This window comes from Pongo pygmaeus, chromosome 8 (genome assembly GCF_028885625.2).
Source record: "Pongo pygmaeus isolate AG05252 chromosome 8, NHGRI_mPonPyg2-v2.0_pri, whole genome shotgun sequence".
NCBI lineage: Eukaryota > Metazoa > Chordata > Mammalia > Primates > Hominidae > Pongo > Pongo pygmaeus.
Genome location: NC_072381.2, coordinates 36,050,664 through 37,204,096, shown reverse-complemented (window position 1 = coordinate 37,204,096; position 1,153,433 = coordinate 36,050,664). Strand labels below are relative to the sequence as shown.

The 1,153,433-nt window shown below is 41.3% G+C and overlaps 5 protein-coding genes, 3 long non-coding RNA genes, 1 other non-coding gene and 3 pseudogenes across 83 annotated transcripts; 5 read left to right on the top strand and 7 right to left on the bottom strand.

Moving 5' to 3' along the window:
- Positions 1-76,408: 76,408 nt before the first annotated feature.
- LOC129006664 (uncharacterized) lies at positions 76,409-114,913 on the bottom strand. The gene is made up of 5 exons (XR_008492048.2): positions 114,785-114,913; positions 94,685-94,809; positions 92,677-92,872; positions 76,798-76,910; positions 76,409-76,672 (listed from the first exon to the last, which is right to left on the bottom strand). It is a non-coding gene; the product is annotated as an uncharacterized LOC129006664 (long non-coding RNA).
- A 352,965-nt stretch (positions 114,914-467,878) lies between these two features.
- On the bottom strand, positions 467,879-468,625 carry LOC129006397 (large ribosomal subunit protein uL30-like; annotated as a pseudogene).
- A 56,547-nt stretch (positions 468,626-525,172) lies between these two features.
- FZD8 (frizzled class receptor 8) lies at positions 525,173-527,985 on the top strand. The gene has a single exon (XM_054435247.1). It carries the CDS (start codon positions 525,173-525,175, stop codon positions 527,240-527,242), a length of 2,070 nt encoding a protein of 689 aa, XP_054291222.1. The 3' UTR covers positions 527,243-527,985.
- Positions 527,986-559,324: 31,339 nt separating this feature from the next.
- On the bottom strand, positions 559,325-562,916 carry GJD4 (gap junction protein delta 4). The gene is made up of 2 exons (XM_054435246.1): positions 562,626-562,916; positions 559,325-560,682 (listed from the first exon to the last, which is right to left on the bottom strand). Exons 1-2 carry the CDS (start codon positions 562,687-562,689, stop codon positions 559,634-559,636), a joined length of 1,113 nt encoding a protein of 370 aa, XP_054291221.1. The 5' UTR covers positions 562,690-562,916; the 3' UTR covers positions 559,325-559,633.
- Positions 562,917-595,434: 32,518 nt separating this feature from the next.
- CCNY (cyclin Y) lies at positions 595,435-901,119 on the bottom strand. Of its 13 annotated transcripts, none has more exons than XM_054435228.2 (13): positions 900,956-901,102; positions 899,864-899,971; positions 897,427-897,527; positions 859,125-859,155; positions 680,594-680,668; positions 662,518-662,552; positions 647,401-647,501; positions 638,691-638,726; positions 634,646-634,703; positions 634,433-634,552; positions 611,975-612,141; positions 598,956-599,118; positions 595,435-596,110 (listed from the first exon to the last, which is right to left on the bottom strand). In XM_054435228.2, exons 3-13 carry the CDS (start codon positions 897,457-897,459, stop codon positions 595,994-595,996), a joined length of 936 nt encoding a protein of 311 aa, XP_054291203.1. In that variant the 5' UTR covers positions 897,460-897,527; positions 899,864-899,971; positions 900,956-901,102; the 3' UTR covers positions 595,435-595,993. The 13 variants fall into 13 exon arrangements, with proteins under 13 accessions (XP_054291203.1, XP_054291206.1, XP_054291204.1 ...); XM_054435231.2 differs by lacking the exons at positions 859,125-859,155; positions 897,427-897,527 and adding exons at positions 756,193-756,257; positions 818,987-819,085; XM_054435229.2 differs by lacking the exons at positions 859,125-859,155; positions 897,427-897,527 and adding exons at positions 756,193-756,257; positions 782,651-782,678.
- Positions 815,053-927,477, top strand: LOC129006051 (uncharacterized). 3 transcript variants are annotated; one of them, XR_008491894.2, is made up of 4 exons: positions 815,053-815,257; positions 909,206-909,330; positions 916,894-917,013; positions 927,270-927,477. It is a non-coding gene; the product is annotated as an uncharacterized LOC129006051 (long non-coding RNA). The 3 variants fall into 3 exon arrangements; XR_008491895.2 differs by lacking the exon at positions 815,053-815,257 and adding an exon at positions 857,391-857,909; XR_008491893.2 differs by lacking the exon at positions 815,053-815,257 and having other exon boundaries at positions 909,129-909,330.
- On the top strand, positions 832,656-836,949 carry LOC134740147 (uncharacterized). The gene is made up of 2 exons (XR_010127406.1): positions 832,656-835,144; positions 836,050-836,949. It is a non-coding gene; the product is annotated as an uncharacterized LOC134740147 (long non-coding RNA).
- Positions 897,001-897,095, top strand: LOC129006942 (U6 spliceosomal RNA; annotated as a pseudogene).
- Positions 927,478-935,212: 7,735 nt separating the features above from the next.
- CREM (cAMP responsive element modulator) lies at positions 935,213-1,024,853 on the bottom strand. Of its 50 annotated transcripts, none has more exons than XM_054435174.2 (10): positions 1,024,605-1,024,738; positions 1,013,917-1,014,014; positions 1,003,285-1,003,408; positions 971,745-971,891; positions 968,760-968,857; positions 968,470-968,612; positions 959,228-959,416; positions 945,808-945,843; positions 940,285-940,441; positions 935,213-936,090 (listed from the first exon to the last, which is right to left on the bottom strand). In XM_054435174.2, the coding sequence occupies exons 2-10, from the start codon at positions 1,013,958-1,013,960 to the stop codon at positions 935,946-935,948; spliced, it is 1,083 nt and encodes a 360-aa protein (XP_054291149.1). In that variant the 5' UTR covers positions 1,013,961-1,014,014; positions 1,024,605-1,024,738; the 3' UTR covers positions 935,213-935,945. The 50 variants fall into 50 exon arrangements, with proteins under 50 accessions (XP_054291149.1, XP_054291147.1, XP_054291148.1 ...); XM_054435172.2 differs by having other exon boundaries at positions 935,213-935,682; XM_054435173.2 differs by lacking the exon at positions 1,024,605-1,024,738 and adding an exon at positions 1,024,235-1,024,410.
- On the bottom strand, positions 993,232-995,662 carry LOC129006047 (V-type proton ATPase subunit G 1-like; annotated as a pseudogene).
- On the bottom strand, positions 1,016,284-1,016,343 carry LOC129006986 (U7 small nuclear RNA). The gene has a single exon (XR_008492170.1). It is a non-coding gene; the product is annotated as a U7 small nuclear RNA (small nuclear RNA).
- Positions 1,024,389-1,148,283, top strand: CUL2 (cullin 2). Of its 12 annotated transcripts, XM_054435162.2 has the most exons (26): positions 1,024,648-1,024,995; positions 1,031,326-1,031,420; positions 1,031,789-1,031,845; positions 1,047,102-1,047,194; positions 1,050,003-1,050,219; positions 1,051,681-1,051,801; positions 1,079,442-1,079,582; positions 1,087,728-1,087,830; positions 1,089,834-1,089,928; positions 1,096,240-1,096,345; positions 1,101,027-1,101,109; positions 1,113,409-1,113,505; positions 1,113,603-1,113,713; positions 1,119,196-1,119,358; positions 1,122,974-1,123,098; positions 1,124,963-1,125,070; positions 1,125,738-1,125,797; positions 1,126,618-1,126,746; positions 1,126,851-1,126,937; positions 1,128,595-1,128,747; positions 1,129,342-1,129,419; positions 1,133,012-1,133,078; positions 1,141,772-1,141,974; positions 1,144,350-1,144,451; positions 1,146,179-1,146,295; positions 1,147,689-1,148,283. In XM_054435162.2, the coding sequence occupies exons 5-26, from the start codon at positions 1,050,108-1,050,110 to the stop codon at positions 1,147,818-1,147,820; spliced, it is 2,493 nt and encodes an 830-aa protein (XP_054291137.1). In that variant the 5' UTR covers positions 1,024,648-1,024,995; positions 1,031,326-1,031,420; positions 1,031,789-1,031,845; positions 1,047,102-1,047,194; positions 1,050,003-1,050,107; the 3' UTR covers positions 1,147,821-1,148,283. The 12 variants fall into 12 exon arrangements, with proteins under 12 accessions (XP_054291141.1, XP_054291137.1, XP_054291134.1 ...); XM_054435159.2 differs by lacking the exon at positions 1,031,326-1,031,420 and having other exon boundaries at positions 1,024,703-1,024,995; XM_054435166.2 differs by lacking the exons at positions 1,031,326-1,031,420; positions 1,047,102-1,047,194 and having other exon boundaries at positions 1,024,389-1,024,995.
- The last annotated feature ends 5,150 nt before the right edge of the window (positions 1,148,284-1,153,433 follow it).

Below are 1,153,433 nucleotides of genomic sequence, written 5' to 3'. Positions count from 1 at the left end.
TTTGGGTATCAGTACCATGCTGTTTTGGTTACTGTAGTCTTCTAGTATAGTTTGAAGTCAGGTAGCATGATGCCTCCAGCTTTGTTCTTTTGGCTTAGGATTGACTTGGCAATGCAGGCTCTTTTTTGGTTCCATATGAACTTTAAAGTAGTTTTTTTCAATTCTGTGAAGCAAGTCATTGGTAGCTTGATGGGGATGGCATTGAATCTATAAATTACCTTGGGCAGTATGGCCATTTTCATGATATTGATTCTTCCTATCCATGAGCATGGAATGTTCTTCCATTTGTTTATATCCTCTTTTATTTCATTGAGCTGTTGTTTGTAGTTCTCCTTGAAGAGGTCCTTCACGTCCCTTGTAAGTTGGATTCCTAGGTATTTAATTCCCTTTGAAGCAATTGTGAATGGGAGTTCACTCATGATTTGGCTCTCTGTTTGTCTGTTATTGGTGTATAAGAATGCTTGTGATTTTTGCACATTGATTTTGTATCCTGAGACTTTGCTGAAGTTGCCTATCAGCTTAAGGAAATTTTGGGCTGAGACGATGGGGTTTTCTAGATATACAATCATGTCATCTGCAAACAGGGACAATCTGACTTCCTCTTTTCCTAATTGAATACCCTTCATTTCCTTCTCCTGCCTAATTGCCCTGGCCAGAACTTCCAACACTATGTTGAACAGGAGTGTTGAGAGAGGGCATCCCTGTCTTGTGCCAGTTTTCAAAGGGAATGCTTCCAGTTTTTGCCCATTCAGTATGATATTGGCTGTAGGTTTGTCATAGATAGCTCTTATTATTTTGAGATACGTCCCATCAATACCTAATTTACTGAAAGTTTTTAGCATGAAGGGTTGTTGAATTTTGTCAAAGGCCTTTCCTGTATCTATTGAGATAATCATATGGTTTTTGTCATTGGTTCTGTTTATATGCTGGATTACGTGTACTGATTTGCATATGTTGAACCAGCCTTGAATCCCAGGGATGAAGCCCACTTGATCATGGTGGATAAGCTTCTTGATGTGCTGCTGGATTCAGTTTGCCAGTATTTTATTGAGGATTTTTGCATTGATGTTCATCAGGGATATTGGTCTAAAATTCTCTATTTTTGTTGTGTCTCTGCCAGGCTTTGGTATGAGGATGATGCTGGCCTCATAAAATGAGTTAGGGAGGATTCTCTCTTTTTCTATTGATTGGAATAGTTTCAGAAGGAATGGTACCAGCTCCTCCTTGTATCTCTGGTAGAATTCGGCTGTGAATCCATCTGGTCCCGGACTTTTTTAGATCGGTAAGCTATTAATTATTGCCTCAATTTCAGAGCCTGTATAACCCAGTCTTGGGAGTCACTCACCATTACTTCCACCACATTCTCTTCCCTAGAAATGAGACACTACATCCAGTCAACACTCAAGGGGAAGGAGAATTAAGGATTATCAAAGCATTGGGGGATATATTTTAAAACCACTACATCTTTTAAATAAGTATTTTCATTCTATGCATTCATTAATTAAAAGTTGTTCTTAGTAATTAAAATAATAACTCAAGGAATAGCATTGCAGGGGAAATTTTCCTCCTACATCATTAGCTCAACACAAAGCTCAAGTATTTTGCAATTCACTTGTACCCATTTATGCAACAAGGGGTCCTGGAAACATTATAAGTTTTGGAATCAAACAGAATAGATTAAGTACCAGCTTTGTGGGTTGCATCTTTTAAATGTTAGAAAAATCTGCATTGTAGAATTACTGTAACATGTAAGTGAGATAATTCACGTAAAATGTCTGGCTTGTATTAGTTATTCAATTGATATCTTTTTTTCTTCTTTCCATTTTCAGTTATTCTTTTTGTGTGAGGGAGAATAAAAACCCAAATAATTTAGAAAATGGATCCCTCTGTGTGGTTATGTATTTATACTACATCAGCTCTAAAAATAATAATATACAGATGTATTGGATTAACATGGATAGAGGATCATGTTATATTAGCTCAAAAAGCAGATCATAAAATATGCTTAGTATGATTCCTTTTTTATAAATACATGTTTATGTCTATATTTACATATATACATATATGCATTAGTTTCCTATTGCTACTATAACCAATTAACACAAACTTATTGCTTAAAGAAATACAAATTTAGGCCTAGTGCAGTAGCTCATGCCTGTAATCCCAGAGCTTTGTGAGGCCAAGGCAGGAGGATTGCTTGAGTCCAGAAGCTCATTACCAGCATGGTCAGCATAGCAAGACCCCATCTCTACAAAAAATACAAAGTTTAGCCAGGCGTGTTAGTGTATGCCTATAGTCCCAGGTGCTTGGGTAGCTGAGGTGGGTGAATCTCTTGAGCCAGGGAGGTTGAAGCTGCAGTGAGCCATGGTCATGCCACTGCAGTCCAGCCTGGGCAACAGAGCAAGACCCTGTCTCAAAAAAAAAAAAAAAAAGCAAAAAAGAAACACAAATTTATTACCTCACAGTTCCAGAGATCATAAATCCAAAATAAGTCTCATTGCTAAATTGAAGGGATTAGTAGGACTACATTCCTTCTGGAGATTCTAGGGAGGAATCCATTCCTTTGTCTTTTACAACTTCTAGAGGCTGTTCTCAGGCTTTGGCTTGAGTTCCCTTCCCTCATCTTCAAAGCCAGCAGCACAATCTTGCCAACTCTTCTCTGATCCTGATTCTTCTGCATCACTCTTTTACTTGCAAAGACCCTTGTGATTATATAAGGCCCACCAGATCACCTAAGGAAATCTCCCCATCTCAAAGTCAGCTGATAGCAACTTTAATTTCTCCTGAAAACTGAATTCCTTCTTGCCAAGTAACATAACATATTTACAAATTTGGGGGACTAGAATGCAGACATCTTGGGGGGCCATTATTCTGCCTACAAGGTATATATGTGTTTGTGTATCTATATACATACAAATATATTAGATAACATATCAAAATATTATCAATGGCTTTCTCTAGTAGAATTTAGTTTAAAATTAAGTATATTCTTTATTTAATCTGATTTTCTGTTTTTCTGTTCTATGCATGAATTAATTTAATAGAATGACAAAGAACAGATTTTTAAGACACTGAAAAGGCAAGCCACATACTGAGAGGAAAAATCCGCAAAACTCATATCTGATAAAAGACGACCAGTGTTCAAAAATATATAAAGAACTGTTAAAGTTCAACAATAAGAAAAAAAGCCCAATTTAAAAATGGACAAAAGATTTGAAGAGATACTTCATAAAGAAGATCTACAGATGGTGGATAAGCACATAGTAATGTCTGCTGTGATGTCTGTAGGGAAATTAAAATTAATTCAACAGTGGCATTCCACTACACACCTACTAGAATGCCAAAAATCTGGAACCCTGCAACAACCACACGCTGGCAAAGATGTGGAGCAGCAGGAACCCTCACTCATTGCTGATGGGAATGCAAATGGCACAGCCACCGTGAAAGACAGTTTAGCAGTTTGCTGCAAAACTGACCATTATCCTGCCATGTGATCCAGTAACTATGTTCTTTGGTATTTACGCAAATGAGTTGGAAACTAACGTCCACCCAAAACCCTGCACACAAATGTTCATAACATCTTTATTTGTAATTGTCAAATACAAATCTTGGAAGGAGCAAAGATGTCATTCAATACGTGAATGGATAAGCAAACTATGGTACATCCAGGCAGTGGAATATTATTCAACAGTAAAAATAAATGAGCTATCAAGTCACAAGAAGACATAGAGAAAACTTAAGTGCGTATTGCTAGATAAAGGAAGCCAATTGGAAAAGGCTACATACTGTATGACTCAACTATATGTTATTCTGAAAAAGGCAAAACTGTAGAGATTGAGAAAAGATCAGTGTTTTCCAGGGGTTCACTGTGTTGTGGATGGAGTGGGGACACTTAAGTAGGTTGAGTGCAGGGGATTTTAGGGCAGCGAGCCTGTTCCATATGATACCATTCTGGTGGATACATGTCATTATACATTTGTCAAAACTTTTAGGATGTATCACAGAAACAGCAGGGTTTCTAAGGCCAACTCTAAGCTTTAGTGAATGCAACGATATTGACTTAACAATTTTATCAAATGTACCACGCTAATGCAAACTGTTTAAAATAAGGGAAATTGGTGGGTGGGGGCAGTTAAATTTCTAGGTCCACAGTCAAGACTTTTCTTTTTAAGATAGAAGATACTAAAAACCCAGGAGCTACGAATTAGTAATGTCCCTCACTACCCCACATAGACCTACTTGGCTTATATTAACTATTTTTACTAATAATACGAAATGCCAAAGCTATTAATGCCTTCATCTAAACAACTGGCTAAGTTTCCATCTCTGCACCACTTTTTAAGATACCAGACATGCATCTTACTTTTCTGGAGCACTCAAAAGAGCTTAATAATCCTTTGCAAACTGAGTTGCCAGAGCTGCGCCAGAATTTTGATGTTTCCATTAATAAAAGATATATGCCTGCAGGAGGTACAGATTTGTGATCTCAGGATCCAGAGTTTAGGGGCAAAGGGAAAACGGCTCGCATCTGCACAATGATTAAATGCATGTTCAGGGAGAGGAACTCTGAAGTGTCGCTACAGATCTCACAAGACCTATTTGGACCTGGGGCTTGCCCCTGCGGGATATTTTTGATAGCTTTATCTGTGTCAGACACTGGGGCCCCATCCATTCCCACTTATCAATATGACATAGTAGCTTCAGAGATGAAAATAAGATGAGGGGCCACAGGAAAAAAAATATAAAGGTCAGGTAACCATTTCAGCAAGCCTACACGTGGCCTGACCAAAATGCAGTGTCAGGGAAAAAAAGATAAATCATGACAACCAAGCCCAAAAATAGAATCTATAAATAGTAAAGAACTGAAGCTGCTCAAAAGAAAACTAGATATAAACATACTTAAGGGCCAAATATTAAGTCCTATAAATATGTCAACTAGATAGGCTGACAGAGAGAGCACTGTGAAAATACAGGTCTGGGCATTTATTAATAAGAAGCTGGAGAAACTGTAACTCCATGAAGGTTCATTGTGTTTTTAAGAGTCACTTGACAAAAATGTGTCAACTAATACAATCTGGTCTTTAAATGTTTTAATCAATACTTTTTTATTGTCTTTTCTATGCATAAGATACTACACTAGATGTTGCAGTAGAGAAACAAGAATCAGTTGAGTACTGAAATTTTTTTGCACATTAAAATAGCTTTATTTTTGTTCTTACAAAAACTCAAGATAATTAAAAATATCTATACAAGTATACTAAAAATTAAAATTACTATCTAGAAAAAGCAATTCTTGACATTACAGGCTATATTATTCAGTTATTTAAATATATATAAAAACATTATGCAGTGTATCTATAATAAACATATAGTCTCGTGCTATATAACAGCATTTCAGTCAATGAAGGACCAAATATACAATGGTAGGTCCCATAAGATTGTAATGGAGCTGAAAAATTCCTATCACCTAGTGATGTCCAAGCCATCAGAACGTAGTAGCACAACACATGCTTTGTGTGTTTGTGGTGATGCTGGTGTAAATAGTCACCTGCTGTCCTGGTTTGTAGCCTAGGGGGAATAGGCTATGCCATACAGTCTAGGTTTGTAGTGGGCTACAACATCTAGGTTTGTGTAACTGTACCGAATGTTTGCACAATGACAAAATTATCACCTAATAACACATTTCTCAGAATATATCTCAGTCAAGTAACTCATGACACATTTATACATGCATACATACACACACATAACCTTAGTATTGGTCGGCTAGGGCTGCCATAACAATATACCACACTGGGTGGCTTAAACAATGGAAACTTATTTTCTCACAATTCTGGAGACTGAAAGTCCAAGATCAAGGTGTCTGTATCTTGCTACCAAGATCCAGCAGGTTTGTTTTCTTTTTCTTTTGTTTTCTTTTTTTTTTTTGCTGGATCATATGGTAAATTTATTTTTAACTTTTTGAAGAAATGTCAGACGTTTTCCATAGTGCCTGGGCCATTTTACATTCCCACCAGTGATGCACAAGAATTCTAGTTTCTCTACAACCTTGCCAACACTTCTTGTATCTTAGTAAACACACTTCTTGTGGCATTCTTCTGAGGCCTCTCTTCCAGGCTTGCACATGGCTGCCTTCTCACTGTGTCTGCACCTGATCTTTTCTCTGTGCTTGAGTATTTCTGGTGCTGTTTTGTGTGCCCAAATTTATAAGAACACCAGTCAGATTGGATTAGGGCTCACTTTAACAGGCTTATTTAACAACTAAATCATCTATTTAAAGCAGGGGTGTTCAATATTTTGGCTTCCCTGGGTCATATTGAAAGAATAATTGTCTTGGGTCACACATAAAATATACTAACCCTAACAATAGCTGATGAGCTAAAAAAAAATTGCAAAAAAACCTCAAAATGTTTTAAGAAAGTTTACACATTTGTGTTGGGCAACATTCAAAGCCATCCTGGGCCATGTGCAGCCCACAGGTTGTGAGTTGGACGACTTGCTTTAAAGCCTCCATCTCCAAATATAGTCACATTCAGAGATACTGGGGACTAGAGTTCCAACACATAAGTTTGGTGGGAGAATACAATTCAGTATATTATATATATATGTTATATATATGTCATATATATAATTTCATATATATAATCTGATATATAATGTCATATTAATGACAAATATAATACATTTGAGAGATTTTTTAGTTTTATATAAGGACGTGATCATGTTAGACATTCTGTTTTATAATCTGTTTGCTCATCCACATCCATTGACTATGTACTAGGTATGAATGTAAGGTAATCTATTACCAAACTGCTCTTATTGAAATTTTAGATTGTTTATAATTACTTAATATATGTATAAAAATCTATCTATCTATCTGAACTCTATGATAAATACCCTACTATATACACTCATACATTTGGGGTTTGGGGTTATTTTCTCCTAGGAGAAACTCTTACAAGTAGAATTGCTGGATTAAAGGGCATGCATACAATACTATAACTTGCTCTTAGAAAACTTGCATTGGTTTAAAAAAGAAGTTTGCCTGCTTTCCAACATCCTATATATATTATTAGTATTTATTTTAGACTTTGAAAATATAACAAATGGGAAATTCCATCTTGATTTTTAAAGTTTGCATTTCTTTACTTACTACTGAAACTGAACATCTCTTTTTTTATCAGTTTATTCTCCACTTTACTCATTTTTTAAAATTTCATGCTATATTTTCCACTAAGTTATTCCTTTTTTAATTGTTGATTTGTACATATCAGAATTAGTCATTTGCCTATCATATTCACTGGAAGCTTGTTATTTTTTTCAAATTTGTGTTTTGCCTTCTAATACTGTTTGTAGTGGTTTTCTGCCATGCTGAATTTTTTCAGGGGGGTGGGGGGTCTCCTTCTGTTTTTTATATAAGGTTTTTTTGTTATGGTTGTCGGCAAGCTATGAACATTTTCCCTATAGTTTTATATTTGGCCATGCATGGAAAGGTCTGCCCCACAGGAAAACTATTACATTTTCACCCACCTCCATCCAGTACTTTATGGATTATTTTGTATTTTGTTTTTAATCACATTATTGTTATTTTGGGTATACCTATGACATAACAATCTAATATTGTTTATCAAATATAATTAGCTTGCTGTCCTAATAATATTAAATGAAAAGCTTGCCTTTTATTTAACGGTTTGAGGGGCCACAATGATCATATACTATAGTCTTCTCTATGCTCATCTTCATAGATTTTAGTCTTTTGAGCTGTTTTTTCATTTATAAGAGAGTAAGCACTGAACTATGTCCATTTACTTTTCGAATTTGTCACAATGGCCATGAATTTTTCTCCTCTATCTCACTAATGTGAGGAATCATGTTACTATATTTGCCAGTGTTTAATAAGATCACATTCTTGGCTCAGTAAACTTTCTTAGATATAATCTTCTTTTGTTTTTTCTCAATTATTTTTAATTAAGATGATATTTGAAACATAAAAAAGAACATAGGTAATATATGTAAGTTATAAAACATAATGACAACAAGAACTCTAAGAAATCTTGATCCAGCTTGGGAATAAAAGCACTTTCATTATCTTCCATTCACTACTGTATATCCCCCCTATATTAGTCCGTGCCTATCCCCCACAAAGTTGACCCCATCCTGACTTTAATGAAGTGATATTCCTTAAACTCGCTATGTGGTTGAGCATGCTAATGTTTTCTAGAAATGTTTTTATCTAATTCATTTGTGAAAATGGTTTATACTTTTCTGCATTATCTTAGTAATGTTTAAAATGCCTTAGGAAATTGAAAAAATTTCAGTATTATCTTAATATCATAGTACTTATCTGTTCCTTGAAGACTTGATGGAACCCATTCTTAAAGGCAAGGAGGGGCCAGGTGCACGCGGTAGCTCACGCCTGTAATCTCAGCACTTTGGGAGGCCGAGGCGGGCAGATCACCTGAGGTCAGGAGTTCAAGACAAGCCTGGCCAACATGGCTAAACCCCGTCTCTACTAAATATACAAAAATTAGCCAGGCATGGTGGCACATGCATGTAATCCCAGCTACTCGGGAGGCTGAGGCAAGAGAATCGCTTGAACCTGGGAGGTGGAGGTTGCAGTGAGCCAAGATTGTGCCATTGCACTACAGCCTGGCCAACAGAGTGAGACTCTGTCTCAAAAAACAAAAACAACAACAAAAAACCCAAAAACAAACAAATGACCAAAAAAGGGCAAGGAGGGTTTAGGGGAATTCTTTCACATCTTGTCCCATTCTTTATAGTTTTTATTCTGTTTAGGAGTGCTTTATTGTGTGATGTTTTGTTTTGTTTGGGGATTTTCATTTTAACTCTATAACTTTATTTTTAATTATGCATATTTTACATACACAATGCACACATGTACAAATATTTCAGCCCAAAATTTAAATTAATATTTGCTTTTTATTAATGATCTCTCTGTAAAATAATTCCTGGTGTTGGAACGTGAATTTGTTTGTGGTTTTCTTGCTGAGTACTGAGGTTTTCTTGATAGGTGCTGAGATTTTTCTAGGTACAGATTTTAGTTATCAATTTCATTATAATCTGCTTTTTAATCAATTACTTTTTTCACCTATAATAATTGGTTTTTTTTTTTTGAATTAACAAATTGCCATTTCTAAGTTCTGGAGTTGATTTGTAGGAGAGGCCATTTATTCAAACAAATTTGTTATGAAGAATTTTAATATAGAAAGAAAAAAAGGTAGAGATGTGCTGGCAAAAACAAAATGGACCAAATCTAGAACCACACAGACAACACGGACTGAAACACAACAAAGGCCAAAGGTTACACTGCACACTGTCCCAATGCTACGAATTTACAAATGGCTTAGTTATGTTCCAAATGAATCGTTTTGGCAGTTGCAATGTTAGAGAACACAGCCTGTGCATTTGTGTAGATTGTTCTGTGTGAAGTTGCCAATCTTCAGCTGCATGTGATTTGTGAAAATGGCACTTTTGCATGTTTCAAACTATACATTGAAAAATGTTTTCATGTTTTCCTTATCAGCAACTTTTGTAAATGTCTCATAAATATTTGAAAATAACGTGTTTTTTTAATGAAGTAGTTTCTTTGTATGTTTCTTAATGTACTTGGCTGTATTATTCATATGCTACATAACAGTTATTTTTCAACTTGTGTCCACAAACCCCTTGAAGAAATTTGAATTTTCTTCAAATTATAGGCACTGTTCAATGGCAGATCAAATTGAACAGTGCCTATAATTTGAAGAAAATTATATTTACCATCATTTTTATTTGCCTTAACAACAATTCAACTTATTTAAAATTTTTAGATAACACTTAAAGAAGGTATAAAAGTTTAAGTTTATTACATGTGAGCATTTATTCTGAAAATGGCAAGAATTATTACTTTATAATTATTTTTGGTTACTTGACTGGTAATATAAGAGAAGTATCTGCCGGGCGCAGTGGCTCACACCTGCAATCCCAGCACTTTGGGAGGCTGAGGCGGGCGGATCACGAGATCTAGGAGTTGGAGACCAGCCTGGCCAATCTGGTGACACCCCGTCTCTACCAAAAATACAAAAATTAGCCGGGCGTGGTGGCTCGTGCCTGTAGTCCCAGCTACTTGGGAGGCTGAGGCAGAAGAATCGCTTGAACCCAGGAGGCAGAGATTGCAGTGAGCCGAGATGGTGCCACTGCACTCCAGCCTGGGAGACAGAGCAAGACTCCGTCTCAAAAAAACGAAACAAACAACAACAACAAAAAAAACACCGGATGCGGTGGTTCACGCCTGTAATCCCAGCACTTTGGGAGGCCGAGGCAGCTGTATCACCTAAGGTCAGGAGTTCGAGACCAGCCTAGGCAACATGGTGAAACCCTGTTTCTACTACAAATACAAAAATTAGCCAGGCGAGGTGGCAGGTGCCTGTAATCCCAGCTACTTGGGAGGCTGAGGCAGGAGAATCGCTTGAACCCGGGAGGCGAAGATTGCAGTGAGCTGAGACAGAGCCATTGCACTCCAGCCTGGGGGACAAGAGTGAGACTTCGTCTCAAAAAAAAAGAAGAAGTATATTGTATCTCCTTAATATGAGATCTTGTTTCTCTTAAAATTTATGTAAGTTACTGCTGTAAATAGGGTATAATATTTTAGGTTCATAGCAGTACATGTATTCTCATCTCTATTGTAATTCATACATTTTATCTTAAGACAGCATTCTTTTACTTTGAATTCTTCTTTGATCTTAATATTGCTTATCTGCTTTCTGTTGGTTTTCATTTGCATAGCGTAGCTTGGCCTATCCTATATTTGCAGCATTACTCTTTTGCTTTTGTTTTACAAGCTGTCTTAGAAACAGAATACATCTAAACCATTTTTTCTATCAACCCAGAAGTCTATTTATTTTAATAGAGTAATATATTCTACTTGCATTGATTTTAATAGCTGTATGTTCTTTCATTTAAATCTTTTCATATTCTCTTTATTAAGAAGTCTTCTTTACATTCTTGGCTTTTTTTTTTTTTTTTTTTTTGAGATGCAGTCTCACTCTGTCACCCAGGCTGTGGTGCAATGGCACCATCTCGGCTCACTGCAGTCTCTGCCTTGCAGGTTCAACTGATTCTCATGCCTCAGCCTCCCAAGTAGCTGGGACTACAGGTGTGCACAACCGTGCCTGGGTAATTTTTGTATTTTTGGTAGAGACGGGGTTTAGCCATGTTGGCCAGGCTGGGTCTTGAGCCCCTGACCTCAAGTGATCCACCTGCCTCGGCCTCCCAAAGTGCTGGGATTACAGGCGTGAGTTGCTGTGCCCGGCTGGGCTCTGTCTTTTCTACCACACAACAGAAATGCAATAAACACTTGTGAACAGTGTGTGGATGGATAGGCTTCTGATTTACCCACTTGATTTTCTGAAATGTCCAACCTACTTCTTTGTTGCCCCTCTGGAGTTGCTTAGTCCCTTTATTGTTCTTCATCTTCTATTACTCTCTTATATTTTAGGTTGTTCCATTTGGTTATAGTTAAAGCTGTCATTTGAATCTCTATGTCTGTCCCGTTCCTTGAAGTGACTGTAGTTCTCTTTTGCTTTGCATGGTCATACTTCTTTACAATATATACCTTATGTACTATCTGAAAACTGTGGCTGTCCAAAAGAACAGTTAAAAATAAAGATGTTCTACCTCTTTCTGACACTTATTAAATCAGGTGGTGTGGGAGAAAATGAGGCATTTGTATTTTTAATAATACCACCAAGTGATAATGACCTACACTAAAATATTAGAATAATCACTCATATTAAATCATAAATAGAAAATGTTAGAAGGAAGTAAGAATTCAAGCCACTGCTGTTTCTTCTGCTTATAGAATCAGAAGTTTAGGATGACTATAGTTTCAGTTTCTCAGATACAGAAACATTTTGGGGAAAAAATAAAGCAGGATCAGGATACTGTCAAAATCCCACTATCTTCATTCCTTACAATAGCTGTAATTATAGGAGTCTAAAACAGAAACATTTGACAAATGTGTTAAGCCACAGTGAACTGTTTACTTTTCAACAACACTTTCAATTTAAGAGAGCATAAATAACATTTACCATAAATTACAATGTGTAACTAAGATAAATAACATCTTTAAAATGAATCATCTCCATTCTAGAATAATTTTATGAGAAATAATAAATACTTAGCATTTAATGAAATTTGGTTAACATCATTTATCAATTGTAACATAAAACTATTATATTAACCTAAAGGAATTAGTGGCCCAGTACAGCACACATCCTAGATGCAAGAGGAAACTTTAATTGTCCTAGCAGCGAATGCTTACCTTAGCTAGGTTAGCCATTTCATTATATCAGCTTATTTTGCGACAGCTCCTAGACTTTAATATAATTGATTATTTTATTTTATTTCTACAAGAAATTAGTAAACTGAATGGAAGATCCACTTTCCTCCAAAACTCGTATTACAGTTTTGTTTTAAGAAAGACAATTGCTATGAACTGAAAGTTTGTATTTTTCCCCCAAATTCATATGTTGAATCTTCAGTCTCTAGTGTGACGATATTTGGAGGCAGGGCCTTTCAGAGGAAATTAGGTTTAGATGAGGTCATGATGTGGAGCCCCGTGATAGAATCAGAGCCCTTATGAAAAGACAAAGAGACCAGAGCCCCCTCTCTCTCCCTGCTATGTGAGGACATGGCAAGAAGGCAACCATCTATTAACCAGAAAGAGAGCCCTCACTAGGAAGCAAATATGTAAGCACCTTGATCTTGGACTTTCCAGCCTCCAGAACAGTAGAAAATAAATGTTTTGTTGTTTACACCTCCTAGTTTATGATATTTTGTATAGCAGCCCAGACTTTCTAATATAGCAATCTGTTTAGCAACTCAAGTAACGTGAAACTACCTACTATTCTCTGCAAAAAGCAATTCAGATCATCATGAAGGAAATATGTGTTCTCATTTGTGGTACTTGGGAGTACTGAGGCAATTCAGGGGCCAATAATGACATATCTTGACTAGTGGATTAGTGCCTTTATGAATATGCCCATAATAGACCACCACAACCATTTAGGTGTGTGAATTAATTATTACAATAAATTAGTGTCTCTACTATTTCTTGAGATTCTGCTATGTGCCTGGTTGCATTCCAGGTGGTAGAACTTCATGAATTCTTTTCCTTTTAGAGATTAGATTATAATACATGAAACAAAGAAATAAATAATAGACTGATAATCTAAGTATGGACATAGACATACCAGCCATGGCTTGTGTTCTTCATGTGTAGGTTATAAGTAGGGGAGATGCTGCAGGGCCCACAGAATGTGGCCCAGAAGAGCCTCAAGAAGGGACATTTGAAGAGAATACTTAATGGTCCTATGAAAGAAAGAACAAAAGTGCACATATGGCCCTGGGGCAGAAGCGAGCTCCATGTGCCTGAGGAATGGGAGAGAAGGCCAAAGGGACAGCGGAAGCCAAATCACATAGGACTTTGTAGAATGTGATTTTAACACATAGGAGGTTTGAATGTGACTTTTTTTTTACAAGGAAAAGGCAGAGAATGTGATTTTGGAATACGCTGGTGGGAGATGGTGATGATTTGGAGTAGGGTACTGCAGAGAAGGCAATGAGAACTGGTTGAATCCAAGTTATAAGTTGAAAGCAGAGCCTATGCGGTTTTCTAGATATAGAATTATGTAATCTGCAAACCGGGATGGTTAGACTTCCTCCCTTACTATTCTGATGCCTTTTATTTCTTTCTCTTGACTGATTGCTCTGGCTAGGACTTCCAATACTATGTTGAATTAGAGTGGTGAGAGAGGGCATTTTTTTTTATTATTATTACACTTTAAGTTTTAGGGTACATGTGCACCATGTGCGGGTTAGTTACATATGTATACATGTGCCATGCTGGTGTGCTGCACCCATTAACTTGTCATTTAGCATTAAGTATATCTCCTAATGCTATCCCTCCCCCCTCCACCCCACAACAGTCCCCAGAGTGTGATGTTCCCTTTCCTGTGTCCATGTGTTCTCATTGTTAAATTACCATCTATGAGTGAGAACATGCAGTGTTTGGTTTTTTGTCCTCGTGATAGTTTACTGAGAATGATGATTTCCAATTTCATCCATGCCCCTACAAAGGACACGAACTCATCCTTTTTTATGGCTGCATAGTATTCCATGGTGTATACGTGCCACATTTTCTGAATCCAGTCTATCATTGTTGGACATTTAGGTTGGTTCCAAATCTTTGCTATTGTGAATAGTGCCGCAATAAACATACATGTGCATGTGTCTTTATAGCAGCATGATTTATAGTCCTTTGGGTATATACCCAGTAATGGGATGGCTGGGTCAAATGGTATTTCTAGTTCTAGATCCCTGAGGAATCGCCACACTGATTTCCAAAATGGTTGAACTAGTTTACAGCATTTTTATTTTGTGCAGGTTTTCAAAGGGAATACTTTCAGCTTTAGCCCATTCAGTAATGTTGGCTGTGGGTTTGTCATATATGGCTCTTATTATTTTGAAATACGTTCCTTTGATGCCTAGTTTATTGGGGGGTTTTAACATGAATGGATGTTAAATTTTATCAAATGCCTTTTCTGCATCTGTTGAGATAATCATGTCGTTTTGTTATTAGTTCTGTTTATGTGATGAGTCACACTTATTCATTTACATATGTTGAACCACTCTTGCATCTCAGGAATAAAGCTTGGCCTATATTCATCAAAGATATTGGCCTCAAGTTTTATTTTTTTTTTTTAGTGTTTGTGCAGTTTTGAGTGATTTTCTTAGTGTTGATTTCTATTTTTATTGCACTGTGGTTCAACAATGTGGTTGGCATAATTTTGGTTTTTTCAGAACTTGCTGAGTATTGTTTTATGTCTGATCATGTGGTCAATTTTGGAGTGTGTGCCATGTGGCAATGAGAAGAATGTACATGTTATTGTTTTGGGGTGGAGAATTCTGTAGATGCCTATTAGGTCTATTTGGTCAAGTGTTGAGTTCCGGTCCTGTATATCTTCATTAATTTTCTGCCTCAGTGATCTGTCTAATACTGCCAGTGGGGTATTGAAGTCTCTAAGAACTTGCTTTGTGAATCTGGGTGCTCCTTTGTTGTGTGCATATATATTTAGGATAGTTAGGTCTTCTTGTTGAATTGAACCCCTTTACCATTATATAATGCCCTTCTTTATCTTTTTTTATCTTTGTTGGTTTAAAGTCCATTTTGTCTGAAATTAGGATTGCAAACCCTGTTTGGTTTTTTTTTTTTTCTGTTTGCTGTTTGCTTAGTAGATTTTTCTCAATCCCTTTATGTTGAGTCTGTGGATATCACTGCATGTGAGACGGGTCTCTTGAAAACAGCATACAATTGGATCGTGCTTCTTTATTCAGCTTACTATTCTGTGTCTTTTATTTAGGGCATCTAGCACATGTACATCCAAGTATTGATATGTGCAGATATGATCTGTCATCATGTTGTTAGCTGGTTATTATGCAGACTTGTTTTTGTGATTGCTTTATAGTACCACTGGCTTGTGTACCTAAGTGTATTTTTGTAGTGGCTGGTAACAGTTTTTCCTTTCCATGTTTAGTGCTCCTTTCAGAACCTGTTGTAATGCAGGTCTGGTGGTAAAAAAATTTCAAGTCATAAGATTTGGGTAAACATTTGAAAGTATTTGTTTCTATGCAAAGAGAAATGATAACAGGATGGACTGGAAGATCTGGACAAATTATTATTTAAACACTAGCTCTCACTAAGATACCTATAATCTCTTTAAGACAGTGCGATGTAGTTTTGTTTAATGAAGCCACAATAAATGTATTGACGATGATATAAAAATATTTATCACTTAAATATTAACTATACGATAGCTTTAGATAATTCCATTGTACATAGAAGAAAACACAGAAAAGGGCACTAAATAATCAATTACTTGAGGTTCAGACATTGCTTTCTGCAGTTAGTAACCACACATCATTGCAATCCATCTCAGCACACATATCTTGGGCCACACTCCCCTTACATCACTGATTCACTCACTATGACCATTGTACACACCAAGAAAATACTCTGTTCTGTTCTGAGTTCTCCCAACTCATAAAAAGTAATTTATTGGTTCTTTTTCTCCTCCAACTCAATCACATGTCATTTATATCATTTTCTAATTGTTTCATATGGGTCTTAGGAGCTCCATATTAGCCAGAACATTTTTGTTAACTAGACAAAGAACGTGGCCCTTTTAAAATTTCGGGTTAAGTACCCTGTTTGGGGTTGGTACAGAAAGAACAGGCAGGGAAATGCCCTCTTGGCTGGAAGAGGGAAAGAATTGAGTACACGTTATAAAAGTAATTATTCTCTTGCTGTAGAGTATACAGAGACAAAAGCAAGGCCAAAGAATTACTAAAAAGGAATTTGCTGCTTCAGTGACCCTGTTAGATACCTGTTAAGACCTTTAGCTTCCCCTATCATTTCCAACTAAATCTCAATGACAAAAAAGAGAAATCTAAAGAAACGGTGGGAATTATGTTAGTACTGGGCATTTTCGTCTTCAATGTCACTGTAGCTGTTATTCTCTGGCAGCTTAATTGTAACTAATTAGAATCTAGTTAAATAGAGAGACAGCATTAAAACCTTCTGCTTATTTTTTCTCCCTTGATGGTCACAGTTGGTGTTTATTTCTTCTCAGAGAAAAGGAAGTTTGAGTTCTACTCAAACTTGGAATTTTACTTTGATTTGTTTATTTTTGCTTCCAAATAATTTAAGCAGATTTTGACATTATGCTGTGGACTCTGCGAACCACTGTCAGTGCTCACTGCCAGGTCAGCCACTGAATCCACTCAAGGCAAGATAAAGCCCATCTATTACCCTGGTAGCTCTAATTGCAGGATCGCCAGAGGGTATCCATTTGGTCTATAATTAGGTCATTTCTCTCTCATCCCCTGCAAGTGTGTATAATTATGAATTAATTTAAAATCCCACTGTGAGAAAAGAAATTTGCTGTAATATAAAAGGAAAGACAAAAGCTGCAGGAAGTATGTCTTTAAAAACTTTTTTTGGTGTTTCCTTCAAAATTGATCTTGGAAATTAGTTTTTCATTCTACTCTTCATTTTCCTAGCTAGGAGCTTTATCATTGTACACTTAAATTTTGGTTTGTTTTACAGTTATGCCACAGTCTTAGGGTCTTGATGTTTCCTGCAGAATTTATAGTAGAAGATCAAAACTATTCTTTGGGGAAGTAAAACCCATTGAGAGGCTGGCCTTTGAATGATGCTTAAAGGTGTGGTTCTGTGCAGGTCCTGACAGAATGACTTGTTATGTTCCACATTTTTCATTCTCTATAGGTGCCATGCTTGGGCTCTTTTAACACTTGCCTTTCTGTTTTCACAGTAAAAAATATTATGTGTTATACCAGGTGAGTAAAACATTAAAAATAAAACAAAACAAAACCTGGCTCATTGTAGATCCTGCAGGAGCTGTTCTTTTCATCTGTTTGGCTGAGCTGCTATCCCATTTTACTTTCATTATTCAAAACTAGAGTTAAATGCATTGCCCTGTGCATTTTTGGAGAGATGCTGCAGGTGAAAACATGCATGTCTGACAACAGAATAACCTCCACCAAGCTTTTGAGGCAATGTTTTGACTTGCTAGACTTCCCATTTCTGTCAGGGAATCCACCTCTTTTGTGAACTCGGGAAAACATGCCAGGTGTTACCTAAGTAAAAACAGTGCACATAAGAATTAAACTCCATAGCTGAGCTTCTTAGGTCCTAAAGTCTGACGAAATGAGAGAGACATACAGAGATGAAGAAAGATATTTTGTCATCACAAAAAGAGGAGGTGCTGTATTTGACTCATTTCTCTAAGAGTATTCTGAGGCATTCATTACAATTCTTATAGAAATGTGAAAATTATTTTTTTTCAAAAAGTAAGATTATTTTATTATTTCACTGAGATCCTTCCTAGCTTCCAACATTCCACTTGGAGGATAACACTAAGAACACGTCACGCTTCTAAATTCTTTGTGTTTACCCTCTGAGGTGGTGCTGTTTTGATTCCTTTTTACAGATGAGAAAATTGAGACCCAAGAGATTAAGTGATATGCGGGAGGCCTGCCTGAGAAGTAATTGGAGCCCAGTACCCCTGATGTGGGAGTGCTGCTCTCAAGGCACAGTGCTATACTATGGAAAGGGGAATAATGGAAGGCCAGGTGGGTGCCACACTTTGTCAGCCTGGGAACCTGACAAGGCAGGAAAGGCCTTGACTAATATTCTGTATGAGCTCACCAACTACTTTGTAGACTGGGTTTAGCAGTATGTTCTTAGACTTAGTGGTGATATATGCTTCAATTTTCCATTCAAAAGGGTATCTGTAACTACAGAAGCTTTAAAGATATTTCACACCAGCAGGAAATGTCATGGCTAAAAGCTGAAGAATCAACTTCTGATCAACTAAGTCTAGTTCTTAATTTTTGTTTATTTGGCAACAAAATGAAAGTAAAAAAGGGGATGTTATTGAAATCATTCCCATCATTAAAGGCTTTAATTTAGTAGCACGATAGCCTGTCATGAAAATAAGTGATAAAGATAATTTTAATTAACACAGAGAGGAAAAAATCCATAAAACACCGAATTTTGAAAAAATTACATAGCCTTCAATTTTCCACTTTCAAAAAACCATAATTCCCACTTCTGTTGTTGAAACCTTTAAAGACGTTTAGATTCAATTCCTAAATAACACTGAACCTTGTATTTTATGAGAAACAAATAAACCTAATGTATTTTCTTCAAATCACTACCAATCAGGGATTGGCAAATTTCTTATGTAAAGGACCAGATGGCAAATATTTTAGGCTTAGTGGGCCACACAGTCTCTGTCAAACCTTCCCTATCAATGCAGCACAAAAAATGTCACTGGTGGTATGTTAACAAATGAACATAGTTGTATTCCAATAAAACTTTATTTACAAAAACAGCTGGTAGGCAAGATCAGGCAGGCAGAATATAGATTGCTAGCCTTGGCTTTATACCATAGAAAAATCAGATACATTTTTTACCTGCCTTCTAGGAAATAAGAATCTATTTATGAATCAGATTATTTCTTCAACATAATAATAACCTTCAATAAGACCATTTCTACTAATAACTCCAAGATTTTATCCAGTGGTATCCCTCTAATTCCAATGTAATCAACATGAATTATATTTCTCTGTTTTAAATATATGTATATATATTCAGACAAAACCACAGTTTCAGAAAACTAAGGGATACTTTCTAGTCTTCTACACAACTGTGAGATCTAAATCATTCTAGATGCTACATTTGACTTCTTAAATGCTTTTATCACTGTGGCCCGTGAACACACTGACCATCACAGGCCAAGACAAAAATCACACCCATTTTACAATAAATAAGCTATTAAGAAAATCATAAGAAAGAGAAAAGATAGTTACTATTAATCAAGTGGAAGTGGATCATCATAAAGGTCTTCATCCTCATCGTCTTCTCACTGAGTAGGCTGAGGAGGGGGAGTAAGAGGAAGGGTTGGTCTTGCTGTCTCCTGGTGGCAGAAGCAGAAGAAAGTATGCATATGCGAACCTGTGCAGTTCAAACTTGTGTTGTTCAAGGGTCAACTGTAATTTTAGGTGATTTTAACTTTGGTTATTATGTATTTATTTGAAATGAATTACTTAACCAAATAAATTAATTAAGTGGTCAATTCTCTCAGTTAAAAATTGAATCGCAGACAGCTGCATGTACAGCATCCAGCACTTCCTTTTCATCTTCCTGCTCCCTCCCTCGTAAAAATATACTCACAGTTAGTATCGAAGCCAAGGTCTAGGACACACCAAACTAAACAGGCTAAAATGCATCTTATTAAATTATGTCCAGAGAAAGAATGGAGAGGAATGAGGCGGTAAAAGTGTCTGGGTCGAGTGAGCTTGCTCATTTGTCTGTAGCCAGCTTCAGATCTGGGACATCCAGGTTTCATGTCCTCCAAGTATGATTAAGAATTTAATGTCTTCTTAATGAATGAATAGTTTGGAGAGTCCTGAACAAATTTATCAGACATAACACTGCTTTATGTCTAAGACAAATCTTACTAGTAAGTAAAATTCTCCCAGACAACTAGAAAAATCCACTAACAGCTATCAAAAAAATAAACAGTCACGATGAAATATTCTGTTTAGAATGACTGACTGAAGTGCTTCAGTTCTCTTTTAACTAAATGAATTACTAAATAAGCATTTCTGAACATGAACTATTCCAGGTATATAAATGTACCCAATGACTATGAACAAATTGGTTATAAAAATGGTTAATTGACCTTAAAATCACAATTTTTTTTTTTCCTCCCTTTTCTACCAAGCAGATAGAAATACCATTTTTCTATGGGCACCTCAGAAAGTGTCTATTCATCTCAAATCACATCACAGGATTTTTGAAAAAATATCACTAGATTTTCACTTACATAATCAGTAAAGGCGCTGAAAATAATGTAAAAACAAGCATAAATTATGACAGCTCCGAAGTGGGTAAGACTTATGCTCTCATATCATTTGTGATTTCTTCTGGTGCTGGTCAACAATGTATGTATGCTCAGATTTAGGGCAGTTGTCTCTGGAGGATCATGACAAAAGCTTTGCTGCTGACACCAAAATCTGCTCTTCCCTTCTTTTCTCTCTGCCCAGCTAGATCCAAGCCACAGCAGCTCAAGAGAACCCAATAGGCTTGGAAACTCTGTAAATGTTGCAAGACACTCCTTGCTCTGTTGTGAGTAAAAACGATGTCTGCTGCAGGTCAGAATTCTTAGCTTTGCAGCTCAGCAGAGCCAACATGAAGCAGGGAGAGAGGATTTTAGAGGAAAAGGCTAATTATGCCAGCCTTGGCTCAATTTCCTACTAGATTCACTGTTAATTAATGTTCTCTTCTTCATTTTTATGCATCTAGTTGGTGAATTGGGTACTGTGAGTCACTTTCTGCTTTTCCTTCTGTAACTATCAGCAACTTCTGTTGCTCCATTAGCAAATTGCCCTCCTGAGAATCCCTTTTCTGGAGGTTGGCTGCCCGGGCCATCTCAGTAGTCTTGACCTTGGGAAGACCTTTTGCAAAAGGGCTCAGGACAGTAAGCTGCGACTAGCTAAAAACAACAAAATGGGGCTGTAGTAATGAATAAGGTTTCTTTTCTACTTCTTCCGTTTGTCTCCCTTATAAGGAGAGAACATTATTTTTCATGACTCTGTTATTTTTTTTCTGTTTCCTGAGTAGTTCATGTCAACAAGGCATATATCTAGGAAAAGTGCTCATCAGGGAAGTAAATGCTTATGCATTTGAAAATAATAACCACACAGAGGGCTCATAGGCAGCACTGAATGATGAGAGGGAGATTGGAGAAAATTTTAAATACAATTATTTATATTTTATGAAGATTTATAAAGATATCTTATCTTAAGCAAATGTTAACTCCCTTGAATAGGTAAGAAAATGATGCAGGCTTGTTTCCAGCCACTATTTAATACAGCTAGAGAATTGCTCTTTATGAAAATAGTAACAACTATGATACAAGTTTATTATGCCAGAATTACAGCAAGGTAAACTTGTATCACAGTAGCACCCCTGAGCAGTTTTTTTTGAAACTAAAGGGAAGATTATTGACTGGTTTGTTTCAAAAATGCATTTCTGTGGTGTGTGCTATGTCTTTCCTGTGTGTCCCTGCACAACATAAAACCCTACTCTTAGCCTTGTTATGAACTGAATGTAACGAATGCTCAGACATATGAGCTTTTCAACCAAAATTACATGGTTTTGAATCCAAGCTGTATTAAATTTACTTTCCAGAGCCAAAGTCTATGAGCCAATATATATCAGTTATGAATCTAGGATTAGAAGAAGTTGGAAAGTGGAGCAAGAAATTAATTAAAATAAGGCTGCAGAAATACAAAGGGGAAAACAAAAAGATGTTTTTAAATGCTAAGTCTTAAATACTGCCTATAGAAACAAGCTCTATGGACTGCCCAGGGTAAGCCCTGTATAATGTCAGTAAAACCAGACAGGATGGCACCATGCAGATCATGGATTTGTCCCATCCAGCTCCTGGGACCAGGTGAGTGCCTGAGGACCTGCTACTCTGTCTAAAAATCAAAGCTCAGTAGTGGTGGGGGACATTATCATGGGTTTGCCACAGGTCATTTATTTGGGTTTTAGATTAAAACTTTTTGTTTTTGTTTTGTTTTGTTTTACCATGAGTGTCTTGCTCAGTACTCTTGCTCCTGAGATCCTTAATACAGACTTCAGAAGGACATGGACATCTTTGTGGAAGTAAATGTGTAAAATTTGCAAGTTTGGGGGAATTAATACATAAATATTAATGACACAGCTACAATTAAGACAACAGAGCAAGATTGTTCAGAACACACAAGGAGACTCTGTTTGGGAGAAAGCGAGGAAAGAGAACACAAGTCTTTGCCTGGTAATCCATAGAATTCTCCTGGATCTTGTCCAAGACCATCAAGGTGCTACTTCTATAAGTCTGCAAGAACCATGGCATTACTAGGTGTGGGGTATGTCCTAAAGCAGACACAACTTAGATCACAACACCAAGTCCTTTCAAATATGTGGAAAGCCTTCTAAAGAGGGACAGATACAAATAAGCCCAGACAGTGAAGACTACAATAAACACCTAATTATTCAATGCTCATGCACCAAAGAACATCAACTAACATCAACACCATCCAGGAAAACATGACCTCACCAAATGAAGTAAATGAGCCACCAGGGACCAATTCTGGAGAAACAGAGATATGTGACCTTTCAGACAGAGAATTCAAAATAGATGAGTTGAGAGAACTCAAATAAATTCAAGATAACACAGAGAAGGAATTTGGAATTCCATCAGACACATTTAACAATGAGATTAAAATAATTTCAGAAGAAACAAGCAGAAATTCTGGAACTGAAGAATGTAATTGGCATATTGAAGAATGCATCGGAGTCCTTCAATAGCAGAATTGATCAAACAGAAGAAAAAACTAGTGAGCTGGAAGACAGCCTATTTGAAAATACACTGTCAGAGGAAACTAAAGAAAAAAAAATGAAGCATGCCTACAGGATCTAGAAAATAGCCTCAAAAGGGCAAATCTAAGAGATATTGGCCTTAAAGAAGAGGTAGATAAAAAGATATGAGTAGAAAGTTTATTCAAAGGAATAATAATGAGAACTTCCCAAATCTAGAGAAACATATCAATACCCAGGTATAAGAAGGTTACAGAATATCAAACAGATTTAACCCAAAGAAGACTACTTCAAAGAACTTAATAATCAAACCCCCAAAGGTCAAGGATAGAGAGAGGATTCTAAAAGCAGCAAGAAAAAATAAACAATGAAGCTCCAATATGTCTGGCAGCAGATTTTCAATGGAAAACTATGGACCAGGAGAGAGTGGCATGACATATTTAAAGTGCTGAAGGAAAAAAAAAAACAAAAAACACTTTTACCCCAGAATAGAACATCCAGTGATAATATCCTTCAAACATGAAGGAGAAATAAAGACTTTCCCAGAGAAACAAAAGCTGAGGGATTTCATCAACATCAGACCTGTCCTATAAAAAATGCTAAAGGGAGTACTTCAATCAGAAAGAAAAGAACATTCATGAGCAATAAATAATGACCTGAAGGTACAAAACATACTGATAATAGTAAGTACACAGAAAGTCACAGAATATTATAACACTATAACTGTAGTATGTAAACTACTCGTATCTTAAGTATAAAGACTAAAAAGAATAAACAATGAAGCAATAAAAAATAATAACTACAACAATTTTTTAAGACATGGTCAATACAATAAAATATAAATAGAAACAGCAAAAAGTTAAAAAGCCAGGGGATGAAGTTAAGGTGTAGAATTTTTATTAGTTTCCATTTGGCTTGTTTGTGTGTGTATCTGAACAGTGTTAAGTTGTTATCAGCTTAAAACCATTGGTTATAATATAGTATTTGCAAGCTTCATGGTAACCTCAAACCAAAAAACATACAATGGAGACATAAAAAACAAAAAAGAAGAAACTAAATCATATCACTAGAGAAATCATCTTCACTTCAGAAAGACAGGAAAGAAAAAAAGAAGAAAGACAAGACCACAAAACAACCAGAAAACAAATAACAAAATGGCAGAAGCAAGTCCTTACTTATCAATAATAACATTGATATAAATGGACAAAACTCTCCAATCAAAAGACATAGAGTGACTGAGTGGATGAAAAGCAAGCCCCATTGATCTGTTGCCTACAGGAAGCACTCTTCACCTATAAAGATACATACAGACTAAAAATTAATGGATGAAAAAAGATATTCCATGCCAATGGAAACCAAAAATGCACCGGAGTCTCTATACTTATATCAGACAAAATAGATTTCAAGACCAAAACTGTAAGTAGAGACAAATAAGGTCACTATATAATGATAAAGAGGACAATTCCACAAGAGGATATAACAATTTTAAATATATGTGCACCCAACACTGGCACACCTAGATATATAAAGCAAATATTATTAGAGCTAAAGAGAGAAATAAGCACCAGTATAATGATAGCTGGAGACTTCAGCACCCCACGTTCAGCATTGGACAGATCTTTCAGACAGAAAATCAGCAAAGAAACATTAGACTTAATCTGCACCATAAACCAAATGAACCTAATAGATATTTACAGAACTTTTCATCCAACAGATGCAGAACACATTCTTTTCCTCAGCATAAGTATCATTCTCAAGGATAGACCATATCTTAAGTCACAAAACAAGTCTTAAAACACTCAAGAAACTTGAAATAATATCAAGCATCTTCTCTGACCACAAAAGAATAAAACCAGGAATCAATAACATGAGGAAATTTGGAAATTATACAAACATATGGAAACTAAACAATATGCTCCTGAATGAGCAGTGGGTCAATGAAGAAATTAAGAAGGCAATTGAAAATTTCGTGAAACAAATGATAATGAAAACACAACATACAAAAACCTATGGGATATAGTAAAAGCAGTACTAAGAGAGAAGTTTATAGCTATCATTGCCTACATCAAAAAAGAAAAGAAATTTCAAATAAACAACATAATGATGTATCTTTAAGAACTAGAAAAGCAAGAGTAAACCAAACCCAAAATTAGTAGAAGAAAAGAAATAATAAAGATCAGAGAAGAAATGAAATTGAAATAAAAAAATACAAAAGAACAATGAAACAAAAAGTTGTTTTTTTGAAAAGTCAAACAAAATTGACAAACTTTTAGCCAGAGTAACTAAGAAAAAAAAAGAGAGAAGCTATAAATAAATAAAATCAGAAATGAAAAAGGAGACATTACAACTGATACTGCAGAAATTCAAAGGATCATTAGTGGCTACTATGAGCAACTATATGCCAATAAATTGGAAAATCTAGAATAGATGAATTCCTAGACAGATACAACCTATCAAGATTGAACTAGAGTGAAATCCAAAGCCTAAACTGACCAATAACAAGTAATGAGATCGAAGCTGTAATAAAAAGTCTCCCAGTAAAGAAAAGCTCAGGACATAATGGCTTTACTGCTGAATTCTACCAAACATTTAAAGAATGAATACCAGCCCCATTCTGAAAAATACAGGAGGAAGGAATACTTTCAAACACATTCTATGAGGCCAGTGTTATGCTGATACCAAAACTAGACAAAGACACATCAAAAAAAGAAAACTACAGTCCAATATCTCTGATGGATATTGATGAAAAATTTGCAACAAAATATTAGCAAACCAAATTCAACAATACATTAAGAAGATCATTCATCATGGCCTAGTGGGATTTGTCTCTGGGATGCAAGGTTGATTCAACATACACAAATCAATCAATGTGATACATCATGTTAACATAATGAAGGACAAAAATCATATGATCATTTTTATTGATGATGAAAAAGATTTGATAAATCCAACATCTCTTCATGATAAAAACCCTAAAAAAACTGGGTATAGAAGGAACATACCTCAACATAATAAAAACCATATATGACAGACCCACAGCTAGTATCATACTGAATGGAGAAAAACTGAAAGCCTTTCCTCTAAAACCTGGAACGTGACAAGGATGCCCACTGTCACCACTGTTATTCAACATAGTACTGGAAGTCCTAGATAGAGCAATCAGACAAGAGAAAGACATAAAGGGCATCCAAATTGGAAAGGAAAAAGTCAAATTATCCTTGTCTGCAGATGATATGATCTTATATTTGGAAAAACCTAAAGACTCCACCAAAAAAAAAAAACTGTTAGAACTGATAAATCAGTAAAGTTGCAGGATACTACATAAAAATCATAGTATTTCTATATGCCAAGAGTGAACAATGTGAAAAAATCAAAAAAGTAATCTCATTTACAATAGCCACAAATAAAATTAAATGCTTAAGAATTAACCAAAAAGTGAAAGATCTCTATAATGAAAACTATAAAACACTGACGAAGGAAAATGAAGAGGAAACACAAAAATATAAAGAAATTCCATTTTCATTGATTGGAAGAATAAATATTGTTAAAATGTCCATTCTACCCAAAGCAATCTACAGATTCAATGCAGTCCTTATCAAAATACCAATGACATTTTTCATATAAATAGAAAAAATAATTATAGCCAAAGCTATCCTAAGCAAAAAAGAATAAAAATGGGAGAATCACATTAACTAATTTCAAATTATACTACAGAGCTATACTAACCTAAACAGCATGATACTGGCATAAAAACAGATGCATAGACCAATAGAAAAATAGAGAACTCAGAAACAAATCCACACAGCTACAGTGAACTCTTTTTTGATAAAAGTGTAAGAAAATATACTGAGGAAAATACAGTCTCTTCAATAAATGGTGCTGGAAAACTTGGTATTCATATGCAGAAAAATGAAATAGATCTATGTCTTGTTATATACAAAAATAAAATTAAAATGGATTAAAGACTTACATCTAAGACTTCAAACTATGAAACTACTACAAGAAAACATTGGGAAAATCTCCAGGACATTGGTTAGGGCAAAAATGTCTTGAGCAATACTCCACAAACAAAGGCAACCAAAGCAAAAATGGATAAATGGGATCACATGAAGTTAAAAAGTTTCTGCACAGCAAAGAAGACAATCAGCAAAGTGAAGAGACAACCCACAGAACAGGAGAAAATACTTGCAAACTGCCCATCTGACAAGGGATTAATAATCAGAATATATAAGGAGCCCAAATGACACTATAGGAAAAAATACAATAATCTAGTCCAAAAAATGGGCAAAAGATTGGAACAGACATTTCTCAGAAGACATATAAATGGCAAACAGGCATATGAAAAGGTGCTCAACATCACTGATCATCAGAAAAATCTAAATCAAAATTACAATGAGATATCATCTCACACAAGTTAAAATGGGTCATATCCAAAAGACAGGCAATAACAAATGCTGATGAGGATGTGGAGAAAAGGAAAGCTCTGTACACTGCTGGTGGGAATGTAAACTAGTACAACCACTAGTGAGAACAGTTTGGAGTTTCCTCAAAAAAAAACTAAAAATTGAGCTACCATATGATCCAGCAATCCCACTGCTGGGTGTATTCCCAAAAGAAAGGAAATTAGTATATCCAAGAGATAGCCTCACTTTTATGTTTTTTACAACACTGTTTACAATAGCTAAGATTTGGAAGCAACCTAAGTGTCCATCAACAGATGAATGGATACAAAAAATGTGGTACATATACACAATGGAATACTATTCAACCATAAAAAGGAATGAGAACCAGTCATTTGCAAAAACATGGATGGAACTGGAGATCATTATGTTAAGTGAAATAAGCCAGGAACAGAATGACAAATATTGCATGTTCTCATTTATTTGTGGGATCTAAAAATCAAAATAATGGAACTCATTGACATAGAAAGTAGAAGGATGGTTGCCAGAGGCTGGGAAGGGTTGTGGGGCTTGGAGGAGAGGTGGGGATGATGAATAGGTACAAAAAGTAGTTAGAAAAGATGAATAAAACTTACTATTTGATAGCATAAGAGCGTGACTATAGTCAATAATAACTTGACTGTATATTTTTAAATAACTTAAGAGTGTAATTGGATTGTTTGTAACTCAAAGGATAAATGCTTGAGGAGACGGATACCCTATTCTCCCTGATGTGCTTATTTTACATTGCATGCCTTTATCAAAACATCTCATGTACTCCATAAATATATACACCTACTAGGAACCCCCCAAAATTAAAAACAACAAAGCAATTTAAAAAAATAAATAAAAAGATTTTTTAAAAAGACAACAGAAAGCGTTAGGTTTCATTATCCAGTATACTCTTAAAACAACCAAAATAAGTCATTTTGGAAACAGTAAGCCAGAATATTGACTTACATGAAATAATTATAAATAAATATGGTATCATCAAAACAACTGCATATAATGCCATAAAGCCTGTAGATTTGTATAATTATGTTTATTTGACCTTTAAGAACAGGATATTTTCAATGCTATACAAATTACCCAGATTTGTCAATTCGACATAACCTAAAACAATTTGTAATACGTATTGATGGTATTTTGGAAACTTTTAAATGAAGACACAAATAAATGTAATGCAATTTTCATCAAAACGTATTCAGAAATACAAATAACCAATCAAACTCTGGTTTAATATTCAGAAACCACTCGGTTCTGGCTCGGCTTATGGGAGACAAGTTGGTATTTGGGGATGGGAGTTGGAGGACTTCTGGAAGGCTGGAACAATCCTAACTTATCTTCAAGGATCACATTTGCCCTGAGAATTTGTTTCAGCATTAAGTGGATCCAGAATGTTTAGATTATTCAGATATTCATGTCAGAAGCTAAGGGGTCTTAGAATGCCTGTAGAATACTAGGAACTCAATAAATGCTTGACTCTCCTGAGAGATGATGGTGATGATAAGATCTGATATTAACAGCAATAAAAAGCAAAAGCTGAAAAGCACATTTGGCAATATACCATATATCTTGGTTAGTAAAGTATAGTTCACCCAGACTTCTCTGCTGCTAGTGAGTCTTAGCATCATTCAGCTAAATGACATATCTAAGGTCACTTGTAAACCTTTTCATGGTCATTATAAAATATTCCTGGAAAATAGATATGAGTAATTTTGTCCTCCGTTATTATATAACCAAAAAAGAAAATATTTAGTTCATTGGATGTTGTTGGATCCTTACTTTGACACCTAAGCAAAAGACATGGTCCTACTAGCCTCAGAAATTAAGTAGCACAGGAGTAAGAGACATTCTTTAGGACTTTTTTCTTGCAAACCAAAATGACATGGGCACTGAAGTCATGCATGCCTTGCCTTCAATCCCTTCTCATCAATTAAAATCTGTGCCATCATTGGCAACTCAATTTATTTCATGAGCTACAATGTCTTTATCTGAAAAGTAAATACAGTAATGTTTAACTTGCAATGTCTTTGTGAAGATTAAACAGTGTAATGAGTAATATAATGTCTAAGAAATAGTAGTCAAGAAACGCCACATGTCTTCACATAATGGGAACAGACACCATAAAATTGGGGAAGAAAATTATGTTTATATGTCAAAAAAAGACTTTTCTTATGATGTTACTCAAAATATACTACAGAAGTCCTAACAGAATAAGTTCTTGAAAATTAATTGCAAGCTGCCCTGAGCTTAAACAAAGAATTTTTCAGTAAAAGGGAAAATTTCACTTTGAAATAATGCAGACTAATGATACCATCTTTCCATGATTACTTAAGAACCAACTGAAATAATCAGAAGAAATCATACATGTGGGTGGGTTTATTTTTCAAAAAAAAAAAGATATGAATATTTGCTTAAATTGTTGTTTATTTTAAATAAAAATATTTATCTCAGTAGTTAGGATATTAATGAGCATACTAAATGTAAGAAATTTTCTCCAGATTTCTATCACTACAAATAAAACTTTATTATTCTTCATTACATTAACTCATTTTTGTCTTACTATTATTCTTATTTTATCACTGCCACTACTGTGATTAATTTAAATAACTTGTAAGAACCTTGGAACACATCCTGAATATATTTTCTTAATCATTTAATGAAAACATTTTAACAACTAAATATATCTAAAATTTTCATCAAATATGTTGCTCATATTTCTGAATTTTTAAAATGGATCTTCCCTTTGCAGTTCTAATTCTCCCCATTCCAAGCAAGGCTGCCCTTGCCCATAAGTAGGTTGAGAAGCCATCTCCTCTCTCATGTAATAAGGAAAGCTTCTGCCCAGGAAGGTCATCTTTGTCTAAAATTCTCCCCTAATGTTAAACTTTTGACTGTGTTTTGGTGGCGACTATGAAAGCACTAATGTTATCTACAAGGCATTACACATTGAGCCATCATGGGTCCTTTCCTACCAAAGTGTGGGACCTGAGGGAATGGATTTGAGAGGGAAAGAAAGACAGAAAGAGCAGCACTAGATGCTGCAGGGGGTGGGCAGGGCAGGGCAGGTCCTGCTTGGGACCACAGGAGTTCCTGCAGGAAGAGCCCAGTACCACGTGATATGGCTAGAGGGTCTTGAAGCAAACCCAGTCCATTTCACAATTCAGCCTTGGGCCACAGCAGAGCCACTGATGTCCTTCCTTCCCACAGCCCAGAGAGCATCTTTAATTCACATACTTGCCTTTTCTCACGCGGGAGGGAATGTGAATGCCACCTGTGTCTGCCTCCTTTTCCCAAAACGAAACTCACAGCTTGGTGCTCAGGTTAATTATTTGACTAGGACTGTAAATCCTAACAGTTACTGTGGAGTTAACATCATTGAAAAATTGAGCTATTTAGCTGCAAGAAATCTATAACCTACTTTGTGCTCAGCCTCTAGGCAATAAGAGCCCACTGACAATTCTAAGTAGTAGTGTTGACCCTTTGCTCAGAGTTTTAGGTAAGGAGATTTAAAAGCTTCTTTTTTCAGTCTTTTACTTCCTTATTTCCAGGAACACATTAAAAAAAAAAAAAAAACACAAAACCCTTCTGGTACAATTTAAACCAGTTTCCTTTTGTCTGGCAGTCAAGTGAAACCAGGTGAATTGCTTGAGAGTATAAAGCTTATAGGCTTATGGGACGCTCATAGTATTGGGAAGATCCTTAGAGATCGTTTAGTTCATCTCCTTTCTTTTGCAGCTAAGGATTACAATACAGGGATGTATAGTAACTTGAGCAAACACACACAGTAAATTAATCATAGATCCTATGAGCTTTAATCATATGCAAATATAAATAATCCTAAGCCATTAAAAGCTTCTTGGAATTATGAAGCTAGGAAAATAAAGAAAAATAGAGTAAAATAAAGAAAAATAGAGTAAAATAAAGAAAAATAGTAAAATAGAGAAACTCCAACAATCTGAGCAGGTTTGATCAGGACTCAGACTACCTGGGTTCTATTCCTGGCTCTGCCACTTATTAGTGTGATCTTGGGCAAGTTATTTCATCTGCCCTTCAGTTTCCTCATCTGTAAAATGATGTCAATGATAGCACCAACCTTAGAGAATTGTCATAAAGATTAAATGAGCTTACACATGGTAATAATAGCTAATATGTTTTTATGTGTCCAGCGTCATTTCAAATGCTCTGTCTGTACTAAATTTTCACAGCAAATCTTTGACATAGATACTATGGTTCTCATCATTCTATAGACAAGAAAATGAAGGAACTTATAAAACCACCAGGTACATAGTGAGTGATCAATAAACCTTAGTTGAGGACATCAACAACATTGCCATTAGCATTATTATTTGGTGATTTACATGAAGATTAGACTTCAAACTTTCTTAAGCAAATTGGTTTGCCCTTATGGTACTTCCAACTAGGGGTTGTTGGCAGCTCAGAAAAGGGAAACAATTGAAAGAAAATCTCACCTAAAAAAAAAATTGACTCCCCAAAGAAAAACCACAAACGGCATTCCAAAGCTGTAAATGACAACAACATTACCCATTCTTTGGAATCATCTCCACAATGCCCCCTTTCATTATGTAGATAACAAAGAAAACAAGAAAAAAAAAACTTTTTCCCCCACTCACCAGTGAAAATCACAAAAATTTCAATACATTACTGTAGTATTAAAGTTCATGAAACACTTGAATTTCACATTTTTTTTTTCTGAAATGCTCTTGTGACTCTTGACAGCTCATTAAGGATCCATACATGTCCAGACTGGGCTTACACGACTGGCGAAGACCTACTTTCACTGGCTGTCTCTCAGAATGCATCAACCACAGGTGTGGACTGGTCAGTCTAGAGGGAGGGTGCATCACTGCGGGGAGAGGACGTTTCGTGAGACTTCCTGCCATTCCCGGCTGGCTTTTATTTTGACATATGGGACTGTAACCCAAAGCACACAAGGATTAGAGGTATTATTTTATGTCAATTTTGAGAAAGGATACAACAAAAACCCAGAGTAGCTATAGCATCATTTGTCTGACGCGACACTTAGAAGGGAAGATGCCCCAGTCACATCGAACAATCGCCGTTTCAGGTAGGTTTTACTTTGTCCACTCAAGCTGGCAGCAGTTCTTACTGGGAATTTCACAAGCGCAAAACATGTTTCTTGCAAGAGAACAATTATTTCTCAGAAATGTGTAAATGCTGCTTGAATGGATGATTATAACTTAGAAACTACTGGAATACCAGAAAAAGAAATCCAGGAGGATTAGAATGGATAACACCACCAGCTCAAATCCAGTTTCCAAATGGTTACACCGATCTAGCATTTAATGGGTTATACTAGTCTCCCATTATTATTGTGTGGGAGTCTAGGTCTCTTTGTAGGTCACTCAGGACTTGCTTTATGAATCTGGGTGCTCCTGTATTGGGTGCATATATATTTAGGATAGTTAGCTCTTCTTGTTGAATTCATCCCTTTACCATTATGTAATGGCCTTCTTTGTCTCTTTTGATCTTTGTTGGTTTAAAGTCTGTTTTATCAGAGACTAGGATTGCAACCTCTGCCTTTTTTTGTTTTCCATTTGCTTGGTAGATCTTCCTCCATCCTTTTATTTTGAGCCTATGTGTGTCTCTGCATGTGAGATGGGTTTCCTGAATACAGCATACTGATGGTCTTGACTCTTTATCCAATTTGCCAGTCTGTGTCTTTTAACTGGAGCATTTAGTCCATTTACATTTAAAGTTAATATTGTTATGTGGGAATTTGATCCTGTCATTATGATGTTAGCTGGTTATTTTGCTCGTTAGTTGATGCAGTTTCTTCCTAGTCTCAATGGTCTTTACATTTTGGCATGATTTTGCAGCGGCTGGTACCGGTTGTGCCTTTCCATGTTGAGTGCTTCCTTCAGGAGCTCTTTTAGGGCAGGCCTGGTGGTGAGAAAATCTCTCAGCATTTGCTTGTCTGTAAAGGATTTTATTTCTCCTTCACTTATGAAGCTTAGTTTGGCTGGATATGAAATTCTGGGTTGAAAATTCTTTTCTTTAAGAATGTTGAATATTGGCCCCCACTCTCTTCTGGCTTGTAGGGTTTCTGCCGAGAGATCCGCTGTTAGTCTGATGGGCTTCCCTTTGTGGGTAACCCGACCTTTCTCTCTGGCTGCCCTTAACATTTTTTCCTTCATTTCAACTTTGGTGAATCTGACAATTATGTGTCTTGGAGTTGCTCTTCTCGAGGAGTATCTTTGTGGTGTTCTCTCTATTTCCTGAATCTAAATGTTGGCCTGCCTTGCTAGATTGGGGAAGTTCTCCTGGATAATATCCTGCAGAGTGTTTTCCAACTTGGTTCCATTCTCCCCGTCACTAACAGGTACACCAATCAGACGCAGATTTGGTCTTTTCACATATGTTAGAAAGTAGGCAGTGAATTTAATTTTTCAAAGACTGACCAATTTCAAATAATATGCTCTTACTAAGAATAAATAGTAAGAAATGTATTGAGTCATAAGCAGAGTATTATAAAGAGTATTCTTGCAGAATACAGAAATGTCACAGTTATACATTGCTTACATTTATTGAACATCTCCTATATTTCAGGAAAATTGCTTTGTGCTTTATATATGATGGTCCATCTAGTCCTTTAAGCAAAAATAAGAACATTAAGTTGAGAGAGCTAAAGTATGCTGCCTACATCACATAACAAGAAAGTGTCATACCCAGGATTGAAACTTTTCTTACTTTAGTTCTAAAGATTGCATTCTCCCCTAATGTTCATTCTCACAATATGGGGAACACATTCTCTAAAAGTATCTACCCATAGGCTAGAGCGCATGCCAAACATAGGCTTAATATGGTACAACTTTCCAACATTTTATGGTAACTATGGGGAGACAGCTTTTTAAGTATATGAAATTTTAAAATAGTCTGTCAAATGTATTTCTGCAAAATTCCCACTTCTTAGCTCCAGACAATATAAATGTTTGTCTTCTGTAAACACTGGGAAAACAAAAAGGTTGTATATAATGGGGGATTTGAAAAGCTGGTGACTGGTTTATACAGCTGATACTCAAGTGGAAACATTAGCATTCTGATTTCTTAGAAAGTAAGTGGAGGATCACAAATTGGTAATTAAATATGTCTTTTAATTGTAATCCCTTTTTAGTTTTAGAAAACGACATTAGATGCCACAAACCAGGTTAATCTTATAATTAATTAACAAAATATATATTGACTATATATATATCTATAGAGAGAGAGAGAGAGAGAGATGGAGTCTCGCTCTGTCGCCCAGGCTGGAGTGCAGTGGCACGATCTCGGCTCACTGAAAGCTCTGCTCCTGAGTTCACGACTTTCTCCCACCTCAACCTCCCGAGTAGCTGGGACTACAGGTGCCCGCCACCATGCCCAGCTAATTTTTTTGTATTTTTAATAGAAATGGGGTTTCACCATGTTAGCCAGGATAGTCTAGATCTCCTGACCTCGTGATCCACCCGTCTTGGCCTCCCAAAGTGCTGAGATTACGGGCGTCAGCCACCGCACCTGGCCATATTGACTATATATTAAGCTTTGTTTCTTACCACGGGATGATCCTTGATAACTCATACATACTAAAACTTTTAAGGCTTATGATTTTCATGTTATTCTCCACTTGGTATCTTTAAGGTGAAACAATTTTTTAAAACATATTTTCGAATGATAACAGGTTTGGCAGATAAACACTGCAAGTTTAAAGTACAGTATTGATACCAAGAAAAGGCATAGGTGCCTGAATCAGCCCAAGTGAGATACATGGTGCACATGGAATACTATGCTGCCATAAAAAGAATAAAACCACATCCTTCACAGCAACATGGTTGGAGCTGGAGGCCATTATCTTATGGCCTTAATTAATGCAAAACCAGAAAATCAAATACCACATGTTCTCACTTATAAATGGGAGCCAAGCAATGGGAACATATGGACATAAACATGCAAACAGTTGACACTGGGGACTCCAAAAAGGGAGAGGAGAGAGAGAAAAGGATTGAAAAACTACCTATTGGGTATTGTCTTTACTATTTGGGTGATGGGTTCAATAGAAGCCCAAACACCAGCCCTGCACAATATACCCTTAACAAAATTGTAGATACACTCCCTGAAACTAAATTTTTAAAACATGAGAGATAGATGGCCTGGGTGCTGATTCTCCCACAGTGCACTTGCAGCAGGAAAATGATCCATTGCCTTGGACACCACGACCACTGAAATAGCAAGACATAAGATACACTCTAAATTCATTGAAAACATGAATCATATTATTATGAAGATTAGAATGAGTAGACATTTTGATGTTTATAATGCAAAAAAGAAAAATAAATTACTCTGGGCAATAATTCTATGAAAATGTCATTCTTGCAGCAAGTTTAAAACAAATCATAGACATTCGAAGGGGAAATCGACAGATTATTTACAGTTAAAAAAGAGAGAGGTCTTAGCTAGGATGAAGACGAAGAACACATGAAACTAAACACTGTAAAATGCTAAAGGTCTGTTTGATGACCATTTTCAGAATCATCTTGAAAGATGACACGAAATAAGAGAAAAATAGGTGAAGTTCTATACTTTAGATAGCAAAAAAACTTCTCCTTTTGGCCAAAATAAAAGCAAAACTAAAGAAAAAAATTACTTGCCTCACACAACATTGCCAAATAATGCAGTTTGAAATGTCCAAGAGTACAGTTGAATTGGTTGAGAGATTTTGGGCTCTTAAGTAAATTAATGTATATTTTTGTTTGTTTACTACATTTACAATGATTTTATATATGAAGATATGTTAATTGAAAATGTTTACAGTTTTTTTTTAGCAAGATAGACACCTATGTGAGTTATTTTTTTTTCAATCTAGTACGATTCACTAGAATGTACAGATGTCTGCAGAGATAGGGAAAAATCTACCAGTGGTTAAAACTCCGTGAGTTATTGCTTACATTAAAGCCATAGGAAACTTTGCTGCAGCCAGTGACTACTGCAATCACTCACCAAGAACACTTCTCTCAAATGGTTTTGTTCATGATATTTCTCAGTTTGTTCTTTGAGGTGGTAAAACTTTACCACAATAAAAATACTAGTTTGAATATGTGTTTGTTAGAAAATTTGAATTAAAATGGAAATGCACTTTGGAAGCTTTCCCTACTACATATTTTCCGGTAGAGTCAGGAGGAGGTGTTGAACAGAATATTTGAACTGAGATTTATTAGTTATTTGTTTTTGTGGAGTGTAAGATAAGAAAATTTTTAAAACAATAATGAAATCTTGGAAAATGTGTTTGTTGACCCAGAGCTGGCTTGTTTACCAGATATATATATATATACACACACACACACACACACATACATATATATATATATACACATATATATACATTTTTTTTTTTTGATGGAGTCTCGCTCTGCCACCCAGGCTGGAGTGCAGTGGTACCATCTCTGCTCACTGCAAGCTCCGCCTCCCAGGTTCACACTATTCTCCCACCTCAGCCTCCTGAGTAGCTGGGACTACAGGTGCCTGCCACCATGCCCAGCTAATTTTTTGTATTTTTAGTAGAAATGGGGTTTCACCATGTTAGCCAGGATGGTCTCGATCTCCTGACCTCATAATCTGCCTGCTTCGGCCTCCCAAAGTGTTGGGATTACAGGCATAAGCCACCTCGCCCGGGCTGTTTACCAGATATATTCTTAAGGCTGAATGCCTTGAATCAAGATATACTCCAACTGTCCATAGCTAGATTGCTATAGGGATGAAAAGTTGGATGAAGAAATTTGACCTCGGAGATTATGAATCATTGGTGACTCTTAATTTGATGCATGTTAAAGTGTTTGTGATAAAACTTAAAAAATGAAACAAAGCGTATTTCATGAATGAAAAGACTGTGAATGAGCTATCTGCAAGACATAGTAGTAAAATCTGATGAATGTATTAGAGACTCTTGTAGTAAAGGCCTCTGCAGTTGGCTGTATAATACAAGTGACCTAAGAGACACCGCTAATGAATTTCTTCAGCAGTGGCCTTAAAACACCAAGAGGCATGAAACTCAAATGCCCTCAGAGAGACGTAAATTAGTGAGCCTGAGGACATAAGAATGAACACCGTCTAAAGGCCTTTACCTTTCTTGGAAGGTTGTGAGCAGCTGAATTTTGTCCTAAGGTCACCAGTTTGTAACCCTGCATTCCAACATGCCCTTTGCCTGCCAGCTTTTTGGGGATCCCTCCTCAGTCATTATTCTGACTTAGCTTAGAAACTCACAGAAAACGTTTGCTGATCCTTGGTGTCACACGTTTTGAGAACCCTAATTCGCATAATAGGCAATTCATATTACCTATTGTGTGAATTAGGATCTTCAAAACGCGTAACACCAAGATGGAACAGAATCAGTCTGGATTACTGACTTGTTACTCAGAATTAGCTGTGTATAAAGGTATGATTTTCTGAAATTGCAAGTACAACTTGCATTGAAATGCATTGTCTTTGAAAAATGACATTTGATGAAATCAACCACTGTTCATCTGTTATCCAACAAAAAAATTTAGTTTTGATTTATTTTGTTCTTTCTGAAGATACACAATGTAAAATGTTATTTCAAGGAATAACACTTTTCAGTGGGATGCAAAGTGCCTGTGTTTTAAACAATCGAGTACCTTCAATGACATGTGAATTTGTATGACCTTAGTGATCTTTTTCCCTTCATTCCTGTTATAGTGCCTCAGAGGAAATGTCTGAGAACGCAGCAGGACTCCATACTGATGTAAAAACCTGTGGTAGGAGAAACACAGCCCGGCCCTGAGTCAGACTAAACATGGGAATATTTCTCATGGAATGGGGACAGAGCAGAGGACAAGGTGATAAAGAAATAATATCTCCTGGCCTGGTGCGGTGGCTCACGCCTGTAATCCCAGCACTTTTAGAGGCCAAGGCAGGTGGATCACTTGAGGTCAGGAATTCGAGACCAGCCCGGCCAACATGGCAAAAACCTGTCTATACTAAAAATACAAAAGCCAGGCATGGGGGCACACGCCTGTAATCTCTGCTACTCGGGTCTGAGGCATGAGAATTACTTGAACCCGGGAGGCAGAGGTTGCAGTGAGCTGACATCGTGCCACTGCACTCCAGCCTGGGCAACAAAGCGAGACTCTGTCTCAAAATAAAAAATAAAATAAAATAAAATAAAATAAAATAAAGAAATAATACCTTTCATAATTCATGTAATCCTCCATATACATTAGAATCCTGTAATAAAATCCTATACTACTTGTTTCAAAGAATAAATCAAAGTGTATTCAATGTCATTTAGTCAATGTTAAGGGAACATCTCATTAGGGACCCATGATTTTTTCTGATAAGCTGCCATCACAGAATGACTTCAAGTCTACGGCCTTTATTGAAATAATTTCTAATATGTATTTTATACAATTCAATCTTAGCTCACTCCATGCTTTATAGATGTAAACATATCTGTAATCTGATTATGTCTTTTTCACCCACTTTCTGTATTTTACACCCTCATGGCTAAACTAACATCAACTTTAAAAATATGGGCCGCAGCTCCATCCAACATTAAGGTTTTAATTGTTTTTCTTGTCCTCTTTATATGAGTGGTATTGATTTCATGTGATTTTTAAAAATTGCTACTTTATCTGGTGCATATATGTGTGTGGGGGTGTGGCTGTGTGTGTGTTAATATCTTATATGGGCATCATCTGTCAATCTCAAATTTTATTAGACAATCATGAAAGGGTGTGCTGTTTTGTTTAAAAGTTTATATGTTTAGTTATTGGTCATTGGATTTAAAGAAACCTTAAGATTTCTTTAAATTGAAGAAAAGTTAGGTAAAATGATTAACATTAAAATGATGATTAATGATGATAAATTGTTTAACTGGTCCCATTTACCCAGTTGCAGAATCACTACATACTGTTCTGAATGTAATGTTTGATTAAAGAGATGAGTCAAACCCTCTTATTTAGTGGTGTAGTTAGAGCAATCACTATTGACTGCTTATCACTTCTAGGCAGTTCTACCCATGAAGAAGAACTGAGAGCTCCTCAATTCAGAGCTTCCAGTGGGTTTTGTGGACACTACCCTTTCCTTTCTTCAAAACCATTTCTTATATAAATGCTTATCATTTATTGTTTACTTATTTATTTACTAGACCTCATGAATTGGATTGGTCATAATCCCTCATTCACAACACATCATCATCCTCTTAGATGTAAGACCTTTCTTTATATAGTTTGTGGGTTTATTTGTTTTCTAATGTACTTATTCTTAATTCTATAATCAACAACCCCCAAAGCACTATCTAATCCAAGAGATTTTGGTAGAATCTTGGATTCTACCAAAAAAAAATACTTTTTCCTAAGCACTTCTCCCAATCCCCACATCCCTGCCTTTTCTCCAAAAATAACCAATACCTGAATTTTATATCTATTTCCTCCTTGTTCTTTATGTAGGTGAGTTACTGCATACATTTGCTGCCTAAAAAATATTGTTTAGTTCTACCAGGTTGTGAGTTTCAAAACAAGAATATCAAACAAGAATATCAAACTGTATGTTGTCTTTTGAGACTTACTTTATTGATTTAGCAAAATGATACTAATGTTTATCCATGTTGTTGCATGTAGCTAAATATACCCTATTGTGAAAAGATACCATAATTTATATATTTTCTGTCTATATGTATTTGTATTATTTCCATTTTGTTCCTTTATGATCATTGCTGTTGTGTACATGTTTGGGGGACACATGTACTAAGGTTTTCCTTGAATTGAACTTGGAGTAGAATTGTTAGATTTTAAAGAATGCAAATGTCAGCTGTATATTGTTTTCCAAAGTAATTGTACCAGTTTATATTTCTACCATCAAAGTAAAAGAAAATCCTGGATACACACTCCATCCAACACTTGATATGGCCAGTCTGCTTTATTTTGCTATTGAAAAGTCAAGTTGATATTGTCTTCTTAATTTGTATTTCTTTCATTATCAATAAAGAGGAAGTCAAACTGTCGCTGTTTGCTGATGACATGATTGTATACCTAGAAAACCTTAAAGACTCATCTAAAAAGTTCCTAGAACTGGTAAATGAATTCAGCAAAGATTCAGGATACAAAATTAAGTACACAAATCGGTAGTTCTGCTATACACCAACAGCATCCAAACTGAGAATCAAATCAAGAATTCAACCCCTTTTACAATAGCTGCAAAAAAGTAAAATAAAATACTTAGGAATATACCTAACCAAAGAGGTGAAAGACCTCTACAAGGAAAACTAGAAAACACTACTGAAATGAATCACAGATGACACAAACAAATGGAAAAACATCCCATGCTCATGGATGGGTAGAATCAATATTGTGAAAATGAGCATACTTCCAAAAACAATCTATAAATTCAATTCCCATTAAAATACCAACATCATTCTTCACAGATCTAGAAAAAACAATCGTAGAATTCATATGGAGCCAAAAAAAGAGCCTGCATAGCCAAAGTAAGACTAAGCAAAAAGATCAAATCTGGAGGCATCACATTACCTGACTTCAAACTATACTATAAAGCCATAGTCACCAAAATAGGATGGTACTGGTATAAAAATAGGCATATAGACCAACAGAAAAGAATAGAGAACCCAGAAATTAAGCCAAATACTTACAGTCAACAGATCTTCGACAAAGCAAACAAAAACGTAAAGGAGGGAAGGGCACCCTATTCAACAAATGTTGCTGGGATAATTGGCAAGCCACATATAGAAGAATAAAACTGGATCCTCATCTCTCACCTTATACAAAAACCAATTCAAGATGGATCAAAGACTTAAATCTAAGGCCTGAAACCATAAACATTTTAGAAGATAACATTGAAAAAACCCTTCTAGACATTGACATAAGCAGACTTCAGATGACCAAGAACCCAGAAGAAAATGCAACATAAACAAAGATAAATAGATGGGACTTAATTAAACTAAAAAGCCTCTGCACAGCAAAATATATAATCTGCAGAGCAAATAGACAACCAACAGAATAGGAGAAAATCTTCACAATCTATACTTCTCACAAAGGACTAATATCCAGAATATACAGAGAACTCAAACAAATTAGCAAAAAAAAAACCCCAAAGAAAACAAAAAACAAAACAACAACAAAAAACCCAAAACAAACAAAAAAAACAAGCAATCCCATCAAAAAGCAGGCTAAGGATATGAATAGACGATTTTCAAAAGAGCATATACAAATGGTCAGCAAACATATGAAAAAATGCTAAATATCACTAATGATCAGGGAAATGCAAATCAAAACCACAATGTGATGCCACCTTACTCTTGCAAGAATGGCCATAATCAAAAAATAAAAAAAAAAATAGATGTTGCATGGATGTGGTGAAAGGAAACACTTTTGCACTGTTGGAGGGAATGTAAACTAGAACAACCCTATGAAAAATAGTGTGGAAATTCCTTAAAGAACTACTATAAAAGTGGGTCTACCATTTGATCCAGCAATTCCACTCCTGGGTATCTACCCAGAGGAAAGGAAGTCATTATACAAAGAGGATACTTGCACAGGCATGTTTATAGCAGCACAATTCACCATTGCAAAAATATAGAACCAGCCCAAATGCCCATCAATCACCAAGTTGATAAAGAAAAAGGAATACTACTCAGCCATAAAAGGAACAAAATAATGCAGCAAGATGGAATTGGAGACCATTACTCTAAGTGAAATAACTCAGGAATAGAAAGCCAAACAGCATGTGTTCTCACTCATAAGTGGGAGCTAAACTGTAAGGACCCAAAGGCATAAGAATGACACAATGGACTTTGAGGACTCAGGGGTAAGGATGAGTGAGGGATAAAAGACTACACATTGGGTACAGTGTACACTGCTCAGAAATCACCAATAAAGAACTTAATCATGTAACCAAACACTACCTGTTCCCCAAAAATCTATTGAAATAAAAATTTAATTTAAGTAACATATATGTACTGATTCTAGAATGCATATGAAAAGAAAAAACCAAAAGAGCCAAGGCAACCAAGAAAAAGAAGAGGATGAGTAGGAAGAGGAGGAAGAGGAGAGAGGAGAACGACAAGGAAGTGGAGAAACTATAAGAAGAAAAAGAAGAGTAAGAAAAAGGGAGGCCATGTGCGGTGGCTCATGCCTGTAATCCCAGCACTTTGGGAGGCTGAGGTGGGCAGATCACCAGAGTTCAGGAGTTCGAGACCAGCCTGGCCAACATGGTGAAACCTTGTCTCTACTAAAAACACAAAAAAAATTAGGTGGACGTAGTGGTGCATGCCTGTAATCCCAGCTACTCAGGAGGTTGAGGCAGGAGAATTGCTTGAACCCAGGAGGTAGAGGTTGCCGTGAGCCGAGATCATGCCATTGCACTCCAGCCTGGACAACAAGTGTGAGACTCCACCTCAAAAAAAAAAAAAAGGGTAGGGAGAAGGAGAAGGAAAAGTTGGCATTACCATTCATATTAGATATCAAGAATTACTATTAAGCTATAGTAATTCATATAACATCAGTCTACAGGTAGATAAATGACCAGTTGAACAGAATAGAGATGTCAAAAACAAATCCATGCATATAAGAAAATGTGACGTGGGACATCTCTGGCACTATAAGTCAGTGGGGAAGAAATGAATTATTGAATAAACAGTACTGGGGCATGTGCCCATTCAAATGAAAACAAAATCCACAAAAATTGCCCAACACAAAAAAATTTGTTCTGGATGGATGAAAGTTTAATATGAAAGTCAAATTATTAAAGAAGAAAATGTTCTTCTTTATTATTTCGTGATGGACAAACATTTCTTAAATACAAAGGAAAAAGCACAAATCATAAGGAAAAACTTTAATACATTTGACCACATTAAAATCTATTGATCAAAGATGACATTGATAAAGTAGAAAAGGAAAGTCATGAATTGAAAGAAGATAATTGCAGTGCCTCTTACTGACAAATAATTAGTGACCATAAGTATAAAGAATTCCTATAAATTACAAGAGTAACAAATGACATAAGTAGCTATGTAACAGAAAAGGAAACATGGTTGGCAAAAACTCACAAGTAATTAAAAAAAAAAAAAAAGCACAGTAAAACCACAATGGGACACTGTTTTCCTCCGCACCAAATTGTCAAAAATCAGAAAGTCTGATAATACCAAGTACTACTGAGCCCATGAAAAGTAATTTGGAATGTATTTTGGCATTATCAAACAAAGTTTGAGATCTATCTAACTTTTAATCTAGGAATTACATTCTGAAAGTTCTTCCCCATAAACATGTACACAAGGAAATGGACAAAAATTTTCATATAATCAAGTTCGATATATTTTTACAACGAAATATCACAGCCCATTGAAAATGAATTGACATCCAGGTTCATCAACATGAGTGAGTCTCAAGACAGAATGGAGAGGGGAAAAAAGCACATGGGCAAAGAACACGTATTTTGTGGTTCATTTTCTATACAGTTCAAAACTATGCAAAGCTAAATAACACATTGTTTAAGGATTCAATCATACTAGGTAACATATTTTTTAAAAACCAAGGAAATATAAATGAAGAAGTCAGTTTTCTCTGGGAGTACAGATAAGGATCTTTTTAAGGATGGGAACACAAGGAGGCTTTAAAATTACTGGTAATATTTTAAGTTGATCAGTGGATACAACAGTGCAGCAGTGTCTTCATGGACTTGATTCCTCACCCTCATGTGTCCTTAGGATCTTAGACGCTCCTACCTTAGGAAGAAATGTTTTAAAAGATGACCTTTTCTTGCTTTTGCATAGTCAGAATTTCATGCCCTTGTTCCATATGACTTGGGATTGTGAAATATAAAGACGAAGTCTTCTAGTGTTTGTAGCCCTGAAAATACTGTGAAAGTTACTAAAGATGCTGCATTAATCATGTGTTTTGTTTTCTGTGTTTTGTGAAAACTTGACATCTTAAAAGCCTTCCTGGCGGGAGAGAGATTGCCTCTCCCAGGGCTAACCCTTTCTTAGAGCAAAAGCCCGGGCTGGGAGCATGTCTGTCATATACAAACCAGCCAGTCCTGAGTTTTTTAGACTCCACCAACCCGTTATCTAACTCTCATACACAAAGCCAATAATGTATTCCCTGCCCTGAATCCTCCCAGAGCCTGGTACAAGGCAACTAGAGACACCCCTCTAGCCAAAACCCCAGTACTATTTAAACTAGTCAATTCTAATCCCTTTACCTTGCCCGGCCTTGCTTTTCCATGGAAATCCCAGTAAAGAGTCCAGGCTATGCTTTGCCCTTGCTCCTGTCTTCTGACACTGACCAAAATCTGGTGCCCTGTGGCCCTGCCTGGGATGCAGGGATGGCCCTGCTGTAACCCGTGGGTAGAATAAACTGCTTCACGCCAGGCCTGGCTTTCTTTCTGCGGCAACACCGACTTTACACCCTACATTAACATAGCCAACATTTACAAATGATGCTCCATAATCATTTTCATACTCTTGCATTGTCCAACAAATAAATCAAAGTTCTTGAAGCCACAATGTCTCAGTAATAGCCTTTGTAGAGTTTGAATATTTTGTGCACAGTGCATATCATATATAAAGGTCTCTTTATATTGGAATTAGAAATATGTATTTTAAACAGTGAAAGCAACATTTTAGCTTGTTTTTCTTATTTGACTTGTTTCCACATTGGGCCAGGTTGTTTAGGTGACTTGTTGCAAAAAAAAATGCCAATTTCTACACATGAGCCAAAGCATTTACATAGAGAAGCTGAATCTGTCTATGGAAATTCATGGCTTTTGTAAAACCTATTCTGGAAACAAATTGCAAAATCAGTTCAGGATTATTTTCAATTGGATTAAGAAGCAACTTGTGATCCTGGTGAATCCAAAATCAATGTTATTTTGTTAGAACAAAGGCAGTGCCAGTGGGGAGAGGGAGACAAAGTTTTTCTTTTAAACTTTGACTTAGGTTAAGTTTTACCAAAATAATGTTAAGGAATAAGCAGTGACCTAGTTTACTTTGATTTAATAAAAATTTGGCAAAAGTGTCTAATATGGTATGGTTTCTGGCCTGATTTAATTGTGTCTGGGAAGCTGCTAATATCCATCCACATAAAAATCCCTTCCAAGCTGCCAGAATGTCCCGGCTGACTTATTTGGCAGAAAGTAGTTGCCATAGCCTCAGACATGAACCAGCCAGAAGTTGGACTCTCTGAGTTTATGCAGACCTGACATATGCCCTCTGGGACAGCCCCTTTGATGGTTATAGTCATCATGGCACATTTTCCATGGGCAAAAAATGTCATAAAAGACACTACAACGATATTTGATGTTAGGGGTGCTATAGTACCTGAGGATGGATTCTAAACTCTAAGTTTCTATGTACCTGTAAGGGAAGGACACAGTTCAGTTTTCAAGAGAGTCAATTACCTGAGTGGTAATGGAAGTGTTACTTTCGTTGTAAGCTGTGTGATATCAAAGCATACACAGTTGTCCCTATGTATCTGTGAGGGATTGCTTCCAGGACGTCGGGAGATACGAAAATCTGCAAATGCTCAAGTCCTGGACATAAAATGATGTAGTATTTGCATGTAACCTACACACATCCTCCTGTATACTTTCAATCATCTCTAGATTACTTATACTACCTAATACAATGTAAATGGTATATAAATAGTTGTTATACTACATTGTTTAGAGAATAATGATAATAAAGACAAAAAGTCTGTATATGTTTAGTACACATGCAATTCCTTTTCTGAATATTTTTTATCACAGTTTGGTTCAATCCATAGATGCAGACCCCAGGAATACAGAAGGCCAACTGTATTATCCAATAATCCAAAACTTAAAGGTATATCTTGTACTACGTTTCTAAAAATGATCAAAACCATGGAACAAACTAAAACGTTTGCCTAACTTCAATGGCAATCATTTTGAAACCCAAATCTAAAACCTTAAGTGCAGATAGGCTTTGTTTAAGATGAGAAATAGAATGAGAGGTTCTGTGTAAGACGAAGGGAAGAGAAGAATCTCCAGCATCCCTTTCTCACACACCCACGCTTGGCCTTTACCACAAACCATAAAAAGGAGCTACCCTGACTCCCCACTGCAAATGAACTCTGGCTTTCACTCGCAAAGAGAATTCTACTCCAAGGTTCATGGGACGGAGGAGCATAAGGCTAAATGCAACTCAGGTTTATGCATTTGAGCCAAATAATTGGTGAGTTTGGCCAAGATTCAAGTTCATTCTGAAGCATTAAATCAAAGTGTTAGAGGTTTGGTTCCAACAGTTTGGAACGCCTCTAGTAGTGAATTACGAATCGGTCAAAGCCCCACTCCCACCTCATAATCAATCTAGTCGAAGTGACAGAGCAAATGGTGCCAGGACCTGGCCTGTGTGGCAAAAATAAGCAGAAGAATCAGAACAGTAAATTTCATTGTTAGCAGCTCTTCTGAGCGAACAGGAGGGAACGAAGAAGGAAAGCAATAATCTAACAAAGCAGAGACTTGGAAGAGGAAAGATACAGTTATTCCCAAGCAGAGTTGCAGAGAAAGGGTGGGAATCAAAAAGAGGAGGGAATCTCAGCACACCCCAAACTTAGGCTAAATGGTAACAGACATTTGATAGAGGGCTCTAAATTTAAAAACCAACACACAAACAAACAAACAAACAGAAATAAAAACAAACAACAACAACAAAAAAAACCCTTAATGTAGGAAGAGAAAACAGAAGAGACAAGAAACCAATCGGAGCAAAGTTACATTCCCCCAAATTTATCGGAAGTGGAAGCTCCCAAGAAGAGATCTGTGAGTACCATGGTCTACACTGGCTGGAAAAGTGACATTCCCCCAAATTCATCGGAAGTGGACCAGGAAGAGATCCGTGAGTACCATGGTCTACACTGGCTGGGACGGAGGTGTGGCAAGGAGGAGAAGGAAAGGCTGAGAGGCTAAGATCTTAACTCTTCAGGTTTAAAACAATGAAGGTAACAAAGTCGCTACCTAGAGGAAAACAACACTTTAATTAACTAAATACAAAGCTTTTAATTCACCAGACATAGCATTAAAATATATCATGGGGAAATAAATGTATAAATGTAAATTATACTTTCCAGATCAAGCTAATCTTGATAAACAAAATTCCAATCTCACAGCTGACAGAACGAGGAGAATATTCAATTAAATCTCAGAATCTTTAGAAATGAAAGGGCAGATGTGAGGAAACCCTAACAAGCACATGCATTGCACCTTCTTTCTGTAAAACATAAATTGGAATGCCTTGATTAACAGTGATGTCAGCTTCTACTTAGTGCCTGCAAAGAAAGTTTCCTTCGCGTGAGAAGTTTACGACAGCTGCCCCAGGATGCTAAATGGGTTTTTATCTCAGGGACAGGGAGGGGTGGCTGAGGAACTAAAGAGCAGTGGATGATCTTAACAAATGAAAAAGGATAGTGATACCAATTCAGGCTTCCCAAACACAGATGACTAACCATACTAAGAGAAAGCTAGCAGTGTGCAAGCACGTGATATACTAAATGTTGTTGTTGTGTGTGTAAAATGACATTTCTAAAAACATTTTGCCTCTATGAGAAAACAAAATATAAATCCGTTCTTTTCTTCTTTCCCTGTGGAAAAGTCTGTACTACTATTAAATAAAGCCAGAGCATTTTATCTTTTTATTTGACAGATTCTCCCGCTCTCCTTATTGAAAATAACTTAACTCCAGGAACTGCACAGCCTCTCCACAGATTCTAAATAATCATGACTCCATAGATTATCCACCAGCAGCTGTGAGGGGCACAAAAATTTTCCTAGAACAGAGTGGGGAGCATTCTGCAGCAGCCTAGAGGCAGCTTTTCCCCAGCCCTCAAGTGATTTTTAAGAGCCAGCCGGTCTGGAAAATGTCGAATTTGTTTGTAGGAAAGGTAAACACTGCCAAAATCAACAAGTTCCTTCCTTAGGGGGCTGTAGAGCAAATTGGTCTACAGATTAAGACAGTTGAGACAACTTATGTTGGAGAAGTGAACCCCTTCGGCACTGGGGTTTTCCCCCAGAACTGTATTAGAAAGCTGATAAACCTCTGCTGGAGGAATTGTGAACTGTGTACTCAAGAGGTAAAAGAAATTAGAATGGATCTCTTCTATAAATATCTTAGACAAAGTGATTTTTTTAAGTGAAAAAGTAGGCCAGGAGGTTTAGTGAATTAGGTTAAATGTCTCAGCCACAAGGGGTAGATTGCTTGTTTTGTGTGACTTCACTGTGATTAGAACTATATGAAATGGTTTCATAGGTGATTGGTTACAAGTCAAGTAAAATGCTTTGATTAAAGTGGAATTGGTAAAAATTTCCTGCATGTCCTGTAATTAGAGCTGCCAAATAAATGCAGGATGCCAGCTAAATTTGAATTTCAGATACAGAATAAATATTTTTTTAGTACAAGCATGTCCTAAGCATTGCACATGACATACTTATACTAAAAAATTATTCAATTTTTATCTGAAATTCAAATCAAACTGCGCATTCTCTATTTTTATTTGCTAAATCTGGCAAGCTCACCAGTAACACATATAAAATAGGCCCATGTTTTTCACACTCCCACTCTCAAACTCACACTGAATTCATATTTGAATAAGTATGGCCAGGCTCTATGTCTAGAACCATTAAGATTAAGTATTATTTATGAGATGAAAATCCAGGCAGGGTTTTCTATGTAGTTAATTCTAAGAGTTACTTTGGGGAATTGAGTTTCTTAAGGTTTCTTCTAGGTTGTATTTTATAACTATCCAGGGAGTTTTTAAAAATCCCTATGTCCTGGATTCAGCTCAAACTAATGAAACTAGAACCTCTGAGTAGGACCCAGGCCTCTCTCCTTTTTAAAGCTTCCTGGAAAACCAAAGTGCTGCCAAGGTGAGAATCACTGCTCTAGATGGGTTGGTATCAACCTGCCAATCTGTGATCACAAAAACAAAAACAAAAAGGTGACTATTGCTTGCATTGCTGAATGTCATTTCAGTTAGCAGAAAATGTGGTAGTTTTTTTTCTCCTTCCATGTCTGTAATTCAAAAGAACACACACAGCCACTGAAGGGAGCTAAATGGAGGTGTGAAGAATAGTGAAGAGAAGAAGGTCTGTAAAAAATTTCTAAAGAATATCTTCAAATATAGCAGGCACATAAAGACTGTATCAGGCTGGGTTTTATGGGCACAGCTGTTAAGTTAAACATCCGTAAATCTATGCTCTTATCAAGGGATTAAAACTATATAGAAACATACATGTTTACTTTCACAGTGCATAAAGAGTCATAAAGTGTATATTTCAAGGACATAGTACTCCACTGTTTGATTTTGTTTTTTCTAAAAATATTTCCTATCAGTGTCAGTTATAGAACTCTGAAAAATGACAGAAACATCCATCCAAATTTACTATTTTTTATTCAAATCATGGGTTCCTTTCAATTCCAACGTGCTGTTAAAACTACTACATGTTGCAAAGATCACTAAGGTTGGTTTATTTCAGCAAATGTAACTGACAGCTGAGGCAAGTGTAATGCCTGAAGACTAATATAGGAAAATTCTTTCTGGGTTTGTCCTGGAAGTGGACTGATAAGCCTGCTGCAGTGATGCATGCTTTCAAGCATTCCTTGTCAGAAAGCCCCAAGAATTGTTATATTATTAAAACCCCGGTCCCAGTACTTGCAAGGAGAGTTCCAAAGCAAGCTTCCATATCTTATCACATACCACTGGCCCCACAGTGCATTTTGACACAAAGTGTATTTACTTTCAACACTGACACATTCCCATTGCTCTACTCATGCCTTTCCTGGATTTAAGAATGCCATATACACTTTTCAACAAGTTGTTTTGTAATTTCAGTCCTCAAAGGGCTAAAGAGTTCTAAAAAGAATAGAGTTAACCAAATCTTTAATTAATACTAGAGAACTGATTTTCTCTATACACAGTGCTGATAGAATTTTTGGTTTGCCTGGTATGAGAAAACAGAAGCTAAAAGGATAGAAATCATGAGATTATTTCATGTTTTATTTCATCTCTGCTCCCTTATGATACTAAATACTGTCTATATTTAAATTCAAGGTATTTTCCTTTGCTGGAATTGTGCCTTATATATTAGGGAGCACACATTGGTTAAGTGAAAAAAGGAGTTGTCTGTCATCAGATTCACCCCAAAATGCATATGATTCCTATGATTCTGTCCTTCTATACTTCTCTCTTCTTGCTCTATGTATTCTCAAACAATGCGCTCATCCACCTCAAACTCTTACCTCTTCTCCTATGTGTGTATTACCCCCAAATGTGTATTTCCATCTCTAAAATATCTTCTAAGTTAAAATCTTATTTTTCCAGTTGTCCACAGAATGTATCTCTGCTCCCTAGGGTCAAAAACTTTAACACATCAACCTTCACATAGTCAACTAGTTTACTCACCCTCTCTTCTTCCATAAGAGGTTCCGTATCTGTCTCTTCATGTACATTCCTGTTTCCAACTTCCTGTATCAGCAGCCTTCATTAACTCATATCCAGACTATTACTATAACCTTCTATTTGAGCTCCCTAAATCTCCTCCATATATAGTCCTTATCATGACACTCCCAAGGGTAAAAGCATTTTTTTTAAAAAAAAAAAAGCTTAGTGTATTTTTATTCTCTACTGACTAAACAGACCATGCTAAAGATATGGAAATTAGAGCCTGGGAATATCAGTGAAGAGGGATTCTAGCAAATACTTCAGGATCTCAGTGGGAATCCTAGAAGTCTACACCCTAGGAGTATGGGATAACCAGAGGTAGACAGCCATACAGTAATTGCAACCAGCATTGAGTTGCACTCTCTGATCAGATTCATATCATCTGATGCAACTCTATGTTTCTAATACAGACCAGGGTAAATGCTCTTGAAAAAAATATATCATCCAGAGTCTGCGAAATGTCTGTCATTCAATAAAAATTTACTGGGCATGCCATGAAATGTGACCAAGGAAAAGCAGTAGAAACAAACCCTTGATTTAACGAAGTTATTGAAGTGATTAGAGATGTACTTTAAAACAGCTGTATTTAATATTTTTCCAGAAGTAGATGACATAATAGAACATTTTACTAGAGAATTGGTATCTATTAAAAAGAATGAAATAAAAGTTCTAGAGTTGAAAATGTGACACACTGAAATTTAGACTTGATAGACAAGTTTAACAGCAGATTGATACAACAAAAGAATTAGTGAGCTATTCAGGAGAAAAATACAGGCTGAAGCATAGAAACCAAAATAAAGGGATAAAGTAATACAGGAAAAATATGCGTGGATATATGTACAGATTATAGAAGTATATATATACATATGTGTATGGGATATACAATATGTGTATATGAGACATGGAGAAAAATTGCAACATATGTAATTCAAGTCTCAGAAGAATGGAGAGAGAACAAGGCAGAGAAAATATTGGACCACATAGTGGTTTTCAAAATATGGCCAAAAAATCAAATCAAGATGCAAATCTTAGAAAAATTACAGATCACCAGGAGGATAAAACACACATACGTACGTGCGCACACACACACATGCGCACACACCCCTAGTTGAATTACAGAAATTCTTCTGAAACTAGGGACAAAAGAAAATATTAAAAATGTCTAAAGAAAAACATTCTCTAAAGAAACAATGAAGATTTACAGCTGATGTCTTAATAGAAATGATGAAATCAAGAAGACAAGGGGTGACATCTTTAAAGTGCTGAAAGAAAAAAACAGCCAAACTATAATTCTATACCTAGAGAAAATATTCCTCAAAAGTGAAAGAGAAATAGATAGTACCATACACACAAAAACTGAGAGAGTTTGTTGCCAGCAGACAAGAATACACAAAAAAGAAATTCTTTTTTTCCAAATTTATTTATTTTTAAAATCGACATATAAAATTGCATGTATTTATTGTATACAACATGATGTTTTGAAGTACATATACATTGTGGCAAGGTTAAATTTAGCTAATTAACAAATGCATTACCTCACGTAGTTATCATTTTTTGGCAAGAACACTTAACATCCACTTTCTCGGCATTTTTCAAGAATACAATATATTGTCACGAACTATGGTCACCATGCTGTATGACGGATTTGACATGGCAAAAGGAAAATGATCTCAGGTAGCAACACAAAAATGCAGGAAGAAATTAAAAACAACAGAAAGTATCGGAGTGATTGGAATCTAGTAGACGGATTGGATTTTGTGAGCCAAAAGAAATGGACAGCTGTTCATTAAGAGTACTCCAATGTCGGCCTCTCCAGTGACTCTTAACTCCATCAGGGCAGGACGTTTTTCTGATTCCCTGTTGTTACATTAGTGCCTAAAACTGTGATTGGCATACAGTAGACTCTCAACAAACTTTGTTTAATTGAATGACTGAATGAATATTGTCTTCAAGTTTGCACCGTATTTAAAATTTGGGGGCAATAATAGACATGACCTTAGTTACCTAGACACAATGTTAAGGAGATTACAGACTGAGATGAAAATCCATGCTTATTTTTGGGGAAGGAAAGACCCGGAGAAAAGAGAGAGGAAAGGAAAAGATGCAAACTCATAATATTGTGGAGTCAATGCAGAAAAGGATAAGGGTGAGAGCCCAATCCAATTGTACTCTGTGCTCCTAATATGTTGGAAGGAAAATCTTGTAGCAGTGGTGCAGAAAAGGCAGCCAAGTTTCTTTTTGGAAATATTTAGTCATTTATCATTTGTAGGTCAATACCATATCAAAGATCTTAATAGCAATTTTAAGAGCAACACAATAAGGCTAAATATATCCACAATGAGGATTATCCTAAAGGAAAGGAAATGAAGGGTGATGCATATGTTAGCAGGTTTCTAATCAGTGAGACTCACTGCTGTTCTCCCCATTAAGCTGAGATGGAATGGCTGCTACCGCAAGTGAATAAGGTGACTCCCTGCCACCATCACCTCAGCATGCCAACAGCACAGCACTGCCGTTATCATCCCAGAGTGCTCAGGAGCTCATGCTATTTTTTCTGCGAGTCTGGGGAAAGATATGTTGGTTTCACAGGAGGGGAATAGTAGACAAGTGTCACAGTACCACACAGACAGGCAGAGAAAGGGAAACAGATAGGGGTCTTTAAAAAACTAGCTATAGGCATCAATTACTAGGATTTAAAACTAAAATCAAATTATAAGAAAAAGGCGTATATGTTGGAGGTAGGATGGGGAACATTTGTAGATGAAACAAATAAGATGACTAAAATGTAATTTTCTATATTTAATTAAATGTTAAAACTATAGAATTTATTTTCTAGTTGATGAAAACTAAGAAAATTAACTAATCTATAATTTTATAAGTATTAACCACCTACTTTTATTTTATAATAATTTTATTAGCATATATTGATGGATGTTTCTATTAATAGATAGTATTACCCAGGTTTTTGTAAAAGATATATTGTATAAAGTAGATATTTTAAAATCACCTTTCTTGAAGAAAATCAGTACCTTTAAGAGAAACCAAAAGCTCCATTAATTAATATTAAATTATTTTTAAATGAATTAAAATGGGCTATTTCTATACTCGCAAAGGCAGAGATAACATAAAGTTTTTAGAGGTATTTTCCAAGAGCTTACACAGGGGGAATTATTTCTTTCTCTCCTTTTTACTGGAAATGATTATTATATAGATCCTTTTGGGGAGTACAGTTACCTATAAATATTTCCAGTTATAAAGCCAGAGTTTCTAGGCAATTTGGCTCTCTTTAAGCTACTTCCAAATAACTCAAGTTTTCGCACTAGTCATTATGGAAGACAAATAGGAATGAGATTCTCTCCTACCACTGAGAATGAGTTCAGAATGTTGGAAGAGGTAGAAGAAGTTTATTACAATCCTGATGGCATTTGTAGTCAGCTAGAACCTCAGTGATAAGTTTCCAAAATAAAAGCTTGGAGATTAAGAACTTAAAAAATTGTCAGACCTCTCATTTCACCAGGACTTGCATACTTGTCTTGGTGTTCAAATGACTAAGAAAGATTATATAAACTGCATGTCACAGGATTGGACAGACAATAAGCTTCCAGTGAGTGTTATTTCCTTTACCCCATTGAAATTTATAGTTGGTACTTCTCATCTACATGCATCAATTATTGTCATATGAAACAACTACCTAACTGCTGCTAATACTGATGGTTTATGTTTGCATTATTTGAGAATTTCACATTAGTATAGAATTAACTGAGCTCAAGATGGATCAGTTCTTTACTTAATATCTTACTATTGGCTTTGTATTTCTCTAAACAAGTTTTAGAAGTACACACACACACACACACACATACACACGTGCACACACATATAATATCCTGCTGCTGCTTGGTTTTAATAAACAGAAAGCACTGAAGTAAATCAAAATTACAACTATAAAATCCCTATCATTAATAGACAGGATCCTTCTCATTATAAATTGTCATGCTTTCATAATTCTTCCTCAACCAGTGAGTTTGGTAGCTTAGTCATTTCAGGCTGGCTTCTGTCCTTGTTTGTCATGTCTACGTCACAAGGGTGTTGGAAGGATTAATTAGTTAACATGCAAGTTTCTTTGAAGATGAAAGCACTCTGAAATTGCTAAGTGGTGCTAGCATTTCTTCATAGTACATATTCTTCCTTTTATATTTGTAAAGATTTATCCACCTTCTATTAACCCTTTTGACTAACATCATTTACTCAGATTTTTTTTTAAATAATCAACTAGCTTGTGTTTTCCTCTATGGGCCTCAAAGAATTTTTTTAACCGATGTCCTCATTTCTCTTCTCAGTTTTTTCTTATGAGCATTTTTTCTCTCACTGAGAGGACCTGATATTCTTTTTCAAATCCTGCTGTTTATTTTCTTCTAGTTACATTTTTGTATCTGCTGGAATTGTGGACTGGTATACCAAAAGATCACTAAAGAGAAAAAAGTCACTATTATGAAATATTAGAAGCTTGGGCCATGAGCATTATTAATTTGGATCAGTTATCCTAGTCCAAAGGGCAGGCAAATCTATCTGTGCAGTTCAGTGGTGCTGTGGGCGAACAGCTGAGCAAGAAAGAACAAGTGCCTTACTCCAAGGGTCTGAATTTACACATGCAGTTATCTAAAAAGGCTTGTGTGAGACTGAGTGTACACTGAAAGAAATCTGATGAGGTTCCCTCAAGTATTCCAACTTCTTACCCTGGGTACAGCTAATGGTATCCAGCCCCATGGTCTATGGCTCTGCAAACCAGAGGAAGGAGTTCCTCCAGCAGACCCAAGCTGTGAGGAGGAGGCTCATTTCCAACAAGCTCTGAAACACAGGGATGCTTGCTACAGAGTTGTCACAATTATTTTAGCTACTTAAATCTGCAAAGCAGAGCTGGTTTCCCACAATGAAATCCTGGGGTTTTCTTCACAGTTCCGACTATGAAGTATCCCTCAAATATTTTCCACTATGCTTTCAGCATTTTCCATTCTGATTGTAAGTGGGACCATGAAATGTTTCAAAAAATCATTTTTAAAAAGAGGTGCCTGCTTTATTACACAGAAATATATATTTGTATTTAAGATGTACAATATAATGATTTGATATACACATACATCATGAAATGGTTACTATAATTAAGCTAATTAACACTTCATGTTATTTTAAAAATATATTCTCCCTAAGAGACAATGGTGCTGACCAATATCTTTTCATTAAAGAGTTGACAAAAACATAACTATATGCAAAAGCTTCTGTCTTTGCATTTTGTCATTCTACTAACACTTAGATATGTTAAAATATATTTTTCATGGTTTCTAACTCAAATAGAATGAGCAGAAACCTGCAAAATGTCGATAAAATACAATGAAAAATTATCTTGCCACAATGTATTTATTATAATTGCATACAACACATACTCACACATAGATATACCTGTGTATGAATATATCTACATTAGAAATCTTTAATTATAATCTTCATATACAAAGGCACATTTCAAAAAATACCCATTTCTTTAACATACTGAGGAGAAAAACTAACCATACATCCAAACTCTTAAAACCCAAATGACTTTTACCTTATAAGGAGAAAACGAACAATAAATCCAAACTCTTTTTTTATTTTATTTTATTATTATTATACTTTAAGTTTTAGGGTACATGTGCACAATGTGCAGGTTAGTTACATATGTATACATGTGCCATGCTGGTGTGCTGCACCCATTAACTCGTCATTTAGCATTAGGTATATCTCGTAAAGCTATCCCTCCCCCCTCCCCCGACCCCACAATAGTCCCCAGAGTGTGATGTTCCCCTTCCTGTGTCCATGTGTTCTCATTGTTCAATTCCCACCTATGAGTGAGAACATGGAGTGTTTGGTTTTTTGTTTTTGGGATAGTTTACTGAGAATGATGATTTCCAATTTCATCCATGTCCCTACAAAGACATGAACTCATCCTTTTTTATGGCTGCATAGTATTCCATGGTGTATATGTGCCACATTTTCTGAATCCAGTCTATCATTGTTGGATATTTGGGTTGGTTCCAAGTCTTTGCTATTGTGAATAGTGCCGCAATAAACATACGTGTGCATGTGTCTTTATAGCAGCATGATTTATAGTCCTTTGGGTATATACCCAGTAATGGGATGGCTGGGTCAAATGGTATTTCTAGCTCTAGATCCTTGAGGAATCACCACACTGACTTCCACAAGGGCTGAACTAGTTTACAGTCCCACCAACAGTGTAAAAGTGTTCCTATTTCTCCACATCCTCTCCAGCACCTGTTGTTTCCTGACTTTTTCACGATTGCCATTCTAACTGGTGTGAGATGGTATCTCATTGTGGTTTTGATTTGCATTTCTCTGATGGCCAGTGATGGTGAGCATTTTTTCATGTGTTTTTTGGCTGCATAAATGTCTTCTTTTGAGAAGTGTCTGTTCATGTCCTTCGCCCACTTTTTGATGGGGTTGTTTGTTTTTTTCTTGTAAATTTGTTGGAGTTCATTGTAGATTCTGGATATTAGCCCTTTGTCAGATGAGTAGGTTGTGAAAATTTTCTCCCATTTTGTAGGTTGCCTGTTCACTCTGATGGTAATTTCTTTTGCTGTGCAGAAGCTCTTGAGTTTAATTAGATCCCATTTGTCAATTTTGGCTTTTGTTGCCATTGCTTTTGGTGTTTTAGGCATGAAGTCCTTGTCCATGCCTATGTCCTGAATGGTAATGCCTAGGTTTTTTTCTAGGGTTTTTATGGTTTTAGGTCTAACATTTAAGTCTTTAATCCATCTTGAATTAATTTTTGTATAAGGTGTAAGGAAGGGTTCCAGTTTCAGCTTTCTACATATGGCTAGCCAGTTTTCCCAGCACCATTTATTAAATGGGGAATCTTTTCCCCATTGCTCGTTTTTGTCAGGTTTGTCAAAGATCAGATAGTTGTAGATATGTGGCATTATTTGTGAGGGCTCTGTTCTGTTCCATTGATCTATATCTCTGTTTTGGTACCAGGACCATGCTGTTTTGGTTACTGTAGCCTTGTAGTATAGTTTGAAGTCAGGTAGCGTGATGCCTCCAGCTTTGTTCTTTTGGCTTAGGATTGACTTGGCGATGCGGGCTCTTTTTTGGTTCCATATGAACTTTCAAGTAGTTTTTTCCAATTCTGTGAAGAAAGTCATTGGTAGCTTGATGGGGATGGCATTGAATCTATAAATTACCTTGGGCAGTATGGCCATTTTCACGATATTGATTCTTCCAACCCATGAGCATGGAATGTTCTTCCATTTGTTTGTATCCTCTTTTATTTCATTGAGCAGTGGTTTGTAGTTCTCCTTGAAGAGGTCCTTCACATCCCTTGTAAGTTGGATTCCTAGGTATTTAATTCTCTTTGAAGCAATTGTGAATGGGAGTTCACTCATGATTTGGCTCTCTGTTTGTCTGTTATTGGTGTATAAGAATGCTTGTGATTTTTGTACATTGATTTTGTATCCTGAGACTTTGCTGAAGTTGCTTATCAGCTTAAAGAGATTTTGGGCTGAGACAATGGGGTTTTCTAGATATACAATCATGTCATCTGCAAACAGGGACAATTTGACTTCCTCTTTTCCTAATTGAATACCTTTTATTTCCTTCTCCTACCTAATTGCCCTGGCCAGAACTTCCAACACAAATCCAAACTCTTAAAACCCAAATGACCTTTACCCTGCAAGTTTCCACATTAGTATGGTTAGAATTTATGCCTAGAAAGAATAATATCAATTCTTTGGGGTTTTGTAAAAGGTAAGGAATTAAATTTGTTATGCTCAACAACTTTTACTTATGATTTTTAAATATATATATTTTATGTATCAAATATTATATTTATTTTTTCTATATTAGATTTTAGGTGAAAGTGTCTATATGCAATTCTAATTAGCATTTTAAAATATTTTCTTCTCCCAAGACATTTGAAAAAAAATTAAGTAATTTATTCTTAGAATTGAGAAATTAGTTCTTATTTTCAAAAAAGGAATAAAGAATAATATATCTGTGAGAGTATTTTGTATTTTTCAATACATTACTTTTTTGATGACCATAATGCCCTATAAAATAGGTTGAGAAGCTAGTATTTCCTTTATTTTAAGGCTAAAGAGAAATAAAGACATGGAAATAAAACATTAAGCAAGAGGGGGAAAGAGTCAGAGTCAAGTCATTCAACTGGTGACCAAGCACCCTAGAGGAACAAGTCAACCAGACTGGAGGAAGCTCAGTCTAGCCCTGGGCTCCAGTTCAAATCTTCTCACCAAAAATTGTGTGTATTTTTTCAAAAGAAGACATACGAGTGGCCAAGAAACACATGACAAAATGCTCGACATCACTAATCATCAGAGCAATGCAAATTAAAACCAAGATGAGATGTCATCTTACATCAGTCAGAATGGCTATCATGAAAAAGTCAAAAAATAACGGATGTTGGTGAGGATGCCAAGAAAAGAGAACACTTGTGTACTGTGGGTGGGAATGTAAATCAGTAGAACCTCTACAGAAAACAGTATGGAGATGTTTCAAAGAAGTAAAAATAGATCTACTGTTTGATACAGCAATCCCACTACTGGGTATATCCCCAAAATAAAATAAATAAGTATATCAAAGAGACATCTGCAGTTGTATGTTCATTGCTGCAGTATTCAAGATAGCAAAGATATGGAATCAACCTAAGTGTCCATCCATGCATGATTGGATAAAGAAAATGTGATTTTATATAATGTATGTGTATATATATACACACACTTATATATATACTTTATATGTATATACACACTTTATAGAAAGTGTGTGTGTGTGTATATATATATAGTTTTCCATACATACTGGATAAAGAAAATGTGTGTAAAAATGTGATTGTGTACACACACAGTATATATATATGATATTCCATACATATTATGGAATACTACTCAGCCATAAAAAAGAATGAAATTATGTCTTTTGCAGCAACATGGATGCAACTGGAGGCCATTATCCTAAGTGAAATAACTCAGAAACAGAAAGCCAACTACCACATCATCTCACTTGCAAGAGGGAGCTAAATAATGGGTACACATAGACATACAGATGGAATAATAGACATTGGAGATGCCAAAAGGCAGAAGGGTGGAAGAGGCACCGATGGAAGAAATACTACCTATTGGGTAAAATGTACACTCTTCAGGTAATGGGTACACTAAAAGCCCAGACTTTACCACTATGCAATATATTCATGTAAGTCAACTGCACTTGTATCACCTAAATCTATTTTAAAATTTTAACTTTTAAATTAAAAAAAATTAAAATTAAACAAAAAATTAAAAAATTAAAAATTATGTCTATATAGCCTTGATAGGCCACATAGCATTTTAAAAACCATAATTCAATCCAACTTCTATGAATTATTTAAGATCACTGTAAGAGTTATTTATAAACTATAAGGTGCATTTCAAACATAAGGCATTTTTAAAAGATTAGTTAATTTGGCTAAATATGAAATTTGAAGCTACCATAAATCAAAAGGTTAAAACAGCGCAGCTGACAAAATTAATTGCAACACATAATTTTTTTTTTTTTTTTTGAGACGGAATATCACTTTGTTGCCCAGGATGGAGTGCAGTGGCGCGATCTTGACTTACTGCAACCTTTGCCTCCCGGGTTCCAGAGATTCTCCTGCCTCAGCCTCCTGAGTAGCTGGGACTACAGGCTCCCGCCACCACGCCTGGCTAATTTTTGTATTTTTTTTAATAGAGACAGGGTTTCACCATATTGGCCAGGCTGATCTTGAACTCCAAAGTGCTGGGATTACAGGTGTGAACCACCACACCTGGCCCAACACATAATAATTTAACAGCTAATATTTTTAATGTTTAATAATAGTTTATATATCCATAGTAGAAATATAAATATTATTTAAAAAATGAACACAAGACCAAAAACGTATTGCACAAATATAAATTGCCAATAACATTTGAGAATAATTTCATTCTCATTGGTTCTCAAAAATGCAAATGAAAATAACAATAAAATACCAATTTTATCTAATTGGCAAAATACTTTTAGAGTACATATTAGTAAGTGTGTGGTAAATTAAGCCCTCATACTCTTGAATGAACATACACAATCATAACTCTATGGAAGTCAGGTTAGGGATGTCAATCAAAACCTGAAGTAAGGTGCATTTGCTTTCATCTAGCAATTCTTCTATAATTAACTCAGTGCATCCAAATATGTGTTTATTGAGGATTTAACAAATGAATAAATATTGGATAACATAAATGTTCAACAATAGAATGGTAAAACATTATCATGCTATACAATTATTAAAACTGATGATAAGAGAACTTATTAATGTAAAAAGATGTTCCTAAATATAGTTATAAGATTAAAAAAGTTATCTATAATATTACCTATTTTTGTAATGTACATTCATATACATAAAATATAGAAGGGCAGGAAATGAATTTACATTGTATTACTCATATTATCTAATTTTTAATGAATAGGTATGAGTTTTACACCCAGAAAAAAAAAGTTGTTTCAATAGCGAAAAGGAAAATAGCTTAAAAATAAGATTTCAAAACATTTTAATATACCAAATCACCAATGTTTCTCTTCAATTATTGTACTTAACTAAACATAAATACGTCAAATGTTTCAAAGCTGGATAAATGAGGTACACCAAAAATCCTAAATTTCATTTTTTCCATCATTGTAATTGTCCTTTAATAGTCAGCTTTATATCAGTATCATTAATGTCTCATATATTAAGTTTATTTCTCTGTCTTTTGTGGTATATGGCACTATTATTACCAACTGTTCACTTTCCTCTCTGTAGGAGAAACTATATATCTGTGCCCATTCCCATGTGACTTACAGAGATAAGTCCTCCTGTGGGATTTTATTTGGCCCATGAAATATGAATGCAAGTAATATCCAACTGGAGGCTTTAAGAGCCATCTCTCCTTCCCTCTGCCATATAAACTGCATGTCATAGATGAGGGATGGGACTTTAACCCAGATCGTACAATGAAGGAAATGTGTGGGATCCAGAACAAAGCTGTCATTGAATCATAACCAACATGTAACTTGAGTGAGAAGTAAACCAAAAAATCAGTTTGTCAAATCAGACATCTTACCCAAGATCCAGACTTTACAAACAATTTCCATAATACAATTGAGAGGCATGGACAAAAAAGAGAGAGGCTTTGGACTTCCTGATCGACTCTCCAGGAGAGTCTTCTGCTGAAGAAAAGCTCTCTGTTATCAGTGTGGTCACCTCACAGAGCCAGGACAAATTTGATTATAAAACATCTCTACCTTATACTCTAGAAAATTGTACAGCCAATTAGATATTTTTCAGAGACAGATGCATTATAAATTCATAGATTCTAGGGTTTTTGTGTTTTTTTTTGCCATAAACAACCCTAAGCCAGGGACATCCTGCGAAGAGCTCTCTATAGGTAAGAACTCTCTAGTCATAGCAGTTGCCACTGGTTTTCAGCACATTTGCTGAAAATTAAATCATGCCACCTAATTTCTTTCTTTGGTAGTATCCCCTTGGTAACTGGAAAAGAAACGAATCATAAGCCAGTTGCTTTGCATCCTTCCTCCGCAAGAACAAACAATTTCGCCACAGGATTAAAAAATAATACAACTAGTTAGTAGTGGCAGCATTCATATTCATGTTGAAATGTATTCATCATTTGTCACATGCCAAGTAGATAAGAACCTAGCATACGTTAGCTCCTTAGAGCCCCACCACCATTCTATGAGATAGATATCGCTACCATCCACAGTTTTGAGATGATTGAATTAAGAATTAAGCAGAATGAATACATGCAAAACTTAAAGGTCACCAAAAATTTCACTAATCAAGATAGATGATATGTTAATGCAATATTTTTAATAACCTGCAGTAATGCAAAAAATCGTAATAAACTAAGTATCAAAATATTTTAAAAGACAATACAATTATTATCTTTTTTGGTTTTTTTTGCTTCAATATTGCTCAGCATAGCATTGATGTTGACACTGATTTCGTCTTTACATAAAATGTTGATATTTTGTTCATCATGAACTTTTTTCATAATTATTTTTTCGTAATTTTTAATAATTATTTTTAAAATATTGCATTAAAATATTATTTATCTTGGTTACTGAGCTTTTTTAGTCAATAAACTTTATTTGAACAGTTTTAGCCTTACAGCAAAATTGGGTGGAAAGTACGGAGTTCCCTTACCCCCATCCCCACACACACAACCTCCCTCACTATCAACATCCCCTGCCAGATTGGTATATTTGTTATAATTGATGAACCTACATCAACACATCACTGTCACCCAAAGTCTATAATTTACATTAGGGTTCACTCAGTGTTGTGCATTCTATGGGTTTTGACAAACATATAATGACATGTATCCACCACCGTAGTATTGTATAAAGTAGTTTCACTATACTATGTCCTAATGATGATGTGTGTTCTGCCTATTCATCTCACCTTTCTCCCTAACTCATTGCAACTGCTAATCTTTTTACTTCCTCCACAGTTTTGCCTTTCCAGATTGCCATTTATTTGGAATCATATCATGTGTAGCATTTTCAGATTGGCTTCTTTTACTTATTAATATGTATTTAAGTTTCCTCCATGTCTTTTCATGACTTGATAGCTCATTTCTTTTTAGTGCTGCATAATATTCCGTTGTCAGAATGCACCACAGATTATTTAGTCAATCAACTACTGAAGAATAACTTGGTTGGTTCCAAGTTTTGGCGATTACTACTTAAGCTGCTATAAACATCCATTTGCAGATTTTCGTGTAAACACAGGAGCATGATTGCTGGATCCGATGGTAAGAGTAGGTTTAGTTTTGTTTTTAAAAAAATGCAAAAATCTGCCAAACTACCTTCCAAAGTTGATGTTGTCAGTGTTTTGAATTTTTGCCATTCTCATAAGTGTTCAGTGGTATCTCATTCTTGCTTAAATTCACAACTCCCTAATGAGATATAATGTTGATTATCTTTTCATATGCTTACTTGACATCTGTATTTCAACTTGGGTGAAGTTTCTGCTGAGATTCTATTTTAATCATATCATCTCTTTGTCTTTTTATTTCACCAATAACACACTCTCTTGATTAATGTAGCTTTATAGTAAATCTTGAAGTCAGGTAATGTCAGTCCTCCAACTTTGTTCTTTTCCTTCAATATCGAGTTAGTTATTCTGGGTCTTTTACCTCTCCATATAACCTTAAGAAATCAATTTGTCAATATCCTCAAAAGTATATGTAGAGGTTTTGACTGAGATTGTGTTGAATCTACAGGTCAAGTTGGAAAGAACTGACATCTTGATAATACTGAGTCTTGATATACATGAGCACAGAATATCTCTCTATTCATTTAATTCGTTTTTGATATCTCTTATCAGAATTTTGTAGTTTCCTTCATGTAGCTCTTATACATTTTTTTTATTTATCTTGAAGTATTTAAATTTGGAAGATGCTAATGTAAATGGTAATGTGTTTTTAATTTCCAATTCCAATTGTTCATTCCTGGTATATAGGAAAGTGGTTGACTTTTGTATATTAACCTTGTGTGTTGCAAACTTGCTATAATCACTTATTAGCATCAGGAGCTTTTTTTGCTGATTCTTTCAATTTTCTACATAGATGATCATGTTGTCTTGGAGCATAGACAGTTTTATTTCTTCCTATATGCATTTTATTTCCTATTCTTTTCTTATTGTATGAGCTGGGACTTCCATTATAATATTGAAAAGAAGTGTGGCGAGGGGACGTCTTGCCTTGTTGATCTTAGGAGAAAAACCTAAATTTCTCACAATGATGTATGATATTAGCTATCGGTTTTTTGTAGATGTTCCTTATCAAGTTGAGGAAGTTTCTGTCTGTTCCTAGTGTGCTGAGAGCTTTTATCATAAATGAGTGTTAGATTTTGTCAAATGCTTCTTTTGCATGTATTGATATAATCGTGTTTTTTTTTCTTTAGCCTGTTAATGTTATGAATTACATTAGTTGTTTTTAGAATGTTGAACCAGCCTTTGAATACTTTGGAGAAATCCCCAATGGTATAGGGTATAATTGTTTTTCATACCTTGTTGAATTTAACTTACTAACAATGTTTTGAGAATCTTTGCATCTGTGTTCATGAGAGATATTTTTCTGTGATGTTCCTTTCTTATAATGTCTTTGTCTGGTTTTGGCATTAGAGTAAAGCTCATCTCATAAAATGAGTTAGTAGGTATTCTCTCTGTGGTTATCTTATGAAAGAGGTTGTTGAGTACTGATATAACTTCTTCCTTCAAAGTTAATTTACTAGTGAACCCATCTGTACCTGGAACTTTCTGTGTTGGAAGGTTAGTAGTTATTGATTCTATTTCTTTAATAGATATAGGCCTATTCAAAATCTGTTTCCTCTAGCATAAGTTTTGGAAGATTGTTTCTTTCAGGGAAATGACCCATCTCATCCAGGTTACTAAATTTGTGGACATAGAGTTCTTCACAATATTTCTTTATTAATCTATTAATGGCCGTGGGATCTATAGTGATGTCTCTCTTTTATTTCTGACATGTGTAATTTGTATCATCTCTCTTTTTTCTCAGTTAGCATAGCTAGAGAATTATCATTTCTATTGTTCTTTTCAAAGATCCAGCTTTTTTGGTTTCACTGATTTCCTCTTTTCAATTTTGTTGATCTCTACTCTAGCTTTTATTATTTTTTTCCTCTTTGAATTTAATTTACTCTCTTTTATCTAGTTTCCTATGGTGTAAGCTTAGATAATTAATTTTAGGTCTTCTTTTTTAATATAAGAATTCAATGCTCTAAATTTCCTCTAAACATTACTTATGTTGCATCCCACAAATTTTGATAAGTTGCATTTCCATTTTCGTTTAGTTTAAGATATCTTTAAATTTTGCTTGCGTTTCTTCTTTGAGTCATATGTTACTTAGAAGTATATTGTTTAATCTCCATGTACTTTGGTATTTTTCAGCTATCTTTATGTTACTGATTTCTAGTTTAATTCCACTGTGGTCTGCGAGCAGACATTGTATAATTTCTATTCTTTTAAATTTGTTAAGGTGTGTTTTATGGCCCAGAATGTGATCTATCTTGGTGAATGCTCCATGTGACCTTGAAGAATGTGTATTCTGCTGTTGTTGGATAAAGTAATTAATAGATGTCAATTATATCCAGTTGATTGATGGTGCTGTTGTGTTCAACTTTGTCCTCACTAATTGTCTCCCTGCTGGATCTGTCTATTTCTGACAACAGAGAAGTGTTGAAATCTCCAACTATAATAGTGGATTATCTGTTTCTCCTTGTAGCTCTGTCCAGTTTGACTCACACATTTTGATGTGCTGTTGTTAGGCATATACACTTAAGGATTTTTATGTTTTCTTGAAGAATTGATCCCTTCATCATTATGTACTGGCTTGCTTTATCCCTGATAACTTCCCTGTTCTGAAGTAAGTCCCCTTTCCCGAAATTAATATAGCTACTCCTACTTTCTTTTAAATAGTGTTATCATAGTATATCTTTCTTTATCCTGTTACTTGTAATCTACATGTGTTGTTGAAGTATGCTTCTTCTAGACAACATATAGTTGAGTTTTGTTTTTTGATCCACTCTGACAATCCCTGTCTTTTAATTGGGGCATTTCGACCGTTGACCTTTACATAATGTTGATGTAGCCGGATTAATATATACCATATTTGTTACTGTTTTCTCTGCATTTTTTCCATGTTTCCATTTTTGTTTTCCACTCTTTTCTGCTTTTTCTAGTTTTAATTGGGCATTTTATATGATTCGGTTTTCTCTTTTTTTCTTAGCATATAAATTATACATTTTTAAAACTCTCTTTAACATTTGCCCTAGAGCATGCAATATATATTTACAACTAGCCCAAGTCTACTTTCAAATAACACTATAGCAGTTCACAGGTGGTACAAGTACCTTATAATAAGTGAATATTTATTATTTTGTTCCTCCTGTCCCTTATATCATTGCTGTAATTCTTTTCACTTATATAGGAACATACATAAGTATGCTTAGGTGAAATGTCTGTCTATACACACACACTTAAGCATACATAATCTAATACATTGTCCTAATACATTGTTGCTACCGTTATTTTGGACAAACTGTTATCTATTAGATTAAGATTGGAAAGATAAAGGTTTTTATTTTACCATCACTTATTCATTCTCTGATGTTCTTCCTTTCTTTATTTAGGTAGATCTGAGTGTCTGACCTATATCATTTTCCTTCTCCTTGAAAAACTTCATTTAACATTTCATGCAAATCGGGTCTACTGGCAACAGACTTCCTCAATTTTTGACTAAGAAAATTTTTATTTTTCATTCACTTTTGAAGAATAATATTACAAGGTACAGAATTCTAAGTTGGTGCTTTTCTCCCTCAACACTTTAAATATTTCACTCAATTCTCTGCTTCCTTACATTGTTTCTGAGGAGAGGTTGCATGTAATTTTTATCTTTGCTCCTCCCTAGGTAAGATTTTTCTTCTCCTGACTTCTTTCAAGTTTTTCCTTTATCTTTGAATTTCTCCAGTGTGAGTATGATATGTCTAGGTGTGATGTTTTGGCATTTGTTCTGATTAGTGTTCTTGGAGCGTCCTATATCTGTAGTTTTGGTTTGACATTGATTAGAGGAAAATCTCAGCCATTATTACTTCAAATATTGCTTCTGTTCCTTTCTCTCTTTCTTTTCCTTCTGGTATTGCCGTTATGTGTATGTTACATCTTTTGTAATCATCTCACAGTTCTCTTTTGTCTTTTAAAGGCTTTTTTCATCCTTTTGCCTTTAAGATTTGTAAGTTTGTATTTTCATATCTTCAAGCTCAGAATTATTTCTTCAGTCATGTCCCATCTGCTAATAATTCCATCAAAAATATTCTTCACTTCCCTTATAGTATTTTTTATCTCTAATATTTTCTTTTAGTTATTTCCTAGAATTCTTATGTCTCTGCTTACATTTTGTGGCCTTGTATGATGTACTTTTTTTTTTTTTTGAGACGGAGTCTCGCTCTGTCACCCAGGCTGGAGTGCAGTGGCGTGATCTCCCCTCACTGCAAGCTCCGCCTCCTGGGTTCACGCCATTCGCCTCAGCCTCCCGATTAGCTGGGACTACAGGCGCCCACCACCATGCCCGGCTAATTTTTTGTATTTTTTAGTAGAGACAGGGTTTCACCGTGTTAGCCAGGATGGTTTCGATCGCCTGACCTTGTGATCCACCCACCTCGGACTCCCAAAGTGCTGGGATTACAGGCGTGAGCCACCGCGCCCGGCCAATGTACTTTTTTCTTTAAAGCCTTTAATATATTAATTTTAGCTTGTTTTAATTCCTGGTTTGATAATCCTAAAATTTTTGCCATATCTAACGCTGGTTCTGATGCTTGTTGAGTGTTCAAACTGATCTACTTATTTTAGTATGCCTTATAATTTTGTGTTGAAAGGCAGACATGGCATACTGGGTAAGAGGAATTGTGCTAAATGGGCCTTTAGTGACAGGGCAGGAAGGTGTGGGTAGGGGAGGGTTCTATAGTCCCGTGATTAGGTCTCATCTTTGGTGAGCCTGAGCCTCTGGACTGTGAGCTTCATCAGTGCTACTCAGGTTTCTTGCTTCTCCCTTAAGTGGGACAGGGTGGCTGGAGGGGGTTAGAGTCATGTATGCCTTTATCTAGGTTGGTTAGGCTCTGATATAACTTCAGCATGTTAGGATGTGGTAAAATAATTTCTCCTGAGGGCAGGCCTTGTTAAGAACAGAATGTTCCGAGGTATTTCAAGCTGCTTCCTTTTCCCCTATCCCTGCCAAAATATATAAATAATTCTCTAAAATTAATAAGTGAAAGGCAAACAAGACCTACAAATAGGCAATTTGGAAAAAAAAAATGGCCAATGAACCCATGAAAAGAAATCCTCACTAATAACTGGGAAAATGCAAAATAAAACAATAATGAGAACTATTTTACACAATAAGATTGGCAAAAAAATAGCAAGCTTGACTATACCAACTGTAGGTAAGGACAAGGAACACTGGAGTGTTTATAAAGTGCTGAGTGGTTTAAAATGATCTTAGCTATTTAGGAGAGCTATTTGGCATTATCTATTAAAACTGAAGGAGCAAGCTCCATGACTCATTGATTTTATTTCCAGGTATAAACACTATTAAAAAAAACTCTCATCTTTGTGTGCAGAGAGACACGTAATAAAATTCTTACAGCAATATGTTTATAGCTTAATGTTGAGTACAGTCAGTCCTCCAAATCCAGTGAGTTCCACATTAATGGATTCAACCACCTGTGGATTGAAAATATTTGGAGGAAAAAGTAAAAAATAAAAATACAAAACTAAAAACAATACAAATTAAAAAACAAAGTTGTATAAAAACTATTAACATAGCATTTACATTGTATTAAGTATTATAAGTAATCTAGAGATGTTTCAAATATAATCGTGTGCCACATAGCAACATTTCAGCCAACAGTGAACTGCATGTATGATGGTAGTCCCATGAGATTATAATGGAGCTACAAAATTCCTATCACTTACTGATGTCATAATGTTGTAGCACAATGCATTACTGCCTTGTTTGTGGTGATGCTGATGTAAACAAACCTACTGTGTTTCCACTCTTATAAATGCATAATATATACAATTATGTACAGTATATAATACTTGATAATAAACAACCATCTTACTACTGATTTTTGTGTTTACTGTATTTTTTCTCATTATTTGAGAGAGTTCTCCTTCTATTTATAAAAAAAAAGTTAACTATAAAACAGCCTCAGGCAGGTCCTTCAGGAGGTATTCCAGAAAAAGGCATTTTTATCATAGGAGCTGACAGCTTCATGCTTGTTATTTCCCCTAAAGAGCTTCCAGTGGAACAAGATGTGGAGGTGAAAAACAGTGATATTCATGGTCCTGACCCTGTGTAGACCTAGGCTAATGTGTGTATTTGTGTTTTAATTTTTAACAAAAAGTTTAAAAAGTAGTAAAATAAAATGCAAAAATTTAAAATAGAAAAACCTTATAGAATAAGGATATAAAAAAATTTTGTACAGCTGTACAATGTGTTTGTGTTTTAAGCTGTTTAAAGTTAAAAATTTATAAAGTTAAGAAGTTACAGTAAGCTGTTAATTATTTTAGAAAGAAAAATTAGAAATTCAGTGTAGCCTAAGTGTACAGTGTCCATCAAGTCTATAGTAGTGTACAGTAATGTCCTAGGCCTTCACACTCACTTACCACTCGCTCACTGACTCACCCAGAGCCACTTCCAGTCCTGCAAGCTCCGTTCATGGTAAGTTCCCTATACAGATGTATCATTTTTTATTTTCATACAATATTTTCACTGTCCTTTTTGGGTGTTTAGATACACAAATGTTTACCATTATGTTCCATTTACCCTCAATATTCAGTACAGTCAGATACTATTCAGGTTTATAATAAATAAATACATTGTGAATATAATTACACAATGGAATATTTATAACAATAAAATGAGTTAGTACTACATGCATTAGAAATCTCAAAAATCCACTGATGGGGAAAAGCAAGGTTTGCAAGAAAATACGCAGCCCGGTGCAATTGTATAAAGTTTAAAACATATAATGTATTGGTTAGAAATGTAATAATATAGAGTAAATCTGTAAATACTTCATGGGAATAATAACTGAAAATTTTCTAGAATTTACCTTTAATGGGCAGCAAGAAAAACAACAGCAAGATCAAAAAACAGTTTATCAGTGATTCAAGTGGTATTTGTAAAATTTCTCACATGGGGTTTTATGTACATTCATATGTGTTATATTCAATACCTGAAAAAATCTGAATGCCTTAAATTTTTGAAAAAGGAAATAAAATATAATCAACTTGTTTTTAAAAAGACATTAATGCTAAGAGGAAAATTATAAAGGTATAAAATATAATCATTGCATACAAGCATGGATATATGCCTCAGCCTTCCACAATATCTGTATTGTCATAAAAACTGAATATTTAACCAAAATATTCATCACTTTCTTATTGGGAGGATGGAGAATGAACATAATTTTGTAGTGTAGAGTTTGTGTAAAAGAACTAAATCCTTTTCCTTCACAATGGCAAGTTAAATGAGAATGTCCAAACCTAATATTTATTTAGGAATATTGAGGTACAAAAAGAATCAGATAAATGATGGAATCCGGTTGCCTCTAGAGAGGAAGACTTGGGAATGTCCATTCTCATACTGCTATAAAGAACTACCTGAGACTGGGCAACTTATAAAGGAAAGAGGCTTTATTGGCTCACAATTCCACAGGCCGGGAAGGCCTCAGGAAACTTACAATCATGGTGGAAGGTGAAGGGGAAGCAGGCACATCTTACATGGCTGGAGCAGGAAGAAGAGTGTGAAGCGGGGAGGCTACACACTTTTTTGTTGTATTTATTAAGTTCTGGGGTACATGTGTGGATGTGCAGTTTTGTTATATAGGTAAATGTGTGCCATGGTGGTTTGCTGCTCATATCAACCTATCACCTAAGTATTAAGCCCAGCATGCATTAACTGTTTTTCCTGATGCTCTCCCTCCCCTCACCTCTGCTCCTTAATAGACCCCAATGTGTGTCATTCACCTCCCTGTGTCCATGTGTTCTCATTGTTCAGGTCCCACTTATGAGTGGGAACATGCAGTGTTTAGTTTTCTGTTCCTGCATTAGTTTGCTGAGGATAATGGCATCCAGCTCGAGCCATGTCTCTGCAGAGGACACAGTCTTATTCCTTTTTATGGCTGCATAGTATTCTATGGTGTATCTGTACCACATTTTTTTTTTATCCAGTCTATCATTGATGAGCATTTGGGTTGATTCCATGTCTTTGCTATTGTGAATAGTGCTGCAATGAACATATGCATGTATGTATCTTTATGATAGAATGATTTATATTCCTTTGGGTAGATGCCTAGTAATGGGATTACTGGGTCAAATGGTATTTCTGGTTCTAGGTCTTTGAGAAATCACCATGCTGTCTTCCACAATGGTTAAACTAAAATACACTCTTTTAAATAAACAGATCTTGTGAGAACTCATTCTCTATCACGAGAACAGCGAGGGGGAAATCCTCCTCCATGATCGAATCACCCCTTCCAGTCCCCTCCTCCAACACTGGGGAAAACAATTCAACATGAGATTTGGGTGGGGACATGAATCCAAACTATGTCAGGGAGTTTAATGGCAAAGAATGAAGACTTTTTTGAATTAAAAATTTTGGAGGACTATTTTAAACCATAAATGTATAGTATTTCAAAAAAAATAAATTTTAACCTAAAAATTAAATTAAGAATTGATTTCACTGCGAGCAGGGTCTGTAATTTTAAACTGGAGCTACACCCAACATTGACATAGAGCTACCTATACGTGAGGCTTGAGTCTCCTTCCACTTTCTGGCATGCTTTGTTAATGTCATTCAGAGCCATCCAGAAAATATTGTGTCTGTCAGAAGAACTCAGCCTCAAAATCTCAAAACATCAAAAAAAATTTTTTTAAAAAACTATCACTCTAACTACCTGAGAAATCCAAACCAAACACCAAATATGTTATGGAAAAATATGAACTCCATCATCGCGACTCCTCATGTTACCAGCTGTTCATGGAAAAGCAGAAAATAGAGATGCAGCAGATGATGAGGTAATCTTGTTTCCTACAGGATTTATTCTCTAGAGGGTTATACAGCCACTCGTGTTTTGAATGACTCAAGTACGCGAGTCACTCAGCACTGCTACCCAGGGAAATCTATCCTGTGCTAGCAACAGAGCACCTGCAGTGATGCTATCGCGCAGATGTGCCAGATGGGCTGAGAAACAGGAATGACTCTTGAGGGAAAAAGAGAGACAGGGAAACAAAAGTCTCTGAACAAGTATCCATTGACACCAGCATATCAAGTAATTTCCCAGGAAGGAAAGACAGACTCACATAAAGAAAATATTTTTCAATTGTAAATTCAGTGCCATTTCACCTATATTAAAGTTGGTCATGGCAAGAAAAATCAGTGAGACCCTTAACCCAAGATAATTTTGGGGGGTATAGAGCAAGATGAGAAAATGACCTGTCCTGCAATAATCACGGGAAATATTTTTGTTCTACTCATCCACATAGTGAGCTGCAAGGCAGAACAATGTGTCCTAAATCGTCATGTTTTGTTCAACTTCTGCTGCTTCTGTCCTAGAATGATCCTTTCCCCAAGTTACACTTCCTCTTGTAATTTAGCAGCAAGGATATAATGAATAATAAACTCATCTGTTCTGCTTTCCCTCCACCAACTTGAGACCTTTGCATGGTTTATAATTCATTTATTGGGTACTATGCTAAGCCCTGAGTATATTCATAAGAATAAGATCACCATAGAAGCTATGATTACTACTACTAATGATGATAGCTAATATTTTTGAGTATTTACTATGATCTAGGCATTAAACAAACTATCTCTTTTAATTCTCACAATGAAAATTATGCCTCAATCTTCTAATCTATAAAAATGAGGCCGATTGTAGTTAAACAATAGTTCTAACTCAAGCAATTGTTATAAAAAAAATCAGTCAATGTATGCAAAGTCTTTAGAGCTGTGTCTGATGTATAGTAAATGCTACCAAACTTGCTATTACGACAGGTGAGTTCATCCAGACCCATGGTTCTACATGCCATTTATATACCAATGACTTCCAAATCTTGGTCCCTAGCCCTTAACTCTCTGTAGAACTTCAGATTCATAGGTACAATTGCCTAATTTCATCTTCACATAGACATCTAATGTGGCCAGCTCAAATTAACATAGTCAGCAGGACTCTATTTCCTCCCCTACCCCCAAGGAAAAGTTCAGCTCTTCAGCCAGTAGACCGAATAAATCAGGGGTCCCTAACCTAACAGATGATACAGGTCAGTGGCCTGTTAGGAACTGGGCCACAGAGTAGGAGGTGAGCGGCAGGCTAGCCAATGAAACTTCCTCTGTATTTACAGTCACCCCCCCATTACTCACATTACTGCCTGAGCTCTGCCTCCTGTCAGATCAGCAGCAGCATTAGATTCTCATAGGAGCGCAAACCCTATTGTGTTCTGTGCATATAAGTAATCTAGATGTGCTCTCCCTATGAGAATCCAATGCCTGAGGATCTGTCACTGTCTCACATCCCATCACCCCCAGACAGGACAGTCTCATTGCAGGAAAACAAGCTCGAGGCTCCCACTGATTCTACATTATGGTAAGTTATATAATTATTTCATTATATATTATAATGTAATAATAAAATAAATAAAGCGTCCAATAAATGTAATATGCAGGCAGGCATGGTGGCTCACACCTGTAATCCCAGCACTTTGGGAAGCTGAGGCGGACGGATCACCTAAGATCAGGAGTTTGAGACCAGCCTGACCAACATGGTGAAAACCTGTCTCTACCAAAAAAAAAAATACAAAAGTTCGCTGGGCATGGTGGCAGGTGCCTGTAATCCCAGCTACTCAGGAGGCTGACGCAGGAGAATTGCCTGAACCCAGGAGGCAGAGGTTGCAGTGAGCCGAGATCACGCCACTGCACACCAGCCTGGGTGACAGAGTGAGACTCCATCTCAAAAAAAAAAAAAAAAGAAAGAAAAGAAAAAAAAAAGTAATACGCTTGAATCATCCTGAAATCATCGCCTCTCGCCCCCCGACACTGGTCTGTGAAAAAATTGGCTTCCACAAACCTGGTTCCTCGTGCCAAAAGATCGGGGACCGCAGCAAATGATAGCAAATGAGAGTTTGCCTCAGACAGCACTTACACAGATTGCACAGCCAACACAGTATAGATTCAAACTTAGTTCAAGTCCATCAGTTACTAGTTGTGCGATTTTGGGCAAATTCCTTACTCTCTTATTACCACCACTTCCTCATTTGTAAAGATGGGAGATAATTATAGTACCTACTTGCTAGGGTTGTGATGAGGAGTTTGTGAGATAGTATAGATCCAAATGCTTAGAACAGTGCCTGATGCATACAGTGAACACTCTATGAATGTTATAGGTTATCACCATGATCATAGTTAATCATCAGCATATTTTTAATTATTTAAGTCAAACAGCTAGAAGTTGTCTTTGATTCTTTCCTATACCCTTCACTCTGACTCTGTCAATAAGTCCTATGGGCTTGTCTCAAAACATATCCCAAATGTAGTCAACTATGTACACCACACCCCTGTTTCCACAGTAAGATCAGCCGCCATAACCTCATGCCTAGCTGACTGCAATGGCCCAACAAGCAGTCTCCCTGTTTCCATACATGTGTACTCCCCACCATCCATCTCCAAATCATAATCAGATTGACCATTTTAAAGGTAAGGCATGTCAAATCGCCCTCCTGGCGAAACCCACAAGTCCAGCACTCTCTTCATACCTAGAAAGGTATCCAAACTCGTTACTTAGTGGAGTGTCTGAAAACCAATCGACCTCATGTGACCTGAGACAAGCTATATATATATATATATTGCTCTCTATATATATATATTGCTCTATGTCTTGGTTTCTTTATCTACAAAATGAAGAGAATGCAAGAAACCACCTCTCAGGCTATTACAAAGATGAAATGGGTTTATAGATGCAAAGTGCTTGGCATAGCTCCCGACACACAGTTCACAGTGTTAGTGCGATTAATGTTTTCATTCACTTCTCCCTCCCTCTCCTCTTCTCCTTCCCTCTCTCTATCACCTGCTACTCTCCAGCTACTAAACAGCTTTTCATCTGTTCTTTGAATAAGCCAAGTTCATTCCTGCCTTGGGATTTTCGAACAGGCTATTCTCCCCACCCAGAATGTTCCTGTACCAGATCCACCCAATGCTTGACTCCTTCTTGTCTGAATAAATTTAAATATCTCTACAAAAGCCTCTTCCCTGAATAGTTGAATAATCCAAAGTACACACCCATTCCTCCCTGTCACATGACCCGATTTTAATTTTCTGGATAATTCTTGTCACTAAATTTATACATAAGTGTTTACTTATCTCTTTACTGACTGTCACCCCCTCAACACACACTTAAACACACAGAGACCTCCAAACTCCATGAAAGCAAAGATTCTGATTGTCTGGTAGCCTGTTGTCTCTTCAAAGTCTAGATTCTTGCTTGCTTTATACTGAGTGTACTATAAATATTTATATTTTTCTGTCATGACAATTTATTTGAGGATCTCTTTAAATACTGACATCAGCTAACACTAATAACATTTATCCCGCTGTGTTCACAAAGTTCAGATCACAATGATATAGGGTACTTAATAAATATATGAATAGTAAAAGTATTTCTATTACATGTGTGTCCAAGGTGAGTATATCCTAACAGTATAAATGTTAAGTATGCATAATTTTTCTACTAGATGCTTTTTAGCACAAGATTCATTTTAATTCATTAGCTGTATAGACTCTATAAGCATGTCAGACAAACCAATAAACATGTAGCATGTTGCATTTGCATATTATACCACATCTACATCTCTTGAGACAAAGTCTCGGTTTGCCAGCAGCCTCCAGATTGGCTGATGGGGAGAACTCGCTAGGATGGTATTAGTGGGGCTGGATTCAGTTGCAAATTGTTTTCTCTCTTTGCAGATGTGAATTAGCCAAGGTGTGAAGTCACCCTCATCTTTTGGCACATTATTGTGGTACTTGGATGGAGGATTTCTAAAAAAAAAACAAGCAAAGAATTAAACTGTGGGAGAGCTTGCAGTGCAGCTGGAAATAGCAGTCTCTGATGAGCAAGCTGAGCCAACAACCAAAATTAAATAAGGCTCTGAAAGCAAACCTACCATGGCTCCGCTGTTCTGACATCCCCTGGCTAAGGTCAGCAGCTGGGACAGGCTCCGGTCTTTTGAATACTGCCCTTCAAGACTGACATGGAGCCAAATTTAAAACCAGATGCCTGCATGGAAAGGAAATTAAGAGGCAGCCTGAAACATGTTATGTGACAGTATTATTTATTTGATCATGTATAACTGAAACTACAAAAATTTCAGTCTCAGAACTATATTGGGTAATCAGGAATCATGCTCTGAATGTACCCCAATGTAATTAAGTGAAGTTTTAGGTCTTAATAAAAGACCAATAACTATGTTGCAAAAGCACATGCAGGAACTGAGACCTAATAAGCTACTAACCAAAAATAGTTTTCACTCTGAATGCTTTATGGATATTTATAGAGACATTAATGCTTTATAGTTCTCAGAATGGGTCCACATGTTCCGTAAAGGAGATATTTCCTTATTTTCTAGGGGTTAAACATCTTTCTTCAACCAACGACCATACTTTGAGCTTCTCAATAACTTTATTTAAAACCAACCAATTAAAGAAACCAACCAAGGAAGCTCAATTACTGAAGCTAGAGAGTCACACATTCATTTGTCCTGGCACCGAAAGTGGTGAACACAGAAAATATGTTTTTAAAGAATATCACGAGGAGATCCCTTCTTACATTTCTGCAATATACATGGTAAGAATGTGAGCAATAGAGTTTTTCCAAGGCAGGAAAAGCCTTCTTGGTACTAACATAATATTGAAACTTTGTGAATCATATTTTTTCAGCCATAAAACTTGCAATCATGACAGGAGGGATATTTCCTTTTCTCTGAAATTCATTTTCTCATTTCTAACATTCAGAAATACGTTCTCATTTTTCTGAAATACCACCACCATTTTCCTGGAACTCTACTTCGGCCTCTTTCCCTGTAATGTGAGCCTGTCTGATACATCTGCAGTGCCCTTGCTATATGTAAGTAGAGAAAAAGTGGTCACAATTTTCCCACTGATTCTGGGTGAGTGGAGGGAGTAAGAAGGCCCATTCAACAAGTGCTGACTGATGATTCCCTGTGCTCTGCTATGTTCTTAGGCATTACACGCTATGACTAGGCACCGGGCTGGGTCAGCTCTATGCCAAGGTTATATTCAGGGTCGTACACTTGATTGAAACACTCTTCATTCCAGACATTTCTGTTCTCTAGAAAGTAAATTTCATTACTGCAGAGACAGCATAACTTTGAACAATAATATAAATGGACAATAATTGGCAAAATGAGGTAAGTAACAAAAGTAACAATTCTCCATAAGGTTCTGTGATCATAAGAATGTAACAGAAATATTAAAAATGTGTTTCTACATGTAAAAATTAATGTGGAAGCGTGAGTGGAGAACATTGTAGGTCTTCTCTTGAATTCATAACATTTTTAAGCTATTGAGTTTTGACTAGAAATTCAAATAAAGTAAAAACCTAAAAACTCACTAAATAATTTATTTCTAATTATTCTCACAATACAGCATTTAAATTATTATGTTTGAAGTTTATGAGATACAAGCAAATGACATTTTACCATCTATAGAAACGTACAATTTTCGGCCGGGCGCGGTGGCTCATGCCTGTAATCCCAGCACTTTGGGAGGCCAAGGTAGGCAGATCACGAGGTCAGGAGATCAAGACCATCCTGGCCAACATGGTGAAACCCCATCTCTACTAAAAATACAAAAATTAGCCGGGTGTGGTAGCGGGCGCCTGCAGTCCCAGCTACTTGGGGGGCTGAGGTGGGAGAATTGCTTGAACCTGGGAGGTGGAGGCTGCAGTGAGCTGAGATCGTGCCATTGCACTCCAGCCTGGGCAACAGAGCAAGACTCTGTCTCCAGAAAAACAAAAAGAAAAGAATGAAAAGAAATGTACAATTTTCTTCTGAAACATAAAATTCACAAAAATTATTTGTCACAGCGGAAGGTGAGTACTGGCTGGGATGACTGATGAAAGTGAGCAAAGATATTGGTGAAGTCCAGTGAGTAAACAAGTGCGTCCCTGCTGTCCAGAATCACCTGCAAATGTTCTCAAATGTGCTGGTCCTCGCACTCAGATGTTGCTTTTTCCTCTTTTTGAATTAAGAATTCCTATGACCTGGTTAAGCAAATACTCAGTGGAAGGATAGCCTATATTTCATGATGAAATGCAAGGGAAAATAATGCACACCTTGTCTTTCTATGACTAATGCAAAATCTAATCATTCATTCCATTCCATGGCCTACACTGGGTTGAAACAGCCATAGCCTGTCTGCCAGGTAAAAAGACTTAATGTCCCTCTTGAGAAGAAATTAACTGCTAACGCAGACGGAGGTGAAATGGAGTCTGTCTTCTGTCCTCAATGCGGCCATTTTTCTCTTTTAATCTCTCTCTTCTGTTCAAGCAGAATGAAAACTTGGATCTTTGCCTTGAGCAAATTCACTTCCAAGCCCCCAAATCTGGGACCCTGTTGAATTGCAGAGGCTAGCTTCTCTTGTAGCAATTCTAAAATCAGTCAAGGCCAGCACTCACAAGGGTAGGAATGAGGCAAGGTGGTGGTCCACTTCCCAAGTCTCACATTACTCATGTGGGAACCTTGCTCCTGTTTTACTTATTCAGAAAAACCTTGCTGGATTAGCTGATACTGCAAATTAACATAGCCCAGAAGGGCAATGGCAGCAAACCAAAACACACTCAGGTGTGTGACTCAGGCTTCCCCAGCCTGCATGGCCGTGGCTTTCTATCCTAGGATATCAGGTAGGAGAGGGATGAGGGGGTCGTGGTCCAGTTGTAGAGTCAGCCTTTCGACCAGAAAGAATCCTCTTCTGCCACGATAACGTGTCTCTTCCACAAAGTGGCAATGTATGTTTACAGAACAGAAAACTAAAAGAAAACTTGATGTACTAGTCAGGGTTCCCCAGAGAAACAAAATTGATAGGATGTGTATATGTATAAAGAGAGAGATTATAAAGAATTGGCTCAAGGAATTATGGAGGCTGGCAAGCCCCAAGGTCTGCAGGGTTAGCTGGCAAGTTGTAGATTCAGGAAAGCAGATGGTCTGGTTCCAATCCAAGTCTGAAAGTCTGAGAAGCCAAAGAGCCCAAAGGCAGGGAAAAGCTGATGTCCTGCTTTGAAGGTCAACACAGAGGAAGAATTCTTTCTTACTTAGGGAAGGTCACCTTTTTATTCTATTCAGGCCTTCTGCTAATTGGACGAGGTCACTCTGCGTGGTTCAGTCTACAAACTTAAATGTTAATCTCATCCAAACACAGCCACAGAGAAACACCCATATTAATGTTTGACCAAATATACAGGCACCCTGTGGCCCAGTAGAGTTGACACACAAATTAACCTTCACATGCTAGTTCATCTGATGTGCAGCCCCAGTACAGACAGCCTCACCTCACATCTACTCCAAGTCCACTCTTAACTCCAGCTCACAATAAATGTGTAGAGTGTTTGCATGCTTCCTTTCTTTGGTCTTCTTAACTTGGTATAGGATCAAGCCACTTTTATTCCATAAACTTAGTGTAGAGCCAGATATGATACCAGTTTACTTCATTCTTTATTAATATCTCTTTTCTTATTCCTCTTCACCCTTTCATTTTAATCAGTGCTAAAACAAATGTTCTAATTACCTAACAAAAGTTCATTATACATTATCAATTAGCCTATAATGCATGAAAGCAATAATTGGTATTTCTTCATGTAACTTCTCAATCAAAAGAAAAAATCAACTGATTCTTGACAAAGGAGCAAAGATAATTTAGTGGAAAAGGGTAGTCATTTCAAAAAATGTTGCAGCAACAATTGTACAAAAAAAATTAGCCTACACTCAAATCATGTATGTTTCATAAAAAAATTAACTCAAATGAATTACAAAGCTTAAAGTATGATACGAAACCACAAAAGTTCCAGGAAAAAAGCTTAAGATGTCTCATAAAATATCTATATGATCTTGGTTTTGGTGATGAGTGTATTAATATAATATCAAAAGCATAATCCATGAAAGAAAAAATTGACAAATTGAACTCCATTAAAATAAAAAACTTCTGCTCTGCCAAAGAGGCTGTTAAGATAATAGAAAGACAAGCTACACACTGGAAGACCATATCTGCAAAACATGCATCAAATAAAGAACTTGTATCCAAAAATACAAAGAACCCTTGAAACTCAAAAATAACAAAACGAAAACCCAGTTAGAAAATGGTCGAAAAGTCTGAACAGACACCTTACCAAAGAAGATATACAGAAGAAAAAATAAGAAGAAAACATGTTCAACAGCATTAGTCACTAGAGACTTGCAAGTTAAAATAAAAATGAGATACCACCATAAGCTGTACTACCATTTAGAAGGACTAAAATTTAAAAATCAGACAATACTAAATGGTGACCAGAATGCAGAATAGCAGGAACTCTCATTTATTACTTTTGGAAATGAAAATGGTACACTCACTTTGGAAAAGAGCTTGGCAGTTTTTTTACAAAGCTAAGCACAGTTTTATCATATGATCCAACAATCACATTCTTAGATATTTATCCAACTGATTTGAAAATTGATGTCCACACAATCAGATGCACACAAATGTTTACAGAAACTTTATTCATAATCACCCAAACTAAAAGCAACCAAGATGTCCTTCAATAGGTGAATGGATGAACTCATTGTGGTGCCTTCATACAATAGGATATTATTCAGCAATAAAAATAAATCAACTATCAAGTCATGAAAACGCATGGAGGAATCTCACTCAAAAAGCAGCCAGTATGAAAAGGCTACAGATTGTATGAGTCCAACTACATTGCATTCTGGAAAAGGCAAAGCTATAGTAATAACCATGTGAAAGATCAGCAGTTGACAGGACAGAAGAGGTGGAGTGTTGAAAAGTTGCCCTATTATTAAATACCTTCATGAGTGCAGATATTTTTAAAGTTGTTTAGGAGTTTGGTGGATATCAGGACAGAATGTAGCCTGGAGAGAAAAGAAAAATAATGTAATTGTATTACAAATGCATGAAATCACTGCACTGAAGGGACTGGGAGGGGGAAAAGGTGCTGACCTTAGTAACTCTGGAAATGTGTGGACTCTATAAGCCTGAAGGCAAAAAGAGTTTCACATGAACAGTGAACTGTAGTTAATACAGTTATTTCCCACAGGGTCTGGGTTAACAATTCTGATACTGGTATATATGCATACTAGAATTGAACAACTGAGTAAATGAATGGTGGTTAAGGAAGTCATGGGAGTGTGGGTTTACAGGTAGGCTAGGAAAGGAGGCTGTAATGATCTATATGGTAATGGACTAGAGTTGGAGACAACAGTATGAATCCATATTTAGCTTAACACAGATAGAGATGGGCTCATGTAGAAATATATAGAGACAAGTGTATTTAAGCAATTAAAGTACATCTGGTGCATATATTTCCTTCTTCTTAGCTCAGTGGGCTGAGAAGAACAACAACCAGTAGCAATGGGCATACTTGGCACCCGGATCTTGGTTTCTAGTATTATCCTCCAATAAAAGGAACCACAGCTGCTTGGATAAACTGCTGGTTGTAGGACTGAAGCAGAAGATATACAAGATGAGTGTGGAGCATCTTGTAGTCCCAGAAGGTAAGAAGGAGTGTTGAGAAAAAACGAATGGAGGAGGGGCCAAGATTGCTGAATGGAAGCAGCTGTGGTTCGTGGCGCTTACAGAGAGGAACGAAGGGGGCGAATGGACACAGCACCTTCAACTGGAATATCCAGGCGCTGGCCTTGGGACTGATAGTGAAACAACTGAACCCTTGGAGGATGAAGAAAATCAGGGCAGAGCGATAGCCCACTTGCGAGTGACATGGAGCCAAGGGAACCTCTACCCCAGCCAAGGAAAATGGTGAGCGAATATGAGGCCCCAGGAAACCACGCTTCTCCCATGGATCTCTGCAACCCTCAGAGCGGGAGATCCCCTCGTGAGCTCACACCAGCAGGGCGTTGGGTCTGACACACAGACTTGTGTAGTCTCAGCAGAGCAGCTGCTCAGGCACACAGCTTGACATACTCTGCCCCAAGATCCCCACCAAGGTGGGAGGTCTGTACATACCCCTAGGAGGCGGGTAGAATGCAGGGAGATGAGCAGCGTTGGTCTGTGGGCTCCGCTTCTACTGCACATCACAAAATAAGACCCACTGACTCAGAATTCCAGCCAGTCACCAGCAACAGGGTGGAGCCTGCCTGAGATGGGATAGAGCCCCTGAAAAGGGGTGGGCTGCTATCTCTGCTGTTTGGTCAACTCAATCATTCCAGCCTGCGGGCTTTGGAGACTCCAAATGGTCCCGATGAGGAAAGGTCCCCCCAGTGCAGTACAGCTGCTTTGCCTGAACCTGGTCAGACTGCTTTTTTTTTTTTTTTACGGAGTCTCACTCTGTTGCCCAGGCTGGAGTGCAAATGGCACCATCTAGGTTCACTGCAACCTCTGCCTCCCGGATTCAAGTGATTCTTCTGTCCCAGCCTCCCAAGTAGCTGGGATTGCAGGTGCCCGCCACCATGCCCAGGTAATTTTTGTATTTTTAGTAGAGACGTAGTTTCGCCATGTTGGCCAGGCTGGTCTCAAACTCTTGACCTCAGGTGATCCACCCACCTCGGCCTCCCAAAGTAGACTGCTTCTTTAAGTGGGACCTCAACCCACTCCCCCTCACTGGGTGGGACCTCCGAGCCAGAGCCTCCAGCTACCCTTGCCTACCCATATTCTACGGACAGAGCTCTGATCTCTCCCTGGGACAGTGCCTGCGGGGAGGGGAGGCCCCATCACCTTGGTTATTTGGGCAACTCAGCCATTCCAGCCTGTGGGTTCTCCAGGCTGACCAGGGCAGAAGCAGTTCCCCAGCATGGCTATTTTGTCAAGGCATGCTGTTTTTTTTAAATGGGGCCCACATCCACTTCTCACTGGGTGGGTCTTCCCAGCCAGGGCCTCTGGCCAGCCCCACCCATGTTCTACAGCTGACTGAGTTCTAATTTCTCCCTGGGACAGAGTGCCCAGGGGGCAGGGCAGGCCACCACCTTGACTGTTTGGGTATCTCAGCCAGTCCAGCCTATGGGCCTTGGAGAGACCAAACTGATTGGGGGCTGAAGAGACCCAGTGAAGGATTTCACCAACACAGCACAGCTGCTCTACCAAAAAGCAGTCAGACTGCTTCTTTAAGTGAGTCCCTGATACCCTTTCGCCTGACTGGGTGAGAACTCCCAACTGGGGTCCTCCAGCCACCTCCTACAGAAGTGTTCAGGCTGGCAACAGGTCAGTACGCCCCTCAGATGGAGCTTCCAGGGGAAGGGGCAGGCTGCCATCTATGCCATTTCACAGCCTCCACTGGTGATACCTACAGGTACTTGAAGAACCGAGGTGACTAGGTCTGGAGTGGATTCCCAGAAAACGGCAGCAGCCCTATGAAAGAATGGCTAGACTTTTAAAAGAAAAACAAACAAACAACAGCAACAACAAAACCAAAAACTCCATCCAAAGGTCAGCAACCTCAAAGATCAAAGGTAGATAGGCCCACAAAGATGAGAAAGAATCAGCATAAAGATGCTGAAAACTCAAAAATCCAGAGGGCCCCCTCTCCTCCAATAACTGCAACACCTCTGTAGCAAGGGCTCAGAACTGGGCTGAGGGTGAGATGGCTGAAATGACAGAAGTAGGCTTCAGAATGTGGATAAAAACAAACTTTGCTGAGCTAAAGGAGATATTGTAACCCTATTCAAAGAAACTAAGAATCAAGATAAAACAATGCAGGAGCTGACAGCCAAAATAGCCAGTATGGAGAGGAACATAACCAACCTGATGGAGCTGAAAAACACACCACAAGAACTTCACAATGCAGTCACAAGTATTAATAGCAGAATAGACCAAGTGGAGGAAAGAATCTTAGAGCTTAAAGACTATCTTTCTGAAATAAGACAGGCAGACAAGAATAGAGAAAAAAAAGAATGAGAAGGAATGAATAAAACCTCTGAGAAATATGGGATTATGTAAAGACACCAAATCTACAACTAACTGGGGTACCTGAAAGAGACAGGGAGAATGGAGCCAATTTAGAAAACATATTTCAGGATATCATCCAGGAGAACTTTTCCAAGACAGGCCAACATTCAAAATCAAGAAATGCAGACAACTCCAGTAAGATACTCCATGAGAAGATCAACCACCAGACACATAATCATCAGATTCTCCAAGATCAAAATGAAAGAAAAAATGTTAAGGGAAGCCAGAGAGAAGGGCCACGTCACCTACAAAAGGAACGTCAGACTAACAGCAGACCTCTCAGTAGAAACCCTACAAGCCAGAAAAGACTGGAGCCAATATTCAACATTCTTAAAGAAAAGAATTTCCAACCCAGAATTTCATGTCCTGCCAAACTAAGCGTCATAAGCAAAGGAGACATAAGATCCTTTTCAGACAAGCAAATGCTGAAGAAATTTGTTACCACCAGACCTGCCTTACAAAGGCTCCTGAAGGAAGAACTAAATACTGAAAGGAAAAACTGTTACCAGCCACTACAAAAACACACTGAAGTAGACAGACCAGTGACATTATGGAGCAGCCACATAAACAAGTCTGCAAAATAACCAGCTAGCATCATGATGATGGAATCAAATTCACACATAACAATACTGACCTTAAATGTAAATGGGTTAAATGCCCCAATTAAAAGACATAGAATGCAAGCAAGATAAAAAGTCAAGCCACATCAGTCTGCTGTCTTCAAGAGAGCCATCTCAGGTGCAAAGATACACTTAGGCTCAAAATACAGGGATGGAGGAAAATTTACCAAGTAAATGGAAAATAGAAAAAAGCAGGAATTACAATCCTAGTTTCTGACAAAACAGACTTAAACTAACAAAGATCAAAAAAGACAAAGAAGGGCATTACATGATGGCAAAGGGTTCAATTCAACAGGAAGAGCTAACTATCCTATATGCACCCAATACACGAGCACCCAGATTCACATAGCAAGTTCTTAGAGACCTACAAAGAGACTTAGACTCCCACACAATAATAGTGGAAGACTTTAATACCCCACTGTCAATAGTAGATATCATCAAGACAGAAATTTAACAAAGAAATTCAAGACCTAAACTAAGCTCTGAATCAAGTGGACCTGATAGACATCTACAGAACCCTCCACCTAAAAACAAAAGAATATACATTCTTCTCATTGCCACGTGACCTTACTCTAAAATTGATCATATAATTGGAAGTAAAAGAGTCCTCAGCAAATGCAGAAGAACTGAAATCATAACAAGCAGTCTCTCAGACCACAGAGCAATCAAATTAGAATTCAAGATTAAGAAGTTAACTAAAAACCATGCAACTATGTGGAAATTGAACAACCTGCTCCTGAGTGACTTTTGGGGAAATAAAGAAATTAAGTCAGAAGTCAAGACGTTCTTTGAAACTAATGAGAAGAAAGATACAACGTACTAGAATCTCTGGGAGGCAGCCAAAGCAGTGTTATGAGGGAAATTTACAACACTAAATGCCTACATTGAAAATCTAGAAAGATCTCAAGTTAACAACCTAACATCATAACTAAAAGACCTAGAGAACCAAGAGCAAACAAGCCCCAAAGCTAGCAGAAGGCAAGAAATGACTAAGATCAGAGCTGAACTGGAAGGAAATAGAGACACAAAAAAAATACCTTCAAAAATCAACAAACCCAGGAGTTGTTTTTCTGCAAAAATTAATAAAATAGACCACTAGCTAGACTAATAAAGAAGAAAAGAGAAAGATTCAAATAAACATAATCAGAAATGATAAAGGGGATATCACCACTGACCCCACAGAAGTACAAACAACCATCAGAGAATACTATAAACACCTCTATGCACATAAATTAGAAAATATAGAAGCAATAGCTAAATTCCTGGACACATATACCCTCCCAAGATTGAATCAGGAAGAAATTGAATACGTGAACAGACCAATAACAATTCTGACACTGAGGCAGTGATAAATAGTCCACCGACCCAAAAAAGCCCAGGACCAGGCAGATTCACAGCTGAATTCTACCAGAGTTACAAAGAAGAGCTGGTACCATTCCTAGTGAAACTATTCCAAAAAATTGAAAAGAAGGGACTTGTCCATAACTCATTCTATGAGGCCAGCATCATCCTGATACCAAAACCTGGCAGAGATACAATAAAAAAGAAAATTCAGGTCAATATTCTTGATGAACATTGACGCAAAAGTTCTTAGCAAAATACTGGCAAACCAAATCCAGCAGCACATCAAAAAGCTTCTCCACAACGATCAAGTCGGCTTCATCCCTGGGATGCAAGGCTTATTCAAAATATGCAAATCAATAAATGTGATTCATCACATAAACAGAACTAAGGGCAAAAACCACATAATTATCTCAATAGATGCAGAAAAGGCCTTCAATAAAATTCAACATCACTTCCCGTTAAAAACTCTCAATAAACTAGGTATTGAAGGAATATACCTCAAAATAATAAGAGCCATCTATGACAAACTCACAGCCAATATCATACTGAATGGGCAAAAGCTGCAAGCATTCCCCTTGAAAACTGGCACAAGACAAGGTTGCCCTCTCTCACCACTCCTATTCAACATAATATTGGAAGTTCTGACTAGGGCAATCAGGCAAGAGAAAGAAATAAAGGATATTCAAATAGGAAGAGAGAAAGTCAAATCATCTTTGCTTGCAGATGACATAATCCTATATCTAGAAAACCCCATCATCTCAATTGAAAAGCTTCTTAAGCTGATAAACAACTTCAGCAAAGTCTCAGGATACAAAATCAATGTGCAAAAATCACTAGCATTTCTATACAACAATAACAGGCAAGTCAAGAGCCAAATCATGAATGAACTCCCATTAACAACTGTCACAAAAAGAATAAAATACCTAGGAATACAGTTAACAAGGGAAGTGAAAGATCTCTTCAAAGAGAACTACAAACAACTGCTCAAATAAATTAGAGATGACACAAACAAATGGAAAAACATCCATGCTCATGGATAGGAAGAATCAATGTCGTGAAAATGGCCATAGTGCTCAAAGAAATTTATAGATTCAATGCTATTCCCATTAAACTATCATTGACACTCTTCACAGTATTAGAAAAAATGTATTCTAAAATTTATATGGAACCAAAAAAGAGCCCGAATAGCCAAGGCAATCCTAAGCAAAAAGAACAAAGCTGGAAGCATCATGCTTCCTGACTTCAAACTGTACTACAGGGCTACAGAAACCAAAACAGCATGGCACTGGTATAAGAATAGACACATAGACCAATGGAACAGAATAGTGAACCAGTAACAAGACCACATACCTACAACCACCTTATCTTTGACAAACCTGACAAAAACAAGCAATGGGGAAAGGATTTCCTGTTTAATAAATGGTGCTGGGAGAACTGGCCAGCCATATGCAGAAAATTAAAACTGGACCTCTTCCTTACACTATATACAAAAATCAACTCAATTTGGATTGAAGACTTAAATATAAAGTCCAAAGCTATAAAAACCCTAGAATAAAACTGAGGCAATACTATTCAGGGCACAGGCAAATATGTCATGATGAAGATGCCAAAAGCAATTGCAACAAAAGCAAAAATTGATAACTGGTATCTAATTAAACTAAAGAACCTCTGCACAGCAAAAGAAACTATCAACAGAGTAAACAGACAACCTACAGAATGCAGGAAAATATTTGCAAACTACCCATCTGACAAAGTTCTAATATCCAGCATCTGTAAGGAACTTAAACAAATTTACAAGAAAAAAAAACCCCATTAAAAAGTGGGCAAAGGACACGAACAACAGACACTTCTCAAAAGAAGACACATAAGCGGCCAACAAACATGAAAAAAAGCTCAACATCACTTATCATTAGAGAAATGCAAATCAAATCCACAATGAGATGCCGTTTCACATATTAGTAAACAATCAAAAAACAACAGATGCTGGTGAGGTTGTTGAGAAAAATGAACAATTTTACACTGTGGATGGGAGTATAAATTAGTTCAGCCATTGTGGAAGACAGTATGGCAATTCCTTAAAGACCTAGAGGCAGAAATATCACTCAACCCAGCAATCCCATGACTGGGTATAGGCCCAAAGGAATATAAATCATTCTATTATAAAGACACATGAACTCATATATTCATCACAGCAGTATTCACAATGGCAAAGACAAAAAAAACAACCTAGGTGCCCATCAATGATAAACTGGATACAGAAAATGTGGTACCTATACACCATGGAATATTATGCAGCCATACAAAGAATGAGATCACATCCTTTACAGGGACATGGATGCAGCTGGAGTGCATTATCCTTAGCAAACTAACACAGAAATGGAAAACCAAATACCACATGTTCTCACTTATAAGTGGGAGCTAAATGATGAGAACACATGGACACACATAACACACACTTGGGCCTGTCAGATGGTGGAGCATGGGAGGAAGGAGAGGATCAAGAAAACTAGCTAATGGATGCTGGGCTTAATACCTGGGACGATCTGTGCAGCAAACCACCATGGCACACATTTACCTATGTAACAAACCTGCACATCCTGCACATGTACTCCTGAACTTAAAAGTTGGAAAAGAAGAAACTAATGGTGCGGTAGGTCAAAAAAGCACCAGGGTCAACTTAAACAGTCCCAATAACCAAAGCTAGAACCACCTGAGCAACAAGTAAGTAAAATAGTATTGGATTACTGCCCAAAGCACAAAATAAATATCTATGAATCCAGGGTGATATAAATATGTGATTTAATCAATGAATGAGAAAGAAGAAATGTCTCCTATGCAAAAGAATTAGAGACAATTTACATAGGTGCTCTGCCCTCCATGAGGTGGATTCTAACTCCCCACTCCTGAAGTGTAGGCTGGGCACTGTAACTTCCAAAGAGTGCAGTATGGAAGAGAGAGGGAAAAAGGATAACTTTGCAGTGGGGAAAACTGACAACAACCTCAGCCAGGCAATCAGGTTTGTCATCACTAGCGGTAAGTCATGTTGATTGTATGCGCTCTCAGTGAAGTGATGGAAATTGCACGTTACTTCAATGGTTTTCCTCCCAAGAAACCACAACCCCAGGCTAATCATGACAAAAAACAGCAGGCACCCCGATGTGAGGGACATTCTACGAGATACCTGACTAGTACTCCTCAGACTTGTCAAGGTTATCAAAAACAAGGAAAGGCGTCTGAGAAACTCACAGCCAAGAACTCCTAAGGAGGCAGGACACCTAATGTACTGTATCCTGGATGGGATCTTAGAACAGAAAAAAAAGATGTTAGACAAAAACTTGTGAAAATTTAATAAAGTGTGTCCTTTAGACAATAATACTATATCAATACTGGTTCATTAATTTTTATAAATATACCAAACAAATGTAAATATTAATCGTAGGATAAACTGGGTGTGGAGCCTATAGGCACGCTCTGTACTGTTCTCACAATTTTTCTGCAAATTTAAAACTGTTCTTTAAAAAAAGTTATTTACAAAAGGATAAATGTCTTATCTAGTTTCTTGTTACCTTTAAGTATTATTCCAAGCATTCCACTACAGTTAGAAAAGCTATTATCCAAAAATTCTACTTTGAAATTTATTACATAAATATCACCATAAGTAAGTTTATATTATTTGCTGTAAGGAGTCAATCACACTGATTAATTAATCTTTTCTCCCAATTTTTAAGAGTTTTTTTTAAAAAAAAAACTCATTTCAAATAAAAATATAAAAATGACATATATCCTCTATCTCAGAGGTTACTCTGACTCCTATAAAATGAAGAGAATGTTTCAGCCCAGCCATATATTCAAGGATTTTTTTAATTGTTCTGGATGACAATTTACTCCCTATGCTCTAATGCTTTTCAGTATTATGTTTAATAGCTTTACATGCCAAAATGCATAAGACAAAATATCAGAAACCTGAATAAATGTTTGAATTTGATCTCATTGCCATCAGGCAAGACCATATCTAAAAAGACAAGTGGACAATAGCCTCACCTTCTTCTGTGTAACCATTAGAGAAGACAGTCTGTCTGTCTCCCATATTTGTATTAATCCCCCTGTCAAGGTCCTTCCTTAAGCCTGAGTTGAATCCTATGTGCTGCTGCCTAATTCTATTTCTTCCTATTATCTTTTCAAATAAAGATGGGAAATACTTACTGGCCAATTTCTGTGCAGCAACCATGCATGGTATATAAAAATCATCATTAAATAACCATTCTTTTCAGATGAAATGTGCATAGTCCTTTAATCTTTTCAATTCAAGGCTGAGCCTTTTGTCTTCTTGTAGGTGGTTATCTGAACACTTCTCTAATTGCTACAGTCTTGTCTTTAGCACAGCACCAAAGAGTTAAACTTGACATTCAAGACAAATATTTGAAAATCCCTGTGTGATCGTGGAAGAAAAAAATAGTCTAAGAAAAGAATAAGGTTACCTAATTTTATCATTGAGAATGGATTTTAACTGAAAACATTCTCCATTAGAATTTCAACCTTCCTTTTGTGCATTTGGATACAAAAGAGAGTGCAGAATCTGATAGACTATAACTTTTTAAAGCACATCCCTCCCATGAGAATATTAAAACACAGGCTATTTATTGAAACATTAGGGTGAGATGGATTGGTGGGCAAATTTTTGTCCAATACTAAGTAGTCATAGAAAAAAGTGCTTGATACTTTGCCATCCCTGGCAGCTCTCATCTCGGGCAGCAAGGCTCCTTGAACTGTGAAAAGGCTTTCCTGCTGTTCACAGTGTCTGCAGCCATACAGCTTTTGGAACACAATTTAACTGATTTTGTCCAATGAGCCTAGAGAGACTTAACCACCTTCTCCTCTGGACGCTGCAGGAGATCCTCTCCCATATGAAGGCCTGGTCACTTGGGCCTACAAGAATAGGATTAATTCATTGCTTTCATAAATGCAACGAGTTACTTATGTGAACACAAAGGAATATGTACCTAACACACGTAGCACTAGCCTGCCATCTAATAAGGTCTCAGAAGAAAAGCTAGTGCTTTTTTGAATAAAAGGAATTTACAGATTACAAATTTGAGACCTTGTAACTGTGGTAGAAAGGTTGTTTTTTCCCCATAATTTTGTTAATGAGAATTGTGTGTGTGTGTGCGTGTGTGTGTGTGTGTGTGAGCGAGCGAGAGAGAGAGATATGTACTCTGTTTGCTTGGTTATATGGAATTCATTTCCCCTGCTCTCTTCCCTACAGCATTCACATCCTCAGAGGTTTAGCAGAGGTCTCCCTACAGCATTCACATCCTCAGAGGTTTAGCAGAGGTCTCCCTACAGCATTCACATCCTCAGAGGTTTAGCAGAGGTCAAGTTGACACTCCCCATCTCAGCTCTGAATGGTGTCACACACTAAAGCCAGTGTGCGAAACCAAATTTTAAGCTGCTGATGAGGAAATTAAGTGCTCTGACACCTGACTATGCCTTTCTCTTCTCCACCTCTCACCACAGCCTTCAGTTCTGGAGACCCCTACACGTGAGCCCCCCGTGGCTTCACTCTTCTCTCTTCACTCTCCTCCCTGACTGTTTCTTTTCCGTCTCTATATCAAAAGCCATAGAACGAAGCATCCCCTTCTCCCACACACAAATCCCAGCAACCTCATCCTTCAAACTTAACAAGTTCCTATCTGGTTCATGATATACCAAGACACTGAAATCCCACCAACACCTGTGCGGTCAATGCTGTGGTTCTGTTGTTTTCAACAACAGAGAAATAAGTGTAGTGCCTACGGGTATAAAGCAGTGTGCCCACAAAACTGCCTTCCCAAACATATACATTGAAGATGGTTATCCTTTATCCTTCTCCTCTTGAACTCCATGAAATGCCCCGAATACCTGTCTTTTCAGTAGTCTGTGAATCTTCATATAATCTTCCATATAATATGGCCTTACATCATCCCCAAAGATGATAATTACCGGGCCGTAATTTTCAAGACTGTCCCAAGGTGGAAGACATCTACTGGTGCCAGGGGTTGGAAAAGACATTCTTAAGAAAAAACAGTACTCTAGGTCTGTGATTGTCAGTATTTACCTGTAAACAAGATAAAGTGAGGTAATGATTTCAGATGTGCAAAATACTTCTGGCTAATTTATCCAAGTAATTGAGATGCATTTGACATTTGTCACATGAGGCATCAGGATCTAAACTTTTCCTAAGAAGTCACTAAAGAATTTCCTCTTGAGAGATATTCCTTCTCAAAAATGATGATGCTTTTCTTTCCTTAACCTAATCTCCACCAGCATCTACCTCCTGCTTGGACATGCTCACACCAAGAAGCACAAGCCCATGCTTGTTGCTAAGTAGCAACTCTGCTTTGAAATAAGAAATACTTTTAGCTCACACCTGTAATCCTAGCACTTTGGGAAGGCAAGGTGGGTGGATTGCTTAAGCCCAGGAGTTTGAGACCAGCCTGTTCAACATGGCAAAAACCCTGTCTCTACAAAAAATACAAAAAAAGATTATTCTGGCATGGTAGCATGCACCTATAGTCCCAGCTACACAAGAGGTGAGGTGGGAGGATTGTTTGAGCCCAGGAAGTCGAGGCTGTAATGAGCTGTGATCGTACCACCACACTCCAGCTTGGGTGACAGAGAGAGACCCTGTAAAAAAAAATTTTTTAAGTATGTATATTCATGATTCATTTTTGGATGTGCAGTGTATTTGAATCTTCTTGATGGAAGAAATATATCACAAGGCATGGCTCATTTACAAGATTCTGAATAAGACAGGCCATGAGGGGAGTTATTAGAAAGAACAGAACAACTACACACCAGAAACCCAGATCTCTGGGTTGGGGCTAGGTTGTAGCTTTCATCTCAGACCTTGAGAAGCTCCATTAGTGGAAACGAATCTAATGTGACGGCTTGGTCACATCCTATCTATTAGGAGCCACATTCAGGACTGAGGGGTGCACAGTAGGGACCCTGCTTTTTGAACACAGGCAACTTCTACTCAAACCGACATATTCAAAAAAACACAAAGTGTACACAGGGAGCATGACCCCGAATCAGACTTGCATCCCATTACAAAGAGATTGCGTTCTTTAAACTGTGCTAAAGGGGCATCTAAACCATCTGTCTTCTGCTTCTTGGTGGGCTGTCACAAAGAGTCTGACTCTAAACAGGAAACATTCCCAGGTTATAAATAGAAAGGGCATGACAAATATATTTTGCCTAAAGAAAAATATTAATGAATAAATAAACCCAAATTTTGGTAAGGTGTCAGCCAAAATATGTTCATCACTGTCAGTTTGAGTCAGCCACACAGCATTTCCCAAGTTAAGAACAGCTCGAGGCTGTTGCTAAATTGGGATTATAAAAGATGTCTTCATACACAGAGTCTGTATTTCCAAGGAAGAAGCAGGATGAATTTCCCCCTACTCTCTATATAAAAGAAAAACTGAAAACTACCTGGAGGAAAGCCTCCCTGCTTGTGTTTTACTTTTGTTGCAATCATCCTTTCCCCATCCTCACCACCACTGTGTCCAATAGAAGGAATTATTTGACTCCATCCATACAATGTGCAACCGCTATACAGTTCTGGAATAAAATTCCTGGGTTTTGAATCTTGGCTCCCCAACGTGGTTCTATGACAGCCAGCAAATCACTTGCTTTCCCTGTTCCTCTGTATCATTGTTTGTGAAATGGAGATAATCATAAAGACCTCAGGGCTTTTGAAAGAGTTCAAAGAAATAATGAAATGCAAATGCCTAGGTGTGTACTCAGCATACAGATCCATGAACACTGGCTATAATTAATAGAAATGTCCAAAGCATTTCCTTGAGCCACTTTTATAAAACACACTTACAGCACTTGATTTCCATGGTTTGTGTGCATTTCTTACCGTTTTTATTGTGAAGTTCTGTGTTGAAAACCTCTTTACGTTCATCCAGCACTTTGCCTTGTTGCTTTAAACAAAGTGGGTGCTTTGCAGTGAAAAGTCTTCTTAGCAAAACATTTCACAAATCTCTGAAAACATTTTCATCTTGGTTAATGAGAGACAGTGTTCTTTCAACCCAATTATTGATCATCTATCCCTCTAAAGTCAAATTTTAGCAATATTTGATTTTAAAATGACTACAATTTCAATTATAGGAAAAGGCGTAACATTTCTGCTTTAAAGTTAGTAATGTGGGGAATGTGGATTCTGCCTTGTCCAGAATGATGGCAATGGAAGAACAAGGTGCTTCTGGATGGAATTCCACAATGACCTGGCAGCCACATTTGGAAAGCACACATTTTCCATGGAGGTGACTCCCTGAGCTACACTTTGGCATGATGAATGGATCCCCAATGCTCCAGCAGCCTCATCCACAATGGCAAATATTCAGTGCATCCTTACAGCTCTTTGCAGAACCTGCCAATGTGTTGATGAAATATGTGGTTTATAATAAACTCATAAGCCTTTTTATCTAAAATTGAGGCTGGGCACGTTGGTTCACACCTGTCATCCCAGAACTTTTGGAGGCTGAGGTGGGAGAATCTCTTGAGCCCAAGAGTTCAAGACTGCAGTGAGCTAAGATCACACCATTGTACTCCATCCTGGTGACAGAGGGAGGCCCTGTTTCTAAAATACATTTTAAAATAAATAATAAAAATAAAATAGATAATATTTTTGTTTTGCAATTTGGGAACATACTATTTTCTTAATCAATATATTCATATGTTTATATATATATATGTATGTATTTTTAATAGGCATTAATACAGCACATTTGCTTGCTCATGGGAACCAACCCAGGACAGAGGTGGGATCGGATGCTCTTTCTCCTTAATTCCCGAACACGTGCATTCCCTGATGATAGGGGGAGGTTGTGACGAGGAAGGATTTCTGCCTTGATGCTCTGTGGATCTTTCCCCAGGAGGCATCAAAACTGTGCAATGAAATTCTACACAACTCAGGAAATAGAACAGTCTCTACTCATACTATAAATAATTTTATTTGCAGGGGATATGATTTTGTTTTTAATTTAGAGTAAATTAAGCAGCATAACACAGACTAGCCTGCCCCTGGAGAATAAGGTTTGGTGACGAATGTCAATTAGATTAGGTTTTAAAAAATTATTATAATCTTAGTTTACAGCACAGTTATGTGAGTAATTGTGACAATTCCCACCAGTCTAATCTAAAGCTTCAGTTAGGCCTTTAGACTTTTAAATATCATTTTTAATTTAGTTTAAAATCCATGTGGATAATAGGGAAAAATGGCAAGTTTTTTTTTTGTTTTTTGTTTGTTTGTCTTTTGTTTTTTGCCTTTTGGTTTCATGCATTCCTTTCCTCAGTGTTCTCTCACATCTGTTTTAAAGCTCAACTGACAACCAATATTCTCTTCCTAGGAATTATTTTGGCATATAAAGCAACCACAGCACTATTATTTAGCCCCTTCAGATAAAATGGAAAGACACACACAATACACACACACACACACACACACACACACACACACACAGATACATACACAGAGTCACTGATCAAAAGATCAGTACAGGCCAGGACCTAAAACAGAAGGTGAGTAGCTGTAGTTGACTGAAATTAAACCAGGCCAGGGTTGACCCAGACCCAGCCAACAGTTGTTGACAGAGGCTTTGAAGAGGCTCTATCAGACACATATCAGATTATTCTCTAGCCCCAGCAAAGGGGCATTGAAGATCTGTTGAGTTTAAAAGACAATTTCCTGATGATTTGACCTTGCCAGGGTAGAAGCATTCATGACTTTGGCCTTTAAAACCCTCTGCAATTATCCAACTCAGTAGTGATAGTTTTTCTAGGTGTCCAAGCTGCTTAACAAATCATCCAAAACTTGGTGGCTTAAAACAACAACCATCATTTACCATCTCTCAGTCTCTGTAGGTCCTCCAGAGTATTCAGCAGTGATGCTGGCTCAGAGGCACTCAGGAGGATGGAGTCTGGTGATGGCTCAGGCTGGGGACATTGTCAGGTTTCTCCTCTCATCTCTCTGATGCCAGGGCTGGAATAACTCAAATAACAGGGGCTGGACAGCTGAGATCCTCGGGCACCTCTTTCTGTGTCTCTATGTCTCTCCCTGGAATCTCTCTCCAGCACTGTGTTTTCAGGGTGGCAGTCCCTCTAGTATACTGTCTCAGGGCTCCTGAGGCATGTTTCCCCATGAGAGCAAGAAACCGGCAGAGCTGTGTCACCTTTGCTAACCTAGCCCAGAGGTGGCCCAATATCACTTCCACAATTTTCTATTCATTAGAAGAAAATCCCTAAGTTCAGTTCACATTAGGAGACAGGAATTGGACTCCATATTTTGAAAGTGGTATGCAAAAAATTCAAAGATGTGTTCCAAACCGTCACAATGGCTATGCCTAATAATTTTTTATTTTCGTAAGTACTGGATGGGTTTTACCCAACATGATAGCAGGTATAGATTTTTCTTCCTTAAAAATTTTTTAGCTTAAAACATAGGTCATATGTCATCCTTTTTTATTACATAATGAAATAATTCTTAAGCAAATATTCTGTGAAATAAGGAGAGCTATAAATAAATAAATAAAATAAATATATAAATATCTAGATGAAATGCTCATAAAGATGTCAGACTTAAAAATGTTATCAGGTCATTTTTACCACCTGTTCACTTTTCCTATGAATGTAGCTCTTGGAAAATATAAAGGCCAGTGCTTTAAGCAAGTAATATGCACAATTTTAAAATGAGTAAAAATAATAGTTTTAAATATGAGTAAAAATAAAAAATAATGTTGAAAAGAAACATCCTCTTACAAGATCATGCCCCAAAGCCACTGAGGTTCTTTTCTGGACACTTTGAATATGATTCTCATTTGAAGCTGACGGAAACTACAGTAATTATTAACACAAACCCAATAAGTAATAATTAATTTTTGCCTTCTTGTTTATGCCTCAGGGAATATTTCTGCAATCAACTGATATGTCACCACCTGAATTAACACTAAAACGTTTCTTTGGTATTCGACAGGTGTTAACACTGACTAAGAATCACAGCCTTTTTAATTAGCAAAATTCATTGTGTTGAGGGCTAGTTAGGCTTTTATCAATTAAAAAAAATTTCTTTTTGAATAATAGTGAAAATTTAGCCCAGCACTTGAATGTCCCCAAAGAGGTGAGCATATGAAAGAAACCACCGAACCCAGAAAAGAAGAAACATAAAGCAATGTTTATACCCCTTCTATGATTCTTCCAGAAAGAACTCTAGTGGATTACCTGCAGGGAGACTAAAACTTAGAGCTCTGACTAGAGTAGCAAAAACAGACAGGAAGCATGGAAAATAAGACCAGCCTAAGTTTAAACAGAGTTTGTAGAAAGCAAAATGCATGTGCTGAGGATTTCTTATTTTTAAAGTTAAGCTTGCCACATGTTATAACATCAAAATATTCAACTACTATTTCATGTCATTTTCACATGTTTCTATAAAACCTGATGAGAGAATTGAGGAGGGAACAAGTCTCAGTTCTAAATTTGCTTTATATTTGCCAATTGTTTTCACACTGAAAAGAACTGAACTGACATAATTTCAGAACCAAAGAAACGCACATTTTACTGGGCAGGTGTCCTGGTCTACAACTCTCATACAGAGAATATTCTTGCAGAGAATGTCAAGGCTGAGGTCAGAAGCCCCAGGTAAGAAAGGCGTATTGAAACATTTTGGTTTACAAATAAGTAAAACAGAAATCTCAGAGCTTAATTGCCAAATAGACTAAAAATCTCACATAATTTTTAAATAATGAAACTAATTATGAACAATAAAATTAATTAAGTTTTAAAGCTGGGACATTTCCTCAAAATATATTTTTTTCTTATTCCCTACAGTTTAGAGGCAGATGGGCTCCAATGACTGTGTTTCTTGGAGTATTAGAATGAATGGGATCCTGTTCTTTGAATTCGCAGACTGATAATAAAAGTCCCTGCCCCTCTGCAGCCTTTGCCATGTGGCCTGCGTTTCAATTAGTATACTTTTAAAATATAATCAAAGCTGAAATTATATTTTTAGCTGTCTCCAGGGGAAAGCTATAATGACAGCTGGGACTAAAATGAAAGGATTCCCATATCATGTAAAGGGCGCCAAAAAGAAAGCTATCAAGATCCCGGTTCTCCATCTCATCCTGGACACCAGCAAGCTTTGGGACCTGAAATTAATGCTCCGCCTCTCAGGTACTCCATTTCCAAATCCGTATACTTGACTAATTATCTAAGATCCCTCTGGCTCTCAGTGGTTACGATCATTTGAAACTAATCCTCATGACTTCTGTAATAAGGCCTCAAACCTAAAATTACATGCCAAAAATGAGATAATCAAGAAACAAACCATGATTTAAATTCCCCCTTTGGGATTCTTTTCAACTCTGACACACCCAGCCAGCACATGGAATATGAACCAAGTGCTATTGCTGAGTGGACACATTGAAAAGTCACCACAGTTTTCTCCATAAAATAGTTACTGAGATTCGATCAGATATAAAATACAGTTGTAGATGCTAAGATAGGCAGGTGTGAGGCGCCACCCCTCCCTGGAGTTGCTGACAGCACACACAGGGATATGAGACAAGCACACTCCTAAAGTGGAAGAACAATGCTGCACAAGTAAGTAATGCCACAGGATCCTTCAGGTGTCCCTTCACCAGCTGGAAACCTCTGTGGTCGGTGGCACCTCTGCTTGAGTTCTCCTCACACCCACTGGGCTCATTCCGCCCACTCAGCCCGGCCAGCTGTGCTCAGCTAATGCTGCCGGCCTGGATCCCACACCTGCCAAGGGCAAGCCAGGCATGGAGTGGCAAGAGGTGTATGAGTGAGCACGCACAGGGTCTGGCCACTGCACACAACCAGATATGTCGGCTGCTGTGGTATGGCAGGCAGCTCCAGGCACCGGCACAGGCGCTGGCTCAGTGAAAGGCTGCGACTGAACCAGATGTACCACACGTGGCTTCTGCTGTGGGCATCAGCGTCTGGACAATGGGAATGCAGTGGCACCCAAAAGCTCAGAGACACCAGGAACCACAGATCCCCAAAGAGGGTGTTACAGTGTGTCACAGCCCTGGCTCAGGGAGCCTAGAGGTCTGCACTCCCAGAAGGGCCACAGCTCTTCATTCCCACAGTCTGGGAGTGTGTGACCACCCACAGCTCAGTAAGCTGGCCAGGAAAGCATTACACCTCCTTTCGCTCCAGCCATTCAGTGGGTCCCGAGTTCTTGTCTCATGTCCAGGAAGAATGAGTTTACATGGACTACTAGAGGATGAGTAAGGCAAAGAAGAGCCTTATTGAGAGACAGAACACCTCTCAGCAGAGAGGAGGCCTGAAGTGGGTAGCTCCTATCCACAGGCAGTTTGTCCCAAAGAGAGTAGATGAGGCCCAAAATGGGTAGCTTCTATGGCAGGCAGGTCATCCCAGAGAGTGTCTGAGTCTGGCTGAGTCTAGGGTTTTTATGGGCTCAGGAGGGAGGAAGTGCATGCTGATTGGTCCATGGGTAGCCATGGTTGGGGCTGGAAAAAGCACCGTAAGTTCCCACTCTGGGTCATGGACACCTGAAACTGGCAGCCCAGCCCCCAGGCTTCAGTCCCTCCCTGGCTTGAAACAGGGAATTCACTGGGGACCTGCCCCTTCCCATCTAGGAACCTGTCTGCATCCTGCCACCATCAACATGCTGTCTGCAGTGCCCAGGCTGTCCATGTTAAGGAGTGCCCACAGGCCCATGCAGAGCCATCGTCAGCCCTCTGGGCCTCACTCCCTGAGCTCATTGGTGCCCAAAGTTTCAGAGGGGTCTGGGGCAGCAGGCAGCTAGTGTGTCAGCACTGCCCTTGGCATGTGCACACCCAGCCAGGTCACGACAGTGCCCAGGCTTGACCACAACTTTGCCCCACACTGGAGTGGGCACCAGGAATGAGGAGAGGCCAGGGAGTGGGAACAGGCACTTCCAAGCCTGCCAGGGCAGGAGTCTTCTCAGGCCCCTGAGAGTGCAAGGATGCCAGGGTCTGGAGCCATGGCTGGGTGGCTGGAGTTGTGCCTGGGAGTGTGGGGCTCCTGCCCCACCAACTCAGCAGGGTGTAGGCCTTCCACCTGTTCCTGGCCCCCACTGGCTTCATGGAGTGCATGGCCCAGGCTGCAGCTGGCATCCTCACAGTGGCTGCTCCAGATGGGCTGCCACAGCCATCAATGATAAAACAGGTCACAGTGATATCAGGGCAGTGATACACAAGATGGGGAATGTCCAGCCACTTTGCTAAATGTAGCAATGTCTGTGAAGGGTCTCCCAGTAATCTCCTTCAGCTCCCTGTAAAGTCACCCCAAATAAACATAAAATATATACAAGAAATGATGTGCTTGACATGCAAATGCAAATTGAAGGCCAATTCCGTATTCCTGACTTCTAACCAATTAATTATCCCATTTGCAAAATTTCCAAATAAAAATTCTTGCCTTCTTTTTGATAATGGTCACTTTTTAAGGAGACCAGGTCTTAATGAATTGGTTAGTGAGTGAAAAGTTCACAATTCAGGGTTTGTATATAGTAGTGTGAACTAGCATGCCTTAAAAACAATGAAAATGATACTGAGGGCTTGATCTGAAAATAAAAATGCACAGTTGTGCCTATATAAAGAGGAGGATTTATGAAACCAGGTCATGAATTTATAGGAGGAACCCAGTCATCATTTTTCCCTTCTGTCATTAAGGTCTCTTCTGCAGAGATTCCGTGTTCCAGACAGAAACAGTCCAAATTATAAACATTTTCTATAGGAGTTGCCCTGTCAAGCCCTATTCAATGAGCAGGTAAGTTCTGTGACAATCCGTGTCAACTGAGGAAGGGTAGATGTGTTCATGTGCTCATTTTACTGTATGTGGCCTCTAGCTGAGAATCTTTACTCAGTTTTCTTGCTCCCATCCTTCTCTTCCCTTTCTGTTCTCCCCCAACACACACGTTGAAGGGCCCAGATGTAAGGGACCCTCACTATGTGAGAAGGGGAAGCCCAACTGAGATGGAGAAAATCATAGCAAAAGTGGTCACTGAGGAGGTGGAAGAGGCAGGTGGTGGAAGAGGAGGATGGCCTGGCAAGCCCCTGTAGAGGATGCGAGACTTCATCCTCTGGGCAAGGGGTAATGATTGAAGTACCTCCCAGGGGATAAGCGTGGCAGGGGCACCCTGAGAGCAGTGTCTCTACACGATGTCTCAGACTGCAGAGTGGAGGCCACCAGATGTGGGGTCCAGAGTGGGTCACCGAATTGGTCAACAGGATGCTGTACGGGCATTTTTGGGCAACTCAGGATGGTGGTTTGAACTTGGCTGGTGACCATGGAAAGAACAGGAGCAATACAAGTGGGGCTTTGGAGGCAAAATCCACATGATCTGTAAATAGGCTGTATGCTTGTGTGTAAGGGAGAAGGAGTAGCCAGGGGTTTCTGAGTGTTTGCACAGAACCTCATGCTGCTCGTGACAGGCTCAAAAGGACTCGGCCCTGTCTGCCTGTGCACCCTCTCTGTGGAAGGAGCAGCGGTCCCGGACACAGGAGGTGATGGGACCATGGCCAGCTGCCCACTGCCTAATTCCTTGGAATAGCTCTTACCTCCTAAGTACCCAAATTTAAATCAAGTACACGATTCAATCATTCTTACATTTTTTCCAAAAAAAAAATTATGACAATAAGCTCTTTGTTTTTGTCTGTTTCTACCATGCGTGTTTCACAGTAGGGTTTGAAACTTAAATTTCAAAATATCCCGAGAAATAAGACTCCTCTTGTGTTTCTGACCACATGGAAGCAAAAATAATAAGACAGGCTGAGCATGAACATGTTTACAGATTCATCCTTAAAACAAAAAAAGAAGAAAATAGATGAAGCATTTGATGTTTGGAATCTCTTTTCAAACTGAACCACATTATTTGTATTTTCAAGACCATAAACTTGCAAGGATTTCCTAGTTGGTGTTGGTGTTGTTCAAGTGCATGTTTTACAATCAATGCTCTTCGGGGGTTTTATAAGCTTGTTTGTTTTTCATGGTGCCTATTCACAACTAAAATAGGTTGGATTTTGCTGATTACATGAACGTTGAGTCTACTGGTTTTATGACAGTGCATTATCACCATTGCTCCATGGAGATTAATCTTTTTCCATTAAGTTTTTATGCTCAGAAAGTATTCACTTTTGCAAAGAATGTAAACCATTACTATTAACTCTAGGAAATCTGAGGATGAGTTTTTGGTGGAACAGTTCTGGAAGATGGTTAAATTCTCAAGGCATAAGTGATTTGCATCTAATAAAACACAATAGATATGTTGTGTCTAATAAAACACAGTAGACTCCACGTGTCAAAGAAAGTATCCTCAAATAATATAATAATATGAAGTAGAAATGGCAAAATGGTAAACAAAGCCAACTTCCCAGTAAAAATCTCAGGAGGTTGTTTCCCACAGGCTCTTTTCATGAAAAAGACTTGAAGTAGTTTACAATAAAACACATACACAGAATAAGACAAAAATAATACAGAAAAGCAGGATTGAGAAGATAGGTGTTATTCAAGGGATTTGAGGGAGAAGTTGCCTAGGCTTTCTCGCCAGCTTTCCTCCCGGGCATGCGAAGGATGCTGCTCTCAGCTCTGGGCTGCTGAGTGACGCTGTGTGACTCGTATGAGCCAATGAAATGGGAAGGAAGATAACAGGTGCCACTTCCTAGTGTAGGCAATGAAAAGCCCATGTGTGAGCCTGGGTTCTCTGCTCCCCTGACACTTCAACTGAGGACAACATGTACTCCCAAGGATGAGGGAGTGGAGCCCACATCCACTTGGACTTCTGATGGAGTCTCCCTGCCAACCTTCTCAGGGCTTTTTGTTGATTCTGCTAAACCACAGAAATTTGAGGGGATTTGGGGTTTATCCTAGCCAGTCCTGACAAATACTGTGAGTGATTATTTAGAAAAGGAAAAAGAAATGTCTGTTCCCCAAAAGGCATGGATAAGTGAGATTAACAATGATACAAAGCCTAAACTAAGTAAATAATTGTTCATCGAATATAATTGTGTTAGGTTCTGTTTTTTGAGTATTTGCATCTATTAAATGTTCATGCATTATCTCACTTAATCCAGACGTGGGAAGGAGGGTTTAATGGAATTAAATAGTTTACATGATTTCTAAGAAATAGAGCAGGACCTGAACTCAGTGGGTCTATTTCTAGAGCAGAACTTGGAACTGTGATTCCAAAAAAAGGACTTTTGCACAGAAGTTTGCCTGGTAAAATTACCACAACTCAGCAGAAGAAAAACCTTTTCCTAGTTCCAAATAGACTGAAACTTGGCACATGAAGTTTTAAATAAGGAACACAATGACCAATTTATTTGACAGTAGAAGAATAATAACAAGAACATGGGTTGTGGGATGAAGTAGGCACAGGGTTGGATACTGGGGTGACCATGCTTTTTGAGGGAGATAATTAAGAAAAACAAAATGCCCTCTTACTCAGGTGAATACTGTATAGTGTCACATGAAATCTAGAGGCCCCTAAGAATTGTTGGTTTGTCTTTTTTAAAACTTTTTTTTTTTTTTGAAATGAAGTTTTCACTCTTGTTGCCCAGGTTGAAGTGCAGTGATGTGATCTCAGCTCACTGCAACCTCCGCCTCCTGGGTTCAAGCAATTCTCCTGCCTCAACCTCCTGAGTAGCTGGGATTAAGGGCACACACCACCACGCCTGGCTAATTTTGTTGTATTTTTAGTACAGACAGGGTTTCACCATGTTGGCCAGGCTGGTCTTGAACTCCTGACCTTAGGTGATCTGCCCATCTCAGCTTCCCAAAGTGCTGGGATTACAGGCGTGAGCCACCATGCCTGGCCTATATCTTTGAAAATTCTTTAAAAGATGTTACTTGCATATGCAATTAATAAAAATACTGTGCTGCATAAACACAAATATCAGTTTCTTTTCAATGTAAATGTCACAATTTTAAAGAAATGAATTCAAAATGAACATTCTCTAAATTCAGAAGGGAAAAAAATAACATAATTATTGTCTTAACTGCATTGCATACAATGAGCTATTTTTAAAAAGCCCGTATGTGAGATGGTAAAAATATTTGAATAAAATTAAGCAACTTACTCAATTATTTTGAAGTATCTCAAAATAATCTAAATTATTTTTTATAAATTATTCATTTTCCTACTTTATGTAAGTGAATATAGACTATAGGAAAACTAGTATCTGACCAAAGTGTAAATCCAAAATATTGGCCCTGTCACCTTCATATTGAGAGGCCTCCTGCAGTCCAGGGCTGAATAATCACAAAACACAGCTTATGTAGGTTATTGAAGACCTACTTTGAGGTCTTTGAGGCCTGGATGTAGAGCAACATGTGAATGCCCAGAATGTATATGAAGGTCTCTGCAACAGCACCACATCAGGCTGAATAACACAAAACAGAAAATATCCTCAAAATTCCACTCATGTTCCTAACACTCACTTTTTACATTGCTAATGGAGGCCCAAAAAGAAGGGTTTGCCTGTCTTTACTAAAAATACAAAAATCAACCAGGTGTGGTGGTGCGCACCTGTAATCCCAGCTACTCAGGAGGCTGAGGTGGGAGAATTGTTTGACCTGGGAGGTGGAGGTTGCAATGAGCCGAGATCATGCCACTGCACTCCAGCCTGGGCAACAGAGCAAGAATCTGTCAAAAAAAAAAAAAAAGAAGGGTTTGCAACTGAGCAGCCTTGGAAAACTATCAATCTTTTTCCCTGTCTGGGTTGTTAAGTTTTGTTTTATTTTGTTTTGGGTTTTTCAGATAAGTGAAAGGAATAGCAAGAGGTTATAGAAGTCTCTAGGGGACCCAGAAGTCTTGGAATGTGCCTGATTTATCTTAAGGATTGGATCTATCCAGTACAGGCTAATTAGCCTTCAACATTGGCCATGCAGTAAGATGTAGATTACTGATATCATTTGGATCTGTGTCTCCGTGGAACTCTTATGTCAAATTGTAATCCCCAATGTTGGAGGTGGGGCCTGGTGGGAGGTGATTGAATCATGGGGGCCATTTCTCCTGGTTTAACACTGTTCCCCATGATGTTGTCATGGCAAGGGTAAGTTATCACCAGATCTGATTGTTTACAAGTGTGTAGCCCCTCCCCACTCTGTCTCTTCCTCCTGCTCCAGCCGTGTAAGACGTGCCTGCTTCCCCTTCACCTTCCACCACAATCAAAAGTTTCCTGAGGCCTCCCCGGAAGCCACAATGCTTCCTGCACAGCTTGCATAACCAGACAATTAAATCTCTTTTCTTTATAAATTATCCAGTTGCAGGTATTTTTTTATAGCATTATTAGAATGAACACAATTAACTAAGTAAAAAAGATCTTGCATAAAAATAACAGTTTTCATGTTGGGGGGTTATGAATACTTAGTGGTTTGCAGATCACCATCAAAAAACCATGAATGTCCACAAACTGCAAGTAAATTGTACGTGTTCGGGAAGAAGCCCCATAGCATTCATTAAAGTTGCACTATAGCTGAAGCTGGGTTAAAAACACCTCCAGTGGTGTGATGTGATCACAGGGGTCTTGACCCACTTCCCTCCTTAATGTGATTAGTCTATTTTTGCTTCCCTGATGCACGTCACTCATATCCCGCAGTCTCTTCTCCTCTATCTGGGTCCCAGCTGCTGTATGCTCTTCACCCTTGCCTTGTCCTTGCCTGGATTCTGTTTCCAGCAGCTGATACCTCCTCTATGATATACACTATCCCTTGCTCTATTCCACCTAGTATTGGACTGGAAAATCCACAAGAAGATTCTTGTTCTGTGAGTTGTTAAAAATATTTGTAAGTGGATAGATTTTTGCAATATGCATCATCAAGGTCAACGGAGACATTGTGAATTACTTCTATAAAGCCTTGAAATAGATTTAAACAAAATATTAGACAAATGGTGATTTGTTTTTAAATTTCTTAACTCACATACTTTAGAAAACAAAATCAATACAATGTCTGTTATTTAACTGGGTAATTTTAAAATGAATCATAAGGAAGTCAAATCTAGCATGTATTTAATACAATAGGAGTAGTAGTAAAATTTAAAAACTGAGCATATTCCCAAAAAAAGCTATAGCCATGAAGATACATTCTTGGGTAGTTTTCATAATTGACTGGGTCATACATATATATACTTTCCAAATAATGTGGAAATCATCATTTATAACATGAAATTTGGACAGCACAGGTCAAGAACTGTTACAGTGAAGGCCACAGAAGTGAAAATGAGTTTGTTCCTCCTGAATTTCCTTGCAATGATTAATATTTGACTAAATTCAAAATGCCAAGTAAGAGAGAAGTGGAGGTTCAAGGACTCACCAAGAAAAATGAAATATTTTTCCCTGTGGAAGATCAGGAATCATGAAGTATAATTAAAACATTTTATTTAAAAGAAGGCAAATGTTCTAAGAACTTTCCTAGAATCCCAATTACCACTGCAGGTGCCAGTCACACCAACGCTTGACTGGTTTGGTAACTGTTTTTGCTAGAGGCACAATAAAAAAAAAATCTTAATTTAGTTTTTTCACTATTTTCAGGGTCAGATATCCCCAGCAGGCACAAGAGCATTTGCCCAATGTCCTGCACTTTTCAGAGGAATGTGAAGGAGCAGAGATAACTGGAAATCTACTAAGCTTTGATTCTGACCTCCACACTCCCCCTGGCAGTGCATTTAAGTCCCAGCCACAAAAAAAAAAAAAAAAAAAAAAAAAGGAACCTCTACTAGTAGATTGACATCCTGAGAATTACGCCAGCCTGAAGAAAAGAGTTTAATCAATTCTGATGGAGAAAAGATGGAGTGAAAAAGCCATGTATAAAATGGTCAGCATGGTGAGAACAGCTTGCACTGGTCTGCACTCTTGGTTTCTAAAATATTTTCACATAGATGACCTTGTTTGATACCCCCATTCACTCTGTGAGGTTGAAAGTGAAGTATTTTCAGCTCTTTTTGACAAATTGCAATTTTCTAAATTAGCAAATGAGGAGGGAATGTCAGGCAGCAAAATGGTGTGGTGTTAGGCAGTAACCCTGTGAGAGATAGGCTGAGCTCCCAGAACGATTCCTTCAGTGCCATTTCAACATCTTCCAGCCACTGCTACTGATATGGGTTGGCTGTGTCCCCACCCAAATCTCATCTTGAATTATAGCTCCCATAATTCCCATGTATTGTGGGAGGGACCTGGTGGGGGAGGCAATGGAATCATGGGGGCAGTTTCCCCCATACTGTTCTCATGGTAGTAAGTCTCACGAGATCTGATGGTTTTATAAGGGGAAACCCCTTTTGCTTGGTTCTCATTCTCTCTTCTCTGCTGCCATGTAAGACATGCCTTTTGCCTTCCGCCCTGATTGTGAGACGTCCCCAACCGTGTGGAACTGTGAGTCCATTAAACCTCTTTTTCTTTATAAATTACCCAGTCTCAGGTATGTATTTATCAACAGCATGAAAACAGACTAATACAGCTACTGTGAGCAAGGAGTTTAGTGATATTCTCACGACCTTCCGCTAACAGTTCTGGACATGCAGATGTGGGGATTTCCCTTCCTGATGCCTTGCCTCAAACCTCAGATAACTTGTCATTTAATTAGCCCTCTGATTTTCTTGACCCACCAATTTTTTTTTTTTTTTGAAGCTTAATGTCTGGAGAGGAACCTGCTTTCAAGTTGGTATGGACAATATGGACCAGCTTCATCACTGTCACCCCACATCTGTTCTCGAAATGAGAACAAGAGTAACTATAGAGGCTGTTCATGTTTACCTTTCTGGGATTGGGTTTTCTTGTATTTAAAATTAAGAAAGAAGACAAAATAAGTCTCCAAGACCCACACCAATTTCAAACATGAAAGGTTTGCAGTCTGGTAAAAATATTTGTAAGACAATCACTCTTACAAAACTTACTTCTAAGGCCACTGGAGAATCTTCAGAAGTTCCAATAATTTATAGAATTCACTGCCAATGAATATTTCTATCAAGACTCACATCTAAACAACCACATAGCCATTATCACAGCATTATAAAGAGTATCCGAAATGCTAGTAGAAACAACCCCAACCTAGAAATGACTCAGAAAAATGAACAGCATGTGCAAATGTCCCTTTCTCCCGTCATCTCCTCACCTCAGGGATCCCTGGGGTGGCTGCCAAAAAAAGCCATTCTGGGTAGGCAAAAAGCATGAGAGGAATTGGAGGTTCAGAAGTAAAGAAAGGAAAGGTACTGTGAAAAAGACGAGGCAGCATGGAGCTGGCCAGGGACAGATGCACAGAACGAGCTGACCTTCCCCAGCCCAAAAATATCTTCCCCCCACTGTGCCTGAAGTTTTGACTACACTTTGGCACACTGGCTAAAATCACATCACTGGGACATGCTTTTTGGATAATAAGCAGAAGGCTTTTCTTCCCCCCCAAAATGCAACTAACTCTAGGAGAGTTCAGAGACTGTCAAGCGCTGCATGCACTTGTGTGGGTTGGTTCAATCAGATTGCTTTCCTCCTGACACCCAGCTGAGACCAACAATCCTGAGTTACTCAGAGTTTTGAAAAGCTGGAAAGGGTAGGTAGGTAATTTTGGTGAAAGATAATTTTACGGAATGGGCTAATTTTGGTTAATGTAGACGGAGAAGTCCAGAAACACTGAAAAATGAAGGAGTTACAGAAATCTTTTAAGAATGTCAATTTCCTATTTCCAGCTGCTTCCTGGAGCTACCCTCAAACCCAGGAAAGGAGGGACCAGACACTTTGGCTGATATTCCATGCTTTTGAGGATTAGGTAATATCTTTCACAGATAAGAAAACTGAGGCTTAGAGAGATAAAGAGACTTGCCCAGGGTCAAGGTCGGACCATGTTACCTCCAACACGGCAGGCTCCACTCCATCCTCTTTCTTACTCTCCTCCTTTTGGGTTTCTTACTGCCCTCCTCTTCACTGCGACTACGACTCAAAAGTGGAGGCAACAATACTAGCATAACAATATTGCCCAGGTGCCATTTCTGTGATCCCACCTGGCGAGGCTAGTGAATATGTGTGCCATTGTTTCTGTGGAAGAAAATATGTTCTGGGCTCCAAATAGCCAATTTTTAAATAAGCTATTGGCATGCAATTGCTTGTAAGTTGAGGAAATCATACTTTTCCCCCCATCTACAAAAGTAAATTAATAAAAACTGTAGAAATAACTTCTTATTTGAAATCTTCCTCCCTGTTCCAAGGCATTGTGGTTGGTGTTGACTTGTGCTCTTTGAGCAGGAACTGTCCTGCACAAGCCAGGCTAGAGATTTAGTAAATGTATCGAACAAATAAATGAATGTGAGTGAATAAAATCTAATCTGGGTATCTTACTCAATAATATAGTTATATGCATGTATTCTTCAGATTAGACCGCAGAGGAAACCATGGGCTATCTCTGGCTCTGGCTGGCAATGAAAAGCAACTACATGTGGCATAATTTATTTGTTTTAGAACGACAAGTTGGGACATGAATTTGTTTAGTATCTTCTGGTATTTCTACTCCCTTTTTTGTTTTTTAGTCTTTACTCTTCCAAGAATTTCTTTTGACTGTAGAGATGAGAAGAATGGACTAATTCTAGAACCAATAATGGAGAACTTAACTTGGAAATATGAGCAGATAGGTAATTTCAGGATTCAGAGATCATGTGGAGGGTGCATTAAATAAAAATCTGTGAGTTGAGAAGTACAGTCACATGCATCAGGTAGTTGAAGTGTTAATGAAACAATTCCATTTTGAACTTTTTAGGAGCAAAAGCTTAAACTTTCCCCCACCCCCACCATTTCTATCACCAATCTTTGGTTTAGTCTTGGAGTTTTCAATCTAAGGGGAGAAGCCTGACCATTGGTTACTGGCAGATCTTCTGTAAATTCAGCTACTCAAGGGAACAGCTCAGAAAACTTACTTATTAATAAGGAAATCCCTACAATGAAATTAGTAATTCCAGGGCATGATGTAAATGGAAAATAAGACAAATGTGATTTGAACAATTATTCCCATTTCTGAAGGCAAGGGAAGCGATTTCCTATCTGAAACTTCTTGAAGAAACAGAAGCTAGGTGTGGGTGAAAGGATTCAGGAAACCTGGTACTGGATGTAATTCGGAGCTGTGCAATCACACTGCTAACGCCCAGGACAGAGGATTGAATAAGGAAACAGTGGCATATACATGTAATGGGATATGACTGAGCTTGATAGGGGGAAATCCTGTCATATACAACAACATACATAAACCTAGAAGACACTACGCTAAGTGAAACAAGCCAGACACAAAAGGACAAATACTGCATGATTCCACGTATAGTCAATCTAAAATATTCTAACACATGGAAGCAGAGACTAGAATAGTGGTATCATGGGCTTACGGAAGGGGGAATGAGGAGTTGTTCTTCAATGGGTATGAATTTCTAGTCATGTAAGCTAATTAAGTCTTAGAAGTTTGCCGTACAACATCGTGCCTATAGCTAACAATATTGTATCATACACTTACAACTTGGTTAAGAGGGTAAATCTCATGTTAAATGTTCTTGCCACAATTAAAAAAAAAAAAAGACTGCTTGGCTTCAACTCTCAGACCCACCACATGTCCTACCTGAGTGGCCTGGGGCAAGTTTTTAAACTTTCCTCATTTCAGAGTGGGGGTGGCAAATGGGGAATACTGGGACCTCAATTGGTTAATACATGTAAAAGCACTGGGCGTAGTGTAAGCCCTCACACATCATTAGCTGTTTACTCCAGGCCTAGTGGGCTTGAGACCTCAGGGAAGTTTGGCTTCTCTGGATCTCATTTGCCCCATCAAGATGACACAGTGAGGCAGCCCTGAGCCAAAGCCACGTTTGCAAAACAGAACAAGTGAACTTGGGGCAGCAGAGCAAGTAAATACTAAGGAACATCATTGTTGCACTCCTTACAACCAGCAGGAGTAGATTAAAGCAAGCGAGATCATGAATTCCCTGCCAGAATTTCCCTATGAACAAGACAGATTCTTGAGCTGCTGCCTGAGATAATTCAATTCCAAGAGATCTACCACTAATTAGTTCTTCCCTTAATTTGGAATTTTTAAGTGTAGACCAAAGATTGATGGTAGCATTGGAGATTTAAGCTTTTGCTTCTAAAAAAGTTCTAGAATGGTATCATTGTTTTTAAAAAACCTCAGCTACTTTACTGCAATGACTGGTGTGTGACTGTATTTTTAAAAATTCATCATTTATGATTCAACACATCCACTCACTACAAGTAATTCTGATCCTAAAATTTTCTATGCCCTCAAAATTCCAAGTTTAACTCTCCCTTTTTCCCCATAATGTAGCCCCTGCCCCAAAGCATTCCTTTATATACCCTTGAATTTCACCTTCAGTCACAATTCGTTCCCCTTACAGTCACTCCTCAGGCTGAGTCTGTCATAACCTCTCTAAGTAAAACTCTCCCATCATCATTTCAGCCCAGAAAATTCCAGTCACAATTGCCTTCTGGGGAATCTAAATCAGGTTATGGTAATGTGACAGCTCATTCAATATCCTGAAACTCCCTAGCCTCCAGCCATCAACTCCCATTCACAAATTCATATTTTATAGAAAAACTTTAAATGAAAGCTTAGATTAGGCAAAGATTGTAGTTTGGTCAAGATACCTGCTGGGATTCACATTCTCTATGGAGGAATCTGACTGGATTCTAAAGAACAATTAAATGCAGTCAATATTACTTAAAAGTTTGAGTTTCTCAGTAAAGGCAGTCTGACAAGAAACAATGATCTGGAGCTTGAAGGAGGCACCCAGAGATTTCAAGTTTCAAATTCACCCTCTAACATCAGGACTATTAGAGAGCTCCTTTGATTCAGACCAAAATGGTCAAGACCATGTTCAGGTAGCTCGTATTTTTAAGATTGTTGGAATATTTGACTGCGGTGAGGGCACAGTACATGAGCTAACAGTTGAATGGACATCAGAGGTTTGAAACAATGTGCTTTGCCACTAAATGGCCATGTGATCTTGAGTAAGTCACAACTCATATGGGACTCCCTGTTCTTGTCTATGAAATAAGGGCTAAGTCAGATGTCAAGTATGTCTCCTCCCATGCTAAAAGGCTTTTCCATGCACCTTCAGCAATCAAGCCCACATGGCAAGACCTGAAGGGTCACGACCTAAATTTCATTTTCTCAGTGAAACGTGCTCACACGGATGATTCTCTATTTCTCTATCCCCTTTGGAAATGTATTTACAAGATGCTATTACTGTCTTCCTATAACCAAGTTGATTCAAATTATTGTCTTTTTCAATTTTATAAGAAAGTAGGTCTTTAGTTTTGAAAACATGCCTACAAAACATATTTAAATGCAAACTTATCAAGAACAAGATGCCTTTTGCCCAAGTCAATAGAACCTGCCCTAAACCTGTCGTTTAAATGATCACTCATGAAATAACTGTCTCCTATAAGAAGACATGAACTAAAGGGAGACACAGGTATGATGGAATGGAATGCAGCCTGAATGCTAACAATCTGGTCTCATTTCTGCATCTTGCATGAGTGGCCTCATGATCTTGAATGTCCCTTCCTGCTCTAAAATTTGGTTCCTCTGGAAAACACACTCCATTCATTTTGGCCTTGAGTCTTAGCAATCTTATATGGTAAAATTGAGGGTCAGGTGCATAGAAACAGTTCATAAACACTTATTTAATATACAACAAATTGAGCAGAGGTTCTCAACAAATTCTACTGTGCTCAAGTTCATAAGAACTGAGAAGAGTGGAAGATTCCAAAGGTGGAATATAAACATATAAACATATGCAATTGCATTTTCTGATGGATCCTTAACTATTGAAGTATAAATTTACATTCAAGGAGTGTATACCTCCCACAACAAACTCAGATGGTTTGTATGTCATGTTTGAAAATTATATCATTTTTTATACTATCAGAAAACGAGTCCTGTAGTGTATCCTTTGAGATTTGTAATTGCTACAATGTGCCTAGTGTGTTGTGCAGGGATAAAAGATTCAAGAAATCTGATTGATGTGTTCATGGTTGTTCAAGAAAAAAACAGGCATTAGAGAAACTGTTCAAGTGAGGATTAAAGCCAAAAAAAGCTAAGCTCTTTCAAAATGGATACTTTTCAGAGTCTGCCTAAAAGATAATGTCTCCCAAGGTACTAAAAGCTATTGTGTTATCTGGGGAGGGAAGCTCATGGCTGTGTGACCTTGGGCAAGTCCCTTAGTTTTCTATTTATAAAATCAGGCACTCAAACCAGATATCTTTTCCAGCTCTAAAATTCTATACCTGAGTCTGAGAATGAATGCCTTCTTGCAAATGAAGTTCAATTCTGGCTTTTTATTATGATACAGTTCGGTTCAAATATAACCCAAACACAACCATGTCCCCCACTGCACAAAAAGCAACATCAAGAGCAAGCTTGATTTACATGGGAATTAGATCCAGCCTCAGATTTCAGCATTATGATGGGTTCCCACCAGAATGCGCTTGAGTCTCCTCCACCCTGTTCAACTGTACAGTAAATCTTCAGGATGTGAGATCAGTACTTGCCCTGATAAATAAATGATCAACATTAAGCCAATGTACTAAATCATCAGCTTCCCTCTCCTCAGTCTCCCTTCCCTGCCAAATTCCTATGGAAACAAACAAACAAAAAAGTCAGAAGCAGAAAATGTTTTCGGCCCAATACATGATTTGTTTGACCAAGATTGCCCTACATTTTATCATCGTGGCCTCCACCTGCCCTCCTACCTAGCAGAACTATTTTCAGCACATAGGCCGATGCTTATTTTTGTAGATGCACTAAGCCACATCTCCTGTTAGGCAGTTTTTGTAGAGGAAGTTATTCCTTAAGTCCATCCAGCTGTTTTCTCAAGTGTACCTTTAGGAAAAAGGGAACGGGAAGCCTGAGAAGACATGGCTAGCTCAGAACTGTCCCTCGTGGCTACAACCCAAGAAAAATATCTCAGGGAACTTACCTTGTTAATAGCAGATCAGCAGCACCTCCTTGTATGAAGGGCAGTCATCTCATTTCTTTACTTGGCCGTTGTAAGTCCTGGATAATTACTTTTCTCATTCTAATTTAATTTGCATTAAGCCCAGGGTGTTTAGTTTTTGAGACCTAACACTCAAATCTGGCAGACACTGGCTTGTGGTTAGGAATGCAAGACTCCTGGGAAAACATCTGGCCTCATTCTGAATAAATGCCTGAATTCATTTTATTCTCATCTAGAAACCTCTCTAAATGTCCTTCCTAATGAAGTATATGCTGCGCACATATTATTTTAAAATAAAAATAGACTGACAAATGACCTTTGAGAGAACCAGGAATAGGAGAATGTTTGCTACTTTACCATGAACTAATCATTAAAATGATTCCTAATATTTTCCTAAAATTTTAAAGAACGACACACCAACTCAAGACATTCCAGTTTGACAATCGTGCTTTGAATGGACTGCAGCATTTTCAGCTCTCATTATTCTCACATTGTCATCCTGTAACTTTACTGAGTCACTATCACAACTACAGAATGAAGCATGCTGCATAACCTTTCTGTATACAGTAACTATCATGTGGTTACTAAGCGTTACAAAACATAAAAAGGGTGACAGCAATATTTTAGCTACGAATTAACTAGTAGTCACTTAGAAACTGTTGGTCTTTCATTAGCATACAGACATGCACACATATTTGCATATGTATTTGTGTATGCTTGTATATGTATACATAGACATGTATATATGTATAAATTAGACAATCAACTGGAAGTGTTTTTATTTATATATGGACTATGTTTGAGAAAAACTAGAATCTCCAAACAAATGATAATGCATCTCTACTTCAGCCACAGGAATCCAGTGTAATTCTCTTCATCTACCTACTCCATCATATACAAGTAGAATCTCCAAGAAAATACTCACTTATTTATAAATATTTCTCTCCGTTTAGTGCCAGAAAGCTAAGAGACCAGCATATTTAAGCTGATAAAATGTCATTGAAGCATCCAACATAAGGAGACATGGAGTGCATTTGAATTAAAGAAAGTAGTGAGTGATATAATGCCTGAGCCTCCTCATCTTCTCCTTCTGAAAACCTGACCTCCTGGGAGTCTAGAGGTGTGGGATGAAGAAATGCAAATCGTCCAAAGCAGTGTGTGTCAAACTCAAGGCCTGAGTCCTCAAAGTGGATCCAACAGTTCTCAGGAGGGTAACATCAGGTATATTCTAATTCAATGAGGAACTGATGGGTGGTTTTTTTTGGCATTAAATAAATAAAAGTAATAATATTTCACTCATTACATTTTTTTCAGTAACTCTCCACATTAACTAGTTCTATGGAATACTGCATGCTATATGTTATGTTCTCCTCTTCCAACCCCCCTAGAAATATTTAAAATGTGTAAAAAGTTACATTAAAAAGTTTTATTAACAGAAGAGCTAAGATACCACCATCTTCCAATATTTATTGTGGACTACAAGAAATCATTGAGAATTCCTGGAGGACACAGTTCTCAAAAGCCATCCAACTTTGCCATTTGTGAACTCTGATTTGTGTGGTGCTGGTGATGTACGCCTCGGTTTCTTCTTCCAGACTTTCCTGAATTTCCTGAAACTGATCCTCTTCACAGAACATCTCATCAGCACGGATATCTTCATCCCTCCCCACCCAAATCTAGAGGCCACCAAAAACATCCTCTCTATGGAATATATTTGCAACATTTTTGACTTGGTGTTCCTATTGCAGCCATTTCAATACCAGGAACTCTTTGACATTGTCACATGGGCTATTTTAATCCTCCACATTTTGACATAACCTAAAACAATTAAATAAGATACTGTAAGATGAGCTTTCACAAGTTGTGTGTGAAGTATCCACCCCCCCACTGCATCCTTGAGCCATAGGCATTATGGATCCCCAGCCTCTAGAGTGAACATCGGCAAAGAGATGGGAGTTGAAGAGGCAGAGCCAGAGATGGGGCAGAGGTTAGTGAGCTAGAGGTCACTGAGAGTCATGTTCACCCACAACTTCTCACCCCCAAGGAAGGCCGCCAACTGCTCTGAGCAAACTCTGCTTTTTCTCTGAAAAGTCATCTATATTTTGAAAGACCTGCATTGTGACTTCCCAGATTCAATAATACATAACTAGAGGGAATCATATAAAGCAACAGTGTCATGCAGGTTGCACAGGAAATCAGCGATTCCATTCCTCTGGATAATGTATTTCATATGTAGGACATCTCTGGCTTTGGACAAGGGGACTAAGCCCATCTGGAGGCAGATGCACTTTAGAAATGAGATTCCACTTCCAAGCACAGCAGCATGAGAAGTTCTGCAGATCCATTTCCTAGCAAAACTGGTAAAAATTATTTTTTGTAAAAATAAAAATTAAAAGCTCTGGAAATGATCCTAAGGTCATACAGCAAATGAAGAAACATTTATTCAAGAAAACTTACTAAACCTCAGTAAGAACAGTGGCACTCTATAATATTTGTGCCAAGACCCACCCCCTCCCTCTCCCCTCCTAGCTCAACGAAATGGAAAACCCACCCCAGAGAAGTGCAGCCAAAAACACGAGGTTTGCTCCTCACCCAGCTCCTCAGAGGATTATTGTCTCTGGAGGGGCAGGACATCCCCATTTCCCTTGCAGCCCTTAGCTACCTATTGCTGAGGCTAAGTTCCAGGTGAGTGAGGCCGAGAAATCAAGGCTTCTTTCTTCCACTCAGCCCCCACTTGTGGGACAGAGGTTCTGCCTTGGGTCTGGCACTGCTGAAAATTATCCAGCCACAGTCATCCTTGTCTCAGCTGGAAAGGTAGAGGCTTCACACTCAGAGAAGGCCAAGAAGACCTAAGGCCACTGCCACATCCACCCATTGAGCACTAAGCTTTCAAAGCCCTAATGTCACATTGTCCTAAAAGCAGCAAGGCAAAAATGACTTCTCACTAACATAGGAAACCCAGTAAGAATAGTAGCTGATTTCTTTCTTTTACAGCTTTTCCTGCCCCTCCATCCCTTCCTTCTCTTCACTTTTTTTTTAGACAGTTTGACCTGAATGACTAAACTATAGACACAAGGGATTTATGTAGGTCCGTTGTGACTCATAGAGTTTAAGCATCCAATTAAATATCTCTAGGCTTCAGTTCCTACGGTTTTCCAAATTTCTGCTGACAATTATTTCATATATAGACATTTTAAAACTAGGACTCAACTGTTTAATCATGCTTAAGACACAGTTTTTTTTTTTTTTTCTTTTTTTTCTTTTTTTTTTTTATTATTATTATTATTATTATTATTATTATTATACTTTAGGTTTTATGGTACATGTGCCCAATTTTTAAACATAATGCTTTTTTGTATTATTAACAATATTTTTAAAAACTTTTAAGTTCAGGGGTACATGTGCAGGTTTGTTATATAGGTAAACCTGTGTCATGGGGATTTGTTGTACAGATTATTTCATCACCCAGGTATTAAGCCTAGTACCCATTAGTTATTTTTCCTGATCCTCTCCCTCCTCCTACCCTCCACCTTCCAATAGACCCCAGTGTGTGTTATTCGCCTCTATGTGTCCATATGTTCTCATCATTTAGCTCCCAGCTATAAGTGAAAACACATGGTAATTGGTTTTCTGTTCCTGCCTTAGTTTGCTAAGGATAATGGCCTCTGGCTCTATCTATGTTCCTGCAAAGGACATGATCTCATTCTTTTTTATGGCTGCATAGTATTGCACAGTGTGTATGTACCTTATTCTCTTTATCCGGTCTACCACTGATGAACATTCAGATTGATTCCATATCTTTGCTATTGTGAATAGTGCGACAATCAACATACGTATGCATGTGTCTTTATGACGGAATGATTTATATTCCTTTGGGTATATACCCAGTAATGGGATTGCTGGGTTGAATGGTGTTCCTGTTTTTAGGTCTTTGAGGAATCACCACACTGTCTTCCACAATGGTTGAACTAATTTACACTCCCATCAACAGTGTGTAAGTGTTCCTTTTTCTCCACAACTTAACCAGCATCTGTTATTTTTTGACATTTTAATAATAGCCATTCTGACTGGTGTGAGATGGTATCTCATTGTGGTTTTGATTTGCATTTTTCTAATGATCAGTGATGTTGATCATTTTATCATATGCTTATTGGCTACACATATGTCTTCTTTTGTAAACTGCTCATGTCCTTTGAGCTTTTTAATGGAGTTGTTTTTCTTTTTTCTTGTAAATTTGTTTAAGTTCCTTACAGATGCTGGATATTAGACCTTTGTCAGACACATAGTTTGCAAATATTTTCTTCCATTTTGTAGGTGGTCTGTTTACTCTGCTGATAGTTTGTTTTGCTGTGCAGAGCTCTATAGTTTGATTAGGTCCCATTTGTCAACTTTTGCTTTTGTTGCAATTCCTTTTGGTATCTTCTTCATGAAATCTTTGCCATTCCTATGTCCAGAATGGTATTGCTTAGGTTGTCTTCCAGGATCTTTATAGTTAACAGCTGGGTATTGATTAGAAACAATGAAGTCCAGAGACAATGGCATAGCATATTCAAAGCAATCAAAGCAAAAAACTGTCGGCCGACAACTCTATTCCCAGCAAAGCTATCTTTCAAAAATTAAGTTGAAATAAAGACATTCCCAGATAAACAAAAAGAGAGAACTTGTTGCTAGCCAATTTATCTTACAAAAAGTACTAAAGAAAGTTCTTCAGGCTACAGGTATGTGATCCCAGAGGGTAAATACATGAAAACACAAAGAGTCCTGGCAATGATGATTATGTAATTATTAAAAAAAGCATAAATGCATATGTCTACTCTTTTCCTTTCTCAACTGGTTTAAAAAGCAATTTGATAAAACAAAATGCATATAATTTATTTTTAGGTCTATAACATATGGAAATATAACATATTTGTAATAATAGGACAAAGGAGGTGGGTGGGAACAAAGCTATTCTGGGCTAACAAAATCAATCTACATGGTTACTGAAATCCATAGGAGCAAAGGAAGAGATACAGAAATCACAAAAATGAAAGTTAATATAACAAAAGCTAAAAATATATAAATCCTCTGTTTTCTTCTCCCAGCATCTTAAAACTTAAATCTATATAATATCATAATTATAGGAATATAATACTGGGCTTGTAACATTTACAGATGTAATAAATATAACAATGATAACATAAAATGGAGGAAAAAGGGACTGGGCGTGGTGGCTCATGCCTGTAATCCCAGCACTTTGGGAGGCCAAGGCGGGTGGATCACGAGGTCAGGAGATCGAGACCATCCTGGCTAACACGGTGAAACCCCACCTCTAATAAAAATACAAAAAATTAGCTGGGCTTGGTGGCAGGTGCTTGTAGTCCCAGCTACTAGGGAGGCTGAGGCAGAAGAATGGCGTGAACCCAGGAGGTGGAGCTTGCAGTGAGCTGAGATCGCATCACTGCACTCCAGCCTGGACGACAGAGCCAGACTCCGTCTGGAAAAAAAAAAAAAAAAAAAAAGGAGGAAAAGAGAATAAGAATAAAACTATATTGGAGTAATATCTCTTATACTGGAATTAAGTTTGTATAAATTCGAAGCTGATTATGATAGGTTAATATATGTATGGTAAGCCATAAAGCAACCACTAAGGAAATAACTTAAAAAGTTAAAAAGACATTAAGAAATAAAAATGCTACATTAGATAAATATTTGCTTTATCTAATATATAAGAATTGGAGGAACAAGAGAGGCATGAGACATGTAGGAAATAAGAGGTAAAGTGGCAAATGAAAAAATCCAACTATATCAATAATAGACTTAAGTATGAATGGATTAAAAAATCCAATCAAAAGGCAGATATTGTCAGACTAGACAAACAAAGAAAGAAGAGCCAATCACATGCTGTCTTCAGGAGACACACTTTTAATTCACAGATACAAAGAGATTGAAAATAAAATGATATAATATGTATATATATCATTCAAACAGCAACTGCAAGGAAACTGGAGTGACTATACTAATATCAGACAAAATGGACTTTAAAACAAAAAAAAGTTACTAGATATGAACAGGAGTATTTTATAATCATAAAAATGTCAATTCATCAGGAAGATATAATAATTGGAAACATGTATACCTGTAACAACAGTGTACCAAAATACATGAATTAAAAGCAGCAGAAACAAAGGAAGAAATAAACAATTTAACAATAATAAATGGAGACTTCAGTGCCCCACTTTCACGAGCGTATAGAACAACTAAGCAAAGAAACAGAAGTCTTGAACACATTAACCCTGACATACATCTAGAGACTACACCACCCAACAATAACAGACCACCTGCTCTTCTCAAGTGCACACAGAGGCGAACTCCTTCAGGATAGAGTATATGCTAGGCCATAAGACACACCTTGATAAACTTTAAAGTACAAAAATGGTAAGAAGCATGTTCTCTGACCACAACGAAATGAAATTAGTTATCAATATCTTAAAGAAATTTGGGGAATTGACAAATATGTGGAAATTAACTCTCTCCTAGGTAAACCAAAAGGGAAAATAGAAAACAATTTGAGATGAATGAAAATGTAATAAAACCACATGTAGAACTTATGGGATGAAAATAAAGCAGATGTTAGATGGAAATTGATAGCTATAAATGCCTATACTGAAAAATAAGAAAGATCTTAAATCAGTAACCTAACTTTCCACCATAAGGTGCTAGCAAAGAACAAACTAAACCCAAAGCAAGTGCAGGGAAGGAAGTACTACTAAAGATTAGAGAATAGAAAACCAACAGAGACAATTCATGAAACCAAAATCTAGTTCTTTGAAAAGATAAATAAAATAGACAAACCTTAACTAGATTGATGAGGGGAGAAAACATGAAATGAGTCAAATTACTGAAATAAAAAAAAACTGAAAGGGGATAATAGTACCACCCTACAGAAATAAAAAGGATTCTAAAGGAATTTATTTACCAATAAATTAGATCACTTGGATGAAATGGAAAATTCCTAAAAAGACATGCTCTACAGAAACTGACTCGAGAAGAAATATACAAACTTAATATACCAATAACAAGAAATTTAATTAGTAATAAAAAATACCCACAAAGAAAAGTGCAGTCTCAGATGTCTTCATGAATGAATTCCACTGAACATCTAAAGATTTAATACCCATTCTTCATAAACTCCTGCAAGAAATAGAAGAGAACAGCACACTTCTTAACTCATTCTATGAACACAGTATTATCCTGATACCAAAACCAGACAAAACATCACAAGTACAAACTATACACCAGCATGCCTATGTTATAAATACAGATGCAAAAATCCTCAACAAAATACTAGATAGTGGAATCCAGCCACATACAAAAGGAAATACACATCATGACCAAGTATGATTTATCCCATGAATGTAAGTTTGACTTAACATCTAAAAATCAGTTAATGTAATACATCTTATCAATTTAAGAAAAGCACCAAGATAACATCAACATGATTATATCATAGACAGAGAAAACACATTTGACCAGACCTAACATCCTTTCTTGATAAAAATACTCAACAAACTAGGAATACAAGTAAAAGTCCTCAAGATGATAAGGGGCATCTATGAAAAATGCAGTGCTAATGTAATAATTAATAATGAAAGACTGAATTCTTCCCCCTTATGACCAGGAACAACACAAGAATATTATATCTCGCCACTTCAATCACTTCTATTCAACATTGTACTGGAGGCTCTTGCAAAGGCAATTAGGCAGGAAAAATAAATAAAAATACATCTAGATTGGAAAGGAATAAGTAATACAATTTCTATTCACATGTGACATGATCTTGTATATAGACAATTCTGAGGAATGCACTGAAAAACTATTAGAACTAATAAAAGAGTAGAGCAAACTTGCAGGATACAAGATTAATATAGAAAAATCAATTGCATTTTTACACATATCCAATGAATAATTAGAAAATGAAATTAAGAGAGCAATTTCATTTATAATAGCATCAAAAAGATCAAAATACTTAGAAATAAATGTAATCAAGGAGGTACAAATCTTATAATCTGAAAACTACAAAATGTTGAAATGAATTTTTTAAAGATAGAAATAAATTGAAAATAATAGACAGAAAACTATCTCACGTTTATAGACCAATATTATAGATTCACATTGTTAAAATGGCAATATTTCCAAAATTAATCTACCATGTTTTTCCTATGGGAATCCCAGTTAGCTTTTTTGTAAAACTTGTCAAGCTAATTCTAACATTCATATGGAATTGTAGGGCAGTCAGAATAGCCAAAATAATCTTGAAAATGAATAGTAGAGTTGGAGGGTTCACATATTCCAACTCTTTGAAAACTTACATTGCAGACAAACAGCAATCAAAACAGTGTAGTCCTAGTAGAATGGGGGACTTGTAGATCAATGAAATAGAATTGAAAGTTCAGAAATGAAGCCATGTGTCTATGTTCAACTGATTTTGACAAGGGCACAAGATTATTCAATGGGGAAAGACTAGTCTTTTCAATAAACGATGCCAGAAAACTGGATAGCCAAATGAAAAGAAAGAAGTCAGACCTTTATCTCACATCATATATGACAATTAATTCAAATGGATCAGAGACCTAAATGTAAGTGTTAAACTATAGAACTCTTAGAAGAAAACATCGAGGTAAATCTTCATGACCTAGTGTTTACAATGGATTCTTATCTATGGCATTAAAAGCATGAGCGACAAAAGAAAAAATAGACAATTTGAGTTAATCAAAATTAAAAACTTTTGTGCTTCAAAACACACCATCAAGAAAGTGAAACACAATCCTCAGAAAGAGAGAAAATATTCGCAAATTATATACTTCATAAGGCATTTGTATCTACACTATACAGCTCTTCCAAATAAATAATTAAATCCACATAACTCCAATACAAATGGGAAAATTATTAGACACTTCCCCAAGAAGATATACAAGTGACCAACAAGCACATAAAAGAATACTTAACACCATTAGTCATCAATGGAAATCTAAGCCACAATAAGACGGTACTTCACACCCACCAAAATAGCTATAATCAAAACATAAGAGCAAGTGTTGACAAGGAGGTGGAGAAATCCTAACCCTCACACACTAGAGCCACTTTGGAAAACTGTGTGGTAGTTCCTTGTTTTGGTCAGCTCAGGCTGGGCAGCTTAAGATAAACATATTTCTCACAGTTCTGGAAAGGCTGAGAAGCTGAGATTGAGGTGTCAGTCGATTTCTCACATGGCAGAGAGAGGGAGCAAGTTCTGGTGTCTCTTCCTCTTATTATAAGGACGCTAAATCCCAACATGAGGGCTCTACCCTCATGGCCTCATCTAAATCCAATTCTATGCCAAAGGCCGCTTCTCTAAATACAGTCACATTGGGGGTTAGAACCTCAGCATATGAATCTGGGGCAGGTATGGGAGGGACAAAATTCTGTCCACAGCATTCCTTAAATGGTTATTTAAACATAGAGTTATTATCAGACCTAGCAATTCCACCCATAGACATAAACCCTAGAGAAATGAAAATACATTCACACAGAAACTTATACACAAATATCTATAACAGCATTATTTAGAACAACCAAAAGGTGGAAACCATCTGAATGTCCATCAACTGAGGAATGGACAAACAAAATGCAGCACAGCCATACATAGGTGTATTATTCAACCATGAACAGTAATGAAGTACTGATACATGCTACAACATGGCTGAGCCTTTCAGATATTATTCTAAGTGAAAGAAGCAAGTTACAAAGATCACACATTACATGATTCTGATAATATAAAATTTCCAGAATGAAAAAATTTATTAAATTTTATTTATAGAAAGAAAAAGTAGATTAGTGATTGCCTAGGGCTTGGGAGAATGGGGTGATGAGGAGCTATAACTTAAAAAAAGGGATTTCTTTTTGAGGTAATGGCAAATGTATAAATTAAATATGTCAACAGTTGCACATATCTTGAATATACTGAAAACTATCAAATTGTGCATTTCAAATGGGTGAATGTTGTGGTATATAAAAATACCTTAATTAAACTTAAAAATCTAGAGACTAACAGTAATTTCCTGGTTTTTCCTGATTATAAAAAGTTATATTATTCAGTAGTGGTAATAAGAATAGCAATAACTATAAATAGCTTTAAAGTTAATACTGTATAGTTAAATAAAAAATAGAAACAACAAGAACAAAATACCAGCCCATAAAACACATAAGCAATACAAAAGTGAATAAGAGGGTCCCATAGCTTTGGTGGGTGGGGCAGCGTAACAGGCAGGGACATAACTTTAAAACATGATTTTGCTCTTTGATAGGATCATTTCATGCAGTTATGTCAAAACTGATCATTCAAAATGGCTTTGTCAAATGCCCCACGTGGCTATGGGATTGCCCTCTCTGCAGCAATCAATTCATCTCCCAAATGTTTGATCTGCTAACAGCTATTGTGGCCACCTCCCAAGAATCCATGGCCCATTCTTTCATTTCAGTCCATTAAATCAGCTTTTTAAAATCTACAGTCCACAACCACTAAACTTCTACTAATTTTACTGAGAAAAGAGAGTAAGTAAATTGTCTTACCCTAAAACCAAATCATTCTTCATTCTCTTTATCCTTTTTCTTTGCTGTCCAGAGACTCACAGACTCACATCCGGTTTTCTTTAGTTTTTTTTTTTCTTTCTCAGTCAGGCTTTCAGGTCATTCTGCACATTATTTTTCAAATAGTTCCTCCAGGGCACATTTTTACATTTGTTTTTTAAAATAACATTTTAACATGTTTATCAAATAATCATAAACATATTTATATATAATTATTATGTAACTATTCAGCAATAACAACACAGTTTTAAAAAATTGTTATGTCAAAAATAGAACTCTAGACTAAAGAGAACTGATATGAAAAAAATAAAGCAGAAAAAATCCAAAAATCCAAAAGTCCATGGTTTACTTGCTTTTTTTTTTTTTTTTTTTTTTTTGAGACGGAGTCCCGCTTGTTTCCCAGGCTGGAGTGCAGCGGCACTGTCTCGGCTCACTGCAACCTCTGACTCTGGGTTCAAGTGATTCTCTTGCCTCAGCCTCCGGAGTAGCTGGGATTACTGGTGACTGCCACCACGCCCGGCTAATTTTTTTGTATTTTTAGTAGAGACGGGGTTTCACCATGTTGGCCAATGAAAACAGCTAATTTTGTTCAGCCTATAAAACTCTACATGCAGCACAACTGTTTGCCAGGTAGACTTCTCCATTCTTTGGACATTTACAAAGACCCTTTCAACAAAGAAGACACTGTTACTCATGATCTCAGCTACTGAGATGGTTGCCTTGGGTTTGTTCTTGGCTTTACCTTCTCTGATTCAAAAAAAAAAAAAAAAAAAAAAAAAGTACATCCACTGTTCAGCTCCTATGTGGGAATGCTACTAATAGACTTGCTTCTTCTTTAATGGCATTATTTAACATGATTGAAAAAATAATATAAGCATTGCTCCGACTGCAATTGCAACAATAAAACCAGTTGAGTATTATTTCAGAGCTAACACTACTGAAAGAATAAAAATTCAAGAAAGAAATTGAGAAACAAAAAGAAATCCAACACAGATGTTTCAAATAAAAGAACTTTAATGAGGGAGTTATATAGAGAGTTGTCGAAAATGTTAAGGTAAGTAGTAAGGGCTGTTGAGACAGCCTGACTTGGAATGGTGAGAAACTGTCGACACCAGTAGGGCTGGAAGGGCAGGGAGATGAAAATGTACTGTTGGAGCCCTGTGAGAGCATCAGGCTGGAGGCCAGGGTCACCCAGCAGGAGCTGCCATCTCTGAGGGACACAGACACTGCCTCAGCCATGGGGGTTGGGGGTGGGGAGGGAACTGTCCCAGATAATCTCTCTCGCTCTCCTTTTTTTCTCTGCTTTTCTCTGCATTCTAGTCTTTGATTTCCAGCCAGTGAGCCCAGGGAATGAAGTCCATAGACGTCAGCCCCCCTTATGCATAAGAAGGGAAGAACTGGACTGGGAATTTTCCTGTGGAAGCAAAGGTAGAGCACGCTAGTCTAGGTACTCGGGAAGCAGAACCCAGGCATCTCAAGAAACATCCTTGGACCAAATACGTGACATCCTACTGCAGCTACCAATCTGTAGCTCTTCTGCAAAGCCAGGATAGCCTCCAAGAGCTGTTTCCAGGGATGAGCAGAATCTTCATTTCCCTCTGCTATCTCCTCGTAATTTCACCTTTGGTGAAGACCCCTTCTTTCATGGTGATTCTCAAAGGACATAGACTATGCAATTATAATTTTCCTGGGAAAAGATCCAGAAGTAGAAGTAGGTACACTGGCATTCCTTTGATGGGGTCAGGGTTGAATATTAGAATGTTCAATTAGACAAGGAATTCTGGTTGTTGAGAACCAGCTGCAGGTGGTCATCTCCTTTGGAGCAAGAGCAAAGCAGCCTCTGCTACCACATGGTTCTGCCCAAAGGCCACAGCCTCTCCTTTCTTATTAAGACTACTGCCCATACATGGACTAACCATTTCTCACGCCTTTACCCAGTTTACTCTCAAAATATAAGGCTATACAGCCATTACCTTATGACCATCGTAATAACTGAGGCTCTGTTATTGACTAGCACAGACGTCATCACAAAATAGACTCAGAACTCTCTTGTGCCTGCAGCCTTGAAAGTTAGGGGACTATTTGTGTAGTACATGATGCTATTTGGTCTGTCATACAACATCAACTTCATTGTGACTGTATCAACCAGGGTCACAGCAGGGAAAGAGTTCCACTCCAATGAGTCAACTGAAGAGATTTTAATGAAGGAACAATTTCAGAGGTGTGAGCAGCATTAAGGGAACTGATGAAGAATGTCAAATTGCCCAGAAGTTTTCAGTTATGGGAAACTACTACCACTTTTAGTGCAGAAAAGGAAAGTGGGGGGGTGCTGATAATGTGGTCAGAGCTGGAGTTCTGCAGCAGGGCCTGCCAGGCAGATGTCGGTCACAGAGGGACACAGCTACTTCTAAACATGAGATGCATGTGGGGTGGGGGAAGTGAATTCCCCTACCTACTTCTCTCTCTATCTGCCTCTAGTATCTGGCAGATGGCCTCCCTCTGGCCACACCTCACCCTTCCCAGGAACAAAGGCACTCATGTAGGCTGACACATGAGGGTCCACCTGCCTGGTCCATTGCAAGACAGAGGAGCAGGTTGGAAAGGGGCAAGGCATGAAATGGAAAGTAACCAGCCCAGCATCCCTCCACAGAAACCTGCTGAAACTACTTTATAATATTGGGAGAAAGCTAGATTTGAATTCTTGCCAAGGGGACTCAATTACGGAAGTGCTGAAAGATTTTGCTAGTTATGTAACAAATGCCCAGTCAAACCTGAAAACAGCATTATAGATTCCATTTTAGGGCTAACAGTCTGGTTCAGGCACAGAATACAATCCATTTGTGTGAAATTCTCTACATTAAACATACATGCATTGTATATTTTTTCATTCTGTCTCATCAGTAACCTTTTTTAAAAACTCTTGGGGAGTAACTCAACTTTATTCCCTAAACCAAGCAACTAAAAGGTGGTTTTTTTTTTTTTTTTTTTTTTTTTTTTGAAACTGGGTCTCGCTCTGTCACTCAGGCCGTAGTGCAGTGGCACAATCATAGCTCACTGCAGTCTCAAACTTTTGGGCTCCAGTAGAAATATAACTTTACTTAATTTCCTTTCCACTTTCTCCAAATCTTATCATTCAGTGTATTTAAAGGTACCATTCAGTACCTCTAATGTGTGTGTGTGTGCACATGTACAACTCTCACACACAGAATCTACAATAGAACTGGAAAAGATAGCATAAATAGCATCATATTGATGTTTGAAAAATTGCATAATTTCTTATCTCAGCCTCCCCAGTAGCTAGAACTGTAGGTGCCCAGTTAATTTTTTTTATTTTACTTTTTGCAGAGATGGGGTCTCACTGTGTTGCCCAGGCTGGTACCTATTATTGTGAAATAGTGGGATTATTGTTTATGGAAATTACTGTACATGTAAATGGAGTACTATGACTTAGCATCAAAGCATGGTGGCTAGGGGGTTCTATGTTGCCTTTTTTTCTCCGTTTAGTATGCAGAAAATTACATGGTTCTTTCCACTCCAGTTTCATTGTATCTGTCACACCACAAATAATATGATCAATCACAATTTGTCCCTATGGTCAAATGCCTTGTTTCTCTAAATTAGGTATTTTAACTGTCTTTTCACTTTACATCAGAAAAATTGGTTATAGACTCCAAAAATAAGTCATATTAGTAAAGTGTTATGAGGAAATATTGCATTGCAAATGAAAATTTTACCAAAGTTTCATTGAGTTTTGGCTTTTATTAGGACAGTATTCCTCTAGTTTAATCTCCTAATACAATTGTTCCCATGCCTTTCACTCTTTTACTGCAAGAGCTACATCTAATAAAGTTAACTCTTCTTTTGACGTTATTTTGAAGTAAGCTATTTACACAGTTGTAGCTCTAATGACCCCAGAGACTTTAAGGTTATTGATATTTTTTATTGACATTGTAACATCTAGGACTAAAAGTAAACTATGTTTTACATTTTCAATATCTACCTGGATTCTTTTATGATTGCTAGTTTTATAATCTCATGTGCCTTTGGAGAATTATAGATGAGTGGCTAATTTCCAATTTAGGTAAAGGAAGGAACCTCTTAATAAGTTAAATGGATGCATTTCTTAACTAAACACCAGCAAAACCTCCAACTTTGAGTGTGCCAGGGAGTGTTCTGCAAGCCCAGGGCTATGCTCCTCTGTGTTCTGTGCACACAGGGTGCAGGGATGGCATTTGTTATGTTTCTCCTGGCAAAACCGCTCGTCTCAGGGAAATGCGAGACCCGCCACAGTGAACTCCTAACATGAACTTTAAGGCTCAGAAACATACAAGGCAGTCCTCCACCTAACTTTAGGCTTTTCATTCTCCTGTCCCCAAATGAGCAATACCTGCCAGAGATGGTAAAGAAATCTCCTACTGTGTTCTGTTTGTATGGATGCTTCCTCCCCCTTCCTTACTCGACGGGGTCCAGGAATTGGCAGTGCGCTCTGCTTTCACACACCCTACACAGAAACACAGCTATCCACAGGTCCAGGGAAACCCACCTCCAGGCTCGGTGGACGTCTCCAGCTACAATTACTTGTTTGATAAGTGTAGACCTTTAAATACCAGCTCTAAGACTATGACTCACAAACTTACATATCTCTGCCCTGGATATCTCCTGTGAACTGCACATGCACATCTGCAAATGCCTTGGCGACATCTGTATTTGGACGACTAACAGGTATTTCAGCTATAACACATACAAAACTGAACTCCTGGCCTCTCCCTAAAAGCTCCTGTACTATGCTATTCCTGGGCTCAGTAACATATGCTCTTGGATGCTCTTTCCTTCAGGCACTTAGGCCTAAAATCTGGTAATCATCCTGACTCCTCTTTCTCCCCACCCTACATGTAATATGTCATCAAATCCCATTGTCTTCAAATACGCCTAGAATCTGAATGCTTCTCACATCCATGAAAGAAGGGCAGGCTCCTGTGCCAACGAAACAATTGGAGAATCAGAAAATCCTCTTGGAGTTTAAAACTTTACTCACTAGAATTTAAACATCAGTAAGTGGATATCATTTCATGATGCTCCAGGAACTGAGCTGGCAATTTGGAATCTCATCTTGAGCAATTCTTCATAGCTTAAAAAGAAAACCAGATAGAAATGTAAGGAAAAAAAGCTCAACATCACTGATCATTAGAAAAATGCAAATCAAAACCACAATGACATATCATTCATATTAATCAGAATGGCTATTAACAAAATGTCAAAAAACAACAGATGCCTACAAGATTGCAAAGGGAACACTTCTACGCTGTTGGTGGGAGTGTAAATTAGTTCAACCATTGTGGAAGACAGTGTGGTGATCCCTCAAAGATCTAGGAATACCATTTGACCCAGCAATCCCATTACTGGGTATATACCCAAAGGAATGTAAATCATCCTACTATAAAGATACAGGCACATATATGTTCACTGCAGCACTATTCACAATAGCAAAGACATGGAATCAACCCAAATGCCTATCAACAATGGACTGGATAAAGAAAATGTGGTATAGATACACCATGGAATACTATGCAACCATAAAAAGGAACAAGATCATGTCCTTTGCAGGGACCCGGATGGAGCTGGAAGCTATTATGCTCAGCAAACTAACACAGGAACAGAAAACCGAACACCGCATGTTCTCCCTTATAAGTGGGAGCTGAAGGATGAGACCACATGGACACATAGCTGGGGAACAATCCACACTGGGGAGGGTTGGCAGGGGGTTCGGGAAGAAGAGCATCAGGAAGAACAGCTAATGGACGTGGGGCTTAATACCTAGGTGATGGGTTGATCTGTGCAGCAAACCACCATGGCACACGTTTACCTATGTAACAAACTGCACATCCTGCACATCTACTCTGGAACTTAAAATAAAAGTTAAAGAGAAAAAAGAAAACCAGATAGAAATTATGGGAGGGAGCTTAAGAGATAAGACAGATGGATCCAAAAGTACACTATTTATTTATGGAAGTATCAGGAGAAGAGAATGGAGTCAAGGGTGGAAAAGAACTGATCAAAAAAAAAAAAGAGAGAGAGAGAGAGAAAATCTCTTGAGTTGAAGACGGACTTATTAGGACAAAGTGCTCTGCAACTACCCTGAGGAAAGACTGCACTAAATTACAGAGAATCAACAATCAAAGAAATTAAAAAAAAAAAATCTCAAGCTGCAGATGAACTTGAGTCATTGAAAGAAAAGTGCTTACCAAGTTGCTGGACAAGAATATTTTTAAAAATACACCTATAGATGTCTCCTCACCAAAACTGTATAAATAGAAGAATCCAATTTTCTAGCAACAAAAGTGTTTACCTAGTTGAGAAAGAAATTCAAACTAACATAGTATTTCTCCACTGTAATTTTAAACCCTAAGAAACCATCAAATCATTTTTAAAGGGTCCTGGAAAATAATTTGTCTACAAATGTAGGGATCTCATATATGCTTCTCTGCTGTGACAGGAAAGTAACTAGTAAAGTAAATACATTTATTTTTGTGAAGCATGTTTTCCAGTTGGCTTTCCTCACATAAGCACATTAAACTGAATTAAAGATTTGCAATTCTTCCATAAAGGAATTATTGGGATTTTTCTCCTTTTGGACAAAGGTTTTTAATCTTAGGCTTTCTATAAACTATAGCATCATAATATAAAGTATTAGGAAGGAAGGAACTCGAAAAGCATATTGAAAATATTACTAGATTTTAAAATTGATAAAAACATAGTGTATCATATTCATGTGCTCAGATACAGTAAAACTGATTCACAATTGATAACAAATCTTGTACATTATTTAAAATAAGATCTATGTGTTATTTCATAAACAGAGCCTGATTTGTATCAACCACGACGTGGGAAAGTATGATATAGTTGTAATTAAAAGAATGAAGTTCCTGAGAGTATTTTCCTTACATTTTTCACTCCTCTGATGATCCCACAGAATCATTCCCACTCTCTGGGAGAGCCTCTTATCTTATCCATTAATAACAAAGCAAAAGACATGGTTAATGGATAATTATGTTTCCTGGGATTTTGGCTTTTGTGGCTGATATACTTTACCCTATTTCATGTTATTCTTACCATAAAAGGTTCTCTGGTATATTATTCATCAATTATTTCCACTTTTAAGTGGTTTAGCAAAATGCCTACTTATTATTAGATAATTCAGAGAATATATTATTTCAGAATATATATTTTATCTTACACATATTGGCATCCCATGAGAAATAGTATGAATAGAAGGACAATTTGTACCACTATGAATATCAGTCTAAAGCAAATAAGTCACTCACGTTACACTAACGTCAAATATTCAGATCAAATCACATGAGTCTTACTTGTTCTATTTTCCTATAATTACAACAATCATACTGAACCCAACACAGTTTACATATCATATTCAGTAACTTACTAATTTTACAATACACAAATATGTACATATATACTATTTGCAAATCACCACTTTTAATATTTCATGATTTTTATTTCAACTGAATTAAAGCTTGTTTTTAAAAACCGCAAGCCTACTCAAAACAGAAACTATGTATATACATATATATTGTCACAATTTTCCAGGCATTCTGATGTAGGTGATTAGATGAAAGACTCCATTGCTTTACAGGTTCAGTCTCAATATTTAGGTAAAAGGTATGCTATAAAACTAATACTCTATTTCTGGGGAAAAAATGTGCAGAATAGTTTTCCATCTATGCCTCTCCTGGGATCATTTTAGATAGACAACCTAAACATCAGTCTGAGCTTCCTTTCTCTGTATATTGTTAAGTGTTTCCTGGTGCTAGAACACTTCTTTGAACCTACATTCAGGTAAGACCCTCATGCTTCTCGAGAGTTTTGTCTGATCATTGAATACCCACTGAGCTTGGTCTTTGTTGTCTTTCCATTAGAAAGTGAGTGTAACATCAGTACCCAGTGACAGTTGTCCCTATCAGATCCCTTTCACTGTCTTTCCAGGTAGGGAACAGGTCACCAGGTGTACATTTCCTATTCGACATTGTTTTAAAGCTTCTCTTGCTTGTAACAAATACTTTTGTATCTTTTAGTTTCTCCAGTAACACTAAATCTCTTGAGATTTCTTTGAAAGAGGTAGTCTCAGATTAAAATCAGTTCTTCCTTCAGTGTCTTTACTGAAAGAAGTGAAAAGAATTAGATGGTGAATATCATACACTTTCCCTGATAATATCTCCCTTAATGCTGAAGTGCTGTTAGTATTCTGTGCTCAGATCCAGCAAGTGCCATTTGTTTCCCTCTGAGATCAGCAGCTCAAAGCAGAAGAGCCAATAATCCATCTTTCAGAGGCTGCTCCTTTCAGTTACAATAAATTTTGATGGAAGGTGGGCAAATTTTGAAGATAATTAGAACATACTATCTTCCCTCTGTTATTCCCCTTGAGACAATAACTTAGAAAATATACTTTATATTTTAATAAGAAGCTCATTTGCTCAAAGCATGTGTTCCAAATGCATCTCCAGGTCATTCAGAGATATGGTGATGCCTCTCCGTGACAGGTGTTACTGGGGAATGAAACATGGATATGCTAGCAATAGCTTAATATGTTAAAATGTTAACATATTTTGCTCATTTAAGGTGACCCTTCTTCCAGATACTCTACATGTACAAAACAAACAGTCAAAAGGAATTTGCAGTCTAGAAAATGGGCTACTTTAGCAGACAACCTCGGATCGATCCACCTATCTTCTCTATCTATATTTTAAAGTTTTCCCAGAGACACACTTCTCTCCTTAAAAAAAAAAAGAAAGAAAGAAAGAAAAAAAGAAAAAAAAAAGCCAGTCATCAAGTAACTACTCTGCGTCAGGCATTGCACATGCTGAAGAGACAGTGAGCAAAGACAGAGGTAGTCCCTTTCACAGGATCACCAGTGCCTGAGGGTCCAGGCTACTCCGTTAATATGCTCCTATGAGGCAGGGTAGGCACGATCATCACCATGGGACACCCTCAGTTTTCACAGTGAAGCCTATCAAAACGTATGTGGCTTAGCAGCTGGAAAATCAGATATCAAGAGAGTTCAGTGACAAGAATGAAATATAAATTTTAAAAACTTCTATCTCTCTAAAAGCTGCCTGTCAGAGGATTTCTATAAAGTTCTAGCACATCCCAGAAACCAGAGCTAAATGAATTCCCCATGAGATCCATAAATTATGAGACACACTAAACAAAAGAAAACTGCCAAATTTCCAAAAGCAATATATTTTTATAAGCTTTATCTGAAAGCTGGTCATACCATGAGGACAGTTAGAAAATAAAAAATAACCTGTCCATGAACCTTGAATGTTACAGTTGTCTAATATTTCCAGTAGAATTCATGGATATGAGTAAATTTTGTTTTCAGGCTGTCTATGTAAAGATAAACCATGTCTAGTTAGCTTTAATCCACCTTGAAAATAAATCTTGAAGCTGGGCGCAGTGGCTCACGCCTGTAATCCCAGCACTTTGGGAGGCCGAGGTCGGGGGGAGGATCACCTGAGGTCAGGAGTTTGAGACCAGCCTGGCCAACATGGCGAAACCCCGTCTCTTATTAAAAATACAAAGAATTAGCTGGGCATGGTGGTGCATGCCTGCAGTGCCAGCTACTTGGGAGTAAACCTTGGACCTACGGTACAAAGTCTGGGTTCTCTCCTTGACTCCCCCATAGCACTGTGGGCTTCCCTCTTAAAGGCTGTACCACACATCCTTGCAGCTGCTGGTTTTCCCACCCATCTCCTTCACAGTCCAATGTCATTGTGAAGACAAAGTTCCCATTTGCCTTGCTCACCATTGTGTATCCCAGTGCCTGGCAAATACAAGGTACTCATAAAAGTTTTTGAAAAAATAATCAATGTGTACTTTAAATTTAGAAAAATATTGTATAGGTATCTATGATTAACTATCTTATTCAAATCAAACTGATTTCATTTCATATACCTTTAGGAGTTTATTTTCATTGTCCTATCTGTGAATATTCAAGTCAAGGTAGCTCATGTCAAGAGCATGGCTCTGGAGTCCAATCTTTTCGATCAGATCCTGGTTCCATTGTGATTTTGAGTTACTTCTCTATTACTTCAAGTTACTTCCTGTTAGAGAATTGTAAGTGTAAGGTAAGATAATTACTGTAAAGTATATAGCCCAATACCATGGCAGCTGCTATTTTTGTTTGCCAATGTTATTTTCATTAGCAAAACAAAGTAGGTGATAAGGCAACATCCCACCACGCAGGGAACCAGACAGGCCTTTGGCTCACACCATTAGCTGCTGTTGGCAAGCTTTTCACTTTCAGAGGTTTAGCCTCAAAACTAAGTATGGGCCTGTGACCAAAATTAAACATGTTATTTCTTTCCATTGTCCACTCCAATGAAGTTGCTGTTGTAGAAGTAGCAATAAACGTTAACAGAGCAAATGTTTCCGTGGCTAGTCTCGTCTCAAATTTCTGCTTAACATATCTACAGAAACCCACAAAGAACAAAACAATAATAATCAGTTTTACTTCAACCACAAAACACTGTGCTATATGTAACATGCTTTCCTTCACAATTAGCATTTGTGTAATGCCACCACATGCAGCCTTTCTATAGGGTAGTTTAACAGTTCAACATCCAGAAAATAGATGCACAAAGATGTTCAACACAGTGTTGTTTGATACAGCAAAATCAATTTCAAATCAAAACATCTGCCACTTGGTTAAATTAAGAATTGAATAAAACTATGTTTGCTTGAGGATTTTTGATTTTTAATTTGTTTTTTTCTAATACACAATTTTAAAGTTTGTAATGAGAAAGTCTTTATCTTCCTATAAGAAATATACTTTAAAGCTATCTAAACAATAAATCAATATAAGAGAAATAGAGAAAGCAAGAAAATAGCAATGTTTCTGGAAGGGTGTTAACCAAAATGTTAACTTACAGGAGTCATGTTTTAATTATACATATATATATATCACAGTGTTTAAACTATTATTAACTATATGTATTTCCTTTTTTGATTTTCTGCCACGTTTGGAAGACAGGTGTGATTTACAGGACAAGAGCCGTCACTTATCCATCTCTACAGAATTTATTGCAGTGAATAATAATTGTTTGTTGGGTAAATATAAATGAATAAATGACTGCACTGTTGAACAACATCATAAAAATCATACACATTTCATCTGAGAGAAAAAGCAATGAATTGGCAGCCTTGGGAAATAATAGGAAATCTCTATTAGAACATTATGGGCCAAAATCCTCTTTTATTATTATTATTATACTTTAAGTTCTAGGGTACATGTGCCCAATGTGCATGTTTGTTACGTATGTATACATGTGCCATGTTGGTGTGCTGCACCCATTAACTCGTCATTTACATTAGGTATTCCTCCTAATGCTATCCCTCCCCCTCTCCCCCCACCCCATGACAGGCCCAGGGTGGGGAACATCAAAATCCTCTTTGCACTGGGAAAAGAAATGGACAAAGTAAACTAGTTCTTGAACAATGTTTAGAAAATGATGGGGTCTGGGCATGGTGGCTCACATCTATAATCCCAGCACCCTGGGAGGCTGAGGTGGGAGGATGGCTTGAGCCCAGGAGTTAAAGGTTACGGTGAGCTAGGATCATACCCCTGCACTCCAGCCTGGGCTGCAAAGCCAGACCCTGTCTCTAGGAAAAGCAAATGATGGAGTTATGTTTTGCATCCTTCCTTTTCTCCCTCTCAATTTCACATTCAAACACTCAGGATCTGCCCATTCCCACCCACTTTAAACAAAACCTGCTTTCAGAAAGTATCCGGTATCTGTCATGTACATGTTGACATGAATTCAGTTCATTGTTCCCCTTCCCAGGTGTCTTGGTGAGATTTAGCTGGATAATCTCCTCCTGCTTTGTAGTGGGGTTCTTTGGTCATCATCTGACTCCAAAGCGATACCTGTGGGCCTCAGATGTGAAGCTGGCTGAGGAGACTTGCTTAGAATGCAGCAGTTTAGGCACTAGTGTTCTGTTTGAAATGGATTGTGTAAATGACTTTTAGTTACGTGTCTTAAAAAGGATTGGTGGGTTATGTTCACCTGAACAGCCTCAGCCCCAATGCCTAGACCCCACTGATGAGAAAAACAGTTCTGTAACTACCTGTGTGGTCCCTGCAGATGCTATTGGACAATTTGAACCCTGAGAGCTGGCCACTCTTACCAGAGGTAAGCCAGTCAGGAGCACGTCCAGCTGGCTCCATGGGACATAAGGCCCAACAGCTGTAGCTAAGGCCAGCCTAAGGCCCCAGGACATACACCAGGTCCTGACTTGCTGCTCCTATGGAGTCCCGGTGACGAAGGGATTGCTCCTCCATTGAGTGGCCAAGACCTGGTTTCCATGAAGTCTCTTTCAGAATGACTCCACCTGCCTCTTTCCTTCATCTCTGCATGAGGAATCTGACAGATGGCTGAGCAATGAACACTTAGACAGAAATCACAGGACAACGTGCTTGTGTTTCAGTGGTACTCTGACTGTGCCTTCATGTAAAGGCACATGCATTGAAAGTAAAAATTAGCTGCCTTTTCTCTATAACTTGAACTAGTGTATCATGAAAATTATAGGATGAAAAGCTTTGACTCCATTAAAGGAATTCCTGACACCAATAGTTACGGGGATTAGTTTGATGGTTCTTGGGGCCATTTCCAATCAGGCATTCCCATCAGGCAAAACTTTTCCCCACCAATGAGCAAAGGCCATTCTGAGACCAAGTTGAAGGTTGTTCTCTCTCAAAACAATGAGCAGACATCTTTCCCTCCCAGCAAGACATAGAAGCACCTGCTCTATGCATGGATTCTTATTTAGGAACTCAAAAAGTAAGGAGGGCTTACAGTGATTATGAGAAAAGCTAACATCTATTAAGGTAAAAATGCTCTCATAATCTTATCTTTCCATGACTCTTATCCACTGAAAAAAGCAGTTGAATTTCCAAATTATAGGTAAATTATTTTATAAATTTTCCTGAAAAATTTTATCTAAGGACCGTCTTAAAGTATCTAATAATCAGTTTCCAATCACTCACTTAACAAGTATTAATGTAATATCTAGTTTGTTTCAGAAACTGTGCTAGATGCTAGGAATACAGTGGTGTAAATGACAGAAAATGCAGTTGTTCATTCTGATTAGTGAGAGAGAAAGACATGAATTCCCCATCCTGACACCAAAATCACCCTGTCAAGGTGATCAGTGGCCAAAGCTCAGCCGATCTGATCTCCCTGCAGCATTTGATGGTGTTGATGATCCCTTCCTCATGGGATCAAAGGAGGAGATTCCATCCTCCTTTTTGCTGATGGAGCTTCTCATTCTCCCGGTTGTTCTCTCCCATCTCCTCATCTCCCTGACCACTGTTGGAGTGCCCAGAGTTCTGGTTTGACCTTTTTTCTAGTCTATACTACCCTCATGGTAATTTCTTATGGGCACAAGTCTTCAACTATCTTCTATATGCTGATAACTCCTAGATTTATATCTCCTGCTCAGCCACCTTCTTTGAACTCTGGACTTATATATGCAACTTTGATATCTACAACTTGACTATTTAGAAGGCATCACAAACTTAACACATCAAAACTTAACTCCCATTCCTTCCCCTAGATCCTTCTCTCTTCAGCCTTCCCCATCTTGGTCAATGCCCATTCCATCCTTGCAGTTGCTCAAGCCAAAACTCCTGACACCTTTCTTAATCTTATCATACCTCACACTCCAGCCATCTGGAATCCCTTTGGCTCTGTCTCCAAAACATAGCCAGACTCTGACCTTTTCTCACCTCCTCCATTTCTCATCACCACACTTCACAAATGTGAAGGAATGTGATTGTCTCTTGCTCAAATGATTGCAATCTTCCCACTGACATCCCAGATTCCATTCCGCATCTCCTAAAGTCAATTCTTAACATATGAGACAAAGCGATCCTTCGAGAACTTGGCTCATTGTCACTCTCCTACTAACAAGGCTTACAAGGCTCTATGTCACCCCCTTCATTGCCTCTTTAATGTCGCCTCTCAGAACTCTCCTTTGCTAAGTGCTCCAGCCACAGGGACTTCCTTAAGAACGTCACTAAAATCTACCACCAGTGACCAGCATCCTGCCTCATGGATTTAGACTTGCTGTTTTCACCTCCTAGAATGCTCTTCCTGAAATAACTGCTAATTCCATTTCCTCATCTGTTTTTACTCAAATGTATCTTCTCACTGGAGCCTTTTCTAACCATCCCATGTAAAACCACAGCCCCTCCCAGCCACTAGGATTTCCCCTTTCCTGCCCTAATTTTCTCCATAGCATTCATTAGTATGTGACATCCTCATATTTTTTATATTCATCTTATTTGTTGTCTGTCTACCTACACTGAAGCCAAAGCTTCATTATGGTAGAAAGTTTTCTTGTTTTATTTACTAATGTTACCTCAATACGTAGAACTGTATCTGGCTCACAGTAGGTGTTAGACACAATTTAAAAAACACAATATGTGATAAAATAAACAAGTAAACAATTATACGAATATTTTGTAATTGTAATAGTTATTGGTGTAAGGTTTTATGATGGGCAATGTGAGAGCAGTTGGGAGGGGGCAGAGGTGGCTTCCATGTAATGTGACAGCTGAGAAAGGGTAATTTGCTTGCATTAGCCATGAGGAGAGGAGGGAGAACATCCGGAAGAGTCAGCATGTTGGTGACCATGAGGCAAGATTATGTGGTCCAGGACCCAGAGCAGGAGGATGCTGCTGGAGAAATAAGCGAAGCAGAGGGTGACTCGATTCAGGGTGGGTGTGTTAGCAAGAGCTCAGTCTCAGAGGGCATGTGAGTCATGGAAGTCATTTTCATTTTGTCCTAAATGGAGTGAGGGGCCAATAAATCATTTTAAGAAGAGTGACATGATTAGATTAGCATTTTAGAAAGTTTACTTTTACTCCAATATGGAGAATAATTGGAGGAGGCAAGACCAAGGAGGCGGTCCCTCCCCTCATGGGGCATATATTTCCCACAGAGAGACAAAAAGGAATAAATCATCAAAGGTTGTATTTTATCAACTCAAATCACTTTTTTTTTCTTGAGATGGAGTCTTGCTCTGTTGCCCAGTATGGAGTGCAGTGGCATGATCAAGGCTCACTGCAACCTCCACCTCCCGGGTTCAGGTGATTCTCCTGCCTCAGCCTCCTGAGTAGCTGGGATTACAGGTGCGTGCCACTATGCCCAGCCACTTTTTGTATTTTTAGTAGACACAGGGTTTTGCCATGTTGCCAGGCTGGTCTCAAACCCTTGACCTCAAGTGATCCTCCCGCCTCGGCCTCCCAAAGTGCTGGGATTACAGGCATGAGCCACCATGCCTGGCCTCTCAAACCACTCTTTTTGATTCACATTTTTTAGTTTCTGAAGTTGGGATGTGGGTTACAATCCACGGTGTCTTAGATCTGATAAAATGTGGTAAAGCAGAAAACATCAGGCCATAAGAAGTGCTGCAGTATAAGGAAAACATGGCGATATGCAGAGAGTGGATGTGAGGTTGTGAAATGTATATTTGGTCCTTGTCCTAAAATCCTTGGAACCTTTAAAATGGCAAGTGTCTTTTTTTATGTTAATAAGTGGACTGGTGACTAGCAGCCCCTAGGTACCTTCAGGATGGGGGCTGGTCAACCAAAGAGCCAAGGCAAGATTAAAGGGTTGGGACTTCCAGCCTCACCCCACAACCTCCAGGGAGTGGAGAGGGGCTGAAGGTTAAGCCAATCACCAATGGCCAATAATTTAATAGTCGTACTTACGTAATGAAGCTTTTGTAAGAACCCAAAGAAAGGAACAGGATTCAGAGAGCTTCCAGATAGCCAAACACAGCCGGGCACAATGGCTCACGCCTGTAATCCCAGCACTTTGGAAGGCCGAGGCAGGTGAATCACTTGAGGTCAGGAGTTCAAAACCAGCCTAACCAACATGGTGAAACCCTGTCTCTGCTAAAAATACAAAATTAGCCAGGTGTGGTGGTGCATTCCTGTAATCCCAGCTACTTGGGAGGCTGAGGCAGGAGAATTGCTTGAATCCAGGAGGTGGAGGTTGCAGTGAGCCAAGATCATGCCATTGCACTCCAGCCTGGGCAACAAGAGCAAAACTCTGTCAAAAACAAAACAAACAAACAAACAAAAAAACCCAGCCAAACATGTGGGGGCTTCTGGAGGGTGGTGCACCCTGAAAGTGCATGGGAGCTCCATACCCTTTCCCGCATACCTGGCCCTATGGGTCCCTTCATCTGTGTCCTTTGTAATATCCTTTATAGTAAACTGCTAAATGTAAGCATTTCCTTGAGTTCTCTGAGCTGCTCTTGCAAATTTATCAAATTGATAGAGGAGGTTTTAGGAGCCCTGATTTGCAGCTGATTGGTCAGAAGCGCAGGTAAAACAACTTAGGGTTTCCAATCAACATCAACAGTGGTGCTTCATTTTTTAGGACTGAGTCCTTGACCTGTGTGATCTGACTCTTGTCTCCAGTTGGATGGTGTCAGAATTGCATTGAATGAGGGGACTCACAGCTGGCATCCTCTGAAGAATCGATGGCTTGCTTGGTGGATGAAGAAAACCCCACAGACATCTGGTCACAGAAGGATTCTGTGCTTAATATTGTAGGATGAGAACAGAGAAATAAAAGTTTGTTTTTTTCTACAGTGAACACAAGACCACTTTGGCCTGAGTGGTCAGGGCAGCCCTTTCAGAGTGGTGGCATTTAAACTGAGATCTAAATGACCAAAAGGAGCCTTCCATGAGAGGACATGGCCAAGCAGAGGCAACAAGGAGTCCCAGGACTCAGGAGTGAGTTTGGTGTGTTTATCAGTTACCCATTGCTAAGTGACAAAACAACCTCAAAACCTGGTGACTCAGCCCAACAATCATGTATTTGTCACAACTCTGTGGCTCAGCAGTTTAGGTTGGGCTTAGCCCATGATGGTTGGGCTCACATCATGTCTGGAGGCTGGCAGAGATGGAGGAAAGTGACTCCTATGTCTCTCATGAAGCAGCAGAGTAGTTGAGCCTTCTTTCAGCCAGAGAAAAAGAAATCCCAAATCTGCAGTGTTTTTTAAGCTTTTTCATATATCATATTTGCTCTTGCCACAAAGGTCAAAGCAAGTCACATGGTCAAGCTTGGAGTTAATGTGGGAGGGCCACACAAGGACATGGATCAGGGAGGGGTAATTCACTGGTGTCCTTACTGTAACAATACCTGACAATGAGCTGAAGGAAGAAGGACAGAGCGAAGGGAGTTAGCAAGTTTGAAGAGGTAGGTAAGTAGGGTTCAGATCATGGTCTTTCTTTATAGACCAGAGAATGTCTGGTTGTTTTCTAAGTGGATGGGGAGACACCATAAAGTTTTAAGCAGGAAAATAATTAGATCTGGTCTACATAGTTCAGAGTGCCTCCTTATCATTGATCATCACCAATGTGTCTTGTAATTGGACAAGAATGTGAGCAGGAAGGCCAGTTAAGAGATTGCTCTGTCAGTGGTCCCAGGAGAAGACAGTTGTGGCATGCCTATGGCATGTGGCAGAGAGATGAGAAGCAGCAGCTGAACGGAAGAACCTTAGAGGTATCACTGAGGCCTGGGTTAGATCTGGGTACAAAGGGCATTGAGGGGCTTTGTCTCTCTCCAGTAACAGATCCTGGTTTTAGCAGCTCAGATGGGGCCCACAGCCCAGGCAGGGCTCTGTAAATTTGCTAAAGAAATAAATACATTAACAAATTAATTACCATCTTGATTTTTGGTTTCCATTGTAACTACCTGGACAGAAACTGGCTGCTAACTGATTCAGGTGTTTCATCCTACGCTGGGGTGAGTTTCACTGCAATTTTTACTGTAATAATTATCTATTGCTATATAGCAAACTATCTCAAAGTGTAGTGGTTTAAAACAATACACACTATCTCAGTTAGGAATCAGGAACAAGTTGGCTGGATGGCTTAGGCACAAGGTCTCTCATGAGACTGCAGACAAGATGTTAGCCAGGACTGCGATTATCTGAAGGCTCAGTTGGGGTTGGAAAATCTGCTTCTAAGGTGGCTTCCTCACACAGCCAGCAATGCGGTGCTGGATGCTGGTGGAAGGCCTCAGCTCCTCCACACTGGGCTCTCCCATTGTGGGCCCCTTCCCAGGCTGCTTGAGCATTCTCACAACATGAAGGGTGGCAGCAAAATGTGTATCCTCTTCATGACACAGACTTGGAAGTCTCACATTATGACTTCACCATATTCTAGGTATTAGAAGCAAGTTACTGTCCAGCCCACATCCAGAGGGAGAAGAAGTAGATATTTTACCTTCTGAAGGGAGGTGTATCAGAGTATTTGTAGGCAATACTAAAGCCACCAGAATTATTAATGACATTCACCATTTTTTGAGTACCCAACAGGAGTCAAGAATTGCACTAGCTATTTTATGGACACTATCTCATCTGACCCTCACACCAGCATCTTACAGATGAGGAGACAAAATCTCAGAGGATCTGCAGATGTGTCTGAGATTTTAAGGCTAGAAAGTGATAGAACCAGGACTCTAAATTCTATCAGTCTGACTCTGAAACCTTCCCTATTTTTGCCTCGCTGCATCTGGGCCTTTTCCCAAACAGCACACAGAACCTTAAGCAAAAGCTTGGCAGTTCAGAAACCTAATTTCATATAAGGCATCATCTGTCTGTTTTAAACTATGTGCTACTTGGAAGCACTGACCACTTTGTTGCGCACATAAAATTATATTAATGTGAACCTCATTATTTAGAATTTGTGATAATGATTAAGCTTATCACAAAGTTTAAATGTATTAAACAAACTGATGGTATAAATAACATTTCATTTAAAATATGATAGCTTTTGGCTTGGTGCCATGGCTCACACCTATAATTTCAGCACTTTGGAAGGCTGAGTTGGGTAGATTGCTTGTGCCCAGCAGTTGAAGACCAGCCTAGGCAACATAGTGAAACCCCATCTCTCCATTGGAGACCAGCCTGGGCAACATGGTGAAACCCCACCTCTGCAAGAAACACAGAAATTAGCTGGGCATGGCAGTGTGTGCCCATAGTCCAGGTTACTCAGGAGGCTGAGCTGGAAGGATCGCTTAAGCCTGCGAGGTCAAGGCCATAGTGAGATGTGATCCAACCTGCAATCCAGCCTAGGTGATAGAGTGAGACTCTGTCTCAAAAAAATAAATCAATCATAAATCATAAAATGTGATAGCTTTCACAGACATTGGTTATGCAAAATTCAAAACCATAATGTTTTCACTAAGGCCTTACAAGATTTATATGGTCTAAAGTTTCTTGGATGACAGTTCATGTCTCTTTTTGTGCCAGAAACAATTAATGCTAAAAATTTCTAAGACATACAGTTTTAATGGTTCACTGTTTCAAGCTGACTTTCTTCCACATCCCCTCAAATACTTGGTGTTTTAGCCTTGAACCCAAACTATTAACAATAGGATGCTAAGAAGGAAACATCTTTTGAGGAGTGTCTCTGACACTTGTAGATATGTTAAGAAATGTATGTTACAGCTGCACATGGAAGGAAGCCTTCCTGCTGAGTCTGGAAATATGCTTACTTCAAATCATGGTTGCCATGAAAAATAAGCTTATTTTGTAGAACCCTGAACATCTGTCTTGAACAGTGCTGGCTAACATCAGGAAAAATGGAGTGGAATTGAGCCTCTGCAGCTCTGAGAGAGAGTCAGAATGGCATTTTCCAGTCTCCAGCCTATGGTGGGTGCCTACCTTCCAAATTGGCTCACACCTATGTCTGAAGCTGTCCCAGGAAAGGCTGAGGATGTGCCCTTGGGCTTTCAGGGACTCCTTTTAGAATCTTTCACTGGGAGTTTCTTCTCTTCCCCAAATGCATTTTCGTTTTTTTTCCTGCTGAGCCACTATTCTCACTGTCCTCAAAGAATTTCTACCTAATGCATGCACAGCCCATGGTCTCTCTCACATCTTCTGTCCCTCACTCCCGGTCTCCCACACCTTCCTCCTCATGTACACAATGTACACAGTGCCTGTTTTAGATGCCTTATCTACTCATTTTGAAGACAAAGTTTATTCTGGAGGAGGCTGAATGGTAACAGCTAACATCTATCAAAAGAGATTACTGCGTGCCAGACACTCTCCCAAGCGCTGTTCCTATGCTCACACTCGCCACCCTCATCCCAGCCCTGACATGTGACAATACCGCCCACATTTTATAAATGATGGGACCAAGTGACATAACTGCAGTGACAGAGCTTACAACAGGGCAGAGGTGAGGTTCAAACCCCCATCCTTAATGACTCTGCCCCGGCTGCCTCTCAAGCAGATGCTGGCTGATAGCAAGGTAATTCAGTCTCAGTGCTCAAAAAGGCGTAACCTTCATCTCCAACATGCAGATTGCTTTTGCTCCCTCAGTGCCACATTTCAGGATGTTTACAATCCTATTACCACATGGCTCATTATTCCACAGATTTGAATCGATCAAATCAAACCCTCCCAAAAACACAACTAGATACTAGCTGGTAAGAGACCAACAGACATGGTATATGTTACTGTCATTATCTTCCTCAATACTATAACAGCAAATACTAATATTTTACATCAGAGCTAAAGAAATAATTTGACTTGAGCCACAATCTGGTGCAATGCGATAGAGACAAAGTGTAACTTCGTGACTTTGGAGGCAGATGACCTGGGTTTGAATCCCAGTTCTACCACTTACAACGTGCTTGTCCTCTGTGCCTTAGCTTTCATATCTGTAAAATGGGCATCATAGTGTTATCTATTCTGTAGGCTTGAGGGTTAAAAGAGTTAATACAAATTAAGCTATCAGGGCAATGCCTGACAGATGAAAAGAGCTCTTAAAAATGTTAGCTACTATTTAACTTCAGCAGGTACTATTCTCGCCCTCACTGCATACAGCTAGAAGTGTATAAGCACCCCCGGGTTTAGATATGATATTCTAAAGTTTTCAGTACTCCGCAGTGTGGTCTTTAATTCTCCAATGTCTTTCTTTTTTTTTTAATGCTGCTGAGTGAGAGACTGTCCTCAGAGACAGCCTCAGGGTAAGAGGCAGAGAGAGGCAGCACAGCCAAGGGAATGTTGATCTTTGGCTCTTGCCTGTGGCTGAAGAGTGACTCTCCCTAGAATCTACAGGGAGACAGTCCTTGGGAGAGGTGAAGGTTATGCTCTGCTAGGGCTAGAGGTACATACACATCCATTGATAAACTCCAAATGAGGTGACACCTGCCTTCCCAGGTGTCACTCAGGCGACTCGTGAGATGGATGCATTGTCCCTTCTAGCAGTTCAAGCCTTGAGGCTCTTATTTTCACCTATGCACAAATAGAAGTCATTCTTGAGGCGAAGGGGGAAAAATAGGAACATCATCATCACTAAGTATGGCCCCATATGAATCCTGGACTCCTAAGCGGTGCACGTTCAACAGGAGCAGAATGTGAGACAGTGTAGATGCTTCCCTAGAAGCTTGTTGGATGCTAGGGGCAATGTGACCAAATTCCAGTCCACAGAAATCACATCAAAGAGAAGCTGGCTGGAGGTGGAAACAGGGATATATTTTGTAGAGCAGCAGTCACCAACCTTTTTTGCACTAGGGATCGGTTTCGCAGAAGACAATTTTTCCAGGGACCAAGGGTGGAGGGATGGTTTCAGGATGATTCAAGCACATTATGTTTGTCATTAGATTCTCTAAGGTAACCTAGATCTCTCACGTCCGCAGTTCACAGTACGGCTTGTGCTCCTATGAGAATCTAATGTCCCCTCCAGATCTGGCAGGAGGCAGAGCTCAGGGAGTAATGCTGGCTCACTGGCTGCTCACCTCCTGCTGTGCGGCCTGGTTCCTAACAGGCCACTGACGCATACCAGTCCACTGCCTGGGGGTTTGGGACCCCGTTGTAGAGGACAGATCTTGAAATTTAACCTTAATATAGAGGAAGGAGTGGGAAGAACAGCACCAATTGTCTTCACACAGTGAGAACGATTGCTGGGACAGACAGTGGGGCCCAAGTAGCTGAGGCACTTGGGAGCTGAGGAGCCACTCAGAGACATGGTGTCAGCATGGAGGAAGTAAAGGCCAGAGAGTGAGAGCAAACAAGCAGACCACTATTCTGTAGGAAGACAATTTCCACTTGCATGGTCTTGACGCAAAAGGTCTTCAAAATGCTACGCTGAAACTCTCCAAAGAGTCCTCTTTGGGGTTCAGTCAGAATGGCTTCATGATACAAGTGTTCTCCTGGCACGCTAACACACTCCATCTCAAAGAATAGGAATTTAAATTTTTATATAAACGTTTTCTAACTCCACATTCAGTCTGGCTAACTGCTGATGAAGAAAATAATTTCTTTATTAATCAACTAGCTTGAAGGGAGAGTAAATAAACATGTCTTGACATGGGCATTAGTGAAATGCAGAATTCAAGGGAAAAACAAGGTAGCATCTTCCTAAATTTTTTTTCCATTTCTAAAGAGGCTTCCTTTGATGTTGTACTTTTAAACATATTTAGGGACGCGTTTTAGATGCTTATCTTAGAACCTGGGTCAGAAGGTTCTATCTCAAAATCAGCTGGGAGGAACATAGTAGTATTCTCTGACAGCTTGTTGCTTGTTGTGGTATGCTCATCACATTAAACCTTTTTTATTTGCAGAATATAGACTAGCCAGCCAAGCAAGTAAAATACAGTAATAATTATCTTGAGTTTGCATGAGAGATACAAAGAATCCACCCCACTGGGTCAGATAAAAATCCACAAAGTTAAACAATGTGTGTCATTTGGAGTACAGGGCCTTAGAATTCATAAAGCCATGTACAGGAAGAGGGAAATCTCACATATTTTAATAGAGAGAATAATAAGTTTTAATTTTCTACATGTCCATGCTGATTACCTTATCAAGTAATAAATTTTTTCTTTAAGAGCCATATTTTGTAAAAAGAAAAAAAAAAATAGTACTTTATCTATAAGCAACATATTCAGGAATAACATGCTGCTTATAGATTCAAAAAATTATTCAGAAAAACTTTTCAAAAAATTATCATCCAAAATATAATTATTTTTAAAAACGTATATTAAAAATATTCAAAAAAATTCAGGAATAGTTTTTGTTTATTCAACAGATATATTTATTTTTCATGCAAAATAAATCACATATAAGAAGTCCTTAGCTCATATATCAGGTTCCCTATACAAAACTGACTCGTAAGTCACTTGTTTAGAAGCTAATTTATTGGTTAATAAGAAATCAATACTCATACAACCAATACTCAACTGCATGTCATGAGTTTATTAAAGAGACATAAACATAGTCTGTAGTCTAATCGGTGAGACAAAACTGATATGCGTGCATTGCTAGTAAACAACTGAAGGCAACTGTGCAGATTTTGTGGTGAGATAAAGAAAACATGTTGAGATCTAGAGGAGAAGTAAGACCTGTAAGGTTTGTTTCCCAGGAAGCTTCAGGTCAAAGAAGTGGACCTTGGACACAGACTGAAACAGGATGAGGCTGGAGTGAATGTCAAATCCACACTGCTTTTTGGTTCTACTGGAAAGTTCTCTCCTTCAAATTTTGAAAAGAATAACATGAGTGAAGGGATTGCATAGTCTATGTTCATGAGTGTCAGGATACTGGTCTGATTAGAATGAGCAGTAACTGCATTATTCATTTATCTATTCAACTGTATTTGTATTAGTCTGTTCTCACACTGCTATAAAGAAATGTCCAAGATTGAGCAATTTATAAAGGAAAGAGGCATAACTGACTCACAGTTCTGCATGGGTGGGGAGGCCTCAGGAAACTTACAATCATGGCAGAAGGCAAAGGGCAAGCAAGACACCTTCTTCACAAGGCGGCAGAAGGGGGAATGAACACAGGAGGAACTACCAAACACTTATAAAACCATCAGATCTCGTGAGAACTCACTCAGTATCACGAGAACAGCATGGGGGAACCGCCCCATGATTCAATTACCTCCACCCGGTCTCTCCCTTGACATGTGGAGATTGTGAGGATTATGGGGGTTACAATTCAAGATGAGACTTCGGGTGGGGACACAGACAAACCTTATCAATATTTAAAGGCCAACTTGGTTTTGAAAGAAAGGAAGAGTAGTTTGGAGGTAATGGGGAAACTAACAGGTCACTGAAATTTTTTGAACAGTGGCACAGTGTTCCAGAAGTGGTGTCATACAAAAAGTTATACCTACAGCAGCGTGAGGATGTGTTCAACATAAGATGAAAACCTGCTCATGAATGTCAAGAAAACAAGGAGAAACAGATGAGGAAAAACAAGAAAATAAAGTAACTTTTATTTCATTTCATATATTGCATGTATAGATTGATTTTTCCCTTTTAAAGCATTTCAAAACAAAAAAAAGAGGCCGAGTGCAGTGGCTCATGCCTATAATCCCAGCACTTCGGGAAGCCGAGGTGGGTGGATCACCTGAGGTCAGGAGTTCGAGACCAGGCTGGCCAACATGGTGAAACCTCATCTCTGCTAAAAATACAAAAATTAGCTGGGCTTGGTGGCAGGCGCCTGTAATCCCAGCTACTCGGGAGGGTGAGGCAGGAGAATTGCTTGAACCCAGGGGGCAGAGGTTGCAGTGAGCCGAGATCGCACCATTGCACTCCAGCCTGGGCGACAGAGCAAGACTCTGTCTCAAAAAAAAAAAAAAAGAATGACATGATGTAACAAATAAACATTAGCTAATAACAAATGTTAAAAATAAATAATCAGAAAACAATTTTTACCAGAAAATGATAATAAAAGTACAATGTCACAATATAAATAATATCATAAAAACTAAAAAGCAATGCAGAAAGCTAAAATCTTACCGAGATCAATATTTCACAATGATAAAACTCACCACGATGTGATTCTTGAATTTTTATATTCATACATTTTCCTCTTCACAGAGGTTTTTTTTATATAATAAAAATATTTTATGTCCCTGTGAAAAAGGTAGAATATGATTCATATGTAAGAGTCTTTTACATGTGCACAGATTATAATTTCAAAGAAAAACACACCTCATGGACAATACAAAAGTTGGAAAGAAATATAAATTCACTAGCATCAATATTCAAATGATATGCCCACTAAAAGAGCAAATGTGTGCATAAAGCTCCTTGAGTTTAAAGAATTTTGTATATTTACCTTCTTGGTATCACTTTGGGCACATTATTTGGAAAATCAAACCACACACACAGATACACACACACACACACACACACACACACACACATGCCTAACCAAACTCAATTTGCAAAGTAAAATGGACAGCTAATTCAATTATCCAGTTAACACGAGCTTCTCTTCCAAAATCTCTCTCCTCTCCCTATGTCATCATCGACTCTATTTTTAGGGTATTTTAGGGGAAAAGAAAGGCTTTGGCTAACTTCTCAAAAGTAATAGGCTCATTTTGCTCCTTCACACTGACACAGCCCTGGCTTGCTTGGGCAAGGCAGGTGACAGGCTCAGTGTCACCTCTCCCTTCCCTAATGATAATGATCCTCAATACTCACTTAGCGGCTTCCTCCTGAAACCTGCAGCGTTCTGCCTCGGGCTGTCTCTCTTAAGAGAATTTGGACACAGTTTCAAGATTTGATTATTCTGACTCCCACCATTCATTAAGATGGCACCAAAAGCACAGAGTCCAGGGACACCTGAAGTGTCCTAATTCTGCACACAGTTTAGGCTCCATTTCTGGCTATTTGCATCTATCTGGAAAGCGAACCACATAATCCAACCGTGCACAGCCCACGCAGCTTCTGTTAGTTTGATAGAATAGAGGTGGTCCTGTTACTGCTCAAGCCTGGTCATTATTTCCATTCCCCATGCCCTGTAGACTCTTCTTATGCCATCTCAGACTAATGGTTAAAAAAAGACAAAGAGTAAAGACAGTCGCTGTGTGCACAGGGCTAAGTGGTGTCATAAGCAACGTCCCTCTCACCTGTCTGTTGGCGACATCAGTGTCTCCTCACTACGAAGGGCTGGCAGTGACAATGAACTGGGAGGCCTAAGAGCTTCACCTGCTCCCAAGGTCTGTCTTCATAGTCCTCTCCTACTAGGAGCTTTTGACGTTTTTTCCAGAGAGCACTTTTTGAAAAGATAGGCAAGGGGCCTGATCTACTCTGTGAGTTCAAAGCTTCCGCTGAAGTAAATACACTGACAATTCTGCCAAGCCCTCAGCTCTCCCGTTTATTGTTTGCACTATTGTTTTTACTCCAGTCTTTCAAAACAACTGGCACTCACACCGGATAAGGTGACCTCAGCTCCCAGAACCCAGGTGTTTGCCCCTGTCTGGTTGCCTCCTTCCCACCTGAGCTGGCCGTGTGGGAAGTTAGCGCTCTGGTGAGGCATGGCTCACTTAGGCTCACTTAGGCTCACTTAGGTCAGAATCGCAGTCCCCAGTTTCTCTGGACAAATGAAAGAATTCAGCATTTTCATAGCTCCCATGTTTGGAGAGGACAACTATAGACCCTGCCAAAAAGATCCAGCCTCCGACCAGTCATTTTCTGTTAGCCGATATATTTAAGTGATCATTCAATATCTTGGAAAGGAAAAGGTAAGAGTGCTGGTCTGAAAAACAAGGCACTGTCTATAAGGAAACAAGATACCCTGATTTTTTTTTTCTACATTTCCACACTTAAAGAGAATCCCAGACCAAGAGGCAGGAAGAGCTCTCGGTTGACCTCCTCTCCATTTCCTGTCAAAAGAGAAAAAGACCACTGCCCCACCATCCACCATGGAAAGCCAGGGTGCACCACTTCAGACATCTCAGGGCTCAGCAAACTTTCTTCATTACAGTGAATCTTAGTGCTTCTGACTGGCTCATTGCTTAATGAGAAAAGAGAGAAATGCTTGGAATTCCTCCATAGATTCAGAGTCAAAAAACAAGGAAAAGAAAAATGTCTCCCTACAGAGGATAAGCTTTAAAAATATCAAAGCATTGCCTTATGGAGCAGGGATCTACCAGAACAATAGGTGGAGAGTGTAACTTAAGAATTTGTCCAAACGTTGCTGGGTGGGAAACAGAGTTGGAACACTGGCTTTGGAGCTGATAGACAGCACAGTCCAAGGACCCCTTCCATGAAGAGAAAGGAACTGAGTGGCTGTGCACTACCATCATCTCCCACCTACCTCTGACTATGCCTTTGCTCATTAAAAAAAAAAAAAAAAAAGATGGATTTATTTATTCGGCAGCATTTTAATGGTTACAACAAAGCCAGCACTTACCTGGTATATTCGATCCCTACAACAATGTGACCTAGGAAATATTGCAAATCCCATTTAACAATTAAGAAAACAATTGTAAAAATAGGGGCTTATTCAAGTTCAATTTCAGATGAAAGGAATGGATGTGGGATGGGAAAATGGCGAGTCTGCCCTTCTCTTGTGAGAGACTGTCCCCATCCCTACTGACTGCTGCCCACTGCCCACTGCTCCTACAGCAGATTCTCCACCGACCTTTTCAGCAAAGATCATCTTGGCTTCCTATCTTTGCCAGCGTCTTCTTCCTCGGCGTCCCAGCTAATGCCCCTGCCGCCTCACTGATCCTGAGTCCTGAGCATATTAAATTTCTGAATAGCATCTAATGAGCAGGACCCTCTATCTCACTAGTCACTGTCCAGCTGGCTCGTATTTGTCCTTGTCCTCCAGATGTGGCTTCACTGTGCACTCCCAGGCAAACAACAGCAACAGAAACCAGTCTGGGTGGGGTGTGAGTGTGCCATCTTCAATATCATCACTGCGAAGTCTCCTCACGGCTTTCCTTACACCCTCCCTCAGCCACTCCTCCCCACCCAGGTAAGGCAGAGAGAGCTGAGAGTGGACACGCCATAAACAAGAGCCAGAACCCACTGTCTCCGTGAAGTGGCTCATGTCCTAATGCCTTATGAACCACGGCCTTTGTTTAGGTTGCTTGCTGCCCTTCACTGATAATAAAAATCAAGTTAAATCAACCAGCTATGGTACTTTGAATTTAAAAACTTTAACAGTGTAGAATTAAAAAATAGTAAAGGAAATCAAGAACAAGTTGCAATCACAGTATTCTAATATCTTACTGTTATTCACATGGGTAGAGTTTGTGAAAAAGAATTAAGTAGCCATAGCTCCATCCTAGTTAACTAGTGGGTGTGCAGCATTCATTATAAAATGTAATACTTGAGGAGTGCAGCAGAGAATTGCTAAGACTAGCACAGATCAACAGAAAGATGTTATTTTATAGGGGTATATTTAATGATGAAATGGAGAGAGGGAATGAGGGTGGGGAAAGGGAGGAGGGAGAGAGAGAGGGAAAGTTCACACATGACCTGAGAGCTCATGTGGGGAGACAGAGAGCTGGTCTCCCTATCCCCACTTCACTCCTCTTTTCAATGCATCCTCCACACTACTGCCAGGATGACCTCTAAAATAAATCTGATGACGCCATGGCCCCGCACGCACTTAAAATCCTTCTGCAGGCGGCAGTGGTAGCTTTCAATTCTTTTGAATTGGGACTCACAGAAAGAAATACATTTTATACAAAAATTAGCTGGGTGTGGTGGCCAGCACTTGTAATCCCAGCTACTTGGGAGACTGAGGCAGGAGAATCTCTTGAACCTGGGAGGCGGAGGTTGCAGTGAGCCAAGATCACGCCATTGCACTCCAGCCTGGGCAAAAAGGGCAAAACTCCGTCTCAAAAAAAAAAAAATGAAATACATTTTACATCATGATCCAGTACACATACACATGTGCACAGGCATATTCACACACACAGCCAAAAGATCGGTTTCCTGGAGGACAGATTGGTGGTTGCCAGGAGCTGGGGAATGGTAGGGGGCAGGTGTGCTACAGGGGCGTACACAAGGGAGACTTGTGGTGATAGTCTGGCTCTGTATCTTGGTGGTGGTGGGATTACAGGAGACTACACATGCAACGGAATCACATGGCTCTATATATGCCCATCCAGACCAATGAGCCCATGCATAACTGGTGAAATCTTCATAAGCGCCATGGGTTACACCAATGTCAACTCTCTGGTTCTGATGTTGTACTGTAATTGTGAAGGTTGCTAACATTGGAGGAGGCTGGGGTGGGGGTGCATGGGACTTCCCTGTACATTTCTTTGCAACTTCCTTTTCATCTGTAATTGTCTTGAAATAAAACATTTTTAAAGTTTTTTTTAATAAAAGAAAAATACATTTCATAAACAAAAATAAATTTCACCCATAGTATAGGTGATGTATTTTTTAATTCTCTTCCTTTGGATACTTCGTTGTTGTTTTAAATGCAGGCTGTGACCCCCTGCCCTAATGATTTCATGGCCTATTACAGGACTGTGAGACCCACAGTTGGAACACCACTGATCTAGGGAAGAAAACCTTAATTTTTTAGCGTGATCAAGGCTCAGCCTAACCTTCTATTTTCATCTCCCATTGCTCTCTCTCTCCATCAGTCTTATTCTCTAATCCCGGGAAATGCTTCACCAGCCCCCAGCCATTTTTCTCTCTGTCTTGGTCCCTTGGAATATTCTTCTGGTTTTTTTTTTTCCTAGTCAGTCAATCTTCAGTGTTAGCTCAGGGCCGGTTTTCTGACAACTTACCCACTTGGATACACCCTTTCCTCTGAGTTTCCTTGGCATCTATTGAATTTCACATCACAATACGTGCCTAGATTTTTCCATTCAATGGTTAATAATTCATGCTGGGGACCATGGTTTCTTCAACATTGGGCCCCAAATGTTTGTACAGCCTTAGGACAAACTAGTACCTCAATAAATGAATGAACAAATAAATGAAAGATCAAGGTGAGAAATATGTCAGCCTTTGCCTACCTCACCTTGCTTCTGACTCAAAACTAGTTGGACAAATTCTATGGGGGTCTTTGTGTATTTTAGTCACATTTGAGTTTATTCTGATAATAAAAATACATCCAGTATAGACAATTTGGAAAATATAGACAAGTGAAAAAATTAGAAAGAAAATCATCCTTAAACTCACCCTCCAGAGGCAATCATCACTAATATTTAGGTGTTTCCTTGAAGTGTCTCTGTGTATAAATTGTATATAAACACACACATGCACACATTTTATAAAGTTGGAAACACAATGATTATATAGCTTTATGTCATTGTTTCTTGATTTCTAGCATCTTCCGTATCATTCAATATTCTTCACCATTTCTGAAAACTTCATTATAGGAATGAACCAACGCTGCTCTGGTTGAACACCTAGCTTGTTCTTAGCTTTTGCCACTACAGGTAATGCTGCAATGACTGTCCTTGAACACACATTTTCATAAATACACACACACACACACACACACACACACACACCCCTCACCACCACTGTGTAATGCCATGTTTTCATTTTGGCTATCTGGATAAGCAAAAAAAAAAAAGTATTCATTTGCATGGGTTGTTAGGGGATGGGAGTGCCCAAAGACCCTGACACACTTGACCAGGGTCAGGCCTCAGGACAGTGTGACCTGGACCAAGGGTGTATGGGCTGGCCTTCTATCATTTGAAAATTTGTTCTCTTTTAATGCTGTTGATGATAAACTTCTTAAAATAATGTTGTTCAGATGACCTAGGAAAACATGCACTCCCCCCAGTTTCCGAGCCATACAAATGCACACATGCCCGACACAGCAAAGACACCCAATCTCACTCTTGTCACAGCTCTGTGCCAGGGCTACGGGTCCCTTTTCTTGACTCTCTCTCTCCATCTGCCTCACTGACATGCATGTCCTTCGCGGGAGCAGCAAACATCAGCCTTTTTCTGGCCCCTTCCAGCTGCAGGGACCCTCCTGCCTGGGACTCTACATGGAGCAGACACAACCCAGCCCATCCGCACCCACGTTGCCTGATAGCTACAGGCCCACACGAGGCTGGGGTGCAGCGCTGGGGCCTGCTTTGCCAGCCACAGAGCCCTATGGCCCCAGGAGTCGGGGGATGCTCTGCTCCTGCCTCTGGCTGGCCGGCCTCTGTGTACTGGGCTACACCCCAGCCAATGCACTTTGCAGGCAAGCAGCCCCTGGAATTCCATCTGCTTCCCAGTGTCCAAAGCAGGGGCATTACCAGCCACCCCCAACTTCCCACACTCTCCAAAGGATTTTTCTTCCTTCTCTTTCTAAAGGCAGGCACAGATACCTCTTTCCTGATCAAGAGAAGCAGGTACACTTTGCTTTGGCCTTAAGAGTGTTTGGAGAGGGGACACGGTTCCAGCCTGCCATTAGGGAATGGGACTGCCATTCCCTAATGGTGTGACAACAGGAACAGGAGGTCATTATTTCCCTGTGATTTTCTTTGTGGTATTCTCAGTTGCCTGAACAGAATGAGCCTGGCATGAGGTCATCATGACGAGCGTGCTCTGCAAAGCATTACCTTCATGCCCACCCATGGTCCCATTGTGCAGGTGGGCGGTATGGGGCACCGTCCTGGACTGCGTGCACACACACCCTCCCGGGCTGGGGCACCTCACCTGGAGTGGGAAACGCGCCTGGGAGCCAAGCAATGAACAAAGAACAAAGCCAAGCTCACATCCCTCATGCTCTTTGCTGTCTAGCACACTCCATCTCCATGTGGTGCTGGCTGTCATTGTGCCCGGGGTAAAAATAGCTCCACTTTCAAGCTTCACCTTAACAAATTAGGACAAGGGTGAGAGGCCAAGGTTCTAGCAGAGGGATCCTTCGTGGAGACAATGGGATGGCCCCTCAGACCAAGAGGAGGTCAGTCCTGGGGGCAGAACCTTCGCTAATTTGCCTCAACTCACTTCGTTTGGCTCTGGCACCACCACCCACCTAAAGATCCGACGCATGTTCCTCGATGCTGAATGGGCTTTGAAAAAAATGAATATGTTCCACAGAATCTATTTATCTTGGGGGAATGAATATAATTCCAGTCAGCGTTCAAAAGGCACTATTTTTTTTTTTTTTTTTTTTTTTTTTTGGCCTGCACAGTAGCATATGGTTAAGGTAAGGTAACGTGTCAAGCCAAAGTCTTTTGTGAATCCAGGGCAAAGCTCTTTCTCGATGACATAAGGTAATTATGAATAGAGGGGTGATCCTCCTTCAAGTCCAGCAGGAGCTCAATTCCAACTATTCATATTGGTCATACCCACTTGGAATGACAAAATCATTTGATGGACGGTAGACAGAGATATGCATTATTCACAGAGGCATTTTCAAAGGAATCCCATAAATTATAGGCTTCCTGCAACTGAAAGTTCCAGTGAGCCAGCAGTGAATGCCAGGGGTGAAGAGGTGTAATCAGTGTGAGTATTGTTCCTGGTTAATTTGTCCCTCATTCGTGGCTACATTTTACGCCCTGGGAAGAAGGCTCGCTCTCTGATTTCTCAGTGATGCCTTTCCTCTTCCCAGAGACAGCCTAATTCACTGGTTCTTGACCCTGCTTTTTAGAATCCCAGTGCCAGGTCACACCCTAGAGATTCTTCATTGATCTGGAGTGGGGTCTGGACATCAGTATTTTTTTCAGTCTCCCCAGTTGATTCTAATATGCAGTCAGGGTCTACAAACAGTGATCTAATCACAATTTCTTAAAAGATTTGCACATCTTTTAACCAATTAGGAAAAATTAAGTTGTGTTCTTTAGGAATAACTTCCCAGTAAACTTAGATTCCAAATAAGTAAACCACAACCCATATAAGTCAGGATTCTCCAGAGAATCCTGGTGTGTGTGTACACACACACACACACACACACACAGAGGGAGACAGAGAGAGAGAATTATTTTAAGGAATTGGCCCATGTGATTGTAGGGGCTGGCAAGTCCTAAATATGCAGGGCAGGTCAGCAGGCCAGAGACTAAGGAAAAAGTTAATGTTGCAACTCAAGCCCAAAGGAAAGCAATCTGGAGGCAGAATTCCTTCCTCTTTGAGGGATCTCAGTTTTCTCTATTAAAGTCTTCAATTGATTGGGTGAGGCCCATTCACATTATGGAAGGTAACCAGCTTTACTCAGTCTACCAACTTAAATGTTAATCACATCTAAAAAGTAACTTCACAGCAATATATGGACTGATATTTGACCAAACAACTGGGCACCATTGCCAAGCCAAGGTAACACAGAAAATTAACCATCACAGTCAATTACAATTGATGAATCTGTATAGAGCTTAGATGACTCAGCTCTGTGGCTATGCAGAAAAGTACATCAACTGTGCTTCCCAAATCTTCTCTCATTGTTTTAATTATTTAATGTTTGGGTCTCCATAGAGGACAAGTGTCATTCCTGTGACTTGATGGGCATCAGTAGGGCTGGAGGGTGCTGCAAAGCAATGCAGGAAGCATTTGGGGTTGAGGCCTTGAATCAATTGAAGAGGAAGGACTGATGAGATCTGAGACAAATGGATGCATAAAACTGGGACTCAGGAATACAGCAGCAGCCTCTGCTGCCACTTAGGTACACCAGGTGGGGAGCTGGAAGCTCTTCATCATGAGGCAATACCTCCCACAAGGAGTTAATTCCTGCAGATGGGGAAGGAGTAACAAGTAGGTTACCACATTCAGTGGCAGGATAACTCTGTCCCAAACCCTGTAAGCAGGGAGCCACAGCCACATCTATAGGGAAAGATCTATTTGGCATGAGAGGCCAATGAAAATCATTGTCATGTCTGAAATGTGTCCACAACATAGTTGTAAACAAATTCCAGTTCATACTCCAGTATGAATAAAGTATAGACTTTAATCCCAAATTGAAATATAAGATACGGCAGTAAAAAGAAGGAACTCTTACAAGTTCATGGTGCTAGATACCCTCTACTTTCCCTTCTAGACTAACACCTCACTCCTTCATAATTCTGGCTGACAGCTCAAGGGCATCAGCCCCTGCTCCCTGGCTTCCAGCAGGAGATGGAGCCAGATACCAGAGGGAGGGAGACAGGTTGCTGTTTTAGTCCATTTTGTGTTGCTCTAATGGAATATCTGAGGCTGGCTAATTTAGAAGGAAAAGAGGTTTATTTGGCTCACAGTTCTGCAGAATGTACAAGAAGCAAGGTACCAACATCTGCTTGGCTTCTGTTGAGGGGTTCTGCTTCTACTCATGGCAGAAGGTGAAAGGGAAACAGTGTGTGCAGAGATCACATGGTAAGAGAGGAAGCAAGAAAGAGAGGGGAGATGTTGTGTTCTTTTTAACAACCAGCTTTCATGAGAACTAATAGAGAACTCGCTCACCTTGAAGGAGGGCATTAACCTATTCATGAGAGATCTGCTCGCATGACCCAAACACCTCCCATTAGGCCCCACCTCCAAATTTCAACATGAGATTTAGTGGGGACAAACAAACCATGTCTAAGTTATAGCAGACAGAGAATACAGTCCCCAGAGTTCCACCCTGCAATGTGGCCATGGGCTGACTGACAACATCCCACACCCAAGCTTCCACAGGTGACCTTCTGCACAAAGCCCTCTTTTTCTTTACAGGGCCAGGGTTGCAAGGTGGCCCATTGTTGCTTGTCCTTGGAAACTGCCTGTGTGCCAGTCAACAAGGATGGAGAAAGGTGGCGAGCAGAGGGCATATAGCACCAGGAACCTACAAGGGTTCCCTACACACTGTCCATGCCTTTGTCAATGGTTTCTCTGTCCCATCAAGACGTTGACTGACACAGGACAACTCCATTCAGAGGACCACTCTGAACAGGAGACTTGAGCTGCATCTAGTGAGCCCTGGGTTCTACACAAATGGCAGTGATCCAGCTGAGTTCACAAGCACGGTCAATTCACCATGGGCTAAAGCCAGAGTGAGCCTCTGCCACGTCCCACCTGTGTGACCTGAGAAACCTCTGAGCCTCAGTGTCCTCATGTGTAAAGGAATATTAACTTTATGTCCTAAAGAGAGTTGTGAGGATTAAATAATTTAATACATTTAAATCAAAGAAAAATGCCTAGTATATAAGGCACTGTTTATAATTTTTTTTTTGAGACAAAGTCTTGTACTATCACCCAGGCTGAAGTGCAGTGGTGCGATCTCAGCTCACTGCAGCATCCATATCCTGGATTCCAGTAATTCTCCTGCCTCAGCCTCCTGAGTAGTTGGGATCACAGGCACATGCCACCAGACCAGGCTAATTTTTGTATTTTTAGTAGAGACGGGGTTTCATCATGTTAACCAGGCTGGTCTCGAACTCCTGACCTCAGGTGATCCACCCACCTCGACTGTTTATAAATTCAAGTCAATGGTTCTCAAAGTGTGTTCACAGACTCCTAAGGGCTCCAGAGACCCTTCAGGGACTGCATGAGGTCAAACTATTTTATAATAACAAAAAAGACATTTGCTGCTTTCTCACTTTGTTGACATTTGCATTGGTGGTGCAAAAATAACGGTGCATAGAATGGTGACACCATCACACAAATCAAGGCAGTGGCACACACTGTACTACTGGGAGGTCATTCATTGTAGTCTTTGCTGCCACATGGTTGCAGAAAAAAGAAGAAGAAGGAGGAGGAGGAGGAGGAGGAGAAGTCAGTGTCAGCTACGAACTTAAGAATGTCTTTGATGGAATGAAGTAAATTTATGAATTTTACTAAATCTCAATGTGTGAGTGCAATTTCTAATATTCAGTGTGACTAAACAGGAAGCATGCATAAAGCACTTTTGCTGCCTACCAAGGAAGTTCTAGTACTTGTGCAGTCATTCAAATTGTGAGCAAAACTAGCCACTTTTTTCATGAAATACATTTTTACTTGAAAGAACTATTGACAGAAAACTATAGCTATTCAGAGTTGACTATTTATCAGACATTCTCTCTAAAATGAATTATATGACCCTGTCATTTCATTACAGAACTTGCTGCCAATGATGTAAATTCTTTGTAGATTTCAAATGAAAATGAGAATGTTGGAAAGCTTGTATCTGCCACCATGAGCATGATAGCTTCTGAACACTTAGAGACTTTTCTAATACGGAGGGGGATGATATTAACAAATGTGACCTTTTTTTGAGACAGGGTCTCACTCTGTGGCCCAGACTGGAGTGCAGCAGTGCATTCATGGCTCACTGCAGCATGACCGACCACCTGGGCTCAGGAGATCCTCCCACCTCAGCCTTCTGAGTTGCTGGGACCGCAGGCATGCACCACCACACCCAATTAATTTTTTAATTTTAATTTTGCAAAGATGGGGTCTTGCTTGTTGCTCGGGCTAATCTCAGACTCCTGGGCTCAAGTGAGCCTCCCTCCTTGGCCTCCCAAAGTGCTGGGATTATAGGGGTAAGACACCACCCAGCCTAAATGTGTTCTTTTGCTGTTGTTTAATGAAATGTGTCAGGGTTAGGAAGATCTGCACAACTCAGTGAACAAATATTTTCCAAATGACCAATTCATGATGCTACAAAATCACACACAGGTAAAGATCTATCCACACCGCATGATGGGCCAGGGGATTACAACACAGCAGAGTATGAAGATTTAATGATAAAGTTTCAGACTCCACATTGTAACCAACGTTTAAGAAATCGCTTCTTGCCAAATTCTAGGATAGTATCAAAGAATATTCATGACAATTTGGAAAGTACTGTTAAACCACCTCTCACCTTTCTAACCACATATCTTTGTGAGGCCAGATTTCCTTCAGCTCCTACAACCAAAACAACATATTGCAACAGATTAAATGCAGAAGCGAATAAAACAAGCCAGCTGTCTTCTATTAAGATTTTCAAAAACAATACTAGCCTTCTTGCTAAAAATTTTTTTGTTTTTGAAAATAGAGTTATTTTTCCTAAAACTATGTTACTTATTTTAACTACAAATCCAGTAAATACCAATAAAAATTACCCACATACACACACAAAAATTTTTGATGTGTTCAGTAACTTTTAAGAGTGTAAAGGGATCCTGGATCCATAAAGTTTGAGAACTGCAAATCCAATTTCTCATTATTATATAACTGAAGAAGAACTGGGAGATGACCCCCGCCTAAGTAGCATTCCCTCTCTGCCATCCTGTTTGTTAATGTTGGCCTCTCAACTTGCTATCCCTGTTTCTCTTCATCCATCCGGACTCTGCCCATTCTTCCAGGCAAATCTGAAGTGTTACAATATCCAAGAAGCCCTTCCTGGGGCTATAAGACACACAGCCCTCACCGCCCATAACTTTCACTGGCTTATACTGTGTTCTTCAGTTGCCTCATGTTGCAGGTCTTATCACACCAAGCTGTTTGTAACATCTTTGAGGGTGGAAACTCTGCAAAGCTCTTCTGTGTCTTCCCATACCCAGCACATTAGATACATATCTGCATAGTTAGGTTTAAATATGACCTTCCAACTTAAATGTGAGCATTACAACACATCGTAACAGACTTTTGCCTCAGAGCTTCCCCCTTAGAAATCCATCTTCTCTCAAGGCCTTACCTTTTGAGCTTTGTATAAAAGGAGAATCATCTATACACAATTTTCCCTTACCTGCTAAGAAACTTTTCTTAAGGTGAGATGATGCCTCACTCAATACATGCTAACTGGGGCTAGGGGTGAGGCACATCTGATCCTGGTTCATTATTAAACACTTCTCACTGAGCTCCCCCAGAAGCTCAGTGGCCCACTGCATTTTCTGTGAAAGAGCTATGTCAGAGTGAGCACTTTGAGAAGCTGGGTGAGACATGAGAATAGCTATGGTAATGTGTATAGGTTAAAAAGAACATTTAAGATCGGGCGTGGTGACTCATGCCTGTAATCCCAGCACTTTGGGAGGCTGAGGCAAGAGGATTACAACGTAAGGAGATCACGACCATCCTGGCTAACATAGTGAAACCCTGTCTCTACTAAAAAAATACAAAAAAATTAGCCGGGCGTGGTGGCGGGCACCTGTAGTCCCAGCTACTTGGGAGGCTGAGGCAGGAGAATGGCGAGAACCCAGGAGGCGGAGCTTGCAGTGAGCGGAGATGGAGCCACTTGCACTCCAGCCTGGGCAACTGAGTGAGACTCTGTCTCAAAAAAAAAAAAAAAAACAGAACATTTAAAACCACAGACATGATATTATATTAGAATGGTGTGATTATGGATGAATTTTTTCTGTTTCACAAATTTGTCATATTATTTGTATTAATTTTTATGATTCCATTACATATTTAAAATCTACTTGTGTATTTCTCTTTCTGTAGAGATGGGGTCTTGCTATGTTGCCCAGGCTGGGAACTTCTGGCCTCAAGTGATCCTTCTGTGTCAGCCTCCCAAAGTGTTGGGATTGCACGTGTAAGCCACCACACCCAACCATAGTTGTACATTTCTGAAAGGGACTTGTACCAGTGGAATTTCTGATTCCATATATCAAAAACCAATTATGGCTTACTCGGTGGGAATAGATACATAATGGCTAATTTTATGTGTCAGCTTGACTGGATCATGGGGTGTCCAGATTTTGGGCTAAACATTATTTCTGGGTGTTTCTGTGAGGGTGTTTCTGGATAAGATTAGCATTTGAATTGGTGGACAGATTGCCCTTGCCCATGTGGGAAGGTGGCCTTCAATCCACTGGAAGCCTGAATAGAACAAAAAGGCAGAAGTTAGAATTTCCTCTCTTTTCCTGACTTCTTAAACTGGAATATCAGTCTCCTGCCCCCACACTAGAACTTACACCATCGTCCCTCTGGTTCTCAGAATTCCACCACTAGCTTGCCTGCAGGCGGCTTTCTCCAGCTTGCAGGTAGCAGATGGTGAAATTTCCAAGCCTCCAAAATCACTTGAGCCAATTCCTTATACTAAATAATGTGTGTGTGTGTTGTTGTTGTTGTTGTTGTTGTTGTTGTTGTTGCTGTTCATTCGTTGATTCTGTTTCTCTGGAGAACACTAATAGAATGTATTATGAAATATTGGGTAGTGGGAGCTCACAAAAAAACTCTGGGAAGTGTGGAGAATATTCTCAGTATATTGGCAGAAAACAGAGGAAGCCTGGCAGCTCAGAACCCAGTCAAGTCTGCACCAGAAAGTCTGGCTAGGGTGCCAATGTTGGTGCTGTGTCCCCTGGATACTCACAGTGCTGGAAATTTCCACAGATGACCTCACAGTGTTGGACAAAAGCATCTGATTGGCCAAGTCCAGGTTACTGGAGCAGCAAAGAACAGGGAGAGAGGATATTTGTTCCTTCCTTTTGTTTCTGTCGGGGATCTCACCATCCCTCCCACAAAGGCCTGCATAACAAAGGGGGAGTCCCCAAGTAAGAGAGTGTTCAAATGCTAGAAAGCCAAAAGCTAGCTAATTCCGCCATAGCACTGTACAAAACCACAGCATTGAACAGGGTCACGCATAAAAATCATAGAAAATTCATTGCAATGAGTTAAATGAACGATGTTCCCCTTTCACAGAAAAAGAAAATCATGTCTTTTGAAGATAATGTTGAAAAGGCTCAATTCATCTAGACCACAGCCCATGGCAGTAGATAGTTCAACTGACTATCATCACTCCATTTAATTGTTCTGAGCCCTGCCCATTCTTCAAGGGCAATCTTAAATCTCTATGCTTCCATAAAGTGACATAAATCCTTTTCTACTAAAACAATCACCTACCATTGACTGAGATACAGGTATTTGCAAACATTCTAGAATCCGCATGAAAGCAAATGTTAAGATGAGAAGGGCCATCCTGACACCAATTACATCTTCTGAGAAAATAGCATCCCAGAAGCTGGCGTTAAGCAGTTAGCAGACAACAGGAGCATATTTCAACCATTCACAGTCTACCTGGAAATACAACATAGTGGCATACTGTAGTTCCCTGGAAAAGGTAGACTCCAGTTAAGAGTCCCACCTGCTCTATTTCCTGGCCATGTAATCTTAGGTTAAGTTACTTAACTCTCTAACCTAAAATTGCTTCAACTGCAAAATAGTAGTAATAATAATAATGATAGCACTTATCCCTTAGGGTTGTTGCTAAAATTCAGTGAAATAATAGACATAAAATAATTAGCAAATGTCTTATTCATCATCAATTGATTAATGTTAACTAGGATTATTATACTTTGACCTCAATTCAGATTTTAAGCTTAATTCTTGGCTGAAGTAATAATCATCCCTTTTAATATTTCTGGTTCCAGCACAAGTAGCAGGCAATGGAAATCTACTCAATAGTCTAGGCATGGTAGCTCATCCCTGTAACCCAGCACTTTGGGAGGCCAAAAGTGGGAGGATTGCTTGAGCCCAGGAGTTCAAGACCCGCCTGGGAAACATAGCAAGAGCCCACCCCATCTCTACCAAAAAAAAAAATCTTAATTAAAACAAAATATTTTACATCAAATTTATCCAATTGACATTTAAGTGGCTACTAAGACTAGAAGATAATTTAGCTATTTTAGTCATTTTCATTGTTTGCCCCGACTTTTAAACGGTTCAGATAAAATCCAATCCTGTTAAATGGTTACATCAAACATTTATATTGCAGAGCTGAAACCCAAGGACAAAGATGTGATCCCTTCATACTCAGGCAAGCAGGAAACATTTCAACTCTGCTAAGGAAAAGGAAGAGGAAATGAATCTGCAGGCTGGGGAGGGAAAGCAGGGACCAACCGCAAATAACACACACAGTTGTGAGCACCTCCAAGGTATTCCGAGATGTTATTCACTGCTGAGAGAGGAAATCTGAGTTGACATGTTATTTTCTGAGCTGGTTATTAATGCATTGGCCAGGGAAGAAGCAGGAGCAGCCTTCAATCCCATCCCCCAATTCAAAGTCAGTGTCTCGTCACCATCTCTCCTTGCTGGCTGGAAGTAGAAGGGGAAAACTAGATTCTGAAAAAGCTGTTAAGAACAGTTAAGCAGAAAAGGAACCCGATCTTTTCACTCCTTGCATGAGTAAACAAAGCGTATGCTTTCAGTGGGAGCATCTGAAGGAAAATTCCCATTCATCGTGGGCTGGAAGAGATGCTTTCTGTTCAGCGACCAATCAATCAGCCCAAATGAAGGAGGCAGTTAATGTTTTTCACCAAACTGAAAAGCTCTGGCTTTGGACTAATATCCAAGCTAAAGAAATTAATCAGGCTCTTGCTGACGACCAAGCTTCAAAATGCAATCTACATCCATGGATCTAACTCTACAGTTCACCAGTTAATGGGAAAAACAGACCAATGCATGACTTGGCTCGAACCTCACCCAAAGCTGAGAGATCATCCTGCTACCACTGTCAAGAGCAAAAATGGTTCCATATAACATAGCAAAGTGGCCAAAATCCATCTCTCTCATGAGAAAAGGGATATTACGGGGGATGAAAATGCACCTTGTGAGATTGGAGTTCGAAGGATTTACTGATACTGAGAGGTGTTCAAAACTAGAACCAGTCAACTCAAAGCTGATTTCAGCTCCTTTGATTACTCTTTTTGGGGAATTTTTAAAAATCATACTAGTTTGGAGCACAGCTCTCCAACTACAGCTCCTGACCAGCAGTACACTCAAGTCATTCTGTCAAGTGCAAAATGGGACTCATAGATTTAATGAAGAGTCAGTCTCCTGCGGGGTGCTGTGGCTCATGCCTGTGATCCCAGCATTTTGGGATGCTGAGGTGGTGCAGGATCACTTGAGGACAGGAGTTTGAGACCAGCCTGGGCAACATAATGAGACCTGATCTCTATAAAAAATGAAAACATTAGCAGGGCTTGGTGGCTTACAACTGTAGTCCCAGCTACTCAGGAGGCTGAGATATGAGGACCACTTGAGCCCAGGAGTTTAAGGCTGCAGTGACCTGTGATAGCATCACGGCACTCCAGCCTTGAGTGACAGAATGAGACTCTGTCTCCAAAAAAAAAAATTTAATGTTTTAAAAAGAGTGAAACTCTTTCAGGCCAAGCGCAAAGAGTGCCCCACATGTCTGTTTATACTTATAGCCAGATGTTTAAACCAGCATCTGTGGAATAAATCCACAGGACCAGATATTTGAAAATATAATCCAACCAGTATTTATTAAGCAGCTATTACTGCAGAGTATTCCTGCAAAGTATCCTGCTAAGTGCTATAGGGTTCACTGATGAATACGTTTCTAGTTTATGCCTTTGCACACCTTTAAAATCTTATTGGGGAGGGAAATATGCAAACAACTACACTGAAAAGCAAAATTGCTGGTTGCAGTGGCTCACACCTGTAATCCCAGCACTTTGGGAGGCCGAAGTGGGAAGATGGCTTGAGCCCAGGAGTTCAAGACCAACCTGGGAAACATAATGAGACCTGTCTCTGCAAAAAATAAGAAAATTAGCTGGATATGGTGGCATGTGCCTATAGTCCTAGCTACTTAGAAGGCTGAGGCGGGAGGATTTGCTTGAGCCCAGGAAGTCAAGACTGCAGTACTGCAGTGAGCTGTCATTGTGCCACTGCACTCTATCTAGCCTGGGTGACAGAGAGAGACCCTGAAAAAAAAAGCAAAATTGAGAAAGGCATGGAATTGGAGGAACAAGTAAAAGCTATGGGACATAAATGGAATGACTCTCCTCTTCCCTCCACCACAGCCCTGTCACCTGCTAATGATAGTTGCCAAAGTAAATGACCCAATGGTTGAATCACTGCCACCTTATTATAATTCTGCACATGTCACCTTCCTGCAGAGCCCTTAATCAGCACTTTCACTTCAATCACTGTGATTGCAAAGTCCTGACTGTAGAACAATTGCAGAAAGTCATGTTTCCATCCTGACCAGTGTGGTTTGGAAAGTTGCTATCTTCAGAGAGACTGGAGGCTCATAAAACAGTGCAATTTTCCTCTTCAAGGTCTTAGCAAAAATACCTAATGCGTATTCAGTAGTATTTTGCAAACCAACATATATGAAAATTTCCAATTAGCATATCATGGGATCATATATCTCATCTTTTTTTCTTCCCTCTGATCTCTTCCTGGTTGTAATTAAACCAGCTGTGGCTATTTATGCCTTTTTTCATGGTCCAAGAATAGCCTTTCCCTCTTTCTGTCAGAACCATTAGAAAAAGAAAAGTCTTAACATTAACATGGATGAATCACACCAGGATCTTATTTGAGCTCATAATTAAAATCCAGTCTAATCCACAGCAAATAATTAATCTAATCTAGCAGGCCTCAGTGAGAAACTACTATAGTAAATGCTCTTCATTTACCTGACGAAAATAGCTAATAGGGCTATTCCCCCAGCCACCTTTCCAGATTCAAAAGACCCATAAAATATTAGAACCATAAAGAGCCTTAGAAATCTTCATTTTGTAATCCAAAATAAAAGAAAGTAACCAGGCACTGTGCTAGAAAACGTATCACATTTAACCTACCTGCACCTTAAGAATTGCATCATAGTCTGTTTCTTGCAAACAAATTCAGAAGAGTGGAGTCTGGATTTGAACCCAGGTCTCTCTGATCTATAAAGCTGTTGAGCTGGTTCCTGCCCTAGGCTGACTGTCCCAGGGTCCAGTGAGGTTCATGAACCTTAAGTGATGGTTGCAGTGGCTCACAAATGTAATCCAAGCCCTTTGGGAGGCTGAGGCAGGGGGATGGCTTGAGCCCTGGAGCAGGATTACCTCAGCCCTCCTGGTTATTTTATTGGCCCAGGGCTCTTACAATTGCCCAGGTTAAGTCCTAGAGAGGCAGTAGCCTAGAAGACAGGAGGCTTGCCTGAGTCAGATGCTGTAAAAAGCTTGATCCACAGCTGCCCCTGTTTCCTTGTATTTCCCTTCTTTTAAATTATTTATTTTGAGATTATCTTCTTGATTTCAAATAACATAGAATTCAGAGTATGAACGAATTGAATTCCCCTTCCCCTGTTTGAATTGCACTGGTATATACCACTGTAGACATTCTCTGTGCATTTGTATTCCATAAATACTTTTTTACCTTAATGTAGTCATTATATTTTATTCTGTGATTTGTTTTTTCCACTTATCATGTTTTGGAACTCTTTCCATATTATTTCATATAACTCTGCTTATTCATTTGAACTCATGATAAGTATCCCATCATATGAATGAACCATCATTCATCATCATATCCCATCATATGAATGAACCATGATTTCACCAACAACATTCAGTTGGTTCCCAGTTTATTGCTCTTACAAACAGCAACGTAGCAAACAATTATAAAAGTAGTAGAAGAAAATATGAGATAATTGTTTAAAAACCTAGGATAAAGAAAGCCCATCTTAACAAGATTTAATAATCCAGAAGATAAAATAACAGTATTAACAATATTTACTGTATTGAAATAATAACATTGTAAATTATTCAAAATAGAGGATATTACTTTTAAAAGAGGAATTGCAATATAAACATCAGAGGGACTATTAATATCCAGAATACATAAAGAGCTTCTATAAATCAATGAGAAAAGAAAATGCTACATTTAAAATAATACAACTAATATATTTCTATGAGTGAATGTGATATTTTCTTTAATCTATTTGTTATACTGAGTTAAAGTAATATATTTCTGAATGTTGAGACATCCTTGCATTCCTGAGTAAAACACATCATGATCAAATAATATTTTTCTTTTAATAAATTAGGAATCATTTTTTAATATCTATTTAAAAGTACAGCATTAAGATTTGTGCATGACATTGGAGTATCATTTATTTGAGTAAAAAACGTATTTTTATTTTTTGAACTCTGTTTCAGTGGTTTTTGGGTTTTGACTTGCTTATCTATTCTCAGAGTACCCATTTTTGAAGAGCAGAACTTAACTTGTTTACATTAATTGGGATTAATGTTATATTCAAACTTAATTCTGCCATATTATTTGTTTCTAATTTACATTCATTGTTGATTCTGTTTGTTTCCTCTTTTTAATTTTAATTTATTTTACTTCCTTGTCTTTGGTTTTATTGGTTATTTTTTCTTTATTCCATTTTCCCCTCTAGTGGTCTAGTAGTGATAAATCCTAATACTGTGTTTGTAATACTTGCTCTTCACATTTTTATATGCAGCCAGTCACAGTGAAATGTGCCTAGAGTCCCAGTTACTCAGGAGGCTGAGGTTGAAGGATTTCTTGAGCCCAATAATTTGAGTCCAACCTAAGCAATATAGTGAAACCCCATCTCTAAAATAAAATACACACAAAACTAAGCTTCTTTACTTTTATATTTTCTCCAGAAACAAAAAGGAACCTCAGTATGCTGTCATACTCACCCTCCCCACACTGTTCCTCTGGCAACATATACCATTGATTTTAATTCCAAATGGTTACTACTTTCCTTATGTGTCAGTAGTTACTTAACTCTTATTCTCTTTACTACCTTATTCTTTGATTTATTTTTCATTTTGATGCTATTATTGAATAATTCTTTCTGAGATGGTTCTTGTACACTAAACCATGAATCTGGCATGTCTAAAATTATCTTTATTTCTCTCCATAAATTTGAATGCTGTTTTGCTGTGTAAGTCATTCAAAGTTGAAGACAATGTCCTATCTTTTGACAGGAAGGGAAGGAAGGATATGTGCTCAGCCAGTCAGTTTGACCCACTTTTGAAAAGGGCTTCGTTGTCTCCACCTATGAGAAGTCTGATGTCAATGTGATTCTCATAACTTTGTAGGGAATTGTTTGTTTCCCTCTTTTCTGAAAACTTGTGCTTTCACCGGGTTCGACCAGCCTTGATACTCTATCACTCACCGGGCATGGTACTTGCAGCATCTTTTCATCCTTAAGGCTGTTAACTGTCTTCGCTTTGTAGAAATTATCTTTACTATTTCTCCAAATGGTTAAGAACCTAGGCTTGGGAGCCAAACAGCCTAAGCAAATTGCTTAACCTCTCTGTCCCTCAGTTCCGTCCTCTTAAGGATAATAATAGTACCTCTCTCTTAGAGTTGTTGAGGATTGAATTAGTTAATTTAAGAAAAGTTTTTAGAAGAGTCCCTGGCAATAATTAAGTGCTAAATAATTATTTTCCTGGGATTGGTCAGTTGTTTTTTCTCCCATGATCTTGGTTTTCCTTGAAGATCTAATAATCTTCATTTATCTGCTTATTTTGATGACTGGAAAATGAGGTTAACTAAGTTAATGAGTGCAAATGACTGTCATATGTTTTGTCTACAGTTACATCGCATTGTTTTCCGAAAATGTGTTCCTCTGAATGGGAGCTGGGTGTTCTCGCCTTCCTCCCTGTTTTATCCTATGTATGTCTTAGGATTTGGCTCCTCTGTCTACCTTCCAAGAATTCCTCCCAAGTTTTAGTTCAATGACAACTTCTTCTCTAACCATCCAGTTCTCTTACAGACATATTCTTTTTAATGATGCATTGTATGTCATGAAAGGGGAGTGGAACCAAGAGGGAAATAGACATGTGTGCTCAGTTAGCCCTCTGGACACAGACCCCTTTTTGAGCACCTCTGACCTCTCCTGCCCTCGCCTGCTCTCTTGGGCTCTTTTAGAAACACCAACATTGTTACCATGGCTTCCAGGACCTTCCAGTAGATGGAGATTTAGTTCCTACATCTCTTCAGACTCATCTCCCACCACTGTCTTTCTCTCAAACTCCATGCTTTAAATATATTGAATTTCTACTTATATCTTAAATATAATATACCACCTTTCCCCTCTTGGTCTTCACACTTTACCTCCACCTTTGTCTAATAATTAATTCGTTCTTTGGGCTCCGCGGTTATCTCATCAGTAAAATGAAGCCTGAAAATACATTGCATTTAGAAGTACTTCAGGCTTTAAACGTTTATAATTATATTTAAATAAATACATTCACTGATATCTGAACTGTGCTCTGACTTCCTCAGTATAGTAAGAGTCTCATATTGCAAAAAAAAAAAAAAATGTGGGAAGCAAATACTTAATTTTTACCCTAGCCCTCTATATACCCCCTCAGACTTACAAAACTTTTAATTGCAGTCAAAGTATTTTTCAAATGCTGAGTAAAATATTAGTATGTCAGCACAGCAGGAGGAGAGGGGGTTTACTAAGAATAGCAGCCTAGCTACTCAGCTAACACCTCTTTTACTTTGGAGCCCTCATAAAGAAAATGGTTTCTGACAGAGCCTCGCAAATTTTCATCAATTAATAGAAGAAACTCAAATCCTGACCCTGAATCAGAACACTTTTAATAGGCATTTTAAAAATTTCCTCTAGAAACCAGGGGCAATATATTTGAGCATGTGCAGTCTTGCTGATAATAATTTGCCCTCTTATAGCTTAACACAAGAGAGCAGGCAAATAGTTTGCCTTGGATTCTGGTCACACGGCCATTTCTTCCCATGCTACAGGGCTGGAATCATTTTCTATATCCTGCTATAAATATCACTTCTCCAGGATGTGTCCTGGAGTCTTCTTAGGTTCTACTCCTAACCCCCATTTCTTAGTTTGTTTCTTATATTTCCCATCCCCCAGGAAAGCCTCACTTTCTGGAGACTTAATACCATCATAATCCCTGTGTCATAAAAGACAAAACCTTCAATAAATGCTGCAGCTGTGGTCATGGAAAGGGAGGAAATACACTTTAAATCACCATCTCTAAAATAAAAAAAAATATAACGTCTGGTCCAGAAGGACATTATATGCAATCTGGAAAGGTCTTCAACAAAGTCACACGGGAAGTGGTGGTTTCTCATTGCTGCAAACACTGTTGTTATTGTTCACACTGATGAATAGTTTCAGTTCTCACTAATACGAAATTCCACCAAATGAATATCCTGAAAAACATTCTCAAACTCCAAGAATAACACAAGTATGAGTTTACTGTCAGGCTATCTAAGGAGATTCAATCTATTGACCTCTTTATCCCCAGACACTACGAGGACCATATAATTAATTATCCACACTAGGCTGGGCATACTAGAACAGGTTTGAGAGTGAAACGAGCTTTATTAAACACACCAGGCCAACAGACAAAACAGGATTGCCTGAAAAACAAGGAATGCCTCCCATCAGAGATAAGTACACTAACTGCAGAACTCAGTCCTACATAAATTGCTTGTCTCACTGCATATTGTGGTTCAAGGGATTAATCAATCCTATTTGCTCTTAGGGAGGAACAGTTATTCCCCACACTTCATGTTTCCATGGGGAGGCACTTGAGTGTAACATGCCCTTCTGGCCCCTCTATCATCAGGTGATGAGTGACTTGTCTAACAAAAAGAATTAGTAGAGGAAACTGATTACAGTATATTCTGCAAACCACAATGGTTCTCTCTCTGCCTAGCAGGCCAGGCCTGCCCCATGGTGGCACCTGGAGATGCCCAGAGCTGTCCATGGCTGGGGGTATGAATCCATCTAATCCAGTCAGGGCGTTTGAGCAAGCCATTTGCACGCAAATTTAAAAAACACATTCTCAAGTTGGTTTTATCAGAAATAAAGCTGAATTTAGATCTCTATTTGTGTGTCTCTTGGCTCTTGACTCTGAATTGGTTCTGAACTTGAACGGGAAATAATAAGTGTTACATATTGACTCCTAAGACCCTCACCCTTGCTGTTCCCACTGGCTGGAAACAGAGGCTAAAGTAATCTAGGGACACACAAGAAAGCAAGAAATTCGGTGGACAAACATCTCTCACTTTTTATGATAAAATACTTTTTACTTTTAAAGTTGTTTGAATAAAAGATTTTTTAAAGGATTGAGCATCATATAAATTTTCACACATACACACAGAAATCCTGAATAGATTCAGCTGTAGGAATTTATTCCTGTTTAAGGATAAAAAGATTGGCAGGATGGTTGGAGAGAATAAATAAATATCTTAAAGTGGCTCTAAGAAGTAGGAAATTCCAGAAGCACCAATCCCAGAGACACACCACCACAGGGAATGTGGTGATACCTACCCCGCACACACACACACACACACACACACCACATACACATATACAGACGCACACACCACATACACATCCATGCTTACACATACAAACACTATTCTGAACATCATTGATCATCTAAGTAAAAAAACAGTGATCAAGCTGCTATCATCTGCCTCTAGTTCTCATGTGAACAATAGCTAAATTAGTGATAGACTTGGAAAGAAATCCTTCCTAACGGGCAGTTACCAAGAAATGAGTATAGTTGGCAAAGTCGTGTTGGTCACTTCTCCATGTCACATCACAGGGTGTAAGAATTTTCAAATATCCAGTACTCTTATCTAAATGTTGTCTCTCTCATTGATGGGAGAGACATCTCCCATATTTCTCATTGATGAAAAATACAAACATTTTTAAATGGTATAGCCACATTGGCAACTTTCTAAAAGTCCTTGTTTTTGCTTGACAAATGATTCAATAATTTATGCTATTTATTTTTAATGTAACATTTCCTCAAACGATTCAAATGAAATCTAAACTATTTTCATCAGATTCGTCTCCGATTATTCTAACTCTTTCTTTTGCTCTATTATTTCTTAGAGTTGGCAAGAGCAAATTAATTAGCAGCTGTTTGAATTAAGAAGACTTCTGATTTCTCCTGATAAGTTATGGCAGCTTTATAATTAATATTTTAACCTGCCTGCTGTCCTACCAATTATAATAGCAAATGGCTTTTAGACAGGATCAGTTGGCACTAGACATCACCACACACTTACACACATGTGCTCAAATCAACCTTGGGTTGAAAGAACTTTAGGTGTTAGTTTATATAAAGCTTCCAATAAGTTCATACTTTTTAAATGTAATGAGGATGGGGGAAAAAATAGTCCAGTAAAAACTGACTCCAGATTTAGATTCATGCAATCCTGGAGTACTTATCTTCCTGAGTCTGTATGTTTTTGCTAAAACAGTCACCCCTGTTGGTCTAATTATAGCCCTGGATGAAAACAGAGCACATGAAGTAAGTGGGAGTGCAATACTCAAAAAATTACCCATGTGGAAAGAAATGGGTAAATTTGACTTTTCACAGGCTTCATCACTAAGAAAAACATGTACTTTTCACTGAGCGAAGGTTTGCAAATTTTCCCACAAGCAAAACATACTTTATTGCACCCTGAGTAATGTTCCATGATAGAAAAATATTTCCACCTCAACTCAGAGTTTTTGTCTCACAAAATACTAAAACTTTGTCAAGAGGAAAACTATCTAACCCCAAATTAATTTGTATAGCAAGGAAGCTACAGGATAGAGAGCAGAGTTTCTACAGTCTTCCATTAACTCCTCTGGAAATATGAAAGACAGGACATCTGGAAACTCCCAGAATGAACCAGGTACTGTCTTGGGGAGTTTGGGGGCTTTCCATGCCCATGACAAATGTAACATCTGGATCAGGAGACAGGAAACCAAACAACAAGTTCTCCTCTCAGCCCCAAATGAGTTATACCTGTAAGCCCATGCATACAACTTTAGAGTTTGCTCAGCAGAACTGTCCCTAGCAGTTAGCACTCATATATAGAAATTACCTTATAGAGATTCAGACTAAGGCCTGATGGTGCTCAGAGCTCCCCATTGAGGTTTCATAAACCCACCGAGTATCCAAGAAGCATGACAGAACAGCCCTCACACATTCCACCACTATACTGCAAAGTTCATGAAGACATAGGCAGGTCTTTTTGTCTTGTTTTGTTTTGTTTTGTTTTTGTAGAGACAGGGTTTTGCTTGGTTACCCAGGCTGGAATGTAACAGCACAATCACAGTTCACTGCAGCCTTGATCTCCTGGGCTCAAGCAATCCTCCTGCCTCAGCCCCTCAAGTAGTGGGGACTACAGGCATGCACCACCACACCCTAGCTTCCTAGCTTTTCTTTCTTTCTGTTGTTTTCTTTTTTTTTTTTTTTTTTTTTTTTTTTGCAGAGACAAGGTCTTACTATGTTGCCCAGGCTAGTCTTGAACTCCCGGTTTCAAGCAATCCTTGCACCTTGTACCTTGAACCTTGGCCTCCCAAAGCACTGGGATTACAGGTGTGAGCCACACAGTCCCTGGCCACATAGCCTGGTCTTGTTTATACTCACATGTCCCAAAATGATGAGGAAGGCCTGGCACATAACCCATAGTAGCATCCAATAAAGGGTTTTCATTTTGTTCTATTTTTCTATGCCTGTGTCTTTTTTTAAAATTAATCAATCTTACAGAGATTACATGCTTCCTGAACCTGAGAGAACTGACCCCACATTCTCTGGAGATTTGCCCATCAAAGACTGGTCCCACCGAACAACCCAAGATTATCTTTCCAAACAAGTTTTCAAATGATAAGTAACCTTGTTGGTTTGATGGTTTGAACTGACCTCAGGACTCTATGTCGATCCTATGGACAATAAGCCAGATAACAACAGTACCCGAGTGTAACCTGATGAGCCTCTTCTTAGGGAAGGGGTGTACCTGGGTGATGGCCATACTGTGTGCCGCCATAGCTCAAGCCATGTGCCTGAGGCTGTGCATGAGGGAGAGAAAGAATGTCCACTCCCAAAAGAACTGATCGAGGGCATGAACAGAACCATTGCACATCCTCAGGAGGTTCCAGCAAACCTGCACATCCATGTCTGCACTTAGACAACATAAACAGAGTGAGAATGCTTTCCCAGAGTGCAGCAGCAGTTCAACTGGCAACAACCAGGAGAATTTTCAGCTCATCCTTTAGAGAAAATGTAACTTCCATGGAGAGGACAGGCGAATCAGATGAAGACAAGCAGAGACTCTCCCTTTTCTGCACGTGCTGGTACCATTGTTAATCTAGGAAATAAGGAAAGGAAAAGATCCCCAAGGGCAGTTCCTCACAAACAAATGAAGCACCTACTCTAATTCAAAGTAGAAGACAAGGATTCCCTTCCTGCTATTTTCTAAAGAAGAAAGAGATAATATTCTCTGTCACCAAAAATTAGCAAAGAGGAGTATTTGCCATAATCAGAAACTATTTGCAAACTCCCAAAAAGGAGAAAAAAACCATGGAAGTGAAAGATACTATATATTATATATTATATATATAATAAATATATATAATATATAATATTATATATATAATAAATATATATAATATATAATATTATATATATAATAAATATATATAATATATAATATTATATATATAATAAATATATATAATATATAATATTATATATATAATAAATATATATAATATATAATATTATATATAATAAATATATATAATATATAATATTATATATATAATAAATATATATAATATATAATATTATATATAATAAATATATATAATATATAATATTATATATATAATAAATATAGATAATATATAATAATATATATAATAAATATATATAATATATAATATTATATATAATAAATATATATAATATATAATATTATATATAATATATAATATTATATATAATATTATATATAATATATAATATTATATATAATATTATATATAATATATAATATTATATATAATATTATATATAATATATAATATTATATATAATATTATATATTATATATAATATTATATATAATAAATATATATAATATATAATATTATATATATAATATATAATATTATATATATAATATATAATATTATATATAATAAATATATATAATATATAATATTATATATAATAAATATTATATATAATATATTATATAATATATATTATATAATATATTTATTGTATATTATATAATATATTTATTATATATTATATATAATATATAATAAATATATTATATAATATATATTATATATCATAAATATTATATAATATATTTATAATATATAATATATAATAAATATATTATATAATATACAATAAATATATTATATAATATATATTATATAATAAATATATTATATATAATATATAATAAATATATTATATATAATATATAATAAATATATTATATAATATTTATTATATAATATATATTATATATTATATATTATATATATTATATATTATATATTATATATTAAATAAATTTATAATATATATTATATATTATATATAATATAAATATATATATTTATATTTTTTTACTTATATATTTTTATATGTAAAAAATATATTTATACATATAATTTTATATATATATAAAATTTTATATAATATATATATAAAATTAGTCCTGCCTACCACTCCCTTCAATATGGAAGATATTGATGTCCTTTTTCTTAATTAAAAACAAAAGAAATAAGTAAATTCAGTTTCTAAACATATCCAAAGCCAAAAAATAAGCCAGTGGTTCTGTCAGGTATTTTTCAAAAACTACCTCATTTGTCAGTTTGGATAAGGTTTAGTGACAAAGACACTTAGCTCTCTAAGCCAGTCCAATTCAAGAACATCATGGAAAGCATCTTTGGACCCCAACAAGGTTAAATCTACAATTGAACTAGTTAAATATTTGCCTAGACGAAAATCACATAATGAGTGGCTTTTTTGCCTTACTTTAATAACAGAGAAGAAGGTACTGTGAAAGCCCAGCAATGCTCAAAACCCTCAGAACTATGCCGATTTGTCATCATTTCTTCCCTGTATCTAAGCCCATACACCGAACATTAATTTCCACCAGGAAGTGTGACAGTTGTATTTCTAGTGATACACAAAAAGTTTCCCTGCCATCGTGAGAGAGAAGAAAATGAACTTGGTGTCAAAGACATCCAAAGGAATATCTGATGCTCCAAGGACAACAAAAATACAAATTATTTCAGAAATGTATGATAGAGGGGTATGTAAGGAATCTGTCATCGTTGGACAGCTCAGAATCACACAACTGAAGCTCAGACTGAATTTATGAGCTTAGCAGCCAAGAAAGAAACAAAAAAGAATTCATCAAGGTTTTTAATGATCATAATTTAAATAGTCACATCACCTTTATATAAAGGAAAAAGTATATATTCAAGTTAGGAGAGCTGAGGTTATATTTAGACTCTGATGTTTACTACATGCTTGCCCCTGGAAGAGTCATTTAATAACAGCAAGTGTTTAGTGAGAACTTTATATGTTTTAGACACTGCTCTAATAATTGCATGTATTAATATATGAAGTTATCAACCCTCAAGATAGCCCTACAAGTAAATATTTAAAACCAATCATCCAATCATCAAACGAAAAGTGAATGACTTAAATAATCCCATTAAAAATCAGAGAGTGTTAGATGGGATATTTTTAAAATCCAACCTAATTGGATAAGGAAAATGTGGCACATATACACCATGGAATACTATGCAGCCATAAAAAATAATGATATCATGTCCTTTGCAGGGACATGGATGAAGCTGGAAGCCATCATTTTTAGCAAAGTAACATAGGAACAGAAAACCAAACATTGCATTTTCTCACTCCTAAGTGGGAGTTGAAGAATGAGAACACATGGACACAGGGAGGGGAACAACACACACCGGGGCCTTTCAGGGGTGGGGGACAAGGGGAGGGAGAACATTAGGAGAAATACGTAACGCATGCAGGGCTTAAAGCCTAGATGATGGGTTGATAGGTGCAGCAAAACACCATGGCACATATATACCTATATAACAAACCTGCACATTCCCTACATGTAACCTGGAACTTAAAATAAAATAAAATAAAAAATTTTTAAAAAGCAAAATCCAACTAAGTGCTGTCTAGAAGAAACTCACTTTAAACAGACAAAAACATACAGCTTAAAAGTAAAAGTATGAAAAACAATATACTGTGCTAACACTGAAAAGAGAGCTTATTTGGTTATATTAATATCAGAAAATGTAACTTTTAGAGCAATAACTATTCCCAAAAATACATAATAGTAAAGACAAAAATTCATCAAGAGACATATTATTTCCAAATAATAGGATTGAAATAATACAGAGTACATTCTCTAACTGCAGTGGAATCAGAAATCAAAACTAGAAAATATCAAGAAAATGCTCAAATATTTGGAAATTAGGCAAAACATCAGACAGCAATGATGGGATCAAAGAAATCACAATGGGAATATTTAAATACTTTAAACAGAATGAAAATTAGATTATGTCAAAGTTTGTGACATGAAACTAAAGCAGTGCATAGAGGACATTTTTTGCATTAACACATATATCAGAAAATAATAAATATCTAAAATCAATGGCCTAACCTCCTACCTTAAGAAATTTGAAAAAAAATGAAAAAATTAAACATTAAATAATTAGAAGTAGAAAATAGTAAACATAAGAACAGAAACTAATAAGGTAAAACAAACAGAAAAAATAGACAACACCAGCAAGATAAATATCTGGTTCTTTGTAAAGGTCAATAAAATTAATAAAGCTCTAGTTAGAGGTTTATGACTAACCTAGTTAGAGGTTAGTCATGAACAAAAAGATAGAAGACATAAATTACCAATAGCAGAAATGAGAAACAAGGCATCAGTTCAGAGCCTACAGATATTAAAATGATAATAAGGAATATTATGAGCAGCTTTATGCTAATGAATTCAACACTTTTGATAAAATAGATAAAGGATTTGGTATTTATAGACAAGTCACTCCAAAAATAGATAACAAGACATAACATCTATAGTCTCAAAGAAAAACAAAAATAAAACAATTAATTTACTTTAAATTATAGTTAAAATTCTTCTCGTAAAGAAAATTCTAGGACCAGAAGATTTTACTAATTAATTCAAACAAACACTTAAGAAGAAATTATATAATTCTGCACAAACTGTTTCAGAAAAGAGGTAGAACCACATCCTAACTGATACAAGGCTAGCATTGCCCTGATACCAAAAACAGACGCAAACATTGCATAAAATTTACCACAAACTAATATCTCTTGTGAACATGGACACAAAATCCTTAACAAATTATTAGCAAATCAGGTCCTGCAATATATAAAAGGTAATATACATCATGGCCAAATGGGGTATATATTAGGAATTCAAGATTGGCTTGACATTCAAAAAGTAATCAATCTAATTCACCATATTAACAAACTAAAAACTACATGATAATATCAATAGATACCATTAAGCAAAATTTTATAAAAATTTGGCACTCATCCATGATTTAAAAACTGCTAATTGCAAATAGAAGAGAATTTCCTCAACTTAATACATGACATTACAAAAAAGCTGTAGCTATTCTATTTAATAGTCCTAATAGAGTGACTGATTTTCCTTCCTCGAAAATAAAGAACAAGACAAAAATGTTCTCACCACTTTTACTCAACATTATAATGAATGGCCAGTGTAATAAGGCAAGTAAAAGAATTGAAATGCATATACGCTGGAAAAGAAGAAGTAAAACAATTTTTACTCAGAGACAACTTGATGATCTATCTAGTAAACCCAAAGAATCTATCATAAATCTACTAGAACCAATAAATGACTTTAGAAAAGTCACGGGATACAAGGTTTAGATCTAAAAATCATTTTATTCTTAACTACTAGCAATGAAAAATCAGAAAATAAAACTTTAAAGCAATACCTTTCATAAAATTATGAAATAGTTAGAAATTAAACAAAGATATGCAAGACTATACACTGAAAACTACAATACATTGCTGAGAGAAATTTTAAAAGATCTATATAAATGGAGAGATACACTCAATTTTGTTAAGAGGGCAACTCTTTCCAAATTCATCTATATATTCAATGTAATTCCCATCAAAATTCTAGCAGATTTTTGGTAGAAATTGGCAAACTAATCCTAGTACATGAAAATGCAAGGTCCCTTAGAATAGCCAAACCAATTTTGTAAAGAAAGAACATAGTTGGAGGACCTACACTACCTAATACTCACCAGAAAGCTATGTTGTCATAAGAAAATGTGATACTGTCATAATGATTATTATGCAAGAGAACAGAATGTAGAGTTCAGAACTAGACCCATATAAATAAGGTTAACTGCTATTCAACAAAAGTGCCAAGACATTTCAATGGGGAAATAAACTTTTAACAAATTATACTGGAAGAGTTAGATATCCACATGCAGAGAGAGACAGAGAGAAACATTAACTCTTACCTCACACATCATACATGAAAAAATTAAAAATAGACTTAAACATAAGGGGTAAAACTATAAAATTTCTACTAAAAGCATAAGAGAAAATCTTAATAATCTCAGATTAAGCATGTATTTTTAAAATAGGATTCAACGCAGTATGAAAGAAAAAGTGATAAATTTGAATTCATCAAAAATTAAAATATTATGCTCTGCAAGAAACACTGTTGGGAAAATAAAGAGATAACCTACAAAATATATAAATATATAAGAATATATAAACACAACTCAATACTAAGAAGACAACTAATTTTTAATGGGCAAAAGATGTGGATACTTTACCAAAAACAATATGCATATGCCAAATAACCATATGAAAACCATGCTCTAAATTATTATTGATTGAGAATGGAAATTTAAAAACTAAAGTAAGACACCAACATACATACAGTAGAATGGCTGAAATTTAAAAATACAACTAACCCTTGAATAACACAGGTTTAAATTGCACAGGTCCGTTTACATGTGGATTTTTTTCAACTAAACATGGCTTAAAAATACCGTATCGTGGGATGCGAAACTTGTGTATATGGGAGGCTGAATGTTTGTATCTGTTGGTTCCACGGGGCCCACTGCAGGATTTGAACAAGTATTTATTTTGGAATGCAGAGGGGTCTTGGAACCAATCCCTTGTGGATACCAAGGGGCAACTGCAATACCAAGTGTTGGTGCTGGTGGAAATCCAAAATGGTGCAACTACATTGGAAAAAAGTTGGCGGTTTCATGTAAAGTTAAAAACAAACTTACCATATGTCTGAGCAATTCCAATCCTAAGTATTTACCCAAGTGAAATAAAGGTTTGTGTCCAAAGAAGACTTGTAGAATACATGAATTTTCACAGTAGTTTTTTTTACTCACAATGGTCAAAAGCTGGAAACAATCCAAATTTCTACCAAATGGTAAGTGGATAAACAATTTTTTAAATATCCATACAATGCAATACTACTCAGAATTTAAAATGAAGACAAGACTACTAAATAAATGAAACAGCATTGACTCTCAAAAGCATTATGGTAAGTGAAGGAAGACAAACACAGAAGACCTCATACTATATGATTCTACATTTGTAAAATTCTAGAACAGACAAAACTATATCAATGGTGTATCAGTGGTTTTCAGGGGTCAGGAGTTGCAGGGAGAGAATTAACTGCAAAAGGGTATAAAAGAACTTTCTGACGTGTCTGAAATGTTCTAGATCATGATTGTGGTGGTGATTACACTGCAATAAATATCTGTCAAAAGTCATGTATTTGTACAGTTAAAAGAGGTAAATTTTATATAAGTTGAGATATACAAATCATATCTCAATAAACCTGGCCCCCAAAAATGCTATTTGATTCTAATTGATTATTACAAGTAGTTTTTTCTCCTCAATACTTTGCATTGGTTTTCAAACTTTCTACCATATATATGAATTACTTTATAATCAGTAAAACAAAAGAAAGTATTGCCTTGGTAATAGCAGTTTAAATAAAAGAAAGGATAAAGTAAAGGAATTAGGGTGACTCACAGACACACACAATATATGTGTGAAGAATTGAGAATGGAACTTCCATTCCTGGAAAAACACCATGATACATGTTTGGATGGAGAAATCCTCCAATAAAGGACACATAGATGATGGATAAAATAGTCGATGAATGATTTTTTAAACTTTTCAAATACACAGAAAGTAAGAGAATCATCTGAAGCCAGACAGGGGAGTGAGGGGGAGAGGGGGAACAGAAAAAGAAAAAGCAAACAAAGCAAGCATGAATTTAGAGAAATGGATAAGGTCTGAAGACTGAAGCTTTCATTAGGACATCTGTTAATCTCTGAAGCCCTGGGATCTATGTTTAAATACGCCACAACTTCTCTGAAAACATGAAACATGCTTGGATCTCTAAGAATAATATGAGGCTAGGTCAGGAATTTTTCAAATAGCCAGGAGTCCTTAAAGAGAATACCCTCAGGTGGGTGCAAGTCATTTGATACAAGTCATTTTATGCTTACCAAAGTTTCAACTCACCAGAAATATATAAAAAGGCTAAACTTCTATACACATAATAACATTCACAATATGTAAAGCAAAAATTATCAGAATGTAGAGAAATCCTCTATCGCATGAGAAGTTTCAGGATATCCCTCTTAGGACTTGATAAATCAAGCAAGAAAAAATCAGAAAAGATAAAGAACAACAAAAAATAATTAACAAAATTAATAAGTTTGAGTTCATGTACACGTACATGACAAGCACACTCAATAAATAAAGAAAATATATATTCTTTTCAAGCAGCTATGAAACATTTATGAAAGTTGAGTCTGTAATAAACCATAATAAAGTCTCAATAAATTTCAAAGAATTGGTATCATACAGATTGCATTTTCGGTCTGCCTGGAACACGATTAGGATAAAACTCATTATCAAAAATATAACATAAAAATGTATACATACACACATATATGTTTAGAAATTTTAAAACACAAGAGATATTTCATGGATCAAATAAGAAATAAAAACATAAATACTTAAAACTGAATGATGATTAAAAATACTATTTATCAGAGCTGTGAGATGCATTTAAAATTACATTTATACCCAAACAAAAATAAATCGTTCTACCAAAAAGATACCTGCACTCACGTGTTTATCACAGCCCTATTCACAGTAGCAGGGACATGGAATCCACCCAGGTGCCCATCAGTGGTGGACTAGATACAGAAAATGTGGTACATATATACCATGGAATACTATGCAGCCATAAAATAGAATGAAATCCTTTCCTTTGCAGCAACATAGATGCAGCTGGAGACCGTTATCCTAAGCAAATTAACACAGCAACAGAAAACCAAATAACACATATTTTCACTTATAAGTAGGAGCTAAATCTTGAGTACACACCGACATAAAGATGAAGGCAATAAACACTGGGGACTACAAGAATGGTGAGTGGGAGAGAATGGCAAGGGCTGAAGAACTTTCTATTGGGTACTAGGCTCACCATTTGGGCGATGGATTCAATAGAAGCCCAAACCTCAGCATCATGCAATATGCCCTTGCAGCAAACCTGCACATATACCCCCTGAGTCTAAAGTTTAAGTGAAAATTTTAAAAGAATAAAATTATACCTGGAGGGTTACAGCCTTACACACATACATTTGAAAAGGACTAAAAATAAGCTAAACATAGCATTTAAAAATTTAAGGGAAGAAAAGGACTGTTGGAATACATCCAAAGAATGTAGAAGAAAGAGAAGCATAAGGGGGAGAAATTAATGTCATAGCAAAGAATATTTTTAATGGCCAAAAACTGGTTTGTTGAAAAGACAAGCACAGATGTCAACTTTGGCAAGATATATCAAGAAAACATACGGGAAGAGGCAAATGAACAATACTGAGAGTGAAAGGGGGATACTGGTTACTTTTGGAGAAAGAAAAAATAGAGAGATACAGACATTCAGCAAGAGAGCTGAAGAAGCCAAGAGGAGAAAAAAAGAGGAGAGAGTAGGAGGAGAGAGAGTCAAAGAGGGAGAGGAAGTGAAAAAAAGGGAAAAGCAACACAGAGGAAGAGAAAGACAGAGACAGACACAGACAGAGCCCCAGACATCTAGAGCAAGGGAGATGGTGAGTGACAGGGGCTAAGAAACAAGCTAGTGGGGGTTTCTATTTTCAAGGCTCATCTGGTGCAAGAAGGAAATTATAATTCAGCTTCTAAACAATAGACAACGGTTCTTATTTTCTTCATCTCTCATCTTATATGGAAATCTACACTCATCCTCTCTTTCCTGAGAACAATTCTCAAAGCATAGTATGGGGACCTACAGGGATAGCTAGATTTTTCTAAGGAGTGTACAAAGTCGAAACAATTTTTGTAATCATCCTAAGACATTATTTGCCTTGTCTCACACACGTTCATCCTCTCACCAGGGTACAGAGGAGTTTTTCAGAAGCTCCACCGTGTATGATGATACAGTTTCTCCTTTGACTAATGGAACATGTGCTTATGAATTCTGATCCTTCACATTTTTCTCTGTGTTAATTTACACTATGTTAAATACAGATGACTGTGACCCACATACACACAAGCTCAGGTAACCCACATGACCAGACATGGCCCCTGCCGTCTGGGCAGAACTCCTGTGTCCTTTTGGTTCGTGATTGTAGAAGTGCCCTAAGGCACTGCAGTGGCTCTTTTCACAGACTCGACTCCTCTCTATTCTTTCCCAAATCCACACTTAATCACAGGAGCTTTCTTCCAAACTCCCCTGTGAAGTCCTTGAAATTGAAATCATTTCATTTTGCCAAAATTCCGTTTCATCGCTTCCAAAGAACAGCCTCCATTCACCTGAGTCCAGGTGCTTCTGCTGGGGGGGTGTCTATCACAGACCTGTCCTGTCACCTCGCCATATTTGACTCCCAACTCCACTGCCTTTGCCAGCCAGACCAGCAGTCCTCTTAGCGGTTTCTTCCCCCAGTCTCTTGACAGTTGCCAAGTCACACTGCTTTCTAACCCACCAACCCCCTAAAATTCTCCATCCATGCAAGAAGCCTAATTGGTTAGATTCATGGAGAGTAACCACCCTTTCCCTAAAACCCCTTCCAATGTATTGACCTGACCTAACTCCTCCTTTCACAGGGAGGAAGAGGGAGGGCAGGAGGGAGCGAGGTGGGAGGGAAGGAGAAAGAAAGAAGTAAAAGAGAGTGGAAGGGGTGTTAAGGGAGGGGAAGAGAATGCAGAGATCCAGAAAAACCAACTGTGGCAGCGCCCTGTGTCTGCTCACACCTCAAGCATCTTTGGGGTAGATTCTCACAGTTAACAACCAAGGAACAGAAATCACCAGTCAGTGCATCATTAAACGTATCCATATTTACACACTCTATTCTCTACCCATTGCTTTGTTTGCTTAATTATCCTCATTAGGAATTATTAGCAAATCCAAACAACTTACAAAGCAGCCATTAGGCTGGTAACTACAGCAAACATCAACACAACCAGGGAGTCCCCAGTGGAGATAGAGACCTGTTAAATCAGTCATTCTACCGAAAATAGAAATGACAATGAGGAGGCAATCTACCTGAGAGGTCATGCCCTCTTCCCCAATTGTTTGTTATTTGTTCTGGGCCCCTAGGTAAGGTGTGTGTTTGTTTACTTGAGTATAACCACATCAGACTGAGTTTGGGTTTCCTACCCTTCTGGGAAAGGAGGTACAGTGGCTTGATCTATAGTGAATAGGGCTTGGATTAGAACTCCAGGAAACCCTGGCCCATCAAATGCAGAATCTTCTACTTGTAAATCACCACGACTTCTAAAAAACTGCAGGTGTCATGGAGAGATCTAGTGAAACTGTAGATAAATGCAATCGAGTTCAATTTTAAATAGGACAAATATTTGTATGGGAAATTGTCCCCACTTATTAGATTAACTTATAAGTGATAAAGACAGACTAACAATAGGAACCATCAGCACTAAAGCATGTGGTCTGTGAGTTCTTTAGTCCTGGAACCTCTGAGGGATAGTGTTTAAGGTATCAGATGCTGAGTCAAGGGGGCTTCTGGAACCAGCAACATGTCCCTCCCAAAGAAAGGAAAATAAGCTTGTACCTAGTTTATCAAGAGCCCCACCCCTCACTATTCTAGTGTCTTAGGGAAATATAATATAGCCAGAGTCCCTGCCACCAGAAGGGGTGTACACACATCACCATTAAACAAGGAAACAGTGTTAAGGTTAAATGCTACACGTGTAGTCGAGACAACAGCTACTATAATTGAGAAAGGAGACATTTTGGGGCTAGAGTTAAAGGGAAAGATGATTTCAAAACCTGGTGCTTGATCAAGATCTGAACAGGTGAGAACAGGATGGGTAGGACCAATAAACCAGAGAACCCCCAGTGATAGAATTTTTGCAGAACATAGGCCACCATCTAACTTGCTGGTGGGTTCCAGGGTAAGGGGTCAGGAAAGACCAAACAAACAAGATTGTCAACTGCATCACGTGAGATGCAAAGGGGATGTAAGAAAGCATGAAGTGCTCAAGAAATGATAAGCACTTCAGTACAGCTGAACCTCAAAACTTGGGAAGAAAACACTGCCACGGTGTGCAGCTGAATCTCAAAACTTGGGAAGAAGACGCTGGCGTGGTGTGCAATGAAGCTGGAAAAGTAGCCTTGGTGAGTAGCCTCAAAGCATCAAATCCTGACAGTCCTGAGTGTTGTGCTCAGATATCCCATTATGCTGAAGCTTCCACAAAGACAGAGCTTGCTTCAGGAAAAACTCACAGGAGGCGACAAAAACAGAACATCAGCTTAGACCTCACCACTTCTGGAAAGCCTCCTTGCCCCCTGATCCCCCATTACACCTCTATTGCACCGTGAAGACAAATGAAGTAAAGAAAAATATGGTATCAGAGCACAGCATACAGACAGCCTGTAGATTCGATGGGTGGGAAGTCAGCCATGGGTGGACCTAGCATCACGTAGAGGGAATCAGGTACATGGACACAATGCTCATTTCAGGAAGGAAAACCAATCCCTGAGGAAGGAGAGGTATTGAGTACAGATCAAGAGAATAAAGTGGGGTTTTGGTTTCTGCATTAGGACACAAGAGGGTTTGCAGGGCAAAAGCCCAGCTCTTAGGCAAGAACAAGAGCTAGAGTGCAGTGTCTGAGCAGGCACAGAAGCCAAGAGGAGTGCTGATAAGTCAATGAATTAATGAATTACCAAGAGATGGCCAGATATGGTTTGGATGCTTGTGTCTTCCAGATTTTATGTTGAAATGTAATCCCCAGTGTTGGAGGCAGGGCCTGGTGGAAGGTGTTTGAGTCATGGGGGTGGATCCCTCAGGTACGGTTTGGTTCCCTCTTCACTGTAATGAGTGAGTTCTTACTCTGAGTTCATACGAGATCTGGTTGTTTAAAAGAGTGTGGCACTTCCTACCTCTCTCTCTTGCTCCTGCTCTCACCATGTGATATACCAACTTCTCCTTTACCTTCCACAATGATTGGAAGCTTCCTGAGACCTCCCCATAAGTAGATGCTGGAGCCATGCTTCCTGCACAGCCTGCAGAACCATGAGCCAAATAAACCTCTTTTCTTTGTAAATTACCCAGCCTCAGATATTCCTTCATAGCGATGCAAAAATGGGCTAGCGTAGGCCTCAAGAGTCTATGATGAGGCCAAACCCACAGCACTTCCTTTCGTATGAGAGGGCTGGTATACCCTGCACCCATCAGTATGCAGGGTGCTGTTTGTGGCATGAATAGAAAACAGGCTATGGGCAGGGGAAGGAAAACTAGAGTTGCCTGTAGAAAGAAAGACTAGCAGATAACAGGAGGTAAAAAAGACAGACTCATTTTTGCAAAATTGATCACATGGCCTTTTTTAGGTACAGTGATTTTTTTTTTTTTTTTTTTTTTGGAGCTTGAGACCTGCTGTGGAGGTACATGTTGTGAAATTCCAGCACACTATGAGAACACAAACTTTTTCTCTTACCAGTGGGATTTATCAGGATAGAATCTTTTACTTGAAGCCAACAAAAATTTTCAACCTAGGCAGGAGCAGTATAATGAACCTCTATGAATAGAAGCATTTTTCACCTGCTGAGGCCATTAGTCATTATCCAGGGTCTCACTGTGATGAGCATGATAGAGAAGCCAGTCCTCTGAAAATAAGATAAATCGGTAATTCCAAGTTTGCAGGACGAGTGAGTCTCCCATAAAGTCTCTTTCCCTTTTTATATTTTTAGGTTAAATGAACAGGTGTTATCACTGCCATCTATATATTTATATGTACACCTTTGTAAATTATATTCTTCCTTCCAGGAGCAAGCCAGCGAGTACTGTGAGGGAATTGGTGCTGTCTGAGGACTTTGGTGGCTGTTTGGGGTTTGCAGGGCCACTCATGCCTTCTCCTCATGGAGCATAGTCACGAATAGGAAATAAATTCCAGTGCTTATCAGTCCTACAAGAATCTACAACTCTAACTACAGGAATCTCTGCTAAACCCCAAATGGGAAAACATAGCTTAGGACTGGTCATTCGGTAGATCTTTTTCTTGGAATCAGCCTATTTGGTCAGTACAAAGATAGGACAAAGACCTAGAAGACTCCAAAGAGGCTGCCCCAACCAACTTGCAGGGTGTGGAATTTAGGCCTGCCCCACACACTCAGATGTGTGGGGTGGGGGGGAATGGATTCGTCCATTTTTGCATTGCTATAAAGGAATACCTGAGGCTGGGTAATTTATCAAGAAAAGAGGTTGAATTGGCTCATGGTTCTGCAGGCCTTACAAGGATGGCTTCAGCATCTGCTGCGGGTGAGGACCTCAGGAAGTTCATGATCATGGTGGGAGATGAAGGGGGATCAGGCACATCACATGGGGAGAGCTGGAGCAAGAGAGAAAAGCAAGAGGTGCCACACTTTTTTAAAGAGCAAGATCTTGTGTGAACTGCACAAGAACTCACTCATCACCAAGAGGACGACCCTAAACCATTCATGGGGGATTTGCCTCCATGAACCAATCACCTCCTACTAGGCCCCACCTCCCACACTGGGGATTACATTTTAACGTGCTATTTGGAGGGGACAAACATCCAAACTGTATCAGGGAACCAACAAACAGATGGGCCAACTTTTCCCAAGGAGGAGACAGTGGGAGAGAAGGAAAGACAGCCTGATTTCACCTTCTATACAGGGGCAATGACCATTAGGAAGACAGGAGCCAGTGAATATCAGGCCCTGAGTTCTGATGGAACAGATGCCCAGCGATTGAGGAGGAGTGAATAGGAGGCTGAGAAGGAGCACTCTACTGCTCCTTGGGTGGGGAGCGGAACAGACATCTCTCCTTCTCCTCAGTGGACCAAGGTAGGAATGTGAGGAGCAGAGGAGGAAAGGATATTCTCTCTCTTGGCATTGTACATGTGTTGCCTAATTTAATCCTCACACTCACCATGCAGTGTATCTGTATGATTATCCCTATTTAAACAGATAAGGAGACTGAGGTTGAGAGGTTAGGTTACCAGCACAAGGTTAAAGGGTAAATAAGAATGTCCAAATTTGAAACCAAAACTACTCCAGTGTCCATGTTCATGTTCATTGCATTGCACCTGACCACTGGAGCTGCCATAAGAAATCACAGCACACTTGCTGGCTTAAAACAAGAGAGATTTATTATCTCACAGTTCTGGAGGCCAGATGTCCAAAATCAAGGTGTCAGCAGGACCACACCATTGTAAACAGCTCTCAGCAAGGACCCTTCCTTGCCTGGTACAGATTCTGGTGACTCCTGAATCTCTTGGCTCATGACTGTTTCACTCCAAGCTCTATCTCCATCTACACGTGACCTTCTCTGTGCATCTGTGTGTCCTCTCCTCTCCTTACAAGGATAGCAGTGTTGGCTATGGAGCCCTCCCTTATTCAGTATGACCTCATCTTAACTATTGACACTTGCAAAGACTGCTTCCAAATCAGGTCACATTCTGAGGTTCCAGGGACAACCCTCTACAGTGACATTCATGCCACAATCTCTTCGGCTGGCTGCCTAGGAAATGTGGAGAGTATTACAGGCCATGTGCAGTGGTGTTTGCTGTGCCCTGGATTTGAGAGGCAGTGCGTTTAAAGCATAATCAGGACTGGATCTCTGTGATCACAGAACAGTAGCAGTGACATAGACATCCAAATCAATTTTGTGGAAATGGAAAGAGGAATGGAGAGAAGGAGAAGAGAGAGTTGACAGAGGCCACATGTTCAAGTTTAACTGGATCCCAAAGGCATTTGGGAAGTGCTTGGGAATTATCAGATTGCAGGGGCATGATCAAAACCAGGATAAACAATATGATCCTGACTTCTCTTTGCAGAATAAATTGGAAGGCAGAGGGCAGCTGGGAGCAATACGATGCATTCAGCTAAGCCTGAGATGGCTGTGGCTGACAGGGAGGGACAGAATGAGCTAGAAAATGTCGAGAAGTGTTTGATAAAAGATGAACTATGAGGGACAAGAATAAGGAGGAAGAGGCCAAAAATAAATCCAAGTTTGAAAGACTGAAACAAGCCTTTGACACGTTCGATAAGGGACAAGGTGAGGTTTTTAACCATCAGGTGCTGGCCTGACAAGAATTAAAATATAGAAAAGCAAGTCACACATTCTGTGGGAGAGCACAAGGTGTACCCCAAGTATAAAGTGCCACTCCTCAGCTGCCCACATGCAGCAAGTTCAGCAAAACCTCATGTCCAGCATGGGGCTACAGCCTTTCATCAGCAGAGCTCATCTCCACAGCCAGCCAGGCCCCACTTCTCTAGCCTGATTCAGCCCTCGCACCTCTATGAGCCCAGGAACATGCAGATCATCCTCAGTGATGATTCTGGTTCAGGCTGGATATCTACCAAGGGCGCTGTCTGCTCAGAATCTCACAGTCGCTGTTTTATCACTTTTTTCTACAGTTCTTTGGGCTCTATAATCCAAAAGATCAATTTTCCCCCCAATTTTGGGCCATGATGAATAAAGTGGCTATGATCACTTACATACAAGTCTGTGTAGACATTTGTTCTGTTAGATTTCCAGAAAAAGAGTGACCATCTGATTTACTTTTTTATATACAGATCCTTTCTTCCTTCCTGCCTTCCTGTTTTCCTTCTTGCCTGCCTTCCTGCCTTCTTTCCTTCTTTCCCCTTCTTCTCCTCCTTTCCCTCCTTTCTCTCCTTTCCATCCTTTCTTTCTAATAGGATCTCACCGTGTTGCCTAGGCTGGAGTGCAGTGGCACAATCATAGCTCACTGCAGTCTCAACCTCCTGGGCTCAAGTGATCCTCTAGCCTCAGCTTCCTGAATAGCTAGCACTACACATGCACCCCACCATGCCTGGCTAGATTTTTGTTTTTGTAGAGATGGGGTCTCACTATTTTGCCAGCTGGTCTCAAACTCCTGGCCTCAAGAGATCCTCCCACCTTAGTTTCCCAAAGTTCTGGGATTACAGGTGTGAGCCACCATGACCAGTCTATATAGACTTTAATTTTTTATAGCAGTTTTAGTCCCACAGCAACACTGAGAAAAAAAAGTACAGCGAATTCTCATCTACCCTCTACCCTTCCCCCAACATGCCCAACCTCCATTATCAACATCCCCCATCAGAGTGGTGCATTTGTTACAATTGATGAACCTACACTGACACATCGTCATCACCCAGAATCCACGGTTTACCCATAGTTTACATTAGGGTTCACTTTTGGTGTGTACATGCTATAGATTCTGATAAATGGGCAGTGATGTGTATCTACCATTACAATATCATATGGAACATTTCCTCCGCCCTAAAACTCTCCTGTGATCTGACTATTCCTGCCTCCTTCCTTACTAAACCCTGGCAATCACCGACTCTTCTACTGCCTCTATAATTTTGCCTTTTCCAGGATGTCATACATGGAATCACACAGTGCGCAGCCTTATCAGATTGGCTTCCTTCACTTAGTATTATGCATATAGGTTTCCTCCATGTCTTTTTATGGCTAATTTCTTTGTAGCACTGAATAATACTCCATCGTCTGGATGTACCACAATGTGTTTATCCCCTCACCTCCTGAAGGATATCTCAGTTGCTTCTAAGATTTGGCAATTCTTTAAAAAGCTGTTGTAATCATCCATATGCAGGTTTTTGTATGGACATAAGTTTTCAACTCATTTGAGTACACGCTAAAGAGATTACTGCATCATACGGCAAGAGTGTGTAGTTTTGTAAGAAACTGCCAAACTGCCTTCCAAAATAGCTGTACCATTTTCATTCCCACTAGCAGTGAATGAGAGTTCCTGTTATTCTACATCCTCCCCAGTACCTGGTGTTGCCAGTGTTTAGAATTTTGGTGATTCTAATAGGTGTGTTGTGGCATCTCGCTGCTGTTTTAATTTACAATTTCCTAATGGGATATGATGTGGAGCATCTTCTCAATTGCTCGCTTGCCATCTGTGTATCTCCTTTTGTGTGGTATCTGTTCAAGTGTTTTGACCATTTTTAAATCAGTGTTTACTTTCTTATTGTTGAGTTCTAAGAGTTCTTCGTCTATTTTGGATAAAGTCTTTATCAGATAGATCTTTTGCAAATATTTTCTCCAAATCTGTGGCTTTTCTTGTTTTTTTGACAGGATCTTCAGCAGAGCAGAAGTTTTTAAATGAAGTTCAGCTTATCAATTATTTCTTTCATGGACCATGTTTTTGGTGTTGAATCTAAAAATTCATAGCCATACTGTAGGTCACCTAGATTTTCTCGTATTATCTTCTAGAAGTTTTATTAAGTCTGCTCTTCACATTTAGGTCTATAATCCATTTTGAGTGCATTTTTGTGAAGAGCATAAAGCCTATATCTAGATTTATTCTTATGCATATGGATGTCCAAGTGTTCCAGGTCCATTTGCTGAAAAGACTGTCTTTGCTCCATTATATTGCTTTTGTTTCTTTGCCCAAGATCAGTTGATGATATTTATGGTCTATTTCTGAGATCTTTATTTTGTTTCATTGATTTATTGGTCATTCATTTACCAATACCATATTGTTGTGATTAGCGTAGCCTTATAGGAAGTCTTGAAGTCAAATACTGACAGTCCTCCACTGTTGTTCTCCCTCAGTAACATGTTGCTAATTCTAGACCTTTGACTCTCCATATAAACCTTAATATTAGTTTGTTCATACCAAAAAATATATATTTTACCGGGATTTTCATTGGGACTGTGTTGACTCTATACGTCCAGTTGGGAAAAAGTGACATCTTGACAATATTGAGCCGTTAAATCCATGAAAATGGAATATCTCTCAATTTATTTATTTCTTCCAGAGTTTTGTCATTTACCTCATATAGATTTTGTACACATTTTGTTAGATTTATACCTAGATATTTTATACTTGGAAGTGCTAATGAAAATGATTTTGTGTTTTCAATTTGAACTTTTACTTGTTCATTGATGGCATATGGGAAAATATTTAACTTTCGTATATTAACTTTGCATCCTACAACCTTGCTATAATCAAGGAGTATTTTGTTGATTCTTTCAGATTTTCTACTTAGATTATCATGTGTTCTTCAAACAAAAACAGTTTTATTTTTTCCCAATTAGTATACCTTTTATTTTATTTTCTTATTGTATTAGCTCAACTTCCCAAAACTATTGAAAAAGAGTGATGAGAAAAGAACATCTCTGCCTCTTACCCGATCTTAGCAGGAAAACTTCTAGTTTCTCATCAAGTGTGTTGTTAGCTATAGGTTTTCGTAGCTGTCTTTGTCAAGTTGAAGATTTACCATGAATGAGTGTAGAATTTTGCAAATGCTTTTTCTGGTTCTATTTATATGATAATGCAGTTTCTCTTTTTTAGCCTATTGAGATGGATTACTTAAATTGATTTTGGATTGTTAAACCAGGCTTGCATGTGTGGGATAAATCCTACTTGGTCAAGGCATATAATTATTTTTATAATTGTTGGATAAAATTTGCTAATATTTTGTTGAGAATTTTCTCATCTATGTTCACGAGAGATATTGGTTTGTAGTTTCCTTTCTTATAATGTCTTTGGTTTAATTTTAGGCCAATCCTGACCTCATAGAAAGAAGTCTTTAAAAAAACAACTTTTCATTTCATTGATTTTTCTCTATTGATTTTCTGTTTTCAATTTCATTGACTTCTGCTCTAATTTTTATTATTTATTTTCTTCAGCTTACTTTGGATTTAATTTGCTCTTGTTTTTCTAGTTTCTAAAGTGGAAGCTTAGATTATTGATTTTAGATCTTTCTTCTCTTTTAAATATATGCATTCAATGCTATAAATTTTCCTCTAAACACTGTTTTTGCTATATTCCACAAATTTTAATCAGGTGTATGTTCATGTAGTTCAATTTTTTTAAATTTCTTTTGAAATGTCTTCTTTGAACCATGTATCATTTAGAATTATGTTGTTTAATCTCCAAATATTTGGGGATTATTGATATAGTTGAATTTATATCTACTATATTTGTTATTGTTTTCTATTCATTGCCTTTGTACTTTGTTTCCATCTTTGCTTTCCACTCTTTCTTCCTTTTGTGGCTTGAACTGAGCATTTTCTATGATTCCATTTTCTCTCTTTTTTTTTTTAGCATATCAGTTATACTTCTTCTTTATTACATTTTTTGTGGCTACCGTGCAGTTTCCAATATACACTCATAACTAAGCCAAATCCACTTTCAATAGTACTATATCACTTCACAACTAGGGCAGATATCTTTTGGAAAAAACTTTGATTTTAGGTTCAGGGGTATAACAAAATATTATTAATTCCTCTCTCCTGTCCCTTGTACCATTGTTGTAATTCACTGCACTTATACATAAGCTATAATCATCAAATACAGTGTTGCTACCACTATTTTGAAGAAACCATTATCTGTTAGAGCAACTGAGAATTTTAAAAAGTAAAAATTTTTATTTTACCTTCACTTATTGCTTCTCTAATGTCGTGCCTTCCTTTATGTAGATCTGAGTTTCCTTGACCTACATCATGTTTCCTCTTTCTATTTTTTTTATTATACTTTAAGTTTTAGGGTATATGTGCACAATGTGCAGGTTAGTTACATATGTATACATGTGCCATGTTGGTGTGCTGCACCCATTAACTCATCATTTAACATTAGGTATATCTCCTAATGCTATCCCTCCCCCCTCCCCCCACCCCACAACTGGCCCCAATGTGTGATGTTCCCCTTCCTGTGTCCATGTGTTCTCATTGTTCAATTCCCACCTATGAGTGAGAACATGCGGTGTTTGGTTTTTTGTCCCTGCGATAGTTTGCTGAGAATGATGGTTTCCAGCTTCATCCATGTCCCTACAAAGGACATGAACTCATCCTTTTTTATGGCTGCACAGTATTCCATGGTGTATATGTGCCACATTTTCTTAATCCAGTCTATCATTGTTGGACATTTGGATTGGTTCCAAGTCCTTGCTATCGTGAATAGTGCCGCTATAAACATACGTGTGCATGTGTCTTTATAGCAACATGATTTATAATCCTTTGGGTATATACCCAGTAATGGGATTGCTGGGTCAAATGGTATTTCTAGTTCTAGATCCCTGAGGAATCGCCACACTGACTTCCACAATGGTTGAACTAGTTTACAGTCCCACCAACAGTGTAAAAGTGTTCCTATTTCTCGACATCCTCTCCAGCACCTGTTGTTTCCTGACTTTTTAACATTTCTTGTAAGGCAGGTCTACTGGTAACAAATTCTCTTTATTTTTGTTGGTCTGAGAAAGTCCTTCTCCTTCACTTTTGAAGGATAATTTCACAGGATACAGAATTCTAGGTTGATAGATTTTTCCTCTCAATATTTTTTACTCCACTCTCTTCTTGCTTGTGTGGCTTCTGAAAAGACAGCTGTAATTTGCATCTTTACTCCTCTATGAGTAAGGTTTCCCTTTACCTCCTCAGGCTTCTTTCAAAGATTTATTTTTTTATCCTTGGTTTCCTGCAGTTTAGATATGATATGCTTAGATGTAGTTTTTTGGCATTTATCCTGCTTGGTATTCTCTGAGCTTTCTGAATGTGTGGTTTGGTGTCACATATTAATTTAGAAAAATTCTCATTAATTATTGCTTTGAATATTTCTTCTATTCCTTTCTCTCTTTCTTCTTCTTCTGGGGTTCCACTATGCTTATTTACATCTTCTGTAGTTGTCCCCACTGTTCTTGGATATTCTGTTCCTTTTTTATTTAGTCTTTTTCCCTTTGCTTTCATTTTTGGAAGCTTCTCTTGATATATCCTCAAGCTCAAGATTCTTTCCTCAGCCACACCCAGTCTGCTAATGAGCCTTCAAAGTCATGCTTCATTTTTGTTAGTTTCTTGATCTCTAGAATTTTTATTGATTCTTTCTTAGACTTTCCATCTCTCTGCTTATATTACCCATCTGTTCTTACAAATTGTCTATTTTTTCCATTATAGCTCTTACCATATTAATCATAGTTGTTTTAAATTCCTGATCTGATAATTCTAATATCCATGCCATATCTGAATACAGTTCTGTGAGCTAGCTCTGTTTCTTGAAACTTTTTGTTGTTTTGGGTTTTTTTGTTTGTTTGTTTTTGGGTTTAGGATGGGTTTTTTTTTCTTTGCCTTTTAGTGTGACTGTAATTTTTGGTTAGAAATTAGACATGGTACCGGGTGAAACGGAGTCTGGGCTGTGCACAGTGGTTCCCACTTGTAATTCCAGCATGTTGAGTGGCTGAGGTGGGAGGACGGCTTGAGGCTAGGAGTTTGAGAACAGCCTGGGCAACATAGCAAGACCCTGTCTTTACAAAAAATAAAAATAAAAAAATTAGCCAGGCATAGTGGCACACATCTGTGGTCCCAGCTACAAAGGGGACTGAGGCAGGAGGATCACTTGGGTCCGGAAGTTCAAGGCTGTAGTAAGCTATGATTGTGCCATTGCACTCCAGCCTGGAGGACAAAGCAAGACCCTATGTGGCTTTTTTTTTCCTTTTTTTAAGAAAGTCTGGTAATGAGACATGTAGTGATGTAGTAGTAAGGGGCAGAGGGAAGGCAAGTGCTCTATAGTTTTATGATTAGGTCTTGGTGAGCCTGTGCCTTTGGACTGTGGACTTTACCAGTGCTTCTCAGTTTTCTCCCCACTTACATGAGACAGGATTGCTAGAAGGGGCTGGAAATAGGAATTTGCCTTCCCTCAGGTTGGTTAGGCACTGGTAAGATAGTTTCTCCTGTGGGCCGGCCTTTTCAAGAACAGACATTTCTGACATATTTCAAAATGGTTACTCTTTCTTCTGTGCTGGAAGCATGAGAGGATTTTTCTCAAATAGTCACCGTGAGAACTTAGAAGAGCTGAGATCCTAGAGGTGAAACTCACAAAATTGCAAGGATAGGAGGGTGCCCCTATGACTGGCCCCGCCGGAGTTCTTAACCCTCAGACTTGTCCACACTGAGCCTTCAGCAATTCACCAATTACAATTCAGGTTTCCATGCCCTCGTGGTTGTTTCGCCAGATGTTTCTGCTTGTGGCTCTCCACTTTGGCATGTTGTAATTCTCTTGTATTTGCCTGTCTGTCCCTCCAATCTAGGATGCAGAGGCTTGCCCTATGTCCTCCCTTGTCTGAAGGTTCTATGAAGAGCTGTTGATTTTCAGTTTGTTCAGCTTTTTACTTGGTATTAGGATGGGGTTACGGTATGACTTCCAAAGTTCTTATATACCAGACTGGAAATCAAAGGTCTGATTTATTTTCAGAATGAGTTTTCTTAAGGTCCTTCATAGTTTTCCTGCTATAGCCTTATTAAAGATCAAGATTGAAATTTGACATTAAAGAATTTTCTTTTCAGTACCTGTCCAATTATTTTTATGAGATCCATTGGGCAAAAGATAGTAGTCTATTTTAACTCCTATTTAAGCCTACAAGGTTTTGCTTCACAATTTTTAAATCTAAACAGAAACAACTTTCACTTCACTTTAGGCCAGAATTGCCTATTTTGCAATTTCTGCAGAAGTAGAGCCAAGCCTTCATTTATCAAAGTTTAAGTTCCTATGGTGAAATCAGGGGGTATAAGCTTTCTATCTTTAATACTATTCTCCTACAACATTATTGATGATTTTTCTAGAAATGACTACTAGGTTTTAATAAGAACCAAGCAATTAACACCTTCTTATAAAAATATAATCATTTCTAAACAATGATTTTGAATATACTTAAACATAATACAATTCCACTATTCTGTGCAAGCAAAATAATAGATGGTGAGTAAAATCTAGAGAGTTCAGATATTGTATATCAAGTTTATCAAATAAAAAAGATAATATTTAACTAAATTAATTAAAATCATTAGAAATGCAATGGCAATATTTTTAAGGAGTTTGATTTGGTTACCTCTGAAAAGAACTTCTATAAATACAGACAAATGTCTTGGATTATACTACATCATAACACAGAAGCAGTGTTCTCAATTGTCAACATTTACCAATATGTAGTTTAAAAGTCTAGATCCAAGGTAAAATGCATCCACTTTCTGAAAGCCACACAGAACTATGTACCAGATAACCAATCTTCTTCCTATAGATACCCAGACAGTCCAGCTCATCTTCATCCTGAGGGTTAACATACCAGAAAGAATTACAGGCATTTGTTTCTGTCCAGCCTCTTGGATCTGAACATTGTCCTCTTTTTAAATGAGCTCGAGGGAATATATCAGAGACAGGAAGACTCCTGTGCTCCAAGGATGATATTATTTTTTAAAGGTTTTTCTTACTGTTTGTTTTAGATACTGAACTCTTTCTATATCAAAAATTCCTGGATCCAATTTTCTTTTGAAAAAGTTACGAATTATGTTAATGCTCCATGGAGAAGTGTCCCCAAAAAGATATCAATACTGTAGCTCCTAAAATCAAATAATACCTTACCCTGGACCAGTGCTTTTTTTTTTTTTTTTTTTGAGACTGAGTCTTGCTCTGTCACCCAGGCTGGAGTGCAGTGGCACGATCTCGGCTCACTGCAACCTCCATTCCACGGGTTCAAGTAGCTGGGACTACAAGTGCATGCCACCACGCTTGGCTAATTTTTTGTATTTTAGTAGAGACGTGGGTTTCACCATGTTGCCCAGGCTGGTCATGAACTCCTGAGCTCAGGCAATCCACCCGCCTCAGCCTCCCAAAGTGCTGGGGTTACAGGCATGAGCCACCGCACTTTGCTGACCAGTGCCTTTTAACCATATTTTTATTATGGTACCCTTAAGGAGCCTTCTTAGAGATTTCTTTTTTCCTAATTGCAACCTCACTCAATCCATAACACTTGAATGCTGGTGATGTGCTCTGTAGCAGCTCTGTGTGTCATGGAACCCTGGAAGCCTATGCACCATTGAGTATCTGAGATTTTTTTAGCCCCATCCTCAAGGAGCAGTTGTTGCTGCTTGAGGTTAAGTTGCCCCTGCTGAGAATGCACGCTCTCAATAACGCTGCTTCACATTGGTCACTGTGGGATATTTTTATAAAAGAGAGGATCCGTTTCCAGATTCTTTTCTGCAGGAAGAGAACCTGTGGTTATGTCTTACTCTCCCATTTTGTACAGTCAACTGCCTAGAGAAGTTCAGAGATAACCGTCCACCATGTTAATTTCCCCAGGACTAGGGCAACAGTGAGGGGGAAAATGAAGCCTTTTCTCTGATCACGCTCCTGAATTTTGTTTCACTTCTGAGAACTTCATATAATTGGGTCCTCAGAGGTTGTGGCTCCACCCAAAGCTGGATATAAAACCAACTCATGGAAGAGGTTGGCCTAAGGCTAGGCCACTAGTTCTGGGCCTGATCCAGACCCCAAATTACAAATATAAAACTAAGAGGGCAAAGCATATTCCAAGGCTGACAGAAACATGCGTTAAATATTTTATCTCAGGTAAAGAGGTTGGTGCTGATCCAACACATTGATTACAATGGAAACTGCTCAGGGAAATGAAGTTGTTTCTGCCTTTCTGAACCCATACCAACTCACCCCTCCCACGCCACCCACACATTTAATCTCCTCTTTGTTTTCCTGAAAACCTGACAACCACGTAGTTTCTACTGTTAAAGTTAAGATTTTTCAACGTCAGTGATGATGACTTCAGTTGAGGGCTAGCCATTTCCTGTCCTGAGATCACTATGTATTCTCCCATGCCCAGAGCTCCGGAAACAACTATGACTAGAGACACACAGAATGACTCACCCACTTAGGTGGAGAAGATTAAGGCTTCTACCTCCTTCCCAGGAGATCTGGGAACTACACCGCCACTGAGTTTATACTATTAAATAAAAAATATCACACTCATCCCACAGCTATGAAAAGTGTAAGAAAAAGATGTGTAAGAAAAACCAACCTCTACATAAATAGTATCACCAACAAAAAGAGAATTAGATTTTAGCTGCAACAATAATCAATGGTGTCAAAAAGAGTCACATTTTACATTTCACTTCCACGTATTTCGCCTCATAACTAGATTTCAAAGTTCTACAATGTAATTCTATCACTTGTAATCAAAAAGGCAATCCAAAAGAGGTCATACCTTTCCAGCAGGTGTATACCTATCCCATGTCCCCTTTTTTCTGCTCCACGATGTTGTCTTCAAAGTTCTAGAATAAAAACAAACCAACCCACACACCCACAACCATCCCGTCTTGTGCTTTGCTATGATTCTTTCAGCCTTTTCCACTCCTACAGAAGCCTTGCCCAGTCATCTTAAATATGACCTTGTACAATCTAATTGAGTACCCAGAAGAACCGGAGAATCTGACTCCTTGAGACTCTATATATTTCGTTCATCAAGGGTTAATGGAAATATCCTGGAAGAAGAAGAACTGAGTAGAATTCCCACCATGGTAGAACTTCATTATTAGATATTAATGCTCTACAGACCCAGTGTGAATTGACTGATTTTATGATTTAGCAATTATAATAAGAACACTCAAAATTATATCCCAAGAGTTACTCTACTTCACTGAGTACAGTTGGATGATGTAGTTGAGTTTTAATTGCAGGGAATTTGGAATAGGGCAGTATATTTGTTAGACATGAAATTTCACTTGTGGGCAAATTGCCTCTGTAATAGGATCCTGCCTTCCTCATTCGGAATATCCCTCCTTTCTCTTCCAGCCTTCACTGACCCTCTGTTGCAGAGGATCCCAATTAGACTGGGAAAGCTACTAAAATGAGCAAAAGGGTCAGAGGAAATGAGGGAGAGGTGAGACAAAAAGGGAATGAGAATAAAAGAGAGGGGAGACGAGAGCGCACTTCCCATACTTCACCCAGAGGGGATCTTTTGCCAGACATTGAATTTCACTCCAAGTCGCTTTAGCAAATATGGGTCCTTTTCACATGCTACCTCAAGGGATTTCATCTGGAACTTTGAAATACCTTGCTAGTGCTGAATTTCACAGCTTTGCTACAAACAGAAATCTGATATTTATGATTAACACTCTTAGAGAAGCTCCAGACCACAGACTGTCAGTGATCACAAGCACAGAAAAAACAGTCAGCAGAGCTGCGAGGGGCCATGTTGTGCCAGCACTGCCCTTAAACACCTCCCTGTCTAGGCTACACGTGGTACTAATTGTCTTGGTACAGTTATCTTTTTAGATGTGTATCGCTTTTCTTCCCTAAATCAGAAGTTTCTTGAAGGCAGGGATTGTATTGTATTCACTTACATATTTCCTACAGGGCTCAACAAACATTATAGTAAGTATATCATAAATAAGTTATTAGCTGATAATTAACAGTACATTCTCCTATAATAATACACAGGGGTTCAGGATATTGAAGTCATTTCAACCAAAGAACCTAGTAGGCAACCCTTTTGACATGCTGCTGTTGATCTTACCATAAAAGACAGATTTCATTAAATAATAATGACGACCTCCAAAAATAAAAGAACAAGATTATTTGGGGGGAAACAAAGAGTGGCTAGAAAGGAAGGAAGGAAAGGAGGAAGGGAAAAAGGAAAGAGGGAGGGAAGGAAGGAAGAAGGAAGGAAGGAAGAAAAGAAAGAAGGAAGGAAGGAAAGGGAATATAGTTTAAGGCTGTTTCTCTTTAACTTCACCACCTACTTCTAGACCACCTGCCCCAACCCAGCACCAAGAAGATGAAATTTCCCTTTGGGCCTTTATCCCGGGGGGCAGAGATATCGGACTAAGAACAAGTTGAGGACTAAGCAATAAAAACCTTCCATCCCATCCCTTTTGCTTAATTACAGCTGACAGGAAATCTCCTTAACATCCTGTTTGGATATTCCCTATTTATAAAGGTCAGAGAAGGAAATACGCAGGTCTGAAAGTATTCGGCCTTCCCCAGATCGCTAACGAAACTCCTGGAAAAGTACTCACCCAAACGGACTCCAGTGTAGCTTAAAGACAGTGCGTTTGCCTCAAATGCTACTATCTTTGTTTATCTCTACTTGTTTCCAGGCTTGAATACCTGGGAGAGTTCCATCTTGGCTTTATGTTGCAAACCTGTCAATGGCTGATTTAAGACTTAAAAGGAGGCAGAATCCCGACAGTTGTACAAATGCAGATCTAGCTGGAGACTCTCTCCTGAGGCTTCCAGTAATGTTCACTCGGGGTTCTGGGAAGGCTTAGGCCAGTGCTGGAGGCAGATTAGAAAACAAAAAAAAATCTGAGAATTGAAAAGCCTGTTGTTGTAGCTGTGTGTTTCCACATATCTTTAAAAGCATGGATATTAAAAAAAAAAAAAAAAAAAAAGGCCCTGTCTACAAGCTAAGAGGCTGTGGAAATAAGTGATCCTATTCTCTTCCTTTAAATATGTCAACTAAAACATATATATGTATATCTTTTGATAAAGCACAAGGGGAAAATAGTTTTTCTTCTGTTTGCAAAGGAAGGGTAAAAAATAAACCAAAGTGAAAAACCTGGCACTTTGTGTTTTTTCACTGAAGCCAAGCTATGTCAATCACAGGGATGTCCCTAGGGCCAGGAAGGCAGAGCTGTCCAGCCTGAAGCCCAGCAGGGACTCAGAGGGGCAGCTTGCAGGGGAGCTGTGCACCCTTGAGGCCAGAGTCTCAGAAAATGCCGTGCATCCAGGTCACAGAAGCTTGGAGATGCAAAGTATTGCTATTCTATTGTGATTGGCTCTGCAGAAACAGAATCTAAGTGTGGGTGGTGATTGAGTTCTACCCTCAGAGATAAGAGCTGGGAGAAATAATTCCATGGGGTTTCCAGTTTCCATGTTGGCAACGCAAAAAGAGATGGAGGAGAAAAAAGTAAGCTGAGTATCTAAGGCCAGAGAAAAGGTTTCGCATTTCTTTCAGGAATCTGTGAGCAGCTAGTCTGCTCTCAAATGGTCCCAGAGCTTAATGTTACAGATATCTTTGTGGGGATCTAACCAGAGAAATATCTAGAGGCAGCAAAGCATACCTTAAAATGCTTTAAATCACTCAAGGCAGGCAGGTACCTACTTTGTCCTTGTGAAGAAGGATCTCATGCACCTGTTCATGCAACAGTGTTCACTGAGGCCCTGCACTGTGTCAGTGGCTGAGACTCCAGCAACATGAGCAAAGCTCACAGAGCTCAGCCCCCATGAATCTCACCATCCAGTAGGGAAGGAAACTCAGTCAAATCACACCAAGAATTGCAAGCAACTTCTATAACAGAAGAAGGGTAAGAGCTTATGAAAGTATATAATAGGGCTCCTAAACAGTGTCAATTGTAGAGAAATCAAATGTGCATTTGAGGATGAAAAAGAATATGTCTCAAGATGAGGCCGTACCTTTCTAGAAATTCTGAATTAAAGAGGTATTAGTGGATTTTGTTAGGTAGCCAACCATTGTCAAATTCTTCAACACTAGTCTTTTTTTGTTTTGTTTTTGAGATGTAGTCTCACTCTGTTGCCCAGGCTGGAGTGCAGTGGTACGATCTCGGCTCACTGCAAACTCCACCTCCCAGGTTCAAGTGATTCTCCTGCCTTAGCCTCCTGAGTAGCTGGGATTACAGGCACCTGTCACCATGACCAGCTGATTTGTGTGTGTGTGTGTGTGTGTGTGTGTTTTAGTAGAGATGGGGTTTCACCATGTTGGCCAGGCTGGTCTCAAACTCCTGACCTCAAGTGATCTTCCCACCTCGGCCTCCCAAAATGCTGGGATTATAGGCATGAGCCACTACACCTGGCCAACACTAGTCTTTATAACACATTAAAATTACTCTAAGCTGCCAGGCACGCCCCGCCCCCCCACACTCGCCACCCCGCATGCACACATAAATCTAATCAAAACCAATGACTACTGTTTTAATAAATGTTGCTATCGGAAGGTTCCAAGATCACATCTCTGGTGTACCTTGAACTAATTAACAATTTAGCTTGAGTAGAGAAGTTGTTCACTCCAGGCACTTTTATAGTGAAGACAAACTACAAAGTTCTTTTGCATATCTTAACTCATTTTTCAAAAAAGAATGTCCTGAAGGAAACTTAATACCAGGAATGATTTTAGAGAGGCAGAATTTAATTTTAACTCTGACATTTTCTATCTTGAAAATGCTGAATGAATCCTGATTGGGGTCCATAAAAGAGATATGTACACACTGGCCCATAATAAAAAGGAACAATGGAAAAATAGTATTTCTTGGTTTAGTTGCTTAAGATGGTTGAGGTTTTATTTAAGATGGTTGAGGTTTTATTAGGTAGTAATATCAAGCATTTTAAATAAAAAAGATCTGAATTACTTTTCTCCATATTTTGTTTTATCTGTACAAAGTAGTCCCTTATAAAAGTATGCTTTCAAAGGATGCTAAAAGTATTATTCACAATAGCAAAGACATGGGATCAACACAGATGCCCATAAATGGTGGACTGGATAAAGAAAATGTAATACATATATACCATGGAATACTACAAAAGAACAAAATCATGTTCTTTTGTAAAGAACTAAATACTGAAAAAGAACAAAATCATGTTCTTTGCAGCAACGTGAATGTGGCTGGAGGCCATGATCCTGAGTGAATTAACATAGGAATAGTAAACCAAACACTGCATGTTCTCACTTATAAGTGGGAGCTAAACATTGGGTACATGTGGACGTAAAGATGGCAACAATAGACAGTGGGGACTACCAGAAGAGGGAGAAAGGGAGGGGATGTGGCTGGAAAACTACCGATTAGGTACTATGCACATGCCCAGGTGATGAAATCACCATACCCCAAACTTCAGCATCATGTAATATACCCACGTTACAAACCTGCCCATGTATCCCCAGAATCTAAAACGTAAGTTGAAATGTTTTCCAAAAGATGCTAAAATATATTGGCAGCTACTGTGGTAGACAGCAAAAATAGCACCAATGTTCCACCTGTCATTCGTGCATACTGTGCCATGTACCTTTGTCTCAACGTCATAGTTTGATTCTATCACCCTAGCTGAGGACTTCCAGGGCCAGCAGGCAGCCAGCAAATCCATGACATATGAACAAACCCAGCCGAGACCAGCAGGACCACCTACCTGCATCACAGACACATGAGCAACGAGAGCTTTTCCTACATCCCAGACCCATGAGCAAAAGAGCTTACCAATGCATGCAGTTGAGGATTGTGGTGGTTTGCTATGCAGCAACACTGTGGCAATAGAGAGCTAAAGCAACTACCATCCTCAAATAATCATCCTCTTTCCAGCACATTCGGTTCTCTCACCTTCATGCCCTACGTTACTCTCCTGAAAAATTCCATCCATGGATTCATCTAGCTTTCTGCTTCCTCCACTGCTACACCTGTGTGGCTAAGCAATCCTGAGAAAAAATCACAGAACCATTCAGACAGGGGCTACCAGACACTGAAGATATTCTAACTTAGTCATTATCTCACATAGCTGAGCGCCTCTGTACCATATCTGTGATGAGGTCCCTCCCTGATTCTCCTGGGGAGCTGCTTCAAACTTTCCCGGTGTACCTAAAACTCCCAACCCGCTCTCTATAGTCTTCTTCATCCAAACATGTCTCTGCCTCTTTTTTCCTTAGAACTGCATTAGACTCATATAGTCCAGTTGGGAGAGATGTCTTATTCAGTAAAGCACAGTATGCCTCCACAAGAAATTGTAAAATAACTTCAGTCCTTCACTTGCGTTTCTCTCAGAAGGTAAAAAGGAAATCCACACACATAAATTACTGCTGCACTTAATCCATTTCTCTTTTCTCACTTTCTTATTTTGTCTCCCTTAAAAAACAACTTCAGAAATTCTCACCAATTCCCCAAAAACTCATCCGCACTAGACAAAAACTGCTTTCTCCAGTTCTTTTGCCTGTTAATTAAAAATACACAGTCTTAGCCCCAAACCTAGACCTGCTGAATCCAAATTTCTATGGAAGAGGCCAGGTAATTTTCATAGTTTAAAAAGACCATGGGTAATTCTTATAATCAAGCAGGTTTGGAAAGCACTGCTGTCTTGAACTCTTGTTCTCAGCTTGGTTGCACACTGGGATCTCTCGGGAAGTTTAAAAAACCCCTAATGCCGGTGCCTGCTCCCCACCCCATGTTCTGGCTTAATTGGAATGGAACAAGGCCTGGACATCTGTACTTTTAAGGCTCCCCAGGTGACCCTAATATGCAGCAGAGTTTGAGAACCACTGGTTTTCTGTAACCTCATACAAATATTGCCCCAGTTGTAGAGGGGGGAAACATTGCAGGTATAGCTGAGGATGTAATTGGAAGAAATCAAAACCCCTCATTATGCAAATATTTGCCCTTCTAAAGTCAGCCTGCAAACAAATGTAACAAAGCCAATGTTTCTTCACAAATAAGGAGTAGGCTGGGAGCGGTGGCTCACACCTGTAATTCCAACACTTTGGGAAGCCAAGGCAGGTGGATCACTTGAGGTCAGGAGTTCAAGACCAGCCTGGCCAACCTGGTGAAACCCTGTCTCTACTAAAAACACAAAAACATTAGCCAGGCGTGGTGGTGGGCGCCTGTAATCCCAGCTACTCAGAAGGCTGAGGCAGGAAAATCCCTTGAACTCGAGAGGCAGAGATTGCAGTGAGCCGAGATCACACCACTGCACTCCAGCCTGGACAACTGAGCCAGACTCCATATGAAAAAATAATAATAATATAAGGAGTAAATGAAGATCACAAATTTCCCACTTATTTTCAGAGTAATTCCCGAATTAGGGCATTGGAGGAGGAAGGAAAAGGAAGAGAGAGGAAGAGAGAAAAGAGGGAGATGGGATCATGGGGAACATTATGAGAGGTCTACCAGACATACCTAGTAGATGCCAGAATTCATTATTTTATCTTTAAGACAAATACTTCAGAGGTACACATTTTGTCACAAAATATACAAAAAGAATGTGGCTTTTATTTAAAGTTTATTTTTGATAACAGATCTAATCTTCCACATAAGCCTCTTTACTGGAAAAGAGTGGACCAGGGAGCAGGTGGGATCTATTTAGACAAATCTGACATATTCAGAATTATTCAGTAGGCAAATAATTCCTCCTGGTAACAAATCTGTCTGTCAAGGTCCTTACCTTGGCTCTCATGGTCCTCAGGATCATGGAGGCAAAGATGATGCAGAATTCTCGCTTGTCTTCTGGTTCGTTAGGGCCTTTGCTGAGCGTGCCTGCCATGGTGCCATCCCTGATCGATGGGTGTGACTGCTAAAATCCTGGATCTGACCACTGAGATATGTGGCCCAGCGCCATCCACCCTCGCAGGGTAACTTTCTGGCTCCATGGGCAAAGGCCATTGTCCTAACCCTCTGCCTCCCATCTCAGAGTCCCTCACACACGGTGGCCTCTCTGTTCTGACCCTAACCTCCACCCTCAGAAGCTCGGCCTCCCCTCCGTGAGCACACACAAATGTCTGAATTCTCTGCAACCCTGCCCATGCCAGTGTGAGCCTAGAGTTTGCTCCTATTCCACCCATCAGTTCCCCATGAGGTTAGACAGGCTCTAGGTATCATCAACCTTCTCTAAGCCATGTCCACTCACCTGGCATACTAGAGCTCCATCATATGCATGGATATTTCTAAAAGCACTTCTCACTTGATTCTCCTCACACACCAGCACTCACTGAAATGTCCGGATTTTCTTGAGTTCTCCTTGCCTTGTTTCATCTGTCTATCTAATCCCTAACTTTAATGGCAGAAAAAGTATAAGGAGAGAAATCAGCCGAAATGTAAGACAGCTTAACTCATCAGATATTTCAACAACAACATTTCTGACATGCAAGCATTTTTCCTAGTTATTTAGAAAAGTAGTGTGCAATAAATAGAGTTAATATTGTCCAAATGTTGACTGCAACCTAATCTGGCTGCATAATTTGTAGGGCACAGTGCAAATGAAAATGAATGTGGGATACCTTATTCAAACACTATTAACAATTTTAAGAGAGTGAAGGAAAGCATTCAACCATGTGTGGGAACCCTCTGCACACTCATGAAGCCAGCTCTGATTGCAACCCTTCTAGAAGATCCATCACCTCTAGGCCACTACCCACTAGACTTGTCCAATCTTAGGATGGGTGGTTGTGGGAGGGACCAGAGGAAATCAACCTGTGGAATTAAACACACAGTTAATTTCCAGATGGTAGAAAAAAGGATCCCCAAATCATTCAACACAACTGTCTTATTTTTGAAGATGTCTTTCAAAAATAGTCATTTACACTCTCAGTTCTTCAACCCTCCTGCTATATCCATCCTCCAATTAAAGGAAAGCTCCCTGAGCTGATCAAAATGCAAAACAGAAGTGTTTCCCCTTTTTTCCCTCCTTCCCTCCCTTTGATAGTTGGAATAAAGTATGTTAATCTCAGCACACCTTTACTTTATCATCCAGCTAATTATAAGGCTGTCAGAGATTCCCCTTTATGGAGAAGACTGTTGAATTCCCCAAATTCACTCTGAGCATAACAACCCCTTAAATTATAGAGCAAATGGCACTTAACAAAAAAGGAGAATAATTTTTTTAACAACAACTTACACCAGTTTCGCAAGATTCATCGGTTCCTCCTATTCACATCCAGGATACAGCAAAAGAGGGGAGTCAAATTGCAGCTCATTCAAATTGCGTTGTCTTGAAAAACTGCTTACTTCCTTCAAAGCAGACTTGAATGTGTTATGTATGTTATTATAACTCCTATTCTGCTAAGAGTGTTGTCCACTCCAGAACATATGATCAAAAGATAAATCCACTTTATAGGACTAGAGAAAATTAAGTCATAGAAACAGCACCACTATTCTTTGTTTAATTATATCAATATACATTATATCTAGCATGATAAGGAGTGCAAAAATGATATAAAATGAACTAAACAGGAACAGTCTGTGGTTCTTTTAGCCATCATAAAGAGCTTAGTGTGAAGTAATGGGTGAATCCATCAATAGGTGCTTTATCTTGATGCAAACCTTAATGCACTCCAGATCTATAAATATCAATATTACCAACAATGAGATTGTATTCATTATTGTCAGGAAGACAAACCGTTGGTGTAGCATTTGATCACCGAATTCTAAATCCAGATTACTATATGGTGATAATCACATGAGAGGACAACATAGATGTCTCCACCATGTAAACAACACTAAGGCTATTGTATATTACAGGAAGGAGCAACAACAGCAGCCAATGTGTATTGCATTAAAAGAGGCTTTTTATATATTCAGTAATTTAATCTTTCCAACAACCCTATGAGGTAGGCACTATTTCTGTACCTATTTTACAGATGAGGAAACTGAAATACAGGAAGGTTGATTCACCTGCTCCAGATCACACAACCACTAAGTCAGAGCCAGAATTCAAAAAGTCCAGCTCAAAAGTCTGCATTCTCATCCATAGGCTATACTCTTCCTTATACATAAGAAGACAAATCTAAACAGTATACCAACACAGCAGAACATTCACAAATCTAAAATTCACCTGGCTGAACATCTTCATCATTTTACTTAGAACCAACAGCATGGCCTTAAAATATCAGTCAGGCAGGGTGCGGTGGCTCACGCCTTTAATCCTAGCACTTTGGGAGGCCGAGGCAGGAGGATCGCTTGAGGACAGGAGTTCAAGATCAGCCTGGCAACATAGTGAGATCTCATCTCCACATTTTTTTTTAAGTTATCCAGGTGTGGTGGCATGCACCTCTGGTCCCAGATACTTGGGAGGCCGAGGTGAGGGGATGGCTTGAGCCTGGGAAGTCAAGGCTGCAGTGAGCTGTGATCACACCTCTGCATTCCAGCCTGAGTGACAGAGCAAAACCTCCCTCCCCACTCTCTCTCGATACATATCTATGTCTATATCTATATCTATATCTATCTATATCTAGATCTATCTATGCATTTGTCTATCTATATATCAGTCAGATGTACATGCAATCATTGCCAAAAGCTTTTGGCATTTGAATTTGGATACAATAGCATTGTTAATTTGGTTTTGCACATTAGGTTCTAATCATAAACAATGAGTTGCTAAATGATTATAACTCCCATTTATAAACATGTGGAAGACATAAAGACAGTTTTAAAAACATGAAGCAGACATCTTCAAAATAATGTGAACAATTATGTGATCATTTAAACAAATTAACAGAGATAAACAATTAACTGTTTTCACACACAATTGCCAATGACTTGTTCCCTGCACAGCTCACCAGCTTGCACGCTTTTACCAGATGCTAAAATGTGCACGCCAACTCTCAGCTGGCTCTGATTTTCCAAGTTAGGTGGGGTTCCAAATCACCCTGAGAATTGGGGTCAGCTGCTTTACTAAGGATTTAAATCACGACAGAGAACTGCCCGGTGTAAAACAATTAAGTCTCACCAGTCATGATGGCCACTTAATGAGCCTCTGTGTGGCAGAAAAGAGTTCACTCTACCTGTCTCAAATAGGTTGTGATATGCCATAAAGCTAATGTAATAAATAATTGAAATGCTGAAATATTCCAGCAGGAAGGCTTTCTTGCTGACTGTGTAGTACCTGACTGTACTGTCATAAACAGAGACAGTGGTTAGAAACCTGCCCGCTGATTGGTTTACTAAGTGATGGGAAATACGGCACCTCTTTTTATGGGAAAGAGTTAAGACGCTGGTTAAGAGTGGAGGATATTCATGCTGGTATTAACATCTATTTATCAGGCACAACAGACAGGCCCTGTCTTCCATGTCAGGCACCTAGAAGGCATGGCCCTGAGATTGAATTAATGGTGAGAAGGAGGAGGTCCTATAATTACACAAGAAATCACAGACCCTGTTATTTAGCCAGCAAAGCTGAGTGGTTTCTGTAGATGGTAAATTAACCCAGTGGGGATTGGAAGAATATTTCTGTGTAAGAGAATTCTTTATTCATGAGAATAATTGGATATTGAAAAGCCATCATGTATGGTGTCTTGATTTGAAACTGTCAACTGCTATGTGAAGCCCCCTCCCTCCCTGTCCCCTCTCCTCCGTCCTGTGTGTCTTTGCTCAGCCAATTATGGAGTTGCCAAGATGGAGCAATGCCCAGAGCCCGGGACCCACGGTAGCTCCCAAACCACAGAGGTTGGGGCACAAACCCTGCGGCTTGAGAAGCTTGTCCTGATCTGCATTGTCCATTCAGGTCATTAAAGTGACCCCGGGAAGAAAAGGAATAATAACATTTGGGGGAAAAAAAGAGATAAAAGAATGGTCCACCTTGAAGGCGGAAACGTGAGCATGGGCTTTTGAGGTAGCGTCCTCTAGGCATTAAGAGAATGCCTAGTTTTTCCAGTCCCTGCATTTTGCAAGCATTCTTCCATATCCACATTCCGAACATATCATTTAGGGAGAAAACACCAGACAAATGCACTGGAATTTCACAAGTTATGAGGTAATTGCATTAGCACATAGAGAAAAGGGAAAGTATGCACAAAATCCTGATTGGCATTTCCCTGTTTAAAAGGCATTATTTTCCAATACCTGAGCACGCCCAGAGGAGCTGTCTCTGAGCAGCTGTGAAACAGAACCTTTTTACTTCAGGGTTAGTGCAGGGAGCTCATTAGCACCGCTCTACCCTCAGCTAAACAGCCTTGTTTGCATATTGAAGCAATAGAATGTGAAGGTGTTAAAAAGGAAGAATTGCTGCCGCTACTCCTGACTGACGTGTCTATCTGGGCTCTTGTGTTTACAAGAGAATAACGAAGCTGCCCCAAAGCCCCTACTGGGCCTGATTATTATGCAGAGGCTTCTTAGATTATGTATAATTGATATCCTTTTTCCCTCCAGCTAACCAATGGCAGCTCTCAAGAGTAATGCGAATTCTCCTGCATCTTACCATCCGAGCAAACACTGGAAATTGCTATCTTTCTCTCTGCTTAATAATTTTTAAAGACCAAAAAAGTGACATTTACATTTTTTAGAAGCACAATGACTGCACTGTTGGTGTGGGTTTACTGCTTAATAACAATCATTGAATCAAACAGTTGAGAGACGATGGAATTCAGGACTTGGTTAGCCTCTATGAGAGTGTGTGTGTGTGTGTGTGTGTGTGAATGTGTATTACGTGCTTGATAGAAATACACTGAACAACAGTCACTCTTTAAGGCAAAGTACTGCCTCTAATAAGCCCCCTTCTTTTTGGGAAAGGGAGGGTGAACAGTTGCTCAAGTTAGTGAGCCCTGTACATTCTAATCCCAGTTTACATTTGAAATGCTTCAAATGGAGCCACTACAACTTGCAGTTGCTAAACACACCCATGCCCTCTTATCGCCTTCCACTGGGGGTGGTTCTTGGTGTTTTAAGTCTTGGAAGTTAATTTTTGAGGAAAAAAAAAGTAATAGAAATGTGACAAAAACAGGCAGAGAGGACACAGTTCAGCTGGGTTGTAGCTCTGATCTCAGTTTATAGGCTGCTTGAAAGAGGGAAATGAAAGGCAAGTGGATGGGCGGTATGAAGTCTGCACACTCCAACCTCATGGAGACCAGCTCAGCCCCCAATGCAGTCAAGCTACCTAACCTCCTGTAAACATAAAGATCGGCATGTTACTTGGAGATTGGAGTGTATCAGCTTAAACACACCCACCAGAAGCTAGCATGACAACCAGTTCAGTGGAAAGGCAGCCCCAGCATGGCTCAGTACCTAGGGAAGTGTCCTGACAGTACAACACCTTCACCTGTCACCACATTCAGACACAGCTTCCATGGCAGTTTCCAAAAGAACATGGAAAGCTTGGATTCAAATTGGAGAGACTCATTCATTTCATAAATTTTGTTGAGCAAAATTTATCAGATGCCACAAGTTGTCCAGAAGCTAACTGCGAGTGAGCAAGATCAGGCTTACTGTCTAGGTGGGGGGAAAAGATGAGTGAGCACGCATTTGCAATCGACTGGGAAATATGCTAAAATAGAGGAGGTGTGGGGTGCGTTCAGAGCACAGGGAGATAAAACCTGGACCCCGGTCACCTGCATAATCAACTTGTACTCTAAGCCAGGAGACCCAGAAGACCCCTCATGTGGCAAGAACAGCTCGAGCTCAGGACCCAACCTGCGGAAATAACATAAGACCTGGGGAAGAACAAGGGTTTTCCAAAGTGAGTGGTTTAGCCTATAAGGCTGCCTCCTCCAGCCTTCTTCCAGTGGATATGGCATGACATGATTCTTTAATGGTAAACTACATGCTCCCAAAGAGTTTCTTACCCCCTTAATTGCTTTTTATAGACTTACCATAAGTTTTACTTAATTGTGGCTGGGTGCAATGGCTCATGCCTATAATTCCAGCACTTTGGGACAGTGAGGTGGGAGGACTGCTTGAGCCCAGGAGTTTGAGACCAACCTGGGCAACCTAGTGAGACTCCACCTCTACCAAAAAAAAAAAAAAAAAAAAAGCCAGGCTTGGCACACGCCTGTCATCCCAGCTACTTGGGAGGCTGAGGTGGGAGGTTTACTTGAGCCCAGGAGTTCTAGGCTGCAGTGAGCTGTGATCACACCATTGCACTCCAGCCTGGGCAACTGAGGAAGACCTATCTCTAAAAAAAAATTACTTAATTGTGTTTCAGTTGGTAACATGTTGGAGAACTTTGGCTCCAAAAATGACAATGTTGTACGAAATGGAGCTGTGCACATGAAGAGAGTGGAAGTTGGAATGGGGGAGAGTGATTCCAGCATTATTTTTATCCCCACCACTAACGTTTGGCTCAATTCAGCTGCATGACGTGGTGAAGAAAGAGCTAAATTATGAGAAAAAATATACAAAGGACAAAGGTATTTTCTCACCCTACAATACTTGTGCTGGGCCATACAGTACCCTAAAATTTCTGATTCTTAGTCAACCCGAAATTTACGAGTAAGTCGGATCATTAATCTTAACCATGACGCTCACCAATGTGGATGCACTCTGAGGAAATCCTAGCATTTTGTGCTTGGAGTTGGACTCTGGAGAAAATAGCCATTCCCTCGTGCTGCGACAGTTCCATTCCTGATGCAGACTTACAACAACTAGGTCTAAGGCTGGCCTTAGGGTGAGGCCAGGATGAGAGCAGGGCTTTTTGAAATTGCAAGGAGAAGCAGGTCAAACCTGGCCAAGGTTTCCCCAGTCAAAGCGCTTTCCTTTTCCAGGAATCCCTTTAAGGAAGAAAATAAGGAGAAGCCTGAAGCTTGCAAGCTGCTTAGCTGCCAGTCTTCCCCCAACTCTCCAACCTCCCCAAAGTCCTTGTCCCCTGCAACCCAGAAGCCACAGCTACAGAGCAAATGGAATCTCAGCCACGCTGCAAAGTCAAAGCCTCTGAGAAAACAGCTCAGGCGTGTATTTCAGTATCTTTCACTCTGTCTCAAGACTATGTTGGTCAGTGGCTATAAGTGTATTCCATGAACAGGGAAGTCTGAGTTTCTTTCCTATGTTTTAAATATTCCCCACTTCAATGAACTTATTTAGGACCAGAGTCAGTGGATATTCTATTGTGTAGCTTTCATTTTCAAGTTCATTTTTTTGGTTGGTTTGTTTCTTGGTTTTTTTTTTTTTTTTTTTTTTTTTTTTTGTCTAGACCTTCCTCCAGATCTGTTCTCTCCAGTTATCTTCAAAAACGAGACAGATTGTCCCTGATAAATTACAAAAAGAATTAAACAACCAGATGTGTGCGAGCTGCTGTCTGGTCCCTGTCCTCATTGTGTTGCACCAGCAAGAATATCAAAGCCCTTCTCTTTCCATTACTATGACTAACAGAATATGATGGTCTGATTCAGACTAATCCCTGCTAGCAGTGCTTGCAGTAACTCTGGAATTTCTCCATGGCATTTCTTCTACAGAAAGATAGTCTTTGGAAGGGAAAAGGCTGCCTCTATTTTAATCAAACAGAAACAGTAAGGCCCATTAGTTATCGTAACCACTGTGCAAATCGCCCAACAAAGAGAGTGTCCTTCATGAATCAATATGAGGACCCTGTCCTGCCCTGAATGGCAAAGACAAGGGTAACTGGCAAGAAGTTTAAGACAGTTGTGTGTACAGAACCAGGACAGTCCCAGACAGAAAGGACCAGTGCCAGAGCCACCAGTATTGAAAAAGATGAAGTTCCTTCCCCCGGGAGTGCCCAGCCTGCTGGAGGAGAGAATTTTGCAAATAAAATAAAGTGGAGTAAATGAAACATGGAGAAAAGTTCGAAGGCTGTTAGCAGTCCGAGGAAAAGGAGGCTGACGTTCTTTGGATACATGTATGATAGTTTCACAGAGAAGGTGAGTAGTGACTTAGGCTTTGAAGTGGGAGTAGGAGTTTGCTACACAAGAGGGAGAAGGCAGCTCTAGCAGAAAGAACAGTCTGTCAAAAGGTGAAGAGACATTTAAAAAGGCAAAATCTAATGGAAACAGGGACAAGGCCCTGACAGATGTAGCGAGACATGGGGCGTCACGTTGTAAGCTGGTTGTCATGGAAATACCTTCATAAAAATTAGTAGATATTCCAACAATAGAGGGTTATTGGAGATTCAGTCTAAAAAGAACCTCCTACAATTCAGAGCCCCAGTTAGCTCTGAACAGTAAACTTTACTTACTCAAAGATTCATTACTTGGTAACCTCAACTCTTTAGCACAGAGTCAAGATCTAGAAAACTTTCGAGCAATTATATGGGTTTTTCCAAAATTGCTGCCTAAAGATCTCACACGGTTTTCATAAAAGAGAGCTTCAAACTCTTCCTTGGAGTCTATATATGTTTGTGTTGAAAATAATTCCAAAAAGCTAGACTATCTTCCAGAATTTAAAGTGGTAAAACTGAAGGGATGGGGAAGGCTGTTAAATTGACTTTGACAACATTTAAAAATAATATTTAAAAACTGAAGAAAGCAAAAAATAAAGAAGTAAAAAATCCTAGTGATCTGACACAATGAGGTTTAATTTTCTTGATGGATGAACATTCAATGTTTAAAGTTTTAGAGCAGTAGGGTGGTAAGTTTCAGTGACAAAATGTGGATAAATATTTAAAATACCTTGCTTTTATGTTGGTGCTGATGAAACAAATTGTACATGTTATTAAAATACTTCTCTAAGCACTAAAAATCTATGCCACTGTAATTTGAGAGCTGAATTTCTAAGAAACTGCATGTTATCAAATGATATCATAAAAGCAACTGTTCAAATTAGCGATCCTCAATCAGAAATGATTTTGCCCTTCAGGGGCCATTTGGCAATTCCTATAAATATTTCTGGTTGTTAAGACTGGGGGAGGGAATGCTACTGACAGCAGGTGGGCAGAGACTGGGATGGTGCTCAGTGTCCTACAATGCACAGGACAGCCCCTCCCCACAATCATAATCCCGCCAGAAATGTCAATGGTGCCGGTGTCAAGAAATCTGGATTTACTTTTTTCAGCTTTTGTTTTAGGTTCAGAGGGTACATGTGCAGGTTTGTTACAAGGGTATATTTCATGATACTAAGGGTTGGGTTTCTATTAAACCCATTGCCCAAGTATTGACCATAGTACCCAATAGGTAGCTTTTCTTTTCTTTCTTTCTTTCTTTTTTTTTTTTTTTTTTTTTGAGACAGAGTCTTGCTGTTGTGCCCCAGGCTGGAGTGCCGTGGCCCGATCTCAGCTCACTGCAACCTCCGCCTTCCGGGTTCAAGCAATTCTCCTGCCTTAGCTTCCTGAGTAGCTGGGATTACAGGCATGCACCACCACGCCTGGCTAATTTTTGTATTTTTGGTAGAGACAGAGTTTCACCATGTTGGCCAAGCTGGTCTTGAACTCCTGACCTCAGATGATCTGCCCACCTCTCCCTCCCAAAGTGCTAGGATTACATGTGTGAGCCACTGCGCCCAGCCCCAATAGGCGGTTTTTCAACCCTTACTTTCCTCCCTCCGTCTCACCTGTAGTACCCCCGATGTCTATTATTCCCATCTTTATGTCCATGTGTCCCCAGTATTTAGCTCCTACTCACAAATGAGAACATGTAATATCTAGTTTTCTGATTCTGTGTTAACTTGTTTAGGATAATGGCCTCCAGCTGCATGCATGTCCCTAAAAAGGACATGATCTCATTCTTTTTTATGGCTGCATAGTATTCCATAGTGCATATGTACCACATTTTCTTTATCCAATCCACTGTTGATGGGCTGCTATGTTGATTTCATTTCTTTGCTATTGTGAATAGTGCTTCAATAAACGTGTGAGTGCATGTGTCTTTTTAGTAGAATGTTTTGTTTTCCCCCTTTGGATATATACCCAGAAATGGGATTGCTGGGTGAAGTGGTAGCTCTATTTTTAGTTCTTTGAGAAGTCTCCAAACTGCTTTCTGTAATGGTGGAACTAAATTACATTCCTACCAACAGTGTATAAGCATTCTCTTTTCACTGTAGCCTCACCAACATCTGCTATTTTTTCACTTTTTAATAATAGCCATTCTGACTGGTGTGAGATGGTATTTCATTGTGATTTCCATTTGCAGAAAAAAACTGATTTACTTGAAGGAAAATGTGTGAGGGTCTTAACTATTCTATACTTATAATATCAAATTTATTTCTTCCTAGGGGATTTCCAACAATAAAAAGGATCCATAGTTAAATACAGTTGTGTATACATTTTAACTACTAGCTAAAATAATAAATTATGTATCAAACATGAAAAAATTAATGTAAATATTACTAAGCAAACAGTGGTGGGAAGCAGCACATAGACTGAATTGAGATCAAGGAGCCCATCAAAATAAGTTGCAGGCCGGGCCTGGTGGCTCACACCTGTAATCCCAACACTCTAGGAGGCCGAGGCAGGTGGATCACCTGAGGTCAGCAGTTTGAGACCAGCCTGGCCAATATGGTAAAACCCTGTCTCTATTAAAAATACAAAATATTAGTCAGGCAAGGTGGTGGGCACCTGTAGTCCCTGCTACTTAGGAGGCTGAGGCAGGAGAATCACTTGAACTTGGAGGCAGAGGTTGCAATGAGCCGAGATCGTGCCACTATACTCCAGCCTGGGCAACAAGAGCAAAACTCAGTCTCAAAACATAATAATAATAAGTTGCAATGTGGTTCACAACCACCACGATAGGCGAAATCAGCACCAACTCGGAACGCAGTGGTGTGTATTTGGCCACAACGTGCAATGGCTTCTTTGCCTACATGAAAAGGGGCGGTTCCCAATGATTGGAAATCTCCCTATAGCTGAGAATTATATCTAGAGTTTATAAATCATGTCACTAATTAATCAAACTACATTTGGTTACGAAAATTTGTGAAAGTGAAAAAAATGGTTCTGCCATGGACTGACCTCTGGGAAAAAGGTCTCAGGCTATTTTAAGGCTTAATGAAAAATGGGGGTTAGCTACATCTATAAATTTGTATTTGACTCATATAAACTGATCTCCACAGTCATCTAGTACCAGCTTTAAAAAAAATCCTGAGATTTTAAGGATCCTCAAGGAAAAAAAAAATGGCAGTTGGGAGAATCAGCTCAATTATAATATTTTAAGATTTATTGACTTTAAAGATTTTTGATAAAATTAAAAAGTTTTTGAAAGTATTGAAATAAGCCTTGGTTTTCAGCTCCATCAGCTCCTTTAAGCACTTCTCTGTATTGGTTATTCTAGTTATACATTCTTCTAAATTTTTTTCAAAGTTTTCAACTTCTTTGCCTTTGGTTTGAATATCCTCCCGTAGCTCGGAGTAATTTGATCGTCTGAAGCCTTCTTCTCTCAGCTCGTCAAAGTCATTCTCCGTCCAGCTTTGTTCCGTTGCTGGTGAGGAACTGCGTTCCTTTGGAGTAGGAGAGGTACTCTGGTTTTTAGAGTTTCCAGTTTTTCTGCTCTGTTTTTTCCCCATCTTTGTGGTTTTATCTACTTTTGGTCTTTGATGATGGTGATGTACAGATGGGTTTTTGGTGTGGATGTCCTTTCTGGTAGTTTTCCTTCTAACAGACAGAACCCTCAGCTGCAGGTCTGTTGGAGTACCTGGCCGGCCGTGTGAGGTGTCAGTCTGGCTCGAGAACTACGTGAAGAATGCAGAAGCCTCAGGAGCCGATGCGATCAAATGGAAGAAAGGGTATCAGCCCTGGAAGATGAAATGAATGAAATGAAGCGAGAAGGGAAGTTTAGAGAAAAAAGAATAAAAAGAAACGAGCAAAGCCTCCAAGAAATGTGGGACTATGTGAAAAGACCAAATCTACGTCTGATTGGTGTACCTGAAAGTGACGGGGAGAATGGAAACAAGTTGGAAAACACTCTGCAGGATATTATCCAGGAGAACTTCCCCAATCTAGCAAGGCAGGCCAACATTCAGATTCAGGAAATACAGAGAACGCCACAAAGATACTCCTCGAGAAGAGCAACTCCAAGACACATAATTGTCAGATTCACCAAAGTTGAAATGAAGGAAAAAATGTTAAGGGCAGCCAGAGAGAAAGGTCGGGTTACCATCAAAGGGAAGCCCATCAGACTAACAGCGGATCTCTCGGCAGAAACCCTACAAGCCAGAAGAGAGTGGGGGCCAATATTCAACATTCTTAAAGAAAAGAATTTTCAACCCAGAATTTCATATCCTGCCAAACTAAGCTTCATAAGTGAAGGAGAAATAAAATACTTTACAGACAAGCAAATGCTGAGAGATTTTGTCACCACCAGGCCTGCCCTAAAAGAGCTCCTGAAGGAAGCGCTAAACATGGAAAGGCACAACCGGTACCAGCCACTGCAAAATCATACCGAAATGTAAAGAACATCGAGACTAGGAAGAGATTGCATCAACTAACGAGCAAAATATCCAGCTAACATCATAATGACAGGATCAAATTCACACATAACAATATTAACTTTAAATGTAAATGGACTAAATGCTCCAATTAAAAGACACAGACTGGCAAACTGGATAAAGACTCAAGACCCATCAGTGTGCTGTATTCAGGAAACCCATCTCATGTGCAGAGACACACATAGGCTCAAAATAAAAGGATGGAGGAAGATCTACCAAGCAAATGGAAAACAAAAAAAGGCAGGGGTTGCAATCCTAGTCTCTGATAAAACAGACTTTAAACCAACAAAGATCAAAAGAGACAAAGAAGGCCATTACATAATGGTAAAGGGATTAATTCAACAAGAAGAGCTAACTATCCTAAATATATATGCACCCAATACAGGAGCACCCAGATTCATAAAGCAAGTCCTGAGTGACATACAAAGAGACTTAGACTCCCACACATTAATAATGGGAGACTTTAACACCCCACTATCAACATTAGACAGATCAACGAGACAGAAAGTCAACAAGGATACCCAGGAATTGAACTCAGCTCTGCACCAAGCGGACCTAATAGACATCTACAGAACTCTCCACCCCAAATCAACAGAATATACATTTTTTTCAGCACCACACCACACCTATTCCAAAATTGACCATATACTTGGAAGTAAAGCTCTCCTCAATAAATGTAAAAGAACAGAAATTGTAACAAACTGTCTCTCAGATCACAGTGCAATCAAGCTAGAACTCAGGATTAAGAATCTCACTCAAAACCGCTCAACTACATGGCAACTGAACAACCTGCTCCTGAATGACTACTGGGTACATAACGAAATGAAGGCAGAAATAAAGATGTTCTTTGAAACCAACGAGAACCAAGACACAACATACCAGAATCTCTGGGATGCATTCAAAGCAGTGTGTAGAGGGAAATTTATAGCACTAAATGCCCACAAGAGAAAGCAGGAAAGATCCAAAATTGACACCCTAACATCACAATTAAAAGAACTAGAAAAGCAAGAGCAAACACATTCAAAAGCTAGCAGAAGGCAAGAAATAACTAAAATCAGAGCAGAACTGAAGGAAATAGAGACACAAAAAACCCTTCAAAAAATAAATGAATCCAGGAGCTGGTTTTTTGAAAGGATCAACAAAATTGATAGACCGCTAGCAAGATTAATAAAGAAAAAAAGAGAGAAGAATCAAATAGATGCAATAAAAAATGATAAAGGGGATATCACCACCGATCCCACAGAAATACAAACTACCATCAGAGAATATTACAAACACCTCTATGCAAATAAACTAGAAAATCTAGAAGAAATGGATAAATTCCTCGACACATACACCCTCCCAAGACTAAACCAGGAAGAAGTTGAATCTCTGAATAGACCAATAACAGGAGCTGAAATTGTGGCAATAATCAATAGCTTACCAACCAAAAAAAGTCCAGGTCCAGATGGATTCACAGCCGAATTCTACCAGAGGTACAAGGAGGAGCTGGTACCATTCCTTCTGAAACTATTCCAATCAATAGAAAAAGAGGGAATCCTCCCTAACTCATTTTATGAGGCCAGCATCATCCTGATACCAAAGCCTGGCAGAGACACAACAAAAAAAGAGAATTTTAGACCAATATCCTTGATGAACATTGATGCAAAAATCCTCAATAAAATACTGGCAAACAGAATCCAGCAGCACATCAAAAAGCTTATCCACCATGATCAAGTGGGCTTCATCCCTGGGATGCAAGGCTGGTTCAATATACGCAAATCAATAAATGTAATCCAGCATATAAACAGAACGAAAGACAAAAACCACATGATTATCTCAATAGATGCAGAAAAGGCCTTTGACAAAATTCAACAACCCTTCATGCTAAAAACTCTCAATAAATTAGGAATTGATGGGACGTATCTCAAAATAATAAGAGCTATCTATGACAAACCCACAGCCAATATCATACTGAATGGGCAAAAACTGGAAGCATTCCCTTTGAAAACTGGCACAAGACAGGGATGCCCTCTCTCACCACTTCTATTCAACATAGTGTTGGAAGTTCTGGCCAGGGCAATTAGGCAGGAGAAGGAAATCAAGGGTATTCAATTAGGAAAAGAGGAAGTCAAATTGTCCCTGTTTGCAGATGACATGATAGTATATCTAGAAAACCCCATTGTCTCAGCCCAAAATCTCCTTAAGCTGATAAGCAACTTCAGCAAAGTCTCAGGATACAAAATCAATGTGCAAAAATCACAAGCATTCTTATACATCAATAACAGACAAACAGAGAGCCAAATCATGAGTGAACTCCCATTCACAATTGCTTCAAAGAGAATAAAATACCTAGGAATCCAACTTACAAGGGATGTGAAAGACCTCTTCAAGGAGAACTACAAACCACTGCTCAAGGAAATAAAAGAGGATACAAACAAATGGAAGAACATTCCATGCTCATGGGTAGGAAGAATCAATATCATGAAAATGGCCATCCTTCCCAAGGTAATTTACAGATTCAATGCCATCCCCATCAAGCTACCAATGACTTTCTTCACAGAATTGGAAAAAACTACTTTAAAGTTCATATGGAACCAAAAAAGAGCCCGCATCGCCAAGTCAATCCTAAGCCAAAAGAACAAAGCTGGAGGCATCACACTACCTGACTTCAAACTATACTACAAGGCTACAGTAACCAAAACAGCATGGTACTGGTACCAAAACAGAGACACAGATCAATGGAACAGAACAGAGCCGTCAGAAATAATGCCACATATCTACAAGTATCTGATCTTTGACAAACCTGACAAAAACAAGAAATGGGGAAAGGATTCCCTATTTAATAAATGGTGCTGGGAAAACTGGCTAGCCATATGTAGAAAGCTGAAACTGGATCCCTTCCTTACACCTTATACAAAAATCAATTCAAGATGGATTAAAGACTTAAATGTTAGACCTAAAACCATAAAAACCCTAGAAGAAAATCTAGGCATTACCATTCAGGACATAGGCATGGGCAAGGACTTCATGTCTAAAACACCAAAAGCAATGGCAACAAAAGCCAAAATTGACAAATGGGATCTAATTAAACTCAAGAGCTTCTGCACAGCAAAAGAAACTACCATCAGAGTGAACAGGCAACCTACAAAATGGGAGAAAATTTTCGCAACCTACTCATCTGACAAAGGGCTAATATCCAAAATCTACAATGAACTCCAACAAATTTACAAGAAAAAAACAAACAACCCCATCAAAAAGTGGGCGAAGGACATGAACAGACACTTCTCAAAAGAAGACATTTATGCAGCCAAAAAACACATGAAAAAATGCTCACCGTCACTGGCCATCAGAGAAATGCAAATCAAAACCACAATGAGATACCATCTCACACCAGTTAGAATGGCAATCATTAAAAAGTCAGGAAACAACAGGTGCTGGAGAGGATGTGGAGAAATAGGAACACTTTTACACTGTTGGTGGGACTGTAAACTAGTTCAACCCTTGTGGAAGTCAGTGTGGCGATTCCTCAGGGATCTAGAAGTAGAAATTCCATTCGACCCAGCCATTGCATTACTGGGTATATACCCAAAGGACTATAAATCATGCTGCTATAAAGACACATGCACACGTATGTTTATTGCCGCATTATTCACAATAGCAAAGACTTGGAACCAACCCAAATGTCCAACAATGATAGACTGGATTAAGAAAATGTGGCACATATACACCATGGAATACTACGCAGCCATAAAAAATGATGAGTTCACGTCCTTTGTAGGGACATGGATGAAATTGGAAATCATCATTCTCAGTAAACTATCGCAAGAACAAAAAACCAAACACCGCATATTCTCACTCATAGGTGGGAATTGAACAATGCGAACACATGGACACAGGAAGGGGAACATCACACTCTGGGGACTGTTGTGGGGTGGGGGGAGGGGGGAGGGATAGCATTGGGAGATATACCTAATGCTAGATGATGAGTTGGTGGGTGCAGCGCACTAGCATGGCACATGTATACATATGTAACTTACCTGCACATTGTGCACATGTACCATAAAACCTAAAGTATAATAATAATAATAATAATAAAAGAAAAAAAAAAAAAAAAAAAAAGAAATAAGCCATTAATAGACCATTTCATAGGAATCACACATCATCCCACAACAGTTATTTCTAACCAAATGCCCTGTTTGGTCACAGTAGGATACATTTTACATTTTTTTTTTTTTTTTGACAAGTTCTGGCTCTATTGCCCAGGGTGGACTGCAGTGACCCGATCTCAACTCACTGCAACCTCCTCCCAGGCTCAAGCCGTTCTCCCACCTCAGCCTCTCGAGTAACTGGGACTACAGATGCACATCACCACACCCAGCTAAATTATTTTGTATTTTTTGTAGAAAAAGGGTTTTGCCATGTTGCCCAGGCCTGTCTCGACCACCTAGGCTTCCCAAAGTGCTGGGATTACAGGAGTGAGCACTGCACCCAGCCTAAATACATCTTACTTTCTAGGAAAGCTAAAGACACAGTAATACAAATTTGCCAAATGTATTGGTACATCAATCACTTTATTTAATATAGACCCCAAAATGAAAGAAGGAGGCATGAGAGCAGGCTGAGTTATTCTCCCAAGATGCATTAGATGCATCGTGTTGGATAAAAAGTGAGTCCAGGATGAAGGAAGAAATATTTTATGAGATCCTCAAAGTCCTAATGTGTCCCTAGAGCAGAAGCTAAGGGCCCGGAAGAAATCTGCGCTACTTCAGCATTTTGTCATGGCACAGGTGAAGTTGTGACAGGCTCATAGCCAAACCTCCAGATGGCTTCCTAAATGACCACACAGCCATCCTGTGCAGTGGACCATAGCCAGCTGCCCTCTGCTACCAGCACTGTTGGGGACTAGGAAAGCAAGGGGTCAAAGGGTGCTGGAGGATGTTATTTTATCCATATACCTCTAACACTGCATTTTGTGGATTCCATTCATTGTTATGGACCTACCATTCTGCCATTCATGAAGTCAGAAAGCTTTTGAACCACAAGCCACTAGAACTTCAAGTTCTGTGAAGATAGAGGCTAAGCTATACTTGTCTAACGATTAATACTGAGATTTACCTCTACCGTCTTTTTTCTCGAACGTGCAACATAAAACATAATGTTAAATAACATCTCAATAGATCGCTAGAATTAACTCCTTTCTCCTAATCAAAATCCCCAACAGTATACAAATATTTAAGTAACTTATTTGGACTTCTCCATAACTTTATGATTGGTCAAGAACTCTTGAGAACATTGGGTTTTTATAATATATTTCTGTAACATTACCTCTTCTGAGATAAGACAATGATTAGAAATAAAATTTGTGTTTATTCACTTTCAAATTAATCAAAATGTGTCTCCCTTTTGTTAACATTCGGTTAATTTAAATAGTCTTATAACTTTTTCTGAATGTGTATCTTTGTACCATTTATACTTATTTCTTATTTTCACATGGACATTTTGCTTCATGCTCACGGAGAAAAGGATTCATGCTTCTGTTAAGGACTGGTGTTGTATTGGATTTCTTTCAGTTCCTCTCATTGCGAACCAAAAGCCCATGATCAATTGCAGCCATGATTATGAGAACTTTAGAAATAATTATGAGGTAAAGCCAAGGGGTCAAGGTGTCACTGAGACCTCCTTTCTTTTTATTGCTGTGTCTAATATTTTCATTTAGCAACCTGGGATGAGGTCTTCTTGATATGAAAGTCAGAAGTATATAGACGTAGTAGGTTTCTTAGAGATTATTCCTATTCAAAATGCATACTATTTTTCCTAACAAAAAGGAGCTGGCATCTGAAGAGGTTCAGTGACTCTTATGCAGAAGAAGCTACTGCTAACCAGCAACACCATTGTAAGTCTAGTGCCAGACTCCAGTCCCAGACCCTCCCAGCTGTACCAGGTTATTTTCTTATACACCCAGCAATCTCTTAAAGGTGGAACCACCCTCCCCCTAGATACCAGGGTGTTAGGGGCTGCGGGAGCAAGAGTACAAAACGGGACTCTCCTTGCACTGTTAGCTGCCAAGTGGGGAAGATGGAAAAGCATCCTCTCCACTCTGCCAGGTGGCAGGGAAGACAGCCTGGCATCTCTGCAGAGCTAGATTGTGACAGATTCCTGCTCAGCTCTCAGGGAGCACTGTCTGATCTGCCTGCAGTGAGTGACAGCTGTGACAGGTGTAAATATCCTGTGTTGTAAATTTCATGAAAGCAATATACCTGGGCCATCTGGCACAACACTGCAGCCTGCTGTGCACTCCCCCTCCACACCCCAACTGCTGGGAGAAGCACAATGCAAAGCCCACGCTCCGCCAGGGAAGGAAGAGCCAGGGCTGCAGACAAGGCCTCCAGACCATCAAAATCATTGCAGCCTCCGGGTTGGAGCCCGGGCTACGCGGCAGTTACTGCTGAAGTGAATGTTTTTACATCAATCAATTTACTCTCCTCAATGACTCTGTAACTGAGATAATACCCTCATATCACCAATGAAGACACAGACGCAGAGAGGCTAAATCACATGCTCAGTGTCCTGAGCTCATCGGCAGCTGATCCCTGATTGAAACCCAGGTCTGTTGACTCCAGTGCTCACGATTTTTATGACTACACTAAAACATTTTAATCCTTCGTTTCCTCCCTGTGTTCCTCTGCTCCATTGCTCCAAGAGGTGATAACAAGGGTTTGTTAATGTAAGAAAAATCGGTGATCTGTAAACTCTCAGCCCTAGAAAGTCTAAGCAGAACATTTTCTTAGTCTTTTAGAGGCTGCTGTGGGGCCAGACATAATAGTTAAACAGCTGGAAAAATCACTTTAATGACTCACCACAGCTGTACTTTCTTTCTTTCCTTTTTTTTTTTTTTTTTTTTTTGGCACTGGCTGTTTGGATTAAAACATGGAAAATGTAATGAAATCTTGTAAAGAGGAGAGTGAAAAAAATGACAACAGAAGCTGAGTTCTGAAATGCACTGAGATATGATGACAGACAAAAGCCATCACACGGGTGAAGTGCGGGGGAGTGTTGCACTGCGTCCGCGGAAGAGCAGGCCCCCAAAACCGGGAGGCTCTTTATGCCAAACATCCCCACACCTTTACGGATCGTGCTGATGTGTTTAAGCGTCCATCACCAGTTCGTCTGTGTCAGCTGTGGAACCGTGGGGCTGATGTTTCAGAAGAACTCTGTTTAAGAGAACCTAGGCTATACCTACAAATTATCCCTATACACAAATCAGGATTTGTGTGGCATTAGGAAGCTGCTTAAAGCAACACTACTAAAGAAACTAACAATAAAAGACAACTTTGAAAAGCATATAATTTTTCAGGAGTTCTCAGGACAAGATCACATTGTAAGACTCCATTATAGTTCCAGCTATGTTTTTACGTATCTGACAGTGACTGCATCCATAGCCAGACAGCACATGCTCAAGCACACTAGGTGATCACTGAAAACATGGTTGTGCAGTTTAGTGGTGCTTACTGTTGACTCTCCTTTCCAGCCAGTCTGTTTCCCCCTGGTGTCTCTGAGCTGCCAAGAGTGAGATCTGGATCTCAGCTTCAGGTTCAACTCCACTCAGTCCCTAAGCCAATCCTGCCTCAGGCTTATAGAACATCAGGGCCTCTCCCATCTCACGGAGGTTGTGGAAAATGTCTTGTCAGTTCAGTAATTCTTGTTCCAAAATACCACTACCGTGCCTACCAACCCATGTACCAGTTATCTTTATTACAAAACAAACCATCCCAAAACTCGGTGGTGCAAAATCTCCACTCATTTAACCAGTTATGGTTTTGGGTCCTTGCAGTGAGAGTGGGGTGTGGCAGGGACAGCTGGGCTCTGCTCATGTGGTATTGGCTGGGTGTCCTTGTGCACCTGCAGTCAAGTGGCAGCTCAGCTGGCGACGGGCTCATCTTAGGTGGCCTCACTCACCTGCCTGGTGGTCACCTGGGGCTGTTGGCTGAGGCACTTCAGCTCTCTTCCATGTGGCCTCTCACTCTCCAGGAGGCTGAGCAGGACTCTATTTCATGACGGAAAAAGCATTTCAAGAAGACAAGAGCAGAAACTACAAGGGTTTTTGAGGCCTTACTCTGAAGTCACGCCCTGTAATGTCCATGTCACCTATTGGGCAAAGCAAGTCACAAGGGCAGTCCAGATTCATGGGTGGGAAAATAAGCTCCACCTCTTAGTGGGAGGGGCCTCAAAGAACGTGTGGACATTTTTAACCCAACTCAATATGCTTATAGCATTAGGTGATGCCCTCTGTTCTGTATATCTACATCCTTTTTTTTTTTTTTTTTTTAAGAGATAGAGCCTCACTCTGTTGCCTAGGATAGAGTGCAGTGGCACAATCACAGCTCACTGCAGTCTCATTAAAGGCTGGGCTCAAGAATCCTCCTGCCTCAGACTCCCAAGTAGCTGGAGTCTCCCAAGTAGCACAGCACCATACCTGACTGATTTCTTAATTTCTTGTAGTCACAAGATCTTGTTATGTTGCCCAGTCTGGTCTCAAACTCCTGGCCTCAGGCAATCCTCCCACCTTGGCCTCCCAAAGCTCTGGGATTATAGGCATTAGCTGCAGTGCCAGGCCCCATATATCCACATTCTTTAACTGTGATATTGAATCTATTTTCTGACATTGGTTAATTCACTGGGTCTAGAGTCCTATTCTGAGTCACAGCCTGTTGCATTCTGGCTGTCCCCTGTTCCTCAGAGAATAACTGTACCCCTAGAGCCTGGCTGGGCTCTTGTTCCAAACAGAAGCATGTTCTGATCATGACAAAAACACTGTGGGTTTTTTCTTTATCCATAAGATCAGAGCACCTATATGTTAAAAGATTATTCATCCAACAAATATTTACTAGGCTCCTGTTACGTGTCACTAGATATTAGATACTTGAGTTTCTGATCTTTAGAGATTGGATATATGCATAGGTAAATTGCATTGTGATGTAATAATTGTGGTACAGAAATAGGAGTAACAAGCTGAAGGGCACCCAGGGCTGGGGAAGCTTGACAAAAGAGGGGATCTTTAAATTGGGTCATTAAGGGTGAATAGGAATTTGTCAATGAATAGTAAAGAAAGGATTTTCAGGTGAAAGAAACTGCAAAGCTATGGTGAGAAACTAGATCAGATTTAGAAAAACCTAAGCCCTGTTTTATGTGGACATGGAGAAAGGCAGAGGGAGGCAAGACTCGGGAGGTTGGTTAAGTCATTTGGGAACCACCTAAGTGGAGGGGTTGGGTTTTTATCCTGTGGGCTAGAATCCACCTCCTAGGTGTTCCCAGACTTGGCTGATCCTCAGATAGCCGGGATGTCAGCCCAGACCAGTGAATCAGGAGAGCCTTGGAGCCTGGGAGTCTGGTTATTAAAAACTACCCCGGTTCCTCTGATGACCAGCCATGTTGGGAGGCATGCCGTCATCTAACAAGGGAGCTCACAGAAGGGCTTAAAATAGGGAAAGGGAGGTGATGACATTGAGGTTTTGGAAAAGTGAGCCCAGCAGCAGTGTGGAGTTGCATGGCAGCGTAGGGAGAATGAGAACCCAGAGGTAAGGCTGGTGCTATGACCCAAGGAAGACAGCAGTGGTGAGGGTCTGCACCAGGAGCACAGTTCTACGGGGAAGATGAGAGTCAGGTTGAAGAGACATTTCTGTGGAAGAATCATCTGAATTTTATAGGGAAGAAGGTGAGGGAAATAAGAGAAATAAAGAAGAACACTATGGTTTCCAGCTCTGAAGTGTAAGTAGACAGAAATGCCATTAGATGGGGTCCGGCGTTTAGAAGAACTGACTTGGAGACGAAAGAGGAGGCGTTTCCTCTCGGACATGTGGAATTTGAGATATCAATGAGACACCAGGGTGGATTTGTCCACATAATAGTTGGAAATGTGGATTTGAAGCTTACAAAGTAGGTAAAGAGCCCTAAATGTAAAGACATCCACCAAGAGATGGTAGTGGAAGCCATGGCAGTAAATGAGGTGACTGGGCATCACACAGAGTCCTAGTTCTCAGACTCTGAGGTGCACAAGAATCATCTATGAAGGCTGCAGAAGGTGTACTCCTTGAATCTCTCCCCAGGGATTCTGATCCAAGAGGTCAGGGATGTGGCAAAGGGGTGAATATTTGTAACCAGAAGTCTACAACCATATTCTTAAGAAACACAGATGTGGACAGAACACAAGGAATTATCTGAGATAATTGCAGACAGCACCAGAAAATAAGAGAGGCAAAGAAAGAGAATCTGGCAGTAGGCAGTGTTGTGGGCTCAATGATGCCCCCCGCCAAATTCATATGTCAAAGTCCTCACCCCTGGTACCTGGGAACGTGGCTGTATTAGAAGATATGACCTTTAAAGAGGTAATTACAGCAAAATGAGGTTACATAGATAGCCAATGTGATGGGTGTCCCTATATGTGCAAGAAATTTGGACACAGATATCCAGAGAGGGATGACCATATGAAAATAACAGAAAAACATGGTCATCTGCAAGCCAAGGAGAGGCCTCAGAAGAAATCTACTCTAGTGACACCTTGATCTTGTACTTCCAGCCTCCAGAACTGTAAGGAAATAAGTCTAGGTTGCATAAGCCACTTGGTCTGTGGTACAGGGTTGTGGAAGCCCTGGCAGACTGTTAGAGAAGCTAAGGTGCAAAAGCAGGAAAGTCAGAAATGAAAGCAAGAGGAAGTGTACCAAAAAGATGCAGGAAGGCATGGTCCACTGTGTCTCATTCTACAAAGAAGTCAATGACAATGAGACCTGGAAAGAGGATAATTGTGAGGTGATGTTCACAAGACCAGCATCGGCAGAATAAGGCCATAAGGAGGAAATGACTAGAAGCTGGGCACACAAGGAGCTGTGGACTCCTCTTTCCAGAAGCGTGGCAATTGTGAACTGGGCTTTAGGCTGAGGCCTTGAAGCAGGGCACACTTGAGAAGAAATGTTTTTAAGATGGAAGAGTTAAACATATTTAAGAATAAGAAAAAGGACCATCAGATAAGGCTATATGGAAGACTTTTAAAAAGTTTTGTTTAAGTCTGGGGTCAACTGGAAAGTTGGAAGGAAGCTAGAACACCAGGGTAGATAGAGAAGAAGGAGAAAGGAAGGAAGAATGAGGAGGAGAAGGGGTATAAAGTATGGGAGAAAGAGGAGGTTACATGTTTTTCTACCACAGAGAAGCAGCAAAAAAAAGATGGATGAAATGATAAATGAATTTGACGTGGAAGATTGGGCGAGGAGGAAGTTGACAATCTGTGCTCCTGAAAATAGGCATATTCTTTTCTAGTAGAGTAAAAAGTGTGATCATCAGCTGGGAGAATTAGGGTCTGCGGGTGGGTGAATTTTTCTTTAGATTAGCTGTACACACTTTGAATGGGAACCTGTATGCTTACAGTGAAGTGTGATGATGCAGGATAACCTAATTTTATCCAATTCCCCAAATAAACAAAAGGGACATTGGACCCACCAACTTCTATCATTTTCTCTTCAGTGGACTAATTGCATCTGAAATGGGTCCAACCTGGCTGCACAAGGAACTGTTTGGTCAACACAATACTTAAAATTCAAGGGTATGAGATGAGAAAGAGAACCATCTGGGCATGTGAGTGTGCAACCATTTTATACAATCGAGGATAGGCTTTCCTGCATTCAGCTTCCAGCTTTTCATTGAGTTTCCTATCTACGTCAATACAGTTGTGGGTAGCTACAAGAGAGGCAAAAATAAAGAAGATTTAGTGTTTGATCTTCTACAGGTCATAATCTAATAGGAAAAAGAGAAATTGCATTCAGCATAAGTGCTGTCCTGGAGGAGGGCCTCAGAAGCCCTCAGTGGCTTCTTTCACTCCTGATACCCACTCACCTTGTGATAAGTGCTTTGCTCTCTGTTAGCCACTGCTTATGAACTCGGCTGCTTTAATGGGGACCCCTGAAAATTTTTACAAAAGGGCTTCAAGACCAAAGTAGTGAATTCCTAATAATGGAATTTCAGACTCTGTGACAACTGAGTGCAATTTGGAGGAAACAGGTGTTGCTTGATGCCTGTTAATCAACCTCTCTGGGTCTACAGACATATCGGGACCCAGGGTTTGACTGACCTATCACATGGTCTGACAGCGCCTACAGTGGTTGAAATCGGGACCACCCATGCCCACCCAGGATCCACTGACATCTTTCACCGTCAGGGTGGCCATCCTGTCCTTGCCATGAAAAAGGCATCCCACTCCTCAGACCAACCACATTTGTAGCTGGCATATCTATTTCTTGGCAACCAGAAGGCAAGCTGTTGCGTCTGCCAGCCTTCCCCACCTGTTATGTGTCTCGCTCCCCAACAGCTGGTGAAAACCAATATCACACTGAGCACCAGCCCCTGCTGTGGTGGTGGACTTGGCCGGGGAATTAAACACACACATGTTCATTCGGGCTCCTTCTGATTTTGCAAACACATTGTGGCAAGTAGCACACCATCCTGAGAAGAACCACAAAGCCTTTGGTTTTCATTACATGAAACGCCTCTGGTTAAAAATAAAAAAAAGAGAGAGCTATTTCCTTTAAGCATCATGCAGTATCATACTGCAGATTTTGGGTGGAGCCTCATGCACCCTGCCTGGAGGGTCTGTGTGCACCACTCTTCAATGCTCTGGGCTGAATTCTGCCTTGAGTTAGGCCAACCCTCCTAGCAGCAGGAAGCCAGAATGGGAATCTTTTCCCAGACATAGCCCAGCAGGGCTAAAATTTTCCCAGGCAGAGGAAAAAAATGATGATCTTCCCTCGTCTCTGGCTCCATTTATCTATAAGGCAGCTATTTGACATGTTGCATTCCTCTGTTGTAAATAAATCCAATGATGTGAGCCTTCCAGGTTATTGTTTTACTGTCAACTATCAGGTGTCATGATCCATATCTTGATACAATAAATTTAAGACTCTAGATCTAGTTGGGTCCACCTGTCACAATAGCCAGGCTGTGCTGATGAACAGCCTGGCAGGACTGGTACTATGGCCTTAAATAGACAAGCAGTATAAAAATCAGTAGATGGTTTTGTTTAGTTACCATGATTTTTAGGATACCTTGCAAGGAGATAAGAAAAACAGCAAAGGGCAGACACATGGAAGTCCTTTTTATCACTTTCTATGCCTAAGTGTTCCACTATTCTCTGCTGAAACACACTTATTGGAATCTGTTTTAAGTATTCTCAACCTGTTTTTTCTGCAGCTGCCATCATCCCTTCCACTACTTAGATTTACCTTGTGGTATCTTTATGTTAGTCCTAGAAAACCTGAATGCGGAGAACACCCAGTGATTTATACATAAATGTGCAGTGAAGCCAATATGACCCCTGTTTCCATTGCATTTTCAACCTGATCTCTAAGCAAAGAAAGGAGAGGGAGACTTTGACCTTGTCTTATTTACCTTTGGTTACTTTTCTTTGCCTATGGAGTAAAATCCAAATTCCTTAACATTCCGTCAACAAACATTTGCACCCTTAACATTTTTATAGTATGGCCCTAATATATAGTATAACCCTATACAAAAAAAAAAAGCATCTATCTACAGAAGATATGGCAGACAAACCATAAATGTTTCCTGAAAGAATAAGAGAGTGACCCAAGGCGTAAAAAAAGCACATATTATTTCCCTATTTGTGTTAGTGGCCTCACTGCAGAGATAAAATATTTATTTTAGAGTTACCATAACCATGTTTAAATCAATTAAGAAATAGGCAAGGAGCAGGAAGATGGAAATTAAGAGTATGTTCATTGCTGAGAATAACTGTGTTGGAAAATGTGTGTTGTGAGGCAATAATGGACTTTCTAACACAAAACCCCAGAATAAGACAAACCCACCTAGTTGCAAACACATGTTGAAGTTGTCCCCAGGAAACTTCTCAAGCAGAGAAGCAAACTATAATATCTGGTAGCCTGGCTCCTGAGAGAGGAAGAGAGGGGAAAGGGCCAAGCTATGCCCACCCAGTTTTTTATCCCAGCCTCACCAATCAGGGTGAGAAGCCAGAGTGTTCAGGGAAAAATTCCTCCCTCCTGGAAACAAGAGGAGCTGGGAATAACTGTACCTCCCCCATTATAATTCATCATGAAAGCTGTCTGACACAATATGTGGTTACCTGACAAAGGACTAGTGTGGACAAGAATTTTAGGGGAGGTACCATGCTGGAGTAAGGGAACAAACCAGGCCTGAGTCTCAAAGGGAGGATTTGAATGGAGGAAGAGGCGTTCTTAGAACTGGAGGGAATGTATTGGAATGGTGTTTGGGGAAGCTGGAAGTGAGCATAGAATATCCAGCCTGACTTCCCCTCCCCAACCCTATCACATCAGGCTCCAGCCACACCATTCGCACTCATCACTCCCTACACATGCCTCTCACGTCCCAGTCTCTGTATCTCTGGCTGCACTGGTTTGTGTGGCTGCCTGCCCTCCCACCTCACCTCTACCTGTAGTTACCCTAAAGATCCTCCAACATTCACCTCAAAGGCTGCTCCTCCAGAATGCCCTTCCAGACCTCCTTGCCACCCCCTCCCTAAACGGAATTCTATGCTCCACTCCTGGATCTTGCCTGGATTTTCCTTCTGGCACTTACCATATTCTGCACTCTTTCTTAGTCATTATTAAATACACCTGTCTCCCTAACAGGACTATAAAATCTGGCCAGGCATGGTGGCTCAAGCCTGTAATCCCAGCACTTTGGGAGGCCAAGGTGGGCAGATCACTTGAGGTCAGGAGTTTGAGACCAGCCTGGCCAACATGGTGAAACCCCATCTCTACTAAAAATACAAAAATTAGCTAGGCATGGTGGTGGGTGCCTGTAATCCCAGCTACTCTGGGAGGCTGAGGCAGGAGAACAGCTTGAACCAGGAAGGCAGAGGTTGCAGTGAGCTGAGATGGCACTGCTGCACTTCAGCCTGCACAAGAGTGAAACTCCATCTCAAAAACAAAAACAAAAAAGACTATAAAATCCGGTAAGATAAGGAACCTGTCTTTTTATCCCTCAAAAGTCTAGGGCTGCTTGTGTTCAATGAATGTATTTTTAATTATAGGAATCTCAAGCATTGGAGTATTACTTGGATAAAAATTAATCTTCTTAGTTTCTGAAAAATCCTTCATAACCACGCATCTTAAAAGAAGCAGAGAAGCTTCACCAGCCCTGCCTTGTTTGTCTTATAATTAACAAAAGAGCAAATTAGACCTTTTAAAAAAATGCAAGTTGGATTCCCAGACTCAACTGCTATCACTATCTCTAGCTCACATGGTGAAATTAACTCAGGTGTCTTTAAGGGTAGGTATTTAGGCACAGGAAAAACTATTTATGGTTACTTTGGACTTTAAAATTATTATGTTTATTAAAGATACTAATCAAAATTCTTTATGTTTTACCTAAGCTTTTAAACTTAATTTATAATTCAATAAAGATCTTTAAAGATTTATAATCTTATATATTTTAATTATTTATAACGTATTATTTATAATATGATACATTTAAAAACCATTCATAAGGAGTCTTCTACAACTTCATTAATTGCCTTAAACTGCATACCTAAATGTAATATATTTGATTTATCTTACGTTCTTCAACTGCCTCTAAGAAGTAGATCCTTTCTAAAATATGTTTGTATAAATGAAATAAATTTAATGCATAAGCTTGACGAATTTTAAATTTTATTAATATATTAATACTGTTTACACAATTAGTAAACTTAGAACTTTTGAAGCACAATAATATCAACTATATTTTAAATTTGAATCATGAGGCCTATTTGTTAGATATCTTGATTTGGCCACTATTTAAATTGCCCAAACATGTACAAATAGATGATTCTTAAAGAGAGTACTGTGGGTCAGGTTTACTTAGTTATTTCTGTAACTGTGCTCATCATTCCCAGGATAAAATGGTGTTTATGGATTTCCAAACAAGTGGGGATTTCCAGCTTGTTCCAATTTAGTTAACCAAGATTAATTATTAACCAGAGAAATTTGGAGCTGAGCTGCAGAAGAAATCAAACTCCTGGGCTTCAGCAATCCTCCTGCCTCAGCCTCCCAAAGTGCTAGGATTACAGGTGTGAGCTGCCGTGCCTCGCCCCCAGTTCTTAGAGATAGTAATACGACACCCCGTTGGGTTCTGCATATCTCTCATGGCTTTGTGAAACTCTTTAATTCTAACAGTAAAGTCATGCTATTAAAGACAAACACATGGAAAAGACGTTTTACACTGCAGCTCCTGACCTTACTCAAAGTGGACTTCCTCTTTGGATACTCATGTTCCCTCCCTTGCTTTGCTTTTTCCATAGCACCTACCACCTTCAAACATGATGTAACGTAACGTCACTTGATTATTAAATTTTCTCCCCACCAACTAGAATATGAACTCCATGAGGGGAGGGAGTTTCGCTGTCTTGCCCAATGATATATCCTTGCACCTAGAACAGTGCTTGACAGTTATTAGGCACTCAACAAAGATATGTTGAATCACTGATCATGAGAGAAATGCAAATCAAAGTCACAATGAGATACCATCTCACACCAGTCAGAATGGCGATTATTAAAAAGTCAAGAAATGACAGATGCTGGCGAGGCTGTGGAGAAATAGGAACGCTTTTACACTGTTGGTGGGAATGTAAATTAGTTTAACCATTGTGGAAGACAGTGTGGCAATCCCTCAAAGATCTAGAAGCAGAAATACCATTTGACCCAGCAATCCCATTACTGGGTACATACCCAAAGGAATATAAATTATTCTATTATAAAGATACATGCATGCGTATGTTCACTGCAGCACAATTCACAATAGCAAAGACATGGAATCAACCCAAATGGCCATCAATGATAGACTGGATAAAGAAAATGTGGTACTAACACACCATGGAATACTATGCAGCCATAAAAAGGAACGTGATCATGTCCTTTGCAGCAACATGGTTGGAGCTGGAAGCCATTATCCTCAGCAAACTAATGCAGGAACAGAAAAACAAATACCACATGTTTTCACTTATAAGTGGGAGCTGAACAATGAGAACACATGGACATATGGTGGGAACAACACACACTGGGGCCTGTCAGGGAGGGTGGGGGGAGAAGAGCATCAGGAAGAATAGCTAACGGATGCTCTGCTTAATACCTAGGTGATGAGTTGATCTGTGCAGCAAACACATGTTTACCTATGTAATGAACCTGCACATCCTGCACATGTACCCTGAAACTTAAAATAAAAGTTGGTGGAAAAAAAGAGAAAACATGTATATTAAAGCAATGAAAAAAAAATCTATTTACCACAATTACCACATTTTTAAGATTAACTTTGTGTCTTAAAGTGGCCAGGGTCTAAGATATACTGTTGTTTTCTTAAAATAGAAATACAAAAGCTACACTACTAGGACATCAATAAAAGCCCAAAGCCTGATGTGTAAACATATTAAATATGTTATTTCTATTGCATAGGGGATTGTTCAAACCTTTGAATTTGCTAACAGTATTAAACAAAACCAAGAGGAAAATTTATAAAAAAAGAAGGTGTGACTATAAGCTGGATTGGCTACATAATTTGCAGAGCCCATTATAAAATGAAAATATAAAGCCCTTGTTCAAAAGTTGTGAAGAATTTCAACATGGCAACAGTGGAGTATTAGACCAAGCATGGGCCCCATCTAACAAAGCACAGGGCCCTGTGCAACAACACAAATCACACACCCATAAAGCCGGCCCTGAATGTGAGTGCATATATCTACATGTGGTGGCACATGGTACATGGAATGGTAATCGTTTTTGTGCATCTTTCTGACCTACTTCGTTGTAAAGTTGTGGACAGGGTTTGCATGTTCTTTATCTTTCTACCTCCAATACTTAGCACAGTGCCTGGCAACAAACCAGTAGATGTTTGCTGAATGCACATAGAAACGGTTATAAAAGAATACTCTGACAAAGAGCATTTCAAATTCAGAATACCCTTTTAGCCTCTGTTATCCAATGGGTGGACTACGGGCATCACTAAAGGCATAAGATATTTTCAGTATTCATGTCTTATTTGGGAATCCTCGGGTCTGGAATCATTCTCGAAAACATCCAACAAAGAGTCATTAGCTATTCTTAGAAAACCTCTTTTTTCACAAAGAGAATTGGCACCAAGCAAGAGCGAGGAACCAGACACCAGTTATGGAAAATGTATCCCCACATCACATCGGGAGCCTAGCTCACATACACTGCCAATGGAAATTGCAGAAATAGATCAACTGCAAAAGGTTACATAGGGGGCCCATATGTTACATTAATTCTCAGTGAATAAATTACTCGTAAAATTTGAGAACATGTTTTCATCAAATAAGTATTGTGAAGATAAATTTTAGCTTATGCCATATGCATAATTTGGTTGCATTGCTACCATGTGAATAAGTATCTTCATAAAGATACTTTGTGAACAAGTCAAGAAGACAAAATAATTGTTACTAATATTTAGTTTTGTCCTTAAACACAGAGCTCAGTAAGAGCTCTTTCTATTGACATTTTATCCTCTATATCCCTAAAATAATCTAAATCATTTAATTATGGAATTAATCAGTAAGGAATTTAAAACTAAGCTGGAAAGGCGTGAAACAGGATGGATGGAGCGGAGCAATGCTGTTCCCCATGGTGAGAAAGACAGAAAGGTTTTCCATCACCAAGGGCGAGTCTGGGTGACTGAGAGGTCACAACTTGATGAGTGAAGATAGAGTCAAGACAGAAAAATAAAGTCAGGAAAGCCAGTGCTGGTGGGGAAACAAATATGCAAAGCATAACTCACAGTTCTGGAAACCCCCCAGTATTTTCAGTCTCTGTCAGGACATAAATCAGATTTGCAGTTAACCATTTGACCATTTACCTGAGGCCAGTAAGTCTCAGGGAAAAGCGTGTCCACGCGTGCCTCCTTGGTGGGTTCTAGAATTCTTCCCTCTTCCATTCCCCAAATGTTTATCAGTCTGATGTCTGAGCAGGGGAGTGCAGAGCAGGCAAGACGCATAGAGAGGCCCCAGGAAGGGAAGTCTGTGCATCATTCCTTGTGTCACTAAGACAGCACTGCAGAAGAGGTAAGCACAGAGCATGGTGGATCAGATGCAATTTTTTTTTGAGACAGCTCTGTCGCCCAGGCTGGAGTGTCATGGTACGAGCTCGGCTGACTGCAACCTTCATCTTCTGGGTTCAAGTGATTCTCCTGCCTCAGCCTCCTGAGTAGCTGGGATTACAGGTATGCGCCAACACACCCAGCTAATTTTTCTATTTTTGATAGAGACGGGGTTTCACCATGTTGGCCAGGCTGGTCTCAAACTCCTGACCTCAAGTGATCATCCGCCTTGGCCTCCCAAAGTGCTGGGATTACAGGCCTGACATTCCATGGGATAGGGAAAAGCCAGAAGGAGCCTCTTAGCCTCCCAGAACACAGTCACATCCAGGAGGTACTTCTTTCTCCTATCTCTGCCATAGCCAGGCAGGACCAGCAGACCCAGAGTTGTTGGAGCAGATGAAGCGGGAGGGTCTTGCACAAATTATGAAAAGCAGAAGACAGCAGCGGCTGAAGCAGCACAGCACAGTGACATCCTGGGAGGGAGGCCAGGGAGCTCGCTCAGCTTAGCGGGCTTGGAGATCGAGAGCGAGCTGCAAGATGTTCCCATGAGTCTGTTTCCTTGCTTGTAAGATGGACCAGAAGCTTTCTGCACCATCTTCACTTACTTAACAAACATGATGATTCGTCTGCAGTTTTCTAGTAAATACAAAGGGTTGTTAGGTTTTTCCTTTGAAGATAAAGTGTTTTCATAAAACATAAGGGAAAAACTGCACTCCAGTTGCTGGAAGAATGCTGCCTTATATAATTTGCAAATCCTAAATAAATAAAGAATACTTTCTAAAATGTCTTTCAGAACAAAATGGAAATAAAAATACAAAAAGAATTCAACTCACAAATAAAGTCAAGCAAGATTTGAGAAAAAAAAATCAAAGACTCAACATAATATAATGCAGGGAAATTTTTGGCAAGCAGAAGAAAATGTGGAAGTACTTTGTCTCTTTTACAACCCAGCCCTAGGCTAGACATGAAAATCCGGTAATGATAAATTAGGCTAACCCAATAAGTGGGTGTATGTACACCTGACATTTGTATCAATAGGATATACACTAGACACAAATTATCCAGACTATAGTTCTGCAAAGACTAGTTAGAAAAAAGATCAAAGCCTATTTGAAGTGAAAGAATTGTAATTTTAAAATTAAGGGAAAGGACAACAGATTAAATTGAGTAGTTCCTGTTGCCTGCTACGATAAACCTTCAAAGTCCTCATTACTCTTTCTTCTAAAATCAACAACCAGGACAACAAAAGAGAAGGGAGTGGATGGTGTGTTGCTCTGTCTTTACTGGGGGAAGGGAAATCTAGTGGGAATTTAGAAGGAAGCCACTTCTCAATTTTCTGGCCCTACAAGGATGCAAATCACTTCACATTTTTACCCCTAATAAATTTACCTAACTTGCCCAAATAAGGGATTGCTATCCTTGCCAAAGCTACAAAACAATGCCTCTACATTCCACTCAATACACAGTTGGAATTCAGGAAAATAAGTTAATGTATCTCAATTGTCCCATAGTTCCTAGCACCCTTGGGAGGTCTTCCTTTATTCGATGTAGTATTCTTTACAGATACCAGAGCAGTGTGTTCCCATAGTTAAGGCAGAATAAGTATCTGATGAGTGAACACATGAGCTAAAGAAGAAAATAATGTGGGAACCGAAGAGAAACTCATTGATAATGATGATGATGGGTTACAGGAATGTTTAAATACATCCTCTGGCTTCTCCTCACTTCTCCAGGTTTCCGGTCTTGCCAACCTCTCTAGCCCTCCTCTGATACCTCCAATTTCTGGGCTCTTTTGTCAGGGAGAGGTGGCCAAAAGAATGATGCTTAAACACATCAATTTTATTATGTTTAAGAAAACTTGTCAAAATGGATAAAAATTTGTTTTTAATCTGGGGCTAAATCAGGAATGCAAGTCTTCTTTATTCCTTTAATTATTTCTCAGTTTCATGTTACTAAAATAACAAAGAAATGGTTGTGGCACTAAATGCCATTTAGTGCACTAAATGCAGGCAGAGGAACAAAAATGACTTTGGTTCCTCTGCCTGCAGTCTCAAATTGTCAGTGGCATTGCAGCAAAACATACAAAATCTTGTGCTCCAACAATTTGATTTTTTTCCTATTTCCTCTATAATTTAGTTTGTATGATTTCCCCACAAAGCCTCTCTTTTAGTTTTATCACAGCCAAGACCCTAAAATGTTTTTCTCGTAACCCCCTCTCCTCCTTTGCCTCTCCAATGCCATTTAGATGCTACCTGTGATTTCATGACTCACACATTCCTTCCTCTGACATTCCGTAGCTTTTCAAGAAACACAGCTCAGCCCTTACTGTGTGCTGCTGCTCCAGAGTTTCCTCTGATGATCTAGTAAGTCGTTGTTTTGCTTGTGCTTGCATGCAGAGCTCACGCTTACTTGCTAATCTATTAAAACCACAGGTCTGTCTCTGTTTTCTAAGAGAAATATTCTCAGTGTTATAATTTGTTCCATATCATGTTGGTTCTCTCCAGCAAAAATAACATCCAAGGTCACAGCTGTCTGAGTTTCTGCATCCCTAAAACTCTGTGACACAGCACTTCTGCATTAAAGAAGCAGTTATGTTTCTCACCAAATTGGGATCCTCTCTCTTGAACAAAAATTGTACAATATTCTTGCATTGGGCATCATTTCAATTCACTTTGTCATTTTTCATTCATTTGCATATTTATATGCCCAACAAACACTTAATAAGCACCTGTGTGGAGGATACTTTTTAAAGTCATTTCTCTCTTTTTTTTTCTGGAGAATGTCAATACACTGAAAATAATTTTGTCTGATAGATGTTGCATAAACACATAGGTACAAATGACAGAGAAGCCACAGCAAATGACAGCTCTGGATCTGCAGTGTGGTTCTCGGAATCAGCTCACTGCTTTAAACTTCACACGCTGTGAGTTTACAGCTGCATTGGCTAAGTCCACTTTGCTGCCTGACATCACCAGTGTCTACAGAAGAAGGTCTCCTGACAGTGTGTTGACAAAATATGCTCAATTAGGGTTGATTAGGTCCATTCGGCATTTGTTTCCATTTGTGTCTGCCTTTTGATGTCTAGAAAAGTGTCTCTTGTTAACCAAGTCACCCTGTTTGAAAGAAGCTCCCCCTGATTTGGAGCCTTGCATGGCCAGACTTGCTTCCTCTCCTTTCACTCGGTTTAAGTGAGGTCTGGTCTGTAACTTCAAGGCTGCAGACTTCAAGGGGTTGGCCAGAGAAGGGAAGGAAGGAAGCCAAACTGGGACCATCCCCTCTGCTCCTGGATGCTGCTTCAGTGGCTTCTTGGTCCGTTAGTATGTTTGTTTTCTGTTTTAAATCTTCATCTCCTCTCTCTCTCACCAACCACTTCATGGATTATTTGAGGGTGGAGTTGTAGTTTTTACAAGGAGTAATTTCACCTGATACTTTTATGATCATTCAGAATCTAGCCCTGGAGGAGTGGAGTCAGGAAGCCTGAGTTCTAGCCTCGACTGTCAAAAATTAGCAAAACACAACAGCTGAGGCGAATATTAGCATTACATGTATTTAATCATCAAGTTAATTTTTCTCTTTTTACAACAAAATCAAACAAAAGAGAAAACAAGAAATTGAGGTGATTTATAGAGAGACATACAACAGGTTAAAAAAAACATGAATAATGTAAGAAAATATAAGGAAAGACGAACAAAATTAACAATATACAAAATGTATAACTATGATACTAGTTGGGTTTTTAATTAGTTGCTAAGATTCCTAGCAATCAAAGCAAGAAATATTACTTAGATCTTATTTTCTCAACTCTCTCATCCGTAAAGTTGGAACAAAAAAAAATACACCAAAATTATTAGGCGATCATGGGTGTAAACATTTGTTACCTAGTGTCTAACACTGACTAACCATTCAAAAATTAAATTTGAATTTAAATATTTCTTGAGCATCTGCTATATAGCAAAGCCACTTTAAGAGTTTTAACTTCTATATAATGTCAAAATGTTATTTCATTAACTTGTATATTAGAGCTATAATATGTTAATATATTTATTGCCTCTAATTATCTCATTACCAACAGTGGCTAGCAAGCAGATCTCAGTATGATTTTTATTTTCCTATGAAGAATTTGTAGTTTTTAAAATCACCTTCACTAGTTCTATAAATCTAGGAAAAACTTGTTCCAATAGACATTATACACATTAAAAATATGTACTCTTTAATGTGGTCTTCAGTGATATCACATATTTCTAGTTCATATTTTATAAAAGTTGGAATAGGCTGTATTTTGCTGGTAGTTTTTCCTATTTAATGAATAATTAACAGTTAATCATTTGATTATTCAATTCACACATACAAAAAACACACCCACACAGAATACACACCTACACACGCATACATACACACACATACACATGCAAACACTCAGTCATGGCCAGAATTGATAATTAACATTTTCAAAGATGAAGAAATAAAAGTTTGAGATGACTGAATTTATTTACAGCGCATCTGCTTCATGCAATGCAGAGGAAACTGCCTCGCACATCTCACATTAACCTTGCTATAGCTTGCTATTGCTTGTGGTTTAATCTACACGTGACAAACACTTTGTCTTTGTTACTTTCCTGGATTTTCACATGTGCTGAACTTAGACAGCTGGGCATTACTCTGTCAGATCCTATCATGCTTTGAAAAGAAACTTTCACAGTCCATAATGAAAGATTAAACTATTTCTCACTATATTATATAATTTTTAATATTTTGGGAGAGACCACAACTTCAGAAAAATCTGAAAGGGATGATTGTTAGACTTAGAAATTGTACTTTTGCTGCTGGGAAGTGGGGGAGGCTGCATAATCTTCCTTTCAACAGGCTTCTAAGAATGTCTCTAATGCGCTTTGGTAATGTCCTTTAGTGCTACACTGTTCTCTCTCCACCGGTCCCAAGACTTTGTGACTCTGTTTAATAAGCATGAGATAGTAACAATCACACCAGATTGTCCATCTGTAATTTGAGACTCCTGGAAGAAAAGTAATACACAGTAGCTTATGTTGGACTTAAATAGCTGACTTTCTTTCAGAGTGTTGGTGACAGAGGAGATGTTTCTCATGCCCTGTCTGAATGGCATGTCCAAAGAGTTAGGCTTCACAGTCAGGCAAGTGTGGGTGCAAACCCCGGGACTTGTTAATAGTAAGAGTCTGGGCAAGCAATTTAACCACATTGAGCCTAACCTTCCCCGTTTAAAAAATAAAAATAATACTACATAACCCACAGGATGCATTTGAAAGTGACTGGCCCGTAACAGGCTCTAAAAAGAGTAGTTTGATTTTCTCAATTTATTCTTCATGGTACCAAAACAATTATTTCAGGGAAAATGTCTTATAGAGACAAAGAAATGATTTAATTGTTAAATTGTTAATTTAAATTAAATAATTTAATTTTTACTCTTCAACTGTCTGCTTTAGTAAATTAAAAAGAGTCTTAGAAAAAGTTAAGAGGTTTTCAAACTAAAAGCATCTTTTAATTGATCATAATATTGTTAGTAATTAATAATAGCATCTTGATCAGTTCTACATTTTTGCCTAACAGAAAAGTAATGTTATTTATTGAACATGAAATTAAAAAGATAATGTAACCCCTTATTAATTTCTGAGCATTTTTCAGCTGTTAGTTTGGAATAAACATCACAGAATGTTTAACCCTGCCCCCTAGCAATACATCACCCAAACATAGGTAATTTTGGCAACACATAGAGGCAACGTTTGTGAATTGTGTACGAGTGATAGTTTTGACTTGGTTTTGGTTTCTGCTACATCTGCTTCTATGTAAGAGATAGCTCTAGTTCATTTGAGTGTCCGTGACAGTTCATTTGAAATCTGGCGGAGGCGAAAGCGCCAGCAGCTGCAGCGAGCTTCAGACAGACAGCGGGACTTCTATTGACAGCATGACAGCGATGGCTTCTCACTTACCTGGAATTCAGTGGTTCCAAGTGGTTGCATTTTTCCCCCAAACTTGAGCCAATCGTCTCATGAATAGACTTAGAAAATTACAGTGTCACATATTTACAAAAACTTTGACAGGACTCCTCTCTCTTTCAAATGTGATTCATTCCTTTGATAAGTGGCTGGTAGGTGTTAGGCTTGATTTACGCTAAAAATCAATTCCATTGTTGTAATCCAATCTATTTGATATGAATATTGACATCTGCACAATGTGCAGTACCCGTCTGGGCAGGTCATTATTTGCTTCTATATTCTACTAAATGCTCAAACAGTAAACAAATTTTGTCAAATAATCATTTCCCAGGAAACTTTCATGTAGAAATGTAGTCCTAGTCAAACTGCAGATGCAATGTATGGATTCACATTGACTTAGTATCAGAAATGAAAAGGGATGTAAAAACCTGTGATTATTATTTTTAGGAAGCAAAAGATCCAGTTTAAGATGTTTACCCCAGATACCATGGAAAGAAGCAAACGGTGTCAAGAAAAACCTGACTCTATCCAAGATAATCATGATTAAATAATGTGTCTGGGAATGTGCACCATTACCCTGCAAAAATTCAAATCATTATAGACATTTCTATAACTTTGTCTTGTATATTTCCTTTACTGGAAAAGTTGAGTTCTTTTTTTTTTTTGGTCCTATTTCTGTTATTTAGTTTTTGTTTCTTTTCAGGAAAAAAAGGATGAGAGAAGATAAAAAATTTTATATATTTCTTTCTTAATTTCATTTAAATCTTTAGAATTCAACCTATCATACCTCCTAAAGCTTCAAGCACACTTATTATTTCATTCACATTTATATCATAGTTCACACAGGTTTGCTCTCTAACCACAAAAATGCAAATTTTCCTGAGTTACTGCGTCTTTCTAGCCTATTAGCCTGAGCGAGCACAGCTTTTTTCCCCAAAATTTTCTCTCAATAAAATTTTCAGGCCAGGCAAGATGGCTCACATCTGTAATCCCCACACTTTGGGATGCCAAGGTGTGAGGACTGCTTGAGGCCAGGAATTCAACACTAGCCAGGGCAACATAGTGAGATCTTGTCTCTACAAGAAGTAATAATAAGAAAAATTAGCCTGTAATTGAGCACTTTGGGAGGCTGAGGCAGGAGGATCACTTAAGGCCATGCATTTGAGACCAGCCTGCGCAACACAGTGAGACCCCATCTCTACAAAAATTTTTTAAAAATTAAAAAATGATCTGGGTGTAGAGGTGCATGCCTGTGGTCCCAGCTACTCAGGAGGCATAGGTGGGAGGACCGCTTGAGCCCAGAAGGTTGAGGCTGCAGTGAGCTGTGATCACACCACTGTACTCTAGCCTGGGTGACAAAGCAGGACCCTGTCTCAAAAATAAATAAATAAATAAATAAATAAAAAGAATAATATTTTCATGCACTTCATAAATTATTAGCAGATCTCCAGCATTGATGATACCATATTCACCAAGGAAGGCCATGGTGTGAAACTGCTGCAGCTTAGAAGGAAGAGACAGAACACGTGGGTCTGCAGCACTTGCTCCATCACACCCAGCAGTGTCTGGGTGAAAATACCGTGCCAGCAACACACTGGCCAGCAGCAGCTGCCTCTCCAAGAGTTCATTGTCAACTACATCATTTAAAAGGAAGTCCCCAGGAAGTTCCAGAGGACATGTCAGAGGTCATGTTCCCAGCCTCCCACTTTATATAAACAGAAAGCAGGACCTGAAGAGTAAGCATATTTTCTATGACTGGGGTATCTTACCAATATGCATTCCCAAACTGAAGTATTGAGTTGTAGCTTCAGCTGGCCAACATTAGGAAAACTTCGGAGCAGGGGCATTTCATACATTGCTGGCTTCCCAATGACCCTGTTAGCATCCCAGTATCACCTACGGGACTCACATGTCAATCTTCAATTCTCATGCCACAATTAACAGATTTCTGCCTCCTCCTTTTCTGATAAGGTCATGAGATACGATTTCAATCTATTGGGTTTTATGAAAAGATTGACACATAAGTGCAAAACCCACAAACATTCTGAGAAGAGGAAGTTAGGAAGATATTTGGGGCCCGGGACCCTCCCAGTGCCCCTCAGCTCTCCTCACTAGAGAAGGGCTGCTCGGTGGAGAATGCAGCTAACCCTGGAGAGTGTGTGGGTACTGCCCCCGCCTGACCTTGGCCGAGAGGGAAAAGCCCCCAAGAACATTTGTACACCCACATGGTTCAAATGAACTCTGTACATCTGTAGTGGGCCTTCTTCTTTTGCCTATGGTAAAGTGGAAACATGATACAATTAACTATTGTCTGGGTGATTTCTTAAAATTCCATTATGTGAATAATCAAATTGGATCAATCCACTTTAAAATAATCAGCTCAACCATGTCATGGACTGACTCCTTTCGTTTAACGTATGCGACTAAAGAAAACAATGGAATTCTAACTTCCGGTTTTTATTTCTAGTAAATATGAAATATTTCAACTATTGGAAAAGTACATGTATTTTCCATGGAATTACCTAGATAATAGCCTCTCACATCTCTATTTCTCTCCACTCTGCCAATTGAGATAGGGCCAAAGGGGAAGATAAATATGACTAGTTTAGCAAAATAATTTTACCATGTAAACAAAGCAAATATATGGTCAACTTTTTAAAATTCTGTACTGTGGATGTGTTTCTACAATATCAGCAAAATAGAATATTTCTTGGAATCTTTCATGGCTGCAGAATATTTTGCACAGTCCCTGTCAAGAGGCCACATGCCAATGTTTTATAATACACTTCTGGAGTGTAGACACGGAACATGAGATAAAATACTGGATTTAAGTTCAAGTCTTGTGGCCCCAGACGGAGCTGATAGATTTGCATTTAAGGATTCTCATCAGCCTCCAGGTTCCCCAGGAAGCTTTAAGGATGTCCAGGGAAAAATAAGGCGGGAAGGGAAGGATTCTTCTTTCTTTTTTAATAGGATTTCCCAAAACCTGAACTCAACTCAAATGCTTAATGTTAAAAATTCAAATTTTATTCAGCAACAAGGAACAAAGGGATTAAAAGGCAGTTGGTGCAATGCAGAGATCCTGTGCTGAGAAGAAGGTTGTATTTTCAATTCTGTCACTCACTCACAGGGGCCCTTAGGGAAGTCATGTCCGGGCCTCCATTCCCTCAACTCAAAAGTGGACAGGATGCCCTCTTGCTTCCTTCTTATGTCTATCACATGGTAATTGTACTCAGTGTCCTGGTGGGAATGTACAAAAATGTGTGTGTAGGCCAGAAGCAGTGGCTTAAACATGTAGTCCAGCACTTTGGGAGGCCGAGGCAGGCGGATCACTTGAGGTCAGGAGTTCGAGACCAGCCTGGCCAACACGGCGAAACACCATCTGTACTAAAAATACAAAAAAAAAAATAGCCAGTTGTGGTGGCAGGCACTTGTAATCCCAGCCACTCTGGAGGCTGTGACAGGATAATCGCTTGAACTCAGGAGGCAGAGGCTGCAGTGAGCCAAGATCATGCCACTACACTCCAGCCTAGGTAACAGAAGTGAGACTCTTGTCTCAAAAAAAAAAAAACAAGTATGCATACCTCTATAAAATGCTTCAAAATACCTTAAGGTCAACTCCAAAATTATTGAGGGCAATCTAGGTAATTTTTCAAGAAAAGCTCAAGTGCATCATTTGCATGATCTTCAATATCCACTTCTTCACTGTGGTTCCCACCCAGCTTTTAGACCTGATTATCTTTCAGTATTCTCTACCGCAAAGAAGACATAACCCCATAATTCATCCATTGGCTCAAGGCAGAAATAAGGAGCAAGCCATGACACCACCCTTTCCCTCACCCTCCTTCTCTGTTCCATTGCCAGCTTTCCTGCCTTTCTCCAACTCCACTGTCTGCACTTGAACTTCAACACCCTGAGGCTCGAATCCACTCTGACTTTTCCCCAAACTATGGACCCTACCACTGCCAAAAGGACTTTTTTTTGCCCTTGTTATAAAATTAACTTTATTTACTGAGGTGGTACACTGTTAATGTGCTGTGACTGTGTAATACAGGGTACAAAGATAATTATTTGGAAAACTAAAACAAAGAAACAAGTATGCACACACTTTCTGATATTTCAGGCTCACTGCAATTACACACTGTTGATTTATGGAAGATAAATCAACAAATTATGAGAATTTGGAAGAGATCAATTTGAGAAAGCAGGAAAAATTCATGGGGGACACAACAGCTGAGTCAGATGACAAATCAGTGAGCCCCCCTCCCCCTACAAATCGATTTATCCAGAATGTCAGGAGGGTGCAGCCCAGTGATCCAAATTGTAAGGAACCTCTTCTGGCAATCTTTTTTTTTTTTTTTTTTTGAGATGGAGTCTCGCTCTGTCGCCCAAGCTGGAGTGCAGTGGCACAATCTCAGCTCACTGCAGCCTCTGCCTCTCAGGTTCAAGTGATTCTCCTGCCTCAGCCTGCTGAGTAGCTAAGATTACAGGCATGTGCCATCACACCCAGCTAATTAATAATTGTATTTTTAGTAGAGACGGGGTTTCACCATGTTGGCCAGGCTGGTCTTGAACTCCTGACCTCAGGTAATCCACCTGCCTTAGCCTCCCAAAGTGCTGGGATTACAGTTGTGAGGCACCGCACCCGGCCCAGGCAATTCTTATGCATTCTAATGGTTGATGACCACAACCTAAGTGATGGCACTTCTGTGTGTGGTATCTTATTAAGTAAAATTTTAACAGAGGAAAAGGGAGTGACAATTTAGTGGGAATGACAATTTAGTGGGACAATTTAGTGGGAATGACAATTTAGTGGGAAAACCAACTAAAGACAGGAACACTTGGGGTTTTATATTAAATATAAAACCATCAGGCTAGATTAAAACTTTCTTAAGTTGACAATATGTAGCCATAAAAGCTTTTTCCTCAGAGCATTACAGTAACTATTTTATGGCTTAGAAGCATTATCTCTGTAAAAGTCAGTACTGATCATGTCTCTCTCATGTGCATACATATACGCACACACCACACACTCCCAAAACTCTTCTTCAATGATCTTCAATCTCAGCATAAACAAGTACAACTGGAGGGAACCTCCCTCTTTTCATCTAGCCAATGCTTCCTCCTTCCTCACATTACAGGCCAGAGCCTCTTTCTCAGAGAAGCTTCCCTGTCCTCCCTGGCCACTCTGATCCCTCTGTGATGGGTCCTCAGAGACTGTTCTCCTTTGCACCATTTACTCCATTTGTAATTCTACCTGTATTTTTGCGGTTCTTCTGTCACCCCAATGAGACTGCAAGCTCCCTGAAGGCAGAGACCATATCCACTTTTGTTCATAGTTGTAGCCCTAGCAGCTAGCCCAATGTTTGACATATTTTGAGTGTTCAACAAAGACTAATGGGATGAACGTTAGTGCTATATTACAAAGGTGCATTTGCTAAGCCCAAGACATTCTCAGAGTGATCTATGGATCACTGTTCAGTGCTAATCATCCAACAGTTACTTACAACAAGCTAAGCAATGTTCTAGGCAATAGGGATCTAGTGATGACCATAACTTGTGTCCCTTGCCCCTCGCTACCCATAATCTAGCATCTGTTATAAACTGAACATTGGATTTGGTGATGTAGTTTCTACCAGTCGAGTAGGCTGGATTGCAGGAATTCCACCACTAATCAGCTCTAGAATCTTGAACCAGCTGCCCAACTTCTTCACCTTCCATTTCTTCTTTAACATGAGAAAGTTGGATAAGATGATCTCTAAGTTCTCTTCTACCAATTTTGTTATTAGTGCTTTCTAAATGATAAGATTCTATAGGTGTCGTTGATATAAAGTAACGGCTTAGCAAACATACTTAGCAGCTCACTAGCGACTCACTAAAATCTTGACATTTTCTGACTCCCAAATACTTAATGAGTTGATTCTCTTGAGTCTTTAGTGGCAGTAGTATGACACTTGAACCAAAAATGTTTAAAAACTACTTCCCTAAAAACTTCTGTCTAAGGAAGACAAGCCTCCTCATTTGTCCCCTAATAAGGGACAAATGAACAAGTACATAAGGTGAAAAATAAAATTAAATATGTGTTTTTCCTTCAACCAAAGAGTAAACTTACATATTGTTTGGTGAGGGAAGAATTAATCATGAAAAACATTTCATCGAAAATTTAGGAACGATGTCCAAGTGAAAAAGGGTGAAAATCATCACCCAAAACTATCCTGTAGATAGTTACAAAATTTTAAAATGATCCAAAAAAAGTTTTCCTTCTACAACATGTTTCAATATGGAAATGACTTTACAGACTTATACAGTTCAACCCTTTAATTTTTCAAAATATGGAAATGGGGGCCCAGGAGTGAAGCAATTTGGGCAAGGTCAAAGGGCATCAATGACAGTAACTGGCACGAACTCCTTCAGTTGTGCGCATGGGGACAACAAAGGGCACGGACTCCAGAATAAAACACAAGGTTCCTCTGTCACACATTCTACCAGTTAGTCACTCATGTATTTGATAAACTCCACTTTCAAAATGCAAAATTATACTGAGAAGAGTGAAGTGAACCAGCAATTTTCCAGCCCTGTGCAATTCTGTGGGGCGGATAAAGATCAGAGTGCAAGATAAAAGGTACCAGGACAGCAAACCCTGAGGAAGCTGGTGGGACAGCTCGGTGGAGCCCCACGGATGCCTCTGCGTAGGTCCTTAAAATGAAAAGGGTGTTCTCAATTTTCATTTTGATTTATTCCTATTTTCTTTTAAATTTGAAAAATACTAAAAATGAAAACGTTAAAAGTCAGTTATAGGTCATGGGAAACCAATCACCATTCTTAACATGTTGGTATATTTTCTTCAAATCCTATGCATATACTTACATTGAGTTATGATCAAGCAGTTCTACTAGCTCTTGAGCAGTGACATATCACACTAAAATGTTGTCACTTTTTACTAAAATACAGGGGTTGTGTGTTAAAAATGGTACCAGGGATTTCGTGGCTCTTTAACACAAAGGTCTCAGAACTTCATCCATGTGTTTCCCTCTTATTTTATATCATGGTTGGGGGGTCATAGTTGGGGGTGGGAGAAGGATTAAAAAAATGTGTTTTATTTACCTAGAAGCAAACCTTGAAACAAATACTAGACAAGCCTGGAGTGTAACTGACCCTGCTAACTTGTTTCCACTTTCTGAACATGTTCGAGAGCATATCATTCACAAACCAATATCATAATTTATATTTGAATGAATTTAAGAGCAATTAAGGACAAATTCCTCCAAAATGTCATGAAATGAATGGACTAATCCCAGTTAATACAAATACTCCATTTACCAGAACAACACATTAGCAGATCAGGCTAAGTTAAGAGTTTTTACCCAGTGGAATTTCAATTTCTTTAAAAATAAACTGAGCTCCCAGGTCTGGAATTCTAATACCATTCTCCAATAAAAGGAACCAAGGTGCCTTGGAAAAATGACTAAAAAAGATTAAAAAATCCCACCATAATGAGGGGCATGTCACAGGGACAGAAGCCAATGAAAAAGAATTCCCAGTGGCCAAAGCTGGAATATCTGAACACAAAATAAAGTTGTATTGGATTATAATTCAAAGTGTAAGATAAACATTCATAAGCTCATACTGATATAAAGAAGTAATCTAATAAATTAATAAACAGGGAAATAAAGATAAATCTGACATGCACAAAAAATCCAAATAAATTATGTAGATACTTCACTCTAAATGGGGGGACTATAACTCTCTGCTTTTTAATAGTGATATTCCCCTGAAACCTCCTTCCAAAGAATATAATATAGAAAGAGAGTGAAGAATAACTTTAAGGCAGAGAAATCTGATAAAGGCTATGTCAGCCAGGTGATCAAGGTCAACACCAACAAATGATATTATGTCCCCTTGATATAATGTGAGGAAAAGGGCCACTTTGCCTCTGTGCTCTTCCTCTTCAAAATCCCTAATCCCAGCCTAATCATCAGAGAAACATCAGACAGATCCCAATAGAGGGGCATCCTATAATATGCCTGACCAGTACCCCTCAAGGTCATCCCAAACACTCAAGGTCATCCCAAACACTCAAGGTCATCCCAAACACTCAAGGTCATCCCAAAGCACTCAAGGTCATCCCAAACAAATCTGAGTAACTGTCACAGCCAAAAGGAGCCAAAGGAGACGTGATGCCTGAAGGTAATATGGGGATCCCATACCTTGGATGGGATTCTGAAACGGAAAAGGGGTCTTGGGTAAAAACTAAGGAAATCTGAATAAACTGTGGACTTAATTAACAATGACTCATTACTTGCTCATTTGTTACAAATGTGTCATGCTAATGTAAAATGTTAGTAACAGGAAAACTGTGTGCAGGAGAGTGAATGGGAATTCTCTATACTCTCTGCTCAGTGTTTCTGTACAACTAAAACTGTTTCGTTAACTGAAAATAAAATTAAATAAATTATGAGTCATATTAAATTTTTAATTATTAAAAAATGCCCTCTTTAGTCTATTTCTCACACTTGGCTTCTAAAGAAATGAGCAGCTTCAGGTCAGGGATGATCCAGGCATCAATGTCTCTCAACCCAGCTAGAGCATTTAAATCACCTAAGATATTCTAATAACAACAAATCAGAATCGCTGCTGACAGGCAGCAGGAACTTTTAAAAATCTTATCATACCATCAAAAGTCTAGTTTGCCAACAGAAAAATCTCATATAACCAAATCATAAAGATGCACTTTTTTGCCATCTGCATCAATTGTCCCTTTCTCATAATAAAAAGCAAAGTTGTTACATTTTTGTCTCTCCCTTGAGATACCCACGGAATTCTGGCAATATAAAAATAAGTAACATAGTAACTAGAATGGACTCAACACATTTGGGAAACTTAAAGCAGCCAATTACACAATCTCTCCTGTTTTATTTCTCTTTCATTTTCTTGGAAAAGCATTTCCTAGGATGTTAAAAATGAATGTGATTTAAAAAGAAAGATAAGCTTGAATTAAAAGAAAAAAATGAAATCTTTTCTGATCTTAAAAAATAAAATCTAAATTCAAAGCATCTAAAGTTCTGATGAGTACTGCTAGAATCCCTGCTAGTTCTAGGGAAGTGCTATCCAAACCACCTTTCTGTAAATCACGACAAACAAGCCCTGAGCCCTGCATAAAGGCTACAAGGTATGCAACCTGCAGCTCCCAGCCATGCCCTGATTAACAACAGGGGTTTTCCAGATGCTTGGATAGACTTGCCAGGCTCAAAGCCCATCTCCATCTATTTTTTAAATGCTATTTTAAGAATAAGAGCCTATCTTGGCCAATTGAACTAAAAAACGTGTCAATTATAAGCTGACTAATTGAAACTCTCCTATGCTATGAAATCAGGAAGCTGCAAAACACAGGGACACGAATATGAAGAAAGGAAATCAGGGTTTGTTTTTTCCTCTGCTGCACTTCACACTGACTATCTGATCTGGAGAGGTCAGTCAAGAGTCTGAAAAGCCCCCAGGATGGCGAGGTTTCTCTCAACAATAGGTATAAACTGAGAAGTTTTAAAAATCAAGGTAGAGCGTAATTCTTCCTTAATCAGGGGGGCTTCCATGGGAGCCCTGGTTACTTAAGATAGTGAAATAAACCCTTCAGGTTTAAGATAGTTCTTTCTGAGTCCCTAGATAGAGAAATCACCGCAGACCCATTCTGCATGCTTATATCATCAGATTGAAACTCTGCACTGCGGTAAGGTGGAAATTGTGGGGTTTGGGGAGTCAGAAGATACATGGGTGAAGTATCAGCGCTGCTATGACAAGCTGGTAGACAGGCTGTTGGAACTGTCTACCTCAGAAACTGTGCCTCAGTTTCCTCAGGTGCAAAATAATGCTAAGAATACTTAACATGAATAAAGATGGAATTCTTAGGGCCAAATGGATAATGTATGACTTCACTTTATATTGCATAAGTAGGCAAATGCTATACTTATTATTAAATATATCATATAATTGCATTATATGATATTATTATTAATAGCATTATATAATTATATAACAATTAATTATTGATAGCATTATTAATTATTATTTTAAGGTCTGCCAACAACTGACACTCTCACCTCTCACTGATGTTCAGCCTTAGCTCAGATATATTTCAACCGGAAAAATCTACCCTCCACCCTCACATATGGGTTGTATTTCTTTGCCATTATCCTGGCCTCATATATTCTTCAATGACCTACAACCTCCTCTCCTGCAGACCTCTGCTCCATAGCAACCTACCTCAGTATCTTATTCTATCCCATGATAGGCAGTCTCTTCACTACCAAGACCCAAAGGTACCCTTTCATGCGTAATCAAAGAACCTCCATGCCCCACTTGTCAGAGACTCATAAATTCATTTTAGAGGTGAATGAGACTGTAGAAAACATCTGGTCCTATGTCTTAATTTCAGAAAGGAAGAAATGGGGGCACAGACCATTTAACTGACCTCCTGGCTGGTGGCAGAATGGACTAAAGTCCAGACCTCCAGAGAATATTTACCAGCATTTGGGTCCAAATCTGACAACATTAACTTCTGACAGTGTCAGCATCACTTACTAAAAATACAAGCAGAGTTTCTTAATACAGAGTATAGATCCCCAAAGTCTCACTGTTCAAGCAGTAGTTAAGTCTACTAACAATGAAGGAGTACAGCAGCTTCATGCAAACACGTGAGTGACATGGAAGTTGAGAAATGTTTACTGGCAGCACTTAGTACTGTGCTTTATACACAGCCAGCGCTCAGTAACTGTTCAGCAAGTAGGTGAGTTCACGTATCGACAAATGAGGACTCATCAGATAAGAGTTTCTCAAAACCACCATCACAGGTGATTCTTCATACCACTGAATAATTTAAAAACTTAATTTGGCACAGAAATTCCTTCATTCTCTATAAATTTGGACATTTTGAAATTGAAATTTGAAGAGTTCCTGTGCTATTTGGAGAAAGTATTCTATACTTGCAGAGATAAAATGCAAAAAGCTACCAAGTATTATAATAAACCAATGCAGTGCCAATCAAAATCTCAGATGGATTCTGGCAAACAAGAGTCATGTCGTTAAAATTACCCAATCAGACATTGAGACACGGAACATGCCAAATCATGAAAATATTACATTTTTTATACAGTTATAGAAAAATTGAGCAAGAGGACAAAATGGAGAGCCTAAAACCAGACCTGTACTCTATCAAAAGTGGGTAATAATAGAAGCAGCGTCACACATAAGCAGAGAAAAAACTGGATAATTTAATTATTGCTATTGGAAAAATTAGCTCATTGTCATGATATGATCCAGTTATATCCCTACCACACTCCATAAGCAAAAATAAATCCAGATGGATTTAAAACCTTCATATAAAATAAGTACTGAGGGAGAAGGGGGTAGTAAAATAGTTTTATGACTTTGGATCAGGAAGGATTTCTCAAACATGTCAGAAAAAATATTACTCTAAAGAGGGAAATGAAACAAGTTGATGACATCAAAATTAAGGTTTTCTGCTCTATAAAATACACTGCAGATTAAAAGTCAGATGACAGTTGGAGAAAAGATATTTCCGATGTGTATAACCAAGAAAGGATTAATACCCAGGCTATTGAAGAAACTCCCACAAATTAGTAAAAACAAGAAAGGAAACCCATTTCTGATTTCTGAACCTGATTTCTGAAGTAGAAATTGGGTGGACAATGGGAAGAGATGTGCCCACTCACTGATAGGTCATCAGGAAATTCCAGCTTACAGGAATCAATTGATGACTAACCTGATAAAAAATAAACACTCAGATAATAGCCAACGTCAGCAAGGCTGTGAAGAAATAGGAACTCTCACATGTGCTGCGACTTTGCAAACATTTATTACAGCCATTTTGGTACGCGCTAGCAACACGCAGTAGAATTTTGTAAGCACATATTCTATAACACAGGACTTTCTGGATATATACCCCTAGAGAATTCAATAAACACAGAGATACTTACTAAAATTATTATCATAGCAAAGTAAGGGAAAAATATTTTTAAACGTGCTTTATGCATACAATGGTTTATTACTCAGGGGTCAAAAGATGATTGATTGCCAAGGACAATCAATGGAAAAACAAAAGTTGATTTAAAAATATATAAGTTCAACCTGGAGTACTCTACAATAATATTTAGGTTGAGCTCAGAGCATATGTAAAACCACATTATGTATTTTTCTTAGATATTCATCTGGAGAAGGTGGACACCCGCTAAGAACACGAGAATGAGTACCCTATAGGAAGCCAGGCAGTTGATAATGAGGTTAAGAGACAAAGGGGGAGAAAAAAAGAGTCTGAGATTGGAATTATTCTTTTAATGTGGCACAAGGAGTAGCACTGGTCATATTAATGCACTTTTCTGCACTTAAAGGCCAAAACATCTATAAATAGTAAAGAGAACATTTTTAAACTGAGGGAGGAGGAGAAAAAATAAATCAGTTGTCTTTAATTTATGGATAGTTAATGTAAAAAGGGGGTTAATCTAAAATTCACTGAAGTCAGAAACGTATTGGGATGAGTGGCAACTCCTTTCGATAGCCCTTTCATAGTCAAGGGGTAATTGAGTGTTAATTCCATTGACCTTATTTGTGGTAGCTTTTCCATCCTCCCAGCATCCCCGGCTGTCAGGCAGCATGCTTTACATAGCTGTCGACTTAATGTTTTTCTTTTGACTGAATTTTTTACCTGAGGCATTTCAGTCCTGTAACTTCAGCAATCAATTTAGGCCCAAAGCAGTGCAGGCCTCAGCCCCCTCGAAGCAGGTATTTGCATGCAAGCTAACAGCTTAAGCACCAGGGAAATGAGCTAGGTCTAAACAGATGTAAGAACTAGGACTATGTACTAAATCACTACACAGCCAGCTAATTTGCCTGTCACAGAATTACACATTGTGTGTGATCGAGGGAGTGTGTGTGTGCACATGCACATATGTCTGTGTTTATGTGGTATGGCAGTATGATCGGCTAAATTTTTATCCTATTTTTTTAAGGTCATAAGCTATTTTAAAATGGTGTTTCTTTTAATGATCCTAAGCTAATGTTTCAAGATGTAATCACGAAATTCCAATAGCTAGAGACGTCATAAAAGGAGAAATGGTTTGAAATGTAACTTGAATTGAATTCTACTAAGAAAATTAGAATTTTGGTTTTATTTTTTAGACAACCTAATGTCTTCAAAGGATAGGCACATGCTATTCAGAAGCAGAATATAACTTGTACAGAGAATGATACATTTTTTAAAATTCTTAACTTCTAAAATGATAGAGAGGCCATTTATTTTGACTCATTGCAAGGATACAGGAGAAAACATTTTGGGGACTTATGGAAGCAAACCAGTACGATCATTTATTATATTTTAGATCTTTTAACCAAGGGAGAAATCACCACATTCATTGCCATAATTTGTGAAGGAGTGGCCAGTTAGAAGTTTCCTGTATCCTCCTAGATATGTTACAGACTAAAAATAATCAAGCCTAAATGTGACTGGCATATAAAGAATCTCAGATCCAGATATTTGTGGGTGTTTGGAAAGAGAACAGCCTGTCTCTCAACTGTACTGAAGTAGAGAAGACTGTAATATGCATTCTCGCTAGCCCTTGGGATGGCATTCAACATTCTTAACTCCCCCTCACATAGCACAGGAAGGGATCCCCTACATAACAGTCAATATAAAATAATTGCAGTTACCCCATTGGCCTGCAGGTCAGTGCCATGAAAAAAAGTAATTCCTTAGTAAAAAACAACGCATCCATTTATGTAAGGACAGAGGAACCTAGAAGAGTATTTAAAAAAAAAAAAAGGACATAAATATTGTCTGGAAACTGACCTAGCAGGTTTCCATCCACCCTGTTGAGAGTAGTGACAGAAGATGCAGAAAAATAAAGGCAGGCATTCTGTAAGCAACACAACTAAGATAAATGAGTGTATTCTTAGCAGCAGCTTTTGCCCCAATTATAGCAAAATTAATAAGAAGAAATTCATTTAGGATCGAGTATGTTCAGTGGGCAAAAGACTGCCTTTAGAATGAAGAGCAGCTCCTGCCTCTGCAAACTGCCCCTGCCCCAGAGGCTGGGGACTTGTTTTTCAGGTGGCATCTAGCAGAAAAAATGATTACTGACAACATTGTCCTCACAGAGCTTCCCTCCCTCCATGAGCCAGCCAGGATCCCTGAAGGTGATCAGCAGCAGGTCTCTCACTGCCATTTGAATAGTGCGTCCCTCATCACCAATCAGAATGCTTTGCCAGTATTGAGTATCTGAAACTGAAGAAGATCCTTTTACATTTGAGATTTCAATAAAGTTATTAAGATGTGGGCAAAGAACGAGGTGGAAGACGAGAGAGACTAGAGAGTTCCAAGGCAGTGCTTCTTCTGGGAATCACCTGGGGATTTGTTAAAGTGTGGATTCCGATTCAGGAGGGCGGAGGTGGGGCTGGAGGCCACGTTTCTAACCAGGTCCCAGGCGTGGGCCTGGTCTGACTAACCAAGTTTCAGTGAGCAGAGGAAGAAAGCACAAGGAAGTGACAGGTGGCAAAACGACTCTATGTCCATATGATGGGGCAGACCCTGTGAAGTCAATGACTGCACCTGCCCTGCCTCGGGAAGAATGTTTCCTAAGATTCGTGAAAGCTCATCTTGTGCAGCCCTGACTCCTGTACTCTTTTTTTTAAAGAGAGACAAGTTCTCTCTGTTGCCCAGGCTGAAGTGAAGTGGCACAATCATAGCTCACTGCAGCCTTGAACTCCTGGGGCTCAAGCAATTCTCCAGTCTCAGCCTTCCAAGTCGCTGGGACTACAGACGCACGACACCATGCTATTTTTTTTTTTTTTTCACTTTTTGTAGAGTCAAGGGTCTCACTATGTTGCCCAGGCTGGTCTTGAACTCCTGTCCTCAAGCAATCCTCCCACCTCAGCCTCCCAAAATGCTGCAATTACAGGCGTGAGCCACTGTGCCTGGCCCAAGCCCTGAACTCTTGATTTTCCCCACAGACCTATGCCTGTCCCCACATGCCTAGGTCTGTTAGTGACATTGTCAGCCACCTGAGATTTATTCTCAGCTCCCCCTTCTCTCTCAACCACGCCAGACCCCAAGTCCTGTCAAGTGGGCCTTCTCAATCTCTCTTTCTGCGTCCTGCCTCTATTCTCCCTCTTACAGCTGAAGGTCAGACCTCATTGTCTCTTTCCTGGACCACTAAGCTGCCCTGTAAATGGTCTTCCTCACTCTAGTTTCTCTCCTTTTTTCTTTAAACAGTCTCCCATCCCTCCACATTGCTGCCAGTGTTATAATTCTCCATCTCAAACATGAATCCACATTGTTTCCCTCTTAAAATTCCTCCCACCTCACATGGCTTCCCATTTCCTAAAGGATAAAGAGCAACGCTCTTAGCAGGGCCTCAAAGATCTTCACAGTCTGACCCCAGCTTCTGCCTCTGACTCATTCACTGTCCCAACCCCCTCCAGATCCTCTGCTGCACCACAGGGACTGCCTTCACTCCCTCTCAGGCCCAGGTCACACTCCCGGAAGTTCAGCCCAGCCGTTTCCTCTTCCTGATGCTACCTTATCCCAGCTGTCAATCTCCACTATTTTTTGGGCTGGAAAGCACCTTATCACACAAAACTCAGCTCTAATTAGTGTGTTCTTCTCTACAGAACCTTCCAGGTGTGACACTTCCTGCCACTTAGGAGGTAAACAAGAAATATTACTGAGTCAATGACCAGGACTAGAGAGCCATGGGCTGACCGAGGCTTCCTCTAAGTTGTTTCAGTCACATGGCTAGGATGCAGGCTCAGGTTTGGAGGCAAATGCAGGAAGCATCAGATGGAGATGCTCGTGTTCTAATGACTTCCACCAGAGCCATCAGAATAGATGAGTCATAGTTTTGATGTCCAATACATTAGGGCCAAAGAAGCTTTTTTCTTGGTCATTAAGAACAATGTTGGAGGCTATGAGATTCTTCAAGGACAACCATATGAGCACCTGGACCTAGAAGACCCAGGATGGCAGGGAATGAGAGAGACTTAGCTCATCTTCTCAACATCAAAGCTGTCATCCTTTGGCTACTATTAAAAAGTCAAGAAATAACAGATGCTGGTAAGGTTGCAGAGAAAAGGGAATATGAAAAGGGAATGCTTATACACTGCTGGTGGGAGCATAAATTAGTTCAGCCACAGTGGAAAGCAGTGTGAGTAATCCCATTACAGGGTATATACCCAAAGGAATAGAAATCATTCTGCAATAAAGACACATACACGTGAATGCTCATTGTAGCACTTTTCGTGATAGCCAAGACATGGATGGAATCAACCTAAATGCCTATCAATGGCACATCAGATAAGGAAAATATGGTGCATGTACATCATGGAATACTATGCAGCCATAAAAACAATGAGATCATGTCCTTTGTAGGAACAAGGATGGAGCTGGAGGCCATTATCCTTGGTTTGCAGGAACAGAAAACCAATCACCACATGTTCTTCCTTATAAGTGGGAGCTAAATGATGAGAACACATGAACATAAAGATGGAAACAACAGACACTGGGACATCCTTAAGGGTGGAGGGAGGGAGAAGGGAGAAGATCAGAAAAAATGCCTATTGGGTACTATGCTTAGTACCTGGCTGATGAAATAATCTATATACCAAACCCCCATGACATGAGTTTACTTATATACCAAACCTGCAGTGGTATCCCTAAACCTAAAATAAAACAAAATTGTCAAAACAACCAACAACAACAAAACTGTCATTCTTTTATTGATTACTTTACTCTTAGGGATCCCAGAGCAATACAAAACTTTGATGAAGTTTTCTAAATCTTGCTTAACTTGCCCTAGCATAGTACATTAGTATGAGATGAACAAGAAATAAGAGGTATCAATGACATTGGACTCTTAAAAAACATTTTTTTAGATAACAGCAAAGGTTCATCAAAGCTAATACTGTTAGGTATTTCTGAGGCAACCACAGAAGGAAATTAATATCCAGAGAAATGAAGTCCACACCCATTACTTCCAGTCAATAACATAATGTGATTTTAGAAGAAGAACAAAAGAAATTCATACTTTCTCTTGAGTTGTAAACATGTTAAAAAATAAACAAATATTTTTGTTATGTTGAAGAAGATAGAAAGAAAATTTCATTATACTATCACATTGTCTTTCTTTCATATTAGAAGTGGTAAAACAAAAATAAATAAAAATGGTGCTTCATCCATTCATTTATTCATTCAATCAATTAAGAAGTGTGTATTGAGAACTGGTGGTTGTAAAATATGCCCCCAAATCCTCTGACACTTCCCCCATCAAAGAGGTCAATTCCCCTGCCTTTGAATAGGGACTGGCATATGACACTGTGAATGAACATGACACAGTGGAGACACTGCTGCTTGACTCCCAGATGCATTAGAAAAGGGGTGCAGTTCTGCAGGGCTCTCTGGGGGCATGTGTCTTTGGAGCCCTAAGCTGTCATGCAAAAAGCCCAGCTACCCTGAAGCTGACATGTTAGAGGGACCACCTGGAGAGCTCAAATACAGATAGAGAGGCATATCTGAGGAACATCAGCTTCTGCAGCTCTTCAAGTCATCTCAGCCCAGGAAATAGGTATGGGAGGCCTTTGAGATGAACCCAGCCCAGTCACCATCTGACTACAATCACATGAGACTTCCCAAGCCAGAACCACCCAGTTAAGCCAACTCAATCCCCAGAACCAAGAGCGATCATAATAATAAATCATTGTTGGTATTGCATACCATTAACTTTTAGTGATTGGTTACACAGCAGTAAATAACTGAGGAAAACCGCTAAGGTATGTCAGGCACTGTGTTAGGTATTAGAGATACCATCCCCTAATGGAGTTTAAAACTTGCTGACCCTAGCCAGGTATGGTGGCTCACGCCTATATTTTCAGTGCTTTGGTAGGCTGAGGAGGGAGGATTGCTTGATCCTGGAGTTCAAGGCTGTAGTGAGTCACGATCACACCACTGCACTCCAGCCTGGGTAACAGAATGAGACCCCAACTCTAAAAAAAACTTTCCCACGGAGTACTCTGCATGAATATAAGAAATAGTGCCCCGGTCTCCCTGATTTTTCAGTCCAAATAGCAAATAGGGAAATGTTCATATTAACAGATACATGCCAATATAACAAAATATAGATAAATGCTAAGTAAATGAACAGCAAACAAAACTGACTAAAAGGAGGGTGCTCTTGGGAACTGCGGAATCAGGGAAAGAATCAGCAGGGACAAAGCATCTGGGCTAATGTCAAGGATTCATGTGGTAAAGGTGCAGGGTGGGAAAGGCATGTTAGTCTGAGTATGAAGGGGCAGCATGAGCTGGTTGGGAAGAGAGCTCTCATGCAGGGAAGAAGAGCATGAAGGAAAAGCAACAAGAGGCAGAAAATCGAGAGTCACAGCAAGGCCATAGCATGGCTTTAAAAGAACTAGACTTTATTTTCTAGGCAAGAGGAAGGCCCTGAAGTTTGATGGAAGTACAGTTAGCCTGGCAGTGGAAGGAGCATGGACTGGTGTGTTGAAATCAGACCACCGGGAGGGAGACCTATCAGGAGGCTCTTGAAATAATTTTCAAACACTGTAAGAAATGTCTTTCACTCTGCTACCCTCCTCTCCCATGACCTGCCCCAGCTCCTCCAAAATGTCACATAGTGCCTCCCCTGTCTGTTCCAGCACTTTCTGGTCTCTGGAGCCATGACATTCTCTTAATGACTCACGTTTTCTCATGCTGGGGACCCAGTTATGGGGAAAACTTCCCAGCAGCTTTCTGCTGAATTGGTGGGCTCATTCCATCACCAAGCCCACCAACAGCTGCTTCCTGGTGATCCAAGGAGTTCTGAGTGTTCATTTGTTTGGACTGTTTGATCCCCAGTGCGCTACACAGTATCATTAGTTCACTGATGCCTGACAAGTTTTATCCTAAAGTGAACGATACAAGTGGAGACACGTTCAAGTGTTCCCTGAAGTAGAAGCATTCCTGGTTTCTGGAAGAGATGATATGTAATAACAATTACACGGTGCTTTCATCTTCAAAGGCCTATACAAGCATCATCTAATTAACCCTCAGCACATACCTGGAAGGCAAGGAAGCATCATTAAACCTGGGTTTCAGGAAAGGAGATTGGAAACTACATGTTAAATGACAAGCCCTCTACCAGAAAGGCTCAGCCTTGGTGCCAAAACCAGCAAGGAATAACTCCTGACCCTTACTGCTAAGCTGAGGCCGAGAAGAAAAATCAACATTGAAATTTTAAAATGTATTGCAAAGGTCATTACGATAGCTCCTTGTAAAGCTTATCAGAGAATAGGAAAATAAATGGTGTTCATACAGGGAGGCAGGATTCTAAGGTGCTGGCTCTGGATTTTTTACTGCCTAGCAGTGTGACCCAGCCACGCTTTGAATTCCTCATCTGTCAAAGAAGCCCTATTAGTCTGTGATTCCCAACACATAACAGCCCTAAAACAATTCATGAAAAAAGTGCTCCGAGAATGAACTCTAATGATGTCCTATGCGATACGGATCATTTTAACAGCTGGGAAAAGGTGTAAGATAGATGAGTCCTCATCCTCCCTTTTTACATAATTTCTACCTCATTCTGCCACATTTCCACCAGCAGAACTGTCCCTCATTACCACTCCAAGCAGTATGGTCAGGCTCTCTCTCTCTCTCCTCCATGAAACTTCCCCAGACACAGCCTTAGAACTCACTGATGCCAGGGCTTCCAAGCAAGTTCAGGTTTAATGGAAGCCTTTCCAGGGGGACTTTGCATTTTAACTTGGGACAAAAGTTCTGTTCAGCCAAACTGAAGTCTTGATTGTGGTGTTCCGGCCACTGGGAACTAACTTGCAGAGGAGGTGTCTAGGATAGTGGGGCCTGGATATCATACCACCCCACATTGACAATTACCCCAATAGCAATAGCAGCCGACCTTTTTTTTGGGGGGGGGGGGGATGGAGTCTCGCTCTGTTGCCCAGGCTAGAGTGCAATGGCACAATCTCAGCTCACTGCAACCTCTGCCCCCCAGGTTCAAGTGGTTCTCCTGCCTCAGCCTCCCAAGTAGCTGGGATTACAGGCACCCACCACCATGCCCAGCTAATTTTTGTATTTTTGGTAGAGACAGGGTTTCACCATGTTGGCCAGGCTGGTCTGGAACTCCTAACCTCAGCTGATTCACTCACCTCGGCCTTCCGAAGTGCTGGGATTACAGGCGTGAGCCACCGCGCCCAGCTACAGCCAACATTTTTTTAGCATTTACTGGGAGCCAACCTTTGTTTTAAAAGAAGCCTGGTGTTGTGATCAAGAGAGCATGGTCTTTGGTCTTCCTGCTGTTATGAAATGACTTTGTCTCTCTGTGCCTCAGTCTCTTCATCTCTGAAATGGGAAAATAAGGCGTATCTATCCCCTAAGGTTATTATGATGATTAAATGAATGAATGCCATAAAGCGCAAAGCACAGTGCCAGGTACGTAATAAGCACCAAAAGAGAACTGCTATCATTATAGACACAAACTTGTACTAACAAGCACGTGTTAATGCAACCTTATGAGGTGGGTGCTAGTCCCATTTTATGCAGAGGCTGAGGCGCAGAGATGAACGTGCTTGTCTCAGATGAATGGCTAGTCGGTGGTAGGCAGCCTGGCTACAGGGCCCAGACTTTACCACCGTGCTGCACTATGGGGTCTCATGGCTTCCAGGCCCTTCCGGGGCAGCAGCACAGGGCTGGCACTTACCAGCCTGGGTTCAGGTCATAACTCGTCCACATCAAACACATGAATGAAGTTCTCTCTTTTCTCCCTGACTTGGTATCTCCATCTTTAAAATAATATCCCCCATAAAAGCTGGCCATGAAGATCAAATGACTTGTGCAAGAAGATTTTGAAAATTCTGAAATACTCTCCCTTCAAAGGCAAGGAATTATTATTTTCTACTGCAGCATAAACTGAAGCGAGGCAGCTATAGGCAAGGGCTAAAAGAACCCAGGCTCTGAAGGCCTCAGAAAACCACCTGTGCTTCAGCAGATCCTCAGGTCATGGAGACAATTGGCCTCCATGATCCATCGTCCATGGGTTCCTCCATGGAGAAACTTGGTCAGAGCTGGGTTCAGTGGGGCCGGGAGCTGGGTACAGGCAGGGCAGGAACCCAGGGGCAGAGCCCATGCTGCAAACTCTACTGCAAGCCCTGCCATACACCCCTCCCCACCACATCATGAGGTGGGAATCCTCTACCCACCCCATAAACCAGGAAGCCTGTCACCAATCAGGCGCTGTGCACGGCTGTCATTCACTCCCTCCCTGAAGTCCCTCCTGTGGCCAGGCAGCCACAGAAAGGGGCCCTCGGGACTGTGAAATCCAGAGGTCTCTGAGGAAGGTATGATGAAAGGGGGCTTTGTCAGGGACTGCAGGGTTCCAGTGTCATTGGCTCCCACAACAGGAGCTGTGTCTGCCCTCCCGTTTTTTCTGTTATTGCCCAAGCCATGCTGAGGTGCCCACAGCACTGTGGGCTATCTGGGGTCAGTACCCTGGGGAGAACACAGGCACACACATACACACATTCACACACACCTTTGGAGAAATTCACCCTAAGTCCCTGGGGACTGGCATTCTCAGTGTGTGGCCTTTTAAATTCCCAAGGGCAATGACTCATACTACTATAGTGGGCATGTTAGAGGGTGCAAATATGCATTTTTGAATTACTGACTATTTTCTAAGGTGGCAAGTCTGCTTTCAGACAGCTAATAGAACGTGATCTACTTTAAAAATTATTATTTTTCACAGTACAAGACACAATAGCCAAGATTTGGAAGCAAACTAAGTGTTCCTGAACAGATGAATGGATAAAGAAAATGTGGTTAATATACACAGTGGAGTACTATTCAGCCATCAAAAAGAATGAGATCCTGTCATTTACAACAACATGGATGGAACTGGAGGTCATTGTGTTAGGTGAAGTAAACCATGCACAGAAAGACAAACTTTGCATGTTCTCACTCATTTGTGCAAGCTAAAAATTAAGAACAACTGAATTCATGGAGACAGAGAATAGAAAGATGGTTACCAGAGGCTAGGAAGGGTAGTGGGGTGGGGGTGGGAGGAATAGCTAATGGATACAAAATATAGTTCGACAGAAGGAGTAAGATCTAATATTTGATAGCACAACAGGGTGACTACAGTCAACAATTTTTTGTATTTTTAAAAGTAACAAAAAGAGTATAATTGGAATGTTTGTAACATAAAGAGATGATAAATGCTTGAGGAGATAGATACCCCATTTACCCTGATGTAATTATTATGCATTGTATGCCTGTATTGAAATACCTCATGTACCCCATAAATATATACACCTGTCATGTGCCCATAAAAATTAAACGTTTTGCCGGCCGCAGTGGCTCACGCCTGTAATCCCAGTACTTTGGGAGGCTGAGGCGGGCGGATCACGAGGTCAAGAGATCAAGACCATCCTGGCTAATAAGGTGAAACCCCGTCTCTACCAAAAATACAAAAAATGAACCGGGCGTGGTGGCGGGCGCCTGTAGTCCCAGCTACTTGGGAGGCTGAGGCAGGAGAATCGCTTGAACCCGGGAGGCGGAGCTTGCAGTGAGCCGAGATCATGCCACTGCACTCCAGCCTGGGCGACAAAGCAAGACTCCATCTCAAAAAAGAAAACGAAAAGAAAAATTAAATGTTTTAAAAAATATGATTTTCCTATCTTATGTTTTGATTAACAAGAGCCACCATCTCTCATCCCAGGATGAGAATAAACAAAGCACCCAGGAGACCCCTGGAAAGGTAGTATCCAGCCGGCTGGCTGCGTTCCATCCTCTACCTGCAGCCACGGCCCAGGTGCCAAGCTGGCTACGGTGACGAGGTCCGGGGATAATTATGCTGGCAGCGTCCACGCTGCCCCTGGGCTCTGTCACTCCGTTAGCCTGCTCATCCGCTGCCACTCTGTCGGCTCCCCTGCTTGCGATTTCCTGTCGTTGCAGCTTGATCTCACTACAATTTGCACATACTTTCCTACTCAGGAAGAATGTCTCCATTCAAATCCCTCGCAGGATACAGTCTATTTTGGAAGCCACTTAATGGCAAAGGTGAGCAATGTGCCCAAGCTTGTACGTATTTACAGACCCCTCCTTCCCACTGTTTTCTCCAAATGCCCCCCTTGGCTCAAGGGCTTTGCCTGATCGTCACGGTATTAGTGTTGAACACTATCAAGGCTGCTCTGTGGGCCCAGCACTCCAGCAAATGAATAGAAACATAATGTTTCTGCCAAGCTGATTTATCTATCATTTAACCAGAGTGAGCGAGAGAAGAAACAAACAGTGGGAGACGATGTCTCACGCACACTGAGGTTAGACCACTGCAAAACTGAGCCAGACGGCTTTGTTGTGCAGCTTTCTGATGCCTCCAGGGGACAGCTGCTTCTCGGAGGGAGACTATTGTGGGGTGAGTTTTGTTTTTTGTTTTTTTTGTTTGTTTGTTTTTGTTTTTTGAGACGGAGTCTCGCTCTGTCGCCCAGGCTGGAGTGCAGTGGCGGGATCTCCGCTCACTGCAAGCTCTGCCTCCCGGGTTCACGCCTTTCTCCTGCCTCAGCCTCCCCAGTAGCTGGGACTACAGGCACCCGCCACCACGCCCGGCTAATTTCTTGTATTTTTAGCAGAGACGGGGTTTCACCGTGTTAGCCAGGATGGTCTCGATATCCTGACCACGTGATCCGCCCGCCTCGGCCGTTTTAAGGATTTTTTTCCCCAAAATAAGGCTACCACTCAATTTGGGACATCCCCCTAAACACAGTCCTGGTCCTGCTCCCGACAGCCTACCCACCTGCCACGATCCGGACCCACAGCTTCTTCTCTGCCCCCCAATCCTGTCATTTAACCGGGGCAGAAGGCAGGTTTGGCTAAGCAAGGTGGCTCACGCCTGTAATCCCACTTTGGGAGGCCGAGGTGGATGAATTACCTGAGGTTGGGAGTTCAAGACCAGCCTGTCCAACATGGAGAAACCCCGTCTCTACTAAAAATACAAAATTAGCCGGGCATCATGGTGCATGCCTGTAATCTCAGCTACTTAGGAGACTGAGGCAGGAGAATCGCTTAAACCCGGGAGGTGGAGGTTGCAGTGAGCCGAGATGGCGCCACTGCACTCCAGCCTGGGCAACAAGAGTGAAACTCCGTCTTAAAAAAAAAAAAAAAAAAAAAAAGAAGAAGAAGAAGAAGAGCTCTGTAGACCCCAGCAGGAGTAGTCATCATGCCTTTGTTGTGAGAGCAGACTTTCTGCATGGTCTGGGTTCCTGCATCCTAAACTAAGTCAGTGCTGCTGTCTGGCATTGCTTTCCTTGATTCGCAGTCGGGAGACATTAGCACTCTCAGCTGCACTAACTTTTATTCTAAAATAAGTAATGATTACAACTTTGAAATAAGTCTAAGAATGTGGGGGTGGGGGAAGTAAGAAGAGTTTATATCAGGCAACATCATGCAAGAATAAGGTCTTAGATAAGCCGGGTTTCAAGATCAGTGTCAGGCAGGAGGATCCCCTAAAGGGTGGTGGGGGAATCCTTCCCAGGACCTGGAGGAGCCGACAGGCACTTCATGCCCCAAAGCCACAAGGAAGAGTGTCATCCACAGCATTCTCCCCTGAAAGCAGAGCCAACTACCCATGCTAGAACAGGAGTTCCCAGAGCTTGTTGGAATTCTAGCTTAAGCCCCAGAATTTATCCTGTCCTGGCCGTTGGTTCATGATTCTCAAGTGGCTCCGTAGCAGGACTCACTGACGTTTCCTATTCTCATGGCCAAATATCTTAGCAGTGATGACTGAAGAGGTGAGATACAAACTGGGGCCAGGGCGTGTCTGCCAACAAGCAGAATTGTCTTTGCTTTGACAGCCTCTCCTCTTGTCCTCCTCCAGGTTGGAGCTGGAGATATTCTATGCAGCATCCTGCAAGGGGAAGCAGTTACTTTATGAGAGCGATGCTTCAACCAGCTAACTGGATAGCCCTCCCTTTTGCAGCTGGTGCAGGTAAAGATGTTGAAGCTTGATTCTCCTTGGAAGCTCTGATCATCCCAGCCCAGAACCACTAGTCCCCACTTAGTCTTGGAGAGGAGGCAAGGATGTGTGTTCTCTGCGTGTAGCCTTATGGTCTGCAAATGCTTATAAAAACCTATGAAAGACAGACTATTCATTTTAGCTCCATTTTAGAGAAAAAAAAAAAAAAACCCTGAAGCTTAGAACATTTAAGAAATTTCCCCTAAATCCATCTAGCTAGCAAGAAGTGGGGACAAAATGAGAGTCCACTTGGCTCTCAGATCCAGCCTCAAGTACCTTTGAGAGCCACAGGGGTTGCACAACATGGACTTCCTCTGCTAGAGTGGGAAGACAGTCCTTTTTACATGAAAAAATTAGGATAGGCTGGGCACAGTGGCTCACGCCTGTAATCTCAGCTCTTTGAGAGACAGATCACTTGAGGTCAGGAGTTCAAGACCAGCCTGGCCAACATGGTGAAACCTCATCTCTACTAAAAATACAAAATTAGCCAGGTATGGTGGCATGTCCCTGTAATCCCAGCTATTTGGGACCTTGAACCCGGGAGGTGGAGGTTGCAGTGAGCCAAGATCACACCACTGCACTCCAGCCTGGATGACAGTGCAAGACTCTGTCTCAAAAAAAAAAAAACTTGGATAAATTTTAGGTAATCATTAAGTGTATTTTCATTTACTGACATTGTTTGATCATGTTCTTAAACCATCAAGTCTGTTTCATCTCCTCATTAGACTCTAAGATTCTCAAGAATAAGAACCACATTTCCTTTTAAATCATTTTCTTCCTTGCTTCCCTTCACTAAGGTAATCTCTGACTTGATTAAAAAGTGTCCCCAGTCTGTGTCACCTGGCAGGGCACAGCTTAGAATGCAATTGCTGGAATTTAGTTCCATATTTTTTTCGTAACTTTTCTATCAAGCCAACTTCAACATGCGATGCATTGCTTCTGAAACCAATGTTTGCTCCTAATCATGTGTATATACTTACTACCAAAAAGACTTAGGTACACCCTTAGTCCCTTAGACAAAGGCGGGGTTGGGAGACCCTAAACAAGTATTGTTATCAGAGCTCTGTGTTCTCCATACCCCGTCGGTAAAGGGCACGTGTGCTGTGTGTGGTCAAGACTTCATTCTTAACATTCTCCTGTAGTTCCACTGACTAAACCCTCATGATATTCAGTGTTGCCATCATTTGGAAAACATGTTTATACTCATATTTATGCCCGATCATCAGCCAAGCCAATTTTGCAGTCTTTATCTTAGAATATGCAACATAAATATTAGGCCAAGGACTTCAGCAAAAGCACACAGAGTACCTCCCAAAATTCAAAATGCAGATTTTAAAGACAGACTTTAATATACCACATATTATCGGAGGAGGGAAGACATGTCATTATCATGTTAGGGCAGGGTGTCATATTTACAATACACCATCAATAAATCAAAAGAAATTCAGTGATCCCGTGGAGTATTGGTTAAAAATCTTTCTCAAAAGTCATTTCTCAGGAAGTCATTTCACATGGATTATTTTCGTCTTGACTTACTTCTTACTCAGAAATAGAAATTCTTGCAGGATACTATTTTAATTGAGAACAAAGGGTATTATTCCCAAAGTTCAAGTAAAATTTTTTTAAAAAGAAAATAAAAGTGCACGTGGGACTAAAAGTTCGTTGTCCCAATTTGAAATAGACTTTCTGCACACATTCTCATTGTCAGGAACCCAGAAATATCAACCCTGTCGACCAAAAGGAAGGCCCCTCAGTGAGCCAAGCAAATCTCAACATGAGAATTGTGGTCCAATTTCACCACAAGTTTCTGGATACTGTCTCCAGGGAAAACTTCAGAGAATTTGCACACCATCTGAATACATAAGAGCAGACAGATCATCAATGTGTGGCAAATAAATTAGTGATAACTTTCATAGAAACAGAAAAATACTATAGCAGCAGGTCTACATGCTATGAAATGGACATTTGGCTAAGCTCCTTTCTCAGGTGTCATCAGAACAATGTTTTTTTCCTCACCTGAGTGTAAATTCCTCTAATATAATTTATATTTATTTGAAAACCTAGACATTTAATAAGATTTTTTTTATTTTTTATTTTTTAAAGTCAGGTATATTGATATATAATTTACATACAGTAAAATTTACCCCTTTTAGGTGTACAGTTCCATGAGTTTTGAAAATATAAAGTTCTGTAACCACCACCACAAGTACGTAGAAGGATTCCATTAGCTGAGAATGTTCTCTTAAAGACAGACTTTGATATACCACATATTATCAGTTCTCTTGTGCCTCACTATAGTCAATTCCCCTTCCCCACCTCCAGCCCAAGGCAACCAATGATCTGTTTCCTGATTCTGTGTTATCCAGAATGTCACATAAATGGAATCATAAAATACATAGCACTCTGATGTGAACTGACTTTTTAATTTTTTTTAATCTTTTATTTTAGGTTCAGGGGTACATGTGCAGGTTTGTTATATAAGTAAACTCATGTTATGGGGGTTTGGTGTACAGATTATTTCATCACCCACATACTAAGCATAGTACCCAGTAGGCATTTTTTTCTGATCTTCTCTCTCCTCCCAACCTCCACCCTCAAGTAGGCCCAGTGTCTGTTGTTCCCATCTCTATTTCCATGTGTTCTCTCATTATTTAGCTCCCACTTACAAGTGAGAAGATGTGGTATTTGGTTTTCTGTTCCCACATTAGTTTGCTTAGAATAATGGCCTCCAGTTTCATCCATATTCCTGCAAAGGACATGATCTGATTTTTTTTTCATGGCTGTATAGTATTCCGTGGTATACATTCACCATGTCTTATTTATCCAGTGTGCTATTGATGGGCATTTAGGTTGATTCCGTGTCTTGGCTATTGTGAATAGTGCTGTAGTGAACATTTGTGTACATGTGTCTTTATAGTAGAATGATTTATACTCCTTTTGGTATATACCCAGTAATGGGATTGCTGGGTTGAATGGTAGTTTTATTTTTAGCTCTTTGAGGATTTGCCACACTGTCTTTCACAATTGTTGAACTAATTTATACTCCCACCAACGGTGTTTAAGTGTTCCCTTTTCTCCACAACCTCACCAGCACCTGTTATTTTTTGCCTGTTTAGTAATAGCCATTCTAACAGGTTTGAGATGGCATCTCATTGTGCTCTTGATTTGCATTACTCTCATGATCAATGATATTGAGCTTTTTTTCATATGCTTGTTGGCTGTGTATATACCTGCTTTTGAAAAGTGTCTGTTCATGTCCTTTGCCCACTTCGTAATGGGGTTACTTATTTTTATCTCATAGATTTGTTTAAATTCCTTATAGATGCATAGTTTCCAAATATTTCCTTGCATTCTGTATAGTTTCCATTTACTTTGTTGATAGTTTCTTTTGCTGTGCAGAAGTTCTTAAGACTAACTAGATCCATTTGTCAGTTTTTGCTTTTGTTGTGATTGCTTTTGGCATAGAAAGACATTTTAAAAAGTAAATTTTTCTCCATATAAAAGTCAAAGTCAGCTTTTGAGCACTTGCCCAAAAGTCTTGAGTATGATTACATGTAGACTTTTTGAACATGTGTGCCTCATGGTTCGTTTCTCTCTTGTCAGGTACCTGGTGTCCTGCAACAGCTAAATCCTTGGGGTAGAAGTTGACACGGCTTTGCTTTTCATTTTTTTTTTTTTTTAATGAGATGGAGTTTCACACTTGTTGCCAAGGCTAGAGTGCAACGGTGCCATCTCGGCTCACCACAATCTCCACCTCCTGGGTTCAAGCGATTCTCCTGCCTCAGCCTCCCAAGTAGCTGGGATTACAGGCACCCACCACCATGCCCAGCTAATTTTTGTATTTTTAGTAGAGATGAGGTTTCTCCATGTTGGTCAGGCTGGTCTCGAATTCCCAACCTCAGGTGATCCACCCGCCTCGGCCTCCCAAAGTGCTAGGATTACAGGCGTGAGCCACCACGCCCAGCCTGACATGGCTTTTCAAGTGTCTCAGTGTCTCACTCTTCTTCACTGGTGGTGTAGTGGAGGTAAAACAGAAACCAACCTGACCTGAATATTCTTGCCACTTGTTGCCGGTGATCCCTTCCCAGGAGGAATGGGAGGCAGGTAGTGGGAGAGGAAGGTGGCAACACTGTTTCCAAGCATGGAATGTGCTTCCAGAATCCTCTTTTACCTCGTTATTTCCAAGGCAGAGTCTGGTTAATGAGTCAGTTTGGGGTTTGAGTGTAACTTTGTTTTATAAGACTTGACACCTCAGTTCAGACAATATTTCATTTTTAAAAACAAGCAAAAGGATGACCACTTATTTGTAGGCTCACATTTCTTCTCTGGACTATATATATATATGTATATTTTTAAAGAAATCCTTTTTTGTTGTGGCTCTAACTAACTGCTCATTAACTTTCTCATCAGCAAGTACTTATTTATTCCTAATTGGGCCAGGTGCCTCAATTAGGAAATGGCACCACTGGATTTGGAGTTACAGAAAGCTTCTCATTGTACATGTAATGGAAAGATGTGTGTGTCTGAGAAGGGCTTAACTTCAAATATCTGAAAGTAAGTGTAATCCCAAGGGATTTGTTTTGCGTGAGTCTCTAGATAGCAAGATGTAAGATGAGAGGGAAAAGAGGGGGATGGTATATTCCCTTGCTTGCAAACAGACTCCGGTATCTATCACTAAAATATAGATATGCACATATCTATATTCCCCTGAAATAAGTCCTGTAATGAAGGCATCTCCCCCTGGAGAGTGGCATATTTAATTAGAATGGATTTATGTGCAGTTGGCTCTCTGGGATAGCCTCCAGAGATGAACATCTTGTTATGGGAAAGCCCAAGAGGTGTAGCCGCCAATCTTCCTCCAGCAGACTTGGCACAATATGAACAGTAAAGTATAGAAGGTTCTGCCTATAATGAAGATACAAAGCCAGACTCGCTGGCTGCTGCTCATTTTTTAAGAATTGGCTCTTAGAACCCAAGTGTACCACATTTTGCTGAAATAAGCAACTGACTTCTGTGGTCAAAGTTGAAACCCCAAAAACCTATTTCTTGGCCTCATAGCTGCTGTCATTTAGCAAGAAGGATGGGTCTCCATCCTATCCAAATTCCTAGTGTATTGGATTTCTACATATAAGGCATACGCACCCTTTAAATGCAAATAAATATTCCATTCTTTGCTCTATAACCAAAAAGGTACTCTTGACAATGCACCAAATGGGTCCATTTTTTTCATTAATCCCTTCTAGAAGACAGTTTTCTTTAAAGATTTTGCATAGTAGCTTATTGCATAAAGAAAAAAACCATAATGATTTTAAAGAGATAGTATTTTATGTAGTTTGAATTTTTAAAGCTAAAACAAAAATATGGGTAAATATGTTATTAAAATAGTAAATAATGGAATGTCACGATAGCTTATATTTGCACAACTCCTTTCAGCTGACAAAAAAAAATCTTATAAATCTTTACAACAGTTCTTTGGATAAGGCAGGGAAGGTATTATTATCACTCACAGCCCACCAGCAACTCTTATCCTCCACTGAGAAACTATAAAGTAATTAGAGACTGCAGATTAAAATACCATAATAAAAATTTCAAATTGAATTGGAGGTTGTGTTAAACTAAAATGTGACTGAAACTGCCATTGATATATGTATCTATCATCCTAACTGCTCTGGTCACTTTTATTGGCTAACTAGAAATTTCTAATCCAAAATTTATCTAATCCTTACTAGTGTTCATTTATAAGCAACCACAGAGCCACGTGAGAAGCCTGGGGTCACCTCTATTATCCAGCATGTGCAATCCATAATAACCCAACAATTTCATAGAAATATTTTCTATCAAAGAAAGTTTACCAGAATGATTTCTGCCTTATATTGTGCACATATACCAGGCCATGCTGGTGACCCTTAGCAATTCTGGTAAAGTTTTAGAAAACTGCTTTATCAGGAGGCTTACCAAATAAACCACAGATTATTTTGCAGAACAGCATCAGAAAGAAACTTTCCAAGGTTTAGCAAAAAAATATAGGCAAGGAACACAGGCTGCAATAAGGAATTGGCAGCTCCAGAAGAAGAGGGAGACAGAGAAGCACACGCCCTCCCAGGGTTCATTCTGTCTCTTGAACTGCTGGTAGTAAAGTTAATCTGTAAATGCTTTGAGGTGATTAAGAAGCTGGGCATCACTCTAAATGTAAATAAGTCCCGTTTCATTTCCTCGAAGCTGACTCTGATTGGGGCAGTCACCAGCTACTTAGCCTGCCGATAAATTTAAGATCCACAGTCTAGCTCCTAATTAACCTTGTCTTCTTATGAAGTCAAAGCTTAGCAAACTCATTTGTAAATACAAGCACACTCAGAGACCTCGTTCTCCACAAGTTCAGGGAGGAAAAGTTGGTTTGTCATACATAGAAAGCCATGTTAAAATCTGAAAGCCTTGTGTTGATGATGGATTGCTTACCAAATATTGGGTAGAAGGTGGTGTCATTTTCTTCAACCAACAAATCTGAAAAGTAATTTGAAAGAACATCCTAGCAATTGAATTTTGGTCCTTTTTCTGATAACAAGATTTCTGTCCCTTCAACTTACAGCTTCTGGAAGGAGACAATGAATTATTTATTTCCCACTCAGTTGCTTGCTCTCTCTGTGTAGGCCCTGTTCATTCCTCTATCTTATCGTAATAAGCCAGGTCACCTCTGAACTGAACTGAAATCACGACTGTTCGGTGTTGCCTGCTTTATGGGTCTGGATGGCCTACTTTATATTGTTTGTTCTTCACTGAAGTTGGTGTGCTGGTGTAAGATTGTATAACTGCTTTACCCCGGGAACCCTCATAAAAATGAGAGGGTTGGCTCATAAAACTATCCCACTGTGCAAAACTGTAAATAACTTCCTTAGAGGCAGGACAAATTCAAGGCTGCAGAAAGTGCATACTTTCAGGGCCAGAGAACAGAACCACCCCCTCTCAAGTTGGTGCCTCTGCGAGCTGCTGGGGTCCTGCTCGTCCTGGGAATCGCAATGCCAATTGTTCTCTCCATGTTTTGCAACTCAACACCATTTCCTCACGCCTATTTCCCTTGTTTCCGCTTTGCCACTGTTTGCAGACACAGGAAGAGGTCAGTGGGCTCAGATGAGGACAAGGCCCCTGCCGGAGCACAGTCATGTTTATGGGCCGAGTGATGATCCATCACCCTCACTCTGTTTACATGAGGGATTCCATAAATAAACAGTCCCTGTACAGCTGCTGTTTTTGCTATCTGTTTTCAGGATTCAGAATGGTGTTCTAGTACAACTAGAGTCTGACGCTGGTGTATTGAGCGGAAGCGAATGTGGGGATTCTTTACCAGCCTGTATTGTGTGCCACACTTTCATACCCAGTACCTGAAACACACGGAGTAGCTTCTTCAGCCAGTCACTAAGAGCAACCAGCACTTCAAGTCAAAGTGGTTTTCTCCCCAGAGTATTTTCTTAGAATGCTCGAAGGAAGAAGTAGAATCCAGGGTGACTTCACACCTGCGGATACAGGGCAGGAAAAGGGTAGCATTTGGAGTCCGGCTGAGGAAAGCAGGTTCTTCCATCTACAGGTAGCATGAATTTAAGCTGCAAATTAATTGCAAGGTACATTTCACGTTCTCTAAAGCAGATACACCTGAGGGAGACTGTGGGCACGGCAGAAGCATAGAGCAGTGGTTCTCAAAGTGGGATCCCCATTAACAACATCTGGGAACTTACTGGAAATGAGAATTCTCAGGCTTATATATCACAGACTTTGAGAGCAGGGGCTAGAAATGCATGTTTTTAAAAGCCCTCCAGGCATTTTGATGCAGCTAAAGTTGGAGAACCAGTCCTAGAAAGAGCACAGCATACAGCAAGGTTAGAGTCCATCCTCAAACTGCTGTGTGCCAGCCCGGGCTCTGCTGACCTTGACCAAGTGATTTAATTCTCGAAACCTCAGTTTTCACCTGGAAAACAGGCAGTAACAATTAAGCTGTTGGGACCATTTTGTGAATGTATTTTGCCTATTACACACTTAATGTAGTGTCTACTGATGAAAATACTCCACAAATAATAGTTGTCATTGCTTTTATTCTTTTGGAAACACTAGGACTGGAACAAAGTATACACTCAATAAATGAGATGAACAAAGGAATCCATGAATGAATGTCAGGACTCTAGGTGGTTAGCTTGTGTTGAGAAGGAAGATGCTAATGGCACTATATAACTAGACCTCTGCATTTTAGAGAACCATTTAGAAACATACTGTTCTCTGAGACCTTGTGAAGAGCAAATGCATTTAACAAATAGAAAAGGTAGGAAAAGAGGGAGGAAAGAGAAAAGAGAAGGGAATGGAAAGGGTAAGAACTGGGGTAGTTTTTCTGCATCCTATTTTATATGCAGACTGTGGCTCAGAGCATTTATTTCTCCAAGTATCTACCCTAGAGCTGTGAAATCCATAATGCCTTTAGGGATTTATTTCTCTTTCCCTCTACCCTTCTCCCTTCAGTTGAGGGCAACTTGTTCCTGATGAAGAGCTACTTTTTGTTCCCCCTAATTCTGACGCTTGCTGGGGAGGAGTGCTCAAACAGGGGAATTGGCGTGGGGTTCTGAGAGTACCAGGTAATGGGATGAAAGAGGTGGGGCCCAGGGGCTCTTGAGGGAGCTCCGAGGACACCTGATTGGGATCACAGGGAGCATCTGCTCATGGGATTATAGGGGTGTCTGCTTATGGGATCATAGAGGTTGTTTGATCATGAAATTACAGGGGGTGTCTGATTATGACTTCAGAAAACAATGTCACCACACCCACACCAGGTTTGAAGTTAGATCAGAAAAGGCAAGGAGAGCTGCTAGCTGGGAATCTCTGCAAAGCCCAGCTGAATCTGATAGTTCTACTGCCTGCACTTTCCTGGGAGAAAAATCTGCAGTGGCTTTGACAAATTGAGAAAGGACTTTTTGCCTTGACATGAAGTCATGAATCAACTACCAAAAACAAAATAAGACTAAGGGAAACGACGTGTCCAGCATTCACACCAACACTGAATTTTCTCTGCTGGACATGACTGTTTTTTGAGAGCAAAAGAAATTGATAGTGACAGGAGACAACCAAATACCTGGGCAGATAGGGGCGGGTCCTGGTGAAACCCCACCTCCAAGCCGAAGACAGTTTAAAGCCTGAAAGCCAAGCTACCAGTTAAATCCTCAGACTAGATTGAGAACTTGTCTTCCCATTTGGTGTGCTTTCCTCTGATTGGTCCCCACCCTTCACCTATTTTACATATACCTACTCTTCTTTAGTTGGTTTTTCTACACTGTCATGCCCACATTTAAGTGGTGCCTTCACTTTAACTTTTTTGGCATATTCACAAACCAATTAGCACACAATCCCCATTCTGAGTCCATAAAAAGCCCTGGACCCAGCCACACGCAGAACTTTCTCACCTTTGGGTAGGGGGACCACCCCCATGTCCCCTCTCAGCTGAAAGCTGTTTTATCACTCAATAAAATTCTTCTCCACCCTCCTCACCGTTCAATGTCCAGCATATTCTCGTTCTTCTTGGGCATGGTACAGGAGCTTGGGAACTGCTGAACGCAGGTACAAGCTGTAACACAGGCAAGCCGGGGCATGCCAGCATGCAAGCAGGGCCCAGGTGGGGCATTACCAGCCAGAAGTCCCTGGCTTGCAAAGTGACCAACAAGAAAAATCATACATCAAAAGCCGAGGCAGCTGCAGAATGTTAAAAGCTGCATGTCAAAACGAGTTTAGCTGAGCATTTCTTCATTTTTCTTCCCATATCAGGCCTATAGGAGGAGTCAAAAAACAACAAACAAAAGAATCTATATGAATTGTGAGGGAAAGACACTTCTCGAAAGTCAGAAGCATAGCGCTCTGAAGGAAGATCCCAGGCTCACCCCAAGGCTTGAGGCAACAGAACTCCCTGCTTTTAATGACATATTTGCAGCAGGGTCTTTGTGGCTATGACCCATAACCGCCATTCCACCTTCCCCAGCCCTTCCCTGAGTCCAGTTTCTGCAAATAAAGCACCCCAAGAGCCATGACTTCTTCTGATGAGACTTCCTTCATAAAGGATACAACTGTGAGTCAGGATATAAACTCCCTCCAAGTTAGGTTAATTGTAAGCCCACATAGTAGACATAAGATGTTGTTTATCCTCAGTAGAAGAATGTCTTAACTGAATTCCTCCCCTCTGGTCACCACAGATTTTGAGCATCTGAAACTATTTGATTAAACAACTCTTCTACGTGAAAGAGATTTCTGCTCTTCTTCCCTGAAAGTTATTTGTCCTCACCTGGCCCCAGTGAGCAATTTCCATCCCTTTGCTCCCACCCCCAGCCCCTATCCAAGATCAACTTTCCGCTAGAAAGGAGGCTCCAACCAAGAGCATTTGCATCCTTAGTGCTGAGAATGTTGACAGTGCTCAGCCAGTGGCTGGTTGGGTGGCAGATCCTTAGAGCACAAATCACTTCTAAGGAATGAAAACCCTTTTCTCTTTTCTGAAGTCCTTTTCATTCTTACCTCCAACCCTCCTAATTCTGGTCTTTACTATTCTCTATGCAGAATCATCAGGTGTGGGCTATATAGAAAATCACCCCCTGCTAACCCACCAACGCTATCACACACAGAATAAGTGCGGGGGGGACCAGAAGGAGGAGTGACAAATTTCTCTTCTAATAGTTATTATCCAATAACAAGGAAGTCAGTACTCTAAAGCCAACATAAATAAATGAAGAAATACATAAATAAATAACAAGTACCCATACTCAGCTTAGAAATTCAGCCCTTTATGATAAAAATCCTTTATCAGAGAGCCTCGCATAATATATTTGTGTTTCCCTGTGCTCTCCTCCTCATTTTATTAATATAAATGACCAAAGGCAACATAGAGGAGATATCATTCACTGTACTAAAGTAGGAATCTAGTAAGTGAGAAATTCATTTCCAAAAGATCTTAACTTATATCCAGAACATATTCACAGGCCGGGCCTGGTGGCTCATTCCTCTAATCCCAGCACTTTAGGGAGATGAGGAGGGGGGATCCGTTGAGACCACGAGTTTGAGGCCAGCATGGGATACATAGGGAGACCCAGTCTCTACAAAAAAAAAAAAAAATTAAAAATTAGCTGGGCATGTTGGCATGTGCCTGTAATCCCAGCTACTCAGGAGGCTGACGTGGGAGGATTGTTAGAGCCCAGGAGTTCAAGGCTACAGTGAACTGTGATTGTGCCACTGCACTCCAGCCCAGGTGACAGAGCAAGACTCTGTCTCTTAAAAAAAAATCATATTTGATTATCTGGCAAGGATGACTCAGTAATTGTACTAAGCAGTAGAGCTAACTCGTGAGGGGTGGGATCAAGGTTGCTGAGGTCTTCTCCCTTCTCACAGTCTTTTAGGGAGTTAGTACTTAACATTTCTTGTGGAAATGCAATTATAATTGAGGAATACATAAGGTGCTCTGTAAATGTATTGTTACCAGGTCAACCATAAGAACCCCTGTCTCTGAGGAAATAACATCCTCCGTGCCTTCACTATGTCACTGTCATTGGCTGAAACAATAAAAGTAAAACAGTAATCGTGGCTGTGTGGACAGTGATTCAAAACAGGCTCAGCAGTGAAACAAATGTGTGATTGAACGTTGGCTCCACTTATCAGAGCCTCAGTTTTCTCAGCTGGAAACTGGGATAATAATTATTCCCCTCAAAGAATCACTGTGATTATAAAAGAACACATTGTTGCCCAGCATGGTGGTGTACATCTGCAATGGCAGCTACTCGGGAGGCCGAGGTGGGAGAATCACTTGAGCCCAGGGGTTTGAGACCAGCCTGGGAAACACAGCAAGAGCCCATCTCTTGAAACAAAAAACATACACACAGACACAACCATGGGAACAACAAACACTGGGGATTCTAAAAAGAGGGAGGAAAAGAGAGGGGCAAGGGTTGAAAAACTACCTATTGGGTACTATGTCACTGTGTGGGCGATGGGATCAATAGAAGCCCAAACTTCACATCATACAATATTCCCATGTAACAAACCTGCACACATACCCTGTGAATCTAAAATAGAAAATAAAATAATAACTTTTTTCTAATAATAACAATAAATATTATAAAGAATAAAGAATACACTGTACACCTAGCACAATTCCTGACACCTCGTGAGTATTTATTTGTGATTTACTACTTTTGCAGTTTTACAAAGAACTTGCATTTACACTGTCCTAGTTGGGAGACAAATGAGGAAATTATCTTACAAGTTAAAATAAAAATGAAATCTGATAGAGGAGCTGACCTACATTTGATCACACAGCACGTGGTAGAGTCAGCACTTAAGTCCGGGGTTCCTGACTAAAATACATGCACCTTTTACTGCACGATTTTATACCTTCATAATAATATAAAGTTCTTTTATGATTAACATAAAGTTATCTTCCCTGATTGTAACAGGTATCACATAAAACAGGTGAGGTGGGCATTATATTTTTGCAATTTGACAAATGAGAAACCAAGTTAGGGAGGGAAGTTTGCTAAGGATGACACAACTGGTTAGGGAGCAGCGAGGCACCTTCAACCAGACCTGCAAGCTCTTAATCCTCCTTCCACTAAACCAGCTAACACCTCTGAAAGAAGAAACAAACTCTTCGTTAAACTACGTGGAATCAAATATTTCCGTTAGTTACCCATGTTCTAAAAATGTTCAAACATTAACTGTTTTCAATCTGCAGAAGGTGCTTCCAGCAAATCATTTCAAGGGCAGTTAACCTTCCAGGACTTTTTAAAGGACAATTTATAAACAAAGGCAGGGAAAGATAAGCTATCTCATACAAATATGTCATGCAAGGTTTCGCCTAATCTCTGGCTGTCACTTTGCAGATCCTGGAGTTGGGTTGGAGGCGTGGGGAGGCATGCACAGAAAGAGGCGTGCATCCAGGTGGCCGTTCGCTCAGAAGCCACCTAGGCTGGAGGTGCAGAATGTCCCCAGGGCTCCTGCCTGGGGACAGGCTGCCCACTCAGGTGCCCCAGATAGCCATTATCAGAGGGGTGTGGTGCAGTGGTGCTCTGCACGCAGCCCAGGAGAGGAGACGCTGTGGCACAGCAGGAGCACTCCTAATTCTGTAACCAACAAATGAAAGAGCAGAGAAAAACCACCAGGAAACCTTTCATTCGGGGTATCTCTAATTTGTGCAATTATATAAATGCCTTATGCTGCTCTCCTTAGATTCGGTGCTGCTGTGGGACACTGAATATTAAAACTGCCTGACAAGGCTCACGTGGAATATTTGTTATGAGTTCATTTGGAAAACTGGGTATCTGGAGGGTGAAAAAGCCTTTATTAAATTTAAATATATCATAGTTTTGGAATCTTTTATTTCTGTTCCATTTTCTGAATTGGACTGAAGTGGAATGGGACGTTTGTTATTTCTGTACTGCCGTCCAGTTTTGCAATGAATTTTATACAGACTGACAATCCTTAAATAGAGTTATTTCCATGCAACAAGCAAGATCAAAGAAGGCAAGTGGATGGTTTGACAATAATGGGGAAGGGAGAAGACTTCACACCCACTGTGGGAAGGATGGGTGGGAGGGGAGGGTTGGTATAGCCAAGCATGACCAAGTGGGAATCGGATCACCTAGATCTTGGCCACGCTGAAGACAAATAATGGATTCATTCATTGTTCCTTCTTCTCCCAAACGATTGTGGCAAAATGTCAAATTGAAGTGAACATAGAGAATAGTAATAACAGTCTTTATAATTGTTTTGTAATGGCAATTACTGGTTCTCTAAAATGTCTTGGCTTGAACCTTATTTTTGTTTGCTAGAAGTGTCAGAACGAAACCTGATGTTCAAGCAAAATAACATCTCACCTTCTAGTGAAAAAAGCCCCCTTGGCTTTGTATATGATTTCTAAACAGTTTCTCTGATGTAGTTCCCTAAAGCGTGAGCCTACATATAGTTTGCAGGCAGAGAAAAGGGCAAAGTTTGACTGAGGAGAGCAATGGATGGCAAGCTCTCAGAGGCTGGGAGGTGGGGCTGGTGGCCTTGGGACCATGGTCAAGGTGCCTGTACAGTGAACATGGTCTGTAGTAAAAGGCTGGGCATGGCCATTTAGATTGGGGTGATTTGGAAACTGGATCGTGGAGAGCATTAAGAGCCAGACAGTGAGTATGAGAAGGTTTACAATTATTACATTCATGTCCTAATACATCCGTGAAAAGTTATCTCCATTCTGTAAATGAAGAAATCATCTCAAAAAGCTAAGGGTTTACACAAACTCATGCAGCAATTTTAGGGTACAACCGGAACTTGAGCCCAGGCCTAAATCCAGTGTTCTTTGAGACCATGATAAAGGCTGTGACATAGAATGAAATCAATGTTCATTTGAATGAAATGATTTATTCCACAACTCCTCATTGATATGGGAAAGAAAAACCAAATCCCTACCCTGGAGGGGCTCACGGTCTTGGAAAGAACAGAGGAGTAAACTGTCACCCTGTGGTGTGGTCAGCTGAGAGCATGGTCAACCCCAGGACCATGCGGGTTCAGGGAAAGAGACCTCCCAACCTGGGGGAAACTGGGAAAAGGAAGCTTCCAGAGTGGGAGATGCTTGAATAGTCCCAGGGGAAACATGGCTAGCCAGGCTACAAAGTGGGAAGACAGATGAAGCAATTTGTGCAAAGGCGGCAAACGTACTAAACCAGAAGAAGAAACTTGAAGGAGTTTAATATGCCTGGAGCTCAGGGCACCTGAAGGAAAGAAGGGAGAAATGGGGCTGGGAAGGGAAGCAGAGCTGGATCGTGAGATCGTGAAGTGCATGCTGAAGATTTTATGGTAAGGGTGCGGGGGAGTCTGAAACACAGAAAGTGGGACAGTTACATGATTGCATTTGCATTTCTGAGTGATCCCCTGACACAGAGGTTGCTGCTTATCTCCTACGCCCCCTGTCTTCCTGCCTCACAGGTTTTGTTGTGTCGATGTGCTGACTGTCTGCATCTGTCCCTCCAGAGCTGGCCTCCTCCCTCTCTATCCTGTTCTCCACATCACCAGCCTTTGTTGCCCTCTGGCTTCTGTTTGCGTCCAGCCTTGGGAAGCACAAGCATCTGGGAGAAGAGAAACCCTGGAGTATTTCTTTCTATCGCCTCCTAGCCTGGCTGTGGCTGTGTGTCCCTCCTTGTCCACAGCATCTGTCTGTGGGCCCCTCCCATGGCTACAGCTTTTGTTGTGTCGGTAACATTATTCCCTCTCCCTGCCTCTCAGGCATGGGGATGGCACTAGCTTCCCACACTTACTGGTCCCCTGACAGCGTCACCATTGTTGGTTGGCTCTTTTCACTCTCCCTGTACCTCACTAATGTGCCTCTTTATTGAATTCTTTTGGAATTTAGTATGCCATCTGATTCCTGCATAGACATTTGTCTTGCTACTCCATCCCCAGCTCGAAAGGGTGATCCTGATTAGTCCAAGCCATCAATATATGGCATTGCTCTGATAACTGTTCTTGGTTCAGGGACTGACAAGAGACTTATTTGGGCCCATCAGCCTGAAGAGGATGACGCATATAATATGCATAGGGGAGATCTCTCTGTCTGTGTCTGTCTCTGTCTCTGTCCCTCTGTCTCCCTTTCTCTTTGCAAAACATGCATTCGCTGTTGCCATGAACTGCCACAGATAGCTCCATAGTGAAACTGAGGCTGAGAAGGGTAGAGTAGGGGCACAAAGAGAGCCGTGGCTCTTCATGGCATCACTCAGACTCAGCTGCCTTGAGCCAGCTCCACCCCCGACTCCCAGGTATTCAACATAATAAATTTGGTGGTGTTGTTTTTTTGTTTTGTTGTTGTTGTTGTTTTGCTTTTTTTGAGATGTAATCTCACTCTGTAGCCCAAGCTGGAGTGCAGTGGCATGATTCGGCTCACTGCAACCTTCACCTCCCAGGTTCAAGCGATTCTCCTGCCTCAGCCTCCTGAGTAGCTGGGACTACAGGTGCATGCTACCACGCCCAGCTAATTTTTGTGCTTTTAGTGGAGACAGGGTTTCACCATGTTGGCCAGGCTGGTCTCCAACTCCTGGGCTCAAGTGATCCTTCCTCCTCAGTCTTCCACAGTGCTGGGATTATAGGCGTGAGCCACTGTGTGTGGTACATAGTAAGTTTTTTATGGTTTAAGTCAGCTTAGGTCAAATAATGCTATTTCTTGTAGCCCAAAGCATTCCCCAACATACTAAGGGGAAAAGGAATAGAAGCAAAAGAGACATAAGAGTCTATCACATTTGTCCAAGCCATGAAAAGAAAAAAACAAAAGGAAAAGAAAGAGAGAGCTCATACCTAAACTAGGGCAACTGGCAGTGATGATGGGGAGAAGAGAAACAGCCAAGATTCTCAGCAGATGCACTTCCTGCATGTTGTGTGAGTGACGAACACACATCCCCACACCACCAATCCAGAGGAAAGTCAAAATGATAGGCAGAAATCATCATGTTGTCTAAACACTCAGATACGCCGTGCTAACATGTGTTTCAGAGATCAGATGTGAATGTGCTACAAATAATACAAGCAATCACGTTTAAGATGATTTTTGTGATTTCAAGTCATTCTAAATGCTGTTTTTTTGTTCTGTCCAATATATTATTGTCAGCATTTGGTAACACATTGTCTTCTCTCAGTTCAATTACTCTACTGCTAAATATTCTAAAGGTACATGGTGCTTTATGTTACAGATGTATTACTTATATGTCACATGAAATGTGATTTTCTTTTTTCTTTTTTTTCTTTTTTTTTTTTTTTTGAGACAGTTTCCCACTCTGTTGCCCAGGCTGAAGTGCAGTAGCACAATCTCGGCTCACTGCAGCTTCGACCTCCTGGACTCAGATGATTCTGCCACCTCAACCTGCCAAGTATCTGGACTGCAGGCATGTGCCACCATACCCGGCTAATTTTTTTTATGTGTAGAGACAGAAACTCACTATGTTGCCCAAGCTGATGTTAAACTCCTGGGCTCAAGCATTCCTTCCGTCTCAGCCTCCCAAAGGATTACAGGCCTAGGATTACAGGCATGAGCCACCGTGCCCATTTGGAATGTGATTTTCTATAAGTAATGGCCACATTTCACATTTGAAGTCCTCTACAAGTGCAATTGTTTCTGTGTAACCTATGCTAAACCTTTTAAAATGTTTTGTTAAAGTGAAGAATTCCCTTATAAAGCAATCACACTCTTGAAGTGTGTTCAGATTTATAAATTCTTGGTTTTACCTACAAAAATTTCTTAAAACACAACATAGCTTTATAAATTCAGTCTCTTGAAATTGCATTGTTTAATAAGCAAATATTTATTGTTTATATGATATTTTAAGATACTTTCCCAGGTACTCCCAGGTCAAAAAGTCCTCAAATATTTTTCAACAGTCCAGTTGAAAGAGTACACAAAAAAAGCTTCACTAGACACCAAATAAATATGATAATAGAAGAAAAAGGGATTTAAAAATGTTACAGAGCACAAGATCCCTAGGCGTAGGCAGAGATTACACGGGGTTAAGATAATCAAATGTGGCAGATACTATGGATTGACTTGCCCAACGTCTTTTCCAAATGCCTTCTAGAACATTAATGCCACACACACATACTGCACTTCTCAGACCTCTTGGCAGCTCTGGTTCTAGATATGGTCTAGGTGTTGCCAGACAACTGCACCAACATGAGAAATTTGCACCATGAAGAAGTGATCATACACACAGTTGGGCTATTTTTGCTGACACAACGGCCCAAGTGTGGGCTTCTGGGAGAATGCTGGTTGAAATTATTGTGTACATTCCCAGTATCGTAGGTGCTAAGTGACATTAGGCTGTGGCAATAGGGTAAATGTAAAGATGAAAAGGTCATGTGGATATGTGCACTATTGTGGAACAAATTTTAATATTGAACAAAATTCAAGGCAAAAATCATCATGAAAAAACACATATACATATCTCTAGATATAGAATGACATATACTCCTTTAGAGGAAAAAAACAGATCAAAATGTTTTAATAATCACAAACACATATGTATCTGATAATATAGCCATTATTTATGTTCAATGAGATTTAACATGTTCATCTCAGAAAGGGATAGATGAAGCTGGCAAAAAGTTTGCATACATAGAAGATCTAAATAGCATGACTAATAAGTTTGAAATATTAGATAAATAGAATCTTAAAAATATAATTTTTTCAAGCACATATAATATTTGTAAAAATTGACCAGGTACTACTCATATAGTAATCTTCAATAAATTTTAGAAAAAGAAATAGCATTGCATAAACTGTGTTTATTTATCACATTGAGGTAGGAGTAGAAATTATTAACAATTATTAATAAAAGTAGAAATCAACAAAAATGTTAGCTAATAAAAAATTAAAAGTTCATATGTCTGGAAACCAAAACACATGCCACTAAGTACATCTTATATGAAGAAGAAATTATAATTTTGAAATACTAAAACTGAACATCAATAAAAAGTACTTCGTGTCAGCACTTTGGGGTGAATATGGTCAAATGTAATTTATGGTATTTTTTAATTTTATGTTTTTATTTCCATAGGTTTTTGGGGAACAAGTGGTGTTTGGCCACATGAATAAGTTCTTTAGTGGTGATTTCTGAGATTTTGGTGCACGCATCACCCAAGCAGTATACACCATACCCAATTTGTAGTCTTTTATCCTGCACCCCCCTCCACCCTTTCCCCAGAGCCCCCGAAGTTCACTGTATCATTCTTATGCCTTTGCATCCTCATAGCTTAGCTCCCAATTATGAATGAGAACATGCAATGTTTGGTTTTTCATTCCTGAGTTACTTCACTTAGAATTAACAGTCCGAGTTCCATTCAGATTGCTGCGAATGCTATTATTTCATTCCTTTACATGGCTGAGTAGTATTCCATGGTGTATATATATGTATATATATATATATATACATATATATACCACAATTTCTTTATCCACTCATTGATTGATGGGCATTTGTGCTTGTTCCATATTTTTGAAATTGTGAACTGTGCTGCTGTAAACATGCATGTGCATTATCTTTTTCATATAATGACTTCTTTTCCTTTGGGTAGATACCCACTAGTGGGATTGCTGGATCGAATGGTAGTTCTACTTTTAGTTCTTTAAGGAATCCCTATACTGTTTTCCATAGTGGTTGTACTAGCTTATGTTCCCACCAGCAGTGTAATATGGTATATCTGTTTTTGGGGTGGGGAGGGGGTGTGGGACAGAGTTTTGCTCTTGTCGCCCAGGTTGGATTGCAATGGCGTGATCTCAGCTCACTGCAACCTCCGCCTCCCGGGTTCAAGCGATTCTCCTGCCTCAGCCTCCCAAGTAGCTGGAATTACAGGCTCCCACCACCTTGCCCAGCTAATTTTTGTATTTTTAGTAGAGACAGCGTTCCACCATGTTGGCCAGGCTGGTCTCAAACTCTTGACCTCAGGTGACCTGCCTGCCTTGGCCTCCCAAAGTGCTGGGATTACAGGCATGAGCCACCATGCCCGGTCAACATGGTATAATTTTAAAAGGCTAGAAGAGAGGATTTTGAATGTTCACAACAAAAAGAAAGGATAAATGTTTGAGGGGATAAATATGCTAATTGTCCTGTTTTAATCATTACACAATGTATACACATCGAAATATTATTCTGTATCCCATAAATATGTACAATTATTATATGCCAAATAAAAATAAAGGGGAAAATACTTCACAACAATATGTATGTGATAAAACAAATGCAGTACTCAGAAGGAGATTTGTAATTCCAGATATATTTATCAGAAAACATATGAGATCAAAAACAAATCACCTAAGCCTGTGCCTAAATGCAGAGCTTATTTGCACTAACAGCGTTTCTCTGTAGCTTTAATTCAATGCAGGAAGATTTGAGGAGCCATGCTGCCTCCTTACTTTCTCCTTATTGAAGATGTCCATTTATATTCTTCTAGGCACTGGCAGAATCATGTTGCTGGGAGTATATATTTTCCACCATTCTATCAGGGCTCAGTGATATGACTGATTTCACCAGCACCCCACATCTACTCAGTGACACGGCAGCAGCTGCTCGTTTCAGTGCCAGCCCGCAGCTTTCCACTGCTGACTCCACAAGGTCCTTGCCCCCAGGCATCTGTGTCAGACCCTGCGTGCAATCACCTGGCTCCCTTCTTCGCATGCAACCCCAGACAAGCAAGACCTGCAGAGACTCCTCAGGCCTTTCTATTCCCCTGGTCCTAAATATTTTCATTCCCCAAATGTTGATTTGGAAATACAGGTGCTCCTTGGCTTACAATGGGATAACCCCTGATAAACTCATTTTAAGTTGAAAATACAGTAAGTCGAAACGCATTTAATACACCTAAGCTACCAAACAGCAGGGCTTAGCCTAGCTAGCCTACCTTAAACGTGCTCAGAACACTTACAGTAGCCTGCAGTTGGGCAAAATCATCTTGCACAGAGCCTATTTTATACTGAAGTGTTGAATATCTTATATAATTTTTTGAATATTGTATTGAAAGTAAAAAACAAAGTGGTTTTTTGGGTACTTGAACAATTTCTGCTATATTGATAATTAGCAGAATAAATTAGTTACCATTTGTGTGAAATTTTCTTATTTAAGAATTAAAATGTAGGCTGGGTATGGTGGCTCATGCCTATAATCCCAGCACTTTGAGAGGCCAAGGAGGGCTGATCACTCAAGGTCAGGAGTTTGAGACCAGCCTGGTCAACATGGCGAAACCCTGTCTCTACTAAAAATACAAACTGTAGCCAGGCGTGGTGGTGAGTGCCTGTAATCCCAGCTACTTGGGAGGCTGAGGCAAAAGAATAGCTTGAACCTGGGAGGTAGAGATTGCAGTGAACTGATACTGTGCCACTGCACTCCAGCCTGGGCGACAAGAGCAAAACTTTGTTTCAAAAAAAAAAGAAGAACTAAAAGGTATATGAAACGTAAACTAGGACTAACTGCTCTAGCTATACACACACACGCACACACACACAGTATATACATATATATGCATATACATACACACACACACAGAGAACACTTAGTCCTGTATTGCTCCAGGTTCTGAGGATACAGCAATGAACCAAAATGACAAATATCCCTGCACTGGGACCTTACAATGTAGTTGAGGGAAAGGCAATAAAATAAATAAATATATTGTATGATGATGCTGAGGAGAAAAGTAAAGCAAGTCATGGACAAAAGGAGAGCGGGAGGTAGGTGTTAATGATTAAAGGATGGATTTAGAGCCTACATCTGACTCCAATGAGGAAAAGGAGATGGTATCACCATCCTCTAGTCAACCATTACCAGAATTTTTTTCACTTCCTTTTCTTCATTCCTGATCTTATCAAAGTAGCCACCAATTTCTTTAGTGTTTTCATTCCTAAAGTCTCTGTCATCCACGGCTCCTCTCCATTCCTGTATGCAGACGTCCTAGTCCTGCCTCCTCCCGCCAAGGTCCCGCTCACATCTTTCCCCTTCCAGGAAGTCTCCCAAGCTCCTTGGCCTGAACTGCACTCTGTGTTGTTTAATTCTCAGCACCTCTCTGTGGGCCACTTAGCACTGGCTGCCATAGCTGTGTAAGTTCCAAGGAAAATCCCAATTATAATGCTTGTGGGATGAAACTTTCTCTGTGTCAAAGCACATGAATAATTAGAAAAAAAAAATTGTAGAAACTGTCGAAGCTGTGCTGCAAAGGCCTGCAGCTGGCATGACAAAATGCTGCAGAGAGCCTCCTGGGGATGGGAGAAATTTCACTGTGTAGCCTCTGAAGCCTCAGCTTCTTCATCAATAAAATGGGAAGTGAATAATCCGTACTTCATAGCATTGTTGAAATGACTGAGTGGAATTAAATAGTCACCCTGTGCCTGGCACATAGTAAACCAATAAGCCTTTGTAGGGCCATCATCACAGCAAACGTGAGCTTTCTCTTCTGCTTCTCCTCTCCCTGAGTTCCGACTCCCAGACCTACCCCGAACTCCTTCCCTCCACCCTTCTCTATCTTAAAGTTTACAAAGCAAGTCTGCTGTTTGTATTTATACTTGACCAGTAGTGTGATTTTATTTAGTGGGCATAAATTTCAATGTGTCACCTCAACCAGGATTTGCATTTTAAAACTTCAGTCTGGTTTAGGAAAAGTTCCCAGCCTCACCCAGTAGGCTGGGAGAAGTGTGGCCAGTTAGGGGGTTTTGGAGTCTGCCTCCAGAAGTCTCCTTCTGGCTTTGCTGAGATGAATGAATTAACAGCTTGCTCAATTGCAGCTATGGAAAACTGCCTTCATGGTCAATGACATTTTCCAGAATCTAACATTTGCCCTCCCCCACTCCAAACTCCCCTCACGTCTCCCCTCCTGCCATGATTTAGCTGAATGCAAGTTTCAGTTCACAGCCACCCAGGAGACGCCTCAGCATCCTGAAGAGAGGCACTCCCTTTTGAGAAATGCCATACAGAGTTGCACATTCTTTCCCCGGGAAGGACGGCCTACAAGGCAAGTGTCTCTATATAAGGCTGTTATAAATAGAATCCTAATCTTCACAGTTAAGTCTCTCAGCATAAATGAATATTCGACATCAAGTTCATCAATCCCCTTTTTGTTGTGAATTTGGGTCACTGGAACCCAAGACCCAGAAGCCAACAACTCCCACTGGAGCAACTGCCAAGGGAGGCCCTTAATCTGCTCATGGTCACAGCCAGCCCCTGGATGGGCCTTCAGGGATGCCGGCAATGAGCACCAAATCTCGCCAGGACCCCATATCCTTACTACAACAGTAAGATGATGAAATCCATTCTGGATCCATTACCTAACAGTCTTGTCTCCCACTCTGAATACAAGCTCTTTCTGGGAAAAACAAGTTCTCTATAAAAGGTGCATCCTGCCAGTTCTAACACCTTGTACATGACATGGATTTCATTCTCACATTAATTAATCAAACATACCAAGTACAAAGGCAGGCTCTCCCCACGCTCCACATTCCATCATGCATTGTCTGTGGATGGGCCCCTGGTGGGAGGGCAGCGATCTCATGGCATCTTCAACCCTGTAGCTTTAGAGTCCTACATGTGACTGAAATCGAACAACGTCACCCCATGGCTGACCGGGAAGGGATTTGAATGTTAACAACAACAGCCAAAAAAAAAAAAAAAAAGCACAATAACGTTCTGAGATTCATGTCTAGTGTGTTTTATAAAAAGGGACAAGACTTTCCTGAAAAGTGTCCACTACTCCTGCAAGCTTTCCCTTATATGTGACTGATTGGAAACATGAGGTTGTAAATTACTTCAAGCTGGTGGGGCCTGTTCTTAGGGATGCCAATTAGCATGGACTCTAGATTGACAAGGCTGAGACCTGTGTGTGAGTCATTCAACTCTCTGTGAAGCTACCAGTGATGAAACTGATCCTCTGAGGCAAAGTCCCTCATCAATGGGATTATTAGCTACATGGGCAAGAAAACGAGAATGCTTAGTGAAAATGAAGAAAAAAAATGTTTTTAAGAAAAATCACCTGAGCAATAGAATTTCTTGTTTTGTTTTGGCAGCTTTAACAATGACTGTAACAAGCAGCCAGCCACCATGCCGAGTTCTTTTCAGCTGCATCTAATCTCACACCTGTTCATACTCATTAATCCTTAACGTCTGATAGCATTTCCATAATTTCCGTGGAAGGGGGCATTTTCTCCTCATCTCAGTAATTAACTGTGCACCGCATGCAGCTGAAGAGAAAACCTAGCAAGTGCCCAGGATTGATAAGCAGGGTCCTGACTGAGTTGCAGGGTCCAGGCTGGGCATGGGGTAGGTGCTGAGGTCTGCAGGACACCCAGAGGCAGAAAGGCCTGTTCTCTCCCTGGGCCCCCCGAGGCTGCAGGTCAGCAGCACTGCTCACTGAACCAACACCAGGAGCTCTCTCTTCATCTAATCAAATGTATTCTTATCACAGGTTTGATATTCTTTATATACACAATGTATTAGTCTGTTCTCATACTGCTAATAAAAACATACCCAAGACTGGGTAATTTATAAAGGAAGGAGTTTTAATGGACTCACAGCTCCACATGGCTGGGGAGGCCTCATACTCACGGCACAAGGCAAAGGAGGAGCAAAGTCACATTTTACATGGTGGCAGGCAAGACAGCTTGTGCAGGGGAACTCCCGTTTATAAAACCATCAGATCTCGTGAGATTTGTTCACTATCACAAGAACAGCCTGGGAAAGACCCACCCCCATGATGCAATTACCTCCCACTGAGTCCTCCCATGACATGTGGGAATTATGGGAGCTACAATTCAAGATGAGATTTGGGTGGGGACACAACCAGACCATATCAAATGACATCCCATTATTTAATTTTCTCCCTTGAAGCCTAAGCCACATGGACAGTAATCATGTTTAGTACAGTATCCAAATTAACTGGAATTTGAAGATTTCCAATGACCTGCACTGTCTATTAAATACTTGCCTTAGAATTACTAGAATTATATAGGAAGTTGCAAAGATATTCACAGACATGTGGGGTTTTCTTGGGAGGGAGCAGTACAGAGGCAATAAAAGTTATTCCTGAAATGCCCTTCTTGCAATTACTCTGCCTCTGTCACAGCGCGTTTTTTTAAGAATCTATTTTGTTAGAATGGCACTCTGATATATTTCTTTGTCAGTGATCTTGTAGCCCCTATTGGTGGTGACTTCTGGAGAAGGTCTGTGGTCTATATGAACATCGGAAACCTTCTAGGCATGGGCTACGGCTCAGCGAATGTCATCAGTGCCTGACGCTGGAGACCAGCCTCTGCTGAAGCTCTGCGTCATGACTGGCTCCGTCTTCTCTCCTTTTTCTGAGTCTTTCTTACCTGAAACACAGAAAAGCAGAAAATACACGCCTCCAGGGGAGCAATTTTGGTCACCATTGGGGAAGTTTTGCCAGTGCTGATGCCTGATTCTGAAAAACGGGCACTCCATTTTTGGCTTAGAGCCACAATTGGCCTCCTTCCTTGAATCCCCTGCTGAGGGAGACAGCTGGGGAGAGACCAGCCTTCCCAGCCAGCTGGTCGTAGAAACTGTGCTCTGAACCAGCCCACAAAGCTCCTCGCCATCCGAGGGAAATGCTATTCTTAATTTCCCACCTTAGATGTGTCTACCTGCATGTCTGTCTTCGAGACTTAAGGACTATCCTGGGGAGTGGAGGGCTTTGTCGTGGCTCACACTGCATCCTGGGATCGTGCACGAGGCCTGGCATGTAGAGGCATGTCGTGGATGACTTTACAATAAACAAGCGGATGTGTAGGTCTATAGACTCCCTTCCCCTGCGTCCTTTGGCCCTCAGACTTCACTTGGCCTTTTACGATTCTCTGTCCCCTGCATTCCCCACATGGCATCTGATTTTACCTGGATGAAAACGGAGGGGAAAAAGCAGAAAGCACCATGGGATCTCATGAACCTCTTCGTGCTGGCCCCAACAAACACAAATAGTTCAGAGAGCAGTCCTCACTCCCAGATGTACTGATCTGTGATCACCCCCAGGGCACAGGTCTCCCAACCTGCCAAGGTGTGACCCACACCCAACTAGACCCCTCTACAGACTGACCACAGAGAACCAGGCAGAGACAGTGGTCTGATTATTTGCATTTCATTTTCCTTCCTTCCTTCCTTCCTTCCTTCCTTCCTTCACTGTTACTGAACCAGTCACCAGATTTCAAGGGAAAGAAGTTGGGTCTCCCCTCATTTTACCAAGTGCTCCCAAATTTAACCCACTTAATCTGGTCCAAAATAAGACACTGACCTGCAAGACTTGTGGGTAGAGACCCTCCAGAAGGCAGAGCTTACTGCTCTCCCGCACACTCACTGGCCCTGTGACTCTTAATATCTCACTCAACCAAGTTTTCTCATTTTTTGAAAGTGAGATGACAGCATGTGCCCTTGTTTCCTCCTGGGTCCCTCTGGGGATCCCAGGAAACCAGATGTGTGGGGCTTTGCAAATGCAAATTCCTCCCCTGGGGTAGTAGTAATTGTCTCTCAGCTGGTAAAGATTTGGAATTTTGTAGTAAATTAGAGGGGAAACTGTCCTGCCACCTTTTTTTTTTTTTTTAATTTAGAGACAGGGTCTCACTCTGTTGCCCAGGCTGAAGCGCAGTGGCACAAATATCACTCACTGCAGTCTTGAACTCCTCGGTCAAGCGATCCTCCCACCCCAGCTTCCTGAGTAGCTAGACAGGTGCATGCCACCATGCCCAGCTATTTCTTTAAAAATTTTTGTAGAGTTGGGAGTCTCACTATGTTACCCAGGCTGGTCTCAAACTCCTGACCTCAATCAATCCTCCCACCTCAGCCTCCCAAAGTGTTGGAATTACAGGCGTGAGCCACGACACCCAGCCCAGAGAGCTCTTTCTAAAACATAATTCAATTTATGACATTTCCTAATTAAGACCTATTTGTGGGACATGCCTCCCCCAGTCCAAATACAGAGAAAAAAATAGATTAAGTAGAAACACAGAGCACTGAAGGCATAGTGAGACTCAAATAACAAGATAAATCTCCCCATGAACCAGAAACAGAAGAGAAATGCAAGTCAGTGGGCTCTGCTGGAGCTGGGGGCCTGCTAGACGGCTGTTCTGGAAGGAGGCTGTGGCAGTCTGCAGTTTGGTTCCAGTGGGGTAAAGAGGATACAATTACTTTACTCAAGAGTATGGGACTAGCATCACACACCAGTTCCCACCCCCGCTCCCAATACCCATCCATAAAAGAAACTAAAAGCTGCGGCTAACCCTCCCCTGGGAGCTAGAGTTTTGAATAAGCTACAAACCTAGGAAGGAAAAAGAAGACAGAAACACAGTGTCCAATCAAGACAGGAAGGAAGCCACAGTATATCCCCAAAGCCACTGTGGGACAGGAGCACTGCAGCACCGCCAGGTTTAGGGCAGGGAGTCCTGAACAGCTGCACAAAGGTGACCACAAAACCCCCGGCCCAGGAGGGGTGAACACAGAAGGAAACAGAAAGAAGAAAAACAAAAACAAAAGCCTCCCACTCAAAATAAGCCTGCAAAGCAAAATTCCAAAACAGAGGAAGAAATCTAATACTGAGAAAGACAGCCAACAAAATCAACCTTCTAAACATGAATATGCCCTAGGGGAAATTAAGTGTGTGGATCCAGCTGGCAAAACTTTAAAATAAGTACGTTCAGTCGCCCAATGAGATAAATGAATAAATTCCATTTTAAAAGTGTGAGAAATTAAAATAAAAGCAGATGTAAATGAAAAAAACATGAAGGCATTGAGTTTAAAAAAAAAAAAAAAACTTAATGAATGATATATGCCCAGATATGACACAGAGAGAAGCGAAGAACTGCTAGGAATCTGCCCAGAACACAGTACGGAAAGATTATACACATTAACACCCACAGAGAATGACTGAGATGATCTAAGGGTCCAACAGGAATTCTCTAATAGGTAAACAGACAAAATGGTGAAGAAGCATTATTCAGAATTTAAAATTTCCCAGATTTGAAGAAAGACATGAATCCTCAGAGGGACAGTACACCCCGACTACCCATCAGGATAAATAATGATAAAGCCATTCCCAGAACTGTCACAGTAAAACTGCAGAACATGAGGAATAAAAAGAAAATGTTTACAGCTACCAAAAAGAAAAGACAGATTATCTGCAAAGGAACTACAGTTAGAACAACATTGGAACTTCTCATTAGCAACAATAAATGATGGAAGACAACGAAATTATATTTTCAACTTGATAAGAGAAATTAGTAACTCTCAACCTCAACTTTTATCCACAGATAAACTATCAATTCAAGACTCGTGGAAGGGAAATCTGTGTTTAGAAAAAACAGGAGTTAAATACCCACAGACCCTCGCTAGGAAAATAATTAAAGGATTATTTCAGGGGGGAAAAAAAGTGAACTCAGAGATATATGTATATAGAATTTTAAAAGTAAAAGTGATCAGGGAAAAGGTAAAATGTTTTAGTACACGTATTTAACTATTAAGTGAAAAAGAATATTTTTTAAAATAGAAACTAAAACCAATGCTAAGATGGATACAATATTCCATGGATGGTTGATACATGCCCATGTCACGTTCGGGGGCAGGAAGGAAATAATATGTTAGAAAAATGTACAGCTAAGGGTGTTGGTTAAAAAGTTAAAAATAACTGAAAAATGGAAACACGATGTGTAGCTTCCAAATCAGCACAGATTAAAAGGGGGGACTCTAGAAAACTTTGTCCATCCAAGAGAGAGCAGAAAAGTGAAAACAAAAAGGCAGATAAAGATGGTATAAAGAAAATCAAGCTGGGCGCAGTGGCACATACCTGTAATCTCAACACTTTGGGAGGCCTAGGCAAGTGGATCACTTGATGTCAGGAATTTGAGACCAGCCTGGACAACATGGTGAAACCCTGTCTCTACTAAAAATACAAAAATTAGCCGGGCATGGTGGTACATACCTGCAATCCCAGATACTCAGGAGGCTGAAGCAGGAAAATCATTTCAACCAGGGAGGCAGAGGTTGCAGTGAGTCAAGATTGCATCAGTGCACTCCAGCCTGGGCTACATAACAAGACTCTGTCTCAAAAAAAAAAGAAAAAGAAAATTCAAAATAGGGTGGTAAAAAATGTATCGGTAAGTACATTAAATGCAATAGGATTTATCCATATAGTCAAAGATAGAGATTATCCAATGATTATAAAAATAGGTCAGGGGTGGTGGCTTACACCTATAATCCCAGCACTTTGGGAAGCCAAGGCAGGAGGATCCCTTGAGGCCAGGAATTCGAGACCAGACTGGGAGACATAGCAAGACTCCCATCTCTACAAAAAATTAAAATTTATTGGATGTGGTAGTGCACAGCTGTGTCCTAGCTGTTCAGGAGGATGAGGCAGGAGGATAGCTTGAGCCCGGGAGGTAGAGGATACTGTGAGCTATGATCACACCACTCTACTCCAAACTGGGCAAATGGTAAGACCCTGTTTTTGAAAATAAAATAAAATAAAATAAAATAAAAACTCCTGCTATATGCTACTTGTACGAGAACATCTAAAACAAAAGATCCTACAGGATTAAAAATAAAAGAGAAAAAATATGCCAGGCAAACACATCTGTGAAAGACAAACCTAATACAGCAATGTTAATACCAGGACAAACATGAATTAAGAAAAAATTAGTAAGAAGAGATAGAAGGGGGATAGAAAAGAATGGCTGTATATAATTCTGCACTCAAAGAACTAGCAATAGACATTCTTTTTACATCAAATATTTTTTAACAGTGATATTTTAGGTCACAAAGGAAATCTCAATGAAGATCAAAGATTTAGTATAATATAAACCACATTTTCTCATCAAAATGTAATCAAATTTTGCAAAAATATACAAAGATAGCACCAAAAAATGTGTGATTAGAGACATTAAGTGCCCAAAATTAACTCACAAGTAAAACAGAAATTCACAATAAAAACTAGCACTGTTTAGAACTAAACAATGGTAATGAATTAACTACATATAAAAACTTATGAGATGAAGCCATAAAAGTATTTAAGTATAAAATTATAATGTTAAATGTATTAATGTATAAAACATGTAAGATCAAATATAGATGGATTAAGCATTCAATTTAGATGCTTGGTGCGAAGATATATATAAGAAGAAGGAAGGAAATAATAAAGATAAGAAAGAAATATAATAAAAGCAAAAGAGTAACATAAGGTAATGTAAAGCTGATTATTTGAAAATGATAATGACAAATCACTTTCAAGACTGGTTAAGAAAAAATTAGAAACACGTATTAATAATATTAAGAATAAAAGAGAGCCATGATTATAGGCATAAAAATTTTAACTGAGAGAATTCAATAAATAATTTTATGAAAATAAATTTTAAAACTTGATAAAATAACTTTTTAGAAAATAAAAATTACCAATTGTATTCTGCTGTTCTCACATTGCTATAAACACCTGAAACTAAACCATTCATGAGAACTCTTCCCCCATGAGCCAATCACCTCCCACCAGGCCCCACCTCCAACACTGGAGATTCCATTTCAACATGAGATTTGGTGGGGATACAGATCCAAACCATATCACCAATATTGACTATAGAATAAATAGATAACTGAATAAATCAATAATCCATTTTAAAATTAAATCAGTAGTCGAATCTTCATCTCCCAGAGTCATCAGACCCAGAGCATTTTAAAGGAGAGTTTTACCAAACATTGGTGGAATAGATAATTTCTCTTGAACTGTTGCTGAGTTGGAAGAGAAGAAAAAGGTACTCATTTTGGGATATTAGTTAAAACCTTGATACCCAAAAAAGACAAGATCAAGCCATAGAAGAAAGTTACAGATAAATCTTGTGTGTGTGTGTACATGCAAAAATCCTTAAAAATTAATTTTTAAAAAGCAAATCAAATTTAGATGTTTGTAAAAGTAATACACCATGTAACAATATAATCATGACCAAGTAAAGTATATAAGGATTTTAAGAATATTTCAACATCAGAAAAAATCTATTAATATAATACAGCATAGTCAGAGATTGAAGGGAAAAAAATCAAACTGTCAATAAATGGAGAAAGAACACTAGATGGGCCGGGAGCAGTGGCTCACGCCTGTAATCCCAGCACTTTGAGAGGTCAAGGCAAGTGGATCACCTGAGGTCAAGAGTTCCAGACCAGCCTAGCCAACATGGCGAAACCCCACCTCTACTGAAAATACAAAAATTAGCCAGGCATGGTGGCACGCGCCTGTAATCCCAGCTGCTGAGGAGGCTGAGGCAGGTGAATAGCTTGAACCCAGGGGGCAGAGGTTGCAGTGAGCCGAGATCATGCCACTGCACTCTATCCTTGGTGACAAAGTGAGACTCTGTCTCAGACAAAAAAAAAATACTAGGTGAAATTCAACATCTTTTCATTATTAAAATATATTTGAAAACTAGGTAAGAATAGGAAAATTATTTACTTATTAATTTATCTTTTATTATACTTTAAGTTCTAGGGTACATGTGCACAACGTGCAGGTTTGTTACATATGTATATATGTGCCATGTTGGTGTGCTGCACCCATTAACTTGTCATTTACATTAGGTATATCTCCTAATGCTATCCCTCCCCACTCCCCACACCCCACGACAGGCCCTGGTGTGTGATGTTCCCCATCCTGTGTCCAAGTGTTCTCATTGTTCAATTCCCACCTATGAGTGAGAACATGAGGTGTTTGCTTTTCTGTCCTTGTGATAGTTTGCTCAGAGTGATGGTTTCTAGCTTCATCCATGTCCCTACAAAGGACATGAACTCATCCTTTTTTGTGGCTGCATAGTATTCCATGGTGTATATGTGCCACATTTTCTTAGTCCAGTCTATCATTGATGGGCATTTGGGTTCGTTCCAAGTCTTTGCTATTTTGAATAGTGCCGCAATTAACATATATGTGCATGTGTCTTTATAGCGGCATGATTTATAATCCTTTGGGTATATACCCAGTAATGGGATGGCTGGGTCAAATGGTATTACTAGTTCTAGATCCTTGAGGAATTGCCACACTGTCTTCCACAATGGTTGAACTAGTTTACACTCCCACCAACAGTGTAAAACTGTTCAGTAATAGGAAAATTCTTAAACTAAAATACCTCACCACAAACTTACATAAATGTTGCACTTCGGTTTAAAATTTAGAAAATTTTTATGCAAGTCAAGAACTTTTTAGTTTCCAGTTACCACAATTTGTATTTAACATTACATTGAATGCCCTATTCAATTCAATAGGACATGAAAAATAAATAATAAGTATGAAAATTAAAAAGAAAAAGACAAAATTTGCCTTTATTTGTAGGTGCTATTATTGTTCACAGAGGAAATCCAAAAGACTAGAGTTATTATTGTAATCCTTTTAATATAATATAGAAATTTTGCAATAATATAGGTATATTGACAACCCTTCTCAGCTTTGATCCTATGGTTGTTTTATATATATATATATATATATATGGATTTATAAATGACACAAGTCATTCTTATACTTTATGCCTTAAATAAGAATACATACTATCAAGTAATTAAGAGGAAAATATAGACTTGAAAATTTATCTATCATTTTAACTATTTCTCATGTTCTTCTCTCCTTCAGAAAGATCTGGTGTCATTTCCTTTAAGCATGACAAACTTCCTTTAGCATTTTTATAACTGAAACATTTCTTGAAATTTAGCATTGCTAGTTCTGCTGGAAATAAACTCCCTTCATTTCTTTCATCTGAAAATGTTTTATGTTGTTATTATTCCTATTAAGAATATTTTATCTAGATATAAAATTCTGGGTTGACAGATTTTTTGTCGTTTTCTTTCAGCACCTTACATATGTTACTTCACTAACTTCTGGACTCTATTGTTTGAGAAAGTCATCAGTCATTTGAATAATTGCTTCCTTATATACAATGTATCATTTTTTGCTGTTTTGAAGACTTTCCCTTCATCTTTGGTTTTCATCAGCTTGACTGTAATGTGCTTGGGCATGTTTTTCTGTCAATTTATCCTACGATTTATTGAAATTCTCAAAACTGTAAATTTATATCTTTTATCTAATTTGTAAACTTTTCTAGCATTATGTTTTTTTTTGTTGTTTTTTTTTTTTTTTTTTTTTTTTTTTTTGAGACAGGCTCTCACTCTGTCACCCAGAGCAATCACAACTCACTGCAGCCTCAACCTCCCAGGTTCTGGTGATTTTGCCGCCTCAGCCTCCTGAGTAGCTGGGACTACAGACATGCGCCACCATGCCCAGCTAATTTTTTGCATTTTTGTTAGAGATTGGGTCTCGCCATGTTCCCCAGGCTGGTCTTGAACACCTGAGCTCAAGCAATCCACCCATCTCAGCCTCCCAAAGTTCTGCAATTACAGACATGAGCAAACATACACAGCACATTGTCTTTAAGTAATTTTTTCTGTCCATTATCTCTCTCCTATACTTCTGGGACCCCAGTTATGCATATGTTAGATAGCATTATTTCTCCACAGTTCTCTGGGTCTCAATTCATTTTTTCCTCATCTTTTTTCTCTCTGTTCTTCATATTGCATAGTTTCTATTGATCGATCATTAAGATAACTACAATTCCCTGTCATCTCCAATCAATTGTTAAGACTGTCTAGTGAATTTTTAATTTAATGTATTTTATTTTTTAGTTCTAGAATTTCCATATTTCTGAATTCTTATTCTTCTGCTGAAATTTTCTCTCCTTTTGTCCATTCTGAGCATATTTTCTTTTACAGCATTGAACATTTTTATAGCTGCTCCTTTATACAGTTTGCCTGATAATTTCAACAGCCAGTAATGGTCTCTGTTGATTTTCTTTCCCTAGAGAATGGGTGACATATACCTGAATCTTTGCAGTCAAATAATATTGGATTTTATCCTGGACATTGTGAATATTATGTTATGGAATCTCTGGGTTTTATCATTGGTCTTTCAAAGAGTGTGGATTGTTTGGGTTTGTTTACAAGGCAATTAATATGACTAGACTCAAAGTAAAAACTCTGTGTGTTTGATAACAACTCAAATCTCAGTTCACTTCTTGTATTGTTAGTTGAGCTTCTCAGAGTCTGCCTCACATATATATGGCTCAAGTGTTAACCAAGATTTGGGCAGAGTTTATACAAACAATTTGGAGATTCCCTTTCTGGCTTTCTGCTATCTGAGATTCCTCCTTAACTTTCTAGAGACTGTTGTTGCCTAAATTTTTCCTCTGGTTCTTCATGCCAGAAATACTATAGATTTTCTCTCAGAATTTTAGCTGCCTCACATGCTGCAGAATCCCCTCAGTTGCCTAAAAATGAGACACTCATCTAGAGTCATTGCCTGCTTTTAAGCATCAACTCCCTTTCATAATATTCCTGCTTTGGTTCACCTTCCAGTGCCTTCTAGTGTTGCCTTTGTTTTCTCTTTTTGCTTTATTTAATTTTCCTTTTCTTTTGTTTGTCTGTTCAATGTGTATAGTTATTAAAGGTGAAAGCTCAGTCTGATAGGAGCTTACTTGGCTATTAGAAGAGGAACCAATATTTTTAAAAACTTACAAATTGTTTGAATGTATAAGAGTACAGTAAGGTGCTAGATACAAAGTCAACATCACTTTATTTTGCACCAGTAATAGCCACTTAAAATGTAATAGAAAATATAATTTTTTAAATTCCTACAGAAAATTCCTATCAAAATTAGAAATACCTGGTATTAATCCAACAAACAAAAATATATAAGAACTTTATAAAAAATAATTATTAACAGACATACAAGAATTTTGGAATAAATGAGAAAGCAACTATATTTATAGATAGAAAACTCAGAGTAAAGATATCAGTTCTTTAAAAATTAATCTATAAATTTAAAACCATTCTGATTAAAAGCCCCAAAGAGGTTTTCATTGACAAACTGCTCCTTAAACTCATATGGAGAACAAATGTCAAGAGCCAGAAAAACAACTTATGATGTAAAATACCAAGACATTTTATGAAGTTACATGTTCTATAGTAATGAAATCTACAAGTAAACATGGAACAGAATAGAGAGTACAGAAAGAGAACCACACATATATGAAAACTAGACATATAGAAAAAGTGACAATGTAAATTAAGGGAAGGAGAAAGGATGAAAAACTCAAATGGTACTGGAACGATTGGTTATTCTTAAGGAAAATGGAGTAAAATTACATCCATACCCAAAAATAAATTCAGTTGGATTCAAGACCTACAAGTGAAGTATCGGACTCTTAAAAATTTAGAAAATATGAGAAATAACTTAGAATAACATCTTGGGTAATGATTTTTTAAACTAGACAACGAAAAATACAAACCATAAATGAAAGCACGACATTCTTTCACTAAATTAAAAGTTAAAGCTTATTGTATGTCAAAAAATATCATAAACAAGATAAACCACCAACCTGAAGAAGTTATTTACCATGCATACATACCTTTGTTTATTACATTGTATAATTTTCATTATGTTTGAAATATAATATTTCAACACAATCACTTTGAGGATTGTTCCATTGCTGTTCACTTCACTTAGAAGAAAGACAAAAGCCTCAAGCTGCTTTTTGTCCAGCGTTTTCTTTCCAGACTCAGTTCCCCACTGTCCATGACTTCCTGTCTCGGGGCCTTCACATAAGCCTAGCTATTCCTTCTAATAAAAACACCTGCCTCCCCGCTTCACTTAGTGAACTCCTCTTCCACGATCAAGCTCAAATGTAATCCTGCCATAACGACTTTTCTTGCCCATCCAGCATAACACAAGTTAGTCCCCTGTTACAAACTCACGCACTGTGAACTTCTCTTTCATTGTCACAAACATTAACATTAATTATGTGTGTTTTTTTTAATGTCTACTCTGTAAATTTCATGAAAGCAAATAAAATGTCTGTACTATTCACCACTTAATCTAGCACAAGGCTTGACACATGGTGTATGCCCAGTTGATGTATTGGGGGGAAAAGGGAAATAGAAGAAAGAGAAAGAGGGAGAAGAAGGGAGGGAAGGAAGAGAGAGGGGAAGATGAAGGAAAGAAGGATAGAAAGGAGGGAAGAAGAGAGGTAGGAAGGGAAGGAGGGAGGGAGGGAGGGGGGAAGGAGGGTGAGTTTTGGTCATTATGAACTGCTGGTTGCGGATGGTGAGGTTGAAGTGGGAGTCCAAAAAAAGTGAAAGAGGAGAGACAAAGATGAAGCAAGATTATACCCAAGATAGCTTCAATTTCTTAAAATCTATATTGAAAGGAGCTTGGGGGCTGATTTCTATTGGCATTGGCCTACACTCAATTTCCCAGTGTTTTGTTATCTACAATTTCTGACCCATAATTATATACTTCCATCAGGGGCCCAGTTGCAGGAAGTCATGATTAACAGTTCCTGCTAAATTGGCCCCTTGTGTATTACTCATTATTTTAACATTCACTGTAACAAAATATTCAATAGTGTATCTGTATCTTTAAAAGGGGGAAAGGAGTCATTCTCTGTGAATACCAGGCATTAGTTCTGCAAATGAAGCAATTAATTTAAGTGGATCAGAGATTTTAAAGATTGGATCTACTAAAACAAACACACATACACACACTCATCAACATTTTCACACACTAATACTTACACTCACACACACTGTTTAATTTGTTACTAATGCAGTAAATACCTATTGGAAGAGAAATCTAAAGAAAGCTATTCCTGAAGGGTTTAAAATTCATTTTGTATTTTGAAATAAGAGGACAAAGGTGGTAACAGTGACGATGATGATGATGATAAATGTTGGCACAGAATAATGACTAATATTCAGTGCATGTTTACTATGTGCCAGGCATTATACAAAGTACTTTACATGCAATAATTGTCTTACATAATCCTTATAAGTCCTTATGAAATAAATAATTTTATTACTCCCTTTTACACTTGAGAAAAGTAAGGTACTCTTACCCAAAGTTATCTAACATTAAAGCCTATGATATGCCTAGCCACTTGGTTGTCTCACCTGCCACCACCACATCCCCAAAATTGTGCCACTCATGTGTCACGTAACGTATGCCACAAATATACGTGCACAAACACACCTTAAAGTTCATTTTCACAAATATATAGTGGAAGCCAGTTGTAGAAAAACTTTGATTCAAATGCTTAAAAATAAAGGCATTCACAGTAAACACAGACCTTCACACTGAATTCCCCAAATTGTAGAATGATTAATCTAATTTCCTCCTCCATGTTTTAATTCTGAACAGATGGCCACACAAACTGTTTAGCCTAGTTGGTTAGTATCTATTTTCCAGACAATTCAAAGTCCTGACAGATGCTTGAGCCTAAACATCATGAATTTATAAACGAATCTCCCACTCCTGATTTTTTGTGCATTACAAAGCACCATACCTGACATAGTTGGTGCATTTATTTTAAAATAAATAGAGCTGAGGTTTATCATAGCAATAACACATTAAATGACAATTTCAGTTATGGTGACCATATGATTGACAAAAAATAAATGGAGATCCATCTGAGAAAGAAAACTAATCTGATATATTTCCCATGAGAATTTAGAGTCCATCCAGATGGAAATGGCGTGTTTTCTAGAACGGGATAAGAGTTCAGTTGCCCCAAGTGAGTACTGAATGTCCAGGATTCTCAAACAACCTTCATTACCTTAAAATGCCCAATTTGAATTGCATCCTGAGCTCAGATGGATTTTAAAAGCAAGGCAGGTATCTGTCTTTGCATACTGAAACAGAAGAGCATAACTGAAATATTTACAACACAAAGAAATAATCAGTGATTGAGGTGACAGGTACCTCATTTACCCTGAAGTGATTATTACACATTGTATACCTGCATCAACATATGTCATGCACCCCACAAATATATACACCTACTATGTACCCATGAACATTATCTAAAATTTTTTAAAAGAGGGCCCAGAGTGGTGGCTCACGCCTGTAATCCCAGCACCTTGGGAGGCCAAGGCAGGCGGATCACAAGGTCAGGAGATCGAGACCATCCTGGCTAACACAGTGAAACCCCGTCTCCACTAAAAATACAAAAAATTAGCCAGGCGTGGTGGTGGGCACCTGTAGTCCCAGCTACTTGGGAGGCTGAGGCAGGAGAATGGTGTGAACCCAGGAGGCAGAGCTTGCAGTGAGCTGAGATTGCACCACTGCACTCTACCCTGGGCAACAGTGTGAGACTCCATCTCAAAAAAAAAAAAAAATTAAAAGAAATATCAAAGAAAAAATAAACAGAATTTTAGAAGTGAAAGGGAATTTTCTTCTTGCCTTAGGTAGAATTGGAGCAAACAAAAACTGATATTAAACTTGGGACAAAAAGAAATAATTAAATGAAAGAAAAATCAAAATATTTCCATGATTTTTAAATAGATCTTTTCTTTTTTTTGTTTCTCTCCCCTCCACACCCTTACCAGAAAAAAACAAACTCTCATCTGGAGAGAGGGACATGTGGGACCATAGTTAACCACCATCAATTCTCAGATCTCAGATGCAGTGATCAATACTTCCAAGCCAGAGGCAGTGACTTTACTGTCAAACAAAGAATGGCACTCGCAGTGTCATTTTGTGACAGCTTCTGATGCTCATCACTGTAATATGGAACTCTGCAATAGGACAGGAAGAGGTAGACAGAGAGACTTAGTCTTTCCTGATCTTCCCCTTTGTTAGCTCCTTGATCTTGAACAAGTTACTAATATGAGTCTCTGCTTCTTTGTCTATAAAATAAGAGCATCCCTACCTATCTGATAACAAAAAGAAACACCTAGAATAACACTAGACAGGCGCACAGTGTACTGTCAACAACAGCGCATAGTTCATGCAAGTAGAGTCAATTCAAGGAATAGAGTTTTGAGGGTCAACAGAGAATATTGCCACAAAATCAAAGAATTTTAGAATCAGAAGGAAACCTTTAGATCATTCTAGTACAGTCCCTTCATGTTTAGGAAGAGGAAACTGAGGATCTTACCATCCATTAGCATCTTTTAATACTTAATCTTTAATACGTTAATACTTAATACAAGCGCAGACTTAAAATGATAACCATTAAAAAAAAAAAAAAGCTGGTTCTAACAAAATGGTCCTAACACACAGCAAAGTCCCCAGTGGACAGGGCCAAGCCAGAGCTCAATATATTTCTAGTGGAAGAATGACTTCATAGAAAGACTTTGCCAATACAAACCTTATAGTCTGTAGTTTCTCAGGAGAACTCAAGGTCAGCCCATTGTTTTTAACTTAGGCGTCTGGTCACTTGGCTCCCACTTAACTGGCACTAAAATAGGGGTTCTTTTTTCCAGGGGCTGATTTCCAGTCTTTCCCGTCAGAGCCCCAGTTATTACAACTATATATAAAAATGTCACTTATTCCCAGTGCTGAATTTTAATCTTTCTAAGTTGGTTCTACTCCTGAGATATTGAGGAGTAGTACGTGAAGAGAAGCAATGGACATCCAATTTCCTTCTAGGCATGCCATCAGCCATCGAATAATGGAATCTATGAGTTGGAGCTTATTCCAACCTCCCAATCCTTGAAAGAATCCCACCTACAACATGAGCAACCGGGTTATGCCATCCCAGAATATATCTGGATTCAGTCATTCTTGGTGTCACAAAGACATTCTTTCCACTTTCCAATGCCCCTATTTCACAGAAAGGTTTATTTTTCTTTTTCCCTAAAATCTGCCTCTCTAGAACGTCTCCCTATTGTTAGTTCCTGGTTCTTCCCCTGGAGCTACAGCTTGTACCCTGATGTATTAATCATAATTTTTAGTTTTTATATTTTATGATGTTTTGACCTCTTGGGGGACCTAGTTGAGTAAGAGAGACTGACCCCCTCCTCTGGGCTAGTTAATTCCTAAGATGATAAATGACTGGCCTGTGTGAGTGCCTTTCATACACAAACCAGCCAATCCAAAGTCTATACCCCAACCACCTCCTGTATCTAACACATACCAGGCCAATATTTTCCCTGCCCGAAATCAACACAGGGCCAGGTACCAAACAACTAGGGACAGCCCCTCTGCCCCCAAACCCACTGGCGTCATTCAAACTAGCCTATCTTAAGTTGCTTCCCTTGCCCTGCCATGCCTGTTCCACAGAAAACACAATGAAGACTGGCCCACGCTCTGTCCTCGCTCCTCTCCACCTCCTGTCCAACACTGGCCTTCCCCCATGTGGCAGTGTGGCCTGCCATGTCCCTCCTCTTGGGAAGTAGAAGCAATGAAAATCTTTCCATCACATTAGCTGCTCAGTCACCTCCATAAATTAAAATCAATGTGTTCCAGCACTTTGGGATGCCAAGGTGGGAGAATTGCTTGAGTTCAGGAGTTCAAGACCTGCCTGGGCAACACAGCAAGACCCCACCTCTACAAAAATGAACACAGCAAGATCCCACCTCTATAAAAACGAAACAAAACTAGCCTGCTGTGGTGCTGCGGGTCTGTGATCCCATCTACTTGGGAGGCTGAGGCTGGAGGATTGCTTGAGCCTGGGAGGTCAAAGCTGCAGTGAGCCATGATGGAGCCACTGTACTCCAATCTGGGTGACAGAGTGAGACTCTGTCTCAAAATATAAATAAATATATAAATAAAGAAAATTGATTTGTGTGATCAGTGAGACGCCTGAAAACCCATTGAAAGCAGTTACCCAGTTTCTTCCAAAGCTTTCTTCTGTGCCCTTAACCTCCCTCAAGACTCTAGAGGCATCTCTAATCCGTCCATCTCAGAGTCGGCTGTTCAGAACTGAGCCCAGTCCTTCATATAGGATCTGACTATTTTAGAACACTAAGACACTCTCAACTTTGCCAACCTGGGCAATATGCTTTTATCCATTTAGCCATTATATTTTTCAATAGCTCATTTACACCACTGGTTAAAATGAAGATTGATTTTTAACAAAAACCTTCACTCCATTTCACATGAACATTTAGTATGCCAAACTTCTCCAATCCTTTCTTGCACAACTGATTGTTTAAATGTTAAATTCATCATTATCTCGATTAAATGTGCCATTACCTTCAAGGACTAGATAACTCTACTGTAGTATTTATTATCGTTATTGTTATTATTATTTTAGAGACGGAGTCTCACTTTTTTGCCCAGGCTGATATAGAACTCCTGGCTTCAAGCAACCCTGACTTGGACTCCCAAAGTGCTGAACTGCAGGCACGAGCCACCATGCTGGCCATATTTATTATCCATATTTATTATTCTTAATAACAACTATGATGACAGTAATAATAATAGCTAAAAGGTGTTGGGTGCTACTATGCTAAGTATCTGACATGCCGTATCCTATTAAGTTCTATTACAAGTACTAATATTATCCCACTTTCTAAATAAGAACATTGAGAATTCTAGAGACTAAGTGTAACTAGCTCGAGATTGTACGAATTAGTGTTAGAACAGGGATTCGAATGCAGGCTTACATGCACATCTTGTTAATTGCATCTTATTTTGGTTGTTTATGCTTGGATCTCCCAGTTAAAATTGTAGAATCCCTATTTTGTACCCACTCCCGAGTATCTAAATTGTGAGTGCTCAGATATTTGTTTTCACTGGATTCTATATTAAATATTGGTAGTTTCATCAATCTTGTTGGCTATTCCACCTAGATTTCCACAAATGTCTTCTTTGTCTTCATGCAGCCATTAGTAAATATTTTGAAAGATATGAAACTCTGTAACATTCCCCTGAGAACCTCTGCCCTTTGGGATAATATTGGCGACTTTTGATATATGGTTGTTCGCAAGCTATGGCTCTTTCTAACTACATTCCTTCTTTTGACATTTCTCCCTACATATAACAAGTGTTTCCTGGGTGTCAGCTGTCATTATTGTCATTATTTCCACCTGAACACTCACATTCTATCATGAGAGAATTTTTCCAATGATTTATTAAATCATGATTACATCAAGTTTACAGCAATCCACTACTCTAACAGTAATCACTTTATCAAAGAATAAAAAAAAAAACAGAGGAAAGGAGTGTGCTTCCTTTTCTTTGTTCACCAATGCAGTCTCACAAGAATCCACCATTTCTATTCTGAGTACTCTCTACTGCATTTAATAATGTATTACAACCTCAGATTTATGAAGATTATGATTAAATTCACAAGAATCACTTTTCCACCGTTCTAATGAAGGCACACTCCAATAGTGCTTTGCAATCTACAAAACAGTAAATACTCCAGTAGTGCCTTGCATTATTATTTTACAATAATGCTTTGCAATTTATCCAAAAGAAATCTTTCAGGAAATATGAGGGTGCAATGACTCCCCTGCCTGAAGGGGTCATTTACTGTGCCTCCTTGATTCAAAAGATGAAAGCAATAAAATAGATATTTGCATGCACAAGATTTTACATTCTTTTCAATATTCTTATACCTGCAACTTTTGATCTGGAAATTCTCTCCTAAAGATATCTTTTAACTGCAACATTCAACATGGAAAAGATTGCAGAAAGCCTTCCAAGAGCTATAAAAATAGAATTCGTAACATTTGGCTTGTGGGGAGGGCTGTGTGTTTACCAGCTTTAAGGTAGAGTGGTGCACAGCGGCTCTATGCATTTTCTCACGGGGCATGGTTTCAAAGCCCTTCCTTCCTGTGCACCCCCAAACCTGTTTACAGCAGTCTGTCTCCTCCACGTTACTTGCCACAGGTAGTTAAGTGTGAATAATGACAACCAAAAAAAAAAAAAAAGAAACAAAACTAAATTCCCATTACTAAAGAAAAACTCAAGTTAGCCCTCTGGGGGAGAAGCTCACAAGGATTAATTATATTGTAGGGGTTGATATCTCTCTTCATTTCCCTTTCCAGCAGTTTTGAAAATACATTTTTCCACAGTTTTAAAGAAATGTTAAGAACTCCCAAGTTCCACAACCAGAAAATCCTGACAGTCTCTGATAGCTGAATAATGGATGAAGCTCCACTGTTGACTTAGCAGGAGAAAAAAAGACAGAATGATAGAGAAGTCCAGATAAAGTGCAGGAATCTGACATCCTCTTGTGCTGAACAATGGTGAGAAGAATATCCCAGCTTCTTTTTCTTTTTTTTTTTTTTGTCCATGTGCAAAACGTATATGGAAACAACAGTTCAGTATGGGATTTATTATTATTTCACGCCTGTACCTAAGAGTTAATCAGGCGATTCTCTTCTGTGTCAATGTGATTACTCCCTTCAGTAATGGGCTAAGACCTGGAACACAGATTACTAAGCATTTCCATCCCAACGACTCCACTCCATCCCCTACTCCACTGTCACTCGAGAGAACTTTCCCTACGATACCGCATCATTTTACCAGCCAGGAAACACCTCCAATATTACCACATATTCATGTACTGAAAAGTTGATTAAAACATTAAAGTGTAATTAGCAAAGTTGAAGGTTTTCTTTGCAATAACGTTCAGTATTTCATGGCTGATTAATTCACATTCCTATACTCCTTTGTAGGGTCAACCATACCAAGTCAGCCAAGTCGAAAGCTGTGGGGGTGTTTGTCTTCTGAGAGAACCCTCCCCATGAAATCTCCCACAATGCCTGTCACCAGTACCTAAAATTCCACCATTAGAGATTCACTCTTTTGGTTCTGGAGGCATTTTAATCCCTGGGGGTCCTATTAAAATGCAAAAACTCCGAGAAGAATAACAGCATTGAAAGCTATTATTAACTGACAGCAAGGAGGCCCTGGGGAATTGGACACAGGATAGAGCCTGAGGAACAACTCCAGGAAATCGGGGCGAGAGCAGAGGGAAGGTAGGATGGCAGCAAAAATAAACTTTATCTACTTCGCCATTTTGTAGGGGCAAGGCAGCCCCACTTCTGATATTCTGTACACTGAGGAAATTCCATTCAAGGTGAAATGATGGACACAATGTGAGCAATTTATTTTCGGTTGTACTAAAGGAGAAAATCAACAGTGACACATAATAGTATTTATGCAGAACTCTGACTTCAGTGCAGCATGTTTAATCAGCATGTTGCCCCTGGACTTTCTCTTCCAGTGCCTTGAAGTAGTCACTTGGGCTTGTCAAGGGTTGTGTCTAAATCATATGATTATAAGCTCATGTTCTTCTATTCCCTCCCCCTCTTTAAAGACAGCGATGTGGAACTTTTCTTTTTCTGCTTGCTTTTAAAATTGTACATTTCACATACACTGGGAATGTTTCTGTAGAAAACGTGGAAGTGACTTAAACTAATAAGGTGTCTCCAGAAGAGAAGAACTAGGAGTCTACGGAAGCTGACTTTGTGGATTTCAGAAAATCTGCCTGTATCTGATAAGGCACTGATTGGCAGCAGCAGAAGTTGGTCCCAGAGCCATCTCTCTCCCTCGCAGAGATGCTTCCTACCTTGAAAAGTCATATGGACACTAAAAGCTTTAAAATGCCAGGAAAAGATTGAATTTCTGTTGTTACTATGTGGTGGTGATATGTGTATATCTGTGTATATGCATACGTACGTGTGTGTGTTGAAAAATGTAAATGCACAGTGGGAAAAATTGCATTTTGAATTTCCCCCAGAAAGATAATGTAAAGCATTTAAAGGTGTTATGATTTTAGGGAGAAAAGAATAGGTTGAGGCAATAAGTTTCTACACTTTTCTTATGTACCTGAAACAAAAAGTTATGGAGGTATTTTGGTGTTTTATTATGGTTGCCATCGTTGTCATTTTTATGGTATATAGACAGAACGATTTAACCCAAACCTAGATCCACCTCAAAGAACGTCAAAGTCCAAGGCTTCTCAGTGAAGGCTGCCCAGGGTCAAGTCACAGAATCAGGATTACAAATTGCTTCTGGCCAGAAGGAGAGAATTATGGTGCAGAAAATAAATTCTTGGGGAAACAAAGTAAATAGGCCTTTAGAAAATTGTAGATTTGAGAAGAAAGAATAGATGTATTTCTTTAAATTCCTGGTTCACATGGTGTCTTCACCGTAAGTGAATAACTGTGTAACTGTACTTCATTAAGGATGAGTTGATGGTTATACTATTTTAACAAAGAGTTATACTTTTGTAGAGAAAGCTTAATCAAGGGTGTCTTTAATCTGTCACTCATTTCAGTTATCTGAACCTGATGTAGTATCTGTATCTCCACTTGCCTGCATTACACCAAAACTGGCCTTCATCAAACAGGATGTACTCCATTTCCAAAGCTCCAGAAGCACAAAACACAAAACTCAGACATATCTGAGAAAAATCCAGCAAAATTCTAGCCAATATAAAGATTTGGAAGACTGCACACTACAAGAAAAAACAGAAAATGAATATCCTTCAAAACACAGGTCAATAGCTTCATCTACATACATCTGCAAAACAGCAGCTCATTTTCTCCCTGAACAGCATTTAGTGGCCTTATTTCATGCTCTACTCTTTCCAGGGTAAGGAAGGAGGAGCAGAGACCCACAGGAATCTCCTTAAGTTGCCTTCCATAGCCACTTCTGAAAGAAGTAAATAAGGAATGCAGTGTCTGGGAATTGTCAATATTTTGATCACAGATATGAAGGTGCATGAGAATGCACGTGCGTATTGGGTGTGTTTTATGATTTTAAAGCCAGTATCACTGGTTGCTGATAACAGTCACAACCATTCCTTCAACCAACAAATATTGATTACCTATTAGGTGCTAAGGAATGTGCTAGATATTAGTAAGAAAAAAAAATGAGAGGGAATTTCTGCCATTTAGCCTAGGTAAGGAAATAATTCCATAAAAATAATTACTGGGGCCAGGCGCGGTGGCTCACATCTGTAATTCCAGCACTTTGGGAGGCTGAGGTGGGTGGATCATCTGAGGTCAGGAGTTTGAGACCAGCCTTGTCAATATGGTAAAACCCCATCTCTACTAAAAATACAAAAATTAGCCAGGCATGGTGGTGCACCCCTGTAATCCCAGCTACTTGGGAGGCTGAGGTAGGAGAATCACTTGAACCTGGGAGGCAGAGGTTGCAGTGAGCTGAGATCACGCCACTGCACTCCAGCCTGGGTGACAAAGTGAGACTCCGTCTCAAAAAATAATAACAATAATAATAATAATAATAATAATAATAATAATTACTGGCCCAGCATAGTGGCTCACACTTATAATCTCAGCACTCTGGGATGCCAATGCGGGAGAATCACCTGAGGCCAGGAATTTGAGACCTGCCTGGGCAACATAGCAAATCCTCATCCCTACAATAATTTTTTTAAAAATTGGCTGGGTGTGGCCGAGCATGGTGGCTCATGCCTACAATCCCAGAATTTTGGGAGGCCAAGGCTGGCAGATCACCTGAGGTCAGGAGTTTGGGACCAGCCTGGCTGATATGGTGAAGCCCCATCTCTACTAAAAATACAAAATTACCCGGGCATGGTGGCGGGCACCCGTAATCCCAGCTATTTTGGAGGCTGAGGCAGGAGAATCACTTGAACCCAGGAGGTGGAGGCTGCAGTGAGCCAGGATCACGCCACTGCACTCCAGCCTGGGCAACAGAGTGAGACTCCGTCTCAAAAAAAAAAAAATATATTAGCTGGGTGTGATGGCTTGTGCCTGCACTCCCAGTTACTTAGGAGGATGGAGCAGGAGGGTCGCTGAAGCCCAGGAGTTCAAGGCTACAGTGACTGTGATCGCATCACTGCATTCCAGCCTGGGCAACAGAGCAAGAGACTATCTCTTAAAAAAAAATAAAAATAAAAAATAATTACAGCACAAGGTATTAAGTGTTATAGTAGATGTACGATGGAGTGCAATTTATGTTTTGAAAGCTGTCACTATCAAAATTATGACTATACATTGTGGTTAATCTTTTCAATAATATATGAGTAATTACCATTTAATGAAGAGTCATAATGTGACAAGCATGCACATAGTATCTCTCCCATTCTTTGCAGCTCCCCACAAGATAAGTACTACAGTGGAGCTGAGGAAACTGAGTCTCAAGGGTTAGCTGATTTTTCATAATCACACAGCTATTGGTTACCAGAGTCTGGCAGGGTGGGATGAAATGGGAAAATGTTGGTCGAAGGGGACAATGTTTCCATTAGATCAGAGGGATACATTTTTTTAGGTCTCCTGCATGGCATGGTGACTATAGTTAATCGTAATGTGTTGCATATTTTGAAATTGCTAATAGAGTAGATTTTAAATGCTCACATCATAAAAAACAGATAAATATATGAGGTGACAGATATGTTAATTAGCTTGATTTCTTTATTCCATAACGTTTACATATGTGAATAAATACGTACAACAAAACATCACAGTGTACACTGTACATATCCAGGCATACCTCCCTTTATTGCACTTTGCAGATACTGTGTTTTTTACAAATTGAAGGCTTGTGGTAACCCTGCAACAAGCAAATCCACTGGCACCATTTTTTTGACAGCATGTGCTTATTTTGTGTCTCTGTGTCAGCATCTTTTGACAACAAAGTATTTTTAAATGAAGGCATGCACAGTGCTTTCTAAGACGTGATGCTATTGCACACTTAATAGACTATACTGTAAATATAACTCTTACAATGCATTGGGAAACCAAAAACGTAAGCAATGTGCTTTATTATGATGTTCTTTTTTTTGTGGTGGTCTGGAACCAACCCTGAAATATCTCCAAGATATGCATATACACAACTAATATTTGTCAATTAAAAATTAAATGAATTAAATTAAAAATCACATAGCTGTGGAGGAGCTGATCTCTAAACCCAAGTCAGCCTGACAAAGGCCATGAGCTTAACCACCAGGCCACACTAGTACCAAATCCTAAAACTGGAAATTGCACCCACTGTCTGTAGCACAAACTTTTTAACCTATTTGAAATGGGCACAGTAGATCCCCAAAGAGATGCCTCTGGTATCTCAAAAAGGAAACCATCTTAAGCAACTGAAATAAAAAGTCAGCAAACTTCAGCAAAGTATCCCACTGGAGAGCCGTGTGCAGGGAAATATTTTGAGCTTATGTAGGAGACACTAATCTTTGTATAGGGGCCAAAATACACTTCCCTAGTGAGGCTGCAGGATAGACATAAATAATCCAGCCCAGAGAAAGGTCACCTCTGAGGCTAGAGCCGGGGTTAGGAGCGACAGCTTGAAAACCAATTGCTCTGAAAACCTGCAGCAAGTCTGGCCAAGTACCACAGGGAGAGTGGTGCTGAAAGCAGATAAGACTTAACTCCTCTGCAGGAGGCGCCAACCTTGAACCTTATTGTTGCCCAGTAAATTTCATTAGGCATCACATTCTACTCCCTGCAGCAAGGGAAACCATGGAGCCGACAAGCGCACTCCTGGAGGGACAGGAAACACAGGCCATGGGGCACGCAGAGAGGTCGCAAGACCACGGGGCAGCAGGCAGGAATCAATAGCACCGAGCAGAGTCCAGGGGGATCAGTGACCCCTAGACTTCGTGGCAGCTTAGCAAACTTGATTAACGGTGCACGTGGGATTTGCCCAGGGCTGTGCAGGCAGTCACAGACACCAGCTTTTAGAGAAGCAGAAGTATAACAGCTGTAGAAGGAATCGTTTCTGAGCAGGGAAGCTTGGCAAAGGCAAACCTTTTGGTCACCTATGTATGATTTGAGGGGCCCAGGAAAGCATTCTTCCCTGGTTCCTCAAGATCTGAAATGACCACTATCTATTCTCTGCGTTAGATTGTTCTTCTTCTCTCTGTTAATCTATCTTTATCTGTTTATTATAAGAAATTTCAATCACATACAAAATTGGAGAGACTAGTATAGTAAACCTCCATGTACGTATCACCCAGCTTCAACATGTATTAACTAACAGCCAAACTTGGTCATCTTGACCTCTGCCTATCCTTTCCCTACCCTGTCCCATGCACACTGTACTGGATAGGTATGAGACAAATCTTAACTAGAGTAATAGAATTTAATTTGTAATACTTCTGTTTGAATCTATAAAAGAACTTCTTTTTAAAACATACCATATTATTATCACAGCAAAACTAATTGAACAATGGGCTCATTAGCACACTGGGTTTGACTGAGGGAAAGTCTCTGAGCTTGAGGCTATGACAATTGAAATTTCTAAAACTGGAAAGTAAAGAGAAAAAATATTAAAAAGAAGACAGTAGAATAGTCTAGAGTTGTGTCACAACTACAAAAGGTGTAGCATGCCCATAATGGGAATACCATTATGTAGGGAAGAAAGACAAAAACAGAAAGAAAATATTCAAAGTTTTAATGACTGAGAATATCTCCAAATTAATGTCATGCACCACACCACAGACCCAGGAAATTCAGAGACTACCAAGTAGGATAAATCCCTTAAAAACTACACATAGACATATTATAATCAAATTTCATAAAATCAAAGATATAGAAAAAATCTTGAAAAAAGAAAGGAAAAAGAAAGTCTTACCTCTGAGGGAAAAAAGATAAGAATTGTATCAATCTCTCTCAAGAAAAAAGCAAGCAAGAAGAGAGTGGAGAAAAAGAAGAAGAGAGTAGAGTGAAATATTTAAAGTGTTGAGAGAAAAAAAAATTGTCAATTTAGAATTCTCTACTCTGTGAAATTATCCTTGAAAAGTGAAGGGAGAAATACTTCCTCAAACAAATAAAAACTGAGAGAATTTGTTGGCAGTAGACCTGCCTTGCAAGGCAATATTAAAATAGGTCCTCCATCTCTTCATCCTTCTCCTCTCTCCAACCTCTAATGGCAACCACTAATCTTTTTACTTTAAGGTAAAATTTTATTTTACTATAAATAATAAATATTTATTGCAAATAGGCAGAGCATAGAAACTAGAAAAATAGCAAACTGAATTCAAACTATGCAGAAGAAAAGACATAATAAAAATTAGAGCAGAAATCAATGAACTTGAAAATAGGAAATCAATAGGGAAATTCAACAAAACCAGGAGATGGTTCTTTGAAGAAATTGATAAAATTGATAAGCCTCCAGCCAGGCTAACTAAAGAAAAAAAGAGAAAATACAAATTACTAGGATCAGAAATGAATGACAGAGCATCACTACAGATCCCATGAACATTAAAAGAGTAATAAAAGAATACTACGAGCAATTCTATGCCCACAAATTTGATAACCTAGATGAAATGGACCAATTCCTTGAAAGACAAAATTGTCAAAACTCATATAAGAAGAAACAAACAATTTAAATAGGCCTATATCTGTTATTAAATCGATGATAACGAATCTTACAAAACAGAAAGCACTAGGTTCAAATGGGTTCATTGGTGAGTTCTACCGAACACAAAAGGAAAAAATTTACACCCGTAGTCCACAATCTCTTCCAGAAGAAACAAAGAAAATAATTCCTAACTCATTCTATGAGATCAGCATTCGCCTAATGTTAAAACCAGTCAAAGACATTACAAGAAAAGAAAACTACAGACTAATATCTTCCATTAACATAGAGACAAAAGTCCTCAACAAAATGTTAGCAAATCAAATCCAACAAGGTAGAAAAAGAATTTTACACCATGACCAAGTGGAATTTATCTCAGTTATGCAACATTGATTCAACAATCAAAAATCAATTAATGTAATCCATTGCATCAATAGGCTAAAGAACAAAAATCACATGATGATATTAATAGATGCAGAAAGAGTGTTTGACAAAATCCAATACACATTCATGATAAAAACTCTCAGCAAACTAGCAATAGAGGGGGACTTCCCCTTTGTAGACAAATAATATCTACAAAATACCTATAGCTGACATCATATTTAATGGTGAGAAACTCAGTTTTTCCACTAAGACCAGGAACAAGGGGAGAATGTCCCCTCTCACTACTCTTTTCAAAATTTGACTGGAAGTCCTAGCTAATGCAATAAGACAAGAAAAGTAAATAAAAGTTATATACATTGAGATAGGAGAAATAAAATTGTGTTTGCAGATGACATGATTTTCTATGTAGAAACTCTGAAAGAATTGACAAAGAAACTTTGAAACTAATAAGTGATTATAGCCAGGTCACAGGATACTAAGTTAAAATACAAAAGTCAATTGCTTTTCTATATACCAGCAATGAACGAGTGAAACTTGAAATTACAAATGCATTACCATTTAATTAGCACCTCTCAAAATGAAATACTTAGGTATAAATCTAACAAAATAGGTATAATATCTATATGAGGAAAACTATTAAACTCTAATGAAATATATTAAATATGAAATAAATAAATGGAGAGACATTTCATGTTCACAAATTGGAAGACTCAGTACTATCAAATTGTCAGTTCTTTCCAACTTGAGCTATAGATTCAACACAATCCCAGTCAAAGCTTTGTAAGTTATTTTGTGGATATTGACAAACTGATTTTAAGGTCTGTATGGAGTGGCAAGAGACCAACTCAATATTGATGGAGAAGAACAAAGTTGGAGGATTGGCAGTATTCAACTTCAACAATTACCATAAGCCTACAGTAATCAAGACAGTTTGGTGTTGGCAAAAGAGTAGATAAATAGATCAATGAAACAAAATAGAGGGCCCAAAAATAGTTCCATATAGTCCTCTGGTCTTTGACAAGCAAAAGTAATGCGATGGAGCAAAAATCATCTTTTTGACAAATGGTGCTGTCACAACTGAACAGTCTCAAGCAAAATAAATAAATCTAGACACAGACTTAACCGCCCTCATAAAAATTAACTCAAAATGTACTATAGACCTAAATGTAAAATACGAAACTATGAAACTCCTAGAAGATAACATAGGAGAAAATCTAGGTGACCTTGGGTATGGTGATGTGTTTTTGCATACAGTAGCAGTCCCACCTAGATTGATGGATATTTGAGTTGTTTCCAATATTTTGCTATGCAAATAATGTTTCAGTGAGTAGGCTTATAAACATATTTTCTTTCTTTCCTTTTAAAATTTTTCTTGGATTGTTATTGTCATCATTTCTGGGATACAAATAGCCCTCAGAAAATGCAATCTCTATCAAAATGCCAATAACATTCTTCACAGAAATAGAAAAAATAATCCTAAAATTCATATTGAACCACAAAAGACCTAGAATAGCTAAAGCCATCCTGAGCAAAAAGAACAGAACAGGAAAAATCACATTACCTGACTTCAAATTATACCACAGAGCTATTGTAACCCAAACAGCAAGGTCCTGGCATAAAAACACACACATAGACCAATGGAACAGAGTAGAGAATATAGAAATAAATCCATACATCTACAGTGATTGCACTTTTGACAAAGATGCCAAGAACATACATTGGGTAAAAAACAGTCTCTTCAATAAATGGTGCTGGAAAAACTCAATATCTATATGCAGAAGAATGAAACTAAACCCCTATCTCTCACCATACACAAAAATCAAATAAAAATAAATTAAAGACTTGAATCTATGACCTCAAACTATGAAACTACTACAAGAAAACTTTGGGGAAACTCTCCAGGACACTGGTCTAGGCAAAGATTTCTTAACTAATAACTCAAAAGCACAGGTAACCAAAGCAAACATGGACAAATGAGATTACATCAAGTTAAAAAGCTTCTGCATAGCAAAGGAAACAATCAACAAAGTGAAGAGACAACCCACAGAATGGGAGAACATATTTGCAAACTATCTATTTTACAAAAGATTAATAACCAGAATATATAAGGAGCTCAAACAACTCAACAGGAAAAATATCTAATAATCCCATTAAAAATGGGCCAAACATCTGAATAGACATTTCTCAAAAGAAGACATACAAATGGCAAACAGACATATGCAAAGTTGCTCAACATCACTGATCATCAGAGAAATGCAAATCAAAACTACAATGAGATATCATCTCGCCCCAGTTAAAATGGCTTTTATCCAAAAACAGGCAATAGCAAATGCAGTCAAGGGTGTAGAGAAAAGGGAACCCTCATTCACTGTTGGTGGGAATGTAAATTACTACAGCCACTAAGGAGTACAGTTTGGAGGTTCCTCTAAAAATTAAAAATAGAACTACCATAAGATCCAGCAATCCCACTGATAGGTATATACCCAAAAGAAATGAGTATATTGATGACATATATGCACATCCATGTTTATTGCAGAACTCTCCACAATAGCCAAGATTTGGAAGCAACCTAAGTGTCCATCAACAGATGAATGGATAAAGAAAACGTGGTACATAATGACAATGGAGTACTATAAAAAAGAATAAGAAGCCATAAAAAAATGAGATCCTGTCATTTGCAACAACATGGATGGACCTGGAGGACATTACATTAAGTGAAATAAGCCAAACACAGAAAGTCAAGCTCCACATATTCTACCCAATTCATGGGAGCTAAAAATTAAAACAATTGAATGATGGTTACCAGAGGCTGCGAAGGGTAGTGGAGTGGTGGGGGGAGTGAGGACGGTTAATGGGGACAAAAATATAGTTCGATGGAATTAATAAGATCTGGTATTTGATGGCACAACAGGGTGCTTACAATCAACAATAACTTACTGTACATTTTTAAATAACCAAAAGAATATGGACCTGGTGGTGTGCACTTGTAGACCCAGCTACTCAGGAGACTGAGGCAGGGGGATTGTTTGAGCCTAGGATTTGGAGGCAACAGGGAGCTATGATTGCATCATTGCACTCCAGCCTGGGCGAGAGAGTGAGACCCTGTCTTGGAAAACAAAAACAGAAACAGCTTTTAAGTGAGCAATATGACCAAGCAACTTTTATTCTTGAGGAAGAATAACCCAATTCCTGACCAAGGTCTACCAGATGCTGAGTGCCAGGCTGGTTTCAGATCCTTTGCATTCTGTCACATAAGAACACTTGTTTATCTTCCAGGACTGACCTGAGCATGAGGTGAGGTTTCTCCCTGATTTCCACTAAATTATAGACACTCGAAACCATAGCTTTTTCTAGCATGGCTGGGTTTAAATTCTATTGGCTATTTCTGCTATGTTGTTGTCATGGCAACCTTCCCATTATAAACCTGGGCACTCAGGCAAGGGGTTGCTTACATCTGGAGGGAGAAGCATATTAAACCGGACAAATGAGGAATGAGTCTGGACAGGGCAGAATGGTGGGGGAAGAAAGGGGACGGCCAAGGGGCTGGAGGCGAGGTGCAGCTGTGAGTATCCTCCCACAGAGAGATGGACATTTTTAGACTTCCTCTCTTCAGAAAGTCCATTTCTCAGCACTGCCAAGGCTCTCCACCGCTTGTCCCATATAACCCAACTGCCACAGCTCACCCTTGAACCTCCACAAATACCCCTTCCCTTTCCACTACAGTCATTTCTCTTTGGTCCCTTGGAAACCCTCTGCTTCAGCCAAACCTATGTGCTCACTGGTCCCCAAACATTGCTTGCCTCTTGCTACAGCCAAGTTTTGGTCCTTATTCGACCCAAGTGACTTTCACAGCTTCTCTCTGCCCTTCACTTTCTAAACACAGAGAATAATTCACCTCCTTCAGGAAGCCCAATTCACCTAATCACAACACACCATTATCCCTCACTGGGGACTATGATGGCACCTGTCACATTAAAGTGTGTTATTTACAGACACTCCATACCCCTTTGTCCTCTTAGACAGGACCAGAAACTGTGCACAAATCTGAGCTTCCGAGATGTCAGTGTGCCTGTCCCTGTGTGTGAAAATACATCTGCCTTCTGGGTATCTTTTGCAATATATTCAAGGACAAATACCGACCACTTTTCAATTAGCCATGATTTTAGAATGCCCACTTCAGGGCTTCTCTCCACTGGCTGCCACGCTCTTCCCCAAGGCTCACAGGGCTGTCTCCTTGTCATTCAGGATGACACTCAAAGAGCACTCCCTTATAAAAGTTTTCTATCACTTTCCAGTTTAAAGAAACCTCCCAGTCATTCTAACCGACATCACCCTGTTTTGTTTTCATTATAACACCCATGATTTCTTAGGTACTATTGCATTATTTCTCTCTTTTTCTTTTGAGACGGAGTCTTGCTCTGTCTCCCAGGCCGGAGTGCATTGGTGCTATCTTGGCTCACTGCAACCTCTGTCTCCCAGGTTCAAGCAATTGTCCTGTCTCAGCCTCCTGAGTAACTGGGACTACAGGTGCACACCACCACAATTGGCTGATTTTTGTATTTTTAGTAGAGACAGGGTTTCACCATATTGGTCAGGCTGGTCTCAAACTCCTGACCTCAGGTGACCCACACACTTCGGCCTCCCAAAGTGCTGGGATTACAGGCATGAGCCACTGCACCCAGCCCATTATTTTTTTATTATCTCTGTTTCTATATTGGAATGCAAGACTCATAAGAGAAAGTAGCTTATCTGTCCTGCTTACAACTTGTCCTTGGAATAATGCCTGGTACATATTGCATAATCAATAAGTATCTATTGGTAAATCAGCAAATTCACATTCTAAGAATGCAGCTGTGATTTTTCTTTAATTATTCCACTCCTCATTTACAAATAAAAGAACTACCTGGTAGCATGGGAAGTTTTCTAATTTGCTTTACGAAGGTTCTGCTCCTTTGTCATCGCTGTAATGATGCCAGGGCAGCAGCATTCTCAGAGCTCTTGACCCAGGCTTTCTTCCATGCACCCTTCGAAACCACCCCCTTGTATAGAGAGTAGCTAATTAATGTACCTCATTGCAAAATGCAGTCAACTTCAAAATGTTTAATAGCTTTGTGGGTTTTACTGGGGAATAAAGGGATATTTACAAGCTATCACTGAGCATTTTCTAATTCACTCTCCTCAGTGATCATATGAAGTAGAAATAGTATATTCCTGAATGACAGAAAATGGAACCCTCAAGAAGTTTAAATGCTTGGATCAGGCCCAGTATGGTGGCTCACACCTGTAATCCCAGTACTTTGGGAGACTGAGGTGGGAGGATCACTTGAGGTCAGGAGCTCAAGACCAACCTGGGCAATTAGTGAGACTCTGTTTGTATGGGAAAAAAAAATTTTTTTAAATATTTGGCCAAGTGCAGTGGCTCACGCCTGTAATCCCAGCACTTTGGGAAGCCGAAGTGGGTGGATTACCTGAGGTCAAGAATTTGAAACCAGCCTGGCCAACGTGGTGAAACCCCATCTCTACTAAAAATACAAACATTAGCTGGATGTAGTGGTGGGCACCTGTAATCCCAGCTACTCGGGTGGCTGAGGCAGGAGAATTGCTTAAACCCGGGAGACAGAGGTTGCAATGAGCCAAGATCACGCCATTGCACTCCAGCCTAGGTAACGAAAGTGAAACTCCTTCTAAAAAAAAAAAAAAAAAAAGCAATGTTTAAAATTAGCCAGGCATTTGGCATGCACCTGTAGTCTTAGTTACTTGAAGGCTGAGGCAAGAGGACCACTTGAGCCTAAGAGTTTGAGGCTGCAGTGAGCTATAATCATGCCACTGTACACTCCAGTCTATGCAACAGAGTGAGACTCTGTCTCAAACAAACAAAACATGCTCAGGTTGTATGAGTAGTAAGTGGTCAGAGCTGCATTCAAACCTAGGTCTTTTAATTTCATATTAACCATACATCCTTTCACATCTCCTAACACCAGTTTCTAAGACGCATCGTTGTCTCATGAAAACAGGCCTAGACCACAAGCAGGAAAATTTCTCCTCGTTCAAAGTTCAGCTTGCCATTTGCCAGCCATGCTACCCTCAGCAACTTCTCCTCCTATAAAGTTGGGATGACAAAAAAATTTTCCTCTCTGCCAACCTCCTCTGGTGACTGGGATGAGCACACAAGATGATGTACATCAAGACACGAAACTCCCAGGAAATAGTAGCATCCCAGCAGATCCTTGTGGACTGCCTGCCACGTGACAGCTTTCGCTTCAAATTTACTCCCGAATGTGCTAAAGTGAGGGAGGAGTCTCAGGTGAGAAATGCAATGAGGTCACGGGTGGTGATGAGAGAAGAATCCTCTTCTGGAAGAATAAAAATGTAAATAGCAACTAATGCTTAGGGCTTGTTGCCATTTGAAGTGAATGTTAGCTTGTATTGTCTTGGCAAGTCCTAGAGAGACATTTCGCCTTGAGCACAGGAGTTAAAGGCGGCATGCTTCAGCTAGCACGTTTCAGCAGGCTTAACACAGCAAACCCAGAGGAAATCAACCAGCCCCAAAGGAGACTGAGTGCACAGCTCTGCATCCCCATGACTGACAGTTCATACTCACTGTGGCAAACTGCTGGAGGAGACGCAGGGAATCCATCCCTTTTCCAGCTGAGGATTTATATCTGACAGGTCCAATGAACCAGGATCACCCTTTCCTCCTGCCTGATCAAGTTTTTCAGAGAAACTATGAGAGAACAAAAATAAATCTCTAGAATAATTTTTCACAGACTCCTTCTCAAAATAGTAACTAAACTAAAACAAAAGCCAATCATAAAAAAGCTAAACGTTTGTTTCATTTTGGTTGAATTAGAAGGATTTGTGTTATGACCTAGATAAGAGGCTCTTCTATATTTTTTCTTTTGACTTAAGACACTATTAAAATGAGACTTTTAATATCCTATCCTAAGAAGCCTTGGACACATCTATAATTTATATTATGATTTTTGAGAGGTTTCACCTGAAGGGAGTGTGGAGACCATCAGTGCTCTGTTGGGCTCTCCTTGAAAATGCTTTCCATTACTAATAGATAGAACCTCTTTTTCTTATTATTTATACAAGACCTTCTTTGATTTCCTGCTTGTGACACTTTGGAGTGAAAAACTGGTGACTGCATTAATTAAAAACAAAGACGAGATGGCTTATTGTTTTTTCTCTCCAGAAAATCCTAGCCAGAGTCCCTGCAAGTAGGCCTCAGTGTGAGCCTGCAGCCTACAGGGCCAAACGTTCAGGTTTCTGTCATTTGATCTGATACAAGGCTTAAGTACTGATTACAATCATTTTTGTTGAGTTTTGTGTGTGTGTGTGTGTGTGTGTGTGTGTGTATGTGTGTGTGAAAGACAGGGTCTCATTCTATTTCTGAATCCGGAGTGCAGTGGTACCATAATAGCTCACTGTAGCCTTGAACTTCCAGGCTCAGGCGATCCTCCCACCTCACCCTCCCAAGTAACTGGGACTACAGGCTATGCCAGTAGCCTTGCTGTTTTCTTTTTAAAATTTTTGTAGGCCGGGCGCGGAGGCTCATGTCTGTAATCCCAGCACTTTGGGAGGCCGAGGCGGGCAGATCACGAGGTCAAGAGATCGAGGCCATCCTGGCCGACATGGTAAAACCCCGTCTCTACTAAAAATACAAAAAATTAGCTGGATGTGGTGGTGCTCACCTGTAGTCCCAGTTACTTGGGAGGCTGAGGCAGGAGAATCACTTGAACCCGGGAGGAGGTTACTGCAGTGACCTGAGATCATGCCACCATACTCCAGCCTGGTGACAGAGCGAGTCTCCGTCTCAAAAAAAAAAAAGTGTGTACAGATGAGGTCTCACTATATTGCCCACACTGGTCTCAAACTCCCGGCCCCGAGCGTTCCTTCCGCCTCCATGTCCCGAAGCGCTAGGATTATAGGCGGGAGCCACTGGGCCTGGCAAAACCATTATTAATTGGAGAGTAAGATGAAGCCGAGAAACAGAGGCAGGCGAAGGTGGCAGTTTGATCAGTTATCTTAAAATTCAAAGAGAAAAGGAAACTTCGTCTGCCTCCTTGACCTCCTATTTCCTTTTGCTCTCCTCCCCTCCCCTACCCCTAATCAAATTGCGTGATCAGACCTGAGAAAGAAGAGAGACTTAAAAGAGAACAGGGTGAGGATTTCTGCAGCAGCAAAGTGACCAAGGAATAGCCTATGTGCCACTTTTCACTATGTAAAGGAATAGCCCAGGTGTTTGGGAGACAGCAGCAGCTGGATGCAAATCCTGAAACCAGGAGGTCCTGGCCAGGGGCGGTGGCTCATACCTATAATCCCAACACTTTGGGAGGCCAAGGCAAGAGGATCACTTGAAGCCAGGTGTTTGAGAACAGGCTGGGCAACATAGCGAGACCCCATCTCTACAAAAGTAGAAAAATTTGCTGGGCATGGTGGCATGCTCTGTAGTCCCAGGTATTCGGGAGGCTGAGGTGGGATGACAGCTCTAGCCCAGGAGTTCAATGCTGCCGTTAACTATGATGGCATCACTGAATTCTAGCCTGGGTGACAGAGTGAGACTCTGTCTCTACTTAAATAAATTAATTAATTAATTTAATTTAATTAAAATAAGAAGTCCCATCTCTCTCAGAAAACCACCCACCAGTAAATGATAATACCCATACATGGCAGATGAACAGGAGCTTTCAGCTGTTCAGCTGTATTATCCCACACAAATCCTCTTTCATTCAGTTCGTTCAGTAGGAGACTTCTGCAGTTGCGAGGATAAGGAAATGGTCAGCTTGCGCAAGAATCGCCTGTATGAGAAAGAAAAGACACAATACTAGAATTTGAATTTTCCTCTGAGTCAGATCTCTTTCTTACCTCTCTGACACATTTAACTGAGTCCCGAAGAAAAAAAAAAAAAAAAAAAAAAACAAAGAAATACTAGATGATCTCTATCATTGAAGAGCTTCCTGATCTGTCAGGGCATCATCTGGCTGTGAGTTACAGCTGTAATATCTCAGTACAATGGCTGGGATGTTATGTAAGGGCAATGAGTTTATGCTTGCATTCTAGGGATAATCAGCTCTCACCTGCTCTCTAGAATGCCCAGCCCGGAGGCGGTCAGCAGTACTTTATCAGAAAGGGCCACACACGGGGTGATGTGCATTGGCTCTGTGTCCCCACTGAAATCTCATCTTGAATTATAATCCACATGTGTTGGGGGAGGGGCCTGGTGGGAGGTGATTTAATCATGGGGGCTGATTTCCCCCTTGCTGTTCTTGTGATAGTGAGTGAGTTCTCACGAGACCTGGTTGTTTGAAAGTGTGTGGCACTTTCCCCTTCACTCTCTCTCCTGCTCTGACATGGTAAGATGTGCTTGCTTCCCCTATGCCTCCCGCCATGATTGTAAGTTTCCTGAGACCTCCTAGTCATGCTTCCTATTAAGCCTTCAGAACTGTGAGTCAATTAAACCTCTTTTCTTCATAAATTACCCAGTCTCGGGTAGTTCTGTAGGGCAGTGTGAAAACAGACTAATACACTGGGGCAACAAATATAAGTTCATCTGTTATCATTATCACCATCAAAAATTCACATTTTCTAAGTCAATAGGGCAGTTCCTCAAAAAATTAAAATTAAATTACCACATGACCCAGCCATCCCACTTCTGGATATTTACCCAGATGAATTGAAAGCAGGGTCACAAAGAGATATTCGAACACCCATGTTCATAGCAGCTGTGTTCACAATAAGCCAAAACAGAGAGCAACTCAAGTGTCCATCAAAGGATGAGTGGATAAACAAAAGGTGGTATATACATGTGATGGAATTCAGCATTAAAAAGGTAGAAAATTGTAACACCTGCCACAATAGGAATGAACTTTGAGGACATTACACCAAGTGAAATGGGACAATCACAAAAGGACAAGTATTGTCTGATTTCACTTAATGAAGTAGCGAAAGTCATCAACTTCATAGACAGAAAATAGAATGATGATTGACAGGGGTTCGGGGAAGGAGGGAATGGGGAGTTATTGTTTAATGGGGACAGAGTTTCCATTTTGCAAGATGAAAAGAGTTCTGAAGATAGATGGTGGTGGTTGCACAACAATGTGAATGTATTCAACGCTATTAAACTGTACACTTACAACAATTAAGATGGTACATTTTCCAGCCTGGCCAACATGGCAAAACCCCATCTCTACTAAAAATATAAAATTTAGCTGGGCATGGTGGTGTGTGCCTGTAGCCCCAGCTACTCGGGAGGATGAAGCACGGGGATTGCTTGAACCCAGGAGGTGGAGGCTATAGTGCGTTGAGATTGCACCACTGCACTCCAGCCTGGACGACAGCATAAGACTGTCTCAAAAAAAAAAAAAAAAGATGGTAAATTTTATGTTTCATCTATTTAACCATGATTTTTAAAATAACAATAAATACATGCATTTATAAAAAATTTTTAAACGTTTTGCAAATGAACATATCGGATGTTGAAAATAGGTTTTCATTGGTGAAGCAAGTGACTTTCAAGTAGCATAATTAATATTAGAAAATGACTTTCATTGGTGAAATGAAATGTATTCAGAGCATGTGGATTCACTAAAATTATTTGTCATCACTCCCCAGCCTTACATGAACCGGGCACAGAAGAGCATTCGGCCAGTTCTGGGTACCCCAAGGACAGCACTCAAAGTCTGATCCCTGGGCAGAGCACAGTGTAGTCAAACTGCTTGAGGCCACCTAGAAGGCACGGAATGTGACCTCGAGGGTGCTGCCAGGATCACCCTGACAGATGCTGTATGCTTGAATCACCTAAAAGACCAGGAGCTGGGGTGTCATTGAATGGTAGAATGAGTTGTATAAACTGTGTTGTGCCTGCTTAGGATGAATATTTGGCTAAAAAATGTCCTTAGGAATGTCTGCTCATTATAGCCCCATAGCGAGGGTATCAAAGAATAGCCATCCCTCACCACCTCCAACATCTTAGGTGGCTCTTGACTAAAATTAAGCTACACACCATGCAGAGAGGCAGATTCAATGTGAAGCTGATGGCATTTCAAAGCCTCTCCCTAATATGGACCTCTTCTGGGGCTCTGCACTTAATTTTCTAGTTATAGTTCTGTGGTCTTGGTCTTTAGAAGGGCCTCTAAATTAAATGCATTCAAACCCAACAGTCCTTAGCTAGACCCCTGACTTGAGAATGACTAAAAGCTTAGGCTCCTTCCAACACAGGTCACCTGGAAAGAGCCATTCGGTTGTTCTCAGTGTGTTTCCTTACCACCTCTTTTCTCTTCCTTCTCTGTACCCTAGGGTCTATTTTTCCCTTCCCAACACATGACAGGACAAGAGAGGAAATGCAACCTCATTCCAGGCAAGATCCTCTGCACCATGTTGCTAGACTAGGTGTCCCCTCCAGGACGAGACAGGAGGTGAACAGAAGGCCCTGCAGAGGAAGAACCATGGAGAGGCACCCTGGGGTCTCCAGATGAGAGAGAAGATGAAGTCTGCCAGCACAAGACAGGGAGCACATCCGAAGGAGTCAAAGGAGAAAGCTGTCTTGCTGCATGGAAACCCCCACCCCCAGCGATGACTAATGTATGTCCCTTGCCCCAGCTCAGGGAGGGGAGCTTGGGCGCCTTGTGAGACAATGGGGGATGTAGGGAGAACCTGATCATGGTGAACACAGATTCAACTTATAAAGTGTTTCCCTAGGTGTCAGACACGGTGTTGCCCCTTTACACATAGATGAAAATAATAAAGAATGCTTCAAAGCAGCACCCCTTGGTGTAATAAAGAAATCAACCCAAATGCCCATCAATCAATGAGTGGATTAAAAAACTGTGGATAAAAAAACTGGCCTGTAGTCCCAGCTACTCTGGAGGTTGAGGTAGGAGGATCACTTGAGCCCAGGTGTTCAAGGATGCAGTGAGCTGTGATCATACCACTGCACGCCAGTCTGGGTGAAAGAGCAAGAACTTATTTAAAAAAAAGAGAGAGAGAGAGGAAGAGCAAGAAGAAAGAGAAATAAACAAAAAGAGAAAGAGAGAGAGAAGAAAAAAAGAAAGAAAAGAGAGAAAGAAAGAAAGAAAAAAGAAAAAGAAAGAAAGAAAGAGAAAGAAAGGAAAGAAAGAGAGAGAAAGAAAGAAGGAAAAAAAAAAGAAAGAAGGAAAGTAAGGACGGAAGGAAAGAAAGGACGGAAGGAAGGAAATGAGAGGACTAGCAGAAATCCAGGCTTTGTAAGCAGGTCTGACTTCAAACTCCCCCTCCTGTTGCTTACCAGCTGTGGTATCTGGAGAAAGTGGTCAAAATTTCAGAGCTTCAGTTTATCTTCCACAAACAGAGGAAATAGTCATTATTTTTAGGATTGTTTTATGTCTTAAGTGGAAATAATACACATGATGTGTCTGCCTGTAGCGGCTACACAGTACCAGTCATTACTATTAATATTCCAATAGTCTAGAATGTTCTGCTTCTGGAAGCAGCACCAGCAGAAACTGATCAGGGTAAGGAGGGTCATGATAGCAGAAAAGAGCATTTTACTCTTCACAGTTGAGTCACTCAATCTTTCCATTAGGCATTATTTCATTGTATCACAAGCCCAAAACCTTTTTATGGGGCTAGGAAAACTCTATTAAGTATTTTTAGGTAAAAACCAGACTTGTGTGCTTCTAATATTAGATTGCCATAATCAGACTTTGGAACCAAATGTGTGTCTTTTCCCACCAGCCAGCTTCATTTCAGCTTTTGCAGGCTAGGACCCACCCAAGGCTCCTGGCCATCCTTACTTACAACCCTGTCTCTGGTGGGTGTCAATTTTATGCTAGAAATTCTTCATACACTACCCCTTTCCCGTCCGCTGTGTAGGCTTGGCCACCTGGGATTCCACAAACAGTTGCCTAGGCCTAGGTTATGACCACCCATGACCAGGAAGCAACATACCAGACAGAAGAGTAAAGGCAACTTCTCACCTCCCTGACAGCCCAGGGAATGTGGAGAGAAGTCCCACCAAGAGCCTCCCAGCCCTAGGGCTAGTCTACCTTATCCCACCCCCATGTCCTCCTGGAGGTAGAAAATGAAAGCATGGACTGTGGGTGACAGGTCTGGGTTCAAGCCCTAGCTGCTCCGTTTAAATTATTTAAAGCTATGTGATTTTCACCAAACCACATAACCTCTCTGATCCCCGTTTACCTTGTTGTAAAATGAAAACAAAACAAAACAAAACAAAAACCGACACATATGCCATTGGGTTCCAGTGAGGATTAAAAAATCTGTAATATGCTTGATAAATACTAGGTACCTAGAGGACACGGTATCCATGGTAGCATTTATTATAAAGAGTGTTCCATACTCTTCCACAAGGGATGCCTGACTTCTCAGTTCCTTCTAATGCGGTTTTCACACCAAACAAAACATCACAATGCAGAAGTGTGAGGCACTGCCGTAACAACCAGGGACAAGATGGGGACAGCCAGGGAGCCACGTACGATGAGCACGGCATGGGGGATGAGAGAACTGGCATGGGAGTGGGAGTGCAGGAAGGACAACGAGAGGAGCAGATGGCGCCTTTTGTCTGGGGTTGGTTACAGTTGCTGTCGCCACATCCAATCCTGCTGGAACAGCACAGACTAAAATACCAAGTATTTCCATTTCAACTTGACAAGCAATAGTTGCACAACTAGCAAAACTGGCTTCATAATGTGGCCTGTGAAGAAAGAACTGTTCTTTCTTTTTCTGCTCTGTAAAAATGTGCCGTGTGCTATTTACCAGGCAGCACAACCGGCATCGCTGAGCTCTGACAGTCCCGTCAAGGCTGCCTATTCTATGGCAGCATCATCTTATTCTTTTTCTCCTTTTTGTGCCCAAACTTGCATTTCAAACTCAAGGAAAAAGCCCAACAGCCTATATCCTACCAGAGGCAGCTGCAATAAAGGGAATCCTCCTTGCTCACTTTTAATATTCTCTCAAGTTCAAGGCGACACTCTTTTTTTCTGGCTACTTCTCTGAAATAATTTGAAAACTGATTTCTTTTCCTTGTGTCTTTCCCAGGGTCAGCCTTTTCCCAGCATCCCTGCATATTGAAGAGGAAAGGGATGTTTCTGGTTTGTCCTCTCTTGCCTTTGTGATTTCTTTCTGCTTGGGCCACAGAGAGCTTTGCCGGAAAGCAGAGATGGAATCATTTTCTCTCCTTTTTTTTTTTCAACTTCACCTATTGAATATTCATTAGGTGATGAATTCTACCTCAACCATTAGCCAAGGGAATAGAAATAGTTTGCAGCCAGCTCTCTGCCACAGATAGGCTTCCAACCCATTGTGAGGTAGAGCTTTTCCTACCGGCTGAGGTTCAGACAAGCAGCTGTGATTTCCCCAGACGTGGTCCCATGCTCAGAGCAGATGCCTGTCAAACCAGCCCCCAGTATGCAGCAAGAGTGATCTCACTTCCTTTCCCTAAAGGTAACCGTCCTCATTACTCTTATTACTAAGCTGAATGAACCTTGGGTGCATAATAGAATTTTCTTTAAAATATTCATCATCTGACAGCTGATATTTCAGCCATATTCCACTTGAAGACTACATTGGGAGAAGGAAGCCGAGCAGCAGCGCTCAATTAACTCTGTGTTTTGCTCACTTTCTGAAACTACTTTTCAAGTCCAAGTCATTAAAAATGCATGGGACTGTGTAACGTGGTACTCTCCTGTGAGCTCCCAGACCAGGACAGAGGTGGCCACCGAAGCCGCTGCTCTGCCTACATAGGCACCAGCAGCTCGAAGAATCAGGGGCTTCTCCTGCCAGGGAGAAATGGAAAATGCCCCACTGCCTCCACCTTCCTGCCCTGCCCAAGTACATGCTGTGTGCAAAAATAATTAATACATCTTCCTTGGCCCCTTATGGGTCTTCCGATTGGGTAGGCCAGGTTTTTGTGTGGCTTCCAGGTTGAAAGGAAGCGGTGGGCAGATGCACATACTGGAAACATGGCAAGTGGGAAACAGCGGAGATAGATGCACTTGGACTCAGTCCCAGTGTTGCCACTTATTTCATGATCCTCAGTTTCCTCATCTGGCAGATACACTGATGTGGTTTAGATCTGTGTCTCCACCAAATGTCACGTCGAATTGTAATCCCCAGTGTTGGAGGTGGGGCCTGGTGGGAGGTGACTGGATCATAAGGGCAGATTTTCCACTTGGTACTGTGTCCCAATAGTGAGTGAGTTCTTGTGAGATCCTGTTGTTTAAAAATATGTAGCGCCTCCCCACGTTTCTTGCTCCAGCCATGTAAGATGCGCCTGTTTTCCTCTTCACTTTCTGTCGTGACTGCAAATTTCCTGAGGCCTCCTCAGAAGCAGAAGCCGCCATGTTTCCTGTACAGCTTGAAGAACCATGAGCCAATTAAGGTACTTTTCTTTATAAATCACCCAGTCTCAGGTATTTCTTTCTAGCAATGTAAGAATGGACTAATACATCCACACAGTGTGACAGTGCAAGGATTGGGAAGAGCATAGAAAATCTATATTGAGCAGCCTTTGCTGCATCATTGATGCTAAATAATTGGCCTCCAATACCCCATCATGGGGAGGGTTCTCAGCCACATCTGAGACCTCATGCTTTAGTCTGCACTGACGTGGGCTGCATCCCCTATTACAGTTGTAACCTCCTGAGGCCAAGGCCCGGGTCCCATCCTATTCACCTCTATCCTCAGTGTTTGGCCTGTATCTGGTACATAATAGATATTCAATAAGACTTCTATGAGATAATTACATTACATGTGATTTTAATTACTCTATTGGAATGTGATATGGTTTAGCTGTGTCCCCACCCAAATCTCATCTTGCATTGTAGCTCCCACAATTCCCACGTGTTGTGGGAGAGGCCTGGTGGGAGATAATTGAATCATGGGGGCCGTTTCCCCCATACTGTTCTCATGGTAGTGAATAAGTCTCATGAGATCTGATGGTTTTATAAGAGGAAATCACTTTTGATTGACTCTCATTCTCTTCTCTTTTGTGCCACCCTGTGAGATGTGCCTTTCACCTTCCACCATGATTTTGAGACCTCTTCAGCCACATGGAACTGTGAGTTCATTAAATCTCTTTCCTTTGTAAATTGCCCCATCTCAGGTATGTCTTTATCAGCAGCATGAAAATGACTAATGCAGAATCATTCATTAATTCACATGTTATTATAATGATATATTATAATTAATCATTAATAACTTCTAAATTGTTTTAACTTTTGAATATATAAGAATGATTAGGAAGTGAGCAGAAATGCTAACATAATCATTTTTCAGCAAAATTTTAAGTGGAAACTCACAAAAATAAGTTGGCCTTTTAATTACGATTGCTGCCAGGCAAGCAGGAATTGCACTTCAGAGGAGACCAATGGAAAACAAAAACTGAACCTTTGGACATGGGCTAAAAACAAGCTTGATAATTGCATCCTTGGTACCCGTGGACATTTGCCCGTAGCCCCTAAACCATTCCGTAATTTGAAAATGTTCAGTTTGTTTGCCATTTCTCAGTTTGCTGAGGTTGGTTTTGTCTCCACATCCAAATGTTCAGAATCTTATTCAACCTGATCCAAACCACTCTGGTCTAGAAATAGGTCTTGATATCCAGCCAGCCTGGGTTTTTATGCAATATTTCCAGTACTTCTGCTTTCAAAACAAGGTGGTGGAAAGAAAACACCAGACAAGCCCTACTGTTGCATTCCAGAACTTTCCCAGTTCAGTCTGGAAACTCTGGGCCTTCTTCAGAGAATTGTTGTGAGATACAACCAAGAAAAATAAAAATAATATGACCTTACCCTTGTATAACACCCAATGGTGTTATACAAGGGTATAGCTGACATTTACTCAGCTCATTGTTTTCACATGTACTGTCCTTTGATGCCTCCAAAGAGGGAACTTATAGTAAGTTCCAAGCCAAAGGTCTTGGTTTTCTTGGGACTTCCACATTGCTGTCTTACTCATCTAGGGCCTGGGAACAGCAGGTAAGGGGAGCTTTGCCATGCAGAAGCTAGGGCAAGGACGGCAGCACTTCTAGGCTCACACAGTCAACAAGCGACAGAGCTGGGACTAGAACCCATCAGGTCTGGGCTCCTTCCACTGCACTGTGTGAATTCTATACCTGCTGTGAACATCATCACGCAATAAATAACATCACAATGCTCAGTGTTTGTTAACATTAATTATGGAAGTATAAGTGTACCATATGTCACTAAAATAGGTAATCTGCTTAAGTCAACTTCTAGTGTATTTCAAAACCATTACAGTAGCATTTTCTTTCTTTCTTTCTTTTTTTTTTTTTTTTTTTTTTGAGGCAGGGTCTCTGTTACCCAAGCTGGAGCGCAGTGGCAGAACCATAGCTCACTGCAGCCTTGACCTCCAGGGCTCAGGCAATCCTCTCACATCAGCTTCCTGAGTACCTGGGACTGTAGACATGCACCACCACACCTGGCTAATTTTTTAATTTTTTGTAGAGACAGGGTCTCACTGTGTTGCCCAGGCTAGTCTAAAACTCCTGAGCTCAAGGAATCCTCCTGCCTAAGCCTCCCAAAGTGCTGGGATTACAGGCATGAACCACCATGCCCGGCCTACAGTAGCATTTTATCAGCACTAGGCAGTGAAACCGAAGTTCAGCAATGTTGACGCTATGTCTGCATCCTTACACTAGATCATAACTAGCAATTTATTAATATATTGACTACAAATTAAGCAAGTGAATGAGGATGAAAAGAGTTGATTTATTCAAGGCCTTGGGAAGTCTAAACAATTATCTGAGAAGCAGCATAACATGGTGGATCATCACAGCCTCCAGAGCCAGACTGTGTGGGTTTACACCTTTCATTTACTGACTGGTTGTTGCAGTTACTTAAACTCTCTGTGTCCCTGTTTCCTCATCTGTAAGATAGAGATACTAACCTACTCATCTCTAGTAGCACAGATAGCCTACTTCATGTAGGTGCTGTATTAATTGAATTAACATATGTAAAGACTTGGAATAGTCCTTGGCACCCAGCAAGCACAATATAAGCCTTTGCTATTATTATCGACTACATTGATCATCTAAATGACTAACTGCTGCCTTCTTATTTTATGATATAATGCTCTCTGTTGTTCGTGTGTGTATATTTTGTGTCCCTAGTGAGACTATACATTCCTTGAGGGCAGGCAAAGCTTGTTATTAACTTGGTCACCCCCCAATACCTCATAGAGTAGTAGACTCGTTAGTAGGTGGTCAATAAACACTAATGGAAATCATAAACCCACTTTAAATTCTTATTTTAAATGCCACAGATCAACTCAAAAATCTCTGATGATTTCTGTTGCCTAGGGATCAAGTCTGACCTCAGGCAGGCAGCCAACTCTGTCTTTAAGTTCATGACCTGATGCTTCTTCATGCCCCACTGTCATTGTGTCCCAATAGATTCTCTCGCCACACCCCAAGCAGGGGAGGCAATGCCCACCTTGATGCCTTTGCTTGTTTTTCTTCCTTTTCGGGAACACCCTTCCTTTTGTGCTTCGCCCATCCACATCACGTACCCCCTTCAAAGCCCACTTGACCTCTCTCCTCCCAGAGGATGCTTCCCAACTCCCCAAGTCAAGTGGTCATCTTCATCATCTCCCGACCCCTGTAGATTATAACTGCAACTCAATGGAAATGTCTCACATCCAGGCTTAACTCTTGGTCAAAATCTTATGTATGGCCTCATTGTATTTATTCATAGCTGATTACCTCCTTGATCAGTTGTAAGCTCTGGGAGGTCACAGATGTTGCCGATCTGCCTCATCCTCTTGAATCCCCAGCACGGCATCTGACACATGCTGGGTTGTCAGTGTATTCCTTATCTATTGTGTAACAAATCGCTCCCAAACTGGGCTGCTGAGAACAAACGTAATCACTCATGACCTCTCCCAGCGTCTGCGTGTCGGGAGCTCAGGAGCTGCTCGTCTGGTGGTGGTTCCGGCCCAGTGACTCTCTTGAGGTTGCAACAGATGTCAGCCTGGGCCGCAGGGACCTGGAGACGCCACTAGGGCTGGAGGAGCCGCTTCCGAGGTAGCTCACACACCCCGCTGGCTGGCAAGTCAGTGCTGGCTGTTGGCAGGAGCCTCTGTGCTTCCCACGTGGGCCTCCCCAGAGGGCTGCTGGAGAGTTCTCTGAGCAGAAGGCTGGCTGGCTACCTCCCTTCCCCTCCCACCCCAGAGTGAGGAATCCAAAAAAACACCAAGGCCAAAGCTGAGATGCCTTTTATGACCTGGCTTTGGAAGTCACACCGTGTCTAGGTGTCTGGCTTTTAGAGTCAAGAGATAATTGCTTTTTGTTAAGTGTCATCTTCATCAGTTCATATGCTCTTTGAAAGAAAAAAACAACATCCCCTCCTTCCAGTATCTAGCACAGTGCTTTGTATCCAATAAGCACTCAGATCTTGAATACATTTGCAATTAATGAAAGGATATTTGCTGGTAAATGCCATCAATATCTTCATAATCAATCAAATCATGACTTAATTTTTAGGTTTTCATCAGACAATTATTGTAGTCAGATGAATAATGTTTAAGGAAACAGAATTCCCATCTTCAAAATTCTTTAAACAAGCTGAGAAATGTGACAGACACCACCAGGAACAATTCGAAGATAATCTCCTGTAGCTACTGAGCATAATGCTTTGTGATTTTCTGATTTAAGTGTTATGTCTACATGTTTGAGGTTTTCATTTGCTTTTCTTGGCATAGACTCACTGTTTCTAGACCACCAGTGCTCCTAAAGACTGAAATTAATTGCTAGTTTTATAGTTTTATATGTCTAAATGATAGGGATGCCAGATTGTGTCAAAATGAAAACACATCCAAATTTAATGAAGTTCAAAGGAAGAAATGTTTATTTATGGATTAAAGTCTAAAACGATCTGTTGCTTGTAGTTACTGAAATAGTGACAGCTCTTCTTAGCAGGGGGAGGGAGGGTGAGCAGAGAAGAGCCAGGGAGAAAGCTCTTCTGTGAGCCTGAGAGTAGAATCAACAACAACCCAGGTTCCTGGGTCTTTTCACATCAGTTGAGATCACAGATGATATACAAATGAAGCCATGAAGAAAAGGGGAACCTCTGGTAAGGGGGCAGAGGTTTTATTCTCTCAGCTCATCACACATCTGCACAGACGTGTCTCGACATGTCTTCAGGAGCAGAGCATACTTAATCTCTTTGGAGCACAGTTTTGCTGGTTGTTGAACTTCAGTGAAATCATTAGACATCCTCAGAGTTGTTGGAATAAAGGGCACAAAGAATCTAACCCACTAGGTCACCAGAAACTTATTTCCACATCCTTATGACCACCAAGTCCCTGTGCACACATTGCCTGAGATCAAATCACTGGGTACCATGTTTGCCGGGTCAGAAAGAACTGACCAGCTTTTGTATTTGAGCAGAAGTTTTAGAACTCATCTCTACAGCTCTTCATTGTTTCCAAGGACTTAAGTGCATCTTAACAAATATTTCTTCCATCACAAGATAGATCAACATCTAATTACAGTGATTTTATTCAGTAAAATACTTCAATTACATTTTTGTTCAATCTGAACAAATTCTAGAATTTGAATATGGCACAATGATTTGTCATTTAACATTTAGGTGGATATTTTTTAACAGAAAATATCTGTTACTTTTCAATTCATCCAAACTCTACATCAGCTTTCTTTGAAATGAACTGCAGTTTGGATACCATAAAAAGAACATTAGATTTGGAGTCAGAAAATCCAAGTCTAAACCCCAAGTTTCCTACTTATTTTCTGTGTGATCATGATTTATTCATTAACTTCTCAGAGTTTCATCTCAGTTTCATAATATGTAAAGCAAAGATAATCTCATTGCCCTCTGTACTTCACAAGGTTGCTGTGAAAATCAAAATCTTTGCTGTATGTATGTGAAAGCCCCTAGTAAACAGAAGAGTTTTACAAGAAGGAGGTATGTTAATGTTTTTATCTTGCACATAAAATACTAAAGCACAGTACTTCCACTCACAGCCAGCATGTCCTCTGTTTCACCTTCTACCACCACCACCAGCAGCAATGCCAAAAAAATAAGTCTTCTTGTTAACTGATCTATTATAAGCATCTGATTTCATGGACAGAAATTGTCTATGGGTCAAATCGTGTGTCCTGGTATGCATTGTCAGCTACTGACGCCCCTTCAAAACCTGCCCATAACACCACTAACCATCTGAAAAGGCAGGAATGCTTTGTCTCACAGCTCCAATTATAATCCCAAGTGGTGTGAGATGAGGCTTCTTCTAGCCGCCTTTTTCCTCCATATCTCAATAATTTCATGCAGCTTTTAGATGGATTAGAAATGTAATTTTACTATGGTAAACACAAAATGGTTTTAAGAGAAAAATGGACCTAATGTCTACCATCAAAAAGGACAGCTTAACCAAAAACTTTTGATACTAGGATCAAAAGTCGGGTTTTAGGCTGTACCATCTCCAATGTCTGAATTCAAGAAATTCAATAACTCCACCCCAGTGGCTAGTTGGGTTACTTGATGGCACATTGTGTAGCTAATTCCCAGCACAGGAAGGCAGGAGTGCTCAGGATCAAATGTTCCGCAGGAATCATTGCGAGATTCTTTCATGATTAAGCTGGCCAACTGGCAATGCTTACCGTTAACATTTTCCAGGGCCAAGTCATCTCTTCCATGATCTATGGCATGGAACAGTGGGGTTTTAACTAAAGAGGCAGATCCAAAGTCAATGTCCCCCAGCCCTGTTCCACACTGGAATGACAAGGGCTTCCAAAGCAAGAAAGTATTCGGCTAGGGTTCCTCATCCTTCACAAAGAAACATCAGCTTTGCTACCTGTGTGTCTGGTGTCTGATAAATTAAGATGTCCCTTCAATCAGCAGCAGAGGCTCTGCCCACCAGGCATTTGCCAAAGAAATCTTGCCAAGCTTGAAATCTCCACTCTTGGTATTGCTAAAAGCCCATGGAGACAACCATAATTCAGAGAGGAATTGCTCCAAGTCTCTTAAACAGTGATCCACATAATACATTCCTTTTAAAATTTGGTACCAAGAAAAAGTCTGCTTCTCCTGACAAATTTTCTTGTTTTTTCTAATCAAGCAAATAGAAGTAAAACCACATCTCCGTCTTTTATACTTCTATAAATGTTCATTTTAATTCTGTTCTACCTTCTCTGTGGTGTTCAGTTTTCATTACATTTTCCTAATGGGTGTAAATATACACACACACATACACATAAACACAGACACACATATAAACACACACAGAAACACAGACACACACATAAACACAGACACACAAACACAGACACACACACATACATAAACATACCCATACACCCACATACATAAACACACATACATACATATAAACACAAACATACACATGCATACGTAAACATACACATACACATACACATACATACATAAACATACACATACACATACATACACACAAACACAGACACACATATAAACACACACACATAAACACAGACACACACACGCATACATAAACATACCCATACACACACATACATAAACACACATACATACATATAAACACAAACATACACATGCATACATAAACATACACATACACATACATACACATACACACATACACATACATAAACACACACATACACACACATACATACACACATATATCATGATCATTATTTAAGTCAAGTAATTTTTAGAAGTAAAAGATAAATTACAAATAAATGGATCTTACCAATTCTAACCCTTTGCCAAACACGGTATAGCAAGACCTGACCACATAAAACCAATGCATACGTTATCAGGTTAAAAACATCCTCTATATCTTCTTAAAGGAAACTCCTAGCCCTAGAATCTGAGGAATTCCTGCTCATCACTCAGAAATCATGTCTGGAGTTTTCATCTCTGAGGAGCTCTTCAACTCCCCAGAACTCCAGGCTCAGCTGGAGCCCTGTCCTGTAGTCAGTGGAGTCTCATAACACTGACTGCTCCCTGCTATGACCCATGAGCCTTCTGAGATCAGGAATCATTTATCATCTCTGAAGTCCTAGCATCTAGCATAAGGTCTTGCATATCATAAAAATATTTAAAATGTTTATGGAACAAATGGGAAAATGCACCACTTCTCTTAACAATAAGAAGCTGCTTTACAAAGACTATAATAGATCAAAAGCCAAAAATCTGATTTTAAAACTTAAATTTTATTTTCTTCTTGATAATGTTTGTAAAAAATGTGTATTGAGTATATTTAAGGCATACAACATGATGTTAAGGGATACATATAGGTAGTAAAAAGGCTAATAGAGTGAAGCAACTTAATATCTCCATAATCTCACATAGTTACCCTTTTCATTGTTTTTGTGGCAAGAGCAGCTAAAATCTATTCATTCGGCATGAATCCCCTCCACGGTGCAATTGTATTACCTAATGTACCTAATGTTGTACATTAGATCTCTAGACTTGTTCATCCTACAGATCTGCTACATCATAACCTCTGACCTACATTTCCTACCCCCTCTCCCTTCACCAAAAGAGTTTCCTTATCTCTACACCCTCCCAACATTTGCTATCTTCTGATGTTCAATTATAGCCATTCTAACAGGTATGAGGTGGTGTCTCATGGTGGTTTTGATTTGCATTTCCCTGATGATTAATGCAAATCAAATGTTGAGCACCTTTTCATATACTACTGACCATTTGTATGTTTTCTTTAGAAAAATGTCTACTCAGGTGTATCACCCACAGTTTAATTGGGTTGTTTTTCCACTGTTGAGTTGTACGAGTTTTTCATAAATTTTGAATATTAACCCCTTATCAGATACATGGTGTATTAGTCCATTTTCACACTGTTACAAAAAACTGCCTGAGACTGGGTAATTTATCAAGAAAAGAGGTTTAATTGACTCACAGATCTGCATGGCTGGGGAGGCCTCAGGAAATTTACAATCATGGCAGAAGGGGAAGCAGGCACATCTTACATGGTGGCAGGTGAGAGAGGGAGAGAGATAGAGAGCATGAGAAAGGGGAAGGATCCCTAATAAAACCACCAGATCTAGTGAGAACTCACTATCATGAGAACAGTTTGGGGGAAACCACCCCCATGATCCAATCATGCCCCCAACTTGATACATGTGAATTACAATTTGAGATGAGATTTGGGTGGGAACACAGAGCCAAACCATATCACGTGCTTTACAAATATGTTTTCCCAATCCACAGGTTGCCATTTCATTTTGTTGATTGTTTCCTTTGCTATGCAGAAGTGTTTTAGTTTAAAGTGTTCTGGTTATTTATTTTTGTTTTTGTGACCTGAGTTTTTGGTATGATATCCAAAATATTATTGCCAAGTTCAATGTCCAGGAGCTTTTCCCCTATACTCTCTTCTAAGAGTTTTACAGTTTCTTGCCTTACATTTATGCCTTTTGTCCATTTTGAGTTGATTTTTATGTACAGTATAAGGGTCCAATTTTATTCTTTTGCATTCAGAAATCCAGTTTCCCTGGCACCATTTATTGAAAAAACTATTCTTTCTCATTGTGTCCTCTTAGTGCCCATGTCAAAAACTGGTTGGCTGTATATGTTTGGATTTATTTCCAAGCTTTCTATTTTCTTCCACTGGTCTTTGTGTCTATTTTATGACAGCATCATACTGTTTTGATTACCATAGCTTTGAAATATAATTTTAAATCCAGAAGTATGATGCCTCCAACTTTGTCTTTCTTTTTTAGATTTTTTTTTTTTTTTGGCTCTTTGGGGTCTTTCACAGTATATCAGACTGGTTCAACATACACAACTCAATCAATGCGATACATCACATTAACAGAGTGGAAGGAAAAAACACATGATTGTCTCATTAGATACAGAAAAAGTATTTGACAAAGTCCAACATCCTTTCTTGGTAAAAGTTCTCAATAATGTAGGTATGAAAGGAAAATCCCTCAACACAATAGAGACCATTTGTTTAAAAACCCACAGCTTACATCATAATCAATGGGTGAAAACTGAAAGCTTTTTCACTAAGATCTGGTACAAGGTAAAATGCCCACTAGCCAGTTCTATTGAACATGGTACTGGAAGTACTAGCAAGAGAAATTAGAAAAGCAAAAGAAATAAAAGGTATCCAAATCAGAAATTTTATATATATATATATATATATATATATATATATATATGATTCCACAAAAAAAAAACTATTAGAACTGATAAGTGAATTCAGTAAAGTTGCAGGATACAAAATCAACATACAAAAATCAGTAGTGTTTTTATACACAAATAATGATATAACTAAAAGAAACTCTAGAAAACAATCTCATTTATAATAGTATTAAAAATACCTAAGAATACATTTACCCCAAAAATGAAAGATTTGTATGCTGAAAACTATAAAACATTGATGAGAGAAATTGAAGAAGAGATAAATAAATGAAAAGCTATTCAGAGCTCATGAATCAGAAGAATTAATATTAAAATTTCCATACCACCCAAAGCAATATGCAGGTTTAACACAATCCATATCAAAATCCCAATGACATTCTTCACAGAAATAGAAAACACAATGCTAAAATTAGTATTGAAGCTTAAACTATTAAATTAACATTATAATTTAATGAAATAAGCCCTTTTGTGTGATGTTCTAACATCAATCTCAATATTAAGTGGTACACTCTTGAAATATTTTGAAACTGACGCTATCACTACACCCACCTGCATTAGTAAAAGATATAAGAGCTCTCTTAACTAGAAAATAATGCATTTTTAAACAGATTGTCCTTTTAATTTAGGAAATATTCCAAAAATTACAGAATGTTACAACAGTACTGCAGAAACTAAATAGAAGTGTTTATGCTGGATTCTTTGAGACAGATTTAACCTCACCTCAATGAAAATTTAAAATACCTAATGTTGGACAAATGTAGTCTAAACTGTGATGTCGAATTACCCAGGTGATCATAATATTAGCCAGAAAAATAGAAGAAATTTTGATCACTAAGGAAGCACATACAAGGAGCAAATGGGCCATGGGAGAAGAGTGAGATGGGTCATAAAGAAGGTGAGATGCTAAGATTCTGCTTATTTTCCCAAGCTTTGATATTAGGTTGGTACAAAATAATTGTGGTTTTTGCCATTACTTTCTTTTTTTTAATTATACTTTAAGTTCTAGTGTACATGTGCACAACGTGCAGGTTTGTTACATATGTATACATGTGCCATGTTGGTGTGCTGTACCCATTAACTTGCCATTTACATTAGGTATATCTCCTAATGCTATCCCTCCCCCCTCCCTCCACTCCATGACAGGCCCTGGTGTATGACGTTCCCCTTCCTGTGTCCAAGTGTTCTCATTATTCAATTCCCACCTATGAGTGAGAACATATGTGCTTTTCTGTCCTTGCAATAGTTTGCTCAGAATGATGATTTCCAGCTTCATCCATGTCCCTACAAAGGACATGAACTCAGCTTTTTTACGGCTGCATAGTATTCCGTGGTGTATATGTGCCATATTTTCTTAATTCAGTCTATCATTGATGGACATTTGGGTTGGTTCCAAGTCTTTGCGATTGTGAATAGTGCCACAATAAACATACGTGTGCATGTGTCTTTATAGCAGCATGATTTATAATCCTTTGGGTATATACCCAGTAATGGGATGGCTGAGTCAAATGGTATTTCTAGTTCTAGATCCTTGAGGAATCGCCACACTGTCTTCCACAATGGTTGAACTAGTTTACAGTCCCACTAACAGTGTAAAAGTGTTCCTATTTCTCCACATCCTCTCCAGCACCTGTTGTTTCCTGACTTTTTAATGATCGCCATTCTAACTGGTGTGAGATGGTATCTCATTGTGGTTTTGATTTGCATTTCTCTGATGGCCAGTGATGACGAGCATTTTTTCATGTGTTTTTTGGCTGCATAAATGTCTTCTTTTGAGAAGTGTCTGTTCATATCCTTCTCCCACTTTTTGATGGGGTTGTTTGTTTTTTTCTTGTAAATTTGTTTGAGTTCATTGTAGATTCTGGATATTAACCCTTTGTCAGATGAGTAGGTTGCAAAAATTTTCTCCCATTCTGTAGGTTGCCTGTTCACTCTGATAGTAGTTTCTTTTGCTGTGCAGAAGCTCTTTAGTTTAATTAGATCCCATTTGTCAATTTTGGCTTTTGTTGCCATTACTTTTGGTGTTTTAGTAGTGAAGTCCTTGCCCATGCCTATGTCCTGAATGGTATTGCCTAGGTATTCTTCTAGGGTTTTTATGGTTTTAGGTCTAACATGTAAGTCTTTAATCCATCTTGAATTAATTTTTATATAAGGTGTAAGGAAGGGATCCAGTTTCAGCTTTCTACATATGGCTAGCCAGTTTTCCCAGCACCATTTATTAAATAGGGAATCGTTTCCCCATTTCTTGTTTTTCAGGTTTCTCAAAGATCTGATGGTTGTAGATGTGTGGTATTATTTCTGAGGGCTCTGTTCTGTTCCATTGGTCTATATCTCTGTTTTGGTACCAGTACCATGCTGTTTTGGTTACTGTAGCCTTGTAGTATAGTTTGAAGTCAGGTAGTGTGATGCCTCCAGCTTTGTTCTTTTGGTTTAGGATTGTCTTGGCAATGCGGGTTCTTTTTTGGTTCCATATGAACTTTAAAGTAGTTTTTTCCAATTCTGTGAAGAAAGTCATTGGTAGCTTGATGGGAATGGCATTGAATCTATAAATTACTTTGGGCAGTATGGACATTTTCATGATATTGGTTCTTCCTATCAATAAGCATGGAATGTTCTTCCATTTGTTTGTGTCCTCTTTTATTTCATTGAGCAGTGGTTTGTAGTTCTCCTTGAAGAAGTCCTTCATGCTAAAAACTCTCAATAAACTGGGTATTGATAGGACGTACATCAAAATAATAAGAGCTATTTATGACAAACCCACAGTCAATATCATACTGAATGGGCAAAAACTGGAAGCATTCCCTTTGAAAACTGGCACAAGATAGGGATGCCCTCTCTCACCACTCCTACTTAGCATGGTGTTGGAAGTTCTGGCCAGGGCAATCAGGCAGGAGAAAGAAATAAAGGGCATTCAATTAGGAGAAGAGGAAGTCAAATGTCCCTGTTTGCAGATGACATGATTGTATATTTAGAAAACCCCATCATCTCAGCCCAAAATCTCCTTAAGCTGATAAGCAACTTCAGCAAAGTCTCAGGATACAAAATCAATGTGCAAAAATCACAAGCATTCCTATACACTAATAACAGACAAACAGAGAGCCAAATCATGAGTGAACTCCCATTCACAATTGCTTCAAAGAGAATAAAATACCTAGGAATCCAACTTACAAAGAATGTGAAGGTGTTTGCCATTACTCTCAGTGACAAAAACCACAATCACTTTTGCACCAACTTTGATATTAAGAACATCAACAGAAGCTTCTATACACATCCGCAAAAGCACGCCTCCTCACATCCCCTCGCTCATGAAAGCTCACTTTGCCTTTTTGAGATTTAGTTGATATTAGCACAACTTCAATGTTCCTGAAGTTCAAGTCCACGTCATGAGAGAAATGGAAGAGATGAATTTTCTGCCACTTTATTCACTACGTTGTTATCAATGCGTCCATCAAGTGTGCCACTTTTGTAGAGGGAGTCCAGGGAACTGAAATCGAACCTGTCTGGAGTCTGCTAAGGGTGTGGATTCAGAGCTCAGAGGCTGAGAACTGCCACTCATCAACAGAAAGGGTGGTAACTGGAAGTGGGTGGGCTCAGAGACCACCACACATGGCGTATCACAATGTCTTCTGCAGCAAATGACTGCAGGCAGCTGAGATCCAAATTACACACTCTTTTAGGTATTTTGTGCAACTACACACAGCCTTTCATACACGTACATATGTCTACTCATATGTGTGAGGCGAGAAAGAGTCTTTAAGTAAGTTTCATTTTTCTTTAGCTGAACTGAATTTATATAAAAGAAGACCTAGAAACTGGCAAAAAGATGAAGTGGGAAAAGTTGACCATATTAATGGCACAGGAGTTTTTCCTCCTGAATTTAATTAGCTGCAGTGAATTGATGTAAAAGAAGACCTAGAAACTGACAAAAAGATGAGGCGGGAAAAGTTGACAATGTTAGTGGCACAGGAGTTTTCCTCCCGGATTTAAATTCTTATCCCTGAAATAAAATAGGGAAAACACCGTACCTCTTACACATCTGGCTCTGAAAGCATTGCCTTTTCTCTTTCTCTCTCTTGCTGTATCTACTTGCTTTCCCTTTCTGCCCTGCTTACACACTATCACCACCAACAGCACACACACACACACGTTTTTCCAGAACCTTCATGATTTTCTTTGTTGGTCCATTGAGTGTCCTATGAACAGCATGCAGCTGCTTGAGAAAAATCCATGCAGCTTTGGAGAGTGAAACTAGAAGGAATGAACTGTGGCAGGGAGTGTGTGTGTGTGGATGTATATGCTGTGTATGCATGTATGTGTTTGTGTGTGTATTTGTGCATTGTGTAAATGCCTGTGTGCACATTTATGTGTGTGCATGCATGTGTGTATATGAATGTGTGTGTTGTGTGTGTATGTGCATGTGTGTGCATGTATGCATGTGTGTGCATGTGTGTGCATGTATGCATGTGTGTACATGTGTACATGAATGCATGTGTGTATGTGCATGTGTTTGGGCAGCATAATCAGAAGACAGGGAGAAAAAGGGAAGCAAGAGAAGGAGATTGCCTACATATCTAAGGAATTACTGACTAAAATGGAATCAGCTCTTTCTATAACCCATCTACCTACTCCCCACAACAAAAGCAAAGTCAAATACAATTAGGGATGGAGGAATGCCTTTTTATCTAAGGGAGGAAGCATAAAACAAAAAGTAAGCAAGCTAAGAAAAATAGACCTCTACCTCATTTTTTTTTTCACCAAATCCAAAACATACTGCCTATAACACTGGCAGTTTATAATGGCAATTAACATCAATCCTAGGGTCTAATTAACCTCAATCAACAAGTCTAAGTAGGTTAATTAAATAGGATTTGGCTAAGCATGAAGCACAAAAATACAGCTGTCTCACTTAAATGTGATTTACTAAGGAAAGTCATCATTTACCAAAGTTTTTCTCTTTCTTTTCACACAGCAAAGCATAATGGGTGGTGGGGTTGTGGACAAGTGGGGATGTCATTCAGAGACTGATTCTTTGGGGATTTCTTCGGTAATAGGCAGTTCCACGTAACTCAAATATTATCTCCTGGTTATCTGCACCATCTCAAGCTCATCTTCTTTATGAAGCATCAACTCATCCCTTTGTTGTTTGTTTCACTCCTGTCCCGCCCACCGCCACCTCCTTATGTTACAAATTCCCTCTGGGTACAGAGCCTATGTGATTCATCCTTGTCTTCTTAAAATCATCAAGCGCAGTGCTTTGTGAGTAGTAAGTACCCAATTAATTGTTCCTTTAATTGGATTTTCAGCAAAATGCACTTTTTTTCTCACCACAACCTCAATCATAATTTGGATTTCTGGGTTTTAGGATAATACTGTCCAGGCCAGCCAGGCATAGTGGCTCATGTCTATAATCCCAGCACTTTGGGAGGTGGAGACAGGAGGATTGCTGGAGGCCAGCAGTTCAAGACCAGCCTGGACAACAAAGTGAGACCCCCTCATCTCCTGAAAAAATAATTTTAACACATTAGCTGGGTGTGGGGGCATAAGCCTGTAGTCCCAGCTACTTGGGAGGCTGAGGTGGGAAGATAGTTTGACCCCAGGAGTTTGAGGTTACACTGAGCCATGATGGCGCCACTGCACTGTACTCAGCCTGGGTGACAAAGCAAGACCCTGTGTCTAAAAAAAACAAAGAAGTAAACAAAGACTGTCCAGGCCCTCCATGGAGGGTGGCATCCCAATCGCACACTGTGGCCTTTTTCGTGCTTTCCTTTCCTCAGTGCACTGTTCACTACCCCGCAATGGTCCCCTCTGCATAATCCATCTTTCACCATGGTGTGGTTCAGGCCAACTTCATCAATTGTTGCATCAAAAGCCCTGAATGTGCTACTTTCAAAAGTACTCAACTGCGTCCACACTAGGACTGTCAGGCACAGAGGCCACCACTTAGGTACTGTATTAGTTCATTTTCATGCTGCTAATAAAGACATACCAGAGACTGGATATTTATAAAGGAAAGAGGTTTAATTGACTCACAGTGTCGCAGGGCTGGTAAGGCCTCAGGAAACTTACAATCATGGTGGAAGAGGAAGCAAACACACCCTTCTTCACATGATGGCAGGAAGGAAAAGTGCAGAGCGAAGTGGGAGGAAGCCCCTTATAAAACCGTCAGATCTCACGAGAACTCACTCACTCTCATGAGAACAGCATGGAAGTAACTGCCCCCATGATTCAATTACCACCCACAGGGCCCCTCCCGCAACATGTGGGAATTATGGGAACTAGAGTTCAAGGTGAGATTTGGGTGGGGACACAGTCAAACCATATCAGGTCCCAAGGCCACACTGGCCAATTCTCATTCCACGTCAATTCCATGATTACTAAATGTCTACCGGAAAAGTGTGCCTAGATGAATACATGATTTTTTAGAAGCATTTCAAGTTGCATAAGCATAGCTACTTTCTCAATCTCATACCCAAGTCTGACAGGTGACAGTCTGAGAGCTGACAATCTAAAAGTGAATAGAAGATCCTTCCTGGGCCTGAGTGCTGAGATCACAGAATCTAGATTGGAAAGAACCTTTGAAATCTGCCGGTTCAACTTCCTCATTTTACACATGTGGAATAATCCAGTGACCCGGGTCACACCACTGGGGAGACAGAAGCCGGAGTCACTGACAATAGCCCAGAGCTCCTTCTCTGCCCTTGTTGCTCCTCTGGTTGGGAGGGAGCTGCCGTCATCCCATCAGGAATAAGAGCACAGTGTTACACAGCTGGCTATGCCTCCACTGGATACACACAACTGCAGAGTCCAGCTGAATTATGAGGCATTCATCAGGGATTTGCTGCTATCCAGGCTAGAAAGGGAGAGTACCACTCCATATGGAGAGCACCATCCCGTATGAATCACTAGCTCAGGACCAGGGATGGTGCTAGGCACTTATTTGCATGTCTAATCTGTTTTTGTTTTTGTTTTTCAGAGACAGTGTCTCACTTTGTTGCCCAGCTGGTCTTGAACTCCTGGCTTCAAGCGATCCTCCTGCCTCAGTCTCCCAAAGTGCTGGGATTATAGGTGTGAGCCACCATGTCTGGCCCATTATCATATTTAATCTTAATAAGAAATTCAAAAAAATCATTTCAATTCTTAGTTTTAGGCTTGAAAGCTAAGGCTCAATTTTGGCTTTCAAAACCAGACTTTCAAATCATACATTTTTCACACCAGCTGAGCTAGAAAATCAGGCAAGTTAGGCTAAAGACGATATGGGCAGTCCTGTCTAGAACTTTAGCTAACTCATGAGCCACTTATCTTAGACAAAGTAGCTTCACGCTCTCTCTCGCTCTCCAATCTCATCTTCCACTGTCTGCTACACATTGATACTTGCTTTTTCCTTCGTTTTTAAGCAGACCCTGCCTAAAACTGCTCTTATCATATGGCCCCTAGAACTGCTTCTCTTCTTAATTCTTCCATGACTGTTTTAGGTGACCCCACCCTCTGGTCACTCAGGAGGGAAGCTCAGAGTCATCGCCGACTACTGCCCTCACCTGCAACTCTGCTGCCACCTGCAAGATCTATCTCCTATATTACAGTCACTGCCTGGGGAAGACCCCACCCTAGGTCAAGTATCTCTTCCCCAGCTCCAGGTTGTCAACCAAGACCAGGTTCTTCATTTCATAGACAGCTTTCAACCTAAATATTACATCCCTGGCCAGCACTGTCTAACCAAACTTTGTGATGATGGAAATGTTCTATATCTGCACAGTTCTGTATGGTAGCCACTGGTCATATGCGGTTGTTGAGTACTTGAAATGTGACTTGTGTGACTATATAACTGAATTTTTGGTTCCTTCTTTGTTTGTTTGTTTTCGTTTTTGCTATTTTCTCTTGAGTTTAATGGATTTAAATCTAAGTAGCCCCAAGTGGCTAGTTGCAGCTATATTGGATAGCACGATTCTAGGCAAAAGTGTCACTCTGTGGAACATGCCTTGCTGGTTCTCTATCCTCACATTTCCATAAAAGCAGGAACAGTGCCATTTTGTTCACTGCTGCAACCTTAGTGCTTAGATAAGGGCTTGACATGTGGTAGGTGCCCAAGACATATTTTTAATGAACAAATGTAATCTGTCTCTTCCACCTATCCAACTCTTTCCCAATGTTCAAACTTTGATACTGTTTACATTTTGAAAAAAAACAAAATCAAAAGCATGGGATATCATGTAGCTCATTTGGCTTATGAAATACTGGTATGTTTGATGTATTCTCACATGCTCATTTGCTTTATATTTTCTCATTTCTTGAGGGAAGAGGTCAGGCCATGTGACCTTTGGATTCCACCACACCAAATAATGGACATCACAAATAGCTGGGCTTGCTCACCCTTGGTTGCATGAACAGACTGCTTCTTTCATTTAGTTCCCTCACCGAGGTCTAAGGGCACCAACACTGCACTTTCTTCCCAGCTCAGGCTTATCCTAATCCTCTGCTCCTGTCGACTCTGCAGATACTTCTTCCAGGTCTGATTTCTCAGATGACAAAGGTGAATCTTAGCTGGTCTCAGTGCAGCAGTGGCTTCTCTTTTATAGCAGCTAGAGACATTCTTGGCCACACTTTGTCCTGATGCCCAAGAAAGCAGCAGAATGGTGTAGGGAGAAGTCCACTGGTGTGACCCTGACTGGTTTCTCCAGTTTCAGAATCCAAATCACCAGAGTTGCCATCCCTGACTCCCAGGGCTGATGCAGTAAATGTCTGTGAAAGTATTTTTAAAGTATAAAATCCTGGACAAATGCAAAATAGTTACGTTGGCACACAGCTGAGTCACTGAGATTTTAGGTAAATTATGAGTGTAAAATATTTAGTTCATTCATTCAATATTTAATGAGCAAAAGCATCATCCTGGTCAGTGGGTTAATCTCATTGAGTAAGACCAATGCAGTTCTAGACTCAAGGAGCATCATTCCAGTACTAGAGACAATTTTAAACCATACGCATAAGAAATTGTGTCACACTGTGGCATGAAAGGCAATGCAGGGTCGTCCATGAAAGGATGAGTGCTGGAGGAGGCATGAACTAGATGCAGGTGGCGGGGCAAACAGGACGGCATGTGCAAAGGCCCTGAGGTGGGAAGGAGGCTGGACACTTGAAGCAGAAGTCAGGGTGGTGGACACAAGAGAGGCAGGACTGGGGATAGGTGGCAGGGAGGCTGAAGGGAGGGCCAGGACCAGGCCAGGGGAGCTCTGTAGATGGAGATTTCATCCCAAGAGCAATGGAAACCACTGGAGAGTTTGAACAAGGCAGAGGTATAAGCAGATTGGCATTTCTAAGATTCCCCTGGGAGCACTGTGGAGAGCAGATTGGGAGTGAGCAAGAGAAAACAGAGAGAAGAGCCAGGTGGCTCTCACAGTGCCCTGGGCAAGAGATGGTCTCAATTCAACCCGTGGTGTCAGCAGAGACAATAGAATGTAGAGATGGATGTATAGATTCAATAGCTACTTAATTAGTAAAATCAAGACTCCTTGATTGATTGGCTGTGAATGAAAGTGAAAGAAAGAAATAATAATAATAGCCATAATAAAGCCCAAAGCAACATATCACCTACTATGTATGTGTATTGTTCAATTATCATTACCTCCATGTTACAGATGAAGGCATGAGAGATTAATTAACTCACCCCTGCCCCAGCAGGAGTAAGTTGTAGAGCTGAGATTGGAATCCACATAGCTTGGCTTCAGAGTATGTGAAAACTGTACAAGCCTTTTGTAACAAGGATGATGCCTGACTTTCTCCCTCCCAGTGCTAGACACTGTGATAGGAACATCATAGGGAGATGAGGTATGAGGCTCTGGAGGGAAGACCACCCTAAGTGCATCTTTGGAGGTGCAATCCTTGTGAGATGTTCGATAAGCAGCTGGACACACCAGTATGGAGTGCAGAAAAATATTCTGGACTGGGGATACAGAGAGTTGTCTACATCTGGGTAATTGAAGACCTTGTATTAGATTGGGGGTCAGAAAACTATGGCCCAGAGGCCATGTTCAGCCTGTCACCTGTTCTTGTAAATAAAGTTTTATTGGAACACAGCTAAGACCATTTTTGTACCTACCATCTATAGCTGCTTTCTTCCTACAATGGCAGAGGTGAAGAGTGGCAACAGGGACCACATGACCCACATACCTTAAATACTTACTGTCTGGCCATTTACAAAAAATATTGGCCAACCCTGGTTTAGATGAAGTCACCCAGACAGAGAGAGACAATATACGAAAAGGGAATTTAAACACCATGGTTAAAGGCAAGATAGGGAAGAAATAACTACAAAGAGGGAGCGAGAAGGACAGAGAAGTATAAAAAAGAAAAAAAGGAGCAAAGAAGGAAGGGAGGAAATGGCATCAAAGGAAGCAAGAAAAGAGTGTTACAGAAAGAGGGAGTGGTCCACTACATAAATGTTGCCCAATGGCCAGGAAAGATTACTGGAAACTCCCCATTCAACAACATAGAGATTATAGGTAAATCTGGTGACAGTTCAGGGCACTATTGGGGCTGAAGGCTGGACTGAGGCAGATGGAGGAGAAAGAAGAAAGTGAGATAGCAGCAGCACCATGCGTAAGTGATGTGGTTGCTAAGATAGAGGAAGAGGCAAGGCAGTGGCTAAGAGATGAGGGCATGGTGAGTGTTCAGTTGAATCAAAATAGTTTTGTTCTTAAGCTTAAAATGGATCTGATTAACTGTCTTACAATCAAAGCAAACTTGTCAGTTTTTAGATGGCCATTAAGTCAACACTAGATGCAGAAAATTTTCCACTTTGTAATCGGTGTGAGATACTCAGTTTTACTTGATTGAGTGCAAATAGAGAATTTCACTAAGTGAATATGAAATCAAAGCTTATAATTATACCTACAGATGGTACATTTCAAGTTGCTAGTGCTTACTCTGTGTTTGCACCATCCTAAGTGCATACATTTATTTGCATCTCACAATAACTCCATGAAGTCTGTATCATCACCTTCCTCACTGAATCAATAAGGGATCTGAGGCACAGAGAGGTCAGGTAACTTACCCAAAGTCAAACAGTATTTAGTAAAGGAGTGAGAGGTCAAGTCCAGTCCATCTATACTTTACTTCTCCAGTAAAAGAATGGTACAAGTTTTACATCTTCAACTACACTTAAATTAAACCTACATGTGCATAACATGTTACAGTTCTCAGGGCACATGCGTATTGGATCTTCTTATCGTTTTGGAGGGGTTAAACAGCATCAATATTGCTATGCTCTTACTATGATCATTCACAGATGCGGAAACTGAGGCTCGAAAAGGCCAATTACCCCAACTAAGCTCACAGGTCAGTCAGTGACATCACCTGGATCAGAAGCTAAGCTTTCTGACCAGTGATCTGGTTCCCTGTCTATAGCTCATTGTCTTCAGGGAAAGTTATCAATGTTCCAGTATTTTCAAACTAACAAAACGTCTCTGCACTTTCAATGTTCTGATTCCAGGGACCAAGTATACTGCTTCATTCACTTTCCCAAGATCTTTCAAGAAAAAATATAGACTGAATTTTCATATTGCTTGACACTGGCAGAGTGAAATGGTTTGCTAAGCTCTTCTAAAAATGACTCACCAGTAGCTAAAGTACCGTAACTTTGTATGCTACTCTTACAAGATATTTTTACTTTGCAACATATAAAATGTTTACTTAAGGATATGTTGTTTTCTTCTTCTTCTTCTTCTTCTTCTCCTCTTCTTCCTCCTGCTCCTCCTCCTTCTCCTCCTCCTTCTCCTCCTTCTTCTTCTCCTCCTTCTTCTTCTTCTCCTCCTTCTGTTTTTTTGGTTTGGTTTGTTTTTGGGGTGTTTTTTTTTGAGACAGAATCTCTTTGTGTTGAGGCTGGAGTGCAGTGGCACCATCATGGCTCACTGTGGCCTCTACCTCCTGGGCTTAAGTGATCCTCCTGCCTTGGCCTCCTAAAGTGCTGGGATTACAAGAGTGAGTCACTGCACTCAGCCCCTTTAAATATGATACTAACAAAATATCTTCAAATTACAACTTCCAAGTCAGTGATCTTGAATAAAGCTACAGCGACATTTTCATTTTGTTAGTAACATGTTTTCCTCTGTTTTAACATTTTGCCTATGTAGGCAAGAGATAAGTGTCTCATATATCTCCAAAGGCAATTTACCATGCTATTCCTTTTTGTCTTCACCAAAACTCAGCCAGAATGAAAAGATGTTTTCTCAGAATAATTCTGGGGTTCTACAAGAGTGTGTGAGGTCAAGGCCTTTTAGCTTGGCCCTGTTCCACAGCTTGCTCAACATGGTGCTAACCTGGTCTTCCCCGTCTCCTGAAGCAGGCTCCAGGCCCATGGTCTGGGAAATGGAAGAAGGTAGAGTGCTACTTCATCCATTGCAGTGCTTCAGAAGCTTGTATTATCAACCATTGCTGCCTGCTCCCTAATTAAAGACAGGGAGTCCCTCAATCCAGGAATGCTTGTGGAATCTACACCCTGCTGCTTCTCCGCAACGTTACATGGCCAAACACACATAACAGCACATTCAGAAACACATTAACAGTCTTCCCTTTTTTTTTTTTTTCTGAGACAGAGTCTGACTGTCGCCCAGGCTGGAGTGCAGTGGCACGATCTTGGCTCACTGCAACCTCCTGCCTCAGCCTCCTGAGTAGCTGGGATTACAGGCACCCACCACCATGCCCGGCTAATTTTTGTATTTTTAGTAGAGACGGGGTTTCACCATGTTGGCCAGGCTGGTCTTGAACTCCTGACCTCAGACGAACCACTCGCCTCGGCCTCCCAAGGCGCTGGGATTACAGGCATGAGCTACCATGCCCAGTCAACAGTCCTCACTTTAAACTTCAGTGTGCAAAGAACTATGGTGCAAAGACCAAAAAAGCGTGCAAGACCTTCATGAAAAGACTGTTCAAACTTTATGGAAAGATCAGAAATTAAACTGAAGAACAATAAGAGGATATCAGGTTCCACACAAGAAGATTAATACTTTATCTCTTTTGTCCAAGTCTACACATTAAAATAAATGCTAAATGATACCTGTATGCACATAGCACTTTATAGTTCTCAAAGCAGACGCTTGTTTGAGCTGCAAACACTTTGGGAAGAGTAGGCTTTCAACAGATAGATTCTGTTATCATCTTATTATCTTCATGTCACCAATGAAGAAACAGGCTCTGACTGCTATATTATTTGCCAGAAATCAATGGGTGAGTAAGTAATACAGCCAAAATAAAATCAGAGTATTGATCAAAGTTCCCAAATCGTGTTATTACTTTTGTTTGGTTGGTTTGATTTTACTTGAATAGTGATTATAAAACTCATCTAGTAAAATAACTGGCCAAAAAATTTCTGGTGAAAAATGAGGAGGACTTTCCAAAACATAAAAGAAAGCTACAAGTTACTACTACAAATTAAGACAATGTGGAGGCTGTCAGTGGTGGCTCATGCCTGTAAGCCTAGCACTCTGGGAGGCTGAGGCAGGAGGATCACTTGAGCCCTGGGGTTCAAGGCTGCAGTGAGCTGTGATCATGCCACGGCACTCCAGCCTGGGCAACAGAGGAAGACCCTATCTCTAAATAAATAAATAGATAAAACAGTGTGGAAATGGTTTCAGAATACCTAAACCATTTTAGGTTTACCATGGATGTGGTGGTGCATGAAGTAGAATAGAAAGTCCAAAAACAGTTAATTTTGAAATTTTCATAGGATAATAGCCTTATTTAGAATTAGTGGCAAAATGATGAATTAATTCTTAAATAATTGGGTTTGGGACAATGGGATAATCATATTTTTTAAGTTAGGTTATTATCCACACAATACTGAATAAATTCAAAATAAATTAAAGATTTTAATGTAAAACGCAAAATTATAGGAGTACCAGAAATATTTTAAGTGGAATACATTATAGCTTTTGGGTGCAAAGAGCCTTTCTTAGCATGACATCAAAGCTAGAAGTCACGAGAAAAAATATTCTTATAGGAATAATTGTACAACTGTTACATTTCTACGATTTGATGTCAGTTGCCTAATAGTTTTAATGTTAATGACATGTAAAATGCTTAGCATATAGTTTTGCATGTTTTTTTTTTTTTTTTTTTTTGAGACCGACTCTCACTCTGTCACCAGGCTGGAGTGCAGCAGCATGATCTCAGCTCACTGCAACCTCCGCCTCCCTGGTTCAAGCGATTCCCCTGCCTCAGCCTCCTCAGTAGCTGGGACTACAAGCTCGTGCCACCACGCCCAGCTAATTTTGTTTTGTTTTGTTTTGTTTTGTATTTTAGTAGAGAGGGGGTTTCACCAAGTTGGCCAGGATGGTCTCAATCTTCTGACCTCATGATCTGCCTGCCTCAGCCTCCCAGAGTGCTGAGATTACAGGTGTGACCCACCATGCCCGGTCTTTGCATGATTTTTTAAAAGCAGCATACGAAACTGTTTACTCCGTATTTTATGTTATTTTGAGAATGTAAATTAAAATACCTACAAGAAGAAACTGTGAAAAATATCATCAGTAGTCATCTCTGGGTAGTAAGATTGTGACTGGTTTTTATTCTGTTATCTATTTGTAGTTTTTAAAGATTTCTTATATTTATAATTTTTACAGACAAAGAAGAATGAAATAAATATAATGAAATTAATAATTATGTAAAATTTGCTATATATGTCAGAGTTTTCTTGCCTGTTAAATATTTATTTTTGTAAATAATAATGAGCTATCCTCAGCCAAGCATGTAGTACCCAACTTTGACATCCTTCTCCTCTCTGTCTTGCCACTTTGGCCCCGCTTTAAGCCAGCTGTTAGTAAACATTCTGCATTCATTTTCTGTTAGACTGCAGATCAATGTTCAAATGCAATAAGCCCTGAGTACCTGTGAGTCCTAAGAAAGGATTAGTGTTACCTGTACCTCCCCCTATCACAGGCAAACAAAGTCTTCTTTGTAGCCATCAGCATCAGTGCTCTTACACTTTCTAACTTAAAGTCTAAAAGACAGCATGGAGCTTTCTGAAGGGTAAAGACAATGCGTAGCCTTTAGAGGCTTATGTCTTCACCTTCTGCAAATTCCAATAAAATGAAAATGGGAGAATGAAAATGGTACCATTTAAACTAAAGCAGGAAATGCGGCATTAGTGTGTGTGAAATTTCAGCAAAATTTAGATGAAATACTGGACAGAACAGGGAAACCTGCCTCTGTGAAATGCCTGCCTATGGAGACGAGTGGGAGCCAAAACTAACAGGCATACAGTTAGCAGACCATTTAGAAAAGAGCTATCTTGTTCAGCAGAATACCAGACAGACTCAGGAATTGGTGGCATCAGAAACAGGCAGCATCAAGCTGTGTTGGGGCCCGTGCTCCACCTCCACCCAGAACACCGAAATTCAAGTGCCCAATCCATCCCATCCCACCCAAGTCGGAAGATGTTGTGTTTTGTTTTTATTTTCTCATGGAAAAGTTAAATGAGAGAAGCTAGGGATTTGGAAGCCCCAGCCTTAGCTGAAAGCAAAGTGAATCACGAGAGTGGAAACAAGGGTGTTTATTCAAAATGTGCATATAGCATAGTTACATCCTTGGCCCTTGGCAAAGACAGCATCCTGGTCGCCCAGACATTTCTGCAGAAACTGACTGGCTGCAGAGAAAGACCTCCACATTCTGATTTGTGGAATTCCTCTAACAAAACAGCCAGCTCCCCACCACTTAACCCATAATGAAGTTTTCCAGTTGGTAATCCCCATCCAAGTTCACAGAAGATGTTAAGAAAAAAAAACAACATGAAGAAGAGCCCAAAATAAAGAAAAATGAAGTCAAAAGAGATCACAATAACGTAGGAGCTAAAAGAAGAAACATAACGCATTCTATTGCACCCATAAAACAAGAATAAGATGTTATACTAAAAGAAAAATGAGAAAACAAAGAATTCCTGAAAAGTAGAAATATAGAAGACATTTTAAAAATCCAAAATGTGGGTGGGATATAGGATAGAAGAAATCTACACACAGAGAACAGAAAATGAATATTCAACAAATATTGACTGCAAACCTCCCACATCCCAGGCAGTGTTTCAGGTGGTGGCAATAACAAAGTGAACAAAGAAATCTCTGCCCTCAAAGAACTGACATTCCATAAAAAGAAGTGAAATATATGAGAAAAAATAAGGTAGTAAAGGACAAATCCAGGTGACCCAATACCGTAGAAAATATGAATTCCAGAAAAAGCAGAGAAGAGAGATGGAATGAAACTGTCAAAGAAATAGTACAAGAAAATTTTCAGAACCAAAGCATACAATTCACTAGATTGAAAGAACTAAACAAATGTCTGTCACAACCAAAGAAAAAAGGTACATGTAATAACAGATCAGAAATCCAGAGATGGAGATACCTAAATAATATATCTAAAGATCCAGATCTAAACATAAGTTACCTGCAAAGAAAAAGAATTGGAATTCTCAGTAGAAATAATGAACATTGTAAGGTGCCAGACTGAGGCCTAATATATTATGGAGAAAATCTTTTTAACCTAGATACCTATAACTAGTCATATTGTTAAGTCAATTGTGAGAACAGAATAAAGACATATTCAGATGTTTGAGTACTCAAAAAATTAAGCTTCCATTAACTCTTTTGTACATTGCTACTGGAGAATATTGTCCAGGATATTAGACAAGAAATATCCTTGTCTAGCTCTCCTATAGGAGAGCTTCAAAATACGTTCAAGGCTAATGGTGGTATGGAAGTCCAGAATTACAATGAATCTAAATTAAAATAAGAAGGTGAAGGGTCCAAGATATATAATTGTGAATGTTATAATACAGACTTGAATGTGAATGCAACTCCAGAGAATGTACTCATAAATTTCCACCAATAATCCATATGGCACATCAAAAGCCCAGAACTGCTCTGAAGAGGACAAATCCGTTATAAAGATCATTATTATGTAACAACCTTGAAAACACTAAGCTGAGAAGTTATCTGCCTGGCCAAGTGTGTTATATCTATAACAGAGACTCTGATGTTAAAAAGAAAGAGGTGGATTGGCATGTATGTATGGAACAATCTCCAGACCTATTGGTAAGTGAAAACAAGCAAACTGTAGAATCCTTACTTAGAACACCAAACTTCATGCTATAAAAGTAAAAGGCACATTTAGAAATATGTTTGTATCTACAGAGAATTATTCTCTGAAGAAAATTCAAGAAACATAGTAGTTTTCTCTGAGGAAGAGAACCAGAAAACTGGGAGACAGGAATGGAAGAATTATTTAGTCTCATGGAATTTCTTTACCATACACATGTTTATTTAATCAAAAACTGATTCATTAAATTTATAAACAAAGTTAATGTCTACACTATAAACAGAGTTCAGGAGACTAAGAGAGAAAGTCTTAAAGAATCCCATCATACATCCTCACAATTTTAAAAAATTTCTCTCCCACCTTAGAATTACTCATAAAGTCTCATGTATTTTCTCCAAGTTATTTTCTATTTAGTCACTAAAAATCTGGTTTGCAAAACGATGTGTACATGTAAAGAACTTAAAAGTGCAACTTTTAACCTTATCACTTCCACATCATTACCAGCTGGTTTATTTTACCTATCTCCATTAATATTACATGCATTTAGCTCATCTTTATACTTACATTTGCTTGTAAATTTTATTTATTCATTATTCTTCAATACATTTGCATGGGTTAGTTTATTATTATCTATATTAAAGAGAAGAAAATGAGATATTAGACAGTAAGTTAATTTCCCATTATGATGAATGAAGTCAGGACAATGAAGTACTTACCTGGGATCTAGAAATTTTGGGGTTTGTCAGTATCATTAAATTGCATAGCCTTGAAAATGAGCCAAACTTTCCAAATATCAGGCTCCTGGCAAATGTTCAGCAGCATCTACTGCACAGAACACAGTGTAGGAAGCACATGAGAAAAACGTTTGTAGTTTGGTTTCTTCCTCCCTAAGAAACATATCTTTGGGGAGAAAGAAGACTTACGGACCCATGGAAGTAATTACGTGAAATAGAGCTCCATGCAATTAGTTTCAACTAAATAATATGGTAAAAAAAAAAATGTAAAAAGAACTAAAAAATGTCCCAGTTGCAGTGCTTAGAAAAGGTTTTGTTAAGGGGAGAGGATTTAAGCCAATATTGAAGAGTGGATGAGATTTTTTATTAAACAGATAATCCAAGTATCCAATATAATTTAAATAAGAGACAGTTTACATAAGTTTACCTTGGCCATGTTATTTCATCCACTTAATGACCTAATTAGATCACTCACCATCACTCATCATTTTGTGGCAAGGAGTTGTTAGAAAATTCCTTCTCTTCTCCTTCAGTCATCACTCTTCTCTTTCCCTGCTCTCACTCTCTTTCCCATTCTTCTCTCTGTCCCCTCACCCCACTGACAAAATAAATGGATCAGCTCTAAAGTTATTTTTGAAAAATTCAGGGATGTTATGCTTGCACATTCTATTACAGGCTTTTGCGTGGATACAGACAGAGTTAAAGGTCCAACTACATGTTCCACAGGTCTTCCACATTCCATTATCCATTTCAACAGACTTTTTTCACCCTGAATTTCACATGATGTGTCAGCTTGAATTCTTCCAAGTTTATGGTGGAGAGCACGTGGAACCATGACATGGGAAAGGACCTTTCCTTCGCTGGCCTGCAAATGTGTTCAGAATTCCCTGCTTCATGCAGGGACCTGCATTAACATATTCCATCTTCCCAAAGTAAGCCCCTTGTGGAAGCATGAAGACATCAATTACCCAACTTACCTCGGCTTCCACCTGTCCAGGGGCACTAATTGAGAGAAAGCCATTGACAGCGTCATCAGGGGTGCTGGTGTGTCAGGCAGGACATCACAAATCCCTCAACTCTTTCAAACAGGTTTTGCTCTCTCCTGACTATTGTCCTGCATCCTGCTCTCCTAAAGCGAACACTCTTTACTTAAACAGATTCATCCTACATCCGGTTGCTGACTGTCTCAGGGATCATTTTCCATGACGTACAGCTGTGCTGCATCAGGCCCCATGGCATTTCTGCCCCAACCCAATCACATCAATTCACCACTAGATTCCCAGTCCTCACGTGTTGATAGAGCTGTCTAGGGGGACACAGCATCCTCCTGTTGAGAAGTTACCCCAGAAAGTTCTTGGTGTTTTTTTTCTGTCTTTCTTTATGTATAACAATATGCCTCTACCTAATGCTGAAAAAGCTTTTTCAAGAATTCCATCTGCTATATGTGACGGTTCTCAAACTAACAGCCTTTTGGTTGTCTCAACACTACCACTGCTTTCTTAACGATTCCTGGCACTGGGGGTGATTTGGGGGATGGATATTAGGGCCAAGGGTGAGAAATGCTGAAATTCTGCCCTGTCAATGTTATGACAACATTTCCCAGGAAGCACTCCCAAAAGGAACTCCAGCCTGTGGGAAGACAGGGTGCTCCTTTATTGCCATCTGGGCTTGGAACCCACACCCAAGGCTGGGCCTCTCTGCAACCTGAGGCTGGAGCTCTAAGCTCAGGCTCAGGCTCCAAACAGGATCTTTCCTTTCTCTTCCAAATCCAAATCTTGAAAGGGATGGACCACAGCTACCAGCAGCATTCCCAGACCTCAAACCTACACTCGAGAAGTGAGAGGAGGGCCAGAGGCTGGCAACTTCCAATAAAGAGAGGTGGCTCATTGGGCCTTGCCTTTTAAAGCACGGTGACCTTGTCTACTTGTAAAATAGTCAGTCATGGTCTTGGGATGTGATCAATTAGTCAGTGACCCTGCATTCAAGGAAGGGAACTGAGAGGCAGGAGGAGACTCAGAACTTGCCTCTCCCTTGTGCAACTTTGAATCACTTTACAGTACTCTGTGTGTGTGTGATCAGTTTCTCCCCAGGAATCACAAGCTTCCTGAGAGCAAGAGCACACATATGTCCTATGGAGGTTTTGTTTTTTGGGTTTTTTTTTTTTTTTTTTGTGAGACTGAATTTCACTCTTGTTGCCCAGGCAGTGGCGTGGCTCACTGCAATCTCAACCTCCCGAGTTCAAACAATTCTCCTGCCTCAGACTTCCAAGTAGCTGGGATTACAGGTGCCTTCTACCACGCCCAGCTGATTTTTTTTTTTTTAAGTAGAGATGGGGTTTCACCATGTTGGCCAGGCTGGTCTCAAACTCCTAACCTCAGGTGATCCACCCACCTGGGTCTTCCAAAGTGCTAGGATTACAGGCATGAGCCACCGCACCTGGCCTCCTTGGTGTGTTTGAATTCTTGGATGCCACCTTGGCGCTCCTGATCTCAGCTCCCCTTCTTTGAGTCAGCATCTCACTTGGTAACAACCTGCTGCAACAACAGGATCCTGTGGCAATTTTGCCTGGATGGTCTTGGTCTGAAGGAGACTTCCTAAAACAATTCAGAACACAGCCGCCCTCCTCATCAGGCTCCTGCTGGTACATGGAGCCCAAGCAAAGCTGTAAATCCTCTGGTTCCCATGAAACCCAGCACTGGTCATCTCTTGTTGCCTTCAACAAGCAAAAGAATACAAGATTTAATGGGCCAGTAATTTGAGATATCCCTGAATTTAAAAATCACGATAAAAAACAAATTAAGACAAGAAAGCAACCATCATTTCACCCAAAATGATCAAACCTGAATATATTTAGCTATTTAGCAGTTGGCAGAAAGATGGCTCATTTGTGGGGCAGAGATCCATGTTCAAGTTCTAGTTCTAGTTCATCTACCAATTTGCTATTTGATCTCAGGCTACTTGGTTCACTTGAACATCCATCTCTTCATCTGTAAATGAGGAGGTGCAAAGTCTAAGGCCACTTTCATCCTTGTAAATTTACTAAGTTTAGAAACATTTAAGACTTTTAGCTAAAAGTGTGATAAAACAATTGATTTGTGCATTTGTGCATTTATAAATGTAAATTGGTCTTTAAGGTGCACAGTCTTGGCTATCAGGAGTAAAACAGTCCCTCTATCCCTTTACTCAGACAATGTTGAAAATATTCAAAGTGTACATGGGGCAATTTTGTGTGAATAATTTTGATTTAGTTTTCTTTTTTAAAATAAGAAAGTCAAGTGGTGGGAAACACTGGTAATGTGAAACTAAGATCAAGGCCAATAACAACATTATGATTCTGACTGTAACCTTAAGTCACCCACAAGCCACGTCAGTGCTCACTGGAATACAGTATCTAAGAAGCACACATTTCACACAATGATGGAAATTCACAAAAGTGCACACATATGAACTTCTGCATTTCTGCCCTTGTTAAGGTTATTTAACATAGTTAATCTATTCTATAATTTGGAGGAAGTTGCATTTGACAAATGTACTTGTGCAATGTACGTTTGGAGAGGTTAGTTTGGAAAAGAGAGGGAAACACATTTCTATCTAAATATTACACCAATCCAGAATAAGTTATTATATTTTCTCCTAAAGAATGATAGGTTATCAGGTTTAATCCATAATAAAAGTATCCAGCTTCTATCGAAAATAGTTACCTGATTCAAAAAATGTATATTTCTTCTGCTTTAAACACTGTCCAGGCAAATCATCGGTGGAAAGCGGGGTATGGTTAGGGGGTCACTGACTTTACCGTGAAGCCGCTTTATTCTCAGCTGCCTTCTGCTGCCAGAGCCTTTGACAGCTGACATATTTCCATCATTGCTGCAGGGAGAAATCATGAAGTGCCATCCAGAGAGACTCGGGGAAGTGCAAAGTGACAGCAGGGAGAGCAAACATTGTCACACAGGCCCAGAGAGGCAACAGCTCTGCAGGAGTGGAGGAGTTCTAGCAACTTCTCTGTGTTTCAATGGCACGCACGCACGCAGCAACTTAGAGGTACGGAATTTATTAGGAATTAAATTGTTCCCACCGCTGCTCTGCTCCTTCAGGCCACAAAAACGTTGGAGGATTATTTTGAAATTTTACTTCCGCAGCAAGCTCTGTCTGGGGAAGGCAAATGTGCAGAAGAGAGAGAGGCTTCATTCAAAATCTGCACAATCAGTAAGAAAAACAGACAGCAGAATCTGAGACTAGCTCAGGGAAATGTGCAGTTAAAGAATATGAAAATAGAGGCTGAGCGAGATGGCTCATGCCTGTAATCGCAGAACTTCGGGAGGCCAAAGCAAGGGGATCGTTTGGGGCTAGGAGATTGAGGCCAGCCTGGGAAACATAGTGAGACGCATCTTTACCAAAAAGACAAAAATAAGCCAGGTGTAGTGGTAAGCACCTACAGTCCCAGCTACCCAGGAGGCTGAGGCAGGAGGATCATTTGAGCCCAGAAAGTTTGAGGTTGCAGTGGGCTGTGGTTAGGTCACTGCACTCCAGCCTAGGTGACAGAGCAAAACTCTGTCTCTAAAGAAAAAAACATAAAGAGTATGGAAATAGGGTAGGAAATATTTAATCTCTGATGAGATTTCAGTACAAATGACTGGAAAGCAACAAGAAGATTACATCTTTGGGTGAAGGGAGCCAGTGGAGGTGGCTGGGAGTCCCAGCACAGTCACTGTGTGACCCAAATGCCTCTTGAGAACTCCAATTCTAAAAAAACAAAGGCTGTAACAGACACATAGATCTCAAACTTTTAGAATTATGTAAAGCATAATATGGTGGGGAAAAACAAAAGAGCTTTGTTAGACCTACCTGTGTTCAAATCTTTTTCCAAGCTTGTGCAAACCCAAACAAGTCCTTAAAGCTCCGTGAGCCTCAGTTTCCTCATCTACAAAATGATGGTGATCATCCTGCCTTTTAGGTCTGATGCGCATTGAAGATGATGCATCACGAAGGGCTTTGAGTTAGCTCTCAGGAAAGAGCAATGATTTTTATTTTATTGCAGAAACCAGCCGGGGACGGTAAACGCTTAGTGAGGAAGGTGGTGTTTGCCTTGGCTGATGCTCCATGGTGATGTGAACAAGACTCTGGGATTTGAGGGAGGCCACCTGATGCCTGGCAGACATCGAAACCACTCCCAAGGCCCATGTGTCTGGCAAACTCTTTCCCCTTCTCAGCATTCAAAATGATATTGTTCCCCAGTCCAGCACAACCCACAGCTATACATCAGTTTCCTGCGAGGTGAGTCATGGTAACGTGAGAGCACGGGGCACACAGCCCACGACAGAAATTATGTCAACTGCATTTCCTTCTCCAAAACAGATTAGGAGTCTCGGCACTGATCTATTCAAACTCACTCTTCATGCTGGATGTCACGCACACACTGATGGCCCCTGAGATGCAGAGCCAAGCCCAGGGAGCCACTGGCCTTGTCCTTATTTGCACAACTGACCTGCCTCAGCCCTTGGAGGAGGGATGTGGCCAGGGGTGTTGTTCTCTGAGGGATCTGTTGTTCTTTCTATCCAGTTAGGGTCTGCTGTTCTAGGCTTTCCACCGCTGAATCTCAGTTTAGTCTCAAGAATTTTTACTCTGTGGATGTCCCTGTGCAACTCGCCTTCATGGGAATCAGAGTTGCTGCATAGCAACAGATAGACAACCCTCCCTGAAAAGCTGCCAGCCCAGGCTGGGGCTTTGATAGCAGAAGAGGAGGCTGGAAACCAAGAGCCTAGAAGCCAGGCTCCTCTCCCTCCACCAGGACGGGCCTCTGTCCAATCTACGCGAATCTGAGAACAGCAGCCATTCAGCCAACCAGGAGTTTATTTCCAAATGAGTCTTCCCACGACCTCGATAGCATCCCCAGGCACAGCCCTGCAGCGGCACCAACCAGAGGCAGAGGGCCCTGCACCCTGGGCTGAGAGTCCCCAGCCACAGATTTAGCTTCCTACTGCCTTCCTTCCTAGACCAGGCTCCCAGGAGGAGAGCTGTGCTGTTGTCCACGCTTGGGCCTCAGCTGGCCAACAGGGAACTGTCTGGTTTTAGAGGAATGCACAGTCACAATAGGCCACCGCCTGGCCAGCTTCTTCCCAGATGAGACTTTCAACAGCTACCTCTTGAAGCTGTGGCAGCTGCCCCCCTTACGGCTTTCATGTCACCTTTCCCTGTACCCCTGCCCTTCACAGATAGGTCTTACCCAGGCAAACCTTTCCAGGCCACCCCCAAACAAGCCCAACCCCTGGTCTGTTTTCCTGGAGGCTTTCTCACATCCCTCCTCTATCGCCTGGCTCCCGCTATAGACAACATGTTCCTGGAGGGCATGGTCTGAATCATGATTTTTCTGTGAGCCTTTACACGTAGCATAGTCCGCAAATTAAAATTTAAAATTTCTTTATTAACTGTTTTTTTTTTAGAGACAGGATCCCATTCTGTCACCCAGGCTGATGTACAGTGGTGCCATCATAGCTTACTGCAGCCTCCAACTCCAGGGTTCAAGTGATCCTCCTACCTCAGCCTCCCAGGTAGCTGGGACTATAGGTGTAAGCCATCACAACTGGCTGTAGGTATTTGAATTTACATTCTTAAAATAGCATAGAATATGGAGTGAACAGTTTTGTAGGCTGCTTTTGCATGATTTTTATCATGCAAAACTATATGATAAGCATTTTACATGTCATTAGCATTAAAACTATTTGGCAACTGACATCTTTGAATGACTATCTTTGTACAATTGTACAATTATTCCTATAAGAATATTTTTTCTCACAATTTCTAGCTTTGATGTTATGCTAAGAAAGGCCCATTGTACCCAAAGACTATAACATATTTCTCTTAAAATTTTCCTAGTACTCCTATAGTTTTGTGTTTTGCATTGAAATCAGCCTCCAAAAGTGCTGGGATTACAGGCATGAGCCAAGGTGCCTGGCCAAAATTTAAAATGGATTAAGCATCTAATATGTAGTTGACATTCTACACGTTTCAAAGATGCCATTCTCGTGATAATCATTTAAATTTTATCATCACCATTTTACAACTTCACTTTTAGGGGAGACCTAGAGCCATTAAGTAATTTGAGATTTTGTGGATAATAATCTAACTTTAAAAATATGATTATCCCATTGTTCCAAACCTAATTATTGAGCAATTAATTTATCCTTTTGTCACTAATTCTAAATAAGGCTATTATCATATGAAAATTTCAGAATTAACTATGTTGCCCAGGCTGGTCTTGAGCTCCTGTACTCAAGCAGTCCTCCCTCCTCAGCCTCCAAAACTGCTGGCATTACAGGCATGAGCCATTGTGCCTGGCCAAAATTTAAAATTTATTAAGCATCTAGTATGTAGTTGACATTCTACATATTTCAAAGATGCCATTCTTATGACGATCATTTAAATATCATCATCACCATTTTACAACTTCGCTTTTAGGGAAAATCTAGAAGGAGTAAGAAACTTGTGCAAGGCTGGGCGCTGTGGCTCATGCCTATAATCCCGGCATGTTGGGAAGCTAAGGTGGGTGGATCAGCTGAGGTCAGGAGTTCAAGACCAGCCTGGCCGACATGGTGAAACCCCGTCTCTACTAAAAATACAAAAATTAGCCAGGCTTGGTGGCAGGCACCTGCAATCCCAGCTACTGGAGAGACTGAGGCAGGAGAAAAGCTTGAACCTGGGAGGTGGAGGTTGCAGTGAGCAGAGATCATGCCATTGTACTCCAGCCTGGGCGACAAGAGTTAAACTTTCTCTCAAAAATAAATTTAAAAAAAAGAAACTTGTGCAAAATCACATTAGTGATCAACTGATTCCAGAGAAGGACATTGCCATTAACAGCCTGAATTACTCATAGTAGGTGCTCAGTAAGTGGCTAAGTTGAGAAGTAGATGCAAAAATGCATTTAAATATTATCTCCCTGCCACGCACTCTGCATCTCGTTTAATATAAATTTTCTCAATTTTAGGGAAATATGCAAAGGGACTGAAATGGCTGAGATATGGTTACATAATGACTGTTTAACAATGTCAGGTATAAGAGGATTTTTCTTAATGCTGATGAACAGCTTTCTCTCTCACAGAGGAATAAACAAGTGGGAACAGTTGTTCACTGAAGCAGGAAAAAATTACTCTCAATGAGCTTGACCACGGAAGTGAGATGTGAGATTTTGGAGTCTCCATCTCAGGAGGTTTTTGAAGCAGAGAATGCAGAAACCAGCTGTCCTGGATGGATGAGTCATCCAGCAGGTCCTGGTGTCCGTGGGGCTTAAGCAATGTGCTCATAAGAGGCCACCTTCAAGAGGGGTCATTCATCTTTCGTCGTAGGTGTCCCCAGGCCTGGAGTAGTGGGCCTCTCTTTTGAAAACACTGGGGCTTATTGCAAAAATGGAATTTCACACTCAACCATAGAAAATGCCTGGTTGCCATTAGACAGGTTGGCTCTGGACAAAATTGAGATGTAGTATTTCAGATTTGTCTTGAATTGTTCATCTTCCCTTTTCTCCAAGCCTGTTCCTATACCCTCCTCTTTTGACTCCCCCCTTCTCTTCTCATTCTTTCCTTTGATCAAATTCTTCCCCACAAGCAGTTTTTGCTCCTTCTGCATGCGTACTGTGCACACAATAACTGCCTTTGAAGTATCCGCCCTCCAGAGCTCCTCTGGCCTTGTGGTCTCACGAAACACAGATCCTGGTCCTGATGCAGGTAGGTGGGCATAACACCCTCCTCAAAACCCACCAGCCTCATCTGTGACGTGGGATTCCTACCATGAACCCATCTCCATGGATGTTTTTAGTCCTTTTAAAGTTGGCTTCCGTGAGATGACAGCCTTGCCGGGCAACTGACCTCAGCACCACGTCTCGCACGTGCAGCATCAAGCACCCTTGTTACACCCGAGGAAAATGAAAATACACACCTTTCTCTCTCTGGTAACAATTTTATTTTCAAGGCAATTGTTATTCATTAATCTCTACTTTTATGAGTAGTGGCTTACATGAATCAGTAATCAAATTTATAAGAGAATATACAAAGACTTCATCAGAAGCTTTTATCCTGCACTGAGATCATAATTAAATACTGTCACAAAAGTGAATAGTTTGAGACTGATCTGGTAACAACTGTGCTCACATTTTAAAGTGAGTTTATCTAATGATGAATGGTTACGTTTTTTAAAGCAGGGAAGATAAGAGGTGTGTCTGCTGCTACAAGCAGGCGCCAGGCTCCTAAGAGAGGGCCCCTTTTTCCCCGACCATGTCACTGTGGCACGTTCTAAAAGTAATGCAGAGTGGATGCATTTCGTCAGATTGTGTGGGACCTTCCTGAAATAGCAATTGAAGTTAGCTATGAAAAGTCTCACTCTAACCTATGCATGCGTGGATCCAGTTATGAGAAACCACCACTCAGATTGTTCCTCTGGCTTCTTGTGTCTCTCTTTCTCCCGCCATGGGGCTCTGCGGACACAAATTACCATAGGACTCAGCAATGGGACAGATGAGTAGAAACACAAAGCCAGAAACTGAGAGTTGTTAGTGAAAAATCACTGTTCTACCCTCCCTGTTATGACTTTGAATTTGTAACATCTTTATACAGGCAAGTCCCAGCTAGGAGAAGTTTAATTATTTATAGCTCTGCTAGATTCAATTTTTATAAGACATGAGCATATGTATAAGTACTCTGTAGTCAATAAAGCAAATAAGGTAATATCAGGATGAATGTGATGTAAAAGGGCTTTATTATAGTTTAGAGAGAAAGGTATTCTTCATATTTAACCAAAGTCCACTGTCTGCTATGAACTGAGTCTCTGAAAGCTCATCTTCCCAGCACAGCAACAACCCAACATGAAACTGAGTTAGAACAAGCATCTTGTGGCACAAGCGAAGCGTGGACTTAGAGCAAAGCACAGTACAGAATTTTAAGTACAGCAAAACCGGTAATCCCTTCCTGGGTCACAGCTATTGCCTGAAATGATGACACCAATTCTTTCAACCAAGTTGATCTGCACATCCCAATGTCTAAATGATGGCTTCTTGCTTTTTGATTATTTAATAATGTGTTGCAAAACATTGCTATGGGAATCTTTGATATTATTTTCAGCAATTATTGAGCCCTCCTGATTAAGCATTCTATATACTCTACTATTTCTGAAAATAAATTTTTTAAATGGTCAGTATCATTTGATTTGGAAGTTCTACTTTGAAACTGAGAGGGAGAAAGTGATGACTTAGACTTATACAGCATTTCTAAATCTTGGGAGTGAAATTAGTCAGCAACTTAACTTTAAAATGTTAATTAATTTGCTGTTATTACATGTTCTCTTTGTTTACTATTCACTTTTTAAAAATTGCTCCATTTTGTATCTCTACAATCAGTGACTAGCTGAACACCTAGATAAAGACAAAAATCCTGTCCATTCATTCATTTTGGCCTTCAAACAAACAAGCATTGAACATTCACTATGTGCAGGACACTCTGCTAGACACTGGTGGTTTCGTGAGTCAGGACAGGTCCCTATCCTGGGGGAGAGGGTGAGTAAGACACATAAATAAATGTCTCAAATAAATCATTGTATACGTGGTCACAGAGGCATGTGGATGAGGTACTATAAGGGACCTGTGTTTGTCAGTTTTGCGTTGCTATAAAGGAACACCTGAGACTGGGAAATTTATAAAGAAAGGATTATTCGGCTCACGGTTCTGCAGGCTATACAAGCATAACCAGACATCGGCATTGGCTTGGCTTCTGGTAAGGCCTCAGAAAGCTTTCAGTTATGGTGGAAGGGAAGGTAGCCAGCATGTCACATGTTGAGAATAGGAGCAAGAGAGAGAAAGCAAGAGAGAGATGAGGTGCCAGGCTCCTTTAAACAACCAACTCCTGAGTGAACAGAGCAAGAACACACTCATTACCATGGGAAAGGCACCAAGCCATTCAGGAAGGATTCAATCCCATGACCCAACACTTCCCACCAGGCCCCACTTCCAACACTGGGGATGACATTTCAACATGAGATTTGGAGGGGATAGACATTCAAACTGTATCAGGGACCAAAGGCAAAATAGCTAGCTCCATCCACGGTATTCATGGAAACTTGCCCCCAGAGGTAACCCACTGGATTGGCTCTGAGGTATGGGTAGGAGATCACTTGGCAGACAAGAGTGGGGTAAGCCCAACAGAAGGAGCCACATAAGGGCAGGCACAGAAGGCTGGAGGCCAGGGCATACGCTTAGGGACTAAAAGGTGTGCTCCGAAGTCTCCCGTGCAGTGCATTACAGAGAAGCAGCAAGAAGTGAGGCGGGCAAGGCCAGCTATGCAGGGCTTGGCATGTGGTGACAGAGATTTGGCCTTAACCCTGAACAGGGAGGGGAGATTTCCCTGGATTAATCCTTGCATGATGATCTTCTTTCTATTTAACTGAGAAAGCGAAGGTGATCAGAAGAGAACTTTCACATGCTCTCCTCACTTGTCTGCCCACCTATCTGCATCTGGACCACTATATCATGTCTTTCCTTCTATTTCAAAAAAACAATTGGTCAAGATGCCAATTATCCAGAGGCAAGCAGCAGCAGAACGTCTCAGCCAGAGGGGACCAGGGGATGAGACATGATAAGCAGCAGCCCAGCAGAGGCAGCAAAGGGGCTGCAAACGTGTGTATCTTAACACCTCCAGCTTCTGCCAAGAGGAGCTTCCTCTCATCCACCCAGACTCTACCTAGGAGAGTTAAAAGACAGCATTTTTTCCATATTCTCATAACTTTTATTACAGTATATTATTATAATTGTTCTATTTTATTACTAGTTATTGTTTTTAATTTCTTCCTGTGCTTAATTTATAAATAAAACTTTTTCATAGCTCTGTTTATAAAGGAAAAGAACACAGAACGGCCAGCCCTTCATGTCCATGGTTTCCACATCTGCAAATTCAACCAACCTTGGATCAAAAATATAAAAAAATAAAAATAAAAATAACCATACAACAATAAAAAATAATACAAATAAAAGCTAATATAATATAATAACTATGTACATAGTATTTACATCATCTTAGGTATTATAAATGTATTTAGTCTGTTTTCACACTGCTGATAAAGACATATCTGAGACTGGGTAATTCATAAAGAAAAAGAGGTTTAATGGACTCACAGTTCCACGTGGCTGGGAGGCTTCACAATCATAGCAGAAGGCAAAAAGTACATCTTACATGGCTGCAAACAAGACAGAATGAAAGCCAAGAGAAGAGGGTTTCCTCTTATAAAACAATCAGATCTCATGGGACTTGTTCACTACCATGAGAACAGTATAGGGGAAACCACCCCCATGATTCAACTATCTCCCACCATGTCCCTCCCACAACATGTGGGAATTATGGGAGCAATAGTTCAAGATGAGATTTGGGTAGGAACACAACCAAACCATATCAATAAGTAATCTAGAGAAGACTGAAAGTATACAGGAGGTGTAGATTATATGCAAATACTAAACTATTTTATATAAGGAACTTTTGATCACCTGTGGGTTTTGGTATCTGCTGGAGATGCTGGAAGCAATCCCCTGCAGATACTAAGGGAAACTGTATATATAGGGTTCTATACTATCCAGGGTTTCAGGCATCCACTGGGTTCTTGAAACATACCCTTGCAGATAAGAGGGGACTACTGTATTTAGATTGCTGCATACTTTAACAAGCACAGTCTACCCCCTCTTTCTCTTGGAGGGTCTCTTTGCAATGAGGAAATTGAATAGAAAGGATTGCATAGGAGTCCCCAAAACTATTTGTAGGAGCCTTTCACCTTTAAGACTCAAGCATATACATGTCAGCACCTAGATTTTGAATAGACTGAATATTTATCCAAAAGGATGAAGTTACCTAAGACAGGTTGCTGGATTGTAGACAAGGGAATAGTGCTATGATCTGAATCCTTGTGTTCCCTTCCAAATCCATATATGGAAACCTAATCATCCATGTTCTTGTATAGGGAGTGGGCCCACTGGGAGGTGACTCGGTCATGAGGGCAAAACCTTCATGAATGGAGTAAGCGCCATTATCAAAGAGAACTAGTTAGCCTCTTCCACCACGTGAGGACACAAAAGGTGCTGTCTATGAGGAAGGTGGCCTCACCAGACACTGAATCTACCAGTACCTTGATCTTGGACTTCCCAGACTCCAGAACTATGAGGAACAAATATCTGTTGTTTATTAGCTACTCAATTTATGGTGTTTGTCATAGCTGCCCAAACAGACTAAATCAAGCCATACTCATGTGCACTCTGTGAAGGCTGATGGTAGTGTGCAAGGTGCATTAGAAGGGGTGACAGCAGAAAGGAAGACAGCATCCCATCATGATGACTTGTATGGTTTGATTGTGTCCCCACCCAAATCTCATCTTGAATTCCACATGTCATGGGAGAAACCCAGTTGGAGGTAACTGAACGATGGGAGCAGGTCTTTTTTGTGCTGTTCTCACGATAGTGAATAAGTCTCATGAGATCTGATGGCTTTATAAGGCAGAGTTTCCCTGCACAAGCTCTCTCTCTCTTTGCCTGCTTCCATTCATGTAAGATGTGACTTGCTCCTCCTTGCCTTCCACCATGATTGTGAGGTTTTCCCTAGGCACGTGGAACTGTAAATCCAATTAAATCTCTTTCTTTTGTAAATTGGCCAGTCTCAGGTATGGATTTATCAGCAGCATGAAAACAGACTAATACAGTAAATTGGTATCAGTAGAGTGGGGCACTGCTGAAAAGATACCCAAAAATGTGGAAGTGACTTTGGAACTGGGTAACAGGCAAAGGTTGGAACAATTTGGAGGGCTCAGAAGAAGACGGGAAAATGTGGGAAAGTTTGGACTCCCTAGAGACTTGCTGAATGGCTTTGACCAAAATGCTGATAATGATATGGATAATAAAATTCAGTTTGAGGTGGTCTCAGATGGAGATGAGGAACTCATTGGGAACTGGTGCAAGGGTGACCCCTGTTATGTTTTAGCAAAGAGACTGGCAACATTTTGCCCCTGCCTAGAGATTTGTGGAACTTTGAACTTGAGAGAGATGATTTAAGGTATGTGGTGAAAGAAATATCTAAGCAGCAAAGCATTCAAGAGGTGACTTGGGTGCTGTTAAAGGCATTCAGTTTTAAAAGGGAAACAGAGCATAAAAGTGCAGCAAATTTGTAGCCTGACAATGCAATAGAAAAGAAAATCTCATTTTCTGAGGAGAAGTTCAAGAAAACTGCAAAAATTTTTATAAGTAATGAGAAGCCAAATGTTAATCCCCAAGACAAAGTGAGAAAATGTCTCCAGGGCATGTCAGAGGTCTCCATGGCAGCCCCTCCCATCACAGGCCCTGAGGCCTACGAGGAAAAAGTGGTTTCATAGGCTGAGCCCAGAGTCCCCATGCTGTGTGCAGCCTAGGGACTTGGTACCCTGTGTCCCAGCTGCTCCAGCTCTGGCTGAAAAGGGCCAGCATAGAGCTCGGGCCGTGGCTTCAGAAGGCGCAAGCCTTAAGTCTTGGCAGCTTGCACTTGGTCTTGAGCCTTCGGTTGCAGGGAGTCAAGAATTGAGATTTGGGAACCTCCACCTAGATTTCAGATAGGTGGGCAGACAAAATGAGGAGAGCAGGTGGAATTTCTCTTCTGATCACCTTTGCTTTCTCTGTTAGATGGAAGGAAGTTCATCAACTGAGTGAAGAAGGTACAAGAGGGCAGAAAGGACAGTGAGTCATGGGCAAGGGCCAGGAGCACTGAGTGGACCATAGAGATGGAGCCTGACTGCCACATGCACTCAAGTCCCCCTGGAAGCTCAGGGTGAAGAAAGAGACTTAGAGCAGTAAGCCTGGGCATGTGGTTTTTTCTGGACACAGTTAGTTAAGGGGTGCAGGCGGGTCAAATCATCATTGCAGACAGGGCAGTGAAGGAAGTGAGTGACAGAGGGAGGAGGCTGCAGCTGGAGCCCAGGATGTTTGCAATGGAAATATAGACTTTGTAGCTATTCCAGTGTGACTGTGGAATGAGGGACTGAAGTGGTATCTAGAATGAGATCTTTGGAGAATAGGTCAGGGAATAGAGAGACCAGCTTATGTACAGTATGTGGGTATTTAAGTCACCAAGAGTTAAGGCAATGGTCATATTGCAAAAACCAACAGTGAGTAGTGGAAGGGCCCTGGGGTTGTAGATGACAGCCTCTGTGGAAGTGGCTATGCAGAGACCATGGCAGGTCCCCCCCAACCCAGAGGCTCAACACTGGAAAGAATACAGGTGATGAGATGCTGTTTTTGGAGAAGGCAGCAGGGAAATGAAGCATTAACCTAGGTAGCAAGAAACTTGGTATTTGAGACATTTCTTCTCTTTTTAATTGATACCGAATAGTTGTGTGCATATTAGGAGTACACATGCTATTTTGATACCTGTATATAATGTGTGATGATTAAATCGGAGTAACTGGGATCTCCATCACCTCAAACATTTATCTGTTCTTTGTGTTGGGAACATTATTTTTCTTCTCTTCCCTCTCTTATTCTTCTCTTATTCACTATGCATATTTGTAAAAATAAAAAAGAATGATGATGTTGAGGCTAAAAGATAAAATGTGTTCAACGTTGGCTTTACAGGGCAAGGACATCATCCTAGCTCATAGAAAACATGAGTCTGTTAATACTGAACTGTGCCTACTGTGTTTGGCTGGAGAGGCAGGAAATCCAGTGTGACAGCCCTGAGCGTTCCATGACCAATCACTTTGGTCTTTGTCCTGAGGAAATATAATAGGCAGCTTGGAACAGTGCACCATTGTTCACATTACACGAGTGGGAAGATTAAGCTCTTAATTAACAGGGAATAGGTAATTGATCATTGTTAAATGCCTGAAAGTAGTCACGATTACATATGGGGCCATGAAATTAATCATTGTCTTTTTCTCTGGAAATCATCATGATTGCTTATGAATAGCTTTATAATGAACACTGAGCTCCACCAAATCACTAATCACCTGGGAATGAGATTTGTGATTTGGTAGAGTTCAGGGTTTTCTCATTGTAGAAGTCTTCCCATTCTTCATAATGTCAGCCCTTTGAGAGGAAGATTTCCAGATTTAAATACACCCAGAAGAACAAAGGAGCAATAGAGGGAAAAAATAACAAAAAGAAAACCAATGTTTTTAAACAAAAGTGATGTGAATTCAACACCCAAGGAAACCTGGTAGCAAAGTGACTTTAAGGATAATAATTTAAAATCACAATATCAAACCTTGTTCCCAACTCTACTCTCACTGGCACCATATTTGTAGGGGGTGGAAAGAAAGGATGGGAAGGAAGGGAAGTAATTACAGGTATAAAGACAGAATAACTGCCAACAAGATTTAAAATTCACCTCCATTTCCTGGCTGTAATGGTCTCAAGTTGAAGATTAACTTTATCCATGTTCTTCACGTTACTGTTTTCCCAAAAAACCTTCCTGCTTGGCTATGTTCAGGCAAAGAAAGAAACAATGGGGTTCTTTCAAGTCATGGCATCTGTGGTATGTCTTCAGCAGAAAAGTTCCTCTGCTTCTGTCAAACCTGCTGTTACCCTGGTGCTAAGAGCATCTATATAAATAAACATGAATGGATGCAAGCATGTAGCTGTATTTTGCAAACACAAACAGTACTTCCTAGTAATGTCATAGCGTGAACTGCAAAAATGAAAGGTTTACCAGGAGAATCTTCACAAAGAAGTTGGATAAATTGTCAGCACTAGACATGATAGTTAACACAGAGAGCCTTGATCAGCCGTTGTGCAAATGTTTATTCAGACAGATTTGGAAGGGGAATTATGATGTATTCCTCCCACTGCACTTGCCTGTTTCATCAGGCAGCAGTCAGCTCAGATTGTATGAGAAACTCGAGAGTTGTTTCACATGACTCTGGCCTGCCGAACTAGAACTTGGGCTGACTGTGCACAGCACGTTCACCATGCACAATAGGGGTCCATGCAGGTGGACTCACTCAGCACACCAGACCTCAGGCAATCAAGATTTGTGGAGCAGAAGCAGGAAAGAGATTATTCACTTAACTGCAATGCAATGACAAAAGAGTGTGTGCTTCATCAAAACTCCACTCACCGTAACATTTATTTGAATGTCTCCTAAAGCAATTAAAAAATTATTTTTATTGAGAACATTGTGTGAACTATTGTGCAATGAGTATTTGCACTATTCATATTGTGCAAAATGAAACACCACAGCAAATAAAAATCAGTCTGCCTTGACAGCCTGAGTTCCACCTCACCTGATTGGCATCACAGTAAGTTAAAACAAAGGCTGACTTTCTTTGTCTCCCCTTTCTGCAAACACAGAAGAATTCTTCATTCATACAAATAACTGACCCAGTTAAGAGTGTATAATCTTTTCTCACAGGGTTTGTTCAAGCATGCTTTTTTTTTTTTTTTTTTTTTTGAGACAGTGTCTTGCTCTGTCACTCAGGTTGGAGTGCAGTGGCATGATCATGGCTCACTATAGCCTTAACCTCCTAGGCTCAAGTGATCCTCCCACCTCAGCCTCCCGAGTAGCTAGGACTACAGGTATGTGCCACCACACCTGGATAATTTTTTTTTTTCTTTTTGAGATGGAGTCTCTCTCTGTTGCCCAGGCTGGAGTGCAATGGCATGATCTCGGCTCACTGCAAGCTCCACCTCCTGGGCTCACGCCATTCTCCTGCCTCAGCCTCCCGAGTAGCTGGGACTACAGGCACCTGCTACCAAACCCAGCTCTTTTTTTTTTTTTTTTTTTGTATTTTTAGTAGAGGCGGGGTTTCACCGTGTTAGCCAGGGTGGTCTCAATCTCCTGACCTCATGATCTGCCAGTCTCGGCCTCCCAAAGTTCTGGGATTACAGGTGTAAGCCACCGCACCCGGCCTGGATAATTTTTTAAGTTTTTTTATAGACAGGGGTCTCGCTATGTTGCCCAGGCTGGTCTCAAACTCCTGGCCTCAAGTGATCCTCTCTCCTCAGCCTTCCAAAGTGCGGAGATTACAGGCATAAGTCACAGTGCCTGACCGAAGCAAACATTTTAAAGGAGGAAACATTTGGTTTTGGTGTTTCTTCTGCCTCTCTTTTTTTGCTCTCCTTCCTTTTTTCACTCCCTCTTCAACTCTCAGAGCTCTCCTGATGCCTCCTCCCAATGAACAGGGACTTCCACAGGTCTGCCCCACCTGGCAGGACCCATGCTTACCAGTTATCTGGTTCTTTCTCCCAGCTCCAGAGTCCATGGGTCTCATTTTGGAAACAAATTCATGTCTAGTTAATAATAGATAATTTTTCATAGCATTACCTCTTTCGTGTAATGTATTTGCACCAAAATTTGACTTCAAGCCAAAGAATTAAAAATCCAAATCACTGTCCCCAACTCAATCTTTCTTCTCCCAGGACAGATGAAGAATCTCCTATCACTAACACAGGAGGACACTCACAAGTTGTGAGCTCCAAAGAAAAATCTGAAGCAGCCAAGCATATTTCATGAGCCCCTTGCAGTGGATTCATGCCCCCTGCCTTCACTGATGCCAACTGAACTGTAATAGAATACTGATTCACACCATCGTCTTCATCAGACTTGATAATTTTGTAGGAAGCAGCCTCCCCAATCCTCCCCAAAACAGATTCTCATATTCTCTAACCCTAGAAAGGAGGCTTAGAGGATTAGAAGTTCAGAACAATTCTAGAGAGATTGATTTTTTAATGCTTATGAGGAGAACTTGAATGGAAAACTATTAAGCAGTGTTATAGAGGAATCTGATCAAGGTGGTTCTGCACAGAATTAAAAGAGATGTTGTAAGACAGACCCCAGGTAGAAGTCAGAATGAGACGCCCACCAGAGGGCGTTCCCTGGAGGACTTCCAATACTAGAAACAGGAGGTTGAGAAGTTTGTCCAGAACATGTGCTGGGATGGCTGGGGAAATACTGTTCTCTTTTCTCTAGGAATATGAGTTGCAAGCAAAATGCAAAGCATCCCCACAAAAAAAGAAACTATACTTCTAAAGTTTATGACAAAGGCAATGCCCTGAAAACGAGCTTCCATTAATGTGTTAAACTGAATATTCAATGGATACTAAAATGGAATAATGGGAGCTGTCTTAGTCCATTCCAGCTGCTATAACTAAATACCTCAGACTGGATAATACATAACAGAAATGTATTGTTCACAGTTCTGGAGGCTGGGAAGTCCAAGATCAAGGCACCAGCAGATTCCGTGTTTGATGAGGGTTCTCTGCTTCATAGATGGCACCTTCTTGCTATGTCCTCACATGACAGAAGGGGCAAGCAGGTTTCCTAAAGCTTCTCTTATAAAGGCATTGATCCCATTCATGAGAGTGGAACCCCTGTGACCTAATCCCTTCCCAAAGGCTGCACCTCTTAATACCATTGCATGGGAGACTAGGTTTCAATGTATTAATTTTGGGAGGACATAAACTTCCAGCTCATAGCAGGGAGCACGATTCTTCTTTCTTCCTGATTTTCACGCAGAAGGTGGACCTCCACTGGCTGACATTCCTCACTTCTCTATAAGTCTTTGCTCACTTTGTTCCTAGGAAAGGTGGTACATTTAAATGATGGTTAAATCTGAGGTAGCGTTTCAGGAGATTGGTACCAGTTCTTTGTATGTTTGGTAGAATTTGGCTGTAAACTCATCTGCTCTTGGGCTTTTTGTTGTTGCTGGGAGACTTTTTATTGATTCAAGCTCACTATTTGTTACTGGTCTCTTCAGGATTTCTATTTCTTCCTGGTTTAATGTTGGGAAGTTGTATGTTTCCAGGAATTTATCCATTTCCTCTATGTTTTCTAGTTTGTGGGCATATTGTTGTTTCTAGTAGTCTCTGATGATCTGTTGTATTTCTGTGGCATCATTTGTAATATCTCCTTTTGAATTTCTGATTATGTTTATTTGGACCTTTTCTTTTCGTAGTCAAGCTAGGAGTCCATCAATTTTCTTCATCTGTTTCATTTTGTTCCTCACTTGTATTGTTCTTTTTTCTCAATTTCATTGAGTTCTCCTCCGATCTTTGAAGTAAATGACTCCATATGCATGGCTTTTTGTCTTAGGGAAAAACCTGTGCTCAGAGAGCCAGTGTTCTCTGTGACCAGTGCTGTGAGTTGCACTAAGTCTCACGGTTGTGGGATGAATTGTGTCCCAACCCCCCGCCTAAAAGACATATTGAAGTCCAAACCCCAGTGAGAGGTGAAGCCAGCTGGACTTCCTGGGTCAAGTGGGGACTTGGAGAACTTTTCTGTCTTACAAGAGGATTGTAAAATGCATCAATCAGCGCTCTGTAGTTAGGATTGTAAAATGCACCAATCAGCGCTCTGTGGCTAGCTAGAAGTTTGTAAAATGGACCAACCAGCAGCACTCTGTAAAATGGACCAATCAGTGCTCTGTAAAATGGACCAATCAGCGCTCTGTAAAATGGACCAATCAGCACTCTGTAAAATGAACCAATCAGCAGGACATGCACGGGGACAAATAAGGGAATAAAAGCTTGTCACCCCAGCTAGCAGTGGTAACCAGCTTGGGTGCCCTTCCACGCTGTGGAATCTTTGTTCTTTTGCTCTCCACAATAAATCTTGCTGTTGCTCACTCTTTGGGTCCGCATCACCTTTAAGAGCTGTAACACTCACCAGGAAGGTCCGTGGCTTCATTCCTGAAGTCAGTGAGACCAGGAACCCACCAGAAGGAACAAACTCCGGACACACCAGGACCTCAAAATGTGACCTTATTTGTAAATGGAGTCTTTGTAGATGAAATTGTTAAGATGAAGTCATAAGTGTGGGCTCTAAATCCAACATGAATGGTGTTGTTATAAGAAGAAAATTTGGCCGGCCATGGTGGCTCACACCTGTAATCCCAGCACTTTGGGATGCTGAGGTGAGCGGATCACCAGAGGTCAGGAGTTCGAGACCAGCTTGGCCAACATGGTGAAACCCCATCACTACTAAAAATAGAAAAATTAACAGGGCATGGTGATGCATGCCTGTAATCCCAGCTACTCAGGAGGCTGAGGCAGGAGAATCGCTTGAACCTGGGAGGTGGAAGTTGCAGTGAGCCGAGATCATGCCACTGCACTCCAGCCTGGGCAACAGAGCAAGACTCCATCTCAAAAAAGAAGAAGGAGAAGAAGAAGAAAAAAGAAATTGGACACACACCAAGATAAAAAGAGAGAAGGCCATGAAAGAGCTGAAGTGGAGATCTAAGTGATGCAGCCACAAGCCAAGGATTTACAGCTCCACCAAAAGCTAGGAAGAGATAAGGAAGGAAGGACTCCCGCTTATGGGTTTTGGAGGGAGGAAGACCCTGCCAACACCTTGATCTTGTACTTCTAGCCTCCAGAACTATGAGACAACAAATTCCTATTGCTTCAAGCCATCTAATTTGTGGTACTTTATTATGGCACCTGTAGCTAACCAGCACACCCACCCTCCCACGTGGCTTCCCTGAGGCCTGAGACACAACAATATTGAAATTGGGCCAATGAAGAACCTTATATTGGCCTCTAAGTGTTCAAGTAAAAGGGAGAGTTGCACGTGTCTCACTTTAAATCAAAAGCTAGAAATGATTAAGCTTGGCAGGGAAGGCCAGTGCTGTGCTGCCTGGGAGTGGAGGGGGGCCTGCCTCTAGGCTCGATATTCACAAGCACAGTTGGCTGTCAGCCCTAAAGCCACATTCTCCAACTTTGTTCTTTTTAACTTGATATTTTGACCCTATCTGTCTCTCCTAGTTTAAATTTTCAAATTCTTTAGATCCCCAGCAGGGTTGAGAATGACATTTATGGGGAGCCCTTCAAAAACACCAACCTCACACAGCTAAATAAGGTATACCACACAACCCTCCACACTGGGGGGAATCTCTTAGGAGACAAAAATTATCTTTCCAAGTACACATTTCTTGTCCTATAACTTCCCTAGGTATTCCATACATTTTTCCAACAACATAGCTAAATGGAAAGTTGTTGAAAGAAAGAAAGTTAATGAAATCAAGAAGTTGTTGAAATAAAGAATGTTGACCACAGCTATCATACTATGATATAAATCCTAATTTTTAGGTTAAACATAGTACTATAATTGGCCTTAGGATAGAAAGAACTGTTTTAAAATGAGAGGCCAATGTTCAGTGCACTGTGGCAACCACAGACAGGAAGACAGCCCTGGCCAGGCAGCTGCAACTCCGGCAACTTAATGTAACATCCGCATTTGGAGATGAGGATGTGGGGTCCCAAAAGTAGCAAAGTGCAGAGCTCATTTTCCATTTCAAAGTCCAGTTATTTTTCTAGGATTCCAAATTGTTATCGTGAAAATGCTTAACTCACTGCCAAGGAAAGCATATCCATTTTACACGGTACATGTCTCATTTGCAAAGGTTTGCTTCCCTGATCTTGCTGCAGCCTCGGGAGATGAGAAGCGCACAGCTCGGGCTCCTGATTGGGCCAAAGCTTCGGGACAGAATCAGGGACATTTACCAGGAACAAACAGCCCAGCTTATACACTGGCCACAGTGAAGGTAATCAGTGGGGAAATGAGAGTCCGTTGCATTCTGCTGATTTTTAAGTTGACCTCCACTCCTTCTTCAGAGGCATCTTCCTTCGCAAACTGGGTTATACCATTGTTCATTGCTCTGCTTACAGGGGCCTCTTGCATCTCCTCATCTCTGATCCTGGAAACAAGTTCTCCAGACTTTTACATCTGGACACAGACTGTGTGAAGTGTGAGCAGCTGGAGGACAATTCTATTATCTCCAGAAGCTGCTCCTCTACCCACAGAATGACTCTGAAGCCTCTAGGGAGGCATAGCAAATGCATTTCCCTACTCCTCTATTTCCATCACAAATCACAATGGGTGGCACCACATGCACACTATACTTCACTTTCAGAGCTGTATAGAGTTCCCAAGTCAGCTAAGGGCATATCTTCTGTGTTGTGCATATTTTATTTATTTTATTTTATTTTATTTTATTTTATTTTATTTTATTTTATTTTATTTTATTTTATTTGAGACAGAGCCTCACTCTTCATCCAGGCTGGAGTGCAGTGGCATGATCTCAGCTCACTGCAGCCTCCACCTCTCAGGTTCAAGTGATTCTCCCGCCTCAGCCTCCCAAGTAGCTGGGATTACAGGCGTACACCACCACACCCAGCTAATTTTTGTATTTTTAGTAGAGACAAGGTTTCACCATGTTGGCCAGGCTGGTCTTGGTCTCCTGACCTCAGGTGATCTACCCTCCTCAGCCTCCCAAAGTGCTGGGATTACAGGAATGAGCCACCACGCCCGGCCCATACTTTAGCTTTTAAAAGTAGATACACTTCCAAGAAAACAATTGTTTGCTCAGTTACAGGCGTGTCTCATTATATTGTGCCTTGCTTATTGCTCTTTGCAGACGGTGCACTCTTTACAAATTGAAGGTTTGGGACAACCCTGCCTCAAGCAAGCATCTTGACACCATTTTTCCAACAGCATGTGGCTCACTTAGTGCCTGCGGGTCACATTTTGATAATTCTCACAATATTTCAGACTTTTTCATTATTATAATATCTATTATGGTGACCTATGGTTAGTGATATTGTGCATTACTACTGTAATTGTTTTGCCTATGTAAGGCAACAAACTTAATGTGTAAATGTTGTATGCGTGTGTTCGGTTTTCCCGACCAGCCATTCCCCCATTTCTCCCTCTCCTTAGGCCTCTCTGTTATGTGAGATGCAAGAATATTGAAATTAGGCCAATTAATAACTCTACAACGGCCTCTGAGTGTTCAAGTGAAAGGAAGAGTCACACATCTCTCACTTGAAATCAAAAGCTAGAAATGATTAAGCTTAGTGAGGAAGGCATGTTGAAAGCTGAGACAGGCTGAAAGCTAGGCCTTTTGCACCAGCCAAGCTGTGAATGTAAAGGAAAAGTTCTTGAAGGAAATTAAAAGTGCTACTCCAGTGCACACAGGAATGACAAGAAAGTGAAACAGGCTTGTTGCTGATAGGGAGAAAGTGTGAGTGGTCTGGATAGATCAAACCAGCCATGACATTCCCTTAAGCCAAAGCCTAATCCAGAGCAAGACCCTAACTCTCTTCAATTCTATGAAGGCTGAGAGAGGTGAGAAAGCTACAGAAGAAAAATGTGGAGCCAAATTGGTTCATAAGATTGAGAGAAAGAAGTTGTCTCCACAACATAAAAGTGCAAGGTTCTGAAGCACCAAGTGCTGATGGAGAAGCTGCAGCAAATTATCCAGAAGATCCAGCTAAGATCACTGAAGTAGGTGGCTACACTAAACAACAGATTTTCAGTGTAAACAAAACAGCTTTCTATTGCAAGAACATACCATCTAGATCTTTCTTAGCTAGAAGGGAGAAGTCAATGACAGACTTCATAGCTTCAAAGGACAGCCTGACTCAAAGTTAAGTGAAGGGTTAATGCAGCTGGTGACATTAGGTTAAAGCCACTACTCATTTACCATTCCAAAAATCCTAGGGCCCTTAAGAATGATGCTAAATCTACTCTGCCTGTGCTCTAGAAATGGAACAACAAAGCCCAGATGACAGCACATCTGTTTACCGTATGGTTTACTGAATATTTTAAGCCTACTGTTGAAACTTGCTCAGAAAAACATATATTCTGTTCAAAATATTACTGCATGTTGACAATGCACCTGGTCACCCAAGAGTTCAAGAGATGTACAAGGAGATTGTACAAGGAGATGAATGTTGTTTTCGTGCCTGCTAACACAGCATCCATGCTGCAGCCCATGGATCAAGGAGTCATTTCAACCCTCAAGTCTTATTATTTAAGAAATACATTTCATAAGGCTATAACTGCCATAGACAGTGATTCCTCTGGAGGATCTGGGCAAAGTAAATTGAAAACTTTCTGAGAAGGATTTGCCATTCTAAATGTCATTAAAAACATTCACAACTCATGAGAGGATGTCAAAATATCAACATTAACGGGAATTTGGAAGAAGTTGATTCCACCCTTCATGGATGACTGAGGGATTCAAGACTTCAGTGGAGGAAGTCACTGCAGATGTGGTGGAAATAGTAAGAGAACTAGAATGAGAAGTGGAGCCTGAAGATGTGACTGAATTGCTTCAATTTCATGATAAAATCTAATTGAATTGAGCAAAGAAAGTAGCCTCTTGAGATGGAATCTATTCCTGTTGGAGATGCTGTGAACACAGTGGAAATGACAACAAATTATTGAGAATATTGCATAAACTTGGTCAATAAAACAACAGCAGGGTTTGAGAGGCTCAACTCCAATTTTGAAAGTTCTACTGTGGGGAAATGCTACCCAACAGCATTGCATGCTACAGATGAATCTTTCCTGAAAGAGTTCATCAATGCAGCAAACTTCATTGTTGTTTTACCTTAAGAAATTTTCACAGCCACCCCAACCTTCAGCAACCACCACCCTGATCAATCAGTAGCCATCAGTGAGGTGACACACTCTACCAGCAAAAAGATTACAACTTGCTGAAGGCTCAGATGATCAGCGGCATTTTTTTAGCAATAAAGTATTTTCAATTAAGTTATGTCCATGTTTTTACATATGATGCTACTGCAGCTGTAGAGTCCAGTGTAGTAAAAACATAACTTTGATGTGCACTGAGAAATTTGTGTAACTGTCTTTGCTGCAATATTCGTTTTATTGCAGTGGTCTGGAACTAAACCTACAATATCTCTGAGGTATGCCTGTATTTGGGAATAGTTATTCTCTTCAAAGGGAAAAAAATGCATCTGTAATTAAAGTTAAAAATGCATATAACATTATTCTCTCTGCTCCCATCATTCTCTAAAACCAGCAGAGATCTGGGAGAGCCAAATGCTTCCTACAACAAGCCCATGACCAGAACCCCTTAATTGTCAGCTGGTTCCATATAAAACTCATAATAGTCAATGGTTTGTCTTCAAGCAGATCTTAGCTGACAGGGAGCACAGACTTTGAATTCAGACACTTCTAGGTTTGAGTCCAGCCTCTACTCATTGTGAACTGCTTGATGAGATATTTAACCTTTCTGATTTTTAAATTTTTTATCTCTAAAATGCAAATAATAATGTTTTTCCAGGGGATTATTGTGAAATTAAATAGCATGTGTGCAATGTACCTATCCTCTGTAAGTGATTCTGCCAAGTGTAAAATTTATTTGCCCAATCAAGAATGGAGACTGGGTGCGGTGGCCCACACCTGTAATACTAGCACTTTGGGACGCCGAGTTGGGAGGATCACTTGAGGCCAGGAGTTCAAGACCAGCCTAGGCAACATAGCGAAACCCCATCTCTACAAAAAATTACAAAATTAGCCAGGCATGGTAGTATGCCTGGAGGTTGAGGTGGGAGGATCACTTGAGCCCAGGAGTTCGAGGCTGCAGAGAGCTATAATCTTGCCACTGTACTCCAGCCTAAGCAAAATAGCACGACCTCATCTCTTATTAAAAAAAAAAAAAAAAAATTAGAATGAGTTGATGATGATGATGTTAGTAAATACTTATGTGGCATTTAAAACATGTCAGGCACTGTTCTAAACTCTCAATATTGATTCACTTAATCTGCACATGGACCTACAAAGTGTTCTACAGGTAACGAAATCAAGACCCAGGGAGGTTAAGTAACCTGTCCAAGGTCACACAGCAAGTAAACAGTTGAGCCAGGACTCCGTTCCAGACAATCGCACTTCAGTCCATGCTCCTAATCATTCCTCTGGGTTGCTTCTTGCTGCATAGTGATAATTGCAGTGGTCCTGATTCACAGTTTTCCCTTCTAAAGGCAGCTCTTTAACCTCCCTTTTCCTGTTGCCTTGAAAAGGTGCTGCTGCAATTTCTCACACGTCTGGCAATCATTGGTTTTTCTCCAAGGCTCTGAGTGGTCTCTCCAGCCTCTCTCTCCCCCTCATAGGGCAGCCCCCCTCCTTCTCCGCGCTCCAGCCATGCAGGCCTCCTTTCAGTTCCTCATGCTCACCATACTTCCTCTTGTTCACGGAGCACTCTTTACTCCCCATTTCTCCCAGAATTCCCTTCAAATCTCAACCCAACTATTCTCTCCCCCTGGAAGCCTTGCAGGACCTCCCTGATCAGGTGGTTTTCCCATATGCATGGCTCCAGGGACTCTCCCACTCAGCTTCTGCCTGTAGAGTGGGGATTATGTGGCCCTTTTTGCTCACCCTGTGCCCATAAAGGCTGGTCTAGTGCCACACACATTAGGAGCTCTATAAATATTTGCTAAACGAACGAGTGAACTTTGTTCTGTGTTTGGAAGTGGTTGGCGGTGTCGTCTTCCCACAGCTTCTCTTAACTCACTTCTGCTGCTCCCCACAGGCTTGGGAAAACCTTCAGAAAGTCTTTGCAGATACGGAAAATGTCCTTTTATTGTAGCAGAGGACTCAGGGATCACCTTTCTTTCATCATTCAAAAGATAACTCAAAATATTATTCATTGAGAAATGCAAATTAAAACAATAATGAAATATTGCTACACACCTATTAAAATGGCCAAAATCCAAAAGACTGACAACATCAAATACTAGCCAGGTTGTGGAGCAACAGGAACTCTCATTCACTGCAGGTGGGAGTGCAAAATGGCACAGCCACTTTGGAAGGCAGTTTGGCAGTTTCCTACAAAACTAAACATACTTGGCCGAGGGCAGTGGTTCACGCCTGTGATCCCAACACTTTGGGAGGCTGAGGCAGTGGATCACCTGAGGTCAGGAGTTTGAGACCAGCCTGGCCAACATGGTGAAACCCTGTCTCTACTAAAAATACAAAAATTAGCCAGCTGTGGTGGCACACACCTGTAATCCTAACTACTTGGGAGGCTGAGGTAGGAGAATCACTTGAGCCTGTGAGGTGGAGGTTGCAGTGAGCCAAAATTGCACCACTGCACTCCAGCCTGGGAGACAGAGCGAGATTCCATCTTAAAAACAAACAAACAAACAAACAACAACAACAAAACTAAACATACCTTTAACATACAATCTGACAATCACAATCTTTGGTATTCACCTAAAAGAGTTGAAAACATGTCCGCACAAAAAATGCATATAGATGTTTACAGTAGTTTTTTTCATAATTGCTAAAGCTTGGAAACAACCAAGATGGAATATCATTGAGTGCTAGAAAGAAATCAGTTCTCAGTCCATGCAAAGACATGGAGGAAATTTAAATGCATATCACTAAGAAAAAGAAGCCAATTTGAAAATGCTACCTACTGTATGATTCTAACTATATGATATTTTGAAATGGCAAAACTATGAGGACGGTAAAAAGAGTAGTGGTTGCCAGGAGTTGGAAGTGGGGTGGTACAAACAATAGTCAGAACACAGAGAATTTTCAGGGCAATGAGAGTACTCTGGATGATACTATCATTATAGACACATGTCATTAGACAAATGTAGTATGTGTGCCCAAACTCATAGCATGCACAACACCAAGAGTGAGCCCTAATGTAAACCATGGACTTTGGTGATGATGTGTCAATGTGGGTTCATCCGTTGTAACAAATGCACCCCTTGGTGGGTGACATTGTTAATTGGGGAAGCTGTGCAGGTGTAGAGGGAGAGGATAGACGGAATATCTCTGTACCTTCCTCTGAATTTTGCTCTGAACCTAAAACTGCACTAAAAAAAATGAAGCCTCAAAAAATACTATTAGTTGCAACCTTAAAAGCATGATAAGAATAGTGAAAAGGCAATAGAGTACACACACAAGGCTGTATCCACGGTTACCTGTGACTGCACTGTAATCAACGAATCCTTGCCCAACACTCAATAACAATTGTTCTGATTCAAAATGAGTTGAATATTTGCAAATCCTTTACAAGAGAGTTCCCAGCAGAGTCTTCTTTTCCCCCAACTTGCAATAGAACACTATTGAATTTCAAATCTTCTGAGCATGGTTTAGCTTGTGGCAGCCAGCGGCTTTCCATTTTGGTGCAATTTGTCCTATGCATGGTGAGAAAGAGATGGAATTCCAGTGAAGGAAGTGACAGGAACTCTTTGCCTTCCTGTATTTACCGTTCTCTTAACTTAGACATCTTCAACTCAAAATACTTGGCAAGCAGTTTTTTTTCTTAAGAGCTATTTTTTATTTTATTTTACTCTTTGAGACTCATATTCCTGACCATGGTGAGTACTCTTTTATTCAATCACAGAGAATGTGGCATACAAATATTTTAACATTTTAATTAATTGCATTTTCATTATGCTTGTCCTGAGGCTTCCTGGGCTAGTACAATGTATTAAATCTCAAAGAGAAAAACCATGACTGCAATTAGCTCCTAAGTGGGATCGGTTTCAGTTTTAGACGGAAGAAGCATTTTAATGTGACCTTAGTAGCACAGATAGTCTCTGGAGGGCTTATTCTAATGATTGTCCAGGCTCCTGGCCCCAAATTAGCAATATCTCCCCAACACACACACACACACGCACACACGCACACTTAATGCCTGTTATTACTTCACTATTTCTTTAGCTCTTGAAGGCTTCCTGGCCTTTTAAAATACCACTCCAAGGTATTAAGCCTTATCAGTTCATAGCTTTGTTATCAGCCAGCACCTTAGTTGACAACCAGCTGAGAGTGAAAGCGTGCCAGGAATGTGACCTGGATAGGTGCTGGGCCTGGGAGAGGGGAGGGGAGTTGTCAGAGGAGAAGACAAAGGCTGTGAGGGAAAGGGAGAGTCTAGTGACAGCCTGGGACAGCAGGATGCTGGCCTTGCTGCCAATAGGCATGTTTCACTCAACGCTAGAGTTCAGCTTCCCAGATAGAAACACCCCTGCCCAGGGAGATAAGGAGCTGAAGGAGCCAGAAAGGGCTCCACTCCACCCATCCCCTCTTCATTCTCTGCTCAGCCTGCAACAGAGCTAAGGGGGTTCTGCAGACCCTGCTGCGGTCACCAGACACATGTCTCCTCCCACTTCTCAGAGGATGAAATCAGCCTCATCCATATTGACCATGCAGTTCATCTATATTACCAGCACAAGCTAGCTAACAGTGCTGGAATATTTACTGCATCTCAAACAGCATTCTGAACACTTTGTGCCCGTCATCTGATTTAATCCTCACTGCAGCTATGTAAGTAGATGACAGACTACAGTTGACCCTTTAAGAACATGGATTTGAACTGCAGAGGATCACTTACATGTAGATTTTCTTCTGCCTCTGCTACCAGAGACAGCCAGACAATCCCCTCCTCTTCTTCCTCCTCAGCCTACTCAAAGTGAAGATGATGAGGATGAAGACCTTTATGGTGACTACTTCCACTTCACGAATAGTAAATGCATTTTCTCTTCCTTATGGTTTTCCTAATAATATTTTCTTTTCTCTAGCTTATTTTAAGAATACAGTATAGAATATATATGTTATATAAAGTGTGTGTTAATTGACTATTTATGTAATGCGTAAGGCTTCTGGTCAATAGTAGACCATTAGTAGTTAAGTTTTTGGGCAGTCAAAAGTTATGCGAGGATTTTCAACTGTGAAGGGGGTCAGTGCCTCTAACCCTCACATTGTTCAAGGCTCAGCTGTATGTGATTCACCATCTTCTACAAATTAGAACTGAGGTTAAAAAAAAGTAAAGCAACTTGCCCAAGAGCACATAGCTAGTATATGGGAGAAATCCTATTAAATAGGATTCAAACTCAGGTTTGTCTGACTCCAGAGCCTGGAATTTTAGCCACTAAACCTTTTAACTTTTTTATGTTTATAAAGTGCTTTTTAAAAGCTAGTATTTCACTTGCTGCCAAAAAAATTCTGGGAAATACAGAGGCTGCACATGCTCTGTTATTTCCATTCTAGAAATTTAAAAGCAAGGACAGAAACCAAGTGGCCCTGGGTCCTCAGTCAATTGCAGAGCATGAACAGAAACATCCCCTAGGTCCCATCCAAGACTTCCTGTAAGAAGAACATATCTTATCTCCTTCAATAATACAAGTCATATTTTCATTTGTTTGCTGATTTTAGCATTTGTTCTATACAGTTGTCCCTCAATATCTGCAAGGGGTTGGCTCCACGGCCTCCTGCGGATACTAAAACCCATAGATGCTCAAGTCCCAGATATAAAATTGTGTGGTATTTGCATATAGCATTCACACATCCTTTGACATGCTTGAAATCATCTCTAGATTACTTATAATACCTAATACAAATGCTATGTAAACAGTTATTATACTGTATTATTTAGGGAATAATGACAAGATGTAAAAGTCTGTATATGTTCAATACAGACCTAATTATCCTTTTTTAAAAAATATTTTTGATCTACATTGGTTGAATCTTCAGATGTGGGACCCACAGATCCCAACGGTCCACTGTGTCTACCACCAAGAATATGTCTTTGACAGAGGTAAACATAGCAAAACTTGATCTGTTCAATGCATTCATGGACCCAACTGTGTGTTTCTGGATACCATTAAGATAAAAAATTATGACATTAGGAAGCTCTAATCAAAGTGAATGGCATCTGCCATGATTATCCTAAGCATTCCCTAAGGCCTCCCGTGGTCACTCAAGCTCAGGACAGTCCCCTGAAGAAACAGAGCAGAGGGGCCACAAAGTGGCTGCCAACAAAGAAGTTTTAACAAGCAACTCCAGCTTTTTATTGACTTAAAGGAAAATGGACTCAAGAGAGAAATTCCAATGAAACTGTAGGTAAGTCAAAGGTTTGTTTTTGTTTCTATAGATTAGTTCTCACACATTTCCTGTTACTAGACTTAATTTTGGTAATGTGTAATTATAACCACAAACCTACCATTAAGCAATGAGTATTTAAAGTCTATTTCCTGATGAACTCGAGAAAGGGCAGAGGTTAATTGGGCCATGCCTAGTTAAAATGTCATAAACTTAAAGGTATGGCTTCTCACCTTCACATAGGGCCTTGCGACATTATCAGAACCAGGGATGGTTCCACAGTTTAGCAAAAGGTAGACATGTGAATGACTTAGTTTCAGAGAAACCCGTCTAATGTGTCTTAACTGTGCTACACTAAATAAACGACTCAAACTTCCTGAAATCTTAAGAAAACACAAAAGGCCCTTAGTCTTAGAGTCTGGGCCTCACCAATATGACCTTACATCTCTGCCCTTGCTACAAAGAACAGAAGCAACTGAAATTTATACTCATCATCAATTACACAGAATCAGATCTGTCACTAGGCTCCAGAGCTGAATTTTCCTGGGGAAAATGAATAGCATATATTAACCAAAAGTCTAAAGGGGATTTAGAAGAACAGGAGAGGGAACTCCAGAAAAGAGTTACAGAAGGGCCTGTGTGTAACCACAGATATACACTGAAAAGTAAGTTCCAAATCACTTAGCTTTGCTGCCTGGAAATTCAATCAATGCATCCAAAGAATAAAAAAATTATATATTTAACAGTTTTTCTGAAACACAATTATGGATTTCCATTTAGAATTTCAGTGAAAAATCATGAGGATGATCATCGGTAGCAGAAATAAAATGAAGAGAACAGCTCAATGCCTAGGTATTTTCTATCCAAGATTTTCTGTCTTGAATCAGCAAAAGAGATTGGCAAATGCTGAAAGTTGCACTGAAATCCACATCATAATAGGCAAATAACTGCTGGGATAGGGTATTTACAAATAATTTTCAAGTAGGGTAAACCAGGACAACTGCTATACAGACTTCAAATCGTATTAATCTTTTTAATTAATTGCCTAAATTATTTATTTCAACTTTTATTAAAACAAAGAAACAAACTTGTCCCAAAAGCATTGAGCTGCTGAGGACTTTGAAACCTTTCTAGAATCAGCTCAGCATATTTCTGAAACCCACATTCCTGGGACAAGAGAAGCATGTGTCAACAGAAAAGACTTGTGAACTAATTTCTCACAGGGACAAGCTAAGAAATGTCTTTATCAGAAGACACCCACAGCTGAAGGAGGATTTTTATGTTGCTGGCACATTCTCTGACTACTCATTCAGAGCTTTGGAGATAATCTTTCCTACAGAATATCTTACTTTACTTACTGAAAGAGAGTCTGATATTTTAAATTATTTGAATCATCTAATCTAAAAAAATTCCATCTTAACTGAAGAAGTTCAAGAATGCTACTAGCAGGGGGAGAGTCGTGGTGTTTTCCATATTTGAGAAGATAAACCAAAAGATACAAAACAAAATTTTTCTGGATTTATATCTTCACATATTTTTACTCTAAGAATATAAATCTCAGACTGGGAAAGGCAGTATATATATATAAAATGTTGCCCTTCTGTCTCAAATGCAAGAGTTAGTTCTACGAAGGAATATATTCAGCCAGATTCTCTTAGTAAGTGAAAGACTGAGAAAGGTCACTTCAGGAGGCCATAGCCATAGTCCATGACACTTTCTGAGAACACATTGGGTTTTGGTTAGGCACAAACTGAGAAAGATCAGATTGCTCAGGCCATCTGAACTCTCAGGATTATCCCACAATGAACCACGTATCCTGCTATGCAACTTCCTTCAAAGAAAAAAAAAGATTTCCCTCCCTGATAGAATATATGTAAATAGAAATTTATTAAAATAAACAAACAAAAAACAGAATATGTCCATTAGGATAAGCCAAAAAACAGGCCAGACGCAGTAACTCACACCTGTAATCTCAGCACTTTGGGAGGCCAAGGCGGGTGGATCACTGAGGCCAGTTCAAGACCAGCCACCTGGCCAACATGGCGAAACTAAAAATACAAAATAACAGGACCCTACTAGAAATAGTAAAAATACAAAAATTAGCCAGGTGTGGTGGCGGGCACCTGTAGTCCCAGCTACTCTTGAGGCCGAGGCATGAGAATCTCTTGAACCTGGGAGGCAGAGGTTGCAGTGAGCCAAAATCACACCACTGCACTCCAGCCTGGGCTACAGAGCGAGATTCTGTATCAAAAAAAAAAAAAAAAAAAAAGGATAAACTGAAAAACAGAATGCAAAAATGCATCTAAAAAAAAGAACAAATATATACTGAAAAATAAAATCGCCAAGAAGAAAATATGCCAAAATTTTTTCAGTGATTGCCCCAGGAATGGGCAATTTTTCCTTGACACTTTTCTCAAACTCCCAAATTTCATACAGTGAATAACTATTACTTCAAAAGTCATTTAAAAAGCACAAAATAGGAAACAAAACCAAGAACTTCTAGTGAAGATGGCACTGTAAGGCCATGATTTGTCAAATTCCCTCTGCTCTATATATATGGCAATCTCACATACAATATTTAAAAAGAGAAAATTACTCCCAAAGAATAAAAGATTAGTAGTGATAATATGTAAAGAATCCCAGATAACAGGCAAGCAGTTGAGGAATGCAAACAGGAAATTCACAAAAAGATACCCAAACTCTGTCATCATGAGGTCACTGGAAATTAAAATACGCCATTCCATATCCATAATATTGGAAAAACTTTAAAGTATTAAAATTCCAGGTATTGGCAATGATGTGGGGAAATGGAAGCGTCCATGATGCTGACGGTTGCATCAGTTGATATACTACTTTGGAGACAGTTTGGTAACATCTAGCAAAGTGCCCATAGGCGTGCTCTATGACCCGTGAATACTGTTACAAAGTGTGCCTTTACCATGTGGACACAAGAGGCATTGTGCTAGAATTTTTATTGCAGCATTGCTTGAAATATTGAACAGCTGGGAACAATCTGCAGTTCTGTCAATGGAGAAAAGGATCAAGGAAATTGCAGGATCTCATAAAATAGAACCACTTTCAAAAAATTAAAATAAACAAGATATAGCTATAGGAATATGGATAAATGTCGAAAACACTGATTTGAATAAGAAAAGCAAATTAGAGAATAATGTGCTGCATATAGCATTCTGGAACTTTCTGTTCCAGAACTGCTGTGAGCCAAGATGGTGTCACTGCACTCTGGCCTGGGCGACAGAGTGAGACTCTACCTGAAGAAAAAAAAAAGGGGGGTAAACCAAAAATACACAGTGCATTACCATTTGTGTGCATTTTTAAAACACATAAAATCACACTACCTCTTAAATCTTAAAACTTCATAATCGCCAAAGAAAAAAAAAACTTTACATTTTATTGCTAAAAAACAACAACAACAACAAAAAAAACACTTTACACACCTTAAGCAAAATATAGGGTTTCTATATCTGACTATTGGGCAGATGAGGGTATCCTATTATGATCTGTATTTTTCAAAATGCTTGATCTATTTCATAATTTTAAAAATTAAGTAGCCACAGGATTTATCAATCAAGAGCCACTGTTGATTTTAGCCGGAGTAAACTGTGGGAGTGGCAGAGGAGAGTCTTTATTTCTTGTGGGGGAGGTGGGCGTGGGAGGCGAGGGGGCAACGAGCGACCCCTGAGCTTCTGATGAGAGCCGACCTCAAGGCTGACGGGGAGGCCAGAAGGTCCCGAGAGGGCTGCGAGCGACAGGCCTGGCGTCCAGGCTGCACGGTGTGAAGACGGAGGTGTGGAGAAGCTGCTGGAAACAGAGGCGGAACTGCTGAGCGCCCTGGGAGGTCCTGCGGTGCGGCTAAGACAGCGGTGGGAGGGCGGGCGGCGGGGGTCACACGGAGAAGCCTGGCGCAGACGGGCCCAGAGGAAGCCCTGGCTGAGTGGAAGAGGCTGGGCCCGGCATGGTCAGGGCGAGGGAGGAAATGACCTGGAAGTCACCAGGACTGAGCCAGGACCCACAGGCAGCAAGGACGCAGAGGGAGCAGGGCTGTAAGCTGAAATGCCTAGCACCTGAAGGCACTGATGGAGGGGGACACGGATTACCTTCCTGAAGAAGACTGTCTCACATTCCTTTTGCCAAAAAAATAAAGTAATTTAGGAAAAACAAACATCATTAGCAGAGGTGGCTTCACCGTGGTTTAGATTCCTCATTCCCAGGCTCTGGGAGAAGGCCTGGGACAAGGGCACACTGTTTTTCTAATTTCAACTCTTGTTTTAGATACAGGGTGTACATATGCAAATTTGTTATGTAGGAATACTGCGTAATCTGAGGTTTGGAGTAAGGATCCCATCACGCAGGTATTGAGCAGTTTTTACTATTATTATTATTATTATTATTATTATTTGAGATGGAGTATCGCTCTGTTGCCCCAGCTGGAGTGCAACAGCGTGATCTTGGCTATCTGCAACATCCATCCCCCAGGTTGAAGCAGTTCTCCTGCCTCAGCCTCTGGAGTAGCTGGGCTTACAGGCACGTGCCACCACGCCTGGCTAATTTTTGTGTTTTTAGTAGAGTTGGGGGTTCACTACTTTTAAGTGAGTCAGGTGACCATCATTTACTGAGGCCATTTCCATTTTCTGTTGAAGAATGTGCAGCACTGGGTGGTTTCCCATTGTTTCTGGGGTTTGCAGCCACTTTCTGCCTTTCTGTGTGATGAAATTAATTTCCCCACCTTGGCTAGGTTGGTCCCGAACTCCTGACCTTAAGTGATCTGCCTGCCTCAGCCTCCCAAAGTGCTGGGATTACAGATATGAGGCACCGTACCTGGCCCCAGTAGGCAGTTTTAAACCCACCCTCCCCTTCCTCCACCCTCTAGGATCCACGGTGTCTTCCATGTGTGCTCAATGCTTAGCTCCCACAGGTAAGTGAGAACATGTGGTATTTGGTTTTCTGTTCCTGCATTAATTTGCTTAGGATTTTGCCCTCTAGGTCCATCTGTGTTACTGCAAAGGATATGATTTCATCCTTTTTTGTGGCCACATAGTATTCCATGGTATATATGTGCCACATTTTCTTCATGCAACCTACCATTGCTGGTCACCTGGGTTGGTTCCATGTCTTTGCTATTGTGAATAGCACAGCAATGAACATTCAAGGGACTACATGTTTTCTGTGTAACTTGCAGAGATAGGTATTTTAACCGCAGTCCACTGAGACTCATGTCTCTTTGCACCCCAGCTTCTCCACTGTTACCCTTACCACAGTGTCAGGCAGAGATGCAGGGGCAGTTTGGATGCTGGTTAAAGAGATAAGTTGAAGGTACTTTTAATTTAGATCTAGAGGGACATATTTATATAGTTTGCATGACTTCTGTGGATAGGTATTACTAGCCATCTAAGGTAGGAATGGTTTCCAGGAATAATCCTGCCCACCCTGCCAACTCACTTGCCATCCTGACACAGGTCAGGGCCAGAAGTGTCATTGTTACGAGAGTGAGTCCCATGTTGTTCAGTGATAGGAGAAAGTGTTTGAAACAAATAAAAGTGGAAGCTAGTCTGTGGAAAATCCTTCAGCCATCTAACAAGTACAACAAAAATCAATGAAATATCTGGGAAAAGTATTTTAGCAGCATATTATGGATTAGTCTAAAAGGACATTGTTGTCTATGGTAATGTCTGTGGAATTTCTAAGTTTGTGATGCGATGTGATTTTTTTTTCACCCTAAACAAACATTCAGCCCTGTGCAGTGGTGAGCTCCTGTTATCCCATCTACCTGCGTGGCCGAGGTGAGAGAATGCTTGAGCCCAGGAATTCCAAGCTACAGAGTGTGATAATTGTGCCTGTAAAGAGAGAGACCCAGCCAGGGCAGCATAGAGAGGCCCCATCACTATAAAAATAATTAATAAATCAATGTTCAATTTCATACCTAACTTTATATTCATAATTTAAAGAGGGCCCTTCAAAGTTGTATAAGCTTCAGGCCCCCCGAAAATTTGGATCCATTTTTGATAATTAAATGTTGGATTCAAAACAATAATAAAGAGTAATAAAGAATTAAGTGTGCTTCTCCATCTTAAATTCACAAGGTTTTGCCTTTTCCCCAAAGAAATACATAAGATTTAGCCAAACATCATTTATTTTATTAAAATTTATGTAATCACTGTTTTTTAATGTAATCCAAAGACCAGGGAATGAGACCAAAATTTTGAATGTAGCAATTCTTGCCAAGTCTAATGACCTCTTAATGGTATGAGAGTTTCCATGATTTTATATTTCTAATTGCTTTTTTATTATTGTTGAACAAAACTCTTCAAAACAAGAAAAAATTCTACTAATGATAATCATAGCCTTTTTTAAAAAAATGAAGATAATTGAATTCTACTCATTATATAATGACTCAATTAATTCCGTAGAGCACTCTGTCATTTGAAAACAATCCAAAAGTGGTAGTCACCAGGATCCCACAGAGTCCACCTAGCCTATCTGTGGGGAAATTAATTCCGTCCACACAGAACGGGAGAAAGTGGCTGCAAACCCCAGAAATAATGGGAAACCACCCAGCTCTGCACATTCTTCAGCAGAAAATGGGAATGGCCTCAGTAAATGATGGTCGCCTTACTCGTGCAAACATTCTTTTACTTGTTTACTTCAGTAAACATGTCTTTTACTGAAAGACATCCTTTCAGGTTTTAAAGTAACCTTTTGAGATAGATTGGCCTTTCTTCTTAAAATGTCTTCAATTCTGGCAAGCTGCAGTGGCTCACTCCTGTAATCCCAACACTTTGGGAGGCCAAGACAGGCGGATCACGAGGTCAGGAGTTCAAGACCAGCCTGACCAACATGGTGAAACTCCGTCTCTACTAAAAATACAAAAATTAGCCAGACATGGTGGCGAGTGCCTGTAATCCCAGCTACTCAGGAGGCTGAGGCAGGAGAATCACTTGAACCTGGGAGGCAGAGGTGGCTGAGGCAGAAGAATCACTTGAACCTGGGAGGCGGAGGTTGCATTGAGCCCAGATCATGCCACCACACTCCAACCTGGACGACAGAGCAAGACTCCATCTCAAAAAGAAAAAAAAAAAAAGTCTTTAATTCTGTTTTGTTTCTTGGGAGAAAGTAATGAGTTGCCCACTCAATAAAGGTGTGCACTGTTCATTGTGTTCATTCTCAAATTCTCCGGTGCCTTCCTGGAAAGCACATTGAAACATGAAACTCGTCAGAGCCTTGCCTAAGACCTGCCATCCATGCTCTGCTCTCAGAGCTCTCGGTGAAGCTCCCCTGGCTGCTACAGATGGAATCGGACCACCACCCAGCAAAATCTGCTCCAAGGCAGGGAGGATTTGCTGGACAGAATGCTTCTCACTGTTCTCTACCACCCATTGGTATTTGAGGATTGAGATGTCTCTTTTGTCAGAATTTACTAATAAGTGGGAGAATATTTATCAAATGGGTTTTTGTTTTCTTTGGGCTCACCTGCTTGTTTCTTTTTTCTTTCTTCCTTTTTTAAATACAGAAATAAAAGCAGAAATCGGTCACTCCAATTTCTCCAAATTATGAACCCTGTGCTTTCCAAAAATGGTCCACTTGTGGGACAATGCATCACCTCACCCAGGATATTTGACAGGGAGCAAAGAGATGGCAAGATCTCAGGGCTGGATGGGGCCTAAGTGGCTATTCATTCCTGTGCTTGCATTTTAGTTGACGCCCAGGGAGAATGGGATTTGCTGTGGACCAGCTGACAGCCATGAACTCCAGGGCATCTCATTGCCAATTTATTGGTGTTTTCATGATAGGAGGCTATGCTTGCAAGTTAACAGAAAAATTAAAATTATAGGGTTTAAAGGAAAAACTTACTTCTACTTTTTTTGACTTGTGTGCCCTTTAAGACACAGATAATCTAATTTCACCTCTCCAGTCTAGCCCCAGAGTATCTTCCATTCTCACCTCCCACATCTTCCCCTCTACATACCCTGTGCAGCTGGCTCACTCATTACCCCAGGCTATCTTGGATATTTTCTGATCTTTAGGCTTTCGCTCAAGCTGAAAATTCTCCCTTAATACCTTCCCTCCTCCTCTATAGACCAGGCAAACCCTGCTAACCCCTCCAAATGTTACCTCAATTCCTGCCCCCCAAGTCCTGCAGTCGTCCCAAAGGTGTGCAGAGACCTGTTCCCCTGAGTGTCTCTTAGCACGATTCCTTTAACGCTGGATCTGTAACACCATGGAGAAACCTTCCCCTGCCACTTTCAGCCATTCTTACCACTCATACTCTTATTATTTTGTATATATATGTCTTAATTTCTCAACTACATTGGAAAACTCTTAAAGGCAGAGCTCTTTTTGTCATAATTATCTGTACTCCCCAGAAAAAAATATTTGGTACAATTCTTTATAACAGGTACTCAATAAATATTCATAAATGCACCTAATTTTAGGACTGGCAGATGGATGATAAGTAAACAAATACGCATCCATGTGTAAATCATTGAGTTTAGGTCTGTGAATTTGAAAACAATGTTGTTATCTGCAGTGTATCCAAACAGAATTCTACTTATCTAGTTTTTCCCACCCCAGTGCTAACTCTAGAGATCTGGTATATTGCACTCACTCATTATATGTATATTTAGCTGTATCTTGAGGGATTCTTTAACTCAGAATGTTATGGATTTGTCGAGAATGGCTGAACACATGGCCTACAAGGAGAATCCTGACCATTTGCTGGACACACTTTCATAGAATGATCTCTAAAGGAAATGCAGTTGTTCTGATAAGAATCCCAGTTCCTCCTGACCAACCCACTGCTGATAATCTGGTAACCCCAGCCAAGCCAAGGATGTCATTCTGTCCGTCTGGATCTTTTGAAGCCCTCACATTTCTCTTGTGCCGCAACTCTTATACGGGGTCATTTCCTCTAAGGACCACCATAATTGAGTGTGTCTTTGTTCATGCACTAACTTTAAGAAGAGAGGTAAATACTAAATCCTCGCCAACTTTACCAACTACAGAAGATTCTAGAAAGGCAGATCAAAGCTGACTGTGGCTGGCTGAGATCGCAGGTGCCTCTCCATGCTGAGTGGCCTGAGTCTGTGGTCTTCCTCATGGCTGCCGTCTCTCTGTGCATCAGATTTCTCTCCTGTGTGGGAACTATGGGAAAAAGACCTGAACACAAAAGCTCAAAATGCTTGAATTAAATTCTCTCTTTTGTTGTGAAAACTTGATGAAAATGTCAAGAAAAACCAAATCTCCCTGGACTGTGTAGGAGTGTTTTCCTATTCAAAGAGTCACTTAAAGACATTTTTAAGGATTCCAAGGTAAACAATCTCCATGAGAAAGTCAAGATCAGTTCAAATTATAAATGAAAAGTCTCCAAATAAGTCCTTTATAATATCAGAAATATACACTTAATTATATGAAAAATGAAAAAAGTTACCTCTTCGTAAGTGAGTACATCAAAATTGCCTCCTTTTCATCTCCTCATATTGAATCATGTACCATGTTTTAAGGGCCTGTTCAAATATCTGGGGTGTAAATATTTTGTGATTCCCAACACTCTTCACCTAGCTGATGGTTATTTGTAACAACACATTTCTCTACTGTGTCTTCCTTGAGGACTGTATGCGTTTCAGATTTGCCTGTGTGTCTCACGTAGTGACCAGTACTGAGCTTTTTGCACTGCAGATACTCAATAAATATTGCTTATATAGAGAAGTGAATCAATGCTTTCTTGTATTTGGCAAGGCCAGAAATTTTGATGTCAGAAGAGGATGCCCAGGTCCAATAGTCACGAACACTGTCACTGTCTAATTGCTACAAAGGAGAGTCACATATCTAAACAACGTATGCATGCTCAAAACATGCCAGAGCCCAACAGCAGGCTAAGGACACACAACCAATGAGTCCACCTCTACTGCAGAGAAGGGTGTTCTGTTAGCAACCTTCATCTATTCACTCAGACATTCGATCAGCCAATAATTTGTTGGGGACATGAAAAAATGTCAGGCACTGTGCAAGATACTAAATATATAATACAGAGGTAAGTAAAGCACAGACTTTGTCTTCAAGAAGCTCACAGTCCATTGGAAAAGAGAGACATGCTGAAAATAAATACAATTCAAGTGACAGATCAAAAAAGACCAAGTGCTAAGGGTTTCCAATGAAAGGAGCATAAAAATGGAGTTTTTCTTCATTTTTTAGAGAAGAAAGAACAGGCCTTGAAGAAGAGATGGTGTTTGAGCAATATTTTCTACAAGTAAAAGTGTGCCTGAATGAAAAGCAAGGAAATAATATTTCAGGACAAGAAAATACCCGATGTGTGCTTGCAGGAAGGTTAGAGTGAAAAATGACAGTATAATGAAGAAAATCCAATTATTGTGGCTGAATATATTGAGCAGGACAGAGGGGCAAAGTCTAAAGATAAAGCTACAAGAAATAAGTTGGGGCCAGATTATGACAAACACATGACAGCAACATTCAAAAGTTTGGAAGCTGCCAAAAAAAAAAAATTGAAGTGCAAGAGAAACTCAGTGAAAGGAAGAAAAGATATTAAAACAATAAACAGGAGGGAGAGATATCAAAAAGAGGCAGCCTATGCGTAAGTGCATCAGTGATGTTTCTTTGATTGCTTAAGTTTCCGAGAACAAGCTCCGGTTCTTAAGCCCAGAGGGAAGCTACTGGCAGGAGCCAGGGAGTTCACTGCATCGTCCAAGCAAGGCTAGAGATGCAGGCTGGGACAGAGCAGAATGCTTGCCCGGGTCAGGAGAGCAGGGACTACTCAACAGTCTCATCCAGACACAATCGTGGAAGAAAATGAACTCCAGCCACAGTCAGACTTTTTATCACTCTGCTGGAAATTCAAATTCCAGGGTGAAGACGCACATTCCTTAGTGAGGAGAGGGCAGGACTCCCAGATAACCAGTCCCACCAGAATGCACCCAAGGAGGGAAATGCAATTCCCCAAAAAGAAACAAGCTGGGGTCAATGATGGGCAGCCAAAAACTCAAAGATGAAGACAGAAAGGTCACTGCAACAAGCAATACTGCAGAAGGGAAAACCAGCACAGCAAGAGAAGAAATAGTCAGAGTTGAGAAGAAAATCTTGCTAGACCGGAGAAAGCCCTGAACCTGGGCATCTGTAGTTCACATGTAGCTCGGAACATTAATGAAAAGAGTGCAATACCAGGTACATCCCAGCAAAATGTTCCTGGTGCCCCAGATCTTGCTCTGCACAAGGGGAGAAATGAAGGCATCTGTTAATTCCTGTTATACTTAGAGAGATGGGTGGGGAGGGAGGAAGCCGTGCCCACAATTTGAGCTGAACTTAAGTGAAGAGAAATGAAAATTCCCCTGCCCGTTCTTCAGGTATCTAATGTTCATGGCTGGAGCAGACTGATATTGAATTTGAAAGGCACAGTGGTGGGCACCACTTGTATGAACAAGGCATGATCTGGAGCCAGGAGGGTGACAAAAGGGACCGTGACAATGGCTTTCAATAACAATATGAAACACTGTCTTCACCAGGAGCAGAGAAACCCTGAACATGTTGCCTTTAGGAAAACAGTTCTCTGAGTTGATTTTAAGAGATTTTAAAAGATTTTCTCTCTGCAAATTATCATCTGTTTTTGGAAAGGGTGAATGTGTGTTGCCCGAGACTTTCCCACAGACCAGCAGGCCCCAGGAAGATGGAGGAAGCACATCTTCACCCCCACACTGATAGGGACCTGGGAAGGAATTCGCCCATGGGGTGCACAGTACACCCTGCACTATTTCACTTGATGCAGAAGCCAGAACCCACCAGAGTCTACTGTGCCCAAGCTCTGCTTATTAGCTGGACCACATACACCATGCTTTGGGAAATGTGAGGCTATGAATTAATGGGACCTCCAAAATGTCCTGGGGAAATGGGCTACACTGTAAAAATTCACCCATCTGGACCCTTAAGATTGGTTTATTATATGCAAGTTGTACCTCAATTGAAGAACGGCTGCAGGGGCCAGGGCATGAGATGTTTTTTAATAGTGTGGTGAGGTGCACTGTGAAGAACTAAAGGAGGGGGGCCTCTCAGGAGAATGGAAGGTGGGGACTCAAGGCAGAGAAGCAAGGCCCAGAAACAGGGTGAAGCCAGGAAGGGATCCCAATCAAACATTGATATTCTTCCATTCTTTTTCCTTAGCCTCTATGGAATATTCTACTAGGCATCGTGCTTAAGAATTTTTTCCTAGCTGTTGCAGTGGCTCATGCCTGTAATCCCAGTACTTTGGGGGGCCAAGGCAGTAGGATCATTTGAGCCCAGGAGTTTGAAGCCAGCCTAGGCAACACAGTGAGACCCTGTCTCTACAAAAAAAAAAAATTTTAATTAGTCAGGGATGGTAGCCTGCGCGTCTGGTCCCAGCTACTCAGGAGACTGAGGTGGGAGGATCACTTGGGCCCAAGTCAAGGCTGCAATGAGCTATGATTGCACCTCTGCACTCCAGGCTGGGCAGCAGAGTGAGACCCTGTCTCAAAAATAAAAAAGAATATATTCCTATTTTATAATATACTCCAGTTCCTTTCGAATTTTCAGTTTAAAAAAAGTTGGAGGAAAAAAGAGGAAATTACTGAAAGATGTAATCTAAAGAGATGAATAAAATTAACTCAAGGTTGGAAAATTTGTAGTAAAAATTATAGGCAAAAAAAAAAAAAAGTGCCTCAATAGGACACAAAACTAATTGTAAATCATTGTTCATATGATTACAGAATGCAAGGTCAAAGGTAATTGTTGACATATAAGATGTGAAAGATAAGTAGATAATAATTATCTGGATCTATAATTCCAGTTTCATCAAAAAGAACTAGAAAATAGAGTGAAGAGTAAGGGAGGAATTAGCTCATTCTAAGTTTATCCTCTTATAATAAAGGAGTAGGTAGTTGCTATTTCATTCATGGTATTGATCATTAGAGAAAACTGCGTTAAATAGAGTTTTTAAATTTAACAGTAAAAGGAGGGGAAATAGCTTTTAAAGCCACCAAATCATTAGAGGGAAAAAATAACTATAAGAAAACATAATCCTCATAGTGAAAGACCCAAGTTTTAAATAACAGCACATCTTTGCAATTTTTAATTTAATGTTTGTCGTCCAAAGCATTTTGACTCATACCACCTTACAAGAGTAATAATGTGTGATGATCTTTGCTTCTTAGCAGCAAAGTTGTTGCTGGGAAGTAACAAGACTTTCAACATGGAAACATAATATCCCATAGAATTCTGTTTCTGTCTAGTAAGCTTCTGAATTGAAGTTCTGGCAAATAGAATGAAAACTTCACCATCAGGGATGGCAAACAAGATTTCTAGGAGTTCTTGTTTTCCCCAGTACTAAGATATTTGTGTCTTGCATTTTCCTGTTTGTATATTTTCCTTTTCCAACTCTCACAACTGAGACTAGGTCTTCTTGACATTTTTTAAGAGTCAGTTTTTGTCTATGATTTCCAAGCTGTGAAATATGTTTATGTAGGAAATTATACAAAAACTCCTAACATCAGCTATCACAAAAATATTTTTATAGTTATGAAATTATAATCTCATACCAATGGCATTGCTGTCAGCTATGAATTTTATAGTATCTGTGGTATTTCTACACTATCTATGAAATGCAGTTAGGTAGATGCCTTCTCATTTTTGCTTTTTGCAAGCTAAGTCATTTGGTTTTGGGGTCCTGGTGATTAAAAGAAGGATATGTATACCTCTGTTAAGTGACACTCAATCACCGAATGTACTTTATACACTCAAACCATGAATTGGGTCAAGAATTGTTCTTAAATTTCTATCATCATTCTTAGTGGGGAAAAACTGATTGCAAATGTTTTAGATCCTTCTTAATATTCTATAGATATATTGGGCAAGAAAGCTTTCTAAACTAGCAGAAAAAAAAGCATTTTGAATTAAGTAAAGTTAAATGGGCTTTTATTCTAAACTGCTTGAAGTCTAAAAAATGTTCGATCTAATGGTGATTTGTGAAGTGGGTTGAAATTTGGAAGTAATTCTTGAAAACTAAGCAAGACGTCTGCTTTCTGACAAATTATCCAGGAAAGAGTAATTCCAGTTTTTATTTAGGCCCCAGCCTTTATCGACATAGTTTGATTTTGCTGTCTTGGAGCTAAAATAATAAAAGCAATAGGTCTGCAGAATTTATTCCCCACTAAGCATTTAAGCAACTTACTCTGTTACACTTCTGTATTTCAATTACTTGATTGTTTCCGTTGTGGCCAGCCAGAATTTAACAGACATGAATTAGGACTTCGCATTTCCTGAGATGTCTTTCCTGTGTATTCAGGTCTAGGTCCTGCAGCCCATCAGACACAGGGCTAGCCATATGACTTGCTGCATTGTTAAGTCTATTGGTACAATTAACAGGCTAGCAGCCACAGGGACCTGGTCATGTAAATATGGCCATTGCCATATAGATAAAAAACATAACCGAAGCTGGTGAGTGAGCAGTGTGCTGTGCTACCTGAACTCTTCTGAGTCATGTCTCAGGTTGTTGAGAGTGAAACGATTCAGGCAAGCCTTGGAGAAATGTGGGAATGATGTAAACTTTATTTCATAAGAATACCTTTTAATACTTGATCTCTTGGATTTATTGATTAATATTGATTACCTATTTTTTAGTTTTTATTTTTTAAATAATACATGATAATTATATATATTTATAGCACACATAGCAATGTTACCATACGTATAATGTATAGAGATCACATCAGAGTAATTAGCATATCCACCAATTCTATCATTTATCATTTCTTCATGTTGGGAACATTCCGTATTCTCCTTCTAGAATATAAACTGTTCTACGATAAAGACATATGCACACATATGTTCACTGCAGCACTATTCACAATAGCAAAAACATGGAATCAACCTAAATGCCCATCAACAGTAAACTGGATAAAGAAAATGTGGTTCACACACACACCATGGAATACTATGCAGCCATAAAAAGAATGAGATCGTGCCCTTGGCAGCAACAGGGATGGAGCCAGAGGTCATTATCCTCAGCAAACTGACACAGAAACTGAAAACCAAATATCCTATGTTCTCACCAGTAAGTGGGAACAATGAGAACACATGGACACTAAGAGAAAAATAGACACTGGGGGCTACTTGAGGGTGGAGGGTGGGAGAGGGGAGAAGATCAGAAAAAAAGATACTTAGGTACTATGCTTATTACTTGGGTAATGAAATAACCTGTACACCAAACCCTCATGACATGCAGCTCCCCTATAAAACAAACCTGTGCATTTACCCCTGAGCCTAAAATATAAGTTAAAAAAAAATCCTTCTAGCTATCTAAACATATATACTATTGTAACTATAGTCACCCTACAGTGGTCTAGAGAACTGGAACTTTTTCCTCCTATCTGGCTGTGATTACCCATTATTTCATATTCATTTCTCCTCCGTGGAAAGACTGCCTCTCAGCCCCTGACACTTATTGAGCATGTGCTGTATGGTGACTTTATGCTGAGCACCTGACTTCGATGATCTTGTTTAACATGCTTGAGGCTTGGGGCTCTTTCTTTCTTAAAGGAGTGTCATTTCATAGAGTTTCCCCTTAGTCATGTGCCTTGATCACTTTCACTGTCATAGAAACGCTGCCCAAAGATGAAGGGCAATGCATCTTTAAAAAAAAAAAATCACAGCTTAGTATTAAATAGAGTTTATTGTTCATTTATCAGCAACTAAAATGCCAAGAGAAGCTTGCCATGACCTGTTCCGGTCCAGTTAGATCCAAACCGAGAAAGCTGGAACTCGGCTTCATCATCATTCAATAGCCAGGAAACCTCTTTTCAATGCAGTTCCTTGGTCATAAGAAGCAGGGAGCTGAAATCAATGTGGGGACGTGGAATTATCCTCAATTAGAATTAGATGCCATGCATTTTAAGCACTGAAGCTCAGATTCAGACTCTGCCAAAGAGCAATCAGACACAAGTCCCCCAGGAGTTACTCAACAATTAGAGGACTAGGCTGGGAGTGTTCGCTGGGATATGCGTCAGTATCTTCCCACCAGGGAGTGTGGCTGACCTTGGTTTCTAAGGTAGAACTCTCCCAACTCCACTGCCTGCGCCAGCCCCTACAGCACCTGTGGGTAATTGAAAAGCCCCTCCCGTTCCAAATCCTTTTAAATTAAGTGAAGTTAAATTCTTTCTGTGATTACTGTAAGTCTGGAAGAAAAAAAAAAAAACAGAAGCAACAGGTTTGCAAAATTCCTTTTAGAGATGAACATGGCCTGAGCCAGAGTCCACAGCTCTTTGGAAGGGTGGAAGGTCCCAGCCCCAGCTGGCCCGCGTGGCCTGGTGCTCTGATACCCACATGGCCTGATGCTTTGGCACCCACATAGCCCGGTGCTCTGGCACCAGCATAGCCCCTACCTTCCCTGACTAACCAGTGCCTATGAGAACCAGAAAGTGCTAGAACACAGAGGGATCCTACCAGGGACAGTTTTCTTCTTTGGTTATTATTTTATTAAGATTTCATGTGTGTTCTCTCTCCTGATATAACCCAAAATCAAATTATACTGAAACGCCTAGATCTATGTCAAAAATGTTACTTATAAACCCCATCTCTATTAAAAAATGCAAAAAATTAGCCAGGCGCAGTGGCGGGCGCCTGTAGTCCCAGCTACTTGGGAGGCTGAGGCAGGAGACTGGTGTGAGCCCAGGAGGCAGAGCTTGCAGTGAGCGGAGATCGTGCCACTGCACTCCAGCCTGGGAGACAGAGCAAGACTTGGTCTCAAAAAAAAAAAAGTTACTTATGTTTCATAGTCTTCGAAAAAGACTACAGCAAACTGCTAAACTAGAAAATGTTACCAGTGTGGAATGATCCATTTGGTCTACAGTGCAGATTAAGTCCAATGTTTTCTTGTTGATTTTCTGTCTGGATGGTTTTCCCAATGCTGAAAGTGGGGCATTGAGGTCTTCTCTGATTACTATGCACTGCATGCCTGTATCAAAACGTCAAATTCACCCCATAAATATGCACGACTATTATGTATCCATAATATAAAAAATAAAAATTTTCATATATTATCACACCACCACCACTCCCCTCCACAGACACACATACACACGAGCCCTTGTGTGTATATACTAAGCCTTGGTCAAATTTCCAACTATGATTGGACTCAGCAGACAAGATTGTGGAATCTGATGATAAGTGAATGATCCTGCTCCAATGAAAAGCTCCAGTGCCCCTGGAGCTTGGAAAGGCAGGGAGAACAAGTTAAGGTGGCCCAGAGAACAGAAACAACACCGGATATTCTGAACAGAGGGGATTTAACACAGCGACCTGATTACAGAACTAATGGAAGCATTGAGGAAACAAAAGAACAGGTCAATTAGCCCAGAAAATAGCAATAGGAAGCTTGCTGGTGTGTTAAAGGCTATGGCATTGTTTACTCTGTCCTTCTAACAGAACCTCATGCTTGTTGACAAAGAGGGGTCCTTTGAGGAATGTCCAGCAATGTCTCCTCACTGACAGACTCTCAGAGCAGCTGTGACCTTCGCACCACAATTCTCTGTCTTCTGGGACCTCTGTCCAAGTTAAGTAAGCACACACAGGAGATACAGCAGAACAAGGGGCCAATGTGAGAGAAATGTGATGGGTTCAGTGCAGGATGAGGTTCCCTGGGGGCAAAGCAAGAAACCCAAAGAGAACAGGCAACTGAAAAATAGATCACCTCTCAGATGAGAAGACATGAAACAGAACATGATCACATTAGCAACACTTTTTGTTGGGATAGCTACATCATCTAAATATTTTCACAAATACCACCTCATTTAATGCTCAAAAAAGCTGGAGGACACTGGAAGGGAGCTGGCCAGCAAAGAGGGAGCAAAGGATGATGGAACCGCTCAGAAATACAGGAGGATGGTGCAGTTTCCCTGCAGTGAAGAAAGACAGCTTCCAGGAGGAAGCAGTGGTGAAATGCTACCAAGACGTTAAGAAGAATGAGGCTAGGCTGGACACAGTGGCTCACACCTGTAAACCCAGCACATTGGGAACCCAAGATGGAAGGATCACTTGAAGCCAGGAGTTTGAGACCAACCTGGGCAACAAGGTGAGATCCCATCTCTTCAAAAAATAATTTTTAAAAATTAGCTGGGAATGGTGGTACTTGCCTGTAGTCTCAGCTACTTAAGAGACTGAAGGAGGATCCCTTGAGCCCAGGAGTCAGAGACTGCAGTGAGCTATGACTGCACCATTGCACCCCAGCGTGAGTGACAGAGCAAGACCCTGACTCTGGAAAAAGAACAGAAGAAGAAGAATGGGGCTGTGGAAAGGTAGAAAAGGAAGCCACTGAAAACCCCAAAGAGTTCATTCAAGTGACCCGAGAGGACAGCAGCTCGATGACAGAGGCAGAAAGTCAGAAGACACGGAGGTAATGGATCTTACAGATTTTGCCATGGAAACGGCAGAACATAAGATAGTATTTCATCTGTGTTTTTTCTTTTTGTTACTTGTTTTTCAGTGAAAGCTCCTTACTGCCTCACGTTATAATAACATTGACATTTTGAGGTTTTGAGAGTGAGACTCGAATTCTCTCTGTCTGTCCCTCTCTGTCCCTCCCACCAGCCTCAGAGGGAAGAGACCCCAAGGACAGGAGGAGAATCTGTTGGATCCAGCCAGACACCATGCTTTTGTTCTTCTTTTGACTTTTTAGACTTTTTCATACAGAGGGAATTTGTCAGCAAATTTAACCTTTTAATTGCCTAAGGGATTCAAGCCTTACTGTCGTAAGTCACCATTATGTGATTTATTTCACTGTTGAAGTTCTCAGCATTCCTATTAATATCTCACATGCAGAGGCACAGATTCCGCTCTGAGCATCCACTGTAGAGAATCATTGCAGACATCACTACATCTCTGGTTTAAAAAAAAAAAAAAGTTTAAACCAAAAAGAGGTCATTTAGGCCAGGTGCAGTGGCTCCCGCCTGTAATCCCAGCACTTTGGGAGGCCAAGATGGGCGGATCACCTGAGGTCAGGAGCTCGAGACCAGCCTGGCCAACATGGTGAAACCCCGTCTCTACTAAATATTCAAAAATTAGCAGGCGTGGTGGTGGGCACCTGTAATCCCAGCTACTCAGGAGGCTGAGGCAGAAGAATTGCTTGAACCCGGGAGACGGAGGTTGCAGTGAACCAAGATCGTGCCATTGCACTCCAGCCTTGGTGACAAGAGCAACTCTGTTTCAAAAAAAAAAAAACAAAGGCATTTAAATGGACTGCAGTTTTCTTTTGCTTATTTTTAAAGTGGGCTGGGGGAAGACGGTCTTCAGACGGGCAGGACAGGAGGCCTGAGGAGGCCTGGGTTGCTCCTGTTGGGGTCTTCGAATCCCTGCAGATTCAGAGGGCCTTGCCCAGCAGCTGAGAGGGGCATGCTTCCCAAGCACTACAGCCTGGGAGCTCAGTTTCACCTGCTCACCAGGCTCCAGGCCATGGTGCTGGGGCAGCTTCTTCTAACTTCAAATAGGTGGAGTTCCTGCCACAGCAACATTCTGTCACCAGAATCTGCTCCTCCTCCCCGAGGGATATTTTCCCATTGCTCTTGGTGGACAGCACTGCACAAGGTAAGTTTCCAGTTCCCACTGGGTTATTCAATCCAAACAGATCAATGAATTTGCCCGTTTGTTTTGCTTGAGAAACACAGTTGCTGCTATAGACAAGTCCCTTTTACATGACCTCAAGTATTAAAATATCCCACAAGCCATGTCAGAGGTTTACTAAGACATTTAGAACTGCCTTAATCTTCATTTTTACACAATAGACCAGACAGGACTAAATCAGTCCTGGACTGAGACCTATGGGAGATGAATTGTAGAACACTTATTATGTTCTAGTTTTATCTGGAATCCATCCGGTTTCATCAGCCCCACCAGTCTTATTAGCCATGTTAGCCTATATGACATCATACTCATTATTGTCCTAAAAGGGGGAAACCACAAACTAGAGATAGAAAAGGGTGAAGTTTGTGGTCCTGAGTTCCAAATTATCCTCAGAGACTTCCCTCCCATGATTTCCTGTTTCTTTCTTTCTTTTTTTTTGGAGACAGGGTCTTGCTCTGTAACCCAGGCTAGAGTGCAGTGGTAATTGTAGCCCACTCACTGCAGCCTTGAATTGCTGAGCTTAAGTGACCCTCCTACCTCAACCTCCTGAGTAGCTGGGATAACAGGTGCATGCCACCATGCCTGGCTAATATTTGTTTATTTATTTATTTTGTAGAGAGGGAGTCTCACCATGTTGTCCAGGATGGTCTTGAACTCTTGGGCTCCAGCGATCCTCCTGCCTCAGCCTCCCGGAGCACTGAGATTACAGCCATGATTTTCTAGAGCTGATGTTCTCTGAATCATTAAACTGTACTGTTACTTCAAGAATCAATTTCAAATGTTACCTCTTTGATGAAGCTTTGACCCCTTGCACTAGGTCAGACTAATGTCTTCCACCTTGGACTTCCAGTAGCTTTTCATCTGTCCTACTCAATAGGGATGAAGTATAAATATATATATATATATTTGGAGACAGGATCTCACTGTTTCCCAGGCTACCAGCAGAATGCTCTGCAGCCTAACTCCTGGGCTCAAGCAATCCTCCTGCCTCAGCCTCCCAAGCAGCTGGGACTACAGCTGTGCACCACCACCCTCCCAGCTAAGGTTTTATATTTTTGTAGAGGTAGGTCTTGCTGTGTTGCAAAGGCTGGTCTCAAACTCCTGGCCTCAAGCAATCCTCCTCTCTCGGCCTCCCAAAGTGCTGGGATTCTCAAAGGTGAGCCACCATGCCTGATGCTCTATTTTCATATACTGCTTCCATGCTCAGATTCTAAACACTTTGAGGCTGGGGCTGTCTCCTCTGTATTTACTGTGGGTGCTGCACATGGTAGCTACTCAGCAACTATGTGGATGACTCCAGGTTGACCACACTGCATTGGTCTGTGCCTGCAGTTCCTAGGCATGTGTGATTTTGGTCTTTTACCAGACCAGAACTTTTTAGAGGACAGGACGGTTGTCCTGCCTTCCTTGGAATATCCATAGTGCTTAAGACATACCGAATGCTATCCATGAAAAGATATCACCAGGGTGATTGATTAAGTGTTATAGCCATCTCCAGCCTCTGATCAATTTTGGTTGTCCTGAGGATGTCCTGGTTCATAGTACAGCATGATTTGAGCAGACTCAACTCGTCTGTTTTCTTATATTGGACCTCTGAAGGGTCTAGGATCAAACATACTCATCACAAAACCGGGTGGCCATGGTCTGACTTAGGACCTGGAGGAATTTGTGAAGCTGCACATTCCTGTATCGCAAACCAGCATCCATCCAGAAGGTTGAACTACAAATAGCCCAAGGCTTTGCCTTTTGTACTTCAATCATCATTTTAGAAAAAAATATAAATAGACTAATTCTAACAAGTTTTAGGGGGTGAGGGGATGGGAAGATGCAAATATTTGAGGTAAATAACTTTAGACTTTAACTATGGATACTATGAAGTCAATTCCCTAATTACATATATAATAAATCATATTCCCCTCAGCAAGAAAACTAATTAATGAGCAAAACACAAGCAGACTCTCACCAACCCTTAACAGATGCTTATGTAGAATTGTCAGGATACCAGAAAAGGTCGTTTTCAAAAGAAGGAAGTACAAATTCCTTCCATTTCCAGTCTTCCTGCTCTAGGTAACAATTGCTGTACTTAAAGCCACAGCTCCCCTGAAGGAAGAGAATCAGTGCACGGGGCAGCTGAGAAGCCCAGGTACCAGTGAATAATTCAGGAGCAGTAAGCTGTCCCATTGCTCTCCTGTACTTTCTCCACAGAAATTTTTTTTGGGGGGCAAAGGATCCCTGGGAGTGATTTCCTTCATTTCCACCACAGAAAAGACCAGGCAAGGAGGAAATGCCAAACCCAGAGACTGCAGAACTCACAAAACAGAGGCCGTACTTTTAAGGATTGTCCCTCTCTTTTATTGACTAGCCAGCCTCCAGCCTCAAAAAAAAGAAGTCATGTACCCATCTTGAATTCATTTGTTTTACTTTTTTTCTTTCTTTTTTCTTTTTTTTTTTTTTGAGACAGTCTTACTTTTGTTGCCCAGGCTGGAGTGCAGTGGCGTGACCTCAGCTCACTGCAACCTCCTGGGTTCAAGCGATTCTCCTGCCTCAGCCTCCCGAGTAGCTGGGACTACAGGCGTGCACCACCACGCCCAGCTAATTTTTTTGTATTTTTAGTAGAGACAGGGTTTCTCCATGTTGGCCAGGCTGCTCTCGAACTCCTGACCTCAGGTGATCCACCCATTTGGTCTCCCAAAGTGCTGGGATTACAGGCGTGAGCCACTGCGTTTGTTTTATTTTTTGGGACAGAGTCTCACTCTGTTGCCCAGGCTGGAGTGCAGTGGCACAATCACGGCTCACTGCAGCCTCAACCTCCCAGGCTCAAGCCATCCTCCCACCTCAGCCTCCCAAATAGCTTGGACTACAGGCTCACACCACCACACCAGGCTAATTGTTTTTATTTTTATGTAGAGACAGGGTCTTACTTTGTTGGCCAGGCTAGTCATGAACTCCTGGGCTCAAGCGATTCTCCAACTTTGGCCTCCCAAAGTGCTGGGATTACAGGTGTGAGTCACTACACCCAGCCTCATTCTTAAATTTGGATAATAAATACTTTTCACACCTGCCCAGGCTCTTAAATATTCACAAGAGACTTAAAGGGACTGAGTGACTGATTCCTCCTAGCCTCTAAACCACCCCGCCTGGGGCTTGTCTCAGGGATCTCTAAAAGCCACCACCACCCCGGCCTCAGCACCCACCATGCAGCTCAGCAACTCTACAGCAACTCCCAGTTCCTTGTGGCTCTCTCCTTTGCCCTCCTGCTGTTAATGAACTCTGCAGGGTCACATAGCTATTCATGCCTGTTATGACTTCCTGGCTCCTTAACTAGACTGTAGGCAGATATTATCTGAGTGGCTCTACTCAGCAGCAGCTGTTTCTTCAGACTAGCTTCTAAGAAATTAGCCCCTTTTTCCAATGGGCAGGCTCTAGCCTCTCCTGGATAATTCACAGCAAATGGGATTCTGTTCAACTAACAAGAGAATGCAGGTGCATACAGGATGTGCTAGATGGACAGGAATTGCAACCCCAGTACTGTAAAAAGAACTTGTGTCTCCAAACGTAAGAAGTGTACGTTCAGATTCCTCTAAAAGTTCCCTGCCTAAGTCTTTGTTCTAGCCAGCATTCCCAGGACATCTGTTAATACAAAAAAGAAATAGCCCTCAATCTACTTGTTAAAAAAAAAAATCATTAAATAGCTAGCATTGACTGCACACCCATCAGGGGCTCAGCACTGTTCTGAGTGACTCACGGGTATCATCTTAGTTTGTTCTCAGTGGCCCTATCAACAGGCACAGCCGTCTGTTTCTATAATCACCTCTGTTTCACAGAAGAGGTAAGTGACCGTCCAGCCATGAAGCAGGTGCCCACGCTCATGGATGCTGTGCCAGGAAGTCCGGCCCGCACAGTCCACTCCTCACCTCTGCACTGCACCAGGCCACCTTTCCTCCACCTGCGTCAGCACAAAAGGCTCTTTTCCTCATTCTAATGTACTTTCTGGTATAGTTATTCACCACAGGATTGATGAAACTCATCAAAATTTTCTGGGTGAAAGAGAGTAGAATTTTTTTCAGTCACCCCTTTTTACCCTAATAATTCCCAGTCGTGATGCCATACACCTCCAGGAGCACCTGGTCTTCTATACAAATAGCATCCTCTGGATTGGTCCAAGATTACAACTCAAGCTCTTGGCCCCCTTCTTTTCTCTTTCCTCTTTGAGGATCAGTATGTGTTATTCATTTGCCCATTGTAAAAGCACAAAAATGCTTGAGATCCTGTGTTCCCTAATGCTATGTGACTTAGAATTTTTCAGGTTGTAAGTAGCAGAAACCAACTCCAATGAGCCTCAGCACAAAAAAAAATTTTTTTTTTACTTATTCACCTAACAGGAAGGCATCCAGGGCATACACCTGCTTCAGCCACTGTGTGATCCAGACACTAAAACGATGTCCTCAAGTTTTGATTCTTTAGTTTGCTCTGGTTTCTTGTGTATTGACCTCATTCTCTTAAGATGGTCATCAGATGTTTTAGGCTTAATACTAGCAATTATAGAAGACAGAGAGTACCATTTTTATATAGCTCCAGCAATGGGACTGGGGAGGGCTCTGATGGACCAGACAAAGTTACTACCCACCCCTGAACCAGTCATGTGGCCTGAAGAGTATGAAATTCCAATGGGCCAAGCTAATGTGTTTTGGCTACCTGTGGGGAAGTCACTCCCACGTGACCCCTATGAAATGGGTCTTTCATAAAGAGAAAAGGAAGGGTGAACAGAAAAAAAAAAACAACAAACTCTAATAGAGATCCTGTCAATGCACATATCAACACACATTTAAAAGGCAATCCCAAATTGCAATATTCTCTGCAGGTAATATTTATTCTTTGCAGAATCCAGTAGACCAGGCAAACTAAAAAGGTGTTTAAGCAGGCTTATGGCCATGGATAAGTCAAATACTATCTCTGAGCCTCAGTTTCAAGTGAGTGAACTGGCCTAAATAACCATTAAGAACCTTCCTTCCCTTAAAAAATTACATAATTTAAGTAGTGTTCTCAATTATTAAAATACCAACTCAAGAAATTATTATATTGTACTGGCAATCAAAACTATATTTTGTCCCAGCTGCTAGATCACAGAATTATGTGTAATTTTTTAATGACTTTAATAATCTGAATCACAAGTTAACACAATAACTTGCCAAGTAAAATACTGCACTTGCTCACTGCAAAGGTTTTATTGGTAGAAGATCAGACACACAGCAGCTGTATTTACAACCTGACTTTGAAATTTGGGAAACTTACATGTTTCCTGGAAAGCTATTTGGATTTTAGGGCATGACAATTTTGCTTTGTAGATCCATTCATCAAATGAAATCATCTTCTTTAGAATGTTATTTTCTGGGAAGAAAAATAATGACATGCACCACATTATGTTCAAAAAGTTTTCCATTTAGACCACATTTCCAATCTGTAGCTCTATGAATTCTAACAAGGTAGACAGACTCACATTGTAAGATAAAAGGCATTATGTACGCAACTGAAGTCAAATGCAAGAATGAGCCATGTGCAGTAAGGAGAATCACATCTTTGTTGATTTTGACCTAAATTGTTGAAATACTGTTTTTAAGAAATTAAGCAGTGAGTTGATTTTTTCCATAAATAGCCATTCACATGTGAAAATCTTTACCATAACCCAACCATGTTTGAAGAATAAATTATAAAGCTCTCATTTTGTCTCTTAAGTTTTCATTATATCATTTTAAAGACAACTTTCATCCTTGCTTAAAAGGCATGGATTCCAGATATGTGTTTGTTACGTCCAGTAAGAACACACAACAATATCTGAGTAAGACATAAAACTATCAGTCAGGCATCCAGATGATCTGTTTCTTCTACAAGCACTAATAACAATGTGTGGAAACTTCCAGAAGTTCAGGACCACATAGCTGGAGTATAAATTCAATCAAACTTGCTTTCTCCGCTTGGCCTATAAACCCCTTCAAGTCTCCAACTCCTTTCTTCTTCAACTCTCCTGTGGTTTTGGTTTTCATATCAGTTATAATTTTATCACATAACACTTAAATTTTGGATTTGACTCTGTATTTCCATTTTCTGAATATTATTTCATTTAATATTCTTAAATGAAAAGGGTGGCCAGGCATAGTGGCTCACGCCTGTAATCCCAGCACTTTGGGAGGCCAAGGCGGGCAGATCACCTGAGGTCAGGAGTTCAACACCAGCCTGGCCAACATGGTGAAACCTCGTCTCTACTAAAAATACAAAAATCAGCCAGGTGTGGTGGCGCACACCTGTAATCCCAGCCACTTGGGAAGCTGAGGCATGAGAATTGCTTGAACCTGGGAGGCAGAGGTTGCAGTGAGCCAAGATTGCGCCACTGCACTCCAGCCTAGGCAACAGAGTAAGACTTTGTCTCAAAAAAAAAAAAAAAAAGAAAGAAAAAAGAAAACAAAAAAAGAAAAAGAAAAAGGTTTGGGGACACGTAATTTTTAAATCTTCTTGAAGGATTCAAACTGGTAGCATTCAGCTCTTGCACTCATTCTCAAGCATGTTAAAAATTAATATTTGGCTACTTTGTTCTGTGGTCAATAGAAAACATGCAACTTCCTATTGACCTACAGCTGAGATATGTTGGCATTTCAAATGACAGCTCAGAAGGAGTAGCCTTCTCTCAAACCTAGAAATTCAAGCTTTTCTTAACTGATTGAGTCAAAAGAATGTCACAGACGCATAGATCTTGCTTGGGCTGCGATGATGGCTGTTTTATCTGCTGCATTTAGGAAACACACTCACCATCATTCACAGTATGGAGTCTGAGGTCTAGGATGAATAAAATGCTCCAAATAAGAAGTGTAATTACATAAACTTGGTTGCGAGTTTTAAAACAGCAGTTGTTTTTAAAACATTTGTTGATTTGTGTTACTTCAAGTCCAAATTCCTACAAAAGGGATATTATTCTCACCATGTTTCCAGCTCAATTTTCATCATATCTGAAGCCCTTAAGTAGCATACCCTCTTCGAACATTCCAGACAACTCTTTGTCTTATTAACCTCTGAAATTTGAGGCTGGCTCATACCTCTTCCTTCTATTCTTATTTAAAATACAGAACTAAGTAAAATTTTTAAAAATAAATAAATAAAGTGGAATGAAATAAAATACACATCTGCAGATTCTTCCCCAATGCTGAAAGATAAGAGGTTTAGATTTTTTATAACTAATCCAAATCTAACTGTAAAATAAAATTGAGATGATTTTTGGTTTTGTGATTGTCATTAAACTTATCCATTGCAACTCCTAATCATTTAAATCCTGCCTCTACCACTTTGCCATAATTGCCACTGCCCTAGTTCAGAACTATTTCTTGCCTAGATTCTGGCATCAGTAGGTTAACTGGTCTGTCAGTAGCCCCACTCATCTACAGTCTGTCCTCCCCAACTTCATCATTTGGAAAATCCCTTTAAAATCCTTCCAGAGGGGTCCTTCTCTGTCAACTAAGTGTTAAGAGTTGGTCACACTCTACAATTTGCCTACCCATTTTCCATTTCCCTCCATCCTTACTAATAGAACTCTTAATTTGGGTAGGGTGGTAATGTGTCCAGTTGAAAATAATTTATTTCCCCAGACCACTGTGACCAGTTCTGGCCAATGAGATGTAAGTAGAAATCTTTGCATGGCACTTCTAGAAAGCTTTATTTTACTGATCAAATGAGATAGTTAACATAGCACTTTTGCCCTTTTCCCTTCCAATTCCTACCTGGAATGCAGCAACAATGGCAGGATGCATGGCAGTGGCCTTAGTACCTTCAGGAAGAAAAGCACTCACCAAAGTGTAGGAGCAGAGCAGTAGAAGAAGTGGGTCCCCATCATCATCTTTCGGATGTCACGTTAACCCTGGCTACACTGAGCACTGCTGGCCTTCTCCCTTACAGGAGAAAAATAACCTTTATTTCATTTCACTGTAACTTAGATTTCTTTCCTAGGGGACAAACACAATCTAACTGATACAGTGGGTCAGAATAAAAGCTTCATGAAATTTCTTCCAGGTCAAATGTCCCATGGTTCCAGAATTCAATGCAAATTCATGTCATCAATGGTATTTAATCAAAGAAAACTTATGTCAGATTATCTTACTTCTAAAACCGTAATGTCCATTTCTTCACTATGGGGTAACAACTAGAGGCTGTTTCCCTAACTACAGCTCATGAATACCTCCACTTTATCTAGAATAATCAATGCAACAGAAATACAAAGAACATTTATTCCATTCAAAGCTTTATTCTGTGCATTGTAGAATAATAAAGGAAGTAAAACATAGAGCCCTTACACTTAAGAAACTCATGATCTGGTCGAAAAGATAAGAAATAAGGATTTAAAAAATTGTAATGAAAAAGATCGGGATAAGAATACAAAAGATATCATCAAACGTAACACAGATTGACTTTCTGAAAAACTATACAGACAGTAAGAATATGAAAGAAATTTAAATCAAGAAGTGTCCCTTCAGCTTAATGTTGAAAGAAATAATAGGCATTAGAAGTTATTTTTTAAATCTACTGGACATGGTAGTGTGGTAAATTCATACTTTGAAGTACTCTCTCTCTTTCAAACACATGGCAATGATAAATAAAATATAGGCCAGGTGCAGTGGCTCATGCCTGTAATCCTAGCACTTTGGGAGGCCAAGGCAGGAGGATTGCTTGAGCCCAGGAGTTTAAGACCAGTCTGGGCAACATAGTGAGACTGGCCTCTGCAAAAAATTAAGAAAAATCCAAATAGCCAGGTATGGTGACAAGCACCTGTAGTCCCAGCTACTTGGGAGGTTGAGGAGGGAGGATTGCTTAAGCCCAGGAGTTGGAGACTGCAGTGAGCTATGATTGTACCACTGTATTCTGGCCTGTGTGACAGAGCTAGACCCTTTCTCAAAAAGTAAATAAATAAAACAAAATATAGAAATTAAAACAAAAAAAATAGTTTCAAAAACAAAAGACGGATACCCACAGAAGAAGGAAATGAAACAGCAAGTTGAGTGAAAACACAAGCCTGCTGGAGGTGGTAGCCAGAGTTTGGTTCCTGTGAGTCAGAAGAAGCCAGACATTCTCTAAGTCACATGGCCAAGAAGGGATAGGCTTGAAATCAGAAGGTGGGATGGTGCTTTGTGCTGGAATTTAAGGGAACAGTACCAAATGCCCCCTTTAAAACAGATTTGAACAAGCTACACACTTACAAAAGTAGACAAGCTCAGACACAGTTGCATGTCCAAAACTTAAGTAAGCTACCTGCTGGCCTAGGGACAAAATCTGTACTCCCCTTACTATGACTTGGGATAGGAACCCCCAAAATAACATCATAAAACCTGGTCTGGACTGGGGCCCAGAAATCTCAGGAGAGAAAACTAAAAAACCCATAGACAAAGTGAAGTAAGAACAGAGAGAAATTTAAAAAAAAAAAAAAATGTAAAACTTATCATTTAAAATGAACCTGAAAATCTAAATTTGAAAAACTATGGGGGAAAAAATCTAATACAAATAGAATAGTCATAACATTTTTACATGGAGGTACTATAAATGTTTGCATTTTCCAAAAATTCATGTTAAAATCCTAACCCCTAATGTGATGGTATTTGAAGATGAGGTCTTTGGGAGATGATTAGGTCATGAAGGCAGAACCCTCATGAATGGAAATGGTGCCCTTATAAGACCTCAGAGATCTCCCACCCCTTCTACCATGGAAGGTTATAGCAAGAAAACACTCTTCTAGAGAGTCAGAAGCAGGCCTCACTGGCCACTATATCTGCTGGTGCCTTGCTCTTGGGCTTCCTAGCCTCCAGAACTGTGGGAAATAAATGTTTATCATTTATCAGCTTCCAAGTAATGGTGTTCTGTTATAGCAGCCCAGACAAACTAACAGAAATTGGTACCAGGAAGTGGTACCTGAAAATATTCCAGTGGCTTTGAAACTGGGCAATGGACGGAGGCAGAGAGAGTTTGGGTGTTCATGCTAGAAAAAGCCTACCTCACCACAGGTGATTGTGATGAGGACTCAAGAAGAAAATAAGACAGCTGTAGAAAAAGCCTCAATCTTCTCAGAGAGTACCTGAGTAATCCTGTTGATAGAAATATGGACACTTAAGGGCCATTCTGATGAGGCCTAGCAAGGAAGTGGGAGGAAAGATCTTTGTTATAAAGTGGCAAAAAACTTGGCTAAATTGGTTCTTGTCCTAGTGTTTTGTGAAAGGTAGAACATGAGAGTGATGAGATTGGAGATTTGGCTTACGGAAGTCTAGGCAAAATGTTGAAGGAACAACCTGGTTCCTCCTGACTGCTTCTAGTAAGATGAGAAAAGACAGAAATGGTGTAAAGGTGGAATTGTTAATCAAAATAAAAAAAGAACATAGAGGTGTGGGAAATTCCCAGCCTGCTCATATTGCAAAAAAATGAGAAAGTGTGTTTGGAAGAAACACTAAGGGTGTGACCACATGACCATTTGATAAGATCAGTCAGCAGCCTCAACCAGGTACTATTGTTCAAGACAATGGATGAATGCAAAGGAGGGGACTCCATTGCCTGTGGGACTTTGGTGCACACTGCCCAGCACACCTAACATCACAGACTCCATTCCCCATGTTCCAGCACCCAGTTTTTCAGCCACCTCAACTGTGGCTCTGGTAGACCCAGATGTGGCACAGGCCATGATGGTCATCCCTCTGGAGGACACAGGCAGCAAACTCTGGTAGCAAACAAAGAATGCTCAAGCCCAGGGGGCATGGATGCCTCCACCTAGATTTCAGAGGACAGGAAAAATATCCCTTGGAGTCATGGGGGTGGAGTCCAGGCAGGGGGTCACCATTAGGAAAGAGCCTCCCAAATCCATGGAGCCTCCCAAATCCAAGAGCATTGGGGGCTCAACTTCTTCCTGAGAAAGCTGTAGGGGCAGGATCATAGCCCCAGTGTGTCCAGAAGACAGGATCTGGAAGGTGGGACGTCCACCCCATTGACGCTGAAAGGCAGAATATCAGGCCTAAGAAGATCGGTCTCAAGGCTTCAGGCCTATTGCAATTTGTCCTGGTAGGTTTTGGCTTAGAACCTATCACTTCTCTTTTCTCTCCATTTTGGAAGGAGAATGTCTGCCCTCTGCCTGCCCCACCATCATGTTTTGGAATCAGGTAACTTGTTTGATTCCACAGGCTTACGACTAGGGGGAAATTTGCCTCAGGATGAATTTAAGCCTGAGTCACGCCCATATCTGATTTAGATAATATTCAGATGAGATGTTGAACTTTGAACTTCTGAGTTGATGCTGGAACAAGTTGAGATTGGGGTGGGGAGGGGGGCACTGTTGGGCTGGAATAAATGTATTTTGCATGTGAGGACATTAATTTTGAGGGGCAGGAAGAAAATGCTATGGACTGAATGCTCGTGTGCCCCTAAAATTCATGTGTTGAAACCTAACTTCCAATGTAATGATATTAGGAGATGGGGCCTTTGGGAAGTGATTAGGTCATGAGAGTGGAACCCTTATAAATGGGATTAGTGTCCGTATAAAAGAAGCCCCAGATAATTTCCTTCTGCCTCCTGCCACGTGAGGACATAGCAAGAAGCCAACCATCTATGAACCAGGAGGCCAATTCTCACCAGACACAGAATCCTCTGGCACCTTAATGTTGGACTTCTCAGCCTTCAGAGCTGTGAGAAATAAATATCTGTTGTTTATAAGCCACCTTGTCTATGGTATATTTGTTACAGCAGCCTGAATGGTCAAAGACAAGGAGGTAAATATATTCCAGGTAAAAACAAAGTGATGAAACAATATAATACAGACTTTAATGTAAGTATGTTTAGATGCTGAAAGAGAGAAATGGAATAACTTCTATTAAAAGAAAGCAAGAAATTATTGGTGGCGAGAGACATAGACAAAAGAAAAACAAAAACCAAAATAAGTTATAAAGAATCATCCAAATATCTTGAAATGACAAATATAATCTACCAAATTTTAGAAAGAAATGCAACTGGATAAATGTTGAAATGAAACAGAAACTAAATGAGAGAATAGAGAACACTGCTGAGGAAGTCACCTAAAATACAGTATAAAGAAACAGAGTTTAAAAAAAAAAGATGAAAAATTAGTTTAAGATTTGAGAGTGGTTTTCAGGTGACATCCTCAGCCAGGGGCTGTTGGCATTTGGGAAAGAATAATTCTTTGTTGTGTTTTGGGAGTGAGGCACTGTCCTATGCTTTGTAGAATGTTTAACGGCATCCCCGGCCTCAGCACACTAGAAATCAGTAGCATCCTCAAGTTGTCAGAACCAATCATGTTTCTGGACTTTGCCAAATATCCCTTGGGGGGCAAAATTGCTTCCTGCTGAGAACTATGATTCTAATATATGTCTAAAGTGAGTTATGGCCAAATGCAGTGGCTCATGCCTGTAATCCCAGCATTTTGGGAGGCTGAGGCAGGAAGATTGCTTGAGGCCAGGAGTTCAAGACAAGCCTAGGCAACACAAGAAGACCCCAGCTCTACAAAAGTGATAATAAATAAATGAAGTTACAGAAAAGACAATGGAAGGAATGGACATATTAAAAGACATAACTGGAAACTTTTCAGAAATGAATGCTCAAATCAAAAATGCATTCTAACTACTCAACAGGATAAAGTCAAGAAAACTTACACATAGATATATTACAGTAAACACTAATGCTAAAGAAAAAATCCAAAAATCCACTAGAGAGAAAAGACAAATCATCTATAAAGGAAAAATGATTAGACTGACATCAACAACAGATTCAAAAGACAATTATGTAAATGAGAGGAGGTAAAGCAACTCTCTATCGAGAACTTTATACCAAACAATCCCTCAGGGGTAAGAATAAAATGCAGATATTTCCAGACATTCGAAAACCAAAAGCACTGATTTTCTGAGATCTCAACTCAATGAACTCTTAAAGGATATAAGAAATTATTTTGAGCACAGTAAATGATCAAATGTTGGTTAACTTAATTTTTATTGTTTTTTTAACATTTATCCAGTTGAGTTTCTTAATTAAAAAGTGATTTAGTTCTTTTTGTATTAAAAGAACATATCAAGACAAAACTCTAGATGGCAATCAAAAAAGGAGAAATAGAAAGTGGAGTTAACGGAACAGAATGTCAAGATTCATGTCATGTTTAGGAAGGACTAAATAAGCCTTGTCAAAAAAAATATGATTAAGGATGTATTTTTTAATTAGATAAAAACTAACAATACAATCTATAGCTTCTAAATCAGCAGACATAACATAAACAATGATTTTTTAGCAATTTTCATTTTGTGCTAGGACCTGCAAATCTTATAGCCAAACCTGGTGAGCAGAGAGGGCTAGTGGCTCTGCTAAGCTAAGAATGCAGTCATGGTGAAGGCACGTAATTAACCAGTGGTCTATTCAAGGATTTGATGAGGAGCCCCAGAGAGGGGCTCATAAGATCTTCTGCATATTCCAAATAGTCCCAAGCCTTGTGCATGAGCAACACAGACCAGGGGAGGTCCAACCCTAGTTGATGGAGCCCTACACATGCTCAGAGGAGATACAAGAGGCCTGGCATAAAATAAGGCCTGGAGTGGACTCGAAAGTGGACCAAGACTGAACGTGCTCCCTGACTCACATGTAGATCCAGCAGCACAAAGTAGAGAAGCCTTACTGACCTAAGGCATTTGAGCTCAGCCTCTGACTAATCTTCGACTGAATACCAAGACAGGCAGACACGGAAACAAACCCTAGGAAACGAGGCTTAAAAATAAAAAGTTAACTGAACAGAGACATCAACATGTACACATTGTTGGGAGACAACTTCTCAGATTTAATCCAGGCAAGTAGTTAAACAACAGACAAACCTCAGGGAGAAAAGTCAGAATCTGTGATTAAAACAATATATTATCTAAATATCCAGAATTCAACAACAACAACCAAACTTAGTAGACATAGAAAGAAACAAGAAAGTGTTTCTCAAGAAAAAAGAAAAAGCAGTTAACAGAAACTGAGTGTTTCCAGATATTGGATTTAGTAGTCAAAGACTTCACAGCAGCTATTATAAATATATCTTAAAAATTAAAGAACACCATATTTAAAGGTTAAAAGAAACTGTGACAATAATGACTCAACACATAATCTGAATACAGAAAAATTGTTTTTAAAAAGAACCAAATGAAAATTCTGAAATTAAAAGTACAATAACTGGTATGAAATATTAATTAGGAGAATATTTGGCAGGCTTAAAATGCAGAAAAAAGAATCAGTAAATGTAAATATAGATCAATAAAAGTTATCCAATCTGATTAACAGAGAAAAAAATTGAAAAAAAAAAGCTATCAAAGCATTAGAGACCTGTGGAACAACATCAAGGGTACCAATACACTTGTAATGGTATTCCCAGAAGAAAAGGAAAAAGAAGCAGAAAATATTTGAAGAAATAATGGCCTAAAATTTTCTAAACTTGATAAAAAGAGAAGATAACCTACAGATCCAAAAAGCTCAAGAAACCCTAGCAAAGCACAAAGAAATCACATCACAGTCAAACTTTTGACAGTTCTTCCCAAATTGATCTACAGATTAAATGTAATTTCTATTAAAAATCTAATCATCTTGTCTTTAGAAAATCAACAAGTTAATCCTAAAATGTGGATGAGGATGCAAAGGATCTACAGAATTGACATAATTTTGAAAAAGAAGAACAAGTTTGAAGACATACACTTCCCAATTTTCAAACTTACTATTAAGCTACAATCATTAATGATCTGATGTTTGTGTAAAATAGGCAGGGATCAATAGACCAAAACAGAGAATTCAGAAATAAACACTTATATTTACACTCAATTGATTCTTGACAAATTGCCAAGATAATTCAGTGGAGAAAGGACAGTTCTTTCAACAAACAGTGCTGAGACCACTGGATGTCTATAGGCAAAAAAAAAAAAAGAAAAAAGAAAACTTAGACTCTTACCTCACAACATACACAAAATAACTCAAATAGGATCCCAGAATCCTCAATTGAGAGTTCAAAGTATAAAAATTTCTGAAAGAAAATATAGGGGAAAATCTTTATGATCTGGGATCAGGCAAAGAGTTTTTAGATAAAACACTAAAAGCACAAGTCATTTTTTAAAATTATTAAATTGGGCTTCATTAAAGTTAAAAATGTTTTGCTTCTAAAGACACAAGTAATTGAAAGACAAGCAACAAACTACAGGTATTGCCAAATCATGTAGAATATATAGAGAACTCTTTAAACTCAAAATAAAAAGACAAAACACTCAATTTTTTAAATGGCCAAAACAGACATTTTACCAAAGAAGATATATAAATGACTAATAAGCACATGAAAAGATGCTCAACAACATTAAACATTAGGGAAATGCACCTTAAAACCACAATGAGAATATCACTATACATCTACTAGAATGACAATATTCAAAAAGACAGACAATGCCAAGTGTTGGTAAGAATATGGAGAAATTGAAACCCTCATTCATTGCTGATGAGAATGTAAAATAGCATAGACATTTTGGAAAACTGCTGGGCAGTTTCTTAAAAAGTGAAATAGAAAATTACCATACAACTCAGCAATTCTACTCTTAGAAACATACCCAAAAGAAATGGAAATATATAATCACACAAAGACTTGTATAATGTTCGTAGCAGCATTAGTCATAATAGCTAAAGACTGGAAACAACGGTGAATAGGTATATAAAATATTGTATATCTATACAACAGAATATTAGTCAGCAGTGAAAAAGAACAAGATACCAATACATGGTATAATATGGATGAACCTCAAAAACATTTTGCAAAATGAAACATGCAAGACCCCCAAAATTACATATTGTATTATTCCATTTATAGCCAATGTCCAGAAAAGGCACATTTATTAAACACAGAAGCTAGATCAGTGGTTGCTTAGGGCTTGTGGGAGGAAGAATGGGAGCAAAGACTGAAAACAGGCTCAAGAGAACTTTTGGGAATAATGGAAAAGTTCCAGAGCTAAACTGTACTGACAATTGCACAACTCTATAAATCTGCTAATACTCATTTAATTATATACTTAACAATCATGAACTTTATGTTATGTAAATTACAACTCAATAATACAATAAAAATTTTGTATGAATAAATGGAACCAAAAAAAAGACCACAGACAAATCTGGAGGACATAGAAGGAAATAATAAAGATCCATATAGAAATCAATTAAAAAGACAACAAAAAATCAATGAAAAGAAAAACACAAGCAAAAGTAGGTTCTTAGGGGAAAAAATTCAAAATGAATAAACTATTGGCAAAAGTGATCAGACAAAAGAGAAATTAAACAACACTAGGAATAACAAAATGCATGCAGACCAAGGAAGAGTATGAGCAAAATTATATCAGAGTGTTCATTGTACAGCAAGTAAATCCACTTGACTCCTCTAGGAAGAACAGTGAGAAATAATGCTGTGAGCATCAGTAAGAAATTATATACTCAAAGCGTATCAAATTAAAGTCAATACGGGCCAGGCACAGTAGCTCACTCCAGTAATCACAGTACTTTGGGAGGCTGAGGTGAGTGGATCACCTGAGGTCAGGAGTTCAAGGCCAGCCTGGCCTATCTCTACTAAAAAATACACACGAAAATTAGCCAGACGTGGTGGCACATGATTCTCCATAATAATCCCAGCTACTTGGAGGCTGAAGCAGGAGAATCACTTGAACCCAGGAGGTGGAGGTTGCAGTGAGCCAAGATCATGCCACTGCACTCCAGTCTGGGTCACAGAGCAAGACTCCTTCTCAAATAAATAAATAAATAAATAAAAAGTCACTAATCCGAATTCAGGGCCCATCATGAAGTGTGACTATAGAAACTCCACACTGCATGTCCAACTGGATCAAGGTTTTCCAAACAAGCCATTGCTTTTGAAAGAAAACCAATTCTAGTTTGTTATGCTCACTGGATGTTAACATTCATCTATCAAAACCACCAAGTACAAGAAGAATGTCATATCAGCACTTCATTCATTATCAGCACTTCATTCGTTACCATTACTCAGCAACAAGCTGAGCCGCCTAAACTGGAAATCCACTCACGCCTGAGAAGCAAGATCACCTTTCAACAGCTCCATAGCTCAGTCACATCCAAGTTCACTTGTCTGGTGTAGAGGTTGCGGCTTTAAATTGCATGGCACAGACAGCATATCCAAAACCTTTACAGAAAGGGTAAATTTTCATCACAAATAGCTAAATGGTTCAATTTCTACAATTCAGGTAATATTTGTTGAGGGTGTCCTCTGTACAATGCACTTTGGCCTCTGTATTGGGGAACAAATGACCCACAATTGAGACACAGTTCTACTCTTTTAGGTTTCAGGGTACAAGAAAATCTGGTACATAAATGAATGCTCAGATGCAAGGTAAGTGGTGAGATGTCTGGCAGCTAACAAAGTTGGGTTGTGTTGAGGTGACCTGAGAAGGTTCCTGGGGAGGAGGGGAGAACTGCAATTCAAGAAATGGATCGGACAGGTGACAAAACAGAAATGATGGTATTCAAAGAATAGAAGACCATTTGAACAGAGGTTCAGAGGAAAGGAAGCGGGATTAGTGGATTAGGCTCGGGATTTAGAGGTGAAGAGGGGATTACGGGGAAGGCGTGGAATATGAGAGATCTAGACACCAAGCTCAGATGGACGTTGGTCTCCAAGGAATGAAGATTCACTCAAAGGTTTCCAAGAGGAGTACGGGAGCAGTGCGATCAGATGGCGTTTTTGGCAGATCTCTCTGCTGGCTTGGTGAGTGGGAAGGATGGGCGGGGAGGTGAGGGCTTCAGCAGGAACCCAGGCAGGAGGGAACACAAGCCAGGGCTAGGACAGTAAAGACAGACACAGAGTGTTACCGGGACACACTTCAGCAGCAGGAACTCCTCTCCCAAGGCCCATCTCAGTCACTGCTTTCCAAAAAGTGATTCCCAAACAGTAATTTTGTCTGTTTATATCAAAATCACAACTTTGTAAGGTCTTTATTTCTTTTTGGACATACATAAAGTAACACCATCAAATTTTCTCTCTCTTGTGTAGAGAATTCTCCCAACCCAGATGTGCATATCATCCCAAAGTTAGGAGGTATCACTTGCTTTGAGCAAATACCACACTGAATAAATGAATACAGATATTTTACATGAAAGTCTTCAACAACACAATTCAAGCGCAAGACTAGAAACCCATTCTCCAAAGTTGAAAAATTGAGTTTGAACATAAGCTCCTAGGTTTCTAAAGGTAGAAAACGGCAGGCATAAAATCTCAAAGCTCACATTTCTGATAAATTCCAAAAGCTAATGAGTGTTGAGTCCCTTACCTCTGTTTCCTCTGGTCAGCTTTCTAGAATCCTAGCATGCAGAAAGTGCTTGGGGAGCTCCCAACTTTGTCATAAATGTGCTCATGGTGGGAACAGTAATGCAATATAATTATAATTCAGACTTACTGGTGTGCAAAATTTATTTAAAGATTTATATCAAAGAGCCTTACAGCGCATTGAATATCTTTGGAGCACTTCCCAATATTAGATATTTTACAATTCTTTCCGTAGATCACTCTTACAGTGAAAGACCTGGTGGAAAGGGGTCTGTTACTGCATTCCCATTTCATAAATAAGAACAGGTCTCATATCATATAATAAGGCAGATAGCAGCACTCTGCTGGAAGATTTGAGAGTAATCATCACCCTTAAACAAACACAAACTTTATATCTCTATATCATTATGGAATGAACTGTGTCCCCGCAAAATTCATATGTTGAAGTCCTAACCCCAGTACCTCAAAATGTGGCTGTATTTGGAGACAGAGCCTTTAAAGAGGTAATTATGTTAAAATGAGATGATTAGGGTGGGCTCTATTCCAATATGACTGGTTTCTTAGAGGAAGAAATTTGGGGCTGGGCATGGTGGCTCATGCTTGTAATCACAAAGCTTTGTGAGGCTAAGGCAGGAGGATCACTTGAACCCAGGAGTTCGAGGCTGCAGTGAGCCACGATTGCTACACTGGACTCCAGCCTAGGCAACAGCGTGAGACCCTGTCTCTAAAAAAAAAAAAAAAAAAAAAAAAAAAAGAAGAAGAAGAAATTTAAACACAAACAAGTGGAGACACACGGAGAACACAGCCATTTGGAAGCCAAAGGGGGAGGACTTAGAAGAAACCAACCCTGCAGATACCTTGATTTCAGATTTCCAGCCTCCAGGACTGTGAGAAAATAAATTTCTGTTGTTTGAGCCATCCAGTCTGTGGGATTTTGCTATAGCAGTCCTAGTAAATTTTTTTTTTTTTTTGAGATGGGGTTTCGCTCTGTGGCCCGGGCTGGAGTGCAGTGGCGCTATCTCGGCTCACTGCAAGCTCCACCTCCCGGGTTCACGCCATTCTCATGCCTCAGCCTCCTGAGTAGCTGGGACCACAGGCGCCCGCCACCACGCCCAGCCAATTTTTTATGTATCTATAGTAGAGACGGGGTTTCACCGTGTTAGCCAGGATGGTCTCAATCTCCTGACCTCGTGATCCACCCGCCTCGGCCTCCCAAACTGCTGGGATTACAGGCGTGAGCCACGGCACCTGGCTGAAAACTTTTATATATGTGCAATACATATAAAATAAATTATTAAAATTATAATATATAATTATATATTGTATATAATATACAACAATTATATATACAATTGTATATAATATATTACATGTAATATAATATTAATATACATACACTACATATATTATATAATACATAATTATATAATATATAATTGTACATTGTAATTATATATAATTGTATATTGCTTTTTAAATTATATATTAGCAAACTATGTATATATTTTGTATTACCAAAGTCATATATATAACTAATACATATACATAACTAATTATATTATATATAATTATATTATATATTATATTTATTATATATTTTATATATAATTATTATTGCATATTATGTATATACACATATATAATGTATATTATGTATATACACATATATAATGTATATTATGTATATACACATATATAATGTATATTATGTATATACACATATATAATGTATATTATGTATATACACATATATAATGTATATTATGTATATACACATATATAATGTATATTATGTATATACACATATATAATGTATATTATGTATATACACATATATAATGTATATATGTATATACACATATATAATGTATATATGTATATACACATATATAATGTATATATGTATATACACATATATAATGTATATATGTATATACACATATATAATGTATATATGTATATACACATATATAATGTATATATGTATATACACATATATAATGTATATATGTATATACACATATATAATGTATATATGTATATACACATATATAATGTATATATGTATATACACATATATAATGTATATATGTATATACACATATATAATGTATATATGTATATACACATATATAATGTATATATGTATATACACATATATAATGTATATATGTATATACACATATATAATGTAGATGATGTATATATACATATATAATGTAGATGATGTATATATACATATATAATGTAGATGATGTATATATACATATATAATGTAGATGATGTATATATACATATATAATGTAGATGATGTATATATACATATATAATGTAGATGATGTATATATACATATATAATGTATATTATGTATAATTAGTGGTGTGTGTGTATATATATATATATATATATATGATTTTATTGTGTATTTCAATAGACCATACAGATACAGTTTGGTGAAATGAAAAAAAAGAGCAAGAATAAGTGGTTTAATTTTTTGCCTGCTCTATTGTGGAAGGGCTTGGAATTGGAAGACCCTGATCTGTCACCAGCCAGACATGCAATCCAAGGAAAATCACTTAATCTCTCTAAGTTTCCATTTTCTTATAGGTTGACTAAGGCACTATGAAACTAGATAAGTATTTTTCAAACTGTGTGGAGCAGAATCCCAGGGTTTCTGGAAGGTGCCCCAGGAACTGCCTGAAACAGCAAGAGGAGTTGCACCTCTCCCTCTTTCTTCTTTAGGGTTTTGCATTAAAACATAGGAATTTATCTTTAATGAGAGAGCTTGAGAAAGAAAGACATTGCTAGCTGACCTTGAAGGCTACTCTAGCCCTAATGTTCTGTATATTTCTATCAGGGAGCAGACGCATCTCTACTTGTTAGTTCTGTGTTTGTGTAATATCCAAGTAATCATAACAAAAGTGCAAGTTAGCCAACTGACTAGGCTTAGAAATATTTATCATACCGTTACCTAGGGTTTCTCAAACTCATCACCATTGAAATTCTGGTCTAGTTAACTTTTTGGTGTGGGAATTATCTTACGTGTTATAGAACATTTAGTAGCAACCTACCTCTACCTACTACATCCCAGTAACACTATCACCAGCATCAACTTGTGACACCTGAGCACATCTCCCCAATTACTCTTGCCTTGTTTCCCTGCCTCCAATCCCATCCTTCAACCCATTCCTCATGTCAGAAATGTGTCTTCCACAAGGTGACTGAACCTCTCTGCTGCATGAAATCTTTTCATAACTCTTGATCCCATTTAGGGGAAGTATTACTTTTATTACATATAAACCCTATTGGGATCTGGTCCTGGCCACATTTCTAACCTCAAATTTCACCACCCCTCAACACAGACCTTCCTGTACTAAAATCCTTCATATAAAATCCTGGAAGTTCTCTGGAATGCATCATATTCTCTCAAGCCTTTCTGTTCCTTCCCCATGTTATTTCCTTTGCCTAGAAGGTCTTTCTTCTGCTAATGCCCATTTATCCTTCAAGACTGAGTTTAAACATTATCTTCTCCAACAAATTTCTTTTTTTTTTCTTCTTCTTTTTTTTTTTTTTTGAAATGGAGACTGGCTCTGTCTCCCAGGCTGGAGTGCAGTGGTGTGACCTCTACTCACTGCAACCTCTTCCTCCTGGGTTCAAACAATTCTCCTGCCTCAGCCTCCCAAGTAGCTGGGATTACAGGCACCCACCAACACACCCAGCTCATTTTTGTATTTTTAGTAGAGATAGGGTTTCGCCGTGTTGGCCAGGCTTGTCTCGAATCACTGACCTCACGTGATCCACCCGCCTTGGCCTCCCAAAGTGCTGGGATTACAGGCGTGAGCCACCGCGTCCGGCCTCTCCCACAAATTTCATACTGCCCCATCAAGGCTGAATCAGCTGCTCCATCTTCACTACTCACTTACGGTGCTTTCCTCAGCTGCAGCTCTCATCGCAAAGCATTTTAATGACTTGTTTACCTGTCTGTGAGTGTCCTTGGTGCAAAGGCTGTGTCCTGTAGGTCCTCAATAAACATGTATTGAACGAACGAATGGTCCCATCCTCCACTGCTCAATTTTACTCTTCAGGAAATGCATTAGTATACTGCAAAAAGAATCAGGTAGAACTTAAAACACAGAATTAGGCTTATATTCGGCTCAAGAAAAGCATCCATGGCAAAGCCAGAATCAAAGGCATTTATTTAATTCCCATACACTGAAGAAGAGAAAAAATGCCTTTAAAAATAAGTCTTGTAAGCACTTTAATTTTCTGCCCAAGGGAAAAAATATACTCATGAACTGGGATAGCACAGAATAAAGAAAGTGTTCATCTCTAGAATCACAGTAACATCTGCATCATGTTAAAACTTGTATCACGGATTTATAGGGATGGGCTAAACTAAACTGTTGCCACTGAGATTAATGGACCATTTTCTCTAACAATGTGCTCTCAGTACTACTAAAGCCCAAGCAATAAAACCGCATGGTTGGAGCTCCACAAGGAAATTCCTACTGCAGATGGGCAGAACTGTAATCAAGTTCTGAACCGAAATAAACTTCATCATAATGTTCTGTACAATTTCTAAACAGTAAAAGGGTCATTTTGTGATTAATAATAATAGACACTGTATTTTTTACCCTGGGAATGTTCCAAATAGCTATTAATGAACCCAAAGCATTTTCCATTATTATTGAATTGACTGATGTGGGTCACGAAGCAGTAGATCAATGCTGAATTAATTCTGAAAGCCAACTTTTTACTGGGGATTAAGGGAAACTGAGCAATCACTGTGCACCTTATGTCATTTTCTTAAAGAAAGACAACAAAAGCAATGGGGTTTCCTACTATTCAAGTTCACCAGCAAAATCAGACCTATTAGGGTCAGTTTGGTGTGCACTGGAATTCTCATAGACAAATAGCTGCTTCTAGGATATGCTCATGATCGAAAGACACAGTAACATTTAACAATTAGCAGTCAAGTGAGTTACAAAATAAACTATTTCAGTTTAAGCAGCTACTTCAACTGACAATGAAATAACCCGCAATGCACAATGGACATGCAATCAATTGGGAGCTGGTAAATAACAAACATGTTACTTTTTTTACATGAAACATACAAGTATCAAATATTCCTGGTAAATAATATTTTGAAAACTGACAAAAGCCTCTGACTCCTTTCAGCTCCATTTCCAGTATGTATTTTCTTATAATTGCAAATAGAAAAATCTCAATAATAAACTGTGTTTATCGTCATTGCTATAAAGGAATATCTGAGACTGGATAATTCATAAAGAGGTTTATTTGGCCCGTGGTTCTGCAGGCTGTACAAGAAGCATGCTGCTGGCACCTGCCTCTGGTGAGGCCTCGGGAAGCTTCCACTCATGGCAGAAGGTGAATGGCGGACAGGCACATCATATGGTTAAAGGGAACAGGAGAGAGACACAATCGTTCAGAGAAAGAAAAGAAGAAAGAGCAACTGCCCTGTAACTCTTCTTTAAGGGAAAGAAAGCCTTTCCTAGAGATCTCCCAGTGGACTTACTTCTAAGCGTCATTTTCCACATTTGTTCAAGACCCTCATTAAACCAGGCCTTAGAAAAATTAATCAGATTAGCTCAGATTTCTTTTCTGAGGCTACACTGAGTGGTGAGGGGTCAACCTCAATGACAACAGCAGGTAAAACGTTGCTTCCCCCTTCCAGCGTCTCAATGAAGAGAGCTTGAACCCCTAGGACAGGACAGATCCACAGACAGAAGGAATTGGGTCCCTAAATCACCATGCGGTGCAAATGTCCCTGCTGGCCACAAACATCTACATTGGACCATTTTGTGAGCAAGAAACTTCTAGGGTATTAAGCTACTGAATCAACCGTAGTTATTTGTTGCAGCAGCTAAGGCTAGGGTGTTTATAAAGATTTCATTTTTTGTTTGTTTTTTTTTTCAGAGACAGCATCTCGTTCTGTTTTCTAGGCTGGAGCGCGGTGGCATGGTCATAGCTCACTGCAGCCTCAAACTCCTGAGCTCAAGTAATTCTTCTGCCTCAGCCTCCTAAGTAGCTAGGACTAAAGGTGTGCACCACCACACCCACCTAATTTTTAAATTTTATTTTTAGATACAGGGTTTCACTGTGTTGTCTAGGTTGGACTCAAACTCATGGACTCAAATGATCCTCCCACCTTGGCCTCCCAAATTGCTGGGATTGCAGGGATAAGCCACGACATCCAGCCTTTATGAGGATTTTTGAAACAATGCAAATTTGTTGAGAATAACTGGATTCATATTCAGGAATCCAGGTAACATAAAATGCACTGTATGTCAGTTATAGTCATTGTATCCCAAAGAATTCATACTGGGTGTTGACATCTGTCTCCAGTTCTCCTTGGGAAAGAGCTTGTGAAATACCCTGAGTGTGACCAAGCACTGGTTCCATGTCCCATGGCCATTCTGGAATATCTGACTCTCCTTTTTTTGGTTGTTTATTTTTGTTTTTGTTTTTGTTTTGAGACAGAGTCTCGCTTGTTGCCCAGGCTGGAGTACAGTGGGGCAATCTCGGCTCACTGCAAACTCCACCTCCTGGGTTCAGGTGATTCTCCTGCCTCAGCCTCCCGAGTAGCTGGGATTATAGGCAGACACCATAACCGCCAGCTGATTTTTGTATTTTTAGTAAAGATGGGGTTTCACCATGTTGGCCAAGCTGGTCTTGACCTCCTGACCTCAAGTGGTCTGTCGGCCCCAGCCTTGGCCTCCCAAAGTGCTGGGATTACAGGTGTGAGCCACCGCACCCAGCCTGGAATATCTGCCTCTTGATTCAAGGAGCTCCCTGTGTGCTTTGCTTGATGGCTGCATTTTGTGTATGGATTTCTACCGAAGTGCCTGCTCTCTCTCTCTCTCCTTTTTTTCTTTTTTTTTTTTTTTTTTTTTTGGAGACAGGGTCTTGCTCTGTCACTTAGGCAGGAATACAGTGGCACAATCATAGCTCACTGCAGCCTTGACTTTGCGGTCTCAAGTGGTCCTCCCACCATAGCCACCCAAGTAGCTGGGACTACAAGCATGTGCCACCACACCCGGCTTAGTTTTTAAATTTTTTTCTAGAGACAGGGTCTCACTATGTTTCCCAGGCTGGTCTCAAACTCCTGGACTCAAGTGATCAGCCCACCTCAGCCTCCTAAAGGGCTGGGATGACAGGCGTGAGCCATAGCACCTGACCTGCTTTCCTCTAGTACCCTTGCCAAATTCTGACCAGGAGCCCACATGGCTGCAGTTACTGTCTCTCTAACAGGGTGATGTAATGCGGATGCAGGCATGCTCCGTCTGTCTCATCAGTGTCTGCCCTGTGGTAACTGGCAAGGGACAGAGAGGGGAGCAGAGCTGGTGGGGACCAGGGCAGGGGATGGTTAACATCATTTTATGGAGAAGATGAGCTTCTTGCTTAAAGTTGGAAACTAAAACTGCTTCTCCAATTTTTGCAGCATTGACCGATTTGAGATGGTTATTATTTATTCACCCAGCATTGTCCAATTTATAGTTGCACGAAAAAATGCATTTTTTAATATCCTAGGATATACGGAGATTAAAGTTTGGGTAAGGCCAAAATGTGGAGTTTGGAGAACACATTTCTTGAAAATCGAATTAAAGCATTCAAGGACATTTTCCTCAGTCTTAGTGAGACAATATTCCAAAAAGAATAGGCACAGAAAGGATTTTTAACCTTTCAAAAGCATTGGAGTAAATGAAAATTCTTCAAAGCAAAGTGAGTATATGACTCCCTTCTTGATTCTATTCCTGTATCAAAACCAAGGGTTGGAGAGGAGTGGAAGGGGAGAGGTTTGGAATGCACCAATTTTGATTCAATTTGTTGAGAAGGGTTTTGTGAAATAAGTGGAGTTTTCGGAGTTTAGGTAAATGACACCAGAGAAAAAATTGAGCACACCGAGGTTGAAGGCAGTGACTGGAGAGTAAGATGTCCTGACCCAGGCAAAGCTCCGAGATGACACAGAATGAATAAATGGAAAAGTTCATTTGATCTTCTCTCATCCATTCAATCAGAAGCTTGGATTCAGAGCTAGACACAAACACCTTTTTTTTCTGCGTCTACAAAATCTGTCTTGCGCCAAAATCCTGACTCGCACCATGATTTGCCACAAAATGTTTATCTCTCTAGCAACAAAATATAGCAACAAGATAGATGAACAAGGCACAGATTTTCTACTAAGCTGTCATCATTCAGCTAGTTCATACTCCTCTCCTAAAGTTGAATTAGAAGATGATAGTTGCATTCATTTGTGAAAATTGAATAAGGGAAATTTAGAGGGGGGAAAAATGGCAGAGAATTTTGTTTGCTTTGGTTTCAAGAGGAACCAGGCAGAGAAAAAAAATTAATTTGTACCAAAAACATAAGTTCGCCAGAAGAACAAAATTCACTATCTAAAGCAACTCACTCCCCCAGAAGTTTCCCTCATTTGCCATAATTATCCTGCTTAAGGACATGAAGAGTATGTCATCATGGGATGCGAGAAAGAAGCTTGCAAGGTTTCTATTTCAACCACTTTATTTTACAGATAAGGAACCGAAGGTCCAGAGAAAACCTGTGACTTTCTCAAGATTCAGTCAGGAATTCTGAAGCGCCTGAGCCAGGCTTGTAACTCGGGGTATTCCCACTGCAGGAAACTTTGCACTCGTGGAAAGATGTTCCCCAGTCACAAAAAAATAGCCTCTTGTCATTGCTAGGGCATTTCTTAAATAGTGCACTTCTAACTAGGGGAAAGAATAAGCAGGGTTATAGGCATTTGAACAAGTTGTCTGAAAGACACTTGCTTTTTCTGGGTAAAGTCTGGCCCTCGGTTCACTCGTTAGGAATTTAATTAGTAAATCTACTTCTGAAAACACCATTCAGCTCTCTTAAGCAAAATAAATGCAAATGTGCACCAAGTTTCATTTCTGTCTCATGAAATGGAGCATATTCTCCCAGTCTGTCAGAAGAATGTATGTGCTCTGGGAGGCTGAGGTGGGAGGATAGCTTGAGCTTTGGACGTCAAAGCTCCAGTGAGCCAGGATTGCACCACTGCTCTCCAGCCTGGAAGACAGAGCAGGATCCTGTCTCAAAAAAAAAAAAAAAAAAAGAAAGAAAAGAAAAAGAATTTGGGAAGTCTGATAAAGATGGAAATAATAAGCACTGGGGACTCGAAAAGTGAAGAGGGTGGGAAGAGGAAAGAGTTGAAAAATTACCTATTGGGTACAGTATTCACTATTCGAGAGATGAGTTCACTAGCAGCCCAGTTTTCACCATATGCAATATACGCATGTAACAAGTGTGTACGTGTGTCCCCAGAATCTAAAATAAAATTACATTTTAAAACCTAGATTAAAAAGAAAGAATTTGTGGCCAGGCATGGTGGCTCACATCTGTAATCCCAGCACTTTGGGAGGCCAAGGCGGATGGATTACTTGAGGTCAGGCGTTCGAGACCAGCCTGGCCAACATAGTGAAACCCCATCTCTACTAAAACTACAAAAATTAGCTGGGCATGGTGGCACACACCTGTAATCCCAGCTACTTGCGTGGCTGAGGCACGAGAATTGCTTGAACACAGGAGGCGGAGGTTGCAGTGAGCTAAGATCACGCCACTGCACTCCAGCCTGGGTGGCATAGAGAGACTCAAGAAATAAAGAAAGAAAGAAAGAAGGAAAGAAAGAAGGAAGGAAGGAAGGGAGGAAGGGGGGAAAGAAGAGAATTTGTGAAATCTGAACCACTCCCTTCAGAGATCATTGAGATGTCATAAATGGGACCTATCCATTAATTCCACTGTGTCTCTAATGCCATTGGTAATGTTATATGCACAAAAGCTATGGTCCGTGGCATAAAACTGCCTTTAATTTTCTACTTCTACATAGTTATTAAACATGTAGCCTAACAACATGCAAATTAGCAATGGTGAGTGTGGGGACGGGAAACGTGATTAGAAATTCTGCAAAACTCATGGGGAAGGAAAAAAAAAAGAGGAAAAGGCTTATTTTAATAGTGTTTACATATTGGAATTTGCTGTATCTGCTGAACAAATATTTATGAAAATATAATCAAGACTTTTTCAAACTTCCTGCTTCCTCTTTAACATTCACTTCCAATATTTTCATAATCAGTTTAGCATTACACTCATTTTTCTACCTTGGCTCTTATTTTTAAACCATCTGAATTTACATAAAGCAAAATCAGATTAACATTGGCAAATTTTTATATTTGTGAGTTAAAACAACAAAAATCACTATTTCAATAAAAGCCGCAAAAGGCAGGCATTGTGTGGACTTCATTATGGAAATATTCTAAAGCAAGGCAAAGATTTACAAAAGATAATACTAGCAACAGAATGCATCTGCCATCTCTTTCTACTCCAGAAAGATTAATAATAGACCTGTGATCATAGAGAGACTTTTTAGGGTTTTGTTTGTTTTAAACACTATAATTCCTTCCCAACTGCTGTCAAAAATATACTGTTCTCTTCCTATATTCACTTCTCTACTCTACTTCTTGTCTTTTTCTCTGCACCAGCAAAAGAATATTATTATTAATAAGGGAAGAAGAAATTAATGGAAATTGAGAATGAAAGAGGGAAAGAAGGAAGAAGAGGGGAAACCCTAAAACTAAAGGACTCTGTATAATTAGCCTTCAACCTTCCATTTAATTTTCTCATCTTTTGTAACAGTGAGTGGCCCATCATCCTACGCAGTCACCCTAAAACAATCATCTTGTGATTGCTGCCTTAATAGGTGATCTTGATTGACCGTGTAAATTGGCCCTAGAAACACATCTACAGAGCTAAAAAGAGTTCTGGGCTTATGTACGTATGAGTCCATAAGGAATACTCAGTTCCACTTGGCAACATTAAATGGAAAAATAAAATTATTAAAAAGGTCAGCAATCAGGCAAATAAACATCAGGAATTTTGACTTTTCTAGCCAACCACTTAACTTATTCCCTCCCTTCATAAATACAGAAATTTTATGTAAAATAAGCAGTCAGCTTGGCCCTTGGAGACATTGTTTCTTGAGGAGTACTTTGGTACCAACTACACATGAAATATTTTTGCAATCAGAAGGTTAACAAACTGTACCTCAGGATCCTCTTTTTTCTCTAGATTTAATGTTCTACATGTTTAATTTTTACATTAATCCCATTTATTGAGTACTCATGTCCAGCCTTTACTCCTTCTCTCTGGGGATTATTTCTAGCCTTCCCCTCTCACTACCTATACCAGTGTTCTCGATCAGAGTAGTTTTGCACCCCAGGAGACATTTGGCAATGTCTGGAGATGTTTTTGGTTGTCACAACTGTGGGGAAGGGTGCTGCTGAGATCTAAGGGATAGAGACCAGGAATGCTGCTCTACAGCCTATAATACATCCTATCCTATCCTATCATATGTCTTGTAATACACCCTATCCTATCACGTATCACATCCTATAGTACACCTTATAATATCATACCACATCCTATAATATATCCTATAATGTCATATTATATCATATCGATCCTATAATACATCCCATTCTATATCTTATTACATCTTATAAAACATCCTATTCTATCATGTCTTATAGTATCATATTGTATCCTATAATATATTTTATATCATATGATATCATATCACATCCTATAATACACTCTATAATATCATACCATATCACCTCCTATAATATATCCCCTAATACATGACAGCTCCACAACAAAGAATTATCTGGCCCAAAATGTCAATAGCACCAATGCTGAGAAACCTGACTCATATGGCATTGTTCATCCAGGCTTTGAGACAGGTAAATGGGATGGGAAATCCTACCTTGGCTTTCCCAGCAGCCACTCAAATGCAGACTAGATGCGTGTCTTCCTTTTCATCAGCTTCTAGAGGGACCTTAAACCCATGAAACTGGATGTCTTCTCCTGGAAAACGAGTATGGATCATAATTTTTAAAATTGTTTAAGAGGTCCAAGGACTGTGACCTGAGCTCTTCCAACATGTAGGTGCTGAAGAAGGGAGGCAGAACAAGCAAAGGTGGTAAGAAGGGGAGGCCAGACGGGTGGGAGGAGAACCTGGGCCAGGGTGTCCTGGAAGCCAGTGTTTCAGCAGAGTCAACGAAACCAATGCCCGGTAAGTCAGCAAGGCAGGGCCAGATTAGTAGCCAGTGGAGCCCAGGGTGACTTTGGTAAGAGCTGTTCTGTGAGGCAGCAGTAACAGAAGTCTGGTTGGAAAATATTCAAGAGAGAACCAAGGAGAGAACTGGGAGGCACATAGACAACTCTGTCAACAAGAATGCCCCCTAGGTGCCTCCAGCTTCTATTCCCCAAGTTCTCTTTGCTTACGCTTTGTGATATTAGAAGACACTTTCTCTCCATTGGGTATTTCAGGTGTATCTCCCATAGACAGCAACTTTGAATTGGCCTGACACTTTAAGCAGCTCTTCCCTATTGCCGCAAAGAAAAAGGTATTTTTTTAAGTCCTGCTATGACCTCATACTTTGGAAAATCGCTCCAGATTCTCTATCAACCTTCATGCTAAATCCCCTTGCACTGGTCAAGTGACCTCAATATCTATCCTGTGGACCCATATCTGCACTCTGCCTCTCTGTCTTGGAGCCACACTTGGTGTGTACTCCCTGCCTACATTTCTGTTTTCATTTTTTATCCTAAATTTTTGTCTCTTGGATTGACCCCCAACTCCTGACTCTACAACCTGTGGGCAAATCCGACCCCATCCCTGTGCTCAGCACAGACTTCAAGACACCCCAGCCCAAGGCAGCATTTCAAGTTCCTCTACTTCTCATTTTAGATTAATTGCAACTGTTTTTCTCTTAGTTATAACATCTTGCTTTATATTTACTTTTACAGTGTTTGCATTTGTGTGTATGTGTGTTTACAGACTAGATAGTTTGCTTTCCTTCCGCAATGGTCCAGAAGGTGGTTCTGCAATTCTTATGATGGTGATATGGTTTTTCTATGTCCCCACTCAAATCTCAACCTGAATTGTATCTCCAGAACTCCCATGTATTGTGGAGGTAATAGAATTCTATTACCCTCCCCTCACAGGGGGAGGTAATAGAATCATGGGGGCCAGTCTTTCCTGTGCTATTCTCATGATAGTGAATAAGGCTCATGAAATCTGATGGGTTTATCAGGGGTTTCTGCTTTTGCTTCTCTCATTTTTCTCTTGCTTCCACTATGTAAGAATTGCCTTTCATCTCCTGCCATGGTTCTGAGGCCTCTCCAGCCATGTGGAACTGTAAGTCCAATTAAATCTCTTTTTGTTCCCAGTTTCAGGTATGTCATTATCAGCAACATGAAAACGAACTAATACAGATGGCAAACAAGTTTTCCAAGGTCCTAAACATGTATTTAATTATCAACAGCAATGACAAAGCAATATTTTTTCTCTTTATAGAAGACAAGAAACTTGTAACTTTTGACTCACTCATCATCCTCACAACTTTTATCAATGTCATTTGGGTGTATAAAGGCCATATTTTATGAAATGTAGACCATCTCTTTATAATATCTTTGTATGTAAAACTCTTATCAGGAATTAGCTATAACAGTTCACCTTACAATCCTTTCCAAATCAAGTTCTTAATTTTCTTTTATTTCTCATTGCTCTAGAAAATGTTTCTGACCAGTGCATCTAAGAAAGGTTGTGGATATTTCCTGGTTCCTGGAGTTTTTCACTGAAATTTTTACTGAGATAACTGTAGAGTCACATGCAGTTTTAAGAAATAATACAAGCTGGGCGCAGTGGCTCATGCCTGTAATCCTAGCACTTTGGGAGGCTGAGGCAGATGGATGACCTGAGGTCAAGAGTTCAAGACCAGCCTGGCCAACACAGCAAAATCCCATCTCTACTAAAAATGCAAAAATTAGCCAGGCCTTGTGGTGGGTGCCTGTAATCCCAGCTTCTCAGGAGGCTGAGGCAGGAGAATCACTTGAACCCAGGAGGCAGAGGTTGCAGTGAGCCGAGATCATGCCACTACAATCCAGCCTGGGCAACAGAGCAAAAACTCTGTCTCAAAGAGAAAAAGAAAAGAAAGAAATAATACAAAGTAATCCTGTATTATCTGTTTCCCCCAGTGGCAAGATTTTGCAAAAATTATACCACAATATCACCACCACGATATTTATGTTCATACAATCCACCAGTCTTATTCAAATTTTCTTAGTTTTACTTGTACCCTGTGTTGGGGGGATGTAAGCACATGCACACTCTATACAATTTTATCAGATGTTTAGATTTGTGTAGCCCCCACCACAATCAAAATATTGAAAAGCTCAATCATTGCAAGTATAACTTGTGTCACCTTTTTATAATCACCAAAAGAAAAAGGTATTTGTGGTTTTAATTTGCATTTTCCTGATGGCTAATCTCCCTCCACACCCTGTGTGGTAGCTAATTTGATGTGTCAGCTTGACTGGATGGCAGGCTGCTCAGCTGTCTGGTTAAACATTATTTCTGGGTGTGTCTGTGAGGGTGTTTCCAGAAGAGATGAGCATTTGAAGTAGACTAAGTAAAGCTGATTGACCTCCCCAATATAGGTGGACATCATCCAATAGGCCGAGGGCCTGAATAGCACAAAAATGTGGAGAAAGAGTATTCCCTTGCCCTTTGCCTGAACTGGGATGGGACACTGACCTCCTACTTCTGGTCCTCAGGCCTTTAGACCTAGACTGGAATCTATGCCATTGGCTCTCAGAAGCTCAGACTTTTAGGCTGGGCCCTATGGCTCATGCCTGTAATCCCAGCACTTTGGGAAGCCAAGGTGGGTGCATCACTTGAGGTCAGGAGTTTGAGACCAGCCTGGTCAACATGGCGAAACCCCCGTCTCTACAAAAATACAAAAAAAAATCAGCCTGGCGTGCTGGCACATGCCTGTGGTCCCAGCTACTCAAAAGGCTGAGGCAGTAGAATTAATTGAACCCGGGAGGCGTAGGTTGCACAGAGCCGAGATGGTGCCACTGCACTCCAGCCTGGGAGACAGAGAGACTCCGTCTCAAAAAAAGAAAAAAAAAAAAAAAACCGAAGCTAGGACTTTTTTTTTTTTTTGAGACGGAGTCTCGTTCTGTCGCCCAGGCTGGAGTGCAGTGGCGCGATCTTGGCTCACTGCAAGCTCCACCTCCCAGGTTCACGTCATTCTCCTGCCTCAGCCTCAGGAGCAGCTGGGACTACAGGCGCCCGCCCCCACGCCCGGCTAATTTTTTGTATTTTTAGTAGAGATGGGGTTTCACCGCATTAGCCAGGATGGTCTCGATCTGCCGACCTCGTGATCCGCCTGCTTTGGCTTCCCAAAGTGCTGGGATTACAGGCATGAGCCACCACCCCCGGCCAAAGCTAGGACTTTTAACCTACACCAACAGCTTTCTTGAGTTTTCAGCTTGCAGAGTAGGGACTAATCAAGTGAGCTATTACCTTATAATAAATTTTTCTCTCTCTCCCTCTTTACCTCTCTCTCTCTCTCTGTGTGTGTGTGTGTGTGTGTGTGTGTGTGTGTGTGTGTCTGTCTCTGTATCTCCGGGGCTCTCCCCTCTCTTTCTCTCTAACATTCTCTCTCTTTCTCTCTCTCTCTCTTTCTGTGTCTCTCTCTGTCTCTCTATCCCTCTGTCTCTGTATCTCTGCGGCTCTCCCCTCTCTCTGTAGCATTCTCTCCCTCCCTCTCTCTCTCTTTGTGTGTGTGTGTGTGTGTGTATCTGTGTGTCTGTGTGTTTATTCTGTTTCTTTGGTGAACCCTGACTAATACACTTCGCTCCTAACCCCTGACATCCACTAATATCTCTATTTCTTAATGTATACATTTTGAAAATGTTATATAAACGGAATCTTAGAATCTTTGGGGATTGGCTTTTTTCACTCAGCATAATTCCCTGAAGACTCATCCACGTTACTGAGTGCATAAATAATGTGCTCCTTTTTATTGCTGAGTAGTATTCCACCATACGGATATAGTACAATTTGTTTAATGATTCATTTGTTGAAGGACATCAGGGCTTTTTCCAGCTTTGGGCTATTACAAATAATGCTGCTATGAGCATTGGTGTACAAGTTTTTATGTGAATATAAGTTTTCATTTCTGGGAGATAAATGCCCAAGAGTGCAATTGCTAGGTCACAGGTAATTACATCTTTAAGATTTTTTTTAAGAAACTGTCAAGCTGTTTTCCAAAATGACTGTACCATTTTACATTCCCACCAACAATGTATGAGTAACCCAGTTTTCCCACATCTTTGCCAACATTTGACATTGTCACTATTTTTTATTTTAGCCATTCTGATAAATGTGTAGTGATACATCATTGTAGTCTTAATTTGCATTTCCCTGATGGCTAACAATCTTTTTATGGGATTATTTTCCAGCTGTGTATTGATTTTGATGAAATGTATTTTGCCCATTTTCTAATTGGATTGTCTTGGGTTTTTTTACTACTGAGCTTTGAGAGTTCTTTAGGTATTCTAGATACTATTCCTTTGTCAGACATGTGGTTTGCAAATATCTTCTGTCAGCCTCCAGTTTGTCTTCACATAGACTTCCACACAGTAAACATTTTTAATGTTGATGCAGCACAACATCAATTTTCCCTTGTATGGATTGTGCTTTTGTTGTGGTATCTATAGGCTCTTTGCCTAGCCCTGGGTTCCAAAGATTGCCTTTGTTGTTCTCTAAAACTCTTAAGAGTTTTACCTTTTACATTTAAGTGTGTGATCCATTTTGAGTTAATTTTTGCATAAGGTATAAGGTTTAGGTCAAGATTTATAATTTGCCTATGATGTCCAGTTGCTACTAAACCATGTGTTGGGCTATTCGGTTGCTCCATTTTACAGAAAAGTCTTTCTTTGACATCGTTCATGATTCACAAGTTGTTTGTATGCACAAGGCATGCATATTTCAGTTACAGCACAGGCTACAATGCTGTAACAAGGTATTATGTGTTCAGACAAGGCAGAAGTCTATTTCTCTTATATGCAAAAGTCCAGAAGAAGCAATCAAGACTTGCTAGGAAACCCGGAGGCACAGAGTGACCCAGGGACCCATGGCCCTTTAGTGTTCAGCCCCAACATCTCCTTGGGTACTGATCTCCTAACTGCCTAGGCTGACATCCAACACCTCACCCACATTCCAATCTGAGGGAACAAATGGAACACCCACCTGAGCAGCTTCATCTTGAAGAGAATGACTTGAAGTTGCACACATCATTTCTCTCCCATTCCACTAGCCTGCACTTAGTCATATGGCCACACCCAAGTCCCAGCAAGCCTGTGAAATGCAGTCTTCAGCTGGGAGGCCATGTGCCCAGATAAAAGTTTCTGTCACTGAAAGGAAGAAGGGGAGAATGAATACTGAGAGACAGTTAGCAGTCTCTGCCCCACCAGGTCTCCATATTCCCCTTCAAAGTTCTCTGCAGAGGGTGAAGTATTCTTCTGATATTTACTGTTTTAATGTTTTCTTATTATTGATGTTAAATTTGTTCTGTTTTACCAGTAAGTCTATCACCCGCACATTGACTGCACCCCTGATAACTGCCCTCTGCAACTAATATTTTCTCTCTTATATTTTCATCCTTTGACTTTGTTCCTTTTTGTTCTCCTAACATTCTTCAAGTTTGCTTTCTGTGTCACTGGTTTGATTTTCCTCCATTACCAATCTATTTGCTGCCTCCATTGAATTTCTTGTTTCTTCTTTTTCTCAGAGAAATACAGCCACTTCGAACATTCATTTTTCAAAAAGTATAGGTGGATGCTTATTTGATGTTACTTTCATTTATAAGGAGATACCAATTACTGAGTACTTGCTCTGGAAAATGCTGATAGTGATATGAACTATCATTTGATGTCAAGCTCCAATAGAAGTCAATCTTGATGGTGTCTCAAACTCACAAAGCAACTCTTAGTCCAAAGTTGAAGAAAAAAATAAAGAAAATTAAGTCACTACAAACTGATTTTGCTAGGGGAAAGGAGGCTTTGTTCTTGTCTTTCTTATTTTCTACTATAACTTGGAAGGTAGTTGCTCTGCTGTGAATCCCAGCAGAATGGCCACCTTACAGAGAATGGTTCAGCAGACTCCCTGCTGGAAGCCTTATCTCTTTATGAAACAGATAGATCCCCAAAGGAAGGCCTCCCTGCCATCCAGGTCTCTGATTTATGTGGCAATCATATTAGAATCAAGCAAGGAGGTCTAATACATAGTTGAAAGCTAGCAGGGTGACACACATCTGTAGTCTCAGCTACTTGGGAAGCTGAGACAGGAGGATCACTTGAGCCCAGGAGTTTGAGACTAGCCTGGGCAACATAGCAAGATGAAATCTCTACCAAAACAAAAATTGTTTTTAATTAGCCAGGCATGGTGGCACGTGCCTATATTCCCAGCTACTCAGGAGGCTGATGCAAGAGGATCACTTGGACCCAGGAGGTTGAGGCTGCACTGAGCCGTGATCGAGCCACTGCACTCTAGCCTGGATGTCAGAGCAAGACACTGTCTCTAAATAAATAAATAATAAAACAAAACAGTTGGGATTCTAAGTCTACTGGTTCACAGAGTTCAAGAAAAGCTGAAGAATTGGACATCCTGAAGTCCACTCAGCCCATTTCCTTGTACTGCTTGGGCCTGGATGAGGACACTTGTACCTTTCCATGGCAAGAGTTATCAGTCAGCCATGGTGGGCGCCCCTCCTCCTCTTACTTTACAGAAAGCCACAGCTCTCTCTGGAGTAGTGTCATTATTGTGTCTGGTTTTTGTTTGGTTTCATTTTGTTTTGTTCTTTGCATTCTAAGCCCATTGGTAGATATTTAGCAGAAATTTCTTTAGGTTTCTGTTACATGTACATATCAGAGACACTGAGAGAGATAAAGAGAGAGAGAGGCTGGGAGGGATGGAGGAAGCGACAGGAGAACTGGTTATTTTAAAAGGTATTCACAAGTGGGGGAGTTATAGCTAGTTTCTAAGCTGCCCATTTACCCAAACGCCCTGCCCTGCTACTTAAAATGTTTAAGTGTCCCCAAACTGCAGTAAATCAATAGTCACCTACAGTCAAATCAGGAGATAATCTGTTTCCATTGCACTTCCTTCCCAGTCCCCAGGTTTTGCAGTTTCCAGCCCCAGTGCTGACTCCAAAACACGCAGGACGCGTGCCCCGGGGGCAGCACATCCTGTGTGGCTCACCCATCAGCCAGCATTGTTCCAGGGTTCCGGACTCCAGGCTTAAGGTGGGCGGCAGGCATCCCCTTGGACCCAGGCTGCAACGAAATTCCTCATCTGGCTCTTTACTTAGCCGATGTGGTGTGTTTCTCCCCCGTAATGTTAAAACCAGGCTCAAGAATGGTCCAAAATAAGCAATTTGCTGTCATTAGATATTTCCCTTATGCCACAAAAATAATTCACACACCAGACCTATACCGTCAGGAATCCCGAGACATCTCACATTCAACCCAAACAGCCGGTTGCTGCCCATAAGGGCCATTCAGCACCTTTGGGTCACTCATGAATTTCTTTAGTTATTCAGGAATTGAGTCGCTTTGAGACCTTTGGTTCTCTGTTATGGCACCGAGCCAAGTATTACATTACAAGTGTGAAAATTCATCATAGCAATTAGGCAGGGAAGAGAGGTGTCAGGTTCAGGGTTCCTGGAGCAGCGTTGGGTTACCACACATGGATTACACAGAATATTGTAGTCAGCTTAGTGAAGGCCGGATTGGGACCTCCAATGCCTACATTTTAATTTCCGTAGTGGCTTTTAAACCCAAAACTGCCATTCTCTAAACAACAACGATCAAAATCAATACAGTTTTAATACACATTGGAGTCACCTAGACATTCTCTCTGTTGCATTTTATTGAAGGGAATCTGACAGTGGTCATTTTCAATCATGCAAAACATATACTCAGCTCAAAACACACCAGTCCAAAACGTTTTTAATCCCTTTACAACACAGACAATGCATCTACCTAAGCACATTCTCTTCTTTCACTTCTAGGAAGGCACACGCTGTGGGACCAGTTGCTAAATCATTCAGGAAGGGCAACAGAAGTTCAGCGAAGGAAGAAGTCTCCAGGGCACAATAGTGGAAAAGCTTTAGGAGGAACTCAGGCCTTGAGTGGGACTCTGAGAGATAAGTGGGCTATGGAGAGGTGGCGGGAAGGAGAAGACACAGTGGTTGGAGGAATGGCATGGGAATCAATAATTCCATAAACTAGATGGAGGGTGCTGCTCTAGGTTCTATGGGATAAAGAAAGAGAATAGCATCTGTCCTTAAGGAGTATGAAACCTGGTTGGAAAATATATAGAGTGAGTTAAGGACGCATTCCAGAATGAGAGGTGGCTATACAAAGCACTTCAACAAGGGGGTTGCCAGGAGCAGAGATGGGATATGAGGATGGCTGAGGACTGAGAGATCTGCACGAGGGAGCTTAGTGAGAAACAGAGCGGGAGGGAGGCAGGGCTCAGGAACAGGCAGCCTCAAAGCCAGGTCAGGCTTAAGTGTAACAAGAAGGAATCTGTGCGCATTCATGATCTAAGAATCAATGAAACAGAGGCAGAGCTTGCTTACCATAGAAGAACACCTTAACATTAACGCAATTACTTCAATCCCATTGTTTCATCTGGTCCTCACAGCTACAGTGTAAGGAAGGTAGAGCAAATATTAAACCAGTTTAAAGGTAAAGAAGTCAAGTCTCAGATTTATCTGGAACACAACTGCTAGGATCCTTGATTTCCAGTCATATTCTTGAAGGCCAGTGTTCTTTCTACTCTTGCTTATGTCAGTGAGGCAGATTTGGATTTACTTAGCTTTTATAAAGAACCTCCTGTCTGTGTGACCTGTTCACGTGGACAGACAGTGCCCAACTTATGATGGATGGTTCAACTTACGATTTTTTACTTTATGATGGATTTATTGGAATATTAAATGTGTTCTCAGCTGACAGTGGGTCTCTTGGGAAGGAACCACATCATAAGTCAAGGAGCCTTTGCATGATCCCCCGGCTCTGATATGGTTTGGCTGTGTCCCCACCCAAATCTCATCTTGAATTGTAGCTTCCATAATTCCTACATGTTGTGGGAGGGACCCTGTGAGAGGTAATTGAATCACAGGGGCAGTTTCCCTTATACCATTCTCATGGTAGTGAATAAGTCTCATGAGATCTGATGGTTTTATAGAGGGTTTCCCTTTTCATTTGGCTCTTATTCTCTCTTGCCTGCTGCCATGTAAGACGTCACTTTCATCTTCAGCCATGATTGTGAGGCCTCCCCAGCCACGTGAAACTGTGAGTTCATTAAACCTCTTGTTTTTTATAAATTACCCAGTCTCAGGTATGTCTTTATTAGCAGCTTGAAAATGGGCTAATACAGGCTCCAATAGCACTTAGTAGGTGTCATTCAGAAGTAACGCAATAGGGACTGGATTAAGTTGATCACAATGAGAAGAATGAAGAGGAAAGGGATAAATGCAAGAGAATAATCACTAAGGTATAAAGACTGATTAGTCATTGAGGGCTAGGCACTTTTGCCTTCATGGGCCCCTTCCTCCTCAAACAGAAAGAAAAAAATGAATATTGTATGTATATTTTATTATTATAAAGATGAATATATTAATATTACATATTAGAAAAAAACTAAATTTATTAATTTACATTTTAAAAGAAATTAAAACACTTTTATCAGCCCCTAAAACTATCCCCAGCTCTAGGCACTATGCTTACTATGAATAAATCAGTCCTACAATTGCAAAGATATGGAACCAACCTAAATGCCCATTGACCAATTACTGGGTAAAGAAAACGTGGCATATATACACCATGGAATATGACTTATCCATAAAAATGAATGAAATAACGTCTTTTGCAACAATTTGGATACAGCTGGAGGCTATTATTCTAAGTGAAGGAACTCAGGAATAGAAAACCAAATGCTGTATGTTCTCAGGGTGGGAGGGGGTGAGGGATGAAAGACTACATATTGGGTAAAGTGTACACTGCTTGAGTGACAGGTGCACTAAAATCTCAAAATTCACCACAATAGAATTCATCCATGTAACCAAAAACCACATGTACCCCAAAAGCTTTTGAAATAAAAATAAATAAATAAATATAAGGAAGATTAGAGTTTTGAATGACTGCAAATTTCTAACAAGAGAACCTGGAAGAATGATAACACCTCTAAAAGAAGCGAAGAAGTAAAGAAGCGCCAAACTATTCAGGAAGTGCTGCAGAAGTTCAGCAAAGGAAGACATCCCAGGGGCACAGTAGCGGAAAAGAAGATAAATTAATTTGAAGATGAAGTTAATAGTTTGGATGTTGGATTTATGGAACTTGAAGTGACTAAAGAAATCCAGATGAAGAGGGCCAGTAAGTAATTTGAAATGCAGCCTCTAGGTTAGGCATGTTTGGAAGTCAATAGTGTAAAGTGAAACCATGAAGGTGAATGATCTCCCCAACCAAGTGGATTACAGCAGGAGGCCCTGGAAAGTAAGACCCAGGCTTATGAGATGCCCCATGGCTAAAGAGATGGAAGAGGAAAAAGAAGCAGCAGCATCTGGAGAGATGGAGCTCCCTCTGTCCCGAGGGGTTGGTGGTGGTGTGACTGGGATTGTGGCCAGACTTTATTTGCAAAATGGAATTCGTTGTTGTTGGTAGTGGTGTTGAGATGGAGTCTCACTTTGTCGCCCAGGCTGGAGTGCAGTGGTGCTATCTTGGCTCACTGCAACCTCCCCTTCCCGGGCTCAAGTAACTCTCCTGCCTCAGTCTCCTGAGTAGCTGGGACTACAAGCACTCGCCACCATACCCAGCTAATTTTTTTGTTTTAATTTTTAGTAGAGATGGGGTTTCACCATGTTGGCCAAGCTGGTCTCGAACTCCTGACCTCAAGTGATCCAACTGGCTCAGCCTCCCAAAGTGCTGGGATCACAGGCATGAGCCACTGCACCTAGCCTTAAAATGGAATTCTAATCAGAAGTGGTATAATCATGAAATTGAAATGGAGACAGCAGCCATATCTCATTCATCCCTTCTTCCTGTGTACTTACTGTCCCTAAATACCTAAACACACACACACACCTCCAACCAAAAACACTTTCTGAATGAAGATACACAGACTGGAGATTGAAGGAAACAATCTGGTTACCCAGCAACCTGAGGCAAGCAGAGCAAACTTGGCAAAGCAAAAATTACAAAAGCACATTTATGGTCAAGGCATGAGCAGACGAAAAATGTGAAGTGATTTCTTTCACTTTGAGAAAAATGTCTCTTGTTGGGTAAACTACTAGTTCCACTGTGTGCAGTCCAAATCATAATCATCATCATTGCTGGTTTGGTTGAGGTGGGTATAACTAATGGTAGTCATACTTACAATTTGTTGTGAGGAGCTTGTTTTCTGTACTAACATTTCCTTACAGAAAATTACCGCTGATGAAGATTGCAACACATTTCCCCTGAGACTATAGATGCTAGGTATTTTGGTGCAATTGCAGTAACCCACTCAGAAACAGATGGATTTGTGAATGATTGATGGATGAACAGGGAGGTGGTTGTTTAAGGTCAGTCATCTGAATCATGTCCTGAGAGAGTTCCCATGGAGTTACATAGGATGAAAATCTGGGCCAGAATTCACATGCCTGATTATTGAAGTAAGAACAGCTGCATTTATTTCAACATTCTCAGCCTCACACATACATACATGCCAGTGAAGCTCAGAGGTTAAACTGTAAGAAGAAAAACATAAGTAAGATACTAAGACTGATAGAACTGAAAAAATATCCTGGAAAATTAAGCCCATGCTTCAGCTAAGCTGGAAGATAAATCTAAATGAATTACTCAAATCTAAATAAATTATAAATAAATCTACATAAATTATAGCCCAGAGGAGAAGAAGGAAAAATACAAGAGATTATGAGACATCAGGGAAAAAACGTGAAACCCTAACACACATCTAACTAGAATGTTAGCAAGAGGGAGTAGATGTGTAGAGTACAAAAAATATTTAAGGATGTAATAGCTAAAATTTTTCCAGAATGAGTTAAAGCCATAAATCGACAAATAAAATAAACTGAAAGTATAATAAGTATAATAAGGAAGTAAACACAAAGAAAACAATATTTATAGTGAAATTGAGGAACAGTTTCTTAAGAGAGAGGGAGAAAAGATCTCAAAGGCACCCAAACAGAAAACATAGATCACCACCATCAACAACAAATCAATTAGACAGACAGCAGACTTCGCAGTGGCAATAATAGAAGACAAACAAGAGTGGAATATCTTCAAAAAGGTGAGATATTTTCCATTAATACAGAATGATGTATTGAGCAAACTCTCCTTCAAGAACAAAATAATAACTACAACACCTTCAGATTTTAAAAATCTTGAAAAACTGCTAATAGAGCAGCTTTCAGAAGAAGAAAAATGATTCCAAAAGGAAAGTCTAGGATATAAGAAAGGGTAAGCACAATAGCAAAGATATGGAATCAACCTAAATAGCCATCAATGGTAGGCTGGATAAAGAAAATGTGGTACATATACACCATGGAGTACTATGTAGCTGTAAAAAAGAATGAGATCACATTCTTTGCAAGGACATGGATGAAGCTGGAGGCCATTACACTTAGCAAACTAACACAGGAACAGTAAACCAAATACTGCACGTTCTCACTTATAAGTGAGAGACAAATAATGAGTATAGATGGACATATTGATGGAAACAACAGACATGACGGCCTACAGGAGTGGAGGGTGGAAGGAGGGAGAGGACCAGGAAAAATAGCTAATGGATATGAGGCTTAATACCTGGATGGTGAAATAATCTGTATAGCAAACTCCCATGATGTGAGTTTACATATATAATGAACATGCACATGTAACTCTGAACTTAAAATAAAAGTTAATAAGAAATGGTGAGCAAAGAAACTGGTAAATGTGGAGAAAACTACACATAAGAAATACAAACAATCAAACACAATATTGATAAGATCTCACTTGTGAGGTTTGCAAAATAGAGCTTGAATCTAAAAGATGGCAACAATAGCAAATGGGTGTGAAGAGTGATAGGAGCTCAGTTATAAGTTCTTATATTTTTCTAGAAGAGCATGAAAGTTATTGTTTTTTTCTACATTTAATACGTATAACTTCAAAGGAAACTAGCAAAGAATAGAAATAAAATTGAATCTCTCTATAGTCTGAGATGAAATGAAATAGTTGTGGAGAATAAAAAAGACAGCAAGAAACAAGGGGGTAAAGCATAGCGAATTCAGGACAAGCCACGATTAAATAAAATAGTAGGTGTAAATGCAAAGGTGTACAAAACTCACCAGCCAAGAGACATGGGATGATGACAGTCTCTTAGAACAGATAAAGCCCAGTCATGGGAAATAAACAAAGCAAGATCCAGAGAGTGAATAAGCTGTTACTGGAAATTAAAATGCACGTGTCTAACGTAGATGCTACAACTGTGCAGAGGAGAGAGCCCAGAGGGCAGTGACACAGTGATGCAGCAACGCAGACAGGACACAGTTGGAAGCCTCAATCTCAGCCCTGTGTGATCTTGGGCAAATATTTAACCTGAACTTCATTCTCTAAAGCAATAGAGTTGAGATAATAATAGCACCTACTTTATGGAGTTCTCTTAAGGATCCTATGAGATGTTATAGGTAAGCATTTAGTACAGTGCCTGGCACTAGGATGGACACAGAGAAGCTATTGTTAGTGTGGTCTGAGGGAACGGGGGTCGGTCTTATATTGTGGAAACCCTTGGATCTGAGGAGGTAATAGCTAATAGTAGAATTAGGGGAGGTAAAACAGTAAGAAGGACAGAAAATAGAAAACCATGAGCAAAGCCTGAGACAAACTGTGAAGATGAGATACGACTGGCCCAGGGCAGCACACAGGTGGGAGGGCTGGGGAACGAGGCCTGTTTCCTTTGCGTCCCATTTCCTCTTCACCTCCATTGTCCTCCAGGATGTCTTGCTGGAAGTCAACGATTACCCTGAGAAAACATCTGCATCTGAAAACAGCTGGATGTGGATTCATCTCACCAAAAATGTTTTTTCGGTGTTCGAACATGAATGCAGTGTGTCACCAGCAATGTCATGAGAAATCCAGAGAGAAAAATGTGGTCTGTGCAATGAGAAGACCCCAGGCAAGAAAGCTTCTGTGTCAGATGGTGTCAAAACATTGCAAGATCCAGGGAGGAAGAGCCCATTGCCAGAGCAGATGCCTAAACTCGCATTGCTGCTGGCTTCACAACACACACACACACACACACACACATGCACAGACAGGCACAGTGCATGTATACATATGCACAAACATGCACACATACACACACGCACACACCACAAATACATACATACACATGCCATACACACACACACTACACATGGACAGACACACCTATTAGCAAAATAAATTATTTGAGCATAGCAATTAACAACAACCAAATATCCTTATACTTAGCTTCATTTTAATTCTATATTTATATTCTTTGCACGCTTCCCAATTTTTCAGTCATGAAAACAAGCCCTATCAATGTTAAATTTATTTTAGGAATAATTAAATATATTCTTAAGGGCTTACATTATTCAAATAGTATTCTATGCTTGAATCTGTCCTGAGTAATGAATTAATTTATGTGCCTTGAGAATACAGTGATTGTAATTTAATAACTATAAAATTCTCTCTCTCTAAGCAGACAGAGACAGAGAAATGCTCTATTACATTATTATATTAAGCTCATGGTCAAATTATAGCTATATAATAAAAAACATATTTCTGTGTAGGCCATTGAATACTATTAAATTTGAATAGGATATTTTTGGCACAAAAAAACCAATACTTGTAGAATACAGCACAATAGCTTTCTGAACTATTTGCTTATCTTTATGCCAATATACAGCAATTCCCTGTCTGTTCCAGTATTTTCCCATTCAGTTATAAGTCTAAAATTCTTGAACTTTTCACCACTTCCTCTGGTAGCATAGTAGAAAGCAGAGCAATATATAGATTTTGCTATAATTTACTCTGGATTTTGTAGGGGAAAACTTGCTGAAAAATTTGTGTGTGCGTATGTGTGTGTGTGTAATTACAACATGTGCGGGGGTGGGTGTGTATTAGTGTGTATGTTTTGGTGTGTGTGTCTATTGCTCTGGGGATGTTGGTGTGTGTGTGTTGGTGGGTGCGTGTACTGTGTGTGTGTTAGGGTTGTGTTGGAGGGGTGTGTGTACATGCGAATGTATGTTTGGTGTGTGCATGGGTACATGTGTATGTTGGTGAGTATGTGTGTTGGGGTATGTGTGCATTGGTCTGTGTGTGTGTTGGAGGTGTGTTGGTGTGTGTGTTGATACATGTGTATGCATGTACATGTGTGTGTATGTGTGTTAGCATGTACGTGTGTGTTGGAGGGTATTGGTGTGTGTGTGTTGAGACGTGCATATTGGGGTGTATGTGTGTTGACATGTTTGTGTTGGGTGGGTGTGTGCAAGTGTGATGGGAAATGGATAATCCACCAGGTGCTAGCTCAAGAAAGTATATAGTCTTGGCAACTTGCATGTAGGTTTCCACACTAATAATGTAATTTATAAAGTGCATATGAGATTACATCTTTGTTTCTAAGAAAGGTATTGTTTCAATACATTTTAAATGTTACACAAAAACAAAAATGGCTCCACAAAATCAGAATGAAGTCCAAGAGTTTAATGTAAGTCATCATATTTTGAGGGTAAAAAAAAAAAGCGTTCAGGAAATCCCCCTTTTACGCAGGGCAAGCCCTAGGGAGTGACCCTGTTCACACACTGAACAGGGGCCAACGCCCTCGCTGGAAAGTGAGCATGAAGCTGGGAAGGAACTGTCACAGATGAGATGCAAGAGCTGGAAAATGGGCCCAGAGCTCTAACTGGCTGTGGTTGATTGACTATGAAAGACATCATGTCTAATTTTTGCCTCCCTATTTTGAAAGGGAAGATACAAAGGAAGATATGGAGAAGGCTAACTAATCTGACCACAGATGCAGAAAACAGGCCCTAAGGAAAGAAAACACAAAACTGTTAGACAGAGGAATAAGTTCTAGTGTTTGATAATACAGTAGGCAAATTGTAGTTAGCAATAATTTATTATATATTTCAAAAGAGCTACAAGAGGAGATTGGAATGTTCCCACCACAAAGATAAGATAAATGTTAAGTGATGCACATCCCTACTACCCTGATTTGATCATTACACATTGTATACAGGCATCAAAATATTACATGTACCCTGTAAGTATGTACAACAATGATATACCAATTAAAACAAGAAAAGAAGGAAGAAAATGCAGATGGCATTGCTTCACCTGGATGTAGATCTGGTTTCTCCTAAAGTCTAGGAGAATCTGGTTTCTCCTAAAGTCTAGGAGAATCTGGTTTCTCCTAAAGTCTAGGAGAATCTGGTTTCTCCTAAAGTCTAGAGAAGGCAGTGATGCTGTGAGCCTGCCTTATGGTGGGGGAGAGATTGAGAGGACAGACACAGATTTGCGCACTGATGGAGGTGTTGTCTAGGGGTTCAATGTGGAAGGGGCAGGGACATCCTGTTAGAGAGCTTCCAACCAGGTCAGGATCCCCACAGAAAGCCTTAAACTCAGGTGTTAGTTTTCTGATAAGAATGGGTTTACATGAAATACTATGCAGCCATGAAAAACAATGAAATCATTGTTTTTGCAGAAACATGAATAAAGCTGAAGGCCATTATCCTAAATGAACTAACTAGAAACAGAAAATCAAATACTTCATGTTCTCACTTATAGGTGGGGGCTAAACAATGGGTACACATGGACATAAAAGATGGAAATAATAGGCCGGGAGCAGTAGCTCATGCCTGTAATCCCGGCACTTTGGGAGGCTGAGGAAGGAGGATGGTTTGAGCCCAGGAGTTCGAGCCCAGTCTGGACAACATAATGAGATCCCACCTCTACAAAAAAAAAAAAAAACTTTAAAATTAGCCAGGCAGGGTGGTGCACATCTCTGTTCCCAGCTACTAAAATTAGCCAGGCAGGGTGGTGCACATCTCTGTTCCCAGCTACTCAGGAGACTGAAGCAGGAGGATCACTTGAGCCCAGGAGATCAAGGCTGCAGTGAGATATGATCATGCCCCTAAACTCCAGCCTGGGTGGCAGAGCAAGACCCTATCTTGGAGAAAAAAAAAAAAAAAAGTAAAGATGTAAATAATAGATACCGGGGACTCTAGAAGGGGGAAGGATAGGGGGAGGGTTGAAAAATTACCTGTTGGGTGCAATGTTCACTACTTGGGTAATGGATATACCTGAAGCCCAATCCTCACCAGTATGCAATACACCCATGTAACAGACATGCATGTGTACCCCCTAAATCTAAAATAAAATACAGAATGGGTTAAGTGAGGCATCAGGACATGGTGCTGCAGAAGTCAGCACTACACTGATCTATAGCAAGCAATGGCCTGGGGGCTCTGAGGTTCTAGAGACAGATGGCTGGAACTGCACCTCAGCTCTGCTGCTCACTAACTGAGGAAATTCAGACAAGGGGTTCCCCCCTCTGTGTCTCCATTCCCTTATCTGTAATACGAGGATAAGGATCACTCACACCTCCTGGGATGGCTGTGAAAATAAACGAGTCCATGTCTAGAAAACACTCACCCAGGACATGGCACCTGGTGGGGCCACAGTCCAGTAGGGTATGATTTCACTCTACAGTCAACTGCGGATGGGTGGCAAAATACCAAAATAAGATTCAGGGAATTTCCAGGAACATTCTATATAGTTGATTAGCCAACAATGCAAGTGATGAATAAGCACAATTCTCCACCAGTAGTGGTGGCATGACATGAGCCCTGCACTGGAAGTCGGAAGAGCTGCGTTGAGGTTCTGGGGCCATCCCATGTCACGGAGGCAGTGAGCAAGGCACTCCATCTCTCTGGGCCTGGGTTTCCACATCTCTGCTCTGTTTATCTCAGGGTTGTTGTGAGAATCAAATAAAAATCTGTCTTCATCATCCACCTGGTGCCAATTACCGCACCACGGCCTGGGGCTGCTCCGGAGGGGGCAGGCAGTGGGGAGGATCAGCAGAGGCCCGTGGGTACAGGGCAGCATCCGAAGTCAGCGCCAGGTGCTACAGTGACAAAGGAAGCTGCAAGGCACTGTGCAAACGTCAGCTGCTGATGTGCATGTCGCCATTTCTAGGGCATGACTGCAAGGTAATCGGCAAGGAAGAAACTTTGAAAAGTGCTTTCAGGTTCAAAGTAGGATCTATGTAAGGTAAACAGGCTGAGTGTTTAGCAGACGTGCTCAAATTCACCTGTGAAACCAACAAGACCAGGAAGACTTCCTCGGGGATACACGGATGTGGATTAATGGAGGCACTGGGACTCTTACAACCCCTGGTAAATTTAAGGCTTAGTACTGATGGTATTGATGCGGCTCTGATGAGTGCAGGAACACCAAGGCTCTTGTCCTGCACGATTTAGATAAAACGACATGGACACACGTGGAGTGATTTTAAGGAGCAGGTAGTTTAATAGGCAGGAAAGAGCGGAGAAGAAAGAAAGAAGCAGCTCACGTATACAGAGACAGAGGGAGAGGGGCTCCAAAGCCGAGAGAGGAGACCCCGCGTGCGGGGGAATACCAGATAGTTATATGAGGAGGCTAGAGGAGGCGGTGTCTGATTTGCACAGGGCTCAGGGGATTGGTTTGGCCTGGCATGTCATTCACTTAGCCCGCGAAAAAACTGGCCCTCCCACCCTAGCCTTTTAATATGCAGATACAGGGCTGCCATGATGTTCTACACACGTGGGGTTATGTGGGGGCAACCATGCTGCCAGGTGCATGTAGGCGCAAGGTCAAGAGGACAACGGTGGAAATCGCCATGTTGGGTGGACCCAGTTTCTAATGGCTTGTATTTGCATATTAAAGGTTGCCAGCCTGGCACTAAGAGCCAAGGCTTTCCTGCTAGACAAGAAACTTTTCTGGAGCAGCTTTAAAAGAGATGAAAATTTTCCAAGGAGCCCTTTTCCTCTCTATCTGCCTAAAATTATTTCTTAATAACTTCTATAATAGTATAGATTTCTCCACTAGCTAACCTGATATTTTTCTTCTAACTTTCTTTCGGTGCAACTTCAGTTATTCCTTCCAGTTTTGTCCTTGCCCTCCACATGACTGGCTAGCCAGGTCACACTGGATGAATAGTTCACTCTCACTCAATACCTCCTGTTTGACATATATGAACTAGAGGTGGCTCATACCTGTCCCAAACATATATAGAATATATTTGACATCCTTGAGACAGCAAAATGTTTCTCCCTAGGAGGAGAATTCATGTAGCATTAAGAAAGAAACTCTACAGTGTCCTGGAAAATTTATCAACTTAAACAGTGAGACCCATCAGATGGAGCAAATAGAATCATTCCCTGGAGGCTTTCAGAAGCAAAGGAAATTACTACCCTTGAGAAATGCCCTTGTCGCTGCTATAATATTTATTTCAGTCTTGCTCAAAAAGTATTTAGGTCATTTGCTGCAATCAATAGAATTCTCCATTAGTGTGAGGAAAGCTGCATTCTAAGATTCAGGGAAATCTAAAATACCCTCTAGGAATATTAAGAAGCTCACACAGGTCTACTCCTGGAAACTTATTTACTGTGACAGTGTATAAATGTTTTAAAACACTTGGCTGCCAAATATCAGTCCGCATTTAGGACAACTTAAACAAAGAAAGTCACCCCAGCTAGGTTCCACCAGCTTCTATGCTCTGACCTGGGGAGAATGGAAAGGTTGGGGGAAGTGGAATCAGATCATTCTAGCTCAAAAGAAAGCCCTCCTGCTTCTGGTGACTGGCTGCCTTCCCAGTTATTAATGAAGAAAGACTCCTTTTTTCCATTTCCTAATGATGTCCACAGTTGAAGTGCAAACTGACTACAGCTGAGTATTTAAATGGAATATTTCAAGGACATTTATCGTAAGTGGATACAGAGACCAGGCTCCTGTTTCAGCTTCAAGTTTTAAATGTCAAACACCTGGAGACATAATTACTCAACCTTAAAATCATTCTATGAGTTCATTGCTCTGGTTCAGGGAAAGTCAAACTAGTAAGTTACATTCAAGACACCATTAGGCTGAGGAAGGAGGGGTTGAGGGCTGTTGGAGGGCAAGGCAGGAGGAGTCCACACTAAGTCTTTAACCAGAGATACCTCTTGCCCCATTACACATAGCACGTGTGTAATGCCCCGTTAGTATATATCTCAGATGAGAAGTATGAAGGATTTCCTATGTATGTATTCAAGGAATCAGAGGTACAAGCGACTCAAAATTTACTGACAGTAATGTCATATATAATTTGGACATGAAAAATTTTCTAGTGGGACAGGGATTTTAACATTAAGACAGCAGCTTCTGGCCAGGTGCTGTGGCTCACGCTTATAATCCTAGCACTTTGGGAAGCCAAGGCGAGAGTATCACCTGAGGTCAGGAATTCAAGACCAGCCTGGCCAACATGGTGAAACCCCACCTCTACTAAAAATACAAAAAGTAGCAGGCCGTGGCAGCACATGCCTGTAATCCCAGCTACTCAGGAGGCTGAGGCAGGAGAATCGCTTGAACCCGCGAGGTGGAGGTTTCAGTGACCCGAGATCGCGCCGCTGCATTCCAGCCTGGGTGACAGAGCAAAACTCTGTCAAAAAAAAAAAAAAAAGCAGCTTCTCTGATGCAAATGTAAGTCAACTAGTATTTCTAACCTCTTAGACATAATTGCTTAGACCAAAAGGACCATTCACTAGCATCCACAGATATCCAGAACAGAACAGACATCTGTCCTTTATTTCAAATGCACATGAAAGGTAAATAGATTCTCCTAGTTTCTTCACCTTCTGTACCTAATTTCCATCTATCGTTCGTCTGCTGTGTTCTTTTAGTCAAAGTCTGAATACAAGTGAAAAAGCAAAATAACATGCAAAATAAGGATGGTCCAGTCAGTTCCACATACTTTCAGAAACCCCTGACTTAAAGATGTTTCAGGGCCAGGCACGGTAATCCCAGCACTTTGGGAGGCCAAGGCAGGCAGATCACCTGAGGTCAGGAGTTCAAGACCAACCTGGCCAACATGGTGAAACCCTATCTCTACTAAAAATACAAAAATTGATTGGGCCTGGCGGTGCTTGCTTGTAATCCCAGCTACTCGGGAGGCTGAGGCAAAAGAAGCATTTGAACCCGGGAGGCGGAGGTTGCAGTGAGCGGAGATTGCGCCACTGCACTCCAGCCTGGGTGACAGAGCCAGACTCCATTTCAAAAAGAAAAAAAAGTTTCAGAATTCCAAAGGGCAGGACTGACATACTCCTTAATATACTCTTAACTGACCAAATTTCCTAGTATCTTTTTTTTCAGTTTGAGAGCCCATACTGTTTATTAACTGGCTAGATTAGAAAAATAATCATGGTAGACACCTTAGTTCATTCTTCTGATAAGACTGTTAATCTGGTCCTCGCTGTTGCCAGCATCTCCACCTTCTACAAAATGGGTGGTCTTTTTCTTCTTTCTACCTCGTGGAGAAGATGATTTGAAGGGCCACAGGAAGTCACTTGCTTCTTTGAAGCACTTTCCAACAGTATAGATCTCATGAATCAGATCCTCCATGCAGATGATGCCATATTTATTAAAAGACACAGCAATCAAAGTGTTATCTGTCAAAGCAATTCCCTTCTTATTGATTTTGCCATAACCACACTTGTAGATTACTTCATTTACTGACTTCAGATTTGGGTACTCCCATGCAATATGTTGTTCTACAATCCTCAGCATGTTAATTGAAGCCTTGTTGAGCTTCACAAAGGTTCCACTGAAGATTTGATGAAAGCAAAGAAGCTGCAACACCTTTCAGACCTTTGGGCTTACACCATTGATATCTCTGATCCTGATGACAAATGCCAATTTGGGTTCTGCAGGTACATAGACGTTGCCAGCTTTTCTTGCCAACTTCGCCATTCAAATTTCAGTTCTGTACATCTGCCTACATTCCTTGTGAGAGTGGTTTGCTTTTTCATAGATAAGTTTCCTCCTTGCCTTTCGAAGCATCTTTTGGGCAGACTTCTTTCTCAGGCACTTGATCTTCAGCTGTGCGAAATTCCTTCCCTTTTTCTTAAGGGTTTCTGGCACAGCAGGAACCTTCTTTTTCTTCTCTTCAACACCCTCCATGGTTCTAGCCAGAAAAGAGGACCCTAGTATCTTAATGCTCATGAAATACAGCATTCTGCTTCTACTGGGCACATGCAAGGGATTCCTGCTGTACTTGTGCAAAAATCCTAGCTAGAAAACAGCCTCTTGGCTGCCCTCAGCAATTCACAGCAGCCAGAAACTATCTTCTCCCCCTAGATGGCTACAAACACTCACTATCTTGTCATGCCTTGGCACATGACGTGAAACTGACAAGGGCGGCTAAATAAAGAAGGAGAAAAAAGTCCAAATCTGAAGCTAGGTCACAAGGAAATGGTAAGTGAAAAGTCAAACTGAAAGCATTCCTAAGCCATGATTTTGCCTAAGACCATGAAAATCCTGAATACTGGTATATTATTATATGTATTCGAAATACTTATTTTTCCTATTGCTTATACACTCATGCACGCATGTGCACACACACAAACACACAGACACAACTAACCAAACGTACTTTCTTTTCTGGAACAGCCAGTGGAAGCCCAGCTTGTGATTATTCCAAGGATAAAAGAAGAGAACTTCGCGGATTCAGTTACTCTAACTGAACACTAAACAAAGCATAACAACGCAAAGTAATTTTTAGCCTAATACAATCTCCATATTTATTTTATGAATTTACTCAATGCCACATTCCCAGTTAACAAGGATTACAAAGAAGAATGTGAGGAGACAGGAAATGCAAATTGCAGCTGTGTTAGAAAGCAAGTCACTCCCATGTCATTCCCATTTCTTAAGTTAAAGACCCAGTTAGCAGCTAATATCAGTTTGTCTACAATACAAAGTAGACCTTAGGATAATCTCTCCACTCGTTAAAGTGTTGGCTTATACAACTTTTTCTCTTTTAGATCAGTCTTCCTCCTCCTGACCAATTGCTGAAGAACATAAACTCTATTTCCACCTATTTTCACCAAAACTGCATCTGATCACTTCAACTAGATTAACGAGCATCCTGGGGCTAGATGTGACATCTAAGTAAGAAATCATCGATGTTAACCAAGCCTAACTGCAAAACTCATCGAGTGATTTCACGTAACAGGATGTTTAAGAGTCAGAAAATTAGCTAAAATTTATCCTAGTTAAAGTCGGTAGTCAGTTAACCAAAGCAGGAAATTTCTGCAAAATACTTGTTTCGCCTCCCAAAAGTAAAAGCTCCTACACTGAGATTCAAGGAAAATAAACGTCATTTAATTCCTACCCATAGTCACTCAGAAACGACTGGCCCTAAACCTTTCTGCATGATCGTTCATCCAAAAAGACAAAGTCCAGAGGCAGGGTGCGGTGGCTCACACCTGTAATCCCAGCACTTTGTGAGGCCGAGGTGGGCAGATCACATGAGGCCAGGAGTTCGATACCAACCTGGCCAAGATAGCGAAACCCTGTCTCTACTAAAAATACAAAAATTAGCCGGCATGGTGGCGCATGTCTATAATCCCAGCTAGTCGGGACGCTGAGGCACGAGAATCACTTGAACTCTGGAGGCAGCAGTTGCAGTGAGCCGAGATTGTGCCACTGCACTCCGGCCTGGGCGACAAAGCAAGACTCTGTCTCAAAAAAAAAAAAAAAAAAAAAAAGACAGAGTCCAAAGGTATTTTACTAGGTGCCAGAAATACAAGGATAATTGGATGTGACCTGTTACATCAAAAAGTCTACTATCTGAGAGCCGGGCGCAGTGGCTCACGCCTGTAATTCCAGCACTTTGGGAGGCCAAGGCAGGCAGATCACGAGGTCAGGAGATCAAGACCATCCTGGCTAACATGGTGAAACCTCATCTCTACTAAAAAGACAAAAAATTAGCCAGGCGTGATGGCAGGTGCCTGTAGTCCCAGCTACTCGGGAGGCTGAGGCAGGAGAATGGCATGAATCTGGGAGGCAAAGCTTGCAGTGAGCCGAGATCAGGCCACTGCACTCCAGCCTGGGCGACAGAGTGAGACTCCGTCTCAAAAAAAAAAAAAAAAAAAAAAAATCTATCTGAGAAGAAAAATAAATAAATAGAACTAATTTTTGGACAATGTGTTATAAACTGGTATGAACAAAAGGTTACATAAGCACTGCAGAAAAAAACATTTAGAAGCTCAGAGAATCCCCTAGTCAAAATGACGTACAGTAGGAACCCAGTGACTATCTGCTGGATGAATGAATGAATGGATTTCGCAGGTGAGAAAGCGAGTCTCAGAGGGGCAAAGCAATTTTCCCAGAGTCACACAGCTCCACAGCAACAAAGAAGGACAGGAAACTGTATCCTCTAATTTGTAACCACTTTTCCACCTCACTACTCTCCAGAGGCGTGCCCTGTGAAATCCTGCAGCCACAGAGAGAATGGCCGTTTAATCTCTCACACAGAACCTCTGCCTCCTGGAAGCACAAAGATGCCTGACTTTGGATGAGTGTACAAATCCTTGCTCAAGAGCTTTCAACATCTGGAAAAGCAAAAGACAAAGACCCAGAGCCGAAGACAGAACCCAAAAACGGGAAAAATCCTCTAAAAACGACAATGTTTATAAAATTGGCTTTGAAATAAATGTTAAATATAACTGATACCAAATGGAATTAGCAGCAGCTTTAAAATATGACACAGTTCCTGGCCTTGAGACATTTAACTGTACAGGCGAGAAATACACATGCAAGGTAAATGCCAACAGTAGGCAATGCAGGCTGATTCCTGACCAAGTGATCAGAATGAGGCAAGACAGCGTTCAGATAAGAATTTTACCGCAGCTTCCAGTGATCAGGGAAGTGTCTGTGAGGAAGGGAAACTAGGACAGAGCTTTAGGGAATGGATAGATTTAGATGAGAGAAGGAAGAAGGCCAGGGGCTTTGTGGAGTCAGAATGTGCAAAATCGGTATGAAAACAGCATGTCTAGCCAGAACATATTTATACACAGGAACCACTAAGATCAAACAATGGTGAATTCTGCACATTAAGTGAAGGAGTTTGGGCTTTGGGTGTCAAGCCAGGCGTCCACCGGATATTTTTAAGCCAGTGAATTACATGATACAAAGTAGTTAATTGATGCGTATATTTACGGTGTGCAGAATGAACAAGAAAAGCAATAGGGAAACCAGTTTCCTAACAACAGAAAAATTACTGAGGAGTCTTAGAAGCTTGAGTAGCCTGGTGACAATGGGATGAAAAACAACAGCGATATCCTTCGGAAAGTAATACTGGATATGACTTAGAAACTTGTTGAAATCAGAGGCAACCATGATAATCCAGAGATTTGCAGGCTCTGTGGCTGATTATTTTATTTTATTTTATTTTATTTTATTTTATTTTTGAGACAGATTCCCAGTCTGTCACTCAGGCTGGAGTGCAGTGGTACGATCTCCGCTCACTGCAACCTCTGCCTCCCGGGTTGAAACAATTCTTCTACTTCAGCTTCTCCAGTAGCTGGGCCTACAGGTGAGTGCCACCATGCCTGACTAATTTTTGTATTTTTAGTAGAGATGAGGTTTCACCATGTTGCCCAGGCTAGTCTCGAGCTCCTGGCCTCAAGTAATTCATCTGTCTCAGCCTCCCAAGTTGCTGGGATTACAGGCATGAGCCACTGCACCCACCCTGTGGCTGACAAAATGGTGGTTTCATGAACAGAAAGCAGAAATTGGAGGCAGAAAATCCATTTTGTTTTAGAGAAATCTGTAGATGTTTGAGAGAAAAAGGAAAGCATCTAGATGAAAGTAGACAACAAGGAGCTGGAAATATGAGACGGATATGGCTGCCAAGTGATGATGCCAAAAAACCCCTGTGCCCAAAAAGGGAACCACTGAGGGCCCCAGAACTGGAGGACAGTTCCCCTAAGAGGAAGGGGTAAGGGCGCAAGGACAGAAACTGAGAAGGACTCTAAAGGGATGAGAGAAGAGCCAGGAAAAAAATGGAGTCACAAAAACCCAGGAGCAGACAATTTGCTGGAGGAAAACTACCTGCCCATGAGTGGCACCCCAAAGACGCCAAGGGCGAGACCCCACATCACACCTCAAGAATAAGGCCAGCCTTGCTCTGCTCCACTCCTCCCAGGAAGCCAGGTTAGTGTGTGGAAATCTGGTACCCACCAGCAGCCTGAATTCGATTTCAGTTCTGTTCATATAGTCATTTATTGTGCACACTCAGGGATGCAGTTCTGATAAACGATCCTCTCTTTTTTTGAGTCAGGGTCTCACTCTGTCACCCAGGCTGGAGTGCAGTGGCACAATCATGGCTCACTGCAGCCTTAACCTCCCAGGCTCAAGTGATCCTCTCACCTCAGCCTCCCAAGTAGCTAGAACCACAGGCACACACCACCATGTGCGGCTAAGTGTTTTATTTTTTTGTAGAGATGGGTTCTTGTCATATTGCCTATGCTGGTCTGAAACTCCTGGGCTCAAGTGATCCTCCCACCTCAGCCTCCCAAAATGCTGGGATTACAGGCGTCTGAGCCACTGCACCAGACCTAGGGAATCCTATTCAAAGTATATCATAGTATTCTCAGCTTCTCCAACCACCCTAAGAATTACGAGAATATTCATGTTCATTAAAATTATTTTCCTATATTGTAAGCTGTAGAAGTTTAAAAAATAGGTTTCAAAGTCAGGGAGAAAGAAGCCTACTGTGTGTATAAATTTTACATGCTGCTTAAAACTATCTAAAGGACTATAAAAGGGATACCACTGTGTTTCTTCTGAGCAGCCTTATTGCAAGCCTGCAAACATAAACAGGCTTCCAAGTCAGACCCACCTTAGAAGGCCAAGACAACAGAAATAAACTCAATATGCATGAGTAGAACTTAAGAAATTTTTCCCTCACTTCTAGTTCAATATTTTTATCTGTTCCTTTCCAAAGAAGGTAAAGGAAAAAAAAAAAGTTCCCAGAGTTTAAAATGTCAGCATTTGATTGATTAGAGTAGCTTTCCTGGCTTAACCAGTAAGTTGATTTGAACGGTTCATCCGTTAATACAGTAAAACACATGTTAAAGATTATAAATTGTTTAACAAGTTTTGACAAACAAGTCCCCTGGTGGTCTCGAAATTTCTGAGAAGCAGATGGAAGGGGTACAATTTTATAGATTCCCCTTCCTATCTGCACAAAGCCGCTGAGTTCTAAAGTAGGTATTAGTGCATATAAGGAACATTGTCAGACAATAAAGAGACACAATTGCCTCTGTTAGCACAACAATTAATTTTGTTTGCAGAGTACCAGTCAGTCCATTTGTTACCAGGAATGTGCTAATTATTCTTGCTAATTACATGCAAAACATTCATTATCACCTATAAGTGGAGCCGGACCCCTCAGGTTTCAGTGACAAATTAATTACTGTGTTTTCCTTCTGAATGTATTTCCAGTCCGTTCCTGGTATTATCTGAAAAATAAATTGTTTAGCAGCCTGCTCGTCCTTCAGAGCCACTCATTAAAATGAAAAGTAGGCCTGCAGAGATAGATCAGTTTTCCTTCCCTGTTCTATTAGGGCAGCGGTTCCTGGAAGGCTTCAACCCCAATCATGGGCTTACGAATCCTAAAGCCCCATGAAACTCGTGCAGCTGAGTTTCATTAGGGACTGGGTACCTATGTGCAGCAGTAGCTACTCACTGAATCTCGGCAAAGAGGCAAACTGTGTCAATACCCAAGGAGGGACGAACCAACACCCGATAGACACACCTGCACCCTTCAGCCTTGCCTTGCAAAAGGTTTAGGTGACATTTTGTCATCTGGTTCAAATTTGGGGTATTTGAGTTTTATCTCTCCCCTCTACCCCCAATTTGGAATCTAGTCAATAAAAGGAAAAAAAAAAGTCTGAATTGCCAACTTACTACTATGGCCTTTCCAGCTTGGGAAGAAACCCAACAGTGTAGATGCATATATGTTTATTCTAAATGTGGACTGCAGCGGAAAGACTGGGATCTGGACATAGATCATTTTGCCTTGACCCCAGATTGCCTGGAGTTATTCTCTACTGTCTGCCTGTTCCTAACTGGAAAGAAATTATTCTTCCTCTTCCTCTCTCTCCTCATCTTACCTTTGCTCTCCATTGTGGCAACCAACTAAAAGCCTTATGGAAAGAAAAGATGGATCGGCAGGGCTTTAGCCCCATTCTAACAGGCATCCTCAATCAATCATTCAGGGTTGGTCTTTACTCACTCCTCTTCACACCACTGAGTCTCACTTCCTGGAAGGTCTAAATAGAAAGCCTTTCAGGTGAAAAGTTTGCACCTGAAAGAAAGATGGGAGAAGAAGGTGGTGGAACCACAATTTCCAGTTCCCCAGAAGCCCATCTAGCTGGGTGCGTGGCTCCCTGGAAAACCAGTGTCTCCTATAACTCATAGTGGGTCCAGATTGGATTAGAGCCTGCACCATGCACAGAAGAACCCAGCTCCATTTCCATCCATCAGGCTCATTAACCTTCTACGCACCCAGCTGTAGTGGCTCATCTTGCAAAGAACAGGTTCACGTGGTCCCGTGTGTCTGTATCCTTCGTTCTTTCCAACAGTTCTACCTTGTTAGTTCCTTCCTGTTTGTTTTGGCTCTTGTCAGGGTGCATGTGCCTTTTGTCTGTCAACATTTGGTCAATTTCTGCAGTAGCTACATAATACAAATGCAAACAGTAGTTCTTGATCGTAAATGAAATAGGAAAGACGTTTCCAGTGTCATAATTTATGCTTCTCACCATTTTCAATTCAAAAGAGTATTTGGAAACAGGAAACACAGGAAGTGAAATAACCCCTTGCTTAAGGTGAACATAAATTTCACGCTGGCTGAATAACCCATTGTAGTGGATTTTTACCAGAATTTGGGTTTACAGGCTTATGGCTTTCATGTTTTACATGTGAAGGAAGATTGAATTTTTGGTTTTGATATCACATGTATTCCTTTCCTTAATTTCCTGAGGTTTATCATCATCTTGGCTGAAATGTGTAAGTTTAAACTGCTGAAACAAAACCTGTGTGTCCTAAAACCCTGGAACCAGAAAGCTCCTGCAACGGTCAAACTGTGGGCATAAATTCTGCCTGATTGCTACTATGACAAAAGAGAGAAAGCTGCTACAACCAGGGCTCAGGGCTGAACTTCACCTCTGTGGCAGGCCACATCTGTCTCAGCCTCCTTTCTTCATAACCCTGCCCCTGTCTCATGTCATGTGTCCCTTCGGCCACCACCACATCCACCCTGTTCCTGCCTCCCCCAGCTTCACCCCTCCCATCCCTTATTTTCACTCATTGAACAGTGTTTGACTGTTTACTATACAACAGGCACTGTTAAATATTGTATGTGTTACAAATACCATCTGTCTTGTCTCCTATTATTTCAAAGTTTTGCTAATATTATCAAATCATTCAGTCTACAGTTTTCACGTGTTATTTCAGCCAGTCTCCTGCCACTTGTAGGTCGTCAAGGCATTTCTAGAGACCATTTTAGTAACCCAAAGGAATGGGTTTCTAATGGTGGGAATGGCTGAGAGCATGGCAGCCTGGTGATGGAATTATTTTGGAAGCAGCAGGGGGCCCTTGGCAGTCCATACCAAATCATATGAAGCATGTGACCACTTGGCCAACTGAAGCGTAAGTCCCTCCCATGCTTTCTATTCTTTGAGATGTTCGGGGATAAAGACCTGCCTCAGGAACACTTTGAAGGAATTCTACTCTCTCAGGTCCTTCAACCAAATGTCTAACGAAGCTTCGATTTCTTAAGATTGCAGTTTTGTTTTTTGTTTGTTTGTGTTGTTTTGTTTTGTTTTCTTTTTTGAGATGGAGTCTTGCTCTGTCGCCCAGGCTGGAGTGCAATGGTATGATCTCTGCTCACCGCAACCTCCGCCTCCCAGGTTCAAGTGATTCTCCCGCCTCAGCCTCCCGAGTAGCTGGGATTACAGGCACCCACCATCATGCCTAATTTTTGTTTTTGTTTTTGTTTTCTTTTTGAGATAGAGTCTTGCTCTGGTTGCCCAGGCTTTAGTATAGTGGCACAATCTCGGCTTACTGCAACCTCTGCCTCCCGGGTTCAAGAGATTCTCCTGTCTCAGCCTCCCCAGTAGCTGGGATTACAGGGGCCCCGCACCACACCTAGCTAATTTTTCTATTTTTAGTAGAGACGGGGTTTCATCATGTTGGCCAGGCTGGTCTCTAACTCCTGACCTCAGGTGATCCACCCACCTGTGCCTCACAAAGTGCTGGGATTACAGGCATGAGCCACGGCGCCCAGCCTAATTTTTGTATTTTTGTAGAGACAGGGTTTCACCATGTTGGCCAGGCTGGTCTTGAACTCCCAACCTCAGGTGATCCGCCCGTCTCAGCCTGCCAAAGTGCTGGGATTACAGGCGTGAGCCACTGCACCTGGCCAAGATTGTAGTTCTTTTAAAATAGTAGGTAACCCCTGAATTATCCTGAGGATAATTATCCGGCATGGAACCTGGAATGTCAGGCTGAAGAATGTCCGAGATCCTGGACCAGCCGTTTGGCAGGGACGGCGCAGAGCATGCACCTTTGAGCTTGGGCCAGGCTCTACCACTTACTAACTCCGTGACAAGTCTTGGCTTCTACATGCATTAAATATGAGAATGTCACACAGGATGGTGAGGGTTAAAGGAGAAAAATTACCTGACTTTTAACCACCCTCTTGGCCAAGTAACTCCAGATATAATTAAATAACATCCTCATATTATGGGCAATACATATTGTTGCCTCACCCAGCTCCTTGGAATTAAAGTAATTTGAGTAATCTAAAAACAAACTTTTTCTTATTCAGCTTACCCTTTCAAAACAAAAAGATTCCTTGCACCAGTAATTAAACAAAAGGCAGTTTTACCGGAGTGGTGGCTCACAACTGTAATCCTAGTGCTTTTGGAGGCTGAGGCAGAAGGATTTCTTGAGGCCAGGGGTTTGAGACCAGCCTGGGTAACATAGTGAGATCTTGTGCTGGCCAAAAAAATAAAAAAAAATTAGCCAGGCATGGTGATGTGCATCTGTAGTCCCAGCTTCTTGGAAGGCTCAGGCAGGAGGATTGCTTGACCCCAGGAGGTTGAGGGTGCAGTGAGCCAAAATTGCACCACTGCACTCCAGCCTGAGTGACAAAGAGAGACCCTGTCCCAAAATAAATAAATAAATAAGTATAAAAATAAAAATTGGGAGAGTTTACATAAAATCTACATTTCCAACTTATTATTATTTTTTTTAATCAGAAGCTCTAACCACATCAGGCTACAGTCCCATATGGCGATAATTGGCTGGAGGGAGTGCAGGCTGCTGTCTTTAGCAGAGGCCTGTCCTTTGGAGGGCTCCACCCCCTACCCCGTCACCAACCCCAGCTTCCCATCTCCTCAACACTATACCCCCCACCCCCACTCCGCCACCACTTTCTGTGATTTTCTCTCGGGCTCGCCCAACTCCTACGTTATCTGCCTAGCCTATGTTGGCCTGAGAGTTTCTGACCCTGTGCCGTGAATAAGTCATGAATGTATTGATAATTTACTGATTCTTCTGTATTCTCTGAAGGTTACATTTATGCTGGAGAAAATCTTGGCAGGAAAGAAAAGAAGGAAAGACTTTTGCCCAGTGCAATCTAAGGAGAAGACAGAATTTCTAAAATCGGAAGGGTGGTTAAAGGTAAAGTCTTAGGGAAAGGGGTTGGGTCACAAAAGACAGAGAAACCAACAGGATGGATTGGACCTTAAGGGCTGAGCAGTATCAGAAATTCCAGCCAGGTGGGGGTATGGATGGGCCTCCTAAGTGGCCAATATATATGTGAATAACTTTCCCTTGGGAGTATGAGGCTGAAGTGAAGCAGAACCATTCCTGATGAGAAAAGTAACATGTTTATGGTTTCTTCATTTTTTTCTTTTCTTTTCAAGGCAGGGTCTTGTTCTGGCAGGCGAGAGTGCAGTGGCACCATCATGGCTCACTGCCACCTCAACCTCCCTGGCTCAAGTGATCCTCCCACCTCAGCCTCCTGAGTAGCTGAAACTACAGGCACATACCACCTCTCCCAACTAATTTTTTTTTTTTTTTTTTGGAAGAGACAGGTCTCACTATGTTCCTCAGGCTGGTCTTGAACTCCTGGCCTCAAGCGATCCTTCCCTTCTCGGCCTCCCAAAGCACTGGAATTACAGGCATGAGCCCACCATACCCAGCCACCGTGTTTATGGTTTCTGAGATGTATTCCACAGCAGATTACTTTATAAAGCAATGTGCAACCATAAAACCCAATTGTATCGCTTTACAGAAGTACAGAAGATTTTGAAGTCCGTTTGTTGCTGAGATTTATGATACACTACATGAAACTCTAGACCAGTAGAGACCACTCACAGATGCAAACAGGCAGACAGCATGCTGCCCGAAAGACCAAGGTAATTACAAGCTCCTGAAACATGAAGGAGTGTTATTCACTAGGAAACAAGGGAGATATTTAGCAATCAGGCAAATCAAGACAAGGAGAAAAAAACTGATTACAGAGAAAACCCTTTCACAGCTAATTTGATGCTGGTAGTAACCTCTAATGATTCCATAGCCCGCATCAGCAGCAGCAAACTGGAACCATGGTAAAAGTTTACCATGGATAGTTTGTGACATAAATCCTATGTTTAAATAATACTCGGAACAGTTTCACTGTTGGCTCAAAAGAGTCGCGAAAGAGCACAGTTAAAAGGAGACTTGAAGATTACTTTGACAAAAAATCCTCATTTTACAGATGGGGAAACTGAGGTGCAAAGGTTAATTTCTCTGTCTCTCCAAAGCTAGTTGGTGCAGAATTAAACCACCTTCCCTATCTCCATGAGTCTCCCAATTTCTGAAACAATGCATGGCATGTCATGGAAGGAAATGAGAAACTTCATGATGTTTTGAATTAAAAATTAACACTTCTTGGCTGGGTGCAGTGGCTCATACCTATAATCCCAGCACTTTGGGAGGCCGAGGCAGGCGGATCACCTAAGGTCAGGAGTTCGAGACCAGCCTGGCCAACATGGCGAATCCCTGTTTCTACTAAAAATACAAAAATTAGCCAGGTGCGATAGTGCACGCCTGTAATCCCAGCTACTCGGGAGGCTGAGGCAGGAGGATTTCTTAAACCCGGGAGGGGTAGGTTGCAATGAGCCAAGATTGCGCCATTGCACTCCAGCCTGGACAGCAGAGTGAGGCTCCATTTCAAAAATAAATAAATAAATAAATAAATAAATAAATAAATAAATAAAACACTTCTTTACAGAAGAAAATCTAAATAAGCAAAAAAAGAGGTTGACAGGGTTTAGTGTTCCTAATTAATTGATAAGAAGGGTATATCATTTGTAACTCTCATCGTCCACTAGGCTATTCTTATCTCCAAGTAAAAAATGTTTCAAATATTTAACAAATGAAGCTAATTATTCAAAAACAGCTGAAGCTCTAACATAATGCCTCAGAGAATTCATTTTTTGAACATTTCTTTGTTTCCAATGTGAATCCCAAGAAGATAAGACCGTAGACAGGTTTGGAGAAAGAAAAAACCCTACCTTTGTTTTCAGACCTGCACTTGACTCAGGAAATAAGTTAATAATTAAGCTGGTTTCACTTTTGAAAAGCAAATGTAATCATTCCTTCTTCATTCCAAATGTATGCTTTACTTAGGAGTAGCGATGTCATGCTATTTGAAGAACTGTTTGCTCAAGCTCAGAATTACCCCAGGGCAATGTATTATTGATAAATCCATTTTCTTGTATAATCATCGCTTCACATTTACAACATTTCACAGGATTCTATGTGTAAACTTCACATGGTTTTTCTATGCAAGGGCAGTACAGTCCATGTTACCCAGAAAAAGGGACCTTATTCCTTGGGGTTAACTTCTGTATTCAAATTTCCAAAGTAATGTGACAAGATTTTCTCACAGAAAACACACAATTAAGGTTACTTGTAGCTATAAGGCCTGCAACATTTTAAAACTCATATGCTTATCTGCATACATTTACATGTATTTAAAGCACCTCCATTCAAAAGCATGAAGGTCCACTTTCTAGAGATGGATACGGAGGGGATGATTGAGAACACAAACGCTTATTTCAACGTTATTGGTCTCCACATTCATTTATTTTCTGATGACAGAGGGGTCAGCTCAGGACTTCCATGTTTAATGCGCTCCAGTAAAGCAGTATTGTGCTTTTCTTCTTCTTTATTTTTATTGTGGAGGTCGGTTCGTTGGTTCTTGGCTTGTTTTTGCTTTTTTGTTGTGTGTGTATTGGGGGTTTATTTGCACAATGGAGGGAAGAAGCCGAGGCCAGCTAACGCAAGGAGAGAAAAAGGCTTGGGGTACTCTTGCGGAATACTCAGGAATCTCTCAAGTGTTTGAATAAACACATACCACACCGATTAAAAAAAAAAAAAAAGCCGGTTTAGCAAAAAGACAAACATAGTCTTCTGAGCCTGTCCAACAGTCAGGCATGTTCGAGTACATTCCTGGAGCCCGGAACAGTCCTCACACTTCCTTTTAGCCTAATGGGCCCTGAGCCCCATCTTTTGTCTGCTGATTAACTGCTCTGTTCATTGACCAAACCACTAATTGCATGTTCCTTATAGTTACCCTACATTACTGTAAGAATTAATGAGACACAATTACAGCTTCCAGAAATCTCAGGCCTGGCCAACTGCACAGTACTCCAAGTGAATTAGAACTCTTGAAGAGAAAAGAGGGGGAAAAGCTAGGCAATTGCTCACAGGAAGCAGAATTTTTTTTTGTTTAAAAATTTTTGTATTTATTTGAAGTTGTTTCATAATTAGGCCCGGGGGGAAGGTAAGGGGAAAGAGACAGGGAATGAACAAAGGACTCGGGAACGCAGCTTTCATGGAGAAATCATGGTGGATGCAAAGAAACATGTATACTACAGAGTACCCAAAACTTAGGAAACAGGATGAACATGAAATCAATGCTATGAATAGAACATAAAGCCAATAACAAATCGGCAGTTTGAATACAGCATGTGTTACACATGGAAACACACTAGAAGAGCAATCTTTTAGTCTCATCCTCACATACAGATGCTATTTTGCCCAACTGAAGCAAAATGCCTATTTCTGATATTCCTCAACTCATGGAATTTGATGTTCCTTAGAACCCATGTCTCATTTGCCAAGGTTTGTATTAGAATTACAAAAGAATGAAGAGGGGGCATCTCTTTGTACAGCAAGGGGAAAAGGTGTAATTTTCCCTCTGCCAAATCGCTTCAAATGAAAAAAAAATGATTTTGAGTGTGGAAATAATTCCAGGGCACCTTAAATTGCAATTATTCTAAAACTTTGTGTTGGGTTTACTGGTCTTGGTTTCCTTTGTAGATGGCGACTTGTTCTTGTGCCATTTCTGTTAAGATTACTTTATCAACAGCCTCATCAAAAAGTACTACTTTAACCCATTTTTTCCCAAATATAAAGGTATATTTTAAAATATTTACATACACATATATGCAAGGATAGAGGATAGATACAAGGGCGGTAGATAGGGTTGGCAGGAAGAGAGAGAAAGAGATGACCAGTAAGTGATGGCCAGATAGAAAGATACAGAAACAGAAAGGGGGAAAAAGGTGGTAGATAGAAAGATGAGAGTGGGAAAGGGAGACTGAAAGAGAGACCAGGAGAGAGAGAGTGGGAGAAAAAGAGGATAACTAGCTAGACAGGCAGATAAATAGAAACTAGGACCCAGTTCCCAGTCCAACAGACTGAATCTTTAAACTTCAACTGTACTGTGGATATTAATTTGGCACTGAGGGAGCAGTGAAAAGAATGTCATCTCTTCAAGTTCAAGTTGGAAGACATCATATAAAGGAAACATTTCCAGGGGTGTGAGAGGGTAAGCAGGACCATGAAAAGCCTATGGGGCCCTTATCAGGGCAGATAAGCCCCCCCCATGTAGGTGATAGGAAATTTGTCGAGGCTTAAGCAACTTCTCAGGGCCACAGAAAAGCATATATATGCATATATAAACATATATATGCATATATATAAAAGCATATATACATATATATGCATATATATAAAAGCATATATGTGTGTGTGTGTATATATATATATATATGCTTTTCTGTGGCCCTGAGAAGTTGCTTAAGCCTCGACAAATTTCCTATATATATACACACGTATATATATACACATATATACACACACATATATATACACATATATGTATATATTCACATATATGTATATATACACATATGTGTATATACACATATATGTACATATACATATATGTATACACATATGTATATACACATATGTGTATATACACATATATATATACACATATGTGTATATACACATTTATACACATATATACACATATGTGTATATACACATATATACACATATGTGTATATACACATATATACACATGCGTGTATATACACATATATGTATACATACATATATTCCTATGTATTTATATACACACACATATATATACATATATACACACATATATATATACACACATACACACATGTTCAGTTTCTTAACATTTTTCAGAAGGCAGAAGAGAAAGTCTTTGTGTTTCAATCAGAAATCTTGCTATAAAGACATAGAATCAACCCAGGTGCCCATAAACAGTGTATTGGATAAAGAAAATGTGGTACATATACACCATGGAATACTATGCAGCCATAAAAAAGAATGAGATTGTGTCCTTTGCAGCAACATGGATGCAGCCAGAAACCATTATCCTAAGCAAATCAGTGCAGGAACAGAAAACCAAATACCACAGGTTCTCACTTCTAAGTGGAAGCTAGAAGTTGGGTACACATGGTCATAAAAGTGGGAACAATGGACAATGGGGGATACAAGAGTGAGGAGGGAGGGAGTAGGATAAGGGTTGAAAAAAACTACCTGTTGGGTTCTATGATCACTACCTGGGTGAAGGATTCATTCATTCACCAAACCTCAGCATCTACGTGTACCCTCTGATTCTAATATAGAAGTTGAAAAAAAAGAACAAGAAAAAAGTGCTTACTATAAAGTCTGTGGGCTTCATGAGATTTCTGAAGAAAAGAGAAAGAGTATACTGAAAGGAAGAAGACATTTACGCAAACACAGAACCTATTTTGCATTCAACTGATATATTCTTTGATGAAAAAGAAGTTTGCTAAAACCTCTTTCTCTATCTTTATCACAGTATATAATTTTTAGTGTTATTTTATTTATGGAAAATGATAGTGTCATTTTATGAACAAATGTACATTGCCTTTGCACTCATTTCAAAATACAACCTACATGATCAAAAATATATATATTGCTATAGGAAGTGAAAGGAGAGTGAAAATGAATGATGCCCTGGCGCTCCTCAAACCAACAATTGCCAGGGCTCATGGAGGAACGGCCTCTCCACACAGCTTGTCCATTCCATCCAGGCTGTGTCACCTGCCATATCTCCTTCCTCCCTGGTGGAATCCTCTCACCCGCTCCTGCCTCTCAAATCTTATCCATGCTGCAAGGCCAGTGCCTTTACACGTCAACCTCCAAACCCCATCCTCCCATCTAAGGAAATTTTTCTCTCTTCTGACATCCTAAGGCTTATATTGCTTGTACCAACTTGTACCAAACATTTGTCACTTAATCATATGTAGTCTCAACTTTTCTGTGAATAAATGCCTGGGCCTCTGTCTAGGCTGCAAATTCCTCAAGGGAAGATGAGATAACTTCTTTCCCTCCCTCCACAAATGCCCTCCACCTCAGGGCTCTCAGCAGGGCCTTATGTACCTAGTGGGAGCTTAATATATATCCTAGGAATAAGTGGATCCATGAACAAATTAATTAATATAGAGAAAAGCCATCTGAGTGAAAATGTGGGGAAGAAGTGGGAATAATTTGTCATGCCCTGTGGTTTGTGAAGAGACATGGAGAGGTTGAAGATAGGAGACAGGACCCAATGTCTTCTTTGGGTCTCCCTTATGGGATGGGAGAGTCTTTTGAAAGACTGTAAGGGGAGAGAAGGAGAGAGGGCTCTTTCTGGAGCTCTAGAAGTACAAGAACCATTACAAGGAAGAAACCACCCAATGAATGGGTTCGCTGGACAATCAGAAGAGAGGAGAGGTGAGATGTAAGAACTAAGGTAGAGATTTAGAGCAAACAATTTGGGTATTGATATGGAAGTGCAGAAAGTGGCCAATGCAAACATCTAAGGAGAATGTTCATCTTAGTTTCTAAGTTAGGAATAGACCAGCAGGCAATGATGAGAAGACAATGAAGGAAAGTGAGACTGAAGCAGGTAGGTTCCCTCCACCTGAAATGCACAGAGCCTGGAGGAAGAGGGAACTGTGATTATAGAGAAGCAGACACTGTTGCTGGTGAACTTGAAACAGGGCACAGAAGGGGAGATAGAACAAGCTCACGTAGTTCTTTCGGGCAGAGGAAGATAGACCCCCACATGCACAGGACTTTTACCAGATTCAATTAGTTTTCAAACAACTGCAGATGTTATCAATGCCAGAACAAAGTTCAAGAACTAAAGTATAGGCTAGCTAAGAGGACAGCCTGCCTCAATGTTCTCTCAAAACTCTAATACGTAAATAATTATTCAATCTGGTCAGGAAGTAGTTATCTCAAATCTGAAATCTAAAGGAGTTTCAAGGAAGAAAGGGAAAGACAAACTCTATATAGTTGTTCCTCCATGGGGGACAACTCCATGCCATATCATGGGGGAATAGTTCCAGGACTCCCACAGACACCAAACCCACAGGTACCCAAGTCCCTATTATAAATTGGCCTCGTGTTTGCATATAACCTATGCACATCCTCTTGTATACATCATCTCTAGGTTACTTACAATACCTAACACAACGTAAGTGCTAGGTAAGTAATTGTTATGCTTTACTGCTCAGGAAATCATGACAAGAGAAAAGGCTGTAAATATTTGGTACAGACGCAAATTTTTTTCGACTATTATCTAGCCTCAATGGGTTAAATCCAGAGACACAGAACCTGTGAATGCAAAGGGCCACCTGCGCACTCCTTCCTGTCGGCCACATTGGAAAGTGCAGCAATTAGAGACTAATAGATACAGAGAGGAGACAATTATTTTTAAGAGAGAAGTGACAAAACTACTTAAAGCCAAACATCTAGGTTTGTTTTTTGGTAGTGTATAGATTGTCAAAATAAATTTTCACTTCTCATCCAGATCTTTAGCATATTGTCAACACCATCAGAATTATCAATGGTATACCTTTGTGGATGTCATGTTGGGTGTTGGTAAATTATGACGATTTAGTTATGATTTACAGCTAGACTCACTAGCTACAGGCATTTACAAAATATTGCCAACCAAAACCCAGAACAAAACCAAATACATCATTTTATCTAGTTAATTTTTTTGTTTCATTTAATTTTTTTTATTATTATTATTATACTTTAAGTTTTAGGGTACATGTGCACAATGTGCAGGTTTGTTACATATGTATACATGTGCCATGTTGGTGTACTGCACCCATTAACTCGTCTTTTAGCATTAGGTATATCTCCTAATGCTATCCCTCCCCCCTCCCCCCACCCCACAACAGTCCCCGAAGTGTGATGTTCCCCTTCCTGTGTCCATGTGTTCTCATTGTTCAATTCCCACCTATGAGTGAGAACATGCGGTGTTCGGTTTTTTGTCCTTACGATAGCTTGCTGAGAATGATGATTTCCAGTTTCATCCATGTCCCTACAAAGGACATGAACTCATCATTTTTTATGGCTGCATAGTATTCCATGGTGTATATATGCCACATTTTCTTAATCCAGTCTATCATTGTTGGACATTTGGGTTGGTTCCAAGTCTTTGCTATTGTGAATAGTGCCGCAATAAACATACGTGTGCATGTGTCTTTATAGCAGCATGATTTATAACCCTTTGGGTATATACCCAGTAATGGCATGGCTGGGTCAAATGGTATTTCTAGTTCTAGATCCCTGAGGAATCGCCACACTGACTTCCACAATGGTTGAACTAGTTTACAGTCCCACCAACAGTGTAAAAGTGTTCCTATTTCTCCACATCCTCTCCAGCACCTGTTGTTTCCTGACTTTTTAACGATCGCCATTCTAACTGGTGTGAGATGGTATCTCATTGTGGTTTTGATTTGCATTTCTCTGATGGCCAGTGATGACAAGCATTTTTTCATATGTTTTTTGGCTGCATAAATGTCTTCTTTTGAGAAGTGTCTGTTCATATCCTTTGCCCACTTTTTGATGGGGTTGTTTGTTTTTTCTTGTAAATTTGTTTGAGTTCATTGTAGATTCTGGATATTAGCCCTTTGTCAGATGAGTAGGTTGCGAAAATTTTCTCCCATCTCTCACCACTCCTATTCAACATAGTGTTGGAAGTTCTGGCCAGGGCAATTAGGCAGGAGAAGGAAATCAAGGGTATTCAATTAGGAAAAGAGGAAGTCAAATTGTCCCTGTTTGCAGATGACATGATTGTATATCTAGAAAACCCCATTGTCTCAGCCCAAAATTTCCTTAAGCTGATAAGCAACTTCAGCAAAGTCTCAGGATACAAAATCAATGTACAAAAATCACAAGCATTCTTATACACCAATAACAGACAAACAGAGAGCCAAATCATGAGTGAACTCCCATTCACAATTGCTTCAAAGAGAATAAAATATCTAGGAATCCAACTTACAAGGGACATGAAGGACCTCTTCAAGGAGAACTACAAACCACTGCTCAATGAAATAAAAGAGGATACAAACAAATGGAAGAACATTCCATGCTCATGGGTTGGAAGAATCAATATCGTGAAAATGGCCATACTACCCAAGGTAATTTATAGATTCAATGCCATCCCCATCAAGCTACCAATGACTTTCTTTACAGAATTGGAAAAAACTACTTTAAAGTTCATATGGAACCAAAAAAGAGCCTGCATCGCCAAGTCAATCCTAAGCCAAAAGAATAAAGCCGGAGGCATCACGCTACCTGACTTCAAACTATACTACAAGGCTACAGTAACCAAAACAGCATGGTCCTGGTACCAAAACAGAGATATAGATCAATGGAACAGAACAGAGCCCTCAGAAATAATGCCGCATATCTACAACTATCTGATCTTTGACAAACCTGACAAAAACGAGCAATGGGGAAACGATTCCCTATTTAATAAATGGTGCTGGGAAAACTGGCTAGCCATATGTAGAAAGCTGAAACTGGAACCCTTCCTTACACCTTATACAAAAATTAATTCAAGATGGATTAAAGACTTATATGTTAGACCTAAAACCATAAAAACTCTAGAAGAAAACCTAAGCAATACCATTCAGGACATAGGCCTGGGCAAGGACTTCATGTCTAAAACACCAAAAGCAATGGCAACAAAAGCCAAAATTGACAAATGGGATCTAATTAAACTAGAGAGCTTCTGCACAGCAAAAGAAACTACCATCAGAGTGAACAGGCAACCTACAAAATGGGAGAAAATTATCTAGTTAATTTTAAAGGTCAATTAACTTATTTAAACTTTTATTAAGGAAAAAAATGGGTTAACTATAAAATTATGTTTAAACTATCAAGACAGTAAAGGACTTTAGAAATTGCATTCATTTAAATATTGTGTTTTAATGAAAACAAGCATCTCAAAAAATCCTTAACCTCATTAATGTTATATTATGTATAGATATTGCTATAATTCTAATATATAAAGCTTAAAAATAAGATTTTTTTAACGCATCGAATTGGTTTACAAAGATAGACAATAACTAGAGTTGGCCCACAAATAGGTAAGGAGAAGTTTAAATTGGCTCAAGCCTTTCAGAGAGTAATTTCTCACTAGCTATTACAATTGAAAACATGCATATTCTTTACATCAGCTATTCTGCTTACAAATTTTTTCCTAAGGAAATGTTCTGAGTGCATAAATATATTCTTTTCAGCATTGTTTCTAACAGTGAAAAAAATTAGAAACAACACAGACATTAAACCATAAGCAATTGGTAACATAATCTATGGTAAATTGGTAAAATAAACAATGAAATAATAGGCAGTATATTTTAAATGAGCTTATTATCTATATAGACTAACCCAAAAAAGTACAAGCCATCATAAGTCAAAAAGTTAGAGCCAGAATAATATTCATGATGTACTAATATGCATCAGTAATAATTATAACTATTACAGCATACATGAGAAAATCTGGAAGAATATACATAAGTTAAAGATAGCTGTCATGAAGGAATGGCAGAAGTCAGAAAAGGATACATGAACCTATTAATTTCTATGCTACACATTTCTGTGCCCTTTTGAATTTTTTTAATAACCAGCATATATATATATATAAAGAGTATGCTTTAACTGTTTTTTTTTTTTTTTTTTGAGACAGAGTCTTGCTCTGTCACCCAGGCTGAAGTGCAATGGCATGATCTTGGCTCACTGCAACCGCCTCCTCCCAGGTTCAAGCAATTCTCCTGCCTCAGCCTCCCAAGTAGCTGGGATTACAGGTGCGTGCCACCATGCCCAGCTAATTTTTGTATTTTTAGTAGAGGCAGGGTTTCACCATGTTGGTCAGGCTGGTCTTGAACTTCTGACCTCAGGTGATCCGCCCTTCTTGGCCTCCCAAAGTGCTGGGATTACAGGCATGAGCCACCGCGCCCAGCCACTTTAACTCTTTAATTCCTTCCCAGCCAACATCAGCCATTCTACTGCTTGAGAATATACAAATTTTTTTGTTCCTGAGCAACAAAGCAAATACCATTACAGACATACCCACATGAACCAGTCAGGTACCTGCTCAAACTCTCCAGGTTTTAATCAGTTAATTTTCACATCTATCATTAGCTAATTCCACCATATTTCATGTTCAAAAAGTGTTCAGGAAAAGACTTATAACCATACCCAAAGAAGATGGAAATAATTTCAGAACTTCTAAATTAACATTAATTACTCTTAAAGTAATCAGATTCTTTGTAGGTAACATACTCATCAGATTTTAAAGTATTTCAGCAGCACATGTGTTTTTATATTTTCAAAAGTCTATAGTGAGCCCATTTTATATTTGAAATAAATTTCAAAGGTCATGTAAATATCAATACATGGACATGTCACTCACCAAAGCTCTTTCAGCTGCAAATATATAAAATCAGGATGCTTATGTCATATATAAGCAAATCTATACTTAGTTTAATGCTCCACAATGGAATCAAATGTCAGTTTTAAGGGCTGTTGTCACATGGTTTTGAAAGAATCACTTGGCTTTCTCCCCACCTCAGCACGCTGTATATTTTCATGCAGGGTTATACTTTGTACATTTGTTCTTATATACAACTATGTTCACAATGTGAGTTGGCTGCTTTTTAAAATAAACTCTGCAAGAATGAAATCATAGGGGAGTCTTCCCACTTCTGGTCTGGCAATGGAAGGAGCTGAGAAGTCTCCACTCTGCTCTAACAACAAGGAAAAAGCTGAGCAAACTGAAAATCAACCTTTCTTAGGTTCTCGGCAAAGGGAAGTCATAGGGCAAAATATGGCCCCCAGAACTGGAGGGTCAGAAAGGCAGATAAAGAGAATTCCATCACCAGAGGAGAAACCCATGAGCACAAACCTCCATGGGAACAAGCGTGAGGGTAGGAAAACCTCAACTGTGATTGATGAATTGCTGAAGACTCAATTTGGACAAGACTGAGAAATAAAAACTCCAGGGAGGCTGGATGCACTGTTTCACGCCTGTAATCCCAGCACTTTGGGAGGCCAAGGCGGGTGGATCACTTGAGGCCAGGAGAACAAGACCAGCCTAGCAACATAGTAAGACCTCGTCTCAGCTAAAAATTTTTTTAAATAATTAGCTGGGCATGATACTGTGCACCTGTAGTCTCAGCTACTCAGGAGGCTGAGGCAGGAGGATTGCTTGAGCACAGGAGATTGAGGCTGCAGTAAGCCATGACTGCACCCCTGTCGTCCAGGCTTAAGACCTTGTCTCTTAAAAAAAAACACAAAAACAAAACAAAACAAAACAAAAACTCTAGGGGCACCCAATTGTATGGAGAATCTCCTATGAGTTTTACCTCCAGAACCTCTACCACATCCTCACAGTAAATACCAGGAAAAAAAAAAAAATCTTCTGTTTCCAGCAAGGAGAGGGGAACAGGAATAATTTCAAAATATGCCAGAGCTTTCTGTTCTCCTGGAAAAGGCTTGCCCTGCCCTCAGGAGAAACTATTTTACCAGCACCTAACTTGCTAGAGTATTATCAGAGCCAAACCTAACTTGGGAAAAAGAAACACCGAACTCCAGCCCCTTCTTGCCATCCTGTCCCTGCTAAGGGAGCTGTTGAAAACCATTGGTGAAGATTACAGCATAGTGGTACAGGTTGACCAAAACTGAAACCTGTAGAACTATAGAAGACTTCCCCTTGCCTCACACCTTACCATCACATTACTTATCTGTTTACCACAGTCCCTTTTAGCCAGTAAATAATGTCTGCCTTTCAACAAAAATTTACAAGGCATACAAAAAGACAAGATACATAGTTTGAAGAGATTTTAAAAACCATCTCTACCTGAGTCAGATATGGACAATGGAATTATCAGAGCAGGAAATTTTGTAAACTCTAATATAATAAAGGCTTCCGAAAACAGACAAGATGCAAGAGTAGATGGGTAATGGGAGCAGAGAGAGAGAAATTCTAAGAATCAAAAAGAAGTGCTAGAGATCAAAAACACTACAACAGAAATGAAGAATGCCTTTGATGGGCTGTAGATTAAACACAGATGAGAAAAGAATCTCTCAGCATGAGGATATGATACTAGAAACATCCAAAACAGAAAAACACAGAGGAAAAAAAGTTGGGGAAAAACACCCAGGACACAGTATCCAAAAACTCTGGGATAACTACAAAAGGTATAACATACACACACAAGGGCATCCCAGAAGGAGAAAAAACAGAGATAGAACTGGAAACAAAATTTTCAGCAACAGTGACTGAGAATTCCCCCCAAATTAATGTCAAACACCAAACCACAAAGCCAAGAAACTCCAAGAACACTAAGCAGTATAAATGAGGGAAAAAAAGCTACAGCTAGGCTTATTAAATCCAACTTCTGAAAATGCAAGTTGTTCTCTTTTTAACGAAACTCCTACTTTTTAAAAAAATGGCTGGTTGTGTTTAGAAACTTCTTGGATAGCAACATTCTTGTCATATTTTTTTCTACACAAAGTTTTCAAGAAGAGGTTAAAACCTTGATTTAGAAATCATGACTCCTGTTCATTAAGCCAAGTAAGAGACTGTTAAAGACAAGCTATCTCTCATTTCTACTGAAGAGTAACTGGCTAAGTGTGAGACAAAAATATGAGTTTGGAATGAATCTTTACTTGTTCTACTTCATCAGGGGGAGTTCAAGCCTCTCTCCATGGCTCCTGTACTCCAAAAAATGTCTGTTTACATTTCTGCCTATTGAGAAAAAAAGGATTGAGATTAAAGGGACTGTCACTGTAAATTTTTACATATGTAAATCATTATATTCCAAGATAGTCTATGTTCACACTAAAAACATTTTCTGAGCACTATCTCTTTGCATGTAAAAAGTAAAGATGATATTTAACAGAACTGAATAATGCCAGGAAAAACAAAAGAAGGAAAAAGCTGTTTTGTATTGTTATTATTTGCCAGGCACATGCCCATAGTCCCTACATTATTTAATGCCCTTTACAAATTGGTATGATTTGTAGTCCCATTTTGTAGTAAGCGAGTAATTGAGGCAGAGACAAAGTACTGAATAAGCCCTACATCCTACAGCTAGGAAAGACTGGAGCTGGTTTCAAACCCTGGTCTTCTTAGTCAAACTCTAGTGATCAGCCTATTCTATCAGTTACTCATTTATTTCTAATTAGATTATAAAATCTTTCTACCTGAAATACCCACATTATTGCTTTACATCTCAACTTCCATTTTACAAGCAATAGGAAATCTGCAGTCACTAGTAGAGTAATCAACTCTAGCACAATCTTTCCATGAAAGAAGATAGAGAGACCATTAAAATAATGTATATTGTGAGCTCAAGGACAGTGTCTTATATGTCTAGACTTATCACAATACTTGATAAGTGTTGATAAACTTTTTTTTAGAGGCAGGATCTTGCTATGTTGCCCAGGCTGTAGTGCAGTGGTATAATTATAGTTCACTGAAGCCTCAAATTCCTGGGGTCAAGAGATCCTCCCACCTCAGCTTCCTGAGTAGTTGGGAATACAGGCATGTGCCACCATGCCTGGCTATTTTTTTTATTTTTTATAGAAATGAGGTCTCACTATGTTGCCCAGGCTGTTCTCAAACTCCAAGCCTCAAGTGATCCTCCTACCTCAGCCCCCTGAGGGGCTGGGAGACCAGAGCCACTGCACCCAGCTGATAAACTTTAAATTAAAAGGATCTCAGAAAATAATTGTAGTTCTCTGTCAGATATTTTCTCTAAGCAAATCTTAGCATCTCCACCTCCGCTCCATACCTCTGAGCCTGTCTCTCTTGAGAGCACAGCAGTGACGGGCACAAGTAGCTGGGATCCTAATGGTCCATGGGGAGAATTCTCCCAAAGTCCCTAGCAGAGGTTCCCCATGCTGTGTTACTGAAAGGCTAAGCAAAGACGGCAATTGGTCTCTGACATGCTGAAACCTCACTCTGTTTTTGTTTTGTTTGTTTTGAGACGGAGTCTCACTCTTGTTGCCCAGGCTGGAGTGCAGAGGCACGATCTCAGCTCACTGCAGCCTCCACCTCCTGGGTTCAAGCGATTCTCCTGTCTCAGCCTCCTGAGTAGCTGGGATTACAGGCGTGTGCCACCACACCTGGCTAATATTTTGTGTTTTTAGTAGAGATGGGGTTTCACCATTTGGCCAGGCTGGTCTCAAACTCCTGACCTCAGGTGATCCACCTGCTTCGGCCTCCCAAAGTGCTGGGATTACAGGCGTGAGTCACTGCGCCCAGCCCCTGAAACTTCACTTTGTACAGGTGCCTTCCTTCCTGGGCCCTCACTCCAACCCCGATCTCCATCCTTGCCACTTGCCAAAAGCAAGAAATTCTAGTCAACTGTCTTCTCACATATTGTCATCCCCAAACTACATTCCTTCCACCTGTCCCTGCCTCCATCTTCTGCTGACCCTCCTCCCAGCTACTTCCACAGTATTCTCTGGACCCTTCATTGCATTTTACATACATTATCTTAATCCTCAGTCTCTCATACCTTGGTCCGTTTCTCCTTTGAGTTTATGGATTCTGGCTACATCACACTGTTTCTTTTCTTTATAGTCATCTACTAAATCCAACTATCAAAACCATCACAGCCTACACACCCTACTCCATCCACCCCCGCCACACACACAAACACTCATTTATTTATTATTACTTTGGCAGTGGTTTCAGTTTTTATTTCCATCCCATCTTCTACCATAGTGGCTGCATGGCACCAATGTCCACATAAAGGAGTGCCACTTTTAGGGAAGGTGGAGAGGGCCATGAAACACCTTCGTTGCTATTATAACAGAAGACACCACATACAGTACAAGTGTGTACTCGTGATCAGTGGCTCCAAAGTCCCCTAACTGGGCTAAATTTCAGAGAGAAGCAAGCCCTTCATAGACAAGCAAAGCTCAGCAGCCACAAATAGTTCTAGGCCCAGCACAGTGGCTCATGCCTGTAATCCCAGCACTCTGGCAGGCCAAGGCAGGAGGATTGCTTGAGGCTAGGAGTTTGAGACCAGCCTGGGCAACATAGCAAGATCCCATCCCTACTTTTTTTTTGAGACGGAGTCTTACCCTGTGGCCAGGCTGGAGTGCAGTGGCACAATCTCGGCTAACTGCAACCTCTGCCTCCCGGGTTCAAGTGATTCTCATGCCTCAGCCTCCTGAGTAGCTGGGATTACAGGCATGTGCCACCACTCCTGGCTAATTTTTGTATTTTTAGTAGAAACAGGGTTTCACCATGTTGGCCACGATGGTCTCAATCTCTTGACCTCATGACCTGCCCACCTCAGCCTCCCCAGAAAAAAAAAAAGTTTTAATTAGCTAGGCATGGTGGTGTGTCCCTGCAGTGCCAACTATTCAGGAGGCCAAGGTGGGAGGATCACTTGAGCCCAGGAGGTCAAGGCTGCAGTGAGCTATCATTGCACCACTGCACTCCAGCCTGGGCAACAGAGCAAGACTCCATCTCAAAAAAGAAAAGAAAAACCATTAGAAGCGTAACATTTGAATCTCTTGGGCCCAGTCTAGAAGCTTCCCTGTGTCCAAGGTCAGATACTGTGTGCTCCAAATGCCAAAAGAATAGGATTACTGGATGATATCTTTAAGGAAAACATCTCTGAAGTTCTGAATGGAATGCAAAAGTCACATCTGTGAGCCCACTCCTTGCCCTTCTTCTGATAATTCCCCGTTGCATGTTGTATAGATGGTTGGGGATGGTAACCTGGGAACAGGTGATTAAACATGAGCAAGGGCGTAATTGGTATAAAAATGTGTGAAACATTTTATAGATGCAAAGCTGAGGCCCCACAGCACCTGTGCCCAGGGCAAGTGCCCCTTAGGGCAGTAGCAGACCAATCCATTCTCCTAAGACTGAGCCAATCAGGCTGGTCTGACTCACTGTTCCCACCCCATTGGGAGGCCCCTATAACTACCATTTCTCCTGCACAAGCCCTGCTCTCCATTCCCTCCAAAGGCATCTTGACTCAGGGCTGTGTCTCTCCCCTTACGTCCCTACCTCTGCTCCCACTCTCAATTAGCTGCCTTGCTAGTGTGGTCACCACCCTCTTACCTGACGTCTTCAGCGGCCCCAATTCCCTGTGTGCTAAAATCCAAGTCTCATCAGCATCCACCACCTCCTTTGGTATTGTGACCAGGCACCAAGGCACTTCTTGCCTCTGGGCTTTGTGTACACTGTCCCCACGCCCGCCCCCCCTGGATTGCCCTACTCCCCATCCCTGCCAATATCTAGTTTTAAGCCAAGACCCAACAGTCACCTTCTCTAGGGAGCCTTTCCTGAATTACTCCCCCTCCCACTCTCTACTCCCCAGCAAAATGAGCCCCTCCTCCTTGCTCCTGGCACAGTACCTGCAGGACTGCTTTGCTCTTGCTTATTGCCTGGGGGTCTCCCTACAACCAGGCAGTGCCCTAAGAGCAGGGGCCGTGTCTTGCTTCCATTGTAACATGAGTATCAGGTGCAGTGCCTGCCATATAAGAATCCACTGCGTGGATGAATTCTTAGAACTGTCACTGTACCTAGATGCATAGATACAAGGAAATTTTTAAATAAACTGCTATGTGCAAGTGATTCATACCTGTAATCCTAGCTACTCCAGAGGCTGAGGACGGAGGATTGCTTGAGGCCAGGAGTTCAAGCCTGGGCAACATAGCAGGACCCCGTCTCTATTTAAAAAAATGTAAATAAACTAATTAACAGCCCCTTCTTAATAAAAAGATTTACAGTGGAATAAATCAGCAGATTCAACATAACAATTTCCTAAAATAAACAGCGACCCCCAAAAAGGATATTACTCACCACAAGTATAATAGCATCAACGTCATGGTTAATTTAATTAAACCAAGTCAAGACATCCACAGCAAGATCCCTGCTGATAACCAAATCTATAAAGCATCTAAGTGTGTTCTCAGAGGCTAGAAAAATAATTATATTTTCTGGAGGCATTATTAAAAAATCCATAAATTCTAGATATTCCAAAAGAGAGAAGTAAACACGCGACCACCAAATTCTGTTCTGTATTTTTTTAAAAGCTCATTCTTATTGAAAACTGTGGTTCTCTGGAATATAAGTGTGTGAGACCTCCTGCTAGTTTCAAATCTGAAACTGTGGCAACCCTTGTGAGCCTGGATGTCCCTGAAAGCAGAGCTAGGGACAAAGGCTAGTGTGCAGGTGGTTTAATTGGGAGGTGATCCCAGGGTGCAGAACGGGAGGATGAGGGAGGATGAAACAGGCCAGGGGACAGCCGCGGTAGGGATGTGTCGTTGAATTGGCCACTGCTGCAGGCAACCGGTGCTAGATCCTGCCACGACCCTCTCAGGGGTCTTATTGAGTTGCATCTGTTATTGAGATGCAAGTCAGAGCTGTCTGCCTGGAGGAGGGAAAGGAAAAACATTCATTCATTGACTTTCACTCCTATTGGTCAAGGGGGACCCCTCAGGCAACATCTCCCACAGAAACTTCCCCCTACACACATGCACACACATGCACACACATGCACACATTCACCCACATGCACATGCATACACACACAAAATGCACACTTGCAGGCATGCACCCACGTACACACGCATGCACACATGCAGGCATGCATATGTACACACACATATATACATGCAGGCACACACTTCCTGGTTGCTTATGCCTGAGTGTTGAGCCAGTCCCCATGGTTAGGTATCCCACCCAGAGAAGCTCCAAGCCAGGAAGCAACAGGAACCTGTCATGCTGAGGTGATGCCACTGTCAGATTACACAGCTGGAATCAAATGGGACTGAGATGCTGGTGCACATCTGGGCCTGATATGCGCAGGAGCTCTGCCCCAGCCCACCCCCAGTTCTCAGAAGGTACTCAGTACATAACTGAATAGACAATGCATTGTAATGCACATGTGTGTAATTTAACAAATTTTTGAATATGATAACCTATCAAGATATTCAGAAACCTACTATAAGATTTTCTATTATTTCATTTTATCTGCAAACTGTAATCCTCATTGTATTAACCTAATGGTGCCTAACCCACACAAGAAATGTAATGGACCAGTCATTCGCTTATTCGTTCAACCAATCCATATTGTGCATCAAATATGTGCCTCTCAATGTGACACCTGCTAGAAATAACAAAGATGGGCAAGGCAAGATTCCTACCCTCACAATCCAGAGGCAAAGCTCTGCCCTGCAATGGAGCAGGGAAAGTGCTGTACCAGAGGATGAATGGAATCACAGCGGCAAAACATACAGGCGGCCCTGCTCACCCATGTGTGGGGGAGAAATGGGACTCGGGACACAATTCCAAAAGGAGATGATGCAGAAGTTTACGTTTGGAAAATAAATTTAAATTAGCCGGATCAGAGAGATAAGGAAATGAATTCCAGACGGAGGCACATTGTGAGCAAAGGCACACAAGCAGGAGAGAGAGATCGACCGATCTGTTCTGGAAACTGTAAGTGGGTGTGTGCCACTGAAGCCGGGGGCATAGGGGTTGCCAGCACGAGATGAGCATGAGGGGCAGGTTATCAGGGCTTTGTGTTTCAGACCAGGCCTCGATGCAGGGGAAAAGGGACTGGACTGAAAAAGTAATATTGCTGCAATCAGGTTTCTAGGCCTATGGAGAGTGGTTGGGGTGAAGGGAGACAAACTGGAGAACAGAAACATCACTGAGGAGGGAATTGAAATAGCTGAAGTTCACACATTCGGCAAATATTCGTTAAGTGTCTAGTATGTGCCAAGTATGGTGGTGACGTTTGTGATGATAGTGCCAGGAAGTCATGATGATGGTGCAGTGGTGATGGTAGCAGCAGTTCTAGTGATGATGGTGGTGATGATGGTGGGGGTGGTAGTGATGGTGGTGGTGATGGTGATGGTGGTGATGATGGTGATGGTGGTGGTGATGGTGGGGGGTGGTGGTGATGGTGGTGGTGATGGTGATGGTGGTGATGATGGTGGGGGGTGGTAGTGATGGTGGTGATGATGATGGTGGTGGTGATGGTGGTGATGATGGTGGTGGTGGTGGTGATGATGGTGATGGTGGTGATGATGATGGTGGTGGTGGTGGTGATGGTGGTGATGATGGTGGTCGTGGTGATGATGGTGGTCGTGGTGGTGATGGTGGTGATGATGGTGGTGGTGATGGTGGTGATGGTGGTGGTGGTGATGGTGGTGATGGTGGTGATGGTGGTGGTGATGGTGGTGATGATGGTGGTGGTGATGGTGGGGATGGTGGTGATGGTGGTGGTGGTGATGGTGGTGATGGTGGTGATGGTGGTGGTGGTGGTGGGGATGGTAGTGATGGTGATGGTGGTGGTGATGGCAGTTACGGTGGTGATGGTGGTGGCAGTAATGGTGGTGATGGTGATGGTGGGAGTGGTAGCGATGGTGATGGTGGTGGTGGTCATGGTGGTGATGGTGGTCATGGTGGTGATGGTGATGGTGGGGATAGTAGTGATGGTGGTGATGGTGGTGGTGATGGTGGTGATGGTGGTGATGATGGTGGTGGTGATGGTGGTGGTGATGATGGTGGTGATGATGGTGGTGGTGATGGTGGTGGTGGTGGTGGTGGTGGTGATGGTGGTGGTGATGGTGGTGGTGGTGATGGTGGTGATGATGGTGGTGGTGATGGTGGTGGTGGTGATGGTGGTGATGATGGTGGTGGTGATGGTGGTGGTGGTGGTGGTGATGGTGGTGGTGATGGTGGTGATGATGGTGGTGGGGATGGTAGTGATGGTGGTGATGGTGGTGGTGGTGGTGGTGGTGATGGTGGTGATGGTGGTGGTGGTGGTGGTGGTGGTGGGGATGGTAGTGATGGTGATGGTGGTGGTGATGGCAGTTACGGTGGTGATGGTGGTGGCAGTAATGGTGGTGATGGTGATGGTGGGAGTGGTAGCGATGGTGATGGTGGTGGTGGTCATGGTGGTGATGGTGGTCATGGTGGTGATGGTGATGGTGGGGATAGTAGTGATGGTGGTGATGGTGGTGGTGATGGTGGTGATGGTGGTGATGATGGTGGTGGTGATGGTGGTGGTGGTGATGGTGGTGGTGATGGTGGTGGTGATGATGGTGGTGGTGATGGTGGTGGTGGTGGTGGTGGTGATGGTGGTGGTGATGGTGGTGGTGGTGATGGTGGTGGTGATGATGGTGGTGGTGGTGGTGATGGTGGTGGTGGTGATGGTTGTGGTGGTGGTGGTGGTGATGGTGGTGGTGATGGTGGTGGTGGTGGTGGTGATGGTGGTGGTGGTGATGGTGGGGATGGTAGTGATGGTGGTGATGGTGGTGGTGGTGATGGTGGTGATGATGGTGGGGATGGTAGTGATGGTGATGGTGGTGGTGATGGCAGTGATGATGGTAGTGATGATGTTCATGATTGTGGTGTTCGTAGAGATAATTTTTATAGCATATGTATATAGCATTGTCTCTGTCCCAGACAATTTCTAAGTACTCAACATATAATTGACTCATTTGATGTTTACAACAACCCCATGAGGCAGACACTCTATTACCCCCCATTTTACATATGAGGAAACTGACAACCAATTGATAAAGATTAAAACAGGGTAAACCAATAGGCAGTTCAGCCAGGCAAGGCCTTTCTGAGAAGGTCACTTTTATGCTAAGAGCTGAATGACAGGAAGGTGCCAACACACGAAGTTCAGGGCTAGGAGGGAGGGCTCTTTAGAGGAGGGGGACACATCCAGGTGGAGAGAAGCAGAGCAGAGGCCCTCCACAGTGCGTTGCCCTGGCTAGGCTGCAGACTCTGGAGAAGGCCAGGGAAGCCTGAGTCACCAGAGCTCTTCAGTTGATTACAAACTGAGGTGGCGACAATGTCCTGGGTCAAGTGTCAAACGCACAGAGCAGTGGACATGGGGGGAAAGAGCAGGGAGCTGAAAGATTTGGGAAGTGGAATGGACAGGGCTTGATTGGTACTGGATCAGGAAAGTGAGTGATATTGGACAACCCTCGTAGACCACACATGGCAAAGCACTGGCCACGCTGCAGCCTCTGTCCCCGCCATTCCTTATGCAAATAATGTCTCACTGCATCCTCCAAACTGCCTTTCACTTAGGTACCATATGCCCATTTTTCTCATGAGGATATTGAAATTTGAAGAAAATAAATAACAACTACAATCATACAGCTAGTAAGTATAATAGTAATCAGGAAAAAATCCAGGGACTTAAGCCATTACTACATGTGGCTCTTATAGAGTGCCTGGCCTCCTAACTGCTTCCACTTCTACCACTGATTGATTCATCAGTTTCTGGGGCCAAACAGATTTTTCAGCAATCACCCTAAATAATTGAATAATTTGTATTTTTAAACAGATCTAAAATATGTTTAAAATAACAAAAATAGTCAGAAATCAAAGTTGTATTGGAAGTATCTTTATTACAGTGCCATAAACACTAATCCATAATGAGATATATACATACTTCTTTAAAACACGTTATCACAACCAGTTTAAATCAGACTAAGCAAATAATCACAGATGTGCCTAAGGATATAACACATAGAGATTTCGCTGCAGCATTGTTTACAATGACTAACAAAAAGAGAACAAACCAAATGCCTAACAATATGGTCCTGGTTCAATAAATTATGGGGGATTTCTCAAAAATAAAATTATTGCCATTATATGGAAGAATATATAATAATGTGGGAAGATAGTCACCATATATTAATTGGATATACCAAGTTATTAAAAAAAATAGATGCTGTGTCATCTAGTCTTCATTAATGGGTAGTTAGATTCATGCACATGTACAGATGTGAACGGATGGATGGCTAAGTGGCTGGGAGTCCAACCTAAATGGAATAGAGGTTATCTCTGAGTGGCTGGATTATGAATGATTGCGGGGGGGGGGGGGGGTGTGTGTAAATAAATATATATATATTTATCAAAATTGTGTAATGTTATATATGAATGCTTATAAATATTCTATAAAGAATAGATATTTTAGTCTATAAGAATAAATAAAAATAAATGTTCTTATAAAAATACATCATGGTTTTACCCCAGATTACATATAAAGAAACAAAGGTCTTCAGAAGCTCAAAGCCTGAGAGTTTGAGGCTGCAGTGAGCCATGATCATGCCACTGCACTCCAGCCTGGGTGACAGAGGTGAAACCCTACCTGGAAAAAAAAATGCACAAAGTTACATAGCAACATGAACAAAAGATATCAGGATCAAAACCTTTGGTATCAAAATCTCTAGTCAGGCCCTTAGCCACAAATTCAAAATGCCACACTCCTTAACTCTCTAGAAAATTAAAAATTGGTTGAGTCTGTCTAAACAGGCTTGAGCTGCACCTTTAGTGAAGACACTTTCCCTCCCTCATATATAGTTAAAAACAACTTCAATTCACATGAAACAGAGAAAATGTTAAAAGCTTTTCTTACTGTCAGAGTAACATAAATGTAAACAATGTAAAGAGCTCTCAGTTGGTTTAATCTAAACAAACAAAAAAAAAATATGAAGCATTCCGCCTTGTTGTACTTCTTCCCCAGAAGATAGACTCTTCATTAAACTTTTCACCTTTCTAAATTACTAACTGCATCCTGCACAGCGAGTGATTTTCTTTCCAGACATTGTGATGTGGATCAATGTAGAACGCAGGAGTCCCTGAATGGAATTTACAGCTAAATTTCACCAGGCATATTTTAATAAGATTAGCATATCTTTGTCTTTCAACACTAAGTACCTTACAATTAACTGAATTTAGACAGCATATTGTTTGATCGGAAGTGAGATTTGAAGCCTTCATTTCCATATTTATTGATGTGGTGTGTGGAAGGAAGTCTAAGTAAAAATTCCTGCACCTGCCATGGGGAGATTTCAACAACGAGGATGTGTTCACCTGTGCAGGAAGCTCATGTAGACACAAAACTCGCCTCCTCCACACTTACTTCTAGACAAAGTCACCATGGCTTCTGCTGGGGGGAGAAAGAATTGGCTAGGAATGCCTCTGTGCCACAACTATGGGTACTCCTTCTAGAGGGCAGGAAACTCAAAGGGCTTAGGTGATAACATCACTTAGGTGCTGCTAAAACCAATCCCTCCAGAAATGCCCATGAAAGACCATTTTCACAACCTGTGGTCTTCCTTGTTCCAATCAGGTGACCAGATAAACACTCTCAAAGCCAAACAAATCAAGACATCTTCTTTTGGATGAATTCGAAATTAGCCAAAGATCTTAAAAAGCATTTCCATGATGTTCCACAAGAACACGATTTTTAAAAATCAGTCACAAGGGGTAAGAAAGAGGACCCTTTTTCATCTTCAACTTTGTCCATCTTGGAAAGCATGTTTTAAAGAAGCCATCCAGTTAAGAGTGCGTCTACACAGGCATTACCCACTGAGAGCTACCCTGAAGGGAAGAAAATTAATTTGGCAAATTGCTCAATTCCTTACTGGAAGCTGTGAACTTGGCAGTTGGTCACAGAAGGGGCAGGCTCTGTTTACTGAAGGTAATAAGCAGTAGAGGAAGCTCTTCCCAGGTATGAGGACCATCTCTTCATGGGGCCGCAACCAAGGGGATGTAGAGAAATCTCCTTCCCCCCTCCCCAAAGCTAATTAACAGCCGGGCTGCATGTAAATCAACCCAGGAGGAGGTAAATAGAAGTGAGGGGAATTAGGGAAGCTGGAAGTCATCACACACAAGTAGCTGTGTGTCAATAATACAGTATATACGATAACGAAAGGAGTTCCAAGAAGAAAGGCAGAATCAATATTCCCTACATGTATGAGTCTGTAGTCTTTTAACACCATATGATTAGATAAAACAGGCTTCTAAGTATAAAACCTGTATCTACCAAAATCAAGCAGATAATCATCTTTGCTGAATGAAAAACTGTGCCCTTTTGGAATAAATATTCTCTCAGAAACTTGTTAGTCACTATTAATTGAAACTTTGAGAGACAGAGTTGACATAAACCTTAAATTGTATTCATTTATATGGATTTAAAACGTGGCTATGGAATAATCTCATTCACTTTTAGGAAAATTGGGTGAACCCAAAGCTAAATATTTATAGAAGTCTCACTAGAACATCCAAATATTTAACAATAAATGAATTTGTTAATAAGGAAAGTTTTATGTATATATTAATGTTTCACTGACATATGGGAAACGTTTTGACAAATTATACTATCCTGATTTTACTTGTCCAGAATGGTTTCTGTCAGACCAGTTGCTTTGCTTTCAGCTTCTGCCAATAAGTAATAGTCATCTTGTAATTAATTTGTGAAATGCTTTAATAGTTTCTCTGACTTATAACCAGTTATTTTACCTGGTGTACTCCATTGGCCACAATGATGAAAGATTTAAATGTTAACCAAAAAATATTTTACACCTGCATTGGTTGCAATATTATTTTACCCAGTTAGTACATCAACACTCATGAAGGACATAAGATGTTCTAAAAATTATAATCTAAATAAGAACTCTTCCCGCCACACACACACCTGAATCAAGAAACATTATGAAGATCACTCATGTGCCTGCAGCCACATTTTATGTAGTCCTATGGCAAGACTTAGTGATCTCAAAATTCATAGGTAAACCCATATCCAATTACTACCATTGGTTCCATGATGTCAAACTAAGAAACTAAGAGGCAAACATTTCCTCAGAGATGGGTAGTCCCTCCAAATAAATGTAAAATTATGATACGAGTGTAAAAGCGCAGTGCACACCTGTTTTATCCTTGTGGGAAAGTGGCCCTCCCCCTTAGGGATTTGATTAATAATGGGGTGTGTGTGTGTGTGTGTGTTTTAAAGTAAAACTATACATATATTACACAGGTAAAAGAAAAACAGAGAAGACAAAGAAAAGAGCAAAAAAAAATTCTAAAGCCTGCAAGCTGACAAACTTTCATGAAAAACTACATTTTCGTAAGTTTCAAAAGTTTTATTTTGTTTTTTTTTTTTTTGAGACAGGCTCTTGCTCTGTTGCCCAGGCTACAGTGTAGTGGTGCTATCCTGGCTCACTGCAGCTTCAACCTCCTGGGCTCCAGGGATCCTCCCGCCTCAGTCTCCTGAGTAGCTGGAACTACAGGAATACACCACCACACCCAGCTAATTTGTTTTTTTAATTATTTTTTTGTATAGACAGGGTCTCACTATGTTGCCCAGGCAGGTCTCAACTTCCTGGGCTTAAGTGATCCTCTTGCCTCACCTTCCCAAAGTGCTGGGACTGTAGGCATGAGCCACCACACCCAGCCAGGTGTAAAAAGTTAAAACTTATTTTATCATGGTAGTTTTAAATTTTCCCTTTAAAACAACAAATCAACATTTTATTCAAGCATATCATTAGGCACAACTATGAAGAACCAATAAGAGAAAATAATATCACATAATTATCACTAATATTCAGTGGTTTCTTAAATAAGTAGTTTACAAGTTGTGATCCTTATTTGTGTTTGTTTCTATTCTAATTGGTCACTAAAAAGAAGCACGTCTTGCTCTGTTTTCTGTTATATGGGCATGCCAAAGAGGTAACTTCGGTATTTGGTCTGGCATCATTCCTTTCCCACAGAACCACAAAACATTGGTATAGACAGAGAGATAACAATTAAATGGTCAGTCAGTCCCTGCAGACAGTGGACTAGCTTATATACTACATTGTAGAAACATCCAAAATTTTAAAAGATAAAGATATTGACTAGAATGAACAGGAAACGGCAAAAATTTAATCTGTACTTGTGTCAGCCTCAAAATTACAATTCACTAGATTCTGAATGTCTCACAAGAGTAATTACCAACTAACTTTAGACTACATTGAAATTATTTAGGAAAAATGATACCATAACATTTTGCATGGCATTTGCAGAGAGGACCTTGAAACTACACAAACAGGAATTATGCCAGTTGGCTCTTTGGGCACCATAATGACTAGGATAAGTGTTGTATTTTTATGAGGATGAATTCCAGAAGTTTATCCTTACTCAGATCTAGTTTACTAGGCTTGAAACACTCCAACTAAGCAGCACATGTGACTGTGAGGAAGAAGCAGAGGAGAGACGGTCTCAATGCACAAATCCAATGCCACAAACACAGTGAGTCAGAGGCAAGGAACCAAGTGCATAAGAATCATACCAAGTTCTTCCTTTTTGTAAGTTTAAAATTAAATGTCATTCATTTTGAAATAAACAATTTATAAATGCACTCAGTTTTATAAAAAATACAAATGATATCCCAAAAATTGAAACAAAATTTCCTATTAACCATCACTCAGTCTCACCCTTTCTACATAGGTAACTATTGTTATCAATCTGGTGTGTATACTTCTGAACACTTTGTTTTGCATATGCATGACATAATTTACACATATCTGTAGGAATTTAGTTTTCCCATGTGTATTGGGAGGTATAAGGTGTGTGTGGTTCAGCAATTGGTGCTTTTTTTGTTTAAAATGTATCTTTTTGGGACCATATACATGAACCTTCAGTCTCTTTAACTGCCTTGTAGTATTCAATAGCACACTCTGTTTTTGTTACCTCCATCCAATTAATGTACATCACATAGTGTATTAGTTCATTTTTACCCTGTGATAAAGAACTACCTGAGACTGGGTAATTTATGAAGAAAAGAGGTTTAATTGGCTCACAGTTCCATAGGCGTTACAGGAAGCATGACTGTGAGGCTTCAGGAAACTTACAATCATGGCAGAAAGAGGAGAAGCAAGCATGTCTTCACAAGGCAGCAGGAGAGAGAGAGCAACAGGGGAACTGCCACACACCATCAGACCCTGTGAGAACTCACTCACTATCATAAGAACAGCTTTTAAATCATCAGACCCTTCTATCACTTTCATCACTTTTAAACCATCAGACCCTCTGAGAACTCGCTCACTATCACGAGAACAGCATGAGGGAAATCTGCCCCCATGATCCAATCACCTCCCACCAGCCCACATTCCCAACATGTGGGGATTACAATTTGAGATGACGTTTGGGTGGGGACACAGAGCCAAACCATATCACATAGTTTCCAATTTCCTTGTATTGTAAAACAAAGAAACAAACAAAAACACTGAAATAAACATTCTTGTATATATCTAATATACAATGTCACATGTGCAAGAGACCCTCTAACACAGACATTAAAAAAAAAAAAAAGCAGAATATGAGAGACGACAATGGCTTCTGTGTGCAGAAGCCCGGGCTGGCCTACTGGATGGGGAGAGCCCACATGGAGCAGAGCCAAGGTTTCCCAGCTGAGACCCACCCAAACCAACCAGCCTGTCAAGCTCCCAGACAAGTGAATGAAGCCATCCTATATGACCTAGCTTCAGTTACACTAGCAAAGACCAGAAGAACTGCCCAGCCAACTCCCAAAAGTGTAGGAAATAATAAGAATTTATTGTCTCTAAACTACTAGGTTTTGGAGTGGTCTTTTACACAACAGAAGCCAACTGATTAAGATAGATAGAGTCAAATTGGCTATACCATTTTATACTCATACCAGCAGGCTGTGAGAGTTATTTCCTCAATATCACAGTATAAAAAAATTATCAGGTAATTCCCTCTAATGTGAAAAGAAAAAGAAATGCAACCAGCCAATAAGCATGCAAAAAGATGTTCTCTCTTCTTTCTACAGAATGACTGACTATCTGCTCTTCTCCACCACCTTTTCTTCTCTAGCCTATCTGAATCCACAAATGAGCAGCTTGGAGAAGTGCATTGGCAGGCATATCGGCCACCCTGGGGGGTGACCACCCAGTGCCTACCATGCAGGTAATATCTGATACCTCAGGTATGGATCCGCCAAAGGCTGGCAAACCTCACCAGGAGACTGCCATCTAGAGTTTACTCCATTCACTCTAGGTCTAAGGTCTCATACCTGAGCAGTCACTTAACTATGGATATCAAAGCCATACAATAAAACAGTGGCTTAAAAACCGTATTTTGCAGAAAGCCAGGGTTTCATGAAACCAGAAGGTGGAAAAAAATAAACACACAAATTTCACTTTTTGGCCAGGCGCTGTGGCTCATGCCTGTAATCTCAGCACTTTGGGAGGCCAAGGCAGGTAGATCACCTGAGATCAGGAGTTCAAGACCAGCCTGGCCAACACGGTGAAACCTCGTATCTACTAAAAATACAAAAATTAGCCAGGCATAGTGGTGCACACCAGTGATCCCAGCTACTGGGGAGGCTGAGCCAGGAGAACCACTTGAACCCAGAAGGCAGAGGTTGCAGTGAGCTGATATCGTGACACTGCACTCCAGCCTGGGTGACAGAGTGAGACTCTGTCTCAAAAAAAGAAAAAAAAAGCACTTCTTAAGGTAGTCTTAACTGTTTTAAATATAAATTGCGAAAAGAAAAAAAAATGCAGTGTTCTTAGAGGGTCCCATAGAGACAGACTGGGCTGATAATGCAGAAACATTCCTGCCCCAAAACACCTAAAAATACAAGATAAAAATTTAATGCAAACCTGAACTCAGAAGATGGAAAGAGAAATCCCCAACAGCAAACAAGAAAGAGGGGCCTGAAAGGCAGAGGGTTGAACAGTGATGGAAGGCAAGGAAGTGGGCCCATTACACTTGTCAAGTGGGACTGATATGTGGAATTAAGCAGAACCATGGAAAGGCTTCAATCTCAGTGAACAGAGAAGGAGAAAATCTCTGCCTCCTAACCTGATCAGGGGACAACAATAATGAGCTTATTTTAAAACCAAGGACATGGGAAGGTTTAGAACCTGATCTATGCTACACATGTAGTATCAGAAACCGTGTAGCCTCCCCGGCTCCCCTCCTGCAAGAATTCTATATCCATTGAAGCTATCATTTCACAGTGAGGGCATCGTACAGACATTTTCAGGCTAAAAGATGTATCTCAGGAAGAAGGAAAGTGAACTCAGAAGAATGAAGTGAAGTATACAAAGCAAACTTAAGAAAGAACATTATTAGACATATGGGTAAATCTGAGTAAGTACTGATCATAAAAAAATCAGAACAATAATAATAATGATGACCAACTTGGATGATTAAAAACAAGTTGAGACTATGATATCAGAAAACAAAAATATATAAGATGAGGAGGGAGTAGAGTCAAAACAATCGATTTGGTGAATTATTAAAGAGGCCAATCGAGATATTGATTAGACTTGCCAAGTCAAATATGGATGTTAAAAATTTAAAGGTCACTGAAAAAAGAATAAAAATAAAATGAGTAACTTCCGGTCCAGTAAAGGAGACTAAAGAAAACTGATCAATCTACTGAAAGGCAGGAAAGGAAAGAGAAATAGTACAGAAAAAAGGTCTGTCCAAGGGAGAGCAGAAGAAAGCATAAAAATACCTTTTATATTTTTATATGTAAAGTATCACAATATTTCATCAATTCTGAGATGTACATTTGTTCACATTTTAACATTTCTGAAATCAGAATGTATATTTCAATTGATGGCATATCAAAATTGCTGTTAGCCATGCAGCGCTTGTGGCATGGATGTCAGGGACAATGTACACATGAACATCAAAAGCACCAGCATCAGAACCTGTATAATGGGTGCTGGCATCTCAGAAGAAAATCCTGAAAACAATAGCTAAGCAGTATTTTAACTCTTAAGCACCAAGCAGTAGTGGGGAAGGAGGGAGAAAGTAATGAATCAAACGGGTTTAACAACATTCCCAAAGCTGAACTCAAAAAGAGGGTTGTTCTACATAATTTCAAAGCCAGCTTAAGAGTCAATTCTAATGGCTTTCAATTCTTTTGAGAAATGCTGCATTCCCAATTATTGATAGTACAGAAAGTGTGAGAGCCTGGAAAAGCACAAGCATTGGTGACCTTGAGTCAAAAACTAATTCAGAAGAGTTAGACTCCAAATTTAACAGTTCTTAGTAATTACTTTGTTAATTTATTTCACTTATGTGTATGCATAAGACCACCATATGATTTTTAAAAGTTTCTAATTAATTCTAAAAGATCCTTTTTAAAAAGTTCAAAGTGAGTGTTATGTCACTGTTTAATTACAAATTATGTTCATTCTTAGTGGTCCTAAAATGATGCTGCATCTTAAAATCAATGATATCTTAGATTTGATGAAATACAATATAAGGTAATCATAATCAATGTAAAGAAACTAGACTTCCCCAATAAAATACAGATACTTGCAAATTGTATTTTGAAAATATAGCTTTGGTGCATGCCTGTAGTCCCAGCTGTTTGGGAGGCTGAGGAGAGATGATTGCTAGAGCTCAAGAGTTTGAGGCTGTAGTGAGCTATGGTCATGATCATTGCACTCTAGCCTGTGTAACAAAGCAAGACCCCATCTCTAAAAACAAAACAAAACAACAACAAAAAAAATTAAAAATAAAAAAGTGGGGGAAATATCTGAAAAATACTAACAATCACAACAGAAAAACTTAATATAAACATATAACTACCAAAAAAATCATTCTAAGTGGTAAATGGGAGGAATTATTAGGGATAAAAAGGGTTATTGCCTTATAATGAAAGGGACAATTCACCAGGAAGACCGAACAATTTTGAACCTTCATGCACCTAGCAACATAGCCTCAAAACAACAACAACAAAGGGTAGATTTACTGGAAAGAACCTAGAAATCCACAATTTTAGTAAGGAATTTTAACTTATGTTTCTCAATAATTGATTCAATGGTCACATATAGAACAAACAGTAGTTAGAAAAGTCACATTCTTTTCAATGACACACAGAACATTTACAAAATTCATAATGGACTAAGCCACAAAACAAGTCTCAAAAAACATCTACATCATATAGAACATATTCTCTGACCAAAATGTGACGAAAAATTAGGATTTAAAAACACTTCTAAATAATTCATGGTTCAAAAAAGAAATTATAAAAATTGCAAAGATTCAACAAAACCAAAAACATACTTCTTGAAAATAATAAAATGGACAAACTTCCAGCAAGATAACATAAGAGAAATACTCAAATAGTACAAATGAGGAATAATGAGGAAACAAAACCATACATACAAGAGGGGTGGCACAGACCTTGTGACAAAGTGGTTCTGAAATTCCTGAAGGGGAAATGAATAAGAATAACCAAGATAGTTATGCTTGGAGGAAGAGGAAGATCAAGGTGTCCTAACCTACCAGAAACTAAGACTTATGAAACCTTAGTCATTAAAATATGTAGTGTTAGTTCAGAAATAGTAAATACATCAATGTAACTGAATGGAACCTGAGAACAAATACAGCTACCTGTAAGATCTGGGTATATGCTGGAGGTGACATAACAAATGAAGAGAAACAATGGACTATTTAAAGCTGTGTTGCTATCTTTATTGGCAACAAATATGGGAAAAAATAAAATGAGATACCTACTTCACATGAATGACAAAAATAAATGCCATATTGAATAAAACCTAAATATGACAAGGAAAGCCTCAAACTCTTAGAAAAAAATGCAAAATTATAACACATTGGGAGAGAATTTCATAAGCAAGATCAAAAAAACCCATAAAGCAAAAGATTGATAAATTTGAGATTAAGAATTTAAAGATTTTTACTAATGATATAACAAAATCAAAAGATAAGTCACAGACTTAAAGAAGACATTTCCTTTTTTTTTTTCTTTTGTTTTCTTTTTTTTTTTTTTTTGAGACAGTCTTTCTCTGTCATCTAGGCTGGAATATAGTGTTGAATTCTCGGCTCACTGCAACCTTTGCCTCCTGGGTTCAAGTGATTCTCCTGCCTCAGCCTCCCGAGTAGCTGGGACTACAGGCCTGCGCTGCCACCATGCCTGACTAATTTTTGTGTTTTTAGTAGAGACAAGGTTTCAACATGTTGGCCAGGCCAGTCTTGAACTCCTGACCTCAGGTGATCCACCTGCCTCGGCCTCCCAAAGTGCTGGGATTACAGGAATGAGCTGCCGCGCCTGGCCAAGAAGACATTTCCAAAGCAAATGGATGAATATCCAAGATATTTTTAGGCCTTTCCCAAATCGAAACAAAAGAAGCAAAAGCAGAAAAAAAATGGACAAACGATAAGAAGAGGTAACTGATATAAAAGATAACTCAACTGGTCAAAAATCATATAAAAATGTGTTTATTGTTATTAGTAATTAGAAACACAGATGAAAACAATGCACTTCCTTCATAACTCATCAGATTGGGAGAGAGAGTCTAATCTCCTAAGTGTTTGTGAAGGTGTGACAAATCAGAAACCCCTACACATTTTCTGTGGACACAGAAATACTACAATTACGTTTGCACCAACCTATATTTACTTTCAAGAAACTCCTGGGCTGGGTACAGTGGCTCACGCCTATAATTCCAGCACTTTGGGAGGCCGAGGCAGGTGGATCACCTGAGCTTAGGAGTTTGAGACCAGCCTGGCCAACATGGTGAAACCCCGTCTCTACTAAAAATAGAGAAAATTAGTCAGGTGTGGCAGCACATGCCTGTAATCCCAGCTACTCCGGAGGCTGAGGTAGAAGAATTGCTTGGGCAACAGAGTAAGACTCTGTCTCAAAAAAAAAAAAAAGAAACTCCTGAACATGTCTACATAGGGATATAATAAAAAATATTCAACACTAAGTGTACTCATGAAAATGTGGAAGTGATCACACTATTCATTAGTAGTGGAGTAGATTATATAAAGTGTGGCTTATTCTTACAATGGAATACTGCAGTCAGTTAAACATTTTCCACCAGATCAATATTAAGAAAACTTTTGAGTTTATAAAGCTATTTATAATCAGAACTTAAACACAGATATTTTATGTGTTTATATGTTATAGTTTTTTGCAAGATTTTGTTTGGAAGAGAGAGTTCCACTTTTCCACAATGTTTAAAAACTGTGATATAATAATTGGCCGTGGAATTAGCTTGATCTGTAAAACATAACCCTTAAAACCTATCTTGGCCAGGCACAGTGGCTCACACCTGTAATCCCAGCACTTTGGGAGGCCAAGGTGGGCAGATCACCTGAGGTCAGAAGTTCAAGACCAGCCTGACCAACATGGAGCAATCCCCTCTCTACTAAAAATACAAAATTAGTCGGGCGTCGTGGCACATGCCTGTAATCCCAGCTACTCGGGAGGCTGAGGCAGGAGAATTGCTTGAACCCAGGAGGTGGAGGTTGTGGTGAGCCGAGATTGCGCCATTGCACTCCAGCTTGGGCAACAAGAGCAAAACTCCAACTGAAAAAAAAAAAACCTATCTTGCATACCTGTCATAAGGCTTAGACATTGTAAATACATAGAGATGGAAACAGAGATGGAGCTAGATAAAGTGACACAGTCATGGGGCAGATTGTTGTTGTCCAGCCAAATCCACCTCCACTTCCCTTCTTTTCTTTTTTCCTTTTATTTGTTTATTTATTTCTTTATTTTTGATAGGGTATTGCTCTCTTGCCCAGGCTGGAGTGCAGTGGCACAATCACAACTCACTGCAGCCTTAAACTCCTGAATCCAAGGGATCCTCCTGCCTCAGCCTTCTGAGTAGCTGGGACTACAGACATACACCACCATACCTGGATAATTATTTTTACTTTTTGCAGAGAGAGGGTCTCATTATGTTGCCCAGGCTGGTCCCAAACTCCTGGCCTCAAGCACTCCTCCTGCTTCAGCCTCCCAAAGCACTAGGACCACAGGTATGAGCCACCACAACTGGCCCCTTTTTTATTTCTTATAACCCTTAATTTTATTCAGGTATTCATCCTCCTCCACATGGTTAGGTACTTCAGAGAAAGATGAACAAATTCCCAGCTCCAAGCATGGGGTAACCTGACTTAAGCCCATTGTGGTCATCCCATTCTTCTTGCTCATGATTAGTTTAGGGATGAGAATTCAAACTGATTCCACCAATGAAAGCTGCCAGGAGACTTCTGGAAAGAGGCCAAAATCCTGCCGCCATCTTGTGACTTTGAGGGCACCATGGGTAAAACCCCTGAGGGGGACAGGGCAGAGAAACAGAAGGAACCTGAATCCTTGATGACGTTTTTGAAAATCTGTATCTATCGACCTGGAAAACTGCCCTACTTTTGTAAGATGACAATTTGTTTTGTAAGATGACAATTTCCATCCTGCACGAGCCAGTTTGAGTTGGATTAACTGTTATTTGTTGCTGAAACATCCTACATTATTTAAAAAGAAAGAAAAAGAAAAAGAAAAGAAAAGGGAGCAGAGGGCCAGCCCAGAGCCTAGCACATAAAAGACCTGCTGTCATCCATGGCAGCTGAGATCATTATTCTATGCCACCTCCACTCATCCAGTCTCCTCTCTTGCCAACCTCCAATACATTAACAATGTAATGCAGATCAAACTACTTTGCATCCTCATTCTGGTCACTCTTATTCTTAAGCAAAGCAACTATTCCCTGTAGTTACCATTAGCATATATTCCAAACTTCATTTTTTCTAAGTACAGTTTTTATTGCTCATTTGGGGGATTTAGGAACAAGGCTGATATTCACCAGTCTGCAATTATGAATTATAGGTTAGGATTCACTCGGTTTAGTTATACCTACATTTTTTACTCTAATAAAAAAAATCAGGATGTATAATTCCAATAGATTACCTTCCAGCAGAAACCTTGGGTATTTGATTACCACAAGACAACTAAACTCCAGTAGAATCCTAATAGAAAATGAATCCTTTCAGATTTTTGACAGGTAAAACATCAGGTGAAGTTTTCTGTCCTGTTTATTTTCAGATTGGAGGACAAGACCAAGAAGTTAACAAAATTAAGAGACAATGCCACAGTACATATACAGATAGACATCTTTTTCTGAATAGGAATCCAGAGACCACATGGATCCCAGTGGAAAACATAATGAAGCTGGGTGCAGTAGCTCACGCCTGTAATCCCAGCACTTTAAGAGGCCAAGGCAGGTGGATCACTTGAGGCTGGGAGTTCAAGAAGAGCCTGGGCAACATAGGGAGACCCCGTCTCAAAAAAAAATTTTAAATAAATAAAAATAAATTTTAATTACCCAGGTGTGGTGGCATGCACCTGTAGTCCCAGCTACTCATAAAGCTGAAGTGGGAGGATCTCTGAGCCCAAAGTTTGAGGCTACAGTGAGCTATGATCACATCACTGCACTCCAGCCTGGGCAACAGAGCAAGACCCTGAAGACCTATCTCTTGAAATGAAGGAAGGAAGGAAGGAAGGAAGGAAGGAAGGAAGGAAGGAAGGAAGGAGGGAGGGAGGGAGGGAGGGAGGAAAGGGAGGGAGGAAGGAAGGAAGGAAGGAAATGATTTAATAATCAGCAGCGTGATAGACCAACAAGTAAAAATATGAATCCTTCCTTTTTAGCCCCCAAAGTAGCAGGACATCCTATCACCAACTTGCTCAAGGAAAATATCCTTCACCATGAGCAATGTTGCTTGCTAAGGCAGAGACTCTCAAATGAGGGTGAAAGCAGGAGTGTAATTGTAAGGCTGGGTGCGGTGGCTCACGCCTGTAATATCAGCAGTTTGGGAGGCTGAGGTAGGCAAATCACCTGAGGTCAGGAGTTTTAAACAAGCTGGACAACATGGCAAAACCCCATCTCTACTAAAAATACAAAAATTAGCTGGGCCTGGTGGTGGATGCCTGTAATCCCAGCTACTCGGGAGGCTGAGGCAGGAGAATCGTTTGAATCCTGGAGGCGGAGGTTGCAGTGAGCCAAGATCATGCCACTGCACTCCAGCCTGGGTGACAGAGCGAGACTCCATCTTGAAAATAAATAAATAGCCACGAAGGTGAATCTGGTTCACCTTGGGTAGCATAGGGGAATCCCCTGGTAGAAAATCTTGTGGTAACAAGTCCAGCAATCACATTCTACCAAAAGCTTGTAGGGAAGACTTAGTAAGCCAGGAGCTTCCCAAACAAGCACCTACCAAAAAAAGACAATTACCATGTTCAAAACAGAAACGATGCTCGAACAAATGGCTCCACATACCTCCAGTATCTTCCAGAGAAGAGAATGATGCAAAAATAAGATCATGTACAGAAAGTAAGATGGATACTGCTGAAGGAAATATAAAGAACGAATAAACTGTAGAACTTTCAAGAGGGCATAGTTCTTTAGAAACTGATTTATTTAGGGACATTAGCTGCAAAGAACTGGATATACCCACAGACTGAGACACCACCTGGTCCCCCTGAATTCTATGTTCTCTGTAGGTTCTTGGAAGCTGTTATTACTCAACTCTCTGAGGTTCTGGAAAACATACAGGTGAGAAATAAATTTTCATCTCTGGCAGTCCTTATGCTTCCTAGCTGTTTAGTAAGGTGTTCCTGCATGTAATTACCCCACGGGGAGTTTGTGGGGAGACAGGGACATGAGCAAACATACAAACCACCCACCTCGTTCTGCTAGACAGAGTCATTCTTTAACCTCACCTCGTCTAGAGGCCCTGCAGGCAACTGGATTTCTTAAAGCGGGAAAGTACTCGTAAGCAAAGCAAGTTGTTCTGTAAGCAAAGCAAGTTGTTCTGGTGAAATAAATAACTAGAATCTTATTAGCAGATCCCACCTGCATGAAGTTATGGGGAAAAGAGGAGGTGAAAGGACTTAAGTTTTGTTGTTAATTAACACACGAAGAGCATACGAACCTGCTTCAATGACCACTAGGCTATAAAGCATCTGACCTTGGACAGCAGAAGTTAGACACAAAGAGATGGGGGCCTCTTGCCATGTGGTGCAACAGTGGTGTGGTGCAACAGTCCCTAGGGTTTGGGGCAGACACCCTTGGTGACCTAACCAAGGTGACCCTACCCTTCTTCCTTACTAGCAAAACCCCGATTCTGTCCAAGTGACCCCTCGTGGTCAGGTCAGGGCTCAGTGATGTGACTTGTCACCCAATTCGGAACCATGAGAAATGAGAGAAAATCAGTTCCGGGAAAGCCTTCTTGGCACTGAAAATGAGGCACGAGAAGAAGAACGTCCCTCTTTCTGCCTCTGAACATTGGCACGTGAAGATGTGAGCTTCAGTCTGTAACCACTCTGTAATCATGAGGGCAACAAACCAACCTATCAGGCTGACAGAGAAAAAGATGGAAACAACCCATCTTGATAACGTATGGAGTCAGAGAATTAGCCAACTTCGAAGCCAGCCCACCTCCAGGTCTCGGGTAATGCAAGGTAAAATGTCTTTTCAGGCTTCCTGTTACTCCAAGTTGAAAAGACTGTAATAGATATTGAGCTCTATAGACTCCAAATGTAACCTATTTAAAGGTATGAATTATATCAACAGATTGAATACAAATAAAAATATTTCTGTCCAAGGAAAACTTGCTGTTGCATTAAGAGCAAAGGCAGAGGCAATTTCTTACCATTGTGATTTGTCAATGCTTTCTCGTGTGCCTAGAATTCTGCTCCTCTTCTCAAATAAACTTCTGATCATTCTTCAAAATTCCTGTGAAGTCCTTTCCTAGCTCTGTTAGGGACATTCACATGTTCCCTAATACTATTTCCGTGTACCATGTAAATATCTACTGAACAGCACTGGACTCGTTCCCCTGTGGCTGTCCCATGTGAGTTACCTGTAAAAGACATAGTGTCTTACTCATCTTCACACCCTTGCACTTAACAAAGGGCCTGGGACTCGGTTAGTGTGGCAGTTTTTAAATACGATCCCCAAATATTTGGCATTTCTTCCATTTTGTGGTAGGTCCATGCCCCTGCCTTTGAATCTGAGTGTGCTCATACCATCAGAGTGGGGCGGAAGTGATGCTGTGTGACTCTGAGGAGATGTCATATAAAGGGGCATGCAGTATTCACCTGGTTCTCTTAGGATGCTCGCTCTGGGGAGTGCCCCACCCCCCCAACCCCCTACTGCCATGTAAGAAGTCCAACCACTCTGAAGCTGCCATGCTGGAAAGGTCACATGGGTGGCTCCAGTGGACAGTCAGCATCAACAGGCCACCACAGGAGTCCCCAGCTTGGTTGTTTAGCCCCCTCAAGCCTTCAAATGACCCTAGTCCTGTGGACAGCTGAGTTCAATGGCAGGACAGGCACCAAGCAAGACCTGCCCAGTCAAGCCTTTCCTAAATTCCTGACTCTCAAAATTAGGAACAAAATAAAATGGTTGCCTTGAGCCCCCACGTTTTGGGATCACTGCTGTACAGCAACAGGAACCAGAACGGTTGGTACTAAGTAAATATTTATTGACTTTACTTTGAACGCATTCTAAACTAGAATTTTTCAAACTGCAACTTGCCAGACAGTGTTTTAAGACAGCAGGCCCAGAGTTCATATTTACGTTGTGATATTATTTCAGTAAGCTGAACATATTAATGCATCATTTTTTTCTTTTATCTATATGGTATCATTTTACTACAAATTATACTTCTGTATACTATAAGCTTAGCCCTATAGAAGTACATTTGCTTCTAAAAGCAACCAAGACTCATACAAAAAAAAAAAAAAAAAATGCTGTCACCTCTAGAAAAAAAAATGCTGTGTTTACCTGAATCCAGTCAAAGATAGACTAAAATAGAAAGACATGCCCTTGTCATCCCCACCATCTCCATGTCCTGAGTGCCCTAATAATTATAATTTGCATTACTGATGGAAAATTTTATTATGGTTTCAGACCACCATTTAAAATGGATCATTGTTACCAGATATAAACTCTTGCCTGGACCAGTTTTTTGATATAAAGTTTCCTGCACATTCATAAGCAGTTCAGTTGGAATTCAAAAATTTCCCTTGCATTATATTTAATTTAGTCAATACAAAAAAAAAGTTATTCAGAGCATGATGTAGGCTTATTTTTAAAATAATAAAAACTTTTGAAAAATGAAAACAAACAGGCCAGGCCTGGTGGCTCACTGCTGTAATCCCAGCACTTTGGGAGGCCGAGGCAGGCAGATCACTTGAGGTTAGGAGTTGAAGACCAGCCTGGCCAACATAGTGAAACCCTGTCTCTACTAAAAACACAAAAATAAGCCAAGCGTGGTGGTGGGCACCTGTAATCCCAGCTACTCAGGAGGCTGAGGCAAGAAAATCGCTTGAACCTGGGAGGTGGAGGTTGCAGTGAGCCAAGATCGCAACATTACACTCCAGCCTAGGCAACAGAGTGAGACTCCATCCCGGAAAAAAAAAAAAATGAAAACAAACGAACAAAAAAGTTATATGGACAAACTAACAAAATGTTTCATGGATAGGCTTAAAAGAAACACAGAAACTAAAACTCCAGAATTGCATCAATGTTTTTTGTTTGTTTTTGAGATGAGGAGTCTCACTCTCTCACTCTTCTGGCCCAGGCTGGAGTGCAGTGGTGTGATCTCGGCTCACTGCAACCTCCGCCTCCCAGGTTGAAGCGATTCTCCTGCCTCAGCCTCCCGAGTAGCTGTGATTACAGGCACCCACCAGCACGTGCAGCTCATTTTTGTATTTTTGGTAGACACAGGGTTTCACCATGTTGGCCAGGCTGGTTTCAAACTCCTGACCTCAGGTGATCCACCCACCTTGGCTTCCCAAGGTGCTGGGATTGCAGGCGTCAGCCACCGCGCCTGGCCTGTATCAATGTTTTTAGTGAAGTCTCCAAATGGGAGCGGGAGTTCTGAAGAAAAAGGAACTAGGGAGTGAGTTCCACTACAGTGAATGCACACTGCAAATAAAAAATGCGCTGTAAACTGCTTGACGTTTATTTCATACTAAGTGTACAAAGAACTGTATTGTGTGAACTTAAAAAAAAATGTAGATCTCAAGGTTTTCTTGGATCTAGATCATGCTTAATTTATAACCCTGCATAAATTCCGCTGTAAGACCAGGGAAGTTGACTCAATGGTATTGCTTGGAAGTTCACTACTTTAAGACAGTAATGTGCATCTGACACTGTGGGTTGTCCCTCCTCCCCTTCCTGGCTACCAGTGCCCCCATCACCAGCCACTCTCCAGATCCTCACTTTCACAGCCTCTCTTGCAGCTAAGAGTGGCCAAGTGACAGATTCAGACCAGGTTGCCCAAAGGGGAAGTTAGCCAAGGGCCTTCAGGGAAGGGCTGTCATTCCTAAGGGAAGGAAGACATCATAGCAGTCCTCCAGCCCTGGCCACAGTCCAATGTGACAATTCAGTGGTGGGAGGCCCCCTGTAACCAAAGGGGAAACCAACAGTCTAGAAGCTGACCTGCAGCCCTAACCTCCTGGAGCTGCAGAAAGAACTGTCGGTGAAATGTCTGCTTCTAGACTTATTGATATGTTGAGATGTCCTTCTTGGCTAAGCCACTTTTACTCGGGAGGTCTTTACTGGACCTGAAATCTCCCAAACTAATGCACAGTGCATGCCATAATAAGAGCTTCAATATCTGGCAAATATTCCCATGTGAATGAGAAAAAAAAATCAATTATTGATTTTTAAAACAAATTTTAGAAAATTATCAACTTAAATAATGGCAGTGTGGTCGCCATATTCCAAAGCGGCAGCTGCATGTAAAGTCAGCGTGGGCCTGCCAGCCAGTGGCACAGATGGGCCTGTTATCTCCACCCATGTGCACCTTGGCCTGGTGACAGCAGACACAGCAAAGAGTACTTCCTTCCAACAGGATCTCTTTCCTGGCAGTGGAGAGAACAGAAGCAGCAGCACTTCAATTGAGTTTCATGTTAATAAAGAAGAATATAAAAATAATCTCACCTGTTTAAAGCTAGCAGAGATTGATAAGGCCCGTTCACCTCTACCTCCCCTTCCATTTATGGACTGGGAGACTCAAGACATAACCCTTTGAAAGGCAGATTTTTAAAACACCAAGATGCCCCAATATTACCATTAGAGGTTTTGTTATTGTTGTGGGTTTTATCTTTTTTTTTTTTTTTTTTTTTTTTGAGACAGGGTCTCTTTCTATTACCTAACCTGGAGTACAGGCATGATCATGGCTCACTACAGCCTCAAACTCATGGACTTAAGCGATCCTCCCACCTCAGCCCCTCAAGCAACTGGGACTACAGTTGCGTGCTACAGGCCCGACTAATTTTTTTTTTTTTTTGAGACAGACTCTTACTGTGTTGCCCAGGTTGGAGTGCAGTGGCAAAATCTCAGCTCACTGCAACCTCTGCCTCCCAGGTTCAAGCAATTCTCTTGCCTCAGTCTCCCAACTAGCTGGGATTACAGGCACCCACCACCACGTCCAGCTAATTTTTGTATTTTTAGCAGAGACAAGGATTCACCATGTTAGCCAGGCTGGTCTCGAACTCCTGACCTCTAGTGATCCTCCCACCTCAGCTTCCCAAAGTGCTGGGATTACAGGCGTGAACAACCACCGTGCCTGGCCTTGTTTTTTTGTTGTTTTGTGTTTTTTTGTTGTTGTTTTGTTTTGTTTTGTTTTGTTTAGTAGACTCGGGTCTTACTATGTTGCTCAGACTGCTCTCCAACTCCTGGCCTCAAGCGATCCTTCCACCTTGGCCTCCCAAAGCACTAAGACAAGTGTAAGCCACTGAGCCCAGCCAGTGATAAGAATTTTATATTATCTAATAATATAGTACTTAACTGTTTTCTTGAGACAAAATAATATTTGGCATTTATTTATTTAGAGACAGAGTCTTACTCTGTTGCCCAGGCTGGAGTACAGTGATACAGTCATGGCTCACTGCAGCCCCAACCTCCAAAACTCAAGTGATCCTCCCACCTCAGCCTCTGGTGTAGCTGGGACTACAGGCACATGCCACCGCACCCGGCTAATGTTTGTACTTTTTGTAGAGACAGGGTTTTGCTGTGTTGCCCAGGCTGGTCTTGAACTCCTAGACTCAAGCGATCTGCCTGCCTCAGCGTCCCAAAGTGCTGGGATTACAGGCATGAGTCACCATATCTGGCCAATATTTGGCATTTTATAACACCTGAGAAATTGTATTAGTTACTAAAGAGTTCTTCATTTAATCTTTGGAACGTATCATTCTGTTAGTATATGCTAGGCTCTCTCTTCCATTCAGATTCTTATATTGGATTTTTAGATGGTAATCCACTGGAACATGATTTCCCCAAAGTTTCTTAAATTTGTTACAGACAGTATTGATAGTTCCCTATCTAACTCGGTAGCCAACGTTTTATAAAACCTTCCCTCCTCTGAGGTAGATTCCTGATTCCAACTGTTTATATTATTTGCTTGCAGGCCATTCAGTAACAAGCCATCTGTTCAGAAATCCCTTTAGAAACTTCCCTACATTATTTATGTCACTACTAAAGCTATTTCCCCTCCCCTAAAAACCAGCTGCTTTACATACAATGAAAATATCATTATTTAGCCATAGAAGTTGATATATGTTCTGGTTACTTCTAGGTAACCCATCATTACCTTTTACACACTAATTGGCTACAGAAGTCTCTCCCTTCTCTGAAAGACTATCAAGTAGCCGTTTAATTTAACAGTAGATGTAAAATGCTATTCTTATATTCTCTCAGTTAAAAGTACATTTGTCATGACTTTTATGTAACTGGTTTTAACCTCACAAATCACTAAGATCTCCCAAATAGCTGATATGATTTTTGAAATTCTGAACTTTAGTCTGCTTATTTTCTCATGCAAACTTAATATACTTACCCAAAATTTCCACATTCCACATCATCAAACCTTTCATCTTGTCTCAAAAGAAAAAAGAAAAAAAATTTAAAGCCAATTAAGAGCCAAAATCAACCATTTTCAGCTTCAATTTTCAAATGTCAGTTTGTTTTTACCCAATTCTAGCAAATTTATGTAGTGTAATTCTAAACTTCACTATTTGACATTTCCGTGGAAGAAAAGCAACAGAAACTTTTCACCATCTGTGTTGCTCTTGGAAACCAGCCCCTCCCATCTGTGGTGCGGGCAGTGCAGCACCCTTGCTGGTCTTTGGGGCTCTGCCTGCACCGCTGCGCTCAGATCAGCACTGGAACCTCCGGCAATTACCTGCAGCTGATGCGTTCTGGAGACTCGCCCTCTGGAAACAAGGTGCCAACGGCAGAGATAGTGAATTTCTACATTCAACATACAAGTGGGAATTCCGATTTGCAGGAGGTGGGAAAGGAAAAAAAAATTTTAATCAAGTAAAGGTCTAGTCTGTATTTTTGAATAGCCCGTTTTCTGCTGAATCAGCTAATATTTCTGAAGCCTTTGAATTCCGAATTCCTACGGACTTTAGTTTTTCCAAAACAAAAGTGGGAAGGAAGTGTTGTTTTTCAGTATAAAGAGGTTCAACTAGACTAAAACTAAAAAAATTAAAAAGATAGTGGGGTATAACTATATATTGGTGGATATGCCTAGAACACAGAACTTGCCAAAAACCGGGCGCTGGGGCAGGGTGCGGTCTGACAGTCTACTTGTAGTATGTTTCATAATGAGGTTGCTAACTGAGCTACAGAAAGCAGGAGGAGGAAGACATAGATGCCATCAACTCAAGCAATCTACAAATACTGCTGGTTATTTTTGTTTTATGACAAGAGTTGTTTCTGAACGGACAACCACGAGCTACCACCACCACCAGCAGCGCCCCGAAAACCGGAACTGGCCTCAAATGTACCTTTAATTCTTTTGCTCTGTCCCCACGCCCTCTGCAACTTTTGTTCTCCAACAGTACTTGTTCCGGTATGAAACCTGGCAAATAGCAAAAATCTTGAAACAAGAAGAGAGTGAGAGAGCGGAGAGAAAAGGGAGGGAGGGAAGGAGAGAGAGGAGGGGAAGAGGAGGAGGGGGGAGAGAAAGTGGTGGGGGAGAGAGAGAGAGAAAGGAGGTGGGGAGAGAGAGAGGGAAGAAGACAGAAGAGAGGGAGGGAGGAAGAGGGAGAGAGGGGGACGGCGATGGGGAGAAGGGAGGAGGGAGGGAGGGAGAGAAAGAGAGAGAGAGAGAGAAACATATTCTGCCACCCTCCTGGCTAACTGAAATGCTTGTTCCCGAGATTACAGTAATTACTGCCCCAGCATGAGTTCCATACAAGCGCTAAATGAAACAGCACATCAATTAAAAAATAAACACTCCATTCCAGGAGAAAGACAGCCCCCTGGGACGCCCTAACAAGCGTAAATGAACCTGCCAGGCCGCCGGCCCGGGCCGCCCGCAGCCCCCCTCCCGGCCCGTCTTAAGGTGGCGGCGGAGCCGGCGGGGGCAGCGTTCGCTGGCGGTGGCCCAAGCGGCTGCTAAAAGCAGCCCGGGTCCGGCTCCGGCCTCGTGCAGAGCGCAGATACGTGTCCCGGAGTCCGCGCCAGAGCGCAGCGCCGCCTCCCACCAGAGAAAAGGAGGCTCTGGCAAAAGCATGTGAACTTGGGATGGATGAATAGACGTCCGGAAAGAACGAAGGGAAGACAGGGAATCCAGCCCCAGAGTTTCCAGTCTGTCCTATTTATAAGTTTCGAGGTTTGTTTTGAATTTTAGAAAGAAATTGAATGATTTTTTCCTAAGAAAGCACGGCGTCTCGGGGCTTTCTATATTTTATCTCACCTAATTATCAAAGCCCCCTTGGAGATCTGTGCTATGATCACCCAACTCTCTAGGTTGGGGAAACTGAGGATCCCCCAGGTCACGCAGCGGAGGCTGGAGGAGAGTCTCAGGCGGGCATTTGTCCCCCGCGCCCCTCGCGCGCCCAAGGCTGGGCTCCGGGGCATCTCACCCGGGCCGTCCCGGGTCCAGCCCCAGTTTAGAATGACTCCACACCCCCCACATCTCCAAGTCTCAGAAACCATCTTTCTGAGAACCCCAAGGAGGACACCCTTTCCCGGGTCTTCTGCAGCGCCGAGCTCTGGCAGGCCTCCCCGGCACTCGCCTGCTGCGAGACCTTCCCGCCAACCCGAGGAGCGCGAGACCCCAGCCGCCCGCAGATCACCCGCATTCGCGGAGGGTGGCAGCAGGGGCTCGGCTGGTTTGAAACGCGCCGGGGAGGAGCGCGCTGCACCAAACCCCGTCCCTGTCCCCAAGGGCAGACTCGGGGTAAGGGGACCAAGACCTCAGACGCACTCAGCGCCATGGGAACAGCCATGGCCAACACTTTCTCTGCGGTCAATCCCAAGGTTACCAAAACTCTCCATCCGCAGAGAGCGCGCACATCAGTGCGGACACTCGGGGACTGCCTTAAGAAAGGCTGAGCCCTGGGAGCGCGTGGACTCCGCCCTGCCGCCCGGCGATTGGCTCGTGGGGCTGGGGGCGGAGACCGAGTCCGCGCTGTATAAATATTCATGAGCCGGCCGCGCGGCGCGAGTGGGGCTGGAGCCGGGAAGTTGGGCGAAGGGCGCTGCTCCCGCCGAGAAGGAGGCGGCGGCTGGGCGCGGGCCGCGCCACTCAGGTGTCCTCTCCGCCTTCCGGTTTGGATTTGCTCCTGGGTGTCCAGCAGGAAGGAGACTGTGTGCACCTCGCCCGACTGCGGCCGGAGCGCGGCGCTGACTTTTCCCGGCGGCGGGGGTCCGTCTGTCCCGGCGGCGGACGGACGAAGGACGGACGCCGGAGAAAGAGGGCGGCGGCCTGGGCCGAGGCGGGTCCCCAACTCCGGTGGCTGCGGCGGCGCGGCCTTGGGGGCGGGCATGAGCCCCCGGGGGCCGAGTGGTGGCCGCCAGGGCTGACCCGGCGCGGCGAGCGGCCCGGCCCAGCCATCTTGACTGCGCACCGCGGCCCGAGAGGAAACTTGCGGCGCCTCCGCCCTCTCTGCCCGGCGGAGTCACCGCCGCCCGGCGGCGGGGAGAAGTGGTCGGGCGCGCGGAGAGGAGGCGAGCGAGCGCGGGACGATGAGCCGAGGCCCGGCTGCTCTGCGCCGGGAGGGCTGAGCGCGACCCGGGGCGAGCAGAGCGAACCTTCGGACTGTGGCGCGCGCCTGCAGCCGCCTTCAAACCCCCGGAGCGGCGGCAAGGAGTGCGGAAGGGCCCTGCCCAGGCTGCGGGCCGCGCCGCTGCGGACGCGCCCGTAGAAGGGGTTAGATATCGGCAGACCCCCCTTCCCGGGCGAAGCATAAGGGAGACCCCAGATCACCCACTGTCCCCGTCTGCGGCTCTCTCGTGGGCCCGCCCCCGGCACCCCTCTGCGCGCCGCCTGGAGGGCGAGGGCACCGGGCCGAGGCGCACAGCATGGAGTGGGGTTACCTGTTGGAAGTGACCTCGCTGCTGGCCGCCTTGGCGCTGCTGCAGCGCTCTAGCGGCGCGGCGGCCGCCTCGGCCAAGGAGCTGGCATGCCAAGAGATCACCGTGCCGCTGTGTAAGGGCATCGGCTACAACTACACCTACATGCCCAACCAGTTCAACCACGACACGCAGGACGAGGCGGGCCTGGAGGTGCACCAGTTCTGGCCACTGGTGGAGATCCAGTGCTCGCCCGATCTCAAGTTCTTCCTGTGCAGCATGTACACGCCCATCTGCTTGGAGGACTACAAGAAGCCGCTGCCGCCCTGCCGCTCGGTGTGCGAGCGCGCCAAGGCCGGCTGCGCGCCGCTCATGCGCCAGTACGGCTTCGCCTGGCCCGACCGCATGCGCTGCGACCGGCTGCCCGAGCAGGGCAACCCTGATACGCTGTGCATGGACTACAACCGCACCGACCTCACCACAGCCGCGCCCAGCCCGCCGCGCCGCCTGCCGCCGCCGCCGCCGCCCGGCGAGCAGCCGCCTTCGGGCAGCGGCCACGGCCGCCCGCCGGGAGCCAGGCCCCCGCACCGCGGCGGCGGCAGGGGCGGTGGCGGCGGGGACGCGGCGGCGCCCCCAGCTCGCGGCGGCGGCGGTGGCGGGAAGGCGCGGCCCCCTGGCGGCGGCGCGGCTCCCTGCGAGCCCGGGTGCCAGTGCCGCGCGCCCATGGTGAGCGTGTCCAGCGAGCGCCACCCGCTCTACAACCGCGTCAAGACAGGCCAGATCGCTAACTGCGCGCTGCCCTGCCACAACCCCTTTTTCAGCCAGGACGAGCGCGCCTTCACCGTCTTCTGGATCGGCCTGTGGTCGGTGCTCTGCTTCGTGTCCACCTTCGCCACCGTCTCCACTTTCCTCATCGACATGGAGCGCTTCAAGTACCCGGAGCGGCCCATCATCTTCCTCTCGGCCTGCTACCTCTTCGTGTCGGTGGGCTACCTAGTGCGCCTGGTGGCGGGCCACGAGAAGGTGGCATGCAGCGGTGGCGCGCCGGGCGCGGGGGGCGCTGGGGGCGCGGGCAGCGCGGCGGCTGGCGCGGGCGCGGCGGGCGCGGGCGCGGGCGGCCCGGGCGGGCGCGGCGAGTACGAGGAGCTGGGCGCGGTGGAGCAGCACGTGCGCTACGAGACCACCGGCCCCGCGCTGTGCACCGTGGTCTTCTTGCTGGTCTACTTCTTCGGCATGGCCAGCTCCATCTGGTGGGTGATCTTGTCGCTCACGTGGTTCCTGGCGGCTGGTATGAAGTGGGGCAACGAAGCCATCGCCGGCTACTCGCAGTACTTCCACCTGGCCGCGTGGCTTGTGCCCAGCGTCAAGTCCATCGCGGTGCTGGCGCTCAGCTCGGTGGACGGCGACCCGGTGGCGGGCATCTGCTACGTAGGCAACCAGAGCCTGGACAACCTGCGCGGCTTCGTGCTGGCGCCGCTGGTCATCTACCTCTTCATCGGCACCATGTTCCTGCTGGCCGGCTTCGTGTCCCTCTTCCGCATCCGCTCGGTCATCAAGCAACAGGACGGCCCCACCAAGACGCACAAGCTGGAGAAGCTGATGATCCGCCTGGGCCTGTTCACCGTGCTCTACACCGTGCCTGCCGCGGTGGTGGTCGCCTGCCTCTTCTACGAGCAGCACAACCGCCCGCGCTGGGAGGCCACGCACAACTGCCCGTGCCTGCGGGACCTGCAGCCCGACCAGGCACGCAGGCCCGACTACGCCGTCTTCATGCTCAAGTACTTCATGTGCCTAGTGGTGGGCATCACTTCGGGCGTGTGGGTCTGGTCCGGCAAGACGCTGGAGTCCTGGCGCTCCCTGTGCACCCGCTGCTGCTGGGCCAGCAAGGGAGCCGCGGGGGGCGGGGGCGCGGGCGCCACGGCCGCGGGGGGTGGCGGCGGGCCGGGGGGCGTCGGCGGCGGGGGACCCGGCGGCGGCGGGGGCTCCCTCTACAGCGACGTCAGCACCGGCCTGACGTGGCGGTCGGGCACGGCCAGCTCCGTGTCTTATCCAAAGCAGATGCCATTGTCCCAGGTCTGAGCGGAGGGGAGGGGGCGCCCAGGAGGGGTGGGGAGGGGGGCGAGGAGACCCAAGTGCAGCGAAGGGACACTTGATGGGCTGAGGTTCCCACCCCTTCACAGTGTTGATTGCTATTAGCATGATAATGAACTCTTAATGGTATCCATTAGCTGGGACTTAAATGACTCACTTAGAACAAAGTACCTGGCATTGAAGCCTCCCAGACCCAGCCCCTTTTCCTCCATTGATGTGCGGGGAGCTCCTCCCGCCACGCGTTAATTTCTGTTGGCTGAGGAGGGTGGACTCTGCGGCGTTTCCAGAACCCGAGGTTTGGAGCCCTCCCTGGCTGCACTTGGCTGGGTTTGCAGTCAGATACACAGATTTCACCTGGGAGAACCTCTTTTTCTCCCTCGACTCTTCCTAAGTAAACTCCCACCCCTGACTTACCCTGGAGGAGGGGTGACTGCGACCTGATGGGATTGCACGGTTTGGGTATTCTTAATGACCAGGCAAATGCCTTAAGTAAACAAACAAGAAATGTCTTAATTGTACACCCCAAGTAAATACGGGTTTCTTACATTAGAGGATGTATTTATATAATTATTTGTTAAATTGTAAAAAAAAAAAAAAAATGTGTAAAATATGTATATATCCAAAGATATAGTGTGTACATTTTTTTGTAAAAAGTTTAGAGGCTTACCCCTGTAAGAACAGATATAAGTATTCTATTTTGTCAATAAAATGACTTTTGATAAATGATTTAACCATTGCCCTCTCCCCCGCCTCTTCTGAGCTGTCACCTTTAAAGTGCTTGCTAAGGATGCATGGGGAAAATGGACATTTTCTGGCTTGTCATTCTGTACACTGACCTTAGGCATGGAGATAATTACTTTTGTTAAACTCTAGTTCTTAAGTTGTTAGCCAAGTAAATATCATTGTTGAACTGAAATCAAAATTGAGTTTTTGCACCTTCCCCAAAGACGGTGTTTTCATGGGAGCTTTTTTCTGATCCATGGATAACAACTCTCACCTTAGTGGATGTAAATGGAACTTCTGCAAGGCAGTAATTCCCCTTAGGCCTTGTTATTTATCCTGCATGGTATCACTAAAGGTTTCAAAACCCTGCATTCATTTCTGGAGTCCGTGATTTTGAAAGCACCTGGTGTTCCAGGGAGGGAACGCATTGCTGAGGTGTAGAAGTTAATGTTTTAAACTATAGCTCACCCTTCACAGTAGAAGTCACTTGACAATCTGGTAGGGGAGCAGGCGCTCTTCAATGGATTAACGGGTTAACATCTTAATAACCTTCAGTGCTTGTGTATACCAAATGTGCTGCTTTTCCTAGAGAAAAAGCTATTGTTCCTCTGTCAAGACTAAGCTAATTTATTTGAGCAGAAGGCTGTTGAATTAGCAGAAGAATGCTTCGGCAATTGTTGAACTTTTTACCTGTCTGCCCAGTGGCTCAGCACATCATTCCTTTAAGAGGAGCTAAATGAATAGGGTTAATCTGTAGGGAACTTGGTCTTTTGAGTTTGAAAAACTTTGATCTTTTCTCCTCTGCAAATGTGCTGTATAGTCTGAAGTTTCTTTCCCTGCTGCCTATCTCCTCTTAGTGCAGACCAATTGGCCACCGCGGAGCCTTAAAGTTCTTCCATTAAAGGGATGTGGGACTTTTACTTTAAAAAGGAGAGAGAGCGCGAGAGAGGAAGACTTGTAACAGTTAGTGAAGACCGGAGGCACAAGTGCTCAGCCTTTTAAACAGCTTTTCCCGGCATTGTTAGCCAGCCTGCAGGCAGCTAGGCATGGGTTGAAGCTTTATAGAAAAGGGCTCTGAATGCCCCACAGGTGGTCTGCGCACATAATCCCCCAATTTAAAGCGTTTTCCTTTGCTGGACAATTGCATTACAAAACTCCCTTCTTTTTCGCTCCTAATTGAACCAATGAACTATTATAAACTACAAGTTTTTCTTAAAAAAAATCGCCAGTGCCTAAATTCTATTGACTAAATTCTAGCAAGTTTTCCAACTGAACCTTTTAAGGCACCGGAAGTAAAAGCTGCTTAAGCAGACGTTTCTGTTTTGCGGATATTTTTATTCTTTATGCTTGTTATTTTCTGACAGATTAGCAATAATTTAAAAGTAATTGGTAAGATTGTGTGTTAGTACTGAAAAGATAGCCCCAGGTCCCTTATTAACCTGTCAATCAAGATAAGAAATGGGCAGCTACCCTGCTAATGATGGGGCATCAATCATTGTGGGATGGGAGGGGCTTTGTTCTGCACATCCTGCTAAAATGTTTGTTCTCCTTACTTTACCTAATAGGAATCTTTAGTAGTTAAAAATTTAATAGAGTGGACACTACTTACTTGGCCGATCTTTCTCATGTAAGAGGCTTCGCATAGGATCTCCATGGTAGTAACATTTTGCAGATCCTTTTCAGAGTAAGTCTCGGTGTTAATTAAGTTAGATATGCAATTAGAACCCCTCCTTTAGCTATCATGCCAATCTTATTTTTTAAAGCCAGAGACACTGTAAAAGTGTTCACCTCTCCAGTAGTTTTACTCATTAAAGAATTATTATTTTGTAACTTAGGTACCTATCAGTGGCCTACATCTAACCCACGTGTTGACTCATGTACTATAGTGTACATATGCCAGCCATAAACTTTATATATTCAGTTATAAAGTAGAATTTTGAGAGCAGATCCCAAAGTCTTTACCACATATGAAGGATGGGGAGAAAGTACAAGACACAAGTTAGCATGTTGGCTTTCTCATGTAGCAGTATTGTCATTATTGACACATTTTCAACTATATAACACAGTGGGAAAATGTCCAGCTTTGAAGCTTTTTACCTTATTCTTCAATATATCATTATAAAATGCTATATTTGATAACTCAAGATCTATGTGTGTTCAATCTAAGCGAGCTTATTTGACAGACAAAAAACCCAATTTAAATTCTGAGGACAGTTCTCAATAAAAAGACCTGCATCTGTAATCATTAGAGACTGATTTTAGAGATGGTATTAAGACATAAGTGCTGGTTCTTTGCCTTTAAAGCTAAAACTTGAGTTGCATATTTGCCAATACTCCGATGGTATCTACTAAGGGAACAAAACCCCAAAATTGATTTTAGGGTGGAAGAAAGAAACAAGAGTCTCTATCTGGCCAATTGCATTAGACAAATGAACAACCCTGTGTGCTACACAGGTGTGTCTTTAATTACGTAAAACGAGTGTTAGTTTTTCAAAATCTTGTCATATTGGGAGAGGGGTTGATGTGGATGCTGTGTGGCTAGAAGATCAAGTCTAACATGATTAAAACCATTACTAAAGCCAAAGCTCATTAAAATTGCTTGTGGGAGAAGTTATCTGAAACACTTTCTTTTTGCTTTATAATAAATGCAATTTGAAAGTACCATGAAACAGAAGGGAAAAAAGTTTATAAGAAAGTTTAAGGAGTAAACCATGGCACATTACAGTTTCTTAATTGCAGGTGCCTGTAATACTTCAGAGTTTGGGCAAAGAGAGTGAGATTGTCTTGCCAAAAGAAAACCAGGAGCAGTTGCAGAGCACAGGATGCAATTTAAAGTGTAGGTGCAAACGTTCTGTTGAGACATAAAAAGCGAATCAGTGCAAGTGTCTATCCGCTTTCCACATTTGATACTATACTGCCATCTCATGGTAGTACAGGGTCCCAGAACCAGGAAGTTAGGGAGATTCCTTCATTCAATTCATTCATTCAAAAATAGCACACAGAGAGCTAGCCCAGGCACAGGCACAGCCTCCGCCCAGAGGACCTGCAAACATTTTGTATTCATAATTCTGAATCCTTTCTCTGAAGCGCTCCAAAATTGCATCAGTGCACACTGAAGTTTAAGGACCCACAAGACATTCCCGCCACACAGTGATAATACTTTTATTAACTTTAATTGCATTAAGTCCCCCATATAACCATTATGCTAAAAATGTAATTAAGCTGCATTAAATTCCAAGAGTATATCTTTTTTAAATTAGCTTCTGAGTTACTTTTATTTAAAGAATGGGATGCTTACCAAAGATCCACCATATCAAAGCTTTCATGGAAGAAAGAATGAATAATAAACAGTATTTTGAGGTGGGATGTGGTTGGCTTGCTTAATTAAATGTGCCGCTTTACAATTTCTCATGTAGAGGTCAACCTCTGAGTCCAGGGAACGCCTGTCAGTGCTGCACGTGAGTGCTGTTAGGGTGAGCAAGATGCAGGCCATCTCATTTTACCTAGCCGGGTGTTCATGGAAACACACCAAGGAGTAGAAACTTCATTGGAAAACAAGGTTGGTAAGCATCTGCAAAACAAGGTTGGTGAGCATCTGCATTGGAATGCTGGAGCCTTCGGGAAGGAAGACGACACAGCACTGAGATGTAGGAAGAGCAGGATCTTAAAGAAGGATGAGCAGGGCCAGGAGAGGTGGCTCACGCCTGTAATCCCAGCACTTTGGGAGGCTGAGGCAGGCGGATCACCTGAGGTCAGGAGTTTGAGACCAGCCTGGCCAACATGGTGAAACCCTGTCTCTACTAAAAATACAAAAATTAGCTGGACGTGGTGGCTGGCACCTGTAATCCCAGCTACTCGGGAGACTGAGGCAGGAGAATCGCTTGAACCCAGGAGGCAGAGGCTGCAGTGAGCCGAGATCACACCAGTGCACTCCAGCCTGGATGACAGAGCAAGAATTTGCCAAAAAAAAAAAAAAAAACAAAAAACCAGATGAGCAGAGAAATGAGGTTTCTGAGGACTAGAATGTCTAGTGGGGATGGGAGGGAAGGAGAAGACTGTGACCAAGGACCACATACGATCTTCGAGGACTTGTAGAGTTCAGAGGCCCCGGGGCAAAACCTGCAGCATTAGGGAAATGTGGAATCTCAGATCTCTCTTACTGAATCAGAAACTGCATTTTAACAAGATCCCCAAGCTTCACAGGCATACTGAAGGGTAGGAAGGTCTAGCACACCGTCCCACATTTCACTGGTTAGAAAACAAGCCCAAAACAACTGTACTTGCTGAACATCACACAGTCAGGAGCACAGCTGGGCCTAGAAGCCACCAAGCCTACTTGTCACTCCTGTCTCTGTAGATCTTTTCCAGCTGTCCCACTCTTCGTGTAAACCTCTGAGGCCACCACAAGGTGCATTCAGGCTGGGTGTGGTGGCTCACACCTGTAATCCCAACACTTTGGAAGGCCAAGATAGGAGGATCATTAGAGGCCCGGAGTTCAAGACCAGCTTGGGTAATATAATGAGACTCCATCTTTATAAAAAATAAAAAGCCGGGTGTGGTAATGTATGCCTGTAGTCCCTTGGGAGGCTGAGACAGGAGAATCGCTTGAGTCCAAGAGTTCAAGCCTGCAGTAAGCTATGAACGTGCTACTGCACTCCAGCGTGAGCAATAAAGAGTCTATCTCAAAAAAAAAATGCATTCATAGCTGATACAGCAACTTACCAGGGCTGTGTTTACCTGGTTACAGAATCATAGCAGAGTTTTCCCACGGTTTGGTGGTGGCCTACACAGGAAATGTGAACGCCCACCCTTCAGAGGCAAGAGGAGCACTGTGGAAAGGCTTGCCTCTAGGGACCCTGGCCAACTTAGGCCAGCTCACCTGCCTTTTGCCTTCTACAGCCACAATGTTCCAATAGATTCCATATTTAAGAGTCTGTGTTCTGGCTTAGTGAGAAGGCACAGTGACTGGGAGTGATATGGTTTGGTTCTGTGTCCCCACCCTAATCTCGTTTTGAATTGTAATCCCCACATGTCAAGGGAGGAACCTAGTGGGGGGTGACTGGATCATGGGGATGGATTCCCCTCCTTGATGTTTCGATAGTGAGTTTTCAAGTGGTCTTGTTGTTTGATAAGTGTCTGGCACTTCCCCCTTTCTCTCTCTCTCGTTCTCCTGCAACCGTGTAAGATGTGTCTGCTTCCCCTTCACCTTCCACCCATACCATGATTTTAAGTTTCCTGAGGCTTCCCCAGCCATGCGGAGCTGTGAGTCAATTACACCTCTTTTCTTTATCAATGACCCAGTCTCAGGGAGTATTTTTATAGCAGTGTGAGAGCAGACTAATAGAGGGAGGGAGGGAGGAAGGGCTTCTGTTACTGATCGACTTCACATGGGGAGAGGGGTCAGATGTGGAACGTGTTGGCCCTGGCTGGCAGAGGCCTGAGAGCCCTTCAGGGACAGCCTGGCCTTGGCCAGGCAGAAGGAGAAACAGCAGAACCACTTTGCAGTGAAGGCCAGTGCAGGGATCAGGGAGAGAGAAGGGCTTAGGGAACCCAAGAGAATGTCCTAGAAATCTCTGCAATGACAAAGCAACCTAAGGAAGAGCTTGGCTGGCCTCACGCCACAGGCTGCGCCCGGGAGGGGGCCAAGAGCATGGGTGGCAGTCGAAAAGGTCAGCCAGTAGCCAGAGAAGGGTGGAAAGGAAGCATTGCCCTGGGGCAAAAGGCAAAGTTAGGATCAATGTTAGCGAAACAACCCAAGTTGGATAGCTTTCTGAATCTGGGGCACAGCCATTCTTCACAGGGGACAAAAGCGTGCTTTTATAGCACCATGTTTGTCATGCAGGTGAATCCTACACTGATTTAAATTAGAAAACCAATTTCTAACATTTTCCCCCCTAACAAGACCATTTTTAATTAACTAGCACTCCAGCAGTAGTTCTTACCCTGCTTACATGTTAGAAGCACTTTGGATGTTTTCTTTTTTTTATCATTACCAATGCTCATGTTGTACCCCAGACCAATAGAATCAGAATTTTGGGGGGTGCCAGCTGAGAATTCAAAGTTTTCTAAAACTTCCCCAGGCAATTCCCATGTGCAGCCAGAGTTGAAATGTAATTGAATGTGGTATTATCATCTAAAGTGAAATATATATAGATATAGATCTAGATATACAGATGTATTTATAGATATATAAATCTATAGGTCTGTAGACATATAGATCTATATAGATATATAGAAACAGAAATTAGCTAGCAAACCAGCTATTGTCATCTAACTTAACTAAACAAAAGCAGTTATTTTTTTCTTTTTGTCACCCTGAGAGGTATTTGGGAGATGACAGGAGTGCCCTCACCTGGCCCCAAGAAAGAACTTCTCACTAAACAGTTTTTGATAACTGCTTTTTCACCTATAAGGAAATAAAGAATTGTGCACATAGGGTATGATTCTATTAAACTAGAAATTAAACCCAACCTGTGAAGTTAGGAGAAATCAATAAGGTGGATGTGTTAGTTAGTAAAGATATTCAAATATTATCTTCCTACCAAAAAGACACCTGCACTAATATGCTTATTGCAGCATTATTCACAATGGCAAAGACATAGAATCAACCTAGGTGCCCATCAACAGTGGACTGGATTTTTAAAATGTGGTACGCTATACATTGTGGAGTACTATGCAGCCACAAAAAGAAGAATGAAATCATGTCCTTTGCAGCAACATGGTTGCAGCAACATGGTTGCAGCTACAGGCCATGATCCTAAGTGAATTAACACAGGAACAGAATACCAAATACCACATGTTCTCACTTCTAAGGGGGAACTACACATTGGCTACATATGGACATAAAGACAGGAATTACAGACACTGGGGACTCCAAAAGGTGGGAGGGAAAAAGGAAGGCAAGATGAAAAACTTTCTATTGGGAATTATGTTCACTATTTGGGCAACAGGTTCAACAGAAGCTTAAACCTCACTATCACACAATATATCCATTGTAACAAACTGGCACATGTATTCCCTGAATCTAAAAAATAAAATAAAATAAAATAATAAAATATTCTCTTCTTGTTCAGTAGATGTTTATGTATTGAGACCAACTCAGCTGGAAACGAAACCTCAGTCTGCAGTGACCAAAGACAGGCCTGACTTTCTAAGACCGGGTCCAGGGTCGTATTGTAGCCCAGGAAGCAAGGGTCAAGCCAAAAGTGGGTCAGGGTCATCCTGAATGCATGTCAATACATGTGTCTTCACCTCACCTCTTTAAAAGGAACCTGATAGTACCTTACCTCATGCTGGCACATTGCTAAAGTTGTAGAATTATAGGATAGCATTCATTTGGTGCAGAAATCTGCTCTGTCTCTGGGTACCATACAAGAAGTTATGAGTCCTTAACCGAAGCCCCAGAAAGTGAAATCCACTTTCCCAAGTAAGTGCAGAGGTTTTCCTGACTCTGGGTGATGTATATGATGTTAGAGCTTCACCGCTACGTTCATCATTATTCTGTAAGAAAAAGCCCAAATAGAGGGTCCTAGATTGTTAAACCCACAACAGGGATGCAAACTTTGCACAATATCATCAAAAAACACCTCTTGGCCATACTCAGTGTGAGCCAAAAAGAAGCTAATAACTTAATCATTCTGGAAAATATCTCTTAATGAACACCATATTAACTTAATTAACTTAGAAAATCTCCAGGAAGTTACAGAAAGCCAGTAACAATGAGGGATTAAGAGAGCAGACTCAACCCCACTGCCTGGCTCCTTTAGTGAATGATCTTTGGCAAGTTACTCAGCCTCTGTTTCCCTCAGTTTCCTCCTTTGTAAAATGGGAATAAACAGTATCTATTTTATAGGGTTGTTGTGAGGATTAACTTCCGGTACAGATAAAATGCAAAGAACAGTGCCTGCCTGGATGAGTAAGTGCCAGGTGCCATCAATAAAGAGTTTGTTTTATCGGGCTAGGCATGGTGGCTCACGCATGTAATCCTAGCACTTTGGAAGACCGAGGCAGGTGGATCACTTGAGGCCAGGAGTTCAAGACCAGCCTGGCCAATATGGTGAAACCCCGTCTCCACTTAAAAAAAAAATCAAAAATTATCCAGGCATGGTGGTACATTCCTGTAATCCCAACTACTCAGGAGGGTGAAGCAGGATAATTACTTGAACCTGGAAGGCAGAGGTTGCAGTGAGCTGAGATGGTGCCACTGCACTCCAGCCTGGGCGACAGAGTGAGACTCATCTCAAAAAAAGAAAAAAAAAGTTTTTGTTTTATTGTATTAAATAAAAATGTTTCCATGTGCATTTTTGTTTTGTTTATTTAATTTTTATTGTGGTTAAAAAAAAAAAATACACAGGCCAGGTGTGGTGGCTCATGCCTGTAATCCCAGCACTTTTGGAGGCGGAGGCAGGCAGATCACCTGAGGTCGGAGTTTGAGACCAGCCTGGCCAACATAGGGAAACCCCGTCTCTACTAAAAATACAAAAATTAACCAGGCATGGTGGCAGGCAGCTGTAATCCCAGCTACTCAGGAGGCTGAGGCAGGAGAATCGCTTGAACCCAGGAGGTTGCAGTGAGCCGAGATGGTGCCACTGCACTCCAGCCTGGGCAACAAGAGTGAAACTCCATCTCAAAAAAAAACCACATAAACTTTATTTACTATCTTAACCATTTGTAAGTATATAGTTCTGTAGTGATAAGTGTATTTACATCGTGGTGAAATAGATCACCAGAACTTTTTCACCTTGCAAAACTGAAACTCCATATCCATTAAACAATTACTCCATTCCCCTTGCCCCCAACTTTTGAAAACCACCATTCTGCTTCCTGTCTCTGTGAATTTGACTACAATAGGTACCTCGTATAAGTGGAATCAGAGAGTATCTGTCTTTTTGTGACCAGCTTATTTCACTTAACATAATTTGCTCAGGTTCATCCGTGTTGTAGCATGAGTCAGAACTTCCTTCCTTTTTAAGGCTGAACAATGTTCCATTGTATGTGCATCCACATTTTACTTATCCTGTCATCCATGGATGGACATTCAAGTTGCTTCCACCTCTTGGCCATTGTAAATAGTGCTGCTATGAACATGGCTATGCAAATCTCTCTTCAAAGACCTTGCTTTCAATTCTTTTGGATATATACCCAGAAGTGGGATTCCTGGACCATATGATAGTTCCATTTTTAACTTTTTGAGGAACCACCATGCTGCTAATTATTATGTTGGTCCATTCATTCATTCATCTAACCATCCATCCACCCATTGATCCATGCATTCTTTACCCATTTATGCTCCTTAATTTCTATATCAATCAAAATAAGTTAGGTTTTGCTGCAATAACAAACAACTCCAAAATCTCAGAGGCTGAACACAACAAAAAATAATTTATGACTTTACATATGTCCGTGCATGTCAGTGAAGAGATTCTCTTCACCCTGGGCATTCAAAGATCCAATTTGACTAAAGTTAATCCTGGCATGTGTTTCCATAATCCTTGCATCAGTGGGGAAGGAATGTATCAATTCATGCACTGAATCTTAAAGCATCTGCCTGGAAAAGGCACATGTCATACCTACATGTGTCATTGGCCAAAGACCTACATATGTCATTGCCAAAGGAAGTCGTATAGGCATATGGCACCCCAAATGGTGCAGGAAACTAATCCTATCACTTGCCCAGGAAAAGAGAAACTGGAAGTATTTGTTAAAATGGCAATAATGATTTCCATAGTTCTCCACTCTAATACAGTCACATGTCCCCCCTCTCTCTGCCATAGTTACCTCTGCTTTCTACTGAAGGTAGTAAAGTAAAATATAAAAAGAACTAATGAAGGTCAAACTGCTGCACTCTTGCCCTTGTGTTTTATGAACCTGAAATCTTGTTAACTTTTCTGAACCTGATTTTCTTCATCTATGAAATGAGGCTAATAATTATTGGTCTGCCCTTCTCACATGAGTCTTCTAAGAAACAAATGACACAATTGAAATAAAAATAGTACATTTTAAACCTCTAGTTACAGGCCAAGCGTGATGGCCCAAACCTATAATTTGGGAGGCCATTTGGGAGGCTGAGGCAGGCAGATCACTTGAGCCCAGGAGTTTGAAACCAGCCTGGACAATATGGCAAAACCCCATCTCTAAAAAGAAAAAAAATACACAAATTAGTTGGTTGTCATGGTGCCTGCCTGTAGTCCCAACTACTTGGGAAGATGAGGTGGGAGGATCACCTGAGTCTGGAAGGTCAAGACTGCAGTGAGCTGAGATCACACCAGACTGCTCTCCAGCCTGGGAGATAGGCTGTCTCAAAAAATAAACAGATAAATTTCTAATTACAAAAAAAGAAGGCAATTCAAGATATTATACTGTTCAATGAGATGTCTGTGACTTCCAAAGTAGTCAGAATGGTTAAATATAAGTGCTTTAACCTACTCAAAAAATAAAATTTGTACTGTCTTTAAATTTGTGCTGTTCAAAAAACTCATCCATTCAATACATATTTGTTGAGCAAACTACTTTGCCCAAAGAACTGGGAATTACTTTCAGTGTCTCCATTGACTACCATAATGTGGGGGCGGGGGAACTTTAGGAGGACCCTACTCAGCTGTAGATACTTTCTTTGTGTGAAACTAACTGATCCATGGAGAAAATGAACATATGTAAAACTGAACAGTGAGAAAAGAGAAGCAAGAAAGAATAGAGAGGAAAGATTATGGGAAGAAAAGTTCAGACCGGCCAGGCATGGTGGCTCATGCCTGTAATCCCAACACTTAGGGAGGCCAAAGCAGGAGGATTGCTTGAGCCCAGGAATTTGAGACTAGCCTGGGCGACAAAGGGAGACCCCACCTCTACAAAAAAAATTTTAAAATTAGCTGGGTGTTGTGGTGTGTGCCTGTGGTCCCAGCTACTCAGGAGGCTGAGGTGGAAGGATTGCTTGAGCCCTGGAGGTCAAGGCTGCAGTGAGCTGTAATCACACCACTGCACTCCAGCCTGGGTCAAAGAGCAAGACCCTGTCTCAAAAAAAAAAGAAAAGTTCAGATGAGGTAAAAAATATTTTTAAAATCAGAATCTCAACAAAATGCTGCAGCCACATTAGCAATATTTCATCCATACACAGTTTTCGTATTTTAGGCTTGTAATTCTACATGCTGGAAAACTGTGTTTATGCTTTATAATTTTTATGCTGGAAAGTTGGATTTCATATGAAGGAAATGACTGAATCTGAAATACTCTAGGTTTAAAATGACTAAATCTGAAATACTCTAGGTTTAAAATGACTCACATATTCTTAAGATTAACAGAACCTTACACTGTATTACGATTGTGTATTTGCACTTCAAAATTCCCAAAGGATTTAGCAGTCTGAGACCAAAGATTGGATTTTTTCAAATCACACAGAAGCTTTTAAATCCAAGTTTAGTCTAATTAAAGGATGAATGTGGCGAATTCTGTGAAACTTTCCAACACCATCGTGTTGCGCCAACTCAAGAAGGATTAGTGCAAGACTCACACAGATGTTTCCAAATTCAATAAAGGAAGGGAGGGTCCGAAGTGAGTCAATAACCCAGTTTTCTAGGCCCCTGAAGTTACCAATTGAGCTTACTATAAGCTGTTCATTAGCTTGTGCGAGAAGTGTCAAGTTAATGACAAAAGGTGTTAATTCCATTTGGGTTATCAGCGGTGTCATTTCCCTAGCACAATCAAGATTTTATCAGAACAATTGGATGCCATTCCACTCTGTATTTCATGGGATTTCCAGATCTAAACTTTGCCTCTAAATCTACTATAATTGCTTCTAAATCTACTATTGGAGGCAGCCTACTGAACTTGGGCTGGGAACCAATTTGAGAAGCAGGTGAAGCATGTCTCTGGAGTAAACCCCGGCCCTCTTTCTGTGACCTCCTCTTAGGTGACTTCCATATTTCTCTCTCCGGTCCTGAGTGCTATTCTGTATCCTTTATTTACTGTGAAATGTGTTATTCATCTCTTTGCTAACCCATCCCATCAAGACTCCAAGAAAAGGAAAACAAAATACACATCCTGTCCACACCAGGCTTTCTGTGAGGTATAAAAAATATAATATAGAGAGTATGATTTATGGCCAAACACCGCCTAATAAGTAAAAATTCATTAAGAAAGGTTGGTGTTAGGCCGGGCACAGTGGCTCACCCCTGTAATCCCAAGGCAGGTGGATAATCTGAGGTCAGGAGTTCGAGACCAGCCTGGCCAACATGGCAAAACCCCGTCTCTACTAAAAATACAAAAATTGGCCAGGTGTGGTGGCATGCACTTGTAATCCCAGCTACTTGGGAAGCTGAGGCAGGAGAATCGTTTGAACCTGAGAGGAAGAGAGGTTTCAGTGAGCCGAGATCGCGCCACTGTGCTCCAGCCTCAGCAACAGAGTGAGACTCAGTCTTAAAAAAATTATTTAAAAAAAAAAGAAAAAAAGAAATGCTGGTGTTAGACAAATCAACAAGCAAAAAAAAATTTCATTAAAAAGTGGACAAATGACATGAACAGACATGTTTCAAAAGAAGACATATGTGCAACCAGCAAGCATATGAAAAAATGTTCAACATCACTAATCATTAGGGAAATGTAAATCAAAGCCACAGTGAGATACTATCTCACACCAGTCTGAATCATTATTACTAAAAAGTCAAAAAACAATAGATGCTGGTGAGGTTGCAGAGAAGAGAGAATGCTTCTACACTGCTGGTGGGAAGGTAAATTAGTTCAGCCAGTGTGGAAAGCAGTGTGGAGATTTCTCAGAGAACTTAATATAGAAATACCATTCGACCCAGCAATCTCATGAATGGGTATATACCCAGAGGAAAAAAGTCATCCTACCATAAAGCTACGGGCACACGCATGTTCATTGCAGCACTCTTCACAATAGCAAAGATATGGAATTAACCCAGATGCCCATCAACAGGGGATTAGATAAAGAAAATGTAATGCATATACACCGTGGAATACTAAGCAGCCATCAAAAAGAAAGAAATCATGTCCTTTGCAGCAACATGGATAGAGCTGGAGACCATTAACCTAAGCCAATTAATACATCAACAGAAAGCCATATTCCACATGTTCTCACTTTGAAATGGAAGCTAAACATTGAGTCCCCAAGGACACAAAGAGAGAAACAACATACGCCAAGGCCTACTTGAGGATGGAGGGTAGGAGGAAGGTTAGGATTGGAAAACTACCTTTTGGATATTATGTTGATTACCTGAATTGCAAAATTATCTGTACATCAAACCCCTACAACAGGCAATTTACCTGTGTAACAAATCTGCACATGTATCCCCGAACCTAAAATAAAAGTTAGAAAGAAAGAAAGAAGTGTTGGTGTCAGAAACACATCCAGGGTATTGGCAGAGTCTACCTGCCCAGGGAAGTTTTTCAACACCCCATTCATCCTACCACTGAGGAAGCTGCATAACTCCTTGACCTTGGCCTGACCTAAAGGAGTCTGCTGCACCTCTGATGGCCCCATTGGAGGTATGAAATTGTTGACATTTCAGTTAGTCCTGACTCGGGCCCTTTAGGCCCCTCTGATCGTACACTCACAAGGCAAACCACCATTCCCCCAAGTGTTCAAAGCCACCAGGCTCCATCCTGCACCCTAGCCAGCGTGCTGCTCCCCCAGCCTCTCTGCAACTCCAAACTCACCACCCTGAACCTCTGGTCCTTGATCTCCTCAAGCACAGGAGCCGCCTGTCCCCCTGTTCCCTGCCTGGGCTCCCTTCTCTGTCTCTCGCTGTCTCTTACACAAACTTGGTCTTTGTGACTCCAGTCTGTTCTCCTTTTCTTCCTCTTGCCTCTTTGGTGCCAACTCTTTCTCCCCTCCATCCCCATGAAGTCCACGCAAGCCCTCATTTCATATTCCCCCTCCTTTTGTCATCATTTCTCTAAGCTGTCATGCTCAACAGTGGGTAATTAGCTGACACAGGGAGGCCTTCTGCCCGCCTTCTTCCCAAGGCACTTGGATGGTAAAAGGGATCCCAGCTTGAAGACTTAATTCAAAACCTGAGTCGTTGGTGGGTAATGTTTTTTTTTTTTTTTTTTTTGAGCCAGAGTTTCGCTCTGCTACCCAGGCTGGAGTGCAGTGGTGTGATCTCGGCTCACTACAACCTCCATTTCCTGGGTTCAAGCAATTCTCCCACCTCAGCCTCCCAAGGAGCTGGAACTACAAGTGCCTTTCACCACACCTGGCTAATTTTGTATTTTTAGTAAAGATGGGATTTCACCATGTTGGCCAGGCTGGTCTCGAACTCTTGACCTCAAGTGATCCAAAGTGCTGGGATTACAGTCTTGAGCCACTGCGCACAGCTTTGGTGGGTAATTTCAAATACCAACCATAAGTGGGTCCTACCCAACTAGAAAAAAATTCCAAGAGTTACAGACATATCATTTCACACCTCTGTCTTAATGGCTTGTTAATGGAGGTTTTACATCACTTTTGGTATTTAAGTTCTATAAAAAGACAATGATATAGTTTGGAAGTTTGTCCCTTCCAAAACTCATGTTGAAATGGGGTCTCCAGTGTTGGAGGTGGGGCCTGGTGGCAGGTGTTTAGGTCATGGGGGTGGATCCCTCTTGAATGCCTTGGTGCCCCTCCATGGTAGTGAATGAGTTCTCGCTCTGCTCGTTCATGCTAGAGCTGGTTGTTTAAAGGACCCTGGCATCTCTTGCTTTCTCTCTTGCCCTGTGATGCACCTGCTTCCCTTTCATCTTCTGCCATGAGTGGAAGCCTCCTGAGGCTTTCCCAAAAGCAAATGCTGGCACCATGCTTCCTATACAGCTTGTAGAACCATGAGCCAAATAAGCCTTTTTTCCTTATAAACTACCCAGTTGCAAATGTTCCCTTATAGTAACACAAATGGACTAATACATGTAATTAACAAGGTTTAAGTTACTCATGCCCAGAGCAGATTCTGTGCGCGCTGGGGACCTGATAAAAGGACCAAGTGCATACAAACTTCTACACACTTGATAGGAAGAGAGAAGCACTGGATGCATTCTCAGCTTGTGAATCCTCTTATTATTACAAGATCAGAAGTTGGCAAAGGTAATCCATAAGCATCCTCTCTCTGTTCTTGGACGAGAAAAAAAGTGATGAAAAAGTCTTGAGCAAGCCAAGGGTTGATTAAGGTGTGGGAAGGGCTTTTCTCCCATCATAAGCCAAAAGCTTGCAAGGGGCGGTAGGGTGTGGAGAAAGAACACAAGGTTTTTTTGTCGTTGTTTTTTGGTTTTCTTGGTTTTGTTTTTGTTTTGAGACAGAGTCTCGCTCTGTCACCCAGGCTGGAGTACAGCACAATCTCGGTTCACAGCAACCTCCACCCCCCAGGTTCAAGTGATTCTCCTGCCTCAGTCTCCCAAGTAGCTTGACTTACAGGTGCACACCACCACGCCCAGCTAATTTTTGTATTTTTAGTAGAGGTGGGGTTTCACCATGTTGCCCAGGCTGGTCTTGAACTCCTGACTTCAAGTGATCCTCCTCCCTTGGCCTCCCAAAGTGCAGAGATTATAGGTGTGAGCCACTGCTCCTGGCCGAGAACACAAGTTTTCGAAGTCAGGTCTTGATTCTGACCCCAGTTTCCTCCTGTGTGTGGCCCTGAGAAAATTACCAGTGAGCCTCAGTTTCCTCATCTGTAAATAGAGCTCACGGGGCTACTGAGAGGATTGAATGACTGGACCTGTGCTCTCAGCATGCAGTAGGCCCTCAATGAACACCCTCCTCCTCCAGCCATGGGATACCAGGTGATTTTTTGTGTGTTCCTGGTCAGCTTCCTTCCCCAGTCCTTACAGCAGCTATTGGAATAGCTAACTTGGCTCTTCCCAAAGCTGCTATTCTTGGTGCCTCAACCCTCTCCCCTACCACACTGGCCTCTAGAAACCCCTCATCCTGCAATGAGCAGCCTCGTTTGCTCCCATCTTTGCCCCTTTTCTCTGAAGGAGTCTTCTCCCTTCTCCTCAAAGCCAATCCCGCGACCTGTGTTCTCTGTTGGATCCTCTGTCAACTCTCATAACTATTCTGTTATTGCTTCCCTCTTTACCTTCTGCCTACAAACCTTCCGTGTGTGCTGCCTCTGCCTCATGGGCTTTGCATTTCTCCTATATCAAAACTAATTCAGGCTGGGCATGACGGCTCACTCCTTTAATGTCAACACTTTGAGAGGCCAGACAGGAGGCTCACTTGAGGCCAGGTGTTCAAGACCAGCCTGGGGAACATAGCAAGACTCTGTACAAAAATTTAAAAGTTTTTAAAAATTAGCTGGGCGTGGTGGCATGCACGTTTAGTTCCAGTTACTCAGAAGGCTGAGGTGGGAGGATCACCTGAGTCTGGGAGGTTGTGGCTGCAGTGAGCCGAGATCATGCCACTGCACTCCACCCTGAGTGACAGAGTGAGACCCTGTCTCTAAAAATAAATACATAAAGTAAAATAAAATAAACTCAAAAAATTGTTGATTGAACACCTATCCAGTCCTGACACTACACCATATATGGAGGCTACAGTGGGAACTCGGACTTTGCAGAACCTCCCCTATTCACAGTTTCCTCATCTGTACATGGAGTCCCACTATAAAACTGTGCCTGCCTCAAAGGGGTGTGATGATGGGTTAAATTAGAAAGTCCAGACAAGGCACAAAACGCTGCCTGGCACATAGTAGGTCCTCATTTCATGTTAGAATGTAGTGAGAAATACAATAAGATAAACAAGAAGTCAGGGAACGGGGTGGAATGTGGTGGGCAGAGAGAAGTCCCCATCGAATGTCTTCTCTGTCCATAGGAAGCGAGGCCACCTGCCAAGGTGTGAGAAGAGCAGAAGAGGCTTACATGGACTATGGGAAGCTCCGACAGTGAATGAATTAGGAACATGGAGGTGAGGATACAGTGCTGGAGGCCCTCCTGGAGACCACAAATGTAGAATGGCACCAATTTGGGTGCTTGGACCGTTGTCTCCAAAAAGGCCAGCCACTGGGCATCCCCTCTGGCCACACGTTCTTCCCAGCACTTGACGAGCTATCCCTGGAATGCCTTGTGCATTTGCATCTAGAGAGGAAAATTGGTGGCCAGGCATGGTGGCTCACGCCTGTAATCCCAGCACTTTGGGAAGCCAAGGCAGGAGAATCACTTGAACCCGGAAGGCAGAGGTTGCAGTGAGCCAAGATCGCACCACTGCACTCCAGCCTGGGAGACAGAGTGAGACTGTCTCAAAATAAAATAAAATAAAATAAAATAAAATAAAATAAAATAAAAAATATATATGTATATATGTATATGTATATATTAGCATGCTGAAATTTAAACAATATTTCTCAAAAAGTAAATTTAACCTGGCAACAACAACAGAAATGGAAACAACAGTGTAAGGATGTTATTTAAAAAAAAGAAAAATCCGTTTAACACCAACTCATTCATGCCTACAAAAATGAGTTAAGTAAATAAGTAACTCTGCTCTTTCCATCAAATAAGATAGTGTAGGACACCAGACTGTTCCCCTCTTGGAATGACATAGAAATACAAGGGAGAGACACGGGGTTCCAGGGAGAGCCTAATTTGGTCAGAGAAGGAGGCAGCTCTGTAGGCTCACCAGGGGCAGATCGAGACCATCCATCCCTCAGAGATTGTGGGTGGAAACCTGGGTGGTATCAGGAGAGGAAACACAGGACAAGAGCTTGGAGTTTAACAGAAATATGTCTGCACAGGCTGGGCGTGGTGGCTCATACCTGTCATCCCAGCACTTTTGGAGGCTGAGGCAGGAGGATCACTGGAGGTCCAAAGTTCCAGACTAGCCTGGCCAACATGGAGAAACCACATCTCTACTAAAAATACAAAAATTAGCTGGGCATGGTGGTGGACGCCTGTAACCCCAGCTACTTGGGAGGCTGAGGCAGGAGAATCACTTGAACCCAGGAGGCGGAGATTGTAGTGAGCCAAGATTGCGCCACTGCACTTCTGCCTGGGCAACAGAGCAAGATTCTGTCTCAAAAAAAAAAAAAAAAAAGAGAGAAGAAAAGAAAAGAAACAGAAAAGAAACGTGTCAGCACAGATACTTGAGAACCTCAGGAACGCCGTAGATCTGCTGTTTGTCCCACTGACCTAGTCACCACACAGGGTAAATAAATCGGGGCAGTTTTGCTATAAGATCTGCTTCTTCAGCTGGAAAACAAAAGAATTCACCCCCCTGGGAATGATCATAGGGATTCTGCTATCCTTCCTGATGCCACCTGCTTTCCCTGTCCCTTAGGGTCACCAAGGAGGTGTGGGGTTGTCTGAAGCAGAGGGAGACTGGGCAGCCACACCCAAGGACTCGAAAGCAGCTCTGTGCGATGATTCCACAATCTTGTCTCCAGCCAAACTCCTCTCTGTGCTCTGATCCAGCCAGTCCAACTTCCTACTCAGCATCTCCTCCAAAATATCCCAAAGGAAACTTCACCTTGACATTTCTACACCAGAAACTGATGGAGCATGGTGGCTCATGCCTGTAATTCCAGCACTTTAGGAGGCCAAGGCGGGAGGATTGCTCAAGCCCAGGAATTCAAGACCAGCCTGGGCAACATAGCAAAACCCCATCCCTACAAAAAAAAATTAAAAACTAGCTGGATATGGTGGTGCATGCCTATAGTCTCAGCTACTCAGGAGGCTGAAGTGGGAGGATCATGTGTCCCCAGGAGTTCAAGGCTGCAGTGAGCTATGGTCACACCACTGTACTCAGCCTGGGTGACAGAGCAAGACCCTGTCTCCAAAAAATAATGGTAATAAAATAAATTGTAAAAATAAAAAAAAAAACAGAAACTGTCAGCAATCCATCTCCTCCTCCAGTGCGTTCTACTTGGGTGAATATGACTATATTAGTCTGTTCTCCCACTGTTGATAAAGACATACCCCAGACTGGGTAATTTATAAAGAAATAGAGGTTTAATGGACTCACAGTTGCACATGGCTGGCGAGGCCTCACAATCATGGCGGAAGGCAAAGGAGGAGCAAAGGCACATCTTACATGGTGGCAGGCAAGAGAGCACGTACAGGGGAACTGCCCTTTATTAAACCATCAGATCTCATCAGACTTATTCACTATAACAAGAACAGCATGGGAAAGACCCACCCCGATGATTCAATTACCTCTACTAGGTCCTTCCCATGATATGTGGGAATTATGGGAGCTACAATTCAAAATGAGATTTGGGTGGGGACACAGCCAAACCATATCATATGCTGGCACCATGCTTCCTATACAGCTTGCAGAATCATGAGCCAAATAAACCTCTTTTCCTTATAAATTACCCAGCTTCAGGTGTTCCTTTATAGCAATACAAATGGACTAATACAGGCAAAGTTAATTGGGGACCAAAAAAATTAACCCAGGCTCTCCTCCCTCTTCCTCATTCCTGCCCCCCATCCCCTGATCCAGCCAGTCACAAAGCCGTGCAGATTCCCTGGTTATCTGCCTCCCTCCTCCCCAGGCAAGGATGGGCCTGAGTACCTCGAAGCTGAAATAGAGCAGATCCAGCAGGGGGCCGGGGAATATGGGAAGACAGTCTCTGCATCAAAGCAGTGGGAAGCCACAGGCTGGAATGGTAGATTTGGGTTTCTGAGTTTAATATGGACTGAAATGTATTCCAGAAAGGTAATTTCCTCATTTATGGAGGAAAATTATGTTTTAAAAAATCACAATGTAAAAGGTGCATATAGCTGATCAAGCACCTTTAAAAGCTGGCTCAATTTGTGAAGCTTATTGAACTTAAATTCTCAAGCATGTGAGCATAACTACTTTAATAACTGGTTAATTACTAACATGTAATTAACATGCTTCATCTATGACTCTGTTAAACACGCCTGTGGAAAACGTCACTGAGGCTCACTAGGGAGAGCTCAGGTACCCTGGCTACCTAGAGGGAGGTTTCTGAAGTTCAAGACAAAGCGCCAGAGAGAAACAGCATCTTCAAGGTTAGCAGTTTTTGGTTTTTGTTGTTGTTCTTGTTATTGATTTTTTTTTTTTTTTTTTTTTGAGATGGAGTCTCGCTCTGTCACCCAGGCTGGAGTGCAGTGGCGCGATCTCGGCTCACTGCAAGCTCCGCCTCCTGGGTTCACACCATTCTCCTGACTCAGCCTCCCAAGTAGCTGGGACTACAGGCACCCACAACCACGCCCAGCTAATTTTTTTTTTTTTTTGTATTTTTAGTAGAGACAGGGTTTCACTGTGTTGGCCAGGATGGTCTCAATCTCCTGACCTCATGATCCACCCGCCTCAGCCTCCCGAAGTATTGGGATTACAGGCGTGAGCCACCATGCCTGGCCTTTTCTTTTCTTTTTTTTTTTTTTTTTTTTTGAGAGATGGGGTCTCATTATGTTGCCCAGATTGGTCTCAAACTCCTGGCTTCCTGCAGTCCTTCTACCTCAGCTTTCTGAGTAGCTGAGATTACAGGCACAAGCCACTACACCCCACTGGTTTAGCATCACAAGATCAACCTGTGAAATTATGGCAGCTTCACAAATAGTAATCTGCATGTGGTTGACACTATTAATAGCTTAATAATCCATTGAGAATGTATGTGAACTTAATGTTTAGGCTGGAAGCAGTGGCTCACACCTATAATCTCAGCATTTTGGGAGGCTGAGGCAGGAGGATCCCTTCAGCCCAGGAGGTCAAGACCAGCCTGGGCAACACAGTAAGACCCCATCTCTACATAAACATTTCTTTTTAAATTAGTTGGGGATGGTGGTGAGTGTCCGTAGTCCCAGCTACTTGGGAGGCTGAGGCAGGAGAATCGTGTGTGCCTAGGAATTTGAGGCTGCAGCGAGCTTTGATCACACCACTGCACTCAGCCTGGGCAGCAGAGAGAGACACTGTTCCTAAATTTTAAAAATTAAAAATTTCTAGAAAACTATTTAAAGGAAATAATCCAAAATGTGAAGGAAAATCCTGTGTACCCATGCTGTGTTATTTTGTAGTATCAAAAGGCTAGCAGTATTTTGTTCAACAGAGGCTGGGGCAGATGATCAGACAGCCATCGCTTCATAGACTCCTGCCATCATTCAAAGTGGTAAGTAATGAAGACTGGAGAACCATGAAAAATGTGTATGATGTATTAGCAAGTGAAAAACACAGAATGGACAGAACACAAATACAACTATAAATTTTAAAACCTAAGAGGCTAAGAATATAAACAGGTTGATATGTTATTGAGGGAGGATGGGGCATTATTTCTAAATTTCTGTGTTTTTGTATTTCTATCATAATTGTCTAACTTCAAGAAATGATTGCCACTGTAATCCGTCATCAAAAACCAATTCTATTCTTATTCTATAGGTCACCTGTAGACCCTTCATATTGCCTCAAATGGCACTATTAAAAATGCATTCTGGGCCGGGTGCGGTGGCTCACACCTGTAATCCCAACACTTTGGGAGGCTGAGGCAGGATAATTGCTTGAGGCCAGGAGTTCGAGACCAGCCTGGGCAACACAGCGAGAACTCATCTTTACAAAAAATGTTTTAAAATAAAAAGATTAGTTAGGCCTGTAGTCCTAGCTACTCAGAAGCCTAAAGTGGTAGAATCACTTGAGCCCAGGAGTTTGTGGCTGCAGTGAGCTATGATCGCACCATTGTATTCCGGCCTGGGCGACAGAGCGAGACCCTGTCTCTAAAAAATAAAAAAACAGAGATGCATTCTATCGGGCCCCTGAGCCCTCTGTTAATTTGCTAATGCTCCTAGAAAGCTTATACATTAAGCTATTGTGAACAGTAATCCCTTCTACCCGATGACCTTCAAGAAGGCAACCTGGAGCAATGGAATTCTAGAACCAAAACCTGCTCGGAATGAGAAGATTTAGCCACCAATTGACCAGATTGTTTTAGACGAGTTACATCGCCTTCCTGGACCTTCATTTTTCAGGTGTGAAATGAGCTAGAGTCAAGTCACCAATTTCTCTGGCAAGTTGAGGACGCCATGATGGGACTCAGGCTCAGGAGGTTCTTGAGGGGCACAGTCTGGGTGAGGGGCCACGGTTAGACAGGCAGTGAGGGGGCAGTGCCTGAGGGAGGGGCACCAAAGGGAGTCGGGGTCACAGGAGAGTGTAGGAGGATAACACCAAAGCCCAGCTTCTCCCATGCCCCAGCGGAGTGATGCAGGCAGCGCCCCCATTCCTTTACTTGATGCAAGAAGCTTTGCTGTCTGACTCAATGTTGGCTGACTTACAAAAAAATAAAAATTTCAATATTCAGGTCTGAGCCATGAAATTTAATTTTGTATCATATGCTGCCTTCATATAGTCCCCATTTATTTCTTGGAAAGAGATCCTTAAATGTATGTATAGTCTTTCCTTATCACTCTCTTGCTCCTCATCCCATGCCTTGCACAAGCATCACCTACATCAAAGATGCTCAGCAAATATGCAGAATGAGTCATCCTCAATGTTTACACTTATCTTATTTCCAAAGGGGTAAAAACCCCTTAATCCACATTACGACAGGAAATATCATTTCATATTTCCAGGTAGAAGGGATGACATCTTTGTTTCATAGATGAGAAATAAAGGTACACAAAGAAAAGCTCATGTTTGCAGAGTCCTTAGCTAATGAGACGATGAAAATATTTCCTAGTCCATTGAGCACAAGTCTTCTTTTTTTTCAGAGACAGGGCCTCACTCTGTCACCCAGGCTGGAGTGCAGTGGCACAATCATAGCTCATTGCAGCCTCAAACTCCTGGGCTTAAGTAATTCTCCCACCTCAGCCTCCCGTGTAGCTAGTACTTATTGTTTTTTACTTTTTGTAGAGACAGGGTCTTGCTATGTTGCCCAGGCTGGTCCTGACCTCCTGGCCTCAGTCAAACCTCAAACTTCAGCTTCCCAAAGTCTCAAAGTGGTGGGATGACAGACCCTGGCCCCATTGAGTGATGTCTTTTTTTTTTTTCTGGAGACAGGGTATCACTGCACTCTGGAGGGCACTCCAGGCTGGAGTGCAGTGGTGTGACCACAGCTCACTGCAGCCTCGACCTCCCTGGGCTCAGGTGATCCTCCCTCATCAGCCTCCCAAGTAGCTGGGAACACAGGTGTGCATCATCTTGATCAGCTGCTTTTTGTAGTAATTTTTGTAGAGACAGGGTCTTGCTATGTTGCCCAGACTGGTCCTGAACTCCTGACTTCAAGCAATCTTCCCGCTTCAGCCTCCCAAAGTGTTGGGATTACAGGTGTGAGCCACTGCACTCAGCCCCATTGAATGCACGTCTTAACCACTCTATTAACTTCTCTCTAAAGAACCATTGTGGCCACACAACAAAATTTGATGAACTTGCTTTAGCGTAAGACTTTTAAAATTTTTCCTTAAAATGGCCAATCCCACAAACTACATCTATAAAATTACTGAATTTTCATTTCTGAAGGAAATAGCACTAGATATGCTTAGTTTAAACTTTAATAACACCTGAGGTTTTTTTTCCGTATCAAATATCCCAGGTAAGGAAGACCAGTTGATAGACATTTAATTGCTTCTCAAATATCATTTCTGAGATCAAAAGCACGTTAACTTTTTTTTTTTTTTTTTGAGATAGAGTCACAATCTGTCGCCCAGGCTTGAGGGCAGTGGTACCATCTCAGCTCACTGCAACCCCCACCTCCTGGGTTCAAGAGATTCTCGGGCCTCAGCCTCCCAGATAGCCACCATGCCCAGCTAATATTTTTGTAGAGACATAGTCCTTCACCATGTTGGCCAGGCTGCTCTCGAGCTCCTGACCTCAGGTGATCCGACCACCTCAGCCTCCTATAGTGCTGGGATTACAGTCATGAGCCACCATGCCCAGCCAAAAGCACTTTAATTTTCTAAAGCAACAAGAAAAGGGGGGAAGTTTCTCAAATGTAAAATAACACATCATTTCATAAACCGTGGGGAGGAAAATCTTATACACTTTGCAGGGACTTTATTTGACAAGTTACAGCCAAGAGGGAGTTTTTGTTGCTGTTTAGTAAACAGCTGGAAGGAGGAATCTGAAATGAGGAAGAGAGGATATCTGTGCTCTGTTGGCAGGTGCACTAGACAGCCTCCTGAGCAGCCACACCGTGTGGGTGTGCAAGATCTACCAGTTCCACCACTGTCTGTCTCGCCTGTCATCTTTTATTACAAATCTGCAGCACAAGCCACACCTTTGCAGCTTGTAGCCTGATCATGTAAAAAGCCAGAGAAAAGGACAACCAAACACTTGTGGGCAAAAATAAAGAAAATTATTTGAATTAACAAGCTGCCTCTGAACCCCGAAAGGATAAATCATTGTCTTGTTCAATTAGTCCCTTCCCAGGAAGCCAGCTTGCCCACAATTTCTCCATTATCCCCAACTTTCTCACCCACTCTGCTATTCAAAGTCACCTACTAGAATTCCCAGATCCATTGCTGAGAATTCTTGGATCCTGCTTTTTCTGGCCAGTGAGATATAAGAAAGAAGAATGAAAAGAATGACCTCATGAACGTGGTCAAGAGGTACCACCAGAATTAATTAACATTTTATTTTGGAGCTTACAAATATTGCACCTTAAATATGGTCCAAGAGAGGCCTCTGCTGGTAAGACAGGGTGCAGGAAGGACGTTGTGATGTTCTAAGTCTGTGGATATCCTTCTCCCCCAAGCAAGCGTTGTACATCACACATTCCCAAAGAGAAGCGTTTGCAGTGATCTGTCCAAGCATTGGTGATTTTGCAGCCTAGGAAGCACCTATGATGACACATGTCTATGTCCCTCTCAGGGGCTTCCACGTCCACCATCTCATCTGAACTTCCCAGCAAGCCCATGAAGTAAGGTAGCTGTGATCTGCCCATCTCAGCACTGAGAAGATTAAGGTTTACAGGAGTTGGGGGAATCAGGCAGAACCAAAACAATGACATTTTGCTTAAACTCTTCCCACCACGGGTTTCTGATGCTCATGTGATAAGTCGATTTTTTTTTCTTTTTTAAGACAGGGTCTTGTTCTGTCACCCAGGCTGGAGTGTGGTGGCACAATTGTAGCTCACTGCAGCCTCAAACTAAGCTACATTGATCCTTCTACCTTAGCCTCGTAAGTAGCGGAGACCACAGGTGCATGCCACCAAGCCTGGCCAAGTTTTGTTTTGTTTTGTTTTGTTGTTTTGTTTTGCTGTGTTGCCCAGGCTGGTCTTGATCTCCTGGGCTCAAGCAATCCTCCCACCTCGGTCTCCCTAAGTGCTGGGATTATAGGCATGAGCTACTGTGCCTGGCAGCTTGATTTTTTTTTTTTTAGCTCCATGGGAAAAAAAAAAAGAAAGAAAGAAAAAGAACCAAAACATTAACTTCCAGGTGCAGGGTCATGCCACTTGGGCACACTCTTTATAATCACTTGATCTTTTAAAGGTGCCATGCACTTCTCTGTTTCACCCACCCGGGCAGGGAGGAAACTCCAAAACCAAAATCTAGTTTTTCCATTGACTTCATTTCCTGGATTCTCCATGAAACACCTTCCATCCAGGTTCAGTTTATCAGAACATGTAGGCCCTTCTTTTGGCTCTGCTGTGTGCCCCTCCTATCTGCCCCTCTCAGGTCACAGAGATGGAGCTCAACTAGAAATTTCCCAGAGAAAGAGGTTTGCTCTCTGATGGACAGGAGGGAGCAAACATATCGATGCATGCATTTCAAATGCAGGGGGAAAGCTATCTGTTTTGTCCCTAGGAAACATTTATCCCACAGCACAGCCAAAATATAGCTGGTGAGATTTACTAGACTCTGCTGCTGGCCCCACTCCTAGAGCTGGAATATTGGGGTCCACGGTGGGAGGTGTGTACATCGTAGAGGATCTTCAGCAAATTTGTGCCTGAGAAATCCAATGTCCCCTCTCCTCATCTGTAAAGCAACCCCCTTCTCAGCACTTCTTACCTGAAACCAAAATTACACTCAGAAAATTCAAAATAGGTTCCCTCAGCAGATTGCAACATCCTACCAAAACAGAGTCACATCTGTTAATTCTGTAAATGCTGTTCTTGGCTAAGCACAAACTGCTTTATAAGCATAATCTCATTGATCTTCATAATCTTTCATTTGTGTCTCTGCAGGTAGCCAGCTGCACGTGTCAGGCCAGAGCTTGAATTGCACATTAGAATCCACCTGCAGATTGCCCTGGGAAGAGATTTCTAAATTAAAGTCCCCGGAAAGTTAGATGCCAATTATCTCATGAGCTTTTTGTGCTGTGCAAAGACCAAAGAGCTCAACTGAAACCCCAACGTGCACACACTTAAACCAATTAAGATCCCTTTTTATTTAAAATGATTGTAATTAAGAGGACAGTCCCTCAATATGAGAGATTTGGGTTCTGTGCCTAATTCAGTCAGTTGTCTTTGTCCTTGTCACCTCCTTTCTCTTCTCTCCACCACCATCTGAGGACCTGAGCCAATGGCCCTGCTTAGCTTTCCCTAGAGGCCAGTTTGTTGGTCACTAGGATTTATTAAATGCCCCTTACAGGGCAGGTGCCCAGATAATAATTGCTGCCTTAGGCAAACACTGGCTACCTGTTCACCCCAACTTTTCCTCCTTCTTTCTGGGCACGTAGCTAAGCCACCTTTCGTAGTAGCTTCCCTTGCAGCTGGGACTGAGTTCTAGTTAGAGAACATGGCCAGCGCCATCTCGTGGCCAGGCCTAGGGAGCCCCTCTTGTCCTCCCCACAAGAAATCAGTAACGTGGGCAGATGTTGGTGCCACAGGATGGAGGGGTCCCTGAGTCACCACCTGGAGCAGAGCTGCTCACACCAGGAATAGACACTTTGTACTCATTGAGGCTTCTTCTGCATTAAGTGCCTAAAATTGGGGTTTGCCTGTTATTGCAGCTGCAATTACATTAACTTGCACACTGTCTCTGCCCTAAGCTATAGGATCCTCCTTAACTGTCTGTGGGAGGGATGCAGACATATGAGCCATTTTTCAGTCATTCGGTGTCAACATGCAAAGACACAGATTGAAGTCTGGAAAAGGAAGATGGAAGCCACATGATTTTCTACTGTTTTTAGCCTTTTGAATACAGTCTAAGATTTTTTTTTCCCCTCTCCCTTTAAGGGACTGGAAAAGCTCTTTTTTTTTTTTTTTTGAGACGGAGTCTCGCTTTGTGGCCCAGGCTGGAGTGCGATGGTGCGATCTCAGCAGACTGCAACCTCTGCCTTTCAGGTTCAAGTGATTTTCCTGCCTCAGCCTTCTGAGTAGCTGGAATTACAGGCATCCATCACCATGCCCAGCTAATTTTTGTTTTTTTAATAAAGACAGGTTTTCACCATGTTGGCCAGGCTAGTCTCAAAACCCTGACCTCAAGTGATCCACCCACCTGTCCTGCCAAAGCGTTGGGATTACAGGCGTGAGCCACCACACCTGGCCGTGGACTGGAAAAAATCTTTAAGGCTTTACAACCTAAGTTACAAAACTAGGAGAGATCTTCAGCACCCAGTGTGACAGCAAAGAGAAGAGAAATAAGGACACCTACATTAGCACGTTCCATAGCATAGTCATGGTCACCTGAGCATGGCCAGCCAAGTTCTAGGATAGGCAATGCCTCTTCTGCCACCTTGCTCCTCACAGGACGGGGTCCCATCAGATGTCTTCCGTGGCCCCCAGGTCTGTCCACTCAGCTCTCAGCCATCACTCAGTAGAGTATGAAGTTGAGGACTCGTCCTTGGACCACCTGCCTCCACTTTCCACGGGGTCCCTGTCTCTCTTATGACAGCTCTTCTTTTCTTAACATTTATTTTTATGGAGGTAAAATAGACATACATAATCTACCATCTTTATCACTGTTCAGTGTACACCTTGGTGGTAATAAGTGCATTTGTATTCTTTCTTTTTCCCTTCAGGCCCCCTCACCATCCCCTTCTCTTGTGACCCCCATTCTACTCTCTACCTCCATGAGATCCACTTCTTCAGCTCCCACATAGGAGTGACAGCCTGTGCCATTTGTCTTTTTGTGCCTGGCTCATTTCACATAAAATAATGTCCTCCAGATCCATCCATGTTGCTGCCAATAACAAGATTTCATCCTTTTTATGTCTGAATAGTACTCCATTCTGCATATAAACCACATTTTCTTTATCCATCCATCAACCGATGGACCCTTAGGTTGTTTCCACATCTTTGCTATTGTGACTAGTGTTGCAATAAACATGGGAGTGCAGCTATCTCTTTGACATTCTGGTTTCTGTTCTTTGGGGTACATACCCACCAGTGGGATTGCTGGATCCTATATCTCTATTTTCAGTTTTTTGAGAAACCGCCATGCTGTTTTCCATAGTGGTTGTACTAATTTACATTCCCACCAACAGTGCACAAGAGAGAACGAGGGTTCCCTTTTCTTCACATCCTCGCCATGGCAGCTCCTCTAAGGACACACAGGCCTCTATCATCCTTACCATTTTCATCTGATCAAAACCTGCACACAGGCAGGTAGCTGGATAGGCCTCATAAATGAGTCCCTATTAATGCTAAGGTGACTGACAGCCACACGTCTCACTGACAGAGTCTCACCCTCATAGAGCACTAAATAATCCCCTGGTCAGGGCCCCTCATAATGCAGAGGAGAAAACTGAGGCCCAGGGGAGGGACCGACTTGCCAGGCAATGGCGGGCATGAGGCCAGAGCCCGGATCTCCTACCCTGGGCCCCTTACCCTCCCTCACCCAGAGGGAGCTCATGCAGTGAGCCATGATCACGCCACTGCACTCCAGCCTGGGTGACAGAGCAAGACCCTGCCTTGAAAATGGAAAGAAGGAAGATCAGAAGAAAGGAAAGAGATAAACAGGAAAGAAAGAGAAGAAAGAAAGAAAGAGGAAGGAAGGAAGGAGGCAGGAAGGAAGGAAGGGAAGAAGGAAGGGAGGGAGGGAGGGAGGAAGGAAGGAAGGAAAGAAAGAAAGGGAGAAAGAGAAAAAGAGAGAGGGAAGGAAGGAGAGAGGGAGGGAGGGAGAGAGGGAGGGAGGGAGAGAGGGAGGGATGAAGGAAAGAGAAAGAAAGAAAGAAATCCTTTATCTCTATAAGACTGGGAAGACTTAGAGAGACTTGGGAAGTCCACCAGAATTTGACACTACAAGGGACAACAAGATTTGCCCCTGAATGCTTCAGGAATATCAGGTGAAAAAAAAACAAAACAATTTTTTGAGCAGCCACTATGTGCCAGACTTTGATCTAAGTATTGAAGACAGGGGTCGGAGGCATGGCTCACAGCTTTCAGTGGCTTAAGGAGCAAAAGTGAGAGAAAGGAGAAAGAGAGAGAGAGAAAATATATTAAAATAGGCACATTCATTCAAATAGCTTTATGCCAAAACCAATTTGGGATGTTTGTTTAATGTTTGGACTAATTGCCTTGACATCCTGCAGATACACCAAGCAGGCTGTTATTCTCCACGTTTGAAGACATTTCATTGTCAAGGTCTTCTTTAGAAGAGTCAAAGTGCCCATCGTTTTGATGAGGAATTGGTTCACCTTTTTTTGTTATTTGCTGGAGTGAAGGGTGGTGCGTCTCCCCAACCCTTCCATACATGGAAACCAGGGGATAGTCATCTATTTCTGAGCTACATCCAGATGCCTATTTCCTCTCTTGATTAGGGTGAGCAGGTTAATCCTGTCCCATAGCAAACCTCTGCTCTACTATATCCTCCCACCTGCCTGATTTCAGCCAGCACTAAACTTGAAGGTCACACCTGAACTTGGGCAGCACCTAGATCAAAGCCAGAATGATGCTAAGCAGTGCAGAAAGGCCTGGATCGGAAGCCCAGCCCAAGACCTGGGGCAGTTGTCTGTTGCTACACAAAAGTCATAAACACAGACTGTGCATTCCACAATACCCATGGTTTTTTTCATCTTCTCCACGGGAACATGAAGATTCTCAGGGAAGTCTGAATTGTATGACTCTCTAAAGCGCACAGACAAAGCCTGAATTAAAAAACTTGTGACAAATCTATGGTCACTCCTCTACAGCAAAAGCACTCCCTCTATGCAGTGAGGACAGCCACCCAGCATACACACACACGGACAACTCATCCCACATCCTGTGCACTTTACACCCATACAAGGGAATAGTATCAGATGCCCCTGGAAACCAACTGTTTATTAGACATATTTTCTACATTTGTCATTTCTGCTCTAACACAATGATGTATGAAGCATGATATTATAATGCAATCAGCATTAATTTTTGATATGGTTTGGCTGTGTCCCCACCCAAATCTCATCTTGATTTGTAGCTCCCATAATCCCCGCGTGTTGTGGGAAGGACCTTGTAGGAGGTAATTGAATCACAGGGCGGGTTTTCCCATGCAATTCTCATGATAATCTCACAAGATCTGACCGTTTTATAAAGGGGAGTTCCCCTGCACATGCTCTCTTGCCTGTCGCCATGTAAGATGTGACTTTGCTCCTCCTTCACCTTCCGCCATGATTGTGAGTCCTCCCCAGCCATGTAGAACTGTGAGTCCATTAAACTTTTTCTGCTGGGTGCGGTGGCTCATGCCTGTAATTCTAGCACTTTGGGAGGCTGAGTTGGGTGGATCACGAGGTCAGAAGATCGAGACCATCCTGGCTAACACGGTGAAATCCCGTCTCTACTAAATATACAAAAAACTAGCCAGGTGTGGTGGCGGGCGCCTGTAGTCCCAGCTACTTGGGAGGCTGAGGCAGGAGAATGGCCTGAACCCAGGGGGCAGAGCTTGCAGTGAGCCGAGATCATGCCACTGCACTCCAGCCTGGGCGACAGAGTGAGACTCTGACTCAAAAAAAAAACAAAAAAAAAGTTCTCTTTCTTTATAAATTACCCAGTCTCGGGTATTTCTTCATAGCAGTATGAAAAGAATTAATACAATTTTATTAAGGGGTTTGGAGAAGTTTAATGTCTCTCTATTTATGACATGCATAACAGATGTTTCTTTCATCCAAAGCAGAAAAACAAAAAAAAAACTCATGATAATTCACTAGAAAATATTGAACATTAATAAACTATACTAATGGAAGAAAACATGCCTTACATGAAACACATGGCAAAGAATTTGATAATAGAACCGGGAGAGTGTGGTTGACAGAACCATCTCACCATCATCAGAAAGCTGACTCCAGTTCATCACTTTAGTTTTGTTGGGGCATTTGAATGTCATGTGCTTTTTTTTTTTTTTTTTTTTAATAAAACGTGTTATCTAAATTAAATCCGTACTGAGAATATATCTCCTGTAATGTCCGTGTGTCCCCAGGCCAGCTTGCCCTTCTGCCTGAGGACCTTCGTTGAGCTATGAGATTTTACAGGTGCCAAAGTGAGTGTGCATCAGCACAGGCATTCCCGTGTGCAAAGGACAGCCGGGCTCTCTCAGCTCTGCTTGGTGCTTTTTTTTTTTTTTTTTGACAGTGTCTCACTGTGTTGCCTAGGCTGCAGTGCAGTGCCATGATCTTGGCTCACTGCAGCCTGGATCTCCCAGGCTCAAATGGTCCTCCCATCTCAGCCTCCCAAGTAGCTGGGACTACAGGCGGAAGCCACCGTGCCCAGCTAATTTTTAGATATTTTGTAGAGACGAGGGTCTCATTATGTTGCCCAGGCTGGTCTCAAACTCCTGGGCAAGGAGATATATTCTCAAACGATCCTCCTGCCTGGGCCTCCCAAAGTGCTGGGATTACAGGCATGAGCCCCGGGACACCGCCAGGTGCTGTTTTTTTCACACCCACTCAGACTTCCTGGCTCTCAGGTGGGGAGCACCGCCGGAGCTGGCAGGCAGGTCAGGGGGCTGCAGGCTGCTGCAGGAAGGGTGCGCGGCCAGGCGGCTGGGGGCTGCTGAGGGCTGCTCCTCGGATCCTAAGCCCCTGGGGTCCTGGGCGGCCTCTCGGTGGGGCCTGCCCCTGGGCTGTCTGCCCAGCTTTTCGCTGGCGGAGGATGTCACCTCACTCTCATCCTCATCCGGAATCTTCGTGTGCCCTGACACCCTGGATGTACCCCTGAGGCTGCCAGCCCCCTCCCCTCCGGCGCGTGCACCCGGGGGCGCAGGTGCCCCCTCTTCCTCCCGCGAACTCTCCTCGTCCGTCCTGCGTCCCTCGGCGTGGCCTGGGGCTCCGCTCTGCTTCCGGATGGTGGGGCTTGTTGAGGGTCCCGGCCTCCTGCGCATCCGCCGCCGCAGGCTGCAGACCAGGTCCGTGAGGCTCAGCAGGAAAGAGAGCGCGCTGACCGCCCAGAGGAACAGCATCAGTAGGGACTTCTCCGTGGGCCGCGACACGTAGCAGTCCACCACGCCCGTGCACGGAGGGCGCGTGCAAGGGAACTTCTTCGGGGCCAAGAATCCAAAGAGAAAGTAGTGCAAGGCCCCGAAGGCTGCCTCCAGCAGGGTCCGGAGGAGGAGGTGGATGATGTAGCCGGCCGAGAAGTCGGGCACCTGGAGGCCTCCGCGCTCCCTGCATGGCCGCGGGCAGCGTCTCTGCCCGGAGGCCGGGTCCCGGGGGTCGGGGCAGCGGCTGGGGCCTAGCGCGGCGAGCGTGGCTCCTCGGTGCAGGACATAGACGCTGAAGACGGCAGAGGGGAGGAGGACGCACACGCCCTGGATCAGCCAGAACCGCAGGTGAGACACAGGGGAGAACACGTCGTAGCAAACGTTGGCGCATCCCGGCTGCAACGTGTTGCAGACAAACCTCTCCTGCTCGTCCTGGTAGACGGGTCGCCCCGCCAAGACAATCACCAGCATCCGCAGCAGCATCGTGAGGACGAACCAGAGCTTTCCTGGAAGAGAGGAAGAAGGCATGGCCTCATCACCCCGAATACACTGCCCTGAATAACAGCTTTAAAGTTTCTATTGGGGCTGAGATTGGGGAATTGAAACGTCAATAAGCATGTCTTTAGTTTTCTGTTTGTGTTGTCGTTGTTGTTGTTGTTGGACACAGGGTCGTGCTATATTGCCCAGGCTGGTCTTGAACTCCTGGCCTCAAGTGCTCCTGCCGCCTTGGCCTCTTGAGTAGCTGGGATTACAGGCATGAGCCACCACACCTGTCAGCTTGTCTTTACTTACAGCAAGAATATCGGGTAGTTCATCTGACAAATATTTATTGAGCACTGAACATTCTTGTTTGTAAGATGCTTCAAGATGAGTAGATTTTTAAAAAGCATTATATTAAAAGTGTTTTAATCTGTCTGCTAATTCAGACTTTTGGTAATGTCTCCTGGACTGATAGGTCCAGAAAGAAAGTTTGGCTGAGCAAATTAATGATTTAAATAAGATTTAAATTTTCTTCTTAGGAGAATAAGCCTTTTAAAAGAGGCTGGCATATTTCTGTAACTGCCAATTCGAGCTGCTGATTTCAGTAAATCTTCTTACTTATGACAACAGTCCAGGGATCTCTATTTAATTACAGGGCTTGTATTTAATGTTAGTCTATGGCCCTTGAAATTGAATTTCCTTATGAACATTCCATTTTTCAGATTTTTTAATCATTCAGAATTCCTCTTCCCCTTTTCCAGTTATTAGGAATGAATGAGGCTTGTCTTTCTTCAATGTATCGTGAATGAATGACACCAAGCTAGAAAACCAAAATAACTGTCAAGCCCTATTTTCATGGCACCGGCCAACTGTTTCGAAACGTGTTTAAAACTCAGCCAAAATAACTTGTGAATATTGTGTTTTGTGATGAGAGAAACATCGCCTGACATCATAAAAACAAAACAAAAATAAATAAAGACAAACAAAGAATAATATCATTATGTGATGAGTCATTGAGTTCAACTTTTAACATCAAGTTGGTTTTGTCTAAATCTACAAAATAATGAGCCAGAAAAGTATCAACCGCATCTGCTGCATATATTCATCCTTTTCTGACCCCCATACCTCTCTGAAAATGTGAGTCATCTGCATTAAACAAAAATCTATTATTTTCTTTGTTAAAAAAAATAACTAAACTTGGGATTTGGTTTAAAGTGCACAAGAGAAATGGCTACTCCTTAAAAATTAAGCTTCCAGGCCAGGCGTGGTAACTCACACCTGTAATCCCAGCACTTTGGGAAGCCGAGGTGGGTGGCTCACGAGGTCAGGAGATCGAGACCATCCTGGCTAACATGGTGAAACCTCGTCTCTACTAAAAACACAAAAAATTAGCTAGGCGTGGTGGCAGGCGCCTGTAGTCCCAGCTACTCGGGAGGCTGAGGCAGGAGAATCGCTTGAACCGGGGAGGCAGAGGTTGCAGTGAGCTGAGATCGCATCACTGCACTCCAGCCTGGGCAAGAGAGTGAGACTCTGTCTCCAAAAACAAAAAAAAATTAAGCTTCCAGGATAAAACCTAAAGGCATCACTTTCTCATTAACATTTGCTGTTCTGTGCCTTTTCCTGGTAATGTAGCCACACCAGGGTTGCACACAAACACCCCTCCACCTGCTTCGGTCTTTGGAGTCAGCACCCCAGTGTCAGCACAGGACGGTCTGTGAGAGAACAATGTCACACACAAGACTCCCTTACATGACGGAGGAACCGCGGAACCATTCGAAGAAACTAGAAACCTCAGCTCTCTTTCCTCCAGAAAGGCACAGCCCTTTCTTTTGGGAGTGGGTGGACTTTCAGCTTGGTGCCTGCACACTGAAAATGAGTAAATACCTGGACCCTTTAAGAAGGACTCAATTCCACCATGGCAATGGAAACAAAAACAGCGCAGGAGTTTGGAGATGGTTCCAATACTCACCCACCATGGTCACGTTGCAGTTTAATGTGATGATGAGAAACCCTAGCAAGTCCATGCCTTCCATGCTTCCAGAATGTCCCAGGCTCCAGGCTGCAGGAGACACTGGAGGGCTGTGTTCTCCAAGGAGGTGGATAAATGTCCTTTAACTACATAAGACTTAAAGATGTGAGCTGGAGATAAGAAAGCAAAGGTTTGAGCCAGGAGTAGGAGGTGGGTTTTTCTGTCTCCAAGTTGAGACAGCCCTAAGCCATTTGCCTCTGAGGCAAAACATTCCTGACAACTGCAGTGACCAGCAGAGCAAGCAGCAGTCATCTCTTATTGTGGGCTATTCTTACCCGCCTGGGATATTCCCAGCCCGTGGCAGTGCTCATATGTCCCCACCAGGACAGCCAGACACTTCAGGATATAATAGCAGCAACTACTTTTAACCCAAGAAAGAAAACTTCTGCTAACTAGCTAAGTAAATTTCTCTATTAAAAAGGCATTTGCTCCTTGAAAACATTTCCACAACCACTTCACTTGTGCAAGAAGCCCTTAAAGTGTTCATGTTTTGTCTTCTCAATCAAGCACGAATTGCCATGCCACCATCACACGAACCCACAAGGATCTTGCCCTTATTCTGAATTCCTGTATCATTGGTGCAGGCAGAAATCTGTAACTCAGTCGGGTGTCCCAACTTTAGACCGTGACTTGGTTATTCTCCTGCTGCTTCCTGTGCAGTGAGTGACAACTCTTCGCTTGGAAACAAAAGCCTGGGTGCAAAGCCCGAGGCAGCCCCCTACTCACTGGGGAAGTCATTGGATGCTTCCAGATAGCCTCATCTTGCAATAAGGAGAATCATGCCATTCCACTTGCCATTTGTGGGAGGCTTATGTGAAATGATGGCGTAGAATAAGAGCAACTGGTGTGAAGTGGGTGTACGACAACCCATATCTGTGGGATTTCAATCCCTAACTGGCCTCTACGACCTTCACAGATTACATCTTCCCTTTGTATCTCCCAGCCCCATCTAGCCTGGAGCTGTTCCCATTGAATCTACTTAATAAATGTCTGTGAAATTTGTCATGAAATATCACGGTCTGGACCTGCTGACATCAATCACAGTTGCATCAAAATCCTATCGCTTCAGCCACCTTCATATCTGGGAAGAACCCATCCTGCAGGGTTGGGGATCTATGATCAGGGTGGAAATTGTAAACTTTAAAAGGAATGATTTCAATTTTCCATGAAAGCTATTCTTTATATCCCCATCTTTTCTTCATTTCTGATCTATTCTTGACTTTAGTAATATCCCTAGAAAGATTCCCAGAAGAGTGCAACAAAGCTACTTTCATCTTTACTCACATGTCACGCACCGATCCATGGAAAACGTTTTGACCCCCTTGAAAGGAACAGTGGTTTTGCTATATTTTAGTCAAATGCTTCGACATGAGCAAGGAAATTTGAGAAATTGTAGTTAAGTAAAAATATTGAAATAGTCACAGGGTGTAAGTATAAAATAAAGGAGAATTTGTCTCCTAATAGACTGCTCATGGTATTGGCTTTTTTAAAAAAATGAAATATCAGGAAAGCAATTACTGAATCCTGCTGTGTGATAGAAATAGCCTGTCCCAAATGCGGAATAAATTAGCCCTGCATGACCGTGAGCAAATCACTGCAGCTTTTCATGCTTCGGTTTTCTCATCAGTGAAGCAGAAAAAAAGAATGTGTTCTTCACCCACTTACAGTGACTGTGATATGCAAAATGTGACCAGAGATGTGAAAATGATTTTGAAATGTAAAGAATGACCCAGTGTCAGTGACAGGTGCTTCTCAGGGTCGGCTTCTCTGGTCCCATCCTTCAGGGCATCTTCTGAGCAGCCCATGCCCACCCACCTCCCTTCTCATCCTGGTCACCTTTGCTCTTCCTCCTTGAGGAAGACTCCCCCTCACAAGACTTAGAGCTAAAAATTAACCACTGGTACAAGGAAGAAATTTTCTATTTTCTTCAGCTGAGCCTTTTCCTGCTCTTAAAGTCCCCAAACTGTCGTTCTTTGACTGCATTTTCAATTCCAGTTCAACTCAACTGCACAGCTCCCCAGTGTCTTCTCTCTACCAAGACAGCATTCACAGTGCCCCCTGGAGTTTGTTTTTGAGGCAGTTGGGCTGGTTCTTCTACGCAGAGAGACATAGCTTCTTTCCCAAGGGAGGAAAAGAACTTCCAAGCACTGTTCCCACCTCCGACAGTCCTAAGATCTTCCAAGAGACACTGAATGGACACAGATTCATTCTCTCAATCATACCAAAATGATGCCTCCTCCCCAAGCCACAGGAGGGCATGCTGGCCAAAGAAGACCCCAGAGGAATGTGCTGAACTAAACAACTGCTTATTAGGTGCAAGCAGGTCAGATGAGGCTGCAGGTTAATAGATATCTCACTTGTGAGATGTGCATCAATGTGCTAAATCACATTCCCCAAGGCAGCAAAGACGGGCCCCAGTGAGGAACGCATAGACCCCCAAAATTCCACTTTCCACAGACTCACAGACCCAGGCATCTTTGGAAATGGAAGTCACCTTAAAATATGCTTAGTCACCTTCCCAACTTTCAGGTGAAATTAAGATGTGGCCAAGACCATCCAGCCTCAGTACAGAGCTTAAATGATATTTGCTATCCCTGCCTTTTGATCCATAACACATCAAAAGCAAACAAAAAAAATTCAACTGTCCTGAATGTTAAGAAATACAATTATCTGGATAGCCCAATGTTAGCCTTCAAGTGTTTGAAGTTGTATTATTTTAACTTTTCCATGGAATTTTTTCTAAGGCACCCTTCAGAAACTGAGCAGAGGGCAGGTGCGGTGGCTCACTCCTTCAATCCCAGCACTTTTGGAAGCCAAGGCAGGTGGATTTCTTGAGCCCAGGAGTTCTAGACCAGCCTGACCAACATGGAGAAACTTCATCTCTACTAAAAATAGTAAAATTAGCCAGGTGTGGTGGTGTGTGCCTATAGTCCCACCTACTTGGGAGACTGAGGTAGGAGGATCACTTGAGCCTGGGAGGCAGAGGTTGCAGTGAGCTGAGATCACACCAGGCCACTGCAGTCCAGCCTGGGCCACAGAGCAAGACCCTGTCTCAAAAAAAAAAAAAAAAAAAAAAAAAGAAAAGAAAAGAAAAGGAAAAGAAATTGAGCAGAAAAAAAAAAAAAGAAAAGAAAAGGAAAAGAAATTGAGCAGAAAAATCAAGGGAATTGAGTTTTCTTTTGTGAAGAAAGCAAAGGACTCCACCATTGCTCACAGGTCCTGAGCAATATGTCAGGACACCCTTCATGTGATATCAGCTGAAATCAAATCCAACACATGTTCTTACCATCCAGGCAGGAAGGAATCATCCTCTTCCTTGTCATTGTTTCTAACGGTGCCCTTTGACTTACTGATGCCTTTCAAAACATTACCAATAGTATCATGAACACAGTTAGTACCATAAATGTTCCCTGAGCACCTGCTATGTCTTCAGCACTGTTCTTGGCACTAGGGAAATGGCAGAGAATGAAGTATAAAAATTCCTGCCCTCACTGAACTTACATCCTAGTGGGAAGAACTGACAAAGAACAAGATAAATGTCTTCAGCAAAACTGACTGTTAGTCAGTAATAAGTTCTAAGGGGAGTAGTGGATACCAAGGTTTAATGGGGTAGCCAGTGTCCTAAGAAGAATTACATTTGAGTAAAGACAGAAGCCAGTGAAGGGGCAGCCACGTGAATGTTATGACCACGAGCCCTCCCTGATGAATTCCTGCTCTCTTTTCTAATTCACTTGGACCAGCGGCTGCATGGCATATTTTGAAAATTACTAAAATGTCCTAAAATTCTGTATAGTGTATGCACATGGACCAAGTTACCTCCTGCAGCCTGTCTGTAACTCCTGTCACCTGTCCCTCGCAGGCTAAAGTGACACTACCCAGCAGGGACCTGGTGGAAGCATTCCCAGGCATCGTTTTCTCTCCAACACACAGGTGTCCAGCAGGGGTCTCTACACTGGCCACAAACACACCTGTTCCTTTCACGGATGGGAATTTTCATTTTTAGAGTCAAATCAATGAAAAAAATACTCATCAAGCCATCACTGGTAGTCAAAGAAGTAATTAGGAGGAAAACAGCACAAAGTTCCAGGGTAGAGGACCTGGGTTCAGTTCTGGTTCCAATCGCTGACCAGTGTTTGACTTTGAGCAAATATTAGGTTGGCACAGAAGTAATTGTGGTTTTTGCCATTAACCATGATGTTGCCCAGGCTGGTCTTGAACTCGTGGCCTCAAATGATCCTCCTGCTTCAGTCTCCCAAAGCACTGAGATTCCAGGTGTGAGCCACCTCGCCTGGCCACAGGTTCTCTCTCTAGGTGAGTGACACCAAGATCCATCTCGCCCAAGCAGAAAACTAGTACTCAGTCTCCGTGAAATATGTTTTAAAATTTCATTGCTTAAAGCTCTTCAGTGGCTCCTCACTGATGGTGCCAAACAGAGCTTGCCTGGCCCTACGAGCCCTGGACTCCGCTTGCCTCTCGGGCCTCACCCTTTGCTCCCCTCGACCCTGCAATGGCACTGACCTTCTTGCACAGCCTCTGATCTCTGCTGCCTCTGAGACCTGCCACAGCCCTTTCCTCTCTCTGACTGGCTCCCAGGGATTTCTATCTCCTTTGCCCAAGACTGGGTTGGGTGTCCTCCTCTTGCGGTGCTCATTATGACAAGAAGCACATGCATTGTCAGAGCAATGCCTGCCCTGCCCAGCCTCTCTGCCCTGCCACCCCCAGCCCAAGACCATGTGAGGCTCTAGTCCTCCTCCCTGGCCAAGATCTGCCTTTGCACTCACTGGCCCTCAGCTGGAAGTCAGCTCCACTTCATCAAGATTAGAGAGAATACGCTGGGAAGACGTCCGGCCAGTCTCAGTCCCCCACAGATCCTGAATCTTTTTCACTGAGTTGTGAAGCAAGGATAATCAAAGCTCCTACTTCTCAGGGTTGTAAGAGAATGAAATGAACTAACAAGTGTAAACTGCCCGGCGCAGCAGAAACATCCGATAAATAGTAGGAAGAATTCAGTTTGCTTCTTATGTTTCTTTCTTTTTTTTTTTTTTTTGCTGAGACGGAGTCTCACTCTGTCACCAGGCTGGAGTGCAGTGGCATGATCTCGGCTCACTGCAACCTCCGCCTCCCGGGTTCAAGCAATTCTCCTGCCTCAGCCTCCCAAGTAGCTGGGACTACAGGCACACGCCACCATGCCCAGCTAATTTTTTTATTTTTAGTAGAGATGGGGTTTCACCATGTTGGCCAGGATGATCTCGATCTCTTGACCTTGTGATCTGCCCGCCTCAGCCTCCCAAAGTGCTGGGTTACAGGTGTGAGCCACCGCGCCTGGCCATCTTCTTGTAGTTCATACTTCTTTCACATGGTCCATTTTTTTTTGCGTACAGGGCTGGCCTTGTTGGACATGGCCAACCAACTGGAGTGGTTCTTTCTCTTTGCTCAGTGAATGAAGCAGTCACAACACACCAGAGGCTATTTCTCATGTCTCGAGCCCTTCCTGACTCAACGTTCCCTGGCATGGGATGTTCACCGTCAGCCACTCTGTCCGGACCTCTCTGTGTCCACAGCCCTTTCCAAAGCCTAGGGCTCCCGATGGCCACACATTTGTCCGGATCTTAACTATCTGCAAGAGTGCGTTGCACTATTTCCCTGATGGAACAGATTCCATGACCCGCTGAGGCCTTCCAAGAGCACAGCTCCCCAGCAATCAGTGGCAGCAGCCCTGAATGGAGGGTGCTTGTCCCATGAGCGCTGACACCCACAGGCAATGCACTGCCAGCCGGAGTTCGTCTGCGCTTTGCAACCAGCGTTTCACAAATGGCAGCACTGCGTGTTTGCAGGGAGGTCCTCTCTGCTTGGAAGCAGTGCAGGCTTTGCTTTTGCAAAATTTTAAGTTATCGTGTTTTTTTTCTCTTTGTTGTACATACCATTGAAGAAGTTAATCTTTTTAAATTGACACATGATAATTGTACATAGTTATGAGTACAGTGTGATGTTCCAATACATGTATAGACTTTGTAATGATCAAATTGGGATAATTAGCATATCCAGCATCCCAAATAGTTATCATTTCTTTGTGACGGGAACATTCAAAATCCTCTCCTCTAGCTATTTTGAAATATAGAACACATTATTGTTAACTATGTCACCCCACTATGTGACAGCACACAAGGACTTATTAAGAAAGCTTTCTTCTTACATTCTTTTTTTCTAAGTAGTAAAAGTAGATGGAGGAGGCTGGGCCCGATGGCTCACACCTGTAATCCCAGCATTTTGGGAGGCCGAGGCAGGCAGATCACCTGAGGTCAAGAGTTCGAGACCAGCCTGGCCAACATGGTGAAACCCCGTCTCTATGAAAATTAGCTGGGCAAGGTGGTGCGTGCCTGTAATCCCAGCTACTTGGGAGGCTGAGGCAGGAGAATCGTCTGAACCTGGGAGGTGGAGGTTGCAGTGAGCCAAGATCATGCCACTGCGCTCCAGCCTGGGTGACAGAGTGAGACTCTTTCTCAAAAAAAAAAAAAAAGTAAATGATTGTTTTCCTTCCCTTCTGGATAACAGGCAGGCAGCTTAGGGACCCTGGGTAGGGCCTTCTGCCTCAACACACCTTTGTCTCTTGTCTAACATCAAATATTAAATACTTGTGGTCTTCTGGCTTTTAAGGGTGATAAAAATTAAAGTCTCTCTGGGAGAGGCAACTCACTACATCTTATCAGTCATCTTCACTATGGTGTGAGTTAGAAACACTGCTCCTGGAAGCAGGCCTTTCTGTGAAGGTAAGGGCCTGGGGTGGAGAAGGGGGCCAATGGGATGTCACGGATATTTTCCCATGCTGCAGCGCTCCAGCATCACACAGAGCAAGGCCAAATTCAGGATTAGTGAGTCCTCATATCGACCTCCTGTTCATTTTTATGTTTTAGACAATAACTGAAAGAAGGAAGGAAAGGGAAAGAAAGAGAGAGAGAGGAAGGGAGGGAGAGAGGAAGGGAGGGAGGGAGGAAGGGAGGGAAGGAAGGAAGGGTTAGGGGAAGGGAGGGAGGGAAGGAAGGAAGGAAGCAGGGAGGGAGGGAGGAAGGGAGAAAAGAGAGGAAGGAAGAGAAGAGAGGAAGGGAGGGAGGGAAGGAAGGAAGGGTTAGGGGAAGGGAGGGAGGGAAGGAAGGAAGGAAGCAGGGAGGGAGGGAGGAAGGGAGAAAAGAGAGGAAGGAAGAGAAGAGAGGAAGGGAGGGGAGGGAACAGAGATACAGGCAGCTGTGATCATGGTGACTTCAGCATCAGATGATTAGTCTTGTTAAGAGAGAGGAACTAGTCCACGTTTTCCCTCTGTGCGTTCTCTTTGTTCTCTGCCGTGAAATATTAGAAGAGGGAATGAAGGAACTCAATCTATTTTAAAACTCACAACTGTTAGATGCCAACCCTCCAAACATTCACAGCCACTTTGATTCAGAACGAGGTTTGTCCCAAATGCGGATATATCCAGAAGGGCCAGACAGTAGTGTCTTGAAGCACAGGTGACAGCCAATTTATCTCTGAGCTAATGTCCCACCCTGTGGGACAATTTGTTTTGTTTGGTTTGGTTTGGTTTTTTAGAGACAGGGTCTTCCTCTGCCTCCCATCATCACTCAGGCTGGAGTGCAGTAGCCCAATCACAGCTCACTGCAGCCTCAAGCTCCTGAGCTGAAGCAATCTGCCTGCCTTAGCCTGAGTAGCTGGGACCACAGGCACACACACCACCATGCCTTGCTAATTTACTTATTTATTTTTGTAAAATGGGGTCTTACTATGTTACCCAGGCTGGTCATGAACTCCTGGCCTCAAGCGATCCTCCTTCTTTGGCCTCCCAGAATGCTGGGATTACAGGCATGAGCCACTGCACCCAGCTGCACCAGCAATTTGAAAGACAGGTGATCTCGGGAGGTCTTTTTAATTCTAATTTTCTCTTTAGGAACACAAATGAAAGGAAGGTAGGGTACATTCCATTTTGTTTGCTGCAATGCAGTGGCTACAGCCTGGATCTCCACGGAAACCAGCAATGCAATAACCAACCTCTATTTCCAGATGAAAGCAAAGACAAACAACAAAGTAGGAAAATTAAGTATGAGAAAAACGGACAACAGCTTCAAATCGACTGGGTGAAGGGACAGAGTTGGATCTGGTGGCACCACTGTCGTAAGGATCACTTTTATACCTGTGAGTGTGATCTGGGTCCCCCATGAGCCACCAACCCTGGTGGGTGCACATGCACTTCACGTCTGCATTCAATGGTCAAGGCCACCCAGCCGGTGAAGGGAGAAACTGGGCCTGACATGGACGCTCCCCACCCCATATGCCACAGAAGTGTGACGGCTTCAGCCTGAAGAGGACCCATTCTGTGAGGCAGCTACAGGAGAAAATGGAAGGAGGCTTTTGCTTTTGCTTTTCTGTTGTTCTGTTTTTCACTTCCCTAAAGGAAGGAATGGGAGTTTATTATTGAGTGTTTCTGAAAAGGAATGAGAGTGGCCTTCAACAATAACACACCGAGCATCTGCAGTGTGCCGGACAATGTGTTGGGACTGCGAACAGGTGAGTAAGACGTAGGCTTTCCCCTGTAGGAGAGGGAGGCAGTTGAGTGTACTTCCAACAGCAAGAACTGTGACCAGCTTCCCATGTCCCCAGAGGCAGAAGACATGGCCGCATAACAATAGTGAATAGTAAGGTCTATAACAGAGTATGAAGAGAGCAAGAAGGAGACAACTAGGGCTGTTTTCCTTCTTGAAGTATTAGCGCTTAGCCTTACTTCAAGGAATGTTGAGGGAGCTGCTTAGTCATCTCTGCTAGTCCAAGTGTCTACATGCTCCCCACCCTAGGGTTTGCCGGAACCCACGGAATTGGAAATCTAGTGGAAACTCATTGTTAACGTTATAGAAGACCTCCTTTGGGGTTCCAGTTAGGCTTGTCCCACAGTGGTCACCCCGTTTTCTACCCATTCTTCAAGCAAGTGGTGAGCCATGAGTGCATTCACACGATGAAGAATAGTATTTGCATTACACACACATGCTTGTGGGTGAGGTAAGTTAGGGAGAAGAAAATAAGTCTCTGGGAGATTTCACAACTGCCTAACACCACGCAGGCTGTAGGTGACAAGGCTGAGATTCTATCCCAATTGATTTGACTCCGAAGTCCATATTCTTCCCACTTGACACGAAGATAGAAGCCACTGGGAGACCCAGGGAGAGCATCATGGAGAAGCTCTCATTGTCAGGCAAGACTATAAGAGATAATCTTTGAGAAGTTGCTTCTCCTTTCTGGGAACAAGCTAAGATCTACAGCAGGCGTGCTGGCAAGCAACTTCAATCTTTCTTGGAAAGAGCTGGCATAAGAAAACTCAACGGATGATTAAAAGGCAACACAGAGCCCTTCTTGTTAGCTCAGTTTGGGCTTATGAAAAGGCTCTGTTAGGGTAATCCATTCTAATCCCAACACTACCTCCAGGCAATTCCCTTGGGAAATGGGACTGAATTTTAAAAGATTAAATGTGTGTATAGAAATGATTTTCCCAAGGGGTGGCTCCTCTCTCATCCTAAGTGAGGCTTTGCTGGCTTAACTATAACGAGTGTGAATCACCCTGAACACTAATCCTTTTCCTTTTTCAAGACATATTCTTCATAATGTGAGTGCACTCATAGCTCACTACTTGCCTGAAGAATGGTAGAAATTGGGGTGGCAGCTGCGGTATAAGCCTAACTGGAACCCCAAAGGAGATCCCTAGTTCCATGTCTTCTGTAATGTTAACAATGAATCTCCACTAGATTTCCAATTCTGTGGGTTCTGGTGGATCCTAGGAGGGGCTTATGTAGACACTTGAACGTAGCAGGGATGACTAAGCAGCTACCTCAAACTTTGTAAGGCTAAGCACTAATACTTCAAGATGGAAAACAGCCAACAAGAGCTTAATGATTTATTGGATTCAAAAATGGAGAGGCAAACATTTAAGGAAAATACAACATGACACGTGTCTTTTAATCTTTTAATCTCTGTGTGTGTGTTCTGTATTTCAACCCTATTTGAGCTTCTTAAGACCAACATCAAATCTGTTAAAGTGTTTTCCTGTCACCTAGGTTAATGCCCAAGGATAGTGTACTTAATAAATTTATGTTGATAAAAATGACCTTGCAAATATCTGTGTGGAATTTTTCTTTTTAATTTAAAACAGTAGATATAGATGTTATTTCCTGATTGGCTGGTTTTATGTATTTTGAAGTTTTGTTATCAGGTGCGTACATATTAAGATTTGCATGTCTTCTTGATGAATTGACCTTTTTATCATTATGAAATGTCCCTCTTCATCTCTAGTAATATTTCTTATCCTGAAGTATATTTTTCTGAATCAATGTAATGATTCCACTCATTATATTTGTTTTCTTTTAAATCCTTTACCGTATTTGGAATAACTGGTCTAAAGTTCCTCATCTGTAAATTCCATCATCTAGATCTATTATTTCTGAATCTATTTATACTGACTGATTTCTTTCCTTATTACGGGTCACATTTTCTTGGTTCTTAATCTGTCTAGTTATTTCTATTGGATGCTGAACATTATATGTGTTATGTTGTTGAATGTCTTGATTTTATCTTCCTTTAAACAGTGTTAAATTTTGGTTTGGCAGGCAGTTAAGTTGTTTGTGTATTAGCTTGGTCTTTCTCAGGCTAATTTTAAGCTTTGTTAAAACGGGTCTAATCTAGCCCTACTATCAGGGTTTTATATTTCTTGAGTCTTAACTGAATTTCTCAGGTGTTTAAGAAGATCTCCCAACTGTAGCTAGTCAGAACTTAAATGTCTCCTTGCCCTGTGTGAGACTTAGAATTGTTCAGCTTAAAGCTTCCACTCAAAGCTGTTCATTTCCTGACTTAGAAAGTTCCATGCTTTGCATGCACAGTTTAATATTCAGCCCAAGACTCAAGAGGACTTCAACGTAGATTTCTGGAGTTCTGCATAGCTTCCTCCTCTCTGTGTCTCGCCCTACACACCTCAGCTGTGCCAACCTCCCTAATCTCTGATCTGTGGCTTCTCAACTCAGTGAGACCCCTCTGCCCTACCTGGATGCTTCCTGGATGCCATTCAAAAAGTGCCTCCAGGTAAAAGCTCAAACTGTCATAGGACTTACTTCATTTCTTTCCATTCTGTCAGAGAGCATGATCCTTTGCTGCCTGTTTTCAATAGCTGAACATTATTGCTTCCCATATTTTGTCTAGTTTTTTAAGTTATTTACCGTGGGATGTCTAGTCCAGTACTATTTATTCTATCTTGGCCATGAGCAGAAACCTCTGCCTGATCATCTGCATCAACCTCGATCCCAGTTTACCTTTACCCTGGGGATGCAGAGATATAGTAAGATACTTCCTCCCATGAATCTGTAATCTGTCTTTGCTATATGAAGATGTGTGCTTGCCTCTCTGCAAGCAACCTGAAATAAAATATTCTAACCAGGCCATGAAAATGATAAAGTCAACCTGGGCATGATCATGTATGGGGCAGACTGTGTACCCTTAGGAAAGAAACAAAAATGAAAAGCAAGAGAAAGGAAGAGCTGGAAAACCAAGGAGAAGAGAAGGAAGAAGAAAAAAAAATCACAAAAAGAATAATGCCATGGTCAGAATGTTTATGTGCTCCCCAAATCCGTATGTTGAAATCCTAACCCCCAAGGTGATGTGATATGAGGAGGTGGGGCCTTTGGGAGGTGATCAGGTCATGAGGGTGGGGCACTTATGAATGGGATTGGTGCCCTTATCAAAGAAGCTCTGGAGAGCTGCCCTGCCTCTTCTACCACGTGAGAACACAGCAAGAAGTTGCTGGGTCTAGGAACCACGAAACACCCTCACCAGACACTGAATCTGCTGATGCTTTGACTTTGGACTTCCCAGCCCCCAGAACTGTGAGAAGTAAATTTCTGTTGCTTGTAAGTCACCCATTTCATGGTATTTATTAAATAGCAGCCTGAATGAACTAGGACAAAGAACAGACATGGAAAATGAACTAGAATTTTAACTCTCCATGACTTAAGTTTTACAAAAGAATAAGACTCTGCTTCCAGCCCTGTGGCTCTCCAGAAATGCTCTGGGCATTGAGACGTGGATTAGAAATAGAAACCAAAATATTTCTGTTTTCATTCATTGAGTTTTCTCCCATTTGCAAGGAAAAGCATGCTTATGATAAGAAATCTTTATACTAGCAAGAGTAAAATATTGTTTTTCTCAGTGACAAAGGTTGTTTTGTTCTATTATTTTTTTAATCTTGCATGCCATACTGTTTATTACCTCCCATTTTCAATTATTATTATTATTATTATTTTTGACAGGATCTTGCTCTGTCACCCAGGCTGGAGTGCCATGGCGCAATCATGGCTCACCGCAGCCCCAATCTCGTGGGCTCAAGCAATCCACTTGCCTCAGCCTCCTGAGTAGCTGGGACCATAGGCACGTGCCACCATGCCTGGCTAATTTTTAAAATTTGTGTAGAAATGGGGTCTTGCTATGTTGCCCAGGCTGGTCTCAAACTCCTGGGCTCAAGAAATCCTCCTGCCTCAGCCTCCCAAAGTGCTGGGATTACAGGCGTGAGCCACCACAGCCAGCCTGCCTTCTATTTTTCAATAAATAAACTATACACTTGGGGCTCTCAGCCTTTACAGGTGAGGAAACGTCTTGGTAATTCAACACCTAATTCTCCCCCATGCCTGAAATTCCTCTCACAATGCAGGCATTACACCCGTGTCTCTGTGAGAGACGTCATGAGGCACAGAGAATAACACCCCTCGCCATGTCTTCCATAATGAGGGTAACATATTGTCCATTTCTTTATGAAGAATCCCCTCTCTTCCTTTCAGATTGCAAATCAAAACTTGATGGCCTCCTGTGATTGTGACAATATTTTAACTTAACAACTGAAACAAATATAAAGTTCTCAAAGGAAGCAGTGAATTTTGGCACTGGAATGAAAGTAGCTATATAGAGTGCTGGAGAGTCCAAAGAGTTGAGCCTGTTTCTAAAGCTGGGCCGGGTGCAGTGGCTCACACCTGCAATCTCAACACTTAGGGAGGCTGAGACTGGAGGATCACTTGAGCCCAGGAGTTTGACAGCAGCCTGTGCAACATGGCAAAGCTCCGCCTCTAGAAAAAATACAAATAAAAAGAAATTAGCCAGTGTGGTGGTGCATGCTTGTCATCCCAGCTACTCAGGAGGCTGAGGTGGGAGGACAACTTGAGCCCAGGAGGTCGAGGCTACAAGTGAGCCATGATCATGCCATTGCATTCCAGCCTGAGTGACAGAGCAAGACTCTGTCTTAAACAACAAACAAACAAAAACAAAAACAAAAAACAGCAACAACAACAAAAATAAAATATTCAAGCTGAGCTGATTGACACAGCTACTGCACTGTAGCTCCATTAGCTTCTGCAGCAAAATGCCTTCCTCTGTGCAATTTATGACATCAATAAATAATTGACCCTAAAAGCAACAGGTGTGGAGTTCTTACTTCTATTTCTAACTTCTTACTTAGCTGTTAAAAAACAAAACCCATGCTGTTGCCAGAGTGATCAAAAACAGAAGGTCTTTTTCTGACAAAAGACAGATGGGTTGAAATTAAATGTGCCTTTGTTTATGTCATTTTGGTTTTGGCTCAGTTTGTTGTTGTTGTTTTTTTTTAAGCTCTTATTCAATGAAAGCCTTAGCAATGAACTGAAACAGGATGGAAATTGCAGGGCATTTCTACCATTTCTCAGGAACAACCAAACTCTAAAAGCAGTTGCTTTCTGTTTCTCTCTCTTTTCTGTTAAATTGGATACTGAGGCAGACCAGGAGCTGAAGATATCCAAAGCTCTCTCAGAGTACAGCTCTTTCAGTATGGCCATTGGGAGCCATTATTTAAGGGAGAAAGGACAGGATATGCATGAGCTTCTGACAGTAACTACACAGATGTGCTTCTTCTCTTTGGAGCTGAGAGGAGAAAAGGATGATTTCGGGCAAGAATTCCTTTCAGTCCCCACAGGAGGTCATTTTCTGTTCCTGCACTTACAGCTCCATCCACCATTTTCCTTAGTGTAAGTGGGGGCAGCTCAGAAGGAGTTAACAGCAACTTGGGAGGCTGAAGCAGGAGGATTGCTTGAGCCCAGAGTTCAAGACCAGCCTGGGCAACATAGCAAGACCTCCATCTCTACAAAAAATAGAAAAACAAGTTAGCCAGGCATGGTAGTACATGCCTGTAGTCCCAGCTACTCAGGAGGCTGAGGCAGGAGGATTGCTTGAGCTCAGGGGTTCAAGGCTGCAGTGAGCTATGACCATGCCACTGTACTCCAATCTGGGCAACAGAGGGAGAACTTGTCTCTTAGGAAAAAAAAATGTGGTAACACTCACTGATTCTGGGGCTGGTAGCAGATACAGGAGCCAATCAAGACCTGAGGGGTAGGGTGTGTTTCCTGATCCACACACTCACAATGAGGATGTGCCCAGAGCCAGGGTGGGCCTGGGCCTCCTGTTGGGTGGAGCCCTAACTAGGAATTGTCCTGTGACCTCAAGGAACCCTGCACGCCGGGCCACATTGTACTGGGCCCCATCTTCCTTCATGTGAGCCTTGCCTTCTTTCTGTTCCCTGACTGCCAGTCTAAAGTGCAACCTAGAGAGGGAGACAGCTCAGATGACCTTAGCTATGACAATACCAGCAACTGACAGAGATGGAGAGGGAGGGGTGTTCTCTTCAGATGGAGAGGTACATGCAGAAAGAAAACCACATGGCTGGCTGGGTGCAGTGGCTCACACCTATAATCCCAGTCCTTTGGGAGGCCAAGACGGGTGGATCACTGAGGTCAGGAGTTCGAGACCAGCCTTGGCCAACATGGTGAAACCCCATCTCTACTAAAAATACAAAAAATTAGCTGGGTGTGATGGCGGGCACCTGTAATCCCAGCTACTTGGGAGGCTAAGGCAGGAGAATTGCTTGAACCTGGGAGGTAGAGGTTGCAGTGAGCCTAGATCGTGCCACTGCACTCCAGCCTGGGCAACAGAGTGAGACTCCATCTCAAAAAAAAAAAAAAAAAGAAAAGAGAAAGAAAACCACATGGCCACGGCCACCTAAGTATTTGTAGTCTGAGGAGAGAGGAGAGAGAGAGAGAGAGAACTCCCAGACAGAACTGGTTGATTCAGAGAGGACTTCGGAAATCACTGGCTTGACTCCTTCAGACATCAAGAGCAAAAATGAAGCTGAGAAAAGTGCTGTAGGCTGAACAAGTCCCCCAACATTCATCTGTTAACGTCCTAACCCCCAGTACCTCAGAACGTGCCTGTATTTGGAGACAGGGTCTTTTAAGAGGTAATGAAGCTAAAATGAGCCCATTAGGGTGAGCCCTAATACAATCTGACTGGTGTCCTAAGAAGAAGAGATTAGGACCAGAGAGAGACACCAGGGAGGTGCGCGCACAGGGAAGATGCTGCAGGCACCGGGGGAAGCCGCCATCTGCGAGCCAAGGAGAGAGTCCTCGGGAGAGACCAACGGTGCCCACACCTTTGTCTCGGCTTTCTGGCCTCCAGGACAGTGAGAGGGTGTTTCTGCTGCAGAAGACACCCAGTCTCTGAGGTATTTTGTTCTTGTAGCCCTAGCAGAAAGTGAGGGAATTTGCCCAAGATCACAGAAGAATCTGGACTCAGAGCCGCCTCTTCCAGGACTGTGGTCTTTCCATTTAACCCAGAGCTGACCACACACACACACACACACACACACACACGCACGCGCACACACACGTAGGTACACGCAGGAGGCTCACACTTCCAGAGGGTGTTTTTTGTATAGTCCTCTGAAGGCACAGGGACCTCTGAGGGAGGAAATTTTGTGCAATTCAAGCAATACTTACTGTGGTCACAAGAAACCTGACCCTGGACACTCAGATCAGAAGCAGAACTGGTGGTGCAGCGAACACCCTACCCTAATTCTGATCTCTTGGGGTACAGGCATTTTACATAGGGGTGTATGGGGGCGTGTGTGACAGAGAGAGAGAAAGAGGGAGAGGGAGGGAAGGAGGGAGAGTGAGCACACACCACCAGGAGACTGAACCCACGGAGGCTGGGGTAAGCTGCAGGCTGTCTCTTCTCTGCCAGCTGTTTCCAGGCTGTTCTAGAGGGCAGGTGCCTTTGCTGTCACCACCGAACACGCCCAGGCTGAGAACAAATGCTTGTGTGTTCCTGTGGTGCCTGAGAGCTTAGATCAAAGATATTTTTGAAGGACTTTGCACAAAGGAAGAAGAAATAACTTCAGCTTACCTCCAAGCTACTTGGATGCCAACTCCCTAAGTCTTTGGGTGTTCCTCCAATGCAGAACTTCCATGGGGTGCTCACACCCTTCACATTCGGTCTGAGTTCTCCACACCTCTCCCTTCCCTCTGGCCTCTTTACGCAGCATCAGGTCCCAGCTCAGCCTGCCTCGGAGCATTTCCAGCCCAGTTTCATGGAACAGTCATTTTCCTTGAAGTCAGGTTGGCTAATGTATTTCCACTTCTGTAGCTTTTCTCCATACAATGTCTCCCCTGACTTCATAATAGCACTCACTTGGCTATTTACAGAGTATGTTTTCCACCACCAAAGACCCACCTGTGTTCCCATGGGGCAGGGGTGGGCGCTGGGCAGTTCCTGCAGACCACCTTCTGCTCAGCCACTTCCAATCTCTTGCGGCCATTTATTCTTGGTGGAAGAGTCAAAATGCAACCTTTCTGAGGTGACATGCCTTCACAGCATGTCTGCGACCAGTGCGTGTGATATGTTTGAGTGTTCAAATTTTATTAAGTTGCTAGTTTTAATTCAGTGAGTGGCACATGTGGGCATGGTGCTTGGCACTAGGGATACTACGGGGCCAAGCCTCTGCCCAGGGGGTCTCCATGTGGAATGGGATGCAGGAAGGTACCTGCAGGTCAGCAGCGCAGCAGGGCACAGTATCGGGGTTAGGGCTGTTTCTGAAGGAGAGGCGTGGCAGGCTCCGAAGGGACGCGATGGTCGCCAGGCTGTGATGGGTGGGAAGCAGCACATGCAATGCCCTAGAGCTGGGAGTGAACCTGCGGAGTACCGGGCACTGTGTGCAATGCAGGACAAACAAAGCCTGGGTGGGAACAAGGTGAGGGTGGAAGCAGGGCGCTGTTTGGTCCTGGGACAGTGTGGGTTCTACCCGATCGACAATGGAAGGTCACTGAAGGTCTCCATTGAAGGTGACACAGTCGGATCTGCATTTGAGGAAGATGGCATCACCTGCTGTGAAGAGAAGGACTCAGAAGGTGGCAGCAGTGGAGGCGAGTGCCCCTCAGGCTGCCGGGGATGGAACCCGGGGGTTCTGAGGAGGCCAAGTCCAGAGCGATGGGCGTGTGTGAGGGTGGAGGGAACCCAAGGGGAGGGAGCCTCCCGGCCCAGGCACCCAGGCAGATGGGGTCCCTCATTAAGAAGGGACAGGTGTGGGACACAGGGCCGGGGAGAGGGAGGAAGGGTGGCCTCCGTCAAGTAGAGGTGTCTGACAGCGGGATGTGAGGACAGCCTGAACTGGGGACAAAGCCCTGGAAATACTCAAGTAGATGAACTGCTGTTTAATGACCTGCCCATTAGAGGCATTTCGTGGTTCTTCAAAGGTAAGCTTCCATCTTTATCACTTGTATCACAGGCTCTCACCAAACGCAACTTCCCTTCTTGCAGATGCAGTGGGACCTTGATTTCGGCACAAGGTGTTAGCTTTTTTGTGGAAGGTCTTGTTGAAGTGGAGATGTCCACTAACCTAACCCACCATAACATATCTTTTCCACACCTTTGATTTTCCGCTCCCACCACCTCCCCTCATTCCTCTTTCATCCTCTTCTCTCCAAATGCAGCTGCCCTGTTTGCACCCTCAGCTACCTGTTCAAGTCTTTCCAAACAAGCATGAGGTTATGCACCTTGGGCAGCAAGACAGGTTGCTACATCAACTATTTTTATCATCCTCTTTCTGCCATAGGAAGCTGGAGCAATCTAGTTTTTGGGCCTGGGCCCTCCTGGGGTTTGGTGAAGAGCCATCCTCCATGGGTGGCAATTGGTTTGCCTGGATTGGCTTCCTCCAAGAAAAGCCAGAGGGCTGGAATCATTCAGACCTCCTGAATCCACAGTGAGTTGACTCTCACAAACGAGTGAGCTCATGTAAAGCACCCTCATCTGTGACGTTCTGCCATCTCCCCCAATCGCCAAGGACTGCGGGTCCTGAGCATCCTGCCTGGGGCTTGGGCTCTAAAACAATAAACTGCAATGCTGGAAAGTTGTGCGCTGTGCCCAGTTGCTCTGGTTATTTCAGGACATTTTCCTGCTCACAGGCCTGATTGCCAGTACGTTTCCATAGGGGCACCCGGTTGTCCGTCAACTCAACTTGTTTACTCTGACAAGTTTCACGTACAGGCAGAATGTGGTTGGGAAAGACGTCTTCATGTCATTGAATACCGAGACTCTTCTTATTTTTATAACAGATTACATAGAGAACAAGATGCATAAGTATATGAAAATATTATTCACAAAATCAAAGATATTTCAACAGCTAGAGGTGTTCAGATTTCCCCAGGATTTGGTTCAAAGAGATTGATCATTGACATTCAGGGAAGCTGCATAAAGGCCATCCCTGATCAGGGAAAGGAGCAGAATGAGGTTGATGTTGCACTGAATTAGGCTGATTGGGTACCATGGATGTATTTTTCTGTGGGACAAATTTGTATTCTCTGTAAAGTAAAAAAAACAGGCCTGGGGAAATGAAAATGGCATGGGGAAGATTTAGAGCCTGTCTTACCTTGTTCACATTAAATGTTTTTATTGTAGCAGAGTCCTTGGAGCTTATATTTGTGACACAATTATAGGGTTAGAAAAGTTTCACGGAGGAATACGTCAAGCAATTTGCAAAAGTAAAGGTCCTGCAGTGGAGATAATAAAATACAGGACTTCAGTATACTTTCTTGTGAGCAATCTCTGCTGCTGACTAGTGAGTAAAAAGATAAAATGTTGTAATTGGACCTAAAAACCTCAAGCACCAGCTAGGCACGGTGGCTCATGTCTGTAATCCCAGCACTTTGGGAGGCCAAGATGGGAGGATCGCTTGAACTCAGGAATTGGAGACCAGCCTCCAACATAGCAAGATCCTGTCTCTACTAATATTCAAACAAATTAGCCAGGCGTGGTGGCACATGCCTGTAGTCCCAGCTACTTGCGGGGCAGGGCTGAGGAGGGAGGATTGCTCAAGCCCGAGAAGTCGAGGCTGCAGTAAGCCCTGCACACCAGGCCTGGGTAACAGAGAGAGACCCTGTCTCAAAAGAAAAAGATGACAACAAAAAAACCTCAAGCACCCACAAATGTACAATTTTATGTGCAAAATGCCTTGTCCACTACCAACTGGTGGGCCTTTTAAAGTCCCATTTATTGGAGCATGAAGTCAAGGATGAAGAAGGCACTGTGGATTAACAAACCAGACACCTAATGGGGCAATGGATAGGAAAATATTTTAATGGGTATTTAGTACTAGGTTCTCTAATAAATAGTCCAGTGACTAGTGGAAAAATCCTTTTATATGTCCTCAATTCCTTTCAAGCAAGGAATTTGCACTCACAAGATTTTTTAAAAGCAGTATTTTCTTTCTCTTTTTTTTTTTCAGACAAGAGTCTCACTCTGTCATCCAGGCTAGAGTGTAGTGGCGTGATCTCGGCTCACTGCAACCTCCACCTCCCAGGTTCAAGCCATTCTCCTGCCTCAACCTCCCTGGTAGTTGGGCTTACAGGTGCCCACCACCGCACCCCACTAATTTTTGTATTTTTAGTAGAGATGGGGTTTCACCATGTTGGCCAGGCTGGTCTCGAACTCCTGACTTCAGGTGATCCACCTGCCTCTAAAGCAATATTTTCTTGATTCATCTCTGTCATCAATAAATAAGTCACTAAGATTTCTAGGGAAGCAAAATTAACAGATAGAATCTGAAAATCTAAGAAATCACATGGAGTTTGTTCTTTCTCCCACAGATTTATTTATTATTTATTTATTTATTTTTGAGATGGAGTCTTGCTCTGTCGCCCAGGCTGGAGTGCAGTGGCATGATCTTGGCTCACTGCAAGCTCCGCCTCCCGGGTTCACACCATTCTCCTGCCTCAGCTTCCCAAGTAGCTGGGACTACAGGCACCCACCACCATGCCCGGCTAATTTTTTGTATTTTTGGTAGACACAGGGTTTCACTGTGTTAGCCAGGATGGTCTCAATCTCCTGACCTTGTGATCCGCCCACCTTGGCCTCCCAAAGTGCTGGGATTACAAGCATGAACCACCATGCCTGGCCCCCCAGACCTCTTTTTAACAATGGACCATCTCATTTCACTCCACTGGGAGGTGATAGGGTAGTGTGATTGTGAGTGTGACTTCAGAATCAGACCAGCGTGGGTTCTAATCCTGGCTCTGCCACCCTCAAGTTACTTTCTCTTCCCCTAAGTCCTTTCAGCTGAAAAGTGGGAAATGCAGATGCCCACTGCACAGAATAATGGCAGGAATTTTTAAATAACGTAATAAGTGGTTCTTGCACATGTTTCTTAGAATCGTAAAGTCTGGTCAGGGTGTGTCAGGGGTTGCCATGTGGCTGGAACTGGCTCTCCACAGTTTCTTCCACTGACACAGATCTGCATGCCTCTGACCTGTATATACTGGGGTTTCACGGAGGAGCTCATTGTATGACAGGCCTGTGCTGCCGGAAGTGGACAACGATAACCACTGGTTAACACCATGAGAAGGTGGCCCCTGGCCATTTCTACCTCTGCACGGCTGTAACTCATAAAGGGTCTTCCTTATACTGAGCAGAAATCCACATCTCAGAAACTTTTACTGATTCCTGGCTCCAGTTCTGCCCTCTGCAATAACAGAGTAACATCCATCTTTCAGCAGTCCTTCCAAGTTAATGTTTCACAGCCCCATCCACCACAGGAGAAACTGGGGCCAGTCCTCCATTAGTTTTTTTGTTTGTTTGTTTTGAGATGGAGTCTCGCTCTGTCTCCCAGGCTGGAGTGCAATGGCTCAATCTCAGCTCACTGCAACCTCCGCCTCCCTGGTTCAAGCCATTCTCCTGCCTCAGCCCCCCAAGTACCTGGGACTACAGGTGCCCGCCACCACACCCAGCTAATTTTTGTATTTTTAGGAGAGACGGGGTTTCACCATGTTGGCTGGTTATTTGGCCATAGAAACAAGTGACCATCAGAACCAGTTTAAAACCCATTCTCCTTGATCAACCAGGATTTCACATCAGCAGCCAAGGGCAGGCAATCCACAAGTCTTGCTTAAGTAACCACACTGACGCAGGCAAATGCCAACCAATCCCTAAATGCTCTGGGCACTGAAATCCCTGAACTTCATGCTTTCCAAGGCCCTGTGTGAGATCAGCTCTTCCCTTTGCTCAGAGACTGTCTCCTGCTTAGCAAGCAAGGAAGTCGGTGTTCTGTTCCAGATGGGGAAGGGTAGGCTCTGCCTTTGATGGGAGGCACACAACTTAGATTTTAAGGAATAAGCAGGGTACCACCAGAAAATGACACGCTGCCAAAGAAATTGAATCAGGAGGGCTGACGGTGAGCCATTATGGGGTGAGACAGAGGGACTGGTGCTACTTTAGATGAGCTGCCCAGAAAAGGCCAATGAAGACACAACTTTTGAGATAAGATGTGAGCAATGAGGAAATTCATACTGAGGCATTCAATGAAAGTCACGGGCTGGGCAGGTTTTGAGATGGAAAAAGCACCTCAAACCTCAAAATGAGAAATTGCAAGCTCAGAAAAATAAAAGTCCAGTCCAGCAGAACCTGCTAAAGTAGGGGCCACGGCCTCAGAGAGGGGACAGGTGGTGACTACGCATGAAATCCCTGAGTTTCCAGATTCCCTGAAGCTCTTAAACTGAGACCTGGCGGGAAGGGGATGTCACCTGGGGGCCAGGCAGCAATTCTGAAATAGTAACACATAGATTTCTGCAAAATGCCATTAATAAGCCAGACTTACCATCTGTGTGGGTTCTATATCCAGCAACAATAAAAATAACAGGATCCCCAGACACCATTCTTGCTTGTAGGTGCATTATTTGCTAAGTACTTTTTAAAGCTAAAATGTTGCAGCTGTCTCTTCTCCAAAGACGTGCACGGAGATTGATGTGACAGGTGTCGCCTGCCACGCTCTGTTTAGGGGCAGCTGTAGATTAACTGCAAGTCCTGTTTGGTTGCTGATGATGTGACCTTTGCCAAGTCACCTAGCCTTTCTGCACTTCGGCTCTATCTGAAAAGCCATGGGGATAGAACATCTGTTCTACCTACATCAGGGAGTCGCAGAGGAGATGAAGAAGAAAGCTTTGAAAATTGGAAGTGCCTCAAAATATGAGATCAATACTATGTTTCTGGAAAAATGTTACGTTTAAAGTACATATTTGTAGACTGAATGACACTGTACACACTTCCTTAGTTGACGGCCAGAGTCCCCTGTATTTGCGACACGCATCTCTACTAAGACTACTCTTACCCTAACACTGTCCTCGGCAATGCTGAATGGGTGGGCTCCGGACTCTTGGTTCATGTGCTTCCTGCCGGAATTCCTTTCCTTTCTACATATCCAGATTCTACAACACACCCAGTTCAAGCTCTGCCTCTTTCCTGAAGCTGCCTCATAGCTCTACTTTTTATTTTTAATTGACAAACAACTGTATATATTTATGGGGTACAATATGTTCTGATACATGTTATACATTGTGGAATGATTAAATCAAGCTATTGAGCAAATCCATCACTTCACGTACTTATTTTTGTGTTTGGTGAAAACAACTGAAATCTACAACTTTGGAATACACAATGCATTTATGATGGTAGCTGTTTCATTCAATAGATCACTAGATCTTACTCCTCGTAAGTGAAATTTTGTACCCATTGGTGCAGCACTCCCCTTTGTTCATCCTCCTCCTTTCCTATCCTCTGGTAATCACCACTCTACTCTCTACTTCTGAGTTCGGCTTTTTTTAGATTCTACATGTAAGTGAAATGATTGGATATTTGTTTCTGTGCCTGGCTTATTTCACATAGTGATGGACACCTAGGTTGCCTCCCTGTCTGGGCTATTGTGAACAGTGCTTTAGTGGGAGTGCAGCTGTCTCTCCAGCACACTGATTTCGATTCCTCTGGATATATAGCCAGAAGTGGGATTGCCGGATCATATGGCAGTTCTATTTTTAGTCTTTTTAGGAGCCTCCATATTGTCTTCTAGAATGGCTGTAGTAATTCGCCTTTGCAACAGCAGTACAAAGGGGCTCCCTTTTCGCCATACCATTCTCACAGGTGTGATGAATTCTGATAGTTTTCCAGTTGTTTCTTTTAGGTTTTCTTGGTAGCAACCACATTAGCTTCAAGGTACTAAACAAAATACTGAACACGAGATAAATGACTGTAGAACCCATGAGTGCCTGCAGGAAGAAATGATGTTCAAGAACCACTTTATCTACATTTCTATACCTCCAGCTTTCCTCCTTTTGCTCAAGATTTGACTATGGCTTGACTCCTGTCCTGATCTTCTGGACCTGTGCCTCACTCCATCCACTCACTCACTGGACAGGGCCTGGCATGTATTGGGTCCTGGGGTTCAGCGGGGAATGGGTCATACAACGCTCCTGCCTCCTGAGTCAGCATTCTAGGGGCAAGAGGGCTTGCCACGCTCTGTGGTTGTAGGGGTAGCTGTAGATTAACTGCAAGATCTGTTTGGTTGCTGATGACACGACCTTGACAAGTCACTTAGCCTTTCTGCACTTCAGCTCTACTGAAAAGCGATGGGGTTAGAACAGCTGTTCTACCTACATCAGGGAGTTGCAGAAGAAAGCTTTGAAAATTGGAAGTACCTCCAAATATGAGATCAGTGCTTTGTTTCTGGGAAAATGCCACACCAGACAATAATCAAGTGAACAAGAAAAACAGCAGATAGTGGGGAAAGCCAGGCAAGGCTTATGGTTGGGCAACACAAGAGCAACAAGGAGGGCCCTTCCCTGGGGGGTGGGCTGTGGTGAGAGGAGGCCTGTGAGGACACGGCATTGAAGCAGACGTCTGTTCTACCTACATCAGGGAGTCACAGAGGAGATGAAGAATAAAGCTTTGAAAATTGGAAGTACCTCAAAATATGAGATCAGTACTGTGTTTCTGGAAAAATGTTACGTTTAAGGCACATATTTGTAGACTGAATGACACTGTTCAAACTTCCTTAGTTGACGGCCAGTCTCCCATATTTGTGATACGCATCTCTGCTGAGACTGCTCTTTCTCTAACACTGCCCTCAGCTCTACTGAAAAGCGATGGGGATAGAACATCTGTTCTACCTACATCAGGGAGTTGCAGAAGAAAGCTTTGACAATTGGAAGTCCTCCAAATAGGAGATCAGTGCTTTGTTTCTGGAAAAATGCCACACCAGACAATAATCAAGTGAACAAGAAAAACAGCAGATAGTGAGAAGAGTGAGCCATGCAGGTATCGGGGGTAAGCACGCCAGACAGAAACAACAATGCAGAAAAAGTTCCTGAATTGAAACAGAACTTGGTATACTTAGAGAACACACTAGACAAAAGGGAGAGTGGGAACGAGAGATGTGACATTTGTCAGGTCCTGTGATTTCCCACTCAGGAACATGGCATGTCTCTTTCGTTCAGGTCTTTCGTGATGACTGCCAGCAAAGTCTGACATTTTCTTTTTGAGATGGAGTCTTGCTCTGTGGCCAGGCTGGAGTACAGTGGTGTGATCTTGGCTCACTGCAACCTCTGCCTCCTGGGTCCAAGTAATTCTCCTCCCTCAGCCCCCCAAGTAGCTGGGATTACAGGTGCGCATCACCATGCCCAGCTAACTTTTTGTATTTTTAATAGAGACAGGGTTTCACCATGTTGGTGGGGCTGGCCTCGAACTCCTGACCTCAAGTGATCTGCCCACCTTGGCCTCCCAAAGTGCTGGGATTACAGGCGTGAGCCACTGCGCCCGGCCGGCATTTTCTCTATTTAGGAATTGCCCCTGTGTCGGTTTCCTAGGGCTGCCATAGCAAATTTGCACATGCTGGATGGCTCACAACAGAAATTTATTCTGTCCCTGTTTGGGGGTCTGGAAGTCCAAAATCAAGGTGCCAGCAGGGCCATATGCTCTGGAAACTCCAGAGAAGGACTCTTCCTTGCTTCTTCCAGCTTCTGCTGGCCCTGGCCAACCTTGGCATTCCTTGGCTTGCGGCTGCATCATTCCAACCTCTGCCTTCACCTCCACAGCGTGTTGTCCCTGTGTCTGCTGACCCCTCTTCTCCTTACAGGGATGTAGGCCCACCCTAGTCCAATATGACCTCATCTTAACTAATTACATCTGCAAAGACCTTATTTCCAAATAAGGTCATATCTGTACATTTCAGGTGGGCATGAATTTTTAGAGGGCACTACTCAATCCAGCATAGCATGTTTCTAGATGGGTTTCTCCCTAATCAGTGGCAGTGAAAGACCACGTAGCATAGTGATGAGAAATAAGCTCTGGATTGGGCCAAGTGCAGTGGCTCATTCCTGTAATCCCAGCCTTCCGGGAGGCCAGGGCAGGAGGATCACTTGAGTCCAGTTCAAGACCAGCCTGGGCAACACAGCGAGATCCTGCCTCTAAAAAAAAACTCTGGTATCAGGCTTTCTGGCTCTACCACTTACTGACCAGGGTTTTCACCTCTCCAAGCCTAATAAGCACCTTCATCCGGGAATAATAGCAACTACCTCATGAAATTGTTATGGGGATTAAATGAATTAGCAAATGTTGAGTGCTTAAACTGTGCAGGACACACTGTAAGCATTTAATAAATGTTTTTGTTCTTTAATTTGTTGCTATTTTGTGGTTTGGATTTTTAAGAGAAAAGGTCTTGCTCTGTCACCCAGGCTAGAGTGCAGTGATGCCATCACAGCTCTTTGCAGTCGCAAACTCCTGGGCTCAAAGTGATCCTCCTGCCTCAGCCTCCTGAGTAGTTGAGTCTACAGGCATGTGCAGCAAAATAGCAACACTTTGTTGCTATTTTGAATGGCATCTCCATTATATTCTCTAATTGATTGCTGCTGGTAAATTAGAAAACTCAATTTTTGTGTACTAATCTTGTAACTATAATCTTACTGAATTCTTATAATTTTCCAGTTGTTTCTCCTAGATTTTCTTGGTAGCAATCACATTAGCTTCAAGGTACTAAAAAAATACTGAACACAAGATAAATGACGATATAACCCACAAGTGCCTGCAGGAAGAAATGATGTTCAAGAACTGCTTTGTCTACATTTTTATTACCAAAGACAGGTTCAGAGATTCCACCTCATGCCCATGCTAGGATGAAGATGTGTTTAGGATGAAAATGTGTCTGTTTTCATTGATCCAGCCCAAACACAGCTTTTGAGAGCAGGGGTCCGGGTTTTTCATCTTGACACAGTCCCATTGTGTATGATGCATGGTAGATTATGGGTACTCAGGATTTGGACTAACCTCAGGAACACATTATCTGTTACAACTTACCGATGGTTCATCCCAGAAGTGTGGCGAGAACTGGTCTTTCTTTTCCTATGTGTAACCTCTGAAGTACGTGGCCCTTCTCTCCAGCTTGTGGCCGTCCAGGTGGGAACCGTGCTGCCTGTCACACCCACTCCTTGAGCACCAGAACTAACTAAATTCTGCGGCAGTTTCCCATTGGTCTTCAAATCTGTGCTCCTCAGCAATGCCTGGGAGGCCTGGGCTGATCAGCTCTTCTCCAACCACATCCCCATCCATCTTCCCTTCTCCCCATCTCTTCCACGGAGACGTCCACTCAAAAGGTCATGTCCACCAAGCTGCCACCTCCTAGTTACTATCATAACCACTCAATTTCCCTCCTGACACTTACCAAGATCCTTTTTACATGCTAACTTATTTGACCATCTGCTCCACTAGAACGTCCCCCAAGAAAGCCATATCCCTCCCCAACACGAATTAGACAGTGTCCAGCTCAATATTTGTTGAAGGAATTACGTCAGTATAAAACAAGTACACATTTTCTAGATAATATTCTAGAACAGGAATTTTGTTTCGAGTTTTGCTTACACGTAAGGGGCCGTGGCTCAGCACAGGATGCTGCACAAGCTAGGGAAGGAGCTACCCAGCATTCCGGGCTCTGGGTGCCTCACTCTCGGTTTTTCCACATCCTGTATTTGTTGTTTTTCAAAGATTGCAGGGGTGACTAAACCCCTTATTAGTCTCGAGGTTGCTCCTGCAAAACCCAGCATAACCATAATGGGATATTAGGGACGGAAAGGCTCTGGAAGTCACACACTTCTTTGTTTTAAAGATGAAGTGACTCAGAACTGATCACAGCCATGGGACCTGCCAGACCACATGCCCGCTGCATCGCACCAAGGCCTGCTCCTGGGGGGGTCCATGCCCCTGCAGAGTCATCATTACCACGCGCCACCCCCCCAATGCTGGTGTCTGCACGGGAGGAGGTGCAAAATCCTTCTCTTCCAAGGTTGGCTTCCTGAGCTTTGGTCGGCAGGTCTAAGGAAGCATTGCTGGAGCTCACAGAAATGATGCAGCATCCTCTTCAGGACAGAGGCACTTGGCAGTGGATTCACACACCCACTTCCACTGTTTCGAGATTTCCAGGATCCACCAATGTGGACAAGAAATCACAAACCAGGTCCAGGAATGGCCAACTAGAGGCCATGCTGGGCATTCAGCTGTACTTGGGAGAGCTGGGGAAGGAGGGACAGCAGCGGAAAACTGGGTACCCAGGTCCTGTAAGACCTGCTGCTTCTACCCACGGCCACCCTTCTTTAGGAGAGGGCCTGGATAACACAATCGACTTCCCCTCATCCTGGGTTTTCTGTCACCGTTAGGCTCGCACTTGGCTTTTACTATGTCCAGCCTTGCTACATTTAGAGGAGCGTCCAACAATTGTTGACTGAATGGCTGAGCAGTGTGTTCAGAAACAGACTAAGACAGGTGATGAAAACAAGAGTCTCCCTCAAAGCCAAGGTCACTGAGAGGTCCAGAGAGGTCAAATAATTTGTCCAAGGTCACAGAGCAAGTTAATCGTTTGGACTGAGACTAAAACAAAAGGTTCCATGACAATACAAATCAATACCAATGTTAACATCTTATGCATAAATTCTCGCTACATTTAATATTTCTATCCGAAACTATATTTTGTAATGCCATTCTTTTATCCCTTATTTGAAATAACTTATTTATATGAACAAAAATTCATAAAAGGAAAGCCCCCCACTGAAACCAAGTCCCTTAAAGGACACAGGAAAGTTTATTGAGACCTGTAGAATCTGAACATAATCATTAAGTCAGATATCACGTTTGAGTTCACTTCTTACTGTAACAGGTTCTGCAGAACTCTTTTCACAAAAACCTACGAAGGACAGATACAGTTGCCAGGACAAGTCCTCACCCGGGTGCTGTGCCCAGCTCAGACCTGCCACAGTGCACACAGACAGCAGCTGCCAGATTAAGAAGCTCATTTTGAGGTTGATCACTGCTGAGGAGAGTGACAGACAGGACCTTTAGCCCCTTCACATATGCAAACTTAGTAAGAAAATCTAACAGGAAAACAGGCAGGGAGCCCGCTAACTTGGAGGTACAAACTCCAGCCCCACCACTGTGACTGCAAGCACTCCTGGGCATCTCCCCAGCCCTGTTTGGGTGCAACAGCTCTAGCAGGGCACTGCATTCAATAACAGCAAGTCAGCACCATAACCAAGCTGTTTGCAGGCCTTGCCTTGAAATCCATGCAGCTAAAGACATAACACCCTGGGAGGATGAGGCGGGAGGAGCACTTGAAGCTGGGAGTTTAAGACCAGCATGGGCAACACAGCAAGACCCCATTTCTATAGAAAATTTAAAAATTAGCCTGGCCAGGAGCAGTGGCTCACGCCTGTAATCCCAGCACTTTGGGAGGCTGAGGCTGGCAGATCACTTGAGGTCAGGAGTTTGAGGCCAGCCCGGCAAACACAGTGAAACCCCATCTCTACGAAAAATACAAAAATTAGCCGGGTGTGGTGGTGTGTGCCTGCAGTTCCAGATACTTGGGAGGCTGAGACAGGAGAATCAGTTGAACCTGTGAGGTAGAGGTTGCAGTTAGCTGAGATTGCGCCACCGCACTTCCAGCCTGGGCGACAGAGTGAGACTCCGTCTCAAAAAAAAAAAAAAAGTAAATTAGGTGGGCATGGTGGCACATGCCCATCGTCCCAGGGAGGCTGAGACAACGGAGGCTGAGGCAGGAGGATCACTTGAGCCCAGGAGTTGGAGGCTACAGTAAGCTATGATTGTGCCACTGCACATCAGGCAGGGTGACAAAGTGAGACTCTGTTTAAAAAAATATATATATTTATTTATATTTATATATATATAACCCAAGTTAACTTAAGTATCCTTTTCCTGTTTCAGTGCAAGAGCATGTTTCTTGTTTCCTTCTCTTTTTCAACAAGGGTAGGACACCTCATTATGGCTGACTTTTCAGAAGACAATCAATGTCTTTAAGACCCACCCAAGATGCTGACTCCAATGACATCAAGGGAGATAAAGTGGTTTCAGACAAAATGGGGTATCAATATGAAAGTGACATGTTCTATTAGGTCTCTGTTGTGCAACTTCTCAATTGCTGGAGTAGCTCTCATACTTTTGTGAGTCGCTTAAGAACACAGGGCCAATACCACTTTCTACCACTGCTCTTGGCAAAGAACTGGTTCACTCAGCCTCCATAAAACCTGTTGAATTTTATCTCAATATAATAACTCAAAAAACACAGCAGGAAGGCAGGCACTACTTTGTTCTATGTATGTATTTATTTAACATTTATTAAATACCTACAATAACCAAGAATCATGTTTTTTTAAAAATTTCAAATCTGGGCCGGGGCGGTGGCTCATGCCTGTAATCTCAGCACTTTGGGAGGCTGAGGGGGGTGGATCACTTGAGGTCAGGAGTTTGAGACCAGCCTGGCCAACATGGTGAAACTCTGTCTCTACTAAAACTACAAAAATCAGCTGGGCACGGTGGTGGGTGCCTGTGATCCCAGCTACTCGGGAGGCTGCGGTAGGAGAATTGCTTGAACCTGGGAAGTGGGGGTTGCAGTGAGCCCAGATCGCGCCATTGCACACCAGCCTGGGTGACAAGAGCGAGACTCCATCTCAAAACAAGAAAAAAAAATTCAAATCTGTAAAATATGGCCCCAGGTGAGAAGTTACCAAAAGCAGCAGGAAAAGTTTAAATCATTCACTCCCCAAATTTTGCTTTCAGCTTAGCTTAAAGGAAATCCCAGGATGGAGATGGCTCTGCCCAAGCCCGAGAGCAGGCAGACAGGAGAGCCAGCCCAGAAGAGGAGGCAGGTACAGGTGCCCACACCTCTGGCCTCACCTCATGCATGAAGGCACATCCTGATCTTGGCAGGATTTCTCATCTGCCCTCCAATTTGGTTTTAAACTCCTGACTTCTTCTTTCCCTTTTTCTAGTTAAAAAAAAAAAAGAGAAAAGAAAAAGTAAAACAAATCAAAAAGATTCATCGGGATATATATTTATTGTCCCAATGACTTTATTTGTTGTTTAAATCAAATCTAAAATTAAAGTAACAAATTGTGTCGTTTCCTTCATCCTTCATTAATGACAAAAACTTCCCATTCAAAAACTACACTAAGACAATGTGTTCCTCAATAGTAATCCAGCTTTAATTGTAGAGCATTAATTCGCCTTACAAACAAATTACAGTCACTACGATTTATCAGTAAGTACTGTACTGGTTTTGTGTTTTCTTTTGGCAAACTTTGAACAAATCAGAGAAGAAAACATAACTATTCATCATCATGTAGAAAAAGAAAAGAAAATGAACCTCAAGTATCTACCTATGTGTCAAGTGATTCATCCTGCCAGTAAAACTAAAATCTACACTTACAGCAGAGTTTTAAACATCCTTAGTGCAAGAAACATAACCAATTAATACAGATCAATACTACTTAATGAATATGGAAAATTTTCCTATACAGAGGTAGAATCCAGGGCACAGGCTAAAACAGTATTCAGTAGTCTAAACAAGACTGAGTCTGGTTTTATGGAATCCACTTTAAATTTTAGATATCAGACTGTATGTACATACATACAATAAATAGACTATACAATTTTTTAAAGTAGTTTAATAAACTCCACAAAATAATAGCAGATGCATTGAAATATTTACATAATTCGATTTTCAAATCTCTCATTCAAATAAAAGGGATAAAAATAAAATTTCTGCTTTTAAGGCAGCAGAACCTCTTTCCTGAAATGGATTGGTAAAATAAGATACTTCACTGGAGAGGAACTAATTTATGCTTAAGAGGTATTCATATTCAGCTAAGAAAATACAACCCTTTTTCAGCTATATAGATTAGGGAATATAAAATGATATTTTCTACATTTTTAGACCTGTATTCAAAGTTCTAAATTCAACTTTGACTTGAAGAGAGAAGGTGATTTTGGTACCCATACAGAGTAGATCATCACAATTACAGTGGAAAGATAATTAACATTTTATATTCTGTTTATTTGCTTTTGAAAGTTTGGGTCAGAAAGGCTGTGATAATAATTCTAGCCCAAACAGGTATGCTTATACCTGACACAAATTTCACTAAAACCTAACACTTTTGGCTTGGAGTTCTTGGGATTTCGACTTTCTGAGTCCCTTCCATTTCCAAAGCATGTTTCATTGAGAGCAGGCAATGTTTGGGGATCGGGTGTATGATTCAAGACTAATTAAGATGCCAAAGTTTTCCAAGCTCACATGGGAAGAAGGTGAAACACAGACCTGCTGCTGCCACTGGCCTCCCAGAGACTTGAAAAGGGAAACAACTCAGAAACCTGTCACTGTGACCTAAGAAAATATGCAAAAACCCAAAGCATTACATATGCAAGTGACTCACACTCTTAGATTTCACATCAAATTCATTATTTGATATTCTATCATCAACTCTTTTATTTTACTTGATATAAAAGATTCTTATTGAGCCCATAAGGAAATCAGGGATCGTAAGAAAATGAAAAAGTATGGTCATAATTAATGAAGCATAAACCTTCACAGTTTGAATTTTGTAGAACTTCTCTAAGCACCCACAATGAAAATGCAAGTTGAGTTTTTTTTAATTCAATCATTCTGTGAAAAATACCTCAGTAAATAGTAACATTTTTCCCTTCAATGATCTTCCCACTGGAATACCCAACCCACCCTTGTTTTTTTTCTTTTTATTTTAGATTTTTTAAAAATTTTATACAAATAGACTAACTTTGATTTAAAGTAAACATATAAAAATTGAGAAGAATATTGCTTGCAACAATGGACTTGGAAGGAGAGGAATGGATTAGGCAGGGGTACAAAGAAATGGCTCCTACTCGGTAGCTCCAGGCGCATGCCCAGCACTCTGCAGAACTCTCATGGGGACACCCTCTGCTGCACAGTGTCCTTCAGCCCACAAAGTCTGACTGATTTTGTAACAACAACTTCAGGTCAGGAAAAAAACAAATGCAAGAAAATCGGAAGGCACAAGCACCCATGTGATCTAGAATGTTCTTGGGGTGAGGAAGAAGGAGGGAAAGGGATACTTTTGGTTCAGCACTACAGTCAATTTCGCCATTGTTGAAGAAAAACGGTATAAAATAAGGGTGTACAGAAATGGAACGAGCACAGCCCACTGGTGAGGAAGAAAGCTCAGAAGACAGCGCGCAGAAATAGTGCGGAGAGAAATGACCAGTACTATTTATTTGGAAGTCTGCGCCACGGTGGGTACAAACTACATCCCCTGCTCTGTGGGACCAAAATGAAAACAGGGCAAAAACAAATGAACAAAAATACCCCCATCCCAAAAAAGCAGCAGAAGGAATGCAAGAAGTCTTACAGGACACACTGGCCCAGCCCTGGGTGCAGCCAGCTCTGCATCCACCGCTGCGCTCGCCAACTTCAGCTACTGCCCCCACGGGGACTCCAGAGGGCCGGGCCACTTAACCATTTTCCCTGCCTCGCCACGACTTCGCTTTCCCTTTATTTCCTCCTCCAGGATTCGAGTCCACTCCCTCCACGAAGGAAGTGCTGTTGCTGACAGTGGGGAGAGCGAGCTGGGATCTCCAGGGCACTGACGCTTCCTCCAAGCCTTGCTGCATGGGCGCTCATCCAGGCAGCTTGACGGAGCTATGCGTTAAAAAAGAAAAGGAAAGAAAAAACAAAAACAAACCCACCCCAAGTCTGTCTTTTCTCAAACTAAAGGAGAAACTAAGGGATGGTGTGGCCTCCGCAGTTAAGAGATGATGGCCGGGGACCACCGGGGCAGAGTCAGGTTGTCTGCACTGGCTGAGCGCTTCCTCGCGGATCTTCTCAGGTCCTTGTACTTGTCCTCGCAGAGGCGAGAGATGGCCTGAGGGGCAAGAGAGACAGTGTGGGTCAGGGAGGGCCATATCTGCGTCCATTGCTCACTCGTCCTGGGCACCGAGGGCGTTGCATGAGGGACAGGCAGAGCCCCGGCCCCTGTGGAGCTCTGGCCCAGAGCCCAGCTCTCTGATGGCAGCAGGGAGATACGAAGGGAGTGTGGACTCAGCTCTTGTTTCCCAAGAGCTCACAGTCTGAGAAAAGACTCTCAGGATATGAAATAACAGGAAAGTGTCACCTCGCAGTCGGCCCCACCAGGGTCAACGCTGGCTCCCCATTTAGGGGTGTGGGACGGGCCCCGCCCACACGAGTGCTGTTTTGAATCCTTGGAGTCCTCACCTGCAAGCGGGGCAAGAACAGCACCATCCTGGCAGGGCTGGCGTGGAGCACGGGCTTGGAGCTGAGCCTCACAGGGAGGAGAGCTCGGCCCCTGGCGGCAAGGACAGCTGCAGCCAGACCACCAGCTAGGGACTCCACAGAAAAGGATGGAGGACTTAAGTCACCTCTAGAGGGCTGCCGAAAGAGGGACCCAGGGGGATCACAAAAATATGAGATGTGCAGATAATCAACACTTTGGTGATGAGGACGGGGGGCCATGCTACCCTGGCAACAACTCTCCCAGGGCTGCCACTGGGTGTGGCTAGAACTGGCTGATGGCAAAAGCTGAGCCCACTGTCCCAGGCTTTGATTATTTGAAGAAGAAAAAGAGCAGCCTTGTCAGGACATGACTGGCCTTTTCTCCTGCCCCGCTAACCCCTAGGGCCCGTGACACAGCAGCCCCAGAAGCAGGTGAGCTCTCCCTTCTCGGCACTCGGAGAAACCTGAGGGAACAGCATGTGCCAACTCCACCAACCTCGGCCTGTGCTCTCAGGGCGACTGACTCAGAGCCGCAGGGAACACAGACTTGCTTTCCTGCAGAGCTGTGTAGCTGCCAGGAGCTCCGGCTTGTCTCATCAGCACTGAAGCAGCCACTAGAGCCATGGCTGGTGATGAGGGGGACCAGGGACCACAGCACAGGCTGAGGTGGGGCTCATGCTCTCAGGGAAAGCCAGATTCTACCTCATATCTGTGCTTGCGAAGGTTTCACAACATTTGCCTACAGGAAGTCCTGCAGAGGGAGGGTTTTCCATTTTTCCTCGAATAGATGATAACTGGGAGACTGGGTGGGCTTTCCATTCCAAAGGCCGGCACACAATCACAGGGGCATGGCTGAGTTCTGAAACTCTCACTGGATTTTTATTTCTAACCAGTGCTATGCATCCAGTCTTTTCTACGGTTTACTTCTTGGAATTAACATATTACTTTTTAAATTTTTAGTTAACATTTTTCTTTCTTAAGCATGTAATCCATAACAGCTTTCTTCTCCTAGCTCTAGACCACCGTGTGGCCAAGCCATCAAGATGCCACACCAACTCTGCACTGAGTGACAACATCCCACCTGGGATGGGCAGTGGCGTGGGCAGCACGAAGACCTCACAAGCTGGGGACATGACAGTGCCATCCACCACTCGGAAATGCTCTGTGGGATGAGACCAAGGCAGGATTGGGAAAAAAGGTGCAGAGGAGAAAGGCTGGGGCACACCCTCTCTGGAGGAGGGGTCTCTCCCCAGGGATCCTGCTTAATTACCACCCCGTCCCCTTTCCTCCTGCCAAAAGGTCAAGTGGGAAGAGCCTGGTGAACATATGAGGTGGAGCCACATACTGGCTCACAAATATGCTGTGATGAGACCCAAAGTTACACAGCTTAACAATGATGGCCCAAGACCAGTGGTGCTGCCCTCAGCTCTAACCAGCCTACGGAAAAGGTATTTTGGAAAAAAAATAAAAAGCAGAATCAAACCTTTTTGGATTCCCAATTGTTAATATCATCTGGCAGCTTTTTCCTATAAAAGCGCATGCTGAGAAATACCTTTTTGAGGGGCTTATATTGCGGGAAATGCTTTTTGGGGGGACATAATTTTTTTAAACCTGTCCATAAAGGTAAGGGTTTTAAAAAATATTTGATTTCAAAATAGAATTGTGGTGGCTCATGCCTGTAATACCAGCACTTTGGGAGGCCAAGGTGGGCAGATCACAAGGTCAGGAGTTCTAGACCAGCCAGGCCAACATAATGAAACCCCGTCTATCTCTTCTAAAAATACAAAAAAAATTAGCTGGGCGCGGTGGTGCACACCTGTAGTCCCAGCTACTAGGGAGGCTGAGGCAGAAGAATCGCTTGAACCCAGGGGGCGGAGGTTGTGGTGAGCTGAGATCATGCCACTGCACTCCAGCCTAGGCAACACAGCAAGACTTCATCTCAAAAAACAAAAAAACAAAAAAACTATGCTTATTAAGTATAAAGTGATATTAAACTGGTTATTAAAAATATGAAGTGGCTGGCCAGGCACAGCGGCTCACGTCTGTAATCCCCGCACTTTGGGAGGCCAAGGCAGGCAGATCACCTGAGGTCAGGAGTTTGACACCAGCCTGGCCAACATCGTGAAACCCCGTCTCTACTAAAAATACAAAAAATCAGCCGAGTTTGGAGGCAGGCACCTGTAATCCCAGCTACTTGGGAGGCTGAAGCAGAATTGCTTAAACCCGGGAGGCAGAGACTGCAGTGGGCCAAGATCGCACCACTGTACTCCAGGCTGGGTGACAGAGCGAGACTCCGTCTCAAAGAAAAAAGAAGCAGAACAAATCATAATCAACTGCCCAGCTATATATCCTAGTAGCTCATCTTTATTTTACATCATGTAGTGGGGGAAATGATCAATGTGACCACATGCATTCCTGGTCCTCAAATGATGTATTGGCAACACTGCACCACAAAACGCTTTTTTAAAGCATCTTACCTCAAGCTTGTGAGCCCTCTCCCTGCTCAGGGGCTCCAAGGGAAAGCTCAGGTTGTTCGCTTCTGCCAGAGAACGAAGATCAAAATAATACTTGGCATAGACACTGGAAGGAACATTGATGTTGAACTGCAGCAATTCAAGAAACTGTCGCTCTAGCTCGTTCCTGCAAAGCAAAGACAAAAATAGCCTATGCTTAGCTGCCACACCAGGCCGCATGGCCTGCCAAGGCAAGTTGCTGGAGACCAGACTCCAGAAAACTGCATCCTCCAGGAAGACCAGGGATCTAATTAAATGTCTGGTTAGACACCAGATGTCTGGTTAGACCACCATATTGGGATTAAAAGCCAAATCCACTTGATCTGGTGCCCAGAAGGATGAGGACTGGTTAATTGGGATCATCACCAGGAAGGGTTTCAGGGTGAATCACTTCACTGAGATCTAACACACACACAGCAGGCTCTGGCTGCAGGTCTCCGTGATGACAGGCTGCTAACAAAGGGTGGATGCAGCAGCCAAGAGCTGCCACGTGGAGTCCCGTGAGGGCCCTTCGGCAGGGGCCCAGAGGAAAACACAGCCTCTGCAGACCTAGAGGACTTTGGCTTCCTTGGCGGCCCCTCCTTACCTCCAGGGAGAAAAGAAGGGAGGAACTGTGTAGGGGCTTTCTTAGGCAAAAGGCAGGGATTATGGGGGGAGGGTGTCCAGTCTCTGCCTCAGTCTCTTAAAAAGAGAACTCACAAGCCGGGAAGAATGGAAGCAGCAGTTTCCACACTTGAGCACACACCCCATCACCTGGTGGGCTTGTTAGAACAGACACGGCGCTCCACCTTCACACTGTGGGGATCAGTAGGTCTGCGGTGAAGCCTGAGAATGTGCATTTCTAAGGAACTCCCAGGTGATGGCGAGGCTGAGGCTCTTGCCCCAGGCCCACACTCTGAGAACCACTCAACTAAAAAGGTAGGTCGGGAGAGGAGGTGCTAAGATCCACCCTGCCAACCCATCTACATGTTGATGGAATGCTGGGAGAAATTCAAAAACTTCTACTTTAAGAACTTCCCATGTCAGCTATCTTTCAAATTAGGTTTATTTCTAGATAGTTCCTCTGGGTGGGGGGAACCTTCTCGGTGAGGGAACTATCTGTGGGGCACTGGTCCTGGGTCAGGCACTCGGATTCAGCACGTTCTCCCCAGGAAGCCCCCAGGGGTGCCCACCCACTGCACACCCTCCAGGAACCTCCTGTCCTTGCCCACACTACGCAGCATGTGGCTGCTGAACTCAGCCTCCTGGGCTGGTCTCCTCATAGTCAGGAACCGCAATATCTGCTTTTGTGTGCCTGGCCCCCAGCACGTGATCTCAGAAGGCTTCCCACAGCAATGAGAGCTGAACTGAGGTGAGGGAAGCATGGAGCTCTGGCAGAGAGGAACCAGGGCTGAGGAGGGGGTGTTTCGGGCAGAGTGGGTCCCCTCCAACCTGCTGCAGGCAGCCAGAACACACAGTCACCATTTCCTGTGAGTGAAGCCAGGGCCCTGGTGCAGGGCCTCACCCTCCTGACCCCGATCCCAGCCTCCGCATTCTAAGTCATGTCCTGCCAACTCTGCTGAACGCTGAGGGTCCGGGTCTGAGCCTCACGTGCAGGCACCATCCTGTCCTGAGTGATGTCCCGAGACCCCTATGGCTGTTCCCGGTGAGTCACAGCACTCAGCTATGAGGGACTGAGGAGGGCTCCACACCAGCTCAAGTTGCTGTGACAAAGGACAAGAGCAGTAAGGAGATGGGTGGGGAGGCTGGGGCTCAGCAAGGCCAGTGGCTCTGGGGAGACATGAAGCTGCTGGGGAAAGGAGCACTGGGACCTGTGGGCAGGCAGCAAGGAAGGAGGCCCGAGGAAGGCCCATTCCGGTCTCTTCATCAGATGAACAGCGTCACTGCTTTTTTCCACACAGCCTCATGAAAAGAGTTATAACAAGCTCCAAATGTATTTACTGTACTAAATTTCATAGTTTTTAAGAATTCAGGTCGGGTGTGGTCACTCATGCCTGTAATCTCAGCACTTTGGGAGGCTGAGGCAGGTAGATCACCTGAGTTTAGGAGTTTGAGACCAGCCTGGCCAACAGGGTGAAACCTCGTCTCTACTAAAAATACAAAGAAAATTAGCCAGGCATGGTGGCACATGCCTATAATTCAAGCTACTCAGGAGGCTGAGGCAGGAGAATCACTTGAACCTGGAAGGTGGAGGTTGAAGTGAGCCGAGATTGCACCATTGCACTCCAGCTTGGACGACAAGAGCGAAATTCTGTCTCAAAAAAAAAAAAAAAAAAATAGTCAGGCGTGGTGGTGGGCACCTCTAATATCCCAGCTACTCAGGAGGGTGAGGCAGGAGAATCGCTTGAACCCAGGAGGCGGAAGTTGCAGTGAGCCGAGATTGCCCCACTGCACTCCAGCCTGGGCAACGAGAGCGAAACTCCATCCCAAAAATAAATAAATAAATAATAATTTACTTTGATTTGGGATAATTTTTACTTACAACAACTTTTATTTATGCTTCATTTAAATGAGATGTAATAAGAGATCATCCTGTGAAATACTGGAATCCAGGTAAGATTTCAACAAAACGAAAGCGTCAGAGGCCCTGCTAAGGCCAGAAGTGTCAAAATAAATGTCGAAGGAGCAAATCCCAGGAGAACCTGGGAGCTGCCGTGGACACACCGCCGTCTGGTGGTCAACAGGCGTCACTGCAAAGCATATTCTCCCATGCTAAGAAGAAAAGTCTAAGAGAACAGCCTGATAATCCTGCCCAAAATGATATACAGACACCATGGTTCCAGATGGAGGCAGACACTATGAGCAAAGTCAAGAGGAAGCTGCTTTTGAACAAGGCGGCATTTTCCCAGGGTTCCCTGGAAAACAGAACAACCTTCTCCAAGCGTGAGTTTCTGGTTAAGCTTTGAGAAAACAGATTTTAGAGCTGTTCTATTTTCAAAAAATGAATTTTTTTCTAAAGATTTTGAAAATAAAAATAATTTCCAAAATTTGAATTTCCAAACTGCAGCAGCATATCTTTTACAGGGACACTGACATCTTGCTCTGTGATAAATTATCAGAAAACTAACGTGATGCCAAGAATGGGCCTGATGGATTTACTATCTGCATTGAGATAACTATGAAGAAACAGTTTTGGTGTAGAACGTTTTAAGAAATATATTCAAGTCGATCAACAAAAACCACATTTCAGAAATCTTTGTCACACTAGATTAACACTGTATAAAAACCCAATTTGGTGCAATTCAGCAACTTGAAAATAGAACTCTAAAATGATGTAAAAAGAGCTGTTTTAATCATCTAATATGCTGCCTACTTTTCTAGAAACTAGGGTCACTTCCCAAAAGAAGGAGAAACAAAGTCTTGAAAAGGTATCTGCACAGCCACACTTACAGCCTCCACTTACTAGCTCAATGTGGAGGCAACCCAAGTGTCCATGGGTGGATGAGTGGATAAAGAAAACAGGACACAGACCCCCAATGAAATATTATACAGCCCTAAAAAGAGAGGAAATTCAGACACATGCTACAACATGGATCAACCCTGAGGACATTATTGGCAAGTGAAATATGCTGGACACAGAAGGACACAGACTGTATGATCCCACTTGTGTGAGGTCCCGAAAGTAGTCAAGTTCATAGAGACAAAAAGTAGGACAGTGATTACCAGGAGCTGGACGAAGGAGGAATGGCAAGTTAGTGTTTAACGGAGAGATTTCAGTTTGCGAAAATGAAGGGTTCTAGAGATGGATGGTGGTAATGGTTGCTCAACAATGTGAATGTACTTAATGCTACAGAAATGTACACTTAAAAATGGCTACAATCATAAACTTCATGCTACATACATTTTACTACAATTTAAAAACAAAACACCACCAGAAACCAGGTATCTACAGAGGAACTGAAGTTCTTTCTCTGTGACATTCTGTGCCATGCAATGCTTGGACAAGTCACTTGATTTCTCCTTATTTGGATTTGTCTACACATGAAAATGACACTTACAGGAACATTGCAAAACAAAAACAAGAAACAGACAAACCTCGAGGTGTAATTTTTTTAACAATATTTTTGCCTACAGAACTCTGCACAGTGAAATTTCACTGTCCTTTCCCCATCCACAGCGGTTGCCACTTCTTGCTCTAAGCTGGCCTGTGATGCTGTGACCACTGATTGTTGGTGAGAGTGGGAGAAAGGTTGGCCCTTGGCCCCATCTTCCCACATGAGGTCTGCCTGAAGCTAACATCTGACTGGCGCTGGTGACTATCCACATGGCCTAGTGCCCTGACTATTCTGGCTGCAAGTCTCAGTGACACTCGTCGTACAGTGTTCTTCAGCCTGCACCCGCAGATACGCAGCTGCACAGTCAGCTGCCTTCCAAGCCAGAACCCCTCTGTCCAAAGGTACATGGGGAGACTCCAAGTCAAGTTCTCACGTTGGATAATTCTTGAGCAGATTAGCCTATGGTCAAAAATACCAGGAAGGTCACTTCAGGAAGCTGGGACACAGGCCAGGAAGAAGGGTACCTAGAAGAACAAGCACTACCAAAAACCCCATTTGAAAAGGTTTCCATCTGAAACCTGCGAGCCCTCTCCCTGCTCAGAAGCTCCAAGGGAAAGCTCGGGTTGTTTGCCTCTGCCAGGAAACTGAGACCAACTAATGACAGATTAACACACTGCTAAATGGCAAAAAGTTTAAAACAACGCATACAATATGGGCCCAGTTTTGTAAAAACAAAATCTATGTAAACACTGGGAAGTTCTATATAATAAAAATGTTAGCAATATTCTTTCTGAGTGATGGGATTATAGAAAAATGCAGCAGGACAGCCCTTGATAGGATGGAGCCAACCCCAGGATATCTGAGACTTCTCCTGCCCAAACGCCTCCCACCCCACCCTCAGGCCCAAGCCACTGACTCTTTTCCCACTTGGGGATGAAAAAGAGGATTCTAGGATCTTGGGGACTTCCACAGCGTGCCAAGAAGGACAAGCTCCTGGCACACACCTCCCCCATTCTGGGACACCCAAGTGGGATTTGTGGAAGGAACCCATTGTTCATCTAAGGCACTGGAGGTAGGGAGTGCAGCTTGGGTGGCTGTCCAGGCACCTGTTCTACAGGCTGTGTCATCTCAGCTCTATTCCTGAAGCTATGCTGGGAAAACTCACTGGCAGTGCCTCTGCTCATCTTTACCTTGGTGCAGGGCCCCCAGCTTCCAGTGAGCCTTGTGCTGCCTCCTCTTCCCATAAAGGGCTACCGAGGAGTCATGATTTTCCCTCAGCCATTCAGCTGAGTGATGTCCAATTCCACCAATTCCTGGGCTCACACGGTTTTACCGGGAAAGACTGAATGAAGCATTCATTTCTAAAAATTCTAATAGTAAATCTATTTTACTGTGCAGGTGCCACAAAATCACTTGGAGCCTCTAGCTCCACCAGCATCTATGTCCACAGATATCCCCAGCAGCTCCTAGAATGTGGATTTCATTCCTTCTTTTAATAAAGTTTACAGGGTGTATTAGTTTGCAAGAGCTACTGTAACGAAAATGCTAGGGGCTTAAACAACGGGAATTTTTTCCCCACAGTTTGTGGCTGTTAAGTCCAAGCTGTCAGCAGACTGGTATCTCCTGAGGCTGCTCTCCGTAGCTTGCAGGTGGCCGTCTGAGTCTCACATGCTCATCCCTCTGTCTGTTCCCTGTGTTCTGATCTCTTCTTCTTATAGGATACCTGTCATATTACGTTAGGACCCACCCAAATGAACCAATGTTAATTTAATTAGGTCTTTAAAAACCTTATCTCCAGACATGGTTACATTCTCAAACACTAGGGGATGGGAGGGCTTTGCATGTGAATTTGAGGGGGACAAAGTTCAGCCCTGCAACACTGCCTTCGTGCCCTTCAGAATTCATGTCCATCTTACATGCAGAACACACTCACCTCATCCTAACAGCCCCTAAGTCCTAATGCATTCCCGCTCCATCTCTAAGTCCCAAATCCTATCTAAATCTCATCTGAATCAGGCATGGGTGAAGCTTGAGGTATGATTCATCCTAAGGCAAAATTCCTCTCCAGCTGTGACCCAGTGACCTGCTTCTAAAATACAATGGCGGCACAGGCACAAGACAGACATAGGACAGGCATCCCCTTTCCTTCCAAAAGAAAGAAAAAAACTCAGAAAGAAAGGGGTCACGGTATCCAGCAAGCCCGAAATCTAGCAGGGCAAGCTCCAGGGATTGAAGACTTAAGTCCTCTCTGCTGATGCACCATCACCCACCCCCAGGAAGGCAGCCCTGCCTTGGCCTAACCCCCTGGAGCCAAGGAGGAAACAGCCTCACTCCAGGCTGTGCCTGCTGGGCCCATGGTGGCAGTGGCAGGCCTGCTGGCCTCGGTACCATCTCAGGATCATTCACCCCTTTCCTTGGAGGATATCACATGTCATGCCAGACAGTTCTGCTGGCCCGTGGAATGCCAGAGTACGACAGCCTTGCTTCACCTGTCCTGTCTCTGGGCCCTTTGGTGCAAGCCGGCAGCGCTTCTGCTGAGATGGCCGACTGGATCCATCCGTCACATCTGTAATCTCTTTAGCAAATGCTGTCCCACCACCCTTGTGTTGCCTCCAGAGCACACTTTCCCATTTTTTTGCCATATGGATAGACTGAGATTAGAAGATTTGAGATTTCTGAATCTTCAGCTAGAAGATTTGGTTCCTTGTTACTAAATAATTCCTCCTGCTTCTGTTTATCTCTCTCCTCTCACAGTATACTACAAGCAACAAGAGGAACCAGGCTGTGACTTCCACACTGTGCATGGAAATCTCCTTGGCTAAAACATCCACGTTCATTTTTTAAACATTCCACTTTCCACAAAACACTAGAACACTATTTGGTCAGGTCTTTGCCACTTTCTAACAAGGATCACCTTTCCTCTAGCTCCCAGGAATATGCTCTTCACTTCTTTCTGAGACCTTACCATAAGCACCTTGGACATTCATATTGCCAACAACATTCTGTTCATGATGACATGTGAATGCATCTAAAATGGTAGAGGCATTTTCCACAGCTGTCCTCTTTTCTGAGTCTTCACCAGAATCACCTTTAATGCCCACATTTCTAGCAACAATCCCTTCAAGGCAGTCTTGGGTTTTTCTAATATGCACCTCAAAACTCCTCCTGCCTCTATTCCTTATCAACTTTCAAAGCCACTTCCACATTTTTAGGTATTTGCTACAGCAGCACCTCACTTCCCAGTACCCAAATCTGTATTAGTTGGCTAGGGCTACAGACTAACACAGGTAATAAAGTCCCACCGACTGGGTGGCTTCAACAACAGAAATTTATTTTCTCACAATTCTAGAGGCTACTAGTCCAAGATCAAGGTGTTATTGGGGTTGGTTTCTTCCGAGACCTCTCTCCTTGGCTTGCAGACGCTACCTTCTCTGTGTCCTCACATGACCATCCCTCTGTGTTGTCTGTGTCCTAATCTCTTCTTATGAGGACATCAGACATACTGGATTAGGGCCCACCCTAATGACCCCATTTTAATTTAATTTCCTCTTTAAAAAATATATCTCCAAATATGGTCATATTCTGAGGGTCTGGGGGTTAGGACTTCACACATCTATTTTAGAGGAGCCAATTCAGCCCATATCATGAATAGCATCTGTTACAGGACTCAGTGGGACGGACTCTGGACTTCAAGCTGGGATATGCATTCAATTTATGGTACAGAAAGTGTCTCTAAGCATGCTTGAGAACACAGCATTAGGAAAGAGATTTCTAGATCTGTAACTTTCATTTCACCCGCCTAAAACTGACTTGCTGGAGAACAAATCTGTGTGTGCAGGTTCTCCTTCTGGCTTCTTCTTTCCCAGTTGTTCTTCTCCTACCCTGGGAGGGAAAGGCAGGCTGCTCACCGGCCCTTACTAAGGTTCACTGCCTCAGGGGGAAAACCCTCTGAGGAACCCAGGAAAGGGACTATATCCCAAAATGTGGTGCTGGGAAAGTGAATGACTCTAGTGACAGGCTACTTAGACGGTTTCCAGTTTTTGCTTTCAACAAACTGAAGCGGGGGTTGGCAGGCTCATTTAAATAGCCTTTACTAATAGATGGCTGTGTAATTTTAGCATATAATTCAAAAAGTGTTTTAAGACTTGAGTGACACTACTATAATAAAACTCCTCAAAATTTCACCTACTCATCTGAACATGCGCTCTGAACTCACACCAAAGAGGCAAAAGAAGAGAAAGGGGAATAAAACTGATGGTCAGCCTGGTTTCAATAATCATCATACACAAAAATATAAACTAATGAAAGAACAAACTACTGATCTCATTAAGAAATCTATTTTCCATAAGGTTTTACTTTTTATATATTTAATAATTTATACTGACTTTTTTTTTTTTTAAATCTAAAATGGAGTCTTGCTCTGTTGCTAAGGCTGGAGTGCAGTAGCACAATCTCGGCTCACTGCAACCTCCGCCTCCTGGGCTCAAGCGATTCTCCTGCCTCAGCCTCCTGAGTAGCTGGGACTACAGGTGAGAGCCACCAGTACCAGCTAATTTTTTGTATTTTTAGTAGAGATGGCATTTCACCATGTTGGCCAGGCTGGCTTGAACTCCTGACCTCAAGTGATCCACTCACCTCAGCCTCCCAAAGTGTTGGGATTACAGCTGTGACCCACTGCACCCAGCTTTAGTATGTCTATATTTTGATCAACTGTGTACTAATGACAACTCAGACCTGAAAGTGTTTTTAATAAATTAGAACATTATCATCCAGAAAACACTACTGCAATTTTGACTTAAATGTACATTTTTGATATGGAGAATTTTGAAGAAGAGGCTAATGTGTGAGGAAACTAGAAAGAAAATAATGAGTTCAAGGAGAAAAAGCAGCAATGTAAAATTTTCACCTCTAAGAAAATGGGTAACTGTGAGTTTCATATTACTCTGGTATATTCAGTCTCCAATGTATACTTTTAACTTTAATATCCTACGATATAAAATATATTGCAAATAACATCCTTTACAACGACTAAAACTTGGGATAAAAATTTTCAAATGTCAACTACAAAGGCCGAGGCGGGCAGATCACCTAAGGTCAGGAGTTTGAGACCAGCCTGGCCAACATGGTAAAACCCCATCTGTACTAAAAATACCAAAAATTAGTCAGGACTAATGGTGGGCGCCTGTAATCCCAGCTACTCAGGAGGCTGAGGCAGGAGAATTGCTTGAACCCGGGAAGCGAAGTTGCAGTGAGCCGAGATCGCGCCATTGGACTCCAGCCTGGGCAACAACAGTGAAACTCTGTCTTTAAAAAAAAAAAAAAAAATGTAGTGGGGATACAAAATTTTCCAAACTACTTCTAGGGATAAACAGGCCAAAATGTATAAAGACCTCCATTATTGTGGTCACTGGCTGGCACCTCCAGAAAGGAATGGAGACACATCCATGCCAAGTACCTCTGCGTAATCAGGAACTGTAAATTCCTGATTTATGTGTGGTTCAGAGCATCCTTTCAGCTATTACCCCTATCAGAAGGAAGTTCCATGCTCCCTCCAATCTTCTGGCAGGGGGAAAACATGTCTATTCCTCCCCAAATATCCATATACGCAATTGTTTGATCAGCTTTTCTACGGAGAACATATAGAGTCTTACAGTGTGTTAATCATATAACCAAAGAGTAAACAGTATATTGTAGATGGATCACAGTGGCTCTCAAAACAAACAGTAGAATAAAATATGCAAGAATCTGAACACGCAAGGACTCAGTCTGGCCAGGTTACAACTTTGCCTACTCAGGGCCTTCAGTCCTCAGAGCTCTGCAAGGAAAGCAGAGGAGCACAGGGCACCTGTGCTGCATCTCCCCATGATCTGTTCTCCAGCCTGACAGAGGGCAGTGGAAGAAGGCGGCACTCCAGTTTCTTCAGGAGAACTATTTATGGTCAGACCTTTTAGAAACATCAGGTTTTCCTGAATGCCTCCTTCCTTTGCCCAGCTACGGGAATGTGGGGCACTGATCAAATGCTGCATGAGTCACTAAGGTTCAGCCAGTGGCTCAGATGGCAATGGGGTAGCCTGGGCACCAACAGCTTTCAAAAAAGACAGAAAACAGGCTAAAAAATGATCAATTTTCTTTGGACAAAATATGAAACAGAGTTTTAACATCAGTCCTACTATTCTACTAACCATAGTGCTGGTTCTTCAAAATCTTAATGAGTAAAGCAGCAGCTTCATTCAATACAGTAACTATTATTATTTTGCACTTGAAAAAAAATCCAACCTTATTATAATGTATAATTGTTTAAGGTACTGACTGCCCATCAAAAGAACAGACATTAAGGCTATCATTATCAAAACAATTCTTGATATTAAGTTAATTTCAGCTGAATGAACACTGGCCAACTGTTTTAACTTCTCTGTGTAGAAAAAGAGTTGATGTACAAAAAACAGTTGTTTTTTAAATTAAGTATTAAATGAAACAACTGTAGCTTCAATTGCTTAGAAGAGAAGAAACATAAATTGTGACTGACTTACTAGTCAAGTCACCTGCGCATCTTACTTAATTCTCAGTGCCTCGTTTTCATCTGTAAAATGGGAATAATAACAGTACCGCCTCATGGATAAATGTGAGATGTGAATTAACTCAGAAAAGTCATTTCTTTTGAGCTAGGAAGTGCTCAATATAGGATAGCTGCTGCTGCTGTTGTTATTGTGATTATAAATATTCCTGGTAATTGGGTTTTACTGACTTGAATTTAAACCTTCAATGAGTACAACCTAAGTACCTAGAATTCCAAATGACCTGTTACTTTACCCTCCTATCTTTTTATTTAAAGAGAGAAGGAAAAATTAAAAATGAATGTTTAAAACATCTTCGTAACTGAGGACCAGTACACATCATTTTCATTTGACTACTGTATAATGAATGGTCACTGGGATTAAGAAAGATGAGCCTTTCTTAATCAGCTGGGGATAAACCTCCCCACTTGGTTATTTTGTTGGAGCATTATTGAACCTCTCTAGGCCTCAGTATCCAAATCTGTAACATGGACATCAGTACACATGTCACAGGGTTGCTGAGAGGATTCAACTGACATACGCATGAACTGGGCAATGTGTACCTCCTGACAAATATTTTATAAACATTTCCTCAAAATTTGAAATCAACTAAGAGGATTTTCCACTGATCTTAGGTTTCCATGAAAATTCAGTTTGCTGGCATTTTGGTGAATTAAACCTGGTGGGTTAAGGATAGGAGCACAAAAGGCATCTCCTCTACACCTCTAATGTTCTTCACTGGTCATTTTTCTCTGTTCTCTTTTGTTTTCATGCTTCTGTGGTATCTGCAATTTGCGTTTGTCTCTCACTTCCTTTTGGAAATATAGTTAGGATACAAATCAAAATATTTAAGACCTAGTCTAATTTCATCAGGTATTCTGGCTTTAAGTAGACACACCTAGTCATGGTTGGGGGGCCCTCTGTGGTCTCACAGAACCTGGGCACCACCTAAACCAGGTCACTGGTCATGTACCATCTAACAGGAGGGGACAGCCAGGAAGTCATCATGTGACGTGCTGTTCAGTGTCAAATGATACCAAGCAGCTGAGCAAAGATAATCCCCAATAAAGAAAACAGGCCAGAATTTCTTATACCTCGCACCCAAATGTCCACCTCCTTTATGATATGAATGACAACTATTTTAGTAGCTGTTTTCACCATGAAATATAGTCAAGAATTTTATTTTTCTTACTATATAGTTCTGATTAAAAAAACTTCTTTATGTGTTTCTTACTTTATGTAGTAAAGAACTACAGACACAGGATGAAATTTTATAGGTCTGCAGCAGGAATAAGCTCTGCAACAAATGCCCTAAGAACATAAACAAGCAGTGCTTCAAAGGGTGCCACAACAACGTGTGCCTGCGGAGTCAGTAACCAGAGGCAAGGAGGGCCCTAGGCTGCTGCGGAATCCAGAACCCACATGCCCACGAGTCTGCAGCCCAGGGACGCCCCTGCAGTGGTAGTTGTCACAGGCATTGGGAACGTCCTGCATCTGAGGATTACTGGGGGCAGGGATCTGGGTGTAGACTGAGAAAGAGCTGGTAACCTCCAGCTTAAAGGCCCCTTGAGGAGGTTTGCCAAACAAAAAGTATGAGAAAAGTTTTAGCAACAATAATGTCAGAAGTGACTACAAATCATAAGGAACTGTAAGTCAAGTAGTGCTATCTGATTGTTTTCTACAATTCCTTCTTCCCCAAGGGCTCTGAACTCAGTTCCTGGATTCCCAGTCCCTAGAGACCCCCCAGACAATAGTCTGCAGGTGTCCTACTAATAATCCTCAACTAAATTGAAGACTGGCCCATCTGAGAAACCCTGACACTGCCCGGAGAGTGAGGGGAGTGGACAGCTCTCAGTCCCCACAACCCCCAAGGCCGATGCCCCTCCCCGAGCCCTGTTCATGCTGCAAGTGGGATCCCCAGGGACACAAGGCTGACCTGAAGCAACTGAACCTGCAAAACATGACAAAGCAGTGGATGTTTTCTCTGTGAAACTAAACAAAAATGTAAAATATTTTAGCTTTTGTGCTTTTTGGATTGCCTTATTGCCCACAAAGGACTGTATGGGGGCATTACTCTCTGTGATCAGTCTGCAGTGAGATACAAAGCCCAAATATAAACCATCACAGGCTGTTATCAGTGCTGGACCACACCTTTCTAATTAAAGGAGTGTCTGCCTACAATATAGTTTCCGTAAACCAGTTTCACAAAACCAGGAGGTGTTACCAGTACCTGTTCATGATCCACATGATGAGAAATGCAGGTTTTCATATGTAATATTCCACAGCCATGCCCCTGTTGTAACAGCTCACAACAGACATTCAGTCAAATGCATGCATTCTGCGCTATACAGACCATTAAAAAAGGAGGCAGCTTTCTTTCCAAACGGTCTGGCCAAGACTCTGATGACCACCCCCCTCTGCCCCCGCCACTCACATGTCCTCCACCGTGATGTCTTTCAGGATCTGGCAGTAATCCACATTCCATACAGCCTGGTCATCCCACACCTTGGAGGCCAGCAGGATCGCCCCTAAAACAATCCGCTTCCAGTTGGCCGGACAGATATCTATCTCTGCGTATGTTAAAAGTCTTTCAAGGTACACCTGGGAAGACAAGACAATGCCAGAGCTAAGTGATTTGTTTTCTCCTAAACACCAGCACACCTCAAGAAATGCTAAAATATTATGTATTACATCCACCTTTAAATGGGAATTTATTACCCAATCATACTTATTTTTAAAAGGCCAAAGGGCTCAATAAGTCTGATGAAACATGGGCTAAAAGTCCCACTCCATTAGTGGACAGTGTGGGTGCAGCTGGATCTTAAACAGACTCTGTGGAGGAAACAATTCCAGGAAGCACAGGCTAATTTCTCACTCTATCAACTATGATATCCATACATGTTAATGAATGTTCCAACAGAAAGGATAGAGAATGTATAGAGTATACACTTTTTTTTTTGTTTGTAGGTTTTTTTAAATTAAGCTTTTTGTTTTGAGATAACTATAGATATACATGCAGTTGTTGATAAGCCTATCTTTTAGTTATTGTAGTAAAATATACACAACATATAATTTACCATTTAACCATTTTCAGTTCAGCGGCATTAGTACATTCACACTGTTGTGCTGTTTCTGCAGTGTGGTGGTTACCACATTTACCTGACACACTGCTGTGCAACCATCACCACTATCTATCTCCAGAACTTTATCATCTTCCCAAACTGAAACTCTACACCCATTAAATAATAATCCCCCACTTCCTCCCTCTCCGCAGGTCCGGGCAACTACCATTCTCTATGAATCCGACTATTCTCGGCACATCATATTGGTAGAATAATAAAATATGCGTCCTTTTCTGTCTGGCTTATTATCACTTTGCATAATGTCCCCAAGGTTCATCCATGTTGTGGCATGGGTCAGAACTTCCTTTTTAAGGCTGAACAATATTCAACTGTATGCATATACCCCATCGTGTTTATCCATTCATCTGTCAACGAACATCTGAGCTGTTCCCTCCATGTGGCTATTGTGAACAATGCAGCTATGAACACTGGTGTATAAATATCTGTTTGAATCTGTGCTTTTAATTCCTTTGGGTACATACCCAGAGGTGGAATTGCTGGATCATAGGGTAATCCTATGTTCAATTTTTGAGGAGCTGCCATATCATTTGCCACTGTATGCGCCATTTCACATTTTGGCAATGCACAAGGATTCCAATTTCTCCACATCCTCCCTAATACTTCTTATTTTCTGTTTTGTTTTGGTAATAGTCATCCTAACGGGTGTGAAGTCGTATATCACTGTGATTATGATTTTACATACCTATTTTTAAATCATTAAAATGATTGGAAAATAAAACCAAGTAATACAGGATTTCTAAACTGACAGTTTAGGTTGAAGACAGACATCAGAAATATCTACAAAGCCCATTAAGTTGGGCCATGAGGTAAGAATGTCTTTTTTAGTTTCCCATAGTAAAACTCTGTTTATTATTGATAGTACGTCTTACACTTCTCTGAACTATGAAATTACTACTACAGTTTTTATCAAATGCATTTGCAAAGTGAAAATGTAACAGAAAAAAAAACAAAATTAAACAGACACCATCCATGATATTTTTAAGAACTTGCAGATAAAACCCATTAATGTTATAATTATTCATCGTATATAATGTCCATAAAGTCTTAAATATTACAAAACGCAAAAAGGTACATGTGGAAAGGCAAATGTTTACACATAAATAAAATACAGATTATTTTCAGTTAAATGATATCAACACTCCCAAATGGAATGGGAAAGGTTCTTTTTGTTTTGTTTTGTTTTTTAAAAAAAGGAAGAATTCACACCTGTTACTTCATTAGGATGTCTTTGAGGAAGCGGCTGAACTTTAGGAAGTTCTTGAGAAAAAGGGTAATTAGCACTGATTGGGAGAGGTCTCTTACGCAATGTGAATGCACAAGGCCTGTGAAGGGGACCCAACAATCACAGAAGGTGGGCTGCTCTGGAAGACCCCCAGCTCCCGGCTTGCACAGCTAGGTAGGTGCTATTCTCTGGGACAGGGTGCACTGGGGAGGAAGAGGTTGGTAAAAGATCACAGGCCTGACTCTGGACGCTTTCTGTCTTGAAATGTCCCAGTGGATGCCACATAAGTAGTGAACATGCAGGTCTGGAGCTCCAAGAAGACAGCACTGGGGTGCCAGTTTGAGAGTCTGTGACAGGCAGACAGAGCAAAGCCAGGGGCAAGGGACCTTAGGGAGGCTTAAGAACTAAGAAAAGGAGGGGCTGGGCCTGAGACTGGAGGGACCCTTCCATTCTAAGGCCTGGAGACAGGATGAAGGGGTAACAAAGAAGAGGGGGGAGTAAAACCTCGTAAGTGGTGCTCTTGTTTGAGTCTTGTAATAGTTTGGAAAAGAACTTCTAAGGCAAAGCTGTGTTTGCAAGTGCCTAAACTAGGCTTACAACATCATATGGGGCATTTGAGAAGTAAACTGAAGTGGCCTCTTGTACAATAAAACATTAAATTGGAGGAGCAAGGACTCTAGAGGCAGTGACTGTGCAGGTGGAGGGGCAGGAGAAGCAGCAGGCATGGGGGATTCAGCAGGGAGGCCAGGGAGAAAAGGGCAAGGGAGTAAGGGTAGAGGGACAAAAGGAGTGGGGAGGGAAGACAGGGTGGAAGAGGGGGACAGAGGAACAATCCTTAATGGAAGCAAAACTCTGGGCAGATTAAGGACAAAAAGACCACCAGCGAGCAGCACAGGGTTATGAGCAGTGTAGGGTCATGGGCCATGAGCAGCGCAGGGTCACGAACAGTGTAGGGTCATGGGCCATGAGGAGCACAGGGTCACGAGCACTGTAGGGTCATGGGCCACGAGCAGCACAGGGTCACATACAGCATAGGGTCACGTGGCTTGACCAGCTACTCTGCAGAGCCCCCTACCCCTCATCTCTAAACCACAGACAGAGTGAGAGGGTCTAACGCTCCCCAAAGCAACCAGAAGCTTCCTTGTGGCTTATTTTGCCAGGTGCAGTTGTGAAACCCCTGAGAAACTGATGAGGTGGGGAGGGGCAGGTCAGACTCTTCTCTGCCTCTTCGAGAGAAGGAGTTTGGCATGACAAGGGGCAGGGGGTATGAGGGACACGGAGTTGGCACCCAACTGTTTGCTGAATGAAAACATCCATGACTAATGGTTTCTTGCTTAAAAAGATTATTGTTCTGTGTTCAGATTACTTTTCTGTGTTCAGTGCTTTACTAATGAAACAGCAGTTTTTTAAATCTTAAAAACTTGGATTTTTATGGCTTACTTATCAGATGTTCCTTAGAATGGATCAGGGCACTGTACTGAAGACAAAGTAAAAATCCTAAAAAGAAAGTACGGTTAACCCCTGAACAACACAGGTTTGAGCTGTGTGGATCCACTAATACACAGATTTTTTCCGTAACAGTTACACCGAATGCACCTGCCTCTCCTGCCTCCCTTCCACCTTCTCCACCTCTTTCACTTCCACAGCCCCAGGGGCAGCAAGACCAACCCCTCCTCCCCTCCTCAGTCTACTCAACGCGAAAACGACCAGGATGACAACCTTTATGATGATCTACTCCACTTAATGAATGGGAAATATATTTTCTTGGCTGGGTGCGGTGGCTCAAGCCTGTAATCCCAGCACGTCGGGAGGCCAAGGTGGGCAGATCACAAGGTCAGGAGATCGAGACCATCCTGGCCAACATGGTGAAACCCCGTCTCTACTAAAAATACAAAAATTAGCTGGGCATGGTGTGCGTGCCTGTGGTCCCAGCTACTTGGGAGGCTGAGGCAGGAGAACTGCTTGAACCCGGGAGGCGGAGGCTGCAGTGAGCCAAGATCGTGAAACTGCACTCCAGCCTGGGTGACAGAGCAAGACTCCGTCTCATAAAATATATGTATATATTTATGTATATATATATTTGTCCTTATTTTCTTAACATTTTCTTTTCTCTGGCTTACTTCATTGTAAGAATACGGTATAGCACACATATAACATGCAAAATAAATAATAATCAAATGTTTATGTTACAGGTAAGGCTTTCAGTCAACAGTAGGCTATTAAGTTTTGGGGGGTCAAAAGTTACATGTGGATTTTCAACTGTGCAGGGTTCCATGCCTCTAACCCTGGAGTTGTTCATGGGTCAAGTGGAGTAACATGTTTCAAAACCCAAAGGCAAATAGCCAATACGCTGTAGTAAGAGGTTCTAAGTATACTGACAATAAAATGGAAAACTATTACAGGGAAAGACCACCTTGACCTTCCCAAATTAGTTGGGTGACCCTCTGCTTGCTCCAGTGCTGCATTTATCTCACTGTAGTGTAAGGGCCTCTTCCCTGGATAGGAAGCCTGGATAAACCCTCATCTCATCCCCAGTATGCGCAGCATCTAGCCCAGGGGCCGGCAGAGCGTGCTCCCTGAATGCTTCATGGGCACATGGGGTCCTGCAGGGACGACAAGGGGCCGCATCCACACAGGGCTCCGGCAGGCTCCTGAAAGAGCTATGGAAGGACAGATTTCCAGGCCAAAGGAAGTCGGCGGGACTACATACGAGTGATTCGCTAGTAAAACGACCACAAATAATGGCATTCAGGAAAGAGAACTGCATCGACAAGGCGTAGTGAATTAAGGAAAACTGAGTCCTTGGCTTGTGAGACAGGTGCAGTGGTGAACAACAAAGTTCAGAGGAGGCAGCTATGGGCACATGGGAAGCCAAAGAGACCTTCAAATAAGGCCCAGGAAGTCATGAAGCACGGCATTGTAACTGCACTGGAAAGGGCTTTGTGGGGGTTTCCAAGGGTCCTTCACTCAACAATAGCATTTGAGTGTGACAACTGTTGGTAGAAAAAAGAAAGTCACTCAAGAGAGCTGAATAACCTTATCAATTTTTGGAGATTTTCATTTTTAACGGCATTTATTAAGTTTGAACAGAAAGAATAAACTAATGTTTTAGATCATAATTGTCCTGTGTGAACATCATAACTCTTCAGATAAAGATCTAGGTGAGGCTCAGTGGAATTCTAGCTGGCATTGACCTTAGGGCCCCAGGCTGCGTATTTTACAAAAGCTGATGACAAACTCCTCTCACTCTCCAACAAAGAGACAACCAGAAAATGTGCAATACCACTGTGCTGAGAGCAGAAAACGGGGACTGGACCTAAGTAAATCTCCAGATCATTAAAGCAGCAGAAAAAGAAGACTGTGACTCAATCTTCACCCAGACCCCGGAGATTCCACTCCTTTACAGACATGAGGCGCTCGAACCTCCCAAGCTCTCCGCAGAGGTCAGTGCTCACTGGCTCAGTACAAAAAGCTGACTACATTTTCTTCTGACTTTGTAACTTACCTTAGTTGATGAATATTAATAACTATATTAGTAATATTTAAGAGAATACTTAATGTTTGGGGAAAAAACAAACAGTCATGAACCAGGTGTGATATTCCATTACGGCTAACTGAAGCAATCAGGCAACACAATACATCCTGTAACAGGGAAAGCAGTTGCTATATTGGGAGATAAGGCATTCATGGTAAGCTAGACTTAAAAATATGTAATTTAGCAAAACTTGCCAATAAAACTATAGTCAAGGGTCAGCTGCAACTTCTTTAGTAAACTCCCACTTGGATATTTTAACTCTCTGCCAAGTAAAATAATACATGGTTGATTTTTCTAAACAATATCCCACGACCATTGCTAACAGGTCACTCTTACTCAATTAAGTTTTCAGATTTAATTCATGAGAATGACTATCCTAAGAAATCTCTCTGGAAACCACAGGTTAATGAGCAACTATGCAGCTACAAAGAGGCATCAGCTGACTGCACATCACAAAGCTGTTCAGAGGCATTTGGAGGGGATAAAACTTGTGGAATTGAGGATGTATGCAAATGAGATCCCAATGATGCTGAAATTATTCCAATCCGATTTTAAAGAGTAATACTAGGCCAGTTAATTGTCTGAATCTGTACCAGATATAATTTCCTTCTGGACTTTAATCCTGCCATCTTTCAGCTGTTTGGTTTGGATGATTAGAGCACGTTCCAATACGGCTGAGGTTGAAATCATACGGGTGAAGACTGTGAAGTGAGTTGGTAGCTTCATTCCATTCTCAATTATACCCTAATTCCAGAGTGCCGTCTCATAAACATACTATTTTGGGGGAATGGGGGTAGCTACCTAAACTCCCTGTATTCAGTAATGCTCCATAAATTACCACTTTTATGGCCAAAAAAAATTATTTTAAAGGAGTAATTATTATTTTCTGTTTATAAAATTTCTGCCAGTTTCACATTTGGATTCTTTTTGTACCTGATGCTGGAAGATTTTCCAATAGCCTGGAATACACATTTATATTATGAATATAGGTTAATAAATTAATATAAAGTATAATCTTTCCCCTAAACTACAGCAATAACCTCCTTGCTGGTATCCCTGGAGAGATCTTAATACAAATCTTACATGATTCTGTTGGTATCCTGTGGATATGGGTTACAGTGTGTCCCCTCTTCCAAAATGCATATGTTGAAGTCCTAACCCCAAGTGCCTCAGAATAAGGCCTTATTTGGAGACAAGGCCTTTACAGAGGTAGTGGAGTTAAAACGAGGTCATTAGGGCAGGACCTAATACAATATGATTGGGGCCCTTACATAAAGGGGAAACTTGGAGACAGACATGCACACAGGAGAACACTGCATGAGCATGAGGCTGGGCACCCACACATTGTAATATGTCAGAGAGAGGCCTGGAGCAGAACCTTCCCTCACAGCCCTTGGAACTAACCCGGCCAGTGCCTTGATTTCGGACTTCTGGCCTCCAGGACTGGGAGACAATGAAGTTCTGGTGTTGAAGCCACCCAGTGTGCAGTACATTGTTCTGGCAGCCCCAGGGAATTAACAGAATATCTGTCTAAAGACCTTGATGGCTCCCTCCCACCTGAAGCAAAGCTGGCAATTCACAGGCTGGGAGTAGCTCACAGACAGGTTTCGTTCGGCTTGGAGATTCTTTTAAAAATCTCAGCTAACAACAGGGAACGTTCAAAAATAAGTCTGGGTTTCTTTGAACACTGGAAGGCCCCAGCCCCTCATTTCTACATGGCAAGGATTAGTCATGTTGTGATTTTCAAATGTTACTGAGTGTACATGCATGCACACACATGAACACATGCTTGCTTAGCATTTGCCATCAGTAACAACCCCCTCTGCCCTCTAAATGCAGGCCTTTGCAGCCCAGGAAATGATCCTGATCATCTATCTAAAAATGTATATAAGCAGAAGAGAAAGAACAAAACAGCACAGTGTGCAGCAAAGAGTGAACACAGCAAGCCTGAGACTGCCATGCTCAGAACAGGCTGCTTCTGGGGCTGACCTCAGTTGGCATTTGAAGAGTGTTCATTTCAGGAGGGCTCCTAGCATTCCCAGGACAGGTTAAGAGCAGCTCACTATGCACACAAGGTGTACAAACAAGGTGGTTTATGCTGAGCCTGCTTTCCTTCTGGGACTCTGGAATTTTGATATGTGCTAAACAGAGGATGTCTGCATAACCAACACTCAACACAAACCTTGGGTGCTGTCTCTAATGGGCCTTGCTGGTGGACAACATCTTAGAAGTATAGTTATACGTCATTTAACAATGGGTACATTCTGAAAAATGCTTCATTAGGCAATTCAATCCTTGTGGGAATACCAGAGTGCACTTACACAAAAGCAGGTGCTACGGCCTACTATTAACCTAGGCTGTGTGGTATGACCTATTGCTCCAAGACTGCAAACCTGTATAGCATGTGACTGTACTGAATACTGTTGGTAACTGGAACACAATGATGAGTATTTATATATCTAAATATATCTAAACAAAGACAAAGTACCATAAAAATATGGTATTGAAGATAAAAATGGTCCACCTGTACAGTGCACTTACAGTAAATGGAGCTTGCAGGACTGGAAGTTGCTCTGGATAAGTGAGTGAGTGGTGAGTGAATGTGAATCCTAGGGCATTACTGTACACTACTGTGGACTTGATAAATGCTGTACATTTAGGCTCTATTAAATTTATGAAAAAGATTTTCTGTAATAATAAATTAACCTTAGCTTACTGTAACTTTATAAACTTTAAAAATTTTTTAAACTTTGGACTCTTTTGTAATAACGCTTAGATAAAAACATACATTATACAGCTGTACAAAAATATTTTCTCTCTTTATATCCTTACTCTACAAGCTATTTTATATTTAAGTTAGTTTTTAATTTCTAAACTTTTTTGTTAAAAACTAAGACATCAACACACATTAGCCTAGACCTACACAGAGTGAGGATGATCAATATCGCTGTTTTCTGCCTCCACATCTTGCCCCACTGCCAGGTCTCCAGAGGCAATAATACACACAAAGCAGTGGTCTCCTGACTGCTTCCAGAACACCTCCTGAAGGACCTGCCTAAGGCTGTTTCACAGTTAACTTTTTTTAAAAAAATAAGTAGGAGTACATTCTAAAGTAAGAATAAAAAGTATAGTAAACACATAAAACAGTAACAGAGTCGTTTATTATCAAGTATTATATGTACCGTGCACATGCTAGACTTTTACATGTCTGACAGCACAGGTTTGCTTATATCAGTATCACCACAAACACGTGAAACCTAGGATACGCTAGGATGTTATGACGTCACTAGGCAACAGGAATTTCTGAGCTCCACTATAATCTTCCGGACAAATGTCATATATGTGGTCCATCGTTGACTGAAACACCATTATGTGGCACATGACCGTATTGTTACAGCTCATTTCTGGGGGATCAACTGTGTCCTGTATGACTCCAGTGGGAGAGGACTCTTTCCTTCAGACTTCGACCCACGGGCCCTCCCCTTTTTGCTGATTTTGCATTGTACCCTGACATTGTAATATGTCATAGCTGTAGAACTATATGCTGGGTCCTGTGAGTCCTTTTAGTGAATAATCAAACCTGAGGTGGTCTTGAGGACTCCCAACACACACAGTATTTTACAAATGGCAGGCTGCACCCGATTAGTGGGGTTTTAAACAAATATACAAGATTATGAACAGCATTCTTTACTGAAATTTTTTAAAAAATGAAACAGATGTTAAAGAGTACATCTAACAAGTTGAGGTATCTGTTTATGAAATCCTGGGCAGTGGTGTGCGCTAAGATGAACATAATTTGTATTGCACTTGCCTTTAACTTTACTGAATTTGCATAAGCATGGCAACTCTTAGACTCCCTGTCACTAAGTTTAGATAACTAGTGACTTGACCACCACTTATTATTTGCTAGCAATTGGAGGAACAACTGAATATGTCTGGACTCATCACTGAATAGATGCCACCTGAATAACAGCTTTTGAATTCCTCAGAATCTATTAAAAGTGACCCATAAAGGAAGTCTTTCAGGGTCAGACTCAATTGATTCTACAGTCACTTCACCATCAGAGCACCAGACTCTGAGAAGGGATTTGGAGGCTGCAGTTCAGGGGTTGAATGGCAGGCATCGGACAGCCATGCAGCAATGGCTGGGCCCTGCCAAGGCCTCCCCAGGCTGAGACCCAACCCCACTTGGCATGACCAGTGGTCCTGACAGGCTGATATAACAAGCACTCTTCTCAGAATGCATCACCTAGGGAGGTGGAACACAACTGCCTGCATAAGTGTGGGTTGCACAGAGTGACCTCATTCCAAGGATACACAGTACAGAAAGTAGAGAAAAAGAGTGACTACAAAGCAGAGAAACCTGACAAACACAACCTCAGCCACGGATCAAGGTTATCATCAATAGTCATGAGTCATGTTGATCAAATGTATCTTTGATGTGATGTGATAAAAATGGTGCTTTACCTTTGTTATTTTCTTCCAAAAAAACATATAATCCCAGTCTAATCATGACAAAAACATCAGACAAATCCCAAGTTAGAGACATTCTACAAAAAAACTAGCCAGCACTCCTCAAAACTGTCAAGATCATCAAAAACAAGGAAAGCCTGAGAAACTATCACAGCCAAGAGGAGACTAGGGAGACACAGCAACTAGATACAATATGGTGTCCTGGATGGGATCCTAAAGAAGAAAAGGGATGCCAGGTAATGACAACTAGATACAATATGGTGTCCTGGATGGGAGCCTAAAGAAAAAAAAGGATGCTGGGTAACGACAACTAGATACAATATGGTGTCCTGGATGGGATCCTAAAGAAGAAAAGGGATGCTGGATGATGACAACTAGATACAATATGGTGTCCCGGATGGGATCCTAAAGAAGAAAAGGGATGCTGGATAATGACAACTAGATACAACATGGTGTCCTGGATGGGATCCTAAAGAAGAAAAGGGATGCTGGGTAATGACAACTAGATACAAGATGGTGTCTTGGATGGGATCCTAAAGAAGAAAAGGGATGCTGGGTAAAAACTAAGTTAACTGGAGTAAAAATGAACTTCAGTTAATAATAATATATGGGCAGGTATGGTGGCTCACACCTGTAATCCTAGCACTCTGGGAGGCCGAGGAGGAAGAGTCACTTGAGGACAGGAGTTCAAAGCCGGCCTGGGCAACACAGCAAGACCCAGTCTCTACAAAATATTTTTAAAAATTAAGCAAGTATGAAGGTGCACAGCTGTAGTTCCAGCTACTCAGGAGGCTGCAGGGACAGGATCACTTGAGCACAGGAGTTTGAGGCTGCAGAGAGCCATGAATGGTGCCAATGCACTCTAGCCAGGGCAACAGAATGAGATCCGTCGCAAAAATAATAGTTAGAATAATAATATACCAGTATCAGTTCATTAAGTGTAACAAATAGATCACACTAAGATACTAAATTATGTACATTATATCATATAATTTTATAATATTATAGATGTTAAAAATAAACTGGATGTGGGATTTATAGGAACTCTGCTTTCTTCACAATTTTTATGTAAATCTAAAACTAATTTAAAACAAAAGTTTATTAAAAAATACATCTATGGAAATGAAAGTATAACCCAGCAAAACTTATGCAACTAAAGCTTAGAAATTCATAACTGTAGATGCCTGTATTAAAAAAAAATCTCAAATCAATAACCTAACTTTCCACATTAAGCAACTAGAAGAGCAAACTGAAACTAAAGTAAGTAGAAGGAAGGAAGTAATCGAGATTAAAGTGGAAAGAAATGAAATAGAAATACTAAAACGAGAGAAAATCAATGAAACTGAAAGTCGATTCCTTGAAAAAAACAACAAAATTCAAAAATCTGAAGGTAGACCAACCAAGAAAAAGAGAGATGGCTCAAATGAGTAAAATCAGAAACAAAACAGGGGACATTATAGACTTTACAGAAATAAAAAGAATCATAAAGGAATACTGTGGAACAACTGCATGACAACAAATTGGGTAATGCTGATGAAATGGACAAATTCCTAGAGAAACACAAACTACTGCAACTGACTCAAGAAGAGATAACCTGAATAGACCTATAAGAAACAAGCAAAGAGACTGATTAGTAATGTAGAAACTTCCAACAGAGAAAAACCTTGACCAACACGGCTTCAGTGATAAATTCTACCAAACATTTAAATGAGAATACCAATCTTTCACCAACTCCTCAAAAAAAAAAAAAAGTAGAAGGAATATTTCTCAATTTGTTCTATGAGGCTACTATTACCCTGATACCAAAACCAAAGCTATCACAAGACCAAATTCCTTACAAATATGGATGTAATTATCAACAGAAGACTAGCAAACTGAGTCCAGCGACATATAAAAATAATTATACACTGTGACCAACTGGGAATTATCCCAGGAATGCAGGGTTGATTTAATATACTAATAGAACAAAAGACAAAAACTACACAATCAATCACAATAGATGCAGAAAAGCATTTAACAGAATCTAATACCCTTTCAAAATAAAAACACTACACAAATTAAGAATACAAGGAAACTTCCTCAGTCTGATAAAGGACATCTACAAAAAACTCACAGCACACAGCAATATTTAATGGAGAAGAATGGAAAGCTTCACACCTAATATCAATAACAAGACAAGGATGTGCACTCGTGATACTTCTATTCAACACTTTACTAGAGGTACTAACTGTGGCAACTAGCCAAGAAAACTAAATAAAAGGCATCCATAATGAAAAGGAAGAAGTAAAACTATCTCTATTTGCAGGTGATCTTCTCATGTAACATTCTAAAGACTCTACTAAAAAAATTATTACAATAAATGAATTCAGCAATGTGGCAGGGTACAAGATCAATCTATAAAAATAAATTGTATATCTATAGTCTAGCAGTAAACCACCAAAAATGAAATTAAGAAAACAATTCAATTTATAACAGCATGAAAAAAGTTAAATACTTAGGAATAAATTTTCTTTTCTTTTTTGTTTGAGACAGAGTCTCACTCTGTCACCAGGCTGGAGTGCAGTGGCGCAATCTTGGCTCACTGCAACCTCTGCCTCCCAGGTTCAAGCGATTCTCCTGCCTCAGCCTCCCGAGTAGCTGGGACTACAGGTGCATGTCACCACACCCAGCTAATTTTTGTGTTTTTAGTAGAGACGGGGTTTCACCATATTGGCCAGGATGGTCTCGATCTCCTAACCTCGTGACCTGCCCTCCTCAGCCTCCCAAATTGCTGGGATTACAGGCATGAGCCACCGTACCCGGCCCCTAGGAATAAATTTAACAAAAGAAGTATAAGATTTGTATACTGAAAACTATAGAAAAACGTTGACAAAATGAAAGAAAATCTAAATAAACAGAAAGATATTCCATGTTAGAAGAGATTTGAATGCTTAATATTGCTAAGACTGCAATACTTCCCAAACTGATCTACATATTCAATGCAATTCCTAGTAAAATCCCAAAATTTTTGAGGTGGTGGGTGCTGACAGAAATTGACAAGCTAATTCTAATGTTCATAGGGAAATGCAAGGATCATGGATGGCATGGCCAAAACAACATTGACAGAGAAAAAGCTGGAGACTCATACTTTCCAATTTCAACTTCAAATCTATGGTAATCAAGACAGTGTAGTACTGATATAAGGATATACATATAGATAAATGGAACAAAATTGAAAACCCAGAAATAAACCTTCATGTTTACGGTCAAGTGATTTTTGACAAGGGTGACAAGACAGTTCAATGGGGAAAGGATAGAACGAATGTGGACCCCTAACTCACAAAAATTAGCTCAAAATGAATGATAGACCTAAATGTAAGAGCTACATTTATAAAACTCCTAAAGGAAGATATAGTGGTAAATCATCATGACCATGGGTTATGCAATGATCTTAGAAAAGCACAAGTGACAAAAGAAATACATTGGGCTTCGTGAAAATAAAAACCTAAGTTGCAAACTGATACCATTACAAAAAAGAAATGACAAAACAGACAAGAAAATGTGTGTGAATCATATACCTGACAAAGGACTTGTATCCAGAACATATAAAGAACTCCTGTAATGCAACAACCAAAAGACAACCCGTTCTTAAAATGGGCAAAGAATGTAAATAGATACTTCTCCAAAGAAAACATACAAGTGGTCAATAAACACATGAAAAGATGCTCAACCGTCATTAATCCTCAGGGAAATGCAAATAAAAACAATGACCTAACCCTTCAAACCCAATAGAATGGCTAACATGAAAAAGACAGACACTAACAAGCATCGATAAGGATGCAATGTGGAGAAACTGAAAATCTCATTATGTTGCCAAAGGAAATCTGAAATTGTGCAGTCACTTGGAAAAACAGTCAATCTGCTGTTCCTCAAAACAGAGTTACCATATGACCCAGCAATTCCACTTCTAGATACACACCAAAAGAAATGAAGACATATGCCCACATATAAACTGTATCAGTCCATTTTCATGCTGCTGATAAAGACATACCTGAGACTGGGCAATCTACAAAAGAAAGAAGGTTTAATTGAACTTACAGTTCCACATGGCTGGGGAAGCCTCACAATCATGGAGGAAGGCAAAGAGGAGCAGGTCATGTCTTACATGGATGGCAGCAGGCAGAGAGAGAATGAGAGCCAAGGGAAAGGAGTTTCCCCTTATAAAACCATCAGATCTTGTAAGACTCATTCACTACCACGAGAACAGAATGGGGGAAACCAGTGCCATGATTCGATTATCTCCCACCAGGTCCCTCCCACAACAAGGGGAATTATGGGAGATACAATTCAAAATGAGATCTTGGTGGGGACACAGCCAAACCATATCATTCCACCCCGGGCCCTCCCAAATCTCATGTCCTCACATTTCAAAACCAATCATGCCTTCCTAATAGTCCCTCATTTCAGCATTAACTCAAAAATCCACAGTCCAAAGTCTCATCTGGGACAAGGCAAGTCCCTTCCACCTATGAGCCTGAAAAATCAAAAGCAAGCTAGTTACTTCCTAGATACAATGGGGGTACAGATAATGGGTAAATACAGCCACTCCAAAGGAGAAAAATTGGCCAAAACAAAGAAGTTACAGGGCCCAAGCAAGCCTGAAATCCAGCAGGGCAATCAAATTTTAAAGCTCTAAAATGATCTCCTTTGACTCCAGGTCACGCTGATCAAAAAGGTGGGTTCTGACAGTCTTGGGCAGCTCCACCCCTGTGGTTTTGCAAGGAATAGCCCCCCTCCTGGCTGCTTTCACAGGCTGGCATTGAGTGTCTGCAATTTTTCCAGTTGCATGGTGCAAGCTGCTGGTGGATCTACCATTCTGGGGTCTGGAGGATGGTGGTCCTCTTCTCACAGCTCCACTAGGCAGTGTCCCAGCAGGGACTCTGGGTGGGGGCTCTGACCCCACATTTCCCTTCCACATGGTCCTGGCAGAGGTTCTCCATGAGGGCCCCGCCCTGAAGCAAACTTTTGCCTGGACATCCAGGCATTTCCATACATCTTCTGAAACCTAGGAAAACCTCAATTCTTGACTTCTGGACACCTGCAGGCTCAATGTCACACAGAAGGTGCCAAGGCTTGGGGCTTCCACCCTCTGAAGCAACAGCCCGAGCTGTGCCTTGGCCCCTTTTAGTTATGACTGGAGTGGCTGGGACGCAGGGCACCAAGTCCCTAGACTGCACATAGCACAGGAACCCTAGGCCCAGGCTACAAAACGCTTTTCTCCTAGACCTCCAGGCCTGTGATGGGAGGGGTTGCCCTGAAAACCTCTGACATGCCCTGGAGACATTTTCCCCATTGTCTTGGGGATTAACATTCTCTCCTGCAAATTTCTGCAGCCTGCATGAATTTCTCCTCAGAAAATGGTGTTTCTTTTCTATCAGATTGTCAGGCTGCAAATTTTGTGAAGTTTTATGCTCTGCTTCCCTTATAAAACTGAATGCCTTTAACAGCACCCAAGTCACCTCTTGAATGCTTTGCTGCTTGGAAATTTCTTCCACCAGACACCCTAAATCATCTCTCTCAAGTTCAAAGTTCCACAAATCTCTATTGCAGGGACAAAATGCCACCAGTTTCTTTGCTAAAACATAACAAGTCACCTTTGCTTCAGTTCCCAACAAGTTCCTCATCTCCATCTAAGGCCACCTCAGCCTGAACCTTATTGTCCATATTGCTATCACCACTTTGGGCAAAGCCATTCAACAAGTCTCTAGGAAGTTCCAAATTTTCCCACATTTTCCTGTGTTCTTCTGAGCCTTTCAAACTGTTCCAATCTCTGCCTGTTACCCAGTTCTAAAGTCACTTCCATATTTTTGGGTATCTTTTCAGCAGTACCCCATTCTACTGCTACCAATTTACTGTACTAGTCCATTTTCACACTGATGATAAAGACATATCCGAGACTGGGAAAAAAAAAAGAGGTTTAATTGGACTTGCGATTCCACATGGCTGGGGAGGCCTTAGAATCATGGCGGAGGGTGAAAGGCACTTCTTACATGGTGCCAGCAAGAGAAAATAAGAAGGATGCAAAAATGGAAACCCCTGATAAACCCATCAGATCTCTTAATACTTATTCACTACCCACAAGAACAGTATGGGGGAAACTGCTGCCATGTTTCAGTTATCTCCCACCAGGTCCCTCCCACAATAATGGGAGTTATGAGACATACAATTCAAGATGAGATTTGGGTAGGGACACAGCCAAACTACATCACAAACTTATACAAATCTTATCACAAACTTATGTTCATAGCAGCAGTATTCATAATAGCCAGAAAGTAGAAACAAGTTAAATGTCCACCAACTGATGAATGAGTAAACAAAATGAAGTAGAGCGACCCTCAGCATCAAGTACAGCGACCCTCAGCATCTGTGGAAGGTTGGTTCCAAGGCCCCCTGCAGATACTAAAATCTGAGGATGCTCAAGTCCCTGATATAAAATGGCAGAGCCATTTCCATATAACCTATGCACATCATCTTGTATACTTAAAACATCTCTACATGAGTTATAATACCTAATACAAGGTAAATGCTAGGTAAATTGTGGTTATACTGTTTGGTTTAGGGAATAATGACAAGAAGAAAATTCTGTACATGTTCAGCACAGATGCAACCATCACAGGCCTAACCACATTTTCAATTTGCAGTTGGCTGAATCTTCAGGTGCAAAACCCTTGTACAAGAAGGGCCAACACTCACTCTGTCTCTCATACATATACATATACATATACATATACATATACATATACATATACATATACATAGAGAGAGAAAGAGAGCCAAAAGCCTGTGGGTTGTGACCAACTCAGCATTCCACTGGAGGCTATATGATCAAACAGCAAACTGTTAATCATGAATGCAGGATGTGGGCAAACTCACAACTGCACCTGCCACCAGAAGGTTTGCTGAGTGTAATCACTCCCTGGTGCCATGCTCCTTGAGGTTATCTACTGGAACATCTAGAGACTACTGTTCAGAGAATGCAGCTGTGCAGGCCTGCACTAAGTCAAGCAGCTGACTGACAACCACCCCCTTCTCCGTATCTCCTTTACTCAATAAATACGAAGGGCTATAGAAGCTCTGGGCCCTTGTTCACTAAAAGCAAGGAGCCCCCTGACCCCTTCTTCCAAATACATTCTTTTGTCTTTGTCTTTATTCTCACGTTCATCCTCCTTTGTTCACTCCAACAGGGATTAGGGCTGTGGCATATATATGTATTTTATTTATATATATATATCATATATGTATATTATATATATGTATATTATATATGTATATATGTATATTACATACATGTATATTATATATGTATATTATACATATATACATATATGTTATACATATATAAGTACATGTTATACGTATACATATATACATGTATATATGTGTATATACATATACGTATATACATACGTGTATACGTATAACACACGTATACGTGTATACGTGTATACGTATAACACACACACGTATACGTGTATACGTGTATACGTATAACACACACACGTATACGTGTATACGTGTATACGTATAACATACACGTATACGTGTATACGTGTATACGTATAACATACACACGTATACGTGTATACGTGTATACGTATAACATATACGTATATGTGTATATGTATATATGTATAACATACATATATGTATACTCACATATAAATGTTATACATATACATATACACGTATATGTATACATGTATACATATACACGTATATGTATACATGTATACATATACACATATACAACATACATATATTATATATATGTATCTCCATTCAATGGAATATTATTTGCAATAAAAAAGGACATACTATACATGCTACAATGTGGATGAATCCCGAAAACATACGCTAAGTAAAAGAAGCCAATCATGAACTATCATATGAGATACTATTGATATGAAATGTTCAGAATAGGCAAATGAGATAGAAATTTGATTAGTGGTTTCCTGGGCCTGGGTGGAGGCTAAGAATGCGGAGTGAATGCCAAAGGGTAAGGGGTTTCTCTATGGAGTGAAGGGAATATTCTGAAATTAGGTTGTAGTGATGGTTGTACAATGTACTAAAACCCACTGAAATGCTCACTTTAAATGGCTGAATTGTATGGTATATAAAATATGTCCCAATAAAGCTATTAAAAAATAGGAAATAAAGAAAGGGACCACACCCCCTCCTGTCTGGTCAGCTGTCACTTTGCCACCTCGATCTCTTCTTGGTTCCCCTTCCCTTATGCCTGAATCCCTCCATCAATCACCAACTTCCTCTTTTTCTCCCTCTCCCATTGCCATGGCTCTGCAGACAGAACTAACCTCACACGGAATGCTCAATCAAGGTTCAGCTGAGTGATGTCCCCGAAGTTGACGAGTTTGCTTCTGTCCCTTCAGAAAGCTTAAGCAGGGCTGGGTGTGGTGGTGCACGCCTGTAATCTCAGAACTTTGGGAGGCTGAAGTGGGCAGATCATTTGAGGTCAGGAGTGACCAGCCTGGCCAACATGGTGAAACCCCCTTCTCTACTAAAAATCCAAAAAAAATTAGCAGGGCATGGTGGCGCAAGCCTGTAATCCCAGCTACTCAGAAGGCTGAGGCAGGAGAATCGTTTGAACCTGGGAGGTGCAGGGTGCAGTGAGCTGAGATTGTGCCACTGTACTCCAGCCTGAGCAACAAAGTGAGACTCCATCTCAAAAAAAAAAAAAAAAAAAGGTTAAGCAATGCAATGAAATGTGTCAAATGTTCTAAAACTACTGGGGCAGGGGAAGATAATGAATAAGTATTAAATGATCCTTATGTTTCAGGCACATCACCACCATGTACTTCAACCAGCAGGCAGTTATTACTGTGCTCACCACATGTTCAACAAATACTTACTGAGCATTTATTATGAGCTGGGCTGCGTTCCAGATGTTGGTCGTATTGTAGTAAACCAAATGGACAAAAAGACAAGACATTTCTTACTCATGGGGCTTACTGACAAAACAATAAAATTAATGACTTCAACCTAAAGCATGCTGACAGGTGATAAGCACGTGGAGAAAAAGCTGGAAGTGATGAGCAGGGAGTGCGGTGCAGGAGGGAGGCTGCAACTTCAGATATGGTGGCCAGGCAACAGCCCCCTGATGTGCCCTTTGAGCAAAGATGGGGAGGAGGAGGGCAGGATGCATCTCAAACACACCTGGGACAGAGGGGGCTGGGTGCCAAGGGGTGGAGGAAGTCCTGAGGTGCAGAAGTCCCGAGGCAGGTGTGTGTCCGGTACATCCAGGGAACACAGCAGCTGCAGCATGACACTGAGGACAGTGGAGGCAGCTTGGCAGAGATGAAAGGGAGGCTTAATCTTGCTAGGCCCCGTCAGTCACGTAAGGGCTTTGTGTTTTCCCTTGAGGAAGATGGGAACCACCACAGGTTCTGAACAGAGGAGCGTGCAAAGTGAGAAAAAAAGAGCAGGACCAAGCTCCTTCAACTCTGGGTCATGACTGATTTTCTACAGATGAACATCTGACCCCAAAGGAACTGGGGCCAGTCAAAATCTCCCCTCTCCAAAATTGAAAGAGGAGACTGGGTTAGAGGGTGTGCGGCCTTAAACGGAGAGGTGATGAAGGGTGGGGAAGGCTATTAATACTGTCCTGCCACATCCCATCCGAAGCAAGAAAGCCGATCTGCACATTAAGGCCCCAGAGCCACAGCAGTGCGCAAAGGTGAGAGAAGCAGCCCAAAGGAAGAGAAACCTGCAGTGGGCCTCATTCTACAGCCTGATGTCCTTCCAGACCTACAGGACAAGGGATATGCGAGACCTGCCTGGACCTTCCAATATATCTCCTTCTGCCTTGGCCTCTGGCTTTCTCATCCTTCCAACAGAAGATCCCAGTTCAGACAGGCGGTGAGCTTTTCATGTTGTCAAACTACCGCATAAGACTAAAGTGGGTGCCACGCATGGTTCTCAGGATCAGTCAGCTTGGGTGACTCCTGAGGGAAGGGCAGGGCCTCGTGGAGGGGCAGCTGGATGCCAAGGCCTTTCTGCCCACTTCACTGCAGGCCTGGCTTCCCCCAGCTGCTGCGGGAACACCACAAAGGCCTCTACATAACTCATCAAGGTGCAAATCAATTACCTCACTCCCTTTCAAATTTCCTCACGTGGCAGTATCCATAGGAGAGCTTTCAGCATATTCTACGAGGCTAAAAAATACACTTAGTCATCTAAGTTATTGTTACTCTTTTAAAAGGAAGTTGATCAAGCTGTGAAATATTTGCTTTGGGTGAAGTAGGTTTGGGTGTTTGAAGGGCCTGCAGGCTCTCTGTCCACAGCAGGCTGCAGTCCTACTCCGTGTGGGAAGCAGGGCCAGGGCCAACTGCTCTTCCTCCCCCATTGCCTCCTGAGCAGCATGCCAAGATGCCAAACACATGCCCAGTGAAAATAAGGGCTTAATGAATGCATCTCTGTCAACTCCAGGCCAGACTTGTCCTGAATGACTGTTTCTAACTCTAGGGAACACGAGGAGGGAAGAACGATCCTACAAGAGTCTTGCTCAAGGCACACATCTCTGTGCCCTCTGCCCACAAGCAGGCAGCTGGGCTGATGAGCCTCAGCAGACAGCAGAGATCAGAGGATGGGCTGCAGGGCTGCACCTACCACGAAGGCCTCCAAGGCTGCTCCTCTCCAGCTGCAACCAACAAGACCCCCATGCAAACTGGTATCCTGGTCAACACCAGTCTATTTCATAGGACAAATGAAGATTTCAATAGTTACAATTATTCACAAGAAAAGTGCCAGTCCTACACTACTCCAAAGAAATGAACTCATCAGCCCTGTCACCTATGGTGAGTGATGCAGAGGGCAGCAAGGGATGCCTGTTAGATGTTCTCTCAAGGCAGATTCTGGGTGAGGTGTGGGGTTTAAATGCTGGCCCTGAACATCCTTCAAGCTAAATAATAACCCCGACCAGGAAGGCACTATCATTCACAGCCAGGCCATATTTTTCTTAGGAATTAAAGGTAGAAAAAATCCCCGCCACTTTCCATCTACAGCAACTTCAAAATAAATCCTTCCTCATGACACGTATTCTAGTACTAATTTCACCTATGGTTTCATCTGCTTTTCTTAATCTTCTTTTCCCTTCACTCAATTTCCCTACATAAAAATCTCAACCCTGTCGCCCTGTTGCGTGTTTTGGTTAGAACTTAAAATCCCTTTGAGGAACAAAGCTGGGCAATACATACATTTCACAATTATGACATAGGAACCTGCAATCATTCCTAATCATTTAATGATTGATTGTCTGTTCTATTATCCTTCAGGCTGTGAGTTCAATGAGAAGGAATGAACAAATAGATGAACAGATGAATGAATGAGCAACAAGCCAACAGGGTTTCTGTTCAGTTAGCCTCAGAGCACACAGCTCTTCATGTGGCGGAGACACAAAGAGTCCTTCGGTCGCCTGTAAAGCTTCTACTAGACAATTGTCTCTTCTCAGAAACTACAGGAAATGGTATTCTGATCTCCAGGATAGCTCATGCACAGGCAAAGCTAATTTCTCATCTAAGTTACACACAATGTAAAAGGTCAGTGACAAAAAGGGTTCCATTGTTAAATCTATTTCCCAAGTGAGATTTGACCTAAATAGTGCATAACATTTTAAGAATCCGAGTAAGAATACTTTTTCTTTTGAGACAAGGTCTCGCTCTGCCCCTCGGGCTGCAGTGCAGTGGCATGATCACAGCTCACTGCAGCCTGACCTCCTGGGCGTAAGTGATCTTTTCACCTCAGCCTCCCAAGTAGCTGGGACCACAGGTACTTGCCACCATGCCCAGCTGACGTTTAAATTTTGTAGAGTCGGGGTTTCACTATGTTGTCCAGACTGGTCTCAAACTCCTGGGCTCAAGTGATCCTCCCACCTTGGCCTCCCAAAGTGCTGAAATTACTGACGTGAGCCATGGAGCCCAGCTGTAAAAACAAATTTTTACTTTTTCTTGAGTCTTAAAATACACGTTACCTCCATACTGTCTGAATATCCTTTAGACTCATTTACTCAAAAGTCACAAAACAGAAGCTAGGAATATACACACTCCTTCCTAGACAAGTGTTCATATAAGATGAATGTATTCCTCATATCTTACTAATATTATTACAATCTTTGTAGGGAATCAACACCAGGAAACCTAGACATATATAGGGAGTACCTTGGCCATCTGACCACTCCCTTAGCCCTACTGTTTTACTTACCCGCATTTTTAATTTCAGCATTTACTGGATTTGAATGTGATTTCACAAATGACTTTAGGTGGGGGCTACGGAACAATCTTCACACTCTCTTCCGGGATATCTATCCTCTATTCTCCCAGGAGAATGACAACACTGAAGCTTATGCCACGGTGTCCACAGGGTAACCTGGTGAGGATTCCCTGCTCAAACCTCACTCCGCTGAGTAACAGGAACGGGCCCTGGACCACCTCGGCTGGGGATGGGTGTGGCCATCCTGAGGGCACTCACCAGGGTGACGATGGCACATTCAGCCGTCAGCTGAGCAGCACTGAACAGCGTCCGAACGAACCGGTAAATCTGCTTCTGCTCTGGGTTGTGTTTGTCATAATCTGGTGGCACTTCGGATTTCTGGGTAAGAAAATATTTTCAGATGACTGATCTCCCGATTGGAGCAAAAGAGAAATAATTAAATCATCTCATGAAACACACGGAGGAGATTACCGAAAGAGGGTGAAGATTTTCATCAAAAATATCTAAGAGCATCCTTCCATCTGGGTCCCTGGTAGGGAAAATAACAGAAAATGAAACTTACTTTCTGCAAGAATGTCATTCAAATAAAACAAAAATACATTTTAATTCAATGACTCTTTTTTTTTTTTGGGGGGGGGGGGGGGGCGGATACGGAGTCTCACTCTGTTGCCCAGGCTGGAGTGCAGCAGCGCCATCTCAGCTCACTGCAACCTCCACCTCCTGGGTTCAAGTGATTCTCCTGCTTCAGCCTTCCAAGTAGCTGGGATTACAGGCACACATCACCACGCCCGGCTAATTTTTTTTTTTTTTGTATTTTTAGTAGAGACAAGGTTTCACCATGTTGGCCAGGCTGGTCTCGAACTCCTGACCTCAGGAGATCCACCTGCTTTGTCCTCCCAAAGTTCTGGGATTACAGGTGTGAGCCACTGCACCCAGCCAATTCGACTATTTCAAGAAACACAAGTCAGTGCTAAATGGTTATTCATGAATAATGATTTTTCTTGGGTGCAATACTTAATCACTTATGATTAAAATAGCCCAAGGAAATAAAGGTTATAAACCACACTTAGCTAAATTAAGTAAAAATTTAATTTTAATTTTCTTAGTTTTCAAATGAATCGAATCTAGGCAAATGACTTAAATTTGACATCTTATTTCCAAGCAAAGGTTGATGGATCTGCTTAAGCCATCACCATACTGTGGGTGATAGGAAAGAAGTGCCAGGGTAAGAATGAATATCAATGTATCCTAGAGATCAGTCTGATTATTCACAACATGCAACGTCACTACGTCATTTAAGTTTCACAATTTTATACTGAAAAACAAGAGGTGACAGATAAAAAGTCTTTAGTCAATAACCTATATGTGAACAGTTAGCTCTTACCAGGCTGGTATGTGCACAGAACCACTTAAAGAGGTAGCTTTCACTGTGAACACAGTGCCGTGGGCCGCTGGGCTCTGCAGGGACCCTCTGTACCTCACCAGTGACAGCTCTACTTTCATCTGTTATATGAAATTTAAGTTTTGCCTAAAAAATTTTCTTTAAACAACCAAACTTGGAAACGACAGCTTTTGGCTAGTTGCATGTAATTTCCATAGTCTGTGCTTCAGTGTCAGGCTTCAGAACTTCAGGAGGCTACAGACCTGTCCCTAACATACACTTATCATGACAAACATTACAATTTCTGCTTTAGAAATTTACCATCTGTGTAAAAATAAAAGAGAAAGAACTTAACAAAACAGCTCAATTTTCATTCCTACATTTGCACAACAGCAATTATTATTATTTTTTGAGACGGAGTCTTGCTCTGTCACCAGGCTAGAGTGCACTGGTGCAATCTCGGCTCACTGCAAGCTCCACCTCCCGGGTTCAAGCAATTCTCCTGCCTCAGCCTCCTTATAGAGGCTGCCTCAATATCCCTTGTAGCTGGGATTACAAGCACACGCCACCAAGCCCAGCTGATTTTTGTATTTTTAGTAGAGAGAGAGCTTCAGCATGTTGGCCAGGATGGTCTCGATCTCCAGACCTTGTGATCCGCCTGCCTAGGCCTCCCAAAGTGCTGGGATTACAGGCGTAAGCCACTGCGCTCGGCCACAGCAATTATTTTTAAAGCTCTGGGCATTCACACCTGTGCTCATTTACATTTGCCTGCATGAACACACGCAGCACAGACACAGATCAACCCAAGCGAAAGAAAGGTTCAACCCAGCAGGGAGTCTGCGAGCAAAATGCAGCTTCTGGGTGCACGTGGTTACACTCTGATACCGACCTGGGCTACAAAGAATCAGTGTATTCCCTCACCTTATTTACTGAGTTTTCAAATAAACCAAATCTTGAACCTCTGAGGCATTCAAGATGCTACAGGAGAGATAGAACCTGGCCCAGAACCCCATTCCTCAGCAGTTGAGTCCCATTCAATTTTCCTGAAGAATGAGAGCCCCTGAAAGCATCCAGCACCCTAGAGAAACATTCGCCTGAAGTAATTTTTAAAATGAGAACAGAGTCTAAAAATATAAATGAGAATTAAGAGCTCAAGCTAAGAAGACTCAGGAAAGGTGATTCTGGAGAATCCTCTGAGAAGTAGACTGTTTCCTTACTTCCTCTAAAAGCTGTGTGTCCCAACTGAACAGCACCATACCACCTTTATCAAGCTAACAGGTCTATCACCAGCACCAAAGGCCAGCCTAGTATGACAGCGAGGAGAAGGTGTGCAGACGGGCATCCCTCCTCATACCTAGAGACATGCAGGTGGCAATCTGTACATTAATCTTGCTTGTTTACAAATGCTCAATTTTTCAGTTGGACTTTCTCTACTTCCACTCACTTACTTTTGGTGCAATTTATCACCATTAATCTAGGAGAGCAATATGATTAACGGTCTGAGTGGTAGATTGCATTCATTTCCCAATTCCCCAATTTACTAGTTGCATCATCTTAGTCAAATTAATCTCTCTGTGCCTCAATTTCTTTATCTGTAAAATGAAGATACCAGTATCACCTTAAGGAGTTGTTATTAAAGCATGTAAAGAACTGACCACAGCAGTCAGAGTAGGTGCTTCACAAAGCCAACTCTTATTATTATCAGCTCTGGCTACATTCACTTCAGGATCCATCATAGTCTAAGTAAGTACTGAGAAATATCTTAGAGATTCTAACGCAAAATTGTCTTAAAAGCACAACTGAGCTTCATCAATGGGATTACACTGTTTCTTAAGCCTTACAAGTTTAAAAAGTTTGAACTAGTATAGAAATAGGCAACAAGATAAAATCTACACTTTCACTGATACATTACTCTAATTCAAGATTTAGAGTTCCAAAGTTGCACTGTTTTGTAAGTTCTTAAATCCAAAATTCTCAAGCACCATAAAGAACCATGAATCATAATTACAGTATGGAAATAAGTGATCATAGAGAATCCCTTTCTAGGTGTCTGCTTCTGGATATTCGTGTTTTCTCCAATACTGTTCATTAGAAGCTGTCATCCAACCTCCCCTGCACTGACTAACCACACTTTGTAAACAGACACAACGTGTGGGGCTCCCACCGGCTGAGCTACGCACTTAGCATGTGGTGGCTCTGCTTGTTCCCAAACTAGTTCACACCAGCTGTGCTTAGCAGACTCATGTAACATACATGAATGTCACATTATGCATGAAATATGACTACATGAGAGTGGCTATGTCCTCATGAAAACGAAGGACGCTTTGGAAAGATCCGATAAAAGGAAATCACTAAAAATAAATTTGCTGTAGATTAGGTGTGGTCAAAACTGGAAAGATTTTATACTCATCTGTTATGTAAATGTCCTCAAGCTTTCTCACTACTGACAAAAAAAAAAAAAAAAACTTGGAAAGGATGAATTAATGATAGCTGTGGCTTATGAAAGAAATACATTTTGGTTCTCCAATCAATGTCCTGTGCTTGAAGCAAATGTCTTCAAGTTGCATTTTTAAAAATTGGCAAATGAATGTATTTTTACATGTTTTATGTTGAAATAAAATGTATAAGGTAGAGTTTTTTTTCACTCCCTGTTTTAACTGACTTTTAAAATTAACCAACTATTGCCAGATACACTTACATCAGAGAGGGCTTCTATATTAAAATAGTTCATGCCTAAATTTATACCAAAATTGCCTCCACTGAATTCAAACTATAAATTAAACATTTTTTCATGTTAAAGTTGCACCCAGTGAACTTTTAAAATGACATTTTACAAAAGACAGAATGTTTAAACAAATTTTACAGAAAATAAAGAAGAAAAAGGAAGCCAAACATCGTTGAGAAGCTTTGTCTGTTTTGCTGGTTTCAACCACGCTCATTTGGTTTCCACTGATTCTAAAGCAGTTCAGCACTTACCTGGGAAGTTTTAGTAAATTATACTACCTTTAGAAATTCTATGAAAATATGAGTTAAGAAAGTATAATTCAAAGGTTTAGGCAACTAGAATATGAAAAAATAGGAACAACATAACAGAAGATAATGTATGATGTTTTTAGCACACAACCATCCACATACCTGTTTTTGATGTGATAATATATTGCAAGAGCGACACTGTAAAAATAAAATGCAGAGGTTCAGTGTCCATGAGCATATTCAAGACCTTACACATCACCTGGCCACAGTCTGAACATAAATATTTAAACAGAAGTAAAAGCCTAACAATCTTTCTGAACAGTCCCATCTCATTCACAATACTGATCAGGAAAATGTTCTCTTCTGAGTAAATCAATCTGGCACTCATTCCCAGGAATTATTACATCTCTTCTAGAAATAAAAGAACTTCAAGTGATATTTAGAAACAAACTGCTCTTTGTATTCAGAAATTTTCAGCTTTCCTCACTTGTGGGGAAAAAAAAAAGCACTATGTAAAAAATAGGTGGTATAAAGAAAACACCTTTAGAAATCTCCAACTCATAACCTACTAGTTTAAAAAATTCATGGTTTCCTTATAACCACCAGAAAAATGTGAATATCACCCAAGAAGTTTGCTATTTTTCCCTTAATAACCTCTTGGCAATCTGCTCAAGTTATTCATTCACTTGCTGAAATGGTACTGTAACTTTTATTTGTAGCACTACCTTAAAATTTTATTTTACATTTTAAAATAATGAACAATTACATTCCCTTTCCCTGAACTTTTTCTTTTCTAAAACAATTTTTTTCTGACTAGAAAATATATTCACTGTAGAAATTTTGGAGAACATATTTAGAAAATGTAAGAAAAATATTCTGCCCAAATAAAACTATTAGCTTAAGATATATAGCTTTCTATAAATTATGTGTGTAAGGAGACAGGTTTGCATCCTACTTTTAACTTTTTTCATGTTAACATTTTTTTATCATTAAAAACATGATTTTAAATGGCTGATTATATTCCTTCATATGGTTGTCGAATAATTTACTTAACTATTCCCCTACTAATGAACATTTAGGTTGTTTCTAATACTTTGCAATTATAATTAACACCATAATGAACATCCCAATATTTGTGCCATCCAACTATATTATTTCCATAAGGATACATCCTATAATTGGAATCACTTGACCTCAAGTCATTAACAATGGTGAGGCTCTCAACACATATTGCCAAACATCTTTGCAGAAAGTCTACACCAGTGGACTTCCCACCAGCATCTGTTTCGACTCACACTCACTGACACTGACCTGAATGTTTTGACCAAGTGGTCTCCAACTGGACAGGTAAAAAAATAAAAAAATAAAAGTTTTCCTTTTTCTATCTGAGTTTCTTTAAACTCCTATCAAGTTGGCAGGATTATTCATGTTCTGGACAATTTTTTAAAATTTCCTCTTTCAAAAACTGTCTAGATACTTCCACTATTTGTGTTTTACATTAAAATGTATTGAGGAGGCCAAAAATTATTTTTAAGCTTCTAAGAACACAGGTAACTGGCTGCAACAGACGGTGTTCTGATCCTCTCAGGGTACCGACTCGGCCCGAACATTTCCGCTTACTCAGCCACACTGGCTTAGAGACATGAGCACGCATCTTGGATTCCAAAGCACTCAGATGTTTTCCTGTGACTTAACATGACAGTAGCTAATCTCACTCTCTTATATTCTTCCAAACCTCTCTCTTTCCAGAGCTCTTCATTCAAATGACTTCAGCCTAGTTGAAAGTACTCATGAGCAAATAAGTGCTAATACATCCTTTTTCTCCTAACATCTCGAAAAGCATTGAAGCTGATGAAGAAATTGTAACTGGGGTATAAAAGAGCTTCAGAATTTATAAAAAGTAGTAAGGTTTTCAAAGTGTTTTCACATATGTTAATAGTTCTGCAAGAAAAAATAGATGTTATTGATTCTATTTTATAAATGGGAAAAACTCAGGTTCAGACGGTAGCTGCCAGGATTTCTGGCTTGTATAAGGCTGTGTGCCCTTCTGTTTTGACCATGTGGCCTCTGGGAAAGGGAGGAATTAGTTTTATTCGTTTACTAGTCATGCTGTGATGACTGTTCTTCTAATCTAATGTTACATTTCAAAGGAATATTTCATGTGATTAGTTTAATGTCTTTAAGAAAGAAAATGCTCCTGCTTCCCCTGTGAGGGAGCATACGGCAGTAGAAATATCACTAGACTGAAGTCACATCAATCTGGGTTCTGAACCTGGCTCCTTCCTCTTTATTACTGCTAATTCACCTCTCAGAGCTTTCATTTCCTCATTTATAAAATTAGAACAATACAACCCGCATCATGGAGTTGTAATTATGATCAAATAAAAAAAGTATATAAAAGCATGATCTTACATTAACTTTTAAAAGAAAAGTTACTATTATTGATATTCCCCTAGTAAGAGGTCCTCTGGCTTCTGCCAAATGGGCGAGAATCTTCAGGGCCCCAAGATCACTATCTCCCAAGCTAAAGCCAAGATTGGATATTATCATGGCCTAAGACCTCCAGGAAAAGTAGAGCCACTCTGTAGGCCAATTTCCACTCAAGGTTATATCCCAGAAGTGAGACCACCAGGCTTGAGGGTTCAGGCACAGTACAGCTCCATGGACTAGTTTAGCAGTCGTCTTGAAGGAAGTGACTGCCCAAAGAGGCCATCAGCTGACAACTGAATCAGGCCCAGGCTTGTAGCTTCACTCTACACACAGTCTCTTTTGTCAAACCTGAGGCTGGAATCACCCCAAAAACGGATCTCTGCCCCACTGCACCCCCTTTTAATTAGGCAGTAAGATGGCCTGAGACAGTGGGCCAAGTGGAAATGAAGGTCCTTTCATATCTTAGTGGCTCTACAAAGGTCTGCAATATTTCAACTGTTTGCAGCTGTGTCTTTTGTCAAATATATGGCTGTTGGAAAAACCAGCTTCACCCAACTAGACCATGTCCAGGACTTTTATGGTGTCCCCTGGTTCCTGGACTTTCTGTTGGTTGACAACCTATCCTCTGGGAATTGTAGGTGTTTTAGAACCTTTTGGGTAGCCTTTTTTAAAAGACTCAAACCTGTGTAAGTCAGTGACATATTATCTATACAATGTTTTAGGCAATATGCAAGGCATTCACCCAAACAGCTAGGTCTCTGGCCATCAAGCCAAGGCAGTAGTGGGGCTCTGTGAGCACCCCTGGAGGAAAGCCTGAAGGGTCCACTGGGGGCCTCTCGGGTGAAGGCAAACATGTCCTGGGACTCTGGGTCTAAGGGTATGTTCAAGAAAGTTTTGTTATACGACAATCTTTCGTATTCCTAAACAAGCAGTTAGTCTTTTGGGGCTAACATTTGGGACCGCAGCCATGTGTGGCCAGAGTCACCTTAGTTTTTGGTAATCAACCATCATCCTTCGGGTGCTGTTACATTTTTGCATCGGCCACACACAGCTGTTGTATGAGTTCTGTGTAGGACGCACAATCCTCACCCTCTTTAGTTTTTGAGTAGCTGCTGTTATCTTTCTGAGTCTTCCTGGGAGACGTGTATCTATACAATCTATCTTGGGTGGGGTCACATACTGACTCTCATTTGGCCCCCCCCCCGGGAGTGTGGCTCTTATTGCCCTTGCCCAGAGATGGAATTTGTCTGCGTTCCTCTAAAGGCAGCTCCCAGGAGAGTGTCTCTCCCCAAAATGTGTTTTGAGACTGATATGTAGACCCAGAGTGGGGTAAGTGGAGCATGTCTAATTTGTAACAGGAGGCGTGCTCATCTCACAAAGGCAGGTGGATGAATCTCTTGATCCATATTTATAAGTCAGGGGCCCAGAAACTGTGAGGATCAGCAGGCATGGAGTACGCTCAGCCCTGGAGCCACAGTCAAAACTCTTTGTTTCAAGGGAACCAATGAATGGTACCACATTGAAGAAAACTTTGCTTTCTTGTCAGTGTAGAGGTTGTGGTGCTCACCACCTTCTGTCCTTGGGTTTTTTTCTAGAGGCAGTGCCCAGGGTTTAGGATTAACCCTAGTGGTAAACTGGTGCTCTGGCTTTAGGGACTTTTAAAAGTCTAAGAATTGTACTGGGTTGTCTATTTTGTTTTTGGACCTGTCTTTAGAAGGTCTTGTCAAATTTGGCTCCTCGATACCCGTTTTGTTGGATCTCCCTTTTTTTCTGGTCTTTTTTCAGGTTCCCTTGTTTTTGCAGCACTCCTCACCTTAGCTGTGCCAGTCATTGTTTCTACTTCCCCTATTTCAGCCACGAAGCCCCATCCAAGGGACCTAAGGTGGGAAACAGTGTCCTTCCATCCAGGTGGAGCAGTCTTGAGGGGCTTACCATGCATGCTGGCAGTGAACAGGGTGCCATCCGGCCCCTGGAAAGCAGGGGCATAGATAGCCACCCTCACTGTCAATCTGTGCAACAAAGCCTGTGCCTTGTTTATAGGTTTCTATGGTGAAGGACCCCAAGGCATATCCCCTTCGCAGGGCCAGAACGATCCTGTCTCTCAGAGACCAGCCCAGGAGCCATGTAGGTGCTGTCTGACGGAGGAGTGCTGTGACACTGCTAATCTTTTCTGCCTTACCTCCAGACAGAACCAGTGTCTACCCTACCAGACAAGTGTCTAAGGCCTCCTTTAGTTTCTGCTCAGAGTGGCTAACCAGATCAATTAACCCTGGCGAGCCACAGAGTTAACTGGCTCTTACCACCCTTATCAAATCCAAGTTTACCAGGCCAAAGAGCGGTCAAGGCACTCTGATTTTCGGTTAGGACACAGAAAGAACTCAGGGGACCTGGGGGACCCTGAGTGCCCAACTTCAGAGGCTTGGTCAGCTCTGCCAAGGCCTCAGAAAATGGTGCAGTTTCACCAAGGAAGGGCCAGAGCCCTATCAGAGAACAAAACATTTGGACTATAGGGTTTGCTCAGCAGCTTTTGCCACATAGCTGGGGAGGAAGTAAATGCTATTTTCTTGCACAAGAAAACAAAATGGATTTGTGACTTTTGGCACTTCATTTGTCTTCTTACCCAGAGCTAAATTAGCAAGGTATATGACAATCCTAAAACGTTTGAAGGGCAAGAGGGGGTGAGTTCTAGCAGCACAGTGGGGCTGAGCCATAGACAGGGCTGTAATGGGCATTAGCTGTTCCCTGGCCCTGGAGGCCAAGGACCCTGATGGTATGGCCAAGTGCGCAAAGGGGCTCCCCACCACCCTCCGCTTTTCTTCGATCATCATCTTATGCTTGTCAGAGGATTTGGCGGGGAGGGGTTGGCTGCAGAGGCACAAAGTGTGGCTGACAAACTCTAAATTCATACCACAGCTGTTGGCATTTAGGGGAAAAATAGGAAAATCAAGTTCTCAAAATAAAAAATTATGTCTACAGAAAGAGTGAGCACTGAATGAGTACCCAACTTTTTTATAGCTTTTCTTTCACTGTTAGATTAGCATTCAACCCTCCACCCCATCCCCAACTAGAATTTGCAAATACGTTTATTTCTGGCAATCCCCACTTTACAGGTGGATTATCTTCCAAAAATCAGCTTATAAATCGCTGTTTAGAACCCAGGGCATTCTTCTCACAGTTACAACCTTGTAACTGGATTTCAGGAAGCAACTCTGGCCCATAAATGCTCACTTATGCCCACCATGAAGCTGAACTACAATATTAATAATTGTGTTATCAGTTTTAATGTCTGCAGTAGGGTGCAAGAGGACCTGGGTTAACGGGAGGCAAAGAAAGCAAAAAAGAAAATAGGAGTTTTCTCTGGACAGGAGTAGGGCAAGATGTAGGCAAAATTTTAGAATGGGATGGCATGTGGATTTCACAACTTCCTATCTTTTTCACTACTCTTCCTTCTGAGTATCCCTTTCCTCTCACATTGTCAACCCTCTAGCTGAAGAACTCAACTGGACCTGCTAACGTCTCTAAATGTTTTTGACTCTTTAGCTACACCAAGTGTGAGATGCTGGTATTTCCAGGGAAGGATTCTGATGGCACTACTTCAGTTGGCTCCCACCCTGCCCAGCTCCCAGTGTGCATTTTAAAAAGAGGATACTTTTGGCTGGGCACTGTGGCTGATGCCTATAATCCCAGCACTTTGGGAGGCCAAGGTGGGTAGATTGCTTGAGCCCAGCCTAGGCAACACGGTGAAACAAATGTCTCTACAAAAAATACAAAAATTAGCTGGGCATGGTAGTGTGTACCTGTAATCCCAGCTACTCGGGAGGCTAAGGCGGGAGGATCTCTTGAGCCTGGGAGGCGGAGTTACAGTGAGCTGAGATCATGCCACTGCACTCCAACCTGGGGACAGAGATCCTGCCTCAAAAAATAGAAAAGAAAAGAAAAAGAAGATACTTTTTAAAGCAACTGAATTACAGACTGAAGAAGTTTCAAATGTGTGCAGTGCAGAGACCATGTCTTCAGGTCAGGGAAGCCCAGTATCTACACTGAAGTCTCATAGTCTGTTCCTGCTCTTCAGCTTCTCTGTTCTCTACATTCTAACCCGCAGTTCATTTAAAAGTGGCAGGGGGACATTGGTGGGGGAGGGGGAGGGGAGCTGTCCACTTCCATCCGGGGTCTTCAACTTTGGCTGCCTGTGAGACTCTCCTGGGGAGGTTTAAAAATCCAGCTACCCACAGTATACCTCAGCCAGATTCAATCAACATCTGTTAAAAATCCAGAAACCCACAGAATGCGCCTCAGCCAGATTCAATCAAGATCTGTTAAAAATCCAGATACTCACAGTATGCCTCAGCCAGATTCAATCAAGATCTGTTAAAAATCCAGATACTCACAGTATGCCTCAGCCAGATTCAATCAACATCTGTTAAAAATCCAGATACTCACAGTATGCCTCAGCCAGATTCAATCAAGAGCTGTTAAAAATCCAAATACCCACAGTATGCCTCAGCCAGATTCAATCAAGAGCTGTTAAAAATCCAAATACCCACAGTATGCCTCAGCCAGATTCAATCAAGAGCTGTTAAAAATCCAGATACCCACAGTATGCCTCAGCCAGATTCAATCAAGAGCTGTTAAAAATCCAGATACTCACAGTATACCTCAGCCAGATTCAATCAAGGTCTGTTAAAAGTCCAGATACCCACAGTATGCCTCAGCCAGATTCAATCAAGATCTGTAAGGAGACCTCAATCATCAGTGTGTTTTTAAGCTCCCAGGTGACTCCTAGGTGCAGCCAGGGCGGGAACCAGTGATTTACACAGACAACATATTTCTAACTTAGGTGCTTGTGCCTCCTAGAGTTGACCAATGAACTGTCAAATTGTCACACAGTTCTCTCACTAGGCTCCTAAGTGTCTGTGTCACAGCCAGTGGCAATTTTAAGTGGTCCAAGGATGAAAGTGTTGAGCAACTAAGACAGAGCCACCTGTGAATCCCAAGAGCTCCCACTGCCCCAGGACGGGAAACTGTGCTACTCTGCCCTGGCTTCCAATGAGAGGAGTCCAGGATTAAAGGGAAGTTAGCAGCTTCTGTTCTGGGCTCCTCAGAGATTGAGCAGAAGCCAACAGTCATGTGGTACACAGATCTTCAGGGCTTTCCACTTCTCTCCGCGAGTCCTAATAACCTAATCTGGAAAATACTTCCAAAGGTACTGCACATCCCATTTCCCCTCAGTAAACCACAGCCCAAGGGTAAACGTGGCTCAGGCAAGGGCACACATGGTGGAGCTAAGACAGAGCTCTGTGAGTGCTGCCAGTGTGAGTTTATGCCCACTAGTCACTTCCTGTGCACTCCAGTGCTGAGGAAGTAAGGAAGAGGCTGCATTGCCATTTAGATCCTGGAAGCACGGAACCTGACAAGCGCAGTGCCAACAGGCAGCCTCCACCCAAGCGGCCTTGTCCTCCACCTTCTGCCTAGAGCAGACACTGACCACAGATGGCTATAGTCCTCACTGCCTGACTCATCATCACATGTGGTCATACTCAGAACAGGGCTTCTAGGCCTGAAAACCTGGCCCACTGAAATGGACGAATACTCCTTATTTAAAATTTAAACACTTATTTCATATGCTGACATGTACTGTGAAATGTGTGCTTTCTTAAACAAGTGTAGAGATAAAATTCAGATTTTTTAAAACTGAGCTGCTGACCACAGGCCCAAGCACATCAAGTTCTCTATAGTCCTTGCCAAGGGTCGTTATTACCATAATGCTAGTGGTACAATAAAGGAAAAACCAGTGTTCCCTCCCTCTTTAAAGTACGGAAACTGAAGCCCTGTAAGGGAAAGAAGTTTATCCCAGGACTCCCCCTTCCTTCCTCCCTTCTGAACTCCATTTAAAATATGGAATTAAAGGCCCCACAGAAAGGATCCTACCCATGTCCTCCCTGTTGGTGACAGAGCCATGGTCAGAACTCAGATCTCCAGACCCCAGGCAAGTGTAACTTCACTAGTCCAGGCAGGCTTTCTACTGGAGCCCTGGGTCTTCAACTGGGAACATAGGAGTCTCATTTTATTTAGAAGGTAAAAAGTTAGTGGAGTTATGCCAGGATGGCTTCAATAAAAAGTGCAAGGGTAGAACGTATGAACAAAAATAAAAAATACATTTTAAGTAATCTACATTTAAAATACTTTAAAATTCTGGTCTTTTAATGTAAATAGTAGTATGTAAAAATATTTCAAATACCCCACATTTAACTACCAAAATCATTTTTTAAAAAGATTTCATGAATTATCAGTGCTACCCCTACTCCCACCCATCCAATCTTATCACTCCCAGACCCCACAACCAACCAGCTTAGCTGTCAGGTTAAGGAACAGAAAAAGCATTCAGTTAAGTAAAAAAAAAAAAAAAAAGGAAGGAAGGAAGGAAGAAAATCCATATACCCACCATTTAATTGTATACTTGAGGTTTGGTTGACTGACTGTGCTATCATCTAGGAAAATGGTGGAGCAGGAACTGTATTTCCTTGCTATTTGTCCTGGAGGATGCTAGAAAACAACAGCAACAAGATTAAGGCAATTACACAGGGCTCAGAATTCTTCCAAGAAACATCACCCCCCCTTAACTTGAGATAAGACCACAGAGGAAAAATGTCTTAGCAAGAAATGTCAACATACCACCAAGAACAGTACAAAAACACTTTATTCATAAAATGAACTTCCTCGCTCTTCCATATATAAAAGTCACCAGGACCACGCCTAGTCCCTAACTTCCTGCATCAGGAGAACAGTAAACTCTTGCAATCAAGCATCAAAAAGCATGTTTCAGAGTCCACAAAAATCACCTGCCCCATGGCTTGTATGAAACATGGGATCTACTACACTAACAAAAGCCTGCAATTTAGATGGTGGCCTGGTTTTACGCACTAAGATCAAGACAAGTGTCCACTGTACCCACTTTCCTTACTCTTGAAATACAGTTGATTTAGGGGCCATGGAAAATGCAGCCAATGTTAATTTAGAATCCCCTGGTTAATCTGCTTGAATTTCAGCAGGTAAAGTTATAATGAAAAAATATTGCTTTGTTAAGGACAAAATAAGTTTTAAAGGGGAAGATTATCTGATACTTTTGAAAATACAACCAATGAATGAATGACCTTTAGGTAGTTCTTTGTGTGGTCTTATGACAGGTTCTTTCATAACTGTACAAGTTTTGGGCTCTTTGGAGAACTTTAGAACAGAATTCTTTCTAGAAGGTACTGGTGAAGTAAATAGAATTTATAGCACACACTGATGACAGCTAGTTGAACACTAAATAGATTTCTGGCAACAATCAGGTACTATGATTAGTACACATCAATCTGGATAGCTCCTGATCAAAAGCAAACTAGAAATAAAAATTAAATTATGCAAAACAAGTTTCCACGTGCCTGATGCTATGTTGAATGTCTAAGCGTCATTTTCAGCAACAAAAAAACTTAATAATCCCTTGGGGATCACAATATCTTCTGCCTGACCTGCCCACCTGCAACACACCCTGGGTATATACAGTTCACAAATTTAGTAAAGGAAGCCTCAACGTTAGAGACCAAATGCCCTGTTCAGTATCTTAAAATTTATTTCCCATTTAATAAGGTTTCCTCAGTAATAAAGTAAGGAAAATGTGAGGCAGCCTGAGAAATATATAAACAATGTTATAAACAGAATCTCTTCTCAAAACTAGATAACAAATGCTACTAGTTACTTCTTTGGGGTTCCAATTTCTTAAATCACAGTTAGAGAGCACTGCGCTGCTGAAGCATCCTGAACCTCGGAGCCCTAGTCTCACATCAACAGCAAACAGGTCAGAAGGAAAGAACCACAACCAGGAAAATTCAGAAGCTGAGGCCTCTTCCCAGGGTTCTTTCCTTAGGCTTATACTCTCAAGTGCCTATGTGGGGACAGGGCATAGAGAACGCTTGTGAAATTCAAGTCTCAAGTCAAATGTCAGTTTTCACATGGCATTTAACATCTATCAAATGAATCACATTTCATTAAGAAAATCCAGACATTTAAACCAATTCTCTTCCTCTTTTTAAACTCTTGTAGCAATCACATGTAAGTCATAAAAGACATACTAAAGCCTCAGACTCTAATAACAGCTATTACCATAGGTGATAAACTAAAAATGCTTAAGGAATTTTTCCTACAGATGTAAAATCTACTACAAACAAAAATCTATGTTTAACACAGATACCATATTTAACATTAAAAGTCAGTAATTAATTAAATTTTTTCTGGTGTTAATAAACTTTCAGAGATATGGGATAACTTTAGAAATCCCAACAATGAAGGAAAAGGACAATAATATTTCATTTGTGTTTCTTGTGGGGTTTCGATTGTTTCCTCTGATGCAAACTCCTTCCAGATTAAAATGTAACAGGGCTTCCAAGGAATAAACGGTTTCCCTAAGAAAATATAAGCCATGAAGTCAGGGAAAGAAGAGTGATGCACGGGGTCATGGGACCCCTCGGAATACAGAGAATGTCCCATCATAATCTAGGAAGTAACCTTTGTGAGTTGACAGGGAGGGCACCCCTCTGTGTGCACCATCCCTAAGGTTCAGAGGGTTAACTCAAAGCCAGCCACACAAAGGGACCCTGCCCTGGCCTGAGGACTGCCCCAGCTGCGGGTCTGAGCACCCCAGAACTAAGGGCTGATCTGCCAAAGCCCTCGATCCCAGGGGGATGCCAACCCAGCTTTTAAACTATTTAATAACTTCGAAACTGAATAAAGATCCCAAGTATTGAGTTATAAAGATTTTAGTTTCAGAGTATCTCAACACTCTAAAGACCATTTAGGCACTAAGTCATTTCTTGACTGTCAGGACTACAAGACTCATAGAATGTGAACTTCTCTTGATCTAAACCCCACATCACTAAAAAGCTGAAATAGCTGTAATCCTTCTACCAGAAATGCTCTTGACCCCAGGGTTGTCTGTTTTTTTTTTTGAACTGGTGGTCCTCTCAGGGTGTGGTCGAGGAAAGTACAACACCTCCTGCCGTGTGGTACCATCCAACAACTGACTGATGCTCGGCCTCTGGAAGCGGCAGAGGTGTATCACTCAGAGAACAGAGCATTCTAATTCGATAGTTTTCATAAGCACACGTGTGTCAGGTAGTTCTCGGTGTTACTCAAAATGTTTTTGTTAATGTATTGCTCCATGATTCTGAAACACTGGTATGCTCGTACATGAGCGTGCACACGCACACACAGACCCCTCCCACTTAGGTTCCTATCTTTGCTAGTAAATGACACAGCAAAGTGATGTGCTGGAGAAACAGCAGGGCACGACTCTTGGTAGTTAATCTGACTTGGACATAAGTAGCTGCGTGGCCTGGGCAAGTTACCTGGCCTCCCTCTCTGCCCCTCAATTTCCTCAGCTGTGAAACAGAGATGAAAATGACAGACCCTACCTCATGGGTCTATCAGAAGGAGTGCATGAGTTAGTATTTGTAAAGCACCTTGAGCAGGGCGAGTGTGTGGGAAGCACCTGTCGGTAATCGTTAAGTAGAAACTGCGTTAAACAGGTCAAAAAAGCGACAGGGATGTTCTTTATGCCTAATGCCTACAACATTTTGGAAAACCATAAAAGGAAATGTCTAAGGCAATGTTTTACTTGCAAAAGATGGGCATCACCCTACAAACAATTTAGAAAGATTGTCCCAAATATAGTAAGTGTCTTGGTGAGAGCGCAGATACTACAGAGTTAACCACGAACTGCTTAGAAGGGGAGCCTGATGAGTGAGAAACCCAATTATGAATTATTCTAAAGAAATAAAATTTATATCTTTGAAATAATGTGAATCTTACAGATTAAGTTATGAATATGCAGAATAATCGAATTTTAGAGCTAGACTGAAGCAAGGTCATTTAGTCCATGTATTCACACAATGTCTACAGTACAAAATATGATTTACATCAAGGTCCACTAACATACAAAAATTGTTGAATGATATATTTAAGAAGATTTTATTGAAGAGTTATCATGTGTCCCAAATAATGAGATTATCCCCTTAGATAATTCCAATACTGATGTCTGTCAGATACAACGGTACAGGGATACACACATGTACATGCACACACAAACATACGATCAAAGCGCAGGATGAAGAGGAGGAGGAAGCAGGGATAAGACTTCCACTGGACCTTCCACAATGACCCCAAATCTTCCTCCCAACTATTTCAACTGCTCCCACCCGCGACACCTCCTCAAATCCTCCACCCATCACCATGCTGAGCTCCCCACAGGGAGTTCGAGTCACAGAACCCAGAGGCCACCAGACAGCGTCCCCTCACCTTCTTGCCTCTTTCTTGGCAAATCGGTCATCCCTCCCCCTACCTGGAGTAGAAGCCCTAACTCTCTTCAGGCCAGAACTAATTAGTCCCTCGGCTTCTTCAAAATGTCTTTCTGAATTGGCTCAACCTCCACACTCCCTCCCCATTCACAAAAAACTCTTAAGTCCGCTATGCAGATGGGTCCTCTGCAGTCCTCCTACCAATTTGATATTTGAACTGAAGCTTTTTTCTTTCTGGGGTTTCCTCCTTGCTTTCCCCCATCTTTCTGGCTACTCGGTTGCAGTCCCTTTGTGGACTCTGCTTCTCTGAATTTCCTTAAATGTAATGGTCTTTTCTTCTTCCTCTAAACACTTTCCCAGGGGACTCTCACCCACTCTCATTAATTCAACTTCCTTCTCCCCTCTGTTGGGTCCCAAATCTCTCCTTTCTGGCCCCAACTTCTCTTCTGAGCTCACTACTGCCTGGTTGACCCCTCCCATCTCAATGTTCCTCATGGGTACCTCAAATGCCAAACTAATCTGTTCCTCTAATCAACTGTAATGGCTTAAAACCAGAAATCCACAAAATATTCTTGAATTTTGTTTTCCTTTCTTTTGGTTTCTTTGTATCAAGTGCTATCGATTCTATTCCAAGTACACTTCTACATCATCCTTTCCCCTGCACCCCTCTAGCCACTATCTGGTATATGAAAGCCACGTGGACTCTCACCTGTATCACTGCAGTAACCACCTTGCCTCGAGGCTCACTCCTCTCTAAACCATTCTTCTTCAAGTGCTACTGTCACCTTAATACAAAGCAAATCAGATCGTGTTGCCTCCCTGCCTAGATGGTTCTGACGTTCTCCACTGGGGAGAGACACACGAGTCAACTCTCCATCTCTCCAGGTTCACTGTTCACTTCCTCTTTCCCTGCACACCACACTTGGACATAATTCAAAGATGAAAGGAACAACGGCCACTTTTATTTAATGGCCATCAAAGATGAGCCCACAGTGTTCTGGGTTACTTTACGTGTATTCACTTAGAGCTCACAAACATTCAGAACCCTGCAGTGCAGGCAGAATTCCCATTTTACAGATGAGGAGATCAGAGAAATGAAGTAGCATTTCCAACACCAAATCTAAGACACCAGAGCTTAAAGCCATGTTTGTCTGACTCCCAAGTCCGTGCCTCCCTCCCTGGGGTTCTGCAGCCCTTCCCTTGAGCTGTTCTCTCCTAAACCTTCTTGTACGATACCCTAAAGACCTTTTCTCCTCCCTGACTCCACTCATCCTTCAGCACTCTGCTGACAGTGCTTTCTCTAGATGCCTTCCAACCACCAGACCACCTGGGCTGGGTACCCCTCTGTGTGTTCTATGCCCGTGTTCACCCTCCACAGCACCAGTCACTCTCCATTGTCATTTCTGGCTCACTTTTCTATGTGTCTCTAGGGTCTAGACTGCAGGTGTCTTGGAGGTACAGACTGGTATTTTCTTGAATCAGCAAATGAAGAACAGCTCCATCCCAGGACTAAAGTGCTCACTGCCCCCAACTGTGGGAAGTCGTCTGCCTCTATTACGGCACAGGATCCTCTGTGAGGAAGACCACAGTGTGGCCACAGCAGCTGTGTTACAGCAGAAAGGGGCATGCTGTGTGGCAATGAGCTGGCCGCAGGGGCCTGCACCACTGGGCAGTGAAATGCTGACATGTGCAGAACACATGAAGTGAGGCATGGCAGGCAGATCAAGGAGCCAAGTTCATGTGGACGAGACACTCCAGACAGGCAGGACAGGAGCACAGTGGAGTCAGAAAGCCCAGTGCTTGGCTGCAGCTCTGCCACTGACGAGTTGTGTAAATGTGGGCAAGTTACTTACAGAGGACAATCACACATCCTGGCTTGATCAGGACAGCCGTAGTTTGTCCCTGTTGTCCTAGAATAACCAATAATAGTAACCCCTTTCATAATCAATTAAAATGTATAAGCCTATCACCTTAGGCTTAGCTCCCCAAGCTTCAATGTCTTCATCAATAAAATTCAGATACAGAACCTGTCCTTCATTGTGGTGCCGTGAAGAATAACACCTGTAAAGTGCTTAGCACGTAGATGAACTCAATAAATATTAAGTCATTTAACACTTAAGAGTCTCTAGGCTTTAACTTCCCATTTTCAATGACTGCCTTACTTCTTCTTAGAAAGGTTTGTTATGATCAAAAAAAAAGCATTAAATAATGTAAGGGCCAGGCATGGTAGCTCATGCCTATAATTCCAGCACTTTGGGAAGCCCAAGTGGAAGAATCAGTTGAGCCCAGGAGTTCGAGACCAACCTGAGCCATACAGCAAGACCTCATCTGTACAAAAAATAGAAATAAATTAGCCACGTGTGGTGATGCATGCCTGTGGTGCCAGCTACCCAGGAGGCTGAGGCGGGAAGATCGGTTGGGCCCAGGAAGTCAAGACTGCCGTGAGCCATGACTGTGCCACTACACTCTACTCTTGAGTGACAGAGTGAAACCCTGTCTCACAAATAAATAAATAAATAAATGAATGAATAAATAAAATGAAGTATTATTATTAGAGGAAGAGAAGGAGTAAAAGTTTGTGAAAAGAAGTGATATAAATGAAATCTCTAAATATGAAAGCTCCACAATTTTTTTTAATCTTAAGGAGGGCAAACTATGACCTTGATAGAGGAGGCAGGTTTCGGTCTGCAGCCTCCTCGGGCCACAGAGAAAGGACACTTGCACTGGCATTCCTTGATTAGGAATGAACAAAAGGCCTGCTGGAGTGCAGAAGTGGAGGGGAGGCTGGGTTGCAGGATCACACCTGCCACCTGCTGAACTCCCAGCTCACAGACAGTCTCCACGAAACCATAAAGGCCACTCATTTTGCAGAACTGTCTTTGTCTTATTCACACAGCTAATACAGGGTGGAGTGGAATTCAAGAACTTTGTGTGGGATTCTGAAGCCTGTGAAACCCAGAGCACTGATCAGCAAGAGCAGGTGTGCTCACAGGGGAATGCCCATGCGTGGAAGGCACCAGGCTGGGAGAGAGGAAAGCACTATCATCACTTTTCCAGGACCACCAGGGGTCACGGAGACACAAAGACAAAAAGCAAAATAAGAAAAAAATCTTCCTCTCTGACCTCAAAGTGTTCACAAACTAATGTTCCATAGAAAGAAAAAGAAGGTGCAGGTTAGGCGCAGTGGCTCATGGCTGTAATCCCAGCACTTTCGGAGGCCGAGGCAGCTGGATCACTTGAGGTCAGGAGTTTGAGACCAGCCTGGCCAACATGGTGAAACCCTGTCTCTATTAAAAATACAAAAATTAGCTGGGTGTGGTGGCAGGCGCCTGTAATACCAGCTACTCAGGAGGCTGAGGCAGGAGAATCACTTGAACCTGGAAGGCGGAGGTTGCAGTGAGCCAAGATCACACCACTGTACTCCAGCCTGGGTGACAGAGCAAGACTCTGACCCCCTACCCCCAGCCCCCAAAAAAGGGTACAGCTTTTAGCAGGATCAATTATTTACAGCAAGACTAAAGTAGAAGGCAAATACCCATGCAGTTAAGAACCCAGGTGAACCAAATCATTCTCTATGAAAGCGAGAAAATAAGCCAACTTTGGATCTCAGAACAAAAACTGGGAAAATGCCCACTTTATGGTAGAATTCTGCTCTGTAGAAATGTATTTGGCCATAAAAAGGAATGAAGTTCTGAGATACACGGATGAACCTTGAAAACATTATGCTAAGTGAAAGAAGCCACTCACAAAAGGCCATGTATTATATGATTACATTTATATAAAATATCCAAAATAGACAAATCTACAGAGACAAACAGTAGACTAGTGGGGGAGGGGAAGGAGTAGGAATGACTGCTAATGGGTACAGGGTTTCTTTTGGGGGTGATGAATATGTTCTAAAATTAACTGTGATGACGGCTGCACACCTCTGTGGTTATACTAAAAACCACTGAACTGTATATTTTTAAAAGGTGAATTTTACATGTTAATTATGTATCAATAAAACTTAATTGAAAAATAAGTTTTTCAGTAGAAATTAAAAAGTCAAAGGCCAAGGTCAAGAAAAAACCCTATAGGATAGACTGGAATGGGAAATTTAAAGTAACAGTATGAATTCATGATTTCTCAAATGTCTGTTTCCTAGCTACACCTGCTCAATGGGCCTAGAAGAAATAGCACCCCAGCAGCAATGAGCACACATGGTGTCCAGACCTTGATTCTAGCGCTGTTTGCCACTAAAAGGAATCAGGACTCCCTGGAGAAATGGCTATCCAGGGTTGAGGCGGAGGTACAAGATGAGCCTGGAATATCTCATTGTGCCAGAAAGCAAAGGAGTTCACAAAACAAAACGAAAAGATGGAGCATGTCACAAGAACACAAAACCAGTATCAAAAGACTGCCGCTACCCAAATCTAGCACAGTATGAACATCAAAATATTTAAGCACAAGCATGAACTAGGTATCATTAGAAAAGCAGAAATCCAGGAATCTGTACTGAAAATGGCTGGATGGACAGACACATGGACAGATGGGAAGAGAAGGCTCTCTCTTAAGCAGAACACCTACTGACAAAGGGAGAGGAAGTATGGTAGGGCTGGAAAACCACATTCTGTAACCAAAAATAATAAAGATTGGTTCAGGCAAGCCTGATCAACAGATGCTAAATCTGGGGGTAGGGATAAAGTACAAGATATCTACATGGTTTTAAAGTACCTTCCCAGAGACTGCTTGTTAGTTGCAAAGGGAAAACGAGTAAACAGACAGTGGAGAATCCAGGCAGCACCTTGCCTGGTAATCAAAATCAACATCAGCAACAAGAGTCAGATGATATTGCCTGCCTCTCGATTTGATGTCTTGAAAAGGGCAAGGGAACACTCCGTGTAGTATTCTGGCTGTAAATGTTTAACTGAATCCTTCAGGCAAATCCAAAATGAGAAACATTACATTATTATTTAAAAAAAAAAAAAAACTGGCCCTGTATTCTTCAACAGTGTCAGTGTCCTGAAAGACTGAGAAAGGCTGAGAATCTGCTCCAGATTAAAGGACGTCGAGGGTGCATGCCAACTAAATGCCATGTGTCAGCCTGGAGTGAAACCCGTACCACAGAAAAACACGCTGTAGCGGACATTACGGAGCCACTTAACATTGCTGGAATATGGTCAGTTAATTAGAAGAAACATATCAATGTTAAATTCTTTATTTTGATAATATTGTGGTTACACAGAGAATAGCCTTGGTTTTAGGAAATACACAGTGGAGTATTAGGGAGAAAAGGCAGAATGCAGACAACCTACTTCCAAACAATTCAGAAAAAATAACAAAGGACAATGACCAAGGATGTGCAGAATGTGAGAGAATACTGGTTTAAAACTGATGAATCTGGCTAAAGGGTAGATGAGAGTTTTCTGTATTATTATTAATTAAAATTATTCTGTAAGTTTGAAATAAAAGTTAAAACATATATATGTACACACACACATATATATACACACACATATATATGTATATATAAAGTCAAAGAACAGATTATAACACAAGGCTAAGGGAAACAAAGTCTGCTTCTTAAAGGGCTTTTCTGACAACGTCCCTGCTTCAAGTAGAAGGCTCCTTCGAGGCTTCGCTTCATTCCTTTCTTCTCTCTTCTCCAGAAGTCCCTGAGCAAGGTGATGGATTTGAAAACTGAGGAGGTTAGGAGAGCAATGAAGTGACAAGTAGAATGCACAGTGAAGAGGCCCTCAGTGCCTGCCCAGCTAGCAGGAGTGGTTGTGCTTCCCCTAACTCCGGGAATGGCAGCAATGGAACCAAGAGTCAGTGACTGACTAAAATGAGAACAGCTCCTTCCCCGCACGTAGCAGTGTCGGAGCAATGTGAAAACCAGGCAGCTGTGGTCAAGAATTTGTGCTGGCTAATTAAGGGATGATATCCTAACACTATATACAAAAGATCAGGGCTTCCAACATAGGAAATTCCATGGAGAACACACCATGAGTTACCAGGCTAAATCGTAACATCAGCTCAGTGGCCCCTTCACTTGGGTGTCTTAACAAGGACAACGTAGCTTTCAAAATGACCTTCCACAAAGGCACTAGGGAAGCAATTCCACCTGTCAGCTGCCCTGTATTTGAATGGATCATTACACTTTACAAGTGCCACTTCCTTTGTGCCTCATTACAAGAGTGACACCATGAAAAAAGGGAAGAAGGGGTGAAGAAGAAACAGAAAGAGGTAAGAAAAGAGAAAGTCCTCCGCAGACATAACCAATACACTCAAGGAATTGATGTCCTACACAAGCTTCTCAATGTACCAGTGTGTGTAACATTATCATTATCATTTCTAGACATTCCGCAAAAAGAAGAAGATAAAACAAAAAGAAGACAGAAAAGAACAAAACACCTACCCCATGTCAACATCCCTGGGTGAAGCAGAACAGGGGGTCTGAGAACCAGAGCATCTAAGGTTCCTTTAGTGACATGAAAATCCTGTACTCTCAATTATTGCTGCTACTTTTCTATAAGTTTGAAATTATTTCAAAGTAAGAGCCGGATTTCTTTAATCTTACTGGATTTTTAAAATTTTTACTGATATTTTAAAAACTTAGTCTTCTTTCACATCCTCCAAGCATATGGCATTGATGCTAACACAGCAGCTGCTCAATAAACTCTCAAGAGCAAATCTTCCAGAGGCAAAAGCAAGATTTAAAATGTTTTAAATTTCAGTTCCTAGATGTAGCTCACTGTATTACTTGACTTTTATGACCTACAGATGAAGCCTATAACCAGAATAGACACCATTTTACAAGGAATCCTATTCCTACTCACTCAAAGCTAAAAGGCAGAAACTGATTTGGAACTGAACTATGTTAAGAGGAGCAAATGATTCAAGTCAGTATTCTCCAAAGGGAGCTGAACAGAATATACTCCTCCCAGAAAATCCTGGTCTTAATGATTATGAAAAAACTATATCCATACTCAAAATACCAGCAAGACTTTCATCAGTTTTGATATTGAACTTGGAAAATTAAATCAATTTTACCTAAACTCCAATGGACAATAATAATACAACATACATATATGGTGTTAAAATTAGGCTGCAAATCACTACCTTCTTTGAGTCAAGTAGGTCTGGAATTACGACCCATCCTAGGAGATAAGAAAACTGAGATTTCAAGATGTTTCCAAGATTGCCCAATTAGCAGGTGGCAGAACGAGGGCTTGAACAAAGTTCTTTTGGCTCCAAGTCCCACTAATAATAATGTGACTCTTGCTTAGCTGATAAGTAACTCTCCCTAGTTGCTTTACTTCCTCACAAAGTTTCCTGAACTATCACCAGACTCAGTGTTGAGACAAATGCTTTGTTTTTTTTTTTGAGGATCACACTACACAGAATCCCCAGTCTGGCTTTCTCGTTTCAAAGTGCACCTATGGCAAACAAGACAAAGGAAGCTGGCTATTCAACTCCTGATTCGTTCTGTTTTCACATCTTTTTTTTTTTTTAACTTCTTAGACTAATCCATTCATTTTTGGTATGCTATCACCAGGTGGCAGGAAGATAATCATAGAAAAGTGAGGCTAAGGTAAAAAGCATACATTCTCTCTGAGTTTCAGGAGTGATTTTTTTTTTCAGGAGTGGTTCTTAACTCCAACCACCTACAATGTCACCCACAATCTATAATCAGAGATTTTTACACTTTAATTAAAAGATTCATAAAAACAGCTAACCTTAAAAAAAAAAAAAGCAAAGTCAAAATGTCAGCAAATTTTAAATAAAGTATAAACTTCACATAAATCCCTTTACACAGCCTTTTAAGAATACGTGTATCTTTCACATGCATTAAATTTTCCTAGCTGGACGCAGTGGCTCATGCTTGTAAACCCAGCACTTTGGGAAGCTAAGGCGGGTGGATCACCTGAGGTCAGGGGTTCAAGACCAGCCTGGCCAACATGGCGAATTCCTGCCTCTACTAAAAATACAAAAATTAGCTGGGTATGGTGGCGCATGCTTGTAATCCCAGCTACTTGGGAGGCTGAGGCAGGTGAATAGTTTGAACCCGGGTTGGTGAGGTTGCAGTGAGCCAAGATCGTACCAACGCACTCCAGCGTGGGTGACACAGCAAGACTCCATCTCAAAAAAACAACAACAACAAAAACCTTCCTATAACTGTTCACTTTAATTACATCTAAAACATAGGTGCTGATTAAAATATTAACCTTTATAATTCACCTTGACTGAACCTGCTGTCAAAACATCCAAAGTGGTTTATTTTCAAATGGTTTCAAGCTTCAAAACCTGGAATAATTCCTTGAGAAGTGGTCTCCTTTCACTTAATCCTCTGAGTCTCTCTTGGCTGTTTTGAGCCAGTTAAAGGCCCCTCTCATTTTCCAGCCTGGGGGTCCATTCTCTACTGCCCCATTCCCTGGAGAATGTCCTGGGTCAAAGTCCACTTTTTTCACTTGCTCATGTGTGCTGTTTACTGGAAACCAGAAAAGCCTTACTTTTCTCCACCTGGAGGAGGTTATTTCCCCTGCAGTTATCATGGTCCTGGGGGTAGAGGTGAACACCCGCCTTGTCTTAAATGGCTTACCTACACAACTGCATTCATTTCTCTTAAATAGTAGCCTCTTTGTAGGTTATCTTAGCAACATGTACTAAGTGGGTTCTTCAAAACTTGAAAGAGAAATTAAAGAAACAACATCCCTCACAATAAAGCAAATAAAAAATGAAATGGTATAATAAGGGCGAAAAATAACTATCACTCCAGAGTTCAGTAACAAACTAAATGATAAATTTCAGTTGAGATCCATATTCAGAAATGAACCCTAGAGACTGTCCCATACAAATTTAATTATAAATGTTATCTCTAAGTTCAGATAAGCAAGCTAAACAACCTCTGTCACACGGGAACTGGTGTTATTATCTGAGGAACACAGAGGGTGCGAGCTAAGTGGGGTGCTTGAAGCAGACCACCTGGGACTCAACCCGGGCTCCACTGTTTACTTGGCTAACTTCTTTGTGCCTCATCTCCTCATCTGTAAAATAGTAATACTGAATTGTACCTACCTAGCATGCCCATTGTGCTAACTAAATGAGTCCATTAAACCAATTACAGCAGAGCCTGGCACACACGCTTTAAAGCACTCAGTAGATGGGACTGATTATTATTATTGCTCGTCCTTTCTCCACTGTTCTAATTTACTATTCCTAAGTTTCAAAACCTGAAAAGTACAGCTTCTTTATTAGCCTAATTGAATCTGCAGGTAATTTCACTCAAATGATATTTCAGCTGGTGGGACTGGCACACTCCCACGGCTTTTCCTAGCGTGGCAGGACTGATGGCACTCATTTGCAGCGAGGTCTGTTCACAGCTTAGAGGGTCATACTGCTTGTTACAGGGTCATCTGTTATATAAGAAACTTAGCACCCAGATTTCTTTTCTATAGGAAAAGGTGCATTTGCATAATCTCAACAACTGTGTGATTTCACTCTGTGTCAGCAGATGTGATTTTACAGAGGTTTGAATGCTGGGCTGGGTTTTAGAAGATACTGTGCATAAGAATGCATGGCCTCCCATTCTAATCCATGTGCTGGGTGCAGCAGATGTGTTCTCAAGTGTGTGGCAGGTGCTCAGACTATACAGGACACAAAATGACAAGGTTAGGTGTGTGCCCGGGGGCGGGCAGGGATGTTAAAAGAGGTATGCAGGTTAGAACTGTAGGAGCACACCTCTGTATCACCAGCTACAACGATAACAGAGCGACACAGACAAACTCCTATCCTCCTCTTTCTTCAATGCACCTTCCATGGAGCTGCAGTGAACAGGAAAGATGGCCTGGATGCAGTTCCAGCTCTTCTCCTTCCCTTGCAAGCTCCCTGGCAGGTGTGCTAATGAGTGTAATGAGTGGGAAAGCATTCAAGTGCACCCAGCAGGCAAAGAAATGGAAGCAAGGATTTAAAGAATTCCTTCCAATCGCTCAAATTTTTATATCCAGGTATATACTGCTTTCAAAAAAAAAAAAGCATGGCAATTTTCATATTTTCCTCATGACACAGACTGCAATTTCAAAGGTGGTATAAACAGATGCTTTGAAATTTAAGGGGCCAAGGGAAAAGGTCACAGATTGCTTTAAGAATCTGCTAAAAATTATAAGCCCTCTGACCCCTAGAAAACTGTATATGTGCATATATATTAACACTGACTACAAAGAAGTCATCAATCTCCTAAGGGCGTAGCATCATGTCCCTTGAGTGTAAGGGCCCAGCTTATGAATTTCTTCCCAACTGCATTTTGTCCATATTTTCAAAGGGCAGAGAATACAATACTATGACTTTAAGTCTCTTTAAAACACAGCTTTAGGACTATTTCAAGATCTTCAAATACAGAGATGCAGACAGTCTAAAAATCCTGAGAAAGACCCTTGTGTGGTTCTGTTTTTAGAATGAGGACTTAGAGCACACTTATTTTGATAATTTACACCTGTTTCATCATTCCATACCTCTCGGAGAGTTTTCTTTCCTAAAGGGCCATATTTCTAAGAAGAAGGGGTGGCTAGGACTTGCCTGGTATATAGGGTGTGGAGCAGGCGCTGGAGCCAGCCAGCTACACCTCTGCTCAAGGAAGGAAGAGGGATGAAGTATCTCAATGGGGCACCTGCACCTGGCCACCAGGGGAGGGAGACATGGCTAAGAATGGCCAAAAGACTACAGCCAAATGTTTGAACATCTTTTTTAAATTTAGTGTTATCAAGTTTATCCTCTTTCTTGGAGCATCAGAAGAACATGCAGACTCCACTGGACCCACAAACAACAAATGGGAAGAGTCAAGTGTGGAGACAGAGAGCCTCATGGAAAACAATTATGTGTTTATTCAAATGGAACTGAGCTACAAGAGAAAAAGAATAATTTGGCGGTGAGGGTAGAGAAAGGAAAGGATTCAAAATTAAAAAGAAGTGGCTTTCGCTTGGACTTGCTGGGTGATGTTTGATATGTTATTGTTCACACACATCATCTCATGAACAACAGTGGTCTAGGGCTTCTGGAAAAATATTTGGGACAGTGGACAAATACTGAGTGATGCTTGTCCAATTACAAACCAAACTAAGCATAAGTACACTGCAACATTCTTCCAAGTATCTACAAAGCACATGAGCCATTTTCATCCATCACAGACAGTTATTTTAGCTCTTTACACTGTACAGTCATTATGAAAAACACAGGGAGACAGCTTCACTTACATGGTTAATGAAGAGACTCTTGCGTTTTTCTCTCACTGTGAAAACAAAAGATGCAACAGAAATGTTATATGCCTGTATGCCAACCCCTGGCAGGTGGCTGAGGACTGGGCCTCTGTGTCGTGGTCCCGTCCTTCCACCAACCAACATACCCACTTGCTCATTTATCAAATATAAGAATACAGGACCTGCACAAATGCAGATCTGAATGAACTTGGCTCACAGAGGGAAATATACATCCATTTAAACAACAGCACCCTAACAAAATAACTGCAGCTGAAATCAATTAAGGGGTAACAGATTTCCATTAACTGAATAAAAAAGTAATTAGTAACCCTCATAAAACTCATATGCATCTATTAGTTTAACATAATTAACAAATGATAGGACTATTTATTCCCAAGCCTACCAGACCCATAAAGCTCCACAGTATATAAGGGAAATATAAATAACAACAATATCTAGAAAGCATTGAGATCCAGGAAGACGATGTACATCAGTGGCGTTACTTATCATGGAAACCCATTATTCTCCATGCTGGGTGCTGGTGAATACAGCTGGGCTTCTGTCTGGGAGGCCCCTGGAGCTCCTTGTGGCACCCACCCCCAACCCCATAAGGCTGACAGAGGTCACCATAATTGATACTGCTCTAACAAGGTGGCTTCTCACACTGCACACATGGCCTGTGCTGAGCAGGTCAGCCTCCAGTGTCCCCAGATACCAGTGTTTCTCAGAATGGGAGCCTGCAGCCCCAGAGAGGTAGAAGGGTCAGTCACAGGGAACACGAAGAGCTTGTAATAACCTAGTATCACTGAACTTTGCATTTTCTTTTCTGAAGGCTCATTTTGTGGGTATAGATGAATCCATCAACACATTTATTCATTACTGTAAAAGACATGAAGAATAGGTTTCATTCAAGGAGATAACATCCTAGGTCCCCAGGAATCAACAATGTTATCTTGGGGTACCCTAAAACAGCAGTGTACAAAAGATAGAAGAAGGTTTTCTCCTTACAGTCCATGCCCCCGCAAAGAAGATTCACTACTGTTTTCAAAAGCCTTCCTGCTGATCTGTCGGAGGGACTATGGAACTGTTTTTCTATCACTCATACGCTGTTCTTAGACTCACAAAAAAACACTTCTCTTTTCCTTACAAGTCTTGTCCTCTCTGGAATGAATGCTGCCTTCCACCCTTGATATCTCAAAGATAACAAAAGCAAAAATTAGTCTGAGGATACTGTTGAGTACTTTAAAAAGAGAGACTGACACATAGAAAGTAGCTCCATCAAGCCATCAGATGGACGCAGGTACAGGCGATCAGCCCCCTGCTGTCACGGGACAGGACACCCTGGCCATGCATGAGGCCAGACTAGCACACACAGAGCACAAGTGCACAGACAGCAGCAACAAACTTGTCTGCTATGCACAGCGTGGAGGCAGAGGGATTACATTTTACCTGACTCCAAGGAAGAATCCACATGAAAACCACAGCAAAACAAACAGGATGGTCTGGCTGGAAGTTCTGGGTTTTAACTTCCTGGCATACATACATACACATATAGAGCGTGTGCATGCACATGTGTGTGTTTTCTTTAATTCATACTAAACTATTATACATGTAGCCAAGGATGGGGATATGATGATAATTCTATGGTGATTTCCCACTGACTGAAGGGATCCGGAAACCCTTTCTACATGGGCCACAGAACTGACAGGGTTCCCACTATATTCTGAGATGACACTTAACCCTTCTCAGAGCATCCCAGTGATAGGTTTGTGCAAAAGAGACTTGTGTCTCCCAACTGTGGGAACCACCGCCCATACTAAGGTCACCTCAGCACCCTACATCAGCCCCTGCCTTCAGCAAATGGAAGATATCCATGCCTCAAAAAATACCAGCGCTTCCTATATGGGTACTACTGAGAAGACTAGGAATTATTCACACATAGAAGGAATGGCTGAGATGCATAACCTTCAACAGTTCTGACTGTAAGTCCGACCAAGAAAGCTGATATGGTTTGGCTGTGTCCCCACCCAAATCTCACCTTGAATTCCCACATCATGTGGGAGGGACCTGGTGGAAGGTAATTGAATCATGGGGGCAGGTCTTTCCCATGCTGTTCTCATGATAGTGAATAAGTCTCATGAGATCTGATGATTGTAAAAACGGGAGTTTCTCTGCACAAGCCCTCTTCTCTTGTCTGCCACGATGTGAGACGTGCCTGAGATACCTTCCACCATGACTGTGACGCCTCCCCAGCTACGTGGAACTGTAAGTCCCTTAAATCTCTTTTGTAAACTGCCCAGTCTGGGGTATGTCTTTATCAGCAGTGTGAAAACAGACTAACACAAAAGCTTTCTAACAAAAAAAAAAAAACTACAGCAGACACAGAAGAATATTATAAACACATATGCCATTTTTGTCCACCACCTACAAGGATCAATCTCAGGGAGGAATCAGGCCATTTTCATGAATTCCAACTGGCTGCAATCATAATGGTGAAGAAAAACGAAAGTTCACTAACACTATTACAGAACACCTGAGGATAAGCTATCTGAATCTATTACAGAATCTCTCAGGCATTCACTGCTTCTATGCAAATCAACACCTACACACTACCCTATTTCCTCAGAGCAACCTGGGGCTCCTGGGGCCTGAGTCAGCTGCCACTTTCCTGTATGGTTTTGTAATTCTCCTCCTAACATAAGAGGGCCTTTGGCAGATGAAGTCTGCACAGTTTCTGAGAATATTTTCCACACATGCATCCCTATGGCCGACTTGCTTCTGGAGTGTCTTCCGCGCCCCCAAACCAACAACCTGTCCCTACACAGATGGGAAGAATTCCTGATATCCATGTTGGACCATGGGACCCATTACTCTGACCATCCTGCCTGGATTGGGGGGTAACTCTACCCTCTCTGGGCTAACTCCTTCTCCTGGGAATCTGGAGTTGGGACATATTCAAAGGGCTCTGCTCAACCTTAACTGAGGGTATGATGTGTAAACTTCAGACTGGGGTGGGGCTCCACTGTGCAGGAAAGAGTGAAGCAGCAGATCTGACTGCCATCCTTAAAGGGCCTGTTGCAAGGTTGGCCCTTGGCTGGTATCTGGGAACTTGGATTTAGGAGGGTTCCTTCCCATCATTCCCTAACTGGTAAGAGTGGCTCACTGTGCCTAAGCTGTCTGCACAAACAATATGCTCAATGCCGCACACAGTATGGTTTATTTCCTTCTGGGAGTCTGGAACTTTGGTACTTACAGGCAGAGCCTTCTTACATGAGTGGTCCTCCATAAAAATCCTGGGTGCTAGGTCTCTACCCAGGAGTTTCCCTGGCTGACAACATTCCACAGGTGTTTTCACAACTCATTTGTGAATGGGGGGATGAAGTGCAACCTGTGTGGCTCCATGGGAGAAGACTCGCCCCGTGCACCTCTTCCCTGTACTGAGTTTGCTTCATGTGCTTGCATTGTAATAAGTTAGAGTCATGAGTGTGACTGTATTTTGTGTCTTATGATTCCTGGACCCCCATACAGCAGTGGTGTCCCTCTGCCATGCAGAGAAACACGGCAGAGGGAGATGGGCAGAAGGCAGGTGCTGCCTTAGTCCTAACGGCTTTTAGTACCCAGTTCCACCAATTCGGGAGCTGTCTGAGATACCCTCAGTGCCCTTAAAATTAATTACTCCTTTTCCCCTAAGCTAGCAGGAGCACAACCAAGACATTACCACAGGGGGAATAAGATAAGTAGAATCTTTTTTTTTTTTTTTTTTTTGAGACGGAGTCTCGCTCTGTCATCCAGGCTGGAGGGAAGTAAGCTGACTCACTCCACCTCTCAGGTTCAAGCAATTCTCCTGCCTCTCCTGCCTAAGTAGCTGAGAGTACAGCGGTGCACCACCACACCCGGCTAATTTTTTGTATTTTTTAGTAGAGACAGGGTTTTGCCATGTTGGCCAGGCTGGTCTCGAACTCCTCACCTCAAGTGATCTGCCTGTCTCGGCCTCCCAAAGCGCTGGGATTACAGGCGTGAACCACCACACCCAGTGATAAGCAGAATATTTTACAGTGGTGTATCACCTGAAAAGACGGAAAGAATTGCCCAAATCTAAATCTGTCTTTAAAATAAATTTGAAACCACTGAGGCTGATGTGGGTACAGCTCTGAAATTCAAAATGCTTTAGCTATTTTATGTAATGGTATAAGCAATATGCCAACTCATTCCTAATAGCTGGTTTTAGTCATCTTTAACACTTCAATATTTTTGGTTACTATAACAATCAGTCAAAATCTCTGTAGTTTTCTGAGTTAATGTCTAACTGAATTAACTAATAATTATGTTTTGCTTCTTTAGGAAAAACAGGCAATAAATTGATATGGATCATAAATTTTTTCTTTCCTGGGAGAGGAATAACAGCAATCTCCCTTGACACAATCTATGATAGTTAAGAGGATTTTTAATTGGCTACAGTGACAGTCCATAAAGACGTAAACAGAAAATGTACCAGAGGCTTTAAATATAAGCCATCTAAAATCAGCAAAAACAATACAGTTGGCATTAAAAGTCTTCTCCTGATAAAATGTGGAGTGAAGAGAGTAAAAGGCAGTGTTTGCAATCTGAGGGACAAACAAAATTACACTTAAGTTGCTATGGGACACTCTCTTGCCACAATTTCACACAAGTGACTCTTTAAAATACAACTTTCAACCTAGTGCGTGATTATTAATGAGGATTTGTTAACAATCTAAACACCATTTCAGCTGATTCCTGTCATAGGTAGGCATTTAAAAGATTACCTTGGTTTCTCCTCTTCCATTTCCAATTTTTTTCTTTTTTAGAGATAAGATCTCACTATGTTGCCCAGGCTGGTATTGAACTCCTGGGCTCAAGCAATCCTCCTGTCTCAGCACCCCCCAAAGTTTTGGGACTAGAGGTATGAGCCACCGCACCTGACTCTCCTCTTCCATTTCTAAAATAGACCGACCTTCCAATGGCAAGTGTTAGCCACCACCAAGCCATAGGATGCTGGTACTAAAAAGGTCCTAAGATACCTAAGATACTCTTTCTTTGGCAAATGAGGGAAGAGCCCAAGCAGGCCAAGGAAGGGAGGGCCCAGAAGAAGAAGAGAGGAGACTGCGTGTAGGACCCCTTCCTCTATACACCTGCCCTCCAACAAAAGCATCACTGGTGTGCACAGGCACCCTTGGCATCTTCATAAAACGAGTCCCATTTAAAAACAGAATGGCAATTAGAACCAGGTATGAACAGAGCTGTGCTATTCTACAAAGAAAATTTACTTAACTGATTAACTACTCTGGATGTAAAGGACTGGCAGGCCACACAAGAGGCAGGCTTCAACTAAAGAATGACAGAATTTTGTTTGGATATACGAAGCTGATTGCTGAGATAGCTCCAATGCAGATCACAAAGATCTGGTTGAAAAGAAAAGGTTTCATTTCCCTTTCCTTTTTCCTGTGGGTAGCATAGATCAGGCCTTGAACAATAAAATTAAAAGTTTACTATTAACTTTTCTTACAGTAAATTTGAGATTACCACACAGTTCCTACAGTTTTCAATAATTCAGTGAATTCACTCACTCACTCACTCAATTCAAAACAACTGTTGAGCCCCTGTTCAGAGTGCACATGGAGGCTCCTGCCCTGCTGAGCTCCTGCCCTGACAGGGAGGTCGTCATGAACACAAACGGCCAGGACACAAAGCGCACTGTAGCAGGAACATCACCCACACTTTGGAGCCCAGAACAAAGCATCCTGGTGTGGCCATTTCCCCCCGAGGCACACCACCTGTATTGCAGGAAGGGAGCTTCCAATTAGACCTCTGGCCTGCTCTGAACTGTCCAGGACCTGCTCTTATTTCGAAATCTGGGCACAGAGGAATGTGACATTCAATGCATTCAAAGTGAAATCTAAATAAGCAAAGCCAATGAAACAAAAATGAAAAGACACAGAAACATTTCTAAGATGTTGAGGGCACAGCCAGTCATGGAGAGGAGAAAATTCCAGGGAAAAGAATAGGAAGTAGACGAAGGAAGAACATAAGGAGAAAACTATTCAAAGAACAAATATCCACCTAAGCTGCCAACTCACTTGAGAGGTTCTGTTTCTCACAGAGAATATCTGAGGCCAAAGGATTTCTTCAGAAGCACAGAAACTTCAACTAAGTGGCATCCATTTAAAACTTTCTGCTAATTAGAAAAGAAATGCATGCTTATTGCAGAAAATTTGGAAAATACAGAGCCATATAAAGAAGAAAATGCAACTGCAAATAAAAATTAAAAGCTTGCTTGGAAAACATAGAGATACATAAAACATACACACATACAGACTGAGTATCCTTATCACCCCTTATCTGAAATGCATGGGTATCCCTTATCAACCCTTATCACCCCTTATCTGAAATGTGTGGGTCCAGAAGTATTTTGGATTTAGGATATTTTTTATCAGATTTTGAAATTCTGCATCATTTGAGCATCCCAAATCCAAAAATCTGAAATCCAAAATGCTCCAACGAGTATTTCCTTTGAACATCAGGTTGGTGCTCAGTAAGTTACAGATCCATCTTGGAGCATTTCAGATTTCAAATTTTCGAATTTGAGAGGCCCAACCTGTTTAATCCAACAATCCAGAGACAATCACTATTAATATTTTGACGTGTATCCTTTGAGTCTCTTTTGTGTGCATACATACAAAGCAAGCATGATGTATACAACATTTGCATATGAATGTATTTGTATATAAACATGTGCAAGTATACATGTGCTCATATATAAACATGCCAACAGAAATATGCCCATTTTTCTATTGGTGTGTTAGCATTTTCACTGATTGTATAATAATTCTTTAATACATAAAGGCATTAATCCTTTTTCCTATATATTGTGATATTTCCATCACTGATGATTTCATTGTTAGATGCATTTTGACATGAGTTTTCATTTTTAGGCAATTTCCTCCATTGCTTCTACAAACTTACATGCCCCTTCCCCATTCTGACACTAAATATTCATGTATACTATTTCTAGATGATTATGATTGTATTTGTTACATTTACTCTACCACTAGTCAATCCATCAGAAATCTATCCTGACACATGGTGGAGGTGAGGTTATCATTTTATTTTTTAAGTGAGACTTAGAGTGCTGTGTATTCTATTATAACGAGCTGCTATCAAATGCTGGCTGATATAATTTCAGACCTGGCCTCTTTCTGGTTTGCTTCCAAGGTGTGTTGAAGCAACTCTTTCTTTAAAACAAAATCTTTATTTTTTTGTAGAAATGGGGGGGTCTCACTATGCTGTCCAGGCTGGTCTTGAACGCCTGGGCTCAAGCAATCCTCCCCACTCAGCCTCCCAAAATGCTGGGATTACAGGAGTGAGCCACTGTGCCTAGCTTGGAAGCAACTCTAAGATGTGGGGGTCCACGATCTATGTTTATCAAGGAAACACAGAAAAAGATGGGACTGGGCACAGCAGTGCACAGAAGCCACCCTCTACTCTTGTCCTGGTATCCATCCCTTCTCCTCCTGGTCAGGCCCAGTGTTCTGGTACAAGGTGTCACAGTCAGCACAGAGGAGCTGTCGGCACAGACAAGCTAGAAGATGGCACAGACCCAAGTCAAGGAAGAAACTCCATCCAACTGAGCAAATGAGAACCTACACTCTAGGGTAAGGATTATATTTACTGAGAACTTATGCTGTCTTACGTACAGGGCTCGGTGCTTTGATGGATTATGCATTTAGTCCTCCTGACAATCTCACAAAGAGGTACTAACTCCATTTTACAGTGATAAAACTGAGATTCAGGGAAATCATGTGGAAATGGATCATATGCACCAAGATTATGTGGAGAGTGTTGGATCTAAGCCTCCAGCTCAGGCAGTCTGATTCCAGAGGATCGCTATCTTCAGGCAATCATTCCAAGGCATTAACTATTCTTATATGGTGACTGCATCAGACTATCCTGAAATTCAGCTGCCTCCCTAGATGTCACGGGGCAGCCTGCCAAAAACATAAGCCACGTAAGGTAAGCTATAAACATGGTAAGCTATGAAAAGTATTTATAAGGTTATCAGTCTGTGCCAACTGAAGGGGAAATGCAGGTGCTCGAAGTTTTTAAAAAGAGAATTGAAAAGTAAGTTTATGGCTACCAGCAGGCCACAGGTGCTGTCTAACAGTAGGACAAGACTGTGGTAGACAGGACATCAAACTCCCCCCAGCCTGGGGGAATAATCCCTGCTAACCTCTATTCTGGATCTGTGCTCACTGAGCAATGTTCTGACTGGGAACAGGGCAGGTCAGGAGAGACGATATGATAAAAGGTAGTGAGAAAACTGATATTCTGGGTCTAAATGATTTCATCTGAGTTTCTACTATGTCGGCAGCTTTCTCCACACTGGAAAGCCCAAGAGACGAAATACTGGAGTCAGGCGATGCTCCCAAGAAAAGTGAGCCACGGCACCCAAAGAGCGCCTCTTTTGTGCATCTGACTTACAGGGCGAGGCCTGGCCAAGAGACCTGACACCTGCCCTCCCCTCCCCCATGCACCTCAAGAGAAGACTGCAGAGGGGAGAGGGGAGGGCTGGCCTGAGGGTGGCACAGTCATGCTGAGTTCTGACCCGGAATAGGAAAGCCCAAATATACCACCTGCGCCTAAAAAAACCTACATTCTCCTGTCCCTAAAAAATGGATGTGTCGTTTTCTAACAAAGCTAGGGAAGGTAGGAAAAGGTAAAGCTGCAACACAAAACAGAAAGCCACTACTCAGGGAAGACCGCCACCGTGCCACGGCAAGTCTGCCCAGGGTGGGTCATGATGCCCTGCTTTCATTCCTTCATTCCCCTATGCTTGTGAGTTTCTTCTATGTGCTAGCCACTGCAGAGACTGCAGAATGTGAAACGCACAGTTCCTATCCATGAGCAAGATGCAATCCAGCAGATAAACAGACAAGCTATTTATTTCTACACCACAAAAATAATCACCTCCACACAGACGAATACTCAAACTGCACTGAACGTAATGCCACTGATTTTCTGATAAACCATTACTCTATGTGTCACTAAGAAAGAAAAAAAAAATGCTGGCAATTAAATTTTGGCAAGTCACTGACTGTGCTGATTTCAGAGGTGTTCCAGCCAAGGAAAGGTGTCCACCACAATCAATGGAATGAAGGGAAACAGGGAAGCATCACCTACGAGGCAGCCATTGGGCCAGCAGGGACAGAGGGCAGGTGCTGCGGGCAGAGCATGCCACAGGTGATGGCCTCTCAGGCCTGGAGGGGAGGGGACCCACAAGAAGGGTGAAAAGGGCTCTGTGTGTGGGCTGGTGTCTCACTGTTCCAGTGGTGAGGAGACAGACGGTCAGGCAGGGAGGGGCCTAAGAGAAGCTCCACTTGCAGACAGGTGGAAGAAAGGTGAGAGAGGACATGATGGAGGCAGGAGGCTGGGAAAGGGCCTCGCCACAGACTAGGTGAGGAAGGAGGAAAGGAGAGTCCAGGCAGGAAGGGGAGGATGGGAGAAATTCAGGGCATAGGTGCAGCTTAGACACTGACTACAGGACTCTGGGGGTGCCCATTAAGACCCAGACAAACAATGGGTTTATTCTTAAAAACTAGGTTATGAGGCCGGGCGTGGTCGCTCACATCTGTAATCCCAGCACTTTGGAGGGTCGAGGCGGGTGGATCACGAGGTCAGGAGATCAAGACCATCCTGGCTAACATAGTGAAACCCCATCTCTACTAAAAATACAAAAAATTAGCCAGGTGTTGGGGCGGGTGCCTGTAGTCCCAGCTACTCGGGAGGCTGAGGCAGGAGAATGGCGTGAACCCACGAGGCGGAGCATGCAGTGAGCTGAGATCGTGCCACTGCACTCCAGCCTGGGCGACAGAGCATCTCAAAAAAATAAATAAATAAATAAAAAATTAGGTGGCAAGGGAGAGGAAACTGGCAGGAGAGGAAAGACGCTGACTTCTGATTTGGACGTGCCAACCCCAAGGAGCATGTACGATTTCCAGACTGGCTGTCTACCAGGCGGTAGAAAACGTCTCTGGAACGCATGCTTACAGTGCCAGGACAGGGTGGCTCCTCTTGCCAGGGGTCCCGGAAGAGGTTGGCTCAAGAGATCCCCAGTGAGGATCCCAAAGTACCTGTTACATCACAGGTTAATGAGCAGACATTGCTGAGGGCTCGCTGTGTGCCTGGGACTCACCCTACTGCTTCAGGAGAGCAGTCTTCTAAGGAGACAGGTGTGTCCATTGTCAATTTATAGGAAGTTATGACCCAAGAGATTATGTGACTATAAATCCCACTAATGGAAGACAAAGGCCTAACGCAGAGCTGGGTCCTAGAGCCTTGCCTAACTGGAGGCCAGAGGCTGGTTCCCTGCCGCTGGGGTGGCCACAGGTTGGCAAGGGCATGGGCAGCCCAGCACACACCAATGGACCTGTCTGCACACTCAACTACTCATGGCTTTTGAGTACCCACCCTCCTCCACACACCCCAAACTAGAGGGAAAGACAGGTGAGGTAGTAGTTTTTGCAATTCTTTTATTGAAATGGTCTGTCACAAGTAACTTAGGGCTAGACTAGAGCAAAGGTCCTCAAACCAAGTATTCAAAGAGACCTTCAAAAAGGCTGAGGTGTGATGCAGGAACCACCTTCCTCCCTCACAACTTCACAAAGAAAGGCAGGCACACCCAAGCTGAGGCCTGCACTGACCTGGTGTGAAAACCTCTGGGGGCACCAGATGGAAAGACAAGCAGCCACTGGGGTTGTGGTAACCACCTTCAATCCAGGTTCATGTGTCTTTCATCTCCTGCCAGCCTCCTGTGGCACAACCTGGAGGCTTCTTTGTCCTATGGACTTTCCCTGGAGGGGTGCTGGAAAGACTTCTGGCTCTGAGTTTACAGATATCACAGTGAGGATGGTTTCCAACAGGACCTGCCTCTTCAGGCGTTAGACCCCCAAGCAAAGCTCAGGGAGCAGCGAGGGCAGCAGAGCAGGAGGGTACAGGGAAGGGCGGGAAGGTGCAGTGGACTGCAGACTGCTGGCCAGGTGTGCACTCCCCTGCGCCTGTCCGGCCATTTATGATCAGAAGCACAAAGGCAGCCACGGGCATGCACATTAACATGTTACGTGAATTGTAAAAATAAAATCAGACTTTTTCTCACAGAAGGTAAGACTGATTCTAAGAAACGGGTGTGATAGGCAAAAATAAAAATAAAGAAATACGTAATTAAAAAGAATGTAAGACTGATTTGACTGACGGGATTGACTACGATGCCTGGCTTTGCCAACAAAGTCATATGAAGAACCTGTAGCATTCTGAGGAAAATACATTTAAATCAAAAGAGAAGCTGAAAATATTAGTTCAGAGGAAAAGAGCAGGTGGGGGTTCCTCCATTCAACATATATTTGAGTTCTTTCTATGGGCCTGGCACTGTGAATGGCAGAGATGTATAAACATGAAGACTTGGAATAAATCACGATACAGTGAAGACCTCTGCGGCAACACAGGGGCATGCAGAATGCGGTGGGGCAGCAGTCAGAGAAGGTGTTCTCAGATTAAGCCTAGATTTATTCTCCCAAAGCTCCCAAGGGTATCAGGTTAAACTAGGTGCCACCAAATGTAAAGAGTAGTAGATATAATTAAAAGTCATGTGTTACATTTGGTAAACCTTTTTTGATGTACTTCCCAGAAACTGTAAAAATGAGGGACTTCTCTAACTGAGTAATTCTTTTGCAAATCAAATAGATTCCAATTCTCTACTGTCAATAAAATAGAAGGGGAACAAAACTGAACTGTAGCTGATTATTAGGAATTATTTTGGCTGACAAATCCCTTGGAGATTTTTCGACATATAAACTAGATGGAGTAGAAAGAATTCAATGATATGACTATAATAAAAATCTTTCTATTTCCATCTATTTATATAGATGAACAAAGTTCCTCAGCACTTACATCTATAAAAACAAAGACTTGGCCGGGTGCGGTGGCTCACGTCTGTAATCCTAGCACTTTGGGAGGCCGAGGTGGGCGGATCATGAGGTCAGGAGATCGAGACCATCCTGGCTAACATGGTGAAACCCCATCTCCACTAAAAATACAAAAAATTAGCTGGGTGTGGTGGCGGGTGCCTGTAGTCCCAGCTACTCGGGAGGCTGAGGCAGGAGAATGGTATGAACCCAGGAGGCAGAGCTTGCCAGTGAGCCAAGATAGTGCCACTGCACTCCAGCCTGGACGACAGAGCGAGACTCCGTCTCAAAAACAAAACAAAACAAACAAAAAAAAAAACCAAAGGCTTTGATGATGAATACTGCCTCATTTCAGTAATAAGTAATATCCAACCATAGAGGCATCTCACCACGAAATGTTTTTCCAAAAAATATTTCACTTTTCTGTTTAATAATTATCCAGTAAAATGTAAGACTACAGGTGCCTGCCACCACGCCCAGTTAATTTTTTGTATTTTTGGTAGAGACAGGGTTTCACCGTTAGCCAGGATGGTCTCGATCTCCTGACCTCGTGATCCACTTGCCTCAGCCTCCCAAAGTGCTGGGATTACAGGCGTGAGCCACCGTGCCCGGCCTAGTTCATATTTTTATAGAAAAGAATATGATAGTGTGATAAATGACTTTCCAAACTCAAAATACATTATACTAGTGTAAAATTTTATGGAGAAAATAGAATGGAAATACAAGTTCAAGATGATAAAGGAGTGATATGAAATTTCCAACTGTTAGGAGCATGTTCATACATTTGTAAAGGACTGATGGTGGGTATCAAATCACTATGGTATTAAAATTTCATCTGAAATATTTGTTAAAGAAGTCCAGTTTATTTTAAAATATCAACATTTATAATCCATCAGAAATTATGTGCTTTGATAGGGTAAAAAAATTTTAAGGTCAACATAAAAATGCTTGAGGGACTTCAGTTTTTCAAAATTGTTTTCCATAGTATGTAAGCAAAGGAACAAAGCATGAAAATCACTGGTGTAAGCTTAGGTCTTCCCTATGGCACTTGACATGCCCTGAAGGAGACACACCGAGCAACTGAGGGCAGCTGGAGAAAGGGGCACCCCAGCACCTGCACACACGAACGAGCTGAAGACAGCTGGGAATGCAAGTGAGGTGAGGACAGCAAGGCCATGGCAGCACTCGGAGGAAAGCAATCCCAACAGGGCAGCGGAAAGTTGCCCCTAAATGCTAGATGAGAGGAGGACAAAAAGGGCGGTTGTTTCACCACGCGAAAGTTCAACACTGCCTGGGAACCAAAACACGACCCCAATGAGGACAGCCACAGAATATTTTTTCAATTTCAGTATTTCTAAAAGGTTGTGCAACAAAAACTAAGAATCATATTTTTATTTCTGAATTTTAATGTTTCTACTTTGGCTCAAGCCACTCAAGGGATGGATAGTTTTTATTCCTTTAATTATTTCAAGGGACTCCTGAGAAACACAGATTCCGCAAACTTAGGGTTTTTTTCCTCCAAATTCTTTGTTAAGACAATAAATCTCTAAAAATCACACTAATTAAAAGGAAAAAGATGTGGCTTGGCTGCTTTCTCATATTATTTAAGAATATTAAGCTCTCACATCTTTGAAAATGATGAACTAAAATAAGTACAGAAAAGGAAAGGACATGAGGAACTACAGTTCTTCCCCACAAGTAATGATAGTAGCATGAAAAACCATGGCAGGCCTCGCAACCTAACTTCTCTCTGGCCTGGCAAACTTCTCTACTCCCATGAGGAACTCTTGGTCCCTTCTTTGCTGAATGGCTCCTGTACGAAGTCCGCAATGCCATCCTCTTTGTGTGAAGAAAGAACGCAGTCCCTCTGGCTTTGGATAAAATACCCTTACCTTCAGCCTCTGGAGGGGTCTGATGAGCAGGCTACTTACCCAGTTTTGTTGGAGTTCCTAGTCTCCTGCTTGGAACAAGAAAAAAGTTCCATGTCCAGCCTAAATCTCTTGGATATCCAGAAGGAAAAGGAATTCAGCAATCATGAAAACTCTGATGACATCATGCAAGTGCCATCTAAATCAGTCTAGTGAACAGCTGGGAGGTAGGATGCATGGCCGACAACTTGTTTGCCAGATCATAAAGTGCTGAGGGGAAAGAGAATGTGGGGTCTGCAGAAACACAGAGCTGTCAAGACCCAGGAGCTGCATGTCTGTGGTCCAAGCAGCAGCTGCCCTAACATGACTGTCCTCAACCCAACCATGGCCTCCTATCCACAAATCAAATCTAAACTACTGTCGAAGTACATCAACCTTAATGAAGGAAGGAGGAGAGATCAACAGATTCAAAAGAAAGGACTCTAACAGAAGTATGCCTTACTGTCTCAGACTACATTTCTTCCAATTAGAAAAAAAATAGGGTAGAAGACCCACAGTTGTAGTCTTGTAATGGAAATATAAGTTTATCCAAGTGACGAATTATCACAATCAAATCAAGAATGTTTCCTGGTTTTGTCATCTTCCTTCTTTCAACCAGTCAGGTTGGCACAAGGAATACTGACATCCAATATCACATGATCCTTTTCCTCTAGGGGCTAGTGGGTGGCAAAGACAAAAAGGTCGTTTTAAATTCCACAGTATGGTTCTGAGGATGAAGAAAGATCCACATGCTACTCCTATGGGAGCTCACCAAAGCCCCACTCAACCCAGGCTGAGGAATCAAAGAAACCCTCAAGGAGGAAGTGACAGCAGGAGGAGCCTGGAGGACAGAAGAAATCAGCTGTGTGAAAAAGGGAAGGAGAAATCCAGGTGTGAGGCAAGTGGCAGACTTGAGGAAGCAAGTGATTCAGTATATATGGCGGAAGCACAGAAGTACACAAAGAAGAGAAGAAGTTGGCTAGGAAGGAAGGCAGAGGCTGGATCACAATGGGCCTCATATTCCATGCTAAGAATGTTTGAAATTTAACTCTAAAGCAACTGGGGAGCCCTTGAGAAAGGTTAAGGAAGCCAGTGGCACAATCGTATCTGATTCATGGGAAGTCCTGTCAGCTAGCGGCAGCACAGACCAGGGACTAGAGAGGGATGAGGTCAAGGGCAGGGAGCCCAGTCTAGAGGCTGCTGCAGTAACACAAGTGGGGAACTGTGAGTCTGAACTAAGGTGGCAGCAACTGCAATAGGAAATAGTGGTCAGGTTCAAGGCTGGGTAAGAGGTGAAACTGAGTACACCTTGGAATGCCTGGATGCAATGGTGTGCTAGTAAATGTTTAACAGTCATCTGTTTAAAAAATGCTCTGATTTGCAGCATTTGCCAATTTCCATGGTGTAAATACTCTGATTATGGCTATTTCAAGCCACCAATATGATGTCACTGAACCTGGAGCTGGGAAGAAATGTATCTCCAGCACCGCTGCCCACCTGTGAGAAGAGGAGAGTCTAGGAAAATCCAAAGCCCTCCTTGGCTTAGGGACCTGGGCAGGGTAGAAAATGCAGAAAGTTAACTGGAATTCTTAAGTTCTGTCTGGGACATACTGAGTCAGGGGAACCTACAGCCTTCATTGGAAAGATGTCCAGCAGGCAGTTGAATACATGGGTTTTGAACAGTACAGAGAAAAATATGGTTAGACGTGACAGTTGACATAAATGCCATGAGGAACTGTGTGCAAACCAAAAAGATAAGAGGATACAGGAGAGACCCTGGGAAATACTACATTAGAGGGACAAATAGAAGTTTATGAAGATGTCTGATAAGCAGCTTTCAGAAGGGCAGGATTTCTTAGGACCAATTTGCCAAAAGCCAATTCACCAGGTAGCCAATTCTCTGATTATCATGTCAACAAAGAATTAATTCATTAAAGTTACCAAATCTACCTTTTTTTCTTTTTTTTTTGAGATGGAGTCTTGCTCTGTCACCCAGGCTGGAGTGCAGTGGCACAATCTTGGCTCACTGCAAGCTCCACCTCCCGGGTTCACGCCATTCTCCTGCCTCAGCCTCCTGAGTAGCTGGGAATACAGGCGCCCGCCACCACGCCCAGCTAATTTTTTGTATTTTTAGTAGAGACGGGGTTTCACCGTGTTAGCTAGGATGGTCTCAATCTTCTGACCTCGTGATCCGCCCACCTTGGCCTCCCAAAGTGCTAGGATTACAGGCATGAGCCACCACGCCCGGCCCAAATCTACCGATTTTTAAAATTGATTTTTTCTAATTATTTATAAAGCAATTGTTCATTAGAGGCACTTAATTTCAGCAAATTGCCCATCTGAAAATAGAAGGCCAAAAAGTTTTTAAAAAGCATGGAATTCTTGGTGACAGCAAGTGCCACATACATGGGCAATAGCCCAAGAAGGGAAAATGTCCTTAGGTCACTCTACTGCTATGCTCCACAGAATGGCAGGGATAGGAAGAAGATCCCAATGGGAGAGTGGACAGGGAGAGAGGTAGAAATGGCATAGAAGCTTTCACCGGAAGAGAGGTATTGGTTACTTTCCCTTTTTCTATGAGACTCATTTATGTTTATATGTTGAGTAGAAAGATCAAGCATTTAAAGAGAAACTGAAGCAATAAACAGAGGGGTCAGAGTAATTGATGCCCTGATGTTCCAGAAGAGGAAAGGGAATGATATCTAGTGCAAAGGTGACGAGGGAAGGTAGAGTTCCCTAAGCTAAGTCTGGAACAACCCTGACTTAGGTCAAGTTTCCTTCTACCAGGACAACCAAGGTATGAGAAATCCACTTAGAGGCTCTAATGCAATTTCATGAGTATCTTGTTAGCACATCTTCTGAATGAAGTTGGTCTGCACTCTGAGTTCACAAGAAGCAAGAATGAAACCTGAAAGTAAGTCAGCTTTGTTTCTTGTTTTTTATAGTACTATGTTTCTTGTTTTTATAGTACTATCAGTGTCTGCAAAACTTGGTTTTGACCCTCTTTTTTCATGGTTCCAAACACCCATCTTCACTACTACTCCCACCCCTCCCAATGGCTTCCTGCTTCACCAGAGGAAAAAAATGTTTCTTTTGTATCCAGCACACCAAAAACCTACTTCAGTTTTGCCATTACTTTTAATGGCAAAAACTGAAATTACTTTTGCACCAACCTAAACACTTGATGCCTATACTAATTTATTCTTGGAAACGTTTACTTTTCATAAACACATCAAATTTTCAAATCAAGTCAGTGGCTTGCTTAACTAAAGATTCCCAATAATATTAAATCAGCACTATACCTTGCCAAAATGTTACCTAATCGTTACTGAAGTGTTATCAATTCTCATATATGAACTTACTATCTTAAACATGTTTGGTTATTTTCTAGTCCATTTAGGATCTTCTCTGAATTAAAGCTTAGCAATTGCCCAAAAAGTTAGGGATAGAATCATGCAGGACTCCGGCATCCTAAAGTAATATCCTAGTCATGATGTCATCATTTAACAAGTTTCTCCTGCCACCTTTTTCTATAGGAATCCAATGAAGACGTGTGTTTGCCACATTGTATAAGTTTTATCTTCTCTCTCCTTTGCAGCCAATGCCCAGGGAAGGGGCTGAAAAGAGATAAAACTCCTAGAAGAAATCCCACACACACCTGGGATGAACCACAAAGATGGTACGATCTATAAGAATAAACTTAGATATGGTTGTTATTATTATAGCGGTGGAAAAAAAAAAAAAGAAAGAAAACATCTGCACCTAGAGTATGGGTTCAATTCAGCTCTCAACTGACACAACAGAGCTAGTTGGTGGTACTCTTATTTAAGGATTATATTTTGCTTTCTTTTACATACTGTCTAAATTAACAAATACTTCTGATCTTATGAGAAATTATGCAATTATCAATTCTAAAAGGAAAATTTCTGACTCTTAGGGTAGAAACTCCCATGACACAATGTATGTAGAAATAATACAGCTGATTGACAAAATGAGGATAGATGCTTCAAATAGGAAATTCTAAAAACATAACACTGCAAAAGAAAAAAATCCCAAGAGAACTACCATTAAACATACATGTGTGGGTCACTAAAGGGACTCTATTTCATATTGAAAATTAAATCTTGTGGGAACACTAGGCGAAGTACCAACATGAGCCTTTTTTAAAAAAAGAAACATAAATTAAGGACCTACCGTCTGTCTGAGATTTACTGAGGAATATTGTGCTGGCCCGAGGATGATCTGAAGGATTGAATTCCATGTTCAAATCTTTAAAGAAAGGAAAAGAAATTATATGAATAAACCATCTGATAACTAAGTGGAACCAAGATTGACTCAATTCTTTTTCAACTTTAAACTGCTAATACATTCAAGGATTCTAGAAACCTATAGCTATTATGTTAATAGATTCTTTTGGTTCAATTCAGAACACTGCTATTTAGAAATCTGAAAGTCATACATAAAAATTAGACAGTTGGCTAGACATCTATTAGCCTAAGAAAAACTCCACTTTCTTCCGAAAAAATTCTGCTCTGCACCCAATATACTATAAAATAGCAGGACAGAGTTATGGCATGCGATTAAAGAGAGTTATGTGCTACAACAGATTCATCAAAACATTACAGTCAAGTACATGGTAGATCCTTATTCGAGTTGATTAAAATAGGAATATCTCAACTCGTTAGGGCGAATCAGCATCCACATACTCTGCTTAATTACTTTCTGAAAAAGCAAAACTTGTCCCTTAGAGCAAAAGCTATAAATCGGCCATTTGTAGACCTAATCTGGGCCCCAGACATGTTTTGTTTGATCCCTACTTTTTAAAAAACATTTAAGACAACATATAAAAATCAAGAGATTTCAAACACAACACACACACACACACACACACACACACATACATACACACCTATTTCCAGCTTCCCTTGAGAAATCAGATCATTTGGCAACACTGAGCCCCCACCCCAGTGGTCACAACTGGCTGAAGCCAAGCAGCTGTGACCCCTTCACAGTGGCCGTGTCCCTTATAGGACACAAGACTCCAGCTCCCCAGTGACCACCCCTCTCTGCTTTACTGGCAGGTCTTCACAAGCATTTGATTTTGCAATCTTAGAACTCTTAGAACAATCTCCAAGGTCTACAACTTGTCAGGATGGTATAAACAACTTAGAATGCCATCACAGAAGAGTTTTTCCAATTTAAAAAAAAAAAAAACTGATTCCATAGAAAATAAGCAAAACAGAAGAATTAAGTAAGGGGAGGAAAGAGATCAAAATTACTGGAAAGCCAAAATGGTCTTCAAACCAACTTAGAGAGTCAGAATAAAACTTCTTGGGTTCAATTATTTCAATAAATTTGCAGAGAAACCTAATCAACACTAAGAAAAACAGAAGGGGCTATCCTTAGTGTTAATAGTTAATCAATCAAAGATAAAGTGAAAGAAAGAAAAGGATGGTAAAATACATATACACTGGAGGCAACACCTAATCATTTATCCACAAAGAGATTTATCCTGAGCAAACTTCTGAAGTGTGGTGATTTTCTTCCTACATCAGCCAATGGCTACTGGGCCAGTTCCTAACTTCTCCTGGAGTACCTGATTAAAGAAACATCTATTGAATCTTAAACAGATGCTACTTCAATTATCTGATCCTTCTTGTATTATATAACTTCTGTTAACATTACACAATAATTTCAGAGTCAACGCTATTAAGGGGGTTTGATGGAAGGAGAAAGATGGGTGGAAGAGACACTGAATTTTTCAAATTTGCTTCAGTTTGAACTACAGTTAGTCAAGAAATTTCATGGTGAAAATGACTCTGCAAGGAGGTTTCCTGCTCAACTAGGATATAAAAGGGGTTAAATAACAAATGCGCTACTAAATGTTTTGAGAGCTTCTGCATATCAAAATGAGGGCAAATATAAAATCCTAACCATGATGGATGCTTTTAATGTCCAAGAACCTTAACACATAGTCCCCTAGAAAAGCAGCAGTGGAAACACATCATGCATGCAGTTCCCACATGCCAGCAAAGTGACACCAGAAAATCAATCCTTGGCCTCAGACAGCATCTGGACTAGCGACTACTACCTTATTCCCTTAATGCCCAACTGAGACTCATCTACCAGACCAGTTTTCTTTAAGACTCACTTTTATTATTAAAATACATCAGTAGGGGTTTATGGAACACCACAATCAAAAAATGTGAAGCTTTCCTGTTTGGAACCAAAATAACACAAGACTGTCATTTCTTGGAGAATTGAGATCCTGCTCCTAAGTCCAAGAATGTCCTGGAGGAAAATCCCCTGACTGCCTGCAGATTGGGGTTCTATGCTGTTATGTTCACAAGCCCTCAAAGTTGTTAATAATGGGGATGTCACAGATTCTAAGGGACGGCTTCCAATAATGGGACATTTTTAATAGTAAATAATAGTACTATCATTTGGATGGTGAAATGCTATCATACCATCTAAAAATCACATGAAGAATATTTTATTGACATGTAAACTGATGTACCATATGTCACTAGGTGACGAAAGCAGTATGATACCCTTTTTGGGGAAAATATGTGTAGGCATAGAAAATATATCAAAAGAATATATACCAATATTTGGTTATCTCTGAATAATGTGATTGTTTTCTGAGTTTTATGCACTGTAAACACTTTCGTTGGTTTGTTTTTTTGTTTTTGTTTTTGAGACGGGGTCTTGCTCTGTCGCCCAGGCTGGAGTGCAGTAGTGCAATCATGGCTCACTGCAGCCTCAATTTCTTGGATTCAAGTGATCCTCCTGCTTCAGCCTCCTGAGGAGCTGAGACTACAGGCATGCACCATAAGCCTGGCTAATTTTTTTATTTTTTGTAGCTACAGAGTCTTACTATGTTGCCCAGGCTGGTCTCAAGCTCCTGGGCTCAAGTGATCCTCCTGCTTCAGCCTCCCAAAGTGCTGGGGAATTACAGGTATGAGTCACTGTGCCCGGCCTACTGGTTTGCTTTTTTTAACTTTTGTTTAAAAACTACTTGTGAAACTGATTTGACCCTCTGAGTGGCTGGACTGCCTCTCCAACACAGGGTGGTGTTCCCAGAAGATGCCCTGAAGCTCTCCCTGAATTCAGAGGAGATTCACACAGAGTCACCAAGATGAGTCTCCCCTCAGCAGTGTCCACTGTCATAGAAACTCAGGGTGAAAACTGACCAGCTCAGAGGCACTCCTGAGCGATGGCACCCTCGCCCTCCACCAGCAGCCCGTGCCTCTCCACTCCTCCTCAAGAGGGCTGCAGCGAGGAAAGGTGGAATGACCACTTGTTCTCTGTGGGGGAAGCCAAGCAGCACAATTATGTCTCACACTCTCCCTATGAAAGGTGAGCACCAAGTGGGAGGCGAAGAAAAGCCTGTCACGTTTCCTTCACGGCCAAGTTATAACTCTAAGTCTGACAAGAATGCTCCCTGGGCCACAAGTGGTCCCTAATGATGACAGGCCAGGTGTCATCTCTCCCCAATGCGGTGACACACATCAAGTGACTTGCAGAGTTCAGAGACTTCAAGACCAGTGTCTGATGTGAAATTCACAGATGAGGTGAATACAGGCCAGATCTTGAAGAAAACTATGGTAATTACAATACGTGTTCTATCATGGGAACTCTACCTCTTTGGGGAACAAAAAAAAAAAAGGGAAAAGCCATTATTCTCAGGAGCCAAGCAAAATGAACCTGCTTTATCACCCTAACTTCACACTGAAGCCAAGCATGACAAACAGTGCAATTTTAGCCATGAAGGAAAAAGATCCCCTCATTGCAGAGTCAGGAAAAATGATATCCCCAATGTTTACCACGAGGTAGAACACATTTGAAAGAGCGTAGTGGTTTCTGTTCACCTCTATGATGTTTTTCAACGACAAAAATTATAAGTAATAAATTCATGGAATACTGAGCTTAAAATTAGAGATTATAGACAAAATACACTTCACTGCTAAAGTATGCTGACCACTTTGCTGAAGTCAGCTCTAACAGTTTATTACTCATTTTTAAAGTAATAATCTAAACACTAATTGTTCACATGATCCTCCCTCAATCCACCCCAAAATCACATATCCCTCACCCCTCACAAAGCGCCTCTTGGAACTTCACACAGCTGGGCCCCCCTTAGACCCGCCTTTGCAGTGTGCAGAGAGCTCTGACTCTTCCCACCTGCTCCCATCAAGCTCTTGAAGTACCTCATGTGCTAACTCACCCAGAAGAAGAAGAACTTATAAAATTTAAATAGTTACTCTACTGGGTGTCATTGTAACACAAACTACTGCCTTACTGAAAGAGTGAAGCCCCACCAGAGCATTTCCATCCCTGAGAAAAGACAACACCACACAGAAGCCAAGAGCTCTGCCACAAGGCAGGTGGGCATGTGGCCGGCCTCCAGGAGGGACAGAGACATGTACGGCCTGGTTTATCCTACACAAACTTACAATTGATTCAGGGAGTCAAGATGAAGTACATGACACATTAGAGTGCAGAACCAGCTAGGGAACAATGAAGAATAAAATACGTGACCAAATCCTGGGAGACACAGAATAGCATGCTTACAAGAGAATAACTTAAAGCACTGGACTCATAATTTTATGAGTCAAAAATACATATTGCTTTTTTTTTTCCTAGCAAGGCTATTCAGTTGAATTCAGTTAAATGGACCAACATGCATTGAGTCTCCACTATATGCCAGGTATTATGTTCAATCCTATTCGTATCGAAATACTACTTTGGAGTAGTAACCACTTGTGTCATTAACTTTCCTATTCTACATGACCTATTTCATGGTCATAAGAAAGCATTCTTGGTTTTCAAAGGGCTACAGTCAATTAATGGTGAGACAAAACATGTATTTAGCTGACTTCAAAATGCATCCTATGACACTTCTATCACATTTACCTTCACGATTATACTGTGATAGGATAAATTAGCATTTCATTAGATGTCACAAGTATATACTCAGAGGTTGTCAGGGCCAGTCCATTCTGCCATGGTTTCCACTCATTCATTCATCCATTCCTTCAACAAATAATCACTGAGCCTCTACTAGGTGCTAAGTAATGCTGAGTTACAGGTACTGAGGATACAGAAGTAACGAAAGAGATCAAGTCCCAGCCCCAGAAGAGCATCCTTCTAAGTTGAAGGTATAAGGTACTAGAGGAGAAAACAAAAAGAATGAAAAACTCATCAAGACTGACTCTATAACCCACATTCAGAAAGCTGAAATTAGACTCTCCAGGAGTTCTCGGAATCATTCATTCCCCAAAGAGATGCTCAAACAGTAGAAAAAGAATTACACATTTTATAATGTAAAAGATCCAGATTTGAATTCACTTTTGCTACCTCTATGGCCTTGGGCAAATTGTGATACTATTCTGATCTCATTTTCCTTATCTACAAAGTGGGCTAATAACACCTAGCTTCAAGGACTGCTGTGAAGATTAGGAGTCATGTACTAGCGCAATGGGCAGGATGTCCACCACACAATAGGGTCCCCAGAAATAATGGGTATTAAAAACATTAAGCCACAGCACTTAGATCAGGGCTAAAGAAATAAAACTCTCAATACATAAATGTTAGGCTTAGAGACACTAAAGACTGTTAAATTTCATTACACAATTTCTGTTCTCTAAGGAGTGCTGGCTTGAAATTGATGTTTAAAACTTTGGTGTTGCATACTCCTGACTTAGAGTCTCCTACCTCCTAAAAGAATGGCAAGATAATCCATAAATTAACCTCTGAGGAAGTAATGCTTTAGAGGAAAAGGCAGTTTTAAGGAATGTCATGGAATCCCCTGAGTTGACTTCAATCTAATATTTAGGAAGCAGAGTTTTAGCCTATTTTTTGTTTATGATGTTGATACCTATTAAGATACACAGCTGAATTAAAATATTCAAAGAACGGTTATTCTAAGGGCCTCCTGCCAGACTTTGAGGTGACAACTGAATGTTCGGTCACACTGCTTTAAGTCCATGTGTCAGCTGAGCACAAGGTAAAACACAATGCCTTTATTCAAAACTAAAGATAAATCAAACAGCATGTGGCACAGTTTAATTTGGCAGTATTCTCTTATACTGGGCAACCTCATTTTCTTCAGTCTTTTCCACAGATGTCACAATAACAGTGATCCACAATTGCTCATCTCGGCTTTTAAACTAGCACCAAGTTTACCTTCCAGTGTTATAAAGGATCCAGGTAATAAGATAGTGGCTAAGAAAAGCAGCCGTCATAAGCTATCACTAACGGTCTGAAAAACTAGTAAAAAGTAAAGCAGAAAAGCACAGTAAGACCTAAACAGCACTGGATGGAGAGGAGGCGCCAAAGCAAGCCTGTAAAGTCAAACTATCCCCTCCCCCTCGCATCCCCCTTTCTCTGCACTGCCACGTCCCAAACTGATAATCACTCCAATAAATCATCTCCACAAGATGGGCTGTCCACTTAGGTCTAGACAGTGTCAGTGAGCAGAGCCCAAAGGAATCAAGGGTTCTGTGATTCCTTGATAGGTTCTGGAACTTCAAGATACACAGAAAGTGAGTTTCAACCGGGAGGCCAACTGTGGTACAGCCCCACAGTTACCCTCCGAAGACATCACTAGTTCTATCTCCTGTCTTTTGAGCAATATTTGATATGGTTAAAAAATCTCAAACCCCTAATTTCAATTTTAGGTAGTCACATTTCCAAATCTGGCTATGATGTGGGAAGCAATTATGAAATCAACAAAGCCTGTTAATTTTAAATCAGATTGTTTCTTTTGTTGTTATTATTGTCCCTGCCACTGCCTCAAAATCAGTGATTATCTCCATCTGTTAGTGTCAACAGGATGAAATCAGGAGCTGACCAGGCTGGTTTGCTCCAGGAGGCTGTCACCAGGGAAGCCTGAGCCCAGCAGCCCACATCAGCATTCCCACGAGAGCAACGGCTCCTGCTGTGGCTGCCGCAGCCAAGTGCTGCTACTGCAATTCTGGTTAATCCCACCTAAAGCCATCTTTTCTACTCCCACTGACTTCAAGTTTATTTTCTGGACTATCATAACACACTTATATTTAGTTGTTTCCTATTTTCACTCTCTTTCAGCCACTGGTGCCCCTGCAGGTGATCTCCGTGTATGTCTTTGCAAGTGTGTGTCTCTGTGTCCACACATCTACATGTGTGGGCCTCCAGGGCAGTCTCTCCGCAAGTGGGTTGCTAACTGAATGGATGTGTCTCTGTGTGCAGCTCTCTGTGCACACACATCCAGCCCTCACTCATCTGCTCTGTTTGTCTGTCTGTCCTTCCATCTCCCTGTCCATCTCTGCATCTCCCCGTTTGCCTCTCCTTCCCTCTGTCGGTCTCTCCACCTGCCTGTCCGTCTTTCCATCGCCCTGTCTGTCTCTCCATCTCCCTGTCTGTCTCTCCAACTCCCTGTCTGTCTCTCCGTTGCCCTATCTCTCTGCTTCCCTCTGTCTCTCCATCTCCCTGTCTGTCTCTCCATTGCCTTGTCTCTCCATTGCCCTATCTTTCTCTCTCCATCTCCCTGTCTCTCCATCTCCCTGTCTGTCTCTCCATTGCCCTATCTATCTTGTCTGTCTCTCCATCTCCCTGTCTGTCTTTCCATTGCCCTATCTCCCTGTCTTTCTCTCCATCTCCCTGTCTCTCCATTGCCCTATCTCCCTCCCTGTCTGTCTCTCCATCTTCCTGCCTGTCTCTTCATCACCCTGTCTCTCCATCTCCCTATCTCTCCATCTCCCTATCTGTCTCTGCAGTGCCCTATCTCCCTGTCTGTCTCTTCATCACCCTGTCTCTCCATCTCCCTATCTCTCCATCTCCCTATCTGTCTCTCCAGTGCCCCATCTCCCTGTCTTCTCCCTGTCTCTCCATCTCCCTGTCTGACTCTCCATCTCCCCCTGTCTATCTGTCTCTCCACTGCCCTGTCTGTCTGTCTCTCCATCTCCCTGTCTGTCCACCTCTCCATCTCCCAGTCTGCCTCTCCATCTTTCTCTTTCCAACCCATCTCTCAGTCTCTCTTCTCCTCCTTCTCTTTTCCTCGCTATAACTGTTTCCGTTTTCCCTTCTTCCCTCCCCAGTTCCTCTCTGCTGTCCTATTTCTAATTTTCTATCTTAATGTATCTAATATTCTATCTTAAGATTAATCAAGGAGATAAAGATGCTAATGTTAAGACTAAAGACAAATTATTCTGCCAATACACAGACCAGATAACCTAAAAACTCTCATGCTACATGCACTTTGAAATGTGAGTTAAAATATAATACAGCCTTTTAAATGCCTATAAGTGTGGCAAGAAAGCAGGGTCAACGGCCTAAGGCCCGAATCAAAGAGAGAACTGAAGTCTGTGGCAGGACAGGGGCTATCCAGTTGTGTGAGCTGGTCTTGGGTTTTGACTAAAGTGACACACACGCGGGTTCACACCAGTGATCTGGCATAATTAAGAATTCTAACCCCCTTTACTCTCAGAAGTGTCTTGGTTTGAAGACACTATTATTTTAACGCTCCTGCAGGACAGGATATAACACAGGAGTTGGAACTGACACTTTTACATATAGCTAGAACCCTCAGAGAGCTATGATCTTAGCAAAAACCTGAATTAAGAAAAAGTATCTATGAACCCAAATGAAAAGGAGGCTGGGCTGGCAGAGGGAGCAACTGCCCAATCTCCCAGCAACTGGTAACTATCAGTCTGTCTGTATCTCTAATGTGGTTTTTGATATTCTACTTTACACATGTAGCCCAGAAAACTCCTGGAAAAGAAATTCACACCAAATTGGCCAAATTATAAACCACTCTAAAGCAGGCTGTCTCCCAGAATTCCACCAGATTATGTCCTCTGATGACAGGCTCACCATCTAAAATGGCAAGACACAGGAGGAAAAAATAGTCTCATGACTCTTGAGCAAGAGTCAAGAAACTCAAAAATATCAAGATCAGACCCTCAAAAACTTGAGATAATAAAACTAAATAAAGACCATAGAATGAATTTGTGCACGGTGGTGAAAAACAAAATAAATTTTAAAATAAGGGGGAAAAGATACTCTGAAAAAATAACAGGGAGTTTTAAAAAAGAACCATGTTTGTAGGATTCATATAGAGACACACACATATACACACACGTGTCTATACATGCATGCAAACACAATCACTACAGACTATTTGTGTCCCCCCAAAATTCTTACGTTAAATCCTAGCTTCCAGTGTGACAGTATTTGGAGGTGGCACCTCTGGGAGGTGATTGGGTCATGAGGGCAGAGCCCTCACGAATGTGATTAGCGCCCTTATGAAAGAGGCCCCAGAGAGTTTCCTTGCCCCTTTTGCCATGTGAGGTTACACCAAAAAGAAGATGGTCATCTATGAACCAGGAAGCTGACCTTCACCAGATACCAAATCTGCCAGCACCTTGATCTTGAATCTACCAGCTTCCTGAACTGTAAGGAATATATTTCTATGACTTATAAGCTACTCAGTCTATAATATTTTGTTATAGCAGCCCAAATGACGAATATGGTCAATGAAATCTACAATTCAATAGATGAGTTAAACTGCAGGTTAGATATTCCTGAATATAGAACTGGTGACCTGAAAAACAGATCTGAGGAAATCACTTAGAATGGACCGCAGAGAACAGAGTTACATTGTATAGAATGAACTAAGTCCAACTAACAGGGGCTCTACATTCCATAACCACCTAGGATAAAAACTCTCAGCAAACCTCCTTAATCTGATAAAGGCTATCTGCCAAAAACTTACAGCAATCTGTATACTTAATGGTGAAACATCAGACACATTTCTCAAGTCAGGAATGAAACTGGGATCCACCTACTATCAACATTGTATTGGGGGCCCTAGTCAATGCAAAACAACAAGAAAACGTAACATACAAGGAATTTATTGAAATGGAAAGAAACAAAATTATTATTATTTGCATATAATCCTCTACACAGAAAATATAAGATGGTTTAAAAATCTATTGGTGCTAGACACAAACTGACATATAGAAATCAATTTCATTCCTTTATCCCAGCAATAGTGCTCAACTAAAGGAGCAATGTCATCCTCTTCACCCTAGGGGTGTTCAGCAATGCGTGGAGTTGTCACATGTCAAGTGGCTGCTATTTTTCCATACCAGTGTCCCACACAATGAGAAACTGTACCTCCCAAGGCCAACAGGGTATTCACTGAGAACAATATGGCCCAGAGCAATAAACAATTAGCATACTAATAATGACAATAAAAAATAATCCATTTACTAAGCAATACAAACAAAACATCATTAAATTTAACAAAAGATGTGTAAAGACCTTATATAGATTATAAAAAGCCAAAATACATCTATAATGTATAGAAATACATTCCACTCACGTATATACTCATCTGTACATACAATTATTCACACCTAAACATACCCTGCCCTGTGTCAAGCCATGGGCTGCATGCTGAGCTGGGCACACAGCAGTAAACACAACAGGTATGGCCCCTGCTCACAGAATTATCAATCCTTTTGGAAAGTTTAAAGATTATCACTCTGTCTGGTCACAGTTCATTTTACAACCTACTTTCATTTTAAGATTTAAAATTCAATTAGCTGGGCATGCTTGTGCAGGCGTCTAGTCCCAACTACTAGGGAGGCTGGGGCAAGAGGATCACTTGACCCATGGGTTCAAGGCTGCAGTGGGCTGTGACTGTGCCACTGCATTCCAGCCTGGGTGACACAGCGAGACCCTGTCTCTATTTAAAAAGCACAACAAAACCAAACCTTAAAATTTAGTTGTGGCTTTGCCAGGAACCCTGCTTCACCCTAACACTGCTCCCTTTTGAGCACTCTACTGCTTACTGCCACATTCACCAGAGGCCAGGTAAGGAAAACCATAAAGAGGGTTACGAAAAGTCCAGGTCAGGGTGAGGGACAGCGGGAGCAACAGGATAAATGCTAGTGCCTGTTCCCTTCTGTGTGAGGCTTGATAGAAGCACAGGCACAGGCGGACACACCCAAGAACTCTCTCCGATTCACAACACTGGGACTGGCAAGCTCTCGCTAGCTGCCGTACCTGATCATCACCCCTACAGAGCTGGCCTGCTCCTCCAGTCTGGCCTTGTTTCCCGTATCTCTTTGCCGCACACTTTCTGCTCCAGCAACTTTGCCACCATACAATCTTCTTTCAGTTTTTCCCAGGCTTGACCAGGCCAGCCCCTCTGCCCTGAATATCCTCTCTAGGGGAAGCCATTTGGCCTACTCCTGCTCCCACCTCAAGTGTCAGGCAAACTCCTAAGCCCTGGAAGCCTTCCTGACCCTCCTAGGCTCACTTCCGTGCCTCTCTCCCACTCCCACCAAGCCTGGTACATGATGCCTATGTACTTCTCACGTCCCTATAACCACTGGTTTGAATGTGTGCCCCCCATACCCCCAAAATGTGTGCTGACTACAGAAATGAGCCAGTAAATTAGTTAAAATGTCTTCTATATGCCACCAAGGAATGGAACTGAATGGAATGCAGAGAGATATTTCAGATCCAGTCCTCGCTCTCAAGGAGCTTCTTTCCACAGCAAACACAGACACACACACATACACCCCCCCCCACACACACTCTCTCTCTCTCTCTCTTCCCACTACCCTGCTGATAATCCTGAAGCAAGGCAGAATGCAGTAAGGATCACACATACAGCAATGATGGGCAGTGCTCCAAGTCTAACTGGTAGAGGAGAGATGACTGCACAGAGCAGGTGAGATTTCGGCAGGCCTCACACAGAGCTGGATTTTTATTTGGAGGACTGCTCAGAGGAGGTGCATCTCAGCTAGAAGGAAGAGGACAGGCCAAAGCACATATCGGACAGAGAAAAGCTTATTAGGGAACTGCCAGTAGACACGCAAGGCAAGACAGTTGAAGAAGAAAAGCTGTGGGTAAGGAAAGCAGGCAAGGTGGATTCAGGCCACCTTGGAAAGCCCTGGGTGCCAGAACAAGAAGTTGTACTTTTCCTGAGGACAGAGGGACAAACCACTGATGACATCTCAACAGTTCAAATTTGACTGCTGGTGTTTATGTTTAGAAGGACATTCATTAAAAGAAAATGTGAAGGTGAAGTCACAAGTTTAAATTCAGAGAAAGGAGAAGAGAAAAATCATGTATCAGAGAAATATACATGACGACCTCACTGGGTCCTAGGACGATCAGAACAACAATGCCGGTTAAAGCTATCGGCGCTCGGATCCCAGCACAAAGGCTTTGGGCGGCGGGGGCCATCGGTCAGTGAAATCAGTACCACATTAGGACACGAACAGTACTCGCCGTACCATGCATAAAGTCCAAATGTTCAACAGTCATTAACAAATATGCTGAATAATGAAAGGAACATAAAAGAATGATCAAATGAAATACCTCTTCTCAACAACTTAAGCAAAGAAAAGGAAAAACTGGCAAGGACCAACCATTAACTCAAATGTAGATGAACTCAAAGAAAGAATCTCCTAGCAACCAGCCTCTCCTGAGAGGCATGAATTAGCACTATCAATGGAACAGGAAAAATACCACTTGGATTGCTGATATTTTAATACCTGGCAAATGACTAGGTCTTTTAACTATGGGGCAATATTGATGAAATCTGCTGTTGCAGACAGCTGAAAAGCATATGAAATGACAACACCCTGAAAGCTAGAAAAAAGGCATTTGAGTCCACTATCATTACTCCATTAAACACTCAACAAATATTTATGGAGAATCAACTCGGTGTAGGTGTTCCGTAAGAGAAACACGATGGTGAGGCCCTGTGGCCCCCAGGGTTAAAGGCTGGGGGTGGGGCATGAGGCAGACAAGTCAGAGGCTTTTGCCCCAGGTAAGTGCCTCCAGGAAGAATGGGTTAGTTACCCAGGCTAACAAGGGAGCAGGCGAAGGGTATAAGAAGCAAAGTACACGAAAGACGCAAGGGTTAATTAAAAAAAAAAAAAAAAAAAAAGCATACTGGGCATTTGAGACACACCATAAGAAGGCGGAAGCAGTGAGAAAAAATTGGTGAAGGAGTCTGGATTTTTATCCCCAGGGAACCAGGGAGTTACTGAGTGGAGTGACCGGACCAAATACACACTTTAAAAACACCATTATGACCGCACGCTGGTGAAAAAAATGAGCCCAAGGAGTAAAAGTTGTCAGTTGGCAGCTGTGGTCATCATCCACATGGGAAAGGGGATGGAAAAAGTAGATGGATTTGAAGATCTGGAGGAGACGGGATGCACCTGGTAAGTAAAGAAAGCTGGAACATGAGGACAAGGAGGCAGATGAGGGTGACAAGCAGTGGTTGACAATGGGGCCATGCGCTGGGCTAAGGCACAGAGGAGGGAGCTGGAAGACCCAGTTCGGCAGTGGATATGCTGCTGGGTTTAACCTATCTGTGGGAAAACCACGGCCCATCAATCCAATTAAGCCCCATCCACTGACAGCTGTGCCAAATGCCTGACACCGCTCCTCTTTCCCATTTCCTAGAACCTTTTCCTCCAGGCTCAGTAAGATAAAGATAGCCTGTTACCATCTCCAGCTCTAGAGGCAGCAGCTTCCTGCACCTTCTCTGCCCACTGTTACTCTGAAGCTTTAATGCTGGCCAGGCAAGACCTTCCATAATGCAGCTTCTCTGCTGATGATCAGGGAGTAGGTCAATGTCATAAACTTACTTCCCAAATCCAGTTAACAAGTGGTTACTTTCAAGCAAATGATGGTGTAAATTTCAAGCTCTGGAAGTATTTATCATTTGCCTACATCCATAAATTACTGTCAGAGCCTTTGATTTCTTTGCCTCTTCCTTTCTCTCCAAGTTGAGGATGTGCTGCCAAATTTAATAATGAGTTTTAAAACAATTTCCATAAATCTTTTTTTAAAGTTCTGCCTGACAGTTGTTTCCTGAAGTGTTGGTATATGATGTCATTTGTTATCAAATTGTAATCTCTTAGCTTCATTGACTCTTTTTCCTTTTAAATTGGTGCTTCCAGGGTTTCACTATTTATTACCTTCCACGAGGTTATGCTGCTTTAGAGTTCAGTCACCAAAACATCCTTGACTCTTTCTTCTGTCAGATTCAGTAACTTATATACATATATGCATATACTCTGGATCACCTGAGTTAGCATATTCTACGTCCATTGTTACTGAGGTAACAGATGCTTTCTGAACGTTAACTCTATGTGTAACCAAGAACATAGGAAGAAACTAATGTTTAGTAAGCATCTACCATGTGCCAGACATGTTTATTTAATCCTCACAGACACTCTCTAAAATAGACATTACTAATCCTATTTTTTAGATGAATAAGGAGAACCAGATAAGGTAAATCATACAAAGTCAGACTCCTAGCACATAGCACAACTATGGTTCCCCATCTAGCGCATCTGAATGCAGAACCCTAGCTTGAATCCCTCTAGTGAAAGGAGTCACTTAGAAGCCATGAAGATCAGGAACCTCCATCTGCCAAAAGACAGTGTCAAGGAGACACACCTTCACTTTCAGTGTACAGAACCTCCATTTACCAGCAGTTTATACATTCCAAAAGTGCCGCTGCAACCATTTCCCCAAATATCTCTAACTAAGGCCTAACGTAGCTGATACACAATACAATGCTGGGAATGCCAAGATCCCACTGTCCTCTGCTCTGCCTTCCTCACAGCACAGCAGTGCACCCTGCAGAAGCGCTCAATGGAAAGAGCCCTCCTGACAGGGGCACCACCCACACTGAGATCTGGGACACAACTTGCGCAGGCTGTGGGTAGAGGGACGGCTGGTGTTTCTGACCTGGGGTGGTAGGCAGCTTTCCAATCCAGCACCAGCCCCTCTGCTCCGGAATGACCCCTCCACCCACACACTCTGAGAAGCTGCCACAGAGAGCAGCTGCAGCAGCAGTGAGTGCAAATAAGCAAACAAGACAGGTCCTGGCAGAGAGGTCCTTGCCCTCTGTGTTTCTGAAAGTTCATTCGCTTCCTGTTAGGTTCAGAGTAAGGCTCTTGGTTCCAGCCTCAGCATGGTCTCACTGTCTAGCTAGATCACCATGGTTTCCTGATTTTCAAAAGAGGATCTTCTCAGATCATAATGGCAAAGCAATAACAGAAGGGTGAGATGAGGGTGAAGATGCAGAGATGCTAAGGGCAGGAAATCTCAAGGAGCAAAATACAGGAGAAAGGGAGCGGATACACTATCCAGTGGCGAGACGGGGTCCTTCTGCCACTGGTGAGCCAGGACTACTGCCATTCCTAAAGAGGCATCAAAACGAGCTCCACCTAACATGGCTGCTTTGAAGAAACACTGTTTCTATGGATACAAAGGTGTCACAATGTTACTTTAGTGAAAAACATCAATTTTATTATATTGTGGTAATATTCACATTAATCATCAATATTCCTATTTAATCCACTTCCAGAGGTTTATGGCTGACACGTAAAGACTTGGTTTTCTAGAGTTAGGATCAAACTTCAGTACTGAATTGAGTGCCTTAGAGTGTGGCCACCATTGAAGCAAATGCCTGGAGATTAGAGGAGCCTGGAATATAACTATACTGCGTATAAGGAGAGGGGCAAAGAGTGGGATGTGCCGGGGGAAAAAAACAGAAAATCCACAGAGAGATTTATTTATGGCATTTACGTACGCAGGCTGGACTCAATAACATCAGGGACAAATGAAGATGCTAACATTGGGATACCTCAGTAACACATCAGACATTTCCACTTTCAAACACAAAATCATTCAGTAGACCAAGGGCCCATACTTTGCCATGAATAATACACATAGAAGCCATGAACACTAGAAAAAGGGCAGCAAAAGAGACCTTGGGTTCGAATTTTCATCAAGTGGTCCCAAGTATTCTGAAAAAGATCCCCAAGATGCTGGGGGATGACTCTAAAGAAAGAGTCTTTGCTTGGCCAAGCTTTGGTCAGGTTTCTGAACCTTCTCCTGGGCCCATCTGTGCACTTTCTTATAAACTCCACTTTTAGCAAAGCACCCTGCTAAGTCAGATTAGCAAGAACCCCTGACCCTCGATGTCTAATCAAGCTCCTTGTCCTTGACCACCCTCAGGTGATCCTCCCGGCCTGCCTTCAGCAAGAATCCTGTCGGGTTGATTTAGCCAGAATTCTCCTTACTCCTGATGTTTCCTCTTAGTAATTTTCCATTCACTAACCACATCCCTTGCTCCTTGGCTATAAATTCCCACTTGCCCATGCTATATTCAGACTTGAACCTATCTCTTTCCCCCATCACAAAACCTCATGGCTGCGGTCCCTCTACCTATCGAGATGGTCCTTAGTCAGGTTTGCCTTACTGTGCTTTAACAAGAGTCATGGAATAATTTTTTCTTTAACACAACCAAACCTCAGGCACAGGATATGGAAAGTGTCATCCTTCAGATCCCCCACTTGCTTCCATAAACAGGAGACCTTCAGCCAGCCCAGTGGTGGGCCTGGGAGCTGTCCATGCCATCGTCTCCTACTTCAGGCCAGCTGGGTGGATCATCAGCCCTCCCACCCCTGCCCACTGCTCCCCACTCTTCACATCCCTCCCTCAGTTTATAATAAGTGGATGTCCTAGCCCAACCTCCACATACAAGTTCCTTTGATTACAAATACTGTATCCTGTTCATCTTAGACACAGTACAGTGCTTGGCATGAAGCATCACTTATCATCCATGCTCTATAAATGACTGAGTAACAAATAAAACAAGAGAACCTGGGTTAATGAAAGGAGGAAATAACTGAGTGAGGAGTATTATGATACTGTGCCATGCCATAGGTACTGTGCTGCCACATTCAGGACACTTTAGAAAACCTTATGCAACAGAATAGATAACACATTAAATATGTTCCACGAACATTTCATGCTGATTATTTCCTCTGAGCTCCTGCTAAAGGTATTTTCTTTTTTCTCTTCTATTTGTTCAAATCATATTTATAATAACAGTAGCTTGATGCTTACCGAATGAATGGTATGTGCCAGGCACTGTAACCAGGCATTTCACCTACATAAATTCCAATTGCCACAAAACCTTGAAACTTCTAATAATTATCCTCTGTGTGTGTGTGTGTGTGTGTACACATACAATTCTTCTTCTTCCAATGTGGCCCAGGGAAGCCAAAAGATTGGACACCCATGGTGTAGATGAATGAAGCGATGCTTCTTCCTAGGTATGATGACACTGTTTCAACAAGGTGGGACCCTGAGGGCCAGGGGGCATCACCACTGTGTTTCTCTTATGCAATGCCTACAGTGAGTTGATTCTCAATAACTATATAGAGATATATGAGTGCGAGAGAAAGAGAGAGAGAGATTTTTTTAAAGAGGCTCAGAGATGTTAAACAACATTACTAAGTTCACACAGCTGCCAAGCGGCAGGGAGACGCTAGGTCAGCGATATCAGGGAGCTCTACCTGAAACAGAGGCCATTCTTTCCCATGACACCATGCTACCTCACCAAGGAAGAGATGCTGTTAACATCCCCTGCTGTTCCACTAGCATGCAATGGAGGTCTTCACAGCTTTTGTATCTGATTTCCAGGCTAACAGATGTTGTTTTAGGCTGCATTTATATCTACCTCAGCCAGTAATCCTTTTCCCTTCCTTTTAATTAGCAAGGGACTGGAAGATCAGTTAGCTGTACTTGTTAGTCCTGGTGTGAAGTACTCCCCTCCAAGTACGTATTCCCCCCAAGTACCCAACACAAGGAGAGCCCCAAGCAGGTGCTTATCCAGTGCACATCTGATTAAGTAACAGGTATAATAATTATCTGCCCATTCCTCAACCTCCAGACAAGTCATGATGGTGCAATGAGAGTATGCTCTACAGGGGCTGAGCTGGTGGAGGAGGTGGAACCCACCACTACTAACCTAGGAGGAGTTCTGAGAAAACTCTGCATCCTCTACCACGTTACTTCCTTTGTTTGTACCCCTATAAGACAGAGTCCCACCTTGTCAAAACAGGGTGCAGCCCTGTCAAAACAGTGTCATCATGCCTGGGAAGAAGCGTCACTTCATTAGTCTACACAAGGGATGTCCAATCTTTCGGTTTCCCTGGGCCACAATGGAAGAAAAAGAATTGTCTTGGGCCACACATAAAATACAGTAACACTAACAATAGTTAATGAGCAAAAAACAAAAAACAAAATGCAAAAGAAGGTCATAATGTTTCAAGAAAGTTTACAAATTTGTGTTGGGCTGCCCTCCTGGGCCACATGTGGCCTGCAGGCTGCAGGCTGGACAAGCTTGGTCTATCTACACCTTTGGAAGAGATTCTGTGGCCTCTCAGACAGCAGTGCTGGCCCAGGAGCCTCTTGACTCAGCTCTGCCTCTCACGGTGTATCTGCATCACTCTGGATTCAACTAAGAAATCCCATCTGAACAGATTTCCATCTATTTTTACCCTCTCCTGAACTAAAGCTTCATTTTAATCATCAGTTAAAATAAGCTTTTTTTACAAAATATGATGCGGGCTTCCCTCCACATGCTAAGCACAATTTGTTCTCTTCTCTGTGGCTCAGCCTTGAGGTCCTCAGCTGATAGAAGTAGCTTCTGCTTCTCAGGTTTGGTCTTTCTGTCCCCTGCCTCCCTATCTGCCCCTCACTCTCCCTTCCATTTTCTGCTCTGAATCAACTAAGGGCTGAGAAAGGACGCTCTCTCGTTCTTTAGAAGTGAATGCAAAGAGGAGCCTAAAGGATCCACCTTGGGAAACAAAGAGCCTTGGTTCCCTGAAAGGGGAAAGACCTGTGAAAAAAACACACGGGCAGGCCTGGGAGCAGTGGTTAAGAGTTTCAATGCACACAATTCAGGACGGGCTTGGCTCACACCCTCACATGTCCCTGGCATTCTACACAGCTGAGGCTACAGACGCAGAAGGTAAGATTACAGTACTTATTTTGCTTGTCATCTGTCTCTTCCCTCCTCCCACACTGGAATGTAATTTCTGAGGAGAGGGACCATCTCCTTTGTTCACTGCAGAATCCTCAGTGCCTAAGAGAAAACGCTGGTCAGAAGCTAACCCAGAATGGGAATACTAAGGTGCCACCCTAACCCCGCAACCAGATTCTCAATAAATATTTACTGAATGAAGAATTACTGAATAACATTTCTTATTAAAATCCCTCTTCTATAAACAATATCCTCAGTTCAGAATCTTTACAAACTCTATATGGTCTGGAACAAGTAAACTGAAAAAAGAGAATTCCAACAAACTGTGGACGCAGGGAGAAAGCTGAGATTCTCTCCACCCTTGGAAGAGGGAAAGGGCCAAGTCATCATATCAACACGTTACAGCCATGCTGCCTTAGGGATCAGCAACTCTGAGGTGCAATGGGTGGGGTCCTTGGGACACTGACATACCCCCAAAGCCCAGTTCCTCTACAGCAGTCAAGCACAAATATGCAGAAACAGCTTGTAGGAAAACACAAAACACCACTTTTTCCCCCTTTCAGGGAGGAAGGTACTGCTTCCAATTTTCTTTTAAACAAAGAACACGTACATAACATGTCCTGCTCCACATCTTCCCCAACTCAAAAAACACGGGAAAAGAGAAACCAAAAAGAGGAATAGTTAAAACAACAGGAGGAAAAAAATTCATAAAGAATCCAACTCACATTCCTGCATTCATGATTTCCCCATAAGAGAATTTATAAATACAAGTATGGGCTGGGCACAGTGGCTCACGCCTGTAATCCCAGCACTTTGAGAGGCCGAGGTGGGTGGATCGCGAGGTCAGATCAAGACCATCCTGGCTAACACAGTGAAACCCTGGTTCTACTAAAAATACAAAAAAAATAAGCCGGGCGTGGTGGCGGGCACCTGTAGTCCCAGCTACTCAGGGAGCTGAGGCAGGAGAATGGTGTGAACCTGGGAGGTGAAGCTTGCATTGAGCCAAGATTGTGCCACTGCACTCCAGCTTGGGCGACACAGCGAGACTCCATCTCAAAAAAAAAAAAAAAAAAAAAAAAATACAGCTATGAATTTGGGTTACAGTAGAGTAACTGTGCAGGATCCAACATGGAGATTAAACATATAGATCTGTTTTACGGTACCATTGCAACTGATTTCAAGTAAGGTGCATCTTCTGTCCAGACACAGGAAACACGGAGGGGCAAGGCCTCCCTGGGCTGAGTTCTGCCCATCCAGCAAGAAAGGACGGGCAGGTGTACATACGAGAGAGACCTGTGGACAACATGACCACAAGTAAGAAAGGCAGCACCAGGCTGCGACGGGACTGAAGCAAGGCAGTCATCTGCAGAGACTTTAATGAGGGCTCCATCCTCGCTAAAGAGGGAGATTTAGATTGAAAAGAATCAACACTGAAATCATGGCTACATAATCAGAAATTAGCTCTAAGAGAATGAACAGGAGAAAGCACATAAAGAAACTAAGTAAGATTTTTAAAGGTTATACATCAAACATGAAAAAGAACATGTAATTCAGGACAAATACGGTGGAACCAATCTGTAACAAAACTTTGATTGGATGGCTAAACCAAAATGTGAATACTAAGGTAGTTCCCCCCCACCCCGCATTTTCAGAGGAGAATAAAGAGCTGGTTCACTACTTGAATCACATGGCATAATATTAACATGTGACAGAGAAAGCAGAACAATTCAACCTCTTTTTACAGCCATGGATATCCCACAGACTCTATTTTTTTGATCCGTGAATGGTGTTCTAGGCCCCGTCTCTGACTCCTGATGGCCAAGTTCACAGGCATATCTGCAAGTGAGATAATCACCTACAGTATTTTCCTCACTTTCAGACCTGATAAATATTTTAAGGGAAAAAAATCTAAAATTTATTTCCTACTTCATTCTATAACTTTAAACTGCCTTTCAAACATTCTGGTTCTTGAGAAAGTAGAAAGGCAATATCATAGCCTCTGAGGGTCACCTCAGACACAAGGAAATGTGATGCATAACTAATGATAAAATTTGAGATGCCACTATCAAGGCAGAGCGTTCTGAATTTAATCAAGTCTGTCGAGCTTTGGAAGGATGGATAATAGGCAACCAGATGGACAAGATTTGCATTCAGAAAAGCTACCCTGGAAGATATAAATGAATGTGCCTCCGAATCCTGTGCAATCAATGATCTGCTGCCGAGCTGAATAAAATCTGAATTAAAACAATCAGAAAACCAAAAATGTTTAAACAATCCATTTCACTTATACAGCCGAATCAATAATAAGGCAATTAGCCCAGCACAACAGAAGCTCCATTCTCTTTCTTTTTTGTTCCATGTGAGTGCTCAAGAAGCACATGGCTGCCACATCCAGCTCTGGTCTCAGCTATACTGAGGGAGACAGAGACGGAGATGCAATGGGAGCAAGAAGACAGGAAGTACCTCTCCATAACGCTGGTGAATGGTGAACGCAACTTTACAACCTTGAACACATGTGCGAGTGCAATTATACAGACACCAGTAAACACAATTGTCACTCTCCTGCAAAACCTGAGCCATTGAGACATGGGGAAAAACATGAGCGGAAAAATACTGGGCTGTGATACTGCAGCAAGGTACCTAAAGTTGACTATTTTAAGTCATCATGACTATAAAAGAAAAATTAAGCTGGGCATGGTGGCTCATGCCTGTAATCCCAACACTTTGGGATGCTAAGGTGGGAGGACTGCTTGAGCCCAGGATTTTGGAGCTGCAGTGAGCTATGACTGTGCCATTACCCTCCAGTTTGGGCAACAGAGTGAGACCCTGTCTTTTTTTTTTTTTTTTTTTTTTAAAAAAAAAAAAAAGGAAGCATCCCTTGGAGCCATCAGAGGATCATTAAGATTCTCTGATCTGTTAACCACATAAATAATGTTCAATAAAATATGCCAAGAGCCATGGGCGTGGCACTGTGGTCCTGGTTCATGTTCTCTCAAGACCCAGAGAGAAAAGGCGAGAGGAAGGGAAGAGGAGACAGTGAGCACTGAGCCTTATGAATGTTCAGTCATGTCGGAGATCCTGAGGCTCTCAAGGCCCCACTGTGTACTTGAGGAAACTAAAACTCAGAGAGGGTCACTTGCCCCAGGTCCCGAGGCCATTGCAAAAGAGCAGGGATTCAGAACCACCACCTCCCACCAAGCCAGCTCACCTGCTGAGCCTCCCTATGCTGGCTCAGTTAACAGCGACCTCATGAAGAGCATTTTCTTCCCTTGTTTGATGGAAGTGGAGGCAGGGCCCTCTAGTAGATTCCCTGTGCTAGAGAACAGGAGTAGAAAAATCCACATTTATCCTGTTGTTTTCCTACTGTAATGTGCCAAGTTTGGTAAAATTTGATTTTAAAGGCAGCATTTTTTTCAGCATTCCAAGAAATCCAAGATCAACAATATACTCTTATTTTCTATTTTTAAGCTCCAGTCAATCAATGCAACTAGGCTGAAAATAGGAAATGCTACTTGTTGGCATGATATAATGAACCTGCTCTTTGGGAACAGAGTGTTGTCTGCTGTTAGCTTTGATTTCAACGATGGTTTCATCTGGTGAGGGGAGGCAGTATTTTCTTCCACGATTAGAAATGTCCATGTGAGTTAATTAAGATGAAGCCCTTCAATGGTTATTGTATGGAATGGAAGGTACACTGCCATTCAGGGAAGGTTTTCAGGTTCATCAGGCCCTCCTGAAAACTCTCTAGGCAAAATCTCTTTCCGTTTGGTATTTGCAGCTGGTCACATCACCCTTCTGAGAAGTTACAGTGGGGCAAGGTTTGTTGGAAGTTACTGCCAGCTTCCTTCCCAAGCACTCACTGGCCTTCCTCTTACCCTGGCAGAAGCATCTTGGTAAGGAGGACAATTCCACAAGAAAGCCAGGAAGAAAGCTGCTGCCAGAGAGCACACCCGCCTCCAGGCTTACTAAGGATGCTGTGCACGCACCACCTCCCCGGGCACCTCATGCAGGGCCCCACTGGCTGGTTAAAGGCAAAGGGCAGGCGAAGCCGCTGAGGTTCACAAAACCTGAAGGAAGCCATCGGACTGACACTTTTAACTGATCCTTCTAGGAGGTATGGAAGATGCTCCTCTGCTGATGGAAAACTTGCTTTCCACCCCTAACTCTACCAGGCTCCAGGTTTTTAAGGGGCAAATGTCAGAGTGCAAAGCTGCATTTCACCCTGGTTGACTTCTGCTTGTGCCACAGTTCCTGGGGGGGTTCACAGTCTATCCCAGGTGAACAGCCTTTGGTAAACCTGTGCTGAACCACTATGGCAGAGTCTTTCCTGCAGATCATGTGCCTCTCTTCCGGATGCCTTTGCGTCTTCCAGGACAAGAGAAGCTGGAACGGCTTCTACGCTGCTGGTCTGTGAGACCCTGGACCTGGGGGCCACCCAGAAGTGACTGTGTCCGAGCTTGACCACTGGTAGTTGCATGCCATTGGGCAGGGTACTTAGCTTCCTTATGTCTCACTCAGGTACTGCCAGGATGAACGAGTACAAGATTCCCACCCACACACAGGAAAAGTAAAAGCAGTCAGGGAAATAAGCCATGTGTTCCTCTGGATTCACCGCCTGTCACAGTACAGTACAGTGTTTTTCAAACTATGAGTTGGAACCTCCAGGAGATTATGAAATCAATTTAGAGGATCATGACTCATCTTTTTTAAAAAATGGAATGAAACAGAAAAGTTCAGAATATAACATTATGAAATGCATAAAGACAAATATTGTTTCATGTGTGTTTATCAATAAGAAACCAACGGGATTCATATATAAATTTTTTTTTTACTATAGGTCTTAGTTTAAAAATTGGCAAATCATGTATATAGCAGTAAAACATCAATATGGTTACTAGAAATATTGCCCAGCTATTTCAATATACAAAGAGCCTTAAATATGCCAGATTTTCTTTCACCTACTGATTAAGATTCTTTAAAGTTTCTAATCACTTGAAAGAAGTAATTTAAAAGAATAAAAAATAAGCCTACCAAATGCTGCCCAACTTAGACATCCAACAAGCAGCTTTTGCTAACTCAAATATTAGTATCATGTATTAATACGTTCTCATACAGTAATTTTGTAGACTGCACCCAAAACTTTTGAGTCATTAGAATGCCTGCTAGGATTCTACCTTGCTGAGATTATCTGATGTGCAGAGGAGGCTTTAGGCACAAAGATGTTCATTACTATATTGATTATAAAGGAAAAAGAAAACAACCTAAATGTCTAGTAATAAAGGACTGAATAAGTGGCAAATTTCCTACATGAAAAATTACATAGTGATCAAAAATAATAATCAATAGTTTTTATAAACAGTTCAATACATTTGTAATTGGAGAAATACTTCTGTTTACTATGCTAAGTGAAAAAGATACAAATTTTATATACAGGACTAGCCACGATGGCTCACATCTGTAATCCCAGCACTTTGGGAGACCAAGGTGGGAAGACTCCTTAAGCCCAGAAGTTTGAGATCAGCCTAGGCAACAAAGCAAGACCCTATCTCTATGAAAAAATTAGTTGGACACTGTGGCTGAGGCAAGAGGAATGCTTGAGCCCAAGAGTTCCAAGTTACAGTGAACTATGATTGTGCCACTGCAGTCCAGCCTGGGCAACACAGCAAGATCCTTCTCTAAAAATAAAAAAAATTTTTTTAAAATGTTCTAGACAATGTCACCACAATTATATGTCATACAAATTTGGAGGGTATGGGTTTTATTGCTTTGGTGACAGTGGTTTTAGACAAACCCAGCTTTTAAAAAACAGAAGAAATGAGACATAAAAGGTTCACAGTAGTTCTCTTTGTAGGAGACAAGCACAATAGCTTTTTTCCGTTACTTTTCTATAATTTCCAAACTTTCTCTAACAGCTAAATTTTACATCCAAAATGAAGAGAATGATATAACAACCTTTCCTTTTAAGTATACTGACACATACAGTTTTTCAATTATCATTAAATTTCCAACCTCAAAGGACAAGAATTTTATTCTGAAATGGTGAGAACTTCAGCAGTCACTTAGAGGGAAAGGAAAAGGGGCTAGTATGAACACCATGAAATGGTAAAACAAACAATAAAAATTACGAGTAACGGTTAACTCTATTTACCTCTGAATAGGAACACTGTTTCATTCTAAGATAAACAGGATTATGCTTGGTTTAAGAAAGACCAAACCCAGTATTATTACTGATCTGACAGGAACTAAGAAGCTGTTTGGACATCTGAGTAGGAGTTAAAAAGTTTGTATTTCATTTCTCATTTCTGCAGCATTTAATGACCTGAAAGTATATGCAGAGACCAACAACAGTCTTAGTTATAGAACAAACTAGTAATTGTAGAAATCACCCCAATCACTTGAGCCTCAAGTGTGGAATGCAGTATAAACTACTGTCTGAAGACATCTTCAACATCACAGTCAACAACTGCAACTTCAATATGTAAAAATCATTATTTACTGTATGTTCTCTGGTACTCAAGAGCAAAAAAGCCAGCACTTGCTCCCATATAAATTAATTCAGGTAGGAACAAGAAGAAAATTACTAAGCTAGTAAACAAAATATTAGTCTGACCTTGGCATACATTACTATTTGAACTATTACAGAATAAAAAAAAAGTGTCATATTAAATACTTCACTATAACACAAAGTTGAAATGAAATTATGAGTGAAGGAGACTGGCAGAGGACACTGCCAGGCCCAAAGTCACTGCCATTCAAGCCACTGTGGAATGTGTGGCTCGCCTGGGTGACAGCAGCAGGACAGGCATGCCCTGACCACTCCCCCTGCCCCTGCCATGCCTGGAGGTGAGGTGGTAATGACCTGCTGGGCTACACTGTTGTAGAGGGTAAAAGACATGAACCCCGAGCCTGCCCCGCTTAACAGGCCCAGCCCCGTGTGGCCCAGGCACTATGGGGGACTGACCTCAGGAGGCTCCTGGGCTTGTGGGTGTCCATTCTCAACCCACCTAGTAACACTGTATTGCTTGAGCCTAACCAGCTCTGTCTAGTGCCATACAGAATTGGCCCTCACAAAAGCACCAACAAAAGAGGAACCAAACCAACCAAAACCTGCTCGGAAGTGCTCTGGGTTTCACTCACTCAGCATAGCCTTCAGGCCATACTCAGATATCAAAATAAGCCTTCTGTTCATCACCAACTTTCCAGTCATTTTAAGACGACATGGAAAATGACCCACCCATTCTGGTCAGAGGCACTTGGTAACATTTACAACTGCCCAAGTACACATGAAGAAAGCTACAGATAATACAGCAAGTTCTGCTCACCAAGCAAAACAACTACACCCAGGCAGTATCAGTCCATGATGGTGCAAATCCCATTTCTTCTTTCCTTCTCTGACTCTCAACTTGTTTTTGTAAAAAACAGGGAAGAAGTGGGAGAAGATGATTTCACAATTTATGTAAACACACATGCTAATTCTGGGTCTTCTTGAAGTACTTATCAGTAGTTCCTTCTCTGATGGGAAATACACATTTATTCTGCCTAACACTCTTCAAAAAATACTAATTTGCATTAGGTATAAAATGTATTTGTTTTAAAGGTACAATAAATAGATAAAGTTTTAAAAACCAAAGAAATTTGAGATCATGGGCACAAAAAACATGCTTCATTAACCAACAAAATAGAGTTTAATTCTAAAACCAAAGGACCTTAAAACTGAGCCCCCGACTCCTTCATTTAAACAGTCCCAGAGGAAGTAGCTGCTCCAAAGTCACAGGTGCTGGTGACAGGAAGGCTCCCAGCCCACTGCTCCATCACTGTCATTCTCCAAAACAGAGGACAGACAGAAAGTGAAAAAATTATGTCAAAAATATCTCCCACCGAATTTAAATAAATAGGCATTTCTTATTAAGAAATACTGATACACAAAAGGTAAAAGAGAAAGAAAAAAGAGAGAAAAATCTCCTGGTAATACTGGCCTCCCCAAGTGCCCCATGTCTAACATTCAGAAATAAAGATGTAGCTCCACAATGACAGGAACCCACAAGATGCCCTTCCCAATATGCCAGCAGCCTCAGAACCACAACCTTTCCATCAGAAGAAACCCTTTATCCCCACTTGGCTGTCAGCTCAAGAAGCCGACAACTCCTAGGCTGTCCCTTAGCATTCAAGCTCTCAGCCCGGAAAACTCCAAAGAGCCTCTAACGCCATCTCCCAACTTCCAAAACCATCTCAGGGAGCACATCCCCAGCACAATGTCCTACATCCTCCACATGCTGCTAAAACCCAGGATGCCACTGCCCTGCAAGGCCTGGTGTTTTAATCTTAACCTCCACCCTCTCCCTGTAAGTCACCAAAAGGACTCCCTGCTCTCAAAGTTGAGCAGCCCTTTTCTGAGCCTCATCTCCTACCTTCCCAACTCACTCCCTGACATCCCAACCCTGTAAATTCTTCCACCCACCAAGACCACAGACCCCGATTCCACCACCTCTCTGCCACCCCTCCCCCTGCTACATCCTTGCTTTCTTCTCTACCCGACTCAGAGCCACAGCTTCGTAGTTATCGGCTCCCTGGTGCTCTCACGTGCCACCACGTTCCTCTGCCCTCCAAAGCGCTTTCTGGCAAATTCCAGAGCTGATTAAATCTAACTCCCCATCTCCTCTGCCCCAAGCAGCTGTACACAGCTGGAGGAAATGCAGAATCCTGCTGACTGGTCCCACCGTAAACTCTTGACACCCCACTCAGGTAGGCCCTGAGTGGTGCGAGATAGCATCATTGGAAAGGCCCTTTTTGTCTCTCCCCCAACATCCAACACTCCCTGGCACTCTCAACTTACTGTCCGTTCAGCTGAGAAGACAGAGGCCAGCAGAAGCACTGCAGCCTTCTTGCCTCCATTCTGCTCACCCTGCCATCTCTGCTCCCTGCACCTCTCTGACCTGTGGTCCCTAAAAAGGCACCTCCCTGGGGCCGGCCCCCCTACTCGGCAATGGCTCCCTGCCCCTCCCACCCTCTCTCTTCTGCATCATGCATTTCCCATCAGCACAGGCACATGTAGTAATTACTCTCATTCCAAAAACCAAACTACAGCTCTCAACCAGCCTCCCCTCTGCAGCCTTCCCTCTATTTCTTTGCTTCCTGTTCAGCCAGGCTCCTGCATGCTCCAGTTCCTCCTCCCTGTTCTCTCTGGAACCCTGCCCAGTAGGGCCATTGCTCCCACTCCCCAACTCTCCAGCTCTTACCAAGGCCGCTGCTAATTCAATGGCCACATCTCAGTCCTTATCTTACTAGAGATGCCCACTTTCTCCTCAAAATGTCTCCCTCGCTGACTGCCGGGACCATCTCTCTCTTCACCCCCCTCCCTGCCCCTATCTCTGCCCCTCCCCAGCTCCTTCTCACACACACCTCTGCTGCTTCCTTGTCCCTTCCCTCCTCGCTGTATGGTGACCTCAGCCACAAGACTGTAATGAATACCCTCAGTATGCCAATGGTTCCCATGCTATTATCTCCAGCACTGACTCCACTGAACTCCCATGCTGCCCGTTCAGCTCCCCTGTTGACTAATATGTAAATCAAAATTAACAGGCTCAAGACCTGTTCCTTCCAGTCTACGTCAGTCACTAAGGAGCAACTCCACCCTTCAAGGCCTGCACTCATCCTCCACCCTCGCTATTCCCACCCAATCCAGCCGACCAGCAAATCCCCTGACCTTGCTCCTTGACATGCCTCAGGGTCTAACCCACACTGCACCCCCTGGGGATACTCCATTGCCCATTCTCTCCATAGTTACCAAAGGAATCCTGCCAAAACTGCAATAGGAGCACGTCTGCTCAAACTCCACAGTGGCCCCCATTCTAGAGTGTGAAGTACTCACAGTGGCTGCAGGACTGGACATGCCCTGCCCCTGCTGCCTCTCTGACCACTCCCCTCCATTCCCCACACTCCCTCTGCCCCTCAAACCCACCAGGCACATGCCCACTCTGCTGGGAAGGTTCCTTCCCCAAAGATTCACACGGTTCAGCTCTCACATCCTTCAGGTATCTGAAGGATGTCACCTTACCTAAGAGTAACACCATAATATCCCTTTATATAAGCACTGTCCTAATACCTAACACATAGTAGTTACATGGCAGGCACCATTTTAAGAATTTTACATATGCCAATTTATTTAGTACAACTCATATAATAATAATATTACCCTCATGCTACCTATGAGGAAAGAGACACAGAGAAATTAAAGGGCTTGCCAAAGTCACACGGCCAGTAAGTAATGGGAATTCGCATTCCAACTCAGGCAGCCTGGCTCCAGTATTTCTGCTACACTGGCCCTACCCATGTCCCCACCCTTAACTTCCTGCTTTGTTTTCTCTCTGGTCTGCTTTGTTCGTGACTGCCCTGGGGCCCCAGATGGTGTCCAACAGAGAGCAGGTACTTGGCCATTACTTGTTGAATGAGTTAAAGAACGATTCAATCACACTGAGCTACCTGTTTCCCCTCCAAAGCTGTCATCAATCTGCTGCTGTACAGAAGTCACCAGATCACAAGTAAAATGCGAGCCGCTAGTTCCCACAGTGAAGGCGGTCTCCTTCACTGGCTGGAGGATGAGACAGTGACCTGGTGCCAGCTGAGCCAAGGAGCACCAGAACAAGTGGTCTTTCTGATAGCTGAAAACCAATGAGCAGCTACACCATGAATGGCAAAGCACAGCCTCAAACACCTTCATCACAGGAAATGCCAGGGGCAGGCCTACATTTTTTGGTTAAAAGCATATCTTTTGTTTTCCTGCCTGTTATGCCTTTATCAAACTATCTGTGGTTTACAGCCACATGTTTCAAATTCCAGACTAAGCACAAACATCCAACCTGTGCCAAACAGACTCAGCGAGCCAGAGAACAGAAATCACAGGAAGCCTAGAAACTCCCCAAAGTGTCAGACATGCCCATTATTTCTGGCATTTCATGGCAGAAATGCTACCCTTGGGTTATTACTTATAAATATTTCAAGGTACTGCAATGACACTGCTACTAAACAACACCTCAAACTTCTTGAAATCTTAGAAATTAAGATTGTATTTATATTATTTTAGGGTTTAGCAAGTTTTTCTTAAGAAATGGAAACGTGCAGGTAAAATGAAGAAGTGTGAGAAATGACAGAGATAATGATGATGATGGTCATAATCATCCCATTGTCTCAAGACCACAGTGGTGTTTCCCCATCATCTGCCCCTAAATATAAATAAAAATTGCTCTCTGGCTTACCACATTATCGCTAGTAAAGCCTCCTGTCTTTTTGAAACATGATTACATTTGAAAGTCCTGCTTACAAAGCCACGTGTTAAACTATGGTTTTTCTAGAATTCAAACTAAACCAGCTTTCTTAGACGGAGTCTCGCTCTGTCGCCCAGGCTGGAGTGCAGTGGCGCGATCTCAGCTCACTGCAAGCTCCGCCTCCCGGGTTCACGCCATTCTCCTGCCTCAGCCTCCTGAGTAGCTGAGACTACAGGTGCTTGCCACCACACCCGGCTAATTTTTTGTATTTTTAGTAGAGATGGGGTTTCACCGTATTAGCCAGGATGGCCTCGATCTCCTGACCTCATGATCCACCCGCCTCAGCCTCCCAAAGTACTGGGATTACAGGCATGAGCCACTGTGCCAGGCCCTAAATCACCTTTCTTTAACCTACATGGTAACTATATGTTTTCCAAAATCTGTATAATCAATTTATCTAAAAATTACCTTTGAAATTAGGAGACACTAATTTTTAAATCTAGAACTTATCTCGACATGCAATTTTGAAACTGTCAGGAATGAGGAGACAAATTGCTTATTACACTTCCGCTGGAGAACAATGAACAGCCCTGGGGTGGTACCCAGAGGGCCATCAGCCCCACAGATCCCACAAGGGGCAAGAGAAACAACCCAGCACTGTCAGTCTCTGTTCCATCCAGGATCCAGCGAGCCAGTGACAAGGCGGGGTTGGCAACAAGAAGACCATCACTAACCACAAAGACCCTGGCAAAGGGAAGCTGCTCATGAAACACAAACTGGATATGACAGCTTATTACAATTCCTGCCCATGAGTTCACGTCCAAATTCACACTATCCATGGCAAATCTACACTACCACACTTTTACTAAAAGCAGGGACAGGACAAAGGAACAATTTCTTGCACACAAATGCGTTCTGGAGGTCAGTTAATTTAGGACAATTAAGTACTATTTAAATGAAAGAAAATCTATATTTAGTGGGGAAGAAAAACTCCACATTTTTCACTGAGCATGTGTGTCCAGTATCTTCATCAAGGAGAATATTTTAGGCATTTGATATGTAAGTATTTTGAAGAGATTTCTGAACCTCACTGACCTGTTAACTTACTTCTCAGATGATAAAGTATTGTACTGTGGAATTGAACATTTAGTACTATTTTTTAAAGGCTGAAATAGCCATCATTTCCTTCCACCTTTTCTGTTGATCAGCAAACAATCAACAGAGACCAAAATCTGAAAGAACAATTATATTTTAGAAGTTTCCAGTACAGTCCAAGTCCCAAATTTCCTGTTTAATCCTCCCGTGAGACAAATAACCACAAAATGTTTAAGGAGGCAGGCAGAGTACTCTGGTTATTTTTAATAGATCTGCCCAATGACTTTTCTTATGAGAGTAAAGGGTGCTAAACGAAGCCTAAAAACCATGAAATATTTAGAAGTAAAAGCACCTACTTACTGTCTGCAACTTATTCTCAAATGGTTCAGAAAAAAAAGTAGTAAGAAAGAAAAAAATGATAAAGCAAATGTGGCTTTATCACCAGTGTTAACACCAGTGATTATAGGTCTACTCCAACTTTAAGTTTCAAATTGTTTCAAAATGAAATGTTAAAGAACATGTATCAGCAGGATTATTACATAAAAGGATTATTTAAGATATGAACTACTTCCTACACCTACACACATGCTCCACCCCTCCTTCCCTCTGGTTTCCAAACAACCTCCGTCCTTTCCTAGTCAAGATCCTAGGAAAAGTAGTCTCTCACCTCCTACTCCTGGCTCCAAATAGCCTCAAAACATGGCTTCTGTCTCCCTCTCTCAATTAAAACTGTTCTCACCAGAGTCATCAATGACTTCCTACTTCCCAAATCCATCAGCACATTCCAGTTCTAACAGTCTTCCACCCTTCCTGGCAGAAATGCGGACTCCACTCCTGCTTCTCTGTCTCTCCATGCAGTCTCTTCCTCTAACCCTTACATTTTGCCCCAATTCCTGTCAGCTCTCCAGTGCACTGCCTTGAGAAGATTCTGAGGATCCCACAGGCTCCGTGGGAAACAGCAGTAATGGTTTAGTAATGTCTGCATGGGTGCAGAGTGGGAGGCAGAAGAGCAGGGCGGCAGCATGGCTCTACCTGGAACTTGACTTCCTTCTCTAAAGGCTCTCCTTCATGGGTAAACTCATCTCCTCCTTTAATTCCAACTATTTCTAATACCCACCAAAATCTACCTTTTAAGGGACACTCCTCCACTGACTTCCAGACCTACAGTGCCAACCACCCATAAGCAGTTCCATTTACTGTTCCACAGATGTGAACTCTTCTGCCACCAAAACATGCTCTTCTTTCCATAATCCCAAACTGAGTTAACGGCACCACTGATCACCCTGAAGCCAAACCACAAATACTAAAAATTTCCCTGATCTCTACTGTTCCCTCATCTCATATATCCAAATCTATTTGGAAGCTCCTCTCATTTCCATCACTGCTTCCACCACCTTGATTTAAGTCCTCATCATCTGTCGCCCGGACTATTCAATATCCTAGCATCTCTACGTCTCGCCTCCTCCACCCCTACATCCATTCTCCACGTTGCTTTATTAGGATTATCTTTTCAAAATACAAATCTAATTTCATTCGCAAAAAATTTTAAAACAAAAATTCAGTCACGCACTGCGTAACATTTTGGTCAACAGACTGCATGAATGACAGTAGTCCCTTGAGCTTATGATGGAGCTGAAAAATTCCTATCACCTAGTGACATCATAATGTAGTGCAACACATCACTCCTGTGTTTGTGATGATGCTGGTGTAAACAAACCTACTGTGCTGCCAGTGAAACAGTTACAGCCAGGCACAGTGGCTCACAACGGTAATCTCAGAACTCTGGGAAGCCAAGGCAGGTGGATCACTTGAGGTCAGGAGTTCAACACCAGCCAGACCAACATGGTGAAACCCTGTATCTACTCAAAATACAAAAATTAGCTGGGCGTGATGGCACACACCTGTAATCCCAGCTACTTGGGAGACTGAGGCAGGAGAATAGCTTGAACCCGGGGGGGCAGAGGTTGCAGTGAGCCAAGATCACGCACTGCACTCCAGCCTGGATGGCAGAGCAAGACTCCGTCTCAAAAAAAAAAAAAAAGCCAAAACACAGTTAACTGTGAAACAGCCTCAGGCAGGGCTTGCAGGAGGTACCAGAAGAAGGCCTTGCTATTATGGGAGATAACAGCTCCACGAGTGCTGTCGCCTCTAAAGCCCTTCGAGTGTGTTGGAAATGGGTATTCAATGTCACAGAAATCAACCCTAAGACAAAGGATCTCTCAGCAAGGCTAATTTACTTTCTGCAGAAAGGGTGCTGCTCGCTAGCAGTTTTGCCAGAGAGCACACACAAAAGAGACAGGGTCATTTATAGTCTGACGCGTCCACCCTATGGCTGTGTCCAGTTTCCATTGGCTGGAATGGGACCTCACATTCTGTACTTGTCCTGATTGGCTAGCAACTTAGAACTTCCCAAAAGAGACATACATAGAGGAGAACAAAGGTAACTTGTGGAATGCTGAGAAAGGCAAAAACACCTCCAAATAAGGAAGAGGAACAGGCTATTACCTAATGCTTGCTTGGGCCTGTACAGGTATGCCAGGGCAAATATCTAGCCTAAAAGATGCGGGCTAAGAACACAAAGTATATTGCTTTCTTTATTACAGCTAGCAGATATTTAAGAATATTAGCACAGGTCTTTGAGTAAATTTTGCTTCTAAGAGAGGCTACTATTTATTCTCAATTAGACTGGGAGGAAAGTCCCTTTGAAGAGGAACCTCTACTTCATTTTCCACAGAGTGGGACAGAGGTGCTGGTGAAAGACAGTGATATTGATGATCCTGACCCTGTGTAGGCCTGGCTAATGTGTGTGTTTGTGTCTTGTTTTTAACAAAAAAGTTTAAAAAGACAATACAAATTTTAAAACAGAAAACAGCACATAGAGTATGCACATAGAGAAAAAAAATATTTCTGTACAGCTATCCAATGTGTTTGTGTTATAACTGTTATTTCAAAAGTCAAAAAGTTTTAAAAATTTAAAGTTTATAAAGTAAAAATGTTACAGCAAGCTAAGATTAATTTACTAGTGAAGAAAAATATTTTGTATCAGTTTAGTGTGGCCTAGGTGTACAGTGTTTGCAAAGTCTCTGGTAGTATACACAAATGTTCTAGGCCTTCAGAGTCACTCTCCACTCACTTGCTAACTCACCCAGAGCAACTTCCAGTCCTACAAGCTCCATTCATGGAGATGGTAAACAGGCATACTATTTTTTATCTTCTATACTGTATTGTTACTGTACCTTTTCCATGTTTAGGGATGTTTAGATATACAAGTTCTTACCCACTGTGTTCAAATTACCTAAAGTCTTCAGTCCAGTCAGATGCTGTTCAAGTTTGTAGCCCAGGAGCAACAGGCTATACTATGCAGCCTACATGTGTAGTAGGTTAGACCATCTAGATTTGTGGGTAAGTACACTCTCTCATGTTCACACAATGACGAAATCACCTAATGAGACATTTCTCAGAAAGCACTTCTTAGAACGTACCACCTTCATTAAGTGACACATGACTGTATATGAAACAAAGGGGGAAAATAACACAAACCACATCAATAGCCCATCCCGTAGCCATCCCCAGTAGTTTCTTTATTCATACTCCCAAATTCATTACTCATACTCTATATGTTCCAAACATGAAAATGTCTTCTACTCCCCAAATACATCATGCTGTTTCATATCTCAGTATTTCAAACAGTTTTCCCTTGACTAAAAAGTTCTCATCCTACAAGCAAACTCCTACTTGTTTCTAAAAACTATTTTCAAATATCAAGTCTTGTAGGTAGACCACCCTAAACTCCCAACAAAGTACCTCCTATCCAGGCAATTTGTATGAGTCTCCGGTCTCATTATTTCACTACCTTTCAATTATAAAGCCATCTCTCCCACCACACTATGAGCCTGATGCGCAGCAGATGGCTAATAAACTGTGAGTTAATTTTATGTCCTTTTAATGACTCACATTGCTTCTGCTTCAAAGTTCTAAGCTTAGCATTCAAGGGTACCTAATTTTCCCTTATTTAGTTCTACTTCTCCAACCACCACCATAAGCCCTTGGAGGTCAACCAGCACTGCCTCAGAGATCTGCATCGCTCCAACGCAAACAGGGCCCTATACATCAGGAGTGATGGCAACACTCTGTGGGTCATGCAGGCTAAGTGACATTTCTAGCCAGCCCATGTGTTATACCCAGGTACACTTTCACTATTGCTTTACTAGGACTTTTAAACTATTATTCAAAATGCAACAATGAATCTAAGTTCTTTAAAATTATGTCATCATTTTAACTAAAACTATGAATGGGAACTTTTCCTTTCATACAGACTTTATAACAATGGGTATTCTCTTAAGTATGATCATTTTAAATCATACAGCCAAATTCGTTTTCCAGAGAAACACATTTTTATTTTACAAATAATATGTAATTAACTTCATTTAATGAAATGAACTTTATTAAATACATCTACACCTTAAAATAAGATACACCAGCATGAACTCTTACCAAGTTTATGCTAATAACCTACTGCTTTTTCTTTTCTATTTTCATACAGGGCCCTCACTCTGTCGCCCAGGCTGGAGTGCAGTGGCACAATCTCAGCTCATGCAACCTCCGTCTCCTGGGCTCAAGCAATCCTCCCACCTCAGCTTCCCAAGTAGCTAGGACTACAGGCACGTGCTACCATCCCTGGCTATTTCCTTTTTTATTTTTAGTTGAGATGAGGTTTTGCCCATGTTGCCCAGGCCAGTCTTGAACTCCTGAGCTCAACTGATCCTCCCGCCTCGGCCTCGCAGCCACCGCACCCTGCCTCCTACTGCTTTTTCCATTGAAAAGCCCAATTGCTAAGCTAAAGCATAGTAATAATAGGGCCCTAAAATTAAGAAAACAAGAAACGTACACAATGCAGATACATAGGAAACTCTGTACCACTCTCTAAGGCCACAAACACTTAACATCAGGGAAAGCTCTTATTCATCTTGTCTCTGTTCCTTCCAAAGTGAAAGTCATTTCAAAGAAGACTGCTTCTGCTTCTTTGCTAACAACAGTTTAAAGGCCAACTTGTTCTTGGCTTACAATGGTTCCATTCTGCAACATGGTAAAACAAGGCGGTATTCAGAAGAGGCCAAAACACCTGTCAGTGCTACAGACTCTCCCCGACCCTCATACCACATGGGGCCCCATTCTAGCTCCTTATGGGACTCTTCCTTTCCATTTCAGGCAAATGGGGTCTTATAAGTGGTGCTAACAATACAGAATCACTTCTGAATTGGCAATTGCATACTCTCTCTTCTAGAGAAAAATCCAAAGCAATATAATAGAAATAAGAGCACCCATCCTTAACTTCACAGGTACACCTGTTAAAACAAAATGATGTGTCAAAAGAGATGTCTTAAAATAGCAATGACACATGAAAATCTAGACTTCTTTCAGCTTAGTTTATGAGTTAAGACTACCTCTCTTGTAGCATAACTAACAAATCTATGTAATGCTTCTCAGAAGTAAAGATAAGCAGGGACTGGAGTCCCATGTGTGCAATTACACTTCATTCTACTTTGGAAACTGCTCTAGGCTCCGTCCTTTCTGCTGCCCAGAATCACTCTTTCTAGGAGCTGATTGTGAAATTCTCTCCCACAGGTGATCACCACCACAAAGCTGTGCCCCGGATAGGGGTCTACAATAGCAGAATACGCTGCAATCAAGAAAACTTGAAGCTTATTCTGAAGACATGTAGGAAAGAGTCAGCACTAGGAAGGGTGGGAAGCAAGGGTCTAGAGCAGGGTAAGCAGATCCAGGCCAGGCTGTTTTCATAAGCAAACCTGAAATGGAGCAGCCAGGACTGTTCTCTTACATCTCGTCTACTCTTGCTTCTGAGGTTCAACAGCAGAGTTGAGCAGTTCAGAGACCATTTGGCCCTTTCCAGAGAACCTCTGCTAACCTCTGCTCCAGAGTGGCCAGGGACACAAGGACATGAGAAACAGCACAGGGGTGAGTTCCCTGAGTTTCCTTTTTGCCTCACGTATCTCAGATAAAAGCTGAAGAAGGAGACAATCTGCAAACATGAAGGGTGCAGACCAAAAGAACACCTGCTCTCTCTGTCCAAAGAACAGAAAGGAGCCTATCTAGCAAGACAGAACATTTTTAGATAATAACCACTCTACTCCAGACAGGCGCCAAAAACGACTGTGGCTCCAGTCCCATCCACACCAACAAAGGCTGAGTGTGAAGCCTAAACTTTTGCCATTGTGAAATGGTAACGAGATGCCCCAACACCTCTAGGTCCAGGAAGGCCAAGTAGGGGGCCAAGACTTTCATCCTCCACTGCCAGTAATAACCAGCCCCCTACACTGCTGCACTATCAATGAAAACAACATGGAGAGGTGAGACTCCCACCAACTATAACAAAGAGCCCCAGCCACACCCCCTCAGTGTCAACAGTGGCTAAGTAAAATCTGAACTTCTGTCTCCACCTGGCAGTAACAAGGGAGTGGCCCACCATCCTCTGCCAGAGCAATGCCATAAGTCAACTAAAACAGAAGGTTTAAATAAGATCCAAAATGTCCAGGAGGTTTCAATTAAAAAAAAAATCACTCATCCTACCAAGAAGCTAGATCTCAAGCTGTACAAAATGAAGAAAATACATGCCAGCATTGAGATGACAGAAATGTTCAAGTTACCTGACAGATTTTAAAGCAACCATTATAAGACTCTTCAATGAACAAGGACACACGCACACACACTTGAAACAAAAAAAAAGAGAGGCAGCAAAGAAAAAGAGGCTCAGCTCAGCAAAGAAATAAAAGCTATAAACAAGTACCAAATGGAAATTTTAGAACTGAAAAATATAACAACAGAAGTAAAAAGCTCAGCAGATGTGCTCAACAGCAGAACAGAAGAAAGAATCAGTGAACTGAAAGATGGAACAAAAGAAATTACCCAAACTTAACAAGAGAGATAAATCGACAAATAGACCAGAATGAAAAAAAGCTAATAATAGAGCCACAGGGACTTGTGGGACTGTGAAAAAAGAACTAACATTCTCATCATCAGAGTACCAAGGGAGAAAAGACAGCGGGCAGGGCTTGGAAAGTATATGAAGAAATAACAGCTGAAAAGTTCCCAAATTTGGCAAGAAACAGAAACCCAGGATTCAAAAAGCTAGTTAAACTTTGAAAAACTAAAGACAGAGAAATTCTTGAAAGCAGCCAAAGAAAGATGACACCTACCTATAAGGAAAAAACAATTTGAATGACAGCTGATTGTTCATCAGAAAACAGGAAACGCCAGAAGAAAGTGGCACGATGCTTGCCAGGGATTGAAAGAAAAGCGGTGACAACCCAGAATCCTATATCAGCAAAAATATCATTAAGGAATGAAGAGGAAATCAAGATATTTTCATGAAACTATGAGAAACTGTCACCAGCAGACCTACCCTGAAAGAATGGCTAAACAAAGTTCTCTAAATGAAAAGGAAATCAAATAAATCAACCTTGGAACATCAGGAAGAAAGAAAGAAGAGGGTGTGTAAAAACAAAGGTAAAATGTAAAAGGCTTTCCTCCTTCTCTTGAATTTTCCAAACCACATTTGACAATTGAAGCAAACAGTGTAACGATGTCTACTGTGGTTCTAAATGTATACAGGAGAAATATTTAAGACAATTACATAGCTCCCACATGTACCAAATGACTTGTTATAAACAAAAATATTCACTGAGTAATAGTGAAAGATTACAAATAAATGTCCATTAATAGAGGGCTGGTTAACTTAACAATGATACAGCCATACAACAGAATATTATATAACTATTAAAAAGACGGTTAGGCCAAGCACGATGGCTCACGACTGTAACCCGGGCACTTTGGAAGGCTGAGGCAGGAGGATCACCTGAGCCCAAGAGTTCAAGACTAGCCTGGGAAACATAGTGAGATCTTACCACTAAAAAAAAATTTTTTTTTTTTAATTAGTCAGGCATGGTGGTGTGCACCTATAATCCCAGCTACTTGGAAGGCTGAGGTGGGAGGACAGCTTTAGCCTGGCAGGCTGAGGCTGTAGTGAGCTGTGATTGCACCACTACACTCCAGCCTGGGAAACAGAAAAGGCCTTGTCTCAGGAAAAAAAAAAAAAGAACTCTGAAGATATGTTGTTATGGACAACAAGCAGGGCCATAGCAGTGTCTCCTGGATGCTATCATTTGTATGAAGATAAATACGCATGCAGAGACTCTCGAGAGACAGACACACAGAAGCTGGTAAGAGTATTTGCTGCCAAGCAGAGAACTGGCATCCAGCGATCAGAGCAGGCTGTGGGGTGAAGGGGACAAGTTTTCCTGTACGCTATTTTCATTCCTTTCCAGTTTATTACCTATTTAGTATTGTTAATTTTAAAAACTTTTAAAAGAAAGTAAAAAATTCCCAACCCAAAAGCAAGACTTGGAAGGATTCAGCTAAAGCAAAGGGGAAACAGTAAAACAGTGCTTCCATGATAGCTAGGTGTTTACGTGTATTTAAACATGGCTACAGATTTTATGAAATCCTGGAAAAAAACCTTTTCTCACTCTATTCATACTAGCTTCATCGAAAAAACCTTTTCTCACTCTATTCATACTAGCTTCATCGAAAAGGTGGTGGTGGTGTTTTTTATTTTTTGTTTTTGAGACAGAGTCTGGCTCTGTAGCCCAGGCTAGAGTGCTGGAGCGTAGTGGTGTGATCTCGGCTCACTGTAACCTTTGCCTCCCCAGCTCAAGCGATCCTCCCAACTCATCCTCCGGAGTAGCTGGGACTAAAGGCACACGCCACCACGACTGGTTAATTTTTGTGTTTTTTGTAGAGACAGGTTTTTGCCATGTTACCCAGCTGATCTCGAACTCCTGGGCTTAAGTGATCCTCCCCTCTCCACCTCCCGAAGTGCCTGAAAATGATACTTTAAATAGCCAAATAATAATTTATTGAAAAGTGTTCTATGAATGTTGACCCTAAGGCCACACCTAGGGAAAAATTTGATTTCAAATTATTAGGCCTTTGCCTGAAGACACAGCAAATGTGACATCAGACTCTCAAGGATCCTGGCATTGCAAACCCAGTTCCATCAAGTGACGCTGATATGATTTGGCTCTGTGTCCCCACCCAAATTTCACCTTGAATTGTAATAATCCCCATGTGTCAATGGTGGGGCCAGGTGGAGATAACTGAATCATGGGGGCAGTCTCCCTCCTACTGTTCTCATGATAGTGAGTTCTCACAAGATCTGATGGTTTTATAAGTGTTTGGCATTTCCCCTGCTGTCATTTCTTCTCTTGCCTGCTGACACGTAAGACATGTCTTCCGCCTTCCACCATGATTGTCAGGCCTCTCCAGCCATGTGGAACTGTGAGTCCATTAAACCTCTTTTTCTTTATAAATTACCCAGTCTCAGGTATATCTTTATTAGCAGCGTGAGAAAAGACTAATACAGTTACCAAATATAAAACTTAAAACTGAATATTACAGATCATGAACCTGTAAACCAAATCACCAACAGAGAAGGAAAAAAAACAGGAAAAAATTAACTCATTTTAAGATTTTTGAAGATTTCATTTTCATCCAACGTACAGAAGTCAAAGCCACCACCAGTTCTAAAAAGGTAACATATTTAAGGATCTCAAAGTCATGGAGGAAAAGAGCAACATGTGGGTAAGAGCAAGTGCTGTGCCTCCAGTGTCCTTCCACGAAGCTCTGCCACAAGTCAGAGATCCACAACCCCAGAAACATCATGACCCCCACAACAGCTCTCTCCCTGGAGCAGGGCCCCAAGCTCAGGTGAAACCAGGTCCTACACCGTCAGCCTCCAGAGACTAACTGGAAACCCTTCAACCAACTGCAGGGTAAAGCCAGCAGCAGCAGAAAACCTAACCCCAAGAGCCAGGAGCAAGAGCTTCTGACAAACGGGGAGGGCAGAGGTCACTTTATGCCCAAGATAATCTTTCTAGATACCTGCTGAGAGGTGGGGGACCCATAAAGATCAGCTCACCAGGAAAATGTGAACACTGCATCCCACCACCGCACACACCTTTCTAAAGCCCTGCCTTTCCAAAAGGCGATGTCCAAATCCCTGCTTGGCACTCAGGGTCCCACAAGTCACTCCTGGGCTTCCCTCCTGGCCTTGTCCAGTCCCCATGTCACACTTCCCCATGGCCTGGCTGCTGCTGCTGCCCCACCCCTGCCCAACTCTCCAGCTCCCATGTCTGGGCTTCTCTCTCCACCTGCAACGGTCTCTTGTTCACTATCCAAATTTCATCCCTCTTTCATAACCGAACTTCCTTCCTTTCTGGAACTTCTGCTGACCACCTCCCACCCAGAATTAACTTCCTCCTTCCGAACTACAGGAGGCACTATCCATCGTCACTACTACCATCATTTAGGAGGAGGAACTTAAACATCTTAGCCATTATCTGTGCCAGATGTTCTCCCATTTAATTCTCACCAATACCTAGCATTTGGTTCCCACAGCAGAGAGGAAGAACCTGAGGCCCAGAGAGATTTAATGAGAGCCTCTGAGCACATGTTCACTGGGTCCTCAACACAAAAGCTTCTGACTATACCAACAGCTCGCAAGGTTTGTGACTGAAATAGTCTAATAAACAAAAGTGTGTAAACAGGTAACCCAGAAAGAACACAGAGATGTAACGGCAGCTTGACTGTGTCATGTTTTATCTTTAAAATAAAGGTTAAGCATTGTATTGTACAAGACAATGTGTGTGATTATTTTAGTATAGAAATCATCTCTCATATTACTTATCCTCAGGTAGAACCAGTCCTCCACACAGATGGGCCACACGGGCCTATGAGAGAGCCCGATATGACCCACTAGGCCACACTGTTCCCCAAGGGTATGGGGCAGGTTTATTCCACACATTGGGCTTAATCCCTTACAAGGCGCCTTTATGTACATCCTATCTTATTTCAACTGCACAATGAGCCTGTCCATAGGTAGAATGGATAGTTATTTCCATTATCTCACAGACGAGGAAACTGATTACCAGGTAAGTATAAGTGCCTTACCCTGTAGCTATTGAAGGCCCTGGCAGAGATAGGGACCTGGAGCTTCCGACTCCTAGCCTTGTAATCCATGTTTCCAACCATCCTCTTCTGTTTATCGGCCCTTGATAGACACTCTCCCCAGCCATCTCTCAGACTCATGAAATCTACATGTTGATGCCTCAACTCATTGCCCCAATCCAGGTGCAGCCTCTGCAAGGCAGGGGGGCTTTGGGTTTCCTCACTTGCCTCCTTGCCCCCTGCCTTCTTCACCAGTCCATCATCCCACAGCGCTTAGCACAGATCATTCTGTTCTCTGACATTCTCAAAGTAAAAAGGAGTCGAGAAGCAGGAGATACATTAAGTAGAAAGAAAGGGTAAGGGGCACAAAGTGATGAAAGGGGAGAAAAATAGAAGCAATAAGTAACTGAGAGAGCAGAAAAGAGTCTTATCCAAGCAGCAGCCCCAGCTGAGAAGGGCAAATGTGCCTAGACATGGGTCAAAAAATACAGTCATTCTCAGAACTGTGATATGAAGAAGGCAAACAGGGAAACTCATTCTGAAAATACCTACTTATTGGTTTCATTCAAAGCATACCTCTGAATAAAGAGTAATACTTCCTAAGTGGAAAGGACACTCTTGCTCTTAAATGTTTTGTAAAAAGAGTTTGACAAAGGATCACTTAAGGACAAAATTTACACCAAGAAAAACAGAGTTCAAAATTAATCACTTCCCATTTGAAAACTTTTTTAAATACCATTTGTCAAATAGTGCAAGTCTCTCAAATCATAAAATCATATATGTGTAGTATTAGTCCCAAAAGTAAGGGCAGGACAAAACTCTCCCGTCCATAGCCGGGCTCCGTCCCTGAGGATGCGCCACTCCAAGTGTGCTCAGCTGGGCACTCCATCAGGGTCATAATGCATTTGTGAGTGGAGAGATTACACAGCCATCACTTTTCCCTGAACCCATCACACCCAAATCCCCATTTCAGACAGAGGGAGACAACATAATTACTCATGGCAATGGGCCAGGTCTTTTCCAGACTTACAGCCTTTTGTGGGTAAAAACCAAAGCCACAATGAACGTCCACATCAGCATCACATTAGCAAGATGGGCCTCACCCGCCTTCATGCTACATGTCACTGGTTTTTAATACCCTAAAGAGAATAAATTAATAGAAGATTATTTTCCAGCAAAGACAATTCACAGGCAGGCTCTTGCTCCCCTTCCCTCTCTGTCACTCACAAGTGTGTAAATATGACTGATGAGATTTGTAGCACTTAAGTTCACATACAAGGAAATACTGCCAGTACTAGTCAAATTCCTGTGGTAACATGCATCACTTTCAGAAACAACTATTTCTTAGCCAGGTGCAGTGGCTCACGCCTGTAATCCTAGCACTTTGGGGAGGCCAAGGCAGAAGGATCACCTGAGGTCAGGAGTTCGAGACCAGCCTGGCCAACATGGTGAAACTTCATCTCTACTAAAAATACAAAAAATTAGTCAGGCGTGGTGGCACGTGCCTCTGGTCCCAGCTACTGGGGAGGCTGAGGCAGGAGAATCGCTTGAACCCAAGAGGCGGAGACTGCAGTGAGCCGAGATCGCACCACTGTACTCCAGCCTGGGTCACAAGAGCGAAACTTCATCTCAAAAAACAACTATTTCTTAAGATGGTAGAACCAAGACTATTAATACATGTATCATACACTAGAAAATCCATGTTTTTATCTTTTTATTTACAATAACTAACATATCTGTCTAATTTTTCTACTTTGGAACACTGAACATCATTTTCCACACCTTTTCTTTGATGACTGTTGTGTTATACTATTTGACAAGAATCTGTCAAATAATTACCCTGAAATCTTCTTATGGTACTGAAGGTATGAAAAGAAACCCCAAAATAGAGGTTTTATTAGATAAATAAAAATAAGGCTGAAAAACGTTCTAGAAGTTGAAAAAAGTAAATTTAAAAGCCGAGAAGAGACTACAAAGGAAAAATGTATTTTTATTTCATTCAAAAGGTTTTACAATAGGAGGAAGGAGATAATCAATGAAAAAACCCACCTTAGTTTACAGGTAGTATCTTTTTTATTATTTTTTGTAGAGACAGGGATCTCACTATGTTGCCCAGGCTGGTCTTTAACTCCTGGGTTCAAGGGATCTTCCCACCTCAGCCTCCCAAAGTGCTGGGATTACAGGTATGAGCCACCGTGCCCAGCTTACAGGTAGTTATCTTAAAGAGATGTTAACCTCATATGCACATCAAGAATCTGAATGCTCACTCAGCTGGTAAAATCAAGGTGGTAATGCTAATGGCACGTTAGTCTAGTTCAAAATATTTTTTAGTATTCTTAACCACATTCCAGACACATTAAGGATCAAATAAGATGCTGGCAAAAAAGACAGCAAAGGAACACACTGAGCCCTGGGGCACCTTTGCCCCCAGGACAGCACTCAAGCAAGACCGCAGAAGTATCTAGACTGGGCTCTGCTGCTGACCAGCTGCAACTTCTCTGAGCAGCAGACTCCTCAGCTGTGAAGCTAGAGGGTTAACTCGATGTTCTCTTAAGGCTACCTTCCTGCTTTAAAATTACACATGGTGAAGAAACTACTCACGAAGATGAAGGAGATAAAATTTATTGGAGTGCTTGCCCATTATTAGGCTGTATAATTAAAAGATTTGTTTTGTCTCTCACATTCTAATAATGGATTTTTCCTAGGGAGAACAGAAAAGTTACTTTTCAGAAAACATTTTAATTTCCAAAGTTAACCATAATTAAATTTATGAAACCCAAAATGTGAACTTGTTTTTGTTTTCATATTAAGGAAATTTCATCTTGTGATCCTAAGCTTTCAGTGGAAGGAACAGACTGCCTCTCCCAATAAGATGGCTGGTGGATGGATATATATGCTCTACCAAACAGCTTATTAGGAACAAGTACTTATACCCATACTCTTATACCCAAAGCATAGCGTAGTATGTTCAGTTATTAAGTCAAGTGTCATGAAAATTATATGAAGGTCTCACTAAAGTTCAAAGTTTCAATCAAAGGTAAGCAGTTTGACAGAAATATTGGTCATTTACTTACAAAATCTAGAGAATCCCCATTTATTAGTGCTTACTTAGTATCAGCACTCTTAGGTTCTTTGCTATAATTTCATTTAATCATCTTAACAGTCATCTTAACCACATTAAGAGGTAGCTATCATTATTCTCATTTTACAAATCAAGACACTGAAGTGGAGAGAAATTAAAACACCTTCCCAAAGCAGAACAGCAAGTCACGGAGCCAAGATTCCAACACAGCACTTACAATTCAAATCTAATGATCCTTCCCCCCTACACTTAGACAATCTGGGTTAGCTTATACTAATAAAAATACGTCACATGGCTCAACTATTTAAGTTACTGATATGCAAGATGATTCTCACACTGACATTCGCTCCATAATATGACCTCCCTATCTGTGCTGGTGCCACTCCTTGACAAGAGAAAATGAACCATAATTTTTCTCAGACACAGAACTGAATACCTTATAAACTTCCATACCAACAAATCCATGATGTCTTTATTTTACAGATGTAAAAACAGAGGATCACAATAGGAGGCTAATCTCTGGTGGTTTAGAGACTAGGAGAAAAAAACAACAAAAAACTAGGAGGCTAAGTAACCAATCTAAGAAGGCCACACCCTCTGAGTGGTAGAACCGAGGTCTAACATAGCCTATGAGGCTCCAAGCCTGAGCCTGGGACCTGATGCTTAGGATGCTTCTTTTTCCCCAACAAAACGAGCATGGCTTTACTGGATTCTGCAGGAAGAACACGTATCAAAACTCTAAAGAATGACAGTCAATGAAAATGAAGTTAAAAATACAGCATTCGTTTCCAAAGCATTGACAGACTGTGCTACAACCTCAAGAAATGTTTCTCTCTCTCTCCCCCTCCACCACACACAGACTGGTGTGAGGAAGGGGATGAGTGAGAGAGAGAGAGAGAGAAGGGGAGGGGGGAGGGGAGGGGAAGGGGAGGGAAGGGGGAAGGGGGAGGGGGGAGGGGGGAAGATGGGAGGGGAGGGGGAAGGGAGGGGGAGGGGAGGGAGAGGGGAGGGGGAGGGGAGGGAGAGGGGAGGGGGAGGGGAGGGAGAGGGGGGAGGGGGGAAGATGGGAGGAGGGGAGGGGGGGAAGATGGGAGGAGGGGAGGAGGGGAAGATGGGAGGAGGGGAGGAGGGGAGGAGTGAAGGATGCTTCCAAGTGTGAGCAATTTCACTTCCAAGATCAAGCATGCATGGAAAACATTTAAAGAACAGTAATGGAGTAATTCAAATTATGCTTCTCTGCAATTAGCAGGCTTAGTTTATAAACATATTCACCAGAAAGGTTTATGACCAAAGATTAATGTAAGTATTAATTTTTTTTTTTTTTTTGAGATGGAGTCTCGTTCTGTCGCCAGCCTGGAGTGCAGTGGCACAATCCCAGCTCACTGCAACCTCCATCTCTCAGGTTCAAGCGATTCTCCTACCTCAGCCTCCTGAGTAGCTGGGACCACAGCCGCACGCCACCAGGCCCAGCTAATTTTTGTATTTTTAGTAGAGATGGGGTTTCGCCATGTTGGCCAGGATGGTCTCGATCTCTTGACCTCGTGATCCACCCGCGGATCGTGATCAGCCTCCCAAAGTGCTGGGATTACAGGCATGAGCCACCACGCCAAGCCGTATTAAATTTTTAAAAATTCTATACACATAACATTTTTTGAAATATCCCTACTACATAAAATTATGCCCACCTACATAGTTATGCTAGTGATACACATATGAGCAAAGAAATCTTTTTCTTATTAAATTCTGTTAAATTCAAATAACCATTATCCTCAATTCCAATGGACACTGAAATAACACTTCCACCCTCAATCCTCTTCTGTTAAGTAGTTAACACTCTACACTACAGTTGTTATTATGTGGTTAATCTATTTCTAAAGTGAAAGATGCCTGTGAAATTCAAATGGTATCTCCTAATTTATCCATTTGATAACCTGATTTTCAGGTTTAATTAATCCATTTGATAACCTGATTTTCAGTCACACGATGATCACATTCTCCCTCTTTCCTTTCCCACTCTTCCCTTCGCCTGTGTCTTTAAAAAAAATTACCATGAAATTCACTATGGGCCAATGCGAAACTCTATGGCAGGATTTCAACATCTCATCACTTTTTTTTTGTAATGATGAAACTGAGATAAGGAGGGACTTAGGAACAGAACAAATGGGACATGCAAAGTCTTCTATGTTCCAAAGCTGTTCTTTCATTTCATGCTAAATCTGCTACTAACAGAGCCAGTCACTATTGAACTGTAAGTCAAATATTCAAGGTTAGCTGCTGAATAATCAAGGATTATTTCATATAATCATACTCTCTAGAAATTTTGCAATTCACTTGTTTAAAAGGCTTTTATTAAACACCTGTTCTAGCAACAACAGAAATTTTTTTCATAATACATGGCCACATACCTAGAATAGTTTGCAACGTAGATGAAATGACCCAATAACAGCAACCACAAATGCAGCTACCAATTTATCAGTTACTACATACCAGCAACTGAACTAGGTACATTACAGTACATTACCTGCATACTCCATATTCACAGCAACCCCATTTTCTCCCTGTTTTACAGATACGTAAACTGAGGTTAAGAGTTTAAATAATTTGCCTACTATCACAAACCCTAGGATGACCCACGTCAAATATTTTCAAACTCTTTTGTTTCAGGACTCCTTTATAACTCAAAATTATTGAAGACCCCAAAAAGCTATGGTTTATATGGGTTCTATCTTTTGGTATTTATGAAATTGGAAATTAAAACTGAGAAATTTTAATGACATTTCTTTATTCATTTTAAAATAACAAAAGTAAGTTCATTTATGTTATAATAAAATCTATTTCTACAAAAATAACTTTCTCAAAACAAAAACTGATGAGATGATGCTGTTTTACATTTTTGAAAATCTAATGTCTGGCTTAAGAGAAAACAACTAGATTCCCCTATCTGCTTCAGCATTCGATATGTTGCTTTGATTGAAATACAAGAATATGAAGAAAATCACAAATTCAAAGAATACACTTCACTACCCAGCCTGGTTAGACTGCTAGGACCTGGTAAGATTCTGGTAGAAGGTGACTAGAAACACATTATTTTTGAGCAAAATGAATTTTTAAAATCCCCAACCAAAACAAATAGGAAAAATTATTACAACTAAATATAATGTGCTTGTTCCTCAAATTGTTTAGGTTAAAAAAGAATACTTGTGCCTTGCCCTGAGTAAGGGGCCCAAAGGCTTGCTGCCCTAGAGTGGGTTCAGGGTACTTTCCCAACTTGGTCTTCCTGCAACGCATGCAACCATCATCCCATTGCACAAACCAGAACGCAGCACCCAACACATCTCTAAACCATGTCCTGTCAATGCCACCACCTAAATCTCTCTCAAACACATCACTTCTCTTCACTTCCACCATCTTCCACCTAGACCACAACTCCTCCCCACAAATCCAGTCTCAGTCATTCTGATCCACTCTCTGGAGGAGCCTGCCAGCTCTGTCTGTCTACCCCATTCATTCTCTCTCTCTCTCTCTCTCTCTCTCTCTCTCTCTCTCTCTCTCTCTCTCCGTTCACCCTTACCCCTTGCTTAAACCCCTTCAATGGCTTTTCACTCCTCTAAGTAAAAATACCAAAATTATTAATATAGCCTACACAGCCATGTTTAATCTGCTCCTGCCTACCTCTCAGGGCTCACCCTCATCACGCACACACATGTGCACGCTCTCTTATTCCAGCCAGACTGGCTTTCCTGCAGTTCCTGGATGGCAACAACACATAGGCCTTCCTTCTACTCAAAACACCCCCTACCACCACTATACACCCAACCACCCTTCAGGTCTCAGCTCAATCACAGTGTCTTCAGCAAAATCTTCCTGGAGCCCCAGTCGGTATCAGGTTCTCTCTGTTTTAGGCAATCAAGGAACGTACCTGCCACTCATCAGGGTGGCTTGATTTGGGTTGTGAATGCCCATCTCTCCCATTAGACTGTAAAGAACACAAGAGCAGTGACACCATCTGCTTTGTTCCACATTTTAACTCAATGCCTGCTATGCAGTAAATACTTAATGAATATCCATTAAATGAATGAAAGGACAGCATAAATCTGACAATGTACACACATATGTATAGGAAAGAATGAATCTATAAAGACAGTCAGTCCAATTTACTTTCCTTCATCTTCACCACTAGGTAATAGCTGGTACTTAACAGAAGGAAGGGAAGGAGTTGGATGTCCTGACTAAGTGGCACCCACCAAGAGCCACCGCCAGGCCCAGGTGGGGCTGGATCCAGAACAGAACTTGAGGGGCTAGGATCCTCTCAACTGCTGGCAACTGTCAGCACTTGTTTTGCCGCTCTTTCCTGCAGGGAAGGTTTAACTTCACTCTGCTTTACCAAGAACTCTGATAGGCTCCCACTGACATTGTACTTTATGTTTTGGAAAATCTCTGAAGCTGGTTTCAACTTCCTTGTGACCTATGTTATTTATTTACATATACAACCCTGTGGGTCACAGCAAATTTTCCTTCTATATATGTAACATATATGTATGTGTGTATCTTAATAAATATTATCACATTGAAATACACACATATTCATTCATATTTATGGAGCATTTAGGTGTCACATGCATTCTTTCAGTTAATTCTTACCACAAGGCTTCGACGAAACAGAGGGTTAGAGGGGATGTGTAACTTAAGTGCCCAAGGTCACAAGCCGGTAGGTGGCACAGCCACCACTCAACCTGGCTGCATATTAGACTCACCTAGGAAGTTTTAAAAAACTGTGACATCTGGATGCTTCCACAGGAGTGGGATGGACCTAGGCAGGGCAGACTGTAAAGCTACTCAGGGGATGGATTCCATGGGCACTATGCCCAGCCAGGTGGCATTATCTCCACTGTTCTTCACTCCAACATTCTCCTGCCTCAATCCATCCAGCTACCAACAACGCTCGACTGACAAAACTCACTCTGTCCAAGCACCCCGGGGGCAGCTGGTGCTGCAGCTGACATGGTAGATTTTTCAAAGATCATTAATAAATTCGTGACAGGGTCTGTGGCATTTAATTACTACTTTAAAGCCCCCAAATATTAAAAGGATTTCAGTTCTCCTCTGTATAAGACACAAATATACTTTTAAGAAGTGTACTAATGTATCTTAGAAATCGTTTCTGGTACTGTGGTTCCAACCCGGTGGGCCAAGACAGGGAGCCCAGAGGTACAAAGGCTTCTTTTCATTATAATTCAATCTAATAACAATGAATGAACCACAAGGCCTATTGTGATATGCAGGCTGTGGAAATTTCACTCCTTCCTCAGAACAAAACCAAGAGGTCCTTTCTGTCAGTGTTTGCCTATGCAGATTTGTTAATTCAGAATACTGCGCCAGTGGGGAAGGGTTTCTGAAAGACTTCTGGCCTCAAGTTAATGTTTTATGTTTTGGACAAAGGGTCTCAGGAATATAGATATTGGCTTTATAGTCATCACTGGTTCAGCATCAGATAATTTCCAGATAACTGACAATTTAATGTACCACACTGTCAAAGCAATTTTAATAACATTCTAAAAACGTATTACACACAATCCTGACTTCCTTAAACACAGCATTTTAAGCAGTATTTTGCTTCTTCTTGATGGCCACCCAAAGTCATTGTCCTAAACCCCATGGACTGTATTGATGCAATGCAGTGGCTGCTGCCTGCAGTGAACTATGTGCATCAACACTAAACAGAGTTTGAACTGTGGTGTTTTCTGGGGTCTCAGCTTATGTTTCTGTAGTTTTTCTGTCTCCTTCTTCACTATCAGGCCTTCTTAATAACCTGCTGACAGCTGGAAAACTGGACAACACAGCATGTTTGCAGAGAAGGTTTGAGAGCAAAGACCTAAATACTAGTGTGTGTGTGTGTGTGTGTGTGTGTGTGTGTGTGTGTGTGTGTGTGTGAATGGGCATGTATGCTTGTGAATGGGTTGTGAGAATGGGTCATGTGCCTGTGTGTGAATGAGAGCACACGCACATGTGTGTGTGTGTGTGTGTGCTGGACCAGTGAAGGGAGAAGAGGAGCCAGGGTTTAATTTGGACAGGGACCCAGATGGCAGAAGACTGAGTGGGCTCCTTGGTGCTGCTGGCTATGGCCAGGATTCAGAGTCTCCCCCAGGGTGGGAAGGAAGCTACAGTCCTCTCCTGAAGCCTCTCAGCAGCATAAAGATGGAGAAACTGCCCTCCTAGAAGAGAACTGGGGTCAGAGTTGGTCACTAAGGGCACTGGATGAGTCACTAACAAGGGTAAGTTTTTGTTGTTTAGTTTGTAGTTTTTCTGATTGCAAAAGCAATACATCTAACTAAACATTTATACAGATTTACACAGATGTAAAAGTTAGAAAGTAGAAAGTCCTCCACAGCAAGCTTACATTCCCTCCACAAGGTACACGCGTGCTCCCAACTATTACACCACATTTTTCCAGATCAAATCATTCATTTCTCCCTTGGAGTTCCCACACTACATATGCTATAAACAAACATTGGTTCATTCTTACCATACTGTTCTTTGTTATATATTTTTGAATACCTTTCCATATTCACACTTACAAAATTCATTTTAAGCCATATACAACAACCCACTCTATGAATGTACCATAACTCAACTAATATTCTATTACGGAGTTATAATAAACAATGCTATGATGAATCCCTACCTTTGCAAACATGTATGAGTATTCCTGGGATAAATTCTGTAAAGTGGAAATTCCTAGGTCAAAGCACATGAATAAATTTAAACAGCCGCCTTCCAATCAGGAAGTACCAGTTTACAAGACCCAATTTTTTAATCTAATACAATACCAATGCAATAATCTTCAGGCCTATCCAAGGCTCCTGATCAAAACAGGAGAAAACAACAAAGAGTAAGTCAAATGAACTACTATCACAAAGTGCTGTGGGAAATGGGAACTGCAAGCCTGAAACCAGTCTTGTTTGGAGGGCAGCGGCTCCAACATCGGCCTGGCAGTTTCTGGGGCAGAGGAACAGTGTGTGTCTCCCGTGCATGCAGGAGGTATGACTGTACATGCTCACGGTGCAAGTGGAATCTTCATGGCCACTCCTGGGAACACAGCACACAGCAGCAGGACCTCTTTGGAACCAGCCATTGTACTGGGGTGGGAGCAGGTTCTCAGAGGCAGAAACCATGGTTCTGTTTTTGTTTTTAAAACCAGTGCCACCCCTTACATCTTCACTTAGACTCCCCAACCTGGTGTGGCTGGAGGACAGTGTGGATTAGGCATTTCCCTAACACAAACAGGTTCTTGGCAACAGCTTCAGGGACTTTCTAAAGAACATACTGTACACAAGTTTTAAAGCATCGATTTTGTATCTTTATGCACCTGGCCAGGCACACTTGGGAACACGCCTTCGTTCTCAGCTAGACTTAGGAGTTGCAAGACTAGGCTCTGATCAGGCTACGTGAGTGCTGGGAGACCCTGGCAAGCACTTAATAGTATCAGACATGCCTCCCTGTGTTGATTCTGTGAGCATCAAATGAGATGAGTGAGAAAATACTCTGTAAGCCCCAAGGCACTGCAGAAATGCAGGGGGGTGTTTACTACAATTATTAGAAAATAACGGCTGGGCGCAGTGGCTCACGCCTGTAATTCCAGCACTTTGGGAGGCCAAGGCGGGCAGATGACCTGAGGTCGGGAGTTCGAGACCAGCCTGACCAACATGGAGAAACCCCATCTCTACTAAAAATATAAACTTAGCCAGGTGTGGTGGCGCATGCCTGTAATCCCAGCTACTTGGGAGGCTGTGGCAGGAGAATCACTTGAAACCTGGAGGCGGAGGTTGCGGTGCGCCGAGATCATGCCATTGCACTCCAGCCTGGGCAACAAGAGTGAAACTCCGTCGTAAAAAAGAAAGAAAAGAAACATTTGAGAACTTATGCTAGGCTGGGTGCTGTCTGAATACTCTAAGGTATACTGACTCATTCAATCCTCACAACTACTCTGCAGGAGCTATGATTACTAACTTCTCCCTCTTGACAGATGAGAAACGAGGCTCCGAAAGTCCACACAACTTAGTCAAGTCCCCAGAGCCCCAGGCAGTGTGGCCACAGAGCCAGGCTCTCATCCTCTCTCTGTTCTGCCACCTTGTTACTGGTATGGGAATTACCTCCCCCAACCCCAGCCTCAGTTTCCTCATTTCCGTGTTGAGGTGATATCTCAGATACCATCTGAAAAACTCTTCTCTAACCCCTGTCTTCTTATAATTTCTGTTAGGTGAAGAGTAAGTGACCTTCGGATAATTGTAAGCTTACAGGAGTTCAGAATAAGCAAATCTGAGAATTTTCAAAGGATTATATCTACAAAAGAGTTCTGCTATTTTTAATTACTTACCTAATCTGGTCATAGCCAGCAACCCAGGACTGAAGCAGGTCAAAGTTCTTCTTGGACAAAAGGTTTCTTTGCATGGGTCTCTGAAGGATTCAGTTATTGAAACCAAACTGAGACATCTGCCACCATTCAACAAACCCAGGAGGAAAAATCCCTTAATAAAATGTACAGTGTACCAAAATAACCTGCTGCTTATAACAAACACCCTCAATGCACGTTTCCCCACCCCACCAAAAAAAAAAAAAAAAAAGCCTCTTTCAGCAGAATTTTTTTTTTTTTTGAGGCAGGGTCTCCCTCTGTCACTCAGGCTGGAGTGCATTGGTATAATCACGGTTCACTGTAGCCTCAACCTCCCTGGGCTCAGGTAATCCTCGGACCTCAGCCTCCCAAGTAGCTGAGAATACAGGTGCGCGTCACCATGCCCGGCTGATTTTTGCATGTTTTGTAGAGACGGGGTTTTGCCACATTGCCCAGCCTGGTCTCGGAACACCTAGGCTCAAGCAATCCAACTGCCTCGGCCTCCTGAAGTGTTGACATTACAGGTGTGAGCTACCACACCTGGCCGAAAATTTTTAAATAAATGAAAAAAGACTCTATAAAAAAAGTGGAAATGAATTAAAGGCAAACATCACACAGACTAAACACCACCAAAGGACAACCAGTCATTTTACTTTAGGAGACTGGGGAGGTGGAGAGTTCAGCATACAAAACACTAGAAATAGATTCACAAATCAAGTGATTTTTCAGTGCTATTAAGTAAAGCAGTAACTGTGGTTGATTTAGTACCATCTAACAAAATGTAAAGTCAGTTACAAAGACTGCACTTAAATAAAAGCAAATACTATGTTATTGTGCTTTTAGAGAAAAACTTTATAAAGGCCTTTACTAGCTAGACAATTAAATGAGTCCATGTTTTTTAGCAATAAAACAAAAAAATCATGAAGGATAAACAGATATCTTAACACGTAACTAATGTTAAAAAGATTTCATTTAAATGGCACAATTCTCTCTATTCCTTTAACTCTTAAATGACAAAAAAATAAGCAAATATAAATAAATAAATCCCTAATGGAATGCTGATTAAGAGACCTCTCTTCTTGGCCTAATCAATTATAAACCAGAATTAAATATAAACATAAATGTAAACTAAATGTAAACATAAAACAACATATCTTGAAAGTTTATAACAGCTTTCAACTTTTCAAATTACAAGCACAATAACTGCCGTTTTCTGATTGCCTTTATGTGTCAAGTACCTTGCTACTTACTCACATTTAATCTTCTCAAATGCCCACGAGTCAGCTCATACTACAAGACAGGGAAATGCAGGTCAGAGAGGTTACAGAGCTTAGACAAGGCGACACAATCAGTCATGCACTGCAGCCAGGACCTCGGATCTAATGCTAAGTCCAATGCGTTTTTCAAAACACAGCTGCCTATATAGAATTGTAGCTGAATATCATATGAAAAAGCTAACTCATCCCGGGATCAAGGAGGCCACACAGAAGATTCCATACAGCAGAGGTGCCACGAGCAAGCAAGAATATAGAATAATGTTTTATTGACGACTGTAGGTTTTAAATTTAAATTTTAAAAAAATTTTTAAAAGAATAGAAAGGTGTAAAATTAGATGGAAAAATGAGTCAAAAATATTTATAGAATACAAAATAAGTCAAAAAAAGTTTTAAAAAGAATATAGAATAGCATTTAAGAGTGTAGGCTCAGGATCCAGCTTTTCTGAGTTCAACCCTGACTCCTCCACTTGGCATCCTGATGACTGTGGGGCAGTGACTTTCTCTGTGCCTCAGTTTCCCCTCTGCAAAATGGAGATGAGTATCCACCTAAGATTGTTATGGAGACTGAGTTAAAATTCACTCAACACTGAGAACCATATCTGGCCCATAGAAATTACTGTATTTATATTTCCTGTCAAGAGAAACCTCTGAAGAGAAAGCATTCTGACTAGATTCAGATCTAACAGGCCTGGATATAAGAGCAAGGGCAGAAAACAGGAAAGTAAGTGAAAACAAGCAGGATGAGCTGTAGGGAACGGCATCCTGGAGGAAAACAAGTGACTCAGCTCAAGAAAATGGGAGTCCATCACAGACTCCAGTCAGCAGGTCCAGCTAGAAGAGCACCAGGCAACATGGACAAAAGCCAAAGAGGCACAAAACTGTGTCCCTGACAAAAGCCACCTGACGCTTCTAAATACCAAATGAAAGCAAAATAAAATTACTTGGTCTTAAATTGGAGGTGAGAAAATGAAGGTAGACCAGCAAGCTCTGTGTTCTCTGGGTCGGGGGTTCTAGAATAACACAGAAACAGAGCACCTGCCCAGGACTGGAAGGCACTGGTCAAGTGAACCTGCATCAAGCTGACCATCAGGAGACTGGAGTTAGGATCCACATAGTTAGAGAGAGAATGGTGCCAAGCACCCATGATAAACCGTGCCTCTGAACTTCCTGCAGCACAGAGACGGGAGCTCGTGTGGAAGAGAAAGTAACAAAAGGGCCCTGAAACGAGGAATGAACTTAACAAAGCAATTCCCTCTCCTTTTACACTTGGCCTAGAAAGGTGATCCAGGAACAACACCTGAGTGGGCTTCTCCAGAAGAGGCCTGTCCAACCCGTGTGGCCGTCCTCAGCCAGGTCCTTTGAACCTCATCCTACACCCAAAATCCTGCCCCAAAGCTGAGCCAACACTGGCATAGGGGCACACAGCCTGACTTCAAACAGGCCTATCCACTCGGCTGGCTGTGTGACTAACAAATAAATGTTAAGTACGCAAATTTACACTTGGCTATGACTTGCTCAAAATTGGCTTAAAATGCTGCAGGGTATGATTCTGAATCAGTAAACAACAATACATTTTTCACTTCAGTCAGCCAAACACAGAGTTCAAATAAGATTTTGAAATTAGAATTCAGACTCATTGCCATCTAGGCTGTGAATTAACAGTTAAAAATTAGTCTCCATTCACATTCAGCTTAGGTTTGATGAGCAAAACTGCCAAAAGAAAGCATCTGTTTTTGCAGTTTGAAAACATATTTACTTTAAAAAAGTTTACTTCATATTCAGTCCCTACTTTTTAGGTGAGAGTCTGATTTTGTTTTCCAGTGAGATTCTGGAGTGAGACTGCGACTTCCTCATGAATTAGTCGTTGGGAACTAGGTAAGGTGATCCTAGATCCCACACTGCACTCTCCAGAATCCCCATCAGGTGCTGAGTTGCACGACAAACATGTTCATCTCAAACTGAAGATATGCAGAAAGAGTAGTTGCAAAGTCATTGAAAAGCTACCTGTGCCAAGTCAGAGACCCCAAAATATCACAGCAGCTACACATTTTCATGAGAAACAAGAGGGCACAAGTGAAAGAGACCCAGGAAAACCCAGGTGGGCCTGGTTTCTAGGGTTCGCTGCTTTTAGGGCCACTGGGGTCGGATCCCACTCCACTTCCCTGCTCACCAAAGCAAACAACATCAACTTTACCAAATATTCCTCTTGCTACAGGGCAAGACATGATTCATTTAGCATTACTATATCCTCCCACATACAAACAAAGGATGCACCATGATCCAGATTTCTTTAGGAAATTAGCAGCTTAATGAAAACTTCTTGAACTTATATACATGATGATTCTTCCACTATTTTATCTGTAAAAGATAGTCACAGGAAAAATCAGGTAAGCACAGACATAGGACCTAAATAAAGAACAATAGAAAATTAAGAACAGGAGTCAGCAATACTTTTCATGTAGAGAAAAAACTAGATAAGAAAGAAACCATCTGCAGGACCAAAGGGCACCATTTATTTTGAACTATACTTAAAAAAAAAAAAAAAAAAATTACAGCCATATTTATTTCTTCTTTTAATTATAAAGTTTGCCTAGAAATTAGTAATCTGTCAACGTATTTCCTAATTTCAGCAGTCACAATGCTGTATGAATGACCTGAAAGTATCAAAACCTAAAGTACACACACACACACACACATACACGCACACATATATTTACATAAATGTATATAAAGAGAGACATGAGATAAAGCAGTTAAAATCAATCTGTAGGACTAATTGAGTTGCATATCAAATGAGTTGATATGCAACTAAAATGAGCTGTATATCTAATGGGGTTTAGTTTTGAATTATCTCCAAATTATCTATCCAATAACTTCCTCAGACCAATAACTTATCACCTTAAAAATCCTCCAAATTGCTACAAAAAAAAAAAAAAAAAAAAAGGAACGGTCTAATGCAACCCAGTCCTTCCCTCGTGGTCCATGGCCACCACCCTAGCACATACCCCGGGTCATACTTGGATTACTTTTTCTCCCGTCAGCCTTCCTGCCACCTTTCTCTTTCTACCTCGGATCCAACCTGTGCCATTCTGCCAGGGTTGCAATGCCTCTAAAACACTTCCTTCATACCATTTCTTTGCTTAAAATTTTTAATGCTCAAAGGATAAGTCCAAATTCCTTCACATCATACCACATTAGAGATGCTTCACAATAAACTTCAACCTACTTTTTAATTAACTGTTCTTCAAGAATTCCCAAATAATAGTAATATAATTGAGCACTCACAGTATGTCAAAATAGTATCCTAACTACTTCACATGCATTAATTCATAAGGACAATAGGACATAAATACTACTATATCCCCACCCAGGTGCGGTGGCTCACGCCTGTAATCCCAGCACTTTGGGAGGCGGGTTGATCACGAGGTCAGGAGTTCGAGACCAGCCTGGCCAACATGGTGAAACCCTGTCTCTACTAAAAATACAAAAATTAGCTGGGTGTGGTGGCGCGTGCCTATAATCCCAGCTACTCGGGAGGCTGAGGCATAAGAATTGTTTGAACCCAGGAGGCGGAGGTTGCAGTGAGCAGAGATAGCGCCACTGCACTCCAGCCTGGTGACAAGAGAGATCAAAAATAAATAAATAAATACTATTATATCCCCATTCTACAGATGAAGAAAAACTGAGCACAGCAGAGGGAAAGAAACCGCCTACATCACACCTCACATGAGCAAGCAACAGGGCCAGGGTTCACACTAGGCATTCTGACTCCAGAGCCTCACTGGGAATTGCTAGGCTGTGCTCGCTCTACCTCCACTGTCCCCACATACGCCCCCTACACTTGAGCACCCTCTACTCTGAGCAACGGAGGCATATTCTCAGTTACCGCTTACCCCATTTGTTATCATTGTTATGGGGCACCACGACCACACCACCTGAATGCACAGGAGAAAGCCTGCAGACAAGAGGACACATTTAATTCTGTCTGTAGGACATGGCTCCCACTGCTTCATAGATGAAAACTGATTGCCCAATTTCTCCGTAGGCTCAAGCAAGGGCATGTTTTTTCTATCTTGTTCTCTCCATCTTCCCTCCTGGTAGAAGAGAGCTTTGCAGTACAGATTTCCTTGAGAAAGTGTGGTGATCAAGCTGGGGGTGGGGGTTTCTCAGCCTTTTCATTCCTCCACCCCCGGCTACAGGCAGACACAGCTACATATTTGGTGTAGAACAAGCTCACTAAACGCTCCATCCAGGTCACTGAAGAAAGTTTCCTACTTCCCTGCTCCCTGCTGTTGATATTCACAAGCCCTGATATAAAAGAGAGCATTTAGGCAGTTCTGTTACATAAACTCTCAGCCCTTCACTAAAATCGAAGCTAAATGATTCAGTTTCTACTTTGCAGCATAAACCCCATTTTATACTCAACAGTCTTATCCTCAAGCTTTACTGATGATTTTTCCTAAAGGAAACATATTCCAAAAGGCCTGGGCTTAGAGCTTTTTTAGACTTACTGGAAATGGTACCAGCTGAATGTCACACAGCATCTTGCTGAAGGCTTTTGGAAACAGCTGATGAAAAAAAGAGAACAGATTGCTAGAGAGGTGAATTATTCCTGGTAGCTTCCTCTTCACTCTCCCAATTCTGTCACCCAGAGACAGGATTAGAGACCCCTAAAAATGTAATTTAATCTCTTACAATTCTCTGGAGCATAACAGATTTGGCTCTGATAGATGACTTGTTCATTATTATTAGAATATGCAAGTTAAAAGAAATTAATGCCATTAAAAGATGCAGGTCTGATTCCTTAAAACATCTAAAAGAAACAACAAAAGGCAAACACCCTAGAATTAAAACTACACAACCAAAAGCTCTACAAATCATCTGGTGTCTATAAACACTTCTTAAGGAGTTTTGTTTTAACCTTCCCCTTTATTAAAACAAAGAAAAATATGCTCAAACATTTTAGCTAAAACTTACCATCATCAACTTCTCTTTCCCTCATAGATAAAACTATGAATGTAACAATCATTTCATATTTCTAACAGTCCTATTAGTGACCCCATTTCACAGATGGTGACATTAAGGTGGAGAAGTTAAATGATTTGCTCAAAGTCACATGGTAAGTGGTGGATCAAGAGCTCAGACTCAGATGCCAAAGTCCCTGCTCTGGGCCACTCTGCTCCACAGCTAACGGGATCGGCTTGTCCTCTTACTCCCTGAAAGGCACTGTGGAATGAGAACACCTCTTTGCAATCCACAAAGATGACTGATTCTAAATACCTCCTCGACAGAAAAGCTGTCCTGAGAGGTCAAAGCGAAGACTGGCATTCCACATGCTTCCCAGCATTTCCTGGTCATCCTTGCAATCAGCCAGGGCCACAATGGAGCATAAGAAGTGGTGTGTTTCACTTCCACAGTAAGGCACTAAGTATGCCTCTCCCGACTCTCTGTTACTGCTGAAGAAGGTGGCCACAGGATGGAGGAGGGTTAATCTGCATGGTTTTGTTTAAGCAAGAAATACACTTTCATTGTTTGATGGGTTATGAAGGCTAGTATTAATGACCCTAGACTTCAGTTTCTTTGCTGCTACACTCAGGCTGGGCTTTCTCTTCCCTGGTTTCCTCTAGTCTAGAGTGTAGTCCCACTGCCACCTGTCTGAAGAGTTGATTTTGCCCCCACAGGCCATCAACAGTCACAGCTGGAGTGATCTCCAGGGCAACAGGGCCACAAAAGCAGGTGGCCCGCGGCCCTCCTTCCAACTGGGCCCCATTCCAACCGTCTGTTAAAGGCTGCTCATGTTCAGAACCAGACAGTAACAACCAAATAAATCATGCCATATCGTTTCATATAATAAAAAAGCCCAGAAGGCAACAGGAAATCTTTTGTTCTATGGTATCTTCACCAACATTTTCTCAATTAAGTCCAATTTTGAAATTTAAGAGATAACTAGGTAATTATACGTCATGGTGCTTCCCCAAACTCATGAATTATTTTATGCCCCTTTCCCAAATTAGATTCTAATTTCTCCCCAATCAAAAGGATTCCCCATTTTATTTTATTTATTTATTTATTTTATTTATTTATTTATTTATTCCCCATTTTATTTTTAGAAGACGGTGTCCCACTATGTTGCCCAGGCTGGTCTCAAACTCCTAGGCGCAAAGAATCCTCCCGTTTCAACCTCCCAAAGTGCTGAGATTACAGGCATGAGCCACCGTTAATGGCCCTCCACTTTAAATAAAGAGTGCTGCATACCTGGCTAAACAGCACATCTACAGAAATCCACCAATGTCAGCATCATCAAAGTAAACAGTAGGTAGGCAAGGAGAGAAGTAGCACCCTACAAGGCCACACACACACACACACACACACACACACACACACACACACACGGGTGCCACAAGTTTCCAGATCAGGTAACATGGCACTGAACAGCACCCCACAGGTACCAGTGTCATAACCTGCCAAAAATGCCAGTTTTCTTCTTTGATCTTCTTTGAACATCAGCTGCCAAAAACATTATATAAAGCTGCTCTTTCAGGAAGGATAGGGAAAAAAGAGCAACTAATTTCTTCCCGACATCCAATACACCCAATTCTAAATGAAGAAAAGATGCCTTTTAAAAAATCATTGGTTTTTATCTATAAAACTCTCTGTCTTGATCTGTGCAGTCAGAGCAGGCACTGCCACCTACTTGGCCCACAGGATGGCTGAGCCCACGTGTGAAAGGTACAGCAAGAAGGAGCTGGCCTACAGTGATCTGGAAGTAAGCAGCCCAATTCCTGAGTGGGGCCACACATTCCCAATCTCCCCTAAACCTCAGCCCGACCCAGGCTTCTCAGGATGCAACAGAAGCTGGGAAACACGCCAGCAGCTCTGACTTCTCGACTCGCATCCTTTCTTGTCTCCTGCCAAGATCAGAGGAGACAGATGTGAGCAACAAACATGTTCCCAAGCAGCCTCCCCTGCAGCCTGAGGAAAGGAGCCCAAAACTAATCCTACCATTACCCAGGCTAAAAGCCCTTCCTGCCCTCAGGACCCAGCTCCATCTCCTCTGAGAGTCCACAAAGCCCTTCTGCCTTCAGGGCAGGGCTTCCATCTTCTCAAGGACCCAAAAGTCTTTCTGCCCTGAGGACTGGGCTCCATCTCCTCTGAGGACCAACAAAGCCCATCTGCCCTTAGGGCTAGGCTCCATCTCCTCTGAGTGCACAGCCTGCCCCCATGCCACTCTTCCAGCTTTATTCTCCCTCTTTTTATATGCCTTAAAATCCATCCTCAGGAAACTACCGATCTTCCCCTAAAATTACATCATGCTTTGCCAAGTTCCAGCATCTCTGCTCCTTCTGTTCCCTCCGCCTAGAATGATCCACTTCATCCTGGGTCCTTGTCTCTTCTTTATGGAACTAAGTCTTTGCATCCTTCAGAGCAGGGTCACTCTCAAAGCACGGCTTGACAAGGCTTCAGCTCAATTGCTCAAGCTACTCCAAATACACTGCATTTGTGATGTACCCCGCTTCCAACCAGACTGTTACCCTAACCCCCTTTTATGTGTGAAAATTCTGGAGCTACCACTTCAAAGACCAGTTCACATCTCACCTTCACTGTGAAAATCTCATCTGATAGTGAAGTGAATCACTCCCTCCCACCATGGCCCCCAACTTGCTGAAGTCATGCTGCAAAAGTCTCACGATTACAAGATGTATCACGGAGTCCTACTCTGTGGCAGGCAGTTCTAAGGTTCTCACCCACCCAATGATTCCCGCCTCCTGGTATTCATGCTCTTATGTAATCCCCTTTCCTAAGTGCGAGAGGGGCCTGTGACTTGCTGATAAGCAACAGAATAGGGCACAGGTGATGTCACTTCTGTGCTAAGGCAGCATGAGACAACGACTTCCCCCTTGCAAGTTGTCTCTCTCTGGCTGGCTTTCATGAAGTAATAACTCCCATGGTGGAAAAACCCACAGGACACGGAACATGGGGCAGCCTCCAGCCAGCAGCCAGCAAGGAACTGTGGGCCTCAGTCTCGTAACTTGAAAGAAATGGAATCCTTCCAACACCCAGGTTCTGCGAGGGAACTTGGAAGGGGATCCTCCCCAGGCAAGTCTTCAGACGAGACCCTGGCCATGGCAGTACCTTGACTGCAGCCTCATCAGAGACTGGGAAGCACAGGACCCAGCCAAGCCATGCTCCGACTCATGCCCCACAGAAACTGTGATAGAGTAATGTGTGTTGTCTTAAGCTGTTGAGTTTCTGGTAATTTGTTACACAGCAAGGAAACTAACACAGGAAAAAATAGGCCTATTTTTTAGCCTAGAAAACCTTGGGCTAAAAAACAGATCTTTATTTGCAAATCCACATTCTGACAGCAGCTCAACTGCAGAGGGGAACCAGTGAAATCCAGGTCAGACTCAGTGGCTCTGCTTCTCCTCCCTTTGTGAAGTGGGGCAAAAGCGACGTGCCTGCTGCATGTCAGAACTCCTCTCTCTCTCCCTCACTTCTCAGTCAAGTTCTGAAAAGTCGAGCCTCCAAATCTCTACCGCATTTCCCGCTTCAGTGCCACTGGAGCCTTTTTCTTCCTCAACTCCCGATATTCCCATGGCCATGGTGCTGGGCCCTGAGCTTGCCTGCCCTGCAGTTAGTGACGGCCACTCTCTCCTGCTGAACGCTCTCCTCCACACAGTACATCACCTTCCCTGGTTGTCCTCTTGCTGTAAGAATATCCCCTCTAAATCTTCAAAAATCTTCCTCCCCTGGCCATTCCTACACTGTATGTCCCAGAGCTTCTGTCCCAGACACTTCCAAGTTTTACAGTCTGACTCTGCAATTTCACCCATTCTAATGATAAAGCTCAAATACACATTTTTAAGGCAGAATCACATATATCCAATGACTCACTGCATATCCTCACCTCAGTGTCTCACAGTCACCTCAAACTCTAAACATAACAACAAAATACATCATCTTCCCTTTCACTATTTTTGCTCTCTGTCTACTGTATTCCTAGCAGTCGTGATTTCAGTCACCAATATCCACTGACTCACCACCCAATTCACCCCACATTCCTTCCCCTTTAAACTCCCCATATCCAACCACCCCCACCCCTAAATATGTCTGGAATGTGTCCGACCTTTTCCTACTTTCCTTCAGACCTTCACCACTTCCCTCTGCGACTCATCTCCCCAATTCTAGTCTCGGCTTCTTCTAATCTAGCTCCCAAGTGTCCCATGAAAATGGCATTAAAATTACCTCTTGGTGTCTTCCTTTTTTGGTTCCTTCCTTCTTATCCCTCCAACACAATACCAAAAGACTAAACCCACCATTCATTCACCAGGCGCTGTTCTGGACACTGGAGATACAGCAGCAAGCAAAACATGGCCCCCAGGAAGCAGTCCACTATTTCCAGCCTCCAGCTGTAATTATGCCATCCCCGACCCAAAGTGTGATCCACATCCTCTTGCCCACCGCGCAAATTCTTTTTTTTTTTTTTTTTTTTTTTGAGACAGAGTCTCGCTCTGTCGCCCAGGCTGGAGTGCAGTGGCGTGATCTCAGCTCACTGCAACCTCCGCCTCCTGGGTTCAAGCAATTCTCCTGCCTCAGCCTCCCAAGTAGCTGGGACCACAGGCACACGCTGCCACACCCAGCTAATTTTTTTTTTTTTTTTTAATTTTAGTAGAGACAGGGTTTCACCGTGTTGCCTAGGCTGGTCGCGAACTTCTGAGTTCACGCAATCTACCCACCTTGGCCTCCCAAAGGGCTGGGATTACAGACATGAGCCACAGCGCCCAGCCGCAAATTCTTCATTAAATCCTCAACACCTAGGCTGGATGTCCCCCCTCCTCTGAGAACACTGACCTCATACTTCCCTGCCGCCAGCCCTTCCCACCCTCTTCTCTGCAGCCTCTGTACTTGGGAATGCTGTGATTCTTCTATCTGTCAAGTTGTATAGCAATGTATCTGATTATATCTCCCTCTGTCCTTCTATACTGAGTTCCTCCAGGGTTTCTATTGATCTCTGAATCCTCCATGCCTTAGCACAATGGCTAATTTTTTATAGGCAATCAATAAATGTTAAAGTAACTGAATCTCCATCTGCTGTAGATTGGATTACTGTTTCCAACTGCCCACTCCCTCCCTGTAACGAGGTTACAACCTCCCCCTCTGCCCCCTAGTCACAGGACGTGCCCTTGCATTAAGTGGGAGGTCACTTCTCCACCTCCCTGACCTTGGCACCCTCAGCCAATTAGATGGAGGCAAACATGGCATCTTCCCCACCTTGCACTCCAGCCCTTTCCCATGAGAACAGCATGTCTCAGACCCAGACAGGAGCTGCTCCTTTGGTCTGAGTCCTGAAGGAAGACACTTGGAACCAAGCACAGCCCTGCAGAGCCACAGTTCACCTGCAACCTTCCCATGATATCAGCAAGAAATTAAGGCTTGTTAGGAAAAGCCAATGAGACAGTGGTGTTGTTATCACAGCAAATCCATTCCAGATTTAAACACCTTGGTCTCTTTCTTCAAGATGCTATCAAATTTTGTCAAAATCTTCAAATGTGGTGCTAGAACTGCACCAAATACAATAGATATGGCCTGACCATGGAAGAAATCTCTTAGTAGAACATAAAACTTGTCTTGGGTTTCTGCATTCTTTCCCAGGTAGGGGTGAGAAACAGGTTGTCAGATGGAAGAGATATAGTCCACCTTAACCTTGTCTCAAACAATATTGAGGTCAACCCAAATTCCTAGGCCTTTATCCCAGAAGGTATTGTAGAGCCTCCTGTAACTAACCACAGCCATTTTACATGTATCACTGCTAAATCTTTTTTTTTTTTTTTTTTTTTTTTTTGACAGAGTCTTGCTCTGTCGCCCAGGCTGGAGTGCAGTGGCTTGATTTTAGCTCACTGCAAACCTCCACCTCCTGAGTTCAAGCTATTCTCCTTCCTCAGGAGAATCCCCCAAGTAGCCGAGATCACAGGCACGCGCCACTATGCCTGGCTAATTTTTGTATTTTTAGTAGAGACGGGGTTTCACCATGTTGGCCAGGCTGGTCTCGAACTCCTGACCTCAGGTTATCCTCCCGCCTCGGCCTCCCAAAGTGCTGGGATTACATGTGTGAGCCACCGCACCCGGCCTATCACTTCTAAATCTAACATACCAAGATCATTTAAACCCTCAACCATTCAACATTATTAGCTAGAATCTTTTTGTGTTTCAGATGTGAGAAACACACCTTTTTGTCGTCTGAGTCCCTGATGAAATTGCTTAACAGATGAGGATCAAGGCCAGAGTATTCTGACAAAATACTAAAGACAACTGTCCGAGTTAAAATAATGACAACGAAGTTGTACACTGTTTAATCAGTTAAAAGCCCTCACTCTCCACACACCACCATTAATATTCCCAACCAATTTCTCAATATTCTCCAAAAGTTACAAGTCTTCCCCAAATCCAACAACACTAAGTACACTAGCAGTAGTTCTCTAGACCAGCAACATCAGTGTCACCTGGAACTCTAGAAATGCAAATTCCCACCCTACTCCAGACCTACTGTCTCAAAACCCAGCCCTCCAATGACACCGATGCAGATGCGGTTTGAGAAGCAGAGCTCTGGTGCACTTGCCTGTTCTTGGAACAACCCTCTCAAAACTGAAGCTGGTATGCTTGCACTGATTTCTTCTTCTTGAACTTAAGCTTGCTTTTAGTTAGCTCTTCTTTGTTTTCCAAATATCCAGAAACTATTTAATCAACCTTTCTATCAACTTTGCCTAGAAGCAAAGTTAAGCTCACCAATCCACAGTGCACAGAAACTCTTTCCTCCCTTTTTGGAAAAGTAGGACCCTATTTGCCTTACTTTGTGACATTTTTTTCCCATTGTTAACAATTTCTTAAAACTTATCTGCAGTGTTTCCATGATCACATGTATTAGTTCTCTTAGTGTCTGGCACATCATAATTTTTAAAAGAAAAAAATCTCTTAGAAATTTCTCTCCTTATCTGGGTTTCATGCCAGCATGCCAACAGAGCAGGTGCTGGGAAGAAAGTTGGAGAAAACCAAATTGTTCAGTTGATATCCTCTTCCACTTATTGATCATTTCTCTTTCTCAGTGCTGTTTGAAACGTAAAACTCTTTTTCCTCTTTTGTTTTGTCTTTAGCATTTGTGTAAGGCTCAGCTTATTCCAAGCTTTGACACTGGTCAAAGTCTGTGCTTATCATGTGTCTGTCTCTGGCTCCCTCCTCCTGGGTGACCGGACAAGGTTGATATTTTTCCTTCCTTTGCTTTTCTGTACCACCTAAGTTGTATGGAACAATCACATGGCTGGTGCTCATGCTTATAATCCCAACACTTTGGGAGGCTGAGGTGGGAGGATCACTGGAGCCCAGAAGTTCAAGATCAGCCTGGGCAACATAGCAAGACCCTGTCTCTACAAAAAATAAATTAGCCAGGCATGGTAACACATGTCTGTGGTCCCAGCTACTCAAGGTGGGAGGATTGCTTGAGCCTAGGAACTCATGGCTGCAGTGTGCCGTGATCATGCTACTGCACTCCAGCCTGGGCAACAAAGCAAGACCCTGTCTCAACAAAATAGAACAATCACAGATCACTTTTTTCACATAAGGGCAGGAAATCTTTACATTTTTATTTATTTTTGTTTTAACGCAAGCTCTTTGGAGTGTTTCCTATACTGTCTCTCACACATGGGAATTATCTGTAAATCACGGTTTAAATTAAGGTTTTTTTTTTTAATTTTAGAACTGCATTTTTCTTTTCCCTCTCTGTTCCTCAGCCTATCACTATGCCTAGGCCTCCAGAGAGCAGGCCTCCAGTCTTTTTTCTGTTCACAGCTGTTATTTCCCAGCTGCCTACAGTCACTTCACAATGACTCACACTTCTTGAAGTATTGGCCCTAACACAGATGCCCAGACAGCAGCTGCAGTGGCAGCACACCCTCACCACAGCTGGCACCCACACTGAACTTAGTGTGGGAGACTCTCCCAGGAACAGGATCTGAAAAAGGGCAGCGAAGGCTTTTAAGCTGTAACTGTTCTGACCTGGGCACACCCCAGCAAGTTCACTGGCTTGCAACTTGATTCCAGTGGGATGACAGTTGCAGATGCGAGACCTGCCTGGTAAGGCAGCTGGCAAAGGCAGCTGGCCACACTGTACCACAGTCCCCAGCTTGGATTAGGATCAGGAGCTTGACAACTCCTGGTTGCAATACACAATCTAACAGCCATTGGGGGAAAAAAAGGCCTCCTTAATGTACTTAATTTCTTTGCCCAGTAATAAGCTATTACATAGGGTAAATCTGATTTCTGCTTTCATCTCTGCATTGGGTCAAGACAAAATAACTCTTTTTGTTTTTCTTCATAACTAGAATAAAAAAAAAAACAAGAATTGAGCAGGGTAATGGGAGGAAAGAACAAAGTAGAGGCATTTATGATGAAATAATAGTTTGTCTACTTGAATCCATTTCTAGTGTAAACCTCTGCTTACCCCATCTTCAACATTCTCCAGTAAAGCTAGAAATTTTTTTGTTCTTTTTCTCTTCTGATAACTTTCCCTCAACCCATCATATTACTGTCAGGCCTCTGAGCCCAAGCTAAGCCATCATATCCCCAGTGACCTGCACATATACATCCAGATGGTCTGAAGCAACTGAAGATCCACAAAAGAAGTGAAAATAGCCTTAACTGATGATATTCTACCACTGTGATTTGTTTCTGCCCTACCCTAACTGATCAATGTACTTTGTAATCTCCCCCACTCTTAAGAAGGTTCTTTATAATCTCCCCCACCCTTAAGAAGGTTCTCTGTAATTCTCCCCGCCCTTGAGAATGTACTTTGTGAGATCCACCCCCTGCCCCCAAACATTGCTCTTAACTCCACCGCCTATCCCAAAACCTGTAAGAACTAATGATAATCCCACCACCCTTTGCTGACTCTCTTTTCTGACTCAGCCCACCTGCACCCAGGTGAAACAAACAGCCTTGTTGCTCACACAAAGCCTGTTTGGTGGTCTCTTCACAAGCACACATGAGACAATTACTACTGCTACTTTTGAGCAAAAAAAAAAAAAAAAATTCAGAGGGAGAAAGGAAGATGCCTTTGCTTGTACCTCCTGAGAAAAAAAAAAAAAGAAAAGAAAATTTCTTTGGGAAATTTAGAATTGATCTCTCTCCTGGCAAAACAAATTTTTGTTACAGCTGTTTAAGAAGGAAACTGGCAGATAATCAGAACTGGACGGCAAAGTGCTTTGTGATCCTCCTGCAGATTCCAGGGTTTCAGTATCACCTCCAGCCATGCTGATTTAACCAGACAGACAGACAAGCACGATCACAAAAAAGCACACCTGCAGCTTCCTTTCCTGGTAAGCAAATGGTCCTCTACACAGTCCTCTGCACTCATCTCTGCCTCTCAGCTCCCTGTTCTATTCTTATTAAACCTGAGAAGGAACTATCAAAAGGGCAGGTAGAGTCCAACAATTCTAAGCACACAGAGCTCAGTATAAAATTCTACAAAAAATAGGAACTGCTGATGCTCGACACAGCTGAAACCCAGCTGCCACCTGGGCCGGGGCCGGCCAGTTGCTGGGCCTCCACCCTAGGTGCTGCTGCACACCCTTCAGAGCACAGTTACTTCAGTAAAGTATTCCACAAAGTGTACATTTCAGAAAGTCTCTTCTCTTCTCTACCACCTTCTATTTCTCTCAAAAAAAAAAAAAAGTGCGCATTAAGACAATAGTTCAATGCCACAGCGTGCCTACTATTAAAAAACACACAGTAGTCTGGAAAGTCATGCTAGAGTTTCCACAGCCAACTGCACCATGGCTCAACTTGTAACAGCAACCATTCCATTCCAAAATGCTTTAAGAGACTCTAGAAAAGAGAGAGAGAAGTCAAGTTACAATCCTGGGGGAGGAGAAAACACGCCCTTGCTTTCATGTACTTGAATTCTCCCCACCAAAAATACTGTTTAAGTATATATTGCACCATTAATAAATATTCCTGCCCCTAATTATCTAACGAACAGTAGATAACTCTGGAAACAGCTACTGATAATTCTTTTAGTTGGGAGGTTAGAGAAGAGGTTGGTCGGAAAAAATTACTAATATTTTAAAACAGAAATATGCTCTCAACAAAGCATATTCTTAACTAAGCATAAAAGGTTACTTGGGTAATCCAATCAAGTCAGCAATTACAAGGCTCCATTCCACGATGTGAAGCACCTTCTCTCCCTCTTTGAACTGGCTAATTCAAAGAGACCAACCTAAATGCCCCAGGAATTCATTCCCAAGGTGAGGGGAGGGGGAAAACAGGGAGGGATCTGTGCAGCTTCCCCTCCAAGAGGGGAAACAACCCCACCCCACCACCCCCGCCGCCCCCTGCACTGTGCTAGGGAGATTCTAAACAGAACGCCTTTTCGTCAAACCACTAGAAACCGTTTTTAGTATTTCACAAAATCCAAAAGAATTCTTCTATAAAACTGCCTACATCAAATAGATGGTGCTGGAAGAAAATCCAAATATAAAGAACAGCTATTCACAGGGCTAAAATCAGGCAGGGGAGATCTGCGGTGGGAAGTAGGCAGGTGTCAGAAGGGACCCATTGCATGTCCCTTCTCTGAGACTACAGCTCCACATATTTTCTGAGTCCCCATGTAAACTGGAGAACATACCTAGCCTTCCATGTCAACAGAACTTTCTCTCTACTAGCCATGTATCTTATTCTAAAAACAAAAACACCAGTTTGGAGGCTAATCCTGTGTTCAGCCAGAACATCTCCAATCTACAGGAAGAAGTCTTCTCAGGGTTCTCCACATAACAGTCGGAATTTTCTCCCCCGCATGGCACTGAAGGGAGCATATTACTGGGATCTGCTAAGGGGAAGTCCAGTTATGTATCTCCCTGTCAGTACTCAGCACATAAAAATAAAAGATCTACTGCAGAAGAGAGATAACCCCTTTTCTTTTATGTTTATTTTTGTAGAGACAGACTCTCGTTATGTTGCCCAGGCTGGTCTTGAACTCCTGGCATCAAGCAAACCTTCTACCTTGGCCTCCCAAGTGTTGGGATTAACAGCGTGAAACACCACACCCATCCTGCTCCTTTTCAATTGAGGAAACAGAATAGCCTGTGCCTCCCTTCACACCTTGAATTAAACAGCGTTGTGTCCTGTGTCGGCCACCTGGCAGGCAGGCTGGTCTGTAAGTCATGTCACCTTCTCACCACTTCACACACTAGTACCCAAATTCTGTGGTGGAGTAAAAAGACTTCCAGAAAAGTGGAGTAGACACCCAAGACACCAGTCCCCGAGAAGGAACCTCAAACATGGATAAGCATCCTGGCCATGGAGAAGGACCCCCTGGGCAGTCAAGCCAAGAGTTAGCAGCCAGACATGCAGTCCACAGCCTCCACAGCCCAGCAGGGAGCTACGACTTCACCATGCTCAACAAGACGGACATCCAAAATGTCACCCTCACTTTCAAAGTGCCTTTAGTTGTCTTACCGTCAAGCACACATGGTTAAAAAGCAGGAACTTTATAAAATGTGGAAAGAAACCATGTGAGAAACCCAATCAGCTCACACTTTCAAGTCAGTTGGGTTCTCAAAGTTCATCTGTACATTTGCTTGGAACTTAAAATGCATCTCTGCAGCGAGTCTGCTACAAGCCTACGCTATAAGGGACTGACATACCAAGCTGAAAGGTCAGGAAAGCAAGCACGGCGTATGTCTGATTCTTCACAGGTGCAGCTCTGTCAGGCAAGGCAGGCCTTATCCCTTCCCAGGCTCCACCAGTTCTCAGGCTAAACCCCTTCTCAGAATAGCTTGGGAATCTCTTACCCTCACAAACATGGTCTGGTTAAACTAAATAAAAATTGAGCATATTTTCAGTGATTTTAAAGGAAGAAACATGTAAGGGTATTTTATCTGCAAATTTACTTAACTGGTCACTTTCCGGTTTTTTGTTTTGTTTTTAGACAAAAACTACTGTGCATTTTGTAAAATGCAGGGAGAGCCCCACCAAGAGCCGTTAGCAAAACTTACAGCCTTAGGAGTTTGAATTACACAATGACATCTAGAGAACCATATGGTAAACGATTTCTACCACCGGGAACTTGGCAATGCCCTAATCACACACAGCTGTTGGTCCCAGCAGTCAAAACATAGGAACTGGACCAGCCAGACACATAAATGACCCCAAGTAGTGACCAAATCATGGGGCTCCACGGTCGTAACAAAAGGACCTGAGAGGATTAGCACAGGCTGCAGTTCCGAATCTCCGCCATGCAAAAGGACACGTGTTGGTCACTTCCGAGGAACACAACCTGTATCTATATCATGTCCACCAAGGACCTTGCTGGCTTTTAAGCCACTTCCATGTCTCTGGCAAAATGCATCAGTCCTCTGAGAGGATCACAATCATATCTGTCCCCATACTCGCTGCAGAGAATGGAGGGCCAGCTCTGCCCACAGTCAGGGCCCTAGGCTCCAGGGGGTAGCTCTCATGCAGCAGACGGGACCTCCACTGGCTTCCTGGTCACGCTCCTTGATCATGTGGCTTTGCTCTCAGCCTCCACGGGCCCCAGGAAGCCCAGCTACTACCCTCCCTGCTGCCTCCATCCATGCCCACTCCACATGGATGAGGGTGTTTCTCCTCCAGCACTGCTCAGAGAACAGAGTCTGGTCTCACTGTGCCTCCCCTTCCCTCGGCCCTGGAAACAAGCACATCACCAGAGGGAGAAGTCCTGCCTATACTGCGCCAGCACTCCTCTGGGATTCCTCACTCAAGGTTAGCAACTGGCAATTTAAGGTCCTCTCTTTAATCCACCTAAGGATCAAAATGAGAAACTGGAAGGACAGCAGAGGGAAAGGACACACATGCATGCAGGCAGGAGGGACGCAGCAGCCCACACACAGCTGGGGCCATTTCTGATAGAGCTCCATAATTCTGGAATCTCCTGGGATGGTTCAGACGTAACTCAAGCACTGTCAGCATTGCTGCTCCTGGCCCAAGTTCTCAGTCTTTGGTCCCAGGGACAGGGTTCATGTGGTGCCCTACATACAAGGCTGACCTGACCCTAGAAGAAGTGTTATTCTCTCCCACCACCAATGTTGTGTCTCTCCCCTACCTCCTAGAATTCCTCCTCCCCAATCCAGGGCCAAAGAGGGAAATGGTATCCCCATCAATGACTAATTCTGCCCTCCAAAGTAACTGAATACCTCTAAGGTAGGGTCTGCCACAAGCTACCTCCCAGAGATAAGGGGGGAAGGAAGCAAGAGCTAGCTCCTTAGGATCCCAAAGGTACAATATTTGCTGCTGAATAAATATAAAGGTTAGGGAACTTGGTGGAAGGATTTCAGGCACTGTGCTAAATATAATGACGTGGGGTAAGTAGGTTTGAAGGGAGGAACCCCTAGAGACACCACTGCTGCCTGCACAGGGCCGGCTACCAGAACAACTTCGACACTTTCATTTTGTTTCCACTTTTCTTCTGAATACAAAGGTTTCCTACTAGCTCCAAGTTTGTTTTATGCATGTGTTTTGCACAAAAGTCCATGCAGCAGTGGCAGAGGGACCCCAGCCCTGGGAAGAACAGGGCTATGTGGTAAAGTGTGGGGTCCAAGGGGCACCTGGAGCTGCCACGTGAGCAGTGCTAAGAACCTGCTTCCTCTGAGCCAGCCCCCAGAATTGTAACAGGCAGAAAAATTGATCTGACTCCAGTACTTTGAATTTTCCTTACCCAACTGGAGATGGGATTATAACCCTTTGTAATTGGAATCCTAGAAACCCAGAGCTTAGAGGAATCCTGCAAGCCAGACAAGGCTGCCTGAACAGTCTGGGCCTCCAGATCCTGCCTTGGGAGCCTCACGGGGAGAGCACGAAGAGGACTACAGGGGCACTGGGACACAGCACCCAGCAACTCTAGCACCTCCAGCGACTGCTCCCACGCTGCAGGGTAGGAGTGCCTGGACCAGCAGGAATCCTCTTTTCTCATGGGAAGCATCCCTGAGGCCTAGGTGAAACTGTCTGGACCTCCTCACCAGCCCCTGGGGCAAGGCTGGAGCGCTCTCTCCCCACCATGGCCTTGCCAGATGCCGAGAACCCACAACAGAGAAATGGTTCATTTCAGAGTCAGTGGGAACATCGGGGCACCCTGGCCCATTAACGGTACCAGAGAGGCGGCATAACATTCAATTACGGAGGGCCAAGAAGGAGGGATCATTCTTCAATCTGCAGAGACTCAGGCTGGCTGCCCCCCACCCCACCTTCTTGCGGCACCTGCCTCTTACAACTCAGCTGTGGGGTGGGGAGCAGAGCACAGATGGGGAGGTGAAACTCCAGTCGGCCTGTCTGATGAGTGCTTTGGGAAGGTGTGAGAATAAAATGACCTGTTGAGAGAAAGCTTTTAAAATAATTATAGCTTTCCATACTCCAGGCTCTCTCAACTAGTTTCTACACTGTGATCCCCCGATCCTACCACCATGAGTATAAAGAACTGAACCCAATTTTCACAAACGATCTTCATTGCTTCACACACTACATATCAAGCACCTGCTATGTGCAAAACGCCATGCTGGGGACGAGAGGATGAAAGAGCCAGTCAGGATCCCAGCCCTCTGGAGCCCACCATTCACAGAGGCAAACAGAGGGAGCCACCACAGCATAACACAGTAACATGCACACTGAGACAGACCCAAAGCCTCTCTCAGGGGCCCTATGCACCCCACAACACCCGCACACTGGGCCAGCTAGGGGTGCTGTAAAACCTCCGCAAAGGGTGAGTGCTGCCCCCATCCCCAGGAGCCACTGGAGAGGCCCAGCCCTAAACCCAGCCTCAGAGATGCACCCAGGACAGCTGAAGGTGAGGGTTTGTCCTTTCAACTGAAAAAAGACAGTGCACAGGACCTAAAAGTAACACACAACCAGGTGCTGACAGCATCTCTCTCTTACCAAACTTTAGTCGGACTGCTCTGAAGGCTCTTCCAAAATGGACCTCCACCTTTGGCCCTCCATATCCTTCTTTGCATCTCCTGACTTTGGCAAAAGCCCTGCTAAGTCAGTTTAGCTGAATTGCCCCCCTCCTCAACATCTGATCACCCTCAATATCTGATGTGTTCCTCGTCCTCTGCTGTCCCCCACAACCCCCCAGGTGACATCTGATTCTCTTGACTTATCCTCAGCAAGAATCCTCGTTGGGTCAGTTGAGCTAGAATCCCCCTGACCCCTGAGGTTTCCTCTAGTAATTTCCATACAACAACCTTCGCACTGCTCCTTGGCTCTGAATTCCCAGTGGCCCATGCTGCACTTGGCGTTGAGCCTGGTTTTATACTGGAATCTCTCCTCCCCTACTGCGATAGTTTTTCTGAGTAAAATCTGTTTTCACCACCTTAACTACTATCCAGCTCTGGTTTTTTTCTCTAACGATGCAACAACACATAGCTTTTCCTGAGGAAGCCAGTACTGTTACCCATCACTTTCTGGTAAAAACTTCTTAACTGTTAGTACCCCAGGTAGTGAGACCGCAGGGAGAAGACTGAGGGAGTCACCTGTCTGAGTCACCTTTAAGGGGCACACTACATAGGAAAGTGAGGAGGATAAACTAGAACTATTACTTTATTAAAGCAAACAAGGCTGCTTCATAATACTTCTAGCTTTCTTCTTCAACTCCAAATTTTTAATTGCTATTGTGGGGCGAGGGAGGGTGGGAAGAACATGTGGAGAATGGATGTGAAGTTTCCAAAGAGAAGCCCTCAGTGAGTTTTACAATACTCCCATTTAATTTTCCAAGGCACAGACTCACAGTATTCAGAAGGAGAGGGCCCGTGATGAAACATTTTCTCCTCTGCTTTCAGCCACTGGGGTCACCTAAACAGGAGAATATGGTGTGGTCACCAAGGCCCTTCAAAACAGAGGTTAAGTAAGGAATGAAAAACATGCCCTTAAAACAAAACAAAGAAAAATCTTGAACTAAAAGGCACAAGATGTCAGAGATACTTTAAATATTAACAAGTGTCTATGCGACAGCATACCAAAAGACCAGCCTGGCTGAGAACCAACTCAGTGTGAAAGCCATCAAGTGCCACCCTGCACCCCTGACCGGTCCAAACAATGCCTTGAAGCCGGCCGTGTGACCTATACACTTCAACTTCAGATAGGATCTTAAGCCAATCAACCTAACCCCCCTTGTCCCCATCATGAGTCTTTTAAACAAATGTGAGTTTCTCAATTCTGCCATCAAATGAACGCTTTTATTAAACAATTTAAATCACAATTACTAGGCTTTTCACAGCATGAAATTCTTTTAAAGAAAAATGCACATGTTAATTGAATCAAGGCAGTTTGGGCAGTTCTTGTATTTCAGCATTTTCACCATTAACCTATCCGTATAAGTTATCTCTACCAGGCTTCTCAAAGTGCAGGCAATTAACTAAAGCTTTAAATTAGGAGTAGAGAAATCAGAAAACAGCCAGATGGTCTCTATGAGGAAGACTTGGGCACTACCACAGCCACAAGGCCCTTTCTAGCCACAGCTCCACACCTCTTGGAGAAGGCTGTTTCCCAGCAGTAGTTACAGGAGGGGAAACATGAGTTGCACGGAGCACTGGAGAGTGAAGAACGGGTCCACTGAACCAAACACTGGCAAAGAAAGGCTCAACTCACTCCTGCTGTCCAGTCACATCCCTGTCTCTGGACAAACTGCATTCTTTTTTGCTGTTGTTTCATGTCTTTTTTTTAATACAGATTAAAAGCCTAGATTTGTAAAACTTTTTTGTTTTTTTAGAGACAGGGTCTCGCTATGTTGCCAGGCTGATCTCGAACTCCTGGCTCCAAGCAATCCTCTGGAGTGGCTAGAACTACAGGTGCGTGCCACCGTGCCCACACACTGCTTTCCTTAACAGTCCACACACAGCCATCTGCCCTTTCCCTCCTGATGATACTCATCCAATGATGCCTTCGCCATGCACTAAAAGCCTGGAGAAAATGGCCTGGAAATCTACTGAATGCAAACAAGCTCTAAAGCCACAGCTCACCTAGTGAGCTGCCTCTTCACAGAGAATGGCTGGAAGCCAGAGAAGGGAAAAGATGTAAGGAAAAACACAAGGGAGGCAAAACGAGCTGCAGGAGGCCTTCCGGTCAACACCAGCCTTCACACAAAGTCTCCAGGAACAACGTGTGAGGAAGGCAGGTGTCCCTACAACAGGGTGGAAGGGAAAGTGGAAGGTGAATTTAAAAAGGAAACGCAGGGGTACTAAACGCCACCAATTTGCATTGGTTCACAGACATGCCTTCCCAAATAGTAACAAGGCCACAATTTCTGAGTCAATAAAAAACACAGGACACCACTCAGGACAATGACAACAAAAAGCCCAGGACAGCAAGGTTTGAGAAAACACTGTTATTTGATTGCCTCATCTTTCCTCAAGTCAATTCAATTCATCATATACTCACAGGAGCATCTCTTTACTAGATCTGCGTAAAAGAAAAAATTACTCTGACACTTATTAAAATGGTGAGGAAGACTTTCCCAGGACTACCAGATGCTAAGACTATCCTAATAGGGGAAGGAAATGGAGCTCAACTCAGAAAACACAGGGCAGCTGGGGACTTAGCACCAATGCGCAGAGGGGAGCGGGGTCAGTGGATGGAAAATCACCCACAGGAGACAGCAAGGGGAGGGGGATTCTTGCTGAACGTAGGCCAGGAGAGGAGAGCTCCAGGGTGGGAAGTTGTAGCTAAACTGACTTAGCAGAGCTATGCAGGCTGAATACAGGACCCAAGAAAAAGGCCTGTCGCTATGTCAAAAAGAGGACTCGAAGGAGCCTGAGTAGCATCTGGTCAAGGAGATGGTCATTGTCATCTGGGCTAGGCTCTGTAATGGCCACAACTAAAGTCCTCCTGGCCGCTCCATCTCAAACCTTCCCACCAGTCCTGTCACCTGGTCATGTCACTTCTCCACTCCCAACTCTGCGGTGACTGTACAGCTCTGAGGACTGGCCTGGCATTCAAGGCCCAGCTCCCCAGCTGACCCTCTCCTCTGCTTTCAACCAGTGGGGTCACCTAAACACATCCTGCAGTTCACTTCCCCACCACTAGAATGTTCTCAGTGCCATCTGGCCATCTGTCAAAATCTTTACTCCCTTCAAGATCTGGTTCTAATTCCAATGCCTCTGAAGCTTTCTCAGATACCCCAGCAGGACTGGACCTCCTCATCCTCAATGAGTCCACGGGACATTCTCTCTGTACCAGTAACTAGATTATTTTTTTAATAGCATTTAGTCGTATTTGAACTATGAGCTCCTGAAGGACAGGAAGCCTGGCCTGGGTCACTCTATATCCTTCACAACACCCAGAACAGTGCCTTCCTCTGGTCTTTATGTTCTCAACTTCATGGAGGACATTCTTTCCTCCTTTGCCATAAAAATAAAAATTTATTTCAAATGAGTTAATAAAACTCCACAGACTTAAAACTAATAGTTTTTTATCTATCAGGAATATTAAGTATGAAATGGATGAGTCCCACTATACGCAGCAGGAAAAAAATATAAAAAGAGTTCCTATCCTGAAAAATCTTGTAGTTACATATCTTCTAAATTTTCTGCAATAAACATATATTCCTTTTACAAACATATGTTCCTTTTATAATGACATAAAATGTCATTCTGAAAACATTTTAATGGAACAAATAATAAATATTACAGGAATTTAGAGATGGCTGCAATTCCTGTGACTAGGAACAGGCAATGAGACAGTCATGGGAGAAGTGAGGCCAGCACTAGCCAGGCCATGAAGGGTGGCAGATAAAAACAGAAGGAAGAGGGAAGAAGAGAAGGAACGGTAGCAGAGCGGGGAGTAGAAGGGGGACAACAGGAAGAGGGAGGAGGGGCAGGGAGAAGAATCACAAAGTGACAGTTATGGTTACCACTGACTGAGAACCTGCTTGATCCCAGGCTCCTCCCAAGCACGAGCTTGTCTATCCTTGCCGCCATCTAGTAAGGCAGGTACTATCATTCTCATGTTAAAGATGAGAAAACTAAAAACTAGGGTAATGTTAAATATGGTGAACCCCAAGTTTCTCTTCAAAGAATCAGTATGTCAGTAGGTTCAGCTCTCTTATTCTTTGATTCTCCATTTTAAAGTTTAACTTCCTGGTTCTCGTCGCCCACTTGCTTCTAGGTTCAGTAAACAACTTTCCCGCCAGTCCTAATCAGTAGTTCACATCTGTTCCCCTGGTCATCTGCTCTGTTCTGACTCATTCCAGTCATCTGCTTTGACGTGAGTCACCCTTGGTCACCTGCTCTGACCTAAGTCACCTTTAGTTACCTGTTCCTAACTGTCCTTCGCGCCAAACTACTCACCCCACCACTCTGCCTCATACCCCTGACCTCTTTAAAATAGCCAATCAGAATTGGCTTAAACTGTGCGGTCCAACCCTAGCCAATAGGGGAACAACATAGCAGTAGGGGCTACCTGCATCAGGAATAAGAACCCCTGCCCCTCCCCGTCCAGGTGTGCTCTCGCCATTGTTCCATCCGCAATGAGCACCCTTTCTGCAGAAAGTAAAAATTGCCTTGCTGAGAGAATTAAATTTATGTTTGAGTGCTATTTCTTTGCGGCACTGGGGAACAAGCATTTCTAACAGTAACTTGCCCAAAGTCACACATCTCATCCATCTAGTAAGTGGTAGAGTCTGTGCTCTTTCCGCTTTAAGAATATTTCAACTGGGTTCCGTGTTCCCAGAGGGATTCCTGGACACTTGGCCTCAGGCCCCAACTCAGCAGGGCCCTGGGTTCCCACTCATCTTCAACCTCAGCAATTCCACTTTAATTCATGTTATGTATCTTGAGTATTTACATGTCATTAAAAATAATAATACAGGAGTTCCATGACTTCCCAAACTAAACAACAGTTTGAAAACCACCGCCCTATGCCATATTGCCAACTACAAAGGCATCTTTGGCGGCAAGTGTGCTGAGCTGGGGATTACTGAGGGAAGAAGAGGTCTGCCCTGCACATAGGCTGGGAAGCAGAGGGAAATGAGACTGCAACTCTAAGGCCCAGAAAGTTCCAAGGCACTGAAGTAAGGGAGAGGTAAGGGAGCCCTTTTATCAGGTGACAACTGTCAATCATTGGTTCACACCAAAACCAAATCTGTAGGCACATCCTCAAAGCAGCCAGTATTTAAATAAAAACTTAAGAAAATCTGTTGTTTTCTTTATGGCTAGCTTTGATATAAAAAATTTCAAATACCAAAATAAACACAACAGATATGCAGCTCTATTTTGAAACCACCTGAATGTGTGCCAATCTTGCAAAAGAACATGGGTTTCCTCAGCATCCTGATCCTGGGATGGAAATACCGTCTGCTGGCACACCAGGCATCCTGGGCAACTATTTTGGGGTGTTTTGCCATCCTAGGTTTGCTTCCTACTAATTAATCATTGCAAGGCATTTAGGCAAGGTCAAAACTAATTGACAAGAATTTATCTATACAAGTGCATGGGATAAAGCAAGATCAAATTATGCTACTGTGCTGATTTAATTTGTATGTTATATTTTGTACAAACATAATCTGATAGTTCTCACATTTTGAAAGTATAATCCTTAAAAGCAAGCCAATGAATGCTTGGTAGGAGATTTTCCTCATTTTCCATTTACTAAACACTGAGCTGATTTATGACTAAGTGATACTCTGTTTAGCAGAGATCAGTCTTCAGATACATAGGAAATAATTCACTTTGTTCATTTTGTTCTATGCTCATGACCAATATCAGACGATGCCTTTATGAGAGAAGGCAACAATAACACATTCTTATTGCATACCCAAGTTTTCTTCCAAGCATGAAGAATTGAACTCGGCGTTTCAGTTTTATGGAAGTCAACATAAAAGGGTTTTTGAGTTCCCACTACTTTAAGAGTCACAATTCTCAGCCAGGTGTGGTGGCTCATGCTTGTAATCCCAGCACTTTGGGAGGCCAAGGTGGGCAGATCATGAGGTCAGGAGTTCAAGACCAGCCTTGCCAACACAGTAAAACCCGTCTCTACTAAAAATACAAAAATTAGCTGGGCATGGTGGCAAGCGCCTGTAATCCCAGCGACTTGGGAGGCTGAGGCAGAAGAACTGCTTGAACCCGGGAGGCAGAGGTTGCAGCGAGCCGAGATCATACCACTGCACTCACTCCAGCCTGGCAACAGAGCTAGACTCCGCCTCAAAAAAAAAAAAAAAAAAAAAAAAACAGCACAGTTTTCTATTTCTTAGTTTGTTCATAAGTAAAATCAGGGAGTTGAAAGAGTTCCCTTTAGCTCAGCAAACACTTACTAAGCACCATATATGTACACCAGGGGCTGTGGTAATGCCAGGATTCAAAGGTGAAACGAACAGTGCCTGACCTTGAGAAGTCTGTAAAATGTAGTAGACTATAGTAGTAGTAGCAGTAGTAGTAGCAGCAGCAATAAAATATATATAAACAGACAACTTCTAATATAATCTGATATAGATGAGGGTTCTAAGGAAACACAGAAGAAGAGCCTGTCGTAGGCAGAATAACGTCCCCAAAGATGTCCACGTCCTAATCCCTGGAACCTGCAATCTTACATGGCAAAGGGGAATTAAGGTTGCAGATGGAATTAAAGTTGTTAATCCACTGACTTTAAAACAGATGTTCCTGGTATTATCTGGGTGAGCCTAAAGTAATCTCCTTAAAAGTGGAAGAAGAAGGCAGAAGAGACAGGGATGTGCTGACAGAAGTACACTCCAGACATGCTAGGCCACTGACTTTGGAAACAGGAGGGGGCCGTGAGCCAAGGAACGTAGGCAACCTCTAGACACTGGAAAAGGCAAGGAAACAGATTCTCCCTGAGAGCCTCCAGAGGACCTCAGCACTGCCAGCCTTTGATTTTAGCCTAGTGATACCCAGGTCAGACTTCTAAACTAGAGAAGTATAAGATAACGCATTTGTATTGTTTTAAGCCAGAAAGTGCATAGCAATTTGTTGTGGCAGCAGCAGAAAATGAACACAGAGCCTTTCTGTTGGAAAATGCAATTATTTATATGTCAAAAGAGAAAATGCAATTATTTATACGTCAAAAGAGAATACTCATTCCATCAGCCACACCCAACAAGGAGAGGAAGCTCATTAAACCTAAAGCTGGCTGCAAAAATGCAAATGTCGAGTGGTATATAGCCATCATGTGACACTAAGTTTCCAGCGCCTGCTCCCAGAACATCTTTCACAGACTCACCAGTCAACAGAGCTGTGATGTGAGAGACAAACTACTTGCCAATACAAGGCCATTAACTATTCATACAGAAACTGCAGTGCCACCTAGTACTTCTGTGCCACATATATAAGTGTTCATCTGGGCCTTCTGAGATGTCTGCTCTCAGACAATCTATTTTGTTTCAGCCTTTGTCAACCGACACTCTACAAATACAGCCTACCTATATACTCTACAAATACACTCTCCAAATACAAATGGAGCACAACATTTAAATGTGATACCAGGAAAAGCTGCAGAAGACAGCCCGCGCCTGGCCTGGGGCCAGAGCATCTCCTTCTCTAGAATTGCTCTCCAGGAGTCAAATATAGCCCCACAGTTACCTGTCAGGCCACACTCTGAAATGCTAAAGGAACATGAAAACACACAAAGGGGCTGCTTCCTCCTGGACACTGGCCCAGCATTTGTTCACTTACTTGAGATGACTCAACTAAGTCATCTCAAGTAAGTGAACGTGCACAAAGGCAGAAGAACTAAGGCCAGAGGGGAAGGGCCACACCTAATTTGGCTATTTTCAGGAAAGCTGTGCTTCAGTATGGAATCCTACAGCTGCGTTCAGAATCCACCAATGATCTGTGACTTTAAATATTCTTACGTGGATCTTGGCAGTGAGTTCACTCAGGAAGAAAATGCTTAATTCTACATGCTATACATTAATTACTAAATGTATTTACACAAAACCCAAACATTTATCTTGCTTTATAAAATACACTTAGAAAACTCCCACAGTAAGTTTTTAAATAATAAGCAAACTGTATGTGCATGAGCACTTTTCAGAATACATGCACACCTGCACTCCCCTCCTCCCTTTTGTGGATTCCTTTCCTTTCTTTACCCACCTCTTCTTGGCATTATCCCCTGGCATCCTCCCTTGTATATCTGATCAATCGACAGTTTGGAAGCCATTCTTCCCACCATCCTTCTCCCACATCTGCCCCACACAGAACACAGAGCAGGCAGTCTCATGGCGGCCCAGAGCTCACTGCTGTCCAGCTGTGGAGCAGCCTCCTCTGCATTTCTATCCAGAAGCGGCAGAACCCTGAAGCCTCAGAATCACCAGGCATTCTTATGGGAGCTCCTGCAACCCCTCAGAAAGCTAGATGGGGAAGGAACTCAGCATCCTGAGGAGGAAAAGGACTATCTTACTGGCAGTAACTTTTTTAAAGCAATCAATCATAAGTTTTGGTGTTTTCCTTTGTTCATAAGTTAATCAAAGAGGAGTGGGAGACTTTTTCCTGTGTATTTTTTAAGTCAGTCTCATTTCTCTCCCATAAAAGTTCAGAATAGATTTACCTCTAGAATAAAAGGACAGTGGAATTCCTCTCAGTAGGGTAGTATGTTGGCAGCTCAGGGGGAGCATAAAATGGTACTAGCTATGTTTTGGCCCAACAGCAGGAAATCACTGAAGGGCCCGCTGGTGTTCACTGAAGAATGTGAACGTGCACAAAGGCAGCACTGCATTTGGGCCACTGCCAGCTTTTGACTCCCAATGCTTTCAGAGAATTGCACCATCCCGCACCCCTCCATAAAAACCAAACAACAAACAAAAAAACAGGTTTTACTAAAGACCTTCATTATTAAAAATCAATGAAGGAATCATGACATATCCAAAGAATGCACTTTCCACACAGAATCAATCCTACAAAACTAACAATATACTGTAAATGCCTCATTTGAAGATTAGTTTCCAGAAAACCTCCAAGTTTCCTTCAACTCTGTCAATATTGGAAGGCCTTACATTGCAAGATGAGCTCACACAAGTCAGCACCATGTGGACTCCGAGTCCATTTAAGTCATCAGTTTAGGGAAACCTGCATTCTCATATTGTAAAAGCCAATAATCAAGTATAGTATTTTTATAATGGAAACTGACATAATGGGATACTGCTTATATACAATAAACTTTAAAGCTCCAAACAACGAATACTCCCTTAGACTCAGTCACTACCAAAGAACAATCAAGTCTAACTTTGGATATCAGAGGCCCCTTCCTCACCTGTCATCTTCTAAGAACCAGGATGCATAGCTCTCTTAAGAGAGACCTGCAGGATGACAAAAGCTGCCATGCTTTACCGGGAAATCCCTTTCCACTCTGGACCTGCCTTCTCTCTAGCACCAAGGTTAAAGGGAGCTAAGGACAAAAAAGGTTCCACAGACTCTGACACGACACAAAGATTTTAAAAAGATAAATTCACAGAATGTAATGTATGACTTCTCAACAAGCCGGCCCCAAGTTAAGCATCCCCAGGTCACTAGCTCTCTTCTACAGAAACGTGACACAAATTTTTGGCTAAATCTAACGGAATTACATATCCAGAGGTCCAAAAGCGCACCCTATTCCTATCCCTCTGTTTCCCATTTCAATCAGATGGCTGGGAAAAAAAAACAAAAAACAAAACAGAAAGACAAAGGAGCAAGACACTTAAAACATGAGAAGCATGAGGACAGATATGTAGTGACATTCAGAGCTCACACATGCTTATGGTAAATTCTGTTTTTGTGCTCAATGAAATCCCTAAGATGATGCTGACCTTTTCTCTTTCAAGAGGCTGAGCAAAAGGCCAGTATCACTCCTCACCAAAATAACTAAATATCTCATTCATGGAAGAGGAGATCACAAAGTTCTCATTTATGGAAGGCACCCCAAGACTGGATGGTTCTGATGACGCACACTGCAAAGTGCAACTGGGTTTTAAAACTTTCTTATCTATTATTAGGAAGATCACAGTGAAACTCAATTTCACGTGTTTTAAAGAAATATCAGGTATTGGTAAGAATATGGGGCAACTGGTATATTCTCACCTTTGCTGCTGGGAGTGTACAGTGGCATAACCACTTTGGAAAACTGTGGACAAAGTATTCCATGTGTTAATTAAAATTTGCAGGTACCAAATGATACTATGCCTCAAGTTTAGCTTTTAATTTTAAACACAAATAAAAACTAAAGTGGTCACACAGGGATCACAATCATTGAACTAACTTCATTTACCTGAATCACCCATTCAGTACAGGAGTACCACAGAAGTCGGAAATACAAATGATGTACAAACAATCCTTTATTGCTGGCAAACGGGGAGGGAGACCACTCGCATATCCCTGCTCTGGGCTAATCACCTTCTGCAAATTAGGGCTAAAAAGGATAAACAATAAGAGTATGATAATTTGAATTCACATATTGCTATACTTGAGATTTAATAGTATCAAATTACAATAATGAAAGATACAAGTAACCAGATTATAAGCCACTATCGATTCTCAATCCGCTGATAGCTGTTATGTACCTGGATCTCTGCTACTATCTTTCTGCCACACTCACTATAAAATACAGATAAGCTCAATCCATATGGTGGGAACAAAGGCTGTAGATTTGACACTGTGCATTAATCTGAGTTCCTAGAGATGACGGCCTTTAGCTGAAGTGGTGCCCAAAAGGAACGCATCAGTCACCTGAGCACTGGCAGGAACTTCCTGAGGCAAACGTGGGTGTGGACCTATGGCAGAAATTAGATAACCCCACCAAGGCATCAATTGAGGAGCCAACAGAATTCTCAGAGGGCAGGCCTGCTGCCTCAGAAGCCCACGGAAGCACTTTTTGAGGAAAGCTCTTCCCACAAACCTAAACTGAAAGGGTCCCAGGGGCACCTTGTCCCTGGGGCAGAAGGACAGGCAAACTATGTGCCCAGGACTGGCCTGGAGTCATCTCCACACAAGTGTGTAGACCCAGATGGACTCACCCTATGTGAGTCCTGATGTGTACCCACCCCGCCGCCCCTCCACTGCAGGGCCACTCGAAAGCCAAGTAGCTGTGAAAGGAAAACAAAAACTTGGGACTCCAATTTACTATGTCAAAAGGAGAAATATTAAGCTGAAAGCTGAGTCATGCAAGATGCTGCCTTTCCTTTTGCTCCTATATAGATAGCTACCGATAAAACGTTAAGTATCTCCACAGGTAGCTACTCTACGTTCACCTTATCTAGGTAAAGTGTTGATTTACTGAGTTCCAGAGGAATACGTAACTGACTATTTCCCTACCTGCTCCTTTTCTCTTGCAACATGTGGATTCAGTAATACCCTACCCTCTTTCCCCTTGAAATACTGATGCCCTCAAAATCATCTTTGGAGAAAAGCACAGACTATAAACTGCTTGTGTGATCTCATATTTTTTTAATCCCCGTCATTGTCCTTAATCTTAGCAAAATAAACTTCTAAACTGATTGCGACCTGTCTCAAATACTTTTGGGTTTACATAGCTATTCTGCTAAAATGTGAAGGGGAAGGAAACTCTCCTTTAATCAGAATTTATGGTGAGGGAGTGGTAATTGTTTCCCAGTGTGCTGTCTGTGAAACATCATCAGAAAATGTGTTTAACAGAATATTTCATAGTTAAGTTTAGGAAATGTTACTTAATATATATATATTCTTACTCTCATTCCCCACAATGCATAATACAATTTACCATTTACCATATAAAGTGCTTAGAGTAGTGCAGGAAAGAAACCTGCTTTACTCTAAGCCAGGTTTTTCCCAATCTTAGTTGATAAATCTTTTTTCTACCTAAAAGAACTGTCCCCAATCTAGCTTGATCTTAAAAATCATCTAGGACTATTATGTTAAAACAAGATTCCCCGATCCCTTTATCAAAAACTTTAAGGGAGGGGTCGGGTAGCTTAACAGGTACATGAGGTGACACGATCAGAACAGTTGAGAAAATATTGACAAGCTAACATTTGGCCAGAAATACTTTCTTCTTTTGAAAATGTTTCAGGCCAGGCACGAGGGCTCATGCCTGTAATCCCAACACTTTGGGAGGCCAAGGCAGGCAGATCACCTGCAGTCAGGAGTTTGAGACCAGCCTGGCCAATATGGTGAAATTCTGTCTCTACTAAAAATACAAAAATTAGCTGAACGTGGTGGCAGATGCCTGTAATCTCAGCTACTCGGGAGGCCGAGGCAGGAGAATTGCTTGAACCTCGGAGGCAAAGGTTGCAGTGAGCCGAGATTGTGCCACTGCACTCCAGCCTGGGCAACAGAGCAAAACACCATCTTAAAAAAAAAAAAAAAAAAAGAAAATGTTTCTAAAAGTTTCTAGTTCAATTCCTACTTTACTAAGTTTCATACGCTGAATATTGATTCAAGGTCATTATTCTAAGCATTGTTATCCATTTACAGTCACCCCTGGGTCATCTGCAGGCGACTGGTATTTGGACAAACACCAAAATCTGTGCATGCTCAAGTCTCACAGTCAGAGCTGTAGAACCCACAGATACAGAAAAAGGCAGTTCTTGGTCATGCAGGTTTTGCATCCTGAAATATTGCGTTTTCGATCCATGTTCAATTGAAAACAATCCACATATAAGTGGACTAATGTGGCTCAGACCCAAGGTGTTCAGGGTCAACTGTGTAGTACTAAGGGTACAAAGAGTGTAGTATGGTTGAGTCTCTACTGGTCATGAGTATATCACAGCAGCAGTTTTTTTTTTTACCTTTTGGATTTTATTTTCACTAAGTTAACCATAATAATAACAACAATTATAATTACTGAGTTCTTAAATGTACTGTCTCCCATAGTTTTCACAACAACCTTATGAGAAAAGTACTGCCTTTATTTTTCCCATTTTGAGGAAATGAAGAAGCCAGCCATGCAAGTTTAAGTAACTTGCCCTAAGTCAGCGTCTCAAGCTCAGCACTACTGGACAACTGGGCCCGGTAATTCTTTACTGGAGGGGTAGAGGGGCTGTCCTGTGTACCACAGGACAGTTAGCAGGAGTCATGTCTTTACCCACAAGATGCTAATAGCAGCCCCCGTCCAGTGGTGATAACTAAAATGTCTCCAAACCTTGCCAAATGTGCCCTGGGGGCAAAATCAACGGAGAAGCACTGTTCTAAGTGATGCTGGAGATGAGAGTCGAGAAGCCAGGGTTCTGGCTGAGGTCTTACCACTGCAAAGGCGCCACGGCCCCCTCCCAAGAGAAGGCATCAAGCCCCCTTTGCATGCTCCAAGCAAAGGAGCCGGCAGGAGCTCTTGCTTCTGTCACACACACAGTCTGTCAGCACTGCAGACAGGCCTGAAGCTTGACAAATATCAAAGTGAGATAAAGCTGTACCAAGTGCCAGCAATTTCTGACACAGAGTAATCCTTCAATACAAGTAATGCCCTGTGTAACTTTCTTCCTATCCTAACGGTTCCAGTTGCACATATGAGAGATTCTCAATCTCCTCACTTAAAAACGAATCACAGAAAAAGCCTTCGCCTACAACGGCATATCTAACACATTAGACACCCAGGAAGGATCATTTTTTAACACACCCTCCATGTATGAAAAAAATTATTTTCAGTAAGAGTTACGTAAAAATAAGTAACTATTATTTTCTTGATTTGTTCTTTAGTTTTAAAACAACTGTCTTAAATGTGATAAATTTTAATTTTACAGATATTATTTTTGCACTTACCAAGCAAAAATATTACACCTCATGGTTTGCATTCTGTTTCACTGTTGTAATTTTTAAGGACTCTTGGACAAAAACTCCAAGTGATCACACAGAGTGACAAATATAGTCATCAGTAACACTATCATTTATTTCAAATCTATGGTTTAAAAACAGATACATGCAATACTACAGAGTTAAATACACAAGACTGTCCTAAGCAAGCTTTCTGAACAATTCTAAAGTCTTAAGAAGTTACTCTGGAAATGAATGCAAGCAGCTGAATCCCCATGTGTTTAGGGCTAACTATATAACCAGGAGTGTCAGATTTAACCTCCATGTTGCATACAGTATTTCTTTTTTTTTTTTTTTTTGAGATGGAGTCTCACTCTGTCACCCAGGCTGGAGTGCAATGGCACGATCTCAGCTCACCGCAACCTCCACCTCCCGGGTTCAAGCAATTCTCCTGTCTCAGCCCACCCCCTCCAGTAGCTGGGATTACAGGCACGCGCCACCACATCCAGCTAGCTAATTTTTTGTATTTTTAGTAGAGACGGGGTTTCACCATGTTGGCCAGGCTGGTCTCAAACTCCTGACCTCAGGTGATCCACCCGCCTCAGCCTCCCAAAGTGCTGGGATTACAGGCATGAGCCATGGCACTCGGCCTACAGTATCTATTGAAGGCTAAGTACTCAAGAAGTACTCATTTGAAGCTTACATATATATTATTAAAACTCAATAAAGCAATTATTTATAACACCAACAAAAGATTTTGGGGGAAAGAATATTACCGACATTGTTTAGAACTGCAGGCAAAATTCTAGACATTTAGACTTTACAGGCAGACTTCTGGATGCTTTTATTACTGTTATTAAATCGTCCACAGACAAGGCACCCCTCATCACCAGCACTGGAGCAGACCACTCTCACCACCCCAGCCTTGGGATGCCGCTGTCTGCCTATCAGAGTTAAAATGGTACTCAGACGCTTCAAGCCCAGAAAGTCAGTTGCAAAAGAATCAAAAGAATAAAGGAAAGAGAAAAGCCACAGAAAATCACAATGAAAGAAACAATGAAGGAGTGAGATCTCTTGGTTCCACTTCCAACCTGACCTCAGCTGACCGTGTATGTCACGCAAACTTTAAAACTTCTCCAGGCAGTGCGGCAGAGAGGGTGAAGTCACAGGCGGCTGGCTGCGGACTGGGAGACCCCAGGCAAGGTTCTTAATCTCTCTGGGCCTGTCAGTTTTCTTATCTTCAAGAGAGGAAATATGTTTGTATCTACCTCCAAGAGGCTATTGGGAGGTGATAAAAGTAAAGCATGTGAAGTGCTCTATATGTGATAGTTGTACCTGGGCAATATCTTAAAATTACAAAATCTGGGTGAAATACAGAGACTCATCGTACTATTATTTTTAATTCTGTATAGTTTTGAAACTTTTTGAAATAAATGTTTGAAGTTAGTTATTATCAGGTTCCTTAAATACAACACATACGAGAAATAATCACCTCCAAGGTCTCTTTGGGCTTTAAAACTCTCTGATATATTCCACACTGGAAGGAGAGGATTCCCAGGTGGAAATCAGGAGAGAAAGGGAAAGACATTAGAGAAATAAGCTGTGACCACCAGTCACCTCAAGTAATCACTGCATAATCAATGTTTCACACATAAATGCTTCAATGATTGGACCCTGAGCTGACTCCAAGCATTCATTACAAAATACAAACCAAAATGGGAGCAGCACTTCCAGATCCAAGCCCTCAGGGATCTAAGACTGGTACCTGGCAGCCTCCTTAACCCAGTATCTGTTGGAGTTCAAGTCCTACTCGCTTCCAAAACAACATCTTCCAAGTGTAACCTAACCAATATCTGGGACAGTGTTCCAAGTCCAAACGTTCGAATCACAAAGTAGTCCTCCCATACAAACCGTTGACTAGTTCACATTTTTTTACTGCGCTGTGTGGAATGCTTCATATGACAGCCTGGGACTGATGAGTACTAAAATTCCTGGAGATGACGACTATGTTTCTCCTCCTTGTGTGGTAAAATGGGATTTCAAAGCCTCTAATAGACGGCTCCATCATCTGTTGGCCCAGCTAAGTTTCCTCCCAACAACTCTCAGGGTAAAAGGAAAGAAGGGGTAGGGGGCGGATAAAGGCAAAGGCAAGCAAGAGAGAATTCTCAGTAAAAGAAAGCAACAACCCTGCATTCAGGGCCTTCCTGCACCACGTTATCTTCTTTTCCCACAAGCTTCGCTTTGTTCCCAATAGGCCAACATTCTAAATCAGCTGAAACACATCACTTCGTCACCAGGAGGAAATGTGGAGTTCCAGGACATGCAGAGCTGTGATCATGCAGACTTCAGCTAAGTCAACAAGTTCTGCCAGTAGCTCACTCAATCACTTCCCTCGCTGGTTCTAAGTCTTGAATTTAGAATCAAATTGCTACTTGCTAGATCCGTTGAGAAAAGATGTCATTTCCTGTAATACAGAGTCTGGCTCCATTTCTGACATCTGACTGCTGTTTTCAGGCCTCACCACTCCCCACCTTCCCCTTCTGCCCCCATCTGGGCAAGCTGATAAGAAAGCCTGGGGCCCCCTCCTTTGGCACTTGCAGGAAGTTCAAACCATCCAGGTCCAGGGGGGCAGGGAAGGAAGCCCTCGACCAGCCCCAACCCCTAATCATGTAAAAGCCAAGCCAGTCTCCTTTCCCTGCTCTCTCAAGACACTTTTGGAGCCGAGAGCCTCCCTGCTCTCCCCCAAAAGCTTTACTATGTGAATAATTAACCTTTTCTTACTCTCTCAGTACATCGTGAGGTCTCATCAGGCTGACACGTGAACCAAACTTTGTGTGGGTCCATCCCACCTCTGTACAGTGGCAACAGCATTTCCCAAAGTAAAAGACCCTGCATACTCCTTTCAACCTTAATCCAAAAATGCGTTGGTGCATCAACTCCACCAACATCTCCCTTGACTCTGGCCATGAGAAACCTCTGTCTCAGCTTCTCACCAATAAAGCAAGCCTAGCGCAGTTGCAAACAAACCAGCATAAGTTAGGAAGCAGAGGCTCAGGACAGGCACCCATTCCACCCCTAACTAACCAGATGACTCTAGACAATTCCACTGCCATTTCTGGGTCTCATTTCCCTCACCCACTAAAGAAGTGTAACAGTACACCCTCTGTGCCTAACTAGTAATATCATGGTAAGGATCGAACGGGGCAGGATGTGGAACAGCACTCTGCAAGCCATCCTGACCCACACGTATTCTAACTCCCCCAGCACATCCCGGGCTCCATCTCCCTCGCCCAGCACTCAGCTCTGCTCTTCTACTGTCCTTCTAGCTCCGTGCTCAAACAGAAAAACCCTCCTAACTTTTCTCAACACACATACAGCCCACCCTAGCCAAAAAAGCAACCACCGAGGGCTCCGATAACCTCTTCTAGGAAGTCACCCATATAGACAACTTAGCACCAGCACTCTATTCTCACAAATTCTCCCAAAAAATCCTTTTTTCTTTTATATTGTAAAATAGTCAAGATCACACCTGCTGAAGCCAACCAAAAAGACACAGGCTCTCATCACACAGAAGTCAGAATTCTGGAAAACTCATATCTACCACCATGAGCTTGAAAGCTTCCCAATAATTAAGACTTCTGAGGAGGTCAGGGATGATATTAGCAAATGTGATTTTAGACAGAATAATGAAATGAGTCAATATTTGGAAGATCTGCATAACTTAGAGAACCAATACTTTTCCAAATGACAAAGCATGATGACACAAAATCTTGCATGTGGTAAAAGGTCCATTTAAAGTACAAGACAGATCAATAAACTTTAATATAAATGATTTCAGATTCCACAGTGCAACTAACTAACCTTTAATACATTACCATTTGTCACATTTTGAGGTAGTGTCAAAGAATATCCATGTTATCTTAAAAGTCCATAAAACAATACTTCTTTCTTTTCCAATCACATCTGTGTAAGGCTGAATTTTCTTCACATACTTTCATAAAGCAACATAGCACAAAAGACTGACACAGAAGCACATATGATGTTCTTGCTGCCTCCTACTAACCAGACATTAAAGATATAATAGAAATATAAGGTAATGCTACTGTTCTCACTTAATTTTTTGTTTTGAAGATTTTTTAAAATAAAAAATGTATGTTAACATATAATGGTTACATTATAATGTTATTTTTAAAATTAGTATATTTTAATTACAAGTTTTAATTTCTAATATGATAAATATCTACAGACATAATTCTTCTCTACAGTTTCCGTTATTGAGATGTAATTCACGACATCAAATTCACCACTTAAATATGTACAGTCATGCTTGCTTAATGACAAGGATATGTTCTGAGAAATGTATTGTTAGGTAATTTTGTTGCTGTGCAAACATCACAGAGTGTACTTACACAAACATAGTCATAGCCTACTTCACACTTGGTTATATGGGACAGGCTGTTGTTCGTAGGCTACAAATCTGTACAACATGTTAATCCCCTGAATATTATAGGCAATCATAACACAATGCTAAGTACTTGTGCATCTAAACGCAGAAAAGGTACAGTAAACATATGGTATAAAAGATTAAAAATGGTACACCTGCATAGGGTACCAATCATGCATGGAGCTTGCAGGACTGCAAGTTGCTCTAGGTCAGTCAGCAAGTGAGTGCTGAGTGAATGTGAAGGCTGAGGACATTACTGTACACTACTGTCAACTGTATAAACACTGTACACTTAGGCTACACTAAATATATATTTTTTTAAAAAAGTAATTATACTATGACATTACGGCAACACTCGGCGATAGGAATTTTTCAGTTCCATTATAATCTTATGGGACCACCATTGCATATGCAGTCAATCCTTGACCAAAACATCATTATGTGGTGCCTAACTTTACAATTCAGTGGTTTTTAGTACATTCACAAAGTTGTACAATCATCACTGCTATGTAATTCCAAAACATTTTCATCACCCTAAAAAGAAACCCCAAACCCTTCAACAGTCACTCCCATCCTCTTCTCCACCCATCTCTGGCAACTACTAACCTACTTCCTGTCTCTATTAGATTTCCCTGTTCTGGACACTTCATATAAGTGAAATCGTAATATATGTGGCTTTTTATGGCTGGCTTCTTTCACCTACCATAATGTTTTAAAGGTTCACCCATGTTGTATCAGGTATCACTACTTCCCTCCTTTTAATGGCTAAATAATACAGGCTGAGCATTCCTCATCTGAAATGCTTAGGACCAGGAATGTTCTGGATTAAAGGCTTTTTCAGATTTGGGAACATGTGCATTATATGCTTATCAGCTGGCCATCCCTAATACAAAAATCCAAAATCTGAAACGCTCCAATGAGCGTCTCCTTTGAGCATCATGTTGGCACTCAAAGTTTCAGATTTTGGAGCATTTCTGATTTGGGATTTTCAAATTAGGGATGCTCAACCTGTATCCCATTGTATGGATATACCACATTTTGTTTATCCATTCATCCATTGATGGACATTTGAGTTGTCTTCACCTTTTGGCTATCACAAATAATGCTGTGTACATTTGTGTATACATTTTTGTATAAACATGTTTTCAGTTATCTTCGGCATACACCTAAGAGTGGCACTGCTGGGTCATAAGGTAACTTCATGTTTAACTTTTTGACGAACTATCAAACTGTTTTCCTCAGTGGCTGCACCATTTTATACCAGCAATGTATGAGAGTTTCAATAATTTTTAACGCTATACATGGTGTCCTGTGACCAAAAAGTTTAATAACTGCTGTGCCAGGTTGAGGGATGCTGAGATAAAAGTCTCCTTCCGTATGAGGTCATCATGTGCTACAGGAGCTCAGGCTTAGAGACAGAATATCTGAGCCACGACCCCTCAGAGCTTCCAAGGCACAGTACAGGGAATGGCTTTACTGCACCCAGCCCACTCCAGGTATGAGCAGTCCTCCTTTCGGTGTCTTCCACTGGTGCCTGGGGCTCTCAAGCCACAATGCCCACCACTCTATTCTCACCCTTTTTTACTTCTCACCTCACTGTGTCTTCTCTTCCTCTTCCTTCTGCTGAGCTCCTTCCACACACCTGTCAGGTCATCACGCCTTCACCTCCTCTCCCTTCCTGATGCTAAGAACCTGCTTCACCTATAGACACAATTTCTCTCAACTCCTTGTAGGTTTTGTGCTGCTCCAGAATCCCAAGGGTAGACCCTTTGTGAGTGAGGTTTGCAATATTTATTACATCTGTGAGGCAGCAAAAACTAAGACTTCCCTATACTGAAAGCAAGCCTCTGGTGACTTCTGGAGAGAACAGTTTTCTTGAACTTCAGTACCCTACAAAATTCAAACAAGATGACTCAATACTTAGAACATTTCCCCATAACCTGTGAATACATTACTTCATATAGCAAATGGGAATTAAGGCTGCAGATGGAATTAAAGCTGCTGATCTGCTGGCTTCAAGGTAGAGAGATGAGCCCAGATTTTCCAGGTGGACCCAACATAATCACAAGGATCCTAAAAAGGGAGGCAGGAGAGCTAGAGAGAGAAGATGTGAGAACTCCATCTACTACTGCTGGCTTTAAAGATGGAGGAAGGGCCTGAAGCCAAGGAATGTGAGCAACTTCTAGAAGCAAGGAAAAGGCAAGAAAATAGATTCTCCCCTAGACCCCACAACAGCAAACACAGCCTACTCAAAGCCTGATTTCTGCCCACTGAGTCCTGTGTCAGACCTCCAACCTACAGCACTATACAATAATAAATGTGTGTTGTTTATGCCACCAATTCTGTGGTAATTTGTTACGGCATCAATAGAAAATTAACACAGTATAAGTCCTTCTTTAAAAAAAAATGTACTTTAAAGAATCGCCCCCTCCCTAGTCTCATACCCCAACTCATTTCATAAGACAGAGGCCCTGACCTGGCCACACTCTTTTCCCTTGAGATGGTCAACTTCCTTTCTTACAGTCTGAGAACGCTTTTTTCCATCAAATGACAAGCATCCGAGAAGCTGCATAGTATCACTTAGTGACAAGTGTTGACAATTTGCCTCTGTCTTCTCTGCATCCTCATTTTAACAATCCAAAATTTCTTCCATGGACAATTAGTTCATTTTCCATCCCCTTTTTTTCTCACTATCTTTAACATATTTACCTACTTTTCAGAGACACGTATATTAGAATCTCTAGTATGCTATAAATACAAAATGATTCAGAGTTTATATTCATAAACATGGACACACTTGACAAACCAAGAACAGTTCACAAAGACCACAGTTGCATCACCATTCAATGGAATACTTTTAACTGGCTCAATGAGGAAACCATATCCCACCTGCAACTGCAAAACATCTCCATACAATATATTGGTTGAAAGTGTCATTTGTCCCTAGTCTCTACAACAAATAAGACACATTTTACAGCACTAAAAATTAATATGTACTCATTTATCACAAGATGAGAGATAAAACCCCTGTGACTGGCCGTGGAGATCAATAGGACACTCTGACGAAACATTTATATTGGTTTGTCAAGTTCTCCAAGAGCAAGCTTCTTTTCCTGTTTCCTATGAGGAGACATCTGTGTTCCTACTGAGAAACTGGAAGGATTGGCTACCTGGAAACAATGTCAAATGCATTAAAATAATAAAAAAAATTAACCCCATGGTATCATTCCATCTCTGGCTAAACTATATAATATGTACACTTCACACAACTGTTGCACTGAAACTTCTAGGCCTCACCATTTGTTCTACAAAGGAAAGGGCCAAAAATATAAATCATTCAATATGTCCAGAGTTCTGTGGGCAAAAACAATGCAAAGGGGCTTTAATTGGGAACACGCTATAAGCTGCACCTCTTGCTATAAATGTTGTGAACACCTTATTATGTGTCATTTCCAACCAGTTCCCAATTTTCAAAAAACTGTACAAAATGATACTTCCTTCTATGCAATTAACATGAAAAAAGTTATTTGTATGGGGCACTTTAGAAAACAAGTTAATACAGCTGACCTTTGAACAACTCAGGGGTTAGGAGAAACAACCCCTTCATGGAGTTGAAAATCTATGTGTAACTTTTGACTCCCCAAAAACTTAACTAATAGCTGACTGTTGACTACAACCCTTACCTATAACACAGTCAATTAATACATATTTTGTATATGTATATACTATATTCATACAACAAAGTAAGCTACTGAAAAGAAACTGCTATTAAGAAAAATCATAAGGAAGGGAAAATAGATTTACTATTCATTAAGTGAAAGTGGATCATTATAAAGGTCTTCATCCTAGGCATCCTCAGGTTGAAGGCAGATGAGGAAGAAGAGGGGTTGGTTTTGCTATCTCCAGGGGAGCAGAGGCATAAGAAAATCCATGTATAAGTGGACCCAGTTATAAGAGGTATGCCGTTCCTCTTTACTATATATATAGACCCATGTTAGAAATACAAAGTAAAGTACACCATCCTTGCCCTCAACATAAGTGGGGTGGGAGGTGAGCACACTCCTCCACCACTCACCATCCATCCAGGTGCTCAACCCAACACTGCTGGGTGGCAAGGAATCCACTGCTGACAGCTGCAGCATGGTCTACTAAGCACCTACAATGGAGTCAGGCCTAGGTCAAATGCTTTACAGGCTTTGTCTCATTTATTCTCCTAACAGCCCTAAGAAGTAGGTTTCATTATCCCCACTCTGTAAATTAATTAAGTGAATAGAGAGACAGGATGCAATCACCCAAAACCGCACCAGGAAGAAGCAGGGCCAGGATTCAAACTCAAGTTTGCCTGACTCAGGCTTGTCTTCTGATACTTCATTAAGTTTTCTTACTACATTTTATTACATTTAAAATTATCCCTGGATTTTAAAATCCTTTCAGTTTACAATCTAGCAGAGAAAATAAGAGCATGAATAAAATAACCACAACTGGCCAGGCATGGTGCCTCACACCTATAATCCCAGCACTTTGGGAGGCTGAGGCAGGTGGATAACCTGAAGTCAGGAGTTTGAGACCAACCTGGCCAACATGATGAAACCCTGTCTCTACAAAAATACAAAAATTAGCCAGGTGTGGTGGCAGGCGCCTGTAATGCCAGCTACTTGGGAGGCTGAGGCAGGACAATCGCTTGAACCCAGGAGGTGGAGGTTGCAGTGAGCTGAGATCGCGCCATTGTACTCTAGCCTGGGCAGCAAGAGCGAAACTCCGTCTCAAAATAAATAAATAAATAAAAATGAACACAACTGTAAGTAGTAGTTCTCTATGAAATGGGATACACAGTTAACTGACACAGAACAGACACAAAGGAGGAAGGTGGGGCAGGAAGGGCTGATGTCCAGCAAAAGTACAAGACAGAGTGAGCAAAGGCACGTAATCGGGAAACAATGTAGGGAGTGCTCAGAGAATGACAAGTGGAACAGAGAGTCTGAGAGGGCCAAGAGTGAGAGAAAGACCAGAGCTGAGCCACACTTCATGCATGACCTCCGCACACCCTGGAAGGCCCAAGGCTGATCCCAGGGACTCAGAGTGAATCGTCTAAGGATTCACAGGACTAAGACCACAGAAGACTGACTTTAGGAAGAGTAATCTTTGCAGAAACAATTCAGGCTGGCCCATGCGCACTGCTAACGCATGAAATTCCTCTCCTAATCGACAGAAAAAAATGAAGCCACCTGAATGCAGCCACTCCTCCCTGCTGTCCCCTCCTCTCCTTCCTCACTGTCAGGGTGAATGGGACCCCTGGAGTTCCCCCATTCTTTCCCTCCTTCTCCAGAGTGACTCCTTTCATTATTTTGAATCTCTCCCTCTAACCTGGGCTTCATCCTCTGAGCCTTCAAAGCACATATGCATCTGCCAGTTGCAGGAAAATGTAAATATAAAACACAGTACCTGCCTTTTCACACCCCAGTCTCACACAGGAGTGGTCTGCCCTTGTTGCTGCATCCTTTGTAACCTTGAACGTCAGTAATTCAGCTTCTGTCCCCATTGGAATCTTTCAGAAACACACCAGACTGCCATCAATCACTCATCAAATGCAATGAAACTTGCTCAGTCTTCATGGACTTGCTTAAGAACTCAGAATTGCTGATCATCCTCTTTATCTTGAAGTTCTTTCCTCCTCTGACTTCTGTGGCTGCTGCTTCTGGTTCCTGCCCTAGCTCTGACCACCCTTCTTGGTTTTCGCTTCTCCCCGTGTCTCACAGACACAAATGCCACATGGCCCAGGGCCTCCACCCTGTGCCCCAGCTTCCCATGCCATGGGAACAGTTACAGCATCTCTACTGTGCCCCAGTCCTCCTCCCAAGCTGAGGCCTCACGTTAAAACTGTAGGGAGGACGAAAGCACCTGTCACCAACAGCCAGACTTGGTTGGAAAGGTCAGTATGAGACATTTAGAAAGGCAGGTGGAGGTGAGATCATGGAGAACCTCACATACAAGGGAAGATCAGTGAAGGTCACTGAGAAGGAAAGTGACTTGTTCAAAGGAGTGTGGATGGACAACTAGTCTGGAAGGATTGTGAAAGACGGACCTAAAAGCAAAGAGATAAAGGCAAGGAAGACAACTAATCCAGGCTCAGTAAACCAAGGCAGGAACTAGTGTGGCCACAACTGAAACAGAAAGGAAGGAGAGGTCTCTTGAGAGTCCAAGTTAAATAACAAAGAAGTATCAGCTGATACTCTGTCCAGGTCACCTCTCATCCATCAGCCACTACACAGGTATCACGTTGCTTCTGTATCCCAGCACTGGGCTGGGCGGTGGTACTACCAACATGATCCATATAGTCCCTGCTTTGAAGGGACACACAGGCTACGTGGAGAAGTCAAGAAAAGAAATCCAGCCCTCTTAAAACCATTTCAAAGAACAGCAAGTAAAATAACCTAACAGACAATCAATAATGAACAGGTTTTAAGAGTTTTATCCTGGCTAGGTGCAGTGGCTCACGCCTCTAATCCCAGCACTTTGGGAGGCCAAGGCGGACGGATCACTGGGTCAGGAGATCGAGACCATCCTGGCTAACACGGTGAAACCCCGTCTCTACTAAAAATACAAAAAATTAGCCGGGCGTGGTGGCAGGCGCCTGTAGTCTCAGCTACTTGGGAGGCTGAGGCAGGAGAATGGCATGAACCCAGGAGGCGGAGCTTGTAGCAAGCCAAGATGGCCCCACTGCACTCCAGCCTGGGCGAAAGTGCGAGACTCCATCTCAAAAAAAAAAAAAAAAAATAGTTTTATCCAAGATCAGATAGTTAACCAAAGGAAGAAAAGTGTTGTAATAGGGAAAATACTTCACACTACCTGGCCAGTCTCTGGAATAACTGCACACAATAAAAACAGAGCCAGAGAAGATTCCTAGTCATTATCATCCAAGGTCTATAGTTAGCTAAATTTATAATGACAATGTTCAATTTAGGCTTCATACTTAGCCTGTTTCCAGGCACAGAGCAAGTATACATAAACACCAAAAGAATATGGATGAGGAACAGCTGGGCGCGGTGGCTCACGCCTGTAATCCCAACACTTTGGGAGGCCGAAGCGGGCGGATCATGAGGTCAGGAGATCAAGACCATCCTGGCTAACACGGTGAAACCCCGTCTCTACTAAAAATACAAAAAATTAGCCGGGCGTGGTGGCAGGCACCTGTAGTCCCAGCTACTCCGGAGGCTGAGGCAGGAGAATGGAGTGAACCTGGGAGGCGGAGCTTGCAGTGAGCCGAGATCGCGCCACTGCACTCCAGCCTGGGCAACAATGTGAGACTCCGTCTCAAGAAAAAAAAAAAAAATCATGGATGAGGGATACATGGATATGTCTAACAAATAATTTACTGTATATGTATATGCATATGTATATGCTTGAGGGTACTCTCAAGCTCATACCCTCACCGTGAAACTCTGGGGTTACTGTGAAGCCTGTATGAACTAAAGCAGTCAGTGATTCTCAAACTTTAAGGCTTACTAAAAAATGCATGTCCTCCCATCTGATCCCTGAATATTTAAATAGTCATCCAGGTAATTAATTCTAATGCAGAGAAAAAACAGGTCGCCTTTTTAAATGTTCTTAAAAGTGGTTTACAAAATTTGGAGTTAAACGAGTCTTCATTCAAATACACTTTATTAAGATATTTGGTCACCTCTAATAAAAATATTGATTAGAAATTAAAATTTATGAGGTCCAATCTACAAAATATTCACATATATTTAGATAATGTGCAGAACAAGAAACATTAAGCAGCATATTATTAGGCTTAATCTCAGAAATTTTCCACTGCAAATTTGTATGTATCTTCAGCTCACTTAAGTGGCTGGTTCAGCACACTAATAAAAATCCTATGATAATCTCAGGCAAGATAAACTTAAATAGGGAAGAGCCTCAATGGAGTAGTTTTCTCAAAAAGGATATATTAAGCCAAGAATGTATTCTCTTAATTTATATACTCATGACTCTTACACATAAAAAGTTGACTGGAATTTCTTCTGTGTCTTCTGAAAGCAAGAATGCAAGTTCTCGGGGATTACAAAAACAGCTGTTTAAGTCTTTCCTAAGACCACAACTTCCCTAAACTGTGTGGAGCTTTGCAAATGTGGTAACAAATCCATCAGTGAAACCAAACAATGTTCATGCCCTTAATAGTTTGGCAGATGCCTCTTGCAGGAGGAAATACGGTCCAAGGTCACAAGTGGGACCTCAAGCCTCACCGTCCTGCTCTGTTCCTGTCCCGCTGATGCTCACACAGGAGTGGAAATCAGGACGGGCACAGTCACCAGCACCTCACACACTCTTAATGAATGCTGTCCACAGTCTACTGCAAGGTCATTTCAGCCTGAATATTTATCAATCCAGACTGCTTTTTGAATGTTTGACCCTGGACTACTTCCACAGAGCAAGCAGGACAGATCTCCACGATGTAAATCACCAGGAAGTTCCTCGGAGTAATAGGCAGGTTACTGCTGCTCCTTCCTGTACATGAGAAAAGTGGAGAAACTGAACAACTTCTGAAGCCAAATAGTGATAAGATCTCAGAAGTGAGCAGTGGAAGTACAGAGACCCTGCTCATTAGGCCCAGCCCCACCCTCCCAGCCTCACTTCCTCTGGTACCTCCGAGCACTGGTTAAGGAAAGCCAAGGAAAAGGAACTCTGCAGCCCCTTTGAGGATCTAGACTCTCCACATCAGAAAGCTTCTACCTTATTCCCAAGTTGGAAGGGCACTCCTGTGCCGCACCGCCCACCCCACAGCAGCCTGCCCTGACGCCTGGGGCCGGGCTGTAGAGCAGTCAATGCCGGAAAGAGTCACCCAGGCGCTGACACCCCCAGGAGTCGTCACTGTGTCTCTGGAGAGCACTCCAAAAACGCCACGAAATGTGGATGCGAACAGTCCAACCTGGGAATGGTTTCACTAGCAGAGGTGTGCCTGTGACATCTGAACAGAGTATAAAATGACAACCGCCATGTACCACATACATGAGAATAACAACATGAGCACTTGGTAGCAGATAAAGAATGGCAAAAAAGTTTAAGATAATTTTACATTAGAAAAACTAATAAAAGCCTACCAGTTCAGCTGAAAATGCTTTTTTCCCCCTGCAAATTAGAAAAAGATTATGATTATTCTATTTTAGTACAAAGCAGTTTCTGCAAATGAAAAACACTGGGACACAGTCCATAAATTAATACTAAAGCTGAGGATGGAACTTGAAGCCCAGAAAACTGAACAAGACTCACCGAAGGTCACGCAGCTAAAGACTATGCACACATTATGCCAGGTCTCCAGATTTCTGGGCAGGTGTTTTTCCACTACAAAGCTGATTTCCCAAATAAGCAGTTCTCGTTGTTCTAACGACCTCCAGGCAGAAAGACTCCACAGCCTCAATTGTAATCAATTGCAGACTCTATCCAATCTTTCAAAAGTTTCCTAGCATATGCACCTAAATCATTCTTCAGAGAATTTTAACTCGTTTCTAACAGCCTTCCAAGTATGAGCCAAACACCTTAAGCCAGCATTTACACTCCAAAGTTTTTAAAGAGGTGTAGGAGAGGGGCAGTATGTATGTGACTACTTCTTGTGCCTCATTAGGAGTATAGGCAAAATTAGAGGTCCCATGAGAGTCAGTTTTGTTAAATGAAATATTTCACATCCAGTAATTCAGACATGCCTTTTTCAGGTTTAGGAAAATTACTTTTGTTTAACTGCAGACCTGCAACAGTCTCTAAGGGGAAGAGGCACTGACATGGGCGCATGCTGACAACCCTACCCAGCTCCCAAAGACATTGCTCCAGGCAGCGGCAGGAAGGTATGCTCTCACAAAGTGACTTCTATGGCGGAGGCCACCCTGGGAAGTCAGCGGCTTTCAGATCTGCATTCCAGAGAGGTTTAACCTGTCCCAACTTTTAAAGTGTCTGTTTTATTCTATAAAATCCATGAGATGTAGACCCATGTTATCTCACAAGAAATGACCTTTACCTAACAATATTATTAATAATAACTAATATTTATTGAGCACATCTACTTGTACCAAGCACTTTACCTTATTTCATTTTACACCCAAAACAATTCTACAAGGTAGACATTTTTACTGTCCCATTTTACAGAGAAGGAAGATAGGCACCAGGCCCAAGGCTCCCAGCTAGTGCGTGGTGGAACACTATAAAATAGAATACTATACAGTCTATAAAATAGAATACTATATGGTCTATAAAATAGAATACTATAAAGTCATAAAGTAGTATAAAGTCATAAAGTATAGTCATAAAGTAGTCTATAAAATAGAATACTATACAGTCATTAAAAACAATGAGACAGAAATATGTTTACTGACATGAAAAAATTTATGTGAAAAAAAGCATGTTTTAAAGTGGTACCCAAAGAGTACCTCTCACAAAAGGCAACCCAAAAGCAAGGAATCAGCATGGTAACATCATTTCCACACCAAGTCAATTAAAATGCTTATAAAGGGAATTTTATATGAGAACAACAGACAATTCAGTTATACTGTAAATGTCTGTGTCCATTCCCTCCTTTCACACTTAAATTGGCATTCCAGGTAGACCATTCAAGGAATTAGCAATGGTAGCCCTCAATCTGTGCTGCCTAATACAGAAGCCTCTAGCCACATGTGGATATCTAAATTTATTCTTTAAAATTAAGTAAGATTTAAAATTCAGTTCTTCAGTCACACTAGCTACGTTCCAAATGTTTGACTGCCACATGTGGCTAGTGACTACCGCATTGGACAGTGCAGATATATAACATTTCCATCATCACAGAAAGCTCTAATAACAGTGCTGCTGTAGAACAAAAAGAGTGGAGTTCCAAGAGGGTAAAATGGGGTAGAACTAGTGAAGACCGGAAATGCAGCCCAAATGTCCAGGTGAATGTCCACATTCAGCTACAGCATGGGCCTAGGGAAAGCAACTGCTGAAAAACCTTGGAGTCTCCTATCTCTGTTAATACAGATAGCACCAATAACTTACAATAAACATAAATCAAGAACACAAGTAATATCCTTTAAAGTTGAAATCTGCAAATATTAGACTTAGTCCAATGATGCAGGAACCACACAAAGATCTGTACTATTCTTTAGAAATAAATTCAGAGCCAGTTCACTTATTTTTTAAAACACTCATTTCTTAAATTTAGATTCAACTCAGAAAGTCTGATCACTCAATTTATACATGAAGCCCCAAATCACATGCTGGTGTTTCCAAAATAAAAGAATCTAATTTATTCTCAAAAGGCAAATGATTGCCACCATCTCATCAAGGAAACAAATGTGTAACAAGCTAAAATGCAATTCTGTGATATTTTTAGAAAGCCAATCACCTCATTTAGAAGCACACACTGCATGTATGTTTGCAAATTGGTATCTGTCGTGTATTTACGCATATATTCATAACACAGAAAAAGAAAAAGAAGTCTGCATTTACTAAACATACTCTAACAGCATCTTCATCCTCATGAGATACAGCAACAACTCTCAATTTTTCAGGTCAATGAAAATGAACAAGGATTTCAACCATCCAAATAGAAGAGAATCTCTGTCCATTCCCTAGACACACACAAATCACTTGTCTCTGGTTTTGCAATATACACTAATAACTTTGTAGCTGTTGAGTTAGTCTAATCATTTTTTAGCTTCTTATTTTGAAATAATTTTCAGATAACAGAAGAACTGTGAAAATAGTTCAGTTCCCATATACCCTTTACCCAGCTTCCTCTAAGGTTAATACCTTATATAGCCATAAGTTTCTAAACTAAAAAATTAACATTGGTACAATACTATCCACTAAAGATTTTACTTATATTTCTAACCATTTTCTTTTCACCTAATATTATACTAAACTGGCAGTTTCTAAGCATACAAAGATTAAATGGAAAGAAGTGACAATCTCAAAACCCATCAAAGTTAACCAAAAACATCCTAATTTGCAATAGGTAATCCAGGAGCAGGTAACATACAAATAAATGAGAACTTTAGCTCTTGCTGTTTATTCTTCTGCAATTTTTTATTTTTAATATTCAACATTTTTTCAAGTAGTAGTAGGAAACAGAAATAAATGTCTCCTCATTTTGAATTTGGAAAACAAAGAAGAAATGAATCTATGTATTGGCTTTAAGATATTAATACTGTAGTAAAAACAGCAACCACTTTTTTAAAGACACAAAGCAAGTCTTTATATCATGAGGACAAGTTAAATATAAATATATCTTCTTCTCTAGCTGAGTATCAAATTTATGTTACTCTTGCTTTCTTTCAATTTCAAAAGTCCTCCAGTGAAGATAACCAATGTCCTACAGAAAAAATAGCCTATCTCATTTATACTCCATAAAGTTACCAGCTCAATAAACATTACCAGATTAAGTTTGAGACAGGACTGGCTGTTAAGTACGGAGCCCAGTTATAGAAATCTTTCACTTGCATTTGGAATTTTCCACCTTCCAAAGTCCTAAGTCCAAATTCCAACACGAGGAAATACATTTGTTTAAGCCTACTGATAGTTAAACATGCCCTAATTGGCTCGTTTCAAAAGCATATATATGGTGAGCTTGGACTTAAACCAGCACTAGGAAAATGCACAACAGAAAATTTCCACACTTAGAGAAGGGCTCAATTCTCACTTAGAACCATTTCCCAATCGGATTTATACAGGCTTTGCTTTGGTGAAGACTTTGGTTTGTAATAGATGGTTTTTAAAATTGCAGTAATTATAAGAATGAGCTATTAGGCTAATCCATAAATAACTCAAACTTCTGAAAAAAACAATAAAGGAGCAGCTGGAAAAAATGAAGTATAAAAACACACAATTCACAGAAATGAACTGCCTAATAAATATATTAATGCAGGTAATGTTCCCTATTGAAGCTGACTTTCACAGAAGGCTTCAAAACTCTTTAGAAATAAGTATGTCATCTCTTAATATTTTACACTTTTATGAACATGCTCAAAGAGCATCCTACTGGCATATGTGCCCCCACCACACTATTTTTAAATTAAATACATAACATTATTTTAAACTAATTTAAAAACATACATCTGATGGTCAGCAGTCAGTCCTTCAATGTATCTAATGACAGGTGGGACAAACAGCATGTAAAATTCAGTTAACTTTCTGTTATTGGTGTTAATGTAGACCAATGCTACCTTGAAAAAGGTAAGAATAACCAAAAAGAAGCTTTTGTTAAATCTACATATTTGAATTCCACTCCTGCTTGCTCCTTCCATTGTTTAGACGGATGGTGAATTACGGGTGAAAGGGCTAAATGACCAGAAGTCACGTGACAAATGAGATCTAAGAATCCCAAACCACCAAGAACTGCTGTAAATACACATTCTCATCAAGTAAGTTGACTATAAATCCAGATCCTTCCATCATCTCTTTGACACCACTTTGGAGATCAGAACACTCAAGATCTTTTTCCATTACTGGAATTAGAAAATTATGTTCTCAACAGTAACATATTAAAATTAAGTTTGTAAACACAAATATCCCTTAACATTGAGCAAGACTGTATAAACCTGTTCAAACCCAAAATTCTTACCCTGTCCCTCCGCAGAGCCAATCTTCCTCCGCTCTTCTCCAATATCCATACACTAAAAGCATGTTCATTCAGTTACCCTGCCTCCAAAGACTCAGGGTCAACTCTGAATCTTCCCTCTCTCTGCACCTTCAGGCACAAAATTATATTGCTGGTTCACTCACTCTTTCAACAATGATTTCATACCTACTCGGTGTCAGGAAGGCAGGGAATACGAAAACTTTTAAAAGCTTTCCTCTGACTGACAGTGTCAGTCTCGGGGAGGTCGTGGGGTGGGATGACAACACCAGACTTGCTTCTACAACTCCCTTTCCAATCCAATACCCCACTACACAGAACCAACACAGCTGATCTCACTGATTCAGTCTTTTCCCATTCCCATCTAGTTCCCACATCTCCAGCATATTAATCTTCCGGGGTCACTTTGATCAGGTAAGCCTACTACCCCAAAATCTGGTATCCCCGCCTCTGCCTGGCCGCCCCACCGTCTGGGAAGAGAGGAGCACCTCTGCCCGGCCGCCCCACCGTCTGGGAAGAGAGGAGCACCTCTGCCCGGCCCCCCAACCGTCTGGGAAGTGAGGAGCGCTTCTTCCCAGCTACCGCCCCGTCGGGGAAGTGAGGAGCGCCTCTGCCGGCCACTCCACCGTCTGGGAAGTGAGGAGCGCCTCTGCCCAGCTGCCGCCCCGTCGGGGAAGTGAGGAACATCTCTGTCGGTCACCCTACCGTCTGGGAAGTGAGGAGCGCCTCTGCCGGCCACCTCACAAGCTGGGAAGTGAGGAGCGTCTCCGCCCGGCCGCCGCCCTGTCTAGGAAGTGAGGAGCGCCTCCGCCCTGCCGCCGCCCTGTCTGGGAAGTGAGGAGCGCCTCTGTATGGCAGCCGACCATCTGGGAAGTGAGCAGCGCCTCTGTCCGGCCGCCGCCCTATCTGGGAAGCAAGGAGCACCTCTGCCTGGCTGCCCCACTGTCTGGGAAGTGAGGAGCGCCTCTGCCCAGCACCCCCGCCAACTATCTGGGGAATGAGGAGCGCCTCTGGCCGGCCCCCACACCCTCTGGGATGTGAGGAGCGCCTCTGCCCAGCCGCAGCCCCGTCTAGGAAGTGAGGAGCGCCTCTGGCTGCCGTGCAACCCTCCAAGTGTGAAGTGACAGCCTTGTGTGTGATCTTTCTACCCTCTCCAAAGTTTGCATTTTTGACATTAAAGTTTACTTTTTAATTAAAAGTTTTAAATTGGAGAATTAAAAAAAAAAATCTGGTACCCCCTAGCTTGGCATTCAGGTCCCTACACGACATGGACCTCTTAGGCTGCAAGTGGCCCAAGCCTCGTCTGGACTATCCTCCCTGTCTTTAAGTGAATTCATTTGCCAAGACCCAAATAAATCCTGTACTTTTTCACCTGGAGGACTTTCCTACTGCCTTCCCCACTGCCAGAAATGTTCTACTTGCAAGAACCACCAAACCAAAAGACCCAGTACTCAATCTCTCTCTCCATGAAACTGTCTCAGATCACCCAGGCCAAAAAAGTCACTTCTTCCACCTTGCACATCTTATTGCACACTCTTTTTTATTTGATTTTAGCAGCTACTTCTGTACAACAAAGTATGTATCACATGCTGCCTTAAATGATAATGTATATACAGGCTGAGTCTCCCTTATCCAAAATGCTTGGTACCAGAAGTGTTTTGGATTTCAATTTTTTTTGGATTTTGGAAGATTTGCTCACACACTTGGGGATGGGGCCCCAGTTTAAACATGAAATTCATTTCTGTTTCACATTCACCTTATACACATAACCTGAAAGTAATTTTATACATTAGTTTTAATTATTTTGTGCATGAAACAAATGTGTGTACAGTGAACCATCAGAAAGCAAAAGTGTCAGGTGTGCAATTTTCCACTTGTGACATCATGTTGGCATTCAAAAGGTTTCAGATTTTGGGTGCTGAGGTGTGTGTGTTGGGGGGTCAAACATTTTTAAAAGGTTTCAGATTTTGGAGCATTTCTGATTTCAGATTTTCAGATCAGGGATGCTCAGCCCCATACTTCTCATTTTCACAATTATAATTTAGTGCTCCACAAATCAGAGGCCATGTCTTACATATCTTTGTAATATCTACATAATGTAATATGGTTCTCAGTAGATGCTTAATATTTTCTTAGAGAATTAGTGAAGACAGTGAGCAGAATGCCGATTCTCAGACCCATATTAAAAGTTAACCACATGCACCTGAAAAATAACATTCAGTTCCTGCCTACTCAGTAAGTATCAAAAGTTTCATTCCTTTGTCTCATAAAGTTGACTTTTAGAAATAAGGAAATGCCCCCACAGGCAAACAAAATATTATGTATGAGTTTTTTAAAAAATTAAAAGAAAAAACCTAAAGAACCAAACCTAAATCTAAGCACTCAATTAATGCTAGTATAATTAGTACTGTCATAATTAAATAAATTGTGGAATTGATGTACCTTGTATTACCTGTGGTAATTAATTATCATGTTTTAGAAGACTGTTTAGAGGCAACACTTTTATAATAAGACAAAAAAATTATAAAGTCATATTTACAGCATGGTCCCAATTATGAAAGAAATATACATCCACAGGTATATATGTAAACACAGATAACATATCTGAGAGAAAATGAAACAATAAGTAAGTGGATGAATAAATACCTGCATTATGGGCCAGATGCGGTGGCTCATGCCTGTAATCCCAGCACTTTGGGAGGCCGAGGCGGGGGGATCACAAGGTCAGGAGTTTGAGACCAGCCTGGCCAACATGACGAAACCCCGTGTCTACTAAAAATACAAAAATTAGCTGGGCGTGGTGGTGGGCGTCTGTAATCTCAGCTACTCACGAGGCTGAGGCAGGAGAATCATTTAAACCCGGAAGGCAGAGGCTGCAGTGAGCTGAGATCGCACCATCGCACTCCAGCCTGGGCGACAGGGTGAGACTCCATCTCAAAACAAAACAAAACAAAACAAAACAACCTGCATTTTGGTAAACCCCCACCATAAAAGCTTGATTAATGTGTCTGACTCAGAGACATATTAATATATTATCAAATTTTCTTTAAGTTATACATTGTATATAATCATGTACAGATATACAATTAGAGTATTAATGTTCATATTAATATTAAAAATTTTAAAAACAAGCATTGCTCTGTGTGGTAGGATTACAGGTAATTTTTTCTATATACTTTTTTAAATTTTCTAAAATCAAGGCGGGAAATAATAAATACTACTTTTAAAAAGTAGTATTTAAAATACTGCCTAAAATAAAATTTAGGCAGAGCACAGTGACTCACACCTGTAATCCCAGCATTTTGGGAGGCCAAGGCAGGAGGACTGCTGGAGCCCAGGAGCTCAAGACCAACCTGAGCAGCATGGCAAGACCCCATAGCTACAAAAAAAAATCAGCTGGGCATGGTGGTGCATGCCTGTGGTCCCAGTTACTCAGGAGTCTGAGACAGGAGGATCGCTTGAGCCCAGGAGATTGAGGCTGCAGTGAGCCATAGTCTCACAACTACACTCCAGCTTGGGTGACAGAGTGAGACTCTATCTCAAAAAAAAAAAAGAGAAAAGAAAAGAAAGGAAAAAAAAGAAATTTAATTTTAAAATTCCAGTCATCCCTTTGGCCTCATAAGGCCCATATAATATGGTGATACAGCTATTAACATTAAGTAACAATACAAATTCACCAAAAACTAAGATTTCAGTCCTTCCAGCAATCCCACTTCTGAGTACATACCCAAAAGAATTGAAAGCAAGAACTCAAACAAATGTTTCAACACTCGTGTTCCTAGCAGCATTATTGACAATCACTAAAAGGCAGAAGCAACCCAACTGTCCAACAAGAGATGAATGGGTAAACAAAATGTGATATATCCATACAATAAAACATTATTCAGCCTGAAAAAGGAAGGAAATTTTCATACATGCAACAACATGGATAAACCTTGAGGACATTACGTTAAGTGAAATAAGCCAGTCCCAAGAAGGCAAATATTGTATGGATCCACTTATATGAGGTCCAAATTTAGGCACCAAAACAATGGTGGTCACCAGGATCTGGGGGGACGAGGAAACAAGGACTTGGGGTTTTTTAATAACTTAGCACGGAGTCTCAGTTTGGGAAGAAGTAGTTCTGGAGATGGATGGTGGTAATGGTTGCACAGCAATGTGAATGTGCCTAATGCCACTGAGCTGTACACTTAGAAATGGCTAAAATGGGTGTGGTGGATCACAACTGTAATCCCAGCACTTTGGAAGGCCAAGGCGGGCAGATCGCTTCAGCTCAAAAGTTTAAGATCAGCCTGGGCAGCATACCAAAACCCCGCCTCTACAAAAAAATAAAATAAAATAATAATAATAATAATAAAGAAAGAAAGAAAGTTAAAATGGTAAATTTGATGTGTACATTATACCACAAATTTGTTTTTTAAACAAATAAACAAAAAACACAGCCATCTACAAACAATGAGGCAGTATCTACCACAGTCCAGTGGCTCTAAATATGTACAGGGAGAGCCTGAACCAGGATTCTCAAACCAATGCCAGCCATGTTTACATGTCAGATATAAAGAGGAGGCAGACAGAAAACAGGCCCCAAGAACAGCCTGATTCACACAACAGCATCTGTCGACAGAGGGGACAGGACGGGGGAGGCAAAACAGCTGGGGAGTAACACTGAGAGGCGATGTGATTATCTGTTATGTGGAGACATCAGTCACACTACAAGTCCAAAGAAGTAGAGGGGAACAGCTGTGCCACAAATCCCTGGCAGCCCGCACTTACCTAATAAGCCACGTAGGCAAGGCCTGAAGCACAGATGCTTTGTCTGTCTTGGAAGAACACCTTATGACCCTCCAGGAACACAAGAGAGACAGATGTTATGTCAGTGCCCACTCACCTCCCTACTTCCCTGGTAGCTGACGGGAGACAGGTCCTCACTGCCTCCTGGGTTCTGGTGAAGCATGGGGCTTTCTGGGCATCCCTCCACCTGGCCTCAAATAAGGGTCCAGAACATAAACCCACTTAGCTGCCATCTGGATCTAGCTCCTCAGGAGCCGGAATCCTGTGGCTCACGGTCATCAGCTGTGAGTTTCAGTGTCACCCTTCTTGGTATGCTAGACAAGAACTACAGGAAGCTGGTATCTTTGCCTTCTTCTTCTTTTCTCTGTCTCTATAAGTAATTAACCACCTAAATCTACAAGTGGCTTGTTGTATCTACAGGTCAGGCCTTTTTGGCCCTTGACTTGTCTCAAGTGTGAGCTTGACGAGAAGTTGCCATAAATGGCACCGAGTTTTCAAGACTCACTACTGCTACAAATTAAATGGTAATCTTTACCCATGAGCAGGATAAGGAAGACTGTTAGTTGTGAAAATTAACCTTTTCAACTTCATTTGTTCCTATATGCAGTACAGTCTTGTCTTTCTCCACTGAATCCCGCCATCCTTGAGAGCAGATACATAACTCTCTTCTACTCTCTTGTGTGATTCTCTCCAGCTCCAGGTAGAACACTTTATGCACTGGCAGTATTCAATAAATATTGTGGACCACCTCACACAATGCTATTCTGTCCCTGAGCTACAAACAGACAAGCTGCTCCTCTTAGATTTCACAGAAACAGCAAGAAAAATCATGTGAGTTAAAAAAAAAAAGACTTGCTTAAGGTCACATTTTTAGGTATCGTGAATGAGTACAGATGTTGTGGTGTTCTGTAAAGGGAAGTATTACATCCATACTTCTTGTGGGGGGGGGCAAAAAAAGCAAAAAAGTGTGTTTTCCAAACCAAGAGAAAAATGATTTCTAAAAAGCAAATGTCCTCCCAGAAATTAAGGAAGCACTGAAGGAATGATAAGGACATAGCAAAAGAACACAGCTTGAAAAGAAACCAGTTTGAAGAGGCTCCCACCAGTCAAAGTTTGGACAACTTAAGCAACAAAAAAAAATAACAGATTAAAACTCAATGAAATAACAATCCATGACCCATACTGATCAATATATAAATGATAAGAAGGGAGAGCTTTTCCTTACAAGAGAATGCCTACTAATAGATACAGAAGGACCTTAAAAACCGTCAATGGATACTAAAACTTGTGAGTGAAAGTTTGATAAGAAATCAAATATTTACAAAGTCTAAATCTCCCCACAAATTACTTATTAATTACAAAGTTGGAAAAGCAGCAACAGTACACTGAAGAAACCTAGAATATGCCACAGCTTCACAAAGTGATCAAAGTTAGCAACCCCAATGCTGGGATAAACAGACATGTGCCTTCTGACATGAGGCACTGCTTCTACCAAAAATGCATAATCTGAATCTAATCCAGAGGAAACACCAGACAAAGTCAAATTGAGGGATATTTTACAAACTGACCAGTGCTCTTTAAAAATGCCAAGGTCTAGAAACACACATACAAAAAAATGTTTGCTATGTGTTAAATGAATGCAGCACTTCTATTCATTCGAGTATTTCCTGAGAACTACTATATGCTAAGTACTGTGTTAGGTGATGGAAGCATCGCGGTGGACAAGACATGTCCCTGTCCTCATGGTGTTTCTATTCTGGGAGTGAGGGAAGCACAAGCAACAGGCAAATAAGATAATTTCAGACTGTGGTAAACATTACCTCATAAAGGTAAAGTGACTGAGCGTGATGGGGCTGGGGCTGGGGCTGGAGCAGGGGCAGGGGCAGGGGCAGGGGCAGGGGCAGGGGCAGGGGCAGGGGCTGTTCTCTCTGGATTATGTTCTTAGGAAAAAACCTGAAGAGGTGATGCAGGATGCCCAGAAGCCAGCCAGGTGATGAGCTTTGGGAAGAGCATGCAGGGCAGAAGGAAGAACATCTGTACAGACCCTGAGACAGACAAAGTTGGAAGCTTGAAAAACACTGGGAGGCCCGTGTGCATGGAGTCACAACGAGAAAGGAGGTTTACATGGCAGGCAGGGGACAGACACCAATGACTCTGAGCCACGGGGAGGAGTATGTAGTTACTCTAACCACAACAGAAGCCACTCAGGGATTGTGAGCAGGGCAGTGGCATGATCAACTCCACATCTGTTAAGGAGAGAGAGAGAAGATTATAAGAAAGAATAGTTTTAAGAGAATGGATCACAGTAAACCGTAATAAGACGCCAGAAAAACTTGTTGCATCTTCCCAGCGATCGCTGCAACTACAAAGCCCAGTCTTTTTTCCCTATTAGGTTCTCAATGTAAGTAGCAGCATTATTGCCAAACCTAAACCCACAATAGCAGAGTATGCGTAAAACATGAAGAGGTTAAGGAGCGGGAGCAGATTTTTCTGAAGGAGCACCACCCAGCCAACCATGCTAGGCTCTGTGGACCCACCCCATGTGAAGCACGCTTCCCGTTGCCACATCCACATCCTCAAACATGCGCTACAACACCAGCTACCCCCACGCAGAGTCATGGAGAATTGGGGGCTGGGAACACAGCTGTTTACCATGTGGTAATTCCCAAAACCACTGCACCAGTCTCAACTTTTAAAATCGGATTTTGACCAACAAAGCAACATCTTAAGATGTACAAGCATAAGTGTTTACCATACACTAACGTGCTTTAATTGCTACTACTGCTAAACTGCTCAGATCCAACTCCAAGAACAAAAATGAAAACTACCCAACTATGCAACTGGTAGACTGTCTTTAGGTTTTACAGGATTCTTCTGACTTATCTATAAAGCAGAAAGAAAAACACCTCCAGAAAAGGCTTTTGGTTTCTCTCTTTGTAATACAAGCTTTCTTGCAGCTAAGCCAGAGTGTGCGTCATTTTAAAGTGCCATGGAAGTGAACAAGCGTGCAAAAATGAAAATAAAAACCTTTTCTGCATCTTTGTCATCTATTGAAATCAACTGAAGCCAAAAGCAAAACCCTATCAACACACTAAATGGGCAGTTTTAGAACAAAAAATGGTAATTTCATTTCAAGTTATATAAGCTGCTAAAAAAAAAATCTAAGATAGGAAAGCTGACAGATGTTCACGGCATAAGAACATTTTAAAAAGTGGATAAACCTGGAATTTATAAGGGGCAACTAAAGAGAGAGAGAGAGAAATAGTACTTAACGATAATCAGTAAGTTTTCCAGGTTAATACTAGTCTCAGAGACATTTTTTAAATAATTAATACAGAAAACCTTGCTTTTCCACTAACGTTCCTCTTTTTTTTTTTTTTTTTTTTTTTTTTTTTGAGACAGTATCTTGCTCTGTTGCCCAGGCTGGAGTGCAATGGTGCAATATTGGCTCACTGCAACCTCTGCCTACTGGGTTCAAGCGATTCTCCTGCCTCAGCCTCCCGCGTAGCTGGGACTACAGGCATGCGCTACCACATCCAGCTAATTTTCATATTTTGGTAGAGATGAGGTTTCACAATGTTGGCCAGGCTGGTCTTGAACTCCTGATCTCAGGTGATCCACCCGCCTCTGCCTCCCAAAGTGCTGGGACTACAAGGCAGGAGCCACCGCACCCAGCAGGTTCCTGTTTTTAAAGTGTTTCCTACCTTAGCCTTAACTTTACTTTTACCCAAATTAATTCATTTTAGCTCTACTATGCTTGGGAATCCCTGAGGAAAAAAACCAAATATGGATTTTAAAAACATATATTTGAGAAAATTATTTCCAAATGCTCTTCTCTGAAATTTGCTGTCCCAACCATTCACTAAATCCCTCCAACTTCATCCCCTTTATCCGTCCCCCACAACACACAGGAGAGTAAGGCTCCTGCACTCATGTCCGTACCCCAAACCTAAACCTTGACCCTGCTCACTGGACAACTTTCATGGGGGAGCCATCCCACTAGTGGGGCAAAGGAAACTCAATCCTCTCTCCTGGGACACAGAAATTCTTCCCATTAGTCTTTTATGGTCCTAGAACCACTGGGGTGGCCATTTTCCACCATGTGTAGACAAAGAAAAATAGCTATTTTATAAAGATTAAAAGAAAAATAAATTCGAGACATGTGAAACATAAGACTGACTCAGAAAGATAGGAGAATTTACTATTAAGATACTGAAGGAGAAAGCTGCCTCAGTTCCTACAGACTGTCCATCTTCCAAGTCCAGTTCCTCATGGGACTTAGTTATGCTCCTCACCCTTGGTCTCCATGAAAAATCCTCAGATCCCATAGTTATTCTCTCTCCCACTCCCCGTCTGTTTTGCGGAAGTCAGTTTTAGTGGACTTCTGTTAAACACAATCAACAGAATCTTAATCCATGTTTGTCGTGGGCAGCATCCAAGATGGGCCCCAATGTATCTCCTGGTATTCACACTCTTGTATTAATATAATACTGTCCCCTCAACTTAATGACTTGATTCTATCAAATAGCAGTGACAGAATGTCACTTCTAAGCTCAGGTTATAAAGACTATGGCTTCCAGCCAGGTGCAGTGGCTCATGCCTGTAATCCCAGCACTTTGGGAGGCCAAGACGGACAGATCACTTGAGGTCAGGAGTTCGAGACCAGCCTGGCCAACATGTGAAACCCCGTCTCTACCAAAAATACAAAAATTAGCCAGGCGTGGTGGGGGTCGCCTGTAATCCCAGATACTCAAGAGGCTGAGGCAGGAGAATCTCTTGAACCCAGGAGACAGAGGTTACAGTGAGCTGAGATCCCACCAATACACTCCAGCCTGGGTGACAGAGTGAGACGTCATCTCAAAAAAAAAAAAAAAAAAAGACTATGTATGGCTTCCATCTTGTGGGTCTCTCTTGGTCTCTCTTGCTCTCTCTCGGATCACTTGGTCCAGGGGAAGCCAGCTGCCCTATGGAGAGGCCAATGTGGCAGGAAACTGACGTATCCAGCCAACAGCCAGTGAGTACCTGATGCCTGCATTGGCCACGTAAGTGAGCCTGGAAGCAGTTCCCCTAGTTGAGCCATGAGATGACGACAGCCCCACCTGAGAGCTCAGCTGTAATCCCAGGAGACACCCTGAGCCAGAGGCTCTCAGCTAAGCTGGGAGTCCTGACTCACAAAAACTGAGACACAATAAATGTTGTTGTTTTAAGTTACTAAATGTTGGGGTAATTTCTTGTACAGCTTTTCAACTAATACAATTCCCTAAAACATAATTCTTACTTAGACTAACATCACATTAAAAAAGAAAAACATCAAGATACATCAATTTCTTCTTGAGAAAGTTTTACCTTGCTATAAGAACTGGTTTAAAAGAGGTACAGTGTGTTGCAGTGAAAGGATCTGACCCCAATATCAGAAGACTTGCTCTCAGACTGAGAACTGCTGTGAACCAGCTGTGGGGAGCCGAGGAGCAGCTCCTCTTGGCAGCTCAGCTGTCCTATCTGTAACATGAGGATCTCTACAGTATGAGGTCCTTGATGCTCTGAACAGCCTGTGATTCTACGAAGGCTACCTTCTTCTCATACTCAACAAAAATAGCCTATTCCTTTTACAGTTCTAAAGACATCTATTCTGTCTTCCACACTAAAACTGAGTGATCATTCTCCAGAATTTAGAGTATATAAAAATATACAAGAAACTCCAGTACACATCCATCATTGTGAAATCTCTTTTCCAACAAACGTCCTCTTAATGAGCACAATTCATTAAATGTTTGGGGACTAAGCTACGAACAAGTTCAACTAAACTACCTACTGACTTCAAAAGGAACATATACCCACCACGTGTGGTGGCTCATGACTGTAATCCCAGCACTTTGGGAGGCTGAGGCAGGAGGATCACTTGAGTCCAGGAGTTCCCGACCAGCCTAGGCAACATGCCAAGACCCTGTATGTACAAATAATTTAAAAACTTAGCCAGGCATGGTGGTGCACACTTGTGGTCCCAGCTACTCGGGAGGCTAAAGCAGAAGGACTGCTCGAGACTGGGAGGTTAAGGCTGCAGTGAGCCATGATCTCACCACTGCACTCCAGTCCAGGTGACAGAGTGAGACCCTATGTCAAAAAAGAAAGAAAGAAAGAAAAAAAGAACATATGCCCAGTCCAGCCTGGATCTTTCAGAAGCAAATTACCCTGTGCCTGCCTTGGCCTTACCGGCGTCTGCCTCACTGCCCCACCCCCTTCACCACTCTTGCCCCTCACTAATCAGGCAGCGCTTATTTGCTAACTTACCCTGACCCCATCCTCTGCCATCCAGGGGACTCTGGTCTCCCTTCTTCCCCTACACACTGTATTGTAATCCCTTATTTGCATCTGTCTCACCTAATAGATCATTATGTCCTTAAGCGCAAGGTCCAAATAATGTTGACCTTTGTATTCCCAGCATCCAGCAGGGAGGCTGGAATGCAGAACTTGGACTGACCAATGGTTGTTGACCTACTGAAGAACTGAACCTCGAACTTCCACAGGAGACATCAAATTCTCACATTTCTAGAAAATGGCCCTCTGCTCAGGCTACCATATTTGTGGACCACCTACAATGGCTGTGGCTCTAAGCCTAGTCACCCCAGGCACTGGTAATTCTCTCAGCCAACTACTTGCCTAGTTAATTCTGTTTTCTCTCCAACATCTTCTCTGTGGATGAAGAGAACACATTCCACAAACACTTCGAGGGGATGCAGCCATTTGCTACAAATGTTAGCTTAACAAGAAAGGAAAAGAACTCCACTAACTTCTCAGCTTGTTTAGTTCCTTGGAGTACTAGCATTGTGTTTACATAACCTCTATCTATAGCAAGACTGTCAAACTGAAGAACTGACACCACTCTTGAACTCTGAAAAAAATTTTAAATACAGCTTTGCAATCAGTTTTTCAGCCACTGTCATCCCATACAGTGACCCACCATCAGCATTAACACTTCAATGGAATAAAATAAGTGAACCGAAGGCGAAAATATCATATGCCAAACATCTTAAAATACTTGAAAACTAGGTAGATCACTTACACACTCAGAAGCAAACAAAACAATGTGGCTAACTTAACTTGGAGCTCAGTGACTGCTCCCACCACAAGATGGCTAAATCCAACCATCAAACTGTATAATAAATGGCTCTTTAGATTATTAGGCCGAAGACATTGAGGAGGAGCACTGGTCTTTGCAAAGAGAATGTGATTTCAGGCTTATTATAAATACTCTCCCTACATATACACTACCCTAATAATTAGCTAGTTACCCTTTTACCAAAAGAGGTCCTGTAAGGGTATCTCATAAGAAGTAGTGCTGTTCATCTTGTTCCAATGGTATTATATATTTAAAATAAAAATTCTTAAAATATTCTGTAAGCATAATTGTCCTTGTTTCAGAAATATATCCCTGTTTCCCACAAACTAAGCACCCACTATGTAAGTAGTATAAAACACATTTTGCCATATTTTTATTTTGTGCAAACAAACTTTCTAGATTAGTTGCATCTGAAAAACAGCTGATAGAACTAAAGAATGTATTTAACTTGGGTTAGGCTGGACCTTCCCTGAGAGACCTCCTATTTCAGGAAATTAGGCATATACTAAGCTTGTTTAAACTACAGAATCACTCTAAAAACAGTACTTAAAGTCACTTTGAAGGACCACAGAAAACCAAAAGAATACAGAGAAAGTCATCAAGGTTTGGCAGCTTCGCCTAAATTGACCTGAAGAGTTCATCTTCCACGTCACTTCCAGATGTGTCATATAAACAGAAGAGGTTCATTCTCACAACTCCAAATAATCTTCCTGATTGGTTGTGCACACACTGACATAAGTCCCGACAATCACATGCAGGGGCCTTTTTAATCCTGTGGTAATGGCCTAGGCAGTCCCCCTTGAGCTCTTTAACAGCAGTGTTGAAAACCACCTCTTTAATGAATAGCTACTCTCTTATAATGATAACTTTCCTAATAAAAGTTGTGTGCTATATGGACAGAGCAAGAGTTGACTAAATGTTTTCAAACCTCAGACTTTTGGAAGACACCTTCAATTTCAAGAATCACTTCTATTTGTATATTTATAAACATACTTTCTTCTAAGGAACTGACATTTTTGGTTCAAATATACTTACAGACAATGTTTGTCAGGAATACTGTGTCACGACATTCTTTGGAGCTTCCTTCACCTAGGCAAGCTGAAAACCAAGACTCGAATTTCTAAACCTCTATTTCAAGAAACCCACGCTGCCATTTCCTCAATCCAGCAGCAGTGCACTTGACTAATGGAAGTGACTCTTGAGATCAAATAATTTAAATGATCTCATCACTATTTTTCCTCAACAGTGCAACAGAGATGCAACAAAACAAGTGTTTTTCTCCCCTTCAAAGTTTTCCACTAAGGATGTCCCTGAATGCCAGACCCCTGAATCAAACGCCTGTTCAGTTTACCACCTGCCTCGGGGGGCCAGGTCATCATGCTGCAGCTGAGATTTCAAACAGTCCACAAAGATACAAAACCAATTCAGCACCTGAACCAAGCCAAAGCTACACACTGTCAGAAAATGTACTCAGATTAGAACTTTACAGACTCTTAACTGTCATTCCATTTACATATTCCTCATCAGAATAGACTCTCAAAAAAAAAGTCCACTGTGAGTACTCATAAAATATGAAACACACACATACAGAAGTAGCTAATGTGAAAAATGAATAAGAAACAAAACTGCTGGATAAAAGAAGAAAAATTTACTACTCTTTCAATAAAAAAGGAAGGAAAAAAAGCAAAAGGAATAAGGGCAAAAAATTAAGTGAATTATGAATCTGAGTTAAAGAAATTACACAACTTATAAGTGCACACAGAAAGCTACCCCACCACTCATTGTCAGAACGGTGGCCAATGTCTTTCCTGTCAACAATACCACTAGGAACACCATCTCAGAACCTAATGTTAGTTCTAAGGAGTCAAAAGGAACAACGCAGCCCTTTGCAAAGCTGGAGGAGGAGGCACAGGGCTCATTCACATCAAAATCTGATGCTAATGGCAACCGTGGAGCTGTGCAACCCCTGCAACCCCTGAGGCCATGATGTGTGCAAGTGACAGATACGAAGAAAGCAGAACCACTGCAAATTGCTCTACCAAATTTCTCTTTCACCTGGAATCCTAGAGCCTGTAAGGCACTGATTTTCAGGCAGAGTAGAGGAGCTGCCCTCTCAGGGGAAGATTTCATTTGGCCACATCTGGAAACATTTTTTTTTGTTGTTATGGAGGGTGCTGTTGCTGCGGCTGGCATGGCATCTGGTGGACAGAGGTGGGAGGCCGCTAAACATCCTGCAATGGACAGGGCAGCCCCCCCTAATGTCAACAGTGCTGGGAGGGAGAAACCCTGCTATAGCTTCCTTATCAATTCCTGCTTTAAATTGTCCTTGAATTTCACACCAAGAATTGAGATTTAGCAAATACACATTCACATTTGAATATGACTAATCAAGAAAGAAACCCATTTATGAAAATGAGCTTAGGGAACAGAACACTAGGAAGTGTATCGTCAACTTGCACACTGTCCTTCTCTGGTTGGCATCAGTATTGTAGTTTAACATCATGTTTCAAACCATGTTAAAGCCAGACACAGAGGGCAGGGAAATGCACTCGTTTGAGGCCTTGACTGTCAACCTGCCACTTCCAAAGTGAAGACACAGATGTAGTCTGAGGTTGTGGGAGAGTGGGTAGCAAGGAGCGGCTCTGCTGTGTCCATGAGGCAGCTGGCTGTCTCCTAGCAGACTGCTCATGCATCTACACCATCCCTTCTCTGACTCACCTGCTGAGCTCTCCTTCCAGAGGTACCCTTCACTCTTAACTCTACAGCCATCCCTCAGTGTCCGAGGGGGATTGGTTCCAGGACCCCTGCAGATACCAAAACCCAAGAACACTCAAGTCCCACAGTCCACCATGTGGAACCCGTTGATACACAAAAAGGCGGCCCTCTATTTTACACCCCGAGAATACTGCATTTTCAACCTGGTTTGGCTGGAAAAAATTCACATGGAAGTGTACCCGCACAGTTCAAGTTAGTGTTGTTCAAGGGTCACTGGATTCCTGTCACAACGCTCCCTTACAAAATATCCTGGATACAAGAGTAAGGTTCATTTTCAAAAAAAAAAAAAACCCAACTTAGATTTCAACAACTGTTTCTCTCATGAAAGAAGGAAATTGTGTCCAGATTCAGACCATCCCTGACTGAGAATCACTGCCATGCTAGCTGTCCAGCCCGAGCCATTCTCCAGGGCACAGCACACAGGCACCCAAACATCGCTAAGAATAAAAAGCACCCGACCTACTTCTGGCTGCCTGCTGCTGACCTCTCACGGCCCTGTCGGGCTTTCAGAGCCCTGCTATCTTGCAATGGGGTCCTCCCTGACTCATCCCACCCTGGACGGGGGCTCCTGCTCATATCCTCTGCTCACATCTTACACTTCCAACACCCAGAGGCTGCAGGCAGCTTCATACTGTGAGTGACGAAGTCGTATCCTCCTGCTTCAGAAGAGAACTCAACCAACAGCCAAGTGTGCCTGCAGAGCACACACGGTGCTTAAGATATGTGCCCTAACGGAACCAACAATCTTCCTCAGAAGCCAGTGGTTCGCAAAGCAGCCCTCAGATGGAACCCTCCGTGGTTATGCCTGGCATCATCCTTTCTGAACAGCAAGGTTGCTAGGCTTCCTCCAGACTCCCTACCACCAAATAGGAGAAATGGCAAATCAGACATCAGACTTATCCTACAGAAAAGTGGGAGTCGAACATTTGCTAACATTAGAGTGAATAAACAACTTGTAACTCGTCAATAACATCAGCTTTGGCTTTCAGAATATAGAAGACAATCTCTAATGCTATATAAAGTGCTTATCATCACTTTGCAAGCAAAAGAGCAACAAGCACTACATGGTAAAATAACGGTTCACAGCTTGAGGGAAAAAAGGCTGTGGAAAAATAAGATTATCCCTAAACTGACAAAAGTTAACACTCACTGTAAATGAAAGGAATCCTTGATAAATGTGTGCATCTGAAATTTTTGAAACTGGATTAAACACAGCACCATGACTTCTTTCTCCTCCGGGACTTTGACAGGATACATAGACGAGGAGCTGTAAAACCTGGACTTTTAAACAACTACACAAATTTTACAAACCTATTGTAAGAACCAGAAATAATTTAAAGGATTATTATCATTGCACCAACTGGAATAAATGTATCCAATAAAATCCTGAAAGTCAATTAAAATCCTAAGATCATGTAATCATTAATAGACAGAATTCTAAATTTGGAGTGAAATCTTTTCTTGAGAAGCGAAAAACAGAACTCATCCTAGCCACCCATACACTAATTCCTCTGATTCATGTTAAATCTGCAGTGTAAGACAAGGAGCTTACCAAATATAAACAAAATATCCTTAATAACTGCTCTTTTTCCTTATTGACCACCAAGAACAGAAGCATCCACCCAAAATAAAGAACTTGCTTATAAAATGTTGTAAGCACTGCACTCACAGTTTTGAAACATATAGCTATATTACATAGAACTCCCATGCAGAGTATTTCCTAGTCAGCCTTCACAGTCAGAAGGTCTATAATCAGAGGCATCCAAAATAGAAGTGACTTGCATTTCACCACCCAACTGGGATTTCTGCAAAGCTCACAAAGAAAACTGGCACGGATGTGATTGTAGTTGCTAACAATTCTCTTTACTGTGCCCAGCTGTATTTCTCTCAGTACCAGGAGCCAGCTGACATGTCTAAGCTGCTCACACATCTCTGCTGAGCAAGCCACTCAAATACACCATACCCAATGAAGCCCCACTATACATCCCCAGTACGGGACAATGTGTCTGAAGCCCCACTACACATCCCCAATAGAGGATAATGTGTCTGAAGCCCCACTACACATCCCCAATAGGGGATGATGTGTCTGCAGTGAAGTAATTTTTAATGCAAGTAGTATAACCATGGGAGACTAGACTCAGCCCAGAGTTGTTATCACGGCCCAAAACATTTTACAATTTCTTTTATGAAACTGCCTCTCAGATCAGTTTTTAAACCATACTAAAAAGCAAAACAAAACAAAACAATAACAAAAAAGTTTCTTTACAAACTAATGGGGCCACGCATGGTGGCTCACACCTATAATCCCAGCACTTTGGAAGGCTGAGGCGGGCAGATGGCTTGAGCCCAGGAGTTCGAGACCAGCCCGGGCAACATGGCGAAACCCTGTCTCTACAAAAAATACAAAAATTAGCCAGGCATGGTGGCACAGGCTTATAGTCCCAGCTACTCATGAGGCTGAGGTGGGAGGATCACTTAAGCCCAGGAGGTGGAGGTTTGCCGTGAGCTCACGCCACTGCACTCCAGCCTGGGCAACAGAACAAAACCCGTCTCAAAAAAACAGTAAAACCTAATGTATAGAATGTCCATCTTCTGACAAAGGTGAAAAAAAGAGATTTACAGGTTTTCCACTTATCTATTTGAAAAGCAACCTTCCTGGCAAGGCAACAAAGTAGCAGTCTGGAGTTGGCCAACCCCTGAAATGACCTCTTCTGCCAGAGTCATCAAGAGACTTCATAGGCAAAATCTCGCTGATGTGTGGGATCCACCAATCTGAGTTGCCAGGCTGACATGCTCAATTTTAGCTTTAGCACACCCTTCTCTCCAAGCTGGCAGATAGCAAAGGAAGCCCCTAGAAAAAGTAAAGGGAGACAGAGAGCCTAGCAACAGCTACCAGCAGCACACAGAGCCAACAGCAAGAAAGAAAAGGTGGGCGGGGTATCTCCTGAGCTCCCTGCAATTGTGGGTCTAGCCAGTTAGACTCCTTTCCTAAAAGAAATGGGAACAACAGCCCCTAATAACCTGCTGAGGAACGCTTGACCTTATTATTTCAGGTAACCAACCACCCTTTATTAAAAGCAGTATTTTAATATAATAAAGTATATTTATGCATGCCTCAAAATCCTATTCTTTGAATAAATAAATAAGCAAGCAAGCAAGCCCTGGCTCCAGCTTGCACCTAAGGGTGCATGCTGACATTCCTAGGAATGTGGTTCCGGGGACATAGTTAGCAGACAGCCTGGTTAGGCTCTATTACCCCAGGAGTCAGGGAAAGCTTCTTCAAATGTTCATCCCACTGCTCCTGTGTGGCATCACACTGACTTCAGAAAGATGCAACTCAGAAGAGTAATGAATCTGAGAAACAGTATTTCTATTCCAAATTCTACAGCCAGCAAGCATCCCACTCAAAGGTCAGACAGCTCTATATAACCTCACCCTACCCAGCTCTAAAATTACAGTTATGCTCTGGGACTGCCTTGAAGCCTGCTTTGATGTCTTTGTTAGGATAAGCTCTTTAGGCTTCCAGGTTCTCCGGCTATGGACAGTCCAAACATAATCAGGTGGAGATATTGGAGCATACTTCACATATAATACAAGAAAATCAATATGAGTACCACATTCATAATGACATAAGTTCATCTAGTACTTTGTGGCTTATTAAGCATTTTAGCCTCATTTGGATCCTTACAGTACTATCTCAATATGTAAGGCGAGGCAGGTTTTTTTTGTTGTTTTTTTTTTTTTTTTGGGATGGAGTCTCACTGTCGCCCAGGCTAGAGTGCAGCGGCGCTACCTCGGTTCACTGCAAGCTCCGCCTCCTGGGTTCACGCCATTCTCCTGCCTCAGCCTCCTGAGTAGCTGGGACTACAGGCGCCCGCCACCACACCCAGCTAATTTTTTAAAATGCAAATCAAAACCATAATGAGATACCATCTCACACCAGTTAGAATGGCGATCATTAAAAAGTCAGGAAACAACAGGTGCTGGAGAGGATGTGGAGAAATAGGAACAGTTTTACACTGCTGGTGGGACTGCAAACTAGTTCAACCATTGTGGAAGTCAGTGTGGCGATTCCTCAGGGATCTAGAACTAGAAATACCATTTGACCCAGCCATCCCATTACTGGGTATATACCCAAAGGACTATAAATCATGTTGCTATAAAGACACATGCACACGTATGTTTATAGCAGCACTATTCACAATAGCAAAGACTTGGAACCAACCCAAATGTCCAACAATGATAGACTGGATTAAGAAAATGTGGCACATATACACCATGGAATACTATGCAGCCATAAAAAATGATGAGTTCATGTCCTTTGTAGGGACATGGATGAAGCTGGAAATCATCACTCTCAGTAAACTATCGCAAGGACAAAAAACCAAACACCACATGTTCTCACTCATAGATGGGAATTGAACGATGAGAACACATGGACACAGGAAGGGGAACATCACACTCTGGGGACTGTTGTGGGATGGGGGGAGGGGGGAGGGATAGCATTAGGAGATATACCTAATGGTAAATGGCGAGTTAATGGGTGCAGCACACCAGCACGGCACATGTATACATATGTAACTAACCTGCACATTGTGCACATGTACCCTAAAACTTAAAGTATAATAATAATAAAAAAATAAAATAAAATAAAATAAAAAAGAAAATGTGGCACGTATACACCATGGAATACCATGCAGCCATAAAAAATGATGAGTTCATGTCCTTTGTAGGGACATGGATGAAGCTACCATCACTCTCAGCAAACTATCGCAAGGACAAAAAACCAAACACCGCATGTTCTCACTCATAGGTGGGAATTGAACAATGAGAACATATGGACACAGGAAGGGGAACATCACACACTGGGGCCTGTTGTCGGGCTGGGGGAGGGGGGAGGGATAGCATTAGGAGATATACCTAATGTTAAATGACGAGTTAATGGGTGCAGCACACCAACATGGCACATGTATACATATGTAACAAACCTGCACGTTGTGCACATGTACCCTAAAACTTAAAGTATAATTAAAAAAGTAAAAAAAAAATAAAGTATACCAACTAAAAAAAAAAAATTTTTTTGTATTTTTAGTAAAGACCAGTTTTCACCATGTTAGCCAGGATGGTCTTGATCTCCTGACCTCGTGATCCGCCTGCCTCAGCCTCCCAAAGTGCTGGGATTACAGGCGTGAGCCACGGCGCCCAGCTCAAGGCAAGGCAGTATTTTTAAGCACTTTTTTTAAGCAGAAGAGGAAGGTGAGGCTCAGCAGGACAGAGGCCCCTCAGTAAAAGTGGAACCTTATCTGGAATGCGGGTCTTTCCATTACAAGGCTTCCTCTCTTTGCCCTCCACCATACTTCACAGAGCTGGGAGCACACCCTATAAACCCCCTGAGAAGAGCCTTCTCTGACTTTACCTTCCTTGAGCCTCTCCTTTCTTCAGGAAAGACAGGCTAGAATAATGCTGAGAATCAGAGAAGAAATGGTCTCCTGACCAAGGCTTCAAGCAACAAACTACTCAACACCTTAAGAGGATGAGAAATGCTGCAGGGAAAGTGAACTCTCACCCTTCTTCCAGCTATAAACTGGAAATAATACTGAAAGGATGAGGGACTTACATCAACTGTCATTGCTGGGGACCTACCCTCACAGCCCAACGTTGAGTCATGAAAGGATTCATACTTTGAAGTATGACAAGTATGATACTGTCAATAACCCTCTTGTGAAAAATAGCATTGTTTCCTCAAAGTCAATCCAATGTGACACACTTGGAGCTAAATCTCTGACCCTATGTGATTAAAACAGAATTTCAAAGCCACTCACATATCCTGCTTCTTGGTATTTTTTGGTTCTGCCCCTTGCTGGATAGAAATAAATTTAATCCTTGCATTAGTTTCATCTAGCCAGAAATGTAAAAGCAAGACCATCAGGCCGGGGACTGTGGCTCACACCTGTAATCCCAGCACTTTGGGAGGCAGAGGCGGGCAGATCACCTGAGGTCAGGAGTTTGAGATCAGCCTGGCCAACATGGCAAAACTCCGTCTCTACTAAAAGTACAAAAATTAGCCGGGCGTGGTGGCGCATGCCTGTAGTCCCAGTTACTTAGGAGGCTGAGGCAGGGGAATTGCTTCAACCCAGGAGGCAGAGGTTGCAGTGAGCCGAGATGGCACCACTGCACTCCAGCCTGGGCAATAAGAGCGAAACTCCATCTCAAAAAAAAAAAAAAAGACCATCAGCTTTGTAGAGGAGGGTGAGAAGGTGAGAAAATCTACCACTCCACGAAATTATTTAATATTCATTACTCTCAAAAAGCAGGCAGGAGGCTGGGCACAGTGGCTCATGCCTGTAATCCCAGCATTTTGGGAGGCCAAGGTGGGTGGATCATATGGACCAGCCTGGCCAACATGGTGAAACCCCATCTCTACTAAAAATACAAAAATTAGCCAGGCAGTAATGGCGTGCACCTGTAATCTCAGCTACTCGGGAGGCTGAGGCAGGAGAATTACTTGAGCCTGGGAGGCAGAGGTTGCAGTGAGCCAAGATCGCACCACGGCACTCCAGCCCGAGCGAGAGAGTAAAACCCTGTCTTAAAAAAAAAAAAAAAAAAGCACGCAGGAAAGTAAAAGTCCTAACACAAAATATTGCTAAACAAAAGCATATAGGCAATAACTGTGAATCTCTTGAAACAAAGTGGGCTGGGCCAGGCATCAGGAGGTTCAGATTCTAGACATGGATCATTCTCTAATTAGCTGTCACAGGGCAGTTGAGGCATGGAGGCAAGCTGACAGCAGACTGAACCCCAGCTGCCACTAACAAACTGAGGAACCTTCTGCAAATGTCTTAACCTTTAAGGCTCAATTTCTTCACCTAGAAAATGGGGAGAATGATGAGAAGACTAAGAAAAACAATACAGGTCAAGTAATTAGCACGGTTCTTGGCCAAAAATTAACAAAGTAAATTCTACTACCATCATCCATGATCTGCATGACCTGGGCAAGAAACTACACCTCTCTGAGATTCAGTCTTCTCACCTGTAAAATGGGTGTGTGGAAGCAAATGACTCCCTGATTCTAAGTGAAAGAGAAACATGAAAAGTAAGTAGAGATAGGTCATGGACCCATGGTCAGTGCTATGGAGAATGGCTCTCTTGACAAATCTTTAAACTGCACTTCTCCACACTGCTAACTAATATGAAGTCACATGCTTGGTCGGCGTGTCTCCACATACCTTGCAGACAGCAGGGCTGATAAGTCTTAGCCTGGAAAGAAAGTCCACGGTATGTTCTGCCCACCAGGGCTGGTAATGTTAATGTGGGACCAAGATTCAAGAAAGAGTGCTGCAGAGGTGATGTTAAATAGATGGTAGATACTCAAGGAAGCCAAGAGCAATATGCAAGCACATCCTACAGGCACTTAGATTTCAAATTGCCCCTGTGTCTCCCCCACTTCTAACAGCAAGCATTTTTGCCACTTATCCCTCTGCTGCTTGGGATGAGTCCCTGAGGCTTCTAGCTTCTCTGGCTGTAGACAGCCCAAACACCATGTACCTATATCCCATAAGACACTTCACGTTTCAGACAAGAAAATCAACATAAGTGACTATGTTCACAATTGCAGATGTTCATCTAGTATTTTTTGGTTAATTAAGCATTTGAGTCTCAATTTGATCCTTATGGATGTAAGGCCACAGCTAAAGTCATTCATTGAAAGAAACAAGGAAAAAAGACTAAACATACCACATTATTAAACAGACTCCCATTAGCCAGGTTTCCTTTCAGCCTGGGTATGTTTTTTTTCTTTTTAAGCTTTAAAACCTTTAGGTTTCATTTTCAGTACTTCACCCTATCTGCTACCTCTCAGCTTAAACTACAAAGCCAAAAAGTTTCACATCCATGCTTTCATTATTACAAGTCCTCTTCATTCTCCTTCCCTCCTGTTTCCCCTCACCCAATAAACACACGCGATGATGTTTCCATTCACATCCTTCAATGGTTGGTTTCACTCAACAAATTCATTCAACAAATATTTATAGTATCTTCAAGGAATCAGGTGCTACTCTAGGCACTTGGGTTACATCAGTGAACCAAACAATAAATGTTCTATTGGAACTTACATGCTAGTAGGTGAAAGTAGCTATTATTTATGTTTATACTTATATAGTATATCATAAAGTGTTAAGGAATAAAGAAACAGGAGTGCAGGGAATATGCACTGGGATTGCCAGTGGGCAGCAGAAAGGATGTTTAAAGGTGATTGGGAAGGCCTCCCTGAAAAGGTCAGGCTTGAACCAAGGCTGCAGGTGATAAAGGGACTCACCCAAGAGAGCACATGGAGGACACTTCAGGCAGAGGGAGAGAACAGGGGTGGAAGTTTGTGTCTGGCATGTTCCAGGAAGGGCAGGGAAGGAGGCCAATGTGGCCGGAATGAGCAAGCAACTTGAGTGAGCTGATGGCAGGCAGATCCCAAAGGGCCCCAGCGACCACTGTAAGGCTTTTACTTGTGCAATAAGGAGTCACTGCCGTTTTTGAGTGAAGGAATAAGTTCAAGTTTTTTAAAGGATCTCAGCCATGGCTGTTGTGTCGAGAACAGACTGGAGCAGGCAAGGGTGGAAGCAGGGAGACCAGGTGGGCTGGGGGAGATGGCAGCTGCTTAAATCTTCAGAAGAGCAGCAGCAGAGGTCTTGAGAGTGGTCAAAGTCTGATATATTCTGAGGGCGGAGAGCCACATTTTCCTACCAGATATGATACAGGACGAGGGAGAAAGTGAGCTGTCAAGAATGACAGGTAAGCTATAAAAATGAAAAGAATGGGCCAGGAGCAGTGGCTCACCCCTGTAATCCCAGCAATTTGGGAGACTGAGGTGGGCAGATTACCTGAGGCCAGGAGTTCGAGACCAGTCTAACAAATATAGAGAAACCCCATCTCTACTAAAAATACAAAATTAGCCAGGCATCATGGCGCATGCCTGTAATCCCAGCTACTTGGGACACTGAGGCAGGAGAACTGCTTGAACCCGGGAGGCGGAGTTTTCAGTGAACCAAGATTATGCCATTGCACTCCAGCCTGGGTGACAGAGCAAAACTCCATCTCAAAAAACAAAAAAAAGAATGAAGTTGCCATCAACCATTTTAAGGTAAAACCCTACAAGGACACTATGGTACAGCTGTTACAAGTATCCTGATTTATTTGGTCTCCTCACATTTTAAATTCTCTTTAGTCCCTCCCTCCCTTTTTCCTCCCACAGAAATAATCTAATCCTGGAAGTCTGGACTGAATAACTGTTGCAGACAGAAGAAGTTTCTCTTTGAGAAAGTATGGATGTGACTGCGATGACAAGACACCCTATCCCAGAAGGCAACCCCAGACTAGCTAATGTTTGATGGCTAAGTCAAGCAACAATGGAAAGTTTCCATTTGCCATGTATTGGCTGTGTGACTTTGGACAAGTCATTTCTCCTCTCAATGACTCATTTATTTGTCTTAAAGTAAGGATAATATTACCCATAGGGTTACTGTGAGTTCTAAGTAAATGAATGGAATCCAAGTACTTAGAGCGGCAGCTGGTGGCAGCTGCTACAGAGTAAGTAATATATAGGCTGCAATTATTACTATCATTTTTTTCTTTTCCTAAAGAATTGTTCTGAAGATTACTATCATTGTTGTTATGTGTTGCTGTTTTTTTTCAATCTCTGAATGATTTTATAAAAATAATACCTGGGAAGCATGAGTCCAATATCAATCTCAAAAACACGAATAACCTAACACTAAGATACACTGAGTACAAAGACACATTAAGTTGCCATTAAGCACCATAGACACCTAAGTTCCCAGACATAAAATTACTGAAATTCTACAGGACAAGTATCACCCCTTCATGTGCTTGGTGACAAAGGGAAGAAAACATGAATACATATATCATATCTCTGTGATTTAAAGACACTAACCTATCATAGAAGACCCATGAACTTCAAACCTTTCTAAACCAGCTGGGTGGGATGTTTTTCAGGACATAAAAAAGATGGTACTTGAGTACTTCAGCTTTTGATATATACTAGAGTCAATGATTCTTAAAATGTAGTTTTAAAATGTTTACTAATAACCTAACAATCAATATAACTCAGTTCAAATACATACAGACATAGATGAGCAAATATAGACATACAGATGTATATAGTGTGTATATATACACACTCTATTTAATTAAAACCTGTTCTCTTCTCTCAGCCTCTAATAATAAATTTCTAACAAAAATGTCCCTGAACGGCAGGTAACACATCCAAGATTTGCCCAGCCAGCAATTCTCAGGCCTACCTGCATCTCAGAATCACCTTGGAGAGATTTAATTAAACATATTAATGGCAATGTCCAGTACTAGATTTCTGGTTTAACTGAAACCAATGTTGAGAACTGCTGGCTGGGTCAATGCTAGAAATATTATTTATTGAATTTGAGAGACAGAAGGTGAATTAATATTTCGGGGTTTAAACTAGCATAATCATATGAACTGGGATCTGGGATGAGAGGGCACCCCACAGCCTAGATTGGAAACCTGCCCTATACTCTCTCAAACTATCCTGAATCTGCAAAAGAGTCTTCCAAACGTTCTCTCAAAAATTCCTGATGACTGAAACTTAAGATTTCTTTGAAATGAAAGAACACACAATATCATTTCACTGTACTCTGGCAAAATTGTACTAAGCCTTAGTGCCAAATACCTGGTTACACTTATTTTTTCCACCTTATTTCCTTACAATAGTCTATAATAACTGTATGCAGCCTGGCTCTAAGAAATGTAAATCTTTTTTTCTTTTTTTTTTTTTGATCCATCATTCAAAACAAAGCCTCCGCTAGATATTGCACAACATAAAAAGGAAATTTACTGCACAGCATAAAGAAGACATTATTTCCAAATGTTTTCACCTGTCAACATAGTATAGGACTGGGTAATGGCTTTCTGTAATAAACTCATTCATTTATTCCTCCCTTTAAAGTACAATACTTACTGTTTATTATATGCTAGACTTTTCTTTCAGGTGCTAGAGGCTGTGAAAGTGATCAAGACCGATCTGACCTTCATCCTTCTAGATGCCTTTAAATGCATAAATTTAAGAAGAAAGTATGGCTGTAGTTCAAAGACATCTAAGCGTATGTTTAAAATAATGGAAATCTAAAATAACAACACTAGATATGTCATATGGAACCATAATTTACTAAGCGCGTACTAGAAACCAGACGTTGTGTTAGTCCCTTTATACATGGCACTCATTTAATAAAGATGCTCTCCTAAAAAGATGAAATTACCATTTAGAAGAAATTACACGAAGACAAACGAGAAAAATCTTTCCTTTAGCAGAGTTTAAATATGGCTTTTCCACAGTGGAGAGAATCTTCCATCCTAAAGTGGACAGGAACGAATTATGGAGTTGTGTTCATTCATTCACACAAAAATTTCTTCATATTAGTTCAACCAGATTAACTATGAGAAGATGTTTGGGTTAAAAAAATCACCTTGTCATAAAAAGACATTTCCAATTTCAAATCTTTTCAGTTGAAAATTCTATAAACTATATTTTAAGCATGATGCATAAATATCCCTCTGTCGTTATCACTGAGCAACAGTGCTAATAAATATGTTGCCAAACCAATAAAATAAATAAAACATTACTGGGTGCAGTAATTAGTCTTAGCTTTTTTTCTTTTTGCAAACTCCAGTCCAACCAAAAGTCACCTGAATAAATCAGAAATTCATAGGACTGCAATTCGGGCCCATGAAAAAACTGGGAGACTTAACCTAAAGGTGTCTGACAATCTTTTAAAGAGCATTCTCGGGAGAAGCTATTTGACTAACCCTGGAACGGCCACTCAAAAAAATCCTTTTTTTAAAAAACGGGAGAATGGGAACGGGGGAAGTGGAGTCCACTAGTAAGGTTCCGGGGAACTGACTCAAGTCAACATGGTTCTCCAACTCCAGGTTGGAGACACCAGGATTCCAAAATGGGAATCCACTCACTTCGCTTTTACAGGACAAACGCGTGCACAACTTGGCTTCGGGCTGCATTCAGGTAGTGCCGGGAACCCCGAGCTCCCGGGCCGCCCCCATCCAGCTCTGGCCGCTCCATTAAGGACGAGGGCCGGCTCCTGTCACCTCGCGACCCACGCGCACACACCCGCCCCCGGCCCGCAGTGCTCGGTGCCGCGGGCCTGCAAAGTTTCCGCGGCCGCTCACTTGGGGGTAACCAGCGAGGGGTACGCCCAGAGGCTGCGGGGCCCCGGGCGCCTAGGCCGCGGGGCCCCGGGCGCCTAGGCTGCGCGGGCGAAGCCCCGGTTGTGCACGGGTCGCCGAGACCGGCTGGGCAAGCAAGAGCAGCCGGGCCGCCCCGACGCAGGGTGTGCGGCTGATGCCGCGGGAGCGGGTAGGAGGCTCGGCGGGCCGCACTCACCGTCTATGTTCTCCCGGTCGCTGATGTGCTGCAGGTTGCAGCCCGTGTCCTCGCGGCTCAGGTCCGTGTCTGGCCGGTAGGACTCCAGCCGGGAGTGGGCATTCCTCCGGAGCTTGGGACTGGACGACACGCAGCACGAGGTAGTGTTCCCCATCTTCGGCGGCCCCCCGACTCCTGCTGCGATCCTGTTCTCCCCGTCCCCGGGAGCGGGGCGCGGGTCGACGCGGGGCGCGGGCGGCGGGGGCGTGTGGGGAGGCCCGCCCGCTCGCCGCCACGGGAGGGGGTGAAAGCCGCGGCCGGCCGCCGGGTCAGCAGCGGCGGCGGCGGCGGGGCCTCGCCATGGGCGGCGGCGAAGGCGACGAGCGGGCGACGGCCCCGGCTCCCCTTCGGCCGGTCTATCCGCGGCGGAGGAGCGCTCGGGTCCGCGCGACTGCGGCCGCCGCGCCTACCTCACCCCGCCGCGGCCATGGCGGGCGGCGCCGCGCAGGCCGCCTCCCCGCTGCGCTTCCCAGTCGGTGTCCGCTTCCCCAGCGGCTGCGGCGACGGCGGCCGCCTCGGCAAGAGGTTCCGGTTCAAGCTGGGGGCACGCGTGTCCGCGCCACACGGCGGGACTAGCCGACGAGCGGGCGGGCAGCGGGCGTGGGGCGCGGCCCCTGGACCCCGCGCGGCGCGGCGCGGCCAGGGAGGATGCTAGCAGCCCTCCCTCGCCAGCGGCGCCCGCCCTCGCCTCAGCCCCCGCCCCGCCCCGTCACCGCCCCTTCCCTGCCCCTTCCCTCTGCCCTGGAAGCAGATCGGCGGCCGCGGGGAGGTTCGGGGCGGCGCGGCCCCGCGCGGATGTTGGATCGCTCCCGGGGGCCACTCCTCTCTCGGGCACTGGGGTCGCGGGAGACGTCGTCGGGAGCTCGGTTTCTGGAGGCCCTTCCCCACCCGGCCTCTGCCTCCTCCACTCCCCCGGGCCGGACGGAACGGGGCCCAGCGCGGGATGCGAGGTGCGTCCCCGGGGCCCGCAGCGGGCGGGAGCGCAGCCAGGGTCCGGCTGGGGACGCAGGCCCAGGGCGCTGAGGATGCGCCTGCTTCTCCGAAACCGGGCTGGCTCTTTTTGTCTTCTTCTTTTTCTAATTTATTTTTTTAGAGGTATGATTTCGCTCTGTCGCCCAGGCTGGAGGGCAGTAGCGCAATCTCGGCTCACTGCAGCCTCGAACTCCTAGGCTCAAGCGATTCTCCCGCCTCAGCCTCCAAAGTAGCCGGTACTACAGGCGCGCGCCACCACGCCTGGCTAAGGTAGGGTGTGTGTGTGTCTCCAAAGTAGCGAGGACTACAGGCTCCCGCCACTACGGCAGGCTAAGGTAGGGTGTGTATGTGTGTTAACTTTTTGTAGAGATGGGATCTCGCTTCGTAACACGGGCGCCTGCCACTAAGCCAGGCTAAGGTGGTGGATGTGTGTGTGTGTGTGTGTGTTAAACTTTTTGTAGAGATGGGATCTCGCTTCGTAACCCGGGCTGGTATCGAACTCATGCCTTCAAGCCATCCTCCCGTCTGGGCTCCTCCCATGGGATTATGGGCATAAGCCACGGCACCTGGCTGTTTTTTTTTTTTTTTTTTCTAAGCATTTAAATAAGCTGGGCCTTGATTTGGGAGTTTTCTATTGTATTTTGAGCTTTGCCGAGGACTTGATAGTGACCTTGTTTTAAGCTGTGAAATAAATCTTGGGGTCCCAGAGCTATTTTAATGTTGAATTCGCTGTGGAGTTGTTTTGAGTTCATTGGAGGTTAACATGAGATAGAAAACTAAGTTAACACAACTCATCGACTGCCCTTGCTTTGCTTTGCTTTTAGAATGCCATCGGGTTTTGTCCTGTTGGGAACAAGTTAACTTAGGCCAGTTGACTAAGATCAAGGTATGTGAACGTGCCTGGCTGGGAGAGGAGTACAGTAAATGTTGGTTCGCATTCCCTCCTGACGCCCACAATGCCAGCCATCCCTGACTTTTCTTGCCTTTATTGGGAAGAATATAAGGTGGCAGAAACAAACTTACCACCCTTTTTCCAAATATTTACTGAAGGAGTCGTGAGGAGAGTCTTGTGGGGTTGGGGGGTGGGGGTGGGAGCTGGGAATGTTTTTGAACTGGTTCTTGAAAAAAAAACTAGTACAATAGTACAACTGTCTTAATTTTATATATGAGGAAACTGAGGCCCAGAGATGAAATCATGCCTTGATTTATTCAGACCTCAGTACCTGTTCGTGACAAATCCAGTTACTAAAAGGGAAGAGAAGGAATAAGGGACTTGATAGCATCAGCAATGTGTGGACATCTTGTGAACGGCTTTATAAACATTTCATTTAATTCTCTACATCTAGCCATTTTTTAACCTGTGCTTTCCCTCCCTCTCAAAGTACTGTTTATACATTTATTAGTCCATATTTTAAACACTCCATGCTGTCAACTGTATTAATGCTATTTGTTAGGATAAGTGGCAGATGTCCATGGACAATAAGTGGCTACAAAGTGGTAATGCTGACCAGATGAGAAAAGAAGTGTAAAAGGGAAGTTCCAAAGAATTAAAGCCCTGGAGAGGGTGGGTAGACAACAACAGTCCAAAATAGTGCTCTTCATTAAGGCTGTGTAGACTTTTCTGCTTCCTGGGAAAACTGGGGCATATTTACACTTGCCTGTGTGTATTCAGATTGTCTGGGGCTATGGAGTTTGGGTCAGATTGCTGAACCCTTCGGAGAGAAGTTCCCTTGTTGTCTGTTCTGATTGCTGCTTTGTAATTTGGGCCACATATGAAAGTCAGCATCCAGTCATTGAACCATAGGTGTGTGGCATATCTACTCAGATGCATTAAGCAATTTTTGTTTCATTATAAAATGTATAACATTTACATTCAAATTACGGTTTGAAGGGCTTAAGAGGAGAAAGAGACAGTGGCACTAAGGTGACAGCATGGCTGGCTGCATGCTGCCTGTCCAAGAAGGTCACTAGGCAGTGTTAACTGGGAAGAGCATCTGGAGGATGAGAAATCAGTGTAGCCACATACCCTTAACAAAGGGTGGTACAGCCTCTGGTCTGCCAGGATTTTTCTGCACCGCCCCCCTCACCGTCCCTATCTCCTCTTTGACATTTCCACCATATTCCCCTTAGGTATGTACCTGTTTGGACTTTAATTTAGAGTGTAACTTTTGGTCAAGAATCCTGGAGAGAAAAGATGGGTACTAAAGCCTCGCTAGTGATTTACCTGGATGCCGACCCCCACAACTCACCCACCCTACATACATACTTCAGACTCCTCCAGGCAGATGCTCCCTGCCTGACACACAGTGACACTTTGGGAAAAATTGCAGAACAGTAACCAACTCTGAGCAGATAAATGTGATGTCAAAATGATAGTAATGAGAGATGTCGTTTGTTGAAAGCCTGCTAGCTGCCATGTACTATACTATTTCTTACATCTAAATCTGATAAGTTGTACCCCATTTTATAAATAGACACTTTGATAAGTAAACCTATGCAAGATCAAAATACTAAGAAATGTCCTAATTGGGGATTTGAACCTGGTTCTAATTCCAAAGTCCAAGCTATATCCACCCCAACCTCCTACCTCCCATCTCCAAGACTTTGTGAGTAAAAAAACAAGTGTGGCTTCTCTCCTTCTCTTTTTTCTGTCCTAAAGGAAGCTGGGAGCTGACCGCTTAGGACTAGTACTAACCTTTCAGAGAGATAAAGGGATGAGGGGAGCCTTGTTATTTCTGTGGGGTTCAGCTCTCAGACCAGAGTAAGACAGGCAACAAGGTTGAGGAGTAGCCATATGCAGAAATAACCTGTGTATCTAGCCACAGCATCTCCAACACTGTGTCACTCGGGAATCAAAATACAGGGACAGTTCCTCAATAGAGTGTGGATCTAGCCCAGAATGTGGACAAGGGGAGTAGGGAAGGGGAGAGGTACACACTGAGAACTGTAACAAGGCCTGTCCTCAAGCTTGAGGAGGATTAGGAAGATGGCTTGAGTCTGGGAGTTGGAGGCTGCAGTGAGTTATGATTGTACCACTGCACCCCAGCCTAGGTGACAGAGTGAGACCCTGTCTCTTAAAACAAAAAAAAAAAAATTGACCTGGATCTACTCATACCCACCCTGCTCTTTGAGCAGAAAGAATCATTTGGGAATTATTTTGTCTCATCTTTCTCCATGATCACTGTTGAAGAATTTGGTCACTGTAACCAGGTAAATATAAAACTCAGGTGGGCCGGGCGCAGTGGCTCACACCTGTAATCCCAGCAGTTTGGGAGGCTGAGGTAAGTGGATCACGAGGTCTGGAGATCAAGACCATCCTGGCTAACACGGTGAAACCCTGTGTCTATTAAAAATACAAAAAATTAGCCAGGCATGGTGGTGGGCGCCTATAGCCCCAGCTGCTCGGGAGGCTGAGGCAGGAAAATGGTGTGAACCCGGGAGGCGGAGGTTGCAGTAAGCCGAGATCGCGCCACTGCACTGCAGCCTGGGTGACAGAGCAAGACTCTGTCTCAAAAAAAAAAAAAAAACAACTCACATGAACTATAGTTAAGTCAGTGCTCTTGACACTTTTTTAACAATAGTAGCTTTGTTTCTCACAGAAAAAACAAAATTTTCTGTGGAACCACACTATTTAAAACATAAGCAATATTAGTATCAACTTGTATAATTTATAGATCTACTGATAAAAACAATCAAGAATAGGCTACCTTAATTGAATCAGGAGGAGATAACTGCAGTCTTACATCAGCCATACTCGTATCCATGAAATATGAGTCAGTCATTTGCACAACTCCCTGAGTCACCTTCTGGAACACAGAAAACACTGAGCCAAGTTAGCCCAGGACCTGAACCTTTTGTGGAAAGGAAAATGTGTAGTGTCTCCTCGGAGTGTGGCTGCCCTTTCACCTGGTAGTCAGTTTCTCGTGACAGTTACTCAAGCATTTCTAAGGCAGTTGTGGAATAACCAAGACCTTCTGTGTGTTGTGCTACTGAGGCTCCTCCTGTCACCGACCTCCTCTCCAAATGAGGCTGCCTTTTGTCCTTGGTGGTAGGCAGTACACACTGTAACCAGCTACAGGGGAAGTATTTACTTTGATAGCCACTTGACCTTGATCAAGGCAGGTGACTCATTTATGGATAACCTTTTTGAGAGTATACTGAGCCAGGCACCTTGAGGATACAAAAGTGGATTTTAGTTTCCATTCTGGAGAAACTCACAGTCCAGTAAGTTAAACAATCACAAGAACAAGTTTCCAGCAATGAGAGTGATTACAGCCACTGAGTGGTGCAATCTGAGAAATGCCAAGCCTGCCACCTATAAATATCTACATTTATCGCCTGGGCATATACCTAAAATTCCACCATGGGAAATTTATTTATATGAAATTAGAAACTACCCAGAAATTGTGTGTCCAAATAAAAATTCCCGCAAGAAATAAGGATGGCTAATAGTTTTAAGTAGTAGTGCCGAGTCTTTTGGACCAGAGTAACTGCCAGGGACATTGTGTTGAGGATTCTGAGGTCATGTTCCAGCTTGGCCGAGAAGGGAGCCACCGTGAGGGAAGGAGTGAGGGAGGGTAGCACTTGTGCCACATATTTTTTCTTAAGTAAAACATTTGTTAATGGAATGCATGATGAAACAGGGACAGCCAGGGTCTCTGGCATCTGGGAGAAAGCCCACTTGGAAACTGATTTATCTACCTCACCACTACAAGTTCACCGTCTGTCCCCAGACTAAATGGCCTTAGGAAGCCCAGGCTCTCTCTTGCCAAACTCTATCTTCTTTATCCTTCCATACTTTTCAAGAAGAGAAATGGTATATATATGTGGGATCGTTGAGAACTAGGATGTACCTGTGAGCAGGCAAAGTGTAGCATCTAGCAGGGTCAGGCATAAGTTGAAGTGAGAGAGGTGGTGACTGTGCTCCCCAATGGCTGTTCTCCCATCTCCCATAGTTTCAAGGCCTATTTCGTGAGGAACAGCAATATGCCCAGCTCAAAGATGACAGCTGGCCACAGGACTAAGTCTGGCCGATAAGATGTGAGTGGATGCTTCCAGAAAAGCTCTCTAAAGAGGCTACCTCTAGCCAGGCGCAGTGGCTCACACCTGTAATCCTAGCACTTTGGGAGGCCAAGGCAGTGGATCACCTGAGGTCGGGAGTTCGAGACCAGCCTGGCCAACGTGGCAAAACCCCGTCTCTACTAAACATACAAAAATTAGCTGGGCATGGCCGTGCCGCACGCCTGTAATCCCAGCTACTCAGGAGGCTGAGGAGGGAGAATTGCTTGAACCCAGGAGGTGGAGGTTTGCAGTGAGCTGAGATGGTGCCACCGCACTCCAGCCTGCACGATAGGAGCGAGGCTCCATCTCAAAAAAAAAACAAAAGCTATCTCTTCTCTGCTTCTTGGAGTATGGTCAGGATAGCTGGAATTCTAGCATCCAGTTTTGAATGCCAGGTGACCTTGAAAATAGAAGCCATGAACTAAGATAGTGTCCCTGTGTAAGCTTCTTTTACATGAGAGAAATAAACTGTGTGTATAAATCATTGTTATCTTGAATTCCCAAGTTGTATGCAGGCAAATGTAATCCCGATCTAGCCAGGAATTGGTATTATTCATTGATAAGAGCTTCATATATTCATGTTGGCAGTTTTCCTTGATTGGCCCCCAGACGATAGGTACTGTGACCAAGACCTGTGGGGCCATCATGTGTACTTGGCTCCCTATAGGAGAATCCAGGATGGAATGGAATGATACAGTAGGCAGGCTCTGGAGCCAAGATACGGTATAGGTGGCAAAAAGAAATGATTCACCCAAGAGGCAGATTAGGCCCATGAAAATTAGGATTGTCGGATGCATTACTTTAATACAGCACTTCTTCAGTATTTCCAGAACTGTAGCTAATGGTTCCTCTGAATAGGAAGCTCCTTGAATATACCCTGGCAAGAAATCTTTATATCCAAGGTGACTGGCATTGGGAGGGGATTTATTGAGTGTCTCCCTCGAGCCAGGCACTTTCACATACCTTAATCTTAGTTAACTGGCTTCACTTCAGACCCTGTTCCTAACAGCACAAAACCCGACAGCATTTTAAAAGCAAAACAGGGATAGTTGATGAGTTGTATTAACGTACTTGTCTCTGTCTCATGTTAGTAACCTCCAAGGAACTCAAAACGCACTGCAGCTATAATTCAACATTAAAATAGCCCTGGGCCCCCCAGGAGCAGCTCAATAGACCCTACTGAAGCAGGCGGTCCTGTCCCTCCCCTGCTTAAAATCCATCAGTAGCTTCTCATTGTTTTTAACTAAAAACCCAGCCCACCTGACAGTCAAGTTGGCCTGCTCCCCAGGCTTTCTCCCCAGCTGCTCAAACCTGCTCACAACTCCCTCTGTGTCTGCCAGTCTGGCCTCTCACTGTACTCCTGTGACCTCGTCCCTCTGAGCGCCATTCCTCCCCACCTCTGCATGTCTTTAATCTGACTTAACCTTCAAGGCCTGGCACAAACAATGCTTTTCCTTTGTCCTTCATACTGGAGATCATAAACTCACATAGATTCTCTCTGAATAAATAAATATTTCCCATGCCAGTTAGCATTTTTTTAAAACTATAATGACTGCAAAATATATTGTATTAGGTGTACTCTAACTTATTTAACCTCTCCCCAAATAATGGACATTTCATTTGTTTCTTTTTCAGGATGATAAAAAACAGTTACGGGATGAAAAATTTTTTTTTTTTTTTTTTTAGTAGAGATGGGGTTTCACCATGTTAGCCAGGATGATCTCGATCTCCTGACCTCGTGATCCGCCCATCTCGGCCTCCCAAAGTGCTGGGATTACAGGCATGAGCCACTGCACCCGGCCAGGGATGAACATTTTTATATGCTAATCTTTGTCTGCATCTGCTCATTTCTATAAAAGGAATCATTAGAATTGGAATTCCTAGGTCATTTTGACCAAAAAGGAACATTTTTAAATTTCTTAATATTGCCATATGACATCTTAGAAAGTTTACATCATTTTACACAAATAATTGTTTCCTTATTGATGTTCCAAACCTAGAGAACTTTTGGTCATTCTATGATCTGTAATTGGAGAAATTTCCATTGCTCTAGCAGCATTTTATACATACTTATCAAGATGTATTATGATTTATACACATTTATCAAGATGTATTATGTTTTACTTGCATTTCTTCAAGTAAGCTCTGAAGTGGAAAACAGAACTTGTTTTACTCTTTGTAGCACAGTACTGAGAACAGTAACACCTAACAGGCCCTTTCTAGGTAAATCTGCAGAGACAGTAATTGTCTCAATCTCAGTTTCCCTGTGGTAGACCAAAATAAAGCTTTGCATACCTAACCTAGGGAAGCTGCATACAGTTGGAGAGCTGGATTCATCTAAACCTGGCCCTGACAGCTCTTCAACATGTTTTTCTTTTCCAAGTTCCACATTGCTCACTGTGTTCTTTTAACACTCCTATTTTTTATTTTATCCATCACACGAAGTTGTAGTTGGTTCTGCCTGCAGTGTTTCTCCATGATGTAATATAACCTCATTATATACACTCAGGAGCCTGAGAAATGAGTATCACAAACCACAGAGTCTTCTTGTTGCTTAGTTACTATCCTGCATTTCCTGGGGACTTTACCTTGGCAAAGTATATGATGCTACGTTTTAATGAATGTTGATTGGTCACTGTATGATAAATGCCAGGAAAAACAATGAATGATAAAAAGAAAGAAGTGTGAATCCCGCCCTTCTGCCTATATCCCAGCTCCATTTTCACGTCTTTTGGCATCAGCCCCCAGGATTTCGGGTCTTCTGTTTGAAAATGAAATCAGTTCCATAACATCTGTATAGCTCTGCTTGCTATGGTACTGGGCTGGAAAGAGGCAGGTCAAAGCAGGTGCCCCCCTCACTGGTGTGCCCTAAGGATGCAGAGGCCCTCTTTGCCTGGTGATAACACCTTCAATGCCCATTAGGGGGCCCAAAATTGCCAGTTTATTATCCTTTTGGGACTGATGCCTTAAAATCTCATTTTGTCCTTGAGAAGTGGTATTTGGAATATTCACACATCAAAGTGTTATCATTCTCTGCTAGCACAGTACCAGCTAGTTTATCTTAGCCAGCTGGCTCACCTCTCAAGGCACTAAAGGAACGGAAAAACACAGGGCAATCTCTGTAAGCCTCATTCCTTCACTTGGTAACCTCTGAGAAGCTAGAGAGAAAGGACCAGTGAGAGAACAGGATCAGCTCTTGCTGGGGGTCCAGCCAGGAGCCACCATGGAGGGCCTGGAGCACTTAGAGGAAAACATGGGGACATCAAGTATGCAGGAGATCAGGCAAAAAACAGTAAAGTCAGCTTAGGAAAGACTCATACCTCTCACCCCCACTGCCTCAACCTCCTCCAAAGTGTAGAGTTCACAACTTTTCCTTGGGAGGCTTCTGTGTATACAGTGCTCAACAGAAGAGAGGAACAGGATTTAGGTTACTATCTTCCGTACCCTAAAAGTGAACATTGTAATATTGCAAATATAGTAGCAGAAGAAAAGCACTTCTCAGGAAGTAAAAATACATCTACTCCTGCTAACAGTTTTCTCCATTCACAAAATATTACTGATTTTTTAAAATTTGGAAGAATATTAATATTCATAGATGTTAGATTAGTTGGGCAAAATATGCTAAAAATTGCCATTTAATTTATAATAGTGAAAAACAATGCAACCTAAATGCCCATGAATGATAACTAGTTACATACAGTGGACTACAATGGAATTCTATGAAATCATAAAAATAAGGATGTACATCTGTATTTATTGTTATAGAAAGAAAGCCACAAAATATTGTTGAGAGAGAAAGCAGATTGCAAAACCGAATATATATGCAAAGAGATGTTTTTAGGGATATTCACTGTTAAACAGTGATTAACTTAGTTGACTTTTTTTTCCTCTGTTCCTTCTTTTCTTTTTTCTTTTTTACTTTAAATCTATATCTTTTTTAAAAGCAATAATACATTTCCTCCCTCCAAAAAAGAATAGCCTAGTGAAATCTTTTTACTTCAAATGCTTTTCCCCTTATTAATCTTTGTATAAACCATTGTGGTTTGCTAAAACAAGGAAGGGTTGTAAAGTAGAATCCATGCCCATGATAGAACAAAATCCAAGCAGGAAGACACTTCATACGTGGTTATAAGACAAGGAGGACAAGGAGAGAAAGGGAAGCAATGGTGTTTGTTTGTTTTAAAAGAGACAGTGTCACTTTGTCACCCAGGTTGGAGTGCAGTGGCACCATCATAGCTCACTGCAGCCTCCAACCCCTGGGTTCTAGCGATCCTCCCACCTAAGCCTCTCTAGTATCTGGGACTACTGGTATGCGCCACTACATCCAGCTAATTTTTAATTTTTTTTTTTTTTTTTGAGACAGACAGGGTCTTGCTATATTGCCCAGGCTGGTCTCAAACTCCTAGGCTCAAGCAAACCTCCCAAAGCACTGGGATTACACGTGTGAGCCACCACACCCAGCCTAGAAGCAATGGTTCTGATCCGGGAAAAGTGCAGCCTGGAAACTCAGCATTCTGTACAGAATCCTAGTTCTTAGACTAAAAGGCATCAACTGGCACAATTTCTTGCCTTTGGGCACTGAACGTGTTAGCTTCCATTTTATTTAACTTACTGTAAAATTATATTAGCTATGCTGCCACTTAAGCCAAGATGCTTTCTGTCTAGTCACTTCGGTTCCATCCTTTCGAGGGCCCTGCCGTTTCATTGCCTCTCCTTTCTCATTCCCCTCCCCAAGGTTGTACTTTGAGTAACTGTATGTGCATTTTCCTGTGCCTTTTCATTATTAAAACACTGTAAAAGGCAATGTCTCCAAAATACAAACAATAGTCTTCTCCATTGAAAAATATTTTCCAGGCCAGGCACTCCACTGTGCCACTGCACTCCACCTGGATGACAGAGTGAGACTCTGTCTCAAAAAAAAAAACAAAAAAACTCATTAAAGTGTATAACTAAAATGGGCCCATTTTATTTTATGTAAACTGTATCTCAGTAAAGTTTATTTATTTATTTTTGAGACAAGGTCTTGCCCTGTTGCCTGGGTTAAAGTGCAGCGGCATAATCATGGCTCGCTGCAGCCTTGAACTTCTGGGCTCAAGCGATCCTCCTTCCTCAGCCTCCTCCCAAGTATTTGGGACCACTGGCATGTGCCACCATGCCCAGCTAATTTTTTTTTTAAGAGATGGGGTCTTGCTGTGTTGCCCAGGCTGGTCTCGAACTTCTAACCGTGAGAGATCCTCCTGTCTTGGCTTCCAAAAGTTCTGGGATTACAGGCATGAACCACCAGGCCTGAGCAAAGTTGATTTTAAAAAATGAAAGAGGGGCCAAGCGCAGTGGCTCACGCTTGTAATCCTAGCACTTTGGGAGGCCGAGGTGGGTGGATCACCTGAGATGGGGAGTTCAAGACCAGCCTGACCAACATGGAGAAACTCTGTCTCTACTAAAAATACAAAATTAGCTGGGAGTGGTGGCGCATGCCTGTAATCCCAGCTACTCGGGAGGCCTCAGCTTGAACCCTGTAGGCAGAGGCTGCAGTGAACTGAGATCACGCCATTGCACTCCAGCCTGAGCAACGAGAGCGAAACTCTGTCTCAAAAAAAAAAAAAAAAAAAGGGACTGTGCTTGGTGGCTCACACCTGTAATCCCAGCACTTTGGGAGGCCAAGGCGGGTGAATCACCTGAGGTCAGGAGTTCGAGACCAGCCTGGCCAACATGGTGAAACCCCTCTCTACTAAAAATAAAAAAATTAGCCAGGTGTGGTGGCACACGCCTGTAGTCCCAGCTACTCAGGAAGCTGAGGCACAAGAATTGCTTGAATCTAGGAGGCAGAGGTTGCAGTGAGCCGAGATCATGCCACTGCATTCCAGCCTGGGTGACAGAGTGAGACTCCATCTCAAAAAACAACAAAAATGAAAGGGAAATAAGAGTCATTACCAATATAATTGGGTTTAAATTTTTAGTTAAAATCGAATTTTAACTGGGATTGCCAAAAATGTCCTTAACTTCATATCTCCAAATAAAACTTTTGCAGTTAATTTATGTTGTTTATACAGCTAGCTAATTCTCTATATTTTTATAGTATGTTGACACTTAAAATTTCAATCTCTTCTAGTGGTTCCATGAGTGGGACTGAGGGGATGATGGGTATTCTCATTATAGCCTTCAGAAGGCTGCCTATATATAAGTGTGCACAAATAACTATTATTCAGAGAATTAGAATCATCACAAAATATCTTTTTTGAAGGATAAATATAGGCTAATTTATCCTTTATGACTGTTAAATATAGCCTAATGTTTCTTTTATTCTTCAGACCCATTTCAACTTTATAGAAAAAAAAGTATGCACAAAAGCAGCACTCTATAATTTAAAAAAAATTCCTTATTGGTCTTTTGAATTTTGGTTCTGCATAACTATGAGTTTCTCATCAGGCCTCTCTAGACTACTAAAGCCTAAACTGATGCTTCCCCCATCTCAGCTCTTAGAGGGATTACTGGGTGTCTTGTTTATTTGGCAATTCCATGCTTACAAACTCTTTTCAATGAGATCTTCAGCTCCTTGAGACCACAGTAGATACCTAAGTATTTGTCGGTATAATTTTGTTGTATTGATTTACTGAATTCAAAGGGTTTATACAAATATTTTGTTTACAGGGTTTCATTACAAATCCAAATAAGCTCATATGCTTAGTAATTCCAAAAATGTAGGTATTCAGATTAGCATTGCTCATTCATGCCATTTAATTTACAGAGCTCAGCTGCAGTAATTTTCTTCAGTGGATGATGTAAGGAAGGCATTGGCAGAGGAGTAAGAGACTTGGCTTCAGAGTGGGCAGTAATAGGGCTAAATCTGGTTTTACAAAGCAGGTACTGTAAAGCTCTCATTGCCTCTCTGAGGACAAGGCTTTGAGCTATGAGTGCCAGGGTCCTCTGTCTAAGTGGAGGCTTCTTAAAGGAATTGAGCCTCATTTCCTGGGTTTCAGGTATTTCTTTTTCACATTCCCTTTGTACACCAAATATATTTAGTATTTATTATCTTTGAGGTTTAGACCTTTGGATTTTTTTTTTTTTTTTTTTTGAGGCAAAGTCTCACTCTAGCCCAGGCTGGAGTGCAGTGTTATGATCTCAGCTCATTGCAACCTCTGCCTCCTAGGTTCAAGCGATTCTCCTACATCAGCCTCCTGAGTAGCAGGGACTACAGGCACATGCCCACCATGCCTTGCTAATTTTTGTATTTTTAGTAGAGACGGTTTCACCATGTTGGCCAGGCTGGTCTCAAACTCATGACCTCAGGTGATCTGCCTGCCTTGGCCTCCGGACATGCTGGGGTTACAGGTGGGAGCCACCACGCCAGGCCACAGTTTGATGAGTTTTGAGAAAGTAATATACGCATGTAACCACCATCACCACAATCAAGATCTAGAACATTTCCATCACCCCAAAATTCCCTGGTACTCGTCCCTGGTCCCAGGCAAGCCCTGATCTGTTTTCTGTCACTGTGGATCAGATTTGTCTTTTCTAGAGTCTATAAAAATGTGATCTTATAAAATGTGTAGACTCTTGTGTGTAAGGTTTCTTTTCCTCAGCATAATATTTTTAGACTTGTCTGTGTTGCATGAATGAGTGGTTCATTTCTGTTTATCACTTGAGTATTTTTCCAGTGTATGTGTATACCACAATTTGTTTATATACCACAAATGTTGATGGACATTTAGGCTTTGTCCAGTTTTGTCTATTATAAATAAAGCCATTATGAACATCTATGTACAAGTTTTTGTGTGGACATGTTTTCTCTTGGGTAAATATCTAGGAGTAAGACTACTGGGTTGTATGCTAAGTGTATGTTTAATTTTAAAAGAAATGGCACCCGGGTGCGGTGGCTCATGCCTGTAATCCCAGCACTTTGGGAGACCGAGGCGGGCAGATCACCTGAGGTCAGGAGTTCGAGACCAGCCTGGCCAACATGACGAAACCCTGTGTCTAATAAAAATACAAAAAAATTAGCCAGGCATGGTGGCACACACCTGTAATCCCGCTACTTGGGAGGCTGAGGCAGGAGAATCGCTTGAACCTGGGAGGTGGAGGTGAGAGTGAGCCAAGCTCACACCACTGTACTCCAGCCTGAGCGACAGAGCGAGACTCCATCTCAAAAAAAATAAAAAATGGCCAAACTGTTTCCCAAAGTCCTGGTACCATCTTACATCCCACCAGTAAAGTTATGAGAGTTGTGGTTGCCCTACATTCTCACCAATACTTGCTATTATCAGTCTTTTTAATTTTCACCATCCTAATGGCTACATAGTGATATCTCACTGTGGTTTTACTTTGCATTTCCCTGATGGCTAATGATGTTGACATATTTTTGTGTGCCTGTTGGATACTAATATATCTTTGTAAAGTGCCTATTCAGTGTCTTTTCCAATTTAGTTGGGTTGCTAATAATTCTTCATATATTCTAGATACAATACCTTTGGCAGGTATGTAGATATGTGTTGTGTGACTATTTTCTCCCAGTCTGTGACTTGTCTTCATTTTGTTAGCATTGTCTTTTGAAGAGCAGAAGTCTTTAACTATGTAAAAGTCTAATGTTTTGCTATCTTCTTTTATAGCTCTCGTCTTTTTTTGTTTGTTTTTGTGTGTGTGTGTGTGTGTATTCAATTATCTAAGAACTCTTTGACTCCCTTCAGATCATGTAAATGTTCTCCTATGTTTTATTTTAGAAATTTTAATTTTACCTTTTTTTTTTTTTGAGACAGTCTTGCCCTGTCACCCAGACTAGAGTGTAGTGACACGATCTCAGCTCACCGCAGCCTCTGCCTCCCAGGTTCCAGCAATTCTGCCTCAGCTTCCCAAGTAGCTGGGACTACAGGAGGCAAGCACTGCCACGCCCAGCTAATTTTTGTATTTTTAGTAGAGACGGGGTTTCACCATGTTGGCCAGTATGGTCTTGATCTCCTGACCTGGTGATCCACCCGCTTTGTTCTCCCATAGTGCTGGGATTACAGGCGTGAGCCACCGCAGCCATCCAAGTTTTACCTTTTAAGCTTAGGTACATGATCCAATTTGAGGTAAATTTTGTGTATGAGTAAGTTAATAATCAATGTTCATTTTTTCCCATATGGATATCCAGTTTTTCCTGTACCATTTGTTGAAAAGACTGTCTTTCCCCTATTGACTTACTATGGCCACTTTGTCAAAAATTACTTGCCCATAAACATGCGGGTTCATTTATTTTGTTCCATTGATCCAAATGTTGATCCTATAATAATAATGTAGCTTTATAGTCAGTCTTGAAATTAGATAGTTTGAATATTCCAACTTTGTTGTTCTTTTTCAAAAATTTTTTGCATTCTAAGTCCTTTGCATTTTTATATAAATTTTAGAATAAGTTATGTAAGTGCCTGCTGGGATTTTCTTTTTTTTTCTTTTTTTTTGAGACAGGGTCTTACTATGTCACCCAGACTGAAGTGCAGTGGCATGATCACAGGTCATTGCATCCTCAACCACCCAGACTCAAGCAATCCTCCTGTCTCAGCCTTCCAAGTAACTGAGACCACAGGTGCGCACCACCACACCTGGCTATTTTGCTGCTGTTTGTTTTTGTAGAGATGGGGTTTCACCACATTGCTCAGACTGATCTTGAACTCCTGGGCTCAAGCAGTCTTCCCACCTCAGCCTCCAAAAGTGCTGGGATTATAGGTGTGAGCCATCGTGCCCCACCCCTGCTGAGATTTCAGTTAAGATTACATTGTATCTATGGAACAATTAGGGAAAAATGGTCATTATCATGTTTAGTCTTGTAGTTCATAGACATAGTATATCTCCATTTATTTGCACCTTTAATTTTCAGCATAACATTCAGCAATGTTTTTATAGTTTTAATTGTATAGGTGCCTTGCATGTATTACGGTAAATTTATCCCTAACTAGTCCATATTTTTGATACTATAGTAAATGGTGTGTGTGTATTTTTTTTTTTTTTTAGACAGAGCCTCACTCTGTCACCCAGACTGGAGTGCAGTGGCATAATCATAGCTCACTACAGCCTTGACCTCCTGAGCTCAAGCAGTCCTCCTGCCTCAGCCTCCCAAGTAGCTGGGATGACAGTGTGCACCACCACACACAGCTAATTTTTTTTTTGGGTATTGCTGTGTTGCCTAGGCTGGTCTCAAACTCCTGGACTCGAGTGATCTTCCCTTCTCAGCCTCTCAAAGTGCTGGAATTACAGGCATGAGCCACTGTGCCCAGCCAGAGGTATTGTCTTTGATACTATAGTAAATATTTTATTTAAATTTCCAGGTGGTCATTGCTAGTATGCAGAAAATATTTTTTTGCATTAACCTATGCTAAAGTCACTTACTATTTTGATTTGCCTTTCATAAAGATTCCTTAAATGTTTCTACATAAAGATTCCTTAAATGTTTCTACATACACAATCATGTCGTCTGCAGATAGTTTTATTTCTTCTTTTCAATCTGTATGGTTTTCTTTGCCTTTTTCTTGCCTATTGTACTGGCTAGGACTTCCACTGTAATGTTTAATAGAAATCCTGAGACTGGACATCCTTGCCTTATTTTCAGTCTGAGGAGAAAGGATTCAGTTGTTCATCATTAACAGATGATGTTAGCTAAAGGTTTTTCAGAGCTTGTGTACTCTACCAGGATGAAGAAGGTCCCTTCTATTTCCAGTTTGCTAAGAGTTTTAAAATTGTGAATGGGTGGCGAATTTTGTTATTTTTCTGCATCTAATAAGAGAATCATATATAGTTTTTCTCCTTTGTTCTGTTAATATGGTAGGTATATTGATTTTTTTAGTGTTAAACCAAGCTTGCATTCTTGGGATAAACCCCACTTAGTCATGATGCATTATCCTTGTTATATATTGCTGAATTCAGTTTGCCAAAAATTTAACTAAGGATGTTTGCATCTGTATTCAGTGAGGTATACTGTATTCAGTGAGGTATTCCTTTCAATGTCATTGTCTCGGCTCAGACAATGACTAGAGAAGTCATCTTTCTTTATTTTTAGAATGAGTTTGTGTGTGTTTGTTATTATTTTTTCCTTAAATATTTGATAGAATTTACTGCTGAAGCCACCTCAGTCTGAAATTTCTTTGCAGGAAATTTTAATTCAGAATTAAATTTCCTTAGCATATATAGGGCTTTTTTCTTTTTTCTTTTTTGAGACAGAATGTCACAGTGTCTCCCGGGCTGGAGTGCAATGGCGCGATCTCGGCTCACTGCAGCCTTTGCCTCCCGGGTTCAAGCAGTTCTCCTGCCTCAACCTCCCAAGTAGCTGGGATTACAGGCGCCTACCACCATGCCCAGCTAATTTTTTGTATTTTCAGTAGAGACGGGGTTTCACTATGTTGGCCAGGCTGGTCCCAAACTCCTGAGATGAGGATAATTTTTTGTATTTTTAGTAGAGATGGGGTTTCACTATGTTGGCCAGGCTGGTGTCAAACTCCTGACCTCGTAATTCACCCACCTCGGCCTCCCAAAGTGCTGGGATTACAAGCGTGAGCCACCATGCCTGGCCTTCTTTCTATAGTTTCTTGAATCACTATGGTTAATCTGTGGCATTCAACCAATTTGTCCATTTTATCTATGCCATTGAATTTATTTACATAATTATAATCTTTTTTTGTTTTAATGTCTGCAAGATCTGTGGTGATATCATCTCTTTCATTCCTAATGGTGGTAATTTTTTCTTTTCCTGCTTGCTCTTATTGTTTGTTTGTTTGTTTGTTTGTTTTGAGACAGGTTCTCATTCTGTCACCCAGACCAGGCTGGAATACAGTAGCGATCATAACTCACTCAGCCCCAAACTCCTGGTCTCAGGCAGTCCTCCTGCCTCAGCCTCTCAAACTGTTGGGATTACAGGCATGAGCCACTGTGTTCAGCCTCTTTTAATTCCTATATGTATTAGCCAGTTGAGGTGGCTTGCTTGAACCCTAGAGTTCTGGGCAACACAGCAAGACCTCATCTCTACAAATAATTTTAAAAATTAGCTGGGGCATGGTGGCGCACACCTGTGGTCTCAGCTACTTGAGAGGCTGAGATAGGAGGATCACTTCAGCCCAGGCAGTCAAGGCTTCGGTGAGCCATGATCCCGCCACTGCACTCCAACCCGGGTGACACTGTGAGACTCTGTCTCAAAAAAATAAAATAAAAAATAAACTATAGAAAATCTGAGTAGCCCTATATGTACTAAGGAAATTTAATTATCAATTAAATTGTCACCTGAGTAACAGAGTGAGCCCATGTCTCAAGGGAAGGGGAGGGGAGGGGAGGGGAGGGTCTTGTATTTACTATTTCCTTCCTTTTACTTTGTTTTACTTTGGTTTAATTTGGTTTACATTGGTTTAATTTGTTCTTCTTTTACTATTTTTTTTACTGAATCATCATTATTGTTCTACCACTCGAATCACTGCATTGCTGTTGCTAAATGACCAATAGACCAACAGATCCTTGCATAGAAACAAAAAAAGCCCTTGCTTTTCAGTATTACCAAAGGGAAATGTATAGTCAGAACTGCAAGAAAACTGCCTTGTGATCCGGCTTTTGTCACATTTTAGTTTACAATACATGAGCATAAAGTAGCTACTCAACTACCTCGAACATAAGAGAATCATTTACCTTTCTGCATATAACCTAATTAAAACCATATCAGATCCAGCAAAACTGATTTTCATCTCTCCTCAGTAGATATAGGAGTATATATTAATATTTCTACTTCATGACTAGATAGGGGACTAAATTAAAATTCTCTACTCAGTTCTCAGTTGTAAGGCCCACAGTTGCACATGGGTAGGAGGGTAGTTGCACGTGCACAGAGTTGGTGGTCACAACTCTGCTTTCTTGCCCTTCTCCTTAACATGGAGCTATTTAATCTTATTTATTTATTTATTTATTTAGAAATAGGGTCTGGCTCTGTCACCTTGACTGGAGTACAGTGGCACAATCATGGCTCACTGCAGCCTAGAACTCCTGGGCTCAAGTGATGTTCCCACCTTAGCCTCCCGAGTAGCTGGGACTATAGACACACACAACCATGCTCTGCCAATTTTGAAATTTTTTGTAGAAATGAGGTCTCCCTATGTTGCCCAGGCTGGTCTTGAACTCCTGGCCTCAAGCAGTCCTCCCACCTCAGCCTGCCAAGTGCTAGGATTACAGGCAAGAGCCACAGCGCCAGGCTGGAACTATGTAAGATAGCACTTAGCCCTGCATGTACGTGTTACTAACAATGGTTGTGTAGATCACTCCTCCAAAGGGAAAGTCTCTCTAGATGGGTTTTTGCCCCAATTAAGCAATAGCTTCCTCCAAACGGTGCTCACCTATCCATTGACTGGGATATTTGAAGACAAAGTGAGTCTTCACTCATCGTCACCATTCCCTATGTCCCCTTTCCCTGGGAGCACACACACTTAGGAAGGCAGTGCTGCTTCCTCCACAGCCGGCCAGGATTTGTGAAATGTCTCTCAAGGAAATGTGCTCTCTTCCATGCTCAGAGACGCCACGTGGTCACAGTGCAGTCTTCATGCAGTTGTAGCTTAGACTTCCAGATTCAAAGGTCAGAAACCAGCTTGGAATTTTCCTGGTCCTAACTCAAACCTGGCATAAGTCAAAGTTGAAATCCAACAGGTTCCAAAGGAAATCAGATTAAACACATGTGCTGCTTGGTCATGCAAGGACCCTGGAGTAGAGAAGTAGGTATTGCCGTCTTGGTCATGAAAGCCACAACATCACCTGCAAGAGGACAGGCACTTAGTTCTATTCACTGCTGTGCCCTCAACTCCTGGAATAAGACCTGGTACAGTGTGATCAGAAAATATTTATTGAGTGTCAGGTACAGTGGCTCATGCCTGTAATCCTAACACATTGGAAGACCAAGGTGGGAGGATCACTTGAGCCCAGGAGTTTGAGACCAGCCTGGGTGACACAGGGAGACCCTATCTCTATAAAAAATAAACTTAAAAAAAATTGGGCGGGGCACAATGGCTCACGCCTGTAATCCCAGCTCTTTGGGAAACTGAAGCAGATGGATCATCAGAGGTCAGGAGTTCGAGACCAGCCTGGCCAACATGGTGAAACCCCCATCTCTACTAAAAATACAAAAATTAGCCGGGCGTGGTGGTGGGCACCTGTAATCCCAGCTACTCAGGAGGCTGAGGTAGGAGAATCACTTGAACCCAAGAGGTGGAGGTTGCAGTGAGGCGAGATTGCACCACTGCACTCCAGCCTGGGCGACAGAGTGAGACTTGGTCTACACGCTTTGTAATCTAAAACATTCTCTACCAATACCTCAATCAGTGAATTCTTGCTTTATTGATACATTCTAGTATTCAGTCGTGATTTTAATATGCTATTTTGGTACTTTCTGCTTTCAGTTTTCATTGCTGTGGGTATTGCCTTAAACAGAAACAAAAAACTAAAACAATTTTACAACCATCCAAAAGAGGCTTGGAAACTTTTTTTTGGCTAGATATCCATAGCACAATTTAATTCAGTAAACATAAACAGTTAAAATTATTCCAGTACACAACCATGTTTTAAAAAAGAGCTTACACCCAATTTTGGCAACAACACCCAGGAAATAAGCATTCTTTTACATTTGGTTCAAACTTTCTGAATGGCAGTTGTGCAACACTTGTTGTGAAAAACTTTAGAATATTATTAACATGTTAATCCCATATTTCCATTTCTGTGAATTCATCCAAAAGAAATAACCATGGATATGGGTAGAGACAGAGCCATATGGAATGCACACCGCAGTGGAGAACACATGGCCCAGCTCTGCCATCAAGGAAAAGGTGAGAACATGGGGGAAGATTTTATCGAAGTTTCTTTTCTGGGGCATGTGCTCAGGTTAAACACCTGCTCTGTATCTCTAGCTTCCGACCCCTACCTCTGGCCAGCTCTGTTACTCTAGTACACTGCTAGGCAGGCAGAGTATGGCCAAAGTATTCACAATAGTGCATCAGTAAATCAACTGGGATCCACACAATGGAATATACTAATGCATCATTAAAAATCACATTGTAAAAGAAGATTTAATAACAGAAAAAAATGCACTGTATATGATACATTTTTAAAATGTTACTTATGCCAGTCACAATAAAAGACAAATACTGTCTGATTACACTTATATGGGATAGAGTAGTCAATATTATAGAGACAGAAGGTAGAAATGGGTCTGGGTGGAAATTAGAATGAAATATTCTCAGTGTTTCAGTTTTACAAGATGAAAAGAGTAATGGAGACAGATGGCAGTGGTGGTTGCATGACATTATGAATGTACACGATTAAAAATGGGTAAGATGGCACAGTGAGATACCATCTCACACCAGTCAAAATGGCTATTACTAAAAAGTCAAAAAAATAACAGATGCTGGGGAGCTTGTAGAGAAAAGGGAATGCTTATACACTGCTAGTGGCAGTGTAAGTTAGTCCAGCCACTGTGGCAATTTCTCAAAGAACTTAGAACTATCATTTGACCCAGCAATCCCATTACTGGGTATATACCCAAAGGAATACAAATTGTTCTGCCTTAAAGACACATGCATATGATTGTTCATTGCAGCACTCTTTATAATAACAAAGACATGGAATCAACCTAAATGCTCATCAACAGTAGACTGGATAAAGAAAATGTGGTTCATAAACACCATGGAATACTATGCAGCCATAAAAAAGAACGAGATTATTTCCTTTGCAGGAACATGAATGGAGCTGGAGGCCATCATCCTTAGTAAACTAACACAGGAGCAGAAAACCAAATACCACATGTTCTCACTTGTAAGTGGGAGCTAAATGATGAGAACACATGGACACAAAGAGGGGAACAACAGACACTGAAGCCTCCTTGAGGGAGGAGGGTAAGAGGAAGGAGAAGATCAGAAAAGATAACTACCAGGTACTATGGTAGCTTAGTACCTGGGTGATGAAATAATCTGTACACCCAACCCCCATGACACAAGTTTACCTATGTAACAAACCTGCACATGTATCCCTGAAACTAAAAGTTTTTTAAAAAGTTATTTAATATATATATATTTTTTTTTTTTTTTTTTTTTTTTGAGATGGAGTTTTGCTCTTGTTGCCCAGGCTGGAGTGCGGTGGTGCAATCTCGGCTCACCACAACCTCCACCTCCCAGGTTCAAGCGATTCCCCTGCCTCAGCCTCCCTAGTAGCTGGGATTATAGGCTTGTGCCACCACGCCCAGCTAATTTTGTATTTTTTTTAGTAGAGACGGGGTTTCTCCATGTTGGTCAGGCTGGTCTCGAACTCCCGACCTCAGGTGATCCACCCGCCTCGGCCTCCCAAAGTGCTAGGATTACAGGCATGAGCCACTGCACCCGGCAAAAAGTTATTTAATATTAATGGGACAATACTCATTGCAAGAATCAAACTTCAATTGCTAGCATAAGTAAATGACAGGCAGGAGATATTGAAAATGCAATCTTATAGACATTCAAGGAGAGGACGCAGGACATTTCTGTGTCATAAATGTACTATGGAAAATAAAAATGAGAAAAATTGAAATAAAATACAAGAAAAGGTTATGATGATAAATTTCATATTATTTTACCACAATAAAAAAAATTTTAATTATAAATGGTGTGATATGTTTTGGCTGTGTTCCACCCAAATCTCATCTTGAATTATAGCTCCCACAATTCCCACGTGTTGTGGCTGGGACCCTGTGGGAGATAATTGAGCCATGGGGGCAGTTTACCCCATACTGTTCTCTTGGTGGTGAATAAGTCTCATGAGATCTGATGGTTTGATAAGGGGTTTCCCCTTTTGCTTGGCTCTCATTCTCTCTTGACTGCCACCATGTAAGATGTGCCTTTTGCCTTCCACCATGATTGTGAGGCCTCCCAGCCACATGGAACTGTGAGTCCATTAAACCTTTTTCTTTACAAATTACCCAGTCTCAAGTATGTCTTTATCAGCAGTGAGAGAACAGACTAATATGAGTGATCTTATTACCATAAAGGGAGAATGAGGACTATAGACACCAAAATATGAGATTGGGATTACAGCTCGTTTTTATTTTCTTTTTCTGTTTATCTTTCCAGTTTTCTATGATGAATGTTTCATAATCAGAAAACAAAATTAAATGTTTCCAGCCCCACAAAAAATAACCAGTTTTTTACTTTTTTTTTTTCGAGATGAAGTCTCACTTTATCTCCCGGGCTAGAGTGCAGTGGCGCAATCACGACTCACTGCAACCTCCGCCTCCCAGGCTGAAGTGATCCACCTCAGCCTCCTGAGTAGCTGAGACTGCAGGAATGCACCACCACACCAGGCTAGTTTTTTAATCTTTTTTGGTAGAGATGGTGTTTCAACATGTTGCCCAGGCTGGTCTCAAACTCCTGGACTCAAGCGGTTCACCTGCCTCAGCCTCCCAAAGTGTTGGGATTATAGGCATGAGCCACCGTGCCCAGCCATTTACTTTTAATCTTAGTAATTTATACAGAACCAGTTGTCTGGTGTTGTGGTCTCTCCCTACTCTGAATTGACTGGATGGTTGTGTAGATTGGGCTTGGGCACACTGGGTGGAGCCCAGAGTAAGGTGAACCACCTGGAGGCTCCCGTGCCTCAATCCTGCAGCAGGCACAGGCACCGGACTTTGTTGACAGTGAAAAAGTGCTTGTTGCAGAGAGCCTGAAACAGACACAAACTCGGGGAAGTGACAGTTACATGCGCAAAGAGACCTGAAGGAATCTGTAAGTATCACCAGCTAACGAGCGACACAGCTCTACCTGTACATCCTACTTCAGTACCTTAATATAAAGAAAACAAATACTTCACAATCAAATAATTTGCTGCAATGTAAAGTAATTTGTGAAAATGGTATATACTATGTGGAATCTATATGTCCCCAGAGATGAGACTGGAAAGACAGTTATCATGAAACCAGTCTTTGGCCTTTGGCAGTTTCCAGTTTTTGCCACACTTTCAAACTCGAGTCCACGTGAGCCAGCCGCAGCCATTTCAGGATCATGTGAAAGGGATCATCATCCCTGGACTCTAGGAAATTGAGGTGTGGGAAAGGTAAAGGAACTGGCCCTAGGGTGTTGTATGCAAGTTGGAAGCAAAGAGACAACTAAGACGACATCTCCTGATTCCCAGTCCAAGGCACTTTTAATGACCTGCAATGCCTAGAAGGAAAGGTGGTAAGAAATCATAGGAAAAAGCCTAAGAGCTAAGCTAAAGGAAAGAGGCTGGGAGCACTGACTCACTCATGCCTGTAATCCTGGCATTTTAGGAGGCAAGGCAGGAGGACGGCTTGAGCCTAGGAGTTTGAGGCTACAGAGAGCCATGATCACACTGCTGAATTCCAGCATGGGCAACAGAACAAGACCCCAACTCTTAAAAAAAAAAAAAAGTAAAAAGGAATACTCTATTGGGATAATGATAAGGGTAATTTTCCCATTTCCTCAGCATAGTGCCCTCTAAAGATGTGTTCTACAAGATGGGGGGCAGAGGCACATACCCCAGGATGAGATGGTTTACTAGGAGGTAAAATAAAATCTATGGTTCATTTTGTCGCAAAAGAGGGAGAATGGCCTGGTACCCTCACATCGTACTACGTTAGACAGCCATGGATCAGGAATGATCCATGTGGTGCCCTGAATTGGTTGTGAGGGCACCATAGTGAAAAGGATGTAGGGCCCACATGCATTAGTTTGCACAGACAGGGGTTTACAAGTACCTAATTAACATGATTTTTTTTTTTTTTTTTTTTTTTTTTATGAGACAGAGTCTCACTCTGTTGCCCAGGCTGGAGTGCAGTGGCATGATCTCGGCTCACTGCAAGATCCGCCTCCCGGGTTCAAGCAATTCTCCTGCCTCAGCATCCCAAGTAGCTGGGACTACAGGTGCCCGCCACCACACCCGGCTAATTTTGTTTTTGTATTTTTAGTAGAGACAGGGTTTCACCGTGTTAGCTAGTATGGTCTTGATCTCCTAACCTCGTGATCCGCCTGCCTCAGCGTCCCAAAGTGCTGGGATTACAGGCGTGAGCCACCGCGACCAGCCAATATGAATTATCTTACATAGCTTTACTAAACCCTTAGTCAAGTGCAGGGTAAACATAATGGCAATATAATTGATTCTAACAAGAAGGAACCAAACAAAAAAAACATTTTTTTTAGATAGAGTCTTGCTCTGTTGCCCAGGCTGGAGTGCAGTGGCATAATCACAGCTCACTGTGGCCACAAACTCCTGAGTTCAAGCCATCCTCCCACCTCAACCTCTCAAGTAGCTGGGACCACAGGCACACACTACCACGCTTGGCTAATTTTTAAATTTTTTGTAGAGAGGGGGTGTCCCTACCTTGCCCAGGCTGGTTTTGAACTCCTGTGCTTAAGCAGTCCTCCCGCCTTAACCTCCCAAAGTGTTGGGATTACAGGCGTGAGCCACCACACTCAGCCAAAAACTTTTTTTGAGGGGGCGGGGGACGGGGTCTCCCTCTGTTGCCCAGACTGGAGTGCAGTGGCACAATCTTGGATCACTGCAGCCTCGAACTCCCTGGGCTCAAGTGATCCTCCCACCTCAGCCTCCCAGGTAGCTGGGACTAAAGGCACATGCCACTATGCCTGGCTAATTTTTGTATTTTTTGTAGAGACAGGGTCTGGCCATTTTGCCCACACTGGTCTTGAACTCCTGGGCTCAGGTGATCCACCCGCCTCAGCCTCCCAAAGTGCTGGGATTACAGGCATGGGCCACTGCGCTCAACCAAAAATAATTTTTTAATTATCAAGAACATTTGAAATATAAAATTATATCCTGTATTTTTTGTTTGTTAATTGAGACAGGGTCTTGCTCTGTGGCCCAGGCTGGAGTGCAGTGGTACAGTCATAGCTCACTGCAGCCTCTAACTCCTGGGCTCCAAGGATCCTCCTGCCTCAGCCTCTCAAGTAGCTGGGACTACAGGAATGCACCACCATGTCTAGCTAACTTTAATTATTTTGCTTTTGTAGAGACAGGATCTGGCTATGTTGACCAGCCTGGTTTCCAACTCCTGGCCTCAAGCAATCCTCCTGCCTCAGCCTCCCAAAGTGTTGGGATGATAGGCATGAGCCACTGTGCCTTCCAATCCTCTTGTTTTGTTTTGTTTTGGTTTGGTTTTGTTGAGACAGGGTTTCACCATGTTGCCCAGGCTGGTCTCGAACTCCTGGACTCAAGCAATCCTCCCACCTCGGCCTCCCAAAGTACTAGGATTACAAGCATGAGCCACCATTCCCAGCCAATCCTCTCTTTTTAATAGTGAACTCACCCTGGTGACTAATATAACTTAAGATGTTAGCTAATCATAGTAGTGTGTATGTATAATTTAAAACTATACATATATTAAGACTGCTCAAAAAGTAATCACACTACAAAGGCTAAGCAATCAAAAAAGCTTGGAGAAGACACACGAATGACCAACAGTTGTATGAAAAATGCTCAGCATCACTCATCATCAGCAAAATGCAAAGCAAAACTACAATGAGATATTGCACCCCAGTTGCAATGGCTATTGTCAAAAAGACAAAAAATAACAAATCTTGGTGAGGATACAGGGAAAGGGGATATACACTGTTGGTGAGAATGTGAGTTAATACAGCCATGGAAAACTATATGAAAGTTCCTCAAAAAACTACAAATCAAAACTACCTTTGATCTAGCAAGCCCACTGCTGGGTATATATCCAAAAGAAATAAGCATATCAAAGAGGTACTGTACTTGTATGTTTGTTGGAGCACAATTCACAACAGCCAAAATATCAACCCCAGTGCCTATCAGCGAATGAATGGATAAAGAAAATATGGTACATATATATGATGGACTATTATTCAGCCATAAAAAAGGATGAAATCCTGTCATTTGCAGCAACATGAGTGGACCTGGAGGACATTATGTGAAATGAAATAAGCCAGGCACAGAAAGACAAATACCACATGATCTCTCTAATATGTGGGAAACTTAAAACAGTTGATCTCATGGAGTTAGAGAAAAGAATGGTGGTTCCCAGCTGGGTGAGGTGGCTCGTGCCTGTAATCCCAGCACTTTGGGAGGCTGAGGCGGGTGGATCACAAGGTCAGGAGATCAAGACCATCCTGGCTAACATGGTGAAACCCCGCCTCTACTAAAAATACAAAAAATTAGCCGGGCGTGGTGGCAGGCGCCTGCAGTCCCAGCTACTCGGAAGGCTGAGGCAGGAGAATGGCGTGAACCCAGGAGGCGGGGCTTGCAGTGAGTGGAGATTGCACCACTGCACTCCAGCCTGGGCGACAGAGCGAGACTCAGTCTCAAAAAAAAAAAAAAAAAAGAATGGTGGTTCCCAGAAGCTAGAAAGGGTAGAGGAAAGGAAAGGGAGGATGAGGAGAGGTTAATGGGTATAAAAATACAGTTAGAATAAGTTCTAGCGTTTGCTAGTACAGTAGGATGACTATAGTTAATAGTAGTTTACTGTATATTTCAAAATAGCTAGAAGATTTGAAATGTGCCTAGCACAAAGAAATGATAAGTGTTTGAGGGGATGGATATCCTAATACTCTGATTTAATCGTTACACATTATATGCATCTATCTAAATATCACGTGTGGCCTGTTAGCTTGGTTGGTTAGAGCATGGTGCTGATAACACTAAGGTCACAAGTTCAATCCCCATACAGACAAGTTCAATCCCCATACAGGCCACAGGATGAGACATTTGGGGCTTCATTTACCCGAATGAAGAGCTTTTAATTCAAGTGGTCCGAATCACCCCTGCACTGAATCCAAAATTCAGACGTTCTCTTACTGGCCAGACACTGTGGTTCACTCCTGTAATTTCAGCACTTTGGGAGGCCAAGGCAGGCGGATCACCTGAGGTCAGGAGTGTGAGACCAGCCTGGCCAACATGGTGAAACCCTGTCTCTACTAAAAATACAAAAATTAGCTGGTAGAGATGACACCATCACACTCCAGCCTGGGTGACAGAGCGAAACTCTGTCTCTAAATAAATAAATAAATAACACATGTACTCCAGAAATATGTATAACTATCATGTGTCAATAAAAAATTAGTTTTTAACAAAGACTTGGATGTTGGGCACAGTGGCTCATGCCTGTAATCTCATCACTTTGGGAGGCTGAGACAGGAGAATCGCTTGAGCCGAGGAGTTCGAGACCAGCCTAAGCAACATGGTGAGAGCTCATCTCTACAGAAAATTCAAAAATTAGCTGGGCATGGTGGTGTGTGCCTGCAGTCCCAGCTACTTGGGAGAGTGAGGCAGAAGTATCTTGAGCCCAGGAGTTCGAGGCTGCAGAGAGCTTTGATGGTGCCACTGCACTTCAGCCTGGGTGACACCAAGATTCTGTCTCTGAAAAAAAAAAAAAAAAACCCACTGCTCTTCCTCTCCACCTGTCATCCCCAAGCCTCCCAGGTAGATTCTCCATCACCCAGAGGCAGGTGGGGAATTCCTCCACCCTCACAGTCCACTGAATCTGAGTCTGCTTCCTCACAGGACCTGAGTGATTGCTGACCTATCCCATGTGGAGGGCCATTCTTCCTTGAGACACTGTTTCTGTTTTCCTGATTTTCCTGTAACCATCCAAACCAATCACTCTTTTACCCTTTGTGGCCACTTTTCCTTACTTTAGCTGTGAGCCACTGCCTTGCAGATGTAGCCTTTCCCTCTGCATGGCTGATTCTCAAATCTTTGTCTCGAGGCTTGGCCTCCCCGATATACCTCAGTCTCCGTCTGTTCAAATGTTTACAAGATTCCCACACGTTCCCCTAAGCTTGATATGTGTAAAACAACACCTCCTTTCCCACCCACCTTCCCTGTTTTCCTGGCCTGGTCGAAGATGACTATTTTCAGGACTGCTGAGGCAAGGACTCTGAGATCACTCTCACCCTCCCTCTCTCATTGACCATCGTCATCCAAGCTGTCACAGACACCTGTCAATATTGCCTTCCAGGGGTCCCCTAGACTTCACCGTTTCCTTTTTGTTCTTTTTGCCCCAACTCTGAGTCCTCGCCAGGTCACATCCGCATGGCTGCTACTCCCTTTCGTCTGGCTGCCTTCTCTCAAGCTGAAATGAGCTCTTATCTGCCGGTAGCCCATCAGTCTCACATTATACATGTCACTCAGGCTCCCCCACGGATGCCCTGTTCCCACTAGAATATTGGCTTCATTGGGTCCCTGCCCTCCATACCTCTTCCAGTCTCCCTCTCTGTCCAGACTCTCATACCTCACACACTCCTCTTCCCTCCTCCCCATGGGCTCGCTCCATCACGCAGGCTGGAGTGCAGTGACACGATCATAGCTCACTGCAGCCTCAAACTGTCAGGCTCAAGTGATCCTTCCACCTCAGCCTCCCAAGTAGCCAAGACTACAGGTGCATGTTACCATGCCCAGCTGTTTTTTACTTTTTAGTTGAGATGGAGTCTCACTGTGTTGCTCAAGCTGGTCTTGAACTCCTGGGCTCAGGCGATCCTCCCACTTTGGCCTCCCAAAGTGCTGGGATCACAGGCATACATAAGCCACTGTGCCCAGCCTCCCACCTCCTCCTCTTTTGCATGCTCTGCCATCAGGCAATCTGTGATCCTGCTCCATTCTAAGCTCTGCCATGTGTTAGTGCTTTGATCTTAGACAAACTAACAGCTCCAAAACCTCAATTTCTTTGTCAGTAAAATTATTACTACCTCGGCCTGGCACGGTGGCTCATGCCTGTAATCCCAGCACTTTGGGAGGCCGAGGCGGATGGATCACTTGAGGTCAGGAGTTCCAGACCAGCCTGCCCAACATTGTGAAACCCCGTCTCTACTAAAATACAAAAATTAGCTGGACGTGATGGTGGTCACCTGTAATCCCAGCTAGTCAGGAGGCTGAGGCAGGAGAATCACTTGAACCCGGAAGGCGGAGGTTGCAGTGAGCCAAGATTGCGCCATTGCATTCCAGCCTGGGCAGCAGAGCAAGACTCCATCTCAGAAAAAAATAAAAATAAATATAAATATAAATATAAATATATACATATATATGTATATTACCTTATTTCGGGGTTGTTGAAAGGATGAAAATGGCATCATGCATGGAAGGTTATTTAGCCCAGTACCTAGCACAAAGATCTTAATTGTGTGTTTTAGGATTAGCAAAACGTGATTGGCAAAATCAGAGTCATATGGCAAACACTCAGTTGGGTGAGTGAGTCACAGGAATAGGTGTTTAATGTTTGTTGGCTTAACAACTTGCAAGCTCTAACATAATCTCCGTCCTCTGCTAACATTATCTGATAGCTCAGATGCTGAAACATTTCATTCTTCTTTAAACTCCATGGCGTTTATGCGCGTGGGCCGCCACACCCGGGCTGACTCTTTTTTGTAATTCTTTCACATGTGTTGTTCCATCTGTCTAACTAGTTTTCAAGTTCCTCGAGGACAAGGATAATGATATTATTACAGCTGACATTTCTTGAATGTGGACTATGAGCTAGCATTTTCAATTTATAAACTCGCTTAACCCGCACCACAGCCTGATAAGGGAGCTTGCTGTCATCATCCCGGAGTTATGAATCAGGAAACAGAGGCCCAGGTTGCCAGCGTGTTACCCGAGGGCACAAGGTTAGTGAGCAGCAGCACTGAGGCACTGCAGCCCAGCCCAGTAGCGAGGTGTGTTGCCGTGTACTGCTTCCTAGGGTGCGGGACTGCATGCCCTCAGGTGAGTAGGAGAGAACTTACTCACTGATTCCCTGACTGATGGAAACCCTTATCCTTTGCAGCTACACGTGCTTTTCTAGTAGATGCCTGGGCTCCTGGACATATTGCTCTGAGGCTATTGACAGCACTCCTGCCATCCTCCTGGCCCCCTAAGATAAAACTTTCTTTAAAGAGCGTCCTAAAAACCAGATTTACACACAAAAGCCAGGATGACTCCTAGCGGATGTTTTGCTACCTGAAGGTTGTTATGTCATGTAGAAAATGAAGGAGGAAAGACAGAAAAGGAAAAGAAGGGGAAGGAGGGGAGAGGACATGTGGGAGAAGGGGTGAGGACAGTGAACAGACCGGGGAGTACCAGAAAGACCAGCTCTTCCCAAACAGCTTCTGCCATGATGCTTGCTTCATGCTAAATGACCCACAAACTTCATTCATGTGTGGGTTTGCCCTTGTGCCTTCTTGGTCCCCCGAGCAGGGACAGAGTTCTGCTCAGAGAAGCTGGAATGGACCAAAAGCCAGGGAAGGGGCTGGTGGAAACCCAGGCAGGCCTCCCTCAAGTGGCATGATCTCAGGAAATGGAAATATTGTACAAAGAAGCAAGATGCCTGGCGCCAACTTCCATGCTGTGCTGAATGACAAATCCAAGATGGTTGGCCAGGTACGGTGGCTCACGCCTGTAATCTCAGCACTTTGGGAGGCCGAGGCAGGTGGATCACTTGAGGTCAGGAGTTCAAGACCAACCTGGCCAACATAGTGAAACCCCGTCTCTACTAAAAATCCAAAAATTAGCCAGGTGTAGTGGCGTGTGCCTGTAATCCCAGCTACTCGGGAGGCTGAGGCAGGAGAATCACTTGAACATGAAAGGCAGAGGCTGCAGTGAGCCGAGATTGCACCACTGCACTCCAGGCTGGGCAACAGAGTGAGACTCTGTCTCTCATAAACAACAACAACAAAAAAATGGCATATGAAACATGAATTTTAAGTAAAAAATTACACAGGATGTGTTACTATACTGGAAACTAACTTTGGAAAATAGGAGTAGATTTCCTGCACCTTATGTCAACTCCTTCTGTGATAGAAACGAAACCCACTCTAATGATCCCAAGCATATCTGTAAAGTCTTACAAGGGGTCAGACTGGCAGCACCATCCACAGGGACATTACCTCTAAGGATCATATATCAAGAGCCAGATCCCAATCAGGAAATTTCTTACACCATTGTCAGTACAAAGGGCACTCAACAAGCATCTTTTCCAAATGGACATCTACCCAGAAGTATCCACATAACCCAATCATCAATACTCAGAAAGAAGAAGATATTAGAACTGTTCTTTCTTTCTTGCAGAGGTGAAAATAAGGAGGATTAGGAAGATGAAGTCATGGCAATGAACGATAAGTAGCACAAACCTTACCTAATCTTTGTCTCATTTAACTGGGTAAACAGCAGCTCTGACACAATTATATGCCCCCAGATGCTGCTGTGACATTACAAGGTTACAGTGAACACAGTATCAGCTGATGCCATTGAAATAAACGTGCAGATTTCCAAAACCAAAGTGTTTGCATGTAATATATATTTCATGTTCCTGTCCCCTCAAACCTGTCTTGAAGCTGATTTCATGTAACATCCTCTAGACTTGAAGGAACATCACTCCACATTTCAAAGAGTAACAGCATATATTTTTACAATTTACTCCTTAGCAGGGGGGAATTATAGCAATAACTGTAGGAAATTTTTCTCTTGTACAATAAACTGAAAGCTTTGTAAACATAAAATGACAATTTTCATTAAAAAGCACGTTTACTTTTGGTATTGCCAGTTACGTAAAGGAAAAATGTCTTCAGGCAAAAGGACACCTGGCCATAACCTTTTCCTGACAAGTCTGGCTCCAGTTTTCTCCAAGCAATGTCAGATTTTATATTTTTCCAAAAGAAACAAACGGGAATGCCTCATGAATTGTTCCTGTAGATTTTTAGTTCAATACTACATGACACTTGTATATTAGGCTCCTAAATACTGTGTAACACAGCAACAGGGATGAGAGTCACTACTCTTAGACCACACTTGAATTAGTGTCTCTTCCATCCACCCACTTTTTTTGGCTCTTCTTCCTCTGATCTCCCCTGCCTTGAGGCTCAGCACTCCCCCTAACACCCTAGTGGTTCTCAACCTGGGCAATTATGCCCCCAGGAGACATTTTTGGTTGTTGCAACTAGGGGATGCCACTGGCATGTAGTGGGTAGAGGCCAGGGATTCTGCTAAACATCCTACAAGGCACAGGACAGCCCCCAAAACAAAAATGATCTAGCTCCACATGCCAATAGTACTGTGACTGAGAAAACCTGCAATATGCTAACCAAACCACTTTTAATTAAAAGAAGAAAAAAGCCTTTTCAAGAACTTAAAACGGCTCTTATTAGATTATAAATTGTAACCTCCTCAGCCTTACTTTCAACACCTTTCCCAATCCATTTCTAACCTACCTGTCACCTGAACTGAGCAAACCTATGCTGAGCTCCCCCACGTGCAGGAGATGCGAAGCTACTGAAAGAGGAAGAGGGGTCGGTGCTTTCCAGAAGCCCATCCACGGGTGCAGGAGACAGAGAAACTGGAGCATGTGGCTAGCACCCAGTAGGTATCAGGAATGATCTTTCCTTTCTTCCTAATTAGCTCTAATTCCAGGCTGACTGTGATGGGTGGGTAAAGAGTGGTGGATCCTAGTCTTTTCCCCACATCATAATCTGTGCTCTTGTTTGTCTTTTAATCTATTAGGAAAATTTGAAAGACTAGGTTTTTTTCTATGTGACATATATCTACCTTTCTTTCTTTCCTTCCTTCTTTCCTTCTGTCCTTACTTCCTTCCTTTCCTCTTTTTTTTTTTTTTTTTTGAGACAGAGTTTCGCTGTTGTCGTCCAGGCTGGAGTGCAATGGTACAATCTCGGCTCACCGCAATCTTCGCCTCCCAGGTTCAAGGGATTCTCCTGCCTCAGCCTCCCGAGTAGCTGGGATTACAGGCATGCACCACCACATCCAGCTAATTTCGTATTTTTAGTAGAGATGGGGTTTCTCCATGTTGGTCAGGCTGGTCTCGAACTCCCGACCTCAGGTGATCCGCCCGCCTCAGCCTCCCAAAGTGCTGGGATTACAGGCACGAGCCACCATGCCTGGCTTTCTTTCCTCTTTCTTTTTAAGAAACATGGTCTTTCGCCTGTAATCCTAGCACTCTGGGAGGCCGAGGCAGGACGATCACCTGAGGTCAGGAGTTCTAGACCAACCTGATCAACATGGAGAAACCCCGTCTCTACTGAAAATACAAAATTCGCCAGGCATCATGGTGCATGCCTGTAATCCCAGCTACCCGGGAGGCTGAGGCAGGAGAATTGCTTGAACCCAGGAGGTGGAGGTTTCGGTGAGCCAAGGTCATGCCATTGCACTCCAGCCTGGGCAACTAGAGTGAAACTCAGTCTCAAAAAAAAAAGAAACAGGGTCTTACTCTGTCACCCATGCTGGAGTGCAGTGATGCAGTCATGGCTCACTGCAGCCTGGAATCCCTGGGCTCAAGTGATCCTCCTGCCTCACCCTCCCAAATAGCTGGGACTACACGTGTGCCACCACGCCTGGGTAATTATTTTTATTTTTATTTTTATTTTTGTAGAGACAGGGTCTCACTATGTTTCCCAAGCTGGTCTCGAATTCCTGACCTCAAGCAATCCTCCTGCCTCAGCTTCTCAAAGTACTGGAATTACAGGCATGAGCCACCGTGCCCAGCCTCCTTACCTTTATAATTTCTAATAAATATTGTTTTGGTTATACTGAATAAGCATGCCATACTAACAAGAAGCTTTTATGCTAGTACGTCTCAAAATGTTTTAGCAATTTTCTACTCAGCCTTATCTGTTCATGGTCTCTCTGCTCTTGCTACTAATTGAGAAATTAATATTGTTCTCAGTGGCTATGATGTAGATTGAATTGTTCAGCCACAGATTTTTCATCCTGAGATGCCCTTGGGTGCCTGCTAGTTGTTTTTCTTAGGTTGGCTGTTTTGTTCTTCATCTTAAAATATTAACATGTCGGGGCAGGCACAGTGGTTCATGCCTATAATCCCAGCACCTTGGGAGGCTGAGGTGGGTGGATAACCTGAGGTCAGGAGTTCAAGACCAGCCTGGCCAACATGAAGAAACCCCGTCTCTACTAAAAATACAAAAATTAGCCAGGCATGGTGGTGCATGCCTGCAATCCCAGCTCCTCGGGAGGCTGAGACAGGAGAATCACTTGAACCCAGGAGACGGAGGTTGCAGTGAGCCGAGATCACGCCACTGCACTCCAGCCTGGGTGACAGAGCAAGACTCTGTCTCAAAAAAAAAAAAAAAAAAAAAAAAGATTAAGATGTCAAAGTATTAACCTGCTGTTTTGATAGAAAAATAGCAATGAGGATGGGCATGGTGGCTCATGCCTGCAATCCCAGCACTCTGGGAAGCCGAGGCAGGTGGGTCATGAGGTAGGAGATCGAAACCATCCTGGCCAACATGGCGAAACCCCATCTCTACTAAAAACACAAAAATTAGCCAGGCATGGTGGCGTGCGCCTGTAGTCCCAGCTACTCAAGAGGCTGAGGCGGAGAATCGCTTGAACCTGGGAGGCAGAGTTTGCAGTGAGCCAAGATTACGCCATTGCACTCCAGCCTGGGCGACAAGAACAAAACTCCGTCTCAAATTAAATAAATAAATAAATAAATAAATAAATAAATAAAAACAATGAAGGCTGGGCAGGGTGACTCACGCCTGTAATCCTAGCATTTTGGGAGGCTGAGGCAGGCAGATCGCTTGAGCCCAGGAGTTTGAAACTAGCCTGGGCAACATATTGAGACCATGTCTACAAAAAATACAAAAATTAGCTAGGCATGGTGGCATGCACCTGTAGACCTGTCCCAGCTACTCAGGAGGCTGAGGCAGGAGGATCACTTGAGCCCAGGGAGATCAAGGCTGCAGTGAGCCGTGATCATGCCACTGCTCTCCAGGCCTGGGTGACAGAGTGAAACCCTGTCTCAAAACAAAACAAAACAAAAGACAGCAATGAAAACAGGCTTCCAGTACAAAAATAAGAAAAGACTGCCAATTTGTCAGGCTCAAATATCCCATGTGTTCAGGGAGTAAGAGAAATACCGTGCATAAATGCTCTGTACAGCCAAGAACATCTGCAAAATGATTATCACAGTTTGCCATGGACTACATGGAAGTGAAGTGACTTCATTTTACCTTCACTCTCCTAGGTAGGATATAAACAATTCTATTATGAAACATTTCCAGGAAGGTCTTCACACTGTCTCTCAGACAACCCTTTCTAGTGTTAATGGAAATAGATAACACATTTCAACCCATATTCAAAACTGGGCCTTCTATCATGTCTACACACATTGGCCATATATCTGTTGAACAAGGAGTATTATGCTTGTATTCAGGCAAAAATTGCTCCGAAAGCTAATATATGTTGTAGTTAAGATCTCAGCCTTGATGCCAGATTATCTGAGTTTGAATCCTTGTGTGATCTCTCTAAAGCATCTTTTCTCCTATTTAAATGGGTGTAATAGTCAGGCACGGTGGCTATAATCCCAGCACTTTAGGAGGCCGAAGCGGGCAGATCACTTGAGGTCAGGAGTTTGAGACCAACCTGGCCAACATGGTGAAACCTTGTCTCTACTAAAAATACAAAACAAATTAGCCAGGCATGGTGGTGGCCGCCTGTAATCCCAGCTACTTGGGAGGCTGAGGCAGGAGAATCACTTGAACCTGGGAGGCAGAGGTTGCAGTGAGTTGAGATCGCGCCACTGCACTCCAGCCTGGGCGACAAGAGCAAAACTCCGTCTCAAAAATAATAATAATAATAATGGAATGAATATTAGAATACTAGTTTGAATAAATAATAGAGCTTACATTAGAAGTCTGAACAAACAGCATATTTACTTTGAAAATGCTCTAAGCAGTATGTCTGCAAGCACATGTAACCCACTGAGTAAAGCAGTTGTTAAGCAGAAAATAAACAGATTTTTAATGAACCATATGGCAATGATAAATAAAAAATAAATTGTATAAGCGAATGCAAAAATAAAGATCTAAGAAAAACAAATATGAGACAAGACTACTGCTTCTGGCCATGAAGCAGTAACTGGTACTGGACTTGCCCTACTGCAATAAACAACAGGACACTAGAGAAGATATATGAAACAATTGTTTCAGACTCTGAACAACAGACAAAGCAGAACTGTAACCCCTGAGAGAAGTGAAACAAAGCAAGACCCACGCTCACCCCAGCTTTCTTTCTGAAGCTGCTTAACAGATTGTGATACAGGAGGGGAACTCAGGCAGGGCGTGGCAGTCTTGCTGCATTGATGAGACAGAGCAGAAGTAGAGATGAGGGAGGGCAGCTGGAATTTCCAGGGCAGGGTACCACAGATGAGTAAGCTAGACAGAGCAAGAGCTAGAAATCCACATGGGAGCCCTCTTGCATCTTTGGCTCATGCACAACGTAAAACTCTGTGAGGCCAAGCAAAGAGCATCTACTAGGAAACTGTAAGAGGAGCAGTCCCCAGAGATCTGAGAGGTGTTCAGGTTCTGAACAGACAAAGCCTAAAGACCTCGAAAGGATACTGTTCTGAAAACTTATGTGATTGTAGGAGTGGCATCATATTATTTGAAGGTACACTGATAAACTAAAGATATATTCCATAAACCTACAGCAATGATTGTTTTTAAAAAAGGAGTGTTATTCACCAATGGAGAATATAAAATGAAATACTGAAAAATACTCAACTAATCCAAAAAGGCAGGAAAAGAAGAAAAAAATAAAAACATATGGTATAAATAGAAAACAAATAGCAAGACAGTAGATTTAAACCTAACCGTATCAGTAATTATACTAAATGTATATGAATTAAGCATTCCAATTATAAATCAAAGATTATCCAATTGGGTAATAAAGTAAGGTCTGACTCTCTGGTGTCTACAAGAAATCCACTTTATACAGACACAAGAATGTTAAAAGTAAAAGGACGGAAAAAGGTAAACATGAGACATAAGAAAGGTGGATTGACTGTATTCATTTCTGGCAAAACACACTTTAGGACAAGAAATATTACCAGATATAAGGAGAGACATTTCACAATGATAAACTATCAAGTCACTAAGAAAAAATAACATTCCTAAATGTGAATGCACCCAGTTGCAGAACTTCAAAAGACTTGAAGCGAAAACTGACAGAATTTGAAAGGGGAAAAAGACAAATCCATAATTTAAATTGCATATTTCACCACCTTCTCTTGTATTGATAGAAATAGCAGACAGAAAACTGGTATGAATACAGAAGACTTGAACAGCGCTATCAACTAACTGGATCCAATTAACTTTTACAGAACGCTCCACCCTGCAATGGCAGACTAAACAGTGTTTTCAGTGCAGATGGAACGTTCATCATATGCTGGGCCATGAAACTAGTCTCAATAAATCCAGCAGGATTGAAATCACATACTGGGCTTCTCCAACAAAATGCAATTTAATTAGAAATCAGTAACTGAAACTGGAACTCTTCTACATTGCTGGTAAGAATGTGAAATGTTACAATCACTTTGAAAACAGTTGTCAGTTTTTTTAAATAATGAAGTCAAACATATAAACAATCGGACTTCTTGGTATTTATCCAAGAAGAATGAAAACATATGTTCATACAAAACATATACATAAATGATTTTAATCATCTTTATAGTTTTCAAAAACTGGAAACGACCAACCCAAATATTCATCAATAGATAACTAGATAAACTAACTACAGTTACAAAAAACAACAACAACAACAACAATGAGGCCAGGTACAATGGCTCATGCCTGTAATCTCAGCACTTTGAGAGACTGAAGTGGAGGACCACATGAAGCCAGGAGTTTGAGACCAACCTGAGCAACATAGTGAAACCCTGTCTCCACAAAAAATTAAATAAAAAAAATTAGCCAGACATGGTGGCACTCACTTGTAGTCCTAGCTACTCAGGCAGCTGAGGCAAGGAAGATTGCCTGAGCCCAGGAGTTTGAAGCTGCAGTGAGCCATGATTGTGCCACTGTACTCCAGCCTGAGCAACAGAGCAAGACCCTGTCTCTGTTTTTTAAAAAAGAAAAGAATGGAATAATACTCAACAATACAAATGGAGGCTGAGGCAGGAGAATCGCTTGTACCCGGGAGGTGGAGGTTGTGGTGAGCCAAGATCACACCATTGCACTCCAGCCTGGGCAACAAGAGCAAAACTCCATCTCAAAAAAAAAAAAAGTATTATAAGGGATAACTTATTTATGAATATCTGTATGCCAACAAATTAGATAACTTTTATTTATTTTTTTTTTCTGGAGACAGGGTCTCACTGTTGCCCAGGCTAGAGTGCAGTGGTGCAATCTCAGCTCACTGCAGCCTCCGCCTTCGAGGCTCAAGCAATCCATCTGCCTCAGCCTCCCAAGTAGCTGGGACTACAAGTGTGTACCATCACACCTGGCTAAAAGTTAAATAGCTTAGATGAGATAGACAGATGGCTAAAAAAGCCACAACTACTGAAACTGGCTCAAGAAGAAAGGGAAAATTTAAATAAATCTATAACAAAGAGATTAAATTAATCATCAGAAAACTACCACGGTGAAAATTCTAGGCCCAGGTAACTTCACTTGTGAATTCTACCAAACACTTAAAAAGTAATTAATACCAATTCTTCACCAACTCTACCAAAAAATAAAAGGGTATAACACTTTCCAAATCATTCTATTATGCCAGTATTTCCCTCATACTAAACCCCAACAAGAATATCACTAGAAAACATCTGTCGAGTATAGATGTAAACATCCTGAACAAAATACTAGAAAAGTGAAACCAGCAACATATAAAAAGATTTATGCCTCATGGCCAAGTGGGATTTATCCCAGAAATGCAAAGGTGGTTTAACATCTGAAGATCAATTAATGTAATACATGATACCAATGGAATAAAGGACAAGAAGACACAAGATTATCTCAATAGCTGTAGAAAAAAAGCATTTGATGAAATGTAACAATCTTTCATAATAAAAACATTCAACAAACTAGGAACAGAAAGGAACTTTCTCAACCTGATAAATGACATTTATGAAAAACCTACAGTTAACATTACACTTAATGGTAAAAGACTGAATATTTTCACTCTCAGATCAGGAATAAGACAAAGATATCTGCTCTCATCACTTCTATTCAATATTATACTAGAGGTTCTAACCAGGATAATTATAAGAAATAAAAACATCCAGATTGGGAAGGAAGAAATAAAATTATTTCTTTTAGCAAATGCAATGATCTTGTATCTAGAAAATCCTAAGGAGCTTAATTTAAAAAGCCTTAAAACTAAGGTATGAGTTCTGTAAAGTTTCAGGATAAGAGATCAACATACAAATATCAATTGTGCCAGACGCAGTGGCTCACGCCTGTAATCCAAACACTTTGGCAGGCTGGGGTGGGCAGATCATTTGAGGTCAGGAGTTCGAGACCAGCCTGACCAACATGGTGAAAGCCTGTCTCTACTAAAATACAAAAAGTAGCCGAGTGTGGTGGCAGGTGCCTGTAATCTCAGCTACTCGGGAGGCTGAGGCAGAAGAATCGCTTGAACCCAGGAGGCGGAGGTTGCAGTGAGCTGAGATCATGCCACTGCACTCCAGCCTGGGTGACAGAGTGAGACTCTGTGTCTTAAAAAAAAAAAAAAAAAAAAATCAATTGTATGTCTATACATTTTTAGTGATCAATCTGAAAATGAAACTTAGAAAACAATTCCATTTATAATAGCTCAAGAAAAAGTGATCCTAAGGAATAAATTTAACAAAGTGCAAAACTTGTATTTTGAAAACTATAAAACATTGTTGAAAAAAATTAAAGATGATCTAAGTAAATGGGATAATATCCCATGTCCACAGACTGGAAGGTTTAATATTGTTTAGATGGCAGTACCCCCTAGCTGACCTACAGATTCAATGCATTCATTACCAAAATTCCAGCTAACTTCTTTGCAGAAACTGGCAACCTGATTCTAAAATTCATCTAGAAATTCAAGGGATCTAGAATTAGCTAAAACGATCTGGAAAAACAAGAACAAAATTGACAGACTCACTCCTCCCAATTTCAAAACTATCTAGAAAGCTAAGTAATCAAGACAGTATGGTTTTGGCATAATGAACCTTACTGTCCTGAGAGTTCAGAAATAAACTTTCACATTTATGATGACTTGATTTTTGACGAGGGTGTCAAGACAACTCAATGGGGGAAAGAATAGTTTTCTCAACAAATGGTGCTGGGACAACTGATATTCATATGCACAAAAATGAAGTTGGATTTTCTACTTCACTCCATATGCAAAAATTAAACCCAAATAGATTAAGGACTTACAGGTAAGAGCTAAAACTATAAAACTCTTAGAGGATAACAGGCCGGGCGTGGTGGCTCACACCTGTAATCTCAGCACTTTGGGAGGCCAAGGCGGGTGGATCACCTGAGGTCAGGAGTTTGAGACCAGCCTGGCCAACATGGTGAAACCCTGTCTTTAATAAAAATACAAAAATTAGCTGGGCGTGGTGACAGGTGTCTGTAATCCCAGCTACTCAGGAGGGTGAGGCAGGAGAATTGCTTGAACCCAGGAGACTGCAGTGAGCCGAGATCTCGCCATCACACTCCAGCCTGGGGGACAAGAGCAAGACTTCGTCTCCAAAAAAAAAAAAAAAACAGAAACAAAAAAAAAAAACCACTCTTAGAGGATAACATTAGGCACTGGTTTCTTAGATACGATGCTGAAAGCTTAGGCAATGAAAGAAAAAAAGATAAACTGGACGTCATAAAAATTCAAAACTATTGGCAGGGCACGATGGCTCAGGCCTGTAATCCCAACACTTTGGGAGGCTGAGGAGGGTGGATCACCTGAGGTCAGGAGTTTGAGACCAGCCTGGCCAACATGGTGAAACCCTGTCTCTACTAATAATACAAAAGTTAGCCAGGCACGGTAGTGCACGCCTGTAATCCCAGCTACTCGAGAGGCTGAGGCAGGAGAATTGCTTGAACCCAGGAGGTGGAGGTTGCAGTGAGCCAAGATCGTGCCACTGCACTCCAGCCTGGGCGACAAGAGTGAAACTCTGTCTTCAAAACATAAAAATAAAAAAAATTAAAAATTAAAAACTATTGTTCTCCAAAAGATACCATCAAGAAAATTAAAAAACAACCCACAAAATAGGGAGAAAAATCCCAAATCATTTCTTGGGTAAGGGGCTTGTATACAGAATATATAAAGAACTCTTATAACTCAATAATAAAAAGACAAACCATCCAAGTAAAAATGGGCAAAAATTTTGAATTTCTCCAAAATGGATGTATAAATGGCCAATAAACCATGAAAAGATGCAACACCATTAGCTGTCAAGGAGATGCAAACCAAATCCACAATGAGGTGGCACTTCACGCCCACTAGGATTGCTGCAATCCAAAAGATAAGGTGGCAAATATGTGAAGAAACTGGAACCCCACTACTCTACTGGTGGGAATGTAACATGTTGCAACCTCTTTGGAAAGCAGTTTGGTAATTTCTCAAAAGGTTAAACATAGGGTTATCATATGTATGGCCCAGCAATTCTATTCCTAGACATATGCCCAAGAGAAATAAAATCTTAGTCCACACAAAAAGCCATACACAAGCCAGGCACAGTGGCTCACACCTGTAATCCCAGCACTTTGGGAGGCCGAGGCTGGTGGATCATGAGGTCAGGAGTTCAAGACCAGCCTGGCCAACATGATGAAACCCCATGTCTACTAAAAATACAAAAATTAGCTGGGCATGGTGGTGCGTGCCTGTAATGCCAGCTAGTCAGGAGGCTGAGGCAGGAGAATAGCTTGAACCAGGACCCGGGAGGCAGAGGTAGCAGTGAGCGAGATCGTGCCACTGCACTCCAGCCTGGGTTACAGAGTGAGACTCTGTCTCAAAAAAAAAAAAAAAAAAAAAAGGAAGTCGTACACAGATGCTGTAGCAGCATTACTCATAAAAGCAAAAATGTGGACACAACACAAACAACTGACAGAGGATTAAGTGAATAAAATGTGTTCTGTTGATACAATGGAATATTGTTTGGCAATAAAAAGAAATAATGTACTAATAATGCTATAACATGGATGTACCTTGAAAACATTACGCTAAGTGAAAGCAGCTAGCTTTAAAAGACCTCATGTTAGGCCAGGCATGACTCACGCCTGTAATCCCAGCACTATGAGGGGCCAAGGCAGGTAGATCACCTAAGGTCAGGAGTTTGAGACCAACCTGGCCAACATGGTGAAACCCCATCTCTACTAAAAATACAAAAAATTAGCTGGGCGTGGTGGCGGGTGCTTGTCATCCCAGCTACTCAGGAGGCTGAGGCGGGAGAATCGCTTGAACCCAGGAGGCAGAGATTGCAGTGAGCCGAGATTGCACCACTGCACTCCAGCCTGGGCGATATAAGCAAAATTCCATCTAAAAAAAAAAAACCTCATATTTCATGATTCCATTTAAAGGAAGTGTGTGGAATTATCAAATCTCTAGAGATAGAAAGTAGATTATTGTGTGCCCAGGACTGGAAAGGTTAGGGGTAAATAGGAGTGACTGGTAATGAGTAGGGAGTTTTCTTTTCAAGTGTTGGATTTATTTTTTGCTTTTGTTTTTGTTTTTGTTTTTTTTTTCGTTGTTGTTATTTTTTCGTATAGACAGGGTCTCACTATGTTGCCCATGCTGGTCTCGAACTCCTGACCTCAAGCAATCCTCCCGCCTTGGCCTTGGAAAGTACTGGGATTACAGATGTGAGCCACCGCACCTGGCTAAAGTGTGGTAATGTAAAATTGTATGTGATGATGGTGGGACAACTCTGAAAACATACTAAAAACCATTGAATCGTATACTTCAAATGAGTGAATTGTATAGTATGTGAATTTTATCTCAATTGTCTTTTTCAAAAAATTATAAAAACCAATAAAAAATAAATCAATGAAATTTAGCACATTAACAGGTAAAATAGAAAAACATAATTCTCTCAATAGATGCACAAAAACAAAATTTAACACCCTTTCATGGTTTTTTTTTTTTAAGACAGAGTCTCACTCTGTTGCCCAGGCTACAGTGCAGTGGCACAATCTCGGCTCACTGCAACCTCTGCCTCCTGGGCTCAAGTGAGTCCATGCCTCAACCTCCCAAGTAGCTGGGATTACAGGCGCACGCCACCATGCCCAGCTAATTTTTGTGTGTGTGTGTGATGGAGTCTTGCTGTGTTGCCTAGGCTGGAGTGCAGTGGTGCGATCTCTGCTCACTGCAACCTTCGCCTCCTGGGTTCAAGAGATTCTCCTGCCTCAGCCCGCCGAGTAGCTGGGATTACAAACGCATGCCACCACACCAGGCTAATTTTTTGTATTTTTAGTAGAGAGCGGGGTTCCACCATGTTAGCTAAGATGGTCTTGATCTCCTGACCTCGTGATCCGCCTGCCTCAGCCTCCCGAAGTGCTGAGATTACAGGCATAAGCCACCATGCCCAGCTGATTTTTTAAAAGCAACATTCATAGTCAACAAATAATTGAAGGAAACTTTTTTTTTTTTTTTTTTTTCCAGACAGAGTCTCACTCTGTCACCCAGACTGGAGTGCAGTGGGGCAATTTCAGCTCACTGCAAAACAACCTCCACCTCCCAGGTTCAGGTGATTCTCCTGCCTCAGATCCCCGAGTAGCTGGAACTACAGGCACCTGCCACCATGCCCAGCTAATGTTTGTATTTTTAGTAGAGTCTAGGTCTCACCATGTTGGCCAGGCTGGTCTCAAACTCATGACCTCAGGTGATCCGCCTGCCTCGGCCTCCCAAAGTGCAGGAATTACAGGTCTGAGCCACTGCTCCCGGCCAGTTTTTTAAAAGCAACATTCATAGTCAACAAATAATTGAAGGGAACTTTTGGGACCTGATAAAAGTTATCTACCAAAAACAAATTTAAATAAAACATACTTAATGGTAACGCACCAAATGTTTTTACTCTAAGATTGGGAACAAAGCAAGAATGTTCACCTTCCCACTTTTCTTCCTTTTTCTGGAGGGCCTAGATGATGCAATAAAGTAAGAAGAAGAAAAAGAAAGGATTACTGGTTGGAAAGAAATAAGTAAAACAGTCTTTATTTATAGGTCGTGACTACATGTGTGGAAAATCCTAAAAAATGTACATTGTTAATCAATGAGTAATATTAACAGGATCATTTGATAGTCAATATACAAAAACCAACTGTATTTTTTATACTACCAGCAAATAATTAGAAAGTAAATATTAATATCATTTATAATATACAAAATAAAATTTTTAACAAATTCAAATGTATGTGCAAGATCTTTACACTAAAACTCTAAAATATTGAAATTTTTAAAAACCTCGGTAAATGGAGAGATATCTATGTTCATGAACTAGAAGACATAATATCAATGTAAAGATTCAGTACAATCACTATTGCAGTCTCAGAAGGATTTTTGAAATGGAATTTCTGATTCTAAAATGTACATGGAATACCAAAGGATCTAAAATGACCAAAATAATTCTGAAGAAGAATGAACTTGGAGGTTTTACACTGCCTGATTTTAAGACTTACTATAAAGCTACAGTAGTCAAGGCAGTGAGGAGAAACTCAAAAATGTATTCATACATTGGTGGATATTGATTTGGCCAACTGATTTCCAACAGAGATTAAAGGTAAAACTGAATGGAGAGAAGATATTCCTTCTAACAAATAGTTGTGGCACAACTGGGCATCCTTATGGGAAAAAAAAATGAACCTTGACCCTTAACGTCACTAAACACACAAAACTGAATTCAAAATGGATTGTATACCTTAAATGTAAGCGCTAAAAGTAGAAAAATACTAGGAGAAAATCTTTACAACCTTGGGATAGGCAAACATTTCTTAGGGCACAAAAGCACAAACCATTAAAAATGATACTAAATTGACTACATTGGAACTTAAAACTTCTTCCCATCTAAAGATAGCAAGCCACAGACTGTAGAAAAAATACATATATACATATATATGACAAATTATTCATTTGTAGAATATATAGAAAAATTTTGATAACAATAATAAGACAAATAACCCAATGACCCAATAATACAAATAAACACAACCCAATAAGACACACTTGTCATTACAGAAAAGATTTGAAGAAGCATTTCTTCAACTATCTTCAAATAAAATTTATAGAACATATATGTGTTAATAAGCACATGAAAGGATGTTCAATGTATTTAGTCATCAGGGAAATGGAAATTAAAATCATAATAGGATTAACTACTCACTTAATAAAATAGCTAAAATTTTAAGCCTGCCTATACCAGTAATAAGTTACAAGGTGGAGCAAGTGGAACCTTTATACATTACTGGTGGGATGTAAATGATACATCCATTTTGGAAAACAGTTTTGAATTCTCTTATAAAGTAAGACATATTTACCATATGGCCTAGGAATCCCTTTCCTAGATATTTACCCAAGAAAAGTTAACATACACAACCATATAAAGACTTTTTTTTTCCACTTTGGGAGGCCGAGGTGGCTGGATCACTTGAGGTCAGGAGTTCGAGACCAGCCTGGCCAACATGCTGAATCCCCATCTCTACTTAAAAAACAAAAATTAGCTGTATCTTTTACATGAATGTCTATATCAGTTTTATTCACAATATTCAAAACCTGAAGACAAACCAAAAGTTCATCAACAAGTGAAAAGACAATCAAATTATGGTATATTCATATTAAATACAATGAAATAAGAGTCAGTAATAAAAAGAAATGAACTACTGATAGACCCAACAATGTGGATAAATCTCAAAAATATTATGCTGAGTGAAAGAAGCTAGACACAAAAAAGTACACTATATGATTCCAATTGCATGAAATTCTAGAACAGGCAAAATTAATACAGGAAGAAAACAGATCAGTATTTGCTTGGATTCAGGAATGGCGGAAGGATTGATTGAAACAGTACATGAACTTTTAGGGGTGATAGAAATATTCTGTGTCTTGATTTTGGTGGTTATTATGCAGATGTGTTTATTTGTCAAAATTTATTTTACTGTATGCTTAAAATGGGGCTTCATATTATATGTAAATTAATGAACTGTTTATTCTAAAAAGTAAATGTGTGTGTATAACATTTAAAGAACCCTAAAATAATTTTAATTATTTAAATAGGGAACACGATATCCTCAAAATAATTTTAGGCTTTCTCCCCTTTTGAAGAAACATACAACACCTCTATTTGGACAAACTATAGTAGAACACATTTTTATAATAATGAGTGCTCCAATCCTTTAAAGAGATTCTAACCTTTGAGTTTGAGTCTCATTTAGGAATAAATCCTTTTAAGTTCTACATAAAAAACACTCTCTTGAATTATGTAAAAAGAAACCACTGCCCACTTTCAGAATTTTTCACTGCCAAAAAGACTGCAGCTAAGAAGATGCTCTTTTTGATGGAGAAAGGACACCTTCAAAAATTTCTGTACTTTCTATGGCTCGCGCCTGTAATCCAGCACTTTGGGAGGCCGAGGCAGGTGGATCACTTGAGGCCAGGAGTTCGAGACCAGCCTGGCCGACATGACAAAACCCTGCTCTACTGAAAATACAAAAATTAGCCAGGCGTGATGGTGCTCACCTGTAATTCCAGCGACTTAGGAGGCTGAGATGCTGAGATGAGAAGATCTCTTGAACCCACAAGGCAGAGGTTGCAGTGAGCAGAGATTATGCCACTGCCCTCCAGCATGGGCAACAGAGCGAGACATTCCATCTCAAAAAAAAAAAAAAAAAAAAAAAGGCCAGGCACAGTGGCTCGCACCTGTAATCCCAGCATTTTGGGAGGCCGAGGCAGGCAGATCACCTCAGGTCAGGAGTTCGAAACCATGGCCAACATGGCGAAACCCTATCTCTACTAAAAATACAAAAATTAGCCAGGCGCAGTGGAGGGTGCCTGTAATCCGAGGTACTTGGGAGGCTGAGGCAGGAGAATCACTTGAACCTGGGAGCTGGAGGTTGCAGTGAGCCACGATCATGCCGTTGCACTCCAGCCTGGGCAACAGAGTGAAACTCCGTCTCAAAAAAAAAAAAAAGGGTAAGGTAAAATATTAATTCAGTAAACTGAAAAGTTAAGTATGTATATCATAGTATCTAGAGTTACCACTAAATAAATAAAAAGAAGGAAAAAAGCTGTACGGAGAGATATCATCAAAAAGAAATCATAAATTAAATTGGAATAGTAGAAAATAGTCACATAATCCCAAAGAAGTCAGAAAAGAGGAAACAAACATAAACCAGAGGGAACAAACAGAAAACAAGTAATAAAATGTTAAACCTAAATCCAGGCCAGGTGCGGTGGTTCACACCTGTAATCACAGCACTTTGAGAGACTGAGGTGGATGGATCACCTGAGATTGGGAGTGCGAGACCAGCCTGACCAACATGGAGAAACCCTATCTCTACTAAAAATACAAAATCAGCCATGCATGGTGCCGCGTGCCTGTAATTTCAGTTACTTGGGAGGCTGAGGCAGGAGAATTGCTTGAAACCGGGAGGCGGAGGTTGCAGTGAGCCGAGATCGTGCCATTGCACTCCAGCCTGGGCAACAAGAGCGAAACTCCATCTCAAAAAAAAACGAAAACAAAAACACCTAAATCCAACCACATCCATAATTTTTAAAAATGCAAATGGTTTAAACACAGCAATTTGAAGTCAGAGATTACTGGCCGGGCATGGTGGCTCACGCCCCTAATCCCGCCACTTTAGGAGCACTTCAGGAGCCCAGGAGTTCAACCCCAGCCTGAGTAAGTAACATAATGAGACCCTGTCTCTACAAATAATAAAATAATAATAATGATGATAAAGAAATAAAATTAGCCAGGTGTGGTGATTAGTCTGAGTAGTCCCAGCTACTCAGGAGTCTGAGGTGTCCCAGCTACTCAGGAGTAGTCCCAGCTACTCAGGAGTCTGAGGTGGGAAGATCACTTGAGTACAGGAAGTCAAGGCTGCAGTGAGCTGTGATCACACCACCACACTCCAGTCTGGGTGACAGAGCAAGACCCTGTCTCAACATATACAAATAAATAGAGATTATCAAAATGGATGTTAAATGAACCAAATACATGCCATCTACAAGAAACTCAGTTCAAACATAATGATATACGCAGCTTTAAAGTAAAAAGATGTGTGGCTCCTGCCTGTAATCTCAGCACTTTGGGAGGCCGAGGTGGGCGGATCACTTGAGGTCAGGAGTTTGGAGACCAGCCTGGCCAACATGGCGAAACCCTCTCTCTACAAAAATTACAAAAAATTACCCAGGCATGGTGCCGGGTAATTACAGGTGGTGCGCACCTGTGGTCCCCAGCTACTCGGAAGGCTGAGGCAGGAGTATTGCTTGAACCTAGGAGGCGGAGGTTGCTGTGAGCTGAGATCGTGCCGCTGCACTCCAGCCTGGGCGACAGAGCAAGACTCTGTCTGGAAAAAAATAATTAAATAAAACAAACTGTAACAAACTTAGAAAAGTTGAAATCATACAAAGTATGGCCTCTAACATAATGAAACTAACCTGGAACTGAATAAGAGAAAGAAAAATCCCCCAAATGCTTAGAAATTAAACAGCACACTTCTAAATTGTTCATGGATCACAGAGGAAGTTCCAAGGGAAATTACAAATTATTTAGAATTGAGTGAAAATGAAAATAGAACATATCAAAATTTGTGGGATGCCCTTGAAATAGTGATTGGAGGGCAATTTATGCCATCAGATGCTTACGTTAGAAAAATAAAAATGTCTTAAATCAATAGCCTGAGCTTCCACCCCAAGAAACTAGAAAAAGAAACTAGCAAAATAAACCTAACCAAGCGGAAGGAAGGAAACAAGGATCAGAGAAGAAATCAACAAAATTGAAAATAAACAAAAAAAGAAGAGCGAAAATGAACGCTGGTCCTTTGAAACAGCAATAAAATTAATCAACTTCTGGAAAGACTGACAAAAAAGATAAAACACACATTACCCGTATTAGGAATGAGGGAAGGATTTCACTCCAGATCCCACAGACATTAAAAGGCACTATAAGGGAATACTATGAACAGCTATATCCACATAACTTCAGGCACGGCAGGAGGAAGCGATTACACAAAGGGGCATGAGACACTTTGGGACTGAGGGATATGTTCATTTTCGTGATTATGGTGATGGTTTTACAGATGTATACCTGCATCTGCAAACCTGGGCAGCATAACCCAGGCAATGAGAATACCTGGAAAAAAGTTGAAAGCCTGAGTCCTGGGTACTCCTTCATGTAAGGCGGAGGAAGACAAGGAAGATCCATTTGTCAAACTATGCACTTGAAATATGTACAGTTTATGATCTGTAAAGCATATCTCAATTAAGCTATTTTTTATTTTTGTTTTTATTTTATTTTATTTGAGATAGTCTCATTCTGTCTTCCAGGCTGGAGTGCATTGACCCGATCTCGGCTCACTGCAGCCCCCATCACCCGGGTTCAAGCGATTCTCCTGCCTCAGGCTCCCAAGTAGCTGGGACTACAGGTATGTGCCACCACGCCCGGCTAATTTTTGTAGTTTTAGTAGAGACAGGGTTTCACCCTGTTTGCCAGGCTAGTCTTGAACTCCTGACCTCAAGTGATCCGCCCTCCTCGGCTTCCCAATGTGTTGGAAATACAGGCCTGAGCTACCTCGCCCGGCCCAATTAAGCTATTTTTTAGAAAAACCGTTATGAAGCAGTACACTATTCCTTGTAGGTGGTTAGGGTGTCCATTACCTACCGTCAAAACTGTCCTTACCGGCTGGGCACAGTGGCTCACGCCTGTAATCCCAGCACTTAAGGAGGCCAAGGCCAGTGGATCACAAGGTCAGCAGATGGAGACCATCCTGGCTAACACAGTGAAACCCCATCTCTACTAAAAATACAAAAAATTAGCCAAGCATGGTGGCACGTGCCTGTGGTCCCAGCTACTCAGGAAGCTGAGGCAGGAGAATCACTTGAACCCAGGAGGCAGAGGTGGTTGCAGTGAGCCAAGGTCACACCACTGCACTCCAGCCTGGGCGACAGAGTGAGATTCAGTCTCTAAAAAAAAAAAAAAAAAAAAAAACAACAACAAAAAAAAACTGTCCTTACCCTTGTACAATAAGATTTTATTATTCTTCCGCTATTGTCTTTCCTCAAGTCACAATCTGTCCTTAACTAATATTTCTACTGTGTGCAATGAAATATTGATATTTTTATCCACATATCTCATCTTCTATACACTGAATTATAAAATCAGAAGATTTTAGTGTCTTCTGCTGCTCGATTCACTTAAGTAGAGGATAGTTTTTATCATCTAGTGTCATCAATGGTAGTACACTAAATTATTCAGAAATATATTCACCAGCAGAGTTCCTAAAAATACATGAATCAAAAGCTAGTTTGGGCCTCAGGGAGAATCCACTGCCTTCATTAATGCTACAGACTCAAGAACTGTACCCTCAATGATCCCAGTGGGGTGGTGAAACCCAGGTGAAGTTCACTCAATGTGCAGCACATCTCAGTAATCAAAGGAATACAGACGTGGAACACGTTATAGCATGTAATTACAAGCTGGAACTCTCTCGGGCGCACTAAGCTTGGGCACCATAAGATGTATCTCTTTACTGTCATTTGTTGTTAAGCAGTGATATACAATTTATATGTCCTAACAGCCTGGCAATAGGCTCTTCTTCATTGTGAGTACAGAACAACGTGCACTGACCAACTCCACTACAGCCCCATTTTCTTTTCTTTTTCTTTTCTTTTTTTCTTGTCTTTTTTTTTGAGACACAGTCTCACACTGTTGCCCGGGCTGGAGTGCAGTGGCGTGATCTTGGCTCACTGCAACCTCTGCCTCCCAGGTTCAAGCGATTCTCCTGCCTCAGCCTCCCAAGTAGCTGGGATTACAGGCCCCTGCCACCACGACCAGTTAATTTTTTGTATTTTTAGTAGAGACAGGGTTTCACCATGTTGGCCAGGCTGGTCTCAAATTCCTGACCTCATGATTTGCCCGACTTAGCCTCCCAAAGTGCTGGGATTATAGGCATGAGCCACCATGCCCGGCCTGTTCAGATTTTTAAAACACTTTGGGAGGCTAAATGAGAGGATCTCATGAGCCGAGGAGTTCAAGACCAACCTGGGCAACATAGTAAGACCCCATCATAGTAAGACCCCAACATAGTAAGACCAACAATTTTTTAAAAATAATCTGGCATGGTGGTGCATGCCTGTGGTCCTGGCTAGTTGGGAGGCTGAGGTGGGAGGATCACTTGAGGCCAGCAGTTTGAGGCTGCAGTGAGCTATGATTGCACCACTGCATTCCCAGCCTGGCTGACAGAGTGAGCAACGCTGTCTCAAAAAAAAAAAAAAAAAAAAAAAGGTGTAGATGAGGAAGATTCAACAAAACAGAATGAGGAGTAGGTAATGAAGTAAGAGATGTCCTTGAAGCCAAGAAAAGATAGAACTTTATGAAGGAGAAAATGAACAACTTTGTGAGCTGCTGCCAAGAGTTCTAGGAAGATGAGAACTGAAAATTAACCATGAGATTAAGAAATATGCAGATCTTGTTTATTCTACCAGCTGTACAGAGTTATAACATACCTCATTTACAGAGTAGAATTGAGTGTTTTCAGTATATTTAAAGAGTATTACCACCATCACCACCAACCATTTTAGAACATTTTAATAATCTCATCCATGCCATAGCATGTATCAGTAGTTCCTCCCTTTTATGGCTGAACACTATTCCGTGGTATGGTTATATCACATTGGATATATCACGTTTCATTCATTTCTCCATTCAGCAGTTAATGGACATTTGGATTTTTCTCATTATTTAGCTATTATGAATAATATTATATGCTACTATGAAAATTCCTGTACAAGGCCAGGCGCGGTGGCTCACGCCTGTAATCCCAGCACTTTGGAAGGCCAAGGCAGGCGGATCACGAGGTCAGGAGTTCGAGACCAGCCTGGCCAAGATGGTGAAACCCCGTCTCTACTAAAAATACAAAAAAAATTAGCCGGGCGCAGTGGCAGGCGCCTGTAATCCCCGGGCACTTGGGAGGCTGAGGCAAGAGAATCACTTGAACCCTGGGGGAAGGAAGTTGCAGTGAGCCGCACCACTGCACTCCACCCTGGGCGACAGAGTGAGACTCTGTCTCAACAAAATAAATAAATAAATAAATAATAAATAATAAAAATTCCTGTACAAGCTTTTATGTAGACATTCCATTTCTCTTGGGTGCATACCTAGGAGTGAAATTGGTGGGTCAAATGGTAACTATGGAAACTTTTAAAGGAGTGCCTGTTTTCCACAATGGTATTTTCCATTCCCACCAGCATATGTGAGTGGTTCCAATTTCTCCACATTCTCCCTAACTCTTTTTACCTGATGTCTTCATTATAGCCATGCCAGTGGGTGTGAAGTGGCGTTTGATTGTGGCTTTGATTTGCATTTCCCTGATGACTAATGAGGTAGAGCATCTTTTCGTGTGCTTTTTGGCCACATGTACGTATTCTTTGGAGAAATACCTCCAGATCCTTTGCCCATTTTTTATTTAGATTGTATGTCTTTTTAGTATTGAGTTGTAAGAGCTCTTTATATAGTCTAGATACAAGTTGCTTATTAGATATGTGATTTGTGAAAATTTTATTGCATTCCATGGGTTATCTTTCACTTTCTCAATAGTGTATTTTGAAGTGCAAATGTTTTTTATTTTGCTGATGTCCAATTTCTCTATTTTTTCTTTGACTTCTCTTGCTTTCAGTGTCATATCTCAGAAGCTGTCACTAAATCCAGGGTCATTATTTCTATGTTTACTTTTAAGAGGTTTGTATTTTGGGCTCCTACATTTAATATTTCAATCTGTTTTGAGTTAATTTTTGTATATGGTGTGAGGTAAGGGTCCAACTTCATTCTTCTTGCATGTGGCTATTCAGTTGTCCCAGTATCATTTGTTGAAAAGACTCTTCCTTCCTTCCTTCTTTCCTTCCTTCCTTCCTTTCCGCCTTCCTTTCTTCCTTCCTTCCTTTCCTTCTTCCTTTCTTCCTTTCTTTCCTTCTTCCTTTCTTTCTTTCCTTCTTTCCTCACTCTCTCACCCAGGCTGGAATGCAGTGGTGCAATCTCAGCTCACTGCAACCTCCACCTCCCAGGTTCAAGCGATTCTCCTGCCTCAGCCTCCTGAGTAGCTGGGACTAAAGGCATGCACCACCATGCTCGGCTAATTTTTATATTTTTTGTAGAGACAAGGTTTCACCATGTAGCCCAGGCTGGTATTCTTTCTTTACCAAATGGTCTTGGTACCCTTGTCAAAATCAACTGGCCATAGATACAAAGATGAAACGTGGAGATCTTTGGTGATCTGAACAATAACAGTTTTTATGAAATGATGGAGACAAAAATTTAATGGAAATGGATTCATGGTAGAATGGGAATAGAGGAATTGGAAATAGTGAGTAGAAACAAGTTTATTGAGGAGTTTGCTAGCAAAAGCAGCTGGAGGATGGAGCCATAACAGGGGGTTAGGAGTTCAGCTCTTAGCTAAAGACCTCTATGTGATCTTTCAAACTTGATCACAGGCAATTACACAGGCTTTTCCTGGCAGGCCTCACAGGGAAGGCTGCCCTTTCCACGCCAGACTTGATGCACAGCCAGTGCATGACAGTCCTGAAGGGTGCTGTGGTCAAGGACTCAGGTCCCATGGGCAGGCCTTGCTCTCACACATCTGCATTCCTAGTCCAGGTGCCTCCATTTGAAATCTCTTTGGGGTCTCTGAATGAGGCCTTCCTCAGATGCCTCTTCTTATCATGAAGAGAAGAAGGAATCTTGCTTCTCTATTTGGACTTGGTTATTTTCCATCCTTAACCCTTCCCCTGATATCTGACCCTCTGCACACTGTTCCATGAGGGAAAACAGAGCAGATGGGAGTGGACATTCCCTCCAAGTGAGCCCCTTGCTTAAGGTATGGCGTTAGATGATTGAAGGTGTGACCAGGAGCGGTGGCTCATGCCTGTAATCCCAGCACTTTGGGAGGCTGAGGCAGGTGGATTGCTTGAGGCCAGGAGTTCAAGACCAGACTGGCCAACGTGGTGAAACCCCATCTCTACTAAAAACAAAAACTAGTTGGGCGTGGTGGTGCATGCCTGTGATTCCAGCTACTCAGGAGGCTGAGGCAGAAGAATCACTTGAACTGGGGAGACGGAGGTTGCAATGAGCCAAAATTGTGCCACTGCACTTCAGCCTGGGTGATAGAGTGAGACCCTGTCAAAAAATAAATAAATAAATAAAAGATTGAAGGTTTGACTGGTGCTTTCATTTTGGCTTGTTGTTTTAATCACGACTCTAATACTATTTGGAGAGCTCTGGAGAGCTGCACTGAGCCCCCAACAGAGAGTGTCTTGTTGGTTGTTTGTTTTTCTATGGGAGGCATTACCAGCAAGATCATGTACTGATGAGAATGGGCCAATAGAGAAGGACTAATAGAAGAGAGAGAGAGGGCAGCTGGAGGCAGAAGGCATGGCGGATAGCGTGCCTTTGCCGGGATCCCCTCTCAGGGCTGGTGCACCCAGCCCCTGGCTCCTGGCAGGGAAGGTTCACAGCCGCATCACTTACTGGGAATGCCCTCAGCCACAGAGAACTGCCTTGCCCAAGGGTATTCCCCTCCCAGTAGGTGACCCATGGCCAATACCAGAGTCACAAAGGAATGGTCTCCAGCCCAGCTCCACAGCACCCTATAGAATTGCCTGAAGCTTTAGTTGCATTTGCATTTTGGGTCAGTTTCTCCTTCTGCTCAGTCCTGTCTTCCTCACCTGCCTACACATGCCTCTCAACAGCATTTCTGTATGCAACACTCTACCTCTGTTTCCAGGGAATATCTAAGACAATTGGGGTGGTCCTGGGAAGCATACTCTAAGATGGGACTTTGGAGCTGGATCCCTGCTGGCAAGCTGGCAGTAGGGACCCCATCACTAGTGTGGGGCGGAGTATGGACAGATCTGGGGTGCTACAGCAGTTCAGGGACTGACTTTCACCTGGAGTGGCCTGGGCTCCTCTGGCATATTCTCCAGCTCCTTTGGTGTGTGCTCTCTCCTCTCCCTTGTCAGGCCCATGGCATCCTCAGTTGGACTTTGCTGGGACATGACCTATTACTGGTCTGTAATCAGCACTGTATCTTTTGAGCTCTTGACAAGTCCCTGATGATAGGATGAGGATGGGGGGCAGGTCAGCAGAGGCTGGAGGACTTGCTGGAGAGCTGGCCTCACACTCTCTTCCCCTCTTCTCCCGACGTCATCCATCTCTCAGGTGACACTCCTGCCAAGGACTTTGAATTCATCCCCTCTTTCCCCTCACCTGACCACCCAAGCACCTCCAGGCTCACCCTTCCTAAACTCTGCACTAAAGGCAGGAGGGACCCCATCACTTAGAGAATATTATTGCCTCCCCACTGTCCTCAGGATAAACCGAACTCATTGCATGGCCTCTTAGGATATGGGCCCTCCCCAGCCTCATCCCCTAAAGACAGGGGGAAAGGGCCAATTGGGGTACACAGGCCCAAACCCAGGTCTCTGAGGAAATCCCCCCTGAATACCACTGTAGATGACCATGGCCCAGCCCACAACATACAAATGTGAGCTCTGTGACAAGAAGGACTCTTTTGGAAAAAAAAAAAAAAAAAAGAATTTACACGGGCATAGGATGCACTGGCTGTTGCAGTATCTCTGGTGCTAGAGACTGAGAGAGACATGGAAGCTATTTCTAAGTTTCTGACTATTGCTAAGCACCACGGGTTCATAGAGAAGAAACAGTGACAGGCTCAGGACAGTTGGTTATCACCAGTTCCGAAGGCCTCCTAGGCAGAGTTTAAGGAAGTCTTAACCTGTAGCTGGAGAGTAGACAGAAAGGAGGACCTGGCTCAGAGCTGAATCTTCACAATAGCAGAGGCTCAGAGAAGGTTGAATTCTCGGCCTCAGCAGGTCTCTGGGCAGGATCAGGGCCTAATAGGAAAGGAGTACGACCCTGAGACTTGAGATGGGAATACTGGATGGATACAATTAAGAACCTTGAATCTACTGGGCTTGCAAAAGTGGGCCTTTCTTCTTGTTAAAAAATAGTATTCTCTACTTGCTTAAAGATGTTGCAGAAGCCTTAAATGAGGTAGATGCTTTGCAAGATGAAAGTTGCAACCCTCAGGATCACCCCCTCTTCCTCTCCTGGCAACAAGACCAGTGACAGGTCAAGTAAGTCCCAGCAAAGCCCAACTGAGGCTGCCCTGGGCCTGACAAGGGAAGAAAGAGAGCACACGCCAAAGGAGCTGCAGAATCTGGCTGAGTCCTGCTGGCAGGAGCTAGAATATGCATGAGATGGAATCCCAAGGTGCTGGATCCAGAGCAGCTGAACGTAAATTTGGATAAGTGAGCATTTATCAATCTGGGAGCACTCCCTTGTTATAAGGATTCAACACCCTGGCAGGTGTTAAGACACCACGAAGATGGCTCTTGGGAGCCTGAAGGTGATGGGCCACACTCAAGAAAGGGCCTGTCACACAAAGGCAGAACACCCACAAGCTGACTGTGTGCCACAGGAGAGCCCGGAAGGCCAAAGTGATGAAGAAAGGACTAGTGAGAGGGGCCCCAAAATTGTGGAGAGTTCTGTAGTGACTGTCCCCTGCAGACCAGGGCTGATGAAAGGGGATACTGTTCACAACTGGGCTCCCTGCCAGGCACAGTGGCTCATGCCTGTAATCTCAGCACTTTGGGAGGCTGAGGCAGGAGGATTGTTTGAGGCCAGGAGTTTGAGACCAGCCTGGGAAACATAGTGAGACCCTGTCTCTATAAGAAATTTCAAAATTAGCTGGGCATGGTGATGCATGCCTGTTGTCCCAGCTACTACAGAGGCTGAGGTAGGGGGATAGCTTAAGCCCAGGAGGTTGAGGCTGTGGTGAGCTATGATTATGCCACTGCACTCCAGCCTGGGTGACAGAGCAAAACCATGCCCCTAAAAATAAGAATAAATAAATAAAAACCAAGAACTGGGCTCTCTGACATAGCAGTGAGGATTCTAACCTTCCAAAATGATGGAGGCCGAGTAGCAACCATTAGAATCAAGGCAGGTACAATTATCTCAATGAACACAAGGTTGGAAAATGGCAGCGAGGAGGAGTTCCTCGCACAGAGAACAAAGAATAGGGCTTACAGGACATAATTCTTAAAAGTCAAAGATGGTTAGGAGGCTAAAGGTAGCCACTGCAGTAAGTCACGATCCCTTGTTTGTTTCTGGACCTGAGCCTATTTTCAGGTCCAGAACTTACTGAATGAGAAGTCTGTGGCTGCAGAAACATGACAAATGTATTTAGTAGTGATTCCCCAGTCCTTCTGCAAAGAACTATGGCTGCTTACATGGGTAACCGTGCCTAGGTGAAAGGGGAATACCTGAACTTTTTGAGGATTATTGGATAGAGTCTGGATTGACACTGAAACGTGGGATTTGAAGCATCACCATGCCTTCCCTGCTAAACCGAGGGTGGCTGGGGCCGTGTGGTCCATGGGTCCTGACCTAGGTCCAGCTTGCAGACCTGCCCAGTGGTCATTCCTCTGGTCATGGATGTACAATAAGACTGGACACACTCTTTTTTTTTTTTGAGATGGAGTCTCGCTGTGTCACCCAGGCTGGAGTGCAGTGGTGTGATCTCAGCTCACTGCAAGCTCCGCCTCCAGGGTTCATGCCATTCTCCTGCCAAGGCCTCCCAAGTAGCTGGGACTATAGGTGCCCACCACCATGCCCAGCTAATTTTTTGTATTTTTAATAGAGACGGGGTTTCACCGTGTTAGCCAGGATGGTCTTGATCTCCTGACCTCGTGATCAGCCCGCCTCGGCCTCCCAAAGTGCTGGGATTACAGGCGTGAGCCACCGCACCCGGCCAACTGGACACACTCTTTAGCTGGCAAAATCCCCACCTGCAAAGTGAGAATTATTGCAGCGGGAAGGCCGAGTGGAAACCTCTGAACTCCTTTCTCTCACAGGAACAACAGTGAATCCCCTGGGCGCGGTGGCTCATGCATGTAATCCTAGCACTTTGGAAGGCCGATGCGGGCAGATCATTTGAGGTCAGGAGTTCAAAACCAGCCTGGCCAACATGGTGAAACCCTGTCTCTACTAAAAACACAAAAAAATTAGCCGAGCATGGTGGCGGGCGCCTGTAATCCCAGCTACTTGGGAGGCTGAGGTAGAAGAATTGCTTGAACCCAGGAGGCTGAGGTTGCAGTGAGCCAAGATCACACTGCCTGGGTGACAGAGCGAGACTCTATCTCAAAAAAAAAAAAAAAAAAAGGAACGATGGTGAATCAAAAACAATACCTAGAAAGCAATGCCACCCTCAGATCCTTAAAGAATGAATGGCTAGTGATCTCTGTCATATCCCCATTTCTTCCACCAGTCTGGCCCCTGCAGAAGCCAGGGGGATCACAGCAGGTGATGGGAGACTGCAGCAGACTTAACTAAGGGGCAGCCCCAGCAGCAGCTGCTGTACCCATGTGGCAGCTTTGCTACAGTGCGTTAGCACTGCTGCTGGCACAAGGCGTATGACCATCCGGCTGACAAATGTGTTCTTTCCCATCCCTCCCAAAAAAAGAAGGATGAGAAGCAGTTACCATTCACATGGGACACGAAACAGTATACATTTCAGTCTTCCCTCGGGACTACATTAGCTCCCTGCCTTCTGTCACATTACACTTGAAAGGGACCCGGACCATCTGGACATTCCACAGAATAAGACATTGGTCCTCTTTGTTGATGACCTGGTGCTAATTGGACCTGCGGAGGAAGAGATGGCAAGTTCATTGGAGGCCTTGATAAAACATATGCCATTTGCAGGGTGAACAGTGAGCCCTGTGCAGGTTTAGGAGCCTGTGACATCAGAGAAATGCTTAGGGGTCCAGAGGGCTGAAGTATGCAGGGATATCCCCTCCCCACCCCCACTGAGAAGATGCATAGCACATGGTGATTTGGTTTGGCTGTATCTCCATCCAAATTTCATCTTGCATTGTAGCTCCCATAATTCCCATGTGTTTTGGGAGGGACCTGGTGGGAGATAATTGAATCATGGGGGCAGTTTCCCCCATACAGTTCTCATGGTAGTGAACAAGTCTCACAAGATCTGATGGTTTTAAAGGGATTTCCCCTTTCATTTGGTTCTCATTATGCCTTGCCTGCCACCATGTAAGGCATGCCTTTGCTCCTCCTTCGCCTTCTGCCATGATTGTGAGGCCTCCCCAGCCACGTGAAACTGAGTCAATTAAACCTCTTTTTCCTTATAAATTACCCAGCCTTGGGTATGTCTTTATTACAAGCAGCCTGAGAACAGACTAATACACATGGCAAGTCCTTCCAGGTTCTGGAGGTAGCAAATTCCACACTTGGGAATGCTGCTCCAGCCCACTGACTGGGTGACGTGGAAGGCTGCCAGAGGGGACCCAGAGCAGGAAGGGCCCTGCCGCAGGTCCTGGCTTCTGTGCAAGCAGTCATACTTCTTGGACCCTCTCCCCTAGCAGACCTTATTTACTAGAGGGACCTGTGGTGGGAAAAGATGCCATAGGGAGTTTGTGGTAAGCCCAGTAGGAGACTCACAATGTAGCCTCCTCTGGTTTGGGAACAAGGCTATGCAGCATCTCACATAAAGCAGCTCTTATCGCACAAGTGGTTCGTGAGAGTTGATGTGTCTGACTACAGGATATCAAGTAACCCTGTGGGCGGAGCCGCTCATCATGACCTGCATCGGACAAATCCACCAGGTCACAGTTTGGGAGTCTATCCTCCCCAAGAGGGCTCCAGCAAGCCCATCCTAGATTGGAACCCATGCCAGGCCAGAGAGTACAAGTAAATTGCATGAGCTGGTAAGAATGAGGAGGATCGCCAGCCACAGTGACTCATGCCTGTAATCCCAGCACTTTGGGAGGCTGAGACAGGCAGATCACTTGAGGTCAGGAGTTCGAGACCAGACTGGCCAACATGATGAAACCCCGTCTCTACTAAAAATACAAAAAAAATGAGCCGGGCATGGTGGTGCACGCCTGTAATCCCAGCTACTCAGAAGGCTGGAGCCGGAGAATCGCTTGGACCCTGAAAATCGCTTGGACCCTGGAGGCAGAGGCTGCAGTGAGTCAGGGTCGTGCCACTGCGCTCCCTCCAGCCTAGGTGACAGAGCGAAACTCCATCTCAAAAAAAAAAAAAGTTAATTAAGAATGAGGAGGATGAGGAGGTTTTGGGGTGTAAGCAGACAAGATTAAGGAGAAACAGGCATTTAGGAGAACGGGAAAGAGAATGGATTAGGGAAATGTAGGACTTCCAGGCAGCATCAAGAGCACACTTGAAGTTTATAGCAATTTGTAACAAGCATGTGAAAAAAAGCTCAACACCACTGATCATTAGAGAAAGGCAAATCAAAACCACAGTGACATACCATCTCACACCAGTCAGAGTGACCATTATTAAAAAGTCAAAAAACAACAGGTGCTAGCAAAGTTGTGGAGAAAAAGGAACACTTATACAATGTTGGTGGGAGTGTAAATTAGTTCGACCATTGTGGAAAATACTGGTGATTCCTCAAAGACCTAAAAACAGAACCACCATTCGACCCAGCAATCCCATTACTGGGTATATACTTAACGGAAAATAAATCATTCTGTCATAAAGACACATGCACACATATGTTCATTGCAGCACTATTCACAATAGCAAAGACATGGAATCAACCTAAATGCCCATCAGTGGTAGACTGGATAAAGAAAATGTGGTACATATACACCATGGAATACTATGCAGCCATAAAAAAGAACAACATCATGTCCTTCGCAGGAACACGGATACAGCTGAAGGCCATTATCCTTAGCAAATTAACGCAGGAACAGAAAACCAAACACCACATGTTCTCACTTGTAAGTGGGAGCTAAACAATGAGAACACATGGACACAAAGGGTGTGAGGTGAGGGGTGGGAAGAAGAAGAGGATCAGGAAAAAATAATGGCCACTAGGCTTAATATCTGAGTGATGAAATAATCTGCACAACAAACCTCCATGACACAGGTTTACCTGTGTAACAAAGCTGCACATGTACCCCTGAATGTAAAAAGTTAAAAAAAAAAAAAAAGAGGCCAGGCACAGTGGCTCACTCCTGTAATCCCAGCACTTTGGGAGGCCGAGGCAGGCAGATCACCTGAGGTCAGGAATTTGAGACCAGCCTGGCCAACATGGAGAAACCCCCTCTCTACTAAAAATACAAAAATTAGCTGGGCATGGTGTTGCACGCCTGTAATCCCAGCTCCTCAGGAGGGTGAGGTAGGAGAATCACTTGAACCTGGCAGGCGGAGGTTGCAGTAAGCCAAGATCGCTCCACTGCACTCCAGCCTGGAGCAAGACTCTGTCTAAAACAAAACAGAGAGATTTATGGCACTTTGTGACAGTATCATACATTTTAGGTCATTGTGGGTTTGCGTTTTTCTCCATTTGGCTTTAGCTGCCTGAGTGCAAGTGAAGAGTGAGCCATTAGTGGTATTTTCACTGGGGCCAGGATTGTACCTCAAGTACAACAGAAGGAAAGGAGCATGTGAGTTGAGGGTGTAAGCCAGAGGTTAATTATAACAATGCACTGTGGAACCCAAGGGGGTTGCCAAGGTGGGCAGAGGGCAAAGCACCAAGGAAATGGATTGCAAGCCCCAGTGGGGCTGGAGGGGCCACTCTGGCATCGGTGAAGGAGGGAATGAGCTGCAAAGACAGATGGTGGAGGTGCAGAGGGAGAAGCTCAGATTTCTCCTGTCAGAGGACTTTAGCACTTTAGCCTGCACTTTAGCCTGGGTGACCCTGTCTGTAAGAAAAGCCTAGCAGATTAGGCTCTGGTAAAATAGTTTCTCCTGAGGGCTGGCCCTCAGAATGCTCGGGTATTTCAGAATGGAGACTTTCCCTTCCCCCTGCCAGAAGCACAGAGGATTTTTCTTCAGCCTTCATTGTGAGGACCTGGTAGAGCTCTGGGAGGTAAATTCAAAGGAGTGTGTGGGACTCTCTTCTGAATGGCTCCCTCTGAAGTTTTTAACTCTCAGGCTTCTCCACGCTGAATCTCCAGCAATCCATCCATTGCAGTTCAGGTTTTCCTGTCCTGGAGCTGATTCCTGGGGAGGTTTTTGTTTGTGGGTTTCTGCTCTATTAAGTTGTGGTTTTCCATAACTGCCTGTTTGTCTCTTCAATTTTGGGGACAGTGGTTTTCCCTGTGATGTCACTTCTCTGACAGATCTAAAAAGAGCTGTTGATTTTTCAGTTTGTTCAGCTTTTTACTTGTTATGACAGAGCGTGACTTCTAATCCCTTTACATGTCAGGCCAGAAACTGCTATAAACTTTAACTCAATAAAAATATACCAAGGCCGGGCTCGGTGGCTCACACCTGTAATCTCAGCACTTTGGGAGGCTGAGGTGGGCGGATCATGAGGTCAGGAGATCGAGACCATCCTGGCTAACACGGTGAAGCCCCGTCTCTACTAAAAATACAAAAAATTAGCCAGGTGTGGTGGCAGACGCCTGTAGTCCCAGCTACTTGGGAGGCTGAGGCAGGAGAATGGCGTGAACCCGGGAGGCGGAGCTTGCAGTGAGCCGAGATCACGCCACTGCACTCCAGCCTAGGTGACAGAGCAAGACTCTGTCTCAAAAAAAAAAAAAAAAGAAAGAAAGAAAGAAAGAAAGAAAAAAAAGAACTGAGTGTGTCTAAGAATTGCGAAAAGGGGTAGAGATTCAGCTACACACTGAAGTTAGAGCAACAAAAAAGGGATGGCATGATTGGCAGGCGTTGTTGTGGACTCTGGGCAAATTGGAGCACTCACACTTCCAGCACATGCACCAATTCAGGCAAAAAACCAAAAATATGTTATTTTAAAATTTTAATTTTTGCATAGTGAGAACAAAATCTGAAAATGTCTCTACAATTAGTTTATCAACCCTGAAACAAGAAAGTGACAAGTCTGATGTCACTGGATGTGAGTCATGGAGGACACATTGGTAATTCCTCCCCTTTCTTCTATTTTTCTATTTGTGCTAGATTTGAATGTTTTTGTCCCTTTCAAAATTCATTAGACTAAAGTGAATTTTAGTCTCCTATGCAACACTATTAACAGTTGCACCCTTTTGGAGGGGACTGGGTCATGACAGCGAACTCTCATGAATGGGATCGGGTGCCCCTACCAAAGGGCTTGTTGGAGGGAGTTTACTCCTTTTTTCACCTCTTTTTTTCACCCTGAATGAGTCATTAAGGGAAATTGGAGTAAGGGCTCAGAAGCAGAGGAGAGTTGTAGAGAAAGCTTCAGTCTCAGAGATTACTGAAGTGATCGTGAACAAAATGTTGGTTGAAATATGGACAATAAAGGTCATTAGGTGGAAATGAGGAATATCTTGTTGGAAACTACAAGAAAGGTCATATGTTCAAAAGTGGCAAAGAACCTGTCAGAATTATGTTCGTGTCCTAGTACTTTGTAGAAGGCAGAATTTAAGAGTGATGAACTTGGCCGGGCACGTAACCCCAGCACTTTGGGAGTCTGAGGCAGGTGGATCACTAGTTCAGGAGTTCAAGTCCAGCCTGGCCAACATGGTAAAACTCCATCTCTACTAAAAATACAAAAATTAGCTGGGCATGGTGGCGGGCACCTGTAATCCCAGCTACTTGAGAGGCTGAGGCAGGAGAATCGCTTGAACCCCAGGAGGCGGAGGTTGCAGTGAGCTGAGATCATGCCACTGCACTCCAGCCTGGGTGACAGAGTGAGACTCCATCTCAAAAAAAAAAAAAAAGAAGAGTGACGAACTTGGCTGGGCACAGTGGCTCATGCCTGTAATCCTAGCACTTTGGGAGGTCGAGGAGGGTGGATCACTTGAGGTCAGGAGTTTGAGACTCAGCCTGGCCAACATGGCAAAACCCCCTCTTTACTGAAAATACAAAACTTAGCCAGGTGTAGTAACCCCAGCTACTAGGAAGGGTGAGGCAGGAGAATTGCTTGAACCCAGGAAGTTGCAGTGAGCCAAGATTGTGCCACTGCACTCCAGCCTGGGCAACAGAGTGAGACTCTGTCTCAAAAAACAAAAAAGAAAGCAAGAAAGCAAGAAGGAAGGAAGGAAGGAAGGAGAATATTTGGCAAAGAAAATCTCTAAGCAGTGTTCAGTGTGCCGCATGGCTGCTTTTAACTGCTTATAGTAAAATGCCAGAAGGAAGAATCAGTTAAAGAGAAAATCTATGATCAAAAGGGAGGCTGTATGTAAAAATGTGGAAAATTTTCAGCCTGGCCACGTAAATCTTTAAAAAGTATTCTTAAGGATAGAAAACTGAGGGTGTGGCCAGGTGACTGTTTGATAAGGAGATAAGTACACATAGAAGGAAGCCACATGCTGTTCATGAAGATAATGGGAAAATCACCCTAGAGGCATTCCAGAGATCTCCAGGGCTACCAGGCCCTTCACAGGCCCACAGTGCTAGGCCCTTGAGGGCAGAATGGCAAAGCAGGGGCCCCAGGAGCCCTTGAGACCTCTGGGCTTGTTGCCTCCCCGCATTCTGGCCCAGTGCTGCTTGGTCACTCTGGCTGTGCCTCCAGCAGGCCCAGGTGTGGCTCAGGCCACTGCTGTGAAGTTCGGGCCATAAACCTTGGTGGCACTCATGTAGTGCTAACTCTGTAGGCAAGCAGAATGCAAGGGCTGTGCAGGCTGGCCACCTCCACCTGGATTTCAAAGGATGCCTCAGAGAGCCTTGGGGCCAAGCAAAGGACTGCCACAGGAAAGGGGTCACTACAGACAGCCCTGGCTAGAATGCTTAGTGGAGCTGTGGGAGCAGGTCTACCCCAAGACCCTAGACTTGTGGGGCCACCAGCACACAACACCAGCTTGGGAGAGCCCCAGGAACACAACACAAACCTGTAAGAGCTATGGTATAGACTGTGCTCAGCAAAACCACGGGGGCAGGGAAGGCTCAGGGACCCGACCACACCCATGTGGGACACTAGGCAAAGAAGATTATATTCAAGCCTTAAGATTGAATGTTGTTTGCCCTTGTTGGTAGAGACAGAGTTTCACCATGTTGGCCAGGCTGGTCTCGAACTCCTGACCTCAAGTGATCCACCTGCCTCAGCCTCCCAAAGTGCTGGGATTATAGGTGTGAGCCACCGCACCTGGCGTTTAAATTCTTTTACACCAAGAAGATAAGAACCAAGGGGCCCTGCATGGTGGCTCACGCCTGTAATCCCAGCACTTTGGGGGGCCAAGGCAGGCAGATCACTTGAGGCCAGGAATTCGAGACCAACCTAAAAATACAAAATTAGCCGGGTGTAGTGGCGCATGCTTATAATCCCAGCTACTTGGGAGGCTGAGGCAGGAGAATCCCTTGAGCCTGGGAGGCGCAGGCTGCAGTGAGCCAGCCAAGATTGCATCACTGCACTCCAGTCTGGTCATGAGACTCTGTCTCAAAAAAAAGGAAAAAAGAAGATAAGAACTGAAGTATCACATCAGCCATCAACAACACCCCATCTCAAAAATAATTCTCACTTTTTCAGCTATGGGTTAACCCATCAGTTTTTTCAGCTTCGTAAATCAGTGACTTTATTCCACCACTCAGCTATTTACCCGACGTTGCACAACTCAAGCAGGAATATGTAAGGAACAAAAGGGCAGCACTCGTGCCCACACTGTCCTTTTTATTAGTTTCTTTGGTTTTTCATCCTGGGAATCGATACTTGGAAGCAGTGTTTTCTGTCACAAGAGGGAGCAGCCAGGGCCCCATCGTCTTCCTTTTACATCTATATCATTGTCAGAACCTCTTCTCTGGCTTCCTGCCAGGCTCAGACCAAATCTATCCCCATGCCTACCACCATGGACATGTTGGACTGTCAGCTGTGTATCCCAGCAGAACGGCGTGACAGCTCCACACTGGGCTCTTTAGCCTGTTCCTCATTTGGCAGCTGAAGAATGAGCCAGCCCCAGAGTGTTTGAGCATGTCAACAGGAGGGCGAATTGGAGAAGAAAGAGGCCCACCAGGGAAGAGCTTCCCACAAAAGCCCGAGGATGAGGCTGGAATGACCCTCTTTTTTTTTTTTTTTTTTTTCCTAAGTGGTGGGATCTCTCTCTGTTGCCCAGGCTGGAGTAGAATGGCACAATGACAGTTCACTGCAACCGCAAACTCCTGGGTTCAAGTGATCCTCCCACCTCAGCCTCCCAAAGCGGAGGGGCGGAGGGATTACAGGTGCACTCCTCTGCACCCGTCCTGGAATGACTCTCTTATGGAAAGAGCTGTTCTATGTGCCCTCATTACGCACAGTAGGTCATCTTTTTTTTTTTTTTTGAGACAGAAGTCTCACTCTTATCCCCCAGGATGGAGTGCAATGGCACGATCTCAGCTCACTGCACCCTCTGCCTCCCAGGTTCAAGCGATTCTCCTGCCTCAGCCTCCTGAGTAGCTGGGATTACAGGCGCCTGCCACCACACACAGCTAATTTTTGTATTTTTAGTAGAGACAGGGTTTCACCATGTTGGTTAGGATGGTCCTGAACTCCTGACCTCAGGAGATCCATCTGCCTCGGCCTCCCAAAGTGCTGGGATTACAGGTGTGAGCCACCGCAACCGGCGACAGTAGGTTATCTTTCAAGGAGAGCCCTAGAAAGTGGAATGAATTACATTCAAATCAAGTCAACAAATACTTTCTAAATCTATACAAGTAAAAAATAAGAACACTTAATGACACCCTTCCTGATGCTAATGATTCCCCCCGCGTCACCTACTGTAGGGCTATCCCTGTGACTGACATTGCATTAGGGCTCTTGTTGCATTCTGTTCGGTTCATTTATTGTTAATGAGAAGTATTTTCATTGCAGCACAGGAGGATCCTCTATATGGGGAAGTAATAGAACAGGAGAAATGTGTGCCTGTGTCCACACGTGAGAGAGAGAATGTTTTAAATCAGTCTGCTACATGGAATTCCTCCACCGAGTGATCAAAAAATCATGCTACATTTCTCACTTCAGAAGTTATCTGGGGCCAGGGGCGGTGGCTCACACCTGTAATTCCAGCACTTTGGGAGGCCAAAGCTGGTAGATCACCTGAGGTCATGAGTTCGAGACCAGCCTGACCAACATAGTGAAACCCCATCTCTACTAAAAATACAAAAAAAAAAAAAAAAAAAAAAAATTAGCCGGGCATGGTAGCACATGCCTGTAATCCCAGCTACTCGGGAGGCCGAGGCAGGAGAATTGCTTGAACCTGGGAGGTGGAGGTTGTAGTGAGCCGAGATTGTACCACTGCACTCCAGCCTGGGCAACAGAGCAAGACTCCATCTCAAAAAATAATAATAATAAATAAAAAAAGAGAAGTTTCCTGGAGATACATGTAAATTCTTTTCTGTCATCTTTTATTCTCCATAACAACCCAAGGATGGCTTATGTAATTTAGAATTTTAAATTTTAAAATAATTGTGCTTGTAGAATGTAAAGAGTGGGGTTGGCTTCTGCTGTGTGACCCACAGCCTCTCCCAGTGGCCTGCAGGTGCGACTCTGACAGCGTGGGAGGCAGCAAGCATGCCAGTGACACGCTGGTGGGCTTCATATCTGCCCCACCTTAGCCAACCCACTAGACCTTCTTTTAGGCTCCTTTCAGAAGCTATGTGCTTTGGAGAGCCATCCCCTGAAAAGCCCCCTTCTCCTTAACCACTAAGGAAACTTCGCTAAATAAGGCAACCTGTGCCCTGCTTCAGTGACAGGACGCCTGTGTACATCCTCGGATCCTCATTCAAAGCTGGCCGGGAGCAGCACCTTCAGGCCCTTGGCATGAGCCTTTCGCTGCTGTCTTCCCCAGCTCTCAACTCTGGCTGCACAGTCAAGACCTAGCTCACAGGGGTCACTACAGGCAAGAGGCCTCCACAGAAGTAACTGATTTATGCACAAAAATTGCAAAGTGAAGTTTAATAAATGACAGTGGAGAGGCCCAGAAATTCACAACTAAAACAACTGTAGAAACCCTAATCTCCACCCATAAACATATACATCATTATTTGTCAACTTAAAAAGAACACTAATCTTCAGCTTTTTTCTTTATTTATCTAATTTGTTTTCCTCTGACGAGGAAAGAATGAGATTAGTACATAAGATGCCTGAATTATTTCTTCACATTATGTCCATCGCAATAGGTCACCAGTCTACTAATACTCTCAGCCTGTTCCTAGTCGTTTGATTGTGAAGATTTTCATTGTAGGCAGTCTCCCCAAATATTTCATCACCATTTCTTAAAAGTAGAGACACAAGGATTCTCTTGCTATCATCCCTCCCCCTTAAAACTGCACAGCAAAATGAACTATCATCAGAGTGAAGAGATAACCTACAGAATGGCAGACAATTTTCGCAACCTATCCATCTGACAGTGGTCTAATATCCAGAGTCTACAAGAAACTTAAATTTACAAGAAAAAAACAAAAAAACACACCCCCACTAAAAACTGGGCAAATGTCCGGGCACAGTGGCTCAAGCCTGTAATCCCAGCACTTTGGGAAGCCAAGGTGGGTGGATCACCTGAGGTCAGGAGTTTGAGACCAGCCTGGTGAACTTGGCGAAATCAGCCAGGCGTGGTGGTGGACACCTGTCATCCCAGCTACTTAGGAGGCTGAGACAGGAGAATCGCTTGAACCTGGGAGGCAGAGGTTGCAGTGACCCGAGATCATGCCATTGCACTCCAGCATGGGCGACAGAGCGAGACTCTGGCTCAAAAACAAAACAAAACAAAAAACTGGGCAAAGGACCTGAACAGACACTGCTCAAAAGATATACATGTGGCCAACAAACATATGAAAAAAAAATCAACAATACTGATCATTAGAGAAATGCAAATCAAAACTACAATGAGATACCATCTCATACCAGTCAGAGTGGCTATTATTAAAATGTCAAAAAACAACAGATGCTGGTGAGGTTGCAGAGAAAAAAGAACCTTGTTATACCGTTGTGGGAATGTATATTAGTTCAACCATCGTGGAAGACAGTGTGGTGATTCTCAGAGACCTAGAGGCAGAAATACCATTTGACCTAGCAATCCCATCACTGGGTATATACCCAAAGGAATATAAATCATTCTATTATAAAGATACATGGCACGCATATGTTCACTACAGGACTATTCACAATAGCAAAGACATGGAATCAACCTAAATGCCCGTCAGTGATAGACTGGATAAAGAAAATGTGGTACATATACACCATGGAATACTATGCAGCCATAAAAAGCAATGAGATCATGTCCTTTGCGGGGACATGGATGGAGTTGGAAGCCATTCCTCAGCAAACTAACGCAGCATCAGAAAACCAAAACACCACGTGTTCTCACTTAGAAGAGGGAGCTGAATGATGAGAACACATGGACACATTGGGAGGAACGACACACACTAGGGCCCATCGGGGGAGTAGGAAGAGCATCAGGAAGAATAGCTAATGGGTGCTGAACTTAATACCTAGGCGATGGGATGATCTGTGCAGCAAACCACCATGGCACGTGTTTACCTATGTAACAAATCTGCACATCCTGCACATGTATCCCGGAACTTAAAATAAAAGTTGAAGAAAAAAATATATATATAAATAATTTTAAAAAGAAAGTAAAAATGTCTTTAATGACATATTTTACCTTTTGCTTTCCTTCTGTTCCTTTCCTTTCCTCTCTCCTCCCCTCCCCTTTTTCTTCATCTTATTTTATTTTATTTTATTTTATTTTATGACAGCGTCTTTGCACTGCCACTGAGGCTGGAGTACAGTGACACCATCATAGCTCACTGCAGCCTTGAACTCCTTGGCTAAAGCAATCCTCCTACCTCAGCCTCCCAAGTAGCTGGGACTACAGGCACATGCCACCGCACTCAGCTAATTTTTGAATTTTTTGTGGAGACAGGGTCTCATTATATTGCTCAGGCTGGTCTTGAACTCCTAGGCTCAAGTGATCCTCCTGCCTGGCCTCACAAAGTGCTAAGATCGCAGGTATGAGCCACCACATGTGACCTTTTTCTTCTCCTTTTAGAACACTGTTCTTAGAGTGAGAATTTTTTTCATGTTTCATTTCTTCCATATTTTCTCAAGTTGTGGATTGAGTCAAGGTACTTTAAAACTCTTCCAAGAAAAGACTGGTTAAGAGAAGCCTAAGGTCAGTATAATGTTTCTTCAAGATGCTTTCTAGAGGATCTAAAGGAAAGTCAATACCAGGATAATCCAAACTTTTAGACTCCCCAGTCCCAATATCAATCAATGATATACTTAGTTTATAATTGACTCATGCTGGCCTGTCACAGCGGCTCACGCCTGTAATCCTAGCACCTTGGGAGGCCGAGGTGGACACATCACATGAGGTCAGGAGTTCTAGACCAGCCTGACCAATATGGTGAAACCCTGTCTCTACTAAAAAAAATAAATAAATAAGCCAGGCGTGGTGGCATGCACCTGTAGTCCCAGCTACTGGGGAGGCAGAGACAAGAGAATTGCTTGAACCCAGGAGTCAGAGGTTGCAGTGAGCTGAGATTGTGCCACTGCACTCTAGCCTGGGCAACAGAGTGAGACTGTGTCTCAAAAAAAAATAATAAAATAAAATGACTCATGTTGACCTTCTGTGTGACACTCATACTATTCAGTTCTTTTTTTTTTTTTTTTTTTTTGAGACAGAGTCTCTGTCGTCCAGGTGGGAGTGCAGAGGTGCCATCTTGGCTCACTGCAGCCTTCTCCTCCTGGGTTCGAGAGATTCCCGTCTCAGCTTCCCAAGTAGCTGGGACTACAGGCATGCGCCACCATGCCCAGGTAATTTTTGTATTTTTAGTAGAGATGGGGTTTTGCCATGTTGCCCAGGCTGGTCTCAAACTCCTGATCTCTCTTTTTATTTAATTTTATTTTTTTGAGATGAAGTTTCACTCTTTTTGACCAGGCTGGAGTGCAATGGCGCCATCTCAGCTCACTGCAACCTCCACCTCCCTGGTTCAAGTAATTCTCCTGCCTTAGCCTCCCAAGTAGCTGGGATTACAGGCACGCACCATCATGCCTGGCTAATTTTTGTGTTTTTAGTAGAGACGGGGTTTTGCCATTTTGGCCGGGCTGGTCTTGAACTCCTGACCTCAGGTGATCTGCCTGCATTGGCCTCCCAAAGTTCTGGGATTACAGGCATGAACCACCGTGCCTGGCCTATTCAGTTATCTATATTCTGTTAATTTTTTTTAGAGATTGGGTCTCCCTTTGTCGCCCAAGCTGGAATACAACAGCATCATGGTGGCTCACTGTAGCCTCGACCTCCTGGGATCAAGCAATCCTCCAGCTTCAGCCTCCTGAGTAGCTAAGACTACAGGCATGAGCCACCAAGCCTGGTTAATTTTTTAAATTTTTTGTAGGCCAGGTGTGGTGGCTCATGCCTGTAATCCCAGCAGTTTGGGAGGCCAAGGTGGGTGGATCACCTGAGGTCAGGAGTTTGAGACCAGCCTGGCCAACATGGCAAAACCCTGTCTCTACTGAAAATACAAAAATTAGCCAGGCGTGTTAGCACACGCCTGTAATCTCAGCTACTTGGGAAGCTGAGGCAGGAAAATCGCTTGAACCCAGGAGGCGGAGGTTGCTGTGAGCTGAGATCGCACCAGGCTGCACTCCAGCCTCAGCGACAGAGACTCCATCTCAAAAAAAAAAAAAAATTTTTTTTTTTTTAAAGACAGGGTCTTGCTATGTTGTCCAGGCTGGTCTCAAACTGCTGACCTCAAGCAATCCTCCTTCCTCTATCTGCCAAAGCTATTCAGTTTTGTTTTGTTTTCTTTTGTTTTTTTAAGACAGATTATTGCTCTGTCACCTAGGCAGAGTGCAGTAGCACAATCATGGCTCACTGCAGCCTCAACTTCCTGGGCTCAAGTGATCCTCCCACTTTGGCCTCCCATGTAGCCAGGACCACAGGTGTGCACCACCATGCCCAGCTCATTGTTTTATTTTTTGTAGAGATGGAGTCTCACAAGGTTGCCCTGGCTGGTTTTGAACTTCTGGCTTCGAGCAATCTTCCTGCCCAAGTTTCAGGATTATAGATTTGAGCCACAGAACCTGGCCCACTGTTCACACACTTAACACACCAAGCCTTGCAGGAACTGCCAGGATCTTTAAATGGAACTATCAGCTTCTAATGTAACTCGAGGATCCCAAAAGTCCCTTCCATTAGGCATTGGTCAGGATTTGGATGTAGAGAAGAGAAATTATGTCCTGCTGACAGGCCCTGCCTGGCAATGTTAACTGGACAGTTATTCTAAACCACATCAAATGACATGATTGACCTCAGTTGGGGCACAGGCACTTACATTCTTCTAAAGCTTCCCAGGCAATTTTCATGCACAGCCAGCATTTAAAACTCTTTTCTTAGGGTGAAACCCATATCTTATTTTGCCAACTGGATGCTTTCTCAACTTCCCAGATCCCTGATCGGGGTCCCAGATTTGACATACTATTGCAATTCTGGGAGGGGAGGGGAGTGGTAGGAGTGACCGGAATGATGGTGTCAGCCCAGTCGGCCCCTGGCAGGATGGGTGCAATAGTGGGAGCAGCGGCAGCCATGCAGAGGTAGGCTCTTCCATACAGCATTTGGTCTCTGCTTTAACCTAAATGTAAGTCCCATGATTCAAAAGTCTTTTCTCCCTGTGATCCTGTCTGACTCAGACTCTGAGAAGAGCTGGCAGGAATGAGTTCATCAAATGCCTTGGTCATGATGGGAAGGATGAGGTAGCATGATACCACAAGAGGTGTGGGGGAGAGGAGAAAAGAGAGAAAAGAGAGCACCAGAAAAGAACAGAAAGAGGCACTGAAGGTGGAAGTAGAAAGACAAAGCATGAACAGGATCAAATTCTCAGTCCCAACATAGAGATTGCCGTGCTTTCTCTGACCCTGGTAGTTTTGCTTTCTTCCTGGGACGTTAGTATAATAGAAAATGGCTGTAAGAGTTAGAAGAGCAAGTGATTTTCTGAGCCAATGGGATGTCCCAGGGTCCCTTTAAAAAACAAAGTATGTTGTTTGATTATGCATAAAATTCCCTTAAGAAGAGCCCACATTTTCTTTTCTACATTAAAAAAAAAAACTAGGACTGGGGCTGGGTACAGTGGCTCAAGCCTGTAGTCCCAGCACTTTGGGAGGCTGAGGCAGGCGGATCACTTGAGGCCAGGAGTTCCAGACCAGCCTGGCCAACATGGCCAAACCTCGTCTCTACTAAAAAAAAAAAAAAAAAAAAAAAAATTAGCCAGGCCTGATGGCGTGTGTCTGTAATCCCAGATACTTGGAAGGCTGAGGCAGGAGAATCACTTGAACCCAGGAGGTGGAGGTTGCAGTGAGCCAAGATCATGCCACTGCACTCTAGCCTGGGTGACAGAGCAAAACTCTGTCTCAAAAAAAAAAAGAAAAAAAAAAACCAGGACTGGGTGTGGTGGTTTATGCCGATAATCCCAGCACTTTGTGAAGCTTGAGCCCAGGAGTTCAAGACCAGCTTGGGCAACACAGTGAGATCCCATCTCTATAGAAAATTTAAAAACCAGCCAAGCATGGTGGTGCACTCCTAGCTACTCAAGAGGCTGAGGTGGGAGGATCACTTGACCCTAGGAAGTCGAGGCCACAGTGAATAAATAAGGCTGAAAATAAAACCCTACCCAAGGAAAAGTAACAAGACTTAAAGCTATACTTTCAAACAAAAGCCTGGACAGAGGATTCTGGGACGATGATCGAATAGGAAGCACCAAGAATCGGTCTCCCTATCTAATAATTACCCAGGCAGAATCTCTTTGTCATAACTATTTTAGAACTCTGGAATCTATTGAAGACTTGCAGCTTTCAGCAGAATGACTTAGATGGTAAATTGTGGTTAATTTTGGTCAATTTCAGCTCTTGGTGCTGTAGCAGCTACCCTTTTCCTCACCACCTTTCCCCATGGCAGGCAGCAGTGCATGTGTTTCCCTTTTTTTTTTTTTTTTTTTTTTTTGAGACAGTCTCTCTCTGTCACCCAGGCTGGAATGCAGTGGCTTGATCTTGGCTCACTGCAACCTCCGCCTCCCAGGTTCAATTGATTCTCCTGCCTCAGCCTCCCAAGTAGCTGGGACTACAGGCTCATGCCACCACACCCAGCTTATTTTTGTATTTTTAGTAGAGACAGGGTTTCACTATGTTGGCCAGGCTGGTCTCGAACTCCTGACCTCATGAGCCACCCACCTCGGCCGCCCAAAGTGCTGGGAAAGGCGTGAGCCACTGCTCCCCACATGTGTTTCTAAGGCAGATTGAACCAACTTGCAGGAGCCAGGGTCGGCAAAGAAGCCCTGTCCTCCAACTGTTAGGAATCTCCACAAATATCAGAATCATTGGTTGCTGCTTTTGATTACAGAGGAACAAAGAAGCAGGTGGACGATTTTGTTGCACCTCTGTCATTGTGGCAAGACCCTCCTCTGGAAATGAAGGGCCAGCACCCTTCCCCCACCTTCATTTTTTCTTTCTTTCCCCCTTGGGAGTCAGATACTAAAGTCTGGGATAGTCAAAAGCAACTGCATATACAGGGAAAATTAGAAAGTACTCACACTGGCCCAGGGAAAGGCACAGGCTCAGAAGAGGCCTCAGAAGACATCAGCTTTCCACCTCAGCCTGACTTCTTGTCACAAAGGCAGTTGTTAACAACAACAACAATAAAAAAAAGCCATAACAAAGAACAGCTAACTCTGAGAATCTGATTTCCAGAGTTACTGTGTTTTATTTATTTATTTAGAGACAGAGTCTTACTCTGTCGCCCAGGCTGGAGTGCAGTGGCACGATTTTGGCTCACTGCAACCTCTGCCTCCCAAAGAAACAAAAAAATTCTAGAGCTGAGAAGCACAATAAAATGAAAAATTCACTAGAGGGATTCAAAGGCAGATTTGAGCAGGCAGAAGGAGGAGTCAGTAAAGTTAAAGAAAAGACAGTGGAAATTATTGGGTCTAAGGAACAGAAGGAAAAAAGATCGAAGAAAAGTAAACAGAATAAACAGAAACTAAGGGACTTGTGGGACACCATCAAGTAGACCAACATACATATTGTAGAAGTCTAATCCCAGAAGAAGAAAAGGAAAGCCAAGAGAATATTCAAAGAAGTAATGGCTGAAAACATCCCAAACTTGATGAAAGATATGAATATAAACATCCAAGAAGCTCAATAAACTCCATGTAAGATAAACTCAAAGACCCACACCAAGACACATTAGAATCAGACTTTAGAAAGACAAAGAGAAAATCTTGAGAGCAGCAAGAGGTAAGGGGTTCATCACATACAAGGGTCTCTCAATAAGACTGTCAGCACATTTCTCCCAGAGACCCTGCAGGCCAGAAGACAGTGGGCCAAGGTATGCAAAGTGCTAAAAGAAAACAAAACAAACAACAACAAGAATCTTATATTTGGCTTAACAGTTCTTCAAAAGTGAGGGAGAAATTAAGACATTCCCAGATAAAAAATGAGGGAGAGCCGGGTGTGGTGGTGTGTGCCTGCAATCCTGGTTGCTCAGGAGACTGAGGTGAGAGGATCACCTGAGCCCAGTAGTCTGAGACCAGCCTGAATAACATAGCAAGATCTTGTCTCAAAAAAAAACCAGAAAGAGAGAGAGAGAAAGAAAGAGAAAGGAAGAAAGGAAGGAAGGAAGGAGGGAAGGAAGGAGAGAGGAAGGAAGGGAGGGAGGGAGAAGAAAAGAAAAGAAAAGAAAGAGAGAATTATCACTAGACCTGCCCCACAATAAATGCTCAAGAAAGTCATACAGTGTGAAATGTAAGGACATTAGGCAGTAACTGGAAGCCATATGGAGAAACAAAGATTTCAATAAAGGTAAATACATGGGCCATTACAAAAGGTGGTATTATGGTAACAAGGGTTTTTAACTTCACTTTTTGTTTTCTATATGATAGACTACATGATAGTCTCTTAAGAGACTAATACATTTTTAAAAATTAGTCAAAAAGCTAGTATTATTATAACTTTGGGTTGTAATTCCACATTTTGTTTTTTACTTTTAAGACACAAATGCACTTAAAATAATTATTAGTTTATGGCTTGGGGCAGCACATTATAAACATGTAATTTCGTGACACCAACAATCAAGAGGAGTGAGGACCTAGCTATAAAGGAGCGGAATTTTTGTTTTTGTTTTTTTTTAATGTTTTATTTTTGAGACAGAGTCTCTCTCTGTCGCCCAGGCTAGAGTTCAGTGGCATGATCTCAGCTCACTGCAACCTCTGCCTCCTGGGTTCAAGCAGTTCTCTGCCTCAGCTTCCCAAGTAGCTGGGATTACAGGCACCCGCCACCACACCCAGCTAATTTTTGTATTTTTAGTAGAGATGGGGTTTCACCATCCTGGCCAGGCTGGTCTTGAACTCCTGACCTTTTGACCCAGCCACCTTGACCCCCCAAAGTGCTGGAATTACAGGCGTGAGCCACCGCCCAGCCTTGTATGTTAAGGTAAAGTGGCATAAATCCAAATTAGAATTTTATAACTTTAGGAAGTTAAATGTGATCTCCATGGTAACCACAGAGAAAATAGTTGTAGATATACACACAACAAAATGAGAAATTAACTTAGATGTTCCACTATAAAAAATCAAGTAAACACAAAAGATAGTAAGGCAGGAAGCATGGGACAAAAAAGTTATAAGGCATATAGAAAAAAATAGCAAAATGACAGAAAACCCACCTTATCAGTGATCTCTTTAAATGTAAATGAATTAAATTCTCCAATCAAAAATCGGAGATTAGCAGAATAGATAAAGCACCTGATCCACTTATATGCTATCTTCAGATGATTTTTATTAGATCCAAAGACACAATCCGTTGGAAGTGAAAAAATGGAAAAGGATATTCCATGCAAATAGTAAGTAAAATAGGCCAGGGATGGCTACACTAATATTAGACAAAATAGACTTTAAATTTTTTAAAGTTACAATTGACAAAGAAAGACATTATAGATTAATAAAAAGGTTTAGTACAGCAAGAAGATATAATAATTATATGGCTGAGGGCAGTGGCCCACACCTGTAATCCCAGTATTTTGGGAGACTGAGGTGGGCAAATCGCTTGAGCTCAGGAGTTCGAGACCGGTCTGAGCAACATGGTGAAATCCCATCTCTACAAAAAATTTTAAAAATTAGCCAGGCATGGTGGCACATGCATGTGGTCCCAGCTACTTGAGAGGCTGAGGTGGGAGGATCACTTGAGCCTAGGAGGTTGAGGCCACAGTAAGCCTTAATCATGCCACTGCACTCCAGCCTGGGCGACACAGAGAGAACTTCTCTGAAAATTATAAACATTTGCTGGGTGTGGTGGCTCATGCCTGTAATCTCAGCACTTTGGGAGGCCGAGGCAGGTGGATCACCTGAGGTCAGGAGTTCGAGACCAGCCTGACCAATATGGTAAAATCCCATCTCACTCACTAAAACAATGCAGAAATTAGCCAGGCATAGTGGTGTGCACCTGTAGTCCCAGAATCGCTTGCACCTGTAGTCCCAGAATCGCTTGAACCTGGGAGGTGGAAGTTGAAGTGAGCCGAGATCATGCCACTTCACTCCAGACTGGGTGACAGAGCGGGACTCTGTCTCAAAAAAAAAAAAAAAATTATAAACCTCTATGCACCTCAGAGACCATCAAAATATGTAAAGCACAAACTAATAGAATTGAAGGCAGAAATAAACAGTTCTAGGATAACAGCTGTAGACTTTAATGCCCCACTGTCAATAATGGATAGAACAACCAGACAGAAGATAAGTAAGGAAATAGATGATTTAACAAAATAAACCAACTGTCTGTCTATTAGACATATACAGACATAGAACAGTCTACCCAACAATAACAGGATACACACTCTTCTCAGGTGTACATGGAAAGTTACCCAGGGTAGACCCTATGTTAGGCCACAACCCAACGGTCGATTGTTTAAAATATCATACAATGTATCTTCTCTGACCACAACGGAATAAAGGTAGAAATCAATTACAGAAATAAAACTGGAAAATTCATAGAAATTAAACAACACACCTTTTTTTTTCTTTTTTTTTTCCTTTTCTTTTTTTTTTTTTGAGACAGGGTCTCACACTTTCCCCCAGACTGGAGTGCAGTGGCACGATCACAGCTCACTGCAGCTTTAACCTCCCTGGGGGCTCAGGTGATCCTCCCACATCAACCTCCCGAGTAGCTGGGACTACAGGCTCAGTCCACCACGTCTGGCTAATTTTTGTATTTTTTTGTAGAGACAGGGTATTGCCATGTTGTCTAGGCTGGTCTTGAACTCCTGGGCTCAAGCAATCCACTGGCCTCCCAAAGTGCTAAGACTACAGGCATGAGTCCCTGCACCCAGCCTAATTATTTTATCATCAAATTAGATGACAAGGAATTACGTGCTAAAGAAAAAAATAACATATAGTAGGTCAGCATTACCAGACTAAGCATTCATCACAACATTCTCAACTCACAGGAAAGCAACCAGTCAGAAATATTAGGAAATTTCAGAAAGAATATCTCATTACAGCATAATTTTTTTCACTAAAACAGAAAATAAAAATGAAGCTGCAGCCAAAATAAATTTCCAAATGGCTCATTTGTTAGGCAAGCAAACACATTTACTGATGGTGAATTAATTAAATCATATTTAATTTCAGAAGCCAAAGAAATGTGTCCAGAGAAAATAAACTAGTTTAAGACTATTCACTTTTGGGTAAAAAACAGTCACTCAAGGCCGGACGCGGTGGCTCATGCCTGTAATCCCAGCAATTTGGGAGGCCGAGGCCGGCGGATCACAAGGTCAGGAGATCAAGACCATCCTGGCTGACATGGTGAAACCCCATCTCTACTAAAAATACAAAAAATTAGCTGGGCATGGTGGCGGGCGCCCGTAGTCCCAGCTACTCGGGAGGCTGAGGAAAGAGAATGGCGTGAACCCGGGAGGCAGAGGTTGCAGTGAGCCGAGATCACGCCACTGCACTCCAGCCTGGGCGACAGAGTGAGACTCCGTCTCAAAAAAAAAAAAAGAAACAAAAACGGTTGCTCAAACAGTTGAGGATATAGAGAGCAACATCAACAGCCAATTTTAAAACAACGCAAATGATTTTGAGTGACTTTCCTTGGCTTCTAATGACTCAACAGGTATTTCCAACACTATTCAGTTGTTGTTTATTCAAGGAGTCAATGCCTGGTTTGAAGTCACCGAATGTTAGCCTCTATGAATGGTCTACATGGAATAAATATAATTGAGAATATTTTCAGAAAACTCGAGAAAACACCGTGAGATTCCCTCATGGGGAATCTACTAAGATGTGTTAAAATGGATAGTGACAAAAATCAGGTGTGGTGGCTCATGCCTGTAATCCCAGTGCTTTAGGAGGTCAAGGCGGGAGGATGGCTTAAAGTCAGGAGTTCAAGACCAGCCTAGGCAACAAAGAGAGACTCCCCGCCACACACACCCATCACTACAAAAAAAAAACAAAAATTAGTGAGCATGCTGGTGCATGCCTGTAGTCACAGCTACACAGGAGGCTAGGGTAGGAGGCTCGCTTGAGCCCAGGAGCTGGATGCTATAGTGAGCTGTGATAGCACAACTGCACTCCAGCCTAGATGACAGAGTGAGATCCTATCCCCAAAAAAAAACTACATGGAGAAGACAAAGGCCTAGTTTAACAAATTTACAAAGTTTTTTTAAAATTCAAGGTGTTGGAAGACTTCTTTGTATTCATTGTACTAGTCATCAACAGGGTACATATGTGAAAAATATTTGACTCTATCATGTGTGATTCAACCAATAGTGTCAACAGTGAACTTCATTTGTTCTCATGGACTTAATAATGTTCAGTCCCGTGAATTTTTGTCATAAATAGAAGCAAATATCCTCATTCGCCCTATCACACAGCAGTTCGATGGTTTTGTAGTGGTAAAATTGTATGGAATTTTTTTTTAACCTCAGAGTTAAGATTCAAATTTTTCTAAATGAGGACTTTCCGTGACCACTACAATTCTGAATGGCTTTGGAAAGTAGCTTCTGCTGCAGACTTGATAATGTTTCTTAATGAATTAAGCCTCAAACTACAAGACAAAACAGAGGTTGTATACAAAACTGCTATTCAATAAAGTCATTTGAATGACAACAATGTTGTTGGAACCGTAAGCAATATCAAGCCGCTTTATTTACTCCCTCTGCTGTCAAAAATTAAAACAAGAAGCAAGATCTCCATCTGGTACAAATTTGCAGAGAATATATTTTCCAATACTGTTCCAGCAATATTTTTCATACCTCAATGCAAGTGCAAAGGATATTCTCTTTTTCTTTTTTTTTTTTTGAGACGGAGTCTTGCTCTGTCACCCAGGCTGGAGTGCAGTGGCGCGATCTCGGCTCACTGCAAGCTCCGCTTCCCAGGTTCACGCCATTCTCCTGCCCCAGCCTCCCAAGTAGCTGGGACTACAGGCGCCAGCCACCACACCCGGCTAATTTTTTTGTATTTTTAGTAGAGACGGGGTTTCACCATGTTAGCCAGTTTGGCCTCAATCTCCTGACCTCGTGATCTGCCTGTCTTGGCCTCCCAAAGTGCTGGGATTACAGGCGTGAGCCACTGCGCCCGGCCAGGATATTCTCATATTTCAAAACTCATTTAACTGTGCTGTTGAGGAGCCTCTACATAAGCTTCGAGGGGAAATGATTAATCTGCAGTGTAGTAATGTATTAAAAGGCAAATATCAAAGAAAGAATATAATAAAATTCTATAAATGCCCTCAAGCAATGAATATAGACAATTAAAATCTTATGCTATGATTGATATCAGTGTCCAGCAGTATCTTATTTGTGTGAAAAAGACATTTCCTTGTTTTGTAAGTGCCTGTATAATACCTTAATTTGCCTGTTAGCCTACAAAGCCTATAAATATTTACTATCTTGTTCTTTGCAGAAAATAGGAAAGCCCCTCCTCTAGAGGGCTGTAGGTGTCTGAAAGTTGCAGAAAAATGTCATTAAAAGTTGTGTTGAAGGCTGGGCACAGTGGCTGACACCTGTAATCCTAGCAGTTTGGGCCGCTGAAACAGGCAGATCACTTGCACCCAGGGGTTCAAGACCAGCCTGGGCAACATAATGAAACTCCATGTCTACAAAAAGTACAAAAATTAACCAGGAGTGGTGGCTCATGCCTGTAGTCCCAGCTACTCGAGAGGTTGAGGCGGGAGGATCTCTTAAGCCCGTGAGATCAAGGCTGCGGTGAGCTGTGATTGTACCACTGTCTTCCAGCCTGCATGACAGAGCGAGACCCCGTCTCAACAACAACAACAAAAAAGTGACATTGAAGGATTGCTTGCTAGGGAAAGTTTGGTTAAGTATGAAGTCTAATTATTCCAATTTAGCAAACAAAACCTTACCTGCAGTCATGTTACTTTAATCAAAAATAAAAGTGGACCTGAAGCTACATCTTTCTACTACTATAAACCTAATATGAGCAATTTAGTTTCAGCAAACAACACCATCTGTCTCAGCGGTGCTGTCAATTTTAATTTTTATTAGTTTTATAGTTTTGTTTGTATTTCATTTGTACATTTTGTATTGGATTCAGACACCAATAACACTAAGGAGTTTAATATTATATTTCCTCATATGTATGTAACATTATATTTAAAATAGCCTTTATTTATTTTTGTTGAGATGTGGTTTCACTATATTGCCCGGGCTGGTCTCAAACTCCCCAGCTAAAGCAACCCTCCTGCCTCCACCTCCCAAAGTGCTGAGATTTCAGGTGTGAGCTACTGCACCTGGCCAAAAAATAGTCTTAAGTCACAACTGTAAGGTGGACACTTATTTTTCTTTATAAGCGTTCAGTTAAATATTCGAATTTGAATGGGAATGATACAGAGAAGATTAGCATGGCCCCTGGGCAAGGATGACATGCAAATTCATGAAGAGTTCTATATTTTAATAAAATCTTGAGATGACGTTCACCTTAAAAATCCATCCATCAATCAATACTTGATTTTGAGAAAACATTGCCTGAAGTTGAACATCCCCCCAAGATCAGAGCAATTGTCTCAATCAGGTGTTAGATGTGAACATGAATGCGAAGCCCTGAATCTTCCCAGATGTATTTTCATTTACTGAAAAGGAACCTTACGAATACACATAAATCTGTTACTTTGAGAAGTGTGAAAAAGCTAAGTGCAGTACTTCTCACCAAGTGGTATGGAAATGGCAGAATGTCAGGAAGAGGCTCTATTAGGCAGACTTGACCTTGACAGCAGTCTGGGCTTACCTCTTCAGATGCAGTAGTTCTCGGACTGAACATGCACAGAATTACCTGGAGAGCTTAACCGGTTCTCAAACTTCTCTTCCAAAGATTTTTACCTGGCAGTTCTAGAATGAGACCCAGGGATATGTATTTATAGTAAACATCTCAGAAGATTCTGACTCTGAGGATACATGGACCACCATATTTTGAGAAAAATGCCCTCATGACTCCTGATTTTCATGGCTTCATTCTGTCATTCACTTTATTATTTATTTATTGAGACAGAGTCTCTTTCTATTGCCCAGGCTGGAGTGCAGTGGTGCGATCTTGACTCACTGCAACCTCTGACCTCCGGGTTCAAGCGATTCTCCTGCCTAGCCTCCCAGGTAGCTGGGATTACAGGAGCCCGCCACCACATCCGACTAATTTTTTTTTTTTTTTTGAGATGGAGTCTCACTCTGTCCCCGAGGCTGGAGTGCAGTGGCAAGATCTTGGCTCACTGCGAGCTCTGCCTCCCGGGTTCACGCCACTCTCCTGCCTCAGCCTCCCCAGCAGCTGGGACTACAGGCGCCCGCCACTGTGCCCGGCTAATTTTTTGTGTTTTTAGTAGAGATGGGGTTTCACCATATTAGCCAGGATGGTCTCGATCTCCTGACCTTGTGATGCGCCTGCCTCGGCCTCCCAAAGTGCTGGGATTACAGGCATGAGCCAACGCACCCGGCCACACCTGGCTAATTTTTGTATTTTTAGTAGAGACAGAGTTTCACCATGTTGGCCAGGCTGGTCCCAAACTCCTGACCTCAAGCAGTCTGCCTCCCTCAGTCTCCCAAAGTGCTGGGATTACAGGTGTGAGCCACTGCGCTCTGTCTCACTTTAGATCCCAGATCTTTTTCAAAGCTGCAAGGTTGTTTTCTTCTGCAAGGACTCCCTACTGTACAAGGTGAAGCAGGAAGAGGTCAGTCATTCTATCTTGCTATTCTCTTCATCGTTGTCATAAATCCTAAACCACACTTTCTGCAGAACATTCTAGAATATAGCAGTGCCTTGGGCTATTTTGTTTGTAACTAACTAGAAGTAATTTTCTTGCTTTCAGGTTTAAAGATTCAAATACCAAATAAGTCAACTTGCAGTTGAGAAATAAAATGTGACCAAGACTCATTCTCTATCATTCTAGTTATTTTTTTAAGGTCTTAAACAACATAAACAATCTACACAGTCTTACATTTAGGGATTTTCTGAAATCTCCACTGAAGTTTTGTACATACACAAAAAAGCCCTTGCTTCATTGCTTGCAAAATAGATGAATACCATCATTTTAGGCCAAAATAATTAGTCCAGCCCATGCTTAGTGGTTAATATTAATATAAAACCTCTACAATTCAACATTAGTCTCAATATAAGACATCAAAAACCTAGTGTTGGCAGGGAGCAGTGCCTCACACCTGTAACCGCAGCACTTTGGGAGGCCGAGACAGGTGGATTGCTTGAGTTCAAGAGTTCGAGACCAGCCTGGGCAACATGTTAAGACCTGCCTCCCTCATCTCTACTAAATTTCAAAAAAAATTAGCCAGGAGTGGTGGCATGCGCCTGTTGGGGTTGAGGTGGGAGAATCGCTTGAGCCTGCGAGGCGGAGGTTGCAGTGAGCCTAGATCATGCCACTGCACTCTAGCCTGGGCAATAGAGTGAGACCCTATCACTGAACCAAACAAAACAAACCTAGTGTCACTAAAAAAGACTTTTAAAAAGTGTAAAATTCAGGCCACTTCCTAAGCAAACATTGCTGAGGAAACCAAAGTGTTAGTTTGATTTTCTTTTTCTTTTTTAGGGACAACGTCTCACTGTGTTGCTCAGGCTGGAGTGTGGTGGCATGATCACGGCTCACTGCAGTGTCAGCCTCCTGGGATCAAGTGATCCTCTGGCCTTGGCCTCCCAAAGTGCTGGGATTACAGGTTTGAGCCACACAGCACCCAGCCCTAGTCTGATTTTCTTTTCTTTTCTTTCTTTCTTTTTTTTTTTTTTTTTTGAGAGGGTGTTTCACTCTTGTTGCCCAGGCTGGAGTGCAATGGAATGATGACCTCGTCTCACTGCAACCTCCTCCTCCCAGGTTCAAGCAATTCTCCTGCCTCAGCATCCCAAGTAGGTGGGATTACAGGCATCTACCACCATGCCCAGCTAATTTTTTTGTATTTTTTGTAGAGACGGGGTTTCGCCATGTTAGCCAGGCTGGTCTTGAACTCCTGACCTCAGGTGATCTGCCCACCTCGGCCTCCCAAAGTGCTGGGATTACAGGCGTGAGCCACCGCGCCCGGCCCCTAGTCTGATTTTCAATGGGTATGTTCCTCCACTGCCAGTCCCCACAACCTACTGCCTGTTAAAACACAAAGCATTTATTAGAAACAAAAGGTTTTTCTAGGAAGGGAAATAATTTTTAGCACTGGGAAATGACAGAGTCAAGGCTCACCTGGTAGCAAAAAGCTCTGGGGCGATGACTTCTATTCCCAGTTCAGCTCTTGATGTTGATGTGACTGGAGGAGACTTGGGTTCACTGCACGATTTCCTGGCTGTGAACCTAGAAGAGCAAGGACCTTGCTTTTCCAAGGAACCCCAAGTGTGGCACATAAAGTGATGGTGAAATAACAGCCTTGCTGTTTGTGACAGTTCCTGCACCCCTTCCGATGGCTCTGCCATTCGGATTATTCACCACTTGTTTATTCTCAATTTCTTTCTCTAGTTTTCTTTTTTTTTTTTTTTCATTTATTTATTCTTTTCTTTTTTTCTTTCTTTCTTTTTTACTTTTTTTTTTTTGAGATGGAGTCTTGCTCTGTCATCCAGGCTGGAGTGCAGTGGCATGATCTCTGCTCACTGCAAGCTCCACCTCCTGGGTTCACGCCATTCTCCTGCCTCAGCTTCCCAAGTAGCTGGGACTACAGGCGCCCACCACCACGCCCAGCTAATTTTTTGTATTTTTAGTAGAGACGGGGTTTCACCGTGTTAGCCAGGATGGTCTCGATCTCCTGACCTTGTGATCCGCCCGCCTCGGCCTCCCAAAGTGCTGGGATTACAGGCGTGATTTTTTTCATTTATGTCTTTATTTATCTAGAGACAAGGTCTCACTCTGTCACCCAGGCTGGAGTGCAGTGGTGCGATCCTAGCTCACTGCAGCCTCAAACTCCTGGGCTCAAGTGATCCTCCCGCCTCAGCCTCCCCAAGTAGCTGGGACTATAGGTGTGCACCACCGTGCCTGGCTAATTTTTAAACTTTTTGTAGACACAGGGTCTCACTATGTTGGTCTTAAACTGCTGGGCTCCAGTGATTCTCCCACCTCAGCCTCCTAAAGTGCTGGGATTACATGCATGAGCCACTGTTCCTGGCCCTATTCTCAATTTCCACACCTTCTCTAGATGGTGCCCTGTTCCCGACCTCTCAAGTCTCCTGGCTGCAGTCTCTGCTAGTGCACCCCCCGAGCAAGCTTTTCACAAACATGACTCCTAACTCCCCAGTCCCCCTCCTCCCCGAGCATTCTCAGGCCTGGCTCCTGTCACACAGAGCTCACCTCCATGCCTCTGCCCCTGCTGTCGCTGGACAAGCCCCCTAGCCAGGCGGCTTTCAACCTGGTGGCCTCAGTATGCTCTTCCTGGTACGAGGCTCACATCTCTCCTGACTCCCACACACCCATCCCTCCCAGGGGCACCCTGCATACACTGTAATAATGCCCCTTGTGTGTCATCACTAGGTCATGGCCCTCCTCAGGGCCTGGGTCTCCCCTAACTTCCCTTGGGTTCCTGGTGCTCTGTGCACAGTGCACCATCTCCTCCTCGCTCTACCCCCCATGGTAATTAGAGGTTAGACTTGTCATTCTTCAATGGTTTGGCCTGTAAATTTGGGTTGATAAAAGATGAGTTGAATGGAGAAAGGACACAGCTTCAGGAAACCTAGAATACCCTGATTTTTATCCTCACCCTCAAGTATCCTATTTCACACATGTCTAAAGATCAACTTACTTCCCAAGCAAGGTTTTTCCTTGCTAAATAGATTCCTTCTTTTCTTTCTTTTCTTTTTCTTTTTTTTCTTTTTTGAGATGGCATCTCGCTCCGTCACCCAGGCTGGAGTGCAGTGGTGCGTTCTCAGCTCACAGCAACCTCCGCCTCCTGGGTTCAAGAGATTATCCTGCCTCAGCTTCCCGAGTAGCTGAGATCACAGGTGTGTGCTAACATGCCGGGTTAATTTTTGTATTTTTAGTAGAGACGGGGTTTCACCATGCTGGCCAGGCTGATCTCGAATTCTTGACCTCAGATGATCCACCTGCCTCAGCCTCCCAAAGTGCTGGGATTACAGGCGTGAGCCACTGTGTCTGGCCAGATTCCCTCTTAATCAATAAATATTTCACAATGACACAAACACTATGAACTAAAAGTATCATTTTAGCTTAGTATTTGTCCTTATAGCATGACATTTTATATTTGGGAGGTGATATGGTTTGGATCTGTGTCCCCGCCCAGATTTTATGTGAAACTGTAATCCCCAGTGTTGGCGGTGGGGACCCGTGGAAGTGATTGGATCATGGGGCAGAATGTTTTACCACCAGCCCCTTGATGCTAGTTCTCGCAAGATCGGGTTGTTTTAAAGTACATAGCAACTCCTCTCTCTCGCTCTTGCTCCTCTGGCCATGTAACCTGTGGGCTCCCCCTTCACCTTCTGCCATGATTGTAAGTTTCCTGAGGCCTCTCCAGAAGCCGAGCAGATGCTAGAATCATGCTTTCTGTATAACCTGTGGAACCATGAGCCAATTAAACCTCTTTTCTTTATAAATTACTTAGTCTCAGGTATGTATTTATAACAGTTCAAGAATGAACTAATACAGGAGGGTATCCATATGATTCATTATTGTATATGGAAGCAGTAACATCTCACTAATGGGGCATCATAGGGAAGGGATACATCCCCTATAAATGACATTTCTGGATAAATGAAAATGACCACCAGTCCTTTGGAAATGTCGCTTTTTTTTTTTTTTTTTTTTTGAGACAGAGCCTCGCACTGTCAGCCAGGCTGGAGTGCAGTGGCGCGATCTCGGCTCACTGCCATCTCTACCTCCCAGGTTCAAGCGATTCTCCTGCCTCAGCCTCCCAAGTCGCTGGGATTACAGGCACCCGCCACCACGCCTGGCTAACATTTTGTATTTTTTTTCAGTAGAGACGGGGTTTCACTATGCTGGCCAGGCTGGTCTTGAACGCCTGACCTCATGATCCACCTGCTTCACCCTCCCAAAATGCTGGGATTACAGGCGTGAGCCACTGCATCTGGCTGAAAATTTCACCATATTTGATAGAATTCTTAGTTTTTTAAACAACAAAATTAAGTATGACAATACTTACATAATTGAGAATCAATGGATGTCTTTCTGTGAAATAGATAGATGCCTGCCTCCTTGTACGGTGAAAAATCAACATGACTTTTTTCATGGCATCTCCAGAACACCACTGAAAGCATCGTGATTGAATATTGTAATAATCTAGTACTAATTTTGCTTCTTGGAATTCTTGTCTCTCAGTAGTAGATTGCCAGATGATACTTTGTCCTATTGTTTTACCTGCTAACACCTCTTAATGTCCTGCTGCTCCTCGGCACCACACCTGGAAACCAGATCACCAAACTTAGGAGTTAGAAACATGCTCGTGCATTGTGGGAGAAAATGTAAAATGGCGCAGCCATTATGGAAAACAGTATGGAAGGTCTTCGAAAAGTTAAAAATGGAATTACCACATGATTCAGCAATGACACTCCTGGATATAAAAACCCCCACCGATCAAAAAAATTGAAAGGAAGATCTTCAGCATTTGAACATCTATTTTCATATAACATTATTCACAATAGCCAAAAGATGGACACAGCCCAAGTGTCTATCAATGGACGAATGGATAAAGAAAAGGTGATATATCCATGCAATGGAATATTACTCAGCCTTGAAAAGGAAAGAAATTCTGACATGCCACATGGATGAACCTTGAGGACACTATGCTTATGTGAAATAAGCCAGTCACAAAAGGACACACATACTGTGTAATTACACTGATATGAGGTACCTCGAGTTCTCTATCTTCATAGAGATAGAAAGTAGAAGGTGGTTTCTAGGCACTGAAGGGAGGAAAAGTGGAGCATTGTTTTTTAATGGGTATAGAGATTCAGTACTGCAAGACAAACTAAACTATACACTTAAAAATGGTTAAGATGTTGGCCGGGCACGGTAGCTCACACCTGTAATCCCAGCACTTTGGGAGGTCAAGGCGGGTGGATCACTTGAGCTCAGGAGTTGAAGACTAGCCTGGCCAACATGGCAAAACCCCATCTCTACTAAAAATACAAAAATTAGCCAGGCATAGTAGCATGTGCATGTAGTCCCAGTTACTTGGGGGGCTGAGTTGGGAGGATCACTTGAACTCGGGAAGTGGAGGCTGTGGTAAGCTGAGATTGCCCCACTGCACTGCAGTCTGGGTGACAGTGAGACCTTGTCTCAAAAAACAAATAAACAAACGAAAAAACAACCAAAAAAATGTTAAATTTTAAGATGTTAAATTTTATGCTATGTGTATATTGCCACAATTAAACATAAATTTTGAAAAATGAGTTAGCATGCATTAATTCATTCAAAAAACATTTATTTTGCGTTTATTATATATCAGACTCTGTTCTTGGTGGCAGGGATGAGCGGCTGAACAAAACAAAGTTTTGGCTTTCATAGAACTTGCATCCTAGTATATAGTATATAATAGCAGACATAGCTTTGCTGTCCACCCAATCAAGTGCATCATTTCAGGTTATTGGTTTTCATAAAATAAATGTATTACCAGAAAATCTGCAACTTGACCCATTTCAATGATGAATATATCTGAAGTTTAAATATCTTAATTCTAAAAAAGCATAATGATTACAATGTTTTAAGTCAGGCCAGGCATGGTGGCTCACAACTGTAATCCCAGTGCTTTGAGAGGCTAAGGCAGGAAGGTTGCTTGAGCCCAGGAGTTGGAGGCTGCAGTAAGCTATGATCATGTCACTGCACTCCAGCCCGGGTGACAGAGTGAGACTCTGTCTCTAAACAATAACAAATAAATTTTAAATATTGATCTATCTCTAATATCTTTGGATGTGGTTTTGTTGTTGTTGTTGTTCGTTTGTTTGTTTTGAGTCTCGCTCTGTCACCCAGGCTGGGGTGCGGTGACGCAATCTTGGCTCACTGCAGCTTCTGCCTCCCGGGTTCAAGTGATTCTCTTGTCTCAGTCTCCTGAGCAGCTAAGATTACAGGCATGCACCACCATGCCCGGCTAATTTTTTTTTTTTTCTGAGATGGAGTTTCGCTCTGTTGCACAGGCTGGAGTGCAGTGGCGCGATCTCAGCTCACTGCAAGCTCTGCCTCCCAGGTTCATGCCATTATCCTGCCTCAGCCTCCCAAGTAGCTGAGACTACAGGCGCCCGCCACCACGCCTAGCTAATTTTTTTTGTATTTTTGGTAAAGACGGGGTTTCACCATGTTAGCCAGGATGGTCTCGATCTCCTGACCTCGTGATCCGCCCGACTTGGCCTCCCAAAGTGCTGGGATTACAGGATTGAGCCACCGTGCCCAGCCAATTTTTGAATTTTTAGTAGAGACGGGGTTTCATCTGTTGGCCAGGCTGGTCTTGAACTCCTGGCCTCAAGTGACCCACCTCCCAAAGTGCTGAGATTATGGGTGTGAGCCACCTCTCCCAGCCTGCAATGACCTAATTTTTAACAATGGATGATCACATGAAAATTATTTTAGAACAATTTTTTTACCAGTTAGACTGCTGGTTAAATCGTCTTCTAATGTAGTTACTTCAGGCACTGAGGAATATTTTCCATTGTTTTTTTTTCTGATGTTTGTGGAGGGTTAGAGTGGCCCCAAAGGATGACCTCCAGATAATAGGGACATGGCATATATTCTAATCAAGAATGTGAGTGCTAAGAGGTTAGGAATTATTTTTCTTTGCTTGGATTTGAATAACTACTGGCTAAACATTAGACGTAGGAAAGTACTTGAGGCCGGGCATGGTGGCATGCACTTGTGGTACCAGCTACTCGGGAGGCTGAGGCAGGAGAATTGCTTGAGGCCAGGAGATTAAGACAACATAGCCAGGCCCTGTTTCTAAAAAATATTTTTTTTAATTAGCAGGAGCTGGGTGTGGTGGCTCATACTTGTAATCCTAGCAGTGTGGGAGGCTGAGGTGGGAGGACTGCTTAATCCCAGGAGTTCACGATCAGCTGGAGCAACAAAGTGGGACCCTGTCTCTACAAAAAAAAAAAACAAAAACAAAAAAAAACTAGCCAAGTGTGTTGGCATGTGCCTGTAGTTCCAGCTAGTCAGGAGACTGAGATGGGTGGATCACTTGAGTCTGGTAGGTTGAGGCTACAATGCACTATGATCATGCCTGTGAATAGCCACTGCAGCCCAGCCTGGGTGACAAAGAAAGACCTTGTCTCAAAAAGAAAAAAAAAAAAAGAAATGAAATTAGCAGAGAGCTACTGGGGAGGCTCAGGTGGGACGATCACTTTCAGCCCAGGAGTTAGAGCCCACAGTGTGCTATGATCACATCTGTGAATAGCCACTGCACTACAGCCTGGACAACATATCAAGACCCCATCTCTCTTAAAAAAAAAAAAATGTACTTGATGAAGCCAGATTGGCTGTGACACTGAATAACATTGTAAGGGACATTATTGGGATATTAAATACATAATATGCTTGGGTCTCCTGACATGTATATGACCTTTCCTTATTCTGTTGGCATCATGCATCTGCCTCATGCAGGATTATAATTTTTGTGTCAAGAAGGCAAGGCCGGGCACAGTGGCTCACGCCTGTAATCCCAACACTTTGGGAGGCCGAGGCTGGTGAATCACCTGAGGTCAGGAGTTCAAGACCAGCCTGGCCAACATAGTGAAACCCCATCTCTACTAAAAATACAAAAAATTAGCCGGGCCTGGTGGCATGCGCCTGTAGTCCCAGCTACTCAGGAGGCTGAGGCACAAGATCGTGCCACTGCACTCCAGCCTGGGAGACAGAGTGAGACTCCGTCAAAGAAAAAAAAAAAAAAGGCAAAGAGAAAGAGTAAATGTTCAATTTTTGCAGTCTAGTGTTTGCTTTTGAAATTTTCTGAGATCACAGACTTGCAAAATAGGCTTTTGAAGAGATAGGGTTTTCTAAATTCCAAGTGTTCCCTCTTTATTTGAATTAAATAATTAATTAAAATTATTTTTTTTAAATGAAACAGGGTATTTATCACCCAGGCTGGGGTGCAGTGGTGCATAGTTCACTGCAGCCTCCAATTCTTGGGCTCAAGTGTTCCTCCTGCCTCAGCCTCCTGAGCAGCTGGGACTACCAGCATGAAACACCATGCCCAGCTAATGTGTTTTTTGTAGAGATGTTACACAGCCCGGCATTGAACCCCTCAAGGATCCTCATGCCTTGGCCTCCCAGAATGCTGGGACTACAGGTATGAGCCACCACACTCGGCCCCAAATGCTCTTTTTTTTTTTTTTTTTTTTTGAGACAGACTCTCACTCTCTTGCCCAGGCTGGAGTACAGTGGCATGATCTCGGCTCACGGCAACCTCCGCCTCCCAGGTTCAAGCAATTGTCTTGCCTCAGCCTCCTGAGTAGCTGAGATTAAAGGTGCGCACCACCACGCCCAGCTAATTTTTGTATTTTTACTAGAGACGGGGTTTCATCATGTTGACCAAGCTGGTCTCGAACTCCTGGCCTCAAGTTATCTGCCCACCTCTGCCTCCCGAAGTGCTAGGATTACAGGGGTGAGCCACTGTGCCCGGCCTCTTCCTCTTTATATTTTGAGACAAACCTGGCTGGGTCATAGATTGTTATAATGGCATCATTTTGTTGTTGTTGTTGTTTGAGACAGAGTGTTGCTCTGTTGCCAGGCTAGAGTGCAGTGGACCCTTTGCCTCCCTAGTTCAAGCGATTCTCCTGCCTCAGCCTCCTGAGTAACTGGGACTACAGGTGCCTGCCACCACACTCGGCTAATTTTTTTTTGTATTTTTTTAGTAGAGACGGGGTTTCACCATGTTAGCCAGGATAGTCTCGATCTCCTGACCCCGTGATCCGCCCGCCTCGGCCTGCCAAAGTGCTGGGATTACAGGTGTGAGCCACCGCACCTGGCCATGTCTACGAAAAATATTAAAAGTCACTACTAAAAACAGAAGAAATTAGCCAGGGGTGGTGGTGCGAGCTTGTAATCCCAGCTACTCGGGAGGCTGAGGCAGAAGAATCGCTTGAACCCGGGAGGTGGAGGTTGCAGTGAGCCAAGATCGCGCCATTGCACTCCAGCCTGGGCGACAGAACAAGACTCCATCAAAAAAAAAAAAAAAAAAAAAACAGAGCGAGAGAGAAGTTCACTGGATTTAGGATGTCATTTCGGTTTCTTTATCAGTTTGGCTCCCTCTAGAGGTCAGTTAGCAAATTTTAGTCAGCGCGACTTAACACCTTGGCCCTCTTAAAACAGAGTAATTTCCCCTAGGAAGGTTTTGGAGAAAATGATTGAAATTGATTAACAGGATTTAGCAAACCTTATATTTAATTTTTTTGTTTACAATTACTAAGGCTGCCAGGTTTAGCAAATAAAAATACAGGACACCCAGTAATATTTACAGTTCAGATTTAAAAATTAATTTTTTAACCTAAGAATGTCCCAAATACATTAATCCAGCAACTCTATATATCTGTATGTAGAGACATATACTATATATACAGTGTTTTACTCCTCATTTGTTGAATGAGGATTCTGAGGATCAAAACATCCAACTCCAGCCTCTCATTTTCCCACATTCTCATGGCCTGTTCTTGTTATTTCATTCTAAGTTTTCTTCTAAGTTCTCAAAAGAAATCAGATCATAGGTCTGGTCAGATAACTTGATTTTAAGCTCCAAAGGTCCTGAGATATTGAAGGAAACCAAAATACTTCACACCAAAATATGCTTTGTTGACATATTTTGAGAGAGCTCTTCAGAGAGCCAAACAGCCCTGCAAAGCTGTCTTTTGCATTGAGCTTTGCATCTGTAGAGCAAATCTGCATCCCTGCAGCCAGGCTTTCTGAGCTCCTCGCTGGTCCAGATCTAGGAAAGATGAACTGAGAGTCTGACATCTCTCAAGATCTGAAAGGAATATTTCCCACCTGTTCTCTCGGAGGGCTGCTACCTGTGAGGTTTCAGCTGCATAACAAGACCACCTTTGCTAGCCAGGCATCCTCTTCTGTCCCTTCCATAATCTGTCTTGCCACTGTCACCTGACTTACCACCATAAACTTTTTGGGGCCATGCTCAGAGCCCCCATTTTTTCTGTAATTTCAAAGTGGTAGAAAAGTCTGGGCCTGGTGGCTCATGCCTGTAATCCCAACACTTTGGGAGGCCCAGGTGGGTGGATCACTTGAGGTCAGGAGTTCAAGACCAGCCTGGCCAACATGGCCAAACCCCATGTCTACTAAAAATACAAAAAATTAGCCGGGTGTGGTGGTGGGGTATTCCCAGCTACTCTGGAGGCTGAGGCATGGGAATCACTTGAACCTGGGAGGTGGAGGTTTCAGTGAGCCGAGATGGCGCCACTGCACTCTAGCCTGGGCAACAGAGCGAGACTCTGTCTCAAAAAAAAAAAAAAAAACCCAGAAAAGCTTCTGTGCTTCACTGGGAAGCTGGGATAATCGCTCTGTGATTTTCCCCTGTTCATGTTAATAGATTTGCATGCTTTGTCTCTTAATAATCTGCCTTTGTCTGTTGATGTTCAGCAAACCTTCGGGAAGGTTTCCCTTGGCCCCCACAGTGCTGGCGTCACAGACAGGATCCTAAAGCTGCTCTACTTTTCTGGAAGCCACAGTCCAGGGAACCCAGGACCTGACAAAGCATCAGAAGGGTAAGAAATTCCTACCAGCCAGGCTCCAGGCCTCTCTCCGTGAAATCCGGTCAAGCAGACAGCAGAAATCACTGTTTGCCTCTTTTCCCTTGCCTAAAATCTTGATTAATTGGAGAAAAGGATTTGTGTGACTAGTCTTGGGTTACGTAGCGATTCTGGTGTATTTTTAGGCATGAATGTTCGTATTGTCTGATCCTTTCTCTCTCAGTCTTTTCCCTTGTATTTTGGTATTGATCTGTCATAAAGAGGGGCGCCCCAGGGTAGAACATGGACCTAGAACCCCCAGAAGCCCACTGTGCCAGCTGGCCCTGCAGTTTTTTTTATTGTTGTCGTTGTTTTTTTTTTAGATGGAGTCTTGCTCTGTCACCCAGGCTGGGGTGCAGTGGTGTGATCTCAGCCCACTGCAACCTCCGCTTCCCAGGTTCAAGCGATTCTCTTGCATCAGCCTCCTGAGTAGCTGGAATTACAGGCACGTGCCACTGCGCCAACGGGCCCTATTTATAAGGTGCTTTTGTTGTCTCAACCCTTGCTGCCTGGTTAGTCCTGGGAAAGACCAATCCCGGGAGAGCCTGCCTCGTGTCACAGATTAATAGGTGTATGACTGGTGGCCCCCCACAAATTTGTGGGATACTAGAGGCACTGTATGTAAAAACACCATCCTTTATCATCTGTGGCAACAAGAGCCTTTTGCTGCCTTAGTCTATTCCTGGGAGTGAATTTGTGAGGATGGGGATCGTTGAGGCTGCCTGTTCCATGCCCTCTCCAAGAAGCACCTCTTGTTTATTGGTAAAAACTTAATTGAAACCTGGAAAATAACCTCCTGGGCATTCCATGAAGAGGCTTATTAGATTGAGTTGCTATTTGCATAAGTACATCTCGGGAAATTCTTTTTTTTTTTTTCTTGAGACAGAGTCTCACTCTGGCACCTAGGCTAGAGTGCAGTGGCTCAATCTCAGCCCCCTGCAACCTCCGCCTCCCGGGTTCAAGCATTCTCCTGTCTCAGCCTCCCAAGTAACTGGGATTACAGAGGCAAGCCACCATACCCAGCTAATTTTTGTATTTTTAGTAGAGACAGGGTTTCACCATGTTGGCAGGCTGGTCTTGAACTCCTGACCTCAAGTGATCCACCCCCCCGCTTGGCCTCCCAAAGTGCTGGGATTACAGGCTTGAGCCACCGTGCCTGGGGCCACATCTCAGGAAATTCTAATCATTAGTGGCCAAAAGATTGATTCTTTAAGTTACAAAGGCCCCCTAAACTAAAACTATTTTAGAGACCTCTCATTCCAAACAAGTGCCTTATTTGTGTTTAGGTAAAGATCAAATTAAAAGAAAGGCACTAATAGTATCATGGCTAGCCTTAGACATTTTCCTAACAAAAGTTTCAGAACAAAAATCCGACAGAAAACCAAGTTAAAATCCTTTGTACGCTCAAGCTGCCTGCTTTGGAGTCCCTGCAGGATTTGTAGTGGCGGCCACTGCACCTTGTGGCCTAGGTGTTAAAATTCTGCGCTTTCACCACTGTGGACTGGATTTGATTTCCAGTTAGGGAGCCACTTCCTTTTGGTTAAAAGGTTCAAAAGCCAAAAATATTGGCTGTTTTTCCTGGTTGAAATCTGATAATTAGAGATTATTATCTCTTATTATTATCTCAGTAAAGGCTTCAACTATGTGAGACAGATAAACTCTAATCTGTTCCATTTACAGAGACACAGTTTAATCCACCTGTCCTTTTAAACTAGTGAGTTTTACCAGTCTCATGGCTATAATTTTGAAATCAAAGCTATAAGACCTTTATTTATGTTATTTACGTCTGCATGTTTTGTTTTTTTTTGTTTTGTTTTGTTTTGAGACGGAGTTTCACTCTTGTTGCCCAGGCTGGAGTGCAATGGCGGGATCTCGGCTCACTGCAACCTCCACCTGCCGAGTTCAAGCGATTCTCCTGCCTCAGCCTCCTGAGTAGCTGGGATTACAGGCGCCCACCACCACGCTCAGCTAATTTTGTATTTTTAGTAGAGATGGGGTTTCTCCATGTTGATCAGGCTGGTCTTGAACTCCTGACCTCAGGTGATCCGCCAGCCTCGGCCTCCCAAAGTGCTGGGATTACAGGCGTGAGTCACCACACCCAGCCGTCTGCATGTATTTTTATATATACGTGTCTGCTTGTATATTGTCTACATGGTACCAAACTGACTTATAAATAAATTAGCATTTATAAATGAAGTAAATTAGCCCAAATGCATTTCAAATTCATGCAACATCTTTGGTAAATAAAACCAGTTTTAATATTGTTGATACAATAAAAACATCGTCTGAATTTAATTTAGACATTTTGTCTGAGTCTATTGGTTTAGACGAGTTTATACTGTCTGTGTGGTATGTTTTAAGGTTGTAAACCTGTTAACACCTTCTGCAATTTTTCTTGTTGTTGTTACTGTCTTTGAAACACGGTCCTGCTCTGTTGCCCAGGCTGGAACACAGCAGCACGATCAAGGCTCACTACAGCCTTGGCCTCCCAGGCTCAAGTTATCCTCCCACTTCAGCCTCCTGAGTAGCTGGAACTACAGGTGCATACCTCCATACCTGCCTAATTTTTTTTTCACTTTTTGAAGGGATGGCATCTCCTTATGTTGCCCCAGATGATCTTGAACTCCTGGGCTCAAGAGATCCTCCCGCCTCAGCCTCCCAAAGTGCTAGGAGATATTTTTCAAACTTGCTTGATTTGTCTGTGACTTTATGACTTAGGTTTTAAGCCATTTGATTCTGGAGTCTACACAGTGGCCATGGTGAGGCCTGGGGACCCACGTGTGTCTGCAGTGCCTGGGCCCATCTTCCCTGGGCCAGCAGGATTTCCTGGCCATTCTGGGAAGGGTTGGATCCTCTGGGTATTGTCTTTACAGCTCTGGCCTCTGTCCTGGGCTCTGCCCCGATACATAACAATTAAAATAGCTTACTCCCTAGGTTTTTCACTGAAAAATAGGGCTACTAAGGGTTAAAATTATAGTTAATATATAACTAAAACAACTAGAACTGAGAGAAACACTTCTGTATATAGAGTGTATAAGAAAAGTATGTGTTTTTGGTGAGGAGGGTGATAGGAAAGGCATGAGAATGCAGTTTTTGCTACAGGAGAAGTAATTTTGTCTAGTTTAGATGAATAGATATGGAAAGTTGGAGGGAAAAAGAATGAGAAAACTTGTAAGAGGTTATAAAAGGTAAACAGAAATCTTACTTTGTGTGGTCAAAGTTTATTGAAATTGGATGCATCTATTTATAAGGCTTTGTTGAAATTGGCCTAACTATTAATAATACACTAATGCAGCATAATATGGTAGCTCACGTCTGTAATCCCAGCACTCTGTGAGGCCAAGGTGGGGAAATCACTTGAGTCCAAGAGTGCGAGACCAGCCTGGGCAACATGGAAAAACCCTGTATCTGCTAAAAATACAAACATTTGCTGGGCATGATATTGCACCTCTGTAATCCCAGCTACTTGAGAGGCTGAGGCAGGAGGATCACTTTAACCTGGGAGGTGAAGGCTGCAGTGAGCTGAGATCATGCCGCTGCTCTCCAGCCTGAGCAACAGAGCAAAACTCTGTCTCAAAAACAAAACAAAACAAAATACTAATGCAAAAGTAGAAGCTGATTATCTCTTTTGAATGAGATTTTTGTGTAGTATTAATAAAAGCAAAAGATTTTGTTTACCTCTGAGATCAACTGTAAAAAAGGGGAGAAGGAGAGACAGATTCTGTTGGTCTTATGCTGTCTTCATTAGGTCTTTTGATTGTTTGAAAAACTGAGTGTCTCTCTATCAAAGAGTAAAGGTTTTTGCTTTTTGAAATCTGAATTATCACTTTAGCTGAATGAATGACTATTACTTTGCAGTGACCTGTACTCCTATTTTGATCAAGTGTTTTAAACCTTTCATATTGGATAAACTTCCCAAAGTCAAATTTTAAATTCTAAAATTGTCCTTTTAACCTCGAACTAACTTTTAGAGGTTCCAAAAAGGACCCCTGGGAGTCCAAGAGAGATGTGTTAGGCTTATTTACTATGTAAATAATTATATGGGAAGCATTGTTAAATGAGAAATGGTATTTAACCTTCTTTGAGTTGTATTTATATAAATGTATTATCAATATGTATTCCAAAATTGTATGAGATTCCTAAAATTCTTGTATGTCTCAGTATTTGTTATCAGTCATAAATATCATTATTATGTCAATTTTTGGTTTTTATTTTTGTTTTTAAGAGACAAGAGTCTCACACAGGCCAGAGTGCAGTGGTGTGATTCTTGCCCAGACTGGTCTTGAACTCCTGGCCTCAAAGGATCTACCTGCTTCAGCCTCCCAAAATGTTGGGATTACTGGCGTGAGCCACTCTGCTTGGCCGATGATTATGTTTTTTGTTTCTTTGTTTTTGAGATGGAGTCTCACTCTGTTGCCCAGGCTAGAGTACAGTGGCGCCATCTCGGCTCACTGCAACCTCCACCTCCCTGGTTCAAGCGATTCTCCTGCCTCAGCCTCCCAAGTAACTGGAATTACAGGCACCCACCACCAAGCCCGGCTAATTTTTGTATTTTTAGTAGAGACGGGGTTTCACCATGTTGGCCAAGCTGGTCTTGAACTCCTGACCTCAGGTGATCCACCCACCTCGGCCTCCCAAAGTGCTGGGATTACAGGCATGAGCCACTGCACCTGGCCCGTATTATATGAAACTGTAGTATGCTGCAGCACTGTGGAGGCCTGAGTCCCTGGTCACAGTGGGTGAGGAAAAGAAGAGCCTCTACTGAAACAGTTCTCAGCCCTGTCAGGGTGTCTTAGTCCATTTTCTGTTGCTTATAACAGAATACCTGCAACTGGGAAATTTCTAAAGGAAAGGAATTTACTTCTTACAGTGGAGGCTGAGAAGTCCCACGTCAAGGATCAGCATCTGGTAGAGGCCTTCTTGCTGGTGGAGACTGCGGAGTTGTGAGGGTGTCGCCCAGTGGAAGGGGCTGCATGTGCTAGCTCAAGGCTCTCTTCCTCTTATAAAGCCACCAGTGCCACTCCCATGATAACCATTCATCCATTAACCCATGAACCCGTGAATGGGTTAATCCATTCATAAGAGCAGAGCCCTCATGACCCAATCACCTCTTAAAGGCCCTGCCCCTCACAACTGCCACACTGGGGATTCAGTTCCAACACCTGGCATTTGCCAGACACATTAAACCATAGCACTGGGTAACAGAATTGTCTGTAGAGCTTTGTAAAAATACATGTTTCCTAGAGTGTCTGATTGAGTAGCCCAGGTTGAGGCACAAGTCTCTCTGGTTTCAGTGCTATACAGAGGTCCTTCCTCCTTCCTGTTCGTGTGTGTTTAGAAATCTAACAGATGATTCCTGACAATACTCATTACTGCTGGTTCCCATCTGAATGTGTTTGGGCATCCTGCCACCGGAACCAGTTGGTGACAACTCTAAATCCATTTAATGTTCTGAATGTGTGGCTCCAGAAATTCCTTCTTAAATCCCTTTTGCTTCTGTGCCTCAGGGGCTGTCATTACTGCAATATTTAGTGGCAAGTTCCAAAGACAGATAAAAAGGCCTGTCTTCAGTTCCTGTCCTGCCTTCCCTATAAAGTATCTGATTTCTGAATTTTTCTTTTTTTTTAAAGAGAGAGGGTCTCACTCTGTTGCCCAGACTGGAGTACAGTGGTGCAATCATAGCTCACTGTGATCTTGAACTTCTGGGCTCAAGTGATTCTCCTGACTCAGCCTCCCGAGTAGCTGGGACCACAGGCACATGGCACAATGCTTAGCTAATTTTTTTTTTTTTGAGATGGAGTTTCGCTCTTGTTGCCCAGGCTGGAGTGCAGTGGCGAGATCTTGGCTCACTGCTACTTCCGCCTCCCGGGTTCAAGCAATTCTCCTGTCTCAGCCTCCCCCATTACAGGCAGGCGCCACCATGCCTGGCTAATTTTGTATTTTTAGTACAGATGGGGCTTCTCCATGTTGGTCAGGCTGGTCTTGAACTCCCGACCTCAGGTGATCCACCCACCTTGGCCTCCCAAAGTGCTGGGATTACAGGAGTGAGCCACTGTGCCAAGCCTGCCTGGCTAATGTTTTTTTATAGAGATAGCATCTTGCTACGTTGCCCAGGCAAGTCTCAAACTCCTGGCCTCAAGTGATCCTCCCACTTCGGCCTCCCAAAGCTCTGGGACTACAGGTGTGAGCCACTGTGCCTGGCCTCTGGTGTCTTCTTACCTCAAATAGGAGCTTTGTGATTGCCTGATAGCCAGGCTCATACTAGGACCACAGGCTCCAGAAGTTCCCATTCCATGGGAAAAGCAGAATAGGATCTTAATCAATCTATATGTGACAATCAAGGATCCCTCACCCTCCCACGAAAGTTGCCAATTTCTCTTTTTAAATTAGTGCATATTCTAGACCTCGGTGGTAAAATGGGGAGAGACTCAAATGATATACCTCCTCAAAATTCACAACAAGTAGAGAAGTGGTTTAAAAGCAGCAAAATAATGCAGTAGCAATTACAAAAGGTACTTGTGGACAGGGCATGGAGGGACTGGTCTTACTTATATTATAATCTTAAAAAATTCCCATCAAGAGTAAGAGTGACGTGGGAGAGTCCCACTATCCTCTTGACCAAGCAGGTTCTAGGTGCTCCTGACTCATCCCATTCCCACTCCCAGCAGCAGTATAAGAGGAACAAGATGTCCTGCTCACCTCAGCAGCACGTATACTAAAATTGGAATAATACAGAGAAGATTAGCGTGGCCCCTTTAAAAATCTTTAATAAAAAGGCCGGGCGTGGTGGCTCACACCTGTAATCCCAGCACTTTGGGAGGCCGAGGCAGGCAGATCACTTGAGGTCAGGAGTTCCAGACCAGCCTGGCCAACATGGTGAAACACCGTCTCTACTAAAAATACACAAAAATTAGCTGGGTGTGGTGGCGCGCGGCTGTAGTCCCAGCTACTCGGGAGGCTGAGGCAGGAGCATCGTTTGAACCCGGGAGGCGGAGGTTGCAGTGAGCCGAGATCACGTCACTGTACTCCAGCCTGGGCGACAGAGCAAGACCTTGTCTCAAAATAAATAAATAAATAAATAAAAATTTAAAAAAAGGAACGGAGGTGAGTGGCGAGGGAGGAATTCCTTAAGAATCACCCTAATATACCCAACAAGAAAGAGGCGGGCCAAACAGAGACATAGGAATCCAAGGATGAGTTTTGCACAAGAACAGAAATCGCGGCCTTCCACTTGCCATTTTGTTTACTGTCTCCCGGTTGGGAGGAAAGCTGGAGAAAGTGGTTCCAGTTTTTGGCGTCTGTGGAGATAATCATATTTTTCCTTCTTAACAAATGAATATGAGTTATATTCATAGATTTCTTAACATTTTTGCATTAAAAATTTTTTTTGAGTTTTTGTGTTCCTGAGATGAATCTCACCTAGTTGATCTATATTACTATTTAAATGTACTTTTAAATGATCTTTATGAATATTTTATTGAGAATTTTGGCTCTCGTATTTAAAAATAAAATTGTCTGTAATACTTTCCCACTCTCCAGCACTTGAGTCCATGGCTTTGGCAGCCATAGTGATCATGAACTTCCGGCTATGTCCTAGAGTCATTTATCTCCGAGGATGTCAGGAGGAACCCCAAAATGTCATCAAGACACTGGCTACAGGTAGGCCCCTTGTTTCTGCCACTGCTCCTACTGCCTCTATTTGGCCCTAAGTTTCTGCCATCAGAGTTGGCATGCCTCACATTCATACTCTGTGAGCTGTGAACAAGTAGTTTCCCAGGGAAGTCTTTATCACACAGCAAATCCCACCTCAAACTTCCACCTCCCACAAAAAGGAACCCTGGAGTTAGGAAATTCTCTCCTCTCTAATGCACAGGAGTTTTCAATTTCCTCAAGCCTGGGGGCGGCCAATACTCAGGCTCTAGGGAAGCAGCTTCCACCCCAAGCACACAAATAGATTTTTCCCAACAGAAACAGGTGTTTTGTTGTTGTTTGTTTTTTTGTTGTTGTTTTGTTTTGTTTTTCTGTCAAAAGTATTCTGGTGCCAGCTATAAAGAAAATATAAACTTTCCCGCCTTATAATAGTAGCTACAAAATAAATGTATGTGTTTTCAATGATTTTTAAGGAGATATTGTATTAATATTTGGGTATATTTTATCTACAGAAGGTATTGTACTTGGTGTTGTCAACCCTTTACTTAATAATTTTTAAAAAACTACAGATAGGTTGGGTGTGGTGGCTCACACCTGTAATCCCAGTACTTTGGGAGACTGAGGCAGGAGGATCACTTGAGGCCAGGAATTCAAGACCAGCCTGGCCAACACAGCAAGATCCCATCTCTAAAAAAAATTTAAAAATTAAAAAAACTATAGAGAAAATATAAAATGCATGCTCTATTACTTCATGGGTGGTGGTGGAGTCCGCAATCTGCAGTCTTGTGAATAAACATCCCCCAACTGACATTCAAAATAATGGGACCAAAGGTAAAATTGAATCACTAAAATCATAGTACAGGTCTGCTTAGGTCAGACCCCACAATATGGAAGCCGTGTCAGTTAGCAGTTGCATTCCCCCAGGAGTAACGGAAACCGCACGAGAGTGGCTTGAATACAAGAGTTTATTCTCATATAACAGCCCTGACATAGGGAGGCCTTTCAGGAGCCAGTATGGTGGCTTCACATAAAAGCCACGCTGCAGTCCTTACGACGCTGTTTCTGCCTCTCCATCCTCAGAGTGTGACCTGTCATCAAGGTCACCTTGTAGTTTAGGATGGCACGGATCCTCCTCAGCCATCATGTTTGCAAGCTAGGCAGCAGACAGGGCAAAAGTGAGCAGAACTGGCTTTTTTTTTTGGAGACAGTCTCACTCCTTTGCCCAGGCTGGAGTGCAGTGGCACGGTCTTGACTCACTGCAGCCTCTAACTCCTGGGCTCAAGGGATCCTCCCACCTCAGCCTCTGGAGTAGCTGGAACCACAGGCACCCGCCACCATGCCCGGCTAATTTTTGTATTTTTAGTAGAGAAGGGGTTTTGCCACGTTGCCCAGACTGGTCTCGAACTCCTGGCCTCAAGCAATCCACACACCTCGTTCTCTCAAAGTGCTGGGATTACAGGCGTGAGCCATCACACTTGGCCTATAGTGTTATTTTATGAGGGTAAAACTGACACAAGTGGTATAACTCTTAGATCAGTTTACAGTTTTTTTCCTATGGGAAATACAGTCCAACATTGATCCTTTGGATCCATGTAGCTATAATTCATGCATTTGAACTGCTGAATAGCATTCCTTTGTATGAATAAGCCACAGTTATCCCTTCCTTACTGAAGGACACTTAGGTTGTTTCCAGCATTTTCTTTTTCTTTTTTCTTTTTTTTGATTCGGTGTTTTGCTCTTGTCGCCCTGGCTGGAGTGCAGTGTTGAAATCTCAGCTCACCGTAGCCTCCACCTCCTGGGTTCAAGCGATTCTCCAGCCTTGCCTCCTAAGTAGCTGAGATTACAGGCATGCGCCACCATGCCCAGCTAATTTTGTATTTTTAGTAGTATTTTTAGTAATTTTGTATTTTTAGTGGCCAGGCTGGTCTCAAACTCCTGATCTCAGGTGATCCGCCAGCCTCATCTTCCCAAAGTGCTGGGATTACAGGCACCAGGCTAAAATTTTCTATTATAAACATTGTCGCAATAAACAATCTCCTTGTACCTGCCTCCTTATTTGAGAGTCTCTCAGATATACATCTAGGAGCTCTCCCAACATACATGCCTCTTCAAGGTTGATAGGTAGCGACCAATTTCTCTATAAAGATGCAATTTGCATTCCAACCAGTAGTATATGAGTCCCCATTCCTCCCTATCCTCCCAACACTAGGTGGTATTAAAATTTTTCCCCCATCTGCTGAATATGAAATAATTAGTTTTAATCTTCATTTCCTTAATACAAGAAAGATTCAGCATATTTTCCTGTTTATTCATTGCTTTTTCCCTTTTGTAAACATTCAGTTTTCGCCCATATTGCATGTGGATTGCTGTATTTTTCCTTATTAATTTATGTTAGTTCTTTTTTTTTTTTTTTTTTTTGAGACGGAGTCTTACTCTGTCGCCCAGGCTGGAGTGCAGTGGAGCGATCTCGGCTCACTGCAAGCTCCACCTCCCGGGTTCATGCCATTCTCCTGCCTCGGCCTCCCGGGTGGTTGGGACTACAGGCACCCGCCACTGTGCCCGGCTAATTTTTTGTATTTTTAGTAGAGACGGGGTTTCACCGTGGTCTTGATCTCCTGACCTCGTGATCTGCCAGCCTGGGCCTCCCAAAGTGCTGGGATTACAGGTGTGAGCCACCGCGCCCAGCCAATTTATGTTAGTTCTTAAGGCCAGGCACGGTGGCTCACACCTATAATCCCAGCACTTTGAGAGGCCGTGGTGGACAGATCACTTGAGGTCAGGAGTTCGAGATCAGCCTGGCCAACATGGTGAAACTCTGTCTCTACTAAAAATAAAAAAAAAAAAATTAGCCGGGCATGGTGGCGGGTGCCTTTAGTCTCAGCTACTGGGGAGGCTGAGGCATGAGAATTGCTTGAACCTGGGAGGTGGATGTTGCAGCGAGCTAAGATCGTACCACTGCACTCCAGTCCGGGCAACAGAGTAAGACCCTGTCTCAAAAAAAAAAAAATGCTAGTTCTTGTTATATCTAGATAATAATCCTCTGCCAGGTTTATGTGATGAAAATATCTTCTAGTCTGTGGCTTGTCTCTTACCCTTGTTATGGTGTTATTTGTCATACAGCAATTTCCTTTTTTAACATACTCGATCTCTACCTGACCTTTCTGTACTGTTTGAGCTTTTCAATAATTTTTCAACAAATCCTAATCCTGATATAGACATTCTTCTAATTTTCTTCAAAAGTTTTAATATTTGATTGACAGAATGTATTTTTATTTTTTATTTATTTATTTTTGAGGCAGAATCTCGCTCTGTCACCCAGGATGGAGTACAGTGGCATGATCTCGGCTCACTGCAACTTCTGCCTCCTGGTTTCAAGCGATTCTCCTGCCTCAGCCTCCTGCGTAGCTGGGATTACAGACACACACCACAACGTTCAGCTGATATTTGTATTAGTAGAGACGGGGTTTCACCATGTTGGCCAGACTAATCTCAAACTCCTGATCTCAAGTAATCCACCCACCAAAGCCTCCCAAAGTGCTAGGATTATAGGTGTGAGCCACTGGGCCTGGCCAGAATGTATTTTATTAATGAGGTATTTTATTAAATGAGGTATCATGTGCATAAGCAGTTATCCAGCACTGTTTATTGAAGAGTCTGTTCTTTTCCTCCTGGTTTGTAATGCCAGCTCTAGACATACCATACTCAGCGAGTGGTTATCACTCCTTTCTATTTCATTAGTCTCACACTCTGCATCAGTTCCATATTACTCAAATCACAATAGTTTTCTAGAAAGTCTTGATACCTGCAAGGCAAGTTTCTCTCCTTATTCTTCTAAGTCACTTGACTATTTTTTACTGTGTTAGTCTCCTGTTGCTGTTATAACAAATTACCACAAACTTAGGGGCTGAAAACAACACAAGTTTATTCTCTTACAGTTCTGGAGGTCTGTGTTCCTCCTGGAGGCTCTTGGGAAGAATCCATGGCCCTGTCTTTTCCAGCTTCTAGAAGCTGCCTACATTTCTGGGTTCATGGCTCCTTCCCCCTTCTGCAAGGCAGCAGTGCAGCATCTTCTGGTCTCTCTCTCTCTGCTCCTCTGGTCACATAGCCTCTTTCTCACTCTGACCATCCCACTTCCCTCTTAGAAGGACCCTAGTGATTGGTCTACACAATAATACAGGTTAATCTCCTCATCTCAAGTCTCTTAATGTAATCACATCTGAAAAGTCTCTTTTGCTATTGTAATGTATCCACCGGTCCAGCCTTTAAGAGGTGGACATTTTCATGGGAGCCATTATTCAGTCACCACATTGGCCTTTTACAATTCACTGTGAGTTTTGAGATGTTTGCTGGGTTCTATGGAAAAAGAAGCCCTGTTAGGGTGTTGATTGGAGTAGTATTGAATTCATAGATTGACTTGAGAATTGACATCTTTAGAATGCTGAGCTTTCCATTTATAACATGGTTTCTCTATTTAGGCCTTCTTTTGTGCCCTTTAGTAAAGATTTATATTTTTTTCTGTAAAATTGTTGTATAGCCTTTGTTATGTTTATTCCTAGGTGCTGTGTATATGTTTTGCTGTTATGAATAGGATTTTTTACTATTACAATTTCTACTTGTTTTTTGTAGGTATATATGAATACTATTAAATTTTAATTTACATATTTATCTTTTATTTAGCAAGCTTAGTGAATTTTATTTTTCTTTCTAACATTTTGTCTGCAGATTCTTTTGAATTTTGTATATGGACATTTTAATCTGTAAATAATGACAACTTAGTATCTTTTGTTTTGTTTTTCTTAACTTGTTGCACTAGCTAGGGACTTCATTACAATACTGAATCATGCTGCTAACTATACTAATAAGTAAGCTGGTTGTACACTGTCAAGTTTTGGGAGTTCCTATCTGTATTAGTCTGTTCTCACACTGCTATGAAGAAATACCTGAGACTGAGTAATTTATAAACGGAAGAGGTTTAATTGACTCATGGCTGGGTTCCACATGGCTGGGGAGGCCTCAGGAAACTTACAATCATGGCGGAAGGCAAAAAGGAAGCAAGCACCTTCTTCACAAGGCAACAGGAAAGGGCGTGTGTGAAGGAGAAATTGTCAAACACTTACAAAACCATCAGATCTCGTGAGAACTCCTCACTATCATGAGAACAGCATAGGGGAACCACCCCCATGATTCAATCATCTCCCACCAAGTCCTTCCCTCGACATGTGGGGATTATGGGGACTACAATGCAAGCTGAGATTTGGGTGGGGACACAGCCAAACCATATCACCATCTATTCTTGGTTTGCCAGGAAGTTTGTCTTGTAAACGTTTTGACAACAAGAAAGGGTGTTGAACCATAGCTAATGTTTTTCTGCATCAAGTGAAATATGTTTTCTTTCTCTTTTTGTATGTTAATCTGTTAATGTGTATTCCTAGGATAACCTTAGTTGATCATACTGTAATATTTTTAATATATAGCTGGATTTAGTTTAGTAACACTTTATTTAGATCTTTTGTATATTAGTTTATCAATTAGATTAGCATATACATTTTCTTTTATACTGGACTTTCCTAATTTTACTACAAATGTTATGCAAATCTCATAAAATAAGTTAGGTTTCTTTTACTATTTTCTGTAACTGTTTTTTTTCTAAGATAGGAATCCATACCTTGAAATCTGATAGCACTTGCTTGTAAAGCTGAATGACCCTGGTGTTATTTTGTATAATTAATTTTTGTGAATGGTTATACTGTTCATGGCTTCTCTTTTCCCTTGAGTTGGCTTGGAAATTTATGATTTTCTAGAAAAATGGCCCAACTTGTCTAAGTTTTGTCATTGATCGGCACAAAGTTGCTGCCAGAGAGCGGGCTCTGAGATGGACTTGGCATGCACACAAGGTTTCATAGGGATGCTCTTGGGAGGGCAAGAGTCCAAGAGTGGGTGGAGGGAGAAACAGCTCCTGTGCTGGCCAAATGACCACCTCATCTGACCCCACAGGAAGCTCAGGAGCTAGACCGACCCTAGGTGTGGTCTGGTGGGGCCACCTGGGTCCATTGCTGGATACAGACCTGTGAGCATCAGGTGAGGCAGCACCCAAAGGGACTGAGTTGAAGGCTGTGGGCTGACAGCACTCCCAGCAGCTAAGGGCAAGATCCTGAATGCAGGGGAGCGGGGGATGTCCCAGTCTTCCCCACAGCCACCCCTGCCCGCCAGCTGCTCACATACATTAAGAGAGCAGCTCCTTGGAGGTTCTGGGGCGTGTGGGGGAGCCTCCTCCTGAGGATTTTTTTTTCTTTTTCTTTTTTTAGAGACAGTATCCCACTCTGTCACCCAGGCTGGAATGCAGTGGTGCCATCATAGCTCACTGCAACCTCCAAGTCCTGGCCTCAAGGGATCCTCCTGCCTCAGCCTCCCAAGTAGCTGGGACTACAGGTGTATACCACCATACCTGGCCTATGGGAGAATTTAGAAGAGGAAGGTTAATAGGACAAACCACAGCCCTTCCCACCACAGCTGGCCTCAGGCTGCAGTCCACACTCCTCGTCTCTTTCCTCTACATCTGTTCCCCATTCATCCATCCCTCAGCCGGCACATCTGCTGTTCTCAGCTGGGATCGCTGCACTTGAGGTGCCCACGTGGATCGCCTGGGTGCCAAATATATGCTTCCAGTCTGGAGCAGAAGCCTTTCCTCCTCCTGGTAATGGTGGCCAGTCAGTGCCACCAGGAGGGTGACTCCTCTTCCTGCTGCAAGGTCCCTTGGCACAAGGAGATTGAGTGCCCTGGTGGCACCTCCCCTGGCAGAAGTGTCCTCCTGGGACCAGGCCCTTTAGACCTGCAGAACCCAAACTTACAGAGAATGGGAAATGCCGATTCCTTTCCCAACTGGTCCCTGGGGATGAGACAGGCAGGGCCTCTGGTCCCCAGGCCCGTGCATTCTTCCCACTGAGCACTGTGTAAAGGTCTCTAAAGTGCAGCCTGTGTCCTGTAGGATGGCACCTCATGCCCTGAAAGTCCTGCCCTGGAGTGGGCACTTCAGCCATGCCTCTATCAGGTCCACCGTTCTGTGGCTTCGCTACGGGATCCTGTATTCCTGGGCCACTCTCCCACCTCTCTTGCTGTAACGTGGGTCCGAGGCCTGATGTGATGTTATGAGGTATCCCATGCCAGAGGATCAAACATTCTGTCTCTGTCCCTTCCAAGGTGGAAGAGGGTCCCTGTCACTGACTTGCCAGCTAGTGGCTGGTTCTTCTCCTCCAAGGATAGTGCCAGTGAAGGGACACAGTACTGGTCTCTGTGGTTGGCAGACTGGATACTCAGTTGCATACATTGCTAGATTAGCTTGGAGAGTAGACGTATTAGTTCCATATTGCTGCATAACAATCCCCAAACTTAGAGGCTTAACACAGCATTTATTATCTCACAGTTTCTGTAAATCAGAAATCCGGCCCTGGCTTAACTGGGTCCTCTAACTAAGGGTCTTTCACAGGCTACAATCAAGATACTGGCCAGGGGCTGGACGCGGCGGCTCACACCTGTAATCTTAGCACTTTGGGAGGCCAAGGTGGGAGGATTGTTTGAGGCCATGAGTTCGAGAACAGCCTGGGCATTATTTTCATTTAAAAATTAAAAAATTAGCCAGATATGGCAATGGACACCTGTAGTCCCAGCTACTCGGGAGGCTGAGGTGGGAGGATCACTTGAGCCCAGGAGTTTGAGGCTGCAATGAGCTATGATTGCACCACTGCACTCCAGCCTGGGCGACAGAGTGAGACCTAGTCTTTAAAAGAAAAACAATAATAATAAGAATAAATAAAACCAAAGTGTTGGTTAACTATAAATGGGAGTGAATAATCTTACTGGGGTGATGGAAATGTTCTAAATCTGTATTGTGGTGATGATTATACAACTTGGTAAATTTGTTAAAAATCATTGAATTGTACAGGTAAAATGGGTGAATTTTATGGTGTCAAAGTTATACCTCAGTTAAGTTACACATACACACCACATTAGTTGTAATGCTCTGTAAAACCACAGAACGTCAGCAAAGACAGCTATGAAGGATTTTCTTCATAAACCAAATTTTCCAATGAAAATGCCACCAACCACTAGATGTAGCTGCCTTTTCACGACAAGAAGGCCTTTGCTCTGGGTCTCAGGGACTTGAAGTTATCAAACGTCAGGAATAAGGAAATATTTTCAAGTATCAGCTTATTCAAATCGATCATGATTGAGCCTATCAAATCATTTTATCCTTGGGTACAATTTATATTCCTGGGGTGACGAGTGCACTAGCATTTCCAGACTTCACCACTATACAATTCATTCATGAAACCAAAAACCACTTATACTCCAAAAGCTATTGAAATAAAAAATATATATTAAAAGTCAGTTTATCCATTGTATATATAATTTTAAAACTCACACCACAATAAATTTTAATAAGCAAACTAGAAATGCATTCCTATCAAAAATATTAAAACTATTTTAAATTAGCCTTATACTGGTTATACATTTGTTTTGTTTTGAGATGGAGTGTCACTCTGTCACCCAGGCTGGAGTACAACGGTGTGATGTCGGCTCACTGCAACCTCCGCCTCCCAGGTTTAAGCGATTCTTCTGCCTCAGGCTCCTGTGTAGCTGGGACTACAGGCAAGCACCACCATGCCTGGCTTACTTTTTGTATTTTTAGTAGAGATGGGGTTACAACATGTTGGCCAGGCTGGTCTCGAACTCCTGACCTCAATTGATCTGCCCGCCCCAGCCTCCCAAATTGCTCAGATTACAGGCATGAGCCAACGTGCCCAGCCTGGTTATATATTTTGGTAAACATTTTTTATAAACTTTGATTTTTATGACATATTTCACATCTATAAAATGTATAATTTTATATTATTTATTTTCCCTCGGCTTTATTAAAGGGTAATTGAAAATATTTTAAAATGTACATTTTAAAGTACATTTAAAAATTTTTTCAATTTGTTTTTCTGCTAAGAAAAATAAGTGTCAATAAAACTTTTCAAATAACATGAAAAAAATCTAAAGAAAATATAGCCTCTCCCTTCATTACTTCAGTTCTTTCAAGAATATTAAAATAATAAACTGGGTTATGGGACAGTAACCCTTGTAATGTACACTGAAAGCCACAACCTTTTCTAAGCCAGTGATAATTTCTGTTAACTCGGTGCAGCCCTGTTAGGTTGAGAAGGGCAGAGGAAACTCCTGCGGTGGAAAATTTTCAGTCAGTCACAGTTTTGGCGCATTTATAAATAACATAAGTAAAACAAAATTTGCCCAAGTAAAGTCTTCATGTGTGAAAATCTTAATCCAGTTACCAGAATCAAAGTAGATGTCCCTACCTTCATCACAGGCCAGTTTCAGCCTAAGGCTTTTTTCTCTTAAATGCTGGGCAATCCTCAGAATGGATTATTAAAAATATTGATGTTGAAGACATTCTGAAAGATAATTTTATAGTTCATGACTTGAGTACTGAGAATCTAGAAGCTGTGTTCACAGGGATGAGGGAACAAATAAGATCTGATGAACTCTTCTTTGACATTTACATTTCACTGTGAATTTCATCACAGTGTCACAAATGTCAAGGTCAGTGTGGAGAAAACAGAGGTTCCCAATCAGACAGAGGTCAAATGACCTTGCCAAAGTGACACAGGCAGATTTAACAGAAAAGCTGGGACCAAAACCCAGGTCTGGTGGCTGTCAGCTGTGGTTCCTCCAGCCAAGCACACACCCACTGTTCATTCTGCTCTTCGCAGCGCCTGTAGCTTTGGACTTTGTTCTTTTGTTTCTGTAGTTCTTTTTATCCAGGATGGATTTTTAAGAACATGCGTAATCACTGCCTGACTCATTTTAAAATCAAAGTCATGAAACAGGGGTGTCTGGGATACTAAATGCTCTAGAAGTATTCAAGTAATTGATTGTAGTGGAAATCCCTAAGAAACCACAGCTAATCTCAATGTGCTTTGGTGGGTGAAGTCCATATCAGCTGTGGAAGAGTTCCCGTAGATTTTCTGCTAAGCCCCTCCAGCAACTCAGTCTTCTCTCTCTATTGTTACATGGGGTGTCCCCTCTATGAAACCCTCAACTGGTACTCCAACCTCCCCTCCCTACCCCCAAACTGCCACAATCCTGTATTCCTGGAGCAACAGCAACCCAGCATTTAATGATGTTAAGTCAGGTTACTTGACTAGAAAGACTAATAGGTTAGGCATGATATACCCTTGATAAAGTAGATTTGTCTTCTACCCTTCTAGGTCTAAACTCCAATAAAGTCCAGCTGGGTTACATCAATTCAGACATCTGGATAAAAGGATGAATGAAACCATGTACATAATACAGAACTATGCATGCCAGGAAAAAAAATTATACTGCCTAAAAGCTGCAACCTTCATGACATCAAATGTATTTTAACACTGGCTGGTTATGTGAGGAATAGGCTAATAAAAAAAATTCTGGCTGACCAAAGAAGTATGCATGTATGTGTATTTATTTTTAAATTAATATTGAGATGGACTAATATTCTAAAATTAGGAATTTCTAACATTATCTTATTCATAATATCATATATTATATCAAAAGTCTCTGAATAGAAATTGTTCAAAGGCATGTAATCTAATTATCATTACCATGTCACTAATCTAACCTCTAAGTAATTGCTAAATGCCACTAGCACCTTCGTCTCCAATTACATTTTCATGATATTTCAAGCTACAGTAACAAAACAGATGCTGATCTCGGCATTACTAAGCAACAGGATATGTATACTTTTTAGAGTATGAAAATATCACTGCTCTCCCACAGTCAATGACACTTATTTTCCAAGAACTTCTAGTGATATGATTATGCTCATCCAATTCCCATGAGGCCAACACTGTGATCACAGGTTATGATAAGAACTAAAATGCCACCCACAGCCATGTCTGAGCGATACGCAAAATGCTTTGACTCTTTTCCACTATTTTTTTTTTTTTTTTGAGACAGAGCCTCACTCTGTCACCCAGGCTAGAGTGCAGTGGTGTAATCTCGGCTCACTGCAAGCGATTCTCCTGCTTCAGCTTCCCCAGTAGCTGGAACTACAAGTGCGTGCCACCACATCCAGCTAATTTCTGTATTTTTAGTAGAGATGGGGTTTTGCCATGTTGGCCAGGCTGGTCTCAAACTCCTAACCTCAAGTGATCCACCTGGTTCGGCCTCCCAAAGTGCTCAGCCTCCCAAAGGTGTGAGCCACCACACCTGGCCTCATTTTCCATTACGTTCTAACCACCTAAAGTAACCCATCATATGCAGTTAAAGCAAAACTGGTAATTTGCTGAGAAAAGATGGATTCATTTTAAAGTCTCTTACTTGCTAAAACTATGTGGCCTGGAAGTAATGTCTAAAGTTCTTATGTCAAATAATTCAGTCTATTAGCAATTAACTGTGTACTCTTAGAGAAAACTCTGTAGTTTAAGATTATTGCCCCTCCCCCACAGTTAACCCAAGACTCCCCAGAGTTACTCTGAATATAATTCACTAAACTAGATCAGAGAAAACTGCCCTTAATCCCTTGCCCCCATAGGGTTTGGCATACACTTGGAAAGTCCATGGCAGAAAAGAAATACCACCCGTTGAGTTTTGAAATGTTCATAGACTAATGTTTCTAAGAAAATACGCCGTTTGGAAGTCACACATACACTAGGTGGTGCTGTGGCTGTGACATTAAACAGTCTGCGTGCTGGATAAATGCTGGGTAAGAGCATCCATGACTTACAGGAAAATTAGGCTAGGCCCAACCCCAGATCATACAGTTCAGTGTTCTCCAACACTAGAGTGCTTCAGAAACATGCCAGGAACTTGAGCCTGGTGTGGTGGTGGCACATGCCTGTGGTCCCAGCTATTCCGGGGGCTGAGGCAGGAGGATCGCTTCAGCTCAGGAGGTGGAGGCTGAGGTGATCTGTGATTGTGCCACTGCACTCCAGCAGGGGCAACAGAGCAAGACCCTGTCTCAAAAAGAAACAAACAAACAAACCAACATGCAAGGAACTAGTTAAAAATACAAATTCCCAGACCTACTGAATGAAAATTCCAGAGGTATGGAACACAAAACAGAAGACACAAACGGGCACACTCATGCTATCCTCTCCCGGGACAGCCCACTTTCATCCAAAGCCTCCTTATTTGGGCTTCTCACCTCCTCAAAAGTCTATCAGTAGTGGCTGGGCGCGGTGGCTTATGTCTGTAACCCCAGCACTTTGGGAGGCCGAGGCAGGTGGATACCCTGAGGTCAGGAGTTCGAGACCAGCCTGGGCAATATGGCGAAACCCTGTCTCTACTAAAAATACAAGAATTAGCTCGGTGTAGTGGCGTGCGCCTGTAGTCCCAGCTACTCATGAGGCTGAGGCAGGAGGATCACTTGAACTCGAGAGGCGAGGGTTGCAGTGAGCCGAGATTGCACTACTGCACTCCAGCCTGGGCGACAGAGCAAGACTCTGTCTCAAAAAAAAAAAAAAAAAAAAAAAAAAAAAGTGTATCGATAGTAAACTGTGTTTTAAAAGGTAAGAATTTGAAAGTTCATTCCTAAGTCAAGCCTCACGCTGGTCTGCTGTAAGTCAGCGCTTCTGAGAGCTCCACAAACGTTGAAAACAAGAGCTCTTGTACATCTTGTTAACAGCCATTTGTCCTAGAAAATGACTGAACCACAGGTCAAGCATCCTTTATCAAGTGAGGTGGCTGAGATAGATCTGGCAGAGTTCCTGTGTCCTCCAGCTGTCACAGAGACCAGCTGGACTTTTGCATAGTAAGTGACGGGGTTTTCCTTCCAGCTTCCGTCCATTCAAACCACAGGGACAAATCCTTCCTCAGAAAGCTATGCTGCACAAAAGCTGGTTGAAAATCAAGTTTATAGAAAAATAGAGGCATCACAGTAATATAAAGATTATCACACTAGTTCAGAGATCTGAGTATTTCTAGTCTATTGTCAATAGCTGGCAATATTTAAGTAAATCAACCTGAAATTTGGTTTTCTTGTCTATAAAATGAAAGGAGTAAATTACACCTGTTGGTCAGTCTCAGTGGCTCATGCCTGTAACCCCAGCACTTTGGGAGGCCAAGGCAGGTGGATTACTTGAGCCTAGGAATTCAAGACCAGCCTGGACAACATGGCGAAACCCCGTCTCTACAAAAAAACACAAAAATTAGCCAAGCGTAGTGGCGCGTACCTGTAGTTCCAGCTCCTTGGGAGGCTGAGGTGGGAGAATCGCTTGAGCCTGGGAGGCAGAGGTTGCAGTGAGCCAAGATGGTACCACTGCACTTCAGCCTGGGTGACCTAGCATGAGACTTTGTCTCAAAAAACAAATAAATAAAAATAAAAAAATTACACCGGCGAGACCTCTTTTAGCTGTAAGATTCTATTTCAATGAGCATAACTGTGACTTTGATGTTCCAATAGCTAGCTAGTCCTTAGTCCTTAAACTGTAGAGTCATTTTTTCCTGATCAGCATCAGGGATTTGAAAAACCAGAGAGAAGCGAAAATGTGCTTTTGTGCATTTGAACAGGAAGGTCTGGGTGTTCCCACACATAGCCACTCAGAGCCACAGAGCTCTCTCTCTCTCTGCAGCCACCACCTGCTTGAGTCACTGCCAGCAAGTGTTTCTTAACACTTTCCTGCCTTTGGGTCCAGACTCGGTGAGAACCGCCAGGACAGAGGCTCCCTGTCCCGGCTCTGCACTTGGTCCTGAGCCATGTGACCTTTGGCAAGCTACTGAACTTCTCCAAGCTTGCTTCCTCATCTGCAAAATGAAGATAATGGTAACAGCATCAACACTTGTTGGGCTGCTAGGAGAATTAAATGTGGAAGCCCCTAGGCGCAGGGTGAGCACTCTGTACACGGTAGTTGTTATTCTTGACTGCCATGACTGCGTGGCTGTAGCATCTGTGGAGCTACATACACAGCTGGAAGAAAGCAAGCCCAGGATGGTAATGTCAGGGTTGCCACAGCCCTAGGTCCCAAAGCTGCCCTGTCTCCTCCTGGACTTCTTACAAATGCAGCCTCACTTGTTGACTTGAAGGAGTGAATGAACATGCTGACTCCCATGTCGCTTTCTGAAAACTCCGCATCACATGGCCCTGAAGATGGGACAACTTAAGGATACAGACAACAAGATCAATGAATCATGTATATATCGTAGCTGGGACTACAGGTGTGCACCACCATGCCTGGCTAATTTGCTTAATTTTTTTTTTTTTTTTTTGCGAAGACAGTCCCACCATGTTGTCCAGGCTGGTCTTTAATTCCTAGCTTCAGGCAATCCTCCTGCCCCAGCCTCCTAAGGTGCTGGGATTATAGGTGTGAGCCACCATGCCCAGCCAAGAAAATGGATTTATACAGAAAAAACCTTCCCACAAAGCATAAAGATTAAAATATACCATGCTTGAGTAGTTCAGAATCAAGTCTATGTCTTTAAGACGACCTTAGAAAGGATGAATCATGGCCAGCGCGGTTGCTCACGCCTGTAATCCCGGCACTTTGGGAGGCCGAGGCTGGGGGATCACCTGAGGTCAGGAGTTCGAGACCAGCCTGCGCAACAAGGCAAAACCCTGTTTCTATTAAAAATACAAAAATTAGATGGGCATAGTGGCACACACCTGTAATCCCAGCTACTCGGGAGGCTGAGGCAGGAGAATCACTTGAACCCAGGGGACAGAGGTTGCAGTGAGCCAAGATCGTGCCACTGCACTCCAGCCTGGCACATCTAAACTTCTGAGAACCATGGTATACTACCATACAACAGTCATTGCATTATGGCCAGCCAACTGGCAACAGCTCTGCCTGCCTCACACGTCAAAGTGGCCTAATTATTTTTGGTGTAGACTAGAACAATCAAGTTGGTTTCACAAGTCATGATATTTTTTAAAGGTGTACTGTTAGGCACATGGGAAACAGCATGTTTTGGACATAAGTTTCTTCACATGAAGAAAACTGAGAAGTGTGGTTGAACAAGGAATGAGGCATCTGGCACTCAAACAGCTGCCGTTCATGCACAGTATGTTGCTGATGTCCATGTTCTCAGTTTCAGGCATGCCTCGTAGTCACACGTTTAAATACTAGCAGGAGTTCATTTTCTTAATGTTCCCAACTCACATGACTTAGTGTTATGAAGTACCTAGTTACACAGGACAGAGAAGGTATGCAGTCCTCTAACCTTCGAGCAGTAATTTCTATACCCAGCAGTCCAGATGAAACTTTTAGGATTCAAAGAAAGACACACGCACTGAGAACTCTGGATCCCACACGCACAGGTGTGCGGGGAGCTCCAGATCCCACACGCACGGGTGTGAGGAGCGCTGTGGATCCCACGCGCACGGGTGTGCGGGGAGCTCCGGATCCCACGCGCACGGGTGTGGGGAGCGCTGTGGATCCCACGCGCACGGGTGTGCGAGATGTGCAACGTTCCCCCCTGCAAAGCTTCCCCTACTGCTGGTTCTGTTGAGGGAGAGGTCGTAGGCAGTGTCTGCTGTAAGGCTGAAAGCACTGCTGTCAAATTGTGCTATTTTGGTGGCAGAAGCTTGGTTTCAGGGATACATTTCATGAGCAAGAATAAGAGTTCCCATGCATGTCTGGGAGCATGGCTCAAGCCCCAGCCTGTCACAAGCTGTTCCTCACTTCTTGTACAGGGTAAGCGCTCACTCAGTCCCAGTGCCAGATGTCCCCAGTGTCTACAAGCCGTTCTTACAAAAGCCCAGTTTTATTTGACATTGATGGCCATATGCTTCTCCAAAGCCTGGAAGCTCCTCAACCCTAGGGGCTGAATCCTCATGAGCAACCCAGTGCCTTTCAGCCCAGTCTTTGGGCTAGGAGGTGGAGCTTGCAGTGAGCCGAGATCACACCACTGCACCCCAGCCTGGGCGACAGAGTGAGACTCCGTCTCAAAAAAACAAAAAACAACAAAAAAAAGTACCCCCCAAAAAGGGTGCTGTCTTTTCCATTTCTGATACCTGGGACTGTGGCAGCAATATTAAGGTCAGGGGAACCAGCAGGCAGAGGGAAAAGAATGAGGAGGAAGGATCTGGTCGTGATGCCATCGTTGTCACTAATTAGCAAGCCTGGGATTTCTTACCACTGGACTTCTTGTTTTGCAAGGTAGTATATTTCCTTATTGTTTAAACCACTGGGTTTGGGAAGGGGGGCTTCTGTTGCTGGTGGTCCCAAGTAATTGGATAGAGTCCCTTTCCTCTAAAATAATATAAGCTATTTTGCAGACTAGAGTACACACAGGCACGCGCACACATTGCCTCTGTCTTCCCCCGATTTTTCAATGAAACTAGCTCTTGGGTGAGAACTCACTTGGCCTCCTTCTGTCCTCCAGACCCAAGCTCCTTGGAGCAGTGTGTGTGCTCTGTATTCCCGAAGTACCCACCCCACACCCCAGCACTGTCAATCACTTCAAGGCCCAGTTCAAAATCCACTTCCCACATGAAGTCTCCTGTTTAAGCCCCAGCTGCATCTTTCTAGAATTCTAACATGCAGCGTGCCTCATCTCCAACTCTGTACATCTTGCCTGCTGATCCTAGTGTCCCCTCTGTGTGTCCACCCACCCCAGCCACACCGCTGGCGCACAGAAACTGACTGGGCGGATGAGTGGAATGCAAGGTCCTACTGTCCTGCACCTGAAACCTGGAGTTTTCCTTTCCTTTTTCTTCCTTGTCTTCTTTCCTCATCTTCTCTGTAGAAGAGAAGACAAAAATTGAGATAAAAGAAATTTAGGCTGGGTGCGGTGGCTCGCACCTGTAATCCCAGCACTTTGGGAGGCCAAGGCAGGTGGATTACTTGAGGCCAGGAGTTCGAGCCCAGCCTGGCCAACACGGTGAAACCTCATCTCTACTAAAAATAGAAAAATCAGCTGGGTGTAGTGGTGCACGCCTGTAATCTCAGCTACTCGGGAGGCTGAGGCAGAATTGTTTGAACCCAGGAGGTGGAGGTTGTGGTGAGTTGAGATCACGCCACTGCACTCCAGCCTGGGCGACAAAGCAAGACTCTGCCTTAAAAAAAAAAAAAAGAAAGAAAGAAAGAAAAGAAATTCAGAGCTCCAACTCTGAAGGACGAATAAATATTTTTAAAGAAAGCCAACAATGACATGCCCTACTTGCTGGGAGTGACAGATAAGGGAAAGAATTCCAGTGGTACAGGGAAAGCAGCAGCTGGATGCTCCACAAACCAGCTCCCAATTTTCTGTCTCCCACCACACACTGATCAGATCCACTCTTGAAACTGGAGGGTGGGGCAGGGACATCCTTAAAGCAGAAGTCACAGCAGAAAACACAGCAGAGTCCAGCACGCGGCAGACAATCAAGAAATGTCAGGGAATGAGAGGGGACAGAGCATCCTGTGGTGAGGGCTTTGGGCTTGTTCCCTGAAGCTTTTTATTATAAAAACAAGATGAAACGTAGATCACATTGCAGTCTCGATTGTAATGAACCTCGGCTGAATGTGCTGACAGCAGAGTATCTGATCTAATGTGGACTTTGAAGCGTTTTGAAATGAAAAAATATTGGGATGTTTTTGTTTTTAAAATTCCTGTGGTTGTTCGCTAAATGGCAAAATAGGGGCCACCAGCCGGACAGCTCCAGACCACCTACAGAAAGAAAGTCTCAGGCCATTATGAAGGCCGAAACGCTAACAGCCATTTTCTTCTGGGTGCACAGCCCTGCGGCCATCCCCACCGTGAGATGGTAGAAAGGGCGCGTGCAAGGATCAGCAGCCAGTGTAGAAACTGACTTGTACCCCGAAGGTATGCAATGTGATCCCAACAGGCTCATTCCAGATATAAAAAATATGTCATCACTTTCATTAGGTAATATTAAACCGACACTAAGAACTTCTGCAAGATCTTTTATATTACACAATAGAGTTAAAAACTGTAGTAAATGTTCAGATATTTAAATGAGCACCAAACACTACAAAGTGCAACCAACATGGTTCTATTAAAAACTCTCTTTGACTATGGCATTCAAGGACAGCAATACAATCTTTTTTTTTTTTTAACAAAGCAACTAATATAAAAATCTGCAAATGCCATATATTCATATCTAGGCTATTCTTCTCATATAGGCATGTCATTAGATAGACTTTCTTTCTATTCTTTCCTGAGGTATTTTTTTGTGGTTTACTTTTATTGTACTGCTGGATGCATTATTTTTGATCATCCTTTCCTAAAATAATTTAAAGACCTGCAAATAATTTTATTGCATAGGACACTATTGATGACACATAGAATGGGAGCTGCAAGTATGTGGCATTGGAACAAGCCTTACAAATATTGCATTTTAAGAATACACACATTTTTTACAGTTTGTCTCTTTTAAAAAATTTGAAGTTATAGCTATGACTTAACTACGTACAGTGAAGCATTTTAGGAATGTTAAGTGATTAAAGAAGAAGATGAATGATACAAAGAAAAGAAGCCACCATTCTTGCCAGCTATATATTGTATTCCTTCAAAAGCAACTATACATGCTGTCTTCAGTTCATAGTTAAATATTTCTACTAATCTGTTTTGGGAGAACAAATGTCTTTCAAGGTTTCAAGTTCCTCTATAAGCTTCTTGTTCTGGACTTCCAGCACTGCAACTCGGCTCTCCAGACATTTTACATATTCTTTCTTTCGACGTCGACATTCTTTGGCAGCTTCCCTGAAAAAAGCAGAAGCAAAGGGCAAACAAAGCATTTTTTGCATGCTATTGACAAACGGATCAAAGTAAGCTCGGTAAGTGTGATCACGGCTGCATTCCACATCCTGGAACAACATTCCCAATTCAATTTCAAACACTAATCCAAACTGGTTTCTTAAGGGTCACACGTGTCCTTTCCACAAGTCCACATGGCAATAAGTAGGACTGCTGCATCTCCTGCCTTGATTAGAGTTCACAGTAAACAAGGTCCAAGTCAAAGACAGTTACTCTACTTTATGGCAATAAAGATCTTTGAGGGCCTTGAGTTCCTCAATGAGAGTCTTGTTTTGGTTTTCAAGCACAGCCACACGATTTTCAAGACATTTGACATATTCTTTCTTCTTCCTGCGACACTCCCGGGCAGCTTCCCTGGAAGCAACACAAGGCAAATGACTACAGGAACAGCCTTCCAACACAATCCACAGTGGGTCAGTGCACTTCTGCCCCCCGAACTCAACAGCCAATCGATCCTAGGTAAGGACTGTACAAAGCCACATAACAAACATAACCAGGCACATGCTTTTTGTAAGATAACCATCAGACAACAGGAATGATTTGAGAACACAGTTTGCCCAGCATTCATCACAAATGGTGTTTTCTTAGGGCACGCATTCCACTGGTAACAATGCCCAGAACTGTTTTCAGTAAACTACAATAGGACCACATCCCCAAGTGGAATTTCTACAAAAACATTTATAGATCCTTTCAATTCTCTTATTTTTGTCTCCCAAAAGGCACATACTCCAACATAATGAGTTAATTTTATTCAATCAAAAATGATTATAAGAATTAATCCTCAAAAACCTTAAATATCAACACTGGAGATTTTTAGTCTTCAAAACTAAATCTCAGTAAAACAAGATCAATCATGACTGCAAGACACAGTTTATTGGCTAGAAAACACAACACGGATAAATCATAACAATAAACAAAAGATGTGCATTTTTATAAACCAAAATGAAATGGACAGTGCTTCTGAAAATTAAAGAAGGGGGCTACAAAATACAACACTCAATAACTCAGACAATTTAAACCCACAAATGCGAGACCACCACAATTAAAATTATAAAAAAGAAGCTACTGAGTAACTCTGGGCATATTTCAAGACTGTTTCCTAATCACATGCATTTAATATCCAATATATTGAATTTTAAAGCACTATAAGCCCAAAATGAAAGAAGAGACCAGTAGCCAAAGCAACAACACAAACAGATGAGTTGCCTTAGTCATTTTCATACATAACCCACCAAAACAATAAATAGAGCCAACATTTTCTCTTTTTCTTCTTTTCAGGGTGGGAGGGATGGCAACCACTACCCTTAACTCCTCTGTAGAAGACACCCTTTGATTGGCCTCATTTTGGAGGATTCAATTCCAGAATAACTGCCTTTGAGGTAGATCACCCTTCATGTCAAAAAAGCCTACACTGAAACAGATATTATCATTCAAATATGTTAACAAAAGCAGTGTTGAATGTCTAAACACCAGTTTCTGTAATGCCAATTAGCATCCTGAACCACATGTGATGTATACATGATTTTTTTTTTTAAGATAGCTGACTCTGACTGGATATCTGTGTTTTCACTGTGGAAGCAAGAGTCAGCAAAGAAGAACCTTCAATCCAAATCAACTGCAGGAAAAGATCTACCCCTGCTTCCTACCCAGGAACAATGGACTCACCCTGTGAACACACAAAGTTCTCAGACTTCTCAGCTGGTTAACAAAAAAAATTTAAAATGTAAAATTGAATAGAATGTTATAGTGACTAATTTAATCTAAATGATGCAATTGGAAAAGTTAAGAATAAATCCAAACACACACATTTGCCAATTTGGGAACATAATTTAACTCTTTTCCACAAAGGCACTGAAATTCATTTATGAATACCAAGGTTTTCATGATTAAATTATATTAAATTCTAGACCTAGAAGAAAGATAGTCATTTTACAAAACACTGTTACCATTAAATGAAAAATTTAAAGACCTAATAGCAGTGTTGTGGGTGTTTAATCTTAAACATTTTATTTACCAAGCTATTATAAATACTCATACTTCATCTTTTACATTTGAGTGTGCATATGTGTGTGTACATGCACAGACACACATATTACTACAGTCAAAATGTTGCAGGTACAAAGCTTTCCCTGATCACATCAGTAGATGGTACATTCCTAAGCACTCCTCAGCCATGGAAAACACCTGTTTCTTCTATTAATAGTGAGCTCAGTTTTCAGGCTTGCATGTGTCTGGGTGTATCCTCAGCACGGAGAGGAAATGCAAGGCAAGGAAGAAACTCTGACAAGGCTGGAAAGAAATAAAAACTGTTGCTGGATTGGCATAAATATGATATAATGAAATATCGACTCTAGATGCCAATCAAAGAATAAAAAGAAAATATGTAAGAGATCTATCTGTGAATGACTAAAGCCTCACACTTCCCCAGGAAGTGAAATTTGCAGGTTATCATGGGGTATTTTCGAGATGCCTGATGCTGGTATAGAGGACAGGCTCTGGAATAAAGACTGCCTGGTTGCCCATCCTGGTTCTGCCCAGTTTGGGCCATGTGATCTTGACCAACTTATTCCTTAACATCTCTGAACTTCTGGTCCTCATCCATAAACTGGGCATAATAATCACCTATTCTCATGTAAGCATTCAACACACGGTAGAAATAAAGCACTTAAAACCTGCTAAACAGATAATGAGCAACCTAACAGCCAGGTATCATCTGCTTTTCTCTTGTCTTGCTCTGAAACTGAGATTTAGAAAGCAAAAATAAACCTTTCTCAGAATCCTGTACAGCTAGGGACTAAAGACCTATTTCTAGCCAATGAAATGTAGGTGAAAGTTGCTGGGAGGATCTTCCAAGAAAGGTTTACAGTTGGGCCAGACCTCAGCTAGCCCCAATTTTTGGCTCTAGCCCTTCTCCCTGTCTGAGGCAATGCCTAGAGGTTCAGCAGCCGCGCTGTGATCATGAGAATGAATGATACAAGCTGAAGATGACACAGCCGGGAGCAGGAGTCTGGGCCTTGATAACACTGCTGAGCCTCTGTCCTGGCTGCACACAATGAGGACATTATTTGACACTTAGGACTAAGGTGACAAGACTACTGGGAAACTCTAAGATAATTCTGTTCCTTTTGAAAATCAGATTAATTTGCACCATTATCCATAATAAAAACTAAACCAATAAATAATATACAAGTTAAATGAAATAAAATTTTATTTATGTTTAAATTTTTAAAAAGTTTTAGAAAATAGCATTTTATAATATGTTGCTTAAAAAATAAAATGACAGAGATATGGAGCAAGAAAAAGTGAGAGAAAATGAGAGCTGACTGGAAGTACATAGACTATAATAGGAGGTATCCTAAGTGGTTAGAGCCATGGATGATTTTAATTCGTTTTGTTATTTTGTATTTGCACTTGACTAGAATTTATCAGATTAAATATGTATTTCAGTGTAATAGAGGAAAAAAAGTTACAAAATAGACAAAAGGAAACTACATGTAGAAAATGTCGAAAAGTAATGCTTCACTTACACTTCAATTTATTTTTCTCAGAGAGAAGCTAAAAAATTCGACTTATCACCTACTTCACAGCAAATACTAAATACAAAATAGCTCTTTGTTTCTAACGAATTCCTTTAATCATTATTTTAAAAAATTACTGTATCTTTTGGACATTACCCTTACAACATAGGGATGTAACTCCTGCTGATGAAATAGTTTAACGGCCAGGAATTCTGACTGGAAGACAATCTAATAACACACACAGAGCACAAACCTACATGAAATGCCACATAACACGTAACTTGGGAGAAATGGCTTATGAAAACTGTAATTTTTTTTTTTTTTAAGACGGAGTCTCACTCTGTCACTCAGGCTGCAGTCCAGTGGTGCGACCTCAGCTCACTGCAAGCTCCGCCTTCCGGGTTCAAGTGATTCTCCTGCCTCAGCCTCCCGAGTAGCTGGGATTACAGGTGCACACCACCACACCCAGCTAGTTTTTGTATTTTTAGTAGAGATAGGGTTTCGCCATATTGGCCAGGATGGTCTCAATCTCTTGATCTTGTGATCTGCCCGCCTCGGCCTCCCAAAGTGCTGGGATTACAGGCGGGAGCCACTGCGCCCGGCTGAAAACTGTAATTTTTATTTTTATTAATATTATTTTTATCATTATTTTATTTATTAATATTTAATATTGTTTTATTATTTTTTTGAGATGGAGCCTCGCTCTGTCGCCCAGGCTGGAGTGCAGTGGCACGATCTTGGCTCACTGCAACCTCCGCCTCCCGGGTTCATGCCATTGTCCTGCCTCAGCCTCCAAAGTAGCTGGGACTACAGGCGCCCGCCACCACGCCTGGCGAACTTTTTTGTATTTTTTAGTAGAGACGGGGTTTCACCGTGTTAGCCAGGATGGTCTTGATCTCCTGACCCTGTGATCCGCCTGCCTTGGCCTCCCAAAGTGCTGGGATTACAGGTATGAGTCACCGCGCCCGGTGAAAACTGTAATTTTTAAAAAGTGTCCTAGAAGTTACCGATTCCCTGTGCAACATCTCACCTGTTTTTCATTAGCCTCAGCTCTCGTTTGCGTGTTGCTTCTTCTGCCAGCTGCTGGGGACTGTGCAAACTTCCGGGCGATGCAGCCATCACCACTCCCTGTGGCAAAGCAGCAGTAGGAGCTCGGATCTGGTAAGCTGGCATGTCACCAGTGGCAGCTGCAGTAAAACAAAATATTTCGAGCTTATATAAAGAATTCATAATTTGGCATTTTACATAAAACTGATCTGGAAATGATATACTTTTGACATCTTATAAGAGGTGATCTTGTAATGTTTAAGATAATTATTCTGAGCATTATAGCAATCTCAAGTATTAAAGATCTTCTTCAACACTTAGAACAATGATATTCAGCATGCTCTAAACACTTAAGGTAGAAAGGCGTCCTAATGCATTTTAGACAGGTTTTTATCAAAGGCAAAAGCTCAAGACGCTCATTTAGCTTAAAATCAGTGGTGTGCTAATAACTATTTAAGAAACAGTCCTCAGGGCAAAACAATGAAAAAGCCCTGATGTGTAGTGTTTGATTGTTCTCATGATGTAAATGCTTCCACCATGGCCAGTTTCAAGCTACCAAGGTGACTTTCCTGAGCGTGGAGTTGGAAAGACACACACATGGTAAGCAGCACAGCATACAGACAAAACAGATGCCAATACCCACAGAGCACAGAGAAAATACTTGGAAATTATGAGTTTTGAGTACTAATGTTTTTAATGTGTAAATTCTGTATGTGTATGTATATATACACATATTTATACACACATTTAATTTTTTTTTTTTTTTTTTTTGAGACGGAGTCTCGCTCTGTCGCCCAGGCTAGAGTGCAGTGGCGCAATCTTGGCTCACTGCCAGCTCTGCCTCCTGGGTTCATGCCATTCTCCTGCCTCAGCCTCCCGAGTAGCTGGGACTACAGGCACCCGCCACCACGCCCGGCTAATTTTTTGTATTTTTAGTAGAGACGGAGTTTCACTGTGTTAGCCAGGATGGTCTCAATCTCCCGACCTCGTGATCCTCCCAAAGTGCTGGGATTACAGGCGTGAGCCATCGCGCCCAGCTTTTTTTTTTAGACAGAGTCTCACTAAGTGGCTCCAGGCTGGAGTGCAGTGGTGTAATCTTGGCTCACTGTAACCTCCACCTCCCCAGTTCAAGCGATTCTTGTACCTCAGCCTCCCAAGTAGCTGGGATTACAGGCGTGCTCCACGACGCCTGGCTAATTTTGTATTTTTAGTAGAGATAGTGTTTCGCCATGTTGGCCAGGCTGGTCTTGAACTCCTGACCTCAAGTGATCTGCCTGCCTCAGCCTCGCAAAGTGTTGGGATTACAGGCGTGAGTCACCACGCCGGGCCTGAAAATTTAATAATAGGCTCTAGCAAGCCAGCAGGAGCTGACTGTAGCACACCACTGCAAAAATTTCCATTAAGCAGAATATCTCCAACCTCTGAATGTTTCAGTTTAGAGATTTTCCTATACTCCATATCATGCCTGAAATAGTCACTGAATGTCTTTAAATGCAATTCTCATTACTAGAAAATGATTGAAGCACTGGAAGGAATTGAGCTCACTGCAGTTTCAGTAAAAAAACAAAAAAACAAAAACAAAAACCCAGCAAAGCTCTGCTTAAACCTAGTTTCTCTGGGGAAAGATAATTTTTGTCTTTCTTAGGTTTCTAGGAAAATAATACATTTGTAAATATTCATTTAAAAGTATTGTCTAAGCATAGTATAATCATACAGTTAAAAGACAGTGTTTAATATTTACTTAGTATTCAGATCAAATACTAAAAGTAAGTTCTCAAAGTTTCCTAATTTATATTCAAAATTTGTCTACTGCAAGAAACATAGCTTCCTAGAAAAGACAGATGGATTCGAGTGATAAAACATTTCTACCACCAACGCTTCAACATTGAGAACGTATGGTCCAGAGTTAGTTTGTCACTCTGATGAGACATTAAAAAATACATGCTCTCTCAAAGCTAAGTGCAAGAAAAAAGATTTCTTAAAAAGTTATCAAATTCTGTAACAATTGCCTGAACTAAATTTCAATCAAAAGAGGAAAACACAGCATTTCTGTATTTCATGAAAATGTATTATACCCAATGAATAAGAAGTGAAATGCTACCCATGGGAGACAAATACTTTGTCAGCTAAATAGGATATTATCACTGAAACTTTGTTTAAAAAAATTAAACAAAGATTAACTGATTTATGTGCTTCTATTTGGGTATATGCCAGATTTTTGCCTTCTAAGGCTTGAGAATTAGGTGAAAGAATACAACAGCTAAAAACATGGCTTTCAAGGAAGCTCACTTAAAGATTTTCATAGAATTAATAAAAATATTGTTTATAACATTGTACTGCCTTTTCCTTCTACACATAGTTTTAAAACATTGGTGATAGGGAATAATTGATTTTTTTTTTTTTTTTTTGAGATGGAGTTTTGCTGACGCCAGGCTGGAGTGCATTGGTGCAATCTTGGCTTACTGCAACCTCCTACTCCCTGGTTCAAGTGATTCTCTTGCCTCAGCCTCCCAAGTAGCTGGGATTACAGGCACGTGCCATCATGCCCAGCTAATTTTTGTATTTTTAGTAGAAACGGGGTTTCACCATGTTGCCCAGGATGGTCTTGATCTCCTGACCTCGTGATCTGCCCGCCTTGGCCTCCCAAAGTGCTGGGATTACAGGCATGAGCCACCGTGCCTGGCCTAATTGTGATTAATGATCACCAGCATATGAATAAACTTGGGAAAAGTCCTAAATTTGTTTTTGTGACTATTCAAAATAATGTATACATAGATAACTCAATGAGTCGTACAAAACTGTATAGCTTTGAGATAGTTAAGAAGGTCATGTTAAGCCAGTTACAAACTAACTTAATAGATTGTTTAAAATATCTTCATCATATTGTCAGAGGAGATGGAGTGGAGCAGAGAATAACATAGCTCTCTCTTTTCTCTTCACCCACATCCAGGGAAGAAGGTTATGGGGTAATAAAGGCTGAAACAATAGAACAGCTGGTGGCCACATAGGTCTTCTAAAATTGGAACAATAGCCAATGACGAATGAGAAGTTTACATGACACCAGGTTGACACGTGCAGGCAGCATGGATATGGACCTCGGTCATTCTTTCCAAACACTGCTCACACAGACGTGCAGTAAAATTAATAGGTAGAGAGGGGCTCATTACACTCTAGTTCTGTAGACTTTTGCTGTTTTCTTGTAATATGAAGTTAGAGCAGGATGGTTCCATGATATATACAAAAGCTAGTTTAAAAACAACAACAACAACAAAAAAAAAAACTTTTTATTTTTTATTTTTATTTTGAGACGGAGCCTCACTCTGCCGCCCAGGGTAGAGTGCAGTGGCACAATCTTGGCTCACTGCAACCTCCGCCTCGCAGGTTTAAGCGATTCTCCTGCCTCAGCCTTCCAAGTAGCTGGGATTACAGACACCCACCACCGCTCCCGGCTAATTTTTGTATTTTTAGTAGAGATGAGATTTCACCATTTTGGCCAGACTGGTCTCGAACTCCTAACCTCGTGATCTACCTGCCTCAGCCTCCCAAAGTGCTGGGATCACAGACGTGAGCCACTGAGCCCGGCCACAAAAAACTTTTGTTTTTTAAAAAAAAGGGTGAGTGGGAATAGTCACAGGTGAACAATGAAGTTCAAGGGCAGACATGGTGGCTCACGCCTATAATCCCAGCATTTTGGAAGGCCAAGGTAGGAGGTTCACTTGAATCCAGGAGTTCAAGACCAGCCTGGGCAACATGGAGAGACCTGATCTCTACAAGAAATACAAAAATTAACCAGGTGTGGTGGCGTGCGTCTGTGGTTCCAGAGCCTTAGGTGGGAAGATGATGTGAGCCCAGGAGGTTGAGGCTACAGTGAGCCGTTATGCTACTGCACTCCAGCCTGGGTGACAGAGTAAGACCCTGTCTCAGGAAAAAAAAAAAAAAAGGAAAAAAGAAAAAAAAGAAGTTCATTCATTGGCTTGTATTTATCAGAAATGCTTCTAAACAACTCTTGCCTGTTTCCAGAAGCAACAACCACCCTCAAGGGACCAAATCTGGCACCATGAAAGATAATGGCAGTCCCAAAATAAGAATTCTTAAAAACATTTTGAGCGATAGCTCAGAAAAAAATACCACTTTAAAACAACTTGCAAGGGGATGATATATTCAGATGTATTAGTTCTGAGATGTGAGGTGACTGGGTTTTATTATAATTTTTCAGAGGTATCATATATTCATTTTACTTCCCTCAATAAAATCAAAATGACAGTGCATTAGTTCAAGCCAGAAACAGGAATTAGTATAAATTAGTAGGAATTTGTATAAATTTCTATAATATCCCAAAGGATCTATATGGTGGTATATTTCTAATGGTCAATGGACAAATTCCATATACTCAAATATAATCTTATTAGTAAAGTACATTTAAAAAGATATGGGCAAAGACAGCTGTGCACAGTGGCTCATGCCTGTAACCCCAGTTCCTTCAGAGGCTGAGGCATGAGGATCACTTGAGCCCAGGAGTTCAAGTCCAGCCTGGGCAACATAGCAAGACCTTGTCTCTTAAAAAAATAAAGATACAAAGATAATCTCTTGAGAAAATCTAAATGTCACAAGTTTTAATTTTAAAACAAGTTATAAAAAAGCATTTATCTTAGTTAGCTTCAAATTTCCAATATTATGAACTCAGTGGAAATGTAAAGCAGATAAGATACCAAGGATCACAGTTCAAATACCATCCTGCATTCTCTGATGACACATTGCTATTCCCGTATTCTTATAAAGGCCACTTCCTGTCCCATTTAACTACTGAAAGTGTCTAAATTACTTTTTATTCTAGAATTTTCATATTCTGAAAATATATGGGTTATCAGTGGGGAATTAACAATCATGATTGAAGAAAGATTATAAGATATTTGTACACTAACTTTATTCTCAGGAAAGCAAAAACTTTAAGACAAATCAGGGATAGTATCTTTTTAACCCCAGAAATCCCTAGAATCTAGCACAGTACTTGGCATATAATGGGTGTTTCATGAGTTCATGTGTGCTGTATGAAGTAAAATTGAACTTCCTCGGGTTTTGCACAAGCCTGCTGTCATTTAGAATGCTTAAAATAAGCAGTCTTTCTTATAAACTTACATTATTATAGCTAAACCTTTACCTCTAAGACATGGAAAGCCCTACAAGATGCGATGTGTCTCTTCAAAGTGGCCTTTCTTGATAAAAGGCATTATTTCTCAAATTTTCCTTAGATGCACTTTAGATAAGTCTAACATAGCATTTGAAAAGCAAAGGCGTTCTCATTATGATGTGCTTCCATCTAGCTCCTGACATGAAAGCACTTTTTTTTTTTTAGGTTCAGTATCAAATATTTCATGGGAAAAGAAAATTCCTAGAACTCTCAATTTTGGTCATTAACTTCATACCTCTCTTTGCAAGCTTTAAACACGGTACAGCAGAAAAAGCATGGGGTTTGGAGTCTGGGTTCTAGTCCAGCTCTGCCACTTACCAGCCATGTGACTTGGGGCAAGGTCAGTTTCCTCATCTGTAAAATGGGGATACAGTATCTCATTTAATACTCACAAGAAACCCTGTAATGTATGTCAAAGTGTCTAGCACAGTGCCTGGCACATGGCAGGCACTCCACAAATGTTAGTTCCCTTCCTCTTCCCCTCCTTAAGTTCTGAAAGACAATGTTCCAAATTATGCTTATACTGTATATTAGTTAAAATGCATATAACATCCATAAATACATTTCCCCCTGGAGTTTCCCTTCTGACAAACCCAGGGAATCAAAATTTATGGCTCTTATTCCTTATTTTGTTAAAAAATGTGCCTATTAAAAACTTATAAAATTATACATCGTTATATTCCTTTAGAGAATACATTATTAAAGATAATGTAAGATATCCTTTTCAATGTATGCAATCATTTATAATAGAACCTCAAATGGCGAAAGATATACTCTCATCAGACTGGGAAGAAGAAAACTGAAAAAAAAAAACCACAAGTGAGAGTAGGAAACAAAGAAATAAATAAGAAACCCAGCCAAGTACCTATGTTGGTAACTTCCAAAGTGAAACGATTTCTCAACACCCCAAATGATGGTGATTTGATTCAATTGTTTATTAAGATATCTGTAGTACTGAGCACAAAGACTGAATAAAAAACATTTTTATATAGAGAGTTCCTGCTTTCATATGCCATTTCACAGCATGGCACTAATCCTAAATACACACCTTTAAGTAAGCAGCAGAGGTTAACTTAGATGTCACACTTCTAAGTGGGGGGCTTCTATCCCTAGCTCTGGTAAGCTGCTGACATCACCACCACTGCTGTGGTTCTCTTCCTGTCTACCACCACCTGCTCCTAATACCCAGATACTATACCTCCATGCCTGGTGTCCCACACTGCCAAAAACGTTCCCTTCTCTGTGAAAATTAAATCCTACATAAAAATGGCTATTTAAGCACTGATCATTTTCAAATTTGCTACAATCACTATAACAGATAGACCACATAGAATTAACTCACCAAAATATTTTCAGCTTTGAGGTATAATTGACAAAAACTGTATATACTCAAAGTGTACAATGTGATGCTTTCACATATGCATATGTACGAAATTATTACCACAATCCAGCTAAGCAAGTTATACATAAGGGACCTTTTAAAGTTTAGTATGTAAAAATCTATGAGTCAGTCTATATAAAAGATGGGAAATTATGAGCACTGAAATTTAATGTTCCATATAATAGCAAATATATGCTCTATTGTCCTATGAGAGTAATAATAATCTATAAAAAATTCAATTTTAGGCTGGGTGTGGTGGCTCATGTCTGTAATCCCAGCACTTTGGGAGGCTGAGGTGGGTGGATCGCTTGAGGTCAGGAGTTCGAGACCAGCCTGACCAAATGGTGAAACCCTGTCTCTACTAAAAATGCAAAATTAGCCGGGTATGGTAGTGGGTGCTTGTAATCTCAGCTACTTGGGAGGCTGAGGCCGGTGAATTGCTTGAACCCGGGAGGCAGAGGTTGCAGTGAGCCAAGATCACGCCACTGTACTCCAGCCTGGGCAACAAGAGTGAAACTCTGTCTAAAAAAAAAAAAAAAAAGCCATGTTAACGACTTAAAATGATGTTAACCTAACCTCATTTTATATGTTTTATAAGCAGTGTGTAGCAGCATGTACTCACGTGACACTGCACTCATGTGTCAATGTCAGGTATCTTTTGAGGAGTCACATTAATATGCTATGAGCAGAACCCAAGGATTCTGAAGACTCGAACGGGTTCACTACTTGCTAGCTTTGTAAACTTGGAAGTCATTTACCCAGTCTGACCTGGGTGTAGTTGGGCATGTATCAGTGAGAATGCCTGTAAACTGCTTTTTATTTAGCATTTGAACATGGTTTCCTAGTGAGGCCTACCTGATCCCTTAACCTGTATGTCCTGTTTCTGTGTCAGTCATAATCTGATAGTTTCTTTGACAGCACTTTCTACAGTTGGTATTCATGTTTATTTGTAACATTAAGTGATTTTTTTATTTTAAAGTTTACATAAATGCAAAGTATAATTATTTTATTAGAATATAAATGAATAAATATATTTGCCTAATATATTCATATAAACAGGGCAAAGTGAAATAAATATTTCAAATTACATTTCATTATACATTCTTCAAAAGTAGTAGGAAAATAACATGAGTAATTTCCAATTTCACCCTGCAGATTTGGTTTACTGAATCTTAAGGTAGATAAATGCCTTGTTATTTTCACTTCCAAAGTGATTATAACTTGTTCAGTTACCAACTTCAAGAAGCTGACACACCTAAATGAAATTATTTTTTTTTGTTGTTGAGATGGAGTCTCGCTCTGTCACCCAGGCTGGAGTGCAATGGCATGATCTCAGCTCACTGCAACCTCCACCTCCCAGGTTCAAGTGATTCTTCCGCCTCAGCCTCCTGAGTAGCTGGGATTACAGGCATGTGCCACCATGCCCGGCTAATTTTTGTATTTTTGTAGAGATGGGGTTTCGCCATGTTGGCCAGGCTGGTCTTGAACTCCTGACCTCAGGTGATCCACCCACCTCGGTCTCCCAAAGTGCTGGGATTTACAGGCGTGAGCCACCACGCCCAGCCTCGAAATTATTCTTTAATATAAATATTTCTAAGCAAAAATAATTGCTAATAGCCTCCTTTCACAAAGATGATATATATCCTTATTCTCATGCATCAAATATTAACTAAGACACTAGTATACCAAATTTGTTGGAAAGTTTGTTTTTAACAATTCAGAAATCCAGCCAGAATGCAACATCAGACTCAGAGTCTAAAAGATAGGAAATTATGCTCCTAACAGAATCAGTTTATGAATAAAACAAAAGGCAATTTCTAATAAAAATGTAAATTATGCCCCACAAAATCAATAATATAATCCCATAAACTACAGTCATTTACTTTTTTTTTTTTTTTTTTTTGAGATGGAGTCTCGTTCTGTCACCCAGGCTGGAGTGCAGTGGTGCGATGTTGGCTCATTGCAATCTCCGCCTCCCAGGTTCAAGCCATTCTCTTGCCTCAGCTTCCCGAGTAGCTGGGATTACAGGCACGTGCCACCACGCCTGGCTAATTTTTGTATTTTTAGTAGAGACAGGTTTTCACCATGTTGGCCAGGCTGGTCTCGAACTCCTGAGGTTGTGATCTGCCCGCCTCGGCCTCCCAGAGTGCTGGGATTACAGGCGTGAGCCACCGCGCCCGGCCAGTCATTTGCTTTTTATATTTCACTTCATGATCCTGTAAGTAAATGCTGCTAACATCTTTTCCAGGCCAGCCATTAGTGCTAGGAGCCTGATTTTGGTCTAGATCAAAGTTTTTCAAACTGTAAGCTGTAGACCATTAACGGGTCATAAAGTAAATTTCATGGGTCAAGAATAGCATTTTAAAAAAAGGACAGAAAAGGAATTATGAGTACATCATATTTTGTAAGGATAAGAATTATGTCTGAAATTTGTTTTATATAAATGTAGGGGACATACACACATAGGTCCACTTTGCCATGATAATTAATGTGGGTCATGGTTGAAAAGTTTGCAAGCCACTAATCTAGATCTACTTGGTCTGCCGATCCACAGGGTTACCTCAGAACTGAGAGCCCAGAGGTCTGCTTCCTAAAGCTACTCTACTACACCTTCAAAAAAGTCCCTTAACCCTGTGCTCTTTTGGCTTTAAAAAAATAAAGTAAAATGAGGCCAGGCGTGGTGGCTCACGCCTGTAATCCCAGCACTTTGGGAAGCCGAGGCAGGTGGATCACGAGGTCAGGAAATCGAGACCATCCTGGCTAACACGGTGAAACCCCGTCTCTACTAAAATACAAAAAAAACCAAATTAACCGGGCGTGGTGGTGGGCACCTGTAGTCCCAGCTACTCGGGAGGCTGAGGCAGGAGAATGGCGTGAACCCAGGAGGCCGAGCTTGCAGTGAGCCGAGATCCAGCCACTGCACTCCAGCCTGGGCGACGGAGCGAGACTCTGTCTCATAAAATAAATAAATAAGTAAATAAATAAATAAAGTAAAATGAAATAAAATTTATTACTCATTTTTCAAATAACACTGATTCTGTAAGAAATGACCAGATTTTTAAAAATATCATTTCCAAAGGCAAAATCAGGTCTTGTGAAAAAGTGTTTTAAGTTGTTTGACATTTTAAAGTTTCAGCATTTTGAAAAGTTTAAATTGGAAAGGGAAAATCAATCATGTGTAGCATTATTGGTAAAACTGTGAAAAAAACTTTCAAGGATGTTATGTTCATTCTGTAAAAACAAATGTCAAAAATGTTTGTTTATTTATATGTAGTGGTTAAAAGTACACAGCGTTGCCAAGGAGGGCCAATCACGAGGTCAGGAAATCGAGATCATCCTGGCTAACACGGTGAAACCCCGTCTCTATTAAAAATACAAAAAATTAGGCGGGCACCTATAGTCCCAGCTACTTAGGAGGCTGAGGCAGGAGAATGGCGTAAACCCGGGAGGTGGAGCTTGCAGTGAGCCAAGATCGCGCCACTGCACTCCAGCCTGGGCGACAGAGCAAGACTCCGTCTCCAAAAAAAAAAAAAAAAAAAAGTACACCGCGTTTTCACATCATTTTATTTATTTTTTGTTATGAGTCTTATGCTTAGACAAGTCAAAGGGGGAATAGGAATGAAAGGCTTGGTAAAGAAAGATATAAACCAATAATTTTTAGAAAATATATGTACAAAAGTGCCTTCTGGTTCTAAGAATCATATGACATGCAGTGTTTGAGATGATTTTAAGTTCATCTATGTCTTATAAAAAATTCATCATTTGAGTTCTGCAGTCTATAGCATCTCTAGAACTTCACAAAACTTCGAGAAAAAAATAGTTCCTCAAGACAGTTTTAAAAACAATGTAATACAGGTTTTACTTAAGACAATCCAATGTTCCTATCCAGAAAGAGGGTTGAGACCCATTAACTTCGAAGAGCTAAATTGTAGTGAAGTTGTTTAAAACCATCCACTCTTTCTTAATTCAACTGCAAATTCAGTACTGTATTACAAACAAGACCACTGAATAAACAACGCTGCAAGCACACAAAGGTTATTAGTAACTAAGTCTTTCAAAATCACTATTTGTTACTGAGAAAAGCAAACCTAGTGAAAAATTACCGACTACAAATTTAAATACCAGAGGCTGGGAGAACAAGTTAAAGACAAGCACTTCCCGGACTGAACACTAGAGAGAGCTCTGAATCGCAAGTTACTATAGATGGAGTAAGTAAAGAACCCGCCAGCTTATACAATACATAATCCATTTCTCACCAGGCGTGTGCAGGGATGGCCTCAGTAGGAGGCTCGATCTTACCACTAAGCTGGCCAGACAACTCCTGAGTTCTGTTCATGCATTACAGTTTCATGACGTGTTTCCCTCTTCAAGCAGACACCCACTTCAAAAGAAATGTTAAAGTAGGGCTAACAAGAAAAGCTATTCAGTCTAAAAGGGAGCTTGGAGGCAGAGGCAGTGGTGAGCTAGTTAACTCTAAATCTGTCAGCAGCATTTTACAAAGCGGAAAGGAACTGACTAAATCACAACATGACTCGGAGCTGACGTCAATGTGCAGCTCGCTTGGAGTTTTAACTTTTCCACTTCCCCTGCTGAAACACGATTCCAGGAAATGTAATGACATCAGCCCTTTGAACTCAATTAGCTGCACAGACCATTTTAAATACAGGAGGAAAGAAACAAGTAGGCACACAAACATCCATAACACGCGGGTTTTTCCTGTTCTGTTTGTAGCTGCATTTGTCCACAGTAATGAAATCAGAACATGAACAGTATATACTGTATGTTTAATCTGTGGCTAGATTGAATTTGCAACAGGTTGCAGATGAAGTAACAGCTTATTTTAGTACGGCAGAATGGTATGCATATGAGAGAGAGACACAGAGATGGAGGGGAGGAGGAGAGGGGAAGAGAAGAGGAGGGGAAGAAGGGGGAGGAGGGGAGGGAGGATAGAGGGAGGAAGAGAGGATTAGTGCCTCAGTCAAGCAAGCAACAGAATATTGAGCAAAGAAACAATCACACTAAGATGCCCTAATGAAGTGAGCTGAATATATAGATGTATATTTCAAAAAAGTCTTACACCTAAGTGACTGGAGAGTAACAGTTTCTGAAACACTCAGATGTTCCTGAATACTTCCTAAACTTCAAAACAATCTGCACAATTAACTGAAAATCCCTCTTTAACATTCTTACCTGTGTCATCTCCAGTTACAGCCATAATGGGCTTCTGCAGACAGAACTGTCTTGTTTCCTCTACCACAGTTCAACATAAAGTGTTCCAAATTAGCAAGCATGTGCAGGATAAGCCGGAGGACTGACATCACAATGACATCACTAGCCTATCACTGCCATCAATTTGCTTTGTCACAGGCGAGCTCACTGAAACCCAAGCCCTATAAAAACTCTTCCTGTAATAAACCATCTTAATGCTCTTGTTTCTCCTTTTTACATAGAAATCTGTTTGAGGTGGGCTCTGGCAAAAAAAAAAAATAATAATAATAATGTCTCTTTTAGCATTAAAAGTTACATGATTGTATCTTACAGGGCTACTTCTTTATTATTGTTGTGTCCAAGGCTTCTATGTAAACTAAGGGAGAATAAACCCAACATAATTTCCTAACTCATAGGAGAAAAAAACACTTGGAAATTAAAAAAAAAAAAAACACACTGACTATCAGCAAACAAATACCGTATTTCATAGTCACTTCTAAACTCACCAAGAAATATCCAGCCACCTGTGTTCACTTAACATTTTTATTTGCTGAGCCATTTGCTACACAATCAAAAAATCCAACTCTTCCTAAGGTGATACAGAATTTGCTACTTTCACTTAAAGGGAGCAGATAATTAAATTTTAAAAATTCACTGTGCCAATGGAGCAAGTATTATGTAGTATTCTCCCATAACTACTAGATTGAATCACATGAACTTGCTGATATTTGACCTTTCTGGCCTACAAAAATAGTTTCATGTGATTCAATCTAATACCTTATTTTACCAGATTAAACCCCCCTGAAAAGACATTTGTGATTTTGAAAATTCATAAATAAATCAAAATTACTATTTGTACATTTTTTTTAAATGTCACATTTTATTTGGATCACTTAATGAAGGCTTGGCACATAAAGAGAGCTGGATCATTATAGGAAATTCAGTGATTATAAGGTTAGACACAAAAATGGGCAAATGTTCAACCATAGAACAGACCATAGCCTGGAAAAAAATTATTGGCATTTCCACTGCAAAAAAATAAGTGACATGCCACTGAGACCTTTTGTCTTTTTTTTTTTTTTTTTTTTTTTTGAGACGAATTCTCGCTATTCTCCCCCAGGCTGGAGTACAAAGGTGCAATCTTGGCTCACTGCAACCTCCGCCTTCCAGGTTCAAATGATTCTCCTGCCTCAGCTTCCCGAGTAGCTGGGATTACAGGTGCCCACCACACCTGGCTAATTTTTGTATTTTTAGTAGAGACGGGGTTTCACCATGTTGGCCAGGCTGGTCTCGAACTCCTGACCTCAGGTGATCCACCCACCTCAGCCTCCCAAAGTGCTGGGATTACAGGTGTGAGCCACCATGCCCGGCCGACCTTTTGTCTTTATCGGTGAGTTGTACAAAGCCCTTTCCCTTGTATGATTAGAATTCAACCCAACCTTATGTCAATGAAAGGACATCCCACCACATTTTAGCTGTATTTAATTTAATCATCTTCCAGTAAAGGATAAGGACTTTACACCTCAGATGCTCAGGAAGTAAAGTTTCAGCGGGTGTCCATGTTTCTAGTAATTCTCCAGGATACCTGACAATGGGGCTAGGGTTTTCAATTCAGCTGAAGATATCTTGGCTGAGTAAGAAAGCCTGGATGGTCACCTAGACATCAACCTCAATCTGGGGCTCCAGCAGGGACTCTTTGCTGTCCCAGTCACACCTGAGGGTTTGGGTCCAAGAATGCTATTAGTAAATTTTATTTCAAATTTCAGAAAATCAATAAGAAATTGATTTTTATGTCAGCATTTCTTTAAATTGGCACATAGATGCTCAATAAATATTGGTGTGAAAAAAAAGTCAAGGAAGGAAAGAAAGAAGGGAAATGGGTTGCTTAGTTGATTACTGCTCTTAGTAAAGTTTTAATATATTTCCTGGACCAGTTAATCTCAAGTCAATCAGCACACAGAACAAATCACATTTTCAGAGGAAGAATAGTTCACTTTCATTTGGTAAATGCTTACTGAACATTTATCACATGCCAGGGTCTGTGCTAGGTACTTGTCCAAATAGAACTTACCATCTAGCAAGACGCAGAGCCACAATACAACATGATGTGTGCCTAAGGAAGTACAGCAGGAACTCACAGAAGGTTGCCTAAGCCAGATGTGGAGGATAGGCAAGGCTCCTCGGGGAAAGTATTCTTATCAGGCAATCGTTATGTGTGAAGAAGGCCCTGGAGGGAGAGAGGGCATGGCCTATCCCAGGAAATGAAAGAAAGAGCTGTATTACAAAAGAGGGAGAAGTGGAGAGGTAGGCAGCTATTGAAGAACGCAAGGCTTGGATCAAGCAAAGATTTGGGCCACATGAAAGATTTGGAGCTTTGTCTAACAGGTCACAGACATTGATGGATGCTTTTGAGTGGATGCTATAGACTGAATGTTTGTATCCCCGCCCAATTTCCTCTGTTGAAATCCTCACCTCCAATGCAATAGTATTTGGAGGTGGGACCTCTGAGAGGTGATGAGGTCATAAGGGTGGCACCCTTGTGAACAGGATTACTGCCCTTATAAAAAAGACCCCAGACACCAGGTGTGGTGGCTCACGCCTATAATCGTAGCACTTTGGGATGCCAAGATGGACGGATTACCTAAAGTCAGGAGTTCAAGACCAGCCTGGCCAACATGGTGTAACCCTGTCTCTACTAAAAATACAAAAATTAGCTGGGCATGGTGGTACATGCCTGTAATCCCAGCTACTCGGGAAGCTGAGGCAGGAGAAATGCTTGAGCCCAGGAGACAGAGGTTGCAGTGAGCTGAGATCACATCACTGTGTTCCAGCCTGGCCAAGAGAGTGAGACTCTGTCTCAAAACAAAACAAAACAAAACAGTGCAATGCAGTAATGGAGATGTTGGGGGCAAGAAACTGCTGTTTTTAAGAACTATCAGTGGCTCCCAGAATCACTGTGAGGAATGAAGAGTCTAGCTGAACTTTCAGGAACAATTCCCAAAAAACTGAGCCAAGAAGGGAGCTGCTTGCCTCTGGCATGATTAGGAGGATCAGAAAGCTGTTCCACAATAGCCAGCTTCCGGTGGCTGCTGGAGACTGCAGCCCACAGGGGTAGCCTGGGTCAGAGGGATAGCACCCAGGCCAGGGCCAGGGCCAGGACAGAGGGGTGTGGAGTGGCAGAAGCATTCATGGCTCAGCCAGGGAGAAGAATCTACACAGTGACTTTGAGTGGAGACTGGGAAGAATACGGGACAACACCCAGGTTTCTGGCCTCAAGCACCAGGTGGGATAGCAGTGGTCAATCACTGAAGATAGGAACAGTGGATTTCAGGAGTCAGAGGTATGTGTGGCCATCTAAGGAATCAGCTGGAGTCAGGACATAGTCACAGTGAACTGAAGCCAGCATGGGAGGGAGTCCTCCAGGGACTCCCTCCAGGGAGGGAGCTCAGCAGGAAGAGGGTGGGGGAGTGAGCCTGAGGATCACTGAAACACTCAGGACAGGGGCAGGGGAAGCTTAGCCCAGCAACAAGACTGACAGAGAAGCAGCAGAGAAGAGCAAGGAGGACACAGTCTCAGGAAGTGGAGGAAGCAGAAGTTGACAGTGTTAAATACTGCTGAGGCATCAGCCAAGACAGGCACTGAGAATCCACAAAGAAGCTGACAGGGCCCTTCAGTGAGATGAAGGGAGAAGAAGGGCAGGGAACACTGCCACTAAGTTCAGGAAGACAAGAATGCCCACTGGCCTTGCTGCGTTTAAACTGGAGCTCCTGGTCATGATTATTTAAGGAAAAGAAAAAAAAAGAAAAAGAGGAATAAAGATTGGAAGGAAGGAAACAAAACATCACTATTTGTATAAACATTCACATAGGGATCACAGACCGATTCACAAAGAATCAGTAAATTATTAGAAGTAATTAGAGTTTAGCAAAGTTAATAGATAAAAGATCATCTTAAAATAATCCGTATTTCTCTACACCAGCAACAATTAGAAAATACAATAAAAAATAAGGTACCATTGTAATGGCAACAAAACCCATAAAGTACTTAGGAACCAACTAAAGAAAGAACATGCAAGATCTCCGTGAAGAAAAATGTTCAACTGTTCCCTAAAACTTAAAGTATAATAAATAAATAAATAAATAAATAAAAGAAAAATGTTCAACTGTTTAAAGAAGTAAAATGAGATCTGAATAAACAAGACTTTCTATGGTTTGGGATAGGTCAATTTAACATTATGAAGACTTCAGCTCTCCCTAAATTAAATGCAGTCTTGGCCGGGCATGGTGGCTCATGCCTGTAATCCCAGCACTTCGGGAGGCCGAGGCGGGCGGATCATGAGGTCAGGAGATTGAGAATATCCTGGCGAACATGGTGAAACCCCGTATCTACTAAAAATTCAAAAAAATTAGTTGGGCGTGGTGGCAGGCGCCTGTAGTCCCAGCTACTTGGGAGGCTGAAGCAGGAGAATGGCGTGAACCCGGGAGGTGGAGCTTGCAGTGAGCCATCGTGCCACTGCACTCCAGGCACGGCAACAGAGCGAGACTCCATCTCAAGAAAAAAAAAATTAATGCAGTCTCATCATTGGTTTTATTATTATTATTACTACTACTATTTAGAAACTCAAACTTATTCCAAATGCATATGAAAGAATAATAGTGCACAAAAAGCTAACTCTGTATCAAACTGAGAAAAAAGACAAGGAGAACTTGTTTTATGAGATAACAAACATGTATGGCGCTGGCATTCAGAAAAAGATGAATCAGACAGAAGACTGGCCAGATCCAGGTGCAAAAGCAAACCTACTGTCTAATTAAGGCTGCCCCATACACCAGTGAGGAAACAACAAACCCTTGGGAGTGGCTCCATATAAGGAGAAAAAAGTTAAAAATGAATTCCCACCAAATACTATATACAGAAGTGAAGCCCAGATACATTAAAGACATAAATGTGAAAGGTAAAACCATAAAGCAAATAGAAGAAAATGTGGAAAAAAATCTTTGTGACTTGTGGAAGAAAAGTAATTCTTAAATAAAAACCCCAAGGCACAAACTCACGTGCGTATTGTGTAAAACATTAAAAATTCTCAAAACTCTGTTGTTTGCAGTAGATTCTTCCATGTAACAAAGATAAAATGAGAAGGAATAATTATTCTTTAAGATTATTCACTTAGACATAAATATGGTCCATGAGTATGGGGGGAATAGAAGAGGTGGCTTTCATTTTGCATTTCAAGAAAACATTAAAGTACTGGGTTCGTACTATGCATTTTTTACTCCATAAATGCCACCACCTCAGTTCTTTACACACTTTTATCATAGTCCACATTAACCCCCAAAATACCTGAGAGTATAATTATCAAGAGACTCATCAATTATAATATGCTTATAATACCTGCAAGACATTCGAACTAAAAGAACTGATTTTACTTTCCTTAACATTAGTGCTGCCTGTAATCCCAGCACTTTGGGAGGCCAAGGTGGGTAGACTGCCTGAGCTCAGGAGTTCGCGACCAGCCTGGGCAATACGGTGAAACCCCGTCTCTACTAAAATACAATAAATTAGCCGGGCATGACGTTGTGCGCCTGTAGTCCCAGCTACTCAGGAGGCTGAGGCAGGAGAATTGCTTGAACCTGGGAGGCGGAGGTTGCAGTGAGCCGAGATCGCGCCACTGCACTCCAGCCTGGGCAACAGAGCGAGACTTCGTCTCAAAAAATAAATAAATAAATTTAGGACGGGCGCGGTGGCTCACGTTTGTAATCCCAGCACTTTGGCAGGCTGAGGTGGGAGGATCACGAGGTCAGGAGATCAAGACCATCCTGGCTAACACGGTGAAACCCCATCTCTACTAAAAATACAAAAAAAATTAGCCGGGCATGGTGGCGGGCACCTGTAGTCCCAGCTACTCGGGAGGCTGAGGCAGGAGAATGGCGTGAACCCGGGAGGCGGAGGTTGCAGTGAGCCGAGATCGCGCTGCTGCACTCCAGCCTGGGCGACAAAGCGAGACTCTGTCTCAAAAATAAATAAATAAATAAATAAATAAATAAACAAGCAAATTTTTAAAAAATTAGTGCTATATCCTAAATCCTAAGCGAATGGACCAAGAGGAATAGAATTCAATTAAAACACAGGAGTTTTGAAAGCTGTATTAAATACATCTATTATAGTTATCATAAGCACAACTGAATTAAAATAATGTATAACGCAAATCCAGTTGAAATCTCAGGTAACCCTAAAAGCTTAGGGCTACATCTCAACTTTTATTTCACTACTGACAGCTTCCATAAGAGCTAGAATGGATACTTCAGAATTCAAACAACTAAGAACAGTCAGTCAAAAAAACAAAAAAACAAAACAAACAAAAAACCCAAAGTCAGCATTTGTTTTGAAATGAGTTGCCTAGAAATTAGACTTGAAAGTAACAGCTGGGGAAAAAACCAAATTTGGGGAATCATAGCCTGAATACTTAAATTGTCATATATTAGGTAATAGAAATCTATTAGGTACAACATTTGCAACCCCCAAATGAAGGATACCTAATTAATTTAAAAATTCATTCATGTGGCCGGGTGCAGTGGCTCACGCCTGTAATCCCAGCACTTTAGGAGGCTGAGGTCTCCACCTGAGGTCAGGACGACTCCATATGAGGTCAGGAGTTCGAGACCAGCCTGCCCAACATGGTGAAACCCTGACTCTACTTAAAATACAAAAATTAGCCAGGCGTGGTGGCTCATGCCTGTAATCCCAGCTCCCCGGGAAGCTGAGGCAGAAGAATCACTTGAACCCAGGAGACAGAGGTGGCAGTGAGCTGAGATCATGCCACTGTACTCCAGCCTGGGCGCCAGAGCGAGACTCCATCTCAAAAAAAAAAAAAAAAAAAATTCATTCATGTTTCTATCTCTCTTTTTCTATCATACTATTCTGAATTTGGCCTTTCTCCAGAACCAGTAAAACCTGCTAAAAGGCGAAAAATTATAAAACTTAATTTGCTGTTTAATGTATTAAAATATTTCTTCTGTAAGCCTTTTTAAGTGCCTCCCAACCCCCCACCATCTACCTTTGATATATTTCAGAAAACTATAAAATCACCACTCAATGGTGTGATATAGTAATCCATAGGTATTCTAAATGTATTAGATTAATAAAATATACCTTGAACAACAACCTGGCTGCCTGGGACAAAGAACTGCTGTGTGCCATCAGCTGATTGTGCTGCGTACTGTACAATTGTAGCACCTGGTGGAGGAGCTCCTGAATTTGTCATTGTTAATGCCTGCAGTCCCTGAACACCATCAGATCCTGGGTTAGAAATCTGGATTGTTCCACCTTGGGCTATAGCAACTTAACAGAAAAAGAAAAGAAATATTAGAGAATTTCAAGATTTATTTTTAATAATCCCCTATTGGAAGAATATACTCTGGGTCTATTTATTACCATTGCTTCTTTCTCAGGTTACCCTTATTTTCTATGCTGAATTGAGAAGGAAGATCAGCTTCATCATGGGACAATACTTTAGGAAAAGCTTATAAACACTTGAAAATATTTTATATTCAGAACTGTTTCAGATTCATAGAGCCCACGGAGTGTTCCTCCTCCTTAGCATCCAGCTAACTACATTACTCAAGAGGAAGAGTGGAGAAGGAGACAGGGAGAGTCCAGCTTCCTGGTTTTCTTCATTCTCTCAGATGTTTTTCCTTATCAACACCATTCTTCTACCATTTAAAATTCCCATTTAAGGCCAGGTGTGGTAGCTCATGCCTGTGATCCCAGCACTTTGGGAGGCCAAGGCAGGAGGATCACTTGAACCCAGGAGTTCGAGGCCAGCCTGGGCAACACAGGAAAACCCTGTCTCTAAAAAAAGAAAAGAAAAATTCCCGTTTAATATTGCAATTAAAATGAATTTGTACCTTCATTCAGCTAACTACTTTTCTAATTTGTCATCAAAAGAAAGTTGTTTTTAAGAAATACATAGGCAAGGTGCAGTGGTTCACGCCTGTAATCTTAGGACTTTGGGAGGCCAAGGTGGGCAGATCACCTGAGGTCAGGAGTTTGAGACCAGCCTGATCAATATGGTGAAACCCCGCCTCTACTAAAAATACAAAAATTAGCCAGGTGTGGTGGCAGGCGCCTGTAGTCCCAGTTACTCGGGAGGCTGAGACAGGAGAATCACTTAAACCCGGGAGGTGGAGGTTGCAGTGAGCTGAGATTGCGGCACTGCACTCCAGCCTGTGCAACAGAGACTCCGTCTCAAAAAAAAAAACCTACATATAATTATATATATGTTATATATAATTATATATAATATATAATTATATATAACATATTTTTATAATTTTTATAATTATATTTTTATAATTTATATAATTTTATATATAATATATAATTATTATAACATATATATGGTATATATGTATATGTTATATACAATTATATATAACATTAATTATATATAATTTATGTTACATATTATATATAATTTGTTATATATTATATATAATATATTATATATAATTTATGTTATATATTATATATATTATATATTACATTATATATAACTATATATAATTATATATAATATATTATATATTACATTATATATAACTATATATAATTATATATAATATATAACTATATATAATTATATATAATATATAACTATATATAACTATATAATTATATATATAACTATATATAACTATATAATTATATATAATACATAACTATATATAACTATATAATTATATATATAATACATAACTATATATAACTATATAATTATATATATAATATATAACTATATATAATTATATATAAAACTATATATAATTATATATAATATATAATAATATATAATATATAACTATATATAATATATATAATTATATATAATATAACTATATATAATTATATATATTATATAACATATATAATTATATATAATTATATAATATATATAACTATACATAATTATATAACTATATATAATTATATAACTATATATAATTATATGTTGTACATATAACCAAAATTTTTAATATATTTTATTATAATTATGTCATATATGTTATATATAACATATAATTTGTATAATTTATATATAATTATATATTTATATATAAATATATATAAAAAACATATTTTGGTTATAAAGCTCAAGTCTAGAAAACTGTAACTTTTGCCATTTTGTCTATGTCAGGAGAATCCTGTCTATGTCAGGAGAATCCTGAAATATAAATTGTCAAGTTGGAAAGGTCCTTAAAAAGTAACTGTTACTAAAAGGATTTGTGCTACAATATTTACCTCTACCAAGTGTCTCAAATAACTACAGCTAATGGCAACAAATAGGAAGTAGATTTCCTTTAAATACTGAGATCTGCCAGTCATGTTTAAAAGTTAACATAGTAATTGACTTGAAGCTTCCAAAGAATAACTGATCAAATGTTTTGTTTCAAAATTTCACTCTAATAGACAAGTATTATTTAAAATATCTGAAAGGTCTGTATATTTTAACATAAAGATTCCAACTGCATCCTTTAAACAGTAGATATTAAATGGTACCAGAGGCTATGCTTTTTAAAAAATCACATATAAACTAGCTAACTAGGCTTTACAATGAAGGTTTTAAAAACACATCACCAGAATAACATGACATCTATACATCAATGTAAATACCTTACGGTAGCGTAACAGTAGGGTTTAAAATACACTGTGAATATTTTCAAGTCATTTCCAAACGTTTTTAATGGCATCTAGGCAAAAAAGCACTTGGCGATAACCCGATAGGACAAACCTATGAGAATTATGGAAAGAGTAACAACAACAAATTTTCACTTCTTTCACCTAAGGTGCCAGTGTCTACACAGGAAGATAGATTAACATTTTTAAAAAGATTTCCACATGCTGCGTTCTCTCTGTGTTTTATTTCACTGACAGGCCAGTGTGGCAGAAACTGAAGAGTCAGTTACAGAACGTCAACAGAGCTGAGGTTGAGACACCCTGATGTAACAGCACTTTATCTGGCTCATCTAGAGCAGTATTTTCTGTACACACTTTAAAAACAGGGTATTTTTAAACCATAGCTTTCCAAAGATTTCACGGGTCTCAGGATTCAGCCCTCACAGTAAAAGGGTTTGAGGGAGACCTAACTAACTTCTTACAAGTATGAAAATGTCAAAAGACACTGCCTTCTTGGCCCCTTGTGGCTAGACATGTTTTCATATATTTGAATGTGTATTTTTCAGTTGATAATTAGTTTGATGTCACAGAAATAGTGCTTTAGAAAGAGCAGCCTAAGGTCAGGTAACCACAGTGTGTTAGAAGTACAAAGCCTAGGCCGGGCGCCGTGGCTCACATCTGTAATCCCAGCACTTTGGGAGGCCAAGGCGGGTGGATCACTTGAGGTCAGGAGTTCGAGACCAGCCTGACCAACATGGAGAAACCCCGTCTCTACTAAAAATACAAGAAATTAGCCAGGTGTGGTGGTGCATGCCTGTAATCCCAGCTCCTCGGGAGGCTGAGGGAGGAGAATCGCTTGAATCTCGGAGGCAGGGGTTGCGGTGAGCCGAGATTGCACCATTGCACTCCAGCCTGGACAAGAGCGAAACTCCATCTCAAAAAAAAAAAGAAAAAAAAAAAGGAAGTACAAAGCCTAGAACAGAGCAGCCACTCAATAAACAGAATGAATGAATGAATGAATGAATGGCTATCATTTCCTCATGACAGATGATATTATAAACAACTTAAGCCACCTGTGAATCATGGAGAGTTAAATGAGGTATGGTTTCAAATTCCAATCATAGAATCTAGTTTTTCAACACCAATGAAATTATCAAGCTTTTAAATAACGATCAAGTCAATCTGAGGTGAGAGTAGCTGCCTCAGGGGTAAGAACCCCTAAACAGGTAGATAACAAAGACCTTTACTTTCTTTTTTCTCTTCTTTTTGCTTTACTCATTTCCTTTTTTCTTTTCAGTAATGTTTCCCCATAGTTCTGATCAAAAAACTTTGTTTTCACAATATGAACAGCTGACACATCAAGAATCTGTTTCTCATTTTATTTTCTGGGGAAGTCATTATATAATTAGATATGGAAAACAAAAGCTAAACAAACACACACACACACCCCTCACACACTGGCTCTAGTGAGAAAACATTTCTACTGATTAAGTCAGGCATGTCAGCCTCATTTTCATTTTTATGCCAAAGGTGCTCGATTTTGTTGTTATCAAACGACAGAGGACCTTCCCATTGAAAATGTTCTCTCTCATCTGACAATAAACAAAATTTCCCAGTGCCTCAGGATACTGGAAATAGGTTTTATGTGGGCCTGTTTGTATTCAGAGATTTGAGGAGAAAACTGTTTAGGTTTCAAAATATTCAAGGATAGCATAACATGTGCTTTCGATAAACATAAATCAAGATAGAAAAAATAAGATGAAATTAACTGAATGAATTTAGACACATCTTCTATTTTAGCTATTTATTTATTTAAGAGATGAGGTCTTGCTGTGTTGCCCAGGCTGGTCTTAAACTGCTAGGCTCAAGCAATCCTTCTGCCTCAGCCTTCTGAGTATTTATTTGTTCATTTATTTTGAGATGGAGTTTCACTCTTCTTGCCCTGGCTGAAGTGCAACTGTGTGATCTCAGCTCACTGCAACCTCCACCTGCTGGGTTCAAGTGATTCTCCTGTCTCAGCGTCCGAAGTAGCTGGGATTACAAGTGTGCACCACCATACCCGGCTAATTTTGTATTTTTAGTAGAGACAGGGTTTCACCATGTTGGCCAGGCTGGTCTCGAATGCCTGACCTCAGGTGATCCGCCCGCCTCGGCCTCCCAAAGTGCTGGGATTACAGGCGTGAACCATCACGCCTGGCCCATGTTATATACTTCTAATCCTAAATTTATACACGAATTAATTAAAATACATACACATGTAAATGTTTATATTTAAAACTGCAATTGAAAGATTCATAAATGAAATCTCACTGCATTAACTTTAAAAACAGCAGCAAACAGACCTTTGTTCCAATGAATTCTCAGGTTTAAATTCAGAGTGACCATAAGAGAGTACCTATGAGTACCTGTACCTTAAAAGCCAAGAGGTGCATATAGCAGAAGGAACACTAAATCATGCTATAACAAGAATAGCAACACCGAAGTTTAAAAGCCAGAGTTACATTAAGTAGTGCCTTAAAAAATTTTGAAACAGTTGCCTTAGAGAAATGTAAACAATGTCACTATTAAGAACTGCAACTGGATTAACTTTCGAATGTGTAAGCCTATCATGTTCTAATTCCCCTTATGAAGAAGTTGAATTGGTGCTTATTCGTGAGCCTCCTGAGAATTCTGAATTCTTATAAGGAGTCCACAAAGTTCACATTTTTCTTTTCATAATGGTGCAGTTTAGATCGACCCACTTACCTTTCGTGTATAAGAATTCCAGAAAGATGAGTTAATACTCTAATAAGATTCCTCGTAAAATACAGTAGGCACAAGCAGAGACAAGGGTCATTTATGGGAAAAAAAACTGAAGTCTTGGGTGATCGTCTTTAATTGGTACAGGAAGAGGTTGGGTATAGTAGGATGGAGGATTTAAGTAACCTTTGTTTCAAGAGAAAATTTAATGAATTAGGAAGCTTCAAACATTTTAATTTCCTCGGTTGCTTTTACAAATTCACTCATTTACTGCATATCTTAACTATCTTATGCAGCAAGTAACATTCTTTGTTAATTCTAAGGCTATCTCTCTCCTGCCATCTCTTGGGTATATGCTCCTGAAATAAAAGACTTTCTTCGACCAGCTCAACTGTTATGCAACACACCTATCACTAAGATCTGTACTTCCAGTGAGGATTCTGCAGGTACAGCTCACTTACTTGGTGTTGTAATAATGGATCCCTGTCTATTTTATGCTCTTTTTTCCTATTCCCCAGGGAGCAGCCTATTCCAACTTTCACTTTTTAGTTTTTGTGATAATAGTAAGTCAATATAATAAGGCCAACTTCTGCCAAATATCTTTCAACTATTAAAAATGTAACTGCTTGTATATGGGAAAACTTGAATATACTTTATTTCTTCAACTTTGATACACATTTAATTCTTTTAAACACCAGCTAACTCATTATTCCAAATTAAAAATAACTAATAAAATACTAATCTTGGAAAAAAAGAAATAAAAGCAAAGTTTGGGAGAAAGCCATCCATGGATAAAAGCTGAAGAATTAAACCTAAAAAAATTTTTTATAATAAAAGGTTATGAAAGAGCATTAAAAAAAACATTTACAGCTCAAAGGGAAGGAAAAAAATAGGAAAATCTCCAGAAATTCTAATAAAATAAGTTCCTCTATTCAAAAACCAAAGGACACTGGCAATTGTTTCCATTTCTAGACATTCTGCTACAACATTAAAGCATTAATATCTGCTAAGTTAGTTCTATAAGAAATAAGATCAATAAAAATGGATGTTGTGTGTGTAAGTATATGTTTACCCTCCAATTAAAGTAAACGTCTTCTAAAAAGTTTGAATGTTGTTAGTATTCACTTCTCAAAGAATGATCTACATATATTTCACTAAATGTCCCCAAAATGCATTTTTAACAAAAGAAATTCACATTGTGTGAACAAATGGCAATTTTTACCTGCAGACTGTACATACAGAACTGTAACTTCTCATCAGAATAATTTCTAGGATCACACTGTATAGACTCAAATTAAGAAACCAAAGTAAGAAATAGTCCATGACCTCTTATGTGGCAAACAGACAGATGTGTTTTTTTTGTTTGTTGTTTTGAGACAGTCTCACTCTGTTGCCCAGGCTGGACAGTGCAGTGGTGCAATCATAACTCACTGCAGCCTCAAACTCCTGGGCTCAGGAAATCCTCCCACCTCAGCCTCCTGAGTAGCTGGGATGAGCGCATACCACCACACCCTGCTAATTTTTAAAATTCTTTTGTAGAGACAGGGTCTCACTCTATTACCCAGACTGGTCTCAAAGTCCTGGCCTCAAGCAACCCTCATGCCTAGACCTCCCAAAGTGGTGGGATTACAGGTGGGAGCCATCACAACACCTGGCCTAAGATCTAATTTCTAAAGATGCAGTTTTCTAGTTCTCAACCAAAATTCCTGACTCCGCTCCTCTCATCCCCCCCACAGACACACAGAGTGAGGTTTAAGGCCAGCCCCCTGCTGTGAGCTGGCACGAAGGACACAGGGAATGAAGCTACTGGGGCTGGCTGGAGGGAAAGTTCAATGAACATGTATGAGACAATGGTACACCTAACTTAATTTCTCTGTTTCATGCCAATAGTAGCATGTCTTTTTCCCCCTACTTTTACCCGTTATCTCCTTTGTCTTCACAGGAACCCCAGAGTTTGGCAATTTAGTATTATTCCCACTTCAAAGACTAAAACCTGAGATGTGAATTTAAAAAGGTTCTTGCTCTGATCATTGAGTTTGCAAATGGCACAAAGATGGTTCCTTCCCCACATCCTCTCCAGCTTCAACCCCATACATTTTCACAATTTCAAATTTTCAGCTAATAATCTAGACAAGTTAACCCTACAGCATCTGCTTCCCTATCAACTTGTAAAGGAATCACTGCTTCTATCAGAAGTCCTAAGTAGCATTAGGATATGCCAGAGAAATGTTACGATGACAGCATCTTAGTGGTTCCCAACACTTTGAGAAGTCTTAGTGTCATTTCAGCAGTCACTTCCAACCTTTTCCCTGTCATTAAACAAACAGAACATGATGACATGTGTACAGCCCACTGGGGTAAGCGGATGGAGCTGCTCAAGGCCAGGGCTGACCAGCCAGGAGGTGCCAGCAGCTCCTGCCCAGCCCCTCTGGGGACAGAGGGACGAGGCACTCAGCATTCTCATAACCTGCGTGCTGTGCTGTAGAAGCTCATCAGCTGGCATATTCAGTTTTACAGTTCTAAAACCCACCAGAGATTCCCAGTGTGCCAGACAAAAGAGCATGTAAACGAGAGAAGTAATAAAAAAGTGACAATGTAAACCTCAAGGTCTATTTCTTACAGATGGTGGGGAGTTTTCTTTTCCTAACACTGACTTTGGACAAGTCTACTGGGTGCCATGTCAAACATGCGAATACACTACACCCCGGATCTGCTAGGTATCATGGTAGGAGTTCCCCTCAATTACCAACAGAGAATGTATTTAATAGTTTACTACTGCAAATCTACCACTGCTACAAGAAAAACTCTAAAAAGCTCCACAAAAATAATGACTATATAAAGTCTTCTCATACATTAAAGATTATAGCTTGTTTTAGTAGCCAGGACTTAAATTAAGACTTGAGATTTTTTTTTCTTGGTATTGCTACTTTTTAAAGGAAAAACAAAGAATATATCTAAAATCTTAATACCTTATTTGTATAAACACATTATTTAATATCACATATATTCCAGTACCTAAGTAGCTCTTTTTAAAGTCAGAAAACTAAAATCATGAATCTCTTCAACAACATGACTGCTGTCAATATATTCGGTCAATTACTTTGAGGGCCTAGGGTAGCAGAGTTTACAAAACTCACTTTACTTCATATTGTAATTACATGGGAAATTGATTTAGACAATTTCCATGGACAATTTATACTTCAGAAAGGACAGGAATATCACATTATTCCAGTACCTAACGGGCTAGCTTAGGATATGTGATATCCCTATCCTTTCTCCTCCTTTTTCTTTTCCTTCTAGCGCTTGCTTTTTACGTATCAAACATTCTTCTTTTGGGAAAAAAAACTAGTGCTTTAATCAGAGCAAAAAGCACAGAATTAACAGTCCATTAAAATGCACAAGACTGAATGTGAATGTATCTGTTTATTTAGAGCTTTCAGTGTGTAAAATTTCAAATAAAATTATCTATCCAATTGCTACAGTTTAAAAAATTAAATCATTTTTCCATTCTCTTTTAGGAAAAACTGTAGCACAAATTAACAGAGTAGAGAGTAGTGAAACATTGAAAACATACTTTAGAAAACTCTTAGATTAGTAAGTATAGTATGTAATTGTGGGTAACAAAAGCCAACAAGAATGAAATACAGACATTTATGTTTGCATGCATCATAAAGACAACAAAAACAATGTTTTACTAGAGATTAATATAAACATGTAAATAGGAAAAATTCTCCCTTTATTTTTACCCCAAAATTTTCTTCTATATTCAGCAGTCAAAATTCTTACTTTTCAAAATTATATGACAGCCGTCAATACAAATATCTCACTTTTTAACATATACTTTCATTCTATGATACAGTTTAGGTATTAGTGATGCATTTTAAAATGGAACAATTTAATGCCAAAACCTGAGTTGCTTCAATATAACTAGAGAAGGCTTAAAGCTAGCACTGTATCATATCGAATTGCAGCATACATACTGTATTGCCCCGTGCTAGTCTGATATATGCTAGTTGGTACTGCCATGGTAGCAATGCTAGGTGGTGTTCCTTCTTCCTCTGATCTTTCTTCTTCAATCTTGGGAACACCAGGCACATCAGAGGACAGTTCATTCAGTATTTTCCTAAAATACAATTTAACAATGTAAGTCACTAAGATACATGAATGAGTCTTAAAACAGAAAAGCTATAAAGGAAGAATTGATTTGATGTATAATTATTCTACCATTTTGGAAAAAGTATCTTTACATTAGGGAACTTGGTTAACTTACCTATAAGAGGGTCTTCGTGAAAGGATTTCTCTACGTTTATGAGAATCAATTACACCTTCTGATTCTGCAGATTCATCTGTCTCTGCAATTGTTGCTACCTATAATACAAGATTTTCTGAAATGTATCATAAAATATATGCTCTTTTCCCTCATTCAAAAAATTGAGGCTAAGAGTCTGCATGTGCAGCACTGAGCGAGGAGCTGTGGAAGCAACTGAGCAATAGAACACAGTGAATCTGCGCTAAAGGAGTCTGGCTCAAGAAAGGAAGCGCAGACGCAAACATTTCAGTTATAAAACAAATGTGTGTGGAAAGGAATGATACGGGTACTCTATACTACAGAAATACTAGGGAAAGAGTGGTTGGGATGTCAAATGAGGCATTGCAGGAAAGAACAAAATGTAAAATACCCAAGACCTAAGCTCCTCAACCTCCTCCTGCTCCTACGGATCCAGGAGGGAGCCAGCGAGGGGCCAACGCAGAAGAGAGCTCCCGGATCACACTGCTCTCCCCACACTCTCACAGCTGGCGCTGGTGTGAGCTGGGTCTTCACATTAGCCATCAGATAGGCCCAAGACAGAATATTTAAGTAGATAAGCAAGTCAGTAAGCAAGCCTGGGTAAAATCAGGATTTCTATTACAAGGAGTAAGTTAGGGCTTGGTGGCGGTGGGTCTTGAAGATCCAAATAAAGAATTTCTCCTTAAGAGAAAGATCAGAGTTTTAAGCATGATTTCATTTTTCAAGTAATAATACAGTGATATGATTATTAAAGAAGTCAGAAAACTAAAATAATGAATCTCTTCAACAACATGACTGATTTTGATATATTCAGTCAATTATTAATACTTTGGGGGCCTAGGGTAGCAGAATTTACAAAACTCACTTCATATTGTAATTACATGGGAAACTGATTTGGACAAAATCAAAAGAGCTTATTAAAATATCAACAATGCAAGCAAGAATATATACTTCCCCAAGTACACAGAGGTGTATATTCACCTCCACATATGACTCTGTTTTTGCTCATCAACGCCCCACACATAAGCACACACACCCAATCAACAGAACTAACTGAAAAAAATGTTGTTGCCTCAGATAATCATATATCACCACCAAATATTAAATATTTATCATTTTACACCGGGCTGTCACACATCTGTCATAGAATCATAACAACTCCCTTAGGTGAAGTAGGCTATTAATTTACCTATTTTAGAAAGGTGAAAATTAAAGTTCATGCAGAGAGATTAAGTGGCTTGACCATGATCCAACACGTAAGTATTCTAGGACAAGATCCACTGGCACCTCTTTCTACAAGGACAATTAAATCATTCACTTAACAAAATCCAAACAAAGTCTACTGAATATAAGAGAATACTATCGTTCAGCCGGGTGCTGTGGCTCACATCTGTAATCCCAGCACTTTGGAAGACTGAGGCAAGAGGGTCACTTGAGGCCAGGGCCTCAACACAACCTGGGTAACATACTGAGAATTCTGTCTTTATTAAATAATAAATAATAATAATAGACAATACTTTCTTCCAATACCAGCCAGGTTAAAACTAAGCAGAAATATGTGGACCCCAATTAAAGTCATAAAACAAAGAAGAGGTTGGAAAGACTTTCTTGTTTTATAATTAGTGTCAGAAAGAGTTAGAACTCTTGGAATCAGGGGCCATCACAGGAAAAAAAGATAATGATGAGAATTATTCTTACACTTCTGGGCAACACAGGAGAAGATACCTATGCCACAAAGATAATCAAGCTTTTAATGTATGTGAATTTGTCACATCAGATATCGTGTCGCCACTCTCATCATTCTACTGTGATAAACTACTTGAACACGCAGGAAAAGGACTACACTATGTATACGTGTCTCCATTTTCCTCACAGATTTTTTTTTTGTCATCAATTAGGTTCAAATAATTTCAGCATTTAAAGGATAATAACTGACCTTAAAAAGGAACAAAAATAAATTCAGTAATTAAGATGCATACTTTAAAAAATGCATACTTAATAATTTACATCTATTGATGGAAAAAATGTTTTAACTTCGACAAATGTTAAGGGTAAAATACATCTCTGGATCACAACCACAATAGTAATCATATCTACAAAAGCCAAGGTTTAATCGAGAGGGATACATTAATAATATCATCTTACTAAGAATTATGTATACCGAATTTAAAATAAATTTATATCTACCTACTAAGGTGATTATAAATTATATCTACCTACTAAGGTGATTATTCATGAAAACAGCATCAGCACTGGCTGGGCGTGGTGGCTCACGCCTGTAATCCCAGCACTTTGGGAAGCCAAGATGGGCGGATCACGAGGTCAGGAGATCGAGACCATCCTGGCTAACACAGTGAAACCCCGTCTCTACTAGAAATACAAAAAAAATTAGCCACGCATGGTGGCGGGCGCCTGTAGTCCCAGCTACTCGGGAGGCTGAGGCAGGAGAATGGCGTGAACCCGGGAGGCGGAGCTTGCAGTGGCCCAAGGTCACGCCACTGCCCTCCAGCCTGGGCGACAAAGCGAGACTCCGTTTCAAAAAAAAAAAAAAAAAAGAAGAAGAAAAAAAAAGAAAACAGCATCAGCACTATAATCTTTATATTACTGTGTTTATCAGACATCTTCTCTGAAGCACCCTCAAAATATTTTCAGCACCCTTGGGGAGCATTGCTAAATAAATCTGAGTTTGAACACAGAACAACAATGTGAAGAAGACATGAACTGCTCATCTGCAATTACTCAGTCCCAAAATGAAAAGCTGACAACAAAGCTGCAGCTCTGAAGTGAAACCTACATACCTAGCAGGACACAGAGCACCTTACGCAAGGAAAAGAGATTCCTCCAAATATCTAATAAAAAGATTTACGTATAAGCGCTTCATAAAGAAAAATGATAAATGAATTAGTGAAAGAGGAAAAAAATGGCTCAAGAAAGTCAAAGACAAAACCATTCAGGAAGGAAGCTAACCTGAACAGTGTGTATTTGTGGTGACTGAATAACCGATGGCTGTGGTGTCTGAATTACTCCCTGGACATGTATAGTTTGGCCCGAAGGTAACTGCACTAGAGTTACAGCTGGGGAGCCTCTTCCGGTGCCTGATCCAGCCACAGAAACCTGCCAAAATGATCACCATTGAGGATTAAAGCTGGATCTTTTTTGTTATTGTTTTTGCTATTTTTAAGTAATACCACTCACTAATATGACTGGTCTACTTCTCTTTTTCCTGCTGCTGAGAAATGACAAACCATCTAGGATACTTACCATCGGGAGGTGGTTACTGTCCTGGAACAGTCATTTTCTGATGTGACATTTATTAAGGAACACATGCTCCTTATCGCTTTTGGTGCCATACTTCGGTGGCTAAGAATGTTCCAAGCACAAAGTTCTAAAGCAGTTAAACTACCTCACTACGACCTCACGCCTACTAACAGTGAAGCCTTTCTTAGGCCAGAGTATAAACTACCTTCTCTAACTTCTTCAGAGAAATTGGAGATAGAACTTAAATATGGTTCTTTTTTTTTTTTTGAGACGGAGTCTCGCTCTGTCACCCAGGCTGGAGTGCAGTGGGGTGATCTTGGCTCCCTGCAAGCTCCACCTCCCAGGTTCAAGCCATTATCCTGCCTCAGCCTCCTGAGTAGCTGGGACTACAGGTGCCCACCACCACGCCCAGCTAATTTTTTGTATTTTTAGCAGAGACGGGGTTTCACCATGTTAGCCAGGATGGTCTCGATTTCCCGACCTTGTGATCTGCCCGCCTTGGCCTCCCAAAGTGCTGGGATTTACAGGCGTGAGCCACCGCACCTGGCCAGTGAATTATTTTTATTAAATGTGTGACATATGATATTCTAGTGTTACTCTGGATGTGAGCTGATGCTTTGTCTCTAGACTGATAAAAATCACAGTCACTGTTATGCCCTCATAATAACTAAAAAGGCATAGGCTGAAGAAATTCCAGGACCCTTCAAGCCCCTGGTGTCTCTGACCCAGAGAAAGCTCATGCCTTGAAGGCTGATGAGGCCTCTGGACACTTTTCCTCTCCCTAGCTAAAGCATCCAGAGAGGCCAGAACTATCACTTAACTCTGGGCAGAGATCAGCACAACAGCCATCTCCTCACTACCTCTCTGGTTCTTTCAACACAGATCCCCACCAGAAAAACATGATACTAACCACTCCTCTGGACTCAAAACCTGCCAGGTTTTCTAATTAGTAAACAACTCTGTCCTATAGGCTAGCATAATTGCAGAAACTTTGCCTCATTTTACTAAGATTCACTATTCATTATGACTTACTCAAGAGTCAAAGACCTTGGAAATAAGTCACCAGTGTCTATCATGAGTGGTAGTAGAACCACAGCATCTAAAACAATTTTTTCAAGGAAGACTTTGTGTGTGACTTCACTTTGAGGAACACCAATGATTTCCAACTTATATTAATATCTGAAAAGAATTATTAAAAACTGGGTTTATATCAAATAACTAAGATTTATTTACATCATCATTCCCTTGGAAAACAAACTTCTCTGGCAATCCAAAAGTTAAAACATGTTTTATCCGTGTAAGAGAACCTAGGTTTTGAGCACTGTACTAGGTGCACTATTAGAAAATAGAATTAATAAAACTAGCACCTAAGAAACAATGGCACACCAAATAGTACAGAAAGAATTGCTCCATTTTAGAGGCCGTGAATATCACAGGAATACAGAATAGAAAGATCAGTATGGGCCCAAACAGTAAGTGAGGGCTTTGTGTAGATGCCAGAGCTTGAGTGAAGGCTTGATCTAAATCTAGATAACAGTTGGACAGATAGTGTGAAACCAGGACAGAGGCAACCAATATGTAGCCCACAGGGAAAATTCAGCTCACCTACCCCCAGAGTATTATCATCCAGTTTAGATTCCAGGGAAAAGAAAAACATCATCCCATTATGGAACCAGTAGATTTAACAACTGCAAGTTTTAAAACATTGGATTTATTCTACAAATGGTTCTGGCACAAAAGGCAACTCTGTATGAATTATAAAAAGGCAACCACCTCTATGGTGACTAACTCTCAAAAGATTACTCTTTCTCCTCACAACTAATTCTCAAATATTTTAGTCTCAGGGCATCTTTACACTCTTAAAAATTACTGATGACCTCAAAGAGCTTTTGTTTCTGTGATTTATATTCAGTAGAGGTCTGGTAAACACTTAACTAGATCTTAAGAAGGAGGAACACTGATTTGTAGCGTTTGCTCACTTCTGTGATGTAAATACTCCTACTATGGCTGATTTCAAGCTGCCAATGGATGACATTGAACACAAAGCCGGATAAAGATTATACAATTGGTTTTCACTGGTACAAGCCAGCTGTGCACACCACTGGTTATATCTGTTGATATTTAACATACTAGAAATTAAAACAGAAATTTTAAAAATAGTAACTTATTTTAAAATAATAAATATGTGCTACCATAAATAACATTTTATGAAAAATGATTACATTTTCAAAAAACTGAGAAGAGTAGCACTGTTTTACATTTTTACAAATTATTTTAATGTCACGTTTAACTGAAGACAGCCAGATTCTCATATCTACTTCTACACTGAATCTGTTGCAGTATGTTGCTTTAGTTGGTATGTGAAGAAAATCTGGGCCTCACAAAGACTCGTGTTAGAAAAAGGGAGGAATATTATAATAGCTTCTGTAGAAAATCATGGATATTCTTCATTGATACACCAAAACTTGACAATTGATTGTCTCTTAAGGGTTAATTGCAACATACAATCTGAGACGGTATCAGTTACATTAAAATCCATTGATCTGTCTTGTACTTTGGATGAATCTTTTACCCACGTAAGATTTTGTAACATCCTGAAGTATTCATTTGGAAAATACTGGCTCACTGAGTTCAGGAGATCTTCCAAACGTGGACACATTTCATGACACAGTATTATAAATCACATTTCATTAAAGTATAACTAGTTTGATCAGAAAACTATGAATATTGTCAAGCTCACAATGCCAGATGCAGATTTTCCAAAATTCAAAGTTTTGGCTTAAAAGCTTGTGAAAATAAACACCATGAGTTGCTTCCCTTGAACTGACAAGCTCACTTCATTTGTTTTTGAGGAAATGTCTTCAAGTTTGAATAGCCATCATTTGGCAATTAGTCATTCTTTTGAAGAAAATGATGTTCTGTGGAAAAACAGGCAGCTAATTCATCTTGGTACTCAAATAACACACGTGCTTTTCCTCAAGAACACCATGGGTCGTCAGGACGCAGCGGTGGGGGGGCTTTCTGCAGCTGTCCCACTCAGGACACAGAATATCAAAACAGCATGTACTCAGAGTCGAGATTTCATGCAATGGTAATTTCTACTGCTTCATCAAAGATATTCTTAAGTAAAACTGACTTAAAAAAAAAACTGCAAGTGGATGGCAGTGAAAAATACAGCTAATACTAAAACACAGTTTGTGTCACTGACTTGAGTTAAGGCACCCAACAATTTATCACTCCCCACCACCACTGTTTTTGCGCCATCAGTGCGGATATCAAAACAGAGAAAAAGAAAAAGAACATCTTAGCATCACTGTAAAAATGCTTTTGACCTAGCAAGCCTCATGAAAGTGTCTCAGAGTCACCCCCAGGGTTCTGCACACCACACTTTGAAAACAGCTTTTCCACACTAATCTAGACCCTACACCCTGGCTTTCAGCTTAAAGAACTGCTCAGACAGGCTGAGATTTCAGCTCCAATAGAGCAGCAGAGACAAAATAAACATATCCAGTAACCCTGACAGAGAGCCCATATGTCAGAGATTGGCAAAATAGAAATTATGCTTTATAACTACATAAAACAAAAGAAAACAAAGGAAAAAAAATTAACACAAAGAGAAGACTTTATTGACCAGCTTCTATCCCATCAGCTCAGGAAATTGGGACATGATCTTTACTGCCAGATTCCAGACTGAGCTCTCTGGAGGACCCAGTGCTCCAACACCACTTCTCCCACCCACCACCATGTGTAGGGACAATCCACAGGTAAGTAAGGAGGGTAGAGTGACTTGATTTTCCTCTCTGTTCCTTTCCTTTTTAAAAAATGCAGTCACATAGCTAGCTGGGTGGTGGAAATTTCTGAAGGTATTACATTTTCTCAAATCAAAATAATTTTCTTTTTATAATTAAGGAGCTCCCAAAGCTTGTCAGATCCCAGTGGCTCTCAATGTTTTACTCTTTTTTCCAAGTACATAGAATAAGGTATCTGAAGACAATGAACTCGAAACTATAGCGGAGGAAACCCAGGGGTCCTACAAGTATTCTCACAAACTAGACCTGTGGGTTGAGATGGCAGGTGGTGTCCACATTCATTTTTTGTGGGGAAATGCCCAGCTTTAAAGAAATCAGATTATTCTGGAGAACAGAAAAACAATTCAACAAAGACTCATGGGCATCTGATAGGCATAAATCATCCTTTATATTGCTTTAATCATCTTTCAAGTACAATTATCAGAATTTTAATTAAACAATAGCTCTATCAAAAATGGCTAAGTCCTCATGACTGTAATCCCAGCACTTCAGGAGGCCGAGGCAGGTGGATCACCTGAGGTCAGGAGTTCAAGACCAGCCTGGCCAATATGGTGAAATCCCCTCTCTACTAAAAATACAAAAATTAGCCCGGTGTGGTTGTGCGCACCTGTAATCCCAGCTACTCAGGAGGCTGAGGCATGAGAATTTCTTGAACCCAGGAGGTGGAGGTTGCAGTGAGCTGAGATCATGCCACCGCACTCCAGCCTGGATGACAGAGTAAGACTCCGCCTTAACAAAAAAAAAAAAAAAAAAAAAAAAAAGCCTTGGTCAAGAATACCTGCTGCAGAAAAAGAACTTGTACCCACTAACATAAACCATATCCTTACAATTCTGGAGATGGGTTATACAGATTTTGTAACTACAAGGAAACTTCTATATGTCCAAAGTCTAGGCAGGCCAAAAGCTCATGAGACAATTTTTTCATTAAAATGCTAAAATAAAGGCTGAGAACCTGCACAAATGACGCATCTGGAGGTAGAATTCAAATGTCTCCTTTTAAAAAAGAAAACCCTTAGATCTGGAGAACTATCATTCTACATTCTCACTGGTTTGGCCAAAACTTATAAGAGCGTCAAGCTTATAATTATACTGGTAGAGTTAATAGGTTAAACTCCAATAAAGAAGAAAAGAGAGAAGAATCACATAGACGCAATAAAACACGATAAAGGGGATATCACCACTGACCCCACAGAATTACAAACTACCATCAGAGAATACTATAAACACCTCTACGTAAATACACTAGAAAATCTAGAAGAAATGGATAAATTCCTGGACACATACACCCTCCCAAGACTAAATCAGGAAGAAGTTGAATCCGTGAATAGACCAATAACAGGCTCTGAAATTGAGGCAATAATTAATAGCCTACCAACCAAAAAAAGTCCAGGACCAGATGGATTCACAGCCGAATTCTACCAGAGGTACAAGGAGGAGCTGGTACCATTCCTTCTGAAACTGTTCCAATCAACAGAAAAACAGGGAATCCTCCCTAACTCATCTTATGAGGCCAGCATCATCCTGATACCAAAGCCTGGCAGAGACACAACAAAAAAAGAGAATTTTAGAACAATATCCCTGATGAACATCGATGCAAAAATCCTCAGTAAAATACTGGCAAACTGAATCCAGCAGCACATCAAAAAGCTTATCTGGCCGGGCACAGTGGCTCACGCCTGTAATCCCAGCACTTTCGGAGCCTGAGGCAGGCGGATCACGAGTTCAGGAGATCGAGACCATCCTGGCTAACATGGTGAAACCCCGTTTCTACTAAAAAATACAAAAAAAATTAGCCGGGTGTGGCGGCGGGCACCTGTAGTCTCAGCTACTAGGGAGGCTGAGGCAGGAGAATGGTGTGAACCCGGGAGGTGGAGCTTGCAGTGAGCGAAGATCATGCCACTGCACTCCAGCTTGGGCAAGAGAGCGAGACTCCATCTCAAAAAAAAAAAAAAGCTTCTCCACCATAATCAAATGGGCTTCATCCCTGGGATGCAAGGCTGGTTCAACATATGCAAATCAATAAACGTAATCCAGCATATAAACAGAAAACAAAGACAAAAACCACATGATTATCTCAATAGATGCAGAAAAGGCCTTTGACAAAATTCAACAGCCCTTCATGCTAAAAACTCTCAATAAATTAGGTATTGATGAGACGTATCTCAAAATAATAAGAGCTATTTATGACAAACCCACAGCCAATATCATACTGAATGGGCAAAAATGGGAAGCATTCCCTTTGAAAACTGGCACAAGACAGGGATGCCCTCTCTCACCACTCCTATTCAACGGTGTTGGCAGTTCTGGCCGGGGCAATCAGGCAGGAGAAAGAAATAAAGGGTATTCAATTAGGAAAAGAGGAAGTCATATTGTCCCTGTTTGCAGATGACATGATTGTATATTTAGAAAACCCCATTGTCTCAGCCCAAAATCTCCTTAAGCTGATAAGCAACTTCAGCAAAGTCTCAGGATACAAAATCAATGTGCAAAAATCACAAGCATTCTATACACCAGTAACAAACAGCCAAATCATGAGTGAACTCCCATTCACAATTGCTTCAAAGAGAATAAAATATCTAGGAATCCAACTTACAAGGGATGTGAAGGACCTCTTCAAGGAGAACTACAAACCACTGCTCAACAAAATAAAAGAGGACACAAGCAAATGGAAGAACATTCCATGCTTATGAATAGGAAGAATCAATATCGTGAAAATGGCCATACTGCCCAAGGTAATTTATAGATTCAATGCCATCCCCATCAGGCTACCAATGACTTTCTTCACAGAAATGGAAAAAACTACTTTAAAGTTCATATGGAACCAAAAAAGAGCCCACATTGCCAAGATAATCCTAAGCCAAAAGAACAAAGCTGGAGGCACCACGTTACCTGACTTCAAACTATACTACAAGGCCACAGTAACCAAAACAGCACGGTACTGGTACCAAAACAAAGATATAGACCAATGGAACAGAACAGAGCCCTCAGAAATAATACCACACATCTACAACCATCTGATCTTTGACAAACCTGACAAAAACAAGAAATGGGGAAAGGATTTCCTATTTAATTAATGGTGCTGGGAAAACTGGTTAGCCATATGTAAAAAGCTGAAACTGGATCTCTTCCTTACACCTTGTACAAAAATTAATTCAAGACGGATTAAAGACTTACATGTTAGACCTAAAATCATAAAAACCCTAGAAGAAAACCTAGGCAATACCATTCAGGACATAGGCATGGGCAAGGACTTCATGTCTAAAATACAAAAAGCAATGGCAACAAAGCCAAAATTGACAAATGGGATCTAATTAAACTAAAGAGCTTCTGCACATCAAAAGAAACTACCATCAGCATGAACAGGCAACCTACAGAATGGGAAAAAATTTTTGCGATCTACTCATCTGACAAAGGGCTAATATCCAGAATCTACAATGAACTCAAACAAATTTACAAGAAAAAAAACAAACAACCCCATCAAAAAGTGGGCAAAGGATATGAACAGACACTTCTCAAAAGAAGACATTTATGCAGCCAACAGACACATGAAAAAATGCTCATCATCACTGGCCATCAGAGAAATGCAAATCTAAACCACAATGAGATACCATCTCAAACCAGTTAGAATGGCGATCATTAAAAAGTCAGGAAACAACAGGTACTGGAGAGGAGGTGGAGAAATAGGAACACTTTTACACTGTTGGTGGGACTGTAAACTCGTTCAACCATTGTGGAAGACAGTGTGGCGATTCCTCAAGGATCTAGAACTAGAAATACCATTTGACCCAGCCATCCCATTACTGGGTATATACCCAAAGGATTATAAATCATGCTGCTATAAAGACACATGCACACGTATGTTTACTGTGGCACTATTCACAATAGCAAAGACTTGGAACCAACCCAAATGTCCAACAATGATAGACTGGATTAAGAAAATGTGGCACATATACACCATGGAATACTATGCAGCCATAAAAAAGGATGAGTTCATGTCCTTTGTAGGGACATGGATGACGCTGGAAACCATTATTCTCAGCAAACTATCGCAAGGACAAAAACCAAACACTGCATGTTCTCACTCATAGGTGGGAATTGAACAATGGGAACACTTGGACACAGGAAGGGGAACATCACACATTGGGGCCTGTTGTGGGGTGGGGGGAGGGGGGAGGGATAGCATTAGGAGATATACCTAATGTAAGTGACGAGTTAATGGGTGCAGCACACCAACATGGCACATGTATACATATGTAACAAACCTGCACGTTGTGCACATGTACCCTAGAACTTAAAGTATAATAATAAAAAAATAGGTTAAACTCCATTATTATTCATTAAAAAAATTCACATGGCTTCCTACCCTTAACATCTTAGCACTATTATTATACTGTGTGGGGCTATAGCTGAGTACATGGCTGCCTGTGAAGTAGGGTATGGTACACAGATGGCATAGAGGGAACAAAGTCAATGAAAGATCCAGTAACATGCATGGTATCCCCAAAGACAAAATAGGTAAATAAAGAAGCATCTTTTTTATTTGTGCAAGGTGATGGATTCAGTTTTTGGGAGCCTAGGCCCCTAAAATGGCAGGGCAACAGCAGGACCACCAGGTGGAAATGTTCAATAGGCAAGGAGAATTAGAGGACTGGTTATTGGATTAGAGCCCAGATAAGAAATAAACATCTGAGGCCAGGTGCAGTGGCACACGCCTGTAATCCCAACACTTTGGGAGGCCAAGGTGGGCAGATCGATTGAGGTCAGGAGTTCAAGACCAGCCTGGCCAACATGGTGAAGCCCCATCTCTACCAAAAATAAAAAAATTAGCCAGGTGTGGTAGCATGCGCCTGTAATCCCAGCAACTGGGGAGGCTGAGGCATGAGAATTGCTTGAACCTGGAAGGCAGAAGTTGCAGTGAGCTGAGATCACACCACTGCACTTCAGCCTTGGCAAGAGAATGACAGTGTGTCTCAAAAAAAAAAAAAAAGAAGAAGAAGAAGGCTGGGCACGGTGGCACATACCTGTAATCCCAGCACTTTGGGAGGCCGAGGTGGACAGATCATTTCAGGTCAGGAGTTCAAGACCAGCCTGGCCAACATGGTGAAACCCCATCTCTAACAAAAATATAAAAATTAGCCAGGTGTGGTGGCACATGCCTATAATCCCAGCTACTTGGGAGGATAAGGCAGTAGAATCACTTGAACCCAGGAAGCAGGGGTTGCGGTGTGCCGAGATTGTGCCATTGCACTACAGCCTGGGTAACAGAGTGAGACTCAGTCTCAAAAAAAAAGAAGGAAGATCCTTGTAATATTAACAAGGAGGAATCTAAAAAGTATTACAATTGCTCTATTCATAATATATAAGTAGGGTTCTAAAGAAGCCCTGAAAACAGAAAGGAATTAGTTAAAGAGTCTTTCCTAAAAGACACACAAGGAGACAGACCAAAGTTCACTTGAACTAAAATATGCATACCGCGGGTAGAAATAGAGAAATCTTTCTTATAAACATCAAATATTCATTCTAAGACATTTTTCTAAGCAAAAATTTCACCAAAACACATCATCTTTATGAATTAACTCTTCTACTTGCTGAACAAACATCTACTGGGAGCTTAATACAGCAGTGAATGAGAAAAGTCGCTACTCTCCCAGATCAGAAGACAGAAATAGATGAAGAAACAAATACATAATTTGGGTAGTGCTCCATTCTTAAAAGAACAGTAAAGCAGAATAACAGATTTGAGAGCGACAAAGCAGGGACTGGGGGTGGTGTGGTAAGAGACTATTTGTTGTAGATAATTTCTCAGAGGAGGGAATGTTTACACAAAAAGCCTAAATGAAGAGAAGGAAAAAGTGATACCAAGATCTATGAATAATTTATCACATTCTAATAACCAAGTAGGCAACTGCTCAAAAAACTAAAACATAAAATGGATGTTATTTTATATTTCACAATTTTCACCGCTTTTTCACGAGGCTTTAAAAGTGTGTAGAAGGTACTTATAGCAGACATCATTTACCTTTTCTTCCACATCCCCTGAAGAATAATCCTCCTCTATAGGACGCCTGAAACATAGATTATGCTGATGCCACCACATCCACCGAAAATCCCACTATAAACAGTACTTAATCTGAAGAAATAAGGTAAGATGATGCAACTGACAGCCTTACTTGGCTTTGCAATAAAAAAAAAACCCTAATAATGACACTTATAACTGGGAAAACCTCACAGTGTTGTAACACAGCATTTGATTAGCACCTAGTGGACTAGCTCTGACCCGTAGCTAGGTTCCCTCACGATGGGGTTTATGATGTCACAGTATAGCTGCACACGTCACAGAGCTACTAGGCCTGCATTCAAGACAATAAAGGATTTTAAAATGTGAATTCACAATATAGCAGACTGCTCTATCAACTCTGCTCCTGAAAAATCAAATCTCTGTACTACCTAGTTAAAGGACTACAATAAAAATACACTAACAAGCTAAGCAAGAAGTTGAAAACTATCTTGATGTTTATGTATTAAGACAGGATTCTCAAAAGTCTGTTCTATAGGGGAAAAAGCATTTAAGAGAATATTAGAATATTTCAAATGTTTTAAAGCTGAAAATAATAAGAATATTATAAATCAAATACCTGAATAAAGATGTAAAATATTCCACTTTAATTTTTTTTTCCCCCACTGAGACGGAGTCTTGCTCTGTCGCCCAGGATGGAGTGCAGTGGTGCGATCTCGGCTCACTGCAACCTCCACCTCCCGGCTTCAAGCAATTCTCCTGCCTCAGCCACCCGAGTAGCTGGGATTACAACAGGCATGTGCCACCACGCCTGGCTGATTTTTGTATTTTTAGTAAAGACAGGGTTTCACCATCTCTGCCAGGCTGGTCTTGAACTCCTGACCTCAGGTGATCCGCCCACCTTGGCCTCTCAAAGTGCTGGGATTACAGGTGTGAGCCACCGTGCCCGGCCCACTTTAATTTTTAAAAGTCATATTTGATTGTGCTGAGTAAGACAAACACAAAATGAAAAATGTAGTTGGTCTTCATTTTGGTTATCTTGAGTGACTTCCTTCCCATTAAGGTGTTTTTTGTTTTGAGTTTGAGACAGAGTCTAGCTCTGTTGCTCAGGCTGGGGTTCAGTGGCACAATGTTGGCTCACTGCAACCTCCACCTCCCAGGCTCAAGCAATCCTCCAGCCTCACCTTCCCGAGTGGCTGGGATTACAGGCGCCTGCCACCACACCCGGGTAATTTTTTTTTTTTTCTTTTGATACGAACTCTTATCTGTCGCCCAGGCTGGAGGGCAGTGGCATGATCTGGGCTCACCGCAACCTCCACCTCCTGGGTTGAATCGATTCTCCTGTCTCAGCCTCCCGAGTAGCTGGGATTACAGGTACCCGTTACCACACCCAGTTAATTTTTGTAATTTTAGTAGAGACGGAGTTTCACCATGTTGTCAGGCTGGTCTCGACTCCTGGCCTCAGGTAATCTACCCGCCTCGGCCTCCCAAAGTGCTGAGATAACAGGTGTGAGCCACTGCGTCTGGCCTAGCTGGGTTTTTTTGTTTTGTTTTTAAGATAGTGTGGCTAACAAATTGCAAATTCAATGTAGTTAAATTTTACCTTAAGAATATATGTTGAAAATATTTGTTACAAAGAGATTAGCCAAGTATGATTATTATTTCTATATTTACTATCCATTATCTTCTAAAGAGATGTTGTTGTTGCCTCCAATCCTTTTTTTATGTATAGCGCATAAGCTGAAATCCATAATCTGAATTGAAAAGGGGGAAGAGGATCATTGTTCCTGATACTGTAAACATAAATGGTCAAATTTCATGTTTCTAAAAAATTCACTTCTTGAAAGCAAAACAAGTGTTATAATTCAGTCATTCTTAATTATCCAGAAGGGTTTAAATAATCTATTTTGATAATACTTCCAGTAAGCACTTAAATTAAAATTAGGATTCTTTATCCTTTGAAAACAGTGCCCTAGCTAAACTTTTTTTTTCTAGCTAATCCTTATAGTATCTTGAATTTCCTATTTATAGTATTTGGGGTATCATTTTATATTCTAACCAATATGAGATATGTTTCACTTATTATAATAATATATATATTAAAGTACTATAAAAATGGACATGACCTTTATAGAAGTCAAACTCTTTTAGCTCTGGAAGGAACTTTTGAAAGCTAATCTCGTATTTGGTTTCACTAAGACTGAAACTGATCATAATTTACTAGCCAATTGTATTTCAAAATAAATACGCATAAAGAATTTGCAGTAAGATTCTAAGCCAAAAAAAGGCTTTTTACGCAACAGACCTCATATAAGTGCAAACAGTAGGTATTAAAATTGCTCTTAACAGTAATATGGATCATTTCTAATAATGAACAGGAAATGTTCATGCCAAAAGCTAGAAACCAGGGAATGAATGCCTACAAACCACTTATCAAAACTTTCATGTTAATCTTTATTTCTAACCTAAATCAACTCTTTATTGTAATATCTATGAAACAGTCAAACTGCAATTCATATGAATTATTCTGATTATCATATTTCTTCTACCAATCACTTGGTATAAGTCTAACGAGTACTGACTTGACAAAAACCACCAGAGAAAAACAGTAACAATAAACAAAATGTGGTTCATACATACAATATTATTCAGCCTAGAAAATAAAGTCCTGTCACATGCTACAAAATGAATGAAGGTTAAAGACATTATGCTAAATATGTCAGTCACAAAAAGACAAAATACTGCATGATTCCACCTATAGGAGGTATCTAGTCAAATTCAGAGAAACAGAAAGAAGAATGGTGGTTACCAGCGGCTGAGGGGAAGGGGAAGAGGCAGTTGTTTAATGGGTGCTTAGCTCTAGATCTGCAAGACAGAAAAAGTTCTGGAGATCTGTTTCATGAAAATGTTACTTAACATCAGTGAACTGTGCACTTAAAAATTGCTAACATGGGCCAGGCGCAGTGGCTCACGCCTGTAATCCCAGCTCTTTGGGAGGCCAAGGCGGGTGGATCACGAGGTCAGGAGATCAAGACCATCCTTGCTAAGATGGTGAAACCCTGTCTCTACTAAAAATACAAAAAATTACCTGGAGGTGGTGGCACGTGCCTGTAATCCCAGCTACTCAGGAGGCTGAGGCAGGAGAATTGCTTGAATCCAGGAGGCGGAGGTTGCAGTGAGCTGAGATCACGCCACTGCACTCCAGCCTAGGTGACAAAGTGAGACTCCGTCTCAAAAAAAAAAACAAAAACAAAAAACTGCTAACATGGTACATTTTACGTTATTTTTCCCACAATAAAAAAATTTTAATAACTATGGCTACAAATTTGATGGATATAATTAACTGGCTTTTTGCCAAGAAAACACTCATTAAATTGATTTTACTAAATTGCAATGAGACTGATGCTCATCATCTTAAATGATATAATTCTAAAGCTCTGGACTCTCTCACACTCCTGGCCTGAGAATTATAGTGCAACAAATACAATGGCTGTTGGTGCCAGGAATTATATGGAAACAATTCCTAATGCATCAAAATGAATAAAATTTAAATTTTCTATGACTTCACACATCCAGGGTCAGAAGCTGAATTGGGATCTAACTTTGAAACTGTCTTCTATGCCACTGAATAATGGAGTAACAGAGTAATGGTATATATGTATCCATAGTGCACATAAACACATACACATGTATAAATTGCTATACAGTATGTATATAGGGAGAGACAAGAGAGCATATATTCACTATTACTCTTAACGAACTATGGATTTTTCTAGGTAATGTTCTCTGAGATTGTCTGGTTAAACACTGAGTACCTATGCATTTCAGGTCATAAATGGTGGAGTGGTCAATGGACTCTAAACCCAGATTGCCTGGGTTCAAATCTTGGCTTTGCCTTTTCTAGCTGTGTGATCTGAAACAAGTGACTTAGACTCTCTGTGCCTTGTTTTCCTCAACTGCAAATGGGAATGAAAACAGTACCTTTCTACAGGGTTGTGAAGATTTAGTCAATGTGTGTAAGGCACTTAGAACTGTGTCTGGCGGCCTGGCGTGGTGGCTCACACCTGTAATCTCAGCACTTTGTGAGACCGAGACAGGTGGATCACCTGAGTTCAGGAGTTTGAGACCAGCCTGGCCAACATGGTGAAACTCCATCTACTAAAAATACAAAATTAGCTGGGCGTGGTGGCATATGCCTGTAATCCCAGCTACTCAGGAGGCTGAGGCAGGAGAATGACATGAACCTGGGAGGCAGAGGTTGCAGTAAGCCAGGATCACGCCATTGCACTCCAGCCTGGGCAACAAGAGCGAAACTCCGTCTCAAAAAAAAAAAGAACAGTGCCTAGGACATACCGAATATTCAATAAAAGCTCACTTTTGTTATTTTTATTATTGCTACATTTTATTCAAATAATTTGATCAACAAAGTACACTTTAGATAGCATACATGTATATTAAACCCTTTGATTTGAAAGGATTAAAAACATTTATAAAAATCGTCCCCAAAATGGAGGCAAGGAAAGAAGATTTACATAAAAGTAGATGTCAAAATCAGAATCATTTTGACAAAACATGTGATACAGTTTGGATGCTTATCCGCTCCCAATCTCATGTTGAAATATAATCCTCAATGTTGGAGGTGGGGCCTCGTGGGAGGTGTTTGGGTCATGGGGGGATCCCTCATGAATGGTCATGAGTGAGTTCTCGCTCTGGTAGTTCTGAGAGCTGGTTGTTGAAGAGTGTGGCACTTCCCCTCTCCCTTGCTCCCTCTCTCTCCATGTGATACCCTGGCTCCCCCTTCTCCTGCTGCCATGATTTGAAGCTTCTGGAGGCTTCCCTAGAAGCAGACACTGGTGCCATGCTTCTTGTGCAGCCTGCAGAACCGTGAACCAAAACAAACTTCTTTTCCTTATGTATTATCCAGCCTCAAGTATTTTTTTTTCTTTTCTTTTTCCTTTTTTCTTTTTTTTTTTTTTTTGAGATGGAGCCTCGCTCTGTGGCCCAGGCTGGAGAGCAGTGGTGCAATCTGGCTCACTGCAACTTCTGCCTTCCGGGTTCAAGTTTCAAGTGATTCTCCTGCCTCAGCCTCCGGAGTAGCTGGGATTACAGGCACCTGCCACCATGCCCAGCTAATTTTTGTATTTTTTTGTAGAGACGGGGTTTCACCATGTTGGCCAGGCTGGTCTCGAACTCCTGAGCTCAAATAATCCACCGAACTCAGGCTCCCAAAGTGCTGGGATTACAGGCATGGGCCACTGCCCCAGCCAGGTATTCCTTTATAGCAATGCAAAGCAGACTAATTTAACACAGCCAGGCCAAATTGCATCTTTAAGTTGTTTTCAGTTCCAGTTCAATGGTCAGAGTACATAAATAGTAAAGTCTAAGAGTTTAGCTCCTTACAAAAATTATAATGCAGTTTGGTCTTACCATGAAATCTGAAATAGTTACAAATTATATTTTAGATTTTTATGCCCAAAGTGGCCTGCAATGTTTTAAAATATCTAGGAGAAATCTAAAGTACCTAAATTAAGAAGCATAAAACATACAATTTTAAGCAAGCTCCTGACATACCAGAACTTTGCTTATAAAACTATAAAAAATTAGCTTTTCTCCTCTATATCCTTTGGAGGCCTACTAAGCATAGTAGATTTATGTTACTTTACAAAGGATTCCGAATACGATATATTTCAAAACCAGCATAAGCCATTTCATCTTAAAGCCTAATTACTACCATTTTAAGATCAAGGAAGGTCACTATGAGGATAAAAGCAAGCATTTATTGCACATTGACCAGATGCCAAACTCTGTGCTTGTGCTTCACACAAATCATCTCATTTAATCTAAGAAATCAGTATTTTCCATGTTTTAGGTAAAGAAAGCAAAGATCAAACGATTAGTCTTAATACTTAAAACTACATAAAATTAGTATCAACTTTAGTCTAGTATTAAGATATTGTATGAAAAATACCTTCAACACTATTTTTAAGTAAACAAGCTAAATTTAATTCAAACTGAGTATACATGTATAAATTAGGGCTCTTTTTGTTTTTGTTTTTGTTTTGAGATAGGTTCTTTCTGTGTCACCCAGGCTAGAGTGCAGTGCAGCTTCCCAGGCTCAAGCGATCCTCCCACCTCAGCCTCCTGAGTAATTTGAACTACAAGCGCATGTCACCACACTCAACTAATTGTTTTTCGTTTTTTTTGTTTTTTGGAGACGGAGTTTCACTCTTGTCACCCAGGCTGGAGTGCAGTGGTGCGATCTTGGCTCACTGCAACCTCCACCTCCCGGGTTCAAGCGAATCTCCCGCCTCAGCCTCCTGAGTAGCTGGGATTACAGGTGCCCATCACCATGTCTGGCTACTTTTTGTATTTTTAATAGAGACAAGGTTTTACCATGTTGTTGGCCAGGCTGGTCTCGAACTCCTGACCTCAGGTGATCTGACTGCCTCAGCCTCCCAAAGTGCTGGGATTACACAGGTGAGCCACTGCACCTGGCCTAAGTTTTTAATTTTTCATAGAGACATGGTCTCCCTATGTTGTCCAGGCTGGTCTCGAACTCCTATGCTCAAGCAATCCTCTAATCTCAGCCTCCCAAAGTGTTGGGATTACAGGCATGAGCCATCATACCTGGCCTCTTTTTATGTATGAAGCAGTAAACAAGCCCTTGGAGATGAGAAAATGAGGAAGCTCTAGGAACAAAAGACAGGGGAGACCAACTTACAAAGGCAATACCTACCATGGTATATTACCATATCCAACAGTAAATATGCACACATTTATTATTTTTGTTCTCTATTTTTTTTATTTTTGTTTTTTGTTGTGTTGAGACAGGGTCTTGCTCTGTCACCCAGGCTGGAGTGTGGTGGCATGATCACGAATCACTGCAGCTTCAATCAACCTCCAGGGCTCAAGAGATCCTCCCACCTTAGCCTTCTGAGTAGATAGTACTACAGGCAAGTGCCACCATGCCTGGCTAATTTTTTTCTTTTTTGTAGAGATGGAGTCTTACTTTGACCAAAGCTGGTCTTGAACTCCTGGGCTCAAGTAATCCTCCTGACTTGGCCTCCCAAAGTGCTGGGATTACAGGCATGAGCCACTGCTCCTCTCCCATTAATTATTATTTTGTATTTGATTTTATTTTCTGGTGGCCATGATTTGCTGGCGCCCGAAGGAAGTGTTTAATCTCACAACTGGGCAAATTGAGCTCAAGTGGTTAGAAAAACTTAAAAATAATTCTTGCTTTTTCAACCAAATTTGCTACAACTGGCCTCTACTGTGGCCTCTGAGAAGCCCAGGCTTCAAGTACTGCCTGAAGCAGGCTGTGTAAGATTTTAGATTCTGGGCTCCTTCTTTGTAAAGGATGACAGTGGCTTCCTAGAGAGGGTGTCTCATACTGATAGGCAGAGAGACAAGCAGGAGAGAAACACTGGGCAAGGAAAGCATGTGGAGGTTGGAGATGTACCTTTTAAATGTTCTTACTTTACATTTTGAATTGACAGAAAAAATTGCATTTATCATGTACAACATGATGTTTTGGAGTATATATACATTATGCAATAGTTAAATCTAGCTAATTAATAATAGCATTACCTCACATAGTTGTTTTTGTGGTGAGAACATTATTAACATTCAACTATCTCTGCATTTTTCAACAATACATGGTCCTTAACTATAGTCACCATGCTGTATGATAGCTCTCTTGAACTCATTCCTCCTAACTGTAATTATATATTTTTGGACCAACATTTCCCCATCCTTCCCGCCGCCCAAGCACCCCCACCTCTGCTAACCACCATTCTACTTTCTACTTCTATGAGAACTTTTTAGACTCCACACATGAGTGAGATCATGCAGTATGTGTCTTTCTGGGCCTGGCTTATTCACTTAACAGAATGTCTTCCAGATTCCTCCATCTTGTTGCAAATGACACTTCATTCTTTTTTATGGTTGAATAGTATTCCATTGTGTATACATACCACACTTTCTTTATCCATTCATCCACTGACGAACAGCAAGGCTGATTCCGTATCTTGGCCATTATGCATAGTGCTTCAATAAACATGGAAGTGCAGATATCTCTTCCACACACTGCTTTCATTTCCTTTGGATAGATACCCAGTAGTGAAATTGCTGGATCATCTGGTACTTCTATTTTTAATATCTGGAGGAACCTCCATACTGTTTTCCATATGGCTATACAAATTTACATTCCCACCGTCAGTGTGTAAGTGTTCCTTTTTCTCCATATTCTTGCCAACACCTGTTATCTTTTGTCATTTTGATAATAACCAATCTAACAAGAGGAAGGTGATATCTCACTGTAGTTTTGATTTGCAATTCCGTGATGATTAATGATGATGAGCTTTTTTTTTTGGTGAAACAGAGTCTCACTCTGTTGCCCAGGCTGGAGTGCAGTGGTGCGATCTTGACTCACTGCAACTTCTGCCTCCTGGGTTCAAGTGATTCTCCTGCCCCAGACTCTGAGTAGCTGGGATTACAGGTGCACAACACCACTCCTGGCTAATTTTTTTTATTTTTTGTTTTTGAGATGGAGTCTTGCTCTGTTGCCCAGGCTGGAGTCCACTGGGACCATCTTGGCTCACTGCAACCTCCGCCTCTGGGTTCAAGCAATTCTCCTGCCTGAGCCTCCCGAGTAGCTGGGATTACAGACGCCTGCCACCACATCTGCTTATTTTTGTGTTTTTAGTAGAGAAGTTTTGTACTAAAAATACAAAAATTAGCCAGGCATGGTGATGCACGACTGTAATCCCATACTTGGGAGGCTGAGGCACGCGAATAGCTTTAACCCGGGAGGCAGAGGTTGCAGTGAGCCGAGATCACATCAACACACACCAGCATGGGCAACAGAGTGAGACCCTGTCTCATAAATAAATAAAAGCATAGCAATGCAATTATGTACAGTACATATGCTTGATATGTACTGTATTTACCATATTGGTAAATACATAAATTATATTTACCATACTTATTATTATTTTACTTCAAGTTATTTTAAAAAGTTAACTGTAAAACAGCCTCAGGCAGGTCTTTCAGCGAGTATCCAGAAGAAGGCACTGTTATAAGAGATGACAGCTCCATGAGTGTTCTTTCCCTGAGAACCTTCCAATGGGACAGGATGTGAAGGTGGAAGACAGCAATACAGATGATCCTGACACTATACAGGCCTGGGCCAACATGTGTGTTTGTGTCTCAGTTTTTAACAAAAAAGTTTAAAAATAAAAAAAATAAAAAATTTCAAACACGGAAAAGGTTTACACAGAATAAGCACAGAAGAAAACATTTTTATGCAGCTGTGTAATATGTTTGTGTTTTAAGCTAAGTGTTATTACAAAAGTAAAAAACTTACAGTAAACTACAGTTCGTTTATTGAAGAAATGATGTTTTATGAATTTAGTGTAACCTAAGTGTACAATGTTTATCAAGTCTACAATAGCAAAAAAATAAAATAAGTTAGCTGGGCATGGTGGCATGTGCCTGTAGTCCCAGTTACTCGAGAGGCTGAGGCAGGAGGATCACTTGAGCCCAGGAGTTTGAGGCTGCAGTGAACTATGATTGTGCCACTGTACTCCAGCCTGGGCAAAAGAACAAAACTCTACTTAAAAAAAGACAGTCTACAGTAGTATACAATAATGTCCTAGGCCTTCACATTCCCTCACCACCCACTCGCTGGCATACCCAGGACAACATCCAGTCCTGCAAGCTCCACTATGGTTTCGTGCCCTATACAGATGTGCCATTTTTATCTTTGATACCGTATTTTTACTGTACCTTTCCTATGTTTAGACACACAAATACTCATTATTGTGCTCCAATTGCCTATAGTATTCAGTATAATCGCAACCTATACAGGTTTGCAGCCCAGGAATAACAGGCTGTACCATACAGCTTAGGTATGTAGTGGGCTATACCATCCAGGTTTGTGTAAGTACACTCTAGATGTTTGCACAAAGATGAAATCACCATACCATTGGTTCTGTTGGATCATAAGGGGGAAAAAAAAAAGATGAAATTGCCTAATAACACATTTCTCAAAATGTAGACCTGTTGTTAAGTGATGAATGACTGTACTTGGCCATTTTTATGTCTTCTTTTGAGAAAAGTCTATTCGGGTCTTTTGCACATTTTTAGAAAATCAGGTTGTTTTCTTACTACTGAGTTGTTTGAGTCCTTCTGTGTTTCGGATATTAACCCCTTATCAGATGTATAGTTTGCAAATATTTTCTCCCATTCTGTAGGTTCCCTCTTCACTCTGTGGAATGTTTCCTTTGCTGTGGGGAAGCTTTATAGTTTGACGTAATACTGTTTGTCCATTTTTGCTTTTGTTGCCTGTACTTTTAAGGTTGTATCAAAATACTCATAGGCCAGACTAATGTCAAGGAGTTTCCTGTTTCCTTGTAGTAGTTTCATAGTTTTGGGTCTTATATTTAATCCATTTTCAAGAGTTGATATTTGTTTATGGTGAGAGACAAGGGCCTAATTTTATTCTTCTGTGTGAATATCTAGTTTTCCCAACATCATTTATTAAAGAAATGGCCCTTTCCCCATTGTGTGGTCCTGCCATCTTTGTTTAATGTAAGTTGGTGTAAGTAAATGCATGGTTTTATTTCTGGACTTTATATTCTGTTCCCTTGATCAATGTATGTTTTCATGCTGGTACCATGCAGTTTTAATTACTATAGCTCTATAGTATATTTTGAAGTCAGGTAGTGTGATGCCTTCAGCTTTGTTCTTTTTTTTTTTCCTGCATGACAAAGAGTCTTGACTTTCAAATGATTATCATACACCAAGTAATAACATGTAACAAGTTCTTAAGTTCTATCATCTAGTAAACATGATTAAGAGAAACTAAAAGCAACCGAAACAACTATACCAATATTGTTGTTCTAATCATTAGCAGGAATAGATTAAGGCTGAATGTTGCTTCACATTAAGTTACAAATAACTATTTACTACTTTTTCATAGATAAAGCCCTGACGAATTCAAGAATGCATTAGGGGGAAAATTATTTAATCCCTTTCTTTCTTCAAAAAAAATTGGTTTTGTTTAATTACATCTAAGAAAGAAAATGTCAACACTGATATATGTGTTGCTTGAACCAAAAGGCATACAAAAATAGACAACATATACCAATTAATTTTCTAAGAAACATGAAATCTTTAGATAAGTTCTAAGTCTGTAAAAAAAACAACTATATTTGCTACTCTCCAAAAAGTGGAGGGACCTATTATATAATATACAGAAATAATTTAATGCCTTTCCATAAGAATATAACTCGAGCTATGTTGAAGCTTCATATTCTATGAGAGCATCTAAAATGCCAATTCATAGAACAGGTGCTTTTTTCTTCTCCTACCCATTTATGCAGCAGTTTTCACAGATTTCTGGCCGTATGTTGCAGACAAAGGCCAAGAGGTTATTCAAGACTTCATCCTTGTTCTGATGGAAGTAGGTCTGGAGGGTGATCATCTTTTCTCCTGGGCCTCCTTTTCCACTTCAGTGCTTCAGCTTCGTTCGCCTTGAACTCTTTTTACCAACTCTGCAGGCGGCACTGTTCAATTTCAGCCTAAGCTACTTCTTTGGCCTGCTTCAGCTCCCGGTTCATCTACCTGCGGGCCTTGGAAACCTCAGCAGCCTGCTTCTCGATCTGTAGCAGCTGCAGAATACCCTGCAATGGACTGGCCATGGCAGTGGTTCCAGCTTCATTCTTTTGGTTCAAGATTCCTTTCGCTATTTGGGGTCTTTTGTGGTCCTGTATAAATTTGGGGATTGTTTTTCCCTATCTTTGTGAAGAATGTCATTGATATTTCTGCACTAAATCTGTAGACTAGTGCAGTAAATCTGTAGACTGCTTTGGGTAGTATGGACATTTTAACAATACTAATTCTTCCAATCCATGAACATTTATTTGTGTCTCCTTCAATTTCTCTCATCAATGTTTTTATAGTTTTCAATATACAGATATTTCACCTCCTTGCTTAAATTTATTTCTAAGTATTTTTTTCATAGCTATTGTAAATAAGAGTTTTCTTGATATTTTTTCCAGGTAGTTCACTATTAGTACATAAAAACAATACTGGTTTTTATAAGTTGATTTCATATCCTGCAACTTCAGTGAATTCATTTATTAGATCTAACAGGTTTTTCTGGTGGCATCTTTAAGGTTTTCTAATTTTTGCTCCTTTTTTTAAAGGTTTTCATATGTAAGACCATGTCATCTATGAACAGGGAAAAGTTGACTTCTTCCTTTCCAATTCAGTTGCCTTTTCTTACTTTTGCCTAATTGCTCTGGCTAGGACTTTCAGTACAATGCTGAATAGAAGTGGCAAAAATGGGCATCCGTGTCTTTTTTTTTTTTTTTTTTTTTTTGAGACAGGGTCTGGCTCTGCAACCTGGGCTGGAGTGCAGGGGCATGATCTTGGCTCATTGCAACCTGTGCTTCCCAGGCTCAAGCCATCCTCCCACCTCAGCCTCCCAAGTAGCTGGGACTTACAGGTGTGTGCCACCATGCCCAGCTAATATTTGTATATTTTCTGGTAGAGACAGGGTTTCACCATGTTGCCCAGGCTGGTCTCTTAACTCTTGGGCTCCAGCGATCCACCTGCCTCAACCTCCCAAAGTGCTGGGATTACAGGTGTGAGCCACCACACCTGGCCTGGTATCCTTATCTTATTCCAGATCTTAGAGAAAAAGCTTTCAACCTTTCCCCATTCAGCATGATGTTAGTTGTGGGTGTGTCATATACTGCTTTTGTTGCATTGAAGTACATCCCTTCTTTATGTAATTTGTTGAGTTTTTATAATAAGGAAATAATGAATTTTTCAAATGTTTTTATGCATGTATTGAGATGATGATATGGTCTTTTTCCTTCATACTGTTGATGTGATTTATCAGGTTTACTGATTTGCATATGTTGAAACATCCTTGCATCCCTAGGATGAATGGTACTTGATCACTGTTAATGATCTTTTTAATATGTTGTTGAATTTGGTTTGCTAGTATTTTGTTAAGGATTTTTGTACCTATGTTCATCAGGGATATTGACCTGTAGTTTTTGTTGTTGTCGTTGCATCTTTATATGCATTGTTTTAAAGGAAAATAGTTATTATCTGCCAAAATAGAGGTCTACTTCTGAATGAAACCTGTTTAAAGACAAGTGTTTTTCCTGAACTATGTCTGTTTTCTTCATCTAATATTGTCTCTACCTAATACATTCATTACCATAACCAGGCTTTTCTCCCCTATACCTTTTAAGAAAATCACTACAGTTTTATCTCTGATAGGGCTACAAAAATCCACATTTGTCCAGGGCACTATGAAGATATTGTCACAACTATTCAATGAAGCAGAAATTCCCCCAAAGCCTCTGTTTTCCAAATATAATTCTGAATAGTCTGGGATTTACAAGGGTTATAACAACAAACGATAAAATAAGGGAAAGAAAATAATCTCTGGCTGAACACAGTGGCTCACGCCTGTAATGCCAACATTTTGGGAGACTGAAGAGGAAGGATCACTTGAGGCCAGGAGTTCGAGACCAGCCTGAACAAGACAGTGAGACCTCATCTCTACAAAAAACTTACAAGTTAGCCAGGCATAGCAGTATGCACCTGTAGTTCTAGTTACTCCAGGAGACTGAGGCAGGATTATCACTTGAGCCCAGGAGACTGAGGCTGCAGTGAGTCACGATCATATCACTGCACTCCAGCCTGGGTGACAGAGTGAGACTCTGTTTCTTAAAAAAAAGAAAAGAGGTGGCTGGGCACTGTGGCTCATGCCTGTAATCCTAGCACTTTGGGAGGCTGAGGTGGGCGGATCATGAGGTCAGGAGATCGAGACCATCCTGGCTAACACATGAAACTCCATCTCTACTAAAAATACAAAAAATTAGCCAGGCGTGGTGGCGGGCGCCTGCAGTCCCAGCTACTAAGGAGGCTGAGGCAGGAGAATGGCGTGAACCCGGGAGGCGGACGTTGCAGTGAGGCGAGATCGCGCCACTGCACTCCAGCCTGGGCAACAGGGCAAGACTCCATCTCAAAAAAAAAAAGAAAGAAAGAAAAGAGGCCGGGCGCAGTGGCTCATGCTGTAATCCCAGCATTTTGGGAGGCCGAGGCGGGCAGATCACAAGGTCAGGAGATCAAGATCATCCTGGCTAACACGGTGAAACCCCATCTCTACACAAACAAAATTAGCCGGGTGTGGTGGCACGCGCCTGTAGTCGCAGCTCTCAGGAACCTGAGGCAAGAGAATCACTTGAACCTGGGAGGTGGAGGTTGCAGTTAGCTGACATTGTGCCACTGCACTCCAGCCTGGGTGACAGAGCGAGACTCCATCTCCACAAAAAAAAAAAAAAAAAAAAAAAAAAGAAAGAAAAAGAAAAGAATCCCTAAGTCTTACTCAAAAAAGAAACTATAAAATTAATGTTTCTTTTTTCAAATTTCAATGTCTAGCCTATTTTTTTGTTATTCATTATCTTTTATTGTGGTAAAAGACACATATTCACTTTTTAAGTGTAGTTTGTAGTATTAAGTATATTCACATTATTGTTAATCAGATCTACAGAACTTTTTCATCTTGCAAATCTGAAACTCTACACCCATTAAAAAATGACTCCCCATTTTTCCGTCCTCTCAGCTTACTCTTTTACTAAAGAAAATCATACAGAAAAAGGCAAAAGGAGTAACTGTATTTATACTCAGTTATTTTTTCATCACTGCTAGTGACAAACTACCCATTAGTAAAACTAAGAAAGGTAACTTGAACATTTTCTACGAGTATCCGAACCTCATAGATAATCATTACAAATTACAAAAAAATCTTTAATAGTCTCTCAAACACTAAAATAAATTTGTATGCATTTTTATTGTAAGTATAAAACAAAAATTTTTCTGAAATTTGACTCTGATTGCTTTATACTTCCTGAAATTACCTCTGAAACATCAAAATTTATTTAAAGCAAAGTATTGTCACCTTTAATACACTGACTGGGATGAAAACATAAAAATGTATTCTAAAGCCAAAAACTAACTTTTAAAGAAATATACTGGCTATTATATACAAAATTATCAAAATATGAGTACAGATACATAACAAATTCTTGTTGAAGTCGAAAAAAGTTGGTTACTAATATTAACAGTTCACCAGTTACTTTTTATTATGGCTTCTGAACCTTGAATTACCTTCAATAATGAGTTACGGTTCAAAGCAGTGGGTTTTTCTGAATTGGTTGACTAAGGAACATTTTATAATACAGATTTAGCATTTATTGAAAAAAATTACTCTCTTCCTTTTTCTTCCATTCTTTGTTCATTTTTATAGATAATTCTAACAGAATACAAATGTTCTGTGTAACAGATACAATATGAACCATGAAAAACAGCCAGGGGAAAGAATATATAAAAATAAGGAGCAATAGTGAAAAAATCTACAGCAAAACAGAAATTTTTATTTCAAAATTTTAACAGGAACACTTTTCTCCTTCAGTAAGAGTCCCTCAGCTAAGGGAATTAATATACTGAAGCTAAAATACAAGATTCAATAAAACACTCACCTTAAACTAGATCTACTTAGCTGAAATTATAAGAAATCAACCTAACATAATGCAGATCGTCTTTAATATACAAATATAAGGTTGCTAACCTATTAACAAGAGAAAATGTTGCTTGAGGTCTTCTATTTGTTTGCTCATTTTTTGTTTGTTTTGTGATTGCCATCTACATCCTTCCTAGGCCTATCTGGGACCAAGAAGATGGATTTTTGGCATAGCTGACCAAAACAGAGAAATGCCATTCCAATTTTCCACCAGATTAAAAAAGAAAATTTGCAACTCGCACAAGACAACATTTCCAAGTATCCCTTGTTAAATCGTTCCTACTTCAATCCCCCACGGCATGCCAGGGCTGCTTTATTCCGAGGGATTCCTTACACATTGTGCACTTAGAATGGAAAAGATAAGAAAGGATAAGATATGAAGCCATCAGAAATTCAGAAGAGTCAGTCACTTTTGGCAAACATCATAGGGTTAACAGAGTTCAGCTTGATTAGGAGAGTATAATCTCTGAACAACATTCCCTAGCGGCTTTCTCTGCCTCCCTAGCGTCTCCTTGTTTCCAAAAATACAGAGGTCCTTGGAGAGGTTAAGTGTTTTACGAGAACTAATTCTCTCGAGGCAGTATGCTGACCTTGACAATCTCCAGAGTTTCCTTCCACCCCTTTGACTCCTGTGATACTGCTCCTTTCATCTTTCCCTTCTATCTTTGCTGAAACCTTGAGAAGTAGTCATTTATAAAGAAGAGTTATTTAGCTTTCAGAGTCGAGGCCTCCAGGCTTCAGCAGCAGCTATGGAGAATTATACTTCAGAAAGTCAGTTTTAACGTATATCCTTTCCCACTGGCTCCATCTGAATGACCTCACCCACCTAGGTCTTCATGGCAGTGTTACCAATTCCCAAGAGTCTAGGAACAAGAAAAGTTCAAGGTGTCCACTCTACTGCCTTCAGAGTAGATCATACATTTGTGAAATGAATATGGATTGCATATTAATTATACTTAACTAGGTATAATGACATTTTGTTATATAAGAAAATGTCCATAATGTTTTAAGAGTTGTATACCCAGAAATAAGTAGGAGTAAAATGACATGATGTCTGAGATCTGCTGAGCAGCTTAAAATACTTCAGCGACAAGAAGAAAAAAAGAAGATAGATGAGGCAAGTGCTACAAAATCTTTTTTTTTAATTTTATTGAGACAAGGTCTCGCTATGTTGTCAGGCTGGAGTGCAGCGGTTATTCATAGGCATGATCACAGTGCACTACAGCCTTGAACTCCTGGGCTCAAGCAATCCACTGGTCTCAGTCTCCCAAGTAGCTGGGAATACAAGGGCATGCCATCACATCTGGCAAAAATCTTTTTTGTATTAATTTATTTTTTATTAAAGAGACAAGATCTCAAGCTGGTCTTGAACTCCTGGGCTCAGGCAATCCTCTTGCCTCAGCCTCCCAAAGTGCTGGGATTATAGGCGTGAGCCACCATGCCTGGCCTAGCAAAATCTTAATAATTACTAACTTTATATATATGTGGAATCATTCTTCTACTCTTATGTATGTTTGAAGTCTTTCACAACAAAAGAAGTTTTAACTTCTCATTACCCATTTAAAAACAATATTATTTCCAGAGGATGTAAGTGTCACTATTTTAAAACTACTTGTATTGTACATACAATATTTTTGCTTTTCACTATTTTGATTTCTGGAAAAGAAAATTTCTAACCTGGCCAAGTTATTTAAAATGGACTCTCCAACTTTTTATCAACAGTTTTACCAGAATCCAGTGAGTCTAGTCCTGTATATCAACACACGTACTTAATAAATAAGATACCAGATTCCATTAAAAATAAGTCAGCATAAAAATAATTTAGACAAGAAAGTCAGGACAACATTTAACTTCCAGTTATTTGCCATACTAGGATTTGTTGATGGCAACTCCTGCTTCCAACTTTTTGACATTACCACCACCGTAATTTTGTTTTCGAACAGAAGAGAAAGGCTCCATTTATTACTACAAAGTTATAAAACAGAAAAGCAAAACTCCAGTCTCCCCTGGTGTACCTGCACCTCACCTCAATCCATCAGCAGAACAGGGGCCTAACAGCCAAAACCAAGCTCAACAGTTGCTAGGTCTCTGATGATTTTCAGAGTATATCCTTGATTAGCAGAAGCTCTGGAAAGGCCAGGGCAATCAAAACAAGCAGTATCAAATGACATTAGATGCAAAGAATCAAACCCACTGAATGTTCTGCTCACACCTTTTGTTCCCACGCTGTTTACTGATAATTTGATCATATAAACAAGGAAGGTGAGTGTCAGAAATTCCTCTTTATTCACAACTAAGTTTAAAACTAAAACATATGGAAATTTACAATCCTCAAGTTTGAAGAAAAATGAGACAAGTGGCAAGTAAATATGAAGCCATCAGAAATTCAGAAGAGTCAGTCACTTTTGGCACACATCATAGGGTTAATAGAGTTCAGCTTGATTTCCTACTCCTTGTAAGATATATACTATTATACGATAGTAACAATACTCATAAACGAACAGCTGCTGGTGTCACAAGAACTTAAATGAGTAATTATGTTCAGAAAATTCTGACTGCTAAGAATTGTCTTCTAATTCTTCAAAAAATCATGATCCATGCATGGCATGGAGGATAATTCTTAGTTAACTAAAATAATCCATTAAGTCGGCATACAGATTACTTCTTAATCCCTATATTTCTAGCATGTGAAAGATAAAAACCATAGTTTCAGTTTGATCAAATACTTCAAACAGGCCGGGTGCAGTGGCTCACGCCAGTAATCCCAGCACTTTAGGAGGTCAAAGCAGGTGGATTGCTTGAGGTCACGAGTTCAAAACCAGCCTGGCCAACATGGCATAACCCTGTCTCTAATAAAAACACAAAAATCAGTTGGGCGTGGTGGCACATGCCTGTAATCCCAGCTACTCGGGAGGCTGAGGCATAATAATCATTGGAACCCGGGAGGTGGAGGCTGCAGTGAACAGAGGTTGCAGTGAGCCGAGATTGCACCACTGCATTCCAGCCTGGGCGACAGAGTGAGACTCTGTCTCAAAAAAACAAAACAAAACAAAAACAACAACAAAAAAATACTTCTAACAATATAAAATAGAAAAACAAAAAAATTCCATGAATTTACTATCCAGATTTAATAACTATCAATATTTATTAGCATACAACATTATTTGAGATTTTTAAAGAAGCATTATAGATGTAAACACAGGCTTTTTTTAGTTCCTTGATTCTGCCTTCTCACAAGTCTCTATAATCTTCCATTTTATTCAAAACATTCCCAAATTTCCCACATCCCAGTTCTCACCCCTTTGTTTCACAAACCCATCTTTCTCTATTAGTTCAAGACAAATTTCTTAAAAGAGTCTATACTTCCAATTTCGACTTCCCCTCCTCTTACTTATTCTCTAACCTACTAAAACCTAGTTTATATCCACTGGTCTCCTATTCGATTCCAAGCCCTCAGAAACCTAAGGCTACTTTTCAGACTCCACATTGCTTAACCTGTTGGCAACATTTTTTTTGTTTGTTTTTGAGACAGGGTCTCACTCTGTCACCCAGACTAGGGTGAAGTGGCTCCATCTTGGCTCACTGCAACCTCAGCCTCCTGGGTTCAAGCGATTCTCCTGCCTCAGCCTCCCGAGCAGCTGGGACTACAGGCGTGTGCCACCATAACCACCTAGTTTTGTATTTTTAGTAGAGACAGGGTTTCTTCATGTTGGCCAGGCTGGTCTCGGACTCCTGGCCTCCCAAAGTACTAGGATTACAGATATGAGCCACTGCACCCGGCCACCTGTTGGCAATTTCTGAGTGAGGCTCACAGAGGTGTCTGTCGCCCAGCCTGAAGGTCCTCAGAATTGCAAATTACCATATGTAGATAATGGAAATCTATTGCTGGGACTTCAGCCCCAGAATTCTGGGGCAAAAGGCATCTGTAGAACTTAGTGAGCTGGGACCCACCTAGAGGGAAGTAGAGTCAGAAGGAAGAAAATGTACTTTCAGGCTGGGTACAAGAAGCTCACGCCTGTAATTCCAGCACTTTGGGAAGCCGAGGTGCAAGGACTGCTTCAGCACAGGAGCTTGAGACCAGCCTGGGCAATATAGTGAGAACTTGTCTCTACCAAAAAAAAAAGAAAGTGCTTTCAACTACAACTTCAGCAAAGGGCAGAATTACTGACCAGAAACCATAGCTCTAAAAATTCTGGAAAATCCCAAAATCATGAAAAAAAGTATATGCTTTCTATTCTATTCACACAGACAAAAAGACTAAAGGAGCTACACTAAAATTTTAACAATGATTAAATCTCTGGATGTTAAGATTATGGATAGTTTTTATATTCTTCATTTTAATATTTATTTTCTACAATGAACATGCATTTTTTTTTAACAAGGGTGGGTGTGTGTGTATGTGTGTGTGTGTGTGTGTGTTTAAGCAAAAGGCCTGGCCTACATGCCTGTCTCTCAGTGTAACAAAAGGTGTTGCTAGGGAGATACAGCTCTACAGAATACCGCAGAAAACCTCCAGGGAACGAGTGGGTGTTGGCAGCTTTAAAGAGGAAAGAAAAGCAGCCTGGGTGCACAGGAAAGGAGAGCTCTCACACCAGTCTGGCCTAATATAACCCAAGAAGTGCCTGGTGTTTCCCCTGGGCCTTGAAGTCAATCACCAGGTCCTTTTTATTCTCCCTTTAATGTACCACAAAGGTCTCACCACTGCTCTGTATCTCACGCTACTTTGACTCCACCAGGCACCCTGATGGTGTCTTCACTTCCGACTCAATGACTTTCAATTCCACCTCCACATGGCTACTAGTGTCAAAACTGAAAATATGGTGGACATCTGAAAACATTTCAAGACTATTTAGAGTACAGTGTACTCTAAACCCTGAAATGTATACGATCCTCTGCTTACCTTTACCAGCTGGACTGCCCAGCCCAGACACCTGGCTCCAGTTAAACTCAATACCCATAGTTCCCTGAACATCCCATGCTCTGGCTTTGTGCCTTTGTGCACACTCTTCGCTCTGCCTAGAATATGCTTCCTCACCTTATCAACCTGGCAGACTCCTACTCATCCTTTGTGTCTAGCTCAAAGGAGATCTATAAAGCACTTCTAGTCAGCTGGCTGCTCCCTCTTCTGTAGGCCTTATTCATTTTCTACATAGTATTTTACATCACTTCTTACCCTACTGGAATTATTGCTAAAATATCCGTCTACCCTACCAAACCATGGGATATTTAAGGCCTGAAACTACATATCCACATGCATCCGGAATAATCAGACACAGCAGACATTCAATAAATATTTGATGAACTAACAAATGTGTTTATTTTTACTATATATTTTTATAGATATCTCAGAAATAAATTTTAGGACCTAGAAACAGGTACTAACTGATACTGGTGACCCCTGAATGAAACCAATTCAAAGTTCGACACCTAACTGAAAAGAAAGTAATGATCAAGACAAATATATACTGGGCAAATGGTAAGATTTCTGTCATCTTAACAGCTAAGGACATCAGAACTGTATCAATTTCGAATTAGCAAACCCTCTCAAATCATACTTTGAGGATTACATATTCAGGAAGGGTTTTTGTTTTTCCTTCCATAGTGGTGGAGGCAATGGAGATGGGGCACTGCTGAATGTCTGTTAAAATGCAAGGCTAATTACAACACGTATCTTTTCTTCACAATCAAATAAGCAAGAATGGCTGATAACCAGGTAACATGGAAAATTTAAGATCAATGGCAAGAAAACAGAATCTGCACCTAATTCTCATTTCCATATATTTTGACTTTCAACAGTGCCTACCTATTGCCTACCTGAGCTAAAGCAGGGATTGAATTTTGGCCAGTCTGAGTCTGCACATGAGCAGACTTGCTCTCTGTCAAAGAAGCTGTTATACTTCCATCATGCTGGGATTCAACTGTTTCCATGGTCATTTGTCTGAAAAGACAATAAAAAGGAAAACAAATTAAGGCCCTATCTTAAGTATTTGGAAATACAGGCTGAACATCCCTAATCCAAAAATCCAAAATCTGAAATGCTCCAAAATCTGAAATTTTCTGAGCATTTACATGATGCCACAAAAGGAAAATTCCACATGTGACCTCATGCTATGGCTCAAGACTTTGTATCCTGTACAAAATCATTAAAAATATTGTATAAAATTACCTTCAGACTATAAGGTGTATATGAAACATAAATGAATCTCGTGTCTAGACCTGGCTCTCATCCCCAAGGTAACTCATGTGTATATGCAAATATTCTAAAATCCAAAAAATTCCAAATTCTGAAACAATTCTGGTCCCAAGCATTTCAGATAAGGGATACTCAACCTGTACTGTTTTTACCTAGCTTTCTAATAACCATTTCTGACATCCAATTGTACTATCTGGTTTTTGTTTTCTTCAAGAAACAGGTTCAATAGTAGAGTCCTAACTCTCTCTTCTTTTCTTTTCTGCTCACTGAATATGAACATTACCAAGGGAGCACTGCAAAATGTCTCATGAAAACTACCTTAGTTTAAAACTTATAAAGTCTTCCTGATCATTACTTTAACCCTGCTGTTTAGCATGAATGACTGGAAAATTAGGTTTTCTATTTTACATGAAAAGTATAAATATTCTATGATTCTTAAGGCCTAATAAACCTGCTTTATATTATGAGGTAGTGTGAAGGAATTTCCCCATCATCTAAATTACATGTATAATAATATAAAAATGTGTCTTGCTTTGTTATCACTAAGTTGTTTCTGATAAACAAGCCCCAATTATTGAAAAAAGAGGACCTAATTTTTCCAGGAAAAACTTCTGATGTGATTTGAAGTTTGTGTATGAATTCAGTTTAAGTTAATGATTTCTATATGGACTCTTTTTAGAAGGCAAACTATATTATAATAAATTTTATCCTGTTAAAGATAAAATATAAACAAAATAAAATTTAAATTTAAAAACCTACAGAGGCCGGGCGCGGTGGCTCACGCCCGTAATCCCAGCACTTTGGGAGGCTGAGGCGGGCGGATCACGAGGTCAGGAAATCGAGACCATCCTGGCTAACACGGTGATACCCCGTCTCTACTAAAAATACAAAAAATTATCCAGGCGCCACCGTGGTAGGCGCCTGTAGTCCCAGCTACTCGGGAGGCTGAGGCAGGAGAATGGCATGAACCCAGGAGGCAGAGCTTGCAGTGAGCCGAGATCGCGCCACTGGACTCCAGCCTGGGCGACAGAGCGAGACTCCGTCTTAAAACAAACAAAAACAAAAAAACAAAAAAAAATACAGCTTATAGAAACTACTCCCTGCTGTTACACATCTTTTCAGCTGTCAATAATACAATGGTTTTTTTTCACCTTAGTCTAACTATACATCCAAAAAGTATATAGACCACTTAGATCTTTGAATTAAAACATCCAAGTTGTTTTTCCAGATTTAATTAGTTACCAGATCCTACAGATCCTTCATCTACTGTCTTTGACTTCATACTGCCTTTTGCATTCCAGTAGCCATTACCCGAATCCAATCCTTCCATGCTCAAACCTGTCTGCTATCGTCTATACTACAGTTATTTTAATACTTATAACTGACCAGGACAATTTAGAGCAATTATATCAACATACAAAAGTAGAGCCTACCATAGAAAAATGTCTTTCCCTTAATATTGCCTAAGCCTTTATCTCTTTTCTTATAACTTCCCAGCGTGGCCTCTCCAATTCTAGGTAATTATAGGTCATCATCACACATGAAGTGTTAATTCCTGCTGTTCTACTTTTGGTTATGTGAGCAGTTTCCAAAGAAAATACCTCAGGACATTAGTTCTGCAGGTTCTAAAAAGGCATTATCTGAGGAAAAAGGGTAGGGAAAATGCTTTGTCAAAACGTTTTAAAGATTAAAAGGGTTTCTTTCCCACAGAACATCTCAAAAGCTTCAATCTGCTAGTGTGTCTTGAGAAGAGTGAAGGGCACAGGTCCAACAGACAGCATTTTCTAAAAGTATCTGACTACCAAACAAACCCTTTTCCCACAAAGCATGCCCTAGCAGGAGTATTTTGGAAACCACCTGGGAAATGTTGTCTTGTGCTATTTTTTATACCTTTGAAAGGCAAAACCTTTAAGATTCTGCAACAACTTGGGTCTCAACTCAAAAATTATATGCCAAAAGGCCTTCCCCAGTAAACTCTATTTCATTCTAGAAACATTCATTTAGCATAGTCTACATGGCAGGCTCCGAAAATACAAAAGCAGATAAGTCATGGCCCTTGCCCTGACGGAATCCATTAACTACATGGTTGTTGGTTTCTCAAATTATGGTCCTTGGACAACTTGCATCAGAATTAACGAGAAGTATTTGTTGTAAAAAACGCAGAAGCTTAGGCCCAAACCTAGTGAATCAAACTTTCTTGAGAATTTAACTTCTTATATGCAAACAATTCCAATATGTACTAAAATTTGAGAAACACAGTTTATTGGCAGGTCAGTAATTAAAGTAAACCACAAGTAAAGTAATTTCTTTTTTTTTTTTTTTTTTTTTTGAGGCAGAGTCTCACTCTGTCAACCCAGGCTGGAGTGCAGAGGCATGATCTCGGCTCACTGCAACCTCTGCCTCCCAGGTTCCAGCAGTTCTCTGGCCTCAGCCTCCCACGTAGCTGGGATTACTGATGCATGCCCCCATGCCCAGCTATTTTGTATTTTTAGAAGAGACGGGGTTTCGCCATGTTGGCCACGCTGGTCTTCAACTCCTGACCACAGGTGATCTGCCTGCCTTGGCCTCCCAAAGTGCTGGGATTACTAGGCGTGAGCCATTGCAACTGGCCGTAATTTCTTGAATCATGTGATGTATGTGATCCATGAAATGCTCTGGAAAACATGAGAGAATGACTAAGTCTGCCAGAGAATGTGGTCATATGAGTTGTATATTGAAGGTTGAGTAGGATTTCATCAGGTAGAAAGGACAGGTCGACTATGAGAGGCAGGAAAGTACAGAGGATATCTGGGAAACAGAATAGCTGATTACAGTAGAAAATCTGGGTGAGGGAAAGGGGGATAATTAGATTTAGTGGGGAAGAGACAGAGTAGGACTGGTACAAATAGGGCTGGACAGGCTGCATGGAATTAAATTAGGAATAATACCTTCATTATTTTTTTTTTTTTGAGACAGTGTCTCGCTTTGTCACCCAGGCTGGAGTGCAGTGGCGCAATCTGGACTCACTGCAACCTCCACCTCCTGGGTTCAAGCGATTCTCCTGCCTCAGCCTCTCAATTATCTGGGATTACAGGCACGTGCCACCACACTCAACTAATTTTTTGTATTTTTAGTAGACACGAGGTTTAACCATGTTGGCCAGGCTGGTCTCCAACTCCTGGCCTCAAGTGATCAGCCCGCTTCAGTCTCCCAAAGTGCTAGGATTACAGGCGTGGCCACCATGCTCAGCCTGTGAGTTACAACTCAATAACTGATATTTATAATAACTATCCTGAGTCATGAAAAAAAGACTAATTATGTTCAGTATACTTTAAGGACAGAGGGGTACACACTGTAGAATCCAAGAAGTCTCCCATCAAAAAAAAAAAAAAAGTTTTAATGATTAGAAAGATAAATTATTCAGGCCTCTATTTTTGAGATATGATAAAAGACAAACAGATTTCAAAATGTTTTATACATGAAAATGTCTTGATACATACCATCTCATGCAATCATCTTAACTGGTCCATTTTTCTCTGAGGGCATTTCCCAGAGAGTTCAGTCCTTTGCCCTTTTCCCTTTGTCAATACTACAGAATTTTCCAATACTATGAATACTATGGCTTCTTCAATCCTATATGCAGATGGCTCCCAAATCTGTATTTACACACACCTCCCTCCTACTGAGCATCTCAACCTGGGGTTTTCATGGACACCTGTCCCCTCCCTTTTATTTCTTCTTTTAGTCAAGAGTATCATCATCCATTCAGGCTCCAAAGCTAGAATCGTGTGTCTATATATAATCAGTCAGAATCAGATCAACCACAAAAAGCAACCCCACAAAGCTAAACATCAGTCAGGATGCCATGAGGCCTTGAGCCTTAGGGAGAAAGGCACAGATGGAAGGTCAGCAGCCATCCCAACTCCTCCTCCTTACCAGAATTTAGCACTGGGCACTGTCCACTGTAACCTCCCATCACCACACTGGACAAAGCAATTGAGCTGCTGTTCCACACAGTTGCTGCTATCCACTCTGAAGACAATAAATCACAGACAATGGGCCTTTTCCTAAGCCACAACTAAACTGCAATGCCCCTGCACCCATGCCAGAATCACACTCAAATCACTGTCTAAGATATAAGCTCCTTCCATATTTCATCTTCACTCTCATAACTAGTGCTTCCTTTCCCTCCATAATACAACCCCTCACTCCTGTTCTCCTTCCAAACCCCAGCAATATGCTATCTGGAACTCCCAAAGCCTCTCTGCTGTCCTCTCAAGAGGGTACTGCTCATCTTCCCACACCCAATTAAGGTCAGCATGTTGACTGGCCATCTGCTTTGTTCCCCACTGTTGCTTCCCACCTGTACCTCCTTTACTCGCTCATAAAAACCCTTGTTCAACTGAGGCTCAAGGTCATCAGGTGTACAATCCTGAACCCATCCATAAGATAATCATCTACTCACCTCCAGGATGTAAACTGAAGACTCTGGCCCCTGATGTAAAAGTCTTCCTCTTCACCATTCTGTCTATGTTCAACACTCAAAAGAAGACCTATCCCTTACCCAGATGCCTCAGATCAATGACTTACTTTATGCCACTTCAGCCATCTACTGGAGTGGTTGGCCACACCCTGGACACTGCCAATGTGCAAACTGGTCCAGCTCTGAAAAAATTAATTCCAACATTCCACTCTGCCTACAACATCCTATCCTCCCATTTTACCCTCTCCCTTGACCACTCCCATCACGCTTGTTATTCCAACACACTGAGATCTCCACACCACTTTCTCTCTGCCCATCTACCTCCCCCTTTCTTCACTTCCCACCCTATTCAGCTAACATGGCTTCTCATTTTAATCACTGTTTCCCAGCCCAGCACGGTGGCTCACGTCTGTAATCCCAGCACTTTGGGAGGCCAAGGCGGGCAGATCATGAGGTCAAGAGTTCAAGACCAGCCTGGCCAACATGGTGAAACCCTGTCTCTACTAAAAATGCAAAAATTAGCCAGATGTGGTGGCAGGCACCTGTAATCCCAGCTACTTGGGAGGTGGAGGCAGGAGAATTGCTTGAACCTGGGGGTTGGAGGTTGCAGTAAGCCAAGACTGTGCCACTGCTGTATATTCTTAGTAAGTACCAATCTTGGATAAAACCAACTCTTCATCTCCTCTATGCCTGCACCAAGGCAGATGAACAATACTGAATGAAATTATAAGACAGAATAAGCTATTGAGGCCAAGCACAGGGGCTCACGCCTGTAATCCCAACACTCTGGGGGGCCAAGGCAGAAGGATCACATGAGCCTAGGAGTTCCAGACCAGACTGGGCAACATAGTGAGACCCCGTCTCCACATAAAAAACAAAAAAGTTAGCTGGGCATAGTGGTGGGCACCTGTAGTCCCAGCTACTCAGGAGGGTGAGGTGGAAGGATCACTTGAGCTCAGGAGGTCAAGACTGCAGTGCGCCATAATCGTGCCACTGCACTCCAGCCTGGGTGACAGAGCAAGACTCCATCTCTAAAAATATAAATATAGCTATTAAATTCTTGGTTTTCAACCTCAAATGGGCAGCAAACCGATGGAGTTTGCCTACTTGGCTTACTACTCTCCCATTCTCCACAACTGTTTCAAATGTTCTCCCTCTTCTCAATCCCTGCGTTTCTATACTGACTACATTCAATGAAAGCCCTTGCCTCCTGTCTCTAATGAGAACTCCATCAACTTCCCACAACCAAACCAACAAAGCTATTGACATCTACACTCACCATGTTCCCTTGCCTCCTGCCTCCTTCCCACTCTTAAAATACCTGTATCTGTTGTTTGGAGCCCATGCCCCGGGGGATTATACTATCAATTATTCTCTCCCCCTCTAACAGTTTTTTCCTGTAAAGATTTAAACACATTCACGTCTCTCCCATCTCACAACTTATACACATAGCCACAAATCCACTGGATCAGAAATCTCTCGAGCTATTCCCTTGAACCTCTCTTCCCCTTCTCACTGCTGAACTACTTGAAAGAACTGCCAACACTACTATCTCCGTTACTTCACATCCCACATACTCCTAGACACCCCCAAGTTTAGAGAGGTTTCTGCCTCTAAGACATCTCTAGAAATGGTAACTAATCTCTGTCACTAAATCCAATGTACATTTTAAGTCCTACCTTTTGTTTGATCCCTCAGCAGCATTCAAGCTGTTGACAACATCTTCCTTCTTGAACACTGTCTCAGCGTTCTGATACTACATTTTCCTCTTCTCATCCGATTCGCTGACAATTCCTCCACAAGCTCCTCTGACAATTCCTCCCCTTCCTCAATGTTAACCTTCAACATTGCATGTCTTCGGGACTCTGCTTAGCTCTCCTGCCTCACTCTCAAATCTCTCCCTACTTCATATGGTCTGTTTATCTGGATTCAAGTGCCAGATTTAAACCCATGACTCTAGGCCAGACGTCTCTTCTCAATTCCAAAATCCAATATGCAAATCCCTGTTTAACATCTCCAAACACATGTCCTGCAGGAACCTCAAAATCAGTGGGTCCAGAACTAAACTCCTCTTCTTCCTCCACAAAATTACCCTTATGAGTTTCCTATCTCAGGAAATGGGACCCCACCATCCAACCAATTGTTCAAGCCAGAAACCCCTGAAACTCCCTCTCTGTCATTCCACACAGCATCATCACCAGGTATGATGATTCTACCTTCTGAAGAACAATTAAGTCTCCTTCTCTACCTTTCCACAGCCACCACTCTACCTCCTGGCTCCAATCCATGCCAATAGTTATGTTTCTAAAACATGTATTTCTGCTTAAAACACTTCTTTGCTTAAAACTCTTCAGTAGCTTCCTATTGACTACAGGATAAAATCCAAACTTCTAATTCTCATAACTATAACCATCATTTATTGAGAGTTTACCATGTGGTAAGTGACCGGTAGTTTTGATTAACAACTCTATAAGATCACTATCATCAGTTCTTCCAGCCTGGGCAACAGAATGAGACTGTCTCAAAAACTAAAAAATAATTAGCTCTTCTTTTAGAAATAAGGAAAAGGAGACTCAGGGAGGTTAAGAATTTGATCTTACCACAAAGGTATTAAGTGGCATAGCCAGGTTTTCAACCAAGGTCTTTTTCCAAAGTCCATATACTCCATTACTAAACCACACTGCCATTCGATCTCTTTCACAATGTGACCCATTTTAGTTCTCCAGCCTTATCTCTAGTCCCTCTACTCTTTCCAACACACTGCATGCCAGCCTCCTAATCAGACATTTTTTCAAGTACATATCTTACTCTCCCAGTTTTAATCTTTTACATCTAATCTCCCCTCTTCCTGAAATGCCCTTTACCCTTCTTTGTCCAACTGGCAAATTCTCACTAGTCTGTCAAGGCCTGGTTCGAGACACCAACTTTCAAAGGCCTATTCTAATAGCCATGGGCAGAATTAGGTATTCTCTTTTGAGTTCCCAAAGCATTTACAAGTCTGTTATAACACTTGTGTAGCATATAATACATGTATTCACACAACAGCGTGAGCAACTCAGGGACAGGGATCCCATCTTATAGATTTCCATGCATTCCCAGTGCCTAGTACAGTATATGCTAAATAAACCAATTAATCAATTATCCTGGAAGACTGTGCAACTGTCAGGTGTTATTATAATAATAAAGATAACATTCAGAGAGATTAAGGGACTTTTACAGGGAACATAATAGGTATCATGATGAGGGATGAAAAAGAGGTGTTGTGACTGTGACTCCAGGGTTCCTTCCACAGCCAGTGCCCTGCGATTTACAGTTTGGACAACATTTTATGATGATGATGTGTTTTGGAGAATGCTGCAATTGTTGTCACAATCTCATTCAGATATGCCTTCTCTTTCATACCAAATGTATGGACTGTAATTTTATTCCATTTGTATCCTGCCAGAGTACCTAGCACGGTGTTCAGTTCATGCCATTTAGTAAAAGTTTGATACTAAAATTATTTTTTTGAAGGTAAAAATCATCTACAAAAAAGGTCAACACTAGCAATTTAAAATAGATATGCTATTTCAAGCCAGTTTATTCTGCAGATTTATATCCAAATCTGCAGATTTATTCTGCAGATTTATGCCCTCCAGTACAACCTCCTAAACCCACTAAAACCCAACTCCTATACAGGACTCAGTGCAGAAGATTCAACTAACATTTCAGTGCTCAACATGGGTCAAGCACTGTACCAGGTATTTTTCAGGCACTATATCAGCAGAAATGCAGGACCCCAAACTCAGCTGTAAATGATGTACTTGTATTAACATCTATAAATCAGCCACAGCTGCTCCAGATAGAATTTATAGAGTCCATTACAATCTTACATTATTCACTATATAATTTATAGCTAAATATATTAAAATTGAAGAGATGTCTCATAGAATATATTTCTCGAAATCTCACTTTCTGTATTATAGTTGTGATAATATTAAATAAACATAGTTGCACTAAAACTAATAGTCTTTAATTAACTATGTAGTATTTTAATCTTAAACAATAATCCTTTTTAGAGAGAAAAGAACCAACGGGCAATTATGAATTACAAAATAATTAAAAATAAAAACATGTAAGGATAAAACAATAAAAACTAAAACAAACAAAAAAGTCCACTAAGCACTATAAATTAACAACAAGCAAAATACTGGCAAATATTTGGTTCCACAATTCTAAAAAACAGGTAAAAATTTGCTAAAATGGTGGCTGGGCATGGTGGCTCATGCCTGTAATCCCAGCACTTTGGGAGGGCTAGGCAGGTGGATCACCTGAGGTCAGGAGTTTGAGACCAGCTTGGTCAATATGGTGAAACTCCATCTCTACTAATAATACAAAAATTAGCTGGGTGTGGTGGCACGCACCTATAATCCCAGCTACTTGGGGGCTGAGGCACAAGAATCACTTGAACCTGGGAGACAGAGGTTGCAGTGAGCCAAGATTGTGCCACTGCAATCCAGCCTGGGCACAGTGAAACTGTGTCTCAAAAAAAAAAAAATTGCTAAAATGGAGATATTTAAATTTACAAACAACTAATAATAGCAGGAACATTATTTTCTTTTGAAGTTAAATATTTCTTCTGAAATCTCCTTTATATTATTTAGCAAACTTTGATAGAAAAGCAAATATTACCACAACCTGTTTTGAATATATTGGGCTCCAAATTAATAAAATAGTAATATATCTATCGTTTTTTTAAAAAATAGGACCCTCCATTAAAACAATTTTTTTCTTAAGAGACAGGATCTTGCTATGTTACCCAGGCTGGTCTTCTCCCCTTTTCTCTCTTTTTTTTTTTCCCCAGGCTGGTCTTTAACACCTGGCCTCAAGCAATTCTCCTACCTTGGCCTCCCAAAATGCTGGGATTACAGGTTAAGCTACTGCACCCAGCCTAAAAAAAATTTTTTTAATAAAAAATTGTTTTAATATAAAATAAAAAAAATTAGTTGGGTATGGTGGCACCCTGTAATCCCAGCTACTCAGGTGGCTGAGGCAGGAGAATCCCTTCAACCTGGGAGGCAGAGGTTGCACTGAGCCAAGATTGTGCCATTGCACTCCAGCCTGGGTAACAGAGTGAGACTCCGTCTCCAAAGAAAAAAAAAAAATTCTAAAATTTTAGTTATATCCAATTTTCAAAGACAAATTACACTGCAGAGGAAGTGCATTACCCTTGAAAAAATTTTTCATCTCTTCTAAAAATAGAATCCAATTGGAAAAGGAAGTTATTAAAGTTGTTTCTATTCTTTTAAATAACTTTACAAAAAGTGGAAAATCAATTTTCTCTTTAGGGCTGCATCCAACTAATGAAACAGAATGTCTCTGAAAGTAATCAAAAGGAAACTTGAAAAATTCTATTTGGATATTTGTAAAACGCTGGTAGAGACTTTCTTCCATTTTATAAGGTTAAGTACAAGTATGGCCGAAAGGCCAGAAGGAAGAATAAAACCCTGGGGATTCTTCGAATTCTACAATTCCACTTAACTATCGACATCCTCATATTGGTCTACTTTCTAAACGAAAAGACTAGTACCTAGCATAAGTCAACTGACATATCGACACATCTCCTACAGCGCCTAGCATGGCACACAGTAGATGGTGCCTTAAGTGAATGGCTGAATAATTTGAGTATATATTATAATAGAATATATATACATACATATATGTATGTGTACATCTATATATCAATTTATTCATCATGAACTTTAAGCTAAGTAGAATTTTCAAAAGAACAGAAAAATGTACATCTACCTACCTTAGATTTGTCTTAATATATTTTTTCCTTGCACATTTGCTCATTGTTAAGACATTTGTAATCAATGCTTTCCTCCTTTCCCGTTTTCTTTATTTATCCTGCAGTAAAATTATAATGTTGAATTGGGAGATCGTAACATTTCACTTCAAAAAACTCTCAAATTAAATTTTATTTAAATTAAAACCTCTCAAAACGAGGCCAGGAAGAATATTCTAATTTCTATAAAACTAAAAATAAAAAATAACCCCCCCCCCCAAAAAAACACCAAAAGACTAGAAAGCTAAAAACAGCCCTGTATGGTTTTTTGTCAATCTTACTTCTACTGTATTGTTCTTATCTTCCTAGGGAAAAAAACTGACAAAACTTAAATGATAAACTATTTTTCTGATTATTTTCTACTGAAGAGAAAGCAGTGCTATCTGAATCATCTAATACACATTAAGTATACCTCACAGGTATCAGCTCTATTTTTAAGAAGTAATGATCATTTAATAAAATTAACGAATTTATTATTTCCTTATATTTCACTCCAATGCAACAAAATTTTCATTTACCTTAAATTCCAACTTGGGTTTTTGTCAAAAAATTAAACTCCAAACAAAATAAGTTTATTCAAAACGTCCTTCTGATAGCCTTCAATCCATTAAAAAACCTAGTTTACACACTGTAGCAATTAAACTCTCTTTTTTTTTTTACTAATACCTTTAAAAATATATATTTGACATGTGGAATGAAGTAAAACTGGCAAAGAAAAAGACAAAAGAACATTTGAGCCAGACATGGTGGCTCACACCTGTAATCCCAGCACTGTGGGAGGCCGAGGCAGCAGGTTTGCTTGAACCCAGGAGTTTGAGACAAGCCTTGGCAACATAGTAAGACCTTGTCTCTACAAGAAAACTGACCAGGTATGGTGGTACAGGCCTGGACTCCCAGCTACTCAGGAGGCTGAGGTGGGAGAATCACTTGAGCACGGAAAGTTGAGGCTGCAATGGGCCATGTTTGCACCTCTGTACTCCAGCCTAGGTGACAGAGCAAGACCATTCACAGACCTAAACTCTTGAGACAGAGTCCCAAAAAAAAAAAAATCTGAGAGTCCTTAATTTCTTTTAGAGCTGGAGAGAACAATCGTGCTCATCCCTAAGTAACCTCTAGACCCCTCTGCCAGCAACAGCAGTGCTTAGACAGACACACTGCTTTTAGAGTTCCCTCCTAAGGGTTCCTCTAAATGATGTCATACAATCCTGGTCAAATTTGGAACTGTAGGCAGCAGGCAGGTTTATCAAACCTCACTAAGGGCACTAAGGTGATGGTTACTACTGCTACCATGTGCCCCCAGCATAGGGACAAGAGACAGTAGGGCATTTGAACAGGCTCCTCACAAGAGGAACAAAAAGCAGAACTGATGCCATTCTGAGATTAAACCTTATTCTGTTATACTGCACTAGCATTTTACGTAGGGACATCTTATGCTCCTTAAAAACTGTATAATCCATTAGATGCCACCCCCTCATACTAGACACTGGGGCACTGCAGGAGACAGCTCTCCAGGAGCCTGCAATCTAAAGGGGGGGCAGATATGTCAATAAAATAATAATAGCACTTGAACAATAATGATAATCACAGCACTATATCATAGAAAAAATGCCAATTTCTGTATTTCACTTGGAAATAGTTTATTTGCTCAATAAGTAACACATGCTTGTGGTTCAAAACTTTAAAACTAGAAAAAGGTATTCAGAGAAGTCTAGGAACAGCCGCCTGCTTCCTCTTCCTAGAGGTAAGCAGCACTGAAGAAAACACCAGCTTCCAGCCATGGGAGCCACAGGATATCAAAGATAAAAACTAGCCTCATACCCGAATAATGACAAGATAAACTTGACCCTGACTCAGGATGATCAGAGACTTACCTCATTCCAACTATTCTCCACAAGGTCACCAATGAATGCTTGCCTGCTTGCCAAATCTAAAAGGATGCTTTCTAGTCCCCATCTTCCTCAATAACCCTACAGCATTTCCTCCTCCATTTGAAACTTTGTCCTCTTTGAATTCTTTATATTACTTTATGCTTTTCTTCCAAATTATCTAGCCTTTTGTTCTATGTTCTTTGGCTCATTTTTTTTTTAATGTCTCTCTTTTTTTTTCCCCCAGAAATAGGTATCACTATGTTGCCCAGGCTGGTCTCAAACTCTTAGCTTCAAGCAATCCTCCAACCATAGCCTCCCAAAGTGTTGGGATTACAGGCATGAGCCACTGTACTCAGCTCTCCAGTTACAATTTCTAAGCAGATCTCCTTCTACCTAAACACCCAAAGGATACTGATATATCCTGTATACTACCAATCTACCAATTTTCTTTTTTTGGGGGGTGGTGGGCATTCTGGCAAAAACCGGAGAGCCTGCTAGACAAATTCTAAGAGCTGTAACACTTAAATACTACCGATTTTCTACAGGAATAATTTTCTACAGGAATAAATTAAAACACTTATAATAAATTAAAACACTGATATACTACCAATTTTCTACAGGAATAATTTAAAAGTCCCATCTGCCAAGGGACTCTTTAAGCTTTAGCTTTTAGAGAAGAAAGGCATATTTTAGATTAGTTTGTTATAGGCAAGTAATAACTTATAAGAAGAAATGAGACCCAAAATTATTTTGTCTGGTTATGGATTTCTCTGCCATATTTTGAAGGCCATCTAACACACTGATAAAAACTTTATTAGGTATGATTACAAAAACAACAGTTGGCATTCACCTTACTTTCACCAGTATGTTGCTCCATTCACCCTGTGGTGCAACAGCTTCAATTAATTTCTTTCTTTCCCTTTTTTTTTTTTTTTGAGACTGAGTCTTGCTCTGTTGCCCAGGCTGGAGTGCAGTGGCACCATCTCAGCTCACTGCAAAATCCACGTCCCAGGTTCAAGCAGTTCTTGTGCCTCAGCCTCCCGAGTAGCTGGGATTACAGGCACATGCCACCATGCTCGGCTAATTTTTGTATTTTTAGTAGAGACGGTGTTTCACCATTTTGGCCAGGCTGGTCTCGAACCCCTGACTTCAAGTGATCTGCCTGCCTCGGCCTCCCAAAGTGCTGGGATTACAGGCTTGAGCCATCGTGCCAGGCTCAATTTCACTGCTGTCAGTATCCTTCAATATATAGCTTTCTATACAAATGATATTTAAAATAGGTTGATTATGCTATAAAGGACATTTTGGGAACAAATGGTGAAATCTGAATATGGGATTATATATTACAGAGAGGGTAATAAAACAAATGTTGGAAAATGCTTATATAAGCAAACAAATACAATATGCTGATAGAGAAAAGATAGTATTAAATTAACACTTAAAAATGTCGAGGCCAGGCGCGGTGGCTCACCCCCGTAATCCCAGCACTTTGGAAGGCCGAGGCGGGCAGATCGCCTGAGGTCAAGAGTTCAAGACCAGCCTGGCCAACATGGCGAAATCCTGTCTCTACTAAAAATACAAAAATTAGCCAGGCATGGTGGCATGCGCCTGTAATCCCAGCTCCTTGGGAGGGTGAGGCAGGAGAACTGCTTGAACCCAAGAGGCAGAGGTTGCAGTGAGCCAAGATCGCGCCCCTGCACTCCAGCCTGGGCAACAGAGCGAGACTCTCATTTAAAAAAAAAAAAATTACAAAAATGAGCCAGCATGGTGGTGTGCACCTATAATCCCAGCTACTCTGGAGACTGAGGCAAGAGAATCACTTGAACCCAGGAGGCGGAAATTGCAGTGAGCCGAGATAGTACCATTGCACTCCAGCCAGGGCAACAGAGCTGTCTTAAAACAAAACAAAACAAAACAAAACAAAAACTTTTATCTGCTGTGGTTACATTAATACCTTAACGTAACTTTCTGGAAAATCTAGGTATATATAAGAATTAAATTTCTTGGGCAAGTTTACTAGAATACCAAAGTTTACTTAACCAATTTCCAGCTCTCCATATTAACAGTGTTCTCCACTCCTGTGAAGCCTACAATATAGCTAATGCCCACCACAGTTCTCTAGTGTGCCCAGACACTTGTGTTCACTCCAACAGGGATGGGTGCTTACCAAGAGTTAGTTGTGTTTGTCACCAAACCTGATTGTGCCAGCCATACTTGTTGCAATTTTGTAATTTTGTTAAATAGTACATTAGATGAAATGACTAAGTAGATTAAACGATTCAAAAAGAGAACTGTTTCTCTGAAGACTACGTTGAATGCTTTGGAAAGACAATAAAGACAGTTTTGCTTTTTCTGCTTAAAAAAAACTGCTTTTGGACAGGCGCCATGGCTCACGCCTGTAATCCCAGCATTTTCGGAGGCCAAGGCGAATGGATTACATGAGGTCAGGAATTCGAGACCAGCCTGGCCAACATGGTGAAACCCTATTTCTGCAAAAAATACAGAAATTAGCCAGGCACGGTGGCAGGCGCCTGTAATCCCAGCTACTTGGGAGGCTGAGGCAGGAGAATCTGGGAGGTGAAGGTTGCAGTGAGCCGAGATTGCTCCATTGCACTCCAACCTGGGTGACAAAGTGAGACTCTGTCTCAAAAAAAAAAAACAAAAAAAACTGCTTTTGGACTAGATATTACAATTGGAGATAACTATGACTTACGGGAAATATTAAGAATTCTTTATAAGACACTTGCCAAACAATCTAAGTTCTTACTCCACTTTCAAAAACCCAAAAATGTAAACTGTAAATTATGCATTATTGAGATGGTTTCTAAAAGAAAGACTAAAAAAGAAAAAGAATAAGAAAACCTCAAAGCACTGCAACTAGCATACCCAAAAAAAAAGAAAAGAATGTGGAATAAAAGGTATCATACCTTTTACAGAAGCAGGAAGAGAAAGAGAACACAGAGAAATACAATCTGTTTATTTGGTTCTGTGATGAAGCAAGGTTTTAGTTCTTTGCAAAAGTAGATATCCATAGGTTAACTGTAATTTAAGTAGCAAGAGCAATAAAGTTTGAAAGATAAAGGAGAATATGAAGCTCATATTGTAAAGTTGGTCCTTCTCAACCAAGTCGGTTAAAAAATTAAGAGAAGGTGGGACTAGTTATAAGAGAAATAATTCTAAACAGCCATATAGCTGAAATTGACAGGGATGAGACTATGATTATGCATTTTAGGGGAAGATGAGTACAGGAAAAACAATGGGAGAAAGCAGTACCATGAAATTACACCATTGGTCTTATACTCTTTATAAAGCAAAGTAGCAATAACTTTCAAAAAATAATCTTTACACTTTCATGTAAAAACAGAATAGCCAAGAGGGATACTCGTAAATAAATATTCCAAACACTTGTAAATGTCTTTCATATTTCAAACATGAATTATACATAAATTCAGGAGGCTCTCTAATATAGATTCACGGCTACTCCAAAATTTAATTGCCTGAGACACCTGTTATTATTTAAGTAATCTTAACTCTTTACTAAAATCACTAAAGGATTAGCTATTCAATAAGTGTCTCTTTTTCAATTCATTTCCCACATGCTGCCTGCTTTTGGCCATTTCACAGTAAATGAACTACAGAATGGGCTGCTGAGGAGGAAATGAAAAATGAAATTCAAATAATCATGACCTATCTCTATCCTTTCAAACACCTCCCTCCCCCGCCACCATCACTTCATGTGAAACCAATTTTTTTTTTTTTTTTTTTTTTTTTTTGAGACTCAGTCTCGCTCTGTCACCCAGGATGGAGTGCAGTAGCACAATCTCGGCTCACTGCAACCTCCGACTCCCAGGTTCAAGCGATTCTCCTGCCTCAGCCACCTGAGTAGCTGGGATTACAGGTGCGAGCCACCATGCCCAGCTAATTTTTGTATTTTTAGTAGAAATGAGGTTTCACCATGTTTGGTCAGGCTGGTCTTGTGATCTGCCCACCTCGGCCTCCCAAAGCACTGGGATTACAGGCATGAGCCACCACACCTGGCCAATGTGAAACCAAATTTTTAAACTTCTGAGGGAGTTACTTGCTTGACTAGAATCACTGTAAGGTTGTTTTGTTTTGTTTTCAATAGCATGCTTCTTTACTGCACATTAAGTACATTTGAAAACACTTATCTACGTATTAAGTATAAATGCATTAACTACTAGATAGTAAATCTGACAAAGTAGATGAACTACCTGAATTAGCTTAAGATCAGAAAAAAGAATTTTACCATTATTTTACTTACCTAGATTGGTCCTATCTTACACATCTGAACAAAACCTGTATCTTTCTAAGTGCAGAAACATGCCTAATTTTACTCCTCCAGAAATTTTAAGAGTAAAAACATTCCAAGCACCCATATTCAGTAACGTGGGTCTTTATGTGTGATACAGTTGTCATAATTCAAAAGTGGATACTTTCACCATAATCAGTGCTAGGATATAAATTCCAGTTAAAAACATTTCTAAGCAAAAAAGAAAAATCATTTTTTGTGCTATCAATAAAAAAGTTGAGATTAAGAATATAAACAAAACTATCTGCTACTTTGCTATTCTAAGTTGGATGATTTAAGTCTGCTATGTTTAAAAAAACACACAAAAAAACCTTTACTAAGATAACTTTAAAGACACTGAGTTTATTTTGTGAAAATATTAGCATCACATTAGCTCCACTCTTAAACGTTCACAGGATTTTATTAGTATCTTGACATTTAAATGGCCTGGTTATACTACTGTTTAGAAAACATGCACAAAGATGTTTCTCATTTGTGGAGATCTGAGAGGCTTCAAAAAAGTCTGACAAGAGGATGAGTTGCTAGTAAGGTTTTCTTACAGGTAAGCATCCTTCCTGACCAATGAAATAGTTATTTAAGCAGTCTTTAAGCAAAACTACCATATAGTTTTATAGCCTATGCATTTCCTCTACTTATAAAAACTACTTCACACACACGTTGCCAGTAATTTCCTCTATCACTCCTAGGAAGGCCTGTCATGAAATGTGCAAATAGGTATCATTTTACTTTGTAAACCTTGCTATAACTGAATTACAGTTATGCTTCACTTAATAATGGGGATACATTCTTAGAAATATTAGGCAACTTCACATTGTAAACTGCTCTTAAACAAACCTAGATGGCGCAACCGACTACACACCTATGCCAAATGGGATAACCTGTTGCTCCTAGGCTACAAAACCTGTACAGCATGTTACTGTACTATATACTGCAGGCGATTAGAACACAGTGGAATGTATTTGTGTGTCTAAACATACCTAAACATAGAAAAGGTAATACTCTGCCCTCTGACATTAGGACAGCTAGGACATCACTAGGTAACAGGAATTCTTCAGCTCCATTATAATCTTATGGGATATATGTGGTCCATCACTGACCAAAACATCATTACTCAGTGCAGTAAGACTTAAGGTATTTCCATAAGTAGTATCAAGAAAAATTTCCACTAATGATATCCTTAGGTTTTCTTCTTTGTTCTTGCTTATTCTCTACTGGATATACAATATCAGAAAATGAAAACCTATGAGTAAAAGCATTTATTCTTAAGAACAGCACAGTCTTTATTGTGGAGTTCCCATTGCAAAAGGTATTTAAAACGTATTGTCTAAAAGGAGATTATTAACATAATTATTTAAAATGTTCATTTCTACCTACTGTGTAATGAGATACATTTTTCTTGAAATGGTTTTTTTTTGTTGTTTTTTTTTTTTTTTTTGAGACCGAGTTTGGCTCTTGTTGCCCAGGCTGGAGTGCAATGGCTTGATCTTGGCTCACTGCACCCTCTGCCTCCTGGGTTCAAGCGATTCTCCAGTCTCAGCCTCCCAAGTAGCCAGAATTACAGGCATGGGCCACCATGCCCGGCTAATTTTGTATTTTTAGTAGAGATGGGGTTTCTCCATGTTGGTTAGGCTGGTCTTGAACTCCCGACCTCAGGTGATCCGCCTGCCTCAGCCTCCCAAAATGCTGGGATTACAGGCGTGAGCCACCATGCCCGGCCTAAAGTGGGTTTTTAAGTTCCTGTGTTGATAATATCAAAACTGTATTCAATGTACAATAATAATTCTTTTCAAAGCTGACTTTTACATATGGAATCCATCCATTTACTTAAGTAGAAACAATAAAATTCGATATTTCAGGCTTATTTCCTTATCAATCAATGTTGATAAGGAAATATAAAAATATCAATGGTTCTAAAACTGCTCTAAAAAATAACGTCTCTCAATAGTTCAGCTATTAAGTGTTTGCACTGTTCAGTTTTATTTTAAGAAGTCTATCTAAAAGGAACAGGACATTTGAGAGCTTTTCAGTAGGAATATCCACTTCAACAATAAACCTAGCTCAATCATCTGGGCCAATACTTAATTTGCAGGGAACACAACTTGGGAGAAAAAGGATCAGAAATATATGTCTATGTTGGTAAAGATTCAGTCAGGATTCCTTATATATGTTAATAATTCAAAACTCTTCCCTACTTTTCATGAAATGGTCATAACCCTAAGCAAGATTTTGTATTTTGATTAGGCAGTGACTCACCTGAGTAGGAAACTGGGAATACAGCCTATTAACTATGGATTCCAGAGTTTAAAATTCAGAAAGAAGTAAATTTCATTAACTTTCAGGGACAATGCAAAAACAAAAAGACTAAAAATAAAAATGTCCTCTGTTTACGCATTCAATAAAAATTTATTCATACACTGTCACCAAAATATGTACACAAAACATCACCGTAATTACAACTTCACACTCACCAAAATGATTCCATATCCATCACCAACTCACTGGGAAAGTATGTGTTATATTCACCTATTTTACAGATTCGCCAAAGTTGTGTGAATATTGACAATGCTTTTAAGTGTTTACTCATTCAGGATCAAAACCATTTTAATATATTTGTTAAAATTGTGTTGGGATCAATACATAGTTCTTTAAACATCAGTTTTAACACTTAGCTTTTATTGGCCAAAACATACTGTGTGCAATTTGCCTTCCTTTGGGAAAAAAAAATTACTTTAGATTGAAAGACTTTAAGACTACTATGACTTAGGAAGGGAAAGTTTATCCAAAAAGAGAATCAAGACTAGGAAAAAAAGGTCGGGAGCGGTGGCTCACGCCTGTAATCCCAGCACTTTGGGAGGCCAAGGCAGGCGGATCACGAGGTCAGGAGATCAAGACCATCCTGGTTAACACTGTGAAACCCCGTTTCTACTAAAAATACAAAAAATTAGCCGGGCGTGGTGGCGGGCGCCTGTGGTCCCAGCTACTCAGGAGGCTGAGGCAGGAGAATGGCGTGAACCCGGGAGGCGGAGCTTGCAGTGAGCTGAGAGCGGGCCCCTGCACTCCAGCCTGGGCGACAGAGCGAGACTCTGTCTCAAAAAAAAAAAAAAAAAAAAAAGACTAGGAAAAAAACGTGGCGCTCAAAACAAAAAACAACAACAACAAAAAAAACCAGCGTGGTTTATTCATGTAATCTGATGCAATGTTCATAGCGGACTTCTCACTGTTCAATCCAGGTTTTTGTTTCAAGGGAAAGGTACACTCTCATCCGCCCGGCAAATTAAGTAGAAAGGAAACTGAGTCACGTACGTAAGCCACAGTGTTAAAGAAGCTCTTTCAGTTTCAGTGACACTTTGAGACTGGCCCTGTAAGTCCCAATTTCTTAAAATGTGATTACAAACTCACAGCTGCTTCACTAAGCAGCATGCAGGAAACCCCTAAGTGATTTCAAACTCAGGTATCTGATATACAAATAAAACGCAACAGCATCAAGAAACATGCTGAGGCCAGGCGCGGTGGCTCACGCCTGTAATCCCAGCACTTTGGGAGGCCGAGGTGGGTGGAAGGTCAGGAGTTCGAGAGCAGCCTGACCAACATGATAAAACCCCATCTCTACTAAAAATACAAAAATTAGCAGGCGTGGTGGCGCATGCCTGTAATCCCAGCTACTCGGGAGGCTGAGATAAGAGAATCGCTTGAACCCAGGAGGCAGAGGCTGCAGTGAGCCGAGATCATGCCGCTGCATTCCAGCCTGGGTAACAGCAAGACTCCGTCTCCAAAAAAAAAAAAAAAAAAAAAAAAAAGTATGTTTAATAATGTGTTTATTCCCCAGATTCAACAGGCTCTGGAAACCTTACCAGATGGCCCTAAAAAGGCAAGACTCAGGCAGAAGGGAAAATGCGCCTTCCGAGAGCGGTCGCGGCTCTGCCCTTCCCACTCCTGAGACTGCCCGCGCCCGGGACCGAATGACTCAGCTGCGAGGCCCTCCGGCCCAGGTTTTGGGGGAAAACGGGCTGCGTCCGCTTTCGTCTGAACTGCGCTCGTAAAGTGGGGCAGAGGCGCTGGGGGCACTGAAATCCGAGGTCCTTACTTCTGGATTCCTTTTCCTTTTCCGAGTTAAACCGCTCCCCTGAGCCGCACGGCTCTCTCAGGGAGGATTTTCCAACTCGTCCTAAGTTCGCGAGGAGGCAGGCGGGTCCCGGGGCAGCTGAGCGGACGAAGCGGGAGGGGGCGCCGAGCGAGGGGCCGCGTCAGGTGAACTCGCGGCCGCCCCGCCAGTCCTTGGCCCGGTCCCGGGGTCCTGGCCCGCCGCCCACGGCTCCGCTTGGCCTCCGCTGCTCCACCGCCCCCGGCTCCGCTCCACCGCCCCCGGCTCCGCTCCGCCTCCTGCCTCCACCTCCGCCTCCTGCGCCGCGTCGCCGGCTGCTGGGTCTCGGGGCCGGAGCCGACGCACCACTTACCCGCCGCAAAGGGATTTACGTAGCGGACCTCGTCACTGATTACGGACGCGAGGAGGTGGAGACGGCGAGCCCGACCGCCGCTCAGCAGCGGCGCCGCCGCCCAGCAACCCGGAGCCGGCAGCGGCCCCACGTAATCCCCACGTCAGCTCTGATGCGGTAGCCGCGGCCTCCCTGTCGACCCCGGACCAAAAGTAGCGCTGCAGCCGACCGAACCGCGTCCTCCTGCCCCGCCCCGCCCCGCCCCGCCCTCCCCTCCCCCACGCCGGGACGGCCTCCCGGGGGAGGCCCCGAGGAAAAATCCAGGCTCGAACTCCGCCCCCTGCCGGCCGCCAGCGGGAGTGAAGCGCCACAATCCAACAATGAAATGGAACCGGGGAGGGGCGGCGGGAAGGTGCGGGTCAGGGGGCGGGGCCTAGGGGTGGGGAGAAGAAAGGTCAGGGGGCGGGGTCAAGAGGAGGAACTAGGCTGGAGGTGGGGCGGAAGGTAGAAGTGGGGGCAAGGCCGGAAACCGGAAGCTGCCCGCCGCGCGCCGCCGCGCCGCGCGTGCGCCAGAAATCCAATGTCTTGTTAGCCAGAGTAACGGCTGTCGTCAGGTCCTCAGGGTCTCGAGGTCGGTTTCTTCCTAACGCCGCCAACCCCAAGCTAAGGTCCGCGAGCGTCTCACCTCTGTCCAGGCTGGACTGCAGTGGCGTGGTCTCGGCTCTCTGCAACCTCTATCTCCCCAGGCTCAAGCGATCCTCCGGTCTCAGCCTCTTGAGTAGCTGGGACTGCAGGCGTGCTTCTTCTGACTTCTAAAAGCTGTCTGCATACCTTGACTAGTGGCCCTTTTCCTCCATCTTCACAGCCAGTCACAGGCTGGTTGAGTCTTTCTCCAAAAGAAGCTTGAGCTCCTGAGACAATTCACCTGCTTCTTAGGGTCATTTATTGCAGTTTATCCCAGTATTTGACTGGAAATGCTCCGCATGCCGGGCCCGCTGGCTCGGGCCTGTAATCCCAACACTTCGGGAGGCCAAGGTGGGAGGATCGCTTGAGCCCAGGAGACCAGCCTAGGGAACACAGTGAGACCCCATCTCTCTTTTTTTTTTTTTTAGATTAGAAAGGTCGGCTGGAGGCTCACGCCTGTAATCCCAGCATTTTGGGAGGCAGACATGGGCAGATCACCTGAGGTCAGGAGCAGCCTGGCCAACATGGTGAAACCCCGTCTCTACTAAAAATACAAAAATTAGCCAGGAGTGGTGGCAGACGCCTGTAGTCCCAGCTAGTTGGGAGGCTGAGGCAAGAGAATCGCTTGAACCTGGGAGGTCAAGGCTGCAGTGAGCTGAGATCGTTCCACTGCACTCCAGCCTGGGTGACAGAGGGAGGCTCCATCTCAAAAAAAAAGTAAGGGGATATCAGGAATAAAGAATAGCAGCATGGTTATAGAGTACGGTAGGTCCTCACTTAACGATAGGTTCTCAGAAATCATGGCTTTAAGCCAAACAACTTACAGCAGGTCCACAAAAAAAATTTCATTCAGTGTTGTTTTCATTTCGTTATAATATTGATGACAACAAAAATCGGTTTCATTGTACGTTGTTTCACTGAAAACCAGTTTCTAAGAAGCTATTGACAATGTTAAGTGAGGATTTATTGTATTCTTTCATATCAGTTACTGTAGTGTCAGAGTGTTTTCATAATTTTCACTGAGCAGGACCTAATCTAAATCCAATCTGAACCTTTGTTCAAATCTAATTTTCATAGGTCAAAGGGAATGTATCCACAACAATTGTCTCTGTAACAGGAGTTCATATGAATCAAAAAGAATCAAAGGAATGGCAATTTCTTATTTGCAAAGTGTTTGCTCTACGGTTTCCTTTCTTGCCAGTATTTTACTCTCATATGTATGTAGTCTTAATTATAAAGTTCAGAAAGCACAAACCATATTTTTTTGTTCATCTGTTTTTTTACAAAGATCAGTACTGGAGGTGAGATACACATACTTGTAAGCCCATCAGTTCATGGCCTCTGCTATCCCCTTGCTGTAAGATGTAATAGACTTAAAAACCATGCAGTTGGATCTGGGTTTAAATGTATGCTTGTTAGCTGTGGGCAAGTGTCATATCCTCTTAAGGGAAGCATAAGATTTTTAAATGGGAAGAAAAATAGTACCTACCTGTTAGGATTATTATAGATTTTAAAAAATATCTGCCATAAGATAAATACTTAAAAACCTACTCATGTTTATGTTAGTCCAGTGTCTAGCTTTTGGGGCTCCTCACCTAGATGATAGTTAATTCTCTGTTGGGGAGGGACAACTAGGTCACCTACTTTTCTGAGAAAATACAGGCTGTCAGTCACACCCTTATCCTCCCTCCTCACTTCAAAATATCTTAAACTTTCCCTCCCTTTCTGGGTCGGGAGGAGCGCCTCTTTTTCCTCTCCAAATCCAACTGTAAGTTAGATGTCATTTCTTTCCCATATCAGATCTTGCTCAATTACCAAGAGTCATACCTGCAGCCTTTTTCGTCCTCTTGGCTCCTTCTTTCCCTACAAATGTGTTAGTATCTTGCCTCTTGAAAACTGTTGGCACTGCTAGCCCTATAAGGAAGGCCACAGAGTTGCCAATTCCAGGTTGCACATTTACATTTCATTTTTTGCCCATTTGCTTACTGTTCCATCCCTTGCCATCCCCTCACCTTCAGATTTCTCAAAAGAAGAAGGCAAGGCAGGGGTTGTATTCGCTTCCTCACCACCCACTTGTTTGTTATTTCCTGCCCAATTTTTGCCCTCTTCCCTCTCTTTTTTTTTAAATTAAATTTTTATTTTTATATGTAGACATGGAGTCTCTTGTCCAGGCTAGTCTGGAACTCCTGGGCTTAAGCAATCCTTCCACCTTGGCCTCTGAAAGTGCTGAGATTATAGGCATGAGCCATTGCACTTGCAATGATTACTAAATCTGTCACCTTTCTGATTACTAAATCTGACCACTTTTTCTTATTTTTCATTCTACTTGACCTATTTGCCTCATCAGATACTACCAATGACTGCTGCCTTCTTTTTTTAATGTATTTACTTAGAGGCAGAGTCTCGCTCTGTCACCCAGGTTAGAGTGCAGTGGTGCAATCATAGCTCATTCAGCTTCAAATTCCTGGTCTAAAGCGATCCTCCCACCTCGGCTTCCCAAAGTGTTGGGATTACAGGCATAAGCCTGCCACCTTCTTAATATAGTCTCCCTCCCGAATTTTCATGATACTTGGCTCTCATGGTTTCACTCATCTTTGTCTCCCTAATGTAGACAGTTACTAATTTTCTGTCCTTGGACATCATCTTCTATACTGTCCTCAAACAGTATTTTCCTTAGTTATCTAATCATACCCATTTTTTTTGAAGGATAATTCTAAAATTTATACCCAAAGCTTCCAACTTCATTCATTAGCACCAGGTCATATTTCCAAACACCTGACAGTTCTCACTTACATGGCCCATGAGCATTTCCAACTCATAGGTTCAAAATTACATGTCTTGTCTTCTTCCCCTTTCATACCTGAATCTTGATTTTTTTTATTGTTGTTTTAGCAATGTTAATGGCACTTTTCAGCTCCTTGTCATCCTGCCTCTACACCTTGAAATCATTTTGGTCATTCTTCTACTCACGTCATTCAGGAGCCACATAGAAAATATTTTGAAGTGCCTGCTGTGTTCCAGGCCCTATGCTAAATGCTAAGTCCTGTTGCTTTTGCGTGTAGAAACTTGCACACATCCCTTTTTTTTTATTCCCACTATTACCCGTCTGGTACTTCCAGTATAGTTCATCCTAAGTATTTCTGTCTGATTCATTTTCCTTAGCTACAGCTCTGGTGATGTGATTTCTCTTAGAAAATCTACAGTGACTAGGAGGGACTGAAACTTAAGGAACAGAAGTGAAAGGAGACTGTGAATTATCTTTGGTGGCCTCTTGAATTGTGTACTGCAAGAATGCTTTATATATTTTAAAAATAAATGACATTTTAATTGAAGCAAAAACACCAGTGAGATGTTATTAGCTAACAGAGTGCAACTAAGTTTGGCATGAAGGCTTGCTTTGTTTTGTTTTTTGTTATGTTTTGCTTGTTTGTAGATAGGATCTCACTCTGTCACCCTGGCTGGAGTGCAGTGGTGCCGTCACAGCTCACTGCAGTCTTGACCTCCCAGGCTCAAGCAATCCTCCCACCTCAGCCTCCTGAGTAGCTAGGACTACAGGTGTGCACCACCAAGCCTGGCTAATTTTTAAAATTTTTTTATATAGATGGGTTCTCTAAAATGGGGATATTGGCCAGGCACAGTGGCCCACACCTATAATTCTAGCACATTGGGAGGCTGAGGTGAGCAGATCACTTGAGGTGAGGAGTTTGAGAACAAACAGCCTGGCCAATATGGCAAAACCCCATCTCTACTAAAAATACAAAAATTAGCTGGGCATGGTGGCGCATGCCTGTAATCCCAGCTACTTAGGAGCCCGAGGCATGAGAACCACTTGAACCCAGGGGGTAGAGGTTGCAGTGAGCCAAGATAGTGCCACTGCACTCCAGCCTGGGCAATGGAGCAAGACTCTATCTCAAAAAAATAAATAAAATAAAATAAGGATATTATTACTACCTGCCTCACAAGTTACATGAATTAAATTAATGCATGTAAAGGATATAGAACATTGTGCCTGGCACAAAATAAGCATTAAATAAATGTAAGCTACAATTATTATTTTATGACTTGGCCAAGTTTGTTGACTTGTGTGAAATCTGAGAACTTAGAAGTCAAAATAAACCCCTTTGTTTTATAAATTAGAAAGTAGAGGCTGAGAGGTTTCAAAACGTCCTTTGGCTAGTAAATAGTAATATTAGGACTAGAACCTTGAACTTGTGACTTTTAACCCTGTGCTCTTTCCACTAGACCACAGATCTCAAGATTTAGCATTTTTCAAATGACTATCCTATTTTGTTTATTTTACTAATTTAATACAGAGAAAAACTAGAAAATCGATTCACCTTAAAAGCATTTCTACGCAGGCTCTTTCTATTCAAACTTTAGGATTTGAGACTTACAAAGATAGTGTGCCCAATTTAAATATTTGAGAAAGGTAAAAACAAGTTAGTATAATATGTGCTTGATTTATTATGTCTTCGATTTGCCATTTGGCAAAAAATGTTTCATTCTATTAGAGAGTTAACAGTTCTGTGTTCCAACATGGGAAATACCATTTTGTATGTGTGTTTACGTGCTTTTGGTTTTTAAGTTTGGTAAACTTAAACCTCTAAATCTGATGTGCTCTGTACTCAGGAAACTACTTAAAAGTAAACTATCGCTAAAGGATATTATAATAAAAACCCAGGCTACTGAATTATTTAAAACTATAAGATTGCAGTCGTTAAACTAAACTAATTTTTATTTTATTTATTTTTTTGAGACAGAGTCTTACTCTGTCACCTAGGCTGGAGTACAGTAGTGCGATCATGGTTCACTGCAGCCTTGACCTCCCTGGCTCAAGCAATCCTCCCACCTCAGCTGGCCAAGTAGCTGGAACTACAGACATGTGTCACCATGCCTCATTAAGGGAGAAGAAAAGCATGAGGAAAAGAGGAAGATTGTTATTGTCAATATATTTCACATTGGAAAAGGGCTCCATGCCACATTTTTGTTCTGTGGCCTTAGCCCCTCTCTCAGCCTAGTTTTCTTTAGCTGTAGAACAGGGACCCTAGTACTGCATAAAGTGTTTGTGAAGAAGAATACATTAGCTAATAACATAAAGGTTTTAATACAGTGCATATCATACAGCCTGGCCAACATGGCGAAACCCCGTCTCTACTAAAAATACAAAAAATCAGCCAGGCGTGGTGGTGTGCCTATAGTCCCTGCTACCTGGGAGGCTGAGGCAGGAGAATCAATTGAGCCTGTGAGGCGGGGGTTGCAGTGAGCTGAGATCGCGCCACAGCACTCCAGCCTGGGCGACAGAGTGAGTGAGACTCCATCCCCAAAAAATAAATAAATAAAGCCTATCTTCCGGCCAGAATATAAACTCCATGGATGGCATTTGTCTCAGTTGACACTGTTTCTCTAATAGCTCCTGAATTGCCCCCTAGAATCGCCTATAGGAAGACATGACATTATGGGGAATGCATTAAGTAGCTCCCAACATGGTCATGTGCTCACATTAGGACTAAGATACTGTTATTAAATAAATCATGGAAAAATGAACTTGGAAAGGGATATGAAGGATTAGCCAGTAAGTCTCTGTAAAACATAAGGGAATTATATCCATATTACCTTGTATATAAAATGCCTTATTTTTCAGCATTCTTTTTTTGTTGTTGTTTTTTTGAGACAGGATCTCTTAGTCTATGGCCCAGGCTGGATTGCAGTGGCATGATCTTGGCTCGCTGCAGCCTCAATCTCCTGGGCTCAAGTGGTCCTCCCACTGCTGCCGCCCGAGTAGCTGGGACTACGGGTGCGCATCAACATGCCAGGCTAATTTTTGTATTTTTCGTAGAGGGGGTTTCCACCATGTCACCCAGGCTGGTCTGGAACTCCTGGACTCAAGCGATCTGCCTGCCTTGGCCTCTCAAATTGCTGAGATTCACAGGCATGAGCCCAGCCATTTTTCAGCACATTCTTTAGGCAATTTCTTTTCAGCACTTTAGAGTGGTAAGTACTCTAAGTAGAATTTACCAAGTTCTTGGTCTTCATAAATTGACAACCTCTTATTTTGTAGGTTGTAGTGCCATCATGTGGATACTTTGTTTTCTTCAAATAAAATGTAACCTTTTTATAATAGAAACTAGAAAACCCAGCCATCCCAACACCCAGGTATGACAATTTATATTTTATGTTATTTATTTATTGAGAAAGGTCTCCCTCTATCACCCAGGCTGGAGTGCAGTGGTGCAGTCTCAGTTTACTGCAACCTCCACCTCCCAGGCTCAAGCGATCCTCCAACTCAGCCTCCTTAGTAGCTGAAATCATAAGCATGAGCCACTGTGCCCAGCCTGGCATGACAATTAATTTGGTATTTGTGTCTAAGCCTTTCTGTGTACAGATTCACTCAGGGACTTCTATATCTGAGTTTTTAGTATACAAAATTTGGAAATGATCATTTAGATGATAAAATAAATCTGAATACCATAGCTTGATAATACATGCAGTCCCCATAGATGATCAGTTTTCTCTCTTTCTAGATAGTAGGCTGTGCAAAGAAATTGGGGCCAAAGGTTTTTTTGCCGTGTTCTGAAAAGGTAAGAATAAAAAATAAATATTAATGTGTGGAGCCAAAAGAGTAACCGCAGACTGGCTTAGGAGAGCAATATAGACTGAGGAAAGGAGTTTCAAAAAATAACCTCCCTGAGCTGGGCAAGGTGGCCTGTGCCTATAATCTCAACACAGGTTGAGGTAGGAGGCTGAAGTGGGATGACTTCTTGGAGCCAGGAGTTCGAGATCAGCCTGGGCAACATAGTGAAATCCCATCTTTACCAAAAAAAAAGAAAAATGAACCAGACGTGGTAGCATGCCTGTAGTCCCAGCTAGGCGGAAGGCTGAGGCAGGAGGATCCCTTGGGTCTAGGAGTTTGCACCACTGGACTGTAACCTGGATAACGGAGTGAGACCCTGTCTCTATAAATAAATAAATAAATAAATAAATAAATAAATAAATAAAATTAATTTTAAAACCTCCCTAAAAATTATAGTATGCCTAGATATATGAATACCAAAATATTTGTGTTAAAATCTGGGTGTGTTGATTTTCACAGAGAGCTAAAAAGTAGTCCATAACCCACTTAATATTAACTGACATCCACCAGAGACTAAACATGGTAAAATTATATGGCTCAAGCAACTCCACAGTGCAAATGGAGATCCACAGAAATAGAGAGTTGGACCTTTAGAATTCTTTTTCTAACTTTGTTTAGTATTTACCTCCTTTTTAAGATAAAATAACTGAACCAATAAAAACAGGTACTTTAAAGCTGAAACTGAGCCTTACCTCCTCCAAGATTGAGAATGTGGCTGAAAATGTCCCTTGAATTTCCCAATTACACAATTATTTAACAAACTTTGAATGTTATTTGTTCAGCTGCTATGTGTAGGTGAAGAAAATGTGAGCCAGAGAGACTCCATCCAATGTTAGATAAAAGGAACATGCAAGGAGCATTGGAAAACATCAACCTTTAAGGAGTAGGTCAGAAAAAAAGAACCAGCCAAGACATTTGGAAGTGTGGTATGTCAGTGTGGATTGGCCAGCCTGTGCCTGGGGACCCCATTGTCCCCCTATTCTTTCCCTTTAACTCTCCATCAGTAGCAGTGGCTGGAGTAGAGGAATTGTGAAATGATCTGGACATGCCTGAAATGGGAAAACAGGGAATGCTTTAACTGGATCATTATCCTGGAAGCACTTTGACATGAGATACACCTTTTTCCCAAGTCCTAAACTCTTGTGGAGCAGCACAAACCAACACTGAGGCTTTTCTCCCTTTCCCTCAGGTAGACATGATAGCCAAGGCAGCTGATTGTCCCAAGAAATAAGTATGAGCACAGAGGAAAATCATGAAACATCTGAGGACCATGAGAACTACTAAAACGTTACATAGAACTAGCTATACCAGAGAAAGTCAAGTGAATGGATCAGACAATAAGAATTGAAAATAAGCTTAATAGAGCTTCAGAGAAAGAAGGGAGAATATTGGAAACACAAAGCACAAACAAGCATTTGTGAATTGGATGTTGACAAATATTAATGAAATAACTCAATGAATGGGTTGAATATAGCTGGACAGTTCACTCATGAACTGGAAGATTAGAGCAAGGAAGGAACTAAGAAATGGAAAGCATGAAAGGAGAGTTAAGAAATGTGGAAGGTAGAAGCATAAATATTTTTCTAATAGAAATTCCAGAGGGGGAAAAAAAGAACATGTGAAAGAATTATTGCTGAGAATTTCCCAGAATTGAAGACATACTTTAGAATGAAAAAGGCCAACTCTAACTTTGGGATTTCTAGCTTCGGAGGAATGAAAATTTAGAATGACCAAGGGGAGTGCACAGGACTTTTAGGGCAGTGAAACTATTCTGCATGATACTATAATGGTGGATGCATGCTATTACACATTTGTCAAAACCCATTGAATGTACATCACCGAGAATGAAGCCTAATGTATGCACTTTGGATGATTATGATGTGTCAATGTAGGTTCATCAGTTCTAACAAATAGAACATGCTGGTGCAGGATGTTGATAGAGAGGCTGTGCATATATGGGGGAGGGGATGATAGGAACTGTGTACTTTCTGCTCGATTTTGCTGTGCACCTAAAATTGTTTTGAAAAAAAAATCAAGTCTATTAAGGAAACAAAGACAGCTTTTTAAAGCATAAGAGCATACTTGTTATAAAAATACATGTAATGCAGTGTAATTTTAGAATTCAAGGTCACATATTTCTGTAACACTTTTATTCTTCCATGCCTACAACTTTCATGGAATGGTCCACTCAAATAGGTTCCACATAATAGGAACCTCCAGTAACATACCACTTCACATGTAGCAGAAGGACTTTAAAACAGTATATTCCCAACTCTTCTATTCATTGTGCCAGTGTTGCCATACATTTCACTTTTACAAATGCTGTAAACATACAATACTTGTGCTATTTTTGCTTTTGATAGTTGCCTTTTAAAGCAGTTTAAAAAAAAAAAAAAAAGCTAGTTGCAGTGACTCACACCAGTAATTCCAACACTTTGTGAGGCTGAGGCAGGAGAATTGCTTGAGCCCAGGAGTTCAAGACCAGACTGGGAAACATAGTGAGACCTCGTCTCTACAAAAAATAAAATGCCAGGCATGGTGGTACTCATCTATAGTCCCAATACTCGAGAGCTGAGGTGGGAGGATTGAGCCCGTGAGATAGACTAGGCTGCAGTGAGCCAAGATCATACCGCTGCAGTGAGCCAAGATCATACCACTGCACTCCAGCCTGAGCAACAGAGTTGAGTGCTCTGCCAGTCCACACCAGCCTTCATGAATTCCGCAATTCTTCTAGCTAAACTTATACCAGTATCTGGTTGTGTCTGTCCCAAGTAAGCTAGTGCCCTACTCTTCCTGCAGGCATCTGTTGCTTCTTAGATTTTGGACCAGTTTTTTGTTCTGGGAACTCAACTCTTTGATAAATTAAAAAATACTTGGTAATTTGAAGGAAGTTTACCTTTTTTTTATTGTAAGGGTGGAAGAAATGTCTCTTCTGGATATTTACATCCAAAACAAGCTGGAAATCAGCCCTGGCTAACTTTTTTTTTTTTTTTTTTTTTTTTTTTTGAGACGGCGTCTCGCCCTGTCGCCCAGGCTGGAGTGCAGTGGCACAGTCTCGACTCACTGCAACCTCTACCTCCCAGGTTTAAGCGATTCTCCCACCTCAGCCTCCCGAGTAGCTGGGACTACAGGCATGTGCCACCACGCCCAGCTAATTTGTTGTATTTTTAGTAGAGATGGGGTTTCACCAGGATGGTCTCAATCTCTTGACCTTGTGATCCGCCTGCCTTGGCCTCCCAAAGTGCTGGGATTACAGGCTTGAGCCACCATGCCCAGCCAGAGCATCTAATATTTACTGAGTACTGGACATTTACTAAATACTTGACATACTGTTTTTTAAATACCCCAAAAGTCATATTCTTACATCATAAATAAGGAAAATTTCAGATTGAAAGGATTCAAAGAGGGTTAAACGAGATCACAAAAAAAAAGCCACAGCTGGGTACATTACTGTGAAATTAAACATCATCAGAGAGAAACAATAGATATAGATCTTTTCAGCTTATCTATTTCTTACTCAAAAAGAGTAAGTTTTGTAGTTTATGCGTTTCAGAGAATTTCTCTATTTTGTCTCCATTGTCAAATTTGTTGTCATAAAATTGTTCATAATTTTTTTTTTTTAGATGGAGTCTGGCTCCGTCGCCCAGGCTGGAGTGCAGTGGCACGATCTCAGCTTGCTACACAACCTCCATCTCCCAGGTTCAAGGAATTCTTGTGCCTCAGCCTCCAGAGTAGCTGGGATTACAGGCGCCTGCCACCACACCTGGCTAATTTTTGTATTTTTAGTAGAGACGGAGTTTCACCATGTTGGCCAGCCTAGTCTCAAACTCCTGACCTCAGGTTATCTGCCTACCTCGGCCTCCCAAAGTGCTGGGACAGGTGTGAACCACTGTGCCTGGCCCGTAATATTTTTTTTTATGCTTTAATGTCTATCAGATCTGTAGTGATATCATCTTTCAAGCCAAATCTTGGTAATTTTTATCTTTTTCTCTGTTTCAGTTTTTATCAATTTTATTGCTCTGTTCAAAGAATCAACATTTATTTATTATTTTATTATATTTTTTGAGACCAGGTCTCACTTTGTCATGCAGGCTGGAGTGCAGTAGTGCAATCTCGGCTCACTACAGCCTCAACCTCCCAGGTTCAACCCATCCTTCTGCCTCAGTCCCCCTAGTAGCTAGAACTACAAGTGTGTGCCACACCCAGCTAATTTTTGTATTTTTTTGTAGTGACGGGGGTGTCACTATGTTGCCCAGGCAGGTCTCAAACTCCTGGGCTCAAGTGATCCTCATGCCTTGGCCTCCCAAAGTGCTGAGATTACAGGTGTGAGCCACCACACCCAGCCAGAACCAACATTTAGATTAATTAATTTATCTCCCTTGTTAATATTTTCTTTTGGGATGGAGTATTGCTCTGTCACCCAGGCTACAGTGTAGTGGCGCAACCTCAGCTCACTGCAACCTCCGCCTCCCAGGTTCAAGCGATTTTCCTGCCTCAGCCTCCCGAGTAGCTGGGATTACAGGCGCCCGCCAGCATGCCTGGCTAAATTTTTGTGTTTTAGTAGAGACGGGGTTTCACTATGTTTGCCAGGCTGGTCTTGAATTCCTAACCTCACAATCCGCCCGCCTCCGCCTCCCAAAGTGCTGGGATTACAGGCGTGATCCACTGCACCTGGCCTTGTTTTCTCTTTGTGCTCCATTTTATTTTTATTTTATTTTTTAGACAGAATCTTGCTGTGTTGCCCAGGCTGGCAAGCAGTAGCATGACCTCGGCTCACTGCAACCTCTGCTTCCTGGGTTCAAGAGAATCTCCTGCCTCCTGGGTTCAAGCAATTCTCCTGCCTCAGCCTCCCGAGTAGCTGGGATTAAAGGCGCACATCATCACACTCAGCTAATTTTTGTATTTTTAGTAGAGATGGGGTTTTGCCATATCGGCCAGGCTGGTCTCGAACTTCTGACCTCAGGTGATCTGCCCACCTGGGCCTCCCAAAGTGCTGGGATTACAGGCTTGAGCCACTGCACCCAGCCTCTTTGTGCTCCATTTTAGATAGTTTCTATATCGGTGTCATCAAATTCATTGATGTTTTCTTCTGCAGCATCTGATCTTCTTTAAATTCCATCCAATGTATTTTTTTATTTCAGACGTTGCATTTTCATTTCTGGAAGTTCTATTTGGGACTTTAAAAATATTTTCTCTCTCCTCACCATGCTGTTTTCCTCTACTTTTGTGAACATATAGCGTGTATTTATAAAATCTATTTTTAAAAACTTGTCTGTGGGCCAGGTGCGGTGGCTCACGCCTGCAATCCCAGAACTTTGGGAGGCCGAGGCGGACAGATCATGAGGTCAGGAGTTCAAGACCAGCCTGACCAACATAGCGAAACCCTGTCTCTACTAAAAATACAAAAATTAGCCAGGTGTGGTGGTGGGCGCCTGTAATCCCAGCTACTCAGGAGGCTGAGGCACGAGAATCGCTGGAACCTGGGAGGCAGAAGTTTCAGTAAGCTGAGATTGTGCCATAGCACTCCAGCCTGGGTGACAAGAGCAAGACTCTGTCTCAGAAAAACAAAAAACAACAACAGAAACACTTGAATGCAGCTGGGGGCAGTGCCTCACACCTGTAATCCCAGCACTTTAGGAGGCCGAGGTAGGGAGAATCACTTGAGGTCAGGAGTTCCAGACTAGCCTGGCCAACATGGGGAAATGCTGTCTCTACTAAAAGAGAAAAAAAGAAGTACGGGGCCAGGCGCGGTGGCTCACACTTGTAATCCCAGCACTTTAGGAGGCTGAGGGGGGTGGATCACGAGGTCAGGAGATGGAGACCATCTTGGCTAACACAGTGAAACCCCGTCTCTACTAAAAATACAAAAAAAAACACACAAAAATTAGCTGGGTGTGGTGGCAGGCACCTGTAGTCCCAGCTACTCGGGAGGCTGAGGCAGGAGAATGGCGTGAACCCAGGAGATGGAGCTTGCAGCGAGCCGAGATCATGCCACTGCACTCCAGTCTGAGCGACAGAGTGAGACTCTGTCTCAAAAAATAAATAAAAATAATAATAATAATAATTTTAAAAATAACAAAAAATACAAAAATTAGCTGGGTGTGGTGGGCGCCTGTAATCCCAGCTTCTCAGGAGCCTGATGCAGGAGAATCACTTGAACCTGGGAGGGAGAGGTTGCAGCGAGCTGAGATCATGCCACTGCATTCCAGCCTGGGTTGACAGAGCAAAACTCCGTCTCAAAAAAAAAGAAAAACTTGTCTGCTAGATTCATCATATCTATTATTTCTGAGTTTGTTCCTATTGATTGATTTTTCTATTTTTCTCCGGATTATGAATTATATTTTGTTGTTTCTTTGCATTCTTGGTAATTTTTTGCAGATGCCAGGTGTTGTGAATTTCACATTGCTAGTTACTGGATCTTGTGGAATTCTTTTTTTTTTTTTTGAGGCGGAATCTCGCTCTTGTCGCCCAGGCTGGAGTGCGGTAACGTGATATCAGCTCACTGCAACCTCCACCTCCCAGGTTCAAGCAATTCTACTGCCCCAGCCTCCCGAGTAGCTGGGATTACAGGCGCATACCACTACGCCTGGCTAATTTTTTTGTATTTTTAGTAGAGACAGGATTTCACCATGTTGGCCAGGCTGGTCTCGAACTCCTGACTTCAGGTGATCCACCCACCTCGGGCTCCCAAAGTGCTGGGATTACAGAAGTGAGCCACTGCACCTGGCCGCTGAATTCTTTTTTTTTTTTTTTTTGAGATGGAGTCTTGCTCTGTCTCCAGGCTTGAGTGCAGTGGCTCGATCTCAGCTCACTGCAATCTCCACCTCCTGGATTCAAGCCATTCTCCTGCCTCAACCTCCAGAGTAGCTGAGATTACACACGCGGGCCACCACACCCAACCAATTTTTGTATTTTTAGTAGAGACTGGGTTTCACCATGTTGGCCAGGATGGTCTCCATCTCCTGACCTTGTGATCTGCCCGCCTTGGCCTCCCGAAGTACTGGGATTACAGACGTGAGCCACCACGCCTGGCCTGAATTCTTTTATATAGTGTGCACTTAAGTACTTGAAATCAGTTAGATCGTTTTAAAATTTTATTTTAAGATTATTGGTGTAAGTAAAGAACGGCCTTTAATCTTGATCTATTTTGATTTCACAACTCAGGCAACAACCTTTGGAAGATTTTGCCTCATGCCCTGTATAATACTGTGACTTTTGAGAACATGAATAATTTATTTCCAGCCCTGTGTGAGGTCTAGGATTTTTTTCTGTCTACTCCTTTCCAGAGATTATTTCTCTGGCCCCAGTCATGTTCTTCTCGTGCATGCACAGCCCAAAACTCAGCCATAGACTTGAGGAAACTCATTTTCCAGGTCTCTAGACCTCTTTCTATAGAGCTCTGTCTTCTTTTGCAGTCTGTCCTGAAAATTCTAGTGGCCTCTGTGAACTCTGGTATCTATCTCCTCAACTTAGCCAGAGAGCCATGCTCTGTCTGGGTTCCCTTTACCTGCACTAGAGCCTGAAAACTGCCTCCAGACAGTAAGCTGGCTCAATTGTAGGAGTCACCTGTGTTTTCCCTTTGCTCGGGGATCACAGTCCTGCACTGCCCATTATCTACCATCTGAAAACCATTGTTTTATGTACTCTGTCTGGTTTTCTAGTTGTTTTAGGCAGAAGGATAAATCCAGTTCTGATCTTTCCATCTTCACTGAAAGCAGAGTTCCAGCAGATGAGAGTTCAACAAATTTTTGTAAGACTGAAAGAATGATAGTTAATAGTAGACATAGGATGCAGAAGGGAAGACCAGTGAGAAGCAATTTGATTTACTTTGAAGAACTTCTAAGAGTCCTAGGAAAAGTAGGTACCAGAAAATAGGAGCTGAAATAGGATTTGGTTGTGAGTTTGTACAAGGAGTAATGAGGCCTTCAGGTTCTTCTCTACACATAGACCCTTGTACAGTTGAGCAGTGACTCCTCTTCTACCACACTCCCAATCTCTGGACAGTAGGCTATGAGTTTGTACTGTGCAGGAATTGAATCAGAGACCATAAAAAGTTTTTTGGAAATTAATAGCAATATATCAGGCTGGAGTGCAATGATGCGATCTCAGCTCACTGCAACCTCTGCCTCCCAGAGTCAAGTGAGTCTCCTGCCTCAGCCTCCCTGGTAGCTGGGATTACAGGCACGTGCCACACCACACCCAGCTAATTTTTTCACTTTTAGTAGAGACCAGTTTTCACCACGTTGGCCAGGCTGGTCTTGAACTCCTGACCTCAAGTGATCCGCCCATCTCGGCATCCCAAAGTGTTGGTATTACAGGCGTGAGCCACCGCGCCTGGCCTGAATGTCTGATATGTTTTAGACATAATATGTTCAAATTAGAATTATTGGCTGGGTGCAATGGCTTACACCTGTAATCCCAGCATTTTGGGAGACCAAGGCAGAGGATAGCTTGAGGCCAGGAGTTTGAGACCAGCCTGGGCAACACAGTGAGACTCCATCTCCATAAAAAGTATGAATAGAAAATCTTAGTTAGGCGTGGTGGTGCACACCTGTAGTTCCAACTACTTGGGAAGCTAGGACAGGAGAATTACTTGAGCCCAGGAGTTTGAGGCTGCAGTGAGCCACAATTGAACCACTGCACTCCAGCTGGGCAACAGAGCCAGAACCCGAATCAAAAAAAAAAAAAAAAAAATCTTCTCATAAGAGAAGAGTGATTCTTAGAGAATCATTTAATCTCATAATTCTTGTTCTCCCTGTAAACTTGCTTCTCCATTTTCTCTGTTTCAGCAAATGGCAACCAAGTTGCTCAGGCCAAAAACTGATGATAATCCCTGAGTCATTTCTTTTTAGCACTTAGAAGTAGCAAACCCATGCATGCTACCTTTAAAATAATTATCTAATCCAACCACTCCTAATCTAAAAATCCCAATCCAAGCCACTGGCATCTCTTTGCTAAGATACTGCAGTAGTATCCTAACTGATCTTGCTGCTACCATTCTTGACTTCTGCTATGGGCTGTTATGTGTCTCCCCCAAATTCACTTGTCTAAGTCTCAACCTCTAGTACCTCAGAATGTAACCATATCCGGCGATTAGGTCATTAAAGAGATGATTAAGTTAAAATAAGGCCATTGGGGAAGGACCTTAATCCCATATGACTGGTGTAATTGTAAGAGGGGGATACGAGGGATGCATGCACACAGAGACAAATATGTGAAGAGGCAGCAACCAAGAGGGTGGCAATCTGCAAGCCAAGGAGAGAGGCCTGCAACAGACTCCTCCCTTAGGCCCTCAGAGGAAACCAACCCTACCAGCATCTTGATCTTGGACTCCCAGCCTCCAGAACTGTGACAAAATTAATTTCTGTTTATTTTATTTTATTTTATTTTTTTAGACAGGGTCTCACTTTGTCACCCAGGCTGGAGTGCAGTGGTGTGATCTTAGCTCACTGCAACCTCCACCTCCCAGGTACAATCAATTCTTCCATCTCAGACTCCAGAGTATCTGGGACTATAGGCATGTGCCACCACACCCAGCTAATTTTTGTATTTTTTGGTAGAGAAAGGTTTCACCATGTTGGCCAGGCTGGTCTCGAATTCCTGACCTCAAGTGATTCACCTGCCTTGGCCTCCCAAAATGCTGGGATTATAGGCATGAGCCACTGCGCCTGGATAAATTTATATTCTTTAATCCACCCAGTCTGTGGCATTTTGTTATAGCAGCCCTAGCAAACAATTATACCTCCTTGTTCCTATAGCAGTATGGCTATTTCATTTGTTGTTTTGTTTTGTTTCTGAGACAGAATCTTGCTGTGTTGCAATGGCACAATCAGGCTCACTGCAGCCTTGACCTCCTAGGCTCAAGCGATCCTCCTAACTCAGCCTCCCGAGTAGCTGAGACCACAGGTGTGCACCACCACACCCAGCTAATTTTTCGATTACTTTCTAGAGATAGGGTCTCACTATGTTGCCCAGGCTGCTCTTGAACTCCTGGCCTGAAGCAATCCTCCTGCCTCAGCCTTCCAAAGTTCTGAGATTACAGGTGTGAGCCACCATGCCTGGCCCGCTATGGATATTTTAATTATGGCAAACCAGATTATATCATTATTCATGCTTAAAAACCTCCAGTGACTTCCATGTGGTTGAAATAAAATCAAGCTTCTCTATCAAAGTTGATAAAGTCCTACAAGATTTGGCTTTGGTCTTCCTTTTCATTATGCATTGATCACACTGGCTTTCATTTTATTTCACAAACACACCTAACTCAACCATCCTTCAGGTTTTTTCACTTGCTGCTCCCACTGTCTGGAAATCTTGTTCTGCAAATGTTTGTGGGGCTGGCACATAACTACTACATAATTATGGCACATAATTACTAGACAAAATTATCTTTGTCATTCATTTACCTGATTTTTATCTGTCTCTGCTCACTGGAATGTAAGTTTATTAAGAAAAGGACCCTACAAATATTGTGCCCAGCACCTAGAACATTGCATGGCACATAATATATATGAAATAATGATGTAATCAATCAAGGAATGAAAGATTGATGGATGCATAAATGTATAATTCTGCCTGGTTGAAATGATGGTCAGGTTTTTTGTTGTGTTTTGTTTTGTTTTTGAGACAGGGTCTCACTCTGTCACCCAGGCTAAACATTTTTTAAATGTTTCTTAAAAACCTAACCATTTCTGCTAGGTGCAAACATGGCTCACTGGAGCCTCGACCTCCAGGCTCAACCAATCCTCTTACTTCAGCCTCCCAAGTAGCTGGAACTATAGGCGTGCACCACCACACCTGGCTAACTTTTGCATTTTTTGTAGAGATAGAGTTTTGCCATCCTGCCCAGGCTGTTCTCCAACTCCTGAGCACAGGTGGTCTGCCCATTTCGGCCTCCCAAAGTGCTGGGATTACAGGCATGAGCCACTGTCCCTAGAAGAAATGGCTAGGTTTTTAAAAAACATTAATTCAGCAAACATCAGATTTCTGTGTGACAGCTAACAATTTATGAGGAGATCCAGGAAGTCCCATGGAGAGGTCCACAGGGATTGCATGGAAATGAGGTCTCCTGCCAACAGTAATGTGAGTGGGTTTGGTAGCAGGATCCCCCAGCCACAGTCAGGCCTTCAGATGGCTGTAGCCCAGGCCAATACTTTGACTGAAATCTCATGAGAAACCCTGAAAAAGAACTGTTCAGCTAAGCCACTCCCAAATCTGACCCAAAGAATCCATGCACAGCAATAGATAGCTAATACATTCCCAAGTCTGGAAACAGGTGTCATCTTTGATAACTTCCTCCTACCTCAATTCCAATATCAAAGACATTTAAATATCTCCCAATTTTTTCATTTCTCCCTATCTTTCCCACCACTATTCTAGTCCAAATAACTGTGTTTTTTTTTCTTTTTTCTTTTTTTTTGTTTGAGTCAGGGTCTAACTGTCGCCCAGGCTAGAGTACAATGGTGTGATCTTGGCTCACTGCAGCCTCGACCTCCTGGGCTCAGGTGATCCTCCCACCTTAGCCTCCCAAGTAGCTGGAACTACAGGCACACACCACAACACCCCACTAATTTTTTCTATTTTTTTGAAGAGACAGGATCTCATCATGTCGCCCAGGCTGGTCTGGAGCTCTTGGGCTCAAGCAGTCCTCCCACCTTAGCCCAGAGTTCTGGGATTACAGGCAAGAGCCACCGTGCCTGGCCCAAACTACTGTCACTTCTCACTTAGGCAGGTGCAATAGCCTCTTAACTGATCATCCTGCATCCATTCTGGCCTCTTGTTAATCCATTCTCCATTCACAAAAGGCAAAGATGTTATTTTTCCAACATGAAAATCTCACAAACTCTTCCCTTGCCTAAATAATTGCAATGAATTCAGATAAGTGCCACATTAGCAATAATCCCAGAGAGTACAAGTCCACAGAAAAGGAGCAATTAACTTAGGAAGAGTAGGAACCAGGTCTTCTACTTTTTTTTTTTTTTTTTTTGAGATGGAGTCTCACTCTGTTGCCCAGGCTGGAGTGCAGTGGCGTGATCTTGGCTCACTGCAAGCTCCTCCTCCCAGGTTCATGCCATTCTCCTGCCTCAGCCTCCAGAGTTGCTGGGACTACAAGTGCCCGCCACCACGCCTGGCTAATTTTTTGTATTTTTAGTAGAGGCAGGGTTTCACCGTGTTAGCCAGGATGGTCTCCATCTCTTGACCTCATGATTCGCCCTCCTTGGCCTCCCTAAGTGCTGGGATTACAGGCATGAGCCACCACGCCAGGCCCAAGTCTTCTACTTTTTAAAATTAATAAGTGTTAAATTGATGATACATAAACATGGCACAAAATTCACATGACATTAAAGATACAACAACCTAAAGGACACATTTCTGTGTCCCTACTTCTCCAGTTCTCCCCAGAGGCAACACTTAGGCATGTATCTTTTTGGAGGTATTTTATGTATATTTGTTTATTGACAATTATGAAAAATACTTGAAGTAATAAACTGCCCTTTTCTCTAAAATCTTGACCTTCAGCCTACTTTCAAAGCCACTGCCTATAATCCTTTTTCAGATCATAACCACTCTGCTTTCAAAACCAGGTAAAGGCAATGCAGACATAATTTATCCTTTTTCCTTATTGCTAACAGGAGTTATAATGATAACATCAGACACACTGTCATAAAGTAAACTGCCCTTTTCTTTAAAATCTTAGCCTTCAGCCTACTTTCAAAGTCATCACCTGTAATCCTTTTTCAGATCATAACCACTCTGCTTTCAAAACCAGGTAAGGGCAATGTAGACTTAATTTATCCTTTTTCTAACAGGAGTTATAATAACATCAGACCCACTATCTTTCCACTTGGGCTGCCATAACAAAATGCCATAGACTGGGTGGCTTATAAACAACAAACATTTGGCCCGGTATGGTGGCTCACGCCTGTAATCCCAGCACTTTGGGAGGCCGAGGCGGGCAGATCATGAGGTCAGGAGATGGAGACAATTCTGGCTAACACAGTGAAACCTCATCTCTAAAAAAAAAAAAAAAATTAGCCAGGCGTGGTGGCTGGCGCCTGTAGTCACAGCTACTCGGGACGCTGAGGCAGGAGAGTGGCGTAAACCTGAGAGGCGGAGCTTGCAGTGAGATCGCGCCACTGCACTCCAGCCTGGGCTAGAGTGAGACTCCGTCTCAAAAAAAAAAAAACCAAAAAAAATAAAAAACACATTTATTTTTTATAGGAGGCTAAGTCCAAGATCAAGGTGTGTCTGGTGAAGGCCCCTCTGTGGATCACAGATGGTCGTCCTCTTGCTGTGTCCTCACATGACCGAAGAAGTGAGGGAGCTCTCTGGGAACTCTTTTGTAAAGACACTAATCCCATTCAGAAGGCCTCCACCCTGATGACATAACACTTCCCAAAGCCCTGTACTACAAAAACCATCATATTGGGGATTAGGTTTCAACATACGAATTTTGGGGGAACGCATTTTTTCTATAGCACCTACACATTTTTGTTTAATCTCCAACCCTCTAAATTTTTATCTGTTACTTCAGTGATTGTTGGAAATATATGCTGTTCTCATCCTTCCTAGCTATCTATGTGTAAAGTACATTGTCATCATACCAATATGTCATTTGCTGTGTGTTTTTCTCCTAAAGTTTATCGATGTTTGTTGACTTTTTTTTTTTTTTTTTTCCCAGGAGATTGCCTCTTTCAGGAGCCAGGTTCATGGCTTTTAGTAAAGCTTCTGTTGAACATTAATTATATTCCCTTTATTGTTTGTAATTAGTTTTGGGTTTTTTTCTTTTTTTTTGAGACGGAGTCTCGCTCTGTCGCCCAGGCTGGAGTGCAATGGCGTGATCTCGGCTCACTGCAACCTCTGCCTCCCGGGTTCAAGTGATTCTCCTGCCTTAGCCTCCTGAGGAGCTGGGACTACAGGCGCCCGCCACCACGCCTGGCAAATTTTTTTGTATTTTTTTAGTAGAGATGGGTTTCCACTGTGTTAGCCAGGATGGTCTCCCTCCCAAAGTGCTGGGATTACTGGCTTGAGCCACCGCATCCGGCCCAATTACTTAGTTTTTTTTTTTTTTTGAAACGGAGTCTCGCTCTGTCACCCAGGCTGGAGTGCAGTGGCGCCATCTCGGCTCACTGCAAGCTCCGCCTCCCGGGTTCAGGCCATTCTCCTGCCTCAGCCTCCCGAGTAGCTGGGATTACAGGCGGCTGGCCACCACGCCCGGCTAATTTTTTTCTATTTTTGGTAGAGACGGGGTTTCATGGTGTTAACCAGGATGGTCTCGATCTCCTGACCTCGTGATCCGCCCGCCTCGGCCTCCCAAAGTGCTGGGATTACAGGTGTGAGCCACCACGCCCGGCCAATTACTTAGTTTTTTAAAACCTAAATCCAAGTCATCACATTCAATCCCTATTAAATGTCGTGTTGTTTGTTTCAACACATTTCTCAAGCCTGAATGTATCTTTAAGAGTCTTTGGGCTGGGCACGGTGGCTCCCGCCTGTAATCCCAGCACATTGGGAGGCCCAGGCGGGTGGATCACCTGAGGTCAGGAATTCGAGACCAGCCTGACCAACATGGAGAAACTCCGTCTCTACTGAAAATACAAAATTAGCTGGGTGTGGTGGCAGGTGCCTGTAATCCCAGCTACTCAGGAGGCTGAGGCAAAAGAATCGCTTGAACCTGGGAGGCGGAGGTTGTAGTGAGCTGAGATTGTGCCATTGCACTGCAGCCTGGGCAACAAGAGCGAGACTGTCCCCCCCCCCAAAAAAGTCTTTGATTCTTCCTTTAGTAGGACTGTTCATGTTAAAAAAAATATATTGGATTCCATGGTTACTTATACATTTAATTAATTTCCCATTAATGTATTGAGTGCCTGTATTTGCACATTACTATGGTTTCCTAAAATTTACCCTATCCTTAACACAACTAAAAATTGGAAAAGAAGCCCAGCAATTCCACCTCCTTCCCTACACCAAGGTTCTAGGCAATCAAAATAAATAGAGGGGAGGAGAGAAAAGGGAAGGAGACCAGGAAGTCAAGGGGTTAACCTTAATGGGAAGAGCTTCCCAGGCTAGAGTGCAATGGCGAGATCTTGGTTCACTGCAGCCTTGAACTCCTGGGCTCAAGCCATCCTCCCACCTCAGCCTCCAGAGTAACTAAGACTACAAATGCACGACACCATGTCTGGCTAATTTTTGTATTTTTCTAGAGACAGGATTTCTCCGTGTCACCCAGGCTGGTCTCCAACTCCTGAGCTCAAGCAATCCACCTTCCTCGGCATCCCTAAGTGCTGGGATTACAGGTGTGAGCCACTACACCCAGCCTCTGGTGTCATCTTATGGACCCTGCATGTATGTGTGAAATCGTGTGTGTGCGCACATGTGTATGCTTATCTCAATAACAGTGTTTTTGTACAGCTAATGGACTATGTTTAAAGTTTTCCAGATGTTGGAGACAGAAATGAGTTACCATAAAGCTAAAGAAGCTTAAATTTCATTTCCCAAGGCCCTATGCCAGGCACTAGCATTTTTTATTTGCATTTTTACATTCTTTTTTTTTTTAAGTGGATCCGCTCAATTCCAAGATCCATCCCTTGGAGAGGTTACATTTTATTGTAAACCTTTAGATTATATCTAGAGGAGAAAGAATAAATGAGAGGCAGAGTATGAAAGCAATATTAGTTCATACTGGCTGGGGAAAATCCTGCATCGGTGAAAATATTTTGAGCAGCCAGGTATGGTGGCCGATGCCTATAATCCCAGCACTTTAGGAGGCTGAGGTGGGCAGATCACTTGAGATCAGGTGTTCGAGACCAGCCTGGGCTACATGCTTAAACCTCGTCTCTATTAAAAATACAAAAAATTAGCTTGGCCTGGTGGCGGGCGCCTGTGTCCCAGCTACTCAGGAGGCTGAAGTGGGAGGATCCCTTGAGCCCAGGAGTTTGAAGCTCCAGTGAGTTGTGATCACACCACTGCACTGCAGCCTGGGCAACAGAGCAAGACTCTGTCTCAAAAACAAAAAAAAATTTTTTGAGCCAAGTAGATTTGGGATGGAGGTAATTTGAAAGTGCATAGGTTTCTGGATTAGACAACTTACAAATATCTAACAGATTGGACGCAAAGAAAACATTAAATCAGAGAGCTTTTCATACTAATGTTACAACTAGCTCTTCCCCTTAATAGACAGGCAGCATTGTTCAACTTCGATTTTAATAATTGGAGTATTGTGGCTGGAACTAACATTGTCACCTACGTTGTTTCTTCTTAAATTTTTTTTTTTTTTTTTTTGAGACAGAGTCTCACTCTGTTGCCCAGGCTGGAGTGCAGTGGTGTGATCTCAGCTCACTGCAACCTCCGCCCCCCAGGTTCAAGCGATTCTCCTGCCTCAGCCTCCCGAGTAGCCGGGATTACAGCTGCCTGCCACTGAGCCCGGCTAATTTTTGCATTTTTAGTAGAGACGAGGTTTCACCACCTTGGCCAGGCTGGTCTTGAACTCCTGACCTCGTGATCCACCCGCCTCGGTCTCTCAAAGTGCTGAGATTACAGATATAAGCCACGGTGCCCGGCCTTTAAATTTATTTATTTTTTATTATTTTTTTGAGACAGAGTCTAGCTCTGTTGCTCAGGCTGGAGTGCAGTGGAACAGTCTCAGCTCACTGTAACCTCTGCCTCCCAGGTTCCAGTGATTCTCATGCCTCAGCCTCCCAAGTAGCTGGAATTACAGGCATGTGCTACCATGCCTGGCTAATTTTTGTATTTTTAGTGGAGACAGGATTTCACTATGTTGGCCAGGCTGGTCTTGAACTCCTGGCCTTAAGTTATCCACCTACCTTGGCTTCCCAAAGTGTTGGGATTGCAGGTGTGAGTCACAGCACCCAGCCTGTTTCTTATCTTATTTTGTTTTTATTTTTATTAATGTTATTATTATTATTTTTTGAGACGGAGTCTCGCTCTGTCACCCAGGCTGGAGTGGCACAATCTCAGCTCACTGTAACCTCTGCCTCCCGGGTTCAAGCGATTCTCCTGCCTCAGCCTTTCAAGTAGCTGGGATTACAGGCATGCACCACCACGCTTGGCTAATTTTTGTATTTTTGGTAGAGATGGGTTTTCACCTTATTGGCCAGGCTGGTCTCGAACTCTCTACTTCAGGTGATTGGCCCACCTGGCAATGGCTCACACCTGTAATCCCAGCAATTTGGGAGGCTGTTTCTTATTTTATTAGTCAAGTGTAGACACTAAATAACTTAGGTTATGTCACAGCTACAACACAGATATCCTGTTTTTCATGCTCTGTTAGTTCTACTCCCTCTAATTAGAAACCATTCCCCTTTGGTGCACTAGAATTAGAGCAGGGAGCCGAGCACAAGCTGTACTGCTACAGATGTCAATAGCAACTGCTCTAGTTCTGGGTGAAATACGTCTTCTAATTATGCTTTTGATACTAGAGTAGAATTGAATGATGCAAAAGATTAGTTTGGAACTGCAGAGTTACAAGAGTTGATTCAGAAGAAACGAGCGCTTGTGTGTGTGGTGACTGAGCTGTGAGAGGACCTAGCATCCCACTTGTAACTCTTCAGTTCGAAACTAATCTTGGTCTCAGGGGTTCTACAGCAGGAATTAGTAGGCATGAATCTATTGTGTTGACACTTCCATCACTTAAGTCTTCATTGTGGCTTCCAGTAAAACAGAAATAATAATGGACCCTAAAAATCAAAGCAACTGTTTTGATGTGAGTTAATCTAGTGATATTAAAACAGATTCCTGTGTATGGCTAAACGTTGGTACTAATGAGGTCAAAGTGTGGTCTCCACATTTTCTACAATGGTAGACCCATTGTCTCCATGCTGAAAGCAACTGGTTCTGTAGCTTTGAGCTGTCCCACAATTATAAGCCACTAATGCCAGCGACATCAGGTGAATGTCTGTTGATGGCTTAATACCTCTCACCTTTATTAGAGATTTTTAGTTGAGCTAAATTAAATGCCCAACTGGCTATGAGACTCTTCCAGATAGAAGGCTGGAAACCTCATGATCTGATCTGAATAAGGTTCGTGTATTCCCACAACCCAGAAGACCTCTCCTCTAATTCCCTCTCCCTTTTCTCACTCCTAGGATAGAGGCACTCTCCATTCCCGATTGTTCCAAGGCTCAAGTGGTCATAAATGATTGGGAAGAAGGGAGAAAAACTCAGGTGGCAAAGGACATGGACGAAAACCCATGGCGACATGGAAAGAAAACCCTGTGATGTATAGAGGAAGAGCACAGGAGAGCTTATTGGGGAGAATGGAACTCCTCTGTATCCTGATTGCAGTGATGGCCACGCATGGCTGTAAGTGGGTTGAAATGGATAGAAGGTACACCCCTCTCTCCAGTCAATTTTTACTGTAGGGTCTTTTTTTTTTTTTTTTTGAGATGGACTCTGTCGCCCAGTCGCCCAGGCTGGAGTGCAGTGGTGCTATCTTGACTCACTGTAACCTCTGCCTCCCGGGTTCAAGTGATTCTCCTGCTTCAGCCTCCCGAGTAGCTGGGATTACAGGTACACACCACCATGCCCAGTTAATTTTTCTATTTTTAGTAGAGACGAGGTTTCGCCATGTTGGCCAGGCTGGTCTTGAACTCCTGACCTCAAGTGATCCGCCTGCCTCGGCCTCCCAAAGTGCTGGGATTACAGGCATGAGCCACCACGCCTGGCCTGGGTCATTTAAAAATAAAAATAAAACCAGAAAAACAGAAAATAAAGTATAAAACAGTGCAATAGGGGCCATGCCTCCCATCTTTTCTAATAAGAGAAATGTGACGAGGATGTAGGCTTCAAGTGAGTAACTTGTTACATGTAGTGCAGGTTACAAAAGGCCCAGCAGATTTATCCTTTTTTATTTCTAGCGGAATGTTTGGTGCATACTCTGATCTAAGAGTTCATATTGTGAATGTTTTTTCTTTGTTTTATTTTCTAATAGCAAAAGATGTCTTTTTGGAAGCAAGATGTTGCTAACCTTTTTTTTAGGTTGGTGTTATGCCAGAATATTTTATTTTATAGAATGTTTTATTAAATATTAAATGACTGTACAACACCGGGCACAGTAGCTCATGCCTATAATTCCGGCACTTTGGGAGGCCAAGACAGGAGGACTGCTTGAGACCAGGAGTTTCAGACCAGCCTGGGCAACATAGCAAGACTCTGTCTCTAGAAAAAAAAAATGAAAACAAAAACCCCACTATACAATTCTTAGTACATTAGTCTTATTCACTTTCCCACAGAGATCTAGTCAAGTAAACCATAAGGTTAATAAAAGTCCATTTTTTCCTTTTTTTCTTTTGGCTTACTTAACACATATTTTATTTATTGGAAAAGGCATTGACACTTAGCTCAGATTCTTAACCTTGCCATCCATATCTAAGTAAGCTATTTTTTTTTTTATTTTATTTTGGGTGGAGTCTTGCTCTGTCGCCCAGGCTGCAATCTCTGCCTCTCAGGTTCAAGCAATTCTCGTGCCTCAGCCTCCCAAGTAGCTAGGATCACCGGCATGCACCACCACACACAGCTAATGTTTTTTTAAAATTTTTTTTTATTTTTAGTAGAGACGGGCTTTCACCATGTTGACTAAGCTAGTCTTGAACTCATGACCTCAGGTGATCCACCTGCCTCAGCCTCGCTAAGTCTAAGTATGCTATTTTAGAAATCTGGTTGTATAATCTTGGGTAGTTTCTACTTCTAACACTGATGTTGAGCAAACCCAGTATTCAGGATCTACTTGGTACAAGTTAATTTTTTTTTTTTTTTTTTTTTTAGACGGAGTCTCACTCTGTCGCCAGGCTAGAGTGCAGCCATGCTATCTCGGCTCACTGCAATCTCCGCCTCCCAGGTTCAAGCGATTCCCTTGCCGCAGTCTCCCGAGTAGCTGGGACTACAGGTGCGTACCACCACGCCCAGCTAATTTTTTGTATTTTAGTAGAACAGCTTTTAACCATGTTGGCCAGGATGGTCTGGATCTCCTGACCTCGTGATCTGCCCGCCTCGGCCTCCCAAAGTGCTGGGATTAAAGGCATGGGCCAATGCACCCAGCCCAAGTTAATATTATTGATCAACCACCTTCCTTAGCCCAGGAACTACGTCTTTTAGTCCATTTGTTCTTTCTGTGAATTAGCTTCCCTCCAGACTTGCCACATTTGACTTGTTCGCTTTCTTTGTTCCTATCTTCTCAAATGAGATGGCCTATATTACTTATTTAATTTATTTATTTCGAGACAGAGTCTTGCTTTGTTGCCCAGGCTGGAGTGCAATGATGCAATCTCAACTCACTATGACCTCTGCCTCCTGGGTTCAAGCAATTCTCCTGCGTCAGCCTCCCAAGTAACTGTGATTACAGGCGCCCGCCACCATGCCCAGCTAATTTTTTGTTTTTTTTTTTTTAGTAGAGATGGGGTTTCACCATGTTGGCCAGGTTGCTCTCGAACTCCTGACCTCAGGTGATCCACCCGCATCGGCTTCCCAAAGTGCTGGGATTACAGGCATGAGCCACTGTGCCCCGCCTGCTTATTTTTATTAAGTTACAAGTTCTTCCATCTTCTTTGTCATCATCCTTATCTGGGTGGGTCACAATTCATATTTTGCTCTTGATAACACACATTTTTTTTTTCTTGGTAGAAATAGGTCTTGTCTTGAACTCCTGACCTCAAGCAATCCTCTTGCCTTGGCTTCCTAAAGTGCTGGAATTACAGGTGTAAGCCACCGTGCCTGGGGTATTTTTAATATGATGTAACAGTTCAGAAAAATGTCATCTCCCCTTCTTTCACATGTCATGTATAAGTCCTTGCAATCCATTACCCAGATTTACTCTGTATTCCCAATTTTGAGAAATCATAAATGCATCATCTATCTCAAATAGTGAGTTATCTATCTCAAATAGTGGGCTTTTCCTCAAAATGAGTTCTTTTTCAGTGCAGCTTTTATCTTATTAAATTACCTGTCTAAAAGTGACTGCAAAGAAATATAAAGGATCCACTGGTAATTTCTTTTTATTAAAAAAGAATACTTTTTATATTTCCTTTTTAAATAGCTTTCAACCAGAATTGTCTAGGAGAGGCAAAGATATAACCTGTTCATCTGGTACCACTATCACCCACAGAATATGATATGAGTTCTGAGCTTTTCCAATTAGCTTGTACTTTTGCTCTTTTATTTATTTATTTAATTTTATTTAATTAATTAATTTTTTTGAGTCAGAGTCTTGGTCTCTCACCCAGGCTGGAGTGCAGTGGCATGATTGTGGCTCACTGCAACCTCTGCCTCCCGGGCTCAAGTGATTCTCATGTCTCAGCCTCCCCAGTAGCTGGGACTACAGGCATGCACCACCAAGTCCGGCTAATTTTTGTATTTTTAGTAAAGATAGGGTCTTGCTGTATTGCCCAGGCTAGTCTCAAACTCCTGACTTCAAGTGATCCACCCACCATGGACTCCCAAAGTGTCAATTGCAGGCGTGAGCCACTGTGCCCAGCAAGAATTTGTCTAATATTGTTCTCATGATAGACTGGGCTTAGGGGTTTGGGGAGGATGATCACAGAGGTAAAGTGCCATTCTCAGCACAGCATGCCAAGGGTACATTTTTAATACTGACCTTGATCACCTGGCTGAGGGGTATTTGTCAGATTGCGCCGCTGTAAATTCTTTTTTTTTTTGAGACAGGGGTCTTGCTCTGTTGCCCAAGCTGGAGGGCAATGGCGCGATCACAGTTCACTGCAATCTCAATCTCCTGAACTCAAGCAATCCTTCCATTTCAGCTTCCCCAGGCTGGTCTTGCACTTCTGGCCTCAAGCAATCCTCCCTCCTTGAGGTATACTGAGCCAGCTTAAGGGTACAACTAGGAAAAATCCAAGGCACAGATGCATCTGGCTGCTTTTTTCAAAGAGGTTCGCAGGAAGTTCAGTATTTATACATTTTTCTTAAATCAAGGGGGTGGCAGTGAGGCAAATAGTTACCTACTTGTGACACTTTAGTTGGTGCTCAGTAAATCTACAGTTTACATAAGATAAGGTGAACCTTTGAAGAAAAGGGGCATGAGGCTGGGCACGGTGGCTTACGCCTGTAATCCTAGCACTTTGGGAGGTTGAGGTGGATGGGTCATTTGAAGACAGGAGTTTGAGACCAGCCTGGCCAACATGGTGAAATCCCGTCTCTACTAAAAATACAAAAATTAGCCGAATATGGTGGAAGGCGTCTGTAATCCCAGCTACTTGGGAAGCTGAGGCAGGAGAATCACTTGAAGCCAGGAGGCAGAGGTTGCAGTGAGCTGAGATTGCACCACTGCACTCCAGCCTAGGCAACAGAGTGAAACTCCATCTCAAAAAAAAAAAAAAAAAAAAAAGTGGACCTGAAGCTACATCTTTCTACTACTAAAAACCTAACACGAGCAATTTAGTTTCAGCAAACAACACCATCTGTCTCTCAGTTGGCTCCTCTGCCCCTTTGAAATACTCTTATAGAAGCAGATTTTGTTTTGTTTTGTTTTTTAGTACTTCCTTACTTTCTTAACCTATACAGTTTTGTTTATTTGTTTGTTTAAAGATAGGGTCTGGCTCTGTTACCCAGTCTGTAGTGCAGTGGCATAATCACAGCTCACTGCAAACATGACCTCATGGGCTCAAGTGATCCTCCCACTTCAGCCTCCAGAGTAGCTGGGACTACAGGCATGCACCACCATACCCAGCTGATATTTTGTTGTATTTATTTTTCATAGAGACAGGGTTTTGCTCTGTTGCCCAGGCTGGTCTTGAACTCCTGGCCTCAGGTGACCCTTCTATCCCCACCTTCCAAAGTGCTGGAATTACAGGCATGAGCCACTGTACCCGGCCATCACGTCAGCCACTTCTTTAAAGAGACTCGCACTTTTGTAAGCCCAAAATAGCTGTTTTTTTTTTTCTTTTCTGAGACAGAGTCTTGCTCTGTTGCCCATGCTGGAGTGGCGCGATCTCAACTCACTGAAACCTCTGCCTCCCAGGTTCAAGTGATTCTCCTGCCTCAGCCTCCTGAGTAGCTGGGATTACAGGCATACACCACCAGCCTGGGCTTATTTTTGTATTTTTAGTAGAGATAGGATCTGACCATATTGACCAGGCTGGTCTCAAGCTCCTGGCCTCAAGCAATCCACCCGCCTCAGACTCCCAAAGTGCTGGGATTACAGGCTGAGCCATCACGCCCAGTCTCAAAATAGCTCCTTAATGAGCCACTCCAAACGTTAAAACTGTTGTACAGTATCTAGGGGTTTCCCAAAATAAAAGGTAGAAAAATGTTTAATACATGACATAACTGGCCGGGCTTGGTGGCTTATGCCTGTAATCTCAACTCTTTGGGAGGCTGAGGCGGGTGGATCACTTGAGGTCAGGAGTTCAAGACCAGCCTGGCCAATATGGTGAAACCTTGTCTCTACTAAAAATACAAAAAAATTCGCTGGGTGTATTGGCATGTGCCTGTAGTTCCAGCTACTCGGGAGTCTGAGGCATGAGAATGGCTTGAACCGGGGAGGCAGAGGTTGCAGTGAGCAGAGATCACACCACTGCACTCCAGCCTGGGCAACGGAGGGAGACTCTGTCTCAAAAATATACACACACACACACACACAAAATAATTATTTGCATTTTCATAAAGATCAAAATCAGAGAAGTACAAATAGCTGACTACAAAATAGCATATATATGTTCTGATACATATAAAAATACATTTAATCATATTCATAGAAATAAATTGTGTTATGTACATCAACCCAAACATGATTCTCTATTTCTGTAATAGAGGTAGTTTTTACAAAAAGCGTGTATTTCTTTCTTTCTTTCTTTTTTTTTTTTTTTTTGAGATGGAGTCTTGCTCTATTGTCAGGCTGGAGTGCAGTGGCACCATCTCAGTTCACTGCAACCTCCACCTTCTGAATTCAAGTGATTCTCCTGCCTCAGCCTCCCGAGTAGCTGGGATTTCAGGCATGCAACACTATGCCCAGCTAATTTTTGTGTTTTTTTAGTAGAGACAAGGTTTTACCATATTGGCAAGGCTGGTCTTGAAGTGATCCACCTTACCTCAAGTGATCCACCAGCCTCAGCCTCCCAAAGTGCTGGGATTACAGGTATGAGCCATTGTGCCCCGCCAACACATTACTTTTGAAGTCAGGAACAATTATAAAGGAATTAAATAAACATACAAGGTCAAAACACAGTTTTGTAAAATGTAGCATTTTGCTAAAAAGTAAAACAAGGAAAGCAATCATAGATGAACTAGGATTTGAGGTTTGTTTGGGGAGTAAGGTCCAACTAATGCTAAAAGTGGTAACTTAAAGGGTTACCCAGAAAGAATTTTTTTTTCTGGAAAAAGGAAGTAATTTCACTTTAATATTAAGGGCTTGGATGCTAATAACTATTTTATGAATATTACTTCCCTACTATAGAGTTTGGGTAAACTGTCAAGAGGTGGGGGCAATCTCTGGAATTTAGAAATAAAGGGGGGGGCTGTTATAGTGATCCATGGTTGGCACCCTTCATGCTCGATCACATTTCCAACCAGAATTAAGAGGAACGTGAGGAGAGTGAAGGAATTTCATGAGTTAGAGCAGTGGTTCTCAAACTTTTCAGTTTCTTTACATGCTTAAAAATTACTCTGGCTGGGTGCAGTGGCTCCCGCCTGTAATCCCAGCACTTTGGGAGGCCCAGGCGGGCAAATCACCTGAGGTCAGGAGTTCAAGACCAGCCTGACCAACATTGTGAAACCCCATCTCTACTAAAAATACAAAATTAGCTGGGCGTGGTGGCATGTGCTTGTAATCTCAGCTACTCGGGAGGCTGAGGCAGGAGAATAGCTTGAACCTGGGAGGCGGAGGTTGCAGTGAGCCGAGATCGCACCATTGCACTCCAGCCTGGGCAACAAGAGGGAAACTCCATCTCAAACAAAAAAAAATTATTGAGGACTTAGAAGAGCTTATGTTCATGTGGGTTATATCTATTGTATTATGCCATTCTTGTATTGTTATAATGAAATACCTGAGACTGTGTAATTGATGAAATAAAGAGGTTTAATTGGCTCATGGTTCTGCAGGCTGTACAGGAAGCATGATCCTGGCATCTGCTCAGTGTCTAGGGAGGCCTTGGGAAACTATCTATCTATAAATAGTTATTGTATTAGAAATTTAAAGGATACAAATTTTTAAATTACTGATTAATTTTAAAAATAATAAACCAAACACATTTAACATAAATTGCATGCTTTTATGAAAAATAACCATATTTTCCAAAGTAAAAAAATTTGATCAGAGGAAAAGGATTGCTTTTGTATGTTTGCAACTCTCTAAATATTTGATTTAATAGAAGATAGCTAGGTTCTCTATGGTTGAAGTATGTGAAGAAACTCAGGCATTGGAAAGAAAATTAAATAATCTTTTTGGATAATTATGGATATTCTTCTTTGATACTATAGTGAAATTCAACAAGTGGTAATTTCTTCTTCTTTTCTTTTCTTTTTTTGAGAGAACGTCTGCCTTTATTGCCCAGGCTGGGTGCAGTATGGCGTGATCTTGGCTCACTGCAGCATCTGCCTCCCAGGTTCGAGTGATTCTCCCACCTCAGCCTCCCAAGTAGCTGTGACTACCAGCACACACCACCATGCCTGGCTAAATTTTGTATTTTTTGTAGAGATGGGGTTTTGCTATATTGTCCAGGCTGGTCTCAAATTCCTACACTCAAGAGATCTGCCCACCTCAGCCTCCCAAAGTGCTGGGAGGCATGAGCCACCAAGTCTGTCAATTGTTCTTTCAAGTAAAAATGGCCTTCCATTGTAATGGCCAGATGGGTTCTTCTTGGCTATTGCACAGATAAAATTCACCCAGACCGAGGTATTGCAGTAGAGAAAGTGTTCAACTGACCCAAGGCCAGTCACATAGGAGAACTGGAGTTATCACTCAAATCAGTCTCCCCCTGGGTTGGAGGTTAGGGTCTTTATGGACAATTTGGTGAGCAGGGGACTAGAGAATGGGTTCTGCTGATGGGTTGGGGATGGAATCATAGGGGTGTGGAAAACAGTCCTTGAGTGCTGAGCCTGCCTCTGGGTGGGGCCATAGGACCAGTTCTGAGTCATGAGTCACAAGTCCAGGTGGGGACAGTCCGAAAAATATCTCAAAAAGCGATCTTCAGTTGTACAATACTGATGTTATTTATAGGAGCAACTGGGGAAGTCACCAATCTTGTGACCTCTGGCCACATGACCCCTGAGCAGTAAGGGAGTATATTAATAGAAATATGCCTACACTTTAGCAAAGTTCACACCCCTCCCATAATCCTATTCTTGCTGCTTTTCATTAGTATTCCAAAGGTGGTTTTTCATCCCTAAGCAAGAGCAGGGGTAGTTTTAGGGAGGAACTTAGCTTTCAAGTTAAACCATAAACTAACTTCCTCCCCAAATTAAGTTGGCCTATGCCCAGGAATGACCAGGAACACCTTGGAGGTCAGAAGCAAGATTAAATCAATGAGGTCAGATTCCTCTTACTATCATGTTTTGCAAAGGTAGTTTCACCATGAAAAATGCAGGTAGTTCAGCCTGTAAGTCAACCACACAAGTGCTTTTCTTCAAGACAGCCATCCCACTTTGGCATGCAGAAGTGCATGTGTACTTCCCATTTCTTCACACAGAGTATTAGAAAGACTTGTATTAAAGGGCCAAAATTTAATAAAATTAATGCTTCTGCTTCATCCAGGATATTCCTAAATCAATAGTCTTAAAAACTGGGAATGTATGGCAGTGAAGAATACAGCGATCCAATGACCACCCGGACAGGTTGGTGGCACTGTCTTGATCCCTGCTAAGGCATCAATAGTGTCCGTATTCCTTTGCACCATCAGTACAAAAACAAACTCAGTCAAAAAGACAGAGGAGGCCAGGCATGGTGGCTCACTCCTGTAATCCCAGAACTTTTGGGAGGCTGAGGTGGGCGGATCGCTTGAGCTCAGGAGTTCCAGAGGAGCCTGGGCAACATAGTGAGACCCCATGTCTACCAAAAATACAAAAATTAGCTGGGTGTGGTGGCGCACGCGCCTGTAGTCCCAGCTACTTCGGAAACTGAGATGGTACACTCGCTTGAGCCCAGGAGTTTGAGGCCGCAGTGAGCTATGATCAGGCCACTGCACTCCTGCACTCCTGCACTCCAGCACTCCAGCCTCAGGGACAGAGGGAGACCCTGTGTCAAAAACAAGAATAAAACAAAACAAAACAAAAAGCAGGGGGGGCCTGGCACGGTGGCTCAGGCCTGTAATCCTAGCACTTCGGGAGGCCGAGGTGGGTGGATTGACTGAGCTCAGGAGTTCAAGACCAGCCTGGGCAATGTGGTGACATGGTGAAACCCCGTCTCTACAAAATACAAAAAATTAGCTGGGCGTGGTGGCGGGCTTCTGTAATACCAGCTACTCAGGAAGCTGAGACAGGAGAATCACTTGAACCCGGGAGGCGGAGGTTGCAGTGAGCTGAGATTGTGCCGCCACTGCATTCCAGCCTGGGTGACAGAGCAAGACTCTGTATCCAAAAAAAAAAAAAAAAGGACCAGACATATCGCATTGTTAACAAACTAGTTGTTAACCTTGTGACCTCTGTAAAGGTCTCAGGGATTTCCAGAGGTCTGGGGACCACACTTTGAGAATCACTAGATTAAAAGGGGGAAAACATGGGAGGAAAAAAAGGTCACATAATGGAAACATATGGTTGAATTGAATTTAGTATATAAAAACTCTTTACTGAAATAAAGAGTAGAGACTTCAAGTACCAAGAGAAGCATATTAGAAGAGGAGGAAGACTCTAGGGATTGATCAGGTCAGGAGGCAGGGTTTTAAATGGGCCTTGAAGGGTTGGTGCAGTTTGGAAGGAAGGGATGGGAGGGAAAAGCTTGCTGAATCGTATAAATGAACAAGACCCTGATGGTGAGCTCTTGAGGATATGAAAGGCAAAAAGCACTAAGGCCAGGCTTTTGTTCCTCTGTGGCCCTGCATATATGAGGAGGTGATGAGTAATTCTACATTTTTATCAGCTTTACCGTTTAAAACTCCAAGGGAGGAAAACCCTTCAAACTGATAGGCTTGGGGCTTGGTGAAGGTGGGGTATTAGTGAAAAAGATGTGAAGTTTCTTTATCGAAAATAAATGTATGTCCAAGAAATTCTCTGTAGATAAAAACTAACTAGAAAAAGAGTTTGTCAGAGAGGAAAAGTAGTTTTGCTAATATATTTTTGATCATTTGCAAAGCCCATGGAAATGTGTGGCAAGAGGATTGTGGTGTCTTAGGATATTCACATAGGTCTGAAACAAGGAAAACATACTTCTGTTGAAAGCACCATTCCAACATATTGTTATTAGCAGTCCCTGGACTAACGGGTAGTGGGTGGGTACTGTGTCCATCAGCTCAGCGAACCGCAATTGCCTCATTGACAGCAAGCCCAGCAAGGAATCACTTGGAATATTAATTTCCGTGGCCTTTCGCAATCACACGAAGCTTGGCTCCCTGCGCTTGCCGTAACGCGGCCTGTACCATTGCTTTCCGGGGGGCGGGGGGGGGATTTGGCAGCAGCGGAAGGAGACCGGAGGGTGTGTGTTGGGAAAAGCCGGAGGCAGAGGAGGACGATTGTTTTACGGATCCCGTGATCGGCCCGTCCTTCTCCCCTTTCCCCCCCTCCCTACCGCCCCTGTCCCGCCGGGGAGCGGCGGCGGCCTTGGACTTTGCTGTCTTTCCTCGCAGAGACAGGTGAGTGTCGGCGCGCGGGCTCCCCGGGCTTCGCTCCCCACCCCCCCGCGTCTCCGGGGCCGGTGGCGGCGGCCGGCCGGGGAGGCGGCCTCGGCGCACAGTAATGGCAGCGCTGTGAGCAGGGGAACGCGAGCTGACAGCCGCCGCCGCCGCCTCCGCCCACCTTCCTCGCCGGGGCTTCGTCTTTCACTCCTTCGGGCTGCCTCCCCCTCCCCTTGTCCCCTGCCCCTTGCCCTGCTTCTGCAGAAGGTAACCCCGCTGAGGGTCGGGGAGCTGGGCTGCAGGCGCCGGGAAACTTCCCTTCCCGGTTAATGGGTGGCGGGGCTGGGGCGGAGGAGAGGAGTTGGGGGCGACGAGGTGTGGGGAGAGGGATGAAAGGGGGAGGCCCGGGAAGATGGTATCCTGTAAGTGACCTCGGCTCCCCAGAGCGCTGACCCGTAAGCCCTGCCACCGCCTGGACTGGATCCCGGGCCTCCCCAACCCGATCTTGGCCGCCTCTCCCGCGGCCCCATTTTCCTTCGAAGGAGGGAAGGTGAGAGTGCGTGTACTCTTCTACATATTTACGTGCTCACACGAATACACAACTCTGTGTGTTTGTGTGTGTGTGGAGGGGGGCATCTCATGCATCCTTACCAAGAGTGTTTTCACTTTTGTTTCCGCAGACTGCAAAGATTGATAGCTTTGGGGAGGAGTATCTTGCGTGCATGCTAGACCTCTTGTCTCAACCCTTAGGGTCTGGTGAAATAAGATCCTCACACGCTTTCTAGCGCTTGCTTACCCTCTAGGGAGTCTGGACCATTCCCTGCCATTACGTGCATGCAAATAAAACATCTGTGAATTGCAGACTGTTATTAATGTTAAGCCCACACCTTTGCCCCATGGATTAATATTAACAGTTGAAGGCAGGTACCCTGGGCGTTTAAATTTTGAAGATAAGATGCAAAATATTAACATTCGCTATAGATTGTGACTGTTCAACATAAACGTCTTTGAACTAGACCTGGCCAAGCCTACCTTCGTAGTAAAGTATGAGAAATAACCACTTTGATCTGATTGACAACTGACTACATAATAATTGCTTAAAAACATTCAAAACACTGTTACCTACCCTTTAGAATCTTACATTCGTTTTCAAGACAGACACATGAACAAATGAGCTGTACTTTGCTTCTTTTGCCCATATACAGTATCTGGAAGATCCTTCCAAGAGTCACGTGAGATAAGAGAAGTACACAGTTTTTTTGTTTGAGATGGAGTTTTGCTCTTGTCACCGAGGCTGGAGTGCAGTGGTGCGATCTCGGCTCACTGCAACCTCCGCCTCCCGGGTTCAAGCAGTTCTTCTGCCTTAGCCTTCCATGTAGCTGGGATTACTGGCATGCGCCACCATGCCCGGCTAATTTTGTATTTTTAGTGGAGATGGGGTTTCACCATGTTGGCCAGACTGGTCTCGAACTCCTGACCTCAGGTGATTCGCCTGCTTAGGCCTCCCAAAGTGCTGGGATTACAGGCCTGAGCTACTGTGCCCAGCCTACAGTGTTTTGAATTACTTGTTTTTTTCAGTTGCTGTTTATGAGTTGGGGGAACATTTCTACAATGTGCATGCACATAGCATGGGAAAAATTCCTTTTCAATTGCCTTTTGAGTATTTGGATGTTCTCCTGCATCTGAAATACTCTTCATTCTCCATCCTTTCTGGTGGCTTTCAGTATTCTGTAAATGTGAAGATTATCCATGTCTTTTACCCTCACCATTTTGTCATTAGATTAAATGTTACGGACCTTCTTTAAAGTCATTTTTACGTTGTCTGTCAGTTGACAGATATTTATTAAGCACCTGGTTTATTTGCCAAGCAGTGCTGCAGGCATTAAGGATACAAGGATAAACAAGACACATTACATTTCTTTTTTTTTTTTTTTTTTTGAGGCGGAGTCTCGCTCTGTCACCAGGCTGAAGTGTGGTGGCACGATATTGGCTCACTGCAACCTCCGCCTCCCAGGTTCAAGCAATTCTCCTGCCTCAGCCTCCTGAGTAGCTGGCACTACAGGCGCAAGTCACCACGCCCAGTTAATTTTTGTATTTTTAGTAGAGACTGGTTTTCAACATGTTGGCCAGGATGGTCTTGATCTCTTGACCTCATGATCCGCCCTCCTTAGCCTCCCAGAGTGCTGGGATTACAGGCGTGAGCCGCCATGCCTGGCCGACCCATTAAATTTCTATCCTCTTGGAATGTCAATTCTGGCTTGGGATGGAGAGACAGACAGTAAATAAGAAATAATCTCAGAGAATAAGTGCTGTGTGGGAAATAAGGTAAGGAGTTGTGGTAGTGATTGGGAGATTACTTCAGATACTGTAACCAGAAAAGACCTTCCTGAGGTGAAGTTTGAAATTCTGAGGGAAAAGTTTTCCTATTTTAGGGAGGAGCAAATGGAAAAACCCTGAGGTGCTATCAAACTTGGATTGAACAAACTGAAATTGGCTTAAGGTGGACCCTAGTAAGAGATTAAAGGTGGGTCCTAGCCAGGGGCTGGATCATGTTGGCTTTTGTTCTTATGATACATTAAAAGGCTTTTGGAACTCTTCTAAACTGGGAGTGATAAGGTCTGATTGAGAATCAGACTGTCGATTGGAGAAGAGAGACACAAGGAGACCAGTGAGAAGAGCAGTGGCTGTGGAGGGTTAAGGTACAAGTGAAAAGGTTTTAAGATTTATTTTGGAGTTGAAGATACTTATTGAAATTGTCGTGTTTTGGATGAGCATGCAGTTGGGATGGGTCACTTCTGGGTTTTTGGCTTCTGCTGGAGGATGATGATGCTGTGTACTGAGATGAAGAAGAGGTTGGGGGAAGCAGGCTGTTGTATGGGATGGGGTTGGATTGGACATGTTAAGTTGGATTTCGTTGTTCAAGTGGAGGTGAGAAGTAGGTGACTGGAAATAAGTGTGGAACTTAGTGAGAGGTTAAGGAGTGATTCAGCCATTCAACGAGGGTTTCTCAAGCACCAGCTTTAAACCAGATGTGTGGATATAGTGGTTAAAAAATCTCTGGCTTCATGGAACTTAAGTTCTAGTGAAGAGAGAAAGATGGATATGGAGAGTTATCAGCATTTATTTGTTGGTATACTAATGTTTTGAACAAAAACTATATTCACGTGGCTCAAAATTTAAGATGTTAGTCTGGGCAACATGGTGAGACCCCATGTCTACAAAAAATAATTAAAAAAAATTAGCCAGGCGTGGTGGCGCACGCCTGTAGTACCCGCTGTTGGGAAGCTGAGGCCAGATGACCAGGTTGGAAGTGGCAGTGATCTATGATTGCACCACTGCACTCCAGCCTGAGTGACAGAGTGAGACCCTGTCTCTAAAACAAACAAAACCAAAATATAAAATTGTCAATAGGGAGTAGAATGAAAATCTCCCTCCACTTCTTGTACCCTTGTCATCCAGCTTTCCTTGGAGCCAAACATTGTTAGCTGTTTCTTAGATCTCCTTGGAAAAAAATATTTGTGGACATATAAGCAAATATTGTTCCCACTTTGCAGAAATGGTAGTACACTTTACTTGCTTTGACATTTGTATTTTTTAGAGTGTTAAATAGTAGTTAAGTTATGAAATAGGATGAGAACACAGAGAATGTAGAAAGAGGAGAAAACTGTGGAGTACTGCAGCATTTTCTGATTTGGTCCCTGCCCTTGTTAAGTTCATGTATTTATTTATTTATTTTGAGATGGTGTTTGCTCTGTCACCCAGGCTAGAGTTTGTATTTTTAGTAGAGATGGGGCTTCACCATGTTGGCCAGGCTGGTCTCGTTAAGTTTCTGACCTACAGGTGTGGAGTTGTTTAAAAAGCTGTTTCCGGCCACGTACGGTGGCTCAGGCCTGTAATCCCAGCACTTTGGGAGGTTGAGGTGGGTGGATCACTTGAGCCCAGCAGCTTGAGACCAGCTTGGGCAACATGGCGAACGCTGTCTGTACAAAAAATACAGAAATTAGCCAGGTGTGGTGGTGCAGGCCTGTAATCCCAGCTACTAGGGAGGTTGAGGTGAGAGGATTACTTGAACCCAGGAGGTGGAGGCTGCAATGAGCCACTATACTCCAGCCTGGGTGACAGAACAAAGAGGGTCTCATTGTGTTGCCCAGGCTGGTCTCGAACTCCTGGGCTCAAACAATTCTCCCACCTCAGCCTCCGGAAGTGTTAGTGTTACAGGCGTGATCCACTGTGCCTGGCCTTGTTTCTTGTTTCTTTTTTTTTTGAGACCGAGTTGCTCAGGCTGGAGTGCAGGGGCTCCATCTCAGCCCACTGCAGCCTCCGCTTCCTGAGCTGGGACTACAGGCGCCCTCCACCACTCCCAGCTAATTTTTGTATTTTTAGTAGAGACGAGGTTTCACTATGTTGGCCAGGCTGCTTGTTTCTTTATTTTTATCTTTTTCAACTTTCATTTTAGATTCAGGAGGTACACACGTAAGTTTGTTACCCGGGTATATTGTGTGATGCTGAGGTTTAGGATACAATGATCCCGTCACTCAGGTGCTGAACATAGTACCCAACAGTTTTTCGACCCTTATGCCCTTCCTCCCTCACTGCAAAAAGCTTTTTCTTTTTGTGAGACTTTACAAAAGTTTGCACTGTTTGTTTTGTGTTCTACCTTATCTGCCTGTTCTTTGTATATTCTGGAAAAATGTCTGGCTATGATTGAAAGCAATGTTTCATATGCACTATCAGGTTTTTTTTTTTTTTTTTTTTGAGACAGAGTCTGGCTGTGTCTCTGGCTCCCAGGTTCACACCATTCTGCCTCAGCCTCCTGAGTAGCTGGGACTACAGGCGCCTGCCACCATGCCTGGCTAATTTTTTGTATTTTTCGTAGAGAGGAGTTTCACCATGTTAGCCAGGTCTTGATCTCCTGACCTTGTGATCCACCTTCCTCAGCCTCCCAAAGTGCTGGGATTACAGGCGTGAGCCACTGCGCCTGGCCCTAACAGTTATTTTTATTTTTATCTTTTTTTGGGACGGAGTCTCGCTTTGTTGCCCAGGCTGGAGTGCAGTGGCGCGATCTCAGCTCACTGCAAGCTCTGCCTCCTGGGTCTACGCCATTCTCCTGCCTCAGCCTCCAAAGTAGCTGGGACTACAGGCAGCCACCACCACGCCTGGCTAATTTTTTGTATTTGTTTAGTAGAGACGGGGTTTCACTGTGTTAGCCAGGATGGTCTCAATCTCTTGACCTCGTGATCTGCCCGCCTCAGCCTCCCAGAGTGCTGGGATTACAGGTGTGAGCCACCACGCCCAGCCAATTATTTATTATTATTATTATTTTTTGAGATGGAGTCTCACACTGTCACCCGGGCTGGAGTGCAGTGGCACAATCTCGGCTGACTGCATTCTCTGCTTCTGGCATTCAAGAGATTCTCTTGCCTCAGCTTCCCAAGTAACTGGGATTACAGGTGCCCACCACCACGCCTAGCTAATTTTTTTGTATTTTTAGTAGAGACGGGGTTTCACCATGTTGGCCAGGCTGAACTTGAACTCCTGACCTCATGATTCACTTGCCTCAGCTTACCAAAGTGCTGGGATTACAAGTATGAGCCACCACGCCTGTCCAACTATCAGTTGTTTTTAAGTAAATTGATGACAGGATCAGCCCTAGAATCTTAATATTATGAGGACTTATGACTGGCTCATGTTAAATCTTGGAAAAACAAGCAGTGATTTGGAATGTTATGAGATTTATAACAAGTTATTGATCTATGAGATGTATGACTGAACCCTCTCTCAGTAATCAGTTAATCACAATATCTATTCAGAGTGATTTGGCTCTGTGCCTGGGTTTGAATCTTACCAGTAATATATCTGTCACATTGCAGTTAGCATAATCTTTGGGTTACCTTTAAGAATGTATAGATTTCTATATCAGTACTTTATATTTGGCTTTTCATTGGGAAAGGCTTATTGGAGACAATTCCTTTGCTTCTTAAAAGTTTTGAGACAGTAGTAGTGTTAGGTTGAGATTGTGGTGTTCGATCTGTAGAAACTTTCGAGGTGTCTTGAACCCTGTTGATTTTTCTTTTGGAAGAGGAGAGGTGGAATATTTTCTTTTGCTTTAAGCTTTGTTATTCTGGAGAATTAAAAATTCAGACTGATACTGTGTCTTGTTTGCTTGTTTGAGACAGAGTTTCACTCTTGTCACCCAAGCTGTAGTGCAGTGGCGCGATCTCAGCTCACTGCAACCCCTGCCTCCTGGGTTCAAGTGATTCTCCTGCCTCAGCCTCCCAAGTAGCTGGGACTACAGGTGTCTGTCACCACACCTGACTAATTTTTGTATTTTTAGTAGAGATAGGGTTTTGCCATGTTGGCCAGGCTGGTCTTGAACTCCTGACCTCAAGAGATCCACCCTCTTCGGCCTTCCAAGGTGCTGGGATTACAGGTGTGAGCCACTGCGCCTGGCCTCTTTTATATAGTTTAACATTATAAATAATGTTAGTTACATCTATTAATTCAGTGACTTAGTCTTTTTCTATTGTAGGTTGCTTTTCAAAGAATGAAAATTTACCATATGTAAATTTTTAAAAATATCTCAGCCTTGTTTTAATTCAGTTGAAGGAGAGAAAGTACAGGCTATACTCCAGGCTGGTTTTGAACTCCTTGGCTCAAGCAGTCCTCCTGCCTTGGTTTCCCAAAGTGTTGGGATTACAGCAGGCGTGAGTCACTGTGACCCGCCTATGGTTTATATCTAATCCTGTCATTCATTATTTTGTTGCTCCAGTTTGTTCCAGTTTTGACCTTTAGTTTAACTTGTGTCCTTTCGATATGCCCCTACCCTGTTTGTGGGGGGAAAGCACCTTCTATTTCCTGGCATCATAGGTGTTCTAGGTTCAACTTGTATTTTTCCTGCTTCAGCCCTGGAATCAATCACTTTTCCAAGGAGGAGCTCTGGTTCCTTTTTTTGGAGAATGATATTTAGAAACCAAGATCTAAGTTCTATGTGTGCCCATTGCCACTGTGGTGTCATTCCTCCTAAGCCCTTCTCAGTGAACAGAGCTAGAAATATATGTATATTCATCCATGCATACACAAACATCTATGTTTATGTCTTTATCTGCATGTATATGTGTGTTTGTGTATTCAAAACCATGAGTTTGTAAATGATACCTTTGATTACAACTCATTACCACAGGATTAATGCTTGCCTTTCCCGTTTATTTATGACTGCGATTTTCTGACGGTGGGAAATAGAAGATAGCTTTCCTTTTTTCTTTTTCTTTTACTTTCTTTTTTTTTTTGAGATGGAGTCTTGCTCTCATGCAGGCTGGAGTGCAGTGGCTTGATCTAGGCTCACTGCAACCTTTGCCTCCTGGGTTCAAGCGATTCTCCTGCCTCAGCCTCCTGAGTAGCTGGGATTACAGGCACCCACCACCACACCGGCTAATTTTTGTATTTTTGTTAGAGATGGGGTTTCACCATGTTGGCCAGGCTGGTCTCGAACTCCTGACCTCAAGTGATCTGCCCGCCTTGGCCTCCCAAACTACTGGGATTACAAGCAGGAGCCACTGTGCTCAGCCAAAGATACCTTTCTAATATTCACAGTAATTATGTAAGTAGTGTATAGTTACCAAAATAATGAATAATGTGACATCAAGAGAAAGATCCCCAAGCAGTCCTGAGCCTTCAGAAAACTTTTATCTCAAGATATTTCTCTTTTATTTGATAAGTCTGTCTGAACCAAAAATAGTATTTTGTCATCATAGTACCATGTATTATTTTGATTAGAATGCATCCATTTAAAAATTTTTAGAGAGCATTTTGCAGTGAGATTCAGATACTTCTCTGACATCAGAACTTTGTACCTGTGATCTAGTTTTTAAGCACTTAAAACATACATAACATGAAATTTACCATTTTAACTGTCATTAAGTGTATAGTTTAGTGGTGTTAATTGCATTTACAGTGTCATTGTGACCCTCACCACCATTTCCAAAACCACCATTTCCAAAACTTTTTCATTACTAGACAGAAACTGTACAACCGTTAGGCAGTAACTCCCCATTTCCCCTTCCCCCAGCATCTCTGATAACATCTCATCCTTCTTTCTGTCTTTATGAATTTGCCCACATACATACTTTTGTTTAAGTAGGACCATAAGATATTTTTCACCTTGTGTCTAGTGTATTTGACTTAGCGTAATATCTTCAAGGTTAATCCTTGTCGTAGCATATATCAGAACTTTTTATTTTGAGAGACAAGGTCTGGCTCTGTTGCCCAGGCTGGAGTGCAGTGGTGTGATCATAACTCACTGCAGGCAAATTTTTTTTTTTTTTTTCAGTCAAGATGATGTCTTGCTGTGTTCCTAGGCTGCTCTTGAACTCCTGAGCTCAAGTGATCCTCCCCGTTGGCCTCCCAAAATGCTGGGATTACAAACTTGAGCCAACTCACTGGCTCTCTTTGAGATTGTAAACAGGAGGTGTCAAGAAAGTTGCTAGAGGGTTAATTGATATGCATCTGCCATAACTGTATCCCCTTTTTAATTATTCTTCCATGCCTGTGTCTTCTATAGCAGTGTCAGGACATAGGCAGGATTTAATGTATTATATAGAAGCCAGCAAATATAGTAGATTGTAGTGGTACGGTCACATCTTGGGCTCAAGTGATCCTCCCATCCCAGCCTCCCTAGTAGCTGGGACTACAGGTGCACGCCACCACACCTGGCTAATCTGTTTGTATTTTGTAGAGGGCGGGGTTCACCATGTTGCCCAGGTTGGCTGTGAACTCCTGGGCTCAAGCAATCTACGCATCTTGGCCTTGCAAAGTGCTGGGATTATAGGTATGGGCCACTGCACACAGCCAAAAAATTTGTTCTCAATGTTTTGATAATTTGTGTAAAGGCTGATTGGTTCTAGCTTTGTCTAGTATTCATACAAAATGGGCTTGCCTAGTCATGAGGGACTCAGAAATTCAAATTCTCTAACTTACCTGAGATCAGGGATACATATATGAGAATAGTTTTTTTTAAAAATGTCAGTTTCTTAAATTCATTGGCTAGATTATCGAACAAAAAATGAGAAAGCAAATGAAAATGGCGTTAAACTTCAAGCTGATAAGAGCGATGTAAAACTTAAGAAACAAAGTACAGGCTGTGCAGTCTTATGGGAGTCTAAAGTTCATTGCAGAGAGGGGTCTTTTATTCTGGTGCAGTGGGTTTATTTTTGGAAGCAGGTAGCTGCTTTTTTGAGACAAGGTCTTGGTCTTTTGGCCCAGGCTGGAGTGTGGTGATGCCATTGTAGCTTAATGTAACCTTGAAGTCTCCTTTGCTCAAGCCAAGCTCCCACCTTAGCCTCCTGAGTAGCTGGGACTCCCTGCGGGCGTGTGTTACCAGAGGGCCCAGCTACTATAATTTTATTTTTTGTAAACACCAGGTCTCTCTATGTTGCTGAGGCTGTTTTCAAACTCCCAGGCTCAAGTGATCCTCCCACCTCAGCCTCCCAAAGTACTAGGGTTACAGGTGTGAGCCACCACACCTGGGTGCAAATGGCTTCTGTAACTTTTTGTATTATGAATACATTCCCTACTCCCCACTGTGTCACCCTTTTTGAGACTTCAAGATGTTTTCCTGCAGTATACATTTTGGCACACACCATATGTCTGTTCACTCTTTTTTTCCCAACTCATTTCTTTTTGTAAAAAACATACTACTAGAAATTCTAGGCTGGGTGCGGTGGCGCACGCCTGTAATCCTAGTACTTTGGGAGGCCAAGGCTGGTGGAAGCTTGAGCTCAGGAGTTCAAGACCAGCCAGGGCAACATAGTGAAACCCCATCTCTACAAATACAAAAAAGTAGCTCAGTGCAGTGGTGTGTGCCTTAGTCCCAGCTGCTCAGGAGGCTGAGGCGGGAGGATCACTTGAGCCCAGGAGGTCAAGGCTGCAGTGAGCCAGGATCACACCACTGCACTGGGTGACAGAACAAGACCCTGTCTCAAAAATAAATAAATAAACAAATAAATAAAAATAGGAATTCTAAAGCCGGAGAGTCATGATGGAAATGTTGTTTGTGGAGTACTTAGAGCTCTGTGGGTCAAACCTTACTGCAACAAAAAACATTGCACCCTTAACCTCCAAATAAGAAAGGGCATTCTTAGTTACATCCAGTGGCTCGCTCATTTGATACAGCAAGATGAAAATGTTTAGATGCATTCTTGGAGCTTATTTTAATATTAAATGATGGCAACATATTTGGTCAGTATGCACCATTGGCAGCTTTGGATCCACCTATGGAAATGGAAAATAATGCCAAGTTAATATGGTATTCCACCTCCCTGCCTCCCTTATTCACAGTTTTGTTTTCTGCATTTTAGTTACCCACGGTCAATGGGGTCTGCAAATATTAAATGGAAAATTTCAGAAATAACTCATAATTAAATTCTGTACTGTCCTCAGTAGTGTGATGAAATCTTGCACTGTCCTGCTCAGACGTGAATCATCCCTTTGTCTGGCATCTCTACGCTGTGGATGCCTCCTGCCATTAGTCACTTAGTAGCTGTCTTGATTTTCAGATAGACTGTTGCAGTTTTGCAGTACTTGTGTTCAAGTCACCCAGATTTTACTTAATAAGGGCCCCCAAAGTACAGGAGTAGTGATCCTAGCAATATGGATACACCAGAGAGGCTTCTGCCATAGAGTGCTTCCTTTAGTGAAAAGTTGAAAGTTCTCAATAAGGAAAGAAAAAAATAATAGACTGAGATTGCTAAGACCTACTGTAAGCAGGTCTAATAAGAATTTCTTTTTCCTTCTTAACAATTATGAAAGAAAAGAAATTGTGAAGAAAGAAATTCTTACTAGTTTTGCTGTCAAACCTCAAACTGTAAAAGTGATAGTTACATTGTGTAATAAGTGCTTAGTTAATTTGGAAAAGGCATTACACTGGTGGGTGGAAGACATGAGCAGAGACAAGTTCCACTTGATGGCAACATACTGTGCCAGAAAGCATTGAGCCTGTTTGAAGACTCAGCAAGGGATCCCCAGAGATGAATGACACCAAACCATTTACTCTAAGTCAGGGACCGTAACACATATTCAGGAATACAGAAGGTCAGTAGTAAGTAGCCTAATGCCGACCTTCCTATGCCTGTGTCGCTCACCTCACTTCATCTCATTACATAGGCATTGTATTGTCTCACACCTTCACAAGAAGGGCGAGTACAGCACAGTGAGATATTCTGAGAGACTATACTCATGAAACTTTTCTTATAGCATATTGTTATAGTTGTTATATCTTACTGCTAGTTATTGTTAATCTCTTACTGTGCTTGATTTATATAATAAACTTTATCATAGGTATGTATGTATATGAAAAAACATAGTTTCCGGCATTCCTGGGGATCTTGAAATGTATCCCCTTGGATAAGGCAGGGGACTGCTGTAAGGCTGTTTATTGGATCTTAAGTATTTTCTGATTTTATGCATTTAGAAGGAAATCTGCTCTAACCCTATTGAGTGGCATTTAAAAAACTAATTATGGTGTCTTAACTATCTGAAGTCAATTTAGACCACTCTATTGTATCTTACTGATAATTTTTGGATGCCAAATTTTTATTGCTGCTGATGATCAGTACTGAAATAAATTGTCATTCAAGAGTTTTGTTCACTATAAAGAGAATCAAAATAGTAAGTGGTTAGCCATTTACATTATTAATAATTATACTTTTAGGAGGTAAGTAAAATACGAAACACCAAAATGCATCTTTTGAGATACGGTAACTTTTACCTGCTGAAATTATCTAAATTGTTTTTTTTTTCCTCCAGCAACTGAGTTCCCAGGAACAAATCTCTTTATATGAAAAATGTCGGGCTGGGTGCAGTAGCTCATGCCTGTAATCCCAGCACTTTGGGAGGTTGAGGCAGGGGGATCACCTGAGGTTGGGAGTTTGAGACCAGCCTGACCAACATGGAGAAACCCCTTCTCTACTAAAAAAAAAAATACAAAATTACCCTGGTGTGGTGGCGCAAGCCTGTAATTCCAGCTGCTTGGGAGGCTGAGGCAGGAGAATTGCTTACACCTGGGAAGTGAAGGTTGTGGTGAGCCGAGATCACGCCATTGCACTCCAGCCTGGGCAACAAGACCGAAACTCCGTCTCAAAAAAAAAAAAAATTCATCTGATCTTAACAAACATATATATTTTTTATTTCTGCTATTAGTAATTTAAGCTTTTTAGGGGTGGACATTTTGTCAGGCTATGTTAACACATCACATTTAGGGACAGTACCATGTGTTTTGTGAGCTCTCCTACAACTTTGGAAACATAAAACTCACAGGAAAGTTAAGATTCTCAGAAGGGAAGGTTAGTAACGGCTTTCAGTTAAAGATGATGTGTTTTCTCCCCTAAATTTATGAAAATATTATTGATGTTTATGAGGAGTAGAATTTTTGAATTCCTTTATTATGGAAAATTGTAAACACATACTAAAAAAGAATACTGTAATAAATCCACATGTCCCTGTTACTCATCCTTAACAGTTAGCAACTCATGAGCAAGCTGTTTAATTGTGAAGCAGATTTCAGATAGCACATCATTACATCTATAAATATATATTTTTAATATTATTTTTATTTCTTTTCTTTTTTTTTTGAGACACAGTTTCACTCTTATTGCTCAGGCTGAAGTGCAATGGCGCGATCTCGACTCACTGCAACCCCTGCCTCCTGGGGTCAAGCGATTCTCCTGCCTCAGCCTCCCGAGTAGCTGGGATTACAGGCATGTGCCACCATGCCCGGCTAATTTTGTATTTTTAGTGGAGACCGGGTTTCTCCATGTTGGTCAGGCTGGTCTCGAACTCCTGACCTCAGGTAATGCGCCTGCCTCGGCCTCCCAAAGTGCTGGGATTACAAGTGTGAGCCACCGCATCTGGCTTGGTTTTTATTTCTTTTTATTTTATTATTATTTTTTGAGATGGAGTCTTGCTCTGTTGCCCGGGGTGGAGTGCAGTGGCATGATCTTGGCTCACTATAACCTCCACCTCTCAGGTTCAAGCGATTCTCCTCCTCAGCCTCTTGAGTAGCTGGGATTATAGGCAGCCACCACCACACCCAGCTAATTTTTGTTTTGTTTGTTTGTTTTTGTTTTTTGTTTTTTTTGAGACGGAGTCTTGCTCTGTTGCCCAGACTGGAGTGCAGTGGCGCGATCTCAGCTCACTGCAAGCTCCGCTTCCTGGGTTCACGCCATTCTCCTGCCTCAGCGTCCGGAGTAGCTGGGACTACAGGTGCCCACAACCACACCTGGCAAACTTTTTTGTATTTTTAGTAGAGATGGGGTTTCACCATGTCGGCCAGCTGAGCTCCAACTCCTGACCTCAAGTGATCCACCCACCTTGGCCTCCCGAAGTGTTGGGCTTACAGGCGTGAGCCACCGTGCCTGGCCCCAAATATACTTTTAAGAGAAAAAAGCAGATATATAACAATCTGAATAGTATACCATTTAGGTAAAACAGATGAAAAAAATACCATGTTTGTATTATGTAAAAGGGAGTAACAAATCACATATATGTATAAAATACGCCCAGGAACATATAACATTTATTGCCTCTTTCAATGGGAGGTGGCAACGAGGTCATACACGGGAGTGGTGGGAGAGAGATTGAGATTTCAGAATTTTATGCTAAACGACCATGTGGATGTATTGATACTTACTTCCACCTCATCCCCATTAAATTGCTCTAAAGTTTTTGGTAGGATTTTATAATTCATTTTTAAATGTATAGCAGCTTTATTGAGATATACGTCACATACCATTCAATTTAGCTATTTGAAATATACAATTCAATGGTTTTTAGTATATTCCCAGAGTTGTGCAACTATCATGACAATCAACTTTATTTTCCTCACCCTGTTGGCAGTCATTTCCCATTTTCCCCCCAAGTTCCCTAGTCAACCACTCATCTACTTTCTGTCTCTAGATTTGCCTATTCTTGATAATCCATATAAATAGATTCATACATTATGTGGCTATTTTGTAGCCCTCTTCATTCACTTAGTAGAATGTTTTTGAGGGTCATCCATGTGATAGTGTGTATCAGTACTTCATTTCCTTGTATTGCCAAATAATAATTTATTGTATGGATATATTGCATTTTATTTAACCATTTATCAGTTGATAGACACGAGCTATTTCAAGGGCCTTTATGAATAATACTGCAGTGAACATTTGTGTACCAGTTTTTGTGTGAATATGTTGTATTTCTCTTGGGAGTTTTATTTCTCTTTATACTTCAGAGTGGAATTGCTAGGTCATATGGTAACTGCGTTTTATAATTCACTTTTGTAATTATTTTTGACAATCATGCATATTTAGAAATTATGCTCTGAGGAAATCAAATCTACAAGTGTTTTCAAATGTAACAAAAATGTTGCAAATATATTAATGTTGACATAATGTTTTCTGGAAACAGGTAATTAAATAGAAATTTTTATTTTGCAATTTTTAAAAATGTGGAGCGTGCATGCGTGTGTGTGTGTGTGTGTGTGTGTGTGTGTGTGTGTGTGTGTGTGTGTGTGTTTTAGGGCCCATAAGTGGCCCTAGCCACTGTACCTGTGTGCCTAAAACCCCATTGTTGCAAGAGTGGAACTCACAAGAAAGCTAAAGGGGACTGTGGTGATTTCAGGAGATTTGGATTTTTGCAGTTATTTGATGGGACACAATCTGAGTGCGCATGGGAATCTCGTTAAGGCACAGGAATGAAGAACAAGACTGACAGATTTATGAGTTGTTTGACAGCTTGGGAGGTAGAAGTAGTGTGACTGTGGTCCTCTTTCTTCTTTGTCCTGTCTCTTTCACATCCTTATGTAAACTTTCTCTGAATGTTATTATTAAACATTTTCAAGAAACTTAATTTTCCTAGTTATATGAGCTTTCGGCTGGGCAAGCAGAGAATCTGACAGACTGTCTCAGCATACCTTCCTGCTATTGGTTTGTCAGTTTTTGGTGTGTTTCACGAGGCTGGTGCTTCTTGCACCTTGGCTTCCAGATTTTCTATCTATCCAAGCATGGATTGTAACTGTGTATTTTCCTTTGGTACCAGAAATCTATCAGTCTCAACAGAGAAGTCAGTGTCAGTCTGATTCCATAAAGCAAAAAAAGTCTGTGCAACTGTTAAACTAATTTACAAGCAGTGTGTATAATATGATTCCATTTTATAAGAGGAGAAAGCGAATGTGAGGGGAGCATCGCTAGCTTTTTGGTGTGTGGTTACAGAATTGTCCCCACTCTCAGAAACACTCAGGTAATTACAGTTCAGAGTGATGAAGTGCTCTAATAGAGGAAAGTGTGGAGTTCTCAGGTAATACCTATGATAGGACACCTTACCTAGCTTAGATGGTCCAAGAAAGTTTCTTAAAAGCAGATATAGGCCGGGCACAATGGCTCACACCTATAATCCCAGCACTTTGGGAGGCCAAGGCAGGCGGATCACTTGAGCCTCAGGAGTTTGAGACCAGCCTGGCCAACATGGTGAAACCCTGTCTCTATTAACAATACAAAAATTAGGGTGCGATGGCTCGCGCCTGTAATCCCCCAGCTCCTTGAGAGGCTGCAGCAGGTGAATCACTTGAACGCGGGAGCTGGAGGTTGCAGTGCACTCCAGCCTGGGTGACAGAGGGAGACTCTGTCTCAGAAACAAACAAAAAAAAGCTAGTGGACCAAGGTTAGACTATCAGTGGGAGTTAGGTGGAATGGGTGGAGGGGGCAGCTAAGGAAAAGAAAAGCACTTTAGGTAGAGAAAATAGTAAGGGTAAAGGCAAGTGTATGAATCAGGCTGATATGTTCAGTGATTTCTAAGCAGAGAGAAGTTCCTAGATTATGATGTCACGGTAGGGAGTACCAAGAGGAGAGGAAGCTTGGGTGCCATGTTGCAGTTGAGCCTAAACTGAATGCTGTCTGTAGAAGGAAACCACAAACTTTGTACTTTATGTACAGAGTAACATGGTCAACTTTTTGGCTTAGGTAGGTTATTTTTGTCTTTAATAAGGGCAAGATCTGAGATTCTGATCTTGAAGTCAAGAACTTTGTTTTGTCCACTGTATCCTCAGAGCTTGGAATGGTGCCTGGCAAGGAGTAAGTATTCGCCAAGCATGTTAGTGAGGCAGCATGGTTGCACACAGCAGCCTGGAGCACCGGCCGCAGCATGGGTCTGAATCCTGATGCCACCATTACATAGCTTTGTGACCTTAAGCAAGTTTCTGAATCACCTGTGACTCAGTTTTCTTATTCAGAAAATGGGGAGAACAGGCCAGGCACGGTGGCTCATGCCTGTAACCCTAGCACTTTGAGAGGCCAAGGTGGGTGGATCACTTGAGGTCAGGAGTTTGAGACCAGCCTGGCCAACATGGTGAAAAAACCTGTCTCTACTAAAAATAAAAAATTAGCCGAGTGTGGTGGCGGACACCTGTTATCTCAGCTACTTGGGAGGCTGAGGCAGGAAGAATCACTTCAACCTGGGAAGCAGAGGTTGCGCCATTGTACTCCAGCCCAGGCTGACAACAGTGAGACTCCGTCTCAAAAAAAAAAACAAAAGAAAAGAAAAGAAAATGGGGACAACAGTGGACCTACCTGTCAGAATGTTGGGAGGATTAAACGAGTTTGTACAGGGTGCTTAGACTAGTGCTTGGCTCACAGTATACACAGTGTAAATATTAACAGCTGTTACTATTTCTGCTGAGGGCCTGATTCCGGGGCATTTGTGGGGCTATACAAGTATGGATGGATTCAGGAAATACTCATGTGCACAGTTGATGATAGGATGTAGTAAACAAGGAAGAGAAGGAGGCATGGTTAATTCCCTTATTTAGAGCTTAGGAAACTCAGTAGGTTCTCCCACCTCCTCCACTCCCACCTTCCCTCCAATTTTGCAGAGTAAAATCGCTGCTAATCCGTTCTAGATAGTTCAGGAATGAGTTGAAGGCCAGGAGGTGGAGGCTTTGGTATGTTGAGGAAAGAGGATGTGGTTCAACATGGCATACTATCTCTTTTGGATATTTGGCTTTTCTCTGATTTTTTTCATTCTTTTCCATGGAGTCTATTCCTGGGATTTCTTGAGCTCTCTTCTCATCTGGAAACACAAAAGGGCCTCTCCCAGTCTGGCTGGTGGTGCGGCCGCCATCCTACCCGCTCCCTTTGCTCGTTCTCTTTATGCGTCATTCCCTCCTCCCCATTCTCTGCCTCCCCTTTCCCCTATGGTGGGAGATGAGAAAAGATGTTTCATCCTTTTTTGGCCTTGGCTACAGACGAGGTTGGTGCCTTACAGTCCTGCTAATAAGGGGAGACATGAGGGAGGCTGTTAAAACATTTGCCAGAAAAATGTTCCTTTGAGCAATTACATTTAGCTTAGAAAGTTTCTCTTTTAATTTGGGACCCTTTTGTTCCAGAAACCAGCTAATTCCTAAATGCAGTTTGTCTGAGGCAGGAGTCTTTGAACTCCCTTAAAAGCCCATTCAGGGCCAGGCGCAGTAGCTCACGCCTGTAATCCCTGCACTTTGGGAGGCCGAGGTGGGCGGATCACGAGGTCAGGAGATCGAGGCCATCCTGGCTAACACGGTGAAACCCCGTCTCTACTAAAAATACAAAAAATTAGCCGGGCGTGGTGGTAGGCACCTGTAGTCCCAGCTACTCGGGAGGTTCAGGCAGGAGAATCACCTGAACCTGGGAGGTGAAAGTTGCAGTGAGCTGAGATTGCGCCACTGCACTCCAGCCTGGGCAACAGAGTGAGACTCCGTCTCAAAAAAAAAAAAAAAAAAAAAAAAAAGCCCATTAAGTTCACTGGAGCAAGGGGTTCCATGCTAGAGCCATGCTTTTCATTAGAACTGGGAGGTAGATACCCCAAGAATCTGGGAAGGAGCCATAAGCTCTCCACTGCAAACCTGACATTTCTGTGGAATCTTTTTTTTAATCTTAAAAGGTCATGTGAATTTTCTACTCCATAATTCATCCCTGTTTGGTTTAATATAAATGTAAATTTCTTCTCTAATCTTATACCAAAGCTGATGCTCCAGGAAGGTAAAACCTTTCATTTTCTTGTGTCTTCTCATATTCCCTTGCATGCTACCTCATTCCCCACTTTCAGGAGTGCAAACCACAAGGATTTGGGGGCAAAACCTTTCGGTTGAATGTCCTGCATTATTTCCCATGATGGAAGTTGGCTTTTTGGTTAAGTGGGTCCCCGTTTCTTTCCCTCGCAATATTAAATGAGGACTATAAATCTTTGAAACTATAACCTTGATCATAAATAATTTGTACTAGAAGCTTTCCATTTCCTAGAGTTTGTAATGAATGTAAATAGTCTATGAAATTTCTTGTCTGGATAGTCATGAAAAGATGGTAGCTAACATTTTGTTGCGTGCCGGGTTCTTTTCTCACTCCTTGCATATATCATGCTATTTAATTATGTAGTGCTTTAAAAACAAATAACTGGCCGGGTGTGATGGCTCACGCCTGTAATCCCAGCCCTTTGGGAGGTCGAGGCGGGCGGATCACGAGGTCAGGAGATCGAGACCATCCTGGCTAACACGGTGAAACCCCGTCTCTACTAAAAAAAAATACAAAAAATTAGCTGGGCATGGTGACGGGTGCCTGTAGTCCCAGCTACTCGGGAGACTGAGGCAGGAGAATGGCATGAACCTGGGAGGTGGAGCTTGCAGTGAGCCGAGATCACGCCACTGCACTCCAGCCTGGGTGACAGAGGGAGACTCCGTCTCAAAGCAAACAAACAAAAAACAAAACAAAAACTAAGCTTATGGAATTATTGCTAACATTGTTATTGTTTTTTAATTGACAGATTTCAACACTACACTTGCACAATGTCTTTGAAACCAAGAGTAGTAGATTTTGATGAAACATGGAACAAACTTTTGACGACAATAAAAGCTGTGGTCATGTTGGAATACGTCGAAAGAGCAACATGGAACGACCGTTTCTCGTATCCTTTTAATGGCAGCTTGATCAATGTTCTAAAATTGATAAATTTGTTGAAAACTGAGAACATGTTCAATGTTATGGAAGAACTTTCCCATGTAACTATTTTCTAATATATTATCATCTACATTTCCAAGTTCATCACCTCTTTTATGGCAATCAGTATTTGATAACCTTTCCTTCAACAAGTATTTGTTGAGTACTTAGTATCTGTCAAGGACTACTTTAGGCTTTGGGAATACAGTTGGTGAACAAAAAAAAATTCCTTTCTATTATAAAAATAGAAATAGACACTAAACAGGTAAAAAAAAAAATCTAATGTCATTGCTTTTAAGAAGAGGTCGTGATAAATGAAAGCAGGATAAGGACGTGGGGGAGGCTTGGAGTACCTGTGTGGGTGCTGCTCTTTTAGAATGGGTGGCCAAGGAAGGCCTCCCTGAGGATGGTGACATTAGAGCAGAGACTGGAATGCAGCGAGGGAGCAAGCCATGTGATTTTGGGGGGAAGAGTGCGCTTGGTGGAGAGTGAACAGCAAGTTCAGTGACTGGGGTGGAAGCGTGTTTTTCATTAGATTGCCTACATGTTTGAATTGAGAGTTTTATGTAACAATGCAGATTGGTGATTTCTCTAGGATGCCCTGAAGCCTAGTTTCCTGCATTCCTCCATGACAGTGATCTGCTAGACCTAACTAGTGCTGCCCTCTCTAGCAATCTTCTGGGGCTACAGAAGGGCTGCCCTCATTATATGGGGCATATATTCTTTAGAAAAGCTCTGATTTCATAAGATAGTAGTTCAACTTGTTCTGAATGCCTAATTCAGTTGTTAATATTAAGCTGAATGTGGATGCAAGAAGAGTAAAGTTCTTTAGACCAACAGAAAACCATTTAATTCATTACAACTGCAGTAGGCAGTAAGAAAAGTTTGTTAAGCCAACTATGTTCTGGGCACTGAAGATACGTAAAAGGGTGATGACATTTTGGAAGGCTTCATAGTTTGCAAAGATCTTTTATATTTTTTATGTTGTTTGATACCTCAAACAAGTCTATCAGATCAGTGGGGCAAAAATAATTACTTGACTGTAACGGATGAGGAAACTGATCTCAGAGGCAAGGGACTTACTTGCCCAGGGTCATACAGGTAGTAATTGATGGAGCACAGCCTTGAATATAGTATCTTAAACATCCAATTTCCTATGCTTTCCAGTATATCTAGAGGATAACCAATACAGATTCTGCCTTTGAATTGGATAGATAATTTTTCTGTGGAACATTATGGATTGATTTGGGGCAAGAATCTTAATAAAAGTTGAAAAAGTGTTGCTACTTGTGTGTTAGTGAGATTGGGCTAGGCAAGTTCATAGGTGCTTTTAAGGATATTTTAACTAAAACAAGGAGCAGAGAGGGAAGAGGAGTTGGTTATAGATGACTACAAGAAGAGCAAGAAGAGGGAAAATGAACAGGAGGTAAAGAAAAATAATTAAAATGTGTTCTTCATCGTTGTACAGAATTGACAGTGAATTTCTTGGTTTTTAAGTGGTTTTGAAATAGATTACTTCCCTGGAAAGTGACCCTTCAGTCACTGTTATTTCTCTGATGTTATTTGTTTGGTCCGTCTAATGGTTTAGTTATTCTTTTTTTTTTTTTTTTTAATTTTTTACTTTTTAGAGACAGGGTCTCACTCTGTCACCCAGGCTGGAGTACAGTGGTGTGACTATAGCTCACTGCAGCCTCAACCTCCTAGGCTCAAGAGATCCTCCTACCTCAGCCTCCTGAGTAGCTGGGACTACAGGCATGTGCTACCACACCTGGCTGATTTTTAAAATTTTTTTGTAGAGATGAGTTCTCACTATGTTGCCCAGGCTGATCTCGAGCTCCTGGGCTCAATCACTTCTCCCACCTTGGCCTCCCGAAGTGCTAGGATTACAGATGTGAGCTACCTTGCCCAGCTGGTGGCTGGGCCAGTTATTTTTCACCTGATCATGAATTTTCTCTCCCCCCCAAAATAAAAAAAAAGTCTGCAAAAATAATGATTAAAGAGTATAGGCCGGGCACGATGTCTCACGCCTATAATTCAAACAGTTTGATAGGCTGAGGCGGGCGGATTACGAGGTCAGGAGTTCGAGACCAGACTGACCAACATGGCGAAACCCCGTCTCTACTAAAAATACAAAAATTAGCCGAGCATGGTTGTGGGTGCCTAGAATCCCAGCTACTCGGGAGGCTGAGGCAGGAGAATTGCTTGAACCCTGGGAGGCAGAGGTTGCAGTGAGCCAAGATCAGGCCATTGCACTACAGCCTGGGCAATAAGAGCAAGACTTCGTTTCAAAAATAAATAAATAAAAGACTATGCTACTAATTGTTATAAGGTAAAATTCCATCATTTTCCCTGTTATTTTGCCCAAGAATATAAAGTTCACTTCTGACCCTTAATGTCTTAAGTGGAAATTTTAAGGGCCATACAATGTAAATATTTTGAAAAGGAAAAAACAGGTCCCTCCACATTGTTTCAAATATGTGTTATTATTTGAACTTTTAGCATGCATTTCTGGGGAGTGTGAATAACACAAATATGGACAAGTTCATAAAATACACTGTTGCACAAATAATTATAATGCAAGCAGTTACATTATCAATAGAACATTGAACAGTAGAACATTGTCAGCATTCACTATAACCTCCACCCGAAACACGTGACCCTCTAAGTTCACAATCCCACCCGTTTCTCTAGGAGCTAACTACTATCTTGATTTTTGTGCCTGTTGTTTTTGTGGTTCTTTTTTTTTTTATTAGACATAGTGCGTTGTAGTTCTTTTTTTGTTAGACATAGTGCAGTGATCTCAGCTCATTGCAGCCTCCACCTCCCAGGTTCAAGTGATTCTCATAGCTCAGCCTCCCGAGTAGCTGGGATTAAAAGTGCCCGCCACCATGCCTGGCTAATTTTTGGTAGAAATGGGGTTTTGCCATGTTGGCCAAGCTGGTCTCGAACCCCTAGGCTCATGTGTTCCATGAGCCTTGGCACTCCTGAAGTGCTGAGATTACAGGTGTGAGCCATCGCGCCCAGCCTTTTGTGGTTCTTTTTTTTTTTTTTTTTTTTTTTTTTGAGATGGAGTCTTGCTCTGTTGCCCAGGCTAGAGTGCAGTGGCTCGATCTCGGCTCACTGCAAGCTCCGCCTCCCGGGTTCATGCCATTCTCCTGCCTCAGCCTCCCGAGTAGCTGGGACTACAGGCGCCCACCACAATGCCCGGCTAATTTTTGTGTATTTTTTTAGTAGAGACAGGGTTTCATAGTGTTAACCAGGATGCTCTCGATCTCCTGACCTCGTGATCCGCCCGCCTCAGCCTCCCAAAGTGCTGGGATTACAGACGTGAGCCACTGCACCCGGCCCTTTTGTGGTTCTTAAATGGTGAATTTTCTTGGACTTTATATAAATAGAATAAACAATAATGGTTAATTTTTTTTTTTTTGGTGGCAGGGTCTCACTGTGTTGCCCAGGTTGGAGTGCAGTGGTGTGATCTTGGCTCACTGCAGCCTCCCCCTCCTGGGTTTAAGTGATTCTCATGCCTCATCCTCCCGTGTAGCTGGGATTACATGTGGGTGCCACCATGCCTGGCTAATTTTTGTATTTTTGGTAGAGATGGGGTTTCACCATGTTGGCCAGGCTGGTCTTGAACTTCTGATCTTAAGTAATTCCCCCCTCCTCAGCCTCCTAAAATTCTGGGATTACAGGTATGAGCCACTGTGACCGGCCAATGGTGAATTCTTTGATTTTTGGACTTTGTATAAATAGAAAGACTGTACCTGGCCCTATTCTAGTTTACTTTTACTCAAGGTTTTCTCTCTTTTAGTAGCTGTTAGGGCAGATTTCCATTCCAGACTCCAGCAGCATAATGTAGACATTTTCCTACTGGAGGAGAAGTGGCATCTAAAAGGTTATAGTAAGTCCAAAATGATTGTTAGGGGACACTTAATATTGCCTTCCCTCAACGTATTTCTTCCAGGTAGGAATATGAGTTCATTCTCCCACCATTTAAACCCAGACATACTGTTGTCTTCATTTCTTTTTTTTTTTTTTTTTTGAGAGAGAGTTTTGCTCTTGTTGCCCAGGCTGGAGTGCAATAGTGCCATCTTGGCTCACTCCAACCTCTGCCTCCTGAGTTCAAGCGATTCTCCTGCCTCAGCCTCCCGAGTAGCTGGGATTACAGGCATGCGCTACCACACCCATCATTTCTAGTTTATATTCTATCAGGCATCTCTTTCAAACATAGACCAATTTTGATGTCATTGAAAAATATTGAGGCAAGTACCTGTATCCTTGACACTTTTGTGAAAAGTGTTAGAAGGAGAAGGTCTTAGTAACCATGGAGACTATGTGTAGTAGCCCATCATTCTTTCTTAGATTTTACGCATGGGAAAAGATTTTATCTATAGTCAGGTGTGTTTGGTGCATCAGCAACTGCCTGACCCTATTCTAAATTATATCAGGCTAATTGATATTTGTTCACATTGATTCACTAGCTGTGTACTTGAAAATTTTCGATTTAATTAGTCATTTTTTATCCTTGTTTGCTAATTCATGATTTCGTAACTACTGCGTTTGTATTCTTCCTCATTAGAAATGCCAGCAAATCTGGCGGGGCGCAGTGGCTCACGCCTGTAATCCCAGCACTTGGGAGGCTGAGGCGGGTGGATCATCTGAGGTCAGGAGTTCGAGACCAGCCTGGCCAACATGGTGAAACCCCATCTTTACTAAAAATACAAAAAAATTAGCCAGGCATGGTGGCGCTCAACTGTAATCCCAGCTACTTGGGAGGTAGGCAGGATAATTGCTTGAACCCGGAAGGTCAAGGTTGCAGTGAGCTGAGATCGTGCCACTGCACTGCCTGGGCAAAAGAGTGAAACTCCGTCTCAAAAAAAAAAAAAGTCATCAAATTATTTTTTACTGTTAATTTTATTGTATTTTTTTTTTAATTGTCAAATCCTTTTTTGGTTGTCTTACATTTTCATTTTTTTAGGTAACCTTTCCTTTTATTCCCATTGCAAAACTCTCATTGTTTTTGACCCATGGCATAATAGAGTTCATACTGTTAAAACTCAAAATTAAGCCAAGCATAGGAAACACCTTTTAATAGAGAACATGAAATAAAAGAAATAACTTTGCTGCTGGTTAGGACTATCTTTTGGTTGCAGCTAAGAGCTTTCATTCTGGAACAGCTTAGTTTCTGACTGAGACATTTTTAAACTGGAAAGTTCATAAATAGAGGAGTTTTTGTATTCTGGCTCCCTAAAAAATGACTTAGGAAAAGATAAGTCTAGTGAAAGAATGTTTAAGTTGAAATCTGACCTAGTTATTTTGTGTTTTTTTTCTTTTTTGAGATGGTGTCTCGCTCTGTTGCCAGGCTGGAATGCAGTGGTGTGATCTCGGCTCACTGCAACCCCGCCTCCTGAGTTCAAGCAATTCTCTTGCCTCAGCCTCCCGAATAGCTGGCATTACAGGCATGTGCCACCACACCCGGCTAATTTTGTATTTTTAGTAGAGATAGGGTTTCACCATGTTGGCCAGGATAGTCTCAATGTCTTTATTTTTATTTTTATTTATTTATTTTTGAGACGGAGTCTCCCTCTGTAGCCCAGGCTGGAGTGCAGTGGCGCGATCTTGGCTCACTGCAACCTCCATCTCTCGGGTTCACGCCATTCTCCTGCCTCAGCCTCTCGAGTACCTGGGACTACAGGCGCCCGCCACCACACCCAGCTAATTTTTTTGTGTTTTAGTAGAGACGGGGTTTCACCATGTTAGCCAGGATGGTCTCTATCTCCTGACCTCATGATCTGCCCACCTTGGCCTCCTAAAGTGCTGGGATTGCAGGCGTGAATCATCATGCCTGGCCTCGATCTCTTGACCTGGTGATCTGCCCGCCTTGGCTTCCCAAAGTGCTGGGATTACAGGCGTCAGCCGTCATGCCTGACCAACATTTTTTGTCTTTTAAAGTGTCTTGTCTATAATCAAATCATAACTGAGTGTTGGAGGTTGAAAAGCTCATTTTCGTAGGTGTTCTTCATAAGGGCTAAACGTTTCCTGGTTTGTTGGATATTTGAATAGGTTAGAGAAAAAGAACATAGTTAATTGGTTAAAATTATACAGTGATTTGAGACCCAAAACTATGGTGAGTTAAAACATAAACTTTAAAATTTTATTAAGGTGGATTCACTGCATTTAAAAAAAACGTATATTCTGAAGGAGTCCGACAGTGCAGAAGTACTGTATATGGAATGAAATGGGAGAGTCTCCCTGTACCACCTCTCTTGTGTAGCTCCTTTCTCCTTAAGCTGGAGATTTGGCACAAATCCAGTAGATTTTGTTTACATTTACGTGCAGTGGATATATTGAGCAGTGGCTCATACCTGTAATCCTAGCACTTTGGGAGGCTGAGGCAGAAGGATTGCCTGAGCCCAGGAGTTTGAGACCAGCCTAGGCAACATGGTGAGACCGTTTCTACAAATTTTTTTCAAGTAAAAATATAAATAAATAAAGCTTAAAAATATATAAATAGAACTGATAAAAAATTTATAAATAAGTAAATAAATGTGGAGAGGGCTGCTTGCGCTTTCTGGGGTAAGGGTGCTAGGTAAATGGAGCATGTGAGATTGATTTTGCATCTCCTTTCCTTCAGTAGGAGTTAATAAGTCGTCAAGTGCTAGGAACCATGCCTGGGAGCTGGGAGTGTGGAGTTGGTGAAGAATAGGCTAATGTGGTTGGGAAAAGTATAAATAAATTTTACTGTATAAAAATAAATTTTGTAGAAGAATATATATAAAGTGTCGGGGGGACATAGAGGAGGAAGAATTTGCATCCTTATTTTTAAGTTAACGTTTTTATTTCATAGTATTTCCTAATCTTTCTATTAAACGTAAATACCTGACTTCATCCTGAATCATCAGCCTTATTTCCAGTTTGTATCTGCATCTTTAGTTAGGCTGGTCTCAGGTTGCTCATAGGTCCTTTATCTTCTACATTTGGTTAATGATGGGCAGTTTATAAAGCATTTTAACATATATGAGTTTATTTGGGTCTTACAGGAGCTGTGGAGATGTCAGGGAAAGATTCATTGTCTTTACCTTGGAGACACTTGGTGGTGGTCATCATACCGATAAGATGGCATAGCTTTATCATGGAACAGTTCTGGAGTATAACCACCAGGAGGTCCTGACCTCTGTGTTGCTCTGGTGTCATTGTTCCTGTGGACAAATGACCTGTTACCTCCAAAATGCCTTGTCACAGTAGTTGGAGGCAGTATATGAAACACCTAGTTCCCAGAATCTTAATCTAATACCGTGTCTGGCCCCAAAGTTATAAATGGGCTTTGCCTTAAGTCTTATCTTTTGTTCTTCTTGGTTTATAATGTTTCTAATTATTGGAGATATTGAGAAGATCCAATAAAGCAAAGGATATTAAAAAAAAAAAAAAAGAAATGCCACCCGAGAGAGGCCAGGAAATTTGGTTAAGATCACTAGCTAGTGAAAGGTAAAGTCTCAGGTCTTACTTCTTTCCACTCCTTCTGTTATCTACCTCCGGTGAGACTTAGCAAGGTACTTAGTTGATGTTCAGAAACTTAATTGATATTCCTGTTCATGGTATATTTCTTCTGATAGAATAACGGTAGAGTATCCTGACTGCTATGATGTAGGAGGCTGTGTCAAATGAATAATTTTTGTTTAGTTTCTCAGAATTGCTTAGACATATCTGCCTCTTGTCATATTCCATAGCCCTTCATTGATACTATGGATACTAATGTCATTGATACTATTGATACTAATATCCATTCTAATATAAACCTTATTTTGTAGGATTCTGGGTAATTTGATTTTCCAGAAACCCCCTCTGGTTTTTAACCTCTCTGATAAGAACCATTTTCCTTACAGTGTCTTCAAATAATTCTCAATAAATACTTGTGGAATGAATAAGTGAATGAATCTTATATACAGTAAGCATGGTTATGTATTCTATCTTTGTCATATATATAACAGTATTATGTGTATTATAAGCTAAACCACAAAAAGAAATGTTTTTTCATTTTTTAATGCCAAACAAGGTAAATCTCATTATGTTTTAAAATTGTCTCCAATAAATATGAAACCCTTAATAATTTAACTAGAGATATCTATGCTTTATGTGTGGCCTATCCTGAACCCCTTGGAGAAAGACTTTATACAGAAACTAAGATTTTTTTGGAAAATCACGTTCGGCATTTGCACAAGGTAAGCAATGATACATACATGATATAAATATGTTGATAGTTGTATACTTTACTAGTTTACTGTTTTCCAGTGTAGAACTTTTATCAAGGTCAGGTTGTTTTGCTGCTGCTGCTGCTTTTTTTTAAATACAGGGTCTTGCTCTGTTGCCCAGGCTAGGGTGCAGTGGCGCAATCATGGCTCACTGCAGCCCCGACTTCCCTGGCTTAAGTGATCCTCCCACCTCAGCCTCCCGAGTAGCTAGGAATACAGACACACACCACCACACCTGGCAATTTGTTGGGTTTTTTTTGGTAGAGACGGGGGTCTCACTATATTGCCTAGGCTGGTCTCAAACTCCTGGGCTCCAGTGATCCTCCCGCCTTGGCCTCCCTTGTTTTTGCTTCTTAATCAGCATTTTAAAAATATATACATATTAAGATCTTTGAGTCAAGCATTGTGTTAGGGAAATCAGTTTACTTGCTCAGCATCTCGTAATTAGTAAATGAAGGAGAGGGTCAGCTCAGGGTTTGTTGAGTTTTAAAATGTGCTCCTACATCCTCTGGATAGTATTTATACAGCGAAATTTTCCCTCGTTTTTTATTCCTAGCTCTTGGTAAATCTCTGTCTTTATTATTTTCAGCTTTTTAGCTGCCTTTCATATGCTATATGAAGTCTTCCCAAAATCTAAAATTAAAAAGAAATGGTAAATGGTGAAAGAAGCTGTCTCTGTGACCAGTTTTTTTTATTAGTATGCTGTACATAGAGGGGCAGCATCACAGACATGATCTGTGTATAAACAGTGAATTTTGCAGTATTTTGCTATAGACAGCATTTCCAACTTAATTTAGACTACTGATCTAATCAGGAACTGGATGAGATAATTTAGTGCCTGCGTAAGAATCTTCACTCTGCTTTTTATTAGCTGTTGTAACCACGGGCAACTCACTTAACAACCACCTTATGGACTGAGTTTTGACTTTCTTTATCTATAAAATGGGAATAAAACAACACAGTTTATTTAAACTGTCTAACCCTACACGTGGTCAGGAGTAGATACTTTTTTAAATGGTAAGAACTGGCCTGGTGCGGTGGCTTACACCTGTAATCTCTGTACTTTGGGAGGCTGAGGCAGGAGGATCATATGAGGCCAGGAGTTCGAGAGCAGCCTGGGCAATATAGTGAGACACTATCTGTACCAAAAAAAAAACAAAAAACCCTTCATAAGTAAGGCACAATTGATTGTGTGCTGTTTCCCTGAAAATATTGGAAAATGCTCTACTTTTGATTGTATATGGCATGTGCATTTTAGTGTTCTAATGTGATCATTTATCCGCTTATAAAAGCGCTTTTGATAGCAGGTGTGTTAAAGTGGTCTTAAAGTGTTTATGTTTAGTATGTTAATTTAAAGTTCTGCTATTGTAAGCTAGTGAGCTTTGGTTACACCATAAGTGATAACTATGTAAGACATTAGTAATTTTTTTGCAATTTTATATTTTAGGTTACATTGTAAGTGTGATTTTTTTTTTTTTTGGGAGACAGAGTCTTACTCTGTCACCCAGGCTGGAGTGCAGTGGCGGGGTCTCGGTGCAATAGGGTTCAAGTGATTCTCCTGCCTCAACTTCCCAAGTAGCTGGAACTTACAGGCATGTGCCACCACGGCTGGCTCATTTTTTTTTTATTTAGTAGAGACGGGGTTTCACCATGTTGGTCAGGCTGGTCTTGAACTCCTAACTTCAGGTGATCCACCCGCCTTGGCCTCCCAAAGTGCTGGAATTACAGGCGTGAGCCACTGCACTCGGCTCAGTTTATTCTCTATTATGGATGCTTCACTTTCATATTGAAGACTCACATCTTTCCCAGTTGTTTCATTTTTAATACGTGTAGTTAATATGTGTTGTGTAAATGTAATTTGTACAGCTAGAATTATGTAAATTATTTTAGAACATTAATTTTGATACATTTTATGGTTGACAGTGAAAATGATTATTGCTTTTCAAGTAAAAATATTTTTCCTCTTTATATAGAGAGTTTTGGAGTCAGAAGAACAAGTACTTGTTATGTATCATAGGTACTGGGAAGAATACAGCAAGGGTGCAGACTATATGGATTGCTTATATAGGTGAGTGTGCCTTCAGCGTTGCCTGCATTCAGTAGTTGACAGGATAATTTTTTTATTGCCTATTTCTCATTCACATATGCAAAACTAAAGCATTCTCTCTGACATGGACTTTTCTGTGCTGTGGGGAAAGGTCTATAGTCAGGGTAAGGTGGGTATTTAGGAGCCAGGGAGTGTGTGGAACGTTCTGTGAAAAGTAAAACTGTACTCAATTGCATAGCTCTGTTTCTTCTGATTGTTTACAACCTGTAGCACATGTTTAATCTCAACAGAGATCAATGTGAAAATTCAACTTGCATGAAACTTAGTGGGAAAATCTCAGCTCATGTCCCCTCGATATGTTCTTATTTGACTCTAGCATTCAGTATTTTATGTTTGATGCAAACGATGTTAGATAAATTACTGGGTTATTTTCCCCTTGAAGTTCTGCATTCCCCATGGTCTAGGCATATTGAATTACTTGTAGTTTCCTAATGGCCCATGGTCTCTCCCATCTTCCTGCCTTCCCTGGTGCTGTTCCATCTGCCTGGATTGCTTCTCTCTTTCTTTTTCTATTTTTCTTTCTTTTATTTTGTCGTTTTTTTTATTTTTTATTTTTTGAGGCAGGATCTCACCTAGGCTGCAGTGTAGTAGCATGATCTCAGCTCACTGCAGCCTCAGCCTCCTGGGCCCTAGCAATCCTCCCACCTTGAACACCCTTCTCCCCAGTTGCTGGAACAACAGGTGTGCACCGCCATGCCTGGCTAATTTTGTTTATTTTTTGTAGAGATGCTGTCTCACTATGTTGCCCAGGATGGTCTTGAACTCCTGAGCTTAAGCAGTCCTCCCTCCTCAGTCTCCCAAAGTGCTGGGATTACAGGCATGAGCCACTGTGCCCGGCTAAATTAGTACTATTAAATTGGTGCTATTTGTGAACTTTTAGTAAATGTTGCAGCCTATTTAATATGTGTTTGTGTATATGTGTGTAAAATAATATGAGGTAGTTAGTATCTCTATTTTTTACAGAGGAAGAAAGCAATGCTGAGAGCATGATTTTGTTGAAGGTCACTCAGCTAATGAATCACAAAGGCAGGATTTAAACCCAGATCAGTCTGAATCCAAAGCCCATCCATTTAACCACTTCATTCTACCATAATCTTGTTCCAGAAACATGGTATTTCACTTAAGTAGATTCTATTCTCAATCTTTTTCTTGTATAGGCATACTTTGGAGATGATGTGGGTTCAGTTCCAGACCACCACACGTAAAGGGAATATTGCAGTAAGACAAGTCACACAAGTTGTTTGGTTTCCCAGTGCATATAAATTATGTTTATGCTATACTGTAGTCTGTTAAGTGTGCAGTAGCATTGTCTAAAAAAATGTGCACAACTTAATTTAAAATTACTTTATTGCTAAAAAACATGCTGTTGATCATTTGAGCCTTCAGCAAGTTGTAATCCTTTTGCCAGTCTTCTTGCCTCGGTGTTGATGGCTGCTGACTGGTCATGGTGGTGGTTGCTGAAGGTTGGGGAGGCTGTGGCAATGTCTTAAAATAAGACAACAATGAAGTTAGCTGCATCAGTTGACTCTTTCTTCACAAAAGATTTCTCTGTAGGGTGCAATGCTGTTGGATAGCATTTTACCTGCAGTAGAAATTCTTACGAAATTGGAGTCAGTTCTCTCAAACCGTGCCACCACCTTATCAGCTAGGGTTATATAATATTTGAATCCTTTGTTGTCATTTCAACAACGTTCATACCATCTTATTAGGAGTAGATTCTGTCTCAAGAAACCACTTTCTCATCCATAAGAAGCAACTCCTCATCCATTCAAGTTATATCATGAGATTGCAGCAATTAAGTCCCATCTTCAGGATCCACTTCTGAGTTCTCTTGATGTTTCCACCACATCTCCAGTCACTTCCTCCCCTGAAGTCTTGACCCCCTCTAAGTCATCCATGAGGGTTGGAAGTGTTAACTGAAATGAGTGACTGAGGCAGCTGTCTCAATCAAGGTTTATTGAGCTAGCTTAAGGATGCACCCAGGAAAAACGCAAGGCACAGATGCATCTGTGGCTGTTTTGTCCAAAGAGGTTCTTAGGAGGTTTAGTGTTTATACATTTTCCTTAAAACATGAGGGGTGGTGGCAGTGAGGCAAATGGTTACCTACTTGTGAGACTAATTAATGCCCAGTAAATCTACATTTTATATGAGGTAACCCTTTGAAGCAAAAGGAAATAGAAGAAGAAAACAGTTGTGCAGACATCTCAGGGAAGGAATGATTACTCTCATCTTGCCTTTGCTCTGTGCCTGGGAATATCAGCTAAGAATCGACACTTATCAGGTGGATGCTAACAGACCTTAGGTTTTAGGAACTAGACTTTAGACTGCAGATCTGGAGTTACAATTGACCTGTCCTTGTGTTATGGGAGGATTTACATTTTAATGGTTTCGAGGCTAGCAAAGAATTTACGAATGAGTGACTTTTTGAGGCGGGGTAGTCATCAGGAAATCGCTGAGGTTTTTTGCCTTACCACAGGGGTCTGGCTAATATATAATGTTTCGACACAAACTTGTAAGACTTATTCGTCCAGGAAGAGGATGGCCATTTAGCATGACTCAGCCTCCAAGGTTAAATTCCTGTTTTGGCATAGGAGTTTTGGGAATCCTGAGATTTTATTTCCCTTTACAGAATCAGCATCTTCTAATCACCTGTTCATAATGATATTTAGACCTTCTCCCATGAATCATAAATGTTCTTTCTTTTTAAATTTTATTATTAATTTTTGAGACCGAGTCTCGCTCTGTTTCCCCAGCTGGAGTGCAGTGGCACAATCTTGGCTCACTGCAGCTTCCGCCTCCCAGGTTCAAGTGATTCTCCTTCCTCAGCCTCCTGAGTAGCTGGGATTACAGGCACGCGCCACCATACCTGGCTAATTTTTGTATTTTTTTTAGTAGAGATGGGGTTTCACCATGTTGGCCAGGATGGTCTCCAACTCCTGACCTCGAGTGATCCGCCCGCCTCAGCCTCCCAAAGTGCTGGGATTACAGGCGTGAGCCACTGTGCCCAGCCCCATGTCTTTATTAAGAAGCAAATATGTGGTTAATAAATTTGATTGTAAAATACTGCAGTGACTTATAAAATAAATTAAGAATGGTGTCCATATTAAAATGAAAAATGGCACTGTTTATATTTTAAATTATGACTTTCTTTTCTTTTTTTCTTTTTTTTTTTTCAGACGGAGTCTTGCTCCGTCGCCCAGGCTGGAGTGCAGTGGTGCGATCTCGGCTCACTGCAACCTCCGCCTCCTGGGTTCAAGTGATTCTCCTCCCTCAGCCTCCTGAGTAGCTGGGTTTACAGGCAGCCACCACCATGCCTGGCTAATTTTTCTATTTTTTTAGTAGAGACGGGGTTTCACCATGTTGGCCAGGCTGGTCTCCTGACTTCAGGTGATCCGCCTGCCTCAGCCTCCCAGAGTGCCAGGATTAGAGACGTGAGCCACCGTGCCTGGCCATGACTTTATTTTAAAACATTGTATTTCAAGCTTAAATTTACCAAGAGTAAAAATCTGCAATAAGAAAGACATAGTTAATGTAAGTTAGTTTAAATTTTATTCTGTGAGGAAAAGATAATACTGGTTTGTCCTTGCAGATACAAAGCATGTAAAGTTGCACTAAATCAATACCTGGCTCAAGAATATAAATCTAGATCTTTGGAATGGATTAGTGAATTCAGGCCTGATCTGCAGATCTAGCATCTGCTTCTATGCTAGGCAGTTTGCACTTATTACGTAGGTAAAGGAAGCTCTTTTAGAATTCTGAATAGGAAAGTGACATCCTGACAGCAGAATTTTTAGATGAATTAAAGATGCCAGAAACTGAAGTAGAGCCCAGTCATAAAAGTGTTCCACATGATCGGGGCAGAGGGTCAGCAAGTACATTGGAAGTCAAAGGAAGTAGTGGGAGGAGGTGATGAATACTTTAGGAAGACAGGAAGACTGATTAAAGCAGGCAAAATGGAAGGATGAGATAAGTGATTCTGATGTTTTAGGCGAGGTTACCGGAATGGTCTTGGTGCCAGTGACCAGAAAAGAAAACTGGTTTGGAGCAGATTCCATATTGGAAGGGATATGTAAGTGGTAATATGACAATTAAGTACCCTCTACTGAGGGAGCACCCCTGCCTGACGAAATCTTATATTTGTTTGTATATTGTACCACAGAGTGAGCTCTGTGTGGGCAGAGACCATATTTTTGCTTTTCATCTTTGTGTTTCCAGTGCCTAATGTTGACCTGGCACACAATATACCCTCAGCCGATGTTGAATGGGAGTGGAAGACCTCTCCTGAGTTTCTGTGCCAGCCCTGCCACTTAGGAGCTGATTGACCTTTGGCAAGCTCTTTAACCTCTCTAGGCCGCAGCTTTCTTATGTATAAAATGATCATAGGGGTACCACATACATCTGTCTTATAGTATTCAGCCACATAAAATGCTTAGGGCTGTGTCTGACAGGTGATCTCAATAAATGTTAGTGATTACTTTTATTTCCTGGTATTCATGGCTTTTATGATCTGGCTGCAGGCTGCTTTTCCAGGTTTGTGTTCTACTGTTAGCTTTCGCTATCCTTGCTGTCTGGAATGTTATCCATTTATTTATTCAGGAATTATTTTTTGAGGACTTGACTTTTGCCTGCCACTACTGTGGATGCTATCTACAAGAGGAGGTTCTTGCTTTGTATATTGTACATTCTAGAGAGGAGATGAATGCACAAAAAAAAGAAACCAATAAAAGCATAGGATTATTTCATATAGTAGCAATTACTGTGAAGAAAGTAAAACAGTTGTGCATTAAATAGTTACTTGCTTAGGGCTGGGAAGTGAAGGCTAACTCCTGGGGTTCAGGGCAGGCCTGAAAGGTGTGTCTGTGCTGAGACTCGGATGAAAGGGGACTACCCTCAGAATATCTGGGATGGGGCACTTAGGTGGAGAGGCCATCCCCTCTTTACCTTTTACTGTTGTCTCTCAATCTTATTTCTCTTTCCTTAGCTGGAAGGCATGGTTGGAAACTCAGCATGAAATTTTGAGAGTTACAGTGAGGATAGAGAGGAAGGAATAAATGGCATTTTAAAGGGGAAAAAAAGAGTATGATCTTGGAACTTATGGTCAGAGGACATTAAAATATCAAATGGTACATCAAGGTTGTAAGCCGTGGAGTCTAGAGCCTTGACTAGTGAATATGGAGGTGGAGCTTGTGTAAATGGTTGTGGGTATACCACTTTGGAGTCAATTTTCTAAGAGTTATTATTTCTTTAAGAGACAGTCTCGCTGTTACCCAGGCTGCTCTCAAACTGCTGGCCTCAAGTGATCCTCCCGCCTCAGCCTCCCAAAGCACTGGGATTACGGGCGTGTGCCCCGACGCCTGGCCAGGAATTGTGTGTTTAATTGTTTCCCAAAATTGTTGTCTTGTTTTGGTTGTCTTTGTTTTTAATTTGTCTGTAAATGCTGAGTGGACCCTTCATTTTGGTATAGTGAATTTTGAAAAGTGTATATATTCACGTATAGATTTCATGGGTTGTTGCCTAAAATACTTGTATTGTCAGTAGCTATTTACACTAGCAGAACCTTTCAAATGAATAGTTTTAGGTGGTAATTGTTAAAGGCATTATAGTGAAATCTGGGATCCTAAAAACTACACAGTTGAACATTACGAGTCCTTTCTCCATGTTTTATTTTATTTTAGAATTCTGTATTCATCTCAGTTATTCTTAGAGTTAATCACATTTATTAGTCTTGAAATATATTAAACATTTTTATTATAATTCATTTTCCTCTGGTAGACAAAGTCATCTTGTATCTGTCAGTCTTGCCCATACTTAATATCTGTAACACTCTGTTCCATTTTCTTACCTACTGATTGTGATCTTTTTTGTTTAAAAATGAAAAATTGCATTTCTTCCTGGTGATTAGAATGTTAATTAGAAAGCTAACTTGACTTTTATCTTTTAACCATTCTCTGTTTAATTTTTGCAAAGTGGACTTTATCTTGACTTTCCCAAGAAGAGTCTGGGAAGTAGCAAACAAGATTGTAGAAATTCTGAAACTTGGATAAGAGCTGTTGGGCTAGAAGGGTATTGTAAGGGCTTGCAGAGAAAGGTGGGCTGATAATTTTAATTTTTATTATATTTCTAATCTCTATATAATTCATTTCTTTTGGATTTGTTAGTAGGCTATTCCATGGCTTATATGTAATCTTAAAAATATTCTTCTAAAGTTGCAAGTTATTTGCTTTCCTACTGACTTCAACTTAATATCCATTGATATTACATTTATTTTCCAGGTATCTCAACACCCAGTTTATTAAAAAGAATAAATTAACAGAAGCAGACCTTCAGTATGGCTATGGTGGTGTAGATATGAATGAACCACTTATGGAAATAGGAGAGGTAGGACATTCTTTAAATGACTAGCAAACATAAGTATGTTTTTATACACTGAGGTAATTTGATTACGCATCATTTTTTAAGGACACTGATTTGGCTAGCTTAAAATGGTCAAGATTTAAAAGATCCTAAATAAAATGCTATAGTGATTTCCTAAGAATCCTCAGAGGAACGAAAAAGATGTGACAACTACTCTTTTGATAATTAAATTTATAATGGATGAATGATAGAGTTAATGGTTCTGCATTGTGAAAAAACTCAAAAACAATTATAAAGTGTTGACGGCCCTGTAGTTAAAAAGTGCAGGGGACAAGTACTTAAAAGACAGGCTAGAGGAGAGGAAACACAAATTTATGGATACAACAAATTTATTGTAACTTTACTTTAAAAGTAATTAAATTCAGAGTAAAACAATTAAATGGGCAGTTTGGTCCATTCAAGTTCTTGAGGTACAGTGCAAATTAAAATATGGAAAATTATGCTGATTGTGAAAGAAATATTATTGTACAAACTTGTTTATTCATTTAATACATCTTTATTGAGTAGCCAGGCATTGGGGATACAATGGTGAACAGACAGAAGGTCCCTGCACACAAAAGCTTGTAAGTTCATGTAAGGGAAGCAGATGCCAAATAGGAAATTAATGTTAACTTGTGATTTGTGTTAATGAAGGAAATAAACAGGCTAAGAGGCAGCATTAGGAGACATTTAAGGTAGTGTAATCCTTTCCAAAAGAAATTGATCAGTGTCTTTCTTTCAATACAGTTTAAAATACATAGTACCTTTTGACCAAGTAATCCCAAGTCGTAAGCCTAGTGATCTATACTTGGAAAATAATAAATATGAGAAAAGAGTTTAATGTTTAAAAGTATTCTTTGCAATCATTGTTAATAGGGTGCCTAATGGCTGAACAGTGTAAAATTTCAGCATCCAACATTCAGCAATAAAAAGCATGGAAGAAGAATGTATTATATATGATATGATTTTGTTATAAAAGTAGGCAAATGGATAAATTAGTAGCAGAAAATTGTTCATAGAAACTTTAACAAAGGGGACATTGTTGATGAAAAAATTTGGACACAAAATTATAGGTATATGTTGAATACAAATACAATTGTAGGGAAAAGATGATGTAGAGAAAAAGATCAATGAGAAATACCAAAATATTAACAGTAGTTGCTTTTAGTTAGTAGCATTATAAGTGAATGATTTACATAAAATTTTCCCTTATCACCAGCACTGTCAAGCACACTTCTCTTCCCAGAGGAAATCACTGTAAACAATTTAGTTTGCATCTTTTCTGAACTTTACCTGTGTATTTACAAATATTTACATACACACACACACACAGCAGTTTTGATTTTATTTTTCAAACTGTGATAAAATGGCACACATAAAGTTCTACAGCCTATATTTCTTGCCTTTTTTTTGTTATTAGTGTCTGTCTTTTTACATAAGTTTGTTTTTTGTGAAAGCTTAATATTCTGTAGAGATACAGAATAATTTTTTAAACTATCCCCTTAATTTTTTTTTTTTTTTTTTGAGATGGAGTCTCGCTGTGTCACCCAGGCTGGAGTGCAGTGGTGCGATCTTGGCTTACTGCAAGCTCCGCCTCCCAGGTTCACACTATTCTCCTGCCTCAGCCTCCCAAGTAGCTGGGACTACAGGCGCCTGCCACCACACCGGGCTAATTTTTTGTATATTTAGTAGAGGTGGGGTTTCACCGTGTTAGCCAGGATGGTCTCTATCTCCTGACCTTGTGATCTGCCTGCCTCGGCTTCTCAAAATGCTGGAATTACAGGCGTGAGCCACCGCGCCCCGCCAATTTTTAATTTTTTGTTATTACAAGCAACACTGCAGTGAACACCACTATTCATTTATTCATTCATTAAGTATTTTTGAACCCCTCTGTGTTATATATGTTGAATACAACAGTGAACAAAATAGAGAAAAATCTTATGCTCATGGAGTTATATTTATGTATCTCTTGGTACATGAGCAGAACTTTTTATAGACTGGGTGTCAGGAAGTGGAGCCTCTGTCGAAGCACACCCTGAAGTTTCGCAGCTCTGCCCCATTGCCTTTCAGAAGGGCCTTTACCAGTTTGCCCTTCCACCACATGTGTAAAATACCAGTTTTTCATGTATTGCCTCCCCAACCCCCATTCCTGCTATTAAGAAAGAAAGGCAAAACTTGAACAGTGTTCCTTGTGGGAAGACAGATGCTTAATTACCAATGGATCAGAATAAAATTACCCTAGGGAAACAATAGGGAGGCTAGCAACAGCCTATCTGGATGTAGTTAGGGTGGAAAAAGAGAAGAGTCAAACAAAAAATCAGTTTTCAGTACTGGAATAATTTATACTCTATGTGGGGAAAATATATTTGAAGTTTAAAGGCCTAAATGTGAAAGGCAAAGCTTGAAAACTTGGAAGGCAGAGTAGGAGCACACATATGCCTGTTACCTTAGGGCAGAGAAGGATTTCTTAAAAAATACCCATGATAAAGGAGAAGATTGGTAAATTTGAGTATATTAAACTTTAATATATTTTTACCAAAACACAATAAAGAAACTGAGCAGTTGATTTACTGGGACAGACCGTGAAACTTTCAAGGGATTAATTTCCACAATATATAAAAAACTCTAGCTTTTATTAAGAACAAGACAAACTTTAACAGACTAACGGGCAAAATTAGGAATGGGCATTTCAAAGGGAAGAACCCAAAATGGACAATAAACATTAAAGAATTCCCAGCTTCACTCAGTAAAATGAGAGTTAAAACCGCAAGGAGACACTATTTTTTGTTGCTGTTGTTTGTTTTTTGTTTCTTTTTTTTGAGACGGAGTCTTGCTGTCGCCCAGGCTGGAGTGCAGTGGCACGATCTCGGCTTACTGCAGGCTCCGCCCCTGCGGTTCACGCCATTCTCCTGCCTCAGCCTCCCGAGTAACTGGGACTACAGGCGCCGGCCACCTCGCGCGGCTAATTTTTTGTATTTTTAGCAGAGACGGGGTTTCACTGTGTTAGCCATGATGGTCTCGATCTCCTGACCTCGTGATCCGCCCGTCTCGGCCTCCCAAAGTGCTGGGATTACAGGCGTGAGCCACCGCGCCTGGCCGGTTTTTTTTCTTTTTTGAGACAGAGTCTCGCTCTGTGGCCTGGGCTGGAGTGCAGTGGCGCGATCTCGTCTCACTGGAAGCTCTGCCTCCCGGGTTCACACCGTTCTCCTGCCTCAGCCTCCTGCATAGCTGGGACTACAGGCACCCGCCACCATGCCCGGCTAATTTTTTGTATTTTTAGTAGAGATGGGGTTTCACCCTGTTAGCCAGGATGGTCTCAATCTCCTGACCTCGTGATCTGCCCGTCTCGGCCTCCCAAAGTGCTGGTATTACAGGCGTTAGCCACTGTGCCTGGCCAAGGAGACACTATTTTATGTCCAGCAGACTGGCAAAGTTTGACTAAAGCCTGGCAGTACCACTTGTTGTCAAGGATGGGGACTAATGGGAAATCTTGTCCTTTGCTATGCAAGTGTAAACTGGAAAATCATTTGGCTTGATTTAGTAAAGCTGCATGAGCACTTGATTGTTCAGTACAGGATCTTAACTTGTAGGTGTATATCAGAGAATCTGTTTCTTATGTGGGCGAAATGATGCATACAGGAATCACAGCATTGTTTCCAGTAGCAGAAAATAGGAATCACAGACACATCAGCAGTCATCAGCAGTAGAGTGGAAAAATAAATCATGGCATATTTATACAATAGGTTGCTGTATAGCAGTGCCAATGATTGAGCTATGGCTGTATGTTTCCACTGGATGGGTTTCACAAAATTGTGGATTGTAATAACCTGAGGGGAAATGAGGAGGATATCTGGGACAATGGTAATGGTGAAGTTGTATTTCTTAAACTGGGTAGTGAATACAGGAATGTTTTGTTACTCTTTTAACCAACTTGCTCTTTTTATGTTAGTATAAAATTTTTCATAATTAAAAAAATCAGTCTACAGCCAAATCACATTATTTCATTTAACATAAATCCTTTGTTTCTGTTATGGTCTAGATATCTATAGCCCATTTATAGTGTTGAGCATTTTAACAATCAAAAAATTAAGTTTTTTTTGTTTTTTTTTTTTTGAGACGGAGTCTCGCACTGTTGCCAGGCTGGAGTGCAGTGGCATGATCTGGGCTCACTGCAACCTCCACCTCCCAGGTTCAAGCAATTCTCCTGCCTCAGCCTCCCGAGTAGCTGGGATTACAGGCGCATGCCACCACACCAGGCTCATTTTTGTATTTTTAGTAGAGACAGGGTTTTGCCATGTTTGCCAGGATGGTCTTGATCTCCTGACCTCGTGCTGCGCCCACCTCGACCTCCCAAAGTGCTGGGATTACAGACGTGAGCCACCGTACCTGGCCTAAATTAAGGTTTTATAATAATCAATTATTTCTTAAGATTTTCAACTAATAATAAAACCTTAATGTTGATAAGGCTAGTAGAGTGGTCACTGATATTTCAAATTATAAATTTATTTTCTTTGAGTTTTTAAATTTTTGTTCAGGTTTTATTTGAATTTTGAAGTATTAGTATAAATACTTGTTTTGATGAGTATTTTTAGTTAAAAAAACCTTGAGGAAATGTTAAACATATACTAAGTAATTCAGCCCTGATGATTTTCGTTTTTCCTGGCAGCTAGCATTGGATATGTGGAGGAAATTGATGGTTGAACCACTTCAGGCCATCCTTATCCGAATGCTGCTCCGAGAAATCAAAAAGTGAGTGCTGACATTTATCTTACTGAGTCAATTTTATTTTGTTGTTCGATATGGTTTTAAAATAGTGTACAATTGCAGAGCCAGTGACTAGCCTTGGGGCTGGTTTTACTGTAATGAACCTCATTTTACTTCCAATGCCAGGATTTTTTTAAATTGTTTTATTTTCTTCTTCTTCTTTCTTTTTTTTTTCTTTTTCTTTTTGGTGAGGGGAGCTCTGGTCTTTTCTTATACCCTAATATGCTTAGTATATAAATAAGTATCTGAGGGAAGTGACTCATTGCTTTTCAGAGCTGAAAACTCCGGGACTTTCTAGGCAGCGCTCTGAGCTGCTTGTACATATTATCTGTTTAAATCCTCGTGAGGACCACCTATTCAGGAAGACATTCTTCTAGTTAGTTGGCTACCTCTTAGCCTCAGTGTTATAATCGATAACTTGCCTAATTGTGTGAGATAAATTTATGGGGAAATGGTTTCCCACTCTACCCATGGCTCAGAGTGGTTAACACTTTTTACCCTAGTGCTGTGTGGATACAATTTAGTGCAAAGAACATTTTCCTCTGGAGTCTAGAATAGAACATCCTTGGATTAGCTCTGGCTCAAAGACTCTCAGAAGCACTCTGTCAGTCACACAAATATATATCCAATAAATTCCAGGTTACTGGAACTGATGTTATAGGAATTATCTAGACCAGTGAATTGTAGTGTAATAATGGCCACTCCACCTATATCTGTGCTCATCAAGAAGACCTAAATAAGGAGTTTTTTTATATGAGGAATACTTTGTCAAAGCTGTGGTACTTAGTATGGGACCCCTGGGAGGAAGTAAGGGATTAAAACACACACACCCAACCCTATGCCTCGCTTAAGAAGATAAGAGAATATTTTTAAATTTTTAATACCCAATAGAAAGTAGGTGGTAACAACTAGTAACTTGATTTTTAAAAATTGTCACTGACTGTTTGAGTGATTCCGTTGTTTTTAGAGATAGAGAGCTGGAGAGGAAAGGCAATAGTGGAGCAGTAGGGTGTAACCCATTGTTTTTCTTCCTCTTTTCTTTACAAAACTGTGAACTAAAAGAACACTCCCAACAAAACTTCTAAGTTCTAATATAATTTCTCCTGCTAAAATATACTAACTTTTCTTTTGACTTGGAATTCAAGTATTTAAAAGTATAATGACAATACGGTTATACTTTCTAAATGTACTTTTGTGAAATGTCTTTTTTAATATAATTTTGTCCCAACCTAGTAAATTTTTCTTAAGTGTGATTGTTAGTTTGCTAAAAATCAATATGATAAAAAATGAAAGAAACAACATAAGAAAAATAATACAACTAGAGCATATTAATTCTGGAAAAGAGATTATCTGGTCTGCTTGTCTTATTTTTGTTGTTATAATCGGCTTCCATTAAAGCATTGTTTCACATGCTTTACTAAGATCTCACTTATTCTTCATGACAGCTCTCTTAGGTAAAGTTTTGCATGTTAAAGTTAAGGAAACTAAGGCATATTAAAAATAGAAATTAAACATGGGAACTACATACCAAGCATTGTGCTAAAAATTTTACATGCATCTTCCCATTTAATCCTCACAACACTGGAAGGCTAATACTATTAGTGTCACCATTTTACATGCATGACATCCTTGACATGCAAAAGTCAATGGTGGTGATCTGACTCAGATCATTTGACTCCAGCCTCCATCTAATAAAAATTCTAGGGATTCACATCTGGGCTAATCTAACTCTGAATTCATTATGCCTGTCCTTTTTTCCTTTTTTTTTTTTTTTTTTTTTTTTTTTTTGAGACAGGAGTCCCTCTCTGTCTCCTAGGCTGGAGTGCGGTGGCATGATTTCGGCTCACTGCAGCCTCTGCCTCCGGAGTTCAAGCAATTCTCCTGCCTCAGCCTCCTGAGTAGCTGGGCACCACCACGCCCTGCTAATTTTTGTATTTTTAGTAGAGACCAGTTTTCACCACGTTGGCCAGGTTGGTCTCGAGCTCCTACCTCAAGTGATCCAACTTTCTCGGCCTCCAAAAATGCAGGGATTACAGGAATGAGCCACCGTGCCCGGCCTTTATGCCTGTATTTTCTTTCTTTTTTTTTTTTTGAGACAGAGTCTTGCTCTGTCGCCCAGGTTGGAGTGCAATTGCGCGATCTCAGCTCATTGCAACTTCTGCCTGCTGGGTTCAAACGATTCTTCTGCCTCAGCCTCCCGAGTAGCTGGGATTATAGGCGTGCATCACCATGCCTGGCTAATTTTTTTATTTTTAGTAGAGATGGGGTTTTACCATGTTGGTCAGGCTGATCTGGAACTCCTGACATTGTGATCCGCCCACCTGGGCCTCCCAAAGTGCTGAGATTACAGGCGTGAGCCACCACGCCCAGCCTATGCCTGTCTTTTATGCCCAGAATATTTCTTCCACTCCTGGCTCCAATACCTTTAACTCAGTGGGGAATACATTTTAGTTTATAATGCTTTGAATATTCTAGTGTTTTCACACACATTTTTTATTTGGTCTTAATGAAACAGCAAGTTTTATTTACAGGTAAATAAATTGAATTTCAACAAAGAGAAATGAGTTGAAAACTTGAATATAGCTAATGAAATGGACTTCATGCTTTTAGCCTTCCAGTTGGGGTCTTTCCACTGCATTGCGTTAACTCTACGCGTTGTCATTTGAGCTAATATGGTCAGATACCATAACTTCCATTACCATGGCTGAGAAGCTGTGGTACAAACTCTCCGTGTGTATTTTATCTAATCCTTATAAGAGGATATGATGGTGAATGTTATCATAAACTCATTTTAAAAGTGAGGAAAATGAGACATGAGAGAGTAAGCAACTTACCTATGTCACATAAGTAGTAAACGGCAGAACTGAAGTTAAAACTTGGGTCATTTTGGTCCCTAAGTCTGTAGTCTTACCCATATATTCACACATTTTTAGAAATAGTTTGTTCAAGTTATATCTTATTGCCATTTCTACTAAAGGGGAAGTATTTTATTGTGCATACCTACAACTTACTTTGTTGTAGAAGGTGCTTACCAGACTTACAGAATAAATTCTTTTCAGGTCTAGCAGAGCTTATCACAGATTTGATTTCCTGTCAATTTATTGACACTTTCCTTTTCCCGTATTCATCCCTGGGTTCCTAGATACTTTCTATAAGTCTCTAAAGAACATTTCTGGCTGGGCGCAATGGCTCGCATCTGTAATCCCAGCACTTTGGGAGGCTGAGGCAGGCAGATCACCAGAGGTCAGGAGTTCGAGACCAGCCTGGACAACATGGTGAAACCCTGTCTCTACTAAAAATACAAAAATTGGCCAGGCATGGTGGTGGGTGCCTGTAATGCCACCTACTCGGGAGGCTGAGGCAAGAGAACCACTTGAACCCAGGAGGCAGAGGTTGCAGTGAGCCGAGACTGCGCCATTGCACTCCAGCCTGGGCAACAAGAGTGAAACTCCGTCGCAAACAAACAAACAAACAAACAAAAAAAATTACTCCGTGCTAATGGTTTCTCAAATGTGGCAAATGAAAATCAAGATTACACTGCGAAAGTTTAGTAAAAACAATTTTCCTTCTACAAAAAAATTATAAAGTAAGATATGCTAATTGTAAAAAAGGAATTGAAATGTACAGAAGGTTAAAGAGAAAAGTAAAAAACCTCTCTGGGCAATGTTAAGAGGACCATAGAGATTTTAGCCCCAACACAGAGAACCTTCAGCAGTCCCCAGTTTTCTTGTTGTGTTAAAAAAAAAAGTTGGGGGAGGGCTTGGTGCAGTTGCTAACACCTGTAATTCCAGCACACTGGGAGTCCAAGGCAGGCGGATCACCTGAAGTCAGGAGTTCAAGACCAGCCTGGCCGACATGGTGAAACCCCATCTGTACCAAATATACCAAAAAATTAGCTGGGCATGATGGCACGCACCTGTAGTCCCAGCTACTTGGGAGGCTAAGGCAGGAGGATTGCTTGAACCCAGAAGGTGGAGGCTGCAGTGAGCTGACATCGCGCCACTGCACTCCAGCCTCAAAGACAGAGCGACAGAGCAAGATTTCGTCTCAGGGGAACAAAAAAAGTTCTGATTTCTCCTGGTACCTTGGTTCTGCTATTTAAAGGAAACCACTCTTAAGGATTTACAGTATGTTCTAATAAAAATTTTCTGTGCATTTACAATTGTGTATGTGTACACACTAGTACATATACATTTATATGGATATGCATATCTGTATACACATTTACATATAGTATTACACATGTTCATATGTGCATACATTTGGGGAGCTTTTTTTTTTTTTTTATGAAGTATTTATTGATGATTCTTGGGTGTTTCTCGGAGAGGGGGATATGGCAGGGTCATAGGATAATAGTGGAGAGAAGGTCAGGAGATAAACACATGAACAAAGGTCTCTGGTTTTCCTAGGCAGAGGTCCCTGCGGCCTTCTGCAGTGTTTGTGCCCCTGGGTACTTGAGATTAGGGAGTGGTGATGACTCTTAAAGAGCATGCTGCCTTCAAGCATCTGTTTAACAAAGCACATCTTGCACCACCCTTAATCCATTTAACCCTGAGTTGACACAGCACATGTTTCAGAGAGCCCGGGGCTGGGGGGAAGGCCATAGATCAACAGTATCCCAAGGCAGAAGAATTTCTCCTAGTACAGAACAAAATTGGGGAGCATTTTGAACGTAGATATCTGGCTCCCCCCATAGTTACTAACGCATACTCCAGGTACAGTAAGAACTTACATTGTTACAGAGCTCCCCAGATGTTTTTTATGCATCCAGTTCAGACCAGCATTTGTGAGGTACTGGTCTACAATAAATAATTATCTCTCCACATATTTCATAAAGCTTTTCTTGGAGTGTTACCTTTTTTCCTCTGGATGTATTATAAAAGTAGGTAGAATACTTAAAAATATATTCTTTTTAAAAGTTTAAACAAGAAGAGATTAGTGGTTGGTATGAGACTATAAAGTGGAAGTATGGGGAGCTTCCTTAATGGTGGTAGAACAATTCTATGTCTTGTAGTGAGATGAATCTGGACATGTGATAGCATTACATAGTATCATACAAACATAAATACAAATGATTGTGTGTAAAAACTGGCAAAATTTGAATAAGGTCTATAGATTGCACCCATGTCAGTTTCCTGGTTTTAATACTGGACCATAGTTATGTAAGATGCTACCATTGGAGAAAGCCTGATGAAGGGTACACCAGATCTCTCTGTATTATTTTTCTAACTTCCCTTGAGTCTATAATTATTTCAAAATAAAATAACTTTTTTTCAGTTTAAACAGTGTACAAAATATGAATGTTCTTTTTTTATTTTCTTCCTTTTGCCGTAGACTTTCTTTCCCCTCCTCGTAACTTTTGAAAACTGGTTGTAGCTTTATATTTATTTAAGTGCGGTGGCTTTCATCTCTTTTGGGGGGATCTTTGTGTTCCTTTAGGGTCATGATGAAAGCTGTGGAGCCTCCCGACATAAAAATGCTTGGTATGCATATGCACACAAAATTTTTACATAATTTTAAGAAGGTTTATGGATTCCCAAGGCCGGAATTGCTGTTTTTGCATTTACTTAGTGGGTTTCTCTGTCCCCAGTCAATCAGGGGATTGTTTAGCAAATTTTAATCTGAAATAAGTCTCCACAGTTAATATTTGATGAATCAGTAAAAGTTTGTATATGTTCTGAAGTAGTAACTCGAGCAAGACAGTCATGACATACACACCTTCTCTCTGTTTCTTACAAGAGTGGTTCTGTTTCAGAACTCTTTTCTGTTCTCTTTATCAATTTGTTTATCCTCTGCCAATGCCTCACTGTGTTTATTATTGTAAGGCTTGATATCTGGCAAGATAAGTTTGCCCTCCAGAAACCAGAAGTGTTCTTGCTGTTGTTTGGCCCTTTGCCCTTTCATGTAAGTGTTATAGACCCCTTTCCTAAAACAAAATTTTCTGTGGAGACAAGCAAAGTGGCTCATGCTTGTAATGCCAGCACTCTGGGAGGCCGAGAAAGAGGATTGCTTGAGGCCAGGAGTTTGAGACCAGCCTGGGCAACATGGCAAGACCTCGTCTCTACAAAAATAAAAATAAAATTAGCTGGATGTGGTGGTGTGTGCCACACAGGAGGCTGAGGTGAGAGGATTGCTTGCGCCTCGAGGTCGAGGCTGCAGTAAGCCATGTTCGTGCCATTGCATTCCAGCCTGGATGGCAGAGACCCTGTCTCAAAAAGAAAAAAAAAATTCTGTGGGATTGATATTGAATTGAATCTATAAGTTAGTTTGAAGAGAGTTTCCATCTTCACAGTATTAAGTCTTCTTATCTATGAACATAGTAGCATCTTTTTCTGTTTATTGTGCCTTCTTTAGTATCTCCTAGTTAATTTTTGTAGAGTTTTCTATAAAAGGTTTGTGTGCTTTTTGTTAGATTTATTTCAGGATACTTGATATTCACTCACTGATACTACAAAAAAGTGTGTTCCTTTTTTTTTTTTTTTTTTTTTGAGATGGTGTCTCACCCTGTCACCCAGGCTGAAGTGCAGTGGCACGATCATGGCTCGCTGCAACCTCCGCCTCCCAGGTTCAAGCAATTCTTCTGCCTCAGCCTCCCTAGTAGCTGGGATTACATGTATGCGCCACCACAGCCGGCTAATTATTTTTGTATTTTTAGTAGAGATGGGGTTTCACCATGTTGGTCAAGCTGGTCTCGAACTCCTGACCTCGTGATCCGCCTGCCTTGGCCTCCCAAAGTGCTGGGATTACAGGCATGAGCTACCATGTCCAGCCACAAAAAGTGTGTTGTGTAGAATTACCCATTATATTTGTTTTCTGCTAGTGTAAAGTAATGCAATTGACTATTGTATATAAATCTTATATTTAGCTACCTTGTTAAATTTTATTCTTTTTTTTTCCCCCTGAAATGGAGTCTTGCTCTGTCACCCGGGCTGGAGTTCAGTGGCACAATGTTGGCTCATTGCAACCTCTGCCTCCCGGATTCAGGTGATTCTCCTGCCTCAGCCTCCCAAGTAGCAGGGATTACAGGCGCCTGCCACCAAGCCCAGCTAATTTTTGTATTTTTAGTAAAGATGGGGTTTCACCATGTTGTCCAGGCTGGTCTCTAACTCCTGACCTCAGGTGATCTGCCCACCTCAGCCTCCCAAAGTGTTGGGATTACAGGCATGAGGCACCGCGCCTGGTCATATTTTATTTATTTCTAATAATTCGTGCTTATTTTTGGATTTTCTATGTAAGATATCATAAGCTGAAAGTTTTGTTTCCTCCCCTAGAGTGTGTGTGTGTGTGTGCATGTGTGCGTGTGTGTGTGTGCGCGTGTGCGCGCGCGACTGCGTGTTTGTTATCCTTAGCTTTACTGCATTGGCTGGGACCTCCAAAGACAAGTGATGGATTATGAGCATCTTTCTCTCATTTCTGACATTAAAGTTTACATGCATAACATTTCCTCATTTAACATGTTGTGTTTCCTCTAGTCTTTTAATACTCATGATCAGAATAATGAGATTAGCAGGAATTAGTGTTGAATTTTATAAAAATGACGTTTCTCCTCCTATTGAGTGGAACAATCATATGGTAGTTTTTTGTTTTTTGTTTTTTTTTCTATTACTCTGTTAATGTGATAAGTTACTTTTATGGGTTTTTTTGTTTGTTTGTTTTGTTTTTTTGTTTTTTTTTTTTTGAGACAGTCTCGCTCTGTTGTCCAGGCTCTGGAGTATAGCAGCACGATCTTGGCTCACTGCAACCTCTGCTTCCCCTGTTCAGGCTATTCGCCTGCCTCAGCCTCCCGAGTAGCTGGGATTACAGGTGCCTGCCACCGTGCCTGGCTAATTTTTGTATTTTTTAGTAGAGACGCGGTTTCACCATGTTGATCAGGCTGGTCTTGAACTCCTGACCTCAGGTGATCTGCCCCCCTCGGCCTCCCAAAGTGCTGGGATTACAGGCGTGAGCCACTGTGCCTAGCCTGTTTATGGATTTTCTAATATTAAACTATTTTTGTATAACTAGGATAAAGGCTAGGTTGATCCTTGTCTGTTATAGTTTTTACAGACTGTTCCATTTGATTTGCTGATGCTTTATTTGGAATTTTGCGTCTATACCCATGAGTGGAACCAGCCTGTGATTTTTCTGTCTTGTAATGTCTTTGTCTGGGTTTGGCATCCAGCTTATCCTTGTAGAACAAATTATTGGGTATTCCCCTCTTTTTCTTTTGAATAGAAAAAGTTTGTATACAATTGGGATTATCAGCTTCTTAAATGTTTAGTAAAACTGAAAAACCACCTGTGCCTGGGGTTTCTTTGTAAGATGATTTGTTTGTATAAGAAGATTTTTAACAATGCCTCAGTTATTTCAGATCTTAAGACTAGTCAAATTTGTGTTTCCTCTTAAATCAGTTTTGAATTTTTTTTTTTTTTTTTTTGGAAAATCATTGGGAAGTAGTTGTGTAACAGTATTCTCTTTAAAAAAACTTTATTTGAAGTAATTTTAGGTTCATAGAAGAGTTAGAAAGCTGTTCTGTGTAACCTGCACCCAGATTCCCCAATGTTGCAACTGATAGTATATTTATAAAAATGGGTATAACATTATTAACTAAACTACAGTTTATTTGCATTTGCTTTTGCCCTGATGTTCTCGTTCAGTCCAGATCACAAAATCACATTTAGCTGTCATGTCTCTATTCTGTGGAGCCATTCCCTTTCATATATGACTGTAAAAATTTTAAAGAGTAGTGATCAGGTATTTATAGAATGTCCCTCAATTTTGATTTTTCTGATGTTTTCTCATGATTAGACTGAGACTATGGGTTTTTGGAAAAATACCAGAAAGTAATATACCCTTCTTATCAGATTATATCAAGTAATAGATGGTGTCAACATGACTTCTCATTGGTGACAACTTTGATCATGATCATTTGGTGAATACATTGTTTTCATTTTCACCTGGAATAATGTCTTCCTTTCATTCATAATATTGCTTATTCACATTTTCTTTTTTTGATCACTTTTATTAGAGGTGTATATATTTTGTTGTGTTTTATTCTCCCTAAATAACTAACTTTGGCTTTATTTTTTATTTTTTGTATTTGTTTATTTATTTATTTTGAGAAGAGTTTCGCTCTTGTCGCCCAGGCTGGAGTGCAATGGCGTGATCTCAGCTCACTGCAGTCTCCACCTCCCGGGTTCAAGCAATTCTCCTGCCTCAGCCTCCCAAGTAGCTGGGATTATAGGTGCCCGCCACCATGCCCAGCTAACTTTTGTATTTTTAGTAGAGATGGGGTTTCACCATGTTGGCCAGGCTGGTCTTGAACTCCTGACCTCAAGTGATCTGCCCGCTTTGGCCTCCCAAAGTACTGGGATTACAGGCGTGAGCCACCGTGCTCGTCCCTAACTTTGGTTTTAAATGATCTTCTCTAGTATGTTGTTTTCTCTTTCATTATTCCGCTCTTATTTTTTCCTTTCCTTCTGGGAGACAAGTGTTTTTAGATTAGACTGACATAGGTGCAGACCCCTTGGAGAGGGGGAGATTTAGAAATCTTCTTTTTTTTTTTTTTTTTTAAGATGGAGTCTCGCTCTGTTGCCCACGCTGGAGTGCAGTGGTGCGATTTGGCTCACTGCAAGCTCTGCCTCCTGGGTTCACGCCATTCTCCTGCCTCAGCCTCCCGAGTAGCTGGGACTACAGGCGCATGCCACCACACTTGGCTAATTTTTTTTTTTTTTTTTTTTTTAGTAGAGATGGGGTTTCACCATTTTAGCCAGGATGGTCTCGATCTCCTGACCTCGTGATCCACCCGCCTCGGCCTCCCAAAGTGCTGGGATTACAGGCGTGAGCCACTGCGCCTGGCCCAGAAATCTTTAACCAAATTATTTTTTATTGTAATCTAATGTGTTCACTCACAGAATTGAGGAACTATCATAGAGAATTAAGCAAACATGGAGGTTGAGGTAGGGTTTCTGATGTGAGCCACATCTTTCTTTTACAGTGAATAGAATTCCTGATATTTAAAATTGTTTTCTAGGTGGGAATGTCAGTAAAAGGAAATAAGGAAATTAGTAATTTAGTCAGCATATTATAGAGCTGCTTGTTAGAGCTATCTATCATTTTGTTCTTTTTTATTATCTAGAAAATTTTATCAAGATAAGCTTCTTCTCACCTACTGTTTAGTTACCCAATGGTAGAGTTCATATAGGAAAAGCAAAATAACTGCTTGTTTCTTTCCTTTTTAATAACCCAGTTTTTTGTTTTTGTTTTTTTGTTTTGTTTTGTTTTGAGACAGAGTCTCACTCTGTCGCCCAGGCTAGAATGCAGTGGCACGATCTTGGCTCACTGTAACTTCCTCCTCCCAGGTTCAAGCAATTCTCCTGCCTCAGCCTCCTGAGCAGCTGGGATTATAGACATGCGCCACCATGCCTAGCTAATTTTTGTATTTTTAGTAGAGACTGGATTTCACCATGTGGGCCAGGCTGCTCTCTAACTCATGACCTCAGATGATCTGCCCACCTCAGCCTCCTAAAGTGCTGGGATTACCAGTGTGAGCCACTGCGCCTGGCCAATAACCCAGTTTTTAAGATAATGAGTTGGTTTGCTGTCATCCTCAGGTGACCAGTTAGCTTTTTAAACTTTACCAGGATGAACTCAGACTTAAACTAGAGAGGCCTACCTCACTTTATTAAACTCTTCTCCTAGTGGCGTATATTAGGTTCCTTCCAGTTTTTCCACTAACACCACTCTTGTTTCTGTTGTGCACATATACAGATGTTTGCTTGGGGTCATAGGGTGTGTATACTTAGAGTTTTGCCAGTATGTCCTCCACAGTATCTGTTCTTCCACCACAAGCAGAACATGAGAAAATAGGTAACAGTTCAGATCAGTATTTCACCAGATTGAATGTGGGCTTATGTGAGGTCACGCATGTGACCCAAGCCAAGGAAATGAGCTCACATGTGTGACCTTATTATATGAACTAATCAGTGATATCAAGATATCAGGATTCTCTATGACTGACAGAATTACTGTAGCCATATTAATTCATGTCCAAAAAATGTTTCTCAGAATATCCAAATAATTAAAGGAAGAATCAAAGAGGACTAGAGGGGTTCAGAGGCAGGGAAGGACTCTAGTATGTAAAGGTAATTGCCTGGATGCTTTTCGTTGATGCTTTTCTTAAATGATAGAAAATTCTTACATCCTATATATAGAGCAGGAAGCTCTTACTAGGGAATGATGATAATAAGTTTTCTGTTGCTCTCTTTGTGACATTATTAATGCAAAGAAGAAATTATTTTAAAGTAGGTTGGAAGAGTGTGTAGTGAGGTAAACCATAATGGTTTGATTTGAGCATTGGTACTAGAGTCAAAAAAATCCCAATTTAGAGCTAGATTATTTTACTGTGGCTTTAAGCAAACTGTTTTTTTCTGTTTTATTTTTATTTTTTAATTTTTGAGACAGGGTCTTGCTCTGTCACCCAGGCTGAAGTGCAGTGGTGCAATCATGGCTCACTGTAGCCTCGACTCCTCCTGGGCTCAAACCATCCTCCCACCTCAGCCTCCAGAGTAACTGGGACCACAGGCATGTGCCACCATGCATGGCTAAGTTTTTTTTTTTTTTTTTTTTGTATGGGGTCTTGCTATGTTGCCCAGGCTAGTCTCAAACTCAGGACTCAAGGGATCATCCCACCTCAGCCTCCAGAGTAGCTGGGACCACAGGTGCGTGCCACCATGCATGGCTGATTTTTTTTTTGAATGAGGTCTCGCCCTATTGCCCAGGCATCTCACAAATTCAGGACTCAAGGGATCCTCCCACCTTGGCCTCCCAAAGTGTTGGGATTACAGGCATGAGCCATGGTGCCTGGTTCTATTTCATATTCCTTTTATTAGAAAAGCTAACATTTCACCTACATGTCTTAATATGATTAAGACTCTGTGGTTTGTAGTGAGTGAAAATCAAGCATTCTTAACCGCCAGTATTAAAGTTTTGAATTGATGGGCTCATATCTACTTTGTTAAAATTAAAGAAGTGTTATCTTATTACTGACATAGTATCTTGAACTTTACAATCAGTTTTCTTTTTATTTCTTGAAATGACGTCTAATGTATACATTAACTATCATGAATATTAACTCAGCTGTGATATAAAAAAAATCATTGTTAAGATTCATGCACGTACCTTTTTATAGTTCTTTACACTTTGATTAGACCAATGGAATAAGGAGCCATATTTTGGCATACTTTGGTATATTTCCATAGATAATTTGTATTCTCAAGAATATTTTGTGTTATACCTTGTTTTAGTGATCGTGGTGGAGAAGACCCAAACCAGAAAGTAATCCATGGGGTTATTAACTCCTTTGTTCATGTTGAACAGTATAAGAAAAAATTCCCCTTAAAGGTAAACAGCCTCCTTTAAAAACACAAATAATCAGACTGTTAATTTCTTAAACTGCTTGTTCTAATTTCTTCTAATATGATGTGATTGATTTATTCAGTTTTATCAGGAAATCTTTGAGTCTCCCTTTCTGACTGAAACAGGAGAGTATTACAAACAAGAAGCTTCAAATTTATTACAAGAATCAAACTGCTCACAGTATATGGAAAAGGTAAGAAATAAAACATATCGAATACATTTATCTATTTTGTATCTGGCCTGGTTTTATTTAACATCGTTCTTAGTTTTCTTATTTTGTTTTTTGGTGGAAAAATATTCTGTTTATTTAATCTATTTAATCATTAACTCTGAGTTACAGTTATTATACAATATCGATTGATAAGTCATTGCTCTTGTAACATATTCCTCAGAAAACAGTACCCTTCCAGTTTTCATCATAATTGATGCTTTTTGATAAATCCTGACTGCTTGGTTTACTTGTCCTTGAAATTAATATATATGCACATTGTTGGCAGAATAATCAGTTTATACTGGATTTCATGCTTAGTGGTTTGTTTAGAGAATAGGATACGTGCAGAAGCTCTGTGTTGAGGTTTTTGTCTTCCTTTAAAATGAGAGGAAAATATAGTAATTCTAGACATTTGGATAAGCCACTCTTTTGGTCTGTTAAGTCCTTAAAAGGCTGAGAGACAACCCCACATGAGGTGTTTTTTTTTTTTGGAGATGTAGTCTTGCTCTGGTGCCCAGACTAGAGTGCAGTGGCTTGATCATGGCTCCCAGGCTCAAGTGGTCCTCCTGTCTCAGCCTACCAAGTAGCTGGGACTGCAGGCACACACCACCACTCCCAGCAACTTTGAAAATTTGTTATAGCGATGGGGTTTCGCTGTGTTGCCCAGGCTGGTCTCAGAACTCCTCAACTTGAGCGGTCCTCCTGCCTCAGCCTCCCAAAGTGCTGGGATTTTAGATGTGAGCCTTTGCACCCAGCCAAGAAATTTTAATTGATCACTAAACCAGTACATATTGGTTATCATATGTTAAATCTCATGTTTATTTTCTCAGTAGTAGAAAAAAAAAGTGGTCATACAAATTAAATCACCATATGTAAGATATATTAGAACTTCTAGCCAGGTTTTTTAATCTGCAGTATTGGGTTTCAAGCATTTTATTTTGGGATGGTTTGTGTTAGTTTATGTAGCCAAGAAAGGTCAAGTAGTTAAGTGGATGAGCTGTCATCCTATATCCATAGGCCACAAGTCACAAAGCATCCGTGCTTACTGATACACTGTTGTGTCATCCACAAAGCCCAGATCTAGAGGTCTTAGTTGTTTGATTATCTTCCTGCTTTTGTGACTAATTAGCTCTGTCCCCTGAGCAAATTATCTGGAACTTTTCCCCCATCAATTAAGTTCAGGTTACATTAGATCAGTGGTTCTAAGCTCTTAGCCCTTATTGCACCTTAGACTCTTGTTGAAGCCTCTAGATCCAGCCCCAAGAATCACACACAGACTATCTGTGATACATACACTTTGCTCTATCTGGCTGTCAAAAAGATGCCACTGGCCAAGTGGTGGCAATAGCCCAGATGTCTGTTAGAAGTTGAAAGGATAAGCAAAATGTGATGCATACGTGCATTGGAATATTATTCATCGTGTGTAGTGAAAAACTCTCTCAAACCATGTTTTTCTTCTACTCTCACCACAGCAACAATCATCAGCACAGAAGGCTTCTGTAAACAAAGGTGTGGCTCTCTTCTCCCACACACCAAGCAGCAGACACCAGCTAGGTGTCCTCCAGTTCAACTCTAACACCATCTACTTGAGATAGTGGCCAATCCCACAGTTTGGGGGCTGAGTCTCCAAGACTGCCCTGCACACCCCCAGACACCAGTCACAAGTCTGGGCCTCCAGACTACTGACCGACTGGCTTTCAAGTTGAAGTCCTACAGTACACTGTTTGGGTTCCATTAATTTGCTAGAGCAGCTCACAGAACTTAGGGAAATACTCACTTAATGTTTACTAGTTCATTAAGAAGGATATTTTAGAGGATACAAATAAACAACCACTTGAGGAGATACATAAGGGAAGGTCTGAAATCACCATGAGTGCAGGAGCTTCTATCCCTGTGGAACCCAGTCTTCTTGGATTTTTGTGGAAGCTTCATGATGTCAGTAGTCTTTCCCCCAATGTATAGGGTGGGGCTTTCTCTGGGGAGGGTCTTATGACCCACAGTCAGAAAGGTAGGGCAAGATTAGAGTCCTGCCTTGAGGCAGTTGAAAGGAGAGTAGGAGAGAAATTCTGTTTCCTGAGACCTAACACACTCAACATTATAGCTAAAGACTGTAACTAGGGCTAAGGGAGTTATGAACCAGGAACCACAGATGAAAACCAATGTACTTATATATCACAACACCACACAGTCTTTAAAAAGGATTGAAGTTATACATGATACAACATGGATGAACCATGAAAATGTTATGCTAAGTGGAAAAAGACAGACACAAAAGGGCAAATATTCTGTGGTTCAATTTATAGGAAATATCTAGAACAGACAAATTCAAAAGGACAGAAGGTAGATTAGAGGTTATCAGGGGAGGAGGATGTGAAGATTTGTTACTTAATGGTTATAAAGTTTCTGATGGGGTAATGAAAAATATTTGGAAGTAGACAATGGGAGTGGTTACACAACATAGTGAGCGTTATTTAATGCCACTGAATTGCCCACATAAAAATGGCTAATGTAAATTTTATTATCTATGTTTTTACCACAATTTAAAAACATTGATAATGTAATATACCAAAACCATTGAATTGCACACTTTAAATGGGTGAATTATATAATATGTAAATTACATCTCAAGGTGTTAAAAGGGAAGGAGGGGCATTGGGATAAATTATGTTTGGAAAAGAGTGTTTATTAGAAAAGCTCATTTCAGGCTGGGCACGGTGGCTCAGACCTGTAATCGCAGCACTTTGGGAGGCTGAGGCGGGCAGATGACGCAAGTCCAGGAGTTCAAGACAAGCCTGGGCAACATGGCAAAACCCCATCTCTACAAAAAATTAAAAAACTAGCCACACATGGTGGTGTGGTCGTCTGGTTGTAGCTCTTGGGAGGCTGAGGTGGGAAGATCATTTGAGCCCGAGAGGCGGAAGTTGCAGTGAGCCGAGATTGCACCACTGCCCTCCTGCCTGGGCGAGAGAGCGAGATCCTGTCTGACAAAAAAAGAAAGAAAAAGAAAAGCTCATTTCAGGAAATAATATTGGACCATATTAGCTTCAAGGGCAAAATCCTGGGCTTTGCTCTCCATTTAGTTAATTGGGGAATGAGTCAGTACAGCCTTCCTGCCTTCTTGCTGCGTTCCTCTTCTAGCTTTGGCCTTTCTTTTCCCCAGGGGTTTTACAGCTGTTTGAAACCCTGCATTGGGGCAGTCCAACCTTCTCTATGTTTCTCTTGATACGCGCCTCTCTCTCTCCCAAGTTATCATTGTTTTATTTTTTCCTTCTTTCATCCTCCTTCACCTCTCTCAGACCCACTGTAATTCCTGTTGCATTAAGATAACTTGGCAAGCAGATTAAAGTCACTATAGTATGCTCTGAATGACTAATAGACGTAATGCTTTTTATTTGTTATAAAAATAGCCCTTAAAGGATTTATTGTTAATCAAAGTGCCTTTCTTAGCTGATGTAATATGTGGTGAACACTTTTGTCCTCTAGACCAGGGGTCCCCGACCCCCAGGCTGAGGACCAGTACTGACCTGTGGCCTGTTAGGAACTGGGGAGGACCAGTACTGACCTGTGGCCTGTTAGGAGGAACCGGGCCGCACAGCAGGGAGTGAGCAGCCACTGTGAGCATTACCTACTGCCTGAGCTCCACCTCCTGTCACATCAGCAGCAGCATTAGATTTTCATGGATTCTCACAGAGTGCAAACCCCATTGTGAACTCTGCACGCAAGGGGTCTAGGATGTGCGTGTGCTCTTTAAAAGAATCTAATGCCTGAGGATCTGAGGTGGAATACTTCTTCTGGAAGTCACCTGCCCCCACCAATGCCGCCTGCACTCCGTCTATGGAAAAAACGTCTTCCACAAAAGCAGAGCCTGGTGCCTAAAAGGTTAGGGACTGCTGCTCTAGACCCCTTCTTGCCCGACCTGAGTCTGTGACTTTGCCCTGAACTCCTGGCTTCAAAGGGTCGCATAATAGGAAAGACAGGACTGTGGGAACCTACTGTCTAGAGCCTCATTTTTATTGAAAATTTCTGATCCGCTTTCCAGGAATGATTTTCACTTCTTGTGCCCAGGCCAACTCAGCAGCACTCTCCAAAGTGCCAGGTGTATGTAGTTCCCCAGGAACACTTAATTTCAGAAACTCTAATTACACAGCTTCATGTTCCAGAGTGTTTCCAAGCCAGTGCATTTGTCTGTGTATATGTTGTTTTGTCTTGAGATAGAAATTAGTCAAATTCTTTGGTTATTTTCCTTATGGGCTAGTTCTTGTTAATATTAACCAGGGTTATTTGTAGCTCAGCGCTTTATGTAGGATAAACTTTAATAAAAGTCTTGATTGACATACTTGACTATGACTAAATGTATGTTTACTTTCAAATTTTTTTTTATTTATATTCATTTTTTTAAACAGAGCCTTGCTCTTACTGCCTAGGCTAGAGTGCAGTGGCTTGATGTTGGCTCACTGCAACCTCCTCCTCCCGGGTTCAAGCGGTTCTTCGGCCTCAGCCTCCCGAGTAGCTGGTGCTACAGGCGCCTGCCACCGCACCTGGCTAATTTTTTGTATTTTTGTAGAGACGAGGTTTCACCATGTTGGCCAGGCTGGTCTCAAACTCCTGACCTCATGTGATCCACCCGCCTCGGCCTCCCAAAGTGCTGGAATTGTAGGCATGAGCCACCTTGCCTGGCCTTATTTTTATTTTTTTGAGACAGTGTCTCACTCTCACACAGGCTGGAGTGCAGTGGTGCGATCTCGGCTCATTACAACCCCCACCTCCCGGGATGAAGTGATTCTCCTTTCCTGGCCTCCCAAGGAGCTGGGATTACAGGCATGCCCAGCTAATTTTTATATTTTTAGTAGAGACAGCGTTTCGCCATATTGGCCATGCTGGTCTCAAACTCCTGACCTCAGGTGATCCACCTGTCTTGGCCTCCCAAAGTACTGGGATTACAGGTGTGAGCCACCATGTCCAGCCCCTACTTTCAAAAATTTTAATTAAATCTTTAATATGGTAGTTAACTATCATGCACATACAGTTCTATTTACAAGAAGAGAAACCAATGTAAAATAATTACATTCATCTACTTGATCTCAATATAATTTATTTTTTAGTTCGATAGTTATTCATACAGAGATCACCTGTTCTGAATTTAATCATCTGTACCCACTTTTCCTGTTATATGTTATGTTGTCCATGTAATAGAATGAATGGTGTAGGTAAATGAAGACAAAATGCAGACTATTTAACTTTAGTTCTTGCTTATAAGACTGGTGGAATGTAGACAACAGCTAGTAGCTTAAATAAAAATTTGAAATGATTTATGGAATGTGGGTTTAAATTGCTTATGTAACCCTTATTACCTTTGCCATGTTTAATTCAGCCATTAAAATTTGGCTGAGTTACTTGCTGATATTACAGATTTTTCCTCATAGTAAAACTTTGTGTTCATGACTGTAAGAAAATATTTTTATAGGTTCTAGGTAGATTAAAAGATGAAGAAATTCGATGTCGAAAATACCTACATCCAAGTTCATATACTAAAGTGATTCATGAATGTCAACAACGAATGGTAGCAGACCACTTACAGTTTTTACATGCAGAATGTCATAATATCATTCGACAAGAGAAAAAAAATGGTAAGTGACACCAAACATGTGAGTAGAAATTAAATTATAAATCCACCTTTTATATCATCTTCCAGTCACCCTTGATTTAATGCATATTTTAGTAATAGTCTTTAAAATATTTTAAATAACCTTTTACAGATTATTAATACTTTATTTTGAAAGACTATTTTAGGAAAGTGTTTTCAGAGAGTGTTCTAACATCCGAAGAAAAAGTGGGAAATTGTGTTTATACATTTTTATGTATTACAAGAGCTAATTTCCTTAATACATTTAGAATTCCTGATAAACAGTGGGGATAAAGGCAAAGACTATAAAAAGGAAATACAAATATTATGTAATAAATGTAATAATTTGTATAATATAAAAAATCAGCTATATCTGATTTTTTTTTTTTTTTTTTTTGAGACAGAGTCTCACTCTGTCGCCCAGGCTGGAGTGCAGCAGCGTGCTCTTGGCTCACTGCAACCTCCGCCTCCCAGATTCAAGTGATTCTCCTGCCTCAGACTCCTGAGTAGCTGGGATTACAGGCGCTCATCACCACACCCGGCTAATTTTTTTGTACTTTTAGTAGAGACAGGGTTTCACCATGTTGGTCAGGCTGGTCTCGGACTCCTGACCTCGTGGTCCGCCCACCTGAGCCTCCCAAAGTGCTGGGATTACAGGCGTGAGCCACTGCGCCCAGCCTCTCTGATTTTTAAAAAAAACAAAAAACATGCATTACTTTTATAGGCAGAAAAGATAATAAATATGTATATTTTATTTAATTAATTAATTTTTTTGAGATGGAGTCTCGCTCTGTCGCCCAGGCTGGAGTGCAATGGCATGATCTTGGCTCATTGCAACCCCCACCTCCCAGGTTCAAGCAGTTCTGCCTCAGCCTCCCAAGCAGCTGGGATTGCAGGTGCGTGCCACCACACCCGGCTAATTTTTGTATTTTTAGTAGAGATGGGGTTTCACCATGTTGGCCTCCTGGTCTTGAGCTCCTGACCTCAGATAATCCGCTTGCCCCGGCTTCCCGAAGTGCTGGGATTACAGGTGTGAGTCACTGCGCCCGGCCATTAATCAGGTCTTTTGTTTTCGTTTTTTGAGACGGAGTCCCGCTCTGTCGCCCAGGCTATAGTGCGGTGGCGCGATCTCTGTTGACTGTAACCTCTGCCTCCTGGGTTCAAGCGATTCTCCTGCCTCAGCCTCCTGAGTAGCTGGGACTACAGGCATCCGCCCCCACACCTGGCTAATTTTTGTATTTTTAGTAGACCGGGTTTCACTATGTTGGCCAGGCTGGTCTCGAACTCCTGAGCTCGTGATCCGCCTGCCTCGGCCTCCCAAAGTGCTGGGATTATAGAGGCGAGCCACCACCCTTGGCCCCGTGTTTTTTAAAGCAACATTGATTTCATAGATCCAGGGCAATGTAGTCAAAACCCAATAATTTCATTTTAATTCCGAAAGTCACTGTCTTGAAGAGTATGATGGAAAGACTTTAATGACCAGCAAGACTTATTGTAAAACCTATAGTAATTAAGACAGTGAGGCGTTGGTACAAGGACAGACAGATATCCTAATAAAATAAGAGATCCTAGAAACAACCCAAGCATATGTGGCCACTTGATATAAGACCAAGGTGGCGCTGCAGAGCAGCAGGTAAAAGATGGTCTTTTCAACACACGTTGCTCAGTCAATTGGATATCCATTTCAGAAGAAAATGAAATTTGATCACTACCTCAAGATACCATATACAAAATCAATTCACTATAGAGTTTTTTATCTAAATGTACAAGGTAAAAAAATAACACTTCTAGAAGATAATATAGGAGAATATCTTCATAACCTTGAGATAGGGAAAGATATTTTAAGTAGGACACAAAAAGCCCTAACCACAAAGGAACAATTGATCCAGTGAACTACATTAAAATGAAAAACTTTGGATTATTAAAAGGCCATTAAGAGGGAGGAAGATTGCTTGAGCTCAGGAGTTCAAGACCAGCCTGGGCAACATGACAGTATCCCATCTCTGCAAAAAAATACAAGCATTAGCCAGGGGGGGTGGTGTGCACCTGTGGTCCCATCTACTTGGGAGGCTGAGGTGGGAGGATTACTTGAGTCTGGAAGGTGGTGGTTGCGGTAAGCCGAGATCCTGCCACTGCACTCCAGCCTGGGTGACAGAGTAAGACCCTGTCTCAAAAAAAGCCATTAAAACCACTGGATCATTAGAAGACAGTTATAGGGTAATGTAGCTGCAATACTAAAGATTTATATCCAAAATATAAAATGGTCAAAAAACAGGCACTGCAGAATAGAAGATACCCAGATGGCCAATAAACATAGAAAGAAATGTAAAGTAGCAGGAACTTGTTGAACACTGAAGTGAGAGTATAAATTGATGCAACTACTTTGGGAAACTGGCACTGACCGCTAAGTGGGATATATTATGCGTATTTTATGATCCAGCAGTTCTCCTAAACGTATAACCACCCCCCTGCTTTACCTCCCCACTGCCAGTGCCTGGACATATATACAAAAAGACATACAGGAATGTTCATATTAGTATTTGTAATAGCTCCATAAACTGGAACAGCTCAAATGTCCAGTTACTGTAGAATAGTACAGTATATTCATACAATGGAATGTTATAGAGGAGTGGAAATGAACAAATTAAAGCCATGTACAACAACATAGATGATCCTTATACACATGTTGTTGAACACAAGAAGCCAGACACGAAAGAATTGTGTGATCTCATTTTTATACATAGTTCAAACTCATCTGTGATTTAGAAGTCACAGCAGTGGTTACCTTTGCAGAGGAGCAAGAGTGTGTGATTGGAAGGAGGCATGAAGGGGACTCCTGGGTGTAGGTAATGCCTGTTTCTTATCCTGCGTGTGATTACATGGGTGTGTTGTGTGTTCACTTGTGATAATTCAGTAAGATATACACTTATGGTTTGTATACTTTTCTGTATATGTATGATGCTTTAATAAAACATTTAAAATAAAACCTACTACACTGAGAGATCATTATTCACCTCCCAGTGTTAGAGATCAAAACATTGGCAAAGGAACTCTCTGCTGTTGGCAGCTGTGGTTAGAAGGATCTGTCTACAAGATTAAACTTTGACACAGTAACCTCACTTTTGGGAACTTATATTGCATATATTCTTGCTCATGTATAAGATTATTGATTGCAACATTGCAGTATCAAGAGACTGGAAACCACCTAAGTTTCCATCAATTGTTAAGAAATTATAATATATCCACATAATGGAGTACTGTGCAGCTGTAAAATACATAGAAATGCTTTGTGTACTGATAGGAAAAGACCACTAAGTTAAAATGTGTTCTGAAGCTACAAATAATATACAAAATACAGTACACTGTATTAAAAGGGGCAAAGGGAAGAATATATGTATTCACTTGAATTTGCACAAAATATCTTTGGGAAGATGTTAAATAACCACATCCCTTTCCTGTGGGGAGAGGGGCTTGTGTGGCTGGGAGGTGGGCATAGGGGACTTTTCTCTGGGTACTCTGCACTTGGATCTGTATATTGTACTCCTGCACTTGGATCCATATATTACCTAATAAATGAAAATATTTGGGAGTTAATCCTCAGATGTCTTTTTCCTCTCAGACATGGCAAATATGTACGTCTTACTCCGTGCTGTGTCTACTGGTTTACCTCATATGATTCAGGAGCTGCAAAACCACATCCATGATGAGGGCCTTCGAGCAACCAGCAACCTTACTCAGGAAAACGTGAGTTGTGTGGGGAACTGGAACGTTTTCCTCCTAATCAGATCCATCGTGGAGCCTTTCCTTTGACTTTATTGTTTTGAAAGATGAAAGAAAAAGTCTTACCATGCCAACAAAAGAAATGTCTTTATTCAAATGTTTTAAACCTAGAATTTGTTGGACTCACTTTGGAATTATCAAATTATTAGAAAGCTATTGATAGGCTGCTGCTTAGCCCTACAGAGGGTGTCCATTGAACCGTTGTTAACTTTCCACAGGAAAATAAGCTTGCCATTTTTAAATAACTGTTTTTGTGTAATTGATAACGTAGTTTGTTGTCATGGTGGCAGTATTAATCAGTGGTAATATAGACGACTTGCAATTTGCCTCCTTTCCATATTCTCTGAATTTGGTTGTCCAGGAGGCAAATTTAGATTAAAATAATCTTCTGTAAGTATATGCTTGCTGCCCCAAATACCCAAAACAATAACCCTCATGTCCCTAATACTCATCTTTCTCGAGTACTTTGCCAATCACACGACTGTAACAGTTTGTACTGTAACAGTTTGTCTTTCCCATCGCCAAATCTTGTTATTACTGGTAATGTTTGATGAGCAAGAGAGAAATAACTTCAAATGTTACTATCTCTTCTTAAGTAGAACTGTTTGCCCTTCATCTATAAGATAGACATCACTGTTCAGGAGCACTTTTTAGAGGCTGTTACCTTAGCTGCAGATTGGTCTTTGGCAAGTAATAATTTTTAGTTTTTATGTTATGCCACAATAATGTGTAAGTTTTCTATTTTTTTATTTCTTCAAATTCCTTTTACCACAGTTTTCTATTTCTGTAGAACTATTAGTTTATAGTATTCAGGTTTATTACTCTGTATTATTTGTCAAACTTACTAGTTTACATTATTACGTTTATAGATTCCATGTCCAATGACATTGGGCATAGAAGCATAGAATTTTGTGTCAAGGCTGGGAGATGGAAACATAAGTGACTACATTTGTGGTAGACTCAAATCCAGCTGACTTAGTTAAGTCTTAGCTAGTAACTTCTTCATGGTTATCACCATTAAGAGGGAGAACTCGCTTTTGTACTATTAGGTATTTCTTCTCTCTTGAGATGTGAGGGATCGTCTTGCCAAGTTCAAGCGGTCTCTGTTCTCAGGATTACTGGCTTTTTAACTCTCCTTTCTCTCAGTCTTCAGTGACTTTGCAGGCAGTCTTTGCTTATTTAAGCCTCTATGAAAGTGATAGACCTGGTAGTTCAGGTCTTGTTACCCTTAAGATAAGTTATTCCAACACAGTAGAAAAGTATGCTTTTGGTGGGTTCTTCTGGCAGGTACTAGACAGTCTATGACAGCTTGTTGTGTTGAATGACAAGCTATTTTCTTTCTCTTTTTTTTGTTGTTGTTTTTCTGAGACGGAGTCTTGCTCTGTTGCCCAGGCTGGAGTGCAGTGGCACGATCTCTACTTACTGCAACCTCCACCTCCCTGGTTCAAGCAGTTCCCCTGCCTCAGCCTCCCGTGTAGCTGGGATTACAGGCACACGCCACCACATCTGGCTAATTTTTTTGTATTTTTATTAGAGACGAGGTTTCACCGTGTTGGCCAGGATGGTCTCGATCTCCTGACCTCGTGATCCGCCCGCCTCGGCCTCCCAAAAGTGCTGGGATTACAGGCGTGAGCCATTGCGCCTGGCCTTCAACACCAAAGTTTTAAATTTCTAAGACCGTCTTAGCTAAAACCATTTTCTGAGAAGTGTGCATGTGTGAAACATAATTTCCTTGAGGAAAAATTTACTAATAAGTCTAATAAACCTAGTAGTTTGGATATCCTTGAACCTCTTAAAATGTGGTTTTGTACTTGTATTTCATTTTTAGATGCCAACACTATTTGTGGAGTCAGTTTTGGAAGTGCATGGTAAATTTGTTCAGCTTATCAACACTGTTTTGAATGGTGATCAGCATTTTATGAGTGCGTTGGATAAGGTAAGTTTTAAATACATATATACTATATATGTACATAAAACTCTATCATTCTTTAGGCAGTTTCAAGATTAGACTTCTAGTATGAGATTTCTGATCTAGACATGGAGATTAAGTAATTTAGATATGAAATTCAAAATAGAAATAATATAACTTTTAAATTATTAACTGAATAGTTAAATTGAATGCTTGTAGAATGTCCCATGATTGTGCTATATAAGAGGAATTTTTCATCTGATATGTTCTGGATAGACTTGCATAATTTTGCAATTTTTAGTACTGATTTTTTTCTTTGGCCATAATACTTAGGCTATATTGAATAATATTTGAAAAGAGAATAGATGTTTTACATGAACTTTTGTATACGTTAAACGAAAGCTGCTTACAAGATTGTAAGATTTTTTTTTAAGTAACGTTATTTTATCTGTTCAAATTTCGATAATGAGTTACAGAGTATCTTGCAATAGCAACAGGATATATAGATATTTTGTAATTAGAGAATAAAATCAGAGGAGTCTACCATGTTAGGTGTGAAAATATTAACAAACTACCGGCAATGCTGTGTTTTATGTGGCGGGGTAATTTTGGATGTACAGATTATGGCTTATATTGAACTAGCTGTACTTTTTCCCTATGGCTGGTGGTTAATTATGGCCTGTTTTTTATTTAGGCCCTTACGTCAGTTGTAAATTACAGAGAACCTAAGTCTGTTTGCAAAGCACCTGAACTGGTAAGTTTGGTGGTTGCTGAAAAGTAATCTTATGAAAAGTCAGTATTAGAAAATGAAAACTCAGAATATCAAATTAATTTGGTTTTGTAGCATTTTTCAGCAAAATAGAAGGAAAATTGTCTACATTGTATATAGTTTGGCATTTATGTAAGAAATGCAACATACCATGTGTCTTTTCTTAAAGAATAACCATTTTACAAAGTTTGGATTTTAATGTATGTCTACTTTGAAATAATTTGCAATACTTTTCATGTAGATTCTGTTACATCTGAAATCTAAAGGAAATCTGATGATAAAGTTTGGGTAACCTTTGAAGGAAACTTGCTTACAAGGTTTTTGTAACTTTTTTTTAAAGTACTTGTTCAATGTCAAAAATTATAAAACCACTCGAAACTCACCTAGGTGTTCTTTTAAAAATTTGTATTACTTATATCAGTTGCTTTATTGGTCAGTAAGTGATGATTTGATATTTGACTTGTTCTTTTTAAAAATTTACCTTATGATGTATATTTTATTTAGTTTACATTTATGATTATTACATAAAGCTTTAGAAGCCTGGTGTGGTTGTCCATGCCTGTAGTCCCAACTACTTGGGAGGCTGAGGAAGGAGGATCCTTTGAGCCTAGGAGTTTGAGGCTGCAGTGAGCTATGATGTTGTCCGCTGCAATCCAGCCTGGTGACAGAGCAAGACCCAGTCTCTAAAAAAAAACAGCAAAAATTCTGTCCACTGATCTTACCTTGTATCGTCACTTTGCCTCCTTTGAGGCGTGATATATACAGAAGTACCCTTTGTAAGATTTATTATCAATTTCTACATGAGCTTGCTAAGTACTGTGACAACTTACTGAAGAAGTCGGCAAAAGGGATGACAGAGAATGAAGTGGAAGACAGGCTCACGAGCTTCATCACGGTGTTCAAATACATTGATGACAAGGACGTCTTTCAAAAGGTATGTTGTGAACAGAAAAGTTTCATTTGTATTTTAGTTAACTTTATTTCTGAATGCTAAATCGTTAGAAAGGAAGTAATCTTTTAAAATATTTTTAAATGTAGTTCTACGCAAGAATGCTGGCAAAACGTTTAATTCATGGGTTGTCCATGTCTATGGACTCTGAAGAAGCCATGATCAACAAATTAAAGGTAATGTAAGTCTTTAATGTGGTACTGTCCTAGAAATTTATTCACAAGCATATAAAGATGTTCATTGCAGCATTGTATACAGTAACAGGAAACAGTTCATCTGGTTAAATGTATATTTGTGTAGTCACACAGTGGGATATACAAATACTGTATTAAAAGGACAAAATATGTTTATATATGAAGATTCACAAGATAATCAGTATTAATGATAAAAGATTATTACTACTTATAAATGAATACACCTGAAATATTCCTTTAAGTACAGATTTTGGAGTGCAATTCCATTTCAATTTATTTTTACATCATTTCAGCTTGCTTACATACCGATAAGTGGTAGCAGGTTCTTATTTATCCTGCGTTATTCAATAAATTTTCCTGCATAGTAGACATTTTGAATATAATATGCACTCCTTTTTTCCTTTTTCTTTTTTTAAGAGATAGGGTCTCACTATGTTACCCAGGCTGGACTCTAACTCCTGGGCTCAAGTGATCCTCCTGCCTCAGCCTCCTGAGAGCTGGGACAATAGGTGTGCACCACTGCACCCAGTTGCTGTGTGCTCTTTTTTAAACCTCCAAAAAGAAACTTAATTTTTAATTTCTAAAAGTAGTGTTGTCCAGGTGTGGTGGCTCATGCCTATGATAGTAGCACTTTGGGAGGCCAAGGCAGGTAGATTGTTTGAGCTCAGTAGTTCAAGACCAGCCTGGGAAACATGGCAAAACCCTGTCTCTACCAAAAATAGAAAAGTTAGCTGGGCTTGGAGGTGTGTTCCTCTAGTCCCAAGTTACTCGGGAGGCTGAGGTGGGAGGATTGCTGGAGCCTGGGACATCGAGGCTGCTGTGAGCCATGATCACACCACTGCACTCCATCCTGAGTGACAGAGCAAGATCCTGCCTCTAAATAGATTAATTACAAAAAAAAGTAGTGTTATAATTAATGAGCTTTTTATATTTCAAGATTAGAGATTCAGATTTTCTGACCTGGTAACAGAATTTTGAATAATTTTAAAGAAATAGTTTTCTTCAGCACTCAGTAGATGCTATTAAAAATATGCCTAAATAGACCTTTTTCAATTGACTATAGGCTGGAGTATTCCCAGTAATCATTTATGTAATCTTTCATTTGATACTGTCTGTAAACCTTATAAGAGCCAGCAGCTGTGGCATGTGCTAATAGTCCCAGCTACTGGGAGAGTGAGATAGGAGGATCTCTTGAGCCCAGGAGTTCGAAGTTGTAGTGCACCATGATGGCGCCAATGAATAGCCACTGCGTTTCAGCATGGGCAACAGTGAGACCCCATGTCTTTAAAACAAAACACAACATAAAATCCTTTTAAGGTATCTTATGTATAGTAATGGGGCATTTTGCAGTGCTGAAATAAGAGATGAACGTATAAAAAAGTTTTTAAGGGGAGATTTATTGTTCCTAGATAGGTGGTTTTTATTCACTTATTTAAAATATGTCTTTAAAAAGAAAGAAAGTTTGAAAGGTTTTGATTAGTCGCTTTGACTTATGAAGAATATATTACTAGTCCTTGGGTATAAGTGTATATGCAAGAACCTTTGACCAAAGACCTAGCAATACCGACACATTATTATTAACCAATATGACTTATTATTTTTCTTTTGAAGTCATGTATTTTCTAAAACTTTTTTATAGCAAGCCTGTGGTTATGAGTTTACCAGCAAGCTACATCGGATGTATACAGATATGAGTGTCAGCGCTGATCTCAACAATAAGTTCAACAATTTTATCAAAAACCAAGACACAGTAATAGATTTGGGAATTAGTTTTCAAATATATGTTCTACAGGTATGAATATGTGTTTTACTATGAGCATTTACTAATCATTTCAGTACTTTGATACAAAGGATTCATAAATGGATGCCTGATTACGTTTGGTTCTGTCAGTAGATTGTGGCTTCTAAAGTCCTATTGATTTGGGCTGGGCGTGGTGGCTCATGCCTGTAATCCCAGCACTTTGAGAGGCCAAAGTGGGCAGATCTCTTGAGCTCAGGAGTTCCAGACCAGCCTGGCCAACACGTGAAAACCCATCTCTACTAAAAATACAAAAATTAGCCAGGTGTGGTGGTACGTGCCTGTAATCCCAGTTACTGGGAAGGCAGAGGCAGGAGAATTGCTTGAACCCCAGAGGCAGAGGTTGCAGTGAGCGGAGATCGTGCCACTGCATTGAAGCCTGGGTGTTGGAGTGAGACTCCATCTCAAAAAAAAAAAAAAAAAGTCCTATTGGTTTGGAATGAAATGTGCCATGATAGAAATACTCAGATTTTATCAACATTTTGAGGAAGAAAAAAATGTTTTAGATGCTTAGATTATTTAATAAATATTTACCTTGAATTTAGATGTTGATCCATTTAGCTTTTTATTTTATTTTTTTCCTTCTAGGCTGGTGCGTGGCCTCTTACTCAGGCTCCTTCATCTACGTTTGCAATTCCCCAGGAATTAGAAAAAAGTGTACAGATGGTAAGTTTGCAGGAAATATATTAGAAGACTAAAGGAATTTTAATAATTGTCTTCATATTATATCATCTTTAATATTTTTTCAAAGTCTTAAGGGTTCATGTGATAAAAATAGATTCAGAAATTATAGTCAGTCTGTCCTTTAGGAAGAATGTAAGTTATTGTAGTTACTAATATTAAAACTAAAATGCTAAGAATGTCATATGGTTCTTTGTCAAAGCATGTCTCTTATTCTGAGTAAGTCTATCATCTGCTATTAAGCAGTTTTAAATTATAAAAATGTTGATATCAGAAGAAAGCTTAGAATTCAACACTTAAAATATCACTTACCAGTTTTCCTTTTGAATTTTGACCAAATACCTCATTCAGCCCTTGTAATATTTTTATTTCTGTCCTGTAATAAATATATGTGAAGTAACTGCTAGTAGAGTAAGTAGTAACAGTGATTGATAGTGGTTATTAGTTTCGTGGTAATAACTAATAGAGGAGAGTCCTGTAACCAGCAGGTAGGTTTCAGGAAGGCAAGCATGATAGACTTTCAGAATAGGAGGCTAAATTAGGACTTCTTACATCTTCTTTGAAAAGAGATTGTAGCACAGACTATTTTAGAAACTATGTGAAGAAGAGCATTTGTGCAGACATTCATTGGATGGGGCAGACTATAATCCAAGGTTATTACAAATTTTGCAGAAAGGATACATCCCAAAGTGCTGGGATTTCAGGCATGAGCCACCATGTCTGGCCTTGGCAGTCTTTTACGTTTCTTTTTAAAAATCCTGTGTCCCTGATTGAAATTAAGGGAGAGAATAGGAGCTGGCAGAAATGAAGTTTTCCTTTAGTTTTTTCTTTCCTCTTTCCTTGGAATAATTATTTTCTGTTTATAGTTTTTAACTCCTTAAACTTTATTTCTTGATAAATAGTCTTCCTCAGGTTTTAGTTTCCCCATTTACAAATAGGAAGTGAGTTTCTGTCTATAAAATTCTGATTCCAAAAATACTATTCTCTCCATTTGAATTGTCTCCAGTTACCAGTAGAGGGAGTTTGTCCTTTATTTTTTTTCTAGTAAGTCCAGGTTTTCAGATACATAGGATTGAAATCCATTTGTATACTTAATAGTGTACAGTTTTCACATGTAAATTAATCCATCCTGCCTTAGTGATGATTTGCATTTTTTACATTTTAATCTTAAATATAACTATCAAGAATTACCTTTATTTTACACCAAAGTATCTCAAAACTGTGGAATTAAAGCTGTAATTAAAAGTAATTTATTTTATACTTTAGGCCAATCAATCTTAATTGTTACATTTCTTTTTTTACCTAGGCCAAAAACCTGCGTAACATTAGAAGTATCTAAAGTTGCCGGGCGCGGTGGCTCACGCCTGTAATCCCAGCACCTTGGGAGGCCGAGGCGGGTGGATCATGAGGTCAGGAGATCGAGACCATCCTGGCTAACACAGTGAAACCCCGTCTCTACTAAAAATACAAAAAATTAGCCGGGCGTGGTGGCATGCACCTGTAGTCCCAGCTACTCTGGAGGCTGAGGCAGGAGAATCGGTTGAATCCAGGAGGTGGAGGTTGCAGTGAGCCGAGATTGCGCCACTGCACTCTAGCCTGGGCGATAGAGGGGGACTCCGCCTCAAAAAAAAAAAAAAAAGTATCTAAAGTAGTGTATATTAACGTAGCTATCTATTAAAGGTAAATAAACTCATTGAATTTTTAAGGCTCTTTGAGATCTAATTAATGCCCTTAAACAGTATTTGAAAAATGCTGTTTTTTATCCTATTTATTTTAAAATAAGTTTAGTCTGGGAGGAGGGGGGAGGGATAGCATTAGGAGATAAACCTAATGCTAAATGACGAGTTAATGGGTGCAGCACACCAGCATGGCACATGTATACATATGTAACTAACCTGCACATTGTGCACATGTACCCTAAAACTTAAAGTATAATAATAATAAAATAAAATAAGTTTAGTCAACATATATTTTTTACTAATAAGCTTTGCTAACACAATTATTTTAATGATATAATCAAGGAAGGTTTTATAACTTTGGTCTTCGTAGTGCCATATGAATTGATGAATTTATTGGAGTCTGTTTGTTCTTGATTAGCTATAGACATGAGAGTCTTTGTAGTCAGATTTTAAATGTAAGGATGAATCAGTATCTTCTTTTGGCATATTGATATTATCAATAAAACTTTACCAAATAGTACTACTGAAGAGGTAAAACATGTTTTTAGAGCCTGGAATATAGTTTTAAAGCCAGCTTTGCACTTTAAATTATGAGCATTTTAAAGCTGGAATTTCTCGTTTCCAAAAGTGTTTTGAGAAAAAAATGAAAGATTTTTTTAACTTTTATTTTGCTTTTCTCCAGAGATTCATTGTAAATGTGTTATAAATTGTGAATTATATAGTAGTGGTTGAATTTTATTGATATCCCTGGGAGTTATTAATTAGTCAGATCATACTTCTGAAATCCTCTTATGACATATTTCAATTTGCTGTTTGTCTGGATTAGAACTAAGCAGGCAATCTGAAGTATTCCAGGTGCTAGTCATTTCCTGTTCATCCTGCAAAGGGATTGGTGGATCTGCTGGTAGAGGAGGATGCTGCACCATTAGAGGGAAAATAGGCTTAACATATTTCAGCTTCCCAGGACTAGGCAAACTTAGAGTAACTACTGAAGGAATTGACTCATTTTCTTGGCTGGAGCTATTAACTTTTGCCGTTAAGGAGTGGTCATAATATAGCTGATAGGTCAGTCATTGCTGACTGCTTTATATGAATTTCCTTTTTAAAGTACAAAAGGTAAAGTTTGATATACAAATAAAAGCTTTAAGTATGTTATATATGGTACATCATGCTAAAAGTTTATTCAGAATTCTGAACTGGCATAATGCAGTTTATTTTTTAGTTTTATAAAGAAATTGAGTTTTTATCTTTTTCACATTCAGTATCATTTTTCCACTTTTTATTGTATACTAGCTCTTTATTAAAGAAAAAAGAACTCTGTATTTTTGTCCTGTAATTACACATTCAGTCCAGGGAGGAATGTTTAAAATTTGAAGGCTATATTAATAGAATTTAAATTTAATTGTTCACAATAATATCAGCAAAAGAATAATCCAGAGATATACCCTAAAACTTCGTATTTGTGTCTGATTGAATGTGGAAGCTATATGTTGGCAAATGGGAGATTAGAAATGAAGGTAGGGTTTCTCTTTTCATGGTGAAATATATATGTTGCTGTCTTTGGTTAGTAAGTGGAATTTATAAAGTCCATGTTAGTATTATTCAGAAATGATAATGAATCACTATGTCATACCGAAAGTCCAATTTGCAGTGCTGTGGTTTAGTGGAGAGAACTCTAGAACAGGTTGTCAATTAAAAGAGCTGGAATATACGTGTATAGCCTTGATTAGGGACCACAGGAACGTGCTTTCTCCTCTGTAAAAGAAGGAGGTAAACCAGATGGGCTATAATGTCTCTTCTAATATCAGTGGTTTTCATTGCTTTTGTAGTATAGTGTTAATTAAGTAGGCAAGTTATAGTAGCTAAAAATAATGTGATTTTTTTTTTTTTTTTTACAGTTTGAATTATTTTATAGCCAACATTTCAGTGGAAGGAAACTTACATGGTTACATTATCTGTGTACAGGTAAAATGCATTTAATTATATCTGGCTTAATGAAATTTACCTGATGATTATATTAATTTAGAAAGAGATTTTCTATGGCCCAATTACAGTTTTTAACCTTTTCTCCTCCATCAACCTTTCCCCATTAAAGCAACTAACAATGAAATCCAAGTATAGCACTTTTTCACAGTATTATAATTACACTGTTTATAATCTTGCTGCTTTTAAAGAAATGTTCTGACTTTATACTGATTTATTACATTTCTGTAGCCAACCACTACATTAGCAAATGTATTTAGAAACTCACATTTGATGGGTCAGACACACCTAGAAACTTGTTCTCTAAGTATGCCAGATCCCCTTGCCAGTTTCATTATTATAGCATCATAAAGAGACCTAACCATTTGATTTTTACTTATGATACTGCAGTGAATGCAACAGTAAAGCTTTTTGCAGAAAGTCCCACTTAATTTTCAATAGTTTCCAATTTTAAAAAACTTTGATCACAGTCTAATTTCCTTTGCTTCTTTCTGGAACAATGGAGTCCACTTACTTACAGTAGGATTAATACCTGAATTATTGTGGACTGTGTGTAGAGTTGCCTGAATATGTAAGCCAAAGCAGACACTTGAATTTTCTCTTTTTTTGCTAAACTATGCTTTGACAAGTTCATTGAATCACTTTTTCTTTGTACAAGAAGGAAAGGGTATATATGCTAATATTTCTTAGAGATGGTACAAGAAAATCATTTGCCATAACCTTTATTAGGATATGTTTTCTATCCCCTCCCCAAGAGTGACTTTATCCAAGTAACTATGATACTTGGTGTTGATTTGACTAATTTACATCTTGGGAACATGATGGCTCATTGTATTAGTAATACATTTTGCATTACTTATATAAGTTGATCTTTATTGAGCAAGTTGGACATTCTAATTTTTAAAATAATTTTTGAAATAAGGAGATTTTCACTGATACTCTTAGTGGTGGTCAAAGGTCAAATTTTAATTTGACCTTTGGCTAGGTGCAGTGGCTCACGCCTGCAACCCCAGCACTTGGGGAGGCTGAGACAGGTGGGTCACTTGAGCCCAGGAGTTTGAGACCAGCCTAGGCAACATGGCAAAACCCCGTCTCTACTAAAAATCCAAAAATTAGCCAGGCGTGGTGGAGCACACCTGTAGTCCCAGCTACTTGAGAGGCTGAGATGGGAGGATCACTTGAGCCCACGAGCTGGAGGCTGCAGTGAGCCATGATCGTGCCACTGCGCTCCAGCCTGGGCAACAGAGCAAGACCCTATCTCAACCAGTCAATCAATATATTCTATTTTTATTTAGTAAACATAATTGATTTTAAGAAAAAATGCTGGACCAGGGTTTTAGATTTTTTTTTTTTTTTCTAAGAAAGCTAATATATCTTAGTGCAGTTCGATTTAGCTTGCTTTTACTTTCCATGAATATCTGTCTAGGGGAGTTTAAACTTTCTTGGTTATTCTCATTATTTCAGCAATAATTAACATGTCTCCTAAAGTAATTTTAGTAAGGGGCTCATTTTTTCATAACAACCAGTGGTGTATAAGAAGAAAATAAATTTATGCACATAGTTTTTTAGCCATTGGAATTTAGTTTGAAAATAGTCACCAACATCACCTAAACAGGAAAGAGAATAACTTTCTTTCTGTTTTTGAGCTATACTAAATTTCTAAGCTGATACATAAGTTGATTTGGGGAGCTCTTTTGTTTGTTCATTTCTTTTATTTAATATTATTTGTGTTTTAGTTAAAACCAAATAGTTACTTCCTTTGGAAAGAGAACCTTATAAGTTTATTTTTTTGTTTTGAGTCACTGAAGGTACTGAAAACACCTGTGACCTATCAGTGAAACCAGGAGTTAGAGTTTTCTTCCCAGCTTTAATAAGATACAATTGACACATAAAAATTGTATCTGTTTACAGTGTACAGTGTGATGCTTTGTTATATGTTTATATTGTAAAATGATTAACTCAAGCTAATTAACACAAGTAGCTTCTCCCTTACCTTTATTTGTGATGAGACCATTTAGCATCTACTGTCACAGCAATTTTCTTTTTTTTCTTTGAGATGGGGTCTTGCTCTGTCACCCAGGCTGGAGTGAAGTGGCGATCTCGGCTCACTGCAACCTCCACCTTCTGGGTTCAAGTGATTCTCCTGCCTTAGCCTTCTGAGTAGCTGGGATTACAGGCACGCACTACCACTCCCAGCTAATTTTTGTATTTTTAGTAGAGACGGTGTTTCACCATGTTGGCCAGGCTGGTCTCGAATGCCTGACCTCGTGATCTACCCACCTCGGCCTCCTAAAGTGCTGGGATTACAGGCATGAGCCACCGTGCCCGGCCTTGTCACAGTAATTTTCAAGTTTACTCTACAGTAGATTAACAGTCACCATGCTATATGATAGATCTCCATAACTTACTGATCCTAACTGAAACTTTGTCCCCTTTGACCAACGTTTTTCATTTTATTTTTGTTCTCCATTTATTCATTTAACAAAAAGTTTCTCACACGCTATGTGTATTGAAGTTGCTTGTTCTAGATTACCCATATATGGCCTAAGGCTCCAGGACTTCTTTAAAACACTGGCTCTGAGGCTGGACAGATCACTCAGAGTTCTGTTTCTTGAGAACCCCTGTTACTTCTGCTTAAACATAGAATGAAAATTATTCTTTCCTAGTCTATTTCTACGTTCCCAGCTCATTGAATACCCAAGAAAAGGTTAATTTTTGTGTTGTAAATGAAGAGTCTTCACAAATGGTTGATGGTGCACAAAGTGGTGTTTGGGGGAATTTAGAATCAGAAGACCTGTGGTTGGAGTTATTAGCTGTGTAATCTTAAGCAAATTACTTAACTCCTTTGAGCCTGTTTCCTCGTCTTTATTGTTGCAAAATTCATTGATCAACTCAAAGAACATTTCCTATGTCTCAGGTACTTCTAAACGCCAAGTGGACAGAAATAAAATACAGAGCCTTGGCCCTCAAAAAAAGCTCATGTCTAGTAGGAAGACAGACAAGTACATAGTTACAGTACGGTGTTTTGAATGTGATAGAGGCCAGCCCAGGGCATATCACAGAATGGTGGTGGCAGTCAGGTCCTGGCGAGGGAAGTCTTCTGGGGAAATCACATCTCAACTTGTTTTCAAGAACTAATAGGGCCAGATGCCCATCTTACCCCACCTCACCCCACCTCACCTCACTTCACCTCTCCTCACCCCACCTCACGTAAGCTGGAGTGGAGGCGCGCTATCACAGCCCACATTAGCCTCTGCCTCCCGGGCTTAAGAGATCCCTGTAGTCCCAGCTACTTGGGAGGCTGAAGTCACCAGAGCCCAGAGTGAGAAGACCAGGCATGCCCAAAAAGAAAATAAATAAAAGAAAATAAAAAATAATAAATAATAAATGAAAGAAGGAAGGAAGGATATACATATACATGTACATGTATATGTAAATGAAATGGGTTTTTATTTAATACATATTCATACATTAAAATTAACAATAATATAAGCATGTATTATGGAAATATCATTTATATAGTTTTATCACGACATATTTATGTGTGTGTGTGTATATATATACATATATATGTATATACATACATATATGTATATACACATATATACGTATATACGTATATATGTATATATATTATGTATATATATACACATGTATATATAATATATATACATGTATATATATATAAATGTATGTTTATACACAGCAGCGTGCAGAAAATAAGATCCTCTGAGGCAGGAGAATAGCATGAACCTGGGTGGCGGAGATTGCAGTGAGCCGAGATCACGCCACTGCACTCCAGCCTGGGCGACAGAGCAAGACTCCGTCTCAAAAAAAGAAAGAAAGAAAACATGCTGTAGGTTAACATGGAGGTTAATTTAATCTACAGTTAGAATGGAATAAAATTGTCACCATGTCCAAAGCCTGCAGAGACTGTAATGTGCTCCCCACAAAGTCTTCTGTTGAAGCTCTAACCCCTAAGGTCCATGAGAAGGTGATCAAGGTTAAAATAAGGTCAGAGTAATCTAGCACTTTGGGAGGCTGAGGCAGGAGAATCCCTTGAGCCCAGGAGTTCAAGATCAGCCTGGGCAGCATAGTGAGACCCTGTCTTGGAAAAAAAAAAACAAAAAATAAAAAGAATGAATAGGACTTAACCAAGCTAGGTAAAGGAGAGTGTTGAGAGTGTATTTCTAACAGAGGAAGAATTTTAAGAAGCAATGAGAGTGTATTTCTAACAGAGGAAGAATTTTAAGAAGCAATCTGTGATGCCAGATGTGACAGAGTGAGAAAAATCCTAAAAATTCCACTGGATTTATGACTAAGGCTTTGGATAGAATTAACCATAAGGAACAGTTTGATAAAGACATACAGGTACTTGATAAAGAGATATAACCAGACAGTGTGACAGAAACTATTACACTGTCTGCATATAAATAAGTTTTATTTGTGGCAGAGCAAGAAGTTGCAGAGATTCCTGGTCAGTTGCTGAAAGACACGATGAGAAATGATGAACTCAAGGAAGACAAAAAAAACTTCACTAGACAGTATGGATCAGGCTAGAATTTTGTGAACCCTACATCATAGTATGTGTTGGTAGTTACTAGTGTTTGCCAGAATAAAAGTAACACCATATCATTGTGCAAACCTTAAAAGATAACGATTCTATTGACTAAATTTGTCTTGCTTTTGTTTTCAAATAATTCCAACAGCTAAAAATAGGGAGGGATGTTAGTATTGTCTAATGTCCAGTCCATATTCAAATTTCCCTGATTGTCCCTAGGTGACTTGCTTGGCTGTCAGAGGTCACTAATTATATTTGGTTGTTACATTTCCCTTCCACCTCCCCACTTCTCAGCATTCTTTGACACACTGTTTTGAACAGACCAGGCCAGTTGTCTTGTAGAATATCCAGTACTTTGGATTACTTATTTGTGATTTATTTATTTATTTTTTTAATTTGTTTTCTATTCCTTGTATGTTCTGGAAAGTGGAAATTAGTTCTAAAGGTTTGATTATATTCAGTTAAGTATTATTGGCAAGGATATTTCATAGGTGGTCCTGTGTATTTCATATTGCATATTTCAAAGGCATCTAATGTCAGATTGTCTCACTATTAGAGATGCTAAATTTGGTCACTTGATGAAGGTGGTAACCACCAGATATCTCCATTGTAGAGGCACTCTTTCCCCTCTTCAGTTAGCTTAGCAGACAATCTGAGGGATGATACTTTGGCATGAATACCCTGTTCCAGGAACCGAATGTAGTTTTAGCCTCCACTGATGATCCTTGCCAGAATCAGTTGTTTCATTACTGGTTGCAAAGTGGTGATATTCTATCATGCCTTCAACATTCCCTGAGAGAGTAGAGAGCTGACACAGATACTTGGGAGTGACTTGGATGAAACTATTGTGAGAGTTCTGCCCGCTCTTTATTTCCTGTCATTGTAAATGCTGCTTGAATTATTTATTGTTGGCTTACTTTAAGTATGCATGTATCAGAATGTTTTATTTTAGTTTTTAGTCTCTTAGGGTTTGCCAACCTATTCTGCAGGGTAAATCACCACTCTTGTCGTTTCTCATTTGTGTTTACACCACGGTAATTAAATGAATCATCCAAGTTTGAAGTTTCCTTTCCTCCGTCGTGTCTTCCTACCCCTTCCCCAGTCTTTTCAGTAAGAGTATGGTGCTAAGAAAAGTGGGAAGAGGTCAATGTACCCCTGATCCCTGGTAGAGTATTGAAAAATACCAAGAAAGGGCACAATGAAAGAATGAACTCAATAAGAAGTAAATGATGCTTTGGCCCATCGCATGTTCTAATGCTCTTTGGGTCTCGTGGTGCTGAAAGACGGCTTTTGTGTGGCAGAAGACTCATTCTGCTTTCAAACCCACAGCAGCATATTACAGCATCAGTGACATCCTGGCTGATGGTGCCACTTAATCATCTTGGTGCTTGATGCATAATTCTCTACTTGTTTCTGCATATGATTAAGTCATCATTGCAGAAATAACAAAATGCAATTTATGTAATGTTTTACTTCTTACATTTTCCAAACTTAAATGTTGATAAGAGTCCTGTTTATAGAAATTGTTCATAGTATACTCCAAATGATAATTTTTTGCACAAGTTGTTTCTATGAATTGGATATTGAATTTAATATATTAAACCTCCTTTTGTGAAAATTTAGAGGGTTATGAATTTTTTCTCTTGGTATTCCCATCCAGATAATTCTGAAAAATATTTCTAAATATCAGTTTTATCTGAAATAAGTCAAGGCATAAATGATAATAATCAAGATAATATTGCATTTATGGTGATATTAAGCTAATGAATTCACTCATAGCCTTTAAAATCTTTTTTTTTTTTGAGACTGAGTTTCGCTCTTGTTACCCAGGCTGGAGTGCAATGGCACAATCTCGGCTCACAGCAACCTCCGCCTCCCAGGTTCAAGCCATTCTCCTGCCTCAGCCTCTGGAGTAGATGGGATTACAGGCATGCGCCACCACACCCGGCTAATTTTGTATTTTTAGTAGAGACGGGGTTTCTCCATGTTGGTCAGGCTGGTCTTGAACTCCAGACCTCAGGTGATCACCTGCCTCGGCCTCCCAAAGTGCTGGGATTACAGGCGTGAGCCACTGCGCCCGGCCTAAAATCTTTAATGAGGTAATGAATACATAAAGCAGAAAACCTTAATCAGAGTTACTAATTATCCTTGAGAGGGAAAAGCAGTCTCTGGGGTAATTTCATGAGAAATACAGCTTCCTTGAGTTAACAATGAAGAGCTTTAAAATCAAATCTCATGTTTATTTCATTTGTGTGTGTGTGTGTGTGTGTGTGTGTGTGAGATGGAGTCTCGCTCTGTTGCCCAAGCTGGAGTGCAGTAGCGCGATCTCAGCTCACTGCAAGCTCTGCCTCCGAGTTCACGCCATTCTCCTGCCTCAGCCTCCCGAGTAGCTGGGATTACAGGCGTCCGCCACCACGCCCAGCTAATTTTTTTTTTTTGTATTTTTAGTAGAGCAGGGGTTTCACCATGGTCTCGATCTCCTGACCTCGTGATCCGCCCGCCTCCACCTCCCAAAGTGCTGGGATTACAGGCGCGAGCTACCGCCCCCGGCCCGATTTCATTTATGATCCATTCAACAATCAAATAATGCAGGCCGTGTGTGTGTTAGTCATCAAACCACAACTTCGTGCTTTAGGAAGCAGTTCTTTGATTTGCATCTTTTTTTTTTTTTTTTTTACATGTATGGAGCATTACAGAGTGTAGACATGTTTGCCATATTATTCGTTATGAGCTTTCAGTGTGCTGATGTCATGCTGCTGTCTCCCAGGATGTTGCAGAACTGTAGTATACATAATACTTGCTCTGTCTCTTAGAGCTCCCAGGGTCATTTAGCATATAGAATTTTTTTTTTTGAGACAGATACTCATTCTGTCGCCCAGGTTTGAGTGCAGTGGTGCGATCTTGGCTCACTGCAACTTCCGCCTCCCAGGTTCAAGTGATTCTTATACCTTAGCCTCCCGAGTAGCTGGGATTACAGGCATATGTCATCATGCCCAGAGAATTTTTGTATTTTTAGTAGAGACAAGGTTTCGCCATGTTGACCAGGCTGGTCTCGAACTCCTGGGTTTAAGTGATCTGCCCACCTCGGCGTTTCAAAGTGCTGGGATTACAGGCATAAGCCACCATGCCCAGCACATGCAGAACATATTTATGAAAATATTCAGATTAAATGTTTTTCATTTTTATGAAAACATTCAGATTCTTTTGCTATCAACTTTCAGCAAGAGAATGGGTCTGCCTATTTGTCTCTCCTTTCATACCTGTTTGCCTCTAGGAAGTTACTGGAAAGAAAAATGTTATTTATGAGGCATAATAGCATTAATTTTGGCAGAAATTACAGCTTAGACAGGGCCGCAGAAGCATTTTCCATATGGCTGTGGACCTCCCAGGAGGCTTGAATCTTATTACCTGGGAGGGCTATCGACAGCACTTGAGGCAGTTGCTGGTATCACTTTCCCCTTTGTCTGTCCATTTCTCCTTCTCCCACCTCCTTTTATTGTTTGGGTTTTTTGTTCTTTTCTTTTTCTGCCTAAGTCTTAGCATTTCTATTAATATTTAAAGACTTTTTTTTTTTTTTTTTTTGAGACGGAGTCTCACTCTGTCACCCATGCTGGAGTGCAGTGGTGCCATCTCAGCTTGCTGCAACCTCCGTCTCCCAGGTTCAAGTGATTTTTCTGCCTCAGCCTCCCAAGTAGCTAGGATTACAGGCATGTGCCACCATGCCTGGCTAATTTTTGTACTTTTAGTTGAGATGGGGTTTTACCATGTTGACCAGGCTGGTCTCGAGCTCCTGACCTAAAGTGATCTACCTGCCTCGGCCTCCCAAAGTGCTGAGATTACAGGGGTGAGCCGCTGCGCCTGGCCTTAAAGACTGTTTTAACCTACCGGTGAAGTTATGATAGTTTAACTGATTTATACCATATACTCAAAACTAATAGACTTCCATCCTCACCTCCCCAAGAAACAAAATGACTACCTTGTTAACAGCAGTGGCTTTACAACAATTTAATAAAATTATTGGTTCACTCTTTCCGAAGAAAATGTCTGAAATAAAGTAAATTTGAAACGTTTCTTTGAACGGTCAGTTCACTGTCAGTTTTTGTTTTAATTGTAGGTGAAGTTAAAATGAACTATTTGGGCAAACCATATGTAGCCATGGTTACAACATACCAAATGGCAGTTCTTCTTGCCTTTAACAACAGTGAAACTGTCAGTTATAAAGAGCTTCAGGACAGCACTCAGATGAATGAAAAGGAACTGACAAAAACAATCAAATCATTACTTGATGTGAAAATGATTAACCATGATTCAGAAAAGGTATGTAGTAATATTCCAAAAAATTTAAGCATCATCAGCATTAAAGCTTTTTCATGAGATGTTTGCAGTTTTAAAGTAAGGCTGTATTTGTCATTGTGCTCTGGAAAGCACTTGTATTTACTACGTTACTGCACGCTCCATAGAGCTGCGAGCATAAGGCATCACAGAGCATGCTGTGTGAGTTGGTGCCATGTGCCGTTTATAGTTTGATTTTATTTGTCCTATACTGTTACAGCTTATTGAATAATTGTAAAAGAATTGCCATCTGGAAGATTTTGATTAATTGAGATTTTGAAACTAGCCTTTAAAGACTTTCCAGGTTTTTGGTTTTATAAATGTGCTTAATTTCATGGTTCTGTAACAGGAAATGACAGCCTGTTGATGTCTATTTGTACACATATTTAATATGTGTAACTCCATTCCAAGTGTTCTTAATGTCAGCACTCAATTAACTATCATCTGTTTTTAACCACCATATATTTTTAATATCTGTCACAAGAATAACAAGCCATTAGTATATTACTTTTTTTCTCTGTAACTTTTTTTCTGGTTACAAGATTTTGCTGTTTTGTTGTCATAGTATATCCTAGATGTTTAAATAGTTAAAAATGCAACAGAGGTGGGATTATATCTCCTTCAAATTATTGTGCTTATAAGAAAAAATTCCTATAAATAATGTTTTGTTTTTATTTTTGTAAAGTTAATAGCCTACAGTTTATTTCTCTCATTAATTCATTTTGCTGACATCCCTAGGATTATGATGACATTTTATAGTCTATAATTGAACAACTGTAAAAGGCATATTCTGAAATTCAAATCAGTGTTTCATAATTTTGAGAAATGATTTATCTGGCATCAGAATCTTAGCAAAATATGGATTTTTTTTGAGACGGAGTTCCACTCTTGTTGCCCAGGCTGGAGTGCAATGGCGTGATCTTGGCTCACTGCAACCTCCACCTCCTGGGTTCAAATGATTCTCCTGTCTCAGCCTCTTGAGTAGCTGGGACTACAGGCACGTGCCACCATGCCCAGCTAATTTTGTATTTTTAGTAGAGATAGGGTTTCACAATGTTGGCCAGGCTGGTCAGGCTGGTCTCGAACTCCTGACCTCAGGTGATCCACCCATCTTTCCCAAAGTGCTGGGATTACAGGCGTGAGCCACCGTGCCTGGCCAAAATAGGGATTTCTTAAGGTTAATTAATTATGGTTTTTAATTTTAGGCTAGTAAATGCTTAAAGGTTTTATTTTTTTTTCTAAAACATGCTATTTTTGCTGCCCAGAAATTGACAAAGTAAACATAGATTCCTTGTTTGCATTTTAAATTTTATTTTATGTTTATTTTTGAGACGAGCTCTCGCTGTGCCACCCAGGTTGGAGTGCAGTGGTGCCATCTCAGCTCACTGCAATCCCCACCTCCTGGGCTCAAGTGATAATCCTGCCTCAGCCTTCCAAGTAGCTGGGACCACAGGTGTAAGCCACTACGCCAGGCTAATTTTTTAATTTTTAGTAGAGACCGGGTTTTGCTGTATTGGCCAGGCTGGTCTCAAACTCCTGAGCTCAAGCAATCTGCCCACCTCAGCCTCCCAAAGTGGTGGGATTACAGATGTAAGCCACCATGCCTGGCCTTTAAATTTAATTATGAATCTGTCCATTCCTTAGCAGAATGTCTTAGATTATTATTGAGAATTAGTTCATCTTCCAAGTGCCTTTTGATCCTGCTGCCAGAGAAATTCCACTCTATGATATCAGTGGCTTTCTTAAGCCTGATATAGAAGTTGTTATTCTAAAAATTGCCTTAACAGTTTTCCCCTGAGCAAAGGCCACTTGCTTCTTGAAGAGTGAATAAAACATGGATTGAAGTAAATGTTTTCACCATCACCCCAGGTCACGGCAAATTGATGCTGTGTGCTACTGGAGGCACAGCTTTCTCCTGTCATCAGGCCATTTACAGTGGGTATTTTGTTACTGCGGCATTTGTAAAAAAAAATTTGGTTGCTTTTTCAAAATGGGGTGATGGAAAAGTTATGAACTTTGGTGTTTCATAAAAATTAAAATGTCAAACTCTAGGCAATGAGCTTGACTCTTATTTTATCAAAAAGTAGTGTATATAGAATAGTAGGACCAGAAAATAGCTTATTCCCAAATATAAACTGCTTAACATTCTGGCAGATGTAAAAGTAGAAAATAATTGGGTTTTTTCCTGTTTGTTTGAACAAAAGAATTATTTTTCTCTTAAATTTGGTAATCTGTAATATAAAAGTTATGAGAGTGGAGGCTTTTTTGCTTGGTCATTAATTTAGCGGAATTGCTTGCAGTAAACTCTTATTTAAAGATTTTGGTTTTTATAAATATAAATGTTTTATTTTTAAATGTAGGAAGATATTGATGCAGAATCTTCGTTTTCATTAAATATGAACTTTAGCAGTAAAAGAACAAAATTTAAAATTACTACATCAATGCAGAAAGACACACCACAAGTAAGTGCTTTTAATGTCAAGTTTTTTTTGAGGGGGAAACATTTAAGCATTGGACTTTACAAGTGTTTACATTGAGATTGTGCAAAACTTTGCACAGCAAAATTAATAATGGGATATGTCTTTTCTGGTTTGTTGTTGGCATTTATTAACCTTACAGTCAAACAGAAATCTCTACTTGTATTTTAGTTTTTTCTAAGTTTTGAAAAGGGTATGGTTTTGTTGTATTTGCTCTTAAACCATTAGAATGTGTAACTTTGCATTCTCTCCGAAAATTCCCACATTGAGAAGTAATAAAATTTCATATTTTTCATTTGTAAAATAAGGGAAAGTTCTCCAGCTCATTTTTTGTTTTGAAACGGAGTCTTGCTCTCTCGCCCAGGCTGGAGTGCAGTGGTGTGATCTCGGCTCACTGCAAGCTCTGCCTCCCGGGTTCACGCCATTCTCCTGCCTCAGCCTCCCGAGTAGCTGGGACTACAGGCACCCACCACTATGCCTGGCTAATTTTGTTTTTGTATTTTTAGTAGAGACGGGGTTTCACTGTGTTAGCCAGGGTGGTCTCGATCTCCTGACATCGTGATCCACCCGCCTCAGCCTGCCAAAGTGCTGGGATTACAGGTGTGAGCCACCGCGCCTGGCCTACAGCTCGTTTCTTTCAGAGAAAATTTGTCAGTAGAAAATGCTTCTTAAACTTCCATATGCAAATGAGCCACCTGGGCATCTTGTTCAAATGCAGATTGTGTTCTAGTGGGTGTGGAGTGAGGTACTGACAGGCCAGTGTGAGGAGGGACTTCTGCTCTTCATTATTTTAACTCAGCAGTGATTGTTGCTTTGGTCTGGGATAGACTGTTTCTATCACTTATGCTTCCTGATTGCCTCCCATGTGCAGTCCTTGGGCTGGTGCAGGATGTGAAGATAATATAAGACGTTAGACCCTCTCCAGAAACTTAATTCCCAATGGGGGAGACAAATATTAATTGCCATTTACTTTGAAACCTAAAATGGTCAAGATTCCATTTTCCTCCAGGCTAATAAATAATAATTTGAAATATATAGATTGTATTTTGTCCTTGAAAAGCTGTGAGGAGATCCTATTAATGTGGCATGGTCTGCTTCTATGCCTTGCTTCTGTGTTTCTTGAGTTCCGTGGAGATAGGCCCCCTCTCCTGGCTTCTCTGCTTGAGCCACATAAAAGGCCACTTCACAGCTCTTCCCTTTGAAGCCTGATCCAGTATGCATTTGGAGCTAATTACTGCAGTTGACACAACTCCATCTAAAAGCGTCGTGAAAGATTCTGTAATCACTGATAAGAAAATGATCTTGCAAATTATTGCTGTGTCCTCCTTTATTGCCTCTTTACCTTAACAGTACAGTTTACAATAATGTAAATTTTTTTCTAATCTTTCAACTTTAACCCTAGAAATTGTAGATGTTTTAGCAGTGGTTATGTGATATTGGCACAACATAACTATATAATTTGCTCAGTATTGTGGTGCATACCTGTAATGCCAGCTGCTCAGGAGTCTGAGGCATGAGAATCACATGAACCCAGGAGATGGAGGTTGCGGTGAGCTGAGAGCGAGTCACTGAACTCCAGCCAGGACGACAGAGTGAAACCTTGTCTCAAAAAAAAAAAAAAAAGTATTTGCACTCACTGATAAAATGAATTGAAAACAAGTTCAGTGACTTAATGTCTTGTTGGGTCTTTTTTCTTTTCTTCTGTAAAACAGGAAATGGAGCAGACTAGAAGTGCAGTTGATGAGGACCGGAAAATGTATCTCCAAGCTGCTATAGTTCGTATCATGAAAGCACGAAAAGTGCTTCGGCACAATGCCCTTATTCAAGAGGTAAAAGGAGGGCAGTCCTCAGGGCTTCTTAGGGTAGAGGGCATTGTCATTGTACGGATTCAGTCTCTTTCTTCTTAAAGAGGATACAGAAATAACCTGATCCTCAGATAGCATAAAGAAATGTTTCATACTTAATCAGAATCGTACTCACTTACAATTTCAGTATTAAATTCAGATTTGCAGGCTGGGCACAGTGGCTCATGCCTGTAATCCTTTTTGTTGTTGTTGTTGAGACAGAGTCTTGCTCTGTCGCCCAGGCTGGAGTACAGTGGCGTGATCTTGGCTCACTGCAACCTCTGCCTCCCAGGTTCAAGTGAGTCTCCTGCCTCAGCCTCCCGAGTAGTTGGGAATACAGGCGCACACCACCATACTTGGCTAATTTTTGTATTTTTTGTAGAGACAGGGTTTCACCATGTTGGCCAGGCTGGTCTCGAACTCCTGACCTCAGGTGATCCACCTGCCTCGGCCTCCAAAAGTGCTGGGGTTACAGGTGTGAGCCATCATGCCCAGTGGACACCTGTAATCTGAATGTCTTGTTAGGCCAAGACAGGAGGATCACTTGAGTCCAGGAATTTCAGACCAGCCTGGGCAACACAGGGAGACCCCATCTCACCTAAGAAAAAAAAAAAAATTAAAAAATTAGCCAGTTGTGGTGGCACACTTGTAGTACCAACTACTTGGGAGGCTGAGGTGGGAGGATTGCTTGAGCCCAGGGATTGTGCCTGTGTGACACAGTGAGATGCTATCTCAAATGATAATAATAAATTCATATTTGCTTTGGCTTTATTTTAGAGGTCTAAAACTTGCTGATTCATTGAGTCTTCTGTCCAGTTATTGAAGGAAATTGACCCATCAGATATTTATTCATTCCATAACTATTTGAGCCTACCATGTGACAGACAGCTGGGCTGGTCCTTGGGATATAGTACAGAGCAGCTGAAGATATGGCAGGCTTTTTTGGAGTTCACAGTTTAATGGGGAAGAAATATGCTATTGAAATAATATGCAAATAAATGTAAAATTACATTAGCATGCACTGAAGGAAAGGTATACAGTACTATGAGAATGTATTTAAATATCCTGGCCTAGGGGCTGCTGGGGAAAACTTTCTTGAGAAAGTGGTGTTTGAACTAAGAGCTGAGAGTTAAGTAGAAGAAGCTTGGGGTTGTGTGTGAGTACTTAGGTTAATTAGTTTATTGTTTCACTTAATTATGTATCATTATTAGATTTTGCTGTATCCATTTTCCACATTTTAGTTCCTGTTTTCATACTTAATTTGGCCCATTTGTTGAAACCTCAGTACATTTGAGGCACTTTAAACTGATTGGTTAAAAGTCATTACTTATAGCTGAAGAACTGGCAGTAGTTTGACTTCCACATCTCTCTTCCACAGGTGATTAGCCAGTCAAGAGCTAGGTTTAATCCCAGTATCAGCATGATTAAGAAGTGTATTGAAGTTCTGATAGACAAACAATACATAGAACGCAGCCAGGCGTCGGCAGATGAATACAGCTACGTCGCGTGATGTCGCTCTCCTGCAGCGTGGTGTGAGAAGATCATTGTCATCACCATTTGGTGTGTTCCTGTGGGAAAAAGCAGGACTGTGCCTCCATAATTTGGTCATTTGGCAGCCCCTGTTTTCTGCTGTTTACAACATCACCAGTGCCACGTCATGAGCGTCAAAGAAAATGCCTAGAGATATTTCAAGCTCATGTCATTATGACATTTCTTAAAACTTTATTAAAAGAATGAGTGAAGTATTGCTGAAATGTGGAAATTCGGTTGGGTACCATGCTTTTTCTCCCCTTCACGTTTGCAGTTGATGTGTCTTTTTTTTTTTTTTTTTTTAATGTATCTTAAAGGACATAAAATTTAAAAACTTAAATATTGTAATATGACAGATAACCTAATAATTGTATCTACATTAAAATGACAAACATGATACTGCTGCTTGTCAAATAAAAAAAAAAATAAAGAAATAGAATGCCTTTTTTATGTGGATGGAGTATCAGGTTGACCACAAAATATATTGACTCAAAGCAGCTAATGCATCTTTAGTTGCGTTTTTATCTGAATGGTTTAATTCACTTGTACTCCTATTTAACTCCTACATGAAAAATGTCTAGATTATTGTTCTTGACTGCATAGGACTGCATTCAGCATAAAGAATGCTTTATTTTTATGGATTAGATATATTGGATCTAAACATTTTGAATCTTGAAGATGTAATTCCATCAGCAGTTTCTGGTGGTGTGCTACTCCACAGACATCGCAGAGTGTGAGCAGGATGCTTGGTGACTTCAAGTCTGGCACAGAGAGAGCTTTCCATTCAAAAGTTGTCTTTCTTCTGTTGCATAATCCATTAATTCTAGCATAGACTAGTACCCTAGCTCTATGGCCTTCCCAGAGTCTTAGGAAATCTGTGATACCAACATATTCCATCTATATGCCTCCCCTACCTGTTACCCTTACAACCCTCCTCCAACAGTTTAGATACTAGAGTCACTCTCATCAATCACAGATGTGCTTAGCAATGCATAACCTAAATACTTTTTTAAAAAAGAAAATTGTACATTGTACTGGGTGCCACATATATAAATCCCATTATTTTGTTTATTTTATATATATATATATCTCAACAGCAGTGTTAGAGTACTGCGATCTATTATCATATTTATTGTCTATCCACACCATCACCACCACCACACCCGTCCTCCCTCAACATACAAACAATTTTTCTTTTTTAAAAAAAAAAAAAATAAAAGACGGGGTTTCGGCATGTTTCCCAGGCTAGTCTGGAACTTCTGGCCTCAAGCAATCCTATCTCTGTCTCCCAAAGTGCTGGGATTACAAGCATGAGCCACTGCATCCATCCAACACACAATTTTTAAAATCGGAATATTTTAAAGCAAATCACACAAATTATTTCACTTATAATACTTCAGTAAGGCCTTTAAAAAAATCCACAGTGATATTATTACTCCTAACAAAAACAATAATTACTTAGTATCATCTAATATGTGGTTCATATTTAAATTTGTTGTTTTGAAATGGGTTTTACAATTGGTTTATTCAATTGCATTTTTTCTAACTCGCGTCTCAAGTGTTTTAAAAATCTACTGAACTTATAATGACTTATATACTGTATTTCTCATTTTACCTTTCTTCCAAAAGAAGAAATAATGGCAAACCATATAATATTGTACATTCACTGTCAAAAAGCAAACCCTTGTTTTGATAACTTGTTGATTGATAAAAGTTTTCCAAATTGATTCCTTTTTTCTTAAATATTTATAAATGTTAAATTAAGTCTTATCCTGGTATCTAATTGTCAAGAAAATATACTGAAAAATGGACAAAATACTTGTGCGGAGGTCTACAGAGATGGCTTACAGGAGTTTTCTTCACATCCTTTCTCCATTTTACCTGAAAGGAAACATCTCTCGTATGAGGAAAAGAGGCCAAATCCGTTCAACCAAGGCACCATTCAGAAAGGGAGCAATGTTTGGAATTCATTGCAGCGCACACCTTCCCCTGTAGAGAGTGCTGGGAAGAGTTGCAGTCTTGTCAAGTTAGGGCAGGAGATTGAAGTCATCACTGCAGAAGCCGTAGCTCACAGCCCAGAGCTCTGACCTGGCCTCCCTGCTATGCAATAACTAGCGCGAGTGGGCAAAACAGCTCAGAGCTACGAAAAGGAAAAAGGAGCAAGGAGAGGAGGATTTTCTATGCTTCACTGCAGAAAACACAAGTGAGCAAAACCCTCAGAAGTTTTTTAGAAGTCATTAATACTAAGGTAGTTTACGTGTGTGAGTCAGTGATGCATTTTATAGCCAGCCAGCATGAGGCCTTGTCCACATGCCAGTCCTTTCCCCTTGAAAGCAAATATTTAATTGCTACTGAAGGTGCAGACTTCTTATTTTAAGGTTTAGTCCAATATTTTATGACCATTTGCTTTAACATAAACAAACACTCTGGGGGTTGTGTTTGTTTTGTTGTTTTAAGACAGGGTCTCGCTCTGTCACCCAGGCTGGAGTGCAGTGGTGCAATCACGGTGCACTGCAACCTCGACCTGCCGGGCTCAAGTGATCCTCCCACCTCAGCCTCCCAAGTAGCTGGGACCACAGGCACATGCCACCACACTCGGCTAATCTTTGTATGTTTTGTAGAGACAAGGTTTTGCCATGTTGCCCAGGCTGGTCTCAAACTCCTGAGCTTAAGCAATCCACCTGCCTCTGCCTCCCAAAGTGCTGGGATTAGAGGTGTGAGCCACCGTGCTTTATTTTCTTTATAACTTACTATCTTTTTAGGATTTTGTAACCTGTGTATGCTACCATGCTATCCCATGTCTGTTCACTTTTTTAAAAAACCTTTTTGAGTATAAATGATGACAGGTGCTTCCACCTATATTATTTTGTTTAATCTTCAGGTAATCCTGTTTGATAGGCAATGCTTCTCTTTTTCATAGGTGAGGAAACTAAATGAGACTTTTCCAGGAGTTACTGTTGTAAACTGCAGAACCTGAATTTAAATGCCAGTCAAATCCATGGATGTTATAAGTATGGCCTCTCTATATATGTATATAGCCTCTAAAATAAGTAGAAATAACTTCATTTCATACATAAAGAATAGTTTTTCCTGACCTTTTAGAATAACAGTTTGTTTCTAGTTAAATAATGTATGATAAACACGTCATATTTTTCTTAAGATACTTATTTAAGATGATGTAAACACTGTTAAGGAATTTGTCTTGGCACATAGCTGATTCATGACAAAGGGTATTTGTGAATTTAGTATTTTACATTCACATGTACTATTACAGAACATTTATTTCAGAGTGTATATATACTTAACTTGTTGTTATCAGTTCATTTTGTTGAGCTATGTACTAGAAAAGGATAATTATTTACCTCTTAATTTTTGGTTCCAAGAATAAATTCTTGGTTGAGCAAGGTCAAAGTCAAGATGCGAACTTTAAAAACACTAGTCCTTGGCCGGGCACGGTGGCTCACGCCTATAATCCCAGCACTTTGGGAGGCTGAGGTGGGTGGATCACCTGAGGTCAGGAGTTCAAGACCAGCCTGACCAACATAGAGAAACCCTGTCTCTACTAAAAATACAAAAAATTAGCCAGGTGTAGTGGCATGCGCCTGTAGTCCCAGCTACTCGGGAGGCTGAGGCAGGAGAATTGCTTGAACCCAGGAGTTGGAGGTTGCAGTGAGCCAAGATCGTGCCATTGCACTCCAGCCTGGGCGTCAAGAGCAAAACTTGGTCTCAAAAAAATAAATAAATAAAAATACTGGTCCTAAGGGCTGTTGCAGATGGGCCATAGCGAAATGAGTGGAAATTAATATGGAGACCCACTAGTAGAAGATTGCTGTGTTCTTGAAGCGTATCAAAGCCAAAGCAATTAAATTAGGCAATCCTTTGAAATATATGGCCCCATAGGCTAGAATTCATTAAAGGTAGGATTTACTGATGGGGAAGAATGATAATTTTCATAAGGAATGGCTGTACTACCTACGAAATCGTAAGAGATTTTTTTTTTTCTTCCCCTGGCCCCTATCCACAACCCAGGAAATTCCTCTTCGTTTTATCATCTAGCAAACAGGTACTGGTGCCAGGGCATTACGCTGGGTACAAGATATGCAGTGATGAGCAGAAAAGATGCTGTCTGTGCTTACATGGAGCTTCTGGTCTTTAACAATCAGTCAGAACTGTGTCATTCCAGATGTGGTAAGTGCTTGTGAAGGAAATCCTGACTACTCAGGAGGATTTCATAAGAGAGGTTAATGGGTGGAGAATGAAGGTGGGAGAGTACATTCTAAATGGAAGTGACAGCAAAGATCCTAAGATAAGAGGCAGCCAGAACCTGGAAATCGAAAAGACCAGTGTGGCTGAATTAGGTGCATTTTAAGCAAAGAGTGATTTGGTTATATTCACATTTTTAAAAGATGATGGTAATGTTTTCACAACTTGGCTAGTCAGTGTGTGAATGTTCATTTTGTTAACATGCTTTATGGTGTACATATTTATATATTATTTTGCTTTGGCGTTTGTGAACTATGTCATAATATTTGTTTTTTTTTTTTTTGAAACAGAGTCTTGCTTTGTTGCCCAGGCTGGAGTGCGGTGGCACGATCTCAGCTCACTGCAGTCTTCGCCTCCCAGGTTCAAGTGACCCTCCCGCCTCAGCCCCCCTAGTAGCTGGGATTACGGGCACGCACCACCATGCCCGGCTAATTTTCGTGTTTTTAATAGAGACGGGGTTTCACCATGTTGGCCAGGCTGGTCTCAAACTCCTGACCTCAGGTGATCCACTCGCCTCGGCCTCCCAAAGTGCTGGGATTACAGGTGTGAGCCACCGCCCCCGGCCAATATTTGTAAATTTTAAGGGAAAATGCATTGGAAGAAATTAGGCGGTCTGGGCAGAAGTAATTTTTTTTTTTTTTTTTTTTTGAGACAGTCTCGCTCTGTTGCCCAGGATGGAGTGCAGTGGTACCATCTCGGCTCACTGCAAACTCTGCCTCCCAGGTTCAAGCAATTCTCATGCCTCAGCCTCCCAAGTAGCTGGGATTACAGGTGCATGACCACGCTCGGCTAATTTTTGTATTTTTAGTAGAGTTGGGGTTTCATCATGTTGACCAGGCAGCTCTCGAACCCCTGACCTCAAGCAATCTGCCTGCCTCAGCCTCCCAAAGTGCTGGGATTACAGGCGTGAGCCACCGTGCCTGGCTCAGGAGTGATCCTAATGACAGTGGCTACTTCCAGAGGGATCAAGTGGATGAACCAGAGTGACTTATGGATTGTGACAGGGTGAGTAGGGGAATGGATGAGTCAATGATGGCAACCTAGATTTTTGGCTTTACAACTAATGCCATTTAGCGAGTTAGGGGGATCCTAGAAGCCCGAATGGAGAAGGAAGTTAGTAGGCTTGGTTTTAGACAGTGTGCACTTAATGTGCTTTTGAGATGTCCAAGTGCAGCATGTGGTTGGTCGTAAAGGCTGAAAGTTCACCGTGCACATGTTCCCATCCTGATTCTTAGAAACCAATCTGTAGAAGCTGTTTGAACCATTCTCCTTTCTCTGACCCTAGCCCATGAGTCAACACTTTTCAGGTTCATTGTGACTAGAGAATAAC

Bases quoted from the DNA above. Each gene is read 5' to 3' on its own strand.
- CCNY (XM_054435227.2), bottom strand. From the start codon at position 814,422: ATGGGGAACACTACCTCGTGCTGCGTGTCGTCCAGTCCCAAGCTCCGG. The intron at 612,142-634,432 runs GTGAGTGCCCTC...TTGTCTTCCCAG, and splicing joins AATGTGCCATCGTCACCCTG to GTGTACCTTGAAAGACTTTT. The intron at 599,119-611,974 runs GTGAGTGGCGGG...TTTGCTTTGCAG, and splicing joins GACATCACGGTGGAGGACAT to GAACGAGCTAGAGCGACAGT.
- CREM (XM_054435174.2), bottom strand. From the start codon at position 1,013,960: ATGAGCAAATGTGCAAGGAAAAAATATATTAAGACAAATCTAAG. The intron at 968,613-968,759 runs GTAAGTTAACCA...ATTGTATTTTAG, and splicing joins TCACGAAGACCCTCTTATAG to GAAAATACTGAATGAACTGT. The intron at 959,417-968,469 runs GTATGTATGCTG...TTTTCTGTTAAG, and splicing joins GACTAGCACGGGGCAATACA to TTGCTATAGCCCAAGGTGGA.
- GJD4 (XM_054435246.1), bottom strand. From the start codon at position 562,689: ATGGAAGGCATGGACTTGCTAGGGTTTCTCATCATCACATTAAACTGC. The intron at 560,683-562,625 runs GTGAGTATTGGA...CCTCTCTTCCAG, and splicing joins CTGCAACGTGACCATGGTGG to GAAAGCTCTGGTTCGTCCTC.
- FZD8 (XM_054435247.1), top strand. From the start codon at position 525,173: ATGGAGTGGGGTTACCTGTTGGAAGTGACCTCGCTGCTGGCCGCCTTG.
- CUL2 (XM_054435166.2), top strand. From the start codon at position 1,050,108: ATGGCGACATGGAAAGAAAACCCTGTGATGTATAGAGGAAGAGCACAG. The intron at 1,119,359-1,122,973 runs GTAAGTGACACC...TTTTCCTCTCAG, and splicing joins TCGACAAGAGAAAAAAAATG to ACATGGCAAATATGTACGTC. The intron at 1,126,938-1,128,594 runs GTAATGTAAGTC...ACTTTTTTATAG, and splicing joins CCATGATCAACAAATTAAAG to CAAGCCTGTGGTTATGAGTT.